At 50.6% G+C, this 1,132,969-nt stretch overlaps 16 protein-coding genes, 23 long non-coding RNA genes and 2 pseudogenes across 42 annotated transcripts; 20 read left to right on the top strand and 21 right to left on the bottom strand.

Moving 5' to 3' along the window:
• Window positions 1–144,548, top strand: part of LOC135292576 (zinc finger protein 850-like) — a 159,458-nt pseudogene extending 14,910 nt beyond the window's left edge.
• On the bottom strand, window positions 7,662–14,673 carry LOC135292487 (hydrocephalus-inducing protein-like). Its single transcript, XM_064406689.1, has 6 exons — window positions 14,417–14,673; window positions 12,421–12,488; window positions 10,043–10,275; window positions 9,145–9,245; window positions 7,764–7,899; window positions 7,662–7,667 (listed from the first exon to the last, which is right to left on the bottom strand). Exons 1-6 carry the CDS (start codon window positions 14,671–14,673, stop codon window positions 7,662–7,664), a joined length of 801 nt encoding a protein of 266 aa, XP_064262759.1.
• On the top strand, window positions 31,326–37,332 carry LOC135292598 (uncharacterized). Its single transcript, XR_010354827.1, has 3 exons — window positions 31,326–31,434; window positions 33,827–34,019; window positions 36,732–37,332. It is a non-coding gene; the product is annotated as an uncharacterized LOC135292598 (long non-coding RNA).
• LOC135292591 (uncharacterized) lies at window positions 37,707–38,710 on the bottom strand. Its single transcript, XR_010354815.1, has 3 exons — window positions 38,550–38,710; window positions 38,266–38,437; window positions 37,707–37,947 (listed from the first exon to the last, which is right to left on the bottom strand). It is a non-coding gene; the product is annotated as an uncharacterized LOC135292591 (long non-coding RNA).
• On the bottom strand, window positions 97,142–100,797 carry LOC135292587 (class I histocompatibility antigen, F10 alpha chain-like). Its single transcript, XM_064406755.1, has 3 exons — window positions 100,743–100,797; window positions 99,356–100,457; window positions 97,142–98,482 (listed from the first exon to the last, which is right to left on the bottom strand). The coding sequence occupies exons 1-2, from the start codon at window positions 100,795–100,797 to the stop codon at window positions 100,015–100,017; spliced, it is 498 nt and encodes a 165-aa protein (XP_064262825.1). The 3' UTR covers window positions 97,142–98,482; window positions 99,356–100,014.
• On the top strand, window positions 102,386–106,617 carry LOC135292607 (uncharacterized). Its single transcript, XR_010354837.1, has 4 exons — window positions 102,386–102,631; window positions 104,156–104,295; window positions 105,443–105,562; window positions 106,501–106,617. It is a non-coding gene; the product is annotated as an uncharacterized LOC135292607 (long non-coding RNA).
• On the top strand, window positions 116,945–139,917 carry LOC135292486 (hydrocephalus-inducing protein-like). Its single transcript, XM_064406688.1, has 9 exons — window positions 116,945–117,201; window positions 119,130–119,197; window positions 121,343–121,575; window positions 122,374–122,474; window positions 123,720–123,855; window positions 124,302–124,466; window positions 127,395–127,621; window positions 129,494–129,605; window positions 139,900–139,917. The coding sequence occupies exons 1-9, from the start codon at window positions 116,945–116,947 to the stop codon at window positions 139,915–139,917; spliced, it is 1,317 nt and encodes a 438-aa protein (XP_064262758.1).
• Window positions 144,549–160,682: 16,134 nt separating the features above from the next.
• On the top strand, window positions 160,683–164,205 carry LOC135292618 (uncharacterized). Its single transcript, XR_010354849.1, has 2 exons — window positions 160,683–161,106; window positions 163,022–164,205. It is a non-coding gene; the product is annotated as an uncharacterized LOC135292618 (long non-coding RNA).
• Window positions 164,206–165,695: 1,490 nt separating this feature from the next.
• On the top strand, window positions 165,696–166,717 carry LOC135292599 (uncharacterized). Its single transcript, XR_010354828.1, has 3 exons — window positions 165,696–165,869; window positions 165,982–166,159; window positions 166,477–166,717. It is a non-coding gene; the product is annotated as an uncharacterized LOC135292599 (long non-coding RNA).
• Window positions 166,718–175,511: 8,794 nt separating this feature from the next.
• Window positions 175,512–177,944, top strand: LOC135292614 (uncharacterized). Its single transcript, XR_010354845.1, has 3 exons — window positions 175,512–175,626; window positions 176,774–176,893; window positions 177,832–177,944. It is a non-coding gene; the product is annotated as an uncharacterized LOC135292614 (long non-coding RNA).
• A 469-nt stretch (window positions 177,945–178,413) lies between these two features.
• Window positions 178,414–202,988, top strand: LOC135292531 (hydrocephalus-inducing protein homolog). Its single transcript, XM_064406722.1, has 16 exons — window positions 178,414–178,563; window positions 179,975–180,174; window positions 181,627–181,751; window positions 183,060–183,264; window positions 184,439–184,628; window positions 185,733–185,832; window positions 187,042–187,160; window positions 188,284–188,507; window positions 190,435–190,502; window positions 192,632–192,864; window positions 193,662–193,762; window positions 195,009–195,144; window positions 195,592–195,756; window positions 198,688–198,914; window positions 200,787–200,898; window positions 202,944–202,988. Exons 1-16 carry the CDS (start codon window positions 178,414–178,416, stop codon window positions 202,986–202,988), a joined length of 2,400 nt encoding a protein of 799 aa, XP_064262792.1.
• A 17,378-nt stretch (window positions 202,989–220,366) lies between these two features.
• On the bottom strand, window positions 220,367–1,057,943 carry LOC135292575 (zinc finger protein 208-like; annotated as a pseudogene).
• LOC135292485 (hydrocephalus-inducing protein-like) lies at window positions 235,469–249,079 on the bottom strand. Its single transcript, XM_064406687.1, has 10 exons — window positions 248,823–249,079; window positions 246,828–246,895; window positions 244,447–244,679; window positions 243,550–243,650; window positions 242,168–242,303; window positions 241,558–241,722; window positions 240,590–240,681; window positions 239,920–240,076; window positions 238,399–238,625; window positions 235,469–236,527 (listed from the first exon to the last, which is right to left on the bottom strand). The coding sequence occupies exons 1-10, from the start codon at window positions 249,077–249,079 to the stop codon at window positions 235,621–235,623; spliced, it is 2,343 nt and encodes a 780-aa protein (XP_064262757.1). The 3' UTR covers window positions 235,469–235,620.
• Window positions 278,137–346,989, top strand: LOC135292606 (uncharacterized). The gene is made up of 3 exons (XR_010354836.1): window positions 278,137–278,203; window positions 346,238–346,280; window positions 346,873–346,989. It is a non-coding gene; the product is annotated as an uncharacterized LOC135292606 (long non-coding RNA).
• LOC135292585 (neurofilament heavy polypeptide-like) lies at window positions 302,722–305,748 on the bottom strand. Its single transcript, XM_064406751.1, has 2 exons — window positions 305,660–305,748; window positions 302,722–303,788 (listed from the first exon to the last, which is right to left on the bottom strand). The coding sequence occupies exon 2, from the start codon at window positions 303,548–303,550 to the stop codon at window positions 302,834–302,836; it is 717 nt and encodes a 238-aa protein (XP_064262821.1). The 5' UTR covers window positions 303,551–303,788; window positions 305,660–305,748; the 3' UTR covers window positions 302,722–302,833.
• LOC135292608 (uncharacterized) lies at window positions 305,758–308,933 on the bottom strand. Of its 2 annotated transcripts, XR_010354838.1 has the most exons (4): window positions 308,818–308,933; window positions 307,850–307,941; window positions 307,182–307,344; window positions 305,758–305,886 (listed from the first exon to the last, which is right to left on the bottom strand). It is a non-coding gene; the product is annotated as an uncharacterized LOC135292608 (long non-coding RNA). The 2 variants fall into 2 exon arrangements; XR_010354839.1 differs by lacking the exon at window positions 308,818–308,933 and having other exon boundaries at window positions 307,850–307,979.
• On the bottom strand, window positions 389,414–392,754 carry LOC135292484 (neurofilament heavy polypeptide-like). Its single transcript, XM_064406686.1, has 3 exons — window positions 392,737–392,754; window positions 392,391–392,617; window positions 389,414–390,518 (listed from the first exon to the last, which is right to left on the bottom strand). Exons 1-3 carry the CDS (start codon window positions 392,752–392,754, stop codon window positions 389,564–389,566), a joined length of 1,200 nt encoding a protein of 399 aa, XP_064262756.1. The 3' UTR covers window positions 389,414–389,563.
• Window positions 393,922–395,647, bottom strand: LOC135292617 (uncharacterized). The gene is made up of 3 exons (XR_010354848.1): window positions 395,539–395,647; window positions 394,571–394,662; window positions 393,922–394,074 (listed from the first exon to the last, which is right to left on the bottom strand). It is a non-coding gene; the product is annotated as an uncharacterized LOC135292617 (long non-coding RNA).
• On the bottom strand, window positions 396,037–401,962 carry LOC135292483 (hydrocephalus-inducing protein homolog). Its single transcript, XM_064406684.1, has 6 exons — window positions 401,916–401,962; window positions 400,803–400,870; window positions 398,430–398,662; window positions 397,532–397,632; window positions 396,150–396,285; window positions 396,037–396,045 (listed from the first exon to the last, which is right to left on the bottom strand). Exons 1-6 carry the CDS (start codon window positions 401,960–401,962, stop codon window positions 396,037–396,039), a joined length of 594 nt encoding a protein of 197 aa, XP_064262754.1.
• Window positions 415,645–418,133, bottom strand: LOC135292616 (uncharacterized). Its single transcript, XR_010354847.1, has 3 exons — window positions 417,941–418,133; window positions 416,697–416,816; window positions 415,645–415,758 (listed from the first exon to the last, which is right to left on the bottom strand). It is a non-coding gene; the product is annotated as an uncharacterized LOC135292616 (long non-coding RNA).
• On the top strand, window positions 420,211–428,992 carry LOC135292603 (uncharacterized). Of its 2 annotated transcripts, none has more exons than XR_010354833.1 (3): window positions 420,211–420,327; window positions 422,719–422,911; window positions 428,663–428,992. It is a non-coding gene; the product is annotated as an uncharacterized LOC135292603 (long non-coding RNA). The 2 variants fall into 2 exon arrangements; XR_010354832.1 differs by lacking the exon at window positions 428,663–428,992 and adding an exon at window positions 426,024–426,398.
• LOC135292590 (uncharacterized) lies at window positions 426,999–428,002 on the bottom strand. The gene is made up of 3 exons (XR_010354814.1): window positions 427,842–428,002; window positions 427,558–427,729; window positions 426,999–427,239 (listed from the first exon to the last, which is right to left on the bottom strand). It is a non-coding gene; the product is annotated as an uncharacterized LOC135292590 (long non-coding RNA).
• LOC135292482 (uncharacterized) lies at window positions 458,296–468,278 on the top strand. Its single transcript, XM_064406683.1, is given in 5 exon segments — window positions 458,296–458,680; window positions 465,197–465,655; window positions 465,658–467,061; window positions 467,530–467,573; window positions 468,159–468,278. Coding segments are annotated over 5 exon segments (2,412 nt in total).
• On the bottom strand, window positions 481,869–483,613 carry LOC135292611 (uncharacterized). Its single transcript, XR_010354841.1, has 3 exons — window positions 483,498–483,613; window positions 482,530–482,621; window positions 481,869–482,024 (listed from the first exon to the last, which is right to left on the bottom strand). It is a non-coding gene; the product is annotated as an uncharacterized LOC135292611 (long non-coding RNA).
• Window positions 578,116–581,161, top strand: LOC135292600 (uncharacterized). The gene is made up of 2 exons (XR_010354829.1): window positions 578,116–578,547; window positions 580,767–581,161. It is a non-coding gene; the product is annotated as an uncharacterized LOC135292600 (long non-coding RNA).
• On the bottom strand, window positions 591,186–622,447 carry LOC135292481 (hydrocephalus-inducing protein homolog). The gene is made up of 17 exons (XM_064406682.1): window positions 622,170–622,447; window positions 620,334–620,450; window positions 619,102–619,224; window positions 616,228–616,347; window positions 613,749–613,883; window positions 611,961–612,160; window positions 608,159–608,342; window positions 606,979–607,078; window positions 605,663–605,781; window positions 604,314–604,537; window positions 602,319–602,386; window positions 599,951–600,183; window positions 599,052–599,152; window positions 597,671–597,806; window positions 597,059–597,223; window positions 593,902–594,128; window positions 591,186–592,402 (listed from the first exon to the last, which is right to left on the bottom strand). Exons 2-17 carry the CDS (start codon window positions 620,403–620,405, stop codon window positions 591,376–591,378), a joined length of 3,234 nt encoding a protein of 1,077 aa, XP_064262752.1. The 5' UTR covers window positions 620,406–620,450; window positions 622,170–622,447; the 3' UTR covers window positions 591,186–591,375.
• LOC135292597 (uncharacterized) lies at window positions 622,626–625,272 on the top strand. Its single transcript, XR_010354826.1, has 2 exons — window positions 622,626–622,743; window positions 625,141–625,272. It is a non-coding gene; the product is annotated as an uncharacterized LOC135292597 (long non-coding RNA).
• Window positions 631,927–637,530, top strand: LOC135292601 (uncharacterized). The gene is made up of 2 exons (XR_010354830.1): window positions 631,927–632,334; window positions 635,723–637,530. It is a non-coding gene; the product is annotated as an uncharacterized LOC135292601 (long non-coding RNA).
• LOC135292595 (uncharacterized) lies at window positions 638,072–639,059 on the bottom strand. The gene is made up of 3 exons (XR_010354822.1): window positions 638,913–639,059; window positions 638,629–638,800; window positions 638,072–638,310 (listed from the first exon to the last, which is right to left on the bottom strand). It is a non-coding gene; the product is annotated as an uncharacterized LOC135292595 (long non-coding RNA).
• Window positions 639,163–640,951, top strand: LOC135292612 (uncharacterized). 2 transcript variants are annotated; one of them, XR_010354842.1, is made up of 2 exons: window positions 639,163–639,481; window positions 639,734–640,951. It is a non-coding gene; the product is annotated as an uncharacterized LOC135292612 (long non-coding RNA). The 2 variants fall into 2 exon arrangements; XR_010354843.1 differs by lacking the exon at window positions 639,163–639,481 and adding an exon at window positions 639,488–639,635.
• LOC135292604 (uncharacterized) lies at window positions 640,112–642,519 on the bottom strand. Its single transcript, XR_010354834.1, has 2 exons — window positions 642,180–642,519; window positions 640,112–641,293 (listed from the first exon to the last, which is right to left on the bottom strand). It is a non-coding gene; the product is annotated as an uncharacterized LOC135292604 (long non-coding RNA).
• Window positions 668,045–671,183, top strand: LOC135292609 (uncharacterized). The gene is made up of 3 exons (XR_010354840.1): window positions 668,045–668,178; window positions 668,828–668,893; window positions 670,846–671,183. It is a non-coding gene; the product is annotated as an uncharacterized LOC135292609 (long non-coding RNA).
• LOC135292480 (U1 small nuclear ribonucleoprotein A-like) lies at window positions 674,006–678,428 on the top strand. Its single transcript, XM_064406681.1, has 6 exons — window positions 674,006–674,092; window positions 674,980–675,128; window positions 675,288–675,303; window positions 676,435–676,576; window positions 677,728–677,815; window positions 678,272–678,428. Exons 1-6 carry the CDS (start codon window positions 674,006–674,008, stop codon window positions 678,426–678,428), a joined length of 639 nt encoding a protein of 212 aa, XP_064262751.1.
• On the bottom strand, window positions 763,636–766,572 carry LOC135292605 (uncharacterized). Its single transcript, XR_010354835.1, has 2 exons — window positions 766,444–766,572; window positions 763,636–766,024 (listed from the first exon to the last, which is right to left on the bottom strand). It is a non-coding gene; the product is annotated as an uncharacterized LOC135292605 (long non-coding RNA).
• Window positions 766,668–767,685, top strand: LOC135292592 (uncharacterized). Its single transcript, XR_010354816.1, has 3 exons — window positions 766,668–766,843; window positions 766,956–767,127; window positions 767,445–767,685. It is a non-coding gene; the product is annotated as an uncharacterized LOC135292592 (long non-coding RNA).
• LOC135292479 (hydrocephalus-inducing protein homolog) lies at window positions 789,306–804,098 on the top strand. The gene is made up of 9 exons (XM_064406680.1): window positions 789,306–789,562; window positions 791,491–791,558; window positions 793,704–793,936; window positions 794,735–794,835; window positions 796,082–796,217; window positions 796,664–796,828; window positions 799,749–799,975; window positions 801,849–801,960; window positions 804,054–804,098. Exons 1-9 carry the CDS (start codon window positions 789,306–789,308, stop codon window positions 804,096–804,098), a joined length of 1,344 nt encoding a protein of 447 aa, XP_064262750.1.
• On the top strand, window positions 868,448–892,404 carry LOC135292478 (hydrocephalus-inducing protein-like). The gene is made up of 14 exons (XM_064406679.1): window positions 868,448–868,516; window positions 868,987–869,121; window positions 870,535–870,734; window positions 872,193–872,317; window positions 873,625–873,829; window positions 875,004–875,193; window positions 878,869–879,092; window positions 881,021–881,088; window positions 883,243–883,475; window positions 884,274–884,374; window positions 885,620–885,755; window positions 886,202–886,366; window positions 889,290–889,516; window positions 891,393–892,404. Exons 1-14 carry the CDS (start codon window positions 868,448–868,450, stop codon window positions 892,252–892,254), a joined length of 2,940 nt encoding a protein of 979 aa, XP_064262749.1. The 3' UTR covers window positions 892,255–892,404.
• LOC135292477 (uncharacterized) lies at window positions 1,044,365–1,049,167 on the bottom strand. The gene is made up of 2 exons (XM_064406677.1): window positions 1,047,670–1,049,167; window positions 1,044,365–1,044,408 (listed from the first exon to the last, which is right to left on the bottom strand). Exons 1-2 carry the CDS (start codon window positions 1,049,165–1,049,167, stop codon window positions 1,044,365–1,044,367), a joined length of 1,542 nt encoding a protein of 513 aa, XP_064262747.1.
• A 14,286-nt stretch (window positions 1,057,944–1,072,229) lies between the features above and the next one.
• Window positions 1,072,230–1,075,426, bottom strand: LOC135292530 (neurofilament heavy polypeptide-like). The gene is made up of 3 exons (XM_064406721.1): window positions 1,075,409–1,075,426; window positions 1,075,063–1,075,289; window positions 1,072,230–1,073,190 (listed from the first exon to the last, which is right to left on the bottom strand). Exons 1-3 carry the CDS (start codon window positions 1,075,424–1,075,426, stop codon window positions 1,072,350–1,072,352), a joined length of 1,086 nt encoding a protein of 361 aa, XP_064262791.1. The 3' UTR covers window positions 1,072,230–1,072,349.
• Window positions 1,075,427–1,076,587: 1,161 nt separating this feature from the next.
• LOC135292615 (uncharacterized) lies at window positions 1,076,588–1,078,384 on the bottom strand. The gene is made up of 3 exons (XR_010354846.1): window positions 1,078,223–1,078,384; window positions 1,077,255–1,077,346; window positions 1,076,588–1,076,745 (listed from the first exon to the last, which is right to left on the bottom strand). It is a non-coding gene; the product is annotated as an uncharacterized LOC135292615 (long non-coding RNA).
• A 347-nt stretch (window positions 1,078,385–1,078,731) lies between these two features.
• LOC135292529 (hydrocephalus-inducing protein-like) lies at window positions 1,078,732–1,085,741 on the bottom strand. Its single transcript, XM_064406719.1, has 5 exons — window positions 1,085,485–1,085,741; window positions 1,083,490–1,083,557; window positions 1,081,114–1,081,346; window positions 1,080,215–1,080,315; window positions 1,078,732–1,078,969 (listed from the first exon to the last, which is right to left on the bottom strand). Exons 1-5 carry the CDS (start codon window positions 1,085,739–1,085,741, stop codon window positions 1,078,732–1,078,734), a joined length of 897 nt encoding a protein of 298 aa, XP_064262789.1.
• Between the last annotated feature and the right edge of the window lie 47,228 nt (window positions 1,085,742–1,132,969).

The raw sequence follows: 1,132,969 nt of genomic DNA, 5'->3' as shown, positions 1-1,132,969 counted from the left end.
TAACATTTTGAATCATGCAATATTTACATTAGAAACTTGGAAAAAAGGTCATCCCATCTAAATCCCAGTGGAGTGTCCCACAGGGAAGCCTAATTGATTCATTAACTTCAGGAGAAGAGATGCCTGTGTTTTATCACCAACAGCTCAAAGCAGTCACCTGTTCATTCCATCAGATACTGATCAGCTCTGAAGAAATGAGGCCCAGTGGAAAGAGAAATAACCTCATCCCCTTGCAGCCTTTGTGGCCAGAACAGGAACAGGAGTAGGACTGCCAAGACACAGCTGTGCCTAGAAACTGACAGAGGCAATTGGCCAACAAAAGCCTCATGGCATCATCATGGGACAGTGCTCCTCCCAACTTTCTTCAGTTCTTCCCTGTTCCAGCTGCAGAAGGACATTCAGTGATGTCCAAGATCAACATTTCCAGCTAATGGACCTTCTCCTACTTCTCAGCTAATTGGAAACAATGGTCATTTCTTTCCATTTCCCGAAGAGACATTGGACATTATTCTTTTGTTTGCTCATGCTGCAAAACCCTGTGTCAATGACTTGACAGAATTGGGTAAGTTTTGTTGATTGGAACTGGTCTTTTATGTATCTTATCCCACATCTAACAGATAACCAGTGATAACCTTCATGAGATCATACCCTCCCAAGAGTGAGCTGTTTCAACATCAGAACATAGGAGCCTTTTTTAAATGAACAAAAAGGGGGAGATGTCAGAGACAGGTAGAATAATGATAAAAGAAAGGCCTTATGAAACCAGGCCTTGTTCTGCTATATTAACAGCTGGCCTGTCATCTCTTCTAAGTGCAGCTAAGCAGTCACAAGTTCCCATGTGAAGTTCTTTTGAGAATGAGACTTGGTGAACAATCTGATCTGAGGGTGAAAAACAAATGCACCTGCAAGAACAAGGGATTTGTCCCATGAGAATCAGTGAAGAGAATAGGTAACAATACAAAGAATACAACAGAGAGATTTGATGCACAAGTAAAATATATTTTATTATCCAACAGAATAACTGGCATAACTAGTAATAAGAAATCGATTAACTACCTAAAGTTGCACATTAGTTTTGGCAAACTGTATAAAATAAGTTGTGTGAATAAAATAAAGAGTTCTTCTCCAGCTCAGCTGGGTTCTCTGGGATTTTGGTTCCTCCCTTCTTTCAGGCTTTGGCTTCCCCCTTCTTTGGGGCTTTGGGTTCCTTCTTTTTTGGTGCTTTGATTTCCTTCTCTGGGATTTTGATTTCCTTCCTCTCTGGGAATTTGGTTTCCTTCTTTTCTGGAGGTTTGCTTCTCTTCTCTGGAGATTTGGTTTCCTTCTTTAGAATTCTGATTTCCCTCTTTACTAGGGCTTTGCTTTCCTTTTTCTCTGGGCTTTTCATTTCCTTCTTCTCTGTGGCTTTGCTTTCCTTCTTTGGGCTTTTGATTTCCTTCGTCTCCGGGACTTTGGTTTCCTTCCTCTCTGGGAATTTGGTTTCCCTCTTTTCTGGAAGTTTGTATTTCTTTTCTGGGAGTTTGTTTTCCATCTTCTCTGGGGCTTTGTTTTCCTTCTTCTCTGGGAATTTGGTTTCCTTCCTCTCTAATGCTTTGGTGTCCTTCTTCACTGGGGCCTTGCTTTCCTTCCTCTCTGGGAATATGGTTTCCTTCTTTTCTGGAGGTTTGTATTTCTTTTCTGGGAGTTTGCTTTCCGTCCTCTCTGGGGCTTTGGTTTCCTTCTTCTCAGGGAATTTAGTTTCCTTCCTCTCTAATGCTTTTGTGTTCTTTTTCTCTGGGGCCTTGCTTTCCTTCTTCTCTGGGGCTTTGCTTTCCTTCCTCTCTGAGATTTTAGTTTCTTTCTTTTCTGGATGTTTGTTTTTCTTTTCTGGAAGTTTGTTTTCCATCTTCTCTGGTTCTTTGATTTCCTTCCTTGGTGGGATTTTGGTGTCCTTCTTCTCTGGGGCCTTGCTTTCCTTCTTCTCTGTGGGTTTGGTTTTCCCCTTCTCTGCTTTTGGAGGTTCCTTCCCCACAGAGACACCCTTCTTTTCTTTCTTCTGCTTCTCTTTCTCCTTCTGCCTCTCTTCCTCCTCCAAGGCTTTTGCCTCCTCCTCAAGCTTTGGAGACAGCCGCTTCAGCTCCCTTCTGCAGACAAAACAGAAAACATGGCTGAGAGTCACCACCAGAACCTTGGGCTGACTCGTCCTGGCTGGCCCTGCACTTCATTCCTTGACCCTGAGGCCAGGCAGCAGCGCCAGACCATTTCTGTGAATTCTCCTCAACCCACAGAGGTTGGGAACATCCCAAGGGAGGGCAGTGGTGGAAGGGCACCTCCAGGACCAGCCAAGCCTGAGCCTTGCCATCAGAAGGGCTTGACTGTGCAAGCTCCCTCTCCAGGCACAGCCAGACACCTCCAGCCCACTGCCAAAGGCTGATCCACCAGCTCTCTGCGCTGTGCCTGAAAACGCCCTTTGTCTCTTGACTTCCCAGTTTCAAGCAGAGCACAGAGTGCCAACGTCTGCTGATCTCTCCTGCAATTCTTACTCAGCTCATTCAGCTCCCTTCTCCCTGGGCACAGCTGAAGCAAGAATTTAAAGAGTTCAGATTTCAGCTGAGGCTTAGAAGCAATTCACATTGATCAGGATGTCAGTTAGACAGGTAGACCATAGGTTAATGATGATTAGATGCTTAAGCCAGAGCTGATTGTTATATTATTTACCATGATGAGCTTCTTGATAGAAGGAAGTGGAGTAAGTGAACTGTTAGAAGAACATACTGAAACCCGTAGAACAATGGTTAGCACCTGGGCTTTATGTCAATCAGTCACTAAGCAGGGGACCTTGGATGGTGCCAGAGGGTCACAGAGACCTGATGAAGACATTCCTGACTTCATCCCTTAAGACCACTGGCCCAATAGGAGACCACCAACCCAATTCCAGAGGAGAATTGCACAGGTGTGAAGGACTAATGACCTCATTTTAATACAGAGCAGGGAGGGGAAGTGCTGGGGTTGTGCACATATGTTGTATGTAAGATCCTGGGAAATAAAGAGAGGGCAAAGAACCTTGTACAGCACGGTCACGCCTTGTAGGGACGACTCTGGTGCCACCCACCGGGGTTAATAAACATACCACTTTCTAACTTTAATGAGTTAGAGAGTCTCTGTCCATGAGCCTCGGTATTAATGACTCATAGCCTGATCCTAAATGAGAATAATCCCATCAGTCAGAAAGCAAAGGCTGGAGGAACTGCTCTCCTGCAAGACAGGCTCTTGTCAGCCAGATTTCCTGCTGGAAGCCAGCTGTGACCAAGCCAGCTGGTGCTGTCTGCCATGGAAACCATCTGAAGCAGCCTCGTCCCTCTCCTCCCCATGAAACCAACTTCAGCCTGGCCTGAAGGAAGTCCTGATGCACAGGCTTGCTTTAAGCAGCCTCCACTCCCAGCTGCACACTTTGCCTGTGTGTCCTGAGCTGGGCTGCCTTGCTGGAGCAGAGCTTCTCCTGTGCTTGCTCACTGCTGCAGCTGAAGGGGAGCCTCAAGGACAGGAGCTTTTATGGCTGCTGTCCCACCATCAGGAGAACCCTGGCAGATCAGCACTGCAAGGACTTCATCTGTGGCAGCACCAGCACCCAAACCAAGGTTTGGTCTGTGCCCCACGCCTGCCCACACCGCAATCCCACTGTTTTGGTGAAGAAGGGAGATGATGAAGAAGATGTGACTCAACACCATGGAGCTAAAGACACCTCTAGAGGCAGTGCCAAGGCAGGGCCAGAGCCCAGCTCCCTGAAGGCGGCATCTGAGCCAGGAGGGCTCACCACTAAACTAGAGAAGAAGATGCTCTGTCCCAACAGAAGAAGGTGCTTCCTCTCTTGGGAGCCAGGGAGCTAAGAGTGGCCATCCCTGTGCTGCTTCTGGCCTTTGCTATGCAGCACCTCTGAGCTCAGAGTCCTTGGAGCAGGGAAGCCCTGCAGGGACAGTAACCCATGGAGAGCAGGAACCCATGGCAGGCTTACTCACCTCTCCCTGAGAGGTGCCCCAGAGCCACAGTTGATCTCCTGGGGGCTCGGGGAGCAGCTGACACGTGAGGCCTCCCCGGGCACCAGCACCTCGGAGCTGGGGCCTCCCTCCACGTGGCACAGCGCCGTGGCACTGGAGATGCTATTGAGGTGGCCAGAGAAGGGCAAGGAGACCTGCTGGCTCTCTCCTGGCTGTAGCACACCTGACACTGGCAGGATACTGGAAGCCTGCATGGAAGACAGGAGAGATGGAGCTGTTGAGCGTGAAAATGGATGCAGAAGAGCATCTTGGAGCAAAGTGCAGCTGCAGCCAGAGGGGCCTATTCCCCAAACACTGCCAGAATCACCCTGATCTCATCCTGCATCCATGCCACTGACCAGTGCAGGGACCATGGGGAAAATCTTCTCCCATCCTCACGGGTCAATGCATTCATGAGTACATGACATGAAAGTGAACTGGGATGTCTCCTGGCACTAGAAATTCTCTCTGATGCACAACTTGCCTTGAAAAAGTTTCAAAACTTACTGCTTTTAGAAAAGGAGGAGACTCAGAGTGAGAGCTCTTGGAGCTGAGCAAAGGACTCCCAGCCCAGCTCATCTGACTCCTGAGGCTCTTCCCCTCTCTCTCTGATTTAAATGCTGCTTCCTCAAGGTGCTACAGCAAAAGCTCCTGCAAAACCTTCCTCTGGACCACCTGAGGAGTTGCAGGGGGAGCAGTGCCCTCCATAGGTGCTGCACAGCGTCCTTGGGCAGCCCCACAACGTGTCCTGCACGGCCTCTCCAACACCCAGCTGCTCCAGCAGCACTTTGTGCTGGGCCTGCAGGGATGGGAGGCCCCTCTGTGGCCAATGCTCAGGGCCACCAGTGGCACTGGCAGCTCCAGCCCTGCTTGCCACACTGCCAGTGTGCAAGGGAGACAGATTCCCTCTTCCCTTCTCCGCTTCCAGGGCAGCGTGCGGTGCGCCCACGGAGCACCTGAATCCCTCCAGGCCTGCTGGGAGGTGAGGGTTTGCAGGAGCTTGTGGTGGCACCTGAAAAACAAGCCATTCCCTACGCCTGCAGGAAGAGACAGCCACTTTGCCAAGTCTCAGTTTGTAAGACAGCTTCAGGGCCAGCAGTGCAAGAGCAGCTCTCGGGTGACAGCAGAGACCTGCAAACAGGGAGTCTGGCTGGGCTGGGAAGAGGGCACATGGAGATCAGGACTCATCCCAGCTTGCTGTGGCAAGGAAGCTGCAGCTCTTCCCATCATGATGCAGATAAAAGCCTCATCTTGCATTGGGAAGGCAACAAGGCAAAAAATGCCACACTCAACACAGGCCTGTAGGATCTGAGTGAGCTTCTCCAAGGAAAACTCTCCTATTTCTCCCTGCCACTCCCCCCATGTCCAGCCACTGGCCCTGCTGCCCAGCCACTGTCAGGGCACAGGACAGCAGGGCAGCAAAAAGGGAGCTCAGCAGGAGCATGACTTGCTGGTGGCAGGCTAAGGAGGCAGCACAAGCAGTAGGTGTACAAGAAAATCTACCTCTACTCCTGAAGACTGGGTCAAATCCTGCTCTTCAGTCAGGGCTGTGGCTGCCTCCTCCTTTCCAGCCTTGAAGTGCCTCCATCGAGACGCTGGGCAATCCAAACATGTTCTCATCTCCTTTGGTGGTTGGGGATTGAATTTAGGTGGGTGAAGCTCATCTCTGGAAAAGAAGGTAACTGTGAAAAGAGACCTGCAGTGGGAGGGAGGGACACCTGCACCAGCAGCTCCTGGTCAGGATGCAGCCCCTGGCTGGCTGCTGGCACCTTGAACTGAGAAATGCTTTGATCCAGCCCTTCCCAATCCAGGCTGGAGCAGGTCTGCTCTAAAGGCAGCCCAGGAATGACCCTGAGCTGCTGCAGCAGCTGCAACTGCTTGCACTGAGGAACTGCAGAGGACAGGGATGAACACCTTGTGGGCATGCAAAAAGCACAGTGGGAGAGGAAAAGACAGAGAAGGCAAGCCAAAAGGGCAGATTTGAGACATCCAGGGGCAGACACAGCCAGCACAGCCAGCACAGCCCCCCCAGGGCCAAACGCCAGAAACTCTGCAGCTCCAGCAGGTATTTATCAGGAATGTTTCCCTGACACTGCTGGGGGCTTGGCTGACATTTTCCAACACTCCCAGGGGACTCAGGTGGCATTCCCCATGCATACAGACATACATACATCGGCTGTAGTGCTGGGGTCCTGCCAGACTCCATCAGCCTTGGGCTTGGGGAGGTTTCTGCCAGCCGTCCAGAGCTCCATAACTTTTTTCTCTGTCCCAGGAAGCAGGCAAGAAAGATTTTTAAAAAAACCCCAAACAAACCATAACAGGGAAAACTAAAAAACCTTAAACAGCTCATCCCTGCTCAAGGTATTTCTTTAGGGACAGCTACCACTCTCCAGCTGAAATGCTGGGCTTTTGGGAAAAAAGAAAAAGATAATTACATGTTCACCTCCAAATTTAAAAGGATCAAGGTAAGAGAACCTTTCAAACTACAAAGGATTGGCCCAAAGGTAAAAGCTTTGCAAGAAGTCTCTAGTTATGGCCAGGCTGACAGTTAAACAACTGGTTCCTCTGGTGGGGAGAAACCCTCCTCTTTAAGGTAAGCAGCCTCAGAGTTGAAAGAAACTGTTCTGTCAAACTTCAGGCTCCCTGGCACAGCCTGCATTGCCTGTCCTTCCTGTTCACTGATTTACATGCAGTGCCACAATGGCCCAGGTTCAGATGTTTGGTGCCATTCAGGGAATTTGCCATTGTCATTTCCTTATGTTTTAATCTAAGTTTCAATCCTTGCAACCACTCTTGAAATGCCAGCCTTCCTTTTTTTTACAGAAAGCTCAAGGTTCCCAGAAGTCTTCTGACATCCTCTTTTGTGCTCAGAGAGATGCCATTTTCAAACAGATGTTTCCAAAGTTAACAGCATTTTCAAGAGTAATGAACTAAAGTGACCCTGGATTCCAGCTCAGACCAACGACGTTCTGTGCCAGACACTGAGATTACCACCCGTGAGGCACGAGCTGTTTGTGCCACCCATCCCTCCTGGCCTTCTCCACAGCAGCCTGTGCCTGTTTTCCCCGGCAGAATCCCTGTGCCCTTTGCAGCCTGCCAGGAGCAGCTGCACAGAGGCACACATCTCCCCTGCACTCACCAGTGGGTTTCTCTCATCCCCGAACACGCCGATGAGAACATTGGTGCGATGCGTGCCCAGCGCCTGCACTTCCACCAGCACTGGGATCTCTGCAGTGCTGTGAGGCTGGACAATCCCACAGGGCCTGGGGCTGGAGTAGAGCACAGCAGAGTCCTCCTTGCGTTTCTGCAAGAGACACAATGAAATGCAGCTTCAGAGGCACCTCTGAAGAAACTTTACACTCCCTAACATCCACCGCAACAGCAACTGACACACGTGTTTAAAAATGCCCAGGACAAAGGTAAAAGGCACAAACAAGATGCAAGAATTGTAGGCTTAGCATTCCCAGGGGATCCTGCCAGGAGACTGCCAGCACAGGCACTGCTGTCTGTGGATGCAGCAGCTTTCACAGCCCTCTAAGATCTCCCACAAGAAAACACCCTGAAGACTAGAACATCAACTGTTCCCTCAGCAGGTTAAACTGCATCCTCAAGTTTACATTCGGGTAGGATCCTGTTCTCAGCAGATCTTTAAGACTGAATAGAAACCAACAAGGTCACGTCCAAACCCTTTTTCCCCCTAATAAGCTCCTCAATAATATTTGAGACGGGGAGGTGGATGGGATGCCAAACCTGTTCAATAAGCCCGTAGCAGCCAGGCAGGTGGCTGGGATTCCTAATGATGAACTTCTTCTCATAGGGCACCTTCAGGAGGCACTCATCATACTGCAGCACGTGGGGGGACACTTGCAGCTTAGGAACAAGACATCTGGACAAAGAGATGAGCCCAGGGGAATCAGAGATACTGAGAGAATGGAGAACATTTACCCCCAAAGATTGTAAAACAGAGCATAACACATTGGTCACTGTCAAATGGGCATTGAACAGCCCTGCAGTGATAATTGCCTTCTACGTCTTCCCACTCCAACAGGGCTTGTCAAGGAGGGGCAAACCCTGAGAGGCAGCAGCCAGAGGCTGCCAAGTGCCCCAGGCAGAGCACTTTGTCCCACAGCTGCCTCAGCCCCTCCTTTCCCCAGGAAGGCTTGCAAGGACTCCTGTAACACTCCCAGTGACCCATGAGCTCTGGGGGAGCCTTCCCAACAAGGATCAGAGCTCACTAATGCTCAAGGAACACACAACTCCAGTGTCCCAGGAAAAATGACTCCCTTCTCTGCCATGGTGCTGTTGCCCTGCCTGGGAACTCAGCTGCTTGCCCCAGCCTTGGAGGGCACGAGACACCAGCTGCCCTCCAGAGTGGCTGATCAGCCCCTCCCAGGCCCTACAGCTCCCTGGCTCCTTCCCTCCACAGCTCCAGGCACTGACTGTCCCCAGCCCACCTGCTTGACAAAATGCCAGCCCAGGCACTGCCTGGATGGCTCTGCATGGGAGAAGGAACAGCCCCAGGGAACTGCATCCCTCCTGGCATTCCCCTGACACCCGCTGCAGCACAGCAGGATGGAATTCTGCTGCAGCAACAACCACTTTTGCTCTCAACCCTGAGAACATTCAAGCTCAGAGTGGGAAGCAGAGGGAAGGAGAAAATCTAGAGCTGAGCTGCCACATCAAGGGCTGCTTTCCCCTCCTGAGACCTTGCCCTCAACACTCTTGCTGGCAGCCATTTCCCCCCTGCCACGTGCCCTCATGAACAGAACCAGAGCCTGGCTCTCAGCAGGCTGCTTGCTGTGTCCCAAACCAGTGCACGGTGCTCGCACCCAGCACAACTCCACCTCTTGCAGCAAGAAGGAGAGGAGGCCCTGGGGAAATTTGTTCCACCTCAAGCACCAAAAGCCAGGCCAAGAAATTATCTCATTCCTGGTGCCTTCAGAAAAGGGCCCAGGACCCTGCTGGGCTGGGAGCAGGGCTGCTTTTCACCACAGGCTGCTGTCCAAGCTCTGCTCTTCTCATGCCCAGCTGGCACAACATGAGCTCATGAACCAGCACTTCTCCTTGGCAGCTGCAGCCAGCAAAGCCTGGGCAAGGCAGGGGCTGGGGGAGGCCAGGCAAGGGCTGGTACCTGGCTGTGATGACCAATGATGCCACTCCCTTGCCAAAACCCTCCAGATCCACCAGCATTTTCCTGTAGAACTCCATCACCAAGTTGGAACACAGGGTCACCTGGTGGAAGAGAAGAACAGGAAATTCTTCCTTACAAAAGCTCATTATCCACGTGTGATATCCTCCAGCCCTTGAGGGAAGATTTTGTCTTAATTCTGCTGCTGCTCCATGTGTAGAGCACAGTCTCAAAGCAACAAAAGCCTTCTGGCAATAGCAGATGTCTTAAACACACCTTGCTATCAGGGCATAGCTCAGCTACATTAAAACATTAGACTAAAGCTCTATGAACCACTGTATTCAAATTAAGGCCCAATTTCTCATCTGACTACAATGACATAAAAGCAGAAGAAATCTGACTTGAACACAATGAGTTCAGCTTTACAGCAGGAAGCTGAGGGCAAAGTGTGGCCCAGCAGGTGCTGGGCAGTTCATGGCTGCAGAGTTTTTTGTCCCCACTGGAGATTCCTGCAGTGAACACAAATCCTTCTGCTCCCCAGGAGAGGGGAAATCAGACCAAGAAGGAAAGCTAACTGCTTTCTACAATGACATCTATCTAACAGCCACCTTTTGCCCTCATCTTTGCTCTGCCCACTTGCAATCAAATAAATGGCTCTCAAGAACCCAAGAGTGACTTCTGGCCTTGACCATATGGTATGTGACCTCAGCATATGATTTTGGAAAGAAAACAGTGCTCCTTGAGGAACATCCCGAGTAAGGCAGCTAGCAGAGGCCTCAGAGCAGTGCAGATCTCTCACTCACACCATGCTCAAAGCTGGCAGCAGAGCTAAAGCCCTCCCACGCTCCAGTGCAGCTGCAGCCCTGGTGCTGAAGCGTCTCTGGCTGCACTCTGCCCATACCTGGATGTCCTGGTGTCCCTGGGGCAGGATGGTCCCTTGGCTGGGAGTGATGGTAAACTCCCGGGGCTCCACATACAAGTGAACGCCCTTCCTCCAGGCTGGGTCACTGTGGCAGCGGATCTGATCCACGCTGTCCACAGCCGGCTGCGTGCCATCGAACGACATGCGGAGCTGGAACGTCACGGGCACCGGGGAGCTGTTAGTGAGCCGGCAGCACTGGGTGTAGGGAAAGCCTAGGAAAGGACACCAACATCCATTGAGGCTCCCATTGTGGCATGACTCCTGCTGGGAATGGCCTGGCACAATGAAAGTGGTACTGGAGTTTAGCTCTGGATTATCTGAACTACAGCTCACCCAGAAGCTGCATGAGGAATGAATCGTCACTCAGTTCCCTTTGACACAGATTGCAGACTGCAGCCTTGAAAATGCCCACTCCTGGCCCTGCTGAACACTGCAAGCTTCTCTCTTGGTGATGGGGAGGAGCTGCCTCACCTGCCCCAAACCAGCACCAGTGATCTCCCAGTGATGAGTGTGCACCCAGACCGAGCATTTCCTCTGAGAATTCAAGCTGTCAAATTCCCTGTTCAGCCTGCCAACACTCCCACCCTTTTCAAGATAGATAAACAGTGAGTCAGCATTGAGAAGAAGCTACAGCAAAAGAGATGATGGAATCAGGAACTAGAACGTGAGGCAAAGCACCCCAATGCAGCTTCTCTCTGCAGGATCCTAAAGGCATCTCTTGGTTTGGGCCAAACAGACTGAGCACGAGACAGCTCAGAGCCCACTCAACTGGGGGCACACCCAAGCCTTGCTTGGAGATTGGCAATGAGGAACCAGGTCCCACCTCACCCAACAAACGGGGACATCACACCCATGCTGCTCACTGGGATTGCTGTCTGCAAGGCTTTACCCCACTGGAGCTCTGGGATTTGCTTTCCATGCTGGAAAGCCAGAGATGTAGCTACTCATGGTGGGGATGTCCTGCAGAGCCTGGAGAGCAGCCACAAGCTGCTCTGCAGTGGACATCTGGCTGGGCTGGCCAGCTCTTTGGGGAGGAGACTTCTCCCTGGGCCTGCTCACCAAGAGGCACTGGAACACAGATGGGGAGAAAAAACAACTGCAGCTGCAACCCAGAGTTTCTCTGTGCCCATCCCAGTGAGCACTGCCAGCTCCAGCAGTGACTCCAGCAGGGAGGCAAGAGAGGCACAACAAGGACAAACACAGATGGCAAAACCTCCAATGAGACTGAGCTCACCGCATGCAGACAACAGTCAACAGTTCCAAAGAAGCAAAGATACAACAGCTGCCTTCAGCTGAAGAGACCTTAGGAATGAAAGCAGATCCAGCAGGATCGATCTCCTGGTTCAGAAGCATAGTTCCATCTCTTGCCTTTCTTGTTTCATTTCTTCAAAAAGGCAACTTGACAAGTGCCTCCATGGTGATGCAGGGTGGGACAGAAGCAGCTCAGGAAAGGCAAGTAGTTTCCTTAAAAAGTCCATGACCTTCCTTGTTCTGGGTTCAGGCTTGGTAGTGAATGCTCCCCTTGGTCTGGGAAGGGGGATAGGGGTTTTGGGGGTTTTGGCCCTGGGGGTGGGCTTTTCCCTTGGGGGTTTTTGGCAGCCGTGGCGTGATGCCGTGGGCGCTGTGCAGTGGGAGCTGAGGCTGGGCAGGGAGCGGAGCTTCCCTTCCTCCCGCTCGGGGATGGGAGCTCGGCCGCGTGCTGCTGCGGGAGGTTGTGTGCTTGGCCCCGGCACTGCCCTGGCTGCAGCTCAGCCTGGCACCCACCCTGCCTGCCTTCCCCGCTGCTGCCTGCTGCTCTGAGCCACTGCCCACATCCCCCTGCCCTCTGTCCCTCTGCAAAAGGAGCATTTCCCTCCTTCCCTCCTTCCCTGCCGCTGCCGGCTGGCAGGGGATCACTGCCCTGCCAGAGCCCACAGCTCCTCCTGCTGGGATCCTCACTGCACCAAAGGACAAAAACGGGACTTGGCAGCTGGCAAACGTCTGCTCTTGTTCTCTGGGCTCTCCTGATATAGTCTAGGAAAGAACTGTTATTCCTTTTCCCACAGTTTTGCCAGGGAGCCCTGTCATTTCAAAGGTATCATCATTTGGAGGGAGGGGCGCATCTTTCCATTCCAGGAAGATTCCCACCTTCCTTGGCAGACATCTGTCTTTTCAAGCAGGACAGAGACACCAGAAAATCCTGACTTTCTATGCCTTGCTTCTGTTTGATCTGACAATGGCCAAATGCTCCCTGCGGCACCAGCAGCCCTGCAGTTCCCAGCCTGAAGAGGCTGCTGGGGCAGAGCAGGAGGGAGGGATGCTTTTCTCTCGGAAGGCACAGATCCCTCCCGCTGTGTCCCAGCCCAGGCAGCACTCACCAAAGGAGATGTCCCCGAAGTCGAGCTCAGGGAGGTCGAAGTGCAAACTCGGTCCAGTGACGCTGCCCCTGCATGGCGAGGACAGAGCAGGAAATGCCTTGGTTCAAGGAATTGCAAAGCTCCGGCTGTCGTGGCTCAGGGGCACAAACCTGGTGTCAGGGCACCGTGCCTTTCAAACCAGCACACACCATGTGCTCAGCACAGTGCCCCTGGGCACAGGAGGCAGCTAAAGCCAAGTGGCCAGCAGCCAACAGCCACTGATGGGCTCTGGGCACAGGGCAGGCAGGAAAAGCCCCCGGGATGCTGCTGGTCCCATGAAGGACCCTGAACACACAGCCAGACATGGCTCCGGGCCTCACTTTCCCCATCTGCAATGGGATGGACATCAAGGTGTCCCCACAAACTTCTGTAACCAGCCCTGCCAGACACAGGTTCCCTGCTTTGCTACTTCTTAGCTGGAACTGCTGTTCCCACGGAGGAGCTTTCTCAGCAGAGTTTGACCCACACCATCATTACAGACACAGTTCTGACACATGAACCCAGGGCAGCCCCAAACATCCTCTGAAAAGAGCAGCAACACTTCTACACAGGGCACAGATGAATCCTAGAGGAAAGGACCAGCTTGTCAGCAGTGCACCAGCTGGCACAGCCAAGAGCAACAGCTTCAACAACCAAACAAGGGGGTCCTGAATCTAGCACAGCACCTCACCTGTCCTTGAACTCAGCAGACACACTGCAAAAGTCACCAACACCCACTGAAAGCAGCACTTGAAGCTGCACAACACTCCCCAGTTGATTTCATGGCTGATGCCAATCCATGCCCACTCTGCCTTGTGGTTAAAAATCAAGGCCTAGTGACCTGTGCCTTCTGTTGGATTCACAGCACTGCCCCTGGCTCTGCTCCACACATCTCAACAAGAGACACCTGCCCTTGCTCAAGGAGAAAGCTGCTGATGCACAAACATCCCATCACCAGTTTAGGGGAGGGACAGAGGAGAATCAATTATTGGATGGTGGAAGGTTCCCTCTTGATCTCCAAAATAAAAAAGCAGCACTTTTCCTCCAAAAACAAAGCCAGCATCATTCTTTCTCCACTGGGGGCAGACCTACTCACTACTTTGTTCTTGCGAAGTAATAACTTCCTTGTTCTTTTTCATCCATCTCCCTTATCTTACTGCTATAATCCAGTGCAGATTGCTTTCATTTCTTCACTGCCTTGCCCCAGTGCCTCCCAAGAGCAGCAGCCTAGTTCCAAAGCTGCAGAGCAGCCAGCATCAGCTCTCCTGCTCCCACTGCATTATCCTAGCAGCACAAGGCTCAGGCTGGCAGGGACAGGGCCTCGTGCTGCTGTGGTGCTGAGCACTGAGCTCTGCCTCCCCTATCATCACCCCTTGTCCCTTGTGCTGGGCCAGGATGATCTCTTGCCATGGCACCAGCCCAGGGGATGATGCCCAAGTCCTTGGCACAGTTCGTGCTGCACAGTTCCCTGACTCCCACATCAGCCCTTGCCTGGCTGTGCACAGGAGGCACCAGAGCACTCTGGGCACAGCAGCTGGGAGCACAGCTTGTGCCCCACAGCATGGCCATGAGAGGTGAGGTGAGGCTGCTGCTGCCCATCTGGCATGGATTGTTGACAGAAGTTTTTACAAGCACTGCTGCTGCTGCAGAATGCCCCAGGCTGACCCATCTCCAAAGCCCTGGGGGCCTTGCTGGCTGTTCAGCTGGGACATCCCAGAGCAGCTGCTGCCCAAAGCTGATCCATCCCACTGCCTGCCATGGCCCAGGGCAGAGGGAGATCCCTGCAGGGAGGAGTCATTCCAGCTCCAGGTACCACACAGGACAGGAGGCATCCTCCCACTAAAGCAATGCCAGCATCAGAGCAGAGATGAAGACCTCAGCAAACACCTTTTCTCTCTGCTCCACCGCAACAGGAGGCAGGTGGGGCATGTCCCAGAGACAGCTCCAGATGTGCCCACCAAGCTCCCAGGGTCCTTACTTGATGGTCAGGATGGCAGGCGTAGGAGATCCAGCCACACTGAACCGGAATTCTTCCTCAAACCTCCCCAACACGGTGGCACTGAAGGAGATCTGGAGAGTCTGGCTCCCACGTGCTGCAATGATGCCCTCCTGAGGTGCCAACTTGAAGCCCAAGCCCACCTTTGTGGCTGAAGGGATGCAGCTGAAGGGAGCATCAAGAGCTCCTTGGTTGATCAGGTTCACCTGCAGCAGCAAGAAAGCAAAGTGGAAATCCATGTGGAATCTTCCCTTCTTGGGAGCTATTGTCTAAGGATGCAATGAACAGCCAGGAAAGGCAGAAGATGCTTTGTGCTGCTGAATGGCAGAAGTCAAAAGATACAAGAGGACAAGTTCTGCCTTTGGGTTTTCATGCAAAGCAGTGGCAGCTGCACAGAACTGCAATCACCCTGGGGTTATCCCATGGACACAGAGCAGTGCACCTCTGGGCAGCATCACCCTGCTAATGGAGACCTGGCCCTGAGAGCAACGTGGGGTGATTGCAGCTGCCTAGTGAATCAGCACTGAGCTGCTGCTGCCCCAGCCTGCACAGCTCCAACAGCACCATCCACTCATTCACCTTTTCCCACACCATGAAAACAAGACATTGGTAATGAGGCATCAGCATCAAAATGTACAGACAGCACCATCTTTTGGTGAGAAAACTCAGGGTGTCTTTCTCTTCCCCAGCCAAGCTTTTGAAAGTGTCTGCCCTGATGTAGTGCCTCATTTTCTACCTCTTTTCAGTTGCTCTCTTGTGGTTTTTTTGCAAGCTTAGCATTATTGTGGGGGAAGCAAAGAGGAAGAAAAATCCTTTTCTTAATTCCCAGGACCACTTTTCTCTTTCCAGAGCCAGAGATGCACCAAGGCTGAAGTGTGGGACTGCCAGCAAGGGACAGAACTCCCAAGGCTTTCCTGGGACTTCCAGGAATGAGCAGGAGACCCTGACTGGAAGCTGTTGGCAGTGGACTGAAGCTCAAAGGCAGCCAGTTGGTTCCAGCTGCTTCTGCAGAGCCCAGTCCAAAGGTGCCTTGTGTCTGGCACTGCCACAAAAGCCTCTGGACATGCAGCTTTTGCACCCAGTGCTGGTTTCACCTGCCAAGGGCTTGTTTTGCAGGAAGCCTCCCAGCTGATCCCTAAGGAAGGCTGCCCAAAAGCAGGGGCTGGGCCTTCATGAACAACAGACACACCTTTCTGACCCCCCAGATTGGACCAGCACATCAAATATTCCCTGCTCACAACTGCCCAGCTTGGCAGGAATTCCACAGCTCCACCAGGCTTGCTGCTGCCTCAGGAGCCATCAGCATCCATCCCCAGCCCTGCTGCTCACCTCACAGACATGGGGGGTGTTGACAAAAATGTCCCCAAGCTCCAGAGTGTCACAGCTGAGTTCAACCAAGGGTCCTTGGCCTTCCCCTCTGAGCTGCAGGGGCAGCCTGCTCTCACGGCCTGGGGAGAGATGTCCATTTCAGTACAAGCATTCCCTCTGTCACACTGTCTTTTCCAGGCTGCCTCAGCGCTAGTCCCTGACTCTGAGCTGGATGCTACCAGCTCCTGATGCTGCAGGAGAAGATATGGACCCTTCTCTTCCCTCAGCAGATATCCCTTGGGGCTGACTTCTAATTCCTAACCCATTCCTCGGGCTGGTTTCCAATGGGAGCCACCTGTTTGCTGAGTTTCAAACATCTCTGGGGTCCTGGAGAGGCAGGCCAAGGAGTAATGGGTAGAAATTGAAAGAAAGGAAATTTAGATTAGATATTAGGGATGACATTTTTTCCTGTGAGGGTGGTGAGACACTGGAGCTGTTTCCACAGACGGAGAGCTGCAAGGTGACAGCTCCCACACAGGGAGAGAAGCAGCTGCTGGCCAAGGCTGCTCCTTCTACCAACAGCCTGGGCTCAGTGGGGCTCAGCCACCTCTGCTCTGGTGCTGTCTGGCCAGTGGGAGCTGATCCAGGCTCAGGGAGCACATTTCTAACCCAGCTCCTGCCACCTGATGATGGATCCATGTCCAATGGAGCCATCCTGGAGGCCAGGGGCCTGCAGGGGCTTAGTGCTTGTTCACTAAAGCTGCTCTGCTCTGCAGCTCTCTGGCCTTTGAGGAAATGCTGGCAAAGGCATGGCATCAAAACCTCTCCCTGCACTGTCAGGGCTGTGCTGGGTTCAGGAACCCAGACACAGCACTCTGAGCCCTGGCCTTGCACGGGACATTCCCTGGGAGCTGCAGGGCCACTGGGGATGTGCCAGCACTGCCCTGCTGGCCAGGGACTCTTCTCAGCACTGCCAGGGCAGCCCAGTGGGCTCAGGCTTGCACCATGGCTGCACTGAGGGGGAGAGAAGCAGGGCACAGGAGCTGCACCTGAGATGCTGCAGTAAGCCACACTTCCATACTCCAGAGCTGCCAGGGGTTTGAAGGTCACCTGGATTTCAGCCGAACAATTCGGCCCGATTTCTCCCTCCTGCAACACAAAGAGACAGCAAAACATTTCTCTTCCAACTTCACATTTCCTGTTTCCAACCACAGTCCTGTCAGCCTTTGTTTAGAGCATCAAATGGTGAACAACACAAGGAGCCCAAGGAAACCCTCCAAAGGCAGCTCAACACAGTGCTGGAAGCTCTCAATGCTCAGCTGATCAGCTCCCACTCTCCACAAGATTCCTACTGCTCTGACACAAGCTCTTGCTCACATCATGCTGCTGTCAGCTGCACTGGGATGCAACTGCCCCTGTGCACTGCTGCCTCTTGGCCTTAGATGGGCCATAGCAGTAACCAAGAAGAGAACATGAGCCCCTTCCTTGAAACACAAACATTAGTCAAGCTGTTTTGAAAGAAAGCAGAGGTTGGGATTATTCTGGGCTTTACTCCAAGGGGAGAAGGGATTTTGCATTGTGCAGACACCAGGCATTCATCATCTCTCACAATGCCAGTGCTCAGAATCAGGGCTCTGGCTGATGGCAGCACGTGGCAGTTGGCTTGCAGAAACAGAAAAGGAAAAGGTTTTCTGTCCCTGTGTGCAGGAGAACTCAAAAGGCCCAGTGAAACCTTCCAGCCTTGTGTCCAGGCTCACAGATGACACTGGAAGGCAGACTCAGAAATAGTGCAAGGCGTGGTTACAGGAGGCCATTGGCATTTCTGGGATTAACCTTGGGCTGAGTTTGGCCTCCTTTTCCCAGCCAACCATTGCCAGCTTCAGGTCAGTGTGTGAGCTGGCAGTGCTGCAACAGCCTCTGCTGAGCCCCACATGTGGGGGCAGCCCCTCCCTACAAGAACTGCTCCCTGTGACACTGCAAGGACACACACGGAGTGCCCTGAGCTCCAGCCCTGGCAGCAGAGCTGGGCTTTGTCAGGCTCCCAGCCCTGCCTTGACCCTCCAGGGCAGAAATGCTTTTAGCACTTCAGCGTTTTTAGGTGAGCTCTGCAGCTGCACCACAAACTCCATGTCCTCCCTCCCAGCATGTGGGGCCAGCTGAGGATCTGCCAAGTGACCACAGCCAGGGTTGGAGTGGGTGGGAGGAGAAAGAGGGAGAGGAGGAGGAGGAGGAGGAGGAAGAGGAGGAAAATGAGGTTCTCAGCTATCACTTACCATTGGCTCAATGAAAAAAAAGTCATCAGAGAACATGGGGTCTGGGTGCACCTTTGCCATCTCCCCTGGGGCTCTCAGGAGGGCAGCACGATCCTCACAAGAGCCCTTCTCCTTCCCTGTTTCTTTCTCCTCCATTAATTTTTCCTGCTGCAGCTCTCTCTGTGACTGCCGAATAAGACACTGCCTGCAGCCAGAGGAGAGACAAAGCCAGCAGCTCGTTTAATGAGCCACAGATTTGCAGAGAGAAGTGGGAGTGCAGGAGAGCAAAGCACCTGGGGAGGAGCAGCAGTGTGACAGATGAGCAATGCCACGACTGACTCTCACCATTAACAGACCAATACCATGTTTATAGGTTAAGGAAAGGTTTTTTACCCCCTGAGTTGTTATCAAGGGACAGCCGGGGTTGGGGTATTTGGGAGGGTCGGCTTGTCACCATGGTGGCATCTGACCTCCAATCAAGATTGGAGGAAGTAAACTCCACCACAGGACAGCGAAGAAGGGGTCGATGGTCAGAATTTTGGGAGAGGCTAAAGGGTTAAAAGGCAAAACCTCCATTGTGTGGGCGAGCACAGGGTGGGGCAAATCCTTTGCTCCCAGAGCTGTAACATCTTCTCTATCCAGTCTCCGGTTGTATTTTTGATAAGGTTTAATCAACCTTTCTAAACTTAGGAAAAGTGAGTGGCTGTTTGTCACAAGCAGCCGCTCCCCAGCAAGGGCTGACCCCAAGCCCTGGGGGTCCCAGAGGGATCACAGGATAACTTGCTGTTCACTGGCGCAGCAGGTAGTTTTACTCCACACCTGCAGGCTCAGGAGGGCTTTCCAAAGCCAGAATCCCTCAAGGGAACCTCCTGGCTCAAAGCCTCTGCCAAAACTGAGGGACAATCCACCAGCCTCTTCAAGTGGCTTTTCCTCCCACTGAGCTGCTGGGGGAGGCAGATAAAGATTATGGAGCAGGACTTCCCTGGGGAGGGGAGACAGAGCTGGGTTGCAGCTCCATGTTACCAGCACTGTGAAAAATGCCTATTATATTATTGGCTTTTTGCAAATATTAAACTGATTACTATATGTGTGATGTTGGAAAGTGATGTTGTATGAATCCTTTTTTACAGTGCTGTACTAATCTTTTTAAGTAGTGTGGTGCATATAGTTTTAGGCTACAGAAACTATGTGGTGTAAGATCCTTTTTCTAACTAGTTCAAGGAGAGATAAGAGCAACAAGACACCCAAAATCCCAAGAGAAGAATTATTGCCTCCTCACTGGGGAGAACCAGACATCAAGGCACCAAGATGACTGATGTACAAGATGAGGGAAGAAGTTGACAATAAACAGAAAACACCCTTTGTTTGAAAAGAATGTTTGCATCATGTATGAGATAGATGAATATGCAACAAGCTATTGCTTTTAAGGGTTAATCCTTTGTTAGCAAAACTTGTTCTGTGGCAGAGCAGAGCACCCAGATGTCTGTAATTCTTTGCTTTTTTATTGTCCCTTTATTGTCCTAACTCTGACTGTCCAAATTGTTACTACTCTAATTTTTATTACTATCTTTATAACTATTTCATTACTATTAAACATTTAAAAAAATTAAGACAAGTGATTGCTGTTTTTCACAAACATCACTTTGTTTCGTTCATTTTGGACCTGCCCTGTTCCCTCCTCTGTCTTTCACAAGAGCATCCCAGAGCACTTCCAAAGGAAATTGATGAATTCAGGCACCAAATCCCTTCAGTGACATTCAAGGTTCTATATGCATGAAAACAGAGGCTCTGAGAGGGGAAGGGACTTTGTTGTGGAGGAGGGAGACAGCAAACTCTTGGAGAGACCTTTTCATCATCCAGAGCTTTTTGGCTCCCATCCCAGTGCATGGTTCTAGAATGTCCTGAGAGGGAAAGGATCCTGCGCGATCTCCTCTCCTCAAAAAGTCCTCTCTGCTCTGAGACCTCAAAAGCTGCTCTGACAGCAGGACAGTGGCCTTGGAGCTACAACCATGCCTAAGACTGGAAGGAAGGAAGAGCAAAATGTCCTGGTGGCAGTCTAGGACACAAACTGGCACAAAACCAGATGCAATTACAAAAGAACCCCCCCCAAAACCAAAACCAGGTTGAAGTTTACTTTGGGGAAACCTAGCTGCTTCTCAGGGGAAAGTGGATCCCCTGGGGTCCAGGCTGAGGCAGGAAAGTGGGAAAAAATGGAAATAAACAGCCCAGGGAAGTAGCCAGAGAAGGTCCTGGCATTTCTTTTGAACACCCAGAGCTTGTATGGAAGTCAGACACTGAGCAAGGAGATCGAGAACAGTGGGAAACCAAGAAGACCAGGACACTAAAGGACCCTCTCACCAGCCATTCAGGTGGGCAAGGGTTGATCTCCTGGGCCTTTGCAGGCAATTTAAAATGGCTCTGGGGAGTGTAAGTGATCTGGCCCACAGCAAACAGAGGCTTGCCATGGCACTTTTGGCCCAGCACTTTTGGCACAGCATTTTTCAGTTTTTGCGAGGCACTTGGCACAAACAGGCTGAGCAGAAAGGGTGCAGCCACCCATCCTCCTTGTGTAGTGGGTTGGGTCTTTTTGCTGGTTGTGAGGTGCTTGCCTTTTTTTTTTCTTCTTTCTTTCTTCCTTCTGCTTTCCCCCCCACCTCCCCAGCTATGGTTTACAAATGATGAAAAGCCATTGCTGCTGCTGCTGCTGCCAGCAGGAGTGTAGGAACTCAAAGAGAACCCCCCAGGAAGGACGCAGCTGTCCAGGCCTCTGGCTGCAGGGAGGGTCTGAGCCTGGTGTTAATATCAGAGGACAGGGCAAAAGGAAGAAGTGGAAAGGCTGAGGAGCCTTAGGGAGAGTGAAACAGAAAGAAACTGTTGTGGAGTTACACCTGTCCAACCCTGAGAGAAGCTCAGCAGGAGTCACAGGAGCCCTGCCCTTCTTGGGATCAGGCAGAAGGAGGAGACCTAGGAGACACTGGGGAATGGAAGTGGGCCTCTACTGGGCAGGTAATAAATCCCATCCTGACCCCCATCACCTACCCAGGTGCCCTGACAGGACAGGTATGAGGCCCGGGCTCCAGAGGCTCAGGCAGATGACACTAAAGAAAAAAATTCAGTCTGGAGAGTCTCCCAGTTGCACTTGGTCTGTCAGACAGAGCACAGCCTCGAGTACTGAGAAGAAAAGAAGGGTAGTGGCAGTAGGTGACTCCCTTCTAAGGGGAGCTGAGGGCCCTGTCTATTGACTGGATCCATTCCACAGGGCAGTCTGCTGCCTCCCTGCCTCCAGGTACTGGATATCACCAGGAAATTCCCTAATGGCTAAATGAACTTCATCTGTTCACCTTCATCTCTCTGGGCTACAGTCACGGGGAAATAATAGAGGTCTCAATATTTGGTGAAACGAGGAGGGGCATCAACAAAACTTCCACTCTGGCCTTCTGGAGGGCAGATTCGGCCTGTTGAAGAGGCTGATTTGGAGAGTACCCTGGGAAACAGCCCTTAAAAACAAAGGGCTCCACGAAGGATGGACATGCTTCAAGAAAGAAGTCTGGAAGGCACAGGAACAGACTGCCCCTGTGTGCTGAAAGACAAGCTGACAGGGAAGACAACCAGCCTGGATGGGCAAGGAGCCTTTGAAGGAACTAAGGGAAAACAAGAGGGTGTATCACCTTTGGAAAGAGGGTGAACTGTTTAAGGATGTGGCCAGGTCATGAAGGAAGAAGATGAGAGAGGCAAAAGGCCAATCAGAACCTGAGGAAATCCAGTCATCACAATCAACCTTTCCTTCCCAAAATGCCATCCATGCTTGGAGTATAAATGGAACTGGAATGCTGAGTCCTGAGCTCCCAAAGCCCAGGGACACACACCCTGGTGCCAGGGATGGTTTACTTGGCCTAAACCATTCAAAAGCACCAATACCCCCCTGAGGCCACACGTTCCTTTCAGTCTTGGGCCATGTATCTCACTGAAATGCATCTTTCAAACCAACCTCCTCTTCTCTTCATCCTCTTCTTCCTCACTAGGAAAAGCCTTCCACTGGAAGTGGGCTGTGATGTTACTCCTGTTTTGGATGAACACAGTTCTGTGGCTTGACTTGGTGATCAAAGTCTTGTCCATCTCCACAGAACTTGTGCTCAACCCAACGTTGACATCCACAGCTTCTCCTTTGAGGTGTGTGTGGATTCTTTCTTCACCTGGAACAAAGCAAAGGGGAGTCTTTGCTCAGCTCACTGGCTGATGGAAGCACAAGGAACGCAGCAAACCACAGGTCACAGAGGAAAGTGTGCCAGTTTTTAGCTGAATGAGCAGTTCTGTGGATCAGTCCATGGATCACATCCTGACAGCTCTGGGTGTAGAGCGTGGGGATGTCCTGGGCAGCTCCTTCAACACCTTATTTCTGAGTGTGTTTGTAGAGCTGTGGCCCCAGGGTGACAGTGTGTACAGTGGGGTTGGTCCATGTGCTCTGGTGACCCACTCAGATCACTGGGATTTCTGCACCAAAGTCCTTCAGGTGACGCTGAGGAGCCCTGCTCAGTCCTGCCTTGCCCAGGGCCTCCCCGGGCATCCCACCAGACTTCTGTCTCTCCTGATCCCTTGCATCCCTTGCTGCTGACCAGCAAATATGCCTGGGGGCAGGTGGGCAGCAAAAGGAGGCCCAGAGGAACAAGTGAAGTGACAGCCCACAGCAGGAGGGGACATAGGCAAGGAAACACAACCAGCCTGGCTCTGCAATAGGACAAACCACTACAAAATGAACACCAGGAAAATCATCATCATCATCATCATCTCCCTGTCCAAACCCACAGCCACATCAGCCTTGAAATATTTTATATTGTTCTGATGTCAAAAACCAAGAGCAGCATTTCCAATTTAATAAAAAGGGAACAAAGGAAAGATTACTAAGTACAGATCTGTTTCTGCATTGAGACTGGATGGGTTCCTCAGCCTAGAAATCAAATGGGAGAGAGATGTGAGAGCTTTGCAACAGCATGAACAGCCTGGGAAATGGGGACAGGGAAAAATTTGTTTTGATTTGTCACAAAAAAGGAACTTGAGGCCTTGAAAATGTTGTTAAACAGTAACTACATTATATGTGTAAGGGCCACATAGAAAAGGGTCTGTGACAAGCCAGTGCAGAAGCAGCATATGGGACAGAGGTGTGCTAGAAATCCATTGCATTGCAGAGAATCTGATGGAGAGCTCACCTACAGCACTACCCAGGAATAAAAGAAACCTTCACCCAGGCACAGCCACATGGCAGTGGAGAATCAGGGATCCTCTTTCCTCCACTCAGCAACTCCCAGCAAAACAGGAGTCCAAAATCTTAGCCTGTTAGAGGGGATGCACTTTCTCAAGCCCCCAAACAGCAAGGAGTTCTCCGTTTGCTTTGGGGTGAAGCTGAGCAGGGGAGGCACCTCTGGAGGGAATGGAGGGGATGGGACAGCAGGGAGCCGTGGTGCAGAGCTGTCCTGTGGCCGGGCAGGCCCAGCACTCACCTGTGCTGCAGCACACTGCCAGGCACCCGCAATGGTCACCGGCCGTCAGCGCGTGGAATCCCACTGTCACCTGCACGGTGTCACCAGCGCCCAGAGCTCCTGCGGCCGGAGCCACGGAGAAAGGACTGCAACACAAAGAGAGCCATCAGGGCTGGCCACAGCTGGCCAGCAGATTCCTTCTGCACTGCAGCTCACTGCAGCTCCCCTGGGCAAGCAGGGAGCAAACCAAGCACAGCCAGCAGAAGACAGCCAGGACAGACTCATCCTCTTAGATCTGTGCTTTCCATTAATCACTACTGCACCCAACAGGCAGAAAAGTTAAAGCATGGAGAGGGTTTGAATAGGTTGTTTCCTTCTGCTTTTTAACTAGGTCCATTTGTATGATCTTTTGGCAAACATTTAACGCAAACCAAGACAAAAAACCAGCAGAAACACAGCAACTTCAGAGTATTCAAAAAGAAATCTCACTGAAAGGGGGTACAACCTTACTCGAGAGATTTAAATCATCTGGTATGAAATTTTAAACTGGCTTTCAAAGGGTCATCATGGAACACAAGAGGTGACTGATGCCCTCAGCTGACAAGGGAAAGCAGATCAGCTTCAGGAACAGGAGCTGCACGGGCTGCCTGCAGCACAGCTCATGTTGGGCATCTGATGCAGGGACCCCTGCAAAGCCACGTGCCTGTGGCCTCCCAGAGAATGGCTCTGTTTGGCTGACAGTGCTGAGAAAGCATTTCAGGAGCTGCTTGTGCTCAGCAGGGTGCAAGCCAGCTGCCAACATATTCCAGCAGCCTCCAGGAAAGCTGGGACAGAGAAAGCTCAAAGGCTGCATCCTGCTAAGAACACTGAAGGCAAGAGCAGCTGCCATCCATCCTGCTCCCTTCCAGCCAGGGCTGCAGGGCAGCAGCTCTGATGCTCTGCTTCCTTTTGCTGCCATTTCCCAACGCTGCTATCACCCAGAGGTGATATCCTTTGCACAAGAACAGATGGGCTGCCTCACCTCTGGGTGCTCAGCTGGAAACGAGCTTCCAGGTTCCCAGTGTTGCGGAGCAGCAGAGTCTTCTGGGTGCTGCTCTTGACTGGACACCTGGAGAAGTCCAGCTGCTCAGGGAAGTCCAGGACAGCTCGGGCAGCAATGGCCCGAATTGGCACCACGATCCTTTCACTGGTAGTCATGCAGATGAGCTGGTGGGAATAATCCTGCAGGAAAAGAAACTGCCTCAGCACAGGGCATTTAGTGCCATCCCCATGGCAGGAAAAAAAAATGGACTCCCTTCAAGGGCATCAATTTAGCTATTCCACCCCAAAATAAACACTAAGCTCTACTAATATGCCACATTTTAAAGGCACCAGGGCACTTTGCAAAACCTATCTCTGTGGCATTAAGATCTTGTGTCACTTGGGTCATACAAAGAACTGCCCTAGGCCACCATAAGTTTTACTCTACATTTTAATGATGTTAAAGAATTCCTACGTTCCTTCTAAGGAACATGGAGCTAGGGAACACAGGACATTCCTCTTTAGGTTTCTATATTCCCACTGTCTGAGAATAGGACAAAATGTTCAACTGACTGGAAGCAGCAAAAGGAAGATGAGAAAACAGCTGGACCCAAAGAGCTCCTGCACCTCTGGCCTGGTGCAGAAACATCAGCTGCCTCAGAACTCCCCTCCAACTTTGCCTCTCCAAGCAAGTCAGCAGAAGAACAGTGCTAAGAGGCAGCAGGATGCTGTTGGAAAGAGCCTCTCTTGGCTTCCCTGCAAGGCTTCCTCCCTTCCATGCCACAGCCTAAACCCTTCTGGATGAACAAGCCTGCAGATGCCAGCACTGAGATCAGACTTGCCAGGGCCTCAGCACTGCTGTTCAAACCTCCAGGCAAAAGCACCTTTGGCACGCAATGGGTGCCAGCTGACAGAGCAAGCACAGGCACAGGCATGAAGACAGAGGCACAGCAGTGTCACTGCCACGGGCTCTGGGCTCACAGCTCTGCCTGCAGCTTGCACCTGCCCTACACCAGCTCCTGCAGGCAGCTGTCCAAGTCCCTGCAGCTCAGCAACCTCCTGCTGGCCAAGGGCACCCAGAGCCCAGGGTGCCTGTGCCAGGCCGGGCTCATGGGTACAGCACATCCTCTGCCCTGGCCCTGCAGCTGCACCATGCCCACTTGTGCTCTGGCACAGCACAGCTGCAAGGCTGCAGAGCAGAGGCTGGGAAAAAGCACCGTCCTTGCTCCAGCCCAGGGGGAGGCAGGGAAGCTCTTGCCAGGCAGGAAGGAGGAAAGCTCTCAGACCTCTTTGTTCCTCTAGTGTTTTCCATCATCATGAAACCTTCCACTGTACCTAGAGATGGCCCAACATCTATCAACAGCCCTCTGTCATTTTCATCCTGTTCCCTGGGCATCTTCCCTTGGCAATGCTCAGGGATGTGCAGGGAGGGGAAGCAGAGCCTGTCAGGCCTGGCTGCAGTGCCTGGCAGCCCGTGCCAAGCTGGGACTGGCTGCAGGCTGCCTGCCCACGGCCTGGAGCCAAGCTCCCAGCATGGAATGGGCTGCACCCAGAGTGCAGGGAAAACAATGGCTTTGCAGAGAATTCTGTGCTTGGGCTCCTCCAGGCTCACCTTGTTCTCCTCGGGGCTGAAGCGGATGTGCACAGCGGCAGAGGCGCCTGCTGGCACCATGTGGTACACACCCCTGGGGCTCGCCAGCTGGAAATAAGGGCAGCTCTCCATGCACACCTTCACCAGCCGAGGAATCTGCAGCAAAGACATCAAATGATGATTTCGCCCCTTGTGCACACAGGACGACAGGAGACCTGTCCCTGCCCTGCTGACATCCCTCCTTGACCCCTTTTCCAAAGCATTTGCAGCTCTGCAGGTACAGGCACATCATTCACAAGGGTCAACTGGAATCCCTTCTCTCTGGCTCCAGCATTTTGGCCAGGGCCATTGGGGCAGTGCCTGGTGGCAAGGAAGGGCCAAGCAGGTCAGCACCAGCAGGATGGAGACAGAGCACCTGACCGACCACATCAAGTCATCTGCACCATCAGTGCGTGTCCAAAATCAGGGCACAATTCCCAGCACAGGAAGATTTCCACCATCTTGCAGAGCCAGCTGCTGAGACATTTTCTTCTGCATGTGTTGCAGCAGATAACTTGCTTTGCTGGACACTCGGGCAATGACAGCACTCTCCTCTTCCAGCACAGGGTTAAAGCTCCAGGTGCCAGCACTCACCTTGTCCTTATTCGTCACAGACAGCACCATTTCAGAGACCTCCCGAGCCATGAAGTTCTCAAACACCATCTCTGGTGGGGAAACCTGAAACAAGCTCTGTTTCGGGGCAGCTGACGGCAGCTGGAGAGGCTAGAGAGAGCAGGGACAGCTTCAGCTGCTGGGAGGAAGGTTCATGAAGGACAATCTTACACTGATCCCCAGTGAAGTGCAGACTCTGGGGGAGCACATCTGCCCAGGACACACTGGGCAAACAGTGGCTCACCCACCTGTGCTCTGAGCTGATCAAGAACTGCTTGATCAGCTTCCAGCAGGCTCAAGCCAAGCTGCTCTTTTGATTTCTCCACCTTTCTTTCTCCACAAGGCCCCTCTCCAGGGCAATCCTGAACCACTTTTTTCCATGTCCCTTGCTGCCAGTTTCCTGCTCAACAGCCCACCTGGCTCACCTGCCCCTTTGGACTGTGCTTTCTACTGAGCCAGTCCTGTCACAAAAGCAACTTGAAACACACCTCTAAGCAGGCACTGATCCACAGAAAGCACATCCATTCCCCTCTGCCCAGGGCCAGTCCCCTGCACATCTGGCAGCCTGCAAAATCTAACACCCCGTCAGGGTCCAACACATTGTTCCAACCCAAAGCAGGAATGCAATTGGTTTTGTTAAATCTGTAGGAATTCCTGCAGGTCCTCAGCCTTCCAAGGCCAACGCTGCCACTGTGGAGGGAATCCTGTGACCCCGAGCATTTGATGGTGACCACACCAAAGCAAGAGGTGGCTCCTTCAGCAGGGGAATGGCACATGGCAATGCTGTGCCTTTGTGTCCCCAGCCTTCCCCCATTGTTTTAGCAATGGCAACCACACTCCAGCACAGCCCAGCAGCTGCAGCAGAGGTTGTTTGTGTTGCCTCAGTGCACATCAGGACTCCCAGTCCACCACTGCCAGCAGCTTGCAATGACAACAGCACCTGGACACTGAGGTGTTTTGCTGGAGGCAAGCCTGTCACAAGCACACACCCTCTTCAAACTTGCCATCAAACAGAAAGGAAAAGAGCAGGAAAAGGCTACCTTTGGACCAGTCTTGCTCAGGTCTATCCATGGGCCAATTCTGGGCAGAATACTCCCCCCAGTGCTGGCCTCCTTCTGCGTGCTGACAAACTTCTCCTGCTGGAACTTAGAAGGAAGCAGCTGGAAGGCAAAACAAATCCAAAAAAAAAAAAAACCAAAAAAAAACATATCAGCAAGAAGCTCAGAGATGTGCTTGTTCAGAAAGGCACTTCTTGAGCAAGTGGCACTGGCAAATAATTTGTGATCACAGCCACTAGGATAGTTCTGGAAGCCCTGGAAGTTACTTGCTGAAATGCATAGCAAGAATAAATTAATAATACAGGGTGCAATACACATACTCCAACAACATGGCTGTGGCCCATTAGTCTCTGTGTGATCTGATCTGACATGTTTGTGGATTTCTGCTCTTTGGCCATTTCTTTCCTCTTATGTTTCATAGGATTGAGGCAGTGACCTTTACAGAGAGTGGGAAGGAGCTCTCAGAACTGCCCCAACTCCATCCCTGCACAACACTCAGAACTCACAGCCAGGAGACAGCACTGCTGGCTGAGTCCAAGAGAAGCAAGAAAGAAAAGCTGGACCAAGAGGGAGGTGCACAGGAATGTGTCCAAGTTTTAGCTCTCTCTGTTAATGAGCATTTGTTTTCTCTGTCTGGGCTGACAGAGCCCTCCAGAGAAGAAAACACAGGGATCTCCTTGGCAGAGCCTCAGCACTGGGGCATCTTCAGCCAAGTGAGCTCCAGACAGCAAGGCACCTTGGTGGCCCTGACTGCAGTGCTGCCTGCAGGGCTGGAGCTGTGCCCACCCAGGAGCTGAGAGAGAACTGCTGCTTTGGGAGCTCTTCTGGCTGGGACCAGCCGTGGCTCTCAAGGCTTTGGGCACAGTTTGAGCTCTCCCCCCACATGCCCAGGTGCCCAAGGGCAGGTTGGTCACAGCAGCACAGGGCAGTGCCCAGCCTGACAGAAGGAATTCCTGTGGCAAAGGGCAGGCACAGAAGCACATGCTGAGGGCTTCAGCTGCACATTGGTTTCACTTGGCTCCCGTGGCACAGCCAGGCAAGGCGCTGGGCTGTCCCTGAAACATCACACAGTGTTCCCTACTGCACCAGGACAGCCCCCACCAACAGCAGCACGGCACAAAGAGCTGGGCAGGGGCTCTGCAGCTTCCCAGCGCTGCTGGACAACAGGGGCAGGGACACCAGGGACACCAGGGCACTTGCCAGCCTGAGCACAGCCCCAGTGGCTACTCACAGTGTTAGGCTGCAGTCTTTCCCTCAGCAAAAGACGAGGTGTTGGTGTCTTTTTTGGGAATCCAGAAGCCATTCTGAAGGGAGGATGTCACAGAGGAACAACAAGGCCTCAGCAAAACTGGAAGGAGCAACAATGGAACTCTGAAAATCCAGAACCCAATTCATGGCAGACTCAAGGCATATATGCTGCTAAACATTTTATATCATTTGAAAGTAGCTAAGTGCTTGTTTGGCATAAGTAGCTAGTATTGTTAGGCCTCTAGCTGGACTTTATTTGGACTAGATGGCTCCCTTGTGCAATTCAAAAATGGATCTTGCTGAAACCTGGAGCTAAAAAGCTGAACATTAATAATGCTTAGAGCAGACAAAGCTGTAGCTTAAATATTACTTAAAATCAGCTTGAGTGGGCCTCCTCTTCTTTAGGCTAAACACCCCCTGCTCTCTCAGCTGCTCCTCACTGGACTTGGGAGAGACTGCAATGTTATGGTTCATGGCTTAAATATTGCTATAAAGGACGTTTTGCCCACTGTGACAAAACTCTATAAAGAAGCTGAGAGCACCCAAGCCCACCCTTCCCTGAAAATGCCTCCTGACTGGAACTTGGGACTGCGAGTTCAGCCCCACAAGGGAACTTGAGACAAGATAAAGGTGACACTATTGTCCCATTAGCTCAGGTCTCCAGAGAAGTGAACAAGGCCAAGGGAGAAAAATAGATCCACAACAAAGCCAAAGCCAGCAGCTGTCCTGAAAATCAGTTCTATCTGCCTTCAGGCTGGGCAAGTCATAGTCACAGACTCCTCTGCTGAGGCCAGGTTTGCACACAAACCTCCCATCAACAGAGGCTCAGGAGGGAATTTTGGGACTGTGGTGCAACCTCTGGTAAGGGCCAGTGGACACCCATCCTCCCTCACACAAACTGGCTCAGCTCTAAAACCCCCCACCCCCAGAAGGCCACATCCAGGGGACATTCCCATCACAGACGCTGCAGGGGGTGTCATAGTCCATCAAAGACCCCCAAAGTGCCCCCAGAGCCATTCCTGAGCCCTTGCACCAGATGATTTTGCAGGGCATGCAAAGTAACACAACAGATCTGAAAATCCACAACCCAATTCATGGCAGACTCAAAGGATATACTGGTGCTGAAGATTTTATATTACTTGAAAGTAGCAATAGACAGTCAAACTTGCCCCACCCCAGGGAGGTACCTGGGAGGTCCCACCTTGCCCAAATCTGCATTAATCCATTGGAATCTTACATTTTGCAATACCTCACCACAGAGAAGACCAGAAGAGGATTTTATGGTATGCCAATGGGATCCATGGAATGGTGATATTTTTTACTTCATCTGTCTCTGTCATTCTCTTTCTTCCCCCTCTTCCCAACCCCATCTCCACCCCCTTCACCCCACCCCCCGCCTTTTTCTATTCCCTTCTCTCTCTTCCTCACATTTACTGTTCCATAAAATCCAGACTACTGACTTTGGCAAATTGCCTCATTTGCACCTCAATTCAGAGGCCTCTCCCTAATAATTTTAATAACCAGATGATAACAACCCATGGAAACTTGAACAGAACTCATTCACCTTGAAGCAGTTTAAGCAATCACTATAGGGAAAAAAAAGTATAGATGAGTACATTTAGAAAATGTTGCATTTCTTCAGTGCAAAAAAAAAGCACAATCAGTAGACGAACTATTGTTCATCCACTCAGCTGTGCATGCCACTGAACTGCTGCACCAGAAGACTGGCATTATCCCATCCTGTATTTCCCTTTGGCCTTCTCTCTCAGAGTGCACATGAGACAAAACCAAACAGTTCAACTTTAGTCAATCTTTACCTTCAAAGGAAATTCACGATCTTTTCCAGAGGCCAATGCTCTGCACGTTGAGGAATCCTCTGCAGAGACCAATGCTCCGCGAACTGAGGACTCCTAGCAGAGGCCAATGCTCTGCACGTTCAGGATGTTGTTTGCAGAGGCCAATGCTCTGCACGTTTCGGAATTCTCAGCGGGGCACAATGCTCCGCAAATTCAAAGGACTCACTCGCAGAGACCAATGCTCCGTGAACAATTCACTCGGCGAATCGCCCAGTGTAGCTGCCTGTACGAGCCCAGGCTGCGCACACCCAGCCAGGGCCGCGTTCTCGGGCAACTGAGGCCGCGCCGCTGTCACAGACGCTGCCGCCTGCTCGGTTACCAGGCAACCGCGGCGCCCGAACGTCGGGGCCGGGCCGGGTTCCGGCGGGGCAGGGTCGGGCCGGGTTCAGGCGGGGCCGGGCCGGGTTCAGGCGGGGCCGGGCCGGGTTCAGGCCGGGGCTGGGCCGGGTTCCGGCCCGGGGCCGGGCCAGGGCAGGGCCGCAGTGATTTTCAAAGGAGATTCTCAATTGAACTACTGCCATAACTTTCTGAAGAGTCTTTCTGTAAGTATTCGCGAAAGCCTAAAATGTGGTGATAGAGGCACCTCTGTCAGGTCTGTCCCTTGCTCTCTGTGTAGCACTGGTGTTCTGTCCCGGCTGGAACAGCCGGAGGGGCTGAGCGAGCTGGGAAAGGGGCTCAGCCTGGAGAGGAGGAGGCTCGGGGGGACCTTGTGGCTCTGCACAGCTCCCTGGCAGGAGGGCGCTGCGGGTTCAGGAAGCGCCGGAGCGGCGTGGTTCCCTCTCTCCTCTCCCGCTCAACCTCTTCCTCCCTCCCTCCTCCTCCTCCCCCATTTCCGAAACCCTCGCAGCCCGCGGGAGGAGCGGAGATGGAGCCGGGACAGGGCGGAATGCAGAGAGGGGATGCCAGGAGTAGGAGTGACTGGTCTGTACTGGGACCATACTGGGATCATGCTGGGAGGGAGTAGGAGCAGCGCGATGGCTGCAGCCAGGCCATGCAGGGCCTACTGCCAAGGGGAATGATTTCAGACAAGTGCTGACTGCGTGGGAGAAGGTGTTTTGTGTTGGAGGGCTGAGTTATCACTGAAGTTTTTCACTTCTGATACTTGATAATATCAGTGTCATTTTGTCCATAAGGAGCACACTCAGTGCCTGAGACATCTCCATCTCCACCTGCTTCACAACTCCACTTGAAGGCAGATGAAAATTATTTCCTTGTAAATGAGCTGTTTTCACCAAATTCTGCAAACTCTTACTGAGGCTCTTTGCCATGAAGTTGATTTTCTATTTATTTTTTTCCTTTTTTTTTTTTTTTTTTTTTAATAAGAATTGCTTTCTCCTTGCAAATGTTAAGTAAATTTTTCCCTGCCTGGGATGTCAGGAGGTGCACATCCTGTACAGAAACACTCCCCAAGTGCATCAATAACCTTTTTGTACTGCTCAATGAGTCCTAGAAAACTGCAGAGTAGTTTTGTGTCTCTGCAGGTTACTTGGCAATCAATTCTCCATCTCTGATAAATCCTAATTTACAAGGAGAATGTGACGAACTCCCTCCTCTGCAATCAGGAGTTGGCAGTGCCCATTCTTCTGCAAATTTATGGGTTCAGCAGAATAATATCATAGGAACAGAGATGTTCTGCAGCATTGCTGCTTGGTTTGCTCCTCATTTTGTGGGGCAGACAGCAGCCTTCTACAGCCCTAAAAAGGACAGGGAATTTTCTGGACTGGAAAGAAAAGCATCCGTGAGAGAGGCAGAATGTGATGCTGTTACCCACGGCTGGTGTTGCCACCTCTGTTGTCAAATTTCCCTCCCTTGCTGCCTTGGGGCATCTGAGTAATGGGTGGTTTGTAGTGATGTTCTCCTTATTGAAATCAGTCAAGAGTTTGTGGACTTATTTCCAGCATGAAAACAAACCCTGTTTTGCTGGTTGTATGAGGGAAAAATTTATTTGAGGCAGAGAGAGGACAGAAAGAGGTGAGAGACCACTGAATTTTTTCCATGTGGCTGCAGGGAGGGAGAACAGTTGTGGTGTGGAGATGCGTTGTTAATGTAAAAGCAACAAAAAGCAACCCAAATAGTGAGTGAGCATCACTTGAGCTGCACCTCTGCCAGTTAGGGATGGATCCCTCCTGCTCCTTCCCCTGCCTGAGGCACCTGTGTGGGGCTGGTTATTCCTGTCATTTACCTTTCAATTACACAACAAACAACAAGTTTCTTGGAAAACAGTTGGCTTTTCAGACTCTCCCGGGCATTCAAGTGAGTCCAGGAGATGTGCTGATAAGTGGCTTTGGATGGTCTTGGCTGTTGGGTGTTGCTATGTTTCCTGATGCTCCAAAGCAATCCCTGGCACGCTGCTTTTGTGAAAGGCAGAACAGCTCAAGAGAAAAATGTGCTTGAAATTACCTGTTCTGGGGAAATGCAATCACTGCGAATTTTCTGCTAGGAACTGCTTGTGAACAAAGATGGAGCCTGAATGAGGGATCTGCCCTTGTGGGGGTGCCTTACACTGACACAAAGCTCTCTGTGCCTCTCCAGAGGGTTGTCACCCTACAGAAACTTGTCACTTGAGGAATCTCCTGGCAGGGCAGGGAGGGGGATTTGACATCACAGCTGCATGCCTGGGAAAAACAACGAGGCAAATTCTTCTTTTCTGGCCAGGAAAGCCAGGGTGTGTGCCTGCTGTGTTCCACGAGGAGGAAATCAATTGCTGAGGGATTTCTGCTGGGAGATTTGTGCTTTATGAAATTCATGCCAGGGCAGAGGACTGGGGAGCTGCCAACAATAGCACTGTCTTCCTCCCCTCTGCTGCTTTAATTGTTTGTAATGATTTAATAAATAGCGCTGTTCTTCCCTGCAGCAAACATAGGCATGTGGCATTTTATTATCTTTATTAGGGCTCCTGTTTGGAATTTCTTTGCTGTATTTCCTTCTTTGCAGAATTGGTCCAAAACTTGGAGGAGTTGGTGTGAGAACTGGACTTTGTGCTGTCAACATTCTGAGTGTGGAGCCAGTGCTAAATCCGTGCAACTATATGGGAATGGAATAAATGACACTATTTAAACAAGGAAATGCTCCTGGCTTAGGCATTTTATCTGCACAAATGCACACTAGGAGAGGAAGAGCAAATCAGGTACAAGCTCCCACTACTTACAGAAGAATGAATGGAAGTAACTTCCTGTTTAGGCTGGAAATTAGGAGAACATTTGTACCCATCAGAAGGGTGTTGAACTGGAGCAGCTGCCTAGTGACAACAGACAAGTGGAGAAGTGAAACCCCAAATTAAAGGCTTTTAGTGTGGAGTTTTTTGGATGTTGGGGTCTTCAGAAGTAGATCTTGAGTCCCACGGGCAATGCAGGCAGCTTCCCAGGGGAGCATCTCTGTCCCGTGCCAGGGCCCTGCTGCCCTGGTCCCACAGAGTGATTTGGGGGTACCTGATGGCCCAGCAGAGTTTCGGGAAATGCCTCAATGTTTGTTGGATTTGAATGGCATTTGGGTCAAAGTGAGTTTCTCCTCTGAGGGATGGAGTCTTGAGCTCTCACAGGTTTTGCTTGGACATGTCTTTCATCTGTCCCCCAGCCCAAAAACCCCCAGCAGATCCCTGCTCCTCCCTCTCTGTGTCTCCCACAGCTGTGATGCTCAGAGTTTTTCCCTTACACAAAAAAACCTGGAAATTGGCTGGTATTTGTTGCCTCTTGGCAACAAAATTGTCTCCTATTGTGCAGCTCAGGGGGAAAGGAACCTCTTCCTCCCTTCAGTTTGCTGCAACAAAGTGTTTTGTTCCTCTTTGTGAAGAACTAGGAAGAAACACTTCTTTGAAAGCTGAGGGAGCCCAATTCAATTCCCTTATCATTTTGAGCAAAATAACCAAGTTATTTATGTTGAAAGTCACTCCAAAATTTTGAAGAGACCTTTTTAGAAAATATTTCTCTTGGTGACTGATTACAAGTGGGTATGGAAAGAAACTCTTTGCCTTGAACCACTCAAAGCAGTAATTTCTTCCCAAAGAGTAGATGTAATTTCATTTTCTGGGTGAAAAAAATTAAGTAGAAGTGGACCAAAGGAGCTTCAAGCTGATCTCCATTTGCTGTCAATGACTGAATTAAATGCACAGGCTTCCTATCAGCTGTGCCCGACAAAACATTGCTTTTGGGTTATTGGAGGTTTTGTCAGAAATCTTTGTAGCATGACTAGTTCATGGACTTATCTCTGCTGGCTTCAGTCATTCCTGCTGTCCATCATATCTTCCTATTATGAGGAAGCTCTTTTCATTATGTTGCCTTTTAATTCAGATATCTGAGCCTTTTTCTACTTCTGGTCCCAATTTTCAGGAGGACAAACATTTTCTTATCTGTGAGTGTATTCAGTGGTGGCCACACAAGTGAAGGCAAGGAGCTGGCAGGTGATAATTTATGGAACTCTATAATGGGAAAACCTCAGCATTCAATTTCCATCTCCTTAGAAATCTTTATTCCTTTTCTTGTCTCTTGTGCTCTTTGTGGCTGGTCTGAGTTTAGTGCTTGGAAATACAATTCTATGGACCCAATTGCTTTGAAAAAGAATAACCTTGTACACAAAGATAAATAAATTTAACTTTTCAATATCAGAGCAGTTTGACATCCAGTCTTGGGGACCTGGCAGTGGTTAGTGCCTGACCAGCCTCAGAACACAGAGTTTGTCTGATTTAGGTGAAATTTCATTCATTGGAGACAAAGTAAAATTGCCTCTTATTTGCTCAGCACTAAAAATCCATCTGAAGCTGATTGCCAAGAATTGCTGCTGAGTGATGGGATTAACCCCTGCAATGGCACCATGAAACGAGAGACTGGGAGAGGAATATTAAACAATGGCATTTCCAGCCATGTGCAGGCCCTGGTGTTCTGCTCTTGGCTTCGTGCTGTCAAAGGGGCTGTTTTGATGGTTCTAGAGGCACTAACCTGGGCAGTGAAATGCACCTCAGGCACCAATTGCATCTCAGGTGTCTGCAAGTGCCTTTATCTCCCTTCATGCTCCTCAGAACCGAAATCCTGCAAGGACCAAGTGAATCTGAGACTTTGGGAAGGCCCAATAGTGACAGATTTTGGTGAGATTTGAGTCAGGAGATGGAAGCAGCAGCAGAAGGTGCTGTAATCTTCATCCCTGCACTCTCCTGCATGCTGATACAGTGTGAAGGAGGCAGGGATTCCATAAAGCACCTTCTGTAGCTCCTGAGGGAAAACAAGTGGCAAGTTCTTTAATTTCTTAGAGTTTCAGTTCAGATGGACAGTTCCCATCATCTATCCCTGCTCCTAAAGCTGCTTTGAATTATCTTGGGAATCTGAGTGTGAGGGAAACTGGCAGGACTTTAGTGAGAGGAAAAGTAAGGCACAGAGGCCAAAATGTAAATGCAGAGTCTGGCTTACCAGAGTCTGCAGAGTTGTGGGGATCTGGGCCCTGCAAACTCATGTTGTTCTCTATGAATGGCTGATTCCTTCTGTATCTCCTCCTGAAATTCTGAGCACCAGGGCTGGTGCTGGAACTGCAGCCACACAAACTCCCCACAGAGCTGTGTGGGACCCAGTGGGAATCATTGATTTGCTGCTTTTGATGAAAAGTAGTGACATGAACCTCAGTGTCAGGGAGGTGACACATTAATGCTGCTGTCAGACAGTGCCCACACACCGTGTCTGGAGGTAGCTCTGGAGAAGATGAAGAAAAACCAGGATTAAATCCCACGTGCTACTGAGCTCTATCAGAAACTGCTTGGACTGAAGTCTGTGAAGTGACTGGGGAGAGCTGGATGAAAGGGACAGCTCTGAGAAGTGTGTGGTACATCATTGATGTCCTAATACTGATCTTTGCACAGAGATGAAAACGTATCAGTTTGCATGGCCTGAATGTCTGGCTCTGGAAATTCTGCATTGCACAAGATGTGCTGAGCTCAACTGGCTCTGAAATATCATCTCTGCACCTTAGCCAGGAACAGCATCAGAGTTTTGAACAGATTCATCAAAATCAGTCATAAGTCAGAAGCAAACCTTGGCAATACACATCTGTGGCAGGTGAGGAGAGCAAAAGCTCCCATTCTTGTTCTTGGAGAATGAATTCAGCAATAAAAATTCCTCTCTCTTGGCATTAAAATACTTTAGTGTCAGCTCTGCCCCAGACTATCAGTGTCAAGTATTTCTCTGGGTGCTTGGGGGTAGGTTCTCCCCCTGTAGCTCTCTGCAGGTTGGTGCTAATTCAAGATGTTACCTCAGCTTCAGATGTTTTGCTGCCTGAGCAGAGTGTGCAGAACAGGGATTACAAGCACTGACATTTGCTGTGCTAGAAAGTGCAAGGGACACATTTGTGCCAATGAACGTCACACCTTTAACTAGGAGGATCAATTCTTGTGCTCAGCAGAGTCTGTGGACAGAGGGGGTTTTCCAAAGGAAATCTTGGTCCATGTAGGGCTGAGGCTCCCTCCAGGCTGGCTCCAGCCCCTCAGGGTGCCCAGGAGCAGGGCTTGCCCACAGCCCAGTGCACCCTCCTTAGCCCTGGGGCTGCCCAGGGAAGAGCCATGGCTGAGGCTCTGCAGGAGCACACAGGCTCAGCCCTGCTCCAACATGGGATCCATGGGCCAGGGCACGCTGGGCTTTGCCCCTACAGCTCCCAAGTGTGTCCAGAGCAACTGCAAGGAGAGGCTCACCTCTGTCAGTGGGACCCCTCTGTGCACAGGGACCCCCACTCCTGGCGTGGCTGTGCCAGGGACCTCCAGCCCTGGGAACCTGGAGCAAGTGGAAACCACAATTTTGCAAAATGCTGCCTGTGCCTGAAGCAAATGCAAGGAGAACTGGGGTGTGAAAAATAAAATTTGTTTATTACAGAAAAACAGCAGCAAAAATACAGAACACATTTACATTGTAAGAATATTTGCAACAACAACAATCAATAGAACATATATACATAAGAACCTATCTAACAAAAATAGATGAAACATATTTACAGAAGACAAAAAGCCCTAAAACCTATAAGACAACAACAACATGTAAAAGGTATGTACAAAAGGGTGGCATCTCTGTCCATGATGTCCATCGGTCCTGGAAGAAAAGCAAATGCCACGGTCACTCCAGTCAGGCACAGAGGGGCTCTTCCATGTGCCCCCAGGCTGGCACATGCTGGCCCAGCAGCAGGACTCTGCTACCAGAACTGAGCCTGGCTGGGTCTGGCATGGAGCTTGTGTGGAGCAAAGCAGGCACAGGACAGGCTGTGGATGGCCACCAGAATCCAGTGCCCTGGCTACAATGTCCCTGAGCAGGGAGCACCCAGCCCCGCCCCAGCCTGGCAGCAGGAGACCCACTCTGCCTGTCCTGCTGCTGGCATTGCTCTTCATGCCAAGATCATGGCCTCTTCCTCACCTTTTTAATCAATATCCATGTCCTCAATGGACTCTTCCACATCCACATCCATCTCTTCTTCCTCATCCACATCCATCTCTTCCTCTCCAGAGTCTTCTCCGTCTATTTCCATGTCCTCCTCCATATCAATCTTCGTATCTACCTCCATGTCCTCCTCTCTGTCTGGGACAGCCTGCAGAGGCAGCAAAACCTCAGAGTGGGCTCCCTGTCCCACTCCATGCCCACAGAGCTCCAGCCCACCCGGGCAGCTGGGGGGTGTCCACCTCCATGGAATGGCACCAGACCTTCCTCAGAACAAATGGGAGCATCCTGCAGGGCTGGATGATGAAATCCAGGCACTCAGGAGCTGTCAGGAATGATCGGGGTATCGGGGGGATAAGAAGAGTGAAAGGCGAGGGCAGGAGCAAGGTGCAGAGCGTGTCAGCACAGCGGCCAAGGGTTGTGTTGTGCCCTTTGCTGGGCGCTGGACGTTCCAGCTGGAGCGTGGGCTGTGACATCACAGTTCCCAGGCTCCATCTGAAGTGGACAGTGGAGACCATGGAATGATGGAGTCCCTGAACGGTTGGGCTTGCAAGGGAGCCTGAAGAACAACATCTTGTTCCCAGCTGAGCAGTCTTCCCCCAGAGCGTGCTGCTCAGAGCCCTGTTGCCAAGGATGGGGCATGCACAGCCTCTGTGCACAGCCTGGGCCAGTGCCCCACCACCCCCAGTGGAAAAGAGCAGCTTCCTTAGATGCAGCTTCAATCAACCTGCTGCAGTTGAAAGCCATCCCCCCTTGTCCTGTCAGCACAGGCCCTGCTGAACACTCTGTCCCCTTCTTTCCTGCGGGACCCTTCCAGTCCTGCAGAGCCACAGTGAGGCCTCCCAGTGTCTCCTCTCTCCAGGCTGAGCATCCCCTGCCCCACTTGCCCAATAGTCAGTCACATCAGGGCCAGTCAAGGCTGCAGGGTAGCAAATAGCATCAGGAACTGAGAGATGCAAGCTTTAGACCCCGGTTTGCCTCTAAATGTACAAAATTAATAACAGTGGATGGGAAGATGGTGGGACACTGGTTCTGTTCTAACTAGTGATTATTATTTTTCTTCTTTTCTGTCATGCTGACCCATGTTTTTCTGTTTGAAAGGAAGCTTGGCACAATGTCCATTGTCTTCTCCATTTGTGAAACACTAAGTGGAGTGTGGGCAGGCTGATACGCAGAGCAAAATCTGAAAATATACTAGTGATCCTGAGCCTGGGGAATGCAGCTAAACCCAGCCAAAAGGAATTTCTGGAAAGCTGATCCTGGTTTACATTGTCTTGAGTTTGGCTTTGCCAACTTCACCAGTCATTTATGAAAAAGCAAACAAAAAACTCAAACCAAATCAGACAAAAACCCAAACAAATAAAGAAACAAACAAACCCATGGGGCGGCAGGTTCCCCCTGGAGCTCCGTTGAATCCCACTTGTCAATTGTTTTGGTGCAATATAAAACACATGCAGCGCACACGGGTCCCAGGGAAACTTTATTTGATGGTAAACTTCCCCTTTTCCTCTCCTGGGACCCCGATCAAGGGGCAAACAAAGACTTAAATGTGGGGGGAGGTCAGGGGTAGGCACAACTTTCAACAAATCAGGAGAGTTGGGAGTAAAAATCCTAGGCAGGGATAACAGCAGTGAACCAATAACATTCCAAAGGAGGAAAAGCGGTTTCAATAAGCGGCTAAAATTTGGAGAAATAGAAACTGGAAACTAGTTGACGAAATAACTGGGAAAAGGCAGAGACAAAAGGAAAACAGCACCAAGGAAAACCACCAAATCACAAATCAAACCATAAACCTACTAATAAACCAAAAAGCACAATACAACATCTGCCCGTTCTTAAATACAAAAAGGGCATTAAAGTTTATCTAAAAGAACAAAAGGTATTAGTGTAATAAATCATAAAATTTTACAAACGTAAAATAAAATGAATTATAATTTAAAAATTTTTCAAAAACTCAAATAATTTTGGATATGTCTAATTTAGCTTGTACTTGTCTTGTTTTTCACTGATTATGTACTTTAACTATAATTTTATTCATTTCTTCAATTCACTGCAAAATAATATCTTAATTTTTGAATAATTAGCTGGTAAAAATTGGGCTCAAAAGGTAATTAAAAAATTGTTTTAAATTGTCAAACAAAAACTCAAAAGTGGCAAACTTAAAAAGAATTTAACATTTCATAGAAAGCTTACCATTTCATAAAAGGATGTTCCATAGAAAGATGTTTCATAGTTTCCAGGAGTTAAATGTGTAAAACAAACAAATTTATTTCATGTTAAATAAATATAAATTTTCTTTTCATTTTGACTCAAAACTTATGATTTAAAACTTGAAGGTATGGTATTAAATTGATTAAAAACCAATTGGCTCCTGGTTACTATTTTTTTAACAATTTAACATTTCTTTTATTAATACAACTACAGTTTATTTCATAATACAAAGCAAAGCAATGAGATGTTCTTCACAGAAATTTGGCTGATCTTCTGTTTCAAAACTTCAGTTATCTTGTTCTTCTGTTGGGAAACTCAAGTTTGAAGGTTTTCTCTCTTCAAGGAAATTCAGTTCAGAAAATGGTCATGATCAAATGTAGCATAGTAGACTTCGGTGTAGTTATAACATTCTTTTTTCTATAACATGCAACTGAACAACTGGGTTAGTTTTCCAAAATGATTTCAAATATGACAAACAACTCATTTTTTTAGAAACCATACAAAAACATATGTTCAAAATAAAACCATTTAATTCTTCAAAACTGAAAACCTGTATAGTATTTGAACTTTTATAAATTTAATCAAATGAATAATCTTTTACTTCTGTAAAAAAAAAACTGCTTAAAAACCTTTAAAAAGGTATTTTGCATTTTCAAATCACATTAATAACTTTTCAAATTAACAAACTAATTATTATTAAAACTCAATTGTTATAAAACCTCTAATTAATTTAAAGCAAAAACTTTAAGTTCACCCTTTAATATCATCACTGTGAGTATGGCCTTTGCAGGGCCCTTTGCAAAAAGGCAATACCCAGGGTTTAAAGGATAATTCTATAATTGAATTTTTAAACTTGTCAATTTTGTCAAAATATAAACTGAATTAAAATTTGTGCTTTTGCCAATTTATAGTAATATAAAATTAAAAGGAACATTGGGTAAGGTTTGACTAGGAAACTGGACAGGGAAACTTGAGCAGCACTTCTTAGAGTTAAAAATTAAAATACTTTAATTATTAAAAATATATAAAGTTGCATAAAAATAACAAAACCTTCTAAATTGTTCTTTTGGTTCTCTGCTTACTTATTGTTTCTTGCAATCACTAAAATTCACAAGTCTATAATTTGAAAATTTCTTACAAGGGTTTTTTAAAATCCTAAATTATTTAAAAGGTCTTTTATAAAAATTAAATGCTAATTCAATCTGAATTTCACAGAAGATGTTGTAAAACAATTGCTGGCTGCTCAAGTGATTAGGGTTATGTGAGGGGATGGATCCGGCCCGCTGCCCTGTGGGGGAAAGCAAGACTGCGATTACCAGATCGGGTTTCCAATTCTCCCTCTTCCCCGCAGGGCTCCCCTCCCGAGGGGAGGGGGCTCTCAAGGAGAGCGGTTTCTGGGGAGGGGCCGGGTTGGGGTCCTCGTCCCCAGAGGCGGAACTGGGAGAAGGAGTAGACATTGCTTCAGACCCACGCCTCCCCCTCAGCAGGAACGGGCTGACACCTTCCCCGTGGAATGTGGCCCCCTCAGGGGAGGATGGGCTGGCGGAGAGATTCAGGACCGGAAAAGAAGGCAGCGGGGAAAGCGTGTCTAAGGTGGAGTGGCCATCCTCCATCTCAGACAAAGAGCAGGGTGGGGGGCCTGACTCGCTGCAGTTCCCCAGTGAGGCCTGGACAGCGAGCGGCCGGGCGCTCGGAGCAGTGCGGCCAGCCAGCTCCCAGGGAGGTGGGGAGGGGAAGGGGTTTTTTTGGAAAGTCTGAGGGACAAGGGAACAGGGGAATTCCAGTGTGCTGCTGACCTGTGAAAATCTTCTTGCTCCTGTCCTTCTTAGAAGGACAAGAGGAGGACCTTCTGATGAGGTGGGAGAGGGAAACGTGCCAGAGATAAAGATCCTCACGGGCCTGGCCACGGGCCCTTGAAAAAATTCCACCCGCCAGGGATAGAAAAAAGAAAAAAGATAAAAACCCCCGCTGTGGCACAGCTCACCCACTGGCGCCGGGCCTCTGGCCGATTTTTCCTGGGAGACGAGATATCCGTCCAGCCAGCCCTCTTCTGACAGATGAGTGATGCTGGTTGACCACCACAGCAGTTCCACTTCTCATCAGGGTGCGCTGAAACTGATGTTCTGATCGCTGACAGACTGGGGACTTTCTCGGCTTGCTGCCTCCAGGGACTTGGGTGTTCCCGGTGCTCCAAAGCCTGTTCCCAAGACTGAGGGCGCGGCCACTGTGGGTCCCTGGTGTGCTTGTCCCAGTGCACACACCTTGCCTTGCTGCAGGAGCCCAGCAGCTTTTTCTCTGATGTCTGCGCTAAGCCCTGACTCAGTCAAGTCTTCCACAAGCTTTCTTTCTCTACTTCTGAGTGAGAAGGAAGGGCAGAGAAAGTCTATAGAACCATAAAATTCACCGATGGGCTCCTCTTAGAGTCATAAAAGGAGCTCGTAAATGATCTTATCTTGCCCCACATTGGAAGCACCAAAGTGCCGCTTCCCGGCTAGCTGATGACAAGAGAGGGGTGGCAGCAGGCTCCCCCTGGAGCTCTGTTGAATCCCAGTTGTCAATTGTTTCGGCGCAATATAAAACACAGGCAGCGCTCACGGGTCCCAGGGAAACTTTATTTGATGGTAAACTTCCCCTTTTCCTCTCCTGGGACCCCGATCAAGGGGCGAACAAAGACTTTTAAGTGTGGGCAGGTCTCAGGGGAAGGTGCAACTTTCAACAAATCAGGAGAGTTGGGAGTAAAAATGCTAGGCGGAGATAACAGCAGTGAACCAATAACATCCCAAAGGAGGAAAAGCGGTTTCAATAAGTGGCTAAAATTTGGAGAAATAGAAACTGGAAACTAGTTGACGAAATAACTGGGAAAAGGCAGAAACAAAAGGAAAACAGCACCAAAGAAAGCCACCAAATCACAAATCAAACCATAAATCTACTAATAAACAAAAAGCACAAAACAACATTCTGGGAACTCAGTGACTTCATTCTCTGATCAACCTCATTTCTTTCCTCTTGTCACCTATTTCTGCCCTCCTGCAGCCTATTAGTTCTCAGAATCAGAGAACTGTAGAATATGGCCAGTTGGAAGGGGCCCTTCAGGATCATCAGGATCATTGCACAGAGCAGCCCAATGCTAACTTTGTGTTTATCTGAGGACAGAACTTCCTGCAGGTGTCGGCAGCTGCAGGGAGAAGCCAGGCCCCCTTCCCCCAGCAAGGACAGGGAGCAGGCTCTGGCCAAGGCCTGTGCTGCTGCTGCTCCTTCTCCCCGTGCCCCAGGGTTTGCTCTCTCCTTCCCAGGAGCCGCTACGCCCAGGTGCGGAAGTGTGCGGCCCAACTCCTCCTGTCCCTGATGCAGAAAATGGGAGTCACGAAACTGGCAGGCACAGCCAGGGCTGAGAGGCTGGCACAGGTGGCAGGGACGCTTGCTCAGGACTGTCACCAGGACACAAGGTAATGATCTTCATTTCACTTCCTGAAACAGGAAAATCGTTTTGTGTTTGGCTTTAAAGGTAAAAGCAGAAAAGAGTGGAAACTCAAGGAAGTAATAAGTGACCTCACTGTGTGGATAAGGGTCATAGAATCACAGAATATGCCCAGATAGATGGGACCTATCAGAGTCATCCAGTCCAGCTCCTGGTCATGTGCAGGGCACCCCAAGAGTCACTCCATGTGCCTGAGAGCATTGTCCAAATGCTTCTCGAGTTCAGTCAGACTTGGTGCTGTGACCACTGCTCTGGAATGCCTGGGGAAATGACTGTACTGGGTAACCTGAGGCTGGCCAGCAAGAAGGAGCATTGCCAACTTCCTGTGACTTGAAGGATTCTTTACTGAGATCAAAAGCGCTCAAATTAGCCAGTCCAACAGTTCTGATTGGCCTTAGGTGCAAAACACAAAGCCGAAGTGTTGGCTAATATTCATCACTGAAGGATCCCAAACATCTGCTTCTCATTAACTTAAGACATTCCTAGAAATATTTCAGGGGTCTTTAGACAATGTATTCACTCTTTCTAAAATCCCTTCTGCAGATTTCTAGAATGCTGTTATCTGTGGCTCAATGACCTCCAAATTTCTTCTTGAAGAAAACTGTGGTTTCCTAGTGGCAAAATCAACCCAAACCACCAAAATCCCCTTACTTTGATGATGAAATTCCCATTAACAGCTTCCAAGAACACCAGAGAAACTAGCTACCCCTGTGCGTACATATAGTATAGAATAAGCAATAGGATGCAGGAGGTGTTTTGTCCTGGCTTCCCTGCCAGTTAAAGAAAGGCAAATTTTTGTGCAATAGCAGCAAGACACTGCTAATAGGCTCTGACAACACAGCAGATGTGTTTTGCTTATTCCCTGGGAACAGCCACAGTGTCAGAGTGAAATGGTATTTTTCTGTGGCCCCACATTCTCCTCTTGCCTCTTGTGTTCAGCTGACAGCACCGTGCAGTGTCCAGTGGAGGTAAATCTCCCTCTTTGCTGAGTAGGTAATGCCTTCTCATGCAGGGGTTGCACCTGATGAGTTTAAGGTGTCAGCCTCTTCTGTTAACACTCTTCCTTTCTTCACTTTTCTTTCCTTCCTGCCTGCCTTCCTTTCTGCCTCCCTCCCTCCCTTCCTGTCTTCCTTTCTCCTGCCCTTCCTTCTATCCTTCCTCAGGCATTATGGACAGGAGATGGTGAAGATGTTGCTGAGCCATCAAAAATTTAAAATGCTTCTGGAACAATCTCTTTCCACGCGTGACCTGGAAGATATTCTGACAAGAATTAAGAAGAAAGTAAGTGCTTGACACGAGAAATGTCTCCTTTGTGCAAGTATTGCCACTGCTTACATGAGATCAAGCATACCCAATGTGTCTTTATCTCATTCCTCTTCTGCTGAATCATTTTACTCCTGGGAATGAGCTGTTAATCCTCAGCGTGATCATCTGCAGGCCACAAAGGAACTGCTATTATTAGGGAAGAAGTGGGGTTTTGAATACTTTGAATATGGGTCACAAAGAGGAAAGGGAAAGAGGAGAAAATGGGTTTACATTTAAGATAAGCCCCCACCATGGTCTCCCTGCTCTACCCCCAGTAAAGCAATTAAGTGAGAATTGAACATAACAGAATCTGAAGATAACAGAGTTTTGCAAAAGACACGGAAGCAGTAGTACCAAGAAAACTTCCAAATATACAAAAGATGTCCAAGTCAATCCTAGTTACTACAATTACTGTCTGTCCTTTGGGAATACTGCCCTGCTGTCAAGCCCTGTGGAGCTGGAAGAAGCTTGGTGAATTCAGCAGCATCCAGTGAAAAATCCTTTGTTTGTTAGGAGGGGGATTTTATTTTTCTTATCAACATTATAGAAGGGAGTGGTCCTTTGTGCAGGCACAGGGAGAGTGAGTGTTGAACCAAATCAACTTCCAACACAATGGGCCAACCCCCAAAGAGCCCAACTTTTTCTGCTGCTTCCTTTAAGACCACTCATTGCCTACTAGTTTGCATTATTCCCATTTGTGCTCAAGACTAATGAATTTGGGATTTTAGACTGCTGCTCAGTGTGGTAGCACCCATAACCTGCGTTGGGCTATTGAAAACAAAGAGTTGGCATCACTGAATCTCTGGTCTGTTTATTTCTCTAAGTTAGGAAATGTTTCCCTAGGCCTTGGTCGCAGTGATTCTGGTTCTAACTTGTGTTTTATATCCTAAAGATTGATGGGATTTCTTTATGTCTCTCTAGGGGATGGAAAACCAGAAGGGTGAACGCCCATCTGTCAAGGAGCCGGTGGAGAAGAGGAACGATGGCGCCAAGAAGCCCCAGGCCACATTGCCTTCTAGCAAACGGTACTGAGCACTTTTGTCAGATGTGACAAAGCCCATGACAAGCTTCACATGCCTCCTCCTCAGGCAAATCTTTCTGGCAGAGATGACCAGTGCCAGAGATTGTTTCCTTTCCCTACAAATGCTCTAGGATAAAAAATGTCTACTTCTGCATTATGCTGAACACAACTTCTCTGGAGGGCTTTCCACAAAAAATGGAGAGACAAAAAGACATCCATTGGTTGCAGCTCAGATGATCCAGTGCAGTGGCAAGGGCAGGGTTGTGGAGGCTAGGAGAGGTCCACTTTTCTGCTGCCTGACTTGGGACAAGTAAATTGAACTAGAGTGGTTTTTTATTTAATCTGAGTGGAGTCTTTTTCAGATGGGTGTTTTGATGAGGAGTCCCAGACTAGAAGCAAGGTGCCATTCCTCAAAGATGCAGGTCTCATCCATGTGATTTGGCCTGGCTGAATGATGGCTTTCTTACCCTCAGACAGTACCAAGTTTGAGTAGGAAGTAGCAAGGCAATTCCTTTGCAGCTTTGGTCAACAGGTGTCTCAAGGTGGACTTTTTGTCTTGATATTCCTGTCCTTTATATATGTTACTCGATGGAAAGCGTGTTTGGTTTATTTCCCCCTGTGCTGCAATCAGCATTTAAGACAGGAATTTGGTCCTTGCTGTCTCTTCATGCCAGTGGCAGAGCTACCTATGCTCCTCTGATAACAGAGGGGATTTATTTAGCTCTGTCGTGCTCAGCAGTGGCAGGAACGTGACCACATGCCTCAGCAGCATGGCTCTAGCATCTTTCCATGCTTGTGGAAGAGACAGGTTGATCCAGGAGAATTGTTCCCTGTGGGGTTGTTGAGCTGTGCATCTAGTCTCTAGGGAAGCAAAATGTGAGCATAGTTCTGGGATGTCTGGCTTCTGGTTTTATCTCTGTTACTGATTTTCTGGATCCTTCAGATATGCCCCTGTTCATCTGTTCAGATGCATCTGAGCTGCTTTTGCAGATTGTCATGCCTGGTTGTAGAGACACTTCTCCAGAGTGATGAGTTTCCTTATAATAAGGCACACACGTCCCATATGAAGAGGCATTTAGACTTGGAAGTAGTGTCTCTCTTTCCCCACAAAGCAATCTAACCCGTGTGCCTTGGAAGCCATCTGAAGATAGATCAGATGCATCTCATCCTTGGTTTTCCTGAGTGAGCACTGGGAGAATGTTCCTTGCAGATTGTCTCCCATGATGATAGTCACAAGGTCCATGTTGTTCTTCCGAGCCTCATGATTTTCTAGCTTCAAATAACATCATTAGGAAAGCTCCTCAAGATGTTTTGCTCACAATTAACTGAAGGCATTGTCACCAACAGGTCCTAATTTGGATTTATTTTCCAGGGTGAAACCTACCTCTGATGGACGCCTCGCACACCGTGCCAAAGCCCAGGTCACGCTGCCTGCAGCTGTGGAAGAAATGGAGCCACTCCAGAAGCTTTACCATCTCCTGGAAGCCAAGGGGTTTCAGGAACGCATGGAAGGAGTGGCACTCCTCCTAGACCTGTGCAAAACCAGCCCCCAGCTCATCTCCACTAACATTGTCCAAGTATGTAGGGTGTCTTCATTGTCCCTTTCCATTAGCTCCTTTCCTAAGGCTGCAGATGTAAAGTTAATTCAGAGAGTCTTGGCACTCCATCCTGGCTGTTTGGGACAGGCTGGTCCCTCTTACCCAGACAGATTTATACCAGGTTCAGGCTTCAGGACACGTTTTTTCAGTCCAGCTGCATTTGTCTGGCAGGTGCCCATTGATGCTGTTCATCAGATGATGGCAGAATTTTCTGCTGCTGTAATTGCTGCTGTCTCCTACTGCTAGTTGGGTTAAGTGAAGGGAATCCAGCCACTGAAAGCGTGGCTGTTGTTCTCTAGAGAAATGATGGATTTGCACGGGGAAGAGAAGTATTAGGCTGGGTTGGTTTAAAGACAGTTTTTTTGAAAGAATTTTTCTGTAAACTCCATCTTGTCTTGCTCAGGCACAACTCTGGAACTCCTTTCCACTTGTCCCTATTCCTCTTGGTAAAGACAGTGCTCACCCTTCTTGGGGGCCCTTTTGTTCTCTTTGGAAAGGAAGAAAACAGCTAAGGACAGATCCATCCTTTCTCCTCCCAGTAGCTGCTCTTTCCCTTTGTCCACAATATGGTGCCTGATGCTGTGGCTGTCAAGGGACTGAACCTGCTCTAAGGAGAGCTGTACAGCACATTTCATTTCAGAAGTCTCCCTCTTAGTTAACTGAGAAATGGTCTGGATCCTGGAAGAGTTGATCAGAGCCCTGCCCTTCTCCAGACACAGGTTTTGAGACAGACAACATCCAACTTAGATCTTCTCCAGCCATAGTTTTGCCAAAATCATAGCTGCCCTCAGTACTTGAGGCAACTGTATAGAAAAATGGGCATTGTAAATATCTGCTTACATACTTGTAAAGCAAGGGTAGCCTTTTGCATTAACAAATGGAATTGATTTAATGATTTCTAGATGGAGAGAAATACAATAGGAACTACTCTGTCCCCAACCAAACTTCTTAAAAACAGAAGAAAATCTTTCAAGCAGCATGAGGTTGCGCTACCATTCCAGTGAGTGGCCCACAGGAAAAGAGTGAAATTGTGCAAGCAAGTGCTGACCTGAGAGAGAGGATCACTTTCATCTTTTACATTGCTGAGTGCTATATCCACTCTTCAAACAAAGACATTCTAATCCAGCTTTCATGTTGCTTCTTTCCTTCACAGATTTTTGATTATTTTGTCCTGAGAATATCTGACAGCCACAAGAAAGTGAAGCAGAAGGTGCTGGACGTGCTGGCTGAAATCATCGGTCTCCTGGAAGATGCCCTGAAGCCGGTGATGATCCCTTTGGTGCAGGGAATAACAAAGAACCTGAACTCAAAGGATCCCGGGGTTCATGCCGCAGCTGTGAGCGCACTGGAAGAATCCATTGCTCATCTGGGTAAGGCTGAGCCCTGGCATGGACTCTCCTCTCCTGTGCCTCTGTCTCTCCCACACAAGAGAACGCTGAGTGCCTTGGTAGCTGCTGTTGTCTGTGGAAGGCTCCAGCTGGCAGCCACCAGAAGCTGTGCAGGTGCAGTCTTTATGCACCAGTCCCCAGCAGGCTGGAATGTGCAGCAGCATTGCCCAACAGTCCCAGCAGCCCTTGGCTCTGTGCTGCAGGTCTGAAGAGCAAGTCCTGGACTACAACTTTGCTACAATTCAGAGGCAAAGGGGTTTTGCAGTTTTCTTGGTCCCCATTTGAATTCCCAAATGAACAGCTTTGCTGTTGGCATGCAGGGACACTGGCCCATCAGAGCTTCTGCAGAGCAGCCACCTGGCAGGCTCTACATTATAGGCATTAGCTGCCTATGTTCTACCTTTCTTCTTTCTCTTCTTTTTTCAAAGGGGAACTTATGATTCACCAAGTTAATTTCTTTGTAACAAGCAAGTCTAAATCCAGCTGCAACCATGCCTTGTTCTATGTGTTGTTTTGTGTGGGGCAAGATGGCAATAGCAAAGAACTACACGGGCAAGGGCTGCTCTAAATTCCTTTGCCACATAGACTTATGTCAGCTCTGAAAATGCCTGAAAAATGGAGTGTTGAGAAGGCAGATCTTCAAGGGCAGTTTCCACTTTCTCCACCTCAGCTGCTCTGTGAAGTCCCGAACTGCCTGACTCAGTGCCTTTCTGTGTGCCAAGGATGGGCTTCTTCCTTTTTGCTCTGGGATGCAAAACCTTTTCACTGCTTCTTACATGTGACTGAACTCCTCTTGAGGTCCTTGATGTGAAATGCTTTAACATTGCTCCTGGTACAGGAGATGAGTTTGGATTTGCAAATGTGAAAGGAGAGCTTTTCTTTTGGAATTTTAAACCTTGCCAAGTAGGCAGGAAGGAAAGTCAAAAACAATTCAGAAATCAGCAGAAATTTACTTTCTTTGATAAAATGGGGTTGCCCTGCCCTTTCCCTCCCCACTCTCCTTTCTCCTATGACCTCAGACAAGTGAGCAGAAACATGTGTTTCACTTGTAGATAAAGTATCACTGCTGAAAGAGTTCAGCCACCAATGGAGTCATCTGAGTGGCCAAGCTCTGCTGGATGTCACCGGGAGTATCGCAGGTATGGCCTCCCCTTCTAAGCCAAGAGGTCTCCGAGGGAGTATTTACAGGGAATGCCTGTGAGCAGACAGCAGAGTAGCTCCTCCACATCAGGAGGTGCTGAGCTTGTCCCTCCTGCCCAGCAGCCAAGGCAGGTGTATTTGGCAGGTTTCCCTGGCTGCTGCAGAGCTGTGCAGCACCTGAGATGGGGCAGAGCTCGGCCTCAGGGCTGAGCCCTCACTGGGGCATCTCAGAACCCACCTGCAGGAAAGGGAGGGGCTCAAATACCCCAGCTGGCTCCTCTCTTGGGAGCTCAGGGACATCTGTGATCCTTTAGGGAAAATGGTGGCAAACGCTGTTTCAGGGAAACAGTTTGTTTTGTTCTCACAGAATTCTTGTTTTTCTCTTGGGAAGTTTTGAGGCTGAACCGTGCAGAGCCTGGGGGTCCCAGCTTAGGTCAAAACTCAACACACGTCTTAGAGGCACTGACTTAGTGCAAGGCAGCCTTTGAGGGCACAGGGGCAGAAGCAGAGTGCTGGGCTCCCTGCCTGTGCTGAAATCCAAGTGGCATTGGAGTGAGCATTTCAGGGTGTGCAAACAGTGTCTGCCTGTCTCAGCACTGTCCCAAATGCTACAAATGCAGCTGTTAATGGATTCCTCAGAGGAGCTTGCTATGTCAGCAGTAGCCAAAGAATGGAAAAATTATAATCTCAATATATAGCAGAGAAGACAATTGTTAGCCTTGCTTTAGCTGGGGCTAAATCCACTGCTAATTATGCCAGCATCTTTAAATGCAAGGTGTAATAACTTTGTGTCTTCATTAGGAATCTCAAAAGGGCAGGTTCAGTGATTAGGAATGTCAAAGGCCCGTTATAGAGCATTTGAATAAAGTAGATCACCAGCAACAGGGAATTTAGTTTTGCAGTTCTTTTGAACTCTTTTTCAAATAAAGGAATTAAGCATAATTTAGGACTACTTTAGAAAGAGCAGATGTTCTCTCTGAGATTTAGTAGGAACAGACAGCTGTTTCTCACCTTCAATAGTCACCAATGTCTTTAATTACATTTAAACTCAAATGAACTCCCATTTAGAAAGGGAGTACCATAACCCTTTCCCTGCTTAGCAGAATTGGATGGAGGTCTTTCAGGAGCTGTTTCAATGTTGAATTGCTGCATTAAGGTGCTGGTGGATTAACAGCATAGAGAAAATGAAGTCTCTTCCACCACAGGATAGTAAATAGCTGCTACATAACATTTTGCCTGCTCAGAAAATAAGAATGGTCTCCAGAGCACTTCAGGTTTTGATCTCCCAGCCCAATCTGCCATGCAAGAAGCCTGTTGGTAGTAAATTTTTGTCTGTGTTTGATATAGTTCAGTTCAGAAAATGAGCAGAGTGCAAATTTCAGAGACAATATGAGAGAACGCTTGTGTTTTGGTTAAATTTCCATCCGCTGTGCAGCATTTTTCTCTCGCTATGCTCTTATTTCAGTGGACATTATAAGAAAAAATGCCATTAACACTGGGAGTGGAAATGCCATTGAAATGTGGAGATGTCCAAATGCCACAGCAATGGGGTCTGGGTAATTCTCTAAGATGCCCTGAGGTTTGAAACAGCATTTTGTTGGAAGCCTCAAAAGCATTCTGCCAAAGACAGCAGCTAGTCACTGGTGTTTCTCATCCAGCTGTCAGGCAGCACCCATCTCTGGTGGGCTGGAGTTTTGAAGTGGGTTCTAATGCTGCCCTTTGCTGTGCACCACTGAGCAAAGGGGAGAGCCAGGTTAGACTTCTGGCCCTTGACATCAAAGTTACAAAAATTGAATCATCCCTCTTATTAGAAATCTCTCAATTGCCTCTCTAGGGTGCATTTCCAAATCTTCAGTGTGAGTTTAGACAACTTCTTAATGGAAATAAAAAGCAATTTGACATTTCAGTCATTGTTCTTGCAGAAACAGATTGTGAAATGCTTTAGGAAAGGTACAAAGTCTGCCAAAGGGACAAGGCTCTGGTTGGAGAAATTAGTCCTGAGGGGTCGGTGGTTCTGTTTCAAGGATGATCAGCTGCATTGCCCGTTTCTGGGTCATGGGGCTCTGTGTGCTGTTTCACTGACCTCAGCCAGAGAGGCTCCCAAGAAGCACAAGCAGAGGCAGATCCCTGTTGGCATTGAGGCTGGTGGGTAAGGAGCTGTGTCTCTCTCCCGGCAGTGCTCGTGGAGTGGGTTCATGCCAGGAGCCCTGCAGTGGTCCAGTGCTGCGCCCTGCCCGTGCTCTGGTCCTGCCTGGAGAACAAGGCGCTGCCTGTGCCAAGCGCCAGCGTCCGCACTGTGCTCACCAAGCTGGCCTGTGCCCTCTGCGAGGTGATGGGCACCCAGCTGAGGAAGTGTGCTGCCAGCAAGCCTCCCCACGTGCGGGAAAACCTCAACAGCCTTTTGGGCTGGTGAAGCCATCATGTTCTCCAGAAAGCTGACCAAGAGCTGAGTTGGACACCTCCGGATGTGACTTCTTAGCTGTGCCAAAAATTACAAAAGACTAAGGAAGGGCGTGCATCTGCCCCTGCTCTCTCCATCTCCCTTCCTAGTCATGGCGTGTGGGGCCTGAAGCGACTCCAGACTGAGGACAAGGTTAAGGCCAAGCTTGGCTCAGGCTCACACAGAGGTGAGGGGGGAGCTGGGCCACTCTCTGCTGGGAGGAAGGGTCTTGTGGCAGCCCAGCCAGGCTGTGCACATTGCCAGGGAACAGCTGTGCCCTGCATGTGGCCCTGCAATGAGCTGTGCTGCTGCCAGTGCCCCATGCAGCTGGAGGGCTGCTCAGCTGTGGGGCAGGGAGAGGAGCAGGAGGGTGCATGTGCAGCTGAGCCATTGCTGGAGAGCACAGGGCTCTGGGCTCCCTGCTGTCCCAGGGCAGCCCAGAGGCCAGGCTCTTCCTGTGGCAGCTCTCTGGAAGTGGATCAACCTTTTGCCCCCTGGCCTGCCTCAAGTGTCTGCCCGTAGGACCATGTTTCCCTGGGCAGCTATTGGAAATAATGTCCCATAAAATATCTTGGAAGGAAATATGTCCCATGAAATATGGTGCTTTGGCTGTGTTAGGTTTGCACTGTGGCCTCTGTTGTACTTTGTGTCTCCACGTTGCACATCTGACTGCCTACACTCTTACCAACAGGTTTTCTGTGCTGACTTCCCATTATCTCTTACCCTCCCATCCAGAAGAGCTCTCTTTCCTCCAAGCTCAGGAAGAAGCTGCCACCTGCATGAAGAGTGTTTCAAGAATAGGATTTATGCATTAGTCTTCCTAGCTAGAGATGTACATATGTTCTGATCTTTAAATGTAGTTTTGAATAAATATGTTTTGATTGTATCTTGAAATTTTGATGACATATTTTTAATTGTGTATATTTTATTATGATGTTTTTGAAAAAGGTAAATAAATAAATAAATAAAAATTAAATAAACCAGGAGGAGAATGTGTGACCAGGACCTGCTAGCCTCGAGGTTATGGGAGTGCAGCTCACTCCATGTGCCAGTGTCTCACCACATGCTTTCCTCACTGGGCTGCTCCTCTTCCTCTTTTGCCGTGTTTTCTTTGTGTCATTTGTGCTACTCTTTTTAGATTGGCATTACAACGGGGCCACCTCTTCACATGTTTGGGGGACAATGGAACCAAAAGATCCTGTATGGTCAAAAGTTTTCTACCTGGATGTGTTCTGTGCTCAACCAAAACCTGAGCAAAGAAACCAAGAGAAGTGTGCCCAAATGCCAAAGCTTTGCTCCTTTGCAATCTCACACAGATCTGGCTCACAGGTGACTTCAGGCACAATTTCATAGGTAAGAGGAGGATGTGTATTTCACTGGGAAAAGATGCCCTGCTTTGGAAAAGTCATCTGTATGTAGATTTACCCAGGACAGCAGTCCAACTGTGTTTTTTGCAACTTGCTTGCCAAGGGATGAGTGGGCTGTGAGGCCAATAACAAGTGACAAGGGTTCCTCAAATCTATTTCCACTCCAGCCTGGGTGCCATTCAGCCCAGGGCTATGAGATCATTTGTTGCCATGGACTGGTGCTTGCCAGGGTAATGAATTCCTGCATAGCTGGAACAAGCAATTCTGGATTCCGCTCCAGCACTTGGTGGGCTGCATGATCATTGGCAATGCTGCCTTTCCAGAAATTATTCTACAGTTCCCTTTCATAGTCATTTGAAGATTTAAACTTCACATTTCAATTTGTTTTGCCTTAGGGAAAAATACTTCTGGGCCCAGTGCAAACTGTAACCTTTTGACAGCAAAGTCCTCATGGTTGACAGCTTCTGATGTTCTAGAAGAAACTGCATGTGAATGTGTTAATTGAGTTTTCTGAAGGAAAACTTTGTCTGACTCTGTGTCACGTGGCTGCATGTGTTGGCATAGCTATGGGTCTAGTCCTGGCCTAGTAAAGCCCAGGCAGGCTGGCATGTTGCAGGGAAAACAAGTCCACGAGCTTATGGGGTTGCCATCACCAGCAGAGCCGATGTGTCCTTTGGGGATTTCTCTGGAGACAAAATTAGGGACCTGCTCCATGCCATAGTATGGATCTCTTAGATCCTTAGATCTTTCTAAACTATCCTAAAAAAGGCAGTGAAACTTCACATCTCCTTGCACAGCCACTGTTTGAATAGGGGCATTTTTGTCCCTCCTCAAAGCCATTGCTCTTGCACACCAGCAACATGAACATCCACCAACAGGAATGATGCATGGTCCTCCTGCTGCTGCTTCAGAGCTCTGGGAAGTGCAGACCTGGGTATTACCAATGGGAACACTTAATTAGCATTTCATGCTCCTTCAAGATGTCCAGATCTCAGGGCTTTTAGTTTCAAAGCAGCCACTGTACTTGCTCTAGGGAAGAACAGTAAATGGGAAACAGGGATTGCCAGCCTTGCAGGGGTGTGGGGAAAACCTGGAGTGTCTGCGTCAAAAGATGAATGGGAAGAGTGCAACTGCCAAAGCCAAAGCTTCGTTAGGATAGCAGGGTCAGTTCTTTACTGCCTGCTTGCATGGAAATCATTTCAGAACCTCCTTTTTGTATCTCATGTAGAAAAGGAGATCTTAATAATACTATGCTACTTAAAAACACATTGTGATACAGATCCGTAGTGATTCCCAATGAAGCAGACTGCCTGCTTTGTCACTGCCAGCCCTGGTGACCCTGCAAGAGACCGTAGGGTATGCCGTGCCTGTTTTATATCCAAGCAAAGCTTGAGTTTGCTTATTAGTGTGGAATAAATACAAGGGTAATAAAATGGACAATTAAACTGGTCGCTTTGGAGGATATGCTCATGCTTTCACACGTCAGTCCTGTACCTCATGCTCCCAAGGCTTGTTACTCATCATTAAATATTTCAATAAAAAAACACAGCTCCTATGTTACATCTGAATAAAATTGCATCAGTTCATCAAGAATTCTGCTGGCAAGAACAAGACAAAAGCTGTCTGACACTCACTTGCAGCTGTCCTGGATTTCTGCAGCCCTTTGTGAAACGCTGCTGTGGGCAGAGTGTTTGGAGTTGGTTTGGGCCTTTATGAGAGATCTGTGTAACAGCATGCTGGGCTCTCCTGGCAGAAAACTGTCCAAGCCCAGGGACATGGTGCCGGCAGGAGTGGAGCAGCCCCGCTCCCAGCCCGAGAGCGTGAGCTGAGCCACGCGGGGGAGAAAAGACACCGAGGGGCTCCAGCCCAGCTGCTTCACCTGCCGTGACCGCTCCACAGAGCTCTGCCTCTGGGAGAAAGTCGACGCTGGACAAGCATGGAGCTTTCATCTGCTGCTGGAGCTGCTCCGTGACAGCTCCTGTTCTTCCTGAGGGAGAACCCAGCACCACCTTGTAACGCGTGTCCTGGGGGGATTTTCCTCCGGCATTCTGGGTCTTTGTCCCAGCAGGGGGACGGTGAGGTCTGGCAGTTTGATATCTAGAACTCACTGGCCTTTTTGCTTGCTTTTCAGCTATTCCGCTTCTTAATAAACTGTTGCAATTTTTTTCCACTTTCATCTATTAGTATTCATTTCCTGTTACTGGAAGGGAATTGTTGGAACATTTTAGAGGCGACGACTCATTGCAGAGTGTCCTGTATTAAGTTCTCCCAAACTGTGTGAGACACATGGCTTCACACAGGAGCAGCCCCAAGGCTGCTGAGGGGAAGGCACAGAGGAAGACCAACCCAGTATTTCTGAGGGAAATTCCTTGACACCAAACCAACCTGAGTCGTCCAACAGCTGACCTGACATTTTGAGACATGGGCCAAAGGGGAAACCTTGCAGTGTGTTTGGTCCAGGCCGGGTCATGCTCAAGGCAAAGGTGTGTCAGTGCACTTGGCTCCTTCTCTCCTCATTGTGTCCAGCACACACAGGAGCCCAGAGCTCCTGCAGAAACCATCACAGCACTCAGTGGGAGCAACTTGTGTCCAGTGCTCACATAGAGCTGCGTCCAACACTGCACCTCATTGGAATGAGGAACTGTTCCAGCTCTTTTAGGAGCTAAGGACGTTTGGCCTTCAGATCAGCTCCTTCCCAGCTCTTGATTTGCTGCCCTGGCTGAGCTGCTGCTTGTGGCAACACTTGTTGCACAGCTGACAGCCCTGTTCTGCTGGCCAGCAGCCACTGCAGGAGCTTGTGCTAGTGACATGGAACCTTTCAGATCTTCCTCAGGAAAGCTCAGGGCAGAAGTTGTCAAAAGAGCATTGCCTGGGTCATGCCTTTGACATTAAACCTCTCCTCTGTGCTTGGTGCCACACACAGTAAATATCTGAGGAAGCAAGTTTTCTGCTCCAGAAATTTCTTAAATCAATCAGTTAAACTGTAACAGAACACAATTTGGGATGTGTAATCTCACTTTAATTAATTTGCAGAAAGCTTCAGAGAGCTGTGTGTCCAACCTAAATGACCTTGCCACCAAGAACTCAGAAAAATGGGAGAGATGGAATCAGTAGCACAAGGATCTGCATTGTGATTCTCCCACAGGCCTGAGGACACGGCCCACTTCCACTGGGCCATGCCTTTTTACCCTACATCAAAACCTCGTGCTTCAGATTGTGGTGGCGAATGGCCCCGGCCTTGTCCGGCCACACGGTGACCTGAGAAATGCTTGTCAGGCCTGGGCCTTGCTGAACAGCCCCTGGGCCCAGCTCCTCTTGAGCTTCCCAGAGACACCGAGCGCTGCCAGGCACTTGTGCTGTCTGACGAGCTCCTGGGGTGTCCTGTGAACTGCCTTGGAAACCGCTTTTCCTGCCTCAATGGCATGACATCCTCCTTCTCCCACTCTCAGAGCCAGGCTGCTGACCCACGGGGCGGCCACGATGAAGCGTTGATGGCTGAGGCCCCTCGCCTGTGGCCCATGAACAGCGCTCCCAAAGGAGGCCCTTGGGGCTCTCCTGGAGCCCAGAGGTGCCAGCAGCAACCTCCCTCTGAGTGGGGCCTCGCAGAGCCAGCGCGCTCTCAAGCTTGCTGCACTGGCAGCATGACTGAGCAGCCATGGATCCTGGGCCAAGAGCCCCACTCCTGGAGGCTCCAGTTTAACCACTGCTCAGCTCCAGTGCTGTTAAGCTTTTAGGCCGCATTCCTTTGGATCCTTGTCCTATCTGTCCCTTTCTCAAATGCACCTAAACACAGACACAGACACACAGACACACAGACACACAGACACACACACACACACACACACACACACACACGTAATTCTCAGAATGTTTCTCATTTGATTGACTGAATTCTGTTTCTTGCTTTTTTTCCCCATGTTGTTCCTTAACCAAGTAGTAAGTAATAATGTGAATGTTGCCAATTAATTTTCTTGAGCTGCTGCTTAATATTCAATCTGGTTTTTGCTGAACCTTGCCTGGGAATTTTTAAGCAATCTCAGGCACTTGTTCATACCAAGCCTTGGGAGCATGAGGTGCAGGATTGACACTGGAAAGCAAGAGGGTCATTCAAGAGGGATGAGTTTAACTGTCCATTTTATTACGCTTCTATTTATTTCACTCTAATAAGCCAAGCCAAGCTTTTCTTGGAAGCAGAATGTGTGTGGGCGGCACTACATTATTATCTCATAGCTCTGGGCTGAATGGCACCCAGACTTGGGCTGCACAAGCTGGGGAAAAAATGTTCCTGCCCTTGAACTTCCTTCCACTCCTCTCAAGAACTGATAACAAAATTATAAATCAATAAACTATAATTACAATGAAATCAATTATAATAAAAATGAAATATTTTTTCTTATGATACTCCAATGATTCAAGCCAAAACAACAATAACTATTACTATAATATTACCAATAAATATAAACAAATTATAAACTAAGAAATACCTTCTGAAAATTTTAATGCAATAACTAATATACCTTAGATTAAAAATATCAAAAAAACCTAACATACAATCTAACACACCTTAGTAAAACAATTCATATTCCAAATATACTAAACACAAAACCAAGCACCACTAGAATTTCTCCTACATTTTAACCAAACAATTAAACTTTAATAACACCCTTAAGTACTCTCAAACAATTCAAATTATTTTTCAAAATTTAATTGTAGTTGAGTGGTTTTATTTGGATATTGGTTTTTGGATTGTTTGGGTTAGATGATTTGAAAAATGGGATTTTTATAGCAAATTAATCAGCTGAGAAGGCGGCACTCTGCAAACAGAACTGACTGAAAATGAATGGGACAGAAATCAGTAACTCTGAAAGTTTTATTTGCTCAAATAAATTTGTCAAATACATCCCACCCAGCCAGCCCCACACAATCCCCATCCCACCACTCCCAATTGGGATCCCACTGTTCCCAATCCCCTTCCAACCCCATCTCACCCTGCTGCCTGTGGAAGTGAGTGAGTTCGGCCCAGGACTGAGTTTTTTGAGGAGGGAACAAGCAATTTGAGGAGGGATTGAGCCTTTATGGGTTAAAATTCAGTTGTTTTCAGTGGGATGTGAGTGGTTTTGAGGTGACAGATCCATCCCTCATGCCTTCTGGAGGGCAAGGAGAGGAAGAACAGAAAAAAAAATTAAAGCCAAAGGAAGAAGGAGAATCAGGCAGGTGTGTTCCCATCATGGATCACAGGGAATGTGGGTCACCAGGGCTGTGCCCAGCGTGGCTCCTGCAGTGGGGGATGGAGCTGGAGCAGCGCACAAAGCTCTTCCCGCACTCGGGGCACTCGCAGGGCTTCCCTCACCGGTGCCTCCGTTGGTGTCGGGTCAATGTAGAGCTGCTGGAGAAGCTCTTCCCACACTGGGGACACTCGTAGGGCCTCTCCCCAGTGTGGATGCGCCGGTGGGTGACGAGGGTGGACTTATGCTTGAATCCCTTCCCGCAGTCGGGGCAGCGGAAGGGCCTCTCCTCTGTGTGCGTGCGCTGGTGCACGAGGAGATGGGAGCTGCCCTGAAACCTCTTCCTGCACTGATCACATTCATAGGGCCGTTCCCCAGTGTGGCTCCTCTGGTGCACAATCAGTTCAGAGTTCCACCTGAAGCTCTTCCCACACTCCAAGCACTTGTGGGCCTTCTCCCCATCAGGAACCTGCTCGTGGACCACCAGCTCCGAGCTCTGGCTCCATCTCCGGCCGCCTTCCCGGCCCAGGCTGGCTCTTTCCCCCTCAGATCCCCGCCATCTGCGTTTGCAGCCCCTCCTCGTGCGGCATCTCCGGGGCTTTTCCTCCCCGTTGGGTTCCTGCACCGTGGAGCCGCTCAAAACGGCCTCTGCCACGAGGTTCTGCTGTGCTGGGCTGGGAGATGGAGCAGGAGAGAGAGGCAAAGGGGCACTGACTTCCTCCTCACCTGACTCCATGTCCAGGGACATCTTCCTCTCCCTCACTGCCTCACAAGAAGTGAGAATGGGAAATCCTGGTTTGGGGAAAACAAGGGATGAGCATGTTGAGTTTGAAGGTCCTTCTTCCCAAGTCCATCTCTACAAGTCACCAGCAACCTAGGCTCCAGAAAAACCTCCCAAACACCAAGATTCAGTGCTGAAAAACCCTCCCCAGGAGTTCCCCACCCCTGCTCCCTCCCCTCTGCTCTTCGGGAGTTCCCCCTGTCCCAGCTGCTGGGGTCACGCTTGCATTGGGGGTCCCCCTTCTCCTCGGTGCCCGCCCTCCCCAGCCTGCTGGCAGTCCCAGCAATCCCAAAAGCTGCCCCCTCTTCGCTCCCCATTCAGGGCTGCCGGGGCTTTTTGGGCTCCCTTCTCCCCTCATGCTCTGCTCTGGGCTGCAGGGGCTCCAAGGAGTCCCCCCTGCCCCTCTCCAGCCTCTGCAGGCTCCCGCCAATGGCGGCGCTCCCCCCTCTCTGGGCTCCCCACTTTGGGCTCCTGGGGGACACAGGGCTCTGGTCCTCCAGGCTGCCTCTGCCGCCAGCCGCCACCGCCACCCCCCCGATGTCCCCCCGAGGGGCCTTTTCCGCTCAGCCTTGCACTTCTTCATTCTCCAAACATCCCCCCAAAAAAATCCCAGCCCAGGGACCCCCCGGGATATCTGGGCCGAGCTCCCCCTCCCCGCTCACCAGCGCCATGGGGGCGATGATCCCACAGGTGGGGGCTGCGAATGCAGGGAGGGCTCGACCGCGTGCTTCCTGCTGCTCAGCCTTGATCCGCCTCTGTCCCTCCGCTTCCTCTTCCTGCCCCTTCTCCTATTCCATCCCCCGCCTCCTCCTAATCCTTCTCCTCCCTAACCACACCTCCTTCTCCTTCTGTGGCTGCTCTCTCTCCGCCTTCCCCTTCCTCTTCCATCTCCCCTCCCACCCTCCTCCTCCTCCTTCATCCCTCCCCTTCCCTCCCTCCTCCTCCTCCCGCAGCAGCAGCGACCCCCTCGCTGCCCCGTTCCCGGAGCCCTCGCAGCCCGCGGCAGGAGCGGGGCTGGAGCCGGCACAGCTCGGCACGGGCAGCGCGGGGCTCTCGGCTGCTCCCGGCCGCTGCGGAGAAGGGGGGAAGCCGGCCCGGGCAAAAGGAGAGGCAAACTGCGACAACTGGGGGCCCCACATCCAAACTGGGCCCTGCTGGGGAGCCTGCCTGGGCACTGCCAGCCCTTGGGGCTCCTCTCGGCACAGCCGGGAGGGGGGAACGCACAGAGGGCTGCGGGATCCCAGCGCTGGCAGCACTGCCAGGGACTGGGCTCTGCTGGCATCATACTGGCAGTGACTGGGACTCTACTGGGTTTGTTCTGGGATCATACTGGAATCATACTCGGACTGTACTGGGTTTGTACTGATATCATTCTGGGATCATACTGGGAGTGAGCAGGAGCCCGCAGAGGCAATTGAGACCATGGTAGGGGCAAATGGGATCTACTGGGAGTGACTGGGATTATGCTGAGGGTGACTGGGAGCAGCTGGGATCATGACAGGAGCAACTGGGAGTGGCTGGCTGTGTGCTGGGAGGGATTGGAAACAACTGGGCTTCTACTGGGATCAACTGGGGTCACGCTGGAGGTGACTGGGATCATCCTGGCAGTGAGTGCCACTGCACTGAGGCTGACTGGGAGTGCTTGGCAGCAAATGGGATCATACTGGGGAATAATGGGAGGGACTGGGAACCTGCTGGAGGGACCTGGGATACACTGGGAGATACTGGGAGTGACTGGAACAAAAGGGAGGGTGAAAGAGAGCAACTGGAACCATGTGGAGCACAACTGGTTCATACTGGCAGGGACTGGGAGCACACTGGGCTCATCTTTGGATCATACTGGGAGGGACTGGACTAATACTGGGAGAATCTGAGAGCGACTGGGAACACACCCTGCACATCATCCCCCATACTGGGCCTGACGGGAGCAACTGGGATTATACTGGGACCACACTGGGAGGGCTGGCATGTGACTGGGATCCAACTGGAGCTTACTGGGATCATATTGGGGTTGAAAGGGAGTGACTGGGATCACACTTTGGCCTACTGGGAGCACCTGAGAGAAACTGGGATCATGCTGCAAGCAAACTGGAGGAACTGGGCAGGACTGGATGCATGCTGGAGGCAGCTGGGATATTCTGGGCATGACTGGGGGATCACACTGGGAGAACTGACACCTTCCTGGGGCCACTGGCAGTGCCTGGAAATGACTACAGACATGCTGGGACAAGGTGGGGGGTTTTGTGGATTTTGGGGGGGCTTTGGATTTTGGGGGTTTTATTGGTGCTTTTGGAGAGGTGTTTTTTTGAGGGGATTGGGGTTTTATTGAAAATTTTGGGGGTTTTTTTTGTATTTTGGAAGGTTTTACGGGTATTTTGTTGGCAGTTTTTGCGATTTTCATAAATTCTGGGGGTTTTATTGGGATTTTTAGGAGATTTTGAGGTGTTTATTGGAATTGTGGAGGCATTTAGTGGGATTTATTTGGGATTTGGGTTTTTTGGCAGTTTGGGGTTTTTTGGATGTTTTGGTGGGATTTAGGGGAGTTTTGTGAGGTTTTTTGGGTGTTGCTCTGATTTCTTTGGGTCTTTGGGGAGATTTTGCAAGATTTTTTAGGGGACATTTTTGGGGGGATTTGTGGGGTTTCATCAGGATTTTGGGGGTTCTTGGGATTTCAAAAGATTTTGTGGGCTTTTATTGGGATTCTAGGGTGTTCTAATGGGATTTTGTGAGATTTATTGCGGATTCCATGAATTTCATTGGGACTTTTGGAGCTTTAAAGGAGATTAAGGAGATTTTGATGCCTCTCAGCCCTTCTGCAAACCCTGGCACAACCCCAAAGACCCCAGACGCCTAAACGCCCCAGAAATTCCACTAAAAATCCCAAAATTTCCAAGAAATTACAACAGGATCCTCCAAAACCCCAGAGAATCCCACAAAATCCCAGTGAAACCCACCAAAACTCAAAAACCTCCCCAAAATTTCACTAAACCCCCTCAAAAATCAACCCCCCCAACCCCAATAAAATCCCCCAAAATCCAAAACTCCCCAAATCTACAAAACCCCCAAAATCCCATGACCCCCCCTGAAACACAATAATTCTCTCCAAAACCTCTATAATTCCCCCTGAACTTCCATCAAATACCCAATAAAGCCCTAAAAAGCCCCAAGATAATCCCCAAAACACTCCCAAAATTGCATTAAAATTACCCCAAAATGCCCCAAATCCCAAAATTCCCCCCAAAATGCCCCCGGAAGCCCCCAGACTCTCTGGGGCCGTCCTGGATCAGGGGCACCGGCCGGTGGAACAGGAGCCACCTCAGGGGCCCTCGGAGCTCTGTGGGGAGGGGGCACCATGGGAGACCCCCAGAAACGGGAGGGGGGGCCTGGGAACCCCCAGGATCCCCAAATCTCCTCCGGGAACCCCAAATCCCCCTGAAAAGCCCCCAAGGTTGGCCCAAGACCACCCTGGAACCCCAAAGTCCCCCCAGCACCCCCAGGACCCCCCTCGAGACCCCTCTCAGGACCCCTCCCCACTCCCAGATCCCCCCACAGTGCCCCAGGACCCCTCCCCAGACCCTCCCTGACACCTCACGATCCCCCAGCCAAGACCCCTCCCCAGACCCCGCCCCACACCCCGGAACCCTCCCCAAAGCCCCCGGACCCTCCCACGCCCCCCCGATCCCCTCTCAGCCCCTCCCGGCCCTGTCCCGGCCGCCTCAGCAGCTCCCGGAGCGCTCCGGCCGCTCCCAGCGCCGCCCCCGCTCTCTGCAGCGCCCGGCACCGCCACCGCCGCTGCGGCTCACCTCTGATTGGCTGCAGCGGCGCGGGGAGGCGGGCGCTGCTGAGGGGAGCCGCACCCTCATTGGTTGGTTCGGGGCGGGGCGCGCCGCTATTGGCTGGGGAGCCCGTGCACGCGGCGGAGGCGGGAGATTCAGAGGCGAGCGCGGCTGAGGAGGGCGCTGAGGGGAAACTGGGGGGGTTTGGGGCGGTCTGAGGAGAAATTGGGGATTTTGGGGAGATTGACGGGAAATAGGGGGGTGTGCGGTGGGTTTGGGGGGAGTGAGGGGGTCTGAGGGGGCTTTGGTGGGTCTGAGGGGGCTTTGGGGATCTTTGGGGGCAGCTTGAGAGGGTCTGGAGCGTTCTCAGGTGGGTTTAGGGGGATCTGAGGGGAATTGGGAGGGTCTGAGGGGATTCTGGGGGATTGTGGGAGGAGCTGGGGAGCTCTGGGGGGTTCTGAGGTGCATCTGGGGGGCTTTAGTGGAGTGTGAGGGGATTTCCCAGGGTTTGGGGGGGATTGAGGGGGATTTGGGGCAGTCTGATGGATTTGAGAGGGTCACAGGTGGGTCTGGGGTCAATTTTGTGGGGAACTGGGGGGTCTGAGGGTCCCGGGAAGGTTTTGGGGGTCCAGGGTGATCCAGGGCCAACCTTGGGGGGGTTTGGGGCTCCCCGAGGGGTCCCGGGGGAGATTTGGGGGTCCCGGGGGGTCCCAGGCCCCCCCTGAACCGGGGTCTGGGGGTTTCGGGGCGAGGGGGCACAACAGGGGTTCCACCCCCCCCTCCCGTTTCTGGGGGTCTCCCATGGTGCCCCCTCCCCACAGAGCTCCGAGGGCCCCTGAGGTGGCTCCTGTTCCACCGGCCGGTGCCCCTGATCCAGGACGGCCCCAGAGAGTCTGGGGGGTTCTGGGGGGCATTTTTGGGATTTTGGGGCAATTTTGATGAATTTTAGCAGGGCTTTGGGGGATTATCTTGGGGCTTTTTTAGGGCTTTACTGGGTATTTGATGGAAGGTCAGGGGGAATTATAGAGGTTTTGGAGAGAAACCAAACCAAAACCAAAACCTTGTGTTTTGGGGGGTTATGGGATTTTGGGGGTTTTGTGGATTTGGGGAGTTTTGGATGTTGGGGGATTTTATTGGGATTGGGGAGGTTGGTTTTTCAGGGGGTTTAGTAAAATTTTGGGGAGTTTTTTTTTAGTTTTGGTGGGTTTCACTGGGATTTTGTGGGATCCTCTGGGGTTTTGGAGGATCCTATTGTAATTTCTTGAGGAATTTGGGATGTTTAGCGGAATTTGTGGGGGATTTGGGAGTCTGGGGCCTTTGGGGTTGTGCCAGGGTTTGCAGAAGGGCTGAGAGGCATCAAAATCTCCTTAAAAGCCCCAAAGGTCCCAATAAAACTCATGAAATCTGAAATAAATCTCACAAAATCCCATTAGAACACCCTAGAATCCCAATAAAAGCCTACAAAGTCTTTTGAAATCCCAATAATGCCCAAAATCCTGATGAAACCCTGCTAATCCCCCAAAAAATGTCCCAAAAACCATAAAAATCCCACAAAATCTCACCTGAAGACCCAAAGAAATCATGACAACAACCAAAAAACCCCACAAAACCCCAAAAAGCCTACCAAAACTCTCAAAAAAACCTCAAATCCCCAATGAATCCCACGAAAAGCCCTCACAATTCCAGTGAAATGCCTCAAAATCTCCTAGAAATCCCAATAAAACCCCCAGAATTTATGAGAAGCCAAAAAAATCCCCAGCAAAATCTCAGTAAAACCTCCCAAATTACAAAAAAACTAAAAAAAATTCAATAAACACCCAAACATCCCCAGAACAACACCCCCCCCCAAAGCGCCAATAAAACCCCCAAAATCCAAAGCCCCCCCAAAATCCACAAAACCCCCCAACATTTCCCAGCATGTCTGCAGTCATTTCCAGGCGCTGCCAGTGGCCCCAGGAAGGTGTCAGTTCTCCCAGTGTGATTCCCCCAGTCATGCCCAGAATATCCCAGTTGCCTCCAGCATGCATCCAGTCCTGCCCAGTTCCTCCAGTTTGCTTGCAGCATGACCCCAGTTTCTCTCAGGTGCTCCCAGTAGCCCAAAGTGTGATCCCAGTCACTCCCTTTCAACCCCAATATGATCCCAGTAAGCTCCAGTTGGATCCCAGTCACATGCCAGCCCTCCCAGTGTGGTCCCAGTATAATCCCAGTTGCTCCCAGTCAGGCCCAGTATGGGGGATGATGTGCAGGGTGTGTTCCCAGTCGCTCTCAGATTCTCCCAGTATTAGTCCAGTCCCTCCCAGTATGATCCAGAGATGAGCCCAGTGTGCTCCCAGTCCCTGCCAGTATGAACCAGTTGTGCTCCACATGGTTCCAGTTGCTCTCTTTCACCCTCCCTTTTGTTCCAGTCACTCCCAGTATCTCCCAGTGTATCCCAGGTCCCTCCAGCAGGTTCCCAGTCCCTCCCATTATTCCCCAGTATGATCCCATTTGCTGCCAAGCACTCCCAGTCAGCCTCAGTGCAGTGGCACTCACTGCCAGGATGATCCCAGTCACCTCCAGCATGACCCCAGTTGATCTCAGTAGAAGCCCAGTTGTTTCCAATCCCTCCCAGCACACAGCCAGCCACTCCCAGTTGCTCCTGTCATGATCCCAGCTGCTCCCAGTTGCTCCCAGTCACCCCCAGCATAATGCCAGTCACTCCCAGTAGATCCCATTTGCCCCTAACATGGTCTCAATTGCCTCTGCAGGCTCCTGCTCACTCCCAGTATGATCCCAGAATGATCCCAGTACAAACCCAGTACAGTCCGAGTATGATTCCAGTATGATCCCAGAACAAACCCAGTAGAGTCCCAGTCACTGCCAGTATGATGCCAGCAGAGCCCAGTCCCTGGCAGTGCTGCCAGCGCTGGGATCCCGCAGCCCTCTGTGCGTTCCCCCCTCCCGGCTGTGCCGAGAGGAGCCCCAAGGGCTGGCAGTGCCCAGGCAGGCTCCCCAGCAGGGCCCAGTTTGGATGTGGGGCCCCCAGTTGTCGCAGTTTGCCTCTCCTTTTGCCCGGGCCGGCTTCCCCCCTTCTCCGCAGCGGCCGGGAGCAGCCGAGAGCCCCGCGCTGCCCGTGCCGAGCTGTGCCGGCTCCAGCCCCGCTCCTGCCGCGGGCTGCGAGGGCTCCGGGAACGGGGCAGCGAGGGGGTCGCTGCTGCTGCGGGAGGAGGAGGAGGGAGGGAAGGGGAGGGATGAAGGAGGAGGAGGGTGGGAGGGGAGATGGAAGAGGAAGGGGAAGGCGGAGAGAGAGCAGCCACAGAAGCAGAAGGAGGTGTGGTTAGGGAGGTGAAGGATTAGGAGGAGGCGGGGGATGGAATAGGAGAAGGGGCAGGAAGAGGAAGAGGAGGGACAGAGGCGGATCAAGGCTGAGCAGCAGGAAGCACGCGGTCGAGCCCTCCGTGCATTCGCAGCCCCCACCTGTGGGATCATCGCCCCCATGGCGCTGGTGAGCGGGGAGGGGGAGCTCGGCCCAGATATCCCGGGGGGTCCCTGGGCTGGGATTTTTTTGGGGGGATGTTTGGAGAATGAAGAAGTGCAAGGCTGAGCGGAAAAGGCCCCTCGGGGGGACATCGGGGTGGTGGCGGTGGCGGCTGGCGGCAGAGGCAGCCTGGAGGAGCAGAGCCCTGTGTCCCCCAGGAGCCCAAAGTGGGGAGCCCAGAGAGGGGGGAGCGCCGCCATTGGCGGGAGCCTGCAGAGGCTGGAGAGGGGCAGGGGGGACTCCTTGGAGCCCCTGCAGCCCAGAGCAGAGCATGAGGGGAGAAGGGAGCCCAAAAGGGAGCCCAAAAAGCCCCGGCAGCCCTGAATGGGGAGTGAAGAGGGGGCAGGTTTTGGGATTGCTGGGACTGCCAGCAGGCTGGGGAGGGCAGGCACCGAGGAGAAGGGGGACCCCCAATGCAAGCGTGACCCCAGCAGCTGGGACAGGGGGAACCCCGAACACCAGAGGGGAGGGAGCAGGGGTGGGGAACTCCTGGGGAGGGTTTTTCAGCACTGAATCTTGGTGTTTGTGAGGTTTTCTGCAGCCTAGGTCGCTGGTGACTTGTAGAGATGGACTTGGGCAGAAAGACCTTTAAACTGAAGGTGCTCATCCCTTGTTTTCCCCAAACCAGGATTTCCCATTCTCACTTCTTGTGAGGCAGTGAGAGAGAGGAAGATGTCCCTGGACATGGAGTCAGGTGAGGAGGAAGTCAGTGCCCCTTTGCCTCTCTCTCCTGCTGCATCTCCCAGCCCAGCACAGCAGAACCTCGTGGCAGAGGCCGTTTTGAGCGGCTCCAAGGCGCAGGAACCCAACGGGGAGGAAAAGCCCCGGAGATGCCGCACGAGGAGGGGCTGCAAACGCAGATGGCGGGGATCTGAGGGGGAAAGAGCCAGCCTGGGCCGGGAAGGCGGCCGGAGATGGAGCCAGAGGTCGGAGCTGGTGGTCCATGAGGAGGTTCCTGATGGGGAGAAGGCCCACAAGTGCTTGGAGTGTGGGAAGAGCTTCAGGTGGAACTCCGAACTGATTGTGCACCAGAGGACCCACACTGGGGAGCGGCCCTACGAGTGTGATCAGTGCAGGAAGAGGTTTCAGGGCAGCTCCCATCTCCTCGTGCACCAGCGCACGCACACAGAGGAGAGGCCCTTCCGCTGCCCCGACTGCGGGCAGGGCTTCAGGCGGAACTCCCATCTTGTCAGACACCGGCGCATCCACACTGGGGAGAGGCCCCACGAGTGTGAGGAATGTGGGAAGAGCTTCAGGCAGAGCTCCACCCTGGTCCAGCACCAGAGGACCCACACTGGGGAACGGCCCTACGAGTGTGGGGAGTGTGGAAAAAGCTTCAGCCGGCAATCCCACCTGATTGTCCACCAAAAGATCCACTCTGTGGAGAGGCCCTACGAGTGTTCCAAGTGTGGGAAGGGGTTTCGGACCCGCTCCCATCTCCTCCTGCACTATCAGAGTCACACAGAGGAGAGGCCCTTCTGCTGCCCCGACTGCGGGAAGGGATTCAAGCACAAGTCCACCCTCGTCACCCACCGGCGCATCCACACTGGGGAGAGGCCCTACGAGTGTCCCCAGTGTGGGAAGAGCTTCTCCAGCAGCTCTACATTGACCCGACACCAACGGAGGCACCGGTGAGGGAAGCCCTGCGAGTGCCCCGAGTGCGGGAAGAGCTTCGTGCGCTGCTCCAGCTCCATCCCCCACTGCAGGAGCCACGCTGGGCACAGCCCTGGTGACCCACATTCCCTGTGATCCATGATGGGAACACACCTCCCTGATTCTCCTTCTTCCTTTGGCTTTAATTTTTTTCTGTTCTTCCTCTCCTTGCCCTCCAGAAGGCATGAGGGATGGATCTGTCACCTCAAAACCACTCAAATCCCACTGAAAACAACTGAATTTTAACCCATAAAGGCTCAATCCCTCCTCAAATTGCTTGTTCCCTCCTCAAAAAACTCAGTCCTGGGCCGAACTCACTCACTTCCACAGGCAGCAGGGTGAGATGGGGTTGGAAGGGGATTGGGAACAGTGGGATCCCAATTGGGAGTGGTGGGATGGGGATTGTGTGGGGCTGGCTGGGTGGGATGTATTTGACAGCAAATAAAACTTTCAGAGTTACTGATTTCTGTCCCATTCATTTTCAGTCAGTTCTGTTTGCAGAGTGCCTCCTTCTCAGCTGATTAATTTGCTATAAAAATCCCATTTTTCAAATCATCTAACCCAAACAATCCAAAAACCAATATCCAAATAAAAGCACTGCAATTAAATTTTTAAAAATAATTTGAGAGTACTTAAGGGTGTTATTAAAGTTTAATTGTTTGGTTAAAATGTAGGAGAAATTCTAGTGGTGCTTGGTTTTGTATTTAGTATGTTTGTAATATGAATTGTTTTACTAAGGTGTGTTAGATTGTATGTTAGTTTTATCTAATTTATATTAGTTATTGAGTTAAAACTTTCAACAGGTATTTCCTGGTATACAATTTGTTTATTTTTATTTCTGGATAATGGTATACTAATAGTTGTTGTTTTAGGTTGACTCATTATTGGATTATTGTAAGTAGAAGTCAAAGTTATTATATTTCATTTTTATTGTAATTTATTTCATTTTAATGATATGTTGTTGATTTAGAATTTTAATGTAATTTATTGATAGGATTGGAAGGAAATTCAAGGACAGGAACAGTTTTTCTCAGCTGGGAATTGGAATTCCAGACCCTGGGATTGTGTGCAGGACCACACAGACTGCGATCAAACATGGACTGGGGCCATGTGGAATGGGACCATACAGATCAGGATGATACAGACTGGGATAAACTGGGTTGAGATTACATGGACTGGGGTTGCACAGGCTGGGGTTGCACAGACTGGGGCTGCACACGCTGGAGTTGCACACACCGGGGTTGCACAGGCTGGGGTTGCACACACCGGGGTTGCACACACTGGGGTTGCACACACCGGGGTTGCACAGACTGGGGTTGCACACACCGGGGTTGCACACACCGGGGTTGCACACACTGGGATCAGACGGGCTGGAAAAGCATTGGCTGCCTTTGGCTGCCTTTGGCTCCATCCACGTCTAAAGGCGGCCACATCAAGTTGGCTTCATCCTGTTTGGGGCTCCCATCCCCCTCTTTGCCCCGCTCTCCCGCCCCTTCCCCATCGTTCCCCCATCCCCAATCCCCTCCCCCGTGTTTGGGTTTGGGGGTTCCAGGCCCCTCCTGCTCCGTTTGGGGGTCCCGACCCCCCTCTGGTTTAATTTGGGGCCCCGTCCCCCTTCTCCCCGCGCCCCCCGCTCCCCCGCGGCCGGGGGCGCTGCCAGCACCACCAGTGCCACCAGTGCGGCCCCGGCTGCCCCCGCACGCCCCATCCCCATGCCCAGGGTCACCTCCCCCCTCCCCAAATTCCGCTGCCGGGGAGCGCTGGGCGCTGCGGCTCTGCCCGGCAACCGATGAGTCACAGCCGCGCCGGGCGCTGATTGGCTGCACATCGCCGGGCGGGGCCCAAGCGCCGAGCTCCCGCCCGGCAACTGGATCGGCACCAGCGCCGCGCGCTCTGATTGGCCAGCATCTCTTTTGGGCTGGGGGCGGCAGGAACTGGGCACCCCCAGGAGCCCCTCGGCTTTGGGGCTCTCGATCCCCCCTCGGCCCTCGGGCCGGCCCTGGGGCCACCCCAACACCCCCGCCATGGGGAGGGTCCCGCAGCCCTTCGGAACCGCCAGCAATGGGCTGCGAGCGGCAGCAGCCGCCCCGAAAAGGGATTGAAGGGGCCGGGCCGGCGATGGGGGAGGCTCTGGCCATGGCTCCGCTCCGGCCTGCGCCGGGCTGCCATTGAGGGAGGCTCCGTTCAGCGCCTGCCGAGGGGCTGGCACTGCGGCAGGGGCTGGCACTGCGGAGGGGCCGCGGTTGTGGCCATGGGGCCGGGCCGGGACTGCGGCGGGGTCTCTCCCTGACACTGGGCTCCGCGACTGCCTCAGGGTCTCTCCCCTTCCCGGTCCCGATCCCATTCCTGTTCCCCATCCCGATCCCGCCGCTGTTTCCAGGGAATGGCTCCGATCTCAACCCTGACCCCAACGCCGGGGATTCAAACATTGGGGTCAAACACCCCAAATCCTGGGGGTTCAAACACCCCCAAACCCAAACTCAGGGATCTCAACCTCCCCCCATGCCCGAACCCCAAATTTCAGGATCAAACCCCCAAATCCCAGATCCTGGGGTGTCAAACACTCCCCAGTTCCCAAAGGTTGGGGTTAAATCCCCCTGACCCCAAATCCTGGGGTTTGAAATATCCGGGGTGTCCAACTGCCCTGATCCCGAATTCTGGGGTCAGTCCCCCCAAATCCCAAACCCTGGAGTGTCAAACCGCCCCAAACTCCAAATTCTAGGGTCAAACCTCCCCCAATCCCCAACGTTTAGAGTTATGACCCCCCCAACTCCTACCTCCCCCACACCCACTCCAGTCCCGAGGCACAGTGGGGTTTGTTTGGGGTTATTTGGGGTTTATTTGGGGCAGCTCCAGATGCAATGTCTGCAGAGAGACCCTGGGTACAATGCTGGGAAGAAAAGGGGGACTGGGGTGGGAATTGGGGGATTCAGGATGGGGAAGGATTCTGGGTGGGAAAAGGGGATTTAGGTGGGCAGGGAAGCAGTTGGGGTGGTGGGACAGAGTGTAAATGTTGCAGAGCAGGAATCCATTTCGGTGCAGGGGCAGTGCACATCTCTGGGTGCAGGCTGCAGCCCGCACACACAGCTGTGTGCTCCGAGCGCCGCTCTCGCACCGAGCCTTTGCTCGGAGAAACTGCTGCAGCCAGGGACAGAGATACGGGGCTGAACTCTGCAACAGCGGAGAGGCTGCTGCGGGAAAACAGAGCAGAACAACCCGGGAACCCCTGCTAATAAAAAACACGAGCAGCAAACGTCAGGCGAAATCCGTAGAACGAATATGTACGAACCCGCGGTGCAATAGCACACGCGTGCATTTGAGAGGGAGACAGAAAGGGCTCTGGGGCTGCCGGAGGCACGCGTGTCACTCCCAGGGAGCGGCTCCCGGCGGCGCTGTCACAAACCCAGCGGCGGTGCAGCTTTCCCGAAGCGCGGAGTTTGTTCGTGCCGCGGATCCCCCGCGCTCCCCGCGCCGCCCGCGGGACCCGCCCGGCCCCGGCCCGGCCCCGGCCCGGAGGGGCTCGCTGCTCATTGGCTGCCGCGGCGCGGGGAGGCGGGCGGCGCTGAGGGGAGCCGCGCCCTCATTGGCTGGGGCGGGGCGGGGCGCGCCGCTATTGGCTGGGGGAGCCGGCGCGCGCGGCGGAGGCGGGAGATGGTGAGGGGAGGGCGGGGCAGGAGGGAGCTGAGGGGGGGCCGGGGGAAACCGGGGGGGTTTGGGGCGGGTCTGAGGCGGGCCTGGGGCGGCCTGAGGAGAAACGGGGGATTCTGGGGGGATGGACGGGAAATAGGGGGTGTGCGTGGGGTTTGGGGGGCGTGAGGGGCTCTGAGGGGGCTTTAGGGAGCTTTGGGGGAGCTTGAGAGGCTCTGGAGCGTTCTCAGGTGCGTTTAGGGGGAACTGAGGGGAATTGCAGGGGTCTGAGGGGATTGTGGGTGATTGTGAGAGGAACTGGGGGGTTCTGAGGGGATCTGGGGGGTTCTGAAGGGATCTGGAGAGAATTTGGGGGAGTCTGAGGGGATTTCACAGGGTCTGGGGGGGATTGAGGGGTCTGAGGGGGATTTGGGGCAGTCTGATGGGATTTGGGGGGGTTTCAGGTGGGTCTGGGGTCAATTTTGGGGGGAACTGGGGGGTCTGAGGGCAATTGGGGTTTAGGCGGGTCTGGGGTGATTTGGGGTCTGGGGGCACCTGAAGGAGGGTGCCAGGGGCTGAAGGGGTCGCAGCCCCCCCGGCGCCCCCTGAAGCCCCCCTGTCCCCACAGAGGGGTCCCGGCCATGGCGGGGCAGGACCCCCGGCCCGACCACAGCATCTGCACCAACAGCCTGAAGGAGAAGATCCAGAAGGACGCTGGGGGGGCTGAGAGTGTCCCTGGGTGTCCCCAGGGGCTCAGGCTGTGCCCTGTGTGTCCCCAGAGCTGCAGCGCTCTCTGTCCCCATTGTCACCTGTCCCTGTGCCAGCTGTCCCTGTGTCCCCAGAGCTGGAGCTGTTCCTGTTCCCGCTGGCACCTGTCCCTGTGTTCCCTGTCTCCCCAGAGCTGAGCAGTGTCTGTGTTGTCACCTGTCCCTGTGTCCCCAGAGCTGAGCAGTGTCTGTCCCCTCGCTCTGTCCCTGTGTCCCCAGAGCTGGAGCTGTCCCTGTGCCCGTTGTCACCTGTCCCCGTTGCTGCCAGAGCTGAAGCAGTTCCTGTCCCTGCTGTCCCTGTCGCTGTCCCCATTCTCACGGTGTCCCCAGAGCTGGAGCAGTCCCTCTGGGCCGTGTTCTCCCAGTCTGGGTGGAGTTTGGACATTTTGGCGTGGCTGTCCCCAGTGTCCCTGTGGTGTCCCGTGTCCCCAGTGTCACTGTGTTTCCTCTGTCCCCAGAGCTGGAGCAGTCCCTGGGCGCCATTTTCTGGCCCTTTGGGCAGATTTTGGACATTTTGGTGCGGCGCAGTCTCCGCCTGCGGGGCCAGGCCTTCGTCCCCTCCGAGGAGATGAGCAGCGGCACCAACGCCCCGCGCTCCCTGCAGGGCTTCCCCTTCCACGGCAACCCACGGGAGACAGAGACTGGGGCAGTTCTGGCATCTTGGGAAAGAACGGGAATTCTGGGGGGAATCCTGGAATTCTGGGGAAAAAACCAAAATCCTGAGGGGAAAAAAAACCAACCTAGAATTCCCCCAAAATCCCCTCAGGAATCCCTGAAATCTAGTTGGGAACACCCTGAAAATCCAGCCAGGAACCCCCCAAAGCTTCCCCTTTTATGAAAAGCCCCATATGAGACAGAAGTTCTGGGGCAAAAAACTGAAATTATGGGAAAAATCCCCAAATTTTCGGGGGGAAAAACTGAATTCCTGGGAAAAAAAAAAACCCTGCAAAATGCAGCTTCAAATGTCCCCATATCGAACCAGAAACCACCTGAATTCACCCCAAATCCACCAAAACTTCCCCTTCTACAACAAGCCCATAGTCAGACAGACCAAGAAGACGTCCTGAAATTCTGGGGGAAAAAATCCCTACAATCCTTGGAAAACACCCAAATCCAGCCAGGAACCCCCCAGAATTCACCCTGAATCTCCCAAACCTTCCCCTTCTACTCTACAGTGAGACCCAAACCCAGGGAAAAATCCACAGATTCTGGGGAAACATGAAATTTTGGGCAAAAGCCTGAAATCTGGGGAAGAAGTGGAAATTTCTTCCAGAAATCCACCCCCAATCCCCTGGGAATGACCCCAAATCCCTGTTGGAACCATCTAAGTTCCTCTGAATTCCCCCAAAATCCTTCTGAAATTCCTCAAATTCCTTCTAGGACTTGCCAAAATCCCTCCAAAACGTCCCTGATTGCTCTTGGGACTGCCTCAAATCCTGTCTGGAACCTCCCCAAATCCCTCAGAAAGCCCCAAATCCTGCCCAGATCCCCTCTGAATTCCCCCAAACCCCTCAGAAAGCCCCAAATCCCCTCTGGAACCTCTCCCAGATCCCCCCAAATCATGGGCAACACCCCCAAAACCCCCTGAACCATCCCCAAATCCCCTGGACCCACCCCCCAGTCCCCTGGAGCCTCCCCAGATCCCTCTGGAGCCTCCCCAGGTCCCCGGGCAGCCCCGCAGAGCCCTGGCAAAGCCCCAAATGCCTCTGGGCAGTGCCCGCAGTCCCTGCTGGAGATGCCCCAAGGGCCTGGCATGGCCCCGATGCCCCGGGCGGGAATGTGCCGTCCCAGCGGATCCAGCACGCCCGGCCGGGCTCGGCCAGCGCGGCCGAGGGGAAGGGAACGTTGGTGGAGCGGGAGCGGGAGCGGGACAAGCGCGGAGCCAAGGGGGGAGAGGCCCCGGCCCCAAAGAGAGCGGGGCCGGAGCGCAGGGGCAGCGCAGGGCAGGGAGGCTCTGCTGGGGCTGGGGCACTTTGAGGGGTCCCGGGGGGATTGCTGGGGGGGGCTGGGGGAGATTCTGTTGGGCTCTGCTGGGATTCTGAGGGAAGTTCCTGTGGGGATTTTTGGGTGGATTTCCTCAGACTTTTGGTGGGATTTGAAGGGATTTGGGGGCATTTTTGGGGGGATTTGAGAGGGGTTTGGTGGGATCTTGGTGTGGATTTCTTGAGTGGATTTGGGGAAATTTTGTGGGTTTGGGGAAATTTTGGTGGGATATTTTTGGTGATTATGAAGGATTTTTTGTGTGGATTTGGGGATTTTGGGGGGCATTTTTGTGCAGATTTTTAAGTGTGGATTCTGTGAGATTTCATGGGGATTTAGTGGGACTTTTTGAGGGATTTTTCTGTGGGATTTTGGGGTGATCATTTCAGGGTGATTTTTGTTGGGATTTTCAGGGATTTCTGTGGGATTTGGGGTGAATTTTGTGAAGATTTTTGCATGATTTTTTTGGGGTATTGGGAGGGATTTTTGGTGGGATTTTGAGGGATTTTTGTGGGGACTTTGGGATGGACTTTTTGGGTGAATTCTGTGGGATTTTGCAAGGATTCTACGATGGATTTTGGGACAATTTTTGTGGAATTTTTGTGGGGATTTAGCTGGGCTTTGGGATGGATTTTGTGGGCTTTTTAGGATTCTTTGTGGAATTTTTGTGGGGATTTGGGGGGAATTTGTGGAATTTTAGGGGGATTTTTTAAAGGAGATTGTTGTGGGATTTTGGGCAGATTTTGCACAGATTTTTCTGTTTTTTTTTTTTTTTTTTTTTGCATTTTGGTGGGATTTTTGTTGTTTTTCTCAGGATTTTGCTGGGATTTTGGGGCGAATTTTGTGATTTTTAGGATTTTGGTGAGATTTTTGTGGTGTTTTTTTTTTTTTTTTTTTTTTTTTTTTTTTTTTTTTTGTTTGTTTGTTTTTTGTTTTGTTTTCTTTTCTTTTCTTTTGGGGGTTTTTTTGGTGGGATTTTTTGTGGTTTTTCTCGGGATTTTGGGCAGAATTTTTGGTGTGTATCCAGAGTGACTTTCGGCAGATTTTGGGCCTGACTGGGGCAGGTTTGGGGCAGATTTGTTGCCGATTTTGGGGTTTTATCCCGGTTCCCCAGCTGTGGGAAAAGCCCCGAAGCACATCCTGTTCCTGCCCCAGCTCCCTGACGAGCCCAAGGAGCTGATGCTCTCCGTGCTCTGCACCCAGTGAGACCCGGGGCAATCCCGGCATCCCGGGGATTCCGGGGATCCCGGGTGGGCTCTGGGCGTTGGGGGATTTTGGGGCTTGGGGGGTGAGAGGGGTGAGGGGGGCTTGGGGTGGATTGTTTTGGGAAAGGATTGGGATTCTGGGGGGGAATGTCTGGGGTTTTGGGGGGAATTTCCGGGTTTTTGGGGTTGAATTTCTGGGGTTTTGGGGGAAAATAGCAGGATTTGGCAGGAGAAGGAAATTCTGGATTTTTTGGGGAACATTTCTCCATTTGGGGGGGAACACTCACGGATTTTTTGGGGATCATTCCCGGGTTTCTCAGGGAACATTCCCGGGTTTCTGGGGAACATTCCTGGGTTTCTCAGGAACATTCCCGGGTTTCTCAGGAACGTTCCCGGGTTTCTCAGGAACGTTCCCGGTGTCTGGGGCTCTCCTGGCCCCGTGCCCATCCCAGGTTCCCGGTTCCAGGAGCTGCGCTGGTGCCCGGGCGCCGCGACATCGCCTGGCTGCAGTTGGACACCGAGGTGCAGGCGGGCACCGCCCGCGAGGCCCTGCAGGGCTCCAGCATCACCCAGAGCAGCGCCAGGAAGATCTCCTGCGCCAAAAGGTGACCCACAGCACCCCAAACCCCACCTAAACACCCCCGGATCCCATTGAAACACCCAAAAATCCTATAGAAACCACCCCAAAACACCCTAAACGCTATAAAACTGCTCCCAAATGCCATAGAAATACCCCAAAATAAAACTGCCCCAAAAACGGTCCTGAGCTTCCCCAAACCCCCCACCCTGCTCCCCCAGGGAAGTCAGCTCACCCCAAATCCTCCTCTTTTATCCTTAATCCTCCTTCTTTTATCCCAAGTCATCCCTTTTTTGGCCCAAGTCTTCCTTTTTTTCAACCACAAAAGCTCTTTTCATCCCAAATCTCTTTTTTTGACCCCAAATCCTCTTTTTTCAACCTCAAATACTTTCTGTGTTCTCAAGTCCCTTTTCCAATCCCAAAATTTCCCTTTCCCACCACAGTTCCCCACCCCAAATCCCATTTTCCATTCCAAATCCTTCTTTGTTTGTCCCAAATTCTCTTTTTTCCATCCTAAATCCTCTTTCTTCACCACAATCCTACCCCAAATGTCCTTTTCCTCACCCAATTCAAACCCCAGGATCTGGGGTCAGGGGCATTTAACCCCAGCTTTTGGGAACTGGGCGGATTTACCCCATGATTATGGGGGATTTAACCCCAAAGTTGAATCAGGGATCAGGGGGATTTGACACTGCAGTGTTTGGGATCGGGGGGGCTTTGACCCCAAAGTTTGGGGATTGGTGGTTTTAACACCACACTTTGCGGGTTGGGGGTTTTTGACACACCTGGATCTGGGATTTGGGGAGTTTGATCCTAAAATTTGGGGTTCGGGCATGGGGGCAGGTTGAGATCCCTGAGTATGGGTTTGGGGGTTTTTGACCCCCCAGTGTTTGAACCCCCAGGATTTGGGATTGTGGGGAGTTGACCCCAGGATTTGGGGTGTTTGACCCCAATGTTTGAACCCCCGGCGTTGGGGTCGGGGTTGAGATCGGAGCCATTCCCTGGAAACAGCGGCGGGATCGGGATGGGGAACAGGAATGGGATCGGGACCGGGAAGGGGAGAGACCCTGAGGCAGTCCCGGAGCCCAGTGTCAGGGAGAGACCCCGCCGCAGTCCCGGCCCGGCCCCATGGCCACAACCGCGGCCCCTCCGCAGTGCCAGCCCCTGCCGCAGTGCCAGCCCCTCGGCAGGCGCTGAACGGAGCCTCCCTCAATGGCAGCCCGGCGCAGGCCGGAGCGGAGCCATGGCCAGAGCCTCCCCCATCGCCGGCCCGGCCCCTTCAATCCCTTTTCGGGGCGGCTGCTGCCGCTCGCAGCCCATTGCTGGCGGTTCCGAAGGGCTGCGGGACCCTCCCCATGGCGGGGGTGTTGGGGTGGCCCCAGGGCCGGCCCGAGGGCCGAGGGGGGATCGAGAGCCCCAAAGCCGAGGGGCTCCTGGGGGTGCCCAGCTCCTGCCGCCCCCAGCCCAAAAGAGATGCTGGCCAATCAGAGCGCGCGGCGCTGGTGCCGATCCAGTTGCCGGGCGGGAGCTCGGCGCTTGGGCCCCGCCCGGCGATGTGCAGCCAATCAGCGCCCGGCGCGGCTGTGACTCATCGGTTGCCGGGCAGAGCCGCAGCGCCCGGCGCTCCCCGGCAGCGGAATTTGGGGAGGGGGGAGGTGACCCTGGGCATGGGGATGGGGCGTGCGGGGGCAGCCGGGGCCGCACTGGTGGCACTGGTGGTGCTGGCAGCGCCCCCGGCCGCGGGGGGAGCGGGGGGCGCGGGGAGAAGGGGGACGGGGCCCCAAATTAAACCAGAGGGGGGTCGGGACCCCCAAACGGAGCAGGAGAGGCCTGGAACCCCCAAACCCAAACACGGGGGAGGGGATTGGGGATTGGGGGAACGATGGGGAAGGGGCGGGAGCGCGGGGGAAAGAGGGGGAGGGGAGTCCCAAACAGGATGAAGCCAACTTGGTGTGGCCGCCTTTAGACGTGGATGGAGCCAAAGGCAGCCAAAGGCAGCCAATGCTTTTCCAGCCCGTCTGATCCCAGTGTGTGCAACCCCGGTGTGTGCAACCCCAGTGTGTGCAACCACAGTGTGTGCAACCCCAGCCTGTGCAACCCCAGCCTGTGCAACCCCAGTCTGTGCAACCCCAGTGTGTGCAACCCCAGCGTGTGCAACCCCAGCCTGTGCAACCCCAGTCCATGTAATCTCAACCCAGTTTATCCCAGTCTGTATCATCCTGATCTGTATGGTCCCATTCCACATGGCCCCAGTCCATATTTGATCCCAGTCCATGTTTGATCGCAGTCTGTGTGGTCCTGCACACAATCCCAGGGTCTGGAATTCCAATTCCCAGCTGAGAAAAACTGTTCCTGTCCTTGAATTTCCTTCCTATCCTATCAATAAATTACATTAAAATTCTAAATCAACAACATATCATTAAAATGAAATAAATTATAATAAAAATGAAATATAATAACTTTGACTTCTACTTACAATAATCCAATAATGAGTCAATCTAAAACAACAACTATTAGTATACCATTATCCAGAAATAAAAATAAACAAATTGTATACCAGGAAATACCTGCTGAAAGTTTTAACTCAATAACTAATATAAATTAGATAAAACTAACATACAATCTAACACACCTTAGTAAAACAATTCATATTACAAATATACTAAATACAAAACCAAGCACCACTAGAATTTCTCCTACATTTTAACCAAACAATTAAACTTTAATAACACCCTTAAGTACTCTCAAATTATTTTTAAAAATTTAATTGTACTGCTTTTATTTGGATATTGGTTTTTGGATTGTTTGGGTTAGATGATTTGAAAAATGGGATTTTTATAGCAAATTAATCAGCTGAGAAGGAGGCACTCTGCAAACAGAACTGACTGAAAATGAATGGGACAGAAATCAGTAACTCTGAAAGTTTTATTTGCTGTCAAATACATCCCACCCAGCCAGCCCCACACAAACCCCATCCCACCACTCCCAATTGGGATCCCACTGTTCCCAATCCCCTTCCAACCCCATCTCACCCTGCTGCCTGTGGAAGTGAGTGAGTTCGGCCCAGGACTGAGTTTTTTGAGGAGGGAACAAGCAATTTGAGGAGGGATTGAGCCTTTATGGGTTAAAATTCAGTTGTTTTCAGTGGGATTTGAGTGGTTTTGAGGTGACAGATCCATCCCTCATGCCTTCTGGAGGGCAAAGAGAGGAAGAACAGAAAAAAATTAAAGCCAAAGGAAGAAGGAAAATCAGGGAGGTGTGTTCCCATCATGGATCACAGGGAATGTGGGTCACCAGGGCTGTGCCCAGCGTGGCTCCTGCAGTGGGGGATGGAGCTGGAGCAGCGCACGAAGCTCTTCCCGCACCCGGGGCACTCGCAGGGCTTCCCTCACCGGTGCCTCCGTTGGTGTTGGGTCAAGTTAGAGCTGCTGGAGAAGCTCTTCCCACACTGGGGACACTTGTAGGGCCTCTCCCCAGTGTGGATGCGCCGGTGGGTGATGAGGGTGGAGTTGTGCTTGAATCCCTTCCCGCAGTCGGGGCAGCAGAAGGGCCTCTCCTCTGTGTGACTCTGATAGTGCAGGAGGAGATGGGAGCGGGTCCGAAACCCCTTCCCACACTTGGAACACTCGTAGGGCCTCTCCCCAGAGTGGATCTTTTGATGGTAGATGAGGTTGGCGCGATGTGTGAAGCTCTTCCCACATTCCTCACACTCGTGGGGCCTCTCCCCAGTGTGGATGCGCCGGTGTCTGACAAGATGGGAGTTCCGCCTGAAGCCCTGCCCGCAGTCGGGGCAGCGGAAGGGCCTCTCCTCTGTGTGCGTGCGCTGGTGCTTGAGGAGATCAGAGCTGCTCGGAAACCTCTTCCTGCACTGATCACACTCGTAGGGCCTCTCCCCGGTGTGGGTCCTGTGGTGGATGATCAGTTCAGAGTTCCACCTGAAGCTCTTCCCACACTCCTCGCACTTGTGGGGCTTCTCCCCATCAGGAACCTGCTCATGGACCACCAGCTGCGAGCTCTGGCTCCATCTCCGGCCGCCTTCCCGGCCCAGGCTGGCTCTTTCCCCCTCAGATCCCCGCCATCTGCGTTTGCAGCCCCTCCTCGTGTGGCATCTCCAGGGCTTTTCCTCCCCGTTGGGTTCCTGCACCGTGGAGCCGCTCAAAACGGCCTCTGCCACGAGGTTCTGCTGTGCTGGGCTGGGAGATGGAGCAGGAGAGAGGGAGAAAGGGGCACTGACTTCCTCCTCACCTGACTCCATGTCCAGGGACATCTTCCTCTTCCTCACTACCTCACAAGAAGTGACAATGGGAAATCCTGGTTTGGGGAAAACAAGGGATGAGCATGTTGAATTTGAAGGTCTTTCTGCCCAAGTCCATCTCTACAAGTCACCAGCGACCTAGGCTCCAGAAAAACCTCCCAAACACCAAGATTCAGGGCTGAAAAACCCTCCCCAGGAGTTCCCCACCCCAGTCCCTCCCCTCTGCTCTTTGGGAGTTCCCCCTGTCCCAGCTGCTGGGGTCACGCTTGCATTGGGGGTCCCCCTTCTCCTCGGTGCCCGCCCTCCCCAGCCTGCTGGCAGTCCCAGCAATCCCAAAACCTGCCCCCTCTTCACTCTGCCCATTCAGGGATGTCGGGCCTTTTTGGGCTCCATTTTGGGCTCCCTTCTCCCCTCATGCTCTGCTCTGGGCTGCAGGGGCTCCAAGGAGTCCCCCCTGCCCCTCTCCAGCCTCTGCAGGCTCCCGCCAATGGCGGCGCTCCCCCCTCTCTGGGCTCCCCACTTTGGGCTCCTGGGGGACACAGGGCTCTGCTCCTCCAGGCTGCCTCTGCTGCCAGCCGCCACCGCCACCCCCCGATGTCCCCCCGAGGGGCCTTTTCCGCTCAGCCTTGCACTTCTTCATTCTCCAAACATCCCCCAAAAAAATCCCAGCCCAGAGATCCCCCGGGATATCTGGGCCGAGCTCCCCCTCCCCGCTCACCTGCGCCATGGGGGCGATGATCCCACAGGTGGGGGCTGCAAATGCACGGAGGGCTCGACCGCGTGCTTCCTGCTGCTCAGCCTTGATCCGCCTCTGTCCCTCCTCTTCCTCTTCCTGCCCCTTCTCCTATTCCATCCCCCGCCTCCTCCTAATCCTTCTCCTCCCTAACCACACCTCCTTCTGCTTCTGTGGCTGCTCTCTCTCCGCCTTCCCCCTCCTCTTCCATCTCCCCCCCCCACCCTCCTCCTCCTCCTTCATCCCTCCCCTTCCCTCCCTCCTCCTCCTCCCGCAGCAGCAGCGACCCCCTCGCTGCCCCGTTCCCGGAGCCCTCGCAGCCCGCGGCAGGAGCGGGGCTGGAGCCGGCACAGCTCGGCACGGGCAGCGCGGGGCTCTCGGCTGCTCCCGGCCGCTGCGGAGAAGGGGGGAAGCCGGCCCGGGCAAAAGGAGAGGCAAACTGCGACAACTGGGGGCCCCACATCCAAACTGGGCCCTGCTGGGGAGCCTGCCTGGGCACTGCCAGCCCTTGGGGCTCCTCTCGGCACAGCCGGGAGGGGGGAACGCACAGAGGGCTGCGGGATCCCAGCGCTGGCAGCACTGCCAGGGACTGGGCTCTGCTGGCATCATACTGGGATCATACTGGGATCATACTGGGAGTGAGCAGGAGCCTGCAGAGGCAATTGAGACCATGTTAGGGGCAAATGGGATATACTGGGAGTGGCTGGGATTATGCTGAGGGTGACTGGGAGCAGCTGGGAGCAACTGGGATCATGACAGGAGCAGCTGGGAGTGGCTGGCTGTGTGCTGGGAGGGATTGGAAACAACTGGGCTTCTACTGGGATCAACTGGGATCACGCTGGACGTGACTGGGATCATCCTGGCAGTGAGTGCCACTGCACTGAGGCTGACTGGGAGTGCTTGGCAGCAAATGGGATCATACTGGGGAATAATGGGAGGGACTGGCAACATGCTGGAGGGAACTGGGATACACTGGGAGATACTGGGAGTGACTGGAACAAAAGGGAGGGTGAAAGAGAGCAACTGGAACCAGGTGGAGCACAACTGGTTCATACTGGCAGGGACTGGGAGCACACTGGGCTCATCTTTGGACCATACTGGGAGGGCCTGGACTAATACTGGGAGTATTAGTGGGGGATTTGGGGGTCTGGGGCCTTTGGGTTGTCCCAGGATTTGCGGAAGGGCTGAGAGGCATCAAAATCTCCTTAAAAGTCCCAATAAAACTCATGAAATCCGAAATAAATATGACAAAATCCCATTAGAACACCCTAGAATCCCAATAAAAGCCCACAAAATCTTTTGAAATCTCAATAACCCCCAAAATCCCAATGAAACCCCGCAAATCCCCCCCAAAAATGTCCCAAAACCCATAAAAATCCCACAAAATTCCCCCCAAGACCCAAAGAAATCATGAGAACACCCAAAAAACCCCACAAAACCCCAAAAAGCCTACCAAAATTCTCAAAAATACCAAATCCCCATTCAATCCCACTAAAAGCCCCCACAATTCCAGTAAAATGCCTCAAAATCTCCTAGAAATCCCAATAAAACCCCCAGAATTTCTGAGAATCCCCAAAAAACCCCTAGAAAATCCCAGTAAAACCTTCCAAAATACAAAAAAAAAATAAAAAATTTCAATAAACCCCCAAACACCCCCAGAAAAACACCCCCCTAAAGCGCCAATAAAGCCCCAAAATCCAAACCCTCCCCAAAATCCACAAAAATCCCCCAACATTTCCCAACTTTTCCCAGCATGTTGTGAGTGTCTGTCCAAAACTTCCCTCATTTTTTGCCTCTCGATCGTCATGAAAGCCAAGACCACCGGGGAAAGGGAAGATCCTGTTCTGAAAATCCGGGTCTGTCTGGTCCACCAAGCCAGATTATTGCCTACGGGTGTGTTTGCTCAACTCATGGAACACTGCACCCAAGAAGGGGCAGTGTGCTCTCCTTCGCCTGCATCACATAGCAACGCTAGTGCTGGAATTTCTCCACCTTTCTGACTTGGCTGGACTTTCTCTCTGGAAGGACCTTCTCGGTGGTCACCACTAAAAGACCCTCCACTCACCGTACATCAACCACCGTGACAGATGGACTGAGATGGGAGAGGGCTCTCCCCTCAAGGACTGAAACATGCGACCCCTACATGGAAAAGCTCCCCTCTTCTTCCCAGAAGGACTGAGACTGAAATCCCCACCGTAGGGTGAAGGAAGGCGTGCGTGGGGACCAAAGCAAGTTTTGCAAGCGACCACTGGACCGAGAACACAATGGTTCCTGCCTACGACATCTGCTGCTGACGACACCTGCTCCTGATGGACTACTGATGGACTCCTTGTACCCTTTATCAATAGACTATTTTGAAATGTGTCCCCTTCCCCCATTTCAAAAGGACTATAAAAAGGGTTAGAGCTGACTGATACCTTGGAGATCTCCCCTGACGTGAAGACGACAGGCCTCTTCGTCGACCGGACTTCGAGGGACTTTGTCATCCGCACGTCTGGTAGCTATATACCTCCTTGCCCTCCCTCTCTTCTTTTTTCTTTTCCTTATTCTTTCCCCTTTCTTCATTCCCCTTCTCTCTAACGCATCTTTGCTATGGCTACACAATAAAAGTATCTCTGTTTTGATTTTACTACAAATCCCCTTGTCGTGTCAGTTTTTGCACCCTGAGATCAGTGAAAAAGAACCTTCACGAATCACGTCCTTAGGACGGATCGTGTTATCTCCCCAGGCCCTCAGCAAGTGAAATGCCCTTACGCATCAGAGTGGTTGAATATGGCTCCTTCACTTGTTCAGTCTCTGCAGCTTTCTCCCAGGAGTATTTCAGGACTACCTCCCCTGTGTTGTGCATTGTGAAACTGAAAAGCAAGTAGGAGGAATTAGAAAAAACAGAAAGCCCATTAAGTATAAAGCAAACAGTACAGTAATATTGTCTGATGGACTCCTGGTACCACTTTCTCCTGAGAAGCATCTTCTCCAGACAACCCTGCCATGCTCAGACTGCTGTCCTGAGTGGCCCAAGAAAGTATTTCAAAGTCTGGAAGTTTAGAGGAAAGGGCCAACATGGTGCTCAGCACATTGAAGCTAAGGGGCTTACTCTGGGCTTTAGGTCTCGGATTGACTGCAAACTTATTCTTGAGCAGAGGAGGACAGGTGATCTGCAGGGAAAGCAAAGCCATGGCCGTTCTCAGCAGAAACCTATGGCAGCATTGAGCCTCTCCTGACAACCATCTCCTGCTTGGCTTCGCATGCACGTAAAGGGGCCGGTGCTGGTTTTTGTGGGACTCCTTAAAATCAGAGGGTTTTGGGAAAGCTACAAAAGGCAAGCCTCAGAGACAGCAGAACCATGATTAGAGCTAAGCAGTAGCCATAAGATTTGTCAGCAGAAAAATGATGTAAGAAGTAGAAAGTAAGTAAAGACAAATAGAACAATGGTCTGTGTCTTAATGCTTGTCTAGAATAATTCCTTGAGCTGCGGAAAAGTATATCTAGCGAGTTATTGGAAGTTCTAAGCTTAATAATGGAGCTCTGTGCATTGTGTTTTAAGGCTTACAAGCAGGTATTGTGTAGTTATGATATTTTATGAAAAATCCTTTGCTAGGATTTTTCCCATCCTGAGGAGCTGAGAGCCTCAGGAAAGAAATGTAAACAATAACTATCTGCTGCTGTGGAATGCAACAGGTGCATCTTTTATTGGTCTATGTGGATTGTTTTCAATTGATGACCAATCACAGCCGTCTGTGTCAAGGCTGTGAGCAGTCACAGGATTTTTGTTATGTATTCTATTCTAGTCTTGCTCTTTGTAGCCTTCTGATTATTTTTTCTCTCTATTCTTTTAGCATAGTTTTAATGTAGTATTTTAATATAATCTATAACATAATAAATCAACCTTCTAAGAAAAATGGAGTCAAGCCTCATGTCCCCACACTTAAAACATTCACCACAATGTTTTGTATTGACAGTATTGTATTCAAAATAAGCAAGCATTGTTTTAACTGAAGGGTCTGTTTACATGTGCTTACAGCAGTTGGATGGAACTACTGTCAATATGCTTTTGCTTTGTGTGATTGGTCAAAAACCTTTTAAAGTAAGTTGTAACATTAAGTTCTTTATCTACTGCTGGGGATGGGAGTTGCTGGCATCTTCCCTTTGTCATAATCGTGTAATGAGGCTGATGCTGGAAAATAAAACGGCTAAAGACATATTCCCCAGCAGTCCCGTCCCTCCCTGATTTGTACATAGCCCCCGGCAGCCGATAGTTTTGGCTGGGGTGGAGTTCTGGGAAGCAGGCACTGCAGCAGCCCTGGGCAAAGGCAGCTCCTGCTCACAGGAGGAGCTGTGCCTGGCCTCCAGCACTCACGTGGCTGTCCTTGTCTCAAAGGGCAAGGTGTTGTTGAACTGAACCATGATCGTGTCCAGGTGGAACTGGGCGTAGGCAACAATGGCACTGAGGTACACCTCGACCTCCTGCCTGCTCTTCTCCACCACAGTGTGAGCTGGTTCTGGGGCTGTCTTGACCACCTGCAAACACAGGAGGGAGGAATCACTGAGCAGAGCCCAGAAAGTCAGGCTGAGAAGGGCAGTCTTCTGGCCTCCAAGATCAGCCTCATAGAGAGACTAGAAAGGACCATCCACTTTTACTTCCCTGGAAAGATGACAAAATTGGGACTGTTCTGCTGCAGTAGTTGTTTCTAGCCACTGATCCAAGCAGTCACTACCACAGCTGTTAATATCCCCATGGAGACTGTAGCTGCATTCCAGTCCCTTTACTTCAACCTTGCAGAGTGACTGGCTTTTTTTCTGGTCCCCTATAAATCCAGCAGGTCTCAAAATTAGGGCTCCCCTGCCAGAGCTCTGTGGATGGAGGACCCCAACACTGAAGAGTTCTAGAAAGCATCTTTTTGTTCTTGTCTTAGGAGCAAGTGCTCTCCAGATGTCATGTCTGGAGCAACAGCCACACTGCTGGGAGCTGGGGATGTGCATTTTGGAATGTGAAAGATTTCACTGGGAAAGTCTCCAGTTTCAGATGTTCTGATAGAAAAGAGGGTGCTTTAGAGGCCTAAAAACGGTCCAGAAACTGGGAAAGAACTTTCAACCAAGAGGAGTGTGTTTGGCAATAATGACAATTAAAGCAAGAGTCTCTGGAGATGATCCTTCTCTGCACTCCTCCATAGAGTCATACAGTGCCTGGGTTACTCCATGATGAGATATCCCACACAATACAAAGACCACAAGCAAATTCTCATGCAGACAAAACTTGGAGTTCACCAGCATATGCAGGAGAAGTGGATTTCTCTCCACTTCAAAAGAAGAGACAGAGTGCAGCAGACTTAATTAATTCCTTGTTGGTGAAAGGGTACCAAATCAGATGAAGATATTTCTAACAGCATAAAATGGGATAAAATCATAAAGCATTGCCTTCCATTCAATACGGGCTGCAACACTTGTGCTTGTGGTGCAGACTGATAGCTATGTGTGGCTAAAGGTCTCTTGTCAGAAGGCTTCCCCATCTTGTGTGAGTGTATCTGGTCACTGTGCTTCCACCTCTTTTCTGGAATGCACAGCTGGTGAACCTCACGGCTGTCCAATATCCAGAGGACGCAGGAGCTGCTCAGCCAGCAGTGATGGTGCTATGGTGGCTCTTTTTGTAAAAGCTGGGTTGGGGTTTTTTTGCTGTTTTGCTTCTTACCTTCTTTATTTTAGGCCACCTGGCTGCCGGGTCTTTCCTGGTGGTATTCTTCCACATGACAATGGTCATTTGGTCATCCCAGTCCTGAACCTTCTTTTTTGGCAGCTCAAAGTCGATCTTGGCCACCTTACATTTCACAAGGTGCCTCCTGAAGGTGACTGGGACATCTGACATCAAGGTCACTGTGATGTCCTTGGCACAGCCATAATGGAGGTGTCCCACCTAGGGAGAATCAGGGAGTCAAGACCAAACTGGAAGCACTGCCAAGGGCAGGACTGACAGCAAAAGGGACCGATGGGGTGAACACCTGTGCCAGGAATCTGCACCTCAGAGTGGATTTACATGAAGTTGGATAGACAAAAGTATGAACAGAAGGTGCCACCTCCCATGACATGAAGCCTTTTCTGCAAGGCTAGCAGCCTTGGCCCAGCCAAGCCAGGGACTGCATCTCCTATGTGGCACTGGAATGGGCTATCAGTGGCAGGTGAGGGCTCCGTGCCAGCTCCTGGGCACACCAGGGCAGGGCTTGAGAATGGGGAAAGGCAGAGGCAGTCCATGCTCACCTTGGGGGAGAACCGGAATGGGGCCTCTGCCTCCCACTCAAAGCGCATGACCATCTCGGCGTGGCTGGTGATGGTGAAGGTCCTGCAGTAGGGCTCCCAAACGTGACAGTCCCCAAACTGAATGTGATTCACTCTGACAGCTGTTAAGGAGGAGAGCAAGGGATCTCAGCATGCAGGGAGCTCCACCTGCCCTCGTCACGTGCACAGACACCTGCATGTTCAATGCTTCCTGGCTCCAAGCCTTTCCCCCTCTGCCAGGGAGTTCCCCAGGCAGCTCCACCACTTCCAGGGAAACACCCTGACACATCCCTAAGCCAGTGATGTGCAGCACAGCACACACTGCTCTGCATGCATGGCTGCCACCCCCAAAGGCCACCAAGTCCTGTGGGTGGCATCCAGGACTGGCTAGAGGGGAGACATATATGATCAGATATTTTCCTCTTCCTTGCTCCACCTTGGCACTCTCTCCTCTTACCATCAATGATGTTTTCCTTCAGGCTGCCATCAGCATTCCTCTCCTCAGTGCCTTCCTCTAATCCATCAAGGGTGAATTCGCCCCGTGGCCTTCACCCACCAGTTCAATTATGGTCTTGTTAGAGTAGGTGTCCCCCACTAACACACCAATCTGCCTTTCCACACGTTGAGCCAGGGTGGGTTTGAAAATGGCATCAAACTCTGCCGATTGCCCGCGATTCAGAAGGAAGAAAGGCTTTGTGGACTTGCTCTCTGCACAGCAATGGAAATCAGAGTTAAGTGCTGCAGCTGTACTGAGGAAATATTTCCATAGGATATATGAGGAATAAGAGGTTGAAACCAGCTGCCTTCTAAGCACTGGTTCTACCCCCAGTTGTTGCAGACCCTCTTCCTATGTTCACAAGCCTGCCACCCCCAGACACAGCACCACTTAAGCAGCTTAACCTCAGGCTGATGCCCAGCCCTCATTCCATCTGCTTCCCACCAGCTCCAGCCATATGGAAAGCTGAGCCAAAGAGTGCTTTCAGCTTCTGCTGGCTATCTGAGTGCTCAAGGGCTGTGTCTGCTCAGGCTGGTACCATGCCATGTGCAGCAAATACCTCAGAGGGTCCACTGAGGTAGTGACAGTCCCCCACAACTCAACCCACCATGTCTAGCAGAACAGAAGAACTTCCTGCAACTTCCTAGGAGGAAACCCTGCAAAAAGCCCCCAAGAAAAGTCTGGGAGACAGAGGGCCCAAGGGATAAAACTGTGCCTAACATGTGGCTGCTGCTCAGAGAAGCCAAGAGCAGGGCACACGTTTTCCCTCTGTGCATGATTGCACTTCATGGGTAATGAATTTACCGTTTCCAGCTGAATCCTCTTCCACATCTCCATTGTGGAACACCTTGACAGCAGTGGCCCTGCTTTTCAAGGAGAACATTCTGTGCTCATCCTCCAGGTGTAACATAAACTGAGAAAAGGGAACACAGAGCACAATGGTACTGGTGTGAGTACAGGATGGCATGAGGCCTGACACTGCAGTGCTGCTGGTCCCACATGGGAGCCCAGCACCTCTCCCACTAGAAACAGCACTTAGCCCAAAAGTTAAATCAAACCAGCCAGGAAAAAAAGGGTGTTCAGAGGCATCGGGATAGAACTGACACAGAACCAAATGGGACAAAACGTAATTGGCAGGACGTAATGCAACCACAATTAAGTTTACTTAAAATGTACTAAAGTGGGCTGAAATACAATCTAATGGAACTGGGAAATCACACATGTCCATGAGAACAAAAGGTGACCTGAGAGACAGGGGGGAAAATAATCCACCACCTTTCTGGTGTTCAACTTATAGAAGAAAGACGGGACAGAAAATTTCCAAGAACTCCTTTCTTACAGAACAGACATCAGTCACTGGTTTCAAAAGAATTTTTGATACCTCCTCACAGGTCTGCCAAGATTTTTGGGACCCTTCCCTTCTGCCACAAGCACTTGTTCCCAAACCAGACCATCCCTTGAGCAGGTCCTCCTCACCTTGACAGGTATGATGCCATCATTACGGATGACCAGGGGCAGCATCTCTGAATCCCCCAGCCGGAGCCTCTTGCAGCACAGCATGGCGTTTCCCCTCTTGCTGCGAGCGCTTGGGCACACGACTGTCACCCGTGGCTCATGCCCCTTCCCGCTGATGGTGAAGGTCAGGCTTTGGGGTTTAATTCCCACAGAGCTGCAGGAGAGGCACAGAAACAATTTCAGCTGGCACTAACCCATTTCTCAGTGGGCAAGCAAAGCTGCAAGGGCCACCCACAGTCTTTTCCCTGCCTGCTGTTCCTGTACCCCACAACAGAGCCCCCCACCGGCCTCTTCCCAATCCACTCAGGGCCATTCACAAGAGGAATCTGCTCCAAAGAGCCAAAGCCTTCCACAATAACAGTTACAAATAACTTCACTTAATTGAATCATGCAGTACAGCAGGGAAATAACAAGGCACCAGACGAGATATGGCAAATCCCCATGCTGCAGTGAGATGAGACTTATACAACAAGAAAAAGCACAGCATGAAATAGTCCAAAAGCAAGAAGGCAAAAAGAAATCATTGTTGTTCTCAAGAAAGATCTTTTCCAAGAACAGTAAAATTACAATCGTTTATTAGCAGTTAGTCTTCTCTTGGTTCAGCCACTAAAGGGTTGAGGAAGGGAAGCTCAAAGCCCCAGTCCACAGGTCCCAGGGCAGAGGAACTGGGCTCCTCTTTCATACCAGCTCCAATCACTCTCATGAAAGAGCTTAATGTATGCCAGGGAGTCACGTCACAGAGGATCACTTAATTTTACAGAAACAAATGAGGAAAATGTGACTGCTGACTGCTGGCACAGAAACTGCTTCATCTAAGCCTTTGCTGTTGGAAACCCCCAGCTCAGCTGAAGCACATCTCAGTAACTTACAGCTGGCTACCTAGTATTTCCCTCTCTTCACAGTTCCTCACACAGGCTAAACCATCAGCCTCATGCTTCTGCTCTAAGAGTTCTTAGAGCCTCCCAGATCATCTCATGCCAAGTACTCTGCCTAAGGCTACTGAAAGCATTAGAGCTAACAAGAGGTCTGTGCCTTCCCAGTGGAGAGGCAGCTACCAGAGAGTATTTCACAGGCTCACTTACCTTTTTGGGATGACAAGGGAAGCCTTGAAAGTGCAGTTGTAGTTCTCCTCTGGTGGGGTGAAGGTCACCGTAGCAATGGCACAGGATGAGCCAGGAACAGACATCTTGACTGGATGTAACTTGAAAATGTTGTTGATAGGGCTTTTTGCCTTGGGGGAACCCAGAGAGCAGTGTTAGGAGGAAACACCTTTCAACATGACGTGGTTTTATTCATAAATGCATTACTGAGAGCAGTCCCAGACAGTGTGTCTCCTTCCTGCTTCCCTGGGCAGGCTCCCTCCCTCCCGGGGAATGCTGACCTTGTGCTAAAGCAGTGTATGTTTTGAGGGCTGGCAGCTGCACCCCCCTATATGGGAGGTGGGCACTGCACAGAAAACCCTGCAAATAACCTAGAGCTGGCCTTCAAAGAGAAGGAAAAGCCATGGAGCCTAAGAAAATGCTCTGCTTTGAGCCCTAGCATGTCAGTTCATAACAGCCCCTCTCTGCGTGTGCTTCCAAGAGAGGTTCAGAAGGACTCACTTCTCCCATCAAAGACCCAGCGGTTTGAGCCAAAACCTTGCCCCAGACATGCAGAATTCAACACAACTGCTCCCTGGCTCTGCTGCTCTCCCCTGCAGTTTGACCTGCACTGAGCTAGCCTAGTCGGGGCCACAGGCAGCAATGCATCTGGAGAACAAAACAGGCTCTCACACGGCCCTTAGAGGGCAGCCACCACCTTGGCCTCCTGTTCTTACCTCTCCAGGCAGGGGTTCGATGGAGAGCACCACATCGCATGGCAGACAGCTTGCGTTGTAAATATTGAAATGAGCTTCAGCCTCTTGCCCAACCTGAGCCTTGCTGAAGATGAATCTGTTCTCATCTGTGACAAACAGGCTGGCGCATTCCACCGACTGCAGCTTGTGCTCGAGGTCGGTGCTGCTGCAGATCGGGTACTCCTCGAAGATTAATGTGACATCCTCGACGAGTGCTGTGGACACACCAGGGGGATGAGCAGAGAGCAGCCTCCCTGATGGATTTATCTGGACTCTGCTGGCCTCTCAGAAGGCTTGATAAGCCCTTTCTGCCCGGGTGACTGCTAAACCTAGTATTGGGTAGGGGAGCTGGCTGGGAGGATGGAGTTCAGTCAGCCTCAGTCTTAGAGAGCATTGCTTTCCTTTTATCCTTCCTTCCATGTTGGAACCCAGGACATCTCTCTGGATGCCCTGGATGTCTCACAGCCCTGGCAGGGGCTCGGACACCCTGGCAGGAAGCCAAAGACACCTGGAAATTCGATCTTAATTCATGGAGCAAATTGCCAACCTTATATGAAGAATTACAGGTCACAAAAGTTTAAGTAGCATAGTAGTAGCAATCACAAGAAGAAGGGAAATTTTTGGAGCACTGTACAGGGGGGTTTTGAACCTTGTACAGGGGGGTTTGGAATCCTGTACATGGGGGTCAGGAGTTCTAAGATGGAGGGATTTGGGCGTGCCCTGTCCTTCTTCTTTCTTCTCCTTGGCATCCATGTTCAGGATGACGTTGGCACGTGTGGATTGGTTCATGGTGAAGGTGCACTTGCTAACAAGGATGAAAAGTACTGGAAATAGAAGGTAAATATCTTCTACGTAGTTTTCACTATAAAAGAGACAACCGCCCCATGGGCGGGAGAGAGTGCCCTTGGCTGTCTTGCTGATCAGACCTCGGCTGGACAGACAGAAAAGCTTTGTAGATAAGAAACAATAAACACACCCGAAGACCGAAAAAGCAAGAGTCCAGACTCCTTTTTCAAAGTGCGGCCTGCCCAGAACCACCTTTTCCCGTGCTGGGGCACAGACAAGTAACGGCCGACCCCAACAGACCCTTATGGCCCCTCATGGCCCCTCACAGCCCCTCATGGCTCCCTCACAGTTCTCCATGGCCCCTCCTGGCCCTTCTTCGTCTCTCACAGCCCCTCACATTTCCCCATGACCCCTCACAGCTCTCACAGCCTCTCACAGCTCATGGCCCCTCATGGACCCTCAAAGTCCCTTATGGCCCCTCACAGCCCCTCATGGCCCTTCACGGCCCCTCACAGCCCTTCATGACCCCTCACAGCCCCTCACACCAACTCATGACCCCTCACAGCCCCTCAGAGAAGAGGAGCACGAGGCTGGTGAGGGGCTTGGAACACAAGCCATATGAGGAACGACTGAGGGAGCTGGGATTGTTTAGCCTGGAGAAAAGGAGACTCAGAGGTGACCTTATCACTCTCTTCAACTTCCTGAAGGGTGGCTGTGGTGAGCTGGGGGTCGGTCTCTTTCTCCGGGCAACAACAGATAGAACAAGAGGACACAGTCTCAAGCTGCACCAAGGGAGATACAGGCTAGACTTAAGGAGGAAGTTTTTCACAGAAAGAGTGGTCAAATACTGGAATCATCTGCCCAGGGAGGTGGTGGAGTCACCATCCCTGGATGTGTTTTAAAAAAGACTGGATGTGGCACTTGGTGCCATGATCTAGTTGAGGTGTTAGAACATGGGTTGGACTCGATGATCTTAAAGGTCTCTTCCAACCTAGAGATTCTGTGATTCTGTGATTCACAACCTCTCATGACCCCTCACAGTCCCTCACAGCCCTTCATGGCCCCTCATAACCCCTCACAGCCCCAGGCACGGGGGTGCCCCCAAAGGAGAAGGGGTCGCGTCCTGCTTGTCTTCTTTAATTTCAGTCCCTTCCCAGCGACCAGTAAAGAAAGGCTGAAATGGAGCCTTTCCCCAGCGTTTCCCTCAGGGCTTTTCCAGCTGATCCTGGAGTAGAGCAACCAGCACCCACACACAGCCCTGACTCCTCAGGGCCTGCCTGTGCTGCCCTGACCCAGCCCTCAGAGGAGGAAAAGATCGGGCTCCAGAGTTGTTTTCAGCACTGTTTTACTCACCCTGAGCTGACAGCAGGAGGCTGCTGCTGCTGCCTTTGCCTTGGGAATTGGAGATCATGGCTGCTCTTGACCCTCTTCTGTTTGCCACCTGAATTTTATCAGTACAACTGCACTTGCCTCTTTCAATCACTGCTACCAACTATGCTTTTGTGATGGTGAACCCTGTGTTTTTGTCACAGGCATCATGATTAGCAGAGATTGAAATGCTCACAAGTCTTTAAGCACTAAGTCGAGGGGAATTAAAGCCTCACCGAGTACTCAAACACAACCCTGTTGCTGGTGCTGTTGAAATAGAATCAACTTACAGAGACCATCACAGACATTGCCTCTGGAGTGGCAAATCGAATGAAAAAATCGACCAGGAGAAAGAAGAAACGGAACTTGACTGGCTTCCTTGGAGCAGCAGAAAATGGAGATGCCCAGAGGTATTTCCAGCTGCTGCTGATCCCAGTTGGAGGCCAGCCCTCTGCAGAGTCCCAGCAGGAACTGAGCCCAGCCCAGGGAGTTCCCAGAGTGTCCTGGAGATTCTTTCTCTGCATTCAGTCAGGCTTGCATTCCCCAGCAAGTCCCCAACAAAACCTCCTGTTTTCTTGGGTTAGAACAGGCACCATGAAAAACTCCCCAATGGCACAACTCCCCAGCCCACAAGGAAAAGAAAGGACAAGTTGTCAAGTAATCCAAACATTTCTCTTGCTTTGCTGCACTCACGGTATGGAAAGCCAAGAGAAGCTGCAGTTGGAGGCACATCTTGTGACAGAAGCTCAACCTTGTTTTCCAGGAAAGAAGGTTCTTGAAAAGAGCAGACAGGACTGTGGAGAAGATTCCTGGAAAAGTGAAACAGCTTTCCAGAAGTGAAATGAAAATGGAAAGGCACAATGTGAGATCTTTTCCTCTATTTATTTCTATGCTCCCCTTTTCTATGTTGGACTACTTCTCCATGCCATGAGTTCCAAATGCATCTCACCTCTCCGATCGATGGCTTAGCGAGTTTTAGACACTCTAAAATACCACAAGCTACACACAGTTTGCCTCGCCCTGGTTTTGCTGGAAAGCTATGCCAGAGCCATAAGTGCAGTGCTTGGGTCAGAAACAAATCCTGCAGGCAGGGAATGTGCCCTGCCAGTGTTGAGCCTCAGCAGGGACAATGCACAGCAGCAACCGAGGGTTTTCCCCGTGCCCCGTGCAGGAGTCAGGACTCTGGATCTGGGCTCAACACAGCGAAGTTCCCGTGTTTGGACAGATTCAGGGGCTGCCCCGGGGTGCGGGGCCAAGCGTGGAATGGACACACAGACAAATGGCCCCAGGTCTTGCAGCAGCGAGTCTACGGCCCTTGCCATGTCTCTCTTGTTCCTCCTCTCCCTCTGCCGGTGTCCCGCACTCTGTCTCGGTGCCCTGCAGCCACTCCCGGTGTGCCTGCCCCGGCCCGTCCCTCTCCCCGTGCCGGGCAGGGCCATGTCCCCAGCCCATCCCCGGCCCCAGGCATCCCGCCGCGGTCTTGCCTCTCGCCGGCTCTCGCCGTCCTGGCTGTGGTGCTGCTGGGCGGGCATCAGTGCCTGGGGCCGGGGCGGCATCGCCTCACTTTGGCTGCGCCTGACCCGAGCCCGGCCCTGGCCCCCATGTGGGCTCCAGGCCTGTTCCCGGCCCCAGCTCCTCCTGGGGCCCGCGGAGGACACATGCAGCGCGGCCGCTCCCGCCGCCTCTGCTGCGGCTTCCCCGGGCCGAGCTCCGCCGTTCGGCAGCGTGGCTACCGGGGCCTGGGGTGGGTGGGGACGGCCGGCCTGGGGTGGTCAGGGGCCGTTGCTGGCCCTGGGCCGAGTGCTGACAGCCGCATCCCGCCCGCAGGGAAGGCGCAGGAGGCACTGCAGGAGCAGTAATGGCTGGGTTTGCTGCTGGGACCCAGCGGCTTCGGCAGCGTCTGCTCGGGAACACGGGTCTTGGGCGGCGCCCCGGTGAGCGGAGGGGCTGGCAGCAGGCAGAGGAGGAGGAGGAGGAAAAGGCCGGGGTGCGGTGGGGCGGGCAGCGAGCTCAGCCTACTGCTGCCACTTGCTTGCAGGTGGCCATCAATGCATGCCGTGGGATGGCATCCGGCACTGGGGCGAGCTGGTGAGTGAGCAGGGCCAGCGGCAGAAGCCGGGCCGTGCCGGGCGGCGAGGAGCCGGGGCCCGGCACCATGGAGCTACTGGGAGCCCTGCAGGGAGAGCAGGCGTGGGCTGAGTGGGGCGTGCAGAGCATCCCGGGCTGGCTGAGGGGTCCCAGAGACCTGGCACGGCCTCAGCCCCACTGACGGCATCGCGCTCCTCCCGCAGCCCGACGGCACCAGCACGCCCCTGGAGATTGTGCTGCTGGCCAAGGTGTCCTGTGGCTGTACTGGTGTCATTCAGCTCCTGGAGTGGCTTGAGCTCCCCGACAGCTTCTTGCTGGTGCTGGAGCGTCCGGAGCGGTGCCAGGAGCTCTCGGATTTCCTGGCGGAGCGGAGGTTCCTGCCGGAGGAGGAGGCGCAGGGGCTGTTCCGCCAGGTGCTGGAGGCCGTGCGGCACTGCACCAGCTGCGGGGTCCTGCACAGGGACATCAAGCCTGAGAACATCCTGCTCAACCTGGCCAGCGGGCAGCTGAAACTGATTGACTTTGGCCGTGGCACCTTCCTCCAAGACACAGCCTACACCCAGTTTGCAGGTGAGCCCTGCCAGGGGATGGCCACAACTCCCTAAAAACACCTCCTGATGTGAAATATAAAGCTGTGTTTTGTGTCAGGTACATACAGGCAATGTGTATATCTGTGATTGTGATATGTGTGGAAACTGACCGTGGGACAGTTATGAAGACAATTCTAATAAATAACTGAGGAAGTAAAGCATGGAAGAAGGCCTTTGAACCTATCCTTTGTTTGCAATTGACCTTTATAAGTCTTAAGTTGATTTAGGAGCATTCGAATTAAAGCTTTAAGGATGTTGCTGTTTGACAGGAACTTTCTGCTTCCAGCTAAAAAGAGTTTGCAATAATAACCTTTTGAAGTATAATTTCAGAATAATGCTTGTAGTAAGGATCTTTGAAACTATAGCTTTAGAATATATCAAAAGGAAAGATGCTTATCTCGACACCTTAACAAAATATGCAAAACCAGCTTGAGAAAGGAAGAAGAACTCAAGGATTGATAGTTTTGACCAAGGGAAGCTGGAAATCACTGGTATGAGATTTATAGTCCTTGCAATTCAAAGATGAACCCGCATATGGACCCTGGACCTCACCAGCTGAGAGACTTCTTTCTTCCTTCAGAAGCTGGACCCCACCATCTGGGGATACTCCTTTCTGAGATACATCCTGAGAAAAACTAAATCACAATAGTGTATAGAATTGTGACGCAAACATTTGGAATAGAAACTGCTGAAAAAGCTTATGAAAACCCCTATAAATATCTGTAAGCCCCAACTATCGGTGTGCAGTTGGAGGGAAAATTCCCCCCACTGTACCCAGCGCTGTATTGCTCATACTTTACCATATTAATTAATAAATTGATTGCTGCTTGAGTATTGGCCTAGTCAAGCTTCTTATTCATATCACCAGGGACCCCCCGATGTCCCCCTGAGGGCCATCTGCGGCTCGGCTTTGGAGCTCTGCAAGCTCCAAACATCCCCCCAAAAAAATCCCAAACCCAGGGACCCCCGGGATACTTGGGGCGAGCTCCCCCTCCCGAGGCACCTGCGGGATGGGGGGCGATGGTCCCGAGCCGAAGCTGCTGCGAGTGCAGAGAGAGCTGAAAGCACGCAGTGCTTCCTCCAGCTGCTCCAGCTCCTCCTCTGCCTGCTCCGCCTCCTCTCTCCCTCTTTCTTCCTCCTCCTCTATCCCACTGTCTTCCTCCTCCTCCCTGGCCAACGGGAATGGGCTGGGTCACTCCCAAACCGATCTGGGGGAGTAGAGGTTTGGGGGCAACAATGGGAAAGGGGTGGGAGAGGGGGCACAGGGGGAGGTGAGACCCACTGAGGGTCCTCCAGGTTACCCCAGGACCCCTAAGCCCCATCCCAGCCCCCCCAGTTCCCTCCGCAGTCCCAAATGAGGGGGGGGCTCTGCCCAGGACCCGCCGTCCTTCAGGGCTCCTCTGAGGGCAGTAAACGGGAGAGTTCCCAACTCGGAGAGGCCCCAGCAGAGGAGGGGACCTTGTCCCTCCTTGAGACCCTTTAAGGCTCTTCAGACCCCTTTGAAGGGGACATTTTTAGGATTTTTCTGGGGGGATCTCAACACTACTAGGGTGTTTTTTCCACCCCATTTTAGGGTGCTTGAGAGGACGCAGCCCCACAAGCCCCTTTTAAGGGGGGGATCATGACAGCTTTAAGTGACATTTTTATGGGACCCCACCCCCCATTCCAAGCTCCAGTAGGGGACGTTTTGCCCCCCAGGGTGGATTTTTGGGGTTCTCTCTACCATCGCTGCTTTAAGGGCTCCTGCTATGGTCAGGTCCTACTATAAGTACCCTTAAATGGGCAACACCACTCCCGTTGATTCCGACAGCGGAGCCCAGGGAGGGGTTGGACATCCTGGGAAGGTTGGGGGTCCCAGGGGGGTTTGGGGGTCCCAGGAGGGTTTGGGGGTACCTGGGTGATGGTGATGGGGACTCTGTGCTGGGCATAAACTGTTGTGAGGGGTTCCCAGGGGGGTTTGTGTATACTGGGGGTTTTTGAGGTCATGGTGGAGTTTTGGGGGTTCCCAAAGGGAGTTTTCAGGGGTCCCAGAGGGGGGGATTAGGCGATCCCAAGGGGAACGCAAGGCTGTTTTGGGATACCTGCTGGCGACGGAGATGGGGATCCCATGCCATGTATGTACCTTCTCAAGGGGGTCTGGAGGGGTGTTGGGACGTCCTGTGGGAATTTTGATGTCCTGAGAAGGTTTGGGGGGGGTCTGTATGGGGTTTTGCAGTCTTGGGGAGCTTTTGGAGAGGCTAGGGATGATATTGGGGTCCCAGGGAAGCTGGGATGTTCCAGAGGGTTTGGGGTTCCCGGGAGGCTTTCTGGGTACCTGGGCGATGCCAGTGACACAGCTGAGGCCTCGTGCTGGGAATGAACCTTCTCACTGAGCATGGGCAGTGTCAGCGTGTTCAGGGAGATCCTGGGTGACCCGGGGGGGTGACCCCTAACCCCAGGGGACCCCAAATGCTAAGGGACTCCCCTCAGTGCTGGATCTGCTGCAGGCAGGGAGGCACCAGCACTTGGACCCCAGCCCCCACCATCACAGAGGGACTGTGGAAGAAATCAGGGGGGGCACAGACAGGTCGGGGGGGACTCCCAAAGTCCTGGGAATGGGGGAACACAGGGGAACTCACAGAAATCCCCACTGGGGACTTAGGGGTGACCCAAGGAGGAGTTTGGGGGGGCTGGATGGGTCATGGGGGGATCTCCAAGTGTCTGGGAAGGGGAGAAGAACAGGGTGACCCCCAGGTTGGGTTTAGGGAGAACCAGATTGGAGCTTCCAGACACCAAATCCAATGAGGATAACAATGCTGATGGCAGCACTGACAGACACAGCGACCACCAGGGTGAGATTCCTGCTGGATTCCAGCTCTGGGAAGCACGGCATGGTGAGGAGGGGAGGGGAACCCCCATCCCACTGCTCCACAGTCCCAAATTCCCAGTTCCCACATTCCATGTTCCCAGCCTCAGCCCAGGAGCAGATCCCAGGCTCTGGCATTCCGGGATGCTCCGCCCGGCGCAGGGGCTGCTCCTGCTCCTCCAGCAGCGCTTCGATCCTGCCCAGGTGTGGAACGATCCGGGATTTCATCCCCTTCATCCAGCTGGTCCCAATGGTGCTGGGGTAGAATCTGTATGCATGGCAGGACAGTGTCAGGATCCCGTGTTCCACTTTTCGGGACACACGGACATCAGGGGGCTCTGGGATGGGGTAACGGTGAGATGCATGCATGGAATTCCATGGCAGTGGGACAGGGCTGAGATCTCCCCATGGAATTCCATGGCAATGGCATGGCAGTGAGATCCATCTACAGAATTCCCATGGGAATGGGACAACAGTGGGATTCAACCATGGAAGTCCCATGGGAATGGGATGACAGATCTATCCATGGAATTCCCTTGGTAATTCCCATGTTGGCAGATTTTGTCCTCCCAAATCCCACATTCTCAATTCCCACATTCCCATGGGAACACTGCCCTCCCCACCTTTACACTGCAGCTCCTCCCGCCCATATCTGACATATTTCTGGAGCCACTCCATGCAGCTGTGCCCCGGGGAATTTGTTCATTCCTCGGGCTCCATCTCCCGGATCCCCATGGCAGTCCCACAGTTGCCATGGCAGCCCCAGAGATGCCCCAGGCGCGGCTGCCCCCACTCAGCCCCGCTCTGGCTGTGCCGCTCCCGCAGCACCTGCAGCTCCCTGGTGGCCCCGTGCCGGTGCTGCTCGTTGTGCATGCTCTGTCTGTGCTGAGATCCCGGCTCGGCTCCAGCTGCCACCCCCGGCGGCTATGGCAGTGCTGGAAGGGGATCCCATCCAGAGACCCCATGGACACCAACCGGGGGAACCCCGGGCCGGGCTCCAACAGTACCACGGGCAGGGAACACAGGGGCAGGAGAACTGGGGGGGGACAGGGGGCTCTCAGTGCCCGGCAAAGGGGTAAAAGGGTGTCTCGTTTCTCAGGAATAGGGGTGCAGGAGGGTGTCAGTGGGGTGACGGAAATGGGGGGAGGCAGGGACATGGAGAGGTAGAAGGGAATTCCAGGGGGTCCTTGAGCCCAGGAAAGGGGAGTCCAGGGTGGGGACACCTGGGATGTTGGGAAAGGGGGAGTTCAGGAGGTCTCTGGTTTTGCAGAAAGGAGGGGCTAGGGGCTGGGAAAGGCAGGAATGGGGTTCCAAGGTTTTCCAGGCCGTCAAACCCACGGCAAGTCTGCAGGCTGGGAGCCATGGATGTCCGGGAAAATGGGGAGCAGAGGGTCCTGATGTCTGGAAATGGGGGATTCAGGAGGGTCCCTGTGTAGGATAAAGAGAGCAAGGGGGTCCCGTGCCGGGGGTCCCACCCCCCCTCTCTCGCCAAGGAGTGCCCCCAGTCCCAGCGCTGCAGCCATCGTGCTGCTCCTACTCCCTCCCAGCATGATCCCAGTATGGTCCCAGTACAGCCCAGCCACTCCTACTCCTGGCATCCCCTCTCTGCATTCCGCCCTGTCCCGGCTCTATCTCCACTCCTCCCGAGGGCTACGAGGGCTTCGGAAACGGGGGAGGAGGAGGAGGGAGGGAGGAAGAGGTTGAGCGGGAGAGGAGAGAGGGAACCACGCCGCTCTGGCGCTTCCTGAACCCGCAGCGCCCTCCTGCCAGGGAGCTGTGCAGAGCCACAAGGTCCCCCCGAGCCTCCTCCTCTCCAGGCTGAGCCCCTTTCCCAGCTCGCTCAGCCCCTCCGGCTGTTCCAGCCGGGACAGAACACCAGTGCTACACAGAGAGCAAGGGACAGACCTGACAGAGGTACCTCTAGCACCACATTTTAGGCTTTCGCTAATACTTACAGAAAGACTCTTCAGAAAGTTACGGCAGTAGTTCAATTGAGAATCTCCTTTGAAAATCACTGCGGCCCGGCCCCGGCCCGAGCCCGCCGGAACCCGCCCGGCCCCGGCCCGAACCCGGCCCGGCCCCGCCTGAACCCGGCCCGGCCCCGGCCCGAACCCGCCCGGCCCCGCCCGAACCCGGCCCGGCCCCGCCGGAACCCGGCCCGGCCCCGACGTTCGGGCGCCGCGGTTGCCTGGTAACCGCGCGGGCGGCAGCGTCTGTGACAGCGGCGCGGCCTCAGTTGCCCGAGAACGCGGCCCTGGCTGGGTGTGCGCAGCCTGGGCTCGTACAGGCAGCTACACTGGGCGATTCGCCGAGTGAATTGTTCGCGGAGCATTGGTCTCTGCGAGCGAGTCCTTTGAATTCGCGGAGCATTGTGCCCCGCTGAGAATTCCGAAACGTGCAGAGCATTGGCCTCTGCTAGGAGTCCTCAGTTCACGGAGCATTGGTCTCTGCAGAGGATTCCTCAACGTGCAGAGCATTGGCCTCTGGAAAAGAGCGTGAATTTCCTTTGAAGGTAAAGATTGACTAAAGTTGAACTGTTTGGTTTTGTCTCATGTGCACTCTGAGAGAGAAGGCCAAAGGGAAATACAGGATGGGATAATGCCAGTCTTCTGGTGCAGCAGTTCAGTGGCATGCACAGCTGAGTGGATGAACAATAGTTCATCTACTGATTGTGCTTTTTTTTTGCACTGAAGAAATGCAACATTTTCTAAATGTACTCATCTATACTTTTTTTTCCCTATAGTGATTGCTTAAACTGCTTCAAGGTGAATGAGTTCTGTTCATGTTTCCGTGGATTGTTATTATCTGGTTATTAAAATTATTAGGGAGAGGCCTCTGAATTGAGGTGCAAACGAGGCAATTTGCCAAAGTCAGTAGTCTGGATTTTATGGAACAGTAAATGTGAGGAAGAGAGAGAAAGGAAAAGAAAAAGGGTGGGGGGGGGGGGGTGAAGGGGGTGGAGATGGGGTTGGGAAGAGGGGGAAGAAAGAGAATGACAGAGACAGATGAAGTAAAAAAATATCACCATTCCATGGATCCCATTGGCATACCATAAAATCCTCTTCTGGTCTTCTCTGTGGTGAAGTATTACAAAATGTAAGATTCCAATGGATTAATGCAGATTTGGGCAAGGTGGGACCTCCCAGGTACCTCCCTGGGGTGGGGCAAGTTTGACTGTCTATTGCTACTTTCAAGTAATATAAAATCTTCAGCACCAGTATATCCTTTGAGTCTGCCATGAATTGAGTTGTGGATTTTCAGATCTGTTGTGTTACTTTGCATGCCCTGCAATCATCTGGTGCAAGGCCTCAGGAATGGGTCTGGGGACACAGTGGAGGTCTTTGATGGGAGGTTTGTGTGCAAACCTGGCCTCAGCAGAGGAGTCTGTGGCTATGACTTGCCCAGCCTGAAGGCAGACAGAGCTGATTTTCAGGAGAGCTGCTGGCTTTGGCTTTGTTGTGGATCTATTTTTCTCCCTTGGCCTTGTTCACTTCTGCCCAGACCTGAGCTAATGGGACAATAGTGTCACCTTTATCTTGTCTCAAGTTCCCTTGTGGGGCTGAATTCCCAGTCCCAAGTTCCAGTCAGGAGGCATTTTCAGGGAAGGGTGGGCTTGGGTGCTCTCAGCATCTTTATAGAGTTTTGTCACAGTCGGCAAAATGTCCTTTGTAGCAATATTTAAGCCATGAACCATAACATTGCAGCCTCTCCCAAGTCCAGTGAGGAGCAGCTGAGAGAGCAGGGGGTGTTTAGCCTAAAGAAGAGGAGGTCCACGCAAGCTGTTTTTAAGTAATATTTAAGCTACAGCTTTGTCTGTTCTAAGCATTATTCATGCTCAGCTTTTTAGCTCCAGGTTTCAGTATGATCCATCTTTGAATTGCACAAGGTGGTCATCTATTTCAAATAAAGTCCAACTAGAGGCCTAACAATACTCACTACTTATGCCAAACAAGCACTTAGCTACTTTCAAATGATATAAAATGTTTAGCAGCATATATGTGTTGAGTCTGCCATGAATTGGGTTCTGGATTTTCAGAGTTCCATTGTTGCTCCTTCGAGTTTTGCTGAGGCCTTGTCGTTCCTCTGTGACATCCTCTCTTCAGAATGGCTTCTGGATTCCCAAAAAAGACACCAACACCTCGTCTTTTGCTGAGGGAAAGACTGCAGCCTAACACTGTGAGTAGCCACTGGGGCTGTGCTCAGGCTGGCAAGTGCCCTGGTGTCCCTGGTGTCCCTGCCCCTGTTGTCCAGCAGCGCTGGGAAGCTGCAGAGCCCCTGTCCAGCTCTTTGTGCCATGCTGCTGTTGGTGGGGGCTGTCCTGGTGCAGTAGGGAACACTGTGTGATGTTTCAGGGACAGCCCAGCGCCTTGCCTGGCTGTGCCACGGGAGCCAAGTGAAAGCAATGTGCAGCTGAAGCCCTCAGCATGTGCTTCTGTGCCTGCCCTTTGCCACAGGAATTCCTTCTGTCAGGCTGGGCATTGCTCTGTGCTGCTGTGACCAACCTGCCCTTGGGCACCTGGGCATGTGGGGGGGAGAGCTCAAACTGTGCCCAAAGCCTTGAGAGCCACGGCTGGTCCCAGCCAGAAGAGCTCCCAAAGCAGCAGTTCTCTCTGAGCTCCTGGGTGGGCACAGCTCCAGCCCTGCAGGCAGCACTGCAGTCAGGGCCACCAAGGTGCCTTGCTGTCTGGAGCTCACTTGGCTGAAGATGCCCCAGTGCTGAGGCTCTGCCAAGGAGATCCCTGTTTTTTCTTCTCTGGAGGGCTCTGTCAGCCCAGACAGACAAAACAAATGCTCATTAACAGAGAGAGCTAAAACTTGGACACATTCCTGTGCACCTCCCTCTTGGTACAGCTTTTCTTTCTTGCTTCTCTTGGACTCAGCCAGCAGTGCTGTCTCCTGCTGTGAGTTGTGAGTGTTGTGCAGGGATGGAGTTGGGGCAGTTCTGAGAGCTCCTTCCCACTCTCTGAAAAGGTCACTGACACTTACATTTTTCATTTCCAATGAAATGTAAGAGGAAACAAATGGCCAAAGAGCAGAAATCCCCAAACATGTCACATCAGATCACAGAGAGACTAATGGGCCACAGCCATGTGGTTGGAGTATGTGTATTGCACTCTGTATTGATTGATTGGTGCTAAGTATTTCAGCAAGTACCTTCCAGGGCTTCCAGAAGTGTCCTAGTGGCTGTGATCACAAATTATTCACCAGTGACACTTGATCAAGATAAACCCCTCTGAACAAGCACATCTCTGATCTTCCTGCTAATTTGTTTTTTTTTTAATTATTATAATTTTTCCTTTTTTTTTTCTTTTTTTCCTTTCAGTTGCCTCCGTCTAAGTTCCAGCAGGAGAAGTTTGTCAGCATGAAGAAGGAGGCCAGCACTGGGGGGAGGATTCTGCCCAGAATTGGCCCATGGATAGACCTGAGCAAGACTGGTCCAAAGGTAGCCTTTTCCTGCTCTTTTCCTTTCTGTTTGATGGCAAGTTTGAAGAGGGTGTGTGCTTGTGACAGGCTTGCCTCCAGCAAAACACCTCAGTGTCCAGGTGCTGTTGTCATTGCAAGCTGCTGGCAGTGGTGGACTGGGAGTCCTGATGTGCACTGAGGCAACACAAATAACCTCTGCTGCAGCTGCTGGGCTGTGCTGGAGTGTGGCTGCCATTGCTAAAACAATGGGGGAAGGCTGGGGACACAAAGGCACAGCATTGCCATGTGCCATTCCCCTGCTGAAGGAGCCACCTCTTGCTTTGGTGTGGTCACCATCAAATGCTCGGGGTCACAGGATTCCCTCCACAGTGGCAGCATTGGCCTTGGAAGGCCGAGCACCTGCAGGAATTCCTTCAGATTTAGCAAAACCAATTGCATTCCTGCTTTGGGTTGGAACAATGTGCTGGACCCTGACAGGGTGTTAGATTTTGCAGGCTGCCAGATGTGCAGGGGACTGGCCCTGGGCAGAGGGGAATGGATTTGCTTTCTGTGGATCAGTGCCTGCTTAGAGGTGTGTTTCAAGCTGCTTTTGTGACAGGACTGGCCCAGTAGAAAGCACAGTCCAAAGGGGCAGGTGAGCCAGGTGGGCTGTTGAGCAGGAAATTGGCCGCAAGAGACATGGAACAAAGTGGTTCAGGATTGCCCTGGAGAGGGGCCTTGTGGAGAAAGAAAGGTGGAGAAATCAAAAGAGCAGCTTGGCTTGAGCCTGCTGGAAGCTGATCAAGCAGTTCTTGATCAGCTCCGAGCAGAGGTGGGTGAGGCACTGTTTGCCCAGTGGGTCCTGGGCAGATGTGCTCCCCCAGAGTCTGCACTTCACTGGGGATCAGTGTAAGATTGTCCTTCATGAGCCTTCCTCCCAGCAGCTGAAGCTGTCCCTGCTCTCTCTCGCCTCTCCAGCTGCCGTCAGCTGCCCCGAAACAGAGCTTGTTTCAGGTTTCCCCACCAGAGATGGTGTTTGAGAACTTCGTGGCTCGGGAGGTCTCTGAAATGGTGCTGTCTGTGACAAATAAGGACAAGGTGAGTGCTGGCACCTGGAGCTTTAACCCTGTGCTGGAAGAGGAGAGTGCTGTCATTGCCCGAGTGTCCAGCAAAGCAAGTTATCTGCTGCAACACATGCAGAAGAAAATGTCTCAGCAGCTGGCTCTGCAAGATGGTGGAAATCTTCCTGTGCTGGGAATTGTGCCCTGATTTTGGACACGCACTGATGGTGCAGATGACTTGATGTGGTCGGTCAGGTGCTCTGTCTCCATCCTGCTGGTGCTGACCTGCTTGGCCCTTCCTTGCCACCAGGCACTGCCCCAATGGCCCTGACCAAAATGCTGGAGCCAGAGAGAAGGGATTCCAGTTGACCCTTGTGAATGATGTGCCTGTACCTGCAGAGCTGCAAATGCTTTGGAAAAGGGGTCAAGGAGGGATGTCAGCAGGGCAGGGACAGGTCTCCTGTCGTCCTGTGTGCACAAGGGGCGAAATCATCATTTGATGTCTTTGCTGCAGATTCCTCGGCTGGTGAAGGTGTGCATGGAGAGCTGCCCTTATTTCCAGCTGGCAAGCCCCAGGGGTGTGTACCACATGGTGCCAGCAGGTGCCTCTGCCTCTGTGCGCATCCGCTTCAGCCCCGAGGAGAACAAGGTGAGCCTGGAGGAGCCCAAGCACAGAATTCTCTGCAAAGCCATTGTTTTCCCTGCACTCTGGGTGCAGCCCATTCCATGCTGGGAGCTTGGCTCCAGGCCGTGGGCAGGCAGCCTGCAGCCAGTCCCAGCTTGGCACGGGCTGCCAGGCACTGCAGCCAGGCCTGACAGGCTCTGCTTCCCCTCCCTGCACATCCCTGAGCATTGCCAAGGGAAGATGCCCAGGGAACAGGATGAAAATGACAGAGGGCTGTTGATAGATGTTGGGCCATCTCTAGGTACAGTGGAAGGGGTTTCATGATGATGGCAAACACTAGAGGAACAAAGAGGTCTGAGAGCTTTCCTCCTTCCTGCCTGGCAAGAGCTTCCCTGCCTCCCCCTGGGCTGGAGCAAGGACGGTGCTTTTTCCCAGCCTCTGCTCTGCAGCCTTGCAGCTGTGCTGTGCCAGAGCACAAGTGGGCATGGTGCAGCTGCAGGGCCAGGGCAGAGGATGTGCTGTGCCAGTGAGCCCGGCCTGGCACAGGCACCCTGGGCTCTGGGTGCCCTTGGCCAGCAGGAGGTTGCTGAGCTGCAGGGACTTGGACAGCTGCCTGCAGGAGCTGGTGTAGGGCAGGTGCAAGCTGCAGGCAGAGCTGTGAGCCCAGAGCCCGTGGCAGTGACACTGCTGTGCCTCTGTCTTCATGCCTGTGCCTGTGCTTGCTCTGTCAGCTGGCACCCATTGCGTGCCAAAGGTGCTTTTGCCTGGAGGTTTGAACAGCAGTGCTGAGGCCCTGGCAAGTCTGATCTCCGTGCTGGGATCTGCAGGCTTGTTCATCCAGAAGGGTTTAGGCCGTGGCATGGAAGGGAGGAAGCCTTGCAGGGAAGCCAAGAGAGGCTCTTTCCAGCAGCATCCTGCTGCCTCTTAGCACTGTTCTTCTGCTGACTTGCTTGGAGAGGCAAAGTTGGAGGGGAGTTCTGAGGCAGCTGATGTTTCTGCACCAGGCCAGAGGTGCAGGAGCTCTTTGGGTCCAGCTGTTTTCTCATCTTCCTTTTGCTGCTTCCAGTCAGTTGAACATTTTGTCCTATTCTCAGACAGTGGGAATATAGAAACCTAAAGAGGAATGTCCTGTGTTCCCTAGCTCCATGTTCCTTAGAAGGAACGTAGGAATTCTTTAACATCATTAAAATGTAGAGTAAAACTTATGGTGGCCTAGGGCAGTTCTTTGTATGACCCAAGTGACACAAGATCTTAATGCCACAGAGATAGGTTTTGCAAAGTGCCCTGGTGCCTTTAAAATGTGGCATATTAGTAGAGCTTAGTGTTTATTTTGGGGTGGAATAGCTAAATTGATGCCCTTGAAGGGAGTCCATTTTTTTTCATCCTGCCGTGGGGATGGCACTAAATGCCCTGTGCTGAGGCAGTTTCTTTTCCTGCAGGATTATTCCCACCAGCTCATCTGCATGACTACCAGTGAAAGGATCGTGGTGCCAATTCGGGCCATTGCTGCCCGAGCTGTCCTGGACTTCCCTGAGCAGCTGGACTTCTCCAGGTGTCCAGTCAAGAGCAGCACCCAGAAGACTCTGCTGCTCCGCAACACTGGGAACCTGGAAGCTCGTTTCCAGCTGAGCACCCAGAGGTGAGGCAGCCCATCTGTTCTTGAGCAAAGGATATCACCTCTGGGTGATAGCAGCGTTGGGAAAGGGCAGCAAAAGGAAGCAGAGCATCAGAGCTGCTGCCCTGCAGCCCTGGCTGGAAGGGAGCAGGATGGATGGCAGCTGCTCTTGCCTTCAGTGTTCTTAGCAGGATGCAGCCTTTGAGCTTTCTCTGTCCCAGCTTTCCTGGAGGCTGCTGGAACATGTTGGCAGCTGGCTTGCACCCTGCTGAGCACAAGCAGCTCCTGAAATGCTTTCTCAGCACTGTCAGCCAAACAGAGCCATTCTCTGGGAGGCCACAGGCACGTGGCTTTGCAGGGTGCCCAACATGAGCTGTGCTGCAGGCAGCCAGTGCAGTTCCTGTTCCTGAAGCTGATCTGCTTTCCCTTGTCAGCTGAGGGCATCAGTCACCTCTTGTGTTCCATGATGAACCTTTGAAAGCCAGTTTAAAATTTCATACCAGATGATTTAAAACTCTTGAGTAAGGTTGTGCCCCCTTTCAGTGAGATTTCTTTTTGAATACTCTGAAGTTCCTGTGTTTCTGCTGCTTTTTTGTTTTGGTTTGTGTTAAATGTTTGCCAAAAGATCATACAAATGGACCTAGTTAAAAAGCAGAAGGAAACAAGCTATTCAAACCCTCTCCATACCTTATCTTTTCTGCCTGTCACGTGCAGTAGTGATTAATGGAAAGCACAGATCTAAGAGGATGAGAAGTGTCTTAAGGAACAGCTCACAATTGCCAGAGAAAAGGCCAAAATGTTGCCTGTCAGCCCCATCTCTTGGCAGTGGTTTTCATTTGGTTATTAGAGTGTCAGGGATGTCTCCTTCACAGCTCTTCTATCTTAGATCAGCTTTCATTGAAATGCTGATCAAATGTGCCCTTTCTAGGCTAAATCAGGATGTTTTCAAGGTAAAGTAAACCAAAGAATCACACTGCAAATTCAACAGTTACTATTCCTTGGTCTTCAGGGAAAAGTTCCTTCTCCCTGTGTGATTCCTAGGCTGTAATCTCCCAGGACAGGGAGTGCCCTAACATTTGCATCTCCTGAGATGAGGTTTATAGGCGGCAGGAAAAGAGAAATTCCTGAGGCAGTCAGTGTCCAGTTGTGCCTGCAGATAGCTCTGAAGCCTCTCTGTGCTCTTCAGAAAGCATTCTCTGATGGGATTGCTGGCAGTGGGAGCCCTGAGTGTCACTGCAGAGAGCTGGATGCAGAGTGTGGGGAGCTGAGGCCATTTTGCCCACAGGATGTTGTGAGGGCTGGATCTGCTCAGCAGTGGCTCCGTGGCTGTTTCTGATGCTGTCTGTCCTGGCTGTCTTCTGCTGGCTGTGCTTGGTTTGCTCCCTGCTTGCCCAAGGGAGCTGCAGTGAGCTGCAGTGCAGAAGGAATCTGCTGGCCAGCTGTGGCCAGCCCTGATGGCTCTCTTTGTGTTGCAGTCCTTTCTCCGTGGCTCCGGCCGCAGGAGCTCTGGGCGCTGGTGACACCGTGCAGGTGACAGTGGGATTCCACGCGCTGACGGCCGGTGACCATTGCGGGTGCCTGGCAGTGTGCTGCAGCACAGGTGAGTGCTGGGCCTGCCCGGCCACAGGACAGCTCTGCACCACGGCTCCCTGCTGTCCCATCCCCTCCATTCCCTCCAGAGGTGCCTCCCCTGCTCAGCTTCACCCCAAAGCAAACGGAGAACTCCTTGCTGTTTGGGGGCTTGAGAAAGTGCATCCCCTCTAACAGGCTAAGATTTTGGACTCCTGTTTTGCTGGGAGTTGCTGAGTGGAGGAAGGAGGATCCCTGATTCTCCACTGCCATGTGGCTGTGCCTGGGTGAAGGTTTCTTTTATTCCTGGGCAATGCTGTAGGTGAGCTCTCCATCAGATTCTCTGCAATGCAATGGATTTCTAGCAGACCTCTGTCCCATATGCTGCTTCTGCACTGGCTTGTCACAGACCCTTTTCCTATGTGGCCCTTACACATATATGTAGTTTCTGTCTAACAACATTTTCAAGCCCTCAAGTTCCTTTTTTGTGGCAAATCAAAACAAATTTTTCCCTGTCCCCATTTCCCAGGCTGTTCATGCTGTAGCAAACCTCTCACATCTATCTCCCATTTGATTTCTAGGCTGAGGAACCCCATCCAGTCTCAATGCAGAAACAGATCTGTACTTAGTAATCTTTCCTTTGTTCCCTTTTTTATTTAATTTGCAGTGCTCCAGCTTGGTTTTTGACATCAGAACAATATAAAATATTGCAAGGCTGATGTGGCTGTGGGTTTGGACAGGGAGATGATGATGATACTGATGCTGATTTTCCTGGTGTTCATTTTGTAGTGGTTTGTCCTATTGCAGAGCCAGGCTGGTTGTGTTTCCTCACCTGGGTCCCCTCCTGCTGTGGGCTGTCACTTCATTTGTTCCTCTGGGCCTCCTTTTGCTGCCCACCTGCCCCCAGGCATATTTGCTGCTCAGCAGCAAGGGCTGCAAGGGATCAGGAGAGACAGAAGTCTGGTGGGATGCCCGGGGAGGCCCTGGGCAAGGCAGGACTGAGCAGGGCTCCTCAGCGTCACCTGAAGGACTTTGGTGCAGAAATCCCAGTGATCTGAGTGGGTCACCAGAGCACATGGACCAACCCCACTGTACACACTGTCACCCTGGGGCCACAGCTCTACAAACATACTCAGAAATAAAGTGTTGAAGGAGCTGCCCAGGACATCCCCACGCTCTACACCCAGAGCTGTCAGGATGTGATCCATGGACTGATCCACAGAACTGCTCATTCAGCTAAAAACTGGGACACTTTCCTCTGTGACCTGTGGTTTGCTGCGTTCCTTGTGCTTCCATCAGCCAGTGAGCTGAGCAAAGACTCCCCTTTGCTTTGTTCCAGGTGAAGAGAGAATCCAAACACACCTCAAAGGAGAAGCTGTAGATGTCAACATTGGGTTGAGCACAAGTTCTGTGGAGATGGACAAGACTTTGATCACCAAGTCAAGCCACAGAACTGTGTTCATTGAAAACAGGAGTAACATCACAGCCCACTTCCAGTGGAAGGCTTTTCCTAGTGAGGAAGAAGAGGATGAAGAGAAGAGGAGGTTGGTTTGAAAGATGCATTTCAGTGAGATACATGGCCCAAGACTGAAAGGAATGTGTGGCCTCAGGGGGGTGTTGATGCTTTTGAATGGTTTAGGCCAAGTAAACCATCCCTGGCACCAGGGTGTGTGTCCCTGGGCTTTGGGAGCTCAGCAATCAGCATTCCAGTGCCATTTATACTCCAAGCATGGATGGCATTTTGGGAAGGAAAGGTTGATTGTGATGACTGGATTTCCTCAGGTTCTAATTGGGCTCTTGTCTCTCTCATCTTCTTCCCACGTGACCTGGCAACATCCCTAAACATTTAATGAGTTTCCAGCCCCTCTTTCCACCCTCTTTTTTCCCCTTAGTTCCTTGAAAAGCTCCTTGTCCATCCAGGCTGCTTGTCTCCCCTGTCCTGCTGTCAGAGCAGCTTTTGAGGTCTCAGAGCAGAGAGGACTTTTTGAGGAGAGGAGATCGTGCAGGATCCTTTCCCTGTCAGGACATTCTATCACCATGCAGTGGGATGGGAGCCAAAAAGCTCTGGATGATGAAAAGATCTCTCCAGGAGTTTGCTGTCTCCCTCCTGCACAACAAAGTCCCTTCCCCTCTCAGAGCCTCTGTTTTCATGCACATTGCATAGAAAACCTTGAATGTCACTGCAGGGATTTGGTGCCTGAATTCATCAATTTCCTTTCGAAGTGCTCTGGGATGCTCTTGTGAAAGGCAGAGTAGGGAACAGGGCAGGTCCAAAATGGAAGAAGCAAAGAGTGCTGCTGGTCCCACGTAGCTGCAAGCCAGCTTGGTCTCCCCTTGCCAGGGAAGCCCTGCAGTGGGTGCTCTGTGATCTTTATCTGCCTCCCCCGAGCAGCTCAGTGGGAGGAAAAGCCAGCTGAGGTGGCTGGTGGATTCTCCCTCAGCTGTGGCAGAGGCTTTGAGCCAGGAGGTTCTCTGGAGGGCTGCTGGCTTTGGAAAGCTCCCCTGAGCTTGCAAGTGTGGAGTAAAAGTCCCTGCAGTGCCAGTGAACAGCAAGTTATCCCTGATCCATGTGGGACCCTCGTGGCTTGGGGTCAGCCTTTGCTGGGGAGCTGCTGCTGCTCCCACCCAAGTGCTTTGCTCTCCTGCACTCCCACTTCTCTCTGCAAATCTGTGCCTTATGAAACCATCTGCTGGCCTTGTCTCTCCCTGGGGCTGCAGGCAGTGTTTGCTGCAGACACCCAAAGAGGTGTCAGAGGAAAATATCACAGAGGAGAAAAACACAGAGGAGGTGAAGGGCTTTGGTGGAGGTGACACTGCCCTCCTGAGCAGCATGGTCCAGGAGGAGATGGCAAAGGTGCCAGAAGAGCCCATGCTGTTCTCCAATGAGGTTTTTTTCATCGAGCCAATGGTAAGTGATAGCTGAGAACCTCATTTTCCTCCTCCTCCTCTTCCTCCTGCTCCTCCCAAGCACCCAACCCCAGCCCCCCTTGCCCCGGCTGCGGTCACTGGGCAGATCCTCAGCTGGCCCCGTGTGCTGGGAGGGAGGACATGGAGTTTCTGGAGTGGCTGCAGAGCTCCCTGCTGAAAGCATTTCTGCCCTGGAGGGTCAAGGCAGGGCTGGGAGCCTGACAAAGCCCAGCTCTGCTGCCAGGGCTGGAGCTCAGGGCACTCCGTGCGTGTCCTTGCAGTGTCACAGGGAGCAGTTCTTGTAGGGAGGGGCTGCCCCCACACGTGGGGCTCAGCAGAGGCTGTTGCAGCACTGCCAGCTCACACACTGACCTGAAGCTGGCAATGGTTGGCTGGGAAAAGGAGGCCAAACTCAGCCCAAGGTTAATCCCAGAAATGCCAATGGCCTCCTGTAACCACGCCTTGCACTATTTCTGAGTCTGCCTTCCAGTGTCATCTGTGAGCCTGGACACAAGGCTGGAAGGTTTCACTGGGCCTTTTGAGTTCTCCTGCACATAAGGACAGAAAACCTTTTCCTTTTCTGTTTCTGCAAGCAAACTGCCACGTGCTGCCATCAGCCAGAGCCCTGATTCTGAGCACTGGCATTGTGAGAGATGATGAATGCCTGGTGTGTGCACAGTGCAAAATCCCTTCTCCCCTTGGAGTAAAGCCCAGAATAATCCCAACCTCTGCCTTCTTTCAAAACAGATTAACTAGTGTTTGTATTTCAAGGAAGGGGCTCATGTTCTCTTCTTGGTTACTGCTATGGCCCATCTAAGGCCAAGAGGCAGCAGTGCACAGGGGCAGTTGCATCCCAGTGCAGCTGACAGCAGCATGCTGTGAGCAAGAGCTTGTGTCAGAGCAGTAGGAATCTTGTGGAGAGTGGGAGCTGATCAGCTGAGCATTGAGAGCTTCCAGCACTGTGTTGAGCTGCCTTTGGAGGGTTTCCTTGGGCTCCTTGTGTTGTTCACTATTTGATGCTCTAAACAAAGGCTGACAGGACTGTGGTTGAAAACAGGAAATGTGAAGTTAAAGAGAAATGTTTTGCTGTCTCTTTGTGTTGCAGGAGGGAGAAATCGGGCCGAATTGTTCGGCCGAAATCCAGGTGACCTTCAAACCCCTGGCAGCTCTGGAGTATGGAAGTGTGGCTTACTGCAGCATCTCAGGTACAGCTCCTGTGCCCTGCTTCTCTCCCCCTCAGTGCAGCCATGGTGCAAGCCTGAGCCCACTGGGCTGCCCTGGCAGTGCTGGGAAGAGTCCCTGGCCAGCAGGGCAGTGCTGGCACATCCCCAGTGGCCCTGCAGCTCCCAGGGAATGTCCCGTGCAAGGCCAGGGCTCAGAGTGCTGTGTCTGGGTTCCTGAACCCAGCACAGCCCTGACAGTGCAGGGAGAGGTTTTGATGCCATGCCTTTGCCAGCATTTCCTCAAAGGCCAGAGAGCTGCAGAGCAGAGCAGCTTTAGTGAACAAGCACTAAGCCCCTGCAGGCCCCTGGCCTCCAGGATGGCTCCATTGGACATGGATCCGTCATCAGGTGGCAGGAGCTGGGTTAGAAATGTGCTCCCTGAGCCTGGATCAGCTCCCACTGGCCAGACAGCACCAGAGCAGAGGTGGCTGAGCCCCACTGAGCCCAGGCTGTTGGTAGAAGGAACAGCCTTGGCCAGCAGCTGCTTCTCTCCCTGTGTGGGAGCTGTCACCTTGCAGCTCTCAGTCTGTGGAAACAGAGCCCAGTGCTGAGGGTCAGAAGGTGAGGACTTGGGCAACAAAGTCCTGTGCTGCTGGGCCAGGTAGTTTGGTAAATGCCAAACTCTGGATGAGCTTTGTGCCTTCACTGAATGGATTTCCAAGCTCCTCTAGGTGCATGGGAAGGAAAGCACAGAATCCTAGGATGTTAAGGATGGAGTGGACCTTAAAGATCATCTAGTGCCAAGTCCCCTGCCATGGGCAGGGACACCTCCCCCTAGAGCAGGTAGCTGCAAGCCCCATCCAGCCTGGCTTTGAACACTTGCAGGGCTGGAATCTGCACAACTTCCCTGGGGAACCTGCTCCAGTGTCTCACCACCCTCACAGGAAAAAATGTCATCCCTAATATCTAACCTAAATTTCCTTTCTTTCAATTTCTACCCATTACTGCTTGGTCTGCCACTCCAGGACCCCAGAGATATTTGAAACTCAGCAACTGGTGGCTCCAATTGGAAACCAGCCTGAGGAATGGGTTAGGAATTAGAAGTCATCCCCAAGGGATATCTGCTGAGGGAAGAAAAGGGTCCATATCTTCTCCTGCAGCATCAGGAGCTGGTAGCATCCAGCTCAGAGTCAGGGACTAGCGCTGAGGCAGCCTGGAAAAGACAGTGTGACAGAGGGAATGCTTGTACTGAAATGGACATCTCTCCCCAGGCCGTGAGAGCAGGCTGCCCCTGCAGCTCAGAGGGGAAGGCCAAGGACCCTTGGTTGAACTCAGCTGTGACACTCTGGAGCTTGGGGACATTTTTGTCAACACCCCCCATGTCTGTGAGGTGAGCAGCAGGGCTGGGGATGGATGCTGATGGCTCCTGAGGCAGCAGCAAGCCTGGTGGAGCTGTGGAATTCCTGCCAAGCTGGGCAGTTGTGAGCAGGGAATATTTGATGTGCTGGTCCAGTCTGGGGGGTCAGAAAGGTGTGTCTGTTGTTCATGAAGGCCCAGCCCCTGCTTTTGGGCAGCCTTCCTTAGGGATCAGCTGGGAGGCTTCCTGCAAAACAAGCCCTTGGCAGGTGAAACCAGCACTGGGTGCAAAAGCTGCATGTCCAGAGGCTTTTGTGGCAGTGCCAGACACAAGGCACCTTTGGACTGGGCTCTGCAGAAGCAGCTGGAACCAACTGGCTGCCTTTGAGCTTCAGTCCACTGCCAACAGCTTCCAGTCAAGGGTCTCCTGCTCATTCCTGGAAGTCCCAGGAAAGCCTTGGGAGTTCTGTCCCTTGCTGACAGTCACTCACTTCAGCCTTGGTGCATCTCTGGCTCTGGAAAGAGAAAAGTGGTCCTGGGAATAAAGCAAAGGATTTTTCTTCCTCTTTGCTTCCCCCACAATAATGCTAAGCTTGCAAAAAACACCACAAGAGAGCAACTGAAAAGAGGTAGAAAATGAGGCACTACATCAGGGCAGACACTTTCAAAAGGTTGGCTGGGGAAGAGAAAGACATCCTGAGTTTTCTCACCAAAAGATGGTGCTGTCTGTACATTTTGATGCTGATGCCTCATTACCAATGTCTTCTTTCCATGGTGTAGGAAAAGGTGAATGAGTGGATGGTGCTGTTGGAGCTGTGCTGGCTGGGGCAGCAGCAGCTCAGTGCTGATTCACTAGGCAGCTGCAATCACCCCACGTTGCTCTCAGGGCCAGGTCTCCATGAGCTGGGTGATGCTGCCCAGAGGTGCACTGCTCTGTGTCCATGGGATAAGCCCAGGGTGACTGCAGTTCTGTGCAGCTGCCACTGCTTTGCATGAAAACCCAAAGGCAGAACTTGTCCTCTTGTATCTTTTGACTTCTGCCATTCAGCAGCACAAAGCATCTTTGGCCTTTTCTGGCTGTTCATTGCATCCTTAGACAATAGCTCCCAAGAAGGGAAGATTCCACATGGATTTCCACTTTGCTTTCTTGCTGCTGCAGGTGAACCTGATCAACCAAGGAGCTCTTGATGCTCCCTTCAGCTGCATCCCTTCAGCCACAAAGGTGGGCTTGGGCTTCAAGTTGGCACCTCAGGAGGGCATCATTGCAGCAGGTGGGAGCCAGACTCTCCAGATCTCCTTCAGTGCCACCGTGTTGGGGAGGTTTGAGGAAGAATTCCGGTTCAGTGTGGCTGGATCTCCTACGCCTGCCATCCTGACCATCAAGTAAGGACCCTGGGAGCTTGGTGGGCACATCTGGAGCTGTCTCTGGGACATGCCCCAGCTGCCTCCTGTTGGGGTGGAGCAGAGAGAAAAGGTGTTTGCTGAGGTCTTCATCTCTGCTCTGATGCTGGCATTGCTTTAGTGGGAGGATGCCTCCTGCCCTGTGTGGTACCTGGAGCTGGAATGACTCCTCCCTGCAGGGATCTCCCTCTGCCCTGGGCCATGGCAGGCAGTGGGATGGATCAGCTTTGGGCAGCAGCTGCTCTGGGATGTCCCAGCTGAACAAGGTGCAGGGCCCCCAGGGCTTTGGAGATGGGCCAGCCTGGGGCATTCTGCAGCAGCAGCAGTGCTTTTAAAAACTTCTGTCAATAATCCATGCCAGATGGGCAGCAGCAGCCTCACCTCACCTCTCATGGCCATGCTGTGGGGCACAAGCCGTGCTCCCAGCTGCTGTGCCCAGAGTGCTCTGGTGCCTCCTGTGCACAGCCAGGCAAGGGCTGATGTGGGAGTCAGGGAACTGTGCAGCAGGAGCTGTGCCAAGGACTTGGGCATCATCCCCTGGGCTGGTGCCATGGCAAGAGATCATCCTGGCCCAGCACAAGGGACAAGGGGTGATGATAGGGGAGGCAGAGCTCAGTGCTCAGCACCACAGCAGCACGAGGCCTTGTCCCTGCCAGCCTGAGCCTTGTGCTGCTAGGATAATGCAGTGGGAGCAGGAGAGCTGAATGCTGGCTGCTCTGCAGCTTTGGAACTAGGCTGCTGCTCTTGGGAGGCACTGGGGCAAGGCAGTGAAGAAATGAAAGCAATCTGCACTGGATTATAGCAGTAAGATAAGGGAGATGGATGAAAAAGAACAAGGAAGTTATTACTTCACAAGAACAAAGTGGTGAGTAGGTCTGCCCCCAGTGGAGAAAGAATGATGATGGCTTTGTTTTTGGAGGAAAAGTGCTGCTTTTTTAGTTTGGAGATCAAGAGGGAACCTTCCACCATCCAATAATTGATTCTCCTCTGTCCCTCCCCTAAACTGGTGATGGGATGTTTGTGCATCAGCAGCTTTCTCCTTGAGCAAGGGCAGGTGTCTCTTGTTGAGATGTGTGGAGCAGAGCCAGGGGCAGTGCTGTGAATCCAACAGAAGGCACAGGTCACTGGGCCTGGATTTTTAACCACAAGGCAGAGTGGGCATGGATTGGCATCAGCCATGAAATCAACTGGGGAGTGTTGTGCAGCTTCAAGTGCTGCTTTCAGTGGGTGTTGGTGACTTTTGGAGTGTGTCTGCTGAGTTCAAGGACAGTTGAGGTGCTGTGCTAGATTCAGGACCCCCTTGTTTGGTTGTTGAAGCTGTTGCTCTTGGCTGTGCCAGCTGGTGCACTGCTGACAAGCTGGTCCTTTCCTCTAGGATTCATCTGTGCCCTGTGTAGAAGTGTTGCTGCTCTTTTCAGAGGATGTTTGGGGCTGCCCTGGGTTCATGGCTCAGAACTGTGTCTGTAATGATGGTGTGGGTCAAACTCTGCTGAGAAAGCTCCTCTGTGGGAACAGCAGTTCCAGCTAAGAAGTAGCAAAGCAGGAACCTGTGTCTGGCAGGGCTGGTTACAGAAGTTTGTGGGGACACCTTGATGCCCATCCCATTGCAGATGGGGAAAGTGAGGCCCGGAGCCATGTCTGGCTGTGTGTTCAGGGTCCTTCATGGGACCAGCAGCATCCCGGGGGCTTTTCCTGCCTGCCCTGTGCCCAGAGCCCATCAGTGGCTGCTGGCTGCTGGCCACTTGGCTTTAGCTGCCTCCTGTGCCCAGGGGCACTGTGCTGAGCACATGGTGTGTGCTGGTTTGAAAGGCACGGTGCCCTGACACCAGGTTGGTGCCCCCGAGCCACGCCAGCCGGAGCTTTGCAATTCCTTGAACCAAGGCATTTCCTGCTCTGTCCTCGCCATGCAGGGGCAGCGTCACTGGACCGAGTTTGCACTTCGACCTCCCTGAGCTCGACTTCGGGGACATCTCCTTTGGTGAGTGCTGCCTGGGCTGGGACACAGCGGGAGGGATCTGTGCCTTCCGAGAGAAAAGCATCCCTCCCTCCTGCTCTGCCCCAGCAGCCTCTTCAGGCTGGGAACTGCAGGGCTGCTGGTGCCGCAGGGAGCATTTGGCCATTGTCAGATCAAACAGAAGCAAGGCATAGAAAGTCAGGATTTTCTGGTGTCTCTGTCCTGCTTGAAAAGACAGATGTCTGCCAAGGAAGGTGGGAATCTTCCTGGAATGGAAAGATGAGCCCCTCCCTCCAAATGATGATACCTTTGAAATGACAGGGCTCCCGGGCAAAACTGTGGGAAAAGGAATAACAGTTCTTTCCTAGACTATATCAGGAGAGCCCAGAGAACAAGAGCAGACGTTTGCCAGCTGCCAAGTCCCGTTTTTGTCCTTTGGTGCGGTGAGGATCCCAGCAGGAGGAGCTGTGGGCTCTGGCAGGGCAGTGATCCCCTGCCAGCCGGCAGCGGCAGGGAAGGAGGGAAGGAGGGAAATGCTCCTTTTGCAAAGGGACAGAGGGCAGGGGGATGCGGGCAGTGCCTCAGAGCAGCAGGCAGCAGCAGGGAAGGCAGGCAGGGTGGGTGCCAGGCTGAGCTGCAGCCAGGGCAGTGCCGGGGCCAAGCACACAACCTCCCGCAGCAGCACGCGGCCGAGCTCCCATCCCCGAGCGGGAGGAAGGGAAGCTCCGCTCCCTGCCCAGCCTCAGCTCCCACTGCACAGCGCCCACGGCATCACGCCACAGCTGCCAAAAACCCCCAAGGGAAAAGCCCACCCCCAGGGCCAAAACCCCCAAAACCCCTATCCCCCTTCCCAGACCAAGGGGAGCATTCACTACCAAGCCAAAACCCAGAACAAGGAAGGTCATGGACTTTTTAAGGAAACTACTTGCCTTTCCTGAGCTGCTTCTGTCCCACCCTGCATCACCATCGAGGCACTTGTCAAGTTGCCTTTTTGAAGAAATGAAACAAGAAAGGCAAGAGATGGAACTATGGTTCTGAACCAGGAGATCGATCCTGCTGGATCTGCTTTCATTCCTAAGGTCTCTTCAGCTGAAGGCAGCTGTTGTATCTTTGCTTCTTTGGAACTGTTGACTGTTGTCTGCATGCGGTGAGCTCAGTCTCATTGGAGGTTTTGCCATCTGTGTTTGTCCTTGTTGTGCCTCTCTTGCCTCCCTGCTGGAGTCACTGCTGGAGCTGGCAGTGCTCACTGGGATGGGCACAGAGAAGCTCTGGGTTGCAGCTGCAGTTGTTTTTTCTCCCCATCTGTGTTCCAGTGCCTCTTGGTGAGCAGGCCCAGGGAGAAGTCTCCTCCCCAAAGAGCTGGCCAGCCCAGCCAGATGTCCACTGCAGAGCAGCTTGTGGCTGCTCTCCAGGCTCTGCAGGACATCCCCACCATGAGTGGCTACATCTCTGGCTTTCCAGCATGGAAAGCAAATCCCAGAGCTCCAGTGGGGTAAAGCCTTGCAGGCAGCAACCCCAGTGAGCAGCATGGGTGTGATGTCCCCGTTTGTTGGGTGAGGTGGGACCTGGTTCCTCATTGCCAATCTCCAAGCAAGGCTTGGGTGTGCCCCCAGTTGAGTGGGCTCTGAGCTGTCTCGTGCTCAGTCTGTTTGGCTCAAACCAAGAGATGCCTTTAGGATCCTGCAGAGAGAAGCTGCATTGGGGTGCTTTGCCTCACGTTCTAGTTCCTGATTCCATCCTCCCTTTTGCTGCAGCTTCTTCTCAATGCTGACTCACTGTTTATCTATCTTGAAAAGGGTGGGAGTGTTGGCAGGCTGAACAGGGAATTTGACAGCTTGAATTCTCAGAGGAAATGCTCGGTCTGGGTGCACACTCATCACTGGGAGATCACTGGTGCTGGTTTGGGGCAGGTGAGGCAGCTCCTCCCCATCGCCAAGAGAGAAGCTTGCAGTGTTCAGCAGGGCTAGGAGTGGGCATTTTCAAGGCTGCAGTCTGCAATCTGTGTCAAAGGGAACTGAGTGACGATTCATTCCTCATGCAGCTTCTGGGTGAGCTGTAGTTCAGATAATCCAGAGCTAAACTCCAGTGCCACTTTCATCGTGCCAGGCCATTCCCAGCAGGAGTCATGCCACAATGGGAGCCTCAATGGATGTTGGTGTCCTTTCCTAGGCTTTCCCTACACCCAGCGCTGCCGGCTCACTAACAGCTCCCCGGTGCCCGTGACGTTCCAGCTCCGCATGTCGTTTGATGGCACGCAGCCGGCTGTGGACAGCGTGGATCAGATCCGCTGCCACAGTGACCCAGCCTGGAGGAAGGGCGTTCACTTGTATGTGGAGCCCCGGGAGTTTACCATCACTCCCAGCCAAGGGACCATCCTGCCCCAGGGACACCAGGACATCCAGGTACGGGCAGAGTGCAGCCAGAGACGCTTCAGCACCAGGGCTGCAGCTGCACTGGAGCGTGGGAGGGCTTTAGCTCTGCTGCCAGCTTTGAGCATGGTGTGAGTGAGAGATCTGCACTGCTCTGAGGCCTCTGCTAGCTGCCTTACTCGGGGTGTTCCTCAAGGAGCACTGTTTTCTTTCCAAAATCATATGCTGAGGTCACATACCATATGGTCAAGGCCAGAAGTCACTCTTGGGTTCTTGAGAGCCATTTATTTGATTGCAAGTGGGCAGAGCAAGGATGAGGGCAGAAGGTGGCTGTTAGAGAGATGTCATTGTAGAAAGCAGTTAGCTTTTCTTCTTGGTCTCATTTCCCCTCTCCCGGGGAGCAGAAGGATTTGTGTTCACTGCAGGAATCTCCAGTGGGGACAAAATACTCTGCAGCCATGAACTGCCCAGCACCTGCTGGGCCACACTTTGCCCTCAGCTTCCTGCTGTAAAGCTGAACTCGTTGTGTTCAAGTCAGATTTCTTCTGCTTTTATGTCATTGTAGTCAGATGAGAAATTGGCCCCTTAATTTGAATACAGTGGTTCATAGAGCTTTAGTCTAATGTTTTAATGTAGCTGAGCTATGCCCTGATAGCAAGGTGTGTTTAACACATCTGCTATTGCCAGAAGGCTTTTGTTGCTTTGAGACTGTGCTCTACACATGGAGCAGCAGCAGAATTAAGACAAAATCTTCCCTCAAGGGCTGGAGGATATCACACGTGGATAATGAGCTTTTGTAAGGAAGAATTTCCTGTTCTTCTCTTCCACCAGGTGACCCTGTGTTCCAACTCGGTGATGGAGTTCTACAGGAAAATGCTGGTGGATCTGGAGGGTTTTGGCAAGGGAGTGGCATCATTGGTCATCACAGCCAGGTACCAGCCCTTGCCTGGCCTCCCCCAGCCCCTGCCTTGCCCAGGCTTTGCTGGCTGCAGCTGCCAAGGAGAAGTGCTGGTTCATGAGCTCATGTTGTGCCAGCTGGGCATGAGAAGAGCAGAGCTTGGACAGCAGCCTGTGGTGAAAAGCAGCCCTGCTCCCAGCCCAGCAGGGTCCTGGGCCCTTTTCTGAAGGCACCAGGAATGAGATCATTTCTTGGCCTGGCTTTTGGTGCTTGAGGTGGAACAAATTTCCCCAGGGCCTCCTCTCCTTCTTGCTGCAAGAGGTGGAGTTGTGCTGGGTGCGAGCACCGTGCATTGGTTTGGGACACAGCAAGCAGCCTGCTGAGAGCCAGGCTCTGGTTCTGTTCATGAGGGCACGTGGCAGGGGGGAAGTGGCTGCCAGCAAGAGTGCTGAGGGCAAGGTCTCAGGAGGGGAAAGCAGCCCTTGGTGTGGCAGCTCAGTTCTAGATTTTCTCCTTCCCTCTGCTTCCCAGTCTGAGCTTGAATGTTCTCAGGGTTGAGATCAAAAGTGGTTGTTGCTGCAGCAGAATTCCATCCTGCTGTGCTGCTGTGGGTGTCAGTGGAATGCCAGGAGGGATGCAGTTCCCTGGGGCTGTTCCCTCTCCCATGCAGAGCCATCCAGGCAGTGCCTGGGCTGGCATTTTGTCAAGCAGGTGGGCTGGGGACAGTCAGTGCCTGGAGCTGTGGAGGGAAGGAGCCAGGGAGCTGTAGGGCCTGGGAGGGGCTGATCAGCCACTCTGGAGGGCAGCTGGTGTCTCGTGCCCTCCAAGGCTGGGGCAAGCAGCTGAGTTCCCAGGCAGGGCAACAGCACCATGGCAGAGAAGGGAGTCATTTTTCCTGGGACACTGGAGTTGTGTGTTCCTTGAGCCTTAGTGAGTTCTGTTCCTTGTTGGGAAGGCTCCCCCAGAGCTCGTGGATCACTGGGAGTGTTACAGGAGTCCTTGCAAGCCTTCCTGGGGAAAGGAGGGGCTGAGGCAGCTGTGGGACAAAGTGCTCTGCCTGGGGCACTTGGCAGCCTCTGGCTGCTGCCTCTCAGGGTTTGCCCCTCCTTGACAAGACCTGTTGGAGTGGGAAGACGTAGAAGGCAATTATCACTGCAGGGCTGTTCAATGCCCATTTGACAGTGACCAATGTGTTATGCTCTGTTTTACAATCTTTGGGGGTAAATGTTCTCCATTCTCTCAGTATCTCTGATTCCCCTGGGCTCATCTCTTTGTCCAGATGTCTTGTTCCTAAGCTGCAAGTGTCCCCCCACGTGCTGCAGTATGATGAGTGCCTCCTGAAGGTGCCCTACGAGAAGAAGTTCATCATTAGGAATCCCAGCCACCTGCCTGGCTGCTACGGGCTTATTGAACAGGTTTGGCATCCCATCCACCTCCCCCTCTCAAATATTATTGAGGAGCTTATTAGGGGGAAAAAGGGTTTGGACGTGACCTTGCTGGTTTCTATTCAGTCTTAAAGATCTGCTGAGAACAGGATCCTACCCGAATGTAAACTTGAGGATGCAGTTTAACCTGCTGAGGGAACAGTTGATGTTCTAGTCTTCAGGGTGTTTTCTTGTGGGAGATCTTAGAGGGCTGTGAAAGCTGCTGCATCCACAGACAGCAGTGCCTGTGCTGGCAGTCTCCTGGCAGGATCCCCTGGGAATGCTAAGCCTACAATTCTTGCATCTTGTTTGTGCCTTTTACCTTTGTCCTGGGCATTTTTAAACACGTGTGTCAGTTGCTGTTGCGGTGGATGTTAGGGAGTGTAAAGTTTCTTCAGAGGTGCCTCTGAAGCTGCATTTCATTGTGTCTCTTGCAGAAACGCAAGGAGGACTCTGCTGTGCTCTACTCCAGCCCCAAGCCCTGTGGGATTGTCCAGCCTCACAGCACTGCAGAGATCCCAGTGCTGGTGGAAGTGCAGGCGCTGGGCACGCATCGCACCAATGTTCTCATCGGCGTGTTCGGGGATGAGAGAAACCCACTGGTGAGTGCAGGGGAGATGTGTGCCTCTGTGCAGCTGCTCCTGGCAGGCTGCAAAGGGCACAGGGATTCTGCCGGGGAAAACAGGCACAGGCTGCTGTGGAGAAGGCCAGGAGGGATGGGTGGCACAAACAGCTCGTGCCTCACGGGTGGTAATCTCAGTGTCTGGCACAGAACGTCGTTGGTCTGAGCTGGAATCCAGGGTCACTTTAGTGCATTACTCTTGAAAATGCTGTTAACTTTGGAAACATCTGTTTGAAAATGGCATCTCTCTGAGCGCAAAAGAGGATGTCAGAAGACTTCTGGGAACCTTGAGCTTTCTGTAAAAAAAAGGAAGGCTGGCATTTCAAGAGTGGTTGCAAGGATTGAAACTTAGATTAAAACATAAGGAAATGACAATGGCAAGTTGCCTGGATGGCACCAAACATCTGAACCTGGGCCATTGTGGCACTGCATGTAAATCAGTGAACAGGAAGGACAGGCAATGCAGGCTGTGCCAGGGAGCCTGAAGTTTGACAGAACAGTTTCTTTTAACTCTGAGGCTGCTTACCTTAAAGAGGAGGGTTTCTCCCCACCAGAGGAACCAGTTGTTTAACTGTCAGCCTGGCCATAACTAGAGATTTCTTGCAAAGCTTTTACCTTTGGGCCAATCCTTTGTAGTTTGAAAGGTTCTCTTACCTTGATCCTTTTAAATTTGAAGGTGAACATGTAATTATCTTTTTCTTTTTTCCCAAAAGCCCAGCATTTCAGCTGGAGAGTGGTAGCTGTCCCTAAAGAAATACCTTGAGCAGGGATGAGCTGTTTAAGGATTTTAGTTTTCCCTGTTGTGGTTTGTTTGGGTTTTTTTTTAAATCTTTCTTGCCTGCTTCCTGGGACAGAGAAAAAAGTTATGGAGCTCTGGACGGCTGGCAGAAACCTCCCCAAGCCCAAGGCTGATGGAGTCTGGCAGGATCCCAGCACTACAGCCGATGTATGTATGTCTGTATGCATGGGGAATGCCACCTGAGTCCCCTGGGAGTGTTGGAAAATGTCAGCCAAGCCCCCAGCAGTGTCAGGGAAACATTCCTGATAAATACCTCCTGGAGCTGCAGAGTTTCTGGCGTTGGGCCCTGGGGGGGCTGTGCTGGCTGTGTTGGCTGTCTCTGCCCCTGGATGTCTCAAATCTGCCCTTTTTGCTTGCCTTCTCTGTCTTTTGCTCTCCCACTGTGCTTTTTGCATGCCCACAAGGTGTTCATCCCTGTCCTCTGCAGTTCCTCAGTGCAAGCAGTTGCAGCTGCTGCAGCAGCTCAGGGTCATTCCTGGGCTGCCTTTAGAGCAGACCTGCTCCAGCCTGGATTGGGAAGGGCTGGATCAAAGCATTTCTCAGTTCAAGGTGCCAGCAGCCAGCCAGGGGCTGCATCCTGACCAGGAGCTGCTGGTGCAGGTGTCCCTCCCTCCCACTGCAGGTCTCTGTTCACAGTTATCTTCTTTTCCAGAGATGAGCTTCACCCACCTAAATTCAATCCCCAGCCACCAAAGGAGATGAGAACATGTTTGGATTGCCCAGCGTCTCGATGGAGGCACTTCAAGGCTGGAAAGGAGGAGGCAGCCACAGCCCTGACTGAAGAGCAGGATTTGACCCAGTCTTCAGGAGCAGAGGTAGATTTTCTTGTACACCTACTGCTTGTGCTGCCTCCTTAGCCTGCCACCAGCAAGTCATGCTCCTGCTGAGCTCCCTTTTTGCTGCCCTGCTGTCCTGTGCCCTGACAGTGGCTGGGCAGCAGGGCAAGTGGCTGGACATGGGGGGAGTGGCAGGGAGAAATAGGAGAGTTTTCCTTGGAGAAGCTCACTCAGATCCTACAGGCCTGTGTTGAGTGTGGCATTTTTTGCCTTGTTGCCTTCCCAATGCAAGATGAGGCTTTTATCTGCATCATGATGGGAAGAGCTGCAGCTTCTTTGCCACAGCAAGCTGGGATGAGTCCTGATCTCCATGTGCCCTCTTCCCAGCCCAGCCAGACTCCCTGTTTGCAGGTCTCTGCTGTCACCCGAGAGCTGCTCTTGCACTGCTGGCCCTGAAGCTGTCTTACAAACTGAGACTTGGCAAAGTGGCTGTCTCTTCCTGCAGGCGTAGGGAATGGCTTGTTTTTCAGGTGCCACCACAAGCTCCTGCAAACCCTCACCTCCCAGCAGGCCTGGAGGGATTCAGGTGCTCCGTGGGCGCACCGCACGCTGCCCTGGAAGCGGAGAAGGGAAGAGGGAATCTGTCTCCCTTGCACACTGGCAGTGTGGCAAGCAGGGCTGGAGCTGCCAGTGCCACTGGTGGCCCTGAGCATTGGCCACAGAGGGGCCTCCCATCCCTGCAGGCCCAGCACAAAGTGCTGCTGGAGCAGCTGGGTGTTGGAGAGGCCGTGCAGGACACGTTGTGGGGCTGCCCAAGGACGCTGTGCAGCACCTATGGAGGGCACTGCTCCCCCTGCAACTCCTCAGGTGGTCCAGAGGAAGGTTTTGCAGGAGCTTTTGCTGTAGCACCTTGAGGAAGCAGCATTTAAATCAGAGAGAGAGGGGAAGAGCCTCAGGAGTCAGATGAGCTGGGCTGGGAGTCCTTTGCTCAGCTCCAAGAGCTCTCACTCTGAGTCTCCTCCTTTTCTAAAAGCAGTAAGTTTTGAAACTTTTTCAAGGCAAGTTGTGCATCAGAGAGAATTTCTAGTGCCAGGAGACATCCCAGTTCACTTTCATGTCATGTACTCATGAATGCATTGACCCGTGAGGATGGGAGAAGATTTTCCCCATGGTCCCTGCACTGGTCAGTGGCATGGATGCAGGATGAGATCAGGGTGATTCTGGCAGTGTTTGGGGAATAGGCCCCTCTGGCTGCAGCTGCACTTTGCTCCAAGATGCTCTTCTGCATCCATTTCCATGCTCAACAGCTCCATCTCTCCTGTCTTCCATGCAGGCTTCCAGTATCCTGCCAGTGTCAGGTGTGCTGCAGCCAGGAGAGAGCCAGCAGGTCTCCTTGCCCTTCTCTGGCCACCTCAACAGCATCTCCAGTGCCACGGCGCTGTGCCACGTGGAGGGAGGCCCCAGCTCCGAGGTGCTGGTGCCTGGGGAGGCCTCACGTGTCAGCTGCTCCCCAAGCCCCCAGGAGATCAACTGTGGCTCTGGGGCACCTCTCAGGGAGAGGTGAGTAAGCCTGCCATGGGTTCCTGCTCTCCATGGGTTACTGTCCCTGCAGGGCTTCCCTGCTCCAAGGACTCTGAGCTCAGAGGTGCTGCATAGCAAAGGCCAGAAGCAGCACAGGGATGGCCACTCTTAGCTCCCTGGCTCCCAAGAGAGGAAGCACCTTCTTCTGTTGGGACAGAGCATCTTCTTCTCTAGTTTAGTGGTGAGCCCTCCTGGCTCAGATGCTGCCTGCAGGGAGCTGGGCTCTGGCCCTGCCTTGGCACTGCCTCTAGAGGTGTCTTTAGCTCCATGGTGTTGAGTCACATCTTCTTCATCATCTCCCTTCTTCACCAAAACAGTGGGATTGTGGTGTGGGCAGGCGTGGGGCACAGACCAAACCTTGGTTTGGGTGCTGGTGCTGCCACAGATGAAGTCCTTGCAGTGCTGATCTGCCAGGGTTCTCCTGATGGTGGGACAGCAGCCATAAAAGCTCCTGTCCTTGAGGCTCCCCTTCAGCTGCAGCAGTGGGCAAGCACAGGAGAAGCTCTGCTCCAGCAAGGCAGCCCAGCTCAGGACACACAGGCAAAGTGTGCAGCTGGGAGTGGGGGCTGCTTAAAGCAAGCCTGTGCATCAGGACTTCCTTCAGGCCAGGCTGAAGTTGGTTTCGTGGGGAGGAGAGGGACGAGGCTGCTTCAGATGGTTTCCATGGCAGACAGCACCAGCTGGCTTGGTCACAGCTGGCTTCCAGCAGGAAATCTGGCTGACAAGAGCCTGTCTTGCAGGAGAGCAGTTCCTCCAGCCTTTGCTTTCTGACTGATAGGACTATTCTCATTTAGGATCAGGCTATGAGTCATTAATACCGAGGCTCACGGACAGAGACTCTCTAACTCGTTAAAGTTAGAAAGTGGTATGTTTATTAACCCCGGTGGGCAGCACCAGAATCGTCCCTACAAGGCGTGACCGTGCTGTACAAGGTTCTTTGCCCTCTCTTTATTTCCCAGGATCTTACATACAACATATGTGCACAACCCCAGCACTTCCCCTCCCTGCTCTGTATTAAAATGAGGTCATTAGTCCTTCACACCTGTGCAATTCTTCTCTGGAATTGGGTCGGTGGTCTCCTATTGGGCCAGTGGTCTTAAGGGATGAAGTCAGGAATGTCTTCATCAGGTCTCTGTGACCCTCTGGCACCATCCAAGGTCCCCTGCTTAGTGACTGATTGACATAAAGCCCAGGTGCTAACCATTGTTCTACGGGTTTCAGTATGTTCTTCTAACAGTTCACTTACTCCACTTCCTTCTATCAAGAAGCTCATCATGGTAAACAATATAACAATCAGCTCTGGCTTAAGCATCTAATCATCATTAACCTATGGTCTACCTGTCTAACTGACATCCTGATCAATGTGAATTGCTTCTAAGCCTCAGGTGAAATCTGAACTCTTTAAATTCTTGCTTCAGCTGTGCCCAGGGAGAAGGGAGCTGAATGAGCTGAGTAAGAATTGCAGGAGAGATCAGCAGACGTTGGCACTCTGTGCTCTGCTTGAAACTGGGAAGTCAAGAGACAAAGGGCGTTTTCAGGCACAGCGCAGAGAGCTGGTGGATCAGCCTTTGGCAGTGGGCTGGAGGTGTCTGGCTGTGCCTGGAGAGGGAGCTTGCACAGTCAAGCCCTTCTGATGGCAAGGCTCAGGTTTGGCTGGTCCTGGAGGTGCCCTTCCACCACTGCCCTCCCTTGGGATGTTCCCAATCTCTGTCGGTTGAGGAGAATTCACGGAAATGGTCTGGCGCTGCTGCCTGGCCTCAGGGTCAAGGAATGAAGTGCAGGGCCAGCCAGGACGAGTGAGCCCAAGGTTCTGGTGGTGACTCTCAGCCATGTTTTCTGTTTTGTCTGCAGAAGGGAGCTGAAGCGGCTGTCTCCAAAGCTTGAGGAGGAGGCAAAAGCCTTGGAGGAGGAAGAGAGGCAGAAGGAGAAAGAGAAGCAGAAGAAAGAAAAGAAGGGTGTCTCTGTGGGGAAGGAACCTCCAAAAGCAGAGAAGGGGAAAACCAAACCCCCAGAGAAGAAGGAAAGCAAGGCCCCAGAGAAGAAGGACACCAAAATCCCACCAAGGAAGGAAATCAAAGAACCAGAGAAGATGGAAAACAAACTTCCAGAAAAGAAAAACAAACATCCAGAAAAGAAAGAAACCAAAATCTCAGAGAGGAAGGAAAGCAAAGCCCCAGAGAAGAAGGAAAGCAAGGCCCCAGAGAAAAAGAACACAAAAGCATTAGAGAGGAAGGAAACTAAATTCCCTGAGAAGAAGGAAACCAAAGCCCCAGAGAGGATGGAAAGCAAACTCCCAGAAAAGAAATACAAACCTCCAGAAAAGAAGGAAACCAAATTCCCAGAGAGGAAGGAAAGCAAGGCCCCAGTGAAGAAGGACACCAAAGCATTAGAGAGGAAGGAAACCAAATTCCCAGAGAAGAAGGAAAACAAAGCCCCAGAGAAGATGGAAAACAAACTCCCAGAAAAGAAATACAAACTTCCAGAAAAGAGGGAAACCAAATTCCCAGAGAGGAAGGAAACCAAAGTCCCGGAGACGAAGGAAATCAAAAGCCCAAAGAAGGAAAGCAAAGCCACAGAGAAGAAGGAAATGAAAAGCCCAGAGAAAAAGGAAAGCAAAGCCCTAGTAAAGAGGGAAATCAGAATTCTAAAGAAGGAAACCAAATCTCCAGAGAAGAGAAGCAAACCTCCAGAAAAGAAGGAAACCAAATTCCCAGAGAGGAAGGAAATCAAAATCCCAGAGAAGGAAATCAAAGCACCAAAAAAGAAGGAACCCAAAGCCCCAAAGAAGGGGGAAGCCAAAGCCTGAAAGAAGGGAGGAACCAAAATCCCAGAGAACCCAGCTGAGCTGGAGAAGAACTCTTTATTTTATTCACACAACTTATTTTATACAGTTTGCCAAACCTAATGTGCAACTTTAGGTAGTTAATCGATTTCTTATTACTAGTTATGCCAGTTATTCTGTTGGATAATAAAATATATTTTACTTGTGCATCAAATCTCTCTGTTGTATTCTTTGTATTGTTACCTATTCTCTTCACTGATTCTCATGGGACAAATCCCTTGTTCTTGCAGGTGCATTTGTTTTTCACCCTCAGATCAGATTGTTCACCAAGTCTCATTCTCAAAATAACTTCACATGGGAACTTGTGACTGCTTAGCTGCACTTAGAAGAGATGACAGGCCAGCTGTTAATATAGCAGAACAAGGCCTGGTTTCATAAGGCCTTTCTTTTATCATTATTCTACCTGTCTCTGACATCTCCCCCTTTTTGTTCATTTAAAAAAGGCTCCTATGTTCTGATGTTGAAACAGCTCACTCTTGGGAGGGTATGATCTCATGAAGGTTATCACTGGTTATCTGTTAGATGTGGGATAAGATACATAAAAGACCAATTCCAATCAACAAAACTTACCCAATTCTGTCAAGTCATTGACACAGGGTTTTGCAGCATGAGCAAACAAAAGAATAATGTCCAATGTCTCTTAGGGAAATGGAAAGAAATGACCATTGTTTCCAATTAGCTGAGAAGTAGGAGAAGGTCCATTAGCTGGAAATGTTGATCTTGGACATCACTGAATGTCCTCCTGGCAGCTGGAACAGGGAAGAACTGAAGAAGGTTGGGAGGAGCACTGTCCCATGATGATGCCATGAGGCTTTTGTTGGCCAATTGCCTCTGTCAGTTTCCAGGCACAGCTGTGTCTTGGCAGTCCTACTCCTGTTCCTGTTCTGGCCACAAAGGCTGCAAGGGGATGAGGTTATTTCTCTTTCCACTGGGCTTCATTTCTTCAGAGCTGATCAGTATCTGATGGAATGAACAGGTGACTGCTTTGAGCTGTTGGTGATAAAACACAGGCATCTCTTCTCCTGAAGTTAATGAATCAATTAGGCTTCCCTGTGGGACACTCCACTGGGATTTAGATGGGATGACCTTTTTTCCAAGTTTCTAATGTAAATATTGCATGATTCAAAATGATTAGTCATCCAAATTTCTCATGTACATATTGCATTATTTGAATGTTCTTAAGGCATTCATTCCTCTTTTTTTTTTTTTTTTTTTTTTTTTTTTTTTTTTTTTTTAAATAAGAATGAGATGCATGTCTTTTGTTATGAGTATGAAGAAACATTGTAGCGAAATAATACATGTAGTGGACAAGAAACTTAGAGCAATTAGGAATAATTTGGATACAACAATCAGGAATATTTCTAATAGCAGACAAAACTAACAACATAGGTGGAATGAAATAAATAGAAATCTCTGAAATAATGTACCATCATCCCAGAGTCTGCAAACAGCTGAAAAACCTCGATTCAGTGGGGACTTGAATAATTATTTCCAGATCATAATTCCCAAGCTCCCTTTAAAAATAGTTCTACTGTCATGTACAGACGGTGAAATTGCAAAGTCAAAGCAACTCCAATCTAGTTTTGATGCAGAAAACATCTGGGTCTGTTGGCAAATTCCTGTCCCGGTAGAGCTAAGGCCTGGCCACCACCCAAGCTCTAAGTGGGAGAGAATTCCCTAAATGTAATTTTAAACAAGGCTCCTAAGAATAGCACTTAGGAGTAAAGGTCTAGGGGTGAAAGACTGATGAACCATCCAATAGCTGTCTCCTCCAAAATTTCCTCAGCATGGAGATGCTTTAAACACAGCAAACTGTTGGACTGGTTCTGTAATAACAATTGGGACTGCATCTGATTGCTTAGAGTAGATGTCACAATACCATCAGTTTAGAGAAGACTTCTGACAAAGCTGAGATATCATTTCCTGGAACTCTGAAAAATACTTGAAAATCATGAGGCAGCACTGGGTCAAACCATGGAGCCCCAGTGCAGAGCCCAGTTAGAGGGGTAGTCTGGTCTAAGAGACACATGAGCAGCTAGAGAACAAAAGAAGGATCCTGAAATGACACGTGTCTTGTAGATAATTACACCAAAAGATGGTAAAACATATGAAAAGCTGGCTATAAAAACAGGAATAGAAACATGAATGTATTTATGACAGAAAAAATGCAACAAAGGAAACACTGAACAGCTCACTCATAAAATTTATGATATCTCAGATTAAATAACACCCAAACCTGATATAAATTCCTTTCGACATCAATAGAGCTTAACAAGATGAACTCAATAAAACCCAGTTCTAAAAGGATTTCAAATTAATAAACATAATTTCATTATCACCTTAGTAGAACAAAAAGCACACTCAAGAGAACTCAATGTTAATTACTATTAATACCGAACATAACTGGATCCATAAAAAGCTGGAATGGATCATTGCTGAAATGACGTAAAACTGAATCTTAACATTTATAAAATCTACCAAAATTTACTTAATAAAACTTAGCCTTATTCAAGAAGGTAACTGAGCGTTACAATATTTGGCCTTAATTTAACAGAATTCAAATGAACATTCTTAAAAGTTATAGATATGACATGATGTAACTCAGTCTAAGGTTATTAACACAAAAAGACAACTTAAAGGTGAACAAGCTGTAAGTGAAATAACAGCATGATGGTCTGCTGGAGGGATTAAAGTTGTAACAAGCATATTAGAATTAGAAGTAAATCAGTTATGAGTAAAACCCATGGTAACTGCAAATTCCATGGAAACAGAAATTCAGTAAGACTTTTCAAAGTGCAGGGTTACTGGGAAATAAATATAATAATGTGCAATTTAGCATATTGCTGAACAACTCAACAGCTTTTAGTGACAGTATCTGGCATCATTTTATATGGCAAATGTGTTAGCATTCTTGTTAAAGAGATCAGACCATGTTAAAATTTGATAGGTAATAAGGCACTGCATTTACCGCTTTTCAATCTCTCCAGTAACTGTAAAACTACATAAAACAATCAGAATTTAGTCAGAAACTAAAATAAACTTTTAAAAACCCTAGAGCACCACGTTTTCAAGGCACACAAACACAGCTCTGGGCCAGAGCGGGGCCTGTGCCGCCCACAGGGGAGAGGGAAGGCGCTGCCCAGAGGGAAACTATGGGGAGAACAGAGGCCATCTAAACTGCAATGACATAACTGTACACCAATAAAGCTTCTCTCAATATTCACACAGTATGCATCCCTTAATTGCCAGAGCCAATCATCTCATTTTCCATCTCTCAGCAGGGCCCTGCGGCCGTGAATCCAGCCCGCCGGGGCTGGCCCGGCTCGGCTGCCACAGCCCTCCCGGGGCTGCTGCACCTCTGCTCCCCAAACACTGCGGGGAAAAGAGCAGGGGAAAAGCAGCAACACACAACAAACCCTACAACCTGCACACAAAAGATAAACACAGAAGAGGCACAAGCTGCATTTTATTGCACATTCTGACAACAGTCACTGACTGAGAGTTGCATTTCCAAGGCCAAGATCTGTCTTTTGAGAAACCTCAAACTCAGAAATACCATTTTTACTAGATGTGTACAAGGCCAGGCCTCACTGGAGGCACAGCTTTTCTCGCAACTCTGCATCATCTTGAACTGAAAAAGAATTAAGCAGTGTGCTCATGAGTCTGGCATCTCAGCCAGAAAGGCCAGGTATTAGAGGGAAGAAGTCAGCCTACAAAATCTGATTATTTTTTCTCTTCCATTGGCCTGTCAATAATGATAATCAGAATATAATTCCACATGTTAACATGAAGGTGTTTGTATTTACAGAAGCAGGAACATATCTATGAAGGCTTTTGAATTCTCTTCAAGGACAAGGACATTTGAACCACTAACCCTTTCTTAATAGAGAGGCCCAGTTTAACTTTTCACTGAAGATGTTAAACCCAAGGGCAGTTCATGCAATACTGTCTTTACATGTCGCTGTAGAGACAGGCAAGCCACCTATTTCTTCATGCACAACAGCCCATCTTTATTCTTCACAGTTCATATTTCTATGGTTTTCTGAAGGCATTGTGTTTCATTTTAATTGCTTAGTAACTTAGTGCAACTCAGTTCATTGGTTAGTAGTTGCTCATGTAGGTGTCAGTCAAAACCTTTCCTCTCTCTAACGCGGTTTCCATTCTTGTCTCCTGCATAGAAGATGTGGGTAGAAGTCTTTCCTCTCACAGGTGCAAATTCCTTTCTCACAGGAACTTGTCAGGCTAGCTGTTAGCTGTACTTAGCCCAAGCAGCAGGCCTGAGCCATCATTTTACAAGGGTAACAAGGCTCTTCTTTTATAGGGTTTACCTATATGCAACATTGACATACGATTCTTTCAATCTTAAAGAATCATCTTTAATTTCTTTCACGTGAATTTTGACCTTTGTAATATTTGTATATGGTAGATTTGGAGTTCAAATCTGTTTTGAATCATGCCTTCATAGAATCCCAGACTCATGGAATCATTCAGGCTGGGAAAGCTGTGTGAGACCATGGAGTCCCAGCTGTGCCCGATGCCCACCTTGTCCCTGAGGCGACTCCGGCGTTTCGGGGTCTCCCTGGCCCTGGCTGCTGTGGGAGCCCAAGACAGAGAAGACCAATTCAGCACGACCTGTCCGGGCCCCTCAGGCAGGCCCCAGAGCTGCAGGCAGTCTTAGCAAGCTCAGCTCTTCAGTGATTCTCAGCTCATTTGTGATTTCAGCTCTTGGCTTGCTGAGTGCCTTTGGCAGATGCTGGCAGAGAGAGGAGAAGGCTGTGTGAGGTTCCACAGAGATGTCTTTATTGATGTCTTCTGAGAAGGTCTCAGGGACAGCTCTTCTGCAGAACAGGGCAGAAGTAGGGCTTTATATAGGGTACAGGAGTTTTAGAAACAATCCAATAGTGAGGGTCGAGGCGAAAGTGAGCTGTGGGCTTAGAGAGATAAGCAAGGGTCCGAGGGTGGAAGAGGGGCTTCTTAGGTCCAGTCATCATGACCAGGCATTTCCTGTCTTAGGCTGCTGAATGCCATGGAGGCATTGCAGGCCCTGGGCCTGCTACAACTCCACTTTCTGTATTTAGAAAAAAGGCCTATTTCTGTATTTAGAAATGGGGCACACTCTAGTTGAATGTCCAAAGCATTTACCTGTATTCCCATTTCTACTCGCTTCAGAGACCATTCTGGATTAACCAGCAGTCTCTGAGTTCTTGTTTTCTTCATAGCATACGGCCCAATTCTAGTAATCACAGGAACTATAGGCTGCACTTCTGCTTCTGGAATAATTGGCCTTTGGGTAGGAACAGCTTTCTTTTATGTTAGTGGGGTAGTTCTGATCTTGTTCTTCTGATATTCAGTGCACACTTGAGTGATGCTAAAGTCAAGATAATACTCTCTTATTGCACACCCTTCTATTTTTAGGGCACTTACTCAAACATTTGTCACAGCATTCAGAGCTAATCTGAATGAGTTTCATGGGTGGATGGTAAGCCTCATGCAACCCACCTTGCACAAATGCATAGCTACATCCCCAAACATTTCTCCCTTCCCACAAACTTGCATTTGTGACTTTCAGGATCTCATTTAGGGCCCTATGAGAGTGGGGATCACAGGCCCTCCCTTGGCACCGGTACATCCCAGTTACGTTGTACCTGCGCGGTATGGCACTGGCTCCTGTTACAACCATGGCAATGGCTATCATAGTTACCACCTTCTCCATCATGTCCATGATTTCTCTAAGTCCATATATTCACGGTTCCAGGTGAGCTTCAGCTTCAGTTCTTTGTCACCTGGCATCAGTTTCCAGACTTCCTCAGGGGCTTTCTTCACTCGGGAGTAATGGATCCAGGCCTGCTGTTCTTTGATCTTGAATGCAGTAAAGGTAGTGAGGAGCACCTGGAATGGTCCTTCCCACTGCAGTTCCAGGGTCTTTTCTGCCAAAGACTTAACATACCCATAATCCCCAGGTTGTACATCATGTACTGGTCCATCCAAATCTCTGTTTTGAGCTCCAGCCACATATTTTGCAGTTTCTCTCAGTTGTTTATTCAGGGCTATCATATACTCGGGTAGGGTTTCCTCCCCTATTTGTGTAGGTGTGGCTCCTTCTTCAACTGCATATGGTCTCCCATATAATATTTCAAAGGGGCTCAATTTTCCCTTGTCCTTGGTTTTGTCCAAATTGGCAATAATGCTAATGGAAGAGCCTGGGGCCAAGGTAGGTTTGCCTCTTGTCCCAATCTCACAATTTGTTGCTTAATCAAATGATTCATCTTTTCCACTTGGCCACTCGATTGAGGATGATATGGGGTATGCAGCTCACAGTCTATCCCCAGGTGGTGGCTAATTTCTTGCACAATTTTGGAAACAAAATGCGGCCCTCTGTCTGAGGATATGGTGGCTGGAACCCCAAACCTCGGGATTATTTCTTGCAACAGTGCTTTGCTTACCTCTCGTGCTTCAGCTGTCCTAGTAGGGAAAGCTTCTGGCCAACCTGAAAAGGTATCAGGCAATACCAAGAGGTAATGATATCCCCCCTTCCTGGGTAATTCTGTGAAATCAATTTGCCACTGTTGCCCAGGTCCGCAGCCTTTCCCAATTTGTCCAACTTTAGGCTTTGGGATGTTTTTAGGATTAGTTCAGAGGCAAAGACTACACTGACGAGTTACCTGTATTACTGTGCCCTGGAGTTTCCTGGCCATAATTTTTCCTTTCAAATGGTTGTACAGGGCATCTACTCCCCAGAGTGTTTTTTCATGTTCTTTTTGCACTGATGACCACAGCAAATAGGAAGGCGCTACAAGTTTCCCTTCCTCTGTTACAGCCTGTCCTTCTTGATTATAATTTGCTTTTTTTGCCTTAAAAAGTTTCTTATCCTTTTTATTGTACACTGGCTTACCTTCAATAGAAATGTTTCCATCTGGGATCAATGTTGCCTCCACTGTCTCCTCAAATACCTCACCTCTGGCTGCGTCTTTTGCCTCTCTGTCCACCAGCATGTTCCCTTCTTTCAATTCAGAGCTCACTTTTTGCTGTGCCTTAATGTGCATGATGGCTGCCTTCTCAGGTAGTTGTACTGCACCTAGTAGTCTCAGTATCTCTTGTGCATGTTTAATATTCTTCCCTTGTGAATTCAACAGTCCTCTCTCTCTCCAAATGGCTCCACGTGCATGAACCACCCCAAACGTGTACCTTGAGTCCGTGTAGATGTTAACCTCTTTTCCTTTTGCCAGCTCTAAGGCTCGAGTTAAGGTGATTATTTCAGCCTTCTGTGCAGAGGTGTTTGCTGGTGAAGGTCCAGACTCTATTACCTCTCTGCTTGTGGTAACCGCATATCCAGGGTGCCTTTTTCCACTGATGACATAGCTGCTTCCATCAGTGAACCAGGTCTCAGCATCTTCAAGTGGGGTGTCCTTCAGATCCGGGCAGCTGGAGAAAGTGGCTCCAGTGGTCTCCAGACAGTCATGGATCACTGCTTCTCCCATACTCCCACTGAGGAAGGAAGCTGAATTCACAATGTGAGTTACCACAATTTCAACACCATCTTGTTCTACTAGTATAGCCTGGTACTTCAGAAACCTCTGTGGGGAGAGCCAATGCCCCCTTTTGCCTCAAGGACTGCAGACACCGTGTGGGATACCAGCACAGTCATTTTCTGGCCCAGGGTGAATTTGTGTGCTTCCTGGATGTTCACTGCCACTGCTGCAACAGCTCTGAGACACCCTGGCCATCCTTTAGCTGCCGTGTCCAGCTGTTTGGAGAGATAGGCCACTGCTCTCTGGTACGGGCCTAAGTTCTCTGCTAATATTCCCAGGGCAATCCCTTGTTTTTCGTGGGAAAACAGGAAAAATGGTTCACTCACGTCTGGAAGTCCTAGAGCCGGAGCTGACATGAGGGCCTTCTTTAGTTGGTCAGAGGCTTGGGTTGCTTCTTTTGTCCACTGAAGATCTCTGCTCCCTTCCCTGATCAGGGCATATAGAGGTTTAACAAGTAACCCATAGTTAGAAATCCACAGGCTGCACCACCCTGTCATGCCTAAAAAGGTTCTCAGTTCCTTCAGTGTCTGAGGGCTCGGGGTCTGGCATATTGCTTCTTTGCCATCCTGCCCCAAGGTCCTTTGACCAGCACTCACCTCATAACCCAGGCAAATGACTGTTTGCCTCACCATCTGGGCTTTCTTCTGGGATATTCCATACCCGTGCAGGCCCAAACAGTTTAGGAGGCTTACCGTCCAGTGCACGCGTGTCTCCTGGGTCTGGGTGGCTGTTAGGAGGTCATCCACGTACTGCAGCAACTGCCCTTCTCCTGGTGGAGGTTTCCAAGACTCTAAATGCTTGGCAAGTTGCTCCCCAGATACAGTGGGAAGTTCTTGTACCCCTGTGGTAATACATACCATGTGAGCTGCTTCCTCCGTGCAGTTTTGGGGTTCTCCCATTTGAATGCAAAAATTTTCTGGCTGGCCTCGTAGAGAAGGAGGCAAAAGAAGGCATCCTTCAAATCTAAAATGGTAAACCAGGTTAGTTCAGGTGTTAAAGGAGTTAATAAAGTATAAGGGTTAGCAACTACTGGATACAAGTCTTCAGTTACTTTGAGAACAGCCCTTAGGTCTTGTACTAACCTGTATGACCCATCAGGCTTTCTTACTGGCAAAATGGGGGTATTGAAATCAGACTGACACTCTCTTAACAGTCCTATTAGCAAAAAGTTTTCTATGATTTTGCTAGTCCCTTCTCTGTCTTCCTTCTTTAGGAGGTATTTTTTAACCCTTACTTGTTGTTCCCCTTCCTTGAGCTTAATTTGTATGGGCAATGCATTCTTTGCTCTCCCTGGTATATTAGAAGCCCATACACCAGGGAATATTTGATCCATTATTTTCTTGAAGTTTTTCTCTTCTTCACTTACAATTTCAATTTCTTTGATTATTAACATTAGGCTTAACAGCTCCACATATTGTTGGTCCTTTACCTCCAAACTAATTTCTCCATTTTTCAATATTATTTTTGCATCCAGCTGTTCTAGCAGATCCCTGCCCAAAAGTGCAGATGGAGCATTAGGCATATATAAAAATGGATGAATCTCCCATTGCTTTCCCAATTTATACTTTAATGGTTTGCAAAAATATGCTCTTTCAGATTGACCAGTAGCCCCCTTTACCATAACATAATCATTTGTTAGAGGTACAGGACCTTATTCAACACTGACAATGTTGTCCCTGTGTCCACTACAAATTCCACTTCCTTTTCCTTGTTCCCCAGTTTAACTACAACTAGAGGGTCCCCTAGGGTAGGGCCCTCCTGTCCTCCTCAGTCCTCCTTCACATGAGCAACCAGCCTTTCCCCCGACCCCCGATCGCTTTTTCTCTGTTCATCACCCCTTCTTCATTCTGGGCACTGGTTTTTCCCATGGTGCCCCCTCCCCACAGAGCTCCGAGGGCCCCTGAGGTGGCTCCTGTTCCACCGGCCGGTGCCCCTGATCCAGGACGGCCCCAGAGAGTCTGGGGGGATTTTGGGGGGCATTTTTGGGATTTGGGGCATTTTGGGGCAATTTTGATGCAATTTTGGGAGGGTTTTTGGGGATTATGTTAGGGCTTTTTTAAGGCTTTATTGGGTATTTGATGGAAGTTGAGGGGAAATTATAGAGGTTTTGGAGAGAATTATTGGGTTTTGGGGGGGTTATGGGGGTTTTGTGGATTTAGGGAGTTTTGGATTTTGGGGGATTTTATTGGGGTTGGGGGGGTTGATTTTTGAGGAGGTTTAGTGAAATTTTTGGGAGTTTTTTTGAGTTTGGGTGGGTTTCACTTGGATTTGGTGGGATTCTCTGGGGTTTTGGAGGATCTTATTGTAATTTCTTGAGGAATTTGGGATTTTTAGCGGAATTTATGGGGGATTTGGGGGTCTGGGGCCTTTGGGGTTGTCCCAGGGTTTTCTGGAAGGGCTGAGAGGCATCAAAATCTCCTTAAAAGCCCCAAAAGTCCCAATAAAACTCATGAAATCCAAAATAAATCTCACAAAATCCCATTAGAACACCCTAGAATCCAAATAAAAGCCCACAAAATCTTTTGAAATCCCAATAACCCCCAAAATACCAATGAAACCCTGTAAATCCCCCCCAAAATGTCCCCTAAATAATAAAAATCCCATAAAATCCCCCCCCCAAGACCTAAAGAAATCATGGCAACACCCAAAAAAACCCACAAAACCCCAAAAATCCCATGAAAATTCTGAAACAAAACCAAATCCCCCAATGAATCCCACTAAATGCCGCGACAATTCCAGTAAAATGCCTCAAAATCTCCTAGAAATCCCAATAAAACTCCCAGAATTTATGAGAATCCCAAAAAAACCCAGGAAAATCCTAGCAAAACCTCCCAAAATACAAAAAAAAAAAAATCAATAAATCCCCAAACATCCCCAGAAGAACAAACCCCCCCCAAAGCGCCAATAAAACCCCCAAAATACAAACACCCCCAAAATCCACAAAACCCCCCAACATTTCCCAGCATGTCTGCAGTCATTTCCAGGCGCTGCCAGTGGCCCCAGGAAGGTGTCAGTTCTCCCAGTGTGATCCCCCAGTCATGCCCAGAATATCCCAGGTGCCTCCAGCATGCATCCAGTCCTGCCCAGTTCCTCCAGTTTGCTTGCAGCATGATCCCAGTTTCTCTCAGGTGCTCCCAGTAGGCCAAAGTGTGATCCCAGTCACTCCCTTTCAACCCCAATATGATCCCAGTAAGCTCCAGTTGGATCCCAGTCACATGCCAGCCCTCCCAGTGTGGTCCCAGTATAATCCCAGTTGCTCCCAGTCAGGCCCAGTATGGGGGATGATGTGCAGGGTGTGTTCCCAGTCACTCTCAGATATTCCCAGTATCAGTCCAGTCCCTCCCAGTATGATCCAAAGATGAGCCCAGTGTGCTCCCAGTCCCTGCCAGTATGAACCAGTTGTGCTCCACATGGTTCCAGTTGCTTTCATTTCACCCTCCCTTTGGTTCCAGTCACTCCCAGTATCTCCCAGTGTATCCCAGGTCCCTCCAGCAGGTTCCCAGTCCCTCCCATTATTCCCCAGTATGATCCCATTTGCTGCCAAGCACTCCCAGTCAGCCTCAGTGCAGTGGCACTCACTGCCAGGATGATCCCAGTCACCTCCAGCATGATCCCACTTGATCTCAGTAGAAGCCCAGTTGTTTCCAATCCCTCCCAGCACACAGCCAGCCACTCCCAGTTGCTCCTGTCATGATCCCAGTTGCTCCCAGCTGCTCCCAGTCACCCTCAGCATAATGCCAGTCACTCCCAGTAGATCCCATTTGCCCCTACCATGGTCTCAATTGCCTCTGCAGGCTCCTGCTCACTCCCAGTATGATCCCAGAATGATATCAGTACAGTCCCAGTATGATTCCAGTATGATCCCAGAACAAACCCAGTGCAGTCCCAGTCACTCCCAGTATGATGCCAGCAGAGCCCAGTCCCTGGCAGTGCTGCCAGCGCTGGGATCCCGCAGCCCTCTGTGCGTTCCCCCCTCCCGGCTGTGCCGAGAGGAGCCCCAAGGGCTGGCAGTGCCCAGGCAGGCTCCCCAGCAGGGCCCAGTTTGGATGTGGGGCCCCCAGTTGTCGCAGTTTGCCTCTCCTTTTGCCCGGGCCGGCTTCCCCCCTTCTCCGCAGCGGCCGGGAGCAGCCGAGAGCCCCGCGCTGCCCGTGCCGAGCTGTGCCGGCTCCAGCCCCGCTCCTGCCGCGGGCTGCGAGGGCTCCGGGAACGGGGCAGCGAGGGGGTCGCTGCTGCTGCGGGAGGAGGAGGAGGGAGGGAAGGGGAGGGATGAAGGAGGAGGAGGAGGGTGGGAGGGGAGATGGAAGAGGAGGGGAAAGGCGGAGAGAGAGCAGCCACAGAAGCAGAAGGAGGTGTGGTTAGGGAGGAGAAGGATTAGGAGGAGGCGGGGGATGGAATAGGAGAAGGGGCAGGAAGAGGAAGAGGAGGGACAGAGGCAGATCAAGGCTGAGCAGCAGGAAGCACGCGGTCGAGCCCTCCGTGCATTCGCAGCCCCCACCTGTGGGATCATCGCCCCCATGGCGCAGGTGAGCGGGGAGGGGGAGCTCGGCCCAGATATCCCGGGGGGTCCCTGGGCTGGGATTTTTTTGGGGGGATGTTTGGAGAATGAAGAAGTGCAAGGCTGAGCGGAAAAGGCCCCTTGGGGGGACATCGGGGGGTGGCGGTGGCGGCTGGCGGCAGAGGCAGCCTGGAGGAGCAGAGCCCTGTGTCCCCCAGGAGCCCAAAGTGGGGAGCCCAGAGAGGGGGGAGCGCCGCCATTGGCGGGAGCCTGCAGAGGCTGGAGAGGGGCAGGGGGGACTCCTTGGAGCCCCTGCAGCCCAGAGCAGAGCATGAGGGGAGAAGGGAGCCCAAAAGGGAGCCCAAAAAGCCCTGGCAGCCCTGAATGGGGAGCGAAGAGGGGGCAGCTTTTGGGATTGCTGGGACTGCCAGCAGGCTGGGGAGGGTGGGCACCGAGGAGAAGGGGGACCCCCAATGCAAGCGTGACCCCAGCAGCTGGGACAGAGGAAACTCCCAAAGAGCAGAGGGGAGGGAGCAGGGGTGGGGAACTCCTGGGGAGGGTTTTTCAGCACTGAATCTTGGTGTTTGGGAGGTTTTTCTGGAGCCTAGGTCGCTGGTGACTTGTAGAGATGGACTTGGGCAGAAAGACCTTCAAACTCAACGTGCTCATCCCTTGGTTTCCCCAAACCAGGATTTTCCGTTGTCACTTCTTGTGAGGCAGTGAGGAAGAGGAAGATGTCCCTGGACATGGAGTCAGGTGAGGAGGAAGTCAGTGCCCCTTTGCCTCTCTCTCCTGCTGCATCTCCCAGCCCAGCACAGCAGAACCTCGTGGCAGAGGCCGTTTTGAGCGGCTCCACGGCGCAGGAGCCCAACGGGGAGGAAAAGCCCCGGAGATGCCGCACGAGGAGGGGCTTCAAACGCAGATGGCGGGGATCTGAGGGGGAAAGAGCCAGCCTGGGCCGGGAAGGCGGCCGGAGATGGAGCCAGAGGTTGGAGCTGGTGGTCCACGAGGAGGTTCCTGATGGGGAGAAGCCCCTCACGTGCTTGGAGTGTGGGAAGAGCTTCACGTCAAACTCCAAACTGATCATCCACCACAGGACCCACACTGGGGAACGGCCCTATGAGTGTGATCAGTGCAGAAAGAGGTTTCCGAGCAGCTCAAATCTCCTCAAGCACCAGCGCACGCACACAGAGGAGAGGCCCTTCTGCTGCCCCGACTGCGGGCAGGGCTTCAGGCACAGCTCACATCTTGTTGTGCACCGGCGCATCCACACTGGGGAGAGGCCCCACGAGTGTGAGGAATGTGGGAAGAGCTTCAGGCAGAGCTCCCACCTGATCAGCCACCAGAAGACCCACACTGGGGAACGGCCCCACGAGTGTGGGGAATGTGGGAAGAGATTCGGACATCGCACCAGCCTGATTGTCCACCAAAAGATCCACTCTGGAGAGAGGCCCTATGAGTGTTCCGAGTGTGGGAAGGGGTTTCGGACCCTCTCCCATCTTTTCCAGCACTATCAGAGTCACACAGAGGAGAGGCCCTTCTGCTGCCCCGACTGCGGGAAGGGATTCAGGCACAACTCCACCCTCGTCACCCACCGGCGCATCCACACTGGGGAGAGACCCTACGAGTGTCCCCAGTGTGGGAAGAGCTTCTCCAGGAGCTCTCACTTGACCCAACACCAATGGAGGCACCGGTGAGGGAAGCCCTGCGAGTGCGCTGAGTGCGGGAAGAGCTTCGTGCGCTGCTCCAGCTCCATCCCCCACTGCAGGAGCCACGCTGGGCACAGCCCTGGTGACCCACATTCCCTGTGATCCATGATGGGAACACACCTGCCTGATTCTCCTTCTTCCTTTGGCTTTAATTTTTTTTCTGTTCTTCTTCTCTTTGCCCTCCAGAAGGCATGAGGGATGGATCTGTCACCTCAAAACCACTCAAATCCCACTGAAAACAACTGAATTTTAACCCATAAAGGCTCAATCCCTCCTCAAATTGCTTGTTCCCTCCTCAAAAAAACTCAGTCCTGGGCCAAACTCACTCAATTCCAAAGCCAGCAGGATGAGATGGGGTTGGAAGGGGATTGGGAGAAGTGGGATCCCAATTGGGAGTGGTGGGATGGGGTTTGTGTGGGGCTGGCTGGGTGGGATGTATTTGACAGCAAATAAAACTTTCAGAGTTACTGATTTCTGTCCCATTCATTTTCAGTCAGTTCTGTTTGCAGAGTGCCGCCTTCTCAGCTGATTAATTTGCTATGAAATCCCATTTTTAAAATCATCTAACCCAAACAATCCAAAAACCAATATCCAAATAAAACCACTCACCCACAATTAAATTTTGAAAAATAATTTGAATTGTTTTAAAATACTTAAGGGTGTTATTAAAGTTTAATTATTTGGTTAAAATGTATGAGAAATTCTAGTGGTGCTTGGTTTTGTGTTTAGTATGTTTCTAATATGAATTGTTTTACTAAGGTGTGTTAGACTGTATGACAGTTTTTTTAGATATTTTTAATCTAAGGTATATTAGTTATGGCATTAAAATTTTCAGGAGGTATTTCGTAGTATATAATTTGTTTATGTTTCTTGGTAATGTTATAGTAATAGTTATTGTTGTTTTGGCTGGAATCATTGGAGTATGGTAAGGAAAAATATTTCATTTTTATTATAATTGATTTCATTGTAATTATAGTTTATTGATTTATAATTTTGTTATCAGTTGTTGAGAGGATAGGAAGGAAGTTCAAGGGCAGGAACATTTTTTCCCCAGCTTGTGCAGCCCAAGTCTGGGTGCCATTCAGCCCAGAGCTATGGGATAATATTGTAGTGCCTCCCACACACATTCTGCCTCCAAGAAAAGTTTGGCTTGGCTTATTAGAGTGAAATAAATAGAAGCGTAATAAAAGGGACAGTTAAACTCATCCCTCTTGAATGACTCTCTTGCTTTCCAGTGTCAATCCTGCACATCATGCTCCCAAGGCTTGTTACGAACAAGTGTCTGAGATTGCTTAAAAATTCCCAGGCAAGGTTCAGTAAAAACCAGATTGAATATTAAGCAACAGCTCAAGAAAATTCATTGGCAACATTCACATTATTACTTACTGCTTGGTTAAGGAACAACATGGGGAAAAAAAGCAAGAAACAAAATTCAGTCAATCAAATGAGAAACATTCTGAGAATTATGTGTGTGTGTGTGTGTGTTTAGGTGCATTTGAGAAAGGGACAGATAGGACAAGGATCCAAAGGAATGCGGCCTAAAAGCTTAACAGCACTGGAGCTGAGCAGTGGTTAAACTGGAGCCTCCAGGAGTGGGGCTCTTGGCCCAGGATCCATGGCTGCTCAGTCATGCTGCCAGTGCAGCAAGCTTGAGAGCGCACTGGCTCTGCGAGGCCCCACTCAGAGGGAGGTTGCTGCTGGCACCTCTGGGCTCCAGGAGAGCCCCAGGGGCCTCCTTTGGGAGCGCTGTTCATGGGCCACAGGCGAGGGGCCTCAGCCATCAACGCTTCATCGTGGCCGCACCATGGGTCAGCAGCCTGGCTCTGAGAGTGGGAGAAGGAGGATGTCATGCCATTGAGGCAGGAAAAGCGGTTTCCAAGGCAGTTCACAGGACACCCCAGGAGCTCGTCAGACAGCACAAGTGCCTGGCAGCGCTCGGTGTCTCTGGGAAGCTCAAGAGGAGCTGGGCCCAGGGGCTGTTCAGCAAGGCCCAGGCCTGACAAGCGTTTCTCAGGTCACCGTGTGGCCGGACAAGGCCGGGGCCATTCGCCACCACAATCTGAAGCACAAGGTTTTGATGTAGGGTATAAAGCCATGGCCCAGTGGAAGTGGGCCGTGTCCTCAGGCCTGTGGGCGAATCACAATGCAGATCCTTGTGCTACTGATTCCATCTCCCCCACTTTTCTGAGTTCTTGGTGGCAAGGTCATTTAGGTTAGACACACAGCTCTCTGAAGCTTTCTGCACAATGAATTAAAGTGAGATTACACATCCCAAATTGTGTTCTGTTACAGTTTAACTGATTGATTTAAGAAATTTCTGAAGTTGAAAACGTGCTTCTTCAGATATTTACTGTGTGTGGCACCAAGCACAGAGGAGAGATTTAATGTGAAAGGCATGGCCCAGGCAATGCTCTTTTGACAAGTTCTGCCCTGAGCTGTCCTGAGGAAGATCTGAAAGGTTCGATGTCACTAGCACAATCTCCTGCAGTGGCTGCTGGCCAGCAGAACAGGGCTGTCAGCTGTGCAACAAGTGTTGCCACAAGCAGCAGCTCAGCCAGGGCAGCAAATCAAGAGCTGGGAAGGAGCTGATCTGAAGGCCAAACCTCCTTAGCTCCTAAAAGAGCTGGAACAGTTCCTCATTCCAATGAGGTGCAGTGTTGGACACAGCTCTGTGTGAGCACTGGACACAAGTTGCTCCCACTGAGTGCTGTGATGGTTTCTGCAGGAGCTCTGGGCTCCTGTGTGTGCTGGACACAATGAGGAGAGAAGGAGCCAAGTGCACTGACACACCTTTGCCTTGAGCATGACCCGGCCTGGACCAAACACACTGCAAGGTTTCCCCTTTGGCCCATGTCTCAAAATGTCAGGTCAGCTGTTGGACAACTCAGGTTGGTTTGGTGTCAAGGAATTTCCTCAGAAATACTGGGTTGGTCTTCCTCTGTGCCTTCCCCTCAGCAGCCTTGGGGCTGCTCCTGTGTGAAGCCATGTGTCTCACACAAGTTTGGGAGAACTTAATACAGGACACTCTGCAATGAGTCGTCTCCTCTAAAGTGTTCCAACAATCCCCTTCCAGTAACAGGAAATGAATACTAATAGATGAAAGTGGAAAAAAATTGCAACAGTTTATTAAGAAGCGGAATAGCTGAAAAGCAAGCAAAAAGGCCAGTGAGTTCTAGATATCAAACTGCCAGACCTCACCGTCCCCCTGCTGGGACAAAGACCCAGAATGCCGGAGGAAAATCCCCCCAGGACACGCGTTACAAGGTGGTGCTGGGTTCTCCCTCAGGAAGAACAAGAGCTGTCACGGAGCAGCTCCAGCAGCAGATGAAAGCTCCATGCTTGTCCAGCGTCGACTTTCTCCCAGAGGCAGAGCTCTGTGGAGCGGTCACGGCAGGTGAAGCAGCTGGGCTGGAGCCCCTCGGTGTCTTTTCCCCCCGGCGTGGCTGAGCTCACGCTCTCGGGCTGGGAGCGGGGCTGCTCCACTCCTGCCGGCACCATGTCCCTGGGCTTGGACAGTTTTCTGCCAGGAGAGCCCAGCATGCTGTTACACAGATCTTTCATAAAGGCCCAAACCAACTCCAAACACTCTGCCTACAGCAGCGTTTCACAAAGGGCTGCAGAAATCCAGGACAGCTGCAAGTGAGTGTCAGACGGCTTTTGTCTTGTTCTTGCCAGCAGAATTCTTGATGATCTTATGCAATTTTATTCAGATGTAACACAGAAGCTGTGGTTTTTTATTGAAATATTTCATGATGAGTAACAAGCCCTGGGAGCATAAGGTACAGGACTGATGTGTGAAAGTATGAGCATATCCTCCAAAGTGACCAGTTTAATTGTCCATTTTATTACCCTTGTATTTATTCCACACTAATAAGCAAACTCAAGCTTTGCTTGGATATAAAACAGGCACGGCATACCCTACGGTCTCTTGCAGGGTCACCAGGGCTGGCAGTGACAAAGCAGGCAGTCTGCTTCATTGGGAATCACTACAGATCTGCATCACAATGTGTTTTTAAGTAGCATGGTATTATTAAGATCTCCTTTTCTACATGAGATACAAAAAGGAGGTTCTGAAATGATTTCCATGCAAGCAGGCAGTAAAGAACTGACCCTGCTATCCTAATGAAGCTTTGGCTTTGGCAGTTGCACTCTTCCCATTCATCTTTTGACACAGACACTCCAGGTTTTCCCCACACCCCTGCAAGGCTGGCAATCGCTGTTTCCCATTTACTGTTCTTCCCTAGAGCAAGTACAGTGGCTGCTTTGAAACTAAAAGCCCTGAGATCTGGAATCTTGAAGGAGCATGAAATGCTAATTAAGTGTTCCCATTGGCAATACCCAGGTCTGCACTTCCCAGAGCTCTGAAGCAGCAGCAGGAGGGCCAGGCATCATTCCTGTTGGTGGATGTTCATGTTTCTGGTGTGCAAGAGCAATGGCTTTGAGGAGGGACAAAAATGCTCCTATTCAAACAGTGACTGTGCAAGGAGATGTGAAGTTTCACTGCCTTTTTTAGGATAGTTTAGAAAGATCTAAGAGAATACTGTGGCATGGAGCAGGTCCCTAATTTTTTCTCCAGAGAAATCCCCAAAGGACACATCGGCTCTGCTGGTGATGGCAACCCCATAAGCTCGTGGACTTGTTTTCCCTGCAACATGCCAGCCTGCCTGGGCTTTACTAGGCCAGGACTAGGCCCATAGCTATGCCAAGACATGCAGCCACGTGACAGAGTCAGACAAAGTTTTCCTTCAGAAAACTCAATTAACACATTCACATGCAGTTTCTTCTAGAACATCAGAAGCTGGCAACCATGAGGACTTTGCTGTCAAAAGGTTACAGTTTGCACTGGGCCCAGAAGTATTTTTCCCTAAGGCAAAACAAATTGAAATGTGAAGTTTAAATCTTCAAATGACTATGAAAGGAATCTGTAGAATAACTTCTGGAAAGGCAGCATTGTCAATGATCATGCAGCCCACCAAGTGCTGGAGCGGAATCCAGAATTGCTTGTTCCAGCTATGCAGGAATTCATTACCCTGGCAAGCACTGGTCCACGGCAACAAATGATCCCATAGCCCTGGGCTGAATGGCACCCAGGCTGGAGTGGAAATAGATTTGAGGAACCCTTGTCACTTGTTATTGGCCTCACAGCCCACTCATCCCTTGGCAAGCAAGTTGCAAAAAACACAGTTGGACTGCTGTCCTGGGTAAATCTACATACAGATGACTTTTCCAAAGCAGGGCATCTTTTCCCAGTGAAATACACATCCTCCTCTTACCTATGAAATTGTGCCTGAAGTCACCTGTGAGCCAGATCTGTGTGAGATTGCAAAGGAGCAAAGCTTTGGCATTTGAGCACACTTCTCTTGGTTTCTTTGCTCAGGTTTTGGTTGAGCACAGAACACATCCAGGTAGAAAACTTTTGACCATACAGGATCTTTTGGTTCCATTGTCCCCCAAACATGTGAAGAGGTGGCCCCATTGTAATGCCAATCTAAAAAGAGTAGCACAAATGACACAAAGAAAACACGGCAAAAGAGGAAGAGGAGCAGCCCAGTGAGGAAAGCATGTGGTGAGACACTGGCACATGGAGTGAGCTGCACTCCCATAACCTCGAGGCTAGCAGGTCCTGGTCACACATTCTCCTCCTGGTTTATTTAATTTTTATTTATTTATTTATTTACCTTTTTCAAAAACATCATAATAAAATATACACAATTAAAAATATGTCATCAAAATTTCAAGATACAATCAAAACATATTTATTCAAAACTACATTTAAAGATCAGAACATATGTACATCTCTAGCTAGGAAGACTAATGCATAAATCCTATTCTTGAAACACTCTTCATGCAGGTGGCAGCTTCTTCCTGAGCTTGGAGGAAAGAGAGCTCTTCTGGATGGGAGGGTAAGAGATAATGGGAAGTCAGAACAGAAAACCTGTTGGTAAGAGTGTAGGCAGTCAGATGTGCAACGTGGAGACACAAAGTACAACAGAGGCCACAGTGCAAACCTAACACAGCCAAAGCACCATATTTCATGGGACATATTCCCTTCCAAGATATTTTATGGGACATTATTTCCAATAGCTGCCCAGGGAAACATGGTCCTACGGGCAGACACTTGAGGCAGGCCAGGGGGCAAAATGTTGATCCACTTCCAGAGAGCTGCCACAGGAACAGCCTGGCCTCTGGGCTGCCCTGGGACAGCAGGGAGCCCAGAGCCCTGTGCTCTCCAGCAATGGCTCAGCTGCACATGCACCCTCCTGCTCCTCTCCCTGCCCCACAGCTGAGCAGCCCTCCAGCTGCACAGGGCACTGGCAGCAGCACAGCTCATTGCAGGGCCACATGCAGGGCACAGCTGTTCCCTGGCAATGTGCACAGCCTGGCTGGGCTGCCACAAGACCCTTCCTCCCAGCAGAGAGCGGCCCAGCTCCCCCCTCACCTCTGTGTGAGCCTGAGCCAAGCTTGGCCTTAACCTTGTCCTCAGTCTGGAGTCGCTTCAGGCCCCACACGCCATGACTAGGAAGGGAGATGGAGAGAGCAGGGGCAGATGCACGCCCTTCCTTAGTCTTTTGTCATTTTTGGCACAGCTAAGAAGTCACATCCGGAGGTGTCCAACTCAGCTCTTGGTCAGCTTTCTGGAGAACATGATGGCTTCACCAGCCCAAAAGGCTGTTGAGGTTTTCCCGCACGTGGGGAGGCTTGCTGGCAGCACACTTCCTCAGCTGGGTGCCCATCACCTCGCAGAGGGCACAGGCCAGCTTGGTGAGCACAGTGCGGACGCTGGCGCTTGGCACAGGCAGCGCCTTGTTCTCCAGGCAGGACCAGAGCACGGGCAGGGCGCAGCGCTGGACCACTGCAGGGCTCCTGGCATGAACCCACTCCACCAGCACTGCCGGGAGAGAGACACAGCTCCTCACCCAGCAGCCTCAATGCAAACAGGGATCTGCCTCTGCTTGTGCTTCTTGGGAGCCTCTCTGGCTGAGGTCAGTGAAACAGCACACAGAGCCCCATGACCCAGAAACGGGCAATGCAGCTGATCATCCTTGAAACAGAACCACCGACCCCTCAGGACTAATTTCTCCAACCAGAACCTTGTCCCTGTGGCAGACTTTGTACCTTTCCTAAAGCATTTCACAATCTGTTTCTGCAAGAACAATGACTGAAATGTCAAATTGCTTTTTATTTCCATTAAGAAGTTGTCTAAACTCACACTGAAGATTTGGAAATGCACCCTAGAGAGGCAATTGAGAGATTTCTAATAAGAGGGATGATTCAATGTTTGTAACTTTGATGTCAAGGGCCAGAAGTCTAACCTGGCTCTCCCCTTTGCTCAGCGGTGCACAGCAAAGGGCAGCATTAGAACCCACTTCAAAACTCCAGCCCACCAGAGATGGGTGCTGCCTGACAGCTGGATGAGAAACACCAGTGACTAGCTGCTGTCTTTGGCAGAATGCTTTTGAGGCTTCCAACAAAATGCTGTTTCAAACCTCAGGGCATCTTAGAGAATTACCCAGACCCCATTGCTGTGGCATTTGGACATCTCCACATTTCAATGGCATTTCCACTCCCAGTGTTAATGGCATTTTTTCTTATAATGTCCACTGAAATAAGAGCATAGCGAGAGAAAAATGCTGCACAGTGGATGGAAATTTAACCAAAACACAAGTGTTCTCTCACATTGTCTCTGAAATTTGCACTCTCCTCATTTTCTGAACTGAACTATATCAAACACAGACAAAAATTTACTACCAACAGGCTTCTTGCATGGCAGATTGGGCTGGGAGATCAAAACCTGAAGTGCTCTGGAGACCATTCTTATTTTCTGAGCAGGCAAAATGTTATGTAGCAGCTATTTACTATGCTGTGGTGGAAGAGACTTCATTTTCTCTATGCTGTTAATCCACCAGCACCTTAATGCAGCAATTCAACATTGAAACAGCTCCTGAAAGACCTCCATCCAATTCTGCTAAGCAGGGAAAGGGTTATGGTACTCCCTTTCTAAATGGGAGTTCATTTGAGTTTAAATGTAATTAAAGACATTGGTGACTATTGAAGGTGAGAAACAGCTGTCTGTTCCTACTAAATCTCAGAGAGAACATCTGCTCTTTCTAAAGTAGTCCTAAATTATGCTTAATTCCTTTATTTGAAAAAGAGTTCAAAAGAACTGCAAAACTAAATTCCCTGTTGCTGGAGATCTACTTTATTCAAATGCTCTATAACGGGCCTTTGACATTCTTAATCACTGAACATGCCCTTTTGAGATTCCTAATGAAGACACAAAGTTATTACACCTTGCATTTAAAGATGCTGGCATAATTAGCAGTGGATTTAGCCCCAGCTTAAGCAAGGCTAACAATTGTCTTCTCTGCTATATATTGAGATTGTAATTTTTCCATTCTTTGGCTACTGCTGACATAGCAAGCTCCTCTGAGGAATCCATTAACAGCTGCATTTGTAGCATTTGGGACAGTGCTGAGACAGGCAGACACTGTTTGCACACCCTGAAATGCTCACTCCAATGCCACTTGGATTTCAGCACAGGCAGGGAGCCCAGCACTCTGCTTCTGCCCCTGTGCCCCCAAAGGCTGCCTTGCACTAAATCCCTGCCTCTAAGACGTGTGTTGAGTTTTGACCTAAGCTGTGACCGCCAGGCTCTGCACGGTTCAGCCTCAAAACTTCCCAAGAGAAAAACAAGAATTCTGTGAGAACAAAACAAACTGATTCCCTGAAACAGCGTTTGCCACCATTTTCCCTAAAGGATCACAGATGTCCCTGAGCTCCCAAGAGAGGAGCCAGCTGGGGTATTTGAGCCCCTCCCTTTCCTGCAGGTGGGTTCTGAGATGCCCCAGTGAGGGCTCAGCCCTGAGGCCGAGCTCTGCCCCATCTCAGGTGCTGCACAGCTCTGCAGCAGCCAGGGAAACCTGCCAAATACACCTGCCTTGGCTGCTGGGCAGGAGGGACAAGCTCAGCACCTCCTGATGTGGAGGAGCTACTCTGCTGTCTGCTCACAGGCATTCCCTGTAAATACTCCCTCGGAGACCTCTTGGCTTAGAAGGGGAGGCCATACCTGCGATACTCCCCGTGACATCCAGCAGAGCTTGGCCACTCAGATGACTCCATTGGTGGCTGAACTCTTTCAGCAGTGATACTTTATCTACAAGTGAAACACATGTTTCTGCTCACTTGTCTGAGGTCATAGGAGAAAGGAGAGTGGGGAGGGAAAGGGCAGGGCAACCCCATTTTATCAAAGAAAGTAAATTTCTGCTGATTTCTGAATTGTTTTTGACTTTCCTTCCTGCCTACTTGGCAGGGTTTAAAATTCCAAAAGAAAAGCTCTCCTTTCACATTTGCAAATCCAAACTCATCTCCTGTACCAGGAGCTATGTTAAAGCATTTCACATCAGGGACCTCAAGAGGAGTTCAGTCACATGTAAGAAGCAGTGAAAAGGTTTTGCATCCCAGAGCAAAAAGGAAGAAGCCCATCCTTGGGACACAGAAAGGCACTGAGTCAGGCAGTTCATGACTTCACAGAGCAGCTGAGGTGGAGAAAGTGGAAACTGCCCTTGAAGATCTGCCTTCTCAACACTCCATTTTTCAGGCATTTTCAGAGCTGACATAAGTCTATGTGGCAAAGGAATTTAGAGCAGCCCTTGCCCGTGTAGTTCTTTGCTATTGCCATCTTGCCCCACACAAAACAACACATAGAACAAGGCATGGTTGCAGCTGGATTTAGACTTGCTTGTTACAAAGAAATTAACTTGGTGAATCATAAGTTCCCCTTTGAAAAAAGAAGAGAAAGAAGAAAGGTAGAACATAGGCAGCTAATGCCTATAATGTAGAGCCTGCCAGGTGGCTGCTCTGCAGAAGCTCTGATGGGCCAGTGTCCCTGCATGCCAACAGCAAAGCTGTTCATTTGGGAATTGAAATGGGGACCAAGAAAACTGCAAAACCCCTTTGCCTCTGAATTGCAGCACAGTTGTAGTCCAGGACTTGCTCTTCAGAGCTGCAGCACAGAGCCAAGGGCTGCTGGGACTGTTGGGCAATGCTGCTGCACATTCCAGCCTGCTGGGGACTGGTGCATAAAGACTGCACTTGCACAGCCTCTGGTGGCTGCCAGCTGGAGCCTTCCACAGACAACAGCAGCTACCAAGGCACTCAGCGTTCTCTTGTGTGGGAGAGACAGAGGCACAGGAGAGGAGAGTCCGTGCCCGGGCTCAGCCTTACCCAGATGAGCAATGGATTCTTCCAGTGCGCTCACAGCTGCGGCATGAACCCCGGGATCCTTTGAGTTCAGGTTCTTTGTTATTCCCTGCACCAAAGGGATCATCACCGGCTTCAGGGCATCTTCCAGGAGACCGATGATTTCAGCCAGCACGTCCAGCACCTTCTGCTTCACTTTCTTGTGGCTGTCAGATATTCTCAGGACAAAATAATCAAAAATCTGTGAAGAGAAGAAGCAACATGAAAGCTGGATTAGAATGTCTTTGTTTGAAGAGTGGATATAGCACTCAGCAATGTAGAAGATGAAAGTGATCCTCTCTCTCAGGTCAGCACTTGCTTGCACAATTTCACTCTTTTCCTGTGGGCCACTCACTGGAATGGTAGCGCAACCTCATGCTGCTTGAAAGATTTTCTTCTGTTTTTAAGAAGTTTGGTTGGGGACAGAGTAGTTCCTATTGTATTTCTCTCCATCTAGAAATCATTAAATCAATTCCATTTGTTAATGCAAAAGGCTACCCTTGCTTTACAAGTATGTAAGCAGATATTTACAATGCCCATTTTTCTATACTGTTGCCTCAAGTACTGAGGGCAGCTATGATTTTGGCAAAACTATGGCTGGAGAAGATCTAAGTTTGATGTAGTCTGTCTCAAAACCTGTGTCTGGAGAAGGGCAGGGCTCTGATCAACTCTTCCAGGATCCAGACCATTTCTCAGTTAACTAAGAGGGAGACTTCTGAAATGAAATGTGCTGTACAGCTCTCCTTAGAGCAGGTTCAGTCCCTTGACAGCCACAGCATCAGGCACCATATTGTGGACAAAGGGAAAGAGCAGCTACTGGGAGGAGAAAGGATGGATCTGTCCTTAGCTGTTTTCTTCCTTTCCAAAGAGAACAAAAGGGCCCCCAAGAAGGGTGAGCACTGTCTTTACCAAGAGGAATAGGGACAAGTGGAAATGAGTTCCAGAGTTGTGCCTGAGCAAGACAAGATGGAGTTTACAGAAAAATTCTTTCAAAAAAACTGGGTTTAAACCAACCCAGCCTAATACTTCTCTTCCCTGTGCAAATCCATCATTTCTCTAGAGAAAACAGCCACGCTTTCAGTGGCTGGATTCCCTTCACCTAACCCAACTAGCAGTAGGAGACAGCAGCAATTACAGCAGCAGAAAATTCTGCCATCATCTGATGAACAGCATCAATGGGCACCTGCCAGACAAATGCAGCTGGACTGAAAAAACGTGTCCTGAAGCCTGAACCTGGTATAAATCTGTCTGGGTAAGAGGGACCAGCCTGTCCCAAACAGCCAGGATGGAGTGCCAAGACTCTCTGAATTAACTTTACATCTGCAGCCTTAGGAAAGGAGCTAATGGAAAGGGACAATGAAGACACCCTACATACTTGGACAATGTTAGTGGAGATGAGCTGGGGGCTGGTTTTGCACAGGTCTAGGAGGAGTGCCACTCCTTCCATGCGTGCCTGAAACCCCTTGGCTTCCAGGAGATGGTAAAGCTTCTGGAGTGGCTCCGTTTCTTCCACAGCTGCAGGCAGCGTGACCTGGGCTTTGGCACGGTGTGCGAGGCGTCCATCAGAGGTAGGTTTCACCCTGGAAAATAAATCCAAATTAGGACCTGTTGGTGACAATGCCTTCAGTTAATTGTGAGCAAAACATCTTGAGGAGCTTTCCTAATGATGTTATTTGAAGCTAGAAAATCATGAGGCTCAGAAGAACAACATGGACCTTGTGACTATCATCATGGGAGACAATCTGCAAGGAACATTCTCCCAGTGCTCACTCAGGAAAACCAAGGATGAGATGCATCTGATCTATCTTCAGATGGCTTCCAACGCACATGAGTTACACTGCTTTGTGGGGAAAGAGAGACACTACTTCCAAGTCTAAATGCCTCTTCATATGGGACGTGTGTGCCTTATTATAAGGAAACTCATCACTCTGGAGAAGTGTCTCTACAACCAGGCATGACAATCTGCAAAAGCAGCTCAGATGCATCTGAACAGATGAACAGGGGCATATCTGAAGGATCCAGAAAATCAGTAACAGAGATAAAACCAGAAGCCAGACATCCCAGAACTATGCTCACATTTTGTTTGCTTCCCTAGAGACTAGATGCACAGCTCAACAACCCCACAGGGAACAATTCTCCTGGATCAACCTGTCTCTTCCATGAGCATGGAAAGATGCTAGAGCCATGCTGCTGAGGCATGTGGTCACGTTCCTGCCACTGCTGAGCACGACAGAGCTAAATAAATCCCCTCTGTTATCAGAGGAGCATAGGTAGCTCTGCCACTGGCATGAAGAGACAGCAAGGACCAAATTTCTGTCTTAAATGCTGATTGCAGCACAGGGGGAAATAAACCAAACACGCTTTCCATCAAGCAACATATATAAAGGACAGGAATATCAAGACAAAAAGTCCACCTTGAGACACCTGTTGACCAAAGCTGCAAAGGAATTGCCTTGCTACTTCCTACTCAAACTTGGTACTGTCTGAGGGTAAGAAAGCCATCATTCAGCCAGGCCAAATCACACAGATGAGACCTGCATCTTTGAGGAATGGCACCTTGCTTCTAGTCTGGGACTCCTCATCAAAACACCCATCTGAAAAAGACTCCACTCAGATTAAATAAAAAACCACTCTAGTTCAATTTACTTGTCCCAAGTCAGGCAGCAGAAAAGTGGACCTCTCCTAGCCTCCACAACCCTGCCCTTGCCACTGCACTGGATCATCTGAGCTGCAACCAATGGATGTCTTTTTGTCTCTCCATTTTTTGTGGAAAGCCCTCCAGAGAAGTTGTGTTCAGCATAATGCAGAAGTAGACATTTTTTATCCTAGAGCATTTGTAGGGAAAGGAAACAATCTCTGGCACTGGTCATCTCTGCCAGAAAGATTTGCCTGAGGAGGAGGCATGTGAAGCTTGTCATGGGCTTTGTCACATCTGACAAAAGTGCTCAGTACCGTTTGCTAGAAGGCAATGTGGCCTGGGGCTTCTTGGAGCCATCGTTCCTCTTCTCCACCGGCTCCTTGACAGATGGGCATTCACCCTTCTGGTTTTCCATCCCCTAGAGAGACATAAAGAAACCCCATCAATCTTTAGGATATAAAACACAAGTTAGAACCAGAATCACTGCGACCAAGGCCTAGGGAAACATTTCCTAACTTAGAGAAATAAACAGACCAGAGATTCAGTGATGCCAACTCTTTGTTTTCAATAGCCCAAGGCAGGTTATGGGTGCTACCACACTGAGCAGCAGTCTAAAATCCCAAATTCATTAGTCCTGAGCATAAATGGGAATAATGCAAACTGGTAGGCAATGAGTGGTCTTAAAGGAAGCAGCAGAAAAAGTTGGACTCTTTGGGGGTTGGCCCATTGTGTTGGAAGTTGATTTGGTTCAACACTCACTCTCCCTGTGCCTGCACAAAGGCACACTCCCTTCTATAATGTTGATAAGAAAAATAAAATCCCCCTCCTAACAAACAAAGGATTTTTCACTGGATGCTGCTGAATTCACCAAGCTTCTTCCAGCTCCACAGGGCTTGACAGCAGGGCAGTATTCCCAAAGGACAGACAGTAATTGTAGTAACTAGGATTGACTTGGACATCTTTTGTATATTTGGAAGTTTTCTTGGTTCTACTGCTTCCGTGTCTTTTGCAAAACTCTGTTATCTTCAGATTCTGTTATGTTCAATTCTCACTTAATTGCTTTACTGGGGGTAGAGCAGGGAGACCATGGTGGGGGCTTATCTTAAATGTAAACCCATTTTCTCCTCTTTCCCTTTCCTCTTTGTGACCCATATTCGAAGTATTCAAAACCCCACTTATTCCCTAATAATAGCAGTTCCTTTGTGGCCTGCAGATGATCACGCTGAGGATTAACAGCTCATTCCCAGGAGTAAAATGATTCAGCAGAAGAGGAATGAGATAAAGACACATTGGGTATGCTTGATCTCATGTAAGCAGTGGCAATACTTGCACAAAGGAGACATTTCTCCTGTCAAGCACTTACTTTCTTCTTAATTCTTGTCAGAATATCTTCCAGGTCACGCGTGGAAAGAGATTGTTCCAGAAGCATTTTAAATTTTTGATGGCTCAGCAACATCTTCACCATCTCCTGTCCATAATGCCTGAGGAAGGACAGAAGGAAGGGCAGGAGAAAGGAAGACAGGAAGGGAGGGAGGGAGGCAGAAAGGAAGGCAGGCAGGAAGGAAAGAAAAGTGAAGAAAGGAAGAGTGTTAACAGAAGAGGCTGACACCTTAAACTCATCAGGTGCAACCCCTGCATGAGAAGGCATTACCTACTCAGCAAAGAGGGAGATTTACCTCCACTGGACACTGCACAGTGCTGTCAGCTGAACACAAGAGGCAAGAGGAGAATGTGGGGCCACAGAAAAATACCATTTCACTCTGACACTGTGGCTGTTCCCAGGGAATAAGCAAAACACATCTGCTTTGTTGTCAGAGCCTATTAGCAGTGTCTTGCTGCCATTGCACAAAAATTTGCCTTTCTTTAACTGGCAGGGAAGCCAGGACAAAACACCTCCTGCATCCTATTGATTATTCTACACTATATGTATGCACAGGGGTAGCTAGTTTCTCTGGTGTTCTTGGCAGCTATTAATGGGAATTTCATCATCAAAGTAAGGGGATTTTGGTGGTTTGGGTTGATTTTGCCACTAGGAAACCACAGTTTTCTTCAAGAAGAAATTTGGAGGTCATTGAGCCACAGATAACAGCATTCTAGAAATCTGCAGAAGGGATTTTAGAAAGAGTGAATACATTGTCTAAAGACCCCTGAAATATTTCTAGGAATGTCTTAAGTTAATGAGAAGCAGGAAGTTGGCAATGCTCCTTCTTGCTGGCCAGCCTCAGGTTACCCAGTACAGTCATTTCCCCAGGCATTCCAGAGCAGTGGTCACAGCACCAAGTCTGACTGAACTCGAGAAGCATTTGGACAATGCTCTCAGGCACATGGAGTGACTCTTGGGGAGCCCTGCACATGGCTGGGAGCTGGACTGGATGACCCTGATAGGTCCCTTCTAACTGGGCATATTCTGTGATTCTATGACCTTTATCCACACAGTGAGGTCACTTATTATTTCCTTGAGTTTCCACTCTTTTCTGGTTTTACCTTTAAAGCCAAACACAAAACAGTTTTCCTGTTTGAGGAAGTGAAATGAAGATCATTACCTTGTGTCCTGGTGACAGTCCTGAGCAAGCGTCCCTGCCACCTGTGCCAGCCTCTCAGCCCTGGCTGTGCCTGCCAGCTTTGTGACTCCCATTTTCTGCATCAGGGACAGGAGGAGTTGGGCCGCACACTTCCGCACCTGGGCGTAGCGGCTCCTGGGAAGGAGAGAGCAAACCCTGGGGCACGGGGAGAAGGAGCAGCAGCAGCACAGGCCTTGGCCAGAGCCTGCTCCCTGTCCTTGCTGGGGGAAGGGGACCTGGCTTCTCCCTGCAGCTGCCGACACCTGCAGAAGGTTCTGTCCTCAGATAAAAACAAAGTTAGCATTGCGCTGCTCTGTGCAATGATCCTGATGATCCTGAAGGGCCCCTTCCAACTGGCCATATTCTATAGTTCTGTGATTCTGAGAACTAATAGGCTGCAGGAGGGCAGAAATAGGTGACCAGAGGAAAGAAATGATGTTGATCAGAGAATGAAGTCACTGAGTTCCCAGAATGTTGTATTGTGCTTTTTGTTTTATTAGTAGATTTATGGTTTGATTTGTGATTTGGTGGCTTTCTTTGGTGCTGTTTTCCTTTTGTCTCCGCCTTTTCCCAGTTATTTCATCAACTAGTTTCCAGTTTCTATTTCTCCAAATTTTAGCCATTTATTGAAACCGCTTTTCCTCCTTTGGGATGTTATTGGTTCACTGCTGTTATCTCCGCCTAGCATTTTTACTCCCAACTCTCCTGATTTGTTGAAAGTTGCACCTTCCCCTGAGACCTGCCCACACTTAAAAGTCTTTGTTCGCCCCTTGATCGGGGTCCCAGGAGAGGAAAAGGGGAAGTTTACCATCAAATAAAGTTTCCCTGGGACCCGTGAGCGCTGCCTGTGTTTTATATTGCGCCGAAACAATTGACAACTGGGATTCAACAGAGCTCCAGGGGGAGCCTGCCGCCACCCCTCTCTTGTCATCAGCCAGCCGGGAAGCGACACTTTGGTGCTTCCAACATGGGGCAAGATAAGATCATTTACGAGCTCCTTTTATGACTCTAAGAGGAGCCCATCGGTGAATTTTATGGTTCTATAGACTTTCTCTGCCCTTCCTTCTCACTCAGAAGTGGAGAAAGAAAGCTTGTGGAAGACTTGACTGAGTCAGGGCTTAGCGCAGACAGCAGAAAAAAAGCTGCTGGGCTCCTGCAGCAAGGCAAGGTGTGTGCACTGGGACAAGCACACCAGGGACCCACAGTGGCCGCGCCCTCAGTCTTGGGAACAGGCTTTGGAGCACCGGGAACACCCAAGTCCCTGGAGGCAGCAAGCCGAGAAAGAGAAAGTCCCCAGTCTGTCAGCGATCAGAACATCAGTTTCAGCGCACCCTGATGAGAAGTGGAACTGCTGTGGTGGTCAACCAGCATCACTCATCCGTCAGAAGAAGGCTGGCTGGACGGATATCTCGTCTCCCAGGAAAAATCGGCCAGAGGCCCGGCGCCAGTGGGTGAGCTGTGCCACAGCGGGGGTTTTTATCTTTTTTCTTTTTCCTATCCCTGGCGGGTGGAATTTTCTCAAGGGCCTGTGCCCAGGCCCGTGAGGATCTTCATCTCTGGCACGTTCCCTTTCCCACCTCATCAGAAGGTCCTCCTCTTGTCCTTCTAAGAAGGACAGGAGCAAGACAAAAGACTTTCACAGGTCAGCAGCACACTGGAATTCCCCTGTTCCCTTGTCCCTCAGACTTTCCAAAAAAACCCCTTCCCCGCCCCACCTCCCTGGGAGCTGGCTGGCCGCACTGCTCCGAGCGCCCGGCCGCTCGCTGTCCAGGCCTCACTGGGGAACTGCAGCGAGTCAGGCCCCCCACCCCGCTCTTTGTCTGAGATGGAGGATGGCCACTCCACCTTAGACACGCTTTCCCCCCTGCCTTCTTTTCCGCTCCTGAATCTCTCCGCCAGCCCATCCTCCCCTGAGGGGGCCACATTCCACGGGGAAGGTGTCAGCCCGTTCCTGCTGAGGGGGAGGCGTGGGTCTGAAGCAATGTCTACTCCTTCTCCCAGTTCCGCCTCTGGGGACGAGGACCCCAACCCGGCCCCTCCCCAGAAACCGCTCTCCTTGAGAGCCCCCCTCCCCTCGGGAGGGGAGCCCTGCGGGGAAGAGGGAGAATTGGAAACCCGATCTGGTAATCGCAGTCTTGCTTTCCCCCACAGGGCAGCGGGCCGGATCCATCCCCTCACATAACCCTAATCACTTGAGCAGCCAGCAATTGTTTTACAACATCTTCTGTGAAATTCAGATTGAATTAGCATTTAATTTTTATAAAAGACCTTTTAAATAATTTAGGATTTTAATAAACCCTTGTAAGAAATTTTCAAATTATAGACTTGTGAATTTTAGTGATTGCAAGAAACAATAAGTAAGCAGAGTGTGGAAGGGGCTAACAGCGGGCCTGTTAGCTAAAGGAGCAAGAAGAAGCTGAGAAGAAAGAAGCTGATAAGGAGCTCTCTCCAAGGCTGTAACCAAGGAGACCAAGAGAATTGAGGGACTGAAGAAAGATAAGAACTTCACAGCTGCATGAAGTATATTTAGAAAGTTAGTTAAGTCACTGTAACTTTTCACCAATGGTGTTATGTTGATTTATTGTATCCAATAGTTAGGGTAGAAGAAGCATAAACAATTAAAAAGTGTATAAAAGGTCAGCCATGTTCGATAATAAACTGTTGCCATCTGAGACTGCTTGAGGTCTCTGCTTTGTGTCGTGACCGCCTCGACAACGACAGCAGAGAACCAAAAGAACAATTTAGATGGTTTTATTATTTTTATGCAACTTTATATATTTTTAATAATTAAAGTATTTTAATTTTTAACTCTAAGAAGTGCTGCTCAAGTTTCCCTGTCCAGTTTCCTAGTCAAACCTTACCCAATGTTCCTTTTAATTTTATATTACTATAAATTGGCAAAAGCACAAATTTTAATTCAGTTTATATTTTTACAAAATTGACAAGTTTAAAAATTCAATTATGGAATTATCCTTTAAACCCTGGGTATTGCCTTTTTGCAAAGGGCCCTGCAAAGGCCATACTCACAGTGATGATATTAAAGGGTGAACTTAAAGTTTTTGCTTTAAATTAATTAGAGGTTTTATAACAATTGAGTTTTAATAATAATTAGTTTGTTAATTTGAAAAGTTATTAATGTGATTTGAAAATGCAAAATACCTTTTTAAAGATTTTTAAACAGTGCTTTTTACAGAAGTAAAAGATTATTCATTTGATTAAATTTATAAAAGTTCAAATACTATACAGGTTTTCAGTTTTGAAGAATTAAGTGGTTTTATTTTGAACATATGTTTTTGTATGGTTTTTAAAAAAATGAGTTGTTTGTCATATTTGAAATCATTTTGGAAAACTAACCCAGTTGTTCAGTTGCATGTTATAGAAAGAAGAATGTTATAACTACACCGAAGTCTACTATGCTACATTTGATCATGACCATTTTCTGAACTGAATTTCCTTGAAGAGAGAAAACCTTCAAACTTGAGTTTCCCAACAGAAGAACAAGATAACTGAAGTTTTGAAACAGACAAGATCAGCCAAATTGATGTGAAGAACATCTCATTGCTTTGCTTTGTGTTATGAAATAAATTGTAGTTGTATTAATAAAAGAAATGTTAAATTGTTAAAAAAATAGTAACCAGGAGCCAATTGGTTTTTAATCAATTTAATACCATACCTTCAAGTTTTAAATCATAAGTTTTGAGTCAAAATGAAAAGAAAATTTATATTTATTTAACATGAAATAAATTTGTTTGTTTTACACATTTAACTCCTGGAAACTATGAAACATCTTTCTATGGAACATCCTTTTATGAAATGGTAAGCTTTCTATGAAATGTTAAATTCTTTTTAAGTTTGCCACTTAAAAGAGTTTTTGTTTGACAATTTAAAACAATTTTTTAATTACCTTTTGAGCCCAATTTTTACCAGCTAATTATTCAAAAATTAAGATATTATTTCGCAGTGAATTGAAGAAATGAATAAAATTATAGTTAAAATGCATAATCAGTGAAAAACAAGACAAGTACAAGCTAAATTAGACATATCCAAAATTATTTGAGTTTTTGAAAAATTTTTAAATTATAATTTGTTTTATTTTACGTTTGTAAAATTTTATGATTTATTACACTAATACCTTTTGTTCTTTTAGATAAACTTTAATGCCCTTTTTGTATTTAAGAACGAGCAGATGTTGTATTGTGCTTTTTGGTTTATTAGTAGGTTTATGGTTTGATTTGTGATTTGGTGGTTTTCCTTGGTGCTGTTTTCCTTTTGTCTCTGCCTTTTCCCAGTTATTTCATCAACTAGTTTCCAGTTTCTATTTCTCCAAATTTTAGCTGCTTATTGAAACCGCTTTTCCTCCTTTGGAATGTTATTGGTTCACTGCTGTTATCCCTGCCTAGGATTTTTACTCCCAACTCTCCTGATTTGTTGAAAGTTGTGCCTACCCCTGACCTCCCCCCGCATAGAAGTCTTTGTTTGCCCCTTGATCGGGGTCCCAGGAGAGGAAAAGGGGAAGTTTACCATCAAATAAAGTTTCCCTGGGACCCGTGTGCGCTGCCTGTGTTTTATATTGCACCAAAACAATTGACAAGTGGGATTCAACGGAGCTCCAGGGGGAACCTGCAGCCCCCTCTCTTGTCATCAGCCAGCCGGGGAAGCGGCAGTCCTAGGCATGAAGATGCTCAGGATCTTCCACAGATGCCCAGCAGGCAGTAGGATTGTGGCTGGATGTCACTCTGCAAATGCCAGTGGCTCAGCTGAGAGCTCTGGCAGTGACTGACACTGCACTGAGAGGGGCCACAGTCCTGCAAGGGTCTTTCATCAGGAGCAAACAGCAGCCTGGAGGGTGGGCAATGCTGGATCTGTACACTGCGTGCTCATCCTTCACCTGAATGTGGAGATGCCCCCAAAGTTGCCATGCATCACTTTTTCTTTTTCTCCTGTTGGGTATATTTTGGAGCAGCTGTTCTATGTGGCTTTTGATGGTGATCCTGTGGGAAGCAGCCATTTGCCTGCTGTGCTATCCTCACAACTAATACAAACTCTTCATTTCCAGTGGTTTTATTTGGGGTTTTTTATCTATTTGTTGGATCAGTTTGCATGGGTTTGTTTGTTTCTTTATTTGTTTGGGTTTTTGTCTGATTTGGTTTGAGTTTTTTGTTTGCTTTTTCATAACTGACTGGTGAAGTTGGCAAAGCCAAACTCAAGACAATGTAAACCAGGATCAGCTTTCCAGAAATTCCTTTTGGCTGGGTTTAGCTGCATCCCCCAGGCTCAGGATCACTAGTATATTTTCAGGTTTTGCTCTGCATATCAGCCTACCCACACTCCACTTAGTGTTTCACAAATGGAGAAGACAATGGACATTGTGCCAAGCTTCCTTTCAAACAGAAAAACCTGGGTCAGCATGACAGAAAAGAAGGAAAAAAAAATCATCAGTTAGAACAGAACCAGTGTCCCACCATCTTCCCATCCACTGTTATTAATTTTGTACATTTAGAGGCAAACCGGGGTCTAAAGCTTGCATCTCTCAGTTCCTGATGCTATTTGCTACCCTGCAGCCTTGACTGGCCCTGATGTGACTGACTGCTGGGCAAGTGGGGTTGGGGATGCTCAGCCTGGAGAGAGGAGACACTGGGAGGCCTCACTGTGGCTCTGCAGGACTGGAAGGGTCCCGCAGGAAAGAAGGGGACAGAGTGTTCAGCAGGGCCTGTGGTGACAGGACAAGGGGGGATGGCTTTCAACTGCAGCAGGTTGATTGAAGCTGCATCTAAGGAAGCTGCTCTTTTCCACTGGGCGTGGTGGGGCACTGGCCCAGGCTGTGCACAGAGGCTGTGCATGCCCTATCCTTGGCAACAGGGCTCTGAGCAGCACACTCTGGGGGAAGACTGCTCAGCTGGGAACAAGATGTTGTTCTTCAGGCTCCCTTGCAAGCCCAACTGTTCAGGGACTCCATCATTCCATGGTCTCCACTGTCCACTTCAGATGGAGGCTGGGAACTGTGATGTCACAGCCCACGCTCCAGCTGGAACGTCCAGCGCCCAGCAAAGAGCACAACACAACCATTGGCGGTTGTGTTTGCACACTCTTCACCTTGCTCCTGCCCACTCTTCTTGTCACCTGCCCCCTGATAAGCCCAGCAGTCCTACAAGATCCTTATTGACTGGATTTTGTCATCCAGCCCTGCAGGATGCTCCCATTTGTTCTGAGGAAGGTCTGGTGCCATTCCATGGAGGTGGACACTCCCCACCTGCCCGGGTGGGCTGGAGCTCTGTGGGCATGGAGTGGGACAGGGAGCCCACTCTGAGGTTTTGTTACCTCTGCAGGCTGTCCCAGACAGGGAGGAGGAGATGGAGGTGGATATAGAGATTGATACAGAGGAGGACATGGAGACGGAGGGAGAAGACACTGGAGAGGAGGAGATGGAGGTGGATGTGGAGGTGGAAGAAGAGATGGACGTTGATATGGACGAGTCCATTGAGGACATGGACATTGATTAAAAAGGTGAGGAAGAGGCCATGATCTTGGCATGAAGAGCAATGCCAGCAGCAGGACAGGCAGAGTGGGTCTCCTGCTGCCAGGCTGGGGCTGGGCTGGGTGCTCCCTGCTCAGGGACATTGTACCCAGGGCACTGGATTCTGGTGGCCATCCACAGCCTGTCCTGTGCCTGCTTTGCTCCACACAGGCTCCATGCCAGACCCAGCCAGGCTCAGTTCTGGTAGCAGAGTCCTGCTGCTGGGCCAGCATGTGCCAGCCTGGGGGCACATGGAAGAGCCCTCTGTGCCTGACTGGAGTGACCGTGGCATTTGCTTTTCTTCCAGGACCGATGGACATCATGGACAGAGATGCCACCCTTTTGTACATACCTTTCACATGTTGTTGTTGTCTTATAGGTTTTAGGGCTTTTTGTCTTCTGTAAATATGTTTCATCTATTTTTGTTAGATAGGTTCTTATGTATATATGTTCTATTGATTGTTGTTGTTGCAAATATTCTTACAGCGTAAATGTGTTCTGTATTTTTGCTGCTGTTTTTCTGTAATAAACAAATTTTATTTTTCACACCCCAGTTCTCCTTGCATTTGCTTCAGGCACAGGCAGCATTTTGCAAAATTGTAGTTTCCACTTGCTCCAGGTTCCCAGGGCTGGAGGTCCCTGGCACAGCCACGCCAGGAGTGGGGTCCCTGTGCACAGAGGGATCCCACTGACAGAGGTGACCCTCTCCTTGCAGTTTCTCTGGACATACCTGGGACCTGTAGGGGCAAAGCCCAGCTTGCCCTGGCCCATGGACCCCATGTTGGAGCAGGGCTGAGCCTGTGTGCTCCTGCAGAGCCTCAGCCATGGCTCTTCCCTGGGCAGCCCCAGGGCTAAGGAGGGTGCACTGGGCTGTGGGCAAGCCCTGCTCCTGGGCACCCTGAGGGGCTGGAGCCAGCCTGGAGGGAGCCTCAGCCCTACATGGACCAAGATTTCCTTTGGAAAACCCCCTCTGTCCGCAGACTCTGGTGAGCACAACAAGAATTGATCCTCCTAGTTAAAGGTGTGACGTTCATTGGCACAAATGTGTCCCTTGCACTTTCTAGCACAGCAAATGTCAGTGCTTGTAATCCCTGTTCTGCACACTCTGCTCAGGCAGCAAAACATCTGAAGCTGAGGGAACATCTTGAATTAGCACCAACCTGCAGAGAGCTACAGGGGGAGAACCTACCCCCAAGCACCCAGAGAAATACTTGACACTGATAGTCTGGGGCAGAGCTGACACTAAAGTATTTTAATGCCAAGAGAGAGGAATTTTTATTGCTGAATTCATTCTCCAAGAACAAGAATGGGAGCTTTTGCTCTCCTCACCTGCCACAGATGTGTATTGCCGAGGTTTGCTTCTGACTTATGACTGATTTTGATGAATCTGTTCAGAACTCTGATGCTGTTCCTGGCTAAGGTGCAGAGATGATATTTCAGAGCCAGTTGAGCTCAGCACATCTTGTGCAATGCAGAATGTCCAGAGCCAGACATTCAGGCCATGCAAACTGATACGTTTTCATCTCTGTGCAAAGATCAGTATTAGGACATCAATGATGTACCACACACTTCTCAGCACTGTCCCTTTCATCCAGCTCTCCCCAGTCACTTCACAGACTTCACTCCAAGCAGTTTCTGATAGAGCTCAGTAGCACATGGGATTTAATCCTGGTTTTTCTTCATCTTCTCCAGAGCTGTCTCCAGACATGGTGTGTGGGCACTGTCTGACAGCAGCAATAATGTGTCACCTCCCTGACACTGAGGTTCATGTCACTACTTTTCATCAAAAGCAGCAAATCAATGATTCCCACTGGGTCCCACACAGCTCTGTGGGGAGTTTGTGTGGCTGCAGTTCCAGCACCAGCCCTGGTGCTCAGAATTTCAGGAGGAGATACAGAAGGAATCAGCCATTCATAGAGAACAACATGAGTTTGCAGGGCCCAGATCCCCACAACTCTGCAGACTCTGGTAAGCCAGACTCTGCATTTACATTTTGGCCTCTGTGCCTTACTTTTCCTCTCACTAAAGTCCTGCCAGTTTCCCTCACACTCAGATTCCCAAGATAATTCAAAGCAGCTTTAGGAGCAGGGATAGATGATGGGAACTGTCCCAAGGCTTGACAAAATTTCTCCTCTCAGGCCTGACAATTCCAGCCAAGGAGAGAGGAAAAGCCTGCATGAAAGAGGTGTGAAATCAAAGCAGTAATCAAATTGAGGTATAATGAGAGCAGCTGAAGAGGTTTTCAGTGTTCAGAACAAGATTAGCAGCTCCAGGCACAGGAGGGATGTGACATTTTCCCCACTGTAACAACTCTGTGATGCAAATTGCATCTCAAATCCTTCTCGCCAGCTCTGGGACCTGTTCAGCCACAAACGTGGTGCTGAAGTTTTAAAGCAAAGTGGAAGCTGGTCACAGAGCTGGTTTGCAAATAAAAATCACAGAGGGCAGTTTGGAAGCACCAGCTGGAGCACAGAGTGGCAGAGCCTGGCCCCGAGGTGCAGCACAGCCAAACATGCCTGAAACTCTAAGAAATTAAAGAACTTGCCACTTGTTTTCCCTCAGGAGCTACAGAAGGTGCTTTATGGAATCCCTGCCTCCTTCACACTGTATCAGCATGCAGGAGAGTGAAGGGATGAAGATTACAGCACCTTCTGCTGCTGCTTCCATCTCCTGACTAAAATCTCACCAAAATCTGTCACTATTGGGCCTTCCCAAAGTCTCAGATTCACTTGGTCCTTTCAGGATTTCGGTTCTGTGGAGCATGAAGGGAGATAAAGGCACTTGCAGACACCAGAGATGCAACTGGTGCCTGAGGTGCATTTCACTGCCCAGGTTAGTGCCTCTAGAACCATCAAAACAGCCCCTTTGACAGCACCAAGCCAAGAGCAGAACACCAGGGCCTGCACATGGCTGGAAATGCCATTGTTTAATATTCCTCTCCCAGTCTCTCGTTTCATGGTGCCATTGCAGGGGTTAATCCCATCACTCAGCAGCAATTCTTGGCAATCAGCTTCAGATGGATTTTTAGTGCTGAGCAAATAAGAGGCAATTTTACTTTGTCTCCAATGAATGAAATTTCACCTAAATCAGACAAACTCTGTGTTCTGAGGCTGGTCAGGCACTAACCACTGCCAGGTCCCCAAGACTGGATGTCAAACTGCTCTGATATTGAAAAGTTAAATTTATTTATCTTTGTGTACAAGGTTATTCTTTCTCAAAGCAATTGGGTCCATAGAATTGTATTTCCAAGCACTAAACTCAGACCAGCCACAAAGAGCACAAGAGACAAGAAAAGGAATAAAGATTTCTAAGGAGATGGAAATTGAATGCTGAGGTTTTCCCATTATAGAGTTCCATAAATTATCACCTGCCAGCTCCTTGCCTTCACTTGTGTGGCCACCACTGAATACACTCACAGATAAGAAAATGTTTGTCCTCCTGAAAACTGGGACCAGAAGTAGAAAAAGGCTCAGATATCTGAATTAAAAGGCAACATAATGAAAAGAGCTTCCTCATAATAGCAAGATATGATGGACAGCAGGAATGACTGAAGCCAGCAGAGATAAGTCCATGAACTAGTCATGCTACAAAGATTTCTGACAAAACCTCCAATAACCCAAAAGCAATGTTTTGTCGGGCACAGCTGATAGGAAGCCTGTGCATTTAATTCAGTCATTGACAGCAAATGGAGATCAGCTTGAAGCTCCTTTGGTCCACTTCTACTTAATTTTTTTCACCCAGAAAATGAAATTACATCTACTCTTTGGGAAGAAATTACTGCTTTGAGTGGTTCAAGGCAAAGAGTTTCTTTCCATACCCACTTGTAATCAGTCACCAAGAGAAATATTTTCTAAAAAGGTCTCTTCAAAATTTTGGAGTGACTTTCAACATAAATAACTTGGTTATTTTGCTCAAAATGATAAGGGAATTGAATTGGGCTCCCTCAGCTTTCAAAGAAGTGTTTCTTCCTAGTTCTTCACAAAGATGAACAAAACACTTTGTTGCAGCAAACTGAAGGGAGGAAGAGGTTCCTTTCCCCCTGAGCTGCACAATAGGAGACAATTTTGTTGCCAAGAGGCAACAAATACCAGCCAATTTCCAGGTTTTTTTGTGTAAGGGAAAAGCTCTGAGCATCACAGCTGTGGGAGACACAGAGAGGGAGGAGCAGGGATCTGCTGGGGGTTTTTGGGCTGGGGGACAGATGAAAGACATGTCCAAGCAAAACCTGTGAGAGCTCAAGACTCCATCCCTCAGAGGAGAAACTCACTTTGACCCAAATGCCATTCAAATCCAACAAACATTGAGGCATTTCCCGAAACTCTGCTGGGCCATCAGGTACCCCCAAATCACTCTGTGGGACCAGGGCAGCAGGGCCCTGGCACGGGACAGAGATGCTCCCCTGGGAAGCTGCCTGCATTGCCCGTGGGACTCAAGATCTACTTCTGAAGACCCCAACATCCAAAAAACTCCACACTAAAAGCCTTTAATTTGGGGTTTCACTTCTCCACTTGTCTATTGTCACTAGGCAGCTGCTCCAGTTCAACACCATTCTGATGGGTACAAATGTTCTCCTAATTTCCAGCCTAAACAGGAAGTTACTTCCATTCATTCTTCTGTAAGTACTGGGAGCTTGTACCTGATTTGCTCTTCCTCTCCTAGTGTGCATTTGTGCAGATAAAATGCCTAAGCCAGGAGCATTTCCTTGTTTAAATCATGTCATTTATTCCATTCCCATATAGTTGCACGGATTTAGCACTGGCTCCACACTCAGAATGTTGACAGCACAAAGTCCAGTTCTCACACCAACTCCTCCAAGTTTTGGACCAATTCTGCAAAGAAGGAAATACAGCAAAGAAATTCCAAACAGGAGCCCTAATAAAGATAATAAAATGCCACATGCCTATGTTTGCTGCAGGGAAGAACAGCGCTATTTATTAAATCATTACAAACAATTAAAGCAGCAGAGGGGAGGAAGACAGTGCTATTGTTGGCAGCTCCCCAGTCCTCTGCCCCCGGCATGAATTTCATAAAGCACAAATCTCCCAGCAGAAATCCCTCAGCAATTGATTTCCTCCTCGTGGAACACAGCAGGCACACACCTTGGCTTTCCTGGCCAGAAAAGAAGAATTTGCCTCGATGTTTTTCCCAGGCACGCAGCTGTGATGTCAAATCCCCCTCCCTGCCCTGCCAGGAGATTCCTCAAGTGACGAGTTTCTGTAGGGTGACAACCCTCTGGAGAGGCACAGAGAGCTTTGTGTCAGTGTAAGGCACCCCCACAAGGGCAGATCCCTCATTCAGGCTCCATCTTTGTTCACAAGCAGTTCCTAGCAGAAAATTCGCAGTGATTGCATTTCCCCAGAACAGGTAATTTCAAGCACATTTTTCTCTTGAGCTGTTCTGCCTTTCACAAAAGCAGCGTGCCAGGGATTGCTTTGGAGCATCAGGAAACACAGCAAGACCCAACAGCCAAGACCATCCAAAGCCACTTATCAGCTCATCCCTACATCTCCTGGACTCACTTGAATGCCCAGGAGAGTCTGAAAAGCCAACTGTTTTCCAATAAACTTGTTGTTTGATGTGTAATTGAAAGGTAAATGACAGGGACAACCAGCCCCACACAGGCGCCTCAGGCATGGGAAGGAGCAGGAGGGATCCATCCCTAACTGGCAGAGGTGCAGCTCAAGTGATGCTCACTCACTATTTGGGTTGCTTTTTGTTGCTTTTACATTAACAACGCATCTCCACACCACAACTGTTCTCCCTCCCTGCAGCCACATGGAAAAAATTCAGTGGTCTCTCACCTCTTTCTGTCCTCTCTCTGCCTCAAATAAGTTTTTCCCTGATACAACCAGCAAAACAGGGTTTGTTTTCATGCTGGAAATAAGTCCACAAACTCTTGACTGATTTCAATAAGGAGAACATCACTACAAACCACCCATTACTCAGATGCCCCAAGGCAGCAAGGGAGGGAAATTTGACAACAGAGGTGGCAACACCAGCCGTGGGTAACAGCATCACATTCTGCCTCTCTCACGGATGCTTTTCTTTCCAGTCCAGAAAATTCCCTGTCCTTTTTAGGGCTGTAGAAGGCTGCTGTCTGCCCCACAAAATGAGGAGCAAACCAAGCAGCAATGCTGCAGAACATCTCTGTTTCTATGATATTATTCTGCTGAACCCATAAATTTGCAGAAGAATGGGCACTGCCAACTCCTGATTGCAGAGGAGGGAGTTCGTCACATCCTCCTTGTAAATTAGGATTTATCAGAGATGGAGAATTGATTGCCAAGTAACCTGCAGACACAAAACTGCTCTGCAGTTTTCTAGGACTCATTGAGCAGTACAAAAAGGTTGTTGATGCAGTTGGGGAGTGTTTCTGTACAGGATGTGCACCTCCTGACATCCCAGGCAGGGAAAATTTTACTTAACATTTGCAAGGAGAAAGCAATTCTTCTTATTAAAAAAAAAAAAAAAAAGGAAAAAATAAATAGAAAATCAACTTCATGGCAAAGAGCCTCAGTAAGAGTTTGCAGAATTTGGTGAAAACAGGTCATTTACAAGGAAATAATTTTCATCTGCCTTCAAGTGGAGTTGTGAAGCAGGTGGAGATGGAGATGTCTCAGGCACTGAGTGTGCTCCTTACGGACAAAACGACACTGATATTACCAAGTATCAGAAGTGAAAAACTTCAGTGATAACTCAGCCCTCCAACACAAAACACCTTCTCCCACACAGTCAGCACTTGTCTGAAATCATTCCCCTTGGCAGGAGGCCCTGCATGGCCTGGCTGCAGCCATCGCGCTGCTCCTACTCCCTCCCAGCATGATCCCAGTATGGTCCCAGTACAGCCCAGTCACTCCTACTCCTGGCATCCCCTCTCTGCATTCTGCCCTGTCCCGGCTCCATCTCCGTTCCTCCCGCGGGCTGCGAGGGTTTCGGAAACGGGGGAGGAGGAGGAGGGAGGGAGGAAGAGGTTGAGCGGGAGAGGAGAGAGGGAACCACGCCGCTCCGGCGCTTCCTGAACCCGCAGCGCCCTCCTGCCAGGGAGCTGTGCAGAGCCACAAGGTCCCCCCGAGCCTCCTCCTCTCCAGGCTGAGCCCCTTTCCCAGCTCGCTCAGCCCCTCCGGCTGTTCCAGCCGGGACAGAACACCAGTGCTACACAGAGAGCAAGGGACAGACCTGACAGAGGTGCCTCTATCACCACATTTTAGGCTTTCGCTAATACTTACAGAAAGACTCTTCAGAAAGTTACGGCAGTAGTTCAAGTGACAATCTCCTTTGAAAATCACTGCGGCCCGGCCCCGGCCCGAGCCCGCCGGAACCCGCCCGGCCCCGCCCGAACCTGGCCCGGCCCCGCCCGAACCCGGCCCGGCCCCGCCGGAGCCCGGCCCGGCCCCGCCTGAACCCGGCCCGGCCCCGACGTTCGGGCGCCGCGGTTGCCTGGTAACCGCGCGGGCGGCAGCGTCTGTGACAGCGGCGCGGCCTCAGTTGCCCGAGAACGCGGCCCTGGCTGGGTGTGCGCAGCCTGGGCTCGTACAGGCAGCTACACTGGGCGATTCGCCGAGTGAATTGTTCGCGGAGCATTGGTCTGTGCGAGCGAATCCTTTGAATTCGCGGAGCACTGTGCCCCACTGAGAATTCCTGAACGTGCAGAGCATTGGCCTCTGCAAACAACATCCTGAACGTGCAGAGCATTGGCCTCTGCTAGGAGTCCTCAATTCGCGGAGCATTGGTCTCTGCAGAGGATTCCTCAACGTGCAGAGCATTGGCCTCTGGAAAAGATCGTGAATTTCCTTTGAAGGTAAAGATTGACTAAAGTTGAACTGTTTGGTTTTGTCTCATGTGCACTCTGAGAGAGAAGGCCAAAGGGAAATACAGGATGGGATAATGCCAGTCTTCTGGTGCAGCAGTTCAGTGGCATGCACAGCTGAGTGGATGAACAATAGTTCATCTACTGATGAGGTTTTTTTTTTGCACTGAAGAAATGCAACACTTTCTAAATGTACTCATCTATACTTTTTTTTCCCTATAGTGATTGCTTAAACTGCTTCAAAGTGAATGAGTTCTGTTCAAGTTTCCGTGGGTTGTTATCATCTGGTTATTAAAATTATTAGGGAGAGGCCTCTGAATTGAGGTACAAACGAGGCAATTTGCCAAAGTCAGTAGTCTGGATTTTATGGAACAGTAAATGTGAGGAAGAGAGAGAAAGGAATAGAAAAAGGGGGGGTGGGGTGAAGGGGGTGGAGATGGGGTTGGGAAGAGGGGGAAGAAAGAGAATGACAGAGACAGATTAAGTAAAAAAATATCACCATTCCATGGATCCCATTGGCATACCATAAAATCCTCTTCTGGTCTTCTCAGTGGTGAGGTATTGCAAAATGTAAGATTCCAATGGATTAATGCAGATTTGGGCAAGGTGGGACCTCCCAGGTACCTCCCTGGGGTGGGGCAAGTTTGACTGTCTACTGCTACTTTCAAGTAATATAAAATCTTCAGCACCAGTATATCCTTTGAGTCTGCCATGAATTGGGTTGTGGATTTTCAGATCTGTTGTGTTACTTTGTATGCCCTGCAATCATCTGGTGCAAGGCCTCAGGAATGGGTCTGGGGACACAGTGGAGGTCTTTGATGGGAGGTTTGTGTGCAAACCTGGCCTCAGCAGAGGAGTCTGTGGCTATGACTTGCCCAGCCTGAAGGCAGACAGAGCTGATTTTCAGGAGAGCTCCTGGCTTTGGCTTTGTTGTGGATCTATTTTTCTCCCTTGGCCTTGTTCACTTCTGCCCAGACCTGAGCTAATGGGACAATAGTGTCACCTTTATCTTGTCTCAAGTTCCCTTGTGGGGCTGAATTCTCAGTCCCAAGTTCCACTCAGGAGGCATTTTCAGGGAAGGGTGGGCTTGGGTGCTCTCAGCTTCTTTATAGAGTTTTGTCACAGTCGGCAAAATGTCCTTTATAGCAATATTTAAGCCATGAACCATAACATTGCAGTCTCTCCCAAGTCCAGTGAGGAGCAGCTGAGAGAGCAGGGGGTGTTTAGCCTAAAGAAGAGCAGGTCCACGCAAGCTGTTTTTAAGTAATATTTAAGCTACAGCTTTGTCTGTTCTAAGCATTATTCATGCTCAGCTTTTTAGCTCCAGGTTTCAGTATGATCCATCTTTGAATTGCACAAGGTGGTCATCTATTTCAAATAAAGTCCAACTAGAGGCCTAACAATACTAGCTACTTATGCCAAACAAGCACTTAGCTACTTTCAAATGATATAAAATGTTTAGCAGCATATATGCCTTGAGTCTGCCATGAATTGGGTTCTGGATTTTCAGAGTTCCATTGTTGCTCCTTCCAGTTTTGCTGAGGCCTTGTCGTTCCTCTGTGACATCCTCTCTTCAGAATGGCTTCTGGATTCCCAAAAAAGACACCAACACCTCGTCTTTTGCAGAGGGAAAGACTGCAGCCTAACACTGTGAGTAGCCACTGGGGCTGTGCTCAGGCTGGCAAGTGCCCTGGTGTCCCTGGTGTCCCTGCCCCTGTTGTCCAGCAGCGCTGGGAAGCTGCAGAGCCCCTGTCCAGCTCTTTGTGCCATGCTGCTGTTGGTGGGGGCTGTCCTGGTGCAGGAGGGAACACTGTGTGATGTTTCAGGGACAGCCCAGCGCCTTGCCTGGCTGTGCCACGGGAGCCAAGTGAAAGCAATGTGCAGCTGAAGCCCTCAACATGTGCTTCTGTGCCTGCCCTTTGCCGCAGGAATTCCTTCTGTCAGGCTGGGCACTGCCCTGTGCTGCTGTGACCAACCTGCCCTTGGGCACCTGGGCATGTGGGGGGGAGAGCTCAAACTGTGCCCAAAGCCTTGAGAGCCACGGCTGGTCCCAGCCAGAAGAGCTCCCAAAGCAGCTGTTCTCTCTCAGCTCCTGGGTGGGCACAGCTCCAGCCCTGCAGGCAGCACTGCAGTCAGGGCCACCAAGGTGCCTTGCTGTCTGGAGCTCACTTGGCTGAAGATGCCCCAGTGCTGAGGCTCTGGCAAGGAGATCCCTGTGTTTTCTTCTCTGGAGGACTCTGTCAGCCCAGACAGAGAAAACAAATGCTCATTAACAGAGAGAGCTAAAACTTGGACACATTCCTGTGCACCTCCCTCTTGGTACAGCTTTTCTTTCTTGCTTCTCTTGGACTCAGCCAGCAGTGCTGTCTCCTGCTGTGAGTTGTGAGTGTTGTGCAGGGATGGAGTTGGGGCAGTTCTGTGAGCTCCTTCCCACTCTCTGAAAAGGTCACTGACACTTACATTTTTCATTTCCAATGAAATGTAAGAGGAAACAAATGGCTAAAGAGCAGAAATCCCCAAACATGTCACATCAGATCACAGAGAGACTAATGGGCCACAGCCATGTGGTTGGAGTATGTGTATTGCACTCTGTATTGATTGATTGGTGCTAAGTATTTCAGCAAGTACCTTCCAGGGCTTCCAGAAGTGTCCTAGTGGCTGTGATCACAAATTATTCACCAGTGACACTTGATCAAGATAAACCCCTCTGAACAAGCACATCTCTGATCTTCTTGCTAATTTGGTTTTTTTTTTAATTATTATAATTTTTCCTTTTTTTTTCTTTTTTTCCTTTCAGTTGCCTCCGTCTAAGTTCCAGCAGGAGAAGTTTGTCAGCAGGAAGAAGGAGGCCAGCACTGGGGGGAGTATTCTGCCCAGAATTGGCCCATGGATAGACCTGGGCAAGACTAGTCCAAAGGTAGCCTTTTCCTGCTCTTTTCCTTTCTGTTTGATGGCAAGTTTGAAGAGGGTGTGTGCTTGTGACAGGCTTGCCCCCAGCAAAACACCTCAGTGTCCAGGTGCTGTTGTCATTGCAAGCTGCTGGCAGTGGTGGACTGGGAGTCCTGATGTGCACTGAGGCAACACAAATAACCTCTGCTGCAGCTGCTGGGCTGTGCTGGAGTGTGGCTGCCATTGCTAAAACAATGGGGGAAGGCTGGGGACACAAAGGCACAGCATTGCCATGTGCCATTCTCCTGCTGAAGGAGCCACCTCTTGCTTTGGTGTGGTCACCATCAAATGCTCGGGGTCACAGGATTCCCTCCACAGTGGCAGCATTGGCCTTGGAAGGCCGAGGACCTGCAGGAATTCCTTCAGATTTAGCAAAACCAATTGCATTCCTTCTTTGGGTTGGAACAATATGTTGGACCCTGACGGGGTGTTAGATTTTGCAGGCTGCCAGATGTGCAGGGGACTGGCCCTGGGCAGAGGGGTGTGGATGTGCTTTCTGTGGATCAGTGCCTACTTAGAGGTGTGTTTCAAGCTGCTTTTGTGGCAGGACTGGCTCAGTAGAAAGCACAGTCCAAAGGGGCAGGTGAGCCAGGTGGGCTGTTGAGCAGGAAACTGGCAGTAAGACACATGGAACAAAGTGGTTCAGGATTGCCCTGGAGAGGGGCCTTGTGGAGAAAGAAAGGTGGAGAAATCAAAAGAGCAGCTTGGCTTGAGCCTGCTGGAAGCTGATCAAGCAGTTCTTGATCAGCTCCGAGCAGAGGTGGGTGAGCCACTGTTTGCCCAGTGTGTCCTGGGCAGATGTGCTCCCCCAGAGTCTGCACTTCACTGGGGGTCAGTGTAAGATTGTCCTTCATGAGCCTTCCTCCCAGCAGCTGAAGCTGTCCCTGCTCTCTCTCGCCTCTCCAGCTGCCGTCAGCTGCCCCGAAACAGAGCTTGTTTCAGGTTTCCCCACCAGAGATGGTGTTTGAGAACTTCGTGGCTCGGGAGGTCTCTGAAATGGTGCTATCTGTGACGAATAAGGACAAGGTGAGTGCTGGCACCTGGAGCTTTAACCCTGTGCTGGAAGAGGAGAGTGCTGTCATGGCCCGAGTGTCCAGCAAAGCAAGTTATCTGCTGCAACACATGCAGAAGAAAATGTCTCAGCAGCTGGCTCTGCAAGATGGTAGAAATCTTCCTGTGCTGGGAATTGTGCCCTGATTTTGGACACGCACTGATGGTGCAGATGACTTGATGTGGTCGGTCAGGTGCTCTGTCTCCATCCTGCTGGTGCTGACCTGCTTGGCCCTTCCTTGCCACCAGGCACTGCCCCAATGGCCCTGACCAAAATGCTGGAGCCAGAGAGAAGGGATTCCAGTTGAGCCTTGTGAATGATGTGCCTGTACCTGCAGAGCTGCAAATGCTTTGGAAAAGGGGTCAAGGAGGGATGTCAGCAGGGCAGGGACAGGTCTCCTGTTGTCCTGTGTGCACAAGGGGCGAAATCATCATTTGATGTCTTTGCTGCAGATTCCTCGGCTGGTGAAGGTGTGCATGGAGACCTGCCCTTATTTCCAGCTGGCGAGCCCCAGGGGTGTGTACCACATGGTGCCAGCAGGTGCCTCTGCCGCTGTGCGCATCCGCTTCAGCCCCGAGGAGAACAAGGTGAGCCTGGAGGAGCCCAAGCACAGAATTCTCTGCAAAGCCATTGTTTTCCCTGCACTCTGGGTGCAGCCCATTCCATGCTGGGAGCTTGGCTCCAGGCTGTGGGCAGGCAGCCTGCAGCCAGTCCCAGCTTGGCACGGGCTGCCAGGCACTGCAGCCAGGCCTGACAGGCTCTGCTTCCCCTCCCTGCACATCCCTGAGCATTGCCAAGGGAAGATGCCCAGGGAACAGGATGAAAATGACAGAGGGCTGTTGATGGATGTTGGGCCATCTCTAGGTACAGTGGAAGGTTTCATGATGATGGAAAACACTAGAGGAACAAAGAGGTCTGAGAGCTTTCCTCCTTCCTGCCTGGCAAGAGCTTCCCTGCCTCCCCCTGGGCTGGAGCAAGGACGGTGCTTTTTCCCAGCCTCTGCTCTGCAGCCTTGCAGCTGTGCTGTGCCAGAGCACAAGTGAACATGGTGCAGCTGCAGGGCCAGGGCAGAGGATGTGCTGTGCCCGTGAGCCTGGCCTGGCACAGGCACCCTGGGCTCTGGGTGCCCTTGGCCAGCAGGAGGTTGCTGAGCTGCAGGGACTTGGACAGCTGCCTGCAGGAGCTGGTGTAGGGCAGGTGCAAGCTGCAGGCAGAGCTGTGAGCCCAGAGCCCGTGGCAGTGACACTGCTGTGCCTCTGTCTTCATGCCTGTGCCTGTGCTTGCTCTGTCAGCTGGCACCCATTGCGTGCCAAAGGTGCTTTTGCCTGGAGGTTTGAACAGCAGTGCTGAGGCCCTGGCAAGTCTGATCTCCGTGCTGGCATCTGCAGGCTTGTTCATCCAGAAGGGTTTAGGCCGTGGCATGGAAGGGAGGAAGCCTTGCAGGGAAGCCAAGAGAGGCTCTTTCCAGCAGCATCCTGCTGCCTCTTAGCACTGTTCTTCTGCTGACTTGCTTGGAGAGGCAAAGTTGGAGGGGAGTTCTGAGGCACCTGATGTTTCTGCACCAGGCCAGAGATGCAGGAGCTCTTTGGGTCCAGCTGTTTTCTCATCTTCCTTTTGCTGCTTCCAGTCAGTTGAACATTTTGTCCTATTCTCAGACAGTGGGAATATAGAAACCTAAAGAGGAATGTCCTGTGTTCCCTAGCTCCATGTTCCTTAGAAGGAACGTAGGAATTCTTTAACATCATTAAAATGTAGAGTAAAAATTATGGTGGCCTAGGGCAGTTCTTAGTATGACCCAAGTGACACAAGAGCTTAATGCCACAGAGATAGGTTTTGCAAAGTGCCCTGGTGCCTTTAAAATGTGGCATATTAGTAGAGCTTAGTGTTTATTTTGGGGTGGAATAGCTAAATTGATGCCCTTGAAGGGAGTCAATTTTTTTTTCCTGCCATGGGGATGGCACTAAATGCCCTGTGCTGAGGCAGTTTCTTTTCCTGCAGGATTATTCCCACCAGCTCATCTGCATGACTACCAGTGAAAGGATCGTGGTGCCAATTCGGGCCATTGCTGCCCGAGCTGTCCTGGACTTCCCTGAGCAGCTGGACTTCTCCAGGTGTCCAGTCAAGAGCAGCACCCAGAAGACTCTGCTGCTCCGCAACACTGGGAACCTGGAAGCTCGTTTCCAGCTGAGCACCCAGAGGTGAGGCAGCCCATCTGTTCTTGAGCAAAGGATATCACCTCTGGGTGATAGCAGCGTTGGGAAAGGGCAGCAAAAGGAAGCAGAGCATCAGAGCTGCTGCCCTGCAGCCCTGGCTGGAAGGGAGCAGGATGGATGGCAGCTGCTCTTGCCTTCAGTGTTCTTAGCAGGATGCAGCCTTTGAGCTTTCTCTGTCCCAGCTTTCCTGGAGGCTGCTGGAACATGTTGGCAGCTGGCTTGCACAAGCAGCTCCTGAAATGCTTTCTCAGCACTGTCAGCCAAACAGAGCCATTCTCTGGGAGGCCACAGGCACGTGGCTTTGCAGGGGTCCCTGCATCAGATGCCCAACATGAGCTGTGCTGCAGGCAGCCAGTGCAGCTCCTGTTCCTGAAGCTGATCTGCTTTCCCTGGTCAGCTGAGGGCATCAGTCACCTCTTGTGTTCCATGATGAACCTCTGAAAGCTAGTTTAAAATTTCGTAACAGATGATTTAAATCTCTGAATCAGATTATGCCCCCTTTCATTGAGATTTCTTTTTGAATACTCTGAAGTTGCTGTGTTTCTGCTGTTTTTTTGTTTTGGTTTGTGTTAAATGTTTGCCAAAAGATCATACAAATGGACCTAGTTAAAAAGCAGAAGAAAACAAGCTATTCAAACCCTCTCCATACCTTATCTTTTCTGCCTGTCACGTGCAGTAGTGATTAATGGAAAGGGCAGATCTGAGAGGATGAGAAGTGTCTTAAGGAACAGCTCACAATGGACAGAAAAAAGGCCAAAATGTAGCCTGTCAGCCCCATCTCTTGGCAGTGGTTTTCATTTGGTTATTAGAGTGTCAGGGATGTCTCCTTCACAGCTCTTCTATCTTAGAGCAGCTTTCATTGAAATGCTGATCAAATGTGCCCTTTCTAGGCTAAATCAGGATGTTTTCAAGGTAAAGTAAACCAAAGAACCACACTGCAAATTCAACAGTTACTATTCCTTGGTCTTCAGGGAAAAGTTCCTTCTCCCTGTGTGATTCCTAGGCTGTAATCTCCCAGGACAGGGAGTGCCCTAACATTTGCATCTCCTGAGATGAGGTTTATAGGCGGCAGGAAAAGAGAAATTCCTGAGGCAGTCAGTGTCCAGTTGTCCCTGCAGATAGCTCTGAAGCCTCTCTGTGCTCTTCAGAAAGCATTCTCTGATGGGATTGCTGGCAGTGGGAGCCCTGAGTGTCACTGCAGAGAGCTGGATGCAGAGTGTGGGGAGCTGAGGCCATTTTGCCCACAGGATGTTGTGAGGGCTGGATCTGCTCAGCAGTGGCTCCGTGGCTGTTTCTGATGCTGTCTGTCCTGGCTGTCTTCTGCTGGCTGTGCTTGGTTTGCTCCCTGCTTGCCCAAGGGAGCTGCAGTGAGCTGCAGTGCAGAAGGAATCTGCTGGCCAGCTGTGGCCAGCCCTGATGGCTCTCTTTGTGTTGCAGTCCTTTCTCCGTGGCTCCGGCCGCAGGAGCTCTGGGCGCTGGTGACACCGTGCAGGTGACAGTGGGATTCCACGCGCTGACGGCCGGTGACCATTGCGGGTGCCTGGCAGTGTGCTGCAGCACAGGTGAGTGCTGGGCCTGCCCGGCCACAGGACAGCTCTGCACCACGGCTCCCTGCTGTCCCATCCCCTCCATTCCCTCCAGAGGTGCCTCCCCTGCTCAGCTTCACCCCAAAGCAAACGGAGAACTCCTTGCTGTTTGGGGGCTTGAGAAAGTGCATCCCCTCTAACAGGCTAAGATTTTGGACTCCTGTTTTGCTGGGAGTTGCTGAGTGGAGGAAGGAGGATCCCTGATTCTCCACTGCCATGTGGCTGTGCCTGGGTGAAGGTTTCTTTTATTCCTGGGCAATGCTGTAGGTGAGCTCTCCATCAGATTCTCTGCAATGCAATGGATTTCTAGCACACCTCTGTCCCATATGCTGCTTCTGCACTGGCTTGTCACAGACCCTTTTCCTATGTGGCCCTTACACATATATGTAGTTTCTGTCTAACAACATTTTCAAGCCCTCAAGTTCCTTTTTTGTGGCAAATCAAAACAAATTTTTCCCTGTCCCCATTTCCCAGGCTGTTCATGCTGTAGCAAACCTCTCACATCTATCTCCCATTTGATTTCTAGGCTGAGGAACCCCATTGATTCTTAATGCAGAAATAGCTCTGTACTTAGTAATCTTTCCTTTGTTCCCTTTTTTATTTAATTTGCAGTGTTCCAGCTTGGTTTTTGACATCAGAAAAATATAAAATATTGCAAGGCTGATGTGGTTGTGGGTTTGGACAGGGAGATGATGATGATACTGATGCTGATTTTCCTGGTGTTCATTTTGTAGTGGTTTGTCCTATTGCAGAGCCAGGCTGGTTGTGTTTCCTCACCTGGGTCCCCTCCTGCTGTGGGCTGTCACTTCATTTGTTCCTCTGGGCCTCCTTTTGCTGCCCACCTGCCCCCAGGCATATTTGCTGGTCAGCAACAAGGGCTGCAAGGGATCAGGAGAGACAGGAGTCTGGTGGGATGCCCGGGGAGGCCCTGGGCAAGGCAGGACTGAGCAGGGCTCCTCAGCGTCACCTGAAGGACTTTGGTGCAGAAATCCCGGTGATCTGAGTGGGTCACCAGAGCACATGGACCAACCCCACTGTACACACTGTCACCCTGGGGCCACAGCTCTACAAACATACTCAGAAATAAAGTGTTGAAGGAGCTGCCCAGGACATCCCCACGCTCTACACCCAGAGCTGTCAGGATGTGATCAATGGACTGATCCACAGAACTGCTCATTCAGCTAAAAACTGGGACACTTTCCTCTGTGACCTGTGGTTTGCTGCGTTCCTTGTGCTTCCATCAGCCAGTGAGCTGAGCAAAGACTCCCCTTTGCTTTGTTCCAGGTGAAGAAAGAATCCACACACACCTCAAAGGAGAAGCTGTGGATGTCAACGTTGGGTTGAGCACAAGTTCTGTGGAGATGGACAAGACTTTGATCACCATGTCAAGCCACAGAACTGTGTTCATCCAAAACAGGAGTAACATCACAGCCCACTTCCAGTGGAAGGCTTTTCCTAGTGAGGAAGGAGAGGATGAAGAGAAGAGGAGGTTGGTTTGAAAGATGCATTTCAGTGAGATACATGGCCCAAGACTGAAAGGAATGTGTGGCCTCAGGGGGGTGTTGGTGCTTTTGAATGGTTTAGGCCAAGTAAACCATCCCTGGCACCAGGGTGTGTGTCCCTGGGCTTTGGGAGCTCAGGACTCAGCATTCCAGTTCCATTTATACTCCAAGCATGGATGGCATTTTGGGAAGGAAAGGTTGATTGTGATGACTGTATTTCCTCAGGTTCTAATTGGGCTCTTGTCTCTCTCATCTTCTTCCCACGTGACCTGGCAACATCCCTAAACATTTAATGATTTTCCAGCCCCTCTTTCCACCCTCTTTTTTCCCCTTAGTTCCTTGAAAAGCTCCTTGTCCATCCAGGCTGCTTGTCTCCCCTGTCCTGCTGTCAGAGCAGCTTTTGAGATCTCAGAGCAGAGAGGACTTTTTGAGGAGAGGAGATCGTGCAGGATCCTTTCCCTGTCAGGACATTCTAGAACCATGCAGTGGGATGGGAGCCAAAAAGCTCTGGATGATGAAAAGATCTCTCCAGGAGTTTGCTGTCTCCCTCCTGCACAACAAAGTCCCTTCCCCTCTCAGAGCCTCTGTTTTCATGCACATTGCATAGAAAACCTTGAATGTCACTGCAGGGATTTGGTGCCTGAATTCATCAATTTCCTTTGGAAGTGCTCTGGGATGCTCTTGTGAAAGGCAGAGTAGGGAACAGGGCAGGTCCAAAATGGAAGAAGCAAAGAGTGCTGCTGGTCCCACGTAGCTGCAAGCCAGCTTGGTCTCCCCTTGCCAGGGAAGCCCTGCAGTGGGTGCTCTGTGATCTTTATCTGCCTCCCCCGAGCAGCTCAGTGGGAGGAAAAGCCAGCTGAGGTGGCTGGTGGATTCTCCCTCAGCTGTGGCAGAGGCTTTGAGCCAGGAGGTTCTCTGGAGGGCTGCTGGCTTTGGAAAGCTCCCCTGAGCTTGCAAGTGTGGAGTAAAAGTCCCTGCAGTGCCAGTGAACAGCAAGTTATCCCTGATCCATGTGGGAGCCTCGTGGCTTGGGGTCAGCCTTTGCTGGGGAGCTGCTGCTGCTCCCACCCAAGTGCTTTGCTCTCCTGCACTCCCACTTCTCTCTGCAAATCTGTGCCTTATGAAACCATCTGCTGGCCTTGTCTCTCCCTGGGGCTGCAGGCAGTGTTTGCTGCAGACACCCAAAGAGGTGTCAGAGGAAAACATCACAGAGGAGAAAAGCACAGAGGAGGTGAAGGGCTTTGGTGGAGGTGACACTGCCCTCCTGAGCAGCATGGTCCAGGAGGAGATGGCAAAGGTGCCAGAAGAGCCCATGCTGTTCTCCAATGAGGTTTTTTTCATTGAGCCAATGGTAAGTGATAGCTGAGAACCTCATTTTCCTCCTCCTCCTCTTCCTCCTGCTCCTCCCAAGCACCCAACCCCAGTCCCCCTTGCCCCGGCTGCAGTCACTGGGCAGATCCTCAGCTGGCCCCATGTGCTGGGAGGGAGGACATGGAGTTTCTGGAGTGGCTGCAGAGCTCCCTGCTGAAAGCATTTCTGCCCTGGAGGGTCAAGGCAGGGCTGGGAGCCTGACAAAGCCGAGCTCTGCTGCCAGGGCTGGAGCTCAGGGCACTCCGTGCGTGTCCTTGCAGTGTCACAGGGAGCAGTTCTTGTAGGGAGGGGCTGCCCCCACACGTGGGGCTCAGCAGAGGCTGTTGCAGCACTGCCAGCTCACACACTGACCTGAAGCTGGCAATGGTTGGCTGGGAAAAGGAGGCCAAATTCAGCCCAAGGTTGATCCCAGAAATGCCAATGGCCTCCTGTACCACGCCTTGCACTATTTCTGAGTCTGCCTTCCAGTGTCATCTGTGAGCCTGGACACAAGGCTGGAAGGTTTCACTGGGCCTTTTGAGTTCTCCTGCACACAGGGACAGAAAACCTTTTCCTTTTCTGTTTCTGCAAGCAAACTACCACGTGCTGCCATCAGCCAGAGCCCTGATTCTGAGCACTGGCATTGTGAGAGATGATGAATGCCTGGTGTGTGCACACTGCAAAATCCCTTCTCCCCTTGGAGTAAAGCCCAGAATAATCCCAACCTCTGCCTTCTTTCAAAACAGCTTGACTAATGTTTGTGTTTCAAGGAAGGGGCTCATGTTCTCTTCTTGGTTACTGCTATGGCCCATCTAAGGCCAAGAGGCAGCAGTGCACAGGGGCAGTTGCATCCCAGTGCAGCTGACAGCAGCATGATGTGAGCAAGAGCTTGTGTCAGAGCAGTAGGAATCTTGTGGAGAGTGGGAGCTGATCAGCTGAGCATTGAGAGCTTCCAGCGCTGTGTTGAGCTGCCTTTGGAGGGTTTCCTTGGGCTCCTTGTGTTGTTCACTATTTGATGCTCTAAACAAAGGCTGACAGGACTGTGGTTGAAAACAGGAAATGTGAAGTTGGAAGAGAAATGTTTTGCTGTCTCTTTGTGTTGCAGGAGGGAGAAATCGGGCCAAATTGTTCGGCTGAAATCCAGGTGACCTTCAAACCCCTGGCAGCTCTGGAGTATGGAAGTGTGGCTTACTGCAGCATCTCAGGTGCAGCTCCTGTGCCCTGCTTCTCTCCCCCTCAGTGCAGCCATGGTGCAAGCCTGAGCCCACTGGGCTGCCCTGGCAGTGCTGAGAAGAGTCCCTGGCCAGCAGGGCAGTGCTGGCACATCCCCAGTGGCCCTGCAGCTCCCAGGGAATGTCCCGTGCAAGGCCAGGGCTCAGAGTGCTGTGTCTGGGTTCCTGAACCCAGCACAGCCCTGACAGTGCAGGGAGAGGTTTTGATGCCATGCCTTTGCCAGCATTTCCTCAAAGGCCAGAGAGCTGCAGAGCAGAGCAGCTTCAGTGAACAAGCACTAAGCCCCTGCAGGCCCCTGGCCTCCAGGATGGCTCCACTGGACATGGATCCATCATCAGGTGGCAGGAGCTGGGTTAGAAATGTGCTCCCTGAGCCTGGATCAGCTCCCACTGGCCAGACAGCACCAGAGCAGAGGTGGCTGAGCCCCACTGAGCCCAGGCTGTTGGTAGAAGGAGCAGCCTTGGCCAGCAGCTGCTTCTCTCCCTGTGTGGGAGCTGTCACCTTGCAGCTCTCAGTCTGTGGAAACAGAGCCCAGTGCTGAGGGTCAGAAGGTGAGGACTTGGGCAACAAAGTCCTGTGCTGCTGGGCCAGGTAGTTTGGTAATTGCCAAGCTCTGGATGAGCTTTGTGCCTTCACTGAATGGATTTCCGAGCTCCTCTAGGTGCATGGGAAGGAAAGCACAGAATCACAGTATGTTAAGGATGGAATGGACCTTAAAGGCCTCTGGGCAGGGACACCTCCCCCTAGAGCAGGTAGCTGCAAGCCCCATCCAGCCTGGCTTTGAACACTTGCAGGGCTGGAACCTGCAAAACTTCCCTGGGGAACCTGCTCCAGTGTCTCACCACCCTCACAGGAAAAAATGTCATCCCTAATATCTAACCTAAATTTCCGTTCTTTCAATTTCTACCCATTACTCCTTGGTCTGCCACTCCAGGACCCCAGAGATGTTTGAAACTCAGCAAACAGGTGGCTCCCATTGGAAACCAGCCCGAGGAATGGGTTAGGAATTAGAAGTCAGCCCCAAGGGATATCTGCTGAGGGAAGAGAAGGGTCCATATCTTCTCCTGCAGCATCAGGAGCTGGTAGCATCCAGCTCAGAGTCAGGGACGAGCACTGAGGCAGCCTGGAAAAGACAGTGTGACAGAGGGAATGCTTGTACTGAAATGGACATCTCTCCCCAGGCCGTGAGAGCAGACTGCCCCTGCAGCTCAGAGGGGAAGGCCAAGGACCCTTGGTTGAACTCAGCTGTGACACTCTGGAGCTTGGGGACATTTTTGTCAACACCCCCCATGTCTGTGAGGTGAGCAGCAGGGCTGGGGATGGATGCTGATGGCTCCTGAGGCAGCAGCAAGCCTGGTGGAGCTGTGGAATTCCTGCCGAGCTGGGCAGTTGTGAGCAGGGAATATTTGATGTGCTGGTCCAGTCTGGGGGGTCAGAAAGGTGTGTCTGTTGTTCATGAAGCCCCAGCCCTGCTTTTGGGCAGCCTTCCTTAGGGATCAGCTGGGAGGCTTCCTGCAAAACAAGCCCTTGGCAGGTGAAACCAGCACTGGGTGCAAAAGCTGCATGTTCAGGGGCTTTTGTGACAGTGCCAGACACAAGGCACCTTTGGACTGGGCTCTGCAGAAGCAGCTGGAACCAACTGGCTGCCTTTGAGCTTCAGTCCACTGCCAACAGCTTCCAGTCAGGGTCTCCTGCTCATTCCTGGAAGTCCCAGGAAAGCCTTGGGAATCCTGTCCCTTGCTGACCAGTCCCACACTTCAGCCTTGGTGCATCTCTGGCTCTGGAAAGAGAAAAGTGTTCCTGGGAATAAAGAAAAGGATTTTTCTTCCTCTTTGCTTTCCCCACAATAATGCTAAGCTTGCAAAAAAATCATGAGAGAGCAACTGAAAAGAGGTAGAAAATGAGGCACTACATCAGGGCAGACACTTTCAAAAGCTTGGCTGGGGAAGAGAAAGACACCCTGAGTTTTCTCACCAAAAGATGGTGCTGTCTTTACCTTTTGATGCTGATGCCTCATTACCAATGTCTTCTTTCCATGGTGTGGGAAAAGGTGAATGAGTGGATGGTGCTGTTGGAGCTGTGCAGGCTGGGGCAGCAGCAGCTCAGTGCTGATTCACTAGGCAGCTGCAATCACCCCACGTTGCTCTCAGGGCCAGGTCTCCATGAGCAGGGTGATGCTGCCCAGAGGTGCACTGCTCTGTGTCCATGGGATAAGCCCAGGGTGATTGCAGTTCTGTGCAGTTGCCACTGCTTTGCATGAAAACCCAAAGGCAGAACTTGTCCTCTTGTATCTTTTGACTTCTGCCATTCAGCAGCACAAAGCATCTCCTGCCTTTTCTGGCTGTTCATTGCATCCTTAGACAATAACTCCCAAAAAGGGAAGATTCCACATGGATTTCCACTTTGCTTTCTTGCTGCTGCAGGTGAACCTGATCAACCAAGGAGCTCTTGATGCTCCCTTCAGATACATCCCTTCAGCAACAAAGGTGGGCTTGGGCTTCAAGTTGGCACCCCAGGAGGGCATCATTGCAGCAGGTGGGAGCCAGACTCTCCAGATCTCCTTCAGTGCCACCGTGTTGGGGAGGTTTGAGGAAGAATTCCGGTTCAGTGTGGCTGGATCTCCTACGCCTGCCATCCTGACCATCAAGTAAGGACCCTGGGAGCTTGGTGGGCACATATGGAGCTGTCTCTGGGACATGCCCCAGCTGCCTCCTGTTGGGGTGGAGCAGAGAGAAAAGGTGTTTGCTGAGGTCTTCATCTCTGCTCTGATGCTGGCATTGCTTTAGTGGGAGGATGCCTCCTGCCCTGTGTGGTACCTGGAGCTGGAATGACTCCTCCCTGCAGGGATCTCCCTCTGCCCTGGGCCATGGCAGGCAGTGGGATGGATCAGCTTTGGGCAGCAGCTGCTCTGGGATGTCCCAGCTGAACAGCCAGCAAGGCCCCCAGGGCTTTGGAGATGGGCCAGCCTGGGGCATTCTGCAGCAGCAGCAGTGCTTTTAAAAACTTCTGTCAATAATCCATGCCAGATGGGCAGCAGCAGCCTCACCTCACCTCTCATGGCCATGCTGTGGGGCACAAGCCGTGCTCCCAGCTGCTGTGCCCAGAGTGCTCTGGTGCCTCCTGTGCACAGCCAGGCAAGGGCTGATGTGGGAGTCAGGGAACTGTGCAGCAGGAACTGTGCCAAGGACTTGGGCATCATCCCCTGGGCTGGTGCCATGGCAAGAGATCATCCTGGCCCAGCACAAGGGACAAGGGGTGATGATAGGGGAGGCAGAGCTCAGTGCTCAGCACCACAGCAGCACGAGGCCTTGTCCCTGCCAGCCTGAGCCTTGTGCTGCTAGGATAATGCAGTGGGAGCAGGAGAGCTGATGCTGGCTGCTCTGCAGCTTTGGAACTAGGTGCTGCTCTTGGGAGGCACTGGGGCAAGGCAGTGAAGAAATGAAAGCAATCTGCACTGGATTATAGCAGTAAGATAAGGGAGATGGATGAAAAAGAACAAGGAAGTTATTACTTTGCAAGAACAAAGTGGTGAGTAGGTCTGCCCCCAGTGGAGAAAGAATGATGCTGGCTTTGTTCTTGGAGGAAAAGTGCTGCTTTTTTATTTTGGAGATCAAGAGGGAACCTTCCACCATCCAATAATTGATTCTCCTCTGTCCCTCCCCTAAACTGGTGATGGGATGTTTGTGCATCAGCAGCTTTCTCCTTGAGCGAGGGCAGGTGTCTCTTGTTGAGATGTGTGGAGCAGAGCCAGGGGCAGTGCTGTGAATCCAACAGAAGGCACAGGTCACTGGGCCTGGATTTTTAACCACAAGGCAGAGTGGGCATGGATTGGCATCAGCCATGAAATCAACTGGGGAGTGTTGTGCAGCTTCAAGTGCTGCTTTCAGTGGGTGTTGGTGACATTTGCAGTGTGTCTGCTGAGTTCAAGGACAGTTGAGGTGCTGTGCTAGATTCAGGACCCCCTTGTTTGGTTGTTGAAGCTGTTGCTCTTGGCTGTGCCAGCTGGTGCACTGCTGACAAGCTGGTCCTTTCCTCTAGGATTCATCTGTGCCCTGTGTAGAAGTGTTGCTGCTCTTTTCAGAGGATGTTTGGGGCTGCCCTGGGTTCATGTGTCAGAACTGTGTCTGTAATGATGGTGTGGGTCAAACTCTGCTGAGAAAGCTCCTCCGTGGGAACAGCAGTTCCAGCTAAGAAGTAGCAAAGCAGGGAACCTGTGTCTGGCAGGGCTGGTTACAGAAGTTTGTGGGGACACCTTGATGCCCATCCCATTGCAGATGGGGAAAGTGAGGCCCGGAGCCATGTCTGGCTGTGTGTTCAGGGTCCTTCATGGGACCAGCAGCATCCCGGGGGCTTTTCCTGCCTGCCCTGTGCCCAGAGCCCATCAGTGGCTGTTGGCTGCTGGCCACTTGGCTTTAGCTGCCTCCTGTGCCCAGGGGCACTGTGCTGAGCACATGGTGTGTGCTGGTTTGAAAGGCACGGTGCCCTGACACCAGGTTTGTGCCCCCGAGCCACGACAGCTGGAGCTTTGCAATTCCTTGAACCAAGGCATTTCCTGCTCTGTCCTCGCCATGCAGGGGCAGCGTCACTGGACCGAGTTTGCACTTCGACCTCCCTGAGCTCGACTTCGGGGACATCTCCTTTGGTGAGTGCTGCCTGGGCTGGGACACAGCGGGAGGGATCTGTGCCTTCCGAGAGAAAAGCATCCCTCCCTCCTGCTCTGCCCCAGCAGCCTCTTCAGGCTGGGAACTGCAGGGCTGCTGGTGCCGCAGGGAGCATTTGGCCATTGTCAGATCAAACAGAAGCAAGGCATAGAAAGTCAGGATTTTCTGGTGTCTCTGTCCTGCTTGAAAAGACAGATGTCTGCCAAGGAATGGAAAGATGAGCCCCTCCCTCCAAATGATGATACCTTTGAAATGACAGGGCTCCCGGGCAAAACTGTGGGAAAAGGAATAACAGTTCTTTCCTAGACTATATCAGGAGAGCCCAGAGAACAAGAGCAGACGTTTGCCAGCTGCCAAGTCCCGTTTTTGTCCTTTGGTGCAGTGAGGATCCCAGCAGGAGGAGCTGTGGGCTCTGGCAGGGCAGTGATCCCCTGCCAGCCGGCAGCGGCAGGGAAGGAGGGAAGGAGGGAAATGCTCCTTTTGCAAAGGGACAGAGGGCAGGGGGATGTGGGCAGTGCCTCAGAGCAGCAGGCAGCAGCGGGGAAGGCAGGCAGGGTGGGTGCCAGGCTGAGCTGCAGCCAGGGCAGTGCCGGGGCCAAGCACACAACCTCCCGCAGCAGCACGCGGCCGAGCTCCATCCCCGAGCGGGAGGAAGGGAAGCTCCGCTCCCTGCCCAGCCTCAGCTCCCACTGCACAGCGCCCACGGCATCACGCCACAGCTGCCAAAAACCCCCAAGGGAAAAGCCCACCCCCAGGGCCAAAACCCCCAAAACCCCTATCCCCCTTCCCAGACCAAGGGGAGCATTCACTACCAAGCCAAAACCCAGAACAAGGAAGGTCATGGACTTTTTAAGGAAACTACTTGCCTTTCCTGAGCTGCTTCTGTCCCCCCCTGCATCACCATGGAGGCACTTGTCAAGTTGCCTTTTTGAAGAAATGAAACAAGTAAGGCAAGAGATGGAACTATGGTTCTGAACCAGGAGATAGATCCTGCTGGATCTGCTTTCATTCCTAAGGTCTCTTCAGCTGAAGGCAGCTGTTGTATCTTTGCTTCTTTGGAACTGTTGACTGTTGTCTGCATGCGGTGAGCTCAGTCTCATTGGAGGTTTTGCCATCTGTGTTTGTCCTTGTTGTGCCTCTCTTGCCTCCCTGCTGGAGTCACTGCTGGAGCTGGCAGTGCTCACTGGGATGGGCACAGAGAAGCTCTGGGTTGCAGCTGCAGTTGTTTTTTCTCCCCATCTGTGTTCCAGTGCCTCTTGGTGAGCAGGCCCAGGGAGAAGTCTCCTCCCCACAGAGCCGGCCAGCCCAGCCAGATGTCCACTGCAGAGCAGCTTGTGGCTGCTCTCCAGGCTCTGCAGGACATCCCCACCATGAGTGGCTGCATCTCTGGCTTTCCAGCATGGAAAGCAAATCCCAGAGCTCCAGTGGGGTAAAGCCTTGCAGGCTGCAACCCCAGTGAGCAGCATGGGTGTGATGTCCCCGTTTGTTGGGTGAGGTGGGACCTGGTTCCTCATTGCCAATCTCCAAGCAAGGCTTGGGTGTGCCCCCAGTTGAGTGGGCTCTGAGCTGTCTCGTGCTCAGTCTGTTTGGCTCAAACCAAGAGACGCCTTTAGGATCCTGCAGAGAGAAGCTGCATTGGGGTGCTTTGCCTCACGTTCTAGTTCCTGATTCCATCCTCACTTTCTTTTGCTGTAGCTTCTTCTCAATGCTGACTCACTGTTTATCTATCTTGAAAAGGGTGGGAGTGGTGGCAGGCTTAACAGGGAATTTGACAGCTTGAATTCTCAGAGGAAATGCTCGGTCTGGGTGCACACTCATCACTGGGAGATCACTGGTGCTGGTTTGGGGCAGGTGAGGCAGCTCCTCCCCATCGCCAAGAGAGAAGCTTGCAGTGTTCAGCAGGGCTAGGAGTGGGCAGTTTCAAGGCTGCAGTCTGCAATCTGTGTCAAAGGGAACTGAGTGACGATTCATTCCTCATGCAGCTTCTGGGTGAGCTGTAGTTCAGATAATCCAGAGCTAAACTCCAGTGCCACTTTCATTGTGCCAGGCCATTCCCAGCAGGAGTCAGGCCACAATGGGAGCCTCAATGGATGTTGGTGTCCTTTCCTAGGCTTTCCCTACACCCAGTGCTGCCGGCTCACTAACAGCTCCCCGGTGCCCGTGACGTTCCAGCTCCGCATGTCGTTCGATGGCACGCAGCCGGCTGTGGACAGCGTGGATCAGATCCGCTGCCACAGTGACCCAGCCTGGAGGAAGGGCGTTCACTTGTATGTGGAGCCCCGGGAGTTTACCATCACTCCCAGCCAAGGGACCATCCTGCCCCAGGGACACCAGGACATCCAGGTACGGGCAGAGTGCAGCCAGAGACGCTTCAGCACCAGGGCTGCAGCTGCACTGGAGCGTGGGAGGGCTTTAGCTCTGCTGCCAGCTTTGAGCATGGTGTGAGTGAGAGATCTGCACTGCTCTGAGGCCTCTGCTAGCTGCCTTACTCGGGATGTTCCTCAAGGAGCACTGTTTTCTTTCCAAAATCATTTGCTGAGGTCACATACCATATGGTCAAGGCCAGAAGTCACTCTTGGGTTCTTGAGAGCCATTTATTTGATTGCAAGTGGGCAGAGCAAAGATGAGGGCAAAAGGTGGCTGTTAGAGAGATGTCATTGTAGAAAGCAGTTAGCTTTCCTTCTTGGTCTGATTTCCCCTCTCCTGGGGAGCAGAAGGATTTGTGTTCACTGCAGGAATCTCCAGTGGGGACAAAATACTCTGCAGCCATGAACTGCCCAGCACCTGCTGGGCCACACTTTGCCCTCAGCTTCCTGCTGTAAAGCTGAACTCGTTGTGTTCAAGTCAGATTTCTTCTGCTTTTATGTCATTGTAGTCAGATGAGAAATTGGGCCTTAATTTGAATACAGTGGTTCATAGAGCTTTAGTCTAATGTTTTAATGTAGCTGAGCTATGCCCTGATAGCGAGGTGTGTTTAAGACATCTGCTATTGCCAGAAGGCTTTTGTTGCTTTGAGACTGTGCTCTACACATGGAGCAGCAGCAGAATTAAGACAAAATCTTCCCTCAAGGGCTAGAGGATATCACACGTGGATAATGAGCTTTTGTACGGAAGAATTTCCTGTTCTTCTCTTCCACCAGGTGACCCTGTGTTCCAACTCGGTGATGGAGTTCTACAGGAAAATGCTGGTGGATCTGGAGGGTTTTGGCAAGGGAGTGGCATCATTGGTCATCACAGCCAGGTACCAGCCCTTCCCTGGCCTCCCCCAGCCCCTGCCTTGCCCAGGCTTTGCTGGCTGCAGCTGCCAAGGAGAAGTGCTGGTTCATGAGCTCATGTTGTGCCAGCTGGGCATGAGAAGAGCAGAGCTTGGACAGCAGCCTGTGGTGAAAAGCAGCCCTGGTCCCAGCCCAGCAGGGTCCTGGGCCCTTTTCTGAAGGCACCAGGAATGAGATCATTTCTTGGCCTGGCTTTTGGTGCTTGAGGTGGAACAAATTTCCCCAGGGCCTCCTCTCCTTCTTGCTGCAAGAGGTGGAGTTGTGCTGGGTGCGAGCACTGTGCATTGGTTTGGGACACAGCAAGCAGCCTGCTGAGAGCCAGGCTCTGGTTCTGTTCATGAGGGCACGTGGCAGGGGGGAAGTGGCTGCCAGCAAGAGTGCTGAGGGCAAGGTCTCAGGAGGGGAAAGCAGCCCTTGATGTGGCAGCTCAGCTCTAGATTTTCTCCTTCCCTCTGCTTCCCACTCTGAGCTTGAATGTTCTCAGGGTTGAGAGCAAAAGTGGTTGTTGCTGCAGCAGAATTCCATCCTGCTGTGCTGCTGTGGGTGTCAGTGGAATGCCAGGAGGGATGCAGTTCCCTGGGGCTGTTCCCTCTCCCAGGCAGAGCCATCCAGGCAGTGCCTGGGCTGCCATTTTGTCAAGCAGGTGGGCTGGGGACAGTCAGTGCCTGGAGCTGTGGAGGGAAGGAGCCAGGGAGCTGTAGGGCCTGGGAGGGGCTGATCAGCCACTCTGGAGGGCAGCTGGTGTCTCGTGCCCTCCAAGGCTGGGGCAAGCAGCTGAGTTCCCAGGCAGGGCAACAGCACCATGGCAGAGAAGGGAGTCATTTTTCCTGGGACACTGGAGTTGTGTGTTCCTTGAGCATTAGTGAGCTCTGATCCTTGTTGGGAAGGCTCCCCCAGAGCTCATGGGTCACTGGGAGTGTTACAGGAGTCCTTGCAAGCCTTCCTGGGGAAAGGAGGGGCTGAGGCAGCTGTGGGACAAAGTGCTCTGCCTGGGGCACTTGGCAGCCTCTGGCTGCTGCCTCTCAGGGTTTGCCCCTCCTTGACAAGACCTGTTGGAGTGGGAAGACGTAGAAGGCAATTTATCACTGCAGGGCTGTTCAATGCCCATTTGACAGTGACCAATGTGTTATGCTCTGTTTTACAGTCTTTGGGGGTAAATGTTCTCCATTCTCTCAGTATCTCTGATTCCCCTGGGCTCATCTCTTTGTCCAGATGTCTTGTTCCTAAGCTGCAAGTGTCCCCCCACGTGCTGCAGTATGATGAGTGCCTCCTGAAGGTGCCCTACGAGAAGAAGTTCATCATTAGGAATCCCAGCCACCTGCCTGGCTGCTACGGGCTTATTGAACAGGTTTGGCATCCCATCCACCTCCCCCTCTCAAATATTATTGAGGAGCTTATTCGGGGGAAAAAGGGTTTGGACGTGACCTTGCTGGTTTCTATTCAGTCTTAAAGATCTGCTGAGAACAGGATCCTACCCGAATGTAAACTTGAGGATGCAGTTTAACCTGCTGAGGGAACAGTTGATGTTCTAGTCTTCAGGGTGTTTTCTTGTGGGAGATCTTGGAGGGCTGTGAAAGCTGCTGCATCCACAGACACCAGTGCCTGTGCTGGCAATCTCCTTGCAGGATATCCCTGGGAATGCTAAGCCTACAATTCTTGCATCTTGTTTGTGCCTTTTACCTTTGTCCTGGGCATTTTTAAACACGTGTGTCGGTTGCTGTTGCGGTGGATGTTAGGGAGTGTAAAGTTTCTTCAGAGGTGCCTCTGAAGCTGCATTTCATTGTGTCTCTTGCAGAAACGCAAGGAGGACTCTGCTGTGCTCTACTCCAGCCCCAAGCCCTGTGGGATTGTCCAGCCTCACAGCACTGCAGAGATCCCAGTGCTGGTGGAAGTGCAGGCGCTGGGCACGCATCGCACCAATGTTCTCATCGGCGTGTTCGGGGATGAGAGAAACCCACTGGTGAGTGCAGGGGAGATGTGTGCCTCTGTGCAGCTGCTCCTGGCAGGCTGCAAAGGGCACAGGGATTCTGCCGGGGAAAACAGGCACAGGCTGCTGTGGAGAAGGCCAGGAGGGATGGGTGGCACAAACAGCTCGTGCCTCACGGGTGGTAATCTCAGTGTCTGGCACAGAATGTCGTTGGTCTGAGCTGGAATCCAGGGTCACTTTAGTGCATTACTCTTGAAAATGCTGTTAACTTTGGAAACATCTGTTTGAAAATGGCATCTCTCTGAGCGCAAAAGAGGATGTCAGAAGACTTCTGGGAACCTTGAGCTTTCTGTAAAAAAAAGGAAGGCTGGCATTTCAAGAGTGGTTGCAAGGATTGAAACTTAGATTAAAACATAAGGAAATGACAATGGCAAATTCCCTGAATGGCACCAAACATCTGAACCTGGGCCATTGTGGCACTGCATGTAAATCAGTGAACAGGAAGGACAGGCAATGCAGGCTGTGCCAGGGAGCCTGAAGTTTGACAGAACAGTTTCTTTCAACTCTGAGGCTGCTTACCTTAAAGAGGAGGGTTTCTCCCCACCAGAGGAACCAGTTGTTTAACTGTCAGCCTGGCCATAACTAGAGATTTCTTGCAAAGCTTTTACCTTTGGGCCAATCCTTTGTAGTTTGAAAGGTTCTCTTACCTTGATCCTTTTAAGTTTGGAGGTGAACATGTAATTATCTTTTTCTTTTTTCCCAAAAGCCCAGCATTTCAGCTGGAGAGTGGTAGCTGTCCCTAAAGAAATACCTTGAGCAGGGATGAGCTGTTTAAGGTTTTTTAGTTTTCCCTGTTGTGGTTTGTTTGAGTTTTTTTTAAAAATCTTTCATGCCTGCTTCCTGGGACAGAGAAAAAAGTTATGGAGCTCTGGACGGCTGGCAGAAACCTCCCCAAGCCCAAGGCTGATGGAGTCTGGCAGGATCCCAGCACTACAGCCGATGTATGTATGTCTGTATGCATGGGGAATGCCACCTGAGTCCCCTGGGAGTGTTGGAAAATGTCAGCCAAGCCCCCAGCAGTGTCAGGGAAACATTCCTGATAAATACCTGGTGGAGCTGCAGAGTTTCTGGCGTTGGGCCCTGGGGGGGCTGTGCTGGCTGTGCTGGCTGTGTCTGCCCCTGGATGTCTCAAATCTGCCCTTTTGGCTTGCCTTCTCTGTCTTTTGCTCTCCCACTGTGCTTTTTGCATGCCCACAAGGTGTTCATCCCTGTCCTCTGCAGTTCCTCAGTGCAAGCAGTTGCAGCTGCTGCAGCAGCTCAGGGTCATTCCTGGGCTGCCTTTAGAGCAGACCTGCTCCAGCCTGGATTAGGAAGGGCTGGATCAAAGCATTTCTCAGTTCAAGGTGCCAGCAGCCAGCCAGGGGCTGCATCCTGACCAGGAGCTGCTGGTGCAGGTGTCCCTCCCTCCCACTGCAGGTCTCTGTTCACAGTTATCTTCTTTTCCAGAGATGAGCTTCACCCACCTAAATTCAATCCCCAACCACCAAAGGAGATGAGAACATGTTTGGATTGCCCAGCGTCTCGATGGAGGCACTTCAAGGCTGGAAAGCAGGAGGCAGCCACAGCCCTGACTGAAGAGCAGGATTTGACCCAGTCTTCAGGAGCAGAGGTAGATTTTCTTGTACACCTACTGCTTGTGCTGCCTCCTTAGCCTGCCACCAGCAAGTCATGCTCCTGCTGAGCTCCCTTTTTGCTGCCCTGCTGTCCTGTGCCCTGACAGTGGTTGGGCAGCAGGGCCAGTGGCTGGACATGGGGGGAGTGGCAGGGAGAAATAGGAGAGTTTTCCTTGGAGAAGCTCACTCAGATCCTACAGGCCTGTGTTGAGTGTGGCATTTTTTGCCTTGTTGCCTTCCCAATGCAAGATGAGGCTTTTATCTGCATCATGATGGGAAGAGCTGCAGCTTCCTTGCCCACAGCAAGCTGGGATGAGTCCTGATCTCCATGTGCCCTCTTCCCAGCCCAGCCAGACTCCCTGTTTGCAGGTCTCTGCTGTCACCCGAGAGCTGCTCTTGCACTGCTGGCCCTGAAGCTGTCTTACAAACTGAGACTTGGCAAAGTGGCTGTCTCTTCCTGCAGGCGTAGGGAATGGCTTGTTTTTCAGGTGCCACCACAAGCTCCTGCAAACCCTCACCTCCCAGCAGGCCTGGAGGGATTCAGGTGCTCCGTGGGCACACCGCACACTGCCCTGGAAGCGGAGAAGGGAAGAGGGAATCTGTCTCCCTTGCACACTGGCAGTGTGGCAAGCAGGGCTGGAGCTGCCAGTGCCACTGGTGGCCCTGAGCATTGGCCACAGAGGGGCCTCCCATCCCTGCTGGCCCAGCACAAAGTGCTGCTGGAGCAGCTGGGTGTTGGAGAGGCCGTGCAGGACACGTTGTGGGGCTGCCCAAGGACGCTGTGCAGCACCTATGGAGGGCACTGCTCCCCCTGCAACTCCTCAGGTGGTCCAGAGGAAATTTTTGCAGGAGCTTTTGCTGTAGCACCTTGAGGAAGCAGCATTTAAATCAGAGAGAGAGGGGAAGAGCCTCAGGAGTCAGATGAGCTGGGCTGGGAGTCCTTTGCTCAGCTCCAAGAGCTCTCACTCTGAGTCTCCTCCTTTTCTAAAAGCAGTAAGTTTTGAAACTTTTTCAAGGCAAGTTGTGCATCAGAGAGAATTTCTAGTGCCAGGAGACATCCCAGTTCACTTCCATGTAATGTACTAATGAATGCATTGACCCGTGAGGATGGGAGAAGATTTTCCCCATGGTCCCTGCACTGGTCAGTGGCATGGATGCAGGATGAGATCAGGGTGATTCTGGCAGTGTTTGGGGAATAGGCCCCTCTGGCTGCAGCTGCACTTTGCTCCAAGGTGCTCTTCTGCATCCATTTCCATGCTCAACAGCTCCATCTCTCCTGTCTTCCATGCAGGCTTCCAGTATCCTGCCAGTGTCAGGTGTGCTACAGCCAGGAGAGAGCCAGCAGGTCTCCTTGCCCTTCTCTGGCCACCTCAACAGCATCTCCAGTGCTACGGCGCTGTGCCACGTGGAGGGAGGCCCCAGCTCCGAGGTGCTGGTGCCCGGGGAGGCCTCACGTGTCAGCTGCTCCCCGAGCCCCCAGGAGATCAACTGTGGCTCTGGGGCACCTCTCAGGGAGAGGTGAGTAAGCCTTCCATGGGTTCCTGCTCTCCATGGGTTACTGTCCCTGCAGGGCTTCCCTGCTCCAAGGACTCTGAGCTCAGAGGTGCTGCATAGCAAAGGCCAGAAGCAGCACAGGGATGGCCACTCTTAGCTCCCTGGCTCCCAAGAGAGGAAGCACCTTCTTCTGTTGGGACAGAGCATCTTCTTCTCTAGTTTAGTGGTGAGCCCTCCTGGCTCAGATGCTGCCTTCAGGGAGCTGGGCTCTGGCCCTGCCTTGGCACTGCCTCTAGAGGTGTCTTTAGCTCCATGGTGTTGAGTCACATCTTCTTCATCATCTCCCTTCTTCACCAAAACAGTGGGATTGCGGTGTGGGCAGGCGTGGGGCACACACCAAACCTTGGTTTGGGTGCTGGTGCTGCCACAGATGAAGTCCTTGCAGTGCTGATCTGCCAGGGTTCTCCTGATGGTGGGACAGCAGCCATAAAAGCTCCTGTCCTTGAGGCTCCCCTTCAGCTGCAGCAGTGGGCAAGCACAGGAGAAGCTCTGCTCCAGCAAGGCAGCCCAGCTCAGGACACACAGGCAAAGTGTGCAGCTGGGAGTGGGGGCTGCTTAAAGCAAGCCTGTGCATCAGGACTTCCTTCAGGCCAGGCTGAAGTTGGTTTTGTGGGGAGGAGAGGGACGAGGCTGCTTCAGATGGTTTCCATGGCAGACAGCACCAGCTGGCTTGGTCACAGCTGGCTTCCAGCAGGAAATCTGGCTGACAAGAGCCTGTCTTGCAGGAGAGCAGTTCCTGCAGCTTTTGCTTTCTGACTGATGGGATTATTCTCATTTAGGATCAGGCTATGAGTCATTAATATCGAGGCTCACGGACAGAGACTCTCTAACTCATTAAAGTTAGAAAGTGGTATGTTTATTAACCCCGGTGGGCAGCACCAGAGTCGTCCCTACAAGGCGTGACCGTGCTGTACAAGGTTCTTTGCCCTCTCTTTATTTCCCAGGATCTTACATACAATACATGTGCACAACCCCAGCACCTCCCCTCCCTGCTCTGTATTAAAATGAGGTCATTAGTCCTTCACACCTGTGCAATTCTTCTCTGGAATTGGGTTGGTGGTCTCCAATTGGGTCAGTGGTCTTAAGGGATGAAGTCAGGAATGTCTTCATCAGGTCTCTGTGACCCTCTGGCACCATCCAAGGTCCCCTGCTTAGTGACTGATTGACATAAAGCCCAGGTGCTAACCATTGTTCTACGGGTTTCAGTATGTTCTTCTAACAGTTCACTTACTCCACTTCCTTCTATCAAGAAGCTCATCATGGTAAACAATATAACAATCAGCTCTGGCTTAAGCATCTAATCATCATTAACCTATGGTCTACCTGTCTAACTGACATCCTGATCAATGTGAATTGCTTCTAAGCCTCAGCTGAAATCTGAACTCTTTAAATTCTTGCTTCAGCTCTGCCCAGGGAGAAGGGAGCTGAATGAGCTGAGTAAGAATTGCAGGAGAGATCAGCAGACGTTGGCACTCTGTGCTCTGCTTGAAACTGGGAAGTCAAGAGACAAAGGGTGTTTTCAGGCACAGCGCAGAGAGCTGGTGGATCAGCCTTTGGCAGTGGGCTGGAGGTGTCTGGCTGTGCCTGGAGAGGGAGCTTGCACAGTCAAGCCCTTCTGATGGCAAGGCTCAGGTTTGGCTGGTCCTGGAGGTGTCCTTCCACCACTGCCCTCCCTTGGGATGTTCCCAACCTCTGTGGGTTGAGGAGAATTCACGGAAATGGTCTGGCGCTGCTGCCTGGCCTCAGGGTCAAGGAATGAAGTGCAGGGCCAGCCAGGACGAGTGAGCCCAAGGTTCTGGTGGTGACTCTCAGCCATGTTTTCTGTTTTGTCTGCAGAAGGGAGCTGAAGCGGCTGTCTCCAAAGCTTGAGGAGGAGGCAAAAGCCTTGGAGGAGGAAGAGAGGCAGAAGGAGAAAGAGAAGCAGAAGAAAGAAAAGAAGGGTGTCTCTGTGGGGAAGGAACCTCCAAAAGCAGAGAAGGGGAAAACCAAACCCCCAGAGAAGAAGGAAAGCAAGGCCCCAGAGAAGAAGGACACCAAAATCCCACCAAGGAAGGAAATCAAAGAACCAGAGAAGATGGAAAACAAACTTCCAGAAAAGAAAAACAAACATCCAGAAAAGAAAGAAACCAGATTCCCAGAGAGGAAGGAAAGCAAAGCCCCAGAGAAAAAGAACACGAAAGCATTAGAGACGAAGGAAACTAAATTCCCAGAGAAGAAGGAAACCAAAGCCCCAGAGAGGACGGAAAGCAAACTCCCAGAAAAGAAATACAAACCTCCAGAAAAGAAGGAAACCAAATTCCCAGAGAGGAAGGAAAGCAAGGCCCCAGTGAAGAAGAACACCAAAGCATTAGAGAGGAAGGAAACCAAATTCCCAGAGAAGAAGGAAAACAAACTCCCAGAAAAGAAATACAAACTTCCAGAAACGAGGGAAACCAAATTCCCAGAGAGGAAGGAAACCAAAGTCCCGGAGACGAAGGAAATCAAAAGCCCAAAGAAGGAAAGCAAAGCCACAGAGAAGAAGGAAATGAAAAGCCCAGAGAAAAAGGAAAGCAAAGCCCTAGTAAAGAGGGAAATCAGAATTCTAAAGAAGGAAACCAAATCTCCAGAGAAGAGAAGCAAACCTCCAGAAAAGAAGGAAACCAAATTCCCAGAGAGGAAGGAAATCAAAATCCCAGAGAAGGAAATCAAAGCACCAAAAAAGAAGGAACCCAAAGCCCCAAAGAAGGGGGAAGCCAAAGCCTGAAAGAAGGGAGGAACCAAAATCCCAGAGAACCCAGCTGAGCTGGAGAAGAACTCTTTATTTTATTCACACAACTTATTTTATACAGTTTGACGAACCTAATGTGCAACTTTAGGTAGTTAATCGATTTCTTATTACTAGTTATGCGAGTTATTCTGTTGGATAATAAAATATATTTTACTTGTGCATCAAATCTCTCTGTTGTATTCTTTGTATTGTTACCTATTCTCTTCACTGATTCTCATGGGACAAATCCCTTGTTCTTGCAGGTGCATTTGTTTTTCACCCTCAGATCAGATTGTTCACCAAGTCTCATTCTCAAAAGAACTTCACATGGGAACTTGTGACTGCTTAGCTGCACTTAGAAGAGATGACAGGCCAGCTGTTAATATAGCAGAACAAGGCCTGATTTCATAAGGCCTTTCTTTTATCATTATTCTACCTGTCTCTGATATCTCCCCCTTTTTGTTCATTTAAAAAAGGCTCCTATGTTCTGATGTTGAAACAGCTCACTCTTGGGAGGGTATGATCTCATGAAGGTTATCACTGGTTATCTGTTAGATGTGGGATAAGATACATAAAAGACCAGTTCCAATCAACAAAACTTACCCAATTCTGTCAAGTCATTGACACAGGGTTTTGCAGCATGAGCAAACAAAAGAATAATGTCCAATGTCTCTTAGGGAAATGGAAAGAAATGACCATTGTTTCCAATTAGCTGAGAAGTAGGAGAAGGTCCATTAGCTGGAAATGTTGATCTTGGACATCACTGAATGTCCTCCTGGCAGCTGGAACAGGGAAGAACTGAAGAAGGTTGGGAGGAGCACTGTCCCATGATGATGCCATGAGGCTTTTGTTGGCCAATTGCCTCTGTCAGTTTCCAGGCACAGCTGTGTCTTGGCAGTCCTACTCCTGTTCCTGTTCTGGCCACAAAGGCTGCAAGGGGATGAGGTTATTTCTCTTTCCACTGGGCCTCATTTCTTCAGAGCTGATCAGTATCTGATGGAATGAACGGGTGACTGCTTTGAGCTGTTGGTGATAAAACACAGGCATCTCTTCTCCTGAAGTTAATGAATCAATTAGGCTTCCCTGTGGGACACTCCACTGAGATTTAGATGGGATGACCTTTTTTCCAAGTTTCTAATGTAAATATTGCATGATTCAAAATGTTAGTCGTCCAAATTTCTCATGTACATATTGCATTATTTGAATGTTCTTAAGGCATTCATTCCACTTCTTTTTTGTTTTTTAAGAATGAGATGCATGTCTTTTGTTATGAGTATGAAGAAACAGCGTAGTAAAATAATACACGTAGTAGACAAGAAACTTAGAGCAATTAGGAATAATTTAGATGCAACGATCGGGAATATTTCAAATAGCAGACAAAACTAACAACATAGGTGGAATGAAATAAACAGAAATCTCTGAAATAATGTACCATCATCCCAGAGTCTGCAAACAGCTGACAAACCTCGATTCAGTGGGGACTTGGATAATTATTTCCAGATCATAATTCCCAAGCTCCCTTTAAAAATAGTTCAACTGTCATGTACAGACGGTGAAATTGCAAAGTCAAAGCAACTCCAATCTAGTTTTGATGCAGAAAACATCTGGGTCTGTTGGCAAATTCCTGTCCAGGTAGAGCTAAGGCCTGGCCACCACCCAAGCTCTAAGTGGGAGAGAATTCCCTAAATGTAATTTTAAACAAGGCTCCTAAGAATAGCACTTAGGAGTAAAGGTCTAGGGGTGAAAGACGGATGAACCATCCAATAGCCGTCTCCTCCAAAATCTCCTCAGCATGGAGATGCTTTAAACACAGCAAACTGTTGGAGTGGTTCTGTAATAACAATTGGGACTGCATCTGATTGCTTAGAGTAGATGTCACAATACCATCAGTTTAGAGAAGACTTCTGACAAAGCTGAGATATCATTTCCTGGAACTCTGAAAAATACTTGAAAATCATGAGGCAGCACTGGGTCAAACCATGGAGCCCCAGTTCAGAACCCAGCTAGACGGGTAGTCTGGTCTAAGAGATACATTAGCAGCTAGAGAACAAAAGAAGGATCCTGAAATGACACGTGTCTTGTAGATAATTACACCAAAAGATGGTAAAACATATGAAAAGCTGGCTATAAAAACAGGAATAGAAACATGAATGTATTTATGACAGAAAAAATGCAACAAAGGAAACACTGAACAGCTCACTCATAAAATTTATGATATCTCAGATTAAATAACACTCAAACCTGATATAAATTCCTTTCGACATCAATAGAGCTTAACAAGATGAACTCAATAAAACCCAGTCCTAAAAGGATTTCAAATTAATAAACATAATTTCATTATCACCTTAGTAGAACAAAAAGCACACTCAAGAGAACTCAATGTTAATTACTATTAATACCGAACATAACTGGATCCATAAAAAGCTGGAATAGATCATTGCTGAAATGACGTAAAACTGAATCTTAACATTTATAAAATCTACCAAAATTTACTTAATAAAACTTAGCCTTATTCAAGAAGGTAACTGAGCGTTACAATATTTGGCCTTAATTTAACAGAATTCAAACGAACATTCTTAAAAGCTATAGATATGACATGATGTAACTCAGTCTAAGGTTATTAACACAAAAAGACAACTTAAAGGTGAACAAGCTGTAAGTGAAATAACAGCATGATGGTCTGCTGGAGGGATTAAAGTTGTAACAAGCATATTAGAATTAGAAGTAAATCAGTTATGAGTAAAACCCATGGTAACTGCAAATTCCATGGAAACAGAAATTCAGTAAGACTTTTCAAAGTGCAGGGTTACTGGGAAATAAATATAATAATGTGCAATTTAGCATATTGCTGAACAACTCAAAAGCTTTTAGTGACAGTATCTGGCATCATTTTATATGGCAAATGTGTTAGCATTCTTGTTAAAGAGATCAGACCATGTTAAAATTTGATAGGTAATAAGGCACTGCATTTACCGCTTCTCAATCTCTCCAGTAACTGTAAAACTACATAAAACAATCAGAATTCAGTCAGAAACTAAAATAAACTTTTAAAAACCCTAGAGCACCACGTTTTCAAGGCACACAAACACAGCTCTGGGCCGGAGCGGGGCCTGTGCCGCCCACAGGGGAGAGGGAAGGCGCTGCCCACAGGGAAACTATGGGAGAACAGAGGCCATCTAAACTGCAATGACATAACTGTACACCAATAAAGCTTCTCTCAATATTCACACACTATTCATCCCTTAATTGCCAGAGCCAATCATCTCATTTTCCATCTCCCAGCAGGGCCCTGCGGCCGTGAATCCAGCCCGCCGGGGCTGGCCCGGCTCGGCTGCCACAGCCCTCCCGGGGCCGCTGCACCTCTGCTCCCCAAACACTGCGGGGAAAAGAGCAGGGGAAAAGCAGCAACACACAACAAACCCTACAACCTGCACACAAAAGATAAACACAGAAGAGGCACAAGCTGCATTTTATTGCACATTCTGACAACAGTCACTGACTGAGAGTTGCATTTCCAAGGCCAAGATCTGTCTTTTGAGAAACCTCAAACTCAGAAATACCATTTTTACTAGATGTGTACAAGGCCAGGCCTCACTGGAGGCACAGCTTTTCTCGCAACTCTGCATCATCTTGAACTGAAAAAGAATTAAGCAGTGTGCTCATGAGTCTGGCATCTCAGCCAGAAAGGCCAGGTATTAGAGGGAAGAAGTCAGCCTACAAAATCTGATTATTTTTTCTCTTCCATTGGCCTGTCAATAATGATAATCAGAATATAATTCCACATGTTAACATGAAGGTGTTTGTATTTACAGAAGCAGGAACATATCTATGAAGGCTTTTGAATTCTCTTCAAGGACAAGGACATTTGAACCAACAACCCTTTCTTAATAGAGAGGCCCAGTTTAGCTTTTCACTGAAGATGTTAAACCCAAGGGCAGTTCATGCAATGCTGTCTTTACATGTCGCTGTAGAGACAGGCAAGACACCTATTTCTTCATGCACAACAGCCCATCTTTATTCTTCACAGTTCATATTTCTATGGTTTTCTGAAGGCATTGTGTTTCATTTTAATTGCTTAGTAACTTAGTGCAACTCAGTTCATTGGTTAGTAGTTGCTCATGTAGGTGTCAGTCAAAACCTTTCCTCTCTCTAACGCGGTTTCCATTCTTGTCTCCTGCATAGAAGATGTGGGTAGAAGTCTTTCCTCTCACAGGTGCAAATTCCTTTCTCACAGGAACTTGTCAGGCTAGCTGTTAGCTGTACTTAGCCCATGCAGCAGACCTGAGCCATCATTTTACAAGGGTAACAAGGCTCTTCTTTTATAGGGTTTACCTATATGCAACATTGACATACGATTCTTTCAATCTTAAAGAATCATCTTTAATTTCTTTCACGTGAATTTTGACCTTTGTAATATTTGTATATGGTAGATTTGGAGTTCAAATCTGTTTTGAATCATGCCTTCATAGAATCCCAGACTCATGGAATCATTCAGGCTGGGAAAGCTGTGTGAGACCATGGAGTCCCAGCTGTGCCCGATGCCCACCTTGTCCCTGAGGCGACTCCGGCGTTTCGGGGTCTCCCCGGCCCCGGCTGCCGTGGGTGCCCAAGACAGAGAAGTCCAATTCAGCACGACCTGTCCGGGCCCCTCAGGCAGGCCCCAGAGCTGCAGGCAGTCTTAGCAAGCTCAGCTCTTCAGTGATTCTCAGCTCATTTGTGATTTCAGCTCTTGGCTTGCTGAGTGCCTTTGGCAGATGCTGGCAGAGAGAGGAGAAGGCTGTGTGAGGTTCCACAGAGATGTCTTTATTGATGTCTTCTGAGAAGGTCTCAGGGACAGCTCTTCTGCAGAACAGGGCAGAAGTAGGGCTTTATATAGGGTACAGGAGTTTTAGAAACAATCCAATAGTGAGGGTCGAGGAGAAAGTGAGCTGTGGGCTTACAGAGAGATAAGCAAGGGTCCGAGGGTGGAAGAGGGGATTCTTAGGTCCTGTCATCATGACCAGGCATTTCCTGTCTTAGGCTGCTGAATGCCATGGAGGCATTGCAGGCCCTGGGCCTGCTACAACTCCACTTTCTGTATTTAGAAAAAAGGCGTTCCCTATAGTTCTTTTAAACCAATGGAAAAGGCATGAGAACATAGCTAATACAATGACAATTACAAGGAAAATCCACAACATTCCCTTAACCAAAGATGCAACCCATCCTGTATATCCCCACTGACTGAAAAGGTCATTGACCCAGTCTGGGCTGTTTTCTACTTTTCAGTCCTTCACCAGTTCCTTCAGTTTCTGGATGTTTGCGTGGATGGATTCCTAGCATTAAGAGAGATTGAAGCAGCACATCCCTTCCAAGTCTTGACAGCTGTGTCCGTGGGCAAGCAGCAGGAAGTCAATTGCTGCTCGATTTTGGAGTGGTGCATGTCTAGTGGTTTCTTCTTCCTTTCAAAGATCGCCCAGGGCAGCCGATGTAGCGCTGGCTTGCTTACTGAGCCAGCACCCAGGGTGATTCATTTCACCAAGGGCTTTAGCTGCAGTTACCCATGGTAGGAATAGGGAGACAGAAATCCTTTTTGGTTTGTTCCAATCGTATAATTTGGGATTGCAATTTTCATCAAATTCTGTGTAGGATCTTTTGTGCCATTTTCATTCACTTTCTTTTTTTCAGTTATGTAACAAGGTTATATTTGATGTGAGGGTAGAAAGTTTTCCAAGGGTACAGGGACCTCCCTGTAGCCATGAGGGGATCCCAGCCATTCTCGGTCACCACAGATGAGAAACGTTCCCTTGGGTAGTACTTTGGGGTGAAGAGAGGCTACAGAGATCACACGAGCAGTGTAATTACACCAATCAGGAGGGTTATAGGCTTTGTTAATTGGTGGTGTGTCTTTCTGGTATCTGGTTTTGGTCTGATCAATTTCTGGCCAATTATTTTTTGGACACCTAAAGTAAAATTTGACACAGTATGTGGCCTTGGAGGATCCCAACAGGTCCAATTCTTGGGGTTCCTCGAGAGCATTGGGCAGCATTTTTGTCCACTGGTCCCAGGTGCCCACCAGGTTGGGTCTCTTACCTGTGGTGAGGAGGAGCTCTGAGTTATAGACGGGCCAGGCATCGGCTGCGAAGGGAATTCCTACCAGACATGTGGAAAGTGGGTTATCCATGCTTCCCATGGATAAGCACATGTTATCCTGTTTTAACGTCCTTGCTGAGGTTACCCAGACATTGTGGCCAGGCTGTGGGCTGATCCAACTGATGGCACATGGTACAGTGAAGAAATCCAAGCAGCAGTGAGGACAGCACCAACGGAGACATTTTTCATCTCTGGACAGGAATGGAGCTTCTGATAGGGAATATAAGCAAAATTTGTTATCTTGATGGTGGGAGGGGAGGGTTAGGGTTTTCTCCTTTGTTCCTTTCCTCTGTTCCTTCCCCTCCCCCTTTTTTTTTTATTTCTTTTCTTTTTTTAATTTATTTTCTTTTTTTTTTTCTTTCTTTTCTTTTTTTTTTTTTTTCTTTTTCCTTAAACTAAGGATGGGGGAGTGGGTATAAGGTTAGGGATTTTTGGTAAGAGTTGAGAAAGGGGAATAATAGGGCTTTTTAGGATCTAAATGGATAATAACATATAATTCAGAGAACAATTTTGTGTTCAGGCTGTGTCTGGCTTATGGCTTGATGCAGCAGAATGTTGTTCAGCTTTCTGTTTTGTCTGCTGTCCTGTGATGGGATGGTCTTTTCTTCTCTATGTGGACATTTGGCAACGTCTTCATCTCCAGGCAGAACTGGTCTGGTTTTGAGGAGGTCTTGTGTTTGACTCAGGGGAATTCTTGTCAGTGTTTGTGGGAGTGGCTTTTGCAGTGCCTAGGTATGGTTTTATGTTTTTTCCTGGGTACCATCCAGGAGCAGATGGGAGTAGAACACAGGCATCCCCTCTTCCCCAGGTAATTAATTGGAATGGCCCAGAAATTTGATGTGTTTTTGGGTCCTTCCCCAGTACAGGTGGTTTCTCAGTGAGCTTTGCTTGGGTGGTATTTGCAAAGTGGTGAAGTACTGGGGGGTCAGGCTCTGATGTTGTAGAGTTCAGGAAGTTGATGACATAGAGAGCCTTGCAAAGTCTTTCCACTGGAGATTTCATTTTTGTTTCTCTTTGCTGCTGACTGAGGACTCTTTTGAGGGTTTGATGTGTCCTTTTTACGATGGATTGTCCTGTGGGATTTGCAGGTATGCCTTTCTTGTGTTCTATTCCCCACTCACTGAAGAACTCTTTTAACTGACAAGAGGTATAGGGAGGTCCATTGCAGAGAGTATTAGCACAGAAAGTATTTCTACTGCCTGGCTAGTAAAGAGAGGGCACGGACTTTTACAAGGAGTGCATAACCCAGGCCTGAAGCCAACAGACAGTCCTAGAAATGTCCTTGGACCAGAGATGAGAGGAAGTTGGACAGTTACACAATGGCTGCAGACTAGGCTAGCTAGACACCAGGAGATACCAGCAAAACCGCAAGGCAGCAATTACACAAGATAGCAGCAGACCGCAGGACAGAAAGAGTGTAGAACCAAGAAAAGCATGAGCAGCTGGTTTACACCAATCACAGCATGAGTCAGGGCTCCTGGACAGTCCCTTGTAACCAATAATATGTACGCTTGAGCCGCATGGACAGATAACAATGCTATATAAGAGCCTATCAATTTCCAATAAATCGAACAAGATGCATACCTCGTGTCGAGTCGTGTCTTGATTCCAGACCCCTTATCTCTTCATATCATTACGGTGGGGCATGCTGTGCTGAGACAGATACAACCTTGTCCTATATATACAAGCAACATTGTCTGATTGCCTGAATGCGTTTCAAAGTGGCAAATCCTTTGGTCTGTGTCCAAACGTGTGTCTTGATCACTTTCTAATGTCCCCTCACATATGTACCCCAGTTGGTTCCTCATAGAACAGGGCTCTAGGTTGATGGTCTGCCACTCTCCTCTAATTTCTCGTGCCCATGTTCTATGTTCAGAAGGATACAACACAGTCCCTTCATGGTTTAGTCCCAGGGGAACTATTGGGTGACTTAAGCTCACTGATGCATTACGTATTGTTAAAACAAAGGCTGTTACTTTACTAGTCACAGGGTTATAAGTGAAGTTGGCCAAAGTCCACCAAGATCCCTTTCCATATCGGATGCACTATCCCAAACAATTTTGTGGAGTTCAGCAGAGAATATTCCTCTCTGCCCTCCCTGATGATGCAGCAGCCACTGACTGCATCCACAGTTGTGCTTCAGTACACCCAAGAGCTAGTGAGACGTTTTCACTGGCTCTGCCTAATGCATTAATTATTACCTCATCGTCCTGTTCTTCAGTGTTCTTCCTTTCTGGCAATACTTTGGAGAACTTCCAGTGGTTGTCACCTAGTGCTAGCAGGGAGGATTGTAAAGGTTGCTGTAATTTAACTAAGTCACTCCCCACTGTGGTTAATTTATTCATCAACACTTCTGAATCTATGGTGTTTAGCACTCCCAGTCCAGTCCCTAGCAGCCCAGTGAGATCTCTTTTACTCCTAAAGTTAGGGGGCATTCATTCTTGAAGCCAAGTGGTCCAGTCCATGAAAGGATTTCTGAGAAATGGGGCACACTCTAGTTGAATGTCCAAAGCATTTACCTGTATTCCCATTTCTACTCGCTTCAGAGACCATTCTGGATTAACCAGCAGTCTCTGAGTTCTTGTTTTCTTCATAGCATACGGCCCAATTCTAGTAATCACAGGAACTATAGGCTGCACTTCTGCTTCTGGAATAATTGGCCTTTGGGTAGGAACAGCTTTCTTTTGTGTTAGTGGGGTAGTTCTGATCTTGTTCTTCTGATATTCAGTGCACACTTGAGTGATGCTAAAGTCAAGATCATACTCTCTTATTGCACACCCTTCTATTTTTAGGGCACTTACTCAAACATTTGTCACAGCATTCAGAGCTAATCTGAATGAGTTTCATGGGTGGATGGTAAGCCTCATGCAACCCACCTTGCACAAATGCATAGCTACATCCCCAAACATTTCTCCCTTCCCACAAATGTGCATTTGTGACTTTCAGGATCTCATTTAGGGCCCTACGAGAGTGGGGATCACAGGCCCTCCCTTGGCACCGGTACATCCCAGTTACGTTGTACCTGCGCGGTATCGCACTGGCTCCTGTTACAACCATGGCAATGGCTATAATAGTTACCACCTTCTCCATCATGTCCATGATTTCTCTAAGTCCATATATTCACGGTTCCAGGTGAGCTTCAGCTTCAGTTCTTTGTCACCTGCCATCAGTTTCCAGACTTCCTCAGGGGCTTTCTTCACTCGGGAGTGATGGATCCAGGCCTGCTGTTCTTTGATCTTGATTGCAGTAAAGGTAGTGAGGAGCACCTGGAATGGTCCTTCCCACTGCAGTTCCAGGGTCTTTTCTGCCAAAGACTTAACATACACATAATCCCCAGGTTGTACATCATGTACTGGTCCATCCAAATCTCTGTTTTGAGCTCCAGCCACATATTTTGCAGTTTCTCTCAGTTGTTTATTCAGGGCTATCATATACTCGGGTAGGGTTTCCTCCCCTATTTGTGTAGGTGTGGCTCCTTCTTCAACTGCATATGGTCTCCCATATAATATTTCAAAGGGGCTCAATTTTCCCTTGTCCTTGGTTTTGTCCGAATTGGCAATAATGCTAATGGAAGAGCCTGGGGCCAAGGTAGGTTTGCCTCTTCTCCCAATCTCACAATTTGTTGCTTAATCAAATGATTCATCTTTTCCACTTGGCCACTCGATTGAGGATGATATGGGGTATGCAGCTCACAGTCTATCCCCAGCTGGTGGCTAATTTCTTGCACAATTTTGGAAACAAAATGCGGCCCTCTGTCTGAGGATATGGTGGCTGGAACCCCAAACCTCGGGATTATTTCTTGCAACAGTGCTTTGCTTACCTCTCGTGCTTCAGCTGTCCCAGTAGGGAAAGCTTCTGGCCAACCTGAAAAGGTATCAGGCAATACCAAGAGGTAATGATATCCCCCCTTCCTGGGTAATTCTGTGAAATCGATTTGCCACTGTTGCCCAGGTCCGCAGCCTTTCCCAATTTGTCCAACTTTAGGCTTTGGGATGTTTTTAGGATTAGTTCAGAGGCAAAGACTACACTGACGAGTTACCTGTATTACTGTGCCCTGGAGTTTCCTGGCCATAATTTTTCCTTTCAAATGGTTGTACAGGGCATCTACTCCCCAGAGTGTTTTTTCATGTTCTTTTTGCACTGATGACCACAGCAAATAGGAAGGCACTACAAGTTTCCCTTCCTCTGTTACAGCCTGTCCTTCTTGATTATAATTTGCTTTTTTTGCCTTAAAAAGTTTCTTATCCTTTTTATTGTACACTGGCTTACCTTCAATAGAAATGTTTCCATCTGGGATCAATGTTGCCTCCACTGTCTCCTCAAATACCTCACCTCTGGCTGCGTCTTTTGCCTCTCTGTCCACCAGCATGTTCCCTTCTTCCAATTCAGAGCTCACTTTTTGCTGTGCCTTAATGTGCATGATGGCTGCCTTCTCAGGTAGTTGTACTGCACTTAGTAGTCTCAGTATCTCTTGTGCATGTTTAATATTCTTCCCTTGTGAATTCAACAGTCCTCTCTCTCTCCAAATGGCTCCATGTGCATGAACCACCCCAAACGTGTACCTTGAGTCCGTGTAGATGTTAACCTCTTTTCCTTTTGCCAGCTCTAAGGCTCGAGTTAAGGTGATTATTTCAGCCTTCTGTGCAGAGGTGTTTGCTGGTGAAGACTCTATTACCTCTCTGCTTGTGGTAACCGCATATCCAGGGTGCCTTTTTCCACTGATGACATAGCTGCTTCCATCAGTGAACCAGGTCTCAGCATCTTCAAGTGGGGTGTCCTTCAGATCCGGGCAGCTGGAGAAAGTGGCTCCAGTGGTCTCCAGACAGTCATGGATCACTGCTTCTCCCATACTCCCACTGAGGAAGGAAGCTGAATTTACAATGTGAGTTACCACAATTTCAACACCATCTTGTTCTACTAGTATAGCTTGGTACTTCAGAAACCTCTGTGGGGAGAGCCAATGTCCCCCTTTTGCCTCAAGGACTGCAGACACCGTGTGGGATACCAGCACAGTCATTTTCTGGCCCAGGGTGAATTTGTGTGCTTCCTGGATGTTCACTGCCACTGCTGCAACAGCTCTGAGACACCCTGGCCATCCTTTAGCTGCCGTGTCCAGCTGTTTGGAGAGATAGGCCACTGCTCTCTGGTACGGGCCTAAGTTCTCTGCTAATATTCCCAGGGCAATCCCTTGTTTTTCGTGGGAAAACAGGAAAAATGGTTCACTCACGTCTGGAAGTCCTAGAGCCGGAGCTGACATGAGGGCCTTCTTTAGTTGGTCACAGGCTTGGGTTGCTTCTTTTGTCCACTGAAGATCTCTGCTCCCTTCCCTGATCAGGGCATATAGAGGTTTAACAAGTAACCCATAGTTAGAAATCCACAGGCTGCACCACCCTGTCATGCCTAAAAAGGTTCTCAGTTCCTTCAGTGTCTGAGGGCTCGGGGTCTGGCATATTGCTTCTTTGCCATCCTGCTCCAAGGTCCTTTGACCAGCACTCACCTCATAACCCAGGCAAATGACTGTTTGCCTCACCATCTGGGCTTTCTTCTGGGATACTCCATACCCGTGCAGGCCCAAACAGTTTAGGAGGCTTACCGTCCAGTGCACGCGTGTCTCCTGGGTCTGGGTGGCTGTTAGGAGGTCATCCACGTACTGCAGCAACTGCCCTTCTCCTGGTGGAGGTTTCCAAGACTCTAAATGCTTGGCAAGTTGCTCCCCAGATACAGTGGGAAGTTCTTGTACCCCTGTGGTAATACACACCATGTGAGCTGCTTCCTCCGTGCAGTTTTGGGGTTCTCCCATTTGAATGCAAAAATTTTCTGGCTGGCCTCGTAGAGAAGGAGGCAAAAGAAGGCATCCTTCAAATCTAAAATGGTAAACCAGGTTAGTTCAGGTGTTAAAGGAGTTAATAAAGTATAAGGGTTAGCAACTACTGGATACAAGTCTTCAGTTACTTTGAGAACAGCCCTTAGGTCTTGTACTAACCTGTATGACCCATCAGGCTTTCTTACTGGCAAAATGGGGGTATTGAAATCACACTGACACTCTCTTAACAGTCCTATTAGCAAAAGGTTTTCTATGATTTTGCTAGTCCCTTCTCTGTCTTCCTTCTTTAGGAGGTATTTTTTAACCCTTACTTGTTGTTCCCCTTCCTTGAGCTTAATTTGTATGGGCAATGCATTCTTTGCTCTCCCTGGTATATTAGAAGCCCATACACCAGGGAATATTTGATCCATTATTTTCTTGAAGTTTTTCTCTTCTTCACTTACAATTTCAATTTCTTTGATTATTAACATTAGGCTTAACAGCTCCACATATTGTTGGTCCTTTACCTCCAAACTAATTTCTCCATTTTTCAATATTATTTTTGCATCCAGCTGCTCTAGCAGATCCCTGCCCAAAAGTGCAGATGGAGCATTAGGCATATATAAAAATGGATGAATCTCCCATTGCTTTCCCAATTTATACTTTAATGGTTTGCAAAAATATGCTCTTTCAGATTGACCAGTAGCCCCCTTTACCATAACATAATCATTTGTTAGAGGTACAGGACCTTATTCAACACTGACAATGTTGTCCCTGTGTCCACTACAAATTCCACTTCCTTTTCCTTGTTCCCCAGTTTAACTACAACCAGAGGGTCCCCTAGGGTAGGGCCCTCCTGTCCTCCTCAGTCCTCCTTCACATGAGCAACCAGCCTCTCCCCCAACCCCCAATCGCTTTTTCTCTGTTCATCACCCCTTCTTCATTCTGGGCACTGGTTTTTCCAGTGTCCAAATTTCTTGCAAAATGCACATGGATCTTTTCCCACTCGGGGTGGTCCTTGTCTTGGCAGGTCTTGCTCACGTTTCTCCTTTTCTCCCGCCCTTACTACTGCTACTAATTTCTTCATCCCTGGTTTATATCCTCCCTCCCGATTACTAAACACTCTCCGTGCTTCATCCAATAGAGTCTCCAAGCCTCAGCTATTTGGGCCCCGGATCTTCTGAAGTTTCCACCTGATATCTCCTGTGGATTGTCCGAAAAATAAATTTATTAGTTGTTGTATTCCTTCATCCAATCCAGAGTCCAGGGTGGTATATCGCCGCATCGTGTCCCAGAGGTGATCCAAAAATTCAGAAGGTGTTTGAGTAGGACCTTGTTTAACAGCATATAAGGCTGACCAATTTATGGTTTTAGGAATTGCTCATTCTAGTCCTTTTACTACAAAGTCTTGGTATCTCTTAAGCTGTGCCCATTCATCGGGTTCATTGGGATCCCACATCGGATCCTGAAGGGGAAACACATCTTTGATATCCTCTTGTGCTGCTGCACAAGTGTCTTCAGCTAAATCCTTGGCTACCTTCAAAAGCAACTGCTTCTCTGTTTCTGTTAAGGCATCAAGCAGTAAGTGCATGTCTGCCCAATCAGGTAAATGCTGCTTAGCCATAAACTTTACCCTTTTAGCAACCCCTATTGGGTCATTCCCATAACCCTTAGCAGTCTTTTCCCAAGCCTCCAAATCCACTGAGAAAAAGGGGACCTTAATCATCCTTGGTTCTCCATTAGAGGTTATAGCCTGCCTTAAGGGTGCTTGTATGAGTCCTTTAGTTTGCTTTCTAGTTGTTTGTGGGGGTGGGTTCAGTCTGGATTGCCTTCTGGCCCTTGATGCTATCAGACCTTGCAGGGAAGGCTCAGGACTTGGTTCAGATTCATCCCATTCACTATCACTACTAGGCAACGGTGGGTAAAGCCTCCATGGTTCCCTTAATTCAGGAGTTGGTGGGGAAACCCCTCCCTCAATTACTGTTTTTCCCAGGGCAGATGAACCAGAAGACAAGTTAGGGGAGGCTAAAGTTGGTGAGGGTTCCAATTTTACTTGTTCCTCTACCCTGCCTCCTTCCTGCTTTCTAGGGGGTGCTAAAAGTGCCTCTACTGTCTCTTGTTCTAAGATCTCTGTTGCATGGAGCACGTGCTACAACCCTGTTTCAGCTTTTCCCTGTTAGCTTTATTATCCTTCTCAAGAGCCAATACCAGTGGATCAGATGGAGGCCTAATCCCACAATCCCTTTGCCACTCAGGGTGATTTCAAAGGCTGAAAAACATAGCAGCATAAGTCACCTCTTGCCACTTCTATTCCCACCTAAGGAAAAGCATGAACTGTAATAGAGTCTCATAGTCCAGTGTACCATTTGCTGGCCACTTCACTCCTCCATCAAGTCTATAGAGTGGCCACCACTACGTGGAAAGTTTGACAAGTTCCCTTTTAGTTTCACTGCCACCAGCTCTTTCCAGTGTGTTAAGATACACCCTAAAGGGCTTCCTCTGGGAATCTCTTTGCTTTCATTTGCCCCCATGTTTAGGATCCTCTTTTTCACAATGTCATTTGATCTTATCCCAGTTCTTAAATTTCACTTGGTATTCCCTTGGTACAAAAATATACTGGCAACACTCAACTCTAAGAATTTCCACTGCTTTCTTTAATGTTCCTGAAACCCCATTTTCCAACAACTCAAATATTTTACTGCTATCCCGTAACTCTTGACCAATTGCCAACAAAATTCATATAGTTATCTGGGCAGCCTTTTGTTCCTTTTTATAACAGAGAGACAAGTTCCAGTCTTAGGTATTAACCACCTGTACCCTTGCCAGACCCACGAGTCCTGACAGACTGCACACCGAAACACGATCCACAGATCACAGCAGCAATCTTTCCTTGGGCAGGGGAATACCCCTGAACCAGGTTCTCCATTCCTGTGCCTCCTGTTCCTGCTCATATAGTTGTGCTAGCAAACAAAAGGGATAAAACAGCTTGTTAATTAATTTTCTCCTTTTCTCTAAAAAAAGAAAGGGTTAGCAGGCCTTCAAAGGCAGGGTTCAGAGCAGCAGCTGTTAGGGAAAGAACTTGTAGTTCTACAAAAAAGGGGTGGGAAAACTCCTTTTGATTCAATCTAATGAAACCACACCATGTAGTTAGGTACTCCACCCAAGTTGCAGGTTACTAATAATTTATTAAATCAGGTCCTCTGTTAAGCTTTGCTCCAGGTGTATTCCTATTAAAATATGTTTAAAAATTGGAAGCAACTTTTCATACACTGTAGACAGTGTGCAGCTGAAAGCAAAGCGTATCTCTTGTCATGCTGTAACCAAAGGACAGATGGAAACCTTGCAAAGTATCAGTCAAGTTCTGGCAGAAATTTGACGATTCCACGCTGCACCAAGAGCTGTGTGAGTCACTACTGTAACCCATTCCGAAGCTTTCTGGACTGCTAACCAAATTTCTCTCACCCTTTGGTGGAAAATGTTACAGAACACAGAGTTCAGCTGCGTATCTGGGCACCAAAGAAGTCTCTCAGCTACCTCTGCCAGCACTACTTCTGGGCTCTCTGTTTTCTGCATACAACCAAAGCTGCTAAACTGAATTTCTCTTTTCTTGCTGACAACCTGACTCCTAACACTAATAGTTTAGGCTCACAAAAAAAGAAACAGACAGGGGTTTTTCACGACCCCAAACACAACAAAAGTTTTAACAAGGTCCTGCTGAAAATCACACAAACTTTGGCCAGGGCACAGCACAAATCCCTCCACAAGAATTGGGAGGGTGGAGGTAAACCATCAGCACTTTAAAATATTACCACACACTCTAGCAACTGCAAACCTCACATACCAATAAAATTATCAAAACACGCGCTCACCAAACTCTCGGGGTTTTACAGGGAGATAAAAAGAGGTATCCCAAGGCTACAAAGTCTGGACTCCCCTCTGGTTACCCAGGAAACAAATGACTGCCTGATCACCAGGACTGTGTCAGGAATAGTTGTGGGCTTTCCATTCACTCTTTTAACTACTAAGGAAACAAATTTAACTCACACAAAGCCTTTTTCACCTGACCATACATCAAATAAAAGTTTACATCCAAAAACACATGCTGTCCAAGCTCACACACAGCCTAATTCCCCTCTAACACAGTCTAAGCACAATACAAACACTTGAAATCAGTCCGCTCTCCCAAACAAAAGTGGCAGTGTCCCTCCACAATCAGGCAGGGATTTCAAAGACCTTTTACAACTTTAAGCTTACAAAACTCCCAAAAACACTTACAAAGGTTAATAACACATGCCAAATCACACAAATGATAATGCTTACAACACAAACTCTCACAAACCACAACAAATACAGTGCATCTACAACCTAAACACACAAAATCACAAAACCACCAAACAAACACAGATCCAATTACAATACACACACACACACACACACACACACACAGACACACACACACAACGCTGGGGGCACAACCAGGATTGTCTGCCACCCACAATGGGACCCTTCGCAGCCCAAAAATTCGGACTAACCACGCAAATGACGAGTCACTGAGGTGCACCTTTAAACTACAAATTGAAACCAGAGCCACCCCTGCTCCAATCCCAATTCACAACACCACAGCCATTGTCTCCACTACGAGACACGGACTACCAGAGCCCTGGTCCCCACTGCGGCACACGGGTTACCAGACCACTGAGGCGGGACGTCTCCCGCGTCCTATTAACTGCTGATATAATAAGGTACCTTTCCCTAAAGAGAAACATACCTTTTGTCCGTGGTTCCAGCAGGACCTGGTCTTTCCCCACGTAGGCAGCAGGATCACAGGATCCTCCTTCCCAGAAATTCCTGGGTGGGTGCCCAGAGGGGTCCCGGACCCCCACTGGCCCCATGGCCAGAGAGTGCAGGATGTCCTGCTGCAGTCACCAAAGTGATTTATTAAAAAAATATGGATATTGATCTAGCACCGACATCCAACTGTGACGGACAAAAACTCTCTAACAGTTTAAAGCTACAAGGTGTATGTTTATTGCGATGCCGGGTGGCGTGTGGGATAGCTCCCAAATGCACACTGCAATTTACAGGTGATTACAGAGTCCTGTCATCCATACAACTACTGAATACCCAAAATACAAATACATATTCATAATTTTGGTACATCCCATTCCCCGTTTCATAGGCTAATTAGTTCAAAATCTATTAGGCATACGTAGTTTGTTCTTTGAAATGGGTCGGGGTCCCTTTCATGGGAAGGGTCCTAAAATGAGGAAGTAAATGAAGTCTTCCTCATTCTGACCTTTCTACCTTTTCAATGCAAATATGACAAATGAACCCTTGGTAGAATTCCCATTCCCTGTCTTCAACTGGTTTCAGAACACAGGAGGCCCACAATTGTCTTATGTTCCTAAAAGCTATCTGTCAGTTTCTATAGTCTTCATTAGAAACCCAGCTAACCAAACATGGTGTTGACAAGCAATCCATTATTAGTTAATTACTAACTCTTACCTTCATCAAGGCCTACCTATTTATTTTAATTAATTACAATAAAGCTTATCTCTAACTAAAATCTTAGCTCCTCTAAAATGTCTAACTTCCTTAAAGTTTTTGTTTCAAATCCAGCCTCTTGCCATGGTGCTCTTGGGTCTTCCTCTTCAAGATGGGGGTCCCACAAGGTGTGGCCATCAGGGGGTGACTTACGGGATGCAGGTCGTGCTGTCCTGTCTTGGTTTGGAAAGCCAGGTGTCTGCTAAGGAAGGCAGGAACCTCCCTTGAAATGGAAAATGGAAACTCCTTCCCTCTGAATTGTTATAATTCTGAATTAAGGGGCTCTCAGGCAAAGCTATGGGAATAGGAATTCTTTTTTAGCAAAAATTAAAAATACAAAGGCAATAGCAAAAACCAAAAAAAAAAAACCAAAACCACTGACAGAGTCAGAATATAACCTGACACCCTGTGGGTCAGGGTGCTGGCAGCAGTCCCATTGAATGGTGGCTGCAGCCCTCCTTCAGTGACAGGTGTGGCTCTGTTGGAGCAGGGATCCTGGAAAAGGGTGGAGTTTTCCTCTGAAGGTCCAGTGGTGGTGTAGATGGGCCTGGTCTTCCTCTGGCAATCCAGTGGGAAAAGGTTGATCCTCTGGCAATCCAGTGGAAAAAGGCTGCTGCAATGTTCCAAACTCAGATTCTATCCAGGAAGAAATGCTTGGCTCCTCCCGCTGGGCAGAGCATCTCCCAGTGGCATGATGTTATTTTATCAGCCATGCAGTAGCACTCAATGGCCCATTAACAGAAGGTAATTAATAATTAATAATTATTGACAGAAGCTATCTCCTGGATGAAGGATTGGTTGTGGAAGAGATAAACTGCCCAATGAACAGAAGATAAGTGCCCCACCTCTGACAGATGGCAAACAGAACACACACTTAGCTTGCAATCCAGGACATGTTCTCACTGGCTGCCCCCATTCTCCAGAGTTCATGGTGACCAGGGAGGCTGCAGCTGCCGGTGCCGGGAACAAACGAGACGGGTCTTGGTTTCAGAAAGCTCCAGAATCCATTTCTTACCCCCAAAAGACAGGGCAAAGGCAGGTGCCCCCTCAAACACCTATGAAATGGTGAGACTTTAGAGATCGCTGATCAATGTCATTCATTTAACACAGTTTGGGCTGTTTTTAAGGGATAAAGATGAATCAGAAGAAAATCAAGGCCAAACCAAAAGTACAAGCAGCCAGGTGTGTTCCCAGCATGGATCACAGGGAATGTGGGTCACCAGGGCTGTGCCCAGCGTGGCTCCTGCAGTGGGGGATGGAGCTGGAGCAGCGCACAAAGCTCTTCCCGCACCCGGGGCACTCGCAGGGCTTCCCTCACCGGTGCCTCCGTTGGTGTTGGGTCAAGTTAGAGCTGCTGGAGAAGCTCTTCCCACACTGGGGACATTCGTAGGGCCTCTCCCCGCTGTGGATGCGCCGGTGCCTGACAAGGTGGCAGTTCTGCCTGAATCCCTTCCCGCAGTCGGGGCAGCAGAAGGGCCTCTCCTCTGTGTGACTCCAATAGTGCAGGAGGAGATGGGAGTGGGTCCGAAACCCCTTCCCACACTTGGAACACTCATAGGGCCTCTCCCCAGAGTGGGTCTTTTGGTGGACAATCAGGCTGGAATGCTGGCTGAAGCTTTTCCCACACTCCCCACACTTGTAGGGCCTCTCCCCGATGTGGATTCTCTGGTGGCAGATCAGACTGGAGCTCTGGCTGAATCTCTTCCCACACTCTCCACACTCGTAGGGCCGTTCCCCAGTGTGGGTCCTCTGGTGCTGGATCAGATTGGAGCTCTGCCTGAAGCTCTTCCCACATTCCTCACACTCGTGGGGCCTCTCCCCAGTGTGGATGAGCCGGTGCGTGACAAGATGGGAGTTCCGCCTGAAGCCCTGCCCGCAGTCGGGGCAGCGGAAGGGCCTCTCCTCTGTGTGCGTGCGCTGGTGCATGAGGAGATCAGAGCTGGTCTGAAACCTCTTCCTGCACTGATCACACTTGTAGGGCCACTCCCCAGTGTGGGTCCTCTGGTGCCTCATCAGGTTGGAGCTGTGCCTGAAGCTCTTCCCACACTCCTCGCACTTGTGGGGCTTCTCTCCATCAGGAACCTCCTCATGGACCACCAGCTCCGACCTCTGGCTCCAGCTCCGGCCACCTTCCCAGCCCAGGCTGGCTCTTTCCCCCTCAGATCCCCGCCATCTGCGTTTGCAGCCCCTCCTCGTGTGGCATCTCCGGGGCTTTTCCTCCCCGTTGGGTTCCTGCACCGTGGAGCCGCTCAAAACGGCCTCTGCCATGAGGTTCTGCTGTGCTGGGCTGGGAGATGCAGCAGGAGAGAGAGGCAAAGGGGCACTGACTTCCTCCTCACCTGACTCCATGTCCAGGGACATCTTCCTCTCTCTCAGTACCTCACAAGAAGTGACAATGGGAAATCCTGGTTTGGGGAAAACAAGGGATGAGCATGTTGAGTTTGAAGGTCTTTCTGCCCAAGTCAATCTCTACAAGTCACCAGCGACCTAGGCTCCAGAAAACCTCCCAAACACCAAGATTCAGTGCTGAAAAACCCTCCCCAGGAGTTCCCCACCCCTGCTCCCTCCCCTCTGCTCTTCGGGAGTTCCCCCTGTCCCAGCTGCTGGGGTCATGCTTGCATTGGGGGTCCCCCTTCTCCTCGGTGCCCGCCCTCCCCAGCCTGCTGGCAGTCCCAGCAATCCCAAAACCTGCCCCCTCTTCGCTCCCCATTCAGGGCTGCCGGGGCTTTTTGGGCTCCCTTCTCCCCTCATGCTCTGCTCCGGGCTGCAGGGGCTCCAAGGAGTCCCCCCTGCCCCTCTCCAGCCTCTGCAGGCTCCCGCCAATGGCGGCGCTCCCCCCTCTCTGGGCTCCCCACTTTGGGCTCCTGGGGGACACAGGGCTCTGCTCCTCCAGGCTGCCTCTGCCGCCAGCCGCCACCGCCACCCCCCGATGTCCCCCCAAGGGGCCTTTTCCGCTCAGCCTTGCACTTCTTCATTCTCCAAACATCCCCCCAAAAAAATCCCAGCCCAGGGACCCCCCGGGATATCTGGGCTGAGCTCCCCCTGCCCGCTCACCTGCGCCATGGGGGCGATGATCCCACAGGTGGGGGCTGCGAATGCACGGAGGGCTCGACCGCGTGCTTCCTGCTGCTCAGCCTTCATCCGCCTCTGTCCCTCCTCTTCCTCTTCCTGCCCCTTCTCCTATTCCATCCCCCGCCTCCTCCTAATCCTTCTCCTCCCTAAGCACACCTCCTTCTCCTTCTGTGGCTGCTCTCTCTCCGCCTTCCCCTTCCTCTTCCATCTCCCCTCCCACCCTCCCGCCTCCTCCTCCTTCATCCCTCCCCTTCCCTCCCTCCTCCTCCTCCCGCAGCAGCAGCGACCCCCTCGCTGCCCCGTTCCCGGAGCCCTCGCAGCCCGCGGCAGGAGCGGGGCTGGAGCCGGCACAGCTCGGCACGGGCAGCGCGGGGCTCTCGGCTGCTCCCGGCCGCTGCGGAGAAGGGGGAAACCGGCCCGGGCAAAAGGAGAGGCAAACTGCGACAACTGGGGGCCCCACATCCAAACTGGGCCCTGCTGGGGAGCCTGCCTGGGCACTGCCAGCCCTTGGGGCTCCTCTCGGCACAGCCGGGAGGGGGGAACGCACAGAGGGCTGCGGGACCCCAGCGCTGGCAGCACTGCCAGGGACTGGGCTCTGCTGGCATCATACTGGGATCATACTGGGATCATACTGGGAGTGAGCAGGAGCCTGCAGAGGCAATTGAGACCATGTTAGGGGCAAATGGGATATACTGGGAGTGGCTGGGATTATGCTGAGGGTGACTGGGAGCAACTGGGAGCAACTGGGATCATGACAGGAGCAACTGGGAGTGGCTGGCTGTGTGCTGGCAGGGATTGGAAACAACTGGGCTTCTACTGGGATCAACTGGGGTCATGCTGGAGGTGACTGGGATCATCCTGGCAGTGAGTGCCACTGCACTGACGCTGACTGGGAGTGCTTGGCAGCAAATGGGATCATACTGGGGAATAATGGGAGGGACTGGGAACCTGCTGGAGGGACCTGGCATACACTGGGAGATACTGGGAGTGACTGGAACAAAAGGGAGGATGAAAGAGAGCCACTGGAACCATGTGGAGCACAACTGGTTCATACTGCCAGGGACTGGGAGCACACTGGGCTCATCTCTGGATCATACTGGGAGGGACTGGACTAATACTGGGAGAATCTGAGAGCGACTGGGAACACACCCTGCACATCATCCCCCATACTGGGCCTGACTGGGAGCAACTGGGATTATACTGGGAGCACACTGGGAGGGCTGGCATGTGACTGGGATCCAGCTGGAGCTTACTGGGATCATATTGGGGTTGAAAGGGAGTGACTGGGATCACACTTTGGCCTACTGGGAGCACCTGAGAGAAACTGGGATCATGCTGCAAGCAAACTGGAGGAACTGGGCAGGACTGGATGCATGCTGGAGGCAGCTGGGATATTCTGGGCATGACTGGGGGATCACACTGGGAGAACTGACACCTTCCTGGGGCCACTGGCGGCGCCGGGAAAGGACTGCAGACATGCTGGGACAAGGTGGGAAATGTTGGGGGGTTTTCTGGATTTTGGGGGTTTGTATTTTGGGGGTTTTATTGGTGCTTTGCGGGGGGGAGGTTGTTCTGGAGGTGTTTATTGATTTTTTTTGGGTTTTGTATTTTGGAAGGTTTTACTGAGATTTTCCTGGGTTTTTTGGGATTCTCAGAAATTCTGGGAGTTTTATTGGGATTTCTAGGAGATTTTGAGGCATTTCACTGGAATTGTGGGGGCTTTTAGTGGGATCCATTGGGGATTTGGTTTTTTCAGAATTTTCGTGGGATTTTTGGGGTTTTATGGGGTTTTTTGGGTGTTGCCATGATTTCTTCGGGTGTTGGGGAGGGATATTATGGGATTTTTATTATTTAGGGGACATTTTTTGGGGGGATTTGCGAGGTTTCGTCTGGATTTTGGGGGTTCTTGAGATTTCAAAAGATTCTGTGGGGTTTTATTGGAAGGAGATTTTGATGCCTCTCAGCCCTTCCGGAAAACCCTGGGACAACCCCAAAGGTCCACTAAAAGGTCCAGACCCCAAACTCCACTAAAAATCCCAAATTCCTCAAGAAATTACAATAAGATCCTCCAAAACCCCAGAGAATCCCACAAAATCCCAGTCAAACCCACCAAAACTCAAAAAAACTCCCCAAAATTTCACTGAAGCCACTCAAAAATCAATCCCCCCAACCCCAATAGAATCCCCCAAAATCCAAAACTCCCCAAATCTGGGCCAGAAAATGACTGTGCTGGTATCCCACACGGTGTCTGCAGTCCTTGAGGCAAAAGGGGGACATTGGCTCTCCCCACAGAGGTTTCTGAAGTACCAAGCTATACTAGTGGAACAAGATGGTGTTGAAATTGTGGTAACTCACATTGTAAATTCAGCTTCCTTCCTCAGTGGGAGTATGGGAGAAGCAGTGATCCATGACTGTCTGGAGACCACTGGAGCCACTTTCTCCAGCTGCCCGGATCTGAAGGACACCCCACTTGAAGATGCTGAGACCTGGTTCACTGATGGAAGCAGCTATGTCATCAGTGGAAAAAGGCACCCTGGATATGCGGTTACCACAAGCAGAGAGGTAATAGAGTCTGGACCTTCACCAGCAAACACCTCTGCACAGAAGGCTGAAATAATCACCTTAACTCGAGCCTTAGAGCTGGCAAAAGGAAAAGAGGTTAACATCTACACGGACTCAAGGTACACGTTTGGGGTGGTTCATGCACGTGGAGCCATTTGGAGAGAGAGAGGACTGTTGAATTCACAAGGGAAGAATATTAAACATGCACAAGAGATACTGAGACTACTAGGTGCAGTACAACTTCCTGAGAAGGCAGCCATCATGCACATTAAGGCACAGCAAAAAGTGAGCTCTGAATTGGAAGAAGGGAACATGCTGGTGGACAGAGAGGCAAAAGACGCAGCCAGAGGTGAGGTATTTGAGGAGACAGTGGAGGCAACATTGATCCCAGATGGAAAAATTTCTATTGAAGGTAAGCCAGTGTACAATAAAAAGGATAAGAAACTTTTTAAGGCAAAAAAAGCAAATTATAATCAAGAAGGACAGGCTGTAACAGAGGAAGGGAAACTTGTAGCGCCTTCCTATTTGCTGTGGTCATCAGTGCAAAAAGAACATGAAAAAACACTCTGGGGAGTAGATGCCCTGTACAACCATTTGAAAGGAAAAATTATGGCCAGGAAACTCCAGGGCACAGTAATACAGGTAACTCGTCAGTGTAGTCTTTGCCTCTGAACTAATCCTAAAAACATCCCAAAGCCTAAAGTTGGACAAATTGGGAAAGGCTGCGGACCTGGGCAACAGTGGCAAATCGATTTCACAGAATTACCCAGGAAGGGGGGATATCATTACCTCTTGGTATTGCCTGATACCTTTTCAGGTTGGCCAGAAGCTTTCCCTACTAGGACAGCTGAAGCACGAGAGGTAAGCAAAGCACTGTTGCAAGAAATAATCCCGAGGTTTGGGGTTCCAGCCACCATATCCTCAGACAGAGGGCCGCATTTTGTTTCCAAAATTGTGCAAGAAATTAGCCACCACCTGGGGATAGACTGTGAGCTGCATACCCCATATCATCCTCAATCGAGTGGCCAAGTGGAAAAGATGAATCATTTGATTAAGCAACAAATTGTGAGATTGGGACAAGAGGCAAACCTACCTTGGCCCCAGGCTCTTCCATTAGCATTATTGCCAATTTGGACAAAACCAAGGACAAGGGAAAAATTGAGCCTCTTTGAAATATTATATGGGAGACCATATGCAGTTGAAGAAGGAGCCACACCTACACAAATAGGGGAGGAAACCCTACCCAAGTATATGATAGCCCTGAATAAACAACTGAGAGGAACTGCAAAATATGTGGCTGGAGCTCAAAACAGAGATTTGGATGGACCAGTACATGATGTACAACCTGGGGATTATGGGTATGTTAAGTCTTTGGCAGAAAAGACCCTGGAACTGCAGTGGGAAGGACCATTCCAGGTGCTCCTCACTACCTTTACTGCAATCAAGATCAAAGAACAGCAGGCCTGGATCCATCACTCCCGAGTGAAGAAAGCCCCTGAGGAAGTCTGGAAGCTGATGCCAGGTGACAAAGAACTGAAGCTGAAGCTCATCTGGAACCGTGAATATATGGACTTAGAGAAATCATGGACATGATGGAGAAGGTGGTAACTATGATAGCCATTGCCATGGTTGTAACAGGAGCCAGTGCCATACCGCGCAGGTACAACGTAACTGGGATGTACCGGTGCCAAGGGAGGGCCTGTGATCCCCACTCTCGTAGGGCCCTAAATGAGATCCTGAAAGTCACAAATGCACGTTTGTGGGAAGGGAGAAATGTTTGGGGATGTAGCTATGCATTTGTGCAAGGTGGGTTGCATGAGGCTTACCATCCACCCATGAAACTCATTCAGATTAGCTCTGAATGCTGTGACAAATGTTTGAGTAAGTGCCCTAAAAATAGAAGGGTGTGCAATAAGAGAGTATGATCTTGACTTTAGCATCACTCAAGTGTGCACTGAATATCAGAAGAACAAGATCAGAACTACCCCACTAACACAAAAGAAAGCTGTTCCTACCCAAAGGCCAATTATTCCAGAAGCAGAAGTGCAGCCTATAGTTCCTGTGATTACTAGAATTGGGCCGTATGCTATGAAGAAAACAAGAACTCAGAGACTGCTGGTTAATCCAGAATGGTCTCTGAAGCGAGTAGAAATGGGAATACAGGTAAATGCTTTGGACATTCAACTAGAGTATGCCCCATTTCTCAGAAATCCTTTCATGGACTGGACCACTTGGCTTCAAGAATGAATGCCCGCTAACTTCAGGAGTAAAAGAGATCTCACTGGGCTGCTAGGGACTGGACTGGGAGTGCTAAACACCATAGATTCAGAAGTGTTGATGCATAAATTAACCACAGTGGGGAGTGACTTAGTTAAATTACAGCAACCTTTACAATCCTCCCTGCTAGCACTAGGTGACAACCACTGGAAGTTCTCCAAAGTATTGCCAGAAAGGAAGAACACTGAAGAACAGGACGATGAGGTAATAATTAATGCATTAGGCAGAGCCAGTGAAAACATCTCACTAGCTCTTGGGTGTACTCAAGCACAACTGTGGATGCAGTCAGTGGCTGCTGCATCATCAGGGAGGGCAGAGAGGAATATTCTCTGCTGAACTCCACAAAATTGTTTGGGATAGTGCATCCGATATGGAAAGGGATCTTGGTGGACTTTGGCCAACTTCACTTATAACCCTGCGACTAGTAAAGTAACAGCCTTTGTTTTAACAATACGTAATGCATCAGTGAGCTTAAGTCACCCAATAGTTCCCCTGGGACTAAACCATGAAGGGACTGTGTTGTATCCTTCTGAACATAGAACATGGGCACGAGAAATTAGAGGAGAGTGGCAGACCATCAACCTAGAGCCCTGTTCTATGAGGAACCAACTGGGGTACATATGTGAGGGGACATTAGAAAGTGATCAAGACACACGTTTGGACACAGACCAAAGGATTTGCCACTTTGAAACGCATTCAGGCAATCAGACAATGTTGCTTGTATATATAGGACAAGGTTGTATCTGTCTCAGCACAGCATGCCCCACTGTAATGATATGAAGAGATAAGGGGTCTGGAATCAAGATACGACTCGACACGAGGTATGCATCTTGTTCGATTTATTGGAAATTGATAGGCTCTTATATAGCATTGTTACCTGTCCATGCGGCTCAAGCGTACATATTATTGGTTACAAGGGACTGTCCAGGAGCCCTGACTCATGCTGTGAGTGGTGTAAACCAGCTGCTCATGCTTTTCTTGGTTCTACACTCTTTCTGTCCTGCGGTCTGCTGCTATCTTGTGTAATTGCTGCCTTGCGGTTTTGCTGGTATCTCCTGGTGTCTAGCTAGCCTAGTCTGCAGCCATTGTGTAACTGTCCAACTTCCTCTCATCTCTGGTCCAAGGACATTTCTAGGACTGTCTGTTGGCTTCAGGCCTGGGTTATGCACTCCTTGTAAAAGTCCGTGCCCTCTCTTTACTAGCCAGGCAGTAGAAATACTTTCTGTACTAATACTCTCTGCAATGGACCTCCCTATACCTCTTGTCAGTTAAAAGAGTTCTTCAGTGAGTGGGGAATAGAACACAAGAAAGGCATACCTGCAAATCCCACAGGACAATCCATCGTAAAAAGGACACATCAAACCCTCAAAAGAGTCCTCAGTCAGCAGCAAAGAGAAACAAAAATGAAATCTCCAGTGGAAAGACTTTGCAAGGCTCTCTATGTCATCAACTTCCTGAACTCTACAACATCAGAGCCTGACCCCCCAGCACTTCGCCACTTTGCAAATACCACCCAAGCAAAGCTCACTGAGAAACCACCTGTACTGGGGAAGGACCCAAAAACACATCAAATTTCTGGGCCATTCCAATTGATTACCTGGGGAAGAGGGGATGCCTGTGTTCTACTCCCATCTGCTCCTGGATGGTACCCAGGAAAAAACATAAAACCATACCTAGGCACTGCAAAAGCCACTCCCACAAACACTGACAAGAATTCCCCTGAGTCAAACACAAGACCTCCTCAAAACAGACCAGTTCTGCCTGGAGACGAAGACGTTGCCAAATGTCCACATACAGAAAAAAAGCCCATCCCATCACAGGACAGCAGACAAAACAGAAAGCTGAACAACATTCTGCTGCATCAAGCCATAAGCCAGACACAGCCTGAACACAAAATTGTTCTCAGAATTATATGTTATTATCCCTTTAGATCCTAAAAAGCCCTATTATTCCCCTTTCTCAACTCTTACCAAAAACCCCTAACCTTATACCCACTCCCCCATCCTTAGTTTAAGGAAAAAGAAAAAAAAAAAAAGAAAAGAAAGAAAAAAAAAAAAAAGAAAATAAAGAAAAAAAAAAGGGGGGAGGGGAAGGAACAGAGGAAAGGAACAAAGGAGAAAACCCTAACCCTCCCCTCCCACCATCAAGATAACAAATTTTGCTTATATTCCCTATCAGAAGCTCCATTCCTGTCCAGAGATGAAAAATGTCTCCGTTGGTGCTGTCCTCACTGCTGCTTGGATTTCTTCACTGTACCATGTGCCATCAGTTGGATCAGCCCACAGCCTGGCCACAATGTCTGGGTAACCTCAGCAAGGACGTTAAAACAGGATAACATGTGCTTATCCATGGGAAGCATGGATAACCCACTTTCCACATGTCTGGTAGGAATTCCCTTCGCAGCCGATGCCTGGCCCGTCTAAAACTCAGAGCTCCTCCTCACCACAGGTAAGAGACCCAACCTGGTGGGCACCTGGGACCAGTGGACAAAAATGCTGCCCAGTGCTCTCGAGGAACCCCAAGAATTGAACCTGATGGGGTCCTCCAAGGCAACATACTGTGTCAAATTTTACTTTAGGTGTCCAAAAAATAATTGGCCAGAAATTGACCAGACCAAAACCAGATACCAGAAAGACACACCACCAATTAACAAAGCCTATAACCCTCCTGATTGGTGTAATTACACTGCTCGTGTGATCTCTGTAGCCTCTCTTCACCCCAAAGTACTACCCAAGGGAACGTTTCTCATCTGTGGTGACTGAGTATGGGCTGGGATCCCCTCATGGCTACAGGGAGGTCCCTGTACCCTTGGAAAACTTTCTACCCTCACATCAAATATAACCTTGTTACATAACTGAAAAAAAGAAAGTGAATGAAAATGGCACAAAAGATCCTACACAGAATTTGATGAAAATTGCAATCCCAAATTATACGATTGGAACAAACCAAAAAGGATTTCTGTCTCCCTATTCCTACCATGGGTAACTGCAGCTAAAGCCCTTGGTGAAATGAATCACCCTGGGTGCTGGCTCAGTAAGCAAGCCAGCGCTACATCGGCTGCCCTGAGCGATCTTTGAAAGGAAGAAGAGACCACAAGACATGCACCACTCCAAAATCAAGCAGCAATTGACTTCCTGCTGCTTGCCCACGGACACGGCTGCCAAGACTTGGAAGGGATGTGCTGCTTCAATCTCTCTTAATGCTAGGAATCCATCCACGCAAACATCCAGAAACTGAAGGAACTGGTGAAGGACTGAAAAGTAGAAAACAGCCCAGACTGGGTCAATGACCTTTTCAGTCAGTGGGGATATACAGGATGGGTTGCATCTTTGGTTAAGGGAATGTTGTGGATTTTCCTTGTAATTGTCATTGTATTAGCTATGTTCTCATGCCTTTTCCATTGGTTTAAAAGAACTATATGGAACGCCTTTTTTCTAAATACAGAAAGTGGAGTTGTAGCAGGCCCAGGGCCTGCAATGCCTCCATGGCATTCAGCAGCCTAAGACAGGAAATGCCTGGTCATGATGACTGGACCTAAGAATCCCCTCTTCCACCCTCGGACCCTTGCTTATCTCTCTGTAAGCCCACAGTTCACTTTCGCCTCGACCCTCACTAGTGGATTGTTTCTAAAACTCCTGTACCCTATATAAAGCCCTACTTCTGCCCTGTTCTGCAGAAGAGCTGTCCCTGAGACCTTCTCAGAAGACATCAATAAAGACATCTCTGTGGAACCTCACACAGCCTTCTCCTCTCTCTGCCAGCATCTGCCAAAGGCACTCAGCAAGCCAAGAGCTGAAATCACAAATGAGCTGAGAATCACTAAAGAGCTGATCTCACTAAAGAGCTGAGTTTGCTAAGATTGCCTGCAGCTCTGGGGCCTGCCTGAGGGGCCCGGACAGGTCGTGCTGAATTGGACTTCTCTGTCTTGGGCTCCCACGGCAGCCGGGGCCGGGGAGACCCCGAAACGCCGGAGTCGCCTCAGGGACAAGGTGGGCATCGGGCACAGCTGGGACTCCATGGTCTCACACAGCTTTCCCAGCCTGAATGATTCCATGAGTCTGGGATTCTATGAAGGCATGATTCAAAACAGATTTGAACTCCAAATCTACCATATACAAATATTACAAAGGTCAAAATTCACGTGAAAGAAATTAAAGATGATTCTTTAAGATTGAAAGAATCGTATGTCAATGTTGCATATAGGTAAACCCTATAAAAGAAGAGCCTTGTTACCCTTGTAAAATGATGGCTCAGGCCTGCTGCTTGGGCTAAGTACAGCTAACAGCTAGCCTGACAAGTTCCTGTGAGAAAGGAATTTGCACCTGTGAGAGGAAAGACTTCTACCCACATCTTCTATGCAGGAGACAAGAATGGAAACAGCGTTAGAGAGGAAAGGTTTTGACTGACACCTACATGAGCAACTACTAACCAATGAACTGAGTTGCACTAAGTTACTAAGCAATTAAAATGAAACACAATGCCTTCAGAAAACCATAGAAATATGAACTGTGAAGAATAAAGATGGGCTGTTGTGCATGAAGAAATAGGTGTCTTGCCTGTCTCTACAGCGACATGTAAAGACAGCATTGCATGAACTGCCCTTGGGTTTAACATCTTCAGTGAAAAGTTAAACTGGGCCTCTCTATTAAGAAAGGGTTGTTGGTTCAAATGTCCTTGTCCTTGAAGAGAATTCAAAAGCCTTCATAGATATGTTCCTGCTTCTGTAAATACAAACACCTTCTTGTTAACATGTGGAAATATATTCTGATTATCATTATTGACAGGCCAATGGAAGAGAAAAAATAATCAGATTTTGTAGGCTGACTTCTTCCCTCTAATACCTGGCCTTTCTGGCTGAGATGCCAGACTCATGAGCACACTGCTTAATTCTTTTTCAGTTCAAGATGATGCAGAGTTGCGAGAAAAGCTGTGCCTCCAGTGAGGCCTGGCCTTGTACACATCTAGTAAAAATGGTATTTCTGAGTTTGAGGTTTCTCAAAAGACAGATCTTGGCCTTGGAAATGCAACTCTCAGTCAGTGACTGTTGTCAGAATGTGCAATAAAATGCAGCTTGTGCCTCTTCTGTGTTTATCTTTTGTGTGCAGGTTGTAGGGTTTGTTGTGTGTTGCTGCTTTTCCCCTGCTCTTTTCCCCGCAGTGTTTTGGGGAGCAGAGGTGCAGCGGCCCCGGGAGGGCTGTGGCAGCCGAGCCGGGCCAGCCCCGGCGGGCTGGACTCACGGCCGCAGGGCCCTGCTGGGAGATGGAAAATGAGATGATTGGCTCTGGCAATTAAGGGATGAATACTGTGTGAATATTGAGAGAAGCTTTATTGGTGTACAATTATGTCATTGCAGTTTAGATGGCCTCTGTTCTCCCCATAGCTTCCCTGTGGGCAGCGCCTTCCCTCTCCCCTGTGGGCAGCACAGGCCCCGCTCCGGCCCAGAGCTGTGTTTGTGTGCCTTGAAAACGTGGTGCTCTAGGGTTTTTAAAAGTTTATTTTAGTTTCTGACTAAATTCTGATTGTTTTATGTAGTTTTATAGTTACTGGAGAGATTGAAAAGCGGTAAATGCAGCGCCTTATTACCTATCAAATTTTAACATGGTCTGATCTCTTTAACAAGAATGCTAACACATTTGCCATATAAAATGATGCCAGATACTGTCACTAAAAGCTGTTGGGTTGTTCAGCAATATGCTAAATTGCACATTATTTTATTTATTTCCCAGTAACCCTGCACTTTGAAAAGTCTTACTGAATTTCTGTTTCCATGGAATTTGCAGTTACCATGGGTTTTACTCATAACTGATTTACTTCTAAGTCTAATATGCTTGTTACAACTTTAATCCCTCCAGCAGACCATCATGCTGTTATTTCACTTACAGCTTGTTCACCTTTAAGTTGTCTTTTTGTGTTAATAACCTTAGACTGAGTTACATCATGTCATATCTATAACTTTTAAGAATGTTCATTTGAATTCTCTTAAATTAAGGCCAAATATTGTAACGCTCAGTTACCTTCTTGAATAAGGCTAAGTTTTATTAAGTAAATTTTGGTAGATTTTATAAATGTTAAGATTCAGTTTTACGTCATTTCAGCAATGATCTATTCCAGCTTTTTATGGATCCAGTTATGTTCGGTATTAATAGTAATTAACATTGAGTTCTCTTGAGTGTGCTTTTTGTTCTACTAAGGTGATAATGAAATTATGTTTATTAATTTGAAATCCTTTTAGGACTGGGTTTTATTGAGTTCATCTTGTTAAGCTCTATTGATGTCGAAAGGAATTTATATCAGGTTTGAGTGTTATTTAATCTGAGATATCATAAATTTTATGAGTGAGCTGTTCAGTGTTTCCTTTGTTGCATTTTTTCTGTCATAAATACATTCATGTTTCTATTCCTGTTTTTATAGCCAGCTTTTCATATGTTTTACCATCTTTTGGTGTAATTATCTACAAGACACGTGTCATTTCATGATCCTTCTTTTGTTCTCTAGCTACTCATGTATCTCTTAGACCAGACTACCCCTCTAGCTGGGCTCTGCACTGGGGCTCCATGGTTTGACCTAGTGCTGCCTCATGATTTTCAAGTATTTTTCAGAGTTCCAGGAAATGATATCTCAGCTTTGTCAGAAGTCTTCTCTAAACTGATGGTATTGTGACATCTACTCTAAGCAATCAGATGCAGTCCCAATTGTTATTACAGAACCACTCCAACAGTTTGCTGTGTTTAAAGCATCTCCATGCTGAGGAGATTTTGGAGGAGACGGCTATTGGATGATTCATCAGTCTTTCACCCCTAGACCTTTACTCCTAAGTGCTAGTCTTAGGAGCCTTGTTTAAAATTACATTTAGGGAATTCTCTCCCACTTAGAGCTTGGGTGGTGGCCAGGCCTTAGCTCTACCTGGACAGGACATTGCCAACAGACCCAGATGTTTTCTGCATCAAAACTAGATTGGAGTTGCTTTGACTTTGCAATTTCACCGTCTGTACATGACAGTTGAACTATTTTTAAAGGGAGCTTGGGAATTATGATCTGGAAATAATTATCCAAGTCCCCACTGAAGCGAGGTTTGTCAGCTGTTTGCAGACTCTGGGATGATGGTACATTATTTCAGAGATTTCTATTTATTTCATTCCACCTATGTTGTTAGTTTTGTCTGCTATTTGAAATATTCCTGATTGTTGTATCTAAATTATTCCTAATTGCTCTAAGTTTCTTGTCTACTATGTGTATTATTTTACTACGCTGTTTCTTCATACTCATAACAAAAGACATGCATCTCATTCTTAAAAAACAAAAAAGAAGAGGAATGAATGCCTTAAGAACATTCAAATAATGCAATATGTACATGAGAAATTTGGACGACTAACATTTTGAATCATGCAATATTTACATTAGAAACTTGGAAAAAAGGTCATCCCATCTAAATCCCAATCGAGTGTCCACAGGGAAGCCTAATTGATTCATTAACTTCAGGAGAAGAGATGCCTGTGTTTTATCACCAACAGCTCAAAGCAGTCACCTGTTCATTCCATCAGATACTGATCAGCTCTGAAGAAATGAAGGCCAGTGGAAAGAGAAATAACCTCATCCCCTTGCAGCCTTTGTGGCCAGAACAGGAACAGGAGTAGGACTGCCAAGACACAGCTGTGCCTGGAAACTGACAGAGGCAATTGGCCAACAAAAGCCTCATGGCATCATCATGGGACAGTGCTCCTCCAAACCTTCTTCAGTTCTTCCCTGTTCCTGCTCCCAGGAGGACATTCAGTGATGTCCAAGATCAACATTTCCAGCTAATGGACCTTCTCCTACTTCTCAGCTAATTGGAAACAATGGTCATTTCTTTCCATTTCCCTAAGAGACATTGGACATTATTCTTTTGTTTGCTCATGCTGCAAAACCCTGTGTCAATGACTTGACAGAATTGGATAAGTTTTGTTGATTGGAATTGGTCTTTTATGTATCTTATCCCACATCTAACAGATAACCAGTGATAACCTTCATGAGATCATACCCTCCCAAGAGCGAGCTGTTTCAACATCAGAACATAGGAGCCTTTTTAAAATGAACAAAAAGGGGGAGATGTCAGAGACAGGTAGAATAATGATAAAAGAAAGGCCTTATGAAATCAGGCCTTGTTCTGCTATATTAACAGCTGGCCTGTCATCTCTTCTAAGTGCAGCTAAGCAGTCACAAGTTCCCATGTGAAGTTATTTTGAGAATGAGACTTGGTGAACAATCTGATCTGAGGGTGAAAAACAAATGCACCTGCAAGAACAAGGGATTTGTCCCATGAGAATCAGTGAAGAGAATAGGTAACAATACAAAGAATACAACAGAGAGATTTGATGCACAAGTAAAATATATTTTATTATCCAACAGAATAACTGGCATAACTAGTAATAAGAAATCGATTAACTACCTAAAGTTGCACATTAGGTTTGGCAAACTGTATAAAATAAGTTGTGTGAATAAAATAAAGAGTTCTTCTCCAGCTCAGCTGGGTTCTCTGGGATTTTGGTTCCTCCCTTCTTTCAGGCTTTGGCTTCCCCCTTCTTTGGGGCTTTGGGTTCCTTCTTTTTTGGTGCTTTGATTTCCTTCTCTGGGATTTTGATTTCCTTCCTCTCTGGGAATTTGGTTTCCTTCTTTTCTGGAGGTTTGCTTCTCTTCTCTGGAGATTTGGTTTCCTTCTTTAGAATTCTGATTTCCCTCTTTACTAGGGCTTTGCTTTCCTTCTTCTCTGGGCTTTTCATTTCCTTCTTCTCTGTGGCTTTGCTTTCCTTCTTTGGGCTTTTGATTTCCTTCATCTCCGGGACTTTGGTTTCCTTCCTCTCTGGGAATTTGGTTTCCCTTGTTTCTGGAAGTTTGTATTTATTTTCTGGGAGTTTGTTTTCCTTCTTCTCTGGGAATTTGGTTTCCTTCCTCTCTAATGCTTTGGTGTCCTTCTTCACTGGGGCCTTGCTTTCCTTCCTCTCTGGGAATTTGGTTTCCTTCTTTTCTGGAGGTTTGTATTTCTTTTCTGGGAGTTTGCTTTCCGTCCTCTCTGGGGCTTTGGTTTCCTTCTTCTCAGGGAATTTAGTTTCCTTCCTCTCTAATGCTTTTGTGTTCTTTTTCTCTGGGGCCTTGCTTTCCTTCCTCTCTGGGAATCTGGTTTCTTTCTTTTCTGGATGTTTGTTTTTCTTTTCTGGAAGTTTGTTTTCCATCTTCTCTGGTTCTTTGATTTCCTCCCTTGGTGGGATTTTGGTGTCCTTGTTCTCTGGGGCCTTGCTTTCCTTCTTCTCTGGGGGTTTGGTTTTCCCCTTCTCTGCTTTTGGAGGTTCCTTCCCCACAGAGACACCCTTCTTTTCTTTCTTCTGCTTCTCTTTCTCTTTCTGCCTCTCTTCCTCCTCCAAGGCTTTTGCCTCCTCCTCAAGCTTTGGAGACAGCCGCTTCAGCTCCCTTCTGCAGACAAAACAGAAAACATGGCTGAGAGTCACCACCAGAACCTTGGGCTCACTCGTCCTGGCTGGCCCTGCACTTCATTCCTTGACCCTGAGGCCAGGCAGCAGCGCCAGACCATTTCCGTGAATTCTCCTCAACCCACAGAGGTTGGGAACATCCCAAGGGAGGGCAGTGGTGGAAGGGCACCTCCAGGACCAGCCAAACCTGAGCCTTGCCATCAGAAGGGCTTGACTGTGCAAGCTCCCTCTCCAGGCACAGCCAGACACCTCCAGCCCACTGCCAAAGGCTGATCCACCAGCTCTCTGCGCTGTGCCTGAAAACGCCCTTTGTCTCTTGACTTCCCAGTTTCAAGCAGAGCACAGAGTGCCAACGTCTGCTGATCTCTCCTGCAATTCTTACTCAGCTCATTCAGCTCCCTTCTCCCTGGGCAGAGCTGAAGCAAGAATTTAAAGAGTTCAGATTTCACCTGAGGCTTAGAAGCAATTCACATTGATCAGGATGTCAGTTAGACAGGTAGACCATAGGTTAATGATGATTAGATGCTTAAGCCAGAGCTGATTGTTATATTATTTACCATGATGAGCTTCTTGATAGAAGGAAGTGGAGTAAGTGAACTGTTAGAAGAACATACTGAAACCCGTAGAACAATGGTTAGCACCTGGGCTTTATGTCAATCAGTCACTAAGCAGGGGACCTTGGATGGTGCCAGAGGGTCACAGAGACCTGATGAAGACATTCCTGACTTCATCCCTTAAGACCACTGACCCAATTGGAGACCACCAACCCAATTCCAGAGAAGAATTGCACAGGTGTGAAGGACTAATGACCTCATTTTAATACAGAGCAGGGAGGGGAAGTGCTGGGGTTGTGCACATGTATTGTATGTAAGATCCTGGGAAATAAAGAGAGGGCAAAGAACCTTGTACAGCACGGTCACGCCTTGTAGGGACGACTCTGGTGCTGCCAACCGGGGTTAATAAACATACCACTTTCTAACTTTAATGAGTTAGAGAGTCTCTGTCCATGAGCCTCGGTATTAATGACTCATAGCCTGATCCTAAATGAGAATAGTCCTATCAGTCAGAAAGCAAAGGCTGGAGGAACTGCTCTCCTGCAAGACAGGCTCTTGTCAGCCAGATTTCCTGCTGGAAGCCAGCTGTGACCAAGCCAGCTGGTGCTGTCTGCCATGGAAACCATCTGAAGCAGCCTCGTCCCTCTCCTCCCCATGAAACCAACTTCAGCCTGGCCTGAAGGAAGTCCTGATGCACAGGCTTGCTTTAAGCAGCCCCCACTCCCAGCTCACACTTTGCCTGTGTGTCCTGAGCTGGGCTGCCTTGCTGGAGCAGAGCTTCTCCTGTGCTTGCCCACTGCTGCAGCTGAAGGGGAGCCCCAAGGACAGGAGCTTTTATGGCTGCTGTCCCACCATCAGGAGAACCCTGGAAGATCAGCACTGCAAGGACTTCATCTGTGGCAGCACCAGCACCCAAACCAAGGTTTGGTGTGTGCCCCATGCCTGCCCACACCACAATCCCACTGTTTTGGTGAAGAAGGGAGATGATGAAGAAGATGTGACTCAACACCATGGAGCTAAAGACACCTCTAGAGGCAGTGCCAAGGCAGGGCCAGAGCCCAGCTCCCTGAAGGCAGCATCTGAGCCAGGAGGGCTCACCACTAAACTAGAGAAGAAGATGCTCTGTCCCAACAGAAGAAGGTGCTTCCTCTCTTGGGAGCCAGGGAGCTAAGAGTGGCCATCCCTGTGCTGCTTCTGGCCTTTGCTATGCAGCACCTCTGAGCTCAGAGTCCTTGGAGCAGGGAAGCCCTGCAGGGACAGTAACCCATGGAGAGCAGGAACCCATGGCAGGCTTACTCACCTCTCCCTGAGAGGTGCCCCAGAGCCACAGTTGATCTCCTGGGGGCTCGGGGAGCAGCTGACACGTGAGGCCTCCCCGGGCACCAGCACCTCGGAGCTGGGGCCTCCCTCCACGTGGCACAGCGCCGTGGCACTGGAGATGCTGTTGAGGTGGCCAGAGAAGGGCAAGGAGACCTGCTGGCTCTCTCCTGGCTGCAGCACACCTGACACTGGCAGGATACTGGAAGCCTGCATGGAAGACAGGAGAGATGGAGCTGTTGAGCATGGAAATGGATGCAGAAGAGCACCTTGGAGCAAAGTGCAGCTGCAGCCAGAGGGGCCTATTCCCCAAACACTGCCAGAATCACCCTGATCTCATCCTGCATCCATGCCACTGACCAGTGCAGGGACCATGGGGAAAATCTTCTCCCATCCTCACGGGTCAATGCATTCATGAGTACATGACATGAAAGTGAACTGGGATGTCTCCTGGCACTAGAAATTCTCTCTGATGCACAACTTGCCTTGAAAAAGTTTCAAAACTTACTGCTTTTAGAAAAGGAGGAGACTCAGAGTGAGAGCTCTTGGAGCTGAGCAAAGGACTCCCAGCCCAGCTCATCTGACTCCTGAGGCTCTTCCCCTCTCTCTCTGATTTAAATGCTGCTTCCTCAAGGTGCTACAGCAAAAGCTCCTGCAAAACCTTCCTCTGGACCACCTGAGGAGTTGCAGGGGGAGCAGTGCCCTCCATAGGTGCTGCACAGCGTCCTTGGGCAGCCCCACAACGTGTCCTGCACGACCTCTCCAACAACCAGCTGCTCCAGCAGCACTTTGTGCTGGGCCTGCAGGGATGGGAGGCCCCTCTGTGGCCAATGCTCAGGGCCACCAGTGGCACTGGCAGCTCCAGCCCTGCTTGCCACACTGACAGTGTGCAAGGGAGACAGATTCCCTCTTCCCTTCTCCGCTTCCAGGGCAGTGTGCGGTGCGTCCACGCAGCACCTGAATCCCTCCAGGCCTGCTGGGAGGTGAGGGTTTGCAGGAGCTTGTGGTGGCACCTGAAAAACAAGCCATTCCCTACGCCTGCAGGAAGAGACAGCCACTTTGCCAAGTCTCAGTTTGTAAGACAGCTTCAGGGCCAGCAGTGCAAGAGCAGCTCTCGGGTGACAGCAGAGACCTGCAAACAGGGAGTCTGGCTGGGCTGGGAAGAGGGCACATGGAGATCAGGACTCATCCCAGCTTGCTGTGGCAAGGAAGCTGCAGCTCTTCCCATCATGATGCAGATAAAAGCCTCATCTTGCATTGGGAAGGCAACAAGGCAAAAAATGCCACACTCAACACAGGCCTGTAGGATCTGAGTGAGCTTCTCCAAGGAAAACTCTCCTATTTCTCCCTGCCACTCCCCCCATGTCCAGCCACTGGCCCTGCTGCCCAGCCACTGTCAGGGCACAGGACAGCAGGGCAGCAAAAAGGGAGCTCAGCAGGAGCATGACTTGCTGGTGGCAGGCTAAGGAGGCAGCACAAGCAGTAGGTGTACAAGAAAATCTACCTCTGCTCCTGAAGACTGGGTCAAATCCTGCTCTTCAGTCAGGGCTGTCTCCTGCTTTCCAGCCTTGAAGTGCCTCCATCGAGACGCTGGGCAATCCAAACATGTTCTCATCTCCTTTGGTGGCTGGGGATTGAATTTAGGTGGGTGAAGCTCATCTCTGGAAAAGAAGATAACTGTGAACAGAGACCTGCAGTGGGAGGGAGGGAGGGAGGGACACCTGCACCAGCAGCTCCTGGTCAGGATGCAGCCCCTGGCTGGCTGCTGGCACCTTGAACTGAGAAATGCTTTGATCCAGCCCTTCCTAATCCAGGCTGGAGCAGGTCTGCTCTAAAGGCAGCCCAGGAATGACACTGAGCTGCTGCAGCAGCTGCAACTGCTTGCACTGAGGAACTGCAGAGGACAGGGATGAACACCTTGTGGGCATGCAAAAAGCACAGTGGGAGAGCAAAAGACAGAGAAGGCAAGCAAAAAGGGCAGATTTGAGACATCCAGGGGCAGACACAGCCAGCACAGCCAGCACAGCCCCCCCAGGGCCCAACGCCAGAAACTCTGCAGCTCCAGCAGGTATTTATCAGGAATGTTTCCCTGACACTGCTGGGGGCTTGGCTGACATTTTCCAACACTCCCAGGGGACTCAGGTGGCATTCCCCATGCATACAGACATACATACATCGGCTGTAGTGCTGGGATCCTGCCAGACTCCATCAGCCTTGGGCTTGGGGAGGTTTCTGCCAGCCGTCCAGAGCTCCATAACTTTTTTCTCTGTCCCAGGAAGCAGGCAAGAAAGATTTTTAAAAAAAACCCAAACAAACCACAACAGGGAAAACTAAAAAACCTTAAACAGCTCATCCCTGCTCAAGGTATTTCTTTAGGGACAGCTACCACTCTCCAGCTGAAATGCTGGGCTTTTGGGAAAAAAGAAAAAGATAATTACATGTTCACCTCCAAATTTAAAAGGATCAAGGTAAGAGAACCTTTCAAACTACAAAGGATTGGCCCAAAGGTAAAAGCTTTGCAAGAAGTCTCTAGTTATGGCCAGGCTGACAGTTAAACAACTGGTTCCTCTGGTGGGGAGAAACCCTCCTCTTTAAGGTAAGCAGCCTCAGAGTTGAAAGAAACTGTTCTGTCAAACTTCAGGCTCCCTGGCACAGCCTGCATTGCCTGTCCTTCCTGTTCACTGATTTACATGCAGTGCCATAATGGCCCAGGTTCAGATGTTTGGTGCCATTCAGGGAATTTGCCATTGTCATTTCCTTATGTTTTAATCTAAGTTTCAATCCTTGCAACCACTCTTGAAATGCCAGCCTTCCTTTTTTTTACAGAAAGCTCAAGGTTCCCAGAAGTCTTCTGACATCCTCTTTTGTGCTCAGAGAGATGCCATTTTCAAACAGATGTTTCCAAAGTTAACAGCATTTTCAAGAGTAATGCACTAAAGTGACCCTGGATTCCAGCTCAGACCAACGACGTTCTGTGCCAGACACTGAGATTACCACCCGTGAGGCACGAGCTGTTTGTGCCACCCATCCCTCCTGGCCTTCTCCACAGCAGCCTGTGCCTGTTTTCCCCGGCAGAATCCCTGTGCCCTTTGCAGCCTGCCAGGAGCAGCTGCACAGAGGCACACACCTCCCCTGCACTCACCAGTGGGTTTCTCTCATCCCCGAACACGCCGATGAGAACATTGGTGCGATGCGCGCCCAGCGCCTGCACTTCCACCAGCACTGGGATCTCTGCAGTGCTGTGAGGCTGGACAATCCCACAGGGCTTGGGGCTGGAGTAGAGCACAGCAGAGTCCTCCTTGCATTTCTGCAAGAGACACAATGAAATGCAGCTTCAGAGGCACCTCTGAAGAAACTTTACACTCCCTAACATCCACCGCAACAGCAACTGACACACGTGTTTAAAAATGCCCAGGACAAAGGTAAAAGGCACAAACAAGATGCAAGAATTGTAGGCTTAGCATTCCCAGGGGATCCTGCCAGGAGACTGCCAGCACAGGCACTGCTGTCTGTGGATGCAGCAGCTTTCACAGCCCTCTAAGATCTCCCACAAGAAAACACCCTGAAGACTAGAACATCAACTGTTCCCTCAGCAGGTTAAACTGCATCCTCAAGTTTACATTCGGGTAGGATCCTGTTCTCAGCAGATCTTTAAGACTGAATAGAAACCAACAAGGTCACGTCCAAACCCTTTTTCCCCCAATAAGCTCCTCAATAATATTTGAGAGGGGGAGGTGGATGGGATGCCAAACCTGTTCAATAAGCCCGTAGCAGCCAGGCAGGTGGCTGGGATTCCTAATCAGGAACTTCTTCTCGTAGGGCACCTTCAGGAGGCACTCATCATACTGCAGCACGTGGGGGGACACTTGCAGCTTAGGAACAAGACATCTGGACAAAGAGATGAGCCCAGGGGAATCAGAGATACTGAGAGAATGGAGAACATTTACCCGCAAAGATTGTAAAACAGAGCATAACACATTGGTCACTGTCAAATGGGCATTGAACAGCCCTGCAGTGATAAATTGCCTTCTACGTCTTCCCACTCCAACAGGTCTTGTCAAGGAGGGGCAAACCCTGAGAGGCAGCAGCCAGAGGCTGCCAAGTGCCCCAGGCAGAGCACTTTGTCCCACAGCTGCCTCAGCCCCTCCTTTCCCCAGGAAGGCTTGCAAGGACTCCTGTAACACTCCCAGTGACCCATGAGCTCTGGGGGAGCCTTCCCAACAAGGATCAGAGCTCACTAATGCTCAAGGAACACACAACTCCAGTGTCCCAGGAAAAATGACTCCCTTCTCTGCCATGGTGCTGTTGCCCTGCCTGGGAACTCAGCTGCTTGCCCCAGCCTTGGAGGGCACGAGACACCAGCTGCCCTCCAGAGTGGCTGATCAGCCCCTCCCAGGCCCTACAGCTCCCTGGCTCCTTCCCTCCACAGCTCCAGGCACTGACTGTCCCCAGCCCACCTGCTTGACAAAATGGCAGCCCAGGCACTGCCTGGATGGCTCTGCCTGGGAGAGGGAACAGCCCCAGGGAACTGCATCCCTCCTGGCATTCCACTGACACCCACAGCAGCACAGCAGGATGGAATTCTGCTGCAGCAACAACCACTTTTGCTCTCAACGCTGAGAACATTCAAGCTCAGAGTGGGAAGCAGAGGGAAGGAGAAAATCTAGAGCTGAGCTGCCACACCAAGGGCTGCTTTCCCCTCCTGAGACCTTGCCCTCAGCACTCTTGCTGGCAGCCACTTCCCCCCTGCCACGTGCCCTCATGAACAGAACCAGAGCCTGGCTCTCAGCAGGCTGCTTGCTGTGTCCCAAACCAATGCACGGTGCTCGCACCCAGCACAACTCCACCTCTTGCAGCAAGAAGGAGAGGAGGCCCTGGGGAAATTTGTTCCACCTCAAGCACCAAAAGCCAGGCCAAGAAATGATCTCATTCCTGGTGCCTTCAGAAAAGGGCCCAGGACCCTGCTGGGCTGGGAGCAGGGCTGCTTTTCACCACAGGCTGCTGTCCAAGCTCTGCTCTTCTCATGCCCAGCTGGCACAACATGAGCTCATGAACCAGCACTTCTCCTTGGCAGCTGCAGCCAGCAAAGCCTGGGCAAGGCAGGGGCTGGGGGAGGCCAGGGAAGGGCTGGTACCTGGCTGTGATGACCAGTGATGCCACTCCCTTGCCAAAACCCTCCAGATCCACCAGCATTTTCCTGTAGAACTCCATCACCGAGTTGGAACACAGGGTCACCTGGTGGAAGAGAAGAACAGGAAATTCTTCCTTACAAAAGCTCATTATCCACGTGTGATATCCTCTAGCCCTTGAGGGAAGATTTTGTCTTAATTCTGCTGCTGCTCCATGTGTAGAGCACAGTCTCAAAGCAACAAAAGCCTTCTGGCAATAGCAGATGTCTTAAACACACCTTGCTATCAGGGCATAGCTCAGCTACATTAAAACATTAGACTAAAGCTCTATGAACCACTGTATTCAAATTAAGGCCCAATTTCTCATCTGACTACAATGACATAAAAGCAGAAGAAATCTGACTTGAACACAATGAGTTCAGCTTTACAGCAGGAAATGAGGGCAAAGTGTGGCCCAGCAGGTGCTGGGCAGTTCATGGCTGCAGAGATTTTTGTCCCCACTGGAGATTCCTGCAGTGAACACAAATCCTTCTGCTCCCCAGGAGAGGGGAAATCAGACCAAGAAGAAAAGCTAACTGCTTTCTACAATGACATCTCTCTAACAGCCACCTTTTGCCCTCATCCTTGCTCTGCCCACTTGCAATCAAATAAATGGCTCTCAAGAACCCAAGAGTGACTTCTGGCCTTGACCATATGGTATGTGACCTCAGCAAATGATTTTGGAAAGAAAACAGTGCTCCTTGAGGAACATCCCGAGTAAGGCAGCTAGCAGAGGCCTCAGAGCAGTGCAGATCTCTCACTCACACCATGCTCAAAGCTGGCAGCAGAGCTAAAGCCCTCCCACGCTCCAGTGCAGCTGCAGCCCTGGTGCTGAAGCGTCTCTGGCTGCACTCTGCCCGTACCTGGATGTCCTGGTGTCCCTGGGGCAGGATGGTCCCTTGGCTGGGAGTGATGGTAAACTCCCGGGGCTCCACATACAAGTGAACGCCCTTCCTCCAGGCTGGGTCACTGTGGCAGCGGATCTGATCCACGCTGTCCACAGCCGGCTGCGTGCCATCGAACGACATGCGGAGCTGGAACGTCACGGGCACCGGGGAGCTGTTAGTGAGCCGGCAGCGCTGGGTGTAGGGAAAGCCTAGGAAAGGACACCAACATCCATTGAGGCTCCCATTGTGGCCTGACTCCTGCTGGGAATGGCCTGGCACAATGAAAGTGGCACTGGAGTTTAGCTCTGGATTATCTGAACTACAGCTCACCCAGAAGCTGCATGAGGAATGAATCGTCACTCAGTTCCCTTTGACACAGATTGCAGACTGCAGCCTTGAAAATGCCCACTCCTAGCCCTGCTGAACACTGCAAGTTTCTCTCTTGGCGATGGGGAGGAGCTGCCTCACCTGCCCCAAACCAGCACCAGTGATCTCCCAGTGATGAGTGTGCACCCAGACCGAGCATTTCCTCTGAGAATTCAAGGTGTCAAATTCCCTGTTCAGCCTGCCAACACTCCCACCCTTTTCAAGATAGATAAACAGTGAGTCAGCATTGAGAAGAAGCTACAGCAAAAGAAAGTGAGGATGGAATCAGGAACTAGAACGTGAGGCAAAGCAGCCCAATGCAGCTTCTCTCTGCAGGATCCTAAAGGCATCTCTTGGTTTGGGCCAAACAGACTGAGCACGAGACAGCTCAGAGCCCACTCAACTGGGGGCACACCCAAGCCTTGCTTGGAGATTGGCAATGAGGAACCAGGTCCCACCTCACCCAACAAACGGGGACATCACACCCATGCTGCTCACTGGGATTGCTGTCTGCAAGGCTTTACCCCACTGGAGCTCTGGGATTTGCTTTCCATGCTGGAAAGCCAGAGATGTAGCTACTCATGGTGGGGATGTCCTGCAGAGCCTGGAGAGCAGCCACAAGCTGCTCTGCAGTGGACATCTGGCTGGGCTGGCCAGCTCTTTGGGGAGGAGACTTCTCCCTGGGCCTGCTCACCAAGAGGCACTGGAACACAGATGGGGAGAAAAAACAACTGCAGCTGCAACCCAGAGTTTCTCTGTGCCCATCCCAGTGAGCACTGCCAGCTCCAGCAGTGACTCCAGCAGGGGGGCAAGAGAGGCACAACAAGGACAAACACAGATGGCAAAACCTCCAATGAGACTGAGCTCACCGCATGCAGACAACAGTCAACAGTTCCAAAGAAGCAAAGATACAATAGCTGCCTTCAGCTGAAGAGACCTTAGGAATGAAAGCAGATCCAGCAGGATCAATCTCCTGGTTCAGAACCATAGTTCCATCTCTTGCCTTTCTTGTTTCATTTCTTCAAAAAGGCAACTTGACAAGTGCCTCCATGGTGATGCAGGGTGGGACAGAAGCAGCTCAGGAAAGGCAAGTAGTTTCCTTAAAAAGTCCATGACCTTCCTTGTTCTGGGTTTTGGCTTGGTAGTGAATGCTCCCCTTGGTCTGGGAAGGGGGATAGGGGTTTTGGGGGTTTTGGCCCTGGGGGTGGGCTTTTCCCTTGGGGGTTTTTGGCAGCTGTGGCGTGATGCCGTGGGCGCTGTGCAGTGGGAGCTGAGGCTGGGCAGGGAGCGGAGCTTCCCTTCCTCCCGCTCGGGGATGGGAGCTCGGCCGCGTGCTGCTGCGGGAGGTTGTGTGCTTGGCCCCGGCACTGCCCTGGCTGCAGCTCAGCCTGGCACCCACCCTGCCTGCCTTCCCCGCTGCTGCCTGCTGCTCTGAGGCACTGCCCACATCCCCCTGCCCTCTGTCCCTTTGCAAAAGGAGCATTTCCCTCCTTCCCTCCTTCCCTGCCGCTGCCGGATGGCAGGGGATCACTGCCCTGCCAGAGCCCACAGCTTCTCCTGCTGGGATCCTCACTGCACCAAAGGACAAAAACGGGACTTGGCAGCTGGCAAACGTCTGCTCTTGTTCTCTGGGCTCTCCTGATATAGTCTAGGAAAGAACTGTTATTCCTTTTCCCACAGTTTTGCCCGGGAGCCCTGTCATTTCAAAGTATCATCATTTGGAGGGAGGGGCTCATCTTTCCATTCCAGGAAGATCCCCGCCTTCCTTGGCAGACATCTGTCTTTTCAAGCAGGACAGAGACACCAGAAAATCCTGACTTTCTATGCCTTGCTTCTGTTTGATCTGACAATGGCCAAATGCTCCCTGCGGCACCAGCAGCCCTGCAGTTCCCACCCTGAAGAGGCTGCTGGGGCAGAGCAGGAGGGAGGGATGCTTTTCTCTCGGAAGGCACAGATCCCTCCCGCTGTGTCCCAGCCCAGGCAGCACTCACCAAAGGAGATGTCCCCGAAGTCGAGCTCAGGGAGGTCGAAGTGCAAACTCGGTCCAGTGACGCTGCCCCTGCATGGCGAGGACAGAGCAGGAAATGCCTTGGTTCAAGGAATTGCAAAGCTCCGGCTGGCGTGGCTCGGGGGCACCAACCTGGTGTCAGGGCACCGTGCCTTTCAAACCAGCACACACCATGTGCTCAGCACAGTGCCCCTGGGCACAGGAGGCAGCTAAAGCCAAGTGGCCAGCAGCCAACAGCCACTGATGGGCTCTGGGCACAGGGCAGGCAGGAAAAGCCCCCGGGATGCTGCTGGTCCCATGAAGGACCCTGAACACACAGCCAGACATGGCTCCGGGCCTCACTTTCCCCATCTGCAATGGGATGGACATCAAGGTGTCCCCACAAACTTCTGTAACCAGCCCTGCCAGCCACAGGTTCCTGCTTTGCTACTTCTTAGCTGGAACTGCTGTTCCCATGGAGGAGCTTTCTCAGCAGAGTTTGACCCACACCATCATTACAGACACAGTTCTGAGCCATGAACCCAGGGCAGCCCCAAACATCCTCTGAAAAGAGCAGCAACACTTCTACACAGGGCACAGATGAATCCTAGAGGAAAGGACCAGCTTGTCAGCAGTGCACCAGCTGGCACAGCCAAGAGCAACAGCTTCAACAACCAAACAAGGGGGTCCTGAATCTAGCACAGCACCTCACCTGTCCTTGAACTCAGCAGACACACTGCAAAAGTCACCAACACCCACTGAAAGCAGCACTTGAAGCTGCACAACACTCCCCAGTTGATTTCATGGCTGATGCCAATCCATGCCCACTCTGCCTTGTGGTTAAAAATCCAGGCCCAGTGACCTGTGCCTTCTGTTGGATTCACAGCACTGCCCCTGGCTCTGCTCCACACATCTCAACAAGAGACACCTGCCCTTGCTCAAGGAGAAAGCTGCTGATGCACAAACATCCCATCACCAGTTTAGGGGAGGGACAGAGGAGAATCAATTATTGGATGGTGGAAGGTTCCCTCTTGATCTCCAAAATAAAAAAGCAGCACTTTTCCTCCAAAAACAAAGCCATCATCATTCTTTCTCCACTGGGGGCAGACCTACTCACCACTTTGTTCTTGCAAAGTAATAACTTCCTTGTTCTTTTTCATCCATCTCCCTTATCTTACTGCTATAATCCAGTGCAGATTGCTTTCATTTCTTCACTGCCTTGCCCCAGTGCCTCCCAAGAGCAGCAGCCTAGTTCCAAAGCTGCAGAGCAGCCAGCATCAGCTCTCCTGCTCCCACTGCATTATCCTAGCAGCACAAGGCTCAGGCTGGCAGGGACAAGGCCTCGTGCTACTGTGGTGCTGAGCACTGAGCTCTGCCTCCCCTATCATCACCCCTTGTCCCTTGTGCTGGGCCAGGATGATCTCTTGCCATGGCACCAGCCTAGGGGATGATGCCCAAGTCCTTGGCACAGTTCCTGCTGCACAGTTCCCTGACTCCCACATCAGCCCTTGCCTGGCTGTGCACAGGAGGCACCAGAGCACTCTGGGCACAGCAGCTGGGAGCACGGCTTGTGCCCCACAGCATGGCCATGAGAGGTGAGGTGAGGCTGCTGCTGCCCATCTGGCATGGATTATTGACAGAAGTTTTTAAAAGCACTGCTGCTGCTGCAGAATGCCCCAGGCTGGCCCATCTCCAAAGCCCTGGGGGCCCTGCACCTTGTTCAGCTGGGACATCCCAGAGCAGCTGCTGCCCAAAGCTGATCCATCCCACTGCCTGCCATGGCCCAGGGCAGAGGGAGATCCCTGCAGGGAGGAGTCATTCCAGCTCCAGGTACCACACAGGGCAGGAGGCATCCTCCCACTAAAGCAATGCCAGCATCAGAGCAGAGATGAAGACCTCAGCAAACACCTTTTCTCTCTGCTCCACCCCAACAGGAGGCAGCTGGGGCATGTCCCAGAGACAGCTCCAGATGTGCCCACCAAGCTCCCAGGGTCCTTACTTGATGGTCAGGATGGCAGGCGTAGGAGATCCAGCCACACTGAACCGGAATTCTTCCTCAAACCTCCCCAACACGGTGGCACTGAAGGAGATCTGGAGAGTCTGGCTCCCACGTGCTGCAATGATGCCCTCCTGAGGTGCCAACTTGAAGCCCAAGCCCACCTTTGTGGCTGAAGGGATGCAGCTGAAGGGAGCATCAAGAGCTCCTTGGTTGATCAGGTTCACCTGCAGCAGCAAGAAAGCCAAGTGGAAATCCATGTGGAATCTTCCCTTCTTGGGAGCTATTGTCTAAGGATGCAATGAACAGCCAGGAAAGGCAGAAGATGCTTTGTGCTGCTGAAAGGCAGAAGTCAAAAGATACAAGAGGACAAGTTCTGCCTTTGGGTTTTCATGCAAAGCAGTGGCAGCTGCACAGACCTGCAGTCACCCTGGGCTTATCCCATGGACACAGAGCAGTGCACCTCTGGGCAGCATCACCCAGCTCATGGAGACCTGGCCCTGAGAGCAACGTGGGGTGATTGCAGCTGCCTAGTGAATCAGCACTGAGCTGCTGCTGCCCCAGCCAGCACAGCTCCAACAGCACCATCCACTCATTCACCTTTTCCTACACCGTGGAAAGAAGACATTGGTAATGAGGCATCAGCATCAAAATGTACAGACAGCACCATCTTTTGGTAGAGAAAACTCAAGGTGTCTTTCTCTTCCCCAGCCAAGCTTTTGAAAGTGTCTGCCCTGATGTAGTGCCTCATTTTCTACCTCTTTTCAGTTGCTCTCTTGTGGTTTTTTTGCAAGCTTAGCATTATTGTGGGGGAAGCAAAGAGGAAGAAAAATCCTTTTCTTTATTCCCAGGACCACTTTTCTCTTTCCAGAGCCAGAGATGCACCAAGGCTGAAGTGAGTGACTGCCAGCAAGGGACAGAACTCCCAAGGCTTTCCTGGGACTTCCAGGAATGAGCAGGAGACCCTTGACTGGAAGCTGTTGGCAGTGGACTGAAGCTCAAAGGCAGCCAGTTGGTTCCAGCTGCTTCTGCAGAGCCCAGTCCAAAGGTGCCTTGTGTCTGGCACTGCCACCTGCCAAGGGCTTGTTTTGCAGGAAGCCTCCCAGCTGATCCCTAAGGAAGGCTGCCCAAAAGCAGGGGCTGGGCCTTCATGAACAACAGACACACCTTTCTGACCCCCCAGACTGGACCAGCACATCAAATATTCCCTGCTCACAACTGCCCAGCTTGGCAGGAATTCCACAGCTCCACCAGGCTTGCTGCTGCCTCAGGAGCCATCAGCATCCATCCCCAGCCCTGCTGCTCACCTCACAGACATGGGGGGTGTTGACAAAAATGTCCCCAAGCTCCAGAGTGTCACAGCTGAGCTCAACCAAGGGTCCTTGGCCTTCCCCTCTGAGCTGCAGGGGCAGCCTGCTCTCACGGCCTGGGGAGAGATGTCCATTTCAGTACAAGCATTCCCTCTGTCACACTGTCTTTTCCAGGCTGCCTCAGCGCTAGTCCCTGACTCTGAGCTGGATGCTACCAGCTCCTGATGCTGCAGGAGAAGATATGGACCCTTCTCTTCCCTCAGCAGATATCCCTTGGGGCTGACTTCTAATTCCTAACCCATTCCTCGGGCTGGTTTCCAATGGGAGCCACCAGTTTGCTGAGTTTCAAACATCTCTGGGGTCCTGGAGTGGCAGGCCAAGGAGTCATGGGTAGAAATTGAAAGAAAGGAAATTTAGGTTAGATATTAGGGATGACATTTTTTCCTGTGAGGGTGGTGAGACACTGGAGCTGTTTCCACAGACTGAGAGCTGCAAGGTGACAGCTCCCACACAGGGAGAGAAGCAGCTGCTGGCCAAGGCTGCTCCTTCTACCAACAGCCTGGGCTCAGTGGGGCTCAGCCACCTCTGCTCTGGTGCTGTCTGGCCAGTGGGAGCTGATCCAGGCTCAGGGAGCACATTTCTAACCCAGCTCCTGCCACCTGATGATGGATCCATGTCCAGTGAAGCCATCCTGGAGGCCAGGGGCCTGCAGGGGCTTAGTGCTTGTTCACTGAAGCTGCTCTGCTCTGCAGCTCTCTGGCCTTTGAGGAAATGCTGGCAAAGGCATGGCATGAAAACCTCTCCCTGCACTGTCAGGGCTGTGCTGGGTTCAGGAACCCAGACACAGCACTCTGAGCCCTGGCCTTGCACGGGACATTCCCTGGGAGCTGCAGGGCCACTGGGGATGTGCCAGCACTGCCCTGCTGGCCAGGGACTCTTCCCAGCACTGCCAGGGCAGCCCAGTGGGCTCAGGCTTGCACCATGGCTGCACTGAGGGGGAGAGAAGCAGGGCACAGGAGCTGCACCTGAGATGCTGCAGTAAGCCACACTTCCATACTCCAGAGCTGCCAGGGGTTTGAAGGTCACCTGGATTTCAGCCGAACAATTCGGCCCAATTTCTCCCTCCTGCAACACAAAGAGACAGCAAAACATGTCTCTTTAACTTCACATTTCCTGTTTTCAACCACAGTCCTATGAGCCTTTGTTTAGAGCATCAATGATGAGTGAACAACACAAGGAGCCCAAGGAAACCCTCCAAAGGCAGCTCAACACAGTGCTGGAAGCCCTCAATGCTCAGCTGATCAGCTCCCACTCTCCACAAGATTCCTACTGCTCTGACACAAGCTCTTGCTCACATCATGCTGCTGTCAGCTGCACTGGGATGCAACTGCCCCTGTGCACTGCTGCCTCTTGGCCTTAGATGGGCCATAGCAGTAACCAAGAAGAGAACATGAGCCCCTTCCTTGAAATACAAACATTAGTCAAGCTGTTTTGAAAGAAAGCAGAGGTTGGGATTATTCTGGGCTTTACTCCAAGGGGAGAAGGGATTTTGCACTGTGCACACACCAGGCATTCATCATCTCTCACAATGCCAGTGCTCAGAATCAGGGCTCTGGCTGATGGCAGCACGTGGCAGTTTGCTTGCAGAAACAGAAAAGGAAAAGGTTTTCTGTCCCTGTGTGCAGGAGAACTCAAAAGGCCCAGTGAAACCTTCCAGCCTTGTGTCCAGGCTCACAGATGACACTGGAAGGCAGACTCAGAAATAGTGCAAGGCGTGGTTACAGGAGGCCATTGGCATTTCTGGGATTAACCTTGGGCTGAGTTTGGCCTCCTTTTCCCAGCCAACCATTGCCAGCTTCAGGTCAGTGTGTGAGCTGGCAGTGCTGCAACAGCCTCTGCTGAGCCCCACGTGTGGGGGCAGCCCCTCCCTACAAGAACTGCTCCCTGTGACACTGCAAGGACACGCACGGAGTGCCCTGAGCTCCAGCCCTGGCAGCAGAGCTGGGCTTTGTCAGGCTCCCAGCCCTGCCTTGACCCTCCAGGGCAGAAATGCTTTTAGCACTTCAGCGTTTTTAGGTGAGCTCTGCAGCTGCACCACAAACTCCATGTCCTCCCTCCCAGCATGTGGGGCCAGCTGAGGATCTGCCAAGTGACCACAGCCAGGGTTGGAGTGGGTGGGAGGAGAAAGAGGGAGAGGAGGAGGAGGAGGAGGAAGAGGAGGAAAATGAGGTTCTCAGCTATCACTTACCATTGGCTCAATGAAAAAAAAGTCATCAGAGAACATGGGGTCTGGGTGCACCTTTGCCATCTCCCCTGGGGCTCTCAGGAGGGCAGCACGATCCTCACAAGAGCCCTTCTCCTTCCCTGTTTCTTTCTCCTCCATTAATTTTTCCTGCTGCAGCTCTCTCTGTGACTGCCGAATAAGACACTGCCTGCAGCCAGAGGAGAGACAAAGCCAGCAGCTTGTTTAATGAGCCACAGATTTGCAGAGAGAAGTGGGAGTGCAGGAGAGCAAAGCACCTGGGGAGGAGCAGCAGTGTGACAGATGAGCAATGCCACGACTGACTCTCACCATTAACAGACCAATACCATGTTTATAGGTTAAGAAAAGGTTTTTTACCCCCTGAGTTGTTATCAAGGGACAGCCGGGGTTGGGGTATTTGGGAGGGTCGGCTTGTCACCATGGTGGCATCTGACCTCCAATCAAGATTGGAGGAAGTAAACTCCACCACAGGACAGCGAAGAAGGGGTCGATGGTCAGAATTTTGGGAGAGGCTAAAGGGTTAAAAGGCAAAACCTCCATTGTGTGGGCGAGCACAGGGTGGGGCAAATCCTTTGCTCCCAGAGCTGTAACATCTTCTCTATCCAGTCTCCGGTTGTATTTTTGATAAAGTTTAATCAACCTTTCTAAACTTAGGAAAAGTGAGTGGCTGTTTCTCACAAGCAGCCGCTCCCCAGCAAGGGCTGACCCCAAGCCCTGGGGGTCCCAGAGGGATCACAGGATAACTTGCTGTTCACTGGCGCAGCAGGTAGTTTTACTCCACACCTGCAGGCTCAGGAGGGCTTTCCAAAGCCAGAATCCCTCAAGGGAACCTCCTGGCTCAAAGCCTCTGCCAAAACTGAGGGACAATCCACCAGCCACTTCAAGTGGCTTTTCCTCCCACTGAGCTGCTGGGGGAGGCAGATAAAGATTATGGAGCAGGACTTCCCTGGGGAGGGGAGACAGAGCTGGGTTGCAGCTCCATGTTACCAGCACTGTGAAAAATGCCTATTATATTATTGGCTTTTTGCAAATATTAAACTGATTACTATATGTGTGATGTTGGAAAGTGATGTTGTATTAATCCTTTTTTACAGTGCTGTACTAATCGTTTTAAGTAGTGTGGTGCATATAGTTTTAGGCTACAGAAACTATGTGGTGTAAGATCCTTTTTCTAACTAGTTCAAGGAGAGATAAGAGCAACAAGACACCCAAAATCCCAAGAGAAGAATTATTGCCTCCTCACTGGGGAGAACCAGACATCAAGGGACCAAGATGACTGATGTACAAGATGAGGGAAGAAGTTGACAATAAACAGAAAACACCCTTTGTTTGAAAAGAATGTTTGCATCATGTATGAGATAGATGAATATGCAACAAGCTATTGCTTTTAAGGGTTAATCCTTTGTTAGCAAAACTTGTTCTGTGGCAGAGCAGAGCACCCAGATGTCTGTAATTCTTTGCTTTTTTATTGTCCCTTTATTGTCCTAACTCTGACTGTCCAAATTGTTACTACTCTAATTTTTATTACTATCTTTATAACTATTTCATTACTATTAAACATTTAAAAAAATTAAGACAAGTGATTGCTGTTTTTCACAAACATCACTTTGTTTCGTTCGTTTTGGACCTGCCCTGTTCCCTACTCTGTCTTTCACAAGAGCATCCCAGAGCACTTCCAAAGGAAATTGATGAATTCAGGCACCAAATCCCTTCAGTGGCATTCAAGGTTCTATATGCATGAAAACAGAGGCTCTGAGAGGGGAAGGGACTTTGTTGTGGAGGAGGGAGACAGCAAACTCTTGGAGAGACCTTTTCATCATCCAGAGCTTTTTGGCTCCCATCCCAGTGCATGGTTCTAGAATGTCCTGAGAGGGAAAGGATCCTGCACGATCTCCTCTCCTCAAAAAGTCCTCTCTGCTCTGAGACCTCAAAAGCTGCTCTGACAGCAGGACAGTGGCCTTGGAGCTACAACCATGCCTAAGACCGGAAGGAAGGAAGAGCAAAATGTCCTGGTGGCAGTCTAGGACACAAACTGGCACAAAACCAGATGCAATTACAAAAGAAACCCCCCCAAAACCAAAACCAGGTTGAAGTTTACTTTGGGGAAACCTAGCTGCTTCTCAGGGGAAAGTGGATCCCCTGGGGTCCAGGCTGAGGCAGGAAAGTGGGAAAAAATGGAAATAAACAGCCCAGGGAAGTAGCCAGAGAAGGTCCTGGGATTTCTTTTGAACACCCAGAGCTTGTATGGAAGTCAGACACTGAGCAAGGAGATCGAGAACAGTGCAAAACCAAGAAGACCAGGACACTAAAGGACCCTCTCACCAGCCATTCAGGTGGGCAAGGGTTGATCTCCTGGGCCTTTGCAGGCAATTTAAAATGGCTCTGGGGAGTGTAAGTGATCTGGCCCACAGCAAACAGAGGCTTGCCATGGCACTTTTGGCCCAGCACTTTTGGCACAGCATTTTTCAGTTTTTGCGAGGCACTTGGCACAAACAGGCTGAGCAGAAAGGGTGCAGCCACACATCCTCCTTGTGTAGTGGGTTGGGTCTTTTTGCTGGTTGTGAGGTGCTTGCCTTTTTTTTTTCTTCTTTCTTTCTTCCTTCTGCTTTCCCCCCACCTCCCCAGCTATGGTTTACAAATGATGAAAAGCCATTGCTGCTGCTGCTGCTGCCAGCAGGAGTGTAGGAACTCAAAGTGAACCCCCCAGGAAGGACGCAGCTGTCCAGGCCCCTGGCTGCAGGGAGGGTCTGAGCCTGGTGTTAATATCAGAGGACAGGGCAAAAGGAAGAAGTGGAAAGGCTGAGGAGCCTTAGGGAGAGTGAAACAGAAAGAAACTGTTGTGGAGTTACACCTGTCCAACCCTGAGAGAAGCTCAGCAGGAGTCACAGGAGCCCTGCCCTTCTTGGGATCAGGCAGAAGGAGGAGACCTAGGAGACACTGGGGAATGGAAGTGGGCCTCTACTGGGCAGGTAATAAATCCCATCCTGACCCCCATCACCTACCCAGGTGCCCTGACAGGACAGGTATGAGGCCCGGGCTCCAGAAGCTCAGGCAGATGACACTAAAGAAAAAAATTCAGTCTGGAGAGTCTCCCAGTTGCACTTGGTCTGTCAGACAGAGCACAGCCTCAAGTACTGAGAAGAAAAGAAGGGTAGTGGCAGTAGGTGACTCCCTTCTAAGGGGAGCTGAGGGCCCTGTCTATTGACTGGATCCATTCCACAGGGCAGTCTGCTGCCTCCCTGCCTCCAGGTACTGGATATCACCAGGAAATTCCCTAATGGCTAAATGAACTTCATCTGTTCACCTTCATCTCTCTGGGCTACAGTCACGGGGAAATAATAGAGGTCTCAATATTTGGTGAAACGAGGAGGGGCATCAACAAAACTTCCACTCTGGCCTTCTGGAGGGCAGATTCGGCCTGTTGAAGAGACTGATTTGGAGAGTACCCTGGGAAACAGCCCTTAAAAACAAAGGGCTCCACGAAGGATGGACATGCTTCAAGAAAGAAGTCTGGAAGGCACAGGAACAGACTGCCCCTGTGTGCTGAAAGACAAGCTGACAGGGAAGACAACCAGCCTGGATGGGCAAGGAGCCTTTGAAGGAACTAAGGGAAAAAAAGAGGGTGTATCACCTTTGGAAAGAGGGTGAACTGTTTAAGGATGTGGCCAGGTCATGTAGGAAGAAGATGAGAGAGGCAAAAGGCCAATCAGAACCTGAGGAAATCCAGTCATCACAATCAACCTTTCCTTCCCAAAATGCCATCCATGCTTGGAGTATAAATGGAACTGGAATGCTGAGTCCTGAGCTCCCGAAGCCCAGGGACACACACCCTGGTGCCAGGGATGGTTTACTTGGCCTAAACCATTCAAAAGCACCAACACCCCCCTGAGGCCACATGTTCCTTTCAGTCTTGGGCCATGTATCTCACTGAAATGCATCTTTCAAACCAACCTCCTCTTCTCTTCATCCTCTTCTTCCTCACTAGGAAAAGCCTTCCACTGGAAGTGGGCTGTGATGTTACTCCTGTTTTGGATGAACACAGTTCTGTGGCTTGACATGGTGATCAAAGTCTTGTCCATCTCCACAGAACTTGTGCTCAACCCAACGTTGACATCCACAGCTTCTCCTTTGAGGTGTGTGTGGATTCTTTCTTCACCTGGAACAAAGCAAAGGGGAGTCTTTGCTCAGCTCACTGGCTGATGGAAGCACAAGGAACGCAGCAAACCACAGGTCACAGAAGAAAGTGTCCCAGTTTTTAGCTGAATGAGCAGTTCTGTGGATCAGTCCATGGATCACATCCTGACAGCTCTGGGTGTAGAGCGTGGGGATGTCCTGGGCAGCTCCTTCAACACCTTATTTCTGAGTGTGTTTGTAGAGCTGTGGCCCCAGGGTGACAGTGTGTACAGTGGGGTTGGTCCATGTGCTCTGGTGACCCACTCAGATCACTGGGATTTCTGCACCAAAGTCCTTCAGGTGACGCTGAGGAGCCCTGCTCAGTCCTGCCTTGCCCAGGGCCTCCCCGGGCATCCCACCAGACTTCTGTCTCTCCTGATCCCTTGCAGCCCTTGCTGCTGACCAGCAAATATGCCTGGGGGCAGGTGGGCAGCAAAAGGAGGCCCAGAGGAACAAGTGAAGTGACAGCCCACAGCAGGAGGGGACCCAGGTGAGGAAACACAACCAGCCTGGCTCTGCAATAGGACAAACCACTACAAAATGAACACCAGGAAAATCATCATCATCATCATCTCCCTGTCCAAACCCACAGCCACATCAGCCTTGAAATATTTTATATTGTTCTGTCAAAAACCAAGAGCAGCATTTCCAATTTAATAAAAAGGGAACAAAGGAAAGATTACTAAGTACAGAGCAGTTTCTGCAGGAAGACTCAATGGGGTTCCTCAGCCTAGAAATCAAATGGGAGATAGATGTGAGAGCTTTGCAACAGCATGAACAGCCTGGGAAATGGGGACAGGAAAAATTTGTTTTGATTTGTCACAAAAAAGGAACTTGAGGGCTTGAAAATGTTGTTAGACAGAAACTACATATATGTGTAAGGGCCACATAGGAAAAGGGTCTGTGACAAGCCAGTGCAGAAGCAGCATATGGGACAGAGGTGTGCTAGAAATCCATTGCATTGCAGAGAATCTGATGGAGAGCTCACCTACAGCACTACCCAGGAATAAAAGAAACCTTCACCCAGGCACAGCCACATGGCAGTGGAGAATCAGGGATCCTCCTTCCTCCACTCAGCAACTCCCAGCAAAACAGGAGTCCAAAATCTTAGCCTGTTAGAGGGGATGCACTTTCTCAAGCCCTCAAACAGCAAGGAGTTCTCCGTTTGCTTTGGGGTGAAGCTGAGCAGGGGAGGCACCTCTGGAGGGAATGGAGGGGATGGGACAGCAGGGAGCCGTGGTGCAGAGCTGTCCTGTGGCCGGGCAGGCCCAGCACTCACCTGTGCTGCAGCACACTGCCAGGCACCCGCAATGGTCACCGGCCGTCAGCGCGTGGAATCCCACTGTCACCTGCACGGTGTCACCAGCGCCCAGAGCTCCTGCGGCCGGAGCCACGGAGAAAGGACTGCAACACAAAGAGAGCCATCAGGGCTGGCCACAGCTGGCCAGCAGATTCCTTCTGCACTGCAGCTCACTGCAGCTCCCTTGGGCAAGCAGGGAGCAAACCAAGCACAGCCAGCAGAAGACAGCCAGCACAGACAGCATCAGAAACAGCCACGGAGCCACTGCTGAGCAGATCCAGCCCTCACAACATCCTGTGGGCAAAATGGCCTCAGCTCCCCACACTCTGCATCCAGCTCTCTGCAGTGACACTCAGGGCTCCCACTGCCAGCAATCCCATCAGAGAATGCTTTCTGAAGAGCACAGAGAGGCTTCAGAGCTATCTGCAGGCACAACTGGACACTGACTGCCTCAGGAATTTCTCTTTTCCTGCCGCCTATAAACCTCATCTCAGGAGATGCAAATGTTAGGGCACTCCCTGTCCTGGGAGATTACAGCCTAGGAATCACACAGGGAGAAGGAACTTTCCCCTGAAGACCAAGCAATAGTTGAATTTGCAGTGTGGTTCTTTGGCTTACTTTACCTTGAAAACATCCTGATTTAGCCTAGAAAGGGCACATTTGATCAGCATTTCAATGAAAGCTGCTCTAAGATAGAAGAGCTGTGAAGGAGACATCCCTGACACTCTAATAACCAAGTGAAAACCACTGCCAAGAGATGGGGCTGACAGGCTACATTTTGGCCTTTTCTCTGTGAATTGTGAGCTGTTCCTTAAAACACTTCTCATCCTCTCAGATCTGTGCTTTCCATTAATCACTACTGCACCCAACAAGCAGAAAAGTTAAAGTATGGAGAGGGTTTGAATAGGTTGTTTCCTTCTGCTTTTTAACTAGGTCCATTTGTATGATCTTTTGGCAAACATTTAACGCAAACCAAGACAAAAAACCAGCAGAAACACAGGAACTTCAGAGTATTCAAAAAGAAATCTCACTGAAAGGGGGCACAACCTTACTCAAGAGATTTAAATCATCTGGTATGAAATTTTAAACTGGCTTTCAAAGGGTCATCATGGAACACAAGAGGTGACTGATGCCCTCAGCTGACAAGGGAAAGCAGATCAACTTTAGGAACAGGAACTGCACGGGCTGCCTGCAGCACAGCTCATGTTGGGCATCTGATGCAGGGACCCCTGCAAAGCCACGTGCCTGTGGCCTCCCAGAGAATGGCTCTGTTTGGCTGACAGTGCTGAGAAAGCATTTCAGGAGCTGCTTGTGCTCAGCAGGGTGCAAGCCAGCTGCCAACATGTTCCAGCAGCCTCCAGGAAAGCTGGGACAGAGAAAGCTCAAAGGCTGCATCCTGCTAAGAACACTGAAGGCAAGAGCAGCTGCCATCCATCCTGCTCCCTTCCAGCCAGGGCTGCAGGGCAGCAGCTCTGATGCTCTGCTTCCTTTTGCTGCCATTTCCCAACTCTGCTATCACCCAGAGGTGATATCCTTTGCACAAGAACAGATGGGCTGCCTCACCTCTGGGTGCTCAGCTGGAAACGAGCTTCCAGGTTCCCAGTGTTGCGGAGCAGCACAGTCTTCTGGGTGCTGCTCTTGACTGGACACCTGGAGAAGTCCAGCTGCTCAGGGAAATCCAGGACAGCTCGGGCAGCAATGGCCCGAATTGGCACCACGATCCTTTCACTGGTAGTCATGCAGATGAGCTGGTGGGAATAATCCTGCAGGCAAAGAAACTGCCTCAGCACAGGGCATTTAGTGCCATCCCCACGGCAGGATGAAAAAAAATGGACTCCCTTCAAGGGCATCAATTTAGCTATTCCACCCCAAAATAAACACTAAGCTCTACTAATATGCCACATTTTAAAGTCACCGGGGCACTTTGCAAAACCTATCTCTGTGGCATTAAGATCTTGTGTCACTTGGGTCATACAAAGAACTGCCCTAGGCCACCATATGTTTTACTCTACATTTTAATGATGTTAAAGAATTCCTACGTTCCTTCTAAGGAACATGGAGCTAGCGAACACAGGACATTCCTCTTTAGGTTTCTATATTCCCACTGTCTGAGAATAGGACAAAGTGTTCAACTGACTGGAAGCAGCAAAAGGAAGATGAGAAAACAGCTGGACCCAAAGAGCTCCTGCACCTCTGGCCTGGTGCAGAAACATCAGCTGCCTCAGAACTCCCCTCCAACTTTGCCTCTCCAAGCAAGTCAGCAGAAGAACAGTGCTAAGAGGCAGCAGGATGCTGTTGGAAAGAGCCTCTCTTGGCTTCCCTGCAAGGCTTCCTCCCTTCCATGCCACGGCCTAAACCCTTCTGGATGAACAAGCCTGCAGATCCCAGCACGGAGATCAGACTTGCCAGGGCCTCAGCACTGCTGTTCAAACCTCCAGGCAAAAGCACCTTTGGCACGCAATGGGTGCCAGCTGACAGAGCAAGCACAGGCACAGGCATGAAGACAGAGGCACAGCAGTGTCACTGCCACGGGCTCTGGGCTCACAGCTCTGCCTGCAGCTTGCACCTGCCCTACACCAGCTCCTGCAGGCAGCTGTCCAAGTCCCTGCAGCTCAGCAACCTCCTGCTGGCCAAGGGCACCCAGAGCCCAGGGTGCCTGTGCCAGGCCGGGCTCACGGGCACAGCACATCCTCTGCCCTGGCCCTGCAGCTGCACCATGCTCACTTGTGCTCTGGCACAGCACAGCTGCAAGGCTGCAGAACAGAGGCTGGGAAAAAGCACCGTCCTTGCTCCAGCCCAGGGGGAGGCAGGGAAGCTCTTGCCAGGCAGGAAGGAGGAAGCTCTCAGACCTCTTTGTTCCTCCAGTGTTTTCCATCATCATGAAACCTTCCACTGTACCTAGAGATGGCCCAACATCTATCAACAGCCCTCTGTCATTTTCATCCTGTTCCCTGGGCATCTTCCCTTGGCAATGCTCAGGGATGTGCAGGGAGGGGAAGCAGAGCCTGTCAGGCCTGGCTGCAGTGCCTGGCAGCCCGTGCCAAGCTGGGACTGGCTGCAGGCTGCCTGCCCACGGCCTGGAGCCAAGCTCCCAGCATGGAATGGGCTGCACCCAGAGTGCAGGGAAAACAATGGCTTTGCAGAGAATTCTGTGCTTGGGCTCCTCCAGGCTCACCTTGTTCTCCTCGGGGCTGAAGCGGATGCGCACAGGGGCAGAGGCGCCTGCTGGCACCATGTGGTACACACCCCTGGGGCTTGCCAGCTGGAAATAAGGGCAGCTCTCCATGCACACCTTCACCAGCCGAGGAATCTGCAGCAAAGACATCAAATGATGATTTCGCCCCTTGTGCACACAGGACGACAGGAGACCTGTCCCTGCCCTGCTGACATCCCTCCTTGACCCCTTTTCCAAAGCATTTGCAGCTCTGCAGGTACAGGCACATCATTCACAAGGGTCAACTTGAATCCCTTCTCTCTGGCTCCAGCATTTTGGTCAGGGCCAGTGGGGCAGGGCCTGGTGGCAAGGAAGGGCCAAGCAGGTCAGCACCAGCAGGATGGAGACAGAGCACCTGACCGACCACATCAAGTCATCTGCACCATCAGTGCGTGTCCAAAATCAGGGCACAATTCCCAGCACAGGAAGATTTCCACCATCTTGCAGAGCCAGGTGCTGAGACATTTTCTTCTGCATGTGTTGCAGCAGATAACTTGCTTTGCTGGACACTCGGGCAATGACAGCACTCTCCTCTTCCAGCACAGGCTTAAAGCTCCAGGTGCCAGCACTCACCTTGTCCTTATTCGTCACAGACAGCACCATTTCAGAGACCTCCCGAGCCACGAAGTTCTCAAACACCATCTCTGGTGGGGAAACCTGAAACAAGCTCTGTTTCGGGGCAGCTGACGGCAGCTGGAGAGGCGAGAGAGAGCAGGGACAGCTTCAGCTGCTGGGAGGAAGGCTCATGAAGGACAATCTTACACTGATCCCCAGTGAAGTGCAGACTCTGGGGGAGCACATCTGCCCAGGACACACTGGGCAAACAGTGGCTCACCCACCTCTGCTCGGAGCTGATCAAGAACTGCTTGATCAGCTTCCAGCAGACTCAAGCCAAGCTGCTCTTTTGATTTCTCCACCTTTCTTTCTCCACAAGGCCCCTCTCCAGGGCAATCCTGAACCACTTTGTTCCATGTCTCTTGCGGCCAATTTCCTGCTCAACAGCCCACCTGGCTCACCTGCCCCTTTGGACTGTGCTTTCTACTGAGCCAGTCCTGTCACAAAAGCAACTTGAAACACACCTCTAAGCAGGCACTGATCCACAGAAAGCAAATCCATTCCCCTCTGCCCAGGGCCAGTCCCCTGCACATCTGGCAGCCTGCAAAATCTAACACCCCGTCAGGGTCCAACATATTGTTCCAACCCAAAGCAGGAATGCAATTGGTTTTGTTAAATCTGTAGGAATTCCTGCAGGTCCTCAGCCTTCCAAGGCCAATGCTGCCACTGTGGAGGGAATCCTGTGACCCCGAGCATTTGATGGTGACCACACCAAAGCAAGAGGTGGCTCCTTCAGCAGGGGAATGGCACATGGCAATGCTGTGCCTTTGTGTCCCCAGCCTTCCCCCATTGTTTTAGCAATGGCAACCACACTCCAGCACAGCCCAGCAGCTGCAGCAGAGGTTATTTGTGTTGCCTCAGTGCACATCAGGACTCCCAGTCCACCACTGCCAGCAGCTTGCAATGACAACAGCACCTGGACACTGAGGTGTTTTGCTGGAGGCAAGTCTGTCACAAGCACACACCCTCTTCAAACTTGCCATCAAACAGAAAGGAAAAGAGCAGGAAAAGGCTACCTTTGGACTAGTCTTGCCCAGGTCTATCCATGGGCCAATTCTGGGCAGAATACTCCCCCCAGTGCTGGCCTCCTTCTGCGTGCTGACAAACTTCTCCTGCTGGAACTTAGATGGAAGCAGCTGGAAGGCAAAACAAATCCAAAAAAAAAACCAAAAAAAACATATCAGCAAGAAGCTCAGAGATGTGCTTGTTCAGAAAGGCATTTCTTGAGCAAGTGGCACTGGCAAATAATTTGTGATCACAGCCACTAGGATAGTTCTGGAAGCCCTGGAAGTTACTTGCTGAAATGCATAGCAAGAATAAATTAATAATACAGGGTGCAATACACATACTCCAACAACATGGCTGTGGCCCATTAGTCTCTCTGTGATCTGATGTGACATGTTTGGGGATTTCTGCTCTTTGGCCATTTGTTTCCTCTTATGTTTCATAGGATTGAGGCAGTGACCTTTACAGAGAGTGGGAAGGAGCTCTCAGAACTGCCCCAACTCCATCCCTGCACAACACTCACAACTCACAGCAGGAGACAGCACTGCTGGCTGAGTCCAAGAGAAGCAAGAAAGAAAAGCTGGACCAAGAGGGAGGTGCACAGGAATGTGTCCAAGTTTTAGCTCTCTCTGTTAATGAGCATTTGTTTTCTCTGTCTGGGCTGACAGAGCCCTCCAGAGAAGAAAACACAGGGATCTCCTTGGCAGAGCCTCAGCACTGGGGCATCTTCAGCCAAGTGAGCTCCAGACAGCAAGGGACCTTGGTGGCCCTGACTGCAGTGCTGCCTGCAGGGCTGGAGCTGTGCCCACCCAGGAGCTGAGAGAGAACAGCTGCTTTGGGAGCTCTTCTGGCTGGGACCAGCCGTGGCTCTCAAGGCTTTGGGCACAGTTTGAGCTCTCCCCCCCACATGCCCAGTTGCCCAAGGGCAGGTTGGTCACAGCAGCACAGGGCAGTGCCCAGCCTGACAGAAGGAATTCCTGTGGCAAAGGGCAGCACAGAAGCACATGCTGAGGGCTTCAGCTGCACATTGCTTTCACTTGGCTCCCGTGGCACAGCCAGGCAAGGCGCTGGGCTGTCCCTGAAACATCACACAGTGTTCCCTCCTGCACCAGGACAGCCCCCACCAACAGCAGCACAGCACAAAGAGCTGGGCAGGGGCTCTGCAGCTTCCCAGCGCTGCTGGACAACAGGGGCAGGGACACCAGGGACACCAGGGCACTTGCCAGCCTGAGCACAGCCCCAGTGGCTACTCACAGTGTTAGGCTGCAGTCTTTCCCTCTGCAAAAGACGAGGTGTTGGTGTCTTTTTTGGGAATCCAGAAGCCATTCTGAAGAGAGGATGTCACAGAGGAACGACAAGGCCTCAGCAAAACTGGAAGGAGCAACAATGGAACTCTGAAAACCCAGAACCCAATTCATGGCAGACTCAACCCATATACTGCTGCTAAACATTTTATATCATTTGAAAGTAGCTAAGTGCTTGTTTGGCATAAGTAGCTAGTATTGTTAGGCCTCTAGTTGGACTTTATTTGAAATAGATGACCACCTTGTGCAATTCAAAGATGGATCATACTGAAACCTGGAGCTAAAAAGCTGAGCATGAATAATGCTTAGAACAGACAAAGCTGTAGCTTAAATATTACTTAAAAACAGCTTGAGTGGGCCTCCTCTTCTTTAGGCTAAACACCCCCTGCTCTCTCAGCTGCTCCTCACTGGACTTGGGAGAGGCTGCAATGTTATGGTTCATGGCTTAAATATTGCTATAAAGGACATTTTGCCGACTGTGACAAAACTCTATAAAGAAGCTGAGAGCACCCAAGCCCACCCTTCCCTGAAAATGCCTCCTGACTGGAACTTGGGACTGGGAATTCAGCCCCACAAGGGAACTTGAGACAAGATAAAGGTGACACTATTGTCCCATTAGCTCAGGTCTGGGCAGAAGTGAACAAGGCCAAGGGAGAAAAATAGATCCACAACAAAGCCAAAGCCAGCAGCTCTCCTGAAAATCAGCTCTGTCTGCCTTCAGGCTGGGCAAGTCATAGCCACAGACTCCTCTGCTGAGGCCAGGTTTGCACACAAACCTCCCATCAAAGACCTCCACTGTGTCCCCAGACCCATTCCTGAGGCCTTGCACCAGATGATTGCAGGGCATGCAAAGTAACACAACAGATTTGAAAATCCACAACTCAAATCATGGCAGACTCAAACGATATACTGGTGCTAACGATTTTCTATTACTTGAAAACAGCAATAGACAGTCAAACTTGCCCCACCCCAGGGAGGTACCTGGGAGGTCCCACCTTGCCCAAATCTGCATTAATCCATTGGAATCTTACATTTTGCAATACCTCACCACAGAGAAGACCAGAAGAGGATTTTATGGTATGCCAATGGGATCCATGGAATGGTGATATTTTTTACTTAATCTGTCTCTGTCATTCTCTTTCTTCCCCCTCTTCCCAACCCCATCTCCACCCCCTTCACCCCACCCCCCCTTTTTCTATTCCTTTCTCTCTCTTCCTCACATTTACTGTTCCATAAAATCCAGACTACTGACTTTGGCAAATTGCCTCGTTTGCACCTCAATTCAGAGGCCTCTCCCTAATAATTTTAATAACCAGATGATAACAACCCACGGAAACTGGAACAGAACTCATTCACCTTGAAGCAGTTTAAGCAATCACTATAGGGAAAAAAAAGTATAGATGAGTACATTTAGAAAATGTTGCATTTCTTCAGTGCAAAAAAAAAAGCTCATCAGTAGATGAACTATTGTTCATCCACTCAGCTGTGCATGCCACTCAACTGCTGCACCAGAAGACTGGCATTATCCCATCCTGTATTTCCCTTTGGCCTTCTCTCTCAGAGTGCACATGAGACAAAACCAAACAGTTCAACTTTAGTCAATCTTTACCTTCAAAGGAAATTCACAATCTTTTCCAGAGGCCAATGCTCTGCACGTTGAGGAATCCTCTGCAGAGACCAATGCTCCGCGAACTGAGGACTCCTAGCAGAGGCCAATGCTCTGCACGTTCAGGATGTTGTTTGCAGAGGCCAATGCTCTGCACGTTCAGGAATTCTCAGCGGGGCACAATGCTCCGTGAATTCAAAGGACTCACTCGCAGAGACCAATGCTCCGCGAACAATTCACTCGGCGAATCGCCCAGTGTAGCTGCCTGTAGGAGCCCTGGCTGCGCACACCCAGCCAGGGCCGCGTTCTCGGGCAACTGAGGCCGCGCCGCTGTCACAGACGCTGCCGCCCGCGCGGTTACCAGGCAACCGCGGCGCCCGAACGTCGGGGTCGGGCCGGGTTCCGGCGGGGCTGGGCGGGGCTCCGGCGGGGCCGGGCCGGGTTCCGGCGGGGCCGGGCCGGGCTCTGGCGGGGCCGGGCCGGGTTCCGGCGGGCTCGGGCCGGGGCCGGGCCGCAGTGATTTTCAAAGGAGATTGTCACTTGAACTACTGCCGTAACTTTCTGAAGAGTCTTTCTGTAAGTATTAGCGAAAGCCTAAAATGTGGTGCTAGAGGCACCTCTGTCAGGTCTGTCCCTTGCTCTCTGTGTAGCACTGGTGTTCTGTCCCGGCTGGAACAGCCGGAGGGGCTGAGCGAGCTGGGAAAGGGGCTCAGCCTGGAGAGGAGGAGGCTCGGGGGGACCTTGTGGCTCTGCACAGCTCCCTGGCAGGAGGGCGCTGCGGGTTCAGGAAGCACCGGAGCGGCGTGGTTCCCTCTCTCCTCTCCCGCTCAACCTCTTCCTCCCTCCCTCCTCCTCCTCCCCCATTTCCGAAGCCCTCGCAGCCCGCGGCAGGAGTGGAGATAGAGCCGGGACAGGGCGGAATGCAGAGAGGGGATGCCAGGAGTAGGAGTGACTGGGCTGTACTGGGACCATACTGGGATCATGCTGGGAGGGAGTAGGAGCAGCACGATGGCTGCAGCGCTGGGACTGGGGGCACTCCTTGGCGAGAGTGGGGGGGTGGGACCCCCGGCACGGGACCCCCTTGCTCTCTTTATCCTGCACAGGGACCCTCCTGAATCCCCCATTTCCAGACATCAGGACCCTCTGCTCCCCATTTTCCCGGCCATCCATGGCTCCCAGCCTGCAGACTTGCCGTGGGCTTGACGGCCTGGAACACCTTGGAACCCCATTCCTGCCTTTCCCAGCCCCTAGCCCCTCCTTTCTGCAAAAGCAGAGACCTCCTGAACTCCCCCTTTCCCAACATCCCAGGTGTCCCCACCCTGGACTCCCCTTTCCTGGGCTCAAGGACCCCCTGGAATTCCCTTCTACCTCTCCATGTCCCTGCCTTCCCCCATTTCCGTCACCCCACTGACATCCTCCTGCACCCCTATTCCTGAGAAACGAGACACCCTTTTACCTCTTTGCCGGGCACTGAGAGCCCCCTGTCCCCCCCCAGTTCTCCTGCCCCTGTGTTCCCTGCCCGTGGTACTGTTGGAGCCCGGCCCAGGGTTCCCCCGGTTGGTGTCCATGGGGTCTCTGGATGGGATCCCCTTCCAGCACTGCCGCAGCCGCCGGGGGTGGCGGCTGGAGCCGAGCCGGGATCTCGGCACAGCCAGAGCCGGCACAATGAGCGGCACCGGCACGGGGCCACCGGGGAGCTGCAGGTGCTGCGGGAGCGGCACAGCCAGAGCGGGGCTGAGCGGGGGCAGCCGCGCCTGGGGCATCTCTGGGGCTGCCATGGCAACTGTGGGACTGCCATGGGGATCCGGGAGATGGAGCCCGAGGAATGAACAAATTCCCCAGGGCACAGCTGCGTGGAGTGGCTCCAGAAATATGTCAGATATGGGCGGGAGGAGCTGCAGTGTAAAGGTGGGAGGGCAGAGTTCCCATGGGAATGTGGGAATTGAGAATGTGGGATTTGGGAGGACAAAATCTGCCAACATGGGAATTACCAAGGGAATTCCATGGATAGATCTGTCATCCCATTCCCATGGGACTTCCATGGTTGAATCCCACTGTTGTCCCATTCCCATGGGAATTCTGTAGATGGATCTCACTGCCATGCCATTGCCATGGAATTCCATGGGGAGATCTCAGCCCTGTCCCACTGCCATGGAATTCCATGGATGCATCTCACCGTTACCCCATCCCAGAGCCCCCTGATGTCCGTGTGTCCCGAAAAGTGGAACACGGGATCCTGACACTGTCCTGCCACGCATACAGATTCTACCCCAGCACCATTGGGACCAGCTGGATGAAGGGGATGAAATCAGGGATCGTTCCACACCTGGGCAGGATCGAAGCGCTGCTGGAGGAGCAGGAGCAGCCCCTGCACCGGGCGGAGCATCCCGGAATGCCAGAGCCTGGGATCTGCTCCTGGGCTGAGGCTGGGAACATGGAATGTGGGAACTGGGAATTTGGGACTGTGGAGCAGTGGCATGGGGGTTCCCCTCCCCTCCTAACCATGCCATGCTTCCCAGAGCTGGAATCCAGCAGGAATCTCACCCTGGTGGTCGCTGTGTCTGTCAGTGCTGCCATCAGCATTGTTATCCTCATTGGATTTGGTGTCTGGAAGCTCCAATCTGGTTCTCCCCAAACCCAACCTGGGGGTCACCCTGTTCTTCTCCCCTTCCCAGACACTTGGAGATCCCCCCATGACCCATCCAGCCCCCCCAAACTCCTCCTTGGGTCACCCCTAAGTCCCCAGTGGGGATTTCTGTGAGTTCCCCTGTGTTCCCCCATTCCCAGGACTTTGGGGGTCCCCCCTGACCTGTCTGTGCCCCCCCTGATTTCTTCCACAGCCCCTCTGTGATGGTGGGGGCTGGGGTCCAAGTGCTGGTGCCTCCCTGCCTGCAGCAGATCCAGCACTGAGGGGAGTCCCTTAGCATTTGGGGTCCCCTGGGGTTAGGGGTCACCCCCCCGGGTCACCCAGGATCTCCCTGGACACGCTGACACTGCCCATGCTCAGTGAGAAGGTTCATTCCCAGCACGAGGCCTCAGCTGTGTCACTGGCATCGCCCAGGTACCCAGAAAGCCTCCCAGGAACCCCAAACCTCCTGGAACAACCCAGCTTCCCTGGGACCCCAATATCATCCCTAGCCTCTCCAAAAGCTCCCCAAGACTGCAAAACCCCATACAGACCCCCCCCCAAACCTTCTCAGGACATCAAAATTCCCACAGGACGTCCCAACACCCCTCCAGACCCCCTTGAGAAGGTTCATACCTGGCATGGGATCCCCATCTCCGTCGCCAGCAGGTATCCCAAAACAGCCTTGCGTTCCCCTTGGGATCGCCTAATCCCCCCCTCTGGGACCCCTGAAAACTCCCTTTGGGAACCCCCAAAACTCCACCATGACCTCAAAAACCCCCAGTATACACAAACCCCCCTGGGAACCCCTCACAACAGTTTATGCCCAGCACAGAGTCCCCATCACCATCACCCAGGTACCCCCCAACCCTCCTGGGACCCCCAAACCCCCCTGGGACCCCCAACCTTCCCAGGATGTCCAACCCCTCCCCGGGCTCCGCTGTCGGAATCAACGGGAGTGGTGTTGCCCTTTTAAGGGGACTTATAGTGGGACCTGACCATAGCAGGAGCCCTTAAAGCAGCGATGGTAGAGAGAACCCCAAAAATCCACCCTGGGGGGAAAAACGTCCCCTACTGGAGCTTGGAATGGGGGGTGGGGTCCCATAAAAATGTCACTTAAAGCTGTCATGATCCCCCCCTTAAAAGGGGCTTGTGGGGCTGCGTCCTCTCAAACACCCTAAAATGGGGTGGAAAAAACACCCTAGTAGTGTTGAGATCCCCCCAGAAAAATCCTAAAAATGTCCCCTTCAAAGGGGTCTGAAGAGCCTTAAAGGGTCTCAAGGAGGGACAAGGTCCCCTCCTCTGCTGGGGCCTCTCCGAGTTGGGAACTCTCCCGTTTACTGCCCTCGGAGGAGCCCTGAAGGACGGCGGGTCCTGGGCTGAGCCCCCCCCTCATTTGGGACTGCGGAGGGAACTGGGGGGGCTGGGATGGGGCTTAGGGGTCCTGGGGTAACCTGGAGGACCCTCAGTGGGTCTCACCTCCCCCTGTGCCCCCTCTCCCACCCCTTTCCCATTGTTGCCCCCAAACCTCTACTCCCCCAGATTGGTTTGGGAGTGACCCAGCCCATTCCCGTTGGCCAGGGAGGAGGAGGAAGACGGTGGGATAGAGGAGGAGGAAGATAGAGGGAGAGAGGAGGAGGAGGAGGCAGAGGAGGAGCTGGAGCCAGCTGGAGGAAGCACCACGTGCTTTCAGCTCTCTCTGCACTCGCAGCAGCTTCGGCTCGGGACCATCGCCCCCCATCCCGCAGGTGCCCGGGGAGGGGGAGCTCGCCCCAAGTATCCCGGGGGTCCCTGGGTTTGGGATTTTTTTGGGGGGATGTTTGGAGCTTGCAGAGCTCCAAAGCCGAGCCGCAGATGGCCCTCAGGGGGACATCAGGGGGTCCCTGGTGATATGAATAAGAAGCTTGACTAGGCCAATACTCAAGCAGCAATCAATTTATTAATTAATATGGTAAAGTATGAGCAATACAGCGCTGGGTACAGTGGGGGGAATTTTCCCTCCAACTGCACACCGATAGTTGGGGCTTACAGATATTTATAGGGGTTTTCATAAGCTTTTTCAGCAGTTTCTATTCCAAATGTTTGCATCACAATTCTATACACTATTGTGATTTAGTTTTTCTCAGGATGTATCTCAGAAAGGAGTATCCCCAGATGGTGGGGTTCAGCTTCTGAAGGAAGAAAGAAGTCTCTCAGCTGGTGAGGTCCAGGGTCCATATGCGGGTTCACCTTTGAATTGCAAGGACTATAAATCTCATACCAGTGATGTCCAGCTTCCCTTGGTCAAAACTATCAATCCTTGAGTTCTTCTTCCTTTCTCAAGCTGCTTTTGCATATTTTGTTAAGGTGTCGAGATAAGCATCTTTCCTTTTGATATATTCTAAAGCTATAGTTTCAAAGATCTTTACTACAAGCAATATTCTGAAATTATATTTCAAAAGGTTATTATTGCAAACTCTTTTTAGCTAGAAGCAGAAAGTTCCTGTCAAACAGCAACATCCTTAAAGCTTTAATTCGAATGCTCCTAAATCAACTTAAGACTTATAAAAGTTAATTGCAAACAAAGCATAGGTTCAAAGGCCTTCTTCCATGCTTTACTTCCTCAGTTATTTATTAAAATTGTCTTCATAACTGTCCCACGGTCAGTTTCCACACATATCACAATCACAGATATACACATTGCCTGTATGTACCTGACACAAAACACAGCTTTATATTTCACATCGGGAGGTGTTTTTAGGGAGTTGCGACCATCCCCTGGCAGGGCTCACCTGCAAACTGGGTGTAGGCTGTGTCTTGGAGGAAGGTGCCACGGCCAAAGTCAATCAGTTTCAGCTGCCCGCTGGCCAGGATGAGCAGGATGTTCTCGGGCTTGATGTCCCTGTGCAGGACCCCGCAGCTGGTGCAGTGCCGCACGGCCTCCAGCACCTGGCGGAACAGCCCCCGTGCCTCCTCCTCCGGCAGGAACCTCCGCTCCGCCAGGAAATCCGAGAGCTCCTGGCACCGCTCCGGACACTCCAGCACCAGCAAGAAGCTGTCGGGGAGCTCAAGTCACTCCAGGAGCTGAATGACACCAGCACACCCACAGGACACCTTGGCCAGCAGCACGATCTCCAGGGGCGTGCTGGTGCCGTCGGGCTGCGGGAGGAGCACGATGCCGTCAGTGGGGCCGAGGCCGTGCCAGGGCTCTGGGACCCCTCAGCCAGCCCGGGATGCTCTGCACGCCCCACTCAGCCCACGCCTGCTCTCCCTGCAGGGCTCCCGGTAGCTCCACGGTGCTGGGCCCCGGCTCCTCGCCGCCCGGCACGGCCCGGCTTGTGCCGCTGGCCCTGCTCACTCACCAGCTCGCCCCAGTGCCGGATGCCATCCCACGGCATGCATTGATGGCCACCTGCAAGCAAGGGGCAGCAGGAGGCTGAGCTCGCTGCCCGCCCCACCGCACCCCGGCCTTTTCCTCCTCCTCCTCCTCTGCCCACCGTCGGCCCCTCCGCTCACCGGGGCGCCGCCCAAGACCCGTGTTCCCGAGCAGACGCTGCCGAAGCCGCTGGGTCCCAGCAGCAAACCCAGCCATTACTGCTCCTGCAGGGCCTCCTGCGCCTTCCCTGCGGGCGGGATGCAGCTGTCAGCACTCGGCCCAGGGCCAGCAACGGCCCCTGACCACCCCAGGCCGGCCGTCCCCACCCACCCCGGGGCCCCCGTAGCCGCGCTGCCGAACGGCGGAGCTCGGCCCGGGGAAGCTGCAGCAGAGGCGGCGGGAGCGGCCGCGCCGCGTGTGTCCTCCGCGGGCCCCGGGAGGAGCTGGGGCCGGGAACAGGACTGGAGACCACATGGGGGCCAGCGCCGGGCTCGGGTCAGTCGCAGCCAAAGTGAGGCGATGCCGCCCCGGCCCCAGGCACTGATGCCCACCCAGCAGCACCACAGCCAGGACGGCGAGAGCCGGGGTGAGGCAAGACCGCGGCGGGATGCCTGGGGCCGGGGATGGGCTGGGGACATGGCCCTGCCTGGCACGGGGAGAGGGACGGGCCGGGGCAGGCACACTGGGAGTGGCTGCGGGGCACCGAGACAGAGTGCGGGACATTGGCAGAGGGAGAGGAGGAACAAGAGAGACATGGCAAGGGCCGTAGACTCGCTGCTGCAAGACCTGGGGCCATTTGTCCATGTGTCCATTCCACGCTTGGCCCCGCACCCCAGTGCAGCCCCTGAGTCTGTCCAAACACGGGAACTTTGCTGTGTTGAGCCCAGATCCAGAGTCCTGACTCCTGCACGGGGCACAGGAAAAACCCTCGGTTGCTGCTGTGCATTGTCCCTGCTGAGGCTCAACACTGGCAGGGCACATTCCCTGCCTGCAGGATTTGTTTCTGACCCAAGCACTGCACTTATGGCTCTGGCATAGCTTTCCAGCAAAACCAGGGCGAGGCAAACTGTGTGTAGCTTGTGGTATTTTAGAGTGTCTAAAACTCGCTAAGCCATCGATCGGAGAGGTGAGATGCATTTGGAATTCATGGCATGGAGAAGTAGTGCGACATAGAAAAGGGGAGCATAGAAATAAATAGAGGAAAAGATCTCACATTGTGCCTTTCCATTTTCATTTCACTTCCGGAAAGCCGTTTCACTTTTCCAGGAATCTTCTCCACAGTCCTGTCTGCTCTTTTCAAGAACCTTCTTTCCTGGAAAACAAGGTTGAGCTTCTGTCACAAGATGTGCCTCCAACTGCAGCTTCTCTTGGCTTTCCATACCGTGAGTGCAGCAAAGCAAGAGAAATGTTTGGATTACTTGACAACTCGTCCTTTCTTTTCCTTGTGGGCTGGGGAGTTGTGCCATTGGGGAGTTTTTCATGGTGCCTGTTCTAACCCAAGAAAACAGGAGGTTTTGTTGGGGACTTGCTGGGGAATGCAAGCCTGACTGAATGCAGAGAAAGAATCTCCAGGACACTCAGGGAATTCCCTGGGCTGGGCTCAGTTCCTGCTGGGACTCTGCAGAGGGCTGGCCTCCAACTGGGATCAGCAGCAGCTGGAAATACCTCTGGGCATCTCCATTTTCTGCTGCTCCAAGGAAGCAATGAAGCCAGTCAAGTTCTGTTTCTTCTTTCTCCTGGTCAATTTTTTCATTTGATTTGCCACTCCAGAGGCAATGTCTGTGATGGTCTCTGTAAGTTGATTCTATTTCAACAGCACCAGCAACAGGGCCGTGTTTGAGTGCTCGGTGAGGCTTTAATTCCCCTCGACTTAGTGCTTAAAGACTTGTGAGCATTTCAATCTCTGCTAATCATGATGCCTGTGACAAAACCATGGGGCTCACCATCACAAAAGCACAGTTGGTAGCAGTGATTGAAAGAGGCAAGTGCAGTTGTACTGATAAAATTCAGGTGGCAAACAGAAGAGGGTCAAGAGCAGCCATGATCTCCAATTCCCAGGGCAAAGGCAGCAGCAGCCTCCTGCTGTCAGCTCAGGGTGAGTAAAACAGTGCTGAAAACAGCTCTGGAACGTGATCTTTTCCTCCTCTGAGGGCTGGGTCAGGGCAGCACAGGCAGGCCCTGAGGAGTCAGGGCTGTGTGTGGGTGCTGGTTGCTCTACTCCAGGATTCAGCTGGAAAAGCCCTTGGGAGCCGAGGCAGGAGCAGGCGGGAAGGGGCCGGCGCTGCTGCTGCTCCTGCCCGGGAGCCCCGGCTGGGCCGGGCTGGCGCCCGCTGCGCTGCGGCTGCTGCTGCTGCCAGAGCCGGGCGGGACTCGGGGACAGCGACGGACACGGGGGGACAGCAAAGGCCTGGCGGCTGCAGGGATGTTGGTGCTGGGGCCAGCGCCAGCACACAGCTTCAGCCCACAATTAACCCTGAGGGAAACGCTGGGGAAAGGCTCCATTTCAGCCTTTCTTTACTGGTCGCTGGGAAGGGACTGAAATTAAAGAAGACAAGCAGGACGCGACCCCTTCTCCTTTGGGGGCACCCCCGTGCCTGGGGCTGTGAGGGGTTATGAGGGGCCATGAAGGGCTGTGAGGGACTGTGAGGGGTCCTGAGAGGTTGTGAATCACAGAATCACAGAATCTCTAGGTTGGAAGAGACCTTTAAGATCATCGAGTCCAACCCATGTTCTAACACCTCAACTAGATCATGGCACCAAGTGCCACATCCAGTCTTTTTTAAAACACATCCAGGGATGGTGACTCCACCACCTCCCTGGGCAGATGATTCCAGTATTTGACCACTCTTTCTGTGAAAAACTTCCTCCTTAAGTCTAGCCTGTATCTCCCTTGGTGCAGCTTGAGACTGTGTCCTCTTGTTCTATCTGTTGTTGCCCAGAGAAAGAGACCAACCCCCAGCTCACCACAGCCACCCTTCAGGAAGTTGAAGAGAGTGATAAGGTCACCTCTGAGTCTCCTTTTCTCCAGGCTAAACAATCCCAGCTCCCTCAGTCGTTCCTCATATGGCTTGTGTTCCAAGCCCCTCACCAGCCTCGTGCTCCTCTTCTCTGAGGGGTCATGAGTGGCTGTGAGGGGCTGTGAGGGGTCATGAAGGGCTGTGAGGGGCCATGAAGGGCCATGAGGGGCTGTGAGGGGCCATAAGGGACTTTGAGGGTCCATGAGGGGCCATGAGCTGTGAGAAGCTGTGAGGGCTGTGAGGGGTCATGGGGAACTGTGAGGGGCTGTGAGAGACGAAGAAGGGCCATGAGGGGCCATGGAGAACTGTGAGGGAGCCATGAGGGGCTGTGAGGGGCCATGAGGGTCCATAAGGGTCTGTTGGGGTCGGCCGTTACTTGTCTGTGCCCCAGCACGGGAAAAGGTGGTTCTGGGCAGGCCGCGCTTTGAAAAAGGAGGCTGGACTCTTGCTTTTTCGGTCTTCGGTTGTGTTTATTGTTTCTTATCTACAAAGTTTTTCTGTCTGTCCAGCCGAGGTCTGATCAGCAAGACAGCCAAGGGCACTCTCTCCCGCCCACGGGGCGGTTGTCTCTTTTATAGTGACAACTACGTAGAAGATATTTACCTTCTATTTCCAGTACTTTTCATCCTTGTTAGCAAGTACACCTTCACCATGAACCAATCCACATGTGCCAACGTCATCCTGAACATGGATGCCAAGGAGAAGAAAGAAGAAGGACAGGGCACGCCCAAATCCCTCCATCTTAGAACTCCTGACCCCCATGTACAGGATTCCAAACCCCCCTGTACAAGGTTCAAAACCCCCCTGTACAGTGCTCCAAAAATTTCCCTTCTTCTTGTGATTGCTACTACTATGCTACTTAAACTTTTGTGGCCTGTAATTCTTCATATAAGGTTGGCAATTTGCTCCATGAATTAAGATCGAATTTCCAGGTGTCTTTGGCTTCCTGCCAGGGTGTCCGAGCCCCTGCCAGGGCTGTGAGACATCCAGGGCATCCAGAGAGATGCCCTGGGTTCCGACATGGAAGGAAGGATAAAAGGAAAGCAATGCTCTCTAAGACTGAGGCTGACTGAGCTCCATCCTCCCAGCCAGCTCCCCTACCCAACACTGGATTTAGCAGTCACCTGGGCAGAAAGGGCTTATCAAGCCTTCTGAGAGGCCAGCAGAGTCCAGATAAATCCATCAGGGAGGCTTCTCCCTGCTCATCCCTCTAGTGTCCACAGCACTCGTCGAGGATGTCACATTAATCTTCGAGGAGTACCTGATCTGCAGCAGCACCGACCTCGAGCACAAGCTGCAGTCGGTGGAATGCGCCAGCCTGTTTGTCACAGATGAGAACAGATTCATCTTCAGCAAGGCTCAGGTTGGGCAAGAGGCTGAAGCTCATTTCAATATTTACAACGCAAGCTGTCTGCCATGCGATGTGGTGCTCTCCATCGAACCCCTGCCTGGAGAGGTAAGAACAGGAGGCCAAGGTGGTGGCTGCCCTCTAAGGGCCGTGTGAGAGCCTGTTTTGTTCTCCAGATGCATTGCTGCCTGTGGCCCAGATTAGGCTAGCTCAGTGCAGGTCAAACTGCAGGGGAGAGCAGCAGAGCCAGGGAGTAGACATGCATTCTGCATGTCTGGGGCAAGGTTTTGGCTCAAACCGCTGGGTCTTTGATGGGAGAAGTGAGTCCTTCTGAACCTCTCTTGGAAGCACACGCAGAGAGGGGCTGTTACGAACTGACATGACAGGGCTCAAAGCAGAGCATTTCCTCAGGCTCCCTGGCTTTTCCTTCTCTTTGAAGGCCAGCTCTAGGTTATTTGCAGGGTTGTCCGTGCAGTGCCCACCTCCCATATAGGTGGGTGCAGCTGCCAGCCCTCAAAGCATACACTGCTTTAGCACAAGGTCAGCATTCCCCGGGAGGGAGGGAGCCTGCCCAGGGAAGCAGGAAGGAGACACACTGTCTGGGACTGCTCTCAGTAATGCATTTATGAATAAAACCACGTCATCTTGAAAGGTGTTTCCTCCTAACACTGCTCTCTGGGTTCCCCCAAGGCAAAAAGCCCTATCAACAACATTTTCAAGTTACATCCAGTCAAGATGTCTGTTCCTGGCTCATCCTCTGCCATTGCTACGGTGACCTTCACCCCACCAGAGGAGCAGAACTACAACTGCACTTTCAAGGCTTCCCTTGTCATCTCAAAAGGTAAGTGAGCCTGTGAAATACTCTCTGGTAGCTGCCTCTCCACTGGGAAGGCAGAGACCTCTTGTTAGCTCTAATGCTTTCAGTAGCCTTAGGCAGAGTACTTGGCATGAGATGATCTGGGACGCTCTAAGAACTCTAAGAACCAAGAGAAGACTAACTGCTAATAAGCGATTGTAATTTTACTGTTCTTGGAAAAGATCTTTCTTGAGAAAAACAATGATTTCTTTTTGCCTTCTTGCTTTTGGACTATTTCATGCTGTGCTTTTTCTTGTTGTATAAGTCTCATCTCACTGCAGCATGGGGATTTGCCATATCTCGTCTGGTGCCGTGTTATTTCCCTGCTGTACTGCATGACTCAATTAAGTGAAGTTATTTGTAACTGTTATTGTGGAAGGCTTTGGCTCTTTGGAGCAGATTTGTCTTGTGAATGGCCCTGAGTGGATTGGGAAGAGGCTGGTGGGGGGCTGTGTTGTGGGGTACAGGAACAGCAGGCAGGGAAAAGACTGTGGGTGGCCCTTGCAGCTTTGCTTGCCCACTGAGAAATGGGTTAGTGCCAGCTGAAATTGTTTCCGTGCCTCTCCTGCAGCTCTGTGGGAATTAAACCCCAAAGCCTGACCTTCACCATCAGTGGGAAGGGGCATGAGCCACGGGTGACAGTCGTGTGCCCAAGCGCTCGCAGCAAGAGGGGAAACGCCGTGCTGTGCTGCAAGAGGCTCCGGCTGGGGGATTCAGAGATGCTGCCCCTGGTCATCCGTAACGATGGCGTCATACCTGTCAAGGTGAGGAGGACCTGCTCAAGGGATGGTCTGGTTTGGGAACAAGTGCTTCTGGCACAGGGGAAGGGTCCCAAAAAATTTGGCAGACCTGTGAGGAGGTATCAAAAATTCTTTTGAAACAAGTGACTGATGTCTGTTCTCTAAGAAGGGTGTTCTTGGAAATTTTCTGTCCCATCTTTCTTCTATAAGTTGAACACCAGAAAGGTGGTGGATTATTTTCCCCCCTGTCTCTCAGGTCACCTTTTGTTCTCATGGACATGTGTGATTTCCCAGTTCCATTCGATTGTATTTCAGCCCACTTTAGTACATTTTAAGTAAACTTAATTGTGGTTGCATTACGTCCTGCCAATTACGTTTTGTCCCATTTGGTTCTGTGTCAGTTCTATCCAGATGCCTCTGAACACCCTTTTTTCCCCACTGGTTTGACTTAACTTTTGGGCTAAGTGCTGTTTCTAGTGGGAGAGGTTCTGGGCTCCCATGCGGGACCAGCAGCACTGCAGTGTCAGGCCTCGTGCCATCCTGTACTCACACCAGTACCATTGTGCTCTGTGTTCCCTTTTCTCAGTTTATGTTACACCTGGAGGATGAGCACAGAATGTTCTCCTTGAAAGGCAGGGCCACTGCTGTCAAGGTGTTCCACAATGGAGATGTGGAAGAGGATTCAGCTGGAAACGGTAAATTCATTACCCATGAAGTGCAATCATGCACAGAGGGAAAACGTGTGCCCTGCTCTTGGCTTCTCTGAGCAGCAGCCACATGTTAGGCACAGTTTTGTCCCTTGGGCCCTCTGTCTCCCAGCCTTTTCTCGGGGGCTTTTTGCAGGGTTTCCTCCTAGGAAGTTGCAGGAAGTTCTTCTGTTCTGCTAGACGTGGTGGGTTGAGTTGTGGGGGACTGTCACTACCTCAGTGGACCCTCTGAGGTATTTGCTGCACATGGCATGGTACCAGCCTGAGCAGACACAGCCCTTGAGCACTCAGATAGCCAGCAGAAGCTGAAAGCACTCTTTGGCTCAGCTTTCCATATGGCTGGAGCTGGTGGGAAGCAGATGGAATGAGGGCTGGGCATCAGCCTGAGGTTAAGCTGCTTAAGTGGTGCTGTGTCTGGGGGTGGCAGGCTTGTGAACATAGGAAGAGGGTCTGCAGCCACTGGGGGTAGAACCAGTGCTTAGAAGGCAGCTGGTTTCAACCTCTTATTCCTCATATATCCTATGGAAATATTTCCTCAGTACAGCTGCACCACTTAACTCTGATTTCCATTGCTGTGCAGAGAGCAAGTCCACAAAGCCTTTCTTCCTTCTGAATCGCGGGCAATCGGCAGAGTTTGATGCCATTTTCAAACCCACCCTGGCTCAACGTGTGGAAAGGCAGATTGGTGTGTTAGTGGGGGACACCTACTCTAACAAGACCGTAATTGAACTGGTGGGTGAAGGCCACGAGGACAAATTCACCCTTGATGGATTAGAGGAAGGCACTGAGGAGAGGAATGCTGATGGCAGCCTGAAGGAAAACATCATTGATGGTAAGAGGAGAGAGTGCCAAGGTGGAGCAAGGAAGAGGAAAATATCTGATCATATATGTCTCCCCTCTAGCCAGTCCTGGATGCCACCCACAGGACTTGGTGGCCTTTGGGGGTGGCAGCCATGCATGCAGAGCAGTGTGTGCTGTGCTGCACATCACTGGCTTAGGGATGTGTCAGGGTGTTTGCCTGGAAGTGGTGGAACTGCCTGGGGAACTCCTTGGCAGAGGGGGAAAGGCTTGGAGCCAGGAAGCATTGAACATGCAGGTGTCTGTGCACGTGACGGGGGCAGGTGGAGCTCCCTGCATGCTGAGGTCCCTTGCTCTCCTCCTTAACAGCTGTCAGAGTGAATCACATTCAGTTTGGGGACTGTCGCGTTTGGGAGCCCTACTGCAGGACCTTCACCATCACCAGCCACGCCGAGATGGTCATGCGCTTTGAGTGGGAGGCAGAGGCCCCATTCCGGTTCTCCCCCAAGGTGAGCATGGACTGCCTCTGCCTTTCCCCATCACTCAAGCCCTGCCCTGGTGTGACCAGGAGCTGGCACGGAGCCCTCACATGCCACTGATAGCCCATTCCAGTGCCACGTAGGAGATGCAGTCCCTGGCTTGGCTGGGCCAAGGCTGCTAGCCTTGCAGAAAAGGCTTCATGTCATGGGAGGTGGCACCTTCTGTTCATACTTTTGTCTATCCAACTTCATGTAAATCCACTCCGAGGTGCAGATTCCTGGCACAGGTGTTCACCCCATCGGTCCCTTTTGCTGTCAGTCCTGCCCTTGGCAGTGCTTCCAGTTTGGTCTTGACTCCCTGATTCTCCCTAGGTGGGACACCTCCATCATGGCTGTGCCAAGGACATCACAGTGACCTTGATGTCAGATGTCCCAGTCACCTTCAGGAGGCACCTTGTGAAATGTAAGGTGACCAAGATCGACTTTGAGCTGCCAAAAAAGAAGGTTCAGGACTGGGATGACCAAATGACCATTGTCATGTGGAAGAATACCACCAGGAAAGACCCGGCAGCCAGGTGGCCTAAAATAAAGAAGGTAAGAAGCAAAACAGCAAAAAAACCCCAACCCAGCTTTTACAAAAAGAACCACCATAGCACCATCACTGCTGGCTGAGCAGCTCCTGCGTCCTCTGGACATTGGACAGACGTGAGGTTCACCAGCTGTGCATTCCAGAAAAGAGGTGGAAGCACAGTGACCAGATACACTCACACAAGATGGGGAAGCCTTCTGACAAGAGACCTTTAGCCACACACAACTATCAGTCTGCACCACAAGCACAAGTGTTGCAGCCCATATTGAATGGAAGGCAATGCTTTATGATTTTATCCCATTTTATGCTGTTAGAAATCTCTTCATCTGATTTGGTACCCTTTCACCAACAAGGAATTAAGTCTGCTGCACTCTCTGTCTCTTCTTTTGAAGTGGAGAGAAATCCACTTCTCCTGCATATGCTGGTGAACTCCAAGTTTTGTCTGCATGAGAATTTGGTTGTGGTCTCTGTATTGTGTGGGATATCTCATCATGGAGTAACCCAGGCACTGTATGACTCTATGGAGGAGTGAAGAGAAGGATCATCTCCAGAGACTCTTGCTTTTATTGTCATTATTGCCAAACACACTCCTCTTGGTTGAAAGTTCTTTCCCAGTTTTTATGCCTCTAAAGCATCCTCTTTTCTATCAGAACATCTGCAACTGGAGACTTTCCCAGTGAGATCTTTCACATTCCAAAATGCACATCCCCAGCTCCCAGCAGTGTGGCTGTTGCTCCAGACATGACGTCTGGAGAGTATTTGCTCCTAAGACAAGAACAAAAAGATGCTTTCTAGAACTCTTCAGTCTCGGGGTCCTCCATCCACAGAGCTCTGGCAGGGGAGCCCTAATTTTGAGACCTGCTGGATTTATAGGGGACCAGAAAAAAAGCCAGTCACTCTGCAAGGTTGAAGTCAAGGGACTGGAATGCAGCTACAGTCTCCATGGGGATATTAACAGCTGTGGTAGTGACTGCTTGGATCAGTGGCTAGAAACAACTACTGCAGCAGAACAGTCCCAATTTGGTCATCTTTCCAGGGAAGTAAAAGTGGATGGTCCTTTCTAGTCTCTCTATGAGGCTGATCTTGGAGGCCAGAAGACTGCCCTTCTCAGCCTGACTTTCTGGGCTCTGCTCAGTGATTCCTCCCTCCTGTGTTTGCAGGTGGTCAAGACAGCCCCAGAACCAGCTCACACTGTGGTGGAGAAGAGCAGGCAGGAGGTCGAGGTGTACCTCAGTGCCATTGTTGCCTACGCCCAGTTCCACCTGGACACGATCATGGTTCAGTTCAACAACACCTTGCCCTCCGAGACAAGGACAGCCACGTGAGTGCTGGAGGCCAGGCACAGCTCCTCCTGTGAGCAGGAGCTGCCTTTGCCCAGGGCTGCTGCAGTGCCTGCTTCCCAGAACTCCACCCCAGCCAAAACTATCAGCTGCCGGGGGCTATGTACAAATCAGGGAGGGACGGGACTGCTGGGGAATATGTCTTTAGCCATTTTATTTTCCAGCATCAGCCTCATTACACGGTTATGACAAAGGGAAGATGCCAGCAACTCCCATCCCCAGCAGTAGATAAAGAACTTAATGTTACAACTTACTTTAAAAGTTTTTTGACCAATCACACAAAGCAAAAGCATATTGACAGTAGTTCCATCCAACTGCTGTAAGCACATGTACCTTCAGTTAAAACAATGCTTGCTTATTTTGAATACAATACTGTCAATACAAAACATTGTGGTGAATGTTTTAAGTTTGGAGACACGAGGCTTGACTCCATTTTTCTTAGAAGGTTGATTTATTATGTTATAGATTATATTAAAATACTACATTAAAACTATGCTAAAAGAATAGAGAGAAAAAATAATCAGAAGGCTACAAAGAGCAACACTAGAATAGAATACATAACAAAAATCCTGTGACTGCTCACAGCCTTGACACAGACGGGTGTGATTGGTCATCAATTGAAAACAATCCACATAGACCAATAAAAGATGCACCTCTTGCATTCCACAGCAGCAGATAGTTATTGTTTACATTTCTTTCCTGAGGCTCTCAGCTCCTCAGGATGGGAAAAATCCTAGCAAAGGATTTTTCATAAAATATCATAACTACACGATACCTGCTTGTAAGCCTTAAAACACAATGCACAGAGCTCCATTATTAAGCTTAGAACTTCCAATAACTCGCTAGATATACTTTTCAGCAGCTTAGGGAGTTATTCTAGACAAGCATTAAGACACAGACCATTGTTCTATTTATCTTTACTTACTTTCTACTTCTTACATCATTTTTCTGCTGACAAATCTTATGGCTACTGCTTAGCTCTAATCATGGTTCTGCTGTCTCTGAGGCTTGCCTTTTGTAGCTTTCCCAAAACCCTCTGATTTTAAGGAGTCCCACAAAAACCAGCACCGGCCCCTTTACGTGCATGCGAAGCCAAGCAGGAGATGGTTGTCAGGAGAGGCTCAATGCTGCCATAGGTTTCTGCTGAGAACGGCCATGGCTTTGCTTTCCCTGCAGATCACCTGTCCTCCTCTGCTCAAGAATAAGTTTGCAGTCAAACCGAGACCTAAAGCCCAGAGTAAGCCCCTTAGCTTCAATGTGCTGAGCACCATGTTGGCCCTTTCCTCTAAACTTCCAGACTTTGAAATACTTTCTTGGGCCACCCAGGACAGCAGTCTGAGCATGGCAGGGTTGCCTGGAGAAGATGCTTCTCAGGAGAAAGTGGTACCAGGAGTCCATCAGACAATATTACTGTACTATTTGCTTTATACTTAATGGACTTTCTGTTTTTTCTAATTCCTCCTACTTGCTTTTCAGTTTCACGATGCACAACACAGGGGAGGTAGCCCTGAAATACTCCTGGGAGAAAGCTGCAGAGACTGAACCAGTGAAGGAGCCATATTCAACCACTCTGATGCGTAAGGGCATTTCACTTGCTGAGGGCCTGGGGAGATGACACGATCCGTCCTAAGGACGTGATTCGTGAAGGTTCTTTTTCACTGATCTCAGGGTGCAAAAACTGACACGACAAGGGGATTTGTAGTAAAATCAAAACAGAGATACTTTTATTGTGTAGCCATAGCAAAGATGCGTTAGAGAGAAGGGGAATGAAGAAAGGGGAAAGAATAAGGAAAAGAAAAAAGAAGAGAGGGAGGGCAAGGAGGTATATAGCTACCAGACGTGCGGATGACAAAGTCCCTCGAAGTCCGGTCGACGAAGAGGCCTGTCGTCTTCACGTCAGGGGAGATCTCCAGGGTATCAGTCAGCTCTAACCCTTTTTATAGTCCTTTTGAAATGGGGGAAGGGGACACATTTCAAAATAGTCTATTGATAAAGGGTACAAGGAGTCCATCAGTAGTCCATCAGGAGCAGGTGTCGTCAGCAGCAGATGTCGTAGGCAGGAACCATTGTGTTCTCGGTCCAGTGGTCACTTGCAAAACTTGCTTTGGTCCCCACGCACGCCTTCCTTCATCCTACGGTGGGGATTTCAGTCTCAGTCCTTTTGGGAAGAAGAGGGGAGCTTTTCCATGTAGGGGTCGCATGTTTCAGTCCTTGAGGGGAGAGCCCTCTCCCATCTCAGTCCATCTGTCACGGTGGTTGATGTATGGTGAATGGAGGGTCCTTTTGTCGTGACCTCCGGGAAGGAGAGAGAAAGTCCAGCCAAGTCAGAAGGGTGGAGAAATTCCAGCACTAGCGTTGCTATGTGATGCAGGCGAAGGAGAGCACACTGCCCCTTCTTGGGTGCAGTGTTCCATGAGGTGAGCAAACACACCCGTAGGCAATAATCTGGCTTGGTGGACCAGACAGACCTGGATTTTCAGAACAGGATCTTTCCCTTTCCCCGGTGGTCTTGGCTTTCATGACGATCGAGAGGCAAAAAATGAGGGAAATTTTGGACAGACACTCACAACATGCTGGGAAAAGTTGGGAAATTTTGGGGGATTTTTGTGGATTTTGGGGAGGGTTTGGATTTTGGGGCTTTATTGGCGCTTTAGGGGGGTGTTTTTCTGGGGGTGTTTGGGGGTTTATTGAAATTTTTTAGGTTTTTTTTGTATTTTGGAAGGTTTTACTGGGATTTTCTAGGGGTTTTTTGGGGGTTCTCAGAAATTCTGGGGGTTTTATTGGGATTTCTAGGAGATTTTGAGGCATTTTACTGGAATTGTGGGGGCTTTTAGTGGGATTGATTGGGGATTTGGTATTTTTGAGAATTTTGGTAGGCTTTTTGGGGTTTTGTGGGGTTTTTTGGGTGTTGTCATGATTTCTTTGGGTCTTGGGGGGAATTTTGTGGGATTTTTATGGGTTTTGGGACATTTTTGGGGGGGGATTTGCGGGGTTTCATTGGGATTTTGGGGGTTATTGAGATTTCAAAAGATTTTGTGGGCCTTTATTGGGATTCTAGGGTGTTCTAATGGGATTTTGTCATATTTATTTCGGATTTCATGAGTTTTATTGGGACTTTTAAGGAGATTTTGATGCCTCTCAGCCCTTCCGCAAATCCTGGGACAACCCAAAGGCCCCAGACCCCCAAATCCCCCACTAATACTCGCAGTATTAGTCCAGTCCCTCCCAGTATGATCCAAAGATGAGCCCAGTGTGCTCCCAGTCCCTGGCAGTATGAACCAGTTGTGCTCCACCTGGTTCCAGTTGCTCTCTTTCACCCTCCCTTTTGTTCCAGTCACTCCCAGTATCTCCCAGTGTATCCCAGTTCCCTCCAGCATGTTGCCAGTCCCTCCCATTATTCCCCAGTATGATCCCATTTGCTGCCAAGCACTCCCAGTCAGCCTCAGTGCAGTGGCACGCACTGCCAGGATGATCCCAGTCACCTCCAGCGTGATCCCAGTTGATCCCAGTAGAAGCCCAGTTGTTTCCAATCCCTCCCAGCACACAGCCAGCCACTCCCAGTTGCTCCTGGCATGATCCCAGTTGCTCCCAGCTGCTCCCAGTCACCCTCAGCATAATGCCAGTCACTCCCAGTAGATCCCATTTGCCCCTGCCATGGTCTCAATTGCCTCTGCAGGCTCCTGCTCACTCCCAGTATGATCCCAGTATGATCCCAGTATGATGCCAGCAGAGCCCAGTCCCTGGTAGTGCTGCCAGCGCTGGGATCCCGCAGCCCTCTGTGCGTTCCCCCCTCCCGGCTGTGCCGAGAGGAGCCCCAAGGGCTGGCAGTGCCCAGGCAGGCTCCCCAGCAGGGCCCAGTTTGGATGTGGGGCCCCCAGTTGTCGCAGTTTGCCTCTCCTTTTGCCCGGGCCGGCTTCCCCCCTTCTCCGCAGCGGCCGGGAGCAGCCGAGAGCCCCGCGCTGCCCGTGCCGAGCTGTGCCGGCTCCAGCCCCGCTCCTGCCGCGGGCTGCGAGGGCTCCGGGAACGGGGCAGCGAGGGGGTCGCTGCTGCTGCGGGAGGAGGAGGAGGGAGGGAAGGGGAGGGATGAAGGAGGAGGAGGAGGGTGGGAGGGGAGATGGAAGAGGAGGGGGAAGGCAGAGAGAGATCAGCCACAGAAGCAGAAGGAGGTGTGGTTAGGGAGGAGAAGGATTAGGAGGAGGCGGGGGATGGAATAGGAGAAGGGGCAGGAAGAGGAAGAGGAGGGACAGAGCCAGATCAAGGCTGAGCAGCAGGAAGCACGCGGTCGAGCCCTCCGTGCATTCGCAGCCCCCACCTGTGGGATCATCGCCCCCATGGCGCAGGTGAGCGGGGAGGGGGAGCTCGGCCCAGATATCCCGGGGGGTCCCTGGGCTGGGATTTTTTGGGGGGATGTTTGGAGAATGAAGAAGTGCAAGGCTGAGCGGAAAAGGCCCCTCGGGGGGACATCGGGGGGTGGCGGTGGCGGCTGGCGGCAGAGGCAGCCTGGAGGAGCAGAGCCCTGTGTCCCACAGGAGCCCAAAGTGAGGAGCCCAGAGAGGGGGGAGCGCCGCCATTGGCGGGAGCCTGCAGAGGCTGGAGAGGGGCAGGGGGGACTCCTTGGAGCCCCTGCAGCCCAGAGCAGAGCATGAGGGGAGAAGGGAGCCCAAAAAGGCCCGGCAGCCCTGAATGGGGAGCGAAGAGGGGGCAGGTTTTGGGATTGCTGGGACTGCCAGCAGGCTGGGGAGGGCGGGCACCGAGGAGAAGGGGGACCCCCAATGCAAGCGTGACCCCAGCAGCTGGGACAGGGGGAACTCCCAAAGAGCAGAGGGGAGGGAGCAGGGGTGGGGAACTCCTGGGGAGGGTTTTTCAGCACTGAATCTTGGTGTTTGGGAGGTTTTCTGGAGCCTAGGTCGCTGGTGACTTGTAGAGATTGACTTGGGCAGAAAGACCTTCAAACTCAACATGCTCATCCCTTGTTTTCCCCAAACCAGGATTTCCCATTGTCACTTCTTGTGAGGTAGTGAGGAAGAGGAAGATGTCCCTGGACATGGAGTCAGGTGAGGAGGAAGTCAGTGCCCCTTTGCCTCTCTCTCCTGCTGCATCTCCCAGCCCAGCACAGCAGAACCTCGTGGCAGAGGCCGTTTTGAGCGGCTCCACGGTGCAGGAACCCAACGGGGAGGAAAAGCCCCGGAGATGCCACACGAGGAGGGGCTGCAAACGCAGATGGCGGGGATCTGAGGGGGAAAGAGCCAGCCTGGGCCGGGAAGGCGGCCGGAGATGGAGCCAGAGCTCGGAGCTGGTGGTCCATGAGGAGGTTCCTGATGGAGAGAAGCCCCACAAGTGCAAGGAGTGTGGGAAGAGCTTCAGGCACAGCTCCAAACTGATCAGGCACCAGAGGACCCACACTGGGGAGTGGCCCTACGAGTGTGATCAGTGCAGGAAGAGGTTTCAGACCAGCTCTGATCTCCTCATGCACCAGCGCACGCACACAGAGGAGAGGCCCTTCCGCTGCCCCGACTGCGGGCAGGGCTTCAGGCGGAACTCCCATCTTGTCAGACACCAGCTCATCCACACTGGGGAGAGGCCCCACGAGTGTGAGGAATGTGGGAAGAGCTTCAGGCAGAGCTCCAATCTGATCCAGCACCAGAGGACCCACACTGGGGAGAGGCCCCACGAGTGTGGGGAGTGTGGGAAGAGATTCAGCCAGAGCTCCAGTCTGTTCTGTCACCAGAGAATCCACATCGGGGAGAGGCCCTACGAGTGTGGGGAGTGTGGGAAAAGCTTCAGGCAGCATTCCAGCCTGATTGTCCACCAAAAGATCCACTCTGGGGAGAGGCCCTACGAGTGTTCCAAGTGTGGGAAGGGGTTTCGGACCCACTCCCATCTCCTCCTGCACTATTGGAGTCACACAGAGGAGAGGCCCTTCTGCTGCCCCGACTGCGGGAAGGGATTCAGGCAGAACTGCCACCTTGTCAGGCACCGGCGCATCCACAGCGGAGAGAGGCCCTACGAATGTCCCCAGTGTGGGAAGAGCTTCTCCAGCAGCTCTAACTTGACCCAACACCAACGGAGGCACCGGTGAGGGAAGCCCTGCGAGTGCCCCGAGTGCGGGAAGAGCTTCGTGCGCTGCTCCAGCTCCATCCCCCACTGCAGGAGCCACGCTGGGCACAGCCCTGGTGACCCACATTCCCTGTGATCCATGCTGGGAACACACCTGGCTGCTTGTCCTTTTGGTTTGGCCTTGATTTTCTTCTGATTCATCTTTATCCCTTAAAAACAGCCCAAACTGTGTTAAATAAATGACATTGATCAGCGATCTCTAAAGTCTCACCATTTTATAGGTGTTTGAGGGGGCACCTGCCTTTGCCCTGTCTTTTGGGGGTAAGAAATGGATTCTGGAGCTTTCTGAAACCAAGACCCGTCTCGTTTGTTCCCGGCACCGGCAGCTGCAGCCTCCCTGGTCACCATGAACTCTGGAGAATGGGGGCAGCCAGTGAGAACATGTCCTGGATTGCAAGCTAAGTGTGTGTTCTGTTTGCCATCTGTCAGAGGTGGGGCACTTATCTTCTGTTCATTGGGCAGTTTATCTCTTCCACAACCAATCCTTCATCCAGGAGATAGCTTCTGTCAATAATTATTAATTATTAATTACCTTCTGTTAATGGGCCATTGAGTGCTACTGCATGGCTGATAAAATAACATCATGCCACTGGGAGATGCTCTGCCCAGCGGAAGGAGCCAAGCATTTCTTCCTGGATAGAATCTGAGTTTGGAACATTGCAGCAGCCTTTTCCCACTGGATTGCCAGAGGATCAACCTTTTCCCACTGGATTCCCAGAGGAAGATCAGGCCCATCTACACTACCACTGGACCTTCAGAGGAAAACTCCACCCTTCTCCAGGATCCCTGCTCCAACAGAGCCACACCTGTCACTGCAGGAGGGCTGCAGCCACCATTCAATGGGACTGCTGCCAGCACCCTGACCCACAGGGTGTCAGGTTGTATTCTGACTCTGTCAGTGGTTTTGGTTTTTTTTTTTGGTTTTTGCTATTGCTTTTGTATTTTTAATTTTTGCTAAAATAGAATTGCTATTCCCATAGCTTTGCCTGAGAGCCCCTTAATTCAGAATTATAACAATTCAGAGGGAAGGAGTTTCCATTTTCCATTTCAGGGGAGGTTCCTGCCTTCCTTAGCAGACACCTGGCTTTCCAAACCAAGACAGGACAGCACGACCTGCATCCCGTAAGTCACCCCCGATGGCCACACCTTGTGGGACCCCCATCTTGAAGAGGAAGACCTAAGAGCACCATGGCAAGAGGCTGGATTTGAAACATAAACTTTAAGGAAGTTAGACATTTTAGAGGAGCTAAGATTTTAGTTAGAGATAAGCTTTATTGTAATTAATTAAAATAAATAGGTAGGCCTTGATGAAGGTAAGAGTTAGTAATTAACTAATAATGGATTGCTTGTCAACACCATGTTTGGTTAGCTGGGTTTATAATGAAGACTATAGAAACTGACAGATAGCTTTTAGGAACATAAGACAATTGTGGGCCTCCTGTGTTCTGAAACCAGTTGAAGCCAGGGAATGGGAATTCTACCAAGGGTTCATTTGTCATATTTGCATTGAAAAGGTAGAAAGGTCAGAATGAGGAAGACTTCATTTACTTCCTCATTTTAGGACCCTTCCCATGAAAGGGACCCCGAGCCATTTCAAAGAACAAACTACGTATGCCTAATAGATTTTGAACTAATTAGCCTATGAAACGGGGAATGGGATGTACCAAAATTATGAATATGTATTTGTATTTTGGGTATTCAGTAGTTGTATGGATGACAGGACTCTGTAATCACCTGTAAATTGCAGTGTGCATTTGGGAGCTATCCCACACGCCACCCGGCATCGCAATAAACATACACTTTCTAGCTTTAAACTGTTAGAGAGTTTTTGTCCGTCACAGTTGGATATCGGTGCTAGATCAATATCCATATTTTTTTAATAAATCACTTTGGTGACTGCAGCAGGACATCCTGCACTCTCTGGCCGTGGGGCCAGTGGGGGTCCGGGACCCCTCTGGGCACCCACCCAGGAATTTCTGGGAAGGAGGATCCTGTGATCCTGCTGCCTACGTGGGGAAAGACCAGGTTCTGCTGGAACCACGGACAAAAGGTATGTTTCTCTTTAGGGAAAGGTACCTTATTATATCAGCAGTTAATAGGATGCGGGATTCGTCCCGCCTCAGTGGTCTGGTAACCCGTGTCCCGCAGTGGGGACCAGGGCTCTGGTAGTCCGTGTCTCGTAGTGGAGACAATGGCTGTGGTGTTGTGAATTGGGATTGGAGCAGGGGTGGCTCTGGTTTCAATTTGTAGTTTAAAGGTGCACCTCAGTGACTCGTCATTTGGGTGGTTAGTCCGAATTTTTGGGCTGCGAAGGGTCCCATTGTGGGTGGCAGACAATCCTGGTTGTGCCCCCAGCGTTGTGTGTGTGTGTCTGTGTGTGTGTGTATTGTAATTGGATCTGTGTTTGTTTGGTGGTTTTGTGATTTTGTGTGTTTAGGTTGTAGATGCACCATATTTGTTGTGGTTTGTGAGAGTTTGTGTTGTAAGCATTATCATTTGTGTGATTTGGCATGTGTTATTAACCTTTGTAAGTGTTTTTGGGAGTTTTGTAAGCTTAAAGTTGTAAAAGGTCTTTGAAATCCCTGCCTGATTGTGGAGGGACACTGACACTTTTGTTTGGGAGAGCGGACTGATTTCAAGTGTTTGTATTGTGCTTAGACTGTGTTAGGGGGGAATTAGGCTGTGTGTGAGCTTGGACAGCATGTGTTTTTGGATGTAAACTTTTATTTGATGTATGGTCAGGTGAAAAAGGCTTTGTGTGAGTTAAATTTGTTTCCTTAGTAGTTAAAAGAGTGAATGGAAAGCCCACAACTATTCCTGACACAGTCCTGGTGATCAGGCAGTCATTTGTTTCCTGGGTAACCAGAGGGGAGTCCAGACTTTGTAGCCTTGGGATACCTCTTTTTATCTCCCTGTAAAACGCCGAGAGTTTGGTGAGCGCGTGTTTTGATAATTTTATTGGTATGTGAGGTTTGCAGTTGCTAGAGTGTGTGGTAATATTTTAAAGTGCTGATGGTTTACCTCCACCCCCCCAATTCTTGTGGAGGGATTTGTGCTGTGCCCTGGCCAAAGTTTGTGTGATTTTCAGCAGGACCTTGTTAAAACTTTTGTTGTGTTTGGGGTCGTGAAAAACCCCTGTCTGTTTCTTTTTTGTGAGCCTAAACTATTAGTGTTAGGAGTCAGGTTGTCAGCAAGAAAAGGGAAATTCAGTTTAGCAGCTTTGGTTGTATGCAGAAAACAGAGAGCCCAGAAGTAGTGCTGGCAGAGGTAGCTGAGAGACTTCTTTGGTGCCCAGATACGCAGCTGAACTCCGTGTTCTGTAACATTTTCCACCAAAGGGTGAGAGAAATTTGGTTAGCAGTCCAAAAAGCTTCGGAATGGGTTACAGTAGTGACTCACACAGCTCTTGGTGCAGCGTGGAATCGTCAGATTTCTGCCAGAACTTGACTGATACTTTGCAAGGTTTCCATCTGTCCTTTGGTTACAGCATGACAAGAGATACGCTTTGCTTTCAGCTGCACACTGTCTACAGTGTATGAAAAGTTGCTTCCAATTTTTAAACATATTTTAATAGGAATACACCTGGAGCAAAGCTTAACAGAGGACCTGATTTAATAAATTATTAGTAACCTGCAACTTGGGTGGAGTACCTAACTACATGGTGTGGTTTCATTAGATTGAATCAAAAGGAGTTTTCCCACCCCTTTTTTGTAGAACTACAAGTTCTTTCCCTAACAGCTGCTGCTCTGAACCCTGCCTTTGAAGGCCTGCTAACCCTTTCTTTTTTTAGAGAAAAGGAGAAAATTAATTAACAAGCTGTTTTATCCCTTTTGTTTGCTAGCACAACTATATGAGCAGGAACAGGAGGCACAGGAATGGAGAACCTGGTTCAGGGGTATTCCCCTGCCCAAGGAAAGATTGCTGCTGTGATCTGTGGATCGTGTTTCGGTGTGCAGTCTGTCAGGACTCGTGGGTCTGGCAAGGGTACAGGTGGTTAATACCTAAGACTGGAACTTGTCTCTCTGTTATAAAAAGGAACAAAAGGCTGCCCAGATAACTATATGAATTTTGTTGGCAATTGGTCAAGAGTTACGGGATAGCAGTAAAATATTTGAGTTGTTGGAAAATGGGGTTTCAGGAACATTAAAGAAAGCAGTGGAAATTCTTAGAGTTGAGTGTTGCCAGTATATTTTTGTACCAAGGGAATACCAAGTGAAATTTAAGAACTGGGATAAGATCAAATGACATTGTGAAAAAGAGGATCCTAAACATGGGGGCAAATGAAAGCAAAGAGATTCCCAGAGGAAGCCCTTTAGGGTGTATGTTAACACACTGGAAAGAGCTGGTGGGCTATGGTGGCAGTGAAACTAAAAGGGAACTTGTCAAACTTTCCACGTAGTGGTGGCCACTCTATAGACTTGATGGAGGAGTGAAGTGGCCAGCAAATGGTACACTGGACTATGAGACTCTATTACAGTTCATGCTTTTCCTTAGGTGGGAATAGAAGTGGCAAGAGGTGACTTATGCTGCTATGTTTTTCTGCCTTTGAAATCACCCTGAGTGGCAAAGGGATTGTGGGATTAGGCCTCCATCTGATCCACTGGTATTGGCTCTTGAGAAGGATAATAAAGCTAACAGGGAAAAGCTGAAACGGTGTTGTAGCACGTGCTCCATGCAACAGAGATCTTAGAACAAGAGACAGTAGAGGCACTTTTACCACCCCCTAGAAAGCAGGAAGGAGGCAGGGTAGAGGAACAAGTAAAATTGGAACCCTCACCAACTTTAGCCTCCCCTAACTTGTCTTCTGGTTCATCTGCCCTGGGAAAAACAGTAATTGAGGGAGGGGTTTCCCCACCAACTCCTGAATTAAGGGAACCATGGAGGCTTTACCCACCGTTGCCTAGTAGTGATAGTGAATGGGATGAATCTGAACCAAGTCCTGAGCCTTCCCTGCAAGGTCTGATAGCATCAAGGGCCAGAAGGCAAACCAGACTGAACCCACCCCCACAAACAACTAGAAAGCAAACTAAAGGACTCATACAAGCACCCTTAAGGCAGGCTATAACCTCTAATGGAGAACCAAGGATGATTAAGGTCCCCTTTTTCTCAGTGGATTTGGAGGCTTGGGAAAAGACTGCTAAGGGTTATGGGAATGACCCAATAGGGGTTGCTAAAAGGGTAAAGTTTATGGCTAAGCAGCATTTACCTGATTGGGCAGACATGCAGTTACTGCTTGATGCCTTAACAGAAACAGAGAAGCAGTTGCTTTTGAAGGTAGCCAAGGATTTAGCTGAAGACACTTGTGCAGCAGCACAAGAGGATATCAAAGATGTGTTTCCCCTTCAGGATCCGATGTGGGATCCCAATGAACCCGATGAATGGGCACAGCTTAAGAGATACCAAGACTTTGTAGTAAAAGGACTAGAATGAGCAATTCCTAAAACCATAAATTGGTCAGCCTTATGTGCTGTTAAACAAGGTCCTACTCAAACACCTTCTGAATTTTTGGATCACCTCTGGGACACGATGCGGCGATATACCACCCTGGACTCTGGATTGGATGAAGGAATACAACAACTAATAAAGTTATTTTTCGGACAATCCACAGGAGATATCAGGTGGAAACTTCAGAAGATCCGGGGCCCAAATAGCTGAGGCTTGGAGACTCTATTGGATGAAGCATGGAGAGTGTTTAGTAATCGGGAGGGAGGATATAAACCAGGGATGAAGAAATTAGTAGCAGTAGTAAGGGCGGGAGAAAAGGAGAAACGTGAGCAAGACCTGCCAAGACAAGGACCACCCCGAGTGGGAAAAGATCCATGTGCATTTTGCAAGAAATTTGGACACTGGAAAAACCAGTGCCCAGAATGAAGAAGGGGTGATGAACAGAGAAGAAGCGATTGGGGGTTGGGGGAAAGGCTGGTTGCTCATGTGAAGGAGGACTGAGGAGGACAGGAGGGCCCTACCCTAGGGGACCCTCTGGTTGTAGTTAAACTGGGGAACAAGGAAAAGGAAGTGGAATTTGTAGTGGACACAGGGACAACACTGTCAGTGTTGAATAAGGTCCTGTACCTCTAACAAATGATTATGTTATGGTAAAGGGGGCTACTGGTCAATCTGAAAGAGCATATTTTTGCAAACCATTAAAGTATAAATTGGGAAAGCAATGGGAGATTCATCCATTTTTATATATGCCTAATGCTCCATCTGCACTTTTGGGCAGGGATCTGCTAGAGCAGCTGGATGCAAAAATAATATTGAAAAATGGAGAAATTAGTTTGGAGGTAAAGGACCAACAATATGTGGAGCTGTTAAGCCTAATGTTAATAATCAAAGAAATTGAAATTGTAAGTGAAGAAGAGAAAAACTTCAAGAAAATAATGGATCAAATATTCCCTGGTGTATGGGCTTCTAATATACCAGGGAGAGCAAAGAATGCATTGCCCATACAAATTAAGCTCAAGGAAGGGGAACAACAAGTAAGGGTTAAAAAATACCTCCTAAAGAAGGAAGACAGAGAAGGGACTAGCAAAATCATAGAAAACTTTTTGCTAATAGGACTGTTAAGAGAGTGTCAGTCTGATTTCAATACCCCCATTTTGCCAGTAAGAAAGCCTGATGGGTCATACAGGTTAGTACAAGACCTAAGGGCTGTTCTCAAAGTAACTGAAGACTTGTATCCAGTAGTTGCTAACCCTTATACTTTATTAACTCCTTTAACACCTGAACTAACCTGGTTTACCATTTTAGATTTGAAGGATGCCTTCTTTTGCCTCCTTCTCTACGAGGCCAGCCAGAAAATTTTTGCATTCAAATGGGAGAACCCCAAAACTGCACGGAGGAAGCAGCTCACATGGTGTGTATTACCACAGGGGTACAAGAACTTCCCACTGTATCTGGGGAGCAACTTGCCAAGCATTTAGAGTCTTGGAAACCTCCACCAGGAGAAGGGCAGTTGCTGCAGTACGTGGATGACCTCCTAACAGCCACCCAGACCCAGGAGACACGCGTGCACTGGACGGTAAGCCTCCTAAACTGTTTGGGCCTGCAGGGGTATGGAGTATCCCAGAAGAAAGGCCAGATGGTGAGGCAAACAGTCATTTGCCTGGGTTATGAGGTGAGTGCTGGTCAAAGGACCTTGGGGCAGGATGGCAAAGAAGCAATATGCCAGACCCCGAGCCCTCAGACACTGAAGGAACTGAGAACCTTTTTAGGCATGACAGGGTGGTGCAGCCTGTGGATTTCTAACTATGGGTTACTTGTTAAACCTCTATATGCCCTGATCAGGGAAGGGAGCAGAGATCTTCAGTGGACAAAAGAAGCAACCCAAGCCTGTGACCAACTAAAGAAGGCCCTCATGTCAGCTCCGGCTCTAGGACTTCCAGACGTGAGTGAACCATTTTTCCTGTTTTCCCACGAAAAACAAGGGATTGCCCTGGGAATATTAGCAGAGAACTTAGGCCCGTACCAGAGAGCAGTGGCCTATCTCTCCAAACAGCTGGACACGGCAGCTAAAGGATGGCCAGGGTGTCTCAGAGCTGTTGCAGCAGTGGCAGTGAACATCCAGGAAGCACACAAATTCACCCTGGGCCAGAAAATGACTGTGCTGGTATCCCACACGGTGTCTGCAGTCCTTGAGGCAAAAGGGGGACATTGGCTCTCCCCACAGAGGTTTCTGAAGTACCAAGCTATACTAGTGGAACAAGATGGTGTTGAAATTGTGGTAACTCACATTGTGAATCCAGCTTCCTTCCTCAGTGGGAGTATGGGAGAAGCAGTGATCCATGACTGTCTGGAGACCACTGGAGCCACTTTCTCCAGCTGCCCGGATCTGAAGGACACCCCACTTGAAGATGCTGAGACCTGGTTCACTGATGGAAGCAGCTATGTCATCAGTGGAAAAAGGCACCCTGGATATGCGGTTACCACAAGCAGAGAGGTAATAGAGTCTGGACCTTCACCAGCAAACACCTGTGCACAGAAGGCTGAAATAATCACCTTAACTCGAGCCTTAGAGCTGGCAAAAGGAAAAGAGGTTAACATCTACACGGACTCAAGGTACACGTTTGGGGTGGTTCATGCACATGGAGCCATTTGGAGAGAGAGAGGACTGTTGAATTCACAAGGGAAGAATATTAAACATGCACAAGAGATACTGAGACTACTAAGTGCAGTACAACTACCTGAGAAGGCAGCCATCATGCACATTAAGGCACAGCAAAAAGTGAGCTCTGAATTGGAAGAAGGGAACATGCTGGTGGACAGAGAGGCAAAAGACGCAGCCAGAGGTGAGGTATTTGAGGAGACAGTGGAGGCAACATTGATCCCAGATGGAAACATTTCTATTGAAGGTAAGCCAGTGTACAATAAAAAGGATAAGAAACTTTTTAAGGCAAAAAAAGCAAATTATAATCAAGAAGGACAGGCTGTAACAGAGGAAGGGAAACTTGTAGCGCCTTCCTATTTGCTGTGGTCATCAGTGCAAAAAGAACATGAAAAAACACTCTGGGGAGTAGATGCCCTGTACAACCATTTGAAAGGAAAAATTGTAGCCAGGAAACTCCAGGGCACAGTAATACAGGTAACTCGTCAGTGTAGTCTTTGCCTCTGAACTAATCCTAAAAACATCCCAAAGCCTAAAGTTGGACAAATTGGGAAAGGCTGCGGACCTGGGCAACAGTGGCAAATCGATTTCACAGAATTACCCAGGAAGGGGCGATATCATTACCTCTTGGTATTGCCTGATACCTTTTCAGGTTGGCCAGAAGCTTTCCCTACTGGGACAGCTGAAGCACGAGAGGTAAGCAAAGCACTGTTGCAAGAAATAATCCCGAGGTTTGGGGTTCCAGCCACCATATCCTCAGACAGAGGGCCGCATTTTGTTTCCAAAATTGTGCAAGAAATTAGCCACCACCTGGGGATAGACTGTGAGCTGCATACCCCATATCATCCTCAATCGAGTGGCCAAGTGGAAAAGATGAATCATTTGATTAAGCAACAAATTGTGAGATTGGGACAAGAGGCAAACCTACCTTGGCCCCAGGCTCTTCCATTAGCATTATTGCCAATTTGGACAAAACCAAGGACAAGGGAAAATTGAGCCCCTTTGAAATATTATATGGGAGACCATATGCAGTTCAAGAAGGAGCCACACCTACACAAATAGGGGAGGAAACCCTACCCGAGTATATGATAGCCCTGAATAAACAACTGAGAGGAACTGCAAAATATGTGGCTGGAGCTCAAAACAGAGATTTGGATGGACCAGTACATGATGTACAACCTGGGGATTATGTGTATGTTAAGTCTTTGGCAGAAAAGACCCTGGAACTGCAGTGGGAAGGACCATTCCAGGTGCTCCTCACTACCTTTACTGCATTCAAGATCAAAGAACAGCAGGCCTGGATCCATTACTCCCGAGTGAAGAAAGCCCCTGAGGAAGTCTGGAAACTGATGCCAGGTGACAAAGAACTGAAGCTGAAGCTCACCTGGAACCGTGAATATATGGACTTAGAGAAATCATGGACATGATGGAGAAGGTGGTAACTATTATAGCCATTGCCATGGTTGTAACAGGAGCCAGTGCGATACCGCGCAGGTACAACGTAACTGGGATGTACCGGTGCCAAGGGAGGGCCTGTGATCCCCACTCTCGTAGGGCCCTAAATGAGATCCTGAAAGTCACAAATGCACGTTTGTGGGAAGGGAGAAATGTTTGGGGATGTAGCTATGCATTTGTGCAAGGTGGGTTGCATGAGGCTTACCATCCACCCATGAAACTCATTCAGATTAGCTCTGAATGCTGTGACAAATGTTTGAGTAAGTGCCCTAAAAATAGAAGGGTGTGCAATAAGAGAGTATGATCTTGACTTTAGCATCACTCAAGTGTGCACTGAATATCAGAAGAACAAGATCAGAACTACCCCACTAACACAAAAGAAAGCTGTTCCTACCCAAAGGCCAATTATTCCAGAAGCAGAAGTGCAGCCTGTAGTTCCTGTGATTACTAGAATTGGGCCGTATGCTATGAAGAAAACAAGAACTCAGAGACTGCTGGTTAATCCAGAATGGTCTCTGAAGCGAGTAGAAATGGGAATACAGGTAAATGCTTTGGACATTCAACTAGAGTGTGCCCCATTTCTAAATACAGAAATATGCCTTTTTTCTAAATACAGAAAGTGGAGTTGTAGCAGGCCCAGGCCTGCAATGCCTCCATGGCATTCAGCAGCCTAAGACAGGAAATGCCTGGTCATGATGACTGGACCTAAGAAGCCCATCTTCCACCCTCGGACCCTTGCTTATCTCTCTAAGCCCACAGCTCACTTTCGCCTCGACCCTCACTATTGGATTGTTTCTAAAACTCCTGTACCCTATATAAAGCCCTACTTCTGCCCTGTTCTGCAGAAGAGCTGTCCCTGAGACCTTGTCAGAAGACATCAATAAAGACACCTCTGTGGAACCTCACACAGCCTTCTCCTCTCTCTGCCAGCATCTGCCAAAGGCACTCAGCAAGCCAAGAGCTGAAATCACAAATGAGCTGAGAATCACTGAAGAGCTGAGCTTGCTAAGACTGCCTGCAGCTCTGGGGCCTGCCTGAGGGGCCCGGACAGGTCGTGCTGAATTGGACTTCTCTGTCTTGGGCTCCCACGGCAGCCGGGGCCAGGGAGACCCCGAAACGCCGGAGTCGCCTCAGGGACAAGGTGGGCATCGGGCACAGCTGGGACTCCATGGTCTCACACAGCTTTCCCAGCCTGAATGATTCCATGAGTCTGGGATTCTATGAAGGCATGATTCAAAACAGATTTGAACTCCAAATCTACCATATACAAATATTACAAAGGTCAAAATTCACGTGAAAGAAATTAAAGATGATTCTTTAAGATTGAAAGAATCGTATGTCAATGTTGCATATAGGTAAACCCTATAAAAGAAGAGCCTTGTTACCCTTGTAAAATGATGGCTCAGGCCTGCTGCTTGGGCTAAGTACAGCTAACAGCTAGCCTGACAAGTTCCTGTGAGAAAGGAATTTGCACCTGTGAGAGGAAAGACTTCTACCCACATCTTCTATGCAGGAGACAAGAATGGAAACAGCGTTAGAGAGAGGAAAGGTTTTGACTGACACCTACATGAGCAACTACTAACCAATGAACTGAGTTGCACTAAGTTACTAAGCAATTAAAATGAAACACAATGCCTTCAGAAAACCATAGAAATATGAACTGTGAAGAATAAAGATGGGCTGTTGTGCATGAAGAAATAGGTGTCTTACCTGTCTCTACAGCGACATGTAAAGACAGCACTGCATGAACTGCCCTTGGGTTTAACATCTTCAGTGAAAAGTTAAACTGGGCCTCTCTATTAAGAAAGGGTTGTTGGTTCAAATGTCCTTGTCCTTGAAGAGAATTCAAAAGCCTTCATAGATATGTTCCTGCTTCTGTAAATACAAACACCTTCATGTTAACATGTGGAAATATATTCTGATTATCATTATTGACAGGCCAATGGAAGAGAAAAAATAATCAGATTTTGTAGGCTGACTTCTTCCCTCTAATACCTGGCCTTTCTGGCTGAGATGCCAGACTCATGAGCACACTGCTTAATTCTTTTTCAGTTCAAGATGATGCAGAGTTGCGAGAAAAGCTGTGCCTCCAGTGAGGCCTGGCCTTGTACACATCTAGTAAAAATGGTATTTCTGAGTTTGAGGTTTCTCAAAAGACAGATCTTGGCCTTGGAAATGCAACTCTCAGTCAGTGACTGTTGTCAGAATGTGCAATAAAATGCAGCTTGTGCCTCTTCTGTGTTTATCTTTTGTGTGCAGGTTGTAGGGTTTGTTGTGTGTTGCTGCTTTTCCCCTGCTCTTTTCCCCGCAGTGTTTTGGGGAGCAGAGGTGCAGCGGCCCCGGGAGGGCTGTGGCAGCCGAGCCGGGCCAGCCCCGGCGGGCTGGATTCACGGCCGCAGGGCCCTGCTGGGAGATGGAAAATGAGATGATTGGCTCTGGCAATTAAGGGATGAATACTGTGTGAATATTGAGAGAAGCTTTATTGGTGTACAGTTATGTCATTGCAGTTTAGATGGCCTCTGTTCTCCCCATAGTTTCCCTGTGGGCAGCGCCTTCCCTCTCCCCGGTGGGCGGCACAGGCCCCGCTCCGGCCCAGAGCTGTGTTTGTGTGCCTTGAAAACATGGTGCTCTAGGGTTTTTAAAAGTTTATTTAAGTTTCTGACTAAATTCTGATTGTTTTATGTAGTTTTACAGTTACTGGAGAGATTGAAAAGCGGTAAATGCAGCGCCTTATTACCTATCAAATTTTAACATGGTCTGATCTCTTTAACAAGAATGCTAACACATTTGCCATATAAAATGATGCCAGATACTGTCACTAAAAGCTGTTGAGTTGTTCAGCAATATGCTAAATTGCACATTATTATATTTATTTCCCAGTAACCCTGCACTTTGAAAAGTCTTACTGAATTTCTGTTTCCATGGAATTTGCAGTTACCATGGGTTTTACTCATAACTGATTTACTTCTAATTCTAATATGCTTGTTACAACTTTAATCCCTCCAGCAGACCATCATGCTGTTATTCCACTTACAGCTTGTTCACCTTTAAGTTGTCTTTTTGTGTTAATAACCTTAGACTGAGTTACATCATGTCATATCTATAACTTTTAAGAATGTTCGTTTGAATTCTGTTAAATTAAGGCCAAATATTGTAACGCTCAGTTACCTTCTTGAATAAGGCTAAGTTTTATTAAGTAAATTTTGGTAGATTTTATAAATGTTAAGATTCAGTTTTACGTCATTTCAGCAATGATCTATTCCAGCTTTTTATGGATCCAGTTATGTTCGGTATTAATAGTAATTAACATTGAGTTCTCTTGAGTGTGCTTTTTGTTCTACTAAGGTGATAATGAAATTATGTTTATTAATTTGAAATCCTTTTAGGACTGGGTTTTATTGAGTTCATCTTGTTAAGCTCTATTGATGTCGAAAGGAATTTATATCAGGTTTGAGTGTTATTTAATCTGAGATATCATAAATTTTATGAGTGAGCTGTTCAGTGTTTCCTTTGTTGCATTTTTTCTGTCATAAATACATTCATGTTTCTATTCCTGTTTTTATAGCCAGCTTTTCATATGTTTTACCATCTTTTGGTGTAATTATCTACAAGACACCTGTCATTTCAGGATCCTTCTTTTGTTCTCTAGCTACTCATGTATCTCTTAGACCAGACTACCCCTCTGGCTGGGCTCTGCACTGGGGCTCCATGGTTTGACCCAGTGCTGCCTCATGATTTTCAAGTATTTTTCAGAGTTCCAGGAAATGATATCTCAGCTTTGTCAGAAGTCTTCTCTAAACTGATGGTATTGTGACATCTACTCTAAGCAATCAGATGCAGTCCCAATTGTTATTACAGAACCACTCCAACAGTTTGCTGTGTTTAAAGCATCTCCATGCTGAGGAGATTTTGGAGGAGACGGCTATTGGATGGTTCATCAGTCTTTCACCCCTAGACCTTTACTCCTAAGTGCTAGTCTTAGGAGCCTTGTTTAAAATTACATTTAGGGAATTCTCTCCCACTTAGAGCTTGGGTGGTGGCCAGGCCTTAGCTCTACCTGGACAGGAATTTGCCAACAGACCCAGATGTTTTCTGCATCAAAACTAGATTGGAGTTGCTTTGACTTTGCAATTTCACCGTCTGTACATGACAGTTGAACTATTTTTAAAGGGAGCTTGGGAATTATGATCTGGAAATAATTATCCAAGTCCCCACTGAAGCGAGGTTTGTCAGCTGTTTGCAGACTCTGGGATGATGGTACATTATTTCAGAGATTTCTGTTTATTTCATTCCACCTATGTTGTTAGTTTTGTCTGCTATTTGAAATATTCCCGATCGTTGTATCTAAATTATTCCTAATTGCTCTAAGTTTCTTGTCTACTACGTGTATTATTTTACTACGCTGTTTCTTCATACTCATAACAAAAGACATGCATCTCATTCTTAAAAAAACAAAAAAGAAGAGGAATGAACGCCTTAAGAACATTCAAATAATGCAATATGTACATGAGAAATTTGGACGACTAACATTTTGAATCATGCAATATTTACATTAGAAACTTGGAAAAAAGGTCATCCCATCTAAATCCCAGTGGAGTGTCCCACAGGGAAGCCTAATTGATTCATTAACTTCAGGAGAAGAGATGCCTGTGTTTTATCACCAACAGCTCAAAGCAGTCACCTGTTCATTCCATCAGATACTGATCAGCTCTGAAGAAATGAGGCCCAGTGGAAAGAGAAATAACCTCATCCCCTTGCAGCCTTTGTGGCCAGAACAGGAACAGGAGTAGGACTGCCAAGACACAGCTGTGCCTGGAAACTGACAGAGGCAATTGGCCAACAAAAGCCTCATGGCATCATCATGGGACAGTGCTCCTCCCAACCTTCTTCAGTTCTTCCCTGTTCCTGCTCCCAGGAGGACATTCAGTGATGTCCAAGATCAACATTTCCAGCTAATGGACCTTCTCCTACTTCTCAGCTAATTGGAAACAATGGTCATTTCTTTCCATTTCCCTAAGAGACATTGGACATTATTCTTTTGTTTGCTCATGCTGCAAAACCCTGTGTCAATGACTTGACAGAATTGGGTACGTTTTGTTGATTGGAACTGGTCTTTTATGTATCTTATCCCACATCTAACAGATAACCAGTGATAACCTTCATGAGATCATACCCTCCCAAGAGCGAGCTGTTTCAACATCAGAACATAGGAGCCTTTTTTAAATGAACAAAAAGGGGGAGATGTCAGAGACAGGTAGAATAATGATAAAAGAAAGGCCTTATGAAATCAGGCCTTGTTCTGCTATATTAACAGCTGGCCTGTCATCTCTTCTAAGTGCAGCTAAGCAGTCACAAGTTCCCATGTGAAGTTATTTTGAGAATGAGACTTGGTGAACAATCTGATCTGAGGGTGAAAAACAAATGCACCTGCAAGAACAAGGGATTTGTCCCATGAGAATCAGTGAAGAGAATAGGTAACAATACAAAGAATACAACAGAGAGATTTGATGCACAAGTAAAATATATTTTATTATCCAACAGAATAACTGGCATAACTAGTAATAAGAAATCGATTAACTACCTAAAGTTGCACATTAGGTTTGTCAAACTGTATAAAATAAGTTGTGTGAATAAAATAAAGAGTTCTTCTCCAGCTCAGCTGGGTTCTCTGGGATTTTGGTTCCTCCCTTCTTTCAGGCTTTGGCTTCCCCCTTCTTTGGGGCTTTGGGTTCCTTCTTTTTTGGTGCTTTGATTTCCTTCTCTGGGATTTTGATTTCCTTCCTCTCTGGGAATTTGGTTTCCTTCTTTTCTGGAGGTTTGCTTCTCTTCTCTGGAGATTTGGTTTCCTTCTTTAGAATTCTGATTTCCCTCTTTACTAGGGCTTTGCTTTCCTTTTTCTCTGGGCTTTTCATTTCCTTCTTCTCTGTGGCTTTGCTTTCCTTCTTTGGGCTTTTGATTTCCTTCGTCTCCGGGACTTTGGTTTCCTTCCTCTCTGGGAATTTGGTTTCCCTCTTTTCTGGAAGTTTGTATTTCTTTTCTGGGAGTTTGTTTTCCATCTTCTCTGGGGCTTTGTTTTCCTTCTTCTCTGGGAATTTGGTTTCCTTCCTCTCTAATGCTTTGGTGTCCTTCTTCACTGGGGCCTTGCTTTCCTTCCTCTCTGGGAATTTGGTTTCCTTCTTTTCTGGAGGTTTGTATTTCTTTTCTGGGAGTTTGCTTTCCGTCCTCTCTGGGGCTTTGGTTTCCTTCTTCTCAGGGAATTTAGTTTCCTTCCTCTCTAATGCTTTTGTGTTCTTTTTCTCTGGGGCCTTGCTTTCCTTCTTCTCTGGGGCTTTGCTTTCCTTCCTCTCTGAGATTTTGGTTTCTTTCTTTTCTGGATGTTTGTTTTTCTTTTCTGGAAGTTTGTTTTCCATCTTCTCTGGTTCTTTGATTTCCTTCCTTGGTGGGATTTTGGTGTCCTTGTTCTCTGGGGCCTTGCTTTCCTTCTTCTCTGGGGGTTTGGTTTTCCCCTTCTCTGCTTTTGGAGGTTCCTTCCCCACAGAGACACCCTTCTTTTCTTTCTTCTGCTTCTCTTTCTCCTTCTGCCTCTCTTCCTCCTCCAAGGCTTTTGCCTCCTCCTCAAGCTTTGGAGACAGCCGCTTCAGCTCCCTTCTGCAGACAAAACAGAAAACATGGCTGAGAGTCACCACCAGAACCTTGGGCTCACTCGTCCTGGCTGGCCCTGCACTTCATTCCTTGACCCTGAGGCCAGGCAGCAGCGCCAGACCATTTCCGTGAATTCTCCTCAACCCACAGAGGTTGGGAACATCCCAAGGGAGGGCAGTGGTGGAAGGGCACCTCCAGGACCAGCCAAACCTGAGCCTTGCCATCAGAAGGGCTTGACTGTGCAAGCTCCCTCTCCAGGCACAGCCAGACACCTCCAGCCCACTGCCAAAGGCTGATCCACCAGCTCTCTGCGCTGTGCCTGAAAACGCCCTTTGTCTCTTGACTTCCCAGTTTCAAGCAGAGCACAGAGTGCCAACGTCTGCTGATCTCTCCTGCAATTCTCACTCAGCTCATTCAGCTCCCTTCTCCCTGGGCACAGCTGAAGCAAGAATTTAAAGAGTTCAGATTTCACCTGAGGCTTAGAAGCAATTCACATTGATCAGGATGTCAGTTAGACAGGTAGACCATAGGTTAATGATGATTAGATGCTTAAGCCAGAGCTGATTGTTATATTGTTTACCATGATGAGCTTCTTGATAGAAGGAAGTGGAGTAAGTGAACTGTTAGAAGAACATACTGAAACCCGTAGAACAATGGTTAGCACCTGGGCTTTATGTCAATCAGTCACTAAGCAGGGGACCTTGGATGGTGCCAGAGGGTCACAGAGACCTGATGAAGACATTCCTGACTTCATCCCTTAAGACCACTGGCCCAATAGGAGACCACCAACCCAATTCCAGAGAAGAATTGCACAGGTGTGAAGGACTAATGACCTCATTTTAATACAGAGCAGGGAGGGGAAGTGCTGGGGTTGTGCACATATGTTGTATGTAAGATCCTGGGAAATAAAGAGAGGGCAAAGAACCTTGTACAGCACGGTCACGCCTTGTAGGGACGACTCTGGTGCTGCCCACCGGGGTTAATAAACATACCACTTTCTAACTTTAACGAGTTAGAGAGTCTCTGTCTGTGAGCCTCGGTTTTAACAACTCATACCCTGATCCTAAATGAGAATAGCCTATCAGTCAGAAAGCAAAGGCTGGAGGAGCTGCTCTCCTGCAAGACAGGCTCTTGTCAGCCAGATTTCCTGCTGGAAGCCAGCTGTGACCAAGCCAGCTGGTGCTGTCTGCCATGGAAACCATCTGAAGCAGCCTCGTCCCTCTCCTCCCCATGAAACCAACTTCAGCCTGGCCTGAAGGAAGTCCTGATGCACAGGCTTGCTTTAAGCAGCCCCCACTCCCAGCTGCACACTTTGCCTGTGTGTCCTGAGCTGGGCTGCCTTGCTGGAGCAGAGCTTCTCCTGTGCTTGCCCACTGCTGCAGCTGAAGGGGAGCCTCAAGGACAGGAGCTTTTATGGCTGCTGTCCCACCATCAGGAGAACCCTGGCAGATCAGCACTGCAAGGACTTCATCTGTGGCAGCACCAGCACCCAAACCAAGGTTTGGTGTGTGCCCCACGCCTGCCCACACCGCAATCCCACTGTTTTGGTGAAGAAGGGAGATGATGAAGAAGATGTGACTCAACACCATGGAGCTAAAGACACCTCTAGAGGCAGTGCCAAGGCAGGGCCAGAGCCTAGCTCCCTGAAGGCAGCATCTGAGCCAGGAGGGCTCACCACTAAACTAGAGAAGAAGATGCTCTGTCCCAACAGAAGAAGGTGCTTCCTCTCTTGGGAGCCAGGGAGCTAAGAGTGGCCATCCCTGTGCTGCTTCTGGCCTTTGCTATGCAGCACCTCTGAGCTCAGAGTCCTTGGAGCAGGGAAGCCCTGCAGGGACAGTAACCCATGGAGAGCAGGAACCCATGGAAGGCTTACTCACCTCTCCCTGAGAGGTGCCCCAGAGCCACAGTTGATCTCCTGGGGGCTCGGGGAGCAGCTGACACGTGAGGCCTCCCCGGGCACCAGCACCTCGGAGCTGGGGTCTCCCTCCACGTGGCACAGCGCCGTGGCACTGGAGATGCTGTTGAGGTGGCCAGAGAAGGGCAAGGAGACCTGCTGGCTCTCTCCTGGCTGCAGCACACCTGACACTGGCAGGATACTGGAAGCCTGCATGGAAGACAGGAGAGATGGAGGTGTTGAGCGTGAAAATGGATGCAGAAGAGCATCTTGGAGCAAAGTGCAGCTGCAGCCAGAGGGGCCTATTCCCCAAACACTGCCAGAATCACCCTGATCTCATTCTGCATCCATGCCACTGACCAGTGCAGGGACCATGGGGAAAATCTTCTCCCATCCTCATGGGTCAATGCATTCATGAGTACATTACATGAAAGTGAACTGGGATGTCTCCTGGCACTAGAAATTCTCTCTGATGCACAACTTGCCTTGAAAAAGTTTCAAAACTTACTGCTTTTAGAAAAGGAGGAGACTCAGAGTGAGAGCTCTTGGAGCTGAGCAAAGGACTCCCAGCCCAGCTCATCTGACTCCTGAGGCTCTTCCCCTCTCTCTCTGATTTAAATGCTGCTTCCTCAAGGTGCTACAGCAAAAGCTCCTGCAAAAATTTCCTCTGGACCACCTGAGGAGTTGCAGGGGGAGCAGTGCCCTCCATAGGTGCTGCACAGCGTCCTTGGGCAGCCCCACAACGTGTCCTGCACGACCTCTCCAACACCCAGCTGCTCCAGCAGCACTTTGTGCTGGGCCTGCAGGGATGGGAGGCCCCTCTGTGGCCAATGCTCAGGGCCACCAGTGGCACTGGCAGCTCCAGCCCTGCTTGCCACACTGACAGTGTGCAAGGGAGACAGATTCCCTCTTCCCTTCTCCGCTTCCAGGGCAGCGTGCGGTGCGCCCACGCAGCACCTGAATCCCTCCAGGCCTGCTGGGAGGTGAGGGTTTGCAGGAGCTTGTGGTGGCACCTGAAAAACAAGCCATTCCCTACGCCTGCAGGAAGAGACAGCCACTTTGCCAAGTCTCAGTTTGTAAGACAGCTTCAGGGCCAGCAGTGCAAGAGCAGCTCTCGGGTTGCAGCAGAGAGCTGCAAACAGGGAGTCTGGCTGGGCTGGGAAGAGGGCACATGGAGATCAGGACTCATCCCAGCTTGCTGTGGGCAAGGAAGCTGCAGCTCTTCCCATCATGATGCAGATAAAAGCCTCATCTTGCATTGGGAAGGCAACAAGGCAAAAAATGCCACACTCAACACAGGCCTGTAGGATCTGAGTGAGCTTCTCCAAGGAAAACTCTCCTATTTCTCCCTGCCACTCCCCCCATGTCCAGCCACTGGCCCTGCTGCCCAGCCACTGTCAGGGCACAGGACAGCAGGGCAGCAAAAAGGGAGCTCAGCAGGAGCATGACTTGCTGGTGGCAGGCTGAGGAGGCAGCACAAGCAGTAGGTGTACAAGAAAATCCACCTCTACTCCTGAAGACTGGGTCAAATCCTGCTCTTCAGTCAGGGCTGTGGCTGCCTCCTCCTTTCCAGCCTTGAAGTGCCTCCATCGAGACGCTGGGCAATCCAAACATGTTCTCATCTCCTTTGGTGGTTGGGGATTGAATTTAGGTGGGTGAAGCTCATCTCTGGAAAAGAAGGTAACTGTGAACAGAGACCTGCAGTGGGAGGGAGGGACACCTGCACCAGCAGCTCCTGGTCAGGATGCAGCCCCTGGCTGGCTGCTGGCACCTTGAACTGAGAAATGCTTTGATCCAGCCCTTCCCAATCCAGGCTGGAGCAGGTCTGCTCTAAAGGCAGCCCAGGAATGACACTGAGCTGCTGCAGCAGCTGCAACTGCTTGCACTGAGGAACTGCAGAGGACAGGGATGAACACCTTGTGGGCATGCAAAAAGCACAGTGGGAGAGCAAAAGACAGAGAAGGCAAGCAAAAAGGGCAGATTTGAGACATCCAGGGGCAGAGACAGCCAACACAGCCAGCACAGCCCCCCCAGGGCCCAACGCCAGAAACTCTGCAGCTCCACCAGGTATTTATCAGGAATGTTTCCCTGACACTGCTGGGGGCTTGGCTGACATTTTCCAACACTCCCAGGGGACTCAGGTGGCATTCCCCATGCATACAGACATACATACATCGGCTGTAGTGCTGGGATCCTGCCAGACTCCATCAGCCTTGGGCTTGGGGAGGTTTCTGCCAGCCGTCCAGAGCTCCATAACTTTTTTCTCTGTCCCAGGAAGCAGGCAAGAAAGATTTTTAAAAAAAAAACCAAACAAACCATAACAGGGAAAACTAAAATCCTTAAACAGCTCATCCCTGCTCAAGGTATTTCTTTAGGGACAGCTACCACTCTCCAGCTGAAATGCTGGGCTTTTGGGAAAAAAGAAAAAGATAATTACATGTTCACCTCCAAATTTAAAAGGATCAAGGTAAGAGAACCTTTCAAACTACAAAGGATTGGCCCAAAGGTAAAAGCTTTGCAAGAAATCTCTAGTTATGGCCAGGCTGACAGTTAAACAACTGGTTCCTCTGGTGGGGAGAAACCCTCCTCTTTAAGGTAAGCAGCCTCAGAGTTGAAAGAAACTGTTCTGTCAAACTTCAGGCTCCCTGGCACAGCCTGCATTGCCTGTCCTTCCTGTTCACTGATTTACATGCAGTGCCACAATGGCGCAGGTTCAGATGTTTGGTGCCATTCAGGGAATTTGCCATTGTCATTTCCTTATGTTTTAATCTAAGTTTCAATCCTTGCAACCACTCTTGAAATGCCAGCCTTCCTTTTTTTTACAGAAAGCTCAAGGTTCCCAGAAGTCTTCTGACATCCTCTTTTGCGCTCAGAGAGATGCCATTTTCAAACAGATGTTTCCAAAGTTAACAGCATTTTCAAGAGTAATGCACTAAAGTGACCCTGGATTCCAGCTCAGACCAACGACGTTCTGTGCCAGACACTGAGATTACCACCCGTGAGGCACGAGCTGTTTGTGCCACCCATCCCTCCTGGCCTTCTCCACAGCAGCCTGTATCTGTTTTCCCCGGCAGAATCCCTGTGCCCTTTGCAGCCTGCCAGGAGCAGCTGCACAGAGGCACACATCTCCCCTGCACTCACCAGTGGGTTTCTCTCATCCCCGAACACGCCGATGAGAACATTGGTGCGATGCGTGCCCAGCGCCTGCACTTCCACCAGCACTGGGATCTCTGCAGTGCTGTGAGGCTGGACAATCCCACAGGGCCTGGGGCTGGAGTAGAGCACAGCAGAGTCCTCCTTGCGTTTCTGCAAGAGACACAATGAAATGCAGCTTCAGAGGCACCTCTGAAGAAACTTTACACTCCCTAACATCCACCGCAACAGCAACTGACACACGTGTTTAAAAATGCCCAGGACAAAGGTAAAAGGCACAAACAAGATGCAAGAATTGTAGGCTTAGCATTCCCAGGGATATCCTGCAAGGAGATTGCCAGCACAGGCACTGGTGTCTGTGGATGCAGCAGCTTTCACAGCCCTCCAAGATCTCCCACAAGAAAACACCCTGAAGACTAGAACATCAACTGTTCCCTCAGCAGGTTAAACTGCATCCTCAAGTTAACATTCGAGTAGGATCCTGTTCTCAGCAGATCTTTAAGACTGAATAGAAACCAACAAGGTCACGTCCAAACCCTTTTTCCCCCGAATAAGCTCCTCAATAATATTTGAGAGGGGGAGGTGGATGGGATGCCAAACCTGTTCAATAAGCCCGTAGCAGCCAGGCAGGTGGCTGGGATTCCTAATGATGAACTTCTTCTCGTAGGGCACCTTCAGGAGGCACTCATCATACTGCAGCACGTGGGGGGACACTTGCAGCTTAGGAACAAGACATCTGGACAAAGAGATGAGCCCAGGGGAATCAGAGATACTGGAGAACATTTACCCCCAAAGATTGTAAAACAGAGCATAACACATTGGTCACTGTCAAATGGGCATTGAACAGCCCTGCAGTGATAAATTGCCTTCTACATCTTCCCACTCCAACAGGTCTTGTCAAGGAGGGGCAAACCCTGAGAGGCAGCAGCCAGAGGCTGCCAAGTGCCCCAGGCAGAGCACTTTGTCCCACAGCTGCCTCAGCCCCTCCTTTCCCCAGGAAGGCTTGCAAGGACTCCTGTAACACTCCCAGTGATCCACGAGCTCTGGGGGAGCCTTCCCAACAAGGATCAGAGCTCACTAATGCTCAAGGAACACACAACTCCAGTGTCCCAGGAAAAATGACTCCCTTCTCTGCCATGGTGCTGTTGCCCTGCCTGGGAACTCAGCTGCTTGCCCCAGCCTTGGAGGGCACGAGACACCAGCTGCCCTCCAGAGTGGCTGATCAGCCCCTCCCAGGCCCTACAGCTCCCTGGCTCCTTCCCTCCACAGCTCCAGGCACTGACTGTCCCCAGCCCACCTGCTTGACAAAATGCCAGCCCAGGCACTGCCTGGATGGCTCTGCCTGAGAGAGGGAACAGCCCCAGGGAACTGCATCCCTCCTGGCATTCCACTGACACCCGCAGCAGCACAGCAGGATGGAATTCTGCTGCAGCAACAACCACTTTTGATCTCAACGCTGAGAACATTCAAGCTCAGAGTGGGAAGCAGAGGGAAGGAGAAAATCTAGAGCTGAGCTGCCACACCAAGTGCTGCTTTCCCCTCCTGAGACCTTGCCCTCAGCACTCTTGCTGGCAGCCACTTCCCCCCTGCCACGTGCCCTCATGAACAGAACCAGAGCCTGGCTCTCAGCAGGCTGCTTGCTGTGTCCCAAACCAATGCACGGTGCTCGCACCCAGCACAACTCCACCTCTTGCAGCAAGAAGGAGAGGAGGCCCTGGGGAAATTTGTTCCACCTCAAGCACCAAAAGCCAGGTCAAGAAATGATCTCATTCCTGGTGCCTTCAGAAAAGGGCCCAGGACCCTGCTGGGCTGGGAGCAGGGCTGCTTTTCACCACAGGCTGCTGTCCAAGCTCTGCTCTTCTCATGCCCAGCTGGCACAACATGAGCTCGTTAACCAGCACTTCTCCTTGGCAGCTGCAGCCAGCAAAGCCTGGGCAAGGCAGGGGCTGGGGGAGGCCAGGGAAGGGCTGGTACCTGGCTGTGATGACCAATGATGCCACTCCCTTGCCAAAACCCTCCAGATCCACCAGCATTTTCCTGTAGAACTCCATCACCGAGTTGGAACACAGGGTCACCTGGTGGAAGAGAAGAACAAGAAATTCTTCCGTACAAAAGCTCATTATCCACGTGTGATATCCTCCAGCCCTTGAGGGAAGATTTTGTCTTAATTCTGCTGCTGCTCCATGTGTAGAGCACAGTCTCAAAGCAACAAAAGCCTTCTGGCAATAGCAGATGTCTTAAACACACCTTGCTATCAGGGCATAGCTCAGCTACATTAAAACATTAGACTAAAGCTCTATGAACCACTGTATTCAAATTAAGGCCCAATTTCTCATCTGACTACAATGACATAAATGCAGAAGAAATCTGACTTGAACACAACGAGTTCAGCTTTACAACAGGAAGCTGAGGGCAAAGTGTGGCCCAGCAGGTGCTGGGCAGTTCATGGCTGCAGAGTTTTTTGTCCCCACTGGAGATTCCTGCAGTGAACACAAATCCTTCCCCAGGAGAGGGGAAATCAGACCAAGAAGGAAAGCTAACTGCTTTCTACAATGACATCTATCTAACAGCCACCTTTTGCCCTCATCTTTGCTCTGCCCACTTGCAATCAAATAAATGGCTCTCAAGAACCCAAGAGTGACTTCTGGCCTTGACCATATGGTATGTGACCTCAGCATATGATTTTGGAAAGAAAACAGTGCTCCTTGAGGAACATCCCGAGTAAGGCAGCTAGCAGAGGCCTCAGAGCAGAGCAGATCTCTCACTCACACCATGCTCAAAGCTGGCAGCAGAGCTAAAGCCCTCCCACGCTCCAGTGCAGCTGCAGCCCTGGTGCTGAAGCGTCTCTGGCTGCACTCTGCCCGTACCTGGATGTCCTGGTGTCCCTGGGGCAGGATGGTCCCTTGGCTGGGAGTGATGGTAAACTCCCGGGGCTCCACATACAAGTGAACGCCCTTCCTCCAGGCTGGGTCACTGTGGCAGCGGATCTGATCCACGCTGTCCACAGCCGGCTGCGTGCCATCGAACGACATGCGGAGCTGGAACGTCACGGGCACCGGGGAGCTGTTAGTGAGCCGGCAGCGCTGGGTGTAGGGAAAGCCTAGGAAAGGACACCAACATCCATTGAGGCTCCCATTGTGGCCTGACTCCTGCTGTGAATGGCCTGGCACGATGAAAGTGGCACTGGAGTTTAGCTCTGGATTATCTGAACTACAGCTCACCCAGAAGCTGCATGAGGAATGAATCGTCACTCAGTTCCCTTTGACACAGATTGCAGACTGCAGCCTTGAAAATGCCCACTCCTAGCCCTGCTGAACACTGCAAGCTTCTCTCTTGGCGATGGGGAGGAGCTGCCTCACCTGCCCCAAACCAGCACCAGTGATCTCCCAGTGATGAGTGTGCACCCAGACCGAGCATTTCCTCTGAGAATTCAAGCTGTCAAATTCCCTGTTAAGCCTGCCAACACTCCCACCCTTTTGAAGACAGATAAACAGTGAGTCAGCATTGAGAAGAAGCTGCAGCAAAAGAGAGGATGGAATCAGGAACTAGAACGTGAGGCAAAGCACCCCAATGCAGCTTCTCTCTGCAGGATCCTAAAGGCATCTCTTGGTTTGAGCCAAACAGACTGAGCACGAGACAGCTCAGAGCCCACTCAACTGGGGGCACACCCAAGCCTTGCTTGGAGATTGGCAATGAGGAACCAGGTCCCACCTCACCCAACAAATGGGGACATCACACCCATGCTGCTCACTGGGGTTGCAGCCTGCAAGGCTTTACCCCACTGGAGCTCTGGGATTTGCTTTCCATGCTGGAAAGCCAGAGATGTAGCCACTCATGGTGGGGATGTCCTGCAGAGCCTGGAGAGCAGCCACAAGCTGCTCTGCAGTGGACATCTGGCTGGGCTGGCCAGCTCTGTGGGAGGAAACTTCTCCCTGGGCCTGCTCACCAAGAGGCACTGGAACACAGATGGGGAGAAAAAACAACTGCAGCTGCAACCCAGAGTTTCTCTGTGCCCATCCCAGTGAGCACTGCCAGCTCCAGCAGTGACTCCAGCAGGGAGGCAAGAAAGGCACAACAAGGACAAACACAGATGGCAAAACCTCCAATGAGACTGAGCTCACCGCATGCAGACAACAGTCAACAGTTCCAAAGAAGCAAAGATACAACAGCTGCCTTCAGCTGAAGAGACCTTAGGAATGAAAGCAGATCCAGCAGGATCAATCTCCTGGTTCAGAACCATAGTTCCATCTCTTGCCTTTCTTGTTTCATTTCTTCAAAAAGGCAACTTGACAAGTGCCTCCATGGTGATGCAGGGGGGGACAGAAGCAGCTCAGGAAAGGCAAGTAGTTTCCTTAAAAAGTCCATGACCTTCCTTGTTCTGGGCTTAGGCTTGGTAGTGAATGCTCCCCTTGGTCTGGGAAGGGGGATAGGGGTTTTGGGGGTTTTGGCCCTGGGGGTGGGCTTTTCCCTTGGGGGTTTTTGGCAGCTGTGGCGTGATGCCGTGGGCGCTGTGCAGTGGGAGCTGAGGCTGGGCAGGGAGCGGAGCTTCCCTTCCTCCCGCTCGGGGATGGAGCTCGGCCGCGTGCTGCTGCGGGAGGTTGTGTGCTTGGCCCCGGCACTGCCCTGGCTGCAGCTCAGCCTGGCACCCACCCTGCCTGCCTTCCCCGCTGCTGCCTGCTGCTCTGAGCCACTGCCCACATCCCCCTGCCCTCTGTCCCTCTGCAAAAGGAGCATTTCCCTCCTTCCCTCCTTCCCTGCTGCTGCTGGCTGGCAGGGGATCACTGCCCTGCCAGAGCCCACAGCTCCTCCTGCTGGGATCCTCACTGCACCAAAGGACAAAAACAGGACTTGGCAGCTGGCAAACGTCTGCTCTTGTTCTCTGGGCTCTCCTGATATAGTCTAGGAAAGAACTGTTATTCCTTTTCCCACAGTTTTGCCAGGGAGCCCTGTCATTTGGAGGGAGGGGCTCATCTTTCCATTCCAGGAAGATTCCCACCTTCCTTGGCAGACATCTGTCTTTTCAAGCAGGACAGAGACACCAGAAAATCCTGACTTTCTATGCCTTGCTTCTGTTTGATCTGACAATGGCCAAATGCTCCCTGCGGCACCAGCAGCCCTGCAGTTCCCAGCCTGAAGAGGCTGCTGGGGCAGAGCAGGAGGGAGGGATGCTTTTCTCTCGGAAGGCACAGATCCCTCCCGCTGTGTCCCAGCCCAGGCAGCACTCACCAAAGGAGATGTCCCCGAAGTCGAGCTCAGGGAGGTCGAAGTGCAAACTCGGTCCAGTGACGCTGCCCCTGCATGGCGAGGACAGAGCAGGAAATGCCTTGGTTCAAGGAATTGCAAAGCTCCGGCTGTCGTGGCTCGGGGGCACCAACCTGGTGTCAGGGCACCGTGCCTTTCAAACCAGCACACACCATGTGCTCAGCACAGTGCCCCTGGGCACAGGAGGCAGCTAAAGCCAAGTGGCCAGCAGCCAACAGCCACTGATGGGCTCTGGGCACAGGGCAGGCAGGAAAAGCCCCCGGGATGCTGCTGGTCCCATGAAGGACCCTGAACACACAGCCAGACATGGCTCCGGGCCTCACTTTCCCCATCTGCAATGGGATGGACATCAAGGTGTCCCCACAAACTTCTGTAACCAGCCCTGCCAGCCACAGGTTCCCTGCTTTGCTACTTCTTAGCTGGAACTGCTGTTCCCATGGAGGAGCTTTCTCAGCAGAGTTTGACCCACACCATCATTACAGTTCTGAGCCATGAACCCAGGGCAGCCCCAAACATCCTCTGAAAAGAGCAGCAACACTTCTACACAGGGCACAGATGAATCCTAGAGGAAAGGACCAGCTTGTCAGCAGTGCACCAGCTGGCACAGCCAAGAGCAACAGCTTCAACAACCAAACAAGGGGGTCCTGAATCTAGCACAGCACCTCACCTGTCCTTGAACTCAGCAGACACACTGCAAAAGTCACCAACACCCACTGAAAGCAGCACTTGAAGCTGCACAACACTCCCCAGTTGATTTCATGGCTGATGCCAATCCATGCCCACTCTGCCTTGTGGTTAAAAATCCAGGCCCAGTGACCTGTGCCTTCTGTTGGATTCACAGCACTGCCCCTGGCTCTGCTCCACACATCTCAACAAGAGACACCTGCCCTTGCTCAAGGAGAAAGCTGCTGATGCACAAACATCCCATCACCAGTTTAGGGGAGGGACAGAGGAGAATCAATTATTGGATGGTGGAAGGTTCCCTCTTGATCTCCAAAATAAAAAAGCAGCACTTTTCCTCCAAAAACAAAGCCATCATCATTCTTTCTCCACTGGGGGCAGACCTACTCACCACTTTGTTCTTGCAAAGTAATAACTTCCTTGTTCTTTTTCATCCATCTCCCTTATCTTACTGCTATAATCCAGTGCAGATTGCTTTCATTTCTTCACTGCCTTGCCCCAGTGCCTCCCAAGAGCAGCAGCCTAGTTCCAAAGCTGCAGAGCAGCCAGCATCAGCTCTCCTGCTCCCACTGCATTATCCTAGCAGCACAAGGCTCAGGCTGGCAGGGACAAGGCCTCGTGCTACTGTGGTGCTGAGCACTGAGCTCTGCCTCCCCTATCATCACCCCTTGTCCCTTGTGCTGGGCCAGGATGATCTCTTGCCATGGCACCAGCCCAGGGGATGATGCCCAAGTCCTTGGCACAGTTCCTGCTGCACAGTTCCCTGACTCCCACATCAGCCCTTGCCTGGCTGTGCACAGGAGGCACCAGAGCACTCTGGGCACAGCAGCTGGGAGCACGGCTTGTCCCCACAGCATGGCCATGAGAGGTGAGGTGAGGCTGCTGCTGCCCATCTGGCATGGATTATTGACAGAAGTTTTTAAAAGCACTGCTGCTGCTGCAGAATGCCCCAGGCTGGCCCATCTACAAAGCCCTGGGGGCCCTGCACCTTGTTCAGCTGGGACATCCCAGAGCAGCTGCTGCCCAAAGCTGATCCATCCCACTGCCTGCCATGGCCCAGGGCAGAGGGAGATCCCTGCAGGGAGGAGTCATTCCAGCTCCAGGTACCACACAGGGCAGGAGGCATCCTCCCACTAAAGCAATGCCAGCATCAGAGCAGAGATGAAGACCTCAGCAAACACCTTTTCTCTCTGCTCCACCCCAACAGGAGGCAGCTGGGGCATGTCCCAGAGACAGCTCCAGATGTGCCCACCAAGCTCCCAGGGTCCTTACTTGATGGTCAGGATGGCAGGCGTAGGAGATCCAGCCACACTGAACCGGAATTCTTCCTCAAACCTCCCCAACACGGTGGCACTGAAGGAGATCTGGAGAGTCTGGCTCCCACCTGCTGCAATGATGCCCTCCTGAGGTGCCAACTTGAAGCCCAAGCCCACCTTTGTGGCTGAAGGGATGCAGCTGAAGGGAGCATCAAGAGCTCCTTGGTTGATCAGGTTCACCTGCAGCAGCAAGAAAGCAAAGTGGAAATCCATGTGGAATCTTCCCTTCTTGGGAGCTATTGTCTAAGGATGCAATGAACAGCCAGGAAAGGCAGAAGATGCTTTGTGCTGCTGAATGGCAGAAGTCAAAAGATACAAGAGGACAAGTTCTGCCTTTGGGTTTTCATGCAAAGCAGTGGCAGCTGCACAGAACTGCAGTCACCCTGGGCTTATCCCATGGACACAGAGCAGTGCACCTCTGGGCAGCATCACCCAGCTCATGGAGACCTGGCCCTGAGAGCAACGTGGGGTGATTGCAGCTGCCTAGTGAATCAGCACTGAGCTGCTGCTGCCCCAGCCTGCACAGCTCCAACAGCACCATCCACTCATTCACCTTTTCCTACACCATGGAAAGAAGACATTGGTAATGAGGCATCAGCATCAAAATGTACAGACAGCACCATCTTTTGGTAGAGAAAACTCAAGGCGTCTTTCTCTTCCCCAGCCAAGCTTTTGAAAGTGTCTGCCCTGATGTAGTGCCTCATTTTCTACCTCTTTTCAGTTGCTCTCTTGTGGTTTTTTTGCAAGCTTAGCATTATTGTGGGGGAAGCAAAGAGGAAGAAAAATCCTTTTCTTTATTCCCAGGAACACTTTTCTCTTTCCAGAGCCACAGATGCACCAAGGCTGAAGTGTGGGACTGGTCAGCAAGGGACAGAACTCCCAAGGCTTTCCTGGGACTTCCAGGAATGAGCAGGAGACCCTTGACTGGAAGCTGTTGGCAGTGGACTGAAGCTCAAAGGCAGCCAGTTGGTTCCAGCTGCTTCTGCAGAGCCCAGTCCAAAGGTGCCTTGTGTCTGGCACTGCCACAAAAGCCTCTGGACATGCAGCTTTTGCACCCAGTGCTGGTTTCACCTGCCAAGGGCTTGTTTTGCAGGAAGCCTCCCAGCTGATCCCTAAGGAAGGCTGCCCAAAAGCAGGGGCTGGGCCTTCATGAACAACAGGCACACCTTTCTGACCCCCCAGACTGGACCAGCACATCAAATATTCCCTGCTCACAACTGCCCAGCTTGGCAGGAATTCCACAGCTCCACCAGGCTTGCTGCTGCCTCAGGAGCCATCAGCATCCATCCCCAGCCCTGCTGCTCACCTCACAGACATGGGGGGTGTTGACAAAAATGTCCCCAAGCTCCAGAGTGTCACAGCTGAGTTCAACCAAGGGTCCTTGGCCTTCCCCTCTGAGCTGCAGGGGCAGCCTGCTCTCACGGCCTGGGGAGAGATGTCCATTTCAGTACAAGCATTCCCTCTGTCACACTGTCTTTTCCAGGCTGCCTCAGCGCTAGTCCCTGACTCTGAGCTGGATGCTACCAGCTCCTGATGCTGCAGGAGAAGATATGGACCCTTCTCTTCCCTCAGCAGATATCCCTTGGGGCTGACTTCTAATTCCTAACCCATTCCTCAGGCTGGTTTCCAATGGGAGCCACCAGTTTGCTGAGTTTCAAACATCTCTGGGGTCCTGGAGTGGCAGGCCAAGGAGTCATGGGTAGAAATTGAAAGAAAGGAAATTTAGGTTAGATATTAGGGATGACATTTTTTCCTGTGAGGGTGGTGAGACACTGGAGCTGTTTCCACAGACGGAGAGCTGCAAGGTGACAGCTCCCACACAGGGAGAGAAGCAGCTGCTGGCCAAGGCTGCTCCTTCTACCAACAGCCTGGGCTCAGTGGGGCTCAGCCACCTCTGCTCTGGTGCTGTCTGGCCAGTGGGAGCTGAGCCAGGCTCAGGGAGCACATTTCTAACCCAGCTCCTGCCACCTGATGATGGATCCATGTCCAATGGAGCCATCCTGGAGGCCAGGGGCCTGCAGGGGCTTAGTGCTTGTTCACTAAAGCTGCTCTGCTCTGCAGCTCTCTGGCCTTTGAGGAAATGCTGGCAAAGGCATGGCATGAAAACCTCTCCCTGCGCTGTCAGGGCTGTGCTGGGTTCAGGAACCCAGACACAGCACTCTGAGCCCTGGCCTTGCACGGGACATTCCCTGGGAGCTGCAGGGCCACTGGGGATGTGCCAGCACTGCCCTGCTGGCCAGGGACTCTTCCCAGCACTGCCAGGGCAGCCCAGTGGGCTCAGGCTTGCACCATGGCTGCACTGAGGGGGAGAGAAGCAGGGCAAAGGAGCTGCACCTGAGATGCTGCAGTAAGCCACACTTCCATACTCCAGAGCTGCCAGGGGTTTGAAGGTCACCTGGATTTCGGCCGAACAATTCGGCCCGATTTCTCCCTCCTGCAACACAAAGAGACAGCAAAACATTTCTCTTTAACTTCACATTTCCTGTTTTCAACCACAGTCCTATGAGCCTTTGTTTAGAGCATCAATGATGAGTGAACAACACAAGGAGCCCAAGGAAACCCTCCAAAGGCAGCTCAACACAGTGCTGGAAGCTCTCAATGCTCAGCTGATCAGCTCCCACTCTCCACAAGATTCCTACTGCTCTGACACAAGCTCTTGCTCACATCATGCTGCTGTCAGCTGCACTGGGATGCAACTGCCCCTGTGCACTGCTGCCTCTTGGCCTTAGATGGGCCATAGCAGTAACCAAGAAGAGAACATGAGCCCCTTCCTTGAAATACAAACATTAGTCAAGCTATTTTGAAAGAAAGCAGAGGTTGGGATTATTCTGGGCTTTACTCCAAGGTGAGAAGGGATTTTGCACTGTGCACACACCAGGCATTCATCATCTCTCACAATGCCAGTGCTCAGAATCAGGGCTCTGGCTGATGGCAGCACGTGGCAGTTTGCTTGCAGAAACAGAAAAGGAAAAGGTTTTCTGTCCCTGTGTGCAGGAGAACTCAAAAGGCCCAGTGAAACCTTCCAGCCTTGTGTCCAGGCTCACAGATGACACTGGAAGGCAGACTCAGAAATAGTGCAAGGCGTGGTTACAGGAGGCCATTGGCATTTCTGGGATTAACCTTGGGCTGAGTTTGGCCTCCTTTTCCCAGCCAACCATTGCCAGCTTCAGGTCAGTGTGTGAGCTGGCAGTGCTGCAACAGCCTCTGCTGAGCCCCACGTGTGGGGGCAGCCCCTCCCTACAAGAACTGCTCCCTGTGACACTGCAAGGACACGCACGGAGTGCCCTGAGCTCCAGCCCTGGCAGCAGAGCTGGGCTTTGTCAGGCTCCCAGCCCTGCCTTGACCCTCCAGGGCAGAAATGCTTTTAGCACTTCAGCGTTTTTAGGTGAGCTCTGCAGCTGCACCACAAACTCCATGTCCTCCCTCCCAGCATGTGGGGCCAGCTGAGGATCTGCCAAGTGACCACAGCCAGGGTTGGAGTGGGTGGGAGGAGAAAGAGGGAGAGGAGGAGGAGGAGGAAGAGGAGGAAAATGAGGTTCTCAGCTATCACTTACCATTGGCTCAATGAAAAAAAAGTCATCAGAGAACATGGGGTCTGGGTGCACCTTTGCCATCTCCCCTGGGGCTCTCAGGAGGGCAGCACGATCCTCACAAGAGCCCTTCTCCTTCCCTGTTTCTTTCTCCTCCATTAATTTTTCCTGCTGCAGCTCTCTCTGTGACTGCCGAATAAGACACTGCCTGCAGCCAGAGGAGAGACAAAGCCAGCAGCTCGTTTAATGAGCCACAGATTTGCAGAGAGAAGTGGGAGTGCAGGAGAGCAAAGCACCTGGGGAGGAGCAGCAGTGTGACAGATGAGCAATGCCACGACTGACTCTCACCATTAACAGACCAATACCATGTTTATAGGTTAAGAAAAGGTTTTTTACCCCCTGAGTTGTTATCAAGGGACAGCCGGGGTTGGGGTATTTGGGAGGGTCGGCTTGTCACCATGGTGGCATCTGACCTCCAATCAAGATTGGAGGAAGTAAACTCCACCACAGGACAGCGAAGAAGGGGTCGATGGTCAGAATTTTGGGAGAGGCTAAAGGGTTAAAAGGCAAAACCTCCATTGTGTGGGCGAGCACAGGGTGGGGCAAATCCTTTGCTCCCAGAGCTGTAACATCTTCTCTATCCAGTCTCCGGTTGTATTTTTGATAAGGTTTAATCAACCTTTCTAAACTTAGGAAAAGTGAGTGGCTGTTTCTCACAAGCAGCCGCTCCCCAGCAAGGGCTGACCCCAAGCCCTGGGGGTCCCAGAGGGATCACAGGATAACTTGCTGCTCACTGGCGCAGCAGGTAGTTTTACTCCACACCTGCAGGCTCAGGAGGGCTTTCCAAAGCCAGAATCCCTCAAGGGAACCTCCTGGCTCAAAGCCTCTGCCAAAACTGAGGGACAATCCACCAGCCACTTCAAGTGGCTTTTCCTCCCACTGAGCTGCTGGGGGAGGCAGATAAAGATTATGGAGCAGGAGTTCCCTGGGGAGGGGAGACAGAGCTGGGTTGCAGCTCCATGTTACCAGCACTGTGAAAAATGCCTATTATATTATTGGCTTTTTGCAAATATTAAACTGATTACTATATGTGTGATGTTGGAAAGTGATGTTGTATGAATCCTTTTTTACAGTGCTGTACTAATCGTTTTAAGTAGTGTGGTGCATATAGTTTTAGGCTACAGAAACTATGTGGTGTAAGATCCTTTTTCTAACTAGTTCAAGGAGAGATAAGAGCAACAAGACACCCAAAATCCCAAGAGAAGAATTATTGCCTCCTCACTGGGGAGAACCAGACATCAAGGGACCAAGATGACTGATGTACAAGATGAGGGAAGAAGTTGACAATAAACAGAAAACACCCTTTGTTTGAAAAGAATGTTTGCATCATGTATGAGATAGATGAATATGCAACAAGCTATTGCTTTTAAGGGTTAATCCTTTGTTAGCAAAACTTGTTCTGTGGCAGAGCAGAGCACCCAGATGTCTGTAATTCTTTGCTTTTTTATTGTCCCTTTATTGTCCTAACTCTGACTGTCCAAATTGTTACTACTCTAATTTTTATTACTATCTTTATAACTATTTCATTACTATTAAACATTTAAAAAAATTAAGACAAGTGATTGCTGTTTTTCACAAACATCACTTTGTTTCGTTCGTTTTGGACCTGCCCTGTTCCCTACTCTGTCTTTCACAAGAGCATCCCAGAGCACTTCCAAAGGAAATTGATGAATTCAGGCACCAAATCCCTTCAGTGGCATTCAAGGTTCTATATGCATGAAAACAGAGGCTCTGAGAGGGGAAGGGACTTTGTTGTGGAGGAGGGAGACAGCAAACTCTTGGAGAGACCTTTTCATCATCCAGAGCTTTTTGGCTCCCATCCCAGTGCATGGTTCTAGAATGTCCTGAGAGGGAAAGGATCCTGCACGATCTCCTCTCCTCAAAAAGTCCTCTCTGCTCTGAGACCTCAAAAGCTGCTCTGACAGCAGGACAGTGGCCTTGGAGCTACAACCATGCCTAAGACTGGAAGGAAGGAAGAGCAAAATGTCCTGGTGGCAGTCTAGGACACAAACTGGCACAAAACCAGATGCAATTACAAAAGAAACCCCCCCAAAACCAAAACCAGGTTGAAGTTTACTTTGGGGAAACCTAGCTGCTTCTCAGGGGAAAGTGGATCCCCTGGGGTCCAGGCTGAGGCAGGAAAGTGGGAAAAAATGGAAATAAACAGCCCAGGGAAGTAGCCAGAGAAGGTCCTGGCATTTCTTTTGAACACCCAGAGCTTGTATGGAAGTCAGACACTGAGCAAGGAGATCGAGAACAGTGCAAAACCAAGAAGACCAGGACACTAAAGGACCCTCTCACCAGCCATTCAGGTGGGCAAGGGTTGATCTCCTGGGCCTTTGCAGGCAATTTAAAATGGCTCTGGGGAGTGTAAGTGATCTGGCCCACAGCAAACAGAGGCTTGCCATGGCACTTTTGGCCCAGCACTTTTGGCACAGCATTTTTCAGTTTTTGCGAGGCACTTGGCACAAACAGGCTGAGCAGAAAGGGTGCAGCCACCCATCCTCCTTGTGTAGTGGGTTGGGTCTTTTTGCTGGTTGTGAGGTGCTTGCCTTTTTTTTTTCTTCTTTCTTTCTTCCTTCTGCTTTCCCCCCCACCTCCCCAGCTATGGTTTACAAATGATGAAAAGCCATTGCTGCTGCTGCTGCTGCCAGCAGGAGTGTAGGAACTCAAAGAGAACCCCCCAGGAAGGACGCAGCTGTCCAGGCCCCTGGCTGCAGGGAGGGTCTGAGCCTGGTGTTAATATCAGAGGACAGGGCAAAAGGAAGAAGTGGAAAGGCTGAGGAGCCTTAGGGAGAGTGAAACAGAAAGAAACTGTTGTGGAGTTACACCTGTCCAACCCTGAGAGAAGCTCAGCAGGAGTCACAGGAGCCCTGCCCTTCTTGGGATCAGGCAGAAGGAGGAGACCTAGGAGACACTGGGGAATGGAAGTGGGCCTCTACTGGGCAGGTAATAAATCCCATCCTGACCCCCATCACCTACCCAGGTGCCCTGACAGGACAGGTATGAGGCCCGGGCTCCAGACGCTCAGGCAGATGACACTAAAGAAAAAAATTCAGTCTGGAGAGTCTCCCAGTTGCACTTGGTCTGTCAGACAGAGCACAGCCTCAAGTACTGAGAAGAAAAGAAGGGTAGTGGCAGTAGGTGACTCCCTTCTAAGGGGAGCTGAGGGCCCTGTCTATTGACTGGAGCCATTCCACAGGGCAGTCTGCTGCCTCCCTGCCTCCAGGTACTGGATATCACCAGGAAATTCCCTAATGGCTAAATGAACTTCATCTGTTCACCTTCATCTCTCTGGGCTACAGTCACGGGGAAATAATAGAGGTCTCAATATTTGGTGAAACGAGGAGGGGCATCAACAAAACTTCCACTCTGGCCTTCTGGAGGGCAGATTCAGCCTGTTGAAGAGGCTGATTTGGAGAGTACCCTGGGAAACAGCCCTTAAAAACAAAGGGCTCCACGAAGGATGGACATGCTTCAAGAAAGAAGTCTGGAAGGCACAGGAACAGACTGCCCCTGTGTGCTGAAAGACAAGCTGACAGGGAAGACAACCAGCCTGGATGGGCAAGGAGCCTTTGAAGGAACTAAGGGAAAACAACAGGGTGTATCACCTTTGGAAAGAGGGTGAACTGTTTAAGGATGTGGCCAGGTCATGTAGGAAGAAGATGAGAGAGGCAAAAGGCCAATCAGAACCTGAGGAAATCCAGTCATCACAATCAACCTTTCCTTCCCAAAATGCCATCCATGCTTGGAGTATAAATGGAACTGGAATGCTGAGTCCTGAGCTCCCGAAGCCCAGGGACACACACCCTAGTGCCAGGGATGGTTTACTTGGCCTAAACCATTCAAAAGCACCAACACCCCCCTGAGGCCACATGTTCCTTTCAGTCTTGGGCCATGTATCTCACTGAAATGCATCTTTCAAACCAACCTCCTCTTCTCTTCATCCTCTTCTTCCTCACTAGGAAAAGCCTTCCACTGGAAGTGGGCTGTGATGTTACTCCTGTTTTGGATGAACACAGTTCTGTGGCTTGACATGGTGATCAAAGTCTTGTCCATCTCCACAGAACTTGTGCTCAACCCAACGTTGACATCCACAGCTTCTCCTTTGAGGTGTGTTTGGATTCTCTCTTCACCTGGAACAAAGCAAAGGGGAGTCTTTGTTCAGCTCACTGGCTGATGGAAGCACAAGGAACGCAGCAAACCACAGGTCACAGAAGAAAGTGTCCCAGTTTTTAGCTGAATGAGCAGTTCTGTGGATCAGTCCATGGATCACATCCTGACAGCTCTGGGTGTAGAGCGTGGGGATGTCCTGGGCAGCTCCTTCAACACCTTATTTCTGAGTGTGTTTGTAGAGCTGTGGCCCCAGGGTGACAGTGTGTACAGTGGGGTTGGTCCATGTGCTCTGGTGACCCACTCAGATCACTGGGATTTCTGCACCAAAGTCCTTCAGGTGACGCTGAGGAGCCCTGCTCAGTCCTGCCTTGCCCAGGGCCTCCCCGGGCATCCCACCAGACTTCTGTCTCTCCTGATCCCTTGCATCCCTTGCTGCTGACCAGCAAATATGCCTGGCGGCAGGTGGGCAGCAAAAGGAGGCCCAGAGGAACAAGTGAAGTGACAGCCCACAGCAGGAGGGGACATAGGCAAGGAAACACAACCAGCCTGGCTCTGCAATAGGACAAACCACTACAAAATGAACACCAGGAAAATCATCATCATCATCATCTCCCTGTCCAAACCCACAACCACATCAGCCTTGAAATATTTTATATTGTTCTGTCAAAAACCAAGAGCAGCATTTCCAATTTAATAAAAAGGGGACAAAGGAAAGATTACTAAGTACAGAGCAGTTTCTGCAGGAAGACTCAATGGGGTTCCTCAGCCTAGAAATCAAATGGGAGATAGATGTGAGAGCTTTGCAACAGCATGAACAGCCTGGGAAATGGGGACAGGAAAAATTTGTTTTGATTTGTCACAAAAAAGGAACTTGAGGCCTTGAAAATGTTGTTAAACAGTAACTACATATATGTGTAAGGGCCACATAGAAAAGGGTCTGTGACAAGCCAGTGCAGAAGCAGCATATGGGACAGAGGTGTGCTAGAAATCCATTGCATTGCAGAGAATCTGATGGAGAGCTCACCTACAGCACTACCCAGGAATAAAAGAAACCTTCACCCAGGCACAGCCACATGGCAGTGGAGAATCAGGGATCCTCCTTCCTCCACTCAGCAACTCCCAGCAAAACAGGAGTCCAAAATCTTAGCCTGTTAGAGGGGATGCACTTTCTCAAGCCCCCAAACAGCAAGGAGTTCTCCGTTTGCTTTGGGGTGAAGCTGAGCAGGGGAGGCACCTCTGGAGGGAATGGAGGGGATGGGACAGCAGGGAGCCGTGGTGCAGAGCTGTCCTGTGGCCGGGCAGGCCCAGCACTCACCTGTGCTGCAGCACACTGCCAGGCACCCGCAATGGTCACCGGCCGTCAGCGCGTGGAATCCCACTGTCACCTGCACGGTGTCACCAGCGCCCAGAGCTCCTGCGGCCGGAGCCACGGAGAAAGGACTGCAACACAAAGAGAGCCATCAGGGCTGGCCACAGCTGGCCAGCAGATTCCTTCTGCACTGCAGCTCACTGCAGCTCCCTTGGGCAAGCAGGGAGCAAACCAAGCACAGCCAGCAGAAGACAGCCAGGACAGACAGCATCAGAAACAGCCACGGAGCCACTGCTGAGCAGATCCAGCCCTCACAACATCCTGTGGGCAAAATGGCCTCAGCTCCCCCACACTCTGCATCCAGCTCTCTGCAGTGACACTCAAGGCTCCCACTGCCAGCAATCCCATCAGAGAATGCTTTCTGAAGAGCACAGAGAGGCTTCAGAGCTATCTGCAGGCACAACTGGACACTGACTGCCTCAGGAATTTCTCTTTTCCTGCCGCCTATAAACCTCATCTCAGGAGATGCAAATGTTAGGGCACTCCCTGTCCTGGGAGATTACAGCCTAGGAATCACACAGGGAGAAGGAACTTTCCCCTGAAGACCAAGGAATAGTAACTGTTGAATTTGCAGTGTGGTTCTTTGGCTTACTTTACCTTGAAAACATCCTGATTTAGCCTAGAAAGGGCACATTTGATCAGCATTTCAATGAAAGCTGCTCTAAGATAGAAGAGCTGTGAAGGAGACATCCCTGACACTCTAATAACCAAATGAAAACCACTGCCAAGAGATGGGGCTGGCAGGCTACATTTTGGCCTTTTCTCTGTGAATTGTGAGCTGTTCCTTAAAACACTTCTCATCCTCTTAGATCTGCGCTTTCCATTAATCACTACTGCACCCAACAGGCAGAAAAGTTAAAGTATGGAGAGGGTTTGAATAGGTTGTTTTCTTCTGCTTTTAAACTAGGTCCATTTGTATGATCTTTTGGCAAACATTTAACACAAACCAAAACAAAAAAACAGCAGAAACACAGCAACTTCAGAGTATTCAAAAAGAAATCTCACTGAAAGGGGGCACAACCTTACTCAAGAGATTTAAATCATCTGGTATGAAATTTTAAACTGGCTTTCAAAGGTTCATCATGGAACACAAGAGGTGACTGATGCCCTCAGCTGACAAGGGAAAGCAGATCAACTTCAGGAACAGGAACTGCACTGGCTGCCTGCAGCACAGCTCATGTTGGGCATCTGATGCAGGGACCCCTGCAAAGCCACGTGCCTGTGGCCTCCCAGAGAATGGCTCTGTTTGGCTGACAGTGCTGAGAAAGCATTTCAGGAGCTGCTTGTGCTCAGCAGGGTGCAAGCCAGCTGCCAACATGTTCCAGCAGCCTCCAGGAAAGCTGGGACAGAGAAAGCTCAAAGGCTGCATCCTGCTAAGAACACTGAAGGCAAGAGCAGCTGCCATCCATCCTGCTCCCTTCCAGCCAGGGCTGCAGGGCAGCAGCTCTGATGCTCTGCTTCCTTTTGCTGCCATTTCCCAAGTTTGCTATCACCCAGAGGTGATATCCTTTGCACAAGAACAGATGGGCTGCCTCACCTCTGGGTGCTCAGCTGGAAACGAGCTTCCAGGTTCCCAGTGTTGCGGAGCAGCACAGTCTTCTGGGTGCTGCTCTTGACTGGACACCTGGAGAAGTCCAGCTGCTCAGGGAAGTCCAGGACAGCTCGGGCAGCAATGGCCCGAATTGGCACCACGATCCTTTCACTGGTAGTCATGCAGATGAGCTGGTGGGAATAATCCTGCAGGAAAAGAAACTGCCTCAGCACAGGGCATTTAGTGCCATCCCCACGGCAGGATGAAAAAAAATGGACTCCCTTCAAGGGCATCAATTTAGCTATTCCACCCCAAAATAAACACTAAACTCTACTAATATGCCACATTTTAAAGGCACCAGGGCACTTTGCAAAACCGATCTCTGTGGCATTAAGATCTTGTGTCACTTGGGTCATACAAAGAACTGCCCTAGGCCACCATATGTTTTACTCTACATTTTAATGATGTTAAAGAATTCCTACGTTCCTTCTAAGGAACATGGAGCTAGGGAACACAGGACATTCCTCTTTAGGTTTCTATATTCCCACTGTCTGAGAATAGGACAAAGTGTTCAACTGACTGGAAGCAGCAAAAGGAAGATGAGAAAACAGCTGGACCCAAAGAGCTCCTGCACCTCTGGCCTGGTGCAGAAACATCAGCTGCCTCAGAACTCCCCTCCAACTTTGCCTCTCCAAGCAAGTCAGCAGAAGAACAGTGCTAAGAGGCAGCAGGATGCTGTTGGAAAGAGCCTCTCTTGGCTTCCCTGCAAGGCTTCCTCCCTTCCATGCCACGGCCTAAACCCTTCTGGATGAACAAGCCTGCAGATGCCAGCACTGAGATCAGACTTGCCAGGGCCTCAGCACTGCTGTTCAAACCTCCAGGCAAAAGCACCTTTGGCACGCAATGGGTGCCAGCTGACAGAGCAAGCACAGGCACAGGCATGAAGACAGAGGCACAGCAGTGTCACTGCCACGGGCTCTGGGCTCACAGCTCTGCCTGCAGCTTGCACCTGCCCTACACCAGCTCCTGCAGGCAGCTGTCCAAGTCCCTGCAGCTCAGCAACCTCCTGCTGGCCAAGGGCACCCAGAGCCCAGGGTGCCTGTGCCAGGCCGGGCTCATGGCTACAGCACATCCTCTGCCCTGACCCTGCAGCTGCACCATGCCCACTTGTGCTCTGGCACAGCACAGCTGCAAGGCTGCAGAGCAGAGGCTGGGAAAAAGCACCGTCCTTGCTCCAGCCCAGGGGGAGGCAGGGAAGCTCTTGCCAGGCAGGAAGGAGGAAGCTCTCAGACCTCTTTGTTCCTCCAGTGTTTTCCATCATCATGAAACCTTCCACTGTACCTAGAGATGGCCCAACATCTATCAACAGCCCTCTGTCATTTTCATCCTGTTCCCTGGGCATCTTCCCTTGGCAATGCTCAGGGATGTGCAGGGTGGGGAAGCAGAGCCTGTCAGGCCTGGCTGCAGTGCCTGGCAGCCCGTGCCAAGCTGGGACTGGCTGCAGGCTGCCTGCCCACGGCCTGGAGCCAAGCTCCCAGCATGGAATGGGCTGCACCCAGAGTGCAGGGAAAACAATGGCTTTGCAGAGAATTCTGTGCTTGGGCTCCTCCAGGCTCACCTTGTTCTCCTCGGGGCTGAAGCGGATGCGCACAGCGGCAGAGGCGCCTGCTGGCACCATGTGGTACACACCCCTGGGGCTTGCCAGCTGGAAATAAGGGCAGCTCTCCATGCACACCTTCACCAGCCGAGGAATCTGCAGCAAAGACATCAAATGATGATTTTGCCTCTTGTGCAAACAGGACGACAGGAGACCTGTCCCTGCCCTGCTGACATCCCTCCTTGACCCCTTTTCCAAAGCATTTGCAGCTCTGCAGGTACAGGCACATCATTCACAAGGGTCAACTTGAATCCCTTCTCTCTGGCTCCAGCATTCTGGCCAGGGCCAGTGGGGCTGGCCTGGTGGCAAGGAAGGGCCAAGCAGGTCAGCACCAGCAGGATGGAGACAGAGCACCTGACTGACCACATCAAGTCATCTGCACCATCAGTGCGTGTCCAAAATCAGGGCACAATTCCCAGCACAGGAAGATTTCCACCATCTTGCAGAGCCAGGTGCTGAGACATTTTCTTCTGCATGTGTTGCAGCAGATAACTTGCTTTGCTGGACACTCGGGCAATGACAGCACTCTCCTCTTCCAGCACAGGCTTAAAGCTCCAGGTGCCAGCACTCACCTTGTCCTTATTCGTCACAGACAGCACCATTTCAGAGACCTCCCGAGCCACGAAGTTCTCAAACACCATCTCTGGTGGGGAAACCTGAAACAAGCTCTGTTTCGGGGCAGCTGACGGCAGCTGGAGAGGCGAGAGAGAGCAGGGACAGCTTCAGCTGCTGGGAGGAAGGCTCATGAAGGACAATCTTACACTGATCCCCAGTGAAGTGCAGACTCTGGGGGAGCACATCTGCCCAGGACACACTGGGAAAACAGTGCCTCACCCACCTGTGCTCGGAGCTGATCAAGAACTGCTTGATCAGCTTCCAGCAGACTCAAGCCAAGCTGCTCTTTTGATTTCTCCACCTTTCCTTCTCCACAAGGCCCCTCTCCAGGGCAATCCTGAACCACTTTGTTCCATGTGTCTTACTGCCAGTTTCCTGCTCAACAGCCCACCTGGCTCACCTGCCCCTTTGGACTGTGCTTTCTACTGAGCCAGTCCTGTCACAAAAGCAACTTGAAACACACCTCTAAGCAGGCACTGATCCACAGAAAGCACATCTATTCCCCTCTGCCCAGGGCCAGTCCCCTGCACATCTGGCAGCCTGCAAAATCTAACACCCCGTCAGGGTCCAACATATTGTTCCAACCCAAAGCAGGAATGCAATTGGTTTTGCTAAATCTGAAGGAATTCCTGCAGGTCCTCGGCCTTCCAAGGCCAACGCTGCCACTGTGGAGGGAATCCTGTGACCCCGAGCATTTGATGGTGACCACACCAAAGCAAGAGGTGGCTCCTTCAGCAGGGGAATGGCACATGGCAATGCTGTGCCTTTGTGTCCCCAGCCTTCCCCCATTGTTTTAGCAATGGCAACCACACTCCAGCACAGCCCAGCAGCTGCAGCAGAGGTTATTTGTGTTGCCTCAGTGCACATCAGGACTCCCAGTCCACCACTGCCAGCAGCTTGCAATGACAACAGCACCTGGACACTGAGGTGTTTTGCTGGAGGCAAGCCTGTCACAAGCACACACCCTCTTCAAACTTGCCATCAAACAGAAAGGAAAAGAGCAGGAAAAGGCTACCTTTGGACCAGTCTTGCTCAGGTCTATCCATGGGCCAATTCTGGGCAGAATCCTCCCCCCAGTGCTGGCCTCCTTCTTCATGCTGACAAACTTCTCCTGCTGGAACTTAGAGGGAAGCAGCTGGAAGGCAAAACAAATCCAAAAAAACCCAAAAACATATCAGAAAGAAGCTCAGAGATGTGCTTGTTCAGAAAGGCATTTCTTGAGCAAGTGGCACTGGCAAATAATTTGTGATCACAGCCACTAGGATAGTTCTGGAAGCCCTGGAAGTTACTTGCTGAAATGCATAGCAAGAATAAATTAATAATACAGGGTGCAATACACATACTCCAACCACATGGCTGTGGCCCATTAGTCTCTCTGTGATCTGATGTGACATGTTTGGGGATTTCTGCTCTTTGGCCATTTGTTTCCTCTTATGTTTCATAGGATTGAGGCAGTGACCTTTACAGAGAGTGGGAAGGAGCTCTCAGAACTGCCCCAACTCCATCCCTGCACAACACTCACAACTCACAGCAGGAGACAGCACTGCTGGCTGAGTCCAAGAGAAGCAAGAAAGAAAAGCTGTACCAAGAGGGAGGTGCACAGGAATGTGTCCAAGTTTTAGCTCTCTCTGTTAATGAGCATTTGTTTTCTCTGTCTGGGCTGACAGAGCCCTCCAGAGAAGAAAACACAGGGATCTCCTTGGCAGAGCCTCAGCACTGGGGCATCTTCAGCCAAGTGAGCTCCAGACAGCAAGGCACCTTGGTGGCCCTGACTGCAGTGCTGCCTGCAGGGCTGGAGCTGTGCCCACCCAGGAGCTGAGAGAGAACTGCTGCTTTGGGAGCTCTTCTGGCTGGGACCAGCCGTGGCTCTCAAGGCTTTGGGCACAGTTTGAGCTCTCCCCCCCACATGCCCAGGTGCCCAAGGGCAGGTTGGTCACAGCAGCACAGGGCAGTGCCCAGCCTGACAGAAGGAATTCCTGTGGCAAAGGGCAGGCACAGAAGCACATGCTGAGGGCTTCAGCTGCACATTGCTTTCACTTGGCTCCCGTGGCACAGCCAGGCAAGGCGCTGGGCTGTCCCTGAAACATCACACAGTGTTCCCTCCTGCACCAGGACAGCCCCCACCAACAGCAGCACGGCACAAAGAGCTGGGCAGGGGCTCTGCAGCTTCCCAGCGCTGCGGGACAACAGGGGCAGGGACACCAGGGACACCAGGGCACTTGCCAGCCTGAGCACAGCCCCAGTGGCTACTCACAGTGTTAGGCTGCAGTCTTTCCCTCTGCAAAAGACGAGGTGTTGGTGTCTTTTTTGGGAATCCAGAAGCCATTCTGAAGAGAGGATGTCACAGAGGAACGACAAGGCCTCAGCAAAACTGGAAGGAGCAACAATAGAACTCTGAAAATCCAGAACCCAATTCATGGCAGACTCAAGGCATACACTGCTGCTAAACATTTTATATCATTTGAAAGTAGCTAAGTGCTTGTTTGGCATAAGTAGCTAGTATTGTTAGGCCTCTAGTTGGACTTTATTTGAAATAGATGACCACCTTGTGCAATTCAAAAATGGATCATACTGAAACCTGGAGCTAAAAAGCTGAGCATGAATAATGCTTAGAACAGACAAAGCTGTAGCTTAAATATTACTTAAAAACAGCTTGAGTGGGCCTCCTCTTCTTTAGGCTAAACACCCCCTGCTCTCTCAGCTGCTCCTCACTGGACTTGGGAGAGGCTGCAATGTTATGGCTCATGGCTTAAATATTGCTATAAAGGACGTTTTGCCGACTGTGACAAAACTCTATAAAGAAGCTGAGAGCACCCAAGCCCACCCTTCCCTGAAAATGCCTCCTGACTGGAACTTGGGACTGAGAATTCAGCCCCACAAGGGAACTTGAGACAAGATAAAGGTGACACTATTGTCCCATTAGCTCAGGTCTCCAGAGAAGTGAACAAGGCCAAGGGAGAAAAACAGATCCACAACAAAGGCAAAGCCAGCAGCTCTCCTGAAAATCAGCTCTGTCTGCCTTCAGGCTGGGCAAGTCATAGCCACAGACTCCTCTGCTGAGGCCAGGTTTGCACACAAACCTCCCATCAAAGACCTCCACTGTGTCCCCAGACCCATTCCTGAGGCCTTGCACCAGATGATTGCAGGGCATGCAAAGTAACACAACAGATCTGAAAATCCACAACTCAATTCATGGCAGACTCAAAGGATATACTGGTGCTGAAGATTTTATATTACTTGAAAGTAGCAATAGACAGTCAAACTTGCCCCACCCCAGGGAGGTACCTGGGAGGTCCCACCTTGCCCAAATCTGCATTAATCCATTGGAATCTTACATTTTGCAATACCTCACCACAGAGAAGACCAGAAGAGGATTTTATGGTATGCCAATGGGATCCATGGAATGGTGATATTTTTTTTACTTAATCTGTCTCTGTCATTCTCTTTCTTCCCCCTCTTCCCAACCCCATCTCCACCCTCTTCACCCCACCCCCCCCCCCCTTTTTCTATTCCTTTCTCTCTCTTCCTCACATTTACTGTTCCATAAAATCCAGACTACTGACTTTGGCAAATTGCCTCGTTTGTACCTCAATTCAGAGGCCTCTCCCTAATAATTTTAATAACCAGATGATAACAACCCACAGAAACTGGAACAGAACTCATTCACCTTGAAGCAGTTTAAGCAATCACTATAGGGAAAAAAAAGTATAGATGAGTACATTTAGAAAATGTTGCATTTCTTCAGTGCAAAAAAAAAGCACATCAGTAGATGAACTATTGTTCATCCACTCAGCTGTGCATGCCACTGAACTGCTGCACCAGAAGACTGGCATTATCCCATCCTGTATTTCCCTTTGGCCTTCTCTCTCAGAGTGCACATGAGACAAAACCAAACAGTTCAACTTTAGTCAATCTTTACCTTCAAAGGAAATTCACGCTCTTTTCCAGAGGCCAATGCTCTGCACGTTGAGGAATCCTCTGCAGAGACCAATGCTCCGCGAACTGAGGACTCCTAGCAGAGGCCAATGCTCTGCACGTTCAGGAATTCTCAGCGGGGCACAATGCTCCACGAATTCAAAGGACTCGCTCGCAGAGACCAATGCTCCGCGAACAATTCACTCGGCGAATCGCCCAGTGTAGCTGCCTGTACGAGCCCAGGCTGCGCACACCCAGCCAGGGCCGCGTTCTCGGGCAACTGAGGCCGTGCCGCTGTCACAGACGCTGCCGCCCGCGCGGTTACCAGGCAACCGCGGAGCGCCCGAACGTCGGGGCCGGGCCGGGTTCCGGCGGGGCCGGGCCGGGTTCAGGCGGGGCCGGGCCGGGCTCTGGCGGGGCTGGGCCGGGTTCGGGCCGGGGCCGGGCCGCAGTGATTTTCAAAGGAGATTGTCACTTGAACTACTGCCTTAACTTTGTGAAGTCTTTCTGTAAGTATTAGCGAAAGCCTAAAATGTGGTGCTAGAGGCACCTCTGTCAGGTCTGTCCCTTGCTCTCTGTGTAGCACTGGTGTTCTGTCCCGGCTGGAACAGCCGGAGGGGCTGAGCGAGCTGGGAAAGGGGCTCAGCCTGGAGAGGAGGAGGCTCGGGGGGACCTTGTGGCTCTGCACAGCTCCCTGGCAGGAGGGCGCTGCGGGTTCAGGAAGCACCGGAGCGGCGTGGTTCCCTCTCTCCTCTCCCGCTCAACCTCTTCCTCCCTCCCTCCTCCTCCCCCATTTTCGAAGCCCTCGCAGCCCTCGGGAGGAGTGGAGATAGAGCCGGGACAGGGCGGAATGCAGAGAGGGGATGCCAGGAGTAGGAGTGACTGGGCTGTACTGGGACCATACTGGGATCATGCTCAGAGGGAGTAGGAGCAGCACGATGGCTGCAGCGCTGGGACTGGGGGCACTCCTTGGCGAGAGTGGGGGGGTGGGACCCCCGGCACGGGACCCCCTTGCTCTCTTTATCCTGCACAGGGACCCTCCTGAATCCCCCATTTCCAGACATCAGGACCCTCTGCTCCCCATTTTCCCAGCCATCCATGGCTCCCAGCCTGCAGAAATGCCGTGGGCTTGATGGCCTGGAACACCTTGGAACCCCATTCCTGCCTTTCCCAGCCCCTAGCCCCTCCTTTCTGCAAAAGCAGAGACCTCCTGAACTCCCCCTTTCCCAACATCCCAGGTGTCCCCACCCTGGACTCCCCTTTCCTGGGCTCAAGGACCCCCTGGAATTCCCTTCTACCTCTCCATGTCCCTGCCTCCCCCCATTTCCGTCACCCCACTGACACCCTCCTGCACCCCTATTCCTGAGAAACGAGACACCCTTTTACCCATTTGCCGGGCACTGAGAGCCCCCTGTCCCCCCCCAGTTCTCCTGCCCCTGTGTTCCCTGCCCGTGGTACTGTTGGAGCCCGGCCCGGGGTTCCCCCGGTTGGTGTCCATGGGGTCTCTGGATGGGATCCCCTTCCAGCACTGCCGCAGCCGCCGGGGGTGGCAGCTGGAGCCGAGCCGGGATCTCAGCACAGCCAGAGCATGCACAATGAGCGGCACCGGCACGGGGCCACCGGGGAGCTGCAGGTGCTGCGGGAGCGGCACAGCCAGAGCGGGGCTGAGCGGGGGCAGCCGCGCCTGGGGCATCTCTGGGGCTGCCATGGCAACTGTGGGACTGCCATGGGGATCCGGGAGATGGAGCCCGAGGAATGAACAAATTCCCCAGGGCACAGCTGCGTGGAGTGGCTCCAGAAATATGTCAGATATGGGCGGGAGGAGCTGCAGTGTAAAGGTGGGGAGGGCAGAGTTCCCATGGGAATGTGGGAATTGAGAATGTGGGATTTGGGAGGACAAAATCTGCCAACATGGGAATTACCAAGGGAATTCCATGGATAGATCTGTCATCCCATTCCCATGGGACTTCCATGGTTGAATCCCACTGTTGTCCCATTCCCATGGGAATTCTGTAGATGGATCTCACTGCCATGCCATTGCCATGGAATTCCATGGGGAGATCTCAGCCCTGTCCCACTGCCATGGAATTCCATGCATGCATCTCACCGTTACCCCATCCCAGAGCCCCCTGATGTCCGTGTGTCCCGAAAAGTGGAACACGGGATCCTGACACTGTCCTGCCGCGCATACAGATTCTACCCCAGCACCATTGGGACCAGCTGGATGAAGGGGATGAAATCCCGGATCGTTCCACACCTGGGCAGGATCGAGGCGCTGCTGGAGGAGCAGGAGCAGCCCCTGCGCCGGGCGGAGCATCCCGGAATGCCAGAGCCTGGGATCTGCTCCTGGGCTGAGGCTGGGAACATGGAATGTGGGAACTGGGAATTTGGGACTGTGGAGCAGTGGGATGGGGGTTCCCCTCCCCTCCTAACCATGCCATGCTTCCCAGAGCTGGAATCCAGCAGGAATCTCACCCTGGTGGTCGCTGTGTCTGTCAGTGCTGCCATCAGCATTGTTATCCTCATTGGATTTGGTGTCTGGAAGCTCCAATCTGGTTCTCTCCAAACCCAACCTGGGGGTCACCCTGTTCTTCTCCCCTTCCCAGACACTTGGAGATCCCCCCATGACCCATCCAGCCCCCCCAAACTCCTCCTTGGGTCACCCCTAAGTACCCAGTGGGGATTTCTGTGAGTTCCCCTGTGTTCCCCCATTCCCAGGACTTTGGGGGTCCCCCCCGACCTGTCTGTGCCCCCCCTGATTTCTTCCACAGCCCCTCTGTGATGGTGGGCCTGGGGTCCAAGTGCTGGTGCCTCCCTGCCTGCAGCAGATCTAGCACTGAGGGGAGTCCCTTAGCATTTGGGGTTCCCTGGGGTTAGGGGTCACCCCCCCGGGTCACCCAGGATCTCCCTGAACACGCTGACACTGCCCATGCTCAGTGAGAAGGTTCATTCCCAGCACGAGGCCTCAGCTGTGTCACTGGCATCGCCCAGGTACCCAGAAAGCCTCCCGGGAACCCCAAACCTCCTGGAACAACCCAGCTTCCCTGGGACCCCAATATCATCCCTAGCCTCTCCAAAAGCTCCCCAAGACTGCAAAACCCCATACAGACCCCCCCAAACCTTCTCAGGACATCAAAATTCCCACAGGACGTCCCAACACCCCTCCAGACCCCCTTGAGAAGGTACATACCTGGCATGGGATCCCCATCTCCGTCGCCAGCAGGTATCCCAAAACAGCCTTGCGTTCCCCTTGGGATCGCCTTATCCCCCACTCTGGGACCCCTGAAAACTCCCTTTGGGAACCCCCAAAACTCCACCATGACCTCAAAAACCCCCAGTATACACAAACCCCCCTGGGAACCCCTCACAACAGTTTATGCCCAGCACAGAGTCCCCATCACCATCACCCAGGTACCCCCCAACCCTCCTGGGACCCCCAAACCCCCCTGGGACCCCCAACCTTCCCAGGATGTCCAACCCCTCCCCGGGCTCCGCTGTCGGAATCAACAGGAGTGGTGTTGCCCTTTTAAGGGGACTTATAGTAGGACCTGACCATAGCAGGAGCCCTTAAAGCAGCTATGGTAGAGAGAACCCCAAAAATCCACCCTGGGGGGCAAAACGTCCCCTACTGGAGCTTGGAATGGGGGATGGGGTCCCATAAAAATGTCACTTAAAGCTGTCATGATCCCCCCCTTAAAAGGGGCTTGTGGGGCTGCGTCCTCTCAAACACCCTAAAATGGAGTGGAAAAAACACCCTAGTAGTGTTGAGATCCCCCCAGAAAAATCCTAAAAATGTCCCCTTCAAAGGGGTCTGAAGAGCCTTAAAGGGTCTCAAGGAGGGACAAGGTCCCCTCCTCTGCTGGGGCCTCTCCGAGCTGGGAACTCTCCCGTTTACTGCCCTCGGAGGAGCCCTGAAGGACGGCGGGTCCTGGGCTGAGCCCCCCCTCATTTGGGACTGCGGAGGGAACTGGGGGGGCTGGGATGGGGCTTAGGGGTCCTGGGGTAACCTGGAGGACCCTCAGTGGGTCTCACCTCCCCCTGTGCCCCCTCTCCCACCCCTTTCCCATTGTTGCCCCCAAACCTCTACTCCCCCAGATCGGTTTGGGAGTGACCCAGCCCATTCCCGTCGTGGCCCACCCAGGGAGTAGGAAGAAGACGGTGGGATAGAGGAGGAGAAAGATAGAGGGAGAGAGGAGGAGGAGCAGGCAGAGGAGGAGCTGGAGCAGCTGGAGGAAGCACCGCGTGCTTTCAGCTCTCTCTGCACTCGCAGCAGCTTCGGCTCGGGACCATCGCCCCCCATCCCGCAGGTGCCTGGGGAGGGGGAGCTCGCCCCAAGTATCCCGGGGGTCCCTGGGTTTGGGATTTTTTTGGGGGGATGTTTGGAGCTTGCAGAGCTCCAAAGCTGAGCCGCAGATGGCCCTCAGGGGGACATCGGGGGGTCCCTGGTGATATGAATAAGAAGCTTGACTAGGCCAATACTCAAGCAGCAATCAATTTATTAATTAATATGGTAAAGTATGAGCAATACAGCGCTGGGTACAGTGGGGGGAATTTTCCCTCCAACTGCACACCGATAGTTGGGGCTTACAGATATTTATAGGGGTTTTCATAAGCTTTTTCAGCAGTTTCTATTCCAAATGTTTGCATCACAATTCTATACACTATTGTGATTTAGTTTTTCTCAGGATGTATCTCAGAAAGGAGTATCCCCAGATGGTGGGGTTCAGCTTCTGAAAGAAGAAAGAAGTCTCTCAGCTGGTGAGGTCCAGGGTCCATATGCGGGTTCACCTTTGAATTGCAAGGACTATAAATCTCATACCAGTGATGTCCAGCTTCCCTTGGTCAAAACTATCAATCCTTGAGTTCTTCTTCCTTTCTCAAGCTGCTTTTGCATATTTTGTTAAGGTGTCGAGATAAGCATCTTTCCTTTTGATATATTCTAAAGCTATAGTTTCAAAGATCCTTACTACAAGCAATATTCTGAAATTATATTTCAAAAGGTTATTATTGCAAACTCTTTTTAGCTAGAAGCAGAAAGTTCCTGTCAAACAGCAACATCCTTAAAGCTTTAATTCGAATGCTCCTAAATCAACTTAAGACTTATAAAAGTTAATTGCAAACAAAGGATAGGTTCAAAGGCCTTCTTCCATGCTTTACTTCCTCAGTTATTTATTAGAATTGTCTTCATAACTGTCCCACGGTCAGTTTCCACACATATCACAATCACAGATATACACATTGCCTGTATGTACCTGACACAAAACACAGCTTTATATTTCACATCGGGAGGTGTTTTTAGGGAGTTGTGGCCATCCCCTGGCAGGCCTCACCTGCAAACTGGGTGTAGGCTGTGTCTTGGAGGAAGGTGACACGGCCAAAGTCAATCAGTTTCAGCTGCCCGCTGGCCAGGTTGAGCAGGATGTTCTCAGGCTTGATGTCCCTGTGCAGGACCCCGCAGCTGGTGCAGTGCCGCACGGCCTCCAGCACCTGGTGGAACAGCCCCTGCGCCTCCTCCTCCGGGAGGAACCTCCGCTCCGCCAGGAAATCCGAGAGCTCCTGGCACCGCTCCGGACGCTCCAGCACCAGCAAGAAGCTGTCGGGGAGCTCAAGCCACTCCAGGAGCTGAATGACACCAGCACAGCCACAGGACACCTTGGCCAGCAGCACGATCTCCAGGGGCGTGCTGGTGCCGTCGGGCTGCGGGAGGAGCGCGATGCCGTCAGTGGGGCTGAGGCCGTGCCAGGGCTCTGGGACCCCTCAGCCAGCCCAGGATGCTCTGCACGCCCCACTCAGCCCACGCCTGCTCTCCCTCCAGGGCTCCTGGTAGCTCCACGGTGCTGGGCCCCGGCTCCTTGCCGCCCGGCACAGCCCGGCTTGTGCCGCTGGCCCTGCTAACTCACCAGCTTGCCCCAGTGCCAGATGCCATCCCACGGCATGCATTGATGGCCACCTGCAAGCAAGGGGCAGCAGTAGGCTGAGCTCGCTGCCCGCCCCACCGCACCCCGGCCTTTTCCTCCTCCTCCTCCTCTGCCCACCGTCGGCCCCTCTGCTCACCAGGGCGCCGCCCAAGACCCGTGTTCCCGAGCAGACGCTGCCGAAGCCGCTGGGTCCCAGCAGCAAACCCAGCCATTACTGCTCCTGCAGGGCCTCCTGCGCCTTCCCTGCGGGCGGGATGCGGCTGTCAGCACTCGGCCCAGGGCCAGCAACGGCCCCTGACCACCCCAGGCCGGCCGGCCCCACCCACCCCGGGGCCCCGGTAGCCACGCTGCCGAACGGCGGAGCTCGGCCCGGGGAAGCCGCAGCAGAGGCGGCGGGAGCGGCCGCGCCGCGTGTGTCCTCCGCGGGCCCCGGGAGGAGCTGGGGCCGGGAACAGGACTGGAGCCCACATGGGGGCCAGGGCCGGGCTCGGGCCAGGCGCAGCCAAAGTGAGGCGATGCCGCCCCGGCCCCAGGCACTGATGCCCGCCCAGCAGCGCCACAGCCAGGACGGCGAGAGCCGGGGGGAGGCAAGACCGCGGCGGGATGCCTGGGGCCGGGGATGGGCTGGGGACATGGCCCTGCCCGGCACGGGGAGAGGGACGGGCCGGGGCAGGCACACTGGGAGTGGCTGCGGGGCACCGAGACAGAGTGCGGGACACCGGCAGAGGGGGAGGAGGAACAAGAGAGACATGGCAAGGGCCGTAGACTCGCTGCTGCAAGACCTGGGGCCATTTGTCCGTGTGTCCATTCCACGCTTGGCCCCGCACCCCAGGGCAGCCCCTGAGTTTGTCCAAACACGGGAATTTCAGAACTCCAGAGTCCTGACTCCTGCACAGGGGCACGGGAAAAACCCTCGGTCACTGCTGTGCATTGTCCCTGCTGAGGCTCAACACTAGCAGGGCACATTCCCTGCCTGCAGGATTTGTTTCTGACCCAAGCACTGCACTTATGGCTCTGGCATAGCTTTCCAGCAAAACCAGCGCGAGGCAAACTGTGTGTAGCTTGTGGTATTTTAGAGTGTCTAAAACTCGCTAAGCCATCGATCGGAGAGGTGAGATGCATTTGGAATTCATGGCATGGAGAAGTAGTGCAACATAGAAAAGGGGAGCATAGAAATAAATAGAGGAAAAGATCTCACATTGTGCCTTTCCATTTTCATTTCACTTCCGGAAAGCTGTTTCACTTTTCCAGGAATCTTCTCCACAGTCCTGTCTGCTCTTTTCAAGAACCTTCTTTCCTGGAAAACAAGGTTGAGCTTCTGTCACAAGATGTGCCTCCAACTGCAGCTTCTCTTGGCTTTCCATACTGTGAGTGCAGCAAAGCAAGAGAAATGTTTGGATTACTTGACAACTTGTCCTTTCTTTTCCTTGTGGGTTGGGGAGTTGTGCCATTGGGGAGTTTTCCATGGTGCCTGTTCTAACCCAAGAAAACAGGAGGTTTTGTTGGGGACTTGCTGGGGAATGCAAGCCTGACTGAATGCAGAGAAAGAATCTCCAGGACACTCTGGGAACTCCCTGGGCTGGGCTCAGTTCCTGCTGGGACTCTGCAGAGGGCTGGCCTCCAACTGGGATCAGCAGCAGCTGGAAATACCTCTGGGCATCTCCATTTTCTGCTGCTCCAAGGAAGCAATGAAGCCAGTCAAGTTCTGTTTCTTCTTTCTCCTGGTCGATTTTTTCATTTGATTTGCCAGTCCAGAGACAATGTCTGTGATAGTCTCTGTAAGTTGATTCTATTTCAACAGCACCAGCAACAGGGCTGTGTTTGAGTGCTCGGTGAGGCTTTAATTCCCCTCGACTTAGTGCTTAAAGACTTGTGAGCATTTCAATCTCTGCTAATCATGATGCCTGTGACAAAAACACGGGGTTCACCATCACAAAAGCACAGTTGGTAGCAGTGATTGAAAGAGGCAAGTGCAGTTGTACTGATAAAATTCAGGTGGCAAACAGAAGAGGGTCAAGAGCAGCCATGATCTCCAATTCCCAAGGCAAAGGCAGCACCAGCCTCCTGCTGTCAGCTCAGGGTGAGTAAAACAGTGCTGAAAACAGCTCTGGAGCCCGATCTTTTCCTCCTCTGAGGGCTGGGTCAGGGCAGCACAGGCAGGCCCTGAGGAGTCAGGGCTGTGTGTGGGTGCTGGTTGCTCTACTCCAGGATTCAGCTGGAAAAGCCCTTGGGAGCCGAGGCAGGAGCAGGCGGGAAGGGGCCGGCGCTGCTGCTGCTCCTGCCCGGGAGCCCCGGCTGGGCCGGGCCGGCGCCCGCTGCGCTGCGGCTGCTGCTGCTGCCAGAGCCGGGCGGGACTCGGGGACAGCGACGGACACGGGGGGACAGCAAAGGCCTGGCGGCTGCAGGGATGTTGGTGCTCGGGCCAGCGCCAGCACACAGCTTCAGCCCACAATTAACCCTGAGGGAAACGCTGGGGAAAGGCTCCATTTCAGCCTTTCTTTACTGGTCGCTGGGAAGGGACTGAAATTAAAGAAGACAAGCAGGACGCGACCCCTTCTCCTTTGGGGGGACCCCCGTGCCTGGGGCTGTGAGGGGTTATGAGGGGCCATGAAGGGCTGTGAGGGACTGTGAGGGGTCATGAGAGGTTGTGAATCACAGAATCACAGAATCTCTAGGTTGGAAGAGACCTTTAAGATCATCGAGTCCAACCCATGTTCTAACACCTCAACTAGATCATGGCACCAAGTGCCACATCCAGTCTTTTTTAAAACACATCCAGGGATGGTGACTCCACCACCTCCCTGGGCAGATGATTCCAGTATTTGACCACTCTTTCTGTGAAAGACTTCCTCCTTAAGTCTAGCCTGTATCTCCCTTGGTGCAGCTTGAGACTGTGTCCTCTTGTTCTATCTGTTGTTGCCCGGAGAAAGAGACCGACCCCCAGCTCACCACAGCCACCCTTCAGGAAGTTGAAGAGAGTGATAAGGTCACCTCTGAGTCTCCTTTTCTCCAGGCTAAACAATCCCAGCTCCCTCAGTCGTTCCTCATATGGCTTGTGTTCCAAGCCCCTCACCAGCCTCGTGCTCCTCTTCTCTGAGGGGCTGTGAGGGGTCATGAGTGGCTGTGAGGGGCTGTGAGGGGTCATGAAGGGCTGTGAGGGGCCATGAGGGGCCATGAGGGGCTGTGAGGGGCCATAAGGGACTTTGAGGGTCCATGAGGGGCCATGAGCTGTGAGAAGCTGTGAGGGCTGTGAGGGGTCATGGGGAAATGTGAGGGGCTGTGAGAGACGAAGAAGGGCCATGAGGGGCCATGGAGAACTGTGAGGGAGCCATGAGGGGCTGTGAGGGGCCATGAGGGGCCATAAGGGGCTGTTGGGGTCGGCCGTTACTTGTCTGTGCCCCAGCACGGGAAAAGGTGGTTCTGGGCAGGCCGTGCTTTGAAGAAGGAGTCTGGACTCTTGCTTTTTCGGTCTTCGGTTGTGTTTATTGTTTCTTATCTACAAAGTTTTTCTGTCTGCTCAGCCAAGGTCTGATCAGCAAGACAGCCAAGGGCACTCTCTCCCGCCCACGGGGCGGTTGTCTCTTTTATAGTGACAACTACATAGAAGATATTTACCTTCTATTTCCAGTACTTGTCATCCTTGTTAGCAAGTGCACCTTCACCATGAACCAATCCACACATGCCAACATCATCCTGAACATGGATGCCAAGGAGAAGAAAGAAGAAGGACAGGGCACGCCCAAATCCCCCCATCTTAGAACCCCTGACCCCCATGTACAAGATTCAAAACCCCCCTGTACAGTGCTCTAAAATTTTTCCCTTCACCCTGTGATTGCTACTACTATGCTACTTAAACTTTTGTGCCTGTAATTCTTCATATAAGGTTGGCAATTTGCTCCATGAATTAAGATGGAATTTCCAGGTGTCTTTGGCTTCCTGCCAGGGTGTCCGAGCCCCTGCCAGGGCTGTGAGACATCCAGGGCATCCAGAGAGATGTCCTGGGTTCCAACATGGAAGGAAGGATAAAAGGAAAGCAATGCTCTCTAAGACTGAGGCTGACTGAGCTCCATCCTCCCAGCCAGCTCCCCTACCCAACACTGGGTTTAATAGTCACCCGGGCAGAAAGGGCTTATCAAGCCTTCTGAGAGGCCAGCAGAGTCCAGATAAATCCATCAGGGAGGCTTCTCCCTGCTCATCCCTCTGGTGTGTCCACAGCACTCGTCGAGGATGTCACATTAATCTTCGAGGAGTACCTGATCTGCAGCAGCACCGACCTCGAGCACAAGCTGCAGTCGGTGGAATGCGCCAGCCTGTTTGTCACAGATGAGAACAGATTCATCTTCAGCAAGGCTCAGGTTGGGCAAGAGGCTGAAGCTCATTTCAATATTTACAACGCAAGCTGTCTGCCATGCGATGTGGTGCTCTCCATCGAACCCTGTAGCAGGCACAAGGCCTGCAAGGCCCTGGAGATCAGAAGCCTGAGCTAGGAAATACCAAAGTCAGCATGACTAAGGTTTTAGAAGCCCCTCTCTTCCGCCTTTCGGACCCTGTTATCTCCCTGTATATCCATAGGTCACTTTTCCCCTGACCCTTACTATTGGACAGTTTTCAATACCCCTGTAAGGTATAAAAACCCCTAAACTCTGCCCAGTTCGGCAGAGGAGAGCTGTCACTGGACCCTTCGCGGAGACCCCAATAAAAGAACCCTGCGGAACCCACACAGCGCTCCTCTCTCTCTCTCTGCGTCTGCTGTGGCGATACCCAGGGTGACGGCCCCAGGCAAGCTGAAAGAGCTGAAATCACTAAAGAGCTGAGCTGCAAATCACTATAGCTTGCCTGGGTTGCCTGAGCCCCCCGCTGGGCGATCCTGGACCCCCGCTGAGCTATCCTGGCCGGCCGGCATTCCCCGCTGGGCCGCTGCCCCTCGGGGCCATAGAACCCCTGCCTGGAGAGGTAAGAACAGGAGGCCAAGGTGGTGGCTGCCCTCTAAGGGCCGTGTGAGAGCCTGTTTTGTTCTCCAGATGCATTGCTGCCTGTGGCCCAGATTAGGCTAGCTCAGTGCAGGTCAAACTGCAGGGGAGAGCAGCAGAGCCAGGGAGCAGTTGTGTTGAATTCTGCATGTCTGGGGCAAGGTTTTGGCTCAAACCGCTGGGTCTTTGATGGGAGAAGTGAGTCCTTCTGAACCTCTCTTGGAAGCACACGCAGAGAGGGGCTGTTATGAACTGACATGACAGGGCTCAAAGCAGAGCATTTCCTCAGGCTCCCTGGCTTTTCCTTCTCTTTGAAGGCCAGCTCTAGGTTATTTGCAGGGTTGTCCGTGCAGTGCCCACCTCCCATATAGGTGGGTGCATCTGCCAGCCCTCAAAACATACACTGCTTTAGCACAAGGTCACCATTCCCCGGGAGGGAGGGAGCCTGCCCAGGGAAGCAGGAAGGAGACACACTATCTGGGACTGCTCTCAGTAATGCATTTATGAATAAAACCATGTCATGTTGAAAGGTGTTTCCTCCTAACACTGCTCTCTGGGTTCCCCCAAGGCAAAAAGCCCTATCAACAACATTTTCAAGTTACATCCAGTCAAGATGTCTGTTCCCGGCTCATCCTGTGCCATTGCTACGGTGACCTTCACCCCACCAGAGGAGCAGAACTACAACTGCACTTTCAAGGCTTCCCTTGTCATCTCAAAAGGGTAAGTGAGCCTGTGAAATACTCTCTGGTAGCTGCCTCTCCACTGGGAAGGCACAGACCTCTTGTTAGCTCTAATGCTTTCAGTAGCCTTAGGCAGAGTACTTGGCATGAGATGATCTGGGAGGCTCTAAGAACTCTTAGAGCAGAAGCATGAGGCTGATGGTTTAGCCTGTGTGAGGAACTGTGAAGAGAGGGAAATACTAGGTAGCAAGCTGTAAGTTACTGAGATGTGCTTCAGCTGAGCTGGGGGTTTCCAACGGCAAGGGCTTAGATGAAGCAGTTTCTGTGCCAGCAGTCAGCAGTCACATTTTCCTCTTTTGTTTCTGTAAAATTAGGTGATCCTCTGTGATGTGACTCCCTGGCATACATTAAGCTCTTTTATGTGAGTGATTGGAGCTGGTATGAAAGAGGAGCCCAGTTCCTCTGCCCTGGGACCTGTGTACTGGGGCTTTGAGCTGCCCTTCCTCAACCCTTTAGTGGCTGAACCAAGAGAAGACTAACTGCTAATAAGCGATTGTAATTTTACTGTTCTTGGAAAAGATCTTTCTTGAGAACAACAATTTCTTTTTGCCTTCTTGCTTTTGGACTGATTTCATGCTGTGCATTTTCTTGTTGTATAAGTCTCATCTCACTGCAGCATAGGGATTTACCATATCTCGTCAGGTGCCTTGTTATTTCCCTGCTGTACTGCATGATTCAATTAAGTGAAGTTATTTGTAACTGTTATTGTGGAAGGCTTTGGCTCTTTGGAACAGATTCCTCTTGTGAATGGCCCTGAGTGGATTGGGAAGAGGCTGGTGGGGGGCTGTGTTGTGGGGTACAGGAACAGCAGGCAGGGAAAAGACAGTGGGTGGCCCTTGCAGCTTTGCTTGCCCACTGAGAAATGGGTTAGTGCCAGCTGAAATTGTTTCTGTGCCTCTCCTGCAGCTCTGTGGAAATTAAACCCCAAAGCCTGACCTTCACCATCAGTGGGAAGGGGCATGAGCCATGGGTGACAGTCGTGTGCCCAAGCGCTCGCAGCAAGAGGGGAAACGCCGTGCTGCACTTCAAGAGGCTCCGGCTGGGGGATTCAGAGATGCTGCCCCTGGTCATCCGTAATGATGGCATCATACCTGTCAAGGTGAGGAGGACCTGCTCAAGGGATGGTCTGGTTTGGGAGCAAGTGCTTGTGGCAGAAGGGAAGGGTCCCAAAAAACATGGCAAACCTGTGAGGAGGTGTCAGAAATTCTTTTGAAACAAGTGACTGATGTCTGTTCTGTAAGAAAGGAGTTCTTGGAAATTTTCTGTCCAGTCTTTCTTCTATAAGTTGAACACCAGAAAGGTGGTGGATTATTTTCCCTCCTGTCTCTCAGGTCACCTTTTGTTCTCATGGACATGTGTGATTTCCCAGTTCCATTCGATTGTATTTCAGCCCACTTTAGTACATTTTAAGTAAACTTAATTGTGGTTGCATTACGTCCTGCCAATTACGTTTTGTCCCATTTGGTTCTGTGTCAGTTCTATCCCGATGCCGCTGAACACCCTTTTTTCCCCGCTGGTTTGACTTAACTTTTGGGCTAAGTGCTGTTTCTAGTGGGAGAGGTGCTGGGCTCCCATGTGGGACCAGCAGCACTGCAGTGTCAGGCCTCGTGCCATCCTGTACTCACACCAGTACCATTGTGCTCTGTGTTCCCTTTTCTCAGTTTATGTTACACCTGGAGGATGAGCACAGAATATTTCCCCTTGAAAGGCAGGGCCTCTGCTGTCAAGGTGTTCCACACTGAAGATGTGGAAGAGGATTCAGCTGGAAATGGTAAATTCATTACCCATGAAGTGCAATCATGCACAGAGGGAAAACGTGTGCCCTGCTCTTGGCTTCTCTGAGCAGCAGCCACATGTTAGGCACAGTTTTGTCCCTTGGGCCCTCTGTCTCCCAGCCTTTTCTCGGGGGCTTTTTGCAGGGTTTCCTCCTAGGAAGTTGCAGGAAGTTCTTCTGTTCTGCTAGACATGGTGGGTTGAGTTGTGGGGGACTGTCACTACCTCAGTGGACCCTCTGAGGTATTTGCTGCACATGGCATGGTACCAGCCTGAGCAGACACAGCCCTTGAGCACTCAGATAGCCAGCAGAAGCTGAAAGCACTCTTTGGCTCAGCTTTCCATATGGCTGGAGCTGGTGGGAAGCAGATGGAATGAGGGCTGGGCATCAGCCTGAGGTTAAGCTGCTTAAGTGGTGCTGTGTCTGGGGGTGGCAGGCTTGTGAACATAGGAAGAGGGTCTGCAACAACTGGGGGTAGAACCAGTGCTTAGAAGGCAGCTGGTTTCAACCTCTTATTCCTCATATATCCTATGGAAATATTTCCTCAGTACAGCTGCAGCACTTAACTCTGATTTCCATTGCTGTGCAGAGAGCAAGTCCACAAAGCCTTTCTTCCTTCTGAATCGCGGGCAATCGGCAGAGTTTGATGCCATTTTCAAACCCACCCTGGCTCAACGTGTGGAAAGGCAGATTGGTGTGTTAGTGGGGGACACCTACTCTAACAAGACCGTAATTGAACTGGTGGGTGAAGGCCACGGGGCGAATTCACCCTTGATGCATTAGAGGAAGGCACTGAGGAGAGGAATGCTGATGGCAGCCTGAAGGACAACATCATTGATGGTAAGAGGAGAGACTGCCAAGGTGGAGCAAGGAAGAGGAAAATATCTGATCGTATATGTCGTCCCGCTAGCCAGGCCTGGGCTGTCACCCATGGGACTTGGTGGCCATTTGGGAGTAGCAGCCATGCATGCAGAGCAGTGTGTGCTGTGCTGCACATCACTGGCTTAGGGATGTGTCAGGGTGTTTCCCTGGAAGTGGTGGAACTGCCTGGGGAACTCTCTGGCAGAGGGGGAAAGGCTTGGAGCCAGGAAGCATTGAACATGCAGGTGTCTGTGCACGTGACGGGGGCAGGTGGAGCTCCCTGCATGCTGAGATCCCTTGCTCTCCTCCTTAACAGCTGTCAGAGTGAATCACATTCAGTTTGGGGACTGTCACGTTTGGGAGTCCTACTGCAGGACCTTCACCATCACCAGCCACGCCGAGATGGTCATGCGCTTTGAGTGGGAGGCAGAGGCCCCATTCTGGTTCTCCCCCAAGGTGAGCATGGACTGCCTCTGCCTTTCCCCATCACTCAAGCCCTGCCCTGGTGTGCCCAGGAGCTGGCACGGAGCCCTCACATGCCACTGATAGCCCATTCCAGTGCCACGTAGGAGATGCAGTCCCTGGCTTGGCTGGGCCAAGGCTGCTAGCCTTGCAGAAAAGGCTTCATGTCATGGGAGGTGGCACCTTCTGTTCATACTTTTGTCTATCCAACTTCATGTAAATCCACTCCGAGGTGCAGATTCCTGGCACAGGTGTTCACCCCATCGGTCCCTTTTGCTGTCAGTCCTGCCCTTGGCAGTGCTTCCAGTTTGGTCTTGACTCCCTGATTCTCCCTAGGTGGGACACCTCCATCATGGCTGTGCCAAGGACATCACAGTGACCTTGATGTCAGATGTCCCAGTCACCTTCAGGAGGCACCTTGTGAAATGTAAGGTGACCAAGATCGACTTTGAGCTGCCAAAAAAGAAGGTTCAGGACTGGGATGACCAAATGACCATTGTCATGTGGAAGAATACCACCAGGAAAGACCCGGCAGCCAGGTGGCCTAAAATAAAGAAGGTAAGAAGCAAAACAGAAAAAAAAACCCCAACCCAGCTTTTACAAAAAGAACCACCATAGCACCATCACTGCTGGCTGAGCAGCTCCTGCGTCCTCTGGACATTGGACAGACGTGAGGTTCACCAGCTGTGCATTCCAGAAAAGAGGTGGAAGCACAGTGACCAGATACACTCACACAAGATGGGGAAGCCTTCTGACAAGAGACCTTTAGCCACACATAGCTATCAGTCTGCACCACAAGCACAAGTGTTGCAGCCCGTATTGAATGGAAGGCAATGCTTTATGATTTTATCCCATTTTATGCTGTTAGAAATATCTTCATCTGATTTGGTACCCTTTCACCAACAAGGAATTAAGTCTGCTGCACTCTCTGTCTCTTCTTTTGAAGTGGAGAGAAATCCACTTCTCCTGCATATGCTGGTGAACTCCAAGTTTTGTCTGCATGGGAATTTGCTTGTGGTCTTTGTATTGTGTGGGATATCTCATCATGGAGTAACCCAGGCACTGTATGACTCTACGGAGGAGTCCAGAGAAGGATCATCTCCAGAGACTCTTGCTTTTATTGTCATTATTGCCAAACACACTCCTCTTGGTTGAAAGTTCTTTCCCAGTTTTTATGCCTCTAAAGCATCCTCTTTTCTATCAGAACATCTGCAACTGGAGACTTTCCCAGTGAGATCTTTCACATTCCAAAATGCACATCCCCAGCTCCCAGCAGTGTGGCTGTTGCTCCAGACATGACATCTGGAGAGCACTTGCTCCTAAGACAAGAACAAAAAGATGCTTTCTAGAACTCTTCAGTCTTGGGGTCCTCCATCCACAGAGCTCTGGCAGGGGAGCCCTAATTTTGAGACCTGCTGGATTTATAGGGGACCAGAAAAAAAGCCAGTCACTCTGCAAGGTTGAAGTAAAGGGACTGGAATGCAGCTATAGTCTCCATGGGGATATTAACAGCTGTGGTAGTGACTGCTTGGATCAGTGGCTAGAAACAACTACTGCAGCAGAACAGTCCCAATTTGGTCATCTTTCCAGGGAAGTAAAAGTGGATGGTCCTTTCTAGTCTCTCTATGAGGCTGATCTTGGAGGCCAGAAGACTGCCCTTCTCAGCCTGACTTTCTGGGCTCTGCTCAGTGATTCCTCCCTCCTGTGTTTGCAGGTGGTCAAGACAGCCCCAGAACCAGCTCACACTGTGGTGGAGAAGAGCAGGCAGGAGGTCGAGGTGTACCTCAGTGCCATTGTTGCCTACGCCCAGTTCCACCTGGACACGATCATGGTTCAGTTCAACAACACCTTGCCCTCCGAGACAAGGACAGCCACGTGAGTGCTGGAGGCCAGGCACAGCTCCTCCTGTGAGCAGGAGCTGCCTTTGCCCAGGGCTGGTGCAGTGCCTGCTTCCCAGAACTCCACCCCAGCCAAAACTATCAGCTGCCGGGGGCTATGTACAAATCAGGGAGGGACGGGACTGCTGGGGAATATGTCTTTAGCCGTTTTATTTTCCAGCATCAGCCTCATTACACGGTTATGACAAAAGGAAGATGCCAGCAACTCCCATCCCCAGCAGTAGATAAAGAACTTAATGTTACAACTTACTTTAAAAGTTTTTTGACCAATCACACAAAGCAAAAGCATATTGACAGTAGTTCCATCCAACTGCTGTAAGCACATGTACCTTCAGTTAAAACAATGTTTGCTTATTTTGAATACAATACTGTCAATACAAAACATTGTGGTGAATGTTTTAAGTGTGGGGACACGAGGCTTGACTCCATTTTTCTTAGAAGGTTGATTTATTATGTTATAGATTATATTAAAATACTACATTAAAACTATGCTAAAAGAATAGAGAGAAAAAATAATCAGAAGGCTACAAAGAGCAACACTAGAATAGAATACATAACAAAAATCCTGTGACTGCTCACAGCCTTGACACAGGCAGCTGTGATTGGTCATCAATTGAAAACAATCCACATAGACCAATAAAAGATGCACCTGTTGCATTCCACAGCAGCAGATAGTTATTGTTTACATTTCTTTCCTGAGGCTCTCAGCTCCTCAGGATGGGAAAAATCCTAGCAAAGGATTTTTCATAAAATATCATAACTACACAATACCTGCTTGTAAGCCTTAAAACACAATGCACAGAGCTCCATTATTAAGCTTAGAACTTCCTAATAACTCGCTAGATATACTTTTCAGCAGCTCAAGGAGTTATTCTAGACAAGCATTAAGACACAGACCATTGTTCTATTTGTCTTTACTTACTTTCTACTTCTTACATCATTTTTCTGCTGACAAATCTTACTGCTTAGCTCTAATCATGGTTCTGCTGTCTCTGAGGCTTGCCTTTTGTACCTTTCCCAAAGCCCTCTGATTTTAAGGAGTCCCACAAAAACCAGCACCGGCCCCTTTACGTGCATGCGAAGCCAAGCAGGAGATGGTTGTCAGGAGAGGCTCAATGCTGCCATAGGTTTCTGCTGAGAACAGCCATGGCTTTGCTTTCCCTGCAGATCACCTGTCCTCCTCTGCTCATGAATAAATTTGCAGTCAAACCGAGACCTAAAGCCCAGAGTAAGCCCCTTAGCTTCAATGTGCTGAACACCATGTTGGCCCTTTCCTCTAAACTTCCAGACTTTGAAATACTTTCTTGGGCCACCCAGGACAGCAGTCTGAGCATGGCAGGGTTGCCTGGGGAAGATGCTTCTCAGGAGAAAGTGGTACCAGGAGTCCATCAGACAATATTACTGTACTGTTTGCTTTATACTTAATGGGCTTTCTGTTTTTTCTAATTCCTCCTACTTGCTTTTCAGTTTCACGATGCACAACACAGGGGAGGTAGTCCTGAAATACTCCTGGGAGAAAGCTGCAGAGACTGAACCAGTGAAGGAGCCATATTCAACCACTCTGATGCGTAAGGGCATTTCACTTGCTGAGGGCCTGGGGAGAAGACCCTGCACTTCACTCCAAAACATTAATTGTTTTTTCATCCTTGTCCATCCATCCACTTTCATCAGCATCTTCCCAGCTGCAGCTGGAGAGTTTTCTCCTTGTCCCCCTCTGCCTTTCAGCCCCTTCTGTTCTTCTCTGCCACTCCTGCTCTGCAAAGGAGCTGAGCCAGGCTCTGGGGACAGCCACGTGCTGGGTCAGGACTGGGAAGGGGGATGTCAGGTCATCTCTTTGAGGAGTCTGAGACTGGGAAAAACGGTGGTGTAACGAGCGAGCTGCCCTGCAGCCACTGTCTGTGCGCAGTTCCCCACGGCAGGGCAAATGCAAAGTCACTGTCTAAAGCCAGCTCTCCTGCTTGGCACAGGAGTGTGTGCTGCAGGCAGAGACCCTGCTCCCAGAGGCTCTGTTTCCTGCCAGAAGAAAGTACTTAGCCAGAGATGCTCCAAGTGCATCCCAGCTCTCTTCCACCCACCTGCAGCAGGAGGCAGAGCTGCTGGGAAGACAGGATTTTGTCTTGGAAAGGTGTCCTCTTCCTCCCTGCAGGTCGGTTCCTCTCCTACGATACCATGAAGCATTGCAGAAAGCTGCTGAGTCTTTTCTGGTGGGAGCAGGACCATCCTCCTGAGACGCCTCCTAAAGTGCGGCGGCTGCGGCGGCCTGCCAAGCAGCAGCAGCAGGATTCCAAGCAGGAGCAGGATCCCGAGCACCAGGAGGAGCAGCCAGAGCAGCAGCAGCAGGAGCAGCACGAGCAGCAGGAGCACTCCAAGAAGCTGCGCCGCTCAAAAGAAAAGAACCTGTCTCCAAAGCGTGCCAGCTCCTCCCTGGATGTCTTCACCGATGCTAAGCATGACCTGTTCTCCATCAGCCCCTAAATGGCACCATCCCTCCTGGCCAGAAGCAGACCTTTCACCTGCAGTTCAAGCCAAAGTGCACCAGGAATTTTAAGACCACCCTGCTGTGCAGGTGGGAAACGTCTACACGCTTGCCAACTCATGCTACTGCAGGGTGTCACTGAATCACAGGGTGGGACAGGGTGGAAGGGACCACAGTAGGTCATCTGGTCCCACTTCCCTGCTCAAGTGGGGTCATCCCAGAGCACATGGCACAGGGCTGTGTCTGGAGGGCTCTGGAATAATTCCAGTGAAGGACACTCCACACCATCTCTGGGCAACTCGTTACCTGCACAGGAAAAAAGTTCTTCCTCAGGTTCAGGTGCAATTTCCAGTTCAGGTTCTGCCCATTGCCTCTGCTCCTAGTGCTGGGCATCACCAAGCACAGCCTGGTTCATCCCCTAACACCCTCCCTTCAGTCCCTCTGACTGGGATGGGGAGGTGGGAGACAGGCAGCCCCAGAGAGGCAGCAGAAGCACCCACACGAGCACAGAAAGATCATCATCTGGCCTTGGTAGGGAGGCACTGGGAAAATAGACACTGTATGAAACAGTAAGCTCCTGGAGGCTTGCAAATCTGGAACAAGAGATCCAGGGACCAGACAGTCCCAAGCTCTGCTTCCCTTTGGGACAAGCAAGGCCTGCTTCTCTACATGGGACCCTGTGTGCTGTAGTTGGTGCCCAGGCATTTAACTGGTCATGTTCCTGCCCTTGCAGCTCTGCAGCCTCCATGCAGCGAGTGCAGTTGTTTCATTTGCTGCTCGCTGCTTGCACAGAGAGAAGATGCAGCACTGTGTGCTCTGCAAGGCGACGGAAAAGCGGCTGGCTGGGAATGTTCATCTGGCTAATACCAGTCCCTTTCTTCCTAGGATTCCTAACCTGGAGCCAACTCACAAGATGGGGCAGGTGACTGTGAAAGGCAGAGTCCAGGAATGGAAGAATCTCGAGGAACCATTAGTGCAGATGGAGGAAGGCCAGGGACCCAAGGAGGAGGTGCTCTGGAGACCACCACCCGAGGGACAGCATTTGTGTGAGCTGGAGCATCCAGCAGGAGCCGGCGACATCGTGCCTTCTGAGGATGATGATGATCTCCCACTCTTCACCAGAGATGTCTGGAGCTGCCCTCCCAAGCTCCAAGAACATCTTTATCTTACCTTTTAGTTAGCTAAGTTACCTAACTAATTGTTTGTTAGATTGACAAGTAGTTGATAATTGTCAGTTCATTGTTAATAAACAATTGTTAATAAATTGTTAATTGTCATCTTGTCTTGGTTTTAAAGACAGGTGTCTGCGGGACCTCTCTGGAATGGAGAATGTGACCCCCTTCTCTCCATATTATTATAATTTTGAAATTAAGGGGCTTTCAGGAAGAGATATGGGAAAAGGAGTAACAGTTCTTTGCCAGTATGTACAACAAGGCAAACAAACAACAACACCAGCAGCAACAACAAACAGAACCAGGTGCCCAACCACAGCCTTCCCTTGGCTGTAGGCACTTTCCCTTTGGTGTAGTTCCTGTCACAGCCAGGCAGGGAAGGGAGGCAAATAATGAATAAAGCAATTGCTAGAGAAACTTTAATTATTATTGAGGGGCCCAGAAAGGGACCCAGCACCCGAGGTGTGGCCTCACCAGTGCCCAGCACAGCCGGACAATCACTGCCCTTGTTGGGAAGGGTGAAAGTTTGACAAGGATGTCTCACAGAAATGTATGCTTGGCAGAAAGATTTTTGAGTGTAGAATCTGAAGAAGGAATAGAAATGAAAGCAAGTTTTGATGTAGAAGAAAAGAATTGCTGAGCCAGTAGTACTGGATAGCTAAGAAGGTAAAGGATATGTTAGTTTGTTGTAGTGTGTTTTTATACTTTGTAATGGTTTTGGTTTTGTATCCCCTTATTTTTCCCAAATGGTTTCCTCCTGATCGTACCCCTTCCCTTTACCTGTGGAATCCCTCTCCTTTGTTGAGATTATCCCCAAATCCCCGTCAATCTGTCAATCAGGCTCTCTGTCAATCACTCTGTCAGCATCCCATCCTTCCTATCTAGAACTTTCAGTTCAGGTCATGGAGTGATTAGTCAGAGGCCAGGGGTCAGCCCCCCAAGTGCTACCCCTATACGCTATCCCAAATGTCCATTCCCCAAGTTTTCACCCCTGAAAGTTCTTTATTGGTCAGCAAACTTATCTATTTTTTGGTTCACACCTCCCTTTAAAATGTAATCTTGGCACCTCTCCCAGGTACTCTGGGCAGGGGCCCCCTGAGGTGGGGAGCTCCCAGGAGCTCCGAACAAAACCTTGGATTAACCCCTGCTAAGAGTCGGTCCTTTCATGCTCCACCCATGTCTCCAGCGTCTCTTCTGCTGCAAAGGTGACTAGCCTAGCTGCCCTCGGTACCCTCGGGGCACAGGAGAGTGTCCCCCTGCTGTCGGCCTTGTCGGGGCTGCCCGGCGCTGTCTGCCGACCCGGGGCTGGCCGGGGTTCCTGGGGGGCTCCCAGAGAGATGGAGACATTAGTTAGAGCGTGTTTTTATGGCTTAGAGCAAAGGATAAACCCACCTCAGACAAGAAGATGTTTTTACCAAGCAAAAAGATTCCACAGGCAAACACAACTGCTGATGTTGCAAGTAGAAAAAAGGTCTCAGAATTTTCTACTGCAAGGAAACTGAAAAACAATTTCGTGCTTCAATTGTAATGTACTAACTTTTAGTGATTGAAGTATTGTTACATGAATATGATAATTATAGTAGTTATGATAAGCTATAGGTAAAACTTAAGGTATAGATTGGTTCTTCTGTGTGAGGATACTCAGCAAAGAAAATTTTATTATGCATTGTAACCAAAATTCAAGGGACTCCAGGCTTGGAGCTGGAGCTGACAGCTGTAGGCGCAGGCTCTGTCACCCACAACCCTGGCCTGCTGAAACATCTTGGATACAATAAACTGCATTTTGAAGAGCCGCCTGGAGTCCCGCATCTCTCATTCAGGCTCTTGCTGCCCTGGTCCTCAGGGCTACACTATTGCTGATACAGGCCCGGAGCTATTGGCCTTCTTGCCCACCTGGGCACCCACCTGGGCACCCACCTGGGCTCAGGTTCTGTTGTCATTCAGCTTCCCAACCACTTTCCACAGCTGGGAGCTGCAGAGGGTTAGTGTGGCCAAAGTGTACGACCTGGCCCTTGGTCCTGTTTAACCTCATGCCAGTGGTCTCAGCCCATGGATCCAGCCTGTCCAGGACCCTCTGCAGCCTTCCTGTCCTCCAGCAGATCCGCTGAAAAATATTATTGTAAGCACTGATTGGCGAGGGGCAGCATGGCCATGGCCAGCAGTCCCAATGCCCAGGGGGTGGGGGGAGATGGGATCTTTGTTTTCCAGCCAGGCTCCCAGCCAAGAGCAGCCAAAGCCGAGGTAGAAGACAGATGTTGTGCGGCAGCCAGGAATTCAGGTCAAAGCTGCATTTTCTCCAGAAAAACAAAACAAAACAAAACAAAACAAAACAAAACAAAACAAAACAAAACAAAACAAAACAAAACAAAACCAAACCAAAAAAAAAAGCCTTTAAAGTGTAAGGGGAAATTCTTGTTCCAGCCCCATCCTTGGCCAGAGAATGTATGTGCAATATTGTCCAGGAATTGAATGTATTGAATGTAAGGAATCCAGATATGACATGCTATCCAAGAATCGCATGTAGTGACTTGTTATCTAGGAATCACATGCTGGGAAGCCAGACACAGCCTGTTAGACAGTGATTGTATGCAAGGAACCCAGATGTGGCACATCAGATGGGGTTGGATGCAAGGAATCCAGATGTGCTGCGTTATCCCAGAGCAGCAGGGGGGGTGAGAAACAGACAAACACACAGAGGCTGCACCTTCTTGGGGAGTGCTTGACCTCTGACCCAGCTTGGCATCATCCAAAGAAGGACACTGAGGTGCTGGAGCAAGTCCAGAGAAGAGAAAGCAAGTTGATTAAAGGTCTAGAGAATAAGTCTGATGAGAAATGGCTGAGAGAAGCAGGGCAGCTGGGGAGGGCTCAGTCTTGAGCAAAGGAGGCCCAGGGGGAACGTTGTCACCCTCTACACCACCCTGACAGGAGGCTGTAGTGAGATGGGGATTGGGCTCTCCGCACAGACAACCAGTGACAGGACAAGAGGACACAGGCTTAAGCTGCACCAGGGAGGTTAAGTTGGACATCAGGAGGAATTTCTTCACAGAAAGGATTCTTAAACATTGGAAGGCACTGCCCAGGGAGGTGGTGGAGCCACCATCTGGGATGGTGTTCAAGGACCAGCTGGACATGACACTTGGTGCTCTGCTCTGGTTGACAAGGTGGTGTTTGGGCCAAAGCTTGATGGAATGATCTCAGAGATCTCTTACAACCCAGTTGGTTCTGTGATTCTCTGACATTAACACCTGATAAAGACAGGGAATCCTTTCAAATTAAGTATGATAAACGATAACATTTTGTAAAAGGGTTTCACAGGAGCTCACGTATTGCCCTGATCAATCTACATGATAGACATAATTCCCTAGAATTGTTAACTGTTCTCTGGTCTTTTTATCCACAAAGCACACCGTATTCAAGAGTCTTAGAGCTCTAATGAATCTCTAAATCATATTGGGGGTGGAATCAAATAACAATTTAATTGCTAATAACAAGAATCCTGTTAAATTATTTGAGCAGGAAGAGCAACTCCACCTGCCTTTGAAAATTTGTAATAAAGTTAATGGTACAAATTCTTCAGCAGCAATTGTTTGGATCATCTCTGGATATAACATATAGGTGATTTCACCATGATTTTCTTGAATGGTTCCTAAATTGCACTGTGTTTTCTTAATCATTGTGCATGTTTTCCTTCATTTTCTAGCCTGTGTAAGCAAGGACAAAATACATAAGATACAAATTCATGAAGAAGTCTGGAGTTTCTGGATTGGTTCATGCATAATCTGTGACCAAAGCCTCATGTCAGTCATACAGTGCAGTGTCCAGCTCAGCAAAAAGATTTTCAGCTTAGAAAAGCACAGTTTTTTAAATCAAATATGTTACCTTTATGTATTTAGTGTCTATTTCTATGATGCCTGCCTTTGACTTGCTCTTGCATGGCTTACATGCAAGACACTCAAAAGACACTCCAGAAGAACTCGGTCAGCTGACTCCAGCCTGAAGCAGGTTCAAACCAGTGCTCTGGCCAGAATCTGCTTTTTGGTTTGGTTTGCATGGTGACATTCTGACATGTTAAAGTTGAAAGTGAAGTCTTGACTTGAATTAGTCTAATAAAACATTGTCTATCTGGAATAGAAAAGACCATAATGCCAATCTTTATCAAAGCCTTAGAAATTGACTTGGGAAGAAGAAATTAAAAATCCTTTTATGTATGTAATTGGAAGAGAATTTTGTGTTCTAGCAGCTTCTCATGATTGATCCTAATGGTGAAAAATTTATTGAGATGAGAAGAGAGGAGCAAGAAATGTGCCTGCCTGTATGTTTCCTCTTGCTGTCTAACAGAAGCTGCATCACTGGAAAATGTGATCTAATGAGAATGTTCATTTTTTCAAGAGGAGACTAAACTGCTTTATAGAGTTCTGGATTGAGACAAATGACTTTTAAAGCCCAGAAATTAAATTTTGAAATGTGTCAACTTAGATCCTAGCTTTGTTTTCAGCTGCTGCTGAAGCAGGTTTTCTCTTTTGGTGTCTAACTGACATACTGTATGAACACTTAATAAATAAGTTTTACATAAGATGGTGGAAAAAGATGATCTATTGCCACACTTTCTTTGCCTGCATCACAGCCTGTGTATTATTACCTCTAAGGATCTGTGGGGAATCAAGTTATCCTGATAGGTGTATTTTTACTAAGCTTTTACTCTAGAGAGTTGCCAGAATGTGGTTTGTATCTGTTATTGATTAACAGCTGAATTAGGAAGATGGAACTAAGCTGTTCTTGAGAATCAGCTCCTGGGATTCTATCAAGATGCTATGGAAGAATAGCATGTGAAGTAATATATTAGCAGCTTAGTATTTATAGAAAAATAAGAAGTGGTGAAAAAGAAAGCCAGTATCTGGCAATTGAAAGAATTCTTGAAGTGGCAGAATTGCTGCAGAAGATCTTTACTATTAGGATACACAAGACAGATGATGGACTTTGGCCCATTTTTAGCATAAGAGATTTGATAACAGAACACCTTGGCAAGAACAAACAGCTTTGAAGATTGCAAGAAGATTAAAACAGATGGGTGTCACAGACATATGTTCTGGAAAAATCCCTTTGCCCAGGATTCTTCTCCTGGGAAGCTGAGAAGCCTCAGAGGAAAACAGTATTATCTCATTTGCTTCTCCTCTGTTTTGCTGCTTTGGAATGTGGTTGGAGATTGTTTATCCAACAGGTGATTGTTTCATTGGTTTCATGTGAATGGTTTTGACTCAATAGCCAGTCAGGGTCAAGCTGTGACCAGGCTCTGGAGAGAGTAATGACTTTTCATTATTCTCTTTTAGCCTTCTGTCTGCATCCTTTCTGTATTCTTTGGTATAGTTTAGTATAGCATTCTTTAATATAATGCAGTATCATAAAATAATAAATTAGCCTTCTGAGTACATGGAGTCAGAATCATCATTCCTTTCTTTGTCTGAGAACCCTGCAAATACAACAGATGGGTTTACCAGAAAAGAGAAAATTGCATCAGACTCCTGCAAGCAAGAGATATTTAAAATATATAAATTTGTTTATGTGATGATTAGCCAAATCATTGCAGTAAAACATTACTAGTCTTCCTAGAATAAGCATATAAGTGTCCTAGGGTGATGTTATGATGCTTTTATCCCCAGTTGTGTGTTCTGTTGATGCTGGATATTATATTCTGTGCCTGCAAGCCTGACTCTGAGAGCAAAGGCAGGGAGAAGAAGCAGCATGGAGTTTGTTATCAGCCTGCTCTCACTCCTCCACTGTGGTGTCTGGGCACGGACGGGACAGAACACGGTGCTCTGTTGTTTTTTAGTTAGTTTTGCTAGCTGAGGCAGAGAAGTTTTCCCTGCACTGGTTTTCGTTCCCTTTTTTTGGAACTGTTCAAACCTGCTCCAGACTGGGACCCAGGGGAACAGCGAGAGCTCGCACTTTGTAGCCTGCCAGGGCCTACTCTGGGCAGCAGCCTTTCCCAGTGCCAGAGGGACTGATAACAGAGCGACCAGCCACCAGAGAGACTTTCTGAATTTGTCATCTCTTCAGAGCGACAAATGAGTTTTGTCCTGTGGTATTGTTCGTTTTTTGTGCTGGGGAGCCCTTTGCCTGTTAAATAAACAGGTTTTTCCACTTCTCTCTGAGGAAATTCTTCCCAAAAGAGTTGGGGAGAGAGGCCATGTGAGTTTGCTTTCTGGGGGGGCCCTTTTGGAGGATTTCTTCCAAATTTGCCCTAAACCAGGACAGAGTCTTACCAGTTCCTCATCCTTCAAAGGACACAAACCTGATGAGTTGTGGTTCCCACTCCAGTGGCTGCTCTTGGACCTCCCTCCATAGCCAGAGCACAGCTTCCTTTTCCCAGAAAGTCCCTGGCACTGGAGGGATGAAGGAAACAGGACAGGCTGCGGGGATCAGGGGCAGGGCAGAGCCAGGGAGAAGAATGACTTTTGCATTGGATGGAGCTGTGATTTCCCTTGGCTTTGTTGGCTGACAAGAAATGAACATCCCCCTGTGTCTCGGGCAGCTCCTTCTCCAAGGAAAGCAGGTGGGAGTTGGAGCCAAGGAGCTGAAACCTGCAGGTGCAGCCTGGGCTGGAGGGAGCTCAGATTTGCACGAGGCTGCTCTGAGTGCCAGGGCTTGGATGGGGGAAATGGTGGGGTGGGGGCAGGGACAGAGTCTGATTGATTGTCAGCCATGAAGGGTCTTGATTTTCAAATCTATTCAAACTGCATGAGGAGGTACTTGGATTCAGTGTCAATTGGAAATTGCACATATCCATGTGTTAACAGGAAGAAAAACCAATACAGGACCTAAAAATCTTTTCTCATGGTGTTTTTAAATATGATATATTCAGTTTGAATACACTTCAAGCCTCTGGAGCAGTAAAATTCAGCAGGAGCCTCTGCAAGTTGCTGAGGATGTCAGCAGCCCCCACTGAGGCCATCCCTGCCCAGAGAGCGTGGGGGAATGGGCAGACAAGGAGAGCGTCCCTGGGGCTGGGCCAGCAGAACTCAGAGGCACCAGCGGCTCCAGCTGGGAAATGGAGTGTGGAATGTGGCTGGGAAAGCCCTGCCTGGGCTGTGCCAAGCAGGACAGACAAGCCCAGACACTCATCCCTCCAAAAATTAATTAAATGTCTCAATAAGACATTAAAAAGTAATTAGAATTGTTTCTGTACTTTGAGTTGGATGCACTGGAGAAATACCAACAAGAGATATTCAATTCACAAAAAACACTTCTCAGTGCATTAACTTGGCCCATTGATTCCATGAGGCCCTACAGTGTCAGAATGGCCCCTTGGTCTCACAGGGCCCCACAGTGTCACCATGGTCCCTTGGTCTCACAGGACCCACAGTGTCACCATGGTCCCTTGGTCTCACAGGGCCCCACAGTGTCACCATGGTCCCTTGCTTCCATGGGCCCTGTGCTGCTGCATTCCCCCCTCCCCTTCTCAGGCTGCCCTGCCAGCTCAGAAATGCTCCTTGGGCCTCGGCCTTGGCCAACAGCCCCTGGGCTCAGCTCCTCTGCAGCTCAGCACAAACACTGTCTGCTCCAGGCACTGCTGTGCCCAACCAGCTCCTGGTTTCTGGAGGAGCAGCCCTGGCAACTGGTTTTGTTCCCTCAGTGGCACAACATCCCTGTTCTCACAGTGCCAAAGAAAGCTGTTGATGCCAAGTGTGGCCAGGAGGAACCATTGCTGTGACTGCAGCCCCTCTCTTGGGGCCCTACAAACAGCGCTGCAAAAGGAGCCCCTTGGAGCTCTCCTGGGCCAGCGACTCCCTCTGAGTGGGGCCTCTCCCAGCCGGGAACTCTCCCGTTTGCTACACTCGGGGATCCTGAACAGCGAGGGAGCCTGGGCCGATCCCCCCACTCCTCCAGGCTCAACCCTTCACCCACTGGGGAGATGCCAAAGCATCCACAGGGAGCATTTCCTGCCCTCAGGGGAATTTCTCACAGGTGCCTTGCACTGCCTCTTTGTGTCTGTGTGCACACAGGAGTGCCTGTGCTGGGGAGATGTGGCAGAAATGCTGCTCTCGGAGGGGTTGGAGTGCCTTGGATAGCTGAGTCAGTCAGGTCTGTAAGTGAGGTTAAGTCATGAGGAATAACCCAAGTTAAATGCTGCTAGGAGTTGTTCTTATGCTAAGTTCTTATGCTTAATATAAGTAATAAGCTGAGTTAAATACTGTTGAGTGTTATTCTTCTGTTAAATTGCTAAGTCAAGGGTTACAAGTTAGGTTAAATACTATTAAGCTCTGTTCTTTTCCTACATTGTAAAGTTGAAGGGATCAGTAGGTTAAGATATAAGTTAAGTCTTTTTAAGTTTGAGCTCTGTAAGCTTTTGGGTCGTATTCCTTTTATCCTTGCCCTCACAAGGCAAGGATATCCTTGTCCTTGTATCACATACAGGAACAGTTCTCAGTTCACTTCTGGTTTGATTGCCTGGATTTTGTTTGGTTTTTTAGTTGCTTTGTTTCCTTGTTGTGCCTGAAGTGTCCAGTCAGGAGCAGAGTGACTCTTGCCAAGGAACTTTGTGGTGATGTTGCTTAATATTAAATCTGGCTTTTGCTGATCCCTTGCTGGGGATTTTCTCAGCACTCTCGAGCCCTCATTCGTAACAGGGTGAAGGAGCCCTGGCCCAGGCTCTGGCCCTGGGGGACACAGGGACACTGTTGGGGGTCCCTATCCCCCTGTCCCACCCCCCAGAGCCCCGGCCCCCTGTCCCTGTGTCAGGCTCTGGGGTCGATCTCGTGGAACATCCTCTGGGGGAGGCTGCGGCGCTGGGGGCGGGGGGACCCGGGGGGACAGGGGACCCCACTGTGCACGAGCAGTGTTGGACTGCTCTGGGGGAACTGTGAGGGGGGGCTGGGGCAGAGTGACCTCCCCAGTGACCTCACACAGCCCCTGTGATGTCACACAGCCCATTTGTGATGTCCCAGCCCACATTATGATGTCACGTTTAATGTTATGATATTACACAACCTACCCTGGCATGTCACACAGCCATTCTGTGATGTCACATCCCGTCTGTGATGTCACACAGTTACCCTGTGATGGCCGATTCCATTTTATGATGTTCAGTCTATGATGTCACAGAGCCTACTCTATGATGTCACAGGCAACTCAGTGATGACACACACAACTGCTCTGTGATGTCACAAAGCCCTTTCATGATATCACAGGGCCAGTGCTGGGATATAAGTTTCTGATATCATAAAGCTGCTCTGTGATGTCACGGAAGATTTGGTGATGTCACAAAGTTACCATGTGATGTCACAGTCTGTTCTGTGATGTCACACCTGGCTCTATGATGTTGCGCCATCACCCGGTGCTGTCACAACCCACTCTCTGATGTCAGAGGGCCACCCTCCATGATGGCAGACTCTGCTCCATGGCCTCACATCCCACTCTGTGACATAACAGACAGTTCTGTGATGTCACAACACCGTCAGTGATGTCACAACACCCTCAGTGATGTCACAAAACCCTCTCTGTGATGTCATACTGCCACTCTGTAATGTCACAGCACATACTTTGACCTCACAATCTGCTCTATGATGTCATACTGCCATGCCATGATGTCACAGCCTGCTCTGTGATGTCACACAATCCCCTCTATGATGCTGGAGCTGCCCAGTGACCTCACACAACAAACTCTGTGATGTCATAGCCCAACCTGTGACCTCACACAGCCCACTCTGTGCTGTCACACAGCCCCTTGCTGACATCACAGCTGCTCTGTGCCTCTAGGACACAGCCACAGAGGTGCTGCTGTGACACAGCCCCCTCTGGGACATCCCCCAGCCCCTGCCAGTGCTGAGCCCCTGTCAGCTCTGGCTGTGCCCTGCTGGTGTCCCTGAGCTGCCCTGGCAGTGCCCCAGCCCTGCTGGGCTGTGCCCAGGAGCTGCTCCTGGCCAGAGCTGTCTCTCTGCAGCGCTGCCCTTGCCAGGAGCTGCCTCTGGGCCAGGAGCCCGGCCCAGCTCAGCAGCACAGACACAGCACCAGGACTTTAATCACCCTCTGGGGCTTTGGTACTCTTTGCATCAGACTCAGTGCCTCAGAATGTGCTCAAAAAACTTCTCAGAGACTCAAAAGGGAGTGAAACACTGAAGTTTCTCATACTTAAAATAAATCCTTTTGAGGAACAGGACCAAAAAAGTATCCCCATGTTCCAGGTAAAGCAGAACACTGGAGGCAGTGATGACAGCTGGGGACAAGCAAGGAAAAGGTGTTTCTGATGCTGAGAAAACCTGTGCCTCTGTCCCTGCAGGCTGTCGTCATCCCCCGGCTGCCCCACCTGGCTGGCCCCTTCCTTTGCTGACAGCTCTGCCTCCTGCCTGCCTCTGCCTGCCCACACAAAGCCTTGGGCTGCTCCAGGCTTCTTCTGGGGGATGTGTTGCACCACAGCCCTGCCCTGGCAGGGAAATTCCTTTCTCCTCATGTCCAGTCTGGGCCTCCCCAGCTGCCCCTGTGTTGTGTTCCACCACAGTGAGGGGCGCAACAATTCCCTCAGGGCCCAGAGTCTCAGACCTCAGGCAGGCACCGATGACCAACAGGGAAAGGAAGGCAACAGGATGGATCTTGTTTAGCAAAACCCAGGATCCTTTATTGTGCCAGGGAACCAAGAGAAGAAATGAAGGGGGTGGGGTCATGGGTTTAGAGGTGAAGTTTAGGGTCAGGGTCTAATAGCAGAAGGAGCAGGGGACTGGAAATGGGTGGATCAAGGAGGACAACCAAAAAAAAATCTAAGCTGGAGACATTGCAGTAGAATTTAAACCAATGAGGGTACAGAAAAGGAAGAACATTCTGGGGCCATTCCTTATTTGACCAGATGGGGTGGAGTGTCTTTTCCCGGGATTGCAGAGGCACACCCCACAGGGTGGAGGGGTGGAATCTGCTTTCAATTACACCCCTCGCCCAATGGTGTCTGTCTGGGTAGAATCCCTACCTCATGGGGCAGGGGCACTCCACACCCTTGGTGCCATTATTTCTTTCTCTAGCTGCTTTTTACAAGAAAAACTCCTCTCTGATACCATCCTTCACTCCCTCCCGGACTACTCCTGTTCTGTCCTCAGTCTCAACACCACTGAGCCCAGAGCCATCAGCCTCTCCCTGCTGGTTATGTGATGAGGCCTCCAAACCCCATCTTGGGAGATTTTTCAGTCTTCTCCAAGGTCTGTGAAAATGGAAAAATAGTGGTCAAAGTTATTTTCTCCCAAATCTTGCAGTGACAGGATGAGGGCCAACATCTTTCAACTGAATGAGGGTGGATTTACATTTGTTAAAAGGAGGAAATATTTTACAATGATGAGAGTGGCCCAAAACTGCAACTGTTTTTCCAGAGAATTGTCCAAGAGCAGGAGTTTTGTGCAGCCTGACATAGCGAAACCCTTTCCCCTCCCCAAGAACAGAATTCCTGTTGTGTGGGTTCTCTGATGTGCTGGGTGCCCTCACAACGCTTCTGGCCAGAATGTCTGCTGAGGGCAGCCAGGCTGCTGCAGGGCAGTGACCTCACAGCCATCACCATGGCAGCCCTGTCCCCTGGGCCTGGCTCTGCCCTTTCCTCTGCCCCTGCCTTGTCTCTGCTGGCATGAAGAGTTTTGTCATCAATATCTTGTCCCCAAGGTGCTGGGGCCAATGGCTTCCCAGGCAGGCTCCTGGAGCAGAAGTGGCTTTTCAGAGCCCAGGCAGAAATGAGCCCTGAGGCAGCAGCTCTGCAGTGCTGGCCACCAGGCCGGGCTGCCAAGGGAGGCTTCTGGCCATGCCCTGCAAGCAGCTGCTGCTGCCAAGGTGCCTTTGGTGCCTCAGGCTCTGCCTGGCACAGCTGCCAGCACGGCACTCTGCCCTTGTGCCCGAGCCCTTCCCTGTGCTGGGGCTGGCCTGGGGCTTTTCCTGCAGCGGGACCTGCCCTGCTCCTGGCACAGGAAAGGCAGTTCCTGCTGGAGCAGGAGGAACTGCCATGGGCTCCAACAACTCCAGCAAGACTCTGTTGACATCAAAATTGCTTCCTAGATCACTATATTCTAATAATTGTTATATCTCCTATACTGTGGAGTAAATAACTATCTTTTTTAAAATTTAATCTGTGGTGTAAACAAACCATTCTGTCAAATCATGATCAGAATCAATCAGAGCTGTATTTATATAAATTTATCTAGAATTCCATCGATAATCCTGTGGGACAAATTGCATTAAGGTTCAATTCTACCTGTCCAATCTTTTACACCTTTGACAAAGTCTGGGGCTGGGATTGGATCCAGCCACTCCCACTCTCCTGTACTAAAATAAATTTTGGAAGTCTAGGGGCCCTGCAGGGGTTTGAGGATCCATGGTGGCTGTTGGGTGTCATTTCTCCATCTCATGAATCTGCAGGAGTTTCTCCAATAAAGAAATAAAGCTTTTGCCTGAAGCTGCCACTGTGCCCATGACAGGAACCCCTGGGAGTGTCTGGGACATCCCGGCTCTTTGGCAGCCTGGGGACTCCTGGGATGTCACCGTGGAGCCCCCGTCAGTGCCTGTGACAGATCGGTGCCTTTGCAGCCCCAGGTGCCATGGGATGTCACCATGGAATGGCTGTGACTGGCTCTGATCACACGGCCCTTTACCATCCCCAGAAACCCCTGGGAGGTGTCCATGGAGCCCCTGTCTCTGCCTGTGACATTCCAGCTCTTGAACAGCCTGGAGACTCTTGGAAAGTCCCCATGGAATCCTTCTGAGTGCCTGTGACAAATGTGATCCTTGGCAGGCAACCATCCCCAGCCCCCTGCTGCTATGGTCAGTTTCCATGGCAACCATCCCCAGCCCCCTGTTGCTGTGCTCAGTTTCCATGGCAACCATCCCCAGCCCCCTGTTGCTATGGTCAGTTTCCATGGCAACCATCCCCAGCCCCCTGTTGCTATGGTCAGTTTCCATGGCAACCATCCCCAGCCCCCTGTTGCCATGCTCAGTCCCTCGGCAGCTCCATGCAGACCCCAGGCCAGGGGTGGGTGCCATGGACACCAGCTCAGGCCTGCAGCCAGAGCCCGTTGCCATGGCAACCATTGGCAGCACCATCCCCAGGGTCACGGGATCCCAGATCCACAGAACTGGCTGAGCTGGGAGGGACCCATCAGGATCCTGGAGTCCAACTGCTGGCCCTGCACGGGACACCCCAACAATGCCAGCCTGGGCCTGGCAGCGCTGTCCAAACGCTGCTGGAGCTCAGAGAGCCCTGGAGCTGGGAGCCTTCCCTGGGGAGCCTGGGTGTTCCGGGACTCCCCTGTCCCAGGTGCTGGGGTCACGCTTGCATTGGGGGTCCCCCTTCTCCTCGGTGCCCGCCCTCCCCAGCCTGCTGGCAGTCCCAGCAATCCTAAAACCTGCCCCCTCTTCACTCCCCATTCAGGGCTGCCGGGGCTTTTTGGGCTCCCTTCTCCCCTCATTCTCTGCTCTGGGCTGCAGGGGCTCCAAGGAGTCCCCCCTGCCCCTCTCCAGCCTCTGCAGGCTCCCGCCAATGGCGGCGCTCCCCCCTCTCTGGGCTCCCCACTTTGGGCTCCTGGGGGACACAGGGCTCTGCTCCTCCAGGCTGCCTCTGCCGCCAGCCGCCACCGCCACCCCCCCGATGTCCCCACAAGGGGCCTTTTCCGCTCAGCCTTGCACTTCTTCATTCTCCAAACATCCCCCCAAAAAACCCAACTGGGAGGAACTGGGAGTGACTGGGAACATGCTGGTGGTCACTGGAACAAACTGGGCTTATACTGGGATCAACTGGGATCATGCTGGAGGTGACTGGGATCATCCTGGCAGTGAGTGCCACTGCACTGAGGCTGACTGGGAGTGCTTGGCAGCAAATGGGATCATACTGGAAGAAACTGGGAGTGACTGGAACAAAAGGGAGGATGAAAGAGAGCCACTGGAACCATGTGGAGCACAACTGGTTCATACTGGCAGGGACTGGGAGCACACTGGGCTCATCTCTGGATCATACTGGGAGGGACTGGACTAATACTGGGAGAATCTGAGAGCGACTGGGAACACACCCTGCACATCATCCCCCATACTGGGCCTGACTGGGAGCAACTGGGATTATACTGGGACCACACTGGGAGGGCTGGCATGTGACTGGGATCCAACTGGAGCTTACTGGGATCATATTGGGGTTGAAAGGGAGTGACTGGGATCACACTTTGGCCTACTGGGAGCACCTGAGAGAAACTGGGATCATGCTGCAAGCAAACTGGAGGAACTGGGCAGGACTGGATGCATGCTGGAGGCAGCTGGGATATTCTGGGCATGACTGGGGGATCACACTGGGAGAACTGACACCTTCCTGGGGCCACTGGCGGCGCCTGGATATGACTGCAGACATGCTGGGACATACTGGGAAATGTTGGGGGGTTTTGTGGATTTTGGGGGTGTTTGGATTTTGGGGGTTTTATTGGTGCTTTTGTAGAGTTGTTTTTTTGAGGGGATTGGGGTTTTATTGAAAATTTTGGGGGTTTTTTTTTGTATTTTGGAAGGTTTTACTGGTATTTTGTTGGCAGTTTTTGCGATTTTCATAAATTCTGGGGGTTTTATTGGGATTTTTAGGAGATTTTGAGGTGTTTATTGGAATTGTGGAGGCATTTAGTGGGATTTATTTGGGATTTGGGTTTTTTGGCAGTTTGGGGTTTTTTGGATGTTTTGGTGGGATTTAGGGGAGTTTTGTGAGGTTTTTTGGGTGTTGCTCTGATTTCTTTGGGTCTTTGGGGAGATTTTGCAAGATTTTTTAGGGGATATTTTTGGGGGGATTTGTGGGGTTTCATCAGGATTTTGGGGGTTCTTGGGATTTCAAAAGATTTTGTGGGCTTTTATTGGGATTCTAGGGTGTTCTAATGGGATTTTGTGAGATTTATTTCGGATTCCATGAGTTTCATTGGGACTTTTGGAGCTTTAAAGGAGATTAAGGAGATTTTGATGCCTCTCAGCGCTTCCGCAAACCCTGGGACAACCCCAAAGGCCCCAGATGCCCAAATCCCCCACAAATTCCACTAAAAATCCCAAAATTTCCAAGAAATTACAACAGGATCCTCCAAAACCCCAGAGAATCCCACAAAATCCCAGTGAAACCCACCAAAACTCAAAAACCTCCCCAAAATTTCACTAAACCCCCTCAAAAATCAACCCCCCCAACCCCAATAAAATCCCTCAAAATCCAAAACTCCCCAAATCCACAAAACCCCCAAAATCCCATAACCCCCCCTGAAACACAATAATTCTCTCCAAAACCTCTATAATTCCCCCTGAACTTCCATCAAATACCCAATAAAGCCCTAGAGAAGCCCCAAGATAATCCCCAAAACCCTCCCAAAATTGCATTAAAATTGCCCCAAAATGCCCCAAATCCCAAAATTCCCCCCAAAATGCCCCCAGAACCCCCCAGACTCTCTGGGGCCGTCCTGGATCAGGGGCACCGGCCGGTGGAACAGGAGCCACCTCAGGGGCCCTCGGAGTTCTGTGGGGAGGGGGCACCATGGGAGACCCCCAGAAACGGGAGGGGGGGGCCTGGGAACCCCCAGGATCCCCAAATCTCCTCCGGGAACCCCAAATCCCCCTGAAAAGCCCCCAAGGTTGGCCCAGGACCACCCTGGAACCCCAAAGTCCCCCCAGCACCCCCAGGACCCCCCTCGAGACCCCTCTCAGGACCCCTCCCCACCCCCAGATCCCCCCACAGTGCCCCAGGACCCCTCCCCAGACCCTCCCTGACCCCTCACGATCCCCCAGCCAAGACCCCTCCCCAGACCCCGCCCCACACCCCCGGAACCCTCCCCAAATCCCCCGGACCCTCCCACGCCCCCCCGATCGCCTCTCAGCCGCTCCCGGCCCTGTCCCGGCCGCCTCAGCAGCTCCCGGAGCGCTCCGGCCGCTCCCAGCGCCGCCCCCGCTCTCTGCAGCGCCCGGCACCGCCACCGCCGCTGCGGCTCGCCTCTGATTGGCTGCAGCGGCGCGGGGAGGCGGGCGCTACTGAGGGGAGCCGCGCCCTCATTGGTTGGTTCGGGGCGGGGCGCGCCGCTATTGGCTGGGGAGCCCGTGCACGCGGCGGAGGCGGGAGATTCAGAGGCGCGCGCGGCTGAGGAGGGCGCTGAGGGGAAACTGGGGGGGTTTGGGGCGGTCTGAGGAGAAATTGGGGATTTTGGGGAGATCGACGGGAAATAGGGGGGTGTGCGGCGTGTTTGGGGATAATGAGGGGGTCTGAGGGGGCTTTGGTGGGTCTGAGGGGGCTTTAGGGATCTTTGGGGGCAGCTTGAGAGGGTCTGGAGCATTCTCAGGTGGGTTTAGGGGGATCTGAGGGGAATTGGGAGGGTCTGAGGGTGTTTTGGGGGATTGTGAGAGGAGCTGTGGAGCTCTGGGGGCTTCTGAGGTGCATCTGATGGGCTTTAGCGGAGTGTGAGGGGATTTCCCAGGGTTTGGGGGGGATTGAGGGGGATTTGGGGCAGTCTGATGGATTTGAGGGGGTCTCGGGTGGGTCTGGGGTCAATTTTGTGGGGAACTGGGGGGTCTGAGGGTCCCGGGAAGGTTTTGGGGGTCCAGGGTGATCCTGGGCCAACCTTGGGGGGGTTTGGGGCTCCCCGAGGGGTCCCGGGGGAGATTTGGGGGTCCCGGGGGGTCCCAGGCCCCCCTGAACCGGGGTCTGGGGGTTTTGGGGCGAGGGGGCACAACAGGGGTTCCACCCCCCCCCCTCCCGTTTCTGGGGGTCTCCCATGGTGCCCCCTCCCCACAGAGCTCCGAGGGCCCCTGAGGTGGCTCCTGTTCCACCGGCCGGTGCCCCTGATCCAGGACGGCCCCAGAGAGTCTGGGGGGTTCTGGGGGGCATTTTTGGGATTTTGGGGCAATTTTGATGAATTTTAGCAGGGCTTTGGGGGATTATCTTGGGGCTTCTCTAGGGCTTTATTGGGTATTTGATGGAAGTTCAGGGGGAATTATAGAGGTCTTGGAGAGAAACCAAAGCAAAACCAAAACCTTGTGTTTTGGGGGGTTATGGGATTTTGGGGGTTTTGTGGATTTGGGGAGTTTTGGATGTTGGGGGATTTTATTGGGCTTGGGGGGGTTGGTTTTTCAGGGGGTTTAGTGAAATTTTGGCGTTTTTTTTTTTAGTTTTGGTGGGTTTCACTGGGATTTTGTGGGATTCTCTGAGGTTTTGGAGGATCCTATTATAATTTCCTGAGGAATTTGGGATTTTTAGTGGAATTTGTGGGGGATTTGGGGGTCTGGGGCCTTTGGGGTTGTTCCAGGGTTTGCAGAAGGGCTGAGAGGCATAAAAATCTCCTTTAAAGCCCCAAAAGTCCCAATAAAACTCATGAAATCTGAAATAAATCTCACAAAATCCCATCAGAACACCCTAGAATCCCAATAAAAGCCCACAAAGTCTTTTGAAATCCCAATAACGCCCAAAATCCCAATGAAACCCTGCTAATCCCTCCAAAAATGTCTCAAAAACCATAAAATTCCCACAGAACCTCACCCGAAGACCCAAAGAAATCATGACAACACCCAAAAAACCCCACAAAACCCCAAAAAGCCTACCAAAACTCTCAAAAAAACCTCAAATCCCCAATGAATCCCACTAAAACCCCCACAATTCCAGTGAAATGCCTAAAAATCTAGAAATCCCAATAAAACTCCCAGAATTTATGAGAATCCCAAAAAACCCCCAACAAAACCCCAGTAAAACCTCCCAAATTACAAAAAAACTAAAAAAAAGATTCAATAAAACCCCAAACATCCCCAGAAAAACACCCCCCCCAAAGTGCCAATAAAACCCCCAAAATCCAAAGCCCCCCCAAAATCCACAAAACCCCCCAACATTTCCCAGCATGTCTGTAGTCATTTCCAGGCGCTGCCAGTGGCCCCAGGAAGGTGTCAGTTCTCCCAGTGTGATCCCCCAGTCATGCCCAGAATATCCCAGCTGCCTCCAGCATGCATCCAGTCCTGCCCAGTTCCTCCAGTTTGCTTGCAGCATGATCCCAGTTTCTCTCAGGTGCTCCCAGTAGGCCAAAGTGTGATCCCAGTCACTCCCTTTCAACCCCAATATGATCCCAGTAAGCTCCAGCTGGATCCCAGTCACATGCCAGCCCTCCCAGTGTGCTCCCAGTATAATCCCAGTTGCTCCCAGTCAGGCCCAGTATGGGGGATGATGTGCAGGGTGTGTTCCCAGTCGCTCTCAGATTCTCCCAGTATTAGTCCAGTCCCTCCCAGTGTGATCCAAAGATGAGCCCAGTGTGCTCCCAGTCCCTGCCAGTATGAACCAGTTGTGCTCCACCTGGTTCCAGTTGCTCTCTTTCACCCTCCCTTTTGTTCCAGTCACTCCCAGTATCTCCCAGTGTATCCCAGTTCCCTCCAGCAGGTTCCCAGTCCCTCCCATTATTCCCCAGTATGATCCCATTTGCTGCCAAGCACTCCCAGTCAGCCTCAGTGCAGTGGCACTCACTGCCAGGATGATCCCAGTCACCTCCAGCATGACCCCAGTTGATCTCAGTATAAGCCCAGTTGTTTCCAATCCCTCCCAGCACACAGCCAGCCACTCCCAGTTGCTCCTGTCATGATCCCAGTTGCTCCCAGTCACCCCCAGCATAATGCCAGTCACTCCCAGTAGATCCCATTTGCCCCTACCATGGTCTCAATTGCCTCTGCAGGCTCCTGCTCACTCCCAGTATGATCCCAGAATGGTATCAGTACAAAGCCAGTACAGTCCGAGTATGATTCCAGTATGATCCCAGAACAAACCCAGTAGAGTCCCAGTCACTCCCAGTATGATGCCAGCAGAGCCCAGTCCCTGGCAGTGCTGCCAGCGCTGGGATCCCGCAGCCCTCTGTGCGTTCCCCCCTCCCGGCTGTGCCGAGAGGAGCCCCAAGGGCTGGCAGTGCCCAGGCAGGCTCCCCAGCAGGGCCCAGTTTGGATGTGGGGCCCCCAGTTGTCGCAGTTTGCCTCTCCTTTTGCCCGGGCCGGCTTCCCCCCTTCTCCGCAGCGGCCGGGAGCAGCCGAGAGCCCCGCGCTGCCCGTGCCGAGCTGTGCCGGCTCCAGCCCCGCTCCTGCCGCGGGCTGCGAGGGCTCCGGGAACGGGGCAGCGAGGGGGTCGCTGCTGCTGCGGGAGGAGGAGGAGGGAGGGAAGGGGAGGGATGAAGGAGGAGGAGGCGGGAGGGTGGGGGGGGAGATGGAGGAGGAGGGGGAAGGCGGAGAGAGAGCAGCCACAGAAGGAGATGGAGGTGTGGTTAGGGAGGAGAAGGATTAGGAGGAGGCGGGGGGATGGAATAGGAGAAGGGGCAGGAAGAGGAAGAGGAGGGACAGAGGCGGATCAAGGCTGAGCAGCAGGAAGCACGCGGTCGAGCCCTCCGTGCATTCGCAGCCCCCACCTGTGGAATCATCGCCCCCATGGCGCTGGTGAGCGGGGAGGGGGAGCTCGGGCCAGATATCCCGGGGGGTCCCTGGGCTGGGATTTTGGGGGGATGTTTGGAGAATGAAGAAGTGCAAGGCTGAGCGGAAAAGGCCCCTTGGGGGGACATCGGGGGGTGGCGGTGGCGGCTGGCGGCAGAGGCAGCCTGGAGGAGCAGAGCCCTGTGTCCCCCAGGAGCCCAAAGTGGGGAGCCCAGAGAGGGGGGAGCGCCGCCATTGGCGGGAGCCTGCAGAGGCTGGAGAGGGGCAGGGGGGACTCCTTGGAGCCCCTGCAGCCCAGAGCAGAGCATGAGGGGAGAAGGGAGCCCAAAAAGCCCCGGCAGCCCTGAATGGGGAGCGAAGAGGGGGCAGCTTTTGGGATTGCTGGGACTGCCAGCAGGCTGGGGAGGGCGGGCACCGAGGAGAAGGGGGACCCCCAATGCAAGCATGACCCCAGTACCTGGGACAGTGGGAACTCCCAAAGAGCAGAGGGGAGGGAGCAGGGGTGGGGAACTCCTGGGGAGGGTTTTTCAGCACTGAATCTTGGTGTTTTGGAGGTTTTCTGCAGCCTAGGTCGCTGGTGACTTGTAGAGATTGACTTGGGCAGAAAGACCTTCAAACTCAACATGCTCATCCCTTGTTTTCCCCAAACCAGGATTTCCCATTGTCACTTCTTGTGAGGTAGTGAGGAAGAGGAAGATGTCCCTGGACATGGAGTCAGGTGAGGAGGAAGTCAGTGCCCCTTTGCCTCTCTCTCCTGCTGCATCTCCCAGCCCAGCACAGCAGAACCTCGTGGCAGAGGCCGTTTTGAGCGGCTCCACGGTGCAGGAACCCAACGGGGAGGAAAAGCCCCGGAGATGCCGCACGAGGAGGGGCTGCAAACGCAGATGGCGGGGATCTGAGAGGGAAAGAGCCAGCCTGGGCCGGGAAGGCGGCCGGAGATGGAGCCAGAGGTCGGAGCTGGTGGTCCATGAGGAGGTTCCTGATGGAGAGAAGTCCCACAAGTGCGAGGAGTGTGGGAAGAGCTTCAGGCACAGCTCCAACCTGATGAGGCACCACAGGACCCACACTGGGGAGTGGCCCTACGAGTGTGATCAGTGCAGGAAGAGGTTTCAGACCAGCTCTGATCTCCTCATGCACCAGCGCACGCACACAGAGGAGAGGCCCTTCCGCTGCCCCGACTGCGGGCAGGGCTTCAGGCGGAACTCCCATCTTGTCACGCACCGGCGCATCCACACTGGGGAGAGGCCCCACGAGTGTGAGGAATGTGGGAAGAGCTTCAGGCAGAGCTCCAATCTGATCCAGCACCAGAGGACCCACACTGGGGAATGGCCCTACGAGTGTGGGGAGTGTGGGAAGAGATTCAGCCAGAGCTCCAGTCTGTTCTGCCACCAGAGAATCCACATTGGGGAGAGGCCCTACGAGTGTGGGGAGTGTGGGAAAAGCTTCAGCCAGCATTCCAGCCTGATTGTCCACCAAAAGATCCACTCTGGGGAGAGGCCCTACGAGTGTTCCAAGTGTGGGAAGGGGTTTCGGACCCACTCCCATCTCCTCCTGCACTATTGGAGTCACACAGAGGAGAGGCCCTTCTGCTGCCCCGACTGCGGGAAGGGATTCAGGCAGAACTGCCACCTTGTCAGGCACCGGCGCATCCACAGCGGGGAGAGGCCCTACGAATTTCCCCAGTGTGGGAAGAGCTTCTCCTGCAGCTCTCACTTGACCCAACACCAACGGAGGCACCCGTGAGGGAAGCCCTGCGAGTGCCCCGAGTGCGGGAAGAGCTTCGTGCGCTGCTCCAGCTCCATCCCCCACTGCAGGAGCCACGCTGGGCACAGCCCTGGTGACCCACATTCCCTGTGATCCATGCTGGGAACACACCTGGCTGCTTGTACTTTTGGTTTGGCCTTGATTTTCTTCTGATTCATCTTTATCCCTTAAAAACAGCCCAAACTGTGTTAAATGAATGACATTGATCAGCGATCTCTAAAGTCTCACCATTTCATAGGTGTTTGAGGGGGCACCTGCCTTTGCCCTGTCTTTTGGGGGTAAGAAATGGATTCTGGAGCTTTCTGAAACCAAGACCCGTCTCGTTTGTTCCCGGCACCGGCAGCTGCAGCCTCCCTGGTCACCATGAACTCTGGAGAATGGGGGCAGCCAGTGAGAACATGTCCTGGATTGCAAGCTAAGTGTGTGTTCTGTTTGCCATCTGTCAGAGGTGGGGCACTTATCTTCTGTTCATTGGGCAGTTTATCTCTTCCACAACCAATCCTTCATCCAGGAGATAGCTTCTGTCAATAATTATTAATTACCTTCTGTTAATGGGCCATTGAGTGCTACTGCATGGCTGATAAAATAACATCATGCCACTGGGAGATGCTCTGCCCAGCGGGAGGAGCCAAGCATTTCTTCCTGGATAGAATCTGAGTTTGGAACATTGCAGCAGCCTTTTCCCACTGGATTGCCAGAGGATCAACCTTTTCCCACTGGATTGCCAGAGGAAGACCAGGCCCATCTACACCACCACTGGACCTTCAGAGGAAAACTCCACCCTTTTCCAGGATCCCTGCTCCAATAGAGCCACACCTGTCACTGCAGGAGGGCTGCAGCCACCATTCAATGGGACTGCTGCCAGCACCCTGACCCACAGGGTGTCAGGTTGTATTCTGACTCTGTCAGTGGTTTTGGTTTTTTTTTTTTGGTTTTTGCTATTGCCTTTGTATTTTTAATTTTTGCTAAAAAAGAATTCCAATGCCCATAGCTTTGCCTGAGAGCCCCTTAATTCAGAATTATAACAATTCAGAGGGAAGGAGTTTCCATTTTCCATTTCAGGGGAGGTTCCTGCCTTCCTTAGCAGACACCTGGCTTTCCAAACCAAGACAGGACAGCACGACCTGCACCCCGTAAGTCACCCCCTGATGGCCACACCTTGTGGGACCCCCATCTTGAAGAGGAAGACCCAAGAGCACCATGGCAAGAGGCTGGATTTGAAACAAAAACTTTAAGGAAGTTAGACATTTTGGAGGAGCTAAGATTTTAGTTAGAGATAAGCTTTATTGTAATTAATTAAAATAAATAGGTAGGCCTTGATGAAGGTAAGAGTTAGTAATTAACTAATAATGGATTGCTTGTCAACACAATGTTTGGTTAGCTGGGTTTATAATGAAGACTATAGAAACTGACAGATAGCTTTTAGGAACATAAGACAATTGTGGGCCTCCTGTGTTCTGAAACCAATTGAAGCCAGGGAATGGGAATTCTACCAAGGGTTCATTTGTCATATTTGCATTGAAAAGGTAGAAAGGTCAAAATGAGGAAGACTTCATTTACTTCCTCATTTTGGGACCCTTCCCATGAAAGGGGCCCCAACCCATTTCAAAGAAGAAACTACGTATGCCTAATAGATTTTGAACTAATTAGCCTATGAAACGGGGAATGGGATGTACCAAAATTATGAATATGTATTTGTATTTTGGGTATTCAGTAGTTGTATGGATGACAGGACTCTGTAATCACCTGTAAATTGCAGTGTGCATTTGGGAGCTATCCCACACGCCGCCCGGCATCGCAATAAACATACACCTTCTAGCTTTAAACTGTTAGAGAGTTTTTGTCCATCACAGTTGGATATCGGTGCTAGATCAATATCCATATTTTTTTAATAAATCACTTTGGTGACTGCAGCAGGACATCCTGCACTCTCTGGCCGTGGGGCCAGTGGGGGTCCGGGACCCCTCTGGGCACCCACCCAGGAATTTCTGGGAAGGAGGATCCTGTGATCCTGCTGCCTACGTGGGGAAAGACCAGGTCCTGCTGGAACCACGGACAAAAGGAATGTTTCTCTTTAGGGAAAGGTACCTCCCGCCTCAGTGGTCTGGTAACCCGTGTCCCGCAGTGGGGACCAGGGCTCTGGTAGTCCGTGTCTCGTAGTGGAGACAATGGCTGTGGTGTTGTGAATTGGGATTGGAGCAGGGGTGGCTCTGGTTTCAATTTGTAGTTTAAAGGTGCACCTCAGTGACTCGTCATTTGGGTGGTTAGTCCGAATTTTTGGGCTGTGAAGGGTCCCATTGTGGGTGGCAGACAATCCTGGTTGTGCCCCCAGCGTTGTGTGTGTGTGTGTGTGTGTGTGTGTCTGTGTGTGTGTGTGTGTGTATTGTAATTGGATCCGTGTTTGTTTGGTGGTTTTGTGATTTTGTGTGTTTAGGTTGTAGATGCACCGTATTTGTTGTGGTTTGTGAGAGTTTGTGTTGTAAGCATTATCATTTGTGTGATTTGGCATGTGTTATTAACCTTTGTAAGTGTTTTTGGGAGTTTTGTAAGCTTAAAGTTGTAAAAGGTCTTTGAAATCCCTGCCTGATTGTGGAGGGACACTGACACTTTTGTTTGGGAGAGCGGACTGATTTCAAGTGTTTCTATTGTGCTTAGACTGTGTTAGAGGGGAATTAGGCTGTGTGTGAGCTTGGACAGCATGTGTTTTTGGATGTAAACTTTTATTTGATGTATGGTCAGGTGAAAAAGGCTTTGTGTGAGTTAAATTTGTTTCCTTAGTAGTTAAAAGAGTGAATGGAAAGCCCACAACTATTCCTGACTCCTGATGCAGTCCTGGTGATCAGGCAGTCATTTGTTTCCTGGGTAACCAGAGGGGAGTCCAGACTTTGTAGCCTTGGGATACCTCTTTTTATCTCCCTGTAAAACCCCGAGAGTTTGGTGAGCGCGTGTTTTGATAATTTTATTGGTATGTGAGGTTTGCAGTTGCTAGAGTGTGTGGTAATATTTTAAAGTGCTGATGGTTTACCCCCACCCCCCCAATTCTTGTGGAGGGATTTGTGCTGTGCCCTGGCCAAAGTTTGTGTGATTTTCAGCAGGACCTTGTTAAAACTTTTGTTGTGTTTGGGGTCGTGAAAACCCCCTGTCTGTTTCTTTTTTGTGAGCCTAAACTATTAGTGTTAGGAGTCAGGTTGTCAGCAAGAAAAGGGAAATTCAGTTTAGCGGCTTTGGTTGTATGCAGAAAACAGAGAGCCCAGAAGTAGTGCTGGCAGAGGTAGCTGAGAGACTTCTTTGGTGCCCAGATACACAGCTGAACTCTGTGTTCTGTAACATTTTCCACCAAAGGGTGAGAGAAATTTGGTTAGCAGTCCAAAAAGCTTCGGAATGGGTTACAGTAGTGACTCACACAGCTCTTGGTGCAGCGTGGAATCGTCAAATTTCTGCCAGAACTTGACTGATACTTTGCAAGGTTTCCATCTGTCCTTTGGTTACAGCATGACAAGAGATACGCTTTGCTTTCAGCTGCACACTGTCTACAGTGTATGAAAAGTTGCTTCCAATTTTTAAACATATTTTAATAGGAATACACCTGGAGCAAAGCTTAACAGAGGACCTGATTTAATAAATTATTAGTAACCTGCAACTTGGGTGGAGTACCTAACTACATGGTGTGGTTTCATTAGATTGAATCAAAAGGAGTTTTCCCACCCCTTTTTTGTAGAACTACAAGTTCTTTCCCTAACAGCTGCTGCTCTGAACCCTGCCTTTGAAGGCCTGCTAACCCTTTTTTTTTTTAGAGAAAAGGAGAAAATTAATTAACAAGCTGTTTTATCCCTTTTGTTTGCTAGCACAACTATATGAGCAGGAACAGGAGGCACAGGAATGGAGAACCTGGTTCAGGGGTATTCCCCTGCCCAAGGAAAGATTGCTGCTGTGATCTGTGGATCGTGTTTCGGTGTGCAGTCTGTCAGGACTCGTGGGTCTGGCAAGGGTACAGGTGGTTAATACCTAAGACTGGAACTTGTCTCTCTGTTATAAAAAGGAACAAAAGGCTGCCCAGATAACTATATGAATTTTGTTGGCAATTGGTCAAGAGTTGCGGGATAGCAGTAAAATATTTGAGTTGTTGGAAAATGGGGTTTCAGGAACACTAAAGAAAGCAGTGGAAATTCTTAGAGTTGAGTGTTGCCAGTATATTTTTGTACCAAGGGAATACCAAGTGAAATTTAAGAACTGGGATAAGATCAAAAGACATTGTGAAAAAGAGGATCCTAAACATGGGGGCAAATGAAAGCAAAGAGATTCCCAGAGGAAGCCCTTTAGGGTGTATCTTAACACACTGGAAAGAGCTGGTGGGCTATGGTGGCAGTGAAACTAAAAGGGAACTTGTCAGACTTTCCACGTAGTGGTGGCCACTCTATAGACTTGATGGAGGAGTGAAGTGGCCAGCAAATGGTACACTGGACTATGAGACTCTATTACAGTTCATGCTTTTCCTTAGGTGGGAATAGAAGTGGCAAGAGGTGACTTATGCTGCTATGTTTTTCCGCCTTTGAAATCACCCTGAGTGGCAAAGGGATTGTGGGATTAGGCCTCCATCTGATCCACTGGTATTGGCTCTTGAGAAGGATAATAAAGCTAACAGGGAAAAGCTGAAACAGGGTTGTAGCACGTGCTCCATGCAACAGAGATCTTAGAACAAGAGACAGTAGAGGCACTTTTAGCACCCCCTAGAAAGCAGGAAGGTGGCAGGGTAGAGGAACGAGTAAAATTGGAACCCTCACCAACTTTAGCCTCCCCTAACTTGTCTTCTGGTTCATCTGCCCTGGGAAAAACAGTAATTGAGGGAGGGGTTTCCCCACCAACTCCTGAATTAAGGGAACCATGGAGGCTTTACCCACCGTTGCCTAGTAGTGATAGTGAATGGGATGAATCTGAACCAAGTCCTGAGCCTTCCCTGCAAGGTCTGATAGCATCAAGGGCCAGAAGGCAAACCAGACTGAACCCACCCCCACAAACAACTAGAAAGCAAACTAAAGGACTCATACAAGCACCCTTAAGGCAGGCTATAACCTCTAATGGAGAACCAAGGATGATTAAGGTCCCCTTTTTCTCAGTGGATTTGGAGGCTTGGGAAAAGACTGCTAAGGGTTATGGGAATGACCCAATAGGGGTTGCTAAAAGGGTGAAGTTTATGGCTAAGCAGCATTTACCTGATTGGGCAGACATGCAGTTACTGCTTGATGCCTTAACAGAAACAGAGAAGCAGTTGCTTTTGAAGGTAGCCAAGGATTTAGCTGAAGACACTTGTGCAGCAGCACAAGAGGATATCAAAGATGTGTTTCCCCTTCAGGATCCGATGTGGGATCCCAATGAACCCGATGAATGGGCACAGCTTAAGAGATACCAAGACTTTGTAGTAAAAGGACTAGAATGAGCAATTCCTAAAACCATAAATTGGTCAGCCTTATGTGCTGTTAAACAAGGTCCTACTCAAACACCTTCTGAATTTTTGGATCACCTCTGGGACACGATGCGGCGATATACCACCCTGGACTCTGGATTGGATGAAGGAATACAACAACTAATAAAGTTATTTTTCGGACAATCCACAGGAGATATCAGGTGGAAACTTCAGAAGATCCGGGGCCCAAATAGCTGAGGCTTGGAGACTCTATTGGATGAAGCATGGAGAGTGTTTAGTAATCGGGAGGGAGGATATAAACCAGGGATGAAGAAATTAGTAGCAGTAGTAAGGGCGGGAGAAAAGGAGAAACGTGAGCAAGACCTGCCAAGACAAGGACCACCCCGAGTGGGAAAAGATCCATGTGCATTTTGCAAGAAATTTGGACACTGGAAAAACCAGTGCCCAGAATGAAGAAGGGGTGATGAACAGAGAAGAAGCGATTGGGGGTTGGGGGAAAGGCTGGTTGCTCATGTGAAGGAGGACTGAGGAGGACAGGAGGGCCCTACCCTAGGGGACCCTCTGGTTGTAGTTAAACTGGGGAACAAGGAAAAGGAAGTGGAATTTGTAGTGGACACAGGGACAACATTGTCAGTGTTGAATAAGGTCCTGTACCTCTAACAAATGATTATGTTATGGTAAAGGGGGCTACTGGTCAATCTGAAAGAGCATATTTTTGCAAACCATTAAAGTATAAATTGGGAAAGCAATGGGAGATTCATCCATTTTTATATATGCCTAATGCTCCAGCTGCACTTTTGGGCAGGGATCTGCTAGAGCAGCTGGATGCAAAAATAATATTGAAAAATGGAGAAATTAGTTTGGAGGTAAAGGACCAACAATATGTGGAGCTGTTAAGCCTAATGTTAATAATCAAAGAAATTGAAATCGTAAGTGAAGAAGAGAAAAACTTCAAGAAAATAATGGATCAAATATTCCCTGGTGTATGGGCTTCTAATATACCAGGGAGAGCAAAGAATGCATTGCCCATACAAATTAAGCTCAAGGAAGGGGAACAACAAGTAAGGGTTAAAAAATACCTCCTAAAGAAGGAAGACAGAGAAGGGACTAGCAAAATCATAGAAAACTTTTTGCTAATAGGACTGTTAAGAGAGTGTCAGTCTGATTTCAATACCCCCATTTTGCCAGTAAGAAAGCCTGATGGGTCATACAGGTTAGTACAAGACCTAAGGGCTGTTCTCAAAGTAACTGAAGACTTGTATCCAGTAGTTGCTAACCCTTATACTTTATTAACTCCTTTAACACCTGAACTAACCTGGTTTACCATTTTAGATTTGAAGGATGCCTTCTTTTGCCTCCTTCTCTACGAGGCCAGCCAGAAAATTTTTGCATTCAAATGGGAGAACCCCAAAACTGCACGGAGGAAGCAGCTCACATGGTGTGTATTACCACAGGGGTACAAGAACTTCCCACTGTATCTGGGGAGCAACTTGCCAAGCATTTAGAGTCTTGGAAACCTCCACCAGGAGAAGGGCAGTTGCTGCAGTACGTGGATGACCTCCTAACAGCCACCCAGACCCAGGAGACACGCGTGCACTGGATGGTAAGCCTCCTAAACTGTTTGGGCCTGCAGGGGTATGGAATATCCCAGGAGAAAGCCCAGATTGTGAGGCAAACAGTCATTTGCCTGGGTTATGAGGTGAGTGCTGGTCAAAGGACCTTGGAGCAGGATGGCAAAGAAGCAATATGCCAGACCCCGAGCCCTCAGACACTGAAGGAACTGAGAACCTTTTTAGGCATGACAGGGTGGTGCAGCCTGTGGTTTTCTAACTATGGGTTACTTGTTAAACCTCTATATGCCCTGATCAGGGAAGGGAGCAGAGATCTTCAGTGGACAAAAGAAGCAACCCAAGCCTGTGACCAACTAAAGAAGGCCCTCATGTCAGCTCCGGCTCTAGGACTTCCAGACGTGAGTGAACCATTTTTCCTGTTTTCCCACGAAAAACAAGGGATTGCCCTGGGAATATTAGCAGAGAAGTTAGGCCCGTACCAGAGAGCAGTGGCCTATCTCTCCAAACAGCTGGACACGGCAGCTAAAGGATGGCCAGGGTGTCTCAGAGCTGTTGCAGCAGTGGCAGTGAACATCCAGGAAGCACACAAATTCACCCTGGGCCAGAAAATGACTGTGCTGGTATCCCACACGGTGTCTGCAGTCCTTGAGGCAAAAGGGGGACATTGGCTCTCCCCACATAGGTTTCTGAAGTACCAGGCTATACTAGTAGAGCAAGATGATGTTGAAATTGTGGTAACTCACATTGTGAATTCCGCTTCCTTCCTCAGTGGGAGTATGGGAGAAGCAGTGATCCATGACTGTCTGGAGACCACTGGAGCCACTTTCTCCAGCTGCCCGGATCTGAAGGACACCCCACTTGAAGATGCTGAGACCTGGTTCACTGATGGAAGCAGCTATGTCATCAGTGGAAAAAGGCACCCTGGATATGCGGTTACCACAAGCAGAGAGGTAATAGAGTCTGGACCTTCACCAGCAAACACCTCTGCACAGAAGGCTGAAATAATCACCTTAACTCGAGCCTTAGAGCTGGCAAAAGGAAAAGAGGTTAAAATCTACATGGACTCAAGGTACACGTTTGGGGTGGTTCATGCACGTGGAGCCATTTGGAGAGAGAGAGGACTGTTGAATTCACAAGGGAAGAATATTAAACATGCACAAGAGATACTGAGACTACTAGGTGCAGTACAACTACCTGAGAAGGCAGCCATCATGCACATTAAGGCACAGCAAAAAGTGAGCTCTGAATTGAAAGAAGGGAACATGCTGGTGGACAGAGAGGCAAAAGACGCAGCCAGAGGTGAGGTATTTGAGGAGACAGTGGAGGCAACATTGATCCCAGATGGAAAAATTTCTATTGAAGGTAAGCCAGTGTACAATAAAAAGGATAAGAAACTTTTTAAGGCAAAAAAAGCAAATTATAATCAAGAAGGACAGGCTGTAACAGAGGAAGGGAAACTTGTAGTGCCTTCCTATTTGCTGTGGTCATCAGTGCAAAAAGAACATGAAAAAACACTCTGGGGAGTAGATGCCCTGTACAACCATTTGAAAGGAAAAATTATGGCCAGGAAACTCCAGGGCACAGTAATACAGGTAACTCGTCAGTGTAGTCTTTGCCTCTGAACTAATCCTAAAAACATCCCAAAGCCTAAAGTTGGACAAATTGGGAAAGGCTGCGGACCTGGGCAACAGTGGCAAATCGATTTCACAGAATTACCCAGGAAGGGGGGATATCATTACCTCTTGGTATTGCCTGATACCTTTTCAGGTTGGCCAGAAGCTTTCCCTACTAGGACAGCTGAAGCACGAGAGGTAAGCAAAGCACTGTTGCAAGAAATAATCCCGAGGTTTGGGGTTCCAGCCACCATATCCTCAGACAGAGGGCCGCATTTTGTTTCCAAAATTGTGCAAGAAATTAGCCACCAGCTGGGGATAGACTGTGAGCTGCATACCCCATATCATCCTCAATCGAGTGGCCAAGTGGAAAAGATGAATCATTTGATTAAGCAACAAATTGTGAGATTGGGACAAGAGGCAAACCTACCTTGGCCCCAGGCTCTTCCATTAGCATTATTGCCAATTCGGACAAAACCAAGGACAAGGGAAAATTGAGCCCCTTTGAAATATTATATGGGAGACCATATGCAGTTCAAGAAGGAGCCACACCTACACAAATAGGGGAGGAAACCCTACCCGAGTATATGATAGCCCTGAATAAACAACTGAGAGGAACTGCAAAATATGTGGCTGGAGCTCAAAACAGAGATTTGGATGGACCAGTACATGATGTACAACCTGGGGATTATGGGTATGTTAAGTCTTTGGCAGAAAAGACCCTGGAACTGCAGTGGGAAGGACCATTCCAGGTGCTCCTCACTACCTTTACTGCATTCAAGATCAAAGAACAGCAGGCCTGGATCCATTACTCCCGAGTGAAGAAAGCCCCTGAGGAAGTCTGGAAACTGATGCCAGGTGACAAAGAACTGAAGCTGAAGCTCACCTGGAACCGTGAATATATGGACTTAGAGAAATCATGGACATGATGGAGAAGGTGGTAACTATGATAGCCATTGCCATGGTTGTAACAGGAGCCAGTGCGATACCGCGCAGGTACAACGTAACTGGGATGTACCGGTGCCAAGGGAGGGCCTGTGATCCCCACTCTCGTAGGGCCCTAAATGAGATCCTGAAGGTCACAAATGCACGTTTGTGGGAAGGGAGAAATGTTTGGGGATGTAGCTATGCATTTGTGCAAGGTGGGTTGCATGAGGCTTACCATCCACCCATGAAACTCATTCAGATTAGCTCTGAATGCTGTGACAAATGTTTGAGTAAGTGCCCTAAAAATAGAAGGGTGTGCAATAAGAGAGTATGATCTTGACTTTAGCATCACTCAAGTGTGCACTGAATATCAGAAGAACAAGATCAGAACTACCCCACTAACACAAAAGAAAGCTGTTCCTACCCAAAGGCCAATTATTCCAGAAGCAGAAGTGCAGCCTATAGTTCCTGTGATTACTAGAATTGGGCCGTATGCTATGAAGAAAACAAGAACTCAGAGACTGCTGGTTAATCCAGAATGGTCTCTGAAGCGAGTAGAAATGGGAATACAGGTAAATGCTTTGGACATTCAACTAGAGTGTGCCCCATTTCTAAATACAGAAATATGCCTTTTTTCTAAATACAGAAAGTGGAGTTGTAGCAGGCCCAGGGCCTGCAATGCCTCCATGGCATTCAGCAGCCTAAGACAGGAAATGCCTGGTCATGATGACTGGACCTAAGAAGCCCCTCTTCCACCCTCGGACCCTTGCTTATCTCTCTGTAAGCCCACAGCTCACTTTCGCCTTGACCCTCACTATTGGATTGTTTCTAAAACTCCTGTACCCTATATAAAGCCCTACTTCTGCCCTGTTCTGCAGAAGAGCTGTCCCTGAGACCTTGTCAGAAGACATCAATAAAGACATCTCTGTGGAACCTCACACAGCCTTCTCCTCTCTCTGCCAGCATCTGCCAAAGGCACTCAGCAAGCCAAGAGCTGAAATCACAAATGAGCTGAGAATCACTGAAGAGCTGAGCTTGCTAAGACTGCCTGCAGCTCTGGGGCCTGCCTGAGGGGCCCAGACAGGTCGTGCTGAATTGGACTTCTCTGTCTTGGGCACCCACGGCAGCCGGGGCCGGGGAGACCCCGAAACGCCGGAGTCGCCTCAGGGACAAGGTGGGCATCGGGCACAGCTGGGACTCCATGGTCTCACACAGCTTTCCCAGCCTGAATGATTCCATGAGTCTGGGATTCTATGAAGGCATGATTCAAAACAGATTTGAACTCCAAATCTACCATATACAAATATTACAAAGGTCAAAATTCACGTGAAAGAAATTAAAGATGATTCTTTAAGATTGAAAGAATCGTATGTCAATGTTGCATATAGGTAAACCCTATAAAAGAAGAGCCTTGTTACCCTTGTAAAATGATGGCTCAGGCCTGCTGCTTGGGCTAAGTACAGCTAACAGCTAGCCTGACAAGTTCCTGTGAGAAAGGAATTTGCACCTGTGAGAGGAAAGACTTCTACCCACATCTTCTATGCAGGAGACAAGAATGGAAACCGCGTTAGAGAGAGGAAAGGTTTTGACTGACACCTACATGAGCAACTACTAACCAATGAACTGAGTTGCACTAAGTTACTAAGCAATTAAAATGAAACACAATGCCTTCAGAAAACCATAGAAATATGAACTGTGAAGAATAAATATGGGCTGTTGTGCATGAAGAAATAGGTGTCTTGCCTGTCTCTACAGCGACATGTAAAGACAGCATTGCATGAACTGCCCTTGGGTTTAACATCTTCAGTGAAAAGTTAAACTGGGCCTCTCTATTAAGAAAGGGTTAGTGGTTCAAATGTCCTTGTCCTTGAAGAGAATTCAAAAGCCTTCATAGATATGTTCCTGCTTCTGTAAATACAAACACCTTCATGTTAACATGTGGAATTATATTCTGATTATCATTATTGACAGGCCAATGGAAGAGAAAAAATAATCAGATTTTGTAGGCTGACTTCTTCCCTCTAATACCTGGCCTTTCTGGCTGAGATGCCAGACTCATGAGCACACTGCTTAATTCTTTTTCAGTTCAAGATGATGCAGAGTTGCGAGAAAAGCTGTGCCTCCAGTGAGGCCTGGCCTTGTACACATCTAGTAAAAATGGTATTTCTGAGTTTGAGGTTTCTCAAAAGACAGATCTTGGCCTTGGAAATGCAACTCTCAGTCAGTGACTGTTGTCAGAATGTGCAATAAAATGCAGCTTGTGCCTCTTCTGTGTTTATCTTTTGTGTGCAGGTTGTAGGGTTTGTTGTGTGTTGCTGCTTTTCCCCTGCTCTTTTCCCCGCAGTGTTTGGGGAGCAGAGGTGCAGCGGCCCCGGGAGGGCTGTGGCAGCCGAGCCGGGCCAGCCCCAGCGGGCTGGACTCACGGCCGCAGGGCCCTGCTGGGAGATGGAAAATGAGATGATTGGCTCTGGCAATTAAGGGATGAATAGTGTGTGAATATTGAGAGAAGCTTTATTGGTGTACAGTTATGTCATTGCAGTTTAGATGGCCTCTGTTCTCCCCATAGTTTCCCTCTGGGCAGCGCCTTCCCTCTCCCCTGTGGGCGGCACAGGCCCCGCTCTGGCCCAGAGCTGTGTTTGTGTGCCTTGAAAACGTGGTGCTCTAGGGTTTTTAAAAGTTTATTTTAGTTTCTGACTAAATTCTGATTGTTTTATGTAGTTTTACAGTTACTGGAGAGATTGAAAAGCGGTAAATGCAGTGCCTTATTACCTATCAAATTTTAACATGGTCTGATCTCTTTAACAAGAATGCTAACACATTTGCCATATAAAATGATGCCAGATACTGTCACTAAAAGCTGTTGAGTTGTTCAGCAATATGCTAAATTGCACATTATTATATTTATTTCCCAGTAACCCTGCACTTTGAAAAGTCTTACTGAATTTCTGTTTCCATGGAATTTGCAGTTACCATGGGTTTTACTCATAACTGATTTACTTCTAATTCTAATATGCTTGTTACAACTTTAATCCCTCCAGCAGACCATCATGCTGTTATTTCACTTACAGCTTGTTCACCTTTAAGTTGTCTTTTTGTGTTAATAACCTTAGACTGAGTTACATCATGTCATATCTATAACTTTTAAGAATGTTCGTTTGAATTCTGTTAAATTAAGGCCAAATATTGTAACGCTCAGTTACCTTCTTGAATAAGGCTAAGTTTTATTAAGTAAATTTTGGTAGATTTTATAAATGTTAAGATTCAGTTTTACGTCATTTCAGCAATGATCTATTCCAGCTTTTTATGGATCCAGTTATGTTCGGTATTAATAGTAATTAACATTGAGTTCTCTTGAGTGTGCTTTTTGTTCTACTAAGGTGATAATGAAATTATGTTTATTAATTTGAAATCCTTTTAGGACTGGGTTTTATTGAGTTCATCTTGTTAAGCTCTATTGATGTCAAAAGGAATTTATATCAGGTTTGAGTGTTATTTAATCTGAGATATCATAAATTTTATGAGTGAGCTGTTCAGTGTTTCCTTTGTTGCATTTTTTCTGTCATAAATACATTCATGTTTCTATTCCTGTTTTTATAGCCAGCTTTTCATATGTTTTACCATCTTTTGGTGTAATTATCTACAAGACACGTGTCATTTCAGGATCCTTCTTTTGTTCTCTAGCTGCTCATGTATCTCTTAGACCAGACTACCCCTCTGGCTGGGCTCTGCACTGGGGCTCCATGGTTTGACCCAGTGCTGCCTCATGATTTTCAAGTATTTTTCAGAGTTCCAGGAAATGATATCTCAGCTTTGTCAGAAGTCTTCTCTAAACTGATGGTATTGTGACATCTACTCTAAGCAATCAGATGCAGTCCCAATTGTTATTACAGAACCACTCCAACAGTTTGCTGTGTTTAAAGCATCTCCATGCTGAGGAGATTCTGGAGGAGACAGCTATTGGATGGTTCATCAGTCTTTCACCCCTAGACCTTTACTCCTAAGTGCTATTCTTAGGAGCCTTGTTTAAAATTACATTTAGGGAATTCTCTCCCACTTAGAGTTTGGGTGGTGGCCAGGCCTTAGCTCTACCTGGACAGGAATTTGCCAACAGACCCAGATGTTTTCTGCATCAAAACTAGATTGGAGTTGCTTTGACTTTGCAATTTCACCGTCTGTACATGACAGTTGAACTATTTTTAAAGGGAGCTTGGGAATTATGATCTGGAAATAATTATCCAAGTCCCCACTGAATTTAGGTTTGTCAGCTGTTTGCAGACTCTGGGATGATGGTACATTATTTCAGTGATTTCTGTTTATTTCATTCCACCTATGTTGTTAGTTTTGTCCGCTATTTGAAATATTCCCGATCGTTGTATCTAAATTATTCCTAATTGCTCTAAGTTTCTTGTCTACTACGTGTATTATTTTACTACGCTGTTTCTTCATACTCATAACAAAAGACATGCATCTCATTCTTAAAAAAACAAAAAAGAAGAGGAATGAACGCCTTAAGAACATTCAAATAATGCAATATGTACATGAGAAATTTGGACGACTAACATTTTGAATCATGCAATATTTACATTAGAAACTTGGAAAAAAGGTCATCCCATCTAAATCCCAGTGGAGTGTCCCACAGGGAAGCCTAATTGATTCATTAACTTCAGGAGAAGAGATGCCTGTGTTTTATCACCAACAGCTCAAAGCAGTCACCTGTTCATTCCATCAGATACTGATCAGCTCTGAAGAAATGAGGCCCAGTGGAAAGAGAAATAACCTCATCCCCTTGCAGCCTTTGTGGCCAGAACAGGAACAGGAGTAGGACTGCCAAGACACAGCTGTGCCTAGAAACTGACAGAGGCAATTGGCCAACAAAAGCCTCATGGCATCATCATGGGACAGTGCTCCTCCCAACTTTCTTCAGTTCTTCCCTGTTCCAGCTGCCAGAAGGACATTCAGTGATGTCCAAGATCAACATTTCCAGCTAATGGACCTTCTCCTACTTCTCAGCTAATTGGAAACAATGGTCATTTCTTTCCATTTCCCTAAGAGACATTGGACATTATTCTTTTGTTTGCTCATGCTGCAAAACCCTGTGTCAATGACTTGACAGAATTGGGTAAGTTCTGTTGATTGGAACTGGTCTTTTATGTATCTTATCCCACATCTAACAGATAACCAGTGATAACCTTCATGAGATCATACCCTCCCAAGAGTGAGCTGTTTCAACATCAGAACATAGGAGCCTTTTTTAAATGAACAAAAAGGGGGAGATGTCAGAGACAGGTAGAATAATGATAAAAGAAAGGCCTTATGAAACCAGGCCTTGTTCTGCTATATTAACAGCTGGCCTGTCATCTCTTCTAAGTGCAGCTAAGCAGTCACAAGTTCCCATGTGAAGTTATTTTGAGAATGAGACTTGGTGAACAATCTGATCTGAGGGTGAAAAACAAATGCACCTGCAAGAACAAGGGATTTGTCCCATGAGAATCAGTGAAGAGAATAGGTAACAATACAAAGAATACAACAGAGAGATTTGATGCACAAGTAAAATATATTTTATTATCCAACAGAATAACTGGCATAACTAGTAATAAGAAATCGATTAACTACCTAAAGTTGCACATTAGGTTTGGCAAACTGTATAAAATAAGTTGTGTGAATAAAATAAAGAGTTCTTCTCCAGCTCAGCTGGGTTCTCTGGGATTTTGGTTCCTCCCTTCTTTCAGGCTTTGGCTTCCCCCTTCTTTGGGGCTTTGGGTTCCTTCTTTTTTGGTGCTTTGATTTCCTTCTCTGGGATTTTGATTTCCTTCCTCTCTGGGAATTTGGTTTCCTTCTTTTCTGGAGGTTTGCTTCTCTTCTCTGGAGATTTGGTTTCCTTCTTTAGAATTCTGATTTCCCTCTTTACTAGGGCTTTGCTTTCCTTTTTCTCTGGGCTTTTCATTTCCTTCTTCTCTGTGGCTTTGCTTTCCTTCTTTGGGCTTTTGATTTCCTTCGTCTCCGGGACTTTGGTTTCCTTCCTCTCTGGGAATTTGGTTTCCCTCTTTTCTGGAAGTTTGTATTTCTTTTCTGGGAGTTTGTTTTCCATCTTCTCTGGGGCTTTGTTTTCCTTCTTCTCTGGGAATTTGGTTTCCTTCCTCTCTAATGCTTTGGTGTCCTTCTTCACTGGGGCCTTGCTTTCCTTCCTCTCTGGGAATTTGGTTTCCTTCTTTTCTGGAGGTTTGTATTTCTTTTCTGGGAGTTTGCTTTCCGTCCTCTCTGGGGCTTTGGTTTCCTTCTTCTCAGGGAATTTAGTTTCCTTCCTCTCTAATGCTTTTGTGTTCTTTTTCTCTGGGGCCTTGCTTTCCTTCTTCTCTGGGGCTTTGCTTTCCTTCCTCTCTGAGATTTTGGTTTCTTTCTTTTCTGGATGTTTGTTTTTCTTTTCTGGAAGTTTGTTTTCCATCTTCTCTGGTTCTTTGATTTCCTTCCTTGGTGGGATTTTGGTGTCCTTGTTCTCTGGGGCCTTGCTTTCCTTCTTCTCTGTGGGTTTGGTTTTCCCCTTCTCTGCTTTTGGAGGTTCCTTCCCCACAGAGACACCCTTCTTTTCTTTCTTCTGCTTCTCTTTCTCCTTCTGCCTCTCTTCCTCCTCCAAGGCTTTTGCCTCCTCCTCAAGCTTTGGAGACAGCCGCTTCAGCTCCCTTCTGCAGACAAAACAGAAAACATGGCTGAGAGTCACCACCAGAACCTTGGGCTCACTCGTCCTGGCTGGCCCTGCACTTCGTTCCTTGACCCTGAGGCCAGGCAGCAGCGCCAGACCATTTCCGTGAATTCTCCTCAACCCACAGAGGTTGGGAACATCCCAAGGGAGGGCAGTGGTGGAAGGGCACCTCCAGGACCAGCCAAGCCTGAGCCTTGCCATCAGAAGGGCTTGACTGTGCAAGCTCCCTTTCCAGGCACAGCCAGACACCTCCAGCCCACTGCCAAAGGCTGATCCACCAGCTCTCTGCGCTGTGCCTGAAAACGCCCTTTGTCTCTTGACTTCCCAGTTTCAAGCAGAGCACAGAGTGCCAACGTCTGCTGATCTCTCCTGCAATTCTTACTCAGCTCATTCAGCTCCCTTCTCCCTGGGCAGAACTGAAGCAAGAATTTAAAGAGTTCAGATTTCACCTGAGGCTTAGAAGCAATTCACATTGATCAGGATGTCAGTTAGACAGGTAGACCATAGGTTAATGATGATTAGATGCTTAAGCCAGAGCTGATTGTTATATTATTTACCATGATGAGCTTCTTGATAGAAGGAAGTGGAGTAAGTGAACTGTTAGAAGAACATACTGAAACCAGTAGAACAATGGTTAGCACCTGGGCTTTATGTCAATCAGTCACTAAGCAGGGGACCTTGGATGGTGCCAGAGGGTCACAGAGACCTGATGAAGACATTCCTGACTTCATCCCTTAAGACCACTGGCCCAATAGGAGACCACCAACCCAATTCCAGAGAAGAATTGCACAGGTGTGAAGGACTAATGACCTCATTTTAATACAGAGCAGGGAGGGGAAGTGCTGGGGTTGTGCACATATGTTGTATGTAAGATCCTGGGAAATAAAGAGAGGGCAAAGAACCTTGTACAGCACGGTCACGCCTTGTAGGGACGACTCTGGTGCCACCCACCGGGGTTAATAAACATACCACTTTCTAACTTTAATGAGTTAGAGAGTCTCTGTCCATGAGCCTCGGTATTAATGACTCATAGCCTGATCCTAAATGAGAATAATCCCATCAGTCAGAAAGCAAAGGCTGCAGGAACTGCTCTCCTGCAAGACAGGCTCTTGTCAGCCAGATTTCCTGCTGGAAGCCAGCTGTGACCAAGCCAGCTGGTGCTGTCTGCCATGGAAACCATCTGAAGCAGCCTCGTCCCTCTCCTCCCCATGAAACCAACTTCAGCCTGGCCTGAAGGAAGTCCTGATGCACAGGCTTGCTTTAAGCAGCCCCCACTCCCAGCTGCACACTTTGCCTGTGTGTCCTGAGCTGGGCTGCCTTGCTGGAGCAGAGCTTCTCCTGTGCTTGCCCACTGCTGCAGCTGAAGGGGAGCCTCAAGGACAGGAGCTTTTATGGCTGCTGTCCCACCATCAGGAGAACCCTGGCAGATCAGCACTGCAAGGACTTCATCTGTGGCAGCACCAGCACCCAAACCAAGGTTTGGTCTGTGCCCCACGCCTGCCCACACCGCAATCCCACTGTTTTGGTGAAGAAGGGAGATGATGAAGAAGATGTGACTCAACACCATGGAGCTAAAGACACCTCTAGAGGCAGTGCCAAGGCAGGGCCAGAGCCCAGCTCCCTGAAGGCAGCATCTGAGCCAGGAGGGCTCACCACTAAACTAGAGAAGAAGATGCTCTGTCCCAACAGAAGAAGGTGCTTCCTCTCTTGGGAGCCAGGGAGCTAAGAGTGGCCATCCCTGTGCTGCTTCTGGCCTTTGCTATGCAGCACCTCTGAGCTCAGAGTCCTTGGAGCAGGGAAGCCCTGCAGGGACAGTAACCCATGGAGAGCAGGAACCCATGGCAGGCTTACTCACCTCTCCCTGAGAGGTGCCCCAGAGCCACAGTTGATCTCCTGGGGGCTCGGGGAGCAGCTGACACGTGAGGCCTCCCCGGGCACCAGCACCTCGGAGCTGGGGCCTCCCTCCATGTGGCACAGCGCCGTGGCACTGGAGATGCTGTTGAGGTGGCCAGAGAAGGGCAAGGAGACCTGCTGGCTCTCTCCTGGCTGTAGCACACCTGACACTGGCAGGATACTGGAAGCCTGCATGGAAGACAGGAGAGATGGAGCTGTTGAGCGTGAAAATGGATGCAGAAGAGCACCTTGGAGCAAAGTGCAGCTGCAGCCAGAGGGGCCTATTCCCCAAACACTGCCAGAATCACCCTGATCTCATCCTGCATCCATGCCACTGACCAGTGCAGGGACCATGGGGAAAATCTTCTCCCATCCTCACGGGTCAATGCATTCATTAGTACATGACATGAAAGTGAACTGGGATGTCTCCTGGCACTAGAAATTCTCTCTGATGCACAACTTGCCTTGAAAAAGTTTCAAAACTTACTGCTTTTAGAAAAGGAGGAGACTCAGAGTGAGAGCTCTTGGAGCTGAGCAAAGGACTCCCAGCCCAGCTCATCTGACTCCTGAGGCTCTTCCCCTCTCTCTCTGATTTAAATGCTGCTTCCTCAAGGTGCTACAGCAAAAGCTCCTGCAAAACCTTCCTCTGGACCACCTGAGGAGTTGCAGGGGGAGCAGTGCCCTCCATAGGTGCTGCACAGTGTCCTTGGGCAGCCCCACAACGTGTCCTGCACGACCTCTCCAACACCCAGCTGCTCCAGCAGCACTTTGTGCTGGGCCTGCAGGGATGGGAGGCCCCTCTGTGGCCAATGCTCAGGGCCACCAGTGGCACTGGCAGCTCCAGCCCTGCTTGCCACACTGACAGTGTGCAAGGGAGACAGATTCCCTCTTCCCTTCTCCGCTTCCAGGGCAGCGTGCGGTGCGCCCACGGAGCACCTGAATCCCACCAGGCCTGCTGGGAGGTGAGGGTTTGCAGGAGCTTGTGGTGGCACCTGAAAAACAAGCCATTCCCTACGCCTGCAGGAAGAGACAGCCACTTTGCCAAGTCTCAGTTTGTAAGACAGCTTCAGGGCCAGCAGTGCAAGAGCAGCTCTCGGGTGACAGCAGAGAGCTGCAAACAGGGAGTCTGGCTGGGCTGGGAAGAGGGCACATGGAGATCAGGACTCATCCCAGCTTGCTGTGGCAAGGAAGCTGCAGCTCTTCCCATCATGATGCAGATAAAAGCCTCATCTTGCATTGGGAAGGCAACAAGGCAAAAAATGCCACACTCAACACAGGCCTGTAGGATCTCAGTGAGCTTCTCCAAGGAAAACTCTCCTATTTCTCCCTGCCACTCCCCCCATGTCCAGCCACTGGCCCTGCTGCCCAGCCACTGTCAGGGCACAGGACAGCAGGGCAGCAAAAAGGGAGCTCAGCAGGAGCATGACTTGCTGGTGGCAGTCTGAGGAGGCAGCACAAGCAGTAGGTGTACAAGAAAATCTACCTCTGCTCCTGAAGACTGGGTCAAATCCTGCTCTTCAGTCAGGGCTGTGGCTGCCTCCTGCTTTCCAGCCTTGAAGTGCCTCCATCGAGACGCTGGGCAATCCAAACATGTTCTCATCTCCTTTGGTGGTTGGGGATTGAATTTAGGTGGATGAAGCTCATCTCTGGGAAAGAAGATAACTGTGAACAGAGACCTGCAGTGGGAGGGAGGGACACCTGCACCAGCAGCTCCTGGTCAGGATGCAGCCCCTGGCTGGCTGCTGGCACCTTGAACTGAGAAATGCTTTGATCCAGCCCTTCCCAATCCAGGCTGGAGCAGGTCTGCTCTAAAGGCAGCCCAGGAATGACACTGAGCTGCTGCAGCAGCTGCAACTGCTTGCACTGAGGAACTGCAGAGGACAGGGATGAACACCTTGTGGGCATGCAAAAAGCACAGTGGGAGAGGAAAAGACAGAGAAGGCAAGCCAAAAGGGCAGATTTGAGACATCCAGGGGCAGACACAGCCAGCACAGCCCCCCCAGGGCCCAACGCCAGAAACTCTGCAGCTCCAGCAGGTATTTATCAGGAATGTTTCCCTGACACTGCTGGGGGCTTGGCTGACATTTTCCAACACTCCCAGGGGACTCAGGTGGCATTCCCCATGCATACAGATATACATACATCAGCTGTAGTGCTGGGGTCCTGCCAGACTCCATCAGCCTTGGGCTTGGGGAGGTTTCTGCCAGCCGTCCAGAGCTCCATAACATTTTTCTCTGTCCCAGGAAGCAGGCAAGAAAGATTTTTAAAAAAACCCCAAACAAACCATAACAGGGAAAACTAAAAAACCTTAAAGAGCTCATCCCTGCTCAAGGTATTTCTTTAGGGACAGCTACCACTCTCCAGCTGAAATGCTGGGCTTTTGGGAAAAAAGAAAAAGATAATTACATGTTCACCTCCAAATTTAAAAGGATCAAGGTAAGAGAACCTTTCAAACTACAAAGGATTGGCCCAAAGGTAAAAGCTTTGCAAGAAGTCTCTAGTTATGGCCAGGCTGACAGTTAAACAACTGGTTCCTCTGGTGGGGAGAAACCCTCCTCTTTAAGGTAAGCAGCCTCAGAGTTGAAAGAAACTGTTCTGTCAAACTTCAGGCTCCCTGGCACAGCCTGCATTGCCTGTCCTTCCTGTTCACTGATTTACATGCAGTGCCACAATGGCGCAGGTTCAGATGTTTGGTGCCATTCAGGGAATTTGCCATTGTCATTTCCTTATGTTTTAATCTAAGTTTCAATCCTTGCAACCACTCTTGAAATGCCAGCCTTCCTTTTTTTTACAGAAAGCTCAAGGTTCCCAGAAGTCTTCTGACATCCTCTTTTGTGCTCAGAGAGATGCCATTTTCAAACAGATGTTTCCAAAGTTAACAGCATTTTCAAGAGTAATGCACTAAAGTGACCCTGGATTCCAGCTCAGACCAACGACGTTCTGTGCCAGACACTGAGATTACCACCCGTGAGGCACGAGCTGTTTGTGCCACCCATCCCTCCTGGCCTTCTCCACAGCAGCCTGTGCCTGTTTTCCCCGGAAGAATCCCTGTGCCCTTTGCAGCCTGCCAGGAGCAGCTGCACAGAGGCACACATCTCCCCTGCACTCACCAGGGGGTTTCTCTCATCCCCGAACACGCCGATGAGAACATTGGTGCGATGCGCGCCCAGCGCCTGCACTTCCACCAGCACTGGGATCTCTGCAGTGCTGTGAGGCTGGACAATCCCACAGGGCCTGGGGCTGGAGTAGAGCACAGCAGAGTCCTCCTTGCGTTTCTGCAAGAGACACAATGAAATGCAGCTTCAGAGGCACCTCTGAAGAAACTTTACACTCCCTAACATCCACCGCAACAGCAACTGACACACGTGTTTAAAAATGCCCAGGACAAAGGTAAAAGGCACAAACAAGATGCAAGAATTGTAGGCTTAGCATTCCCAGGGGATCCTGCCAGGAGACTGCCAGCACAGGCACTGCTGTCTGTGGATGCAGCAGCTTTCACAGCCCTCTAAGATCTCCCACAAGAAAACACCCTGAAGACTAGAACATCAACTGTTCCCTCAGCAGGTTAAACTGCATCCTCAAGTTTACATTCGGGTAGGATCCTGTTCTCAGCAGATCTTTAAGAATGAATAGAAACCAACAAGGTCACGTCCAAACCCTTTTTCCCCCGAATAAGCTCCTCAATAATATTTGAGAGGGGGAGGTGGATGGGATGCCAAACCTGTTCAATAAGCCCGTAGCAGCCAGGCAGGTGGCTGGGATTCCTAATGATGAACTTCTTCTCGTAGGGCACCTTCAGGAGGCACTCATCATACTGCAGCACGTGGGGGGACACTTGCAGCTTAGGAACAAGACATCTGGACAAAGAGATGAGCCCAGGGGAATCAGAGATACTGAGAGAATGGAGAACATTTACCCGCAAAGATTGTAAAACAGAGCATAACACATTGGTCACTGTCAAATGGGCATTGAACAGCCCTGCAGTGATAAATTGCCTTCTACGTCTTCCCACTCCAACAGGGCTTGTCAAGGAGGGGCAAACCCTGAGAGGCAGCAGCCAGAGGCTGCCAAGTGCCCCAGGCAGAGCACTTTGTCCCACAGCTGCCTCAGCCCCTCCTTTCCCCAGGAAGGCTTGCAAGGACTCCTGTAACACTCCCAGTGACCCATGAGCTCTGGGGGAGCCTTCCCAACAAGGATCAGAGCTCACTAATGCTCAAGGAACACACAACTCCAGTGTCCCAGGAAAAATGACTCCCTTCTCTGCCATGGTGCTGTTGCCCTGCCTGGGAACTCAGCTGCTTGCCCCAGCCTTGGAGGGCACGAGACACCAGCTGCCCTCCAGAGTGGCTGATCAGCCCCTCCCAGGCCCTACAGCTCCCTGGCTCCTTCCCTCCACAGCTCCAGGCACTGACTGTCCCCAGCCCACCTGCTTGACAAAATGCCAGCCCAGGCACTGCCTGGATGGCTCTGCCTGAGAGAGGGAACAGCCCCAGGGAACTGCATCCCTCCTGGCATTCCACTGACACCCGCAGCAGCACAGCAGGATGGAATTCTGCTGCAGCAACAACCACTTTTGCTCTCAACCCTGAGAACATTCAAGCTCAGAGTGGGAAGCAGAGGGAAGGAGAAAATCTAGAGCTGAGCTGCCACATCAAGGGCTGCTTTCCCCTCCTGAGACCTTGCCCTCAGCACTCTTGCTGGCAGCCATTTCCCCCCTGCCACGTGCCCTCATGAACAGAACCAGAGCCTGGCTCTCAGCAGGCTGCTTGCTGTGTCCCAAACCAATGCACGGTGCTCGCACCCAGCACAACTCCACCTCTTGCAGCAAGAAGGAGAGGAGGCCCTGGGGAAATTTGTTCCACCTCAAGCACCAAAAGCCAGACCAAGAAATGATCTCATTCCTGGTGCCTTCAGAAAAGGGCCCAGGACCCTGCTGGGCTGGGAGCAGGGCTGCTTTTCACCACAGGCTGCTGTCCAAGCTCTGCTCTTCTCAAGCCCAGCTGGCACAACATGAGCTCATGAACCAGCACTTCTCCTTGGCAGCTGCAGCCAGCAAAGCCTGGGCAAGGCAGGGGCTGGGGGAGGCCAGGGAAGGGCTGGTACCTGGCTGTGATGACCAATGATGCCACTCCCTTGCCAAAACCCTCCAGATCCACCAGCATTTTCCTGTAGAACTCCATCACCGAGTTGGAACACAGGGTCACCTGGTGGAAGAGAAGAACAGGAAATTCTTCCTTACAAAAGCTCATTATCCACGTGTGATATCCTCCAGCCCTTGAGGGAAGATTTTGTCTTAATTCTGCTGCTGCTCCATGTGTAGAGCACAGTCTCAAAGCAACAAAAGCCTTCTGGCAATAGCAGATGTCTTAAACACACCTTGCTATCAGGGCATAGCTCAGCTACATTAAAACATTAGACTAAAGCTCTATGAACCACTGTATTCAAATTAAGGCCCAATTTCTCATCTGACTACAATGACATAAAAGCAGAACAAATCCGACTTGAACACAATGAGTTCAGCTTTACAGCAGGAAGCTGAGGGCAAAGTGTGGCCCAGCAGGTGCTGGGCAGTTCATGGCTGCAGAGTTTTTTGTCCCCACTGGAGATTCCTGCAGTGAACACAAATCCTTCTGCTCCCCAGGAGAGGGGAAATCAGACCAAGAAGAAAAGCTAACTGCTTTCTACAATGACATCTATCTAACAGCCACCTTTTGCCCTCATCTTTGCTCTGCCCACTTGCAATCAAATAAATGGCTCTCAAGAACCCAAGAGAGACTTCTGGCCTTGACCATATGGTATGTGACCTCAGCATATGATTTTGGAAAGAAAACAGTGCTCCTTGAGGAACATCCCGAGTAAGGCAGCTAGCAGAGGCCTCAGAGCAGTGCAGATCTCTCACTCACACCATGCTCAAAGCTGGCAGCAGAGCTAAAGCCCTCCCACGCTCCAGTGCAGCTGCAGCCCTGGTGCTGAAGCGTCTCTGGCTGCACTCTGCCCGTACCTGGATGTCCTGGTGTCCCTGGGGCAGGATGGTCCCTTGGCTGGGAGTGATGGTAAACTCCCGGGGCTCCACATACAAGTGAACGCCCTTCCTCCAGGCTGGGTCACTGTGGCAGCGGATCTGATCCACGCTGTCCACAGCCGGCTGCGTGCCATCGAACGACATGCGGAGCTGGAACGTCACGGGCACCGGGGAGCTGTTAGTGAGCCGGCAGCGCTGGGTGTAGGGAAAGCCTAGGAAAGGACACCAACATCCATTGAGGCTCCCATTGTGGCCTGACTCCTGCTGGGAATGGCCTGGCACAATGAAAGTGGCACTGGAGTTTAGCTCTGGATTATCTGAACTACAGCTCACCCAGAAGCTGCATGAGGAATGAATCGTCACTCAGTTCCCTTTGACACAGATTGCAGGCTGCAGCCTTGAAAATGCCCACTCCTAGCCCTGCTGAACACTGCAAGCTTCTCTCTTGGCGATGGGGAGGAGCTGCCTCACCTGCCCCAAACCAGCACCAGTGATCTCCCAGTGATGAGTGTGCACCCAGACCGAGCATTTCCTCTGAGAATTCAAGCTGTCAAATTCCCTGTTCAGCCTGCCAACACTCCCACCCTTTTCAAGATAGATAAACAGTGAGTCAGCATTGAGAAGAAGCTACAGCAAAAGAAAGTGAGGATGGAATCAGGAACTAGAACGTGAGGCAAAGCACCCCAATGCAGCTTCTCTCTGCAGGATCCTAAAGGCGTCTCTTGGTTTGAGCCAAACAGACTGAGCACAAGACAGCTCAGAGCCCACTCAACTGGGGGCACACCCAAGCCTTGCTTGGAGATTGGCAATGAGGAACCAGCTCCCACCTCACCCAACAAACGGGGACATCACACCCATGCTGCTCACTGGGATTGCTGTCTGCAAGGCTTTACCCCACTGGAGCTCTGGGATTTGCTTTCCATGCTGGAAAGCCAGAGATGTAGCTACTCATGGTGGGGATGTCCTGCAGAGCCTGGAGAGCAGGCACAAGCTGCTCTGCAGTGGACATCTGGCTGGGCTGGCCAGCTCTTTGGGGAGGAGACTTCTCCCTGGGCCTGCTCACCAAGAGGCACTGGAACACAGATGGGGAGAAAAAACAACTGCAGCTGCAACCCAGAGTTTCTCTGTGCCCATCCCAGTGAGCACTGCCAGCTCCAGCAGTGACTCCAGCAGGGAGGCAAGAGAGGCACAACAAGGACAAACACAGATGGCAAAACCTCCAATGAGACTGAGCTCACCGCATGCAGACAACAGTCAACAGTTCCAAAGAAGCAAAGATACAACAGCTGCCTTCAGCTGAAGAGACCTTAGGAATGAAAGCAGATCCAGCAGGATCAATCTCCTGGTTCAGAACCATAGTTCCATTGGTTGCCTTTCTTGTTTCATTTCTTCAAAAAGGCAACTTGACAAGTGCCTCCATGGTGATGCAGGGTGGGACAGAAGCAGCTCAGGAAAGGCAAGTAGTTTCCTTAAAAAGTCCATGACCTTCCTTGTTCTGGGCTTAGGCTTGGTAGTGAATGCTCCCCTTGGTCTGGGAAGGGGGATAGGGGTTTTGGGGGTTTTGGCCCTGGGGGTGGGCTTTTCCCTTGGGGGTTTTTGGCAGCTGTGGCGTGATGCCGTGGGCGCTGTGCAGTGGGAGCTGAGGCTGGGCAGGGAGCGGAGCTTCCCTTCCTCCCGCTCGGGGATGGGAGCTCGGCCGCGTGCTGCTGCGGGAGGTTGTGTGCTTGGCCCCGGCACTGCCCTGGCTGCAGCTCAGCCTGGCACCCACCCTGCCTGCCTTCCCCGCTGCTGCCTGCTGCTCTGAGGCACTGCCCACATCCCCCTGCCCTCTGTCCCTTTGCAAAAGGAGCATTTCCCTCCTTCCCTGCCGCTGCCGGCTGGCAGGGGATCACTGCCCTGCCAGAGCCCATAGCTCCTCCTGCTGGGATCCTCACTGCACCAAAGGACAAAAACGGGACTTGGCAGCTGGCAAACGTCTGCTCTTGTTCTCTGGGCTCTCCTGATATAGTCTAGGAAAGAACTGTTATTCCTTTTCCCACAGTTTTGCCCGGGAGCCCTGTCATTTCAAAGTATCATCATTTGGAGGGAGGGGCTCATCTTTCCATTCCAGGAAGATTCCCACCTTCCTTGGCAGACATCTGTCTTTTCAAGCAGGACAGAGACACCAGAAAATCCTGACTTTCTATGCCTTGCTTCTGTTTGATCTGACAATGGCCAAATGCTCCCTGCAGCACCAGCAGCCCTGCAGTTCCCAGCCTGAAGAGGCTGCTGGCGCAGAGCAGGAGGGAGGGATGCTTTTCTCTCGGAAGGCACAGATCCCTCCCGCTGTGTCCCAGCCCAGGCAGCACTCACCAAAGGAGATGTCCCCGAAGTCGAGCTCAGGGAGGTCGAAGTGCAAACTCGGTCCAGTGACGCTGCCCCTGCATGGCGAGGACAGAGCAGGAAATGCCTTGGTTCAAGGAATTGCAAAGCTCCGGCTGTCGTGGCTCGGGGGCACCAACCTGGTGTCAGGGCACCGTGCCTTTCAAACCAGCACACACCATGTGCTCAGCACAGTGCCCCTGGGCACAGGAGGCAGCTAAAGCCAAGTGGCCAGCAGCCAACAGCCACTGATGGGCTCTGGGCACAGGGCAGGCAGGAAAAGCCCCCGGGATGCTGCTGGTCCCATGAAGGACCCTGAACACACAGCCAGACATGGCTCCGGGCCTCACTTTCCCCATCTGCAATGGGATGGACATCAAGGTGTCCCCACAAACTTCTGTAACCAGCCCTGCCAGACACAGGTTCCTGCTTTGCTACTTCTTAGCTGGAACTGCTGTTCCCATGGAGGAGCTTTCTCAGCAGAGTTTGACCCACACCATCATTACAGACACAGTTCTGACACATGAACCCAGGGCAGCCCCAAACATCCTCTGAAAAGAGCAGCAACACTTCTACACAGGGCACAGATGAATCCTAGAGGAAAGGACCAGCTTGTCAGCAGTGCACCAGCTGGCACAGCCAAGAGCAACAGCTTCAACAACCAAACAAGGGGGTCCTGAATCTAGCACAGCACCTCACCTGTCCTTGAACTCAGCAGACACACTGCAAAAGTCACCAACACCCACTGAAAGCAGCACTTGAAGCTGCACAACACTCCCCAGTTGATTTCATGGCTGATGCCAATCCATGCCCACTCTGCCTTGTGGTTAAAAATCCAGGCCCAGTGACCTGTGCCTTCTGTTGGATTCACAGCACTGCCCCTGGCTCTGCTCCACACATCTCAACAAGAGACACCTGCCCTCGCTCAAGGAGAAAGCTGCTGATGCACAAACATCCCATGACCAGTTTAGGGGAGGGACAGAGGAGAATCAATTATTGGATGGTGGAAGGTTCCCTCTTGATCTCCAAAATAAAAAAGCAGCACTTTTCCTCCAAAAACAAAGCCATCATCATTCTTTCTCCACTGGGGGCAGACCTACTCACCACTTTGTTCTTGCAAAGTAATAACTTCCTTGTTCTTTTTCATCCATCTCCCTTATCTCACTGCTATAATCCAGTGCAGATTGCTTTCATTTCTTCACTGCCTTGCCCCAGTGCCTCCCAAGAGCAGCAGCCTAGTTCCAAAGCTGCAGAGCAGCCAGCATCAGCTCTCCTGCTCCCACTGCATTATCCTAGCAGCACAAGGCTCAGGCTGGCAGGGACAAGGCCTCGTGCTGCTGTGGTGCTGAGCACTGAGCTCTGCCTCCCCTTGTCCCTTGTGCTGGGCCAGGATGATCTCTTGCCATGGCACCAGCCCAGGGGATGATGCCCAAGTCCTTGGCACAGTTCCTGCTGCACAGTTCCCTGACTCCCACATCAGCCCTTGCCTGGCTGTGCACAGGAGGCACCAGAGCACTCTGGGCACAGCAGCTGGGAGCACGGCTTGTGCCCCACAGCATGGCCATGAGAGGTGAGGTGAGGCTGCTGCTGCCCATCTGGCATGGATTATTGACAGAAGTTTTTAAAAGCACTGCTGCTGCTGCAGAATGCCCCAGGCTGGCCCATCTCCAAAGCCCTGGGGACCCTGCACCTTGTTCAGCTGGGACATCCCAGAGCAGCTGCTGCCCAAAGCTGATCCATCCCACTGCCTGCCATGGCCCAGGGCAGAGGGAGATCCCTGCAGGGAGGAGTCATTCCAGCTCCAGGTACCACACAGGGCAGGAGGCATCCTCCCACTAAAGCAATGCCAGCATCAGAGCAGAGATGAAGACCTCAGCAAACACCTTTTCTCTCTGCTCCATCCCAACAGGAGGCAGCTGGGGCATGTCCCAGAGACAGCTGCAGATGTGCCCACCAAGCTCCCAGGGTCCTTACTTGATGGTCAGGATGGCAGGCGTAGGAGATCCAGCCACACTGAACCGGAATTCTTCCTCAAACCTCCCCAACACGGTGGCACTGAAGGAGATCTGGAGAGTCTGGCTCCCACGTGCTGCAATGATGCCCTCCTGAGGTGCCAACTTGAAGCCCAAGCCCACCTTTGTGGCTGAAGGGATGCAGCTGAAGGGAGCATCAAGAGCTCCTTGGTTGATCAGGTTCACCTGCAGCAGCAAGAAAGCCAAGTGGAAATCCATGTGGAATCTTCCCTTCTTGGGAGCTATTGTCTAAGGATGCAATGAACAGCCAGAAAAGGCCAAAGATGCTTTGTGCTGCTGAATGGCAGAAGTCAAAAGATACTAGAGGACAAGTTCTGCCTTTGGGTTTTCATGCAAAGCAGTGGCAACTGCACAGACCTGCAGTCACCCTGGGCTTATCCCATGGACACAGAGCAGTGCACCTCTGGGCAGCATCACCCTGCTCATGGAGACCTGGCCCTGAGAGCAACGTGGGGTGATTGCAGCTGCCTAGTGAATCAGCACAGAGCTGCTGCTGCCCCAGCCAGCACAGCTCCAACAGCACCATCCACTCATTCACCTTTTCCCACACCATGGAAAGAAGACATTGGTAATGAGGCATCAGCATCAAAATGTACAGACAGCACCATCTTTTGGTAGAGAAAACTCAAGGTGTCTTTCTCTTCCCCAGCCAAGCTTTTGAAAGTGTCTGCCCTGATGTAGTGCCTCATTTTCTACCTCTTTTCAGTTGCTCTCTTGTGGTTTTTTTGCAAGCTTAGCATTATTGTGGGGGAAGCAAAGAGGAAGAAAAATCCTTTTCTTTATTCCCAGGACCACTTTTCTCTTTCCAGAGCCAGAGATGCACCAAGGCTGAAGTGAGTGACTGCCAGCAAGGGACAGAACTCCCAAGGCTTTCCTGGGACTTCCAGGAATGAGCAGGAGACCCTTGACTGGAAGCTGTTGGCAGTGGACTGAAGCTCAAAGGCAGCCAGTTGGTTCCAGCTGCTTCTGCAGAGCCCAGTCCAAAGGTGCCTTGTGTCTGGCACTGCCACAAAAGCCTCTGGACATGCAGCTTTTGCACCCAGTGCTGGTTTCACCTGCCAAGGGCTTGTTTTGCAGGAAGCCTCCCAGCTGATCCCTAAGGAAGGCTGCCCAAAAGCAGGGGCTGGGCCTTCATGAACAACAGACACACCTTTCTGACCCCCCAGACTGGACCAGCACATCAAATATTCCCTGCTCACAACTGCCCAGCTTGGCAGGAATTCCACAGCTCCACCAGGCTTGCTGCTGCCTCAGGAGCCATCAGCATCCATCCCCAGCCCTGCTGCTCACCTCACAGACATGGGGGGTGTTGACAAAAATGTCCCCAAGCTCCAGAGTGTCACAGCTGAGTTCAACCAAGGGTCCTTGGCCTTCCCCTCTGAGTTGCAGGGGCAGCCTGCTCTCACGGCCTGGGGAGAGATGTCCATTTCAGTACAAGCATTCCCTCCGTCACACTGTCTTTTCCAGGCTGCCTCAGCGCTAGTCCCTGACTCTGAGCTGGATGCTACCAGCTCCTGATGCTGCAGGAGAAGATATGGACCCTTCTCTTCCCTCAGCAGATATCCCTTGGGGCTGACTTCTAATTCCTAACCCATTCCTCAGGCTGGTTTCCAATGGGAGCCACCAGTTTGCTGAGTTTCAAACATCTCTGGGGTCCTGGAGTGGCAGGCCAAGGAGTCATGGGTAGAAATTGAAAGAAAGGAAATTTAGGTTAGATATTAGGGATGACATTTTTTCCTGTGAGGGTGGTGAGACACTGGAGCTGTTTCCACAGACGGAGAGCTGCAAGGTGACAGCTCCCACACAGGGAGAGAAGCAGCTGCTGGCCAAGGCTGCTCCTTCTACCAACAGCCTGTGCTCAGTGGGGCTCAGCCACCTCTGCTCTGGTGCTGTCTGGCCAGTGGGAGCTGAGCCAGGCTCAGGGAGCACATTTCTAACCCAGCTCCTGCCACCTGATGATGGATCCATGTCCAATGGAGCCATCCTGGAGGCCAGGGGCCTGCAGGGGCTTAGTGCTTGTTCACTAAAGCTGCTCTGCTCTGCAGCTCTCTGGCCTTTGAGGAAATGCTGGCAAAGGCATGGCATGAAAACCTCTCCCTGCTCTGTCAGGGCTGTGCTGGGTTCAGGAACCCAGACACAGCACTCTGAGCCCTGGCCTTGCACGGGACATTCCCTGGGAGCTGCAGGGCCACTGGGGATGTGCCAGCACTGCCCTGCTGGCCAGGGACTCTTCCCAGCACTGCCAGGGCAGCCCAGTGGGCTCAGGCTTGCACCATGGCTGCACTGAGGGGGAGAGAAGCAGGGCACAGGAGCTGCACCTGAGATGCTGCAGTAAGCCACACTTCCATACTCCAGAGCTGCCAGGGGTTTGAAGGTCACCTGGATTTCGGCCGAACAATTCGGCCCGATTTCTCCCTCCTGCAACACAAAGAGACAGCAAAACATTTCTCTTTAACTTCACATTTCCTGTTTTCAACCACAGTCCTATGAGCCTTTGTTTAGAGCATCAATGATGAGTGAACAACACAAGGAGCCCAAGGAAACCCTCCAAAGGCAGCTCAACACAGTGCTGGAAGCTCTCAATGCTCAGCTGATCAGCTCCCACTCTCCACAAGATTCCTACTGCTCTGACACAAGCTCTTGCTCACATCATGCTGCTGTCAGCTGCACTGGGATGCAACTGCCCCTGTGCACTGCTGCCTCTTGGCCTTAGATGGGCCATAGCAGTAACCAAGAAGAGAACATGAGCCCCTTCCTTGAAATACAAACATTAGTCAAGCTGTTTTGAAAGAAAGCAGAGGTTGGGATTATTCTGGGCTTTACTCCAAGGGGAGAAGGGATTTTGCATTGTGCAGACACCAGGCATTCATCATCTCTCACAATGCCAGTGCTCAGAATCAGGGCTCTGGCTGATGGCAGCACGTGGCAGTTTGCTTGCAGAAACAGAAAAGGAAAAGGTTTTCTGTCCCTGTGTGCAGGAGAACTCAAAAGGCCCAGTGAAACCTTCCAGCCTTGTGTCCAGGCTCACAGATGACACTGGAAGGCAGACTCAGAAATAGTGCAAGGCGTGGTTACAGGAGGCCATTGGCATTTCTGGGATTAACCTTGGGCTGAGTTTGGCCTCCTTTTCCCAGCCAACCATTGCCAGCTTCAGGTCAGTGTGTGAGCTGGCAGTGCTGCAACAGCCTCTGCTGAGCCCCACGTGTGGGGGCAGCCCCTCCCTACAAGAACTGCTCCCTGTGACACTGCAAGGACAAGCACGGAGTGCCCTGAGCTCCAGCCCTGGCAGCAGAGCTGGGCTTTGTCAGGCTCCCAGCCCTGCCTTGACCCTCCAGGGCAGAAATGCTTTTAGCACTTCAGCGTTTTTAGGTGAGCTCTGCAGCTGCACCACAAACTCCATGTCCTCCCTCCCAGCATGTGGGGCCAGCTGAGGATCTGCCAAGTGACCACAGCCAGGGTTGGAGTGGGTGGGAGGAGAAAGAGGGAGAGGAGGAGGAGGAGGAAGAGGAGGAAAATGAGGTTCTCAGCTATCACTTACCATTGGCTCAATGAAAAAAAAGTCATCAGAGAACATGGGGTCTGGGTGCACCTTTGCCATCTCCCCTGGGGCTCTCAGGAGGGCAGCACGATCCTCACAAGAGCCCTTCTCCTTCCCTGTTTCTTTCTCCTCCATTAATTTTTCCTGCTGCAGCTCTCTCTGTGACTGCCGAATAAGACACTGCCTGCAGCCAGAGGAGAGACAAAGCCAGCAGCTCGTTTAATGAGCCACAGATTTGCAGAGAGAAGTGGGAGTGCAGGAGAGCAAAGCACCTGGGGAGGAGCAGCAGTGTGACAGATGAGCAATGCCACGACTGACTCTCACCATTAACAGACCAATACCATGTTTATAGGTTAAGAAAAGGTTTTTTACCCCCTGAGTTGTTATCAAGGGACAGCCGGGGTTGGGGTATTTGGGAGGGTCGGCTTGTCACCATGGTGGCATCTGACCTCCAATCAAGATTGGAGGAAGTAAACTCCACCACAGGACAGCGAAGAAGGGGTCGATGGTCAGAATTTTGGGAGAGGCTAAAGGGTTAAAAGGCAAAACCTCCATTGTGTGGGCGAGCACAGGGTGGGGCAAATCCTTTGCTCCCAGAGCTGTAACATCTTCTCTATCCAGTCTCCGGTTGTATTTTTGATAAGGTTTAATCAACCTTTCTAAACTTAGGAAAAGTGAGTGGCTGTTTCTCACAAGCAGCCGCTCCCCAGCAAGGGCTGACCCCAAGCCCTGGGGGTCCCAGAGGGATCACAGGATAACTTGCTGTTCACTGGCGCAGCAGGTAGTTTTACTCCACACCTGCAGGCTCAGGAGGGCTTTCCAAAGCCAGAATCCCTCAAGGGAACCTCCTGGCTCAAAGCCTCTGCCAAAACTGAGGGACAATCCACCAGCCACTTCAAGTGGCTTTTCCTCCCACTGAGCTGCTGGGGGAGGCAGATAAAGATTATGGAGCAGGAGTTCCCTGGGGAGGGGAGACAGAGCTGGGTTGCAGCTCCATGTTACCAGCACTGTGAAAAATGCCTATTATATTATTGGCTTTTTGCAAATATTAAACTGATTACTATATGTGTGATGTTGGAAAGTGATGTTGTATGAATCCTTTTTTACAGTGCTGTACTAATCGTTTTAAGTAGTGTGGTGCATATAGTTTTAGGCTACAGAAACTATGTGGTGTAAGATCCTTTTTCTAACTAGTTCAAGGAGAGATAAGAGCAACAAGACACCCAAAATCCCAAGAGAAGAATTATTGCCTCCTCACTGGGGAGAACCAGACATCAAGGGACCAAGATGACTGATGTACAAGATGAGGGAAGAAGTTGACAATAAACAGAAAACACCCTTTGTTTGAAAAGAATGTTTGCATCATGTATGAGATAGATGAATATGCAACAAGCTATTGCTTTTAAGGGTTAATCCTTTGTTAGCAAAACTTGTTCTGTGGCAGAGCAGAGCACCCAGATGTCTGTAATTCTTTGCTTTTTTATTGTCCCTTTATTGCCTAACTCTGACTGTCCAAATTGTTACTACTCTAATTTTTATTACTATCTTTATAACTATTTCATTACTATTAAACATTTAAAAAAATTAAGACAAGTGATTGCTGTTTTTCACAAACATCACTTTGTTTTGTTCGTTTTGGACCTGCCCTGTTCCCTACTCTGTCTTTCACAAGAGCATCCCAGAGCACTTCCAAAGGAAATTGATGAATTCAGGCACCAAATCCCTTCAGTGGCATTCAAGGTTCTATATGCATGAAAACAGAGGCTCTGAGAGGGGAAGGGACTTTGTTGTGGAGGAGAGAGACAGCAAACTCTTGGAGAGACCTTTTCATCATCCAGAGCTTTTTGGCTCCCATCCCAGTGCATGGTTCTAGAATGTCCTGAGAGGGAAAGGATCCTGCACGATCTCCTCTCCTCAAAAAGTCCTCTCTGCTCTGAGACCTCAAAAGCTGCTCTGACAGCAGGACAGTGGCCTTGGAGCTACAACCATGCCTAAGACCGGAAGGAAGGAAGTGCAAAATGTCCTGGTGGCAGTCTAGGACACAAACTGGCACAAAACCAGATGCAATTACAAAAGAAACCCCCCCAAAACCAAAACCAGGTTGAAGTTTATTTTGGGGAAACCTAGCTGCTTCTCAGGGGAAAGTGGATCCCCTGGGGTCCAGGCTGAGGCAGGAAAGTGGGAAAAAATGGAAATAAACAGCCCAGGGAAGTAGCCAGAGAAGGTCCTGGGATTTCTTTTGAACACCCAGAGCTTGTATGGAAGTCAGACACTGAGCAAGGAGATCGAGAACAGTGCAAAACCAAGAAGACCAGGACACTAAAGGACCCTCTCACCAGCCATTCAGGTGGGCAAGGGTTGATCTCCTGGGCCTTTGCAGGCAATTTAAAATGGCTCTGGGGAGTGTAAGTGATCTGGCCCACAGCAAACAGAGGCTTGCCATGGCACTTTTGGCCCAGCACTTTTGGCACAGCATTTTTCAGTTTTTGCGAGGCACTTGGCACAAACAGGCTGAGCAGAAAGGGTGCAGCCACCCATCCTCCTTGTGTAGTGGGTTGGGTCTTTTTGCTGGTTGTGAGGTGCTTGCCTTTTTTTTTTTCTTCTTTCTTTCTTCCTTCTGCTTTCCCCCCACCTCCCCAGCTATGGTTTACAAATGATGAAAAGCCATTGCTGCTGCTGCCAGCAGGAGTGTAGGAACTCAAAGAGAACCCCCCAGGAAGGACGCAGCTGTCCAGGCCTCTGGCTGCAGGGAGGGTCTGAGCCTGGTGTTAATATCAGAGGACAGGGCAAAAGGAAGAAGTGGAAAGGCTGAGGAGCCTTAGGGAGAGTGAAACAGAAAGAAACTGTTGTGGAGTTACACCTGTCCAACCCTGAGAGAAGCTCAGCAGGAGTCACAGGAGCCCTGCCCTTCTTGGGATCAGGCAGAAGGAGGAGACCTAGGAGACACTGGGGAATGGAAGTGGGCCTCTACTGGGCAGGTAATAAATCCCATCCTGACCCCCATCACCTACCCAGGTGCCCTGACAGGACAGGTATGAGGCCCGGGCTCCAGAGGCTCAGGCAGATGACACTAAAGAAAAAAATTCAGTCTGGAGAGTCTCCCAGTTGCACTTGGTCTGTCAGACAGAGCACAGCCTCAAGTACTGAGAAGAAAAGAAGGGTAGTGGCAGTAGGTGACTCCCTTCTAAGGGGAGCTGAGGGCCCTGTCTATTGACTGGATCCATTCCACAGGGCAGTCTGCTGCCTCCCTGCCTCCAGGTACTGGATATCACCAGGAAATTCCCTAATGGCTAAATGAACTTCATCTGTTCACCTTCATCTCTCTGGGCTACAGTCACGGGGAAATAATAGAGGTCTCAATATTTGGTGAAACGAGGAGGGGCATCAACAAAACTTCCACTCTGGCCTTCTGGAGGGCAGATTCAGCCTGTTGAAGAGGCTGATTTGGAGAGTACCCTGGGAAACAGCCCTTAAAAACAAAGGGCTCCACGAAGGATGGACATGCTTCAAGAAAGAAGTCTGGAAGGCACAGGAACAGACTGCCCCTGTGTGCTGAAAGACAAGCTGACAGGGAAGACAACCAGCCTGGATGGGCAAGGAGCCTTTGAAGGAACTAAGGGAAAAAAAGAGGGTGTATCACCTTTGGAAAGAGGGTGAACTGTTTAAGGATGTGGCCAGGTCATGTAGGAAGAAGATGAGAGAGGCAAAAGGCCAATCAGAACCTGAGGAAATCCAGTCATCACAATCAACCTTTCCTTCCCAAAATGCCATCCATGCTTGGAGTATAAATGGAACTGGAATGCTGAGTCCTGAGCTCCCGAAGCCCAGGGACACACACCCTGGTGCCAGGGATGGTTTACTTGGCCTAAACCATTCAAAAGCACCAACACCCCCCTGAGGCCACATGTTCCTTTCAGTCTTGGGCCATGTATCTCACTGAAATGCATCTTTCAAACCAACCTCCTCTTCTCTTCATCCTCTTCTTCCTCACTAGGAAAAGCCTTCCACTGGAAGTGGGCTGTGATGTTACTCCTGTTTTGGATGAACACAGTTCTGTGGCTTGACATGGTGATCAAAGTCTTGTCCATCTCCACAGAACTTGTGCTCAACCCAACGTTGACATCCACAGCTTCTCCTTTGAGGTGTGTGTGGATTCTTTCTTCACCTGGAACAAAGCAAAGGGGAGTCTTTGCTCAGCTCACTGGCTGATGGAAGCACAAGGAACGCAGCAAACCACAGGTCACAGAGGAAAGTGTCCCAGTTTTTAGCTGAATGAGCAGTTCTGTGGATCAGTCCATGGATCACATCCTGACAGCTCTGGGTGTAGAGCGTGGGGATGTCCTGGGCAGCTCCTTCAACACCTTATTTCTGAGTGTGTTTGTAGAGCTGTGGCCCCAGGGTGACAGTGTGTACAGTGGGGTTGGTCCATGTGCTCTGGTGACCCACTCAGATCACTGGGATTTCTGCACCAAAGTCCTTCAGGTGACGCTGAGGAGCCCTGCTCAGTCCTGCCTCGCCCAGGGCCTCCCCGGGCATCCCACCAGACTTCTGTCTCTCCTGATCCCTTGCAGCCCTTGCTGCTGAGCAGCAAATATGCCTGGGGGCAGGTGGGCAGCAAAAGGAGGCCCAGAGGAACAAGTGAAGTGACAGCCCACAGCAGGAGGGGACCCAGGTGAGGAAACACAACCAGCCTGGCTCTGCAATAGGACAAACCACTACAAAATGAACACCAGGAAAATCATCATCATCATCATCTCCCTGTCCAAACCCACAGCCACATCAGCCTTGAAATATTTTATATTGTTCTGTCAAAAACCAAGAGCAGCATTTCCAATTTAATAAAAAGGGAACAAAGGAAAGATTACTAAGTACAGAGCAGTTTCTGCAGGAAGACTCAATGGGGTTCCTCAGCCTAGAAATCAAATGGGAGATAGATGTGAGAGCTTTGCAACAGCATGAACAGCCTGGGAAATGGGGACAGGAAAAATTTGTTTTGATTTGTCACAAAAAAGGAACTTGAGGCCTTGAAAATGTTGTTAAACAGAAACTACATATATGTGTAAGGGCCACATAGAAAAGGGTCTGTGACAAGCCAGTGCAGAAGCAGCATATGGGACAGAGGTGTGCTAGAAATCCATTGCATTGCAGAGAATCTGATGGAGAGCTCACCTACAGCACTACCCAGGAATAAAAGAAACCTTCACCCAGGCACAGCCACATGGCAGTGGAGAATCAGGGATCCTCCTTCCTCCACTCAGCAACTCCCAGCAAAACAGGAGTCCAAAATCTTAGCCTGTTAGAGGGGATGCACTTTCTCAAGCCCCCAAACAGCAAGGAGTTCTCCGTTTGCTTTGGGGTGAAGCTGAGCAGGGGAGGCACCTCTGGAGGGAATGGAGGGGATGGGACAGCAGGGAGCCGTGGTGCAGAGCTGTCCTGTGGCCGGACAGGCCCAGCACTCACCTGTGCTGCAGCACACTGCCAGGCACCCACAATGGTCACCGGCCGTCAGCGCGTGGAATCCCACTGTCACCTGCACGGTGTCACCAGCGCCCAGAGCTCCTGCGGCCGGAGCCACGGAGAAAGGACTGCAACACAAAGAGAGCCATCAGGGCTGGCCACAGCTGGCCAGCAGATTCCTTCTGCACTGCAGCTCACTGCAGCTCCCTTGGGCAAGCAGGGAGCAAACCAAGCACAGCCAGCAGAAGACAGCCAGGACAGACAGCATCAGAAACAGCCACGGAGCCACTGCTGAGCAGATCCAGCCCTCACAACATCCTGTGGGCAAAATGGCCTCAGCTCCCCACACTCTGCATCCAGCTCTCTGCAGTGACACTCAGGGCTCCCACTGCCAGCAATCCCATCAGAGAATGCTTTCTGAAGAGCACAGAGAGGCTTCAGAGCTATCTGCAGGCACAACTGGACACTGACTGCCTCAGGAATTTCTCTTTTCCTGCTGCCTATAAACCTCATCTCAGGAGATGCAAATGTTAGGGCACTCCCTGTCCTGGGAGATTACAGCCTAGGAATCACACAGGGAGAAGGAACTTTCCCCTGAAGACCAAGCAATAGTTGAATTTGCAGTGTGGTTCTTTGGTTTACTTTACCTTGAAAACATCCTGATTTAGCCTAGAAAGGGCACATTTGATCAGCATTTCAATGAAAGCTGATCTAAGATAGAAGAGCTGTGAAGGAGACATCCCTGACACTCTAATAACCAAGTGAAAACCACTGCCAAGAGATGGGGCTGGCAGGCTACATTTTGGCCTTTTCTCTGTGAATTGTGAGCTGTTCCTTAAAACACTTCTCATCCTCTCAGATCTGTGCTTTCCATTAATCACTACTGCACCCAACAAGCAGAAAAGTTAAAGTATGGAGAGGGTTTGAATAGGTTGTTTCCTTCTGCTTTTTAACTAGGTCCATTTGTATGATCTTTTGGCAAACATTTAACGCAAACCAAGACAAAAAACCAGCAGAAACACAGGAACTTCAGAGTATTCAAAAAGAAATCTCACTGAAAGGGGGCACAACCTTACTCAAGAGATTTAAATCATCTGGTATGAAATTTTAAACTGGCTTTCAAAGGTTCATCATGGAACACAAGAGGTGACTTATGCCCTCAGCTGACAAGGGAAAGCAGATCAGCTTCAGGAACAGGAACTGCACTGGCTGCCTGCAGCACAGCTCATGTTGGGCATCTGATGCAGGGACCCCTGCAAAGCCACGTGCCTGTGGCCTCCCAGAGAATGGCTCTGTTTGGCTGACAGTGCTGAGAAAGCATTTCAGGAGCTGCTTGTGCAAGCCAGCTGCCAACATGTTCCAGCAGCCTCCAGGAAAGCTGGGACAGAGAAAGCTCAAAGGCTGCATCCTGCTAAGAACACTGAAGGCAAGAGCAGCTGCCATCCATCCTGCTCCCTTCCAGCCAGGGCTGCAGGGCAGCAGCTCTGATGCTCTGCTTCCTTTTGCTGCCATTTCCCAACTCTGCTATCACCCAGAGGTGATATCCTTTGCACAAGAACAGATGGGCTGCCTCACCTCTGGGTGCTCAGCTGGAAACGAGCTTCCAGGTTCCCAGTGTTGCGGAGCAGCAGAGTCTTCTGGGTGCTGCTCTTGACTGGACACCTGGAGAAGTCCAGCTGCTCAGGGAAATCCAGGACAGCTCGGGCAGCAATGGCCCGAATTGGCACCACGATCCTTTCACTGGTAGTCATGCAGATGAGCTGGTGGGAATAATCCTGCAGGCAAAGAAACTGCCTCAGCACAGGGCATTTAGTGCCATCCCCACGGCAGGATGAAAAAAAATGGACTCCCTTCAAGGGCATCAATTTAGCTATTCCACCCCAAAATAAACACTAAGCTCTACTAATATGCCACATTTTAAAGTCACCGGGGCACTTTGCAAAACCTATCTCTGTGGCATTAAGATCTTGTGTCACTTGGGTCATACAAAGAACTGCCCTAGGCCACCATAAGTTTTACTCTACATTTTAATGATGTTAAAGAATTCCTACGTTCCTTCTAAGGAACATGGAGCTAGGGAACACAGGACATTCCTCTTTAGGTTTCTATATTCCCACTGTCTGAGAATAGGACAAAGTGTTCAACTGACTCGAAGCAGCAAAAGGAAGATGAGAAAACAGCTGGACCCAAAGAGCTCCTGTACCTCTGGCCTGGTGCAGAAACATCAGGTGCCTCAGAACTCCCCTCCAACTTTGCCTCTCCAAGCAAGTCAGCAGAAGAACAGTGCTAAGAGGCAGCAGGATGCTGTTGGAAAGAGCCTCTCTTGGCTTCCCTGCAAGGCTTCCTCCCTTCCATGCCACGGCCTAAACCCTTCTGGATGAACAAGCCTGCAGATGCCAGCACGGAGATCAGACTTGCCAGGGCCTCAGCACTGCTGTTCAAACCTCCAGGCAAAAGCACCTTTGGCACGCAATGGGTGCCAGCTGACAGAGCAAGCACAGGCACAGGCATGAAGACAGAGGCACAGCAGTGTCACTGCCACGGGCTCTGGGCTCACAGCTCTGCCTGCAGCTTGCACCTGCCCTACACCAGCTCCTGCAGGCAGCTGTCCAAGTCCCTGCAGCTCAGCAACCTCCTGCTGGCCAAGGGCACCCAGAGCCCAGGGTGCCTGTGCCAGGCCGGGCTCACGGGCACAGCACATCCTCTGCCCTGGCCCTGCAGCTGCACCATGCTCACTTGTGCTCTGGCACAGCACAGCTGCAAGGCTGCAGAACAGAGGCTGGGAAAAAGCACCGTCCTTGCTCCAGCCCAGGGGGAGGCAGGGAAGCTCTTGCCAGGCAGGAAGGAGGAAGCTCTCAGACCTCTTTGTTCCTCCAGTGTTTTCCATCATCATGAAACCTTCCACTGTACCTAGAGATGGCCCAACATCTATCAACAGCCCTCTGTCATTTTCATCCTGTTCCCTGGGCATCTTCCCTTGGCAATGCTCAGGGATGTGCAGGGAGGGGAAGCAGAGCCTGTCAGGCCTGGCTGCAGTGCCTGGCAGCCCGTGCCAAGCTGGGACTGGCTGCAGGCTGCCTGCCCACGGCCTGGAGCCAAGCTCCCAGCATGGAATGGGCTGCACCCAGAGTGCAGGGAAAACAATGGCTTTGCAGAGAATTCTGTGCTTGGGCTCCTCCAGGCTCACCTTGTTCTCCTCGGGGCTGAAGCGGATGCGCACAGCGGCAGAGGCGCCTGCTGGCACCATGTGGTACACACCCCTGGGGCTTGCCAGCTGGAAATAAGGGCAGCTCTCCATGCACACCTTCACCAGCCGAGGAATCTGCAGCAAAGACATCAAATGATGATTTTGCCTCTTGTGCAAACAGGACGACAGGAGACCTGTCCCTGCCCTGCTGACATCCCTCCTTGACCCCTTTTCCAAAGCCCTTTCAGCTGTGCAGGTACAGGCACATCATTCTCAAGGCTCAACTGGAATCCCTTCTCTCTGGCTCCAGCATTTTGGCCAGGGCCATTGGGGCTGGGCCTGGTGGCAAGGAAGGGCCAAGCAGGTCAGCACCAGCAGGATGGAGACAGAGCACCTGACCGACCACATCAAGTCATCTGCACCATCAGTGCGTGTCCAAAATCAGGGCACAATTCCCAGCACAGGAAGATTTCCACCATCTTGCAGAGCCAGCTGCTGAGACATTTTCTTCTGCATGTGTTGCAGCAGATAACTTGCGTTGCTGGACACTTGGGCAATGACAGCACTCTCCTCTTCCAGCACAGGGTTAAAGCTCCAGGTGCCAGCACTCACCTTGTCCTTATTTGTCACAGACAGCACCATTTCAGAGACCTCCCGAGCCACGAAGTTCTCAAACACCATCTCTGGTGGGGAAACCTGAAACAAGCTCTGTTTCGGGGCAGCTGACGGCAGCTGGAGAGGCGAGAGAGAGCAGGGACAGCTTCAGCTGCTGGGAGGAAGGCTCATGAAGGACAATCTTACACTGATCCCCAGTGAAGTGCAGACTCTGGGGGAGCACATCTGCCCAGGACACACTGAGCAAACAGTGCCTCACCCACCTGTGCTCGGAGCTGATCAAGAACTGCTTGATCAGCTTCCAGCAGACTCAAGCCAAGCTGCTCTTTTGATTTCTCCACCTTTCTTTCTCCACAAGGCCCCTCTCCAGGGCAATCCTGAACCACTTTGTTCCATGTCTCTTGCGGCCAATTTCCTGCTCAACAGCCCACCTGGCTCACCTGCCCCTTTGGACTGTGCTTTCTACTGAGCCAGTCCTGTCACAAAAGCAACTTGAAACACACCTCTAAGCAGGCACTGATCCACAGAAAGCACATCCATTCCCCTCTGCCCAGGGCCAGTCCCCTGCACATCTGGCAGCCTGCAAAATCTAACACCCCGTCAGGGTCAAACATATTGTTCCAACCCAAAGCAGGAATGCAATTGGTTTTGCTAAATCTGAAGGAATTCCTGCAGGTCCTCAGCCTTCCAAGGCCAACGCTGCCACTGTGGAGGGAATCCTGTGACCCCGAGCATTTGATGGTGACCACACCAAAGCAAGAGGTGGCTCCTTCAGCAGGGGAATGGCACATGGCAATGCTGTGCCTTTGTGTCCCCAGCCTTCCCCCATTGTTTTAGCAATGGCAACCACACTCCAGCACAGCCCAGCAGCTGCAGCAGAGGTTATTTGTGTTGCCTCAGTGCACATCAGGACTCCCAGTCCACCACTGCCAGCAGCTTGCAATGACAACAGCACCTGGACACTGAGGTGTTTTGCTGGAGGCAAGTCTGTCACAAGCACATACCCTCTTCAAACTTGCCATCAAACAGAAAGGAAAAGAGCAGGAAAAGGCTACCTTTGGACTAGTCTTGCCCAGGTCTATCCATGGGCCAATTCTGGGCAGAATACTCCCCCCAGTGCTGGCCTCCTTCTGCGTGCTGACAAACTTCTCCTGCTGGAACTTAGAGGGAAGCAGCTGGAAGGCAAAACAAATCCAAAAAAAAAACCAAAAAAAACATATCAGCAAGAAGCTCAGAGATGTGCTTGTTCAGAAAGGCATTTCTTGAGCAAGTGGCACTGGCAAATAATTTGTGATCACAGCCACTAGGATAGTTCTGGAAGCCCTGGAAGTTACTTGCTGAAATGCATAGCAAGAATAAATTAATAATACAGGGTGCAATACACATACTCCAACCACATGGCTGTGGCCCATTAGTCTCTCTGTGATCTGATGTGACATGTTTGGGGATTTCTGCTCTTTGGCCATTTGTTTCCTCTTATGTTTCATAGGATTGAGGCAGTGACCTTTACAGAGAGTGGGAAGGAGCTCTCAGAACTGCCCCAACTCCATCCCTGCACAACACTCACAACTCACAGCAGGAGACAGCACTGCTGGCTGAGTCCAAGAGAAGCAAGAAAGAAAAGCTGTACCAAGAGGGAGGTGCACAGGAATGTGTCCAAGTTTTAGCTCTCTCTGTTAATGAGCATTTGTTTTCTCTGTCTGGGCTGACAGAGCCCTCCAGAGAAGAAAACACAGGGATCTCCTTGGCAGAGCCTCAGCACTGGGGCATCTTCAGCCAAGTGAGCTCCAGACAGCAAGGGACCTTGGTGGCCCTGACTGCAGTGCTGCCTGCAGGGCTGGAGCTGTGCCCACCCAGGAGCTCAGAGAGAACAGCTGCTTTGGGAGCTCTTCTGGCTGGGACCAGCCGTGGCTCTCAAGGCTTTGGGCACAGTTTGAGCTCTCCCCCCCACATGCCCAGGTGCCCAAGGGCAGGTTGGTCACAGCAGCACAGGGCAGTGCCCAGCCTGACAGAAGGAATTCCTGTGGCAAAGGGCAGGCACAGAAGCACATGCTGAGGGCTTCAGCTGCACATTGCTTTCACTTGGCTCCCGTGGCACAGCCAGGCAAGGCGCTGGGCTGTCCCTGAAACATCACACAGTGTTCCCTCCTGCACCAGGACAGCCCCCACCAACAGCAGCACGGCACAAAGAGCTGGGCAGGGGCTCTGCAGCTTCCCAGCGCTGCTGGACAACAGGGGCAGGGACACCAGGGACACCAGGGCACTTGCCAGCCTGAGCACAGCCCCAGTGGCTACTCACAGTGTTAGGCTGCAGTCTTTCCCTCAGCAAAAGACGAGGTGTTGGTGTCTTTTTTGGGAATCCAGAAGCCATTCTGAAGGGAGGATGTCACAGAGGAACGACAAGGCCTCAGCAAAACTGGAAGGAGCAACAATGGAACTCTGAAAATCCAGAACCCAATTCATGGCAGACTCAAGGCATATATGCTGCTAAACATTTTATATCATTTGAAAGTAGCTAAGTGCTTGTTTGGCATAAGTAGCTAGTATTGTTAGGCCTCTAGCTGGACTTTATTTGGACTAGATGGCTCCCTTGTGCAATTCAAAAATGGATCTTGCTGAAACCTGGAGCTAAAAAGCTGAACATTAATAATGCTTAGAGCAGACAAAGCTGTAGCTTAAATATTACTTAAAATCAGCTTGAGTGGGCCTCCTCTTCTTTAGGCTAAACACCCCCTGCTCTCTCAGCTGCTCCTCACTGGACTTGGGAGAGACTGCAATGTTATGGCTCATGGCTTAAATATTGCTATAAAGGACGTTTTGCCCACTGTGACAAAACTCTATAAAGAAGCTGAGAGCACCCAAGCCCACCCTTCCCTGAAAATGCCTCCTGACTGGAACTTGGGACTGCGAGTTCAGCCCCACAAGGGAACTTGAGACAAGATAAAGGTGACACTATTGTCCCATTAGCTCAGGTCTGGGCAGAAGTGAACAAGGCCAAGGGAGAAAAATAGATCCACAACAAAGCCAAAGCCAGCAGCTGTCCTGAAAATCAGTTCTATCTGCCTTCAGGCTGGGCAAGTCATAGTCACAGACTCCTCTGCTGAGGCCAGGTTTGCACACAAACCTCCCATCAACAGAGGCTCAGGAGGGAATTTTGGGACTGTGGTGCAACCTCTGGTAAGGGCCAGTGGACACCCATCCTCCCTCACACAAACTGGCTCAACTCTAAAACCCCCCACCCCCAGAAGGCCACATCCAGGGGACATTCCCATCACAGACGCTGCAGGGGGTGTCATAGTCCATCAAAGACCCCCAAAGTGCCCCCAGAGCCATTCCTGAGCCCTTGCACCAGATGATTTTGCAGGGCATGCAAAGTAACACAACAGATCTGAAAATCCACAACCCAATTCATGGCAGACTCAAAGGATATACTGGTGCTGAAGATTTTATATTACTTGAAAGTAGCAATAGACAGTCAAACTTGCCCCACCCCAGGGAGGTACCTGGGAGGTCCCACCTTGCCCAAATCTGCATTAATCCATTGGAATCTTACATTTTGCAATACCTCACCACAGAGAAGACCAGAAGAGGATTTTATGGTATGCCAATGGGATCCATGGAATGGTGATATTTTTTACTTCATCTGTCTCTGTCATTCTCTTTCTTCCCCCTCTTCCCAACCCCATCTCCACCCCCTTCACCCCACCCCCCGCCTTTTTCTATTCCCTTCTCTCCCTTCCTCACATTTACTGTTCCATAAAATCCAGACTACTGACTTTGGCAAATTGCCTCATTTGCACCTCAATTCAGAGGCCTCTCCCTAATAATTTTAATAACCAGATGATAACAACCCACGGAAACTTGAACAGAACTCATTCACCTTGAAGCAGTTTAAGCAATCACTATAGGGAAAAAAAAGTATAGATGAGTACATTTAGAAAATGTTGCATTTCTTCAGTGCAAAAAAAAAGCACAATCAGTAGACGAACTATTGTTCATCCACTCAGCTGTGCATGCCACTGAACTGCTGCACCAGAAGACTGGCATTATCCCATCCTGTATTTCCCTTTGGCCTTCTCTCTCAGAGTGCACATGAGACAAAACCAAACAGTTCAACTTTAGTCAATCTTTACCTTCAAAGGAAATTCACGATCTTTTCCAGAGGCCAATGCTCTGCACGTTGAGGAATCCTCTGCAGAGACCAATGCTCCGCGAACTGAGGACTCCTAGCAGAGGCCAATGCTCTGCACGTTCAGGATGTTGTTTGCAGAGGCCAATGCTCTGCACGTTCAGGAATTCTCAGCGGGGCACAATGCTCCGCAAATTCAAAGGACTCACTCGCAGAGACCAATGCTCCGCGAACAATTCACTCGGCGAATCGCCCAGTGTAGCTGCCTGTACGAGCCCAGGCTGCGCACACCCAGCCAGGGCCGTGTTCTCGGGCAACTGAGGCCGCGCCGCTGTCACAGACGCTGCCGCCCGCGCGGTTACCAGGCAACCGCGGCGCCCGAACGTCGGGGCCGGGCCGGGTTCCGGCGGGGCCGGGCGGGTTTGGGCGGGGCCGGGCGGGTTCGGGCCGGGGCTGGGCCGGGTTCCGGCCCGGGGCCGGGCCAGGGCAGGGCCGCAGTGATTTTCAAAGGAGATTCTCAATTGAACTACTGCCATAACTTTCTGAAGAGTCTTTCTGTAAGTATTAGCGAAAGCCTAAAATGTGGTGCTAGAGGCACCTCTGTCAGGTCTGTCCCTTGCTCTCTGTGTAGCACTGGTGTTCTGTCCCGGCTGGAACAGCCGGAGGGGCTGAGCGAGCTGGGAAAGGGGCTCAGCCTGGAGAGGAGGAGGCTCGGGGGGACCTTGTGGCTCTGCACAGCTCCCTGGCAGGAGGGCGCTGCGGGTTCAGGAAGCACCGGAGCGGCGTGGTTCCCTCTCTCCTCTCCCGCTCAACCTCTTCCTCCCTCCCTCCTCCTCCTCCCCCATTTCCGAAGCCCTCACAGCCCGCGGGAGGAGCGGAGATGGAGCCGGGACAGGGCGGAATGCAGAGAGGGGATGCCAGGAGTAGGAGTGACTGGGCTGTACTGGGACCATACTGGGATCATGCTGGGAGGGAGTAGGAGCAGCGCGATGGCTGCAGCCAGGCCATGCAGGGCCTCCTGCCAAGGGGAATGATTTCAGACAAGTGCTGACTGCGTGGGAGAAGGTGTTTTGTGTTGGAGGGCTGAGTTATCACTGAAGTTTTTCACTTCTGATACTTGATAATATCAGTGTCATTTTGTCCATAAGGAGCACACTCAGTGCCTGAGACATCTCCATCTCCACCTGCTTCACAACTCCATTTGAAGGCAGATGAAAATTATTTCCTTGTAAATGACCTGTTTTCACCACATTCTGCAAACTCTTACTGAGGCTCTTTGCCATGAAGTTGATTTTCTATTTATTTTTTTCCTTTTTTTTTTTTTTTTTTTAATAAGAATTGCTTTCTCCTTGCAAATGTTAAGTAAATTTTTCCCTGCCTGGGATGTCAGGAGGTGCACATCCTGTACAGAAACACTCCCCAAGTGCATCAATAACCTTTTTGTACTGCTCAATGAGTCCTAGAAAACTGCAGAGTAGTTTTGTGTCTCTGCAGGTTACTTGGCAATCAATTCTCCATCTCTGATAAATCCTAATTTACAAGGAGAATGTGACGAACTCCCTCCTCTGCAATCAGGAGTTGGCAGTGCCCATTCTTCTGCAAATTTATGGGTTCAGCAGAATAATATCATAGGAACAGAGATGTTCTGCAGCATTGCTGCTTGGTTTGCTCCTCATTTTGTGGGGCAGACAGCAGCCTTCTACAGCCCTAAAAAGGACAGGGAATTTTCTGGACTGGAAAGAAAAGCATCCGTGAGAGAGGCAGAATGTGATGCTGTTACCCACGGCTGGTGTTGCCACCTCTGTTGTCAAATTTCCCTCCCTTGCTGCCTTGGGGCATCTGAGTAATGGGTGGTTTGTAGTGATGTTCTCCTTATTGAAATCAGTCAAGAGTTTGTGGACTTATTTCCAGCATGAAAACAAACCCTGTTTTGCTGGTTGTATGAGGGAAAAATTTATTTGAGGCAGAGAGAGGACAGAAAGAGGTGAGAGACCACTGAATTTTTTCCATGTGGCTGCAGGGAGGGAGAACAGTTGTGGTGTGGAGATGCGTTGTTAATGTAAAAGCAACAAAAAGCAACCCAAATAGTGAGTGAGCATCACTTGAGCTGCACCTCTGCCAGTTAGGGATGGATCCCTCCTGCTCCTTCCCCTGCCTGAGGCACCTGTGTGGGGCTGGTTATTCCTGTCATTTACCTTTCAATTACACAACAAACAACAAGTTTCTTGGAAAACAGTTGGCTTTTCAGACTCTCCCGGGCATTCAAGTGAGTCCAGGAGATGTGCTGATAAGTGGCTTTGGATGGTCTTGGCTGTTGGGTGTTGCTGTGTTTCCTGATGCTCCAAAGCAATCCCTGGCACGCTGCTTTTGTGAAAGGCAGAACAGCTCAAGAGAAAAATGTGCTTGAAATTACCTGTTCTGGGGAAATGCAATCACTGCGAATTTTCTGCTGGGAACTGCTTGTGAACAAAGATGGAGCCTGAATGAGGGATCTGCCCTTGTGGGGGTGCCTTACACTGACACAAAGCTCTCTGTGCCTCTCCAGAGGGTTGTCACCCTACAGAAACTTGTCACTTGAGGAATCTCCTGGCAGGGCAGGGAGGGGGATTTGACATCACAGCTGCATGCCTGGGAAAAACAACGAGGCAAATTCTCCTTTTCTGGCCAGGAAAGCCAGGGTGTGTGCCTGCTGTGTTCCACGAGGAGGAAATCAATTGCTGAGGGATTTCTGCTGGGAGATTTGTGCTTTATGAAATTCATGGCAGGGGCAGAGGACTGGGGAGCTGCCAACAATAGCACTGTCTTCCTCCCCTCTGCTGCTTTAATTGTTTGTAATGATTTAATAAATAGCGCTGTTCTTCCCTGCAGCAAACATAGGCATGTGGCATTTTATTATCTTTATTAGGGCTCCTGTTTGGAATTTCTTTGCTGTATTTCCTTCTTTGCAGAATTGGTCCAAAACTTGGAGGAGTTGGTGTGAGAACTGGACTTTGTGCTGTCAACATTCTGAGTGTGGAGCCAGTGCTAAATCCATGCAACTATATGGGAATGGAATAAATGACACTATTTAAACAAGGAAATGCTCCTGGCTTAGGCATTTTATCTGCACAAATGCACACTAGGAGAGGAAGAGCAAATCAGGTACAAGCTCCCAGTACTTACAGAAGAATGAATGGAAGTAACTTCCTGTTTAGGCTGGAAATTAGGAGAACATTTGTACCCATCAGAAGGGTGTTGAACTGGAGCAGCTGCCTAGTGACAACAGACAAGTGGAGAAGTGAAACCCCAAATTAAAGGCTTTTAGTGTGGAGTTTTTTGGATGTTGGGGTCTTCAGAAGTAGATCTTGAGTCCCACGGGCAATGCAGGCAGCTTCCCAGGGGAGCATCTCTGTCCCATGCCAGGGACCTGCTGCCCTGGTCCCACAGAGTGATTTGGGGGGTACCTGATGGCCCAGCAGAGTTTCGGGAAATGCCTCAATGTTTGTTGGATTTGAATGGCATTAGGGTCAAAGTGAGTTTCTCCTCTGAGGGATGGAGTCTTGAGCTCTCACAGGTTTTGCTTGGACATGTCTTTCATCTGTCCCCCAGCCCAAAAACCCCCAGCAGATCCCTGCTCCTCCCTCTCTGTGTCTCCCACAGCTGTGATGCTCAGAGCTTTTCCCTTACACAAAAAAACCTGGAAATTGGCTGGTATTTGTTGCCTCTTGGCAACAAAATTGTCTCCTATTGTGCAGCTCAGGGGGAAAGGAACCTCTTCCTCCCTTCAGTTTGCTGCAACAAAGTGTTTTGTTCCTCTTTGTGAAGAACTAGGAAGAAACACTTCTTTGAAAGCTGAGGGAGCCCAATTCAATTCCCTTATCATTTTGAGCAAAATAACCAAGTTATTTATGTTGAAAGTCACTCCAAAATTTTGAAGAGACCTTTTTAGAAAATATTTCTCTTGGTGACTGATTACAAGTGGGTATGGAAAGAAACTCTTTGCCTTGAACCACTCAAAGCAGTAATTTCTTCCCAAAGAGTAGATGTAATTTCATTTTCTGGGTGAAAAAAATTAAGTAGAAGTGGACCAAAGGAGCTTCAAGCTGATCTCCATTTGCTGTCAATGACTGAATTAAATGCACAGGCTTCCTATCAGCTGTGCCCGACAAAACATTGCTTTTGGGTTATTGGAGGTTTTGTCAGAAATCTTTGTAGCATGACTAGTTCATGGACTTATCTCTGCTGGCTTCAGTCATTCCTGCTGTCCATCATATCTTCCTATTATGAGGAAGCTCTTTTCATTATGTTGCCTTTTAATTCAGATATCTGAGCCTTTTTCTACTTCTGGTCCCAGTTTTCAGGAGGACAAACATTTTCTTATCTGTGAGTGTATTCAGTGGTGGCCACACAAGTGAAGGCAAGGAGTTGGCAGGTGATAATGTATGGAACTCTATATTGGGAAAACCTCAGCATTCAATTTCCATCTCCTTAGAAATCTTTATTCCTTTTCTTGTCTCTTGTGCTCTTTGTGGCTGGTCTGAGTTTAGTGCTTGGAAATACAATTCTATGGACCCAATTGCTTTGAAAAAGAATAACCTTGTACACAAAGATAAATAAATTTAACTTTTCAATATCAGAGCAGTTTGACATCCAGTCTTGGGGACCTGGCAGTGGTTAGTGCCTGACCAGCCTCAGAACACAGAGTTTGTCTGATTTAGGTGAAATTTCATTCATTGGAGACAAAGTAAAATTGCCTCTTATTTGCTCAGCACTAAAAATCCATCTGAAGCTGATTGCCAAGAATTGCTGCTGAGTGATGGGATTAACCCCTGCAATGGCACCATGAAACAAGAGACTGGGAGAGGAATATTAAACAATGGCATTTCCAGCCATGTGCAGGCCCTGGTGTTCTGCTCTTGGCTTCGTGCTGTCAAAGGGGCTGTTTTGATGGTTCTAGAGGCACTAACCTGGGCAGTGAAATGCACCTCAGGCACCAATTGCATCTCTGGTGTCTGCAAGTGCCTTTATCTCCCTTCATGCTCCTCAGAACCGAAATCCTGCAAGGACCAAGTGAATCTGAGACTTTGGGAAGGCCCAATAGTGACAGATTTTGGTGAGATTTGAGTCAGGAGATGGAAGCAGCAGCAGAAGGTGCTGTAATCTTCATCCCTGCACTCTCCTGCATGCTGATACAGTGTGAAGGAGGCAGGGATTCCATAAAGCACCTTCTGTAGCTCCTGAGGGAAAACAAGTGGCAAGTTCTTTAATTTCTTAGAGTTTCAGGCATGTTTGGCTGTGCTGCACCTCGGGGCCAGGCTCTGCCACTCTGTGCTCCAGCTGGTGCTTCCAAACTGCCCTCTGTGATTTTTATTTGCAAACCAGCTCTCTGACCAGCTTCCACTTTGCTTTAAAACTTCAGCACCACGTTTGTGGCTGAACAGGTCCCAGAGCTGGGGAGGAGGATTTGAGATGCAATTTGCATCACAGAGTTGTTACAGTGGGGAAAATGTCACATCCCTCCTGTGCCTGGAGCTGCTAATCTTGTTCTGAACATTGAAAACCTCTTCAGCTGCTCTCATTATACCTCAATTTGATTACTGCTTTGATTTCACACCTCTTTCATGCAGGCTTTTCCTCTCTCCTTGGCTGGAATTGTCAGGCCTGAGAGGAGAAATTTTGTCAAGCCTTGGGACAGTTCCCATCATCTATCCCTGCTCCTAAAGCTGCTTTGAATTATCTTGGGAATCTGAGTGTGAGGGAAACTGGCAGGACTTTAGTGAGAGGAAAAGTAAGGCACAGAGGCCAAAATGTAAATGCAGAGTCTGGCTTACCAGAGTCTGCAGAGTTGTGGGGATCTGGGCCCTGCAAACTCATGTTGTTCTCTATGAATGGCTGATTCCTTCTGTATCTCCTCCTGAAATTCTGAGCACCAGGGCTGGTGCTGGAACTGCAGCCACACAAACTCCCCACAGAGCTGTGTGGGACCCAGTGGGAATCATTGATTTGCTGCTTTTGATGAAAAGTAGTGACATGAACCTCAGTGTCAGGGAGGTGACACATTAATGCTGCTGTCAGACAGTGCCCACACACCGTGTCTGGAGGTAGCTCTGGAGAAGATGAAGAAAAACCAGGATTAAATCCCACGTGCTACTGAGCTCTATCAGAAACTGCTTGGACTGAAGTCTGTGAAGTGACTGGGGAGAGCTGGATGAAAGGGACAGCTCTGAGAAGTGTGTGGTACATCATTGATGTCCTAATACTGATCTTTGCACAGAGATGAAAACGTATCAGTTTGCATGGCCTGAATGTCTGGCTCTGGAAATTCTGCATTGCACAAGATGTGCTGAGCTCAACTGGCTCTGAAATATCATCTCTGCACCTTAGCCAGGAACAGCATCAGAGTTTTGAACAGATTCATCAAAATCAGTCATAAGCCAGAAGCAAACCTCGGCAATACACATCTGTGGCAGGTGAGGAGAGCAAAAGCTCCCATTCTTGTTCTTGGAGAATGAATTCAGCAATAAAAATTCCTCTCTCTTGGCATTAAAATACTTTAGTGTCAGCTCTGCCCCAGACTATCAGTGTCAAGTATTTCTCTGGGTGCTTGGGGGTAGGTTCTCCCCCTGTAGCTCTCTGCAGGTTGGTGCTAATTCAAGATGTTACCTCAGCTTCAGATGTTTTGCTGCCTGAGCAGAGTGTGCAGAACAGGGATTACAAGCACTGACATTTGCTGTGCTAGAAAGTGCAAGGGACACATTTGTGCCAATGAACGTCACACCTTTAACTAGGAGGATCAATTCTTGTGCTCAGCAGAGTCTGTGGACAGAGGGGGTTTTCCAAAGGAAATCTTGGTCCATGTAGGGCTGAGGCTCCCTCCAGGCTGGCTCCAGCCCCTCAGGGTGCCCAGGAGCAGGGCTTGCCCACAGCCCAGTGCACCCTCCTTAGCCCTGGGGCTGCCCAGGGAAGAGCCATGGCTGAGGCTCTGCAGGAGCACACAGGCTCAGCCCTGCTCCAACATGGGATCCATGGGCCAGGGCACGCTGGGCTTTGCCCCTACAGCTCCCAAGTGTGTCCAGAGCAACTGCAAGGAGAGGCTCACCTCTGTCAGTGGGACCCCTCTGTGCACAGGGACCCCCACTCCTGGCGTGGCTGTGCCAGGGACCTCCAGCCCTGGGAACCTGGAGCAAGTGGAAACTACAATTTTGCAAAATGCTGCCTGTGCCTGAAGCAAATGCAAGGAGAACTGGGGTGTGAAAAATAAAATTTGTTTATTACAGAAAAACAGCAGCAAAAATACAGAACACATTTACATTGTAAGAATATTTGCAACAACAACAATCAATAGAACATATATACATAAGAACCTATCTAACAAAAATAGATGAAACATATTTACAGAAGACAAAAAGCCCTAAAACCTATAAGACAACAACAACATGTAAAAGGTATGTACAAAAGGGTGGCATCTCTGTCCATGATGTCCATCGGTCCTGGAAGAAAAGCAAATGCCACGGTCACTCCAGTCAGGCACAGAGGGGCTCTTCCATGTGCCCCCAGGCTGGCACATGCTGGCCCAGCAGCAGGACTCTGCTACCAGAACTGAGCCTGGCTGGGTCTGGCATGGAGCTTGTGTGGAGCAAAGCAGGCACAGGACAGGCTGTGGATGGCCACCAGAATCCAGTGCCCTGGCTACAATGTCCCTGAGCAGGGAGCACCCAGCCCCGCCCCAGCCTGGCAGCAGGAGACCCACTCTGCCTGTCCTGCTGCTGGCATTGCTCTTCATGCCAAGATCATGGCCTCTTCCTCACCTTTTTAATCAATATCCATGTCCTCAATGGACTCTTCCACATCCACATCCATCTCTTCTTCCTCATCCACATCCATCTCTTCCTCTCCAGAGTCTTCTCCGTCTATTTCCATGTCCTCCTCCATATCAATCTTCGTATCTACCTCCATGTCCTCCTCTCTGTCTGGGACAGCCTGCAGAGGCAGCAAAACCTCAGAGTGGGCTCCCTGTCCCACTCCATGCCCACAGAGCTCCAGCCCACCCGGGCAGCTGGGGGGTGTCCACCTCCATGGAATGGCACCAGACCTTCCTCAGAACAAATGGGAGCATCCTGCAGGGCTGGATGATGAAATCCAGGCACTCAGGAGCTGTCAGGAATGATCGGGGTATCGGGGGGATAAGAAGAGTGAAAGGCGAGGGCAGGAGCAAGGTGCAGAGCGTGTCAGCACAGCGGCCAAGGGTTGTGTTGTGCCCTTTGCTGGGCGCTGGACGTTCCAGCTGGAGCGTGGGCTGTGACATCACAGTTCCCAGGCTCCATCTGAAGTGGACAGTGGAGACCATGGAATGATGGAGTCCCTGAACGGTTGGGCTTGCAAGGGAGCCTGAAGAACAACATCTTGTTCCCAGCTGAGCAGTCTTCCCCCAGAGCGTGCTGCTCAGAGCCCTGTTGCCAAGGATGGGGCATGCACAGCCTCTGTGCACAGCCTGGGCCAGTGCCCCACCACCCCCAGTGGAAAAGAGCAGCTTCCTTAGATGCAGCTTCAATCAACCTGCTGCAGTTGAAAGCCATCCCCCCTTGTCCTGTCAGCACAGGCCCTGCTGAACACTCTGTCCCCTTCTTTCCTGCGGGACCCTTCCAGTCCTGCAGAGCCACAGTGAGGCCTCCCAGTGTCTCCTCTCTCCAGGCTGAGCATCCCCTGCCCCACTTGCCCAATAGTCAGTCACATCAGGGCCAGTCAAGGCTGCAGGGTAGCAAATAGCATCAGGAACTGAGAGATGCAAGCTTTAGACCCCGGTTTGCCTCTAAATGTACAAAATTAATAACAGTGGATGGGAAGATGGTGGGACACTGGTTCTGTTCTAACTAGTGATTATTATTTTTCTTCTTTTCTGTCATGCTGACCCAGGTTTTTCTGTTTGAAAGGAAGCTTGGCACAATGTCCATTGTCTTCTCCATTTGTGAAACACTAAGTGGAGTGTGGGCAGGCTGATACGCAGAGCAAAATCTGAAAATATACTAGTGATCCTGAGCCTGGGGGATGCAGCTAAACCCAGCCAAAAGGAATTTCTGGAAAGCTGATCCTGGTTTACATTGTCTTGAGTTTGGCTTTGCCAACTTCACCAGTCATTTATGAAAAAGCAAACAAAAAACTCAAACCAAATCAGACAAAAACCCAAACAAATAAAGAAACAAACAAACCCATGGGGCGGCAGGTTCCCCCTGGAGCTCCGTTGAATCCCACTTGTCAATTGTTTTGGTGCAATATAAAACACATGCAGCGCACACGGGTCCCAGGGAAACTTTATTTGATGGTAAACTTCCCCTTTTCCTCTCCTGGGACCCCGATCAAGGGGCAAACAAAGACTTAAATGTGGGGGGAGGTCAGGGGTAGGCACAACTTTCAACAAATCAGGAGAGTTGGGAGTAAAAATCCTAGGCAGGGATAACAGCAGTGAACCAATAACATTCCAAAGGAGGAAAAGCGGTTTCAATAAGCGGCTAAAATTTGGAGAAATAGAAACTGGAAACTAGTTGACGAAATAACTGGGAAAAGGCAGAGACAAAAGGAAAACAGCACCAAGGAAAACCACCAAATCACAAATCAAACCATAAACCTACTAATAAACCAAAAAGCACAATACAACATCTGCCCGTTCTTAAATACAAAAAGGGCATTAAAGTTTATCTAAAAGAACAAAAGGTATTAGTGTAATAAATCATAAAATTTTACAAACGTAAAATAAAATGAATTATAATTTAAAAATTTTTCAAAAACTCAAATAATTTTGGATATGTCTAATTTAGCTTGTACTTGTCTTGTTTTTCACTGATTATGTACTTTAACTATAATTTTATTCATTTCTTCAATTCACTGCAAAATAATATCTTAATTTTTGAATAATTAGCTGGTAAAAATTGGGCTCAAAAGGTAATTAAAAAATTGTTTTAAATTGTCAAACAAAAACTCAAAAGTGGCAAACTTAAAAAGAATTTAACATTTCATAGAAAGCTTACCATTTCATAAAAGGATGTTCCATAGAAAGATGTTTCATAGTTTCCAGGAGTTAAATGTGTAAAACAAACAAATTTATTTCATGTTAAATAAATATAAATTTTCTTTTCATTTTGACTCAAAACTTATGATTTAAAACTTGAAGGTATGGTATTAAATTGATTAAAAACCAATTGGCTCCTGGTTACTATTTTTTTAACAATTTAACATTTCTTTTATTAATACAACTACAGTTTATTTCATAATACAAAGCAAAGCAATGAGATGTTCTTCACAGAAATTTGGCTGATCTTCTGTTTCAAAACTTCAGTTATCTTGTTCTTCTGTTGGGAAACTCAAGTTTGAAGGTTTTCTCTCTTCAAGGAAATTCAGTTCAGAAAATGGTCATGATCAAATGTAGCATAGTAGACTTCGGTGTAGTTATAACATTCTTTTTTCTATAACATGCAACTGAACAACTGGGTTAGTTTTCCAAAATGATTTCAAATATGACAAACAACTCATTTTTTTAGAAACCATACAAAAACATATGTTCAAAATAAAACCATTTAATTCTTCAAAACTGAAAACCTGTATAGTATTTGAACTTTTATAAATTTAATCAAATGAATAATCTTTTACTTCTGTAAAAAAAAAACTGCTTAAAAACCTTTAAAAAGGTATTTTGCATTTTCAAATCACATTAATAACTTTTCAAATTAACAAACTAATTATTATTAAAACTCAATTGTTATAAAACCTCTAATTAATTTAAAGCAAAAACTTTAAGTTCACCCTTTAATATCATCACTGTGAGTATGGCCTTTGCAGGGCCCTTTGCAAAAAGGCAATACCCAGGGTTTAAAGGATAATTCTATAATTGAATTTTTAAACTTGTCAATTTTGTCAAAATATAAACTGAATTAAAATTTGTGCTTTTGCCAATTTATAGTAATATAAAATTAAAAGGAACATTGGGTAAGGTTTGACTAGGAAACTGGACAGGGAAACTTGAGCAGCACTTCTTAGAGTTAAAAATTAAAATACTTTAATTATTAAAAATATATAAAGTTGCATAAAAATAACAAAACCTTCTAAATTGTTCTTTTGGTTCTCTGCTTACTTATTGTTTCTTGCAATCACTAAAATTCACAAGTCTATAATTTGAAAATTTCTTACAAGGGTTTTTTAAAATCCTAAATTATTTAAAAGGTCTTTTATAAAAATTAAATGCTAATTCAATCTGAATTTCACAGAAGATGTTGTAAAACAATTGCTGGCTGCTCAAGTGATTAGGGTTATGTGAGGGGATGGATCCGGCCCGCTGCCCTGTGGGGGAAAGCAAGACTGCGATTACCAGATCGGGTTTCCAATTCTCCCTCTTCCCCGCAGGGCTCCCCTCCCGAGGGGAGGGGGGCTCTCAAGGAGAGCGGTTTCTGGGGAGGGGCCGGGTTGGGGTCCTCGTCCCCAGAGGCGGAACTGGGAGAAGGAGTAGACATTGCTTCAGACCCACGCCTCCCCCTCAGCAGGAACGGGCTGACACCTTCCCCGTGGAATGTGGCCCCCTCAGGGGAGGATGGGCTGGCGGAGAGATTCAGGACCGGAAAAGAAGGCAGCGGGGAAAGCATGTCTAAGGTGGAATGGCCATCCTCCATCTCAGACAAAGAGCGGGGTGGGGGGCCTGACTCGCTGCAGTTCCCCAGTGAGGCCTGGACAGCGAGCGGCCGGGCGCTCGGAGCAGTGCGGCCAGCCAGCTCCCAGGGAGGTGGGGAGGGGAAGGGGTTTTTTTGGAAAGTCTGAGGGACAAGGGAACAGGGGAATTCCAGTGTGCTGCTGACCTGTGAAAATCTTCTTGCTCCTGTCCTTCTTAGAAGGACAAGAGGAGGACCTTCTGATGAGGTGGGAGAGGGAAACGTGCCAGAGATAAAGATCCTCACGGGCCTGGCCACGGGCCCTTGAAAAAATTCCACCCGCCAGGGATAGAAAAAAGAAAAAAGATAAAAACCCCCGCTGTGGCACAGCTCACCCACTGGCGCCGGGCCTCTGGCCGATTTTTCCTGGGAGACGAGATATCCGTCCAGCCAGCCCTCTTCTGACAGATGAGTGATGCTGGTTGACCACCACAGCAGTTCCACTTCTCATCAGGGTGTGCTGAAACTGATGTTCTGATCGCTGACAGACTGGGGACTTTCTCGGCTTGCTGCCTCCAGGGACTTGGGTGTTCCCGGTGCTCCAAAGCCTGTTCCCAAGACTGAGGGCGCGGCCACTGTGGGTCCCTGGTGTGCTTGTCCCAGTGCACACACCTTGCCTTGCTGCAGGAGCCCAGCAGCTTTTTCTCTGATGTCTGCGCTAAGCCCTGACTCAGTCAAGTCTTCCACAAGCTTTCTTTCTCCACTTCTGAGTGAGAAGGAAGGGCAGAGAAAGTCTATAGAACCATAAAATTCACCGATGGGCTCCTCTTAGAGTCATAAAAGGAGCTCGTAAATGATCTTATCTTGCCCCACATTGGAAGCACCAAAGTGCCGCTTCCCGGCTAGCTGATGACAAGAGAGGGGTGGCAGCAGGCTCCCCCTGGAGCTCTGTTGAATCCCAGTTGTCAATTGTTTCGGCGCGATATAAAACACAGGCAGCGCACACGGGTCCCAGGGAAACTTTATTTGATGGTAAACTTCCCCTTTTCCTCTCCTGGGACCCCGATCAAGGGGCGAACAAAGACTTTTAAGTGTGGGCAGGTCTCAGGGGAAGGTGCAACTTTCAACAAATCAGGAGAGTTGGGAGTAAAAATGCTAGGCGGAGATAACAGCAGTGAACCAATAACATCCCAAAGGAGGAAAAGCGGTTTCAATAAGTGGCTAAAATTTGGAGAAATAGAAACTGGAAACTAGTTGACGAAATAACTGGGAAAAGGCAGAAACAAAAGGAAAACAGCACCAAAGAAAGCCACCAAATCACAAATCAAACCATAAATCTACTAATAAACAAAAAGCACAAAACAACATTCTGGGAACTCAGTGACTTCATTCTCTGATCAACCTCATTTCTTTCCTCTTGTCACCTATTTCTGCCCTCCTGCAGCCTATTAGTTCTCAGAATCAGAGAACTGTAGAATATGGCCAGTTGGAAGGGGCCCTTCAGGATCATCAGGATCATTGCACAGAGCAGCCCAATGCTAACGTTGTGTTTATCTGAGGACAGAACTTCCTGCAGGTGTCGGCAGCTGCAGGGAGAAGCCAGGCCCCCTTCCCCCAGCAAGGACAGGGAGCAGGCTCTGGCCAAGGCCTGTGCTGCTGCTGCTCCTTCTCCCCGTGCCCCAGGGTTTGCTCTCTCCTTCCCAGGAGCCGCTACGCCCAGGTGCGGAAGTGTGCGGCCCAACTCCTCCTGTCCCTGATGCAGAAAATGGGAGTCACGAAACTGGCAGGCACAGCCAGGGCTGAGAGGCTGGCACAGGTGGCAGGGACGCTTGCTCAGGACTGTCACCAGGACACAAGGTAATGATCTTCATTTCACTTCCTGAAACAGGAAAATCGTTTTGTGTTTGGCTTTAAAGGTAAAAGCAGAAAAGAGTGGAAACTCAAGGAAGTAATAAGTGACCTCACTGTGTGGATAAGGGTCATAGAATCACAGAATATGCCCAGATAGATGGGACCTATCAGAGTCATCCAGTCCAGCTCCTGGTCATGTGCAGGGCACCCCAAGAGTCACTCCATGTGCCTGAGAGCATTGTCCAAATGCTTCTCGAGTTCAGTCAGACTTGGTGCTGTGACCACTGCTCTGGAATGCCTGGGGAAATGACTGTACTGGGTAACCTGAGGCTGGCCAGCAAGAAGGAGCATTGCCAACTTCCTGTGACTTGAAGGATTCTTTACTGAGATCAAAAGCGCTCAAATTAGCCAGTCCAACAGTTCTGATTGGCCTTAGGTGCAAAACACAAAGCCGAAGTGTTGGCTAATATTCATCACTGAAGGATCCCAAACATCTGCTTCTCATTAACTTAAGACATTCCTAGAAATATTTCAGGGGTCTTTAGACAATGTATTCACTCTTTCTAAAATCCCTTCTGCAGATTTCTAGAATGCTGTTATCTGTGGCTCAATGACCTCCAAATTTCTTCTTGAAGAAAACTGTGGTTTCCTAGTGGCAAAATCAACCCAAACCACCAAAATCCCCTTACTTTGATGATGAAATTCCCATTAACAGCTGCCAAGAACACCAGAGAAACTAGCTACCCCTGTGCATACATATAGTGTAGAATAATCAATAGGATGCAGGAGGTGTTTTGTCCTGGCTTCCCTGCCAGTTAAAGAAAGGCAAATTTTTGTGCAATAGCAGCAAGACACTGCTAATAGGCTCTGACAACACAGCAGATGTGTTTTGCTTATTCCCTGGGAACAGCCACAGTGTCAGAGTGAAATGGTATTTTTCTGTGGCCCCACATTCTCCTCTTGCCTCTTGTGTTCAGCTGACAGCACCGTGCAGTGTCCAGTGGAGGTAAATCTCCCTCTTTGCTGAGTAGGTAATGCCTTCTCATGCAGGGGTTGCACCTGATGAGTTTAAGGTGTCAGCCTCTTCTGTTAACACTCTTCCTTTCTTCACTTTTCTTTCCTTCCTGCCTGCCTTCCTTTCTGCCTCCCTCCCTCCCTTCCTGTCTTCCTTTCTCCTGCCCTTCCTTCTATCCTTCCTCAGGCATTATGGACAGGAGATGGTGAAGATGTTGCTGAGCCATCAAAAATTTAAAATGCTTCTGGAACAATCTCTTTCCACGCGTGACCTGGAAGATATTCTGACAAGAATTAAGAAGAAAGTAAGTGCTTGACACGAGAAATGTCTCCTTTGTGCAAGTATTGCCACTGCTTACATGAGATCAAGCATACCCAATGTGTCTTTATCTCATTCCTCTTCTGCTGAATCATTTTACTCCTGGGAATGAGCTGTTAATCCTCAGCGTGATCATCTGCAGGCCACAAAGGAACTGCTATTATTAGGGAAGAAGTGGGGTTTTGAATACTTTGAATATGGGTCACAAAGAGGAAAGGGAAAGAGGAGAAAATGGGTTTACATTTAAGATAAGCCCCCACCATGGTCTCCCTGCTCTACCCCCAGTAAAGCAATTAAGTGAGAATTGAACATAACAGAATCTGAAGATAACAGAGTTTTGCAAAAGACACGGAAGCAGTAGTACCAAGAAAACTTCCAAATATACAAAAGATGTCCAAGTCAATCCTAGTTACTACAATTACTGTCTGTCCTTTGGGAATACTGCCCTGCTGTCAAGCCCTGTGGAGCTGGAAGAAGCTTGGTGAATTCAGCAGCATCCAGTGAAAAATCCTTTGTTTGTTAGGAGGGGGATTTTATTTTTCTTATCAACATTATAGAAGGGAGTGGTCCTTTGTGCAGGCACAGGGAGAGTGAGTGTTGAACCAAATCAACTTCCAACACAATGGGCCAACCCCCAAAGAGCCCAACTTTTTCTGCTGCTTCCTTTAAGACCACTCATTGCCTACTAGTTTGCATTATTCCCATTTGTGCTCAAGACTAATGAATTTGGGATTTTAGACTGCTGCTCAGTGTGGTAGCACCCATAACCTGCGTTGGGCTATTGAAAACAAAGAGTTGGCATCACTGAATCTCTGGTCTGTTTATTTCTCTAAGTTAGGAAATGTTTCCCTAGGCCTTGGTCGCAGTGATTCTGGTTCTAACTTGTGTTTTATATCCTAAAGATTGATGGGGTTTCTTTATGTCTCTCTAGGGGACGGAAAACCAGAAGGGTGAACGCCCATCTGTCAAGGAGCCGGTGGAGAAGAGGAACGATGGCGCCAAGAAGCCCCAGGCCACATTGCCTTCTAGCAAACGGTACTGAGCACTTTTGTCAGATGTGACAAAGCCCATGACAAGCTTCACATGCCTCCTCCTCAGGCAAATCTTTCTGGCAGAGATGACCAGTGCCAGAGATTGTTTCCTTTCCCTACAAATGCTCTAGGATAAAAAATGTCTACTTCTGCATTATGCTGAACACAACTTCTCTGGAGGGCTTTCCACAAAAAATGGAGAGACAAAAAGACATCCATTGGTTGCAGCTCAGATGATCCAGTGCAGTGGCAAGGGCAGGGTTGTGGAGGCTAGGAGAGGTCCACTTTTCTGCTGCCTGACTTGGGACAAGTAAATTGAACTAGAGTGGTTTTTTATTTAATCTGAGTGGAGTCTTTTTCAGATGGGTGTTTTGATGAGGAGTCCCAGACTAGAAGCAAGGTGCCATTCCTCAAAGATGCAGGTCTCATCCATGTGATTTGGCCTGGCTGAATGATGGCTTTCTTACCCTCAGACAGTACCAAGTTTGAGTAGGAAGTAGCAAGGCAATTCCTTTGCAGCTTTGGTCAACAGGTGTCTCAAGGTGGACTTTTTGTCTTGATATTCCTGTCCTTTATATATGTTACTCGATGGAAAGCGTGTTTGGTTTATTTCCCCCTGTGCTGCAATCAGCATTTAAGACAGGAATTTGGTCCTTGCTGTCTCTTCATGCCAGTGGCAGAGCTACCTATGCTCCTCTGATAACAGAGGGGATTTATTTAGCTCTGTCGTGCTCAGCAGTGGCAGGAACGTGACCACATGCCTCAGCAGCATGGCTCTAGCATCTTTCCATGCTTGTGGAAGAGACAGGTTGATCCAGGAGAATTGTTCCCTGTGGGGTTGTTGAGCTGTGCATCTAGTCTCTAGGGAAGCAAAATGTGAGCATAGTTCTGGGATGTCTGGCTTCTGGTTTTATCTCTGTTACTGATTTTCTGGATCCTTCAGATATGCCCCTGTTCATCTGTTCAGATGCATCTGAGCTGCTTTTGCAGATTGTCATGCCTGGTTGTAGAGACACTTCTCCAGAGTGATGAGTTTCCTTATAATAAGGCACACACGTCCCATATGAAGAGGCATTTAGACTTGGAAGTAGTGTCTCTCTTTCCCCACAAAGCAATCTAACCCGTGTGCCTTGGAAGCCATCTGAAGATAGATCAGATGCATCTCATCCTTGGTTTTCCTGAGTGAGCACTGGGAGAATGTTCCTTGCAGATTGTCTCCCATGATGATAGTCACAAGGTCCATGTTGTTCTTCCGAGCCTCATGATTTTCTAGCTTCAAATAACATCATTAGGAAAGCTCCTCAAGATGTTTTGCTCACAATTAACTGAAGGCATTGTCACCAACAGGTCCTAATTTGGATTTATTTTCCAGGGTGAAACCTACCTCTGATGGACGCCTCGCACACCGTGCCAAAGCCCAGGTCACGCTGCCTGCAGCTGTGGAAGAAATGGAGCCACTCCAGAAGCTTTACCATCTCCTGGAAGCCAAGGGGTTTCAGGAACGCATGGAAGGAGTGGCACTCCTCCTAGACCTGTGCAAAACCAGCCCCCAGCTCATCTCCACTAACATTGTCCAAGTATGTAGGGTGTCTTCATTGTCCCTTTCCATTAGCTCCTTTCCTAAGGCTGCAGATGTAAAGTTAATTCAGAGAGTCTTGGCACTCCATCCTGGCTGTTTGGGACAGGCTGGTCCCTCTTACCCAGACAGATTTATACCAGGTTCAGGCTTCAGGACACGTTTTTTCAGTCCAGCTGCATTTGTCTGGCAGGTGCCCATTGATGCTGTTCATCAGATGATGGCAGAATTTTCTGCTGCTGTAATTGCTGCTGTCTCCTACTGCTAGTTGGGTTAAGTGAAGGGAATCCAGCCACTGAAAGCGTGGCTGTTGTTCTCTAGAGAAATGATGGATTTGCACGGGGAAGAGAAGTATTAGGCTGGGTTGGTTTAAAGACAGTTTTTTTGAAAGAATTTTTCTGTAAACTCCATCTTGTCTTGCTCAGGCACAACTCTGGAACTCCTTTCCACTTGTCCCTATTCCTCTTGGTAAAGACAGTGCTCACCCTTCTTGGGGGCCCTTTTGTTCTCTTTGGAAAGGAAGAAAACAGCTAAGGACAGATCCATCCTTTCTCCTCCCAGTAGCTGCTCTTTCCCTTTGTCCACAATATGGTGCCTGATGCTGTGGCTGTCAAGGGACTGAACCTGCTCTAAGGAGAGCTGTACAGCACATTTCATTTCAGAAGTCTCCCTCTTAGTTAACTGAGAAATGGTCTGGATCCTGGAAGAGTTGATCAGAGCCCTGCCCTTCTCCAGACACAGGTTTTGAGACAGACAACATCCAACTTAGATCTTCTCCAGCCATAGTTTTGCCAAAATCATAGCTGCCCTCAGTACTTGAGGCAACAGTATAGAAAAATGGGCATTGTAAATATCTGCTTACATACTTGTAAAGCAAGGGTAGCCTTTTGCATTAACAAATGGAATTGATTTAATGATTTCTAGATGGAGAGAAATACAATAGGAACTACTCTGTCCCCAACCAAACTTCTTAAAAACAGAAGAAAATCTTTCAAGCAGCATGAGGTTGCGCTACCATTCCAGTGAGTGGCCCACAGGAAAAGAGTGAAATTGTGCAAGCAAGTGCTGACCTGAGAGAGAGGATCACTTTCATCTTTTACATTGCTGAGTGCTATATCCACTCTTCAAACAAAGACATTCTAATCCAGCTTTCATGTTGCTTCTTTCCTTCACAGATTTTTGATTATTTTGTCCTGAGAATATCTGACAGCCACAAGAAAGTGAAGCAGAAGGTGCTGGACGTGCTGGCTGAAATCATCGGTCTCCTGGAAGATGCCCTGAAGCCGGTGATGATCCCTTTGGTGCAGGGAATAACAAAGAACCTGAACTCAAAGGATCCCGGGGTTCATGCCGCAGCTGTGAGCGCACTGGAAGAATCCATTGCTCATCTGGGTAAGGCTGAGCCCTGGCATGGACTCTCCTCTCCTGTGCCTCTGTCTCTCCCACACAAGAGAACGCTGAGTGCCTTGGTAGCTGCTGTTGTCTGTGGAAGGCTCCAGCTGGCAGCCACCAGAGGCTGTGCAAGTGCAGTCTTTATGCACCAGTCCCCAGCAGGCTGGAATGTGCAGCAGCATTGCCCAACAGTCCCAGCAGCCCTTGGCTCTGTGCTGCAGGTCTGAAGAGCAAGTCCTGGACTACAACTTTGCTACAATTCAGAGGCAAAGGGGTTTTGCAGTTTTCTTGGTCCCCATTTGAATTCCCAAATGAACAGCTTTGCTGTTGGCATGCAGGGACACTGGCCCATCAGAGCTTCTGCAGAGCAGCCACCTGGCAGGCTCTACATTATAGGCATTAGCTGCCTATGTTCTACCTTTCTTCTTTCTCTTCTTTTTTCAAAGGGGAACTTATGATTCACCAAGTTAATTTCTTTGTAACAAGCAAGTCTAAATCCAGCTGCAACCATGCCTTGTTCTATGTGTTGTTTTGTGTGGGGCAAGATGGCAATAGCAAAGAACTACACGGGCAAGGGCTGCTCTAAATTCCTTTGCCACATAGACTTATGTCAGCTCTGAAAATGCCTGAAAAATGGAGTGTTGAGAAGGCAGATCTTCAAGGGCAGTTTCCACTTTCTCCACCTCAGCTGCTCTGTGAAGTCCCGAACTGCCTGACTCAGTGCCTTTCTGTGTCCCAAGGATGGGCTTCTTCCTTTTTGCTCTGGGATGCAAAACCTTTTCACTGCTTCTTACATGTGACTGAACTCCTCTTGAGGTCCCTGATGTGAAATGCTTTAACATAGCTCCTGGTACAGGAGATGAGTTTGGATTTGCAAATGTGAAAGGAGAGCTTTTCTTTTGGAATTTTAAACCTTGCCAAGTAGGCAGGAAGGAAAGTCAAAAACAATTCAGAAATCAGCAGAAATTTACTTTCTTTGATAAAATGGGGTTGCCCTGCCCTTTCCCTCCCCACTCTCCTTTCTCCTATGACCTCAGACAAGTGAGCAGAAACATGTGTTTCACTTGTAGATAAAGTATCACTGCTGAAAGAGTTCAGCCACCAATGGAGTCATCTGAGTGGCCAAGCTCTGCTGGATGTCACCGGGAGTATCGCAGGTATGGCCTCCCCTTCTAAGCCAAGAGGTCTCCGAGGGAGTATTTACAGGGAATGCCTGTGAGCAGACAGCAGAGTAGCTCCTCCACATCAGGAGGTGCTGAGCTTGTCCCTCCTGCCCAGCAGCCAAGGCAGGTGTATTTGGCAGGTTTCCCTGGCTGCTGCAGAGCTGTGCAGCACCTGAGATGGGGCAGCGCTCGCCCTCAGGGCTGAGCCCTCACTGGGGCATCTCAGAACCCACCTGCAGGAAAGGGAGGGGCTCAAATACCCCAGCTGGCTCCTCTCTTGGGAGCTCAGGGACATCTGTGATCCTTTAGGGAAAATGGTGGCAAACGCTGTTTCAGGGAAACAGTTTGTTTTGTTCTCACAGAATTCTTGTTTTTCTCTTGGGAAGTTTTGAGGCTGAACCGTGCAGAGCCTGGGGGTCCCAGCTTAGGTCAAAACTCAACACACGTCTTAGAGGCACTGACTTAGTGCAAGGCAGCCTTTGAGGGCACAGGGGCAGAAGCAGAGTGCTGGGCTCCCTGCCTGTGCTGAAATCCAAGTGGCATTGGAGTGAGCATTTCAGGGTGTGCAAACAGTGTCTGCCTGTGTCAGCACTGTCCCAAATGCTACAAATGCAGCTGTTAATGGATTCCTCAGAGGAGCTTGCTATGTCAGCAGTAGCCAAAGAATGGAAAAATTATAATCTCAATATATAGCAGAGAAGACAATTGTTAGCCTTGCTTTAGCTGGGGCTAAATCCACTGCTAATTATGCCAGCATCTTTAAATGCAAGGTGTAATAACTTTGTGTCTTCATTAGGAATCTCAAAAGGGCAGGTTCAGTGATTAGGAATGTCAAAGGCCCGTTATAGAGCATTTGAATAAAGTAGATCACCAGCAACAGGGAATTTAGTTTTGCAGTTCTTTTGAACTCTTTTTCAAATAAAGGAATTAAGCATAATTTAGGACTACTTTAGAAAGAGCAGATGTTCTCTCTGAGATTTAGTAGGAACAGACAGCTGTTTCTCACCTTCAATAGTCACCAATGTCTTTAATTACATTTAAACTCAAATGAACTCCCATTTAGAAAGGGAGTACCATAACCCTTTCCCTGCTTAGCAGAATTGGATGGAGGTCTTTCAGGAGCTGTTTCAATGTTGAATTGCTGCATTAAGGTGCTGGTGGATTAACAGCATAGAGAAAATGAAGTCTCTTCCACCACAGGATAGTAAATAGCTGCTACATAACATTTTGCCTGCTCAGAAAATAAGAATGGTCTCCAGAGCACTTCAGGTTTTGATCTCCCAGCCCAATCTGCCATGCAAGAAGCCTGTTGGTAGTAAATTTTTGTCTGTGTTTGATATAGTTCAGTTCAGAAAATGAGCAGAGTGCAAATTTCAGAGACAATATGAGAGAACGCTTGTGTTTTGGTTAAATTTCCATCCGCTGTGCAGCATTTTTCTCTCGCTATGCTCTTATTTCAGTGGACATTATAAGAAAAAATGCCATTAACACTGGGAGTGGAAATGCCATTGAAATGTGGAGATGTCCAAATGCCACAGCAATGGGGTCTGGGTAATTCTCTAAGATGCCCTGAGGTTTGAAACAGCATTTTGTTGGAAGCCTCAAAAGCATTCTGCCAAAGACAGCAGCTAGTCACTGGTGTTTCTCATCCAGCTGTCAGGCAGCACCCATCTCTGGTGGGCTGGAGTTTTGAAGTGGGTTCTAATGCTGCCCTTTGCTGTGCACCACTGAGCAAAGGGGAGAGCCAGGTTAGACTTCTGGCCCTTGACATCAAAGTTACAAAAATTGAATCATCCCTCTTATTAGAAATCTCTCAATTGCCTCTCTAGGGTGCATTTCCAAATCTTCAGTGTGAGTTTAGACAACTTCTTAATGGAAATAAAAAGCAATTTGACATTTCAGTCATTGTTCTTGCAGAAACAGATTGTGAAATGCTTTAGGAAAGGTACAAAGTCTGCCAAAGGGACAAGGCTCTGGTTGGAGAAATTAGTCCTGAGGGGTCGGTGGTTCTGTTTCAAGGATGATCAGCTGCATTGCCCGTTTCTGGGTCATGGGGCTCTGTGTGCTGTTTCACTGACCTCAGCCAGAGAGGCTCCCAAGAAGCACAAGCAGAGGCAGATCCCTGTTGGCATTGAGGCTGGTGGGTAAGGAGCTGTGTCTCTCTCCCGGCAGTGCTGGTGGAGTGGGTTCATGCCAGGAGCCCTGCAGTGGTCCAGTGCTGCGCCCTGCCCGTGCTCTGGTCCTGCCTGGAGAACAAGGCGCTGCCTGTGCCAAGCGCCAGCGTCCGCACTGTGCTCACCAAGCTGGCCTGTGCCCTCTGCCAGGTGATGGGCACCCAGCTGAGGAAGTGTGCTGCCAGCAAGCCTCCCCACGTGCGGGAAAACCTCAACAGCCTTTTGGGCTGGTGAAGCCATCATGTTCTCCAGAAAGCTGACCAAGAGCTGAGTTGGACACCTCCGGATGTGACTTCTTAGCTGTGCCAAAAATTACAAAAGACTAAGGAAGGGCGTGCATCTGCCCCTGCTCTCTCCATCTCCCTTCCTAGTCATGGCGTGTGGGGCCTGAAGCGACTCCAGACTGAGGACAAGGTTAAGGCCAAGCTTGGCTCAGGCTCACACAGAGGTGAGGGGGGAGCTGGGCCACTCTCTGCTGGGAGGAAGGGTCTTGTGGCAGCCCAGCCAGGCTGTGCACATTGCCAGGGAACAGCTGTGCCCTGCATGTGGCCCTGCAATGAGCTGTGCTGCTGCCAGTGCCCCATGCAGCTGGAGGGCTGCTCAGCTGTGGGGCAGGGAGAGGAGCAGGAGGGTGCATGTGCAGCTGAGCCATTGCTGGAGAGCACAGGGCTCTGGGCTCCCTGCTGTCCCAGGGCAGCCCAGAGGCCAGGCTCTTCCTGTGGCAGCTCTCTGGAAGTGGATCAACCTTTTGCCCCCTGGCCTGCCTCAAGTGTCTGCCCGTAGGACCATGTTTCCCTGGGCAGCTATTGGAAATAATGTCCCATAAAATATCTTGGAAGGAAATATGTCCCATGAAATATGGTGCTTTGGCTGTGTTAGGTTTGCACTGTGGCCTCTGTTGTACTTTGTGTCTCCACGTTGCACATCTGACTGCCTACACTCTTACCAACAGGTTTTTTGTGCTGACTTCCCATTATCTCTTACCCTCCCATCCAGAAGAGCTCTCTTTCCTCCAAGCTCAGGAAGAAGCTGCCACCTGCATGAAGAGTGTTTCAAGAATAGGATTTATGCATTAGTCTTCCTAGCTAGAGATGTACATATGTTCTGATCTTTAAATGTAGTTTTGAATAAATATGTTTTGATTGTATCTTGAAATTTTGATGACATATTTTTAATTGTGTATATTTTATTATGATGTTTTTGAAAAAGGTAAATAAATAAATAAATAAAAATTAAATAAACCAGGAGGAGAATGTGTGACCAGGACCTGCTAGCCTCGAGGTTATGGGAGTGCAGCTCACTCCATGTGCCAGTGTCTCACCACATGCTTTCCTCACTGGGCTGCTCCTCTTCCTCTTTTGCCGTGTTTTCTTTGTGTCATTTGTGCTACTCTTTTTAGATTGGCATTACAACGGGGCCACCTCTTCACATGTTTGGGGGACAATGGAACCAAAAGATCCTGTATGGTCAAAAGTTTTCTACCTGGATGTGTTCTGTGCTCAACCAAAACCTGAGCAAAGAAACCAAGAGAAGTGTGCCCAAATGCCAAAGCTTTGCTCCTTTGCAATCTCACACAGATCTGGCTCACAGGTGACTTCAGGCACAATTTCATAGGTAAGAGGAGGATGTGTATTTCACTGGGAAAAGATGCCCTGCTTTGGAAAAGTCATCTGTATGTAGATTTACCCAGGACAGCAGTCCAACTGTGTTTTTTGCAACTTGCTTGCCAAGGGATGAGTGGGCTGTGAGGCCAATAACAAGTGACAAGGGTTCCTCAAATCTATTTCCACTCCAGCCTGGGTGCCATTCAGCCCAGGGCTATGAGATCATTTGTTGCCATGGACTGGTGCTTGCCAGGGTAATGAATTCCTGCATAGCTGGAACAAGCAATTCTGGATTCCGCTCCAGCACTTGGTGGGCTGCATGATCATTGGCAATGCTGCCTTTCCAGAAATTATTCTACAGTTCCCTTTCATAGTCATTTGAAGATTTAAACTTCACATTTCAATTTGTTTTGCCTTAGGGAAAAATACTTCTGGGCCCAGTGCAAACTGTAACCTTTTGACAGCAAAGTCCTCATGGTTGACAGCTTCTGATGTTCTAGAAGAAACTGCATGTGAATGTGTTAATTGAGTTTTCTGAAGGAAAACTTTGTCTGACTCTGTGTCACGTGGCTGCATGTGTTGGCATAGCTATGGGTCTAGTCCTGGCCTAGTAAAGCCCAGGCAGGCTGGCATGTTGCAGGGAAAACAAGTCCACGAGCTTATGGGGTTGCCATCACCAGCAGAGCCGATGTGTCCTTTGGGGATTTCTCTGGAGACAAAATTAGGGACCTGCTCCATGCCATAGTATGGATCTCTTAGATCCTTAGATCTTTCTAAACTATCCTAAAAAAGGCAGTGAAACTTCACATCTCCTTGCACAGCCACTGTTTGAATAGGGGCATTTTTGTCCCTCCTCAAAGCCATTGCTCTTGCACACCAGCAACATGAACATCCACCAACAGGAATGATGCATGGTCCTCCTGCTGCTGCTTCAGAGCTCTGGGAAGTGCAGACCTGGGTATTACCAATGGGAACACTTAATTAGCATTTCATGCTCCTTCAAGATGTCCAGATCTCAGGGCTTTTAGTTTCAAAGCAGCCACTGTACTTGCTCTAGGGAAGAACAGTAAATGGGAAACAGGGATTGCCAGCCTTGCAGGGGTGTGGGGAAAACCTGGAGTGTCTGCGTCAAAAGATGAATGGGAAGAGTGCAACTGCCAAAGCCAAAGCTTCGTTAGGATAGCAGGGTCAGTTCTTTACTGCCTGCTTGCATGGAAATCATTTCAGAACCTCCTTTTTGTATCTCATGTAGAAAAGGAGATCTTAATAATACTATGCTACTTAAAAACACATTGTGATACAGATCCGTAGTGATTCCCAATGAAGCAGACTGCCTGCTTTGTCACTGCCAGCCCTGGTGACCCTGCAAGAGACCGTAGGGTATGCCGTGCCTGTTTTATATCCAAGCAAAGCTTGAGTTTGCTTATTAGTGTGGAATAAATACAAGGGTAATAAAATGGACAATTAAACTGGTCGCTTTGGAGGATATGCTCATGCTTTCACACGTCAGTCCTGTACCTCATGCTCCCAAGGCTTGTTACTCATCATTAAATATTTCAATAAAAAAACACAGCTCCTATGTTACATCTGAATAAAATTGCATCAGTTCATCAAGAATTCTGCTGGCAAGAACAAGACAAAAGCTGTCTGACACTCACTTGCAGCTGTCCTGGATTTCTGCAGCCCTTTGTGAAACGCTGCTGTGGGCAGAGTGTTTGGAGTTGGTTTGGGCCTTTATGAGAGATCTGTGTAACAGCATGCTGGGCTCTCCTGGCAGAAAACTGTCCAAGCCCAGGGACATGGTGCCGGCAGGAGTGGAGCAGCCCCGCTCCCAGCCCGAGAGCGTGAGCTGAGCCACGCGGGGGAGAAAAGACACCGAGGGGCTCCAGCCCAGCTGCTTCACCTGCCGTGACCGCTCCACAGAGCTCTGCCTCTGGGAGAAAGTCGACGCTGGACAAGCATGGAGCTTTCATCTGCTGCTGGAGCTGCTCCGTGACAGCTCCTGTTCTTCCTGAGGGAGAACCCAGCACCACCTTGTAACACGTGTCCTGGGGGGATTTTCCTCCGGCATTCTGGGTCTTTGTCCCAGCAGGGGGACGGTGAGGTCTGGCAGTTTGATATCTAGAACTCACTGGCCTTTTTGCTTGCTTTTCAGCTATTCCGCTTCTTAATAAACTGTTGCAATTTTTTTCCACTTTCATCTATTAGTATTCATTTCCTGTTACTGGAAGGGAATTGTTGGAACATTTTAGAGGCGACGACTCATTGCAGAGTGTCCTGTATTAAGTTCTCCCAAACTGTGTGAGACACATGGCTTCACACAGGAGCAGCCCCAAGGCTGCTGAGGGGAAGGCACAGAGGAAGACCAACCCAGTATTTCTGAGGGAAATTCCTTGACACCAAACCAACCTGAGTCGTCCAACAGCTGACCTGACATTTTGAGACATGGGCCAAAGGGGAAACCTTGCAGTGTGTTTGGTCCAGGCCGGGTCATGCTCAAGGCAAAGGTGTGTCAGTGCACTTGGCTCCTTCTCTCCTCATTGTGTCCAGCACACACAGGAGCCCAGAGCTCCTGCAGAAACCATCACAGCACTCAGTGGGAGCAACTTGTGTCCAGTGCTCACATAGAGCTGCGTCCAACACTGCACCTCATTGGAATGAGGAACTGTCCCAGCTCTTTTAGGAGCTAAGGACGTTTGGCCTTCAGATCAGCTCCTTCCCAGCTCTTGATTTGCTGCCCTGGCTGAGCTGCTGCTTGTGGCAACACTTGTTGCACAGCTGACAGCCCTGTTCTGCTGGCCAGCAGCCACTGCAGGAGCTTGTGCTAGTGACATGGAACCTTTCAGATCTTCCTCAGGAAAGCTCAGGGCAGAAGTTGTCAAAAGAGCATTGCCTGGGTCATGCCTTTGACATTAAACCTCTCCTCTGTGCTTGGTGCCACACACAGTAAATATCTGAGGAAGCAAGTTTTCTGCTCCAGAAATTTCTTAAATCAATCAGTTAAACTGTAACAGAACACAATTTGGGATGTGTAATCTCACTTTAATTAATTTGCAGAAAGCTTCAGAGAGCTGTGTGTCCAACCTAAATGACCTTGCCACCAAGAACTCAGAAAAATGGGAGAGATGGAATCAGTAGCACAAGGATCTGCATTGTGATTCTCCCACAGGCCTGAGGACACGGCCCACTTCCACTGGGCCATGGCTTTTTACCCTACATCAAAACCTCGTGCTTCAGATTGTGGTGGCGAATGGCCCCGGCCTTGTCCGGCCACACGGTGACCTGAGAAATGCTTGTCAGGCCTGGGCCTTGCTGAACAGCCCCTGGGCCCAGCTCCTCTTGAGCTTCCCAGAGACACCGAGCGCTGCCAGGCACTTGTGCTGTCTGACGAGCTCCTGGGGTGTCCTGTGAACTGCCTTGGAAACCGCTTTTCCTGCCTCAATGGCATGACATCCTCCTTCTCCCACTCTCAGAGCCAGGCTGCTGACCCACGGGGCGGCCACGATGAAGCGTTGATGGCTGAGGCCCCTCGCCTGTGGCCCATGAACAGCGCTCCCAAAGGAGGCCCCTGGGGCTCTCCTGGAGCCCAGAGGTGCCAGCAGCAACCTCCCTCTGAGTGGGGCCTCGCAGAGCCAGCGCGCTCTCAAGCTTGCTGCACTGGCAGCATGACTGAGCAGCCATGGATCCTGGGCCAAGAGCCCCACTCCTGGAGGCTCCAGTTTAACCACTGCTCAGCTCCAGTGCTGTTAAGCTTTTAGGCCGCATTCCTTTGGATCCTTGTCCTATCTGTCCCTTTCTCAAATGCACCTAAACACAGACACAGACACACACACAGACACACAGACACACACACACACACACACACACACACACACACACACGTAATTCTCAGAATGTTTCTCATTTGATTGACTGAATTCTGTTTCTTGCTTTTTTTCCCCATGTTGTTCCTTAACCAAGTAGTAAGTAATAATGTGAATGTTGCCAATTAATTTTCTTGAGCTGCTGCTTAATATTCAATCTGGTTTTTGCTGAACCTTGCCTGGGAATTTTTAAGCAATCTCAGGCACTTGTTCATACCAAGCCTTGGGAGCATGAGGTGCAGGATTGACACTGGAAAGCAAGAGGGTCATTCAAGAGGGATGAGTTTAACTGTCCATTTTATTACGCTTCTATTTATTTCACTCTAATAAGCCAAGCCAAGCTTTTCTTGGAAGCAGAATGTGTGTGGGCGGCACTACATTATTATCTCATAGCTCTGGGCTGAATGGCACCCAGACTTGGGCTGCACAAGCTGGGGAAAAAATGTTCCTGCCCTTGAACTTCCTTCCACTCCTCTCAAGAACTGATAACAAAATTATAAATCAATAAACTATAATTACAATGAAATCAATTATAATAAAAATGAAATATTTTTTCTTATGATACTCCAATGATTCAAGCCAAAACAACAATAACTATTACTATAATATTACCAATAAATATAAACAAATTATAAACTAAGAAATACCTTCTGAAAATTTTAATGCAATAACTAATATACCTTAGATTAAAAATATCAAAAAAACCTAACATACAATCTAACACACCTTAGTAAAACAATTCATATTCCAAATATACTAAACACAAAACCAAGCACCACTAGAATTTCTCCTACATTTTAACCAAACAATTAAACTTTAATAACACCCTTAAGTACTCTCAAACAATTCAAATTATTTTTCAAAATTTAATTGTAGTTGAGTGGTTTTATTTGGATATTGGTTTTTGGATTGTTTGGGTTAGATGATTTGAAAAATGGGATTTTTATAGCAAATTAATCAGCTGAGAAGGCGGCACTCTGCAAACAGAACTGACTGAAAATGAATGGGACAGAAATCAGTAACTCTGAAAGTTTTATTTGCTCAAATAAATTTGTCAAATACATCCCACCCAGCCAGCCCCACACAATCCCCATCCCACCACTCCCAATTGGGATCCCACTGTTCCCAATCCCCTTCCAACCCCATCTCACCCTGCTGCCTGTGGAAGTGAGTGAGTTCGGCCCAGGACTGAGTTTTTTGAGGAGGGAACAAGCAATTTGAGGAGGGATTGAGCCTTTATGGGTTAAAATTCAGTTGTTTTCAGTGGGATGTGAGTGGTTTTGAGGTGACAGATCCATCCCTCATGCCTTCTGGAGGGCAAGGAGAGGAAGAACAGAAAAAAAAATTAAAGCCAAAGGAAGAAGGAGAATCAGGCAGGTGCGTTCCCATCATGGATCACAGGGAATGTGGGTCACCAGGGCTGTGCCCAGCGTGGCTCCTGCAGTGGGGGATGGAGCTGGAGCAGCGCACAAAGCTCTTCCCGCACTCGGGGCACTCGCAGGGCTTCCCTCACCGGTGCCTCCGTTGGTGTCGGGTCAATGTAGAGCTGCTGGAGAAGCTCTTCCCACACTGGGGACATTCGTAGGGCCTCTCCCCAGTGTGGATGCGCCGGTGGGTGACGAGGGTGGACTTATGCTTGAATCCCTTCCCGCAGTCGGGGCAGCAGAAGGGCCTCTCCTCTGTGTGACTCTGATAGTGCAGGAGGAGATGGGAGCGGGTCCGAAACCCCTTCCCACACTTGGAACACTCGTAGGGCCTCTCCACAGAGTGGATCTTTTGGTGGACAATCAGGTGGGATTGCCGGCTGAAGCTTTTTCCACACTCCCCACACTCATAGGGCCGTTCCCCAGTGTGGGTCCTCTGGTGCTGGATCAGGGTGGAGCTCTGCCTGAAGCTCTTCCCACATTCCTCACACTCGTGGGGCCTCTCCCCAGTGTGGATGCGCCGGTGTCTGACAAGATGGGAGTTCCGCCTGAAGCCCTGCCCGCAGTCGGGGCAGCGGAAGGGCCTCTCCTCTGTGTGCGTGCGCTGGTGCACGAGGAGATGGGAGCTGCCCTGAAACCTCTTCCTGCACTGATCACATTCATAGGGCCGTTCCCCAGTGTGGCTCCTCTGGTGCACAATCAGTTCAGAGTTCCACCTGAAGCTCTTCCCACACTCCAAGCACTTGTGGGCCTTCTCCCCATCAGGAACCTGCTCGTGGACCACCAGCTCCGAGCTCTGGCTCCATCTCCGGCCGCCTTCCCGGCCCAGGCTGGCTCTTTCCCCCTCAGATCCCCGCCATCTGCGTTTGCAGCCCCTCCTCGTGCGGCATCTCCGGGGCTTTTCCTCCCCGTTGGGTTCCTGCACCGTGGAGCCGCTCAAAACGGCCTCTGCCACGAGGTTCTGCTGTGCTGGGCTGGGAGATGGAGCAGGAGAGAGAGGCAAAGGGGCACTGACTTCCTCCTCACCTGACTCCATGTCCAGGGACATCTTCCTCTCCCTCACTGCCTCACAAGAAGTGAGAATGGGAAATCCTGGTTTGGGGAAAACAAGGGATGAGCATGTTGAGTTTGAAGGTCCTTCTTCCCAAGTCCATCTCTACAAGTCACCAGCAACCTAGGCTCCAGAAAAACCTCCCAAACACCAAGATTCAGTGCTGAAAAACCCTCCCCAGGAGTTCCCCACCCCTGCTCCCTCCCCTCTGCTCTTCGGGAGTTCCCCCTGTCCCAGCTGCTGGGGTCACGCTTGCATTGGGGGTCCCCCTTCTCCTCGGTGCCCGCCCTCCCCAGCCTGCTGGCAGTCCCAGCAATCCCAAAAGCTGCCCCCTCTTCGCTCCCCATTCAGGGCTGCCGGGGCTTTTTGGGCTCCCTTCTCCCCTCATGCTCTGCTCTGGGCTGCAGGGGCTCCAAGGAGTCCCCCCTGCCCCTCTCCAGCCTCTGCAGGCTCCCGCCAATGGCGGCGCTCCCCCCTCTCTGGGCTCCCCACTTTGGGCTCCTGGGGGACACAGGGCTCTGCTCCTCCAGGCTGCCTCTGCCGCCAGCCGCCACCGCCACCCCCCGATGTCCCCCCGAGGGGCCTTTTCCGCTCAGCCTTGCACTTCTTCATTCTCCAAACATCCCCCCAAAAAAATCCCAGCCCAGGGACCCCCCGGGATATCTGGGCCGAGCTCCCCCTCCCCGCTCACCAGCGCCATGGGGGCGATGATCCCACAGGTGGGGGCTGCGAATGCAGGGAGGGCTCGACCGCGTGCTTCCTGCTGCTCAGCCTTGATCCGCCTCTGTCCCTCCGCTTCCTCTTCCTGCCCCTTCTCCTATTCCATCCCCCGCCTCCTCCTAATCCTTCACCTCCCTAACCACACCTCCTTCTCCTTCTGTGGCTGCTCTCTCTCCGCCTTCCCCTTCCTCTTCCATCTCCCCTCCCACCCTCCTCCTCCTCCTTCATCCCTCCCCTTCCCTCCCTCCTCCTCCTCCCGCAGCAGCAGCGACCCCCTCGCTGCCCCGTTCCCGGAGCCCTCGCAGCCCGCGGCAGGAGGGGGGCTGGAGCCGGCACAGCTCGGCACGGGCAGCGCGGGGCTCTCGGCTGCTCCCGGCCGCTGCGGAGAAGGGGGGAAGCCGGCCCGGGCAAAAGGAGAGGCAAACTGCGACAACTGGGGGCCCCACATCCAAACTGGGCCCTGCTGGGGAGCCTGCCTGGGCACTGCCAGCCCTTGGGGCTCCTCTCGGCACAGCCGGGAGGGGGGAACGCACAGAGGGCTGCGGGATCCCAGCGCTGGCAGCACTGCCAGGGACTGGGCTCTGCTGGCATCATACTGGCAGTGACTGGGACTCTACTGGGTTTGTTCTGGGATCATACTGGAATCATACTCGGACTGTACTGGGTTTGTACTGATATCATTCTGGGATCATACTGGGAGTGAGCAGGAGCCCGCAGAGGCAATTGAGACCATGGTAGGGGCAAATGGGATCTACTGGGAGTGACTGGGATTATGCTGAGGGTGACTGGGAGCAGCTGGGATCATGACAGGAGCAACTGGGAGTGGCTGGCTGTGTGCTGGGAGGGATTGGAAACAACTGGGCTTCTACTGGGATCAACTGGGGTCACGCTGGAGGTGACTGGGATCATCCTGGCAGTGAGTGCCACTGCACTGAGGCTGACTGGGAGTGCTTGGCAGCAAATGGGATCATACTGGGGAATAATGGGAGGGACTGGGAACCTGCTGGAGGGACCTGGGATACACTGGGAGATACTGGGAGTGACTGGAACAAAAGGGAGGGTGAAAGAGAGCAACTGGAACCATGTGGAGCACAACTGGTTCATACTGGCAGGGACTGGGAGCACACTGGGCTCATCTTTGGATCATACTGGGAGGGACTGGACTAATACTGGGAGAATCTGAGAGCGACTGGGAACACACCCTGCACATCATCCCCCATACTGGGCCTGACGGGAGCAACTGGGATTATACTGGGACCACACTGGGAGGGCTGGCATGTGACTGGGATCCAACTGGAGCTTACTGGGATCATATTGGGGTTGAAAGGGAGTGACTGGGATCACACTTTGGGCTACTGGGAGCACCTGAGAGAAACTGGGATCATGCTGCAAGCAAACTGGAGGAACTGGGCAGGACTGGATGCATGCTGGAGGCACCTGGGATATTCTGGGCATGACTGGGGGATCACACTGGGAGAACTGACACCTTCCTGGGGCCACTGGCAGCGCTGGGAAATGACTGCAGACATGCTGGGACAAGTTTGGAAACGTTGGGGTGTTTTGTGGATTTTGGGGGTGTTTGGATTTTGGGGGTTTTATTGGTGCTTTTGGAGAGGTGTTTTTTTGAGGGGATTGGGGTTTTATTGAAAATTTTGGGGGTTTTTTTTGTATTTTGGAAGGTTTTACTGGTATTTTGTTGGCAGTTTTTGCGATTTTCATAAATTCTGGGGGTTTTATTGGGATTTTTAGGAGATTTTGAGGTGTTTATTGGAATTGTGGAGGCATTTAGTGGGATTTATTTGGGATTTGGGTTTTTTGGCAGTTTGGGGTTTTTTGGATGTTTTGGTGGGATTTAGGGGAGTTTTGTGAGGTTTTTTGGGTGTTGCTCTGATTTCTTTGGGTCTTTGGGGAGATTTTGCAAGATTTTTTAGGGGACATTTTTGGGGGGATTTGTGGGGTTTCATCAGGATTTTGGGGGTTCTTGGGATTTCAAAAGACTTTGTGGGCTTTTATGGGATTCTAGGGTGTTCTAATGGGATTTTGTGAGATTTATTTCGGATTTCATGAGTTTCATTGGGACTTTTGGAGCTTTAAAGGAGATTAAGGAGATTTTGATGCCTCTCAGCCCTTCCGCAAACCCTGGGACAACCCCAAAGACCCCAGATGCCCAAATGCCCCAGAAATTCCACTAAAAATCCCAAAATTTCCAAGAAATTACAACAGGATCCTCCAAAACCCCAGAGAATCCCAAAAAATCCCCGTGAAACCCACCAAAACTCAAAAACCTCCCCAAAATTTCACTAAACCCCCTCAAAAATCAACCCCCCCAACCCCAATAAAATCACCCAAAATCCAAAACTCCCCAAATCTACAAAACCCCCAAAATCCCATAACCCCCCCTGAAACACAATAATTCTCTCCAAAACCTCTATAATTCCCCCTGAACTTCCATCAAATACCCAATAAAGCCCTAAAAAGCCCCAAGATAATCCCCAAAACCCTCCCAAAATTGCATTAAAATTGCCCCAAAATGCCCCAAATCCCAAAATTCTCCCCAAAATGCCCCCAGAACCCCCCAGACTCTCTGGGGCCGTCCTGGATCAGGGGCACCGGCCGGTGGAACAGGAGCCACCTCAGGGGCCCTCGGAGCTCTGTGGGGAGGGGGCACCATGGGAGACCCCCAGAAACGGGAGGGGGGGGCCTGGGAACCCCCAGGATCCCCAAATCTCCTCCGGGAACCCCAAATCCTCCTGAAAAGCCCCCAAAGTTGGCCCAGGACCACCCTGGAACCCCAAAGTCCCCCCAGCACCCCCAGGACCCCCCTCGAGTCCCCTCTCAGGACCCCTCCCCACCCCCAGATCCCCCCACAGTGCCCCAGGACCCCTCCCCAGACCCTCCCTGACCCCTCACGATCCCCCAGCCAAGACCCCTCCCCAGACCCCGCCCCACATCCCCGGAACCCTCCCCAGGCCCCCCCAAATCCCCCGGACCTTCCCACGCCCCCCCGATCCCCTCTCAGCCGCTCCCGGCCCTGTCCCGGCCGCCTCAGCAGCTCCCGGAGCGCTCCGGCCGCTCCCAGCGCCGCCCCCGCTCTCTGCAGCGCCCGGCACCGCCACCGCCGCTGCGGCTCGCCTCTGATTGGCTGCAGCGCCGCGGGGAGGCGGGCGCTGCTGAGGGGAGCCGCGCCCTCATTGGCTGGTTCGGGGCGGGGCGCGCCGCTATTGGCTGGGGAGCCCGTGCAGGCGGCGGAGGCGGGAGATTCAGAGGCGAGCGCGGCTGAGGAGGGCGCTGAGGGGAAACTGGGGGGGTTTGGGGCGGTCTGAGGAGAAATTGGGGATTTTGGGGAGATTGACGGGAAATAGGGGGGTGTGCGGTGGGTTTGGGGATAATGAGGGGGTCTGAGGGGGCTTTGGTGGGTCTGAGGGGGCTTTGGGGATCTTTGGGGGCAGCTTGAGAGGGTCTGGAGCGTTCTCAGGTGGGTTTAGGGGGATCTGAGGGGAATTGGGAGGGTCTGAGGGGATTTTGGGGGATTTTGGGAGGAGCTGGGGGGATCTGGGGGCTTCTGAGGTGCATCTGGGGGGCTTTAGCGGAGTGTGAGGGGATTTCCCAGGGTTTGGGGGGGATTGAGGGGGATTTGGGGCAGTCTGATGGATTTGAGGGGGCCTCAGGTGGGTCTGGGGTCAATTTTGTGGGGAACTGGGGGGTCTGAGGGTCCCGGGAAGGTTTTGGGCGTCCAGGGTGATCCAGGGCCAACCTTGGGGGGGTTTGGGGCTCCCCGAGGGGTCCCGGGGGAGATTTGGGGGTCCCGGGGGGTCCCAGGCCCCCCCTGAACCGGGGTCTGGGGGTTTCGGGGCGAGGGGGCACAACAGGGGTTCCACCCCCCCCCCCCCCCTCCCGTTTCTGGGGGTCTCCCATGGTGCCCCCTCCCCACAGAGCTCCGAGGTCCCCTGAGGTGGCTCCTGTTCCACCGGCCGGTGCCCCTGATCCAGGACGGCCCCAGAGAGTCTGGGGGGTTCTGGGGGGCATTTTTGGGATTTTGGGGCAATTTTGATGCAATTTTAGCAGGGTTTTGGGGGATTATCTTGGGGCTTTTTTAGGGCTTTATTGGGTATTTGATGGAAGTTCAGGGGGAATTATAGAGGTTTTGGAGAGAAACCAAACCAAAACCAAAACCTTGTGTTTTGGGGGGTTATGGGATTTGGGGGATTTTGTGGATTTGGGGAGTTTTGGATGTTGGGGGATTTTATTGGGATTGGGGAGGTTGGTTTTTCAGGGGGTTTAGTGAAATTTTGGGGAGTTTTTTTTTAGTTTTGGTGGGTTTCACTGGGATTTTGTGGGATTCTCTGGGGTTTTGGAGGATCCTATTGTAATTTCTTGAGGAATTTGGGATGTTTAGCGGAATTTGTGGGGGATTTGGGGGTCTGGGGCCTTTGGGGTTGTGCCAGGGTTTGCAGAAGGGCTGAGAGGCATCAAAATCTCCTTAAAAGTCCCAATAAAACTCATGATATCTGAAATAAATCTCACAAAATCCCATTAGAACACCCTAGAATCCCAATAAAAGCCTACAAAGTCTTTTGAAATCCCAATAACGCCCAAAATTCCGATGAAACCCTGCTAATCCCCCAAAAAATGTCCCAAAAACCATAAAAATCCCACAAAATCTCACCTGAAGACCCAAAGAAATCATGACAACAACCAAAAAACCCCACAAAACCCCAAAAAGCCTACCAAAACTCTCAAAAAAACCTCAAATCCCCAATGAATCCCACGAAAAGCCCTCACAATTCCAGTGAAATGCCTCAAAATCTCCTAGAAATCCCAATAAAACCCCCAGAATTTATGAGAAGCCAAAAAAATCCCAACAAAATCTCAGTAAAACCTCCCAAATTACAAAAAAACTAAAAAAAAATTTCAATAAGCCCCCAAACACCCCCAGAACAACACCCCCCCCCAAAGTGCCAATAAAACCCCCAAAATCCAAAGCCCCCCCAAAATCCACAAAACCCCCCAACATTTCCCAGCATGTCTGTAGTCATTTCCAGGCGCTGCCAGTGGCCCCAGGAAGGTGTCAGTTCTCCCAGTGTGATCCCCCAGTCATGCCCAGAATATCCCAGGTGCCTCCAGCATGCATCCAGTCCTGCCCAGTTCCTCCAGTTTGCTTGCAGCATGCTCCCAGTTTCTCTCAGGTGCTCCCAGTAGCCCAAAGTGTGATCCCAGTCACTCCCTTTCAACACCAATATGATCCCAGTAAGCTCCAGTTGGATCCCAGTCACATGCCAGCCCTCCCAGTGTGGTCCCAGTATAATCCCAGTTGCTCCCAGTCAGGCCCAGTATGGGGGATGATGTGCAGGGTGTGTTCCCAGTCGCTCTCAGATTCTCCCAGTATTAGTCCAGTCCCTCCCAGTATGATCCAGAGATGAGCCCAGTGTGCTCCCAGTCCCTGCCAGTATGAACCAGTTGTGCTCCACATGGTTCCAGTGGCTCTCTTTCATCCTCCCCTTTGTTCCAGTCACTCCCAGTATCTCCCAGTGTATCCCAGGTCCCTCCAGCATGTTGCCAGTCCCTCCCATTATTCCCCAGTATGATCCCATTTGCTGCCAAGCACTCCCAGTCAGCCTGAGTGCAGTGGCACTCACTGCCAGGATGATCCCAGTCACCTCCAGCATGACCCCAGTTGATCCCAGTAGAAGCCCAGTTGTTTCCAATCCCTCCCAGCACACAGCCAGCCACTCCCAGTTGCTCCTGTCATGATCCCAGTTGCTCCCAGCTGCTCCCAGTCACCCCCAGCATAATGCCAGTCACTCCCAGTAGATCCCATTTGCCCCTACCATGGTCTCACTTGCCTCTGCAGGCTCCTGCTCACTCCCAGTATGATCCCAGAATGATATCAGTACAAACCCAGTACGGTCCGAGTGTGATTCCAGTATGATCCCAGAACAAACCCAGTAGAGTCCCAGTCACTCCCAGTATGATGCCAGCAGAGCCCAGTCCCTGGCAGTGCTGCCAGCGCTGGGATCCCGCAGCCCTCTGTGCGTTCCCCCCTCCCGGATGTGCCGAGAGGAGCCCCAGGGGCTGGCAGTGCCCAGGCAGGCTCCCCAGCAGGGCCCAGTTTGGATGTGGGGCCCCCAGTTGTCGCAGTTTGCCTCTCCTTTTGCCCGGGCCGGCTTCCCCCCTTCTCCGCAGCGGCCGGGAGCAGCCGAGAGCCCCGCGCTGCCCGTGCCGAGCTGTGCCGGCTCCAGCCCCCCTCCTGCCGCGGGCTGCGAGGGCTCCGGGAACGGGGCAGCGAGGGTGTCGCTGCTGCTGCGGGAGGAGGAGGAGGGAGGGAAGGGGAGGGATGAAGGAGGAGGAGGCGGGTGGGAGGGGAGATGGAAGAGGAAGGGGAAGGCGGAGAGAGAGCAGCCACAGAAGGAGAAGGAGGTGTGGTTAGGGAGGTGAAGGATTAGGAGGAGGCGGGGGATGGAATAGGAGAAGGGGCAGGAAGAGGAAGAGGAGGGACAGAGGCGGATTAAGGCTGAGCAGCAGGAAGCACGCGGTCGAGCCCTCGGTGCATTCGCAGCCCCCACCTGTGGGATCATCGCCCCCATGGCGCTGGTGAGCGGGGAGGGGGAGCTCGGCCCAGATATCCCGGGGGGTCCCTGGGCTGGGATTTTTTTGGGGGGATGTTTGGAGAATGAAGAAGTGCAAGGCTGAGCGGAAAAGGCCCCTCGTGGGGACATCGGGGGGGTGGCGGTGGCGGCTGGCGGCAGAGGCAGCCTGGAGGAGCAGAGCCCTGTGTCCCCCAGGAGCCCAAAGTGGGGAGCCCAGAGAGGGGGGAGCGCCGCCATTGGCGGGAGCCTGCAGAGGCTGGAGAGGGGCAGGGGGGACTCCTTGGAGCCCCTGCAGCCCAGAGCAGAGCATGAGGGGAGAAGGGAGCCCAAAAGGGAGCCCAAAAAGGCCCGCCATCCCTGAATGGGCAGAGCGAAGAGGGGGCAGGTTTTGGGATTGCTGGGACTGCCAGCAGGCTGGGGAGGGCGGGCACCGAGGAGAAGGGGGACCCCCAATGCAAGCATGACCCCAGCAGCTGGGACAGGGGGAACTCCCGAAGAGCAGAGGGGAGGGAGCAGGGGTGGGGAACTCCTGGGGAGGGTTTTTCAGCACTGAATCTTGGTGTTTGTGAGGTTTTCTGGAGCCTAGGTCGCTGGTGACTTGTAGAGATGGACTTGGGAAGAAGGACCTTCAAACTCAACATGCTCATCCCTTGTTTTCCCCAAACCAGGATTTCCCATTCTCACTTCTTGTGAGGCAGTGAGGGAGAGGAAGATGTCCCTGGACATGGAGTCAGGTGAGGAGGAAGTCAGTGCCCCTTTGCCTCTCTCTCCTGCTGCATCTCCCAGCCCAGCACAGCAGAACCTCGTGGCAGAGGCCGTTTTGAGCGGCTCCACGGTGCAGGAACCCAACGGGGAGGAAAAGCCCCGGAGATGCCGCACGAGGAGGGGCTGCAAACGCAGATGGCGGGGATCTGAGGGGGAAAGAGCCAGCCTGGGCTGGGAAGGCGGCCGGAGATGGAGCCAGAGGTCGGAGCTGGTGGTCCATGAGCAGGTTCCTGATGGAGAGAAGCCCCACAAGTGCGAGGAGTGTGGGAAGAGCTTCAGGCACAGCTCCAACCTGATCAGGCACCAGAGGAGCCACACTGGGGAGTGGCCCTACGAGTGTGATCAGTGCAGGAAGAGGTTTCAGACCAGCTCTGATCTCCTCATGCACCAGCGCACGCACACAGAGGAGAGGCCCTTCCGCTGCCCCGACTGCGGGCAGGGCTTCAGGCGGAACTCCCATCTTGTCAGACACCAGCTCATCCACACTGGGGAGAGGCCCCACGAGTGTGAGGAATGTGGGAAGAGCTTCACACATCGCGCCAACCTCATCTACCATCAAAAGATCCACTCTGGGGAGAGGCCCTACGAGTGTTCCAGGTGTGGGAAGGGGTTTCGGACCCACTCCCATCTCCTCCTGCACTATTGGAGTCACACAGAGGAGAGGCCCTTCTGCTGCCCCGACTGCGGGAAGGGATTCAGGCAGAACTGCCACCTTGTCAGGCACCGGCGCATCCACAGCGGGGAGAGGCCCTACGAATGTCCCCAGTGTGGGAAGAGCTTCTCCAGCAGCTCTAACTTGACCCAACACCAATGGAGGCACCGGTGAGGGAAGCCCTGCGAGTGCCCCGAGTGCGGGAAGAGCTTTGTGCGGTGCTCCAGCTCCATCCCCCACTGCAGGAGCCACGCTGGGCACAGCCCTGGTGACCCACATTCCCTGTGATCCATGCTGGGAACACACCTGGCTGCTTGTCCTTTTGGTTTGGCCTTGATTTTCTTCTGATTCATCTTTATCCCTTAAAAACAGCCCAAACTGTGTTAAATGAATGACATTGATCAGCGATCTCTAAAGTCTCACCATTTCATAGGTGTTTGAGGGGGCACCTGCCTTTGCCCTGTCTTTTGGGGGTAAGAAATGGATTCTGGAGCTTTCTGAAACCAAGACCCGTCTCGTTTGTTCCCGGCACCGGCAGCTGCAGCCTCCCTGGTCACCATGAACTCTGGAGAATGGGGGCAGCCAGTGAGAACATGTCCTGGATTGCAAGCTAAGTGTGTGTTCTGTTTGCCATCTGTCAGAGGTGGAGCACTTATCTTCTGTTCATTGGGCAGTTTATCTCTTCCACAACCAATCCTTCATCCAGGAGATAGCTTCTGTCAATAATTATTAATTACCTTCTGTTAATGGGCCATTGAGTGCTACTGCATGGCTGATAAAATGACATCATGCCACTGGGAGATGCTCTGCCCAGCGGGAGGAGCCAAGCATTTCTTCCTGGATAGAATCTGAGTTTGGAACATTGCAGCAGCCTTTTCCCACTGGATTGCCAGAGGATCAACCTTTTCCCACTGGATTGCCAGAGGAAGACCAGGCCCATCTACACCACCACTGGACCTTCAGAGGAAAACTCCACCCTTCTCCAGGATCCCTGCTCCAACAGAGCCACACCTGTCACTGCAGGAGGGCTGCAGCCACCATTCAATGGGACTGCTGCCAGCACCCTGACCCACAGGGTGTCAGGTTGTATTCTGACTCTGTCAGTGGTTTTGGTTTTTTTTTTTTTGGTTTTTGCTATTGCCTTTGTATTTTTAATTTTTGCTAAAAAAGAATTCCAATTCCCATAGCTTTGCCTGAGAGCCCCTTAATTCAGAATTATAACAATTCAGAGGGAAGGAGTTTCCATTTTCCATTTCAGGGGAGGTTCCTGCCTTCCTTAGCAGACACCTGGCTTTCCAAACCAAGACAGGACAGCACGACCTGCACCCCGTAAGTCACCCCCTGATGGCCACACCTTGTGGGACCCCCATCTTGAAGAGGAAGACCCAAGAGCACCATGGCAAGAGGCTGGATTTGAAACATAAACTTTAAGGAAGTTAGACATTTTAGAGGAGCTAAGATTTTAGTTAGAGATAAGCTTTATTGTAATTAATTAAAATAAATAGGTAGGCCTTGATGAAGGTAAGAGTTAGTAATTAACTAATAATGGATTGCTTGTCAACACCATGTTTGGTTAGCTGGGTTTATAATGAAGACTATAGAAACTGACAGATAGCTTTTAGGAACATAAGACAATTGTGGGCCTCCTGTGTTCTGAAACCAGTTGAAGCCAGGGAATGGGAATTCTACCAAGGGTTCATTTGTCATATTTACATTGAAAAGGTAGAAAGGTCAGAATGAGGAAGACTTCATTTACTTCCTCATTTTAGGACCCTTCCCATGAAAGGGACCCCGACCCATTTCAAAGAACAAACTACGTATGCCTAATAGATTTTGAACTAATTAGCCTATGAAACGGGGAATGGGATGTACCAAAATTATGAATATGTATTTGTATTTTGGGTATTCAGTAGTTGTATGGATGACAGGACTCTGTAATCACCTGTAAATTGCAGTGTGTATTTGGGAGCTATCCCACACGCCACCCGGCATCGCAATAAACATACACCTTCTAGCTTTAAACTGTTAGAGAGTTTTTGTCCGTCACAGTTGGATATCGGTGCTAGATCAATATCCATATTTTTTTAATAAATCACTTTGGTGACTGCAGCAGGACATCCTGCACTCTCTGGCCGTGGGGCCAGTGGGGGTCCGGGACCCCTCTGGGCACCCACCCAGGAATTTCTGGGAAGGAGGATCCTGTGATCCTGCTGCCTACGTGGGGAAAGAACAGGTCCTGCTGGAACCACGGACAAAAGGGATGTTTCTCTTTAGGGAAAGGTACCTTATTATATCAGCAGTTAATAGGACGCGGGAGACGTCCCGCCTCAGTGGTCTGGTAACCCGTGTCCCGCAGTGGGGACCAGGGCTCTGGTAGTCCGTGTCTCGTAGTGGAGACAATGGCTGTGGTGTTGTGAATTGGGATTGGAGCAGGGGTGGCTCTGGTTTCAATTTGTAGTTTAAAGGTGCACCTCAGTGACTCGTCATTTGGGTGGTTAGTCCGAATTTTTGGGCTGCGAAGGGTCCCATTGTGGGTGGCAGACAATCCTGGTTGTGCCCCCAGCGTTGTGTGTGTGTGTGTGTGTGTGTGTGTATTGTAATTGGATCTGTGTTTGTTTGGTGGTTTTGTGATTTTGTGTGTTTAGGTTGTAGATGCACCGTATTTGTTGTGGTTTGTGAGAGTTTGTGTTGTAAGCATTATCATTTGTGTGATTTGGCATGTGTTATTAACGTTTGTAAGTGTTTTTGGGAGTTTTGTAAGCTTAAAGTTGTAAAAGGTCTTTGAAATCCCTGCCTGATTGTGGAGGAACACTGACACTTTTGTTTGGGAGAGCGGACTGATTTCAAGTGTTTGTATTGTGCTTAGACTGTGTTAGAGGGGAATTAGGCTGTGTGTGAGCTTGGACAGCATGTGTTTTTGGATGTAAACTTTTATTTGATGTATGGTCAGGTGAAAAAGGCTTTGTGTGAGTTAAATTTGTTTCCTTAGTAGTTAAAAGAGTGAATGGAAAGCCCACAACTATTCCTGACACAGTCCTGGTGATCAGGCAGTCATTTGTTTCCTGGGTAACCAGAGGGGAGTCCAGACTTTGTAGCCTTGGGAAACCTCTTTTTATCTCCCTGTAAAACGCCGAGAGTTTGGTGAGCGCGTGTTTTGATAATTTTATTGGTATGTGAGGTTTGCAGTTGCTAGAGTGTGTGGTAATATTTTAAAGTGCTGATGGTTTACCTCCACCCCCCCAATTCTTGTGGAGGGATTTGTGCTGTGCCCTGGCCAAAGTTTGTGTGATTTTCAGCAGGACCTTGTTAAAACTTTTGTTGTGTTTGGGGTCGTGAAAAACCCCTGTCTGTTTCTTTTTTGTGAGCCTAAACTATTAGTGTTAGGAGTCAGGTTGTCAGCAAGAAAAGGGAAATTCAGTTTAGCGGCTTTGGTTGTATGCAGAAAACAGAGAGCCCAGAAGTAGTGCTGGCAGAGGTAGCTGAGAGACTTCTTTGGTGCCCAGATACGCAGCTGAACTCTTTGTTCTGTAACATTTTCCACCAAAGTGTGAGAGAAATTTGGTTAGCAGTCCAAAAAGCTTCGGAATGGGTTACAGTAGTGCCTCACACAGCTCTTGGTGCAGCGTGGAATCGTCAAATTTCTGCCAGAACTTGACTGATACTTTGCAAGGTTTCCATCTGTCCTTTGGTTACAGCATGACAAGAGATACGCTTTGCTTTCAGCTGCACACTGTCTATAGTGTATGAAAAGTTGCTTCCAATTTTTAAACATATTTTAATAGGAATACACCTGGAGCAACGCTTAACAGAGGACCTGATTTAATGAATTATTAGTAACCTGCAACTTGGGTGGAGTACCTAACTACATGGTGTAGTTTCATTAGATTGAATCAAAAGGAGTTTTCCCACCCCTTTTTTGTAGAACTACAAGTTCTTTCCCTAACAGCTGCTGCTCTGAACCCTGCCTTTGAAGGCCTGCTAACCCTTTCTTTTTTTAGAGAAAAGGAGAAAATTAATTAACAAGCTGTTTTATCCCTTTTGTTTGCTAGCACAACTGTATGAGCAGGAACAGGAGGCACAGGAATCGAGAACCTGGTTCAGGGGTATTCCCCTGCCCAAGGAAAGATTGCTGCTGTGATCTGTGGATCGTGTTTCGGTGTGCAGTCTGTCAGGACTCGTGGGTCTGGCAAGGGTACAGGTGGTTAATACGTAAGACTGGAACTTGTCTCTCTGTTATAAAAAGGAACAAAAGGCTGCCCAGATAACTATATGAATTTTGTTGGCAATTGGTCAAGAGTTACGTGATAGCAGTAAAATATTTGAGTTGTTGGAAAATGGGGTTTCAGGAACATTAAAGAAAGCAGTGGAAATTCTTAGAGTTGAGTGTTGCCAGTATATTTTTGTACCAAGGGAATACCAAGTGAAATTTAAGAACTGGGATAAGATCAAAAGACATTTTGGAAAAGAGGGTCCGAAACATGGGGGCAAATGAAAGCAAAGAGATTCCCAGAGGAAGCCCTTTAGGGTGTATGTTAACACACTGGAAAGAGCTGGTGGGCTATGGTGGCAGTGAAACTAAAAGGGAACTTGTCAAACTTTCCACGTAGTGGTGGCCACTCTATAGACTTGATGGAGGAGTGAAGTGGCCAGCAAATGGTACACTGGACTATGAGACTCTATTACAGTTCATGCTTTTCCTTAGGTGGGAATAGAAGTGGCAAGAGGTGACTTATGCTGCTATGTTTTTCAGCCTTTGAAATCACCCTGAGTGGCAAAGGGATTGTGGAATTAGGCCTCCATCTGATCCACTGGTATTGGCTCTTGAGAAGGATAATAAAGCTAACAGGGAAAAGCTGAAACAGGGTTGTAGCACGTGCTCCATGCAACAGAGATCTTAGAACAAGAGACAGTAGAGGCACTTTTACCACCCCCTAGAAAGCAGGAAGGAGGCAGGGTAGAGGAACAAGTAAAATTGGAACCCTCACCAACTTTAGCCTCCCCTAACTTGTCTTCTGGTTCATCTGCCCTGGGAAAAACAGTAATTGAGGGAGGGGTTTCCCCACCAACTCCTGAATTAAGGGAACCATGGAGGCTTTACCCACCGTTGCCTAGTAGTGATAGTGAATGGGATGAATCTGAACCAAGTCCTGAGCCTTCCCTGCAAGGTCTGATAGCATCAAGGGCCAGAAGGCAAACCAGACTGAACCCACCCCCACAAACAACTAGAAAGCAAACTAAAGGAGTCATACAAGCACCCTTAAGGCAGGCTATAACCTCTAATGGGGAACCAAGGATGATTAAGGTCCCCTTTTTCTCAGTGGATTTGGAGGCTTGGGAAAAGACTGCTAAGGGTTATGGGAATGACCCAATAGGGGTTGCTAAAAGGGTGAAGTTTATGGCTAAGCAGCATTTACCTGATTGGGCAGACATGCAGTTACTGCTTGATGCCTTAACAGAAACAGAGAAGCAGTTGCTTTTGAAGGTAGCCAAGGATTTAGCTGAAGACACTTGTGCAGCAGCACAAGAGGATATCAAAGATGTGTTTCCCCTTCAGGATCTGATGTGGGATCCCAATGAACCCGATGAATGGGCACAGCTTAAGAGATACCAAGACTTTGTAGTAAAAGGACTAGAATGAGCAATTCCTAAAACCATAAATTGGTCAGCCTTATATGCTGTTAAACAAGGTCCTACTCAAACACCTTCTGAATTTTTGGATCACCTCTGGGACACGATGCGGCGATATACCACCCTGGACTCTGGATTGGATGAAGGAATACAGCAACTAATAAATTTATTTTTCGGACAATCCACAGGAGATATCAGGTGGAAACTTCAGAAGATCCGGGGCCCAAATAGCTGAGGCTTGGAGACTCTATTGGATGAAGCATGGAGAGTGTTTAGTAATCGGGAGGGAGGATATAAACCAGGGATGAAGAAATTAGTAGCAGTAGTAAGGGCGGGAGAAAAGGAGAAACGTGAGCAAGACCTGCCAAGACAAGGACCACCCCGAGTGGGAAAAGATCCATGTGCATTTTGCAAGAAATTTGGACACTGGAAAAACCAGTGCCCAGAATGAAGAAGGGGTGATGAACAGAGAAGAAGCGATTGGGGGTTGGGGGAAAGGCTGGTTGCTCATGTGAAGGAGGACTGAGGAGGACAGGAGGGCCCTACCCTAGGGGACCCTCTGGTTGTAGTTAAACTGGGGAACAAGGAAAAGGAAGTGGAATTTGTAGTGGACACAGGGACAACATTGTCAGTGTTGAATAAGGTCCTGTACCTCTAACAAATGATTATGTTATGGTAAAGGGGGCTACTGGTCAATCTGAAAGAGCATATTTTTGCAAACCATTAAAGTATAAATTGGGAAAGCAATGGGAGATTCATCCATTTTTATATATGCCTAATGCTCCAGCTGCACTTTTGGGCAGGGATCTGCTAGAGCAGCTGGATGCAAAAATAATATTGAAAAATGGAGAAATTAGTTTGGAGGTAAAGGACCAACAATATGTGGAGCTGTTAAGCCTAATGTTAATAATCAAAGAAATTGAAATTGTAAGTGAAGAAGAGAAAAACTTCAAGAAAATAATGGATCAAATATTCCCTGGTGTATGGGCTTCTAATATACCAGGGAGAGCAAAGCATGCATTGCCCATACAAATTAAGCTCAAGGAAGGGGAACAACAAGTAAGGGTTAAAAAATACCTCCTAAAGAAGGAAGACAGAGAAGGGACTAGCAAAATCATAGAAAACTTTTTGCTAATAGGACTGTTAAGAGAGTGTCAGTCTGATTTCAATACCCCCATTTTGCCAGTAAGAAAGCCTGATGGGTCATACAGGTTAGTACAAGACCTAAGGGCTGTTCTCAAAGTAACTGAAGACTTGTATCCAGTAGTTGCTAACCCTTATACTTTATTAACTCCTTTAACACCTGAACTAACCTGGTTTACCATTTTAGATTTGAAGGATGCCTTCTTTTGCCTCCTTCTCTACGAGGCCAGCCAGAAAATTTTTGCATTCAAATGGGAGAACCCCAAAACTGCACGGAGGAAGCAGCTCACATGGTGTGTATTACCACAGGGGTACAAGAACTTCCCACTGTATCTGGGGAGCAACTTGCCAAGCATTTAGAGTCTTGGAAACCTCCACCAGGAGAAGGGCAGTTGCTGCAGTACGTGGATGACCTCCTAACAGCCACCCAGACCCAGGAGACACGCGTGCACTGGACGGTAAGCCTCCTAAACTGTTTGGGCCTGCAGGGGTATGGAATATCCCAGGAGAAAGCCCAGATGGTGAGGCAAACAGTCATTTGCCTGGGTTATGAGGTGAGTGCAGGTCAAAGGACCTTGGGGCAGGATGGCAAAGAAGCAATATGCCAGACCCCGAGCCCTCAGACACTGAAGGAACTGAGAACCTTTTTAGGCATGACAGGGTGGTGCAGCCTGTGGATTTCTAACTATGGGTTACTTGTTAAACCTCTATATGCCCTGATCAGGGAAGGGAGCAGAGATCTTCAGTGGACAAAAGAAGCAACCCAAGCCTGTGACCAACTAAAGAAGGCCCTCATGTCAGCTCCGGCTCTAGGACTTCCAGACGTGAGTGAACCATTTTTCCTGTTTTCCCATGAAAAACAAGGGATTACCCTGGGAATATTAGCAGAGAAGTTAGGCCCGTACCAGAGAGCAGTGGCCTATCTCTCCAAACAGCTGGACACGGCAGCTAAAGGATGGCCAGGGTGTCTCAGAGCTGTTGCAGCAGTGGCAGTGAACATCCAGGAAGCACACAAATTCACCCTGGGCCAGAAAATGACTGTGCTGGTATCCCACACGGTGTCTGCAGTCCTTGAGGCAAAAGGGGGACATTGGCTCTCCCCACAGAGGTTTCTGAAGTACCAAGCTATACTAGTGGAACAAGATGGTGTTGAAATTGTGGTAACTCACATTGTGAATTCAGCTTCCTTCCTCAGTGGGAGTATGGGAGAAGCAGTGATCCATGACTGTCTGGAGACCACTGGAGCCACTTTCTCCAGCTGCCCGGATCTGAAGGACACCCCACTTGAAGATGCTGAGACCTGGTTCACTGATGGAAGCAGCTATGTCATCAGTGGAAAAAGGCACCCTGGGTATGCGGTTACCACAAGCAGAGAGGTAATAGAGTCTGGACCTTCACCAGCAAACACCTCTGCACAGAAGGCTGAAATAATCACCTTAACTCGAGCCTTAGAGCTGGCAAAAGGAAAAGAGGTTAACATCTACATGGACTCAAGGTACACGTTTGGGGTGGTTCATGCACGTGGAGCCATTTGGAGAGAGAGAGGACTGTTGAATTCACAAGGGAAGAATATTAAACATGCACAAGAGATACTGAGACTACTAGGTGCAGTACAACTACCTGAGAAGGCAGCCATCATGCACATTAAGGCACAGCAAAAAGTGAGCTCTGAATTGGAAGAAGGGAACATGCTGGTGGACAGAGAGGCAAAAGACGCAGCCAGAGGTGAGGTATTTGAGGAGACAGTGGAGGCAACATTGATCCCAGATGGAAACATTTCTATTGAAGGTAAGCCAGTGTACAATAAAAAGGATAAGAAACTTTTTAAGGCAAAAAAAGCAAATTATAATCAAGAAGGACAGGCTGTAACAGAGGAAGGGAAACTTGTAGCGCCTTCCTATTTGCTGTGGTCATCAGTGCAAAAAGAACATGAAAAAACACTCTGGGGAGTAGATGCCCTGTACAACCATTTGAAAGGAAAAATTATGGCCAGGAAACTCCAGGGCACAGTAATACAGGTAACTCGTCAGTGTAGTCTTTGCCTCTGAACTAATCCTAAAAACATCCCAAAGCCTAAAGTTGGACAAATTGGGAAAGGCTGCGGACCTGGGCAACAGTGGCAAATCGATTTCACAGAATTACCCAGGAAGGGGGGATATCATTACCTCTTGGTATTGCCTGATACCTTTTCAGGTTGGCCAGAAGCTTTCCCTACTAGGACAGCTGAAGCACGAGAGGTAAGCAAAGCACTGTTGCAAGAAATAATCCCGAGGTTTGGGGTTCCAGCCACCATATCCTCAGACAGAGGGCCGCATTTTGCATTGAAAATTGTGCAACAAATTAGCCACCAGCTGGGGATAGACTGGGAGCTGCATACCCCATATCATCCTCAATCGAGTGGCCAAGTGGAAAAGATGAATCATTTGATTAAGCAACAAATTGTGAGATTGGGACAAGAGGCAAACCTACCTTGGCCCCAGGCTCTTCCATTAGCATTATTGCCAATTTGGACAAAACCAAGGACAAGGGAAAAATTGAGCCCCTTTGAAATATTATATGGGAGACCATATGCAATTCAAGAAGGAGCCACACCTACACAAATAGGGGAGGAAACCCTACCCGAGTATATGATAGCCCTGAATAAACAGCTGAGAGGAACTGCAAAATATGTGGCTGGAGCTCAAAACAGAGATTTGGATGGACCAGTACATGATGTACAACCTGGGGATTATGGGTATGTTAAGTCTTTGGCAGAAAAGACCCTGGAACTGCAGTGGGAAGGACCATTCCAGGTGCTCCTCACTATCTTTACTGCATTCAAGATCAAAGAACAGCAGGCCTGGATCCATCACTCCCGAGTGAAGAAAGCCCCTGAGGAAGTCTGGAAACTGATGCCAGGTGACAAAGAACTGAAGCTGAAGCTCACCCGGAACCGTGAATAAATGGACTTAGAGAAATCATGGACATGATGGAGAAGGTGGTAACTATTATAGCCATTGCCATGGTTGTAACAGGAGCCAGTGCCATACCGCGCAGGTACAACGTAACTGGGATGTACCGGTGCCAAGGGAGGGCCTGTGATCCCCACTCTCATAGGGCCCTAAATGAGATCCTGAAGGTCACAAATGCACGTTTGTGGGAAGGGAGAAATGTTTGGGGATGTAGCTATGCATTTGTGCAAGGTGGGTTGCATGAGGCTTACCATCCACCCATGAAACTCATTCAGATTAGCTCTGAATGCTGTGACAAATGTTTGAGTAAGTGCCCTAAAAATAGAAGGGTGTGCAATAAGAGAGTATGATCTTGACTTTAGCATCACTCAAGTGTGCACTGAATATCAGAAGAACAAGATCAGAACTACCCCACTAACACAAAAGAAAGCTGTTCCTACCCAAAGGCCAATTATTCCAGAAGCAGAAGTGCAGCCTATAGTTCCTGTGATTACTAGAATTGGGCCGTATGCTATGAAGAAAACAAGAACTCAGAGACTGCTGGTTAATCCAGAATGGTCTCTGAAGCGAGTAGAAATGGGAATACAGGTAAATGCTTTGGACATTCAACTAGAGTATGCCCCATTTCTCAGAAATCCTTTCATGGACTGGACCACTTGGCTTCAAGAATGAATGCCCGCTAACTTCAGGAGTAAAAGAGATCTCACTGGGCTGCTAGGGACTGGACTGGGAGTGCTAAACACCATAGATTCAGAAGTGTTGATGCATAAATTAACCACAGTGGGGAGTGACTTAGTTAAATTACAGCAACCTTTACAATCCTCCCTGCTAGCACTAGGTGACAACCACTGGAAGTTCTCCAAAGTATTGCCAGAAAGGAAGAACACTGAAGAACAGGACGATGAGGTAATAATTAATGCATTAGGCAGAGCCAGTGAAAACATCTCACTAGCTCTTGGGTGTACTGAAGCACAACTGTGGATGCAGTCAGTGGCTGCTGCATCATCAGGGAGGGCAGAGAGGAATATTCTCTGCTGAACTCCACAAAATTGTTTGGGATAGTGCATCCGATATGGAAAGGGATCTTGGTGGACTTTGGCCAACTTCACTTATAACCCTGCGACTAGTAAAGTAACAGCCTTTGTTTTAACAATACGTAATGCATCAGTGAGCTTAAGTCACCCAATAGTTCCCCTGGGACTAAACCATGAAGGGACTGTGTTGTATCCTTCTGAACATAGAACATGGGCACGAGAAATTAGAGGAGAGTGGCAGACCATCAACCTAGAGCCCTGTTCTATGAGGAACCAACTGGGGTACATATGTGAGGGGACATTAGAAAGTGATCAAGACACACGTTTGGACACAGACCAAAGCATTTGCCACTTTGAAACGCATTCAGGCAATCAGACAATGTTGCTTGTATATATAGGACAAGGTTGTATCTGTCTCAGCACAGCATGCCCCACTGTAATGATATGAAGAGATAAGGGGTCTGGAATCAAGATACGACTCGACACGAGGTATGCATCTTGTTCGATTTATTGGAAATTGATAGGCTCTTATATAGCATTGTTATCTGTCCATGCGGCTCAAGCGTACATATTATTGGTTACAAGGGACTGTCCAGGAGCCCTGACTCATGCTGTGATTGGTGTAAACCAGCTGCTCATGCTTTTCTTGGTTCTACACTCTTTCTGTCCTGCGGTCTGCTGCTATCTTGTGTAATTGCTGCCTTGCGGTTTTGCTGGTATCTCCTGGTGTCTAGCTAGCCTAGTCTGCAGCCATTGTGTAACTGTCCAACTTCCTCTCATCTCTGGTCCAAGGACATTTCTAGGACTGTCTGTTGGCTTCAGGCCTGGGTTATGCACTCCTTGTAAAAGTCCGTGCCCTCTCTTTACTAGCCAGGCAGTAGAAATACTTTCTGTACTAATACTCTCTGCAATGGACCTCCCTATACCTCTTGTCAGTTAAAAGAGTTCTTCAGTGAGTGGGGAATAGAACACAAGAAAGGCATACCTGCAAATCCCACAGGACAATCCATCGTAAAAAGGACACATCAAACCCTCAAAAGAGTCCTCAGTCAGCAGCAAAGAGAAACAAAAATGAAATCTCCAGTGGAAAGACTTTGCAAGGCTCTCTATGTCATCAACTTCCTGAACTCTACAACATCAGAGCCTGACCCCCCAGCACTTCGCCACTTTGCAAATACCACCCAAGCAAAGCTCACTGAGAAACCACCTGTACTGGTGAAGGACCCAAAAACACATCAAATTTCTGGGCCATTCCAATTGATTACCTGGGGAAGAGGGGATGCCTGTGTTCTACTCCCATCTGCTCCTGGATGGTACCCAGGAAAAAACATAAAACCATACCTAGGCACTGCAAAAGCCACTCCCACAAACACTGACAAGAATTCCCCTGAGTCAAACACAAGACCTCCTCAAAACCAGACCAGTTCTTCCTGGAGACGAAGATGTCCCTGAATGTCCACATACAGAAGAAAAGCCCATCCCATCACGGGACAGCAGACAAAACAGAAAGCTGAACAACATTCTGCTGCATCAAGCCATAAGCCAGACACAGCCTGAACACAAAATTGTTCTCTGAATTATATGTTATTATCCCTTTATATCCTAAAAAGCCCTATTATTCCCCTTTCTCAACTCTTACCAAAAACCCCTAACCTTATACCCACTCCCCCATCCTTAGTTTAAGGAAAAAGAAAAAAAAAATAAAATAAAAGAAAGAAAAAAAAAAAGAAAATAAAGAAAAAAAAAAAAAGGGGGGAGGGGAAGGAACAGAGGAAAGGAACAAAGGAGAAAACCCTAACCCTCCCCTCCCACCATCAAGATAACAAATTTTGCTTATATTCCCTATCAGAAGCTCCATTCCTGTCCAGAGATGAAAAATGTCTCCGTTGGTGCTGTCCTCACTGCTGCTTGGATTTCTTCACTGTACCATGTGCCATCAGTTGGATCAGCCCACAGCCTGGCCACAATGTCTGGGTAACCTCAGCAAGGACGTTAAAACAGGATAACATGTGCTTATCCATGGGAAGCATGGATAACCCACTTTCCACATGTCTGGTAGGAATTCCCTTCGCAGCCGATGCCTGGCCCGTCTAAAACTCAGAGCTCCTCCTCACCACAGGTAAGAGACCCAACCTGGTGGGCACCTGGGACCAGTGGACAAAAATGCTGCCCAGTGCTCTCGAGGAACCCCAAGAATTGGACCTGTTGGGATCCTCCAAGGCCACATACTGTGTCAAATTTTACTTTAGGTGTCCAAAAAATAATTGGCCAGAAATTGACCAGACCAAAACCAGATACCAGAAAGACACACCACCAATTAACAAAGCCTATAACCCTCCTGATTGGTGTAATTACACTGCTCGTGTGATCTCTGTATCCTCTCTTCACCCCAAAGTACTACCCAAGGGAACGTTTCTCATCTCTGGTGACTGAGTATGGGCTGGGATCCCCTCATAGCTACAGGGAGGTCCCTGTACCCTTGGAAAACTTTCTACCCTCACATCAAATATAACCTTGTTACATAACTGAAAAAAAGAAAGTGAATGAAAATGGCACAAAAGATCCTACACAGAATTTGATGAAAATTGCAATCCCAAATTATACGATTGGAACAAACCAAAAAGGATTTCTGTCTCCCTATTCCTACCATGGGTAACTGCAGCTAAAGCCCTTGGTGAAATGAATCACCCTGGGTGCTGGCTCAGTAAGCAAGCCAGCGCTACATCGGCTGCCCTGAGCGATCTTTGAAAGGAAGAAGAAACCACAAGACATGCACCACTCCAAAATCGAGCAGCAATTGACTTCCTGCTGCTTGCCCACGGACACGGCTGCCAAGACTTGGAAGGGATGTGCTGCTTCAATCTCTCTTAATGCTAGGAATCCATCCACGCAAACATCCAGAAACTGAAGGAACTGGTGAAGGACTGAAAAGTAGAAAACAGCCCAGACTGGGTCAATGACCTTTTCAGTCAGTGGGGATATACAGGATGGGTTGCATCTTTGGTTAAGGGAATGTTGTGGATTTTCCTTGTAATTGTCATTGTATTAGCTATGTTCTCATGCCTTTTCCATTGGTTTAAAAGAACTATAAGGAACGCCTTTTTTCTAAATACAGAAAGTGGAGTTGTAGCAGGCCCAGGGCCTGCAATGCCTCCATGGCATTCAGCAGCCTAAGACAGGAAATGCCTGGTCATGATGACAGGACCTAAGAATCCCCTCTTCCACCCTCGGACCCTTGCTTATCTCTCTGTAAGCCCACAGTTCACTTTCGCCTCGACCCTCACTATTGGATTGTTTCTAAAACTCCTGTACCCTATATAAAGCCCTACTTCTGCCCTGTTCTGCAGAAGAGCTGTCCCTGAGACCTTCTCAGAAGACATCAATAAAGACATCTCTGTGGAACCTCACACAGCCTTCTCCTCTCTCTGCCAGCATCTGCCAAAGGCACTCAGCAAGCCAAGAGCTGAAATCACAAATGAGCTGAGAATCACTGAAGAGCTGAGCTTGCTAAGACTGCCTGCAGCTCTGGGGCCTGCCTGAGGGGCCCGGACAGGTCGTGCTGAATTGGACTTCTCTGTCTTGGGCTGCCACAGCAGCCGGGGCTGGGGAGACCCCGAAACGCCGGAGTCGCCTCAGGGACAAGGTGGGCATCGGGCACAGCTGGGACTCCATGGTCTCACACAGCTTTCCCAGCCTGAATGATTCCATGAGTCTGGGATTCTATGAAGGCATGATTCAAAACAGATTTGAACTCCAAATCTACCATATACAAATATTACAAAGGTCAAAATTCACGTGAAAGAAATTAAAGATGATTCTTTAAGATTGAAAGAATCGTATGTCAATGTTGCATATAGGTAAACCCTATAAAAGAAGAGCCTTGTTACCCTTGTAAAATGATGGCTCAGGCCTGCTGCTTGGGCTAAGTACAGCTAACAGCTAGCCTGACAAGTTCCTGTGAGAAAGGAATTTGCACCTGTGAGAGGAAAGACTTCTACCCACATCTTCTATGCAGGAGACAAGAATGGAAACCGCGTTAGAGAGAGGAAAGGTTTTGACTGACACCTACATGAGCAACTACTAACCAATGAACTGAGTTGCACTAAGTTACTAAGCAATTAAAATGAAACACAATGCCTTCAGAAAACCATAGAAATATGAACTGTGAAGAATAAAGATGGGCTGTTGTGCATGAAGAAATAGGTGTCTTGCCTGTCTCTACAGCGACATGTAAAGACAGCACTGCATGAACTGCCCTTGGGTTTAACATCTTCAGTGAAAAGTTAAACTGGGCCTCTCTATTAAGAAAGGGTTGTTGGTTCAAATGTCCTTGTCCTTGAAGAGAATTCAAAAGCCTTCATAGATATGTTCCTGCTTCTGTAAATACAAACACCTTCATGTTAACATGTGGAAATATATTCTGATTATCATTATTGACAGGACAATGGAAGAGAAAAAATAATCAGATTTTGTAGGCTGACTTCTTCGCTCTAATACCTGGCCTTTCTGGCTGAGATGCCAGACTCATGAGCACACTGCTTAATTCTTTTTCAGTTCAAGATGATGCAGAGTTGCGAGAAAAGCTGTGCCTCCAGTGAGGCCTGGCCTTGTACACATCTAGTAAAAATGGTATTTCTGAGTTTGAGGTTTCTCAAAAGACAGATCTTGGCCTTGGAAATGCAACTCTCAGTCAGTGACTGTTGTCAGAATGTGCAATAAAATGCAGCTTGTGCCTCTTCTGTGTTTATCTTTTGTGTGCAGGTTGTAGAGTTTGTTGTGTGTTGCTGCTTTTCCCCTGCTCTTTTCCCGCAGTGTTTGGGGAGCAGAGGTGCAGCGGCCCCGGGAGGGCTGTGGCAGCCGAGCCGGGCCAGCCCCAGCGGGCTGGACTCACGGCCGCAGGGCCCTGCTGGGAGATGGAAAATGAGATGATTGGCTCTGGCAATTAAGGGATGAATAGTGTGTGAATATTGAGAGAAGCTTTATTGGTGTACAGTTATGTCATTGCAGTTTAGATGGCCTCTGTTCTCCCCATAGTTTCCCTCTGGGCAGCGCCTTCCCTCTCCCCTGTGGGCGGCACAGGCCCCGCTCTGGCCCAGAGCTGTGTTTGTGTGCCTTGAAAACGTGGTGCTCTAGGGTTTTTAAAAGTTTATTTTAGTTTCTGACTAAATTCTGATTGTTTTATGTAGTTTTACAGTTACTGGAGAGATTGAAAAGCGGTAAATGCAGTGCCTTATTACCTATCAAATTTTAACATGGTCTGATCTCTTTAACAAGAATGCTAACACATTTGCCATATAAAATGATGCCAGATACTGTCACTAAAAGCTGTTGAGTTGTTCAGCAATATGCTAAATTGCACATTATTATATTTATTTCCCAGTAACCCTGCACTTTGAAAAGTCTTACTGAATTTCTGTTTCCATGGAATTTGCAGTTACCATGGGTTTTACTCATAACTGATTTACTTCTAATTCTAATATGCTTGTTACAACTTTAATCCCTCCAGCAGACCATCATGCTGTTATTTCACTTACAGCTTGTTCACCTTTAAGTTGTCTTTTTGTGTTAATAACCTTAGACTGAGTTACATCATGTCATATCTATAACTTTTAAGAATGTTCGTTTGAATTCTGTTAAATTAAGGCCAAATATTGTAACGCTCAGTTACCTTCTTGAATAAGGCTAAGTTTTATTAAGTAAATTTTGGTAGATTTTATAAATGTTAAGATTCAGTTTTACGTCATTTCAGCAATGATCTATTCCAGCTTTTTATGGATCCAGTTATGTTCGGTATTAATAGTAATTAACATTGAGTTCTCTTGAGTGTGCTTTTTGTTCTACTAAGGTGATAATGAAATTATGTTTATTAATTTGAAATCCTTTTAGGACTGGGTTTTATTGAGTTCATCTTGTTAAGCTCTATTGATGTCAAAAGGAATTTATATCAGGTTTGAGTGTTATTTAATCTGAGATATCATAAATTTTATGAGTGAGCTGTTCAGTGTTTCCTTTGTTGCATTTTTTCTGTCATAAATACATTCATGTTTCTATTCCTGTTTTTATAGCCAGCTTTTCATATGTTTTACCATCTTTTGGTGTAATTATCTACAAGACACGTGTCATTTCAGGATCCTTCTTTTGTTCTCTAGCTACTCATGTATCTCTTAGACCAGACTACCCCTCTGGCTGGGCTCTGCACTGGGGCTCCATGGTTTGACCCAGTGCTGCCTCATGATTTTCAAGTATTTTTCAGAGTTCCAGGAAATGATATCTCAGCTTTGTCAGAAGTCTTCTCTAAACTGATGGTATTGTGACATCTACTCTAAGCAATCAGATGCAGTCCCAATTGTTATTACAGAACCACTCCAACAGTTTGCTGTGTTTAAAGCATCTCCATGCTGAGGAGATTTTGGAGGAGACGGCTATTGGATGATTCATCAGTCTTTCACCCCTAGACCTTTACTCCTAAGTGCTATTCTTAGGAGCCTTGTTTAAAATTACATTTAGGGAATTCTCTCCCACTTAGAGCTTGGGTGGTGGCCAGGCCTTAGCTCTACCTGGACAGGAATTTGCCAACAGACCCAGATGTTTTCTGCATCAAAACTAGATTGGAGTTGCTTTGACTTTGCAATTTCACCGTCTGTACATGACAGTTGAACTATTTTTAAAGGGAGCTTGGGAATTATGATCTGGAAATAATTATCCAAGTCCCCACTGAATCGAGGTTTGTCAGCTGTTTGCAGACTCTGGGATGATGGTACATTATTTCAGAGATTTCTGTTTATTTCATTCCACCTATGTTGTTAGTTTTGTCTGCTATTTGAAATATTCCCGATCGTTGTATCCAAATTATTCCTAATTGCTCTAAGTTTCTTGTCTACTACGTGTATTATTTTACTACGCTGTTTCTTCATACTCATAACAAAAGACATGCATCTCATTCTTAAAAAAACAAAAAAGAAGAGGAATGAACGCCTTAAGAACATTCAAATAATGCAATATGTACATGAGAAATTTGGACGACTAACATTTTGAATCATGCAATATTTACATTAGAAACTTGGAAAAAAGGTCATCCCATCTAAATCCCAGTGGAGTGTCCCACAGGGAAGCCTAATTGATTCATTAACTTCAGGAGAAGAGATGCCTGTGTTTTATCACCAACAGCTCAAAGCAGTCACCTGTTCATTCCATCAGATACTGATCAGCTCTGAAGAAATGAGGCCCAGTGGAAAGAGAAATAACCTCATCCCCTTGCAGCCTTTGTGGCCAGAACAGGAACAGGAGTAGGACTGCCAAGACACAGCTGTGCCTGGAAACTGACAGAGGCAATTGGCCAACAAAAGCCTCATGGCATCATCATGGGACAGTGCTCCTCCCAACCTTCTTCAGTTCTTCCCTGTTCCAGCTGCCAGAAGGACATTCAGTGATGTCCAAGATCAACATTTCCAGCTAATGGACCTTCTCCTACTTCTCAGCTAATTGGAAACAATGGTCATTTCTTTCCATTTCCCTAAGAGACATTGGACATTATTCTTTTGTTTGCTCATGCTGCAAAACCCTGTGTCAATGACTTGACAGAATTGGGTAAGTTTTGTTGATTGGAACTGGTCTTTTATGTATCTTATCCCACATCTAACAGATAACCAGTGATAACCTTCATGAGATCATACCCTCCCAAGAGCGAGCTGTTTCAACATCAGAACATAGGAGCCTTTTTAAAATGAACAAAAAGGGGGAGATGTCAGAGACAGGTAGAATAATGATAAAAGAAAGGCCTTATGAAATCAGGCCTTGTTCTGCTATATTAAAAGCTGGCCTGTCATCTCTTCTAAGTGCAGCTAAGCAGTCACAAGTTCCCATGTGAAGTTATTTTGAGAATGAGACTTGGTGAACAATCTGATCTGAGGGTGAAAAACAAATGCACCTGCAAGAACAAGGGATTTGTCCCATGAGAATCAGTGAAGAGAATAGGTAACAATACAAAGAATACAACAGAGAGATTTGATGCACAAGTAAAATATATTTTATTATCCAACAGAATAACTGGCATAACTAGTAATAAGAAATCGATTAACTACCTAAAGTTGCACATTAGGTTTGGCAAACTGTATAAAATAAGTTGTGTGAATAAAATAAAGAGTTCTTCTCCAGCTCAGCTGGGTTCTCTGGGATTTTGGTTCCTCCCTTCTTTCAGGCTTTGGCTTCCCCCTTCTTTGGGGCTTTGGGTTCCTTCTTTTTTGGTGCTTTGATTTCCTTCTCTGGGATTTTGATTTCCTTCCTCTCTGGGAATTTGGTTTCCTTCTTTTCTGGAGGTTTGCTTCTCTTCTCTGGAGATTTGGTTTCCTTCTTTAGAATTCTGATTTCCCTCTTTACTAGGGCTTTGCTTTCCTTTTTCTCTGGGCTTTTCATTTCCTTCTTCTCTGTGGCTTTGCTTTCCTTCTTTGGGCTTTTGATTTCCTTCGTCTCCGGGACTTTGGTTTCCTTCCTCTCTGGGAATTTGGTTTCCCTCTTTTCTGGAAGTTTGTATTTCTTTTCTGGGAGTTTGTTTTCCATCTTCTCTGGGGCTTTGTTTTCCTTCTTCTCTGGGAATTTGGTTTCCTTCCTCTCTAATGCTTTGGTGTCCTTCTTCACTGGGGCCTTGCTTTCCTTCCTCTCTGGGAATTTGGTTTCCTTCTTTTCTGGAGGTTTGTATTTCTTTTCTGGGAGTTTGCTTTCCGTCCTCTCTGGGGCTTTGGTTTCCTTCTTCTCAGGGAATTTAGTTTCCTTCCTCTCTAATGCTTTTGTGTTCTTTTTCTCTGGGGCCTTGCTTTCCTTCTTCTCTGGGGCTTTGCTTTCCTTCCTCTCTGAGATTTTGGTTTCTTTCTTTTCTGGATGTTTGTTTTTCTTTTCTGGAAGTTTGTTTTCCATCTTCTCTGGTTCTTTGATTTCCTTCCTTGGTGGGATTTTGGTGTCCTTGTTCTCTGGGGCCTTGCTTTCCTTCTTCTCTGGGGGTTTGGTTTTCCCCTTCTCTGCTTTTGGAGGTTCCTTCCCCACAGAGACACCCTTCTTTTCTTTCTTCTGCTTCTCTTTCTCCTTCTGCCTCTCTTCCTCCTCCAAGGCTTTTGCCTCCTCCTCAAGCTTTGGAGCCGGCCGCTTCAGCTCCCTTCTGCAGACAAAACAGAAAACATGGCTGAGAGTCACCACCAGAACCTTGGGCTCACTCGTCCTGGCTGGCCCTGCACTTCATTCCTTGACCCTGAGGCCAGGCAGCAGCGCCAGACCATTTCCGTGAATTCTCCTCAACCCACAGAGGTTGGGAACATCCCAAGGGAGGGCAGTGGTGGAAGGGCACCTCCAGGACCAGCCAAACCTGAGCCTTGCCATCAGAAGGGCTTGACTGTGCAAGCTCCCTCTCCAGGCACAGCCAGACACCTCCAGCCCACTGCCAAAGGCTGATCCACCAGCTCTCTGCGCTGTGCCTGAAAACGCCCTTTGTCTCTTGACTTCCCAGTTTCAAGCAGAGCACAGAGTGCCAACGTCTGCTGATCTCTCCTGCAATTCTTACTCAGCTCATTCAGCTCCCTTCTCCCTGGGCACAGCTGAAGCAAGAATTTAAAGAGTTCAGATTTCACCTGAGGCTTAGAAGCAATTCACATTGATCAGGATGTCAGTTAGACAGGTAGACCATAGGTTAATGATGATTAGATGCTTAAGCCAGAGCTGATTGTTATATTATTTACCATGATGAGCTTCTTGATAGAAGGAAGTGGAGTAAGTGAACTGTTAGAAGAACATACTGAAACCCGTAGAACAATGGTTAGCACCTGGGCTTTATGTCAATCAGTCACTAAGCAGGGGACCTTGGATGGTGCCAGAGGGTCACAGAGACCTGATGAAGACATTCCTGACTTCATCCCTTAAGACCACTGGCCCAATAGGAGACCACCAACCCAATTCCAGAGAAGAATTGCACAGGTGTGAAGGACTAATGACCTCATTTTAATACAGAGCAGGGAGGGAAAGTGCTGGGGTTGTGCACATATGTTGTATGTAAGATCCTGGGAAATAAAGAGAGGGCAAAGAACCTCGTACAGCATGGTCACGCCTTGTAGGGACGACTCTGGTGCCGCCCACCGGGGTTAATAAACATACCACTTTCTAACTTTAACGAGTTAGAGAGTCTCTGTCCGAGAGCCTCGGTATTAATGACTCATAGCCTGATCCTAAATGAGAATAGTCCTATCAGTCAGAAAGCAAAGGCTGGAGGAACTGCTCTCCTGCAAGACAGGCTCTTGTCAGCCAGATTTCCTGCTGGAAGCCAGCTGTGACCAAGCCAGCTGGTGCTGTCTGCCATGGAAACCATCTGAAGCAGCCTCGTCCCTCTCCTCCCCACGAAACCAACTTCAGCCTGGCCTGAAGGAAGTCCTGATGCACAGGCTTGCTTTAAGCAGCCTCCACTCCCAGCTCCACACTTTGCCTGTGTGTCCTGAGCTGGGCTGCCTTGCTGGAGCAGAGCTTCTCCTGTGCTTGCTCACTGCTGCAGCTGAAGGGGAGCCTCAAGGACAGGAGCTTTTATGGCTGCTGTCCCACCATCAGGAGAACCCTGGCAGATCAGCACTGCAAGGACTTCATCTGTGGCAGCACCAGCACCCAAACCAAGGTTTGGTCTGTGCCCCACGCCTGCCCACACCACAATCCCACTGTTTTGGTGAAGAAGGGAGATGATGAAGAAGATGTGACTCAACACCATGGAGCTAAAGACACCTCTAGAGGCAGTGCCAAGGCAGGGCCAGAGCCCAGCTCCCTGCAGGCAGCATCTGAGCCAGGAGGGCTCACCACTAAACTAGAGAAGAAGATGCTCTGTCCCAACAGAAGAAGGTGCTTCCTCTCTTGGGAGCCAGGGAGCTAAGAGTGGCCATCCCTGTGCTGCTTCTGGCCTTTGCTATGCAGCACCTCTGAGCTCAGAGTCCTTGGAGCAGGGAAGCCCTGCAGGGACAGTAACCCATGGAGAGCAGGAACCCATGGCAGGCTTACTCACCTCTCCCTGAGAGGTGCCCCAGAGCCACAGTTGATCTCCTGGGGGCTCGGGGAGCAGCTGACACGTGAGGCCTCCCCGGGCACCAGCACCTCGGAGCTGGGGCCTCCCTCCACGTGGCACAGCGCCGTGGCACTGGAGATGCTGTTGAGGTGGCCAGAGAAGGGCAAGGAGACCTGCTGGCTCTCTCCTGGCTGCAGCACACCTGACACTGGCAGGATACTGGAAGCCTGCATGGAAGACAGGAGAGATGGAGCTGTTGAGCATGGAAATGGATGCAGAAGAGCACCTTGGAGCAAAGTGCAGCTGCAGCCAGAGGGGCCTATTCCCCAAACACTGACAGAATCACCCTGATCTCATCCTGCATCCATGCCACTGACCAGTGCAGGGACCATGGGGAAAATCTTCTCCCATCCTCACGGGTCAATGCATTCATGAGTACATGACATGAAAGTGAACTGGGATGTCTCCTGGCACTAGAAATTCTCTCTGATGCACAACTTGCCTTGAAAAAGTTTCAAAACTTACTGCTTTTAGAAAAGGAGGAGACTCAGAGTGAGAGCTCTTGGAGCTGAGCAAAGGACTCCCAGCCCAGCTCATCTGACTCCTGAGGCTCTTCCCCTCTCTCTCTGATTTAAATGCTGCTTCCTCAAGGTGCTACAGCAAAAGCTCCTGCAAAAATTTCCTCTGGACCACCTGAGGAGTTGCAGGGGGAGCAGTGCCCTCCATAGGTGCTGCACAGCGTCCTTGGGCAGCCCCACAACGTGTCCTGCACGGCCTCTCCAACACCCAGCTGCTCCAGCAGCACTTTGTGCTGGGCCTGCAGGGATGGGAGGCCCCTCTGTGGCCAATGCTCAGGGCCACCAGTGGCACTGGCAGCTCCAGCCCTGCTTGCCACACTGACAGTGTGCAAGGGAGACAGATTCCCTCTTCCCTTCTCCGCTTCCAGGGCAGTGTGCGGTGCGTCCACGCAGCACCTGAATCCCTCCAGGCCTGCTGGGAGGTGAGGGTTTGCAGGAGCTTGTGGTGGCACCTGAAAAACAAGCCATTCCCTACGCCTGCAGGAAGAAACAGCCACTTTGCCAAGTCTCAGTTTGTAAGACAGCTTCAGGGCCAGCAGTGCAAGAGCAGCTCTCGGGTGACAGCAGAGACCTGCAAACAGGGAGTCTGGCTGGGCTGGGAAGAGGGCACATGGAGATCAGGACTCATCCCAGCTTGCTGTGGCAAGGAAGCTGCAGCTCTTCCCATCATGATGCAGATAAAAGCCTCATCTTGCATTGGGAAGGCAACAAGGCAAAAAATGCCACACTCAACACAGGCCTGTAGGATCTGAGTGAGCTTCTCCAAGGAAAACTCTCCTATTTCTCCCTGCCACTCCCCCATGTCCAGCCACTGGCCCTGCTGCCCAGCCACTGTCAGGGCACAGGACAGCAGGGCAGCAAAAAGGGAGCTCAGCAGGAGCATGACTTGCTGGTGGCAGGCTAAGGAGGCAGCACAAGCAGTAGGTGTACAAGAAAATCTACCTCTACTCCTGAAGACTGGGTCAAATCCTGCTCTTCAGTCAGGGCTGTGGCTGCCTCCTGCTTTCCAGCCTTGAAGTGCCTCCATCGAGACGCTGGGCAATCCAAACATGTTCTCATCTCCTTTGGTGGTTGGGGATTGAATTTAGGTGGATGAAGCTCATCTCTGGAAAAGAAGATAACTGTGAACAGAGACCTGCAGTGGGAGGGAGGGACACCTGCACCAGCAGCTCCTGGTCAGGATGCAGCCCCTGGCTGGCTGCTGGCACCTTGAACTGAGAAATGCTTTGATCCAGCCCTTCCCAATCCAGGCTGGAGCAGGTCTGCTCTAAAGGCAGCCCAGGAATGACACTGAGCTGCTGCAGCAGCTGCAACTGCTTGCACTGAGGAACTGCAGAGGACAGGGATGAACACCTTGTGGGCATGCAAAAAGCACAGTGGGAGAGGAAAAGACAGAGAAGGCAAGCAAAAAGGGCAGATTTGAGACATCCAGGGGCAGACACAGCCAGCACAGCCAGCACAGCCCCCCCAGGGCCCAACGCCAGAAACTCTGCAGCTCCACCAGGTATTTATCAGGAATGTTTCCCTGACACTGCTGGGGGCTTGGCTGACATTTTCCAACACTCCCAGGGGACTCAGGTGGCATTCCCCATGCATACAGACATACATACATCGGCTGTAGTGCTGGGATCCTGCCAGACTCCATCAGCCTTGGGCTTGGGGAGGTTTCTGCCAGCCGTCCAGAGCTCCATAACTTTTTTCTCTGTCCCAGGAAGCAGGCAAGAAAGAGTTAAAAAAAAACCCCAAACAAACCACAACAGGGAAAACTAAAAAACCTTAAACAGCTCATCCCTGCTCAAGGTATTTCTTTAGGGACAGCTACCACTCTCCAGCTGAAATGCTGGGCTTTTGGGAAAAAAGAAAAAGATAATTACATGTTCACCTCCAAACTTAAAAGGATCAAGGTAAGAGAACCTTTCAAACTACAAAGGATTGGCCCAAAGGTAAAAGCTTTGCAAGAAGTCTCTAGTTATGGCCAGGCTGACAGTTAAACAACTGGTTCCTCTGGTGGGGAGAAACCCTCCTCTTTAAGGTAAGCAGCCTCAGAGTTGAAAGAAACTGTTCTGTCAAACTTCAGGCTCCCTGGCACAGCCAGCATTGCCTGTCCTTCCTGTTCACTGATTTACATGCAGTGCCACAATGGCCCAGGTTCAGATGTTTGGTGCCATCCAGGCAACTTGCCATTGTCATTTCCTTATGTTTTAATCTAAGTTTCAATCCTTGCAACCACTCTTGAAATGCCAGCCTTCCTTTTTTTTACAGAAAGCTCAAGGTTCCCAGAAGTCTTCTGACATCCTCTTTTGCGCTCAGAGAGATGCCATTTTCAAACAGATGTTTCCAAAGTTAACAGCATTTTCAAGAGTAATGCACTAAAGTGACCCTGGATTCCAGCTCAGACCAACGACGTTCTGTGCCAGACACTGAGATTACCACCCGTGAGGCACGAGCTGTTTGTGCCACCCATCCCTCCTGGCCTTCTCCACAGCAGCCTGTGCCTGTTTTCCCCGGAAGAATCCCTGTGCCCTTTGCAGCCTGCCAGGAGCAGCTGGACAGAGGCACACATCTCCCCTGCACTCACCAGTGGGTTTCTCTCATCCCCGAACACGCCGATGAGAACATTGGTGCGATGCGTGCCCAGCGCCTGCACTTCCACCAGCACTGGGATCTCTGCAGTGCTGTGAGGCTGGACAATCCCACAGGGCCTGGGGCTGGAGTAGAGCACAGCAGAGTCCTCCTTGCGTTTCTGCAAGAGACACAATGAAATGCAGCTTCAGAGGCACCTCTGAAGAAACTTTACACTCCCTAACATCCACCGCAACAGCAACTGACACACGTGTTTAAAAATGCCCAGGACAAAGGTAAAAGGCACAAACAAGATGCAAGAATTGTAGGCTTAGCATTCCCAGGGGATCCTGCCAGGAGACTGCCAGCACAGGCACTGCTGTCTGTGGATGCAGCAGCTTTCACAGCCCTCTAAGATCTCCCACAAGAAAACACCCTGAAGACTAGAACATCAACTGTTCCCTCAGCAGGTTAAACTGCATCCTCAAGTTTACATTCGGGTAGGATCCTGTTCTCAGCAGATCTTTAAGACTGAATAGAAACCAGCAAGGTCACGTCCAAACCCTTTTCCCCCCTAATAAGCTCCTCAATAATATTTGAGAGGGGGAGGTGGATGGGATGCCAAACCTGTTCAATAAGCCCGTAGCAGCCAGGCAGGTGGCTGGGATTCCTAATCAGGAACTTCTTCTCGTAGGGCACCTTCAGGAGGCACTCATCATACTGCAGCACGTGGGGGGACACTTGCAGCTTAGGAACAAGACATCTGGACAAAGAGATGAGCCCAGGGGAATCAGAGATACTGGAGAACATTTACCCGCAAAGATTGTAAAACAGAGCATAACACACTGGTCACTGTCAAATGGGCATTGAACAGCCCTGCAGTGATAATTGCCTTCTACGTCTTCCCACTCCAACAGGTCTTGTCAAGGAGGGGCAAACCCTGAGAGGCAGCAGCCAGAGGCTGCCAAGTGCCCCAGGCAGAGCACTTTGTCCCACAGCTGCCTCAGCCCCTCCTTTCCCCAGGAAGGCTTGCAAGGACTCCTGTAACACTCCCAGTTACCCATGAGCTCTGGGGGAGCCTTCCCAACAAGGATCAGAGCTCACTAATGCTCAAGGAACACACAACTCCAGTGTCCCAGGAAAAATGACTCCCTTCTCTGCCATGGTGCTGTTGCCCTGCCTGGGAACTCAGCTGCTTGCCCCAGCCTTGGAGGGCACGAGACACCAGCTGCCCTCCAGAGTGGCTGATCAGCCCCTCCCAGGCCCTACAGCTCCCTGGCTCCTTCCCTCCACAGCTCCAGGCACTGACTGTCCCCAGCCCACCTGCTTGACAAAATGCCAGCCCAGGCACTGCCTGGATGGCTCTGCCTGGGAGAGGGAACAGCACCAGGGAACTGCATCCCTCCTGGCATTCCACTGACACCCACAGCAGCACAGCAGGATGGAATTCTGCTGCAGCAACAACCACTTTTGCTCTCAACCCTGAGAACATTCAAGCTCAGACTGGGAAGCAGAGGGAAGGAGAAAATCTAGAGCTGAGCTGCCACATCAAGGGCTGCTTTCCCCTCCTGAGACCTTGCCCTCAGCACTCTTGCTGGCAGCCATTTCCCCCCTGCCACGTGCCCTCATGAACAGAACCAGAGCCTGGCTCTCAGCAGGCTGCTTGCTGTGTCCCAAACCAATGCACGGTGCTCGCACCCAGCACAACTCCACCTCTTGCAGCAAGAAGGAGAGGAGGCCCTGGGGAAATTTGTTCCACCTCAAGCACCAAAAGCCAGGTCAAGAAATGATCTCATTCCTGGTGCCTTCAGAAAAGGGCCCAGGACCCTGCTGGGCTGGGAGCAGGGCTGCTTTTCACCACAGGCTGCTGTCCAAGCTCTGCTCTTCTCATGCCCAGCTGGCACAACATGAGCTCATGAACCAGCACTTCTCCTCGGCAGCTGCAGCCAGCAAAGCCTGGGCAAGGCAGGGGCTGGGGGAGGCCAGGGAAGGGCTGGTACCTGGCTGTGATGACCAATGATGCCACTCCCTTGCCAAAACCCTCCAGATCCACCAGCATTTTCCTGTAGAACTCCATCACTGAGTTGGAACACAGGGTCACCTGGTGGAAGAGAAGAACAGGAAATTCTTCCTTACAAAAGCTCATTATCCACGTGTGATATCCTCCAGCCCTTGAGGGAAGATTTTGTCTTAATTCTGCTGCTGCTCCATGTGTAGAGCACAGTCTCAAAGCAACAAAAGCCTTCTGGCAATAGCAGATGTCTTAAACACACCTTGCTATCAGGGCATAGCTCAGCTACATTAAAACATTAGACTAAAGCTCTATGAACCACTGTATTCAAATTAAGGCCCAATTTCTCATCTGACTACAATGACATAAAAGCAGAACAAATCCGACTTGAACACAATGAGTTCAGCTTTACAGCAGGAAGCTGAGGGCAAAGTGTGGCCCAGCAGGTGCTGGGCAGTTCATGGCTGCAGAGTTTTTTGTCCCCACTGGAGATTCCTGCAGTGAACACAAATCCTTCTGCTCCCCAGGAGAGGGGAAATCAGACCAAGAAGGAAAGCTAACTGCTTTCTACAATGACATCTCTCTAACAGCCACCTTTTGCCCTCATCTTTGCTCTGCCCACTTGCAATCAAATAAATGGCTCTCAAGAACCCAAGAGTGACTTCTGGCCTTGACCATATGGTATGTGACCTCAGCATATGATTTTGGAAAGAAAACAGTGCTCCTTGAGGAACATCCCGAGTAAGGCAGCTAGCAGAGGCCTCAGAGCAGTGCAGATCTCTCACTCACACCATGCTCAAAGCTGGCAGCAGAGCTAAAGCCCTCCCACGCTCCAGTGCAGCTGCAGCCCTGGTGCTGAAGCGTCTCTGGCTGCACTCTGCCCGTACCTGGATGTCCTGGTGTCCCTGGGGCAGGATGGTCCCTTGGCTGGGAGTGATGGTAAACTCCCGGGGCTCCACATACAAGTGAACGCCCTTCCTCCAGGCTGGGTCACTGTGGCAGCGGATCTGATCCACGCTGTCCACAGCCGGCTGCGTGCCATCGAACGACATGCGGAGCTGGAACGTCACGGGCACCGGGGAGCTGTTAGTGAGCCGGCAGCGCTGGGTGTAGGGAAAGCCTAGGAAAGGACACCAACATCCATTGAGGCTCCCATTGTGGCCTGACTCCTGCTGGGAATGGCCTGGCACAATGAAAGTGGCACTGGAGTTTAGCTCTGGATTATCTGAACTACAGCTCACCCAGAAGCTGCATGAGGAATGAATCGTCACTCAGTTCCCTTTGACACAGATTGCAGACTGCAGCCTTGAAAATGCCCACTCCTAGCCCTGCTGAACACTGCAAGTTTCTCTCTTGGCGATGGGGAGGAGCTGCCTCACCTGCCCCAAACCAGCACCAGTGATCTCCCAGTGATGAGTGTGCACCCAGACTGAGCATTTCCTCTGAGAATTCAAGCTGTCAAATTCCCTGTTAAGCCTGCCAACACTCCCACCCTTTTCAAGATAGATAAACAGTGAGTCAGCATTGAGAAGAAGCTGCAGCAAAAGAGAGGATGGAATCAGGAACTAGAACGTGAGGCAAAGCAGCCCAATGCAGCTTCTCTCTGCAGGATCCTAAAGGCATCTCTTGGTTTGAGCCAAACAGACTGAGCATGAGACAGCTCAGAGCCCACTCAACTGGGGGCACACCCAAGCCTTGCTTGGAGATTGGCAATGAGGAACCAGGTCCCACCTCACCCAACAAATGGGGACATCACACCCATGCTGCTCACTGGGGTTGCAGCCTGCAAGGCTTTACCCCACTGGAGCTCTGGGATTTGCTTTCCATGCTGGAAAGCCAGAGATGTAGCCACTCATGGTGGGGATGTCCTGCAGATCCTGGAGAGCAGCCACAAGCTGCTCTGCAGTGGACATCTGGCTGGGCTGGCCAGCTCTGTGGGGAGGAGACTTCTCCCTGGGCCTGCTCACCAAGAGGCACTGGAACACAGATGGGGAGAAAAAACAACTGCAGCTGCAACCCAGAGTTTCTCTGTGCCCATCCCAGTGAGCACTGCCAGCTCCAGCAGTGACTCCAGCAGGGAGGCAAGAGAGGCACAACAAGGACAAACACAGATGGCAAAACCTCCAATGAGACTGAGCTCACTGCATGCAGACAACAGTCAACAGTTCCAAAGAAGCAAAGATACAACAGCTGCCTTCAGCTGAAGAGACCTTAGGAATGAAAGCAGATCCAGCAGGATCGATCTCCTGGTTCAGAACCATAGTTCCATCTCTTGCCTTTCTTGTTTCATTTCTTCAAAAAGGCAACTTGACAAGTGCCTCCATGGTGATGCAGGGGTGGACAGAAGCAGCTCAGGAAAGGCAAGTAGTTTCCTTAAAAAGTCCATGACCTTCCTTGTTCTGGGCTTAGGCTTGGTAGTGAATGCTCCCCTTGGTCTGGGAAGGGGGATAGGGGTTTTGGGGGTTTTGGCCCTGGGGGTGGGCTTTTCCCTTGGGGGTTTTTGGCAGCTGTGGCGTGATGCCGTGGGCGCTGTGCAGTGGGAGCTGAGGCTGGGCAGGGAGCGGAGCTTCCCTTCCTCCCGCTCGGGGATGGGAGCTCGGCCGCGTGCTGCTGCGGGAGGTTGTGTGCTTGGCCCCGGCACTGCCCTGGCTGCAGCTCAGCCTGGCACCCACCCTGCCTGCCTTCCCCGCTGCTGCCTGCTGCTCTGAGGCACTGCCCACATCCCCCTGCCCTCTGTCCCTTTGCAAAAGGAGCATTTCCCTCCTTCCCTCCTTCCCTGCCGCTGCCGGCTGGCAGGGGATCACTGCCCTGCCAGAGCCCACAGCTTCTCCTGCTGGGATCCTCACTGCACCAAAGGACAAAAACGGGACTTGGCAGCTGGCAAACGTCTGCTCTTGTTCTCTGGGCTCTCCTGATATGGTCTAGGAAAGAACTGTTATTCCTTTTCCCACAGTTTTGCCAGGGAGCCCTGTCATTTGGAGGGAGGGGCTCATCTTTCCATTCCAGGAAGATTCCCACCTTCCTTGGCAGACATCTGTCTTTTCAAGCAGGACAGAGACACCAGAAAATCCTGACTTTCTATGCCTTGCTTCTGTTTGATCTGACAATGGCCAAATGCTCCCTGCGGCACCAGCAGCCCTGCAGTTCCCACCCTGAAGAGGCTGCTGGGGCAGAGCAGGAGGGAGGGATGCTTTTCTCTCGGAAGGCACAGATCCCTCCCGCTGTGTCCCAGCCCAGGCAGCACTCACCAAAGGAGATGTCCCCGAAGTCGAGCTCAGGGAGGTCGAAGTGCAAACTCGGTCCAGTGACGCTGCCCCTGCATGGCGAGGACAGAGCAGGAAATGCCTTGGTTCAAGGAATTGCAAAGCTCCGGCTGTCGTGGCTCGGGGGCACCAACCTGGTGTCAGGGCACCCTGCCTTTCAAACCAGCACACACCATGTGCTCAGCACAGTGCCCCTGGGCACAGGAGGCAGCTAAAGCCAAGTGGCCAGCAGCCAACAGCCACTGATGGGCTCTGGGCACAGGGCAGGCAGGAAAAGCCCCCAGGATGCTGCTGGTCCCATGAAGGACCCTGAACACACAGCCAGACATGGCTCCGGGCCTCACTTTCCCCATCTGCAATGGGATGGACATCAAGGTGTCCCCACAAACTTCTGTAACCAGCCCTGCCAGACACAGGTTCCTGCTTTGCTACTTCTTAGCTGGAGCTGCTGTTCCCACGGAGGAGCTTTCTCAGCAGAGTTTGACCCACACCATCATTACAGACACAGTTCTGACACATGAACCCAGGGCAGCCCCAAACATCCTCTGAAAAGAGCAGCAACACTTCTACACAGGGCACAGATGAATCCTAGAGGAAAGGACCAGCTTGTCATCAGTGCACCAGCTGGCACAGCCAAGAGCAACAGCTTCAACAACCAAACAAGGGGGTCCTGAATCTAGCACAGCACCTCACCTGTCCTTGAACTCAGCAGACACACTGCAAAAGCCACCAACACCCACTGAAAGCAGCACTTGAAGCTGCACAACACTCCCCAGCTGATTTCATGGCTGATGCCAATCCATGCCCACTCTGCCTTGTGGTTAAAAATCCAGGCCCAGTGACCTGTGCCTTCTCTTGGATTCACAGCACTGCCCCTGGCTCTGCTCCACACATCTCAACAAGAGACACCTGCCCTCGCTCAAGGAGAAAGCTGCTGATGCACAATCACCCCATCACCAGTTTAGGGGAGGGACAGAGGAGAATCAATTATTGGATGGTGGAAGGTTCCCTCTTGATCTCCAAAATAAAAAAGCAGCACTTTTCCTCCAAAAACAAAGCCATCATCATTCTTTCTCCACTGGGGGCAGACCTACTCACCACTTTGTTCTTGCGAAGTAATAACTTCCTTGTTCTTTTTCATCCATCTCCCTTATCTTACTGCTATAATCCAGTGCAGATTGCTTTCATTTCTTCACTGCCTTGCCCCAGTGCCTCCCCAGAGCAGCAGCCTAGTTCCAAAGCTGCAGAGCAGCCAGCATCAGCTCTCCTGCTCCCACTGCATTATCCTAGCAGCACAAGGCTCAGGCTGGCAGGGACAAGGCCTCGTGCTGCTGTGGTGCTGAGCACTGAGCTCTGCCTCCCCTGTGATCACCCCTTGTCCCTTGTGCTGGGCCAGGATGATCTCTTGCCATGGCACCAGCCCAGGGGATGATGCCCAAGTCCTTGGCACAGTTCCTGCTGCACAGTTCCCTGACTCCCACATCAGCCCTTGCCTGGCTGTGCACAGGAGGCACCAGAGCACTCTGGGCACAGCAGCTGGGAGCACGGCTTGTGCCCCACAGCATGGCCATGAGAGGTGAGGTGAGGCTGCTGCTGCCCATCTGGCATGGATTATTGACAGAAGTTTTTAAAAGCACTGCTGCTGCTGCAGAATGCCCCAGGCTGGCCCATCTCCAAAGCCCTGGGGGCCTTGCTGGCTGTTCAGCTGGGACATCCCAGAGCAGCTGCTGCCCAAAGCTGATCCATCCCACTGCCTGCCATGGCCCAGGGCAGAGGGAGATCCCTGCAGAGAGGAGTCATTCCAGCTCCAGGTACCACACAGGGCAGGAGGCATCCTCCCACTAAGGCAATGCCAGCATCAGAGCAGAGATGAAGACCTCAGCAAACACCTTTTCTCTCTGCTCCACCCCAACAGGAGGCAGCTGGGGCATGTCCCAGAGACAGCTCCAGATGTGCCCACCAAGCTCCCAGGGTCCTTACTTGATGGTCAGGATGGCAGGCGTAGGAGATCCAGCCACACTGAACCGGAATTCTTCCTCAAACCTCCCCAACACGGTGGCACTGAAGGAGATCTGGAGAGTCTGGCTCCCACGTGCTGCAATGATGCCCTCCTGGGGTGCCAACTTGAAGCCCAAGGCCACCTTTGTGGCTGAAGGGATGCAGCTGAAGGGAGCATCAAGAGCTCCTTGGTTGATCAGGTTCACCTGCAGCAGCAAGAAAGCCAAGTGGAAATCCATGTGGAATCTTCCCTTCTTGGGAGCTATTGTCTAAGGATGCAATGAACAGCCAGAAAAGGCAGAAGATGCTTTGTGCTGCTGAATGGCAGAAGTCAAAAGATACAAGAGGACAAGTTCTGCCTTTGGGTTTTCATGCAAAGCAGTGGCAGCTGCACAGACCTGCGGTCACCCTGGGCTTATCCCATGGACACAGAGCAGTGCACCTCTGGGCAGCATCACCCTGCTCATGGAGACCTGGCCCTGAGAGCAACGTGGGGTGATTGCAGCTGCCTAGTGAATCAGCACTGAGCTGCTGCTGCCCCAGCCAGCACAGCTCCAACAGCACCATCCACTCATTCACCTTTTCCCACACCATGAAAACAAGACATTGGTAATGAGGCATCAGCATCAAAATGTACAGACAGCACCATCTTTTGGTAGAGAAAACTCAAGGTGTCTTTCTCTTCCCCAGCCAAGCTTTTGAAAGTGTCTGCCCTGATGTAGTGCCTCATTTTCTACCTCTTTTCAGTTGCTCTCTCATGATTTTTTTGCAAGATAAGCACTATTGTGGGGGAGGCAAAGAGGAAGAAAAATCCTTTGCTTTATTCCCAGGAACACTTTTCTCTTTCCAGAGCCAGAGATGCACCAAGGCTGAAGTGAGTGACTGTCAGCAAGGGACAGAACTCCCAAGGCTTTCCTGGGACTTCCAGGAAAGAGCAGGAGACCCTGACTGGAAGCTGTTGGCAGTGGACTGAAGCTCAAAGGCAGCCAGTTGGTTCCAGCTGCTTCTGCAGAGCCCAGTCCAAAGGTGCCTTGTGTCTGGCACCGCCACAAAAGCCCCTGAACATGCAGCTTTTGCACCCAGTGCTGGTTTCACCTGCCAAGGGCTTGTTTTGCAGGAAGCCTCCCAGCTGATCCCTAAGGAAGGCTGCCCAAAAGCAGGGGCTGGGCCTTCATGAACAACAGACACACCTTTCTGACCCCCCAGACTGGACCAGCACATCAAATATTCCCTGCTCACAACTGCCCAGCTTGGCAGGAATTCCACAGCTCCACCAGGCTTGCTGCTGCCTCAGGAGCCATCAGCATCCATCCCCAGCCCTGCTGCTCACCTCACAGACATGGGGGGTGTTGACAAAAATGTCCCCAAGGTCCAGAGTGTCACAGCTGAGTTCAACCAAGGGTCCTTGGCCTTCCCCTCTGAGCTGCAGGGGCAGCCTGCTCTCACGGCCTGGGGAGAGATGTCCATTTCAGTACAAGCATTCCCTCTGTCACACTGTCTTTTCCAGGCTGCCTCAGCGCTAGTCCCTGACTCTGAGCTGGATGCACCCAGCTCCTGATGCTGCAGGAGAAGATATGGACCCTTCTCTTCCCTCAGCAGATATCCCTTGGGGCTGACTTCTAATTCCTAACCCATTCCTCAGGCTGGTTTCCAATGGGAGCCACCTGTTTGCTGAGTTTCAAACATCTCTGGGGTCCTGGAGTGGCAGGCCAAGGAGTAATGGGTAGAAATTGAAAGAAAGGAAATTTAGGTTAGATATTTGGGATGACATTTTTTCCTGTGAGGGTGGTGAGACACTGGAGCAGGTTCCCCAGGGAAGTTTTGCAGGTTCCAGCCCTGCAAGTGTTCAAAGCCAGGCTGGATGGGGCTTGCAGCTACCTGCTCTAGGGGGAGGTGTCCCTGCCCATGGCAGGGGACTTGGCACTAGATGATCTTTAAGGTCCACTCCATCCTTAACATCCTAGGATTCTGTGCTTTCCTTCCCATGCACCTAGAGGAGCTTGGAAATCCATTCAGTGAAGGCACAAAGCTCATCCAGAGCTTGGCAATTACCAAACTACCTGGCCCAGCAGCACAGGACTTTGTTGCCCAAGTCCTCACCTTCTGACCCTCAGCACTGGGCTCTGTTTCCACAGACGGAGAGCTGCAAGGTGACAGCTCCCACACAGGGAGAGAAGCAGCTGCTGGCCAAGGCTGCTCCTTCTACCAACAGCCTGGGCTCAGTGGGGCTCAGCCACCTCTGCTCTGGTGCTGTCTGGCCAGTGGGAGCTGAGCCAGGCTCAGGGAGCACATTTCTAACCCAGCTCCTGCCACCTGATGATGGATCCATGTCCAGTGGAGCCATCCTGGAGGCCAGGGGCCTGCAGGGGCTTAGTGCTTGTTCACTAAAGCTGCTCTGCTCTGCAGCTCTCTGGCCTTTGAGGAAATGCTGGCAAAGGCATGGCATCAAAACCTCTCCCTGCACTGCCTGGGCTGTGCTGGGTTCAGGAACCCAGACACAGCACTCTGAGCCCTGGCCTTGCACGGGACATTCCCTGGGAGCTGCAGGGCCACTGGGGATGTGCCAGCACTGCCCTGCTGGCCAGGGACTCTTCTCAGCACTGCCAGGACAGCCCAGTGGGCTCAGGCTTGCACCATGGCTGCACTGAGGGGGAGAGAAGCAGGGCACAGGAGCTGCACCTGAGATGCTGCAGTAAGCCACACTTCCATACTCCAGAGCTGCCAGGGGTTTGAAGGTCACCTGGATTTCGGCTGAACAATTCGGCCCGATTTCTCCCTCCTGCAACACAAAGAGACAGAAAAACATGTCTCTTTAACTTCACATTTCCTGTTTTCAACCACAGTCCTGTCAGCCTTTGTTTAGAGCATCAATGATGAGTGAACAACACAAGGAGCCCAAGGAAACCCTCCAAAGGCAGCTCAACACAGTGCTGGAAGCTCTCAATGCTCAGCTGATCAGCTCCCACTCTCCAGAAGATTCCTACTGCTCTGACACAAGCTCTTGCTCACATCATGCTGCTGTCAGCTGCACTGGGATGCAACTGCCCCTGTGCACTGCTGCCTCTTGGCCTTAGATGGGCCATAGCAGTAACCAAGAAGAGAACATGAGCCCCTTCCTTGAAATACAAACACTAGTTAATCTGTTTTGAAAGAAAGCAGAGGTTGGGATTATTCTGGGCTTTTCTCCAAGGGGAGAAGGGATTTTGCAGTGTGCAGACACCAGGCATTCATCATCTCTCATAATGCCAGTGCTCAGAATCAGGGCTCTGGCTGATGGCAGCACGTGGCAGTTTGCTTGCAGAAACAGAAAAGGAAAAGGTTTTCTGTCCCTGTGTGCAGGAGAACTCAAAAGGCCCAGTGAAACCTTCCAGCCTTGTGTCCAGGCTCACAGATGACACTGGAAGGCAGACTCAGAAATAGTGCAAGGCGTGGTTACAGGAGGCCATTGGCATTTCTGGGATTAACCTTGGGCTGAGTTTGGCCTCCTTTTCCCAGCCAACCATTGCCAGCTTCAGGTCAGTGTGTGAGCTGGCAGTGCTGCAACAGCCTCTGCTGAGCCCCACGTGTGGGGGCAGCCCCTCCCTACAAGAACTGCTCCCTGTGACACTGCAGGGACACGCACGGAGTGCCCTGAGCTCCAGCCCTGGCAGCAGAGCTCGGCTTTGTCAGGCTCCCAGCCCTGCCTTGACCCTCCAGGGCAGAAATGCTTTCAGCAGGGAGCTCTGCAGCCACTCCAGAAACTCCATGTCCTCCCTCCCAGCACATGGGGCCAGCTGAGGATCTGCCCAGTGACCGCAGCCGGGGCAAGGGGGGGCTGGGGTTGGGTGCTTGGGAGGAGCAGGAGGAAGAGGAGGAGGAGGAAAATGAGGTTCTCAGCTATCACTTACCATTGGCTCGATGAAAAAAACGTCATTGGAGAACAGCATGGGCTCTTCTGGCACCTTTGCCATCTCCTCCTGGACCATGCTGCTCAGGAGGGCAGTGTCACCTCCACCAAAGCCCTTCACCTCCTCTGTGCTTTTCTCCTCTGTGATGTTTTCCTCTGACACCTCTTTGGGTGTCCGCAGCAAACACTGCCTGCAGCCCCAGGGAGAGACAAGGCCAGCAGATGGTTTCATAAGGCACAGATTTGCAGAGAGAAGTGGGAGTGCAGGAGAGCAAAGCACTTGGGTGGGAGCAGCAGCAGCTCCCCAGCAAAGGCTGACCCCAAGCCACGAGGGTCCCACATGGATCAGGGATAACTTGCTGTTCACTGGCACTGCAGGGACTTTTACTCCACACTTGCAAGCTCAGGGGAGCTTTCCAAAGCCAGCAGCCCTCCAGAGAACCTCCTGGCTCAAAGCCTCTGCCACAGCTGAGGGAGAATCCACCAGCCACCTCAGCTGGCTTTTCCTCCCACTGAGCTGCTCGGGGGAGGCAGATAAAGATCACAGAGCACCCACTGCAGGGCTTCCCTGGCAAGGGGAGACCAAGCTGCCTTGCAGCTACGTGGGACCAGCAGCACTCTTTGCTTCTTCCATTTTGGACCTGCCCTGTTCCCTACTCTGCCTTTCACAAGAGCATCCCAGAGCACTTCCAAAGGAAATTGATGAATTCAGGCACCAAATCCCTGCAGTGACATTCAAGGTTTTCTATGCAATGTGCATGAAAACAGAGGCTCTGAGAGGGGAAGGGACTTTGTTGTGCAGGAGGGAGACAGCAAACTCCTGGAGAGATCTTTTCATCATCCAGAGCTTTTCGGCTCCCATCCCACTGCATGGTGATAGAATGTCCTGACAGGGAAAGGATCCTGCACGATCTCCTCTCCTCAAAAAGTCCTCTCTGCTCTGAGATCTCAAAAGCTGCTCTGACAGCAGGACAGGGGAGATAAGCAGCCTGGATGGACAAGGAGCTTTTCAAGGAACTAAGGGAAAAAAAGAGGGTGGAAAGAGGGGCTGGAAACTCATTAAATGTTTAGGGATGTTGCCAGGTCACGTGGGAAGAAGATGAGAGAGACAAGAGCCCAATTAGAACCTGAGGAAATCCAGTCATCACAATCAACCTTTCCTTCCCAAAATGCCATCCATGCTTGGAGTATAAATGGAACTGGAATGCTGAGTGCTGAGCTCCCGAAGCCCAGGGACACACACCCTGGTGCCAGGGATGGTTTACTTGGCTTAACCATTCAAAAGCACCAACACCCCCCTGAGGCCACACGTTCCTTTCAGTCTTGGGCCATGTATCTCACTGAAATGCATCTTTCAAACCAACCTCCTCTTCTCTTCATCCTCTTCTTCCTCACTAGGAAAAGCCTTCCACTGGAAGTGGGCTGTGATGTTACTCCTGTTTTCAATGAACACAGTTCTGTGGCTTGACTTGGTGATCAAAGTCTTGTCCATCTCCACAGAACTTGTGCTCAACCCAATGTTGACATCTACAGCTTCTCCTTTGAGGTGTGTGTGGATTCTTTCTTCACCTGGAACAAAGCAAAGGGGAGTCTTTGCTCAGCTCACTGGCTGATGGAAGCACAAGGAACGCAGCAAACCACAGGTCACAGAGGAAAGTGTCCCAGTTTTTAGCTGAATGAGCAGTTCTGTGGATCAGTCCATGGATCACATCCTGACAGGTCTGGGTGCAGAGCGTGGGGATGTCCTGGGCAGCTCCTTCAACACCTTATTTCTGAGTGTGTTTGTAGAGCTGTGGCCCCAGGGTGACAGTGTGTACAGTGGGGTTGGTCCATGTGCTCTGGTGACCCACTCAGATCACTGGGATTTCTGCACCAAAGTCCTTCAGGTGACGCTGAGGAGCCCTGCTCAGTCCTGCCTTGCCCAGGGCCTCCCCGGGCATCCCACCAGACTCCTGTCTCTCCTGATCCCTTGCAGCCCTTGCTGCTGACCAGCAAATATGCCTGGGGGCAGGTGGGCAGCAAAAGGAGGCCCAGAGGAACAAGTGAAGTGACAGCCCACAGCAGGAGGGGACCCAGGTGAGTAAACACAACCAGCCTGGCTCTGCAATAGGACAAACCACTACAAAATGAACACCAGGAAAATCAGCATCAGTATCATCATCATCTCCCTGTCCAAACCCACAGCCACACCAGCCTTGCAATATTTTATATTGTTCTGATGTCAAAAACCAAGCTGGAGCACTGCAAATTAAATAAAAAAGGGAACAAAGGAAAGATTACTAAGTACAGAGCTATTTCTGCATTGAGACTGGATGGGGTTCCTCAGCCTAGAAATCAAATGGGAGATAGATGTGAGAGGTTTGCTACAGCATGAACAGCCTGGGAAATGGGGACAGGGAAAAATTTGTTTTGATTTGCCACAAAAAAGGAACTTGAGGGCTTGAAAATGTTGTTAGACAGAAACTACATATATGTGTAAGGGCCACATAGGAAAAGGGTCTGTGACAAGCCAGTGCAGAAGCAGCATATGGGACAGAGGTGTGCTAGAAATCCATTGCATTGCAGAGAATCTGATGGAGAGCTCACCTACAGCATTGCCCAGGAATAAAAGAAACCTTCACCCAGGCACAGCCACATGGCAGTGGAGAATCAGGGATCCTCCTTCCTCCACTCAGCAACTCCCAGCAAAACAGGAGTCCAAAATCTTAGCCTGTTAGAGGGGATGCACTTTCTCAAGCCCCCAAACAGCAAGGAGTTCTCCGTTTGCTTTGGGGTGAAGCTGAGCAGGGGAGGCACCTCTGGAGGGAATGGAGGGGATGGGACAGCAGGGAGCCGTGGTGCAGAGCTGTCCTGTGGCCGGGCAGGCCCAGCACTCACCTGTGCTGCAGCACACTGCCAGGCACCCGCAATGGTCACCGGCCGTCAGCGCGTGGAATCCCACTGTCACCTGCACGGTGTCACCAGCGCCCAGAGCTCCTGCGGCCGGAGCCACGGAGAAAGGACTGCAACACAAAGAGAGCCATCAGGGCTGGCCACAGCTGGCCAGCAGATTCCTTCTGCACTGCAGCTCACTGCAGCTCCCTTGGGCAAGCAGGGAGCAAACCAAGCACAGCCAGCAGAAGACAGCCAGGACAGACAGCATCAGAAACAGCCACGGAGCCACTGCTGAGCAGATCCAGCCCTCACAACATCCTGTGGGCAAAATGGCCTCAGCTCCCCACACTCTGCATCCAGCTCTCTGCAGTGACACTCAAGGCTCCCACTGCCAGCAATCCCATCAGAGAATGCTTTCTGAAGAGCACAGAGAGGCTTCAGAGCTATCTGCAGGCACAACTGGACACTGACTGCCTCAGGAATTTCTCTTTTCCTGCCGCCTATAAACCTCATCTCAGGAGATGCAAATGTTAGGGCACTCCCTGTCCTGGGAGATTACAGCCTAGGAATCACACAGGGAGAAGGAACTTTTCCCTGAAGACCAAGGAATAGTAACTGTTGAATTTGCAGTGTGGTTCTTTGGTTTACTTTACCTTGAAAACATCCTGATTTAGCCTAGAAAGGGCACATTTGATCAGCATTTCAATGAAAGCTGATCTAAGATAGAAGAGCTGTGAAGGAGACATCCCTGACACTCTAATAACCAAATGAAAACCACTGCCAAGAGATGGGGCTGACAGGCTACATTTTGGCCTTTTCTCTGGCAATTGTGAGCTGTTCCTTAAGACACTTCTCATCCTCTCAGATCTGCCCTTTCCATTAATCACTACTGCACGTGACAGGCAGAAAAGATAAGGTATGGAGAGGGTTTGAATAGGTTGTTTTCTTCTGCTTTTTAACTAGGTCCATTTGTATGATCTTTTGGCAAACATTTAACACAAACCAAAACAAAAAAAAGCAGAAACACAGGAACTTCAGAGTATTCAAAAAGAAATCTCAATGAAAGGGGGCATAATCTGATTCAGAGATTTAAATCATCTGTTACGAAATTTTAAACTAGCTTTCAGAGGTTCATCATGGAACACAAGAGGTGACTGATGCCCTCAGCTGACAAGGGAAAGCAGATCAGCTGCAGGAACAGGAGCTGCACTGGCTGCCTGCAGCACAGCTCATGTTGGGCATCTGATGCAGGGACCCCTGCAAAGCCACGTGCCTGTGGCCTCCCAGAGAATGGCTCTGTTTGGCTGACAGTGCTGAGAAAGCATTTCAGGAGCTGCTTGTGCTCAGCAGGGTGCAAGCCAGCTGCCAACATGTTCCAGCAGCCTCCAGGAAAGCTGGGACAGAGAAAGCTCAAAGGCTGCATCCTGCTAAGAACACTGAAGGCAAGAGCAGCTGCCATCCATCCTGCTCCCTTCCAGCCAGGGCTGCAGGGCAGCAGCTCTGATGCTCTGCTTCCTTTTGCTGCCCTTTCCCAACTCTGCTATCACCCAGAGGTGATATCCTTTGCACAAGAACAGATGGGCTGCCTCACCTCTGGGTGCTCAGCTGGAAACGAGCTTCCAGGTTCCCAGTGTTGCGGAGCAGCAGAGTCTTCTGGGTGCTGCTCTTGACTGGACACCTGGAGAAGTCCAGCTGCTCAGGGAAGTCCAGGACAGCTCGGGCAGCAATGGCCCGAATTGGCACCACGATCCTTTCACTGGTAGTCATGCAGATGAGCTGGTGGGAATAATCCTGCAGGCAAAGAAACTGCCTCAGCACAGGGCATTTAGTGCCATCCCCACGGCAGGATGAAAAAAAATGGACTCCCTTCAAGGGCATCAATTTAGCTATTCCACCCCAAAATAAACACTAAGCTCTACTAATATGCCACATTTTAAAGGCACCAGGGCACTTTGCAAAACCTATCTCTGTGGCATTAAGATCTTGTGTCACTTGGGTCATACAAAGAACTGCCCTAGGCCACCATAAGTTTTACTCTACATTTTAATGATGTTAAAGAATTCCTACGTTCCTTCTAAGGAACATGGAGCTAGGGAACACAGGACATTCCTCTTTAGGTTTCTATATTCCCACTGTCTGAGAATAGGACAAAATGTTCAACTGACTGGAAGCAGCAAAAGGAAGATGAGAAAACAGCTGGACCCAAAGAGCTCCCGCACCTCTGGCCTGGTGCAGAAACATCAGCTGCCTCAGAACTCCCCTCCAACTTTGCCTCTCCAAGCAAGTCAGCAGAAGAACAGTGCTAAGAGGCAGCAGGATGCTGTTGGAAAGAGCCTCTCTTGGCTTCCCTGCAAGGCTTCCTCCCTTCCATGCCACGGCCTAAACCCTTCTGGATGAACAAGCCTGCAGATGCCAGCACGGAGATCAGACTTGCCAGGGCCTCAGCACTGCTGTTCAAACCTCCAGGCAAAAGCACCTTTGGCACGCAATGGGTGCCAGCTGACAGAGCAAGCACAGGCACAGGCATGGAGACAGAGGCACAGCAGTGTCACTGCCACGGGCTCTGGGCTCACAGCTCTGCCTGCAGCTTGCACCTGCCCTACACCAGCTCCTGCAGGCAGCTGTCCAAGTCCCTGCAGCTCAGCAACCTCCTGCTGGCCAAGGGCACCCAGAGCCCAGGGTGCCTGTGCCAGGCCGGGCTCACGGGCACAGCACATCCTCTGCCCTGGCCCTGCAGCTGCACCATGCCCACTTGTGCTCTGGCACAGCACAGCTGCAAGGCTGCAGAGCAGAGGCTGGGAAAAAGCACCGTCCTTGCTCCAGCCCAGGGGGAGGCAGAGAAGCTCTTGCCAGGCAGGAAGGAGGAAAGCTCTCAGACCTCTTTGTTCCTCTAGTGTTTGCCATCATCATGAAACCCCTTCCACTGTATCTAGAGATGGCCCAACATCTATCAACAGCCCTCTGTCATTTTCATCCTGTTCCCTGGGCATCTTCCCTTGGCAATGCTCAGGGATGTGCAGGGAGGGGAAGCAGAGCCTGTCAGGCCTGGCTGCAGTGCCTGGCAGCCCGTGCCAAGCTGGGACTGGCTGCAGGCTGCCTGCCCACGGCCTGGAGCCAAGCTCCCAGCATGGAATGGGCTGCACCCAGAGTGCAGGGAAAACAATGGCTTTGCAGAGAATTCTGTGCTTGGGCTCCTCCAGGCTCACCTTGTTCTCCTCGGGGCTGAAGCGGATGCGCACAGCGGCAGAGGCGCCTGCTGGCACCATGTGGTACACACCCCTGGGGCTTGCCAGCTGGAAATAAGGGCAGCTCTCCATGCACACCTTCACCAGCCGAGGAATCTGCAGCAAAGACATCAAATGATGATTTCGCCCCTTGTGCACACAGGACGACAGGAGACCTGTCCCTGCCCTGCTGACATCCCTCCTTGACCCCTTTTCCAAAGCATTTGCAGCTCTGCAGGTACAGGCACATCATTCACAAGGGTCAACTGGAATCCCTTCTCTCTGGCTCCAGCATTTTGGTCAGGGCCATTGGGGCAGTGCCTGGTGGCAAGGAAGGGCCAAGCAGGTCAGCACCAGCAGGATGGAGACAGAGCACCTGACCGACCACATCAAGTCATCTGCACCATCAGTGCGTGTCCAAAATCAGGGCACAATTCCCAGCACAGGAAGATTTCCACCATCTTGCAGAGCCAGCTGCTGAGACATTTTCTTCTGCATGTGTTGCAGCAGATAACTTGCTTTGCTGGACACTCGGGCAATGACAGCACTCTCCTCTTCCAGCATAGGGTTAAAGCTCCAGGTGCCAGCACTCACCTTGTCCTTATTCGTCACAGACAGCACCATTTCAGAGACCTCCCGAGCCACGAAGTTCTCAAACACCATCTCTGGTGGGGAAACCTGAAACAAGCTCTGTTTCGGGGCAGCTGACGGCAGCTGGAGAGGCGAGAGAGAGCAGGGACAGCTTCAGCTGCTGGGAGGAAGGCTCATGAAGGACAATCTTACACTGATCCCCAGTGAAGTGCAGACTCTGGGGGAGCACATCTGCCCAGGACACACTGGGCAAACAGTGGCTCACCCACCTCTGCTCGGAGCTGATCAAGAACTGCTTGATCAGCTTCCAGCAGGCTCAAGCCAAGCTGCTCTTTTGATTTCTCCACCTTTCTTTCTCCACAAGGCCCCTCTCCAGGGCAATCCTGAACCACTTTGTTCCATGTCCCTTGCTGCCAGTTTCCTGCTCAACAGCCCACCTGGCTCACCTGCCCCTTTGGACTGTGCTTTCTACTGAGCCAGTCCTGTCACAAAAGCAGCTTGAAACACACCTCTAAGCAGGCACTGATCCACAGAAAGCACATCCATTCCCCTCTGCCCAGGGCCAGTCCCCTGCACATCTGGCAGCCTGCAAAATCTAACACCCCGTCAGGGTCCAACACATTGTTCCAACCCAAAGCAGGAATGCAAGTGGTTTTGCTAAATCTGAAGGAATTCCTGCAGGTCCTCAGCCTTCCAAGGCCAACGCTGCCACTGTGGAGGGAATCCTGTGACCCCGAGCATTTGATGGTGACCACACCAAAGCAAGAGGTGGCTCCTTCAGCAGGGGAATGGCACATGGCAATGCTGTGCCTTTGTTTCCCCAGCCTTCCCCCATTGTTTTAGCAATGGCAACCACACTCCAGCACAGCCCAGCAGCTGCAGCAGAGGTTATTTGTGTTGCCTCAGTGCACATCAGGACTCCCAGTCCACCACTGCCAGCAGCTTGCAATGACAACAGCACCTGGACACTGAGGTGTTTTGCTGGAGGCAAGCCTGTCACAAGCACACACCCTCTTCAAACTTGCCATCAAACAGAAAGGAAAAGAGCAGGAAAAGGCTACCTTTGGACCAGTCTTGCCCAGGTCTATCCATGGGCCAATTCTGGGCAGAATCCTCCCCCCAGTGCTGGCCTCCTTCTGCGTGCTGGCAACCTTCTCCTGCTGGAACTTAGAAGGAAGCAGCTGGAAGGCAAAACAAATCCAAAAAAAAACCAAAAAAAAACATATCAGCAAGAAGCTCAGAGATGTGCTTGTTCAGAAAGGCATTTCTTGAGCAAGTGGCACTGGCAAATAATTTGTGATCACAGCCACTAGGATAGTTCTGGAAGCCCTGGAAGTTACTTGCTGAAATGCATAGCAAGAATAAATTAATAATACAGGGTGCAATACACATACTCCAACAACATGGCTGTGGCCCATTAGTCTCTGTGTGATCTGATCTGACATGTTTGGGGATTTCTGCTCTTTGGCCATTTGTTTCCTCTTATGTTTCATAGGATTGAGGCAGTGACCTTTACAGAGAGTGGGAAGGAGCTCTCAGAACTGCCCCAACTCTATCCCTGCACAACACTCAGAACTCACAGCCAGGAGACAGCACTGCTGGCTGAGTCCAAGAGAAGCAAGAAAGAAAAGCTGTACCAAGAGGGAGGTGCACAGGAATGTGTCCAAGTTTTAGCTCTCTCTGTTAATGAGCATTTGTTTTCTCTGTCTGGGCTGACAGAGCCCTCCAGAGAAGAAAACACAGGGATCTCCTTGCCAGAGCCTCAGCACTGGGGCATCTTCAGCCAAGTGAGCTCCAGACAGCAAGGCACCTTGGTGGCCCTGACTGCAGTGCTGCCTGCAGGGCTGGAGCTGTGCCCACCCAGGAGCTGAGAGAGAACTGCTGCTTTGGGAGCTCTTCTGGCTGGGACCAGCCGTGGCTCTCAAGGCTTTGGGCAGAGTTTGAGCTCTCCCCCCACATGCCCAGGTGCCCAAGGGCAGGTTGGTCACAGCAGCACAGGGCAGTGCCCAGCCTGACAGAAGGAATGCCTGTGGCAAAGGGCAGGCACAGAAGCACATGCTGAGGGCTTCAGCTGCACATTGCTTTCACTTGGCTCCTGTGGCACAGCCAGGCAAGGCGCTGGGCTGTCCCTGAAACATCACACAGTGTTCCCTCCTGCACCAGGACAGCCCCCACCAACAGCAGCACGGCACAAAGAGCTGGGCAGGGGCTCTGCAGCTTCCCAGCGCTGCTGGACAACAGGGGCAGGGACACCAGGGACACCAGGGCACTTGCCAGCCTGAGCACAGCCCCAGTGGCTACTCACAGTGTTAGGCTGCAGTCTTTCCCTCTGCAAAAGACGAGGTGTTGGTGTCTTTTTTGGGAATCCAGAAGCCATTCTGAAGGGAGGATGTCACAGAGGAACGACAAGGCCTCAGCAAAACTGGAAGGAGCAACAATGGAACTCTGAAAATCCAGAACCCAATTCATGGCAGACTCAAGGCATATATGCTGCTAAACATTTTATATCATTTGAAAGTAGCTAAGTGCTTGTTTGGCATAAGTAGCTAGTATTGTTAGGCCTCTAGTTGGACTTTATTTGGACTAGATGGCTCCCTTGTGCAATTCAAAAATGGATCTTGCTGAAACCTGGAGCTAAAAAGCTGAACATTAATAATGCTTAGAGCAGACAAAGCTGTAGCTTAAATATTACTTAAAATCAGCTTGAGTGGGCCTCCTCTTCTTTAGGCTAAACACCCCCTGCTCTCTCAGCTGCTTCTCACTGGACTTGGGAGAGACTGCAATGTTATGGCTCATGGCTTAAATATTGCTATAAAGGACGTTTTGCCCACTGTGACAAAACTCTATAAAGAAGCTGAGAGCACCCAAGCCCACCCTTCCCTGAAAATGCCTCCTGACTGGAACTTGGGACTGCGAGTTCAGCCCCACAAGGGAACTTGAGACAAGATAAAGGTGACACTATTGTCCCATTAGCTCAGGTCTCCAGAGAAGTGAACAAGGCCAAGGGAGAAAAATAGATCCACAACAAAGCCAAAGCCAGCAGCTGTCCTGAAAATCAGTTCTATCTGCCTTCAGGCTGGGCAAGTCATAGTCACAGACTCCTCTGCTGAGGCCAGGTTTGCACACAAACCTCCCATCAAAGACCTCCACTGTGTCCCGAGACCCATTCCTGAGGCCTTGCACCAGATGATTGCAGGGCATGCAAAGTAACACAACAGATCTGAAAATCCACAACTCAATTCATGGCAGACTCAAACGATATACTGGTGCTGAAGATTTTCTATTACTTGAAAATAGCAATAGACAGTCAAACTTGCCCCACCCCAGGGAGGTACCTGGGAGGTCCCACCTTGCCCAAATCTGCATTAATCCATTGGAATCTTACATTTTGCAATACCTCACCACAGAGAAGACCAGAAGAGGATTTTATGGTATGCCAATGGGATCCATGGAATGGTGATATTTTTTTTACTTAATCTGTCTCTGTCATTCTCTTTCTTCCCCCTCTTCCCAACCCCATCTCCACCCCCTTCACCCCACCCCCCCTTTTTCTATTCCCTTCTCTCTCTTCCTCACATTTACTGTTCCATAAAATCCAGACTACTGACTTTGGCAAATTGCCTCGTTTGCACCTCAATTCAGAGGCCTCTCCCTAATAATTTTAATAACCAGATGATAACAACCCACGGAAACTGGAACAGAACTCATTCACCTTGAAGCAGTTTAAGCAATCACTATAGGGAAAAAAAAGTATAGATGAGTACATTTAGAAAATGTTGCATTTCTTCAGTGCAAAAAAAAAGCTCATCAGTAGATGAACTATTGTTCATCCACTCAGCTGTGCATGCCACTGAACTGCTGCACCAGAAGACTGGCATTATCCCATCCTGTATTTCCCTTTGGCCTTCTCTCTCAGAGTGCACATGAGACAAAACCAAACAGTTCAACTTTAGTCAATCTTTACCTTCAAAGGAAATTCACAATCTTTTCCAGAGGCCAATGCTCTGCACGTTGAGGAATCCTCTGCAGAGACCAATGCTCCGCGAACTGAGGACTCCTAGCAGAGGCCAATGCTCTGCACGTTCAGGATGTTGTTTGCAGAGGCCAATGCTCTGCACGTTCAGGAATTCTCAGTGGGGCACAATGCTCCGCGAATTCAAAGGACTCGCTCGCAGAGACCAATGCTCCGCGAACAATTCACTCGGCGAATCGCCCAGTGTAGCTGCCTGTACGAGCCCAGGCTGCGCACACCCAGCCAGGGCCGCGTTCTCGGGCAACTGAGGCCGCGCCGCTGTCACAGACGCTGCCGCCCGCGCGGTTACCAGGCAACCGCGGCGCCCGAACGTCGGGGCCGGGCCGGGTTCCGGCGGGGCCGGGCCGGGTTCCGGCGGGCTCGGGCAGGGGCCAGGTTCAGGCGGGGCCGGGCCGGGTTCCGGCGGGGCCGGGCCGGGTTCCGGCGGGCTCGGGCCGGGGCCAGGCCGCAGTGATTTTCAAAGGAGATTGTCACTTGAACTACTGCCGTAACTTTCTGAAGAGTCTTTCTGTAAGTATTAGCGAAAGCCTAAAATGTGGTGATAGAGGCACCTCTGTCAGGTCTGTCCCTTGCTCTCTGTGTAGCACTGGTGTTCTGTCCCGGCTGGAACAGCCGGAGGGGCTGAGCAAGCTGGGAAAGGGGCTCAGCCTGGAGAGGAGAAGGCTCGGGGGGACCTTGTGGCTCTGCACAGCTCCCTGGCAGGAGGGCGCTGCGGGTTCAGGAAGCACCGGAGCAGCGTGGTTCCCTCTCTCCCGCTCAACCTCTTCCTCCCTCCCTCCTCCTCCCCCGTTTCCGAAGCCCTCGTAGCCCTCGGGAGGAGCGGAGATGGAGCCGGGACAGGGCGGAATGCAGAGAGGGGATGCCAGGAGTAGGAGTGGCTGGGCTGTACTGGGACCATACTGGGATCATGCTGAGAGGGAGTAGGAGCAGCACGATGGCTGCAGCGCTGGGACTGGGGGCACTCCTTGGCGAGAGTGGGGGGGTGGGACCCCCGGCACGGGACCCCCTTGCTCTCTTTATCCTGCACAGGGACCCTCCTGAATCCCCCATTTCCAGACATCAGGACCTTCTGCTCCCCATTTTCCCGGCCATCCATGGCTCCCAGCCTGCAGACTTGCCGTGGGCTTGACGGCCTGGAACACCTTGGAACCCCATTCCTGCCTTTCCCAGCCCCTAGCCCCTCCTTTCTGCAAAACCAGAGACCTCCTGAACTCCCCCTTTCCCAACATCCCAGGTGTCCCCACACTGGACTCCCCTTTCCTGGGCTCAAGGACCCCCTGGAATTCCCTTCTACCTCTCCATGTCCCTGCCTCCCCCCATTTCCGTCACCCCACTGACACCCTCCTGCACCCCTATTCCTGAGAAACGAGACACCCTTTTACCCCTTTGCCGGGCACTGAGAGCCCCCTGTCCCCCCCCAGTTCTCCTGCCCCTGTGTTCCCTGCCCGTGGTACTGTTGGAGCCCGGCCCGGGGTTCCCCCGGTTGGTGTCCATGGGGTCTCTGGATGGGATCCCCTTCCAGCACTGCCGCAGCCGCCGGGGGTGGCGGCTGGAGCCGAGCCGGGATCTCAGCACAGCCAGAGCATGCACAACGAGCAGCACCAGCACGGGGCCACCGGGGAGCTGCAGGTGCTGCGGGAGCGGCACAGCCAGAGCGGGGCTGAGCGGGGGCAGCCGCGCCTGGGGCATCTCTGGGGCTGCCATGGCAACTGTGGGACTGCCATGGGGATCCGGGAGATGGAGCCCGAGGAATGAACAAATTCCCCAGAGCACAGCTGCGTGGAGTGGCTCCAGAAATATGTCAGATATGGGCGGGAGGAGCTGCAGTGTAAAGGTGGGGAGGGCAGAGTTCCCATGGGAATGTGGGAATTGAGAATGCGGGATTTGGGAGGACAAAATCTGCCAACATGGGAATTACCAAGGGAATTCCATGGATAGATCTGTCATCCCATTCCCATGGGACTTCCATGGTTGAATCCCATTGTTGTCCCGTTCCCATGGGAATTCTGTAGATGGATCTCACTGCCATGCCATTGCCATGGAATTCCATGGGGAGATCCCTGTCCCACTGCCATGGAATTCCATGGATGCATCTCACCGTTACCCCATCCCAGAGCCCCCTGATGTCCGTGTGTCCCGAAAAGTGGAACATGGGATCCTGACACTGTCCTGCCGCGCATACAGATTCTACCCCAGCACCATTGGGACCAGCTGGATGAAGGGGATGAAATCCCGGATCGTTCCACACCTGGGCAGGATTGAGGCGCTGCTGGAGGAGCAGGAGCAGCCCCTGCGCCGGGCGGAGAATCCCGGAATGCCAGAGCCTGGGATCTGCTCCTGGGCTGAGGCTGGGAACATGGAATGTGGGAACTGGGAATTTGGGACTGTGGAGCAGTGGGATGGGGGTTCCCCTCCCCTCCTAACCATGCCATGCTTCCCAGAGCTGGAATCCAGCAGGAATCTCACCCTGGTGGTCGCTGTGTCTGTCAGTGCTGCCATCAGCATTGTTATCCTCATTGGATTTGGTGTCTGGAAGCTCCAATCTGGTTCTCTCCAAACCCAACCTGGGGGTCACCCTGTTCTTCTCCCCTTCCCAGACACTTGGAGATCCCCCCATGACCCATCCAGCCCCCCCAAACTCCTCCTTGGGTCACCCCTAAGTCCCCAGTGGGGATTTCTGTGAGTTCCCCTGTGTTCCCCCATTCCCAGGACTTTGGGGGTCCCCCCCGACCTGTCTGTGCCCCCCCTGATTTCTTCCACAGCCCCTCTGTGATGGTGAGGGCTGGGGTCCAAGTGCTGGTACCTCCCTGCCTGCAGCAGATCCAGCACTGAGGGGAGTCCCTTAGCATTTGGGGTCCCCTGGGGTTAGGGGTCACCCAGGATCTCCCTGAACACGCTGGCACTGCCCATGCTCAGTGAGAAGGTTCATTCCCAGCACGAGGCCTCAGCTGTGTCACTGGCATCGCCCAAGTACCCAGAAAGCCTCCCGGGAACCCCAAACCCCCTGGAACAACGCAGCTTCCCTGGGACCCCAATATCATCCCTAGCCTCTCCAAAAGCTCCCCAAGACTGCAAAACCCCATACAGACCCCCCCAAACCTTCTCAGGACATCAAAATTCCCACAGGACGTCCCAACACCCCTCCAGACCCCCTTGAGAAGGTTCATACCTGGCATGGGATCCCCATCTCCGTCGCCAGCAGGTATCCCAAAACAGCCTTGCGTTCCCCTTGGGATCGCCTAATCCCCCCCTCTGGGACCCCTGAAAACTCCCTTTGGGATCCCCCAAAACTCCACCATGACCTCAAAAACCCCCAGTATACACAAACCCCCCTGGGAACCCCTCACAACAGTTTATGCCCAGCACAGAGTCCCCATCACCATCACCCAGGTACCCCCCAAACCCTCCTGGGACCCCCAAACCCCCCTGGGACCCCCAACCTTCCCAGGATGTCCAACCCCTCCCCGGGCTCCGCTGTCGGAATCAACGGGAGTGGTGTTGCCCTTTTAAGGGGACTTATAGTAGGACCTGACCATAGCAGGAGCCCTTAAAGCAGCGATGGTAGAGAGAACCCCAAAAATCCACCCTGGGGGGCAAAACGTCCCCTACAGGAGCTTGGAATGGGGGGTGGGGTCCCATAAAAATGTCACTTAAAGCTGTCATGATCCCCCCCTTAAAAGGGGCTTGTGGGGCTGCGTCCCCTCAAACACCCTAAAATGGGGTGGAAAAAACACCCTAGTAGTGTTGAGATCCCCCCAGAAAAATCCTAAAAATGTCCCCTTCAAAGGGGTCTGAAGAGCCTTAAAGGGTCTCAAGGAGGGACAAGGTCCCCTCCTCTGGTGGGGCCTCTCCGAGCTGGGAACTCTCCCGTTTACTGCCCTCGGAGGAGCCCTGAAGGACGGCGGGTCCTGGGCTGAGCCCCCCCCTCATTTGGGACTGCGGAGGGAACTGGGGGGGCTGGGATGGGGCTTAGGGGTCCTGGGGTAACCTGGAGGACCCTCAGTGGGTCTCACCTCCCCCTGTGCCCCCTCTCCCACCCCTTTCCCATTGTTGCCCCCAAACCTCTACTCCCCCAGATTGGTTTGGGAGTGACCCAGCCCATTCCCGTTGTGTCCCGGCCAGGGAGGAGGAGGAAGACGGTGGGATAGAGGAGGAGAAAGATAGAGGGAGAGAGGAGGAGGAGCAGGCAGAGGAGGAGCTGGAGCAGCTGGAGGAAGCACCGCGTGCTTTCAGCTCTCTCTGCACTCGCAGCAGCTTCGGCTCGGGACCATCGCCCCCCATCCCGCAGGTGCCCGGGGAGGGGGAGCTCGCCCCAAGTATCCCGGGGGTCCCTGGGTTTGGGATTTTTTTGGGGGGATGTTTGGAGCTTGCAGAGCTCCAAAGCCGAGCTGCAGATGGCCCTCAGGGGGACATCGGGGGGTCCCTGGTGATATGAATAAGAAGCTTGACTAGGCCAATACTCAAGCAGCAATCAATTTATTAATGAATATGGTAAAGTATGAGCAATACAGCGCTGGGTACAGTGGGGGGAATTTTCCCTCCAACTGCACACCGATAGTTGGGGCTTACAGATATTTATAGGGGTTTTCATAAGCTTTTTCAGCAGTTTCTATTCCAAATGTTTGCATCACAATTCTATACACTATTGTGATTTAGTTTTTCTCAGGATGTATCTCAGAAAGGAGTATCCCCAGATGGTGGGGTCCAGCTTCTGAAGGAAGAAAGAAGTCTCTCAGCTGGTGAGGTCCAGGGTCCATATGCGGGTTCACCTTTGAATTGCAAGGACTATAAATCTCATACCAGTGATGTCCAGCTTCCCTTGGTCAAAACTATCAATCCTTGAGTGGATGTTCATCTTCCTTTCTCAAGCTGCTTTTGCATATTTTGTTAAGGTGTCGAGATAAGCATCTTTCCTTTTGATATATTCTAAAGCTATCGTTTCAAAGATCCTTACTACAAGCATTATTCTGAAATTATACTTCAAAAGGTTGTTATTGCAAACTCTTTTTAGCTAGAAGCAGAACGTTCCTGTCAAGCAGCAACATCCTTAAAGCTTTAATTCGAATGCTCCTAAATCAACTTAAGACTTATAAAGGTTAATTGCAAACAAAGGATAGGTTCAAAGGCCTTCTTCCATGCTTTACTTCCTCAGTTATTTATTAGAATTGTCTTCATAACTGTCCCACGGTCAGTTTCCACACATATCACAATCACAGATATACACATTGCCTGTATGTACCTGACACAAAACACAGCTTTATATTTCACATCGGGAGGTGTTTTTAGGGAGTTGTGGCCATCCCCTGGCAGGGCTCACCTGCAAACTGGGTGTAGGCTGTGTCTTGGAGGAAGGTGCCACGGCCAAAGTCAGTCAGTTTCAGCTGCCCGCTGGCCAGGTTGAGCAGGATGTTCTCAGGCTTGATGTCCCTGTGCAGGACCCCGCAGCTGGTGCAGTGCCGCACGGCCTCCAGCACCTGGTGGAACAGCCCCCGCGCCTCCTCCTCCGGCAGGAACCTCCGCTCCGCCAGGAAATCCGAGAGCTCCTGGCACCGCTCCGGACACTCCAGCACCAGCAAGAAGCTGTCGGGGAGCTCAAGCCACTCCACGAGCTGAATGACACCAGCACAGCCACAGGACACCTTGGCCAGCAGCACGATCTCCAGGGGCGTGCTGGTGCCGTCGGGCTGCGGGAGGAGCGCGATGCCGTCAGTGGGGCTGAGGCCGTGCCAGGGCTCTGGGACCCCTCAGCCAGCCCGGGATGCTGGGCACGCCCCACTCAGCCCACGCCTGCTCTCCCTGCAGGGCTCCCGGTAGCTCCACGGTGCCGGGCCCCGGCTCCTCGCCGCCCGGCACGGCCCGGCTTGTGCCGCTGACCCCGCTCACTCACCAGCTCGCCCCAGTGCCGGATGCCATCCCACAGCATGCATTGATGGCCACCTGCAAGCAAGGGGCAGCAGTAGGCTGAGCTCGCTGCCCGCCCCACCGCACCCCGGCCTTTTCCTCCTCCTCCTCCTCTGCCCGCCGCCGGCCCCTCCGCTCACCAGGGCGCCGCCCAAGAACCGTGTTCCCGAGCAGACGCTGCCGAAGCCGCTGGGTCCCAGCAGCAAACCCAGCCATTACTGCTCCTGCAGGGCCTCCTGTGCCTTCCCTGCGGGCGGGATGCGGCTGTCAGCATTCGGCCCAGGGCCAGCAACGGCCCCTGACCACCCCAGGCTGGCCGTCCCCACCCACCCTGGGCCCCGGTAGCCACGCTGCCGAACGGCGGAGCTCGGCCCGGGGAAGCCGCAGCAGAGGCGGCGGGAGCGGCCACGCCACGTGTGTCCTCCGCGGGCCCCAGGAGGAGCTGGGGCCGGGAACAGGACTGGAGCCCACATGGGGGCCAGGGCCGGGCTCGGGTCAGGCGCAGCCAAAGTGAGGCGATGCCGCCCCGGCCCCAGGCACTGATGCCCGCCCAGCAGCACCACAGCCAGGACGGCGAGAGCCGGGGGGAGGCAAGACCGCGGCGGGATGCCTGGGGCCGGGGATGGGCTGGGGACATGGCCCTGCCCGGCACGGGGAGAGGGACGGGCCGGGGCAGGCACACCGGGAATGGCTGCGGGGCACCGAGACAGAGTGCGGGACATTGGCAGAGGGAGAGGAGGAACAAGAGAGACATGGCAAGGGCCGTAGACTCGCTGCTGCAAGACCTGGGGCCATTTGTCCGTGTGTCCATTCCACGCTTGGCCCCGCACCCCGGGGCAGCCCCTGAGTCTGTCCAAACACGGGAACTTCGCTGTGTTGAGCCCAGATCCAGAGTCCTGACTCCTGCACAGGGGCACGGGAAAAACCCTCGGTCACTGCTGTGCATTGTCCCTCCTGAGGCTCAACACTGGCAGGGCACATTCCCTGCCTGCAGGATTTGTTTCTGACCCAAGCACTGCACTTATGGCTCTGGCATAGCTTTCCAGCAAAACCAGGGCGAGGCAAACTGTGTGTAGCTTGTGGTATTTTAGAGTGTCTAAAACTCGCTAAGCCATCGATCGGAGAGGTGAGATGCATTTGGAATTCATGGCATGGAGAAGTAGTCCAACATAGAAAAGGGGAGCATAGAAATAAATAGAGGAAAAGATCTCACATTGTGCCTTTCCATTTTCATTTCACTTCCGGAAAGCCGTTTCACTTTTCCAGGAATCTTCTCCACAGTCCTGTCTGCTCTTTTCAAGAACCTTCTTTCCTGGAGAACAAGGTTGAGCTTCTGTCACAAGGTGTGCCTCCAACTGCAGCTTCTCTTGGCTTTCCATACCGTGAGTGCAGCAAAGCAAGAGAAATGTTTGGATTACTTGACAACTCGTCCTTTCTTTTCCTTGTGGGCTGGGGAGTTGTGCCATTGGGGAGTTTTCCATGGTGCCTGTTCTAACCCAAGAAAACAGGAGGTTTTGTTGGGGACTTGCTGGGGAATGCAAGCCTGACTGAATGCAGAGAAAGAATCTCCAGGACACTCAGGGAACTCCCTGGGCTGGGCTCAGTTCCTGCTGGGACTCTGCAGAGGGCTGGCCTCCAACTGGGATCAGCAGCAGCTGGAAATACCTCTGGGCATCTCCATTTTCTGCTGCTCCAAGGAAGCAATGAAGCCAGTCAAGTTCTGTTTCTTCTTTCTCCTGGTCGATTTTTTCATTTGATTTGCCACTCCAGAGGCAATGTCTGTGATGGTCTCTGTAAGCTGATTCTATTTCAACAGCACCAGCAACAGGGCTGTGTTTGAGTGCTCGGTGAGGCTTTAATTCCCCTCGACTTAGTGCTTAAAGACTTGTGAGCATTTCAATCTCTGCTAATCATGATGCCTGTGACAAAAACACGGGGTTCACCATCACAAAAGCACAGTTGGTAGCAGTGATTGAAAGAGGCAAGTGCAGTTGTACTGATAAAATTCAGGTGGCAAACAGAAGAGGGTCAAGAGCAGCCATGATCTCCAATTCCCAAGGCAAAGGCAGCAGCAGCAGCCTCCTGCTGTCAGCTCAGGTTGAGTAAAACAGTGCTGAAAACAGCTCTGGAGCCCGATCTTTTCCTCCTCTGAGGGCTGGGTCAGGGCAGCACAGGCAGGCCCTGAGGAGTCAGGGCTGTGTGTGGGTGCTGGTTGCTCTACTCCAGGATCAGCTGGAAAAGCCCTTGGGAGCCGAGGCAGGAGCAGGCGGGAAGGGGCCGGCGCTGCTGCTGCTCCTGCCCGGGAGCCCCGGCTGGGCCGGGCCGGCGCCCGCTGCGCTGCGGCTGCTGCTGCTGCCAGAGCCGGGCGGGACTCGGGGACAGCGACGGACACGGGGGGACAGCAAAGGCCTGGCGGCTGCAGGGATGTTGGTGCTGGGGCCAGTGCCAGCACACAGCTTCAGCCCACAATTAACCCTGAGGGAAACGCTGGGGAAAGGCTCCATTTCAGCCTTTCTTTACTGGTCGCTGGGAAGGGACTGAAATTAAAGAAGACAAGCAGGACGCGACCCCTTCTCCTTTGGGGGCACCCCCGTGCCTGGAGTTGTGAGGGGTTATGAGGGGCCATGAAGGGCTGTGAGGGACTGTGAGGGGTCATGAGAGGTTGTGAATCACAGAATCACAGAATCTCTAGGTTGGAAGAGACCTTTAAGATCATCGAGTCCAACCCATGTTCTAACACCTCAACTAGATCATGGCACCAAGTGCCACATCCAGTCTTTTTTAAAACACATCCAGGGATGGTGACTCCACCACCTCCCTGGGCAGATGATTCCAGTATTTGACCACTCTTTCTGTGAAAGACTTCCTCCTTAAGTCTAGCCTGTATCTCCCTTGGTGCAGCTTGAGACTGTGTCCTCTTGTTCTATCTGTTGTTGCCCGGAGAAAGAGACCGACCCCCAGCTCACCACAGCCACCCTTCAGGAAGTTGAAGAGAGTGATAAGGTCACCTCTGAGTCTCCTTTTCTCCAGGCTAAACAATCCCAGCTCCCTCAGTCGTTCCTCATATGGCTTGTGTTCCAAGCCCCTCACCAGCCTCGTGCTCCTCTTCTCTGAGGGGTTGTGAGGGGTCATGAGTGGCTGTGAGGGGCTGTGAGGGGTCATGAAGGGCTGTGAGGGGCCGTGAAGGGCCATGAGGGGCTGTGAGGGGCCATAAGGGACTTTGAGGGTCCATGAGGAGCCATGAGCTGTGAGAGGCTGTGAGGGTTGTGAGGGGTCATGGGGAACTGTGAGGGGCTGTGAGAGACAAAGAAGGGCCATGAGGGGCCATGGAGAACTGTGAGGGAGCCATGAGGGGCTGTGAGGGGCCATGAGGGGCCATAAGGGTCTGTTGGCATCGGCCATTACTTTTCTCTGCCCCAGCACGGGAAAAGGTGGTTCTGGGCAGGCCGCGCTTTGAAGAAGGAGTCTGGACTCTTGCTTTTTCGGTCTTCGGTTGTGTTTATTGTTTCTTATCTACAAAGTTTTTCTGTCTGTCCAGCCGAGGTCTGATCAGCAAGACAGCCAAGGGCACTCTCTCCCGCCCACGGGGCGGTTGTCTCTTTTATAGTGACAACTACGTAGAAGATATTTACCTTCTAATTCCAGTACTTGTGTTCCTTGTTAGCAAGTGCACCTTCACCATGAACCAATCCACACATGCCAACATCATCCTGAACATGGATGCCAAGGAGAAGAAAGAAGAAGGACAGGGCACGCCCAAATCCCTCCATCTTAGAACCCCTGACCCCCATGTACAAGATTCAAAACCCCCCTGTACAGTGCTCTAAAATTTTTCCCTTCACCCTGTGATTGCTACTACTATGCTACTTAAACTTTTGTGCCTGTAATTCTTCATATAAGGTTGGCAATTTGCTCCATGAATTAAGATCGAATTTACAGGTGTCTTTGGCTTCCTGCCAGGGTGTCCGAGCCCCTGCCAGGGCTGTGAGACATCCAGGGCATCCAGAGAGATGTCCTGGGTTCCGACATGGAAGGAAGGATAAAAGGAAAGCAATGCTCTCTAAGACTGAGGCTGACTGAGCTCCATCCTCCCAGCCAGCTCCCCTACCCAACACTGGGTTTAGCAGTCACCCGGGCAGAAAGGGCTTATCAAGCCTTCTGAGAGGCCAGCAGAGTCCAGATAAATCCATCAGGGAGGCTTCTCCCTGCTCATCCCTCTGGTGTTTCCACAGCACTCGTTGAGGATGTCACATTAATCTTCGAGGAGTACCTGATCTGCAGCAGCACCGACCTCGAGCACAAGCTGCAGTCGGTGGAATGCGCCAGCCTGTTTGTCACAGATGAGAACAGATTCATCTTCAGCAAGGCTCAGGTTGGGCAAGAGGCTGAAGCTCATTTCAATATTTACAACGCAAGCTGTCTGCCATGCGATGTGGTGCTCTCCATCGAACCCCTGCCTGGAGAGGTAAGAACAGGAGGCCAAGGTGGTGGCTGCCCTCTAAGGGCTGTGTGAGAGCCTGTTTTGTTCTCCAGATGCATTGCTGCCTGTGGCCCAGATTAGGCTAGCTCAGTGCAGGTCAAACTGCAGGGGAGAGTAGCAGAGCCAGGGAGCAGACATGCATTCTGCATGTCTGGGGCAAGGTTTTGGCTCAAACCGCTGGGTCTTTGATGGGAGAAGTGAGTCCTTCTGAACCTCTCTTGGAAGCACACGCAGAGAGGGGCTGTTATGAACTGACATGACAGGGCTCAAAGCAGAGCATTTCCTCAGGCTCCCTGGCTTTTCCTTCTCTTTGAAGGCCAGCTCGAGGTTATTTGCAGGGTTTTCTGTGCAGTGCCCACCTCCCATATAGGTGGGTGCAGCTGCTAGCCCTCAAAACATACACTGCTTTAGCACAAGGTCAGCATTCCCCGGGAGGGAGCCTGCCCAGGGAAGCAGGAAGGAGACACACTGTCTGGGACTGCTCTCAGTAATGCATTTATGAATAAAACCACGTCATGTTGAAAGGTGTTTCCTCCTAACACTGCTCTCTGGGTTCCCCCAAGGCAAAAAGCCCTATCAACAACATTTTCAAGTTACATCCAGTCAAGATGTCTGTTCCCAGCTCATCCTGTGCCATTGCTATGGTGACCTTCACCCCACCAGAGGAGCAGAACTACAACTGCACTTTCAAGGCTTCCCTTGTCATCTCAAAAGGGTAAGTGAGCCTGTGAAATACTCTCTGGTAGCTGCCTCTCCACTGGGAAGGCACAGACCTCTTGTTAGCTCTAATGCTTTCAGTAGCCTTAGGCAGAGTACTTGGCATGAGATGATCTGGGAGGCTCTAAGAACTCTTAGAGCAGAAGCATGAGGCTGATGGTTTAGCCTGTGTGAGGAACTGTGAAGAGAGGGAAATACTAGGTAGCCAGATGTAAGTTACTGAGATGTGCTTCAGCTGAGCTGGGGGTTTCCAACGGCAAAGGCTTAGATGAAGCAGTTTCTGTGCCAGCAGTCAGCAGTCACATTTTCCTCTTTTGTTTCTGTAAAATTAGGTGATCCTCTGTGACGTGACTCCCTGGCATACATTAAGCTCTTTTATGTGAGTGATTGGAGCTGGTATGAAAGAGGAGCCCAGTTCCTCTGCCCTGGGACCTGTGGACTGGGGCTTTGAGCTTCCCTTCCTCAACCCTTTAGTGGCTGAACCAAGAGAAGACTAACTGCTAATAAGCGATTGTAATTTTACTGTTCTTGGAAAAGATCTTTCTTGAGAACAACAATGATTTCTTTTTGTCTTCTTGCTTTTGGACTGATTTCATGCTGTGCTTTTTCTTGTTGTATAAGTCTCATCTCACTGCAGCATGGGGATTTGCCATATCTCGTCTGGTGCCGTGTTATTTCCCTGCTGTACTGCATGATTCAATTAAGTAAAGTTATTTGTAACTGTTATTGTGGAAGGCTTTGGCTCTTTGGAGCAGATTTGTCTTGTGAATGGCCCTGAGTGGATTGGGAAGAGGCTGGTGGGGGGCTCTGTTGTGGGGTACAGGAACAGCAGGCAGGGAAAAGACTGTGGGTGGCCCTTGCAGCTTTGCTTGCCCACTGAGAAATGGGTTAGTGCCAGCTGAAATTGTTTCCGTGCCTCTCCTGCAGCTCTGTGGAAATTAAACCCCAAAGCCTGACCTTCACCATCAGTGGGAAGGGGCATGAGCCACGGGTGACAGTCGTGTGCCCAAGCGCTTGCAGCAAGATGGGAAATGCCGTGCTGTGCTGCAAGAGGCTCCAGCTGGGGGATTCAGAGATGCTGCCCCTGGTCATCCGTAATGATGGCATCATACCTGTCAAGGTGAGGAGGACCTGCTCAAGGGATGGTCTGGTTTGGGAGCAAGTGCTTGTGGCAGAAGGGAAGGGTCCCAAAAAACATGGCAAACCTGTGAGGAGGTGTCAGAAATTCTTTTGAAACAAGTGACTGATATCTGTTCTGTAAGAAAGGAGTTCTTGGAAATTTTCTGTCCAGTCTTTCTTCTTTAAGTTGAACACCAGAAAGGTGGTGGATTATTTTCCCCCCTGTCTCTTGGGTCACCTTTTGTTCTCATGGACATGTGTGATTTCCCAGTTCCATTCGATTGTATTTCAGCCCACTTTAGTACATTTTAAGTAAACTTAATTGTGGTTGCATTACGTCCTGCCAATTACGTTTTGTCCCATTTGGTTCTGTGTCAGTTCTATCCCGATGCCTCTGAACACCCTTTTTTTCCCGCTGGTTTGACTTAACTTTTGGGCTAAGTGCTGTTTCTAGTGGGAGAGGTGCTGGGCTCCCATGTGGGACCAGCAGCACTGCAGTGTCAGGCCTCGTGCCATCCTGTACTCACACCAGTACCATTGTGCTCTGTGTTCCCTTTTCTCAGTTTATGTTACACCTGGAGGATGAGCACAGAATGTTCTCCTTGAAAGGCAGGGCCTCTGCTGTCAAGGTGTTCCACAATGGAGATGTGGAAGAGGATTCAGCTGGAAACGATAAATTCATTACCCATGAAGTGCAATCATGCACAGAGGGAAAACGTGTGCCCTGCTCTTGGCTTCTCTGAGCAGCAGCCACATGTTAGGCACAGTTTTGTCCCATGGGCCCTCTGTCTCCCAGACTTTTCTTGAGAGCTTTTTGCAGGGTTTCCTCCTAGGAAGTTGCAGGAAGTTCTTCTGTTCTGCTAGACATGGTGGGTTGAGTTGTGGGGGACTGTCACTACCTCAGTGGACCCTCTGAGGTATTTGCTGCACATGGCATGGTACCAGCCTGAGCAGACACAGCCCTTGAGCACTCAGATAGCCAGCAGAAGCTGAAAGCACTCTTTGGCTCAGCTTTCCATATGGCTGGAGCTGGTGGGAAGCAGATGGAATGAGGGCTGGGCATCAGCCTGAGGTTAAGCTGCTTAAGAGGTGCTGTGTCTGGGAGTGGCAGGCTTGTGAACATAGGAAGAGGGTCTGCAACAACTGGGGGTAGAACCACTGCTTAGAAGGCAGCTGGTTTCAACCTCTTATTCCTCATATATCCTATGGAAATATTTCCTCAGTACAGCTGCAGCACTTAACTCTGATTTCCATTGCTGTGCAGAGAGCAAGTCCACAAAGCCTTTCTTCCTTCTGAATCGCGGGCAATCAGCAGAGTTTGATGCCATTTTCAAACCCACCCTGGCTCAATGTGTGGAAAGGCAGATTGGTGTGTTAGTGGGGGACACCTATTCTAACAAGACCATAATTGAACTGGTGGGTGAAGGCCACGGGGCAAATTCACCCTTGATGGATTAGAGGAAGGCACTGAGGAGAGGAATGCTGATGGCAGCCTGAAGGACAACATCATTGATGGTAAGAGGAGAGAGTGCCAAGGTGGAGCAAGGAAGAGGAAAATATCTGATCATATATGTCTTCCCTCTAGCCAGGCCTGGGCTGTCACCCATGGGACTTGGTGGCCATTTGGGAGTAGCAGCCATGCATGCAGAGCAGTGTGTGCTGTGCTGCACATCACTGGCTTAGGGATGTGTCAGGGTGTTTCCCTGGAAGTGGTGGAACTGCCTGGGGAACTCCCTGGCAGAGGGGGAAAGGCTTGGAGCCAGGAAGCATTGAACATGCAGGTGTCTGTGCACGTGACGGGGGCAGGTGGAGCTCCCTGCATGCTGAGGTCCCTTGCTCTCCTCCTTAACAGCTGTCAGAGTGAATCACATTCAGTTTGGGGACTGTCACATTTGGGAGCCCTACTGCAGGACCTTCACCATCACCAGCCACGCCGAGATGGTCATGCGCTTTGAGTGGGAGGCAGAGGCCCCATTCCGGTTCTCCCCCAAGGTGAGCATGGACTGCCTCTGCCTTTCCCCATCACTCAAGCCCTACCCTGGTGTGCCCAGGAGCTGGCACGGAGCCCTCACATGCCACTGATAGCCCATTCCAGTGCCACGTAGGAGATGCAGTCCCTGGCTTGGCTGGGCCAAGGCTGCTAGCCTTGCAGAAAAGGCTTCATGTCATGGGAGGTGGCACCTTCTGTTCATACTTTTGTCTATCCAACTTCATGTAAATCCACTCTGAGGTGCAGATTCCTGGCACAGGTGTTCACCCCATCGGTCCCTTTTGCTGTCAGTCCTGCCCTTGGCAGTGCTTCCAGTTTGGTCTTGACTCCCTGATTCTCCCTAGGTGGGACACCTCCATCATGGCTGTGCCAAGGACATCACAGTGACCTTGATGTCAGATGTCCCAGTCACCTTCAGGAGGCACCTTGTGAAATGTAAGGTGACCAAGATCGACTTTGAGCTGCCAAAAAAGAAGGTTCAGGACTGGGATGACCAAATGACCATTGTCATGTGGAAGAATACCACCAGGAAAGACCCAGCAGCCAGGTGGCCTAAAATAGAGAAGGTAAGAAGCAAAACAGCAAAAAAACTCCAACCCAGCTTTTACAAAAAGAACCACCATAGCACCATCACTGCTGGCTGAGCACCTCCTGCATCCTCTGGACATTGGACAGCCATGAGGTTCACCAGCTGTGCATTCCAGAAAAGAGGTGGAAGCACAGTGACCAGATACACTCACACAAGATGGGGAAGCCTTCTGACAAGAGACCTTTAGCCACACACAATTATCAGTCTGCACCACAAGCACAAGTGTTGCAGCCCATATTGAATGGAAGGCAATGCTTTATGATTTTATCCCATTTTATGCTGTTAGAAATATCTTCATCTGATTTGGTACCCTTTCACCAACAAGGAATTAAGTCTGCTGCACTCTCTGTCTCTTCTTTTGAAGTGGAGAGAAATCCACTTCTCCTGCATATGCTGGTGAACTCCAAGTTTTGTCTGCATGAGAATTTGGTTGTGGTCTCTGTATTGTGTGGGATATCTCATCATGGAGTAACCCAGGCACTGTATGACTCTACGGAGGAGTCCAGAGAAGGATCATCTCCAGAGACTCTTGCTTTTATTGTCATTATTGCCAAACACACTCCTCTTGGTTGAAAGTTCTTTCCCAGTTTCTGGACCGTTTTTATGCCTCTAAAGCATCCTCTTTTCTATCAGAACATCTGCAACTGGAGACTTTCCCAGTGAGATCTTTCACATTCCAAAATGCACATCCCCAGCTCCCAGCAGTGTGGCTGTTGCTCCAGACATGACATCTGGAGAGCACTTGCTCCTAAGACAAGAACAAAAAGATGCTTTCTAGAACTCTTCAGTCTTGGGGTCCTCCATCCACAGAGCTCTGGCAGGGAAGCCCTAATTTTGAGACTTGCTGGATTTATAGGGGACCAGAAAAAAAGCCAGTCACTCTGCAAGGTTGAAGTAAAGGGACTGGAATGCAGCTACAGTCTCCATGGGGATATTAACAGCTGTGGTAGTGACTGCTTGGATCAGTGGCTAGAAACAACTACTGCAGCAGAACAGTCCCAATTTTGTCATCTTTCCAGGGAAGTAAAAGTGAATGGTCCTTTCTAGTCTCTCTGTGAGGCTGATCTTGGAGGCCAGAAGACTGCCCTTCTCAGCCTGACTTTCTGGGCTCTGCTCAGTGATTCCTCCCTCCTGTGTTTGCAGGTGGTCAAGACAGCCCCAGAACCAGCTCACACTGTGGTGGAGAAGAGCAGGCAGGAGGTCGAGGTGTACCTCAGTGCCATTGTTGCCTACGCCCAGTTCCACCTGGACACGATCATGGTTCAGTTCAACAACACCTTGCCCTTTGAGACAAGGACAGCCACGTGAGTGCTGGAGGCCAGGCACAGCTCCTCCTGTGAGCAGGAGCTGCCTTTGCCCAGGGCTGCTGCAGTGCCTGCTTCCCAGAACTCCACCCCAGCCAAAACTATCGGCTGCTGGGGGCTATGTACAAATCAGGGAGGGACGGGACTGCTGGGGAATATGTCTTTAGCCGTTTTATTTTCCAGCATCAGCCTCATTACACGGTTATGACAAAGGGAAGATGCCAGCAACTCCCATCCCCAGCAGTAGATAAAGAACTTAATGTTACAACTTACTTTAAAAGGTTTTTCACCAATCACACAAAGCAAAAGCATATTGACAGTAGCTCCATCCAACTGCTGTAAGCACATGTACCTTCAGTTAAAACAATGCTTGCTTATTTTGAATACAATACTGTCAATACAAAACATTGTGGTGAATGTTTTAAGTGTGGGGACACGAGGCTTGACTCCATTTTTCTTAGAAGGTTGATTTATTATGTTATAGATTATATTAAAATACTACATTAAAACTATGCTAAAAGAATAGAGAGAAAAAATAATCAGAAGGCTACAAAGAGCAAGACTAGAATAGAATACATAACAAAAATCCTGTGACTGCTCACAGCCTTGACACAGGCGGCTGTGATTGGTCATCAATTGAAAACAATCCACATAGACCAATAAAAGATGCACCTGTTGCATTCCACAGCAGCAGATAGTTATTGTTTACATTTCTTTCCTGAGGCTCTCAGCTCCTCAGGATGGGAAAAATCCTAGCAAAGGATTTTTCATAAAATATCATAACTACACGATACCTGCTTGTAAGCCTTAAAACACAATGCACAGAGCTCCACTATTAAGCTTAGAACTTCCAATAACTCGCTAGATATACTTTTCAGCAGCTTAGGGAGTTATTCTAGACAAGCATTAAGACACAGACCATTGTTCTATTTATCTTTACTTTCTACTTCTTACATCATTTTTCTGCTGACAAATCTTATGGCTACTGCTTAGCTCTAATCATGGTTCTGCTGTCTCTGAGGCTTGCCTTTTGTAGCTTTCCCAAAACCCTCTGATTTTAAGGAGTCCCACAAAAACCAGCACCGGCCCCTTTACGTGTATGCGAAGCCAAGCAGGAGATGGTTGTCAGGAGAGGCTCAATGCTGCCATAGGTTTCTGCTGAGAACGGCCATGGCTTTGCTTTCCCTGCAGATCACCTGTCCTCCTCTGCTCAAGAATAAGTTTGCAGTCAATCCGAGACCTAAAGCCCAGAGTAAGCCCCTTAGCTTCAATGTGCTGAGCACCATGTTGGCCCTTTCCTCTAAACTTCCAGACTTTGAAATACTTTCTTGGGCCACCCAGGACAGCAGTCTGAGCATGGCAGGGTTGCCTGGAGAAGATGCTTCTCAGGAGAAAGTGGTACCAGGAGTCCATCAGACAATATTACTGTACTATTTGCTTTATACTTAATGGGCTTTCTGTTTTTTCTAATTCCTCCTACTTGCTTTTCAGTTTCACGATGCACAACACAGGGGAGGTAGCCCTGAAATACTCCTGGGAGAAAGCTGCAGAGACTGAACCAGTGAAGGAGCCATATTCAACCACTCTGATGCGTAAGGGCATTTCACTTGCTGAGGGCCTGGGGAGATGACACGATCCGTCCTAAGGACGTGATTCGTGAAGGTTCTTTTTCACTGATCTCAGGGTGCAAAAACTGACACGACAAGGGGATTTGTAGTAAAATCAAAACAGAGATACTTTTATTGTGTAGCCATAGCAAAGATGCGTTAGAGAGAAGGGGAATGAAGAAAGGGGAAAGAATAAGGAAAGGAAAAAAGAAGAGAGGGAGGGCAAGGAGGTATATAGCTACCAGACGTGCGGATGACAAAGTCCCTCGAAGTCCGGTCGACGAAGAGGCCTGTCGTCTTCACGTCAGGGGAGATCTCCAAGGTATCAGTCAGCTCTAACCCTTTTTATAGTCCTTTTGAAATGGGGGAAGGGGACACATTTCAAAATAGTCTATTGATAAAGGGTACAAGGAGTCCATCAGTAGTCCATCAGGAGCAGGTGTCGTCAGCAGCAGATGTCGTAGGCAGGAACCATTGTGTTCTCGGTCCAGTGGTCACTTGCAAAACTTGCTTTGGTCCCCACGCACGCCTTCCTTCACCCTACGGTAGGGATTTCAGTCTCAGTCCTTTTGGGAAGAAGAGGGGAGCTCTTCCATGTAGGGGTCACATGTCTCAGTCCTTGAGGGAGAACCCTCTCCCATCTCAGTCCATCTGTCACAGTGGTTGATGTACGGTGAGTGGAGGGTCTTTTAGTGGTGACCACCGAGAAGGTCCTTCCAGAGAGAAAGTCCAGCCAAGTCAGAAAGGTGGAGAAATTCCAACACTAGCATTGCTAGGTGATGCAGGGGAAGGAGAGCACACTGCCCCTTCTCAGGTGCAGTGTTCCATGAGTTGAGCAAACACACCCGTAGGCAATAATCTGGCTTGGTGGACCAGACAGACCCGGATTTTCAGAACAGGATCTTTTCCTTTCCCCGGTGGTCTTGGCTTTCATGATGATTGAGAGGCAAAAAATGAGGGAAGTTTCAGACAGACACTCACAGGAGAAGACCCTGCCACTTCACTCCAAAACATGAATTGCTTTTTCATCCTTGTCCATCCATCCACTTTCATCAGCATCTTCCCAGCTGCAGCTGGAGAGTTTTCTCCTTGTCCCCCTCTGCCTTTCAGCCCCTTCTGTTCTTCTCTGCCACTCCTGCTCTGCAAAGGAGCTGAGCCAGGCTCTGGGGACGGCCACGTGCTGGGTCAGGACTGGGAAGGGGGATGTCAGGTCATCTCTTTGAGGAGTCTGAGACTGGGAAAAACGGTGGTGTAACGAGCGAGCTGCCCTGCAGCCACTGTCTGTGTGCAGTTCCCCACTGCAGGGCAAATGCAAAGTCACTGTCTAAAGCCAGCTCTCCTGCTTGGCACAGGAGTGTGTGCTGCAGGCAGAGACCCTGCTCCCAGAGGCTCTGTTTCCTGCCAGAAGAAAGTACTTAGCCAGAGATGCTCCAAGTGCATCCCAGCTCTCTTCCACCCACCTGCAGCAGGAGGCAGAGCTGCTGGGAAGACAGGATTTTGTCTTGGAAAGGTGTCCTCTTCCTCCCTGCAGGTCGGTTCCTCTCCTACGATACCATGAAGCATCGCAGAAAGCTGCTGAGTCTTTTCTGGTGGGAGCAGGACCATCCTCCTGAGACGCCTCCTAAAGTGCGGCGGCTGCGGCGGCCTGCCAAGCAGCAGCAGCAGGATTCCAAGCAGGAGCAGGATCCCGAGCACCAGGAGGAGCAGCCAGAGCAGCAGCAGCAGGAGCAGCACGAGCAGCAGGAGCACTCCAAGAAGCTGCGCCACTCAAAAGAAAAGAACCTGTCTCCAAAGCGTGCCAGCTCCTCCCTGGATGTCTTCACCGATGCTAAGCATGACCTGTTCTCCATCAGCCCCTACAATGGCACCATCCCTCCTGGCCAGAAGCAGACCTTTCACCTGCAGTTCAAGCCAAAGTGCACCAGGAATTTTAAGACCACCCTGCTGTGCAGGTGGGAAACGTCTACACGCTTGCCAACTCATGCTACTGCTGGGTGTCACTGAATCACAGAGTGGGACAGGGTGGAAGGGACCACAGTAGGTCATCTGGTCCCACTTCCCTGCTCAAGTGGGGTCATCCCAGAGCACATGGCACAGGGCTGTGTCTGGAGGGCTCTGGAATAATTCCAGTGAAGGACACTCCACACCATCTCTGGGCAACTCGTTACCTGCACAGGAAAAAAGTTCTTCCTCAGGTTCAGGTGCAATTTCCAGTTCAGGTTCTGCCCATTGCCTCTGCTCCTAGTGCTGGGCATCACCAAGCACAGCCTGGTTCATCCCCTAACACCCTCCTTTCAGTCCCTCTGACTGGGATGGGGAGGTGGGAGACAGGCAGCCCCAGAGAGGCGGCAGAAGCACCCACACGAGCACAGAAAGATCATCATCTGGCCTTGGTAGGGAGGCACTGGGAAAATAGACACTGTATGAAACAGTAAGCTCCTGGAGGCTTGCAAATCTGGAACAAGAGATCCAGGGACCAGACAGTCCCAAGCTCTGCTTCCTTTTGGGACAAGCAAGGCCTGCTTCTCTACATGGGACCCTGTGTGCTGTAGTTGGTGCCCAGGCATTTAACTGGTCATGTTCCTGCCCTTGCAGCTCTGCAGCCTCCATGCAGCGAGTGCAGTTGTTTCATTTGCTGCTCGCTGCTTGCACAGAGAGAAGATGCAGCACTGTGTGCTCTGCAAGGCAACGGAAAAGCGGCTGGCTGGGAATGTTCATCTGGCTAATACCAGTCCCTTTCTTCCTAGGATTCCTAACCTGGAGCCGACTCACAAGATGGGGCAGGTGATTGTGAAAGGCAGAGTCTAGGAATGGAAGAATCTCGAGGAACCATTAGTGCAGATGGAGGAAGGCCAGGGACCCAAGGAGAAGGTGCTCTGGAGACCACCACCCCAGGGACAGCATTTGTGTGAGCTGGAGCATCCAGCAGGAGCCGGCGACATCGTGCCTTCTGAGGATGATGATGATCTCCCACTCTTCACCAGAGATGTCTGGAGCTGCCCTCCCAAGCTCCAAGAACATCTTTATCTTACCTTTTAGTTAGCTAAGTTACCTAACTAATTGTTTGTTAGATTGACAAGTAGTTGATAATTGTCAGTTCATTGTTAATAAACAATTGTTAATAAATTGTTAATTGTCATCTTGTCTTGGTTTTAAAGACAGGTGTCTGCGGGACCTCTCTGGAATGGAGAATGTGACCCCCTTCTCTCCATATTATTATAATTTTGAAATTAAGGGGCTTTCAGGAAGAGATATGGGAAAAGGAGTAACAGTTCTTTGCCAGTATGTACAACAAGGCAAACAAACAACAACACCAGCAGCAACAACAAACAGAACCAGGTGCCCAACCACAGCCTTCCCTTGGCTGTAGGCACTTTCCCTTTGGTGTAGTTCCTGTCACAGCCAGGCAGGGAAGGGAGGCAAATAATGAATAAAGCAATTGCTAGAGAAACTTTAATTATTATTGAGGGGCCCAGAAAGGGACCCAGCACCCGAGGTGTGGCCTCACCAGTGCCCAGCACAGCCGGACAATCACTGCCCTTGTTGGGAAGGGTGAAAGTTTGACAAGGATGTCTCACAGAAATGTATGCTTGGCAGAAAGATTTTTGAGTGTAGAATCTGAAGAAGGAATAGAAATGAAAGCAAGTTTTGATGTAGAAGAAAAGAATTGCTGAGCCAGTCTTACTGGATAGCTAAGAAGGTAAAGGATATGTTAGTTTGTTGTAGTGTGTTTTTATACTTTGTAATGGTTTTGGTTTTGTATCCCCTTATTTTTCCCAAATGGTTTCCTCCTGATCGTACCCCTTCCCTTTACCTGTGGAATCCCTCTCCTTTGTTGAGATTATCCCCAAATCCCCGTCAATCTGCCAATCAGGCTCTCTGTCAATCACTCTGTCAGCATCCCATCCTTTCTATCTAGAACTTTCAGTTCAGGTCATCGAGTGATTAGTCAGAGGCCAGGGGTCAGCCGCCCAAGTGCTACCCCCATACGCTATCCCAAATGTCCATTCCCTAAGTTTTCACCCCTGAAAGTTCTTTATTGGTCAGCAAACTTACCTATTTTTTGGTTCACACCTCCCTTTAAAATGTAATCTTGGCACCTCTCCCAGGTACTCTGGGCAGGGGCCCCCTGAGGTGGGGAGCTCCCAGGAGCTCCGAACAAAACCTTGGATTAACCCCTGCTAAGAGTCGGCCCTTTCATGCTCCACCGATGTCTCCAGCGTCTCTTCTGCTGCAAAGGTGACTAGCCTAGCTGCCCTCGGTACCCTGGGGCACAGGAGAGTGTCCCCCTGCTGTCGGCCTTGTCGGGGCTGCCCGGCGCTGTCTGCCGACCCGGGGCTGGCCGGGGTTCCTGGGGGGCTCCCAGAGAGATGGAGACATTAGTTAGAGCGGGTTTTTATGGCTTAGAGCAAAGGATAAACCCACCTCAGACAAGAAGATGTTTTTACCAAGCAAAAAAATTCCACAGGCAAACACAACTGCTGATGTTGCAAGTAGAAAAAAGGTCTCAGAATTTTCTACTGCAAGGAAACTGAAAAACAATTTCATGCTTCAACTGTAATGTACTAACTTTTAGTGACTGAAGTATTGTTACATGAATATGGTAATTATAGTAGTTATGATAAGCTATAGGTAAAAATTAAGGTATAGATTGGTTCTTCTGTATGAGGATACTCAGCAAAGAAAATTTTATTATGCATTGTAACCAAAATTCAAGGGACTCCAGGCTTGGAGCTGGAGCTGACAGCTGTAGGCGCAGGCTCTGTCACCCACAAACCTGGACTGCTGAAACATCTTGGATACAATAAACTGCATTTTGAAGAGCCGCCTGGAGTCCCGCATCTCTCATTCAGGCTCTTGCTGCCCTGGTCCTCAGGGCTACACTATTGCTGATACAGGCCCAAAGCTATTGGCCTTCTTGCCCACCTGGGCACCCACCTGGGCACCCACCTGGGCACCCACCTGGGCTCAGATTCTGTTGTCATTCAGCTTCCCAACCACTTTCCACAGCTGGGAGCTGCAGAGGGTTAGTGTGGCCAAAGTGTACGACCTGGCCCTTGGTCCTGTTTAACCTCATGCCAGTGGTCTCAGCCCATGGATCCAGCCTGTCCAGGACCCTCTGCAGCCTTCCTGTCCTCCAGCAGATCCGCTGAAAAATATTATTGTAAGCACTGATTGGCGAGGGGCAGCATGGCCATGGCCAGCAGTCCCAATGCCCAGGGGGTGGGGGGAGATGGGATCTTTGTTTTCCAGCCAGGCTCCCAGCCAAGAGCAGCCAAAGCCGAGGTAGAAGACAGATGTTGTGCGGCAGCCAGGAATTCAGGTCAAAGCTTCATTTTCTCCAGAAAAATAAAACAAAACAAAACAAAACAAAACAAAACAAAACAAAACAAAACCCAAAAAAACCAACAACAACCAAAAAAAAAAAAAAAAGAAAAAAAACAACAAACACAAATGCCTTTAAAGTGTAAGGGGAAATTCTTGTTCCAGCCCCATCCTTGGCCAGAGAATGTATGTGCAATATTGTCCTGGAATTGAATGTATTGAATGTAAGGAATCCAGATATGACATGTTATCCAAGAATCGCATGTAGTGACTTGTTATCTAGGAATTGTTATGAATAGAAAGTTGTATTTTTTTTAAGTTTCAGAGTTAAAAAAACCAAGCCAGACCGAGTCAGACTCCTTTAGTTTCGCTGCAGAAGAAAAGCCCTTAATCACCAGTGAATGGCGGGTGATTAACTGATTGTTTCCCTGATGCTAGCTGTATGCCAAGGAGATACCAAGGGAAACCCTCCAGGGTAAAGAGATGGGCAGTGACACCAGAGACAACATGCAAATGAGAAATGCAGTGCAACCTGGGTTTTTACAGTTTTACAGTTTTTATAAGAAAAACCCCTAAAATCACGAGCCAACAAGTGACTTAAAGTGACGTCTAAGGATGGGAGCATTGTCCCGTACCTGCTTGTATCTTTTTATTTCTCACCCTAACCTGAAAAGAAACTGATTAAAGAGACCCCCCGGGTTTCTAAACCAACAAACCAAGGACTCAACGACTCTCCCGTGAGGACAGAGTCCCCAGTTCTGTCTGCAGACCAGCGGACAAAACTGCATCATCCTCCTGCTTCGTGCCACGCCTGGGAGCAGCGGCGGCGAGGGCGCAACCCGTCGATTTCTCCCCACCTGAGCTGATTCTTCTTAATAAAGGCATTAAAAAGGAGAAAGATCTCCTGCCTATTTATTTCAGCTTGGGGGACTCGTCTGGGATAGCCACGCCTGAAGAGGACACCAGGACTGGGACGGCCGCCCACCCTGGACCTGCAGGACAGCTGGCTATCAGGACCAGAGAAGATCGGCTTGGGACAGTGACACGGAGCAGCGCCGAATAGGTGAGAATATCCGGCGGCGGGAGAGGGAGGCGAGCGAGTGTGTGTGAGTGAGACGAGGGCCAGCAGCTCGGCCCCTCGAAGCGAGTGAGGACCCCTCAGTACCGCGGTTCCGCACCCCCGCGAGGGGGCCGGCCGGGAACAGGGGGAAGCAAGTGGAACTGGTGATTGAGGCGCCTCCAAAGGGGTAAAGAGGACCCCCCTCCGGGCGTGCGGAGGAAATAGCTGTGTGAGTGGCACGCACCCCACAGGACCCCCCTCCGGGCGTGCGGAGGAAATAGCTGTGTGAGTGGCACGCACCCCAAAGGCCCTGATACAGGTCCTAACGAAAGAAGTTAGGGTATCAGGCAGTTTGGCCCAGACAAAGGAGGTCGGGCGCCTCAGAAGCCAGGGTTTCGAGGTTTGACTGTTTGAGCCTTGGCAAGGGAAGGCCAAGGTCTCTCTAAGTCCTGACAAAGGAGGTCAGGCGAACCTCAGAGGTCAAGACCTCGAGGATGTTTTTTTGTATTTTGGTTGTTTGTTGAGTCTTGGCAAGAAAGCCAAGGTCTTAACAAAGTCCTGTCGAAAAGGGTCAGTGAAATTGGAGTTTTGGCAGGAGGTCGAGACTTCTTAAATAAGATATATTTCCTTTAGAGAAAAAGACATCTTGTGATTTGGCAGAAAATAATGGGAGGGTGCGGTAGTAAGAAAAGTGGCCAAAGATTGAAGAATATACCTCCCCACAGTCCCCTAGGTGAACTATTAGAGAAATGGGACTTTATAGAAGGCACAGAAGGATTAGATAAAGTTAAGATGATTCATTACTGTTCAGAAGTGTGGCCAGAATTAGAAGTGCAAGGAGGATGGCCATGGTGTGGGACGAAAGACAAGTGGATGTGTATACGGAGAAAACTGGAAAAGATAGAGGATTGGCAAGGAAAAGATATTAATGAGTTATTGAGGGAAGCATTGAAAGTGTATTTAAGGAGGGAAGAAGAAAAAGCAATAGCCAAAGCCAAGATCATGCTTGCTATAGCCAGAGAAGGTGTGGGAGTAAACAACCCTTTCCTACAGTACAAAGCCACAAAGGAGTGGGGGAGTACACCACCAGGAGCAGGCAAGGATACACCAGTACTGTCAGGGACAGGAGGCATGGAGAGGCCTCGAGTCCCTTTGAGTGAAAGCTGCTGCTATTACTGTGGAGCAACTGGACCCCCCCCCCCCAAGACTGTTTAGCCTAAAGTGTGAAACCTTTGCTAGCTTATCAAGATAGCAAAGGAAGCAGCTTTAAGACCAGAAGATCTGGTAAAAGTGGTTTTTTTTAAGCAGAAACCACACCCGAGTAGGGAAAAAGAAAAAAAGAACTCATATTTTGTGAAATTTAAAGTTACATCAAGGGATATGGGGGAGTGGTTAATATCTGACGGACGGGTGTTGCTAAACAAAGCACTTGCTGGGATAGTGCTAACAGAACTACAGAAACTAACCCACTGGGGAGTCCAAGGACTATGTGATTATTTCCTAAGAAATAACCTGTGCATAAGCAGATATGACCTAGCAGAAACAATTATAAAAGAGTGTTTAACTTGCCAAAAAGGTGAACCAGAATGAAATAGTGAATACCTTAGACTCAGACTGAAGTCCAAATTTGTAGCCCAAACATTGCAAATTATAATTGAAGCTTCAGGAATAAAATGGAGATTGCATACTCCGTGGCACCCCCAGAGTTCTGGGAGGGTGGAGCAAATGAACAAAATTCTCAAAAATGAATTGGCTAAAGTGTTTACCCCTAGCGCTCTTGCGCATCAAAACAAGACCCCGGTCTGATATAAGGATTTCACCTTATAAAATGATGTTCGGATTGCCATTCTTGTTAACACCCTATAGCACAGGAGACTACCTGGAAGAAGAAGCTACAAGGAAATATTTAGAAGTCATTGGAGGAACCCTAGAAGGACTTAGAAAAAGAGGATACCTCCCCCAAACCTCCCCTCTTGATACAAAAGCACACGACATCAACCCAGGAGATTGGATTTTAATAAAATCCTGGAATTATAGACCATTAATGCCTAAATTTGAAGGCCCCTTTCAGGTACTCCTCATCGCTAATTCGGCTGTGCGAACCAGAGAAAAAGGTTGGACTCACATTACGAGAATTAAAGGACCAGTCCCACCCCCGGGCATTGGACAAGATTCTTCAGTGTCTGGTATTGGACCAGATTCCACACCACTCTCACCCCCGGGTATTGGACAAGATTCTTCAGTGTCTCCCTCTGGTATTGGACCAGATTCTACATCACCCTCACACTCTAACTCAGGACAAGATTCAACTGCATCAGGAGTTAATTCAGCTGAGTATACTATTATAAAAGGACCAAATGACTTAAAATTGACATTCAAAAAGACTGATAAACTGCGTAAGAAAAAAGTTTAGAATCATAACATGTCTTGAAGTGTTTTAAGAAATTTGTAAAAGTTAAAAATTGTTAATAAGTAATTCTGGTTAAGTCGGCCCAACTTGGTACCAAAGACCCCAGGTTAATCTTCTCCAGAGTGCTCCCCTAGGGGGGGACCAAATTAGCAAGGACAGATCAAGAGAGGTTTAACCAGAGGAACAAGAGACTCTAAAGAACTTGGAGACTTCTTCTCAGTAAAATCCTCAAGAGGCAAGGCCGGGTGGGCAGGCTGTGCAGGATGACCCATACCGGACTCTTGGGAAGGGTAGTAGTGCTGGCTCTGATTGCTGGTAGTGCTCTGGAGAGCCCAGGAGAGCTGTGCAATGAGTACTACCAACCTTTCTATGAGAAAGAAGTAAGCTCCTTGCTGAGAGTCCACAACAATTGTGTTAACCTCTCCCAATTGATCTTTTATCAAGAGAATAAGAAAATATATTGGATAAGCCGGAACACCACCACCTTTAGGCAGCCACTCCTGGGAGAGCACCCTGTAGGAGAAACCTGGTGGTGCTTTGAACGTGATGCTACTGAAGCAAACCTGGTGAACTGGTTTAGGACAAATTAGGGGAAAATATCTCCAAAGGAGCCCCTTATAGGAAACAAAACCCTCCGCACCTTCCCCCCTCCCCACCACTGGGTTCGGGAAGAATTTCTTCAGAGGGGAAGTGGAAAAAGCTTGTTTATTAAAGAACAACAAAAAAACACTCCCAGCACAAGAGAAATAGCCCGAGATGGCAACAGATGTTTCACCAGTCCAAGGGGTCGAGCCGTTTCTCTCTTCGCTGCGGAGGGTACGAAGCTTCTCTTGCAGACCCCGGACAGAGCCCCTTGCCCGGCGCCGGTCCGATATCTTCGGGGGGGGAAAGGGGCGGGGGGGGGGGGGGGAAGGGAAGAAAGGGAACAACAGAAACCGGGGAAAGGAAAAAAAATGGCGAAAAAGCAAGCGAGCTAAAAAAAGGCAAGAAAAAAAGAAAGAGAAGCAAAGCTAGAAGAGCAAGCAAGCAGCCAGCCGGCCAAGCAGCATGCAAAAGCCGAGCCCCAAGGCAGGGGCGGGGGGGGGGGGAAGGACAAAACGATAGACACAACAAACGGAGCAGGGAACAGAAACCACGATTTGGGATAATAAGCATGAAAATGTCCTGTCCCCACGACATTCCACCCCTTATCCCATATCGTGAACATGTTATTGAACAACGTAAACTTTCTTCTCACTTGCTCCAACCTTCCACACTTACACGTTTTCTTTCATTCTTACTTGCTCAGACCTTCGACACTTTCATATTTCCTTCTGTTTCATGTCTGTATGATCTAATGTACAGACAATGGTGGTCACGCTTAACAAACAATGATATCATCCCACAATCAGATCTCCCTGAGGTACGCAACGGGTTGTCCCATCTTTCTGCATTATCCACCAGGTATAACCTGGTCCTTGAGCAAAGACAACCCCACAAATGGGTTTGCCTGTACTCGAGGCAGGATTAATCCATACTGTCTTCCCCAACAAACCTCTGACATGGGCCACTGGGACTTTATCTCCATCTACTATATTGAGGGACTCAGACTGGGCAGGACCTGCTCGGTTGGTGGAACCTCGAGTGTTAACTAACCAGGTGGCCCTGGCTAAATGCTGCTCCCAGTTCTTGAGAGACCCCCCACCCAATGCCTTCAAGGTGGTCTTTAACAATCCATTGCATCTCTCCACTTTACCTGCAGCTGGTGCATGGTAGGGGATGTGGTATACCCACTCAATGCCATGTTCCCTAGCCCAGGTGTTAATAAGATTATTTTTAAAATGAGTCCCATTGTCTGACTCAATCCTCTCAGGGGTACCATGCCTCCAAAAGACCTGCTTTTCAAGGCCCAGGATGGTGTTACGGGCGGTAGCATGAGACACAGGGTAGGTTTCCAACCATCCTGTGGTGGCTTCTACCATTGTGAGCACGTAGCGCTTGCCTTGGCGGGTTTGAGGCAGTGTGATGTAATCAATCTGCCAGGCCTCCCCATACTTGTATTTGGACCACCGCCCACCATACCATAGGGGCTTCACTCGCTTGGCCTGTTTGATGGCAGCACACGTCTCACAGTCATGGATAACCTGAGAAACACTGTCCATGGTTAAATCCACCCCTCGGTCTCGTGCCCACTTGTAGGTGGCATCTCTACCCTGATGGCCTGAGGCATCATGGGCCCATCGAGCTAGGAATAACTCTCCCTTGTGTTCCCAATCTAGGTCTATCTTTGACACCCCTATCCTTGCAGCCTGATCTACCTGATGATTGTTTTGCTGCTCTTCATTAGCTCTGCTTCTGGGGACATGGGCATCTACGTGGCGAACCTTCACAGGTAGTTTCTCTAACCTGGTGGCAATATCTTTCCATTCTTCAGCAGCCCAAATTGGCTTTCCTCTACGCTGCCAGTTAGCCCCTTTCCATCTCTCCAGCCAGCCCCACAGCGCATTGGCTACCATCCACGAATCAGTGTAGAGGTAGAGCTTTGGCCACTTCTCTCTTTCAGCAATGTCCAGAGCCAGCTGAACGGCCTTAAGTTCAGCGAGTTGGCTTGATCCACCCTCTCCTTCAGTGGCTTCTGCGACCTGTCGTGTGGGGCTCCATACAGCTGCTTTCCACTTCCGTTTCATTCCCACAATGCGGCAAGAACCATCAGTAAAAAGAGCATACCGTGTTTCTTCTGCCAGCAGTTGGTTGTATGGTGGTGCTTCTTCCGCTCGTGTCACTTCTTGTTCTTCTTCATCAGCGAGACCAAAATTCTCACCTTCAGGCCAGTTTGTAATTACTTCCAGAATCCCAGGTCGATTCAGGTTTCCAATACGGGCGCGCTGTGTGATGAGAGCAATCCACTTGCTCCATGTTGCACTGGTGGCATGGTGGGTAGAGGGAGTCTTTCCTCTGAACATCCACCCCAGCACTGGTAGTCGGGGTGCCAGGAGGAGTTGTGCCTCCGTGCCAATCACCTCCGAGGCGGCTTGGACTCCTTCATAGGCTGCCAAAATTTCCTTCTCTGTAGGAGTGTAGCTGGCTTCAGACCCTCTATAGCTTCGACTCCAGAATCCTAATGGTCGGCCTCGAGTCTCCCCAGGCACCTTCTGCCAAAGGCTCCAGGACAGGCCATGGTTCCCGGCTGCAGAGTAGAGCACGTTCTTCACATCTGGTCCTGTCCTGACTGGGCCAAGGGCTACAGCATGAGCAATCTCCTGCTTGATCTGGGCAAAGGCTTGCTGCTGTTCAGGGCCCCAGTGGAAATCGTTCTTCTTGCGGGTGACCAGGTAGAGAGGGCTCACAATCTGGCTATACTCCGGAATGTGCATTCTCCAAAACCCTATGGCGCCTAGGAAAGCTTGTGTTTCCTTTTTGCTGGTTGGTGGGGACATAGCTGTGATCTTATTGATGACATTGGTGGGAATCTGACGCCGTCCATCTTGCCACTTCACTCCAAGGAACTGGATCTCTCGAGCAGGTCCCTTGACTTTGCTCTTCTTGATGGCAAAGCCGGCTTTCAGGAGAATCTGGATTATTTTCTCTCCTTTCTCAAACACTTCTGTTGCCGTTTTCCCCCACACAATGATATCATCGATGTATTGCAGATGTTCTGGAGCCTCACCCTCCTCTAATGCAGTTTGGATCAGTCCATGGCAGATAGTGGGACTGTGTTTCCACCCCTGGGGCAGTCGGTTCCAGGTGTACTGCACGCCCCTCCAGGTGAAAGCAAACTGAGGCCTGCATTCTGCTGCCAGAGGAATGGAGAAAAATGCATTAGCAATATCAATAGTGGCAAACCACTTCGCTGCCTTGGACTCCAGCTCGTACTGGAGTTCCAGCATGTCCGGCACAGCAGCGCTCAGTGGTGGTGTCACTTCATTCAAGGCACGATAGTCCACCGTCAATCTCCATTCCCCTTCAGATTTACGCACAGGCCAGATGGGGCTGTTGAAGGGTGAGTGGGTTTTGCTAACCACCCCTTGGCTCTTCAGCTCACGAATCATTTTGTGGATGGGGATCACGGCATCTCGATTCGTTCTATACTGCCGGCGATGCACTGTCGAGGTCGCAATTGGCACGAGCTGCTCTTCTACCCTCAGGAGTCCTACTGCAGATGGGTTTTCTGTCAGTCCAGGCAAGGTGTTCAATTGCTTAACATTCTCTGCCTCTACAGCAGCTATGCCAAAAGCCCATCTGAGTCCCTTTGGGTCTTTGTAATAACCGTTCCGGAGGAAGTCTATGCCCAGAATACACGGAGCCCCTGGGCCAGTCACAATGGGATGTTTCTTCCACTCCTTCCCAGTCAGGCTCACCTCAGCTTCCACCAGGGTCAGTTGTTGTGATCCCCCTGTCACACCAGCAATGGAAACAGGTTCGGCCCCCACATGTCCCGATGGTATTAGAGTACACTGTGCACCAGTATCCACTAAAGCGTCATATTTTTGTGGTTCTGATGTGCCAGGCCATCGGATCCACACCGTCCAAAAGATACGGTTTTCCCATGCCTCTACCTGGCTAGAGGCAGGGCCCCTCTACGCCTGTTTATCCTTCTTTCCTGGGGCATATGTCTTGGAGGTTCCCTCAAGGGGATCAGACATGTCATCATCATCATCATACCTGGCTGTTCGGCTACGGGCAACTGGGGCTGCTTTCCTTTTCTTACCTTCCTTCAATTCACGCACTCGTTGTGCCAGAGCAGCAGTAGGCTTCCCATCCCATTTCCTCATGTTTTCTCCAGACTCACGTAAGAAGAACCACAACTCAGCTCGTGGGGTGTACCTTCTCTCCCCAACAAGGGAACGTCTGCGTTGGGTACCAGGGCCTCTAATTTGTACAGCTGAAATTTGGAGGAGGTCTTCCTTAATCTCTTCCCTGAGTTTCTTGCTGCTTTTCTCTATTTTGTCTTCTAGTTCCTGCAGTCGTGTTTCCACAGCTGCAATTCTGGCATGAGTCGGGCCATGTACAGCATCGGCATATGCCCGAAGTTTCTTCGCCATATCGAGTACAGTCTCATATACCTCCTCCCGCTTCATTATTGCTAGCGCAGAAGCATATTCAGGTGGCCCAAGTCGCACCAGTTTCCTCCACATTACAGGTGTGCATGGTACAAAGTCTGGATTCCTAGTTGTTACATCGTCTGAAAAAATGATCTCCACCACTGCCATCTCCCTCAGGCGTTGGATCCCCTGTTCTATGGTCTTCCATCGTGTCTGCTGAACATAGAGGTCATCGGCACACAGATATCTCTGTGCCACGCTGTCCAGGACCCGTTCCCAGAGGCTGTGAGGGCTAGCCCCCCTCATCATGCCTTGGTCGATGACGGGATCATGTGACAGGGATCCCAAATGCCTTGCTTCAGTGCCATCCAGAATGGTAGCCTCCCCTGCCGCATCCCAAAGGCGGACCAGCCAACTAATTATAGATTCGTCGGGCTGTCGCCGATAATCCTTCCTTAGGCCTCGAAGGTCCTTCAGGGAGAAGGAATCAATAGTGGCCTCTGATCTTGTGCCAGTTGCTCTGACTCCTGATTTTATGTCAGGAGGTGTTGAGGGTCCTTCTCCTGCATCGTAATCATCATCATCCTCCACTGGTCGGTCAGTCTTATCTGTACACTTTCCACTTCTTGTACTAGTAGCAACAGCCCTTGGTTGAGGCTCACTGTCTGATTTAACTGCTGGCTTCGAGCCTGGGGTGTTAGCTGCAGCCTGAGTAACTGGGATAGCTGCTGATTTATCTCCCTGCCCCCCTGCCTCTGTCTGCTGCCCTACAGTATCTAGCAGGGTACGATAAGCATATGCCAGGGCCCAGCTCACTGCAAGGATCCTTTTCTCCTTAGGGTTATCCTGGCATTTCCCTTTCAGGTACTTCGCCACCTCAGCCGGGTTCTGAATTTGTTCAGATGGAAAGTCCCAGTCTACCGGATCAGAAAACTCCTTTAAAATTTGGCCCATATCCTCCCATTTCCCACACCACTCAGGACTTTTTACCCTTGGTTGTACCCCTAAATCAGGGGTCTCACCAGCCCCTCTAGAAATTTCAGCCTTCATCTTATATAAACTGTAGACAGTATAGAGCAAGGTTGTTAAATTAAATAACAGAAAGATGGTGTCCTTGGCAGTCAGGGAGAAGTGATCATTTTCTAATAGAAATGTAAACAATTCGGAGGAGGAAAAGGAAAACAAAGGCTGAATAACCTCCTCCCCCATAACAAATTTAACACACAGCCGCAACCACGAATTATACATTCCTGGAACCGATAACAACATTTTTATAAGCCCCTTGCAAAATATCACACCCAAGCCCAGCCCGATGAATATTCTGGTTAGTGCCCCTCTGCTACAAAAGCTACGTATTAGGGACAATACCGGAGCTATTTCTGGATAAGAAAATAACCCCAGTGACCATAAAGCTATGAAAACTTCAAAGAACCCTAATGACCAGAGATAGAGGCAGGCTTTCACTCCAAATGACATTACAACTTTAAAAGGAGACATACCAATATTCCCACAAACAGTTAAAGCCAAAAAAATATTATTAGAGTAAAGCTTTTTCCACTTTGTCCTCTCCCCGTACGGGCCACCAAATTATTTGAACTGGTTTAGGACAAATTAGGGAAAATATCTCCAAAGGAGCCCCTTATAGGAAACAAAACCCTCCGCACCTTCCCCCCTCCCCACCACTGGGTTCGGGAAGAATTTCTTCAGAGGGGAAGTGGAAAAAGCTTGTTTATTAAAGAACAACAAAAAAACACTCCCAGCACAAGAGAAATAGCCCGAGATGGCAACAGATGTTTCACCAGTCCAAGGGGTTGAGCCGTTTCTCTCTTCGCTGCGGAGGGTACGAAGCTTCTCTTGCAGACCCCGGACAGAGCCCCTTGCCCGGTGCCGGTCCGATATCTTCGGGGGGGGAAAAGGGGGGGGGGGGGAAGGGGAAGGAAGGGAACAACAGAAACCGGGGAAAGGAGGGGAAAAAAAAAAATGGCGAAAAAAACAAGCGAGCTAAAAAAGCAAGAAAAAAAAGAAAGAGAAGCAAAGCTAGAAGAGCAAGCAAGCAGCCAGCCGGCCAAGCAAGCATGCAAAAAGCCCAGCCCCAAGGCAGGGGGAGGGGGGAAGGACAAAAACGATAGACACAACAAACGGAGCAGGGGACAGAAACCACGATTTGGGATAATAAGCATGAAAATGTCCTGTCCCCACGACACCCTGGCAGCTCTGGAGTATGGAAGTGTGGCTTACTGCAGCATCTCAGGTGCAGCTCCTTTGCCCTGCTTCTCTCCCCCTCAGTGCAGCCATGGTGCAAGCCTGAGCCCACTGGGCTGCCCTGGCAGTGCTGGGAAGAGTCCCTGGCCAGCAGGGCAGTGCTGGCACATCCCCAGTGGCCCTGCAGCTCCCAGGGAATGTCCCGTGCAAGGCCAGGGCTCAGAGTGCTGTGTCTGGGTTACTGATCCCAGCACAGCCCAGGCAGTGCAGGGAGAGGTTTTCATGCCATGCCTTTGCCAGCATTTCCTCAAAGGCCAGAGAGCTGCAGAGCAGAGCAGCTTTAGTGAACAAGCACTAAGCCCCTGCAGGCCCCTGGCCTCCAGGATGGCTCCACTGGACATGGATCCATCATCAGGTGGCAGGAGCTGGGTTAGAAATGTGCTCCCTGAGCCTGGATCAGCTCCCACTGGCCAGACAGCACCAGAGCAGAGGTGGCTGAGCCCCACTGAGCCCAGGCTGTTGGTAGAAGGAGCAGCCTTGGCCAGCAGCTGCTTCTCTCCCTGTGTGGGAGCTGTCACCTTGCAGCTCTCAGTCTGTGGAAACAGAGCCCAGTGCTGAGGGTCAGAAGGTGAGGACTTGGGCAACAAAGTCCTGTGCTGCTGGGCCAGGTAGTTTGGTAAATGCCAAACTCTGGATGAGCTTTGTGCCTTCACTGAATGGATTTCCAAGCTCCTCTAGGTGCATGGGAAGGAAAGCACAGAATCCTAGGATGTTAAGGATGGAGTGGACCTTAAAGATCATCTAGTGTCAAGTCCCCTGCCATGGGCAGGGACACCTCCCCCTAGAGCAGGTAGCTGCAAGCCCCATCCAGCCTGGCTTTGAACACTTGCAGGGCTGGAACCTGCAAAACTTCCCTGGGGAACCTGCTCCAGTGTCTCACCACCCTCACAGGAAAAAATGTCATCCCAAATATCTAACCTAAATTTCCTTTCTTTCAATTTCTACCCATTACTGCTTGGTCTGCCACTCCAGGACCCCAGAGATGTTTGAAACTCAGCAAACTGGTGGCTCCATTGGAAACCAGCCCGAGGAATGGGTTAGGAATTAGAAGTCAGCCCCAAGGGATATCTGCTGAGGGAAGAGAAGGGTCCATATCTTCTCCTGCAGCATCAGGAGCTGGTAGCATCCAGCTCAGAGTCAGGGACTAGCGCTGAGGCAGCCTGGAAAAGACAGTGTGACGGAGGGAATGCTTGTACTGAAATGGACATCTCTCCCCAGGCCGTGAGAGCAGACTGCCCCTGCAGCTCAGAGGGGAAGGCCAAGGACCCTTGGTTGAACTCAGCTGTGACACTCTGGAGCTTGGGGACATTTTTGTCAACACCCCCCATGTCTGTGAGCTGAGCAGCAGGGCTGGGGATGGATGCTGATGGCTCCTGAGGCAGCAGCAAGCCTGGTGGAGCTGTGGAATTCCTGCCAAGGTGGGCAGTTGTGAGCAGGGAATATTTGATGTGCTGGTCCAGTCTGGGGGGTCAGAAAGGTGTGTCTGTTGTTCATGAAGCCCCAGCCCCTGCTTTTGGGCAGCCTTCCTTAGGGATCAGCTGGGAGGCTTCCTGCAAAACAAGGCCTTGGCAGGTGAAACCAGCACTGGGTGCAAAAGCTGCATGTCCAGGGGCTTTTGTGGCAGTGCCAGACACAAGGCACCTTTGGACTGGGCTCTGCAGAAGCAGCTGGAACCAACTGGCTGCCTTTGAGCTTCAGTCCACTGCCAATAGCTTCCAGTCAAGGGTCTCCTGCTCATTCCTGGAAGTCCCAGGAAAGCCTTGGGAATCCTGTCCCTTGCTGACAGTCACTCACTTCAGCCTTGGTGCATCTCTGGCTCTGGAAAGAGAAAAGTGTTCCTGGGAATTAAGAAAAGGATTTTTCTTCCTCTTTGCCTCCCCCACAATAGTGCTAAGCTTGCAAAAAACACCACAAGAGAGCAACTGAAAAGAGGTAGAAAATGAGGCACTATATCAGGGCAGACACTTTCAAAAGCTTGGCTGGGGAAGAGAAAGACACCCTGAGTTTTCTCTACCAAAAGATGGTGCTGTCTGTACATTTTGATGCTGATGCCTCATTACCAATGTCTTCTTTCCATGGTGTGGGAAAAGGTGAATGAGTGGATGGTGCTGTTGGAGCTGTGCTGGCTGGGGCAGCAGCAGCTCAGTGCTGATTCACTAGGCAGCTGCAATCACCCCACGTTGCTCTCAGGGCCAGGTCTCCATGAGCTGGGTGATGCTGCCCAGAGGTGCACTGCTCTGTGTCCATGGGATAAGCCCAGGGTGACTGCAGTTCTGTGCAGTTGCCACTGCTTTGCATGAAAACCCAAAGGCAGAACTTGTCCTCTTGTATCTTTTGACTTCTGCCATTCAGCAGCACAAAGCATCTTCTGCCTTTCCTGGCTGTTCATTGCATCCTTAGACAATAGCTCCCAAGAAGGGAAGATTCCACATGGATTTCCACTTTGCTTTCTTGCTGCTGCAGGTGAACCTGATCAACCAAGGAGCTCTTGATGCTCCCTTCAGCTGCATCCCTTCAGCCACAAAGGTGGGCTTGGGCTTCAAGTTGGCACCCCAGGAGGGCATCATTGCAGCAGGTGGGAGCCAGACTCTCCAGATCTCCTTCAGTGCCACCGTGTTGGGGAGGTTTGAGGAAGAATTCCGGTTCAGTGTGGCTGGATCTCCTACGCCTGCCATCCTGACCATCAAGTAAGGACCCTGGGAGCTTGGTGGGCACATCTGGAGCTGTCTCTGGGACATGCCCCAGCTGCCTCCTGTTGGGGTGGAGCAGAGAGAAAAGGTGTTTGCTGAGGTCTTCATCTCTGCTCTGATGCTGGCATTGCTTTAGTGGGAGGATGCCTCCTGCCCTGTGTGGTACCTGGAGCTGGAATGACTCCTCCCTGCAGGGATCTCCCTCTGCCCTGGGCCATGGCAGGCAGTGGGATGGATCAGCTTTGGGCAGCAGCTGCTCTGGGATGTCCCAGCTGAACAGCCAGCAAGGCCCCCAGGGCTTTGGAGATGGGCCAGCCTGGGGCATTCTGCAGCAGCAGCAGTGCTTTTAAAAACTTCTGTCAATAATCCATGCCAGATGGGCAGCAGCAGCCTCACCTCACCTCTCATGGTCATGCTGTGGGGCACAAGCCGTGCTCCCAGCTGCTGTGCCCAGAGTGCTCTGGTGCCTTCTGTGCACAGCCAGGCAAGGGCTGATGTGGGAGTCAGGGAACTGTGCAGCAGGAACTGTGCCAAGGACTTGGGCACCATCCCCTGGGCTGGTGCCATGGCAAGAGATCATCCTGGCCCAGCACAAGGGACAAGGGGTGATGATAGGGGAGGCAGAGCTCAGTGCTCAGCACCACAGCAGCACGAGGCCTTGTCCCTGCCAGCCTGAGCCTTGTGCTGCTAGGATAATGCAGTGGGAGCAGGAGAGGTGATGCTGGCTGCTCTGCAGCTTTGGAACTAGGCTGCTGCTCTTGGGAGGCACTGGGGCAAGGCAGTGAAGAAATGAAAGCAATCTGCACTGGATTATAGCAGTAAGATAAGGGAGATGGATGAAAAAGAACAAGAAAGTTATTACTTCACAAGAACAAAGTGGTGAGTAGGTCTGCCCCCAGTGCAGAAAGAATGATGATGGCTTTTTTTTTTTTTTTGAGGAAAAGTGCTGCTTTTTTATTTTGGAGATCAAGAGGGAACCTTCCACCATCCAATAATTGATTCTCCTCTGTCCCTCCCCTAAACTGGTGATGGGGTGTTTGTGCATCAGCAGCTTTCTCCTTGAGCAAGGGCAGGTGTCTCTTGTTGAGATGTGTGGAGCAGAGCCAGGGGCAGTGCTGTTAATCCAACAGAAGGCACAGGTCACTGGGCCTTGATTTTTAACCACAAGGCAGAGTGGGCATGGATTGGCATCAGCCATGAAATCAGCTGGGGAGTGTTGTGCAGCTCCAAGTGCTGCTTTCAGTGGGTGTTGGTGACTTTTGGAGTGTGTCTGCTGAGTTCAAGGACAGGTGAGGTGCTGTGCTAGATTCAGGACCCCCTTGTTTGGTTGTTGAAGCTGTTGCTCTTGGCTGTGCCAGCTGGTGCACTGCTGACAAGCTGCTCCTTTCCTCTAGGATTCATCTGTGCCCTGTGTAGAAGTGTTGCTGCTCTTTTCAGAGGATGTTTGGGGCTGCCCTGGGTTCATGTGTCAGAACTGTGTCTGTAATGATGGTGTGGGTCAAACTCTGCTGAGAAAGCTCCTCCGTGGGAACAGCAGTTCCAGCTAAGAAGTAGCAAAGCAGGAACCTGTGTCTGGCAGGGCTGGTTACAGAAGTTTGTGGGGACACCTTGATGTCCATCCCATTGCAGATGGGGAAAGTGAGGCCCGGAGCCATGTCTGGCTGTGTGTTCAGGGTCCTTCATGGGACCAGCAGCATCCCGGGGGCTTTTCCTGCCTGCCCTGTGCCCAGAGCCCATCAGTGGCTGTTGGCTGCTGGCCACTTGGCTTTAGCTGCCTCCTGTGCCCAGGGGCACTGTGCTGAGCACATGGTGTGTGCTGGTTTGAAAGGCACGGTGCCCTGACCCCAGGTAGGTGCTCCCGAGCCACGACAGCCGGAGCTTTGCAACTCCTTGAACCAAGGCATTTCCTGCTCTGTCCTCGCCATGCAGGGGCAGCGTCACTGGACCGAGTTTGCACTTCGACCTCCCTGAGCTCGACTTCGGGGACATCTCCTTTGGTGAGTGCTGCCTGGGCTGGGACACAGCGGGAGGGATCTGTGCCTTCCGAGAGAAAAGCATCCCTCCCTCCTGCTCTGCCCCAGCAGCCTCTTCAGGGTGGGAACTGCAGGGCTGCTGGTGCCGCAGGGAGCATTTGGCCATTGTCAGATCAAACAGAAGCAAGGCATAGAAAGTCAGGATTTTCTGGTGTCTCTGTCCTGCTTGAAAAGACAGATGTCTGCCAAGGAATGGAAAGATGAGCCCCTCCCTCCAAATGATGATACCTTTGAAATGACAGGGCTCCCGGGCAAAACTGTGGGAAAAGGAATAACAGTTCTTTCCTAGACTATATCAGGAGAGCCCAGAGAACAAGAGCAGACGTTTGCCAGCTGCCAAGTCCCGTTTTTGTCCTTTGGTGCAGTGAGGATCCCAGCAGGAGGAGCTGTGGGCTCTGGCAGGGCAGTGATCCCCTGCCAGCCGGCAGCGGCAGGGAAGGAGGGAAGGAGGGAAATGCTCCTTTTGCAAAGGGACAGAGGGCAGGGGGATGTGGGCAGTGCCTCAGAGCAGCAGGCAGCAGCGGGGAAGGCAGGCAGGGTGGGTGCCAGGCTGAGCTGCAGCCAGGGCAGTGCCGGGGCCAAGCACACAACCTCCCGCAGCAGCACGCGGCCGAGCTCCCATCCCCGAGCGGGAGGAAGGGAAGCTCCGCTCCCTGCCCAGCCTCAGCTCCCACTGCACAGCGCCCACGGCATCACGCCACGGCTGCCAAAAACCCCCAAGGGAAAAGCCCACCCCCAGGGCCAAAACCCCCAAAACCCCTATCCCCCTTCCCAGACCAAGGGGAGCATTCACTACCAAGCCAAAACCCAGAACAAGGAACTTTTTAAGGAAACTACTTGCCTTTCCTGAGCTGCTTCTGTCCCCCCCTGCATCACCATGGAGGCACTTGTCAAGTTGCCTTTTTGAAGAAGTGAAACAAGAAAGGCAAGAGATGGAACTATGGTTCTGAACCAGGAGATCGATCCTGCTGGATCTGCTTTCATTCCTAAGGTCTCTTCAGCTGAAGGCAGCTGTTGTATCTTTGCTTCTTTGGAACTGTTGACTGTTGTCTGCATGTGGTGAGCTCAGTCTCATTGGAGGTTTTGCCATCTGTGTTTGTCCTTGTTGTGCCTCTCTTGCCTCCCTGCTGGAGTCACTGCTGGAGCTGGCAGTGCTCACTGGGATGGGCACAGAGAAGCTCTGGGTTGCAGCTGCAGTTGTTTTTTCTCCCCATCTGTGTTCCAGTGCCTCTTGGTGAGCAGGCCCAGGGAGAAGTCTCCTCCCCACAGAGCTGGCCAGCCCAGCCAGATGTCCACTGCAGAGCAGCTTGTGGCTGCTCTCCGGGCTCTGCAGGACATCCCCACCATGAGTGGCTGCATCTCTGGCTTTCCAGCATGGAAAGCAAATCCCAGAGCTCCAGTGGGGTAAAGCCTTGCAGGCTGCAACCCCAGTGAGCAGCATGGGTGTGATGTCCCCGTTTGTTGGGTGAGGTGGGACCTGGTTCCTCATTGCCAATCTCCAAGCAAGGCTTGGGTGTGCCCCCAGTTGAGTGGGCTCTGAGCTGTCTCGTGCTCAGTCTGTTTGGCTCAAACCAAGAGACGCCTTTAGGATCCTGCAGAGAGAAGCTGCATTGGGGTGCTTTGCCTCACGTTCTAGTTCCTGATTCCATCCTCACTTTCTTTTGCTGTAGCTTCTTCTCAATGCTGACTCACTGTTTACCTATCTTGAAAAGGGTGGGAGTGGTGGCAGGCTTAACAGGGAATTTGACAGCTTGAATTCTCAGAGGAAATGCTCGGTCTGGGTGCACACTCATCACTGGGAGATCACTGGTGCTGGTTTGGGGCAGGTGAGGCAGCTCCTCCCCATCGCCAAGAGAGAAGCTTGCAGTGTTCAGCAGGGCCAGGAGTGGGCATTTTCAAGGCTGCAGCCTGCAATCTGTGTCAAAGGGAACTGAGTGACGATTCATTCCTCATGCAGCTTCTGGGTGAGCTGTAGTTCAGATAATCCAGAGCTAAACTCCAGTGCCACTTTCATCGTGCCAGGCCATTCCCAGCAGGAGTCAGGCCACAATGGGAGCCTCAATGGATGTTGGTGTCCTTTCCTAGGCTTTCCCTACACCCAGCGCTGCCGGCTCACTAACAGCTCCCCGGTGCCCGTGACGTTCCAGCTCCGCATGTCGTTCGATGGCACGCAGCCGGCTGTGGACAGCGTGGATCAGATCCGCTGCCACAGTGACCCAGCCTGGAGGAAGGGCGTTCACTTGTATGTGGAGCCCCGGGAGTTTACCATCACTCCCAGCCAAGGGACCATCCTGCCCCAGGGACACCAGGACATCCAGGTACGGGCAGAGTGCAGCCAGAGACGCTTCAGCACCAGGGCTGCAGCTGCACTGGAGCGTGGGAGGGCTTTAGCTCTGCTGCCAGCTTTGAGCATGGTGTGAGTGAGAGATCTGCACTGCTCTGAGGCCTCTGCTAGCTGCCTTACTCGGGATGTTCCTCAAGGAGCACTGTTTTCTTTCCAAAATCATATGCTGAGGTCACATACCATATGGTCAAGGCCAGAAGTCACTCTTGGGTTCTTGAGAGCCATTTATTTGATTGCAAGTGGGCAGAGCAAGGATGAGGGCAAAAGGTGGCTGTTAGAGAGATGTCATTGTAGAAAGCAGTTAGCTTTCCTTCTTGGTCTGATTTCCCCTCTCCTGGGGAGCAGAAGGATTTGTGTTCACGGCAGGAATCTCCAGTGGGGACAAAAAACTCTGCAGCCATGAACTGCCCAGCACCTGCTGGGCCACACTTTGCCCTCAGCTTCCTGCTGTAAAGCTGAACTCGTTGTGTTCAAGTCAGATTTCTTCTGCTTTTATGTCATTGTAGTCAGATGAGAAATTGGCCCCTTAATTTGAATACAGTGGTTCATAGAGCTTTAGTCTAATGTTTTAATGTAGCTGAGCTATGCCCTGATAGCGAGGTGTGTTTAAGACATCTGCTATTGCCAGAAGGCTTTTGTTGCTTTGAGACTGTGCTCTACACATGGAGCAGCAGCAGAATTAAGACAAAATCTTCCCTCAAGGGCTGGAGGATATCACACGTGGATAATGAGCTTTTGTAAGGAAGAATTTCCTGTTCTTCTCTTCCACCAGGTGACCCTGTGTTCCAACTCGGTGATGGAGTTCTACAGGAAAATGCTGGTGGATCTGGAGGGTTTTGGCAAGGGAGTGGCATCATTGGTCATCACAGCCAGGTACCAGCCCTTCCCTGGCCTCCCCCAGCCCCTGCCTTGCCCAGGCTTTGCTGGCTGCAGCTGCCAAGGAGAAGTGCTGGTTCATGAGCTCATGTTGTGCCAGCTGGGCATGAGAAGAGCAGAGCTTGGACAGCAGCCTGTGGTGAAAAGCAGCCCTGCTCCCAGCCCAGCAGGATCCTGGGCCCTTTTCTGAAGGCACCAGGAATGAGATCATTTCTTGGCCTGGCTTTTGGTGCTTGAGGTGGAACAAATTTCCCCAGGGCCTCCTCTCCTTCTTGCTGCAAGAGGTGGAGTTGTGCTGGGTGCGAGCACCGTGCATTGGTTTGGGACACAGCAAGCAGCCTGCTGAGAGCCAGGCTCTGGTTCTGTTCATGAGGGCACGTGGCAGGGGGGAAGTGGCTGCCAGCAAGAGTGCTGAGGGCAAGGTCTCAGGAGGGGAAAGCAGCCCTTGGTGTGGCAGCTCAGTTCTAGACTTTCTCCTTCCCTCTGCTTCCCAGTCTGAGCTTGAATGTTCTCAGGGTTGAGATCAAAAGTGGTTGTTGCTGCAGCAGAATTCCATCCTGCTGTGCTGCTGTGGGTGTCAGTGGAATGCCAGGAGGGATGCAGTTCCCTGGGGCTGTTTCCTCTCCCAGGCAGAGCCATCCAGGCAGTGCCTGGGCTGGCATTTTGTCAAGCAGGTGGGCTGGGGACAGTCAGTGCCTGGAGCTGTGGAGGGAAGGAGCCAGGGAGCTGTAGGACCTGGGAGGGGCTGATCAGCCACTCTGGAGGGCAGCTGGTGTCTCGTGCCCTCCAAGGCTGGGGCAAGCAGCTGAGTTCCCAGGCAGGGCAACAGCACCATGGCAGAGAAGGGAGTCATTTTTCCTGGGACACTGGAGTTGTGTGTTCCTTGAGCCTTAGTGAGTTCTGTTCCTTGTTGGGAAGGCTCCCCCAGAGCTCGTGGATCACTGGGAGTGTTACAGGAGTCCTTGCAAGCCTTCCTGGGGAAAGGAGGGGCTGAGGCAGCTGTGGGACAAAGTGCTCTGCCTGGGGCACTTGGCAGCCTCTGGCTGCTGCCTCTCAGGGTTTGCCCCTCCTTGACAAGACCTGTTGGAGTGGGAAGACGTAGAAGGCAATTATCACTGCAGGGCTGTTCAATGCCCATTTGACAGTGACCAGTGTGTTATGCTCTGTTTTACAATCTTTGGGGGTAAATGTTCTCCATTCTCTCAGTATCTCTGATTCCCCTGGGCTCATCTCTTTGTCCAGATGTCTTGTTCCTAAGCTGCAAGTGTCCCCCCATGTGCTGCAGTATGATGAGTGCCTCCTGAAGGTGCCCTACGAGAAGAAGTTCATCATTAGGAATCCCAGCCACCTGCCTGGCTGCTACGGGCTTATTGAACAGGTTTGGCATCCCATCCACCTCCCCCTCTCAAATATTATTGAGGAGCTTATTAGGGGGAAAAAGGGTTTGGACGTGACCTTGCTGGTTTCTATTCAGTCTTAAAGATCTGCTGAGAACAGGATCCTACCCGAATGTAAACTTGAGGATGCAGTTTAACCTGCTGAGGGAACAGTTGATGTTCTAGTCTTCAGGGTGTTTTCTTGTGGGAGATCTTAGAGGGCTGTGAAAGCTGCTGCATCCACAGACAGCAGTGCCTGTGCTGGCAGTCTCCTTGCAGGATCCCCTGGGAATGCTAAGCCTACAATTCTTGCATCTTGTTTGTGCCTTTTACCTTTGTCCTGGGCATTTTTAAACACGTGTGTCAGTTGCTGTTGCGGTGGATGTTAGGGAGTGTAAAGTTTCTTCAGAGGTGCCTCTGAAGCTGCATTTCATTGTGTCTCTTGCAGAAACGCAAGGAGGACTCTGCTGTGCTCTACTCCAGCCCCAGGCCCTGTGGGATTGTCCAGCCTCACAGCACTGCAGAGATCCCAGTGCTGGTGGAAGTGCAGGCGCTGGGCACGCATCGCACCAATGTTCTCATCGGCGTGTTCGGGGATGAGAGAAACCCACTGGTGAGTGCAGGGGAGATGTGTGCCTCTGTGCAGCTGCTCCTGGCAGGCTGCAAAGGGCACAGGGATTCTGCCGGGGAAAACAGGCACAGGCTGCTGTGGAGAAGGCCAGGAGGGATGGGTGGCACAAACAGCTCGTGCCTCACGGGTGGTAATCTCAGTGTCTGGCACAGAACGTCGTTGGTCTGAGCTGGAATCCAGGGTCACTTTAGTGCATTACTCTTGAAAATGCTGTTAACTTTGGAAACATCTGTTTGAAAATGGCATCTCTCTGAGCACAAAGAGGATGTCAGAAGACTTCTGGGAACCTTGAGCTTTCTGTAAAAAAAAGGAAGGCTGGCATTTCAAGAGTGGTTGCAAGGATTGAAACTTAGATTAAAACATAAGGAAATGACAATGGCAAATTCCCTGAATGGCACCAAACATCTGAACCTGCGCCATTGTGGCACTGCATGTAAATCAGTGAACAGGAAGGACAGGCAATGCAGGCTGTGCCAGGGAGCATGAAGTTTGACAGAACAGTTTCTTTCAACTCTGAGGCTGCTTACCTTAAAGAGGAGGGTTTCTCCCCACCAGAGGAACCAGTTGTTTAACTGTCAGCCTGGCCATAACTAGAGATTTCTTGCAAAGCTTTTACCTTTGGGCCAATCCTTTGTAGTTTGAAAGGTTCTCTTACCTTGATCCTTTTAAATTTGAAGGTGAACATGTAATTATCTTTTTCTTTTTTCCCAAAAGCCCAGCATTTCAGCTGGAGAGTGGTAGCTGTCCCTAAAGAAATACCTTGAGCAGGGATGAGCTGTTTAAGGTTTTTTAGTTTTCCATGTTCTGGTTTGTTTGAGTTTTTTTTTTTAATCTTTCTTGCCTGCTTCCTGGGACAGAGAAAAAAGTTATGGAGCTCTGGACAGCTGGCAGAAACCTCCCCAAGCCCAAGGCTGATGGAGTCTGGCAGGATCCCAGCACTACAGCCGATGTATGTATGTCTGTATGCATGGGGAATGCCACCTGAGTCCCCTGGGAGTGTTGGAAAATGTCAGCCAAGCCCCCAGCAGTGTCAGGGAAACATTCCTGATAAATACCTGCTGGAGCTGCAGAGTTTCTGGCGTTGGGCCCTGGGGGGGCTGTGCTGGCTGTGCTGGCTGTCTCTGCCCCTGGATGTCTCAAATCTGCCCTTTTTGCTTGCCTTCTCTGTCTTTTCCTCTCCCACTGTGCTTTTTGCATGCCCACAAGGTGTTCATCCCTGTCCTCTGCAGTTCCTCAGTGCAAGCAGTTGCAGCTGCTGCAGCAGCTCAGTGTCATTCCTGGGCTGCCTTTAGAGCAGACCTGCTCCAGCCTGGATTGGGAAGGGCTGGATCAAAGCATTTCTCAGTTCAAGGTGCCAGCAGCCAGCCAGGGGCTGCATCCTGACCAGGAGCTGCTGGTTCAGGTGTCCCTCCCTCCCTCCCACTGCAGGTCTCTGTTCACAGTTATCTTCTTTTCCAGAGATGAGCTTCATCCACCTAAATTTAATCCCCAACCACCAAAGGAGATGAGAACATGTTTGGATTGCCCAGCGTCTCGATGGAGGCACTTCAAGGCTGGAAAGCAGGAGGCAGCCACAGCCCTGACTGAAGAGCAGGATTTGACCCAGTCTTCAGGAGCAGAGGTAGATTTTCTTGTACACCTACTGCTTGTGCTGCCTCCTCAGCCTGCCACCAGCAAGTCATGCTCCTGCTGAGCTCCCTTTTTGCTGCCCTGCTGTCCTGTGCCCTGACAGTGGCTGGGCAGCAGGGCCAGTGGCTGGACATGGGGGAGTGGCAGGGAGAAATAGGAGAGTTTTCCTTGGAGAAGCTCACTCAGATCCTACAGGCCTGTGTTGAGTGTGGCATTTTTTGCCTTGTTGCCTTCCCAATGCAAGATGAGGCTTTTATCTGCATCATGATGGGAAGAGCTGCAGCTTCCTTGCCCACAGCAAGCTGGGATGAGTCCTGATCTCCATGTGCCCTCTTCCCAGCCCAGCCAGACTCCCTGTTTGCAGGTCTCTGCTGTCACCCGAGAGCTGCTCTTGCACTGCTGGCCCTGAAGCTGTCTTACAAACTGAGACTTGGCAAAGTGGCTGTCTCTTCCTGCAGGCGTAGGGAATGGCTTGTTTTTCAGGTGCCACCACAAGCTCCTGCAAACCCTCACCTCCCAGCAGGCCTGGAGGGATTCAGGTGCTCCGTGGGCACACCGCACACTGCCCTGGAAGCGGAGAAGGGAAGAGGGAATCTGTCTCCCTTGCACACTGGCAGTGTGGCAAGCAGGGCTGGAGCTGCCAGTGCCACTGGTGGCCCTGAGCATTGGCCACAGAGGGGCCTCCCATCCCTGCAGGCCCAGCACAAAGTGCTGCTGGAGCAGCTGGGTGTTGGAGAGGCCGTGCAGGACACGTTGTGGGGCTGCCCAAGGACGCTGTGCAGCACCTATGGAGGGCACTGCTCCCCCTGCAACTCCTCAGGTGGTCCAGAGGAAGGTTTTGCAGGAGCTTTTGCTGTAGCACCTTGAGGAAGCAGCATTTAAATCAGAGAGAGAGGGGAAGAGCCTCAGGAGTCAGATGAGCTGGGCTGGGAGTCCTTTGCTCAGCTCCAAGAGCTCTCACTCTGAGTCTCCTCCTTTTCTAAAAGCAGTAAGTTTTGAAAGTTTTTCAAGGCAAGTTGTGCATCAGAGAGAATTTCTAGTGCCAGGAGACATCCCAGTTCACTTTCATGTCATGTACTAATGAATGCATTGACCCGTGAGGATGGGAGAAGATTTTCCCCATGGTCCCTGCACTGGTCAGTGGCATGGATGCAGGATGAGATCAGGGTGATTCTGGCAGTGTTTGGGGAATAGGCCCCTCTGGCTGCAGCTGCACTTTGCTCCAAGGTGCTCTTCTGCATCCATTTCCATGCTCAACAGCTCCATCTCTCCTGTCTTCCATGCAGGCTTCCAGTATCCTGCCAGTGTCAGGTGTGCTGCAGCCAGGAGAGAGCCAGCAGGTCTCCTTGCCCTTCTCTGGCCACCTCAACAGCATCTCCAGTGCCACGGCGCTGTGCCACGTGGAGGGAGGCCCCAGCTCCGAGGTGCTGGTGCCCGGGGAGGCCTCACGTGTCAGCTGCTCCCCGAGCCCCCAGGAGATCAACTGTGGCTCTGGGGCACCTCTCAGGGAGAGGTGAGTAAGCCTGCCATGGGTTCCTGCTCTCCATGGGTTACTGTCCCTGCAGGGCTTCCCTGCTCCAAGGACTCTGAGCTCAGAGGTGCTGCATAGCAAAGGCCAGAAGCAGCACAGGGATGGCCACTCTTAGCTCCCTGGCTCCCAAGAGAGGAAGCACCTTCTTCTGTTGGGACAGAGCATCTTCTTCTCTAGTTTAGTGGTGAGCCCTCCTGGCTCAGATGCTGCCTGCAGGGAGCTGGGCTCTGGCCCTGCCTTGGCACTGCCTCTAGAGGTGTCTTTAGCTCCATGGTGTTGAGTCACATCTTCTTCATCATCTCCCTTCTTCACCAAAACAGTGGGATTGTGGTGTGGGCAGGCGTGGGGCACACACCAAACCTTGGTTTGGGTGCTGGTGCTGCCACAGATGAAGTCCTTGCAGTGCTGATCTGCCAGGGTTCTCCTAATGGTGGGACAGCAGCCATAAAAGCTCCTGTCCTTGAGGCTCCCCTTCAGCTGCAGCAGTGGGCAAGCACAGGAGAAGCTCTGCTCCAGCAAGGCAGCCCAGCTCAGGACACACAGGCAAAGTGTGCAGCTGGGAGTGGAGGCTGCTTAAAGCAAGCCTGTGCATCAGGACTTCCTTCAGGCCAGGCTGAAGTTGGTTTCATGGGGAGGAGAGGGACGAGGCTGCTTCAGATGGTTTCCATGGCAGACAGCACCAGCTGGCTTGGTCACAGCTGGCTTCCAGCAGGAAATCTGGCTGACAAGAGCCTGTCTTGCAGGAGAGCAGTTCCTCCAGCCTTTGCTTTCTGACTGATAGGACTATTCTCATTTAGGATCAGGCTATGAGTCATTAATACCGAGGCTCATGGACAGAGACTCTCTAACTCATTAAAGTTAGAAAGTGGTATGTTTATTAACCCCGGTGGGCGGCACCAGAGTCGTCCCTACAAGGCGTGACCGTGCTGTACAAGGTTCTTTGCCCTCTCTTTATTTCCCAGGATCTTACATACAACATATGTGCACAACCCCAGCACTTCCCCTCCCTGCTCTGTATTAAAATGAGGTCATTAGTCCTTCACACCTGTGCAATTCTTCTCTGGAATTGGGTTGGTGGTCTCCTATTGGGCCAGTGGTCTTAAGGGATGAAGTCAGGAATGTCTTCATCAGGTCTCTGTGACCCTCTGGCACCATCCAAGGTCCCCTGCTTAGTGACTGATTGACATAAAGCCCAGGTGCTAACCATTGTTCTACGGGTTTCAGTATGTTCTTCTAACAGTTCACTTACTCCACTTCCTTCTATCAAGAAGCTCATCATGGTAAATAATATAACAATCAGCTCTGGCTTAAGCATCTAATCATCATTAACCTATGGTCTACCTGTCTAACTGACATCCTGATCAATGTGAATTGCTTCTAAGCCTCAGGTGAAATCTGAACTCTTTAAATTCTTGCTTCAGCTGTGCCCAGGGAGAAGGGAGCTGAATGAGCTGAGTAAGAATTGCAGGAGAGATCAGCAGACGTTGGCACTCTGTGCTCTGCTTGAAACTGGGAAGTCAAGAGACAAAGGGCGTTTTCAGGCACAGCGCAGAGAGCTGGTGGATCAGCCTTTGGCAGTGGGCTGGAGGTGTCTGGCTGTGCCTGGAGAGGGAGCTTGCACAGTCAAGCCCTTCTGATGGCAAGGCTCAGGTTTGGCTGGTCCTGGAGGTGCCCTTCCACCACTGCCCTCCCTTGGGATGTTCCCAACCTCTGTGGGTTGAGGAGAATTCACGGAAATGGTCTGGCGCTGCTGCCTGGCCTCAGGGTCAAGGAATGAAGTGCAGGGCCAGCCAGGACGAGTGAGCCCAAGGTTCTGGTGGTGACTCTCAGCCATGTTTTCTGTTTTGTCTGCAGAAGGGAGCTGAAGCGGCTGTCTCCAAAGCTTGAGGAGGAGGCAAAAGCCTTGGAGGAGGAAGAGAGGCAGAAGGAGAAAGAGAAGCAGAAGAAAGAAAAGAAGGGTGTCTCTGTGGGGAAGGAACCTCCAAAAGCAGAGAAGGGGAAAACCAAACCCCCAGAGAAGAAGGAAAGCAAGGCCCCAGAGAACAAGGACACCAAAATCCCACCAAGGAAGGAAATCAAAGAACCAGAGAAGATGGAAAACAAACTTCCAGAAAAGAAAAACAAACATCCAGAAAAGAAAGAAACCAAAATCTCAGAGAGGAAGGAAAGCAAAGCCCCAGAGAAGAAGGAAAGCAAGGCCCCAGAGAAAAAGAACACAAAAGCATTAGAGAGGAAGGAAACTAAATTCCCTGAGAAGAAGGAAACCAAAGCCCCAGAGAGGACGGAAAGCAAACTCCCAGAAAAGAAATACAAACCTCCAGAAAAGAAGGAAACCAAATTCCCAGAGAGGAAGGAAAGCAAGGCCCCAGTGAAGAAGGACACCAAAGCATTAGAGAGGAAGGAAACCAAATTCCCAGAGAAGAAGGAAAACAAAGCCCCAGAGAAGATGGAAAACAAACTCCCAGAAAAGAAATACAAACTTCCAGAAAAGAGGGAAACCAAATTCCCAGAGAGGAAGGAAACCAAAGTCCCGGAGACGAAGGAAATCAAAAGCCCAAAGAAGGAAAGCAAAGCCACAGAGAAGAAGGAAATGAAAAGCCCAGAGAAAAAGGAAAGCAAAGCCCTAGTAAAGAGGGAAATCAGAATTCTAAAGAAGGAAACCAAATCTCCAGAGAAGAGAAGCAAACCTCCAGAAAAGAAGGAAACCAAATTCCCAGAGAGGAAGGAAATCAAAATCCCAGAGAAGGAAATCAAAGCACCAAAAAAGAAGGAACCCAAAGCCCCAAAGAAGGGGGAAGCCAAAGCCTGAAAGAAGGGAGGAACCAAAATCCCAGAGAACCCAGCTGAGCTGGAGAAGAACTCTTTATTTTATTCACACAACTTATTTTATACAGTTTGCCAAACCTAATGTGCAACTTTAGGTAGTTAATCGATTTCTTATTACTAGTTATGCCAGTTATTCTGTTGGATAATAAAATATATTTTACTTGTGCATCAAATCTCTCTGTTGTATTCTTTGTATTGTTACCTATTCTCTTCACTGATTCTCATGGGACAAATCCCTTGTTCTTGCAGGTGCATTTGTTTTTCACCCTCAGATCAGATTGTTCACCAAGTCTCATTCTCAAAATAACTTCACGTGGGAACTTGTGACTGCTTAGCTGCACTTAGAAGAGATGACAGGCCAGCTGTTAATATAGCAGAACAAGGCCTGGTTTCATAAGGCCTTTCTTTTATCATTATTCTACCTGTCTCTGACATCTCCCCCTTTTTGTTCATTTAAAAAAGGCTCCTATGTTCTGATGTTGAAACAGCTCGCTCTTGGGAGGGTATGATCTCATGAAGGTTATCACTGGTTATCTGTTAGATGTGGGATAAGATACATAAAAGACCAGTTCCAATCAACAAAACTTACCCAATTCTGTCAAGTCATTGACACAGGGTTTTGCAGCATGAGCAAACAAAAGAATAATGTCCAATGTCTCTTAGGGAAATGGAAAGAAATGACCATTGTTTCCAATTAGCTGAGAAGTAGGAGAAGGTCCATTAGCTGGAAATGTTGATCTTGGACATCACTGAATGTCCTTCTGGCAGCTGGAACAGGGAAGAACTGAAGAAGGTTGGGAGGAGCACTGTCCCATGATGATGCCATGAGGCTTTTGTTGGCCAATTGCCTCTGTCAGTTTCCAGGCACAGCTGTGTCTTGGCAGTCCTACTCCTGTTCCTGTTCTGGCCACAAAGGCTGCAAGGGGATGAGGTTATTTCTCTTTCCACTGGGCCTCATTTCTTCAGAGCTGATCAGTATCTGATGGAATGAACAGGTGACTGCTTTGAGCTGTTGGTGACAAAACACAGGCATCTCTTCTCCTGAAGTTAATGAATCAATTAGGCTTCCCTGTGGGACACTCCACTGGGATTTAGATGGGATGACCTTTTTTCCAAGTTTCTAATGTAAATATTGCATGATTCAAAATGTTAGTCGTCCAAATTTCTCATGTACATATTGCATTATTTGAATGTTCTTAAGGTGTTCATTCCTCTTATTTTTTGTTTTTTTAAGAATGAGATGCATGTCTTTTGTTATGAGTATGAAGAAACAGCGTAGTAAAATAATACACGTAGTAGACAAGAAACTTAGAGCAATTAGGAATAATTTAGATACAACGATCGGGAATATTTCAAATAGCAGACAAAACTAACAACATAGGTGGAATGAAATAAACAGAAATCTCTGAAATAATGTACCATCATCCCAGAGTCTGCAAACAGCTGACAAACCTCGATTCAGTGGGGACTTGGATAATTATTTCCAGATCATAATTCCCAAGCTCCCTTTAAAAATAGTTCAACTGTCATGTACAGACGGTGAAATTGCAAAGTCAAAGCAACTCCAATCTAGTTTTGATGCAGAAAACATCTGGGTCTGTTGGCAAATTCCTGTCCAGGTAGAGCTAAGGCCTGGCCACCACCCAAGCTCTAAGTGGGAGAGAATTCCCTAAATGTAATTTTAAACAAGGCTCCTAAGAATAGCACTTAGGAGTAAAGGTCTAGGGGTGAAAGACTGATGAATCATCCAATAGCCGTCTCCTCCAAAATCTCCTCAGCATGGAGATGCTTTAAACACAGCAAACTGTTGGAGTGGTTCTGTAATAACAATTGGGACTGCATCTGATTGCTTAGAGTAGATGTCACAATACCATCAGTTTAGAGAAGACTTCTGACAAAGCTGAGATATCATTTCCTGGAACTCTGAAAAATACTTGAAAATCATGAGGCAGCACTGGGTCAAACCATGGAGCCCCAGTGCAGAGCCCAGCCAGAGGGGTAGTCTGGTCTAAGAGATACATGAGTAGCTAGAGAACAAAAGAAGGATCCTGAAATGACACGTGTCTTGTAGATAATTACACCAAAAGATGGTAAAACATATGAAAAGCTGGCTATAAAAACAGGAATAGAAACATGAATGTATTTATGACAGAAAAAATGCAACAAAGGAAACACTGAACAGCTCACTCATAAAATTTATGATATCTCAGATTAAATAACACTCAAACCTGATATAAATTCCTTTTGACATCAATAGAGCTTAACAAGATGAACTCAATAAAACCCAGTCCTAAAAGGATTTCAAATTAATAAACATAATTTCATTATCACCTTAGTAGAACAAAAAGCACACTCAAGAGAACTCAATGTTAATTACTATTAATACCGAACATAACTGGATCCATAAAAAGCTGGAATAGATCATTGCTGAAATGACGTAAAACTGAATCTTAACATTTATAAAATCTACCAAAATTTACTTAATAAAACTTAGCCTTATTCAAGAAGGTAACTGAGCGTTACAATATTTGGCCTTAATTTAACAGAATTCAAACGAACATTCTTAAAAGTTATAGATATGACATGATGTAACTCAGTCTAAGGTTATTAACACAAAAAGACAACTTAAAGGTGAACAAGCTGTAAGTGAAATAACAGCATGATGGTCTGCTGGAGGGATTAAAGTTGTAACAAGCATATTAGAATTAGAAGTAAATCAGTTATGAGTAAAACCCATGGTAACTGCAAATTCCATGGAAACAGAAATTCAGTAAGACTTTTCAAAGTGCAGGGTTACTGGGAAATAAATATAATAATGTGCAATTTAGCATATTGCTGAACAACTCAACAGCTTTTAGTGACAGTATCTGGCATCATTTTATATGGCAAATGTGTTAGCATTCTTGTTAAAGAGATCAGACCATGTTAAAATTTGATAGGTAATAAGGCACTGCATTTACCGCTTTTCAATCTCTCCAGTAACTGTAAAACTACATAAAACAATCAGAATTTAGTCAGAAACTAAAATAAACTTTTAAAAACCCTAGAGCACCACGTTTTCAAGGCACACAAACACAGCTCTGGGCCGGAGCGGGGCCTATGCCGACCACGGGGGAGAGGGAAGGCGCTGCCCAGAGGGAAACTATGGGGAGAACAGAGGCCATCTAAACTGCAATGACATAACTGTACACCAATAAAGCTTCTCTCAATATTCACACAATACTCATCCCTTAATTGCCAGAGCCAATCATCTCATTTTCCATCTCTCAGCAGGGCCCTGCGGCCGTGAGTCCAGCCCGCCGGGGCTGGCCCGGCTCGGCTGCCACAGCCCTCCCGGGGCCGCTGCACCTCTGCTCCCCAAACACTGCGGGAAAAGAGCAGGGGAAAAGCAGCAACACACAACAAACTCTACAACCTGCACACAAAAGATAAACACAGAAGAGGCACAAGCTGCATTTTATTGCACATTCTGACAACAGTCACTGACTGAGAGTTGCATTTCCAAGGCCAAGATCTGTCTTTTGAGAAACCTCAAACTCAGAAATACCATTTTTACTAGATGTGTACAAGGCCAGGCCTCACTGGACGCACAGATTTTCTCGCAACTCTGCATCATCTTGAACTGAAAAAGAATTAAGCAGTGTGCTCATGAGTCTGGCATCTCAGCCAGAAAGGCCAGGTATTAGAGCGAAGAAGTCAGCCTACAAAATCTGATTATTTTTTCTCTTCCATTGGCCTGTCAATAATGATAATCAGAATATATTTCCACATGTTAACATGAAGGTGTTTGTATTTACAGAAGCAGGAACATATCTATGAAGGCTTTTGAATTCTCTTCAAGGACAAGGACATTTGAACCAACAACCCTTTCTTAATAGAGAGGCCCAGTTTAACTTTTCACTGAAGATGTTAAACCCAAGGGCAGTTCATGCAGTGCTGTCTTTACATGTCGCTGTAGAGACAGGCAAGACACCTATTTCTTCATGCACAACAGCCCATCTTTATTCTTCACAGTTCATATTTCTATGGTTTTCTGAAGGCATTGTGTTTCATTTTAATTGCTTAGTAACTTAGTGCAACTCAGTTCATTGGTTAGTAGTTGCTCATGTAGGTGTCAGTCAAAACCTTTCCTCTCTCTAACGCGGTTTCCATTCTTGTCTCCTGCATAGAAGATGTGGGTAGAAGTCTTTCCTCTCACAGGTGCAAATTCCTTTCTCACAGGAACTTGTCAGGCTAGCTGTTAGCTGTACTTAGCCCAAGCAGCAGGCCTGAGCCATCATTTTACAAGGGTAACAAGGCTCTTCTTTTATAGGGTTTACCTATATGCAACATTGACATATGATTCTTTCAATCTTAAAGAATCATCTTTAATTTCTTTCACGTGAATTTTGACCTTTGTAATATTTGTATATGGTAGATTTGGAGTTCAAATCTGTTTTGAATCATGCCTTCATAGAATCCCAGACTCATGGAATCATTCAGGCTGGGAAAGCTGTGTGAGACCATGGAGTCCCAGCTGTGCCCGATGCCCACCTTGTCCCTGAGGCGACTCCGGCGTTTCGGGGTTTCCCCGGCCCCGGCTGCTGTGGCAGCCCAAGACAGAGAAGTCCAATTCAGCACGACCTGTCCGGGCCCCTCAGGCAGGCCCCAGAGCTGCAGGCAGTCTTAGCAAGCTCAGCTCTTCAGTGATTCTCAGCTCATTTGTGATTTCAGCTCTTGGCTTGCTGAGTGCCTTTGGCAGATGCTGGCAGAGAGAGGAGAAGGCTGTGTGAGGTTCCACAGAGATGTCTTTATTGATGTCTTCTGAGAAGGTCTCAGGGACAGCTCTTCTGCAGAACAGGGCAGAAGTAGGGCTTTATATAGGGTACAGGAGTTTTAGAAACAATCCAATAGTGAGGGTCGAGGCGAAAGTGAGCTGTGGGCTTAGAGAGATAAGCAAGGGTCCGAGGGTGGAAGAGGGGCTTCTTAGGTCCAGTCATCATGACCAGGCATTTCCTGTCTTAGGCTGCTGAATGCCATGGAGGCATTGCAGGCCCTGGGCCTGCTACAACTCCACTTTCTGTATTTAGAAAAAAGGCATATTTCTGTATTTAGAAATGGGGCACACTCTAGTTGAATGTCCAAAGCATTTACCTGTATTCCCATTTCTACTCGCTTCAGAGACCATTCTGGATTAACCAGCAGTCTCTGAGTTCTTGTTTTCTTCATAGCATACGGCCCAATTCTAGTAATCACAGGAACTATAGGCTGCACTTCTGCTTCTGGAATAATTGGCCTTTGGGTAGGAACAGCTTTCTTTTGTGTTAGTGGGGTAGTTCTGATCTTGTTCTTCTGATATTCAGTGCACACTTGAGTGATGCTAAAGTCAAGATCATACTCTCTTATTGCACACCCTTCTATTTTTAGGGCACTTACTCAAACATTTGTCACAGCATTCAGAGCTAATCTGAATGAGTTTCATGGGTGGATGGTAAGCCTCATGCAACCCACCTTGCACAAATGCATAGCTACATCCCCAAACATTTCTCCCTTCCCACAAACGTGCATTTGTGACTTTCAGGATCTCATTTAGGGCCCTACGAGAGTGGGGATCACAGGCCCTCTCTTGGCACCGGTACATCCCAGTTACGTTGTACCTGCACGGTATGGCACTGGCTCCTGTTACAACCATGGCAATGGCTATCATAGTTACCACCTTCTCCATCATGTCCATGATTTCTCTAAGTCCATATATTCACGGTTCCAGGTGAGCTTCAGCTTCAGTTCTTTGTCACCTGGCATCAGTTTCCAGACTTCCTCAGGGGCTTTCTTCACTCGGGAGTAATGGATCCAGGCCTGCTGTTCTTTGATCTTGAATGCAGTAAAGGTAGTGAGGAGCACCTGGAATGGTCCTTCCCACTGCAGTTCCAGGGTCTTTTCTGCCAAAGACTTAACATACCCATAATCCCCAGGTTGTACATCATATACTGGTCCATCCAAATCTCTGTTTTGAGCTCCAGCCACATATTTTGCAGTTCCTCTCAGCTGTTTATTCAGGGCTATCATATACTCGGGTAGGGTTTCCTCCCCTATTTGTGTAGGTGTGGCTCCTTCTTGAATTGCATATGGTCTCCCATATAATATTTCAAAGGGGCTCAATTTTTCCCTTGTCCTTGGTTTTGTCCAAATTGGCAATAATGCTAATGGAAGAGCCTGGGGCCAAGGTAGGTTTGCCTCTTGTCCCAATCTCACAATTTGTTGCTTAATCAAATGATTCATCTTTTCCACTTGGCCACTCGATTGAGGATGATATGGGGTATGCAGCTCACAGTCTATCCCCAGCTGGTGGCTAATTTCTTGCACAATTTTGGAAACAAAATGCGGCCCTCTGTCTGAGGATATGGTGGCTGGAACCCCAAACCTCGGGATTATTTCTTGCAACAGTGCTTTGCTTACCTCTCGTGCTTTAGCTGTCCTAGTAGGGAAAGCTTCTGGCCAACCTGAAAAGGTATCAGGCAATACCAAGAGGTAATGATATCCCCCCTTCCTGGGTAATTCTGTGAAATCGATTTGCCACTGTTGCCCAGGTCCGCAGCCTTTCCCAATTTGTCCAACTTTAGGCTTTGGGATGTTTTTAGTTAGTTCAGAGGCAAAGACTACACTGACGAGTTACCTGTATTACTGTGCCCTGGAGTTTCCTGGCCATAATTTTTCCTTTCAAATGGTTGTACAGGGCATCTACTCCCCAGAGTGTTTTTTCATGTTCTTTTTGCACTGATGACCACAGCAAATAGGAAGGCGCTACAAGTTTCCCTTCCTCTGTTACAGCCTGTCCTTCTTGATTATAATTTGCTTTTTTGGCCTTAAAAAGTTTCTTATCCTTTTTATTGTACACTGGCTTACCTTCAATAGAAATGTTTCCATCTGGGATCAATGTTGCCTCCACTGTCTCCTCAAATACCTCACCTCTGGCTGCGTCTTTTGCCTCTCTGTCCACCAGCATGTTCCCTTCTTCCAATTCAGAGCTCACTTTTTGCTGTGCCTTAATGTGCATGATGGCTGCCTTCTCAGGTAGTTGTACTGCACCTAGTAGTCTCAGTATCTCTTGTGCATGTTTAATATTCTTCCCTTGTGAATTCAACAGTCCTCTCTCTCTCCAAATGGCTCCACGTGCATGAACCACCCCAAACGTGTATCTTGAGTCCGTGTAGATGTTAACCTCTTTTCCTTTTGCCAGCTCTAAGGCTCGAGTTAAGGTGATTATTTCAGCCTTCTGTGCACAGGTGTTTGCTGGTGAAGGTCCAGACTCTATTACCTCTCTGCTTGTGGTAACCGCATATCCAGGGTGCCTTTTTCCACTGATGACATAGCTGCTTCCATCAGTGAACCAGGTCTCAGCATCTTCAAGTGGGGTGTCCTTCAGATCCGGGCAGCTGGAGAAAGTGGCTCCAGTGGTCTCCAGACAGTCATGGATCACTGCTTCTCCCATACTCCCACTGAGGAAGGAAGCTGAATTTACAATGTGAGTTACCACAATTTCAACATCATCTTGTTCTACTAGTATAGCTTGGTACTTCAGAAACCTCTGTGGGGAGAGCCAATGTCCCCCTTTTGCCTCAAGGACTGCAGACACCGTGTGGGATACCAGCACAGTCATTTTCTGGCCCAGGGTGAATTTGTGTGCTTCCTGGATGTTCACTGCCACTGCTGCAACAGCTCTGAGACACCCTGGCCATCCTTTAGCTGCCGTGTCCAGCTGTTTGGAGAGATAGGCCACTGCTCTCTGGTACGGGCCTAAGTTCTCTGCTAATATTCCCAGGGCAATCCCTTGTTTTTCGTGGGAAAACAGGAAAAATGGTTCACTCACGTCTGGAAGTCCTAGAGCCGGAGCTGACATGAGGGCCTTCTTTAGTTGGTCGGAGGCTTGGGTTGCTTCTTTTGTCCACTGAAGATCTCTGCTCCCTTCCCTGATCAGGGCATATAGAGGTTTAACAAGTAACCCACAGTTAGAAATCCACAGGCTGCACCACCCTGTCATGCCTAAAAAGGTTCTCAGTTCCTTCAGTGTCTGAGGGCTCGGGGTCTGGCGTATTGCTTCTTTGTCATCCTGCCCCAAGGTCCTTTGACCTGCACTCACCTCATAACCCAGGCAAATGACTGTTTGCCTCACCATCTGGGCTTTCTTCTGGGATACTCCATACCCGTGCAGGCCCAAACAGTTTAGGAGGCTTACCGTCCAGTGCACGCGTGTCTCCTGGGTCTGGGTGGCTGTTAGGAGGTCATCCACGTACTGCAGCAACTGCCCTTCTCCTGGTGGAGGTTTCCAAGACTCTAAATGCTTGGCAAGTTGCTCCCCAGATACAGTGGGAAGTTCTTGTACCCCTGTGGTAATACACACCATGTGAGCTGCTTCCTCCGTGCAGTTTTGGGGTTCTCCCATTTGAATGCAAAAATTTTCTGGCTGGCCTCGGAGAGAAGGAGGCAAAAGAAGGCATCCTTCAAATCTAAAATGGTAAACCAGGTTAGTTCAGGTGTTAAAGGAGTTAATAAAGTATAAGGGTTAGCAACTACTGGATACAAGTCTTCAGTTACTTTGAGAACAGCCCTTAGGTCTTGTACTAACCTGTATGACCCATCAGGCTTTCTTACTGGCAAAATGGGGGTATTGAAATCAGACTGACACTCTCTTAACAGTCCTATTAGCAAAAGGTTTTCTATGATTTTGCTAGTCCCTTCTCTGTCTTCCTTCTTTAGGAGGTATTTTTTAACACTTACTTGTTGTTCCCCTTCCTTGAGCTTAATTTGTATGGGCAATGCATTCTTTGCTCTCCCTGGTATATTAGAAGCCCATACACCAGGGAATATTTGATCCATTATTTTCTTGAAGTTTTTCTCTTCTTCACTTACGATTTCAATTTGTTTGATTATTAACATTAGGCTTAACAGCTCCACATATTGTTGGTCCTTTACCTCCAAACTAATTTCTCCATTTTTCAATATTATTTTTGCATCCAGCTGCTCTAGCAGATCCCTGCCCAAAAGTGCAGCTGGAGCATTAGGCATATATAAAAATGGATGAATCTCCCATTGCTTTCCCAATTTATACTTTAATGGTTTGCAAAAATATGCTCTTTCAGATTGACCAGTAGCCCCCTTTACCATAACATAATCATTTGTTAGAGGTACAGGACCTTATTCAACACTGACAATGTTGTCCCTGTGTCCACTACAAATTCCACTTCCTTTTCCTTGTTCCCCAGTTTAACTACAACCAGAGGGTCCCCTAGGGTAGGGCCCTCCTGTCCTCCTCAGTCCTCCTTCACATGAGCAACCAGCCTTTCCCCCAACCCCCAATCGCTTCTTCTCTGTTCATCACCCCTTCTTCATTCTGGGCACTGGTTTTTCCAGTGTCCAAATTTCTTGCAAAATGCACATGGATCTTTTCCCACTCGGGGTGGTCCTTGTCTTGGCAGGTCTTGCTCACGTTTCTCCTTTTCTCCCGCCCTTACTACTGCTACTAATTTCTTCATCCCTGGTTTATATCCTCCCTCCCGATTACTAAACACTCTCCGTGCTTCATCCAATAGAGTCTCCAAGCCTCAGCTATTTGGGCCCCGGATCTTCTGAAGTTTCCACCTGATATCTCCTGTGGATTGTCCGAAAAATAACTTTATTAGTTGCTGTATTCCTTCATCCAATCCAGAGTCCAGGGTGGTATATCGCCGCATCGTGTCCCAGAGGTGATCCAAAAATTCAGAAGGTGTTTGAGTAGGACCTTGTTTAACAGCACATAAGGCTGACCAATTTATGGTTTTAGGAATTGCTCATTCTAGTCCTTTTACTACAAAGTCTTGGTATCTCTTAAGCTGTGCCCATTCATCGGGTTCATTGGGATCCCACATTGGATCCTGAAGGGGAAACACATCTTTGATATCCTCTTGTGCTGGTGCACAAGTGTCTTCAGCTAAATCCTTGGCTACCTTCAAAAGCAACTGCTTCTCTGTTTCTGTTAAGGCATCAAGCAGTAACTGCATGTCTGCCCAATCAGGTAAATGCTGCTTAGCCATAAACTTTACCCTTTTAGCAACCCCTATTGGGTCATTCCCTTAACCCTTAGCAGTCTTTTCCCAAGCCTCCAAATCCACTGAGAAAAAGGGGACCTTAATCATCCTTGGTTCCCCATTAGAGGTTATAGCCTGCCTTAAGGGTGCTTGTATGAGTCCTTTAGTTTGCTTTCTAGTTGTTTGTGGGGGTGGGTTCAGTCTGGTTTGCCTTCTGGCCCTTGATGCTATCAGACCTTGCAGGGAAGGCTCAGGACTTGGTTCAGATTCATCCCATTCACTATCACTACTAGGCAACGGTGGGTAAAGCCTCCATGGTTCCCTTAATTCAGGAGTTGGTGGGGAAACCCCTCCCTCAATTACTGTTTTTCCCAGGGCAGATGAACCAGAAGACAAGTTAGGGGAGGCTAAAGTTGGTGAGGGTTCCAATTTTACTTGTTCCTCTACCCTGCCTCCTTCCTGCTTTCTAGGGGGTGCTAAAAGTGCCTCTACTGTCTCTTGTTCTAAGATCTCTGTTGCATGGAGCACATGCTACAACCCTGTTTCAGCTTTTCCCTGTTAGCTTTATTATCCTTCTCAAGAGCCAATACCAGTGGATCAGATGGAGGCCTAATCCCACAATCCCTTTGCCACTCAGGGTGATTTCAAAGGCGGAAAAACATAGCAGCATAAGTCACCTCTTGCCACTTCTATTCCCACCTAAGGAAAAGCATGAACTGTAATAGAGTCTCATAGTCCAGTGTACCATTTGCTGGCCACTTCACTCCTCTATCAAGTCTATAGAGTGGCCACCACTACGTGGAAAGTTTGACAAGTTCCCTTTTAGTTTCACTGCCACCATAGCCCACCAGCTCTTTCCAGTGTGTTAAGATACACCCTAAAGGGCTTCCTCTGGGAATCTCTTTGCTTTCATGTGCCCCCATGTTTAGGACCCTCTTTTCCAAAATGTCTTTTGATCTTATCCCAGTTCTTAAATTTCACTTGGTATTCCCTTGGTACAAAAATATACTGGCAACACTCAACTCTAAGAATTTCCACTGCTTTCTTTAATGTTCCTGAAACCCCATTTCCCAACAACTCAAATATTTTACTGCTATCCCGTAACTCTTGACCAATTGCCAACAAAATTCATATAGTTATCTGGGCAGCCTTTTGTTCCTTTTTATAACAGAGAGACAAGTTCCAGTCTTAGGTATTAACCACCTGTACCCTTGCCAGACCCACGAGTCCTGACAGACTGCACACCGAAACACGATCCACAGATCACAGCAGCAATCTTTCCTTGGGCAGGGGAATACCCCTGAACCAGGTTCTCGATTCCTGTGCCTCCTGTTCCTGCTCATATAGTTGTGCTAGCAAACAAAAGGGATAAAACAGCTTGTTAATTAATTTTCTCCTTTTCTCTAAAAAAAGAAAGGGTTAGCAGGCCTTCAAAGGCAGGGTTCAGAGCAGCAGCTGTTAGGGAAAGAACTTGTAGTTCTACAAAAAAGGGGTGGGAAAACTCCTTTTGATTCAATCTAATGAAACCACACCATGTAGTTAGGTACTCCACCCAAGTTGCAGGTTACTAATAATTTATTAAATCAGGTCCTCTGTTAAGCTTTGCTCCAGGTGTATTCCTATTAAAATATGTTTAAAAATTGGAAGCAACTTTTCATACACTGTAGACAGTGTGCAGCTGAAAGCAAAGCGTATCTCTTGTCATGCTGTAACCAAAGGACAGATGGAAACCTTGCAAAGTATCAGTCAAGTTCTGGCAGAAATTTGACGATTCCATGCTGCACCAAGAGCTGTGTGAGTCACTACTGTAACCCATTCCGAAGCTTTTTGGACTGCTAAGCAAATTTCTCTCACCCTTTGGTGGAAAATGTTACAGAACACAGAGTTCAGCTGCGTATCTGGGCACCAAAGAAGTCTCTCAGCTACCTCTGCCAGCACTACTTCTGGGCTCTCTGTTTTCTGCATACAACCAAAGCCGCTAAACTGAATTTCCTTTTTCTTGCTGACAACCTGACTCCTAACACTAATAGTTTAGGCTCACAAAAAAGAAACAGACAGGGGTTTTCACAACCCCAAACACAACAAAAGTTTTAACAAGGTCCTGCTGAAAATCACACAAACTTTGGCCAGGGCACAGCACAAATCCCTCCACAAGAATTGGGGGGGTGGGGGTAAACCATCAGCACTTTAAAATATTACCACACACTCTAGCAACTGCAAACCTCACATACCAATAAAATTATCAAAACACGCACTCACCAAACTCTCGGGGTTTTACAGGGAGATAAAAAGACGTATCCCAAGGCTACAAAGTCTGGACTCCCCTCTGGTTACCCAGGAAACAAATGACTGCCTGATCACCAGGACTGTGTCAGGAATAGTTGTGGGCTTTCCATTCACTCTTTTAACTACTAAGGAAACAAATTTAACTCACACAAAGCCTTTTTCACCTGACCATACATCAAATAAAAGTTTACATCCAAAAACACATGCTGTCCAAGCTCACACACAGCCTAATTCCCCTCTAACACAGTCTAAGCACAATACAAACACTTGAAATCAGTCCGCTCTCCCAAACAAAAGTGGCAGTGTCCCTCCACAATCAGGCAGGGATTTCAAAGACCTTTTACAACTTTAAGCTTACAAAACTCCCAAAAACACTTACAAAGGTTAATAACACATGCCAAATCACACAAATGATAATGCTTACAACACAAACTCTCACAAACCACAACAAATACGGTGCATCTACAACCTAAACACACAAAATCACAAAGCCACCAAACAAACACAGATCCAATTACAATACACACACACACACACACACACACACACACACACACACACAGACACACACACACAACGCTGGGGGCACAACCAGGATTGTCTGCCACCCACAATGGGACCCTTCGCAGTCCAAAAATTCGGACTAACCACCCAAATGACGAGTCACTGAGGTGCACCTTTAAACTACAAATTGAAACCAGAGCCACCCCTGCTCCAATCCCAATTCACAACACCACAGCCATTGTCTCCACTACGAGACACGGACTACCAGAGCCCTGGTCCCCACTGCGGCACACGGGTTACCAGACCACTGAGGCGGGACGTCTCCCGCGTCCTATTAACTGCTGATATAATAAGGTACCTTTTCCTAAAGAGAAACATACCTTTTGTCCGTGGTTCCAGCAGGACCTGGTCTTTCCCCACGTAGGCAGCAGGATCACAAGATCCTCCTTCCCAGAAATTCCTGGGTGGGTGCCCAGAGGGGTCCCAGACCCCCACTGGCCCCACGGCCAGAGAGTGCAGGATGTCCTGCTGCAGTCACCAAAGTGATTTATTAAAAAAATATGGATATTGATCTAGCACCGATATCCAACTGTGACGGACAAAAACTCTCTAACAGTTTAAAGCTAGAAAGTGTATGTTTATTGCGATGCCGGGTGGCGTGTGGGATAGCTCCCAAATGCACACTGCAATTTACAGGTGATTACAGAGTCCTGTCATCCATACAACTACTGAATACCCAAAATACAAATACATATTCATAATTTTGGTACATCCCATTCCCCGTTTCATAGGCTAATTAGTTCAAAATCTATTAGGCATACGTAGTTTGTTCTTTGAAATGGGTCGGGGTCCCTTTCATGGGAAGGGTCCCAAAATGAGGAAGTAAATGAAGTCTTCCTCATTCTGACCTTACTACCTTTTCAATGCAAATATGACAAATGAACCCTTGGCAGAATTCCCATTCCCTGGCTTCAACTGGTTTCAGAACACAGGAGGCCCACAATTGTCTTATGTTCCTAAAAGCTATCTGTCAGTTTCTATAGTCTTCATTATAAACCCAGCTAACCAAACATTGTGTTTGATTAGCTGGGTTTATAATGAAGACTATAGAATGATTGACAAGCAATCCATTATTAGTTAATTACTAACTCTTACCTTCATCAAGGCCTACCTGTTTATTTTAATTAATTACAATAAAGCTTATCTCTAACTAAAATCTTAGCTCCTCTAAAATGTCTAACTTCCTTAAAGTTTATGTTTCAAATCCAGCCTCTTGCCATGGTGCTCTTGGGTCTTCCTCTTCAAGATGGGGGTCCCACAAGGTGTGGCCATCAGGGGGTGACCTCCGGGGTGCAGGTCGTGCTGTCCTGTCTTGGTTTGGAAAGCCAGGTGTCTGCTAAGGAAGGCAGGAACCTCCCCTGAAATGGAAAATGGAAACTCCTTCCCTCTGAATTGTTATAATTCTGAATTAAGGGGCTCTCAGGCAAAGCTATGGGAATTGGAATTCTTTTTTAGCAAAAATTAAAAATACAAAGGCAATAGCAAAAACCAAAAAAAAAAAACCAAAACCACTGACAGAGTCAGAATACAACCTGACACCCTGTGGGTCAGGGTGCTGGCAGCAGTCCCATTGAATGGTGGCTGCAGCCCTCCTGCAGTGACAGGTGTGGCTCTGTTGGAGCAGGGATCCTGGAGAAGGGTGGAGTTTTCCTCTGAAGGTCCAGTGGTGGTGTAGATGGGCCTGGTCTTCCTCTGGGAATCCAGTAGGAAAAGGTTGATCCTCTGGCAATCCAGTGGGAAAAGGCTGCTGCAATGTTCCAAACTCAGATTCTATCCAGGAAGAAATGCTTGGCTCCTCCCGCTGGGCAGAGCATCTCCCAGTGGCATGATGTTATTTTATCAGCCATGCAGTAGCACTCAATGGCCCATTAACAGAAGGTAATTAATAATTAATAATTATTGACAGAAGCTATCTCCTGGATGAAGGATTGGTTGTGGAAGAGATAAACTGCCCAATGAACAGAAGATAAGTGCTCCACCTCTGACAGATGGCAAACAGAACACACACTTAGCTTGCAATCCAGGACATGTTCTCACTGGCTGCCCCCATTCTCCAGAGTTCATGGTGACCAGGGAGGCTGCAGCTGCCGGTGCCGGGAACAAACGAGACGGGTCTTGGTTTCAGAAGGCTCCAGAATCCATTTCTTACCCCCAAAAGACAGGGCAAAGGCAGGTGCCCCCTCAAACACCTATGAAATGGTGAGACTTTAGAGATCGCTGATCAATGTCATTCATTTAACACAGTTTGGGCTGTTTTTAAGGGATAAAGATGAATCAGAAGAAAATCAAGGCCAAACCAAAAGGACAAGCAGCCAGGTGTGTTCCCAGCATGGATCAAAGGGAATGTGGGTCACCAGGGCTGTGCCCAGTGTGGGTCCTGCAGTGGGGGATGGAGCTGAAGCAGCGCACGAAGCTCTTCCCGCACCCGGGGCACTCGCAGGGCTTCCCTCACCGGTGCCTCCGTTGGTGTTGGGTCAAGTTAGAGCTGCTGGAGAAGCTCTTCCCACACTGGGGACATTCGTAGGGCCTCTCCCCGCTGTGGATGCGCCGGTGCCTGACAAGGTGGCAGTTCTGCCTGAATCCCTTCCCGCAGTCGGGGCAGCAGAAGGGCCTCTCCTCTGTGTGACTCCAATAGTGCAGGAGGAGATGGGAGTGGGTCCGAAACCCCTTCCCACACTTGGAACACTCGTAGGGCCTCTACCCAGAGTGGATCTTTTGGTGGACAATCAGGCTGGAATGCTGCCTGAAGCTTTTCCCACACTCCCCACACTCGTAGGGCCTCTCCCCAATGTGGATTCTCTGGTGGCAGAACAGACTGGAGCTCTGGCTGAATCTCTTCCCACACTCCCCACACTCGTAGGGCCGTTCCCCAGTGTGGGTCCTCTGGTGCTGGATCAGATTGATGCTCTGCCTGAAGCTCTTCCCACATTCCTCACACTTGTGGGGCCTCTCCCCAGTGTGGATGCGCCGGTGCGTGACAAGATGGGAGTTCCGCCTGAAGCCCTGCCCGCAGTCGGGGCAGCGGAAGGGCCTCTCCTCTGTGTGCGTGCGCCGGTGCATGAGGAGATCAGAGCTGGTCTGAAACCTCTTCCTGCACTGATCACACTCATAGGGCCACTCCCCAGTGTGGGTCCTCTGGTGCCTGATCAGGTTGGAGCTGTGCCTGAAGCTCTTCCCACACTCCTTGCACTTGTGGGGCTTCTCTCCATCAGGAACCTCCTCATGGACCACCAGCTCCAACCTCTGGCTCCATCTCCGGCCGCCTTCCCGGCCCAGGCTGGCTCTTTCCCCCTCAGATCCCCGCCATCTGCGTTTGGAGCCCCTCCTCGTGTGGCATCTCCGGGGCTTTTCCTCCCCGTTGGGTTCCTGCACCGTGGAGCCGCTCAAAACGGCCTCTGCCACGAGGTTCTGCTGTGCTGGGCTGGGAGATGCAGCAGGAGAGAGAGGCAAAGGGGCACTGACTTCCTCCTCACCTGACTCCATGTCCAGGGACATCTTCCTCTTCCTCACTACCTCACAAGAAGTGACAATGGGAAATCCTGGTTTGGGGAAAACAAGGGATGAGCATGTTGAGTTTGAAGGTCTTTCGGCCCAAGTCCATCTCTACAAGTCACCAGCGACCTAGGCTGCAGAAAACCTCCCAAACACCAAGATTCAGTGCTGAAAAACCCTCCCCAGGAGTTCCCCACCCCTGCTCCCTCCCCTCTGCTCTTTGGGAGTTCCCCCTGTCCCAGGTGCTGGGGTCATGCTTGCATTGGGGGTCCCCCTTCTCCTCGGTGCCCGCCCTCCCCAGCCTGCTGGCAGTCCCAGCAATCCCAAAAGCTGCCCCCTCTTCGCTCCCCATTCAGGGATGCCGGGGCTTTTTGGGCTCCCTTCTCCCCTCATGCTCTGCTCTGGGCTGCAGGGGCTCCAAGGAGTCCCCCCTGCCCCTCTCCAGCCTCTGCAGGCTCCCGCCAATGGCGGCGCTCCCCCCTCTCTGGGCTCCCCACTTTGGGCTCCTGGGGGACACAGGGCTCTGCTCCTCCAGGCTGCCTCTGCCGCCAGCCGCCACCGCCACCCCCCGATGTCCCCACAAGGGGCCTTTTCCGCTCAGCCTTGCACTTCTTCATTCTCCAAACATCCCCCCAAAAAAATCCCAGCCCAGGCACCCCCCGGGATATCTGGCCCGAGCTCCCCCTCCCCGCTCACCTGCGCCATGGGGGCGATGATCCCACAGGTGGGGGCTGCGAATGCACGGAGGGCTCGACCGCGTGCTTCCTGCTGCTCAGCCTTGATCTGCCTCTGTCCCTCCTCTTCCTCTTCCTGCCCCTTCTCCTATTCCATCCCCCGCCTCCTCCTAATCCTTCACCTCCCTAACCACACTTCCTTCTCCTTCTGTGGCTGCTCTCTCTCCGCCTTCCCCCTCCTCTTCCATCTCCCCTCCCACCCTCTTCCTCCCTAATCCCGCCTCCTCCTCCTTCATCCCTCCCCTTCCCTCCCTCCTCCTCCTCCCCCAGCAGCAGCGACCCCCTCGCTGCCCCGTTCCCGGAGCCCTCGCAGCCCGCGGCAGGAGCGGGGCTGGAGCCGGCACAGCTCGGCACGGGCAGCGCGGGGCTCTCGGCTGCTCCCGGCCGCTGCGGAGAAGGGGGGAAGCCGGCCCGGGCAAAAGGAGAGGCAAACTGCGACAACTGGGGGCCCCACATCCAAACTGGGCCCTGCTGGGGAGCCTGCCTGGGCACTGCCAGCCCTTGGGGCTCCTCTCGGCACAGCCGGGAGGGGGGAACGCACAGAGGGCTGCGGGATCCCAGCGCTGGCAGCACTGCCAGGGACTGGGCTCTGCTGGCATCATACTGGGAGTGACTGGGACTCTACTGGGTTTGTTCTGGGATCATACTGGAATCACACTCGGACTATACTGGGTTTGTACTGATATCATTCTGGGATCATACTGGGAGTGAGCAGGAGCCTGCAGAGGCAATTGAGACCATGTTAGGGGCAAATGGGATCTACTGGGAGTGACTGGCTTTATGCTGAGGGTGACTGGGAGCAACTGGGAGCAACTGGGATCATGACAGGAGCAACTGGGAGTGGCTGGCTGTGTGCTGGGAGTGATTGGAAACAACTGGGCTTCTACTGGGATCAACTGGGGTCACGCTGGAGGTGACTGGGATCATCCTGGCAGTGAGTGCCACTGCACTGAGGCTGACTGGGAGTGCTTGGCAGCAAATGGGATCATACTGGGGAATAATGGGAGGGACTGGGAACCTGCTGGAGGGACCTGGCATACACTGGGAGATACTGGGAGTGACTGGAACAAAAGGGAGGATGAAAGAGAGCCACTGGAACCATGTGGAGCACAACTGGTTCATACTGGCAGGGACTGGGAGCACACTGGGCTCATCTCTGGATCATACTGGGAGGGACTGGACTAATACTGGGAGAATCTGAGAGCGACTGGGAACACACCCTGCACATCATCCCCCATACTGGGCCTGACTGGGAGCAACTGGGATTATACTGGGACCACACTGGGAGGGCTGGCATGTGACTGGGATCCAGCTGGAGCTTACTGGGATCATATTGGGGTTGAAAGGGAGTGACTGGGATCACACTTTGGCCTACTGGGAGCACCTGAGAGAAACTGGGATCATGCTGCAAGCAAACTGGAGGAACTGGGCAGGACTGGATGCATGCTGGAGGCAGCTGGGATATTCTGGGCATGACTGGGGGATCACACTGGGAGAACTGACACCTTCCTGGGGCCACTGGCAGCGCCTGGAAATGACTGCAGACATGCTGGGACATACTGGGAAATGTTGGGGTGTTTTGTGGATTTTGGGGGTTTTATTGGTGCTTTGGGGGGGGGGTTGTTCTGGGGATGTTTGGGGGTTTATTGAAAATTTTGGGGTTTTTTTTTGTATTTTGGGAGGTTTTACTGGGATTTTGTTGGGGGTTTTTTGGGATTCTCAGAAATTCTGGGAGTTTTATTGGGATTTTTAGGAGATTTTCAGGCATTTATTGGAATTGTGGGGCCATTTAGTGGGATTAGTTGGGGATTTGGGTTTTTTGGCAATTTGTGTTTTTGGGGAATTTTCGTGGGATTTGTGGGGTTTTTTGGGTTTTTTTGGGTGTTGTCATGATTTCTTTGGCTGTTGGGGGGAGATTTTATGGGATTTTTATTATTTAGGGGACATTTTTGGGGGATTTGCGGGGTTTCATCGGGATTTTGGGGGTTCATGAGATTTCAAAAGATTTTGTGGGGTTTTATTGGGATTCTAGGGTGTTCTGATGGGATTTTGTGAGATTTATTTCAGATTTCATGAGTTTTATTGGGACTTTTGGGGCTTTTAAGGAGATTTTGATGCCTCCCAGCCCTTCCGCAAACCCTGGGACAACCCCAAAGACCCCAGACCCCCAAATCCCCCACAAATTCCACTAAAAATCCCAAATTCCTCAAGAAATTAAAATAAGATCCTCCAAAACCCCAGAGAATCCCACCAAATCCAAGTGAAACCCACCCAAACTCAAAAAAACTCCCCAAAATTTCACTAAACCCCCTCAAAAATCAACCCCCAACCCCAATAAAATCCCCAAAATCCAAAACTCCCCAAATCCACAAAACCCCCAAAATCCCATAACCCCCCAAAACCCAATAATTCTCTCCAAAACCTCTTTAATTCCTCCTGAACTTCCATCAAGTACTCAATAAAGCCCTAAAGAAGCCCCAAGATAATCCCCCAAAACCCTCCTAAAATTCATCAAAATTCCCCAAAATCCCAAAATTGCCCCCCAAAATCCCCCCAGAGTCTCTGGGGCCGTCCTGGGTCAGGGGCACCGGCCGGTGGAACAGGAGCCACCTCAGGGGCCCTCGGAGCTCTGTGGGGAGGGGGCACCATGGCAGACCCCCAGAAACGGGAGGGGGGGGTGGAACCCCTGTTGTGCCCCCTCGCCCCGAAACCCCCAGACCCCGGTTCAGGGGGGGCCTGGGACCCCCCGGGACCCCCAAATCTCCCCCGGGACCCCTCCGGGAGCCCCAAACCCCCCCCAAGGTTGGCCCAGGATCACCCTGGACCCCCAAAACCTTCCCGGGACCCTCAGACCCCCCAGTTCCCCACAAAATTGACCCCAGACCCACCTGAGACCCCCCTCAAATCCATCAGACTGCCCCAAATCCCCCTCAGACCCCTCAATCCCCCCCAAACCCTGGGAAATCCCCTCACACTCCGCTAAATCCCCCCAGATGCACCTCAGAACCCCCCAGAGCCCCCCAGCTCCTCTCACAATCCCCCAAAATCCCCTCAGACCCTCCCAATTCCCCTCAGATCCCCCTAAACCCACCTGAGAACACTCCAGACCCTCTCAAGCTGCCCCCAAAGATCCCCAAAGCCCCCTCAGACCCCCTCACTCACCCCCAAACCCACCGCACACCCCCTATTTCCCGTCAATCTCCCCAAAGTCCCCAATTTCTCCTCAGACCGCCCCAAACCCCCCCAGTTTCCCCTCAGCGCCCTCCTCAGCCGCGCGCGCCTCTGAATCTCCCGCCTCCGCCGCCTGCACGGGCTCCCCAGCCAATAGCGGCGCGCCCCGCCCCGAACCAACCAATGAGGGCGCGGCTCCCCTCAGCAGCGCCCGCCTCCCCGCGGCGCTGCAGCCAATCAGAGGCGAGGCGCAGCGGCGGTGGCGGTGCCGGGCGCTGCAGAGAGCGGGGGGCGGCGCTGGGAGCGGCCGGAGCGCTCCGGGAGCTGCTGAGGCGGCCGGGACAGGGCCGGGAGCGGCTGAGAGGGGATCGGGGGGGCGTGGGAGGGTCCGGGGGGCTGGGGGGGGCTTTGGGGAGGGTTCCGGGGTGTGGGGCGGGGTCTGGGGAGGGGTCTTGGCTGGGGGATCGTGAGGTGTCAGGGAGGGTCTGGGGAGGGGTCCTGGGGCACTGTGGGGGGATCTGGGGGTGGGGAGGGGTCCTGAGAGGGGTCTCGAGGGGGGTCCTGGGGGTGCTGGTGGGACTTTGGGGTTCCAGGGTGGTCCTGGGCCAACCTTGGGGGCTTTTCAGGGGGATTTGGGGTTCCCGGGGGAGATTTGGGGATCCTGGGGGTTCCCAGGCTCCCCCCCGTCCCGTTTTTGGGGGTCTCCCATGGTGCCCCCTCCCCACAGAGCTCCGAGGGCCCCTGAGGTGGCTCCTGTTCCACCGGCCGGTGCCCCTGACCCAGCACGGCCCCAGAGAGTCTGGGGGGTTCTGAGGGGCAATTTTGGGGGGCATTTTTGGCATTTGGGGGCAATTTTGGGAGGGTTTTTGGGGATTTTGGGAGGGCGTTTTTAGAGCTTTGGAGGGTTTTGATGGAAGTTGAGGGGGTATTATTGGGGATTCAGAGAGAATTATTGTGTTTCGGGGTTTATGGGATTTTGGGAGTTTTGTGGCTTTGGGGAGTTTTGGATTTTGGGGATTTTATTGGGGTTGGGGGTTGATTTTTGAGGGGGTTTAGTGAAATTTTGGGGAGTTTTTTTGAGTTTGGGTGGGTTTCACTTGGATTTGGTGGGATTCTCTGGGGTTTTGGAGGATCTTATTTTAATTTCTTGAGGAATTTGGGATTTTTAGTGGAATTTGTGGGGCATTTGGGGGTCTGGGGCCTTTGGGTTGTCCCAGGGTTTGCGTAATGGCTGGGAGGCATTAAAATCTCCTTAATCTCCTTAAAATCCCCAAAAGTCCCAATAAAACTAATGAAATCCGAAATAAATCTCACAAAATCCCATTAGAACACCCTAGAATCCCAATAAAAGCCCACAAAATCTTTTGAAATCCCAATAACACCCAAAATCCTAATGAAACCCCACAAATCCGCCCCAAAAAATGTCCCCTAAAAAATCTTGCAAAATCTCCCCCAAGACCCAAAGAAAGCAGAGCAACACCCAAAAATCCCAACAAAACTTCTCTAAATCCCACCAAAACTCCCAAAAAACCCCAAATTGCCAAAAAACCCAAATCCCAAATACATCCCACTAAATGCCTCCAAAATTCCAATAAATACCTCAAAATCTCCTAAAAATCCCAATAAAACCCCCAGAATTTATGAGAATTGCAAAAACCCCCAACAAAATCCCAGTAAAACCTCCCAAAATACAAAAAAAAAACCAACCAAAATTTTCAATAAACCCCCAAACACCCCCAGAACAACACCCCCCAAAGCGCCAATAAAACCCCCAAAATCCAAACCCCCCAAAATCCAGAAAAGCCCCCAACATTTCCCACCTTGTCCCAGCATGTCTGCAGTAATTTCCAGGCGCTTCCAAGGCCCCAGGAAGGTGTCAGTTCTCCCAGTGTGATCCCCCAGTCATGCCCAGAATATCCCAGCTGCCTCCAGCATGCATCCAGTCCTGCCCAGTTCCTCCAGTTTGCTTGCAGCATGATCCCAGTTTCTCTCAGGTGCTCCCAGTAGCCCAAAGTGTGATCCCAGCCACTCCCTTTCAATCCCAACATGATCCCAGTAGGCTCCAGTTGGATCCCAGTCACATGCCAGCCCTCCCAGTGTGCTCCCAGTACAATCCCAGTTGCTCCCAGTCAGGCCCAGTATGGGGGATGATGTGCAGGGTGTGTTCCCAGTCACTCTCAGATTCTCCCAGTATCAGTCCAGTCCCTCCCAGTATGATCCAGAGATGAGCCCAGTGTGCTCCCAGTCCCTGCCAGTATGAACCAGTTGTGCTCCACATGGTTCCAGTGGCTCTCTTCCACCCTCCCTTTGGTTCCAGTCACTCCCAGTTCCTTCCAGTATGATCCCATTTGCTGCCAAGCACTCCCAGTCAGCCTCAGTGCAGTGGCACTCACTGCCAGGATGATCCCAGTCACCTCCAGTGTGATCCCAGTTGATCCCAGTAGAAGCCCAGTTTTTTCCAGTGACCACCAGCATGTTCCCAGTCACTCCCAGTTCCTCCCAGTTGGGTTTTTTGGGGGATGTTTGGAGAATGAAGAAGTGCAAGGCTGAGCGGAAAAGGCCCCTCGGGGGGACATCGGGGGGTGGCGGTGGCGGCTGGCGGCAGAGGCAGCCTGGAGGAGCAGAGCCCTGTGTCCCCCAGGAGCCCAAAGTGGGGAGCCCCGAGAGGGGGGAGCGCCGCCATTGGCGGGAGCCTGCAGAGGCTGGAGAGGGGCAGGGGGGACTCCTTGGAGCCCCTGCAGCCCAGAGCAGAGCATGAGGGGAGAAGGGAGCCCAAAAGGGAGCCCAAAAAGGCCCGGCATCCCTGAATGGGGAGCGAAGAGGGGGCAGCTTTTGGGATTGCTGGGACTGCCAGCAGGCTGGGGAGGGCGGGCACCGAGGAGAAGGGGGACCCCCAATGCAAGCGTGACCCCAGCAGCTGGGACAGGGGGAACCCCGAACAGCAGAGGGGAGGGAGCAGGGACGGGGAATTCCTGGGCAGGGTTTTCCAGTGCTGAATCTTGGTGTTTGGGAGGTTTTTCTGGAGGTCAGATGGCCGGTGAATTGTAGAGATGGACGTGGGCTGAGGGACCTTCAAACTCAACATGCTCGTCCCTTGTTTTCCCCAAACCAGGATTTCCCATTGTCACTTCTTGTGAGGTAGTGAGGAAGAGGAAGATGCCCTGGGACACAGAGTGAGGTGAGGAGGAAGTCAGTGCCCCTTTCCCCCTCTTTCCTGCTCCATCTCCCAGCTCAGCAGAGCAGAACCTTGTGGCAGAGGCCGTTTTGAGCGGCTCCACGGTGCAGGAACCCAACGGGGAGGAAAAGCCCCGGAGATGCCGCACGAGGAGGGGCTGCAAACGCAGATGGCGGGGATCTGAGGGGGAAAGAGCCAGCCTGGGCCGGGAAGGCGGCCGGAGATGGAGCCAGAGGTTGGAGCTGGTGGTCCATGATGAGGTTCCTGATGGGGAGAAGCCCCACAAGTGCTTGGAGTGTGGGAAGAGCTTTAGGTGGAACTGCCAACTGATCAGGCACCAGAGAACCCACACTGGGGAACGGCCCTACGAGTGTGATCAGTGCAGGAAGAGGTTTCAGAGCAGCTCTGATCTCCTCGTGCACCAGCGCACGCACACAGAGGAGAGGCCCTTCCGCTGCCCCCACTGCGGGCAGGGCTTCAGGCGGAACTCCCATCTTGTCAGACACTGGCACATCCACACTGGGGAGAGGCCCCACGAGTGTGAGGAATGTGGGAAGAGCTTCAGGCACAGCTCCACCCTGATCCGGCACCAGAGGACCCACACTGGGGAACGGCCCCACGAGTGTGGGGAATGTGAGAAGAGCTTCAGCCGGCGTTCCAGCCTGATTGTCCACCAAAAGATCCACACTGGGGAGAGGCCCTACGAATGTTCCAAGTGTGGGAAGGGGTTCCAGATCCGATCCCATCTCTTCCAGCACTATCAGAGTCACACAGAGGAGAGGCCCTTCTGCTGCCCCGACTGCGGGAAGGGATTCAGGCACAACTCCACCCTCGTCACCCACCGGCGCATCCACACTGGGGAGAGGCCCTACGAATGTCCCCATTGTGGGAAGAGCTTCTCCAGCAGCTCTCACTTGACCCGACACCAACGGAGGCACCGGTGAGGGAAGCCCTGCGAGTGCCCCGAGTGCGGGAAGAGCTTCGTGCGCTGCTTCAGCTCCATCCCCCACTGCAGGAGCCACGCTGGGCACAGCCCTGGTGACCCACATTCCCTGTGATCCATGCTGGGAACACACCTGCCTGCTTCTCCTTTTGGTTTGGCCTTAATTTTCCTCTGATTCATCTTGAAAAATGCCAATCGCTTGTTCTAAAATTTTGAAATTTTAATAATAATAAAATAGTTATGAAAATAGTAATAATAATTAGAGCTATAAGAACTTGGACAATTAGAGTTAGGATAATAAAGGACCATAAAAAGCGTGGAATTACAGACGTCTTGGTGTGTTTTGCACTCTGCCACACAAAAGCATGCCTCGCAAACAAGGGATTAACCCTTGAAAGCAATAGCCTGTTGCACATTCATATATCTCATGATCACATGATTCAAAAATTCTTTTTAAACAAAGGGTGTTTTCTGGTTATTGTCAACTTCACCCCTCATTTTGTCCATCAATATTTTGGCTCCTCAAAGTCTGTTTTTTTCCAATAGGGAGGCAATAATTATTCTCTTGGGATTTTGGTGTCTTGTTGCTGTTATTTCAGTGCAAAGAATTTCTAGATTATCTTATCCATTCCTTGATCTAGTTAGAAAACGTATCTTACATTGCAGTTTCTATTTTAATATTGTGTTATAGCCTAAAACTATATTTACCACACTACGTAAAAAGGATTAATACAGTACTACAAATTAATACAACATAACTTTCCAAGACAACACATACAGTATACCTTTTAATATTTGCAAGGAGTCCGTCATATAATATGCATTTTTCACAATCCTCCCTCTTTCTTTTTCTAAATCATTTGGCTTGAGCAATATTCCTTGTTTTCTAGCCTTCATTATTCGCTCATTTTTTTCACAAATCAATCTCGCTTCTTTGAAGGGGTCTTCTGAATTTCTTTGTTTCTTTAACACCATAATCCTTTGCGCTGTTTTAGATGTAGTCATCTTTTGGTCCATGGGCATGGTCACTACTTGCAGGCCTTGAACTGCACTGGTGATGAGCCAAATGAAACAGCATCAAGCAAGGAAGAAATATTAGAGCAGCTATAGCTCATAAAAGGAAGAAGCCTAACTTCTTCTGAATCATGATTTTAAAGGGTCAAGATTTTAGTTGAGTGTTTGAACCAGTTCATAATGAAGTTAGATACACCAACACTAGGTTAATGATTATTAGATGCTTAACCTAAAGCTAATTGTTATACTATGAGCTCATTTGTAGAAGGAAGTGGAGCAAGTGAACCATTAGAGGAACATACTGAAACCAGTAGAACAATGCCCGTCACCTGGACTCTGTAGCAATCCATCATGAAGCAGGGAGCCTTGGATGGTGCCAGAGGGTCACAGAGAGCTGATGAAGACATTCCTGACTTCAGCCCTTAAGACCACTGACCCAGTTGGAGACCACCGACCCAATTCCAGAGAAGAATTGCGCAGGCGTGAAGGACTAATGACCTCATTTTAATACAGAGCAGGGAGGGGAGGTGCTGGGTTTTGCATATGTATTATTTTGGGAAATAGAAGGCAAAAATCCTTGTACAACACTGTCACACATTTCGGGAACAACTGCCCCATGCTGCCTGCCAGCGTAATAAACACACCACTTTCTAACTTGGACTAGTTAGAGTCTTTGTGCATGATTTTCAGTTTTAATGATTCACCATGATGCCCCAGAGTGTCACAATGTTATCCTTGGTTTCATTGGACCCTTCATCCCATGGAGATCCACAGTGTTCACTGTAGCCCCCTTGATTCCATGAGGCCCTGCCATGCCATAATGGCCCCTTGGTTCCTGTGGGTCCTAAAGTGTCAGAGGAGTCTCCATTGTTCCATGAGCCCCCCCAAAATCACTGTGGTCCCCTTGGGTCCACAGGGCCCCACAGTGTAACAATGGACTCTTGGTTCTATGAGGTTCCTCAGTCACAATGGTCTCCTTGGATCCACAGTGTCACAACGGGCCATTGGTTCAATGTGGCCCCAGTGTGCCAAAATGGATTTTGGTTCCATGAGGTTCTGCTGTGTCACAATGGACCCTGTGTTCCATGAGTGTGCACAGTGTTGCAGCTGACTCTTTGGTTCCATGAGGCCCTGCCGTCACCAAACCTCCAAAATATCAGAATAAGGCTCCTTAATATAATTTGCTCTTTAAGAGGGGATCATTTATTCAGGCCTGAGGTTTAGTGAGGGATAACTCCTAACCTTATGTGGACATGTAATTCTACCAGTGTGTGCTTATATAGAGTTGCTAAATGTGTATTACAATTTACCCATGTCCATAAAACCCACCCCAAGTTCCCAGTTTCAGTCCTTCTTTTTTCTCTGCATTCTTTGGCCAGATGTCCTCTTCTCTTCCAACCATCCTTGCTGGGAAAGCAGCCCCTGCATGCCTTGTTCCTGTGCTAAAAGTTCACAGGCATGGTAAAAATTGAATTAGCCCTTTTGGTATCAGGGCCAAGGTTTTGTGTGGCAGGCAGAGGCAGGCAGGAGGCAGAGCTGTCAGCAAAGGAAGGGGCCAGCCAGGTGGGGCAGCGGGGGATGAGGACAGCCTGCAGGGACAGAGGCCAGGGCAGGGACACCGTAGGACAGCCTGGGCTGCACAGGGCACAGGGATGGGAAGCAGCTGCCAGGCCCTGACAGAGCCACCTTGGGCAGCACTTTGGCCATGGCTGCTGGCCCTGGGCCTGAGCCAGGAGGGGACAAGTGACCCTGGCAGCCCTGGGGCCTCATGGCCTCCTTGTCCCTGCCCAGCAGCCTGGCAGGGGCCACCCCATGGTGCTGCCCTTGGCATTGCACATCCCCACATGCCAGTGCCCATCCCGGGAAGAGCCCTGAGCAAGGAGGGAGGGACAGGATCTGCCTGGCCAGGGGCTGGGGCTGAGGCCTTGGCCCTTTGCATTCCTGAAACACATCCAGGTTTGCTCAGCACCAGAGACTGAGCTTGCCTTGCTTGTCTGAAGCTGTCATCACTGCCTCCAGTGTTCTGCTCTATCTGGAACCTGGGGACACTCTCTCAGTCCTGTCCCTCACAGGATCTATTTAAAGTACAAGAACCTTCAGTATTTCAATGTCACTTTGAGCTCTTGAGAAGTTCTTTGAGCACACTCTGAGGGACTGAGTCTGATGCAAAGAGCACCAAAGCCCCAGAGGGTGATTAAAGTCCTGGTGCTGTGTCTGTGCTGCTGAGCTGGGCCGAGCTCCTGGCCCAGAGGCAGCTCCTGGCAAGGGCAGCGCTGCAGAGAGACAGCTCTGGCCAGGAGCAGCTCCTGGGCACAGCCCAGCAGGGCTGGGGCACTGCCAGGGCAGCTCAGGGACACAAGCAGGGCACAGACAGAGCTGACAGGGCTCAGCACTGGCAGGGGCTGGGGGATGTCCCAGAGGGGGCTGTGTCACAGCGGCACCTCTGTGGCTGTGTCCTTGAGGCACAGAGCAGCTGTGATGTCAGCAAGGGGCTGTGTGACAGCACAGAGTGGGCTGTGTGACATCAGTGAGGGGGTTGAGACATCACAGAGCTAGCTGTGACATCATAGAAGGTGGTTGTGTGACATCAGAATGAGGGTTGTGACATAGAGTGTGACATCACAGATCAGCTATGTGATGTCACAGATCAGCTGTGTGATGTCACAGAGAATGCTGTGACATCACAGGGTTACTGTGACATCACAAAGCTGCTCTGTGACATCACATAGCAGGCTGTGTGACATCACAGGTGGCTGTATGAAATCACAGGTAGCCTGTGACATCACTGGTGGATGTGTGACATCACAGTGTCTGTGTGACATCACAGTGCCTGTGTGAGGTCACTGGGGAGGTCACTCTGCCCCAGCCCCCCCTCACAGTTCCCCCAGAGCAGTCCAACGCTGCTCGTGCACAGTGGGGTCCCCTGTCCCCCCGGGTCCCCCCGCCCCCGGCGCCGCAGCCTCCCCCAGAGGATGTTCCACGAGATCGACCCCAGAGCCTGACACGGGGATGGGGGGCTGGGGCTGTGGGGGTGGGACAGGGGCACAGGGACCCCCCAGCAGTGTCTGTGTGTCCCCCAGGGCCAGGGCCTGGGCCAGGGCTCCTTCACCCTGTTATAGATACGTATTAGAATATTGGCTTTTCTCAAATATTAAAATGGATTTTATATGTGTGGTGCTAAAGTAACTTTGTTCTAAAGACATAGTTTATATTTCTGTTGTTCATTAAGCTTAGTGAAATGGCTGGTTGTGTTAAAATGCCTGCTTGGATGGGATAACATCCAATGAACACAGGATGAGGACACCTGTACAGATCTGCCAACTGTCAGCACTCAGCGTCTGAAGGCAGAGTGGAGCAAGGCCCAAAAACTGGAGGTGATAAGAATGGACTGAAACCACAGCCAAGGAATCTGCATGCTCTAAAAAAGCAGATGCAAGGAGGAGCCATGCCAAACAGTTCTTGGAACATGTAAACTAGTTTGGGGGAAAGTTTGCTGTGCATGAGGGTGTATGAATATGCAACAGGCTGATGTAAGGGAAAAGGTATTTAAGGGGTGTCCCCAAAGGTAACAGGGTGCTCTTGGCTGAGTGGTGTAGGTATGAGAGCAGAACATGCTCTTCTCAAAGAGGTTTCCAATCCAAAGTTACACCAACTGATTTGTCCATTAACATGCTTAATCTCCCACAGAAAGCAACCTTACCATATCATGCACGTGAGGTCACACACCGACCTCCCAGGTATCATCACAGGAGGGAACAGGGAATTACATGCATTGGCCGTGGCAATAGAGACTGCTAATGTCCCTGAGATCGTTGCCCAGGCTTGCCAGCACATTCATCAAAATGTGCCTGCCCTTATCAGAATGTTCAAGCTCTCAAAAGATCAAGCAAAAGCTCTTGTTGCCACATGTCTGAACTGCCAAAACTACCAGATACCATCTATGGGGACAGGAGTCAATCCCTGAGGCCTGAAGAGCTGCCAGCTGTGCCAGACAGATGTGACCCACTTCCCACTTTTTCGGAGATCAAAATATGTGCACGTATCAGTTGATACGTTTTCAGGAGCAGTATTTGCACCAGCTCATCCAGGAGAGACCACACAGCACACCCTTAAACATTTCCTCCTTGCCTTCCCTACCCTGGGAGCACCAAAGGAGATCAAGGCTGATAATGGACCTGCCTATACCTCTTGTAAGTTAGAGTTCTTCAGTGAGTGGGGAATAGAACACAAGAAAGGCATACCTGCAAATCCCACAGGACAATCCATCGTAGAAAGGACACATCAAACCCTCAAAAGAGTCCTCAATCAGCAACAAAGAGAAACAAAAATCAAATCTCCAGTGGAAAGACTTTGCAAGGCTCTCTACATCATCAGCTTCCTAAATTGTACAACAGAGCCTGACCCCCCAATACTTCACCACTTTGCAAATACCACCCAAGCAAAGTTCACTGAGAAACCACCTGTGCTGGGGAAGGACCCAGAAACACATAAAATTTCTGGGCCTTTCCAATTGATTACCTGGGGAAGAGGGGATGCCTGTGTTCTACTACCATCTGCTCCTGGATGGTACTCAGGAAAAAACATAAAACCATACCTAGGCACTGCAAACACCACTCCCACAAACACTGACAAGAATTCCCCTGAGTCAAACACAAGACCTCCTCTAAACCAGACCAGTTCTGCCTGGAGACGAAGACGTTGCCAAATGTCCACATACAGAAGAAAAGACCATCCCATCACAGGACAACAGACAAAACAGAAAGCTGAACAACATCCTGCTGCATCAAGCCATAAGCCAGACACAGCCTGAACACAAAATTGTTCTCTGAATTATATGTTATTATCACTTTATATGCTAAAAAGCCCTATTATTCCCCTTTCTCAACTCTTACCAAAAACTCCTAACTTTATACCCACTCCCCCATCCTTAGTTTAAGGAAAAATTAAAAAAAAAATAAAAGAAAGAAAAAAAAAAGGGGGGAGGGGAAGGAACCGAGGAAAGGAACAAAGGAGAAAACCCTAACCCTCCCCTCCCACCATCAAGATAACAAATTTTGCTTATATTCCCTATCAGAAGCCCCATTCCTGTCCAGAGATGAAAAATGTCTCCGTTGGTGCTGTCCTCACTGCTGCCTGGATGTTCCTCACGTACCGTGTGCCATCACCTGGATTAGCCCACAGCCTGGCCACAATGTCTGGGTAACCTCAGCAAGGACATTCAAACAGGATAACATGTGCTTATCCATGGGAAGCATGGATAACCCACTTCCCACATGTCTGGTAGGAATTCCCTTCGCAGCCGATGCCTGGCCCATCTATAACTCAGAGCTCCTCCTCACCACAGGTAAGAGACCCAACCTGGTGGGCACCTGGGACCAGTGGACAAAAATGCTGCCCAATGCTCTCGAGGAACCCCAAGAATTGGACCTGATGGGGTCCTCCAAGGCAACATACTGTGTCAAATTTACTTTAGACATCAAAAAAATAATTGGCCAGAAACTGACCAGACCAAAATCAGATACGGGAAAGACACATCACCAATTAACAAAGCTTATAACCCTCCTGATTGGTGTAATTACACTGCTCGTGTGATCTCTGTATCCTCTCTTCACCTCAAAATACTACCCAAGGGAACATTTCTCATCTGTGGTGACTGAGTATGGGCTGGGATCCCCTCATGGCTACAGGGAGGTCCCTGTACCCTTGGAAAACTTTCTACCCTCACATCAAATATAACCTTGCTACATAACTGAAAAAAAGAAAGTGAATGAAAATGGCACAAAAGATCCTACACAGGATTTGATGAAAATTGCAATTCCAAATCATACGATTGGAACAAACCAAAAAGGATTGCTGTCTCCCTATTCTGACCATGGGTAGCTGCAGCTAAAGCCCTTGGCAAAGTGAATCACCATGGGTGCTGGCTCAGTAAGCAAGCCAGCCCTACATCGGCTGCCCTGAGCGATCTTTGAAAGGAAGAAGAGACCACAAGACATGCACCACTCCAAAATCAAGCAGCAATTGACTTCCTGCTGCTTGCCCATGGACACGGCTGCCCAGACTTCTCCTCTCTCTCCCTGCATCTGCCAAAGGCACTCGGCAAGCCAAGAGCTGAAATCACAAATGAGCTGAGAATCACTAAAGAGCTGATCTCACTAAAGAGCTGAGCTTGCTAAGACTGCCTGCAGCTCTGGGGCCTGCCTGAGGGGCCCGGACAGGTCGTGCTGAATTGGACTTCTCTGTCTTGGGCACCCACGGCAGCCGGGGCCAGGGAGACCCCGAAACGCCGGAGTCGCCTCAGGGACAAGGTGGGCATCGGGCACAGCTGGGACTCCATGGTCTCACACAGCTTTCCCAGCCTGAATGATTCCATGAGTCTGGGATTCTATGAAGGCATGAGTCAAAACAGATTTGAACTCCAAATCTACCATATACACAGATATTACACAGGTCAAAATTTACGTGAAAGAAATTAAAGATGATTCTTTAAGATTGAAAGAATCGTCTGTCAATGTTGCATACAGGTAAAGCCCTATAAGAGAAGAGCCTTGTTACCCTTGTAAAATGATGGCTCAGGCCTGCTGCTTGGGCTAAGTACAGCTAACAGCTAGCCTGACAAGTTCCTGTGAGAAAGGAATTTGCACCTGTGAGAGGAAAGACTTCTACCCACATCTTCTATGCAGGAGACAAGAATGGAAACAGCGTTAGAGAGGAAAGGTTTTGACTGACACCTAGATGAGCAACTACTAACCAATGAACTGAGTTGCAGTAAGTTAGTAAGCAATTAAAATGAAACACAATGCCTTCAGAAAACCATAGAAATATGAGCTGTGAAGAATAAAGATGGGCTCTTGTGCATGAAGAAATAGGTGTCTTGTCTGTCTCTACAGCGACATGTGAAGATAGCATTGCATGAACTGCCCTTGGGTTTAACATCTTCAGTGAAAAGTTAAACTGGGCCTCTCTATTAAGAAAGGGTTATTGGTTCAAATGTCCTTGTCCTTGAAGAAAATTCAAAAGCCTTTACAGATTGATTATTGCTTATGTAAATACAAACACCTTCATGTAAACATGTGGAAATATATTCTGATTGAATATATTCAATTATCGTTATTGACAGACCAATGGAAGAGAAAAAATAATCAGATTTTGTAGGCTGACGTCTTCCCTCTAATACCTGGCCTTTCTGGCTGAGATGCCAAACTCATGACCACACTGCTTAATTCTTTTTCAGTTCAAGATGATGCAGAGTTGTGAGAAAAGCTGTGCCTCCAATGAGGCCTGGCCTTGTACACATCTAATAAAAATAATATTTCTGAGTTTGAAGTTTCTCAAAAGACAGATCTTGGCCTTGGAAATGCAACTCTCAGTCAGTGACTGTTGTCAGAATGTGCAATAAAATGCAGCTTGTGCCTCTTCTGTGTTTATCTTTTGTGTGCAGGTTGTAGGGTTTGTTGTGTGTTGCTGCTTTTCCCCTGCTCTTTTCCCCGCAGTGTTTGGGGAGCAGAGGTGCAGCGGCCCCGGGAGGGCTGTGGCAGCCGAGCCGGGCCAGCCCCGGCGGGCTGGATTCACGGCCGCAGGGCCCTGCTGGGAGATGGAAAATGGGATGATTGGCTCTGGCAATTAAGGGATGAGTATTGTGTGAATATTGAGAGAAGCTTTATTGGTGTACAGTTATGTTATTGCAGTTTAGATGGCCTCTGTTCTCCCCATAGTTTTCCTGTGGGCAGCGCCTTCCCTCTCCCCTGTGGGCGGCACAGGCCCCGCTCCGGCCCAGAGCTGTGTTTGTGTGCCTTGAAAACGTGGTGCTCTAGGGTTTTTAAAAGTTTATTTTAGTTTCTGACTAAATTCTGATTGTTTTATGTAGTTTTACAGTTACTGGAGAGATTGAAAAGCGGTAAATGCAGCGCCTTATTACCTATCAAATTTTAACATGGTCTGATCTCTTTAAGAAGAATGCTAACACATTTGCCATATAAAATGATGCCAGATACTGTCACTAAAAGCTGTTGGGTTGTTCAGCAATATGCTAAATTGCACATTATTATATTTATTTCCCAGTAACCCTGCACTTTGAAAAGTCTTACTGAATTTCTGTTTCCATGGAATTTGCAGTTACCATGGGTTTTACTCATAACTGATTTACTTCTAATTCTAATATGCTTGTTACAACTTTAATGCCTCCAGTACACCATCATGCTGTTATTTCACTTACAGCTTGTTCACCTTTAAGTTGTCTTTTTGTGTTAATAACCTTAGACTGAGGTACATCATGTCATATCTATAACTTTTAAGAATGTTCATTTGAATTCTGTTAAATTAAGGCCAAATATTGTAACGCTCAGTTACCTTCTTGAATAAGGTTAAGTTTTATTAAGTAAATTTTGGTAGATTTTATTTCTGTTAAGTTTCAGTTTTACTTAGTTTGAACAATGATCTATTCCAGCTTTTTATGGATCCAGTTATGTTCGGTATTAATAGTGATTAACTTTGAGTTCTCTTGAGAGTGCTTTTTGTTCTACTAAGGTGATAATGAAATTATGTTTATTAATTTGAAATCCTTTTAGGGCTGGGTTTTATTGAGTTCATCTTGTTAAGCTCTATTGATGTCGAAAGGAATTTATATCAGGTTTGAGTGTTATTTAATCTGAGATATCATAAATTTTATGAGTGAGCTGTTCAGTGTTTCCTTTGTTGCATTTTTTGTGTCATAAATACATTCATGTTTGTATTCCTGTTTTTATAGCCAGCTTTTCATATGTTTTACCATCTTTTGGTGTAACTATCTACAAGACAGGTGTCATTTCAGGATCCTTCTTTTGTTCTCTAGCTGCTCATGTATCTCTTAGACCAGACTACCCCTCTAGCTGGGCTCTGCACTGGGGCTCCATGGTTTGACCTAGTGCTGCCTCATGATTTTCAAGTATTTTTCAGAGTTCCAGGAAATGATATCTCAGCTTTGTCAGAAGTCTTCTCTAAACTGATGGTATTGTGACATCTACTCTAAGCAATCAGATGCAGTCCCAATTGTTATTACAGAACCACTCCAACAGTTTGCTGTGTTTAAAGCATCTCCATGCTAAAGAAATTTTGGAGGAGACGGCTATTGGATGGTTCATCAGTCTTTCACCCCTAGACCTTTACTCCTAAGTGCTATTCTTAGGAGCCTTGTTTAAAATTACATTTATGGAATTCTCTCCCACTTAGAACTTGGGTGGTGGCCAGGCCTTACCTCTGCCTGGACAGGAAATTGCCAACAGACCCAGATGTTTTCTGCATCAAAACTAGATTTGAGTTGCTTTGACTTTGCAATTTGACCCTCCATACATGACAGTTGAACTATTTTTAAAGGGAGCTTGGGAATTATGATCTGGAAATAATTATCCAAGTCCCCACTGAATCGAGGTTTGTCAGCTGTTTGCAGACTCTGGGATGATGGTACATTATTTCAGAGATTTCTATTTATTTCATTCCACCTATGTTGTTAGTTTTGTCTGCTATTAGAAATATTCCTGAGCGTTGTATCCAAATTATTCCTAATTGCTGTAAGTTTCTTGTCCACTACATGTATTATTTTGCTACGATGTTTCTTCATACTCATAACAAAAGACATGCATCTCATTCTTATTTAAAAAAAAAAAAAAGAGGAATGAATGCCTTAAGAACATTCAAGTAATGCAATATGTACATGAGAAATTTGGACGACTAATCATTTTGAATCATGCAATATTTACATTAGAAACTTGGAAAAAGATCATCTCATCTAAATCCCAGTGGAGTGTCCCACAGGGAAGCCTAATTGATTCATTAACTTCAGGAGAAGAGATGCCTGTGTTTTATCACCAACAGCTCAAAGCAGTCACCTGTTCATTCCATCAGATACTGATCAGCTCTGAAGAAATGAGGCCCAGTGGAAAGAGAAATAACCTCATCCCCTTGCAGCCTTTGTGGCCAGAACAGGAAGAGGAGTAGGACTGCCAAGACACAGCTGTGCCTGGAAACTGACAGAGGCAATTGGCCAACAAAAGCCTCATGGCATCATCATGGGACAGTGCTCCTCCCAACCTTCTTCAGTCCTTCCCTGTTCCAGCTCCAGGAGGACATTCAGTGATGTCCAAGATCAACATTTCCAGCTAATGGACCTTCTCCTACTTCTCAGCTAATTGGAAACAATGGCCATTTCTTTCCATTTCCCTAAGAGACATTGGACATTATTCTTTTGTTTGCTCATGCTGCAAAACCCTGTGTCAATGACTTGACAGAATTGGGTAAGTTTTGTTGATTGGAACTGGTCTTTTATGTATCTTACCCCACATCTAACAGATAACCAGTGATAACCTTCATGAGATCATACCCTCCCAAGAGTGAGCTGTTTCAACATCAGAACATAGGAGCCTTTTTTAAATGAACAAAAAGGGGGAGATGTCAGAGACAGGTAGAATAATGATAAAAGAAAGGCCTTATGAAACCAGGCCTTGTTCTGCTATATTAACAGCTGGCCCGTCATCTCTTCTAAGTGCAGCTAAGCAGTCACAAGTTCCCATGTGAAGTTATTTTGAGAATGAGACTTGGTGGCCAATCTGATCTGAGGGTGAAAAACAAATGCACCTGCAAGAACAAGGGATTTGTCCCATGAGAATCAGTGAAGAGAATAGGTAACAATACAAAGAATACAACAGAGAGATTTGATGCACAAGTAAAATATATTTTATTATCCAACAGAATAACTGGCATAACTAATAATAAGAAATCTATTAACTAACTAAAGTGGCACATTAGGTTTGTCAAACTGTATAAAATAAGTTGTGTGAATAAAATAAAGAGTTCTTCTCCAGCTCAGCTGGGTTCTCTGGGATTTTGGTTCCTCCCTTCTTTCAGGCTTTGGCTTCCCCCTTCTTTGGGGCTTTGGGTTCCTTCTTCTTTGGGGTTTTGGTCTCTCTCTTCTCTGGCACTTTGGCTTCCCCCTTCTTTGGGGCTTTGGGTTCCTTCTTTTTTGGTGCCTTGCTTTCCTTCTCTGGGATTTTGATTTCCTTCCTCTCTGGGCATTTGGTTTCCTTCTTTTCTGGAGCTTTGCTTCTCTTCTCTGGAGATTTGGTTTCCTTCTTTAGGATTTTCAATTCCTTCCTCTCTGGTGCTTTGCTTTCCTTCCTCTCTGGGATTTTGATTTCCCTCTTTTCTGGAGGTTTGTATTTCTTTTCTGGGAGTTTGTTTTCAATCTTCTCTGGAGCTTTGGTTTCCTTGTTCTCTGGGAATTTGGATTCCCTCTTATCTGGATGTTTGTTTTTCTTTTCTGGGAGTTTGTTTTCAATCTTCTCTGGAGCTTTGGTTTCCTTCTCCTTCGGGAATTTGGATTCCCTCTTCTCTGGAGGCTTGTATTTCTTTTCTGGGAGTTTGTTTTCAATTTTCTCTGGAGCTTTGGTTTCCTTCTTTGCTGGGAATTTGGATTCCCTCTTTTCTGGAGGTTTGTATTTCTTTTCTGGGAGTTTGTTTTCAATCTTCTCTGGAGCTTTGGTTTCCTTCTTCTCTGGGAATTTAGTTTCCTTCTTCTCTAATAATGCTTTGGTGTCCTTCTTCTCTGGGGCCTTGCTTTCCTTCCTCTCTGGGAATTTGGTTTCCTTCTTTTCTGGAGGTTTGCTTTTCTTTTCTGGGAGTTTGGTTTCTATCTTGTCTGGGGCTTTGGTTTCCATCCGCTCTGGGATTTTGGTATCCTTCTTCTCTGGGGCCTTGCTTTCCTTCTTCTCTGGGGGTTTGGTTTTCCCCTTCTCTGCTTTTGGAGGTTCCTTCCCCACAGAGACACCCTTCTTTGCTTTCTTCTGCTTCTCTTTCTCCTTCTGCCTCTCTTCCTCCGCCAAGGCTTTTGTCTCCTCCTCAAGCTTTGGAGCCGGCCGCTTCAGCTCCCTTCTGCAGACAAAACAGAAAACATGGCTGAGAGTCAGCACCAGAACCTTGGGCTCACTCGTCCTGGCTGGCCCTGCACTTCATTCCTTGACCCTGAGGCCAGGCAGCAGCGCCAGACCATTTCCGTGAATTCTCCTCAACCCACAGAGGTTGGGAACATCCCAAGGGAGGGCAGTGGTGGAAGGGCACCTCCAGGACCAGCCAAGCCTGAGCCTTGCCATCAGAAGGGCTTGACTGTGCAAGCTCCCTCTCCAGGCACAGCCAGACACCTCCAGCCCACTGCCAAAGGCTGATCCACCAGCTCTCTGCGCTGTGCCTGAAAATGCCCTTTGTCTCTTGACTTCCCAGTTTCAAGCAGAGCACAGAGTGCCAACGCCTGCTGATCTCTCCTGCAATTCTTACTCAGCTCATTCAGCTCCCTTCTCCCTGGGCACAGCTGAAGCAGGATTTCAATGAGTTCGGATTTCAGCTGAGGCTTAGAAGCAATTCACATTGATCAGGATGTCAGTTAGACAGGCAGACCATAGGTTAATGATGATTAGATGCTTCAGCCAGAGCTGATTGTTGTATTGTTTACCATTATGAGCTGGTGCCGCCCGCCGGGGTTAATAAACATACCACTTTCTAACTTTAATGAGTTAGACAGTCTCTGTCCGTGAGCCTCGGTTTAACAACTCATAGCCTGATCCTAAATGAGAATAATCCCATCAGTCAGAAAGCAAAGGCTGCAGGAACTGCTCTCCTGCAAGACAGGCTCTTGTCAGCCAGATTTCCTGCTGGAAGCCAGCTGTGACCAAGCCAGCTGGTGCTGTCTGCCATGGAAACCATCTGAAGCAGCCTCGTCCCTCTCCTCCCCATGAAACCAACTTCAGCCTGGCCTGAAGGAAGTCCTGATGCACAGGCTTGCTTTAAGCAGCCTCCACTCCCAGCTCACACTTGGCCTGTGTGTCCTGAGCTGGGCTGCCCTGCTGGAGCAGAGCTTCTCCTGTGCTTGCCCACTGCTGCAGCTGAAGGGGATCCCCAAGGACAGGAGCTTTTATGGCTGCTGCCCCACCATCAGGAGAACCCTGGCAGATCAGCACTGCAAGGACTTCATCTGTGGCAGCACCAGCACCCAAACCAAGGTTTGGTCTGTGCCCCACGCCTGCCCACACCACAATCCCACTGTTTTGGTGAAGAAGGGAGATGATGAAGAAGATGTGACTCAACACCATGGAGCTAAAGACACCTCTAGAGGCAGTGCCAAGGCAGGGCCAGAGCCCAGCTCCCTGCAGGCAGCATCTGAGCCAGGAGGGCTCACCACTAAACTAGAGAAGAAGATGCTCTGTCCCAACAGAAGAAGGTGCTTCCTCTCTTGGGAGCCAGGGAGCTAAGAGTGGCCATCCCTGTGCTGCTTCTGGCCTTTGCTATGCAGCACCTCTGAGCTCAGAGTCCTTGGAGCAGGGAAGCCCTGCAGGGACAGTAACCCATGGAGAGCAGGAACCCATGGCAGGCTTACTCACCTCTCCCTGAGAGGTGCCCCAGAGCCACAGTTGATCTCCTGGGGGCTCGGGGAGCAGCTGACACGTGAGGCCTCCCCGGGCACCAGCACCTCGGAGCTGGGGCCTCCCTCCACGTGGCACAGCGCCGTGGCACTGGAGATGCTGTTGAGGTGGCCAGAGAAGGGCAAGGAGACCTGCTGGCTCTCTCCTGGCTGCAACACACCTGACACTGGCAGGATACTGGAAGCCTGCATGGAAGACAGGAGAGATGGAGGTGTTGAGCATGGAAATGGATGCAGAAGAGCATCTTGGAGCAAAGTGCAGCTGCAGCCAGAGGGGCCTATTCCCCAAACACTGCCAGAATCACCCTGATCTCATCCTGCATCCATGCCACTGACCAGTGCAGGGACCATGGGGAAAATCTCCTCCCATCCTCACGGGTCAATGCATTCATTAGTACATTACATGAAAGTGAACTGGGATGTCTCCTGGCACTAGAAATTCTCTCTGATGCACAACTTACCTTGAAAAAGTTTCAAAACTTACTGCTTTTAGAAAAGGAGGAGACTCAGAGTGAGAGCTCTTGGAGCTGAGCAAAGGACTCCAGCCCAGCTCATCTGACTCCTGAGGCTCTTCCCCTCTCTCTCTGATTTAAATGCTGCTCCCTCAAGGTGCTACAGCAAAAGCTCCTGCAAAACCTTCCTCTGGACAACTTGAGGAGTTGCAGGGGGAGCAGTGCCCTCCATAGGGGCTGCACAGCATCCTTGGGCAGCCCAACAACGTGTCCTGCACGGCCTCTCCAACACCCAGCTGCTCCAGCAGCACTTTGTGCTGGGCCTGCAGGGATGGGAGGCCCCTCTGTGGCCAATGCTCAGGGCCACCAGTGGCACTGGCAGCTCCAGCCCTGCTTGCCACACTGACAGTGTGCAAGGGAGACAGATTCCCTCTTCCCTTCTCCGCTTCCAGGGCAGTGTGTGGTGCGCCCACGGAGCACCTGAATCCCTCCAGGCCTGCTGGGAGGTGAGGGTTTGCAGGAGCTTGTGGTGGCACCTGAAAAACAAGCCATTCCCTACGCCTGCAGGAAGAAACAGCCACTTTGCCAAGTCCCAGTTTGTAAGACAGCTTCAGGGCCAGCAGTGCAAGAGCAGCTCTCGGGTGACAGCAGAGACCTGCAAACAGGGAGTCTGGCTGGGCTGGGAAGAGGGCACATGGAGATCAGGACTCATCCCAGCTTGCTCTGCCAAGGAAGCTGCAGCTCTTCCCATCATGATGCAGATGAAAGCCTCATCTTGCATTGGGAAGGCAACAAGGCAAAAAATCCCACACTCAACACAGGCCTGTAGGATCTGAGTGAGCTTCTCCAAGGAAAACTCTCCTATTTCTCCCTCCCACTCCCCCATGTCCAGCCACTGGCCCTGCTGCCCAGCCACTGTCAGGGCACAGGACAGCAGGGCAGCAAAAAGGGAGCTCAGCAGGAGCATGACTTGCTGGTGGCAGGCTGGGGAGGCAGCACAAGCAGTAGGTGTACAAGAAAATCTACCTCTGCTCCTGAAGACTGGGTCAAATCCTGCTCTTCAGTCAGGGCTGTGGCTGCCTCCTGCTTTCCAGCCTTGAAGTGCCTCCATCGAGACGCTGGGCAATGCAAACATGTTCTCATCTCCTTTGGTGGTTGGGGAGTGAATTGAGGTGGGTGAAGCTCATCTCTGGAAAAGAAGATAACTGTGAACAGGGACCTGCAGTGGGAGGGAGGGACACCTGCACCAGCAGCTCCTGGTCAGGATGCAGCCCCTGGCTGGCTGCTGGCACCTTGAACTGAGAAATGCTTTGATCCAGCCCTTCCCAATCCAGGCTGGAGCAGGTCTGCTCTAAAGGCAGCCCAGGAATGACCCTGAGCTGCTGCAGCAGCTGCAACTGCTTGCACTGAGGAACTGCAGAGGACAGGGATGAACACCCTGTGGGCATGCAAAAAGCACAGTGGGAGAGGAAAAGACAGAGAAGGCAAGCAAAAAGGGCAGATTTGAGACATCCAGGGGCAGACCCAGGCAGTGACAGCCAGCACAGCCCCCCCAGGGCCCAACAGCAGAAACTCTGCAGCTCCACCAGGTATTTATCAGGAATGTTTCCCTGACACTGCTGGGGGCTTGGCTGACATTTTCCAACACTCCCAGGGGACTCAGGTGGCATTCCCCATGCATACAGACATACATACATAGGCTGTAGTGCTGGGATCCTGCCAGACTCCGCCAGCCTTGGGCTTGGAGAGGATTCTGCCCGCCGTCCAGAGCTCCATAACTGTTTTCTCTGTCCCAGGAAGCAGGCAAGAAACATTTTTAAAAAAACCCAAAGCAAACCACAACAGGGAAACCTAAAAATCCTTAAACAGCTCAACCCTGCTCTAGTTATTTCTTTAGGGACAGCTACCACTCTCCAGCTGAAATGCTGGGCTTTTGGAGAAAAAAGAAAAAGCAAATTACATGTTCACCTCCAAATTTAAAAGGATCAAGGTAAGAGAACCTTTCAAACTACAAATTATTGGCCCAAAGGTAAAAGCTTTGCAAGAAATCTCTAGTTCAGATCAGGCTGACAGTTAAACAACTGGTTCCTCTCGTGGGGAGAAACCCTCCTCTTTAAGGTAAGCAGTCTGAGAGTTGAAAGCAACTGTTCTGTCAAACCTCAGGCTCCCTGGCACAGCCTGCCTTGCCTGTCCTTCCTCTTCACTGATTTACATGCAGTGCCACAATGGCCCAGGTTCAGATGTTTGGTGCCATTCAGGGAATTTGGCATTGTCATTTCCTTATGTTTTAATCTAAGTTTCAATCCTTGCAACCACTCTTGAAATGCCAGCCTTCCTTTTTTTTACAGAAAGCTCAAGGTTCCCAGAAGTCTTCTGACATCCCCTTTTGTGCTCAGAGAGATACCATTTCCAAACAGATGTTTCCAAAGTTAACAGCATTTTCAAGAGTAATGCACTAAAGTGACCCTGGATTCCAGCTCAGACCAACGACGTTCTGTGCCAGACACTGAGATTACCACCCGTGAGGCACGAGCTGTTTGTGCCACCCATCCCTCCTGGCCTTCTCCACAGCAGCCTGTGCCTGTTTTCCCCAGCAGAATCCCTGTGCCCTTTGCAGCCTGCCAGGAGCAGCTGCACAGAGGCACACATCTCCCCTGCACTCACCAGTGGGTTTCTCTCATCCCCGAACACGCCGATGAGAACATTGGTGCGATGCGCGCCCAGCGCCTGCACTTCCACCAGCACTGGGATCTCTGCAGTGCTGTGAGGCTGGACAATCCCACAGGGCTTGGGGCTGGAGTAGAGCACAGCAGAGTCCTCCTTGCGTTTCTGCAAGAGACACAATGAAATGCAGCTTCAGAGGCACCTCTGAAGAAACTTTACACTCCCTAACATCCACCGCAACAGCAACTGACACACGTCTTTAAAAATGCCCAGGACAAAGGTAAAAGGCACAAACAAGATGCAAGAATTGTAGGCTTAGCATTCCCAGGGCATCCTGCAAGGAGACTGCTAGCACAGGCACTGGTGTCTGTGGATGCAGCAGCTTTCACAACCCTCTAAGATCTCCCACAAGAAAACACCCTGAAGACTAGAACATCAACTGTTCCCTCAGCAGGTTAAACTGCATCCTCAAGTTTACATTCGGGTAGGATCCTGTTCTCAGCAGATCTTTAAGACTGAATAGAAACCAGCAAGGTCATGTCCAAATCCTTTTTTTCCCCTAATCAGCTGCTCAATAATATTTGAGAGGGGGAGGTGGATGGGATGCCAAACCTGTTCAATGAGCCCGTAGCAGCCAGGCAGGTGGCTGGGATTCCTAATCAGGAACTTCTTCTCATATGGCACCTTCAGGAGGCACTCATCATATTGCAGCACGTGGGGGGACACTTGCAGCTTTGGAACGAGACATCTGGACAAAGAGATGAGCCCAGGGGAATCAGAGATACTGAGAGAATGGAGAACATTTACCCGCAAAGATTGTAAAACAGAGCATAACACATTGGTCACTGTCAAATGGGCATTGAACAGCCCTGCAGTGATAAATTGCCTTCTACGTCTTCCCACTCCAACAGGTCTTGTCAAGGAGGGGCAAACCCTGAGAGGCAGCAGCCAGAGGCTGCCAAGTGCCCCAGGCAGAGCACTTTGTCCCACAGCTGCCTCAGCCCCTCCTTTCCCCAGGAAGGCTTGCAAGGACTCCTGTAACACTCCCAGTGATCCATGAGCTCTAGGGGAGCCTTCCCAACAAGGAACAGAGCTCACTAAGGCTCAAGGAACACATAACTCCAGTGCCCAGGAAAAATGACTCCCTTCTCTGCCATGGTGCTGTTGCCCTGCCTGGGAACTCAGCTGCTTGCCCCAGCCTTGGAGGGCACGGGACACCAGCTGCCCTCCAGAGTGGCTGATCAGCCCCTCCCAGGCCCTACAGCTCCCTGGCTCCTTCCCTCCACAGCTCCAGGCACTGACTGTCCCCAGCCCACCTGCTTGACAAAATGCCAGCCCAGGCACTGCCTAGATGGCTCTGCCTGGGAGAGGGAACAGCCCCAGGGAACTGCATCCCTCCTGGCATTCCACTGACACCCACAGCAGCACAGCAGGATGGAATTCTGCTGCAGCAACAACCACTTTTGATCTCAGCTCTGAGAACATTCAAGCTCAGAATGGGAAGCAGAGGGAAGGAGAAAATCTAGAGCTGAGCTGCCACATCAAGGGCTGCTTTCCCCTCCTGAGACCTTGCCCTCAGCACTCTTGCTGGCAGCCACTTCCCCCCTGCCACGTGCCCTCATGAACAGAACCAGAGCCTGGCTCTCAGCAGGCTGCTTGCTGTGTCCCAAACCAGTGCACGGTGCTCGCACCCAGCACAACTCCACCTCTTGCAGCAAGAAGGAGAGGAGGCCCTGGGGAAATTTGTTCCACCTCAAGCACCAAAAGCCAGGCCAAGAAATGATCTCATTCCTGGTGCCTTCAGAAAAGGGCCCAGGACCCTGCTGGGCTGGGACCAGGGCTGCTTTTCACCACAGGCTGCTGTCCAAGCTCTGCTCTTCTCATGCCCAGCTGGCACAACATGAGCTCATGAACCAGCACTTCTCCTTGGCAGCTGCAGCCAGCAAAGCCTGGGCAAGGCAGGGGCTGGGGGAGGCCAGGGAAGGGCTGGTACCTGGCTGTGATGACCAGTGATGCCACTCCCTTGCCAAAACCCTCCAGATCCACCAGCATTTTCCTGTAGAACTCCATCACCGAGTTGGAACACAGGGTCACCTGGTGGAAGAGAAGAACAGGAAATTCTTCCTTACAAAAGCTCATTATCCACGTGTGATATCCTCCAGTCCTTGAGGGAAGATTTTGTCTTAATTCTGCTGCTGCTCCATGTGTAGAGCACAGTCTCAAAGCAACAAAAGCCTTCTGGCAATAGCAGATGTGTTAAACACACCTTGCTATCAGGGCATAGCTCAGCTACATTAAAACATTAGACTAAAGCTCTATGAACCACTGTATTCAAATTAAGGCCCCAATTTCTCATCTGACTACAATGACATAAATGCAGAAGAAATCTGACTTGAACACAACGAGTTCAGCTTTACAGCAGGAAGCTGAGGGCAAAGTGTGGCCCAGCAGGTGCTGGGCAGTTCATGACTGCAGAGTTTTTTGTCCCCACTGGAGATTCCTGCAGTGAACACAAATCCTTCTGCTCCCCAGGAGAGGGGAAATGAGACCAAGAAGAAAAGCTAACTGCTTTCTACAATGACATCTCTCTAACAGCCACCTTTTGCCCTCATCTTTGCTCTGCCCACTTGCAATCAAATAAATGGCTCTCAAGAACACAAGAGTGACTTCTGGCCTTGACCATATGGTATGTGACCTCAGCATATGATTTTGGAAAGAAAATAGTGCTCCTTGAGGAATACCCCGAGTAAGGCAGCTAGCAGAGGTCTCAGAGCAGTGCAGATCTCTCACTCACACCATGCTCAAAGCTGGCAGCAGAGCTAAAGCCCTCCCACGCTCCAGTGCAGCTGCAGCCCTGGTGCTGAAGCGTCTCTGGCTGCACTCTGCCCGTACCTGGATGTCCTGGTGTCCCTGGGGCAGGATGGTCCCTCGGCTGGGAGTGATTGTAAACTCCCGGGGCTCCACATACAAGTGAACGCCCTTCCTCCAGGCTGGGTCACTGTGGCAGCGGATCTGATCCACGCTGTCCACAGCCGGCTGCGTGCCATCGAACGACATGCGGAGCTGGAACGTCACGGGCACCGGGGAGCTGTTAGTGAGCCGGCAGCACTGGGTGTAGGGAAAGCCTAGGAAAGGACACCAACATCCATTGAGGCTCCCATTGTGGCCTGACTCCTGCTGGGAATGGCCTGGCACAATGAAAGTGGCACTGGAGTTTAGCTCTGGATTATCTGAACTACAGCACACCCAGAAGCTGCATGAGGAATGAATCGTCACTCAGTTCCCTTTGACACAGATTGCAGACTGCAGCCTTGAAAATGCCCACTCCTAGCCCTGCTGAACACTGCAAGCTTCTCTCTTGGCGATGGGGAGGAGCTGCCTCACCTGCCCCAAACCAGCACCAGTGATCTCCCAGTGATGAGTGTGCACCCAGACCGAGCATTTCCTCTGAGAATTCAAGCTGTCAAATTCCCTGTTCAGCCTGCCAACACTCCCACCCTTTTCAAGACAGATAAACAGTGAGTCAGCATTGAGAAGAAGCTACAGCAAAAGAGATGATGGAATCAGGAACTAGAACGTGAGGCAAAGCACCCCAATGCAGCTTCTCTCTGCAGGATCCTAAAGGCGTCTCTTGGTTTGGGCCAAACAGACTGAGCACGAGACAGCTCAGAGCCCACTCAACTGGGGGCACACCCAAGCCTTGCTTGGAGATTGGCAATGAGGAACCAGGTCCCACCTCACCCAACAAATGGGGACAGCACACCCATGCTGCTCACTGGGGTTGCTGCCTGCAAGGCTTTACCCCACTGGAGCTCTGGGATTTGCTTTCCATGCTGGAAAGCCAGAGATGCAGCCACTCATGGTGGGGATGTCCTGCAGAGCCTGGAGAGCAGCCACAAGCTGCTCTGCAGTGGACATCTGGCTGGGCTGGCAGCTCTGTGGGGAGGAGACTTCTCCCCAGGCCTGCTCACCAAGAGGCACTGGAACACAGATGGGGAGAAAAAACAACTGCAGCTGCAGCCCAGAGCTTCTCTGTGCCCATCCCAGTGAGCACTGCCAGCTCCAGCAGTGACTCCAGCAGGGAGGCAAGAGAGGCACAACAAGGACAAACACAGATGGCAAAACCTCCAATGAGACTGAGCTCACCGCATGCAGACAACAGTCAACAGTTCCAAAGAAGCAAAGATACAACAGCTGCCTTCAGCTGAAGAGACCTTAGGAATGAAAGCAGATCCAGCAGGATCAGTCTCCTGGTTCAGAACCATAGTTCCATTGGTTGCCTTTCTTGTTTCATTTCTTCAAAAAGGCAACTTGACAAGTGCCTCCATGGTGATGCAGGGGGGGACAGAAGCAGCTCAGGAAAGGCAAGTAGTTTCCTTAAAAAGTCCATGACCTTCCTTGTTCTGGGTTCAGGCTTGGTAGTGAATGCTCCCCTTGGTCTGGGAAGGGGGATAGGGGTTTGGGGGTTTTGGCCCTGGGAGTGGGCTTTTCCCTTGGGGGTTTTTGGCAGCTGTGGCGTGATGCCGTGGGCGCTGTGCAGTGGGAGCTGAGGCTGGGCAGGGAGCGGAGCTTCCCTTCCTCCCGCTTGGGGATGGGAGCTCGGCCGCGTGCTGCTGCGGGAGGTTGTGTGCTTGGCCCCGGCACTGCCCTGGCTGCAGCTCAGCCTGGCACCCACCCTGCCTGCCTTCCCCGCTGCTGCCTGCTGCTCTGAGCCACTGCCCACATCCCCCTGCCCTCTGTCCCTCTGCAAAAGGAGCATTTCCCTCCTTCCCTCCTTCCCTGCCGCTGCCGGCTGGCAGGGGATCACTGCCCTGCCAGAGCCCACAGCTCCTCCTGCTGGGATCCTCACTGCACCAAAGGACAAAAATGGCACTTGGTGGCTGGCAAACGTCTGCTCTTGTTCTCTGGGCTCTCCTGATATAGTCTAGGAAAGAACTGTTATTCCTTTCCCCATCGTTTGAGCCCTGTAATTTCAAAGGTATCATCATTTGGAGGCAGGGGCTCATCTTTCCATTCCAGGAAGATCCCCGCCTTCCTTGGCAGACATCTGTCTTTTCAAGCAGGACAGAGACACCAGAAAATCCTGACTTTCTCTGCCTTGCTTCTGTTTGATCTGACAATGGCCAAATGCTCCCTGCGGCACCAGCAGCCTGCAGTTCCCACCCTGAAGAGGCTGCTGGGGCAGAGCAGGAGGGAGGGATGCTTTTCCCTTGGAAGGCACAGATCCCTCCCGCTGTGTCCCAGCCCAGGCAGCACTCACCAAAGGAGATGTCCCCGAAGTCGAGCTCAGGGAGGTCGAAGTGCAAACTCGGTCCAGTGACGCTGCCCCTGCATGGCGAGGACAGAGCAGGAAATGCCTTGGTTCAAGGAATTGCAAAGCTCCGGCTGGCGTGGCTCGGGGGCACCAACCTGGGGTCAGGGCACCGTGCCTTTCAAACCAGCACACACCATGTGCTCAGCACAGTGCCCCGGGGCACAGGAGGCAGCTAAAGCCAAGTGGCCAGCAGCCAGCAGCCACTGATGGGCTCTGGGCACAGGGCAGGCAGGAAAAGCCCCTGGGATGCTGCTGGTCCCATGAAGGACCCTGAACACACAGCCAGACATGGCTCTGGGCCTCAGTTTCCCCATCTGCAATGGGATGGGCATCAAGGTGTCCCCACAAACTTCTGTGACCAGCCCTTCCAGCCACAGGTTCCTGCTTTGCTACTTCTTAGCTGGAACTGCTGCTCCCACGGAGGAGCTTTCTCAGCAGAGTTTGACCCACACCATCATTACAGACACAGTTCTGAGCCATGAACCCAGGGCAGCCCCAAACATCCTCTGAAAAGAGCAGCAACACTTCTACACAGGGCACAGATGAATCCCAGAGGAAAGGAGCAGCTTGTCAGCAGTGCAGCAGCTGGCACAGCCAAGAGCAACAGCTTCAACAACCAAACAAGGGGGTCCTGAATCTAGCACAGCACCTCACCTGTCCTTGAACTCAGCAGACACACTCCAAAAGTCACCAACACCCACTGAAAGCAGCACTTGAAGCTGCACAACACTCCCCAGTTGATTTCATGGCTGATGCCAATCCATGCCCACTCTGCCTTGTGGTTAAAAATCAAGGCCCAGTGACCTGCGCCTTCTGTTGGATTCACAGGACTGCCCCTGGCTCTGCTCCACACATCTCAACAAGAGACACCTGCCCTTGCTCAAGGAGAAAGCTGCTGATGCACAAACATCCCATCACCAGTTTGGGGGAGGGACAGAGGAGAATCATTTATTGGATGGTGGAAGGTTCCCTCTTGATCTCCAAAATAAAAAAGCAACACTTTTCCTCCAAGAACAAAGCCAGCATCATTCTTTCTCCACTGGGGGCAGACCTACTCACCACTTTGCTCTTGCTAAGTAATAACTTCCTTGTTCTTTTTCATCCATCTCCCTCATCTTACTGCTATAATCCAGTGCAGATTGCTTTCATTTCTTCACTGCCTTGCCCCAGTGCCTCCCAAGAGCAGCAGCCTAGTTCCAAAGCTGCAGAGCAGCCAGCATCAGCTCTCCTGCTCCCACTGCATTATCCTAGCAGCACAAGGCTCAGGCTGGCAGGGACAAGGCCTCGTGCTGCTGTGGTGCTGAGCACTGAGCTCTGCCTCCCCTATCATCACCCCTTGTCCCTTGTGCTGGGCCAGGATGATCTCTTGCCATGGCACCAGCCCAGGGGATGATGCCCAAGTCCTTGGCACAGTTCCTGCTGCACAGTTCCCTGACTCCCACATCAGCCCTTGCCTGGCTGTGCACAGGAGGCACCAGAGCACTCTGGGCACAGCAGCTGGGAGCACGGCTTGTGCCCCACAGCATGGCCATGAGAGGTGAGGTGAGGCTGCTGCTGCCCATCTGGCATGGATTATTGACAGAAGTTTTTAAAAGCACTGCTGCTGCTGCAGAATGCCCCAGGCTGGCCCATCTCCAAAGCCCTGGGGGCCTTGCTGGCTGTTCAGCTGGGACATCCCAGAGCAGCTGCTGCCCAAAGCTGATCCATCCCACTGCCTGCCATGGCCCAGGGCAGAGGGAGATCCCTGCAGGGAGGAGTCATTCCAGCTCCAGGTACCACACAGGGCAGGAGGCATCCTCCCACTAAAGCAATGCCAGCATCAGAGCAGAGATGAAGACCTCAGCAAACACCTTTTCTCTCTGCTCCACCCCAACAGGAGGCAGCTGGGGCATGTCCCAGAGACAGCTGAAGATGTGCCCACCAAGCTCCCAGGGTCCTTACTTGATGGTCAGGATGGCAGGCGTAGGAGATCCAGCCACACTGAACCGCAATTCTTCCTCAAACCTCCCCAACACGGTGGCACTGAAGGAGATCTGGAGAGTCTGGCTCCCACCTGCTGCAATGATGCCCTCCTGGGGTGCCAACTTGAATCCCAAGCCCACCTTTGTGGCTGCAGGGATGTATCTGAAGGGAGCATCAAGAGCTCCTTGGTTGATCAGGTTCACCTGCAGCAGCAAGAAAGCCAAGTGGAAATCCATGTGGAATCTTCCCTTCTTGGGAGCTATTGTCTAAGGATGCAATGAACAGCCAGGAAAGGCAGAAGATGCTTTGTGCTGCTGAATGACACAAGTCAAAAGATACAAGAGGACAAGTTCTGCCTTTGGGTTTTCATGCAAAGCAGTGGCAGCTGCACAGACCTGAAGTCACCCTGGGGTTATCCCATGGACACAGAGCAGTGCACCTCTGGGCAGCATCACCCAGCTCATGGAGACCTGGCCCTGAGAGCAACGTGGGGTGATTGCAGCTGCCTGGTGAATCAGCACTGAGCTGCTGCTGCCCCAGCCAGCACAGCTCCAACAGCACCATCCACTCATTCACCTTTTCCCACACCATGAAAACAAGACATTGATAATGAGGCATCAGCATCAAAATGTACAGACAGCACCATCTTTTGGTGAGAAAACTCAGGGTGTCTTTCTCTTCTACAGTCAAGCTTTTGAAAGTGTCTGCCCTGATGCAGTGCCTCATTTTCTACCTCTTTTCAGTTGCTCTCTTGTGGTTTTTTTTGCAAGTTAGCTCTATTGTGAGGGAGTCAAATAGGAAGAAAAATCCTTTACTTTATTCCCAGGAACACTTTTCTCTTTCCAGAGCCAGAGATGCACCAAGGCTGAAGTGTGGGACTGGTCAACAAGGGACAGAACTCCCAAGGCTTTCCTGGGACTTCCAGGAATGAGCAGGAGAGCCTTGACTGGAAGCTGTTGGCAGTGGACTGAAGCTCAAAGGCAGCCAGTTGGTTCCAGCTGCTTCTGCAGAGCCCAGTCCAAAGGTGCCTTGTGTCTGGCACTGCCACAAAAGCCTCTGGACATGCAGCTTTTGCACCCAGTGCTGGTTTCACCTGCCAAGGGCTTGTTTTGCAGGAAGCCTCCCAGCTGATCCCTAAGGAAGGTTGCCCAAAAGCAGGGGCTGGGGCTTCATGAACAACAGACACACCTTTCTGACCCCCCAGATTGGACCAGCACATCAAATATTCCCTGCTCACAACTGCCCAGCTTGGCAGGAATTCCACAGCTCCACCAGGCTTGCTGCTGCCTCAGGAGCCATCAGCATCCATCCCCAGCCCTGCTGCTCACCTCACAGACATGGGGGGTGTTGACAAAAATGTCCCCAAGCTCCAGAGTGTCACAGCTGAGCTCAACCAAGGGTCCTTGGCCTTCCCCTCTGAGCTGCAGGGGCAGCCTGCTCTCACGGCCTGGGGAGAGATGTCCATTTCAGTACAAGCATTCCCTCTGTCACACAGCCTTTTCCAGGCTGCCTCAGTGCTAGTCCCTGACTCTGAGCTGGATGCCACCAGCTCCTGATGCTGCAGGACAAGATATGGACCCTTCTCTTCCCTCAGCCTTGCGGCTGATTTCTAATTTCTAACCCATTTCTCGGGCTGGTTTCCAATTTCAGCCACCAGTCTGCTGAGTTTAAAACACCTCTGCTGTCCTGTAGTGACAGGCCAAAGACTAACAGGTATAAATTGAAAAGAAATTTAGGTTAGATATTAGGAAGACATTTTTTCCTGTGAGGGTGGTGAGACACTGGAGCAGGTTCCCCAGGGGCATTGTGGAGGTTCTAGTCCTGAAAGAGTTCAAAGCCAGGCTGGATGGGGCTTGCAGCTACCTGTTCTAGGGGGAGGTGTCCCTGCCCAGAGACCTTTAAGGTCCATTCCATCCTTAACATACTGTGATTCTGTGCTTTCCTTCCCATGCACCTAGAGGAGCTTGGAAATCCATTCAGTGAAGGCACAAAGCTCATCCAGAGCTTGGCAATTACCAAACTACCTGGCCCAGCAGCACAGGACTTTGTTGCCCAAGTCCTCACCTTCTGACCCTCAGCACTGGGCTGTTTCCACAGACTGAGAGCTGCAAGGTGACAGCTCCCACACAGGGAGAGAAGCAGCTGCTGGCCAAGGCTGCTCCTTCTACCAACAGCCTGGGCTCAGTGGGGCTCAGCCCCCTCTGCTCTGGTGCTGTCTGGCCAGTGGAGCTGATCCAGGCTCAGGGAGCACATTTCTAACCCAGCTCCTGCCACCTGATGATGGATCCATGTCCAGTGGAGCCATCCTGGAGGCCAGGGGCCTGCAGGGGCTTAGTGCTTGTTCACTAAAGCTGCTCTGCTCTGCAGCTCTCTGGCCTCTGAGGAAATGCCAGCAAAGGCATGGCATGAAAACCTCTCCCTGCACTGCCTGGGTGGGCTGTGCTGGGATCAGGAACCCAGACACAGCACTCTGAGCCCTGGCCTTGCACGGGACACTCCCTGGGAGCTGCAGGGCCACTGGGGATGTGCCAGCACTGCCCTGCTGGCCAGGGACTCTTCCCAGCACTGCCAGGGCAGCCCAGTGGGCTCAGGCTTGCACCATGGCTGCACTGAGGGGGAGAGAAGCAGGGCAAAGGAGCTGCACCTGAGATGCTGCAATAAGCCACACTTTGATACTCCACTGCTTCCAGGGGTTTGAAAGTCATCTTGATTTTGGCCAAACCATCCGGCTCGATTTCTCCCTCCTAAAACAGAAACAGCAAAACATTTCTCTTCAAACTTCACATTTCTTGTTTTCAACCATAGTCCTGTCAGCCTTTGTTTAGAGCATCAGTGATGAGTGAACAACACAAGGAGCCCAAGGAAACCCTGCAAAGGCAGCTCAACACAGTGCTGGAAGCTCTCAATGCTGGTCAGCTGCCACTCTCCACAATTTCCTACTGCTCTGACACAAGCTCTTGCTCACATCATGCTGCTGTCAGCTGCAGTGGGATGTAACTGCCAATGTGCACTGGTGGCTCTTCACAAGGAGAGATCATGATCCCCTCCCCCAGAAATAAAAATATTAGTTTAACCTGTTTTGAAAGAAAGCAGAGGTTGGGATTATTCTGGGCTTTACTCCAAGGGGAGAAGGGATTTTGCACTGTGCACACACCAGGCATTCATCATCTCTCACAATGCCAGTGCTCAGAATCAAGGCTCTGGCTGATGGCAGCACGTGGCAGTTTGCTTGCACAAACAGAAAAGGAAAAGGTTTTCTGTCCCTGTGTGCAGGAGAACTCAAAAGGCCCAGTGAAACCTTCCAGCCTTGTGTCCAGGCTCTCAGATGACACTGGAAGGCAGACTCAGAAATAGTGCAAGGCGTGGTTACAGGAGGCCATTGGCATTTCTGGGATCAACCTTGGGCTGAGTTTGGCCTCCTTTTCCCAGCCAGCCATTGCCAGCTTCAGGTCAGTGTGTGAGCTGGCAGTGCTGCAACAGCCTCTGCTGAGCCCCACGTGTGGGGGCAGCCCCTCCCTACAAGAACTGCTCCCTGTGACACTGCAGGGACACGCATGGAGTGCCCTGAGCTCCAGCCCTGGCAGCAGAGCTCGGCTTTGTCAGGCTCCCAGCCCTGCCTTGACCCTCCAGGCCAGAAATGCTTTGAGCACTTCAGCATTTTTAGGTGAGCTCTGCAGCTGCACCAGAAACTCAATTCCCTCCCTCCCAGCATGTGGGACCAGCTGAGGATCTGCCCAGTGACCTCAGCCAGGGTTGCAGTGGGTGGGAGGAGAAAGAAGGAGAGGAGGAAGAGGAGGAAAATGAGGTTCTCAGCTATCACTTACCATTGGCTCAATGAAAAAAAAGTCATCAGAGAACATGGGGTCTTGGTGCACCTTTGCCATCTCCCCCGAGGCTCTCAGGCTGGCAGCACGATCTTCACAAGAGCCCTTCTCCTTCCCTGTTTCTTTCTCCTCCATTAATTTTTCTTGCTGCAGCTCTCTCTGTGACTGCCCAAAAAGACTCTGCCTGCAGCCAGAGGAGAGACAAAGCCAGCAGGTCGTTTAATAAGCCACAGATTTGCAGAGAGAAGTGTGAGTGCAGGAGAGCAAAGCACCTGGGGAGGAGCAGCAGTGTGACAGATGAGCAATGCCACGACTGACTGTCACCATTAACAGACAAATACCCTGTCTATAGGTTAAGAAAAGGTTTTTTACCCCCTGAGTTGTTATCAAGGGACAGCCGGGGTTGGGGTATTTGGGAGGGTCGGCTTGTCACCATGGTGGCATCTGACCTCCAATCAAGATTGGAGGAAGTGAACTCCACCACAGGACAGTGAAGAAGGGGTCAATGGTCAGAATTTTGGGAGAGGCTAAAGGGTTAAAAGGCAAAACCTCCATTGTGTGGGTGAGCACACCTGGGGAAAATCCTTCCGTAACATCTTCTCTATCCAGTCTTCTGTTGTATTTTTGATAAGGTTTAATCAACCTTTCTAAACTTAGGAAAAGTGAGTGGCTATTTCTCACAAGCAGCCGCTCCCCAGCAAGGGCTGACCCCAAGCTCTTGGGGTCTCAGAGGGATCACAGGATAACTTGCTGTTCACTGGCACAGCAGGTAGTTTTACTCCACACCTGCAGGCTCAGGAGAGCTTTCCAAAGCCAGAATCCCTCAAGGGAACCTCCTGGCTCAAAGCCTCTGCCAACACTGAGGGAGAATCCACCAGCCACTTCAAGTGGCTTTTCCTCCCACTGAGCTGCTGGGGGAGGCAGATAAAGATTATGGAGCAGGACTTCCCTGGGAAGGGGAGACAGAGCTGGGTTGCAGCTCCATGTTACCAGCACTGTGAAAAATGCCGATTATATTATTGGCTTTTTGCAAATAGTAAAATGAATACTATATGTGTGATGTTGGAAAGTGATGTTGTATTAATCCTTTTTTACAGACCAAGGAATAATAACTGTTGAATTTGCAGTGTGGTTCTTTGGTGTGTTTTACCTTGAAAACATCCTGATTGAGCCTAAAAAGGGCACATTTTAGCAGTACTTCAATGAAAGCTACGCTAAGAAAGGGAGCAGTCAAAACTCTGAAAGAGTGCAAATGCACATTAGAGCAATACAGTGACATGGAAACCCAAAAGGAGGATGCCATTTCCAGTCTGAAGGATCCAATCCCAGCTCAATGAAGCACCATGAACAGGAGCACATCAAGGAAGCAGAACAGGAGGTTTCTCTGTATTTACCAGCAATGCAGTCTGGGACTGTGGGTTGTCACCCACGCTGGTAACTGTTTACTTGGCCCAGCAGAGAAACTCTGTGCAATGTGTTGGAAATAATTATGCAGATGTGTTGGTGCACTTTGGATTTAACAGCAGCAATCAGGATTGGTCACCAGGTGAACAGCTCTTGCCTGACAAACACAAGACTCTCTGCTTTGATGCTCAGGGAGAGCTCAGGGGAAATGTGCTTCTGCCCAGCAGCTGCTGGCCTTTGTGCTTTTGTACAGCCCCACTGAGGAAACAAAAGTTCCTGGCCTTGGTGCTTTGCTGCTGCTCAATCTGTCACTTCCAAGTGTCTTCTGGGGACTTTGGTGATGAATGCATCACACACAAAAATAAAGAGAACATCTGCCAAGCTGAACTTTGTTCATGTCAGCAGTGATGAACTTGCTTCAGGTTCAGCTCATGAAGGACCTATTGCTGCAATGATGGGCCTGACCAGTTCCCATTACCCCTGGTGAGAACATCCCTGCTGGCTGAGGGAGAAGCCTTAGGACAGCAGTGCTTATGTGCTGGATGTGAGGCTTTGGAGAGAGGGGTGGAAAGACAGGCCCCAGCAGCCCCAGAGCTCCTGCATGTGCTCCAGGGCTGATGCCAGGGCTGCTGCAGCTCTCTGCTGGGGCTCGGGGGGATCAGTGTCTGCTCTGGGCAAGGCACAGCATTTTGTTCTTATTCTTCTGCCAAAAATTTCACTGGAACAGAGAAGCTGCCAGTTAAGGGAATCCCTGGCCACACTTCAGCACTACATTCCATTCCATTCCATTCCATTCCATTCCATTCCATTCCATTCCATTCCATTCCATTCCATCCCATTCCATCCCATTCCATCCCATTCCATTCCATTCCATTCCATTCCCACTGCTGCCCCATGTTACATGCTCCTGCCCTCAGATGGCAGGATGGCAATAACACTCCTGGGGGAGACTTCAGGGCTTGCCTGAGAAAGAAGGGATCTTCTTCTTTTCAAATTATCAGGAGAAGAGGATCCAGCCAAGTTCAGCACTCAGTTTTCAGGACTGAAAAACCAAGTGCAAATCAGCCCCTGCATCTCCTACATCCCACCCTGGGCTGTACCCACCAGACTCCTCTGTTCCTGCTGTAGCAGTCATCTCTCACACAGACCTGGCTCCCCAAGACCCAAGGACACAAGCTCTACAGCTGAACTTAACTCCTCTGAATTTCAGCCAACATCACTAAGCTGTTCCCTGAGCCCACAGATAGAAGAGCTGTGAAGGAGACATCCCTGACATTGGAATAACCAAATGAAAATACCAGTGCCAATAGATGGGGCTGGCAGCTAAATTTTTGGCCTTTCATCTGTGAATTGTGAGCTGTTCCTTAAGATAGTTCTCATCCTGTTAGATCTACCCTTTCAATGAATCACTACTGCACCCTGACAGGCACTACCGCACTACTGACAGGCAGAAAAGATAAGGTATGGAGAGGGTTTCAATAGGTTATTTTCTTCTGCTTTTTAACTAGGGCCCTTTGGATGTTTGTTTCCTTGCATGGCATCTAAAGGCAGGTCCAGATCTCCCAATGACACCTGGCAATCCCCAGACACTGCTCTTGCTTTGAGCAGTGTGTCTGCTCAGATGATTGCCAGAGCTCCCCTCCAAAAGTTATTCTATACTTTTCTAAATCAGCCCAATTGATTTTCAAATATTCACTAAATGTCTCATATTTCCTACACACCTCTGCAAGTACCCATGGGCATGTGGTATATTGATAGGCATTAGAGGAGCTCGACCTTCATGAAAGTTCCCAAGGAAGAATTCATGATCTTTTGGCAAACACTTAAACCAAAATGAAAAAAACCAGCAGAAACACAGGAACTTCAGAGTATTCAAAAAGAAATCTCAATGAAAAGGGGGCACAACCTTATTCAGAGATTTAAATCATCTGTTTGAAATTTTAAACTGGCTTTCAAAGGTTCATCATGGAACACAAGAGGTGACTGATGCCCTCAGCTGACAAGGGAAATCAGATCAGCTTCAGGAACAGGAGCTGCACTGGCTGCCTGCAGCACAGCTCATGTTGGGCATCTGATGCAGGGACCCCTGCAAAGCCACGTGCCTGTGGCCTCCCAGAGAATGGCTCTGTTTGGCTGACAGTGCTGAGAAAGCATTTCAGGAGCTGCTTGTGCTCAGCAGGGTGCAAGCCAGCTGCCAACATGTTCCAGCAGCCTCCAGGAAAGCTGGGACAGAGAAAGCTCAAAGGCTGCATCCTGCTAAGAACACTGAAGGCAAGAGCAGCTGCCATCCATCCTGCTCCCTTCCAGCCAGGGCTGCAGGGATGCTCAGGCTCCTTTTGTTGCTCTTTCCCAGCCCTGTTATCACCCAAAGGTGTTTTGCACAAGGACAGATCCTCACCTCTGGGTGCTCAGCTGGAAACAAGCTTCCAGGTTCCCGGTGTTGCGGAGCAGCAGAGTCTTCTGCGTGCTGCACTTCACTGGACATGTGGAGAAGTCCAGCTGGTCAGGGAAGTCCAGGATAGCTCGGGCAGCAATGGCCCGAATTGGCACCACTATCCTTTCCCTTTCAGTGACACAGACCAGCTTGTGGGAATAATCCTGCAGGAAAAGAAACTGCCTCAGCACAGGGCATTTAGTGCCGTTCCCATGGCAGAAGAAAAACCATTTCCTATAACCCTTCAAGGGCATCAATTTACCTATCCCACCCTAAATGAACACTAAGCTCTACTGATATGTCACATTTTAGAGGCACTAGCGCACTTTGCAAAACCTGTCTCAGTGGCATTAAGCTCTCGTGTCACTTGGTCATCCAGAGAACTGCCCTAGGCCACCATCATTTTTACTCTACATTTTAATGATGTTAAAGAATTCCTAAGTCCCTTCTAAGGAACATGGAGCTAGGGAACACAGGACATTCCTTTTTAGCTTTCTATATTCCCACTGTTTGAGAATAGGACAAAGTGTTCAACTGACTCGAAGCAGCAAAAAAAAGATGAGAAAACAGCTGCACCCAAAGAGCTCCTGCACCTCTGGCCTGGTGTAGAAACATCAGCTGCCTCAGAACTCCCCTCCAACTTTGCCTCTCCAACCAAGTCAGGAGGAGAACAGTGCTAAGAGGCAGCAGGATGCTGCTGGAAAGAGCCTCTCTTTGTTTCCCTGCAAGGCTTCCTCCCTTCCATGCCATGTCCTCAACCCTTCTGGGTGAACAAGCCCCCAGATCACAACACTGACCCCCCAGATCCCAGCACTGAGATCAGACCTGCCAGGGTCTCAGCACTGCTGTTCAAACCTCCAGGCAAAAGCACCTTTGGCACGCAATGGGTGCCAGCTGACAGAGCAAGCACAGGCACAGGCATGAAGACAGAGGCACAGCAGTGTCACTGCCACGGGCTCTGGGCTCACAGCTCTGCCTGCAGCTTGCACCTGCCCTACACCAGCTCCTGCAGGCAGCTGTCCAAGTCCCTGCAGCTCAGCAACCTCCTGCTGACCAAGGGCACCCAGCAAAAAAAAAAACCCGGGAAAATATTCAAAGAACCTGGCAAAAACCTTCTAAAAACTTGGCAAAATATTCAGAAAACCCGCCAAAAACCTTCTAAAAACCCACCAAAAACCTTCTACAAACCCACCAAAACCTTCTAAAAACCTGGCAACAGTGTGCCTGTGCCTGTGCCAGGCCGGGCTCACGGGCACAGCACATCCTCTGCCCTGGCCCTGCAGCTGCACCATGCCCACTTGTGCTCTGGCACAGCACGGCTGCAAGGCTGCAGAACAGGGGCTGGGAAAAAGCACCGTCCTTGCTCCAACCCAGGGAGAGGCAGGGAAGCTCTTGCCAGGCAGGAAGGAGGAAAGTTCTCTGACCTCTTTGTTCCTCCAGTGTTTTCCATCATCATGAAACCCCTTCCACTGTACCTAGAGATGGCCCAACATCTATCAACAGCCCTCTGTCATTTTCATCCTGTTCCCTGGGCATCTTCCCTTGGCAATGCTCAGGGATGTGCAGGGAGGGGAAGCAGAGCCTGTCAGGCCTGGCTGCAGTGCCTGGCAGCCCGTGCCAAGCTGGGACTGGCTGCAGGCTGCCTGCCCACGGCCTGGAGCCAAGCTCCCAGCATGGAATGGGCTGCACCCAGAGTGCAGGGAAAACAGTGGCTTTGGAGAGCATTCTGTGTTTTGGCTCCTCCAGGCTCACCTTGTTCTCGCCGGGGCTGAAGCGGATGCGCACAGGGACAGACACGGCCGGCACCAGGAGACGGTAGGCATCGTTGGAGCCCATGACCTGGAAGTAAGGTGATCTCTCCATGGAGACCTTCACCACATGAGGAAACTGCAGCAAAGACATGAAACAATGATTTTGTCACTTGTGGAAACAGGATGAGAGGAGACCTGTCCATGCCCTGGTGTCATCCCTCCTTGACCCCTTTTCCAAAGCACTTTCAGCTGTGCATGTACAGGCACACAATTCATGAGGGTGAACTCAAATTCCTTCTGTCTGGCTCCAGCATTCTGACCAGGCCCAGTAGGGCGGTGCCTGGTGGGAAGGAAGGGCCAAGCAGGTCAGCAGCAGCAGGATGGAGACAGAGCACCTGAACCAAGTCATCTGCACATTCAACAAGGCCAAAAAACCTGCTGGCTCCTGCCAGCACACAGCCATGCAGTCGTGTTCCAGAGGGGGAATGTGCTCCCTGAAAGCAAACCAGCACATTGTCCTTGGGGAAGGAAGAAATTCCCTTCTAGTACATCAGGTTTGGGTAGGGATGTTCTGGGGATAGAGTCATGCAGGCAGACCAGCAAGAAAGGAGTCCAAACACTGTGGCCTTACTGGGAATAAAAGCAAACCTGAAAAGCCAAAGAAGGAACACAGCAGGACAACCCCTAAAACAAGGAGATGGCAAAGAGAATTTAAATGGGCAGTAAAGCAGCAAGGAAGAGTCATAAAACCATGAGAGCAAGCAGCTTGTCAAAAGTGACAGAAACACAGACAGGCTGTGCCTATCACTATGGGCTTCAAAGGCATTTTCTGCCTGGAGAAACAGGACCAGCAGTGTGGTTCCAATACTGAAAGGCAATTTTGGCTCTCCAGGGATTCTTGCTGCCTGTGCAGGCAAGCTGGGCTGCTGGGCATTCCTGCCTGCAGCCATCATGCCAGGTTCTGCCCTCTGGGATACACAGACACAGCAAACAAGCATTTTCTAGCACACAGATATCACCAACCAATGAGCACCAAAATGCTCTCAACAAGTCTAAACCAGATGACTTTGACTCCCTCCTGTCTCTTCTCACCAGCCCACTCTTGGCACAAGCCTCTTTTTAGAAAATGTTTTCCCTGACTGAAATTCCAATGGTCTCCGTTTTCCTCTTTACAGCGGAACACAACTGCTGACATTTTTCAACTTTTCCCCTCAAAGCTCTCTTGGCAAACTGCAAAACAACCACAATTTCTACAAGTGAAGGTGAAAACCTCCAGGAGCACATGGCTTTGGATGTGCTGTGGTTCTCCAAAGGGAAAGCAGAGCACAGTGTTGCTTTTGGAAAAGCTGAGCAGAGCTGGATGAAGCTTAGCAGGAGCCTCAAGTGGCACCTAAAGGGCTCCCTCTGCTTCTGCTACGTCACTCTGATTCCAGGGCTGCTTCAGAACACACCTCCTGCAGTGCCAATGCCATTAATGAAAAGTTATTCCAGCATAAAGTGCAGAAGACTCAGCCCCTGAGCTTTGACTGTGAGCTGCACAAAGGGAGCCCAACAGGCTGAGAGAGGCAGAGGAGCCAAGATTAACCAAGGAGACACAGGATGTGGTAAACACTCAAGGCAAAGCACGAGAGCAGATAAGAACTGTACAGGCCTCAACACTCCTACCAATCCAGAGCTTTCAAGAGAAGGCACCTCCTTTGGGACAGATACCGTCAACACATGGCCAAAGTCAGGGGAGAATTCCCAGCACAGGAAGCTTTCCACCATCTTGCAGAACAAAGGTGCTGAGACATTTTCTTCTGGACGTGCTGCAGCAGATACCCTGCTTTGCTGTACACTTCGGGAATTACAGCTCTCTCCTCTTCCAGCACAGTGTTAAAGCTCTGTAGAAACCTAGGCCAGGGCACTGGGAATATTTCTCTGTCTGCTCTGGGCTGTCCTGACCCCCAGGGGAGCACTGACTTTGACCCTCATTTATGGAGAAACTTTCCTAGACATCAATATAGGCTAGAATCCACAAAAGCGTGAAATAGATTAGAGAGAGTAGTGTAGGTGTATCACTTGCTGAGAAATTTAGGTTTTGGGATTTCTGTGGATAGAAGCAAGATGGAGGGCACAGAGTGTCATCCTGAATTTCTTCTTCATGCATCTTCTTCCTTCTTCTTCATGGGTTTGGGTGGCATTGTGTAATTGGGCAGAAAAGTCCGCATTGCATGCTTCCAGGGATCAGTTATTGGCTTAAAAGGGAAAATAATCCAGGTGTCCTTTCTGAATTGGATAGCTTAGTCTTAAAAGACTTTGTAACAAGAGATTGTTAGCCATTTTGTGCCTTGCTAATGACAAGCTGCCGAACTCATGGTTGTGAGACTGTTTTACTGATAAGAAATAATAAACACCTGAGTCTGAACGTGAACTACCATCTCGAGTGCCTTCAATCCCAACCCAGAGAAACTGATAAAGCTCCATATCCCAGCACTTACCTTGTCCACATTCATGAGAGACACTGTCATTTCAGAGACATCATGAGTGTTGAAGTTCTGAAATATCACCTCTGGTGGGGAAATCTGCACCAAGTTCTGCTTTGGGGGAGCTGACGGCAGCTGGAGAGGCGAGAGAGAGCAGGGACAGCTTCAGCTGCTGGGAGGAAGGCTCATGAAGGACAATCTTACACTGACCCCAGTGAAGTGCAGACTCTGGGGGGAGCACATCTGCCCAGCCCACACTGGGCAAAGAGTGGCTCACCCACCTCTGCTCGGAGCTGATGGAGAGCTGCTGGCCACACAGAGCAGGCTTGAGCCAAGCTGCTCTTTTGACATGTATTTCTCCAGCTTTCATTCTCCACAATGCCAGGCAGCACTTACCTTAAGCACAGCCCTGTGCCCATGCGGTCACAGAGCTCTGGGGCACTGCCTGAGCACTCATGGAGTAAGTAAAACCCATACATTTACATCAGACTCCATGGGAAACGATTTTGCGATGTCCTTCACTCTGACACAGGGAAACCAAGGCCCACACAACTGCAAATACCTTTTTTGATCTAGAACTTAGGCACCAGTAGCAGAGGAGGTGTGAGAGATGAGGTGATATTTGGCTGAAGCCAAAAGGTTATCAAGTTAAAGAATGAAAGTTGTTGATTCTCTGTGTTGTTTGGGGTTTGGATTTGTTCAGGTTGGTTTCTTGGGTGTTGCTGTGAGAGGAACAGGGTTGAAGACCTGACCAAAAGGAAGCAGGGTGAGAGGGGAGGGGACAGAAAAACTGGCGTTTGGAGGGAATGGAAGTTCCCAAGTACCCATCCAAAGGGAAAGGGGACAGAACAGCCCTCACCAGGTATAAAGGGGATAGAAAGACTGCCATTTTCTCAGAGGGTGTGTTTGTTCATCTCCAGGGGGAGGGAGACACGCCCAGCTCAGCTGAGTCCTTACTAGTAAACAGTTTCCTTTTGCTTCAATGATTTTGTCCCCTTTCATTGTATTTAAAAGTGAGTGCATTTCTAACAGAGGTAAAGGCAAAAATAAAGTAACACAGAAGTTAGGAAAAAGACAAATGAAGTGAATGCTGAATGAGGATAAGGTTCAGTTATTTTCTCAGCAACTTGGGTAAAAGTAGAGTTGGTATCTCCTTTTTCCATGAGCTTTAAATAGGTGCTTTCTTGTCATTATTGCTACCTTACTTGATACCATTGTAGAGGCATGTCTGGAATGACACAACAGCAGCAAATGCTTCTGGAGCAGAGACATTACTTGGAGAAAATTCTCCCCTTCTGCAGCCACACTGCTGTCACTGCAGAGACACCAGCAGCTCTCCTGTGTGACTCCAGGGCAGACACAGCCTGCTGAAGGAAGTGCCTGCAGCACACTGTCCCCCACTTGTGCCCTTCCCTGAGGTGTTCCCAACGCCCCTCTCCAAGGCAATCCTTAACCAGTGTGTTCAATGTCTCTTGCTGCCAATTCACTGCTCAACAGTGTGATAAATGAATGGGATTCGTGCTAACAATTGGAACTATATCGATATTTTAGAAAATATATGTTAAAAAGTCCTAGAGGAAAAGGATATGTAATTAGTGTCACAAAACAGATGTTTTCAGATGTTCATGAGAAAATAGGAGACAGGATGTAGTGTGAGATAAGTAAAATCCCAAAACGGAATAGGCCTTGGGATAATTAAAGAATTGGCCTTGAAATGGACAAAATTAGGATGATTCTAGGTGTTTATGAAATAATATAGCTTATTTTTGGAATATAATGCTGGCTTCTATAACACAAGACCTGGGACGCATGTGCAGCCTGTGGGGTTGTTCAAAGGACAGTGACGATGAGGAGAAGCCTTCGTCGGAAGCAACCAGTGAAAAGCCAAAAGACCCCTTGGAAACAAGCTGAGCATGCACTGTGCAGTACAATGATATAGATTTCAAGAATTGAAAATAGGAGGAGATTTACATAAAATTGTTGATGAACATGTATTAGCATACAGTATATAAGTTGTGTTTGGGTTCTTTTCTCTTTTGTACGGGAGGCAGGGTGAGAAACCCCCCCATACCCTGATTGTACCCCAATCAGTTTTGCTTGTGCTTTATCCTAACCACTGCCAAATTATTTTGTATCTATTTGATTACATTTGATTACATAATTTTATATAAAATTGCTGCTCAATTAAAATTGCTGCTAAATTCTAATTTTGTGGTTTATTAAATTAGACATATAGGACCTCATTCATAACAACAGCCCACCTTGGTCACCTACCCTTTTGGACTGTGCTTTCTACTGAGCCAGTCCTGCCATAAAAGCAGCTTGAAACACACCTCTAAGTAGGCACTGATCCACAGAAAGCACATCCATCCACACCCCTCTGCCCAGGCCGAGTCCCCTGCACATCTGGCAGCCTGCAAAATCTAACACCCCACCAGGGTCCAACACATTGTTCCAACCCAAAGCAGGAATGCAGTTGGTTTTGTTAAATCTGAAGGAATTCCTGCAGGTCCTCGGCCTTCCAAGGCCAACGCTGCCACTGTGGAGGGAATCCTGTGACCCCGAGCGTTTGATGGTGACCACACCAAAGCAAGAGGTGGCTCCTTCAGCAGGAGAATGGCACATGGCAATGCTGTGCCTTTGTGTCCCCAGCCTTCCCCCATTGTTTTAGCAATGGCAGCCACACTCCAGCACAGCCCAGCAGCTGCAGCAGAGGTTATTTGTGTTGCCTCAGTGCACATCAGGACTCCCAATCCACCACTGCCAGCAGCTTGCAATGACAACAGCACCTGGACACGGAGGTGTTTTGCTGGAGGCAAGCCTGTCACGAGCACACACCCTCTTCAAACTTGCCATCAAGCAGAAAGGAAAAGAGCAGGAAAAGGCTACCTTTGGACCAGTCTTGCTCAGGTCTATCCATGGGCCAATTCTGGGCAGAATACTCCCCCCAGTGCTGGCCTCCTTCTTCTTCATCTTGGCAAACTTCTCCTGCTGGAACTTAGAGGGAAGCAGCTGAAAGGCAAAACAAATAAAAAAAAAACAATATCAGCAAGAAGCTCAGAGATGTGCTTGTTCAGAAAGGCATTTCTTGAGCAAGTGGCACTGGCAAATAATTTGTGATCACAGCCACTAGGATAGTTCTGGAAGCCCTGGAAGTTACTTGCTGAAATGCAATAGCTAGAATAAATAATACAGGGTGCAATACACATACTCCAACCACATGGCTGTGGCCCATTAGTCTCTCTGTGATCTGATGTGACATGTTTGGGGATTTCTGCTCTTTGGCCATTTGTTTCCTCTTACATTTCATTGGATTGGAACAGTGACCTTTTCAGAGAGTGGGGAGGAGCTCTCAGAACTGCCCCAACTCCATCCCTGCACAACACTCACAACTCACAGCAGGAGACAGCACTGCTGGCTGAGTCCAAGAGAAGAAAGAAAGAAAAGATGTACCAAGAGGGAGGTGCACAGGAATGTGTCCAAGTTTTAGCTCTCTCTGTTAATGAGCATTTGTTTCCTCTGTCTGGGCTGACAGAGCCCTCCAGAGAAGAAAACAGAGGCATCTCCTTGGCAGAGCCTCAGCACTGGGGCACCTTCAGCCAAGTGAGCTCCAGACAGCAAGGCACCTTGGTGGCCCTGACTGCAGTGCTGCCTGCAGGGCTGGAGCTGTGCCCACCCAGGAGCTGAGAGAGAACAGCTGCTTTGGGAGCTCTTCTGGCTGGGACCAGCCGTGGCTCTCAAGGCTTTGGGCACAGTTTGAGCTCTCCCCCCACATGCCCAGGTGCCCAAGGGCAGGTTGGTCACAGCAGCACAGGGCAGTGCCCAGCCTGACAGAAGGAATTCCTGTGGCAAAGGGCAGGCACAGAAGCACATGCTGAGGGCTTCAGCTGCACATTGCTTTCACTTGGCTCCCGTGGCACAGCCAGGCAAGGCGCTGGGCTGTCCCTGAAACATCACACAGTGTTCCCTCCTGCACCAGGACAGCCCCCACCAACAGCAGCACGGCACAAAGAGCTGGGCAGGGGCTCTGCAGCTTCCCAGCGCTGCTGGACAACAGGGGCAGGGACACCAGGGACACCAGGGCACTTGCCAGCCTGAGCACAGCCCCAGTGGCTACTCACAGTGTTAGGCTGCAGTCTTTCCCTCAGCAAAAGACGAGGTGTTGGTGTCTTTTTTGGGAATCCAGAAGCCATTCTGAAGGGAGGATGTCACAGAGGAACGACAAGGCCTCAGCAAAACTGGAAGGAGCAACAATGGAACTCTGAAAATCCAGAACCCAATTCATGGCAGACTCAACGCATATATGCTGCTAAACATTTTATATCATTTGAAAGTAGCTAAGTGCTTGTTTGGCATAAGTAGCTAGTATTGTTAGGCCTCTAGCTGGACTTTATTTGGACTAGATGGCTCCCTTGTGCAATTCAAAAATGGATCTTGCTGAAACCTGGAGCTAAAAAGCTGAACATTAATAATGCTTAGAGCAGACAAAGCTGTAGCTTAAATATTACTTAAAATCAGCTTGAGTGGGCCTCCTCTTCTTTAGGCTAAACACCCCCTGCTCTCTCAGCTGCTCCTCACTGGACTTGGGAGAGACTGCAATGTTATGGCTCATGGCTTAAATATTGCTATAAAGGACGTTTTGCCCACTGTGACAAAACTCTATAAAGAAGCTGAGAGCACCCAAGCCCACCCTTCCCTGAAAATGCCTCCTGACTGGAACTTGGGACTGCGAGTTCAGCCCCACAAGGGAACTTGAGACAAGATAAAGGTGACACTATTGTCCCATTAGCTCAGGTCTCCAGAGAAGTGAACAAGGCCAAGGGAGAAAAATAGATCCACAACAAAGCCAAAGCCAGCAGCTGTCCTGAAAATCAGTTCTATCTGCCTTCAGGCTGGGCAAGTCATAGTCACAGACTCCTCTGCTGAGGCCAGGTTTGCACACAAACCTCCCATCAACAGAGGCTCAGGAGGGAATTTTGGGACTGTGGTGCAACCTCTGGTAAGGGCCAGTGGACACCCATCCTCCCTCACACAAACTGGCTCAGCTCTAAAACCCCCCACCCCCAGAAGGCCACATCCAGGGGACATTCCCATCACAGACGCTGCAGGGGGTGTCATAGTCCATCAAAGACCCCCAAAGTGCCCCCAGAGCCATTCCTGAGCCCTTGCACCAGATGATTTTGCAGGGCATGCAAAGTAACACAACAGATCTGAAAATCCACAACCCAATTCATGGCAGACTCAAAGGATATACTGGTGCTGAAGATTTTATATTACTTGAAAGTAGCAATAGACAGTCAAACTTGCCCCACCCCAGGGAGGTACCTGGGAGGTCCCACCTTGCCCAAATCTGCATTAATCCATTGGAATCTTACATTTTGCAATACCTCACCACAGAGAAGACCAGAAGAGGATTTTATGGTATGCCAATGGGATCCATGGAATGGTGATATTTTTTACTTCATCTGTCTCTGTCATTCTCTTTCTTCCCCCTCTTCCCAACCCCATCTCCACCCCCTTCACCCCCCCCCCCCCGCCTTTTTCTATTCCCTTCTCTCTCTTCCTCACATTTACTGTTCCATAAAATCCAGACTACTGACTTTGGCAAATTGCCTCATTTGCACCTCAATTCAGAGGCCTCTCCCTAATAATTTTAATAACCAGATGATAACAACCCACGGAAACTTGAACAGAACTCATTCACCTTGAAGCAGTTTAAGCAATCACTATAGGGAAAAAAAAGTATAGATGAGTACATTTAGAAAATGTTGCATTTCTTCAGTGCAAAAAAAAAGCACAATCAGTAGACGAACTATTGTTCATCCACTCAGCTGTGCATGCCACTGAACTGCTGCACCAGAAGACTGGCATTATCCCATCCTGTATTTCCCTTTGGCCTTCTCTCTCAGAGTGCACATGAGACAAAACCAAACAGTTCAACTTTAGTCAATCTTTACCTTCAAAGGAAATTCACAATCTTTTCCAGAGGCCAATGCTCTGCACGTTGAGGAATCCTCTGCAGAGACCAATGCTCCGCGAACTGAGGACTCCTAGCAGAGGCCAATGCTCTGCACGTGCAGGATGTTGTTTGCAGAGGCCAATGCTCTGCACGTTTCGGAATTCTCAACGGGGCACAATGCTCCGCAAATTCAAAGGACTCACTCGCAGAGACCAATGCTCCGTGAACAATTCACTCGGCGAATCGCCCAGTGTAGCTGCCTGTACGAGCCCAGGCTGCGCACACCCAGCCAGGGCCGCGTTCTCGGGCAACTGAGGCCGCGCCGCTGTCACAGACGCTGCCGCCCCCGCGGTTACCAGGCAACCGCGGCGCCCGAACGTCGGGGCCGGGCCGGGTTCCGGCGGGGCCGGGCGGGTTTGGGCGGGGCCGGGCCGGGCTCGGGCAGGGCCGGGCGGGTTCGGGCCGGGGCTGGGCCGGGTTCCGGCCCGGGGCCGGGCCAGGGCAGGGCCGCAGTGATTTTCAAAGGAGATTCTCAATTGAACTACTGCCATAACTTTCTGAAGAGTCTTTCTGTAAGTATTAGCGAAAGCCTAAAATGTGGTGCTAGAGGCACCTCTGTCAGGTCTGTCCCTTGCTCTCTGTGTAGCACTGGTGTTCTGTCCCGGCTGGAACAGCCGGAGGGGCTGAGCGAGCTGGGAAAGGGGCTCAGCCTGGAGAGGAGGAGGCTCGGGGGGACCTTGTGGCTCTGCACAGCTCCCTGGCAGGAGGGCGCTGCGGGTTCAGGAGGCGCCGGAGCGGCGTGGTTCCCTCTCTCCTCTCCCGCTCAACCTCTTCCTCCCTCCCTCCTCCTCCTCCCCCATTTCCGAAGCCCTCGCAGCCCGCGGGAGGAGCGGAGATGGAGCCGGGACAGGGCAGAATGCAGAGAGGGGATGCCAGGAGTAGGAGTGACTGGTCTGTACTGGGACCATACTGGGATCATGCTGGGAGGGAGTAGGAGCAGCGCGATGGCTGCAGCCAGGCCATGCAGGGCCTCCTGCCAAGCGGAATGATTTCAGACAAGTGCTGACTGCGTGGGAGAAGGTGTTTTGTGTTGGAGGGCTGAGTTATCACTGAAGTTTTTCACTTCTGATACTTGATAATATCAGTGTCATTTTGTCCATAAGGAGCACACTCAGTGCCTGAGACATCTCCATCTCCACCTGCTTCACAACTCCACTTGAAGGCAGATGAAAATTATTTCCTTGTAAATGACCTGTTTTCACCAAATTCTGCAAACTCTTACTGAGGCTCTTTGCCATGAAGTTGATTTTCTATTTATTTTTTTCCTTTTTTTTTTTTTTTTTAATAAGAATTGCTTTCTCCTTGCAAATGTTAAGTAAATTTTTCCCTGCCTGGGATGTCAGGAGGTGCACATCCTGTACAGAAACACTCCCCAAGTGCATCAATAACCTTTTTGTACTGCTCAATGAGTCCTAGAAAACTGCAGAGTAGTTTTGTGTCTCTGCAGGTTACTTGGCAATCAATTCTCCATCTCTGATAAATCCTAATTTACAAGGAGAATGTGACGAACTCCCTCCTCTGCAATCAGGAGTTGGCAGTGCCCATTCTTCTGCAAATTTATGGGTTCAGCAGAATAATATCATAGGAACAGAGATGTTCTGCAGCATTGCTGCTTGGTTTGCTCCTCATTTTGTGGGGCAGACAGCAGCCTTCTACAGCCCTAAAAAGGACAGGGAATTTTCTGGACTGGAAAGAAAAGCATCCGTGAGAGAGGCAGAATGTGATGCTGTTACCCACGGCTGGTGTTGCCACCTCTGTTGTCAAATTTCCCTCCCTTGCTGCCTTGGGGCATCTGAGTAATGGGTGGTTTGTAGTGATGTTCTCCTTATTGAAATCAGTCAAGAGTTTGTGGACTTATTTCCAGCATGAAAACAAACCCTGTTTTGCTGGTTGTATGAGGGAAAAATTTATTTGAGGCAGAGAGAGGACAGAAAGAGGTGAGAGACCACTGAATTTTTTCCATGTGGCTGCAGGGAGGGAGAACAGTTGTGGTGTGGAGATGCGTTGTTAATGTAAAAGCAACAAAAAGCAACCCAAATAGTGAGTGAGCATCACTTGAGCTGCACCTCTGCCAGTTAGGGATGGATCCCTCCTGCTCCTTCCCCTGCCTGAGGCACCTGTGTGGGGCTGGTTATTCCTGTCATTTACCTTTCAATTACACAACAAACAACAAGTTTCTTGGAAAACAGTTGGCTTTTCAGACTCTCCTGGGCATTCAAGTGAGTCCAGGAGATGTAGGGATGAGCTGATAAGTGGCTTTGGATGGTCTTGGCTGTTGGGTGTTGCTATGTTTCCTGATGCTCCAAAGCAATCCCTGGCACGCTGCTTTTGTGAAAGGCAGAACAGCTCAAGAGAAAAATGTGCTCGAAATTACCTGTTCTGGGGAAATGCAATCACTGCGAATTTTCTGCTGGGAACTGCTTGTGAACAAAGATGGAGCCTGAATGAGGGATCTGCCCTTGTGGGGGTGCCTTACACTGACACAAAGCTCTCTGTGCCTCTCCAGAGGGTTGTCACCCTACAGAAACTTGTCACTTGAGGAATCTCCTGGCAGGGCAGGGAGGGGGATTTGACATCACAGCTGCATGCCTGGGAAAAACAACGAGGCAAATTCTCCTTTTCTGGCCAGGAAAGCCAGGGTGTGTGCCTGCTGTGTTCCACGAGGAGGAAATCAATTGCTGAGGGATTTCTGCTGGGAGATTTGTGCTTTATGAAATTCATGGCAGGGGCAGAGGACTGGGGAGCTGCCAACAATAGCACTGTCTTCCTCCCCTCTGCTGCTTTAATTGTTTGTAATGATTTAATAAATAGCGCTGTTCTTCCCTGCAGCAAACATAGGCATGTGGCATTTTATTATCTTTATTAGGGCTCCTGTTTGGAATTTCTTTGCTGTATTTCTTTCTTTGCAGAATTGGTCCAAAACTTGGAGGAGTTGGTGTGAGAACTGGACTTTGTGCTGTCAACATTCTGAGTGTGGAGCCAGTGCTAAATCCGTGCAACTATATGGGAATGGAATAAATGACACTATTTAAACAAGGAAATGCTCCTGGCTTAGGCATTTTATCTGCACAAATGCACACTAGGACAGGAAGAGCAAATCAGGTACAAGCTCCCACTACTTACAGAAGAATGAATGGAAGTAACTTCCTGTTTAGGCTGGAAATTAGGAGAACATTTGTACCCATCAGAAGGGTGTTGAACTGGAGCAGCTGCCTAGTGACAACAGACAAGTGGAGAAGTGAAACCCCAAATTAAAGGCTTTTAGTGTGGAGTTTTTTGGATGTTGGGGTCTTCAGAAGTAGATCTTGAGTCCCACGGGCAATGCAGGCAGCTTCCCAGGGGAGCATCTCTGTCCCGTGCCAGGGCCCTGCTGCCCTGGTCCCACAGAGTGATTTGGGGGTACCTGATGGCCCAGCAGAGTTTCGGGAAATGCCTCAATGTTTGTTGGATTTGAATGGCATTTGGGTCAAAGTGAGTTTCTCCTCTGAGGGATGGAGTCTTGAGCTCTCACAGGTTTTGCTTGAACATGTCTTTCATCTGTCCCCCAGCCCAAAAACCCCCAGCAGATCCCTGCTCCTCCCTCTCTGTGTCTCCCACAGCTGTGATCCTCAGAGCTTTTCCCTTACACAAAAAAACCTGGAAATTGGCTGGTATTTGTTGCCTCTTGGCAACAAAATTGTCTCCTATTGTGCAGCTCAGGGGGAAAGGAACCTCTTCCTCCCTTCAGTTTGCTGCAACAAAGTGTTTTGTTCGTCTTTGTGAAGAACTAGGAAGAAACACTTCTTTGAAAGCTGAGGGAGCCCAATTCAATTCCCTTATCATTTTGAGCAAAATAACCAAGTTATTTATGTTGAAAGTCACTCCAAAATTTTGAAGAGACCTTTTTAGAAAATATTTCTCTTGGTGACTGATTACAAGTGGATATGGAAAGAAACTCTTTGCCTTGAACCACTCAAAGCAGTAATTTCTTCCCAAAGAGTAGATGTAATTTCATTTTCTGGGTGAAAAAAATTAAGTAGAAGTGGACCAAAGGAGCTTCAAGCTGATCTCCATTTGCTGTCAATGACTGAATTAAATGCACAGGCTTCCTATCAGCTGTGCCCGACAAAACATTGCTTTTGGGTTATTGGAGGTTTTGTCAGAAATCTTTGTAGCATGACTAGTTCATGGACTTATCTCTGCTGGCTTCAGTCATTCCTGCTGTCCATCATATCTTCCTATTATGAGGAAGCTCTTTTCATTATGTTGCCTTTTAATTCAGATATCTGAGCCTTTTTCTACTTCTGGTCCCAGTTTTCAGGAGGACAAACATTTTCTTATCTGTGAGTGTATTCAGTGGTGGCCACACAAGTGAAGGCAAGGAGCTGGCAGGTGATAATTTATGGAACTCTATAATGGGAAAACCTCAGCATTCAATTTCCATCTCCTTAGAAATCTTTATTCCTTTTCTTGTCTCTTGTGCTCTTTGTGGCTGGTCTGAGTTTAGTGCTTGGAAATACAATTCTATGGACCCAATTGCTTTGAAAAAGAATAACCTTGTACACAAAGATAAATAAATTTAACTTTTCAATATCAGAGCAGTTTGACATCCAGTCTTGGGGACCTGGCAGTGGTTAGTGCCTGACCAGCCTCAGAACACAGAGTTTGTCTGATTTAGGTGAAATTTCATTCATTGGAGACAAAGTAAAATTGCCTCTTATTTGCTCAGCACTAAAAATCCATCTGAAGCTGATTGCCAAGAATTGCTGCTGAGTGATGGGATTAACCCCTGTAATGGCACCATGAAACGAGAGACTGGGAGAGGAATATTAAACAATGGCATTTCCAGCCATGTGCAGGCCCTGGTGTTCTGCTCTTGGCTTGGTGCTGTCAAAGGGGCTGTTTTGATGGTTCTAGAGGCACTAACCTGGGCAGTGAAATGCACCTCAGGCACCAATTGCATCTCTGGTGTCTGCAAGTGCCTTTATCTCCCTTCATGCTCCTCAGAACCGAAATCCTGCAAGGACCAAGTGAATCTGAGACTTTGGGAAGGCCCAATAGTGACAGATTTTGGTGAGATTTGAGTCAGGAGATGGAAGCAGCAGCAGAAGGTGCTGTAATCTTCATCCCTGCACTCTCCTGCATGCTGATACAGTGTGAAGGAGGCAGGGATTCCATAAAGCACCTTCTGTAGCTCCTGAGGGAAAACAAGTGGCAAGTTCTTTAATTTCTTAGAGTTTCAGGCATGTTTGGCTGTGCTGCACCTCGGGGCCAGGCTCTGCCACTCTCTGCTCCAGCTGGTGCTTCCAAACTGCCCTCTGTGATTTTTATTTGCAAACCAGCTCTCTGACCAGCTTCCACTTTGCTTTAAAACTTCAGCACCACGTTTGTGGCTGAACAGGTCCCAGAGCTGGGGAGGAGGATTTGAGATGCAATTTGCATCACAGAGTTGTTACAGTGGGGAAAATGTCACATCCCTCCTGTGCCTGGAGCTGCTAATCTTGTTCTGAACATTGAAAACCTCTTCAGCTGCTCTCATTATACCTCAATTTGATTACTGCTTTGATTTCACACCTCTTTCATGCAGGCTTTTCCTCTCTCCTTGGCTGGAATTGTCAGGCCTGAGAGGAGAAATTTTGTCAAGCCTTGGGACAGTTCCCATCATCTATCCCTGCTCCTAAAGCTGCTTTGAATTATCTTGGGAATCTGAGTGTGAGGGAAACTGGCAGGACTTTAGTGAGAGGAAAAGTAAGGCACAGAGGCCAAAATGTAAATGCAGAGTCTGGCTTACCAGAGTCTGCAGAGTTGTGGGGATCTGGGCCCTGCAAACTCATGTTGTTCTCTATGAATGGCTGATTCCTTCTGTATCTTCTCCTGAAATTCTGAGCACCAGGGCTGGTGCTGGAACTGCAGCCACACAAACTCCCCACAGAGCTGTGTGGGACCCAGTGGGAATCATTGATTTGCTGCTTTTGATGAAAAGTAGTGACATGAACCTCAGTGTCAGGGAGGTGACACATTAATGCTGCTGTCAGACAGTGCCCACACACCGTGTCTGGAGGTAGCTCTGGAGAAGATGAAGAAAAACCAGGATTAAATCCCACGTGCTACTGAGCTCTATCAGAAACTGCTTGGACTGAAGTCTGTGAAGTGACTGGGGAGAGCTGGATGAAAGGGACAGCTCTGAGAAGTGTGTGGTACATCATTGATGTCCTAATACTGATCTTTGCACAGAGATGAAAACGTATCAGTTTGCATGGCCTGAATGTCTGGCTCTGGAAATTCTGCATTGCACAAGATGTGCTGAGCTCAACTGGCTCTGAAATATCATCTCTGCACCTTAGCCAGGAACAGCATCAGAGTTTTGAACAGATTCATCAAAATCAGTCATAAGTCAGAAGCAAACCTCGGCAATACACATCTGTGGCAGGTGAGGAGAGCAAAAGCTCCCATTCTTGTTCTTGGAGAATGAATTCAGCAATAAAAATTCCTCTCTCTTGGCATTAAAATACTTTAGTGTCAGCTCTGCCCCAGACTATCAGTGTCAAGTATTTCTCTGGGTGCTTGGGGGTAGGTTCTCCCCCTGTAGCTCTCTGCAGGTTGGTGCTAATTCAAGATGTTCCCTCAGCTTCAGATGTTTTGCTGCCTGAGCAGAGTGTGCAGAACAGGGATTACAAGCACTGACATTTGCTGTGCTAGAAAGTGCAAGGGACACATTTGTGCCAATGAACGTCACACCTTTAACTAGGAGGATCAATTCTTGTGCTCAGCAGAGTCTGTGGACAGAGGGGGTTTTCCAAAGGAAATCTTGGTCCATGTAGGGCTGAGGCTCCCTCCAGGCTGGCTCCAGCCCCTCAGGGTGCCCAGGAGCAGGGCTTGCCTGTAGGGGTGCATTAGTTTTAAGTTGGTTTATTCCTGTACCCCCCATTCTGTTTATGGTTCTGCCCGGGCTTTCTCTCTCTCCCTCTTCTGAATTGTCCCGTCAGCTACACTTTATCTTTCCTAAATTCCTCCCTAACTGCCTGTCTGTTATTCAGGGTCCTTGCCCACTCATCCAGAACATTCTGGCCTGGACATTGAATGATTGGTTTAGAGGTCAGGATTCAACCCCTAATTTATTTACACTGGACATCTGAGCTGTTTGTTATGCGTTATTCCCTCCTCTCAAAATTTTAGATTGGTCGCTGTGTTCTAGTTATAAGACCTTGCCGAGCAAGCTTTTTTGTCCGCGCCCGACGCTTCTTCAATAAACATCTCCCTTTTCCCTGTCCGCGCGGTCCTGTCTTTCTCCTGCGAGACGCAGACTGACTACGCTGCAGACAGCTCCGGGAATTCTCGCTCTCCTAAAGGCTTTTCGCCTTAAGCCCTCTCCCCAGGAAATCTTTCCGCGGGAGAGTGCCCTTCCCGCTTCGGTACTGCCGGCGGCACTGCCCGCAGCAGCCGGGGACCCAGAGGCCAGTCGTAGCCGCTGCAGGTTGGCGCTCAAACGTGGGGCTATCCGACACCACCGCGGACCCTACGACAGAGAAATCCCGGAGCCAGCGGGCTCGGCTCGTTGAAACACCAGAAAGTTTCTCATGAGATGTTAACCTACCCCGTGGGATAGCGGACCCATTTTCATGGGTATCGCTCCACCGGGGACTGGGTCGGTAGCTCCGTGCACTCCGGAGTCGATCCATTCGCAGGAGCCGCCTTACCTAGAACGTGAGTTTTCTCTTCCTTTCTTTCTCCCCCCCCCCACTTTCTTAACTTACGCCGTTTTCGTACGGCTTTTTCGTAACTCACGCCGTTTTCGTACGGCTTTTTCGTAACTCACGCCGTTTTCGTACGGCTTTCTCGTAACTTTTGCCGGCACTGCCCGGCGGTGGGGGGTTACTCTAAAGGTCCTTTCTCTCACGTTTTTCCAGGGTTGGTGGTTTGAGCTTTTTACCATCTCATTATGGGTGCTCGTTTTACCAAAGCTCAAAAAAGACACTTTAACTTTGTTTCTGCTATCCTTTCTCAGGGGGGTTTTGAAAAATTCGAAAAAAGGGAAATTAAACAACTAATCATTTGGCTGTCTGCTCAGTTCCCAGAAGTTTCCCCTGAACAAATTCACGATTGGCGTTTTTGGGGACAAGTTTGCACTAAATTAGGAGAATTGGCTAAATCGGGGAGCTCTTCGCTTTCGCGGACTGCTTTCTGGGCTTCCCAAATTAGGAAAGTTCTGAAGTCCCAGAGGAAACTGAGCAGAAAGCCGTCTGACGTGCGTTTTGTTCCCAGCTCACCTTGTTCCCTCTGTTCTGTTCCTTCCCCCGCTGCCCCCGAGCGCGGAAACCTGAAAGCGGCAGCCTACGATGGCACCGCACAGAAACGAAGTCACTGCTCCGACCTCTTTCGGAATTATCCCCGTCCTCATTCTGTCTCGGTTAAGAACACTCGCAGCTGCGAAAGTCCAGTTCGTTTTAATATTCCCCCCCCCTCTCCTCCTCCTTCCCCGCCATCTGCCCCACTTTTACAGGATAGCTCACAGGGAGCCCGAAATGGCGGACACCGCGTGGCGCCTCCCTCCGGCATTCCTTCTTCCCAAAAAACACTTCTTTCTCGTTACGACTCTTTCCCTTCTCCGGTTTCCCCTCCCGCTCCACCTCCCTCCGCCCCTCCCCTCCCTCCTCCCGATTCCACGCCCCGCGGCACTTCCACTCCGGCGTCGGCTCCTCCCCCATACCACGTCTCCCAGGCGGGGACAAAGTCGTCAGCCGTCTCCGCCCCCATTCTTATCTCTCCCCCTCCTTCTTCCCCTCTCAGCTCCGGTTCCCACGCTCCGTCCGGAGCCGCGGCGGGGGGGGCTGAAGGCCATATTCCAGAGCCGCCAGTCCTCTCGGCGGCACCGGTCACTTACCAGCCCGGGATGGGGGGGGGGGAACCAGCCCCAGTGGAGCCCGTTCCCACATCACTCGATAAAGGAGCTGTGCAAAGCCCAAAAAGACTTCTCCCGGGAGAGTGAATACTTCCAGGGAATTCTGAGAGCCACACTCTCTGACACCGTGGTCACCCCTGCAGATTTAAGGCGGCTGTTCTCCTGTCTTTTGAACCCCACAGAATTCCTGGTTTGGGAAAAACATTGGCAGAGAGAAATTGGTAAAATCTTGCCCTCGCTGCGGGAGAACCAAGTGACAGCCACAGATCTGCAGGGGGGTGTGTTAACAACCGACCACTTGTGTGGGACAGGGGCATGGCAGGATGGGCAGGCTCAAGCGTGGTATGTTCCAGTGGAGGCTTTAAAAGAGGGAGCCAAAGCAGCCGAGCGGGCTTTCTTCACCTTACGATCTCTTGTTGCCCCCTTAACATCATATATGAAAATCATTCAAGAATCTAACGAGCCCTTTTTAAGCTTTGTTGAGCGCCTCCGCAGGGCGATCGAGACGCAGGTCCATGATGAGTCGATTAAGAGGGGAATCCTCACTGAGGTGGCAGCGACGAATGCAAATCCAGCTTGCAAGGCCGCTATCCTCAGCTTGCCGCTAGATCCTCCCCCCACGCTGGATCAGATGCTAGACGTCTGTGACCGCAAACTCGCTATCATCGCGGGGGAACCCGACCAGCAACCCAGGGCTCCAGCTCGAAGGGTAGCTGCCACCGACCTGGAGGAAGTCACCACAGCTGCTGCTGCTGCCCCGTCCAGACAGCCCAACACACCAAAGCTGCAACCCCGGACGGATGCACCGTGTCACCTGTGCAACCAATCCGGGCATTGGATGCCAGACTGTCCCCTGAGGCGGGAGTTTTACGAATTTAAAAAGAAACATCGGCCTCAGGGGACCCCACAACGCCAACCAAAAAACTAAATTGCAAGCGCGCCTCCTCCCCGCGCCACGATAAAAATAGGGCAGGTGTCACCATTCCACCACGCGGGGAAAAGGGAAGGGAGGGGGACCTCCAGCAGGACCTGCCGGTTGCCACAGACTCTAAAACTTTACCAGACTTAACTTCTCACGAACCTATTTCTGATCTTTTTCAGGCGGTACCTCGGCCAGTCCTAACAACCACCTCCAGGACGACCCCCTTTCGGTTGCAGTTGACGGAGCCGCTCCATCTTATTGACTCAAATATCCAACTCGTCTCCGTCAGTCCGGAGTGCCCAGGTACCTGGCATCGGACCAAGGGTGGGTTCGTCACGGTTGGAGATTCTAAATCTACACCACAAGACATTCACATCATCCCGGGTCTCATATCATCAGACCCAAAGAGATTCGAAATAGCCATGTATTGTGCCAGCCCTCCCACCTTTCTGCCTCGGGGTCAAATTGTGGCGCAAGCCATTCCTATCCCTGAGGAGCTCTGGGACTCCAAGCCACCCAAAACATCCACATCCTCACACCTCCCATCGGTGGCTTGGGCTCAGACCCTAGGCAAAGAAAAACCAAGAATCACCTGCAGCCTACAGAAAGGTGGGGACCAGAAGTTCGTTCACGGGCTTCTGGACACTGGAGCAGATGTCACGGTCATTCCCTCACGGGATTGGCCGTCGCATTGGGAGTTGCATGACGCAGCAGAGCGGATCCGAGGTGTAGGAGGGATCCAATTGGCGAAACAATCTAAGAGCATTGTGCAAATTATGGGGCCGGATGGACAATTAGCATCTGTACGTCCATTTGTTTTAGATTACACGGAGCCCCTGTGGGGGAGGGACCTGCTCGCCCAGTGGGGAGCCCGTATTGACTTACCAGCGGCTCCCCAGGTTTTTGGGGCAGCGGTCACTGAGGAGCGCCCTACCCAGAAACTGAATTGGCTGACTGACACACCTGTCTGGGTAGAACAGTGGCCGCTTTCTAAACAGAAATTAAAGGCGCTCGAGGAGCTCGTGGAGGAACAGCTGCAGCGAGGTCACCTGGTGGAGACCACGTCTCCGTGGAACTCCCCAGTGTTTGTCATAAAGAAACCTAATAAAGAGAAGTGGCGGCTCCTTCACGACCTTAGACAAATTAACAACGTCATTGAAGACATGGGTCCCCTCCAACCAGGGATGCCCTCCCCAACAATGCTCCCCCAAAATTGGAATTTAGCCGTAATTGACATCAAAGACTGCTTTTTCCAAATTCCCCTGCACCCGGACGATGCGCCGCGTTTTGCTTTCTCGGTTCCTACCATTAACCGAGAGGCCCCTAGGAGGCGCTACCACTGGACAGTTTTGCCCCAAGGCCTGAAAAACAGTCCAGTAATTTGCCAGTGGTATGTCTCTTCCTTGCTCTCATCAGTCAGGGCAAAGGCAACCAACGCTACAATTTTCCATTACATGGATGACATTCTCGTATGTGCTCCAACTGATGACGAACTTGCTCACAGTCTTGACCTAACAATCAATGCATTGGTTGCTGCAGGGTTCGAGTTGCAGCAGGACAAAATTCAAAGAATGCCGCCCTGGAAATATTTAGGTCTTACAATTAGCAAAACAACTATCACACCACAAAAAATTACAATTCGAAATTCCATTCGAACGCTTGCTGATGCCCAGCAGCTGTGTGGGTCTCTGAATTGGGTAAGGCCTTGGCTAGGCATTCCCACCGAAGACCTGGCCCCCCTTTTCAATTTATTGAAAGGGGGAGAGGAGCTTAGTTCTCCCAGGTCGCTCACCCAAGAGGCGCGAGCTGCGTTGGAAAAGATCCAAAAGTCCATCTCGGAGAGGCAAGCCCATCGTTACCAGCCGGGTCTGCCCTTCAAATTCATTATTCTTGGGAAATTGCCACACCTCCATGGAATGATCTTCCAGTGGGAGGACATCAAGAACACCAAAAAAGACCAAGGGGCTAGGGACCCTCTCTTGATTATAGAGTGGGTGTTCCTTAGTCACCAAAGGTCCAAAAGAATGACGAAGCCACAGGAGCTGGTGGCGGAACTGATCCGTAAGGCTCGCCTTCGGATCAGGGAGTTGGCAGGTGTGGATTTCACATGTATTCACATACCACTCAAATTAGATTCGGCCCACTTTACAAGAGCTATGTTGGAACACCTTCTCCAAGAGAATGAGGCCCTGCAGTTCGCTTTGGACAGCTACACTGGTCAGATTTCTATTCATCGGCCGGCTCACAAAATTTTTAATTCGGAAGTCCAGTTTAAATTATCTCTTCAGCAGGTTCAGAGTAGGACTCCTTTGAAGGCTCTGACTGTTTTCACTGATGCATCCGGCGCATCCCACAAGTCAGTCTTGACTTGGAGGGATCCGCAGACTCAGCAGTGGGAAGCTGACATCAAAGAGGTGGAAGGATCACCTCAAGTAGCTGAGTTAGATGCTGTTGTCAGAGCTTTCGAGAAGTTCCCTGGACCATTCAATCTAGTCACTGATTCCGCTTATGTAGCAGGAGTAGTTGCCCGTTCAGAACAAGCGATTCTGCAGGAGGTGTCCAACATAGCCCTCTATCAGTTGCTCACCAAATTAGTAAGATTAGTTTCTCACCGAGAACATCCGTTTTATGTGATGCATGTGCGGTCCCACACTAACCTGCCAGGGTTCGTTGCCGAGGGGAACAGGAGGACGGACGCCCTCGCTGCCCCTGTGCAGGTGGCCCCGCTCCCAGACGTGTTCCGCCAGGCTAAGATCAGCCACCAGCTCTACCATCAGAATGCGCCGGGTCTGGTCAGGCAGTTCCAACTTAGCCGTGACCAGGCCAAGGCCATTGTGGCCACATGCCCCCACTGTCAGTCCTTCCAGCTTCCAACTGTTAACACGGGGGCTAACCCTCGAGGATTGGCGAGTTGCGAGGTGTGGCAGTCCGATGTTACACACGTCTCTGAGTTTGGAAAACTGAAGTTCGTTCACGTGTCAGTAGATACCTTTTCCGGCGCGGTTTTTGCCTCCGCCCACACAGGGGAGAAGGCAAATGACACCAAGAAACACCTACTTCTAGCCTTCTCCACGCTGGGCGTTCCAAAAGTATTAAAAACTGACAACGGCCCAGCATACAAATCCAGGGAACTGCGCAACTTCCTGCAACAATGGGGAATAGAACATAAGACCGGCATCCCCTATTCCCCAACAGGTCAAGCTGTAGTGGAGCGGACCCATCAGAGCCTCAAAAGGGTCCTCCAACAACAACGTGAGGCAATGAAGATGGAGTCCCCCCAGGTCCGCCTTGCCAGGGCCCTTTTTACAATCAATTTTTTAAACTGCTCTTTCGAAAATCTAAATCCACCCATTATTCGGCACTTTAGGCAACACCAACAACTGCAGCCGAAAGAGAAGCCTCCAGTTCTCGTAAAGGACCCCGAGACCTGGAGGACGGAGGGACCTTTTGACCTTGTCACCTGGGGGAGGGGATACGCCTGCGTTTCCACTCCCTCGGGTCCAAAATGGGTCCCTTCAAAATGGGTCAAGCCATACACCGCCTCCAGTAAAGTTCCAACTAAGAAAGTGGCACAGGTCGAAGAGGCCTGCTGGAGGAGAAAAAAGAGGCCTTCTGAAGGAGGTTTAGACCTCCCGGAGCAGAACCATTCCTAATGTTTTACCTGTATGACTTTTTGTCTTGTTCTTTTCAGAAAGCCCGAGAATGTCCATCCCCATAACCCACATCGAGCTGATCATTTTCTGGAACTTTTTTGCCATCGCGAACTCATGGATTGTCCCTCAACCCAAGCAAAACATTTGGAAGATGCTCGCTGGCGCCCTCGGCAGAGATCATTTGTGTCTCTCCGCCACCTCGGCAGCAGACCCCTTGTCGACCTGCCTTGTGGGGATCCCGCTTCCTCCAAAAGAGTTTCCCGAGCCCCTTTACTCCTTCCTTGAACCCCTTTCCCAAAATAAAGTTTTCAGTCCCTCTAGTCCCAATCCCAATCCAATCTGGAGGAGGCTAATGTCCAAATTGAATATATCTAAATCTGACCCCACCGAATTTAAATTGCTCGGCTCCGCGTCAGCAAATTTGTGTGTTCAATTTTTCCCTTCCCGCGACCGCTACGAAAAATCTTTTACACCAATTATAGAACAGAATCAAAACTACGCGGCAGGGAATTGGTGTTCTGTCACCTCTCATATTACCACCCCCATCTCATTTGACGATAAACCCAGATCCCTCCCCAACGGCGTATTTTTCATTTGCGGAAACCGAGCATGGGCAGGCATCCCCCCTCGCCTTCTAGGAGGCCCGTGTACATTTGGACGGCTGACGCTGTTTGCTCCCAACAATTCCCAAATTAAAGATTGGAAGGAGAAAATTGTCGCACACAATTCGGTCCGCGTAGCAAGAGACCTTAAAGATTTAGATGAACAGTGCGACTCCAAAATTGTTCATTGGTCAAAGCCAGAAGGTGTCGCATGGACAGTGTTTCTCCCATGGGTGTCTATTGCAAAGTCTCTAGGTGAATTAGCTCACCTGGAGTGTTGGGTAGCCAGACAGGCCAATTTTACCTCAGCCGCTCTAAGCAACCTCCTAGCAGACGAGGAAATAACAAGGCAGGCGACTCTCCAAAACCGGGCAGCAATAGACTTCCTATTGCTGCTTCAGGATCACCGGTGTGAGGAGTTCGAAGGGCTCTGCTGCCTCAATTTATCATCCAAAGCCGGGGACGCCAGAAGATCTATTGACCAAATGAAGGGAATGGTCAGCGACATTAAGGAGAAAACATCAGACTGGTTGGGAGACATCTTTACGGGATGGGGTCTCTCGGGCTGGGTAGTCTCTATTTTGAAAACTGTTGTTTTAGTCCTTTTCATTTTACTAGTCATTTCAATTGCAATTTCTGTCGTTTGGAGAATTCTTAGAAGGCTTATAGTTAAATCGATGTCTGCTTTAGAAGTGAATCGGGTGGTAGTCGAAGAACAGATTATGGACGAAAGTCAAGAAGAAGGTGCCGAAGAAGACGAGCAGTTAAAAGACCACCCTGGGTCAGATGAGTCCTCAGAAGATGGTGTTTAAGTTACCCCACTCCTCCTTTTTCTTTTTAAACAAAGAAGGGGGAAATGTAGGGGTGCATTAGTTTTAAGTTGGTTTATTCCTGTACCCCCCATTCTGTTTATGGTTCTGCCCGGGCTTTCTCTCTCTCCCTCTTCTGAATTGTCCCGTCAGCTACACTTTATCTTTCCTAAATTCCTCCCTAACTGCCTGTCTGTTATTCAGGGTCCTTGCCCACTCATCCAGAACATTCTGGCCTGGACATTGAATGATTGGTTTAGAGGTCAGGATTCAACCCCTAATTTATTTACACTGGACATCTGAGCTGTTTGTTATGCGTTATTCCCTCCTCTCAAAATTTTAGATTGGTCGCTGTGTTCTAGTTATAAGACCTTGCCGAGCAAGCTTTTTTGTCCGCGCCCGACGCTTCTTCAATAAACATCTCCCTTTTCCCTGTCCGCGCGGTCCTGTCTTTCTCCTGCGAGACGCAGACTGACTACGCTGCAGACAGCTCCGGGAATTCTCGCTCTCCTAAAGGCTTTTCGCCTTAAGCCCTCTCCCCAGGAAATCTTTCCGCGGGAGAGTGCCCTTCCCGCTTCGGTACTGCCGGCGGCACTGCCCGCAGCAGCCGGGGACCCAGAGGCCAGTCGTAGCCGCTGCACTTGCCCACAGCCCAGTGCACCCTCCTTAGCCCTGGGGCTGCCCAGGGAAGAGCCATGGCTGAGGCTCTGCAGGAGCACACAGGCTCAGCCCTGCTCCAACATGGGATCCATGGGCCAGGGCACGCTGGGCTTTGCCCCTACAGCTCCCAAGTGTGTCCAGAGCAACTGCAAGGAGAGGCTCACCTCTGTCAGTGGGACCCCTCTGTGCACAGGGACCCCCACTCCTGGCGTGGCTGTGCCAGGGACCTCCAGCCCTGGGAACCTGGAGCAAGTGGAAACTACAATTTTGCAAAATGCTGCCTGTGCCTGAAGCAAATGCAAGGAGAACTGGGGTGTGAAAAATAAAATTTGTTTATTACAGAAAAACAGCAGCAAAAATACAGAACACATTTACATTGTAAGAATATTTGCAACAACAACAATCAATAGAACATATATACATAAGAACCTATCTAACAAAAATAGATGAAACATATTTACAGAAGACAAAAAGCCCTAAAACCTATAAGACAACAACAACATGTAAAAGGTATGTACAAAAGGGTGGCATCTCTGTCCATGATGTCCATCGGTCCTGGAAGAAAAGCAAATGCCACGGTCACTCCAGTCAGGCACAGAGGGGCTCTTCCATGTGCCCCCAGGCTGGCACATGCTGGCCCAGCAGCAGGACTCTGCTACCAGAACTGAGCCTGGCTGGGTCTGGCATGGAGCTTGTGTGGAGCAAAGCAGGCACAGGACAGGCTGTGGATGGCCACCAGAATCCAGTGCCCTGGCTACAATGTCCCTGAGCAGGGAGCACCCAGCCCAGCCCCAGCCTGGCAACAGGAGACCCACTCTGCCTGTCCTGCTGCTGGCATTGCTCTTCATGCCAAGATCATGGCCTCTTCCTCACCTTTTTAATCAATATCCATGTCCTCAATGGACTCTTCCACATCCACATCCATCTCTTCTTCCTCATCCACATCCATCTCTTCCTCTCCAGAGTCTTCTCCGTCTATTTCCATGTCCTCCTCCATATCAATCTTCGTATCTACCTCCATGTCCTCCTCTCTGTCTGGGACAGCCTGCAGAGGCAGCAAAACCTCAGAGTGGGGTCCCTGTCCCACTGCATGCCCACAGAGCTCCAGCCCACCCGGGCAGCTGGGGGGTGTCCACCTCCATGGAATGGCACCAGACCTTCCTCAGAACAAAGGGGAGCATCCTGCAGGGCTGGATGATGAAATCCAGGCACTCAGGAGCTGTCAGGAATGATCGGGGTATCGGGGGGATAAGAAGAGTGAAAGGCGAGGGCAGGAGCAATGTGCAGAGCGTGTCAGCACAGCGGCCAAGGGTTGTGTTGTGCCCTTTGCTGGGCGCTGGACGTTCCAGCTGGAGTGTGGGCTGTGACATCACAGTTCCCAGGCTCCATCTGAAGTGGACAGTGGAGACCATGGAATGATGGAGTCCCTGAACGGTTGGGCTTGCAAGGGAGCCTGAAGAACAACATCTTGTTCCCAGCTGAGCAGTCTTCCCCCAGAGCGTGCTGCTCAGAGCCCTGTTGCCAAGGATGGGGCATGCACAGCCTCTGTGCACAGCCTGGGCCAGTGCCCCACCACCCCCAGTGGAAAAGAGCAGCTTCCTTAGATGCAGCTTCAATCAACCTGCTGCACTTGAAAGCCATCCCCCCTTGTCCTGTCAGCACAGGCCCTGCTGAACACTCTGTCCCCTTCTTTCCTGCGGGACCCTTCCAGTCCTGCAGAGCCACAGTGAGGCCTCCCAGTGTCTCCTCTCTCCAGGCTGAGCATCCCCTGCCCCACTTGCCCAATAGTCAGTCACATCAGGGCCAGTCAAGGCTGCAGGGTAGCAAATAGCATCAGGAACTGAGAGATGCAAGCTTTAGACCCCGGTTTGCCTCTAAATGTACAAAATTAATAACAGTGGATGGGAAGATGGTGGGACACTGGTTCTGTTCTAACTAGTGATTATTATTTTTCTTCTTTTCTGTCATGCTGACCCAGGTTTTTCTGTTTGAAAGGAAGCTTGGCACAATGTCCATTGTCTTCTCCATTTGTGAAACACTAAGTGGAGTGTGGGCAGGCTGATACGCAGAGCAAAATCTGAAAATATAGTAGTGATCCTGAGCCTGGGGGATGCAGCTAAACCCAGCCAAAAGGAATTTCTGGAAAGCTGATCCTGGTTTACATTGTCTTGAGTTTGGCTTTGCCAACTTCACCAGTCATTTATGAAAAAGCAAACAAAAAACTCAAACCAAATCAGACAAAAACCCAAACAAATAAAGAAACAAACAAACCCATGGGGCGGCAGGTTCCCCCTGGAGCTCCGTTGAATCCCACTTGTCAATTGTTTTGGTGCAATATAAAACACATGCAGCGCACACGGGTCCCAGGGAAACTTTATTTGATGGTAAACTTCCCCTTTTCCTCTCCTGGGACCCCGATCAAGGGGCAAACAAAGACTTAAATGTGGGGGGAGGTCAGGGGTAGGCACAACTTTCAACAAATCAGGAGAGTTGGGAGTAAAAATCCTAGGCAGGGATAACAGCAGTGAACCAATAACATTCCAAAGGAGGAAAAGCGGTTTCAATAAGCGGCTAAAATTTGGAGAAATAGAAACTGGAAACTAGTTGACGAAATAACTGGGAAAAGGCGGAGACAAAAGGAAAACAGCACCAAGGAAAACCACCAAATCACAAATCAAACCATAAACCTACTAATAAACCAAAAAGCACAATACAACATCTGCCCGTTCTTAAATACAAAAAGGGCATTAAAGTTTATCTAAAAGAACAAAAGGTATTAGTGTAATAAATCATAAAATTTTACAAACGTAAAATAAAACTAATTATAATTTAAAAATTTTTCAAAAACTCAAATAATTTTGGATATGTCTAATTTAGCTTGTACTTGTCTTGTTTTTCACTGATTATGCACTTTAACTATAATTTTATTCATTTCTTCAATTCACTGCGAAATAATATCTTAATTTTTGAATAATTAGCTGGTAAAAATTGGGCTCAAAAGGTAATTAAAAAATTGTTTTAAATTGTCAAACAAAAACTCAAAAGTGGCAAACTTAAAAAGAATTTAACATTTCATAGAAAGCTTACCATTTCATAAAAGGATGTTCCATAGAAAGATGTTTCATAGTTTCCAGGAGTTAAATGTGTAAAACAAACAAATTTATTTCATGTTAAATAAATATAAATTTTCTTTTCATTTTGACTCAAAACTTATGATTTAAAACTTGAAGGTATGGTATTAAATTGATTAAAAACCAATTGGCTCCTGGTTACTATTTTTTTAACAATTTAACATTTCTTTTATTAATACAACTACAGTTTATTTCATAATACAAAGCAAAGCAATGAGATGTTCTTCACAGAAATTTGGCTGATCTTCTTCTGTTTCAAAACTTCAGTTATCTTGTTCTTCTGTTGGGAAACTCAAGTTTGAAGGTTTTCTCTCTTCAAGGAAATTCAGTTCAGAAAATGGTCATGATCAAATGTAGCATAGTAGACTTCGGTGTAGTTATAACATTCTTTTTTCTATAACATGCAACTGAACAACTGGGTTAGTTTTCCAAAATGATTTCAAATATGACAAACAACTCATTTTTTTAGAAACCATACAAAAACATATGTTCAAAATAAAACCACTTAATTCTTCAAAACTGAAAACCTGTATAGTATTTGAACTTTTATAAATTTAATCAAATGAATAATCTTTTACTTCTGTAAAAAAAAAACTGCTTAAAAACCTTTAAAAAGGTATTTTGCATTTTCAAATCACATTAATAACTTTTCAAATTAACAAACTAATTATTATTAAAACTCAATTGTTATAAAACCTCTAATTAATTTAAAGCAAAAACTTTAAGTTCACCCTTTAATATCATCACTGTGAGTATGGCCTTTGCAGGGCCCTTTGCAAAAAGGCAATACCCAGGGTTTAAAGGATAATTCTATAATTGAATTTTTAAACTTGTCAATTTTGTCAAAATATAAACTGAATTAAAATTTGTGCTTTTGCCAATTTATAGTAATATAAAATTAAAAGGAACATTGGGTAAGGTTTGACTCGGAAACTGGACAGGGAAACTTGAGCAGCACTTCTTAGAGTTAAAAATTAAAATACTTTAATTATTAAAAATATATAAAGTTGCATAAAAATAACAAAACCTTCTAAATTGTTCTTTTGGTTCTCTGCTTACTTATTGTTTCTTGCAATCACTAAAATTCACAAGTCTATAATTTGAAAATTTCTTACAAGGGTTTTTTAAAATCCTAAATTATTTAAAAGGTCTTTTATAAAAATTAAATGCTAATTCAATCTGAATTTCACAGAAGATGTTGTAAAACAATTGCTGGCTGCTCAAGTGATTAGGGTTATGTGAGGGGATGGATCCGGCCCGCTGCCCTGTGGGGGAAAGCAAGACTGCGATTACCAGATCGGGTTTCCAATTCTCCCTCTTCCCCGCAGGGCTCCCCTCCCGAGGGGAGGGGGCTCTCAAGGAGAGCGGTTTCTGGGGAGGGGCCGGGTTGGGGTCCTCGTCCCCAGAGGCGGAACTGGGAGAAGGAGTAGACATTGCTTCAGACCCACGCCTCCCCCTCAGCAGGAACGGGCTGACACCTTCCCCGTGGAATGTGGCCCCCTCAGGGGAGGATGGGCTGGCGGAGAGATTCAGGACCGGAAAAGAAGGCAGCGGGGAAAGCGTGTCTAAGGTGGAGTGGCCATCCTCCATCTCAGACAAAGAGCAGGGTGGGGGGCCTGACTCGCTGCAGTTCCCCACTGAGGCCTGGACAGCGAGCGGCCGGGCGCTCGGAGCAGTGCGGCCAGCCAGCTCCCAGGGAGGTGGAGAGGGGAAGGGGTTTTTTTGGAAAGTCTGAGGGACAAGGGAACAGGGGAATTCCAGTGTGCTGCTGACCTGTGAAAATCTTCTTGCTCCTGTCCTTCTTAGAAGGACAAGAGGAGGACCTTCTGATGAGGTGGGAGAGGGAAACGTGCCAGAGATAAAGATCCTCACGGGCCTGGCCACGGGCCCTTGAAAAAATTCCACCCGCCAGGGATAGAAAAAAGAAAAAAGATAAAAACCCCCGCTGTGGCACAGCTCACCCACTGGCGCCGGGCCTCTGGCCGATTTTTCCTGGGAGACGAGATATCCGTCCAGCCAGCCCTCTTCTGACAGATGAGTGATGCTGGTTGACCACCACGGCAGTTCCACTTCTCATCAGGGTGCGCTGAAACTGATGTTCTGATCGCTGACAGACTGGGGACTTTCTCGGCTTGCTGCCTCCAGGGACTTGGGTGTTCCCGGTGCTCCAAAGCCTGTTCCCAAGACTGAGGGCGCGGCCACTGTGGGTCCCTGGTGTGCTTGTCCCAGTGCACACACCTTGCCTTGCTGCAGGAGCCCAGCAGCTTTTTCTCTGATGTCTGCGCTAAGCCCTGACTCAGTCAAGTCTTCCACAAGCTTTCTTTCTCCACTTCTGAGTGAGAAGGAAGGGCAGAGAAAGTCTATAGAACCATAAAATTCACCGATGGGCTCCTCTTAGAGTCATAAAAGGAGCTCGTAAATGATCTTATCTTGCCCCACATTGGAAGCACCAAAGTGCCGCTTCCCGGCTGGCTGATGACAAGAGAGGGGTGGCGGCAGGCTCCCCCTGGAGCTCTGTTGAATCCCAGTTGTCAATTGTTTCGGCGCAATATAAAACACAGGCGGCGCACACGGGTCCCAGGGAAACTTTATTTGATGGTAAACTTCCCCTTTTCCTCTCCTGGGACCCCGATCAAGGGGCGAACAAAGACTTTTAAGTGTGGGCAGGTCTCAGGGGAAGGTGCAACTTTCAACAAATCAGGAGAGTTGGGAGTAAAAATGCTAGGTGGAGATAACAGCAGTGAACCAATAACATCCCAAAGGAGGAAAAGCGGTTTCAATAAGTGGCTAAAATTTGGAGAAATAGAAACTGGAAACTAGTTGACGAAATAACTGGGAAAAGGCAGAAACAAAAGGAAAACAGCACCAAAGAAAGCCACCAAATCACAAATCAAACCATAAATCTACTAATAAACAAAAAGCACAAAACAACATTCTGGGAACTCAGTGACTTCATTCTCTGATCAACCTCATTTCTTTCCTCTTGTCACCTATTTCTGCCCTCCTGCAGCCTATTAGTTCTCAGAATCACAGAACTATAGAATATGGCCAGTTGGAAGGGGCCCTTCAGGATCATCAGGATCATTGCACAGAGCAGCCCAATGCTAACGTTGTGTTTATCTGAGGACAGAACTTCCTGCAGGTGTCGGCAGCTGCAGGGAGAAGCCAGGTCCCCTTCCCCCAGCAAGGACAGGGAGCAGGCTCTGGCCAAGGCCTGTGCTGCTGCTGCTCCTTCTCCCCGTGCCCCAGGGTTTGCTCTCTCCTTCCCAGGAGCCGCTACGCCCAGGTGCGGAAGTGTGCGGCCCAACTCCTCCTGTCCCTGATGCAGAAAATGGGAGTCACAAAGCTGGCAGGCACAGCCAGGGCTGAGAGGCTGGCACAGGTGGCAGGGATGCTTGCTCAGGACTGTCACCAGGACACAAGGTAATGATCTTCATTTCACTTCCTGAAACAGGAAAATCGTTTTGTGTTTGGCTTTAAAGGTAAAAGCAGAAAAGAGTGGAAACTCAAGGAAGTAATAAGTGACCTCACTGTGTGGATAAGGGTCATAGAATCACAGAATATGCCCAGATAGATGGGACCTATCAGAGTCATCCAGTCCAGCTCCTGGTCATGTGCAGGGCACCCCAAGAGTCCCTCCATGTGCCTGAGAGCATTGTCCAAATGCTTCTCGAGTTCAGTCAGACTTGGTGCTGTGACCACTGCTCTGGAATGCCTGGGGAAATGACTGTACTGGGTAACCTGAGGCTGGCCAGCAAGAAGGAGCATTGCCAACTTCCTGTGACTTGAAGGATTCTTTACTGAGATCAAAAGCGCTCAAATTAGCCAGTCCAACAGTTCTGATTGGCCTTAGGTGCAAAACACAAAGCCAAAGTGTTGGCTAATATTCATCACTGAAGGATCCCAAACATCTGCTTCTCATTAACTTAAGACATTCCTAGAAATATTTCAGGGGTCTTTAGACAATGTATTCACTCTTTCTAAAATCCCTTCTGCAGATTTCTAGAATGCTGTTATCTGTGGCTCAATGACCTCCAAATTTTTTCTTGAAGAAAACTGTGGTTTCCTAGTGGCAAAATCAACCCAAACCACCAAAATCCCCTTACTTTGATGATGAAATTCCCATTAACAGCTTCCAAGAACACCAGAGAAACTAGCTACCCCTGTGCATACATATAGTGTAGAATAATCAATAGGATGCAGGAGGTGTTTTGTCCTGTCTTCCCTGCCAGTTAAAGAAAGGCAAATTTTTGTGCAATAGCAGCAAGACACTGCTAATAGGCTCTGACAACACAGCAGATGTGTTTTGCTTATTCCCTGGGAACAGCCACAGTGTCAGAGTGAAATGGTATTTTTCTGTGGCCCCACATTCTCCTCTTGCCTCTTGTGTTCAGCTGACAGCACCGTGCAGTGTCCAGTGGAGGTAAATCTCCCTCTTTGCTGAGTAGGTAATGCCTTCTCATGCAGGGGTTGCACCTGATGAGTTTAAGGTGTCAGCCTCTTCTGTTAACACTCTTCCTTTCTTCACTTTTCTTTCCTTCCTGCCTGCCTTCCTTTCTGCCTCCCTCCCTCCCTTCCTGTCTTCCTTTCTCCTGCCCTTCCTTCTATCCTTCCTCAGGCATTATGGACAGGAGATGGTGAAGATGTTGCTGAGCCATCAAAAATTTAAAATGCTTCTGGAACAATCTCTTTCCACGCGTGACCTGGAAGATATTCTGACAAGAATTAAGAAGAAAGTAAGTGCTTGACAGGAGAAATGTCTCCTTTGTGCAAGTATTGCCACTGCTTACATGAGATCAAGCATACCCAATGTGTCTTTATCTCATTCCTCTTCTGCTGAATCATTTTACTCCTGGGAATGAGCTGTTAATCCTCAGCGTGATCATCTGCAGGCCACAAAGGAACTGCTATTATTAGGGAATAAGTGGGGTTTTGAATACTTTGAATATGGGTCACAAAGAGGAAAGGGAAAGAGGAGAAAATGGGTTTACATTTAAGATAAGCCCCCACCATGGTCTCCCTGCTCTACCCCCAGTAAAGCAATTAAGTGAGAATTGAACATAACAGAATCTGAAGATAACAGAGTTTTGCAAAAGACACGGAAGCAGTAGTACCAAGAAAACTTCCAAATATACAAAAGATGTCCAAGTCAATCCTAGTTACTACAATTACTGTCTGTCCTTTGGGAATACTGCCCTGCTGTCAAGCCCTGTGGAGCTGGAAGAAGCTTGGTGAATTCAGCAGCATCCAGTGAAAAATCCTTTGTTTGTTAGGAGGGGGATTTTATTTTTCTTATCAACATTATAGAAGGGAGTGGTCCTTTGTGCAGGCACAGGGAGAGTGAGTGTTGAACCAAATCAACTTCCAACACAATGGGCCAACCCCCCAAAGAGCCCAACTTTTTCTGCTGCTTCCTTTAAGACCACTCATTGCCTACTAGTTTGCATTATTCCCATTTGTGCTCAAGACTAATGAATTTGGGATTTTAGACTGCTGCTCAGTGTGGTAGCACCCATAACCTGCGTTGGGCTATTGAAAACAAAGAGTTGGCATCACTGAATCTCTGGTCTGTTTATTTCTCTAAGTTAGGAAATGTTTCCCTAGGCCTTGGTCGCAGTGATTCTGGTTCTAACTTGTGTTTTATATCCTAAAGATTGATGGGGTTTCTTTATGTCTCTCTAGGGGACGGAAAACCAGAAGGGTGAACGCCCATCTGTCAAGGAGCCAGTGGAGAAGAGGAACGATGGCGCCAAGAAGCCCCAGGCCACATTGCCTTCTAGCAAACGGTACTGAGCACTTTTGTCAGATGTGACAAAGCCCATGACAAGCTTCACATGCCTCCTCCTCAGGCAAATCTTTCTGGCAGAGATGACCAGTGCCAGAGATTGTTTCCTTTCCCTACAAATGCTCTAGGATAAAAAATGTCTACTTCTGCATTATGCTGAACACAACTTCTCTGGAGGGCTTTCCACAAAAAATGGAGAGACAAAAAGACATCCATTGGTTGCAGCTCAGATGATCCAGTGCAGTGGCAAGGGCAGGGTTGTGGAGGCTAGGAGAGGTCCACTTTTCTGCTGCCTGACTTGGGACAAGTAAATTGAACTAGAGTGGTTTTTTATTTAATCTGAGTGGAGTCTTTTTCAGATGGGTGTTTTGATGAGGAGTCCCAGACTAGAAGCAAGGTGCCATTCCTCAAAGATGCAGGTCTCATCCATGTGATTTGGCCTGGCTGAATGATGGCTTTCTTACCCTCAGACAGTACCAAGTTTGAGTAGGAAGTAGCAAGGCAATTCCTTTGCAGCTTTGGTCAACAGGTGTCTCAAGGTGGACTTTTTGTCTTGATATTCCTGTCCTTTATATATGTTACTCGATGGAAAGCGTGTTTGGTTTATTTCCCCCTGTGCTGCAATCAGCATTTAAGACAGGAATTTGGTCCTTGCTGTCTCTTCATGCCTGTGGCAGAGCTACCTATGCTCCTCTGATAACAGAGGGGATTTATTTAGCTCTGTCGTGCTCAGCAGTGGCAGGAACGTGACCACATGCCTCAGCAGCATGGCTCTAGCATCTTTCCATGCTTGTGGAAGAGACAGGTTGATCCAGGAGAATTGTTCCCTGTGGGGTTGTTGAGCTGTGCATCTAGTCTCTAGGGAAGCAAACAAAATGTGAGCATAGTTCTGGGATGTCTGGCTTCTGGTTTTATCTCTGTTACTGATTTTCTGGATCCTTCAGATATGCCCCTGTTCATCTGTTCAGATGCATCTGAGCTGCTTTTGCAGATTGTCATGCCTGGTTGTAGAGACACTTCTCCAGAGTGATGAGTTTCCTTATAATAAGGCACACACGTCCCATATGAAGAGGCATTTAGACTTGGAAGTAGTGTCTCTCTTTCCCCACAAAGTAATCTAACCCGTGTGCCTTGGAAGCCATCTGAAGATAGATCAGATGCATCTCATCCTTGGTTTTCCTGAGTGAGCACTGGGAGAATGTTCCTTGCAGATTGTCTCCCATGATGATAGTCACAAGGTCCATGTTGTTCTTCCGAGCCTCATGATTTTCTAGCTTCAAATAACATCATTAGGAAAGCTCCTCAAGATGTTTTGCTCAGAATTAACTGAAGGCATTGTCACCAACAGGTCCTAATTTGGATTTATTTTCCAGGGTGAAACCTACCTCTGATGGACGCCTCGCACACCGTGCCAAAGCCCAGGTCACGCTGCCTGCAGCTGTGGAAGAAATGGAGCCACTCCAGAAGCTTTACCATCTCCTGGAAGCCAAGGGGTTTCAGGCACGCATGGAAGGAGTGGCACTCCTCCTAGACCTGTGCAAAACCAGCCCCCAGCTCATCTCCACTAACATTGTCCAAGTATGTAGGGTGTCTTCATTGTCCCTTTCCATTAGCTCCTTTCCTAAGGCTGCAGATGTAAAGTTAATTCAGAGAGTCTTGGCACTCCATCCTGGCTGTTTGGGACAGGCTGGTCCCTCTTACCCAGACAGATTTATACCAGGTTCAGGCTTCAGGACACGTTTTTTCAGTCCAGCTGCATTTGTCTGGCAGGTGCCCATTGATGCTGTTCATCAGATGATGGCAGAATTTTCTGCTGCTGTAATTGCTGCTGTCTCCCACTGCTAGTTGGGTTAAGTGAAGGGAATCCAGCCACTGAAAGCGTGGCTGTTTTCTCTAGAGAAATGATGGATTTGCACGGGGAAGAGAAGTATTAGGCTGGGTTGGTTTAAAGCCAGTTTTTTTGAAAGAATTTTTCTGTAAACTCCATCTTGTCTTGCTCAGGCACAACTCTGGAACTCCTTTCCACTTGTCCCTATTCCTCTTGGTAAAGACAGTGCTCACCCTTCTTGGGGGCCCTTTTGTTCTCTTTGGAAAGGAAGAAAACAGCTAAGGACAGATCCATCCTTTCTCCTCCCAGTAGCTGCTCTTTCCCTTTGTCCAGAATATGGTGCCTGATGCTGTGGCTGTCAAGGGACTGAACCTGCTCTAAGGAGAGCTGTACAGCACATTTCATTTCAGAAGTCTCCCTCTTAGTTAACTGAGAAATGGTCTGGATCCTGGAAGAGTTGATCAGAGCCCTGCCCTTCTCCAGACACAGGTTTTGAGACAGACAACATCCAACTTAGATCTTCTCCAGCCATAGTTTTGCCAAAATCATAGCTGCCCTCAGTACTTGAGGCAACAGTATAGAAAAATGGGCATTGTAAATATCTGCTTACATACTTGTAAAGCAAGGGTAGCCTTTTGCATTAACAAATGGAATTGATTTAATGATTTCTAGATGGAGAGAAATACAATAGGAACTACTCTGTCCCCAACCAAACTTCTTAAAAACAGAAGAAAATCTTTCAAGCAGCATGAGGTTGCGCTACCATTCCAGTGAGTGGCCCACAGGAAAAGAGTGAAATTGTGCAAGCAAGTGCTGACCTGAGAGAGAGGATCACTTTCATCTTTTACATTGCTGAGTGCTATATCCACTCTTCAAACAAAGACATTCTAATCCAGCTTTCATGTTGCTTCTTTCCTTCACAGATTTTTGATTATTTTGTCCTGAGAATATCTGACAGCCACAAGAAAGTGAAGCAGAAGGTGCTGGACGTGCTGGCTGAAATCATCGGTCTCCTGGAAGATGCCCTGAAGCCGGTGATGATCCCTTTGGTGCAGGGAATAACAAAGAACCTGAACTCAAAGGATCCCGGGGTTCATGCCGCAGCTGTGAGCGCACTGGAAGAATCCATTGCTCATCTGGGTAAGGCTGAGCCCTGGCATGGACTCTCCTCTCCTGTGTCTCTGTCTCTCCCACACAAGAGAACGCTGAGTGCCTTGGTAGCTGCTGTTGTCTGTGGAAGGCTCCAGCTGGCAGCCACCAGAAGCTGTGCAGGTGCAGTCCTTATGCACCAGTCCCCAGCAGGCTGGAATGTGCAGCAGCATTGCCCAACAGTCCCAGCAGCCCTTGGCTCTGTGCTGCAGGTCTGAAGAGCAAGTCCTGGACTACAACTTTGCTACAATTCAGAGGCAAAGGGGTTTTGCAGTTTTCTTGGTCCCCATTTGAATTCCCAAATGAACAGCTTTGCTGTTGGCATGCAGGGACACTGGCCCATCAGAGCTTCTGCAGAGCAGCCACCTGGCAGGCTCTACATTATAGGCATTAGCTGCCTATGTTCTACCTTTCTTCTTTCTCTTCTTTTTTCAAAGGGGAACTTATGATTCACCAAGTTAATTTCTTTGTAACAAGCAAGTCTAAATCCAGCTGCAACCATGCCTTGTTCTATGTGTTGTTTTGTGTGGGGCAAGATGGCAATAGCAAAGAACTACACGGGCAAGGGCTGCTCTAAATTCCTTTGCCACATAGACTTATGTCAGCTCTGAAAATGCCTGAAAAATGGAGTGTTGAGAAGGCAGATCTTCAAGGGCAGTTTCCACTTTCTCCACCTCAGCTGCTCTGTGAAGTCCCGAACTGCCTGACTCAGTGCCTTTCTGTGTGCCAAGGATGGGCTTCTTCCTTTTTGTTCTGGGATGCAAAACCTTTTCACTGCTTCTTACATGTGACTGAACTCTTCTTGAGGTCCCTGATGTGAAATGCTTTAACATAGCTCCTGGTACAGGAGATGAGTTTGGATTTGCAAATGTGAAAGGAGAGCTTTTCTTTTGGAATTTTAAACCTTGCCAAGTAGGCAGGAAGGAAAGTCAAAAACAATTCAGAAATCAGCAGAAATTTACTTTCTTTGATAAAATGGGGTTGCCCTGCCCTTTCCCTCCCCACTCTCCTTTCTCCTATGACCTCAGACAAGTGAGCAGAAACATGTGTTTCACTTGTAGATAAAGTATCACTGCTGAAAGAGTTCAGCCACCAATGGAGTCATCTGAGTGGCCAAGCTCTGCTGGATGTCACCGGGAGTATCGCAGGTATGGCCTCCCCTTCTAAGCCAAGAGGTCTCCGAGGGAGTATTTACAGGGAATGCCTGTGAGCAGACAGCAGAGTAGCTCCTCCACATCAGGAGGTGCTGAGCTTGTCCCTCCTGCCCAGCAGCCAAGGCAGGTGTATTTGGCAGGTTTCCCTGGCTGCTGCAGAGCTGTGCAGCACCTGAGATGGGGCAGCGCTCGCCCTCAGGGCTGAGCCCTCACTGGGGCATCTCAGAACCCACCTGCAGGAAAGGGAGGGGCTCAAATACCCCAGCTGGCTCCTCTCTTGGGAGCTCAGGGACATCTGTGATCCTTTAGGGAAAATGGTGGCAAACGCTGTTTCAGGGAAACAGTTTGTTTTGTTCTCACAGAATTCTTGTTTTTCTCTTGGGAAGTTTTGAGGCTGAACCGTGCAGAGCCTGGGGGTCACAGCTTAGATCAAACCTCAACACACGTCTTAGAGGCACTGACTTAGTGCAAGGCAGCCTTTGAGGGCACAGGGGCAGAAGCAGAGTGCTGGGCTCCCTGCCTGTGCTGAAATCCAAGTGGCATTGGAGTGAGCATTTCAGGGTGTGCAAACAGTGTCTGCCTGTGTCAGCACTGTCCCAAATGCTACAAATGCAGCTGTTAATGGATTCCTCAGAGGAGCTTGCTATGTCAGCAGTAGCCAAAGAATGGAAAAATTATAATATCAATATATAGCAGAGAAGACAATTGTTAGCCTTGCTTTAGCTGGGGCTAAATCCACTGCTAATTATGCCAGCATCTTTAAATGCAAGGTGTAATAACTTTGTGTCTTCATTAGGAATCTCAAAAGGGCATGTTCAGTGATTAGGAATGTCAAAGGCCCGTTATAGAGCATTTGAATAAAGTAGATCACCAGCAACAGGGAATTTAGTTTTGCAGTTCTTTTGAACTCTTTTTCAAATAAAGGAATTAAGCATAAATTAGGACTACTTTAGAAAGAGCAGATGTTCTCTCTGAGATTTAGTAGGAACAGACAGCTGTTTCTCACCTTCAATAGTCACCAATGTCTTTAATTACATTTAAACTCAAATGAACTCCCATTTAGAAAGGGAGTACCATAACCCTTTCCCTGCTTAGCAGAATTGGATGGAGGTCTTTCAGGAGCTGTTTCAATGTTGAATTGCTGCATTAAGGTGCTGGTGGATTAACAGCATAGAGAAAATGAAGTCTCTTCCACCACAGGATAGTAAATAGCTGCTACATAACATTTTGCCTGCTCAGAAAATAAGAATGGTCTCCAGAGCACTTCAGGTTTTGATCTCCCAGCCCAATCTGCCATGCAAGAAGCCTGTTGGTAGTAAATTTTTGTCTGTGTTTGATATAGTTCAGTTCAGAAAATGAGCAGAGTGCAAATTTCAGAGACAATGTGAGAGAACACTTGTGTTTTGGTTAAATTTCCATCCGCTGTGCAGCATTTTTCTCTCGCTATGCTCTTATTTCAGTGGACATTATAAGAAAAAATGCCATTAACACTGGGAGTGGAAATGCCATTGAAATGTGGAGATGTCCAAATGCCACAGCAATGGGGTCTGGGTAATTCTCTAAGATGCCATGAGGTTTGAAACAGCATTTTGTTGGAAGCCTCAAAAGCATTCTGCCAAAGACAGCAGCTAGTCACTGGTGTTTCTCATCCAGCTGTCAGGCAGCACCCATCTCTGGTGGGCTGGAGTTTTGAAGTGGGTTCTAATGCTGCCCTTTGCTGTGCACCACTGAGCAAAGGGGAGAGCCAGGTTAGACTTCTGGCCCTTGACATCAAAGTTACAAAAATTGAATCATCCCTCTTATTAGAAATCTCTCAATTGCCTCTCTAGGGTGCATTTCCAAATCTTCAGTGTGAGTTTAGACAACTTCTTAATGGAAATAAAAAGCAATTTGACATTTCAGTCATTGTTCTTGCAGAAACAGATTGTGAAATGCTTTAGGAAAGGTACAAAGTCTGCCACAGGGACAAGGCTCTGGTTGGAGAAATTAGTCCTGAGGGGTCGGTGGTTCTGTTTCAAGGATGATCAGCTGCATTGCCCGTTTCTGGGTCATGGGGCTCTGTGTGCTGTTTCACTGACCTCAGCCAGAGAGGCTCCCAAGAAGCACAAGCAGAGGCAGATCCCTGTTGGCATTGAGGCTGGTGGGTAAGGAGCTGTGTCTCTCTCCCGGCAGTGCTGGTGGAGTGGGTTCATGCCAGGAGCCCTGCAGTGGTCCAGCGCTGCGCCCTGCCCGTGCTCTGGTCCTGCCTGGAGAACAAGGCGCTGCCTGTGCCAAACGCCAGCGTCCGCACTGTGCTCACCAAGCTGGCCTGTGCCCTCTGCGAGGTGATGGGCACCCAGCTGAGGAAGTGTGCTGCCAGCAAGCCTCCCCACGTGCGGGAAAACCTCAACAGCCTTTTGGGCTGGTGAAGCCATCATGTTCTCCAGAAAGCTGACCAAGAGCTGAGTTGGACACCTCCGGATGTGACTTCTTAGCTGTGCCAAAAATGACAAAAGACTAAGGAAGGGCGTGCATCTGCCCCTGCTCTCTCCATCTCCCTTCCTAGTCATGGCGTGTGGGGCCTGAAGCGACTCCAGACTGAGGACAAGGTTAAGGCCAAGCTTGGCTCAGGCTCACACAGAGGTGAGGGGGGAGCTGGGCCACTCTCTGCTGGGAGGAAGGGTCTTGTGGCAGCCCAGCCAGGCTGTGCACATTGCCAGGGAACAGCTGTGCCCTGCATGTGGCCCTGCAATGAGCTGTGCTGCTGCCAGTGCCCCATGCAGCTGGAGGGCTGCTCAGCTGTGGGGCAGGGAGAGGAGCAGGAGGGTGCATGTGCAGCTGAGCCATTGCTGGAGAGCACAGGGCTCTGGGCTCCCTGCTGTCCCAGGGCAGCCCAGAGGCCAGGCTCTTCCTGTGGCAGCTCTCTGGAAGTGGATCAACCTTTTGCCCCCTGGCCTGCCTCAAGTGTCTGCCCGTAGGACCATGTTTCCCTGGGCAGCTATTGGAAATAATGTCCCATAAAATATCTTGGAAGGAAATATGTCCCATGAAATATGGTGCTTTGGCTGTGTTAGGTTTGCACTGTGGCCTCTGTTGTACTTTGTGTCTCCACGTTGCACATCTGACTGCCTACACTCTTACCAACAGGTTTTCTGTGCTGACTTCCCATTATCTCTTACCCTCCCATCCAGAAGAGCTCTCTTTCCTCCAAGCTCAGGAAGAAGCTGCCACCTGCATGAAGAGTGTTTCAAGAATAGGATTTATGCATTAGTCTTCCTAGCTAGAGATGTACATATGTTCTGATCTTTAAATGTAGTTTTGAATAAATATGTTTTGATTGTATCTTGAAATTTTGATGACATATTTTTAATTGTGTATATTTTATTATGATGTTTTTGAAAAAGGTAAATAAATAAATAAATAAAAATTAAATAAACCAGGAGGAGAATGTGTGACCAGGACCTGCTAGCCTCGAGGTTATGGGAGTGCAGCTCACTCCATGTGCCAGTGTCTCACCACATCCTTTCCTCACTGGGCTGCTCCTCTTCCTCTTTTGCCATGTTTTCTTTGTGTCATTTGTGCTACTCTTTTTAGATTGGCATTACAACGGGGCCACCTCTTCACATGTTTGGGGGACAATGGAACCAAAAGATCCTGTATGGTCAAAAGTTTTCTACCTGGATGTGTTCTGTGCTCAACCAAAACCTGAGCAAAGAAACCAAGAGAAGTGTGCCCAAATGCCAAAGCTTTGCTCCTTTGCAATCTCACACAGATCTGGCTCACAGGTGACTTCAGGCACAATTTCATAGGTAAGAGGAGGATGTGTATTTCACTGGGAAAAGATGCCCTGCTTTGGAAAAGTCATCTGTATGTAGATTTACCCAGGACAGCAGTCCAACTGTGTTTTTTGCAACTTGCTTGCCAAGGGATGAGTGGGCTGTGAGGCCAATAACAAGTGACAAGGGTTCCTCAAATCTATTTCCACTCCAGCCTGGGTGCCATTCAGCCCAGGGTTATGGGATCATTTGTTGCCATGGACTGGTGCTTGCCAGGGTAATGAATTCCTGCATAGCTGGAACAAGCAATTCTGGATTCCGCTCCAGCTCTTGGTGGGCTGCATGATCATTGGCAATGCTGCCTTTCCAGAAATTATTCTACAGTTCCCTTTCATAGTCATTTGAAGATTTAAACTTCACATTTCAATTTGTTTTGCCTTAGGGAAAAATACTTCTGGGCCCAGTGCAAACTGTAACCTTTTGACAGCAAAGTCCTCATGGTTGACAGCTTCTGATGTTCTAGAAGAAACTGCATGTGAATGTGTTAATTGAGTTTTCTGAAGGAAAACTTTGTCTGACTCTGTGTCACGTGGCTGCATGTGTTGGCATAGCTATGGGTCTAGTCCTGGCCTAGTAAAGCCCAGGCAGGCTGGCATGTTGCAGGGAAAACAAGTCCACGAGCTTATGGGGTTGCCATCACCAGCAGAGCCGATGTGTCCTTTGGGGATTTCTCTGGAGACAAAATTAGGGACCTGCTCCATGCCACAGTATGGATCTCTTAGATCCTTAGATCTTTCTAAACTATCCTAAAAAAGGCAGTGAAACTTCACATCTCCTTGCACAGCCACTGTTTGAATAGGGGCATTTTTGTCCCTCCTCAAAGTCATTGCTCTTGCACACCAGCAACATGAACATCCACCAACAGGAATGATGCATGGTCCTCCTGCTGCTGCTTCAGAGCTCTGGGAAGTGCAGACCTGGGTATTACCAATGGGAACACTTAATTAGCATTTCATGCTCCTTCAAGATGTCCAGATCTCAGGGCTTTTAGTTTCAAAGCAGCCACTGTACTTGCTCTAGGGAAGAACAGTAAATGGGAAACAGGGATTGCCAGCCTTGCAGGGGTGTGGGGAAAACCTGGAGTGTCTGCGTCAAAAGATGAATGGGAAGAGTGCAACTGCCAAAGCCAAAGCTTCGTTAGGATAGCAGGGTCAGTTCTTTACTGCCTGCTTGCATGGAAATCATTTCAGAACCTCCTTTTTGTATCTCATGTAGAAAAGGAGATCTTAATAATACCATGCTACTTAAAAACACATTGTGATACAGATCCGTAGTGATTCCCAATGAAGCAGACTGCCTGCTTTGTCACTGCCAGCCCTGGTGACCCTGCAAGAGACCGTAGGGTATGCCGTGCCTGTTTTATATCCAAGCAAAGCTTGAGTTTGCTTATTAGTGTGGAATAAATACAAGGGTAATAAAATGGACAATTAAACTGGTCGCTTTGGAGGATATGCTCATGCTTTCACACGTCAGTCCTGTACCTCATGCTCCCAAGGCTTGTTACTCATCATTAAATATTTCAATAAAAAAACACAGCTCCTATGTTACATCTGAATAAAATTGCATCAGTTCATCAAGAATTCTGCTGGCAAGAACAAGACAAAAGCTGTCTGACACTCACTTGCAGCTGTCCTGGATTTCTGCAGCCCTTTGTGAAACGCTGCTGTGGGCAGAGTGTTTGGAGTTGGTTTGGGCCTTTATGAGAGATCTGTGTAACAGCATGCTGGGCTCTCCTGGCAGAAAACTGTCCAAGCCCAGGGACATGGTGCCGGCAGGAGTGGAGCAGCCCCGCTCCCAGCCCGAGAGCGTGAGCTGAGCCACACGGGGGAGAAAAGACACCGAGGGGCTCCAGCCCAGCTGCTTCACCTGCCGTGACCGCTCCACAGAGCTCTGCCTCTGGGAGAAAGTCGACGCTGGACAAGCATGGAGCTTTCATCTGCTGCTGGAGCTGCTCCATGACAGCTCCTGCTCTTCCTGAGGGAGAACCCAGCACCACCTTGTAACGCGTGTCCTGGGGGGATTTTCCTCCGGCATTCTGGGTCTTTGTCCCAGCAGGGGGACGGTGAGGTCTGGCAGTTTGATATCTAGAACTCACTGGCCTTTTTGCTTGCTTTTCAGCTATTCCGCTTCTTAATAAACTGTTGCAATTTTTTTCCACTTTCATCTATTAGTATTCATTTCCTGTTACTGGAAGGGAATTGTTGGAACATTTTAGAGGCGACGACTCATTGCAGAGTGTCCTGTATTAAGTTCTCCCAAACTGTGTGAGACACATGGCTTCACACAGGAGCAGCCCCAAGGCTGCTGAGGGGAAGGCACAGAGGAAGACCAACCCAGTATTTCTGAGGAAATTCCTTGACACCAAACCAACCTGAGTCGTCCAACAGCTGACCTGACATTTTGAGACATGGACCAAAGGGGAAACCTTGCAGTGTGTTTGGTCCAGGCCGGGTCATGCTCAAGGCAAAGGTGTGTCAGTGCACTTGGCTCCTTCTCTCCTCGTTGTGTCCAGCACACACAGGAGCCCAGAGCTCCTGCAGAAACCATCACAGCACTCAGTGGGAGCAACTTGTGTCCAGTGCTCACATAGAGCTGCGTCCAACACTGCACCTCATTGGAATGAGGAACTGTTCCAGCTCTTTTAGGAGCTAAGGAGGTTTGGCCTTCAGATCAGCTCCTTCCCAGCTCTTGATTTGCTGCTCTGGCTGAGCTGCTGCTTGTGGCAACACTTGTTGCACAGCTGACAGCCCTGTTCTGCTGGCCAGCAGCCACTGCAGGAGCTTGTGATAGTGACATCGAACCTTTCAGATCTTCCTCAGGACAGCTCAGGGCAGAACTTGTCAAAAGAGCATTGCCTGGGTCATGCCTTTGACATTAAACCTCTCCTCTGTGCTTGGTGCCATACACAGTAAATATCTGAGGAAGCAAGTTTTCTGCTCCAGAAATTTCTTAAATCAATCAGTTAAACTGTAACAGAACACAATTTGGGATGTGTAATCTCACTTTAATTAATTTGCAGAAAGCTTCAGAGAGCTGTGTGTCCAACCTAAATGACCTTGCCACCAAGAACTCAGAAAAATGGGAGAGATGGAATCAGTAGCACAAGGATCTGCATTGTGATTCTCCCACAGGCCTGAGGACACGGCCCACTTCCACTGGGCCATGGCTTTTTACCCTACATCAAAACCTCGTGCTTCAGATTGTGGTGGCGAATGCCCCTGGCCTTGTCCGGCCACACGGTGACCTGAGAAACGCTTGTCAGGCCTGGGCCTTGCTGAGCAGCCCCTGGGCCCAGCTCCTCTTGAGCTTCCCAGAGACACCGAGCGCTGCCAGGCACTTGTGCTGTCTGACGAGCTCCTGGGGTGTCCTGTGAACTGCCTTGGAAACCGCTTTTCCTGCCTCAATGGCATGACATCCTCCTTCTCCCACTCTCAGAGCCAGGCTGCTGACCCACGCTGCGGCCACGATGAAGCGTTGATGGCTGAGGCCCCTCGCCTGTGGCCCATGAACAGCGCTCCCAAAGGAGGCCCTTGGGGCTCTCCTGGAGCCCAGAGGTGCCAGCAGCAACCTCCCTCTGAGTGGGGCCTCGCAGAGCCAGCGCGCTCTCAAGCTTGCTGCACTGGCAGCATGACTGAGCAGCCATGGATCCTGGGCCAAGAGCCCCACTCCTGGAGGCTCCAGTTTAACCACTGCTCAGCTCCAGTGCTGTTAAGCTTTTAGGCCGCATTCCTTTGGATCCTTGTCCTATCTGTCCCTTTCTCAAATGCACCTAAACACAGACACAGACACACACACAGACACACACACACACACGTAATTCTCAGAATGTTTCTCATTTGATTGACTGAATTCTGTTTCTTGCTTTTTTTCCCCATGTTGTTCCTTAACCAAGTAGTAAGTAATAATGTGAATGTTGCCAATTAATTTTCTTGAGCTGCTGCTTAATATTCAATCTGGTTTTTGCTGAACCTTGCCTGGGAATTTTTAAGCAATCTCAGGCACATGTTCATACCAAGCCTTGGGAGCATGAGGTGCAGGATTGACACTGGAAAGCAAGAGGGTCATTCAAGAGGGATGAGTTTAACTGTCCATTTTATTACGCTTCTATTTATTTCACTCTAATAAGCCAAGCCAAGCTTTTCTTGGAAGCAGAATGTGTGTGGGCGGCACTACAATATTATCTCATAGCTCTGGGCTGAATGGCACCCAGACTTGGGCTGCACAAGCTGGGGAAAAAATGTTCCTGCCCTTGAACTTCCTTCCACTCCTCTCAAGAACTGATAACAAAATTATAAATCAATAAACTATAATTACAATGAAATCAATTATAATAAAAATGAAATATTTTTTCTTATGATACTCCAATGATTCAAGCCAAAACAACAATAACTATTACTATAATATTACCAATAAATATAAACAAATTATAAACTAAGAAATACCTTCTGAAAATTTTAATGCAATAACCAATATACCTTAGATTAAAAATATCAAAAAAACCTAACATACAATCTAACACACCTTAGTAAAACAATTCATATTACAAATATACTAAACACAAAACCAAGCACCACTAGAATTTCTCCTACATTTTAACCAAACAATTAAACTTTAATAACACCCTTAAGTACTCTCAAACAATTCAAATTATTTTTCAAAATTTAATTGTGGGTGAGTGCTTTTATTTGGATATTGGTTTTTGGATTGTTTGGGTTAGATTATTTTAAAAATGGGATTTTTATAGCAAATTAATCAGCTGAGAAGGCGGCGCTCTGCAAACAGAACTGACTGAAAATGAATGGGACCGAAATCAGTAACTCTGAAAGTTTTATTTGCTGTCAAATACATCCCACCCAGCCAGCCCCACACAATCCCCATCCCACCACTCCCAATTGGGATCCCACTGCTCCCAATTCCCTTCCAACCCCATCTCACCCTGCTGCCTGTGGAAGTGAGTGAGTTCGGCCCAGGACTGAGTTTTTTGAGGAGGGAACAAGCAATTTGAGGAGGGATTGAGCCTTTATGGGTTAAAATTCAGTTGTTTTCAGTGGGATGTGAGTGGTTTTGAGGTGACAGATCCATCCCTCATGCCTTCTGGAGGGCAAGGAGAGGAAGAACAGAAAAAAAAATTAAAGCCAAAGGAAGAAGGAGAATCAGGCAGGTGCGTTCCCATCATGGATCACAGGAAATGTGGGTCACCAGAGCTGTGCCCAGCGTGGCTCCTGCAGTGGGGGATGGAGCTGGAGCAGCGCACGAAGCTCTTCCCGCACTCGGGGCACTCGCAGGGCTTCCCTCACCGGTGCCTCCGTTGGTGTCGGGTCAATGTAGAGCTGCTGGAGAAGCTCTTCCCACACTGGGGACACTCGTAGGGCCTCTCCCCAGTGTGGATGCGCCGGTGGGTGACGAGGGTGGACTTATGCTTGAATCCCTTCCCGCAGTCGGGGCAGCAGAAGGGCCTCTCCTCTGTGTGACTCTGATAGTGCAGGAGGAGATGGGAGCGGGTCCGAAACCCCTTCTCACACTTGGAACACTCGTAGGGCCTCTCCACAGAGTGGATCTTTTGGTGGACAATCAGGTGGGATTGCCGGCTGAAGCTTTTTCCACACTCCCCACACTCGTAGAGCCGTTCCCCAGTGTGGGTCCTCTGGTGCTGGATCAGGGTGGAGCTCTGCCTGAAGCTCTTCCCACATTCCTCACACTCGTGGGGCCTCTCCCCAGTGTGGATGCGCCGGTGTCTGACAAGATGGGAGTTCCGCCTGAAGCCCTGCCCGCAGTCGGAGCAGCGGAAGGGCCTCTCCTCTGTGTGCGTGCGCTGGTGCACGAGGAGATGGGAGCTGCCCTGAAACCTCTTCCTGCACTGATCACATTCATAGGGCCGTTCCCCAGTGTGGCTCCTCTGGTGCACAATCAGTTCAGAGTTCCACCTGAAGCTCTTCCCACACTCCAAGCACTTGTGGGCCTTCTCCCCATCAGGAACCTGCTCGTGGACCACCAGCTCCAACCTCTGGCTCCATCTCCGGCCGCCTTCCCGGCCCAGGCTGGCTCTTTCCCTCTCAGATCCCCGCCATCTGCGTTTGCAGCCCCTCCTCGTGCGGCATCTCCGGGGCTTTTCCTCCCCCTTGGGTTCCTGCGCCGTGGAGCCGCTCAAAATGGCCTCTGCCACAAGGTTCTGCTGTGCTGGGCTGGGAGATGGAGCAGGAGAGAGAGGCAAAGGGGCACTGACTTCCTCCTCACCTGACTCCATGTCCAGGGACATCTTCCTCTCCCTCACTGCCTCACAAGAAGTGAGAATGGGAAATCCTGGTTTGGGGAAAACAAGGGATGAGCATGTTGAGTTTGAAGGTCCTTCTTCCCAAGTCCATCTCTACAAGTCACCAGCAACCTAGGCTCCAGAAAAACCTCCCAAACACCAAGATTCAGTGCTGAAAAACCCTCCCCAGGAGTTCCCCACCCCTGCTCCCTCCCCTCTGCTCTTTGGGAGTTCCCCCTGTCCCAGCTGCTGGGGTCACGCTTGCATTGGGGGTCCCCCTTCTCCTCGGTGCCCGCCCTCCCCAGCCTGCTGGCAGTCCCAGCAATCCCAAAACCTGCCCCCTCTTCGCTCCCCATTCAGGGCTGCCGGGGCTTTTTGGGCTCCCTTCTCCCCTCATTCTCTGCTCTGGGCTGCAGGGGCTCCAAGGAGTCCCCCCTGCCCCTCTCCAGCCTCTGCAGGCTCCCGCCAATGGTGGCGCTCCCCCCTCTCTGGGCTCCCCACTTTGGGCTCCTGGGGGACACAGGGCTCTGCTCCTCCAGGCTGCCTCTGCCGCCAGCCGCCACCGCCACCCCCCGATGTCCCCCCGAGGGGCCTTTTCCGCTCAGCCTTGCACTTCTTCATTCTCCAAACATCCCCCCAAAACATCCCAGCCCAGGGACCCCCGGGATATCTGGGCCGAGCTCCCCCTGCCCGCTCACCTGCGCGATGGGGGCGATGATCCCACAGGTGGGGGCTGCGAATGCACGGAGGGCTCGACCGCGTGCTTCCTGCTGCTCAGCCTTGATCTGCCTCTGTCCCTCCTCTTCCTCTTCCTGCCCCTTCTCCTATTCCATCCCCCCGCCTCCTCCTAATCCTTCTCCTCCCTAACCACACCTCCTTCTCCTTCTGTGGCTGCTCTCTCTCCGCCTTCCCCTTCCTCTTCCATCTCCCCTCCCACCCTCTTCCTCCCACCCTCCCGCCTCCTTCTCCTTCCTCCCTCCCCTACGTCCCTCCTCCTCCTCCCGCAGCAGCAGCGACCCCCTCGCTGCCCCGTTCCCGGAGCCCTCGCAGCCCGCGGCAGGAGCGGGGCTGGAGCCGGCACAGCTCGGCACGGGCAGCGCGGGGCTCTCGGCTGCTCCCGGCCGCTGCGGAGAAGGGGGGAAGCCGGCCCGGGCAAAAGGAGAGGCAAACTGCGACAACTGGGGGCCCCACATCCAAACTGGGCCCTGCTGGGGAGCCTGCCTGGGCACTGCCAGCCCTTGGGGCTCCTCTCGGCACAGCCGGGAGGGGGGAACGCACAGAGGGCTGCGGGATCCCAGCGCTGGCAGCACTGCCAGGGACTGGGCTCTGCTGGCATCATACTGGGAGTGACTGGGACTCTACTGGGTTTGTTCTGGGATCATACTGGAATCATACTCGGACTGTACTGGGTTTGTACTGATATCATTCTGGGATCATACTGGGAGTGAGCAGGAGCCTGCAGAGGCAATTGAGACCATGGTAGGGGCAAATGGGATCTACTGGGAGTGACTGGCATTATGCTGGGGGTGACTGGGAGCAACTGGGATCATGACAGGAGCAACTGGGAGTGGCTGGCTGCATGCTGGGAGGGATTGGAAACAACTGGGCTTATACTGGGATCAACTGGGGTCACGCTGGAGGTGACTGGGATCATCCTGGCAGTGAGTGCCACTGCACTGAGGCTGACTGGGAGTGCTTGGCAGCAAATGGGATCATACTGGGGAATAATGGGAGGGACTGGGAACCTGCTGGAGGGACCTGGGATACACTGGGAGATACTGGGAGTGACTGGAACAAAACGGAGGGTGAAAGAGAGCAACTGGAACCATGTGGAGCACAACTGGTTCATACTGGCAGGGACTGGGAGCACACTGGGCTCATCTTTGGATCATACTGGGAGGGACTGGACTAATACTGGGAGAATCTAAGAGCGACTGGGAACACACCCTGCACATCATCCCCCATAATGGCCTGACTGGGAGCAACTGGGATTATACTGGGAGCACACTGGGAGGGCTGGCATGTGACTGGGATCCAACTGGAGCTTCCTGGGATCATATGGGGGTTGAAAGGGAGTGACTGGGATCACACTTTGGCCTACTGGGAGCACCTGAGAGAAACTGGGATCATGCTGCAAGCAAACTGGAGGAACTGGGCAGGACTGGATGCATGCTGGAGGCAGCTGGGATATTCTGGGCATGACTGGGGGATCACACTGGGAGAACTGACACCTTCCTGGGGCCATTGGCAGAGCCTGGAAATGACTGCAGACATGCTGGGACAAGTTTGGAAACCTTGGGGTGTTTTGTGGATTTTGGGGGTGTTTGGATTTTGGGGGTTTTATTGGTGCTTTTGGAGAGGTGTTTTTTTGAGGGGATTGGGGTTTTATTGAAAATTTTGGGGTTTTTTTTGTATTTTGGAAGGTTTTACGGGTATTTTGTTGGCAGTTTTTGCGATTTTCATAAATTCTGGGGGTTTTATTGGGATTTTTAGGAGATTTTGAGGTGTTTATTGGAATTGTGGAGGCATTTAGTGGGATTTATTTGGGATTTGGGTTTTTTGGCAGTTTGGGGTTTTTTGGATGTTTTGGTGGGATTTAGGGGAGTTTTGTGAGGTTTTTTGGGTGTTGCTCTGATTTCTTTGGGTCTTTGGGGAGATTTTGCAAAATTTTTTAGGGGACATTTTTGGGGGGATTTGTGGGGTTTCATCAGGATTTTGGGGGTTCTTGGGATTTCAAAAGACTTTGTGGGCTTTTATTGGGATTCTAGGGTGTTCTAATGGGATTTTGTGAGATTTATTTCGGATTTCATGAGTTTCATTGGGACTTTTGGAGCTTTAAAGGAGATTAAGGAGATTTTGATGCCTCTCAGCCCTTCCGCAAACCCTGGGACAACCCCAAAGACCCCAGACGCCCAAATGCCCCAGAAATTCCACTACAAATCCCAAAATTTCCAAGAAATTACAACAGGATCCTCCAAAACCCCAGAGAATCCCACAAAATCCCCGTGAAACCCACCAAAACTCAAAAACCTCCCCAAAATTTCACTAAACCCCCTCAAAAATCAACCCCCCCAACCCCAATAAAATCACCCAAAATCCAAAACTCCCCAAATCTACAAAACCCCCAAAATCCCATAACCCCCCCTGAAACACAATAATTCTCTCCAAAACCTCTATAATTCCCCCTGAACTTCCATCAAATACCCAATAAAGCCCTAAAAAGCCCCAAGATAATCCCCAAAACACTCCCAAAATTGCATTAAAATTGCCCCAAAATGCCCCAAATCCCAAAATTCCCCCCAAAATGCCCCCAGAACCCCCCAGACTCTCTGGGGCCGTCCTGGATCAGGGGCACCGGCCGGTGGAACAGGAGCCACCTCAGGGGCCCTCGGAGCTCTGTGGGGAGGGGGCACCATGGGAGACCCCCAGAAACGGGAGGGGGGGGGTGGAACCCCCAGGATCCCCAAATCTCCTCCGGGAACCCCAAATCCCCCTGAAAAGCCCCCAAGGTTGGCCCAGGACCACCCTGGAACCCCAAAGTCCCCCCAGCACCCCCAGGACCCCCCTCGAGACCCCTCTCAGGACCCCTCCCCACCCCCAGATCCCCCCACAGTGCCCCAGGACCCCTCCCCAGACCCTCCCTGACCCCTCACGATCCCCCAGCCAAGACCCCTCCCCAGACCCCGCCCCACATCACCGGAACCCTCCCCAGGCCCCCCCAAATCCCCCGGACCCTCCCACGCCCCCCCGATCCCCTCTCAGCCGCTCCCGGCCCTGTCCCGGCCGCCTCAGCAGCTCCCGGAGCGCTCCGGCCGCTCCCAGCGCCGCCCCCGCTCTCTGCAGCGCCCGGCACCGCCACCGCCGCTGCGGCTCGCCTCTGATTGGCTGCAGCGCCGCGGGGAGGCGGGCGCTGCTGAGGGGAGCCGCGCCCTCATTGGCTGGTTCGGGGCGGGGCGCGCCGCTATTGGCTGGGGAGCCCGTGCACGCGGCGGAGGCGGGAGATTCAGAGGCGAGCGCGGCTGAGGAGGGCGCTGAGGGGAAACTGGGGGGGTTTGGGGCGGTCTGAGGAGAAATTGGGGATTTTGGGGAGATTGACGGGAAATAGGGGGGTGTGCGGTGGGTTTGGGGATAATGAGGGGGTCTGAGGGGGCTTTGGTGGGTCTGAGGGGGCTTTGGGGATCTTTGGGGGCAGCTTGAGAGGGTCTGGAGCGTTCTCAGGTGGGTTTAGGGGGATCTGAGGGGAATTGGGAGGGTCTGAGGGGATTTTGGGGGATTGTGGGAGGAGCTGGGGGGATCTGGGGGCTTCTGAGGTGCATCTGGGGGGCTTTAGCGGAGTGTGAGGGGATTTCCCAGGGTTTGGGGGGGATTTGGGGCAGTCTGATGGATTTGAGGGGGCCTCAGGTGGGTCTGGGGTCAATTTTGTGGGGAACTGGGGGGTCTGAGGGTCCCGGGAAGGTTTTGGGGGTCCAGGGTGATCCTGGGCCAACCTTGGGGGGGTTTGGGGCTCCCAGAGGGGTCCCGGGGGAGATTTGGGGGTCCCGGGGGGTCCCAGGCCCCCCCTGAACCGGGGTCTGGGGGTTTCGGGGCGAGGGGGCACAACAGGGGTTCCACCCCCCCCTCCCGTTTCTGGGGGTCTCCCATGGTGCCCCCTCCCCACAGAGCTCCGAGGGCCCCTGAGGTGGCTCCTGTTCCACCGGCCGGTGCCCCTGATCCAGGACGGCCCCAGAGAGTCTGGGGGTTCTGGGGGGCATTTTTGGGATTTTGGGGCAATTTTGATGCAATTTTAGCAGGGTTTTGGGGGATTATCTTGGGGCTTCTTTAGGGCTTTACTGGGTATTTGATGGAAGTTCAGGGGGAATTATAGAGGTTTTGGAGAGAAACCAAACCAAAACCAAAACCTTGTGTTTTGGGGGGTTATGGGATTTGGGGGATTTTGTGGATTTGGGGAGTTTTGGATGTTGGGTGATTTTATTGGGATTGGGGAGGTTGGTTTTTCAGGGGGTTTAGTGAAATTTTGGGGAGTTTTTTTTTAGTTTTGGTGGGTTTCACTGGGATTTTGTGGGATTCTCTGGGGTTTTGGAGGATCCTATTGTAATTTCTTGAGGAATTTGGGATGTTTAGCGGAATTTGTGGGGGATTTGGGGGTCTGGGGCCTTTGGGGTTGTGCCAGGGTTTGCAGAAGGGCTGAGAGGCATCAAAATCTCCTTAAAAGTCCCAATAAAACTCATGATATCTGAAATAAATCTCACAAAATCCCATTAGAACACCCTAGAATCCCAATAAAAGCCTACAAAGTCTTTTGAAATCCCAATAACGCCCAAAATCCTGATGAAACCCTGCTAATCCCCCAAAAAGTGTCCCAAAACCCATAAAAATCCCACAAAATCTCACCTGAAGACCCAAAGAAATCATGACAACAACCAAAAAACCCCACAAAACCCCAAAAAGCCTACCAAAACTCTCAAAAAAACCTCAAATCCCCAATGAATCCCACGAAAAGCCCTCACAATTCCAGTGAAATGCCTCAAAATCTCCTAGAAATCCCAATAAAACCCCCAGAATTTATGAGAAGCCAAAAAAATCCCAACAAAATCTCAGTAAAACCTCCCAAATTACAAAAAAACTAAAAAAAATTTCAATTAGCCCCCAAACACCCCCAGAAGAACACCCCCCACCAAAGTGCCAATAAAACCCCCAAAATCCAAAGCCCCCCCAAAATCCACAAAACCCCCCAACATTTCCCAGCATGTCTGCAGTCATTTCCAGGCGCTGCCAGTGGCCCCAGGAAGGTGTCAGTTCTCCCAGTGTGATCCCCCAGTCATGCCCAGAATATCCCAGGTGCCTCCAGCATGCATCCAGTCCTGCCCAGTTCCTCCATTCCTGCAGCATGATCCCAGTTTCTCTCAGGTGCTCCCAGTAGGCCAAAGTGTGATCCCAGTCACTCCCTTTCAACCCCAATATGATCCCAGTAAGCTCCAGTTGGATCCCAGTCACATGCCAGCCCTCCCAGTGTGGTCCCAGTATAATCCCAGTTGCTCCCAGTCAGGCCCAGTATGGGGGATGATGTGCAGGGTGTGTTCCCAGTCGCTCTCAGATTCTCCCAGTATTAGTCCAGTCCCTCCCAGTATGATCCAGAGATGAGCCCAGTGTGCTCCCAGTCCCTGCCAGTATGAACCAGTTGTGCTCCACATGGTTCCATTGGCTCTCCTTCACCCTCCGTTTTGTTCCAGTCACTCCCAGTATCTCCCAGTGTATCCCAGGTCCCTCCAGCATGTTGCCAGTCCCTCCCATTATTCCCCAGTATGATCCCATTTGCTGCCAAGCACTCCCAGTCAGCCTGAGTGCAGTGGCACTCACTGCCAGGATGATCCCAGTCACCTCCAGCATGACCCCAGTTGATCCCAGTATAAGCCCAGTTGTTTCCAATCCCTCCCAGCATGCAGCCAGCCACTCCCAGTTGCTCCTGTCATGATCCCAGTTGCTCCCAGCTGCTCCCAGTCACCCCCAGCATAATGCCAGTCACTCCCAGTAGATCCCATTTGCCCCTACCATGGTCTCAATTGCCTCTGCAGGCTCCTGCTCACTCCCAGTATGATCCCAGAATGATATCAGTACAAAGCCAGTACAGTCCGAGTGTGATTCCAGTATGATCCCAGAACAAACCCAGTAGAGTCCCAGTCACTCCCAGTATGATGCCAGCAGAGCCCAGTCCCTGGCAGTGCTGCCAGCGCTGGGATCCCGCAGCCCTCTGTGCGTTCCCCCCTCCCGGCTGTGCCGAGAGCAGCCCCAAGGGCTGGCAGTGCCCAGGCAGGCTCCCCAGCAGGGCCCAGTTTGGATGTGGGGCCCCCAGTTGTCGCAGTTTGCCTCTCCTTTTGCCCGGGCCGGCTTCCCCCCTTCTCCGCAGCGGCCGGGAGCAGCCGAGAGCCCCGCGCTGCCCGTGCCGAGCTGTGCCGGCTCCAGCCCCGCTCCTGCCGCGGCTGCGAGGGCTCCGGGAACGGGGCAGCGAGGGGGTCGCTGCTGCTGCGGGAGGAGGAGGAGGGAGGGAAGGGGAGGGATGAAGGAGGAGGAGGAGGGTGGGAGGGGAGATGGAAGAGGAGGGGGAAGGCGGAGAGAGAGCAGCCACAGAAGGAGAAGGAGGTGTGGTTAGGGAGGCGAAGGATTAGGAGGAGGCGGGGGATGGAATAGGAGAAGGGGCAGGAAGAGGAAGAGGAGGGACAGAGGCAGATCAAGGCTGAGCAGCAGGAAGCACGCGGTCGAGCCCTCCGTGCATTCGCAGCCCCCACCTGTGGGATCATCGCCCCCATGGCGCAGGTGAGCGGGGAGGGGGAGCTCGGGCCAGATATCCCGGGGGGTCCCTGGGCTGGGATTTTTTGGGGGGATGTTTGGAGAATGAAGAAGTGCAAGGCTGAGCGGAAAAGGCCCCTCGGGGGGACATCGGGGGGTGGCGGTGGCGGCTGGCGGCAGAGGCAGCCTGGAGGAGCAGAGCCCTGTGTCCCCCAGGAGCCCAAAGTGGGGAGCCCAGAGAGGGGGGAGCGCCGCCATGGGCGGGAGCCTGCAGAGGCTGGAGAGGGGCAGGGGGAACTCCTTGGAGCCCCTGCAGCCGAGAGCAGAGCATGAGGGGAGAAGGGAGCCCAAAAAGCCCCGGCAGCCCTGAATGGGGAGTGAAGAGGGGGCAGGTTTTGGGATTGCTGGGACTGCCAGCAGGCTGGGGAGGGCGGGCACCGAGGAGAAGGGGGACCCCCAATGCAACCATGACCCCAGCAGCTAGGACAGGGGGAACTCCCGAAGAGCAGAGGGGAGGGAGCAGGGGTGGGGAACTCCTGGGGAGGGTTTTTCAGCACTGAATCTTGGTGTTTGGGAGGTGTTTCTGGAGCCTAGGTTGCTGGTGACTTGTAGAGATTGACTTGGGCAGAAAGACCTTCAAACTCAACATGCTCATCCCTTGTTTTCCCCAAACCAGGATTTCCCATTGTCACTTCTTGTGAGGTAGTGAGGAAGAGGAAGATGTCCCTGGACATGGAGTCAGGTGAGGAGGAAGTCAGTGCCCCTTTGCCTCTCTCTCCTGCTGCATCTCCCAGCCCAGCACAGCAGAACCTCGTGGCAGAGGCCGTTTTGAGCGGCTCCACGGTGCAGGAGCCCAACGGGGAGGACAAGTCCCGGAGATGCCGCACGAGGAGGGGCTGCAAACGCAGATGGCGGGGATCTGAGGGGGAAAGAGCCAGCCTGGGCCGGGAAGGCGGCCGGAGATGGAGCCAGAGGTTGGAGCTGGTGGTCCATGAGGAGGTTCCTGATGGAGAGAAGCCCCACAAGTGCGAGGAGTGTGGGAAGAGCTTCAGGCACAGCTCCAACCTGATCAGGCACCAGAGGACCCACACTGGGGAGTGGCCCTACGAGTGTGATCAGTGCAGGAAGAGGTTTCAGACCAGCTCTGATCTCCTCGTGCACCAGCGCACGCACACAGAGGAGAGGCCCTTCCGCTGCCCCGACTGCGGGCAGGGCTTCAGGCGGAACTCCCATCTTGTCACGCACCGGCGCATCCACACTGGGGAGAGGCCCCACGAGTGTGAGGAATGTGGGAAGAGCTTCAGGCAGAGCTCCAATCTGATCCAGCACCAGAGGACCCACACTGGGGAACGGCCCTACGAGTGTGGGGAGTGTGGAAAAAGCTTCAGCCGGCAATCCCACCTGATTGTCCACCAAAAGATCCACTCTGTGGAGAGGCCCTACAAGTGTTCCAAGTGTGGGAAGGGGTTTCGGACCCGCTCCCATCTCCTCCAGCACTATCGGATTCACAGAGAGGAGAGGCCCTTCTGCTGCCCCGACTGCGGGAAGGGATTCAAGCACAAGTCCACCCTCGTCACCCACCGGCGCATCCACACTGGGGAGAGGCCCTACGAGTGTCCCCAGTGTGGGAAGAGCTTCTCCAGCAGCTCTACATTGACCCGACACCAACGGAGGCACCGGTGAGGGAAGCCCTGCGAGTGCCCCGAGTGCGGGAAGAGCTTCGTGCGCTGCTCCAGCTCCATCCCCCACTGCAGGAGCCACGCTGGGCACAGCCCTGGTGACCCACATTCCCTGTGATCCATGATGGGAACGCACCTGCCTGATTCTCCTCCTTCCTTTGGCTTTAATTTTTTTCTGTTCTTCCTCTCCTTGCCCTCCAGAAGGCATGAGGGATGGATCTGTCACCTCAAAACCACTCAAATCCCACTGAAAACAACTGAATTTTAACCCATAAAGGCTCAATCCCTCCTCAAATTGCTTGTTCCCTCCTCAAAAAACTCAGTCCTGGGCCGAACTCACTCACTTCCACAGGCAGCAGGGTGAGATGGGGTTGGAAGGGAATTGGGAGCAGTGGGATCCCAATTGGGAGTGGTGGGATGGGGATTGTGTGGGGCTGGCTGGGTGGGATGTATTTGACAGCAAATAAAACTTTCAGAGTTACTGATTTCTGTCCCATTCATTTTCAGTCAGTTCTGTTTGCAGAGTGCCGCCTTCTCAGCTGATTAATTTGCTATGAAATCCCATTTTTAAAATAATCTAACCCAAACAATCCAAAAACCAATATCCAAATAAAAGCACTACAATTAAATTTTTAAAAATATTTTGAGAGTACTTAAGGGTGTTATTAAAGTTTAATTGTTTGGTTAAAATGTAGGAGAAATTCTAGTGGTGCTTGGTTTTGTATTTAGTATGTTTGTAATATGAATTGTTTTACTAAGGTGTGTTAGATTGTATGTTAGTTTTATCTAATTTATATTAGTTATTGAGTTAAAACTTTCAACAGGTATTTCCTGGTATACAATTTGTTTATTTTTATTTCTGGATAATGGTATACTAATAGTTGTTGTTTTAGGTTGACTCATTATTGGATTATTGTAAGTAGAAGTCAAAGTTATTATATTTCATTTTTATTATAATTAATTTCATTTTAATGATATGTTGTTGATTTAAAATTTTAATGTAATTTATTGATAGGATTGGAAGGAAATTCAAGGACAGGAACAGTTTTTCTCAGCTGGGAATTGGAATTCCAGACCCTGGGATTGTGTGCAGGACCACACAGACTGCGATCAAACATGGACTGGGGCCATGTGGAATGGGACCATACAGATCAGGATGATACAGACTGGGATAAACTGGGTTGAAATTACACGGACTGGGGTGGCACAGACTGGGATGGCACAGACTGGGGTTGCACAGGCTGGGGTTGCACAGACTGGGGTTGCACACACCGGGATTGCACACACTGGGATCAGACGGGCTGGAAAAGCATTGGCTGCCTTTGGCTCCATCCACGTCTAAAGGCGGCCACATCAAGTTGGCTTCATCCTTCTTGGGGCTCCCCTCCCCCTCTTTCCCCCGCGCTCCCGCCCCTTCCCCATCGTTCCCCCAATCCCCAATCCCCTCCCCCGTGTTTGGGTTTGGGGGTTCCAGCCCCTCCTGCTCCGTTTGGGGGTCCCGACCCCCCTTTGGTTTAATTTGGGGCCCCGTCCCCCTTCTCCCCGCGCCCCCCGCTCCCCCCGCGGCCGGGGGCGCTGCCAGCACCACCAGTGCCACCAGTGCGGCCCCGGCTGCCCCCGCACGCCCCATCCCCATGCCCAGGGTCACCTCCCCCCTCCCCAAATTCCGCTGCCGGGGAGCGCTGGGCGCTGCGGCTCTGCCCGGCAACCGATGAGTCACAGCCGCGCCGGGCGCTGATTGGCTGCACATCGCCGGGCGGGGCCCAAGCGCCGAGCTCCCGCCCGGCAACTGGATCGGCACCAGCGCCGCGCGCTCTGATTGGCCAGCATCTCTTTTGGGCTGGGGGCGGCAGGAGCTGGGCACCCCCAGGAGCCCCTCGGCTTTGGGGCTCTCGATCCCCGCTCGGCCCTCGGGCCGGCCCTGGGGCCACCCCAACACCCCCGCCATGGGCAGGGTCCCGCAGCCCTTCGGAACCGCCAGCAATGGGCTGCGAGCGGCAGCAGCCGCCCCGAAAAGGGATTGAAGGGGCCGGGCCGGCAATGGGGGAGGCTCTGGCCATGGCTCCGCTCCGGCCTGCGCCGGGCTGCCATTGAGGGAGGCTCCGTTCAGCGCCTGCCGAGGGGCTGGCACTGCGGCAGGGGCTGGCACTGCGGAGGGGCCGCGGTTGTGGCCATGGGGCCGGGCCGGGACTGCGGCGGGGTCTCTCCCTGACACTGGGCTCCGCCACTGGCTCAGGGTCTCTCCCCTTCCCGGTCCCGATCCCATTCCTGTTCCCCATCCCGATCCCGCCGCTGTTTCCAGGGAATGGCTCCGATCTCAACCCTGACCCCAACGCCGGGGATTCAAACATTGGGGTCAAACACCCCAAATCCTGGGAGTTCAAACACCCCCAAACCCAAACTCAGGGATCTCAACCTCCCCCCATGCCCGAACCCCAAATTTCAGGATCAAACCCCAAATCCCAGATCCTGGGGTGTCAAACACTCCCCAGTTCCCAAAGGTTGGGGTTAAATCCCCCTGACCCCAAATCCTGGGGTTTGAAATATCCGGGGTGTCCAACTGCCCTGATCCCGAATTCTGGGGTCAGTCCCCACAAATCCCAAACCCTGGAGTGTCAAACCGCCCCAAACTCCAAATTCTAGGGTCAAACCTCTCCCAATCCCCAACGTTTGGAGTTATGACCCCCCCAACTCCTACCTCCCCCAAACCCACTCCAGTCCCGAGGCACAGTGGGGTTTGTTTGGGGTATTTGGGGCAGGTCCAGATGCAATGTCTGCAGAGAGACCCTGGGTACAATGCTGGGAAGAAAAGGGGGACTGGGGTGGGAATTGGGGGATTCAGGATGGGGAAGGATTCTGGGTGGGAAAAGGGGATTTAGGTGGGCAGGGAAGGAGTTGGGGCGGTGGGACAGAGTGTAGATGTTGCAGAGCAGGAATCCATCTCGGTGCAGGGGCAATGCACATCTCGGGGTGCAGGCTGCAGCCCGCACACACAGCTGTGTGCTCCGAGCGCCGCTCTCGCACCGAGCCTTTGCTCGGAGAAACTGCTGCACCCAGGGACAGAGATACGGGGCTGAACTCTGCAGCAGCGGAGAGGCTGCTGCGGGAAAACAGAGCAGAACAACCCGGGAACCCCTGCTAATAAAAAACACGAGCAGCAAACGTCAGGCGAAATCCGTGGAATTAATATGTACGAACCCGCGGTGCAATAGCACACGCGTGCATTCGAGAGGGAGACAGAAAGGGCTCTGGGGTTGCCGGAGGCACGCGTGTCACTCCCAGGGAGCGGCTCCCGGCGGCGCTGTCACAAACCCAGCGGCGGTGCAGCTTTCCCGAAGCGCGGAGTTTGTTCGCGCCGCGGATCCCCCGCGCTCCCCGCGCCGCCCGCGGGACCCGCCCGGCCCCGGCCCGGCCCCGGCCCGGAGGGGCTCGCTGCTCATTGGCTGCCGCGGCGCGGGGAGGCGGGCGGCGCTGAGGGGAGCCGCGCCCTCATTGGCTGGGGCGGGGCGGGGCGCGCCGCTATTGGCTGGGGGAGCCGGCGCGCGCGGCGGAGGCGGGAGATGGTGAGGGGAGGGCGGGGCAGGAGGGAGCTGAGGGGGGGCCGGGGGAAACCGGGGGGGTTTGGGGCGGGTCTGAGGCGGGCCTGGGGCGGCCTGAGGAGAAACGGGGGATTTGGGGGGATGGACGGGAAACAGGGGCTGTGCGGGGGGTTTGGGGGGCGTGAGGGGCTCTGAGGGGGCTTTAGGGAGCTTTGGGGGAGCTTGAGAGGCTCTGGAGCGTTTTCAGGTGCGTTTAGGGGCAACTGAGGGGAATTGCAGGGGTCTGAGGGGATTGTGGGTGGTTGTGAGAGGAACTGGAGGGTTCTGAGGGGATCTGGGGGGTTCTGAGGGGATCTGGAGAGAATTTGGGGGAGTCTGAGGGGATTTCCCAGGGTCTGGGGGGGTTGAGGGGTCTGAGGGGGATTTGGGGCAGTCTGATGGGATTTGGGGGGGTTTCAGGTGGGTCTGGGGTCAATTTTGGGGGGAACTGGGGGGTCTGAGGGCAATTGGGGTTTAGGCGGGTCTGGGGTGATTTGGGGTCTGGGGGCACCTGAAGGGGGGTGCCAGGGGGTGAAGGGGCCGCAGCCCCCCCGGCGCCCCCTGAAGCCCCCCTGTCCCCACAGAGGGGTCCCGGCCATGGCGGGGCAGGACCCCCGGCCCGACCACAGCATCTGCACCAACAGCCTGAAGGAGAAGATCCAGAAGGACGCTGGGGGGCTGAGAGTGTCCCTGGGTGTCCCCAGGGGCTCAGGCTGTGCCCTGTGTGTCCCCAGAGCTGCAGCGCTCTCTGTCCCCATTGTCACCTGTCCCTGTGCCAGCTGTCCCTGTGTCCCCAGAGCTGGAGAGCAGTGTCTGTCTGTGTTGTCCCCTGTCCTTGTCCCCAGAGCTGGAGCAGTGTCTGTCTGTGTTGTCACCTGTCCCTGTGTCCCCAGAGCTGAGCAGTGTCTGTCTGTGTTGTCCCCTGTCCTTGTCCCCAGAGCTGAGCAGTGTCTGTCTGTGTTGTCACCTGTCCTTGTCCCCAGAGCTGGAGCAGTGTCTGTCTGTGTTGTCACCTGTCCTTGTCCCCAGAGCTGAGCAGTGTCTGTCTGTGTTGTCACCTGTCCTTGTCCCCAGAGCTGGAGCAGTGTCTGTCTGTGTTGTCCCCTGTCCTTGTCCCCAGAGCTGAGCAGTGTCTGTCTGTGTTGTCACCTGTCCTTGTCCCCAGAGCTGGAGCAGTGTCTGTCTGTGTTGTCACCTGTCCCTGTCCCCAGAGCTGGAGCAGTGTCTGTCTGTGTTGTCACCTGTCCCTGTCCCCAGAGCTGAGCAGTGTCTGTCTGTGTTGTCACCTGTCCCTGTGTCCCCAGAGCTGGAGCAGTGTCTGTCCCCTCGCTCTGTCCCTGTGTGTCCCCAGAGCTGGAGCTGTCCCTGTGCCTGTTGTCACCTGTCCCCGTTGCTGCCAGAGCTGAAGCAGTTCCTGTCCCTGCTGTCCCTGTCGCTGTCCCCATTCTCACGGTGTCCCCAGAGCTGGAGCAGTCCCTCTGGGCCGTGTTCTCCCAGTCTGGGTGGAGTTTGGACATTTTGGTGTGGCTGTCCGCAGTGTCACTGTGTTTCCTCTGTCCCCAGAGCTGGAGCAGTCCCTGGGCGCCATTTTCTGGCCCTTTGGGCAGATTTTGGACATTTTGGTGCGGCGCAGTCTCCGCCTGCGGGGCCAGGCCTTCGTCCCCTCCGAGGAGATGAGCAGCGGCACCAACGCCCCGCGCTCCCTGCAGGGCTTCCCCTTCCACAGCAACCCACGGGAGACAGAGACTGGGGCAGTTCTGGCATCTTGGGAAAGAACGGGAATTCTGGGCGAAAACCGCCCAAATCTGCCCTCAGATATCCCCAAAACCCAACCTGAAATCCCTCCAAACTCACCCTGAACACCCCAAAGCTTCCCCTGCTACGACAAGCCCATGGTAAGACAGAAATTCAGAGGGGAATCCTGGAATTCTGGGGAAAAAACCAAATCCTGGAATTCTGGGGAAAAAAAACCAACCTAGAATTCCCCCAAAATCCCCTCAGGAATCCCTGAAATCTAGTTGGGAACACCCTGAAAATCCAGCCAGGAACCCCCCAAAGCTTCCCCTTTTATGAAAAGCCCCATATGAGACAGAAGTTCTGGGGCAAAAAACTGAAATTATGGGAAAAATCCCCAAATTTTCGGGGGGAAAAACTGAATTCCTGGGAAAAAAAAAACCCTGCAAAATGCAGCTTCAAATGTCCCCATATCGAACCAGAAACCACCTGAATTCACCCCAAATCCACCAAAACTTCCCCTTCTACAACAAGTTCATAGTCAGACAGACCAAGAAGACGTCCTGAAATTCTGGGGGAAAAAATCCCTACAATCCTTGGAAAACACCCAAATCCAGCCAGGAACCCCCCAGAATTCACCCTGAATTTCCCAAACCTTCCCCTTCTACTCTACAGTGAGACCCAAACCCAGGGAAAAATCCACAGATTCTGGGGAAACATGAAATTTTGGGCAAAAGCCTGAAATCTGGGGAAGAAATGGAAATTTCTTCCAGAAATCCACCCCCAATCCCCTGGGAATGACCCCAAATCCCTGTTGGAACCATCTAAGTTCCTCTGAATTCCCCCAAAATCCTTCTGAAATTCCCCAAATTCCTTCTAGGACTTGCCAAAATCCCTCCAAAACGTCCCTAATTGCTCTTGGGACTGCCCCAAATCCTGTCTGGAACCTCCCCAAATCCCTCAGAAAGCCCCAAATCCTGCCCAGATCCCCTCTGAATTCCCCCAAACCCCTCAGAAAGCCCCAAATCCCCTCTGGAACCTCTCCCAGATCCCCCCAAATCATGGGGAACACCCCCAAAACCCCCTGAACCATCCCCAAATCCCCTGGACCCACCCCCCAGTCCCCTGGAGCCTCCCCAGATCCCCTCTGGAGCCTCCCCAGATCCCCGGGCAGCCCCGCAGAGCCCTGGCAAAGCCCCAAATGCCTCTGGGCAGTGCCCGCAGTCCCTGCTGGAGATGCCCCAAGGGCCCGGCATGGCCCCGATGCCCCGGGCGGGAATGTGCCGTCCCAGCGGATCCAGCACGCCCGGCCGGGCTCGGCCAGCGCGGCCGAGGGGAAGGGAACGTTGGTGGAGCGGGAGCGGGAGCGGGACAAGCGCGGAGCCAAGGGGGGAGAGGCCCCGGCCCCAAAGGGAGCGGGGCCGGAGCGCAGGGGCAGCGCAGGGGAGGGAGGCTCTGCTGGGGCTGGGGCACTTTGAGGGGTCCGGGGGGATTGCTGGGGGGGCTGGGGGAGATTCTGTTGGGCTCTGCGGGGATTCTGAGGGAAGTTCCTGTGGGGATTTTTGGGTGGATTTCCTCAGACTTTTGGTGGGATTTGAAGGGATTTGGGGGCATTTTTGGGGGGATTTGAGAGGGGTTTGGTGGGATCTTGGTGTGGATTTCTTGAGTGGATTTGGGGAAATTTTGTGGGTTTGGGGAAATTTTGGTGGGATATTTTTGGTGATTATGAAGGATTTTTTGTGTGGATTTGGGGATTTTGGGGGGCATTTTTGTGCAGATTTTTAAGTGTGGATTCTGTGAGATTTCATGGGGATTTAGTGGGACTTTTTGAGGGATTTTTCTGTGGGATTTTGGGGTGATCATTTCAGGGTGATTTTTGTTGGGATTTTCAGGGATTTCTGTGGGATTTGGGGTGAATTTTGTGAAGATTTTTCCATGATTTTTTTGGGGTATTGGGAGGGATTTTTGGTGGGATTTTGAGGGATTTTTGTGGGGACTTTGGGATGGATTTTTTGGGTGAATTCTGAGGGATTTTGCAAGGATTCTACGATGGATTTTGGGACAATTTTTGTGGAATTTTTGTGGGGATTTAGCTGGGCTTTGGGATGGATTTTGTGGGCTTTTTAGGATTCTTTGTGGAATTTTTGTGGGGATTTGGGGGGAATTTGTGGAATTTTAGGGGGATTTTTTAAAGGAGATTGTTGTGGGATTTTGGGCAGATTTTGCACAGATTTTTCTGGGTTTTTTTTTTTTTTTTGCATTTTGGTGGGATTTTTGTTGTTTTTCTCAGGATTTTGCTGGGATTTTGGGGGGAATTTTGTGATTTTTAGGATTTTGGTGAGATTTTTGTGGGTTTTTTGTTTGTTTTTTTTTTTTTGTTTGTTTGTTTGTTTTTTGTTTTGTTTTGTTTTATTTTCTTTTCTTTTGGGGTTTTTTTTTGGTGGGATTTTTTGTGGTTTTTCTCGGGATTTTGGGCAGAATTTTTGGTGTGTATCCAGAGTGACTTTCGGCAGATTTTGGGCCTGACTGGGGCAGGTTTGGGGCAGATTTGTTGCCGATTTTGGGGTTTTATCCCGTTTCCCCAGCTGTGGGAAAAGCCCCGAAGCACATCCTGTTCCTGCCCCAGCTCCCTGACGAGCCCAAGGAGCTGATGCTCTCCGTGCTCTGCACCCAGTGAGACCCGGGGCAATCCCGGCATCCCGGGGATTCCGGGGATCCCGGGTGGGCTCTGGGCGTTGGGGGATTTTGGGGCTTGGGGGGTGAGAGGGGTGAGGGGGGCTTGGGGCTGGATTGTTTTGGGAAAGGATCGGGATTCTGGGGGGGAATGTCTGGGGTTTTGGGGGGAATTTCCGGGTTTTTGGGGTTGAATTTCTGGGGTTTTGGGGGAAAATAGCAGGATTTGGCAGGAGAAGGAAATTCTGGATTTTTTGGGGAACATTTCTCCATTTGGGGGGGAACACTCACGGATTTTTTGGGGATCATTCCCGGGTTTCTCAGGGAACATTCCCGGGTTTCTGGGGAACATTCCTGGGTTTCTCAGGAACATTCCCGGGTTTCTCAGGAACGTTCCCGGGTTTCTCAGGAACGTTCCCGGTGTCTGGGGCTCTCCTGGCCCCGTGCCCATCCCAGGTTCCCGGTTCCAGGAGCTGCGCTGGTGCCCGGGCGCCGCGACATCGCCTGGCTGCAGTTGGACACCGAGGTGCAGGCGGGCACCGCCCGCGAGGCCCTGCAGGGCTCCAGCATCACCCAGAGCAGCGCCAGGAAGATCTCCTGCGCCAAAAGGTGACCCACAGCACCCCAAACCCCACCTAAACACCCCCGGATCCCATTGAAACACCCAAAAATCCTATAGAAACCACCCCAAAACACCCTAAACGCTATAAAACTGCTCCCAAATGCCATAGAAATACCCCAAAATAAAACTGCCCCAAAAACGGTCCTGAGCTTCCCCAAACCCCCCACCCTGCTCCCCCAGGGAAGTCAGCTCACCCCAAATCCTCCTCTTTTATCCTTAATCCTCCTTCTTTTATCCCAAGTCATCCCTTTTTTGGCCCAAGTCTTCCTTTTTTTCAACCACAAAAGCTCTTTTCATCCCAAATCTCTTTTTTTGACCCCAAATCCTCTTTTTTCAACCTCAAATACTTTCTGTGTTCTCAAGTCCCTTTTCCAATCCCAAAATTTCCCTTTCCCACCACAGTTCCCCACCCCAAATCCCATTTTCCATTCCAAATCCTTCTTTGTTTGTCCCAAATTCTCTTTTTTCCATCCTAAATCCTCTTTCTTCACCACAATCCTACCCCAAATGTCCTTTTCCTCACCCAATTCAAACCCCAGGATCTGGGGTCAGGGGCATTTAACCCCAGCTTTTGGGAACTGGGCGGATTTACCCCATGATTATGGGGGATTTAACCCCAAAGTTGAATCAGGGATCAGGGGGATTTGACACTGCAGTGTTTGGGATCGGGGGGGCTTTGACCCCAAAGTTTGGGGATTGGTGGTTTTAACACCACACTTTGCGGGTTGGGGGTTTTTGACACACCTGGATCTGGGATTTGGGGAGTTTGATCCTAAAATTTGGGGTTCGGGCATGGGGGCAGGTTGAGATCCCTGAGTATGGGTTTGGGGGTTTTTGACCCCCCAGTGTTTGAACCCCCAGGATTTGGGATTGTGGGGAGTTGACCCCAGGATTTGGGGTGTTTGACCCCAATGTTTGAACCCCCGGCGTTGGGGTCGGGGTTGAGATCGGAGCCATTCCCTGGAAACAGCGGCGGGATCGGGATGGGGAACAGGAATGGGATCGGGACCGGGAAGGGGAGAGACCCTGAGGCAGTCCCGGAGCCCAGTGTCAGGGAGAGACCCCGCCGCAGTCCCGGCCCGGCCCCATGGCCACAACCGCGGCCCCTCCGCAGTGCCAGCCCCTGCCGCAGTGCCAGCCCCTCGGCAGGCGCTGAACGGAGCCTCCCTCAATGGCAGCCCGGCGCAGGCCGGAGCGGAGCCATGGCCAGAGCCTCCCCCATCGCCGGCCCGGCCCCTTCAATCCCTTTTCGGGGCGGCTGCTGCCGCTCGCAGCCCATTGCTGGCGGTTCCGAAGGGCTGCGGGACCCTCCCCATGGCGGGGGTGTTGGGGTGGCCCCAGGGCCGGCCCGAGGGCCGAGGGGGGATCGAGAGCCCCAAAGCCGAGGGGCTCCTGGGGGTGCCCAGCTCCTGCCGCCCCCAGCCCAAAAGAGATGCTGGCCAATCAGAGCGCGCGGCGCTGGTGCCGATCCAGTTGCCGGGCGGGAGCTCGGCGCTTGGGCCCCGCCCGGCGATGTGCAGCCAATCAGCGCCCGGCGCGGCTGTGACTCATCGGTTGCCGGGCAGAGCCGCAGCGCCCGGCGCTCCCCGGCAGCGGAATTTGGGGAGGGGGGAGGTGACCCTGGGCATGGGGATGGGGCGTGCGGGGGCAGCCGGGGCCGCACTGGTGGCACTGGTGGTGCTGGCAGCGCCCCCGGCCGCGGGGGGAGCGGGGGGCGCGGGGAGAAGGGGGACGGGGCCCCAAATTAAACCAGAGGGGGGTCGGGACCCCCAAACGGAGCAGGAGAGGCCTGGAACCCCCAAACCCAAACACGGGGGAGGGGATTGGGGATTGGGGGAACGATGGGGAAGGGGCGGGAGCGCGGGGGAAAGAGGGGGAGGGGAGTCCCAAACAGGATGAAGCCAACTTGGTGTGGCCGCCTTTAGACGTGGATGGAGCCAAAGGCAGCCAAAGGCAGCCAATGCTTTTCCAGCCCGTCTGATCCCAGTGTGTGCAACCCCGGTGTGTGCAACCCCAGTGTGTGCAACCACAGTGTGTGCAACCCCAGCCTGTGCAACCCCAGCCTGTGCAACCCCAGCGTGTGCAACCCCAGCCTGTGCAACCCCAGTCCATGTAATCTCAACCCAGTTTATCCCAGTCTGTATCATCCTGATCTGTATGGTCCCATTCCACATGGCCCCAGTCCATATTTGATCCCAGTCCATGTTTGATCGCAGTCTGTGTGGTCCTGCACACAATCCCAGGGTCTGGAATTCCAATTCCCAGCTGAGAAAAACTGTTCCTGTCCTTGAATTTCCTTCCTATCCTATCAATAAATTACATTAAAATTCTAAATCAACAACATATCATTAAAATGAAATAAATTATAATAAAAATGAAATATAATAACTTTGACTTCTACTTACAATAATCCAATAATGAGTCAATCTAAAACAACAACTATTAGTATACCATTATCCAGAAATAAAAATAAACAAATTGTATACCAGGAAATACCTGTTGAAAGTTTTAACTCAATAACTAATATAAATTAGATAAAACTAACATACAATCTAACACACCTTAGTAAAACAATTCATATTACAAATATACTAAATACAAAACCAAGCACCACTAGAATTTCTCCTACATTTTAACCAAACAATTAAACTTTAATAACACCCTTAAGTACTCTCAAATTATTTTTAAAAATTTAATTGTACTGCTTTTATTTGGATATTGGTTTTTGGATTGTTTGGGTTAGATGATTTGAAAAATGGGATTTTTATAGCAAATTAATCAGCTGAGAAGGCAGCACTCTGCAAACAGAACTGACTGAAAATGAATGGGACAGAAATCAGTAACTCTGAAAGTTTTATTTGCTGTCAAATACATCCCACCCAGCCAGCCCCACACAAACCCCATCCCACCACTCCCAATTGGGATCCCACTGTTCCCAATCCCCTTCCAACCCCATCTCACCCTGCTGCCTGTGGAAGTGAGTGAGTTCGGCCCAGGACTGAGTTTTTTGAGGAGGGAACAAGCAATTTGAGGAGGGATTGAGCCTTTATGGGTTAAAATTCAGTTGTTTTCAGTGGGATTTGAGTGGTTTTGAGGTGACAGATCCATCCCTCATGCCTTCTGGAGGGCAAAGAGAGGAAGAACAGAAAAAAATTAAAGCCAAAGGAAGAAGGAAAATCAGGGAGGTGTGTTCCCATCATGGATCACAGGGAATGTGGGTCACCAGGGCTGTGCCCAGCGTGGCTCCTGCAGTGGGGGATGGAGCTGGAGCAGCGCACGAAGCTCTTCCCGCACCCGGGGCACTCGCAGGGCTTCCCTCACCGGTGCCTCCGTTGGTGTTGGGTCAAGTTAGAGCTGCTGGAGAAGCTCTTCCCACACTGGGGACACTTGTAGGGCCTCTCCCCAGTGTGGATGCGCCGGTGGGTGATGAGGGTGGAGTTGTGCTTGAATCCCTTCCCGCAGTCGGGGCAGCAGAAGGGCCTCTCCTCTGTGTGACTCTGATAGTGCAGGAGGAGATGGGAGCGGGTCCGAAACCCCTTCCCACACTTGGAACACTCGTAGGGCCTCTCCCCAGAGTGGATCTTTTGATGGTAGATGAGGTTGGCGCGATGTGTGAAGCTCTTCCCACATTCCTCACACTCGTGGGGCCTCTCCCCAGTGTGGATGCGCCGGTGTCTGACAAGATGGGAGTTCCGCCTGAAGCCCTGCCCGCAGTCGGGGCAGCGGAAGGGCCTCTCCTCTGTGTGCGTGCGCTGGTGCTTGAGGAGATCAGAGCTGCTCGGAAACCTCTTCCTGCACTGATCACACTCGTAGGGCCTCTCCCCGGTGTGGGTCCTGTGGTGGATGATCAGTTCAGAGTTCCACCTGAAGCTCTTCCCACACTCCTCGCACTTGTGGGGCTTCTCCCCATCAGGAACCTGCTCATGGACCACCAGCTGCGAGCTCTGGCTCCATCTCCGGCCGCCTTCCCGGCCCAGGCTGGCTCTTTCCCCCTCAGATCCCCGCCATCTGCGTTTGCAGCCCCTCCTCGTGTGGCATCTCCAGGGCTTTTCCTCCCCGTTGGGTTCCTGCACCGTGGAGCCGCTCAAAACGGCCTCTGCCACGAGGTTCTGCTGTGCTGGGCTGGGAGATGGAGCAGGAGAGAGGGAGAAAGGGGCACTGACTTCCTCCTCACCTGACTCCATGTCCAGGGACATCTTCCTCTTCCTCACTACCTCACAAGAAGTGACAATGGGAAATCCTGGTTTGGGGAAAACAAGGGATGAGCATGTTGAATTTGAAGGTCTTTCTGCCCAAGTCCATCTCTACAAGTCACCAGCGACCTAGGCTCCAGAAAAACCTCCCAAACACCAAGATTCAGGGCTGAAAAACCCTCCCCAGGAGTTCCCCACCCCAGTCCCTCCCCTCTGCTCTTTGGGAGTTCCCCCTGTCCCAGCTGCTGGGGTCACGCTTGCATTGGGGGTCCCCCTTCTCCTCGGTGCCCGCCCTCCCCAGCCTGCTGGCAGTCCCAGCAATCCCAAAACCTGCCCCCTCTTCACTCTGCCCATTCAGGGATGTCGGGCCTTTTTGGGCTCCATTTTGGGCTCCCTTCTCCCCTCATGCTCTGCTCTGGGCTGCAGGGGCTCCAAGGAGTCCCCCCTGCCCCTCTCCAGCCTCTGCAGGCTCCCGCCAATGGCGGCGCTCCCCCCTCTCTGGGCTCCCCACTTTGGGCTCCTGGGGGACACAGGGCTCTGCTCCTCCAGGCTGCCTCTGCTGCCAGCCGCCACCGCCACCCCCCGATGTCCCCCCGAGGGGCCTTTTCCGCTCAGCCTTGCACTTCTTCATTCTCCAAACATCCCCCAAAAAAATCCCAGCCCAGAGATCCCCCGGGATATCTGGGCCGAGCTCCCCCTCCCCGCTCACCTGCGCCATGGGGGCGATGATCCCACAGGTGGGGGCTGCAAATGCACGGAGGGCTCGACCGCGTGCTTCCTGCTGCTCAGCCTTGATCCGCCTCTGTCCCTCCTCTTCCTCTTCCTGCCCCTTCTCCTATTCCATCCCCCGCCTCCTCCTAATCCTTCTCCTCCCTAACCACACCTCCTTCTGCTTCTGTGGCTGCTCTCTCTCCGCCTTCCCCCTCCTCTTCCATCTCCCCCCCCACCCTCCTCCTCCTCCTTCATCCCTCCCCTTCCCTCCCTCCTCCTCCTCCCGCAGCAGCAGCGACCCCCTCGCTGCCCCGTTCCCGGAGCCCTCGCAGCCCGCGGCAGGAGGGGGGCTGGAGCCGGCACAGCTCGGCACGGGCAGCGCGGGGCTCTCGGCTGCTCCCGGCCGCTGCGGAGAAGGGGGGAAGCCGGCCCGGGCAAAAGGAGAGGCAAACTGCGACAACTGGGGGCCCCACATCCAAACTGGGCCCTGCTGGGGAGCCTGCCTGGGCACTGCCAGCCCTTGGGGCTCCTCTCGGCACAGCCGGGAGGGGGGAACGCACAGAGGGCTGCGGGATCCCAGCGCTGGCAGCACTGCCAGGGACTGGGCTCTGCTGGCATCATACTGGGATCATACTGGGATCATACTGGGAGTGAGCAGGAGCCTGCAGAGGCAATTGAGACCATGTTAGGGGCAAATGGGATATACTGGGAGTGGCTGGGATTATGCTGAGGGTGACTGGGAGCAGCTGGGAGCAACTGGGATCATGACAGGAGCAGCTGGGAGTGGCTGGCTGTGTGCTGGGAGGGATTGGAAACAACTGGGCTTCTACTGGGATCAACTGGGATCACGCTGGACGTGACTGGGATCATCCTGGCAGTGAGTGCCACTGCACTGAGGCTGACTGGGAGTGCTTGGCAGCAAATGGGATCATACTGGGGAATAATGGGAGGGACTGGCAACATGCTGGAGGGAACTGGGATACACTGGGAGATACTGGGAGTGACTGGAACAAAAGGGAGGGTGAAAGAGAGCAACTGGAACCAGGTGGAGCACAACTGGTTCATACTGGCAGGGACTGGGAGCACACTGGGCTCATCTTTGGACCATACTGGGAGGGCCTGGACTAATACTGGGAGTATTAGTGGGGGATTTGGGGGTCTGGGGCCTTTGGGTTGTCCCAGGATTTGCGGAAGGGCTGAGAGGCATCAAAATCTCCTTAAAAGTCCCAATAAAACTCATGAAATCCGAAATAAATATGACAAAATCCCATTAGAACACCCTAGAATCCCAATAAAAGCCCACAAAATCTTTTGAAATCTCAATAACCCCCAAAATCCCAATGAAACCCCGCAAATCCCCCCCAAAAATGTCCCAAAACCCATAAAAATCCCACAAAATTCCCCCCAAGACCCAAAGAAATCATGAGAACACCCAAAAAACCCCACAAAACCCCAAAAAGCCTACCAAAATTCTCAAAAATACCAAATCCCCATTCAATCCCACTAAAAGCCCCCACAATTCCAGTAAAATGCCTCAAAATCTCCTAGAAATCCCAATAAAACCCCCAGAATTTCTGAGAATCCCCAAAAAACCCCTAGAAAATCCCAGTAAAACCTTCCAAAATACAAAAAAAAAATAAAAAATTTCAATAAACCCCCAAACACCCCCAGAAAAACACCCCCCTAAAGCGCCAATAAAGCCCCAAAATCCAAACCCTCCCCAAAATCCACAAAAATCCCCCAACATTTCCCAACTTTTCCCAGCATGTTGTGAGTGTCTGTCCAAAACTTCCCTCATTTTTTGCCTCTCGATCGTCATGAAAGCCAAGACCACCGGGGAAAGGGAAAGATCCTGTTCTGAAAATCCGGGTCTGTCTGGTCCACCAAGCCAGATTATTGCCTACGGGTGTGTTTGCTCAACTCATGGAACACTGCACCCAAGAAGGGGCAGTGTGCTCTCCTTCGCCTGCATCACATAGCAACGCTAGTGCTGGAATTTCTCCACCTTTCTGACTTGGCTGGACTTTCTCTCTGGAAGGACCTTCTCGGTGGTCACCACTAAAAGACCCTCCACTCACCGTACATCAACCACCGTGACAGATGGACTGAGATGGGAGAGGGCTCTCCCCTCAAGGACTGAAACATGCGACCCCTACATGGAAAAGCTCCCCTCTTCTTCCCAGAAGGACTGAGACTGAAATCCCCACCGTAGGGTGAAGGAAGGCGTGCGTGGGGACCAAAGCAAGTTTTGCAAGCGACCACTGGACCGAGAACACAATGGTTCCTGCCTACGACATCTGCTGCTGACGACACCTGCTCCTGATGGACTACTGATGGACTCCTTGTACCCTTTATCAATAGACTATTTTGAAATGTGTCCCCTTCCCCCATTTCAAAAGGACTATAAAAAGGGTTAGAGCTGACTGATACCTTGGAGATCTCCCCTGACGTGAAGACGACAGGCCTCTTCGTCGACCGGACTTCGAGGGACTTTGTCATCCGCACGTCTGGTAGCTATATACCTCCTTGCCCTCCCTCTCTTCTTTTTTCTTTTCCTTATTCTTTCCCCTTTCTTCATTCCCCTTCTCTCTAACGCATCTTTGCTATGGCTACACAATAAAAGTATCTCTGTTTTGATTTTACTACAAATCCCCTTGTCGTGTCAGTTTTTGCACCCTGAGATCAGTGAAAAAGAACCTTCACGAATCACGTCCTTAGGACGGATCGTGTTATCTCCCCAGGCCCTCAGCAAGTGAAATGCCCTTACGCATCAGAGTGGTTGAATATGGCTCCTTCACTTGTTCAGTCTCTGCAGCTTTCTCCCAGGAGTATTTCAGGACTACCTCCCCTGTGTTGTGCATTGTGAAACTGAAAAGCAAGTAGGAGGAATTAGAAAAAACAGAAAGCCCATTAAGTATAAAGCAAACAGTACAGTAATATTGTCTGATGGACTCCTGGTACCACTTTCTCCTGAGAAGCATCTTCTCCAGACAACCCTGCCATGCTCAGACTGCTGTCCTGAGTGGCCCAAGAAAGTATTTCAAAGTCTGGAAGTTTAGAGGAAAGGGCCAACATGGTGCTCAGCACATTGAAGCTAAGGGGCTTACTCTGGGCTTTAGGTCTCGGATTGACTGCAAACTTATTCTTGAGCAGAGGAGGACAGGTGATCTGCAGGGAAAGCAAAGCCATGGCCGTTCTCAGCAGAAACCTATGGCAGCATTGAGCCTCTCCTGACCACCATCTCCTGCTTGGCTTCGCATGCACGTAAAGGGGCCGGTGCTGGTTTTTGTGGGAATCCTTAAAATCAGAGGGTTTTGGGAAAGCTACAAAAGGCAAGCCTCAGAGACAGCAGAACCATGATTAGAGCTAAGCAGTAGCCATAAGATTTGTCAGCAGAAAAATGATGTAAGAAGTAGAAAGTAAGTAAAGACAAATAGAACAATGGTCTGTGTCTTAATGCTTGTCTAGAATAATTCCTTGAGCTGCGGAAAAGTATATCTAGCGAGTTATTGGAAGTTCTAAGCTTAATAATGGAGCTCTGTGCATTGTGTTTTAAGGCTTACAAGCAGGTATTGTGTAGTTATGATATTTTATGAAAAATCCTTTGCTAGGATTTTTCCCATCCTGAGGAGCTGAGAGCCTCAGGAAAGAAATGTAAACAATAACTATCTGCTGCTGTGGAATGCAACAGGTGCATCTTTTATTGGTCTATGTGGATTGTTTTCAATTGATGACCAATCACAGCCGTCTGTGTCAAGGCTGTGAGCAGTCACAGGATTTTTGTTATGTATTCTATTCTAGTCTTGCTCTTTGTAGCCTTCTGATTATTTTTTCTCTCTATTCTTTTAGCATAGTTTTAATGTAGTATTTTAATATAATCTATAACATAATAAATCAACCTTCTAAGAAAAATGGAGTCAAGCCTCATGTCCCCACACTTAAAACATTCACCACAATGTTTTGTATTGACAGTATTGTATTCAAAATAAGCAAGCATTGTTTTAACTGAAGGGTCTGTTTACATGTGCTTACAGCAGTTGGATGGAACTACTGTCAATATGCTTTTGCTTTGTGTGATTGGTCAAAAACCTTTTAAAGTAAGTTGTAACATTAAGTTCTTTATCTACTGCTGGGGATGGGAGTTGCTGGCATCTTCCCTTTGTCATAATCGTGTAATGAGGCTGATGCTGGAAAATAAAACGGCTAAAGACATATTCCCCAGCAGTCCCGTCCCTCCCTGATTTGTACACAGCCCCCGGCAGCTGATAGTTTTGGCTGGGGTGGAGTTCTGGGAAGCAGGCACTGCAGCAGCCCTGGGCAAAGGCAGCTCCTGCTCACAGGAGGAGCTGTGCCTGGCCTCCAGCACTCACGTGGCTGTCCTTGTCTCAAAGGGCAAGGTGTTGTTGAACTGAACCATGATCGTGTCCAGGTGGAACTGGGCGTAGGCAACAATGGCACTGAGGTACACCTCGACCTCCTGCCTGCTCTTCTCCACCACAGTGTGAGCTGGTTCTGGGGCTGTCTTGACCACCTGCAAACACAGGAGGGAGGAATCACTGAGCAGAGCCCAGAAAGTCAGGCTGAGAAGGGCAGTCTTCTGGCCTCCAAGATCAGCCTCATAGAGAGACTAGAAAGGACCATCCACTTTTACTTCCCTGGAAAGATGACAAAATTGGGACTGTTCTGCTGCAGTAGTTGTTTCTAGCCACTGATCCAAGCAGTCACTACCACAGCTGTTAATATCCCCATGGAGACTGTAGCTGCATTCCAGTCCCTTTACTTCAACCTTGCAGAGTGACTGGCTTTTTTTCTGGTCCCCTATAAATCCAGCAGGTCTCAAAATTAGGGCTCCCCTGCCAGAGCTCTGTGGATGGAGGACCCCAACACTGAAGAGTTCTAGAAAGCATCTTTTTGTTCTTGTCTTAGGAGCAAGTGCTCTCCAGATGTCATGTCTGGAGCAACAGCCACACTGCTGGGAGCTGGGGATGTGCATTTTGGAATGTGAAAGATTTCACTGGGAAAGTCTCCAGTTTCAGATGTTCTGATAGAAAAGAGGGTGCTTTAGAGGCCTAAAAACGGTCCAGAAACTGGGAAAGAACTTTCAACCAAGAGGAGTGTGTTTGGCAATAATGACAATTAAAGCAAGAGTCTCTGGAGATGATCCTTCTCTGCACTCCTCCATAGAGTCATACAGTGCCTGGGTTACTCCATGATGAGATATCCCACACAATACAAAGACCACAAGCAAATTCTCATGCAGACAAAACTTGGAGTTCACCAGCATATGCAGGAGAAGTGGATTTCTCTCCACTTCAAAAGAAGAGACAGAGTGCAGCAGACTTAATTAATTCCTTGTTGGTGAAAGGGTACCAAATCAGATGAAGATATTTCTAACAGCATAAAATGGGATAAAATCATAAAGCATTGCCTTCCATTCAATACGGGCTGCAACACTTGTGCTTGTGGTGCAGACTGATAGCTATGTGTGGCTAAAGGTCTCTTGTCAGAAGGCTTCCCCATCTTGTGTGAGTGTATCTGGTCACTGTGCTTCCACCTCTTTTCTGGAATGCACAGCTGGTGAACCTCACGGCTGTCCAATATCCAGAGGACGCAGGAGCTGCTCAGCCAGCAGTGATGGTGCTATGGTGGCTCTTTTTGTAAAAGCTGGGTTGGGGTTTTTTTGCTGTTTTGCTTCTTACCTTCTTTATTTTAGGCCACCTGGCTGCCGGGTCTTTCCTGGTGGTATTCTTCCACATGACAATGGTCATTTGGTCATCCCAGTCCTGAACCTTCTTTTTTGGCAGCTCAAAGTCGATCTTGGCCACCTTACATTTCACAAGGTGCCTCCTGAAGGTGACTGGGACATCTGACATCAAGGTCACTGTGATGTCCTTGGCACAGCCATAATGGAGGTGTCCCACCTAGGGAGAATCAGGGAGTCAAGACCAAACTGGAAGCACTGCCAAGGGCAGGACTGACAGCAAAAGGGACCGATGGGGTGAACACCTGTGCCAGGAATCTGCACCTCAGAGTGGATTTACATGAAGTTGGATAGACAAAAGTATGAACAGAAGGTGCCACCTCCCATGACATGAAGCCTTTTCTGCAAGGCTAGCAGCCTTGGCCCAGCCAAGCCAGGGACTGCATCTCCTATGTGGCACTGGAATGGGCTATCAGTGGCAGGTGAGGGCTCCGTGCCAGCTCCTGGGCACACCAGGGCAGGGCTTGAGTGATGGGGAAAGGCAGAGGCAGTCCATGCTCACCTTGGGGGAGAACCGGAATGGGGCCTCTGCCTCCCACTCAAAGCGCATGACCATCTCGGCGTGGCTGGTGATGGTGAAGGTCCTGCAGTAGGGCTCCCAAACGTGACAGTCCCCAAACTGAATGTGATTCACTCTGACAGCTGTTAAGGAGGAGAGCAAGGGATCTCAGCATGCAGGGAGCTCCACCTGCCCTCGTCACGTGCACAGACACCTGCATGTTCAATGCTTCCTGGCTCCAAGCCTTTCCCCCTCTGCCAGGGAGTTCCCCAGGCAGCTCCACCACTTCCAGGGAAACACCCTGACACATCCCTAAGCCAGTGATGTGCAGCACAGCACACACTGCTCTGCATGCATGGCTGCCACCCCCAAAGGCCACCAAGTCCTGTGGGTGGCATCCAGGACTGGCTAGAGGGGAGACATATATGATCAGATATTTTCCTCTTCCTTGCTCCACCTTGGCACTCTCTCCTCTTACCATCAATGATGTTTTCCTTCAGGCTGCCATCAGCATTCCTCTCCTCAGTGCCTTCCTCTAATCCATCAAGGGTGAATTCGCCCCGTGGCCTTCACCCACCAGTTCAATTATGGTCTTGTTAGAGTAGGTGTCCCCCACTAACACACCAATCTGCCTTTCCACACGTTGAGCCAGGGTGGGTTTGAAAATGGCATCAAACTCTGCCGATTGCCCGCGATTCAGAAGGAAGAAAGGCTTTGTGGACTTGCTCTCTGCACAGCAATGGAAATCAGAGTTAAGTGCTGCAGCTGTACTGAGGAAATATTTCCATAGGATATATGAGGAATAAGAGGTTGAAACCAGCTGCCTTCTAAGCACTGGTTCTACCCCCAGTTGTTGCAGACCCTCTTCCTATGTTCACAAGCCTGCCACCCCCAGACACAGCACCACTTAAGCAGCTTAACCTCAGGCTGATGCCCAGCCCTCATTCCATCTGCTTCCCACCAGCTCCAGCCATATGGAAAGCTGAGCCAAAGAGTGCTTTCAGCTTCTGCTGGCTATCTGAGTGCTCAAGGGCTGTGTCTGCTCAGGCTGGTACCATGCCATGTGCAGCAAATACCTCAGAGGGTCCACTGAGGTAGTGACAGTCCCCCACAACTCAACCCACCATGTCTAGCAGAACAGAAGAACTTCCTGCAACTTCCTAGGAGGAAACCCTGCAAAAAGCCCCCAAGAAAAGTCTGGGAGACAGAGGGCCCAAGGGATAAAACTGTGCCTAACATGTGGCTGCTGCTCAGAGAAGCCAAGAGCAGGGCACACGTTTTCCCTCTGTGCATGATTGCACTTCATGGGTAATGAATTTACCGTTTCCAGCTGAATCCTCTTCCACATCTCCATTGTGGAACACCTTGACAGCAGTGGCCCTGCTTTTCAAGGAGAACATTCTGTGCTCATCCTCCAGGTGTAACATAAACTGAGAAAAGGGAACACAGAGCACAATGGTACTGGTGTGAGTACAGGATGGCACGAGGCCTGACACTGCAGTGCTGCTGGTCCCACATGGGAGCCCAGCACCTCTCCCACTAGAAACAGCACTTAGCCCAAAAGTTAAATCAAACCAGCCAGGAAAAAAAGGGTGTTCAGAGGCATCGGGATAGAACTGACACAGAACCAAATGGGACAAAACGTAATTGGCAGGACGTAATGCAACCACAATTAAGTTTACTTAAAATGTACTAAAGTGGGCTGAAATACAATCTAATGGAACTGGGAAATCACACATGTCCATGAGAACAAAAGGTGACCTGAGAGACAGGGGGGAAAATAATCCACCACCTTTCTGGTGTTCAACTTATAGAAGAAAGACGGGACAGAAAATTTCCAAGAACTCCTTTCTTACAGAACAGACATCAGTCACTGGTTTCAAAAGAATTTTTGATACCTCCTCACAGGTCTGCCAAGATTTTTGGGACCCTTCCCTTCTGCCACAAGCACTTGTTCCCAAACCAGACCATCCCTTGAGCAGGTCCTCCTCACCTTGACAGGTATGATGCCATCATTACGGATGACCAGGGGCAGCATCTCTGAATCCCCCAGCTGGAGCCTCTTGCAGCACAGCACAGTGTTTCCCCTCTTGCTGCGAGCGCTTGGGCACACGACTGTCACCCGTGGCTCATGCCCCTTCCCGCTGATGGTGAAGGTCAGGCTTTGGGGTTTAATTCCCACAGAGCTGCAGGAGAGGCACAGAAACAATTTCAGCTGGCACTAACCCATTTCTCAGTGGGCAAGCAAAGCTGCAAGGGCCACCCACAGTCTTTTCCCTGCCTGCTGTTCCTGTACCCCACAACAGAGCCCCCCACCGGCCTCTTCCCAATCCACTCAGGGCCATTCACAAGAGGAATCTGCTCCAAAGAGCCAAAGCCTTCCACAATAACAGTTACAAATAACTTCACTTAATTGAATCATGCAGTACAGCAGGGAAATAACAAGGCACCAGACGAGATATGGCAAATCCCCATGCTGCAGTGAGATGAGACTTATACAACAAGAAAAAGCACAGCATGAAATAGTCCAAAAGCAAGAAGGCAAAAAGAAATCATTGTTGTTCTCAAGAAAGATCTTTTCCAAGAACAGTAAAATTACAATCGTTTATTAGCAGTTAGTCTTCTCTTGGTTCAGCCACTAAAGGGTTGAGGAAGGGAAGCTCAAAGCCCCAGTCCACAGGTCCCAGGGCAGAGGAACTGGGCTCCTCTTTCATACCAGCTCCAATCACTCTCATGAAAGAGCTTAATGTATGCCAGGGAGTCACGTCACAGAGGATCACTTAATTTTACAGAAACAAATGAGGAAAATGTGACTGCTGACTGCTGGCACAGAAACTGCTTCATCTAAGCCTTTGCTGTTGGAAACCCCCAGCTCAGCTGAAGCACATCTCAGTAACTTACAGCTGGCTACCTAGTATTTCCCTCTCTTCACAGTTCCTCACACAGGCTAAACCATCAGCCTCATGCTTCTGCTCTAAGAGTTCTTAGAGCCTCCCAGATCATCTCATGCCAAGTACTCTGCCTAAGGCTACTGAAAGCATTAGAGCTAACAAGAGGTCTGTGCCTTCCCAGTGGAGAGGCAGCTACCAGAGAGTATTTCACAGGCTCACTTACCTTTTTGGGATGACAAGGGAAGCCTTGAAAGTGCAGTTGTAGTTCTCCTCTGGTGGGGTGAAGGTCACCGTAGCAATGGCACAGGATGAGCCAGGAACAGACATCTTGACTGGATGTAACTTGAAAATGTTGTTGATAGGGCTTTTTGCCTTGGGGGAACCCAGAGAGCAGTGTTAGGAGGAAACACCTTTCAACATGACGTGGTTTTATTCATAAATGCATTACTGAGAGCAGTCCCAGACAGTGTGTCTCCTTCCTGCTTCCCTGGGCAGGCTCCCTCCCTCCCGGGGAATGCTGACCTTGTGCTAAAGCAGTGTATGTTTTGAGGGCTGGCAGCTGCACCCCCCTATATGGGAGGTGGGCACTGCACAGAAAACCCTGCAAATAACCTAGAGCTGGCCTTCAAAGAGAAGGAAAAGCCATGGAGCCTAAGAAAATGCTCTGCTTTGAGCCCTAGCATGTCAGTTCATAACAGCCCCTCTCTGCGTGTGCTTCCAAGAGAGGTTCAGAAGGACTCACTTCTCCCATCAAAGACCCAGCGGTTTGAGCCAAAACCTTGCCCCAGACATGCAGAATTCAACACAACTGCTCCCTGGCTCTGCTGCTCTCCCCTGCAGTTTGACCTGCACTGAGCTAGCCTAGTCGGGGCCACAGGCAGCAATGCATCTGGAGAACAAAACAGGCTCTCACACGGCCCTTAGAGGGCAGCCACCACCTTGGCCTCCTGTTCTTACCTCTCCAGGCAGGGGTTCGATGGAGAGCACCACATCGCATGGCAGACAGCTTGCGTTGTAAATATTGAAATGAGCTTCAGCCTCTTGCCCAACCTGAGCCTTGCTGAAGATGAATCTGTTCTCATCTGTGACAAACAGGCTGGCGCATTCCACCGACTGCAGCTTGTGCTCGAGGTCGGTGCTGCTGCAGATCGGGTACTCCTCGAAGATTAATGTGACATCCTCGACGAGTGCTGTGGACACACCAGGGGGATGAGCAGAGAGCAGCCTCCCTGATGGATTTATCTGGACTCTGCTGGCCTCTCAGAAGGCTTGATAAGCCCTTTCTGCCCGGGTGACTGCTAAACCTAGTATTGGGTAGGGGAGCTGGCTGGGAGGATGGAGTTCAGTCAGCCTCAGTCTTAGAGAGCATTGCTTTCCTTTTATCCTTCCTTCCATGTTGGAACCCAGGACATCTCTCTGGATGCCCTGGATGTCTCACAGCCCTGGCAGGGGCTCGGACACCCTGGCAGGAAGCCAAAGACACCTGGAAATTCGATCTTAATTCATGGAGCAAATTGCCAACCTTATATGAAGAATTACAGGTCACAAAAGTTTAAGTAGCATAGTAGTAGCAATCACAAGAAGAAGGGAAATTTTTGGAGCACTGTACAGGGGGGTTTTGAACCTTGTACAGGGGGGTTTGGAATCCTGTACATGGGGGTCAGGAGTTCTAAGATGGAGGGATTTGGGCGTGCCCTGTCCTTCTTCTTTCTTCTCCTTGGCATCCATGTTCAGGATGACGTTGGCACGTGTGGATTGGTTCATGGTGAAGGTGCACTTGCTAACAAGGATGAAAAGTACTGGAAATAGAAGGTAAATATCTTCTACGTAGTTGTCACTATAAAAGAGACAACCGCCCCATGGGCGGGAGAGAGTGCCCTTGGCTGTCTTGCTGATCAGACCTCGGCTGGACAGACAGAAAAGCTTTGTAGATAAGAAACAATAAACACACCCGAAGACCGAAAAAGCAAGAGTCCAGACTCCTTTTTCAAAGTGCGGCCTGCCCAGAACCACCTTTTCCCGTGCTGGGGCACAGACAAGTAACGGCCGACCCCAACAGACCCTTATGGCCCCTCATGGCCCCTCACAGCCCCTCATGGCTCCCTCACAGTTCTCCATGGCCCCTCCTAGCCCTTCTTCGTCTCTCACAGCCCCTCACATTTCCCCATGACCCCTCACAGCTCTCACAGCCTCTCACAGCTCATGGCCCCTCATGGACCCTCAAAGTCCCTTATGGCCCCTCACAGCCCCTCATGGCCCTTCACGGCCCCTCACAGCCCTTCATGACCCCTCACAGCCCCTCACACCAACTCATGACCCCTCACAGCCCCTCAGAGAAGAGGAGCACGAGGCTGGTGAGGGGCTTGGAACACAAGCCATATGAGGAACGACTGAGGGAGCTGGGATTGTTTAGCCTGGAGAAAAGGAGACTCAGAGGTGACCTTATCACTCTCTTCAACTTCCTGAAGGGTGGCTGTGGTGAGCTGGGGGTCGGTCTCTTTCTCCGGGCAACAACAGATAGAACAAGAGGACACAGTCTCAAGCTGCACCAAGGGAGATACAGGCTAGACTTAAGGAGGAAGTTTTTCACAGAAAGAGTGGTCAAATACTGGAATCATCTGCCCAGGGAGGTGGTGGAGTCACCATCCCTGGATGTGTTTTAAAAAAGACTGGATGTGGCACTTGGTGCCATGATCTAGTTGAGGTGTTAGAACATGGGTTGGACTCGATGATCTTAAAGGTCTCTTCCAACCTAGAGATTCTGTGATTCTGTGATTCACAACCTCTCATGACCCCTCACAGTCCCTCACAGCCCTTCATGGCCCCTCATAACCCCTCACAGCCCCAGGCACGGGGGTGCCCCCAAAGGAGAAGGGGTCGCGTCCTGCTTGTCTTCTTTAATTTCAGTCCCTTCCCAGCGACCAGTAAAGAAAGGCTGAAATGGAGCCTTTCCCCAGCGTTTCCCTCAGGGCTTTTCCAGCTGATCCTGGAGTAGAGCAACCAGCACCCACACACAGCCCTGACTCCTCAGGGCCTGCCTGTGCTGCCCTGACCCAGCCCTCAGAGGAGGAAAAGATCGGGCTCCAGAGTTGTTTTCAGCACTGTTTTACTCACCCTGAGCTGACAGCAGGAGGCTGCTGCTGCTGCCTTTGCCTTGGGAATTGGAGATCATGGCTGCTCTTGACCCTCTTCTGTTTGCCACCTGAATTTTATCAGTACAACTGCACTTGCCTCTTTCAATCACTGCTACCAACTATGCTTTTGTGATGGTGAACCCTGTGTTTTTGTCACAGGCATCATGATTAGCAGAGATTGAAATGCTCACAAGTCTTTAAGCACTAAGTCGAGGGGAATTAAAGCCTCACCGAGTACTCAAACACAACCCTGTTGCTGGTGCTGTTGAAATAGAATCAACTTACAGAGACCATCACAGACATTGCCTCTGGAGTGGCAAATCGAATGAAAAAATCGACCAGGAGAAAGAAGAAACGGAACTTGACTGGCTTCCTTGGAGCAGCAGAAAATGGAGATGCCCAGAGGTATTTCCAGCTGCTGCTGATCCCAGTTGGAGGCCAGCCCTCTGCAGAGTCCCAGCAGGAACTGAGCCCAGCCCAGGGAGTTCCCAGAGTGTCCTGGAGATTCTTTCTCTGCATTCAGTCAGGCTTGCATTCCCCAGCAAGTCCCCAACAAAACCTCCTGTTTTCTTGGGTTAGAACAGGCACCATGAAAAACTCCCCAATGGCACAACTCCCCAGCCCACAAGGAAAAGAAAGGACAAGTTGTCAAGTAATCCAAACATTTCTCTTGCTTTGCTGCACTCACGGTATGGAAAGCCAAGAGAAGCTGCAGTTGGAGGCACATCTTGTGACAGAAGCTCAACCTTGTTTTCCAGGAAAGAAGGTTCTTGAAAAGAGCAGACAGGACTGTGGAGAAGATTCCTGGAAAAGTGAAACAGCTTTCCAGAAGTGAAATGAAAATGGAAAGGCACAATGTGAGATCTTTTCCTCTATTTATTTCTATGCTCCCCTTTTCTATGTTGCACTAGTTCTCCATGCCATGAATTCCAAATGCATCTCACCTCTCCGATGGATGGCTTAGCGAGTTTTAGACACTCTAAAATACCACAAGCTACACACAGTTTGCCTCGCCCTGGTTTTGCTGGAAAGCTATGCCAGAGCCATAAGTGCAGTGCTTGGGTCAGAAACAAATCCTGCAGGCAGGGAATGTGCCCTGCCAGTGTTGAGCCTCAGCAGGGACAATGCACAGCAGCAACCGAGGGTTTTTCCCGTGCCCCGTGCAGGAGTCAGGACTCTGGATCTGCGCTCAACACAGCGAAGTTCCCGTGTTTGGACAGACTCAGGGGCTGCCCCGGGGTGCAGGGCCAAGCGTGGAATGGACACACGGACAAATGGCCCCAGGTCTTGCAGCAGCGAGTCTACGGCCCTTGCCATGTCTCTCTTGTTCCTCCTCTCCCTCTGCCGGTGTCCCGCACTCTGTCTCGGTGCCCCGCAGCCACTCCCGGTGTGCCTGCCCCGGCCCGTCCCTCTCCCCGTGCCGGGCAGGGCCATGTCCCCAGCCCATCCCCGGCCCCAGGCATCCCGCCGCGGTCTTGCCTCACCCCGGCTCTCGCCGTCCTGGCTGTGGTGCTGCTGGGCGGGCATCAGTGCCTGGGGCCGGGGCGGCATCGCCTCACTTTGGCTGCGCCTGGCCCGAGCCCGGCCCCGGCCCCCATGTGGGCTCCAGTCCTGTTCCCGGCCCCAGCTCCTCCTGGGGCCTGCGGAGGACACACGCGGCGCGGCCGCTCCCGCCGCCTCTGCTGCGGCTTCCCCGGGCCGAGCTCCGCCGTTCGGCAGCGTGGCTACCGGGGCCCGGGGTGGGTGGGGACGGCCGGCCCGGGGTGGTCAGGGGCCGTTGCTGGCCCTGGGCCGAGTGCTGACAGCCGCATCCCGCCTGCAGGGAAGGCGCAGGAGGCCCTGCAGGAGCAGTAATGGCTGGGTTTGCTGCTGGGACCCAGCGGCTTCGGCAGCGTCTGCTCGGGAATGCGGCTCTTGGGCGGCGCCCCGGTGAGCGGAGGGGCCGGCGGCGGGCAGAGGAGGAGGAGGAGGAAAAGGCCGGGGTGCGGTGGGGCGGGCAGCGAGCTCAGCCTGCTGCTGCCCCTTGCTTGCAGGTGGCCATCAATGCATGCCGTGGGATGGCATCCGGCACTGGGGCGAGCTGGTGAGTGAGCAGGGCCAGCGGCAGAAGCCGGGCCGTGCCGGGCGGCGAGGAGCCGGGGCCCGGCACCATGGAGCTACTGGGAGCCCTGCAGGGAGAGCAGGCGTGGGCTGAGTGGGGCGTGCAGAACATCCCGGGCTGGCTGAGGGGTCCCAGAGCCCTGGCACGGCCTCAGCCCCACTGACGGCATCGCGCTCCTCCCGCAGCCCGACGGCACCAGCACGCCCCTGGAGATCGTGCTGCTGGCCAAGGTGTCCTGTGGGTGTGCTGGTGTCATTCAGCTCCTGGAGTGGCTTGAGCTCCCCGACAGCTTCTTGCTGGTGCTGGAGTGTCCGGAGCGGTGCCAGGAGCTCTCGGATTTCCTGGCGGAGCGGAGGTTCCTGCCGGAGGAGGAGGCGCGGGGGCTGTTCCGCCAGGTGCTGGAGGCCGTGGTGCACTGCACCAGCTGCGGGGTCCTGCACAGGGACATCAAGCCCGAGAACATCCTGCTCAACCTGGCCAGCAGGCAGCTGAAACTGATTGACTTTGGCCGTGGCACCTTCCTCCAAGACACAGCCTACACCCAATTTGCAGGTGAGCCCTGCCAGGGGATGGCCGCAACTCCCTAAAAACACCTCCCGATGTGAAATATAAAGCTGTGTTTTGTGTCAGGTACATACAGGCAATGTGTATATCTGTGATTGTGATATGTGTGGAAACTGACCATGGGACAGTTATGAAGACAATTCTAATAAATAACTGAGGAAGTAAAGCATGGAAGAAGGCCTTTGAACCTATCCTTTGTTTGCAATTAACCTTTATAAGTCTTAAGTTGATTTAGGAGCATTCGAATTAAAGCTTTAAGGATGTTGCTGTTTGACAGGAACTTTCCGCTTCTAGCTAAAAAGAGTTTGCAATAATAACCTTTTGAAATATAATTTCAGAATATTGCGTGTAGTAAGGATCTTTGAAACTATAGGTTTAGAATATATCAAAAGGAAAGTTGCTTCTCTCGACACCTTAACAAAATATGCAAAAGCAGCTTGAGAAAGGAAGAAGAACTCAAGGATTGATAGTTTTGACCAAGGGAAGCTGGACATCACTGGTATGAGATTTATAGTCCTTGCAATTCAAAGGTGAACCCGCATATGGACCCTGGACCTCACCAGCTGAGAGACTTCTTTCTTCTTTCAGAAGCTGGACCCCACCATCTGGGGATACTCCTTTCTGAGATACATCCTGAGAAAAACTAAATCACAATAGTGTATAGAATTGTGATGCAAACATTTGGAATAGAAACTGCTGAAAAAGCTTATGAAAACCCCTATAAATATCTGTAAGCCCCAGCTATCGGTGTGCAGTTGGAGGGAAAATTCCCCCCACTGTACCCAGCGCTGTATTGCTCATACTTTACCATATTCATTAATAAATTGATTGCTGCTTGAGTATTGGCCTAGTCAAGCTTCTTATTCATATCACCAGGGACCCCCCGATGTCCCCCTGAGGGCCATCTGCGGCTCGGCTTTGGAGCTCTGCAAGCTCCAAACATCCCCCCAAAAAAATCCCAAACCCAGGGACCCCCGGGATACTTGGGGCGAGCTCCCCCTCCCCAGGCACCTGCGGGATGGGGGCCGATGGTCCCGAGCCGAAGCTGCTGCGAGTGCAGAGAGAGCTGAAAGCACGCGGTGCTTCCTCCAGCTGCTCCAGCTCCTCCTCTGCCTGCTCCTCCTCCTCTCTCCCTCTATCTTCCTCCTCCTCTATCCCACCGTCTTTTTCCTCCTCCCTGGCCAACGGGAATGGGCTGGGTCACTCCCAAACCAATCTGGGGGAGTAGAGGTTTGGGGGCAACAATGGGAAAGGGGTGGGAGAGGGGGCACAGGGGGAGGTGAGACCCACTGAGGGTCCTCCAGGTTACCCCAGGACCCCTAAGCCCCATCCCAGCCCCCCCAGTTCCCTCCGCAGTCCCAAATGAGGGGGGGGCTCAGCCCAGGACTCGCCGTCCTTCAGGGCTCCTCCGAGGGCAGTAAACGGGAGAGTTCCCAACTCGGAGAGGCCCCAGCAGAGGAGGGGACCTTGTCCCTCCTTGAGACCCTTTAAGGCTCTTCAGACCCCTTTGAAGGGGACATTTTTAGGATTTTTCTGGGGGGATCTCAACACTACTAGGGTGTTTTTTCCACCCCATTTTAGGGTGTTTGAGAGGACGCAGCCCCACAAGCCCCTTTTAAGGGGGGAATCATGACAGCTTTAAGTGACATTTTTATGGGACCCCACCCTCCATTCCAAGCTCCAGTAGGGGACGTTTTGCCCCCCAGGGTGGATTTTTGGGGTTCTCTCTACCATCGCTGCTTTAAGGGCTCCTGCTATGGTCAGGTCCTACTATAAGTCCCCTTAAAAGGGCAACACCACTCCCGTTGATTCCGACAGCGGAGCCCGGGGAGGGGTTGGACATCCTGGGAAGGTTGGGGGTCCCAGGGGGGTTTGGGGGTCCCAGGAGGGTTTGGGGGTACCTGGGTGATGGTGATGGGGACTCTGTGCTGGGCATAAACTGTTGTGAGGGGTTCCCAGGGGGGTTTGTGTATACTGGGGGTTTTTGAGGTCATGGTGGAGTTTTGGGGGTTCCCAAAGGGAGTTTTCAGGGGTCCCAGAGGGGGGGATAAGGCGATCCCAAGGGGAACGCAAGGCTGTTTTGGGATACCTGCTGGCGACGGAGATGGGGATCCCATGCCAGGTATGTACCTTCTCAAGGGGGTCTGGAGGGGTGTTGGGACGTCCTGTGGGAATTTTGATGTCCTGAGAAGGTTTGGGGGGGTCTGTATGGGGTTTTGCAGTCTTGGGGAGCTTTTGGAGAGGCTAGGGATGATATTGGGGTCCCAGGGAAGCTGGGTTGTTCCAGGAGGTTTGGGGTTCCTGGGAGGCTTTGTGGGTACCTGGGCGATGCCAGTGACACAGCTGAGGCCTCGTGCTGGGAATGAACCTTCTCACTGAGCATGGGCAGTGTCAGCGTGTTCAGGGAGATCCTGGGTGACCCGGGGGGGTGACCCCTAACCCCAGGGGACCCCAAATGCTAAGGGACTCCCCTCAGTGCTGGATCTGCTGCAGGCAGGGAGGCACCAGCACTTGGACCCCAGCCCCCACCATCACAGAGGGGCTGTGGAAGAAATCAGGGGGGGCACAGACAGGTCGGGGGGGACCCCCAAAGTCCTGGGAATGGGGGAACACAGGGGAACTCACAGAAATCCCCACTGGGGACTTAGGGGTGACCCAAGGAGGAGTTTGGGGGGGCTGGATGGGTCATAGGGGGATCTCCAAGCGTCTGGGAAGGGGAGAAGAACAGGGTGACCCCCAGGTTGGGTATGGGGAGAACCAGATTGGAGCTTCCAGACACCAAATCCAATGAGGATAACAATGCTGATGGCAGCACTGACAGACACAGCGACCACCAGGGTGAGATTCCTGCTGGATTCCAGCTCTGGGAAGCATGGCATGGTTAGGAGGGGAGGGGAACCCCCATCCCACTGCTCCACAGTCCCAAATTCCCAGTTCCCACATTCCATGTTCCCAGCCTCAGCCCAGGAGCAGATCCCAGGCTCTGGCATTCCGGGATGCTCCGCCCGGCGCAGGGGCTGCTCCTGCTCCTCCAGCAGCGCTTCGATCCTGCCCAGGTGTGGAACGATCCCTGATTTCATCCCCTTCATCCAGCTGGTCCCAATGGTGCTGGGGTAGAATCTGTATGTGCGGCAGGACAGTGTCAGGATCCCGTGTTCCACTTTTCGGGACACACGGACATCAGGGGGCTCTGGGATGGGGTAACGGTGAGATGCATGCATGGAATTCCATGGCAGTGGGACAGGGCTGAGATCTCCCCATGGAATTCCATGGCAATGGCATGGCAGTGAGATCCATCTACAGAATTCCCATGGGAATGGGACAACAGTGGGATTCAACCATGGAAGTCCCATGGGAATGGGATGACAGATCTATCCATGGAATTCCCTTGGTAATTCCCATGTTGGCAGATTTTGTCCTCTCAAATCCCGCATTCTCAATTCCCACATTCCCATGGGAACTCTGCCCTCCCACCTTTACACTGCAGCTCCTCCCGCCCATATCTGACATATTTCTGGAGCCACTCCACACAGCTGTGCCCTGGGGAATTTGTTCATTCCTCGGGCTCCATCTCCCGGATCCCCATGGCAGTCCCACAGTTGCCATGGCAGCCCCAGAGATGCCCCAGGCGCGGCTGCCCCCGCTCAGCCCCGCTCTGGCTGTGCCGCTCCCGCAGCACCTGCAGCTCCCCGGTGGCCCCGTGCTGGTGCCGCTCATTGTGCCGGCTCTGTCTGTGCCGAGATCCCGGCTCGGCTCCAGCCACCACCCCCGGCGGCTGCGGCAGTGCTGGAAGGGGATCCCATCCAGGGACCCCATGGACACCAACCGGGGGAACCCTGGGCCGGGCTCCAACAGTACCACGGGCAGGGAACACAGGGGCAGGAGATCTGGGGGGGGACAGGGGGCTCTCAGTGCCCGGCAAAGGGGTAAAAGGGTGTCTCGTTTCTCAGGAATAGGGGTGCAGGAGGGTGTCAGTGGGGTGAGGGAAATGGGGGAAGGCAGGGACATGGAGAGGTAGAAGGGAATTCCAGGGGGTCCTTGAGCTCAGGAAAGGGGAATCCAGGGTGGGGACACCTGGGATGTTGGGAAAGGGGGGTTCAGGAGGTCTCTGGTTTTGCAGAAAGGAGGGGCTAGGGGCTGGGAAAGGCAGGAATGGGGTTCCAAGGTGTTCCAGGCCGTCAAGCCCACGGCAAGTCTGCAGGCTGGGAGCCATGGATGGCCGGGAAAATGGGGAGCAGAGGGTCCTGATGTCTGGAAATGGGGGATTCAGGAGGGTCCCTGTGCAGGATAAAGAGAGCAAGGGGGTCCCGTGCCAGGGGTCCCACCCCCCTCTCTCGCCAAGGAGTGCCCCCAGTCCCAGCGCTGCAGCCATCGTGCTGCTCCTACTCCCTCCCAGCATGATCCCAGTATGGTCCCAGTACAGCCCAGTCACTCCTACTCCTGGCATCCCCTCTCTGCATTCCGCCCTGTCCCGGCTCTATCTCCACTCCTCCCGTGGGCTGCGAGGGCGTCGGAAACGGGGGAGGAGGAGGAGGGAGGGAGGAAGAGGTTGAGCGGGAGAGGAGAGAGGGAACCACGCCGCTCCAGCGCTTCCTGAACCCGCAGCACCCTCCTGCCAGGGAGCTGTGCAGAGCCACAAGGTCCCCCTGAGCCTCCTCCTCTCCAGGCTGAGCCCCTTTCCCAGGTCGCTCAGCCCCTCCGGCTGTTCCAGCCGGGACAGAACACCAGTGCTACACAGAGAGCAAGGGACAGACCTGACAGAGGTGCCTCTAGCACCACATTTTAGGCTTTCGCTAATACTTACAGAAAGACTCTTCACAAAGTTAAGGCAGTAGTTCAAGTGACAATCTCCTTTGAAAATCACTGCGGCCCGGCCCCGGCCCGAGCCCGCCGGATCCCGGCCCGGCCCCGCCCGAACCCGGCCCGGCCCCGCCCGAACCCGCCCGGCCCCGCCGGAACCCGCCCGGCCCCGCCTGAACCCGCCCGGCCCCGCCGGAACCCGGCCCGTCCCCGACGTTCGGGCGCCGCGGTTGCCTGGTAACCGCGCGGGCGGCAGCGTCTGTGACAGCGGCGCGGCCTCAGTTGCCTGAGAACGCGGCCCTGGCTGGGTGTGCGCAGCCTGGGCTCGTACAGGCAGCTACACTGGGCGATTCGCCAAGTGAATTGTTCGCGGAGCATTGGTCTCTGCGAGCGAGTCCTTTGAATTCGCGGAGCATTTTGCCCCGCTGAGAATTCCTGAACGTGCAGAGCATTGGCCTCTGCTAGGAGTCCTCAGCTCACGGAGCATTGGTCTCTGCAGAGGATTCCTCAACGTGCAGAGCATTGGCCTCTGGAAAAGAGCGTGAATTTCCTTTGAAGGTAAAGATTGACTAAAGTTGAACTGTTTGGTTTTGTCTCATGTGCGCTCTGAGAGAGAAGGCCAAAGGGAAATACAGGATGGGATAATGCCAGTCTTCTGGTGCAGCAGTTCAGTGGCATGCACAGCTGAGTGGATGAACAATAGTTCGTCTACTGATTGTGCTTTTTTTTTGCACTGAAGAAATGCAACATTTTCTAAATGTACTCATCTATACTTTTTTTTCCCTATAGTGATTGCTTAAACTGCTTCAAGGTGAATGAGTTCTGTTCCAGTTTCCGTGGGTTGTTATTATCTGGTTATTAAAATTATTAGGGAGAGGCCTCTGAATTGAGGTGCAAATGAAGCAATTTGCCAAAGTCAGTAGTCTGGATTTTATGGAACAGTAAATGTGAGGAAGAGAGAGAAAGGAATAGAAAAAGGGGGGGTGGGGTGAAGGGGGTGGAGATGGGGTTGGGAAGAGGGGGAAGAAAGAGAATGACAGAGACAGATGAAGTAAAAAAATATCACCATTCCATGGATCCCATTGGCATACCATAAAATCCTCTTCTGGTCTTCTCTGTGGTGAGGTATTGCAAAATGTAAGATTCCAATGGATTAATGCAGATTTGGGCAAGGTGGGACCTCCCAGGTACCTCCCTGGGGTGGGGCAAGTTTGACTGTCTATTGCTATTTTCAAGTAATAGAAAATCTTCAGCACCAGTATATCCTTTGAGTCTGCCGTGAATTGGGTTGTGGATTTTCAGATCTGTTGTGTTACTTTGCATGCCCTGCAATCATCTGGTGCAAGGCCTCAGGAATGGGTCTGGGGACACAGTGGAGGTCTTTGATGGGAGGTTTGTGTGCAAACCTGGCCTCAGCAGAGGAGTCTGTGGCTATGACTTGCCCAGCCTGAAGGTAGACAGAGCTGATTTTCAGGGGAGCTGCTGGCTTTGGCTTTGTTGTGGATCTATTTTTCTCCCTTGGCCTTGTTCACTTCTCTGGAGACCTGAGCTAATGGGACAAAAGTGTCACCTTTATCTTGTCTCAAGTTCCCTTGTGGGGCTGAATTCCCAGTCCCAAGTTCCTGTCAGGAGGCATTTTCAGGGAAGGGTGGGCTTGGGTGCTCTCAGCTTCTTTATAGAGTTTTGTCACAGTCGGCAAAATGTCCTTTGTAGCAATATTTAAGCCATGAACCATAACATTGCAGCCTCTCCCAAGTCCAGTGAGGAGCAGCTGAGAGAGCAGGGGGTGTTTAGCCTAAAGAAGAGCAGGTCCACGCAAGCTGTTTTTAAGTAATATTTAAGCTACAGCTTTGTCTGTTCTAAGCATTATTCATGCTCAGCTTTTTAGCTCCAGGTTTCAGTATGATCCATCTTTGAATTGCATAAGGTGGTCATCTATTTCAAATAAAGTCCAACTAGAGGCCTAACAATACTATCTACTTATGACAAACAAGCACTTAGCTACTTTCAAATGATATAAAATGTTTAGCAGCAGTGTATGCCTTGAGTCTGCCATGAATTGGGTTCTGGGTTTTCAGAGTTCCATTGTTGCTCCTTCCAGTTTTGCTGAGGCCTTGTCGTTCCTCTGTGACATCCTCTCTTCAGAATGGCTTCTGGATTCCCAAAAAAGACACCAACACCTCGTCTTTTGCTGAGGGAAAGACTGCAGCCTAACACTGTGAGTAGCCACTGGGGCTGTGCTCAGGCTGGCAAGTGCCCTGGTGTGCCTGGTGTCCCTGCCCCTGTTGTCCAGCAGCGCTGGGAAGCTGCAGAGCCCCTGCCCAGCTCTTTGTGCCGTGCTGCTGTTGGTGGGGGCTGTCCTGGTGCAGTAGGGAACACTGTGTGATGTTTCAGGGACAGCCCAGCGCCTTGCCTGGCTGTGCCACGGGAGCCAAGTGAAAGCAATGTGCAGCTGAAGCCCTCAGCATGTGCTTCTGTGCTGCCCTTTGCCACAGGAATTCCTTCTGTCAGGCTGGGCACTGCCCTGTGCTGCTGTGACCAACCTGCCCTTGGGCACCTGGGCATGTGGGGGGGAGAGCTCAAACTCTGCCCAAAGCCTTGAGAGCCACGGCTGGTCCCAGCCAGAAGAGCTCCCAAAGCAGCAGTTCTCTCTGAGCTCCTGGGTGGGCACAGCTCCAGCCCTGCAGGCAGCACTGCAGTCAGGGCCACCAAGGTGCCTTGCTGTCTGGAGCTCACTTGGCTGAAGATGCCCCAGTGCTGAGGCTCTGCCAAGGAGATCCCTGTGTTTTCTTCTCTGGAGGACTCTGTCAGCCCAGACAGAGAAAACAAATGCTCATTAACAGAGAGAGCTAAAACTTGGACACATTCCTGTGCACCTCCCTGCTGGTCCAGCTTTTCTTTCTTGCTTCTCTTGGACTCAGCCAGCAGTGCTGTCTCCTGCTGTGAGTTGTGAGTGTTGTGCAGGGATGGAGTTGGGGCAGTTCTGAGAGCTCCTTCCCACTCTCTGAAAAGGTCACTGACACTTACATTTTTCATTTCCAATGAAATGTAAGAGGAAACAAATGGCCAAAGAGCAGAAATCCCCAAACATGTCACATCAGATCACAGAGAGACTAATGGGCCACAGCCATGTGGTTGGAGTATGTGTATTGCACTCTGTATTGATTGATTGGTGCTAAGTATTTCAGCAAGTACCTTCCAGGGCTTCCAGAAGTGTCCTAGTGGCTGTGATCACAAATTATTCACCAGTGACACTTGATCAAGATAAACCCCTCTGAACAAGCACATCTCTGATCATCTTCGTAATTTGGTTTTTTTAAATTATTATAATTTTTCCTTTTTTTTTCTTTTTTTCCTTTCAGTTGCCTCCATCTAAGTTCCAGCAGGAGAAGTTTGTCAGCATGAAGAAGGAGGCCAGCACTGGGGGGAGGATTCTGCCCAGAATTGGCCCATGGATAGACCTGAGCAAGACTGGTCCAAAGGTAGCCTTTTCCTGCTCTTTTCCTTTCTGTTTGATGGCAAGTTTGAAGAGGGTGTGTGCTTGTGACAGGCTTGCCTCCAGCAAAACACCTCAGTGTCCAGGTGCTGTTGTCATTGCAAGCTGCTGGCAGTGGTGGACTGGGAGTCCTGATGTGCACTGAGGCAACACAAATAACCTCTGCTGCAGCTGCTGGGCTGTGCTGGAGTGTGGTTGCCATTGCTAAAACAATGGGGGAAGGCTGGGGACACAAAGGCACAACATTGCCATGTGCCATTCCCCCGCTGAAGGAGCCACCTCTTGCTTTGGTGTGGTCACCATCAAATGCTCGGGGTCACAGGATTCCCTCCACAGTGGCAGCGTTGGCCTTGGAAGGCCGAGCACCTGCAGGAATTCCTTCAGATTTAGCAAAACCAATTGCATTCCTGCTTTGGGTTGGAACAATATGTTGGACCCTGACGGGGTGTTAGATTTTGCAGGCTGCCAGATGTGCAGGGGACTGGCCCTGGGCAGAGGGGAATGGATTTGCTTTCTGTGGATCAGTGCCTGCTTAGAGGTGTGTTTCAAGTTGCTTTTGTGACAGGACTGGCACAGTAGAAAGCACAGTCCAAAGGGGCAGGTGAGCCAGGTGGGCTGTTGAGCAGGAAATTGGCAGCAAGAGACATGGAACAAAGTGGTTCAGGATTGCCCTGGAGAGGGGCCTTGTGGAGAAAGAAAGGTGGAGAAATCAAAAGAGCAGCTTGGCTTGAGCCTGCTGGAAGCTGATCAAGCAGTTCTTGATCAGCTCCGAGCAGAGGTGGGTGAGCCACTGTTTGCCCAGTGTGTCCTGGGCAGATGTGCTCCCCCAGAGTCTGCACTTCACTGGGGGTCAGTGTAAGATTGTCCTTCATGAGCCTTCCTCCCAGCAGCTGAAGCTGTCCCTGCTCTCTCTCGCCTCTCCAGCTGCCGTCAGCTGCCCCGAAACAGAGCTTGTTTCAGGTTTCCCCACCAGAGATGGTGTTTGAGAACTTCGTGGCTCGGGAGGTCTCTGAAATGGTGCTGTCTGTGACGAATAAGGACAAGGTGAGTGCTGGCACCTGGAGCTTTAACCCTGTGCTGGAAGAGGAGAGTGCTGTCATTGCCCGAGTGTCCAGCAAAGCAAGTTATCTGCTGCAACACATGCAGAAGAAAATGTCTCAGCAGCTGGCTCTGCAAGATGGTGGAAATCTTCCTGTTCTGGGAATTGTGCCCTGATTTTGGACACACACTGATGGTGCAGATGACTTGATGTGGTCGGTCAGGTGCTCTGTCTCCATCCTGCTGGTGCTGACCTGCTTGGCCCTTCCTTACCACCAGGCACTGCCCCAATGGCCCTGACCAAAATGCTGGAGCCAGAGAGAAGGGATTCCAGTTGAGCCTTGTGAATGATGTGCCTGTACCTGCAGAGCTGCAAATGCTTTGGAAAAGGGGTCAAGGAGGGATGTCAGCAGGGCAGGGACAGGTCTCCTGTCGTACTGTGTGCACAAGGGGCGAAATCATCATTTGATGTCTTTGCTGCAGATTCCTCGGCTGGTGAAGGTGTGCATGGAGAGCTGCCCTTATTTCCAGCTGGCAAGCCCCAGAGGTGTGTACCACATGGTGCCAGCAGGCGCCTCTGCCGCTGTGCGCATCCGCTTCAGCCCCGAGGAGAACAAGGTGAGCCTGGAGGAGCCCAAGCACAGAATTCTCTGCAAAGCCATTGTTTTCCCTGCACTCTGGGTGCAGCCCATTCCATGCTGGGAGCTTGGCTCCAGGCCGTGGGCAGGCAGCCTGCAGCCAGTCCCAGCTTGGCACGGGCTGCCAGGCACTGCAGCCAGGCCTGACAGGCTCTGCTTCCCCTCCCTGCACATCCCTGAGCATTGCCAAGGGAAGATGCCCAGGGAACAGGATGAAAATGACAGAGGGCTGTTGATAGATGTTGGGCCATCTCTAGGTACAGTGGAAGGGGTTTCATGATGATGGCAAACACTAGAGGAACAAAGAGGTCTGAGAGCTTTCCTCCTTCCTGCCTGGCAAGAGCTTCCCTGCCTCCCCCTGGGCTGGAGCAAGGACGGTGCTTTTTCCCAGCCTCTGCTCTGCAGCCTTGCAGCTGTGCTGTGCCAGAGCACAAGTGAGCATGGTGCAGCTGCAGGGCCAGGGCAGAGGATGTGCTGTGCCCGTGAGCCCGGCCTGGCACAGGCACCCTGGGCTCTGGGTGCCCTTGGCCAGCAGGAGGTTGCTGAGCTGCAGGGACTTGGACAGCTGCCTGCAGGAGCTGGTGTAGGGCAGGTGCAAGCTGCAGGCAGAGCTGTGAGCCCAGAGCCCGTGGCAGTGACACTGCTGTGCCTCTGTCTTCATGCCTGTGCCTGTGCTTGCTCTGTCAGCTGGCACCCATTCCGTGCCAAAGGTGCTTTTGCCTGGAGGTTTGAACAGCAGTGCTGAGGCCCTGGCAAGTCTGATCTCCGTGCTGGCATCTGCAGGCTTGTTCATCCAGAAGGGTTTAGGCCGTGGCATGGAAGGGAGGAAGCCTTGCAGGGAAGCCAAGAGAGGCTCTTTCCAACAGCATCCTGCTGCCTCTTAGCACTGTTCTTCTGCTGACTTGCTTGGAGAGGCAAAGTTGGAGGGGAGTTCTGAGGCAGCTGATGTTTCTGCACCAGGCCAGAGGTGCAGGAGCTCTTTGGGTCCAGCTGTTTTCTCATCTTCCTTTGCTGCTTCCAGTCAGTTGAACATTTTGTCCTATTCTCAGACAGTGGGAATATAGAAACCTAAAGAGGAATGTCCTGTGTTCCCTAGCTCCATGTTCCTTAGAAGGAACGTAGGAATTCTTTAACATCATTAAAATGTAGAGTAAAAATTATGGTGGTCTAGGGCAGTTCTTTGTATGACCCAAGTGACACAAGATCTTAATGCCACAGAGATAGGTTTTGCAAAGTGCCCTGGTGCCTTTAAAATGTGGCATATTAGTAGAGCTTAGTGTTTATTTTGGGGTGGAATAGCTAAATTGATGCCCTTGAAGGGAGTCCATTTTTTTTTCCTGCCGTGGGGATGGCACTAAATGCCCTGTGCTGAGGCAGTTTCTTTGCCTGCAGGATTATTCCCACCAGCTCATCTGCATGACTACCAGTGAAAGGATCGTGGTGCCAATTCGGGCCATTGCTGCCCCAGCTGTCCTGGACTTCCCTGAGCAGCTGGACTTCTCCAGGTGTCCAGTCAAGAGCAGCACCCAGAAGACTCTGCTGCTCCGCAACACTGGGAACCTGGAAGCTCGTTTCCAGCTGAGCACCCAGAGGTGAGGCAGCCCATCTGTTCTTGAGCAAAGGATATCACCTCTGGGTGATAGCAGCGTTGGGAAATGGCAGCAAAAGGAAGCAGAGCATCAGAGCTGCTGCCCTGCAGGCCTGGCTGGAAGGGAGCAGGATGGATGGCAGCTGCTCTTGCCTTCAGTGTTCTTAGCAGGATGCAGCCTTTGAGCTTTCTCTGTCCCAGCTTTCCTGGAGGCTGCTGGAACATGTTGGCAGCTGGCTTGCACCCTGCTGAGCACAAGCAGCTCCTGAAATGCTTTCTCAGCACTGTCAGCCAAACAGAGCCATTCTCTGGGAGGCCACAGGCACGTACGTGGCTTTGCAGGGGTCCCTGCATCAGATGCCCAACATGAGCTGTGCTGCAGGCAGCCAGTGCAGTCCTGTTCCTGAAGCTGATCTGATTTCCCTTGTCAGCTGATGGCATCAGTCACCTCTTGTGTTCCATGATGAACCTCTGAAAGCTAGTTTAAAATTTCGTAACAGATGATTTAAATCTCTGAATCAGATTGTGCCCCCTTTCATTGAGATTTCTTTTTGAATACTCTGAAGTTGCTGTGTTTCTGCTGTTTTTTTGTTTTGATTTGTGTTAAATGTTTGCCAAAAGATCATACAAATGGACCTAATTAAAAAGCAGAAGAAAACAACCTATTCAAACCCTCTCCATACCTTATCTTTTCTGCCTGTTGGGTGCAGTAGTGATTAATGGAAAGGGCAGATCTGAGAGGATGAGAAGTGTCTTAAGGAACAGCTCACAATTGCCAGAGAAAAGGCCAAAATGTAGCCTGTCAGCCCCATCTCTTGGCAGTGGTTTTCATTTGGTTATTAGAGTGTCAGGGATGTCTCCTTCACAGCTCTTCTATCTTAGAGCAGCTTTCATTGAAATGCTGATCAAATGTGCCCTTTCTAGGCTAAATCAGGATGTTTTCAAGGTAAAGTAAACCAAAGAACCACACTGCAAATTCAACAGTTACTATTCCTTGGTCTTCAGGGAAAAGTTCCTTCTCTCTGTGTGATTCCTAGGCTGTAATCTCCCAGGACAGGGAGTGCCCTAACATTTGCATCTCCTGAGATGAGGTTTATAGGCGGCAGGAAAAGAGAAATTCCTGAGGCAGTCAGTGTCCAGTTGTGCCTGCAGATAGCTCTGAAGCCTCTCTGTGCTCTTCAGAAAGCATTCTCTGATGGGATTGCTGGCAGTGGGAGCCCTGAGTGTCACTGCAGAGAGCTGGATGCAGAGTGTGGGGAGCTGAGGCCATTTTGCCCACAGGATGTTGTGAGGGCTGGATCTGCTCAGCAGTGGCTCCGTGGCTGTTTCTGATGCTGTCTGTCCTGGCTGTCTTCTGCTGGCTGTGCTTGGTTTGCTCCCTGCTTGCCCAGGGGAGCTGCAGTGAGCTGCAGTGCAGAAGGAATCTGCTGGCCAGCTGTGGCCAGCCCTGATGGCTCTCTTTGTGTTGCAGTCCTTTCTCCGTGGCTCCGGCCGCAGGAGCTCTGGGCGCTGGTGACACCGTGCAGGTGACAGTGGGATTCCACGCGCTGACGGCCGGTGACCATTGCGGGTGCCTGGCAGTGTGCTGCAGCACAGGTGAGTGCTGGGCCTGCCCGGCCACAGGACAGCTCTGCACCACGGCTCCCTGCTGTCCCATCCCCTCCATTCCCTCCAGAGGTGCCTCCCCTGCTCAGCTTCACCCCAAAGCAAACGGAGAACTCCTTGCTGTTTGGGGGCTTGAGAAAGTGCATCCCCTCTAACAGGCTAAGATTTTGGACTCTTGTTTTGCTGGGAGTTGCTGAGTGGAGGAAGGAGGATCCCTGATTCTCCACTGCCATGTGGCTGTGCCTGGGTGAAGGTTTCTTTTATTCCTGGGCAATGCTGTAGGTGAGCTCTCCATCAGATTCTCTGCAATGCAATGGATTTCTAGCAGACCTCTGTCCCATATGCTGCTTCTGCACTGGCTTGTCACAGACCCTTTTCCTATGTGGCCCTTACACATATATGTAGTTTCTGTCTAACAACATTTTCAAGCCCTCAAGTTCCTTTTTTGTGGCAAATCAAAACAAATTTTTCCCTGTCCCCATTTCCCAGGCTGTTCATGCTGTAGCAAACCTCTCACATCTATCTCCCATTTGATTTCTAGGCTGAGGAACCCCATTGAGTCTTCCTGCAGAAACGGCTCTGTACTTAGTAATCTTTCCTTTGTTCCCTTTTTTATTTAATTTGCAGTGCTCCAGCTTGGTTTTTGACATCAGAACAATATAAAATATTGCAAGGCTGATGTGGTTGTGGGTTTGGACAGGGAGATGATGATGATACTGATGCTGATTTTCCTGGTGTTCATTTTGTAGTGGTTTGTCCTATTGCAGAGCCAGGCTGGTTGTGTTTCCTCACCTGGGTCCCCTCCTGCTGTGGGCTGTCACTTCATTTGTTCCTCTGGGCCTCCTTTTGCTGCCCACCTGCCCCCAGGCATATTTGCTGGTCAGCAGCAAGGGCTGCAAGGGATCAGGAGAGACAGGAGTCTGGTGGGATGCCCGGGGAGGCCCTGGGCAAGGCAGGACTGAGCAGGGCTCCTCAGCGTCACCTGAAGGACTTTGGTGCAGAAATCCCAGTGATCTGAGTGGGTCACCAGAGCACGTGGACCAACCCCACTGTACACACTGTCACCCTGGGGCCACAGCTCTACAAACACACTCAGAAATAAGGTGTTGAAGGAGCTGCCCAGGACATCCCCACGCTCTACACCCAGAGCTGTCAGGATGTGATCCATGGACTGATCCACAGAACTGCTCATTCAGCTAAAAACTGGGACACTTTCCTCTGTGACCTGTGGTTTGCTGTGTTCCTTGTGCTTCCATCAGCCAGTGAGCTGAGCAAAGACTCCCCTTTGCTTTGTTCCAGGTGAAGAAAGAATCCACACACACCTCAAAGGAGAAGCTGTGGATGTCAACATTGGGTTGAGCACAAGTTCTGTGGAGATGGACAAGACTTTGATCACCATGTCAAGCCACAGAACTGTGTTCATCCAAAACAGGAGTAACATCACAGCCCACTTCCAGTGGAAGGCTTTTCCTAGTGAGGAAGAAGAGGATGAAGAGAAGAGGAGGTTGGTTTGAAAGATGCATTTCAGTGAGATACATGGCCCAAGACTGAAAGGAACGTGTGGCCTCAGGGGGGTGTTGGTGCTTTTGAATGGTTTAGGCCAAGTAAACCATCCCTGGCACCAGGGTGTGTGTCCCTGGGCTTTGGGAGCTCAGCAATCAGCATTCCAGTGCCATTTATACTCCAACCAAAGATGGCATTTTGGGAAGGAAAGGTTGATTGTGATGACTGGATTTCCTCAGGTTCTAATTGGGTTCTTGTCTCTCTAATCTTCTTCCTACATGACCTGACAACATGCCTAAACTTTTCCTGAGTTGCCAGCCCCTCTTTCCAAAGGTGATACACCCTCTTTTTTTCCCCTTAGTTCCTTCAAAAGCTTCTTGCCCATCTGGGCTGGTTGTCTCCCCTTGTCCTGCTGTCAGAGAAGCTTTTGAGATCTCCGAGCAGAGAGGACATTTTTCTGAGAGAAGATAGTGCAGGATCCTTTCTCTGTCAGGACATTCTACTACCATGCAGTGGGATGGGAGCCAAAAAGCTCTGGATGATGAAAAGGTCTCTCCAGGAGTTTGCTGTCTCCCTCCTGCACAACAAAGTCCCTTCCCCTCTCAGAGCCTCTGTTTTCATGCACATTGCATAGAAAACCTTGAATGTCACTGAAGGGATTTGGTGCCTGAATTCATCAATTTCCTTTGGAAGTGCTCTGGGATGCTCTTGTGAAAGGCAGAGTAGGGAACAGGGCAGGCCCAAAATGGAAGAAGCAAAGAGTGCTGCTGGTCACACGTAGCTGCAAGCCAGCTTGGTCTCCCCTTGCCAGGGAAGCCCTGCAGTGGGTGCTCTGTGATCTTTATCTGCCTCCCCCGAGCAGCTCAGTGGGAGGAAAAGCCAGCTGAGGTGGCTGGTGGATTCTCCCTCAGCTGTGGCAGAGGCTTTGAGCCAGGAGGTTCTCTGGAGGGCTGCTGGCTTTGGAAAGCTCCCCTGAGCTTGCAAGTGTGGAGTAAAAGTCCCTGCAGTGCCAGTGAACAGCAAGTTATCCCTGATCCATCTGGGACCCTCGTGGCTTGGGGTCAGCCTTTGCTGGGGAGCTGCTGCTGCTCCCACCCAAGTGCTTTGCTCTCCTGCACTCCCACTTCTCTCTGCAAATCTGTGCCTTATGAAACCATCTGCTGGCCTTGTCTCTCCCTGGGGCTGCAGGCAGTGTTTGCTGCAGACACCCAAAGAGGTGTCAGAGGAAAATATCACAGAGGAGAAAAGCACAGAGGAGGTGAAGGGCTTTGGTGGAGGTGACACTGCCCTCCTGAGCAGCATGGTCCAGGAGGAGATGGCAAAGGTGCCAGAAGAGCCCATGCTGTTCTCCAATGAGGTTTTTTTCATCGAGCCAATGGTAAGTGATAGCTGAGAACCTCATTTTCCTCCTCCTCCTCTTCCTCCTGCTCCTCCCAAGCACCCAACCCCAGCCCCCCTTGCCCCGGCTGCGGTCACTGGGCAGATCCTCAGCTGGCCCCGTGTGCTGGGAGGGAGGACATGGAGTTTCTGGAGTGGCTGCAGAGCTCCCTGCTGAAAGCATTTCTGCCCTGGAGGGTCAAGGCAGGGCTGGGAGCCTGACAAAGCCCAGCTCTGCTGCCAGGGCTGGAGCTCAGGGCACTCCGTGCGTGTCCTTGCAGTGTCACAGGGAGCAGTTCTTGTAGGGAGGGGCTGCCCCCACACGTGGGGCTCAGCAGAGGCTGTTGCAGCACTGCCAGCTCACACACTGACCTGAAGCTGGCAATGGTTGGCTGGGAAAAGGAGGCCAAACTCAGCCCAAGGTTAATCCCAGAAATGCCAATGGCCTCCTGTAACCACGCCTTGCACTATTTCTGAGTCTGCCTTCCAGTGTCATCTGTGAGCCTGGACACAAGGCTGGAAGGTTTCACTGGGCCTTTTGAGTTCTCCTGCACACAGGGACAGAAAACCTTTTCCTTTTCTGTTTCTGCAAGCAAACTGCCACGTGCTGCCATCAGCCAGAGCCCTGATTCTGAGCACTGGCATTGTGAGAGATGATGAACGCCTGGTGTCTGCACAGTGCAAAATCCCTTCTCCCCTTGGAGTAAAGCCCAGAATAATCCCAACCTCTGCTTTCTTTCAAAACAGCTTGACTAATGTTTGTATTTCAAGGAAGGGGCTCATGTTCTCTTCTTGGTTACTGCTATGGCCCATCTAAGGCCAAGAGGCAGCAGTGCACAGGGGCAGTTGCATCCCAGTGCAGCTGACAGCAGCATGATGTGAGCAAGAGCTTGTGTCAGAGCAGTAGGAATCTTGTGGAGAGTGGGAGCTGATCAGCTGAGCATTGAGAGCTTCCAGCACTGTGTTGAGCTGCCTTTGAAGGGTTTCCTTGGGCTCCTTGTGTTGTTCACTCATCATTGATGCTCTAAACAAAGGCTGACAGGACTGTGGTTGAAAACAGGAAATGTGAAGTTAAAGAGAAATGTTTTGCTGTCTCTTTGTGTTGCAGGAGGGAGAAATCGGGCCGAATTGTTCGGCCGAAATCCAGGTGACCTTCAAACCCCTGGCAGCTCTGGAGTATGGAAGTGTGGCTTACTGCAGCATCTCAGGTGCAGCTCCTGTGCCCTGCTTCTCTCCCCCTCAGTGCAGCCATGGTGCAAGCCTGAGCCCACTGGGCTGGCCTGGCAGTGCTGGGAAGAGTCCCTGGCCAGCAGGGCAGTGCTGGCACATCCCCAGTGGCCCTGCAGCTCCCAGGGAATGTCCCGTGCAAGGCCAGGGCTCAGAGTGCTGTGTCTGGGTTCCTGATCCCAGCACAGCCCAGGCAGTGCAGGGAGAGGTTTTGATGCCATGCCTTTGCCAGCATTTCCTCAAAGGCCAGAGAGCTGCAGAGCAGAGCAGCTTTAGTGAACAAGCACTAAGCCCCTGCAGGCCCCTGGCCTCCAGGATGGCTCCATTGGACATGGATCCATCATCAGGTGGCAGGAGCTGGGTTAGAAATGTGCTCCCTGAGCCTGGATCAGCTCCCACTGGCCAGACAGCACCAGAGCAGAGGTGGCTGAGCCCCACTGAGCCCAGGCTGTTGGTAGAAGGAGCAGCCTTGGCCAGCAGCTGCTTCTCTCCCTGTGTGGGAGCTGTCACCTTGCAGCTCTCAGTCTGTGGAAACAGAGCCCAGTGCTGAGGGTCAGAAGGTGAGGACTTGGGCAACAAAGTCCTGTGCTGCTGGGCCAGGTAGTTTGGTAATTGCCAAGCTCTGGATGAGCTTTGTGCCTTCACTGAATGGATTTCCAAGCTCCTCTAGGTGCATGGGAAGGAAAGCACAGAATCCTAGGATGTTAAGGATGGAGTGGACCTTAAAGATCATCTAGTGCCAAGTCCCCTGCCATGGGCAGGGACACCTCCCCCTAGAGCAGGTAGCTGCAAGCCCCATCCAGCCTGGCTTTGAACACTTGCAGTGCTGGAACCTGCAAAACTTCCCTGGGGAACCTGCTCCAGTGTCTCACCACCCTCACAGGAAAAAATGTCATCCCAAATATCTAACCTAAATTTCCTTTCTTTCAATTTCTACCCATGACTCCTTGGCCTGCCACTCCAGGACCCCAGAGATGTTTGAAACTCAGCAAACTGGTGGCTCCCATTGGAAACCAGCCCGAGGAATGGGTTAGGAATTAGAAGTCAGCCCCAAGGGATATCTGCTGAGGGAAGAGAAGGGTCCATATCTTCTCCTGCAGCATCAGGAGCTGGTAGCATCCAGCTCAGAGTCAGGGACTAGCGCTGAGGCAGCCTGGAAAAGACAGTGTGACAGAGGGAATGCTTGTACTGAAATGGACATCTCTCCCCAGGCCGTGAGAGCAGGCTGCCCCTGCAGCTCAGAGGGGAAGGCCAAGGACCCTTGGTTGAACTCAGCTATGACACTCTGGACCTTGGGGACATTTTTGTCAACACCCACCATGTCTGTGAGGTGAGCAGCAGGGCTGGGGATGGATGCTGATGGCTCCTGAGGCAGCAGCAAGCCTGGTGGAGCTGTGGAATTCCTGCCAAGCTGGGCAGTTGTGAGCAGGGAATATTTGATGTGCTGGTCCAGTCTGGGGGGTCAGAAAGGTGTGCCTGTTGTTCATGAAGGCCCAGCCCCTGCTTTTGGGCAGCCTTCCTTAGGGATCAGCTGGGAGGCTTCCTGCAAAACAAGCCCTTGGCAGGTGAAACCAGCACTGGGTGCAAAAGCTGCATGTCCAGAGGCTTTTGTGGCAGTGCCAGACACAAGGCACCTTTGGACTGGGCTCTGCAGAAGCAGCTGGAACCAACTGGCTGCCTTTGAGCTTCAGTCCACTGCCAACAGCTTCCAGTCAGGGTCTCCTGCTCATTCCTGGAAGTCCCAGGAAAGCCTTGGGAGTTCTGTCCCTTGCTGACAGTCACTCACTTCAGCCTTGGTGCATCTCTGGCTCTGGAAAGAGAAAAGTGTTCCTGGGAATTAAGAAAAGGATTTTTCTTCCTCTTTGCTTTCCCCACAATAATGCTAAGCTTGCAAAAAAAACCACAAGAGAGCAACTGAAAAGAGGTAGAAAATGAGGCACTACATCAGGGCAGACACTTTCAAAAGCTTGGCTGGGGAAGAGAAAGACACCCTGAGTTTTCTCACCAAAAGATGGTGCTGTCTGTACATTTTGATGCTGATGCCTCATTACCAATGTCTTCTTTCCATGGTGTAGGAAAAGGTGAATGAGTGGATGGTGCTGTTGGAGCTGTGCTGGCTGGGGCAGCAGCAGCTCAGTGCTGATTCACTAGGCAGCTGCAATCACCCCACGTTGCTCTCAGGGCCAGGTCTCCATGAGCAGGGTGATGCTGCCCAGAGGTGCACTGCTCTGTGTCCATGGGATAAGCCCAGGGTGATTGCAGTTCTGTGCAGTTGCCACTGCTTTGCATGAAAACCCAAAGGCAGAACTTGTCCTCTTGTATCTTTTGACTTCTGCCATTCAGCAGCACAAAGCATCTTCGGCCTTTTCTGGCTGTTCATTGCATCCTTAGACAATAGCTCCCAAGAAGGGAAGATTCCACATGGATTTCCACTTTGCTTTCTTGCTGCTGCAGGTGAACCTGATCAACCAAGGAGCTCTTGATGCTCCCTTCAGCTGCATCCCTTCAGCCACAAAGGTGGGCTTGGGCTTCAAGTTGGCACCTCAGGAGGGCATCATTGCAGCACGTGGGAGCCAGACTCTCCAGATCTCCTTCAGTGCCACCGTGTTGGGGAGGTTTGAGGAAGAATTCCGGTTCAGTGTGGCTGGATCTCCTACGCCTGCCATCCTGACCATCAAGTAAGGACCCTGGGAGCTTGGTGGGCACATCTGGAGCTGTCTCTGGGACATGCCCCAGCTGCCTCCTGTTGGGGTGGAGCAGAGAGAAAAGGTGTTTGCTGAGGTCTTCATCTCTGCTCTGATGCGGGCATTGCTTTAGTGGGAGGATGCCTCCTGCCCTGTGTGGTACCTGGAGCTGGAATGACTCCTCCCTGCAGGGATCTCCCTCTGCCCTGGGCCATGGCAGGCAGTGGGATGGATCAGCTTTGGGCAGCAGCTGCTCTGGGATGTCCCAGCTGAACAGCCAGCAAGGCCCCCAGGGCTTTGGAGATGGGCCAGCCTGGGGCATTCTGCAGCAGCAGCAGTGCTTTTAAAAACTTCTGTCAATAATCCATGCCAGATGGGCAGCAGCAGCCTCACCTCACCTCTCATGGCCATGCTGTGGGGCACAAGCCGTGCTCCCAGCTGCTGTGCCCAGAGTGCTCTGGTGCCTCCTGTGCACAGCCAGGCAAGGGCTGATGTGGGAGTCAGGGAACTGTGCAGCAGGAACTGTGCCAAGGACTTGGGCATCATCCCCTGGGCTGGTGCCATGGCAAGAGATCATCCTGGCCCAGCACAAGGGACAAGGGGTGATGATAGGGGAGGCAGAGCTCAGTGCTCAGCACCACAGCAGCACGAGGCCTTGTCCCTGCCAGCCTGAGCCTTGTGCTGCTAGGATAATGCAGTGGGAGCAGGAGAGCTGATGCTGGCTGCTCTGCAGCTTTGGAACTAGGCTGCTGCTCTTGGGAGGCACTGGGGCAAGGCAGTGAAGAAATGAAAGCAATCTGCACTGGATTATAGCAGTAAGATAAGGGAGATGGATGAAAAAGAACAAGAAAGTTATTACTTCGCAAGAACAAAGTGGTGAGTAGGTCTGCCCCCAGTGGAGAAAGAATGATGCTGGCTTTGTTTTTGGAGGAAAAGTGCTGCTTTTTTATTTTGGAGATCAAGAGGGAACCTTCCACCATCCAATAATTGATTCTCCTCTGTCCCTCCCCTAAACTGGTGATGGGATGTTTGTGCATCAGCAGCTTTCTCCTTGAGCAAGGGCAGGTGTCTCTTGTTGAGATGTGTGGAGCAGAGCCAGGGGCAGTGCTGTGAATCCAACAGAAGGCACAGGTCACTGGGCCTGGATTTTTAACCACAAGGCAGAGTGGGCATGGATTGGCATCAGCCATGAAATCAACTGGGGAGTGTTGTGCAGCTTCAAGTGCTGCTTTCAGTGGGTGTTGGTGACTTTTGCAGTGTGTCTGCTGAGTTCAAGGACAGGTGAGGTGCTGTGCTAGATTCAGGACCCCCTTGTTTGGTTGTTGAAGCTGTTGCTCTTGGCTGTGCCAGCTGGTGCACTGCTGACAAGCTGGTCCTTTCCTCTAGGATTCATCTGTGCCCTGTGTAGAAGTGTTGCTGCTCTTTTCAGAGGATGTTTGGGCTGCCCTGGGTTCATGTGTCAGAACTGTGTCTGTAATGATGGTGTGGGTCAAACTCTGCTGAGAAAGCTCCTCCATGGGAACAGCAGTTCCAGCTAAGAAGTAGCAAAGCAGGAACCTGTGTCTGGCAGGGCTGGTTACAGAAGTTTGTGGGGACACCTTGATGTCCATCCCATTGCAGATGGGGAAAGTGAGGCCCAGAGCCACGTCTGGCTGTGTGTTCAGGGTCCTTCATGGGACCAGCAGCATCCCGGGGGCTTTTCCTGCCTGCCCTGTGCCCAGAGCCCATCAGTGGCTGTTGGCTGCTGGCCACTTGGCTTTAGCTGCCTCCTGTGCCCAGGGGCACTGTGCTGAGCACATGGTGTGTGCTGGTTTGAAAGGCACGGTGCCCTGACCCCAGGTTGGTGCCCCCGAGCCACGCCAGCCGGAGCTTTGCAATTCCTTGAACCAAGGCATTTCCTGCTCTGTCCTCGCCATGCAGGGGCAGCGTCACTGGACCGAGTTTGCACTTCGACCTCCCTGAGCTCGACTTCGGGGACATCTCCTTTGGTGAGTGCTGCCTGGGCTGGGACACAGCGGGAGGGATCTGTGCCTTCCGAGAGAAAAGCATCCCTCCCTCCTGCTCTGCCCCAGCAGCCTCTTCAGGGTGGGAACTGCAGGGCTGCTGGTGCCGCAGGGAGCATTTGGCCATTGTCAGATCAAACAGAAGCAAGGCATAGAAAGTCAGGATTTTCTGGTGTCTCTGTCGTGCTTGAAAAGACAGATGTCTGCCAAGGAAGGTGGGAATCTTCCTGGAATGGAAAGATGAGCCCCTCCCTCCAAATGATGATACTTTGAAATGACAGGGCTCCCGGGCAAAACTGTGGGAAAAGGAATAACAGTTCTTTCCTAGACTATATCAGGAGAGCCCAGAGAACAAGAGCAGACGTTTGCCAGCTGCCAAGTCCCGTTTTTGTCCTTTGGTGCAGTGAGGATCCCAGCAGGAGGAGCTGTGGGCTCTGGCAGGGCAGTGATCCCCTGCCAGCCGGCAGCGGCAGGGAAGGAGGGAAGGAGGGAAATGCTCCTTTTGCAAAGGGACAGAGGGCAGGGGGATGTGGGCAGTGCCTCAGAGCAGCAGGCAGCAGCGGGGAAGGCAGGCAGGGTGGGTGCCAGGCTGAGCTGCAGCCAGGGCAGTGCCGGGGCCAAGCACAGAACCTCCCGCAGCAGCACGCGGCCGAGCTCCATCCCCGAGCGGGAGGAAGGGAAGCTCCGCTCCCTGCCCAGCCTCAGCTCCCACTGCACAGCGCCCACGGCATCACGCCACGGCTGCCAAAAACCCCCAAGGGAAAAGCCCACCCCCAGGGCCAAAACCCCCAAAACCCCTATCCCCCTTCCCAGACCAAGGGGAGCATTCACTACCAAGCCAAAACCCAGAACAAGGAAGGTCATGGACTTTTTAAGGAAACTACTTGCCTTTCCTGAGCTGCTTCTGTCCCCCCCTGCATCACCATGGAGGCACTTGTCAAGTTGCCTTTTTGAAGAAATGAAACAAGAAAGGCAAGAGATGGAACTATGGTTCTGAACCAGGAGATCGATCCTGCTGGATCTGCTTTCATTCCTAAGGTCTCTTCAGCTGAAGGCAGCTGTTGTATCTTTGCTTCTTTGGAACTGTTGACTGTTGTCTGCATGCGGTGAGCTCAGTCTCATTGGAGGTTTTGCCATCTGTGTTTGTCCTTGTTGTGCCTCTCTTGCCTCCCTGCTGGAGTCACTGCTGGAGCTGGCAGTGCTCACTGGGATGGGCACAGAGAAGCTCTGGGTTGCAGCTGCAGTTGTTTTTTCTCCCCATCTGTGTTCCAGTGCCTCTTGGTGAGCAGGCCCAGGGAGAAGTCTCCTCCCCACAGAGCTGGCCAGCCCAGCCAGATGTCCACTGCAGAGCAGCTTGTGGCTGCTCTCCGGGCTCTGCAGGACATCCCCACCATGAGTGGCTGCATCTCTGGCTTTCCAGCATGGAAAGCAAATCCCAGAGCTCCAGTGGGGTAAAAGCCTTGCAGGCAGCAATCCCAGTGAGCAGCATGGGTGTGATGTCGCCGTTTGTTGGGTGAGGTGGGACCTGGTTCCTCATTGCCAATCTCCAAGCAAGGCTTGGGTGTGCCCCCAGTTGAGTGGGCTCTGAGCTGTCTCGTGCTCAGTGTGTTTGGCTCAAACCAAGAGACGCCTTTAGGATCCTGCAGAGAGAAGCTGCATTGGGGTGCTTTGCCTCACGTTCTAGTTCCTGATTCTATCCTCACTTTCTTTTGCTGTAGCTTCTTCTCAATGCTGACTCACTGTTTATCTATCTTGAAAAGGGTGGGAGTGGTGGCAGGCTTAACAGGGAATTTGACAGCTTGAATTCTCAGAGGAAATGCTCGGTCTGGGTGCACACTCATCACTGGGAGATCACTGGTGCTGGTTTGGGGCAGGTGAGGCAGCTCCTCCCCATCGCCAAGTTAGAAGCTTGCAGTGTTCAGCAGGGCTAGGAGTGGGCATTTTCAAGGCTGCAGCCTGCAATCTGTGTCAAAGGGAACTGAGTGACGATTCATTCCTCATGCAGCTTCTGGGTGAGCTGTAGTTCAGATAATCCAGAGCTAAACTCCAGTGCCACTTTCATTGTGCCAGGCCATTCCCAGCAGGAGTCAGGCCACAATGGGAGCCTCAATGGATGTTGGTGTCCTTTCCTAGGCTTTCCCTACACCCAGCGCTGCCGGCTCACTAACAGCTCCCCGGTGCCCGTGACGTTCCAGCTCCGCATGTCGTTTGATGGCACGCAGCCGGCTGTGGACAGCGTGGATCAGATCCGCTGCCACAGTGACCCAGCCTGGAGGAAGGGCGTTCACTTGTATGTGGAGCCCCGGGAGTTTACCATCACTCCCAGCCAAGGGACCATCCTGCCCCAGGGACACCAGGACATCCAGGTACGGGCAGAGTGCAGCCAGAGACGCTTCAGCACCAGGGCTGCAGCTGCACTGGAGCGTGGGAGGGCTTTAGCTCTGCTGCCAGCTTTGAGCATGGTGTGAGTGAGAGATCTGCACTGCTCTGAGGCCTCTGCTAGCTGCCTTACTCGGGATGTTCCTCAAGGAGCACTGTTTTCTTTCCAAAATCATATGCTGAGGTCACATACCATATGGTCAAGGCCAGAAGTCACTCTTGGGTTCTTGAGAGCCATTTATTTGATTGCAAGTGGGCAGAGCAAAGATGAGGGCAGAAGGTGGCTGTTAGAGAGATGTCATTGTAGAAAGCAGTTAGCTTTTCTTCTTGGTCTGATTTCCAATCTCCCGGGGAGCAGAAGGATTTGTGTTCACTGCAGGAATCTCCAGTGGGGACAAAATACTCTGCAGCCATGAACTGCCCAGCACCTGCTGGGCCACACTTTGCCCTCAGCTTCCTGCTGTAAAGCTGAACTCATTGTGTTCAAGTCAGATTTCTTCTGCATTTATGTCATTGTAGTCAGATGAGAAATTGGCCCCTTAATTTGAATACAGTGGTTCATAGAGCTTTAGTCTAATGTTTTAATGTAGCTGAGCTATGCCCTGATAGCAAGGTGTGTTTAACACATCTGCTATTGCCAGAAGGCTTTTGTTGCTTTGAGACTGTGCTCTACACATGGAGCAGCAGCAGAATTAAGACAAAATCTTCCCTCAAGGGCTAGAGGATATCACACGTGGATAATGAGCTTTTGTAAGGAAGAATTTCCTGTTCTTCTCTTCCACCAGGTGACCCTGTGTTCCAACTCGGTGATGGAGTTCTACAGGAAAATGCTGGTGGATCTGGAGGGTTTTGGCAAGGGAGTGGCATCATTGGTCATCACAGCCAGGTACCAGCCCTTCCCTGGCCTCCCCCAGCCCCTGCCTTGCCCAGGCTTTGCTGGCTGCAGCTGCCAAGGAGAAGTGCTGGTTCATGAGCTCATGTTGTGCCAGCTGGGCATGAGAAGAGCAGAGCTTGGACAGCAGCCTGTGGTGAAAAGCAGCCCTGCTCCCAGCCCAGCAGGGTCCTGGGCCCTTTTCTGAAGGCACCAGGAATGAGATCATTTCTTGGCCTGGCTTTTGGTGCTTGAGGTGGAACAAATTTCCCCAGGGCCTCCTCTCCTTCTTGCTGCAAGAGGTGGAGTTGTGCTGGGTGCGAGCACCGTGCATTGGTTTGGGACACAGCAAGCAGCCTGCTGAGAGCCAGGCTCTGGTTCTGTTCATGAGGGCACGTGGCAGGGGGGAAGTGGCTGCCAGCAAGAGTGCTGAGGGCAAGGTCTCAGGAGGGGAAAGCAGCCCTTGGTGTGGCAGCTCAGCTCTAGATTTTCTCCTTCCCTCTGCTTCCCACTCTGAGCTTGAATGTTCTCAGCGTTGAGAGCAAAAGTGGTTGTTGCTGCAGCAGAATTCCATCCTGCTGTGCTGCTGTGGGTGTCAGTGGAATGCCAGGAGGGATGCAGTTCCCTGGGGCTGTTCCTTCTCCCATGCAGAGCCATCCAGACAGTGCCTGGGCTGGCATTTTGTCAAGCAGGTGGGGCTGGGGACAGTCAGTGCCTGGAGCTGTGGAGGGAAGGAGCCAGGGAGCTGTAGGGCCTGGGAGGGGCTGATCAGCCACTCTGGAGGGCAGCTGGTGTCTCGTGCCCTCCAAGGCTGGGGCAAGCAGCTGAGTTCCCAGGCAGGGCAACAGCACCATGGCAGAGAAGGGAGTCATTTTTCCTGGGACACTGGAGTTGTGTGTTCCTTGAGCATTAGTGAGCTCTGATCCTTGTTGGGAAGGCTCCCCCAGAGCTCATGGGTCACTGGGAGTGTTACAGGAGCTCTTGCAAGCCTTCCTGGGGAAAGGAGGGGCTGAGGCAGCTGTGGGACAAAGTGCTCTGCCTGGGGCACTTGGCAGCCTCTGGCTGCTGCCTCTCAGGGTTTGCCCCTCCTTGACAAGCCCTGTTGGAGTGGGAAGACGTAGAAGGCAATTTATCACTGCAGGGCTGTTCAATGCCCATTTGACAGTGACCAATGTGTTATGCTCTGTTTTACAATCTTTGCGGGTAAATGTTCTCCATTCTCTCAGTATCTCTGATTCCCCTGGGCTCATCTCTTTGTCCAGATGTCTTGTTCCTAAGCTGCAAGTGTCCCCCCACGTGCTGCAGTATGATGAGTGCCTCCTGAAGGTGCCCTACGAGAAGAAGTTCATCATTAGGAATCCCAGCCACCTGCCTGGCTGCTACGGGCTTATTGAACAGGTTTGGCATCCCATCCACCTCCCCCTCTCAAATATTATTGAGGAGCTTATTAGGGGGAAAAAGGGTTTGGACGTGACCTTGCTGGTTTCTATTCAGTCTTAAAGATCTGCTGAGAACAGGATCCTACCCGAATGTAAACTTGAGGATGCAGTTTAACCTGCTGAGGGAACAGTTGATGTTCTAGTCTTCAGGGTGTTTTCTTGTGGGAGATCTTAGAGGGCTGTGAAAGCTGCTGCATCCACAGACAGCAGTGCCTGTGCTGGCAGTCTCCTGGCAGGATCCCCTGGGAATGCTAAGCCTACAATTCTTGCATCTTGTTTGTGCCTTTTACCTTTGTCCTGGGCATTTTTAAAGACGTGTGTCAGTTGCTGTTGCGGTGGATGTTAGGGAGTGTAAAGTTTCTTCAGAGGTGCCTCTGAAGCTGCATTTCATTGTGTCTCTTGCAGAAACGCAAGGAGGACTCTGCTGTGCTCTACTCCAGCCCCAGGCCCTGTGGGATTGTCCAGCCTCACAGCACTGCAGAGATCCCAGTGCTGGTGGAAGTGCAGGCGCTGGGCACGCATCGCACCAATGTTCTCATCGGCGTGTTCGGGGATGAGAGAAACCCACTAGTGAGTGCAAGGGAGATGTGTGCCTCTGTGCAGCTGCTCCTGGCAGGCTGCAAAGGGCACAGGGATTCTGCCGGGGAAAACAGGCACAGGCTGCTGTGGAGAAGGCCAGGAGGGATGGGTGGCACAAACAGCTCGTGCCTCACGGGTGGTAATCTCAGTGTCTGGCACAGAACGTCGTTGGTCTGAGCTGGAATCCAGGGTCACTTTAGTGCATTACTCTTGAAAATGCTGTTAACTTTGGAAACATCTGTTTGAAAATGGCATCTCTCTGAGCACAAAGAGGATGTCAGAAGACTTCTGGGAACCTTGAGCTTTCTGTAAAAAAAAGGAAGGCTGGCATTTCAAGAGTGGTTGCAAGGATTGAAACTTAGATTAAAACATAAGGAAATGACAATGCCAAATTCCCTGAATGGCACCAAACATCTGAACCTGGGCCATTCTGGCACTGCATGTAAATCAGTGAACAGGAAGGACAGGCAATGCAGGCTGTGCCAGGGAGCATGAAGTTTGACAGAACAGTTTCTTTCAACTCTGAGGCTGCTTACCTTAAAGAGGAGGGTTTCTCCCCACCAGAGGAACCAGTTGCTTAACTGTCAGCCTGGCCATAACTAGAGACTTCTTGCAAAGCTTTTACCTTTGGGCCAATCCTTTGTAGTTTGAAAGGTTCTCTTACCTTGATCCTTTTAAATTTGAAGGTGAACATGTAATTATCTTTTTCTTTTTTCCCAAAAGCCCAGCATTTCAGCTGGAGAGTGGTAGCTGTCCCTAAAGAAATACCTTGAGCAGGGATGAGCTGTTTAAGGTTTTTTAGTTTTCCATGTTCTGGTTTGTTTGAGTTTTTTTTTTAATCTTTCTTGCCTGCTTCCTGGGACAGAGAAAAAAGTTATGGAGCTCTGGACGGCTGGCAGAAACCTCCCCAAGCCCAAGGCTGATGGAGTCTGGCAGGATCCCAGCACTACAGCCGATGTATGTATGTCTGTATGCATGGGGAATGCCACCTGAGTCCCCTGGGAGTGTTGGAAAATGTCAGCCAAGCCCCCAGCAGTGTCAGGGAAACATTCCTGATAAATACCTGCTGGAGCTGCAGAGTTTCTGGCGTTGGGCCCTGGGGGGGCTGTGCTGGCTGTGCTGGCTGTCTCTGCCCCTGGATGTCTCAAATCTGCCCTTTTTGCTTGCCTTCTCTGTCTTTTCCTCTCCCACTGTGCTTTTTGCATGCCCACAAGGTGTTCATCCCTGTCCTCTGCAGTTCCTCAGTGCAAGCAGTTGCAGCTGCTGCAGCAGCTCAGTGTCATTCCTGGGCTGCCTTTAGAGCAGACCTGCTCCAGCCTGGATTGGGAAGGGCTGGATCAAAGCATTTCTCAGTTCAAGGTGCCAGCAGCCAGCCAGGGGCTGCATCCTGACCAGGAGCTGCTGGTGCAGGTGTCCCTCCCTCCCTCCCACTGCAGGTCTCTGTTCACAGTTATCTTCTTTTCCAGAGATGAGCTTCATCCACCTAAATTTAATCCCCAACCACCAAAGGAGATGAGAACATGTTTGGATTGCCCAGCGTCTCGATGGAGGCACTTCAAGGCTGGAAAGCAGGAGGCAGCCACAGCCCTGACTGAAGAGCAGGATTTGACCCAGTCTTCAGGAGCAGAGGTAGATTTTCTTGTACACCTACTGCTTGTGCTGCCTCCTCAGCCTGCCACCAGCAAGTCATGCTCCTGCTGAGCTCCCTTTTTGCTGCCCTGCTGTCCTGTGCCCTGACAGTGGCTGGGCAGCAGGGCCAGTGGCTGGACATGGGGGAGTGGCAGGGAGAAATAGGAGAGTTTTCCTTGGAGAAGCTCACTCAGATCCTACAGGCCTGTGTTGAGTGTGGCATTTTTTGCCTTGTTGCCTTCCCAATGCAAGATGAGGCTTTTATCTGCATCATGATGGGAAGAGCTGCAGCTTCCTTGCCCACAGCAAGCTGGGATGAGTCCTGATCTCCATGTGCCCTCTTCCCAGCCCAGCCAGACTCCCTGTTTGCAGGTCTCTGCTGTCACCCGAGAGCTGCTCTTGCACTGCTGGCCCTGAAGCTGTCTTACAAACTGAGACTTGGCAAAGTGGCTGTCTCTTCCTGCAGGCGTAGGGAATGGCTTGTTTTTCAGGTGCCACCACAAGCTCCTGCAAACCCTCACCTCCCAGCAGGCCTGGAGGGATTCAGGTGCTCCGTGGGCGCACCGCACACTGCCCTGGAAGCGGAGAAGGGAAGAGGGAATCTGTCTCCCTTGCACACTGTCAGTGTGGCAAGCAGGGCTGGAGCTGCCAGTGCCACTGGTGGCCCTGAGCATTGGCCACAGAGGGGCCTCCCATCCCTGCAGGCCCAGCACAAAGTGCTGCTGGAGCAGCTGGGTGTTGGAGAGGCCGTGCAGGACACGTTGTGGGGCTGCCCAAGGACGCTGTGCAGCACCTATGGAGGGCACTGCTCCCCCTGCAACTCCTCAGGTGGTCCAGAGGAAGGTTTTGCAGGAGCTTTTGCTGTAGCACCTTGAGGAAGCAGCATTTAAATCAGAGAGAGAGGGGAAGAGCCTCAGGAGTCAGATGAGCTGGGCTGGGAGTCCTTTGCTCAGCTCCAAGAGCTCTCACTCTGAGTCTCCTCCTTTTCTAAAAGCAGTAAGTTTTGAAACTTTTTCAAGGCAAGTTGTGCATCAGAGAGAATTTCTAGTGCCAGGAGACATCCCAGTTCACTTTCATGTAATGTACTAATGAATGCATTGACCCGTGAGGATGGGAGGAGATTTTCCCCATGGTCCCTGCACTGGTCAGTGGCATGGATGCAGGATGAGATCAGGGTGATTCTGGCAGTGTTTGGGGAATAGGCCCCTCTGGCTGCAGCTGCACTTTGCTCCAAGGTGCTCTTCTGCATCCATTTCCATGCTCAACAGCTCCATCTCTCCTGTCTTCCATGCAGGCTTCCAGTATCCTGCCAGTGTCAGGTGTGCTGCAGCCAGGAGAGAGCCAGCAGGTCTCCTTGCCCTTCTCTGGCCACCTCAACAGCATCTCCAGTGCCACGGCGCTGTGCCACGTGGAGGGAGGCCCCAGCTCCGAGGTGCTGGTGCCCGGGGAGGCCTCACGTGTCAGCTGCTCCCCGAGCCCCCAGGAGATCAACTGTGGCTCTGGGGCACCTCTCAGGGAGAGGTGAGTAAGCCTGCCATGGGTTCCTGCTCTCCATGGGTTACTGTCCCTGCAGGGCTTCCCTGCTCCAAGGACTCTGAGCTCAGAGGTGCTGCATAGCAAAGGCCAGAAGCAGCACAGGGATGGCCACTCTTAGCTCCCTGGCTCCCAAGAGAGGAAGCACCTTCTTCTGTTGGGACAGAGCATCTTCTTCTCTAGTTTAGTGGTGAGCCCTCCTGGCTCAGATGCTGCCTTCAGGGAGCTGGGCTCTGGCCCTGCCTTGGCACTGCCTCTAGAGGTGTCTTTAGCTCCATGGTGTTGAGTCACATCTTCTTCATCATCTCCCTTCTTCACCAAAACAGTGGGATTGTGGTGTGGGCAGGCGTGGGGCACAGACCAAACCTTGGTTTGGGTGCTCGTGCTGCTGCAGATGAAGTCCTTGCAGTGCTGATCTGCCAGGGTTCTCCTGATGGTGGGACAGCAGCCATAAAAGCTCCTGTCCTTGAGGCTCCCCTTCAGCTGCAGCAGTGAGCAAGCACAGGAGAAGCTCTGCTCCAGCAAGGCAGCCGAGCTCAGGACACACAGGCAAAGTGTGCAGCTGGGAGTGGGGGCTGCTTAAAGCAAGCCTGTGCATCAGGACTTCCTTCAGGCCAGGCTGAAGTTGGTTTCGTGGGTTGGAGAAGGACGAGGCTGCTTCAGATGGTTTCCATGGCAAACAGCACCAGCTGGCTTGGTCACAGCTGGCTTCCAGCAGGAAATCTGGCTGACAAGAGCCTGTCTTGCTGGAGAGAAGTTCCTCCAGCCTTTGCTTTCTGACTGATAGGACTATTCTCATTTAGGATCAGGCTATGAGTCATTAATACCGAGGCTCACGGACAGAGACTCTCTAACTCGTTAAAGTTAGAAAGTGGTATGTTTATTAACCCCGGCGGGCAGCACCAGAGTCGTCCCTACAAGGCGTGACAGTGCTGTACAAGGTTCTTTGCCCTCTCTTTATTTCCCAGGATCTTACATACAATACATGTGCACAACCCCAGCACCTCCCCTCCCCGCTCTGTATTAAAATGAGGTCATTAGTCCTTCACACCTGTGCAATTCTTCTCTGGAATTGGGTTGGTGGTCTCCTATTGGGCCAGTGGTCTTAAGGGATGAAGTCAGGAATGTCTTCATCAGGTCTCTGTGACCCTCTGGCACCATCCAAGGTCCCCTGCTTAGTGACTGATTGACATAAAGCCCAGGTGCTAACCATTGTTCTGCTGGTTTCAAGATGTTCTTCTAACAGTTCACTTACTCCACTTCCTTCTATCAAGAAGCTCATCATGGTAAACAATATAACAATCAGCTCTGGCTTAAGCATCTAATCATCATTAACCTATGGTCTACCTGTCTAACTGACATCCTGATCAATGTGAATTGCTTCTAAGCCTCAGCTGAAATCTGAACTCTTTAAATTCTTGCTTCAGCTGTGCCCAGGGAGAAGGGAGCTGAATGAGCTGAGTAAGAATTGCAGGAGAGATCAGCAGACGTTGGCACTCTGTGCTCTGCTTGAAACTGGGAAGTCAAGAGACAAAGGGCGTTTTCAGGCACAGCGCAGAGAGCTGGTGGATCAGCCTTTGGCAGTGGGCTGGAGGTGTCTGGCTATGCCTGGAGAGGGAGCTTGCACAGTCAAGCCCTTCTGATGGCAAGGCTCAGGTTTGGCTGGTCCTGGAGGTGCCCTTCCACCACTGCCCTCTCTTGGGATGTTCCCAACCTCTGTGGGTTGAGGAGAATTCACGGAAATGGTCTGGCGCTGCTGCCTGGCCTCAGGGTCAAGGAATGAAGTGCAGGGCCAGCCAGGACGAGTGAGCCCAAGGTTCTGGTGGTGACTCTCAGCCATGTTTTCTGTTTTGTCTGCAGAAGGGAGCTGAAGCGGCTGTCTCCAAAGCTTGAGGAGGAGGCAAAAGCCTTGGCGGAGGAAGTGAGGCAGAAGGAGAAAGAGAAGCAGAAGAAAGAAAAGAAGGGTGTCTCTGTGGGGAAGGAACCTCCAAAAGCAGAGAAGGGGAAAACCAAACCCCCAGAGAAGAAGGAAAGCAAGGCCCCAGAGAACAAGGACACCAAAATCCCACCAAGGAAGGAAATCAAAGAACCAGAGAAGATGGAAAACAAACTTCCAGAAAAGAAAAACAAACATCCAGAAAAGAAAGAAACCAGATTCCCAGAGAGGAAGGAAAGAAAGGCCCCAGAGAAAAAGAACACGAAAGCATTAGAGAGGAAGGAAACTAAATTCCCTGAGAAGAAGGAAAACAAAGCCCCAGAGAGGATGGAAAGCAAACTCCCAGAAAAGAAATACAAACCTCCAGAAAAGAAGGAAACCAAATTCCCAGAGAGGAAGGAAAGCAAGGCCCCAGTGAAGAAGGACACCAAAGCATTAGAGAGGAAGGAAACCAAATTCCCAGAGAAGAAGGAAAACAAACTCCCAGAAAAGAAATACAAACTTCCAGAAAAGAGGGAAACCAAATTCCCAGAGAGGAAGGAAACCAAAGTCCCGGAGACGAAGGAAATCAAAAGCCCAAAGAAGGAAAGCAAAGCCACAGAGAAGAAGGAAATGAAAAGCCCAGAGAAGAAGGAAAGCAAAGCCCTAGTAAAGAGGGAAATCAGAATTCTAAAGAAGGAAACCAAATCTCCAGAGAAGAGAAGCAAACCTCCAGAAAAGAAGGAAACCAAATTCCCAGAGAGGAAGGAAATCAAAATCCCAGAGAAGGAAATCAAAGCACCAAAAAAGAAGGAACCCAAAGCCCCAAAGAAGGGGGAAGCCAAAGCCTGAAAGAAGGGAGGAACCAAAATCCCAGAGAACCCAGCTGAGCTGGAGAAGAACTCTTTATTTTATTCACACAACTTATTTTATACAGTTTGCCAAACCTAATGTGCAACTTTAGGTAGTTCATCGATTTCTTATTACTAGTTATGCCAGTTATTCTGTTGGATAATAAAATATATTTTACTTGTGCATCAAATCTCTCTGTTGTATTCTTTGTATTGTTACCTATTCACTGATTCTCATGGGACAAATCCCTTGTTCTTGCAGGTGCATTTGTTTTTCACCCTCAGATCAGATTGTTCACCAAGTCTCATTCTCAAAATAACTTCACATGGGAACTTGTGACTGCTTAGCTGCACTTAGAAGAGATGACAGGCCAGCTGTTAATATAGCAGAACAAGGCCTGATTTCATAAGGCCTTTCTTTTATCATTATTCTACCTGTCTCTGACATCTCCCCCTTTTTGTTCATTTAAAAAAGGCTCCTATGTTCTAATGTTGAAACAGCTCGCTCTTGGGAGGGTATGATCTCATGAAGGTTATCACTGGTTATCTGTTAGATGTGGGATAAGATACATAAAAGACCAGTTCCAATCAACAAAACTTACCCAATTCTGTCAAGTCATTGACACAGGGTTTTGCAGCATGAGCAAACAAAAGAATAATGTCCAATGTCTCTTAGGGAAATGGAAAGAAATGACCATTGTTTCCAATTAGCTGAGAAGTAGGAGAAGGTCCATTAGCTGGAAATGTTGATCTTGGACATCACTGAATGTCCTTCTGGCAGCTGGAACAGGGAAGAACTGAAGAAGGTTGGGAGGAGCACTGTCCCATGATGATGCCATGAGGCTTTTGTTGGCCAATTGCCTCTGTCAGTTTCCAGGCACAGCTGTGTCTTGGCAGTCCTACTCCTGTTCCTGTTCTGGCCACAAAGGCTGCAAGGGGATGAGGTTATTTCTCTTTCCACTGGGCCTCATTTCTTCAGAGCTGATCAGTATCTGATGGAATGAACAGGTAACTGCTTTGAGCTGTTGGTGATAAAACACAGGCATCTCTTCTCCTGAAGTTAATGAATCAATTAGGCTTCCCTGTGGGACACTCCACTGGGATTTAGATGGGATGACCTTTTTTCCAAGTTTCTAATGTAAATATTGCATGATTCAAAATGATTAGTCGTCCAAATTTCTCATGTACATATTGCATTATTTGAATGTTCTTAAGGAATTCATTCCTCTTTTTTTTGTTTTTTTTTTTTTTTTTTTTAATAAGAATGAGATGCATGTCTTTTGTTATGAGTATGAAGAAACATCGTAGCGAAATAATACATGTAGTGGACAAGAAACTTAGAGCAATTAGGAATAATTTAGATACAACGATCGGGAATATTTCTAATAGCAGACAAAACTAACAACATAGGTGGAATGAAATAAACAAAAATCTCTGAAATAATGTGCCATCATCCCAGAGTCTGCAAACAGCTGACAAACCTCGATTCAGTGGGGACTTGGATAATTATTTCCAGATCATAATTCCCAAGCTCCCTTTAAAAATAGTTCAACTGTCATGTACAGACGGTGAAATTGCAAAGTCAAAGCAACTCCAATCTAGTTTTGATGCAGAAAACATCTGGGTCTGTTGGCAAATTCCTGTCCAGGTAGAGCTAAGGCCTGGCCACCACCCAAGCTCTAAGTGGGAGAGAATTCCCTAAATGTAATTTTAAACAAGGCTCCTAAGAATAGCACTTAGGAGTAAAGGTCTAGGGGTGAAAGACTGATGAACCATCCAATAGCTGTCTCCTCCAGAATCTCCTCAGCATGGAGGTGCTTTAAACACAGCAAACTGTTGGAGTGGTTCTGTAATAACAATTGGGACTGCATCTGATTGCTTAGAGTAGATGTCACAATACCATCAGTTTAGAGAAGACTTCTGACAAAGCTGAGATATCATTTCCTGGAACTCTGAAAAATACTTGAAAATCATGAGGCAGCACTAGGTCAAACCATGGAGCCCCAGTGCAGAGCCCAGCTAGAGGGGTAGTCTGGTCTAAGAGATACATGAGCAGCTGGAGAACAAAGGAGGGATTCTGAAACGACATGTGTCTTGTAGATAATTACACCAAAAGATGGTAAAGCATATGAAAAGCTGGCTATAAAAACAGGAATACAAACATTTATTTATTTATGACAGAAAAAATGCAACAAAGGAAACACTGAACAGCTCACTCATAAAATTTATGATACATCTGATTAAATAACACTCAAACCTGATATAAATTAATTTGGACAGCCATAGAGCTTAACAAGATGGACTTGATAAAACTCAGCCCTAAAAGGATTTCTGTCGCCAGCCGGGGACTGTGTAGAAATCCTGAACGGGACGGGACTGCTGAGGAACGTGCCTTGAGCTGTTTTATTTTCCAGCATCAGTCTCGTTACATGGTTATGACAATGGGAAGATGCCAGCAGCTCACATCCCAGGCAGCAGACTAAGAACTTAATATTACAACTTACTTTGTAAATTTTTTGACCAATCACACAAAACAAAAGCATATTGACAGTAGTTCCATCCAATCACTATAAGCACACATACCTTTGGTTAAAACAATGCTTGCTTATTTCAAATACAATACCTGCATCTAAGTATTAAACACAATGCACACAGCTCCATTATTAAGCTTAGAATTTGCTAATATCTTGCTAGATATACTTTTCTGTAGCTAAGGGAGCTCTTCTAGCCAAGCATTAATAGACAATCCATTTTTTTTTTGTCCTTACTTTTCTACTTCTTACATAATTTCTCTGATGATCAATCTTATGGCTACTGTATAATCACAGTTCTGCTGTCTCTGAGGCCTGCCTTTTGCAGCTTTCCCAAAACCCTCTGATTTCAAGGATTCCCACATTCCCCCCTCTCAGTTCACCTTAAAAGAAACCTTCATAACCATGTCATTTATTAACTACTTTGTGTTTTGTAGTTGTACTATAATATATCTGCTTATTACTAGCTTAAAGCATCTTTTTGCTTGCACCAAGCATTGCTATATTACAACACAGCAATTTTAATGCTGTGAAAGTCCAGTCAGTTCAAAGGGCATAAGTCATGTCTGATAACAATTACAAGACATTGTTCAAAAAAGTCTCGTCAGTTCCAAGGTCTTAATTCAAAACCTTCCTCCATGTCTACACCTTCATCCATCATCTCTGTGAGATTTCGAGAACTCTCTGTGAATCCATTTCCTACCTCTCTCTCCTGTATGATAGAAACTTTTTTGATCATTTTGTGCATCATTTGTCGCACACACCAAAGTATGCAAGGTATTACTACTAGTATCACCACCAAAACACCCAACACATATAAACCTATTTTACAAAGTTCCCTTAGCTAGGCTGCAAAGCTCCATTCTTGGAACAAATCACCTAACCAGGACCCACCATCTTCTTTAGTTTCAGCTGCCAAATCTTTCAGCTTTTGTATGCTTTTGTGGATGGATTCAGAATGATCACACAGGTTCATACAACACAATCCTTCAAATTCCTCACAACCGTGTCCGTGTGCCAGTAAAGAAAATCCATTGCTGCTCTGCTTTGAAGGGTAGCATGTCGAACACTGTTAACATCTGTCAGCATATCACTGATTGCAGTGGATGTGGCATTAGTTTGATTACTCAGCCAACATCCAACCCCATCGAATTGTTTCAATGCCATTGCTGAAGCCAGCTGGGGTAAAAACAAACCTGCTGAAACCCTTTTGGCAGCATTCCAAGGCATGAAATCACTCTTACAATTCTCATCATAATGATGAGCAGATCTTGTTCCCCTATGTTTCTTCTTAATGACTGCTTTAGCAGTAGGGGCTATCCCAGTGAGCATTCCAGTCCTACATGGGCCACCTTCAAGGCGTGATGGAATGCCCTGCCCAGCCCTATCTCCACCAATGAACCAACATCCTTTTGGCAATTGTCGTGGATATTGGTCAGCCTCGGAAAGCACATCCCAACTGTCTGAATAATTACACCAACAACTTGAATTTCTGTATGCAAAACAATGGGGAGTAACTTTGTACTTTGGAGGATGACCTTCTTGCCAATCATTAGCTGTAAACGTAAGGCAGAAATCCATTGTTAAAGGACCAAGGATTTGTAATTCTTGGGCTTCAGACAATGCTTTGGGAAGTTCTTTGGCCCAAATGTTCCAATTCAATACAGGACTGCTCCCATTGTCAATTTCACCAGGCATCCTACTGAATTGCTTTTTGATCACAGGCAAATCCTTTACTGGCACCGACTAGACAGGTTGAGAAAGGCTTTTCTGGTTAGGCAAACATATGGTGTCCGAGCCTCCTTCCCTGGCTAAGATCACCCAAACATTTGATTTTGGTTGTTCCACAGGAAAATCTGTGCTACAAGAAGCAATTAAAACCAACCAACACCGGTGTAACATTCGATTTTGCTCCATCCTTTTCATGAGCTAATTTTTGGCAAAAAATCCTCCCATATATATCAATTTAAAAACTTTGCTTTTGACCTTAAAATAACATTTCACCTTTGGAAGTCTAATAGAGGGGATAAAACAAAAACCACACTTTTGCCAAAAATCAGCTCTATGAAACCAGCAATTGACACATCTATAAATACATGAAATCAGAGTTTGCAGTCTCACATTGGTTGCCAAAATCTGTCTTGGTTTGCTGTCACTATAGGACATGAAACCACAGGACGTGGACACGCTGCTCTACCAAGGCAAGAAAAGGCCTTTTTTATTTCTGACTCCAACATTTATAGATTTCCAAAAGTGACAGTGGATTGGAGACTGAAAGTGCCACCCCTCCAATGACACTGGACAAACCAACAGTCCATCAAATTTCTCCTCCTCCATAAACAAATGAAAAACAATAAGTTATTTACATAAAGTGTTGAGAAAGTTTGTTAGAAGAATGCAAACATCAGAAGGCTTAGAAAATCTTAAAAAATCAGGGCAACAGTTTGGAAAGCCAGGTGTCTGCTAAGGAAGGCAGGAGCCTCCCCTGAAATGAAAAATGTAAAGCCCCTCCCTCCAAATTATTATAATTTTGAAATTAAAAGGCTCTCAGGCAAAGATATGGGAATAGGAATAACAGTTCTTTACTAGGAAAACTAAATCTACAAATGCAGTAGTACAGACAAAAAAACCACTGGCAGGGTGAGAACAGGACCTGACACCCTGAGGGTCAGGGTGCTGGCAGCAGTCCCACTGAACGGTGGCTGCAGCCTTCTGCAGTGCCAGGTTGGCTCTGCTGGAGCAGGGATCCTGTGGAAGGGTGGAATTTTCCTCTGGAGCTCCAGGGGTGCTGTAGCTGCCGTCCGGGGGCAGCTCCGGGGGCGGGAGGGGCAGGATCCGGGAAACGGCGGCTGGGAAAGGACCGGCACGGACTGGGACAGGCTGGGATGGACTGGGACAGGCTGGGATGGACTGGGACAGGCACGGACTGGGACAGGCATGGACTGGGACAGGCTGGGATGGACTGGGACAGGCTGGGATGGACTGGGACAGGCATGGACTGGGACAGGCTGGGATGGACTGGGACAGGCTGGGATGGACTGGGACACTGGGACACACCACACCCAGGACTGGGACCCACTGGGAGCAGGATCAGAGCACACTGGGACCCAGCAGGACCAGAACTGGGGCAACAGTGATTGTAGTGGCGGCAACTGGGATATACTGGGAGTGACTGGTAGAAAGTGGAACCGTATTGGGTTAGCTGGGTGTGACTGGGAAGGACCATGAGTATGCTGAGGGCAACTGGGATATACTGGGAGTGTCTGTAACCATACTGGGGGAGACTGGTGTGACAGGGACCATGCTGGGGGAGACTGGGATCACACTTGGAATGACTGGGCCAGTGCTAGGGGCAACTGGGAGCAACTGGGATCGTACTGGAGCAACTGGGACTACAGTGAGGGTGACTGGGGTCATACTGGGATGATATTGGAAGTCACTAGGAGCAAGCTGAGAAGAGCTGGGACTATGTTGGGGCAACTGGGATAAACAGGGAGTAACTGGAATCATGCTGGAGGTGATTGGGAGTCGCTATGAGCAACTGGAATCATGGTGGAAGCTACTGGGAGCAACTGGGAGTGCGTGGAAGCACACTGCGGGCAACTGGGATATACTGGGAGAGGCCAGGAGTGACTGGAATCACTGAGCAACCATAAAGGAAGCTACTGGATTAATATACTGGGACTATCTGGGAGTGACTGGGATGGTACTGGGAGTAACTGGAACCCTACTGGGTGACTATACTATACTGGGACGATAGTGGGGGCAAATGGCATTGTACTGAGAGTACTGGGAGTGACTGAGATGATAGAGGGGTGACTGGAACCATACTGAGAGAGGCTGGAACCATCCTAGGGGTAAATGGTAACACCTGGGACCATGCTGGGATCATAGTGGGATCATACTGGGAGTGACTGGAATCGTACTGGGATTGTACTGAATGCAACTGAAAGTGACTGGGATCATACTGGGTGTGACTGGGAGCTACAGGGCCCATGCTGGGAGTGACCTGGGCACCCCTGGGGGAACTGGGACAACTGGCCCAGCTGGGGCTCAGGGTTATTCTCCCCCAGGGCTGCCCCAGGTCCTGCTGCCATCTCGGACCCCACAGAGCCAAGGGACAGGGGACAGGGACAGGGGAGAGATGAGGGACAGGGGACAAGACAGGGGAGAGCTGAGGGACAAGGACAGGGACAGGGGACAGGTGAGGGACGAGGGACAGGGGACAGGGCAGAGCCAGGGAACACGGCCTGGCCGAGGGACACTGAGCTCCAGCCCTTGGGGCTGTTGCCCTTGGGCTCCCAGCACAGCCCAGGGGCAGAATCCCCTCCAGAAACTGTTGTTTGCTTTCAGCTTTGCTCTGGAACATTCCCCAGGAGCCCCTGCAGCGGCTGCAGCCCGGCCGGGTGCCCAGGGCCACTAAAGCTGCTCTGGCAGTGCCCTCCTGCCCCAGGCAGGGCACACAGCAGCCAAGGAAAGGCTCCTGCTGGGCTCAGGGCAGGCACAGGGCACTCCCCTGGCGCTGCCACAGGCACAGCAGAGCTGGCCTGGGCACAGCATTGGCACCCATGTCCCATGCAATCCCAGCAGGGATTACGGGTCATTGTGTTACAAATGAGAAGCCTGACTAGGCCAATATTCAAGCAGCAATCAATTTATTAATTAATATGGTAAAGTATGAGCAATACAGGCTGGGTATAGTGGGGGAAGCTTTCCCTCCAACTGCACACCGATAGTTGAGGCTTACAGGCATTGATAGGGGTACTCATAAGCTTTCTCAGCAGTTTCCATTCCCAATTTTTACATCACAATTCTATACACTATTATGATTTAGTTTTTTTCAGGATGTATCCCAGAAAGGAGTATCCCCAGATGGTGGGGTCCGGCTTCCAAAAGAAGAAAGAAGTCTCCCAGCTGGTGAGGTCCCGATTCCAGATGTGGGTCCACCTTTTAATTGCAAATCTCATAACAGTGATGTCCACCTTCCCTTGGTCGACACTATCAATCCTTGAGTAGATGTTCATCTTCCTTTCTTAACCTGCTTTTCACTGTTTTTTTAATGTATCAAGATAAGCATGTTTCCTTTTTACATATTCTAAACCTATCGTTTCAAAGATCCTTACTACAAGCAATATTCTAAAATTATACTTCAAGAGGTTATTACTGCAAAACTCTTTAAGGCTTAGCTAAAGCAGAAAGTTCCTGTCAAACAGCAACATCCTTAAAGCTTTAATTCAAATGATCCTAAATCAACTCAGGACTTACAAAGGGTAATTGTGAACAAAGGATAGGTTCAAAGGCCTTCTTCCATGCTTTACCTCCTCAGTTATTTATTAGAATTCATCTTTATAACTGTCCCATGGTCAGTTTCCACATATATCACAATCACAAATATACACGTTGCCTGTATGAACCTGACACGGAACACAGCTTTGTATTTCACAATTACACTGCTGGCATGGCATTGGTCATCAATTCAAATCATTTCCCCATGGAAATCCCATGGCAATGGGTTAGGGTGAGATCCATCCATGGAATTCTCACCTGGCTGGGATGAGAGTGAGATCAGGCCATGGAAATCGCATGGCAATTTCTGCATTCCCAAGGCCCCCATTCCTCAATCCCACACTCCCACAGGAACTCCCCTCCTCCTCCCACACCCACCTTTGTGCTCCAGAGCCTCCCAACCATGTCTGATGGATTTTGGGAGCTCTTCCACACAGCTGTGTCCTAGGGAATGCTTCATCTGCTCCACCATGATCCCTTTGCATTCCCAGCACCTCTGGCTGATCCAGGTGGCACCGTCGGACACTGCAAAGCTCCCGGAGCCCAGCTGGAAGGAGATGAAATCCCACCCCTCGTAGCCGTAGAGATCCCATCCCAGCCCCTCAGAGTCCTCCATTCCCACAGATCCCAGCCCCCGGCTCCCCCCAGTCCCCCCACTCTGGTTGTACCTGCCCCGTCTCCAGGGCACTGTCAGCCACGGGCCCGTTCCTGTCCTTGATCCGGGGCTGGCTATCCCAATATTCCAGTCCTGGCCATCCCAACATCCCAGGTGTGGCTATCCCAATATCCCAGCTTTGGCTATCCCAGTATCCCAGCCCTGGCTATCCTAATATCCCAGCTGTGGCTATCCCAATGTCTCAGCCCTGGCTATCCCAATATCCCAGCTCAGCTCCCCCCACCATCCCCGCTCTCTGCGGCTCCATCCGGCCCCGCTCGCTGCCCCAGCGCTCGCAGGGGTCCCGTCCACGTCCCCCACAATCAAGGACTGGGGGACCCCAGGCCGTGTTCTATTGTGGTTTATTCTCCTTGTTCTCAGTTTGCAATGGTTTCCCTGATGTAGCCCCGCTTCTTTCCTGAAAATGCTTTGCCCCAAGTGCCTTCCCTCCTCCCCCATGTCAATCCTCCCTGTGGCTGCAGAGCCATTCCCCAGTCTCCTCCCTGGGCCCCTGTCAATCCCTCGGCCTCCCTTCCCCTCTTTCCAGAATCTTCCCACAGGGGCGTGGAGTGATTGGGCAGAGGTCAGGGCCCTCCCTTAAGGTGCTTCCTCATTTGTGCTCCTTCATGTCCATCTGCCCGGTTTGCACAACCCCGTTTCCCCCATTGGTTGTTGGATGTATCTTTGCCTTGTTTGCGCCCCCCTTTCCAAGCTGGTGCAGGGGCTGAGTGTGTGCTGTGTGCAGCAGGTTGCCCTGAGGGTCAGAGCTGCCCTGAAATAAACCTTGGCTTTCCCCTGACCAGAGTGGGCCCTTTCTTCCTGCAGCAGCGTCTGCCAGCTGCTCCTGTGGTTTAGGGCTGGCAGCCCCGGCCGCTCTCCTGTAGCCCGGGCACAGGGGAGTGTCCCCCGCAGTCGAGCGTGTCGGGCTGGGCGGGCAGGGCCCGAACGGGCACTGAGAGGACGCGGCGACAGGGCCGGGCTGCGACAGCGCCGCTGCCAGGTACTGCAGGGAGTGCAGAACTGGGGGGACAGCGAGATCGGGGAGCTGGGGGGCTGAACGTGAGAGACTGGGGATCCAGGGGGGTCAAGAGGCCAAGGAAAGGGGGACTTGAAGGGCTGGCCGAGCTGGGAAGGAGGTTAAGGGGCTCAGAGTCAAGGAAAGGGGGTGCAGGGACTGGGAGAGCTGGGATGGGGTGTGCAGGGAATCCTGTGCCCAGGAAAGGGGGTGCCAGGATGTCCTGGGAGTGAAAAAAGGAGGGTCTGGGAGCTGGGAAATGCAGGAATGGGGGCCCAGGGATCCCAGGCCAGGGAAAAGTGTGTGGGGCTGGGTGCTGGGAGAAGCGGGGGCCGGGGAAAGGTTGAGTTGGTGCTGGATAAGGGGGTGCAGGGGGGTCTCAGTGCTGGGCAAAGGGGTAAAAGGGGGTCTCGGGTCTCAGGAATGGGGGTGCAGGGGGGGATCAGGGTCACGGAAATGGTGGGGCAGGGATGGGGAGAGATAGAACGGAGTTCCAGGGGGCCTGGAGCCCAGGAAAGGGGGGTCCAGGGTTTCCCAAAAAAGGTGGGACATGACATAGGGACACCCTGGATATTCCAGAAGGGGGAGTTCAGGGCATCTCTGGTTTTTGCAGAAGGATGGGGCTGGGGGCATGGAAAGGCTGGAATGGGGGTCCAAGGTGTTCCAGGTCGTCCCAGGGTCAGGCACACGGGAAGTCTGGAGGTGCCCAGGGAGGTGGAGGTCAGCCCAAATATTCTGGGGGAATGCCTGGGTTGGGATTTTTTTGGGGGATGTTTGGAGAATGAAGAAGTGCAAGGCTGAGCGGAAAAGGCCCCTTGTGGGGACATCGGGGGGTGGCGGTGGCGGCTGGCGGCAGAGGCAGCCTGGAGGAGCAGAGCCCTGTGTCCCCCAGGAGCCCAAAGTGGGGAGCCCAGAGAGGGGGGAGCGCCGCCATTGGCGGGAGCCTGCAGAGGCTGGAGAGGGGCAGGGGGGACTCCTTGGAGCCCCTGCAGCCCAGAGCAGAGAATGAGGGGAGAAGGGAGCCCAAAAGGCAGCCCGAGAAGCCCCGGCATCCTGAATGGGCAGAGTGAAGAGGGGGCAGCTTTTGGGATTGCTGGGACTGCCAGCAGGCTGGGGAGGGCGGGCACTGAGGACAAGGGGGACCCCCAATGCAAGCGTGACCCCAGCAGCTGGGACAGGGGGAACCCTTAACAGCAGAGGGTAGGGTCCAGGTATGGGGAATTCCTGGGAGGCTTTTTCAAGGCTGAATCTTGGTGTTTGGGAGGTATTTCTGGAGCCCAGATGGCCGGTGACTTGTAGAGATGGACTTGGGCAGAAAGACCTTCAAACTCATCATCCTCATCCCTTGTTTTTCCCAAACCAGGATTTCCCATTCTTGTGAGGCTGTGAGGAAGAGGAAAATGCCCCTGAACACTGAGGCAGGTGAGGAGGAAGTCAGTGCCCCTTTCCCCCTCTCTCCTGCTGCATCTCCCAGCCCAGCACGGCCCCGGCTGCAGGACAGCCTGGGGGCATCTCCTTGCCCTTGCCTGTGGCCCAGAGGCAAATGCCATCCTGTCCTTGTCCTTCCTCCCCCAGAGCAGGAGCTGAGCATGGAGATCAGGGAGGACAAATTCCCGCGGCAGAACCTCGTGGCAGAGGCCGTTTTGAGCAGCTCCACGGCGCAGGAACCCAACGGGGAGGAAAAGCCCCGGAGATGCCGCACGAGGAGGGGCTGCAAACGCAGATGGCAGGGATCTGAGCGTGAAAGAGCCAGCCTGGGCCAGGAAGGCGGCCGGAGATGGAGCCAGAGGTCGGAGCTGGTGGTCCACGAAGAGGTTCCTGATGGAGAGAAGCCCCACAAGTGCGAGGAGTGTGGGAAGAGCTTCATCAGGAGCTCCCAACTGATCATCCACCAGAGGAGCCACACTGGGGAATGGCCCTACGAGTGCGATCAGTGCAGGAAGAGGTTTCAGAGCAGCTCCCATCTCCTCGTGCACCAGCGCACGCACACAGAGGAGAGGCCCTTCCGCTGCCCTGACTGCGGGCAGGGCTTCAGGCACAACTCCCATCTTGTCACGCACCGGCTCATCCACACTGGGGAGAGGCCCCATGAGTGTGAGGAATGTGGGAAGAGCTTCAGGCACAGCTCCACCCTGATCCAGCACCAAAAGATCCACTCTGGGGAGAGGCCCCACAAGTGTGAGGAATGTGGGAAGAGCTTCAGGCGGAGCTCCACCCTGATCCAGCACAAGAGAACCCACACTGGGGAATGGCCCTACGAGTGTGGGGAGTGTGGGAAGAGCTTCAGGCAGCGTCCCCACCTGATTGTCCACCAAAAGATCCACACTAGGGAGAGGCCCTACGAATGTTCCAAGTGTGGGAAGGGGTTTCAGACCCGCTCCCATCTCCTCCTGCACTATCAGAGTCACACAGAGGAGAGGCCCTTCTGCTGCCCCGACTGCGGGAAGGGATTCAAGCACAACTCCCACCTCGTCAGGCACCAGCGCATCCACACTGGGGAGAGGCCCTACGAGTGTCCCCAGTGTGGGAAGAGCTTCTCCAGCAGCTCTAACTTGACCCGACACCAACGGAGGCACCGGTGAGGGAAGCCCTGCGAGTGCCCCGAGTGCGGGAAGAGCTTCGTGCGCTGCTCCAGATCCATCCCCCACTGCAGGACCCATGCTGGGCACAGCCCTGGTGACCCACATTCCCTGTGATCCATGCTGGGAACACACCTGGCTGCTTCTCCTTTTGGTTTGGCTTTAATTTTTTTCTGTTCTTCCTCTCTTTGTACTCCAAAAGCTACGAGGGATGGATCTGTCACCTCAAAACCACTCAAATCCCACTGAAAACAACTGAATTTTGAGGCTCAATCCCTCCTCAAATTGCTTGTTCCCTCCTCAGAAAAACTCAATCCCAGGCCAAACTCACTCCATTCCACAGGTCCCAGATGGGGTTGCGAGGGGATTGGGAGCACTGGGATCCCAGTTGGGAGTGGTGGGATGTGGATTGTGTGGGGCTGGCTGGGTGGGATGTATTTGACAGCAAATAAAACTTTCAGAGTTACTGATTTCGGTCCCATTCATTTTCAGTCAGTTCTGTTTGCAGAGTGCCGCCTTCTCAGCTGATTAATTTGCTATAAAAATCCCATTTTTTAAATCATCTAACCCAAACAATCCAAAAACCAATATCCAAATAAAAGCACTCACCCAAAATTAAATTTTGAAAAATAATTTGAATTGTTTTAGAGTACTTTAGGGTGTTATTAAAGTTTAATTGTTTGGTTAAAATGTATGAGAAATTATAGTGGTGCTTGGTTTTGTGTTTAGTATATTTGGAATATGAATTGTTTTACTAAGGCATGTTAGATTGTATGATAGTTTTTTTAGATATTTTTAATCTAAAGTATATTAGTTACTGCATTAAAACTTTCAGAAGGTATTTCTTAGTATATAATTTGTTTATTGGTAATAATTGTTATTGTTGTTTTGGCTTAAATCATTGGAGTATCGTAAGGAAAAAAATTTCATTTTTATTATAATTGATTCATTGTAATTATAGTTTATTGATTTATAATTTTGTTTTCAGTTGTTGAGAGGAGAGGAAGGAAGTTCAAGGGCAGGAACATTTTTTTTCTCCAGCTTGTGCAGCCCAAGTCTGGGTGCTATTCAGCCCAGAGCTATGGGATAATATTGTAGTGCCTCCCACACACATTCTGCCTCCAAGAAAAGCTTGGCTTGGCTTATTAGAGTGAAATAAATAGAAGAGTAATAAAATGGACAGTTAAACTCATCCCTCTTGAACGACTCTCTTGCTTTCCAGTGTCAATCCTGCACATCATGCTCCCAAGGCTTGTTACGAACAAGTGTCTGAGATTGCTTAAAAATTCCCAGGCAAGGTTCAGTAAAAACCAGATTGAATATTAAGCAACAGCTCAAGAAAATTCATTGGCAACATTCACATTATTACTTACTGCTTGGTTAAGGAACAACATAGGGAAAAAAAAGCAAGAAACAAAATTCAGTCAATGGAATGAGAAACATTCTGAGAATTATGTGTGTGTGTGTGTGTGTGTGTGTGTGTGTGTGTGTGTATGTGTGTTTAGGTGCATTTGAGAAAGGGACAGAAAGGACAAGGATCAAAAGGAATGCAGCCTAAAAGCTTAACAGCACTGGAGCTGAGCAGTGGTTAAACTGGAGCCTCCAGGAGTGGGCTCTTGGCCCAGGATCCATGGCTGCTCAGTCATGCTGCCAGTGCAGCAAGCTGGAGAGCGCGCTGGCTCTGCGAGGCCCCACTCAGAGGGAGGTTGCTGCTGGCACCTCTGGGCTCCAGGAGAGCCCCAAGGGCCTCCTTTGGGAGCGCTGTTCATGGGCCACAGGCGAGGGGCCTCAGCCATCAAGGCTTCATCGTGGCCGCACCGTGGGTCAGCAGCCTGGCTCTGAGAGTGGGAGAAGGAGGATGTCATGCCATTGAGGCAGGAAAAGCGGTTTCCAAGGCAGTTCACAGGACACCCCAGGAGCTCGTCAGACAGCACAAGTGCCTGGCAGCGCTCGGTGTCTCTGGGAAGCTCAAGAGGAGCTGGGCCCAGGGGCTGTTCAGCAAGGCCCAGGCCTGACAAGCGTTTCTCAGGTCACTGTGTGGCTGGCCATTCACCACCACAATCTGAAGCACGAGGTTTTGATGTAGGGTAAAAAGGCATGGCCCAGTGGAAGTGGGCCGTGTCCTCAGGCCTGTGGGAGAATCACAATGCAGATCCTTGTGCTACTGATTCCATCTCCCCCACTTTTCTGAGTTCTTGGTGGCAAGGTCATTTAGGTTAGACACACAGCTCTCTGAAGCTTTCTGCAAATGAATTAAAGTGAGATTGCACATCCCAAATCGTGTTCTGTTACAGTTTAACTGATTGATTTAAGAAATTTCTGGAGCAGAAAACTTGCTTCCTCAGATATTTACTGTGTGTTGCACCAAGCACAGAGGAGAGATTTAATGTCAAAGGCATGGCCCAGGCAATGCTCTTTTGACAAGTTCTGCCCTGAGCTGTCCTGAGGAAGATCTGAACAGTTCGATGTCACTAGCACAATCTCCTGCAGTGGCTGCTGGCCAGCAGAACAGGGCTGTCAGCTGTGCAACAAGTGTTGCCACAAGCAGCAGCTCAGCCAGGGCAGCAAATCAAGAGCTGGGAAGGAGCTGATCTGAAGGCCAAACCTCCTTAGCTCCTAAAAGAGCTGGAACAGTTCCTCATTCCAATGAGGTGCAGTGTTGGACACAGCTCTGTGTGAGCACTGGACACAAGTTGCTCCCACTGAGTGCTGTGATGGTTTCTGCAGGAGCTCTGGGCTCCTGTGTGTGCTGGACACAATGAGGAGAGAAGGAGCCAAGTGCACTGACACACCTTTGCCTTGAGCATGACCCGGCCTGGACCAAACACACTGCAAGGTTTCCCCTTTGGCCCATGTCTCAAAATGTCAGGTCAGCTGTTGGACGACTCAGGTTGGTTTGGTGTCAAGGAATTTCCTCAGAAATACTGGGTTGGTCTTACTCTGTGCCTTCCCCTCAGCAGCCTTGGGGCTGCTCCTGTGTGAAGCCATGTGTCTCACACAGTTTGGGAGAACTTAATACAGGACACTCTGCAATGAGTCATCTCCTCTAAAGTGTTCCAACAATCCCCTTCCAGTAACAGGAAATTAATACCAATAGATGAAAGCGGAAAAAAATTGCAACAGTTTATTAAGAAGCGGAATAGCTGAAAAGCAAGCAAAAAGGCCAGTGAGTTCTAGATATCAAACTGCCAGACCTCACCGTCCCCCTGCTGGGACAAAGACCCAGAATGCCGGAGGAAAATCCCCCCAGGACACGTGTTACAAGGTGGTGCTGGGTTCTCCCTCAGGAAGAACAGGAGCTGTCACGGAGCAGCTCCAGCAGCAGATGAAAGCTCCATGCTTGTCCAGCGTCGACTTTCTCCCAGAGGCAGAGCTCTGTGGAGCGGTCACGGCAGGTGAAGCAGCTGGGCTGGAGCCCCTCGGTGTCTTTTCTCCCCCGCGTGGCTCAGCTCACGCTCTTGGGCTGGGAGCGGGGCTGCTCCACTCCTGCCGGCACCATGTCCCTGGGCTTGGACAGTTTTCTGCCAGGAGAGCCCAGCATGCTGTTACACAGATCTCTCATAAAGGCCCAAACCAACTCCAAACACTCTGCCTACAGCAGCATTTCACAAAGGGCTGCAGAAATCCAGGACAGCTGCAAGTGAGTGTCAGACGGCTTTTGTCTTGTTCTTGCCAGCAGAATTCTTGATGAACTGATGCAATTTTATTCAGATGTAACATAGGAGCTGTGATTTTTTATTGAAATATTTAATGATGAGTAACAAGCCTTGGGAGCATGAGGTACAGGACTGATGTGTGAAAGCATGAGCATATCCTCCAAAGCGACCAGTTTAATTGTCCATTTTATTACCCTTGTATTTATTCCACACTAATAAGCAAACTCAAGCTTTGCTTGGATATAAAACAGGCACGGCATACCCTACGGTCTCTTGCAGGGTCACCAGGGCTGGCAGTGACAAAGCAGGCAGTCTGCTTCATTGTGAATCACTACAGATCTGCATCATAATGTGTTTTTAAGTAGCATGGTATTATTAAGATCTCCTTTTCTACATGAGATACAAAAAGGAGGTTTGTCGTGGTTTGGCCGGAAATGTGTTTCTAGAAAAGTCTAAGTCCGGCCAATCAGTGGCCAAATTCAAAATTGGCATTTGATGTGGCCACTAAGGGTCTGGATACGCCTCTGAGAACACACGGGGGTTAAAAGCAGGAGATTCCCAGAGAACTTTCTCTTTGGGAATCCGGCGTTGGTGAGTAGAGTCTGGCCTCTCCCCTGCCCAGCTGCGTCTGGGTGGGGGAGGGGGAGGCCATGACAGGGAGGAGGCCGGGAGCCCCAAAAGGTGCAGAGGTGGAGGAGAACATGCAGGGGTTGATGAGATTTGAGATGTCTGGGCAGCCCCCCTGGAGAGAGGGACAGAGATTGTGCTGGCGGCTCAGCCAGCCAGAAGCGGGGGAGGTGGCGAGAGAAGGTGCCCGGCAGCTGTGGGAGTCCTGGACAGGCAGAGGCGAAGTTTTTAACCCCTTGGTAGAGTAATAGAAACCTTGCAAATACTGCTCCTCCTGAATCAGAATGAGGAGAGAGAGATGATGGACTGCGTGTGAGGAAAACTGGAAGAGATGAGAAGAATCCTAGGTGGGAAGAGATGATGGAGTGGCCTTGAGCGGGACTCTTTCTTGTATGGCCATGGACAGACCCATACCTGGAGACTGTATTTAGGGGGAGACAATGCTTTGGAGCCAAGAGTGAAGCAGTGGAGTGAACAGAGACGGCTGAGGAGGGTGTGGGATGCCCTCTGTCTCCGTGGAGGGGAAGATCTCTGCTCACGAGCCCCTCGGCCCCAGGGGGTAAATTTGGGGGGGACTGGTGTCCCAAAGTTGAGAGACTGCTGCTTTTGGAACTGGGTAGAGCATCCTTAAACAAGATACCCTAAAAGCAGTCCTGGCCTGTGTCCAGTGGTGAGAGCACTGGACATGGGGGGGAAGCCTGTGGTGCAAGGGAGGACTTCTCTCTCCCCGATGGATTTGAGGGTGGATTAGTTGAAAAGATGATGATGGACTGAAAGCTGATTACCTGAAAGGTGGGAATCTATGGTGTTATCTCATTCTGTGGAGAAAAGGGAGGGGGGAGGAGGAATGTATTTGGAAAGTTTTTATTCTTAGCTCTGTGTGTGTGTGTTCCTTTATGGATATTGTTATTAATAAAATGTTGTGTTTTTCCCTCCATCCCCGAATGGGAGCCTGCTTTGTTCTGTTCCCGGGTAACATCTCACAGCAACCCTTTTAGAAATATACTCTTCATGGAGGCCCTGGCATTGTGCTAGGGTCAAACCATGACAAGGTTCTGAAATGATTTCCATGCAAGCAGGCAGTAAAGAACTGGCTCTGCTATCCTAACGAAGCTTTGGCTTTGGCAATTGCACTCTTCCCATTCATCTTTTGACACAGACACTCCAGGTTTTCCCCACACCCCTGCAAGGCTGGCAATCCCTGTTTCCCATTTACTGTTCTTCCCTAGAGCAAGTACAGTGGCTGCTTTGAAACTAAAAGCCCTGAGATCTGGACATCTTGAAGGAGCATGAAATGCTAATTAAGTGTTCCCATTGGTAATACCCAGGTCTGCACTTCCCAGAGCTCTGAAGCAGCAGCAGGAGGACCATGCATCATTCCTGTTGGTGGATGCTCATGTTGCTGGTGTGCAAGAGCAATGGCTTTGAGGAGGGACAAAAATGCCCCTATTCAAACAGTGGCTGTGCAAGGAGATGTGAAGTTTCACTGCCTTTTTTAGGATAGTTTAGAAAGATCTAAGGATCTAAGAGATCCATACTGTGGCATGGAGCAGGTCCCTAATTTTGTCTCCAGAGAAATCCCCAAAGGACACATCGGCTCTGCTGGTGATGGCAACCTCATAAGCTCGTGGACTTGTTTTCCCTGCAACATGCCAGCCTGCCTGGGCTTTACTAGGCCAGGACTAGACCCATAGCTATGCCAACACATGCAGCCACGTGACACAGAGTCAGACAAAGTTTTCCTTCAGGAAACTCAATTAACACATTCACATGCAGTTTCTTCTAGAACATCAGAAGCTGTCAACCATGAGGACTTTGCTGTCAAAAGGTTACAGTTTGCACTGGGCCCAGAAGTATTTTTCCCTAAGGCAAAACAAATTGAAATGTGAAGTTTAAATCTTCAAATGACTATGAAAGGAAACTGTAGACTAATTTCTGGAAAGGCAGCATTGTCAATGATCATGCAGCCCACCAAGAGCTGGAGCAGAATCCAGAATTGCTTATTCCAGCTATGCAGGAATTCATTACCCTGGCAAGCACCAGTCCACGGCAACAAATGATCCAATAGCCCTGGGCAGAATGGCACCCAGGCTGGAGTGGAAATAGATTTGAGGAACCCTTGTCACTTGTTATTGGCCTCACAGCCCACTCATCCCTTGGCAAGCAAGTTGCAAAAAACACAGTTGGACTGCTGTCCTGGGTAAATCTACATACAGATGACTTTTCCAAAGCAGGGCATCTTTTCCCAGTGAAATACACATCCTCTTCTTACCTATGAAATTGTGCCTGAAGTCACCTGTGAGCCAGATCTGTGTGAGATTGCAAAGGAGCAAAGCTTTGGCATTTGGGCACCTTCTCTTGGTTTCTTTGCTCAGGCCATCTGAGAGCACAGAATACATCTAGGTAGAAAACTTTTGACTCTACAGGATCTTTTGTTTCCATTGTCCCCAAACATGTCAATGTGTGGCCCAGTTGTAATGCCAAGTAACAAAGAGGAGCACAAATGACACAAAGAAAACGTGGCAAAAGAGGAAGGGGAGATGCGCAGTGAGGAAAGGATGTGGTGAGACACTGGCACATCAAGCAAGCTGCACTCCCATAATCTCTAGGCTAGCAGGTTCTGGTCTCACATTCTCCTTTTGGCTTATTTAAATTATTATTTTTTTCTAATCATCAAAATAAAATATATACAATTATAAAGATGTCATCAATATTGAAAGATACAATCAAAACCTTTATTCAAAACGACATCTAAATATCAGAATATAAATCCATCTCTAACTATGAAGCCTAACACATAAATCCTATTCTTGTGACACTCTTCAGACAGGCAGCAGCTTCTTCCTGAGCTTGGAGGAATTAGAGCTCTTCTGGATGGGAGACAAGGACTTTGTGGGTAAGAGAAAATTGGAAGTGTCCAGAGAAAACTGCTTGGTAAGGCTGTAGGCAGTCAGATCTGCAAAGGGGGACACAAAGTGTAACAGAGACAGCAATACAAACCTAAAGCACATGAAGCTCCATATTTCCTGGGACACATTTTATGGAAACTTCTAAACAGCTGCACAGAGAAACATGCTTCTGCTGGCAGACACTTGAGGCAGGCTGGGGGCAAAGCCTGCCCCACATCCACAGAGGCACCCCAGGAAGAGCCTGGCCTCTGGGCTGCCCTGGGACAGCAGGGAGCCCAGAGCCCTGTGCTCTCCAGCAATGGCTCAGCTGCACATGCACCCTCCTGCTCCTCTCCCTGCCCCACAGCTGAGCAGCCCTCCAGCTGCACGGGGCACTGGCAGCAGCACAGCTCATTGCAGGGCCACATGCAGGGCACAGCTGTTCCCTGGCAATGTGCACAGCCTGGCTGGGCTGCCACAAGACCCTTCCTCCCAGCAGAGAGCGGCCCAGCTCCCCCCTCACCTCTGTGTGAGCCTGAGCCAAGCTTGGCCTTAACCTTGTCCTCAGTCTGGAGTTGCTTCAGGCCCCACACGCCATGACTAGGAAGGGAGATGGAGAGAGCAGGGGCAGATGCACGCCCTTCCTTAGTCTTTTGTCATTTTTGGCACAGCTAAGAAGTCACATCCGGAGGTGTCCAACTCAGCTCTTGGTCAGCTTTCTGGAGAACATGATGGCTTCACCAGCCCAAAAGGCTGTTGAGGTTTTCCCGCACGTGGGGAGGCTTGCTGGCAGCACACTTCCTCAGCTGGGTGCCCATCACCTGGCAGAGGGCACAGGCCAGCTTGGTGAGCACAGTGCGGACGCTGGCGCTTGGCACAGGCAGCGCCTTGTTCTCCAGGCAGGACCAGAGCACGGGCAGGGCGCAGCGCTGGACCACTGCAGGGCTCCTGGCATGAACCCACTCCACCAGCACTGCCGGGAGAGAGACACAGCTCCTTACCCACCAGCCTCAATGCCAACAGGGATCTGCCTCTGCTTGTGCTTCTTGGGAGCCTCTCTGGCTGAGGTCAGTGAAACAGCACACAGAGCCCCATGACCCAGAAACGGGCAATGCAGCTGATCATCCTTGAAACAGAACCACCAACCCCTCAGGACTAATTTCTCCAACCAGAGCCTTGTCCCTGTGGCAGACTTTGTACCTTTCCTAAAGCATTTCACAATCTGTTTCTGCAAGAACAATGACTGAAATGTCAAATTGCTTTTTATTTCCATTAAGAAGTTGTCTAAACCCACACTGAAGATTTGGAAATGCACCCTAGAGAGGCAATTGAGAGATTTCTAAGAAGAGGGATGATTCAATTTTTGTAACTTTGATGTCAAGGGCCACAGGTCTAACCTGGCTCTCCCCTTGGCTCAGTGGTGCACAGCAAAGGGCAGCATTAGAACCCACTTCAAAACTCCAGCCCACCAGAGATGGGTGCTGCCTGACAGCTGGATGAGAAACACCAGTGACTAGCTGCTGTCTTTGGCAGAATGCTGCCAGGGTCGGCTGTTACTTGTCTCTGCCCAGCACGGGAAAAAGTGGTTCTGGGTAGGCCGCGCTCTCGAAGAAGGAGTCTGGACTCTTGCTTTTAGGTCTTCAGTCGAGTTTATTATTTCTTATCTACAAAGATTTTCTGTCTGTCCAGCCGAGGTCTGATCAGCAAGACAGCCAAAGGCACTCTCCCCCGCCCACGGGGCGGTTGTCTCTTTTATAATGAAAACTACGTATTCGATATTTACCTTTAATTCCCAATATTTTCTGCCCTTGTTGGCAAGTGTACTCTTTCTATGAACCAATCCACACATGCCAACATCATCCTGAACATGGATGCCAAGGAGAAGAAAGAAGAAGGACAGGGCACGCCCAAATTCCTCCATCTTGGGACTCCAGATCCATGCACAGAATTCTAGACCCCCCTGTACAACACATAAAACCCCCCTGTACAGTGCATTCTAACTTAAGTTCTAACAAGTGAATAACATCCCCTCACCATTCAGGCCTGAAATTCTCTCATCTCCTCACCTTCAGGTGTCATTTCTTTAAAAGGATCAAAGTCAAGCCACCAGGTACTTTTGGCAACATTCCAGGGCCTCCGAGCCCCCCAAGGGTTGTCTCGGTAGCTCTGGACATCCGGAGTGATGTACTGAGTTCCCACAGAATGCTTTTGAGGATTCCAACAAAATGCTGTTTCAAACTTCAGGGTGTCTTAGAGAATTACCCAGACCCATTGCTGTGGCATTTGGACATCTCCACATTTTAATAGCATTTCCAGTCCCAATGTTAATGGCATTTTTTCTTATAATGTCCACTGAAATAAGAGCATAGCGAGAGAAAAATGCTGCACAGCGGATGGAAATTTAACCAAAACACAAGCGTTCTCTCATATTGTCTCTGAAATTTGCACTCTGCTCATTTTCTGAACTGAACTATATCAAACACAGACAAAAATTCACTACCAACAGGCTTCTTGCATGGCAGATTGGGCTGGGAGATCAAAACCTGAAGTGGTCTGGAGACCATTCTTATTTTCTGAGCAGGCAAAATGTTATGTAGTAGCCATTTATTATCCTGTGGTGGAAGAGATTTCATTTTCTCTATGCTGTTAATCTACCAGCACCTTAATGCAACAATTCAACATTGAAACAGCTCCTGAAAGACCCCCAACCAATTCTGCTAAGCAGGGAAAGGGTTATGGTACTCCCTTTCTAAATGGGAGTTCATTTGAGTTTAAATGTAATTAAAGACATTGGTGACTATTGAAGGTGAGAAACAGCTGTCTGTTCCTACTAAATCTCAGAGAGAACATCTGCTCTTTCTAAAGTAGTCCTAAATTATGCTTAATTCCTTTATTTGAAAAAGAGATCAAAAGAACTGCAAAACTAAATTCCCTGTTGCTGGTGATCTACTTTATTCAAATGCTCTATAACGGGCCTTTGACATTCCTAATCACTGAACATGCCCTTTTGAGATTCCTAATGAAGACACAAAGTTATTACACCTTGCATTTAAAGATGCTGGCATAATTAGCAGTGGATTTAGCCCCAGCTTAAGCAAGGCTAACAAGTGTCTTCTCTGCTATATATTGAGATTGTAATTTTTCCATTCTTTGGCTACTGCTGACATAGCAAGCTCCTCTGAGGAATCCATTAACAGCTGCATTTGTAGCATTTGGGACAGTGCTGACACAGGCAGACACTGTTTGCACACCCTGAAATGCTCACTCCAATGCCACTTGGATTTCAGAACAGACAGGGAGCCCAGCACTCTGCTTCTGCCCCTGTGCCCCCAAAAGCTCGATTGCACTAAATCCGTCCCTCTAAGACGTGTGTTGAGTTTTGACCTAAGCTGTGACCCCCAGGCTCTGCACGGTTCAGCCTCAAAACTTCCCAAGAGAAAAACAAGAATTCTGTGAGAACAAAACAAACTGATTCCCTGAAACAGCGTTTGCCACCATTTTCCCTAAAGGATCACAGATGTCCCTGAGCTCCCAAGAGAGGAGCCAGCTGGGGTATTTGAGCCCCTCCCTTTCCTGCAGGTGGGTTCTGAGATGCCCCAGTGAGGGCTCAGCCCTGAGGCCGAGCTCTGCCCCATCTCAGGTGCTGCACAGCTCTGCAGCAGCCAGGGAAACCTGCCAAATACACCTGCCTTGGCTGCTGGGCAGGAGGGACAAGCTCAGCACCTCCTGATGTGGAGGAGCTACTCTGCTGTCTGCTCACAGGCATTCCCTGTAAATACTCCCTCGGAGACCTCTTGGCTTAGAAGGGGAGGCCATACCTGCGATACTCCCGGTGACATCCAGCAGAGCTTGGCCACTCAGATGACTCCATTGGTGGCTGAACTCTTTCAGCAGTGATACTTTATCTACAAGTGAAACACATGTTTCTGCTCACTTGTCTGAGGTCATAGGAGAAAGGAGAGTGGGGGAGGGAAAGGGCAGGGGCAACCCCATTTTATCAAAGAAAGTAAATTTCTGCTGATTTCTGAATCATTTTTGACTTTCCTTCCTGCCTACTTGGCAGGGTTTAAAATTCCAAAAGAAAAGCTCTCCTTTCACATTTGCAAATCCAAACTCATCTCCTGTACCAGGAGCTATGTTAAAGCATTTCACATCAGGGACCTCAAGAGGAGTTCAGTCACATGTAAGAAGCAGTGAAAAGGTTTTGCATCCCAGAGCAAAAAGGAAGAAGCCCATCCTTGGGACACAGAAAGGCACTGAGTCAGGCAGTTCAGGACTTCACAGAGCAGCTGAGGTGGAGAAAGTGGAAACTCCCCTTGAAGATCTGCCTCCTCAACACTCCATTTTTCAGGCATTTTCAGAGCTGACATAAGTCTATGTGGCAAAGGAATTTAAAGCAGCCCTTGCCTATGTAGTTCTTTGCTATTGCCACCTTGCCCCACACAAAACAACATGTAGAACAAGGCATGGTTGCAGCTGGATTTAGACTTGCTTGTTACAAAGAAATTAACTTGGTGAATCATAAGTTCCCCTTTGAAAAAAGAAGAGAAAGAAGAAAGGTAGAACATAGGCAGCTAATGCCTGTAATGTAGAGCCTGCCAGGTGGCTGCTCTGCAGAAGCTCTGATGGGCCAGTATCCCTTCATGCCAACAGCAAAGCTCTTCATTTGGGAATTCAAATGGGGACCAAGAAAACTTCAAAACCCCTTTCCCTCTGAATTGCAGCACAGTTGTAGTCCAGCACTTGCTCTTCAGAGCTGCAGCACAGAGCCAAGGGCTGCTGGGACTGTTGGGCAATGCTGCTGCACATTCCAGCCTGCTGGGGACTGGTGCATAAAGACTGCACTTGCACAGCCTCTGGTGGCTGCCAGCTGGAGCCTTCCACAGACAACAGCAGCTACCAAGGCACTCAGCGTTCTCTTGTGTGGCAGAGACAGAGGCACAGGTGAGGAGAGTCCGTGCCAGGGCTCAGCCTTACCCAGATGAGCAATGGATTCTTCCAGTGCGCTCACAGCTGCGGCATGAACCCCGGGATCCTTTGAGTTCAGGTTCTTTGTTATTCCCTGCACCAAAGGGATCATCACCGGCTTCAGGGCATCTTCCAGGAGGCTGATGATTTCAGCCAGCACGTCCAGCGCCTTCTGTCTCACTTTCTTGTGGCTGTCAGATATTCTCAGGACAAAATAATCAAAAATCTGTGAAGAGAAGAAGCAACATGAAAGCTGGATTAGAATGTCTTTGTTTGAAGAGTGGATATAGCACTCAGCAATGTAAAAGATGAAAGTGATCCTCTCTCTCAGGTCAGCACTTGCTTGCACAATTTCACTCTTTTCCTGTGGGCCACTCACTGGAATGGTAGCGCAACCTCATGCTGCTTGAAAGATTTTCTTCTGTTTTTAAGAAGTTTGGTTGGGGAAAGAGTAGTTCCTATTGTATTTCTCTCCATCTAGAAATCATTAAATCAATTCCATTTGTTAATGCAAAAGGCTACCCTTGCTTTACAAGTATGTAAGCAGATATTTACAATGCCCATTTTTCTATACAGTTGCCTAAAGTACTGAGGACAGCTATGATTTTGGCAAAACTAAGGCTGGAGAAGATCTAAGTTGGATGTAGTCTGTCTCAAAACCTGTGTCTGGAGAAGGGCAGGGCTCTGATCAACTCTTCCAGGATCCAGACCATTTCTCAGTTAACTAAGAGGGAGACTTCTGAAATGAAATGTGTTGTACAGCTCTCCTTAGAGCAGGTTCAGTCCCTTGACAGCCACAGCATCAGGCACCATATTCTGGACAAAGGGAAAGAGCAGCTACTGGGAGGAGAAAGGATGGATCTGTCCTTAGCTGTTTTCTTCCTTTCCAAAGAGAACAAAAGGCCCCCCAAGAAGGGTGAGCACTGTCTTTACCAAGAGGAATAGGGACAAGTGGAAAGGAGTTCCAGAGTTGTGCCTGAGCAAGACAAGATGGAGTTTACAGAAAAATTCTTTCAAAAAAACTGGGTTTAAACCAACCCAGCCTAATACTTCTCTTCCCCATGCAAATCCATCATTTCTCTAGAGAACAACAGCCACGCTTTCAGTGGCTGGATTCCCTTCACTTAACCCAACTAGCAGTAGGAGACAGCAGCAATTACAGCAGCAGAAAATTCTGCCATCGTCTAATGAACAGCATCAATAGGCACCTGCCAGACAAATGCAGCTGGACTGAAAAAACGTGTCCTGAAGCCTGAACCTGGTATAAATCTGTCTGGGTAAGAGGGACCAGCCTGTCCCAAACAGCCAGGATGGAGTGCCAAGACTCTCTGAATTAACTTTACTTCTGCAGCCTTAGGAAAGGAGCTAAAGAAAAGGGACAATGAAGACACCCTACATACTTGGACAATGTTAGTGGAGATGAGCTGGGGGCTGGTTTTGCACAGGTCTAGGAGGAGTGCCACTCCTTCCATGCGTGCCTGAAACCCTTGGCTTCCAGGAGATGGTAAAGCTTCTGGAGCGGCTCCGTTTCTTCCACAGCTGCAGGCAGCGTGACCTGGGCTTTGGCACGGTGTACGAGGCGTCCATCAGAGGTAGGTTTCACCCTGGAAAATAAATCCAAATTAGGACCTGTTGGTGACAATGCCTTCAGTTAATTCTGAGCAAAACATCTTGAGGAGCTTTCCTAATGATGTTATTTGAAGCTAGAAAATCATGAGGCTCGGAAGAACAACATGGACCTTGTGACTATCATCATGGGAGACAATCTGCAAGGAACATTCTCCCAGTGCTCACTCAGGAAAACCAAGGATGAGATGCATCTGATCTATCTTCAGATGGCTTCCAATGCACATGAGTTACACTGCTTTGTGGGGAAAGAGAGACACTACTTCCAAGTCTAAATGCCTCTTCATATGGGATGTGTGTGCCTTATTATAAGGAAACTCATCACTCTGGAGAAGTGTCTCTACAACCAGGCATGACAATCTGCAAAAGCAGCTCAGATGCATCTGAACAGATGAACAGGGGCATATCTGAAGGATCCAGAAAATCAGTAACAGAGATAAAACCAGAAGCCAGACATCCCAGAACTATGCTCACATTTTGTTTGCTTCCCTAGAGACTAGATGCACAGCTCAACAACCCCACAGGGAACAATTCTCCTGGATCAACCTGTCTCTTCCACAAGCATGGAAAGATGCTAGAGCCATGCTGCTGAGGCATGTGGTCATGTTCCTGCCACTGCTGAGCATGACAGAGCTAAATAAATCCCCTCTGTTATCAGAGGAGCATAGGTAGCTCTGCCACTAGCATGAAGAGACAGCAAGGACCAAATTCCTGTCTTAAATGCTGATTGCAGCACAGGGGGAAATAAACCAAACACGCTTTCCATCGAGTAACATATACGAAAGACAGGAATATCAAGATAAAAAGTCCACCTTGAGACACCTGTTGACCAAAGCTGCAAAGGAATTGCCTTGCTACTTCCTACTCAAACTTGGTACAGTCTGAAGGTAAGAAAGCCATCATTCACATGGATGAGACCTGCATCTTTGAGGAATGGCACCTTGCTTCTAGTCTGGGACTCCTCATCAAAACACCCATCTGAAAAAGACTCCACTCAGATTAAATAAAAAACCACTCTAGTTCAATTTACTTGTCCCAAGTCAGGCAGCAGAAAAGTGGACCTCTCCTAGCCTCCACAACCCTGCCCTTGCCACTGCACTGGATCATCTGAGCTGCAACCAATGGATGTCTTTTTGTCTCTCCATTTTTTGTGGAAAGCCCTCCAGAGAAGTTGTGTTCAGCATAATGCAGAAGTAGACATTTTTTATCCTAGAGCATTTGTAGGGAAAGGAAACAATCTCTGGCACTGGTCATCTCTGCCAGAAAGATTTGCCTGAGGAGGAGGCATGTGAAGCTTGTCATGGGCTTTGTCACATCTGACAAAAGTGCTCAGTACCGTTTGCTAGAAGGCAATGTGGCCTGGGGCTTCTTGGCGCCATCGTTCCTCTTCTCCACCGGCTCCTTGACAGATGGGCGTTCACCCTTCTGGTTTTCCATCCCCTAGAGAGACATAAAGAAACCCCATCAATCTTTAGGATATAAAACACAAGTTAGAACCAGAATCACTGCGACCAAGGCCTAGGGAAACATTTCCTAACTTAGAGAAATAAACAGACCAGAGATTCAGTGATGCCAACTCTTTGTTTTCAATAGCCCAAGGCAGGTTATGGGTGCTACCACACTGAGCAGCAGTCTAAAATCCCAAATTCATTAGTCTTGAGCACAAATGGGAATAATGCAAACTGGTAGGCAATGAGTGGTCTTAAAGGAAGCAGCAGAAAAAGTTGGGCTCTTTGGGGGTTGGCCCATTGTGTTGGAAGTTGATTTGGTTCAACACTCACTCTCCCTGTGCCTGCACAAAGGACCACTCCCTTCTATAATGTTGATAAGAAAAATAAAATCCCCCTCCTAACAAACAAAGGATTTTTCACTGGATGCTGCTGAATTCACCAAGCTTCTTCCAGCTCCACAGGGCTTGACAGCAGGGCAGTATTCCCAAAGGACAGACAGTAATTGTAGTAACTAGGATTGACTTGGACATCTTTTGTATATTTGGAAGTTTTCTTGTACTACTGCTTCCGTGTCTTTTGCAAAACTCTGTTATCTTCAGACTCTGTTATGTTCAATTCTCACTTAATTGCTTTACTGGGGGTAGAGCAGGGAGAACATGGTGGGGGCTTATCTTAAATGTAAACCCATTTTCTCCTCTTTCCCTTTCCTCTTTGTGACCCATATTCAAAGTATTCAAAACCCCACTTCTTCCCTAATAATAGCAGTTCCTTTGTGGCCTGCAGATGATCACGCTGAGGATTAACAGCTCATTCCCGGGAGTAAAATGATTCAGCAGAAGAGGAATGAGATAAAGACACATTGGGTATGCTTGATCTCATGTAAGCAGTGGCAATACTTGCACAAAGGAGACATTTCTCCTGTCAAGCACTTACTTTCTTCTTAATTCTTGTCAGAATATCTTCCAGGTCACGCGTGGAAAGAGATTGTTCCAGAAGCATTTTAAATTTTTGATGGCTCAGCAACATCTTCACCATCTCCTGTCCATAATGCCTAAGGAAGGACAGAAGGAAGGGCAGGAGAAAGGAAGACAGGGAGGGAGGGAGGGAGGCAGAAAGGAAGGCAGGCAGGAAGGAAAGAAAAGTGAAGAAAGGAAGAGTGTTAACAGAAGAGGCTGACACCTTAAACTCATCAGGTGCAACCCTTGCATGAGAAGGCATTACCTACTCAGCAAAGAGGGAGATTTACCTCCACTGGACACTGCACGGTGCTGTCAGCTGAACACAAGAGGCAAGAGGAGAATGTGGGGCCACAGAAAAATACCATTTCACTCTGACACTGTGGCTGTTCCCAGGGAATAAGCAAAACACATCTGCTGTGTTGTCAGAGCCTATTAGCAGTGTCTTGCTGCCATTGCACAAAAATTTGCCTTTCTTTAACTGGCAGGGAAGACGGGACAAAACACCTCCTGCATCCTATTGATTATTCTATACTATATGTATGCACAGGGGTAGCTAGTTTCTCTGGTGTTCTTGACAGCTATTAATGGGAATTTCATCATCAAAGTAAGGGGATTTTGGTGGTTTGGGTTGATTTTGCCACTAGGAAACCACAGTTTTCTTCAAGAAGAAATTTGGAGGTCATTGAGCCACAGATAACAGCATTCTAGAAATCTGCAGAAGGGATTTTAGAAAGAGTGAATACATTGTCTAAAGACCCCTGAAATATTTCTAGGAATGTCTTAAGTTAATGAGAAGCAGATGTTTGGGATCCTTCAGTGATGAATATTAGCCAACACTTTGGCTTTGTGTTTTGCACCTAAGGCCAATCAGAACTGTTGGACTGGCTAATTTGAGCGCTTTTGATCTCAGTAAAGAATCCTTCAAGTCACAGGAAGTTGGCAATGCTCCTTCTTGCTGGCCAGCCTCAGGTTACCCAGTACAGTCATTTCCCCAGGCATTCCAGAGCAGTGGTCACAGCACCAAGTCTGACTGAACTCGAGAAGCATTTGGACAATGCTCTCAGGCACATGGAGTGACTCTTGGGGTGCCCTGCACATGGCTGGGAGCTGGACTGGATGACCCTGATAGGTCCCTTCTAACTGGGCATATTCTGTGATTCTATGACCCTTATCCACACAGTGAGGTCACTTATTATTTCCTTGAGTTTCCACTCTTTTCTGCTTTTACCTTTAAAGCCAAACACAAAACGGTTTTCCTGTTTGAGGAAGTGAAATGAAGATCATTACCTTGTGTCCTGGTGACAGTCCTGAGCAAGCATCCCTGCCACCTGTGCCAGCCTCTCAGCCCTGGCTGTACCTGCCAGCTTTGTGACTCCCATTTTCTGCATCAGGGACAGGAGGAGTTGGGCCGCACACTTCCGCACCTGGGCGTAGCGGCTCCTGGGAAGGAGAGAGCAAACCCTGGGGCACGGGGAGAAGGAGCAGCAGCAGCAAAGGCCTTGGCCAGAGCCTGCTCCCTGTCCTTGCTGGGGGAAGGGGGCCTGGCTTCTCCCTGCAGCTGCCGACACCTGCAGGAAGTTCTGTCCTCAGATAAACACAAAGTTAGCATTGGGCTGCTCTGTGCAATGATCCTGATGATCCTGAAGTACCCCTTCCAACTGGCCATATTCTATAGTTCTGTGATTCTGAGAACTAATAGGCTGCAGGAGGGCAGAAATAGGTGACCAGAGGAAAGAAATGATGTTGATCAGAGAATGAAGTCACTGAGTTCCCAGAATGTTGTATTGTGCTTTTTGTTTTATTAGTAGATTTATGGTTTGATTTGTGATTTGGTGGCTTTCCTTGGTGCTGTTTTCCTTTTGTCTCCGCCTTTTCCCAGTTATTTCGTCAACTAGTTTCCAGTTTCTATTTCTCCAAATTTTAGCCATTTATTGAAACCGCTTTTCCTCCTTTGGGATGTTATTGGTTCACTGCTGTTATCTCCACCTAGCATTTTTACTCCCAACTCTCCTGATTTGTTGAAAGTTGCACCTTCCCCTGAGACCTGCCCACACTTAAAAGTCTTTGTTCGCCCCTTGATCGGGGTCCCAGGAGAGGAAAAGGGGAAGTTTACCATCAAATAAAGTTTCCCTGGGACCCGTGTGCGCTGCCTGTGTTTTATATTGCGCCGAAACAATTGACAACTGGGATTCAACGGAGCTCCAGGGGGAACCTGCCGCCCCCCCTCTCTTGTCATCAGCTAGCCGGGAAGCGGCACTTTGGTGCTTCCAACATGGGGCAAGATAAGATCATTTACGAGCTCCTTTTATGACTCTAAGAAGAGCCCATCGGTGAATTTTATGGTTCCTTGACCTTCTCCGCCCTTCCTTCTCACTCAGAAGTGGAGAAAGAAAGCTTGTGGAAGACTTGACTGAGTCAGGACTTTGCGCAGACAGCAGAGAAAAAGCTGCTGGGCTCCTGCAGCAAGGCAAGGTGTGTGCACTGGGACAAGCACACCAGGGACCCACAGTGGCCGCGCCCTCAGTCTTGGGAACAGGCTTTGGAGCACCGGGAACACCCAAGTCCCTGGAGGCAGCAAGCCGAGAAAGTCCCCAGTCTGTCAGCGATCAGAACATCAGTTTCAGCGCACCCTGATGAGAAGTGGAACTGCCGTGGTGGTCAACCAGCATCACTCATCTGTCAGAAGAGGGCTGGCTGGACGGATATCTCGTCTCCCAGGAAAAATCAGCCAGAGGCCCGGCGCCAGTGGGTGAGCTGTGCCACAGCGGGGGTTTTTATCTTTTTTCTTTTTCCTATCCTGGCGGGTGGAATTTTCTCAAGGGCCTGTGCCCAGGCCCGTGAGGATCTTCATCTCTGGCACGTTTCCCTCTCCCACCTCATCAGAAGGTCCTCCTCTTGTCCTTCTAAGAAGGACAGGAGCAAGACAAAAGACTTTCACAGGTCAGCAGCACACTGGAATTCCCCTGTTCCCTTGTCCCTCAGACTTTCCAAAAAAACCCTTCCCCTCCCCACCTCCCTCGGAGCTGGCTGGCCGCACTGCTCCGAGCACCCGGCCGCTCGCTGTCCAGGCCTCAGTGGGGAACTGCAGCGAGTCAGGCCCCCCACCCTGCTCTTTGTCTGAGATGGAGGATGGCCATTCCACCTTAGACACGCTTTCCCCGCTGCCTTCTTTTCCGCTCCTGAATCTCTCCGGCAGCCCATCCTCCCCTGAGGGGGCCACATTCCACGGGGAAGGTGTCAGCCGGTTCCTGCTGAGGGGGAGGCGTGGGTCTGAAGCAATGTCTGCTCCTTCTCCCAGTTCCGCCTCTGGGGACGAGGACCCCAACCCGGCCCCTCCCCAGAAACCGCTCTCCTTGAGAGCCCCCTCCCCTCGGGAGGGGAGCCCTGCGGGGAAGAGGGAGAATTGGAAACCCGATCTGGTAATCGCAGTCTTGCTTTCCCCCACAGGGCAGCGGGCCCGGATCCATCCCCTCACATAACCCTAATCACTTGAGCAGCCAGCAATTGTTTTACAACATCTTCTGTGAAATTCAGATTGAATTAGCATTTAATTTTTATAAAAGACCTTTTAAATAATTTAGGATTTTAAAAAACCCTTGTAAGAAATTTTCAAATTATAGACTTGTGAATTTTAGTGATTGCAAGAAACAATAAGTAAGCAGAGAACCAAAAGAACAATTTAGAAGGTTTTGTTATTTTTTATGCAATTTTATATATTTTTAATAATTAAAGTATTTTAATTTTTAACTCTAAGAAGTGCTGCTCAAGTTTCCCTGTCCAGTTTCCTAGTCAAACCTTACCCAATGTTCCTTTTAATTTTATATTACTATAAATTGGCAAAAGCACAAATTTTAATTCAGTTTATATTTTGACAAAATTGACAAGTTTAAAAATTCAATTATAGAATTATCCTTTAAACCCTGGGTATTGCCTTTTTGCAAAGGGCCCTGCAAAGGCTATACTCACAGTGATGATATTAAAGGGTGAACTTAAAGTTTTTGCTTTAAATTAATTAGAGGTTTTATAACAATTGAGTTTTAATAATAATTAGTTTGTTAATTTGAAAAGTTATTAATGTGATTTGAAAATGCAAAATACCTTTTTAAAGATTTTTAAACAGTGCTTTTTACAGAAGTAAAAGATTATTCATTTGATTAAATTTATAAAAGTTCAAATACTATACAGGTTTTCAGTTTTGAAGAATTAAGTGGTTTTATTTTGAACATATGTTTTTGTATGGTTTTTAAAAAAATGAGTTGTTTGTCATATTTGAAATCATTTTGGAAAACTAACCCAGTTGTTCAGTTGCATGTTATAGAAAAAAGAATGTTATAACTACACCGAAGTCTACTATGCTACATTTGATCATGACCATTTTCTGAACTGAATTTCCTTGAAGAGAGAAAACCTTCAAACTTGAGTTTCCCAACAGAAGAACAAGATAACTGAAGTTTTGAAACAGACAAGATCAGCCAAATTTCTGTGAAGAACATCTCATTGCTTTGCTTTGTGTTATGAAATAAATTGTAGTTGTATTAATAAAAGAAATGTTAAATTGTTAAAAAAATAGTAACCAGGAGCCAATTGGTTTTTAATCAATTTAATACCATACCTTCAAGTTTTAAATCATAAGTTTTGAGTCAAAATGAAAAGAAAATTTATATTTATTTAACATGAAATAAATTTGTTTGTTTTACACATTTAACTCCTGGAAACTATGAAACATCTTTCTATGGAACATCCTTTTATGAAATGGTAAGCTTTCTATGAAATGTTAAATTCTTTTTAAGTTTGCCACTTAAAAGAGTTTTTGTTTGACAATTTAAAACAATTTTTTAATTACCTTTTGAGCCCAATTTTTACCAGCTAATTATTCAAAAATTAAGATATTATTTCGCAGTGAATTGAAGAAATGAATAAAATTATAGTTAAAATGCATAATCAGTGAAAAACAAGACAAGTATAAGCTAAATTAGACATATCCAAAATTATTTGAGTTTTTGAAAAATTTTTAAATTATAATTTGTTTTATTTTACGTTTGTAAAATTTTATGATTTATTACACTAATAACTTTTGTTCTTTTAGATAAACTTTAATGTCCTTTTTGTATTTAAGAACGAGCAGATGTTGTATTGTGCTTTTTGGTTTATTAGTAGGTTTATGGTTTGATTTGTGATTTGGTGGTTTTCCTTGGTGCTGTTTTCCTTTTGTCTCCGCCTTTTCCCAGTTATTTCATCAACTAGTTTCCAGTTTCTATTTCTCCAAATTTTAGCTGCTTATTGAAACCGCTTTTCCTCCTTTGGAATGTTATTGGTTCACTGCTGTTATCCCTGCCTAGGATTTTTACTCCCAACTCTCCTGATTTGTTGAAAGTTGTGCCTACCCCTGACCTCCCCCTGCACAGAAGTCTTTGTTTGCCCCTTGATCGGGGTCCCAGGAGAGGAAAAGGGGAAGTTTACCATCAAATAAAGTTTCCCTGGGACCCGTGTGCGCTGCCTGTGTTTTATATTGCACCAAAACAATTGACAAGTGGGATTCAACGGAGCTCCAGGGGGAACCTGCAGCCCCCTCTCTTGTCATCAGCCAGCCGGAGAAGCGGCAGTCCTAGGCATGAAGATGCGCAGGATCTTCCACAGATGCCCAGCAGGCAGTAGGATTGCAGCTGGATGTCACTCTGGAAATGCCAGTGGCTCAGCTGAGAGCTCTGGCAGTGACTGACACTGCACTGAGAGGAGCCACAGTCCTGCAAGGGTCTTTCATCAGGAGCAAAGAGTAGCCTGGAGGGTGGGCAATGCTGGATCTGTACCACTGCGTGCTCATCCTTCACCTGAATGTGGAGATGCCCCCAAAGTTGCCATGCATCACTTTTTCTTTTTCTCCTGTTGGGTATATTTTGGAGCAGCTGTTCTATGTGGCTTTTGATGGTGATCCTGTGGGAAGCAGCCATTTGCCTGCTGTGCTATCCTCACAACTAATACAAACTCTTCATTTCCAGTGGTTTTATTTGGGGTTTTTTATCTATTTGTTGGATCAGTTTGCATGGGTTTGTTTGTTTCTTTATTTGTTTGGGTTTTTGTCTGATTTGGTTTGAGTTTTTTGTTTGCTTTTTCATAACTGACTGGTGAAGTTGGCAAAGCCAAACTCAAGACAATGTAAACCACGATCAGCTTTCCAGAAATTCCTTTTGGCTGGGTTTAGCTGCATCCCCCAGGCTCAGGATCACTAGTATATTTTCAGGTTTTGCTCTGCATATCAGCCTACCCACACTCCACTTAGTGTTTCACAAATGGAGAAGACAATGGACATTGTGCCAAGCTTCCTTTCAAACAGAAAAACCTGGGTCAGCATGACAGAAAAGAAGGAAAAAAAAAAATCATCAGTTAGAACAGAACCAGTGTCCCGCCATCTTCCCATCCACTGTTATTAATTTTGTACGTTTAGAGGCAAACCGGGGTCTAAAGCTTGCATCTCTCAGTTCCTGATGCTATTTGCTACCCTGCAGCCTTGACTGGCCCTGATGTGACTGACTGCTGGGCAAGTGGGGTTGGGGATGCTCAGCCTGGAGAGAGGAGACACTGGGAGGCCTCACTGTGGCTCTGCAGGACTGGAAGGCTCCCACAGGAAAGAAGGGGACAGAGTGTTCAGCAGGGCCTGTGGTGACAGGACAAGGGGGGATGGCTTTCCACTGCAGCAGGTTGATTGAAGCTGCATCTAGGGAAGCTGCTCTTTTCCACTGGGCGTGGTGGGGCACTGACCCAGGCTGTGCACAGAGGCTGTGCATGCCCCATCCTTGGCAACAGGGCTCTGAGCAGCACGCTCTGGGGGAAGACTGCTCAGCTGGGAACAAGATGTTGTTCTTCAGGCTCCCTTCCAAGCCCAACTGTTCAGGGACTCCATCATTCCATGGTCTCCACTGTCCACTTCAGATGGAGCCTGGGAACTGTGATGTCACAGCCCACGCTCCAGCTGGAACGTCCAGCGCCCAGCAAAGAGCACAACACAACCATTGGCGGTTGTGTTTGCACACTCTTCACCTTGCTCCTGCCCACTCTTCTTGTCACCTGCCCCCTGATAAGCCCAGCAGTCCTACAAGATCCTTATTGCCTGGATTTTGTCATCCAGCCCTGCAGGATGCTCCCATTTGTTCTGAGGAAGGTCTGGTGCCATTCCATGGAGGTGGACACTCCCCACCTGCCCGGGTGGGCTGGAGCTCTGTGGGCATGGAGTGGGACAGGGAGCCCACTCTGAGGTTTTGTTACCTCTGCAGGCTGTCCCAGACAGGGAGGAGGAGATGGAGGTGGATATAGAGATTGATACAGAGGAGGACATGGAGACGGAGGGAGAAGACACTGGAGAGGAGGAGATGGATGTGGAGGTGGAAGAAGAGATGGACGTTGATATGGACGAGTCCATTGAGGACATGGACATTGATTAAAAAGGTGAGGAAGAGGCCATGATCTTGGCATGAAGAGCAATGCCAGCAGCAGGACAGGCAGAGTGGGTCTCCTGTTGCCAGGCTGGGGCGGGGCTGGGTGCTCCCTGCTCAGGGACATTGTACCCAGGGCACTGGATTCTGGTGGCCATCCACAGCCTGTCCTGTGCCTGCTTTGCTCCACACAAGCTCCATGCCAGACCCAGCCAGGCTCAGTTCTGGTAGCAGAGTCCTGCTGCTGGGCCAGCATGTGCCAGCCTGGGGGCACATGGAAGAGCCCTCTGTGCCTGACTGGAGTGACCGTGGCATTTGCTTTTCTTCCAGGACCGATGGACATCATGGACAGAGATGCCACCCTTTTGTACATACCTTTCACATGTTGTTGTTGTCTTATAGGTTTTAGGGCTTTTTGTCTTCTGTAAATATGTTTCATCTATTTTTGTTAGATAGGTTCTTATGTATATATGTTCTATTGATTGTTGTTGTTGCAAATATTCTTACAGTGTAAATGTGTTCTGTATTTTTGCTGCTGTTTTTCTGTAATAAACAAATATCACTTGTCACACCCCAGTTCTCCTTGCATTTGCTTCAGGCACAGGCAGCATTTTGCAAAATTGTAGTTTCCACTTGCTCCAGGTTCCCAGGGCTGGAGGTCCCTGGCACAGCCACGCCAGGAGTGGGGTCCCTGTGCACAGAGGGGTCCCACTGACAGAGGTGACCCTCTCCTTGCAGTTTCTCTGGACACACTTGGGAGCTGTAGGGGCAAAGACCAGCGTGCCCTGGCCCATGGACCCCATGTTGGAGCAGGGCTGAGCCTGTGTGCTCCTGCAGAGCCTCAGCCATGGCTCTTCCCTGGGCAGCCCCAGGGCTAAGGAGGGTGCACTGGGCTGTGGGCAAGCCCTGCTCCTGGGCACCCTGAGGGGCTGGAGCCAGCCTGGAGGGAGCCTCAGCCCTACATGGACCAAGATTTCCTTTGGAAAACCCCCTCTGTCCACAGACTCTGCTGAGCACAAGAATTGATCCTCCTAGTTAAAGGTGTGACGTTCATTGGCACAAATGTGTCCCTTGCACTTTCTAGCACAGCAAATGTCAGTGCTTGTAATCCCTGTTCTGCACACTCTGCTCAGGCAGCAAAACATCTGAAGCTGAGGGAACATCTTGAATTAGCACCAACCTGCAGAGAGCTACAGGGGGAGAACCTACCCCCAAGCACCCAGAGAAATACTTGACACTGATAGTCTGGGGCAGAGCTGACACTAAAGTATTTTAATGCCAAGAGAGAGGAATTTTTATTGCTGAATTCATTCTCCAAGAACAAGAATGGGAGCTTTTGCTCTCCTCACCTGCCACAGATGTGTATTGCCGAGGTTTGCTTCTGACTTATGACTGATTTTGATGAATCTGTTCAGAACTCTGATGCTGTTCCTGGCTAAGGTGCAGAGATGATATTTCAGAGCCAGTTGAGCTCAGCACATCTTGTGCAATGCAGAATGTCCAGAGCCAGACATTCAGGCCATGCAAACTGATACGTTTTCATCTCTGTGCAAAGATCAGTATTAGGACATCAATGATGTACCACACACTTCTCAGCACTGTCCCTTTCATCCAGCTCTCCCCAGTCACTTCACAGACTTCACTCCAAGCAGTTTCTGATAGAGCTCAGTAGCACATGGGATTTAATCCTGGTTTTTCTTCATCTTCTCCAGAGCTACCTCCAGACATGGTGTGTGGGCACTGTCTGACAGCAGCATTAATGTGTCACCTCCCTGACACTGAGGTTCATGTCACTACTTTTCATCAAAAGCAGCAAATCAATGATTCCCACTGGGTCCCACACAGCTCTGTGGGGAGTTTGTGTGGCTGCAGTTCCAGCACCAGCCCTGGTGCTCAGAATTTCAGGAGGAGATACAGAAGGAATCAGCCATTCATAGAGAACAACATGAGTTTGCAGGGCCCAGATCCCCACAACTCTGCAGACTCTGGTAAGCCAGACTCTGCATTTACATTTTGGCCTCTGTGCCTTACTTTTCCTCTCACTAAAGTCCTGCCAGTTTCCCTCACACTCAGATTCCCAAGATAATTCAAAGCAGCTTTAGGAGCAGGAATAGATGATGGGAACTGTCCCAAGGCTTGACAAAATTTCTCCTCTCAGGCCTGACAATTCCAGCCAAGGAGAGAGGAAAAGCCGGCATGAAAGAGGTGTGAAATCAAAGCAGTAATCAAATTGAGGTATAATGAGAGCAGCTGAAGAGGTTTTCAATGTTCAGAACAAGATTAGCAGCTCCAGGCACAGGAGGGATGTGACATTTTCCCCACTGTAACAACTCTGTTATTTGCAAATTGCATCTCAAATCCTCCTCCCCAGCTCTGGGACCTGTTCAGCCACAAACGTGGTGCTGAAGTTTTAAAGCAAAGTGGAAGCTGGTCAGAGAGCTGGTTTGCAAATAAAAATCACAGAGGGCAGTTTGGAAGCACCAGCTGGAGCAGAGAGTGGCAGAGCCTGGCCCCGAGGTGCAGCACAGCCAAACATGCCTGAAACTCTAAGAAATTAAAGAACTTGCCACTTGTTTTCCCTCAGGAGCTACAGAAGGTGCTTTATGGAATCCCTGCCTCCTTCACACTGTATCAGCATGCAGGAGAGTGCAGGGATGAAGATTACAGCACCTTCTGCTGCTGCTTCCATCTCCTGACTCAAATCTCACCAAAATCTGTCACTATTGGGCCTTCCCAAAGTCTCAGATTCACTTGGTCCTTTCAGGATTTCGGTTCTGTGGAGCATGAAGGGAGATAAAGGCACTTGCAGACACCAGAGATGCAATTGGTGCCTGAGGTGCATTTCACTGCCCAGGTTAGTGCCTCTAGAACCATCAAAACAGCCCCTTTGACAGCACCAAGCCAAGAGCAGAACACCAGGGCCTGCACATGGCTGGAAATGCCATTGTTTAATATTCCTCTCCCAGTCTCTCGTTTCATGGTGCCATTGCAGGGGTTAATCCCATCACTCAGCAGCAATTCTTGGCAATCAGCTTCAGATGGATTTTTAGTGCTGAGCAAATAAGAGGCAATTTTACTTTGTCTCCAATGAATGAAATTTCACCTAAATCAGACAAACTCTGTGTTCTGAGGCTGGTCAGGCACTAACCACTGCCAGGTCCCCAAGACTGGATGTCAAACTGCTCTGATATTGAAAAGTTAAATTTATTTATCTTTGTGTACAAGGTTATTCTTTCTCAAAGCAATTGGGTCCATAGAATTGTATTTCCAAGCACTAAACTCAGACCAGCCACAAAGAGCACAAGAGACAAGAAAAGAAATAAAGATTTCTAAGGAGATGGAAATTGAATGCTGAGGTTTTCCCATTATAGAGTTCCATAAATTATCACCTGCCAGCTCCTTGCCTTCACTTGTGTGGCCACCACTGAATACACTCACAGATAAGAAAATGTTTGTCCTCCTGAAAACTGGGACCAGAAGTAGAAAAAGGCTCAGATATCTGAATTAAAAGGCAACATAATGAAAAGAGCTTCCTCATAATAGGAAGATATGATGGACAGCAGGAATGACTGAAGCCAGCAGAGATAAGTCCATGAACTATTCATGCTACAAAGACTTCTGACAAAACCTCCAATAACCCAAAAGCAATGTTTTGTCGGGCACAGCTGATAGGAAGCCTGTGCATTTAATTCAGTCATTGACAGCAAATGGAGATCAGCTTGAAGCTCCTTTGGTCCACTTCTACTTATTTTTTTTCACCCAGAAAATGAAATTACATCTACTCTTTGGGAAGAAATTACTGCTTTGAGTGGTTCAAGGCAAAGAGTTTCTTTCCATACCCACTTGTAATCAGTCACCAAGAGAAATATTTTCTAAAAAGGTCTCTTCAAAATTTTGGAGTGACTTTCAACATAAATAACTTGGTTATTTTGCTCAAAATGATAAGGGAATTGAATTGGGCTCCCTCAGCTTTCAAAGAAGTGTTTCTTCCTAGTTCTTCACAAAGAGGAACAAAACACTTTGTTGCAGCAAACTGAAGGGAGGAAGAGGTTCCTTTCCCCCTGAGCTGCACAATAGGAGACAATTTTGTTGCCAAGAGGCAACAAATACCAGCCAATTTCCAGTTTTTTTTGTGTAGGGGAAAAGCTCTGAGGATCACAGCTGTGGGAGACACAGAGAGGGAGGAGCAGGGATCTGCTGGGGGTTTTTGGGCTGGGGGACAGATGAAAGACATGTTCAAGCAAAACCTGTGAGAGCTCAAGACTCCATCCCTCAGAGGAGAAACTCACTTTGACCCAAATGCCATTCAAATCCAACAAACATTGAGGCATTTCCCGAAACTCTGCTGGGCCATCAGGTACCCCCAAATCACTCTGTGGGACCAGGGCAGCAGGGCCCTGGCACGGGACAGAGATGCTCCCCTGGGAAGCTGCCTGCATTGCCCGTGGGACTCAAGATCTACTTCTGAAGACCCCAACATCCAAAAAACTCCACACTAAAAGCCTTTAATTTGGGGTTTCACTTCTCCACTTGTCTGTTGTCACTAGGCAGCTGCTCCAGTTCAACACCATTCTGATGGGTACAAATGTTCTCCTAATTTCCAGCCTAAACAGGAAGTTACTTCCATTCATTCTTCTGTAAGTACTGGGAGCTTGTACCTGATTTGCTCTTCCTCTCCTAGTGTGCATTTGTGCAGATAAAATGCCTAAGCCAGGAGCATTTCCTTGTTTAAATCATGTCATTTATTCCATTCCCATATAGTTGCACGGATTTAGCACTGGCTCCACACTCAGAATGTTGACAGCACAAAGTCCAGTTCTCACACCAACTCCTCCAAGTTTTGGACCAATTCTGCAAAGAAGGAAATACAGCAAAGAAATTCCAAACAGGAGCCCTAATAAAGATAATAAAATGCCACATGCCTATGTTTGCTGCAGGGAAGAACAGCGCTATTTATTAAATCATTACAAACAATTAAAGCAGCAGAGGGGAGGAAGACAGTGCTATTGTTGGCAGCTCCCCAGTCCTCTGCCCCTGGCATGAATTTCATAAAGCACAAATCTCCCAGCAGAAATCCCTCAGCAATTGATTTCCTCCTCGTGGAACACAGCAGGCACACACCCTGGCTTTCCTGGCCAGAAAAGGAGAATTTGCCTCGATGTTTTTCCCAGGCACGCAGCTGTAATGTCAAATCCCCCTCCCTGCCCTGCCAGGAGATTCCTCAAGTGACAAGTTTCTGTAGGGTGACAACCCTCTGGAGAGGCACAGAGAGCTTTGTGTCAGTGTAAGGCACCCCCACAAGGGCAGATCCCTCATTCAGGCTCCATCTTTGTTCACAAGCAGTTCCCAGCAGAAAATTCGCAGTGATTGCATTTCCCCAGAACAGGTAATTTCAAGCACATTTTTCTCTTGAGCTGTTCTGCCTTCCACAAAAGCAGCGTGCCAGGGATTGCTTTGGAGCATCAGGAAACACAGCAACACCCAACAGCCAAGACCATCCAAAGCCACTTATCAGCTCATCCCTACATCTCCTGGACTCACTTGAATGCCCAGGAGAGTCTGAAAAGCCAACTGTTTTCCAATAAACTTGTTGTTTGATGTGTAATTGAAAGGTAAATGACAGGGACAACCAGCCCCACACAGGCGCCTCAGGCATGGGAAGGAGCAGGAGGGATCCATCCCTAACTGGCAGAGGTGCAGCTCAAGTGATGCTCACTCACTATTTGGGTTGCTTTTTGTTGCTTTTACATTAACAATGCATCTCCACACCACAATTGTTCTCCCTCCCTGCAGCCACATGGAAAAAATTCAGTGGTCTCTCACCTCTTTCTGTCCTCTCTCTGCCTCAAATAAGTTTTTCCCTGATACAACCAGCAAAACAGGGTTTGTTTTCATGCTGGAAATAAGTCCACAAACTCTTGACTGATTTTAATAAGGAGAACATCACTACAAACCACCCATTACTCAGATGCCCCAAGGCAGCAAGGGAGGGAAATTTGACAACAGAGGTGGCAACACCAGCCGTGGGTAACAGCATCACATTCTGCCTCTCTCACGGATGCTTTTCTTTCCTGTCCAGAAAATTCCCTGTCCTTTTTAGGGCTGTAGAAGGCTGCTGTCTGCCCCACAAAATGAGGAGCAAACCAAGCAGCAATGCTGCAGAACATCTCTGTTTCTATGATATTATTCTGCTGAACCCATAAATTTGCAGAAGAATGGACACTGCCAACTCCTGATTGCAGAGGAGGGAGTTCGTCACATTCTCCTTGTAAATTAGGATTTATCAGAGATGGAGAATTGATTGCCAAGTAACCTGCAGACACAAAACTGCTCTGCAGTTTTCTAGGACTCATTGAGCAGTACAAAAAGGTTGTTGATGCAGTTGGGGAGTGTTTCTGTACAGGATGTGCACCTCCTGACATCCCAGGCAGGGAAAATTTTACTTAACATTTGCAAGGAGAAAGCAATTCTTCTTACTAAAAAAAAAAAAAAAGGAAAAAAATAAATAGAAAATCAACTTCATGGCAAGGAGCCTCAGTAAGAGTTTGCAGAATTTGGTGAAAACAGGTCATTTACAAGGAAATAATTTTCATCTGCCTTCAAGTGGAGTTGTGAAGCAGGTGGAGATGGAGATGTCTCAGGCACTGAGTGTGCTCCTTACGGACAAAACGACACTGATATTACCAAGTATCAGAAGTGAAAAACTTCAGTGATAACTCAGCCCTCCAACACAAAACACCTTCTCCCACACAGTCAGCACTTGTCTGAAATCATTCCCCTTGGCAGGAGGCCCTGCATGGCCTGGCTGCAGCCATCGCGCTGCTCCTACTCCCTCCCAGCATGATCCCAGTACAGCCCAGTCACTCCTACTCCTGGCATCCCCTCTCTGCATTCCGCCCTGTCCCGGCTCCATCTCCGTTCCTCCCGCGGGCTGCGAGGGCTTCGGAAACGGGGGAGGAGGAGGAGGAGGGAGGGAGGAAGAGGTTGAGCGGGAGAGGAGAGAGGGAACCACGCCGCTCCGGCGCTTCCTGAACCCGCAGCGCCCTCCTGCCAGGGAGCTGTGCAGAGCCACAAGGTCCCCCCGAGCCTCCTCCTCTCCAGGCTGAGCCCCTTTCCCAGCTCGCTCAGCCCCTCCGGCTGTTCCAGCCGGGACAGAACACCAGTGCTACAGAGAGAGCAAGGGACAGACCTGACAGAGGTGCCTCTAGCACCACATTTTAGGCTTTCGCTAATACTTACAGAAAGACTCTTCACAAAGTTACGGCAGTAGTTCAATTGACAATCTCCTTTGAAAATCACTGCGGCCTGGCCCGAGCCCGAGCCCGCCCGGCCCCGGCCCGAACCCGCCCGGCCCCGGCCCGAACCCGCCCGGCCCCGCCTGAACCCGGCCCGGCCCCGCCGGAACCCGCCCCGACCCCGCCCGAACCCGGCCCGGCCCCGCCGGAGCCCGGCCCGGCCCCGCCTGAACCCGGCCCGGCCCCGCCGGAACCCGGCCCGGCCCCGCCCGAACCCGGCCCGGCCCCGACGTTCGGGCGCCGCGGTTGCCTGGTAACCGCGCGGGCGGCAGCGTCTGTGACAGCGGCGCGGCCTCAGTTGCCCGAGAACGCGGCCCTGGCTGGGTGTGCGCAGCCTGGGCTCGTACAGGCAGCTACACTGGGCGATTCGCCAAGTGAATTGTTCGCGGAGCATTGGTCTCTGCGAGTGAGTCCTTTGAATTTGCGGAGCATTGTGCCCCGCTGAGAATTCCGAAACGTGCAGAGCATTGGCCTCTGCAAACAACATCCTGAACGTGCAGAGCATTGGCCTCTGCTAGGAGTCCTCAATTCGCAGAGCATTGGTCTCTGCAGAGGATTCCTCAACGTGCAGAGCATTGGCCTCTGGAAAAGATCGTGAATTTCCTTTGAAGGTAAAGATTGACTAAAGTTGAACTGTTTGGTTTTGTCTCATGTGCACTCTGAGAGAGAAGGCCAAAGGGAAATACAGGATGGGATAATGCCAGTCTTCTGGTGCAGCAGTTCAGTGGCATGCACAGCTGAGTGGATGAACAATAGTTCGTCTACTGATTGTGCTTTTTTTTGCACTGAAGAAATGCAACATTTTCTAAATGTACTCATCTATACTTTTTTTTCCCTATAGTGATTGCTTAAACTGCTTCAAGGTGAATGAGTTCTGTTCAAGTTTCCGTGGGTTGTTATCATCTGGTTATTAAAATTATTAGGGAGAGGCCTCTGAATTGAGGTACAAACGAGGCAATTTGCCAAAGTCAGTAGTCTGGATTTTATGGAACAGTAAATGTGAGGAAGAGAGAGAAAGGAATAGAAAAAGGGGGGGTGGGGTGAAGGGGGTGGAGATGGGGTTGGGAAGAGGGGGAAGAAAGAGAATGACAGAGACAGATTAAGTAAAAAAATATCACCATTCCATGGATCCCATTGGCATACCATAAAATCCTCTTCTGGTCTTCTCTGTGGTGAGGTATTGCAAAATGTAAGATTCCAATGGATTAATGCAGATTTGGGCAAGGTGGGACCTCCCAGGTACCTCCCTGGGGTGGGGCAAGTTTGACTGTCTGTTGCTATTTTCAAGTAATATAAAATCTTCAGCACCAGTATATCCTTTGAGTCTGCCATGAATTGGGTTGTGGATTTTCAGATCTGTTGTGTTACTTTGCATGCCCTGCAATCATCTGGTGCAAGGCCTCAGGAATGGGTCTGGGGACACAGTGGAGGTCTTTGATGGGAGGTTTGTGTGCAAACCTGGCCTCAGCAGAGGAGTCTGTGGCTATGACTTGCCCAGCCTGAAGGCAGACAGAGCTGATTTTCAGGACAGCTGCTGGCTTTGGCTTTGTTGTGGATCTATTTTTCTCCCTTGGCCTTGTTCACTTCTGCCCAGACCTGAGCTAATGGGACAATAGTGTCACCTTTATCTTGTCTCAAGTTCCCTTGTGGGGCTGAATTCTCAGTCCCAAGTTCCAGTCAGGAGGCATTTTCAGGGAAGGGTGGGCTTGGGTGCTCTCAGCTTCTTTATAGAGTTTTGTCACAGTCGGCAAAATGTTCTTTATAGCAATATTTAAGCCATGAACCATAACATTGCAGCCTCTGCCAAGTCCAGTGAGGAGCAGCTGAGAGAGCAGGGAGTGTTTAGCCTAAAGAAGAGCAGGTCCACGCAAGCTGTTTTTAAGTAATATTTAAGCTACAGCTTTGTCTGTTCTAAGCATTATTCATGCTCAGCTTTTTAGCTCCAGGTTTCAGTATGATCCATCTTTGAATTGCACAAGGTGGTCATCTATTTCAAATAAAGTCCAACTAGAGGCCTAACAATACTCACTACTTATGACAAACAAGCACTTAGCTACTTTCAAATGATATAAAATGTTTAGCAGCAGTATATGGGTTGAGTCTGCCATGAATTGGGTTCTGGGTTTTCAGAGTTCCATTGTTGCTCCTTCCAGTTTTGCTGAGGCCTTGTCGTTCCTCTGTGACATCCTCTCTTCAGAATGGCTTCTGGATTCCCAAAAAAGACACCAACACCTCGTCTTTTGCAGAGGGAAAGACTGCAGCCTAATACTGTGAGTAGCCACTGGGGCTGTGCTCAGGCTGGCAAGTGCCCTGGTGTCCCTGGTGTCCCTGCCCCTGTTGTCCAGCAGCGCTGGGAAGCTGCAGAGCCCCTGCCCAGCTCTTTGTGCTGTGCTGCTGTTGGTGGGGGCTGTCCTGGTGCAGTAGGGAACACTGTGTGATGTTTCAGGGACAGCCCAGCGCCTTGCCTGGCTGTGCCACGGGAGCCAAGTGAAAGCAATGTGCAGCTGAAGCCCTCAGCATGTGCTTCTGTGCTGCCCTTTGCCACAGGAATTCCTTCTGTCAGGCTGGGCACTGCCCTGTGCTGCTGTGACCAACCTGCCCTTGGGCACCTGGGCATGTGGGGGGGAGAGCTCAAACTGTGCCCAAAGCCTTGAGAGCCACGGCTGGTCCCAGCCAGAAGAGCTCCCAAAGCAGCAATTCTCTCTCAGCTCCTGGGTGGGCACAGCTCCAGCCCTGCAGGCAGCACTGCAGTCAGGGCCACCAAGGTGCCTTGCTGTCTGGAGCTCACTTGGCTGAAGATGCCCCAGTGCTGAGGCTCTGGCAAGGAGATCCCTGTGTTTTCTTCTCTGGAGGGCTCTGTCAGCCCAGACAGAGAAAACAAATGCTCATTAACAGAGAGAGCTAAAACTTGGACACATTCCTGTGCACCTCCCTCTTGGTACAGCTTTTCTTTCTTGCTTCTCTTAGACTCAGCCAGCAGTGCTGTCTCCTGCTGTGAGTTGTGAGTGTTGTGCAGGGATGGAGTTGGGGCAGTTCTGAGAGCTCCTTCCCACTCTCTGAAAAGGTCACTGACACTTACATTTTTCATTTCCAATGAAATGTAAGAGGAAACAAATGGCCAAAGAGCAGAAATCCCCAAACATGTCACATCAGATCACAGAGAGACTAATGGGCCACAGCCATGTGGTTGGAGTATGTGTATTGCACTCTGTATTGATTGATTGGTGCTAAGTTTTTCAGCAAGTACCTTCCAGGGCTTCCAGAAGTGTCCTAGTGGCTGTGATCACAAATTATTCACCAGTGACACTTGATCAAGATAAACCCCTCTGAACAAGCACATCTTGCTAATTTGTTTTTTTTTAATTATTATAATTTTTCCTTTTTTTCCTTTTTTTCCTTTCAGTTGCCTCTGTCTAAGTTCCAGCAGGAGAAGTTTCTCAGCATGAAGAAGGAGGCCAGCACTGGGGGGAGTATTCTGCCCAGAACTGGCCCATGGATAGACCTGAGCAAGACTGGTCCAAAGGTAGCCTTTTCCTGCTCTTTTCCTTTCTGTTTGATGGCAAGTTTGAAGAGGGTGTGTGCTTGTGACAGGCTTGCCTCCAGCAAAACACCTCAGTGTCCAGGTGCTGTTGTCATTGCAAGCTGCTGGCAGTGGTGGACTGGGAGTCCTGATGTGCACTGAGGCAACACAAATAACCTCTGCTGCAGCTGCTGGGCTGTGCTGGAGTGTGGCTGCCATTGCTAAAACAATGGGGGAAGGCTGGGGACACAAAGGCACAACATTGCCATGTGCCATTCCCCTGCTGAAGGAGCCACCTCTTGCTTTGGTGTGGTCACCATCAAATGCTCGGGGTCACAGGATTCCCTCCACAGTGGCAGTGTTGGCCTTGGAAGGCCGAGGACCTGCAGGAATTCCTTCAGATTTAGCAAAACCAATTGCATTCCTGCTTTGGGTTGGAACAATGTGTTGGACCCTGACGGGGTGTTAGATTTTGCAGGCTGCCAGATGTGCAGGGGACTGGCCCTGGGCAGAGGGGTGTGGATGTGCTTTCTGTGGATCAGTGCCTACTTAGAGGTGTGTTTCAAGCTGCTTTTGTGGCAGGACTGGCTCAGTAGAAAGCACAGTCCAAAGGGGCAGGTGAGCCAGGTGGGCTGTTGAGCAGGAAACTGGCAGTAAGACACATGGAACAAAGTGGTTCAGGATTGCCCTGGAGAGGGGCCTTGTGGAGAAAGAAAGGTGGAGAAATCAAAAGAGCAGCTTGGCTTGAGCCTGCTGGAAGCTGATCAAGCAGTTCTTGATCAGCTCCGAGCAGAGGTGGGTGAGCCACTGTTTGCCCAGTGTGTCCTGGGCAGATGTGCTCCCCCAGAGTCTGCACTTCACTGGGGGTCAGTGTAAGATTGTCCTTCATGAGCCTTCCTCCCAGCAGCTGAAGCTGTCCCTGCTCTCTCTCGCCTCTCCAGCTGCCGTCAGCTGCCCCGAAACAGAGCTTGTTTCAGGTTTCCCCACCAGAGATGGTGTTTGAGAACTTCGTGGCTCGGGAGGTCTCTGAAATGGTGCTGTCTGTGACGAATAAGGACAAGGTGAGTGCTGGCACCTGGAGCTTTAACCCTGTGCTGGAAGAGGAGAGTGCTGTCATTGCCCGAGTGTCCAGCAAAGCAAGTTATCTGCTGCAACACATGCTGAAGAAAATGTCTCAGCAGCTGGCTCTGCAAAATGGTGGAAATCTGCAAAATGTGCTGGGAATTGTGCCCTGATTTTGGACACGCACTGATGGTGCAGATGACTTGATGTGGTCGGTCAGGTGCTCTGTCTCCATCCTGCTGGTGCTGACCTGCTTGGCCCTTCCTTGCCACCAGGCACTGCCCCAATGGCCCTGACCAAAATGCTGGAGCCAGAGAGAAGGGATTCCAGTTGACCCTTGTGAATGATGTGCCTGTACCTGCAGAGCTGCAAATGCTTTGGAAAAGGGGTCAAGGAGGGATGTCAGCAGGGCAGGGACAAGTCTCCTGTCGTCCTGTGTGCACAAGAGGCAAAATCATCATTTGATGTCTTTGCTGCAGATTCCTCGGCTGGTGAAGGTGTGCATGGAGAGCTGCCCTTATTTCCAGCTGGCAAGCCCCAGGGGTGTGTACCACATGGTGCCAGCAGGCGCCTCTGCCGCTGTGCGCATCCGCTTCAGCCCCGAGGAGAACAAGGTGAGCCTGGAGGAGCCCAAGCACAGAATTCTCTGCAAAGCCATTGTTTTCCCTGCACTCTGGGTGCAGCCCATTCCATGCTGGGAGCTTGGCTCCAGGCCGTGGGCAGGCAGCCTGCAGCCAGTCCCAGCTTGGCACGGGCTGCCAGGCACTGCAGCCAGGCCTGACAGGCTCTGCTTCCCCTCCCTGCACATCCCTGAGCATTGCCAAGGGAAGATGCCCAGGGAACAGGATGAAAATGACAGAGGGCTGTTGATAGATGTTGGGCCATCTCTAGGTACAGTGGAAGGTTTCATGATGATGGCAAACACTAGAGGAACAAAGAGGTCTGAGAGCTTTCCTCCTTCCTGCCTGGCAAGAGCTTCCCTGCCTCCCCCTGGGCTGGAGCAAGGACGGTGCTTTTTCCCAGCCTCTGCTCTGCAGCCTTGCAGCTGTGCTGTGCCAGAGCACAAGTGAGCATGGTGCAGCTGCAGGGCCAGGGCAGAGGATGTGCTGTGCCCGTGAGCCCGGCCTGGCACAGGCACCCTGGGCTCTGGGTGCCCTTGGCCAGCAGGAGGTTGCTGAGCTGCAGGGACTTGGACAGCTGCCTGCAGGAGCTGGTGTAGGGCAGGTGCAAGCTGCAGGCAGAGCTGTGAGCCCAGAGCCCGTGGCAGTGACACTGCTGTGCCTCTGTCTTCATGCCTGTGCCTGTGCTTGCTCTGTCAGCTGGCACCCATTGCGTGCCAAAGGTGCTTTTGCCTGGAGGTTTGAACAGCAGTGCTGAGGCCCTGGCAAGTCTGATCTCAGTGCTGGCATCTGCAGGCTTGTTCATCCAGAAGGGTTTAGGCTGTGGCATGGAAGGGAGGAAGCCTTGCAGGGAAGCCAAGAGAGGCTCTTTCCAACAGCATCCTGCTGCCTCTTAGCACTGTTCTTCTGCTGACTTGCTTGGAGAGGCAAAGTTGGAGGGGAGTTCTGAGGCAGCTGATGTTTCTGCACCAGGCCAGAGGTGCAGGAGCTCTTTGGGTCCAGCTGTTTTCTCATCTTCCTTTTGCTGCTTCCAGTCAGTTGAACATTTTGTCCTATTCTCAGACAGTGGGAATATAGAAACCTAAAGAGGAATGTCCTGTGTTCCCTAGCTCCATGTTCCTTAGAAGGAACGTAGGAATTCTTTAACATCATTAAAATGTAGAGTAAAACTTATGGTGGCCTAGGGCAGTTCTTTGTATGACCCAAGTGACACAAGATCTTAATGCCACAGAGATAGGTTTTGCAAAGTGCCCTGGTGCCTTTAAAATGTGGCATATTAGTAGAGCTTAGTGTTTATTTTGGGGTGGAATAGCTAAATTGATGCCCTTGAAGGGAGTCCATTTTTTTTCATCCTGCCGTGGGGATGGCACTAAATGCCCTGTGCTGAGGCAGTTTCTTTTCCTGCAGGATTATTCCCACCAGCTCATCTGCATGACTACCAGTGAAAGGATCGTGGTGCCAATTCGGGCCATTGCTGCCCGAGCTGTCCTGGACTTCCCTGAGCAGCTGGACTTCTCCAGGTGTCCAGTCAAGAGCAGCACCCAGAAGACTGTGCTGCTCCGCAACACTGGGAACCTGGAAGCTCGTTTCCAGCTGAGCACCCAGAGGTGAGGCAGCCCATCTGTTCTTGAGCAAAGGATATCACCTCTGGGTGATAGCAGCGTTGGGAAAGGGCAGCAAAAGGAAGCAGAGCATCAGAGCTGCTGCCCTGCAGGCCTGGCTGGAAGGGAGCAGGATGGATGGCAGCTGCTCTTGCCTTCAGTGTTCTTAGCAGGATGCAGCCTTTGAGCTTTCTCTGTCCCAGCTTTCCTGGAGGCTGCTGGAACATGTTGGCAGCTGGCTTGCACCCTGCTGAGCACAAGCAGCTCCTGAAATGCTTTCTCAGCACTGTCAGCCAAACAGAGCCATTCTCTGGGAGGCCACAGGCACGTGGCTTTGCAGGGGTCCCTGCATCAGATGCCCAACATGAGCTGTGCTGCAGGCAGCCAGTGCAGCTCCTGTTCCTGAAGCTGATCTGCTTTCCCTTGTCAGCTGAGGGCATCAGTCACCTCTTGTGTTCCATGATGAACCTCTGAAAGCTAGTTTAAAATTTCGTAACAGATGATTTAAATCTCTGAATCAGATTGTGCCCCCTTTCATTGAGATTTCTTTTTGAATACTCTGAAGTTGCTGTGTTTCTGCTGTTTTTTTGTTTTGGTTTGTGTTAAATGTTTGCCAAAAGATCATACAAATGGACCTAGTTAAAAAGCAGAAGAAAACAACCTATTCAAACCCTCTCCATACTTTATCTTTTCTGCCTGTCACGTGCAGTAGTGATTAATGGAAAGGGCAGATCTGAGAGGATGAGAAGTGTCTTAAGGAACAGCTCACAATGGACAGAAAAAAGGCCAAAATGTAGCCTGTCAGCCCCATCTCTTGGCAGTGGTTTTCATTTGGTTATTAGAGTGTCAGGGATGTCTCCTTCACAGCTCTTCTATCTTAGAGCAGCTTTCATTGAAATGCTGATCAAATGTGCCCTTTCTAGGCTAAATCAGGATGTTTTCAAGGTAAAGTAAACCAAAGAACCACACTGCAAATTCAACAGTTACTATTTCTTGGTCTTCAGGGGAAAGTTCCTTCTCCCTGTGTGATTCCTAGGCTGTAATCTCCCAGGACAGGGAGTGCCCTAACATTTGCATCTCCTGAGATGAGGTTTATAGGCGGCAGGAAAAGAGAAATTCCTGAGGCAGTCAGTGTCCAGTTGTGCCTGCAGATAGCTCTGAAGCCTCTCTGTGCTCTTCAGAAAGCATTCTCTGATGGGATTGCTGGCAGTGGGAGCCCTGAGTGTCACTGCAGAGAGCTGGATGCAGAGTGTGGGGAGCTGAGGCCATTTTGCCCACAGGATGTTGTGAGGGCTGGATCTGCTCAGCAGTGGCTCCGTGGCTGTTTCTGATGCTGTCTGTCCTGGCTGTCTTCTGCTGGCTGTGCTTGGTTTGCTCCCTGCTTGCCCAAGGGAGCTGCAGTGAGCTGCAGTGCAGAAGGAATCTGCTGGCCAGCTGTGGCCAGCCCTGATGGCTCTCTTTGTGTTGCAGTCCTTTCTCCGTGGCTCCGGCCGCAGGAGCTCTGGGCGCTGGTGACACCGTGCAGGTGACAGTGGGATTCCACGCGCTGACGGCCGGTGACCATTGCGGGTGCCTGGCAGTGTGCTGCAGCACAGGTGAGTGCTGGGCCTGCCCGGCCACAGGACAGCTCTGCACCACGGCTCCCTGCTGTCCCATCCCCTCCATTCCCTCCAGAGGTGCCTCCCCTGCTCAGCTTCACCCCAAAGCAAACGGAGAACTCCTTGCTGTTTGGGGGCTTGAGAAAGTGCATCCCCTCTAACAGGCTAAGATTTTGGACTCCTGTTTTGCTGGGAGTTGCTGAGTGGAGGAAGGAGGATCCCTGATTCTCCACTGCCATGTGGCTGTGCCTGGGTGAAGGTTTCTTTTATTCCTAGGCAATGCTGTAGGTGAGCTCTCCATCAGATTCTCTGCAATGCAATGGATTTCTAGCACACCTCTGTCCCATATGCTGCTTCTGCACTGGCTTGTCACAGACCCTTTTCCTATGTGGCCCTTACCCATATATGTAGTTTCTGTCTAACAACATTTTCAAGGCCTCAAGTTCCTTTTTTGTGGCAAATCAAAACAAATTTTTCCCTGTCCCCATTTCCCAGGCTGTTCATGCTGTAGCAAACCTCTCACATCTATCTCCCATTTGATTTCTAGGCTGAGGAACCCCATCCAGTCTCAATGCAGAAATAGCTCTGTACTTAGTAATCTTTCCTTTGTTCCCTTTTTTATTTAATTTGCAGTGCTCCAGCTTGGTTTTTGACATCAGAACAATATAAAATATTGCAAGGCTGGTGTGGCTGTGGGTTTGGACAGGGAGATGATGATGATACTGATGCTGATTTTCCTGGTGTTCATTTTGTAGTGGTTTGTCCTATTGCAGAGCCAGGCTGGTTGTGTTTCCTCACCTGGGTCCCCTCCTCCTGTGGGCTGCCACTTCATTTGTTCCTCTGGGCCTCCTTTTGCTGCCCACCTGCCGCCAGGCATATTTGCTGGTCAGCAGCAAGGGCTGCAAGGGATCAGGAGAGACAGAAGTCTGGTGGGATGCCCGGGGAGAGCCTGGGCAAGGCAGGACTGAGCAGGGCTCCTCAGCGTCACCTGAAGGACTTTGGTGCAGAAATCCCGGTGATCTGAGTGGGTCACCAGAGCACATGGACCAACCCCACTGTACACACTGTCACCCTGGGGCCACAGCTCTACAAACACACTCAGAAATAAGGTGTTGAAGGAGCTGCCCAGGACATCCCCACGCTCTACACCCAGAGCTGTCAGGATGTGATCCATGGACTGATCCACAGAACTGCTCATTCAACTAAAAACTGGGACACTTTCCTCTGTGACCTGTGGTTTGCTGTGTTCCTTGTGCTTCCATCAGCCAGTGAGCTGAGCAAAGACTCCCCTTTGCTTTGTTCCAGGTGAAGAAAGAATCCACACACACCTCAAAGGAGAAGCTGTAGATGTCAACATTGGGTTGAGCACAAGTTCTGTGGAGATGGACAAGACTTTGATCACCAAGTCAAGCCACAGAACTGTGTTCATTGAAAACAGGAGTAACATCACAGCCCACTTCCAGTGGAAGGCTTTTCCTAGTGAGGAAGAAGAGGATGAAGAGAAGAGGAGGTTGGTTTGAAAGATGCATTTCAGTGAGATACATGGCCCAAGACTGAAAGGAACATGTGGCCTCAGGGGGGTCTTGGTGCTTTTGAATGGTTAAGCCAAGTAAACCATCCCTGGCACCAGGGTGTGTGTCTCTGGGCTTTGGGAGCTCAGCACTCAGCATTCCAGTTCCATTCATACTCCAAGCATGGATGGCATTTTGGGAAGGAAAGGTTGATTGTGATGACTGGATTTCCTCAGGTTCTAATTGGGCTCTTGTCTCTCTCATCTTCTTCCCACCTGACCTGGCAACATCCCTAAACATTTAATGAGTTTCCAGCCCCTCTTTCCACCCTCTTTTTTCCCCTTAGTTCCTTGAAAAGCTCCTTGTCCATCCAGGCTGCTTATCTCCCCTGTCCTGCTGTCAGAGCAGCTTTTGAGGTCTCAGAGCAGAGAGGACTTTTTGAGGAGAGGAGACCGTGCAGATCCTTTCCCTGTCAGGACATTCTATCACCATGCACTGGGATGGGAGCCAAAAAGCTCTGGATGATGAAAAGGTCTCTCCAGGAGTTTGCTGTCTCCCTCCTGCACAACAAAGTCCCTTCCCCTCTCAGAGCCTCTGTTTTCATGCACATTGCATAGAAAACCTTGAATGTCACTGCAGGGATTTGGTGCCTGAATTCATCAATTTCCTTTGGAAGTGCTCTGGGATGCTCTTGTGAAAGGCAGAGTAGGGAACAGGGCAGGTCCAAAATGGAAGAAGCAAAGAGTGCTGCTGGTCACACGTAGCTGCAAGGCAGCTTGGTCTCCCCTTGCCAGGGAAGCCCTGCAGTGGGTGCTCTGTGATCTTTATCTGCCTCCCCCGAGCAGCTCAGTGGGAGGAAAAGCCAGCTGAGGTGGCTGGTGGATTCTCCCTCAGCTGTGGCAGAGGCTTTGAGCCAGGAGGTTCTCTGGAGGGCTGCTGGCTTTGGAAAGCTCCCCTGAGCTTGCAAGTGTGGAGTAAAAGTCCCTGCAGTGCCAGTGAACAGCAAGTTATCCCTGATCCATCTGGAACCCTCGTGGCTTGGGGTCAGCCTTTGCTGGGGAGCTGCTGCTGCTCCCACCCAAGTGGTTTGCTCTCTTGCACTCCCACTTCTCTCTGCAAATCTGTGCCTTATGAAACCATCTGCTGGCCTTGTCTCTCCCTGGGGCTGCAGGCAGTGTTTGCTGCAGACACCCAAAGAGGTGTCAGAGGAAAATATCACAGAGAAGAAAAGCACAGAGGAGGTGAAGGGCTTTGGTGGAGGTGACACTGCCCTCCTGAGCAGCATGGTCCAGGAGGAGATGGCAAAGGTGCCAGAAGAGCCCATGCTGTTCTCCAGTGATGTTTTTTTCATCGAGCCAATGGTAAGTGATAGCTGAGAACCTCATTTTCCTCCTCCTCCTCTTCCTCCTGCTCCTCCCAAGCACCCAACCCCAGCCCCCCTTGCCCCGGCTGCGGTCACTGGGCAGATCCTCAGCTGGCCCCATGTGCTGGGAGGGAGGACATGGAGTTTCTGGAGTGGCTGCAGAGCTCCCTGCTGAAAGCATTTCTGCCCTGGAGGGTCAAGGCAGGGCTGGGAGCCTGACAAAGCCGAGCTCTGCTGCCAGGGCTGGAGCTCAGGGCACTCCGTGCGTGTCCTTGCAGTGTCACAGGGAGCAGTTCTTGTAGGGAGGGGCTGCCCCCACACGTGGGGCTCAGCAGAGGCTGTTGCAGCACTGCCAGCTCACACACTGACCTGAAGCTGGCAATGGTTGGCTGGGAAAAGGAGGCCAAACTCAGCCCAAGGTTGATCCCAGAAATGCCAATGGCCTCCTGTAACCACGCCTTGCACTATTTCTGAGTCTGCCTTCCAGTGTCATCTGTGAGCCTGGACACAAGGCTGGAAGGTTTCACTGGGCCTTTTGAGTTCTCCTGCACACAGGGACAGAAAACCTTTTCCTTTTCTGTTTCTGCAAGCAAACTGCCACGTGCTGCCATCAGCCAGAGCCCTGATTCTGAGCACTGGCATTGTGAGAGATGATGAATGCCTGGTGTGTGTAGAGTGCAAAATCCCTTCTCCCCTTGGAGTAAAGCCCAGAATAATCCCAACCTCTGCTTTCTTTCAAAACAGCTTGACTAATGTTTGTATTTCAAGGAAGGGGCTCATGTTCTCTTCTTGGTTACTGCTATGGCCCATCTAAGGCCAAGAGGCAGCAGTGCACAGGGGCAGTTGCATCCCAGTGCAGCTGACAGCAGCATGATGTGAGCAAGAGCTTGTGTCAGAGCAGTAGGAATCTTGTGGAGAGTGGGAGCTGATCAGCTGAGCATTGAGAGCTTCCAGCGCTGTGTTGAGCTGCCTTTGGAGGGTTTCCTTGGGCTCCTTGTGTTGTTCACCATTTGATGCTCTAAACAAAGGCTGACAGGACTGTGGTTGAAAACAGGAAATGTGAAGTTGGAAGAGAAATGTTTTGCTGTCTCTTTGTGTTGCAGGAGGGAGAAATCGGGCCGAATTGTTCGGCCGAAATCCAGGTGACCTTCAAACCCCTGGCAGCTCTGGAGTATGGAAGTGTGGCTTACTGCAGCATCTCAGGTGCAGCTCCTTTGCCCTGCTTCTCTCCCCCTCAGTGCAGCCATGGTGCAAGCCTGAGCCCACTGGGCTGCCCTGGCAGTGCTGAGAAGAGTCTCTGGCCAGCAGGGCAGTGCTGGCACATCCCCAGTGGCCCTGCAGCTCCCAGGGAATGTCCCGTGCAAGGCCAGGGCTCAGAATGCTGTGTCTGGGTTCCTGAACCCAGCACAGCCCTGACAGTGCAGGGAGAGGTTTTGATGCCATGCCTTTGCCAGCATTTCCTCAAAGGCCAGAGAGCTGCAGAGCAGAGCAGCTTTAGTGAACAAGCACTAAGCCCCTGCAGGCCCCTGGCCTCCAGGATGGCTCCACTGGACATGGATCCATCATCAGGTGGCAGGAGCTGGGTTAGAAATGTGCTCCCTGAGCCTGGATCAGCTCCCACTGGCCAGACAGCACCAGAGCAGAGGTGGCTGAGCCCCACTGAGCCCAGGCTGTTGGTAGAAGGAGCAGCCTTGGCCAGCAGCTGCTTCTCTCCCTGTGTGGGAGCTGTCACCTTGCAGCTCTCAGTCTGTGGAAACAGAGCCCAGTGCTGAGGGTCAGAAGGTGAGGACTTGGGCAACAAAGTCCTGTGCTGCTGGGCCAGGTAGTTTGGTAATTGCCAAGCTCTGGATGAGCTTTGTGCCTTCACTGAATGGATTTCCGAGCTCCTCTAGGTGCATGGGAAGGAAAGCACAGAATCCTAGGATGTTAAGGATGGAATGGACCTTAAAGGCCTCTGGGCAGGGACACCTCCCCCTAGAGCAGGTAGCTGCAAGCCCCATCCAGCCTGGCTTTGAACACTTGCAGTGCTGGAACCTGCAAAACTTCCCTGGGGAACCTGCTCCAGTGTCTCACCACCCTCACAGGAAAAAATGTCATCCCAAATATCTAACCTAAATTTCCTTTCTTTCAATTTCTACCCATTACTCCTTGGCCTGCCACTCCAGGACCCCAGAGATGTTTGAAACTCAGCAAACTGGTGGCTCCCATTGGAAACCAGCCCGAGGAATGGGTTAGGAATTAGAAGTCAGCCCCAAGGGATATCTGCTGAGGGAAGAGAAGGGTCCATATCTTCTCCTGCAGCATCAGGAGCTGGTAGCATCCAGCTCAGAGTCAGGGACTAGCACTGAGGCAGCCTGGAAAAGACAGTGTGACAGAGGGAATGCTTGTACTGAAATGGACATCTCTCCCCAGGCCGTGAGAGCAGGCTGCCCCTGCAGCTCAGAGGGGAAGGCCAAGGACCCTTGGTTGAACTCAGCTGTGACACTCTGGAGCTTGGGGACATTTTTGTCAACACCCCCCATGTCTGTGAGGTGAGCAGCAGGGCTGGGGATGGATGCTGATGGCTCCTGAGGCAGCAGCAAGCCTGGTGGAGCTGTGGAATTCCTGCCAAGCTGGGCAGTTGTGAGCAGGGAATATTTGATGTGGTGGTCCAGTCTGGGGGGTCAGAAAGGTGTGTCTGTTGTTCATGAAGGCCCAGCCCCTGCTTTTGGGCAGCCTTCCTTAGGGATCAGCTGGGAGGCTTCCTGCAAAACAAGCCCTTGGCAGGTGAAACCAGCACTGGGTGCAAAAGCTGCATGTCCAGAGGCTTTTGTGACAGTGCCAGACACAAGGCACCTTTGGACTGGGCTCTGCAGAAGCAGCTGGAACCAACTGGCTGCCTTTGAGCTTCAGTCCACTGCCAACAGCTTCCAGTCAGGGTCTCCTGCTCATTCCTGGAAGTCCCAGGAAAGCCTTGGGAATCCTGTCCCTTGCTGACAGTCACTCACTTCAGCCTTGGTGCATCTCTGGCTCTGGAAAGAGAAAAGTGTTCTTGGGAATAAAGAAAAGGATTTTTCTTCCTCTTTGCTTCCCCCACAATAATGCTAAGCTTGCAAAAAAACCACAAGAGAGCAACTGAAAAGAGGTAGAAAATGAGGCACTACATCAGGGCAGACACTTTCAAAAGCTTGGCTGGGGAAGAGAAAGACACCCTGAGTTTTCTCACCAAAAGATGGTGCTGTCTGTACATTTTGATGCTGATGCCTCATTACCAATGTCTTCTTTCCATGGTGTAGGAAAAGGTGAATGAGTGGATGGTGCTGTTGGAGCTGTGCAGGCTGGGGCAGCAGCAGCTCAGTGCTGATTCACTAGGCAGCTGCAATCACCCCACGTTGCTCTCAGGGCCAGGTCTCCATGAGCTGGGTGATGCTGCCCAGAGGTGCACTGCTCTGTGTCCATGGGATAAGCCCAGGGTGACTGCAGTTCTGTGCAGCTGCCACTGCTTTGCATGAAAACCCAAAGGCAGAACTTGTCCTCTTGTATCTTTTGACTTCTGCCATTCAGCAGCACAAAGCATCTTCTGCCTTTCCTGGCTGTTCATTGCATCCTTAGACAATAACTCCCAAGAAGGGAAGATTCCACATGGATTTCCACTTTGCTTTCTTGCTGCTGCAGGTGAACCTGATCAACCAAGGAGCTCTTGATGCTCCCTTCAGCTGCATCCCTTCAGCCACAAAGGTGGGCTTGGGCTTCAAGTTGGCACCTCAGGAGGGCATCATTGCAGCAGGTGGGAGCCAGACTCTCCAGATCTCCTTCAGTGCCACCGTGTTGGGGAGGTTTGAGGAAGAATTCCGGTTCAGTGTGGCTGGATCTCCTACGCCTGCCATCCTGACCATCAAGTAAGGACCCTGGGAGCTTGGTGGGCACATCTGGAGCTGTCTCTGGGACATGCCCCAGCTGCCTCCTGTTGGGGTGGAGCAGAGAGAAAAGGTGTTTGCTGAGGTCTTCATCTCTGCTCTGATGCGGGCATTGCTTTAGTGGGAGGATGCCTCCTGCCCTGTGTGGTACCTGGAGCTGGAATGACTCCTCCCTGCAGGGATCTCCCTCTGCCCTGGGCCATGGCAGGCAGTGGGATGGATCGGCTTTGGGCAGCAGCTGCTCTGGGATGTCCCAGCTGAACAGCCAGCAAGGCCCCCAGGGCTTTGGAGATGGGCCAGCCTGGGGCATTCTGCAGCAGCAGCAGTGCTTTTAAAAACTTCTGTCAATAATCCATGCCAGATGGGCAGCAGCAGCCTCACCTCACCTCTCATGGCCATGCTGTGGGGCACAAGCCGTGCTCCCAGCTGCTGTGCCCAGAGTGCTCTGGTGCCTCCTGTGCACAGCCAGGCAAGGGCTGATGTGGGAGTCAGGGAACTGTGCAGCAGGAACTGTGCCAAGGACTTGGGCATCATCCCCTGGGCTGGTGCCATGGCAAGAGATCATCCTGGCCCAGCACAAGGGACAAGGGGTGATGATAGGGGAGGCAGAGCTCAGTGCTCAGCACCACAGCAGCACGAGGCCTTGTCCCTGCCAGCCTGAGCCTTGTGCTGCTAGGATAATGCAGTGGGAGCAGGAGAGCTGATGCTGGCTGCTCTGCAGCTTTGGAACTAGGCTGCTGCTCTTGGGAGGCACTGGGGCAAGGCAGTGAAGAAATGAAAGCAATCTGCACTGGATTATAGCAGTAAGATAAGGGAGATGGATGAAAAAGAACAAGGAAGTTATTACTTTGCAAGAACAAAGTGGTGAGTAGGTCTGCCCCCAGTGGAGAAAGAATGATGATGGCTTTGTTCTTGGAGGAAAAGTGCTGCTTTTTTATTTTGGAGATCAAGAGGGAACCTTCCACCATCCAATAATTGATTCTCCTCTGTCCCTCCCCTAAACTGGTGATGGGATGTTTGTGCATCAGCAGCTTTCTCCTTGAGCAAGGGCAGGTGTCTCTTGTTGAGATGTGTGGAGCAGAGCCAGGGGCAGTCCTGTGAATCCAACAGAAGGCACAGGTCACTGGGCCTGGATTTTTAACCACAAGGCAGAGTGGGCATGGATTGGCATCAGCCATGAAATCAACTGGGGAGTGTTGTGCAGCTTCAAGTGCTGCTTTCAGTGGGTGTTGGTGACTTTTGGAGTGTGTCTGCTGAGTTCAAGGACAGGTGAGGTGCTGTGCTAGATTCAGGACCCCCTTGTTTGGTTGTTGAAGCTGTTGCTCTTGGCTGTGCCAGCTGCTGCACTGCTGACAAGCTGGTCCTTTCCTCTAGGATTCATCTGTGCCCTGTGTAGAAGTGTTGCTGCTCTTTTCAGAGGATGTTTGGGGCTGCCCTGGGTTCATGGCTCAGAACTGTGTCTGTAATGATGGTGTGGGTCAAACTCTGCTGAGAAAGCTCCTCCATGGGAACAGCAGTTCCAGCTAAGAAGTAGCAAAGCAGGGAAACTGTGGCTGGCAGGGCTGGTTACAGAAGTTTGTGGGGACACCTTGATGTCCATCCCATTGCAGATGGGGAAAGTGAGGCCCGGAGCCATGTCTGGCTGTGTGTTCAGGGTCCTTCATGGGACCAGCAGCATCCCGGGGGCTTTTCCTGCCTGCCCTGTGCCCAGAGCCCATCAGTTGCTGTTGGCTGCTGGCCACTTGGCTTTAGCTGCCTCCTGTGCCCAGGGGCACTGTGCTGAGCACATGGTGTGTGCTGGTTTGAAAGGCACGGTGCCCTGACCCCAGGTTGGTGCCCCCGAGCCACGCCAGCCGGAGCTTTGCAATTCCTTGAACCAAGGCATTTCCTGCTCTGTCCTCGCCATGCAGGGGCAGCGTCACTGGACCGAGTTTGCACTTCGACCTCCCTGAGCTCGACTTCGGGGACATCTCCTTTGGTGAGTGCTGCCTGGGCTGGGACACAGCGGGAGGGATCTGTGCCTTCCGAGAGAAAAGCATCCCTCCCTCCTGCTCTGCCCCAGCAGCCTCTTCAGGCTGGGAACTGCAGGGCTGCTGGTGCCGCAGGGAGCATTTGGCCATTGTCAGATCAAACAGAAGCAAGGCATAGAAAGTCAGGATTTTCTGGTGTCTCTGTCGTGCTTGAAAAGACAGATGTCTGCCAAGGAAGGTGGGAATCTTCCTGGAATGGAAAGATGAGCCCCTCCCTCCAAATGATGATACCTTTGAAATGACAGGGCTCCCGGGCAAAACTGTGGGAAAAGGAATAACAGTTCTTTCCTAGACTATATCAGGAGAGCCCAGAGAACAAGAGCAGACGTTTGCCAGCTGCCAAGTCCCGTTTTTGTCCTTTGGTGCGGTGAGGATCCCAGCAGGAGGATCTGTGGGCTCTGGCAGGGCAGTGATCCCCTGCCAGCCGGCAGCGGCAGGGAAGGAGGGAAGGAGGGAAATGCTCCTTTTGCAGAGGGACAGAGGGCAGGGGGATGTGGGCAGTGCCTCAGAGCAGCAGGCAGCAGCGGGGAAGGCAGGCAGGGTGGGTGCCAGGCTGAGCTGCAGCCAGGGCAGTGCCGGGGCCAAGCACACAACCTCCCGCAGCAGCACGCGGCCGAGCTCCCATCCCCGAGCGGGAGGAAGGGAAGCTCCGCTCCCTGCCCAGCCTCAGCTCCCACTGCACAGCGCCCACGGCATCACGCCACAGCTGCCAAAAACCCCCAAGGGAAAAGCCCACCCCCAGGGCCAAAACCCCCAAAACCCCTATCCCCCTTCCCAGACCAAGGGGAGCATTCACTACCAAGCCAAAACCCAGAACAAGGAAGGTCATGGACTTTTTAAGGAAACTACTTGCCTTTCCTGAGCTGCTTCTGTCCCCCCCTGCATCACCATGGAGGCACTTGTCAAGTTGCCTTTTTGAAGAAATGAAACAAGAAAGGCAAGAGATGCAACTATGGTTCTGAACCAGGAGATCGATCCTGCTGGATCTGCTTTCATTCCTAAGGTCTCTTCAGCTGAAGGCAGCTGTTGTATCTTTGCTTCTTTGGAACTGTTGACTGTTGTCTGCATGCGGTGAGCTCAGTCTCATTGGAGGTTTTGCCATCTGTGTTTGTCCTTGTTGTGCCTCTCTTGCCTCCCTGCTGGAGTCACTGCTGGAGCTGGCAGTGCTCACTGGGATGGGCACAGAGAAACTCTGGGTTGCAGCTGCAGTTGTTTTTTCTCCCCATCTGTGTTCCAGTGCCTCTTGGTGAGCAGGCCCAGGGAGAAGTCTCCTCCCCAAAGAGCTGGCCAGCCCAGCCAGATGTCCACTGCAGAGCAGCTTGTGGCTGCTCTCCAGGCTCTGCAGGACATCCCCACCATGAGTAGCTACATCTCTGGCTTTCCAGCATGGAAAGCAAATCCCAGAGCTCCAGTGGGGTAAAGCCTTGCAGGCAGCAATCCCAGTGAGCAGCATGGGTGTGATGTCCCCGTTTGTTGGGTGAGGTGGGACCTGGTTCCTCATTGCCAATCTCCTAGCAAGGCTTGGGTGTGCCCCCAGTTGAGTGGGCTCTGAGCTGTCTCGTGCTCAGTCTGTTTGGCCCAAACCAAGAGATGCCTTTAGGATCCTGCAGAGAGAAGCTGCATTGGGGTGCTTTGCCTCACGTTCTAGTTCCTGATTCCATCATCTCTTTTGCTGTAGCTTCTTCTCAATGCTGACTCACTGTTTATCTATCTTGAAAAGGGTGGGAGTGTCGGCAGGCTGAACAGGGAATTTGACAGCTTGAATTCTCAGAGGAAATGCTCGGTCTGGGTGCACACTCATCACTGGGAGATCACTGGTGCTGGTTTGGGGCAGGTGAGGCAGCTCCTCCCCATCGCCAAGAGAGAAACTTGCAGTGTTCAGCAGGGCTAGGAGTGGGCATTTTCAAGGCTGCAGTCTGCAATCTGTGTCAAAGGGAACTGAGTGACGATTCATTCCTCATGCAGCTTCTGGGTGAGCTGTAGTTCAGATAATCCAGAGCTAAACTCCAGTGCCACTTTCATTGTGCCAGGCCATTCCCAGCAGGAGTCAGGCCACAATGGGAGCCTCAATGGATGTTGGTGTCCTTTCCTAGGCTTTCCCTACACCCAGTGCTGCCGGCTCACTAACAGCTCCCCGGTGCCCGTGACGTTCCAGCTCCGCATGTCGTTCGATGGCACGCAGCCGGCTGTGGACAGCGTGGATCAGATCCGCTGCCACAGTGACCCAGCCTGGAGGAAGGGCGTTCACTTGTATGTGGAGCCCCGGGAGTTTACCATCACTCCCAGCCAAGGGACCATCCTGCCCCAGGGACACCAGGACATCCAGGTACGGGCAGAGTGCAGCCAGAGACGCTTCAGCACCAGGGCTGCAGCTGCACTGGAGCGTGGGAGGGCTTTAGCTCTGCTGCCAGCTTTGAGCATGGTGTGAGTGAGAGATCTGCACTGCTCTGAGGCCTCTGCTAGCTGCCTTACTCGGGGTGTTCCTCAAGGAGCACTGTTTTCTTTCCAAAATCATATGCTGAGGTCACATACCATATGGTCAAGGCCAGAAGTCACTCTTGGGTTCTTGAGAGCCATTTATTTGATTGCAAGTGGGCAGAGCAAAGATGAGGGCAGAAGGTGGCTGTTAGAGAGATGTCATTGTAGAAAGCAGTTAGCTTTCCTTCTTGGTCTGATTTCCCCTCTCCTGGGGAGCAGAAGGATTTGTGTTCACGGCAGGAATCTCCAGTGGGGACAAAAAACTCTGCAGCCATGAACTGCCCAGCACCTGCTGGGCCACACTTTGCCCTCAGCTTCCTGCTGTAAAGCTGAACTCGTTGTGTTCAAGTCAGATTTCTTCTGCTTTTATGTCATTGTAGTCAGATGAGAAATTGGCCCCTTAATTTGAATACAGTGGTTCATAGAGCTTTAGTCTAATGTTTTAATGTAGCTGAGCTATGCCCTGATAGCAAGGTGTGTTTAAGACATCTGCTATTGCCAGAAGGCTTTTGTTGCTTTGAGACTGTGCTCTACACATGGAGCAGCAGCAGAATTAAGACAAAATCTTCCCTCAAGGGCTGGAGGATATCACACGTGGATAATGAGCTTTTGTAAGGAAGAATTTCCTGTTCTTCTCTTCCACCAGGTGACCCTGTGTTCCAACTCGGTGATGGAGTTCTACAGGAAAATGCTGGTGGATCTGGAGGGTTTTGGCAAGGGAGTGGCATCATTGGTCATCACAGCCAGGTACCAGCCCTTCCCTGGCCTCCCCCAGCCCCTGCCTTGCCCAGGCTTTGCTGGCTGCAGCTGCCAAGGAGAAGTGCTGGTTCATGAGCTCATGTTGTGCCAGCTGGGCATGAGAAGAGCAGAGCTTGGACAGCAGCCTGTGGTGAAAAGCAGCCCTGCTCCCAGCCCAGCAGGGTCCTGGGCCCTTTTCTGAAGGCACCAGGAATGAGATCATTTCTTGGCCTGGCTTTTGGTGCTTGAGGTGGAACAAATTTCCCCAGGGCCTCCTCTCCTTCTTGCTGCAAGAGGTGGAGTTGTGCTGGGTGCGAGCACCGTGCACTGGTTTGGGACACAGCAAGCAGCCTGCTGAGAGCCAGGCTCTGGTTCTGTTCATGAGGGCACGTGGCAGGGGGGAAGTGGCTGCCAGCAAGAGTGCTGAGGGCAAGGTCTCAGGAGGGGAAAGCAGCCCTTGGTGTGGCAGCTCAGCTCTAGATTTTCTCCTTCCCTCTGCTTCCCAGTCTGAGCTTGAATGTTCTCAGGGTTGAGAGCAAAAGTGGTTGTTGCTGCAGCAGAATTCCATCCTGCTGTGCTGCTGTGGGTGTCAGTGGAATGCCAGGAGGGATGCAGTTCCCTCGTGCTGTTCCTTCTCCCAGGCAGAGCCATCCAGGCAGTGCCTGGGCTGGCATTTTGTCAAGCAGGTGGGCTTGGGACAGTCAGTGCCTGGAGCTGTGGAGGGAAGGAGCCAGGGAGCTGTAGGGCCTGGGAGGGGCTGATCAGCCACTCTGGAGGGCAGCTGGTGTCTCGTGCCCTCCAAGGCTGGGGCAAGCAGCTGAGTTCTCAGGCAGGGCAACAGCACCATGGCAGAGAAGGGAGTCATTTTTCCTGGGACACTGGAGTTGTGTGTTCCTTGAGCATTAGTGAGCTCTGATCCTTGTTAGGAAGGCTCCCCCAGAGCTCGTGAATCACTGGGAGTGTTACAGGAGTCCTTGCAAGCCTTCCTGGGGAAAGGAGGGGCTGAGGCAGCTGTGGGACAAAGTGCTCTGCCTGGGGCACTTGGCAGCCTCTGCGTGCTGCCTCTCAGGGTTTGCCCCTCCTTGACAAGACCTGTTGGAGTGGGAAGACGTAGAAGGCAATTTATCACTGCAGGGCTGTTCAATGCCCATTTGACAGTGACCAATGTGTTATGCTCTGTTTTACAATCTTTGGGGGTAAATGTTCTCCATTCTCTCAGTATCTCTGATTCCCCTGGGCTCATCTCTTTGTCCAGATGTCTTGTTCCTAAGCTGCAAGTGTCCCCCCACGTGCTGCAGTATGATGAGTGCCTCCTGAAGGTGCCCTACGAGAAGAAGTTCATCATTAGGAATCCCAGCCACCTGCCTGGCTGCTACGGGCTTATTGAACAGGTTTGGCATCCCATCCACCTCCCCGTCTCAAATATTATTGAGGAGCTTAATAGGGGGAAAAAGGGTTTGGACGTGACCTTGCTGGTTTCTATTCAGTCTTAAAGATCTGCTGAGAACAGGATCCTACCCGAATGTAAACTTGAGGATGCAGTTTAACCTGCTGAGGGAACAGTTGATGTTCTAGTCTTCAGGGTGTTTTCTTGTGGGAGATCTTAGAGGGCTGTGAAAGCTGCTGCATCCACAGACACCAGTGCCTGTGCTGGCAGTCTCCTGGCAGGATCCCCTGGGAATGCTAAGCCTACAATTCTTGCATCTTGTTTGTGCCTTTTACCTTTGTCCTGGGCATTTTTAAACACGTGTGTCAGTTGCTGTTGCGGTGGATGTTAGGGAGTGTAAAGTTTCTTCAGAGGTGCCTCTGAAGCTGCATTTCATTGTGTCTCTTGCAGAAACGCAAGGAGGACTCTGCTGTGCTCTACTCCAGCCCCAAGCCCTGTGGGATTGTCCAGCCTCACAGCACTGCAGAGATCCCAGTGCTGGTGGAAGTGCAGGCGCTGGGCACGCATCGCACCAATGTTCTCATCGGCGTGTTCGGGGATGAGAGAAACCCACTGGTGAGTGCAGGGGAGATGTGTGCCTCTGTGCAGCTGCTCCTGGCAGGCTGCAAAGGGCACAGGGATTCTGCCGGGGAAAACAGGCACAGGCTGCTGTGGAGAAGGCCAGGAGGGATGGGTGGCACAAACAGCTCGTGCCTCACGGGTGGTAATCTCAGTGTCTGGCACAGAATGTCGTTGGTCTGAGCTGGAATCCAGGGTCACTTTAGTGCATTACTCTTGAAAATGCTGTTAACTTTGGAAACATCTGTTTGAAAATGGCATCTCTCTGAGCACAAAAGAGGATGTCAGAAGACTTCTGGGAACCTTGAGCTTTCTGTAAAAAAAAGGAAGGCTGGCATTTCAAGAGTGGTTGCAAGGATTGAAACTTAGATTAAAACATAAGGAAATGACAATGGCAAATTCCCTGAATGGCACCAAACATCTGAACCTGGGCCATTATGGCACTGCATGTAAATCAGTGAACAGGAAGGACAGGCAATGCAGGCTGTGCCAGGGAGCATGAAGTTTGACAGAACAGTTTCTTTCAACTCTGAGGCTGCTTACCTTAAAGAGGAGGGTTTCTCCCCACCAGAGGAACCAGTTGTTTAACTGTCAGCCTGGCCATAACTAGAGATTTCTTGCAAAGCTTTTACCTTTGGGCCAATCCTTTGTAGTTTGAAAGGTTCTCTTACCTTGATCCTTTTAAATTTGAAGGTGAACATGTAATTATCTTTTTCTTTTTTCCCAAAAGCCCAGCATTTCAGCTGGAGAGTGGTAGCTGTCCCTAAAGAAATACCTTGAGCAGGGATGAGCTGTTTAAGGATTTTAGTTTTCCCTGTTGTGGTTTGTTTGGGTTTTTTTTTTAAATCTTTCTTGCCTGCTTCCTGGGACAGAGAAAAAAGTTATGGAGCTCTGGACGGCTGGCAGAAACCTCCCCAAGCCCAAGGCTGATGGAGTCTGGCAGGACCCCAGCACTACAGCCGATGTATGTATGTCTGTATGCATGGGGAATGCCACCTGAGTCCCCTGGGAGTGTTGGAAAATGTCAGCCAAGCCCCCAGCAGTGTCAGGGAAACATTCCTGATAAATACCTGGTGGAGCTGCAGAGTTTCTGGCGTTGGGCCCTGGGGGGGCTGTGCTGGCTGTGCTGGCTGTGTCTGCCCCTGGATGTCTCAAATCTGCCCTTTTTGCTTGCCTTCTCTGTCTTTTGCTCTCCCACTGTGCTTTTTGCATGCCCACAAGGTGTTCATCCCTGTCCTCTGCAGTTCGTCAGTGCAAGCAGTTGCAGCTGCTGCAGCAGCTCAGGGTCATTCCTGGGCTGCCTTTAGAGCAGACCTGCTCCAGCCTGGATTGGGAAGGGCTGGATCAAAGCATTTCTCAGTTCAAGGTGCCAGCAGCCAGCCAGGGGCTGCATCCTGAGCAGGAGCTGCTGGTGCAGGTGTCCCTCCCTCCCACTGCAGGTCTCTGTTCACAGTTATCTTCTTTTCCAGAGATGAGCTTCACCCACCTAAATTCAATCCCCAACCACCAAAGGAGATGAGAACATGTTTGGATTGCCCAGCGTCTCGATGGAGGCACTTCAAGGCTGGAAATCAGGAGGCAGCCACAGCCCTGACTGAAGAGCAGGATTTGACCCAGTCTTCAGGAGCAGAGGTAGATTTTCTTGTACACCTACTGCTTGTGCTGCCTCCTTAGCCTGCCACCAGCAAGTCATGCTCCTGCTGAGCTCCCTTTTTGCTGCCCTGCTGTCCTGTGCCCTGACAGTGGCTGGGCAGCAGGGCCAGTGGCTGGACATGGGGGAGTGGCAGGGAGAAATAGGAGAGTTTTCCTTGGAGAAGCTCACTCAGATCCTATAGGCCTGTGTTGCGTGTGGGATTGTTTGCCTTGTTGCCTTCCCAATGCAAGATGAGGCTTTTATCTGCATCAAGAGCTGCAGCTTCCTTGCCACAGCAAGCTGGGATGAGTCCTGATCTCCATGTGCCCTCTTCCCAGCCCAGCCAGACTCCCTGTTTGCAGGTCTCTGCTGTCACCCGAGAGCTGCTCTTGCACTGCTGGCCCTGAAGCTGTCTTGCAAACTGAGACTTGGCAAAGTGGCTGTCTCTTCCTGCAGGCGTAGGGAATGGCTTGTTTTTCAGGTGCCACCACAAGCTCCTGCAAACCCTCACCTCCCAGCAGGCCTGGAGGGATTCAGGTGCTCCGTGGGCGCACCGCACGCTACCCTGGAAGCAGAGAAGGGAAGAGGGAATCTGTCTGCCTTGCACACTGGCAGTGTGGCAAGCAGGGCTGGAGCTGCCAGTGCCACTGGTGGCCCTGAGCATTGGCCACAGAGGGGCCTCCCATCCCTGCAGGCCCAGCACAAAGTGCTGCTGGAGCAGCTGGGTGTTGGAGAGGCCGTGCAGGACACGTTGTGGGGCTGCCCAAGGATGCTGTGCAGCCCCTATGGAGGGCACTGCTCCCCCTGCAACTCCTCAGGTTGTCCAGAGGAAGGTTTTGCAGGAGCTTTTGCTGTAGCACCTTGAAGAAGCAGCATTTAAATCAGAGAGAGAGGGGAAGAGCCTCAGGAGTCAGATGAGCTGGGCTGGGAGTCCTTTGCTCAGCTCCAAGAGCTCTCACTCTGAGTCGCCTCCTTTTCTAAAAGCAGTAAGTTTTGAAACTTTTTCAAGGCAAGTTGTGCATCAGAGAGAATTTCTAGTGCCAGGAGACATCCCAGTTCACTTTCATGTCATGTACTCATGAATGCATTGACCCGTGAGGATGGGAGAAGATTTTCCCCATGGTCCCTGCACTGGTCAGTGGCAGGGATGCAGGATGAGATCAGGGTGATTCTGGCAGTGTTTGGGGAATAGGCCCCTCTGGCTGCAGCTGCACTTTGCTCCAAGGTGCTCTTCTGCATCCATTTCCATGCTCAACAGCTCCATCTCTCCTGTCTTCCATGCAGGCTTCCAGTATCCTGCCAGTGTCAGGTGTGCTGCAGCCAGGAGAGAGCCAGCAGGTCTCCTTGCCCTTCTCTGGCCACCTCAATAGCATCTCCAGTGCCACAGCGCTGCGCCATGTGGAGGGAGGCCCCAGCTCCGAGGTGCTGGTGCCCGGGGAGGCCTCACGTGTCAGCTGCTCCCCGAGCCCCCAGGAGATCAACTGTGGCTCTGGGGCACCTCTCAGGGAGAGGTGAGTAAGCCTGCCATGGGTTCCTGCTCTCCATGGGTTACTGTCCCTGCAGGGCTTCCCTGCTCCAAGGACTCTGAGCTCAGAGGTGCTGCATAGCAAAGGCCAGAAGCAGCACAGGGATGGCCACTCTTAGCTCCCTGGCTCCCAAGAGAGGAAGCACCTTCTTCTGTTGGGACAGAGCATCTTCTTCTCTAGTTTAGTGGTGAGCCCTCCTGGCTCAGATGCTGCCTTCAGGGAGCTGGGCTCTGGCCCTGCCTTGGCACTGCCTCTAGAGGTGTCTTTAGCTCCATGGTGTTGAGTCACATCTTCTTCATCATCTCCCTTCTTCACCAAAACAGTGGGATTGCGGTGTGGGCAGGCGTGGGGCACAGACCAAACCTTGGTTTGGGTGCTGGTGCTGCCACAGATGAAGTCCTTGCAGTGCTGATCTGCCAGGGTTCTCCTGATGGTGGGACAGCAGCCATAAAAGCTCCTGTCCTTGAGGCTCCCCTTCAGCTGCAGCAGTGGGCAAGCACAGGAGAAGCTCTGCTCCAGCAAGGCAGCCCAGCTCAGGACACACAGGCAAAGTGTGCAGCTGGGAGTGGGGGCTGCTTAAAGCAAGCCTGTGCATCAGGACTTCCTTCAGGCCAGGCTGAAGTTGGTTTCCATGGGGAGGAGAGGGACGAGGCTGCTTCAGATGGTTTCCATGGCAGTCAGCACCAGCTGGCTTGGTCACAGCTGGCTTCCAGCAGGAAATCTGGCTGACAAGAGCCTGTCTTGCAGGAGAGCAGTTCCTCCAGCCTTTGCTTTCTGACTGATGGGATTATTCTCATTTAGGATCAGGCTATGAGTCATTAATACCGAGGCTCATGGACAGAGACTCTCTAACTCATTAAAGTTAGAAAGTGGTATGTTTATTAACCCCGGTGGGTGGCACCAGAGTCGTCCCTACAAGGCGTGACCGTGCTGTACAAGGTTCTTTGCCCTCTCTTTATTTCCCAGGATCTTACATACAACATATGTGCACAACCCCAGCACTTCCCCTCCCTGCTCTGTATTAAAATGAGGTCATTAGTCCTTCACACCGGTGCAATTCTTCTCTGGAATTGGGTTGGTGGTCTCCAATTGGGTCAGTGGTCTTAAGGGATGAAGTCAGGAATGTCTTCATCAGGTCTCTGTGACCCTCTGGCACCATCCAAGGTCCCCTGCTTAGTGACTGATTGACATAAAGCCCAGGTGCTAACCATTGTTCTACGGGTTTCAGTATGTTCTTCTAACAGTTCACTTACTCCACTTCCTTCTATCAAGAAGCTCATCATGGTAAACAATATAACAATCAGCTCTGGCTTAAGCATCTAATCATCATTAACCTATGGTCTACCTGTCTAACTGACATCCTGACCAATGTGAATTGCTTCTAAGCCTCAGCTGAAATCTGAACTCTTTAAATTCTTGCTTCAGCTCTGCCCAGGGAGAAGGGAGCTGAATGAGCTGAGTAAGAATTGCAGGAGAGATCAGCAGACGTTGGCACTCTGTGCTCTGCTTGAAACTGGGAAGTCAAGAGACAAAGGGCGTTTTCAGGCACAGCGCAGAGAGCTGGTGGATCAGCCTTTGGCAGTGGGCTGGAGGTGTCTGGCTATGCCTGGAGAGGGAGCTTGCACAGTCAAGCCCTTCTGATGGCAAGGCTCAGGTTTGGCTGGTCCTGGAGGTGCCCTTCCACCACTGCCCTCCCTTGGGATGTTCCCAACCTCTGTGGGTTGAGGAGAATTCACGGAAATGGTCTGGCACTGCTGCCTGGCCTCAGGGTCAAGGAATGAAGTGCAGGGCCAGCCAGGACGAGTGAGCCCAAGGTTCTGGTGGTGACTCTCAGCCATGTTTTCTGTTTTGTCTGCAGAAGGGAGCTGAAGCGGCTGTCTCCAAAGCTTGAGGAGGAGGCAAAAGCCTTGGCGGAGGAAGAGAGGCAGAAGGAGAAAGAGAAGCAGAAGAAAGAAAAGAAGGGTGTCTCTGTGGGGAAGGAACCTCCAAAAGCAGAGAAGGGGAAAACCAAACCCACAGAGAAGAAGGAAAGCAAGGCCCCAGAGAAGAAGGACACCAAAATCCCACCAAGGAAGGAAATCAAAGAACCAGAGAAGATGGAAAACAAACTTCCAGAAAAGAAAAACAAACATCCAGAAAAGAAAGAAACCAAAATCTCAGAGAGGAAGGAAAGCAAAGCCCCAGAGAAGAAGGAAAGCAAGGCCCCAGAGAAAAAGAACACAAAAGCATTAGAGAGGAAGGAAACTAAATTCCCTGAGAAGAAGGAAACCAAAGCCCCAGAGAGGACGGAAAGCAAACTCCCAGAAAAGAAATACAAACCTCCAGAAAAGAAGGAAACCAAATTCCCAGAGAGGAAGGAAAGCAAGGCCCCAGTGAAGAAGGACACCAAAGCATTAGAGAGGAAGGAAACCAAATTCCCAGAGAAGAAGGAAAACAAAGCCCCGGAGAAGATGGAAAACAAACTCCCAGAAAAGAAATACAAACTTCCAGAAAAGAGGGAAACCAAATTCCCAGAGAGGAAGGAAACCAAAGTCCCGGAGACGAAGGAAATCAAAAGCCCAAAGAAGGAAAGCAAAGCCACAGAGAAGAAGGAAATGAAAAGCCCAGAGAAGAAGGAAAGCAAAGCCCTAGTAAAGAGGGAAATCAGAATTCTAAAGAAGGAAACCAAATCTCCAGAGAAGAGAAGCAAACCTCCAGAAAAGAAGGAAACCAAATTCCCAGAGAGGAAGGAAATCAAAATCCCAGAGAAGGAAATCAAAGCACCAAAAAAGAAGGAACCCAAAGCCCCAAAGAAGGGGGAAGCCAAAGCCTGAAAGAAGGGAGGAACCAAAATCCCAGAGAACCCAGCTGAGCTGGAGAAGAACTCTTTATTTTATTCACACAACTTATTTTATACAGTTTGCCAAACCTAATGTGCAACTTTAGGTAGTTAATCGATTTCTTATTACTAGTTATGCCAGTTATTCTGTTGGATAATAAAATATATTTTACTTGTGCATCAAATCTCTCTGTTGTATTCTTTGTATTGTTACCTATTCTCTTCACTGATTCTCATGGGACAAATCCCTTGTTCTTGCAGGTGCATTTGTTTTTCACCCTCAGATCAGATTGTTCACCAAGTCTCATTCTCAAAATAACTTCACATGGGAACTTGTGACTGCTTAGCTGCCCTTAGAAGAGATGACAGGCCAGTTGTTAATATAGCAGAACAAGGCCTGATTTCATAAGGCCTTTCTTTTATCATTATTCTACCTGTCTCTGACATCTCCCCCTTTTTGTTCATTTAAAAAAGGCTCCTATGTTCTGATGTTGAAACAGCTCGCTCTTGGGAGGGTATGATCTCATGAAGGTTATCACTGGTTATCTGTTAGATGTGGGATAAGATACATAAAAGACCAGTTCCAATCAACAAAACTTACCCAATTCTGTCAAGTCAGTGACACAGGGTTTTGCAGCATGAGCAAACAAAAGAATAATGTCCAATGTCTCTTCGGGAAATGGAAAGAAATGACCATTGTTTCCAATTAGCTGAGAAGTAGGAGAAGGTCCATTAGCTGGAAATGTTGATCTTGGACATCACTGAATGTCCTCCTGGCAGCTGGAACAGGGAAGAACTGAAGAAGGTTGGGAGGAGCACTGTCCCATGATGATGCCATGAGGCTTTTGTTGGCCAATTGCCTCTGTCAGTTTCCAGGCACAGCTGTGTCTTGGCAGTCCTACTCCTGTTCCTGTTCTGGCCACAAAGGCTGCAAGGGGATGAGGTTATTTCTCTTTCCACTGGGCCTCATTTCTTCAGAGCTGATCAGTATCTGATGGAATGAACAGGTGACTGCTTTGAGCTGTTGGTGATAAAACACAGGCATCTCTTCTCCTGAAGTTAATGAATCAATTAGGCTTCCCTGTGGGACACTCCATTGGGATTTAGATGGGATGACCTTTTTTCCAAGTTTCTAATGTAAATATTGCATGATTCAAAATGTTAGTCGTCCAAATTTCTCATGTACATATTGCATTATTTGAATGTTCTTAAGGCATTCATTCCTCTTCTTTTTTGTTTTTTAAGAATGAGATGCATGTCTTTTGTTATGAGTATGAAGAAACAGCGTAGTAAAATAATACACGTAGTAGACAAGAAACTTAGAGCAATTAGGAATAATTTAGATACAACGATCGGGAATATTTCAAATAGCAGACAAAACTAACAACATAGGTGGAATGAAATAAATAGAAATCTCTGAAATAATGTACCATCATCCCAGAGTCTGCAAACAGCTGACAAACCTCGATTCAGTGGGGACTTGGATAATTATTTCCAGATCATAATTCCCAAGCTCCCTTTAAAAATAGTTCAACTGTCATGTACAGACGGTGAAATTGCAAAGTCAAAGCAACTCCAATCTAGTTCTGATGCAGAAAACATCTGGGTCTGTTGGCAAATTCCTGTCCAGGTAGAGCTAAGGCCTGGCCACCACCCAAGCTCTAAGTGGGAGAGAATTCCCTAAATGTAATTTTAAACAAGGCTCCTAAGAATAGCACTTAGGAGTAAAGGTCTAGGGGTGAAAGACTGATGAACCATCCAATAGCCGTCTCCTCCAAAATCTCCTCAGCATGGAGATGCTTTAAACACAGCAAACTGTTGGAGTGGTTCTGTAATAACAATTGGGACTGCATCTGATTGCTTAGAGTAGATGTCACAATACCATCAGTTTAGAGAAGACTTCTGACAAAGCTGAGATATCATTTCCTGGAACTCTGAAAAATACTTGAAAATCATGAGGCAGCACTAGGTCAAACCATGGAGCCCCAGTGCAGAGCCCAGCCAGAGGGGTATTCTGGTCTAAGAGATACATGAGTAGCTAGAGAACAAAAGAAGGATCCTGAAATGACACGTGTCTTGTAGATAATTACACCAAAAGATGGTAAAACATATGAAAAGCTGGCTATAAAAACAGGAATAGAAACATGAATGTATTTATGACAGAAAAAATGCAACAAAGGAAACACTGAACAGCTCACTCATAAAATTTATGATATCTCAGATTAAATAACACTCAAACCTGATATAAATTCCTTTCGACATCAATAGAGCTTAACAAGATGAACTCAATAAAACCCAGTCCTAAAAGGATTTCAAATTAATAAACATAATTTCATTATCACCTTAGTGGAACAAAAAGCACACTCAAGAGAACTCAATGTTAATTACTATTAATACCGAACATAACTGGATCCATAAAAAGCTGGAATAGATCATTGCTGAAATGACGTAAAACTGAATCTTAACATTTATAAAATCTACCAAAATTTACTTAATAAAACTTAGCCTTATTCAAGAAGGTAACTGAGCGTTACAATATTTGGCCTTAATTTAACAGAATTCAAACGAACATTCTTAAAAGTTATAGATATGACATGATGTAACTCAGTCTAAAGTTATTAACACAAAAAGACAACTTAAAGGTGAACAAGCTGTAAGTGAAATAACAGCATGATGGTCTGCTGGAGGGATTAAAGTTGTAACAAGCATATTAGAATTAGAAGTAAATCAGTTATGAGTAAAACCCATGGTAACTGCAAATTCCATGGAAACAGAAATTCAGTAAGACTTTTCAAAGTGCAGGGTTACTGGGAAATAAATATAATAATGTGCAATTTAGCATATTGCTGAACAACTCAACAGCTTTTAGTGACAGTATCTGGCATCATTTTATATGGCAAATGTGTTAGCATTCTTGTTAAAGAGATCAGACCATGTTAAAATTTGATAGGTAATAAGGCACTGCATTTACCGCTTTTCAATCTCTCCAGTAACTGTAAAACTACATAAAACAATCAGAATTTAGTCAGAAACTAAAATAAACTTTTAAAAACCCTAGAGCACCACGTTTTCAAGGCACACAAACACAGCTCTGGGCCAGAGCGGGGCCTGTGCCGCCCACAGGGGAGAGGGAAGGCGCTGCCCAGAGGGAAACTATGGGGAGAACAGAGGCCATCTAAACTGCAATGACATAACTGTACACCAATAAAGCTTCTCTCAATATTCACACAGTATGCATCCCTTAATTGCCAGAGCCAATCATCTCATTTTCCATCTCCCAGCAGGGCCCTGCGGCCGTGAATCCAGCCCGCCGGGGCTGGCCCGGCTCGGCTGCCACAGCCCTCCCGGGGCCGCTGCACCTCTGCTCCCCAAAACACTGCGGGGAAAAGAGCAGGGGAAAAGCAGCAACACACAACAAACCCTACAACCCGCACACAAAAGATAAACACAGAAGAGGCACAAGCTGCATTTTATTGCACATTCTGACAACAGTCACTGACTGAGAGTTGCATTTCCAAGGCCAAGATCTGTCTTTTGAGAAACCTCAAACTCAGAAATACCATTTTTACTAGATGTGTACAAGGCCAGGCCTCACTGAAGGCACAGCTTTTCTCGCAACTCTGCATCATCTTGAACTGAAAAAGAATTAAGCAGTGTGCTCATGAGTCTGGCATCTCAGCCAGAAAGGCCAGGTATTAGAGGGAAGAAGTCAGCCTACAAAATCTGATTATTTTTTCTCTTCCATTGGCCTGTCAATAATGATAATCAGAATATATTTCCACATGTTAACATGAAGGTGTTTGTATTTACAGAAGCAGGAACATATCTATGAAGGCTTTTGAATTCTCTTCAAGGACAAGGACATTTGAACCACTAACCCTTTCTTAATAGAGAGGCCCAGTTTAACTTTTCACTGAAGATGTTAAACCCAAGGGCAGTTCATGCAATGCTGTCTTTACATGTCGCTGTAGAGACAGGCAAGACACCTATTTCTTCATGCACAACAGCCCATCTTTATTCTTCACAGCTCATATTTCTATGGTTTTCTGAAGGCATTGTGTTTCATTTTAATTGCTTAGTAACTTAGTGCAACTCAGTTCATTGGTTAGTAGTTGCTCATGTAGGTGTCAGTCAAAACCTTTCCTCTCTCTAACGCGGTTTCCATTCTTGTCTCCTGCATAGAAGATGTGGCTAGAAGTCTTTCCTCTCACAGGTGCAAATTCCTTTCTCACAGGAACTTGTCAGGCTAGCTGTTAGCTGTACTTAGCCCAAGCAGCAGGCCAGAGCCATCATTTTACAAGGGTAACAAGGCTCTTCTTTTATAGGGTTTACCTATATGCAACATTGACATACGATTCTTTCAATCTTAAAGAATCATCTTTAATTTCTTTCACATGAATTTTGACCTTTGTAATATTTGTATATGGTAGATTTGGAGTTCAAATCTGTTTTGAATCATGCCTTCATAGAATCCCAGACTCATGGAATCATTCAGGCTGGGAAAGCTGTGTGAGACCATGGAGTCCCAGCTGTGCCCGATGCCCACCTTGTCCCTGAGGCGACTCCGGCGTTTCGGGGTCTCCCCGGCCCCGGCTGCCGTGGGAGCCCAAGACAGAGAAGTCCAATTCAGCACGACCTGTCCGGGCCCCTCAGGCAGGCCCCAGAGCTGCAGGCAGTCTCACCAAGCTCAGCTCTTTAGTGAGATCAGCTCTTTAGTGATTCTCAGCTCATTTGTGATTTCAGCTCTTGGCTTGCTGAGTGCCTTTGGCAGATGCTGGCAGAGAGAGGAGAAGGCTGTGTGAGGTTCCACAGAGATGTCTTTATTGATGTCTTCTGACAAGGTCTCAGGGACAGCTCTTCTGCAGAACAGGGCAGAAGTAGGGCTTTATATAGGGTACAGGAGTTTTAGAAACAATCCAATAGTGAGGGTCAAGGCGAAAGTGAGCTGTGGGCTTAGAGAGATAAGCAAGGGTCTGAGGGTGGAAGAGGGGATTCTTAGGTCCAGTCATCATGACCAGGCATTTCCTGTCTTAGGCTGCTGAATGCCATGGAGGCATTGCAGGCCCTGGGCCTGCTACAACTCCACTTTCTGTATTTAGAAAAAAGCCGTTCCCTATAGTTCTTTTAAACCAATGGAAAAGGCATGAGAACATAGCTAATACAATGACAATTACAAGGAAAATCCACAACATTCCCTTAACCAAAGATGCAACCCATCCTGCATATCCCCACTGACTGAAAAGGTCATTGACCCAGTCTGGGCTGTTTTCTACTTTTCAGTCCTTCACCAGTTCCTTCAGTGTCTGGATGTTTGCATGGATGGATTCCTAGCATTAAGAGAGATTGAAGCAGCACATCCCTTCCAAGTCTTGGCAGCCGTGTCCGTGGGCAAGCAGCAGGAAGTCAATTGCTGCTCGATTTTGGAGTGGTGCATGTCTTGTGGCTTCTTCTTCCTTTCAAAGATCGCTCAGGGCAGCCGATATAGCGCTGGCTTGCTTACTGAGCCAGCACCCACAGTGATTCATTTCACCAAGGGCTTTAGCTGCAGTTACCCATGGTAGGAATAGGGAGACAGCAATCCTTTTTGGTTTGTTCCAATCGTATAATTTGGGATTGCAATTTTCTTCAAATTCTGTGTAGGATCTTTTGTGCCATTTTCATTCACTTTCTTTTTTTCAGTTATGTAGCAAGGTTATATTTGATGTGAGGGTAGAAAGTTTTCCAAGGATACAGGGACCTCCCTGTAGCCATGAGGGGATCCCAGCCCATACTCAGTCACCACAGATGAGAAACGTTCCCTTGGGTAGTACTTTGGGGTGAAGAGAGGATACAGATATCACACGAGCAGTGTAATTACACCAATCAGGAGGGTTATAGGCTTTGTTAATTGGTGGTGTGTCTTTCAGGTATCTGGTTTTGGTCTGGTCAATTTCTGGCCAATTATTTTTTGGACACCTAAAGTAAAATTTGACACAGTATGTTGCCTTGGAGGACCCCATCAGGTCCAATTCTTGGGGTTCCTCGAGAGCATTGGGCAGCATTTTTGTCCACTGGTCCCAGGTGCCCACCAGGTTGGGTCTCTTACCTGTGGTGAGGAGGAGCTCTGAGTTATAGACGGGCCAGGCATTGGCTGCGAAGGGAATTCCTACCAGACATGTGGAAAGTGGGTTATCCATGCTTCCCATGGATAAGCACATGTTATCCTGTTTTAACGTCCTTGCTGAGGTTACCCAGACATTGTGGCCAGGCTGTGGGCTGATCCAACTGATGGCACACGGTACAGTGAAGAAATCCAAGCAGCACTGAGGACAGCACCAACGGAGACATTTTTCATCTCTGGACAGGAATGGAGCTTCTGATAGGGAATATAACAAAATTTGTTATCTTGATGGTGGGAGGGGAGGGTTAGGGTTTTCTCCTTTGTTCCTTTCCTCTGTTCCTTCCCCTCCCCCCCTTTTTTTTTCTTTCTTTTTTTTTTTTCTTTCTTTTCTTTTTTTTTTTTTTTCTTTTTCCTTAAACTAAGGATGGGGGAGTGGGTATAAGGTTAGGGATTTTTGGTAAGAGTTGAGAAAGGGGAATAATAGGGCTTTTTAGGATATAAAGGGATAATAACATATAATTCTGAGAACAATTTTGTGTTCAGGCTGTGTCTGGCTTATGGCTTGATGCAGCAGAATGTTGTTCAGGTTTCTGTTTTGTCTGTTGTCCTGTGATGGGATGGTCTTTTCTTCTGTATGTGGACATTTGGCAACGTCTTCGTCTCCAGGCAGAACTGGTCTGGTTTTGAGGAGGTCTTGTGTTTGACTCAGGGGAATTCTTGTCAGTGTTTGTGGGAGTGGCTTTTGCAGTGCCTAGGTATGGTTTTATGTTTTTTCCTGGGTACCATCCAGGAGCAGATGGGAGTAGAACACAAGCATCCCCTCTTCCCCAGGTAATCAATTGGAATGGCCCAGAAATTTGATGTGTTTCTGGGTCCTTCCCCAGTACAGGTGGTTTCTCAGTGAGCTTTGCTTGGGTGGTATTTGCAAAGTGGTGAAGTACTGGGGGGTCAGGCTCTGATGTTGTAGAGTTCAGGAAGTTGATGACATAGAGAGCCTTGCAAAGTCTTTCCACTGGAGATTTCATTTTTGTTTCTCTTTGCTGCTGACTGAGGACTCTTTTGAGGGTTTGATGTGTCCTTTTTACGATGGATTGTCCTGTGGGATTTGCAGGTATGCCTTTCTTGTGTTCTATTCCCCACTCACTGAAGAACTCTTTTAACTGACAAGAGGTATAGGGAGGTCCATTGCAGAGAGTATTAGTACAGAAAGTATTTCTACTGCCTGGCTAGTAAAGAGAGGGCACGGACTTTTACAAGGAGTGCATAACCCAGGCCTGAAGCCAACAGACAGTCCTAGAAATGTCCTTGGACCAGAGATGAGAGGAAGTTGGACAGTTACACAATGGCTGCAGACTAGGCTAGCTAGACACCAGGAGATACCAGCAAAACCGCAAGGCAGCAATTACACAAGATAGCAGCAGACCGCAGGACAGAAAGAGTGTAGAACCAAGAAAAGCATGAGCAGCTGGTTTACACCAATCACAGCATGAGTCAGGGCTCCTGGACAGTCCCTTGTAACCAATAATATGTACGTTTGAGCTGCATGGACAGATAACAATGCTATATAAGAGCCTATCAATTTCCAATAAATCGAACAAGATGCATACCTCGTGTCGAGTCGTGTCTTGATTCCAGACCCCTTATCTCTTCATATCATTACGGTGGGGCATGCTGTGCTGAGACAGATACAACCTTGTCCTATATATACAAGCAACATTGTCTGATTGCCTGAATGTGTTTCAAAGTGGCAAATCCTTTGGTCTGTGTCCAAACGTGTGTCTTGATCACTTTCTAATGTCCCCTCACATATGTACCCCAGTTGGTTCCTCATAGAACAGGGCTCTAGGTTGATGGTCTGCCACTCTCCTCTAATTTCTCGTGCCCATGTTCTATGTTCAGAAGGATACAACACAGTCCCTTCATGGTTTAGTCCCAGGGGAACTATTGGGTGACTTAAGCTCACTGATGCATTACGTATTGTTAAAACAAAGGCTGTTACTTTACTAGTCACAGGGTTATAAGTGAAGTTGGCCAAAGTCCACCAAGATCCCTTTCCATATCGGATGCACTATCCCAAACAATTTTGCAGAGTTCAGCAGAGAATATTCCTCTCTGCCCTCCCTGATGATGCAGCAGCCACTGACTGCATCCACAGTTGTGCTTGAGTACACCCAAGAGCTAGTGAGACGTTTTCACTGGCTGTGCCTAATGCATTAATTATTACCTCATCGTCCTGTTCTTCAGTGTTCTTCCTTTCTGGCAATACTTTGGAGAACTTCCAGTGGTTGTCACCTAGTGCTAGCAGGGAGGATTGTAAAGGTTGCTGTAATTTAACTAAGTCACTCCCCACTGTGGTTAATGTATTTATCAACACTTCTGAATCTATGGTGTTTAGCACTCCCAGTCCAGTCCCTAGCAGCCCAGTGAGATCTCTTTTACTCCTAAAGTTAGGGGGCATTCATTCTTGAAGCCAAGTGGTCCAGTCCATGAAAGGATTTCAAAGAAATGGGGCACACTCTAGTTGAATGTCCAAAGCATTTACCTGTATTCCCATTTCTACTCGCTTCAGAGACCATTCTGGATTAACCAGCAGTCTCTGAGTTCTTGTTTTCTTCATAGCATACGGCCCAATTCTAGTAATCACAGGAACTATAGGCTGCACTTCTGCTTCTGGAATAATTGGCCTTTGGGTAGGAACAGCTTTCTTTTGTGTTAGTGGGGTAGTTCTGATCTTGTTCTTCTGATATTCAGTGCACACTTGAGTGATGCTAAAGTCAAGATCATACTCTCTTATTGCACACCCTTCTATTTTTAGGGCACTTACTCAAACATTTGTCACAGCATTCAGAGCTAATCTGAATGAGTTTCATGGGTGGATGGTAAGCCTCATGCAACCCACCTTGCACAAATGCATAGCTACATCCCCAAACATTTCTCCCTTCCCACAAACGTGCATTTGTGACTTTCAGGATCTCATTTAGGGCCCTACGAGAGTGGGGATCACAGGCCCTCCCTTGGCACCGGTACATCCCAGTTACGTTGTACCTGCGCGGTATGGCACTGGCTCCTGTTACAACCATGGCAATGGCTATAATAGTTACCACCTTCTCCATCATGTCCATGATTTCTCTAAGTCCATATATTCACGGTTCCAGGTGAGCTTCAGCTTCAGTTCTTTGTCACCTGGCATCAGTTTCCAGACTTCCTCAGGGGCTTTCTTCACTCGGGAGTGATGGATCCAGGCCTGCTGTTCTTTGATCTTGATTGCAGTAAAGGTAGTGAGGAGCACCTGGAATGGTCCTTCCCACTGCAGTTCCAGGGTCTTTTCTGCCAAAGACTTAACATGCACATAATCCCCAGGTTGTACATCATGTACTGGTCCATCCAAATCTCTGTTTTGAGCTCCAGCCACATATTTTGCAGTTTCTCTCAGTTGTTTATTCAGGGCTATCATATACTTGGGTAGGGTTTCCTCCCCTATTTGTGTAGGTGTGGCTCCTTCTTGAACTGCATATGGTCTCCCATATAATATTTCAAAGGGGCTCAATTTTTCCCTTGTCCTTGGTTTTGTCCAAATTGGCAATAATGCTAATGGAAGAGCCTGGGGCCAAGGTAGGTTTGCCTCTTCTCCCAATCTCACAATTTGTTGCTTAATCAAATGATTCATCTTTTCCACTTGGCCACTCGATTGAGGATGATATGGGGTATGCAGCTCACAGTCTATCGCCAGGTGGTGGCTAATTTCTTGCACAATTTTGGAAACAAAATGCGGCCCTCTGTCTGAGGATATGGTGGCTGGAACCCCAAACCTCGGGATTATTTCTTGCAACAGTGCTTTGCTTACCTCTCGTGCTTCAGCTGTCCTAGTAGGGAAAGCTTCTGGCCAACCTGAAAAGGTATCAGGCAATACCAAGAGGTAATGATATCCCCCCTTCCTGGGTAATTCTGTGAAATCGATTTGCCACTGTTGCCCAGGTCCGCAGCCTTTCCCAATTTGTCCAACTTTAGGCTTTGGGATGTTTTTAGGATTAGTTCAGAGGCAAAGACTACACTGACGAGTTACCTGTATTACTGTGCCCTGGAGTTTCCTGGCCATAATTTTTCCTTTCAAATTGTTGTACAGGGCATCTACTCCCCAGAGTGTTTTTTCATGTTCTTTTTGCACTGATGACCACAGCAAATAGGAAGGCGCTACAAGTTTCCCTTCCTCTGTTACAGCCTGTCCTTCTTGATTATAATTTGCTTTTTTTGCCTTAAAAAGTTTCTTATCCTTTTTATTGTACACTGGCTTACCATCAATAGAAATGTTTTCATCTGGGATCAATGTTGCCTCCACTGTCTCCTCAAATACCTCACCTCTGGCTGCGTCTTTTCCCTCTCTGTCCACCAGCATGTTCCCTTCTTCCAATTCAGAGCTCACTTTTTGCTGTGCCTTAATGTGCATGATGGCTGCCTTCTCAGGTAGTTGTACTGCACCTAGTAGTCTCAGTATCTCTTGTACATGTTTAATATTCTTCCCTTGTGAATTCAACAGTCCTCTCTCTCTCCAAATGGCTCCACGTGCATGAACCACCCCAAACGTGTACCTTGAGTCCGTGTAGATGTTAACCTCTTTTCCTTTTGCCAGCTCTAAGGCTCGAGTTAAGGTGATTATTTCAGCCTTCTGTGCAGAGATGTTTGCTGGTGAAGACTCTATTACCTCTCTGCTTGTGGTAACCGCATATCCAGGGTGCCTTTTTCCACTGATGACATAGCTGCTTCCATCAGTGAACCAGGTCTCAGCATCTTCAAGTGGGGTGTCCTTCAGATCCGGGCAGCTGGAGAAAGTGGCTCCAGTGGTCTCCAGACAGTCATGGATCACTGCTTCTCCCATACTCCCACTGAGGAAGGAAGCTGAATTTACAATGTGAGTTACCACAATTTCAACACCATCTTGTTCCACTAGTATAGCTTGGTACTTCAGAAACCTCTGTGGGGAGAGCCAATGTCCCCCTTTTGCCTCAAGGACTGCAGACACCGTGTGGGATACCAGCACAGTCATTTTCTGGCCCAGGGTGAATTTGTGTGCTTCCTGGATGTTCACTGCCACTGCTGCAACAGCTCTGAGACACCCTGGCCATCCTTTAGCTGCCGTGTCCAGCTGTTTGGAGAGATAGGCCACTGCTCTCTGGTACGGGCCTAAGTTCTCTGCTAATATTCCCAGGGCAATCCCTTGTTTTTCATGGGAAAACAGGAAAAATGGTTCACTCACGTCTGGAAGTCCTAGAGCTAGAGATGACATGAGGGCCTTCTTTAGTTGGTCGGAGGCTTGGGTTGCTTCTTTTGTCCACTGAAGATCTCTGCTCCCTTCCCTGATCAGGGCATATAGAGGTTTAACAAGTAACCCATAGTTAGAAATCCACAGGCTGCACCACCCTGTCATGCCTAAAAAGGTTCTCAGTTCCTTCAGTGTCTGAGATCTCGGGGTCTGGCATATTGCTTCTTTGCCATCCTGCCCCAAGGTCCTTTGACCTGCACTCACCTCATAACCCAGGCAAATGACTGTTTGCCTCACCATCTGGGCTTTCTTCTGGGATACTCCATACCCCTGCAGGCCCAAACAGTTTAGGAGGCTTACCGTCCAGTGCACGCGTGTCTCCTGGGTCTGGGTGGCTGTTAGGAGGTCATCCACGTACTGCAGCAACTGCCCTTCTCCTGGTAGAGGTTTCCAAGACTCTAAATGCTTGGCAAGTTTCTCCCCAGATACAGTGGGAAGTTCTTGTACCCCTGTGGTAATACACACCATGTGAGCTGCTTCCTCCGTGCAGTTTTGGGGTTCTCCCATTTGAATGCAAAAATTTTCTGGCTGGCCTTGTGGAGAAGGAGGCAAAAGAAGGCATCCTTCAAATCTAAAATGGTAAACCAGGTTAGTTCAGGTGTTAAAGGAGTTAATAAAGTATAAGGGTTAGCAACTACTGGATACAAGTCTTCAGTTACTTTGAGAACAGCCCTTAGGTCTTGTACTAACCTGTATGACCCATCAGGCTTTCTTACTGGCAAAATGGGGGTATTGAAATCAGACTGACACTCTCTTAACAGTCCTATTAGCAAAACGTTTTCTATGATTTTGCTAGTCCCTTCTCTGTCTTCCTTCTTTAGGAGGTATTTTTTAACCCTTACTTGTTGTTCCCCTTCCTTGAGCTTAATTTGTATGGGCAATGCATTCTTTGCTCTCCCTGGTATATTAGAAGCCCATACACCAGGGAATAATTGATCCATTATTTTCTTGAAGTTTCTCTCTTCTTCACTCACAATTTCAATTTCTTTGATTATTAACATTGGGCTTAACAGCTCCACATATTGTTGGTCCTTTACCTCCAAACTAATTTCTCCATTTTTCAATATTATTTTTGCATCCAGCTGCTCTAGCAGATCCCTGCCCAAAAGTGCAGATGGAGCATTAGGCATATATAAAAATGGATGAATCTCCCATTGCTTTCCCAATTTATACTTTAATGGTTTGCAAAAATATGCTCTTTCAGATTGACCAGTAGCCCCCTTTACCATAACATAATCATTTGTTAGAGGTACAGGACCTTATTCAACACTGACAATGTTGTCCCTGTGTCCACTACAAATTCCACTTCCTTTTCCTTGTTCCCCAGTTTAACTACAACCAGAGGGTCCCCTAGGGTAGGGCCCTCCTGTCCTCCTCAGTCCTCCTTCACATGAGCAACCAGCCTTTCCCCCAACCCCCAATCGCTTTTTCTCTGTTCATCACCCCTTCTTCATTCTGGGCACTGGTTTTTCCAGTGTCCAAATTTCTTGCAAAATGCACATGGATCTTTTCCCACTCGGGGTGGTCCTTGTCTTGGCAGGTCTTGCTCACGTTTCTCCTTTTCTCCCGCCCTTACTACTGCTACTAATTTCTTCATCCCTGGTTTATATCCTCCCTCCCGATTACTAAACACTCTCCATGCTTCATCCAATAGAGTCTCCAAGCCTCAGCTATTTGGGCCCCGGATCTTCTGAAGTTTCCACCTGATATCTCCTGTGGATTGTCCGAAAAATAAATTTATTAGTTGTTGTATTCCTTCATCCAATCCAGAGTCCAGGGTGGTATATCGCCGCATCGTGTCCCAGAGGTGATCCAAAAATTCAGAAGGTGTTTGAGTAGGACCTTGTTTAACAGCATATAAGGCTGACCAATTTATGGTTTTAGGAATTGCTCATTCTAGTCCTTTTACTACAAAGTCTTGGTATCTCTTAAGCTGTGCCCATTCATCGGGTTCATTGGGATCCCACATCGGATCCTGAAGGGGAAACACATCTTTGATATCCTCTTGTGCTGCTGTACAAGTGTCTTCAGCTAAATCCTTGGCTACCTTCAAACCCAACTGCTTCTCTGTTTCTGTTAAGGCATCAAGCAGTAACTGCATGTCTGCCCAATCAGGTAAATGCTGCTTAGCCATAAACTTTACCCTTTTAGCAACCCCTATTGGGTCATTCCCATAACCCTTAGCAGTCTTTTCCCAAGCCTCCAAATCCACTGAGAAAAAGGGGACCTTAATCATCCTTGGTTCCCCATTAGAGGTTATAGCCTGCCTTAAGGGTGCTTGTATGAGTCCTTTAGTTTGCTTTCTAGTTGTTTGTGGGGGTGGGTTCAGTCTGGTTTGCCTTCTGGCCCTTGATGCTATCAGACCTTGCAGGGAAGGCTCCGGACTTGGTTCAGATTCATCCCATTCACTATCACTACTAGGCAACGGTGGGTAAAGCCTCCATGGTTCCCTTAATTCAGGAGTTGGTGGGGAAACCCCTCCCTCAATTACTGTTTTTCCCAGGGCAGATGAACCAGAAGACAAGTTAGGGGAGGCTAAAGTTGGTGAGGGTTCCAATTTTACTCGTTCCTCTACCCTGCCTCCTTCCTGCTTTCTAGAGGGTGGTAAAAGTGCCTCTACTGTCTCTTGTTCCAGATCTCTGTTGCATGGAGCACGTGCTACAACACTGTTTCAGCTTTTCCCTGTTAGCTTTATTATCCTTCTCAAGAGCCAATACCAGTGGATCAGATGGAGGCCTAATCCCACAATCCCTTTGCCACTCAGGGTGATTTCAAAGGCGGAAAAACATAGCAGCATAAGTCACCTCTTGCCACTTCTATTCCCACCTAAGGAAAAGCATGAACTGTAATAGAGTCTCATAGTCCAGTGTACCATTTGCTGGCCACTTCACTCCATCAAGTCTATAGAGTGGCCACCACTACGTGGAAAGTTTGACAAGTTCCCTTTTAGTTTCACTGCCACCATAGCCCACCAGCTCTTTCCAGTGTGTTAACATACACCCTAAAGGGCTTCCTCTGGGAATCTCTTTGCTTTCATTTGCCCCCATGTTTAGGATCCTCTTTTTCACAATGTCTTTTGATCTTATCCCAGTTCTTAAATTTCACTTGGTATTCCCTTGGTACAAAAATATACTGGCAACACTCAACTCTAAGAATTTCCACTGCTTTCTTTAATGTTCCTGAAACCCCATTTTCCAACAACTCAAATATTTTACTGCTATCCCGCAACTCTTGACCAATTGCCAACAAAATTCATATAGTTATCTGGGCAGCCCTTTGTTCTTTTTTATAACAGAGAGACAAGTTCCAGTCTTAGGTATTAACCACCTGTACCCTTGCCAGACCCACAAGTCCTGACAGACTGCACACCGAAACACGATCCACAGATCACAGCAGCAATCTTTCCTTGGGCAGGGGAATACCCCTGAACCAGGTTCTCGATTCCTGTGCCTCCTGTTCCTGCTCATATAGTTGTGCTAGCAAACAAAAGGGATAAAACAGCTTGTTAATTAATTTTCTCCTTTTCTCTAAAAAAAGAAAGGGTTAGCAGGCCTTCAAAGGCAGGGTTCAGAGCAGCAGCTGTTAGGGAAAGAACTTGTAGTTCTACAAAAAAGGGGTGGGAAAACTCCTTTTGATTCAATCTAATGAAACCACACCATGTAGTTAGGTACTCCACCCAAGTTGCAGGTTACTAATAATTTATTAAATCAGGTCCTCTGTTAAGCTTTGCTCCAGGTGTATTCCTATTAAAATATGTTTAAAAATTGGAAGCAACTTTTCACACACTGTAGACAGTGTGCAGCTGAAAGCAAAGCGTATCTCTTGTCATGCTGTAACCAAAGGACAGATGGAAACCTTGCAAAGTATCAGTCAAGTTCTGGCAGAAATTTGACGATTCCACGCTGCACCAAGAGCTGTGTGAGTCACTACTGTAACCCATTCCGAAGCTTTTTGGACTGCTAACCAAATTTCTCTCACCCTTTGGTGGAAAATGTTACAGAACACAGAGTTCAGCTGCGTATCTGGGCACCAAAGAAGTCTCTCAGCTACCTCTGCCAGCACTACTTCTGGGCTCTCTGTTTTCTGCATACAACCAAAGCCGCTAAACTGAATTTCCCTTTTCTTGCTGACAACCTGACTCCTAACACTAATAGTTTAGGCTCACAAAAAAGAAACAGACAGGGGTTTTTCACGACCCCAAACACAACAAAAGTTTTAACAAGGTCCTGCTGAAAATCACACAAACTTTGGCCAGGGCACAGCACAAATCCCTCCACAAGAATTGGGGGGGTGGAGGTAAACCATCAGCACTTTAAAATATTACCACACACTCTAGCAACTGCAAACCTCACATACCAATAAAATTATCAAAACACGCGCTCACCAAACTCTCGGCGTTTTACAGGGAGATAAAAAGAGGTATCCCAAGGCTACAAAGTCTGGACTCCCCTCTGGTTACCCAGGAAACAAATGACTGCCTGATCACCAGGACTGTGTCAGGAATAGTTGTGGGCTTTCCATTCACTCTTTTAACTACTAAGGAAACAAATTTAACTCACACAAAGCCTTTTTCACCTGACCATACATCAAATAAAAGTTTACATCCAAAAACACATGCTGTCCAAGCTCACACACAGCCTAATTCCCCTCTAACACAGTCTAAGCACAATACAAACACTTGAAATCAGTCCGCTCTCCCAAACAAAAGTGGCAGTGTCCCTCCACAATCAGGCAGGGATTTCAAAGACCTTTTACAAATTTAAGCTTACAAAACTCCCAAAAACACTTACAAAGGTTAATAACACATGCCAAATCACACAAATGATAATGCTTACAACACAAACTCTCACAAACCACAACAAATACAGTGCATCTACAACCTAAACACACAAAATCACAAAACCACCAAACAAACACGGATCCAATTACAATACACACACACACACACAGACACACACACACAACGCTGGGGGCACAACCAGGATTGTCTGCCACCCACAATGGGACCCTTCGCAGCCCAAAAATTCGGACTAACCACCCAAATGACGAGTCACTGAGGTGCACCTTTAAACTACAAATTGAAACCAGAGCCACCCCTGCTCCAATCCCAATTCACAACACCACAGCCATTGTCTCCACTACGAGACATGGACTACCAGAGCCCTGGTCCCCACTGCGGGACACGGGTTACCAGACCACTGAGGCGGGACGAATCCCGCGTCCTATTAACTGCTGATATAATAAGGTACCTTTCCCTAAAGAGAAACATTCCTTTTGTCCGTGGTTCCAGCAGGACCTGGTCTTTCCCCACGTAGGCAGCAGGATCACAGGATCCTCCTTCCCAGAAATTCCTGGGTGGGTGCCCAGAGGGGTCCCGGACCCCCACTGGCCCCACGGCCAGAGAGTGCAGGATGTCCTGCTGCAGTCACCAAAGTGATTTATTAAAAAAATATGGATATTGATCTAGCACCGATATCCAACTGTGACGGACAAAAACTCTCTAACAGTTTAAAGCTACAAGGTGTATGTTTATTGCGATGCCGGGCGGCGTGTGGGATAGCTCCCAAATGCACACTGCAATTTACAGGTGATTACAGAGTCCTGTCATCCATACAACTACTGAATACCCAAAATACAAATACATATTCATAATTTTGGTACATCCCATTCCCCGTTTCATAGGCTAATTATTTCAAAATCTATTAGGCATACGTAGTTTGTTCTTTGAAATGGGTCGGGGTCCCTTTCATGGGAAGGGTCCCAAAATGAGGAAGTAAATGAAGTCTTCCTCATTCTGACCTTTCTACCTTTTCAATGCAAATATGACAAATGAACCCTTGGTAGAATTCCCATTCCCTGGCTTCAACTGGTTTCAGAACACAGGAGGCCCACAATTGTCTTATGTTCCTAAAAGCTATCTGTCAGTTTCTATAGTCTTCATTAGAAACCCAGCTAACCAAACATTGTGTTGACAAGCAATCCATTATTAGTTAATTACTAACTCTTACCTTCATCAAGGCCTACCTATTTATTTTAATTAATTACAATAAAGTTTATCTCTAACTAAAATCTTAGCTCCTCCAAAATGTCTAACTTCCTTAAAGTTTATGTTTCAAATCCAGCCTCTTGCCATGGTGCCCTTGGGTCTTCCTCTTCAAGATGGGGGTCCCACAAGGTGTGGCCATCAGGGGGTGACTTACGGGGTGCAGGTCGTGCTGTCCTGTCTTGGTTTGGAAAGCCAGGTGTCTGCTAAGGAAGGCAGGAACCTCCCCTGAAATGGAAAATGGAAACTCCTTCCCTCTGAATTGTTATAATTCTGAATTAAGGGGCTCTCAGGCAAAGCTATGGGAATAGGAATTCTTTTTTAGCAAAAATTAAAAATACAAAGGCAATAGCAAAAACCAAAAAAAAAACCCAAAACCACTGACAGAGTCAGAATACAACCTGACACCCTGTGGGTCAGGGTGCTGGCAGCAGTCCCATTGAATGGTGGCTGCAGCCCTCCTGCAGTGACAGGTGTGGCTCTGTTGGAGCAGGGATCCTGGAGAAGGGTGGAGTTTTCCTCTGAAGGTCCAGTGGTGGTGTAGATGGGCCTGGTCTTCCTCTGGCAATCCAGTGGGAAAAGGTTGATCCTCTGGCAATCCAGTGGGAAAAGGCTGCTGCAATGTTCCAAACTCAGATTCTATCCAGGAAGAAATGCTTGGCTCCTCCCGCTGGGCAGAGCATCTCCCAGTGGCATGATGTTATTTTATCAGCCATGCAGTAGCACTCAATGGCCCATTAACAGAAGGTAATTAATAATTATTGACAGAAGCTATCTCCTGGATGAAGGATTGGTTGTGGAAGAGATAAACTGCCCAATGAACAGAAGATAAGTGCTCCACCTCTGACAGATGGCAAACAGAACACACACTTAGCTTGCAATCCAGGACATGTTCTCACTGGCTGCCCCCATTCTCCAGAGTTCATGGTGACCAGGGAGGCTGCAGCTGCCGGTGCCGGGAACAAACGAGACGGGTCTTGGTTTCAGAAAGCTCCAGAATCCATTTCTTACCCCCAAAAGACAGGGCAAAGGCAGGTGCTCCCTCAAACACCTATGAAATGGTGAGACTTTAGAGATCGTTGATCAATGTCATTCATTTAACACAGTTTGGGCTGTTTTTATGGGATAAAGATGAATCAGAAGAAAATCAAGGCCAAACCAAAAGGACAAGCAGCCAGGTGTGTTCCCAGCATGGATCACAGGGAATGTGGGTCACCAGGGCTGCGCCCAGCGTGGCTCCTGCAGTGGGGGATGGAGCTGGAGCAGCGCACGAAGCTCTTCCCGCACTCGGGGCACTCGCAGGGCTTCCCTCACCGGTGCCTCCGTTGGTGTTGGGTCAAGTTAGAGCTGCTGGAGAAGCTCTTCCCACACTGGGGACATTCGTAGGGCCTCTCCCCGCTGTGGATGCGCCGGTGCCTGACAAGGTGGCAGTTCTGCCTGAATCCCTCCCCGCAGTCGGGGCAGCAGAAGGGCCTCTCCTCTGTGTGACTCCAATAGTGCAGGAGGAGATGGGAGTGGGTCCGAAACCCCTTCCCACACTTGGAACACTCGTAGGGCCTCTCCCCAGAGTGGATCTTTTGGTGGACAATCAGGCTGGAATGCTGCCTGAAGCTTTTCCCACACTCCCCACACTCGAAGGGCCTCTCCCCGATGTGGATTCTCTGGTGGCAGAACAGACTGGAGCTCTGGCTGAATCTCTTCCCACACTCCCCACACTCGTAGGGCCGTTCCCCAGTGTGGGTCCTCTGGTGCTGGATCAGATTGGAGCTCTGCCTGAAGCTCTTCCCACATTCCTCACACTCGTGGGGCCTCTCCCCAGTGTGGATGCGCCGGTGCGTGACAAGATGGGAGTTCCGCCTGAAGCCCTGCCCGCAGTCGGGGCAGCGGAAGGGCCTCTCCTCTGTGTGCGTGCGCTGGTGCTTGAGGAGATGGGAGCTGCCCTGAAACCTCTTCCTGCACTGATCACACTCGTAGGGCCACTCCCCAGTGTGGGTCCTCTGGTGCCTCATCAGGTTGGAGCTGTGCCTGAAGCTCTTCCCACACTCCTTGCACTTGTGGGGCTTCTCTCCATCAGGAACCTCCTCATGGACCACCAGCTCCAACCTCTGGCTCCATCTCCGGCCGCCTTCCCGGCCCAGGCTGGCTCTTTCCCCCTCAGATCCCCGCCATCTGCGTTTGCAGCCCCTCCTCGTGTGGCATCTCCGGGGCTTTTCCTCCCCGTTGGGTTCCTGCACCGTGGAGCCGCTCAAAACGGCCTCTGCCACGAGGTTCTGCTGTGCTGGGCTGGGAGATGCAGCAGGAGAGAGAGGCAAAGGGGCACTGACTTCCTCCTCACCTGACTCCATGTCCAGGGACATCTTCCTCTTCCTCACTACCTCACAAGAAGTGACAATGGGAAATCCTGGTTTGGGGAAAACAAGGGATGAGCATGTTGAGTTTGAAGGTCTTTCTGCCCAAGTCAATCTCTACAAGTCACCAGCGACCTAGGCTGCAGAAAACCTCCCAAACACCAAGATTCAGTGCTGAAAAACCCTCCCCAGGAGTTCCCCACCCCTGCTCCCTCCCCTCTGCTCTTTGGGAGTTCCCCCTGTCCCAGCTGCTGGGGTCATGGTTGCATTGGGGGTCCCCCTTCTCCTCGGTGCCCGCCCTCCCCAGCCTGCTGGCAGTCCCAGCAATCCCAAAACCTGCCCCCTCTTCGCTCCCGATTCAGGGCTGCCAGGGCTTTTTGGGCTCCCTTCTCCCCTCATTCTCTGCTCTGGGCTGCAGGGGCTCCAAGGAGTCCCCCCTGCCCCTCTCCAGCCTCTGCAGGCTCCCGCCCATGGCGGCGCTCCCCCCTCTCTGGGCTCCCCACTTTGGGCTCCTGGGGGACACAGGGCTCTGCTCCTCCAGGCTGCCTCTGCCGCCAGCCGCCACCGTCACCCCCCGATGTCCCCCCGAGGGGCCTTTTCCGCTCAGCCTTGCACTTCTTTATTCTCCAAACATCCCCCCAAAAAATTTCAGCCCAGAGATCCCCCGGGATATCTGGCCTGAGCTCCCCCTCCCCGCTCACCAGCGCCATGGGGGCGATGATCCCACAGGTGGGGGCTGCGAATGCACGGAGGGCTCGACCGCGTGCTTCCTGCTGCTCAGCCTTGATCCGCCTCTGTCCCTCCTCTTCCTCTTCCTGCCCCTTCTCCTATTCCATCCCCCGCCTCCTCCTAATCCTTCTCCTCCCTAACCACACCTCCTTCTCCTTCTGTGGCTGCTCTCTCTCCGCCTTCCCCCTCCTCCTCCATCTCCCCCCCCACCCTCCCGCCTCCTCCTCCTTCATCCCTCCCCTTCCCTCCCTCCTCCTCCTCCCGCAGCAGCAGCGACCCCCTCGCTGCCCCGTTCCCGGAGCCCTCGCAGCCCGCGGCAGGAGCGGGGCTGGAGCCGGCACAGCTCGGCACGGGCAGCGCGGGGCTCTCGGCTGCTCCCGGCCGCTGCGGAGAAGGGGGGAAGCCGGCCCGGGCAAAAGGAGAGGCAAACTGCGACAACTGGGGGCCCCACATCCAAACTGGGCCCTGCTGGGGAGCCTGCCTGGGCACTGCCAGCCCTTGGGGCTCCTCTCGGCACAGCCGGGAGGGGGGAACGCACAGAGGGCTGCGGGATCCCAGCGCTGGCAGCACTGCCAGGGACTGGGCTCTGCTGGCATCATACTGGGAGTGACTGGGACTCTACTGGGTTTGTTCTGGGATCATACTGGAATCATACTTGGACTGTACTGGCTTTGTACTGATATCATTCTGGGATCATACTGGGAGTGAGCAGGAGCCTGCAGAGGCAATTGAGACCATGGTAGGGGCAAATGGGATCTACTGGGAGTGACTGGCATTATGCTGAGGGTGACTGGGAGCAACTGGGATCATGACAGGAGCAACTGGGAGTGGCTGGCTGTGTTCTGGGAGGGATTGGAAACAACTGGGCTTCTACTGGGATCAACTGGGATCATGCTGGAGGTGACTGGGATCATCCTGGCAGTGAGTGCCACTGCACTGAGGCTGACTGGGAGTGCTTGGCAGCAAATGGGATCATACTGGGGAATAATGGGAGGGACTGGGAACCTGCTGGAGGGACCTGGGATACACTGGGAGATACTGGGAGTGACTGGAACAAAAGGGAGGATGAAAGAGAGCAAGTGGAACCATGTGGAGCACAACTGGTTCATACTGGCAGGGACTGGGAGCACACTGGGCTCATCTCTGGATCATACTGGGAGGGACTGGACTAATACTGGGAGAATCTGAGAGTGACTGGGAACACACCCTGCACATCATCCCCCATAATGGCCTGACTGGGAGCAACTGGGTTTATACTGGGAGCACACTGGGAGTGCTGGCATGTGACTGGGATCCAACTGGAGCTTACTGGGATCATATTGGGGTTGAAAGGGAGTGACTGGGATCACACTTTGGGCTACTGGGAGCACCTGAGAGAAACTGGGAGCATGCTGCAAGCAAACTGGAGGAACTGGGCAGGACTGGATGCGTGCTGGAGGCAGCTGGGATATTCTGGGCATGACTGGGGGATCACACTGGGAGAACTGACACCTTCCTGGGGCCACTGGCGGCGCATGGAAATGACTGCAGACATGCTGGGACAAGGTGGGAAATGTTGGGGGGTTTTGTGGATTTTGGGGGTTTGTATTTTGGGGGTTTTATTGGCACTTTGGGGGGGGGGTTCTTCTTCTGGGGATGTTTGGGGATTTATTGATTTTTTTTTTTTGGTATTTTGGGAGGTTTTGCTAGGATTTTCCTGGGCTTTTTGGGGATTCCCAGAAATTCTGGGAGTTTCATTGGGATTTCTAGGAGATTTTGAGGCATTTCACTGGAATTGTGGGGATTTTAGTGGGATTCATTGGGGATTTGAGGTTTTTTTGAGAGTTTTGGTAGGCTTTTTGGGGTTTTGTGGGTTTTTTTTGGTTGTTGTCATGATTTCTTTGGGTCTTCGGGTGAGGTTCTGTGGGATTTTTATGGTTTTGGGACATTTTTGGGGAGGTTAGCAGGGTTTCATCGGGATTTTGAGCGTTATTGGGATTTCAAAAGACCTTGTGGGCTTTTATTCTGATTCTAGGGTGTTCTAATGGGATTTTGTGAGATTTATTTCAGATTTCATGAGTTTTATTGGGACTTTTGGGGCTTTTAAGGAGATTTTGATGCCTCTCAGCCCTTCTGCAAACCCTTGGACAACCCCAAAGGCCCCAGACCCCCAAATCCCCCACAAATTCCACTAAAAATCCTAAATTCCTCAAGAAATTACAATAGGATCCTCCAAAACCCCAGAGAATCCCACAAAATCCCAGTCAAACTCACCAAAACTAAAAAAAAAACTCCCCAAAATTTCACTAAACCCCCTGAAAAACCAACCCCCTCAAGCCCAATAAAATCCCCCAACATCCAAAACTCCCCAAATCCACAAAACCCCCAAAATCCCATAACCCCCCCTGAAACACAAGGTTTTGGCTTTGGTTTGGTTTCTCTCCAAGACCTCTATAATTCCCCCTGAACTTCCATCAAATACCCAATAAAGCCCTAAAAAAGCCCCAAGATAATCCCCAAAACCCTCCCAAAATTGCATTAAAATGCCCCAAATCCCAAAATTCCCCCGAAAAATGCCCCCCAGAACCCCCCAGACTCTCTGGGGCCGTCCTGGATCAGGGGCACCGGCCGGTGGAACAGGAGCCACCTCAGGGGCCCTCGGAGCTCTGTGGGGAGGGGGCACCATGGGAGACCCCCAGAAACAGGAGGGGGGGGTGGAACCCCTGTTGTGCCCCCTCGCCCCGAAACCCCCAGACCCCGGTTCAGGGGGGGCCTGGGACCCCCCGGGACCCCCAAATCTCCCCCGGGACCCCTCTGGGAGCCCCAAACCCCCCCAAGGTTGGCCCAGGATCACCCTGGACCCCCAAAACCTTCACGGGACCCTCAGACCCCCCAGTTCCCCACAAAACTGATCCCAGATCCACCTGAGACCCCCTCAAATCCATCAGACTGCCCCAAATCCCCCTCAATCCCCCCCAAACCCTGGGAAATCCCCTCACACTCCGCTAAAGCCCCCCAGATGCACCTCAGAAGCCCCCAGAGCTCCACAGCTCCTCTCACAATCCCCCAAAACACCCTCAGACCCTCCCAATTCCCCTCAGATCCCCCTAAACCCACCTGAGAACACTCCAGACCCTCTCAAGCTGCCCCCAAAGATCCCTAAAGCCCCCTCAGACCCACCAAAGCCCCCTCAGACCCCCTCATTATCCCCAAACACGCCGCACACCCCCCTATTTCCCGTCAATCTCCCCAAAATCCCCGATTTCTCCTCAGACCGCCCCAAACCCCCCCAGTTTCCCCTCAGCGCCTTCCTCAGCCGCGCGCGCCTCTGAATCTCCCGCCTCCGCCGCGTGCACGGGCTCCCCAGCCAATAGCGGCGCGCCCCGCCCCGAACCGGCCAATGAGGGCGCGGCTCCCTTCAGCAGCGCCCGCCTCCCCGCGGCGCTGCAGCCAATCAGAGGCGAGCCGCAGCGGCGGTGCCGTGCCGGGCGCTGCAGAGAGCGGGGGCGGCGCTGGGAGCGGCCGGAGCGCTCCGGGAGCTGCTGAGGCGGCCGGGACAGGGCCGGGAGCGGCTGAGAGGGGATCGGGGGGGCGTGGGAGGGTCCGGGGGGCTGGGGGGGCTTTGGGGGAGGGTTCCGGGGGTGTGGGGCGGGGTCTGGGTAGGGGTCTTGGCTGGGGGATCGTGAGGTGTCAGGGAGGGTCTGGGGAGGGGTCCTGGGGCACTGTGGGGGGATCTGGGGGTGGGGAGGGGTCCTGAGAGGGGTCTCGAGGGGGGTCCTGGGGGTGCTGGGGGGACTTTGGGGTTCCAGGGTGGTCCTGGGCCAACCTTGGGGGCTTTTCAGGGGGATTTGGGGTTCCCGGAGGAGATTTGGGGATCCTGGGGGTTCCCAGCCCCCCCCTCCCGTTTTTGGGGGTCTCCCATGGTGCCCCCTCCCCACAGAGCTCCGAGGGCCCCTGAGGTGGCTCCTGTTCCACCGGCCGGTGCCCCTGATCCAGGACGGCCCCAGAGAGTCTGGGGGGTTCTGGGGGCATTTTGGGGGGAATTTTGGGATTTGGGGCATTTTGGGGCAATTTTAATGCAATTTTGGGAGGGTTTTGGGGATTATCTTGGGGCTTTTTAGGGCTTTATTGGGTATTTGATGGAAGTTCAGGGGGAATTATAGAGGTTTTGGAGAGAATTATTGTGTTTCAGGGGGGGTCATGGGATTTTGGGGGTTTTGTAGATTTGGGGAGTTTTGGATTTTATTGGGGATTGGGGGGTTGATTTTTGAGGGGGTTTAGTGAAATTTTGGGGAGGTTTTTGAGTTTTGGTGGGTTTCACTGGGATTTTGTGGGATTCTCTGGGGTTTTGGAGGATCCTGCTGTAATTTCTTGGAAATTTTGGGATTTTTAGTGGAATTTGTGGGGGATTTGGGCGTCTGGGGCCTTTGGGGTTGTCCCAGGGTTTGCGGAAGGGCTGAGAGGCATCAAAATAAAACCCCCAGAATTTATGAAAATCGCAGAAACTGCCAACAAAATACCAGTAAAACCTTCCAAAATACAAAAAAAACCCCCAAAATTTTCAATAAAACCCCAATCCTCTCAAAAAAACACCTCTCCAAAAGCGCCAATAAAACCCCCAAAATCCAAACACCCCCAAAATCCACAAAATCCCCCAACATTTCCCACCTTGTCCCAGCATGTCTGTAGTCATTTCCAGGCGCTGCCAGTGGCCCCAGGAAGGTGTCAGTTCTCCCAGTGTGATCCCCCAGTCATGCCCAGAATGTCCCAGGTGCCTCCAGCATGCATCCAGTCCTGCCCAGTTCCTCCAGTTTGCTTGCAGCATGATCCCAGTTTCTCTCAGGTGCTCCCAGTAGGCCAAAGTGTGATCCCAGTCACTCCCTTTCAACCCCAATATGATCCCAGTAAGCTCCAGCTGGATCCCAGTCACATGCCAGCCCTCCCAGTGTGGTCCCAGTATAATCCCAGTTGCTCCCAGTCAGGCCCAGTATGGGGGATGATGTGCAGGGTGTGTTCCCAGTCGCTCTCAGATTCTCCCAGTATTAGTCCAGTCCCTCCCAGTATGATCCAAAGATGAGCCCAGTGTGCTCCCAGTCCCTGCCAGTATGAACCAGTTGTGCTCCACATGGTTCCAGTGGCTCTCTTTCATCCTCCCTTTTGTTCCAGTCACTCCCAGTTCCTTCCAGTATGATCCCATTTGCTGCCAAGCACTGCCAGTCAGCCTCAGTGCAGTGGCACTCACTGCCAGGATGATCCCAGTCACCTCCAGCGTGATCCCAGTTGATCCCAGTATAGGCCCAATTTGTTCCAGTGACCACCAGCATGTTCCCAGTCACTCCCAGTTCCTCCCAGTTGGGTTTTTTGGGGGGATGTTTGGAGAATGAAGAAGTGCAAGGCTGAGCGGAAAAGGCCCCTCGTGGGGACATCGGGGGGTGGCGGTGGCGGCTGGCGGCAGAGGCAGCCTGGAGGAGCAGAGCCCTGTGTCCCCCAGGAGCCCAAAGTGGGGAGCCCAGAGAGGGGGGAGCGCCGCCATTGGCGGGAGCCTGCAGAGGCTGGAGAGGGGCAGGGGGGACTCCTTGGAGCCCCTGCAGCCCAGAGCAGAGCATGAGGGGAGAAGGGAGCCCAAAAAGCCCCGGCAGCCCTGAATGGGGAGTGAAGAGGGGGCAGCTTTTGGGATTGCTGGGACTGCCAGCAGGCTGGGGAGGGCGGGCACCGAGGAGAAGGGGGACCCCCAATGCAAGCGTGACCCCAGCACCTGGGACAGGGGAGTCTCGGAACACCAGAGGGGAGGGAGCAGGGACAGGGAAGTCCTGGGGAGGGTTTTTCCGGGCTGACTCGTGGTGTTTGGGAGGTTTTTCTGGAGCATAGGTCGCTGGTGACTTGTAGAGATTGACTTGGGCAGAGGGACCTTCAAACTCAATGTGCTCATCCTTTGTTTTCCTCAAACCAGGATTTCCATTGCCAACCCCCATTGAGGCTGTGAGGAAAATGCCCCAGAACATGCAAGCAGGTGAGGAGGAAGTCAGTGCCCCTTTCTCCCTCTCTCCTGCTCCATCTCCCAGCCCAGCACAGCCCGGGCTGCAGGACAGCCTGGGGGCATCTCCTTGCCCTTGCCTGTGGCCCGGAGGCAAATGCCATCCTCTCCTTGTCCTTCCTCCCCCAGAGCAGGAGCTGAGGATGGAGAGCAGGGAGGACAAATCCCCGCGGCAGAACCTCGTGGCAGAGGCCGTTTTGAACGGCTCCACGGCGCAGGAACCCAACGGGGAGGAAAAGCCCCGGAGATGCCGCACGAGGAGGGGCTGCAAACGCAGCCCAGGTTGCTCTGAGGAGTAAAGATCCACCCTGTGCCAGGAAGGTGGACAGAGCTTCAGCCAGAGCTTGGAGCTGGTGGTCCATGAGGAGGTTCCTGATGGGGAGAAGCCTCACAGGTGCTTGGAGTGTGGGAAGAGCTTCTGGTGGATCACCAGCCTGATCGTGCACCAGAGGAGCCACACTGGGGAACGGCCCTACGAGTGTGGGGAGTGTGGGAAAGGCTTCAGGTGCAGCTCTGAGCTCATCACTCACTAACACATCCATACCGGGGAGAGGCCCTATGACTGTCCCGAGTGTCAGAAGAGGTTTCAGACCAGCTCCAGTCTCCTCCAGCATCAATGGATTCACACAGAGGAGAGGCCCTTCCGCTGCCCGGACTGCAGAAAGGGCTTCAACTGCAACTCAAACTTCGCCAGGCACCGGTGCATCCACAGTGGGGAGAGGCCCTACGAGTGTCCCCAGTGTGGGAAGAGCTTTACCCACAGCTCTAACTTGACCAAACACCAACAGAGTCACCAGTAAGGGAAGTCCTGCAAGTGCCCTGAGTGTGGGAAGAGCCTCGTGTGCTGCTCCAGCTTCATCCCCCATTGGAGAACCCGCATTGGGAAGAGACTTGCTGATCCATGTTCCCTGTGATCCATGGTGGGAAGACACTTGTCACTTTTCCTGCCCCTGCTAGTGACCTGATGTGGGATTGAAGAACAAGAGGGTCTGGCTAGAGCCGTGTCATTACACTCACTCCCACCTCAGGTCATTGCCAGGGGGAGGAAAGGGACTCTCTCTCTCTCCCTGAGGAGAAAGGTGTCCTTTTTCCAGGCAGGAGGAAATACGTGGCCAGGAAGAGCCACTCAGTGGTGATGTTGTAGTTTTCCCTGTAAATAGTTTTTCTTATCCCTTCTGTTATCAATATTGCTTTTTTTCCTGTTTGTTCCTTATCTCATTGCTGTTCCCAGTAAATTGTTCTTATCCCAGCCTGGGATCTTTGCCTTTTTTTCTTTCCATGGGAGGCGGGAGGGCAGCGAGCAGCAGCACGGTTTTAGCGGGAGCAGGAAATTGGGGAATCCCATTCCTGAACCCTGGCCCATGGAAACCGAGCATCCCAGCTGGTCCCAGCCCTGGTGGCCATGGCAACAGCCTTGGGAGCGGGTCCCTGGCTGGGGCTGTGGGAACCTCTTCCCTCTGGTGCCCAGGGACAGGACTGGAGGGAACGGCTGCAGCTGAGTCGGGGCAGACTCAGGTTGGATCTCAGGAAAAGGTTTTTCCCCAGAGGCTGCTGGGGCAGTGCCCAGGCTCCCCAGGGAAGGCTCCCAGCTCCAGGGCTCTCTGAGCTCCAGCAGCGTTTGGCCAGCGCTGCCAGGCCCAGGCTGGCATTGTTGGGGTGTCCTGTGCAGGGCCAGCAGTTGGACTCCAGGATCCTGATGGGTCCCTCCCAGCTCAGCCAGTTCTGTGGATCTGGGATCCCGTGACCCTGGGGATGGGGCTGCCAATGGTTGCCATGGCAACGGGCTCTGGCTGCAGGCCTGAGCTGGTGTCCATGGCACCCACCCCTGGCCTGGGGTCTGCATGGAGCTGCCGAGGGACTGAGCATGGCAACAGGGGGCTGGGGATGGTTGCCATGGAAACTGACCATAGCAGCAGGGGGCTGGGGATGGTTGCTATGGAAACTGAGCACAGCAACAGGGGGCTGGGGATGGTTGCCATGGAAACTGAGCACAGCAACAGGGGGCTGGTGATGGTTGCCTGCCAAGGATCACATTTGTCACAGGCACTCAGAAGGATTCCATGGGGACTTTCCAAGAGTCTCCAGGCTGTTCAAGAGCTGGAATATCACAGGCAGAGACAGGGGCTCCATGGACACCTCCCAGGGGTTTCTGGGGATGGTAAAGGGCCGTGTGATCAGAGCCAGTCACAGCCATTCCATGGTGACATCCCATGGCACCTGGGGCTGCAAAGGCACCGATCTGTCACAGGCACTCACGGGGGCTCCACGGTGACATCCCAGGAGTCCCCAGGCTGCCAAAGAGCCGGGATGTCCCAGACACTCCCAGGGGTTCCTGTCATGGGCACAGTGGGAGCCTCAGGCAAAAGCTTTATTTCTTTATTGGAGAAACTCCTGCTGAGTCATGAGATGGAGAAATGACACCCAACAGCCACCATGGATCCTCAAACCCCTGCAGGGCCCCTAGACTTCCAAAATTTATTTTAGTACAGGAGAGTGGGAGTGGCTGGATCCAACCCAGCCCCAGACTTTGTCAAAGGTGTAAAAGATTGGACAGGTAGAATTGAACCTTAATGAAATTTGTCCCACAGGATTATCGATGGAATTCTAGATAAATTTATATAAATACAGCTCTGATTGATTCTGATCATGATTTGACAGAATGGTTTGTTTACACCACAGATTAAATTTTAAAAAAGATAGTTATTTACTCCACAGTACAGGAGATATAACAATTATTAGAATATAGTGATCTAGGAAGCAATTTTGATGTCAACAGAGTCTTGCTGGAGTTGTTGGAGCCCCTGGCAGTTCCTCCTGCTCCAGCAGGAACTGCCTTTCCTGTGCCAGGAGCAGGGCAGGTCCCGCTGCAGGAAAAGCCCCAGGCCAGCCCCAGCACAGGGAAGGGCTCGGGCACAAGGGCAGAGTGCCGTGCTGGCAGCTGTGCCAGGCAGAGCCTGAGGCACCAAAGGCACCTTGGCAGCAGCAGCTGCTTGCAGGGCATGGCCAGAAGCCTCCCTTGGCAGCCCGGCCTGGTGGCCAGCACTGCAGAGCTGCTGCCTCAGGGCTCATTTCTGCCTGGGCTCTGAAAAGCCACTTCTGCTCCAGGAGCCTGCCTGGGAAGCCATTGGCCCCAGCACCTTGGGGACAAGATATTTATGACAAAACTCTTCATGCCAGCAGAGACAAGGCAGGGGCAGAGGAAAGGGCAGAGCCAGGCCCAGGGGACAGGGCTGCCATGGTGATGGCTGTGAGGTCACTGCCCTGCAGCAGCCTGGCTGCCCTCAGCAGACATTCTGGCCAGAAGCGTTGTGAGGGCACCCAGCACATCAGAGAACCCACACAACAGGAATTCTGTTCTTGGGGAGGGGAAAGGGTTTCTCTGTGTCAGGCTGCACAAAACTCCTGCTCTTGGACAATTCTCTGGAAAAACAGTTGCAGTTTTGGGCCACTCTCATCATTGTAAAATATTTCCTCCTTTTAACAAATGTAAATCCACCCTCATTCAGTTGAAAGATGTTGGCCCTCATCCTGTCACTGCAAGATTTGGGAGAAAATAACTTTGACCACTATTTTTCCATTTTCACAGACCTTGGAGAAGACTGAAAAATCTCCCAAGATGGGGTTTGGAGGCCTCATCACATAACCAGCAGGGAGAGGCTGATGGCTCTGGGCTCAGTGGTGTTGAGACTGAGGACAGAACAGGAGTAGTCCGGGAGGGAGTGAAGGATGCTATCAGAGAGGAGTTTTTCTTGTAAAAAGCAGCTAGAGAAAGAAATAATGGCACCAAGGGTGTGGAGTGCCCCTGCCCCATGAGGTAGGGATTCTACCCAGACAGACACCATTGGGCGAGGGGTGTAATTGAAAGCAGATTCCACCCCTCCACCCTGTGGGGTGTGCCTCTGCAATCCCGGGAAAAGACACTCCACCCCATCTGGTCAGATAAGGAATGGCCCCAGAATGTTCTTCCTTTTCTGTACCCTCATTGGTTTAAATTCTGCTGCAATGTCTCCAGCTTAGATTTTTTTTTTGGTTGTCCTCCTTGATCCACCCATTTCCAGTCCCCTGCTCCTTCTGCTATTAGACCCTGACCCTAAACTTCACCTCTAAACCCATGACCCCACCCCCTTCATTTCTTCTCTTGGTTCCCTGGCACAATAAAGGATCCTGGGTTTTGCTAAACAAGATCCATCCTGTTGCCTTCCTTTCCCTGTTGGTCATCGGTGCCTGCCTGAGGTCTGAGACTCTGGGCCCTGAGGGAATTGTTGCGCCCCTCACTGTGGTGGAACACAACACAGGGGCAGCTGCGGGGGCCCAGACTGGACATGAGGAGAAAGGAATTTCCCTGCCAGGGCAGGGCTGTGATGCAACACATCCCCCAGAAGAAGCCTGGAACAGCCCAAGGCTTTGTGTGGGCAGGCAGAGGCAGGCAGGAGGCAGAGCTGTCAGCAAAGGAAGGGGCCAGCCAGGTGGGGCAGCCGGGGGATGACGACAGCCTGCAGGGACAGAGGCACAGGTTTTCTCAGCATCAGAAACACCTTTTCCTTGCTTGTCCCCAGCTGTCATCACTGCCTCCAGTGTTCTGCTTTACCTGGAACATGGGGATACTTTTTTGGTCCTGTTCCTCAAAAGGATTTATTTTAAGTATGAGAAACTTCAGTGTTTCACTCCCTTTTGAGTCTCTGAGAAGTTTTTTGAGCACATTCTGAGGCACTGAGTCTGATGCAAAGAGCAGCAAAGCCCCAGAGGGTGATTAAAGTCCTGGTGCTGTGTCTGTGCTGCTGAGCTGTGCCGGGCTCCTGGCCCAGAGGCAGCTCCTGGCAAGGGCAGCGCTGCAGAGAGACAGCTCTGGCCAGGAGCAGCTCCTGGGCACAGCCCAGCAGGGCTGGGGCACTGCCAGGGCAGCTCAGGGACATGAGCAGGGCACAGACAGAGCTGACAGGGGCTCAGCACTGGCAGGGGCTGGGGGATGTCCCAGAGGGGGCTGTGTCACAGCGGCACCTCTGTGGCTGTGTCCTAGAGGCACAGAGCAGCTGTGATGTCAGCAAGGGGCTGTGTGACAGCACAGAGTGGGCTGTGTGAGGTCACAGGTTGGGCTATGACATCACAGAGTTTGTTGTGTGAGGTCACTGGGCAGCTCCAGCATCATAGAGGGGATTGTGTGACATCACAGAGCAGGCTGTGACATCATGGCATGGCAGTATGACATCATAGAGCAGATTGTGAGGTCAAAGTATGTGCTGTGACATTACAGAGTGGCAGTATGACATCACAGAGAGGGTTTTGTGACATCACTGAGGGTGTTGTGACATCACTGACGGTGTTGTGACATCACAGAACTGTCTGTTATGTCACAGAGTGGGATGTGAGGCCATGGAGCAGAGTCTGCCATCATGGAGGGTGGCCCTCTGACATCAGAGAGTGGGTTGTGACAGCACCGGGTGATGGCGCAACATCATAGAGCCAGGTGTGACATCACAGAACAGACTGTGACATCACATGGTAACTTTGTGACATCACCAAATCTTCCGTGACATCACAGAGCAGCTTTATGATATCAGAAACTTATATCCCAGCACTGGCCCTGTGATATCGTGAAAGGGCTTTGTGACATCACAGAGCAGTTGTGTGTGTCATCACTGAGTTGCCTGTGACATCATAGAGTAGTCTCTGTGACATCATAGACTGAACATCATAAAATGGAATCGGCCATCACAGGGTAACTGTGTGACATCACAGACGGGATGTGACATCACAGAATGGCTGTGTGACATGCCAGGGTAGGTTGTGTAATATCATAACATTAAACATGACATCATAATGTGGGCTGGGACATCACAAATGGGCTGTGTGACATCACAGGGGCTGTGTGAGGTCACTGGGGAGGTCACTCTGCCCCGGCCCCCCTCACAGTTCCCCCAGAGCAGTCCAACACTGCTCGTGCACAGTGGGGTCCCCTGTCCCCCCGGGTCCCCCCGCTCCCGGCGCCGCAGCCTCCCCCAGAGGATGTTCCACGAGATCGACCCCAGAGCCTGACACGGGGACAGGGGGCTGGGGCTGTGGGGGTGGGACAGGGGGACAGGGACCCCCAACAGTATCCCTGTGTCCCCCAGGGCCAGAGCCTGGGCCAGGGCTCCTTCACCCTGTTACGAATGAGGGCTTGAGAGTGCTGAGAAAATCCCCAGCAAGGGATCAGCAAAAGCCAGATTTAATATTAAGCAACATCACCACAAAGTTCCTTGGCAAGAGTCACTCTGCTCCTGACTGGACACTTCAGGCACAACAAGGAAACAAAGCAACTAAAAAACCAAACAAAATCCAGGCAATCAAACCAGAAGTGAACTGAGAACTGTTCCTGTATGTGATACAAGGACAAGGATATCCTTGCCTTGTGAGGGCAAGGATAAAAGGAATACGACCCAAAAGCTTACAGAGCTCAAACTTAAAAAGACTTAACTTATATCTTAACCTACTGATCCCTTCAACTTTACAATATAGGAAAAGAACAGAGCTTAATAGTATTTAACCTAACTTGTAACCCTTGACTTAGCAATTTAACAGAAGAATAACACTCAACAGTATTTAACTCAGCTTATTACTTATATTAAGCATAAGAACTTAGCATAAGAACAACTCCTAGCAGCATTTAACTTGGGTTATTCCTCATGACTTAACCTCACTTACAGACCTGACTGACTCAGCTATCCAAGGCACTCCAACCCCTCCGAGAGCAGCATTTCTGTCACATCTCCCCAGCACAGGCACTCCTGTGTGCACACAGACACAAAGAGGCACTGCAAGGCACCTGTGAGAAATTCCCCTGAGGGCAGGAAATGCTCCCTGTGGATGCTTTGGCATCTCCCCAGTGGGTGAAGGGTTGAGCCTGGAGGAGTGGGGGGATCGGCCCAGGCTCCCTCGTTGTTCAGGATCCCCGAGTGCAGCAAACGGGAGAGTTCCCGGCTGGGAGAGGCCCCACTCAGAGGGAGTCGCTGGCCCAGGAGAGCTCCAAGGGCTCCTTTTGCAGCGCTGTTTGTAGGGCCCCAAGAGAGGGGCTGCAGTCACAGCAATGGTTCATCCTGGTCGCACTTGGCATCAACAGCTTTCTTTGGCACTGTGAGAACAGGGATGTTGTGCCACTGAGGGAACAAAACCAGTTCCCAGGGCTGCTCCTGATGAAACCAGGAGCTGGTTGGGCACAGCAGTGCCTGGGGCAGAGAGTGTTTGTGCTGAGCTGCAGAGGAGCTGAGCCCAGGGGCTGTTGGCCAAGGCCGAGGCCCAAGGAGCATTTCTGAGCTGGCAGGGCGGCCTGAGAAGGGGAGGGGGGAATGCAGCAGCACAGGGCCCATGGAACCAAGGGACCATGGTGACACTGTGGGGCCCTGTGAGACCAAGGGGCCATGGTGACACTGTGGGGCCCTGTGAGACCAAGGGGCCATTCTGACACTGTGGGGCCTCATGGAATCAATGGGCCAAGTTAATGCACTGAGAAGTGTTTTTTGTGAATTGAATATCTCTTGGTATTTCTCCAGTGCATCCAACTCAAAGTACAGAAACAATTCTAATTACTTTTTAATGTCTTATTGAGACATTTGATTAATTTTTGTAGGGATGAGTGTCTGGGCTTGTCTGTCCTGCTTGGCACAGCCCAGGCAGGGCTTTCCCAGCCACATTCCACACTCCATTTCCCAGCTGGAGCCGCTGGTGCCTCTGAGTTCTGCTGGCCCAGCCCCAGGGACGCTCTCCTTGTCTGCCCATTCCCCAACGGTCTCTGGGCAGGGATGGCCTCAGTGGGGGCTGCTGACATCCTCAGCAACTTGCAGAGGCTCCTGCTGAATTTTACTGCTCCAGAGGCTGGAAGGGTATTCAAACTGAAGGTATCATATTTAAAAATACCATGAGAAAAGATTTTTAGGTCCTGTTTTGGTTTTTCTTCCTGTTAATACATGGATATGTGCAATTTCCAATTGACACTGAATCCAAGTACCTCCTCATGCAGTTTGAATAGATTTGAAAATCAAGACCCTTCATGGCTGACAATCAATCAGACTCTGTCCCTGCCCCCACCCCACCATTTCCCCCATCCAAGCCCTGGCACTCAGAGCAGCCTCGTGCAAATCTGAGCTCCCTCCAGCCCAGGCTGCACCTGCAGCTTTCAGCTCCTTGGCTCCAACTCCCACCTGCTTTCCTTGGAGAAGGAGCTGCCCGAGACACAGAAGGATGTTCATTTCTTGTCAGCCAACAAAGCCAAGGGAAATCACAGCTCCATCCAATGCAAAAGTCATTCTTCTCCCTGGCTCTGCCCTGCCCCTGATCCCCGCAGCCTGTCCTGTTTCCTTCATCCCTCCAGTGCCAGGGACTTTCTGGGAAAAGGAAGCTGTGCTCTGGCTATGGAGGGAGGTCCAAGAGCAGCCACTGGAGTGGGAACCACAACTCATCAGGTTTGTGTCCTTTGAAGGATGAGGAACTGGTAAGACTCTGTCCTGGTTTAGGGCAAATTTGGAAGAAATCCTCCAAAAGGGCCCCCCCAGAAAGAAAACTCACATGGCCCCTCTCCCCAACTCTTTTGGGAAGAATTTCCTCGGAGAGAAGTGGAAAAACCTGTTTATTTAACAGGCAAAGGGCTCCCCAGCACAAAAAACGAACAATACCACAGGACAAAACTCATTTGTCGCTCTGAAGAGATGACAAATTCAGAAAGTCTCTCTGGTGGCTGGTCGCTCTGTTATCAGTCCCTCTGGCACTGGGAAAGGCTGCTGCCCAGAGTAGGCCCTGGCAGGCTACAAAGTGCGAGCTCTCGCTGTTCCCCCGGGTCCCAGTCTGGAGCAGGTTTGAACAGTTCCAAAAAAAGGGAACGAAAACCAGTGCAGGGAAAACTTCTCTGCCTCAGCTAGCAAAACTAACTAAAAAACAACAACAGAGCACCGTGTTCTGTCCCGTCCGTGCCCAGACACCACAGTGGAGGAGTGAGAGCAGGCTGATAACAAACTCCATGCTGCTTCTTCTCCCTGCCTTTGCTCTCAGAGTCAGGCTTGCAGGCACAGAATATAATATCCAGCATCAACAGAACACACAACTGGGGATAAAAGCATCATAACATCACCCTAGGACACTTATATGCTTATTCTAGGAAGACTAGTAATGTTTTACTGCAATGATTTGGCTAATCATCACATAAACAAATTTATATATTTTAAATATCTCTTGCTTGCAGGAGTCTGATGCAATTTTCTCTTTTCTGGTAAACCCATCTGTTGTATTTGCAGGGTTCTCAGACAAAGAAAGGAATGATGATTCTGACTCCATGTACTCAGAAGGCTAATTTATTATTTTATGATACTGCATTATATTAAAGAATGCTATACTAAACTATACCAAAGAATACAGAAAGGATGCAGACAAAAGGCTAAAAGAGAATAATGAAAAGTCATTACTCTCTCCAGAGCCTGGACACAGCTTGACCCTGACTGGCTATTGAGTCAAAACAATTCACATGAAACCAATGAAACAATCACCTGTTGGATAAACAATCTCCAACCACATTCCAAAGCAGCAAAACGGAGGAGAAGCAAATGAGATAATACTGTTTTCCTCTGAGGCTTCTCAGCTTCCCAGGAGAAGAATCCTGGGCAAAGGGATTTTTCCAGAACATATGTCTGTGACACCCATCTATTTTAATCTTCTTGCAATCTTCAAAGCTGTTTGTTCTTGCCAAGATGTCCTGTTATCAAATCTCTTATGCTAAAAATGGGCCAAAGTCCATCATCTGTCTTGTGTATCCTAATAGTAAAGATCTTCTGCAGCAATTCTGCCACTTCAAGAATTCTTTCAATTGCCAGATACTGGCTTTCTTTTTCACCACTTCTTATTTTTCTATAAATACTAAGCTGCTAATATATTACTTCACATGCTATTTTTCCATAGCAGCTTGATAGAATCCCAGGAGCTGATTCTCAAGAACAGCTTAGTTCCATCTTCCTAATTCAGCTGTTAATCAATAACAGATACAAACCACATTCTGGCAACTCTCTAGAGTAAAAGCTTATTAAAAATACACCTATCAGGATAACTTGATTCCCCACAGATCCTTAGAGGTAATAATACACAGGCTGTGATGCAGGCAAAGAAAGTGTGGCAATAGATCATCTTTTTCCACCATCTTATGTAAAACTTATTTATTAAGTGTTCATACAGTATGTCAGTTAGACACCAAAAGAGAAAACCTGCTTCAGCAGCAGCTGAAAACAAAGCTAGGATCTAAGTTGACACATTTCAAAATTTAATTTCTGGGCTTTAAAAGTCATTTGTCTCAATCCAGAACTCTATAAAGCAGTTTAGTCTCCTCTTGAAAAAATGAACATTCTCATTAGATCACATTTTCCAGTGATGCAGCTTCTGTTAGACAGCAAGAGGAAACATATAGGCAGGCACATTCCTTGCTCCTCTCTTCTCATCTCAATAAATTTGTCACCATTAGGATCAATCATGAGAAGCTGCTAGAACACAAAATTCTCTTCAAATTACATACATAAAAGGATTTTTAATTTCTTCTTCCCAAGTCAGTTTCTAAGGCTTTGATAAAGATTGGCATTATGGTCTTTTCTATTCCAGATAGACAATGTTTTATTAGACTAATTCAAGTCAAGACTTCACTTTCAACTTTAACATGTCAGAATGTCACCATGCAAACCAAACCAAAAAGCAGATTCTGGCCAGAGCACTGGTTTGAACCTGCTTCAGGCTGGAGTCAGCTGACCGAGTTCTTCTGGAGTGTCTTTTGAGTGTCTTGCATGTAAGCCATGCAAGAGCAAGTCAAAGGCAGGCATCATAGAAATAGACACTAAATACATAAAGGTAACATATTTGATTTAAAAAACTGTGCTTTTCTAAGCTGAAAATCTTTTTGCTGAGCTGGACACTGCACTGTATGACTGACATGAGGCTTTGGTCACAGATTATGCATGAACCAATCCAGAAACTCCAGACTTCTTCATGAATTTGTATCTTATGTATTTTGTCCTTGCTTACACAGGCTAGAAAATGAAAGAAAACATGCACGATGATTAAGAAAACACAGTGCAATTTAGGAACCATTCAAGAAAATCATGGTGAAATCACCTATATGTTATATCCAGAGATGATCCAAACAATTGCTGCTGAAGAATTTGTACCATTAACTTTATTACAAATTTTCAAAGGCAGGTGGAGTTGCTCTTCCTGCTCAAATAATTTAACAGGATTCTTGTTATTAGCAATTAAATTGTTATTTGATTCCACCCCCAATATGATTTAGAGATTCATTAGAGCTCTAAGACTCTTGAATACGGTGTGCTTTGTGGATAAAAAGACCAGAGAACAGTTAACAATTCTAGGGAATTATGTCTATCATGTAGATTGGACAGGGCAATACGTGAGCTCCTGTGAAACCCTTTTACAAAATGTTATCGTTTATCATACTTAATTTGAAAGGATTCCCTGTCTTTATCAGGTGTTAATGTCAGAGAATCACAGAACCAACTGGGTTGTAAGAGATCTCTGAGATCATTCCATCAAGCTTTGGCCCAAACACCACCTTGTCAACCAGAGCAGAGCACCAAGTGTCATGTCCAGCTGGTCCTTGAACACCATCCCAGATGGTGGCTCCACCACCTCCCTGGGCAGTGCCTTCCAATGTTTAAGAATCCTTTCTGTGAAGAAATTCCTCCTGATGTCCAACTTAACCTCCCTGGTGCAGCTTAAGCCTGTGTCCTCTTGTCCTGTCACTGGTTGTCTGTGCGGAGAGCCCAATCCCCATCTCACTACAGCCTCCTGTCAGGGTGGTGCAGAGAGTGACAACGTTCCCCCTGGGCCTCCTTTGCTCAAGACTGAGCCCTCTCCAGCTGCCCTGCTTCTCTCAGCCATTTCTCATCAGACTTATTCTCTAGACCTTTAATCAACTTGCTTTCTCTTCTCTGGACTTGCTCCAGCACCTCAGTGTCCTTCTTTGGATGATGCCAAGCTGGGTCAGAGGTCAAGCACTCCCCAAGAAGGTGCAGCCTCTGTGTGTTTGTCTGTTTCTCACCCCCCCTGCTGCTCTGGGATAACGCAGCACATCTGGATTCCTTGCATCCAACCCCATCTGATGTGCCACATCTGGGTTCCTTGCATACAATCACTGTCTAACAGGCTGTGTCTGGCTTCCCAGCATGTGATTCCTAGATAACAAGTCACTACATGCGATTCTTGGATAACATGTCATATCTGGATTCCTTACTTTCAATACATTCAATTCCTGGACAATATTGCACATATGTTCTCTGGCCAAGGATGGGGCTGGAACAAGAATTTCCCCTTACACTTTAAAGGCATTTGTGGTTTTTTTTTTTTGTTTTGTTTTGTTTTGTTTTTGTTTTTGTTTTGTTTTGTTTTGTTTTGTTTTGTTTTGTTTTGTTTTGTTTTGTTTTCTGGAGAAAATGAAGCTTTGACCTGAATTCCTGGCTGCCGCACAACATCTGTCTTCTACCTCGGCTTTGGCTGCTCTTGGCTGGGAGCCTGGCTGGAAAACAAAGATCCCATCTCCCCCCACCCCCTGGGCATTGGGACTGCTGGCCATGGCCATGCTGCCCCTCGCCAATCAGTGCTTACAATAATATTTTTCAGCGGATCTGCTGGAGGACAGGAAGGCTGCAGAGGGTCCTGGACAGGCTGGATCCATGGGCTGAGACCACTGGCATGAGGTTAAACAGGACCAAGGGCCAGGTCGTACACTTTGGCCACACTAACCCTCTGCAGCTCCCAGCTGTGGAAAGTGGTTGGGAAGCTGAATGACAACAGAACCTGAGCCCAGGTGGGTGCCCAGGTGGGTGCCCAGGTGGGTGCCCAGGTGGGCAAGAAGGCCAATAGCTTTGGGCCTGTATCAGCAATAGTGTAGCCCTGAGGACCAGGGCAGCAAGAGCCTGAATGAGAGATGCAGGACTCCAGGCGGCTCTTCAAAATGCAGTTTATTGTATCCAAGATGTTTCAGCAGTCCAGGGTTGTGGGTGACAGAGCCTGCGCCTACAGCTGTCAGCTCCAGCTCCAAGCCTGGAGTCCCTTGAATTTTGGTTACAATGCATAATAAAATTTTCTTTGCTGAGTATCCTCACACAGAAGAACCAATCTATACCTTAATTTTTACCTATAGCCTATCATAACTACTATAATTACCATATTCATGTAACAATACTTCAATCACTAAAAGTTAGTACATTACAATTGAAGCACGAAATTGTTTTTCAGTTTCCTTGCAGTAGAAAATTCTGAGACCTTTTTTCTACTTGCAACATCAGCAGTTGTGTTTGCCTGTGGAATCTTTTTGCTTGGTAAAAACATCTTCTTGTCTGAGGTGGGTTTATCCTTTGCTCTAAGCCATAAAAACACGCTCTAACTAATGTCTCCATCTCTCTGGGAGCCCCCCAGGAACCCCGGCCAGCCCCGGGTCGGCAGACAGCGCCGGGCAGCCCCGACAAGGCTGAGAGCAGGGGGACACTCTCCTGTGCCCCGAGGGTGCCGAGGGCAGCTAGGCTAGTCACCTTTGCAGCAGAAGAGACGCTGGAGACATGGGTGGAGCATGAAAGGACCGACTCTTAGCAGGGGTTAATCCAAGGTTTTGTTCGGAGCTCCTGGGAGCTCCCCACCTCAGGGGGCCCCTGCCCAGAGTACCTGGGAGAGGTGCCAAGATTACATTTTAAAGGGAGGTGTGAACCAAAAAATAGATAAGTTTGCTGATCAATAAAGAACTTTCAGGGGTGAAAACTTAGGGAATGGACATTTGGGATAGTGTATGGGGGTAGCACTTGGGGGGCTGACCCCTGGCCTCTGACTAATCACTCGATGACCTGAACTGAAAGTTCTAGATAGAAAGGATGGGATGCTGACAGAGTGATTGACAGAGAGCCTGATTGACAGATTGACGGGGATTTGGGGATAATCTCAACAAAGGAGAGGGATTCCACAGGTAAAGGGAAGGGGTACGATCAGGAGGAAACCATTTGGGAAAAATAAGGGGATACAAAACCAAAACCATTACAAAGTATAAAAACACACTACAACAAACTAACATATCCTTTACCTTCTTAGCTATCCAGTAAGACTGGCTCAGCAATTCTTTTCTTCTACATCAAAACTTGCTTTCATTTCTATTCCTTCTTCAGATTCTACACTCAAAAATCTTTCTGCCAAGCATACATTTCTGTGAGACATCCTTGTCAAACTTTCACCCTTCCCAACAAGGGCAGTGATTGTCCGGCTGTGCTGGGCACTGGTGAGGCCACACCTCGGGTGCTGGGTCCCTTTCTGGGCCCCTCAATAATAATTAAAGTTTCTCTAGCAATTGCTTTATTCATTATTTGCCTCCCTTCCCTGCCTGGTTGTGACAGGAACTACACCAAAGGGAAAGTGCCTACAGCCAAGGGAAGGCTGTGGTTGGCCACCTGGTTCTGTTTGTTGTTGCTGCTGGTGTTGTTGTTTGTTTGCCTTGTTGTACATATTGGCAAAGAACTGTTACTCCTTTTCCCATATCTCTTCCTGAAAGCCCCTTAATTTCAAAATTATAATAATATGGAGAGAAGGGGGTCACATTCTCCATTCCAGAGAGGTCCCGCAGACACCTGTCTTTAAAACCAAGACAAGATGACAATTAACAATTTATTAACAATTGTTTATTAACAATGAACTGACAATTATCAACTACTTGTCAATCTAACAAACAATTAGTTAGGTAACTTAGCTAACTAAAAGGTAAGATAAAGATGTTCTTGGAGCTTGGGAGGGCAGCTACAGACATCTCTGGTGAAGAGTGGGAGATCATCATCATCCTCAGAAGGCACGATGTCGCCGGCTCCTGCTGGATGCTCCAGCTCACACAAATGCTGTCCCTCGGGTGGTGGTCTCCAGAGCACCTCCTCCTTGGGTCCCTGGCCTTCCTCCATCTGCACTAATGGTTCCTCGAGATTCTTCCATTCCTGGACTCTGCCTTTCACAATCACCTGCCCCATCTTGTGAGTCGGCTCCAGGTTAGGAATCCTAGGAAGAAAGGGACTGGTATTGGCCAGATGAACATTCCCAGCCAGCCGCTTTTCTGTCTCCTTGCAGAGTACACAGTGTTGCATCTTCTCTCTGTGCAAGCAGCAAGCAGCAAATGAAACAACTGCACTCGCTGCATGGAGGCTGCAGAGCTGCAAGGGCAGGAACATGACCAGTTAAATGCCTGGGCACCAACTACAGCACACAGGGTCCCATGTAGAGAAGCAGGCCTTGCTTGTCCCAAAAGGAAGCAGAGCTTGGGACTGTCTGGTCCCTGGATCTCTTGTTCCAGATTTGCAAGCTTCCAGGAGCTTACTGTTTCATACAGTGTCTATTTTCCCAGTGCCTCCCTACCAAGGCCAGATGATGATCTTTCTGTGCTCGTGTGGGTGCTTCTGCCGCCTCTCTGGGGCTGCCTGTCTCCCACCTCCCCATCCCAGTCAGAGGGACTGAAGGGAGGGTGTTAGGGGATGAACCAGGCTGTGCTTGGTGATGCCCAGCAGTAGGACCAGAGGCAATGGGCAGAACCTGAACTGGAAATTGCACCTGAACCTGAGGAAGAACTTTTTTCCTGTGCAGGTAACGAGTTGCCCAGAGATGGTGTGGAGTGTCCCTCACTGGAATTATTCCAGAGCCCTCCAGACACAGCCCTGTGCCATGTGCTCTGGGATGACCCCACTTGAGCAGGGAAGTGGGACCAGATGACCTACTGTGGTCCCTTCCACCCTGTCCCACCCTGTGATTCAGTGACACCCAGCAGTAGCATGAGTTGGCAAGCGTGTAGACGTTTCCCCCCTGCACAGCAGGGTGGTCTTAAAATTCCCAGTACACTTTGGCTTGAACTGCAGGTGAAAGGTCTGCTTCTGGCCAGGAGGGATGGTGCCATTGTAGGGGCTGATGGAGAACAGGTCATGCTTAGCATCGGTGAAGATATCCAGGGAGGAGCTGGCACGCTTTGGAGACAGGTTCTTTTCTTTTGAGTGGCGCAGCTTCTTGGAGTGCTCCTGCTGCTCGTGCTGCTCCTGCTGCTGCTGCTCTGGCAGCTCCTCCTGGTGCTCGGGATCCTGCTGCTGCTTGGAATCCTGCTGCTGCTGCTTGGCAGGCCGCCGCAGCCGCCGCACTTTAGGAGGCGTCTCAGGAGGATGGTCCTGCTCCCACCAGAAAAGACTCAGCAGCTTTCTGCGATGCTTCATGGTATCGTAGGAAAGGAACCGACCTGCAGGGAGGAAGAGGACACCTTTCCAAGACAAAATCCTGTCTTCCCAGCAGCTCTGCCTCCTGCTGCAGGTGGGTGGAAGAGAGCTGGGATGCACTTGGAGCATCTCTGGCTAAGTACTTTCTTCTGGCAGGAAACAGAGCCTCTGGGAGCAGGGTCTCTGCCTGCAGCACACACTCCTGTGCCAAGCAGGAGAGCTGGCTTTAGACAGTGACTTTGCATTTGCCCTGCAGTGGGGAACTGCGCACAGACAGTGGCTGCAGGGCAGCTCACTCGTTACACCACCGTTTTTCCCAGTCTCAGACTCCTCAAAGAGATGACCTGACATCCCCCTTCCCAGTCCTGACCCAGCACGTGGCTGTCCCCAGAGCCTGGCTCAGCTCCTTTGCAGAGCAGGAGTGGCAGAGAAGAACAGAAGGGGCTGAAAGGCAGAGGGGGACAAGGAGAAAACTCTCCAGCTGCAGCTGGGAAGATGCTGATGAAAGTGGATGGATGGACAAGGATGAAAAAGCAATTCATGTTTTGGAGTGAAGTGGCAGGGTCTTCTCCTGTGAGTGTCTGTCTGAAACTTCCCTAATTTTTTGCCTCTCGATCGTCATGAAAGCCAAGACCACTGGGGAAAGGAAAAGATCCTGTTCTGAAAATCCAGGTCTGTCTGGTCCACCAAGCCAGATTATTGCCTACGGGTGTGTTTGCTCAACTCATGGAACACTGCACCTGAGAAGGGGCAGTGTGCTCTCCTTCCCCTGCATCACCTAGCAATGCTAGTGCTGGAATTTCTCCACCTTTCTGACTTGGCTGGACTTTCTCTCTGGAAGGACCTTCTCGGTGGTCACCACTAAAAGACCCTCCACTCACCGTACATCAACCACTGTGACAGATGGACTGAGATGGGAAAGGGTTCTCCCTCAAGGACTGAGACATGTGACCCCTACATGGAAGAGCTCCCCTCTTCTTCCCAAAAGGACTGAGACTGAAATCCCTACCGTAGGATGAAGGAAGGCGTGTGTGGGGACCAAAGCAAGTTTTGCAAGTGACCACTGGACCGAGAACACAATGGTTCCTGCCTACGACATCTGCTGCTGACGACACCTGCTCCTGATGGACTACTGATGGACTCCTTGTACCCTTTATCAATAGACTATTTTGAAATGTGTCCCCTTCCCCCATTTCAAAAGGACTATAAAAAGGGTTAGAGCTGACTGATAACCTGGAGATCTCCCCTGACGTGAAGACGACAGGCCTCTTCGTCGACCGGACTTCGAGGGACTTTGTCATCCGCACGTCTGGTAGCTATATACCTCCTTGCCCTCCCTCTCTTCTTTTTTCTTTTCCTTATTCTTTCCCCTTTCTTCATTCCCCTTCTCTCTAACGCATCTTTGCTATGGCTACACAATAAAAGTATCTCTGTTTTGATTTTACTACAAATCCCCTTGTCGTGTCAGTTTTTGCACCCTGAGATCAGTGAAAAAGAACCTTCACGAATCACGTCCTTAGGACGGATCGTGTCATCTCCCCAGGCCCTCAGCAAGTGAAATGCCCTTACGCATCAGAGTGGTTGAATATGGCTCCTTCACTGGTTCAGTCTCTGCAGCTTTCTCCCAGGAGTATTTCAGGGCTACCTCCCCTGTGTTGTGCATCGTGAAACTGAAAAGCAAGTAGGAGGAATTAGAAAAAACAGAAAGCCCATTAAGTATAAAGCAAATAGTACAGTAATATTGTCTGATGGACTCCTGGTACCACTTTCTCCTGAGAAGCATCTTCTCCAGGCAACCCTGCCATGCTCAGACTGCTGTCCTGGGTGGCCCAAGAAAGTATTTCAAAGTCTGAAAGTTTAGAGGAAAGGGCCAACATGGTGCTCAGCACATTGAAGCTAAGGGGCTTACTCTGGGCTTTAGGTCTCGGTTTGACTGCAAACTTATTCTTGAGCAGAGGAGGACAGGTGATCTGCAGGGAAAGCAAAGCCATGGCCGTTCTCAGCAGAAACCTATGGCAGCATTGAGCCTCTCCTGACCACCATCTCCTGCTTGGCTTCGCATGCACGTAAAGGGGCCGGTGCTGGTTTTTGTGGGACTCCTTAAAATCAGAGGGTTTTGGGAAAGCTACAAAAGGCAAGCCTCAGAGACAGCAGAACCATGATTAGAGCTAAGCAGTAGCCATAAGATTTGTCAGCAGAAAAATGATGTAAGAAGTAGAAAGTAAGTAAAGATAAATAGAACAATGGTCTGTGTCTTAATGCTTGTCTAGAATAACTCCCTAAGCTGCTGAAAAGTATATCTAGCGAGTTATTGGAAGTTCTAAGCTTAATAATGGAGCTCTGTGCATTGTGTTTTAAGGCTTACAAGCAGGTATTGTGTAGTTATGATATTTTATGAAAAATCCTTTGCTAGGATTTTTCCCATCCTGAGGAGCTGAGAGCCTCAGGAAAGAAATGTAAACAATAACTATCTGCTGCTGTGGAATGCAAGAGGTGCATCTTTTATTGGTCTATGTGGATTGTTTTCAATTGATGACCAATCACAGCTGCCTGTGTCAAGGCTGTGAGCAGTCACAGGATTTTTGTTATGTATTCTATTCTAGTCTTGCTCTTTGTAGCCTTCTGATTATTTTTTCTCTCTATTCTTTTAGCATAGTTTTAATGTAGTATTTTAATATAATCTATAACATAATAAATCAACCTTCTAAGAAAAATGGAGTCAAGCCTCGTGTCTCCAAACTTAAAACATTCACCACAATGTTTTGTATTGACAGTATTGTATTCAAAATAAGCAAGCATTGTTTTAACTGAAGGTACATGTGCTTACAGCAGTTGGATGGAACTACTGTCAATATGCTTTTGCTTTGTGTGATTGGTCAAAAAACTTTTAAAGTAAGTTGTAACATTAAGTTCTTTATCTACTGCTGGGGATGGGAGTTGCTGGCATCTTCCCTTTGTCATAACCGTGTAATGAGGCTGATGCTGGAAAATAAAACGGCTAAAGACATATTCCCCAGCAGTCCCGTCCCTCCCTGATTTGTACATAGCCCCCGGCAGCCGATAGTTTTGGCTGGGGTGGAGTTCTGGGAAGCAGGCACTGCACCAGCCCTGGGCAAAGGCAGCTCCTGCTCACAGGAGGAGCTGTGCCTGGCCTCCAGCACTCACGTGGCTGTCCTTGTCTCAAAGGGCAAGGTGTTGTTGAACTGAACCATGATCGTGTCCAGGTGGAACTGGGCGTAGGCAACAATGGCACTGAGGTACACCTCGACCTCCTGCCTGCTCTTCTCCACCACAGTGTGAGCTGGTTCTGGGGCTGTCTTGACCACCTGCAAACACAGGAGGGAGGAATCACTGAGCAGAGCCCAGAAAGTCAGGCTGAGAAGGGCAGTCTTCTGGCCTCCAAGATCAGCCTCATACAGAGACTAGAAAGGACCATCCACTTTTACTTCCCTGGAAAGATGACCAAATTGGGACTGTTCTGCTGCAGTAGTTGTTTCTAGCCACTGATCCAAGCAGTCACTACCACAGCTGTTAATATCCCCATGGAGACTGTAGCTGCATTCCAGTCCCTTTACTTCAACCTTGCAGAGTGACTGGCTTTTTTTCTGGTCCCCTATAAATCCAGCAGGTCTCAAAATTAGGGCTCCCCTGCCAGAGCTCTGTGGATGGAGGACCCCGAGACTGAAGAGTTCTAGAAAGCATCTTTTTGTTCTTGTCTTAGGAGCAAATACTCTCCAGACGTCATGTCTGGAGCAACAGCCACACTGCTGGGAGCTGGGGATGTGCATTTTGGAATGTGAAAGATCTCACTGGGAAAGTCTCCAGTTGCAGATGTTCTGATAGAAAAGAGGATGCTTTAGAGGCATAAAAACTGGGAAAGAACTTTCAACCAAGAGGAGTGTGTTTGGCAATAATGACAATAAAAGCAAGAGTCTCTGGAGATGATCCTTCTCTTCACTCCTCCATAGAGTCATACAGTGCCTGGGTTACTCCATGATGAGATATCCCACACAATACAAAGACCACAACCAAATTCTCATGCAGACAAAACTTGGAGTTCACCAGCATATGCAGGAGAAGTGGATTTCTCTCCACTTCAAAAGAAGAGACAGAGAGTGCAGCAGACTTAATTCCTTGTTGGTGAAAGGGTACCAAATCAGATGAAGAGATTTCTAACAGCATAAAATGGGATAAAATCATAAAGCATTGCCTTCCATTCAATACGGGCTGCAACACTTGTGCTTGTGGTGCAGACTGATAGTTGTGTGTGGCTAAAGGTCTCTTGTCAGAAGGCTTCCCCATCTTGTTTGAGTGTATCTGGTCACTGTGCTTCCACCTCTTTTCTGGAATGCACAGCTGGTGAACCTCATGGCTGTCCAATGTCCAGAGGACGCAGGAGCTGCTCAGCCAGCAGTGATGGTGCTATGGTGGTTCTTTTTGTAAAAGCTGGGTTGGGGTTTTTTTGCTGTTTTGCTTCTTACCTTCTTTATTTTAGGCCACCTGGCTGCCGGGTCTTTCCTGGTGGTATTCTTCCACATGACAATGGTCATTTGGTCATCCCAGTCCTGAACCTTCTTTTTTGGCAGCTCAAAGTCGATCTTGGTCACCTTACATTTCACAAGGTGCCTCCTGAAGGTGACTGGGACATCTGACATCAAGGTCACTGTGATGTCCTTGGCACAGCCATGATGGAGGTGTCCCACCTAGGGAGAATCAGGGAGTCAAGACCAAACTGGAAGCACTGCCAAGGGCAGGACTGACAGCAAAAGGGACCGATGGGGTGAACACCTGTGCCAGGAATCTGCACCTCGGAGTGGATTTACATGAAGTTTGATAGACAAAAGTATGAACAGAAGGTGCCACCTCCCATGACATGAAGCCTTTTCTGCAAGGCTAGCAGCCTTGGCCCAGCCAAGCCAGGGACTGCATCTCCTATGTGGCACTGGAATGGGCTATCAGTGGCATGTGAGGGCTCCGTGCCAGCTCCTGGGCACACCAGGGCAGGGCTTGAGTGATGGGGAAAGGCAGAGGCAGTCCATGCTCACCTTGGGGGAGAACCGGAATGGGGCCTCTGCCTCCCACTCAAAGCGCATGACCATCTCGGCGTGGCTGGTGATGGTGAAGGTCCTGCAGTAGGGCTCCCAAACGTGACAGTCCCCAAACTGAATGTGATTCACTCTGACAGCTGTTAAGGAGGAGAGCAAGGGATCTCAGCATGCAGGGAGCTCCACCTGCCCCCGTCACGTGCACAGACACCTGCATGTTCAATGCTTCCTGGCTCCAAGCCTTTCCCCCTCTGCCAGGGAGTTCCCCAGGCAGTTCCACCACTTCCAGGCAAACACCCTGACACATCCCTAAGCCAGTGATGTGCAGCACAGCACACACTGCTCTGCATGCATGGCTGCCACCCCCAAAGGCCACCAAGTCCTGTGGGTGGCATCCAGGACTGGCTAGAGGGGAGACATATATGATCAGATATTTTCCTCTTCCTTGCTCCACCTTGGCACTCTCTCCTCTTACCATCAATGATGTTTTCCTTCAGGCTGCCATCAGCATTCCTCTCCTCAGTGCCTTCCTCTAATCCATCACGGGTGAATTTGTCCTCGTGGCCTTCACCCACCAGTTCAATTACGGTCTTGTTAGAGTAGGTGTCCCCCACTAACACACCAATCTGCCTTTCCACACGTTGAGCCAGGGTGGGTTTGAAAATGGCATCAAACTCTGCCGATTGCCCGTGATTCAGAAGGAAGAAAGGCTTTGTGGACTTGCTCTCTGCACAGCAATGGAAATCAGAGTTAAGTGGTGCAGCTGTACTGAGGAAATATTTCCATAGGATATATGAGGAATAAGAGGTTGAAACCAGCTGCCTTCTAAGCACTGGCTCTACCCCCAGTGGCTGCAGACCCTCTTCCTATGTTCACAAGCCTGCCACTCCCAGACACAGCACCACTTAAGCAGCTTAACCTCAGGCTGATGCCCAGCCCTCATTCCATCTGCTTCCCACCAGCTCCAGCCATATGGAAAGCTGAGCCAAAGAGTGCTTTCAGCTTCTGCTGGATATCTGAGTGCTCAAGGGCTGTGTCTGCTCAGGTTGGTACCATGCCATGTGCAGCAAATACCTCAGAGGGTCCACTGAGGTAGTGACAGTCCCCCACAACTCAACCCACCACGTCTAGCAGAACAGAAGAACTTCCTGCAACTTCCTAGGAGGAAACCCTGCAAAAAGCCCCCGAGAAAAGGCTGGGAGACAGAGGGCCCAAGGGACAAAACTGTGCCTAACATGTGGCTGCTGCTCAGAGAAGCCAAGAGCAGGGCACACGTTTTCCCTCTGTGCATGATTGCACTTCATGGGTAATGAATTTACCGTTTCCAGCTGAATCCTCTTCCACATCTCCATTGTGGAACACCTTGACAGCAGAGGCCCTGCCTTTCAAGGAGAACATTCTGTGCTCATCCTCCAGGTGTAACATAAACTGAGAAAAGGGAACACAGAGCACAATGGTACTGGTGTGAATACAGGATGGCACGAGGCCTGACACTGCAGTGCTGCTGGTCCCGCATGGGAGCCCAGAACCTCTCCCACTAGAAACAGCACTTAGCCCAAAAGTTAAGTCAAACCAGTGGGGAAAAAAGGGTGTTCAGAGGCATCTGGATAGAACTGACACAGAACCAAATGGGACAAAATGTAATTGGCAGGACGTAATGCAACCACAATTAAGTTTACTTAAAATGTACTAAAGTGGGCTGAAATACAATCTAATGGAACTGGGAAATCACACATGTCCATGAGAACAAAAGGTGACCTGAGAGACAGGGGGGAAAATAATCCACCACCTTTCTGGTGTTCAACTTATAGAAGAAAGATGGGACAGAAAATTTCCAAGAACTCCTTTCTTACAGAACAGACATCAGTCACTTGTTTCAAAAGAATTTTTGATACCTCCTCACAGGTCTGCCAAGTTTTTTGGGACCCTTCCCCTGTGCCAGAAGCACTTGTTCCCAAACCAGACCATCCCTTGAGCAGGTCCTCCTCACCTTGACAGGTATGACGCCATCGTTACGGATGACCAGGGGCAGCATCTCTGAATCCCCAGCCGGAGCCTCTTGCAGCACAGCACAGTGTTTCCCCTCTTGCTGCGAGCGCTTGGGCACACGACTGTCACCCGTGGCTCATGCCCCTTCCCGCTGATGGTGAAGGTCAAGCTTTGGGGTTTAATTCCCACAGAGCTGCAGGAGAGGCACGGAAACAATTTCAGCTGGCACTAACCCATTTCTCAGTGGGCAAGCAAAGCTGCAAGGGCCACCCACAGTCTTTTCCCTGCCTGCTGTTCCTGTACCCCACAACACAGCCCCCCACCAGCCTCTTCCCAATCCACTCAGGGCCATTCACAAGACAAATCTGCTCCAAAGAGCCAAAGCCTTCCACAATAACAGTTACAAATAACTTCACTTAATTGAGTCATGCAGTACAGCAGGGAAATAACACGGCACCAGACGAGATATGCAAATCCCCATGCTGCAGTGAGATGAGACTTATACAACAAGAAAAAGCACAGCATGAAATAGTCCAAAAGAAAGAAGGCAAAAAGAAATCATTGTTGTTCTCAAGAAAGATCTTTTCCAAGAACAGTAAAATTACAATCGCTTATTAGCAGTTAGTCTTCTCTTGGTTCTTAGAGTTCTTAGAGCCTCCCAGATCATCTCATGCCAAGTACTCTGCCTAAGGCTACTGAAAGCATTAGAGCTAACAAGAGGTCTCTGCCTTCCCAGTGGAGAGGCAGCTACCAGAGAGTATTTCACAGGCTCACTTACCTTTTGAGATGACAAGGGAAGCCTTGAAAGTGCAGTTGTAGTTCTGCTCCTCTGGTGGGGTGAAGGTCACCGTAGCAATGGCAGAGGATGAGCCAGGAACAGACATCTTGACTGGATGTAACTTGAAAATGTTGTTGATAGGGCTTTTTGCCTTGGGGGAACCCAGAGAGCAGTGTTAGGAGGAAACACCTTTCAACATGACGTGGTTTTATCCATAAATGCATTACTGAGAGCAGTCCCAGACAGTGTGTCTCCTTCCTGCTTCCCTGGGCAGGCTCCCTCCCGGGGAATGCTGACCTTGTGCTAAAGCAGTGTATGCTTTGAGGGCTGGCAGCTGCACCCACCTATATGGGAGGTGGGCACTGCACAGAAAACCCTGCAAATAACCTAGAGCTGGCCTTCAAAGAGAAGGAAAAGCCAGGGAGCCTGAGGAAATGCTCTGCTTTGAGCCCTGGCATGTCAGTTCATAACAGCCCCTCTCTGCGTGTGCTTCCAAGAGAGGTTCAGAAGGATTCACTTCTCCCATCAAAGACCCAGAGGTTTGAGCCAAAACCTTGCCCCAGACATGCAGAATGCATGTCTGCTCCCTGGCTCTGCTGCTCTCCCCTGCAGTTTGACCTGCACTGAGCTAGCCTAATCTGGGCCACAGGCAGCAATGCATCTGGAGAACAAAACAGGCTCTCACACGGCCCTTAGAGGGCAGCCACCACCTTGGCCTCCTGTTCTTACCTCTCCAGGCAGGGGTTCGATGGAGAGCACCACATCGCATGGCAGACAGCTTGCGTTGTAAATATTGAAATGAGCTTCAGCCTCTTGCCCAACCTGAGCCTTGCTGAAGATGAATCTGTTCTCATCAGTGACAAACAGGCTGGCGCATTCCACCGACTGCAGCTTGTGCTCGAGGTCGGTGCTGCTGCAGATCAGGTACTCCTCGAAGATTAATGTGACATCCTCGACGAGTGCTGTGGACACACCAGAGGGATGAGCAGAGAGCAGCCTCCCTGATGGATTTATATGGACTTTGCTGGCCTCTCAGAAGGCTTGATAAGCCCTTTTTGCCCGGGTGACTGCTAAACCCAGTGTTGGGTAGGGGAGCTGGCTGGGAGGATGGAGCTCAGTCAGCCTCAGTCTTAGAGAGCATTGCTTTCCTTTTATCCTTCCTTCCTTGTTGGAACCCAGGACATCTCTCTGGATGCCCTGGATGTCTCACAGCCCTGGCAGGGGCTCGGACACCCTGGCAGGAAGCCAAAGACACCTGGAAATTCGATCTTAATTCATGGAGCAAATTGCCAACCTTATATGAAGAATTACAGGCCACAAAAGTTTAAGTAGCATAGTAGTAGCAATCACAAGAAGAAGGGAAATTTTTGGAGCACTGTACAGGGGGCTTTTGAACCTTGTACAGGGGGGTTTGGAATCCTGTACATGGGGGTCAGGAGTTCTAAGATGGAGGGATTTGGGCGTGCCCTGTCCTTCTTCTTTCTTCTCCTCGGCATCCATGTTCAGGATGACGTTGGCATGTGTGGATTGGTTCATGGTGAAGGTGCACTTGCTAACAAGGATGACAAGTACTGGAAATAGAAGGTAAATATCTTCTACGTAGTTTTCACTATAAAAGAGACAACCGCCCCGTGGGCGGGAGAGAGTGCCCTTGGCTGTCTTGCTGATCAGACCTCGGCTGGACAGACAGAAAAACTTTGTAGATAAGAAACAATAAACACAACCGAAGACCGAAAAAGCAAGAGTCCAGACTCCTTTTTCAAAGCGCGGCCTGCCCAGAACCACCTTTTCCCGTGCTGGGGCACAGACAAGTAACGGCCGACCCCAACAGACCCTTATGGCCCCTCATGGCCCCTCACAGCCCCTCATGGCTCCCTCACAGTTCTCCATGGCCCCTCATGGCCCTTCTTCGTCTCTCACAGCCCCTCACATTTCCCCATGACCCCTCACAGCCCTCACAGCTTCTCACAGCTCATGGCCCCTCATGGACCCTCAAAGTCCCTTATGGCCCCTCACAGCCCCTCATGGCCCTTCACGGCCCCTCACAGCCCTTCATGACCCCTCACAGCCCCTCACAGCCCTTCATGACCCCTCACAGCCCCTCAGAGAAGAGGAGCACGAGGCTGGTGCGGGGCTTGGAACACAAGCCATATGAGGAACGACTGAGGGAGCTGGGATTGTTTAGCCTGGAGAAAAGGAGACTCAGAGGTGACCTTATCACTCTCTTCAACTTCCTGAAGGGTGGCTGTGGTGAGCTGGGGGTCGGTCTCTTTCTCCGGGCAACAACAGATAGAACAAGAGGACACAGTCTCAAGCTGCACCAAGGGAGATACAGGCTAGACTTAAGGAGGAAGTTTTTCACAGAAAGAGTGGTCAAATACTGGAATCATCTGCCCAGGGAGGTGGTGGAGTCACCATCCCTGGATGTGTTTTAAAAAAGACTGGATGTGGCACTTGGTGCCATGATCTAGTTGAGGTGTTAGAACATGGGTTGGACTCTATGATCTTAAAGGTCTCTTCCAACCTAGAGATTCTGTGATTCTGTGATTCACAACCTCTCATGACCCCTCACAGTCCCTCACAGCCCTTCATGGCCCCTCATAACCCCTCACAGCCCCAGGCACGGGGGTGCCCGCAAAGGAGAAGGGGTCGCGTCCTGCTTGTCTTCTTTAATTTCAGTCCCTTCCCAGCGACCAGTAAAGAAAGGCTGAAATGGAGCCTTTCCCCAGCGTTTCCCTCAGGGTTAATTGCGGGCTGAAGCTCTGTGCTGGCGCTGGCCCGAGCACCAACATCCCTGCAGCCGCCAGGCCTTTGCTGTCCCCCCGTGTCCGTCGCTGTCCCCGAGTCCCGCCCGGCTCTGGCAGCAGCAGCAGCCGCAGCGCAGCGGGCGCCGGCCCGGCCCAGCCGGGGCTCCCGGGCAGGAGCAGCAGCAGCGCCGGCCCCTTCCCGCCTGCTCCTGCCTCGGCTCCCAAGGGCTTTTCCAGCTGAATCCTGGAGTAGAGCAACCAGCACCCACACACAGCCCTGACTCCTCAGGGCCTGCCTGTGCTGCCCTGACCCAGCCCTCAGAGGAGGAAAAGATCGCGTTCCAGAGCTGTTTTCAGCACTGTTTTACTCACCCTGAGCTGACAGCAGGAGGCTGCTGGTGCCTTTGCCCTGGGAATTGGAGATCATGGCTTCTCTTGACCCTCTTCTGTTTGCCACCTGAATTTTATCAGTACAACTGCACTTGCCTCTTTCAATCACTGCTACCAACTGTGCTTTTGTGATGGTGAGCCCCATGGTTTTGTCACAGGCATCATGATTAGCAGAGATTGAAATGCTCACAAGTCTTTAAGCACTAAATCGAGGGGAATTAAAGCCTCACCGAGCACTCAAACACAGCCCTGTTGCTGGTGCTGTTGAAATAGAATCAACTTACAGAGACCATCACAGACATTGCCTCTGGAGTGGCAAATCAAATGAAAAAATCGACCAGGAGAAAGAAGAAACAGAACTTGACTGGCTTCATTGCTTCCTTGGAGCAGCAGAAAATGGAGATGCCCAGAGGTATTTCCAGCTGCTGCTGATCCCAGTTGGAGGCCAGCCCTCTGCAGAGTCCCAGCAGGAACTGAGCCCAGCCCAGGGAGTTCCCAGAGTGTCCTGGAGATTCTTTCTCTGCATTCAGTCAGGCTTGCATTCCCCAGCAAGTCCCCAACAAAACCTCCTGTTTTCTTGGGTTAGAACAGGCACCATGAAAAACTCCCCAATGGCACAACTCCCCAGCCCACAAGGAAAGGAAAGGACAAGTTGTCAAGTAATCCAAACATTTCTCTTGCTTTGCTGCACTCACGGTATGGAAAGCCAAGAGAAGCTGCAGTTGGAGGCACATCTTGTGACAGAAGCTCAACCTTGTTCTCCAGGAAAGAAGGTTCTTGAAAAGAGCAGACAGGACTGTGGAGAAGATTCCTGGAAAAGTGAAACAGCTTTCCAGAAGTGAAATGAAAATGGAAAGGCACAATGTGAGATCTTTTCCTCTATTTATTTCTATGCTCCCTTTTTCTATGTTGCACTACTTCTCCATGCCATGAGTTCCAAATGCATCTCACCTCTCCGATCGATGGCTTAGCGAGTTTTAGACACTCTAAAATACCACAAGCTACACACAGTTTGCCTCGCGCTGGTTTTGCTGGAAAGCTATGCCAGAGCCATAAGTGAAGTGCTTGGGTCAGAAACAAATCCTGCAGGCAGGGAATGTGCCCTGCCAGTGTTGAGCCTCAGCAGGGACAATGCACAGCAGCAACCGAGGGTTTTCCCCGTGCCCCGTGCAGGAGTCAGGACTCTGGATCTGGGCTCAACACAGCGAAGTTCCCGTGTTTGGACAGACTCAGGGGCTGCCCCGGGGTGCGGGGCCAAGCGTGGAATGGACACACAGACAAATGGCCCCAGGTCTTGCAGCAGCGAGTCTACGGCCCTTGCCATGTCTCTCTTGTTCCTCCTCTCCCTCTGCCGGTGTCCCGCACTCTGTCTCGGTGCCCCGCAGCCACTCCCGGTGTGCCTGCCCCGGCCCGTCCCTCTCCCCGTGCCGGGCAGGGCCATGTCCCCAGCCCATCCCCGGCCCCAGGCATCCCGCCGCGGTCTCGCCTCACCCCGGCTCTCGCCGTCCTGGCTGTGGTGCTGCTGGGCGGGCATCAGTGCCTGGGGCCGGGGCGGCATCGCCTCACTTTGGCTGCGCCTGACCTGAGCCCGGCCCCGGCCCCCATGTGGGCTCCAGTCCTGTTCCCGGCCCCAGCTCCTCCTGGGGCCCGCGGAGGACACACGCGGCGCAGCCGCTCCCGCCGCCTCTGCTGCGGCTTCCCCGGGCCGAGCTCCGCCGTTCGGCAGCGTGGCTACCGGGGCCCGGGGTGGGTGGGGACGGCCGGCCTGGGGTGGTCAGGGGCCGTTGCTGGCCCTGGGCCGAGTGCTGACAGCCGCATCCCGCCCGCAGGGAAGGCGCAGGAGGCCCTGCAGGAGCAGTAATGGCTGGGTTTGCTGCTGGGACCCAGCGGCTTCGGCAGCGTCTGCTCGGGAACACAGGTCTTGGGCGGCACCCCGGTGAGCGGAGGGGCTGGCAGCAGGCAGAGGAGGAGGAGGAGGAAAAGGCCGGGGTGCGGTGGGGCGGGCAGCGAGCTCAGCCTACTGCTGCCCCTTGCTTGCAGGTGGCCATCAATGCATGTCGTGGGATGGCATCCGGCACTGGGGCGAGCTGGTGAGTGAGCGGGGCCAGCGGCACAAGCCGGGCCGTGCCGGGCGGGGAGGAGCCGGGGCCCGGCACCGTGGAGCTACCGGGAGCCCTGCAGGGAGAGCAGGCGTGGGCTGAGTGGGGCGTGCAGAGCATCCCGGGCTGGCTGAGGGGTCCCAGAGCCCTGGCACGGCCTCAGCCCCACTGACGGCATCGCGCTCCTCCCGCAGCCCGACGGCACCAGCACGCCCCTGGAGATCGTGCTGCTGGCCAAGGTGTCCTGTGGCTGTGCTGGTGTCATTCAGCTCCTGGAGTGGCTTGAGCTCCCCGACAGCTTCTTGCTGGTGCTGGAGCGTCCGGAGCGGTGCCAGGAGCTCTCGGATTTCCTGGCGGAGCGGAGGTTCCTGCCGGAGGAGGAGGCGCAGGGGCTGTTCCACCAGGTGCTGGAGGCCGTGCAGCACTGCAACAGCTGCAGGGTCCTGCACAGGGACATCAAGCCTGAGAACATCCTGCTCAACCTGGCCAGCGGGCAGCTGAAACTGATTGACTTTGGCCGTGGCACCTTCCTCCAAGACACAGCCTACACCCAGTTTGCAGGTGAGGCCTGCCAGGGGATGGCCACAACTCCCTAAAAACACCTCCCGATGTGAAATATAAAGCTGTGTTTTGTGTCAGGTACATACAGGCAATGTGTATATCTGTGATTGTGATATGTGTGGAAACTGACCGTGGGACAGTTATGAAGACAATCCTAATAAATAACTGAGGAAGTAAAGCATGGAAGAAGGCCTTTGAACCTATCCTTTGTTTGCAATTAACCTTTATAAGTCTTAAGTTGATTTAGGAGCATTCGAATTAAAGCTTTAAGGATGTTGCTGTTTGACAGGAACTTTCTGCTTCTAGCTAAAAAGAGTTTGCAATAATAACCTTTTGAAGTATAATTTCAGAATAATGCTTGTAGTAAGGATCTTTGAAACTATAGCTTTAGAATATATCAAAAGGAAAGATGCTTATCTCGACACCTTAACAAAATATGCAAAAGCAGCTTGAGAACGGAAGATGAACATCCACTCAAGGATTGATAGTTTTGACCAAGGGAAGCTGGACATCACTGGTATGAGATTTATAGTCCTTGCAATTCAAAGATGAACCCGCATATGGACCCTGGACCTCACCAGCTGAGAGACTTCTTTCTTCTTTCAGAAGCTGGACCCCACCATCTGGGGATACTCCTTTCTGAGATACATCCTGAGAAAAACTAAATCACAATAGTGTATAGAATTGTGACGCAAACATTTGGAATAGAAACTGCTGAAAAAGCTTATGAAAACCCCTATAAATATCTGTAAGCCCCAACTATCGGTGTGCAGTTGGAGGGAAAATTCCCCCCACTGTACCCAGCGCTGTATTGCTCATACTTTACCATATTAATTAATAAATTGATTGCTGCTTGAGTATTGGCCTAGTCAAGCTTCTTATTCATATCACCAGGGACCCCCCGATGTCCCCCTGAGGGCCATCTGCGGCTCGGCTTTGGAGCTCTGCAAGCTCCAAACATCCCCCCAAAAAAATCCCAAACCCAGGGACCCCCGGGATACTTGGGGCGAGCTCCCCCTCCCCGGGCACCTGCGGGATGGGGGGCGATGGTCCCGAGCCGAAGCTGCTGCGAGTGCAGAGAGAGCTGAAAGCACGCGGTGCTTCCTCCAGCTGCTCCAGCTCCTCCTCTGCCTGCTCCTCCTCCTCTCTCCCTCTATCTTCCTCCTCCTCTATCCCACCGTCTTTTTCCTCCTCCCTGGCCAACGGGAATGGGCTGGGTCACTCCCAAACCAATCTGGGGGAGTAGAGGTTTGGGGGCAACAATGGGAAAGGGGTGGGAGAGGGGGCACAGGGGGAGGTGAGACCCACTGAGGGTCCTCCAGGTTACCCCAGGACCCCTAAGCCCCATCCCAGCCCCCCCAGTTCCCTCCGCAGTCCCAAATGAGGGGGGGCTCAGCCCAGGACCCGCCGTCCTTCAGGGCTCCTCCGAGGGCAGTAAACGGGAGAGTTCCCAGCTCGGAGAGGCCCCAGCAGAGGAGGGGACCTTGTCCCTCCTTGAGACCCTTTAAGGCTCTTCAGACCCCTTTGAAGGGGACATTTTTAGGATTTTTCTGGGGGGATCTCAACACTACTAGGGTGTTTTTTCCACCCCATTTTAGGGTGTTTGAGAGGACGCAGCCCCACAAGCCCCTTTTAAGGGGGGAATAATGACAGCTTTAAGTGACATTTTTATGGGACCCCACCCTCCATTCCAAGCTCCAGTAGGGGACGTTTTGCCCCCCAGGGTGGATTTTTGGGGTTCTCTCTACCATCGCTGCTTTAAGGGCTCCTGCTATGGTCAGGTCCTACTATAAGTCCCCTTAAAAGGGCAACACCACTCCCGTTGATTCTGACAGCGGAGCCCAGGGAGGGGTTGGACATCCTGGGAAGGTTGGGGGTCCCAGGGGGGTTTGGGGGTCCCAGGAGGGTTTGGGGGTACCTGGGTGATGGTGATGGGGACTCTGTGCTGGGCATAAACTGTTGTGAGGGGTTCCCAGGGGGGTTTGTGTATACTGGGGGTTTTTGAGGTCATGGTGGAGTTTTGGGGGTTCCCAAAGGGAGTTTTCAGGGGTCCCAGAGGGGGGGATAAGGCGATCCCAAGGGGAATGCAGGGCTGTTTTGGGATACCTGCTGGCGACGGAGATGGGGATCCCATGCCAAGTATGTACCTTCTCAAGGGGGTCTGGAGGGGTGTTGGGACGTCCTGTGGGAATTTTGATGTCCTGAGAAGGTTTGGGGGGGTCTGTATGGGGTTTTGCAGTCTTGGGGAGCTTTTGGAGAGGCTAGGGATGATATTGGGGTCCCAGGGAAGCTGGGTTGTTCCAGGAGGTTTGGGGTTCCTGGGAGGCTTTGTGGGTACCTGGGCGATGCCAGTGACACAGCTGAGGCCTCGTGCTGGGAATGAACCTTCTCACTGAGCATGGGCAGTGTCAGCGTGTTCAGGGAGATCCTGGGTGACCCGGGGGGGTGACCCCTAACCCCAGGGGACCCCAAATGCTAAGGGACTCCCCTCAGTGCTAGACCTGCTGCAGGCAGGGAGGCACCAGCACTTGGACCCCAGCCCCCACCATCACAGAGGGGCTGTGGAAGAAATCAGGGGGGGCACAGACAGGTCGGGGGGGACCCCCAAAGTCCTGGGAATGGGGGAACACAGGGGAACTCACAGAAATCCCCACTGGGGACTTAGGGGTGACCCAAGGAGGAGTTTGGGGGGGCTGGATGGGTCATAGGGGGATCTCCAAGCGTCTGGGAAGGGGAGAAGAACAGGGTGACCCCCAGGTTGGGTTTGGGGAGAACCAGATTGGAGCTTCCAGACACCAAATCCAATGAGGATAACAATGCTGATGGCAGCACTGACAGACACAGCGACCACCAGGGTGAGATTCCTGCTGGATTCCAGCTCTGGGAAGCATGGCATGGTTAGGAGGGGAGGGGAACCCCCATCCCACTGCTCCACAGTCCCAAATTCCCAGTTCCCACATTCCATGTTCCCAGCCTCAGCCCAGGAGCAGATCCCAGGCTCTGGCATTCCGGGATGCTCCGCCCGGCGCAGGGGCTGCTCCTGCTCCTCCAGCAGCGCTTCGATCCTGCCCAGGTGTGGAACGATCCCTGATTTCATCCCCTTCATCCAGCTGGTCCCAATGGTGCTGGGGTAGAATCTGTATGCGCGGCAGGACAGTGTCAGGATCCCGTGTTCCACTTTTCGGGACACACGGACATCAGGGGGCTCTGGGATGGGGTAACGGTGAGATGCATGCATGGAATTCCATGGCAGTGGGACAGGGCTGAGATCTCCCCATGGAATTCCATGGCAATGGCATGGCAGTGAGATCCATCTACAGAATTCCCATGGGAACGGGACAACAGTGGGATTCAACCATGGAAGTCCCATGGGAATGGGATGACAGATCTATCCATGGAATTCCCTTGGTAATTCCCATGTTGGCAGATTTTGTCCTCTCAAATCCCGCATTCTCAATTCCCACATTCCCATGGGAACTCTGCCCTCCCCACCTTTACACTGCAGCTCCTCCCGCCCATATCTGACATATTTCTGGAGCCACTCCACGCAGCTGTGCCCTGGGGAATTTGTTCATTCCTCGGGCTCCATCTCCCGGATCCCCATGGCAGTCCCACAGTTGCCATGGCAGCCCCAGAGATGCCCCAGGCGCGGCTGCCCCCGCTCAGCCCCGCTCTGGCTGTGCCGCTCCCGCAGCACCTGCAGCTCCCCGGTGGCCCCGTGCCGGTGCCGCTCATTGTGCCGGCTCTGTCTGTGCTGAGATCCCGGCTCGGCTCCAGCTGCCACCCCCGGCGGCTGCGGCAGTGCTGGAAGGGGATCCCATCCAGAGACCCCATGGACACCAACCGGGGGAACCCCGGGCCGGGCTCCAACAGTACCACGGGCAGGGAACACAGGGACAGGAGAACTGGGGGGGGACAGGAGGCTCTCAGTGCCCGGCAAAGAGGTAAAAGGGTGTCTCGTTTCTCAGGAATAGGGGTGCAGGAGGGTGTCAGTGGGGTGAGGGAAATGGGGGAAGGCAGGGACATGGAGAGGTAGAAGGGAATTCCAGGGGGTCCTTGAGCTCAGGAAAGGGGAATCCAGGGTGGGGACACCTGGGATGTTGGGAAAGGGGGGTTCAGGAGGTCTCTGGTTTTGCAGAAAGGAGGGGCTAGGGGCTGGGAAAGGCAGGAATGGGGTTCCAAGGTGTTCCAGGCCGTCAAACCCACGGCAAGTCTGCAGGCTGGGAGCCATGGATGGCCGGGAAAATGGGGAGCAGAGGGTCCTGATGTCTGGAAATGGGGGATTCAGGAGGGTCCCTGTGCAGGATAAAGAGAGCAAGGGGGTCCCGTGCCAGGGGTCCCACCCCCCTCTCTCGCCAAGGAGTGCCCCCAGTCCCAGCGCTGCAGCCATCGTGCTGCTCCTACTCCCTCCCAGCATGATCCCAGTATGGTCCCAGTACAGCCCAGTCACTCCTACTCCTGGCATCCCCTCTCTGCATTCCGCCCTGTCCCGGCTCTATCTCCACTCCTCCCGTGGGCTGCGAGGGCTTTGGAAACGGGGGAGGAGGAGGAGGGAGGGAGGAAGAGGTTGAGCGGGAGAGGAGAGAGGGAACCACGCCGCTCCGGCGCTTCCTGAACCCGCAGCGCCCTCCTGCCAGGGAGCTGTGCAGAGCCACAAGGTCCCCCCGAGCCTCCTCCTCTCCAGGCTGAGCCCCTTTCCCAGCTCGCTCAGCCCCTCCGGCTGTTCCAGCCGGGACAGAACACCAGTGCTACACAGAGAGCAAGGGACAGACCTGACAGAGGTGCCTCTAGCACCACATTTTAGGCTTTCGCTAATACTTACAGAAAGACTCTTCACAAAGTTAAGGCAGTAGTTCAAGTGACAATCTCCTTTGAAAATCACTGCGGCCCGGCCCCGGCCCGAGCCCGCCGGAACCCGCCCGGCCCCGCCCGAACCCGGCCCGGCCCCGCCCGAACCCGGCCCGGCCCCGCCGGAACCCGGCCCGGCCCCGCCGGAACCCGGCCCGGCCCCGACGTTCGGGCGCCGCGGTTGCCTGGTAACCGCGGGGGCGGCAGCGTCTGTGACAGCGGCACGGCCTCAGTTGCCTGAGAACGCGGCCCTGGCTGGGTGTGCGCAGCCTGGGCTCGTACAGGCAGCTACACTGGGCGATTCGCCGAGTGAATTGTTCGCGGAGCATTGGTCTCTGCGAGTGAGTCCTTTGAATTCGCGGAGCATTGTGCCCCGCTGAGAATTCCTGAACGTGCAGAGCATTGGCCTCTGCTAGGAGTCCTCAGTTCGCGGAGCATTGGTCTCTGCAGAGGATTCCTCAACGTGCAGAGCATTGGCCTCTGGAAAAGATCGTGAATTTCCTTTGAAGGTAAAGATTGACTAAAGTTGAACTGTTTGGTTTTGTCTCATGTGCGCTCTGAGAGAGAAGGCCAAAGGGAAATACAGGATGGGATAATGCCAGTCTTCTGGTGCAGCAGTTCAGTGGCATGCACAGCTGAGTGGATGAACAATAGTTCATCTACTGATGAGGTTTTTTTTTGCACTGAAGAAATGCAACATTTTCTAAATGTACTCATCTATACTTTTTTTCCCCTATAGTGATTGCTTAAACTGCTTCAAGGTGAATGAGTTCTGTTCCAGTTTCCGTGGGTTGTTATCATCTGGTTATTAAAATTATTAGGGAGAGGCCTCTGAATTGAGGTACAAACGAGGCAATTTGCCAAAGTCAGTAGTCTGGATTTTATGGAACAGTAAATGTGAGGAAGAGAGAGAAAGGAATAGAAAAAGGGGGGGTGGGGTGAAGGGGGTGGAGATGGGGTTGGGAAGAGGGGGAAGAAAGAGAATGACAGAGACAGATTAAGTAAAAAAATATCACCATTCCATGGATCCCATTGGCATACCATAAAATCCTCTTCTGGTCTTCTCTGTGGTGAGGTATTGCAAAATGTAAGATTCCAATGGATTAATGCAGATTTGGGCAAGGTGGGACCTCCCAGGTACCTCCCTGGGGTGGGGCAAGTTTGACTGTCTATTGCTACTTTAAAGTAATATAAAATCTTCAGCACCAGTATATCCTTTGAGTCTGCCATGAATTGGGTTGTGGATTTTCAGATCTGTTGTGTTACTTTGCATGCCCTGCAATCATCTGGTGCAAGGCCTCAGGAATGGGTCTGGGGACACAGTGGAGGTCTTTGATGGGAGGTTTGTGTGCAAACCTGGCCTCAGCAGAGGAGTCTGTGGCTATGACTTGCCCAGCCTGAAGGCAGACAGAGCTGATTTTCAGGAGAGCTGCTGGCTTTGGCTTTGTTGTGGATCTATTTTTCTCCCTTGGCCTTGTTCACTTCTGCCCAGACCTGAGCTAATGGGACAATAGTGTCACCTTTATCTTGTCTCAAGTTCCCTTGTGGGGCTGAACTCCCTGTCCCATGTTCCAGTCAGGAGGCATTTTCAGGGAAGGGTGGGTTTGGGTGCTCTCAGCTTCTTTATAGAGTTTTGTCACAGTGGGCAAAACGTCCTTTATAGCAATATTTAAGCCATGAGCCATAACATTGCAGTCTCTCCCAAGTCCAGTGAGAAGCAGCTGAGAGAGCAGGGGGTGTTTAGCCTAAAGAAGAGGAGGCCCACTCAAGCTGATTTTAAGTAATATTTAAGCTACAGCTTTGTCTGCTCTAAGCATTATTAATGTTCAGCTTTTTAGCTCCAGGTTTCAGCAAGATCCATTTTTGAATTGCACAAGGTGGTCATCTATTTCAAATAAAGTCCAACTAGAGGCCTAACAATACTAGCTACTTATGCCAAACAAGCACTTAGCTACTTTCAAATGATATAAAATCTTTAGCAGCAGTATATGGGTTGAGTCTGCCATGAATTGGGTTCTGGATTTTCAGAGTTCCATTGTTGCTCCTTCCAGTTTTGCTGAGGCCTTGTCATTCCTCTGTGACATCCTCCCTTCAGAATGGCTTCTGGATTCCCAAAAAAGACACCAACACCTCGTCTTTTGCTGAGGGAAAGACTGCAGCCTAACACTGTGAGTAGCCACTGGGGCTGTGCTCAGGCTGGCAAGTGCCCTGGTGTCCCTGGTGTCCCTGCCCCTGTTGTCCAGCAGCGCTGGGAAGCTGCAGAGCCCCTGCCCAGCTCTTTGTGCTGTGCTGCTGTTGGTGGGGGCTGTCCTGGTGCAGGAGGGAACACTGTGTGATGTTTCAGGGACAGCCCAGCGCCTTGCCTGGCTGTGCCACGGGAGCCAAGTGAAAGCAATGTGCAGCTGAAGCCCTCAGCATGTGCTTCTGTGCCTGCCCTTTGCCACAGGAATTCCTTCTGTCAGGCTGGGCACTGCCCTGTGCTGCTGTGACCAACCTGCCCTTGGGCACCTGGGCATGTGGGGGGAGAGCTCAAACTGTGCCCAAAGCCTTGAGAGCCACGGCTGGTCCCAGCCAGAAGAGCTCCCAAAGCAGCAGTTCTCTCTGAGCTCCTGGGTGGGCACAGCTCCAGCCCTGCAGGCAGCACTGCAGTCAGGGCCACCAAGGTCCCTTGCTGTCTGGAGCTCACTTGGCTGAAGATGCCCCAGTGCTGAGGCTCTGGCAAGGAGATCCCTGTGTTTTCTTCTCTGGAGGGCTCTGTCAGCCCAGACAGAGAAAACAAATGCTCATTAACAGAGAGAGCTAAAACTTGGACACATTCCTGTGCACCTCCCTCTTGGTACAGCTTTTCTTTCTTGCTTCTCTTGGACTCAGCCAGCAGTGCTGTCTCCTGCAGTGAGTTGTGAGTGTTGTGCAGGGATGGATTTGGGGCAGTTCTGGGAGCTCCTTCCCACTCTCTGTAAAGGTCACTGCCTCAATCCTATGAAACATAAGAGGAAAACAAATGGCCAAAGAGCAGAAATCCCCAAACATGTCACATCAGATCACAGAGAGACTAATGGGCCACAGCCATGTGGTTGGAGTATGTGTATTGCACCCTGTATTATTAATTTATTCTTGCTATGCATTTCAGCAAGTAACTTCCAGGGCTTCCAGAACTATCCTAGTGGCTGTGATCACAAATTATTTGCCAGTGCCACTTGCTCAAGAAGTGCCTTTCTGAACAAGCACATCTCTGAGCTGCTTGCTGATATGTTTTTGGTTGTTTTTTTTTTTTTTATTTGTTTTGCCTTCCAGCTGCTTCCCTCTAAGTTCCAGCAGGAGAAGTTTGTCAGCACGCAGAAGGAGGCCAGCACTGGGGGGAGTATTCTGCCCAGAATTGGCCCATGGATAGACCTGAGCAAGACTGGTCCAAAGGTAGCCTTTTCCTGCTCTTTTCCTTTCTGTTTGATGGCAAGTTTGAAGAGGGTGTGTGCTTGTGACAGGCTTGCCTCCAGCAAAACACCTCAGTGTCCAGGTGCTGTTGTCATTGCAAGCTGCTGGCAGTGGTGGACTGGGAGTCCTGATGTGCACTGAGGCAACACAAATAACCTCTGCTGCAGCTGCTGGGCTGTGCTGGAGTGTGGCTGCCATTGCTAAAACAATGGGGGAAGGCTGGGGACACAAAGGCACAACATTGCCATGTGCCATTCCCCTGCTGAAGGAGCCACCTCTTGCTTTGGTGTGGTCACCATCAAATGCTCGGGGTCACAGGATTCCCTCCACAGTGGCAGCGTTGGCCTTGGAAGGCTGAGGACCTGCAGGAATTCCTACAGATTTAACAAAACCAATTGCATTCCTGCTTTGGGTTGGAACAATATGTTGGACCCTGACGGGGTGTTAGATTTTGCAGGCTGCCAGATGTGCAGGGGACTGGCCCTGGGCAGAGGGGAATGGATGTGCTTTCTGTGGATCAGTGCCTGCTTAGAGGTGTGTTTCAAGTTGCTTTTGTGACAGGACTGGCTCAGTAGAAAGCACAGTCCAAAGGAGCAGGTGATCCAGGTGGGCTGTTGAGCAGGAAACTGGCAGTAAGACACATGGAACAAAGTGGTTCAGGATTGCCCTGGAGAGGGGCCTTGTGGAGAAAGAAAGGTGGAGAAATCAAAAGAGCAGCTTGGCTTGAGCCTGCTGGAAGCTGATCAAGCAGTTCTTGATCAGCTCCGAGCACAGGTGGGTGAGGCACTGTTTGCCCAGTGTGTCCTGGGCAGATGTGCTCCCCCAGAGTCTGCACTTCACTGGGGATCAGTGTAAGATTGTCCTTCATGAGCCTTCCTCCCAGCAGCTGAAGCTGTCCCTGCTCTCTCTCGCCTCTCCAGCTGCCGTCAGCTGCCCCGAAACAGAGCTTGTTTCAGGTTTCCCCACCAGAGATGGTGTTTGAGAACTTCGTGGCTCGGGAGGTCTCTGAAATGGTGCTGTCTGTGACGAATAAGGACAAGGTGAGTGCTGGAGCTTTAAACCTGTGCTGGAAGAGGAGAGTGCTGTCATTGCCCGAGTGTCCAGCAAAGCAAGTTATCTGCTGCAACACATGCAGAAGAAAATGTCTCAGCAGCTGGCTCTGCAAGATGGTGGAAATCTTCCTGTGCTGGGAATTGTGCCCTGATTTTGGACACGCACTGATGGTGCAGATGACTTGATGTGGTCGGTCAGGTGCTCTGTCTCCATCCTGCTGGTGCTGACCTGCTTGGCCCTTCCTTGCCACCAGGCCCTGCCCCACTGGCCCTGACCAAAATGCTGGAGCCAGAGAGAAGGGATTCAAGTTGACCCTTGTGAATGATGTGCCTGTACCTGCAGAGCTGCAAATGCTTTGGAAAAGGGGTCAAGGAGGGATGTCAGCAGGGCAGGGACAGGTCTCCTGTCATCCTGTTTGCACAAGAGGCAAAATCATCATTTGATGTCTTTGCTGCAGATTCCTCGGCTGGTGAAGGTGTGCATGGAGAGCTGCCCTCATTTCCAGCTGGCAAGCCCCAGGGGTGTGTACCACATGGTGCCAGCAGGCGCCTCTGCCACTGTGCGCATCCGCTTCAGCCCCAAGGAGAACAAGGTGAGCCTGGAGGAGCCCAAGCACAGAATTCTCTGCAAAGCCATTGTTTTCCCTGCACTCTGGGTGCAGCCCATTCCATGCTGGGAGCTTGGCTCCAGGCCGTGGGCAGGCAGCCTGCAGCCAGTCCCAGCTTGGCACGGGCTGCCAGGCACTGCAGCCAGGCCTGACAGGCTCTGCTTCCCCTCCCTGCACATCCCTGAGCATTGCCAAGGGAAGATGCCCAGGGAACAGGATGAAAATGACAGAGGGCTGTTGATAGATGTTGGGCCATCTCTAGGTACAGTGGAAGGGGTTTCATGATGATGGCAAACACTAGAGGAACAAAGAGGTCTGAGAGCTTTCCTCCTTCCTGCCTGGCAAGAGCTTCCCTGCCTCTCCCTGGGCTGGAGCAAGGACGGTGCTTTTTCCCAGCCTCTGCTCTGCAGCCTTGCAGCTGTGCTGTGCCAGAGCACAAGTGAGCATGGTGCAGCTGCAGGGCCAGGGCAGAGGATGTGCTGTACCCATGAGCCCGGCCTGGCACAGGCACCCTGGGCTCTGGGTGCCCTTGGCCAGCAGGAGGTTGCTGAGCTGCAGGGACTTGGACAGCTGCCTGCAGGAGCTGGTGTAGGGCAGGTGCAAGCTGCAGGCAGAGCTGTGAGCCCAGAGCCCGTGGCAGTGACACTGCTGTGCCTCTGTCTTCATGCCTGTGCCTGTGCTTGCTCTGTCAGCTGGCACCCATTGCGTGCCAAAGGTGCTTTTGCCTGGAGGTTTGAACAGCAGTGCTGAGGCCCCGGCAAGTCTGATCTCCGTGCTGGCATCTGCAGGCTTGTTCATCCAGAAGGGTTTAGGCCGTGGCATGGAAGGGAGGAAGCCTTGCAGGGAAGCCAAGAGAGGCTCTTTCCAACAGCATCCTGCTGCCTCTTAGCACTGTTCTTCTGCTGACTTGCTTGGAGAGGCAAAGTTGGAGGGGAGTTCTGAGGCACCTGATGTTTCTGCACCAGGCCAGAGATGCAGGAGCTCTTTGGGTCCAGCTGTTTTCTCATCTTCCTTTTGCTGCTTCCAGTCAGTTGAACATTTTGTCCTATTCTCAGACAGTGGGAATATAGAAACCTAAAGAGGAATGTCCTGTGTTCCCTAGCTCCATGTTCCTTAGAAGAAACGTAGGAATTCTTTAACATCATTAAAATGTAGAGTAAAACTTATGGTGGCCTAGGGCAGTTCTTTGTATGACCCAAGTGACACAAGAGCTTAATGCCACAGAGATAGGTTTTGCAAAGTGCCCTGGTGCCTTTAAAATGTGGCATATTAGTCGAGCTTAGTGTTTATTTTGGGGTGGAATAGCTAAATTGATGCCCTTGAAGGGAGTCCATTTTTTTTTCCTGCCATGGGGATGGCACTAAATGCCCTGTGCTGAGGCAGTTTCTTTGCCTGCAGGATTATTCCCACCAGCTCATCTGCATGACTACCAGTGAAAGGATCGTGGTGCCAATTCGGGCCATTGCTGCCCGAGCTGTCCTGGACTTCCCTGAGCAGCTGGACTTCTCCAGGTGTCCAGTCAAGAGCAGCACCCAGAAGACTGTGCTGCTCCACAACACTGGGAACCTGGAAGCTCGTTTCCAGCTGAGCACCCAGAGGTGAGGCAGCCCATCTGTTCTTGTGCAAAGGTTATCACCTCTGGGTGATAGCAGAGTTGGGAAATGGCAGCAAAAGGAAGCAGAGCATCAGAGCTGCTGCCCTGCAGCCCTGGCTGGAAGGGAGCAGGATGGATGGCAGCTGCTCTTGCCTTCAGTGTTCTTAGCAGGATGCAGCCTTTGAGCTTTCTCTGTCCCAGCTTTCCTGGAGGCTGCTGGAACATGTTGGCAGCTGGCTTGCACCCTGCTGAGCACAAGCAGCTCCTGAAATGCTTTCTCAGCACTGTCAGCCAAACAGAGCCATTCTCTGGGAGGCCACAGGCACGTGGCTTTGCAGGGGTCCCTGCATCAGATGCCCAACATGAGCTGTGCTGCAGGCAGCCAGTGCAGCTCCTGATCCTGAAGCTGATCTGATTTCCCTTGTCAGCTGAGGGCATCAGTCACCTCTTGTGTTCCATGATGAACCTCTGAAAGCTAGTTTAAAATTTCGTAACAGATGATTTAAATCTCTGAATCAGATTATGCCCCCTTTCATTGAGATTTCTTTTTGAATACTCTGAAGTTGCTGTGTTTCTGCTGTTTTTTTGTTTTGGTTTGTGTTAAATGTTTGCCAAAAGATCATACAAATGGACCTAGTTAAAAAGCAGAAGAAAACAAGCTATTCAAACCCTCTCCATACCTTATCTTTTCTGCCTGTCACGTGCAGTAGTGATTAATGGAAAGGGCAGATCTGAGAGGATGAGAAGTGTCTTAAGGAACAGCTCACAATGGACAGAAAAAAGGCCAAAATGTAGCCTGTCAGCCCCATCTCTTGGCAGTGGTTTTCATTTGGTTATGAGAGTGTCAGGGATGTCTCCTTCACAGCTCTTCTATCTTAGATCAGCTTTCATTGAAATGCTGATCAAATGTGCCCTTTCTAGGCTAAATCAGGATGTTTTCAAGGTATAGTAAACCAAAGAACCACACTGCAAATTCAACTATTGCTTGGTCTTCAGGGGAAAGTTCCTTCTCCCTGTGTGATTCCTAGGCTGTAATCTCCCAGGACAGGGAGTGCCCTAACATTTGCATCTCCTGAGATGAGGTTTATAGGCAGCAGGAAAAGAGAAATTCCTGAGGCAGACAGTGTCCAGTTGTGCCTGCAGATAGCTCTGAAGCCTCTCTGTGCTCTTCAGAAAGCATTCTCTGATGGGATTGCTGGCAGTGGGAGCCCTGAGTGTCACTGCAGAGAGCTGGATGCAGAGTGTGGGGAGCTGAGGCCATTTTGCCCACAGGATGTTGTGAGGGCTGGATCTGCTCAGCAGTGGCTCCGTGGCTGTTTCTGATGCTGTCTGTCCTGGCTGTCTTCTGCTGGCTGTGCTTGGTTTGCTCCCTGCTTGCCCAAGGGAGCTGCAGTGAGCTGCAGTGCAGAAGGAATCTGCTGGCCAGCTGTGGCCAGCCCTGATGGCTCTCTTTGTGTTGCAGTCCTTTCTCCGTGGCTCCGGCCGCAGGAGCTCTGGGCGCTGGTGACACCGTGCAGGTGACAGTGGGATTCCACGCGCTGACGGCCGGTGACCATTGCGGGTGCCTGGCAGTGTGCTGCAGCACAGGTGAGTGCTGGGCCTGCCCGGCCACAGGACAGCTCTGCACCACGGCTCCCTGCTGTCCCATCCCCTCCATTCCCTCCAGAGGTGCCTCCCCTGCTCAGCTTCACCCCAAAGCAAACGGAGAACTCCTTGCTGTTTGGGGGCTTGAGAAAGTGCATCCCCTCTAACAGGCTAAGATTTTGGACTCCTGTTTTGCTGGGAGTTGCTGAGTGGAGGAAGGAGGATCCCTGATTCTCCACTGCCATGTGGCTGTGCCTGGGTGAAGGTTTCTTTTATTCCTGGGCAATGCTGTAGGTGAGCTCTCCATCAGATTCTCTGCAATGCAATGGATTTCTAGCAGACCTCTGTCCCATATGCTGCTTCTGCACTGGCTTGTCACAGACCCTTTTCCTATGTGGCCCTTACACATATATGTAGTTTCTGTCTAACAACATTTTCAAGCCCTCAAGTTCCTTTTTTGTGGCAAATCAAAACAAATTTTTCCTGTCCCCATTTCCCAGGCTGTTCATGCTGTAGCAAACCTCTCACATCTATCTCCCATTTGATTTCTAGGCTGAGGAACCCCATTGAGTCTTCCTGCAGAAACTGCTCTGTACTTAGTAATCTTTCCTTTGTTCCCTTTTTTATTTAATTTGCAGTGCTCCAGCTTGGTTTTTGACATCAGAACAATATAAAATATTGCAAGGCTGATGTGGTTGTGGGTTTGGACAGGGAGATGATGATGATACTGATGCTGATTTTCCTGGTGTTCATTTTGTAGTGGTTTGTCCTATTGCAGAGCCAGGCTGGTTGTGTTTCCTCACCTGGGTCCCCTCCTGCTGTGGGCTGTCACTTCACTTGTTCCTCTGGGCCTCCTTTTGTTGCCCACCTGCCGCCAGGCATATTTGCTGGTCAGCAGCAAGGGATGCAAGGGATCAGGAGAGACAGAAGTCTGGTGGGATGCCCGGGGAGGCCCTGGGCAAGGCAGGACTGAGCAGGGCTCCTCAGCGTCACCTGAAGGACTTTGGTGCAGAAATCCCAGTGATCTGAGTGGGTCACCAGAGCACATGGACCAACCCCACTGTACACACTGTCACCCTGGGGCCACAGCTCTACAAACACACTCAGAAATAAGGTGTTGAAGGAGCTGCCCAGGACATCCCCACGCTCTACACCCAGAGCTGTCAGGATGTGATCCATGGACTGATCCACAGAACTGCTCATTCAGCTAAAAACTGGGACACTTTCTTCTGTGACCTGTGGTTTGCTGCGTTCCTTGTGCTTCCATCAACCAGTGAGCTGAGCAAAGACTCCCCTTTGCTTTGTTCCAGGTGAAGAAAGAATCCACACACACCTCAAAGGAGAAGCTTTGGATGTCAACATTGGGTTGAGCACAAGTTCTGTGGAGATGGACAAGACTTTGATCACCATGTCAAGCCACAGAACTGTGTTCATTGAAAACAGGAGTAACATCACAGCCCACTTCCAGTGGAAGGCTTTTCCTAGTGAGGAAGAAGAGGATGAAGAGAAGAGGAGGTTGGTTTGAAAGATGCATTTCAGTGAGATACATGGCCCAAGACTGAAAGGAACGTGTGGCCTCAGGGGGGTGTTGGTGCTTTTGAATGGTTTAGGCCAAGTAAACCATCCCTGGCACCAGGGTGTGTGTCTCTGGGCTTTGGGAGCTCAGCACTCAGCATTCCAGTTCCATTTATACTCCAAGCATGGATGGCATTTTGGGAAGGAAAGGTTGATTGTGATGACTGGATTTCCTCAGGTTCTAATTGGGCTCTTGTCTCTCTCATCTTCTTCCCACGTGACCTGGCAACATCCCTAAACATTTAATGAGTTTCCAGCCCCTCTTTCCACCCTCTTTTTTCCCCTTAGTTCCTTGAAAAGCTCCTTGTCCATCCAGGCTGCTTGTCTCCCCTGTCCTGCTGTCAGAGCAGCTTTTGAGATCTCCGAGCAGAGAGGACTTTTTGAGGAGAGGAGATCGTGCAGGATCCTTTCCCTGTCAGGACATTCTATCACCATGCAGTGGGATGGGAGCCAAAAAGCTCTGGATGATGAAAAGGTCTCTCCAGGAGTTTGCTGTCTCCCTCCTGCACAACAAAGTCCCTTCCCCTCTCAGAGCCTCTGTTTTCATGCACATTGCATAGAAAACCTTGAATGTCACTGCAGGGATTTGGTGCCTGAATTCATCAATTTCCTTTGGAAGTGCTCTGGGATGCTCTTGTGAAAGGCAGAGTAGGGAACAGGGCAGGTCCAAAATGGAAGAAGCAAAGAGTGCTGCTGGTCCCACGTAGCTGCAAGGCAGCTTGGTCTCCCCTTGCCAGGGAAGCCCTGCAGTGGGTGCTCTGTGATCTTTATCTGCCTCCCCCGAGCAGCTCAGTGGGAGGAAAAGCCAGCTGAGGTGGCTGGTGGATTCTCCCTCAGCTGTGGCAGAGGCTTTGAGCCAGGAGGTTCTCTGGAGGGCTGCTGGCTTTGGAAAGCTCCCCTGAGCTTGCAAGTGTGGAGTAAAAGTCCCTGCAGTGCCAGTGAACAGCAAGTTATCCCTGATCCATCTGGGACCCTCGTGGCTTGGGGTCAGCCTTTGCTGGGGAGCTGCTGCTGCTCCCACCCAAGTGCTTTGCTCTCCTGCACTCCCACTTCTCTCTGCAAATCTGTGCCTTATGAAACCATCTGCTGGCCTTGTCTCTCCCTGGGGCTGCAGGCAGTGTTTGCTGCGGACACCCAAAGAGGTGTCAGAGGAAAATATCACAGAGGAGAAAAGCACAGAGGAGGTGAAGGGCTTTGGTGGAGGTGACACTGCCCTCCTGAGCAGCATGGTCCAGGAGGAGATGGCAAAGGTGCCAGAAGAGCCCATGCTGTTCTCCAATGAGGTTTTTTTCATCAAGCCAATGGTAAGTGATAGCTGAGAACCTCATTTTCCTCCTCCTCCTCTTCCTCCTGCTCCTCCCAAGCACCCAACCCCAGCCCCCCTTGCCCCGGCTGCGGTCACTGGGCAGATCCTCAGCTGGCCCATGTGCTGGGAGGGAGGACATGGAGTTTCTGGAGCGGCTGCAGAGCTCCCTGCTGAAAGCATTTCTGCCCTGGAGGGTCAAGGCAGGGCTGGGAGCCTGACAAAGCCCAGCTCTGCTGCCAGGGCTGGAGCTCAGGGCACTCCATGCGTGTCCTTGCAGTGTCACAGGGAGCAGTTCTTGTAGGGAGGGGCTGCCCCCACACGTGGGGCTCAGCAGAGGCTGTTGCAGCACTGCCAGCTCACACACTGACCTGAAGCTGGCAATGGTTGGCTGGGAAAAGGAGGCCAAACTCAGCCCAAGGTTAATCCCAGAAATGCCAATGGCCTCCTGTAACCACGCCTTGCACTATTTCTGAGTCTGCCTTCCAGTGTCATCTGTGAGCCTGGACACAAGGCTGGAAGGTTTCACTGGGCCTTTTGAGTTCTCCTGCACACAGGGACAGAAAACCTTTTCCTTTTCTGTTTCTGCAAGCAAACTGCCACGTGCTGCCATCAGCCAGAGCCCTGATTCTGAGCACTGGCATTGTGAGAGATGATGAATGCCTGGTGTGTGCACAGTGCAAAATCCCTTCTCCCCTTGGAGTAAAGCCCAGAATAATCCCAACCTCTGCCTTCTTTCAAAACAGCTTGACTAATGTTTCTATTTCAAGGAAGGGGCTCATGTTCTCTTCTTGGTTACTGCTATGGCCCATCTAAGGCCAAGAGGCAGCAGTGCACAGGGGCAGTTGCATCCCAGTGCAGCTGACAGCAGCATGATGTGAGCAAGAGCTTGTGTCAGAGCAGTAGGAATCTTGTGGAGAGTGGGAGCTGATCAGCTGAGCATTGAGAGCTTCCAGCGCTGTGTTGAGCTGCCTTTGGAGGGTTTCCTTGGGCTCCTTGTGTTGTTCACTATTTGATGCTCTAAACAAAGGCTGACAGGACTGTGGTTGAAAACAGGAAATGTGAAGTTGGAAGAGAAATGTTTTGCTGTCTCCTTGTGTTGCAGGAGGGAGAAATCGGGCCGAATTGTTCGGCTGAAATCCAGGTGACCTTCAAACCCCTGGCAGCTCTGGAGTATGGAAGTGTGGCTTACTGCAGCATCTCAGGTGCAGCTCCTTTGCCCTGCTTCTCTCCCCCTCAGTGCAGCCATGGTGCAAGCCTGAGCCCACTGGGCTGGCCTGGCAGTGCTGGGAAGAGTCCCTGGCCAGCAGGGCAGTGCTGGCACATCCCCAGTGGCCCTGCAGCTCCCAGGGAATGTCCCGTGCAAGGCCAGGGCTCAGAGTGCTGTGTCTGGGTTCCTGAACCCAGCACAGCCCTGACAGTGCAGGGAGAGGTTTTGATGCCATGCCTTTGCCAGCATTTCCTCAAAGGCCAGAGAGCTGCAGAGCAGAGCAGCTTTAGTGAACAAGCACTAAGCCCCTGCAGGCCCCTGGCCTCCAGGATGGCTCCACTGGACATGGATCCATCATCAGGTGGCAGGAGCTGGGTTAGAAATGTGCTCCCTGAGCCTGGCTCAGCTCCCACTGGCCAGACAGCACCAGAGCAGAGGTGGCTGAGCCCCACTGAGCCCAGGCTGTTGGTAGAAGGAGCAGCCTTGGCCAGCAGCTGCTTCTCTCCCTGTGTGGGAGCTGTCACCTTGCAGCTCTCCGTCTGTGGAAACAGCCCAGTGCTGAGGGTCAGAAGGTGAGGACTTGGGCAACAAAGTCCTGTGCTGCTGGGCCAGGTAGTTTGGTAATTGCCAAGCTCTGGATGAGCTTTGTGCCTTCACTGAATGGATTTCCAAGCTCCTCTAGGTGCATGGGAAGGAAAGCACAGAATCCTAGGATGTTAAGGATGGAGTGGACCTTAAAGATCATCTAGTGCCAAGTCCCCTGCCATGGGCAGGGACACCTCCCCCTAGAGCAGGTAGCTGCAAGCCCCATCCAGCCTGTCTTTGAACACTTGCAGGGCTGGAACCTGCACAACTTCCCTGGGGAACCTGCTCCAGTGTCTCACCACCCTCACAGGAAAAAATGTCATCCCAAATATCTAACCTAAATTTCCTTTCTTTCAATTTCTACCCATTACTCCTTGGCATGCCACTCCAGGACCCCAGAGATGTTTGAAACTCAGCAAACTGGTGGCTCCCATTGGAAACCAGCCCGAAGAATGGGTTAGGAATTAGAAGTCAGCCCCAAGGGATATCTGCTGAGGGAAGAGAAGGGTCCATATCTTCTCCTGCAGCATCAGGAGCTGGTAGCATCCAGCTCAGAGTCAGGGACTAGCGCTGAGGCAGCCTGGAAAAGACAGTGTGACAGAGGGAATGCTTGTACTGAAATGGACATCTCTCCCCAGGCCGTGAGAGCAGGCTGCCCCTGCAGCTCAGAGGGGAAGGCCAAGGACCCTTGGTTGAGCTCAGCTGTGACACTCTGGAGCTTGGGGACATTTTTGTCAACACCCCCCATGTCTGTGAGGTGAGCAGCAGGGCTGGGGATGGATGCTGATGGCTCCTGAGGCAGCAGCAAGCCTGGTGGAGCTGTGGAATTCCTGCCAAGCTGGGCAGTTGTGAGCAGGGAATATTTGATGTGCTGGTCCAGTCTGGGGGGTCAGAAAGGTGTGTCTGTTGTTCATGAAGGCCCAGCCCCTGCTTTTGGGCAGCCTTCCTTAGGGATCAGCTGGGAGGCTTCCTGCAAAACAAGCCCTTGGCAGGTGAAACCAGCACTGGGTGCAAAAGCTGCATGTCCAGAGGCTTTTGTGGCAGTGCCAGACACAAGGCACCTTTGGACTGGGCTCTGCAGAAGCAGCTGGAACCAACTGGCTGCCTTTGAGCTTCAGTCCACTGCCAACAGCTTCCAGTCAGGGTCTCCTGCTCATTCCTGGAAGTCCCAGGAAAGCCTTGGGAGTTCTGTCCCTTGCTGACAGTCACTCACTTCAGCCTTGGTGCATCTCTGGCTCTGGAAAGAGAAAAGTGGTCCTGGGAATAAAGCAAAGGATTTTTCTTCCTCTTTGCTTCCCCCACAATAATGCTAAGCTTGCAAAAAACACCACAAGAGAGCAACTGAAAAGAGGTAGAAAATGAGGCACTACATCAGGGCAGACACTTTCAAAAGGTTGTCTGGGGAAGAGAAAGACATCCTGAGTTTTCTCACCAAAAGATGGTGCTGTCTGTACATTTTGATGCTGATGCCTCATTACCAATGTCTTCTTTTCATGGTGTGGGAAAAGGTGAATGAATGGATGGTGCTGTTGGAGCTGTGCAGGCTGGGGCAGCAGCAGCTCAGTGCTGATTCACCAGGCAGCTGCAATCACCCCACGTTGCTCTCAGGGCCAGGTCTCCATGAGCAGGGTGATGCTGCCCAGAGGTGCACTGCTCTGTGTCCATGGGATAAGCCCAGGGTGATTGCAGTTCTGTGCAGCTGCCACTGCTTTGCATGAAAACCCAAAGGCAGAACTTGTCCTCTTGTATCTTTTGACTTCTGCCATTCAGCAGCACAAAGCATCTTCTGCCTTTCCTGGCTGTTCATTGCATCCTTAGACAATAGCTCCCAAGAAGGGAAGATTCCACATGGATTTCCACTTTGCTTTCTTGCTGCTGCAGGTGAACCTGATCAACCAAGGAGCTCTTGATGCTCCCTTCAGCTGCATCCCTTCAGCCACAAAGGTGGGCTTGGGCTTCAAGTTGGCACCTCAGGAGGGCATCATTGCAGCACGTGGGAGCCAGACTCTCCAGATCTCCTTCAGTGCCACCGTGTTGGGGAGGTTTGAGGAAGAATTCCGGTTCAGTGTGGCTGGATCTCCTACGCCTGCTATCCTGACCATCAAGTAAGGACCCTGGGAGCTTGGTGGGCACATCTGGAGCTGTCTCTGGGACATGCCCCAGCTGCCTCCTGTTGGGGTGGAGCAGAGAGAAAAGGTGTTTGCTGAGGTCTTCATCTCTGCTCTGATGCTGGCATTGCTTTAGTGGGAGGATGCCTCCTGCCCTGTGTGGTACCTGGAGCTGGAATGACTCCTCCCTGCAGGGATCTCCCTCTGCCCTGGGCCATGGCAGGCAGTGGGATGGATCAGCTTTGGGCAGCAGCTGCTCTGGGATGTCCCAGCTGAACAAGGTGCAGGGCCCCCAGGGCTTTGGAGATGGGCCAGCCTGGGGCATTCTGCAGCAGCAGCAGTGCTTTTAAAAACTTCTGTCAATAATCCATGCCAGATGGGCAGCAGCAGCCTCACCTCACCTCTCATGGCCATGCTGTGGGGCACAAGCTGTGCTCCCAGCTGCTGTGCCCAGAGTGCTCTGGTGCCTCCTGTGCACAGCCAGGCAAGGGCTGATGTGGGAGTCAGGGAACTGTGCAGCAGGAACTGTGCCAAGGACTTGGGCATCATCCCCTGGGCTGGTGCCATGGCAAGAGATCATCCTGGCCCAGCACAAGGGACAAGGGGTGATGATAGGGGAGGCAGAGCTCAGTGCTCAGCACCACAGCAGCACGAGGCCCTGTCCCTGCCAGCCTGAGCCATGTGCTGCTAGGATAATGCAGTGGGAGCAGGAGAGCTGAATGCTGGCTGCTCTGCAGCTTTGGAACTAGGCTGCTGCTCTTGGGAGGCACTGGGGCAAGGCAGTGAAGAAATGAAAGCAATCTGCACTGGATTATAGCAGTAAGATAAGGGAGATGGATGAAAAAGAACAAGGAAGTTATTACTTCACAAGAACAAAGTGGTGAGTAGGTCTGCCCCCAGTGGAGAAAGAATGATGCTGGCTTTGTTCTTGGAGGAAAAGTGCTGCTTTTTTATTTTGGAGATCAAGAGGGAACCTTCCACCATCCAATAATTGATTCTCCTCTGTCCCTCCCCTAAACTGGTGATGGGATGTTTGTGCATCAGCAGCTTTCTCCTTGAGCAAGGGCAGGTGTCTCTTGTTGAGATGTGTGGAGCAGAGCCAGGGGCAGTCCTGTGAATCCAACAGAAGGCACAGGTCACTGGGCCTTGATTTTTAACCACAAGGCAGAGTGGGCATGGATTGGCATCAGCCATGAAATCAACTGGGGAGTGTTGTGCAGCTTCAAGTGCTGCTTTCAGTGGGTGTTGGTGACTTTTGCAGTGTGTCTGCTGAGTTCAAGGACAGGTGAGGTGCTGTGCTAGATTCAGGACCCCCTTGTTTGGTTGTTGAAGCTGTTGCTCTTGGCTGTGCCAGCTGGTGCACTGCTGACAAGCTGGTCCTTTCCTCTAGGATTCATCTGTGCCCTGTGTAGAAGTGTTGCTGCTCTTTTCAGAGGATGTTTGGGGCTGCCCTGGGTTCATGTGTCAGAACTGTGTCTGTAATGATGGTGTAGGTCAAACTCTGCTGAGAAAGCTCCTCCATGGGAACAGCAGTTCCAGCTAAGAAGTAGCAAAGCAGGAACCTGTGTCTGGCAGGGCTGGTTACAGAAGTTTGTGGGGACACCTTGATGTCCATCCCATTGCAGATGGGGAAAGTGAGGCCCGGAGCCATGTCTGGCTGTGTGTTCAGGGTCCTTCATGGGACCAGCAGCATCCCGGGGGCTTTTCCTGCCTGCCCTGTGCCCAGAGCCCATCAGTGGCTGTTGGCTGCTGGCCACTTGGCTTTAGCTGCCTCCTGTGCCCAGGGGCACTGTGCTGAGCACATGGTGTGTGCTGGTTTGAAAGGCACGGTGCCCTGACCCCAGGTTGGTGCCCCCGAGCCACGCCAGCCGGAGCTTTGCAATCCCTTGAACCAAGGCATTTCCTGCTCTGTCCTCGCCATGCAGGGGCAGCGTCACTGGACCGAGTTTGCACTTCGACCTCCCTGAGCTCGACTTCGGGGACATCTCCTTTGGTGAGTGCTGCCTGGGCTGGGACACAGCGGGAGGGATCTGTGCCTTCCGAGAGAAAAGCATCCCTCCCTCCTGCTCTGCCCCAGCAGCCTCTTCAGGGTGGGAACTGCAGGGCTGCTGGTGCCGCAGGGAGCATTTGGCCATTGTCAGATCAAACAGAAGCAAGGCATAGAAAGTCAGGATTTTCTGGTGTCTCTGTCCTGCTTGAAAAGACAGATGTCTGCCAAGGAAGGTGGGAATCTTCCTGGAATGGAAAGATGAGCCCCTCCCTCCAAATGATGATACCTTTGAAATGACAGGGCTCCCGGGCAAAACTGTGGGAAAAGGAATAACAGTTCTTTCCTAGACTATATCAGGAGAGCCCAGAGAACAAGAGCAGACGTTTGCCAGCTGCCAAGTCCCGTTTTTGTCCTTTGGTGCGGTGAGGATCCCAGCAGGAGGAGCTGTGGGCTCTGGCAGGGCAGTGATCCCCCGCCAGCCGGCAGCGGCAGGGAAGGAGGGAAGGAGGGAAATGCTACTTTTGCAAAGGGACAGAGGGCAGGGGGATGTGGGCAGTGGCTCAGAGCAGCAGGCAGCAGCGGGGAAGGCAGGCAGGGTGGGTGCCAGGCTGAGCTGCAGCCAGGGCAGTGCCGGGGCCAAGCACACAACCTCCCGCAGCAGCACGCGGCCGAGCTCCCATCCCCGAGCGGGAGGAAGGGAAGCTCCGCTCCCTGCCCAGCCTCAGCTCCCACTGCACAGCGCCCACGGCATCACGCCACGGCTGCCAAAAACCCCCAAGGGAAAAGCCCACCCCCAGGGCCAAAACCCCCAAAACCCCTATCCCCCTTCCCAGACCAAGGGGAGCATTCACTACCAAGCCAAAACCCAGAACAAGGAAGGTCATGGACTTTTTAAGGAAACTACTTGCCTTTCCTGAGCTGCTTCTGTCCCCCCCTGCATCACCATGGAGGCACTTGTCAAGTTGCCTTTTTGAAGAAATGAAACAAGTAAGGCAAGAGATGGAACTATGGTTCTGAACCAGGAGATCGATCCTGCTGGATCTGCTTTCATTCCTAAGGTCTCTTCAGCTGAAGGCAGCTGTTGTATCTTTGCTTCTTTGGAACTGTTGACTGTTGTCTGCATGCGGTGAACTCAGTCTCATTGGAGGTTTTGCCATCTGTGTTTGTCCTTGTTGTGCCTCTCTTGCCTCCCTGCTGGAGTCACTGCTGGAGCTGGCAGTGCTCACTGGGATGGGCACAGAGAAGCTCTGGTTTGCACCTGCAGTTGTTTTTTCTCCCCATCTGTGTTCCAGTGCCTCTTGGTGAGCAGGCCCAGGGAGAAGTCTCCTCCCCACAGAGCTGGCCTGGCCAGCCCAGCCAGATGTCCACTGCAGAGCAGCTTGTGGCTGCTCTCCAGGCTCTGCAGGACATCCCCACCATGAGTGGCTACATCTCTGGCTTTCCAGCATGGAAAGCAAATCCCAGAGCTCCAGTGGGGTAAAGCCTTGCAGGCAGCAATCCCAGTGAGCAGCATGGGTGTGATGTCCCCGTTTGTTGGGTGAGGTGGGACCTGGTTCCTCATTGCCAATCTCCAAGCAAGGCTTGGGTGTGCCCCCAGTTGAGTGGGCTCTGAGCTGTCTCGTGCTCAGTCTGTTTGGCCCAAACCAAGAGATGCCTTTAGGATCCTGCGGAGAGAAGCTGCATTGGGGTGCTTTGCCTCACGTTCTAGTTCCTGATTCCATCCTCACTTTCTTTTGCTGTAGCTTCTTCTCAATGCTGACTCACTGTTTATCTATCTTGAAAAGGGTGGGAGTGGTGGCAGGCTTAACAGGGAATTTGACAGCTTGAATTCTCAGAGGAAATGCTCGGTCTGGGTGCACACTCATCACTGGGAGATCACTGGTGCTGGTTTGGGGCAGGTGAGGCAGCTCCTCCCCATCGCCAAGAGAGAAACTTGCAGTGTTCAGCAGGGCTAGGAGTGGGCATTTTCAAGGCTGCAGTCTGCAATCTGTGTCAAAGGGAACTGAGTGACGATTCATTCCTCATGCAGCTTCTGGGTGAGCTGTAGTTCAGATAATCCAGAGCTAAACTCCAGTGCCACTTTCATCGTGCCAGGCCATTCCCAGCAGGATTCAGGCCACAATGGGAGCCTCAATGGATGTTGGTGTCCTTTCCTAGGCTTTCCCTACACCCAGCGCTGCCGGCTCACTAACAGCTCCCCGGTGCCCGTGACGTTCCAGCTCCGCATGTCGTTCGATGGCACGCAGCCGGCTGTGGACAGCGTGGATCAGATCCGCTGCCACAGTGACCCAGCCTGGAGGAAGGGCGTTCACTTGTATGTGGAGCCCCGGGAGTTTACCATCACTCCCAGCCAAGGGACCATCCTGCCCCAGGGACACCAGGACATCCAGGTACGGGCAGAGTGCAGCCAGAGACGCTTCAGCACCAGGGCTGCAGCTGCACTGGAGCGTGGGAGGGCTTTAGCTCTGCTGCCAGCTTTGAGCATGGTGTGAGTGAGAGATCTGCACTGCTCTGAGGCCTCTGCTAGCTGCCTTACTCGGGGTGTTCCTCAAGGAGCACTGTTTTCTTTCCAAAATCATATGCTGAGGTCACATACCATATGGTCAAGGCCAGAAGTCACTCTTGGGTTCTTGAGAGCCATTTATTTGATTGCAAGTGGGCAGAGCAAAGATGAGGGCAAAAGGTGGCTGTTAGAGAGATGTCATTGTAGAAAGCAGTTAGCTTTCCTTCTTGGTCTGATTTCCCCTCTCCCGGGGAGCAGAAGGATTTGTGTTCACTGCAGGAATCTCCAGTGGGGACAAAAAACTCTGCAGCCATGAACTGCCCAGCACCTGCTGGGCCACACTTTGCCCTCAGCTTCCTGCTGTAAAGCTGAACTCGTTGTGTTCAAGTCAGATTTCTTCTGCATTTATGTCATTGTAGTCAGATGAGAAATTGGCCCCTTAATTTGAATACAGTGGTTCATAGAGCTTTAGTCTAATGTTTTAATGTAGCTGAGCTATGCCCTGATAGCGAGGTGTGTTTAACACATCTGCTATTGCCAGAAGGCTTTTGTTGCTTTGAGACTGTGCTCTACACATGGAGCAGCAGCAGAATTAAGACAAAATCTTCCCTCAAGGGCTGGAGGATATCACACGTGGATAATGAGCTTTTGTAAGGAAGAATTTCCTGTTCTTCTCTTCCACCAGGTGACCCTGTGTTCCAACTCGGTGATGGAGTTCTACAGGAAAATGCTGGTGGATCTGGAGGGTTTTGGCAAGGGAGTGGCATCATTGGTCATCACAGCCAGGTACCAGCCCTTGCCTGGCCTCCCCCAGCCCCTGCCTTGCCCAGGCTTTGCTGGCTGCAGCTGCCAAGGAGAAGTGCTGGTTCATGAGCTCATGTTGTGCCAGCTGGGCATGAGAAGAGCAGAGCTTGGACAGCAGCCTGTGGTGAAAAGCAGCCCTGCTCCCAGCCCAGCAGGGTCCTGGGCCCTTTTCTGAAGGCACCAGGAATGAGATCATATCTTGGCCTGGCTTTTGGTGCTTGAGGTGGAACAAATTTCCCCAGGGCCTCCTCTCTTTCTTGCTGCAAGAGGTGGAGTTGTGCTGGGTGCGAGCACTGTGCATTGGTTTGGGACACAGCAAGCAGCCTGCTGAGAGCCAGGCTCTGGTTCTGTTCATGAGGGCACGTGGCAGGGGGGAAGTGGCTGCCAGCAAGAGTGCTGAGGGCAAGGTCTCAGGAGGGGAAAGCAGCCCTTGGTGTGGCAGCTCAGCTCTAGATTTTCTCCTTCCCTCTGCTTCCCACTCTGAGCTTGAATGTTCTCAGGGTTGAGATCAAAAGTGGTTGTTGCTGCAGCAGAATTCCATCCTGCTGTGCTGCTGTGGGTGTCAGTGGAATGCCAGGAGGGATGCAGTTCCCTGGGGCTGTTCCTTCTCCCATGCAGAGCCATCCAGGCAGTGCCTGGGCTGGCATTTTGTCAAGCAGGTGGGCTGGGGACAGTCAGTGCCTGGAGCTGTGGAGGGAAGGAGCCAGGGAGCTGTAGGGCCTGGGAGGGGCTGATCAGCCACTCTGGAGGGCAGCTGGTGTCTCGTGCCCTCCAAGGCTGGGGCAAGCAGCTGAGTTCCCAGGCAGGGCAACAGCACCATGGCAGAGAAGGGAGTCATTTTTCCTGGGACACTGGAGTTGTGTGTTCCTTGAGCATTAGTGAGCTCTGATCCTTGTTGGGAAGGCTCCCCCAGAGCTCATGGGTCACTGGGAGTGTTACAGGAGTCCTTGCAAGCCTTCCTGGGGAAAGGAGGGGCTGAGGCAGCTGTGGGACAAAGTGCTCTGCCTGGGGCACTTGGCAGCCTCTGGCTGCTGCCTCTCAGGGTTTGCCCCTCCTTGACAAGACCTGTTGGAGTGGGAAGACGTAGAAGGCAATTATCACTGCAGGGCTGTTCAATGCCCATTTGACAGTGACCAGTGTGTTATGCTCTGTTTTACAATCTTTGGGGGTAAATGTTCTCCATTCTCTCAGTATCTCTGATTCCCCTGGGCTCATCTCTTTGTCCAGATGTCTTGTTCCTAAGCTGCAAGTGTCCCCCCACGTGCTGCAGTATGATGAGTGCCTCCTGAAGGTGCCCTACGAGAAGAAGTTCATCATTAGGAATCCCAGCCACCTGCCTGGCTGCTACGGGCTTATTGAACAGGTTTGGCATCCCATCCACCTCCCCCTCTCAAATATTATTGAGGAGCTTATTAGGGGGAAAAAGGGTTTGGACGTGACCTTGCTGGTTTCTATTCAGTCTTAAAGATCTGCTGAGAACAGGATCCTACCCGAATGTAAACTTGAGGATGCAGTTTAACCTGCTGAGGGAACAGTTGATGTTCTAGTCTTCAGGGTGTTTTCTTGTGGGAGATCTTAGAGGGCTGTGAAAGCTGCTGCATCCACAGCCAGCAGTGCCTGTGCTGGCAGTCTCCTGGCAGGATCCCCTGGGAATGCTAAGCCTACAATTCTTGCATCTTGTTTGTGCCTTTTACCTTTGTCCTGGGCATTTTTAAACACGTGTGTCAGTTGCTGTTGCGGTGGATATTAGGGAGTGTAAAGTTTCTTCAGAGGTGCCTCTGAAGCTGCATTTCATTGTGTCTCTTGCAGAAACGCAAGGAGGACTCTGCTGTGCTCTACTCCAGCCCCAGGCCCTGTGGGATTGTCCAGCCTCACAGCACTGCAGAGATCCCAGTGCTGGTGGAAGTGCAGGCGCTGGGCACGCATCGCACCAATGTTCTCATCGGTGTGTTCGGGGATGAGAGAAACCCACTGGTGAGTGCAGGGGAGATGTGTGCCTCTGTGCAGCTGCTCCTGGCAGGCTGCAAAGGGCACAGGGATTCTGCTGGGGAAAACAGGCACAGGCTGCTGTGGAGAAGGCCAGGAGGGATGGGTGGCACAAACAGCTCGTGCCTCACGGGTGGTAATCTCAGTGTCTGGCACAGAATGTCGTTGGTCTGAGCTGGAATCCAGGGTCACTTTAGTGCATTACTCTTGAAAATGCTGTTAACTTTGGAAACATCTGTTTGAAAATGGCATCTCTCTGAGCGCAAAAGAGGATGTCAGAAGACTTCTGGGAACCTTGAGCTTTCTGTAAAAAAAAGGAAGGCTGGCATTTCAAGAGTGGTTGCAAGGATTGAAACTTATATTAAAACATAAGGAAATGACAATGGCAAATTCCCTGAATGGCACCAAACATCTGAACCTGGGCCATTGTGGCACTGCATGTAAATCAGTGAACAGGAAGGACAGGCAATGCAGGCTGTGCCAGGGAGCATGAAGTTTGACAGAACAGTTTCTTTCAACTCTGAGGCTGCTTACCTTAAAGAGGAGGGTTTCTCCCCACCAGAGGAACCAGTTGTTTAACTGTCAGCCTGGCCATAACTAGAGATTTCTTGCAAAGCTTTTACCTTTGGGCCAATCCTTTGTAGTTGGAAAGGTTCTCTTACCTTGATCCTTTTAAATTTGAAGGTGAACATGTAATTATCTTTTTCTTTTTTCCCAAAAGCCCAGCATTTCAGCTGGAGAGTGGTAGCTGTCCCTAAAGAAATACCTTGAGCAGGGATGAGCTGTTTAAGGATTTTAGTTTTCCCTGTTGTGGTTTGTTTGGGTTTTTTTTTTAAATCTTTCTTGCCTGCTTCCTGGGACAGAGAAAAAAGTTATGGAGCTCTGGACGGCTGGCAGAAACCTCCCCAAGCCCAAGGCTGATGGAGTCTGGCAGGATCCCAGCACTACAGCCGATGTATGTATGTCTGTATGCATGGGGAATGCCACCTGAGTCCCCTGGGAGTGTTGGAAAATGTCAGCCAAGCCCCCAGCAGTGTCAGGGAAACATTCCTGATAAATACCTGCTGGAGCTGCAGAGTTTCTGGCGTTGGGTCCTGGGGGGGCTGTGCTGGCTGTGCTGGCTGTGTCTGCCCCTGGATGTCTCAAATCTGCCCTTTTTGCTTGCCTTCTCTGTCTTTTCCTCTCCCACTGTGCTTTTTGCATGCCCACAAGGTGTTCATCCCTGTCCTCTGCAGTTCCTCAGTGCAAGCAGTTGCAGCTGCTGCAGCAGCTCAGTGTCATTCCTGGGCTGCCTTTAGAGCAGACCTGCTCCAGCCTGGATTGGGAAGGGCTGGATCAAAGCATTTCTCAGTTCAAGGTGCCAGCAGCCAGCCAGGGGCTGCATCCTGACCAGGAGCTGCTGGTGCAGGTGTCCCTCCCTCCCTCCCACTGCAGGTCTCTGTTCACAGTTACCTTCTTTTCCAGAGATGAGCTTCACCCACCTAAATTCAATCCCCAACCACCAAAGGAGATGAGAACATGTTTGGATTGCCCAGCGTCTCGATGGAGGCACTTCAAGGCTGGAAAGCAGGAGGCAGCCACAGCCCTGACTGAAGAGCAGGATTTGACCCAGTCTTCAGGAGTAGAGGTGGATTTTCTTGTACACCTACTGCTTGTGCTGCCTCCTTAGCCTGCCACCAGCAAGTCATGCTCCTGCTGAGCTCCCTTTTTGCTGCCCTGCTGTCCTGTGCCCTGACAGTGGCAGACAGTGGCTGGACATGGGGGGAGTGGGAGGGAGAAATAGGAGAGTTTTCCTTGGAGAAGCTCACTCAGATTCTCCAGGCCTGTGTTGAGTGTGGCATTTTTTGCCTTGTTGCCTTCCCAATGCAAGATGAGGCTTTTATCTGCATCATGATGGGAAGAGCTGCAGCTTCCTTGCCACAGCAAGCTGGGATGAGTCCTGATCTCCATGTGCCCTCTTCCCAGCCCAGCCAGACTCCCTGTTTGCAGGTCTCTGCTGTCACCCGAGAGCTGCTCTTGCACTGCTGGCCCTGAAGCTGTCTTACAAACTGAGACTTGGCAAAGTGGCTGTCTCTTCCTGCAGGCGTAGGGAATGGCTTGTTTTTCAGGTGCCACCACAAGCTCCTGCAAACCCTCACCTCCCAGCAGGCCTGGAGGGATTCAGGTGCTCCGTGGGCGCACCTCACACTGCCCTGGAAGCGGAGAAGGGAAGAGGGAATCTGTCTCCCTTGCACACTGTCAGTGTGGCAAGCAGGGCTGGAGCTGCCAGTGCCACTGGTGGCCCTGAGCATTGGCCACAGAGGGGCCTCCCATCCCTGCAGGCCCAGCACAAAGTGCTGCTGGAGCAGCTGGGTGTTGGAGAGGCCGTGCAGGACACGTTGTGGGGCTGCCCAAGGACGCTGTGCAGCACCTATGGAGGGCACTGCTCCCCCTGCAACTCCTCAGGTGGTGCATAGGAAATTTTTGCAGGAGCTTTTGCTGTAGCACCTTGAGGAAGCAGCATTTAAATCAGAGAGAGAGGGGAAGAGCCTCAGGAGTCAGATGAGCTGGGCTGGGAGTCCTTTGCTCAGCTCCAAGAGCTCTCACTCTGAGTCTCCTCCTTTTCTAAAAGCAGTAAGTTTTGAAACTTTTTCAAGGCAAGTTGTGCATCAGAGAGAATTTCTAGTGCCAGGAGACATCCCAGTTCACTTTCATGTAATGTACTAATGAATGCATTGACCCGTGAGGATGGGAGGAGATTTTCCCCATGGTCCCTGCACTGGTCAGTGGCATGGATGCAGGATGAGATCAGGGTGATTCTGGCAATGTTTGGAGAATAGGCCCCTCTGGCTGCAGCTGCACTTTGCTCCAAGATGCTCTTCTGCATCCATTTTCACGCTCAACAGCTCCATCTCTCCTGTCTTCCATGCAGGCTTCCAGTATCCTGCCAGTGTCAGGTGTGCTGCAGCCAGGAGAGAGCCAGCAGGTCTCCTTGCCCTTCTCTGGCCACCTCAACAGCATCTCCAGTGCCACGGCGCTGTGCCACGTGGAGGGAGGCCCCAGCTCCGAGGTGCTGGTGCCCGGGGAGGCCTCACGTGTCAGCTGCTCCCCGAGCCCCCAGGAGATCAACTGTGGCTCTGGGGCACCTCTCAGGGAGAGGTGAGTAAGCCTTCCATGGGTTCCTGCTCTCTCTCCATGGGTTACTGTCCCTGCAGGGCTTCCCTGCTCCAAGGACTCTGAGCTCAGAGGTGCTGCATAGCAAAGGCCAGAAGCAGCACAGGGATGGCCACTCTTAGCTCCCTGCCTCCCAAGAGAGGAAGCACCTTCTTCTGTTGGGACAGAGCATCTTCTTCTCTAGTTTAGTGGTGAGCCCTCCTGGCTCAGATGCTGCCTTCAGGGAGCTGGGCTCTGGCCCTGCCTTGGCACTGCCTCTAGAGGTGTCTTTAGCTCCATGGTGTTGAGTCACATCTTCTTCATCATCTCCCTTCTTCACCAAAACAGTGGGATTGTGGTGTGGGCAGGCGTGGGGCACAGACCAAACCTTGGTTTGGGTGCTGGTGCTGCTGCAGATGAAGTCCTTGCAGTGCTGATCTGCCAGGGTTCTCCTGATGGTGGGACAGCAGCCATAAAAGCTCCTGTCCTTGGGGCTCCCCTTCAGCTGCAGCAGTGGGCAAGCACAGGAGAAGCTCTGCTCCAGCAAGGCAGCCCAGCTCAGGACACAGAGGCAAAGTGTGCAGCTGGGAGTGGGGGCTGCTTAAAGCAAGCCTGTGCATCAGGACTTCCTTCAGGCCAGGCTGAAGTTGGTTTCGTGGGGAGGAGAAGGATGAGGCTGCTTCAGATGGTTTCCATAGCAGACAGCACCAGCTGGCTTGGTCACAGCTGGCTTCCAGCAGGAAATCTGGCTGACAAGAGCCTGTCTTGCAGGAGAGCAGTTCCTCCAGCCTTTGCTTTCTGACTGATAGGACTATTCTCATTTAAGATCAGGCTATGAGTTGTTAAAACCGAGGCTCATGGACAGAGACTCTCTAACTCGTTAAAGTTAGAAAGTGGTATGTTTATTAACCCCGGTGGGTGGCACCAGAGTCGTCCCTACAAGGCGTGACCGTGCTGTACAAGGTTCTTTGCCCTCTCTTTATTTCCCAGGATCTTACATACAATACATGTGCACAACCCCAGCACTTCCCCTCCCTGCTCTGTATTAAAATGAGGTCATTAGTCCTTCACACCTGTGCAATTCTTCTCTGGAATTGGGTTGGTGGTCTCCAATTGGGTCAGTGGTCTTAAGGGATGAAGTCAGGAATGTCTTCATCAGGTCTCTGTGACCCTCTGGCACCATCCAAGGTCCCCTGCTTAGTGACTGATTGACATAAAGCCCAGGTGCTAACCATTGTTCTACGGGTTTCAGTATGTTCTTCGAACAGTTCACTTACTCCACTTCCTTCTATCAAGAAGCTCATCATGGTAAACAATATAACAATCAGCTCTGGCTTAAGCATCTAATCATCATTAACCTATGATCTACCTGTCTAACTGACATCCTGATCAATGTGAATTGCTTCTAAGCCTCAGCTGAAATCTGAACTCTTTAAATTCTTGCTTCAGCTGTGCCCAGGGAGAAGGGAGCTGAATGAGCTGAGTAAGAATTGCAGGAGAGATCAGCAGACATTGGCACTCTGTGCTCTGCTTGAAACTGGGAAGTCAAGAGACAAAGGGCGTTTTCAGGCACAGCGCAGAGAGCTGGTGGATCAGCCTTTGGCAGTGGGCTGGAGGTGTCTGGCTGTGCCTGGAGAGGGAGCTTGCACAGTCAAGCCCTTCTGATGGCAAGGCTCAGGCTTGGCTGGTCCTGGAGGTGCCCTTCCACCACTGCCCTCCCTTGGGATGTTCCCAACCTCTGTGGGTTGAGGAGAATTCACGGAAATGGTCTGGCGCTGCTGCCTGGCCTCAGGGTCAAGGAATGAAGTGCAGGGCCAGCCAGGACGAGTGAGCCCAAGGTTCTGGTGGTGACTCTCAGCCATGTTTTCTGTTTTGTCTGCAGAAGGGAGCTGAAGCAGCCACCTCAAAAGCTTGAGGAGGAGGCAAAAGCCTTGGCGGAGGAAGTGAGGCAGAAGGAGAAAGAGAAGCAGAAGAAAGAAAAGAAGGGTGTCTCTGTGGGGAAGGAACCTCCAAAAGCAGAGAAGGGGAAAACCAAACCCCCAGAGAAGAAGGAAAGCAAGGCCCCAGAGAACAAGGACACCAAAATCCCACCAAGGAAGGAAATCAAAGAACCAGAGAAGATGGAAAACAAACTTCCAGAAAAGAAAAACAAACATCCAGAAAAGAAAGAAACCAAAATCTCAGAGAGGAAAGAAAGCAAAGCCCCAGAGAAGAAGGAAAGCAAGGCCCCAGAGAAAAAGAACACAAAAGCATTAGAGAGGAAGGAAACTAAATTCCCTGAGAAGAAGGAAACCAAAGCCCCAGAGAGGACGGAAAGCAAACTCCCAGAAAAGAAATACAAACCTCCAGAAAAGAAGGAAACCAAATTCCCAGAGAGGAAGGAAAGCAAGGCCCCAGTGAAGAAGGACACCAAAGCATTAGAGAGGAAGGAAACCAAATTCCCAGAGAAGAAGGAAAACAAAGTCCCGGAGACGAAGGAAATCAAAAGCCCAAAGAAGGAAAGCAAAGCCACAGAGAAGAAGGAAATGAAAAGCCCAGAGAAGAAGGAAAGCAAAGCCCTAGTAAAAAGGGAAATCAGAATTCTAAAGAAGGAAACCAAATCTCCAGAGAAGAGAAGCAAACCTCCAGAAAAGAAGGAAACCAAATTTCCAGAGAGGAAGGAAATCAAAATCCCAGAGAAGGAAATCAAAGCACCAAAAAAGAAGGAACCCAAAGCCCTAAAGAAGGGGGAAGCCAAAGCCTGAAAGAAGGGAGGAACCAAAATCCCAGAGAACCCAGCTGAGCTGGAGAAGAACTCTTTATTTTATTCACACAACTTATTTTATACAGTTTGCCAAACCTAATGTGCAACTTTAGGTAGTTCATCGATTTCTTATTACTAGTTATGCCAGTTATTCTGTTGGATAATAAAATATATTTTACTTGTGCATCAAATCTCTCTGTTGTATTCTTTGTATTGTTACCTATTCTCTTCACTGATTCTCATGGGACAAATCCCTTGTTCTTGCAGGTGCATTTGTTTTTCACCCTCAGATCAGATTGTTCACCAAGTCTCATTCTCAAAATAACTTCACATGGGAACTTGTGACTGCTTAGCTGCACTTAGAAGAGATGACAGGCCAGCTGTTAATATAGCAGAAGAAGGCCTGGTTTCATAAGGCCTTTCTTTTATCATTATTCTACCTGTCTCTGACATCTCCCCCTTTTTGTTCATTTGAAAAAGGCTCGTATGTTCTGATGTTGAAACAGCTCACTCTTGGGAGGGTATGATCTCATGAAGGTTATCACTCGTTATCTGTTAGATATGGGATAAGATACATAAAAGACCAATTCCAATCAACAAAACTTACCCAATTCTGTCAAGTCATTGACACAGGGTTTTGCAGCATGAGCAAACAAAAGAATAATGTCCAATGTCTCTTAGGGAAATGGAAAGAAATGACCATTGTTTCCAATTAGCTGAGAAGTAGGAGAAGGTCCATTAGCTGGAAATGTTGATCTTGGACATCACTGAATGTCCTCCTGGCAGCTGGAACAGGGAAGAACTGAAGAAGGTTGGGAGGAGCACTGTCCCATGATGATGCCATGAGGCTTTTGTTGGCCAATTGCCTCTGTCAGTTTCCAGGCACAGCTGTGTCTTGGCAGTCCTACTCCTGTTCCTGTTCTGGCCACAAAGGCTGCAAGGGGATGAGGTTATTTCTCTTTCCACTGGGCCTCATTTCTTCAGAGCTGATCAGTATCTGATGGAATGAACAGGTGACTGCTTTGAGCTGTTGGTGATAAAACACAGGCATCTCTTCTCCTGAAGTTAATGAATCAATTAGGCTTCCCTGTGGACACTCCATTGGGATTTAGATGGGATGACCTTTTTTCCAAGTTTCTAATGTAAATATTGCATGATTCAAAATGTTAGTCATCCAAATTTCTCATGTACATATTGCATTATTTGAATGTTCTTAAGGCGTTCATTCCTCTTCTTTTTTGTTTTTTAAGAATGAGATGCATGTCTTTTGTTATGAGTATGAAGAAACAGCGTAGTAAAATAATACACGTAGTAGACAAGAAACTTAGAGCAATTAGGAATAATTTAGATACAACGATCGGGAATATTTCAAATAGCGGACAAAACTAACAACATAGGTGGAATGAAATAAACAGAAATCTCTGAAATAATGTACCATCATCCCAGAGTCTGCAAACAGCTGACAAACCTCGATTCAGTGGGGACTTGGATAATTATTTCCAGATCATAATTCCCAAGGTCCCTTTAAAAATAGTTCAACTGTCATGTACAGATGGTGAAATTGCAAAGTCAAAGCAACTCCAATCTAGTTTTGATGCAGAAAACATCTGGGTCTGTTGGCAAATTCCTGTCCAGGTAGAGCTAAGGCCTGGCCACCACCCAAGCTCTAAGTGGGAGAGAATTCCCTAAATGTAATTTTAAACAAGGCTCCTAAGAATAGCACTTAGGAGTAAAGGTCTAGGGGTGAAAGAGGGATGAACCATCCAATAGCCGTCTCCTCCAAAATCTCCTCAGCATGGAGATGCTTTAAACACAGCAAACTGTTGGAGTGGTTCTGTAATAACAATTGGGACTGCATCTGATTGCTTAGAGTAGATGTCACAATACCATCAGTTTAGAGAAGACTTCTGACAAAGCTGAGATATCATTTCCTGGAACTCTGAAAAATACTTGAAAATCATGAGGCAGCACTAGGTCAAACCATGGAGCCCCAGTGCAGAGCCCAGCTAGAGGGGTAGTCTGGTCTAAGAGATACATGAGCAGCTAGAGAACAAAAGAAGGATCCTGAAATGACACGTGTCTTGTAGATAATTACACCAAAAGATGGTAAAACATATGAAAAGCTGGCTATAAAAACAGGAATAGAAACATGAATGTATTTATGACACAAAAAATGCAACAAAGGAAACACTGAACAGCTCACTCATAAAATTTATGATATCTCAGATTAAATAACACTCAAACCTGATATAAATTCCTTTCGACATCAATAGAGCTTAACAAGATGAACTCAATAAAACCCAGTCCTAAAAGGATTTCAAATTAATAAACATAATTTCATTATCACCTTAGTAGAACAAATAGCACACTCAAGAGAACTCAATGTTAATTACTATTAATACCGAACATAACTGGATCCATAAAAAGCTGGAATAGATCATTGCTGAAATGACGTAAAACTGAATCTTAACATTTATAAAATCTACCAAAATTTACTTAATAAAACTTAACCTTATTCAAGAAGGTAACTGAGCGTTACAATATTTGGCCTTAATTTAACAGAATTCAAATGAACATTCTTAAAAGTTATAGATATGACATGATGTAACTCAGTCTAAGGTTATTAACACAAAAAGACAACTTAAAGGTGAACAAGCTGTAAGTGAAATAACAGCATGATGGTCTGCTGGAGGGATTAAAGTTGTAACAAGCATATTAGAATTAGAAGTAAATCAGTTATGAGTAAAACCCATGGTAACTGCAAATTCCATGGAAACAGAAATTCAGTAACACTTTTCAAAGTGCAGGGTTACTGGGAAATAAATATAATAATGTGCAATTTAGCATATTGCTGAACAACTCAACAGCTTTTAGTGACAGTATCTGGCATCATTTTATATGGCAAATGTGTTAGCATTCTTGTTAAAGAGATCAGACCATGTTAAAATTTGATAGGTAATAAGGCGCTGCATTTACCGCTTTTCAATCTCTCCAGTAACTGTAAAACTACATAAAACAATCAGAATTTAGTCAGAAACTAAAATAAACTTTTAAAAACCCTAGAGCACCACGTTTTCAAGGCACACAAACACAGCTCTGGGCCAGAGCAGGGCCTGTGCCGCCCACAGGGGAGAGGGAAGGCGCTGCCCAGAGGAAAACTATGGGGAGAACAGAGGCCATCTAAACTGCAATGACATAACTGTACACCTGTAAAGCTTCTCTCAATATTCACACAGTATGCATCCCTTAATTGCCAGAGCCAATCATCTCATTTTCCATCTCTCAGCAGGGCCCTGCGGCCGTGAATCCAGCCCGCCGGGGCTGGCCCGGCTCGGCTGCCACAGCCCTCCCGGGGCCGCTGCACCTCTGCTCCCCAAAACACTGCGGGGAAAAGAGCAGGGGAAAAGCAGCAACACACAACAAACCCTACAACCTGCACACAAAAGATAAACACAGAAGAGGCACAAGCTGCATTTTATTGCACATTCTGACAACAGTCACTGACTGAGAGTTGCATTTCCAAGGCCAAGATCTGTCTTTTGAGGTACCTCAAACTCAGAAATACCATTTTTACTAGATGTGTACAAGGCCAGGCCTCACTGGAGGCACAGCTTTTCTCGCAACTCTGCATCATCTTGAACTGAAAAAGAATTAAGCAGTGTGCTCATGAGTCTGGCATCTCAGCCAGAAAGGCCAGGTATTAGAGGGAAGAAGTCAGCCTACAAAATCTGATTATTTTTTCTCTTCCATTGGCCTGTCAATAATGATAATCAGAATATAATTCCACATGTTAACATGAAGGTGTTTGTATTTTCAGAAGCAGGAACATATCTATGAAGGCTTTTGAATTCTCTTCAAGGAGAAGGACATTTGAACCACTAACCCTTTCTTAATAGAGAGGCCCAGTTTAGCTTTTCACTGAAGATGTTAAACCCAAGGGCAGTTCATGCAATGCTGTCTTTACATGTCGCTGTAGAGACAGGCAAGCCACCTATTTCTTCATGCACAACAGCCCATCTTTATTCTTCACAGTTCATATTTCTATGGTTTTCTGAAGGCATTGTGTTTCATTTTAATTGCTTAGTAACTTAGTGCAACTCAGTTCATTGGTTAGTAGTTGCTCATGTAGGTGTCAGTCAAAACCTTTCCTCTCTAACGCCGTTTCCATTCTTGTCTCCTGCATAGAAGATGTGGGTAGAAGTCTTTCCTCTCACAGGTGCAAATTCCTTTCTCACAGGAACTTGTCAGGCTAGCTGTTAGCTGTACTTAGCCCAAGCAGCAGGCCTGAGCCATCATTTTACAAGGGTAACAAGGCTCTTCTTTTATAGGGTTTACCTATATGCAACATTGACATACGATTCTTTCAATCTTAAAGAATCATCTTTAATTTCTTTCACGTGAATTTTGACCTTTGTAATATTTGTATATGGTAGATTTGGAGTTCAAATCTGTTTTGAATCATGCCTTCATAGAATCCCAGACTCATGGAATCATTCAGGCTGGGAAAGCTGTGTGAGACCATGGAGTCCCAGCTGTGCCCGATGCCCACCTTGTCCCTGAGGCGACTCCGGCGTTTCGGGGTCTCCCCGGCCCCGGCTGCTGTGGGAGCCCAAGACAGAGAAGTCCAATTCAGCACGACCTGTCCGGGCCCCTCAGGCAGGCCCCGGAGCTGCAGGCAGTCTTAGCAAGCTCAGCTCTTCAGTGATTCTCAGCTCATTTGTGATTTCAGCTCTTGGCTTGCTGAGTGCCTTTGGCAGATGCTGGCAGAGAGAGGAGAAGGCTGTGTGAGGTTCCACAGAGATGTCTTTATTGATGTCTTCTGACAAGGTCTCAGGGACAGCTCTTCTGCAGAACAGGGCAGAAGTAGGGCTTTATATAGGGTACAGGAGTTTTAGAAACAATCCAATAGTGAGGGTCGAGGCGAAAGTGAGCTGTGGGCTTAGAGAGATAAGCAAGGGTCTGAGGGTGGAAGAGGGGATTCTTAGGTCCAGTCATCATGACCAGGCATTTCCTGTCTTAGGCTGCTGAATGCCATGGAGGCATTGCAGGCCCTGGGCCTGCTACAACTCCACTTTCTGTATTTAGAAAAAAGGCCTATTTCTGTATTTAGAAATGGGGCACACTCTAGTTGAATGTCCAAAGCATTTACCTGTATTCCCATTTCTACTCGCTTCAGAGACCATTCTGGATTAACCAGCAGTCTCTGAGTTCTTGTTTTCTTCATAGCATACAGCCCAATTCTAGTAATCACAGGAACTATAGGCTGCACTTCTGCTTCTGGAATAATTGGCCTTTGGGTAGGAACAGCTTTCTTTTGTGTTAGTGGGGTAGTTCTGATCTTGTTCTTCTGATATTCAGTGCACACTTGAGTGATGCTAAAGTCAAGATCATACTCTCTTATTGCACACCCTTCTATTTTTAGGGCACTTACTCAAACATTTGTCACAGCATTCAGAGCTAATCTGAATGAGTTTCATGGGTGGATGGTAAGCCTCATGCAACCCACCTTGCACAAATGCATAGCTACATCCCCAAACATTTCTCCCTTCCCACAAACGTGCATTTGTGACTTTCAGGATCTCATTTAGGGCCCTACGAGAGTGGGGATCACAGGCCCTCCCTTGGCACCGGTACATCCCAGTTACGTTGTACCTGCGCGGTATCGCACTGGCTCCTGTTACAACCATGGCAATGGCTATAATAGTTACCACCTTCTCCATCATGTCCATGGTTTCTCTAAGTCCATATATTCACGGTTCCAGGTGAGCTTCAGCTTCAGTTCTTTGTCACCTGGCATCAGTTTCCAGAATTCCTCAGGGGCTTTCTTCACTTGGGAGTGATGGATCCAGGCCTGCTGTTCTTTGATCTTGATTGCAGTAAAGGTAGTGAGGAGCACCTGGAATGGTCCTTCCCACTGCAGTTCCAGGGTCTTTTCTGCCAAAGACTTAACATACCCATAATCCCCAGGTTGTACATCATGTACTGGTCCATCCAAATCTCTGTTTTGAGCTCCAGCCACATATTTTGCAGTTCCTCTCACTTGTTTATTCAGGGCTATCATATACTTGGGTAGGGTTTCCTCCCCTATTTGTGTAGGTGTGGCTCCTTCTTGAACTGCATATGGTCTCCCATATAATATTTCAAAGGGGCTCAATTTTTCCCTTGTCCTTGGTTTTGTCCAAATTGGCAATAATGCTAATGGAAGAGCCTGGGGCCAAGATAGGTTTGCCTCTTGTCCCAATCTCACAATTTGTTGCTTAATCAAATGATTCATCTTTTCCACTTGGCCACTCGATTGAGGATGATATGGGGTATGCAGCTCCCAGTCTATCCCCAGGTGGTGGCTAATTTCTTGCACAATTTTGGAAACAAAATGCGGCTCTCTGTCTGAGGATATGGTGGCTGGAACCCCAAACCTCGGGATTATTTCTTGCAACAGTGCTTTGCTTACCTCTCGTGCTTTAGCTGTCCTAGTAGGGAAAGCTTCTGGCCAACCTGAAAAGGTATCAGGCAATACCAAGAGGTAATGATATCCACCCTTCCTGGATAATTCTGTGAAATCGATTTGCCACTGTTGCCCAGGTCCGCAGCCTTTCCCAATTTGTCCAACTTTAGGCTTTGGGATGTTTTTAGGATTAGTTCAGAGGCAAAGACTACACTGACGAGTTACCTGTATTACTGTGCCCTGGAGTTTCCTGGCCATAATTTTTCCTTTCAAATTGTTGTACAGGGCATCTACTCCCCAGAGTGTTTTTTCATGTTCTTTTTGCACTGATGACCACAGCAAATAGGAAGGCGGTACAAGTTTCCCTTCCTCTGTTACAGCCTGTCCTTCTTGATTATAATTTGCTTTTTTTGCCTTAAAAAGTTTCTTATCCTTTTTATTGTACACTGGCTTACCTTCAATAGAAATGTTTCCATCTGGGATCAATGTTGCCTCCACTGTCTCCTCAAATACCTCACCTCTGGCTGCGTCTTTTGCCTCTCTGTCCACCAGCATGTTCCCTTCTTCCAATTCAGAGCTCACTTTTTGCTGTGCCTTAATGTGCATGATGGCTGCCTTCTCAGGTAGTTGTACTGCACCTAGTAGTCTCAGTATCTCTTGTACATGTTTAATATTCTTCCCTTGTGAATTCAACAGTCCTCTCTCTCTCCAAATGGCTCCACGTGCATGAACCACCCCAAACGTGTACCTTGAGTCCGTGTAGATGTTAACCTCTTTTCCTTTTGCCAGCTCTAAGGCTCGAGTTAAGGTGATTATTTCAGCCTTCTGTGCAGAGGTGTTTGCTGGTGAAGACTCTATTACCTCTCTGCTTGTGGTAACCGCATATCCAGGGTGCCTTTTTCCACTGATGACATAGCTGCTTCCATCAGTGAACCAGGTCTCAGCATCTTCAAGTGGGGTGTCCTTCAGATCCGGGCAGCTGGAGAAAGTGGCTCCAGTGGTCTCCAGACAGTCATGGATCACTGCTTCTCCCATACTCCCACTGAGGAAGGAAGCTAAATTCACAATGTGAGTTACCACAATTTCAACACCATCTTGTTCTACTAGTATAGCTTGGTACTTCAGAAACCTCTGTGGGGAGAGCCAATGCCCCCCTTTTGCCTCAAGGACTGCAGACACCGTGTGGGATACCAGCACAGTAATTTTCTGGCCCAGGGTGAATTTGTGTGCTTCCTGGATGTTCACTGCCACTGCTGCAACAGCTCTGAGACACCCTGGCCATCCTTTAGCTGCCGTGTCCAGCTGTTTGGAGAGATAGGCCACTGCTCTCTGGTACGGGCCTAAGTTCTCTGCTAATATTCCCAGGGCAATCCCTTGTTTTTCGTGGGAAAACAGGAAAAATGGTTCACTCACGTCTGGAAGTCCTAGAGCCGGAGCTGACATGAGGGCCTTCTTTAGTTGGTCGGAGGCTTGGGTTGCTTCTTTTGTCCACTGAAGATCTCTGCTCCCTTCCCTGATCAGGGCATATAGAGGTTTAACAAGTAACCCATAGTTAGAAATCCACAGGCTGCACCACCCTGTCATGCCTAAAAAGGTTCTCAGTTCCTTCAGTGTCTGAGGGCTCGGGGTCTGGCATATTGCTTCTTTGCCATCCTGCCCCAAGGTCCTTTGACCAGCACTCACCTCATAACCCAGGCAAATGACTGTTTGCCTCACCATCTGGGCTTTCTTCTGGGATATTCCATACCCGTGCAGGCCCAAACAGTTTAGGAGGCTTACCGTCCAGTGCACGCGTGTCTCCTGGGTCTGGGTGGCTGCTAGGAGGTCATCCACGTACTGCAGCAACTGCCCTTCTCCTGGTGGAGGTTTCCAAGACTCTAAATGCTTGGCAAGTTGCTCCCCAGATACAGTGGGAAGTTCTTGTACCCCTGTGGTAATACACACCATGTGAGCTGCTTCCTCCGTGCAGTTTTGGGGTTCTCCCATTTGAATGCAAAAATTTTCTGGCTGGCCTCGTAGAGAAGGAGGCAAAAGAAGGCATCCTTCAAATCTAAAATGGTAAACCAGGTTAGTTCAGGTGTTAAAGGAGTTAATAAAGTATAAGGGTTAGCAACTACTGGATACAAGTCTTCAGTTACTTTGTGAACAGCCCTTAGGTCTTGTACTAACCTGTATGACCCATCAGGCTTTCTTACTGGCAAAATGGGGGTATTGAAATCAGACTGACACTCTCTTAACAGTCCTATTAGCAAAAAGTTTTCTATGATTTTGCTAGTCCCTTCTCTGTCTTCCTTCTTTAGGAGGTATTTTTTAACCCTTACTTGTTGTTCCCCTTCCTTGAGCTTAATTTGTATGGGCAATGCATTCTTTGCTCTCCCTGGTATATTAGAAGCCCATACACCAGGGAATATTTGATCCATTATTTTCTTGAAGTTTTTCTCTTCTTCACTTACAATTTCAATTTGTTTGATTATTAACATTAGGCTTAACAGCTCCACATATTGTTGGTCCTTTACCTCCAAACTAATTTCTCCATTTTTCAATATTATTTTTGCATCCAGCTGCTCTAGCAGATCCCTGCCCAAAAGTGCAGCTGGAGCATTAGGCATATATAAAAATGGATGAATCTCCCATTGCTTTCCCAATTTATACTTTAATGGTTTGCAAAAATATGCTCTTTCAGATTGACCAGTAGCCCCCTTTACCATAACATAATCATTTGTTAGAGGTACAGGACCTTATTCAACACTGACAATGTTGTCCCTGTGTCCACTACAAATTCCACTTCCTTTTCCTTGTTCCCCAGTTTAACTACAACCAGAGGGTCCCCTAGGGTAGGGCCCTCCTGTCCTCCTCAGTCCTCCTTCACATGAGCAACCAGCCTTTCCCCCAACCCCCAATCGCTTTTTCTCTGTTCATCACCCCTTCTTCATTCTGGGCACTGGTTTTTCCAGTGTCCAAATTTCTTGCAAAATGCACATGGATCTTTTCCCACTCGGGGTGGTCCTTGTCTTGGCAGGTCTTGCTCACGTTTCTCCTTTTCTCCCGCCCTTACTACTGCTACTAATTTCTTCATCCCTGGTTTATATCCTCCCTCCCGATTACTAAACACTCTCCATGCTTCATCCAATAGAGTCTCCAAGCCTCAGCTATTTGGGCCCCGGATCTTCTGAAGTTTCCACCTGATATCTCCTGTAGATTGTCCGAAAAATAACTTTATTAGTTGTTGTATTCCTTCATCCAATCCAGAGTCCAGGGTGGTATATCGCCGCATCGTGTCCCAGAGGTGATCCAAAAATTCAGAAGGTGTTTGAGTAGGACCTTGTTTAACAGCATATAAGGCTGACTAATTTATGGTTTTAGGAATTGCTCATTCTAGTCCTTTTACTACAAAGTCTTGGTATCTCTTAAGCTGTGCCCATTCATCGGGTTCATTGGGATCCCACATCGGATCCTGAAGGGGAAACACATCTTTGATATCCTCTTGTGCTGCTGCACAAGTGTCTTCAGCTAAATCCTTGGCTACCTTCAAAAGCAACTGCTTCTCTGTTTCTGTTAAGGCATCAAGCAGTAACTGCATGTCTGCCCAATCAGGTAAATGCTGCTTAGCCATAAACTTCACCCTTTTAGCAACCCCTATTGGGTCATTCCCATAACCCTTAGCAGTCTTTTCCCAAGCCTCCACATCCACTGAGAAAAAGGGGACCTTAATCATCCTTGGTTCCCCATTAGAGGTTATAGCCTGCCTTAAGAGTGCTTGTATGACTCCTTTAGTTTGCTTTCTAGTTGTTTGTGGGGGTGGGTTCAGTCTGGTTTGCCTTCTGGCCCTTGATGCTATCAGACCTTGCAGGGAAGGCTCAGGACTTGGTTCAGATTCATCCCATTCACATCACTACTAGGCAACGGTGGGTAAAGCCTCCATGGTTCCCTTAATTCAGGAGTTGGTGGGGAAACCCCTCCCTCAATTACTGTTTTTCCCAGGGCAGATGAACCAGAAGACAAGTTAGGGGAGGCTAAAGTTGGTGAGGATTCCAATTTTACTCGTTCCTCTACCCTGCCTCCTTCCTGCTTTCTAGGGGGTGGTAAAAGTGCCTCTACTGTCTCTTGTTCTAAGATCTCTGTTGCATGGAGCACGTTCTACAACACTGTTTCAGCTTTTCCCTGTTAGCTTTATTATCCTTCTCAAGAGCCAATACCAGTGGATCAGATGGAGGCCTAATCCCACAATCCCTTTGCCACTCAGGGGGATTTCAAAGGCTGAAAAACATAGCAGCATAAGTCACCTCTTGCCACTTCTATTCCCACCTAAGGAAAAGCATGAACTGTAATAGAGTCTCATAGTCCAGTGTACCATTTGCTGGCCACTTCACTCCTCCATCAAGTCTATAGAGTGGCCACCACTACGTGGAAAGTTTGACAAGTTCCCTTTTAGTTTCACTGCCACCATAGCCCACCAGCTCTTTCCAGTGTGTTAAGATACACCCTAAAGGGCTTCCTCTGGGAATCTCTTTGCTTTCATTTGCCCCCATGTTTAGGACCCTCTTTTCCACAATGTCTTTTGATCTTATCCCAGTTCTTAAATTTCACTTGGTATTCCCTTGGTACAAAAATATACTGGCAACACTCAACTCTAAGAATTTCCACTGCTTTCTTTAATGTTCCTGAAACCCCATTTTCCAACAACTCAAATATTTTACTGCTATCCCGTAACTCTTGACCAATTGCCAACAAAATTCATATAGTTATCTGGGCAGCCTTTTGTTCCTTTTTATAACAGAGAGACAAGTTCCAGTCTTAGGTATTAACCACCTGTACCCTTGCCAGACCCACGAGTCCTGACAGACAGCACACCGAAACACGATCCACAGATCACAGCAGCAATCTTTCCTTGGGCAGGGGAATACCCCTGAACCAGGTTCTCCATTCCTGTGCCTCCTGTTCCTGCTCATATAGTTGTGCTAGCAAACAAAAGGGATAAAACAGCTTGTTAATTAATTTTCTCCTTTTCTCTAAAAAAAGAAAGGGTTAGCAGGCCTTCAAAGGCAGGGTTCAGAGCAGCAGCTGTTAGGGAAAGAACTTGTAGTTCTACAAAAAAGGGGTGGGAAAACTCCTTTTGATTCAATCTAATGAAACCACACCATGTAGTTAGGTACTCCACCCAAGTTGCAGGTTACTAATAATTTATTAAATCAGGTCCTCTGTTAAGCTTTGCTCCAGGTGTATTCCTATTAAAATAAGTTTAAAAATTGGAAGCAACTTTTCATACACTGTAGACAGTGTGCAGCTGAAAGCAAAGCGTATCTCTTGTCATGCTGTAACCAAAGGACAGATGGAAACCTTGCAAAGTATCAGTCAAGTTCTGGCAGAAATTTGACGATTCCACGCTGCACCAAGAGCTGTGTGAGTCACTACTATAACCCATTCCGAAGCTTTTTGGACTGCTAACCAAATTTCTCTCACCCTTTGGTGGAAAATGTTACAGAACACAGAGTTCAGCTGCGTATCTGGGCACCAAAGAAGTCTCTCAGCTACCTCTGCCAGCACTACTTCTGGGCTCTCTGTTTTCTGCATACAACCAAAGCCGCTAAACCGAATTTCCCCTTTCTTGCTGACAACCTGACTCCTAACACTAATAGTTTAGGCTCACAAAAAAGAAACAGACAGGGGTTTTTCACGACCCCAAACACAACAAAAGTTTTAACAAGGTCCTGCTGAAAATCACACAAACTTTGGCCAGGGCACAGCACAAATCCCTCCACAAGAATTGGGGGGGTGGGGGTAAACCATCAGCACTTTAAAATATTACCACACACTCTAGCAACTGCAAACCTCACATACCAATAAAATTATCAAAACACGCGCTCACCAAACTCTCGGGGTTTTACAGGGAGATAAAAAGAGGTATCCCAAGGCTACAAAGTCTGGACTCCCCTCTGGTTACCCAGGAAACAAATGACTGCCTGATCACCAGGACTGTGTCAGGAATAGTTGTGGGCTTTCCATTCACTCTTTTAACTACTAAGGAAACAAATTTAACTCACACAAAGCCTTTTTCACCTGACCATACATCAAATAAAAGTTTACATCCAAAAACACATGCTGTCCAAGCTCACACACAGCCTAATTCCCCTCTAACACAGTCTAAGCACAATACAAACACTTGAAATCAGTCCGCTCTCCCAAACAAAAGTGTCAGTGTTCCTCCACAATCAGGCAGGGATTTCAAAGACCTTTTACAAATTTAAGCTTACAAAACTCCCAAAAACACTTACAAAGGTTAATAACACATGCCAAATCACACAAATGATAATGCTTACAACACAAACTCTCACAAACCACAACAAATACGGTGCATCTACAACCTAAACACACAAAATCACAAAACCACCAAACAAACACAGATCCAATTACAATACACACACACACACACACACACACACACACACAACGCTGGGGGCACAACCAGGATTGTCTGCCACCCACAATGGGACCCTTCGCAGTCCAAAAATTCGGACTAACCACCCAAATGACGAGTCACTGAGGTGCACCTTTAAACTACAAATTGAAACCAGAGCCACCCCTGCTCCAATCCCAATTCACAACACCATAGCCATTGTCTCCACTACGAGACACGGACTACCAGAGCCCTGGTCCCCACTGCGGCACACGGGTTACCAGACCACTGAGGCGGGACGTCTCCCGCGTCCTATTAACTGCTGATATAATAAGGTACCTTTCCCTAAAGAGAAACATACCTTTTGTCCGTGGTTCCAGCAGGACCTGGTCTTTCCCCACGTAGGCAGCAGGATCACAAGATCCTCCTTCCCAGAAATTCCTGGGTGGGTGCCCAGAGGGGTCCCGGACCCCCACTGGCCCCACGGCCAGAGAGTGCAGGATGTCCTGCTGCAGTCACCAAAGTGATTTATTAAAAAAATATGGATATTGATCTAGCACCGATATCCAACTGTGACGGACAAAAACTCTCTAACAGTTTAAAGCTAGAAAGTGTATGTTTATTGCGATGCCGGGTGGCGTGTGGGATAGCTCCCAAATGCACACTGCAATTTACAGGTGATTACAGAGTCCTGTCATCCATACAACTACTGAATACCCAAAATACAAATACATATTCATAATTTTGGTACATCCCATTCCCCGTTTCATAGGCTAATTAGTTCAAAATCTATTAGGCATACGTAGTTTGTTCTTTGAAATGGGTCGGGGTCCCTTTCATGGGAAGGGTCCCAAAATGAGGAAGTAAATGAAGTCTTCCTCATTCTGACCTTACTACCTTTTCAATGCAAATATGACAAATGAACCCTTGGCAGAATTCCCATTCCCTGGCTTCAACTGGTTTCAGAACACAGGAGGCCCACAATTGTCTTATGTTCCTAAAAGCTATCTGTCAGTTTCTATAGTCTTCATTATAAACCCAGCTAACCAAACATTGTGTTTGATTAGCTGGGTTTATAATGAAGACTATAGAATGATTGACAAGCAATCCATTATTAGTTAATTACTAACTCTTACCTTCATCAAGGCCTACCTGTTTATTTTAATTAATTACAATAAAGCTTATCTCTAACTAAAATCTTAGCTCCTCTAAAATGTCTAACTTCCTTAAAGTTTATGTTTCAAATCCAGCCTCTTGCCATGGTGCTCTTGGGTCTTCCTCTTCAAGATGGGGGTCCCACAAGGTGTGGCCATCAGGGGGTGACTTACGGGGTGCAGGTCGTGCTGTCCTGTCTTGGTTTGGAAAGCCAGGTGTCTGCTAAGGAAGGCAGGAACCTCCCCTGAAATGGAAAATGGAAACTCCTTCCCTCTGAATTGTTATAATTCTGAATTAAGGGGCTCTCAGGCAAAGCTATGGGAATTGGAATTCTTTTTTAGCAAAAATTAAAAATACAAAGGCAATAGCAAAAACCAAAAAAAAAAAACCAAAACCACTGACAGAGTCAGAATACAACCTGACACCCTGTGGGTCAGGGTGCTGGCAGCAGTCCCATTGAATGGTGGCTGCAGCCCTCCTGCAGTGACAGGTGTGGCTCTGTTGGAGCAGGGATCCTGGAGAAGGGTGGAGTTTTCCTCTGAAGGTCCAGTGGTGGTGTAGATGGGCCTGGTCTTCCTCTGGGAATCCAGTGGGAAAAGGTTGATCCTCTGGCAATCCAGTGGGAAAAGGCTGCTGCAATGTTCCAAACTCAGATTCTATCCAGGAAGAAATGCTTGGCTCCTCCCGCTGGGCAGAGCATCTCCCAGTGGCATGATGTTATTTTATCAGCCATGCAGTAGCACTCAATGGCCCATTAACAGAAGGTAATTAATAATTAATAATTATTGACAGAAGCTATCTCCTGGATGAAGGATTGGTTGTGGAAGAGATAAACTGCCCAATGAACAGAAGATAAGTGCCCCACCTCTGACAGATGGCAAACAGAACACACACTTAGCTTGCAATCCAGGGCATGTTCTCACTGGCTGCCCCCATTCTCCAGAGTTCATGGTGACCAGGGAGGCTGCAGCTGCCGGTGCCGGGAACAAACGAGACGGGTCTTGGTTTCAGAAGGCTCCAGAATCCATTTCTTACCCCCAAAAGACAGGGCAAAGGCAGGTGCCCCCTCAAACACCTATGAAATGGTGAGACTTTAGAGATCGCTGATCAATGTCATTCATTTAACACAGTTTGGGCTGTTTTTAAGGGATAAAGATGAATCAGAAGAAAATCAAGGCCAAACCAAAAGGACAAGCAGCCAGGTGTGTTCCCAGCATGGATCACAGGGAATGTGGGTCACCAGGGCTGTGCCCAGCGTGGCTCCTGCAGTGGGGGATGGAGCTGGAGCAGCGCACAAAGCTCTTCCCGCACTCGGGGCACTCGCAGGGCTTCCCTCACCGGTGCCTCCGTTGGTGTTGGGTCAAGTTAGAGCTGCTGGAGAAGCTCTTCCCACACTGGGGACATTCGTAGGGCCTCTCCCCGCTGTGGATGCGCCGGTGCCTGACAAGGTGGCAGTTCTGCCTGAATCCCTTCCCGCAGTCGGGACAGCAGAAGGGCCTCTCCTCTGTGTGACTCCAATAGTGCAGGAGGAGATGGGAGTGGGTCCGAAACCCCTTCCCACACTTGGAACACTCGTAGGGCCTCTCCCCAGAGTGGATCTTTTGGTGGACAATCAGGCTGGAATGCTGGCTGAAGCTTTTCCCACACTCCCCACACTTGTAGGGCCTCTCCCCGATGTGGATTCTCTGGTGGCAGATCAGACTGGAGCTCTGGCTGAATCTCTTCCCACACTCTCCACACTCGTAGGGCCGTTCCCCAGTGTGGGTCCTCTGGTGCTGGATCAGATTGGAGCTCTGCCTGAAGCTCTTCCCACATTCCTCACACTCGTGGGGCCTCTCCCCAGTGTGGATGCGCCGGTGCGTGACAAGATGGGAGTTCCGCCTGAAGCCCTGCCCGCAGTCGGGGCAGCGGAAGGGCCTCTCCTCTGTGTGCGTGCGCTGGTGCATGAGGAGATCAGAGCTGGTCTGAAACCTCTTCCTGCACTGATCACACTCGTAGGGCCACTCCCCAGTGTGGGTCCTCTGGTGCCTCATCAGGTTGGAGCTGTGCCTGAAGCTCTTCCCACACTCCTCGCACTTGTGGGGCTTCTCTCCATCAGGAACCTCCTCATGGACCACCAGCTCCGACCTCTGGCTCCAGCTCCGGCCGCCTTCCCGGCCCAGGCTGGCTCTTTCCCCCTCAGATCCCCGCCATCTGCGTTTGCAGCCCCTCCTCGTGTGGCATCTCCGGGGCTTTTCCTCCCCGTTGGGTTCCTGCACCGTGGAGCCGCTCAAAACGGCCTCTGCCACGAGGTTCTGCTGTGCTGGGCTGGGAGATGCAGCAGGAGAGAGAGGCAAAGGGGCACTGACTTCCTCCTCACCTGACTCCATGTCCAGGGACATCTTCCTCTTCCTCACTACCTCACAAGAAGTGACAATGGGAAATCCTGGTTTGGGGAAAACAAGGGATGAGCATGTTGAGTTTGAAGGTCTTTCTGCCCAAGTCAATCTCTACAAGTCACCAGCGACCTAGGCTGCAGAAAACCTCCCAAACACCAAGATTCAGTGCTGAAAAACCCTCCCCAGGAGTTCCCCACCCCTGCTCCCTCCCCTCTGCTCTTTGGGAGTTCCCCCTGTCCCAGCTGCTGGGGTCATGCTTGCATTGGGGGTCCCCCTTCTCCTCGGTGCCCGCCCTCCCCAGCCTGCTGGCAGTCCCAGCAATCCCAAAACCTGCCCCCTCTTCGCTCTGCCCATTCAGGGATGCCGGGCCTTTTTGGGCTCCCTTTTGGGCTCCCTTCTCCCCTCATTCTCTGCTCTGGGCTGCAGGGGCTCCAAGGAGTCCCCCCTGCCCCTCTCCAGCCTCTGCAGGCTCCCGCCAATGGCGGCGCTCCCCCCTCTCTGGGCTCCCCACTTTGGGCTCCTGGGGGACACAGGGCTCTGCTCCTCCAGGCTGCCTCTGCCGCCAGCCGCCACCGCCACCCCCCGATGTCCCCACGAGGGGCCTTTTCCGCTCAGCCTTGCACTTCTTCATTCTCCAAACATCCCCCCAAAAAAATCCCAGCCCAGGGACCCCCCGGGATATCTGGGCCGAGCTCCCCCTCCCCGCTCACCTGCGCCATGGGGGCGATGATCCCACAGGTGGGGGCTGCGAATGCACGGAGGGCTCGACCGCGTGCTTCCTGCTGCTCAGCCTCGATCCGCCTCTGTCCCTCCTCTTCCTCTTCCTGCCCCTTCTCCTATTCCATCCCCCGCTTCCTCCTAATCCTTCGCCTCCCTAACCACACCTCCTTCTCCTTCTGTGGCTGCTCTCTCTCCGCCTTCCCCCTCCTCTTCCATCTCCCCCCCCACCCTCTCGCCTCCTCCTCCTTCATCCCTCCCCTTCCCTCCCTCCTCCTCCTCCCGCAGCAGCAGCGACACCCTCGCTGCCCCGTTCCCGGAGCCCTCGCAGCCCGCGGCAGGAGCGGGGCTGGAGCCGGCACAGCTCGGCACGGGCAGCGCGGGGCTCTCGGCTGCTCCCGGCCGCTGCGGAGAAGGGGGGAAGCCGGCCCGGGCAAAAGGAGAGGCAAACTGCGACAACTGGGGGCCCCACATCCAAACTGGGCCCTGCTGGGGAGCCTGCCTGGGCACTGCCAGCCCTTGGGGCTCCTCTCGGCACAGCCGGGAGGGGGGAACGCACAGAGGGCTGCGGGATCCCAGCGCTGGCAGCACTGCCAGGGACTGGGCTCTGCTGGCATCATACTGGGAGTGACTGGGACTCTACTGGGTTTGTTCTGGGATCATACTGGAATCATACTCGGACTGTACTGGGTTTGCACTGATATCATTCTGGGATCATACTGGGAGTGAGCAGGAGCCTGCAGAGGCAATTGAGACCATGGTAGGGGCAAATGAGATCTACTGGGAGTGACTGGCATTATGCTGAGGGTGACTGGGAGCAGCTGGGAGCAACTGGGATCATGCCAGGAGCAACTGGGAGTGGCTGGCTGTGTGCTGGGAGGGATTGGAAACAACTGGGCTTCTACTGGGATCAACTGGGGTCATGCTGGAGGTGACTGGGATCATCCTGGCAGTGAGTGCCACTGCACTGAGGCTGACTGGGAGTGCTTGGCAGCAAATGGGATCATACTGGGGAATAATGGGAGGGACTGGCAACATGCTGGAGGGACCTGACATACACTGGGAGATACTGGGAGTGACTGGAACAAAAGGGAGGGTGAAAGAGAGCCACTGGAACCATGTGGAGCACAACTGGTTCATACTGGCAGGGACTGGGAGCACACTGGGCTCATCTCTGGATCATACTGGGAGGGACTGGACTAATACTGGGAGAATCTGAGAGTGACTGGGAACACACCCTGCACATCATCCCCCATAATGGCCTGACTGGGAGCAACTGGGATTATACTGGGACCACACTGGGAGTGCTGGCATGTGACTAGGATCCAACTGGAGCTTCCTGGGATCATATTGGGGTTGAAAGGGAGTGACTGGGATCACACTTTGGGCTACTGGGAGCACCTGAGAGAAACTGGGATCATGCTGCAAGCAAACTGGAGGAACTGGGCAGGACTGGATGCATGCTGGAGGCAGCTGGGATATTCTGGGCATGACTGGGGGATCACACTGGGAGAACTGACACCTTCCTGGGGCCACTGGCAGCGCCGGGAAATGACTACAGACATGCTGGGAAATGTTGGGGGGTTTTGTGGATTTTGGGGGGGCTTTGGATTTTGGGGGTTTTATTGGCACTTTGGGGGGGTGTTTTTCTGGGGATGTTTGGGGGTTTATTGAATTTTTTTTTTAGTTTTTTTTTAATTTGGGAGATTTTACTGAGATTTTGTTGGGGTCTTTTTGGGATTCTCATAAATTCTGGGAGTTTTATTGGGATTTCTAGGAGATTTTGAGGCATTTCACTGGAATTGTGGGGATTTTAGTGGGATTCATTGGGGATTTGAGGTTTTTTTGAGAGTTTTGGTAGGCTTTTTGGGGTTTTGTGGGGTTTTTTCGTTGTTGTCATGATTTCTTTGGGTCTTCGGGTGAGGTTCTGTGGGATTTTTATGGTTTTTGGGACATTTTTGGGGAGGTTAGCAGGGTTTCATCGGGATTTTGGGCGTTAATGGGATTTCAAAAGACTTTGTAGGCTTTTATTGGGATTCTAGGGTGTTCTAATGGGATTTTGTGAGATTTATTTCAGATTTCATGAGTTTTATTGGGACTTTTGGGGCTTTTAAGGAGATTTTGATGCCTCTCAGCCCTTCTGCAAACCCTGGGAAAACACCAAAGGCCCCAGACTCCCAAATCCCCCACAAATTCCACTAAAAATCCTAAATTCCTCAAGAAATTACAATAGGATCCTCCAAAACCCCAGAGAATCCCACAAAATCCCAGTGAAACTCACCAAAACTAAAAAAAAACTCCCCAAAATTTCACTAAACCCCCTGAAAAACCAACCCCCTCAAGCCCAATAAAATCCCCCAACATCCAAAACTCCCCAAATCCACAAAACCCCCAAAATCCCATAACCCCCCAAAACACAAGGTTTTGGCTTTGGTTTGGTTTCTCTCCAAGACCTCTATAATTCCCCCTGAACTTCCATCAAATACCCAATAAAGCCCTAAAAAAGCCCCAAGATAATCCCCAAAACACTCCCAAAATTGCATTAAAATTGCCCCAAATCCCAAAATTCCCCCCAAAAATGCCCCCCAGAACCCCCCAGACTCTCTGGGGCCGTCCTGGATCAGGGGCACCGGCCGGTGGAACAGGAGCCACCTCAGGGGCCCTCGGAGCTCTGTGGGGAGGGGGCACCATGGGAGACCCCCAGAAACGGGAGGGGGGGGTGGAACCCCTGTTGTGCCCCCTCGCCCCGAAACCCCCAGACCCCGGTTCAGGGGGGGCCTGGGACCCCCCGGGACCCCCAAATCTCCCCCGGGACCCCTCTGGGAGCCCCAAACCCCCCCAAGGTTGGCCCAGGATCACCCTGGACCCCCAAAACCTTCCCGGGACCCTCAGACCCCCCAGTTCCCCACAAAATTGACCCCAGACCCACCTGAGACCCCCTCAAATCCATCAGACTGCCCCAAATCCCCCCCAAACCCTGGGAAATCCCCTCACACTCCGCTAAAGCCCCCCAGATGCACCTCAGAAGCCCCCAGAGCTCCACAGCTCCTCTCACAATCCCCCAAAATCCCCTCAGACCCTCCCAATTCCCCTCAGATCCCCCTAAACCCACCTGAGAACGCTCCAGACCCTCTCAAGCTGCCCCCAAAGATCCCCAAAGCCCCTCAGACCCACCAAAGCCCCCTCAGACCCCCTCACTCCCCCCAAACCCACCGCACACCCCCCTATTTCCCGTCAATCTCCCCAAAATCCCCAATTTCTCCTCAGACCGCCCCAAACCCCCCCAGTTTCCCCTCAGCGCCTTCCTCAGCCGCGCTCGCCTCTGAATCTCCCGCCTCCGCCGCGTGCACGGGCTCCCCAGCCAATAGCGGCGCGCCCCGCCCCGAACCAGCCAATGAGGGCGCGGCTCCCCTCAGCAGCGCCCGCCTCCCCGCGCCGCTGCAGCCAATCAGAGGCGAGCCGCAGCGGCGGTGGCGGTGCCGGGCGCTGCAGAGAGCGGGGGCGGCGCTGGGAGCGGCCGGAGCGCTCCGGGAGCTGCTGAGGCGGCCGGGACAGGGCCGGGAGCGGCTGAGAGGGGATCGGGGGGGCGTGGGAGGGTCCGGGGGGGCTTTGGGGAGGGTTCCGGGGTGTGGGGCGGGGTCTGGGGAGGGGTCTTGGCTGGGGGATCGTGAGGTGTCAGGGAGGGTCTGGGGAGGGGTCCTGGGGCACTGTGGGGGGATCTGGGGGTGGGGAGGGGTTCTGAGAGGGGTCTCGAGGGGGGTCCTGGGGGTGCTGGGGGGACTTTGGGGTTCCAGGGTGGTCCTGGGCCAACCTTGGGGGCTTTTCAGGAGGATTTGGGGTTCCCGGAGGAGATTTGGGGATCCTGGGGGTTCCCAGCCCCCCTCCCGTTTCTGGGGGTCTCCCATGGTGCCCCCTCCCCACAGAGCTCCGAGGGCCCCTGAGGTGGCTCCTGTTCCACCGGCCGGTGCCCCTGATCCAGGACGGCCCCAGAGAGTCTGGGGGGATCTGGGGGCATTTTGGGGGGAATTTTGGGGTTTGGGGCATTTGGGGGCAATTTTAATGCAATTTTGGGAGTGTTTTGGGGATTATCTTGGGGCTTTTTAGGGCTTTATTGGGTATTTGATGGAAGTTCAGGGGGAATTATAGAGGTTTTGGAGAGAATTATTGTGTTTCGGGGGGGTTATGGGATTTTGGGGGTTTTGTAGATTTGGGGAGTTTTGGATTTTGGGTGATTTTATTGGGGTTGAGGGGGTTGATTTTTGAGGGGGTTTAGTGAAATTTTGGGGAGGTTTTTGAGTTTTGGTGTGTTTCACGGGGATTTTGTGGGATTCTCTGGGGTTTTGGAGGATCCTGTTGTAATTTCTTGGAAATTTTGGGATTTTTAGTGGAATTTCTGGGGCATTTGGGCGTCTGGGGTCTTTGGGGTTGTCCCAGGGTTTGCGGAAGGGCTGAGAGGCATCAAAATCTCCTTAATCTCCTTTAAAGCTCCAAAAGTCCCAATAAAACTCATGGAATCCGAAATAAATCTCACAAAATCCCATTAGAACACCCTAGAATCCCAATAAAAGCCCACAAAGTCTTTTGAAATCCCAAGAACCCCCAAAATCCTGATGAAACCCCACAAATCCCCCCAAAAATGTCCCCTAAAAAATCTTGCAAAATCTCCCCAAAGACCCAAAGAAATCAGAGCAACACCCAAAAAACCTCACAAAACTCCCCTAAATCCCACCAAAACATCCAAAAAACCCCAAACTGCCAAAAAACCCAAATCCCAAATAAATCCCACTAAATGCCTCCACAATTCCAATAAACACCTCAAAATCTCCTAAAAATCCCAATAAAACCCCCAGAATTTATGAAAATCGCAAAAACTGCAAACAAAATACCAGTAAAACCTTCCAAAATACAAAAAAACCCCCAAAATTTTCAATAAATCCCCAATCCCCTCAAAAAAACACCTCTCCAAAAGCACCAATAAAACCCCCAAAATCCAAACACCCCCAAAATCCACAAAACCCCCCAACATTTCCCAGCATGTCTGCAGTCATTTCCAGGCGCCGCCAGTGGCCCCAGGAAGGTGTCAGTTCTCCCAGTGTGATCCCCCAGTCATGCCCAGAATATCCCAGCTGCCTCCAGCATGCATCCAGTCCTGCCCAGTTCCTCCAGTTTGCTTGCAGCATGATCCCAGTTTCTCTCAGGTGCTCCCAGTAGGCCAAAGTGTGATCCCAGTCACTCCCTTTCAACCCCAATATGATCCCAGCAAGCTCCAGCTGGATCCCAGTCACATGCCAGCCCTCCCAGTGTGCTCCCAGTATAATCCCAGTTGCTCCCAGTCAGGCCCAGTATGGGGGATGATGTGCAGGGTGTGTTCCCAGTCGCTCTCAGATTCTCCCAGTATCAGTCCAGTCCCTCCCAGTATGATCCAGAGATGAGCCCAGTGTGCTCCCAGTCCCTGCCAGTATGAACCAGTTGTGCTCCACATGGTTCCAGTTGCTCTCTTTCATCCTCCCTTTTGTTCCAGTCACTCCCAGTTCCTTCCAGTATGATCCCATTTGCTGCCAAGCACTCCCAGTCAGCCTCAGTGCAGTGGCACTCACTGCCAGGATGATCCCAGTCACCTCCAGCGTGATCCCAGTTGATCCCAGTATAAGCCCAGTTTGTTCCAGTGACCACCAGCATGTTCCCAGTCACTCCCAGTTCCTCCCAGTTGGGTTTTTTGGGGGGATGTTTGGAGAATGAAGAAGTGCAAGGCTGAGCGGAAAAGGCCCCTCGGGGGGACATCGGGGGGTGGCGGTGGCGGCTGGCGGCAGAGGCAGCCTGGAGGAGCAGAGCCCTGTGTCCCCCAGGAGCCCAAAGTGGGGAGCCCAGAGAGGGGGGAGCGCCGCCATGGGCGGGAGCCTGCAGAGGCTGGAGAGGGGCAGGGGGGACTCCTTGGAGCCCCTGCAGCCCAGAGCAGAGAATGAGGGGAGAAGGGAGCCCAAAAAGCCCCGGCAGCCCTGAATGGGGAGCGAAGAGGGGGCAGCTTTTGGGATTGCTGGGACTGCCAGCAGGCTGGGGAGGGCGGGCACCGAGGAGAAGGGGGACCCCCAATGCAAGCGTGACCCCAGCAGCTGGGACAGGGGAGTCCCGGAACACCAGAGGGGAGGGAGCAGGGACAGGGAACTCCTGGGGAGGGTTTTTCCGGGCTGACTCGTGGTGTTTGGGAGGTTTTTCTGGAGCCTAGGTCGCTGGTGACTTGTTGAGAGTGACTTGGGCAGAGGGACCTTCAAACTCAATGTGCTCATCCTTTGTTTTCCTCAAACCAGGATTTCCATTGCCAACCCCCATTGAGGCTGTGAGGAAAATGCCCCAGAACATGCAAGCAGGTGAGGAGGAAGTCAGTGCCCCTTTCCCCTCTCTCCTGCTCCATCTCCCAGCCCAGCAGGGCCCCGGCTGCAGGACAGCCTGGGGGCATCTCCTTGCCCTTGCCTGTGGCCCGGAGGCAAATGCCATCCTGTCCTTGTCCTTCCTCCCCCAGAGCAGGAGCTGAGGATGGAGAGCAGGGAGGACAAATCCCCGCGGCAGAACCTCGTGGCAGAGGCCGTTTTGAACGGCTCCACGGCGCAGGAACCCAACGGGGAGGAAAAGCCCCGGAGATGCCGCACGAGGAGGGGCTGCAAACGCAGCCCAGGTTGCTCTGAGGAGTAAAGATCCACCCTGTGCTAGGAAGGTGGACAGAGCTTCAGCCAGAGCTTGGAGCTGGTGGTCCATGAGGAGGTTCCTGATGGGGAGAAGCCTCACAGGTGCTTGGAGTGTGGGAAGAGCTTCTGGTGGATCACCAGCCTGATCGTGCACCAGAGGAGCCACACTGGGGAACGGCCCTACGAGTGTGGGGAGTGTGGGAAAGGCTTCAGGTGCAGCTCTGAGCTCATCACTCACTAACACATCCATACCGGGGAGAGGCCCTATGACTGTCCCGAGTGTCAGAAGAGGTTTCAGACCAGCTCCAGTCTCCTCCAGCATCAATGGATTCACACAGAGGAGTGGCCCTTCCGCTGCCCGGACTGCAGGAAGGGCTTCAACTGCAACTCAAACTTCGCCAGGCACCGGTGCATCCACAGCGGGGAGAGGCCCTACGAGTGTCCCCAGTGTGGGAAGAGCTTTACCCACAGCTCTAACTTGACCAAACACCAACAGAGTCACCAGTAAGGGAAGTCCTGCAAGTGCCCTGAGTGTGGGAAGAGCCTCGTGTGCTGCTCCAGCTTCATCCCCCATTGGAGAACCCGCATTGGGAAGAGACTTGCTGATCCATGTTCCCTGTGATCCATGGTGGGAAGACACTTGTCACTTTTCCTGCCCCTGCTAATGACCTGATGTGGGATTGAAGAACAAGAGGGTCTGGCCAGAGCCGTGTCATTACACTCACTCCCACCTCAGGTCATTGCCAGGGGCAGGAAAGGGACTCTCTCTCTCTCCCTGAGGAGAAAGGTGTCCTTTTTCCAGGCAGGAGGAAATACGTGGCCAGGAAGAGCCACTCAGTGGTGATGTTGTAGTTTTCCCTGTAAATAGTTTTTCTTATCCCTTCTGTTATCAATATTGCTTTTTTTCCTGTTTGTTCCTTATCTCATTGCTGTTCCCAGTAAATTGTTCTTATCCCAGCCTGGGATCTTTGCCTTTTTTTCTTTCCATGGGAGGCGGGAGGGCAGCGAGCAGCAGCACGGTTTTAGAGGGAGCAGGAAATTGGGGAATCCCATTCCTGAACCCTGGCCCATGGAAACCGAGCATCCCAGCTGGTCCCAGCCCTGCTGGCCATGGCAACAGCCTTGGGAGCGGGTCCCTGGCTGGGGCTGTGGGAACCTCTTCCCTCTGGTGCCCAGGGACAGGACTGGAGGGAACGGCTGCAGCTGAGTCGGGGCAGGCTCAGGCTGGATCTCAGGAAAAGGTTTTTCCCCAGAGGCTGCTGGGGCAGTGCCCAGGCTCCCCAGGGAAGGCTCCCAGCTCCAGGGCTCTCTGAGCTCCTGCAGCGTTTGGACAGCGCTGCCAGGCCCAGGCTGGCATTGTTGGGGTGTCCTGTGCAGGGCCAGCAGTTGGACTCCAGGATCCTGATGGGTCCCTCCCAGCTCAGCCAGTTCTGTGGATCTGGGATCCCGTGACCCTGGGGATGGGGCTGCCAATGGTTGCCATGGCAACGGGCTCTGGCTGCAGGCCTGAGCTGGTGTCCATGGCACCCACCCCTGGCATGGGGTCTGCATGGAGCTGCCGAGGGACTGAGCATGGCAACAGGGGGCTGGGGATGGTTGCCATGGAAACTGACCATAGCAGCAGGGGGCTGGGGATGGTTGCCATGGAAACTGACCATAGCAACAGGGGGCTGGGGATGGTTGCTATGGAAACTGAGCACAGCAACAGGGGGCTGAGGATGGTTGCCTGCCAAGGATCACATTTGTCACAGGCACTCAGAAGGATTCCATGGGGACTTTCCAAGAGTCTCCAGGCTGTTCAAGAGCTGGAATGTCACAGGCAGAGACAGGGGCTCCATGGACACCTCCCAGGGGTTTCTGGGGATGGTAAAGGGCCGTGTGCTCAGAGGCAGTCACAGCCATTCCATGGTGACATCCCATGGCACCTGGGGCTGCAAAGGCACCGATCTGTCACAGGCACTGACGGGGGCTCCACGGTGACATCCCAGGAGTCCCCAGGCTGCCAAAGAGCCGGGATGTCCCAGACACTCCCAGGGGTTCCTGTCATGGGCACAGTGGCAGCTTCAGGCAAAAGCTTTATTTCTTTATTGGAGAAACTCCTGCAGATTCATGAGATGGAGAAATGACACCCAACAGCCACCATGGATCCTCAAACCCCTGCAGGGCCCCTAGACTTCCAAAATTTATTTTAGTACAGGAGAGTGGGAGTGGCTGGATCCAATCCCAGCCCCAGACTTTGTCAAAGGTGTAAAAGATTGGACAGGTAGAATTGAACCTTAATGCAATTTGTCCCACAGGATTATCGATGGAATTCTAGATAAATTTATATAAATACAGCTCTGATTGATTCTGATCATGATTTGACAGAATGGTTTGTTTACACCACAGATTAAATTTTTAAAAAGATAGTTATTTACTCCACAGTACAGGAGATATAACAATTATTAGAATATAGTGATCTAGGAAGCAATTTTGATGTCAACAGAGTCTTGCTGGAGTTGTTGGAGCCCCTGGCAGTTCCTCCTGCTCCAGCAGGAACTGCCTTTCCTGTGCCAGGAGCAGGGCAGGTACCACTGCAGGAAAAGCCCCAGGCCAGCCCCAGCACAGGGAAGGGCTCGGGCACAAGGGCAGAGTGCCGTGCTGGCAGCTGTGCCAGGCAGAGCCTGAGGCACCAAAGGCACCTTGGCAGCAGCAGCTGCTTGCAGGGCATGGCCAGAAGCCTCCCTTGGCAGCCCGGCCTGGTGGCCAGCACTGCAGAGCTGCTGCCTCAGGGCTCATTTCTGCCTGGGCTCTGAAAAGCCACTTCTGCTCCAGGAGCCTGCCTGGGAAGCCATTGGCCCCAGCACCTTGGGGACAAGATATTTATGACAAAACTCTTCATGCCAGCAGAGACAAGGCAGGGGCAGAGGAAAGGGCAGAGCCAGGCCCAGGGGACAGGGCTGCCATGGTGATGGCTGTGAGGTCACTGCCCTGCAGCAGCCTGGCTGCCCTCAGCAGACATTCTGGCCAGAAGCGTTGTGAGGGCACCCAGCACATCAGAGAACCCACACAACAGGAATTCTGTTCTTGGGGAGGGGAAAGGGTTTCTCTGTGTCAGGCTGCACAAAACTCCTGCTCTTGGACAATTCTCTGGAAAAACAGTTGCAGTTTTGGGCCACTCTCATCATTGTAAAATATTTCCTCCTTTTAACAAATGTAAATCCACCCTCATTCAGTTGAAAGATGTTGGCCCTCATCCTGTCACTGCAAGATTTGGGAGAAAATAACTTTGACCACTATTTTTCCATTTTCACAGACCTTGGAGAAGACTGAAAAATCTCCCAAGATGGGGTTTGGAGGCCTCATCACATAACCAGCAGGGAGAGGCTGATGGCTCTGGGCTCAGTGGTGTTGAGACTGAGGACAGAACAGGAGTAGTCCGGGAGGGAGTGAAGGATGGTATCAGAGAGGAGTTTTTCTTGTAAAAAGCAGCTAGAGAAAGAAATAATGGCACCAAGGGTGTGGAGTGCCCCTGCCCCATGAGGTAGGGATTCTACCCAGACAGACACCATTGGGCGAGGGGTGTAATTGAAAGCAGATTCCACCCCTCCACCCTGTGGGGTGTGCCTCTGCAATCCCGGGAAAAGACACTCCACCCCATCTGGTCAAATAAGGAATGGCCCCAGAATGTTCTTCCTTTTCTGTACCCTCATTGGTTTAAATTCTACTGCAATGTCTCCAGCTTAGATTTTTTTTTTGGTTGTCCTCCTTGATCCACCCATTTCCAGTCCCCTGCTCCTTCTGCTATTAGACCCTGACCCTAAACTTCACCTCTAAACCCATGACCCCATCCCCTTCATTTCTTCTCTTGGTTCCCTGGCACAATAAAGGATCCTGGGTTTTGCTAAACAAGATCCATCCTGTTGCCTTCCTTTCCCTGTTGGTCATCGGTGCCTGCCTGAGGTCTGAGACTCTGGGCCCGGAGGGAATTGTTGCGCCCCTCACTGTGGTGGAACACAACACAGGGGCAGCTGGGGAGGCCCAGACTGGACATGAGGAGAAAGGAATTTCCCTGCCAGGGCAGGGCTGTGATGCAACACATCCCCCAGAAGAAGCCTGGAGCAGCCCAAGGCTTTGTGTGGGCAGGCAGAGGCAGGCAGGAGGCAGAGCTGTCAGCAAAGGAAGGGGCCAGCCAGGTGGGGCAGCCGGGGGATGACGACAGCCTGCAGGGACAGAGGCACAGGTTTGCTCAGCATCAGAAACACCTTTTCCTTGCTTGTCCCCAGCTGTCATCACTGCCTCCAGTGTTCTGCTGTACCTGGAACATGGGGATACTTTTTTGGTCCTGTTCCTCAAAAGGATTTATTTTAAGTATGAGAAACTTCAGTGTTTCACTCCCTTTTGAGTCTCTGAGAAGTTTTTTGAGCACACTCCGAGGGACTGAGTCTGATACAAAGAGCAGCAAAGCCCCAGAGGGTGATTAAAGTCCTGGTGCTGTGTCTGTGCTGCTGAGCTGTGCCGGGCTCCTGGCCCAGAGGCAGCTCCTGGCAAGGGCAGCGCTGCAGAGAGACAGCTCTGGCCAGGAGCAGCTCCTGGGCACAGCCCAGCAGGGCTGGGGCACTGCCAGGGCAGCTCAGGGACACCAGCAGGGCACAGACAGAGCTGACAGGGGCTCAGCACTGGCAGGGGCTGGGGGATGTCCCAGAGGGGGCTGTGTCACAGCGGCACCTCTGTGGCTGTGTCCTAGAGGCACAGAGCAGCTGTGATGTCAGCAAGGGGCTGTGTGACAGCACAGAGTGGGCTGTGTGAGGTCACAGGTTGGGCTATGACATCACAGTTTGTTGTGTGAGGTCACTGGGCAGCTCCAGCATCATAGAGGGGATTGTGTGACATCACAGAGCAGGCTGTGACATCATGGCATGGCAGTATGACATCATAGAGCAGATTGTGAGGTCAAAGTATGTGCTGTGACATTACAGAGTGGCAGCATGACATCACAGAGAGGGTTTTGTGACATCACTGAGGGTGTTGTGACATCACTGACGGTGTTGTGACATCACAGAACTGTCTGTTATGTCACAGAGTGGGATATGAGGCCATGGAGCAGAGTCTGCCATCATGGAGGGTGGCCCTCTGACATCAGAGAGTGGGTTGTGACAGCACCGGGTGATGGTGCAACATCATAGAGCCAGGTGTGACATCACAGAACAGACTGTGACATCACATGGTAACTTTGTGACATCACCAAATCTTCCGTGACATCACAGAGCAGCTTTATGATATCAGAAACTTATATCCCAGCACTGGCCCTGTGATATCGTGAAAGGGCTTTGTGACATCACAGAGCAGTTGTGTGTGTCATCACTGAGTTGCCTGTGACATCATAGAGTAGGCTCTGTGACATCATAGACTGAACATCATAAAATGGAATCGGCCATCACAGGGTAACTGTGTGACATCACAGACGGGATGTGACATCACAGAATGGCTGTGTGACATGCCAGGGTAGGTTGTGTAATATCATAACATTAAACATGACATCATAATGTGGGCTGGGACATCACAAATGGGCTGTGTGACATCACAGGGGCTGTGTGAGGTCACTGGGGAGGTCACTCTGCCCCGGCCCCCCCTCACAGTTCCCCCAGAGCAGTCCAACCCTGCTCGTGCACAGTGGGGTCCCCTGTCCCCCCGGGTTCCCCCGCCCCCGGCGCCGCAGCCTCCCCCAGAGGATGTTCCACGAGATCGACCCCAGAGCCTGACACGAGGACGGGGGCTGGGGCTGTGGGGGTGGGACAGGGGGACAGGGACCCCCAACAGTATCCCTGTGTCCCCCAGGGCCAGAGCCTGGGCCAGGGGTCCTTCACCCTGTTACGAATGAGGGCTTGAGAGTGCTGAGAAAATCCCCAGCAAGGGATCAGCAAAAACCAGATTTAATATTAAGCAACATCACCACAAAGTTCCTTGGCAAGAGTCACTCTGCTCCTGACTGGACACTTCAGGCACAACAAGGAAACAAAGCAACTAAAAAACCAAACAAAATCCAGGCAATCAAACCAGAAGTGAACTGAGAACTGTTCCTGTATGTGATACAAGGACAAGGATATCCTTGCCTTGTGAGGGCAAGGATAAAAGGAATACGACCCAAAAGCTTACAGAGCTCAAACTTAAAAAGACTTAACTTATATCTTAACCTACTGATCCCTTCAACTTTACAATATAGGAAAAGAACAGAGCTTAATAGTATTTAACCTAACTTGTAACCCTTGACTTAGCAATTTAACAGAAGAATAACACTCAACAGTATTTAACTCAGCTTATTACTTATATTAAGCATAAGAACTTAGCATAAGAACAACTCCTAGCAGCATTTAACTTGGGTTATTCCTCATGACTTAACCTCACTTACAGGCCTGACTGACTCAGCTATCCATGGCACTCCAACCCCTCCGAGAGCAGCATTTCTGCCACATCTCCCCAGCACAGGCACTCCTGTGTGCACACAGACACAAAGAGGCAGTGCAAGGCACCTGTGAGAAATTCCCCTGAGGGCAGGAAATGCTCCCTGTGGATGCTTTGGCATCTCCCCAGCGGGTGAAGGGTTGAGCCTGGAGGAGTTGGGGGGATTGGCCCAGGCTCCCTCGTTGTTCAGGATCCCCGAGTGCAGCAAACGGGAGAGTTCCCGGCTGGGAGAGGCCCCACTCAGAGGGAGTCGCTGGCCCAGGAGAGCTCCAAGGGGCTCCTTTTGCAGCGCTGTTTGTAGGGCCCCAAGAGAGGGGCTGCAGTCACAGCAATGGTTCATCCTGGCCACACTTGGCATCAACAGCTTTCTTTGGCACTGTGAGAACAGGGATGTTGTGCCACTGAGGGAACAAAACCAGTTCCCAGGGCTGCTCCTGATGAAACCAGGATCTGGTTGGGCACAGCAGTGCCTGGGGCAGACAGTGTTTGTGCTGAGCTGCAGAGGAGCTGAGCCCAGGGGCTGTTGGCCAAGGCCGAGGCCCAAGGAGCATTTGTGAGCTGGCAGGGCAGCCTGAGAAGGGGAGGGGGGAATGCAGCAGCACAGGGCCCATGGAAGCAAGGGACCATGGTGACACTGTGGGGCCCTGTGAGACCAAGGGGCCATTCTGACACTGTGGGGCCCTGTGAGACCAAGGGACCATGGTGACACTGTGGGGCCCTGTGAGACCAAGGGACCATTCTGACACTGTGGGGCCCTGTGAGACCAAGGGGCCATTCTGACACTGTGGGGCCTCATGGAATCAATGGGCCAAGTTAATGCACTGAGAAGTGTTTTTTGTGAATTGAATATCTCTTGTTGGTATTTCTCCAGTGCATCCAACTCAAAGTACAGAAACAATTCTAATTACTTTTTAATGTCTTATTGAGACATTTGATTAATTTTTGTAGGGATGAGTGTCTGGGCTTGTCTGTCCTGCTTGGCATAGCCCAGGCAGGGCTTTCCCAGCCACATTCCACACTCCATTTCCCAGCTGGAGCCACTGGTGCCTCTGAGTTCTGCTGGCCCAGCCCCAGGGATGCTCTCCTTGTCTGCCCATTCCCCCATGGTCCATAGGCAGGGATGGCCTCAGTGGGGGCTTCTGACATCCTCAGAAACTTGCAGAGGCTCCTGCTGAATTTTACTGCTCCAGAGGCTGGAAGGCTATTCTAACTGAAGGTATCATATTTAAAAATACCATGAGAAAAGATTTTTAGGTCCTGTTTTGGTTTTTCTTCCTGTTAACACATGGATATGTGCAATTTCCAATTGACACTGAATCCGAGTACCTCCTCATGCAGTTTGAATAGATTTGAAAATCAAGACCCTTCATGGCTGACAATCAATCAGACTCTGTCCTTACCCCCACGCCACCATTTCCCCCATCCAAGCCCTGGCACTCAGAGCAGCCTCGTGCAAATCTGAGCTCTCTCCAGCCCAGACTGCACCTGTAGGTTTCAGCTCCTTGGCTCCAACTCCCACCTGCTTTCCTTGGAGAAGGAGCTGCCCGAGACACAGAGGGATGTTCATTTATTGTCAGCCAACAAAGCCAAGGGAAATCACAGCTCCATCCAATGCAAAAGTCATTCTTCTCCCTGGCTCTGCCCTGCCCCTGATCCCCGCAGCCTGTCCTGTTTCCTTCATCCCTCCAGTGCCAGGGACTTTCTGGGAAAAGGAAGCTGTGCTCTGGCTATGGAGGGAGGTCCAAGAGCAGCCACTGGAGTGGGAACCACAACTCATCAGGTTTTTGAAGGATGAGGAACTGGTAAGACTCTGTCCTGGTTTAGGGCAAATTTGGAAGAAATCCTCCAAAAGGGCCCCCCCAGAAAGCAAACTCACATGGCCCCTCTCCCCAACTCTTTTGGGAAGAATTTCCTCAGAGAGAAGTGGAAAAACCTGTTTATTTAACAGGCAAAGGGCTCCCCAGCACAAAAAACGAACAATACCACAGGACAAAACTCATTTGTCGCTCTGAAGAGATGACAAATTCAGAAAGTCTCTCAGGTGGCTGGTCGCTCTGTTATCAGTCCCTCTGGCACTGGGAAAGGCTGCTGCCCAGAGTAGGCCCTGGCAGGCTACAAAGTGCGAGCTCTCGCTGTTCCCCCGGGTCCCAGTCTGGAGCAGGTTTGAACAGTTCCAAAAAAAGGGAATGAAAACCAGTGCAGGGAAAACTTCTCTGCCTCAGCTAGCAAAACTAACTAAAAAACAACAGAGCACCATGTTCTGTCCCGTCCGTGCCCAGACACCACAGTGCAGGAGTGACAGCAGGCTGATAACAAACTCCATGCTGCTTCTTCTCCCTGCCTTTGCTCTCAGAGTCAGGCTTGCAGGCACAGAATATAATATCCAGCATCAACAGAACACACAACTGGGGATAAAAGCATCATAACATCACCCTAGGACACTTATATGCTTATTCTAGGAAGACTAGTAATGTTTTACTGCAATGATTTGGCTAATCATCACATAAACAAATTTATATATTTTAAATATCTCTTGCTTGCAGGAGTCTGATGCAATTTTCTCTTTTCTGGTAAACCCATCTGTTGTATTTGCAGGGTTCTCAGACAAAGAAAGGAATGATGATTCTGACTCCATGTACTCAGAAGGCTAATTTATTATTTTATGATACTGCATTATATTAAAGAATGCTATACTAAACTATACCAAAGAATACAGAAAGGATGCAGACAAAAGGCTAAAAGAGAATAATGAAAAGTCATTACTCTCTCCAGAGCCTGGACACAGCTTGACCCTGATTGGCTATTGAGTCAAAACAATTCGCATGAAACCAATGAAACAATCATCTGTTGGATAAACAATCTCCAACCACATTCCAAAGCAGCAAAACGGAGGAGAAGCAAATGAGATAATACTGTTTTCCTCTGAGGCTTCTCAGCTTCCCAGGAGAAGAATCCTGGGCAAAGGGATTTTTCCAGAACATATGTCTGTGACACCCATCTATTTTAATCTTCTTGCAATCTTCAAAGCTGTTTGTTCTTGCCAAGGTGTCCTGTTATCAAATCTCTTATGCTAAAAATGGGCCAAAGTCCATCATCTGTCTTGTGTATCCTAATAGTAAAGATCTTCTGCAGCAATTCTGCCACTTCAAGAATTCTTTCAATTGCCAGATACTGGCTTTCTTTTTCACCACTTCTTATTTTTCTATAAATACTAAGCTGCTAATATATAACTTCACATGCTATTTTTCCATAGCAGCTTGATAGAATCCCAGGAGCTGATTCTCAAGAACAGCTTAGTTCCATCTTCCTAATTCAGCTGTTAATCAATAACAGATACAAACCACATTCTGGCAACTCTCTAGAGTACAAGCTTATTAAAAATACACCTATCAGGATAACTTGATTCCCCCCAGATCCTTAGAGGTAATAATACACAGGCTGTGATGCAGGCAAAGAAAGTGTGGCAATAGATCATCTTTTTCCACCATCTTATGTAAAACTTATTTATTAAGTGTTCATACAGTATGTCAGTTAGACACCAAAAGAGAAAACCTGCATCAGCAGCAGCTGAAAACAAAGCTAGGATCTAAGTTGACACATTTCAAAATTTAATTTCTGGGCTTTAAAAGTCATTTGTCTCAATCCAGAACTCTATAAAGCAGTTTAGTCTCCTCTTGAAAAAATGAACATTCTCATTAGATCACATTTTCCAGTGATGCAGCTTCTGTTAGACAGCAAGAGGAAACATATAGGCAGGCACATTCCTTGCTCCTCTCTTCTCATCTCAATAAATTTGTCACCATTAGGATCAATCATGAGAAGCTGCTAGAACACAAAATTCTCTTCCAATTACATACATAAAAGGATTTTTAATTTCTTCTTCCCAAGTCAGTTTCTAAGGCTTTGATAAAGATTGGCATTATGGTCTTTTCTATTCCAGATAGACAATGTTTTATTAGACTAATTCAAGTCAAGACTTCACTTTCAACTTTAACATGTCAGAATGTCACCATGCAAACCAAACCAAAAAGCAGATTCTGGCCAGAGCACTGGTTTGAACCTGCTTCAGGCTGGAGTCAGCTGACCGAGTTCTTCTGGAGTGTCTTTTGAGTGTCTTGCATGTAAGCCATGCAAGAGCAAGTCAAAGGCAGGCATCATAGAAATAGACACTAAATACATAAGGGTAACATATTTGATTTAAAAAACTGTGCTTTTCTAAGCTGAAAATCTTTTTGCTGAGCTGGACACTGCACTGTATGACTGACATGAGGCTTTGGTCACAGATTATGCATGAACCAATCCAGAAACTCCAGACTTCTTCATGAATTTGTATCTTATGTATTTTGTCCTTGCTTACACAGGCTAGAAAATGAAAGAAAACATGCATGATGATTAAGAAAACACAGTGCAATTTAGGAACCATTCAAGAAAATCATGGTGAAATCACCTGTATGTTATATCCAGAGATGATCCAAACAATTGCTGCTGAAGAATTTGTACCATTAACTTTATTACAAATTTTCAAAGGCAGGTGGAGTTGCTCTTCCTGCTCAAATAATTTAACAGGATTCTTGTTATTAGCAATTAAATTGTTATTTGATTCCACCCCCAATATGATTTAGAGATTCATTAGAGCTCTAAGACTCTTGAATACGGTGTGCTTTGTGGATAAAAAGACCAGAGAACAGTTAACAATTCTAGGGAATTATGTCTATCATGTAGATTGGTCAGGGCAATATGTGAGCTCCTGTGAAACCCTTTTACAAAATGTTATCGTTTATCATACTTAATTTGAAAGGATTCCCTGTCTTTATCAGGTGTTAATGTCAGAGAATCACAGAACCAACTGGGTTGTAAGAGATCTCTGAGATCATTCCATCAAGCTTTGGCCCAAACACCACCTTGCCAACCAGAGCAGAGCACCAAGTGTCATGTCCACCTGGTCCTTGAACACCATCCCAGATGGTGGCTCCACCACCTCCCTGGGCAGTGCCTTCCAATGTTTAAGAATCCTTTCTGTGAAGAAATTCCTCCTGATGTCCAACTTAACCTCCCTGGTGCAGCTTAAGCCTGTGTCCTCTTGTCCTGTCACTGGTTGTCTGTGCGGAGAGCCCAATCCCCATCTCACTCCAGCCTCCTGTCAGGGTGGTGCAGAGAGTGACAACGTTCCCCCTGGGCCTCCTTTGCTCAAGACTGAGCCCTCCCCAGCTGCCCTGCTTCTCTGAGCCATTTCTCATCAGACTTATTCTCTAGACCTTTAATCAACTTGCTTTCTCTTCTCTGGACTTGCTCCAGCACCTCAGTGTCCTTCTTTGGATGATGCCAAGCTGGGTCAGAGGTCAAGCACTCCCCAAGAAGGTGCAGCCTCTGTGTGTTTGTCTGTTTCTCACCCCCCCTGCTGCTCTGGGATAACGCAGCACATCTGGATTCCTTGCATCCAACCCCATCTGATGTGCCACATCTAGGTTCCTTGCATACAATCACTGTCTAACAGGCTGTGTCTGGCTTCCCAGCATGTGATTCCTAGATAACAAGTCACTACATGCGATTCTTGGATAACATGTCATATCTGGATTCCTTACATTCAATACATTCAATTCCTGGACAATATTGCACATACGTTCTCTGGCCAAGGATGGGGCTGGAACAAGAATTTCCCCTTACACTTTAAAGGCATTTGTGGTTTTTTTTTTTTTTTGTTTTTGTTTTGTTTTGTTTTTGTTTTTGTTTTGTTTTGTTTTGTTTTGTTTTGTTTTCTGGAGAAAATGAAGCTTTGACCTGAATTCCTGGCTGCCGCACAACATCTGTCTTCTACCTCGGCTTTGGCTGCTCTTGGCTGGGAGCCTGGCTGGAAAACAAAGATCCCATCTCCCCCCACCCCCTGGGCATTGGGACTGCTGGCCATGGCCATGCTGCCCCTCGCCAATCAGTGCTTACAATAATATTTTTCAGCGGATCTGCTGGAGGACAGGAAGGCTGCAGAGGGTCCTGGACAGGCTGGATCCATGGGCTGAGACCACTGGCATGAGGTTAAACAGGACCAAGGGCCAGGTCGTACACTTTGGCCACACTAACCCTCTGCAGCTCCCAGCTGTGGAAGGTGGTTGGGAAGCTGAATGACAACAGAATCTGAGCCCAGGTGGGTGCCCAGGTGGGTGCCCAGGTGGGCAAGAAGGCCAATAGCTCCGGGCCTGTATCAGCAATAGTGTAGCCCTGAGGACCAGGGCAGCAAGAGCCTGAATGAGAGATGCAGGACTCCAGGCGGCTCTTCAAAATGCAGTTTATTGTATCCAAGATGTTTCAGCAGGCCAGGTTTGTGGGTGACAGAGCCTGCGCCTACAGCTGTCAGCTCCAGCTCCAAGCCTGGAGTCCCTTGAATTTTGGTTACAATGCATAATAAAATTTTCTTTGCTGAGTATCCTCACACAGAAGAACCAATCTATACCTTAATTTTTACCTATAGCCTATCATAACTACTATAATTATCATATTCATGTAACAATACTTCAATCACTAAAAGTTAGTACATTACAATTGAAGCACGAAATTGTTTTTCAGTTTCCTTGCAGTAGAAAATTCTGAGACCTTTTTTCTACTTGCAACATCAGCAGTTGTGTTTGCCTGTGGAATCTTTTTGCTTGGTAAAAACATCTTCTTGTCTGAGGTGGGTTTATCCTTTGCTCTAAGCCATAAAAACCCACTCTAACTAATGTCTCCATCTCTCTGGGAGCCCCCCAGGAACCCCGGCCAGCCCCGGGTCGGCAGACAGCGCCGGGCAGCCCCGACAAGGCTGAGAGCAGGGGGACACTCTCCTGTGCCCCGAGGGTACCGAGGGCAGCTAGGCTAGTCACCTTTGCAGCAGAAGAGACGCTGGAGACATGGGTGGAGCATGAAAGGACCGACTCTTAGCAAGGGTTAATCCAAGGTTTTGTTCGGAGCTCCTGGGAGCTCCCCACCTCAGGGGGCCCCTGCCCAGAGTACCTGGGAGAGGTGCCAAGATTACATTTTAAAGGGAGGTGTGAACCAAAAAATAGGTAAGTTTGCTGACCAATAAAGAACTTTCAGGGGTGAAAACTTGGGGAATGGACATTTGGGATAGCGTATGGGGGTAGCATTTGGGGGGCTGACCCCTGGCCTCTGACTAATCACTCCATGACCTGAACTGAAAGTTCTAGATAGAAAGGATGGGATGCTGACAGAGTGATTGACAGAGAGTCTGATTGACAGATTGACAGGGATTTGGGGATAATCTCAACAAAGGAGAGGGATTCCACAGGTAAAGGGAAGGGGTACGATCAGGAGGAAACCATTTGGGAAAAATAAGGGGATACAAAACCAAAACCATTACAAGGTATAAAAACACACTACAACAAACTAACATATCCTTTACCTTCTTAGCTATCCAGTAAGATTGGCTCAGCAATTCTTTTCTTCTACATCAAAACTTGCTTTCATTTCTATTCCTTCTTCAGATTCTACACTCAAAAATCTTTCTGCCAAGCATACATGTCTATGAGACATCCTTGTCAAACTTTCACCCTTCCCAACAAGGGCAGTGATTGTCCGGCTCTGCTGGGCACTGGTGAGGCCACACCTCGGGTGCTGGGTCCCTTTCTGGGCCCCTTAATAATAATTAAAGTTTCTCTAGCAATTGCTTTATTCATTATTTGCCTCCCTTCCCTGCCTGGCTGTGACAGGAACTACACCAAAGGGAAAGTGCCTACAGCCAAGGGAAGGCTGTGGTTGGGCACCTGGTTCTGTTTGTTGTTGCTGCTGGTGTTGTTGTTTGTTTGCCTTGTTGTACATACTGGCAAAGAACTGTTACTCCTGTTCCCACATCTCTTCCTGAAAGCCCCTTAATTTCAAAATTATAATAATATGGAGAGAAGGGGGTCACATTCTCCATTCCAGAGAGGTCCCGCAGACAACTGTTTTTAAAACCAAGACAAGATGACAATTAACAATTTATTAACAATTGTTTATTAACAATGAACTGACAATTATCAACTACTTGTCAATCTAACAAACAATTAGTTAGGTAACTTAGCTAACTAAAAGGTAAGATAAAGATGTTCTTGGAGCTTGGGAGGGCAGCTCCAGACATCTCTGGTGAAGAGTGGGAGATCATCATCATCCTCAGAAGGCACGATGTCGCCGGCTCCTGCTGGATGCTCCAGCTCACACAAATGCTGTCCCTCGGGTGGTGGTCTCCAGAGCACCTCCTCCTTGGGTCCCTGGCCTTCCTCCATCTGCACTAATGGTTCCTCGAGATTCTTCCATTCCTGGACTCTGCCTTTCACAATCACCTGCCCCATCTTGTGAGTCGGCTCCAGGCTAGGAATCCTAGGAAGAAAGGGACTGGTATTAGCCAGATGAACATTCCCAGCCAGCTGCTTTTCTGTCTCCTTGCAGAGCACACAGTGCTGCATCTTCTCTCTGTGCAAGCAGCGAGCAGCAAATGAAACAACTGCACTCGCTGCATGGAGGCTGCAGAGCTGCAAGGGCAGGAACATAACCAGTTAAATGCCTGGGCACCAACTACAGCACACAGGGTCCCATGTAGAGAAGCAGGCCTTGCTTGTCCCAAAAGGAAGCAGAGCTAGGGACTGTCTGGTCCCTGGATCTCTTGTTCCAGATTTGCAAGCCTCCAGGAGCTTACTGTTTCCTACAGTGTCTATTTTCCCAGTGCCTCCCTACCAAGGCCAGATGATGATCTTTCTGTGCTCGTGTGGGTGCTTCTGCCGCCTCTCTGGGGCTGCCTGTCTCCCACCTCCCCATCCCAGTCAGAGGGACTGAAGGGAGGGTGTTAGGGGATGAACCAGGCTGTGCTTGGTGATGCCCAGCACTAGGAGCAGAGGCAATGGGCAGAACCTGAACTGGAAATTGCACCTGAACCTGAGGAAGAACTTTTTTCCTGTGCAGGTAGCGAGTTGCCCAGAGATGGTGTGGAGTGTCCCTCACTGGAATTATTCCAGAGCCCTCCAGACACAGCCCTGTGCCATGTGCTCTGGGATGACCCCACTTGAGCAGGGAAGTGGGACCAGATGACCTACTGTGGTCCCTTCCACCCTGTCCCACCCTGTGATTCAGTGACACCCAGCAGTAGCATGAGTTGGCAAGTGTGTAGACGTTTCCCCCCTGCACAGCAGGGTGGTCTTAAAATTCCCAGTGCACTTTGGCTTGAACTGCAGGTGAAAGGTCTGCTTCTGGCCAGGAGGGATGGTGCCATTTAGGGGCTGATGGAGAACAGGTCATGCTTAGCATCGGTGAAGACATCCAGGGAGGAGCTGGCACGCTTTGGAGACAGGTTCTTTTCTTTTGAGTGGCACAGCTTCTTGGAGTGCTCCTGCTGCTCGTGTTGCTCCTGCTGCTGCTGCTCTGGCTGCTCCTCCTGGTGCTCGGGATCCTGCTCCTGCTTGGAATCCTGCTGCTGCTGCTTGGCAGGCCGCCGCAGCCGCCGCACTTTAGGAGGCGTCTCAGGAGGATGGTCCTGCTCCCACCAGAAAAGACTCAGCAGCTTTCTGCGATGCTTCATGGTATCGTAGGAGAGGAACCGACCTGCAGGGAGGAAGAGGACACCTTTCCAAGACAAAATCCTGTCTTCCCAGCAGCTCTGCCTCCTGCTGCAGGTGGGTGGAAGAGAGCTGGGATGCACTTGGAGCATCTCTGGCTAAGTACTTTCTTCTAGCAGGAAACAGAGCCTCTGGGAGCAGGGTCTCTGCCTGCAGCACACACTCCTGTGCCAAGCAGGAGAGCTGGCTTTAGACAGTTTGCATTTGCCCTGCAGTGGGGAACTGCACACAGACAGTGGCTGCAGTGCAGCTCACTCGTTACACCACCGTTTTTCCCAGTCTCAGACTCCTCAAAGAGATGACCTGACATCCCCCTTCCCAGTCCTGACCCAGCACGTGGCTGTCCCCAGAGCCTGGCTCAGCTCCTTTGCAGAGCAGGAGTGGCAGAGAAGAACAGAAGGGGCTGAAAGGCAGAGGGGGACAAGGAGAAAACTCTCCAGCTGCAGCTGGGAAGATGCTGATGAAAGTGGATGGGTGGACAAGGATGAAAAAGCAATTCATGTTTTGGAGTGAAGTGCAGGGTCTTCTCCCCAGGCCCTCAGCAAGTGAAATGCCCTTATGCATCAGAGTGGTTGAATATGGCTCCTTCACTTGTTCACTCTCTGCAGCTTTCTCCCAGGAGTATTTCAGGACTACCTCCCCTGTGTTGTGCATTGTGAAACTGAAAAGCAAGTAGGAGGAATTAGAAAAAACAGGAAGCCCATTAAGTATAAAGCAAACAGTACAGTAATATTGTCTGATGGACTCCTGGTACCACTTTCTCCTGAGAAGCATCTTCTCCAGGCAACCCTGCCATGCTCAGACTGCTGTCCTGGGTGGCCCAAGAAAGTATTTCAAAGTCTGAAAGTTTAGAGGAAATGGCCAACATGGTGCTCAGCACATTGAAGCTAAGGGGCTTACTCTGGGCTTTAGGTCTTGGTTTGACTGCAAACTTATTCTTGAGCAGAGGAGGACAGGTGATCTGCAGGGAAAGCAAAGCCATGGCCGTTCTCAGCAGAAACCTATGGCAGCATTGAGCCTCTCCTGACAACCATCTCCTGCTTGGCTTCACATGCACGTAAAGGGGCCGGTGCTGGTTTTTGTGGGACTCCTTAAAATCAGAGGGTTTTGGGAAAGCTACAAAAGGCAAGCCTCAGAGACAGCAGAACCATGATTAGAGCTAAGCAGTAGCCATAAGATTTGTCAGCAGAAAAATGATGTAAGAAGTAGAAAGTAAGTAAAGACAAATAGAACAATGGTCTGTGTCTTAATGCTTCTCTAGAATAACTCCCTAAGCTGCTGAAAAGTATATCTAGCGAGTTATTGGAAGTTCTAAGCTTAATAATGGAGCTCTGTGCATTGTGTTTTAAGGCTTACAAGCAGGTATTGTGTAGTTATGATATTTTATGAAAAATCCTTTGCTAGGATTTTTCCCATCCTGAGGAGCTGAGAGCCTCAGGAAAGAAATGTAAACAATAACTATCTGCTGCTGTGGAATGCAACAGGTGCATCTTTTATTGGTCTATGTAGATTGTTTTCAATTGATGACCAATCACAGCCGTCTGTGTCAAGGCTGTGAGCAGTCACAGGATTTTTGTTATGTATTCTATTCTAGTCTTGCTCTTTGTAGCCTTCTGATTATTTTTCTCTCTATTCTTTTAGCATAGTTTTAATGTAGTATTTTAATATAACCTATAACATAATAAATCAACCTTCTAAGAAAAATGGAGTCAAGCCTCGTGTCCCCACACTTAAAACATTCACCACAATGTTTTGTATTGACAGTATTGTATTCAAAATAAGCAAGCATTGTTTTAACTGAAGGTACATGTGCTTATAGCAGTTGGATGGAACTACTGTCAATATGCTTTTGCTTTGTGTGATTGGTCAAAAAACTTTTAAAGTAAGTTGTAACATTAAGTTCTTTATCTACTGCTGGAGATGGGAGTTGCTGGCATCTTCCCTTTGTCATAACCGTGTAATGAGGCTGATGCTGGAAAATAAAACGGCTAAAGACATATTCCCCAGCAGTCCCGTCCCTCCCTGATTTGTACATAGCCCCCGGCAGCTGATAGTTTTGGCTGGGGTGGAGTTCTGGGAAGCAGGCACTGCACCAGCCCTGGGCAAAGGCAGCTCCTGCTCACAGGAGGAGCTGTGCCTGGCCTCCAGCACTCACGTGGCTGTCCTTGTCTCAAAGGGCAAGGTGTTGTTGAACTGAACCATGATCGTGTCCAGGTGGAACTGGGCGTAGGCAACAATGGCACTGAGGTACACCTCGACCTCCTGCCTGCTCTTCTCCACCACAGTGTGAGCTGGTTCTGGGGCTGTCTTGACCACCTGCAAACACAGGAGGGAGGAATCACTGAGCAGAGCCCAGAAAGTCAGGCTGAGAAGGGCAGTCTTCTGGCCTCCAAGATCAGCCTCATAGAGAGACTAGAAAGGACCATCCACTTTTACTTCCCTGGAAAGATGACCAAATTGGGACTGTTCTGCTGCAGTAGTTGTTTCTAGCCACTGATCCAAGCAGTCACTACCACAGCTGTTAATATCCCCATGGAGACTGTAGCTGCATTCCAGTCCCTTTACTTCAACCTTGCAGAGTGACTGGCTTTTTTTCTGGTCCCCTATAAATCCAGCAGGTCTCAAAATTAGGGCTCCCCTGCCAGAGCTCTGTGGATGGAGGACCCCAAGACTGAAGAGTTCTAGAAAGCATCTTTTTGTTCTTGTCTTAGGAGCAAGTGCTCTCCAGATGTCATGTCTGGAGCAACAGCCACACTGCTGGGAGCTGGGGATGTGCATTTTGGAATGTGAAAGATCTCACTGGGAAAGTCTCCAGTTGCAGATGTTCTGATAGAAAAGAGGATGCTTTAGAGGCCTAAAAATGGCCCAGAAACTGGGAAAGAACTTTCAACCAAGAGGAGTGTGTTTGGCAATAATGACAATAAAAGCAAGAGTCTCTGGAGATGATCCTTCTCTGCACTCCTCCATAGAGTCATACAGTGCCTGGGTTACTCCATGATGAGATATCCCACACAATACAAAGACCACAAGCAAATTCTCATGCAGACAAAACTTGGAGTTCACCAGCATATGCAGGAGAAGTGGATTTCTCTCCACTTCAAAAGAAGAGACAGAGTGCGGCAGACTTAATTCCTTGTTGGTGAAAGGGTACCAAATCAGATGAAGAGATTTCTAACAGCATAAAATGGGATAAAATCATAAAGCATTGCCTTCCATTCAATACGGGCTGCAACACTTGTGCTTGTGGTGCAGGCTGATAGCTATGTGTGGCTAAAGGTCTCTTGTCAGAAGGCCTCCCCATCTTGTGTGAGTGTATCTGGTCACTGTGCTTCCACCTCTTTTCTGGAACGCACAGCTGGTGAACCTCACGGGTGTCCAATGTCCAGAGGACGCAGGAGCTGCTCAGCCAGCAGTGATGGTGCTATGGTGGTTCTTTTTGTAAAAGCTGGGTTGGGGTTTTTTTGCTGTTTTGCTTCTTACCTTCTTTATTTTAGGCCACCTGGCTGCTGGGTCTTTCCTGGTGGTATTCTTCCACATGACAATGGTCATTTGGTCATCCCAGTCCTGAACCTTCTTTTTTGGCAGCTCAAAGTCGATCTTGGTCACCTTACATTTCACAAGGTGCCTCCTGAAGGTGACTGGGACATCTGACATCAAGGTCACTGTGATGTCCTTGGCACAGCCATGATGGAGGTGTCCCACCTAGGGAGAATCAGGGAGTCAAGACCAAACTGAAAGCACTGCCAAGGGCAGGACTGACAGCAAAAGGGACCGATGGGGTGAACACCTGTGCCAGGAATCTGCACCTCGGAGTGGATTTACATGAAGTTGGATAGACAAAAGTATGAACAGAAGGTGCCACCTCCCATGACATGAAGCCTTTTCTGCAAGGCTAGCAGCCTTGGCCCAGCCAAGCCAGGGACTGCATCTCCTACGTGGCACTGGAATGGGCTATCAGTGGCATGTGAGGGCTCCGTGCCAGCTCCTGGGCACACCAGGGCAGGGCTTGAGTGATGGGGAAAGGCAGAGGCAGTCCATGCTCACCTTGGGGGAGAACCGGAATGGGGCCTCTGCCTCCCACTCAAAGCGCATGACCATCTCGGCGTGGCTGGTGATGGTGAAGGTCCTGCAGTAGGGCTCCCAAACGTGACAGTCCCCAAACTGAATGTGATTCACTCTGACAGCTGTTAAGGAGGAGAGCAAGGGATCTCAGCATGCAGGGAGCTCCACCTGCCCCCGTCACGTGCACAGACACCTGCATGTTCAATGCTTCCTGGCTCCAAGCCTTTCCCCCTCTGCCAGGGAGTTCCCCAGGCAGCTCCACCACTTCCAGGGAAACACCCTGACACATCCCTAAGCCAGTGATGTGCAGCACAGCACACACTGCTCTGCATGCATGGCTGCTACCCCCAAATGGCCACCAAGTCCCATGGGTGACAGCCCAGGCCTGGCTAGAGGGAAGACATATATGATCAGATATTTTCCTCTTCCTTGCTCCACCTTGGCACTCTCTCCTCTTACCATCAATGATGTTGTCCTTCAGGCTGCCATCAGCATTCCTCTCCTCAGTGCCTTCCTCTAATCCATCAAGGGTGAATTCGCCCCATGGCCTTCACCCACCAGTTCAATTATGGTCTTGTTAGAGTAGGTGTCCCCCACTAACACACCAATCTGCCTTTCCACACGTTGAGCCAGGGTGGGTTTGAAAATGGCATCAAACTCTGCCGATTGCCCGTGATTCAGAAGGAAGAAAGGCTTTGTGGACTTGCTCTCTGCACAGCAATGGAAATCAGAGTTAAGTGCTGCAGCTGTACTGAGGAAATATTTCCATAGGATATATGAAGAATAAGAGGTTGAAACCAGCTGCCTTCTAAGCACTGGTTCTACCCCCAGTTGTTGCAGACCCTCTTCCTATGTTCACAAGCCTGCCACTCCCAGACACAGCACCACTTAAGCAGCTTAACCTCAGGCTGATGCCCAGCCCTCATTCCATCTGCTTTCCACCAGCTCCAGCCATATGGAAAGCTGAGCCAAAGAGTGCTTTCAGCTTCTGCTGGCTATCTGAGTGCTCAAGGGCTGTGTCTGCTCAGGCTGGTACCATGCCATGTGCAGCAAATACCTCAGAGGGTCCACTGAGGTAGTGACAGTCCCCCACAACTCAACCCACCACGTCTAGCAGAACAGAAGAACTTCCTGCAACTTCCTAGGAGGAAACCCTGCAAAAAGCCCCCAAGAAAAGTCTGGGAGACAGAGGGCCCAAGGGATAAAACTGTGCCTAACATGTGGCTGCTGCTCAGAGAAGCCAAGAGCAGGGCACACGTTTTCCCTCTGTGCATGATTGCACTTCATGGGTAATGAATTTACCGTTTCCAGCTGAATCCTCTTCCACATCTCCATTGTGGAACACCTTGACAGCAGAGGCCCTGCCTTTCAAGGAGAACATTCTGTGCTCATCCTCCAGGTGTAACATAAACTGAGAGAAGGGAACACAGAGCACAATGGTACTGGTGTGAGTACAGGATGGCACGAGGCCTGACACTGCAGTGCTGCTGGTCCCACATGGGAGCCCAGCACCTCTCCCACTAGAAACAGCACTTAGCCCAAAAGTTAAGTCAAACCAGTGGGAAAAAAAGGGTGTTCAGAGGCATCTGGATAGAACTGACACAGAACCAAATGGGACAAAATGTAATTGGCAGGACGTAATGCAACCACAATTAAGTTTACTTAAAATGTACTAAAGTGGGCTGAAATACAATCTAATGGAACTGGGAAATCACACATGTCCATGAGAACAAAAGGTGACCTGAGAGACAGGGGGGAAAATAATCCACCACCTTTCTGGTGTTCAACTTATAGAAGAAAGACGGGACAGAAAATTTCCAAGAACTCCTTTCTTACAGAACAGACATCAGTCACTTGTTTCAAAAGAATTTCTGACACCTCCTCACAGGTTTGCCATGTTTTTTGGGACCCTTCCCTTCTGCCACAAGCACTTGTTCCCAAACCAGACCATCCCTTGAACAGGTCCTCCTCACCTTGATAGGTATGATGCCATCATTACGGATGACCAGGGGCAGCATCTCTGAATCCCCCAGCTGGAGCCTCTTGCAGCACAGCACAGTGTTTCCCCTCTTGCTGCGAGCGCTTGGGCACACGACTGTCACCCGTGGCTCATGCCCCTTCCCGCTGATGGTGAAGGTCAGGCTTTGGGGTTTAATTCCCACAGAGCTGCAGGAGAGGCACGGAAACAATTTCAGCTGGCACTAACCCATTTCTCAGTGGGCAAGCAAAGCTGCAAGGGCCACCCACAGTCTTTTCCCTGCCTGCTGTTCCTGTACCCCACAACACAGCCCCCCACCAGCCTCTTCCCAATCCACTCATGGCCATTCACAAGAGGAATCTGTTCCAAAGAGCCGAAGCCTTCCACAATAACAGTTACAAATAACTTCACTTAATTGAATCATGCAGTACAGCAGGGAAATAACACGGCACCAGACGAGATATGGCAAATCCCCATGCTGCAGTGAGATGAGACTTATACAACAAGAAAAAGCACAGCATGAAATCAGTCCAAAAGCAAGAAGGCAAAAAGGAAGCATTGTCGTTCTCAAGAAAGATCTTTTCCAAGAACAGTAAAAAATACAATCGTTTATTAACAGTTAGTCTTCTCTTGGTTCAGCCACTAAAGGGTTGAGGAAGGGCAGCTCAAAGCCCCAGTCCACAGGTCCCAGGGCAGAGGAACTGGGCTCCTCTTTCATACCAGCTCCAATCACTCACATAAAAGAGCTTAATGTATGCCAGGGAGTTATGTCACAGAGGATCACCTAATTTTACAGAAACAAAAGAGGAAAATGTGACTGCTGACTGCTGGCACAGAAACTGCTTCATCTAAGCCTTTGCCGTTGGAAACCCCCAGCTCAGCTGAAGCACATCTCAGTAACTTACAGCTGGCTACCTAGTATTTCCCTCTCTTCACAGTTCCTCACACAGGCTAAACCATCAGCCTCATGCTTCTGCTCTAAGAGTTCTTAGAACCTCCCAGATCATCTCATGCCAAGTACTCTGCCTAAGGCTACTGAAAGCATTAGAGCTAACAAGAGGTCTGTGCCTTCCCAGTGGAGAGGCAGCTACCAGAGAGTATTTCACAGGCTCACTTACCTTTTGGGATGACAAGGGAAGCCTTGAAAGTGCAGTTGTAGTTCTGCTCCTCTGGTGGGGTGAAGGTCACCGTAGCAATGGCACAGGATGAGCCGGGAACAGACATCTTGACTGGATGTAACTTGAAAATGTTGTTGATAGGGCTTTTTGCCTTGGGGGAACCCAGAGAGCAGTGTTAGGAGGAAACACCTTTCAACATGACGTGGTTTTATTCATAAATGCATTACTGAGAGCAGTCCCAGACAGTGTGTCTCCTTCCTGCTTCCCTGGGCAGGCTCCCTCCCTCCCGGGGAATGCTGACCTTGTGCTAAAGCAGTGTATGTTTTGAGGGCTGGCAGCTGCACCCCCCTATATGGGAGGTGGGCACTGCACGGACAACCCTGCAAATAACCTAGAGCTGGCCTTCAAAGAGAAGGAAAAGCCAGGGAGCCTGAGGAAATGCTCTGCTTTGAGCCCTGGCATGTCAGTTCATAACAGCCCCTCTCTGCGTGTGCTTCCAAGAGAGGTTCAGAAGGATTCACTTCTCCCATCAAAGACCCAGCGGTTTGAGCCAAAACCTTGCCCCAGACATGCAGAATTCAACACAACTGCTCCCTGGCTCTGCTGCTCTCCCCTGCAGTTTGACCTGCACTAAGCTAGCCTAATCTGGGCCACAGGCAGCAATGCATCTGGAGAACAAAACAGGCTCTCACACGGCCCTTAGAGGGCAGCCACCACCTTGGCCTCCTGTTCTTACCTCTCCAGGCAGGGGTTCGATGGAGAGCACCACATCGCATGGCAGACAGCTTGCGTTGTAAATATTGAAATGAGCTTCAGCCTCTTGCCCAACCTGAGCCTTGCTGAAGATGAATCTGTTCTCATCTGTGACAAACAGGCTGGCGCATTCCACCGACTGCAGCTTGTGCTCGAGGTCGGTGCTGCTGCAGATCGGGTACTCCTCGAAGATTAATGTGACATCCTCGACAAGTGCTGTGGACACACCAGAGGGATGAGCAGGGAGAAGCCTCCCTGATGGATTTATCTGGACTTTGCTGGCCTCTCAGAAGGCTTGATAAGCCCTTTCTGCCCGGGTGACTGCTAAACCCAGTGTTGGGTAGGGGAGCTGGCTGGGAGGATGGAGCTCAGTCAGCCTCAGTCTTAGAGAGCATTGCTTTCCTTTTATCCTTCCTTCCATGTCGGAACCCAGGACATCTCTCTGGATGCCCTGGATGTCTCACAGCCCTGGCAGGGGCTCGGACACCCTGGCAGGAAGCCAAAGACACCTGGAAATTCCATCTTAATTCATGGAGCAAATTGCCAACCTTATATGAAGAATTACAGGTCACAAAAGTTTAAGTAGCATAGTAGTAGCAATCACAAGAAGAAGGGAAATTTTTGGAGCACTGTACAGGGGGGTTTTGAACCTTGTGCAGGGGGGTTTGGAATCCTGTACATGGGGGTCAGGAGTTCTAAGATGGAGGGATTTGGGCGTGCCCTGTCCTTCTTCTTTCTTCTCCTTGGCATCCATGTTCAGGATGACGTTGGCACGTGTGGATTGGTTCATGGTGAAGGTGCACTTGCTAACAAGGATGAAAAGTACTGGAAATAGAAGGTAAATATCTTCTATGTAGTTTTCACTATAAAAGAGACAACCGCCCCGTGGGCGGGAGAGAGTGCCCTTGGCTGTCTTGCTGATCAGACCTCGGCTGGACAGACAGAAAAACTTTGTAGATAAGAAACAATAAACACAACCGAAGACTGAAAAAGCAAGAGTCCAGACTCCTTTTTCAAAGCGCGGCCTGCCCAGAACCACCTTTTCCCGTGCTGGGGCACAGACAAGTAACGGCCGACCCCAACAGACCCTTATGGCCCCTCATGGCCCCTCACAGCCCCTCATGGCTCCCTCACAGTTCTCCATGGCCCCTCATGGCCCTTCTTCGTCTCTCACAGCCCCTCACATTTCCCCATGACCCCTCACAGCCCTCACAGCTTCTCACAGCTCATGGCCCCTCATGGACCCTCAAAGTCCCTTATGGCCCCTCACGGCCCCTCATGGACCCTCAAAGTCCCTTATGGCCCCTCACAGCCCCTCATGGCCCTTCATGGCCCCTCAGAGAAGAGGAGCACGAGGCTGGTGAGGGGCTTGGAACACAAGCCATATGAGGAACGACTGAGGGAGCTGGGATTGTTTAGCCTGGAGAAAAGGAGACTCAGAGGTGACCTTATCACTCTCTTCAACTTCCTGAAGGGTGGCTGTGGTGAGCTGGGGGTCGGTCTCTTTCTCCGGGCAACAACAGATAGAACAAGAGGACACAGTCTCAAGCTGCACCAAGGGAGATACAGGCTAGACTTAAGGAGGAAGTTTTTCACAGAAAGAGTGGTCAAATACTGGAATCATCTGCCCAGGGAGGTGGTGGAGTCACCATCCCTGGATGTGTTTTAAAAAAGACTGGATGTGGCACTTGGTGCCATGATCTAGTTGAGGTGTTAGAACATGGGTTGGACTCGATGATCTTAAAGGTCTCTTCCAACCTAGAGATTCTGTGATTCTGTGATTCACAACCTCTCAGGACCCCTCACAGTCCCTCACAGCCCTTCATGGCCCCTCATAACCCCTCACAGCCCCAGGCACGGGGTTCCCCCCAAAGGAGAAGGGGTCGCGTCCTGCTTGTCTTCTTTAATTTCAGTCCCTTCCCAGCGACCAGTAAAGAAAGGCTGAAATGGAGCCTTTCCCCAGCGTTTCCCTCAGGGTTAATTGTGGGCTGAAGCTCTGTGCTGGCGCTGGCCCCAGCACCAACATCCCTGCAGCCGCCAGGCCTTTGCTGTCCCCCCGTGTCCGTCGCTGTCCCCGAGTCCCGCCCGGCTCTGGCAGCAGCAGCAGCCGCAGCGCAGCGGGCGCCGGCCCGGCCCAGCCGGGGCTCCCGGGCAGGAGCAGCAGCAGCGCCGGCCCCTTCCCACCTGCTCCTGCCTCGGCTCCCAAGGGCTTTTCCAGCTGAATCCTGGAGTAGAGCAACCAGCACCCACACACAGCCCTGACTCCTCAGGGCCTGCCTGTGCTGCCCTGAGCCAACCCTCAGAGGAGGAAAAGATCGGGCTCCAGAGCTGTTTTCAGCACTGTTTTACTCACCCTGAGCTGACAGCAGGAGGCTGCTGCTGCCTTTGCCCTGGGAATTGGAGATCATGGCTGCTCTTGACCCTCTTCTGTTTGCCACCTGAATTTTATCAGTACAACTGCACTTGCCTCTTTCAATCACTGCTACCAACTGTGCTTTTGTGATGGTGAACCCCGTGTTTTTGTCACAGGCATCATGATTAGCAGAGATTGAAATGCTCACAAGTCTTTAAGCACTAAGTCAAGGGGAATTAAAGCCTCACCGAGCACTCAAACACAGCCCTGTTGCTGGTGCTGTTGAAATAGAATCAACTTACAGAGACCATCACAGACATTGCCTCTGGAGTGGCAAATCAAATGAAAAAATCGACCAGGAGAAAGAAGAAACAGAACTTGACTGGCTTCCTTGGAGCAGCAGAAAATGGAGATGCCCAGAGGTATTTCCAGCTGCTGCTGATCTCAGTTGGAGGCCAGCCCTCTGCAGAGTCCCAGCAGGAACTGAGCCCAGCCCAGGGAGTTCCCAGAGTGTCCTGGAGATTCTTTCTCTGCATTCAGTCAGGCTTGCATTCCCCAGCAAGTCCCCAACAAAACCTCCTGTTTTCTTGGGTTAGAACAGGCACCATGGAAAACTCCCCAATGGCACAACTCCCCAGCCCACAAAGAAAAGAAAGGACAAGTTGTCAAGTAATCCAAACATTTCTCTTGCTTTGCTGCACTCATGGTATGGAAAGCCAAGAGAAGCTGCAGTTGGAGGCACATCCTGTGACAGAAGCTCAACCTTGTTCTCCAGGAAAGAAGGTTCTTGAAAAGAGCAGACAGGACTGTGGAGAAGATTCCTGGAAAAGTGAAACAGCTTTCCGGAAGTGAAATGAAAATGGAAAGGCACAATGTGAGATCTTTTCCTCTATTTATTTCTATGCTCCTTTTTTCTATGTTGCACTACTTCTCCATGCCATGAGTTCCAAATGCATCTCACCTCTCCGATCGATGGCTTAGCGAGTTTTAGACACTCTAAAAAACCACAAGCTACACACAGTTTGCCTCGCCCTGGTTTTGCTGGAAAGCTATGCCAGAGCCATAAGTGCAGTGCTTGGGTCAGAAACAAATCCTGCAGGCAGGGAATGTGCCCTGCCAGTGTTGAGCCTCAGCAGGGACAATGCACAGCAGTGACCGAGGGTTTTTCCTGTGCCCCTGTACAGGAGTCAGGACTCTGGATCTGGGCTCAACACAGCGAAGTTCCCGTGTTTGGACAGATTCAGGGGCTGCCCCGGGGTGCGGGGCCAAGTGTGGAATGGACACACAGACAAATGGCCCCAGGTCTTGCAGCAGCGAGTCTACGGCCCTTGCCATGTCTCTCTTGTTCCTCCTCTCCCTCTGCCGGTGTCCCGCACTCTGTCTCGGTGCCCCACAGCCATTCCCGGTGTGCCTGCCCCGGCCCGTCCCTCTCCCCGTGCCGGGCAGGGCCATGTCCCCAGCCCATCCCCAGCCCCAGGCATCCCGCCCCGGTCTCGCCTCCCCCCGGCTCTCGCCGTCCTGGCTGTGGTGCTGCTGGGCCGGCATCAGTGCCTGGGGCGGGGGCGGCATCGCCTCATTTTGGCTGCGCCTGACCTGAGCCCGGCCCTGGCCCCCATGTGGGCTCCAGTCCTGTTCCCGGCCCCAGTTCCTCCTGGGGCCCGCGGAGGACACACGCAGCGCGGCCGCTCCCGCCGCCTCCGCTGCGGCTTCCCCGGGCCGAGCTCCGCCGTTTGGCAGCGTGGCTACCGGGGCCCGGGGTGGGTGGGGACGGCCGGCCTGGGGTGGTCAGGGGCCGTTGCTGGCCCTGGGCCGAGTGCTGACAGCCGCATCCCGCCCACAGGGAAGGCGCAGGAGGCCTTGCAGGAGCAGTAATGGCTGGGTTTGCTGCTGGGACCCAGCGGCTTCGGCAGCGTCTGCTCGGGAACACGGTTCTTGGGCGGCGCCCCGGTGAGCGGAGGGGCTGGCAGCGGGCAGAGGAGGAGGAGGAGGAAAAGGCCGGGGTGCGGTGGGGCGGGCAGCGAGCTCAGCCTACTGCTGCCACTTGCTTGCAGGTGGCCATCAATGCATGCTGTGGGATGGCATCCGGCACTGGGGCGAGCTGGTGAGTGAGCGGGGCCAGCGGCAGAAGCCGGGCCGTGCCGGGCGGGGAGGAGCCGGGGCCCGGCACCGTGGAGCTACCGGGAGCCCTGCAGGGAGAGCAGGCGTGGGCTGAGTGGGGCGTGCCCAGCATCCCGGGCTGGCTGAGGGGTCCCAGAGCCCTGGCACGGCCTCAGCCCCACTGACGGCATCGCGCTCCTCCCGCAGCCCGACGGCACCAGCACGCCCCTGGAGATCGTGCTGCTGGCCAAGGTGTCCTGTGGCTGTGCTGGTGTCATTCAGCTCGTGGAGTGGCTTGAGCTCCCCGACAGCTTCTTGCTGGTGCTGGAGTGTCCGGAGCGGTGCCAGGAGCTCTCGGATTTCCTGGCGGAGCGGAGGTTCCTGCCGGAGGAGGAGGCGCAGGGGCTGTTCCACCAGGTGCTGGAGGCCGTGCGGCACTGCACCAGCTGCGGGGTCCTGCACAGGGACATCAAGCCTGAGAACATCCTGCTCAACCTGGCCAGCGGGCAGCTGAAACTGATTGACTTTGGCCGTGGCACCTTCCTCCAAGACACAGCCTACACCCATTTTGCAGGTGAGGCCTGCCAGGGGATGGCCACAACTCCCTAAAAACACCTCCCGATGTGAAATATAAAGCTGTGTTTTGTGTCAGGTACATACAGGCAATGTGTATATCTGTGATTGTGATATGTGTGGAAACTGACCGTGGGACAGTTATGAAGACAATTCTAATAAATAACTGAGGAAGTAAAGCATGGAAGAAGGCCTTTGAACCTATCCTTTGTTTGCAATTAACCTTTATAAGTCTTAAGTTGATTTAGGAGCATTCGAATTAAAGCTTTAAGGATGTTGCTGCTTGACAGGAACGTTCTGCTTCTAGCTAAAAAGAGTTTGCAATAACAACCTTTTGAAGTATAATTTCAGAATAATGCTTGTAGTAAGGATCTTTGAAACGATAGCTTTAGAATATATCAAAAGGAAAGATGCTTATCTCGACACCTTAACAAAATATGCAAAAGCAGCTTGAGAAAGGAAGATGAACATCCACTCAAGGATTGATAGTTTTGACCAAGGGAAGCTGGACATCACTGGTATGAGATTTATAGTCCTTGCAATTCAAAGGTGAACCCGCATATGGACCCTGGACCTCACCAGCTGAGAGACTTCTTTCTTCCTTCAGAAGCTGGACCCCACCATCTGGGGATACTCCTTTCTGAGATACATCCTGAGAAAAACTAAATCACAATAGTGTATAGAATTGTGACGCAAACATTTGGAATAGAAACTGCTGAAAAAGCTTATGAAAACCCCTATAAATATCTGTAAGCCCCAACTATCGGTGTGCAGTTGGAGGGAAAATTCCCCCCACTGTACCCAGCGCTGTATTGCTCATACTTTACCATATTCATTAATAAATTGATTGCTGCTTGAGTATTGGCCTAGTCAAGCTTCTTATTCATAACATCAGGGACCCCCCGATGTCCCCCTGAGGGCCATCTGCAGCTCGGCTTTGGAGCTCTGCAAGCTCCAAACATCCCCCCAAAAAAATCCCAAACCCAGGGACCCCCGGGATACTTGGGGCGAGCTCCCCCTCCCCAGGCACCTGCGGGATGGGGGGCGATGGTCCCGAGCCGAAGCTGCTGCGAGTGCAGAGAGAGCTGAAAGCACGCGGTGCTTCCTCCAGCTGTTCCAGCTCCTCCTCTGCCTGCTCCTCCTCCTCTCTCCCTCTATCTTTCTCCTCCTCTATCCCACCGTCTTCCTCCTCCTCCCTGGCCGGGACACAACGGGAATGGGCTGGGTCACTCCCAAACCAATCTGGGGGAGTAGAGGTTTGGGGGCAACAATGGGAAAGGGGTGGGAGAGGGGGCACAGGGGGAGGTGAGACCCACTGAGGGTCCTCCAGGTTACCCCAGGACCCCTAAGCCCCATCCCAGCCCCCCCAGTTCCCTCCGCAGTCCCAAATGAGGGGGGGGCTCAGCCCAGGACCCGCCGTCCTTCAGGGCTCCTCCGAGGGCAGTAAACGGGAGAGTTCCCAGCTCGGAGAGGCCCCACCAGAGGAGGGGACCTTGTCCCTCCTTGAGACCCTTTAAGGCTCTTCAGACCCCTTTGAAGGGGACATTTTTAGGATTTTTCTGGGGGGATCTCAACACTACTAGGGTGTTTTTTCCACCCCATTTTAGGGTGTTTGAGGGGACGCAGCCCCACAAGCCCCTTTTAAGGGGGGGATCATGACAGCTTTAAGTGACATTTTTATGGGACCCCATCCCCCATTCCAAGCTCCAGCAGGGGACGTTTTTCCCCCCAGGGTGGATTTTTGGGGTTCTCTCTACCATCGCTGCTTTAAGGGCTCCTGCTATGGTCAGGTCCTACTATAAGTCCCCTTAAAAGGGCAACACCACTCCCGTTGATTCCGACAGCGGAGCCCGGGGAGGGGTTGGACATCCTGGGAAGGTTGGGGGTCCCAGGGGGGTTTGGGGGTCCCAGGAGGGTTTGGGGGGTACCTGGGTGATGGTGATGGGGACTCTGTGCTGGGCATAAACTGTTGTGAGGGGTTCCCAGGGGGGTTTGTGTATACTGGGGGTTTTTGAGGTCATGGTGGAGTTTTGGGGGTTCCCAAAGGGAGTTTTCAGGGGTCCCAGAGGGGGGGATTAGGCGATCCCAAGGGGAACGCAAGGCTGTTTTGGGATACCTGCTGGCGACGGAGATGGGGATCCCATGCCAGGTATGAACCTTCTCAAGGGGGTCTGGAGGGGTGTTGGGACGTCCTGTGGGAATTTTGATGTCCTGAGAAGGTTTGGGGGGGTCTGTATGGGGTTTTGCAGTCTTGGGGAGCTTTTGGAGAGGCTAGGGATGATATTGGGGTCCCAGGGAAGCTGCGTTGTTCCAGGGGGTTTGGGGTTCCCGGGAGGCTTTCTGGGTACTTGGGCGATGCCAGTGACACAGCTGAGGCCTCGTGCTGGGAATGAACCTTCTCACTGAGCATGGGCAGTGCCAGCGTGTTCAGGGAGATCCTGGGTGACCCCTAACCCCAGGGGACCCCAAATGCTAAGGGACTCCCCTCAGTGCTGGATCTGCTGCAGGCAGGGAGGCACCAGCACTTGGACCCCAGCCCCCACCATCACAGAGGGGCTGTGGAAGAAATCAGGGGGGGCACAGACAGGTCGGGGGGGACCCCCAAAGTCCTGGGAATGGGGGAACACAGGGGAACTCACAGAAATCCCCCCTGGGGACTTAGGGGTGACCCAAGGAGGAGTTTGGGGGGGCTGGATGGGTCATGGGGGGATCTCCAAGTGTCTGGGAAGGGGAGAAGAACAGGGTGACCCCCAGGTTGGGTTTGGGGAGAACCAGATTGGAGCTTCCAGACACCAAATCCAATGAGGATAACAATGCTGATGGCAGCACTGACAGACACAGCGACCACCAGGGTGAGATTCCTGCTGGATTCCAGCTCTGGGAAGCATGGCATGGTTAGGAGGGGAGGGGAACCCCCATCCCACTGCTCCACAGTCCCAAATTCCCAGTTCCCACATTCCATGTTCCCAGCCTCAGCCCAGGAGCAGATCCCAGGCTCTGGCATTCCGGGATGCTCCGCCCGGCGCAGGGGCTGCTCCTGCTCCTCCAGCAGCACCTCGATCCTGCCCAGGTGTGGAACGATCCCTGATTTCATCCCCTTCATCCAGCTGGTCCCAATGGTGCTGGGGTAGAATCTGTATGCGCGGCAGGACAGTGTCAGGATCCCATGTTCCACTTTTCGGGACACACGGACATCAGGGGGCTCTGGGATGGGGTAACGGTGAGATGCATCCATGGAATTCCATGGCAGTGGGACAGGGATCTCCCCATGGAATTCCATGGCAATGGCATGGCAGTGAGATCCATCTACAGAATTCCCATGGGAACGGGACAACAATGGGATTCAACCATGGAAGTCCCATGGGAATGGGATGACAGATCTATCCATGGAATTCCCTTGGTAATTCCCATGTTGGCAGATTTTGTCCTCCCAAATCCCGCATTCTCAATTCCCACATTCCCATGGGAACTCTGCCCTCCCCACCTTTACACTGCAGCTCCTCCCGCCCATATCTGACATATTTCTGGAGCCACTCCACGCAGCTGTGCTCTGGGGAATTTGTTCATTCCTCGGGCTCCATCTCCCGGATCCCCATGGCAGTCCCACAGTTGCCATGGCAGCCCCAGAGATGCCCCAGGCGCGGCTGCCCCCACTCAGCCCCGCTCTGGCTGTGCTGCTCCCGCAGCACCTGCAGCTCCCCGGTGGCCCCGTGCTGGTGCTGCTCGTTGTGCATGCTCTGGCTGTGCCAAGATCCCGGCTCGGCTCCAGCTGCCACCCCCGGCGGCTATGGCAGTGCTGGAAGGGGATCCCATCCAGAGACCCCATGGACACCAACCGGGGGAACCCCGGGCCGGGCTCCAACAGTACCACAGGCAGGGAACACAGGGGCAGGAGAACTGGGGGGGGACAGGGGGCTCTCAGTGCCCGGCAAAGGGGTAAAAGGGTGTCTCGTTTCTCAGGAATAGGGGTGCAGGAGGGTGTCAGTGGGGTGACGGAAATGGGGGGAGGCAGGGACATGGAGAGGAAGAAGGGAATTCCAGGGGGTCCTTGAGCCCAGGAAAGGGGAGTCCAGGGTGGGGACACCTGGGATGTTGGGAAAGGGGGAGTTCAGGAGGTCTCTGGTTTTGCAGAAAGGAGGGGCTAGGGGCTGGGAAAGGCAGGAATGGGGTTCCAAGGTGTTCCAGGCCGTCAAGCCCACGGCAAGTCTGCAGGCTGGGAGCCATGGATGGCCGGGAAAATGGGGAGCAGAAGGTCCTGATGTCTGGAAATGGGGGATTCAGGAGGGTCCCTGTGCAGGATAAAGAGAGCAAGGGGGTCCCGTGCCGGGGGTCCCACCCCCCCACTCTCGCCAAGGAGTGCCCCCAGTCCCAGCGCTGCAGCCATCGTGCTGCTCCTACTCCCTCTCAGCATGATCCCAGTATGGTCCCAGTACAGCCCAGCCACTCCTACTCCTGGCATCCCCTCTCTGCATTCCGCCCTGTCCCGGCTCCATCTCCGCTCCTCCCGAGGGCTACGAGGGCTTCGGAAACGGGGGAGGAGGAGGGAGGGAGGAAGAGGTTGAGCGGGAGAGAGGGAACCACGCTGCTCCGGTGCTTCCTGAACCCGCAGCGCCCTCCTGCCAGGGAGCTGTGCAGAGCCACAAGGTCCCCCCGAGCCTCCTCCTCTCCAGGCTGAGCCCCTTTCCCAGCTCGCTCAGCCCCTCCGGCTGTTCCAGCCGGGACAGAACACCAGTGCTACACAGAGAGCAAGGGACAGACCTGACAGAGGTGCCTCTATCACCACATTTTAGGCTTTCGCTAATACTTACAGAAAGACTTCACAAAGTTAAGGCAGTAGTTCAAGTGACAATCTCCTTTGAAAATCACTGCGGCCTGGCCCCTGCCCGAGCCCGCCGGAACCCGGCCCGGCCCCGCCGGAACCCGGCCCGGCCCCGACGTTCGGGCGCCGCGGTTGCCTGGTAACCGAGCAGGCGGCAGTGTCTGTGACAGCGGCGCGGCCTCAGTTGCCCGAGAACGCGGCCCTGGCTGGGTGTGCGCAGCCTGGGCTCGTACAGGCAGCTACACTGGGCGATTCGCCGAGTGAATTGTTCGCGGAGCATTGGTCTCTGCGAGCGAGTCCTTTGAATTCGCGGAGCATTGTGTCCCACTGAGAATTCCTGAACGTGCAGAGCATTGGCCTCTGCAAACAACATCCTGAACGTGCAGAGCATTGGCCTCTGCTAGGAGTCCTCAGTTCGCGGAGCATTGGTCTCTGCAGAGGATTCCTCAACGTGCAGAGCATTGGCCTCTGGAAAAGATTGTGAATTTCCTTTGAAGGTAAAGATTGACTAAAGTTGAACTGTTTGGTTTTGTCTCATGTGCACTCTGAGAGAGAAGGCCAAAGGGAAATACAGGATGGGATAATGCCAGTCTTCTGGTGCAGCAGTTCAGTGGCATGCACAGCTGAGTGGATGAACAATAGTTCATCTACTGATGAGCTTTTTTTTTGCACTGAAGAAATGCAACATTTTCTAAATGTACTCATCTATACTTTTTTTTCCCTATAGTGATTGCTTAAACTGCTTCAAGGTGAATGAGTTCTGTTCCAGTTTCCGTGGGTTGTTATCATCTGGTTATTAAAATTATTAGGGAGAGGCCTCTGAATTGAGGTGCAAACGAGGCAATTTGCCAAAGTCATTAGTCTGGATTTTATGGAACAGTAAATGTGAGGAAGAGAGAGAAAGGAATAGAAAAAGGGGGGGGTGGGGTGAAGGGGGTGGAGATGGGGTTGGGAAGAGGGGGAAGAAAGAGAATGACAGAGACAGATTAAGTAAAAAAAATATCACCATTCCATGGATCCCATTGGCATACCATAAAATCCTCTTCTGGTCTTCTCTGTGGTGAGGTATTGCAAAATGTAAGATTCCAATGGATTAATGCAGATTTGGGCAAGGTGGGACCTCCCAGGTACCTCCCTGGGGTGGGGCAAGTTTGACTCTCTATTGCTATTTTCAAGTAATAGAAAATCGTTAGCACCAGTATATCCTTTGAGTCTGCCATGAATTGAGTTCTGGATTTTCAGATCTGTTGTGTTACTTTGCATGCCCTGCAATCATCTGGTGCAAGGCCTCAGGAATGGGTCTCGGGACACAGTGGAGGTCTTTGATGGGAGGTTTGTGTGCAAACCTGGCCTCAGCAGAGGAGTCTGTGACTATGACTTGCCCAGCCTGAAGGCAGATAGAACTGATTTTCAGGACAGCTGCTGGCTTTGGCTTTGTTGTGGATCTATTTTTCTCCCTTGGCCTTGTTCACTTCTCTGGAGACCTGAGCTAATGGGACAATAGTGTCACCTTTATCTTGTCTCAAGTTCCCTTGTGGGGCTGAACTCGCAGTCCCAAGTTCCAGTCAGGAGGCATTTTCAGGGAAGGGTGGGCTTGGGTGCTCTCAGCTTCTTTATAGAGTTTTGTCACAGTGGGCAAAACGTCCTTTATAGCAATATTTAAGCCATGAGCCATAACATTGCAGTCTCTCCCAAGTCCAGTGAGAAGCAGCTGAGAGAGCAGGGGGTGTTTAGCCTAAAGAAGAGGAGGCCCACTCAAGCTGATTTTAAGTAATATTTAAGCTACAGCTTTGTCTGCTCTAAGCATTATTAATGTTCAGCTTTTTAGCTCCAGGTTTCAGCAAGATCCATTTTTGAATTGCACAAGGGAGCCATCTAGTCCAAATAAAGTCCAACTAGAGGCCTAACAATACTAGCTACTTATGCCAAACAAGCACTTAGCTACTTTCAAATGATATAAAATGTTTAGCAGCATATATGCCTTGAGTCTGCCATGAATTGGGTTCTGGATTTTCAGAGTTCCATTGTTGCTCCTTCCAGTTTTGCTGAGGCCTTGTCATTCCTCTGTGACATCCTCCCTTCAGAATGGCTTCTGGATTCCCAAAAAAGACACCAACACCTCGTCTTTTGCAGAGGGAAAGACTGCAGCCTAACACTGTGAGTAGCCACTGGGGCTGTGCTCAGGCTGGCAAGTGCCCTGGTGTCCCTGGTGTCCCTGCCCCTGTTGTCCAGCAGCGCTGGGAAGCTGCAGAGCCCCTGCCCAGCTCTTTGTGCCGTGCTGCTGTTGGTGGGGGCTGTCCTGGTGCAGTAGGGAACACTGTGTGATGTTTCAGGGACAGCCCAGTGCCTTGCCTGGCTGTGCCACGGGAGCCAAGTGAAAGCAATGTGCAGCTGAAGCCCTCAGCATGTGCTTCTGTGCCTGCCCTTTGCCACAGGAATTCCTTCTGTCAGGCTGGGCACTGCCCTGTGCTGCTGTCACCAACCTGCCCTTGGGCACCTGGGCATGTGGGGGGGAGAGCTCAAACTGTGCCCAAAGCCTTGAGAGCCACGGCTGGTCCCAGCCAGAAGAGCTCCCAAAGCAGCTGTTCTCTCTCAGCTCCTGGGTGGGCACAGCTCCAGCCCTGCAGGCAGCACTGCAGTCAGGGCCACCAAGGTGCCTTGCTGTCTGGAGCTCACTTGGCTGAAGATGCCCCAGTGCTGAGGCTCTGCCAAGGAGATCCCTGTGTTTTCTTCTCTGGAGGACTCTGTCAGCCCAGACAGAGAAAACAAATGCTCATTAACAGAGAGAGCTAAAACTTGGACACATTCCTGTGCACCTCCCTCTTGGTACAGCTTTTCTTTCTTGCTTCTTTTGGACTCAGCCAGCAGTGCTGTCTCCTGCTGTGAGTTGTGAGTGTTGTGCAGGGATGGAGTTGGGGCAGTTCTGAGAGCTCCTTCCCACTCTCTGAAAAGGTCACTGACACTTACATTTTTCATTTCCAATGAAATGTAAGAGGAAACAAATGGCCAAAGAGCAGAAATCCCCAAACATGTCACATCAGATCACAGAGAGACTAATGGGCCACAGCCATGTGGTTGGAGTATGTGTATTGCACTCTGTATTGATTGATTGGTGCTAAGTATTTCAGCAAGTACCTTCCAGGGCTTCCAGAAGTGTCCTAGTGGCTGTGATCACAAATTATTCACCAGTGACACTTGATCAAGATAAACCCCTCTGAACAAGCACATCTTGCTAATTTGGTTTTTTTTTTTAATTATTATAATTTTTCCTTTTTTTCCTTTTTTTCCTTTCAGTTGCCTCTGTCTAAGTTCCAGCAGGAGAAGTTTCTCAGCATGAAGAAGGAGGCCAGCACTGGGGGGAGGATTCTGCCCAGAATTGGCCCATGGATAGACCTGGGCAAGACTGGTCCAAAGGTAGCCTTTTCCTGCTCTTTTCCTTTCTGTTTGATGGCAAGTTTGAAGAGGGTGTGTGCTTGTGACAGGCTTGCCTGCAGCAAAACACCTCAGTGTCCAGGTGCTGTTGTCATTGCAAGCTGCTGGCAGTGGTGGACTGGGAGTCCTGATGTGCACTGAGGCAACACAAATAACCTCTGCTGCAGCTGCTGGGCTGTGCTGGAGTGTGGTTGCCATTGCTAAAACAATGGGGGAAGGCTGGGGACACAAAGGCACAGCATTGCCATGTGCCATTCCCCTGCTGAAGGAGCCACCTCTTGCTTTGGTGTGGTCACCATCAAATGCTCGGGGTCACAGGATTCCCTCCACAGTGGCAGCGTTGGCCTTGGAAGGCTGAGGACCTGCAGGAATTCCTTCAGATTTAGCAAAACCACTTGCATTCCTGCTTTGGGTTGGAACAATGTGTTGGACCCTGACGGGGTGTTAGATTTTGCAGGCTGCCAGATGTGCAGGGGACTGGCCCTGGGCAGAGGGGAATGGATTTGCTTTCTGTGGATCAGTGCCTGCTTAGAGGTGTGTTTCAAGCTGCTTTTGTGACAGGACTGGCTCAGTAGAAAGCACAGTCCAAAGGGGCAGGTGAGCCAGGTGGGCTGTTGAGCAGGAAACTGGCAGCAAGGGACATGGAACAAAGTGGTTCAGGATTGCCCTGGAGAGGGGCCTTGTGGAGAAAGAAAGGTGGAGAAATCAAAAGAGCAGCTTGGCTTGAGCCTGCTGGAAGCTGATCAAGCAGTTCTTGATCAGCTCCGAGCAGAGGTGGGTGAGGCACTGTTTGCCCAGTGTGTCCTGGGCAGATGTGCTCCCCCAGAGTCTGCACTTCACTGGGGGTCAGTGTAAGATTGTCCTTCATGAGCCTTCCTCCCAGCAGCTGAAGCTGTCCCTGCTCTCTCTCGCCTCTCCAGCTGCCGTCAGCTGCCCCGAAACAGAGCTTGTTTCAGGTTTCCCCACCAGAGATGGTGTTTGAGAACTTCGTGGCTCGGGAGGTCTCTGAAATGGTGCTGTCTGTGACGAATAAGGACAAGGTGAGTGCTGGCACCTGGAGCTTTAACCCTATGCTGGAAGAGGAGAGTGCTGTCATTGCCCGAGTGTCCAGCAAAGCAAGTTATCTGCTGCAACACATGCAGAAGAAAATGTCTCAGCAGCTGGCTCTGCAAGATGGTGGAAATCTTCCTGTGCTGGGAATTGTGCCCTGATTTTGGACACGCACTGATGGTGCAGATGACTTGATGTGGTCGGTCAGGTGCTCTGTCTCCATCCTGCTGGTGCTGACCTGCTTGGCCCTTCCTTGCCACCAGGCACTGCCCCAATGGCCCTGACCAAAATGCTGGAGCCAGAGAGAAGGGATTCCAGTTGACCCTTGTGAATGATGTGCCTGTACCTGCAGAGCTGCAAATGCTTTGGAAAAGGGGTCAAGGAGGGATGTCAGCAGGGCAGGGACAGGTCTCCTGTCGTCCTGTGTGCACAAGGGGCGAAATCATCATTTGATGTCTTTGCTGCAGATTCCTCGGCTGGTGAAGGTGTGCATGGAGAGCTGCCCTTATTTCCAGCTGGCAAGCCCCAGAGGTGTGTACCACATGGTGCCAGCAGGCGCCTCTGCCGCTGTGCGCATCCGCTTCAGCCCCGAGGAGAACAAGGTGAGCCTGGAGGAGCCCAAGCACAGAATTCTCTGCAAAGCCATTGTTTTCCCTGCACTCTGGGTGCAGCCCATTCCATGCTGGGAGCTTGGCTCCAGGCCGTGGGCAGGCAGCCTGCAGCCAGTCCCAGCTTGGCACGGGCTGCCAGGCACTGCAGCCAGGCCTGAGAGGCTCTGCTTCCCCTCCCTGCACATCCCTGAGCATTGCCAAGGGAAGATGCCCAGGGAACAGGATGAAAATGACAGAGGGCTGTTGATAGATGTTGGGCCATCTCTAGATACAGTGGAAGGGGTTTCATGATGATGGCAAACACTAGAGGAACAAAGAGGTCTGAGAGCTTTCCTCCTTCCTGCATGGCAAGAGCTTCCCTGCCTCCCCCTGGGCTGGAGCAAGGACGGTGCTTTTTCCCAGCCTCTGCTCTGCAGCCTTGCAGCTGTGCTGTGCCAGAGCACAAGTGGGCATGGTGCAGCTGCAGGGCCAGGGCAGAGGATGTGCTGTGCCCGTGAGCCCGGCCTGGCACAGGCACCCTGGGCTCTGGGTGCCCTTGGCCAGCAGGAGGTTGCTGAGCTGCAGGGACTTGGACAGCTGCCTGCAGGAGCTGGTGTAGGGCAGGTGCAAGCTGCAGGCAGAGCTGTGAGCCCAGAGCCCGTGGCAGTGACACTGCTGTGCCTCTGTCTTCATGCCTGTGCCTGTGCTTGCTCTGTCAGCTGGCACCCATTGCGTGCCAAAGGTGCTTTTGCCTGGAGGTTTGAACAGCAGTGCTGAGGCCCTGGCAAGTCTGATCTCCGTGCTGGCATCTGCAGGCTTGTTCATCCAGAAGGGTTTAGGCCGTGGCATGGAAGGGAGGAAGCCTTGCAGGGAAGCCAAGAGAGGCTCTTTCCAGCAGCATCCTGCTGCCTCTTAGCACTGTTCTTCTGCTGACTTGCTTGGAGAGGCAAAGTTGGAGGGGAGTTCTGAGGCAGCTGATGTTTCTGCACCAGGCCAGAGGTGCGGGAGCTCTTTGGGTCCAGCTGTTTTCTCATCTTCCTTTTGCTGCTTCCAGTCAGTTGAACATTTTGTCCTATTCTCAGACAGTGGGAATATAGAAACCTAAAGAGGAATGTCCTGTGTTCCCTAGCTCCATGTTCCTTAGAAGGAACGTAGGAATTCTTTAACATCATTAAAATGTAGAGTAAAACTTATGGTGGCCTAGGGCAGTTCTTTGTATGACCCAAGTGACACAAGATCTTAATGCCACAGAGATAGGTTTTGCAAAGTGCCCTGGTGCCTTTAAAATGTGGCATATTAGTAGAGCTTAGTGTTTATTTTGGGGTGGAATAGCTAAATTGATGCCCTTGAAGGGAGTCCATTTTTTTTCATCCTGCCGTGGGGATGGCACTAAATGCCCTGTGCTGAGGCAGTTTCTTTTCCTGCAGGATTATTCCCACCAGCTCATCTGCATGACTACCAGTGAAAGGATCGTGGTGCCAATTCGGGCCATTGCTGCCCGAGCTGTCCTGGACTTCCCTGAGCAGCTGGACTTCTCCAGGTGTCCAGTCAAGAGCAGCACCCAGAAGACTCTGCTGCTCCGCAACACTGGGAACCTGGAAGCTCGTTTCCAGCTGAGCACCCAGAGGTGAGGCAGCCCATCTGTTCTTGTGCAAAGGATATCACCTCTGGGTGATAGCAGACTTGGGAAAGGGCAGCAAAAGGAAGCAGAGCATCAGAGCTGCTGCCCTGCAGCCCTGGCTGGAAGGGAGCAGGATGGATGGCAGCTGCTCTTGCCTTCAGTGTTCTTAGCAGGATGCAGCCTTTGAGCTTTCTCTGTCCCAGCTTTCCTGGAGGCTGCTGGAACATGTTGGCAGCTGGCTTGCACCCTGCTGAGCACAAGCAGTTCCTGAAATGCTTTCTCAGCACTGTCAGCCAAACAGAGCCATTCTCTGGGAGGCCACAGGCACGTGGCTTTGCAGGGGTCCCTGCATCAGATGCCCAACATGAGCTGTGCTGCAGGCAGCCAGTGCAGCTCCTGTTCCTGCAGCTGATCTGCTTTCCCTTGTCAGCTGAGGGCATCAGTCACCTCTTGTGTTCCATGATGAACCTCTGAAAGCTAGTTTAAAATTTCGTAACAGATGATTTAAATCTCTGAATCAGATTGTGCCCCCTTTCATTGAGATTTCTTTTTGAATACTCTGAAGTTCCTGTGTTTCTGCTTTTTTTTGTTTTGGTTTGTGTTAAATGTTTGCCAAAAGATCATACAAATGGACCTAGTTAAAAAGCAGAAGAAAACAACCTATTCAAACCCTCTCCATACCTTATCTTTTCTGCCTGTCACGTGCAGTAGTGATTAATGGAAAGCACAGATCTGAGAGGATGAGAAGTGTCTTAAGGAACAGCTCACAATTGCCAGAGAAAAGGCCAAAATGTAGCCTGTCAGCCCCATCTCTTGGCAGTGGTTTTCATTTGGTTATTAGAGTGTCAGGGATGTCTCCTTCACAGCTCTTCTATCTTAGATCAGCTTTCATTGAAATGCTGATCAAATGTGCCCTTTCTAGGCTAAATCAGGATGTTTTCAAGGTAAAGTAAACCAAAGAACCACACTGCAAATTCAACAGTTACTATTCCTTGGTCTTCAGGGAAAAGTTCCTTCTCCCTGTGTGATTCCTAGGCTGTAATCTCCCAGGACAGGGAGTGCCCTAACATTTGCATCTCCTGAGATGAGGTTTATAGGCGGCAGGAAAAGAGAAATTCCTGAGGCAGTCAGTGTCCAGTTGTGCCTGCAGATAGCTCTGAAGCCTCTCTGTGCTCTTCAGAAAGCATTCTCTGATGGGATTGCTGGCAGTGGGAGCCCTGAGTGTCACTGCAGAGAGCTGGATGCAGAGTGTGGGGAGCTGAGGCCATTTTGCCCACAGGATGTTGTGAGGGCTGGATCTGCTCAGCAGTGGCTCCATGGCTGTTTCTGATGCTGTCTGTCCTGGCTGTCTTCTGCTGGCTGTGCTTGGTTTGCTCCCTGCTTGCCCAAGGGAGCTGCAGTGAGCTGCAGTGCAGAAGGAATCTGCTGGCCAGCTGTGGCCAGCCCTGATGGCTCTCTTTGTGTTGCAGTCCTTTCTCCGTGGCTCCGGCCGCAGGAGCTCTGGGCGCTGGTGACACCGTGCAGGTGACAGTGGGATTCCACGCGCTGACGGCCGGTGACCATTGCGGGTGCCTGGCAGTGTGCTGCAGCACAGGTGAGTGCTGGGCCTGCCCAGCCACAGGACAGCTCTGCACCACGGCTCCCTGCTGTCCCATCCCCTCCATTCCCTCCAGAGGTGCCTCCCCTGCTCAGCTTCACCCCAAAGCAAACGGAGAACTCCTTGCTGTTTGGGGGCTTGAGAAAGTGCATCCCCTCTAACAGGCTAAGATTTTGGACTCCTGTTTTGCTGGGAGTTGCTGAGTGGAGGAAGGAGGATCCCTGATTCTCCACTGCCATGTGGCTGTGCCTGGGTGAAGGTTTCTTTTATTCCTGGGCAATGCTGTAGGTGAGCTCTCCATCAGATTCTCTGCAATGCAATGGATTTCTAGCACACCTCTGTCCCATATGCTGCTTCTGCACTGGCTTGTCACAGACCCTTTTCCTATGTGGCCCTTACACATATATGTAGTTTCTGTCTAACAACATTTTCAAGCCCTCAAGTTCCTTTTTTGTGGCAAATCAAAACAAATTTTTCCCTGTCCCCATTTCCCAGGCTGTTCATGCTGTAGCAAACCTCTCACATCTATCTCCCATTTGATTTCTAGGCTGAGGAACCCCATCCAGTCTCAATGCAGAAATAGCTCTGTACTTAGTAATCTTTCCTTTGTTCCCTTTTTTATTTAATTTGCAGTGCTCCAGCTTGGTTTTTGACATCAGAACAATATAAAATATTGCAAGGCTGGTGTGGCTGTGGGTTTGGACAGGGAGATGATGATGATACTGATGCTGATTTTCCTGGTGTTCATTTTGTAGTGGTTTGTCCTATTGCAGAGCCAGGCTGGTTGTGTTTACTCACCTGGGTCCCCTCCTGCTGTGGGCTGTCACTTCACTTGTTCCTCTGGGCCTCCTTTTGCTGCCCACCTGCCCCCAGGCATATTTGCTGGTCAGCAGCAAGGGCTGCAAGGGATCAGGAGAGACAGGAGTCTGGTGGGATGCCCGGGGAGGCCCTGGGCAAGGCAGGACTGAGCAGGGCTCCTCAGCATCACCTGAAGGACTTTGGTGCAGAAATCCCAGTGATCTGAGTGGGTCACCAGAGCACATGGACCAACCCCACTGTACACACTGTCACCCTGGGGCCACAGCTCTACAAACACACTCAGAAATAAGGTGTTGAAGGAGCTGCCCAGGACATCCCCACGCTCTGCACCCAGACCTGTCAGGATGTGATCCATGGACTGATCCACAGAACTGCTCATTCAGCTAAAAACTGGGACACTTTCCTCTGTGACCTGTGGTTTGCTGTGTTCCTTGTGCTTCCATCAGCCAGTGAGCTGAGCAAAGACTCCCCTTTGCTTTGTTCCAGGTGAAGAAAGAATCCACATACACCTCAAAGGAGAAGCTGTAGATGTCAACATTGGGTTGAGCACAAGTTCTGTGGAGATGGACAAGACTTTGATCACCAAGTCAAGCCACAGAACTGTGTTCATTGAAAACAGGAGTAACATCACAGCCCACTTCCAGTGGAAGGCTTTTCCTAGTGAGGAAGAAGAGGATGAAGAGAAGAGGAGGTTGGTTTGAAAGATGCATTTCAGTGAGATACATGGCCCAAGACTGAAAGGAACGTGTGGCCTCAGGGGGGTGTTGGTGCTTTTGAATGGTTTAGGCCAAGTAGACCATCCCTGGCACCAGGGTGTGTGTCCCTGGGCTTCGGGAGCTCAGGACTCAGCATTCCAGTTCCATTTATACTCCAAGCATGGATGGCATTTTGGGAAGGAAAGGTTGATTGTGATGACTGGATTTCCTCAGGTTCTGATTGGCCTTTTGCCTCTCTCATCTTCTTCCTACATGACCTGGCCACATCCTTAAACATTTAATGAGTTTCCAGCCCCTCTTTCCACCCTCTTTTTTTCCCCTTAGTTCCTTGAAAAGCTCCTTGTCCATCCAGGCTGCTTATCTCCCCTGTCCTGCTGTCAGAGCAGCTTTTGAGATCTCAGAGCAGAGAGGACTTTTTGAGGAGAGGAGATCGTGCAGGATCCTTTCCCTGTCAGGACATTCTATCACCATGCAGTGGGATGGGAGCCGAAAAGCTCTGGATGATGAAAAGATCTCTCCAGGAGTTTGCTGTCTCCCTCCTGCACAACAAAGTCCCTTCCCCTCTCAGAGCCTCTGTTTTCATGCACATTGCATAGAAAACCTTGAATGTCACTGCAGGGATTTGGTGCCTGAATTCATCAATTTCCTTTGGAAGTGCTCTGGGATGCTCTTGTGAAAGGCAGAGTAGGGAACAGGGCAGGTCCAAAATGGAAGAAGCAAAGAGTGCTGCTGGTCACACGTAGCTGCAAGGCAGCTTGGTCTCCCCTTGCCAGGGAAGCCCTGCAGTGGGTGCTCTGTGATCTTTATCTGCCTCCCCCGAGCAGCTCAGTGGGAGGAAAAGCCAGCTGAGGTGGCTGGTGGATTCTCCCTCAGCTGTGGCAGAGGCTTTGAGCCAGGAGGTTCTCTGGAGGGCTGCTGGCTTTGGAAAGCTCCCCTGAGCTTGCAAGTGTGGAGTAGAAGTCCCTGCAGTGCCAGTGAACAGCAAGTTATCCCTGATCCATCTGGGACCCTCGTGGCTTGGGGTCAGCCTTTGCTGGGGAGCTGCTGCTGCTCCCACCCAAGTGCTTTGCTCTCCTGCACTCCCACTTCTCTCTGCAAATCTGTGCCTTATGAAACCATCTGCTGGCCTTGTCTCTCCCTGGGGCTGCAGGCAGTGTTTGCTGCGGACACCCAAAGAGGTGTCAGAGGAAAACATCACAGAGGAGAAAAGCACAGAGGAGGTGAAGGGCTTTGGTGGAGGTGACACTGCCCTCCTGAGCAGCATGGTCCAGGAGGAGATGGCAAAGGTGCCAGAAGAGCCCATGCTGTTCTCCAATGAGGTTTTTTTCATCGAGCCAATGGTAAGTGATAGCTGAGAACCTCATTTTCCTCCTCCTCCTCTTCCTCCTGCTCCTCCCAAGCACCCAACCCCAGCCCCCCTTGCCCCGGCTGCGGTCACTGGGCAGATCCTCAGCTGGCCCCATGTGCTGGGAGGGAGGACATGGAGTTTCTGGAGTGGCTGCAGAGCTCCCTGCTGAAAGCATTTCTGCCCTGGAGGGTCAAGGCAGGGCTGGGAGCCTGACAAAGCCCAGCTCTGCTGCCAGGGCTGGAGCTCAGGGCACTCCGTGCGTGTCCCTGCAGTGTCACAGGGAGCAGTTCTTGTAGGGAGGGGCTGCCCCCACACGTGGGGCTCAGCAGAGGCTGTTGCAGCACTGCCAGCTCACACACTGACCTGAAGCTGGCAATGGTTGGCTGGGAAAAGGAGGCCAAACTCAGCCCAAGGTTAATCCCAGAAATGCCAATGGCCTCCTGTAACCACGCCTTGCACTATTTCTGAGTCTGCCTTCCAGTGTCATCTGTGAGCCTGGACACAAGGCTGGAAGGTTTCACTGGGCCTTTTGAGTTCTCCTGCACACAGGGACAGAAAACCTTTTCCTTTTCTGTTTCTGCAAGCAAACTGCCACGTGCTGCCATCAGCCAGAGCCCTGATTCTGAGCACTGGCATTGTGAGAGATGATGAATGCCTGGTGTGTGCACAGTGCAAAATCCCTTCTCCCCTTGGAGTAAAGCCCAGAATAATCCCAACCTCTGCTTTCTTTCAAAACAGCTTGACTAATGTTTGTATTTCAAGGAAGGGGCTCATGTTCTCTTCTTGGTTACTGCTATGGCCCATCTAAGGCCAAGAGGCAGCAGTGCACAGGGGCAGTTGCATCCCAGTGCAGCTGACAGCAGCATGATGTGAGCAAGAGCTTGTGTCAGAGCAGCAGGAATCTTGTGGAGAGTGGGAGCTGATCAGCTGAGCATTGAGAGCTTCCAGCACTGTGTTGAGCTGCCTTTGGAGGGTTTCCTTGGGCTCCTTGTGTTGTTCACTCATCATTGATGCTCTAAACAAAGGCTGACAGGACTGTGGTTGAAAACAGGAAATGTGAAGTTAAAGAGACATGTTTTTCTGTCTCTTTGTGTTGCAGGAGGGAGAAATCGGGCCGAATTGTTCGGCCAAAATCCAGGTGACCTTCAAACCCCTGGCAGCTCTGGAGTATGGAAGTGTGGCTTACTGCAGCATCTCAGGTGCAGCTCCTTTGCCCTGCTTCTCTCCCCCTCAGTGCAGCCATGGTGCAAGCCTGAGCCCACTGGGCTGCCCTGGCAGTGCTGGGAAGAGTCCCTGGCCAGCAGGGCAGTGCTGGCACATCCCCAGTGGCCCTGCAGCTCCCAGGGAATGTCCCGTGCAAGGCCAGGGCTCAGAGTGCTGTGTCTGGGTTCCTGAACCCAGCACAGCCCAGGCAGTGCAGGGAGAGGTTTTGATGCCATGCCTTTGCCAGCATTTCCTCAAAGGCCAGAGAGCTGCAGAGCAGAGCAACTTTAGTGAACAAGCACTAAGCCCCTGCAGGCCCCTGGCCTCCAGGATGGCTCCACTGGACATGGATCCATCATCAGGTGGCAGGAGCTGGGTTAGAAATGTGCTCCCTGAGCCTGGATCAGCTCCCACTGGCCAGACAGCACCAGAGCAGAGGTGGCTGAGCCCCACTGAGCCCAGGCTGTTGGTAGAAGGAGCAGCCTTGGCCAGCAGCTGCTTCTCTCCCTGTGTGGGAGCTGTCACCTTGCAGCTCTCAGTCTGTGGAAACAGAGCCCAGTGCTGAGGGTCAGAAGGTGAGGACTTGGGCAACAAAGTCCTGTGCTGCTGGGCCAGGTAGTTTGGTAAATGCCAAACTCTGGATGAGCTTTGTGCCTTCACTGAATGGATTTCCAAGCTCCTCTAGGTGCATGGGAAGGAAAGCACAGAATCCTAGGATGTTAAGGATGGAGTGGACCTTAAAGATCATCTAGTGCCAAGTCCCCTGCCATGGGCAGGGACACCTCCCCCTAGAGCAGGTAGCTGCAAGCCCCATCCAGCCTGGCTTTGAACACTTGCAGGGCTGGAACCTGCAAAACTTCCCTGGGGAACCTGCTCCAGTGTCTCACCACCCTCACAGGAAAAAATGTCATCCCAAATATCTAACCTAAATTTCCTTTCTTTCAATTTCTACCCATTACTCCTTGGCCTGCCACTCCAGGACCCCAGAGATGTTTGAAACTCAGCAAACAGGTGGCTCCCATTGGAAACCAGCCTGAGGAATGGGTTAGGAATTAGAAGTCAGCCCCAAGGGATATCTGCTGAGGGAAGAGAAGGGTCCATATCTTCTCCTGCAGCATCAGGAGCTGGTAGCATCCAGCTCAGAGTCAGGGACTAGCGCTGAGGCAGCCTGGAAAAGACAGTGTGACAGAGGGAATGCTTGTACTGAAATGGACATCTCTCCCCAGGCCGTGAGAGCAGGCTGCCCCTGCAGCTCAGAGGGGAAGGCCAAGGACCCTTGGTTGAACTCAGCTGTGACACTCTGGACCTTGGGGACATTTTTGTCAACACCCCCCATGTCTGTGAGGTGAGCAGCAGGGCTGGGGATGGATGCTGATGGCTCCTGAGGCAGCAGCAAGCCTGGTGGAGCTGTGGAATTCCTGCCAAGCTGGGCAGTTGTGAGCAGGGAATATTTGATGTGCTGGTCCAGTCTGGGGGGTCAGAAAGGTGTGTCTGTTGTTCATGAAGGCCCAGCCCCTGCTTTTGGGCAGCCTTCCTTAGGGATCAGCTGGGAGGCTTCCTGCAAAACAAGCCCTTGGCAGGTGAAACCAGCACTGGGTGCAAAAGCTGCATGTCCAGAGGCTTTTGTGACAGTGCCAGACACAAGGCACCTTTGGACTGGGCTCTGCAGAAGCAGCTGGAACCAACTGGCTGCCTTTGAGCTTCAGTCCACTGCCAACAGCTTCCAGTCAGGGTCTCCTGCTCTTTCCTGGAAGTCCCAGGAAAGCCTTGGGAGTTCTGTCCCTTGCTGACAGTCACTCACTTCAGCCTTGGTGCATCTCTGGCTCTGGAAAGAGAAAAGTGTTCCTGGGAATAAAGCAAAGGATTTTTCTTCCTCTTTGCCTCCCCCACAATAGTGCTTATCTTGCAAAAAAATCATGAGAGAGCAACTGAAAAGAGGTAGAAAATGAGGCACTACATCAGGGCAGACACTTTAAAAAGCTTGGCTGGGGAAGAGAAAGACACCTTGAGTTTTCTCTACCAAAAGATGGTGCTGTCTGTACATTTTGATGCTGATGCCTCATTACCAATGTCTTGTTTTCGTGGTGTGGGAAAAGGTGAATGAGTGGATGGTGCTGTTGGAGCTGTGCTGGCTGGGGCAGCAGCAGCTCAGTGCTGATTCACTAGGCAGCTGCAATCACCCCACGTTGCTCTCAGGGCCAGGTCTCCATGAGCAGGGTGATGCTGCCCAGAGGTGCACTGCTCTGTGTCCATGGGATAAGCCCAGGGTGACTGCAGGTCTGTGCAGCTGCCACTGCTTTGCATGAAAACCCAAAGGCAGAACTTGTCCTCTTGTATCTTTTGACTTCTGCCATTCAGCAGCACAAAGCATCTTCTGCCTTTCCTGGCTGTTCATTGCATCCTTAGACAATAGCTCCCAAGAAGGGAAGATTCCACATGGATTTCCACTTTGCTTTCTTGCTGCTGCAGGTGAACCTGATCAACCAAGGAGCTCTTGATGCTCCCTTCAGCTGCATCCCTTCAGCCACAAAGGTGGGCTTGGGCTTCAAGTTGGCACCCCAGGAGGGCATCATTGCAGCACGTGGGAGCCAGACTCTCCAGATCTCCTTCAGTGCCACCGTGTTGGGGAGGTTTGAGGAAGAATTCCGGTTCAGTGTGGCTGGATCTCCTACGCCTGCCATCCTGACCATCAAGTAAGGACCCTGGGAGCTTGGTGGGCACATCTGGAGCTGTCTCTGGGACATGCCCCAGCTGCCTCCTGTTGGGGTGGAGCAGAGAGAAAAGGTGTTTGCTGAGGTCTTCATCTCTGCTCTGATGCTGGCATTGCTTTAGTGGGAGGATGCCTCCTGCCCTGTGTGGTACCTGGAGCTGGAATGACTCCTCCCTGCAGGGATCTCCCTCTGCCCTGGGCCATGGCAGGCAGTGGGATGGATCAGCTTTGGGCAGCAGCTGCTCTGGGATGTCCCAGCTGAACAGCCAGCAAGGCCCCCAGGGCTTTGGAGATGGGCCAGCCTGGGGCATTCTGCAGCAGCAGCAGTGCTTTTAAAAACTTCTGTCAATAATCCATGCCAGATGGGCAGCAGCAGCCTCACCTCACCTCTCCTGGCCATGCTGTGGGGGACAAGCTGTGCTCCCAGCTGCTGTGCCCAGAGTGCTCTGGTGCCTCCTGTGCACAGCCAGGCAAGGGCTGATGTGGGAGTCAGGGAACTGTGCAGCAGGAACTGTGCCAAGGACTTGGGCATCATCCCCTGGGCTGGTGCCATGGCAAGAGATCATCCTGGCCCAGCACAAGGGACAAGGGGTGATGATAGGGGAGGCAGAGCTCAGTGCTCAGCACCACAGCAGCACGAGGCCTTGTCCCTGCCAGCCTGAGCCTTGTGCTGCTAGGATAATGCAGTGGGAGCAGGAGAGCTGATGCTGGCTGCTCTGCAGCTTTGGAACTAGGCTGCTGCTCTGGGGAGGCACTGGGGCAAGGCAGTGAAGAAATGAAAGCAATCTGCACTGGATTATAGCAGTAAGATAAGGGAGATGGATGAAAAAGAACAAGGAAGTTATTACTTTGCAAGAACAAAGTGGTGAGTAGGTCTGCCCCCAGTGGAGAAAGAATGATGATGGCTTTGTTTTTGGAGGAAAAGTGCTGCTTTTTTATTTTGGAGATCAAGAGGGAACCTTCCACCATCCAATAATTGATTCTCCTCTGTCCCTCCCCTAAACTGGTGATGGGGTGTTTGTGCATCAGCAGCTTTCTCCTTGAGCGAGGGCAGGTGTCTCTTGTTGAGATGTGTGGAGCAGAGCCAGGGGCAGTGCTGTGAATCCAAGAGAAGGCACAGGTCACTGGGCCTGGATTTTTAACCACAAGGCAGAGTGGGCATGGATTGGCATCAGCCATGAAATCAGCTGGGGAGTGTTGTGCAGATTCAAGTGCTGCTTTCAGTGGGTGTTGGTGGCTTTTGCAGTGTGTCTGCTGAGTTCAAGGACAGGTGAGGTGCTGTGCTAGATTCAGGACCCCCTTGTTTGGTTGTTGAAGCTGTTGCTCTTGGCTGTGCCAGCTGGTGCACTGCTGACAAGCTGGTCCTTTCCTCTAGGATTCATCTGTGCCCTGTGTAGAAGTGTTGCTGCTCTTTTCAGAGGATGTTTGGGGCTGCCCTGGGTTCATGGCTCAGAACTGTGTCTGTAATGATGGTGTGGGTCAAACTCTGCTGAGAAAGCTCCTCCGTGGGAACAGCAGTTCCAGCTAAGAAGTAGCAAAGCAGGAACCTGTGTCTGGCAGGGCTGGTTACAGAAGTTTGTGGGGACACCTTGATGTCCATCCCATTGCAGATGGGGAAAGTGAGGCCCGGAGCCATGTCTGGCTGTGTGTTCAGGGTCCTTCATGGGACCAGCAGCATCCCGGGGGCTTTTCCTGCCTGCCCTGTGCCCAGAGCCCATCAGTGGCTGTTGGCTGCTGGCCACTTGGCTTTAGCTGCCTCCTGTGCCCAGGGGCACTGTGCTGAGCACATGGTGTGTGCTGGTTTGAAAGGCACGGTGCCCTGACACCAGGTTGGTGCCCCCGAGCCACGACAGCCGGAGCTTTGCAATTCCTTGAACCAAGGCATTTCCTGCTCTGTCCTCGCCATGCAGGGGCAGCGTCACTGGACCGAGTTTGCACTTCGACCTCCCTGAGCTCGACTTCGGGGACATCTCCTTTGGTGAGTGCTGCCTGGGCTGGGACACAGCGGGAGGGATCTGTGCCTTCCGAGAGAAAAGCATCCCTCCCTCCTGCTCTGCCCCAGCAGCCTCTTCAGGCTGGGAACTGCAGGGCTGCTGGTGCCGCAGGGAGCATTTGGCCATTGTCAGATCAAACAGAAGCAAGGCATAGAAAGTCAGGATTTTCTGGTGTCTCTGTCCTGCTTGAAAAGACAGATGTCTGCCAAGGAAGGTGGGAATCTTCCTGGAATGGAAAGATGAGCCCCTCCCTCCAAATGACAGGGCTCCCTGGCAAAACTGTGGGAAAAGGAATAACAGTTCTTTCCTAGACCATATCAGGAGAGCCCAGAGAACAAGAGCAGACGTTTGCCAGCTGCCAAGTCCCGTTTTTGTCCTTTGGTGCGGTGAGGATCCCAGCAGGAGGATCTGTGGGCTCTGGCAGGGCAGTGATCCCCTGCCAGCCGGCAGCGGCAGGGAAGGAGGGAAGGAGGGAAATGCTCCTTTTGCAAAGGGACAGAGGGCAGGGGGATGTGGGCAGTGCCTCAGAGCAGCAGGCAGCAGCGGGGAAGGCAGGCAGGGTGGGTGCCAGGCTGAGCTGCAGCCAGGGCAGTGCCGGGGCCAAGCACACAACCTCCCGCAGCAGCACGCGGCCGAGCTCCCATCCCCGAGCGGGAGGAAGGGAAGCTCCGCTCCCTGCCCAGCCTCAGCTCCCACTGCACAGCGCCCACGGCATCACGCCACAGCGGCCAAAAACCCCCAAGGGAAAAGCCCACCCCCAGGGCCAAAACCCCCAAAACCCCTAACCCCCTTCCCAGACCAAGGGGAGCATTCACTACCAAGCCTAAGCCCAGAACAAGGAAGGTCATGGACTTTTTAAGGAAACTACTTGCCTTTCCTGAGCTGCTTCTGTCCCCCCCTGCATCACCATGGAGGCACTTGTCAAGTTGCCTTTTTGAAGAAATGAAACAAGAAAGGCAAGAGATGGAACTATGGTTCTGAACCAGGAGATCGATCCTGCTGGATCTGCTTTCATTCCTAAGGTCTCTTCAGCTGAAGGCAGCTGTTGTATCTTTGCTTCTTTGAAACTGTTGACTGTTGTCTGCATGTGGTGAGCTCAGTCTCATTGGAGGTTTTGCCATCTGTGTTTGTCCTTGTTGTGCCTCTCTTGCCTCCCTGCTGGAGTCACTGCTGGAGCTGGCAGTGCTCACTGGGATGGGCACAGAGAAACTCTGGGTTGCAGCTGCAGTTGTTTTTTCTCCCCATCTGTGTTCCAGTGCCTCTTGGTGAGCAGGCCCAGGGAGAAGTTTCCTCCCACAGAGCTGGCCAGCCCAGCCAGATGTCCACTGCAGAGCAGCTTGTGGCTGCTCTCCAGGATCTGCAGGACATCCCCACCATGAGTGGCTACATCTCTGGCTTTCCAGCATGGAAAGCAAATCCCAGAGCTCCAGTGGGGTAAAGCCTTGCAGGCTGCAACCCCAGTGAGCAGCATGGGTGTGATGTCCCCATTTGTTGGGTGAGGTGGGACCTGGTTCCTCATTGCCAATCTCCAAGCAAGGCTTGGGTGTGCCCCCAGTTGAGTGGGCTCTGAGCTGTCTCGTGCTCAGTCTGTTTGGCTCAAACCAAGAGATGCCTTTAGGATCCTGCAGAGAGAAGCTGCATTGGGGTGCTTTGCCTCACGTTCTAGTTCCTGATTCCTTCCTCTCTTTTGCTGCAGCTTCTTCTCAATGCTGACTCACTGTTTATCTATCTTGAAAAGGGTGGGAGTGTTGGCAGGCTTAACAGGGAATTTGACAGCTTGAATTCTCAGAGGAAATGCTCAGTCTGGGTGCACACTCATCACTGGGAGATCACTGGTGCTGGTTTGGGGCAGGTGAGGCAGCTCCTCCCCATCGCCAAGAGAGAAACTTGCAGTGTTCAGCAGGGCTAGGAGTGGGCATTTTCAAGGCTGCAGTCTGCAATCTGTGTCAAAGGGAACTGAGTGACGATTCATTCCTCATGCAGCTTCTGGGTGAGCTGTAGTTCAGATAATCCAGAGCTAAACTCCAGTGCCACTTTCATTGTGCCAGGCCATTCCCAGCAGGAGTCAGGCCACAATGGGAGCCTCAATGGATGTTGGTGTCCTTTCCTAGGCTTTCCCTACACCCAGCGCTGCCGGCTCACTAACAGCTCCCCGGTGCCCGTGACGTTCCAGCTCCGCATGTCGTTCGATGGCACGCAGCCGGCTGTGGACAGCGTGGATCAGATCCGCTGCCACAGTGACCCAGCCTGGAGGAAGGGCGTTCACTTGTATGTGGAGCCCCGGGAGTTTACCATCACTCCCAGCCAAGGGACCATCCTGCCCCAGGGACACCAGGACATCCAGGTACGGGCAGAGTGCAGCCAGAGACGCTTCAGCACCAGGGCTGCAGCTGCACTGGAGCGTGGGAGGGCTTTAGCTCTGCTGCCAGCTTTGAGCATGGTGTGAGTGAGAGATCTGCACTGCTCTGAGGCCTCTGCTAGCTGCCTTACTCGGGGTGTTCCTCAAGGAGCACTGTTTTCTTTCCAAAATCATATGCTGAGGTCACATACCATATGGTCAAGGCCAGAAGTCACTCTTGGGTTCTTGAGAGCCATTTATTTGATTGCAAGTGGGCAGAGCAAAGATGAGGGCAAAAGGTGGCTGTTAGAGAGATGTCATTGTAGAAAGCAGTTAGCTTTCCTTCTTGGTCTGATTTCCCCTCTCCTGGGGAGCAGAAGGATTTGTGTTCACTGCAGGAATCTCCAGTGGGGACAAAAAACTCTGCAGCCATGAACTGCCCAGCACCTGCTGAGCCACACTTTGCCCTCAGCTTCCTGCTGTAAAGCTGAACTCGTTGTGTTCAAGTCGGATTTGTTCTGCTTTTATGTCATTGTAGTCAGATGAGAAATTGGGCCTTAATTTGAATACAGTGGTTCATAGAGCTTTAGTCTAATGTTTTAATGTAGCTGAGCTATGCCCTGATAGCAAGGTGTGTTTAACACATCTGCTATTGCCAGAAGGCTTTTGTTGCTTTGAGACTGTGCTCTACACATGGAGCAGCAGCAGAATTAAGACAAAATCTTCCCTCAAGGGCTGGAGGATATCACACGTGGATAATGAGCTTTTGTAAGGAAGAATTTCCTGTTCTTCTCTTCCACCAGGTGACCCTGTGTTCCAACTCAGTGATGGAGTTCTACAGGAAAATGCTGGTGGATCTGGAGGGTTTTGGCAAGGGAGTGGCATCATTGGTCATCACAGCCAGGTACCAGCCCTTGCCTGGCCTCCCCCAGCCCCTGCCTTGCCCAGGCTTTGCTGGCTGCAGCTGCCAAGGAGAAGTGCTGGTTCATGAGCTCATGTTGTGCCAGCTGGGCATGAGAAGAGCAGAGCTTGGACAGCAGCCTGTGGTGAAAAGCAGCCCTGCTCCCAGCCCAGCAGGGTCCTGGGCCCTTTTCTGAAGGCACCAGGAATGAGATCATTTCTTGGCCTGGCTTTTGGTGCTTGAGGTGGAACAAATTTCCCCAGGGCCTCCTCTCCTTCTTGCTGCAAGAGGTGGAGTTGTGCTGGGTGCGAGCACCGTGCATTGGTTTGGGACACAGCAAGCAGCCTGCTGAGAGCCAGGCTCTGGTTCTGTTCATGAGGGCACGTGGCAGGGGGGAAGTGGCTGCCAGCAAGAGTGCTGAGGGCAAGGTCTCAGGAGGGGAAAGCAGCCCTTGATGTGGCAGCTCAGCTCTAGATTTTCTCCTTCCCTCTGCTTCCCACTCTGAGCTTGAATGTTCTCAGGGTTGAGATCAAAAGTGGTTGTTGCTGCAGCAGAATTCCATCCTGCTGTGCTGCTGTGGGTGTCAGTGGAATGCCAGGAGGGATGCAGTTCCCTGGGGCTGTTCCTTCTCCCATGCAGAGCCATCCAGGCAGTGCCTGGGCTGGCATTTTGTCAAGCAGGTGGGGCTGGGGACAGTCAGTGCCTGGAGCTGTGGAGGGAAGGAGCCAGGGAGCTGTAGGGCCTGGGAGGGGCTGATCAGCCACTCTGGAGGGCAGCTGGTGTCTCGTGCCCTCCAAGGCTGGGGCAAGCAGCTGAGTTCCCAGGCAGGGCAACAGCACCATGGCAGAGAAGGGAGTCATTTTTCCTGGGACACTGGAGTTGTGTGTTCCTTGAGCATTAGTGAGCTCTGATCCTTGTTGGGAAGGCTCCCCCAGAGCTCATGGGTAACTGGGAGTGTTACAGGAGTCCTTGCAAGCCTTCCTGGGGAAAGGAGGGGCTGAGGCAGCTGTGGGACAAAGTGCTCTGCCTGGGGCACTTGGCAGCCTCTGGGTGCTGCCTCTCAGGGTTTGTCCCTCCTTGACAAGCCCTGTTGGAGTGGGAAGACGTAGAAGGCAATTTATCACTGCAGGGCTGTTCAATGCCCATTTGACAGTGACCAATGTGTTGTGCTGTGTTTTACAATCTTTGGGGGTAAATGTTCTCCATTCTCTCAGTATCTCTGATTCCCCTGGGCTCATCTCTTTGTCCAGATGTCTTGTTCCTAAGCTGCAAGTGTCCCCCCACGTGCTGCAGTATGATGAGTGCCTCCTGAAGGTGCCCTACGAGAAGAAGTTCCTGATTAGGAATCCCAGCCACCTGCCTGGCTGCTACGGGCTTATTGAACAGGTTTGGCATCCCATCCACCTCCCCCTCTCAAATATTATTGAGGAGCTTATTAGGGGGAAAAAGGGTTTGGACGTGACCTTGCTGGTTTCTATTCAGTCTTAAAGATCTGCTGAGAACAGGATCCTACCCGAATGTAAACTTGAGGATGCAGTTTAACCTGCTGAGGGAACAGTTGATGTTCTAGTCTTCAGGGTGTTTTCTTGTGGGAGATCTTAGAGGGCTGTGAAAGCTGCTGCATCCACAGACAGCAGTGCCTGTGCTGGCAGTCTCCTTGCAGGATCCCCTGGGAATGCTAAGCCTACAATTCTTGCATCTTGTTTGTGCCTTTTACCTTTGTCCTGGGCATTTTTAAACACGTGTGTCAGTTGCTGTTGCGGTGGATATTAGGGAGTGTAAAGTTTCTTCAGAGGTGCCTCTGAAGCTGCATTTCATTGTGTCTCTTGCAGAAACGCAAGGAGGACTCTGCTGTGTTCTACTCCAGCCCCAAGCCCTGTGGGATTGTCCAGCCTCACAGCACTGCAGAGATCCCAGTGCTGGTGGAAGTGCAGGCGCTGGGCACGCATCGCACCAATGTTCTCATCGGCGTGTTCGGGGATGAGAGAAACCCACTGGTGAGTGCAGGGGAGATGTGTGCCTCTGTGCAGCTGCTCCTGGCAGGCTGCAAAGGGCACAGGGATTCTGCCGGGGAAAACAGGCACAGGCTGCTGTGGAGAAGGCCAGGAGGGATGGGTGGCACAAACAGCTCGTGCCTCACGGGTGGTAATCTCAGTGTCTGGCACAGAACGTCGTTGGTCTGAGCTGGAATCCAGGGTCACTTTAGTGCATTACTCTTGAAAATGCTGTTAACTTTGGAAACATCTGTTTGAAAATGGCATCTCTCTGAGCGCAAAAGAGGATGTCAGAAGACTTCTGGGAACCTTGAGCTTTCTGTAAAAAAAAGGAAGGCTGGCATTTCAAGAGTGGTTGCAAGGATTGAAACTTAGATTAAAACATAAGGAAATGACAATGGCAAGTTGCCTGGATGGCACCAAACATCTGAACCTGGGCCATTGTGGCACTGCATGTAAATCAGTGAACAGGAAGGACAGGCAATGCAGGCTGTGCCAGGGAGCATGAAGTTTGACAGAACAGTTTCTTTCAACTCTGAGGCTGCTTACCTTAAAGAGGAGGGTTTCTCCCCACCAGAGGAACCAGTTGTTTAACTGTCAGCCTGGCCATAACTAGAGACTTCTTGCAAAGCTTTTACCTTTGGGCCAATCCTTTGTAGTTTGAAAGGTTCTCTTACCTTGATCCTTTTAAGTTTGGAGGTGAACATGTAATTATCTTTTTCTTTTTTCCCAAAAGCCCAGCATTTCAGCTGGAGAGTGGTAGCTGTCCCTAAAGAAATACCTTGAGCAGGGATGAGCTGTTTAAGGTTTTTTAGTTTTCCCTGTTGTGGTTTGTTTGGGGTTTTTTTTTAACTCTTTCTTGCCTGCTTCCTGGGACAGAGAAAAAAGTTATGGAGCTCTGGACGGCTGGCAGAAACCTCCCCAAGCCCAAGGCTGATGGAGTCTGGCAGGATCCCAGCACTACAGCCGATGTATGTATGTCTGTATGCATGGGGAATGCCACCTGAGTCCCCTGGGAGTGTTGGAAAATGTCAGCCAAGCCCCCAGCAGTGTCAGGGAAACATTCCTGATAAATACCTGCTGGAGCTGCAGAGTTTCTGGCGTTGGGCCCTGGGGGGGCTGTGCTGGCTGTGCTGGCTGTGTCTGCCCCTGGATGTCTCAAATCTGCCCTTTTTGCTTGCCTTCTCTGTCTTTTCCTCTCCCACTGTGCTTTTTGCATGCCCACAAGGTGTTCATCCCTGTCCTCTGCAGTTCCTCAGTGCAAGCAGTTGCAGCTGCTGCAGCAGCTCAGTGTCATTCCTGGGCTGCCTTTAGAGCAGACCTGCTCCAGCCTGGATTGGGAAGGGCTGGATCAAAGCATTTCTCAGTTCAAGGTGCCAGCAGCCAGCCAGGGGCTGCATCCTGACCAGGAGCTGCTGGTGCAGGTGTCCCTCCCTCCCACTGCAGGTCTCTGTTCACAGTTATCTTCTTTTCCAGAGATGAGCTTCATCCACCTAAATTCAATCCCCAACCACCAAAGGAGATGAGAACATGTTTGGATTGCCCAGCGTCTCAATGGAGGCACTTCAAGGCTGGAAAGCAGGAGGCAGCCACAGCCCTGACTGAAGAGCAGGATTTGTCCCAGTCTTCAGGAGTAGAGGTGGATTTTCTTGTACACCTACTGCTTGTGCTGCCTCCTTAGCCTGCCACCAGCAAGTCATGCTCCTGCTGAGCTCCCTTTTTGCTGCCCTGCTGTCCTGTGCCCTGACAGTGGCTGGGCAGCAGGGCCAGTGGCTGGACATGGGGGAGTGGCAGGGAGAAATAGGAGAGTTTTCCTTGGAGAAGCTCACTCAGATCCTACAGGCCTGTGTTGAGTGTGGCATTTTTTGCCTTGTTGCCTTCCCAATGCAAGATGAGGCTTTTATCTGCATCATGATGGGAAGAGCTGCAGCTTCCTTGCCACAGCAAGCTGGGATGAGTCCTGATCTCCATGTGCCCTCTTCCCAGCCCAGCCAGACTCCCTGTTTGCAGGTCTCTGCTGTCACCCGAGAGCTGCTCTTGCACTGCTGGCCCTGAAGCTGTCTTACAAACTGAGACTTGGCAAAGTGGCTGTCTCTTCCTGCAGGCGTAGGGAATGGCTTGTTTTTCAGGTGCCACCACAAGCTCCTGCAAACCCTCACCTCCCAGCAGGCCTGGAGGGATTCAGGTGCTCCGTGGGCGCACCGCACACTGCCCTGGAAACGGAGAAGGGAAGAGGGAATCTGTCTCCCTTGCACACTGGCAGTGTGGCAAGCAGGGCTGGAGCTGCCAGTGCCACTGGTGGCCCTGAGCATTGGCCACAGAGGGGCCTCCCATCCCTGCAGGCCCAGCACAAAGTGCTGCTGGAGCAGCTGGGTGTTGGAGAGGCCGTGCAGGACACGTTGTGGGGCTGCCCAAGGACGCTGTGCAGCACCTATGGAGGGCACTGCTCCCCCTGCAACTCCTCAGGTGGTCCAGAGGAAATTTTTGCAGGAGCTTTTGCTGTAGCACCTTGAGGAAGCAGCATTTAAATCAGAGAGAGAGGGGAAGAGCCTCAGGAGTCAGATGAGCTGGGCTGGGAGTCCTTTGCTCAGCTCCAAGAGCTCTCACTCTGAGTCTCCTCCTTTTCTAAAAGCAGTAAGTTTTGAAACTTTTTCAAGGCAAGTTGTGCATCAGAGAGAATTTCTAGTGCCAGGAGACATCCCAGTTCACTTTCATGTCATGTACTCATGAATGCATTGACCCGTGAGGATGGGAGAAGATTTTCCCCATGGTCCCTGCACTGGTCAGTGGCATGGATGCAGGATGAGATCAGGGTGATTCTGGCAGTGTTTGGGGAATAGGCCCCTCTGGCTGCAGCTGCACTTTGCTCCAAGATGCTCTTCTGCATCCATTTCCATGCTCAACAGCTCCATCTCTCCTGTCTTCCATACAGGCTTCCAGTATCCTGCCAGTGTCAGGTGTGCTACAGCCAGGAGAGAGCCAGCAGGTCTCCTTGCCCTTCTCTGGCCACCTCAACAGCATCTCCAGTGCCACGGCGCTGTGCCACGTGGAGGGAGGCCCCAGCTCCGAGGTGCTGGTGCCCGGGGAGGCCTCACATGTCAGCTGCTCCCCGAGCCCCCAGGAGATCAACTGTGGCTCTGGGGCACCTCTCAGGGAGAGGTGAGTAAGCCTTCCATGGGTTCCTGCTCTCCATGGGTTACTGTCCCTGCAGGGCTTCCCTGCTCCAAGGACTCTGAGCTCAGAGGTGCTGCATAGCAAAGGCCAGAAGCAGCACAGGGATGGCCACTCTTAGCTCCCTGGCTCCCAAGAGAGGAAGCACCTTCTTCTGTTGGGACAGAGCATCTTCTTCTCTAGTTTAGTGGTGAGCCTTCCTGGCTCAGATGCTGCCTTCAGGGAGCTGGGCTCTGGCCCTGCCTTGGCACTGCCTCTAGAGGTGTCTTTAGCTCCATGGTGTTGAGTCGCATCTTCTTCATCATCTCCCTTCTTCACCAAAACAGTGGGATTGTGGTGTGGGCAGGTGTGGGGCACAGACCAAACCTTGGTTTGGGTGCTGGTGCTGCTGCAGATGAAGTCCTTGCAGTGCTGATCTGCCAGGGTTCTCCTGATGGTGGGACAGCAGCCATAAAAGCTCCTGTCCTTGAGGCTCCCCTTCAGCTGCCGCAGTGGGCAAGCACAGGAGAAGCTCTGCTCCAGCAAGGCAGCCCAGCTCAGGACACACAGGCAAAGTGTGCAGCTGGGAGTGGAGGCTGCTTAAAGCAAGCCTGTGCATCAGGACTTCCTTCAGGCCAGGCTGAAGTTGGTTTCGTGGGGAGGAGAGGGACGAGGCTGCTTCAGATGGTTTCCATGGCAGACAGCACCAGCTGGCTTGGTCACAGCTGGCTTCCAGCAGGAAATCTGGCTGACAAGAGCCTGTCTTGCAGGAGAGCAGTTCCTCCAGCCTTTGCTTTCTGACTGATAGGCTATTCTCATTTAGGATCAGGCTATGAGTTGTTAAAACCGAGGCTCACGGACAGAGACTCTCTAACTCATTAAAGTTAGAAAGTGGTATGTTTATTAACCCCGGTGGGTGGCACCAGAGTCGTCCCTACAAGGCGTGACCGTGCTGTACAAGGTTCTTTGCCCTCTCTTTATTTCCCAGGATCTTACATACAACATATGTGCACAACCCCAGCACTTCCCCTCCCTGCTCTGTATTAAAATGAGGTCATTAGTCCTTCACACCTGTGCAATTATTCTCTGGAATTGGGTTGGTGGTCTCCTATTGGGCCAGTGGTCTTAAGGGATGAAGTCAGGAATGTCTTCATCAGGTCTCTGTGACCCTCTGGCACCATCCAAGGTCCCCTGCTTAGTGACTGATTGACATAAAGCCCAGGTGCTAACCATTGTTCTACGGGTTTCAGTATGTTCTTCTAACAGTTCACTTACTCCACTTCCTTCTATCAAGAAGCTCATCATGGTAAACAATATAACAATCAGCCCTGGCTTAAGCATCTAATAATCATTAACCTATGGTCTACCTGTCTAACTGACATCCTGATCAATGTGAATTGCTTCTAAGCCTCAGGTGAAATCTGAACTCTTTAAATTCTTGCTTCAGCTGTGCCCAGGGAGAAGGGAGCTGAATGAGCTGAGTGAGAATTGCAGGAGAGATCAGCAGACGTTGGCACTCTGTGCTCTGCTTGAAACTGGGAAGTCAAGAGACAAAGGGCGTTTTCAGGCACAGCGCAGAGAGCTGGTGGATCAGCCTTTGGCAGTGGGCTGGAGGTGTCTGGCTGTGCCTGGAGAGGGAGCTTGCACAGTCAAGCCCTTCTGATGGCAAGGCTCAGGCTTGGCCGGTCCTGGAGGTGCCCTTCCACCACTGCCCTCCCTTGGGATGTTCCCAACCTCTGTGGGTTGAGGAGAATTCACGGAAATGGTCTGGCGCTGCTGCCTGGCCTCAGGGTCAAGGAATGAAGTGCAGGGCCAGCCAGGACGAGTGAGCCCAAGGTTCTGGTGGTGACTCTCAGCCATGTTTTCTGTTTTGTCTGCAGAAGGGAGCTGAAGCGGCCGTCTCCAAAGCTTGAGGAGGAGGCAAAAGCCTTGGCGGAGGAAGTGAGGCAGAAGGAGAAAGAGAAGCAGAAGAAAGAAAAGAAGGGTGTCTCTGTGGGGAAGGAACCTCCAAAAGCAGAGAAGGGGAAAACCAAACCCCCAGAGAAGAAGGAAAGCAAGGCCCCAGAGAACAAGGACACCAAAATCCCACCAAGGAAGGAAATCAAAGAACCAGAGAAGATGGAAAACAAACTTCCAGAAAAGAAAAACAAACATCCAGAAAAGAAAGAAACCAAAATCTCAGAGAGGAAAGAAAGCAAAGCCCCGGAGAAGAAGGAAAGCAAGGCCCCAGAGAAAAAGAACACAAAAGCATTAGAGAGGAAGGAAACTAAATTCCCTGAGAAGAAGGAAACCAAAGCCCCAGAGAGGACGGAAAGCAAACTCCCAGAAAAGAAATACAAACCTCCAGAAAAGAAGGAAACCAAATTCCCAGAGAGGAAGGAAAGCAAGGCCCCAGTGAAGAAGGACACCAAAGCATTAGAGAGGAAGGAAACCAAATTCCCAGAGAAGAAGGAAAACAAAGTCCCGGAGACGAAGGAAATCAAAAGCCCAAAGAAGGAAAGCAAAGCCACAGAGAAGAAGGAAATGAAAAGCCCAGAGAAGAAGGAAAGCAAAGCCCTAGTAAAAAGGGAAATCAGAATTCTAAAGAAGGAAACCAAATCTCCAGAGAAGAGAAGCAAACCTCCAGAAAAGAAGGAAACCAAATTCCCAGAGAGGAAGGAAATCAAAATCCCAGAGAAGGAAATCAAAGCACCAAAAAAGAAGGAACCCAAAGCCCCAAAGAAGGGGGAAGCCAAAGCCTGAAAGAAGGGAGGAACCAAAATCCCAGAGAACCCAGCTGAGCTGGAGAAGAACTCTTTATTTTATTCACACAACTTATTTTATACAGTTTGACAAACCTAATGTGCAACTTTAGGTAGTTAATCGATTTCTTATTACTAGTTATGCCAGTTATTCTGTTGGATAATAAAATATATTTTACTTGTGCATCAAATCTCTCTGTTGTATTCTTTGTATTGTTACCTATTCTCTTCACTGATTCTCATGGGACAAATCCCTTGTTCTTGCAGGTGCATTTGTTTTTCACCCTCAGATCAGATTGTTCACCAAGTCTCATTCTCAAAATAACTTCACGTGGGAACTTGTGACTGCTTAGCTGCACTTAGAAGAGATGACAGGCCAGCTGTTAATATAGCAGAACAAGGCCTGATTTCATAAGGCCTTTCTTTTATCATTATTCTACCTGTCTCTGACATCTCCCCCTTTTTGTTCATTTAAAAAAGGCTCCTATGTTCTGATGTTGAAACAGCTCACTCTTGGGAGGGTATGATCTCATGAAGGTTATCACTGGTTATCTGTTAGATGTGGGATAAGATACATAAAAGACCAATTCCAATCAACAAAACTTACCCAATTCTGTCAAGTCATTGACACAGGGTTTTGCAGCATGAGCAAACAAAAGAATAATGTCCAATGTCTCTTAGGGAAATGGAAAGAAATGACCATTGTTTCCAATTAGCTGAGAAGTAGGAGAAGGTCCATTAGCTGGAAATGTTGATCTTGGACATCACTGAATGTCCTTCTGGCAGCTGGAACAGGGAAGAACTGAAGAAGGTTGGGAAGAGCACTGTCCCATGATGATGCCATGAGGCTTTTGTTGGCCAATTGCCTCTGTCAGTTTCCAGGCACAGCTGTGTCTTGGCAGTCCTACTCCTGTTCCTGTTCTGGCCACAAAGGCTGCAAGGGGATGAGGTTATTTCTCTTTCCACTGGGCCTCATTTCTTCAGAGCTGATCAGTATCTGATGGAATGAACAGGTGACTGCTTTGAGCTGTTGGTGATAAAACACAGGCATCTCTTCTCCTGAAGTTAATGAATCAATTAGGCTTCCCTGTGGACACTCCATTGGGATTTAGATGGGATGACCTTTTTTCCAAGTTTCTAATGTAAATATTGCATGATTCAAAATGTTAGTCATCCAAATTTCTCATGTACATATTGCATTATTTGAATGTTCTTAAGGCGTTCATTCCTCTTCTTTTTTGTTTTTTAAGAATGAGATGCATGTCTTTTGTTATGAGTATGAAGAAACAGCGTAGTAAAATAATACACGTAGTAGACAAGAAACTTAGAGCAATTAGGAATAATTTAGATACAACGATCGGGAATATTTCAAATAGCAGACAAAACTAACAACGTAGGTGGAATGAAATAAACAGAAATCTCTGAAATAATGTACCATCATCCCAGAGTCTGCAAAGAGCTGACAAACCTCGATTCAGTGGGGACTTGGATAATTATTTCCAGATCATAATTCCCAAGCTCCCTTTAAAAATAGTTCAACTGTCATGTACAGACGGTGAAATTGCAAAGTCAAAGCAACTCCAATCTAGTTTTGATGCAGAAAACATCTGGGTCTGTTGGCAAATTCCTGTCCAGGTAGAGCTAAGGCCTGGCCACCACCCAAGCTCTAAGTGGGAGAGAATTCCCTAAATGTAATTTTAAACAAGGCTCCTAAGAATAGCACTTAGGAGTAAAGGTCTAGGGGTGAAAGACTGATGAACCATCCAATAGCCGCCTCCTCCAAAATCTCCTCAGCATGGAGATGCTTTAAACACAGCAAACTGTTGGAGTGGTTCTGTAATAACAATTGGGACTGCATCTGATTGCTTAGAGTAGATGTCACAATACCATCAGTTTAGAGAAGACTTCTGACAAAGCTGAGATATCATTTCCTGGAACTCTGAAAAATACTTGAAAATCATGAGGCAGCACTGGGTCAAACCATGGAGCCCCAGTGCAGAGCCCAGCCAGAGGGGTAGTCTGGTCTAAGAGATACATGAGTAGCTAGAGAACAAAAGAAGGATCCTGAAATGACACGTGTCTTGTAGATAATTACACCAAAAGATGGTAAAACATATGAAAAGCTGGCTATAAAAACAGGAATACAAACATGAATGTATTTATGACAGAAAAAATGCAACAAAGGAAACACTGAACAGCTCACTCATAAAATTTATGATATCTCAGATTAAATAACACTCAAACCTGATATAAATTCCTTTCGACATCAATAGAGCTTAACAAGATGAACTCAATAAAACCCAGTCCTAAAAGGATTTCAAATTAATAAACATAATTTCATTATCACCTTAGTGGAACAAAAAGCACACTCAAGAGAACTCAATGTTAATTACTATTAATACCGAACATAACTGGATCCATAAAAAGCTGGAATAGATCATTGCTGAAATGACGTAAAACTGAATCTTAACATTTATAAAATCTACCAAAATTTACTTAATAAAACTTAGCCTTATTCAAGAAGGTAACTGAGCGTTACAATATTTGGCCTTAATTTAACAGAATTCAAATGAACATTCTTAAAAGTTATAGATATGACATGATGTAACTCAGTCTAAGGTTATTAACACAAAAAGACAACTTAAAGGTGAACAAGCTGTAAGTGAAATAACAGCATGATGGTCTGCTGGAGGGATTAAAGTTGTAACAAGCATATTAGAATTAGAAGTAAATCAGTTATGAGTAAAACCCATGGTAACTGCAAATTCCATGGAAACAGAAATTCAGTAAGACTTTTCAAAGTGCAGGGTTACTGGGAAATAAATATAATAATGTGCAATTTAGCATATTGCTGAACAACTCAACAGCTTTTAGTGACAGTATCTGGCATCATTTTATATGGCAAATGTGTTAGCATTCTTGTTAAAGAGATCAGACCATGTTAAAATTTGATAGGTAATAAGGCGCTGCATTTACCGCTTCTCAATCTCTCCAGTAACTGTAAAACTACATAAAACAATCAGAATTTAGTCAGAAACTAAAATAAACTTTTAAAAACCCTAGAGCACCACGTTTTCAAGGCACACAAACACAGCTCTGGGCCGGAGCGGGGCCTGTGCCGCCCACAGGGGAGAGGGAAGGCGCTGCCCAGAGGGAAACTATGGAGAGAACAGAGGCCATCTAAACTGCAATGACATAACTGTACACCTGTAAAGCTTCTCTCAATATTCACACAGTATGCATCCCTTAATTGCCAGAGCCAATCATCTCATTTTCCATCTCCCAGCAGGGCCCTGCGGCCGTGAATCCAGCCCGCCGGGGCTGGCCCGGCTCGGCTGCCACAGCCCTCCCGGGGCCACTGCACCTCTGCTCCCCAAAACACTGCGGGGAAAAGAGCAGGGGAAAAGCAGCAACACACAACAAACTCTACAACCTGCACACAAAAGATAAACACAGAAGAGGCACAAGCTGCATTTTATTGCACCTTCTGACAACAGTCACTGACTGAGAGTTGCATTTCCAAGGCCAAGATCTGTCTTTTGAGAAACCTCAAACTCAGAAATACCATTTTTACTAGATGTGTATAAGGCCAGGCCTCACTGGAGGCACAGCTTTTCTCGCAACTCTGCATCATCTTGAACTGAAAAAGAATTAAGCAGTGTGCTCATGAGTCTGGCATCTCAGCCAGAAAGGCCAGGTATTAGAGGGAAGAAGTCAGCCTACAAAATCTGATTATTTTTTCTCTTCCATTGGCCTGTCAATAATGATAATCAGAATATAATTCCACATGTTAACATGAAGGTGTTTGTATTTTCAGAAGCAGGAACATATCTATGAAGGCTTTTGAATTCTCTTCAAGGACAAGGACATTTGAACCACTAACCCTTTCTTAATAGAGAGGCCCAGTTTAGCTTTTCACTGAAGATGTTAAACCCAAGGGCAGTTCATGCAATGCTGTCTTTACATGTCGCTGTAGAGACAGGCAAGACACCTATTTCTTCATGCACAACAGCCCATCTTTATTCTTCACAGTTCATATTTCTATGGTTTTCTGAAGGCATTGTGTTTCATTTTAATTGCTTAGTAACTTAGTGCAACTCAGTTCATTGGTTAGTAGTTGCTCATGTAGGTGTCAGTCAAAACCTTTCCTCTCTCTAACGCGGTTCCCATTCTTGTCTCCTGCATAGAAGATGTGGGTAGAAGTCTTTCCTCTCACAGGTGCAAATTCCTTTCTCACAGGAACTTGTCAGGATAGCTGTTAGCTGTACTTAGCCCAAGCAGCAGGCCTGAGCCATCATTTTACAAGGGTAACAAGGCTCTTCTTTTATAGGGTTTACCTATATGCAACATTGACATACGATTCTTTCAATCTTAAAGAATCATCTTTAATTTCTTTCACGTGAATTTTGACCTTTGTAATATTTGTATATGGTAGATTTGGAGTTCAAATCTGTTTTGAATCATGCCTTCATAGAATCCCAGACTCATGGAATCATTCAGGCTGGGAAAGCTGTGTGAGACCATGGAGTCCCAGCTGTGCCCGATGCCCACCTTGTCCCTGAGGCGACTCTGGCGTTTCGGGGTCTCCCCGGCCCCGGCTGCCGTGGGAGCCCAAGACAGAGAAGTCCAATTCAGCACAACCTGTCCGGGCCCCTCAGGCAGGCCCTAGAGCTGCAGGCAGTCTTAGCAAGCTCAGCTCTTCAGTGATTCTCAGCTCATTTGTGATTTCAGCTCTTGGCTTGCTGAGTGCCTTTGGCAGATGCTGGCAGAGAGAGGAGAAGGCTGTGTGAGGTTCCACAGAGATGTCTTTATTGATGTCTTCTGACAAGGTCTCAGGGACAGCTCTTCTGCAGAACAGGGCAGAAGTAGGGCTTTATATAGGGTACAGGAGTTTTAGAAACAATCCAATAGTGAGGGTCGAGGCGAAAGTGAGCTGTGGGCTTACAGAGATAAGCAAGGGTCCGAGGGTGGAAGAGGGGATTCTTAGGTCCAGTCATCATGACCAGGCATTTCCTGTCTTAGGCTGCTGAATGCCATGGAGGCATTGCAGGCCCTGGGCCTGCTACAACTCCACTTTCTGTATTTAGAAAAAAGGCGTGTTTCTGTATTTAGAAATGGGGCACACTCTAGTTGAATGTCCAAAGCATTTACCTGTATTCCCATTTCTACTCGCTTCAGAGACCATTCTGGATTAACCAGCAGTCTCTGAGTTCTTGTTTTCTTCATAGCATACGGCCCAATTCTAGTAATCACAGGAACTATAGGCTGCACTTCTGCTTCTGGAATAATTGGCCTTTGGGTAGGAACAGCTTTCTTTTGTATTAGTGGGGTAGTTCTGATCTTGTTCTTCTGATATTCAATGCACACTTGAGTGATGCTAAAGTCAAGATCATACTCTCTTATTGCACACCCTTCTATTTTTAGGGCACTTACTCAAACATTTGTCACAGCATTCAGAGCTAATCTGAATGAGTTTCATGGGTGGATGGTAAGCCTCATGCAACCCACCTTGCACAAATGCATAGCTACATCCCCAAACATTTCTCCCTTCCCACAAACGTGCATTTGTGACTTTCAGGATCTCATTTAGGGCCCTATGAGAGTGGGGATCACAGGCCCTCCCTTGGCACCGGTACATCCCAGTTACGTTGTACCTGCGCGGTATCGCACTGGCTCCTGTTACAACCATGGCAATGGCTATAATAGTTACCACCTTCTCCATCATGTCCATGGTTTCTCTAAGTCCATATATTCACGGTTCCAGGTGAGCTTCAGCTTCAGTTCTTTGTCACCTGGCATCAGTTTCCAGACTTCCTCAGGGGCTTTCTTCACTCGGGAGTGATGGATCCAGGCCTGCTGTTCTTTGATCTTGATTGCAGTAAAGGTAGTGAGGAGCACCTGGAATGGTCCTTCCCACTGCAGTTCCAGGGTCTTTTCAGCCAAAGACTTAACATACCCATAATCCCCAGGTTGTACATCATGTACTGGTCCATCCAAATCTCTGTTTTGAGCTCCAGCCACATATTTTGCAGTTCCTCTCAGTTGTTTATTCAGGGCTATCATATACTCGGGTAGGGTTTCCTCCCCTATTTGTGTAGGTGTGGCTCCTTCTTGAACTGCATATGGTCTCCCATATAATATTTCAAAGGGGCTCAATTTTTCCCTTGTCCTTGGTTTTGTCCAAATTGGCAATAATGCTAATGGAAGAGCCTGGGGCCAAGGTAGGTTTGCCTCTTGTCCCAATCTCACAATTTGTTGCTTAATCAAATGATTCATCTTTTCCACTTGGCCACTCGATTGAGGATGATATGGGGTATGCAGCTCCCAGTCTATCCCCAGGTGGTGGCTAATTTCTTGCACAATTTTGGAAACAAAATGCGGCTCTCTGTCTGAGGATATGGTGGCTGGAACCCCAAACCTCGGGATTATTTCTTGCAACAGTGCTTTGCTTACCTCTCGTGCTTTAGCTGTCCTAGTAGGGAAAGCTTCTGGCCAACCTGAAAAGGTATCAGGCAATACCAAGAGGTAATGATATCCACCCTTCCTGGATAATTCTGTGAAATCGATTTGCCACTGTTGCCCAGGTCCGCAGCCTTTCCCAATTTGTCCAACTTTAGGCTTTGGGATGTTTTTAGGATTAGTTCAGAGGCAAAGACTACACTGACGAGTTACCTGTATTACTGTGCCCTGGAGTTTCCTGGCCATAATTTTTCCTTTCAAATGGTTGTACAGGGCATCTACTCCCCAGAGTGTTTTTTCATGTTCTTTTTGCACTGATGACCACAGCAAATAGGAAGGCGCTACAAGTTTCCCTTCCTCTGTTACAGCCTGTCCTTCTTGATTATAATTTGCTTTTTTTGCCTTAAAAAGTTTCTTATCCTTTTTATTGTACACTGGCTTACCATCAATAGAAATTTTTCCATCTGGGATCAATGTTGCCTCCACTGTCTCCTCAAATACCTCACCTCTGGCTGCATCTTTTGCCTCTCTGTCCACCAGCATGTTCCCTTCTTCCAATTCAGAGCTCACTTTTTGCTGTGCCTTAATGTGCATGATGGCTGCCTTCTCAGGTAGTTGTACTGCACCTAGTAGTCTCAGTATCTCTTGTGCATGTTTAATATTCTTCCCTTGTGAATTCAACAGTCCTCTCTCTCTCCAAATGGCTCCACGTGCATGAACCACCCCAAACGTGTACCTTGAGTCCGTGTAGATGTTAACCTCTTTTCCTTTTGCCAGCTCTAAGGCTCAAGTTAAGGTGATTATTTCAGCCTTCTGTGCACAGGTGTTTGCTGGTGAAGACTCTATTACCTCTCTGCTTGTGGTAACCGCATATCCAGGGTGCCTTTTTCCACTGATGACATAGCTGCTTCCATCAGTGAACCAGGTCTCAGCATCTTCAAGTGGGGTGTCCTTCAGATCCGGGCAGCTGGAGAAAGTGGCTCCAGTGGTCTCCAGACAGTCATGGATCACTGCTTCTCCCATACTCCCACTGAGGAAGGAAGCTGAATTTACAATGTGAGTTACCACAATTTCAACACCATCTTGTTCTACTAGTATAGCTTGGTACTTCAGAAACCTCTGTGGGGAGAGCCAATGTCCCCCTTTTGCCTCAAGGACTGCAGACACCGTGTGGGATACCAGCACAGTCATTTTCTGGCCCAGGGTGAATTTGTGTGCTTCCTGGATGTTCACTGCCACTGCTGCAACAGCTCTGAGACACCCTGGCCATCCTTTAGCTGCCGTGTCCAGCTGTTTGGAGAGATAGGCCACTGCTCTCTGGTACGGGCCTAAGTTCTCTGCTAATATTCCCAGGGCAATCCCTTGTTTTTCATGGGAAAACAGGAAAAATGGTTCACTCACGTCTGGAAGTCCTAGAGCCGGAGCTGACATGAGGGCCTTCTTTAGTTGGTCAGAGGCTTGGGTTGCTTCTTTTGTCCACTGAAGATCTCTGCTCCCTTCCCTGATCAGGGCATATAGAGGTTTAACAAGTAACCCATAGTTAGAAATCCACAGGCTGCACCACCCTGTCATGCCTAAAAAGGTTCTCAGTTCCTTCAGTGTCTGAGATCTCGGGGTCTGGCATATTGCTTCTTTGCCATCCTGCCCCAAGGTCCTTTGACCTGCACTCACCTCATAACCCAGGCAAATGACTGTTTGCCTCACCATCTGGGCTTTCTCCTGGGATATTCCATACCCCTGCAGGCCCAAACAGTTTAGGAGGCTTACCGTCCAGTGCACGCGTGTCTCCTGGGTCTGGGTGGCTGTTAGGAGGTCATCCACGTACTGCAGCAACTGCCCTTCTCCTGGTAGAGGTTTCCAAGACTCTAAATGCTTGGCAAGTTTCTCCCCAGATACAGTGGGAAGTTCTTGTACCCCTGTGGTAATACACACCATGTGAGCTGCTTCCTCCATGCAGTTTTGGGGTTCTCCCATTTGAATGCAAAAATTTTCTGGCTGGCCTCGTAGAGAAGGAGGCAAAAGAAGGCATCCTTCAAATCTAAAATGGTAAACCAGGTTAGTTCAGGTGTTAAAGGAGTTAATAAAGTATAAGGGTTAGCAACTACTGGATACAAGTCTTCAGTTACTTTGAGAACAGCCCTTAGGTCTTGTACTAACCTGTATGACCCATCAGGCTTTCTTACTGGCAAAATGGGGGTATTGAAATCAGACTGACACTCTCTTAACAGTCCTATTAGCAAAAAGTTTTCTATGATTTTGCTAGTCCCTTCTCTGTCTTCCTTCTTTAGGAGGTATTTTTTAACCCTTACTTGTTATTCCCCTTCCTTGAGCTTAATTTGTATGGGCAATGCATTCTTTGCTCTCCCTGGTATATTAGAAGCCCATACACCAGGGAATATTTGATCCATTATTTTCTTGAAGTTTTTCTCTTCTTCACTTACAATTTCAATTTCTTTGATTATTAACATTAGGCTTAACAGCTCCACATATTGTTGGTCCTTTACCTCCAAACTAATTTCTCCATTTTTCAATATTATTTTTGCATCCAGCTGCTCTAGCAGATCCCTGCCCAAAAGTGCAGCTGGAGCATTAGGCATATATAAAAATGGATGAATCTCCCATTGCTTTCCCAATTTATACTTTAATGGTTTGCAAAAATATGCTCTTTCAGATTGACCAGTAGCCCCCTTTACCATAACATAATCATTTGTTAGAGGTACAGGACCTTATTCAACACTGACAATGTTGTCCCTGTGTCCACTACAAATTCCACTTCCTTTTCCTTGTTCCCCAGTTTAACTACAACCAGAGGGTCCCCTAGGGTAGGGCCCTCCTGTCCTCCTCAGTCCTCCTTCACATGAGCAACCAGCCTTTCCCCCAACCCCCAATCGCTTTTTCTCTGTTCATCACCCCTTCTTCATTCTGGGCACTGGTTTTTCCAGTGTCCAAATTTCTTGCAAAATGCACATGGATCTTTTCCCACTCGGGGTGGTCCTTGTCTTGGCAGGTCTTGCTCACGTTTCTCCTTTTCTCCCGCCCTTACTACTGCTACTAATTTCTTCATCCCTGGTTTATATCCTCCCTCCCGATTACTAAACACTCTCCATGCTTCATCCAATAGAGTCTCCAAGCCTCAGCTATTTGGGCCCCGGATCTTCTGAAGTTTCCACCTGATATCTCCTGTGGATTGTCCGAAAAATAAATTTATTAGTTGTTGTATTCCTTCATCCAATCCAGAGTCCAGGGTGGTATATCGCCGCATCATGTCCCAGAGGTGATCCAAAAATTCAGAAGGTGTTTGAGTAGGACCTTGTTTAACAGCATGTAAGGCTGACCAATTTATGGTTTTAGGAATTGCTCATTCTAGTCCTTTTACTACAAAGTCTTGGTATCTCTTAAGCTGTGCCCATTCATCGGGTTCATTGGGATCCCACATCGGTTCCTGAAGGGGAAACACATCTTTGATATCCTCTTGTGCTGGTGCACAAGTGTCTTCAGCTAAATCCTTGGCTACCTTCAAAAGCAACTGCTTCTCTGTTTCTGTTAAGGCATCAAGCAGTAAGTGCATGTCTGCCCAATCAGGTAAATGCTGCTTAGCCATAAACTTCACCCTTTTAGCAACCCCTATTGGGTCATTCCCATAACCCTTAGCAGTCTTTTCCCAAGCCTCCAAATCCACTGAGAAAAAGGGGACCTTAATCATCCTTGGTTCTCCATTAGAGGTTATAGCCTGCCTTAAGGGTGTTTGTATGAGTCCTTTAGTTTGCTTTCTAGTTGTTTGTGGGGGTGGGTTCAGTCTGGTTTGCCTTCTGGCCCTTGATGCTATCAGACCTTGCAGGGAAGGCTCAGGACTTGGTTCAGATTCATCCCATTCACTATCACTACTAGGCAACGGTGGGTAAAGCCTCCATGGTTCCCTTAATTCAGGAGTTGGTGGGGAAACCCCTTCCTCAATTACTGTTTTTCCCAGGGCAGATGAACCAGAAGACAAGTTAGGGGAGGCTAAAGTTGGTGAGGGTTCCAATTTTACTCGTTCCTCTACCCTGCCTCCTTCCTGCTTTCTAGGGGGTGCTAAAAGTGCCTCTACTGTCTCTTGTTCTAAGATCTCTGTTGCATGGAGCACGTGCTACAACACTGTTTCAGCTTTTCCCTGTTAGCTTTATTATCCTTCTCAAGAGCCAATACCAGTGGATCAGATGGAGGCCTAATCCCACAATCCCTTTGCCACTCAGGGGGATTTCAAAGGCTGAAAAACATAGCAGCATAAGTCACCTCTTGCCACTTCTATTCCCACCTAAGGAAAAGCATGAACTGTAATAGAGTCTCATAGTCCAGTGTACCATTTGCTGGCCACTTCACTCCTCCATCAAGTCTATAGAGTGGCCACCACTACGTGGAAAGTTTGACAAGTTCCCTTTTAGTTTCACTGCCACCATAGCCCACCAGCTCTTTCCAGTGTGTTAAGATACACCCTAAAGGGCTTCCTCTGGGAATCTCTTTGCTTTCATTTGCCCCCATGTTTAGGATCCTCTTTTTCACAATGTCTTTTGATCTTATCCCAGTTCTTAAATTTCACTTGGTATTCCCTTGGTACAAAAATATACTGGCAACACTCAACTCTAAGAATTTCCACTGCTTTCTTTAATGTTCCTGAAACCCCATTTTCCAACAACTCAAATATTTTACTGCTATCCCGTAACTCTTGACCAATTGCCAACAAAATTCATATAGTTATCTGGGCAGCCTTTTGTTCCTTTTTATAACAGAGAGACAAGTTCCAGTCTTAGGTATTAACCACCTGTACCCTTGCCAGACCCACGAGTCCTGACAGACTGCACACCGAAACACGATCCACAGATCACAGCAGCAATCTTTCCTTGGGCAGGGGAATAGCCCTGAACCAGGTTCTCGATTCCTGTGCCTCCTGTTCCTGCTCATATAGTTGTGCTAGCAAACAAAAGGGATAAAACAGCTTGTTAATTAATTTTCTCCTTTTCTCTAAAGAAAGAAAGGGTTAGCAGGCCTTCAAAGGCAGGGTTCAGAGCAGCAGCTGTTAGGGAAAGAACTTGTAGTTCTACAAAAAAGGGGTGGGAAAACTCCTTTTGATTCAATCTAATGAAACCACACCATGTAGTTAGGTACTCCACCCAAGTTGCAGGTTACTAATAATTTATTAAATCAGGTCCTCTGTTAAGCTTTGCTCCAGGTGTATTCCTATTAAAATATGTTTAAAAATTGGAAGCAACTTTTCATACACTGTAGACAGTGTGCAGCTGAAAGCAAAGCGTATCTCTTGTCATGCTGTAACCAAAGGACAGATGGAAACCTTGCAAAGTATCGGTCAAGTTCTGGCAGAAATCTGACGATTCCACGCTGCACCAAGAGCTGTGTGAGTCACTACTGTAACCCATTCCGAAGCTTTTTGGACTGCTAACCAAATTTCTCTCACCCTTTGGTGGAAAATGTTACAGAACACGGAGTTCAGCTGCGTATCTGGGCACCAAAGAAGTCTCTCAGCTACCTCTGCCAGCACTACTTCTGGGCTCTCTGTTTTCTGCATACAACCAAAGCCGCTAAACCGAATTTCCCTTTTCTTGCTGACAACCTGACTCCTAACACTAATAGTTTAGGCTCACAAAAAAGAAACAGACAGGGGTTTTTCACGACCCCAAACACAACAAAAGTTTTAACAAGGTCCTGCTGAAAATCACACAAACTTTGGCCAGGGCACAGCACAAATCCCTCCACAAGAATTGGGGGGGTGGAGGTAAACCATCAGCACTTTAAAATATTACCACACACTCTAGCAACTGCAAACCTCACATACCAATAAAATTATCAAAACACGTGCTCACCAAACTCTCGGGGTTTTACAGGGAGATAAAAAGAGGTATCCCAAGGCTACAAAGTCTGGACTCCCCTCTGGTTACCCAGGAAACAAATGACTGCCTGATCACCAGGACTGTGTCAGGAATAGTTGTGGGCTTTCCATTCACTCTTTTAACTACTAAGGAAACAAATTTAACTCACACAAAGCCTTTTTCACCTGACCATACATCAAATAAAAGTTTACATCCAAAAACACATGCTGTCCAAGCTCACACACAGCCTAATTCCCCTCTAACACAGTCTAAGCACAATACAAACACTTGAAATCAGTCCGCTCTCCCAAACAAAAGTGGCAGTGTCCCTCCACAATCAGGCAGGGATTTCAAAGACCTTTTACAACTTTAAGCTTACAAAACTCCCAAAAACACTTACAAAGGTTAATAACACATGCCAAATCACACAAATGATAATGCTTACAACACAAACTCTCACAAACCACAACAAATACAGTGCATCTACAACCTAAACACACAAAATCACAAAACCACCAAACAAACACGGATCCAATTACAATACACACACACACACACAGACACACACACACAACGCTGGGGGCACAACCAGGATTGTCTGCCACCCACAATGGGACCCTTCGCAGCCCAAAAATTCGGACTAACCACCCAAATGACAAGTCACTGAGGTGCACCTTTAAACTACAAATTGAAACCAGAGCCACCCCTGCTCCAATCCCAATTCACAACACCACAGCCATTGTCTCCACTACGAGACACGGACTACCAGAGCCCTGGTCCCCACTGCGGGACACGGGTTACCAGACCACTGAGGCGGGACGAATCCCGCATCCTATTAACTGCTGATATAATAAGGTACCTTTCCCTAAAGAGAAACATACCTTTTGTCCATGGTTCCAGCAGAACCTGGTCTTTCCCCACGTAGGCAGCAGGATCACAGGATCCTCCTTCCCAGAAATTCCTGGGTGGGTGCCCAGAGGGATCCCGGACCCCCACTGGCCCCACGGCCAGAGAGTGCAGAATGTCCTGCTGCAGTCACCAAAGTGATTTATTAAAAAAATATGGATATTGATCTAGCACCGATATCCAACTGTGACGGACAAAAACTCTCTAACAGTTTTAAGCTAGAAAGTGTATGTTTATTGCGATGCCGGGTGGCGTGTGGGATAGCTCCCAAATGCACACTGCAATTTACAGGTGATTACAGAGTCCTGTCATCCATACAACTACTGAATACCCAAAATACAAATACATATTCATAATTTTGGTACATCCCATTCCCCGTTTCATAGGCTAATTAGTTCAAAATCTATTAGGCATACGTATTTTGTTCTTTGAAATGGGTTGGGGTCCCTTTCATGGGAAGGGTCCTAAAATGAGGAAGTAAATGAAGTCTTCCTCATTCTGACCTTTCTACCTTTTCAATGCAAATATGACAAATGAACCCTTGGTAGAATTCCCATTCCCTGGCTTCAACTGGTTTCAGAACACAGGAGGCCCACAATTGTCTTATGTTCCTAAAAGCTATCTGTCAGTTTCTATAGTCTTCATTAGAAACCCAGCTAACCAAACATGGTGTTGACAAGCAATCCATTATTAGTTAATTACTAACTCTTACCTTCATCAAGGCCTACCTATTTATTTTAATTAATTACAATAAAGCTTATCTCTAACTAAAATCTTAGCTCCTCTAAAATGTCTAACTTCCTTAAAGTTTATGTTTCAAATCCAGCCTCTTGCCATGGTGCTCTTAGGTCTTCCTCTTCAAGATGGGGGTCCCACAAGGTGTGGCCATCAGGGGGTGACTTACGGGATGCAGGTCGTGCTGTCCTGTCTTGGTTTGGAAAGCCAGGTGTCTGCTAAGGAAGGCAGGAACCTCCCCTGAAATGGAAAATGGAAACTCCTTCCCTCTGAATTGTTATAATTCTGAATTAAGGGGCTCTCAGGCAAAGCTATGGGAATAGCAATTCTATTTTAGCAAAAATTAAAAATACAAAAGCAATAGCAAAAACCAAAAAAAAAAACCAAAACCACTGACAGAGTCAGAATACAACCTGACACCCTGTGGGTCAGGGTGCTGGCAGCAGTCCCATTGAATGGTGGCTGCAGCCCTCCTGCAGTGACAGGTGTGGCTCTGTTGGAGCAGGGATCCTGGAGAAGGGTGGAGTTTTCCTCTGAAGGTCCAGTGGTGGTGTAGATGGGCCTGGTCTTCCTCTGGGAATCCAGTGGGAAAAGGTTGATCCTCTGGCAATCCAGTGGGAAAAGGCTGCTGCAATGTTCCAAACTCAGATTCTATCCAGGAAGAAATGCTTGGCTCCTCCCGCTGGGCAGAGCATCTCCCAGTGGCATGATGTTATTTTATCAGCCATGCAGTAGCACTCAATGGCCCATTAACAGAAGGTAATTAATAATTAATAATTATTGACAGAAGCTATCTCCTGGATGAAGGATTGGTTGTGGAAGAGATAAACTGCCCAATGAACAGAAGATAAGTGCCCCACCTCTGACAGATGGCAAACAGAACACACACTTAGCTTGCAATCCAGGACATGTTCTCACTGGCTGCCCCCATTCTCCAGAGTTCATGGTGACCAGGGAGGTTGCAGCTGCCGGTGCCGGGAACAAACGAGACGGGTCTTGGTTTCAGAAAGCTCCAGAATCCATTTCTTACCCCCAAAAGACAGGGCAAAGGCAGGTGCCCCCTCAAACACCTATGAAATGGTGAGACTTTAGAGATCGTTGATCAATGTCATTTATTTAACACAGTTTGGGCTGTTTTTAAGGGATAAAGATGAATCAGAAGAAAATCAAGGCCAAACCAAAAGGACAAGCAGCCAGGTGTGTTCCCAGCATGGATCACAGGGAATGTGGGTCACCAGGGCTGTGCCCAGCGTGGCTCCTGCAGTGGGGGATGGAGCTGGAGCAGCGCACAAAGCTCTTCCCGCACTCGGGGCACTCGCAGGGCTTCCCTCACCGGTGCCTCCGTTGGTGTTGGGTCAAGTTAGAGCTGCTGGAGAAGCTCTTCCCACACTGGGGACATTCGTAGGGCCTCTCTCCGCTGTGGATGCGCCGGTGCCTGACAAGGTGGCAGTTCTGCCTGAATCCCTTCCCGCAGTCGGGGCAGCAGAAGGGCCTCTCCTCTGTGTGACTCCAATAGTGCAGGAGGAGATGGGAGTGGGTCCGAAACCCCTTCCCACACTTGGAACACTCGTAGGGCCTCTCCCCAGAGTGGATCTTTTGGTGGACAATCAGGCTGGAATGCTGCCTGAAGCTTTTCCCACACTCCCCACACTCGTAGGGCCTCTCCCCGATGTGGATTCTCTGGTGACAGAACAGACTGGAGCTCTGGCTGAATCTCTTCCCACACTCCCCACACTCGTGGGGCCTCTCCCCAGTGTGGGTCCTCTGGTGCTGGATCAGATTGGAGCTCTGCCTGAAGCTCTTCCCACATTCCTCACACTCGTGGGGCCTCTCCCCAGTGTGGATGCGCCGGTGCGTGACAAGATGGGAGTTCCGCCTGAAGCCCTGCCCGCAGTCGGGGCAGCGGAAGGGCCTCTCCTCTGTGTGCGTGCGCTGGTGCATGAGGAGATCAGAGCTGGTCTGAAACCTCTTCCTGCACTGATCACACTCGTAGGGCCACTCCCCAGTGTGGGTCCTCTGGTGCCTGATCAGGTTGGAGCTGAGCCTGAAGCTCTTCCCACACTCCTCGCACTTGTGGGGCTTCTCTCCATCAGGAACCTCCTCATGGACCACCAGCTCCGAGCTCTGGCTCCATCTCCGGCCGCCTTCCCGGCCCAGGCTGGCTCTTTCCCCCTCAGATCCCCGCCATCTGCGTTTGCAGCCCCTCCTCGTGTGGCATCTCCGGGGCTTTTCCTCCCCGTTGGGTTCCTGCACCGTGGAGCCGCTCAAAACGGCCTCTGCCACGAGGTTCTGCTGTGCTGGGCTGGGAGATGCAGCAGGAGAGAGAGGCAAAGGGGCACTGACTTCCTCCTCACCTGACTCCATGTCCAGGGACATCTTCCTCTTCCTCACTACCTCACAAGAAGTGACAATGGGAAATCCTGGTTTGGGGAAAACAAGGGATGAGCATGTTGAGTTTGAAGGTCTTTCTGCCCAAGTCAATCTCTACAAGTCACCAGCGACCTAGGCTCCAGAAAACCTCCCAAACACCAAGATTCAGTGCTGAAAAACCCTCCCCAGGAGTTCCCCACCCCTGCTCCCTCCCCTCTGCTCTTTGGGAGTTCCCCCTGTCCCAGCTGCTGGGGTCATGCTTGCATTGGGGGTCCCCCTTCTCCTCGGTGCTCGCCCTCCCCAGCCTGCTGGCAGTCCCAGCAATCCTAAAAGCTGCCCCCTCTTCGCTCCCCATTCAGGGCTGCCGGGCCTTTTTGGGCTCCCTTCTCCCCTCATTCTCTGCTCTGGGCTGCAGGGGCTCCAAGGAGTCCCCCCTGCCCCTCTCCAGCCTCTGCAGGCTCCCGCCAATGGCGGCGCTCCCCCCTCTCTGGGCTCCCCACTTTGGGCTCCTGGGGGACACAGGGCTCTGCTCCTCCAGGCTGCCTCTGCCGCCAGCCGCCACCGCCACCCCCCAATGTCCCCACAAGGGGCCTTTTCCGCTCAGCCTTGCACTTCTTCATTCTCCAAACATCCCCCCAAAAAATCCCAGCCCAGGGACCCCCCGGGATATCTGGCCCGAGCTCCCCCTCCCCGCTCACCTGCGCCATGGGGGCGATGATCCCACAGGTGGGGGCTGCAAATGCACGGAGGGCTCGACCGCGTGCTTCCTGCTGCTCAGCCTTGATCTGCCTCTGTCCCTCCTCTTCCTCTTCCTGCCCCTTCTCCTATTCCATCCCCCGCCTCCTCCTAATCCTTCTCCTCCCTAACCACACCTCCTTCTGCTTCTGTGGCTGATCTCTCTCTGCCTTCCCCCTCCTCTTCCATCTCCCCTCCCACCCTCCTCCTCCTCCTTCATCCCTCCCCTTCCCTCCCTCCTCCTCCTCCCGCAGCAGCAGCGACACCCTCGCTGCCCCGTTCCCGGAGCCCTCGCAGCCCGCGGCAGGAGCGGGGCTGGAGCCGGCACAGCTCGGCACGGGCAGCGCGGGGCTCTCGGCTGCTCCCGGCCGCTGCGGAGAAGGGGGGAAGCCGGCCCGGGCAAAAGGAGAGGCAAACTGCGACAACTGGGGGCCCCACATCCAAACTGGGCCCTGCTGGGGAGCCTGCCTGGGCACTGCCAGCCCTTGGGGCTCCTCTCGGCACAGCCGGGAGGGGGGAACGCACAGAGGGCTGCGGGATCCCAGCGCTGGCAGCACTGCCAGGGACTGGGCTCTGCTGGCATCATACTGGGATCATACTGGGATCATACTGGGAGTGAGCAGGAGCCTGCAGAGGCAATTGAGACCATGGTAGGGGCAAATGGGATCTACTGGGAGTGACTGGCATTATGCTGAGGGTGACTGGGAGCAGCTGGGAGCAACTGGGATCATGCCAGGAGCAACTGGGAGTGGCTGGCTGTGTGCTGGGAGGGATTGGAAACAACTGGGCTTCTACTGGGATCAACTGGGGTCATGCTGGAGGTGACTGGGATCATCCTGGCAGTGCGTGCCACTGCACTGAGGCTGACTGGGAGTGCTTGGCAGCAAATGGGATCATACTGGGGAATAATGGGAGGGACTGGCAACATGCTGGAGGGAACTGGGATACACTGGGAGATACTGGGAGTGACTGGAACAAAAGGGAGGGTGAAAGAGAGCAACTGGAACCAGGTGGAGCACAACTGGTTCATACTGGCAGGGACTGGGAGCACACTGGGCTCATCTCTGGATCATACTGGGAGGGACTGGACTAATACTGGGAGTATTAGTGGGGGATTTGGGGGTCTGGGGCCTTTGGGTTGTCCCAGGATTTGCGGAAGGGCTGAGAGGCATCAAAATCACCTTAAAAGTCCCAATAAAACTCATGAAATCCGAAATAAATATGACAAAATCCCATTAGAACACCCTAGAATCCCAATAAAAGCCCACAAAATCTTTTGAAATCTCAATAACCCCCAAAATCCCAATGAAACCCCGCAAATCCCCCCCCAAAAATGTCCCAAAACCCATAAAAATCCCACAAAATTCCCCCCAAGACCCAAAGAAATCATGACAACACCCAAAAAACCCCACAAAACCCCAAAAAGCCTACCAAAATTCTCAAAAATACCAAATCCCCAATCAATCCCACTAAAAGCCCCCACAATTCCAGTAAAATGCCTCAAAATCTCCTAGAAATCCCAATAAAACCCCCAGAATTTCTGAGAACCCCCAAAAAACCCCTAGAAAATCCCAGTAAAACCTTCCAAAATACAAAAAAAACCTAAAAAATTTCAATAAACCCCCAAACACCCCCAGAAAAACACCCCCCTAAAGCGCCAATAAAGCCCCAAAATCCAAACCCTCCCCAAAATCCACAAAAATCCCCCAAAATTTCCCAACTTTTCCCAGCATGTTGTGAGTGTCTGTCCAAAACTTCCCTCATTTTTTGCCTCTCGATCGTCATGAAAGCCAAGACCACCGGGGAAAGGGAAAGATCCTGTTCTGAAAATCCAGGTCTGTCTGGTCCACCAAGCCAGATTATTGCCTACGGGTGTGTTTGCTCAACTCATGGAACACTGCACCCAAGAAGGGGCAGTGTGCTCTCCTTCCCCTGCATCACCTAGCAACGCTAGTGCTGGAATTTCTCCACCCTTCTGACTTGGCTGGACTTTCTCTCTCCTTCCCGGAGGTCACCACAAAAGGACCCTCCATTCACCATACATCAACCACCGTGACAGATGGACTGAGATGGGAGAGGGCTCTCCCCTCAAGGACTGAAACATGCGACCCCTACATGGAAAAGCTCCCCTCTTCTTCCCAAAAGGACTGAGACTGAAATCCCCACCGTAGGGTGAAGGAAGGCGTGCGTGGGGACCAAAGCAAGTTTTGCAAGTGACCACTGGACCGAGAACACAATGGTTCCTGCCTACGACATCTGCTGCTGACGACACCTGCTCCTGATGGACTACTGATGGACTCCTTGTACCCTTTATCAATAGACTATTTTGAAATGTGTCCCCTTCCCCCATTTCAAAAGGACTATAAAAAGGGTTAGAGCTGACTGATACCTTGGAAATCTCCCCTGACGTGAAGACGACAGGCCTCTTCGTCGACCGGACTTCGAGGGACTTTGTCATCCGCACGTCTGGTAGCTATACACCTCCTTGCCCTTCCTCTCTTCTTTTTTCTTTTCCTTATTCTTTCCCCTTCTTTCATTCCCCTTCTCTCTAACGCATCTTTGCTATGGCTACACAATAAAAGTATCTCTGTTTTGATTTTACTACAAATCCCCTTGTCGTGTCAGTTTTTGCACCCTGAGATCAGTGAAAAAGAACCTTCACGAATCACGTCCTTAGGACGGATCGTGTCATCTCCCCAGGCCCTCAGCAAGTGAAATGCCCTTACGCATCAGAGTGGTTGAATATGGCTCCTTCACTGGTTCAGTCTCTGCAGCTTTCTCCCAGGAGTATTTCAGGGCTACCTCCCCTGTGTTGTGCATCGTGAAACTGAAAAGCAAGTAGGAGGAATTAGAAAAAACAGAAAGACCATTAAGTATAAAGCAAACAGTACAGTAATATTGTCTGATGGACTCCTGGTACCACTTTCTCCTGAGAAGCATCTTCTCCAGGCAACCCTGCCATGCTCAGACTGCTGTCCTGGGTGACCCAAGAAAGTATTTCAAAGTCTGGAAGTTTAGAGGAAAGGGCCAACATGGTGCTCAGCACATTGAAGCTAAGGGGCTTACTCTGGGCTTTAGGTCTCGGTTTGACTGCAAACTTATTCTTGAGCAGAGGAGGACAGGTGATCTGCAGGGAAAGCAAAGCCATGGCCGTTCTCAGCAGAAACCTATGGCAGCATTGAGCCTCTCCTGACAACCATCTCCTGCTTGGCTTCGCATACACGTAAAGGGGCCGGTGCTGGTTTTTGTGGGACTCCTTAAAATCAGAGGGTTTTGGGAAAGCTACAAAAGGCAAGCCTCAGAGACAGCAGAACCATGATTAGAGCTAAGCAGTAGCCATAAGATTTGTCAGCAGAAAAATGATGTAAGAAGTAGAAAGTAAGTAAAGATAAATAGAACAATGGTCTGTGTCTTAATGCTTGTCTAGAATAGCTCCCTAAGCTGCTGAAAAGTATATCTAGCGAGTTATTGGAAGTTCTAAGCTTAATAATGGAGCTCTGTGCATTGTGTTTTAAGGCTTACAAGCAGGTATTGTGTAGTTATGATATTTTATGAAAAATCCTTTACTAGGATTTTTCCCATCCTGAGGAGCTGAGAGCCTCAGGAAAGAAATGTAAACAATAACTATCTGCTGCTGTGGAATGCAAGAGGTGCATCTTTTATTGGTCTATGTGGATTGTTTTCAATTGATGACCAATCACACCCGTCTGTGTCAAGGCTGTGAGCAGTCACAGGATTTTTGTTATGTATTCTATTCTAGTCTTGCTCTTTGTAGCCTTCTGATTATTTTTTCTCTCTATTCTTTTAGCATAGTTTTAATGTAGTATTTTAGTATAATCTATAACATAATAAATCAACCTTCTAAGAAAAATGGAGTCAAGCCTCCTGTCCCCACACTTAAAACATTCACCACAATGTTTTGTATTGACAGTATTGTATTCAAAATAAGCAAGCATTGTTTTAACTGAAGGTACATGTGCTTATAGCAGTTGGATGGAACTACTGTCAATATGCTTTTGCTTTGTGTGATTGGTCAAAAAACTTTTAAAGTAAGTTGTAACATTAAGTTCTTTATCTACTGCTGGGGATGGGAGTTGCTGGCATCTTCCCTTTGTCATAACCGTGTAATGAGGCTGATGCTGGAAAATAAAACGGCTAAAGACATATTCCCCAGCAGTCCCGTCCCTCCCTGATTTGTACATAGCCCCCGGCAGCCGATAGTTTTGGCTGGGGTGGAGTTCTGGGAAGCAGGCACTGCACCAGCCCTGGGCAAAGGCAGCTCCTGCTCACAGGAGGAGCTGTGCCTGGCCTCCAGCACTCACGTGGCTGTCCTTGTCTCAAAGGGCAAGGTGTTGTTGAACTGAACCATGATCGTGTCCAGGTGGAACTGGGCGTAGGCAACAATGGCACTGAGGTACACCTCGACCTCCTGCCTGCTCTTCTCCACCACAGTGTGAGCTGGTTCTGGGGCTGTCTTGACCACCTGCAAACACAGGAGGGAGGAATCACTGAGCAGAGCCCAGAAAGTCAGGCTGAGAAGGGCAGTCTTCTGGCCTCCAAGATCAGCCTCATAGAGAGACTAGAAAGGACCATTCATTTTTACTTCCCTGGAAAGATGACAAAATTGGGACTGTTCTGCTGCAGTAGTTGTTTCTAGCCACTGATCCAAGCAGTCACTACCACAGCTGTTAATATCCCCATGGAGACTGTAGCTGCATTCCAGTCCCTTTACTTCAACCTTGCAGAGTGACTGGCTTTTTTTCTGGTCCCCTATAAATCCAGCAGGTCTCAAAATTAGGGCTCCCCTGCCAGAGCTCTGTGGATGGAGGACCCCAAGACTGAAGAGTTCTAGAAAGCATCTTTTTGTTCTTGTCTTAGGAGCAAGTGCTCTCCAGATGTCATGTCTGGAGCAACAGCCACACTGCTGGGAGCTGGGGATGTGCATTTTGGAATGTGAAAGATCTCACTGGGAAAGTCTCCAGTTGCAGATGTTCTGATAGAAAAGAGGATGCTTTAGAGGCCTAAAAATGGCCCAGAAACTGGGAAAGAACTTTCAACCAAGAGGAGTGTGTTTGGCAATAATGACAATAAAAGCAAGAGTCTCTGGAGATGATCCTTCTCTGCACTCCTCCATAGAGTCATACAGTGCCTGGGTTACTCCATGATGAGATATCCCACACAATACAGAGACCACAACCAAATTCTCATGCAGACAAAACTTGGAGTTCACCAGCATATGCAGGAGAAGTGGATTTCTCTCCACTTCAAAAGAAGAGACAGAAAGTGCAGCAGACTTAATTCCTTGTTGGTGAAAGGGTACCAAATCAGATGAAGAGATTTCTAACAGCATAAAATGGGATAAAATCATAAAGCATTGCCTTCCATTCAATACGGGCTGCAACACTTGTGCTTGTGGTGCAGACTGATAGTTGTGTGTGGCTAAAGGTCTCTTGTCAGAAGGCTTCCCCATCTTGTGTGAGTGTATCTGGTCACTGTGCTTCCACCTCTTTTCTGGAATGCACAGCTGGTGAACCTCACGGGTGTCCAATGTCCAGAGGATGCAGGAGGTGCTCAGCCAGCAGTGATGGTGCTATGGTGGTTCTTTTTGTAAAGGCTGGGTTGGGGTTTTTTTGCTGTTTTGCTTCTTACCTTCTCTATTTTAGGCCACCTGGCTGCTGGGTCTTTCCTGGTGGTATTCTTCCACATGACAATGGTCATTTGGTCATCCCAGTCCTGAACCTTCTTTTTTGGCAGCTCAAAGTCGATCTTGGTCACCTTACATTTCACAAGGTGCCTCCTGAAGGTGACTGGGACATCTGACATCAAGGTCACTGTGATGTCCTTGGCACAGCCATGATGGAGGTGTCCCACCTAGGGAGAATCAGGGAGTCAAGACCAAACTGGAAGCACTGCCAAGGGCAGGACTGACAGCAAAAGGGACCGATGGGGTGAACACCTGTGCCAGGAATCTGCACCTCAGAGTGGATTTACATGAAGTTGGATAGACAAAAGTATGAACAGAAGGTGCCACCTCCCATGACATGAAGCCTTTTCTGCAAGGCTAGCAGCCTTGGCCCAGCCAAGCCAGGGACTGCATCTCCTACGTGGCACTGGAATGGGCTATCAGTGGCATGTGAGGGCTCCGTGCCAGCTCCTGGGCACACCAGGGCAGGGCTTGAGTGATGGGGAAAGGCAGAGGCAGTCCATGCTCACCTTGGGGGAGAACCGGAATGGGGCCTCTGCCTCCCACTCAAAGCGCATGACCATCTCGGCGTGGCTGGTGATGGTGAAGGTCCTGCAGTAGGGCTCCCAAACGTGACAGTCCCCAAACTGAATGTGATTCACTCTGACAGCTGTTAAGGAGGAGAGCAAGGGATCTCAGCATGCAGGGAGCTCCACCTGCCCCCGTCACGTGCACAGACACCTGCATGTTCAATGCTTCCTGGCTCCAAGCCTTTCCCCCTCTGCCAGGGAGTTCCCCAGGCAGTTCCACCACTTCCAGGGAAACACCCTGACACATCCCTAAGCCAGTGATGTGCAGCACAGCACACACTGCTCTGCATGCATGGCTGCCACCCCCAAAGGCCACCAAGTCCTGTGGGTGGCATCCAGGACTGGCTAGAGGGGAGACATATATGATCAGATATTTTTCTCTTCCTTGCTCCACCTTGGCACTCTCTCCTCTTACCATCAATGATGTTGTCCTTCAGGCTGCCATCAGCATTCCTTTCCTCAGTGCCTTCCTCTAATCCATCAAGGGTGAATTTGTCCTCGTGGCCTTCACCCACCAGTTCAATTACGGTCTTGTTAGAGTAGGTGTCCCCCACTAACACACCAATCTGCCTTTCCACACGTTGAGCCAGGGTGGGTTTGAAAATGGCATCAAACTCTGCCGATTGCCCACGATTCAGAAGGAAGAAAGGCTTTGTGGACTTGCTCTCTGCACAGCAATGGAAATCAGAGTTAAGTGGTGCAGCTGTACTGAGGAAATATTTCCATAGGATATATGAGGAATAAGAGGTTGAAACCAGCTGCCTTCTAAGCACTGGTTCTACCCCCAGTTGTTGCAGACCCTCTTCCTATGTTCACAAGCCTGCCACTCCCAGACACAGCACCACTTAAGCAGCTTAACCTCAGGCTGATGCCCAGCCCTCATTCCATCTGCTTCCCACCAGCTCCAGCCAAATGGAAAGCTGAGCCAAAGAGTGCTTTCAGCTTCTGCTGGCTATCTGAGTGCTCAAGGGCTGTGTCTGCTCAGGCTGGTACCATGCCATGTGCAGCAAATACCTCAGAGGGTCCACTGAGGTAGTGACAGTCCCCCACAACTCAACCCACCACGTCTAGCAGAACAGAAGAACTTCCTGCAACTTCCTAGGAGGAAACCCTGCAAAAAGACCCCAAGAAAAGGCTGGGAGACAGAGGGCCCAAGGGATAAAACTGTGCCTAACATGTGGCTGCTGCTCAGAGAAGCCAAGAGCAGGGCACACGTTTTCCCTCTGTGCATGATTGCACTTCATGGGTAATGAATTTACCATTTCCAGCTGAAACCTCTTCCACATCTCCATTGTGGAACACCTTGACAGCAGAGGCCCTGCCTTTCAAGGAGAACATTCTGTGCTCATCCTCCAGGTGTAACATAAACTGAGAAAAGGGAACACAGAGCACAATGGTACTGGTGTGAGTACAGGATGGCACGAGGCCTGACACTGCAGTGCTGCTGGTCCCGCATGGGAGCCCAGAACCTCTCCCACTAGAAACAGCACTTAGCCCAAAAGTTAAGTCAAACCAGCGGGAAAAAAAGGGTGTTCAGAGGCATCCGGATAGAACTGACACAGAACCAAATGGGACAAAACGTAATTGGCAGGACGTAATGCAACCACAATTAAGTTTACTTAAAATGTACTAAAGTGGGCTGAAATACAATCTAATGGAACTGGGAAATCATACATGTCCATGAGAACAAAAGGTGACCCAAGAGACAGGGGGGAAAATAATCCACCACCTTTCTGGTGTTCAACTTAAAGAAGAAAGACTGGACAGAAAATTTCCAAGAACTCCTTTCTTACAGAACAGACATCAGTCACTTGTTTCAAAAGAATTTCTGACACCTCCTCACAGGTTTGCCATGTTTTTTGGGACCCTTCCCTTCTGCCACAAGCACTTGTTCCCAAACCAGACCATCCCTTGAGCAGGTCCTCCTCACCTTGACAGGTATGATGCCATCATTACGGATGACCAGGGGCAGCATCTCTGAATCCCCCAGCTGGAGCCTCTTGCAGCACAGCACGGTGTTTCCCCTCTTGCTGCGAGCGCTTGGGCACACGACTGTCACCCGTGGCTCATGCCCCTTCCCACTGATGGTGAAGGTCAGGCTTTGGGGTTTAATTCCCACAGAGCTGCAGGAGAGGCACGGAAACAATTTCAGCTGGCACTAACCCATTTCTCAGTGGGCAAGCAAAGCTGCAAGGGCCACCCACAGTCTTTTCCCTGCCTGCTGTTCCTGTACCCCACAACAGAGCCCCCCACCAGCCTCTTCCCAATCCACTCAGGGCCATTCACAAGACAAATCTGCTCCAAAGAGCCAAAGCCTTCCACAATAACAGTTACAAATAACAGCCCCTCACAGTTCCCCATGACCCCTCACAGCCCTCACAGCTTCTCACAGCTCATGGCCCCTCATGGACCCTCAAAGTCCCTTATGGCCCCTCACAGCCCCTCATGGCCCTTCACGGCCCCTCACAGCCCTTCATGACCCCTCACAGCCCCTCACAGCCACTCATGACCCCTCAGAGAAGAGGAGCACGAGGCTGGTGAGGGGCTTGGAACACAAGCCATATGAGGAACGACTGAGGGAGCTGGGATTGTTTAGCCTGGAGAAAAGGAGACTCAGAGGTGACCTTATCACTCTCTTCAACTTCCTGAAGGGTGGCTGTGGTGAGCTGGGGGTCGGTCTCTTTCTCCGGGCAACAACAGATAGAACAAGAGGACACAGTCTCAAGCTGCACCAAGGGAGATACAGGCTAGACTTAAGGAGGAAGTTTTTCACAGAAAGAGTGGTCAAATACTGGAATCATCTGCCCAGGGAGGTGGTGGAGTCACCATCCCTGGATGTGTTTTAAAAAAGACTGGATGTGGCACTTGGTGCCATGATCTAGTTGAGGTGTTAGAACATGGGTTGGACTCGATGATCTTAAAGGTCTCTTCCAACCTAGAGATTCTGTGATTCTGTGATTCACAACCTCTCATGACCCCTCACAGTCCCTCACAGCCTTTCATGGCCCCTCATAACCCCTCACAGCCCCAGGCACGGGGGTGCCCCCAAAGGAGAAGGGGTCGCGTCCTGCTTGTCTTCTTTAATTTCAGTCCCTTCCCAGCGACCAGTAAAGAAAGGCTGAAATGGAGCCTTTCCCCAGCGTTTCCCTCAGGGTTAATTGCGGGCTGAAGCTGTGTGCTGGCGCTGGCCCGAGCACCAACATCCCTGCAGCCGCCAGGCCTTTGCTGTCCCCCCGTGTCCGTCGCTGTCCCCGAGTCCCGCCCGGCTCTGGCAGCAGCAGCAGCCGCAGCGCAGCGGGCGCCGGCCCGGCCCAGCCGGGGCTCCCGGGCAGGAGCAGCAGCAGCGCCGGCCCCTTCCCGCCTGCTCCTGCCTCGGCTCCCAAGGGCTTTTCCAGCTGAATCCTGGAGTAGAGCAACCAGCACCCACACACAGCCCTGACTCCTCAGGGCCTGCCTGTGCTGCCCTGAGCTAACCCTCAGAGGAGGAAAAGATCGGGCTCCAGAGCTGTTTTCAGCACTGTTTTACTCAACCTGAGCTGACAGCAGGAGGCTGCTGGTGCCTTTGCCCTGGGAATTGGAGATCATGGCTGCTCTTGACCCTCTTCTGTTTGCCACCTGAATTTTATCAGTACAACTGCACTTGCCTCTTTCAATCACTGCTACCAACTGTGCTTTTGTGATGGTGAACCCCGTGTTTTTGTCACAGGCATCATGATTAGCAGAGATTGAAATGCTCACAAGTCTTTAAGCACTAAGTCGAGGGGAATTAAAGCCTCACCGAGCACTCAAACACGGCCCTGTTGCTGGTGCTGTTGAAATAGAATCATCTTACAGAGACCATCACAGACATTGCCTCTGGAGTGGCAAATCAAATGAAAAAATCGACCAGGAGAAAGAAGAAACAGAACTTGACTGGCTTCATTGCTTCCTTGGAGCAGCAGAAAATGGAGATGCCCAGAGGTATTTCCAGCTGCTGCTGATCCCAGTTGGAGGCCAGCCCTCTGCAGAGTCCCAGCAGGAACTGAGCCCAGCCCAGGGAGTTCCCAGAGTGTCCTGGAGATTCTTTCTCTGCATTCAGTCAGGCTTGCATTCCCCAGCAAGTCCCCAACAAAACCTCCTGTTTTCTTGGGTTAGAACAGGCACCATGAAAAACTCCCCAATGGCACAACTCCCCAGCCCACAAGGAAAAGAAAGGACGAGTTGTCAAGTAATCCAAACATTTCTCTTGCTTTGCTGCACTCACGGTACGGAAAGCCAAGAGAAGCTGCAGTTGGAGGCACATCTTGTGACAGAAGCTCAACCTTGTTCTCCAGGAAAGAAGGTTCTTGAAAAGAGCAGACAGGACTGTGGAGAAGATTCCTGGAAAAGTGAAACGGCTTTCTGGAAGTGAAATGAAAATGGAAAGGCACAATGTGAGATCTTTTCCTCTATTTATTTCTATGCTCCCCTTTTCTATGTTGCACTACTTCTCCATGCCATGAGTTCCAAATGCATCTCACCTCTCCGATCGATGGCTTAGCGAGTTTTAGACACTCTAAAATACCACAAGCTACACACAGTTTGCCTCGCGCTGGTTTTGCTGGAAAGCTATGCCAGAGCCATAAGTGCAGTGCTTGGGTCAGAAACAAATCCTGCAGGCAGGGAATGTGCCCTGCCAGTGTTGAGCCTCAGCAGGGACAATGCACAGCAGCGACCGAGGGTTTTTCCCGTGCCCCGTGCAGGAGTCAGGACTCTGGATCTGGGCTCAACACAGCGAAGTTCCCGTGTTTGGACAGACTCAGGGGCTGCCCCGGGGTGCGGGGCCAAGCGTGGAATGGACACACGGACAAATGGCCCCAGGTCTTGCAGCAGCGAGTCTACGGCCCTTGCCATGTCTCTCTTGTTCCTCCTCTCCCTCTGCCAATGTCCCGCACTCTGTCTCGGTGCCCCGCAGCCACTCCCGGTGTGCCTGCCCCGGCCCGTCCCTCTCCCCGTGCCGGGCAGGGCCATGTCCCCAGCCCATCCCCAGCCCCAGGCATCCCGCCGCGGTCTTGCCTCCCCCCGGCTCTCGCCGTCCTGGCTGTGGTGCTGCTGGGTGGGCATCAGTGCCTGGGGCCGGGGCGGCATCGCCTCACTTTGGCTGCGCCTGGCCCGAGCCTGGCCCCGGCCCCCATGTGGGCTCCAGTCCTGTTCCCGGCCCCAGCTCCTCCCGGGGCCCGCGGAGGACACACGCGGCGCGGCCGCTCCCGCTGCCTCCGCTGCGGCTTCCCCGGGCCGAGCTCCGCCGTTCGGCAGCGTGGCTACCGGGGCCTGGGGTGGGTGGGGACGGCCGGCCTGGGGTGGTCAGGGGCCGTTGCTGGCCCTGGGCCGAGTGCTGACAGCTGCATCCCGCCCGCAGGGAAGGCGCAGGAGGCACTGCAGGAGCAGTAATGGCTGGGTTTGCTGCTGGGACCCAGCGGCTTCGGCAGCGTCTGCTCGGGAATGCGGCTCTTGGGCGGCGCCCCGGTGAGCGGAGGGGCCGGCGGCGGGCAGAGGAGGAGGAGGAGGAAAAGGCCGGGGTGCCGTGGGGCAGGCAGCGAGCTCAGCCTACTGCTGCCACTTGCTTGCAGGTGGCCATCAATGCATGCTGTGGGATGGCATCCGGCACTGGGGCGAGCTGGTGAGTGAGCGGGGTCAGCGGCACAAGCCGGGCCGTGCCGGGCGGCGAGGAGCCGGGGCCCAGCACCGTGGAGCTACCGGGACCCCTGCAGGGAGAGCAGGCGTGGGCTGAGTGGGGCGTGCAGAGCATCCCGGGCTGGCTGAGGGGTCCCAGAGCCCTGGCACGGCCTCAGCTCCACTGACGGCATCGCGCTCCTCCCGCAGCCCGACGGCACCAGCACGCCCCTGGAGATCGTGCTGCTGGCCAAGGTGTCCTGTGGGTGTGCTGGTGTCATTCAGCTCCTGGAGTGGCTTGAGCTCCCCGACAGCTTCTTGCTGGTGCTGGAGCGTCCGGAGCGGTGCCAGGAGCTCTCGGATTTCCTGGCGGAGCGGAGGTTCCTGCCGGAGGAGGAGGCGCGGGGCTGTTCCGCCAGGTGCTGGAGGCCGTGCGGCACTGCACCAGCTGCGGGGTCCTGCACAGGGACATCAAGCCTGAGAACATCCTGCTCAACCTGGCCAGCGGGCAGCTGAAACTGATTGACTTTGGCCGTGGCACCTTCCTCCAAGACACAGCCTACACCCAGTTTGCAGGTGAGCCCTGCCAGGGGATGGCCGCAACTCCCTAAAAACACCTCCCGATGTGAAATATAAAGCTGTGTTTTGTGTCAGGTACATACAGGCAATGTGTATATCTGTGATTGTGATATGTGTGGAAACTGACCGTGGGACAGTTATGAAGACAATTCTAATAAATAACTGAGGAAGTAAAGCATGAAAGAAGGCCTTTGAACCTATCCTTTGTTTGCAATTAACCTTTATAAGTCTTAAGTTGATTTAGGAGCATTCGAATTAAAGCTTTAAGGATGTTGCTGTTTGACAGGAACTTTCCGCTTCTAGCTAAAAAGAGTTTGCAATAATAACCTTTTGAAATATAATTTCAGAATATTGCTTGTAGTAAGGATCTTTGAAACTATAGCTTTAGAATATATCAAAAGGAAAGATGCTTATCTCGACACCTTAACAAAATATGCAAAAGCAGCTTGAGAAAGGAAGAAGAACTCAAGGATTGATAGTTTTGACCAAGGGAAGCTGGACATCACTGGTATGAGATTTATAGTCCTTGCAATTCAAAGGTGAACCCGCATATGGACCCTGGACCTCACCAGCTGAGAGACTTCTTTCTTCCTTCAGAAGCTGGACCCCACCATCTGGGGATACTCCTTTCTGAGATACATCCTGAGAAAAACTAAATCACAATAGTGTATAGAATTGTGATGCAAACATTTTGAATAGAAACTGCTGAAAAAGCTTATGAAAACCCCTATAAATATCTGTAAGCCCCAACTATCGGTGTGCAGTTGGAGGGAAAATTCCCCCCACTGTACCCAGCCCTGTATTGCTCATACTTTACCATATTCATTAATAAATTGATTGCTGCTTGAGTATTGGCCTAGTCAAGCTTCTTATTCATAACACCAGGGACCCCCCGATGTCCCCCTGAGGGCCATCTGCGGCTCGGCTTTGGAGCTCTGCAAGCTCCAAACATCCCCCCAAAAAAATCCCAAACCCAGGGACCCCCGGGATACTTGGGGCGAGCTCCCCCTCCCCGGGCACCTGCGGGATGGGGGGCGATGGTCCCGAGCCGAAGCTGCTGCGAGTGCAGAGAGAGCTGAAAGCACGCGGTGCTTCCTCCAGCTGCTCCAGCTCCTCCTCTGCCTGCTCCTCCTCCTCTCTCCCTCTATCTTCCTCCTCCTCTATCCCACCGTCTTCCTCCTCCTCCCTGGGTGGGCCACGACGGGAATGGGCTGGGTCACTCCCAAACCGATCTGGGGGAGTAGAGGTTTGGGGGCAACAATGGGAAAGGGGTGGGAGAGGGGGCACAGGGGGAGGTGAGACCCACTGAGGGTCCTCCAGGTTACCCCAGGACCCCTAAGCCCCATCCCAGCACCCCCGGTTCCCTCCACAGTCCCAAATGAGGGGGGGGCTCTGCCCAGGACCCGCCGTCCTTCAGGGCTCCTCCGAGGGCAGTAAACGGGAGAGTTCCCAACTCGGAGAGGCCCCAGCAGAGGAGGGGACCTTGTCCCTCCTTGAGACCCTTTAAGGCTCTTCAGACCCCTTTGAAGGGGACATTTTTAGGATTTTTCTGGGGGGATCTCAACACTACTAGGGTGTTTTTTCCACCCCATTTTAGGGTGTTTGAGAGGACGCAGCCCCACAAGCCCCTTTTAAGGGGGGAATCATGACAGCTTTAAGTGACATTTTTATGGGACCCCACCCCCCATTCCAAGCTCCAGTAGGGGACGTTTTGCCCCCCAGGGTGGATTTTTGGGGTTCTCTCTACCATCGCTGCTTTAAGGGCTCCTGCTATGGTCAGGTCCTACTATAAGTCCCCTTAAAAGGGCAACACCACTCCCGTTGATTCCGACAGCGGAGCCCAGGGAGGGGTTGGACATCCTGGGAAGGTTGGGGGTCCCAGGGGGGTTTGGGGGTCCCAGGAGGGTTTGGGGGTACCTGGGTGATGGTGATGGGGACTCTGTGCTGGGCATAAACTGTTGTGAGGGGTTCCCAGGGGGGGTTGTGTATACTGGGGGTTTTTGAGGTCATGGTGGAGTTTTGGGGGATCCCAAAGGGAGTTTTCAGGGGTCCCAGAGGGGGGGATTAGGCGATCCCAAGGGGAACGCAAGGCTGTTTTGGGATACCTGCTGGCGACGGAGATGGGGATCCCATGCCAGGTATGAACCTTCTCAAGGGGGTCTGGAGGGGTGTTGGGACGTCCTGTGGGAATTTTGATGTCCTGAGAAGGTTTGGGGGGGTCTGTATGGGGTTTTGCAGTCTTGGGGAGCTTTTGGAGAGGCTAGGGATGATATTGGGGTCCCAGGGAAGCTGGGTTGTTCCAGGAGGTTTGGGGTTCCTGGGAGGCTTTGTGGGTACCTGGGCGATGCCAGTGACACAGCTGAGGCCTCGTGCTGGGAATGAACCTTCTCACTGAGCATGGGCAGTGTCAGCGTGTTCAGGGAGATCCTGGGTGACCCGGGGGGGTGACCCCTAACCCCAGGGGACCCCAAATGCTAAGGGACTCCCCTCAGTGCTGGATCTGCTGCAGGCAGGGAGGTACCAGCACTTGGACCCCAGCCCCCACCATCACAGAGGGGCTGTGGAAGAAATCAGGGGGGGCACAGACAGGTCGGGGGGGACCCCCAAAGTCCTGGGAATGGGGGAACACAGGGGAACTCACAGAAATCCCCACTGGGGACTTAGGGGTGACCCAAGGAGGAGTTTGGGGGGGCTGGATGGGTCATAGGGGGATCTCCAAGCGTCTGGGAAGGGGAGAAGAACAGGGTGACCCCCAGGTTGGGTTTGGGGAGAACCAGATTGGAGCTTCCAGACACCAAATCCAATGAGGATAACAATGCTGATGGCAGCACTGACAGACACAGCGACCACCAGGGTGAGATTCCTGCTGGATTCCAGCTCTGGGAAGCACGGCATGGTTAGGAGGGAAGGGGAACCCCCATCCCACTGCTCCACAGTCCCAAATTCCCAGTTCCCACATTCCATGTTCCCAGCCTCAGCCCAGGAGCAGATCCCAGGCTCTGGCATTCCGGGATGCTCCGCCCGGCACAGGGGCTGCTCCTGCTCCTCCAGCAGCGCCTCGATCCTGCCCAGGTGTGGAACGATCCCTGATTTCATCCCCTTCATCCAGCTGGTCCCAATGGTGCTGGGGTAGAATCTGTATGCGTGGCAGGACAGTGTCAGGATCCCGTGTTCCACTTTTCGGGACACACGGACATCAGGGGGCTCTGGGATGGGGTAACGGTGAGATGCATGCATGGAATTCCATGGCAGTGGGACAGGGATCTCCCCATGGAATTCCATGGCAATGGCATGGCAGTGAGATCCATCTACAGAATTCCCATGGGAATGGGACAACAGTGGGATTCAACCATGGAAGTCCCATGGGAATGGGATGACAGATCTATCCATGGAATTCCCTTGGTAATTCCCATGTTGGCAGATTTTGTCCTCCCAAATCCTGCATTCTCAATTCCCACATTCCCATGGGAACTCTGCCCTCCCCACCTTTACACTGCAGCTCCTCCCGCCCATATCTGACATATTTCTGGAGCCACTCCACGCAGCTGTGCCCTGGGGAATTTGTTCATTCCTCGGGCTCCATCTCCCGGATCCCCATGGCAGTCCCACAGTTGCCATGGCAGCCCCAGAGATGCCCCAGGCATGGCTGCCCCCGCTCAGCCCCGCTCTGGCTGTGCCGCTCCCGCGGCACCTGCAGCTCCCCGGTGGCCCCGTGCCGGTGCCGCTCGTTGTGCATGCTCTGTCTGTGCTGAGATCCCGGCTCGGCTCCAGCTGCCACCCCCGGCGGCTGCGACAGTGCTGGAAGGGGATCCCATCCAGAGACCCCATGGACACCAACCGGGGGAACCCCGGGCCGGGCTCCAACAGTACCACGGGCAGGGAACACAGGGGCAGGAGAACTGGGGGGGGACAGGGGGCTCTCAGTGCCCGGCAAAGGGGTAAAAGGGTGTCTCGTTTCTCAGGAATAGGGGTGCAGGAGGGTGTCAGTGGGGTGACGGAAATGGGGGAAGGCAGGGACATGGAGAGGTAGAAGGGAATTCCAGGGGGTCCTTGAGCCCAGGAAAGGGGAGTCCAGGGTGGGGACACCTGGGATGTTGGGAAAGGGGGAGTTCAGGAGGTCTCTGGTTTTGCAGAAAGGAGGGTCTAGGGGCTGGGAAAGGCAGGAATGGGGTTCCAAGGTGTTCCAGGCCGTCAAGCCCACAGCAAGTCTGCAGGCTGGGAGCCATGGATGGCCGGGAAAATGGGGAGCAGAAGGTCCTGATGTCTGGAAATGGGGGATTCAGGAGGGTCCCTGTGCAGGATAAAGAGAGCAAGGGGGTCCCGTGCCGGGGGTCCCACCCCCCCTCTCTCGCCAAGGAGTGCCCCCAGTCCCAGCGCTGCAGCCATCGTGCTACTCCTACTCCCTCCCAGCATGATCCCAGTATGGTCCCAGTACAGCCCAGTCACTCCTACTCCTGGCATCCCCTCTCTGCATTCCGCCCTGTCCCGGCTCTATCTCCACTCCTCCCGAGGGCTACGAGGGCTTCGGAAATGGGGGAGGAGGAGGAGGAGGGAGGGAGGAAGAGGTTGAGCGGGAGAGGAGAGAGGGAACCACGCCGCTCCGGCGCTTCCTGAACCCGCAGCGCCCTCCTGCCAGGGAGCTGTGCAGAGCCACAAGGTCCCCCCGAGCCTCCTCCTCTCCAGGCTGAGCCCCTTTCCCAGCTCGCTCAGCCCCTCCGGCTGTTCCAGCCGGGACAGAACACCAGTGCTACACAGAGAGCAAGGGACAGACCTGACAGAGGTGCCTCTATCACCACATTTTAGGCTTTCGCTAATACTTACAGAAAGACTCTTCAGAAAGTTACGGCAGTAGTTCAAGTGACAATCTCCTTTGAAAATCACTGCGGCCTGGCCCCGGCCCGAGCCCGCCGGAACCCGCCCGGCCCCGCCCGAACCCGGCCCGGCCCCGGCCCCGCCGGATCCCGCCCGGCCCCGCCGGAACCCGCCCGGCCCCGCCCGAACCCGGCCCGGCCCCGACGTTCGGGCGCCGCGGTTGCCTGGTAACTGAGCAGGCGGCAGCGTCTGTGACAGCGGCGCGGCCTCAGTTGCCCGAGAACGCGGCCCTGGCTGGGTGTGCGCAGCCTGGGCTCGTACAGGCAGCTACACTGGGCGATTTGCCGAGTGAATTGTTCGCGGAGCATTGGTCTCTGCGAGCGAGTCCTTTGAATTCGCGGAGCACTGTGCCCCGCTGAGAATTCCTGAACGTGCAGAGCATTGGCCTCTGCAAACAACATCCTGAACGTGCAGAGCATTGGCCTCTGCTAGGAGTCCTCAATTCGCGGAGCATTGGTCTCTGCAGAGGATTCCTCAACGTGCAGAGCATTGGCCTCTGGAAAAGATCGTGAATTTCCTTTGAAGGTAAAGATTGACTAAAGTTGAACTGTTTGGTTTTGTCTCATGTGCACTCTGAGAGAGAAGGCCAAAGGGAAATACAGGATGGGATAATGCCAGTCTTCTGGTGCAGCAGTTCAGTGGCATGCACAGCTGAGTGGATGAACAATAGTTCATCTACTGATGAGCTTTTTTTTTGCACTGAAGAAATGCAACATTTTCTAAATGTACTCATCTATACTTTTTTTTCCCTATAGTGATTGCTTAAACTGCTTCAAGGTGAATGAGTTCTGTTCCAGTTTCCGTGGGTTGTTATTATCTGGTTATTAAAATTATTAGGGAGAGGCCTCTGAATTGAGGTGCAAACGAGGCAATTTGCCAAAGTCAGTAGTCTGGATTTTATGGAACAGTAAATGTGAGGAAGAGAGAGAGAAAGGAATAGAAAAAGGGGGGGGTGGGGTGAAGGGGGTGGAGATGGGGTTGGGAAGAGGGGGAAGAAAGAGAATGACAGAGACAGATGAAGTAAAAAATATCACCATTCCATGGATCCCATTGGCATACCATAAAATCCTCTTCTGGTCTTCTCTGTGGTGAGGTATTGCAAAATGTAAGATTCCAATGGATTAATGCAGATTTGGGCAAGGTGGGACCTCCCAGGTACCTCCCTGGGGTGGGGCAAGTTTGACTGTCTGTTGCTATTTTCAAGTAATATAAAATCTTCAGCACCAGTATATCCTTTGAGTCTGCCATGATTTGAGTTGTGGATTTTCAGATCTGTTGTGTTACTTTGCATGCCCTGCAATCATCTGGTGCAAGGCCTCAGGAATGGGTCTGGGGACACAGTGGAGGTCTTTGATGGGAAGTTTGTGTGCAAACCTGGCCTCAGCAGAGGAGTCTGTGGCTATGACTTGCCCAGCCTGAAGGCAGACAGAGCTGATTTTCAGGACAGCTGCTGGCTTTGGCTTTGTTGTGGATCTATTTTTCTCCCTTGGCCTTGTTCCCTTCTGCCCAGACCTGAGCTAATGGGACAATAGTGTCACCTTTATCTTGTCTCAAGTTCCCTTGTGGGGCTGAATTCCCAGTCCCAAGTTCCAGTCAGGAGGCATTTTCAGGGAAGGGTGGGCTTGGGTGCTCTCAGCATCTTTATAGAGTTTTGTCACAGTCGGCAAAATGTCCTTTATAGCAATATTTAAGCCATGAACCATAACATTGCAGTCTCTCCCAAGTCCAGTGAGGAGCAGCTGAGAGAGCAGGGAGTGTTTAGCCTAAAGAAGAGCAGGTCCACGCAAGCTGTTTTTAAGTAATATTTAAGCTACAGCTTTGTCTGTTCTAAGCATTATTCATGCTCAGCTTTTTAGCTCCAGGTTTCAGTATGATCCATCTTTGAATTGCACAAGGTGGTCATCTATTTCAAATAAAGTCCAACTAGAGGCCTAACAATACTAGCTACTTATGCCAAACAAGCACTTAGCTACTTTCAAATGATATAAAATGTTTAGCAGCAGTGTATGCCTTGAGTCTGCCATGAATTGGGTTCTGGGTTTTCAGAGTTCCAGTTTTGCTCCTTCCAGTTTTGCTGAGGCCTTGTCGTTCCTCTGTGACATCCTCTCTTCAGAATGGCTTCTGGATTCCCAAAAAAGACACCAACACCTCGTCTTTTGTGGAGGGAAAGACTGCAGCCTAACACTGTGAGTAGCCACTGGGGCTGTGCTCAGGCTGGCAAGTGCCCTGGTGTCCCTGGTGTCCCTGCCCCTGTTGTCCAGCAGCGCTGGGAAGCTGCAGAGCCCCTGCCCAGCTCTTTGTGCTGTGCTGCTGTTGGTGGGGGCTGTCCTGGTGCAGTAGGGAACACTGTGTGATGTTTCAGGGACAGCCCAGCGCCTTGCCTGGCTGTGCCACGGGAGCCAAGTGAAACCAATGTGCAGCTGAAGCCCTCAACATGTGCTTCTGTGCCTGCCCTTTGCCACAGGAATTCCTTCTGTCAGGCTGGGCACTGCCCTGTGCTGCTGTCACCAACCTGCCCTTGGGCACCTGGGCATGTGGGGGGAGAGCTCAAACTGTGCCCAAAGCCTTGAGAGCCACGGCTGGTCCCAGCCAGAAGAGCTCCCAAAGCAGCTGTTCTCTCTCAGCTCCTGGGTGGGCACAGCTCCAGCCCTGCAGGCAGCACTGCAGTCAGGGCCACCAAGGTGCCTTGCTGTCTGGAGCTCACTTGGCTGAAGATGCCCCAGTGCTGAGGCTCTGCCAAGGAGATCCCTGTGTTTTCTTCTCTGGAGGGCTCTGTCAGCCCAGACAGAGAAAACAAATGCTCATTAACAGAGAGAGCTAAAACTTGGACACATTCCTGTGCACCTCCCTGCTGGTCCAGCTTTTCTTTCTTGCTTCTCTTGGACTCAGCCAGCAGTGCTGTCTCCTGCTGTGAGTTGTGAGTGTTGTGCAGGGATGGAGTTGGGGCAGTTCTGGGAGCTCCTTCCCACTCTCTGAAAAGGTCACTGACACTTACATTTTTCATTTCCAATGAAATGTAAGAGGAGACAAATGGCCAAAGAGCAGAAATCCCCAAACATGTCAGATCAGATCACAGAGAGACTAATGGGCCACAGCCATGTGGTTGGAGTATGTGTATTGCACTCTGTATTGATTGATTGGTGCTAAGTATTTCAGCAAGTACCTTCCAGGGCTTCCAGAAGTGTCCTAGTGGCTGTGATCACAAATTATTCACCAGTGACACTTGATCAAGATAAACCCCTCTGAACAAGCACATCTCTGATCTTCTTGCTAATTTGGTTTTTTTTTAATTATTATAATTTTTCCTTTTTTTTCTTTTTTTCCTTTCAGTTGCCTCCGTCTAAGTTCCAGCAGGAGAAGTTTGTCAGCATGAAGAAGGAGGCCAGCACTGGGGGGAGGATTCTGCCCAGAATTGGCCCATGGATAGACCTGAGCAAGACTGGTCCAAAGGTAGCCTTTTCCTGCTCTTTTCCTTTCTGTTTGATGGCAAGTTTGAAGAGGGTGTGTGCTTGTGACAGGCTTGCCTCCAGCAAAACACCTCAGTGTCCAGGTGCTGTTGTCATTGCAAGCTGCTGGCAGTGGTGGACTGGGAGTCCTGATGTGCACTGAGGCAACACAAATAACCTCTGCTGCAGCTGCTGGGCTGTGCTGGAGTGTGGCTGCCATTGCTAAAACAATGGGGGAAGGCTGGGGACACAAAGGCACAACATTGCCATGTGCCATTCCCCTGCTGAAGGAGCCACCTCTTGCTTTGGTGTGGTCACCATCAAATGCTCGGGGTCACAGGATTCCCTCCACAGTGGCAGCGTTGGCCTTGGAAGGCCGAGGACCTGCAGGAATTCCTTCAGATTTAGCAAAACCAATTGCATTCCTGCTTTGGGTTGGAACAATACGTTGGACCCTGACGGGGTGTTAGATTTTGCAGGCTGCCAGATGTGCAGGGGACTGGCCTTGGGCAGAGGGGAATGGATTTGCTTTCTGTGGATCAGTGCCTGCTTAGAGGTGTGTTTCAAGTTGCTTTTGTGATAGGACTGGCAGAGTAGAAAGCACAGTCCAAAGGGGCAGGTGAGCCAGGTGGGCTGTTGAGCAGGAAATTGGCAGCAAGAGACATGGAACAAAGTGGTTCAGGATTGCCCTTGAGAGGGGCCTTGTGGAGAAAGAAAGGTGGAGAAATCAAAAGAGCAGCTTGGCTTGAGCCTGCTGGAAGCTGATCAAGCAGTTCTTGATCAGCTCCGAGCAGAGGTGGGTGAGGCACTGTTTGCCCAGTGTGTCCTGGGCAGATGTGCTCCCCCAGAGTCTGCACTTCACTGGGGATCAGTGTAAGATTGTCCTTCATGAGCCTTCTTCCCAGCAGCTGAAGCTGTCCCTGCTCTCTCTCGTCTCTCCAGCTGCCGTCAGCTGCCCCGAAACAGAGCTTGTTTCAGGTTTCCCCACCAGAGATGGTGTTTGAGAACTTCGTGGCTCGGGAGGTCTCTGAAATGGTGCTGTCTGTGACGAATAAGGACAAGGTGAGTGCTGGCACCTGGAGCTTTAACCCTGTGCTGGAAGGGGAGAGTGCTGTCATTGCCCGAGTGTCCAGCAAAGCAAGTTATCTGCTGCAACACATGCAGAAGAAAATGTCTCAGCAGCTGGCTCTGCAAGATGGTGGAAATCTTCCTGTGCTGGGAATTGTGCCCTGATTTTGGACACACACTGATGGTGTAGATGACTTGATGTGGTCGGTCAGGTGCTCTGTCTCCATCCTGCTGGTGCTGACCTGCTTGGCCCTTCCTTGCCACCAGGCACTGCCCCAATGGCCCTGACCAAAATGCTGGAGCCAGAGAGAAGGGATTCCAGTTGAGCCTTGTGAATGATGTGCCTGTACCTGCAGAGCTGCAAATGCTTTGGAAAAGGGGTCAAGGAGGCATGTCAGCAGGGCAGGGACAGGTCTCCTGTCGTCCTGTGTGCACAAGAGGCAAAATCATCATTTGATGTCTTTGCTGCAGATTCCTCGGCTGGTGAAGGTGTGCATGGAGAGCTGCCCTTATTTCCAGCTGGCGAGCCCCAGGGGTGTGTACCACATGGTGCCAGCAGGCGCCTCTGCCGCTGTGTGCATCCGCTTCAGCCCCGAGGAGAACAAGGTGAGCCTGGAGGAGCCCAAGCACAGAATTCTCTGCAAAGCCATTGTTTTCCCTGCACTCTGGGTGCAGCCCATTCCATGCTGGGAGCTTGGCTCCAGGCCGTGGGCAGGCAGCCTGCAGCCAGTCCCAGCTTGGCACGGGCTGCCAGGCACTGCAGCCAGGCCTGAGAGGCTCTGCTTCCCCTCCCTGCACATCCCTGAGCATTGACAAGGGAAGATGCCCAAGGAACAGGATGAAAATGACAGATGGCTGTTGATAGATGTTGGGCCATCTCTAGGTACAGTGGAAGGGGTTTCATGATGATGGCAAACACTAGAGGAAAAAGAGGTCTGAGAGCTTTCCTCCTTCCTGCCTGGCAAGAGCTTCCCTGCCTCCCCCTGGGCTGGAGCAAGGACGGTGCTTTTTCCCAGCCTCTGCTCTGCAGCCTTGCAGCTGTGCTGTGCCAGAGCACAAGTGGGCATGGTGCAGCTGCAGGGCCAGGGCAGAGGATGTGCTGTACCCATGAGCCCGGCCTGGCACAGGCACCCTGGGCTCTGGGTGCCCTTGGCCAGCAGGAGGTTGCTGAGCTGCAGGGACTTGGACAGCTGCCTGCAGGAGCTGGTGTAGGGCAGGTGCAAGCTGCAGGCAGAGCTGTGAGCCCAGAGCCCGTGGCAGTGACACTGCTGTGCCTCTGTCTTCATGCCTGTGCCTGTGCTTGCTCTGTCAGCTGGCACCCATTGCGTGCCAAAGGTGCTTTTGCCTGGCGGTTTGAACAGCAGTGCTGAGGCCCTGGCAAGTCTGATCTCAGTGCTGGCATCTGCAGGCTTGTTCATCCAGAAGGGTTTAGGCCGTGGCATGGAAGGGAGGAAGCCTTGCAGGGAAGCCAAGAGAGGCTCTTTCCAACAGCATCCTGCTGCCTCTTAGCACTGTTCTTCTGCTGACTTGCTTGGAGAGGCAAAGTTGGAGGGGAGTTCTGAGGCAGCTGATGTTTCTGCACCAGGCCAGAGGTGCGGGAGCTCTTTGGGTCCAGCTGTTTTCTCATCTTCCTTTTGCTGCTTCCAGTCAGTTGAACATTTTGTCCTATTCTCAGACAGTGGGAATATAGAAACCTAAAGAGGAATGTCCTGTGTTCCCTAGCTCCATGTTCCTTAGAAGGAACGTAGGAATTCTTTAACATCATTAAAATGTAGAGTAAAACTTATGGTGGCCTAGGGCAGTTCTTTGTATGACCCAAGTGACACAAGATCTTAATGCCACAGAGATAGGTTTTGCAAAGTGCCCTGGTGCCTTTAAAATGTGGCATATTAGTAGAGCTTAGTGTTTATTTTGGGGTGGAATAGCTAAATTGATGCCCTTGAAGGGAGTCCATTTTTTTTTCCTGCCATGGGGATGGCACTAAATGCCCTGTGCTGAGGCAGTTTCTTTTCCTGCAGGATTATTCCCACCAGCTCATCTGCATGACTACCAGTGAAAGGATCGTGGTGCCAATTCGGGCCATTGCTGCCCGAGCTGTCCTGGACTTCCCTGAGCAGCTGGACTTCTCCAGGTGTCCAGTCAAGAGCAGCACCCAGAAGACTCTGCTGCTCCGCAACACTGGGAACCTGGAAGCTCGTTTCCAGCTGAGCACCCAGAGGTGAGGCAGCCCATCTGTTCTTGTGCAAAGGATATCACCTCTGGGTGATAGCAGACTTGGGAAAGGGCAGCAAAAGGAAGCAGAGCATCAGAGCTGCTGCCCTGCAGCCCTGGCTGGAAGGGAGCAGGATGGATGGCAGCTGCTCTTGCCTTCAGTGTTCTTAGCAGGATGCAGCCTTTGAGCTTTCTCTGTCCCAGCTTTCCTGGAGGCTGCTGGAACATGTTGGCAGCTGGCTTGCACCCTGCTGAGCACAAGCAGCTCCTGAAATGCTTTCTCAGCACTGTCAGCCAAACAGAGCCATTCTCTGGGAGGCCACAGGCACGTGGCTTTGCAGGGGTCCCTGCATCAGATGCCCAACATGAGCTGTGCTGCAGGCAGCCAGTGCAGTTCCTGTTCCTGAAGCTGATCTGCTTTCCCTTGTCAGCTGAGGGCATCAGTCACCTCTTGTGTTCCATGATGACCCTTTGAAAGCCAGTTTAAAATTTCATACCAGATGATTTAAAACTCTTGATTAAGGTTGTGCCCCCTTTCAGTGAGATTTCTTTTTGAATACTCTGAAGTTCCTGTGTTTCTGCTGCTTTTTGTTTTGGTTTGCGTTAAATGTTTGCCAAAAGATCATACAAATGGACCTAGTTAAAAAGCAGAAGGAAACAACCTATTCAAACCCTCTCCATACTTTATCTTTTCTGCCTGTTGGGTGCAGTAGTGATTAATGGAAAGCACAGATCTGAGAGGATGAGAAGTGTCTTAAGGAACAGCTCACAATTGCCAGAGAAAAGGCCAAAATGTAGCCTGTCAGCCCCATCTCTTGGCAGTGGTTTTCATTTGGTTATTAGAGTGTCAGGGATGTCTCCTTCACAGCTCTTCTATCTTAGATCAGCTTTCATTGAAATGCTGATCAAATGTGCCCTTTCTAGGCTAAATCAGGATGTTTTCAAGGTAAAGTAAACCAAAGAACCACACTGCAAATTCAACAGTTACTATTCCTTGGTCTTCAGGGGAAAGTTCCTTCTCCCTGTGTGATTCCTAGGCTGTAATCTCCCAGGACAGGGAGTGCCCTAACATTTGCATCTCCTGAGATGAGGTTTATAGGCAGCAGGAAAAGAGAAATTCCTGAGGCAGTCAGTGTCCAGTTGTGCCTGCAGATAGCTCTGAAGCCTCTCTGTGCTCTTCAGAAAGCATTCTCTGATGGGATTGCTGGCAGTGGGAGCCCTGAGTGTCACTGCAGAGAGCTGGATGCAGAGTGTGGGGAGCTGAGGCCATTTTGCCCACAGGATGTTGTGAGGGCTGGATCTGCTCAGCAGTGGCTCCGTGGCTGTTTCTGATGCTGTCTGTCCTGGCTGTCTTCTGCTGGCTGTGCTTGGTTTGCTCCCTGCTTGCCCAAGGGAGCTGCAGTGAGCTGCAGTGCAGAAGGAATCTGATGGCCAGCTGTGGCCAGCCCTGATGGCTCTCTTTGTGTTGCAGTCCTTTCTCCGTGGCTCCGGCCGCAGGAGCTCTGGGCGCTGGTGACACCGTGCAGGTGACAGTGGGATTCCACGCGCTGACGGCCGGTGACCATTGCGGGTGCCTGGCAGTGTGCTGCAGCACAGGTGAGTGCTGGGCCTGCCCGGCCACAGGACAGCTCTGCACCACGGCTCCCTGCTGTCCCATCCCCTCCATTCCCTCCAGAGGTGCCTCCCCTGCTCAGCTTCACCCCAAAGCAAACGGAGAACTCCTTGCTGTTTGGGGGCTTGAGAAAGTGCATCCCCTCTAACAGGCTAAGATTTTGGACTCCTGTTTTGCTGGGAGTTGCTGAGTGGAGGAAGGAGGATCCCTGATTCTCCACTGCCATGTGGCTGTGCCTGGGTGAAGGTTTCTTTTATTCCTGGGCAATGCTGTAGGTGAGCTCTCCATCAGATTCTCTGCAATGCAATGGATTTCTAGCACACCTCTGTCCCATATGCTGCTTCTGCACTGGCTTGTCACAGACCCTTTTCCTATGTGCCCCTTACACATATATGTAGTTTCTGTCTAACAACATTTTCAAGCCCTCAAGTTCCTTTTTTGTGGCAAATCAAAACAAATTTTTTCCTGTCCCCATTTCCCAGGCTGTTCATGCTGTAGCAAACCTCTCACATCTATCTCCCATTTGATTTCTAGGCTGAGGAACCCCATCCAGTCTCAATGCAGAAACTGCTCTGTACTTAGTAATCTTTCCTTTGTTCCCTTTTTTATTTAATTTGCAGTGCTCCAGCTTGGTTTTTGACATCAGAACAATATAAAATATTGCAAGGCTGGTGTGGCTGTGGGTTTGGACAGGGAGATGATGATGATACTGATGCTGATTTTCCTGGTGTTCATTTTGTAGTGGTTTGTCCTATTGCAGAGCCAGGCAGGTTGTGTTTCCTTGCCTATGTCCCCTCCTGCTGTGGGCTGTCACTTCACTTGTTCCTCTGGGCCTCCTTTTGCTGCCCACCTGCCGCCAGGCATATTTGCTGGTCAGCAGCAAGGGCTGCAAGGGATCAGGAGAGACAGGAGTCTGGTGGGATGCCCGGGGAGGCCCTGGGCAAGGCAGGACTGAGCAGGGCTCCTCAGTGTCACCTGAAGGACTTTGGTGCAGAAATCCCAGTGATCTGAGTGGGTCACCAGAGCACATGGACCAACCCCACTGTACACACTGTCACCCTGGGGCCACAGCTCTACAAACACACTCAGAAATAAGGTGTTGAAGGAGCTGCCCAGGACATCCCCACGCTCTACACCCAGAGCTGTCAGGATGTGATCCATGGACTGATCCACAGAACTGCTCATTCAGCTAAAAACTGGGACACTTTCCTCTGTGACCTGTGGTTTGCTGTGTTCCTTGTGCTTCCATCAGCCAGTGAGCTGAGCAAAGACTCCCCTTTGCTTTGTTCCAGGTGAAGAAAGAATCCACACACACCTCAAAGGAGAAGCTGTAGATGTCAACATTGGGTTGAGCACAAGTTCTGCGGAGATGGACAAGACTTTGATCACCAAGTCAAGCCACAGAACTGTGTTCATCCAAAACAGGAGTAACATCACAGCCCACTTCCAGTGGAAGGCTTTTCCTAGTGAGGAAGGAGAGGATGAAGAGAAGAGGAGGTTGGTTTGAAAGATGCATTTCAGTGAGATACATGGCCCAAGACTGAAAGGAACATGTGGCCTCAGGGGGGTGCTGGTGCTTTTGAATGGTTTAGGCCAAGTAAACCATCCCTGGCACCAGGGTGTGTGTCCCTGGGCTTTGGGAGCTCAGCAATCAGCATTCCAGTTCCATTTATACTCCAAGCATGGATGGCATTTTGGGAAGGAAAGGTTGATTGTGATGACTGGATTTCCTCAGGTTCTAATTGGGTTCTTGTCTCTCTAATCTTCTTCCTACATGACCTGACAACATGCCTAAACTTTTCCTGAGTTGCCAGCCCCTCTTTCCAAAGGTGATACACCCTCTTTTTTTCCCCTTAGTTCCTTCAAAAGCTTCTTGCCCATCTGGGCTGGTTGTCTCCCCTTGTCCTGCTGTCAGAGCAGCTTTTGAGATCTCCGAGCAGAGAGGACATTTTTCTGAGAGAAGATAGTGCAGGATCCTTTCTCTGTCAGGACATTCTACTGCCATGCAGTGGGATGGGAGCCAAAAAGCTCTGGATGATGAAAAGGTCTCTCCAGGAGTTTGCTGTCTCCCTCCTGCACAACAAAGTCCCTTCCCCTCTCAGAGCCTCTGTTTTCATGCATATTGCATAGAAAACCTTGAATGTCACTGAAGGGATTTGGTGCCTGAATTCATCAATTTCCTTTGGAAGTGCTCTGGGATGCTCTTGTGAAAGGCAGAGTAGGGAACAGGGCAGGCCCAAAATGGAAGAAGCAAAGAGTGCTGCTGGTCCCACGTAGCTGCAAGCCAGCTTGGTCTCCCCTTGCCAGGGAAGCCCTGCAGTGGGTGCTCTGTGATCTTTATCTGCCTCCCCCGAGCAGCTCAGTGGGAGGAAAAGCCAGCTGAGGTGGCTGGTGGATTCTCCCTCAGCTGTGGCAGAGGCTTTGAGCCAGGAGGTTCTCTGGAGGGCTGCTGGCTTTGGAAAGCTCCCCTGAGCTTGCAAGTGTGGAGTAAAAGTCCCTGCAGTGCCAGTGAACAGCAAGTTATCCCTGATCCATCTGGAACCCTCGTGGCTTGGGGTCAGCCTTTGCTGGGGAGCTGCTGCTGCTCCCACCCAAGTGCTTTGCTCTCCTGCACTCCCACTTCTCTCTGCAAATCTGTGCCTTATGAAACCATCTGCTGGCCTTGTCTCTCCCTGGGGCTGCAGGCAGTGTTTGCTGCAGACACCCAAAGAGGTGTCAGAGGAAAATATCACAGAGGAGAAAAGCACAGAGGAGGTGAAGGGCTTTGGTGGAGGTGACACTGCCCTCCTGAGCAGCATGGTCCAGGAGGAGATGGCAAAGGTGCCAGAAGAGCCCATGCTGTTCTCCAATGAGGTTTTTTTCATCGAGCCAATGGTAAGTGATAGCTGAGAACCTCATTTTCCTCCTCCTCCTCTTCCTCCTGCTCCTCCCAAGCACCCAACCCCAGCCCCCCTTGCCCCGGCTGCGGTCACTGGGCAGATCCTCAGCTGGCCCCATGTGCTGGGAGGGAGGACATGGAGTTTCTGGAGTGGCTGCAGAGCTCCCTGCTGAAAGCATTTCTGCCCTGGAGGGTCAAGGCAGGGCTGGGAGCCTGACAAAGCCCAGCTCTGCTGCCAGGGCTGGAGCTCAGGGCACTCCGTGCGTGTCCTTGCAGTGTCACAGGGAGCAGTTCTTGTAGGGAGGGGCTGCCCCCACACGTGGGGCTCAGCAGAGGCTGTTGCAGCACTGCCAGCTCACACACTGACCTGAAGCTGGCAATGGTTGGCTGGGAAAAGGAGGCCAAACTCAGCCCAAGGTTGATCCCAGAAATGCCAATGGCCTCCTGTAACCACGCCTTGCACTATTTCTAAGTCTGCCTTCCAGTGTCATCTGTGAGCCTGGACACAAGGCTGGAAGGTTTCACTGGGCCTTTTGAGTTCTCCTGCACACAGGGACAGAAAACCTTTTCCTTTTCTGTTTGTGCAAGCCAACTGCCACGTGCTGCCATCAGCCAGAGCCCTGATTCTGAGCACTGGCATTGTGAGAGATGATGAACGCCTGGTGTGTGCACACTGCAAAATCCCTTGTCCCCTTGGAGTAAAGCCCAGAATAATCCCAACCTCTGCTTTCTTTCAAAACAGATTAACTAGTGTTTGTATTTCAAGGAAGGGGCTCATGTTCTCTTCTTGGTTACTGCTATGGCCCATCTAAGGCCAAGAGGCAGCAGTGCACAGGGGCAGTTGCATCCCAGTGCAGCTGACAGCAGCATGATGTGAGCAAGAGCTTGTGTCAGAGCAGTAGGAATCTTGTGGAGAGTGGGAGCTGATCAGCTGAGCATTGAGAGCTTCCAGCACTGTGTTGAGCTGCCTTTGGAGGGTTTCCTTGGGCTCCTTGTGTTGTTCACCATTTGATGCTCTAAACAAAGGCTGACAGGACTGTGGTTGAAAACAGGAAATGTGAAGTTGGAAGAGAAATGTTTTGCTGTCTCTTTGTGTTGCAGGAGGGAGAAATCGGGCCGAATTGTTCGGCCAAAATCCAGGTGACCTTCAAACCCCTGGCAGCTCTGGAGTATGGAAGTGTGGCTTACTGCAGCATCTCAGGTGCAGCTCCTTTGCCCTGCTTCTCTCCCCCTCAGTGCAGCCATGGTGCAAGCCTGAGCCCACTGGGCTGCCCTGGCAGTGCTGGGAAGAGTCCCTGGCCAGCAGGGCAGTGCTGGCACATCCCCAGTGGCCCTGCAGCTCTCAGGGAATGTCCTGTGCAAGGCCAGGGCTCAGAATGCTGTGTCTGGGTTCCTGATCCCAGCACAGCCCTGACAGTGCAGGGAGAGGTTTTGATGCCATGCCTTTGCCAGCATTTCCTCAAAGGCCAGAGAGCTGCAGAGCAGAGCAGCTTTAGTGAACAAGCACTAAGCCCCTGCAGGCCCCTGGCCTCCAGGATGGCTCCACTGGACATGGATCCATCATCAGGTGGCAGGAGCTGGGTTAGAAATGTGCTCCCTGAGCCTGGCTCAGCTCCCACTGGCCAGACAGCACCAGAGCAGAGGTGGCTGAGCCCCACTGAGCCCAGGCTGTTGGTAGAAGGAGCAGCCTTGGCCAGCAGCTGCTTCTCTCCCTGTGTGGGAGCTGTCACCTTGCAGCTCTCAGTCTGTGGAAACAGCCCAGTGCTGAGGGTCAGAAGGTGAGGACTTGGGCAACAAAGTCCTGTGCTGCTGGGCCAGGTAGTTTGGTAATTGCCAAGCTCTGGATGAGCTTTGTGCCTTCACTGAATGGATTTCCGAGCTCCTCTAGGTGCATGGGAAGGAAAGCACAGAATCCTAGGATGTTAAGGATGGAGTGGACCTTAAAGATCATCTAGTGCCAAGTCCCCTGCCATGGGCAGGGACACCTCCCCCTAGAGCAGGTAGCTGCAAGCCCCATCCAGCCTGGCTTTGAACACTTGCAGGGCTGGAACCTGCAAAACTTCCCTGGGGAACCTGCTCCAGTGTCTCACCACCCTCACAGGAAAAAATGTCATCCCTAATATCTAACCTAAATTTCCTTTCTTTCAATTTCTATCCATTACTCCTTGGCCTGCCACTCCAGGACCCCAGAGATGTTTGAAACTCAGCAAACTGGTGGCTCCCATTGGAAACCAGCCCGAGGAATGGGTTAGGAATTAGAAGTCAGCCCCAAGGGATATCTGCTGAGGGAAGAGAAGGGTCTATATCTTCTCCTGCAGCATCAGGAGCTGGTAGCATCCAGCTCAGAGTCAGGGACTAGCACTGAGGCAGCCTGGAAAAGACAGTGTGACAGAGGGAATGCTTGTACTGAAATGGACATCTCTCCCCAGGCCGTGAGAGCAGGCTGCCCCTGCAGCTCAGAGGGGAAGGCCAAGGACCCTTGGTTGAACTCAGCTATGACACTCTGGACCTTGGGGACATTTTTGTCAACACCCCCCATGTCTGTGAGGTGAGCAGCAGGGCTGGGGATGGATGCTGATGGCTCCTGAGGCAGCAGCAAGCCTGGTGGAGCTGTGGAATTCCTGCCAAGCTGGGCAGTTGTGAGCAGGGAATATTTGATGTGCTGGTCCAGTCTGGGGGGTCAGAAAGGTGTGTCTGTTGTTCATGAAGCCCCAGCCCCTGCTTTTGGGCAGCCTTCCTTAGGGATCAGCTGGGAGGCTTCCTGCAAAACAAGCCCTTGGCAGGTGAAACCAGCACTGGGTGCAAAAGCTGCATGTCCAGAGGCTTTTGTGACAGTGCCAGACACAAGGCACCTTTGGACTGGGCTCTGCAGAAGCAGCTGGAACCAACTGGCTGCCTTTGAGCTTCAGTCCACTGCCAACAGCTTCCAGTCAGGGTCTCCTGCTCATTCCTGGAAGTCCCAGGAAAGCTTTGGGAGTTCTGTCCCTTGCTGACAGTCACTCACTTCAGCCTTGGTGCATCTCTGGCTCTGGAAAGAGAAAAGTGGTCCTGGGAATAAAGCAAAGGATTTTTCTTCCTCTTTGCTTCCCCCACAATAATGCTAAGCTTGCAAAAAAAACCACAAGAGAGCAACTGAAAAGAGGTAGAAAATGAGGCACTACATCAGGGCAGACACTTTCAAAAGCTTGGCTGGGGAAGAGAAAGACACCCTGAGTTTTCTCACCAAAAGATGGTGCTTTCTGTACATTTTGATGCTGATGCCTCATTACCAATGTCTTCTTTCCATGGTGTGGGAAAAGGTGAATGAGTGGATGGTGCTGTTGGAGCTGTGCTGGCTGGGGCAGCAGCAGCTCAGTGCTGATTCACTAGGCAGCTGCAATCACCCCACGTTGCTCTCAGGGCCAGGTCTCCATGAGCGGGGTGATGCTGCCCAGAGGTGCACTGCTCTGTGTCCATGGGATAAGCCCAGGGTGACTGCAGTTCTGTGCAGTTGCCACTGCTTTGCATGAAAACCCAAAGGCAGAACTTGTCCTCTTGTATCTTTTGACTTCTGCCATTCAGCAGCACAAAGCATCTTCTGCCTTTTCTGACTGTTCATTGCATCCTTAGACAATAACTCCCAAGAAGGGAAGATTCCACATGGATTTCCACTTTGCTTTCTTGCTGCTGCAGGTGAACCTGATCAACCAAGGAGCTCTTGATGCTCCCTTCAGCTGCATCCCTTCAGCCACAAAGGTGGGCTTGGGCTTCAAGTTGGCACCTCAGGAGGGCATCATTGCAGCAGGTGGGAGCCAGACTCTCCAGATCTCCTTCAGTGCCACCGTGTTGGGGAGGTTTGAGGAAGAATTCCGGTTCAGTGTGGCTGGATCTCCTACGCCTGCCATCCTGACCATCAAGTAAGGACCCTGGGAGCTTGGTGGGCACATCTGGAGCTGTCTCTGGGACATGCCCCAGCTGCCTCCTGTTGGGGTGGAGCAGAGAGAAAAGGTGTTTGCTGAGGTCTTCATCTCTGCTCTGATGCTGGCATTGCTTTAGTGGGAGGATGCCTCCTGCCCTGTGTGGTACCTGGAGCTGGAATGACTCCTCCCTGCAGGGATCTCCCTCTGCCCTGGGCCATGGCAGGCAGTGGGATGGATCAGCTTTGGGCAGCAGCTGCTCTGGGATGTCCCAGCTGAACAGCCAGCAAGGCCCCCAGGGCTTTGGAGATGGGCCAGCCTGGGGCATTCTGCAGCAGCAGCAGTGCTTGTAAAAACTTCTGTCAATAATCCATGCCAGATGGGCAGCAGCAGCCTCACCTCACCTCTCATGGCCATGCTGTGGGGCACAAGCCGTGCTCCCAGCTGCTGTGCCCAGAGTGCTCTGGTGCCTCCTGTGCACAGCCAGGCAAGGGCTGATGTGGGAGTCAGGGAACTGTGCAGCAGGAACTGTGCCAAGGACTTGGGCATCATCCCCTGGGCTGGTGCCATGGCAAGAGATCATCCTGGCCCAGCACAAGGGACAAGGGGTGATCACAGGGGAGGCAGAGCTCAGTGCTCAGCACCACAGCAGCACGAGGCCTTGTCCCTGCCAGCCTGAGCCTTGTGCTGCTAGGATAATGCAGTGGGAGCAGGAGAGCTGATGCTGGCTGCTCTGCAGCTTTGGAACTAGGCTGCTGCTCTTGGGAGGCACTGGGGCAAGGCAGTGAAGAAATGAAAGCAATCTGCACTGGATTATAGCAGTAAGATAAGGGAGATGGATGAAAAAGAACAAGGAAGTTATTACTTCACAAGAACAAAGTGGTGAGTAGGTCTGCCCCCAGTGGAGAAAGAATGATGCTGGCTTTGTTCTTGGAGGAAAAGTGCTGCTTTTTTATTTTGGAGATCAAGAGGGAACCTTCCACCATCCAATAATTGATTCTCCTCTGTCCCTCCCCTAAACTGGTGATGGGATGTTTGTGCATCAGCAGCTTTCTCCTTGAGCGAGGGCAGGTGTCTCTTGTTGAGATGTGTGGAGCAGAGCCAGGGGCAGTCCTGTGAATCCAACAGAAGGCACAGGTCACTGGGCCTGGATTTTTAACCACAAGGCAGAGTGGGCATGGATTGGCATCAGCCATGAAATCAACTGGGGAGTGTTGTGCAGCTTCAAGTGCTGCTTTCAGTGGGTGTTGGTGACTTTTGCAGTGTGTCTGCTGAGTTCAAGGACAGGTGAGGTGCTGTGCTAGATTCAGGACCCCCTTGTTTGGTTGTTGAAGCTGTTGCTCTTGGCTGTGCCAGCTGGTGCACTGCTGACAAGCTGGTCCTTTCCTCTAGGATTCATCTGTGCCCTGTGTAGAAGTGTTGCTGCTCTTTTCAGAGGATGTTTGGGGCTGCCCTGGGTTCATGTGTCAGAACTGTGTCTGTAATGATGGTGTGGGTCAAACTCTGCTGAGAAAGCTCCTCCGTGGGAACAGCAGTTCCAGCTAAGAAGTAGCAAAGCAGGAACCTGTGTCTGGCAGGGCTGGTTACAGAAGTTTGTGGGGACACCTTGATGTCCATCCCATTGCAGATGGGGAAAGTGAGGCCCGGAGCCATGTCTGGCTGTGTGTTCAGGGTCCTTCATGGGACCAGCAGCATCCCGGGGGCTTTTCCTGCCTGCCCTGTGCCCAGAGCCCATCAGTGGCTGCTGGCTGCTGGCCACTTGGCTTTAGCTGCCTCCTGTGCCCAGGGGCACTGTGCTGAGCACATGGTGTGTGCTGGTTTGAAAGGCACGGTGCCCTGACCCCAGGTTGGTGCCCCCGAGCCACGCCAGCCGGAGCTTTGCAATTCCTTGAACCAAGGCATTTCCTGCTCTGTCCTCGCCATGCAGGGGCAGCGTCACTGGACCGAGTTTGCACTTCGACCTCCCTGAGCTCGACTTCGGGGACATCTCCTTTGGTGAGTGCTGCCTGGGCTGGGACACAGCGGGAGGGATCTGTGCCTTCCGAGAGAAAAGCATCCCTCCCTCCTGCTCTGCCCCAGCAGCCTCTTCAGGCTGGGAACTGCAGGGCTGCTGGTGCCGCAGGGAGCATTTGGCCATTGTCAGATCAAACAGAAGCAAGGCATAGAAAGTCAGGATTTTCTGGTGTCTCTGTCCTGCTTGAAAAGACAGATGTCTGCCAAGGAAGGTGGGAATCTTCCTGGAATGGAAAGATGAGCCCCTCCCTCCAAATGATGATACCTTTGAAATGACAGGGCTCCCGGGCAAAACTGTGGGAAAAGGAATAACAGTTCTTTCCTAGACTATATCAGGAGAGCCCAGAGAACAAGAGCAGACGTTTGCCAGCTGCCAAGTCCCGTTTTTGTCCTTTGGTGCGGTGAGGATCCCAGCAGGAGGAGCTGTGGGCTCTGGCAGGGCAGTGATCCCCTGCCAGCCGGCAGCAGCAGGGAAGGAGGGAAGGAGGGAAATGCTCCTTTTGCAGAGGGACAGAGGGCAGGGGGATGTGGGCAGTGGCTCAGAGCAGCAGGCAGCAGCGGGGAAGGCAGGCAGGGTGGGTGCCAGGCTGAGCTGCAGCCAGGGCAGTGCCGGGGCCAAGCACACAACCTCCCGCAGCAGCACGCGGCCGAGCTCCCATCCCCGAGCGGGAGGAAGGGAAGCTCCGCTCCCTGCCCAGCCTCAGCTCCCACTGCACAGCGCCCACGGCATCACGCCACAGCTGCCAAAAACCCCCAAGGGAAAAGCCCACCCCCAGGGCCAAAACCCCCAAAACCCCTATCCCCCTTCCCAGACCAAGGGGAGCATTCACTACCAAGCCTAAGCCCAGAACAAGGAACTTTTTAAGGAAACAACTTGCCTTTCCTGAGCTGCTTCTGTCCCACCCTGCATCACCACGGAGGCACTTGTCAAGTTGCCTTTTTGAAGAAATGAAACAAGAAAGGCAAGAGATGGAACTATGGTTCTGAACCAGGAGATCGATCCTGCTGGATCTGCTTTCATTCCTAAGGTCTCTTCAGCTGAAGGCAGCTGTTGTATCTTTGCTTCTTTGGAACTGTTGACTGTTGTCTGCATGCGGTGAGCTCAGTCTCATTGGAGGTTTTGCCATCTGTGTTTGTCCTTGTTGTGCCTCTCTTGCCTCCCTGCTGGAGTCACTGCTGGAGCTGGCAGTGCTCACTGGGATGGGCACAGAGAAACTCTGGGCTGCAGCTGCAGTTGTTTTTTCTCCCCATCTGTGTTCCAGTGCCTCTTGGTGAGCAGGCCCAGGGAGAAGTCTCCTCCCCAAAGAGCTGGCCAGCCCAGCCAGATGTCCACTGCAGAGCAGCTTGTGGCTGCTCTCCAGGCTCTGCAGGACATCCCCACCATGAGTAGCTACATCTCTGGCTTTCCAGCATGGAAAGCAAATCCCAGAGCTCCAGTGGGGTAAAGCCTTGCAGGCTGCAATCCCAGTGAGCAGCATGGGTGTGATGTCCCCATTTGTTGGGTGAGGTGGGACCTGGTTCCTCATTGCCAATCTCCAAGCAAGGCTTGGGTGTGCCCCCAATTGAGTGGGCTCTGAGCTGTCTCGTGCTCAGTCTGTTTGGCTCAAACCAAGAGATGCCTTTAGGATCCTGCAGAGAGAAGCTGCATTGGGGTGCTTTGCCTCACGTTCTAGTTTCTGATTCCATCCTCACTTTCTTTTGCTGTAGCTTCTTCTCAATGCTGACTCACTGTTTATCTATCTTGAAAAGGGTGGGAGTGTTGGCAGGCTGAACAGGGAATTTGACAGCTTGAATTCTCAGAGGAAATGCTCGGTCTGGGTGCACACTCATCACTGGGAGATCACTGGTGCTGGTTTGGGGCAGGTGAGGCAGCTCCTCCCCATCGCCAAGAGAGAAGCTTGCAGTGTTCAGCAGGGCTAGGAGTGGGCATTTTCAAGGCTGCAGTCTGCAATCTGTGTCAAAGGGAACTGAGTGACGATTCATTCCTCATGCAGCTTCTGGGTGAGCTGTAGTTCAGATAATCCAGAGCTAAACTCCAGTGCCACTTTCATTGTGCCAGGCCATTCCCAGCAGGAGTCAGGCCACAATGGGAGCCTCAATGGATGTTGGTGTCCTTTCCTAGGCTTTCCCTACACCCAGCGCTGCCGGCTCACTAACAGCTCCCCGGTGCCCGTGACGTTCCAGCTCCGCATGTCGTTCGATGGCACGCAGCCGGCTGTGGACAGCGTGGATCAGATCCGCTGCCACAGTGACCCAGCCTGGAGGAAGGGCGTTCACTTGTATGTGGAGCCCCGGGAGTTTACCATCACTCCCAGCCAAGGGACCATCCTGCCCCAGGGACACCAGGACATCCAGGTACGGGCAGAGTGCAGCCACAGACGCTTCAGCACCAGGGCTGCAGCTGCACTGGAGCGTGGGAGGGCTTTAGCTCTGCTGCCAGCTTTGAGCATGGTGTGAGTGAGAGATCTGCACTGCTCTGAGGCCTCTGCTAGCTGCCTTACTCGGGATGTTCCTCAAGGAGCACTGTTTTCTTTCCAAAATCATATGCTGAGGTCACATACCATATGGTCAAGGCCAGAAGTCACTCTTGGGTTCTTGAGAGCCATTTATTTGATTGCAAGTGGGCAGAGCAAAGATGAGGGCAAAAGGTGGCTGTTAGAGAGATGTCATTGTAGAAAGCAGTTAGCTTTCCTTCTTGGTCTGATTTCCCCTCTCCTGGGGAGCAGAAGGATTTGTGTTCACTGCAGGAATCTCCAGTGGGGACAAAATACTCTGCAGCCATGAACTGCCCAGCACCTGCTGGGCCACACTTTGCCCTCAGCTTCCTGCTGTAAAGCTGAACTCGTTGTGTTCAAGTCAGATTTCTTCTGCATTTATGTCATTGTAGTCAGATGAGAAATTGGCCCCTTAATTTGAATACAGTGGTTCATAGAGCTTTAGTCTAATGTTTTAATGTAGCTGAGCTATGCCCTGATAGCGAGGTGTGTTTAACACATCTGCTATTGCCAGAAGGCTTTTGTTGCTTTGAGACTGTGCTCTACACATGGAGCAGCAGCAGAATTAAGACAAAATCTTCCCTCAAGGGCTAGAGGATATCACACGTGGATAATGAGCTTTTGTAAGGAAGAATTTCCTGTTCTTCTCTTCCACCAGGTGACCCTGTGTTCCAACTCGGTGATGGAGTTCTACAGGAAAATGCTGGTTGATCTGGAGGGTTTTGGCAAGGGAGTGGCATCATTGGTCATCACAGCCAGGTACCAGCCCTTCCCTGGCCTCCCCCAGCCCCTGCCTTGCCCAGGCTTTGCTGGCTGCAGCTGCCAAGGAGAAGTGCTGGTTCATGAGCTCATGTTGTGCCAGCTGGGCTTGAGAAGAGCAGAGCTTGGACAGCAGCCTGTGGTGAAAAGCAGCCCTGCTCCCAGCCCAGCAGGGTCCTGGGCCCTTTTCTGAAGGCACCAGGAATGAGATCATTTCTTGGCCTGGCTTTTGGTGCTTGAGGTGGAACAAATTTCCCCAGGGCCTCCTCTCCTTCTTGCTGCAAGAGGTGGAGTTGTGCTGGGTGCGAGCACCGTGCATTGGTTTGGGACACAGCAAGCAGCCTGCTGAGAGCCAGGCTCTGGTTCTGTCCATGAGGGCACGTGGCAGGGGGGAAGTGGCTGCCAGCAAGAGTGCTGAGGGCAAGGTCTCAGGAGGGGAAAGCAGCCCTTGGTGTGGCAGCTCAGCTCTAGATTTTCTCCTTCCCTCTGCTTCCCACTCTGAGCTTGAATGTTCTCAGCGTTGAGAGCAAAAGTGGTTGTTGCTGCAGCAGAATTCCATCCTGCTGTGCTGCAGTGGGTGTCAGTGGAATGCCAGGAGGGATGCAGTTCCCTGGGGCTGTTCCTTCTCCCATGCAGAGCCATCCAGGCAGTGCCTGGGCTGGCATTTTGTCAAGCAGGTGGGCTGGGGACAGTCAGTGCCTGGAGCTGTGGAGGGAAGGAGCCAGGGAGCTGTAGGGCCTGGGAGGGGCTGATCAGCCACTCTGGAGGGCAGCTGGTGTCTCATGCCCTCCAAGGCTGGGGCAAGCAGCTGAGTTCCCAGGCAGGGCAACAGCACCATGGCAGAGAAGGGAGTCATTTTTCCTGGGACACTGGAGTTGTGTGTTCCTTGAGCATTAGTGAGCTCTGATCCTTGTTAGGAAGGCTCCCCCAGAGCTCATGGGTCACTGGGAGTGTTACAGGAGTCCTTGCAAGCCTTCCTGGGGAAAGGAGGGGCTGAGGCAGCTGTGGGACAAAGTGCTCTGCCTGGGGCACTTGGCAGCCTCTGGCTGCTGCCTCTCAGGGTTTGCCCCTCCTTGACAAGACCTGTTGGAGTGGGAAGACGTAGAAGGCAATTTATCACTGCAGGGCTGTTCAATGCCCATTTGACAGTGACCAGTGTGTTATGCTCTGTTTTACAATCTTTGCGGGTAAATGTTCTCCATTCTCTCAGTATCTCTGATTCCCCTGGGCTCATCTCTTTGTCCAGATGTCTTGTTCCTAAGCTGCAAGTGTCCCCCCACGTGCTGCAGTATGATGAGTGCCTCCTGAAGGTGCCCTACGAGAAGAAGTTCATCATTAGTAATCCCAGCCACCTGCCTGGCTGCTACGGGCTTATTGAACAGGTTTGGCATCCCATCCACCTCCCCCTCTCAAATATTATTGAGGAGCTTATTCGGGGGAAAAAGGGTTTGGACGTGACCTTGCTGGTTTCTATTCAGTCTTAAAGATCTGCTGAGAACAGGATCCTACCCGAATGTAAACTTGAGGATGCAGTTTAACCTGCTGAGGGAACAGTTGATGTTCTAGTCTTCAGGGTGTTTTCTTGTGGGAGATCTTAGAGGGCTGTGAAAGCTGCTGCATCCACAGACAGCAGTGCCTGTGCTGGCAGTCTCCTGGCAGGATCCCCTGGGAATGCTAAGCCTACAATTCTTGCATCTTGTTTGTGCCTTTTACCTTTGTCCTGGGCATTTTTAAACACGTGTGTCAGTTGCTGTTGCGGTGGATGTTAGGGAGTGTAAAGTTTCTTCAGAGGTGCCTCTGAAGCTGCATTTCATTGTCTCTCTTGCAGAAACGCAAGGAGGACTCTGCTGTGCTCTACTCCAGCCCCAGGCCCTGTGGGATTGTCCAGCCTCACAGCACTGCAGAGATCCCAGTGCTGGTGGAAGTGCAGGCGCTGGGCACGCATCGCACCAATGTTCTCATCGGCGTGTTCGGGGATGAGAGAAACCCACTGGTGAGTGCAGGGGAGATGTGTGCCTCTGTGCAGCTGCTCCTGGCAGGCTGCAAAGGGCACAGGGATTCTGCCGGGGAAAACAGGCACAGGCTGCTGTGGAGAAGGCCAGGAGGGATGGGTGGCACAAACAGCTCGTGCCTCACGGGTGGTAATCTCAGTGTCTGGCACAGAACGTCGTTGGTCTGAGCTGGAATCCAGGGTCACTTTAGTGCATTACTCTTGAAAATGCTGTTAACTTTGGAAACATCTGTTTGAAAATGGCATCTCTCTGAGCGCAAAAGAGGATGTCAGAAGACTTCTGGGAACCTTGAGCTTTCTGTAAAAAAAAGGAAGGCTGGCATTTCAAGAGTGGTTGCAAGGATTGAAACTTAGATTAAAACATAAGGAAATGACAATGGCAAATTCCCTGAATGGCACCAAACATCTGAACCTGGGCCATTGTGGCACTGCATGTAAATCAGTGAACAGGAAGGACAGGCAATGCAGGCTGTGCCAGGGAGGCTGAAGTTTGACAGAACAGTTTCTTTCAACTCTGAGGCTGCTTACCTTAAAGAGGAGGGTTTCTCCCCACCAGAGGAACCAGTTGTTTAACTGTCAGCCTGGCCATAACTAGAGATTTCTTGCAAAGCTTTTACCTTTGGGCCAATCCTTTGTAGTTGGAAAGGTTCTCTTACCTTGATCCTTTTAAATTTGGAGGTGAACATGTAATTATCTTTTTCTTTTTTCCCAAAAGCCCAGCATTTCAGCTGGAGAGTGGTAGCTGTCCCTAAAGAAATACCTTGAGCAGGGATGAGCTGTTTAAGGTTTTTTAGTTTTCCCTGTTATGGTTTGTTTGGGGTTTTTTTAAAAATCTTTCTTGCCTGCTTCCTGGGACAGAGAAAAAAGTTATGGAGCTCTGGACGGCTGGCAGAAACCTCCCCAAGCCCAAGGCTGATGGAGTCTGGCAGGATCCCAGCACTACAGCCGATGTATGTATGTCTGTATGCATGGGGAATGCCACCTGAGTCCCCTGGGAGTGTTGGAAAATGTCAGCCAAGCCCCCAGCAGTGTCAGGGAAACATTCCTGATAAATACCTGCTGGAGCTGCAGAGTTTCTGGCGTTGGGCCCTGGGGGGGCTGTGCTGGCTGTGCTGGCTGTGTCTGCCCCTGGATGTCTCAAATCTGCCCTTTTTGCTTGCCTTCTCTGTCTTTTCCTCTCCCACTGTGCTTTTTGCATGCCCACAAGGTGTTCATCCCTGTCCTCTGCAGTTCCTCAGTGCAAGCAGTTGCAGCTGCTGCAGCAGCTCAGTGTCATTCCTGGGCTGCCTTTAGAGCAGACCTGCTCCAGCCTGGATTGGGAAGGGCTGGATCAAAGCATTTCTCAGTTCAAGGTGCCAGCAGCCAGCCAGGGGCTGCATCCTGAGCAGGAGCTGCTGGTGCAGGTGTCCCTCCCTCCCTCCCACTGCAGGTCTCTGTTCACAGTTATCTTCTTTTCCAGAGATGAGCTTCACCCACCTAAATTCAATCCCCAACCACCAAAGGAGATGAGAACATGTTTGGATTGCCCAGCGTCTCGATGGAGGCACTTCAAGGCTGGAAAGCAGGAGGCAGCCACAGCCCTGACTGAAGAGCAGGATTTGTCCCAGTCTTCAGGAGCAGAGGTAGATTTTCTTGTACACCTACTGCTTGTGCTGCCTCCTCAGCCTGCCACCAGCAAGTCATGCTCCTGCTGAGCTCCCTTTTTGCTGCCCTGCTGTCCTGTGCCCTGACAGTGGCTGGGCAGCAGGGCCAGTGGCTGGACATGGGGGAGTGGCAGGGAGAAATAGGAGAGTTTTCCTTGGAGAAGCTCACTCAGATCCTACAGGCCTGTGTTGAGTGTGGCATTTTTTGCCTTGTTGCCTTCCCAATGCAAGATGAGGCTTTTATCTGCATCATGATGGGAAGAGCTGCAGCTTCCTTGCCACAGCAAGCTGGGATGAGTCCTGATCTCCATGTGCCCTCTTCCCAGCCCAGCCAGACTCCCTGTTTGCAGGTCTCTGCTGTCACCCGAGAGCTGCTCTTGCACTGCTGGCCCTGAAGCTGTCTTACAAACTGAGACTTGGCAAAGTGGCTGTCTCTTCCTGCAGGCGTAGGGAATGGCTTGTTTTTCAGGTGCCACCACAAGCTCCTGCAAACCCTCACCTCCCAGCAGGCCTGGAGGGATTCAGGTGCTCCGTGGGCGCACCGCACACTGCCCTGGAAGCGGAGAAGGGAAGAGGGAATCTGTCTCCCTTGCACACTGTCAGTGTGGCAAGCAGGGCTGGAGCTGCCAGTGCCACTGGTGGCCCTGAGCATTGGCCACAGAGGGGCCTCCCATCCCTGCAGGCCCAGCACAAAGTGCTGCTGGAGCAGCTGGGTGTTGGAGAGGCCGTGCAGGACACGTTGTGGGGCTGCCCAAGGACGCTGTGCAGCACCTATGGAGGGCACTGCTCCCCCTGCAACTCCTCAGGTGGTCCAGAGGAAGGTTTTGCAGGAGCTTTTGCTGTAGCACCTTGAGGAAGCAGCATTTAAATCAGAGAGAGAGGGGAAGAGCCTCAGGAGTCAGATGAGCTGGGCTGGGAGTCCTTTGCTCAGCTCCAAGAGCTCTCACTCTGAGTCTCCTCCTTTTCTAAAAGCAGTAAGTTTTGAAACTTTTTCAAGGCAAGTTGTGCATCAGAGAGAATTTCTAGTGCCAGGAGACATCCCAGTTCACTTTCATGTCATGTACTCATGAATGCATTGACCCGTGAGGATGGGAGAAGATTTTCCCCATGGTCCCTGCACTGGTCAGTGGCATGGATGCAGGATGAGATCAGGGTGATTCTGGCAGTGTTTGGGGAATAGGCCCCTCTGGCTGCAGCTGCACTTTGCTCCAAGATGCTCTTCTGCATCCATTTTCACGCTCAACAGCTCCATCTCTCCTGTCTTCCATGCAGGCTTCCAGTATCCTGCCAGTGTCAGGTGTGCTGCAGCCAGGAGAGAGCCAGCAGGTCTCCTTGCCCTTCTCTGGCCACCTCAACAGCATCTCCAGTGCCACGGCGCTGTGCCACGTGGAGGGAGACCCCAGCTCCGAGGTGCTGGTGCCCGGGGAGGCCTCACGTGTCAGCTGCTCCCCGAGCCCCCAGGAGATCAACTGTGGCTCTGGGGCACCTCTCAGGGAGAGGTGAGTAAGCCTGCCATGGGTTCCTGCTCTCCATGGGTTACTGTCCCTGCAGGGCTTCCCTGCTCCAAGGACTCTGAGCTCAGAGGTGCTGCATAGCAAAGGCCAGAAGCAGCACAGGGATGGCCACTCTTAGCTCCCTGGCTCCCAAGAGAGGAAGCACCTTCTTCTGTTGGGACAGAGCATCTTCTTCTCTAGTTTAGTGGTGAGCCCTCCTGGCTCAGATGCTGCCTTCAGGGAGCTAGGCTCTGGCCCTGCCTTGGCACTGCCTCTAGAGGTGTCTTTAGCTCCATGGTGTTGAGTCACATCTTCTTCATCATCTCCCTTCTTCACCAAAACAGTGGGATTGCGGTGTGGGCAGGCGTGGGGCACAGACCAAACCTTGGTTTGGGTGCTGGTGCTGCCACAGATGAAGTCCTTGCAGTGCTGATCTGCCAGGGTTCTCCTGATGGTGGGACAGCAGCCATAAAAGCTCCTGTCCTTGAGGCTCCCCTTCAGCTGCAGCAGTGGGCAAGCACAGGAGAAGCTCTGCTCCAGCAAAGCAGCCCAGCTCAGGACACACAGGCAAAGTGTGCAGCTGGGAGTGGGGGCTGCTTAAAGCAAGCCTGTGCATCAGGACTTCCTTCAGGCCAGGCTGAAGTTGGTTTCATGGGGAGGAGAGGGACGAGGCTGCTTCAGATGGTTTCCATGGCAGACAGCACCAGCTGGCTTGGTCACAGCTGGCTTCCAGCAGGAAATCTGGCTGACAAGAGCCTGTCTTGCAGGAGAGCAGTTCCTCCAGCCTTTGCTTTCTGACTGATAGGACTATTCTCATTTAGGATCAGGCTATGAGTCATTAATACCGAGGCTCACGGACAGAGACTCTCTAACTCGTTAAAGTTAGAAAGTGGTATGTTTATTAACCCCGGCGGGCAGCACCAGAGTCGTCCCTACAAGGCGTGACCGTGCTGTACAAGGTTCTTTGCCCTCTCTTTATTTCCCAGGATCTTACATACAACATATGTGCACAACCCCAGCACTTCCCCTCCCTGCTCTGTATTAAAATGAGGTCATTAGTCCTTCACACCTGTGCAATTCTTCTCTGGAATTGGGTTGGTGGTCTCCTATTGGGCCAGTGGTCTTAAGGGATGAAGTCAGGAATGTCTTCATCAGGTCTCTGTGACCCTCTGGCACCATCCAAGGTCCCCTGCTTAGTGACTGATTGACATAAAGCCCAGGTGCTAACCATTGTTCTACGGGTTTCAGTATGTTCTTCTAACAGTTCACTTACTCCACTTCCTTCTATCAAGAAGCTCATCATGGTAAATAATATAACAATCAGCTCTGGCTTAAGCATCTAATCATCATTAACCTATGGTCTACCTGTCTAACTGACATCCTGATCAATGTGAATTGCTTCTAAGCCTCAGGTGAAATCTGAACTCTTCAAATTCTTGCTTCAGCTGTGCCCAGGGAGAAGGGAGCTGAATGAGCTGAGTAAGAATTGCAGGAGAGATCAGCAGACGTTGGCACTCTGTGCTCTGCTTGAAACTGGGAAGTCAAGAGACAAAGGGCGTTTTCAGGCACAGGGCAGAGAGCTGGTGGATCAGCCTTTGGCAGTGGGCTGGAGGTGTCTGGCTGTGCCTGGAGAGGGAGCTTGCACAGTCAAGCCCTTCTGATGGCAAGGCTCAGGTTTGGCTGGTCCTGGAGGTGCCCTTCCACCACTGCCCTCCCTTGGGATGTTCCCAACCTCTGTGGGTTGAGGAGAATTCACGGAAATGGTCTGGCGCTGCTGCCTGGCCTCAGGGTCAAGGAATGAAGTGCAGGGCCAGCCAGGACGAGTGAGCCCAAGGTTCTGGTGGTGACTCTCAGCCATGTTTTCTGTTTTGTCTGCAGAAGGGAGCTGAAGCAGCCGTCTCCAAAGCTTGAGGAGGAGGCAAAAGCCTTGGCGGAGGAAGAGAGGCAGAAGGAGAAAGAGAAGCAGAAGAAAGAAAAGAAGGGTGTCTCTGTGGGGAAGGAACCTCCAAAAGCAGAGAAGGGGAAAACCAAACCCACAGAGAAGAAGGAAAGCAAGGCCCCAGAGAAGAAGGACACCAAAATCCCACCAAGGAAGGAAATCAAAGAACCAGAGAAGATGGAAAACAAACTTCCAGCAAAGAAAAATAAATATCCAGAAAAGAAAGAAACCAAAATCTCAGAGAGGAAGGAAAGCAAAGCCCCAGAGAAGAAGGAAAGCAAGGGCCCAGAGAAAAAGAACACAAAAGCATTAGAGAGGAAGGAAACTAAATTCCCTGAGAAGAAGGAAACCAAAGCCCCAGAGAGGACGGAACGCAAACTCCCAGAAAAGAAATACAAACATCCAGAAAAGAAAGAAACCAGATTCCCAGAGAGGAAGGAAAGCAAGGCCCCAGAGAAAAAGAACACGAAAGCATTAGAGAGGAAGGAAACTAAATTCCCAGAGAAGAAGGAAACCAAAGCCCCAGAGAGGACGGAAAGCAAACTCCCAGAAAAGAAATACAAACCTCCAGAAAAGAAGGAAACCAAATTCCCAGAGAGGAAGGAAACCAAAGTCCCGGAGACGAAGGAAATCAAAAGCCCAAAGAAGGAAAGCAAAGCCACAGAGAAGAAGGAAATGAAAAGCCCAGAGAAAAAGGAAAGCAAAGCCCTAGTAAAGAGGGAAATCAGAATTCTAAAGAAGGAAACCAAATCTCCAGAGAAGAGAAGCAAACCTCCAGAAAAGAAGGAAACCAAATTCCCAGAGAGGAAGGAAATCAAAATCCCAGAGAAGGAAATCAAAGCACCAAAAAAGAAGGAACCCAAAGCCACAAAGAAGGGGGAAGCCAAAGCCTGAAAGAAGGGAGGAACCAAAATCCCAGAGAACCCAGCTGAGCTGGAGAAGAACTCTTTATTTTATTCACACAACTTATTTTATACAGTTTGAAAAACCTAATGTGCAACTTTAGGTAGTTCATCGATTTCTTATTACTAGTTATGCCAGTTATTCTGTTGGATAATAAAATATATTTTACTTGTGCATCAAATCTCTCTGTTGTATTCTTTGTATTGTTACCTATTCTCTTCACTGATTCTCATGGGACAAATCCCTTGTTCTTGCAGGTGCATTTGTTTTTCACCCTCAGATCAGATTGTTCACCAAGTCTCATTCTCAAAATAACTTCACATGGGAACTTGTGACTGCTTAGCTGCACTTAGAAGAGATGACAGGCCAGCTGTTAATATAGCAGAACAAGGCCTGGTTTCATAAGGCCTTTCTTTTATCATTATTCTACCTGTCTCTGACATCTCCCCCTTTTTGTTCATTTAAAAAAGACTCCTATGTTCTGATGTTGAAACAGCTCACTCTTGGGAGGGTATGATCTCATGAAGGTTATCACTGGTTATCTGTTAGATGTGGGATAAGATACATAAAAGACCAGTTCCAATCAACAAAACTTACCCAATTCTGTCAAGTCATTGACACAGGGTTTTGCAGCATGAGCAAACAAAAGAATAATGTCCAATGTCTCTTCGGGAAATGGAAAGAAATGACCATTGTTTCCAATTAGCTGAGAAGTAGGAGAAGGTCCATTAGCTGGAAATGTTGATCTTGGACATCACTGAATGTCCTTCTGGCAGCTGGAACAGGGAAGAACTGAAGAAAGTTGGGAGGAGCACTGTCCCATGATGATGCCATGAGGCTTTTGTTGGCCAATTGCCTCTGTCAGTTTCCAGGCACAGCTGTGTCTTGGCAGTCCTACTCCTCTTCCTGTTCTGGCCACAAAGGCTGCAAGGGGATGAGGTTATTTCTCTTTCCACTGGGCCTCATTTCTTCAGAGCTGATCAGTATCTGATGGAATGAACAGGTGACTGCTTTGAGCTGTTGGTGATAAAACACAGGCATCTCTTCTTCTGAAGTTAATGAATCAATTAGGCTTCCCTGTGGGACACTCCACTGGGATTTAGATGGGATGACCTTTTTTCCAAGTTTCTAATGTAAATATTGCATGATTCAAAATGTTAGTCGTCCAAATTTCTCATGTACATATTGCATTATTTGAATGTTCTTAAGGCGTTCATTCCTCTTCTTTTTTGTTTTTTAAGAATGAGATGCATGTCTTTTGTTATGAGTATGAAGAAACAGCGTAGTAAAATAATACACGTAGTAGACAAGAAACTTAGAGCAATTAGGAATAATTTAGATACAACGATCGGGAATATTTCAAATAGCGGACAAAACTAACAACATAGGTGGAATGAAATAAACAGAAATCTCTGAAATAATGTACCATCATCCCAGAGTCTGCAAACAACTGACAAACCTCGATTCAGTGGGGAATTGGATAATTATTTCCAGATCATAATTCCCAAGCTCCCTTTAAAAATAGTTCTACTGTCATGTACAGACGGTGAAATTGCAAAGTCAAAGCAACTCCAATCTAGTTTTGATGCAGAAAACATCTGGGTCTGTTGGCAAATTCCTGTCCAGGTAGAGCTAAGGCCTGGCCACCACCCAAGCTCTAAGTGGGAGAGAATTCCCTAAATGTAATTTTAAACAAGGCTCCTAAGAATAGCACTTAGGAGTAAAGGTCTAGGGGTGAAAGACTGATGAACCATCCAATAGCCGTCTCCTCCAAAATCTCCTCAGCATGGAGATGCTTTAAACACAGCAAACTGTTGGAGTGGTTCTATAATAACAATTGGGACTGCATCTGATTGCTTAGAGTAGATGTCACAATACCATCAGTTTAGAGAAGACTTCTGACAAAGCTGAGATATCATTTCCTGGAACTCTGAAAAATACTTGAAAATCATGAGGCAGCACTGGGTCAAACCATGGAGCCCCAGTGCAGAGCCCAGCTAGAGGGGTAGTCTGGTCTAAGAGATACATGAGCAGCTAGAGAACAAAAGAAGGATCCTGAAATGACACGTGTCTTGTAGATAATTACACCAAAAGATGGTAAAACATATGAAAAGCTGGCTATAAAAACAGGAATACAAACATGAATGTATTTATGACAGAAAAAATGCAACAAAGGAAACACTGAACAGCTCACTCATAAAATTTATGATATCTCAGATTAAATAACACTCAAACCTGATATAAATTGCTTTCGACATCAATAGAGCTTAACAAGATGAACTCAATAAAACCCAGTCCTAAAAGGATTTCAAATTAATAAACATAATTTCATTATCACCTTAGTAGAACAAAAAGCACACAAGAGAACTCAATGTTAATTACTACTAATACCGAACATAACTGGATCCATAAAAAGCTGGAATAGATCATTGCTGAAATGACGTAAAACTGAATCTTAACATTTATAAAATCTACCAAAATTTACTTAATAAAACTTAGCCTTATTCAAGAAGGTAACTGAGCGTTACAATATTTGGCCTTAATTTAACAGAATTCAAACGAACATTCTTAAAAGTTATAGATATGACATGATGTAACTCAGTCTAAGGTTATTAACACAAAAAGACAACTTAAAGGTGAACAAGCTGTAAGTGAAATAACAGCATGATGGTCTGCTGGAGGGATTAAAGTTGTAACAAGCATATTAGAATTAGAAGTAAATCAGTTATGAGTAAAACCCATGGTAACTGCAAATTCCATGGAAACAGAAATTCAGTAAGACTTTTCAAAGTGCAGGGTTACTGGGAAATAAATATAATAATGTGCAATTTAGCATATTGCTGAACAACTCAACAGCTTTTAGTGACAGTATCTGGCATCATTTTATATGGCAAATGTGTTAGCATTCTTGTTAAAGAGATCAGACCATGTTAAAATTTGATAGGTAATAAGGCGCTGCATTTACCGCTTTTCAATCTCTCCAGTAACTGTAAAACTACATAAAACAATCAGAATTTAGTCAGAAACTAAAATAAACTTTTAAAAACCCTAGAGCACCACGTTTTCAAGACACACAAACACAGCTCTGGGCCAGAGCGGGGCCTGTGCCGCCCACAGGGGAGAGGGAAGGCGCTGCCCAAGGGAAACTATGGGGAGAACAGAGGCCATCTAAACTGCAATGACATAACTGTACACCTATAAAGCTTCTCTCAATATTCACACAGTATTCATCCCTTAATTGCCAGAGCCAATCATCTCATTTTCTATCTCCCAGCAGGGCCCTGCGGCCGTGAATCCAGCCCGCCGGGGCTGGCCCGGCTCGGCTGCCACAGCCCTCCCGGGGCCGCTGCACCTCTGCTCCCCAAAACACTGCGGGGAAAAGAGCAGGGGAAAAGCAGCAACACACAACAAACTCTACAACCTGCACACAAAAGATAAACACAGAAGAGGCACAAGCTGCATTTTATTGCACATTCTGACAACAGTCACTGACTGAGAGTTGCATTTCCAAGGCCAAGATCTGTCTTTTGAGATACCTCAAACTCAGAAATACCATTTTTACTAGATGTGTACAAGGCCAGGCCTCACTGGAGGCACAGCTTTTCTCGCAACTCTGCATCATCTTGAACTGAAAAAGAATTAAGCAGTGTGCTCATGAGTCTGGCATCTCAGCCAGAAAGGCCAGATATTAGAGGGAAGAAGTCAGCCTACAAAATCTGATTATTTTTTCTCTTCCATTGGCCTGTCAATAATGATAATCAGAATATATTTCCACATGTTAACATGAAGGTGTTTGTATTTACAGAAGCAGGAACATATCTATGAAGGCTTTTGAATTCTCTTCAAGGACAAGGACATTTGAACCACTAACCCTTTCTTAATAGAGAGGCCCAGTTTAACTTTTCACTGAAGATGTTAAACCCAAGGGCAGTTCATGCAATGCTGTCTTTACATGTCGCTGTAGAGACAGGCAAGACACCTATTTCTTAATGCACAACAGCCCATCTTTATTCTTCACAGTTCATATTTCTATGGTTTTCTGAAGGCATTGTGTTTCATTTTAATTGCTTAGTAACTTAGTGCAACTCAGTTCATTGGTTAGTAGTTGCTCATGTAGGTGTCAGTCAAAACCTTTCCTCTCTCTAACGCGGTTTCCATTCTTGTCTCCTGCATAGAAGATGTGGGTAGAAGTCTTTCCTCTCACAGGTGCAAATTCCTTTCTCACAGGAACTTGTCAGGCTAGCTGTTAGCTGTACTTAGCCCAAGCAGCAGGCCTGAGCCATCATTTTACAAGGGTAACAAGGCTCTTCTTTTATAGGGTTTACCTATATGCAACATTGACATACGATTCTTTCAATCTTAAAGAATCATCTTTAATTTCTTTCACGTGAATTTTGACCTTTGTAATATTTGTATATGGTAGATTTGGAGTTCAAATCTGTTTTGAATCATGCCTTCATAGAATCCCAGACTCATGGAATCATTCAGGCTGGGAAAGCTGTGTGAGACCATGGAGTCCCAGCTGTGCCCGATGCCCACCTTGTCCCTGAGGCGACTCCGGCGTTTCGGGGTCTCCCCGGCCCCGGCTGCTGTGGGAGCCCAAGACAGAGAAGTCCAATTCAGCACGACCTGTCTGGGCCCCTCAGGCAGGCCCCAGAGCTGCAGGCAGTCTTAGCAAGCTCAGCTCTTCAGTGATTCTCAGCTCATTTGTGATTTCAGCTCTTGGCTTGCTGAGTGCCTTTGGCAGATGCTGGCAGAGAGAGGAGAAGGCTGTGTGAGGTTCCACAGAGATGTCTTTATTGATGTCTTCTGACAAGGTCTCAGGGACAGCTCTTCTGCAGAACAGGGCAGAAGTAGGGCTTTATATAGGGTACAGGAGTTTTAGAAACAATCCAATAGTGAGGGTCGAGGCGAAAGTGAGCTGTGGGCTTAGAGAGATAAGCAAGGGTCCGAGGGTGGAAGAGGGGATTTTTAGGTCCAGTCATCATGACCAGGCATTTCCTGTCTTAGGCTGCTGAATGCCATGGAGGCATTGCAGGCCCTGGGCCTGCTACAACTCCACTTTCTGTATTTAGAAAAAAGGCCTATTTCTGTATTTAGAAATGGGGCACACTCTAGTTGAATGTCCAAAGCATTTACCTGTATTCCCATTTCTACTTGCTTCAGAGACCATTCTGGATTAACCAGCAGTCTCTGAGTTCTTGTTTTCTTCATAGCATACGGCCCAATTCTAGTAATCACAGGAACTATAGGCTGCACTTCTGCTTCTGGAATAATTGGCCTTTGGGTAGGAACAGCTTTCTTTTGTATTAGTGGGGTAGTTCTGATCTTGTTCTTCTGATATTCAGTGCACACTTGAGTGATGCTAAAGTCAAGATCATACTCTCTTATTGCACACCCTTCTATTTTTAGGGCACTTACTCAAACATTTGTCACAGCATTCAGAGCTAATCTGAATGAGTTTCATGGGTGGATGGTAAGCCTCATGCATCCCACCTTGCACAAATGCATAGCTACATCCCCAAACATTTCTCCCTTCCCACAAACGTGCATTTGTGACTTTCAGGATCTCATTTAGGGCCCTACGAGAGTGGGGATCACAGGCCCTCTCTTGGCACCGGTACATCCCAGTTACGTTGTACCTGCGCGGTATGGCACTGGCTCCTGTTACAACCATGGCAATGGCTATAATAGTTACCACCTTCTCCATCATGTCCATGATTTCTCTAAGTCCATATATTCACGGTTCCAGGTGAGCTTCAGCTTCAGTTCTTTGTCACCTGGCATCAGTTTCCAGACTTCCTCAGGGGCTTTCTTCACTCGGGAGTGATGGATCCAGGCCTGCTGTTCTTTGATCTTGAATGCAGTAAAGGTAGTGAGGAGCACCTGGAATGGTCCTTCCCACTGCAGTTCCAGGGTCTTTTCTGCCAAAGACTTAACATACCCATAATCCCCAGGTTGTACATCATGTACTGGTCCATCCAAATCTCTGTTTTGAGCTCCAGCCACATATTTTGCAGTTCCTCTCAGTTGTTTATTCAGGGCTATCATATACTCGGGTAGGGTTTCCTCCCCTATTTGTGTAGGTGTGGCTCCTTCTTGAACTGCATATGGTCTCCCATATAATATTTCAAAGGGGCTCAATTTTCCCTTGTCCTTGGTTTTGTCCAAATTGGCAATAATGCTAATGGAAGAGCCTGGGGCCAAGGTAGGTTTGCCTCTTGTCCCAATCTCACAATTTGTTGCTTAATCAAATGATTCATCTTTTCCACTTGGCCACTCGATTGAGGATGATATGGGGTATGCAGCTCACAGTCTATCCCCAGGTGGTGGCTAATTTCTTGCACAATTTTGAATGCAAAATGCGGCCCTCTGTCTGAGGATATGGTGGCTGGAACCCCAAACCTCGGGATTATTTCTTGCAACACTGCTTTGCTTACCACTCGTGCTTTAGCTGTCCTAGTAGGGAAAGCTTCTGGCCAACCTGAAAAGGTATCAGGCAATACCAAGAGGTAATGATATCCCCCCTTCCTGGGTAATTCTGTGAAATCGATTTGCCACTGTTGCCCAGGTCCGCAGCCTTTCCCAATTTGTCCAACTTTAGGCTTTGGGATGTTTTTAGGATTAGTTCAGAGGCAAAGACTACACTGACGAGTTACCTGTATTACTGTGCCCTGGAGTTTCCTGGCCATAATTTTTCCTTTCAAATGGTTGTACAGGGCATCTACTCCCCAGAGTGTTTTTTCATGTTCTTTTTGCACTGATGACCAGAGCAAATAGGAAGGCACTACAAGTTTCCCTTCCTCTGTTACAGCCTGTCCTTCTTGATTATAATTTGCTTTTTTTGCCTTAAAAAGTTTCTTATCCTTTTTATTGTACACTGGCTTACCTTCAATAGAAATGTTTCCATCTGGGATCAATGTTGCCTCCACTGTCTCCTCAAATACCTCACCTCTGGCTGCGTCTTTTGCCTCTCTGTCCACCAGCATGTTCCCTTCTTTCAATTCAGAGCTCACTTTTTGCTGTGCCTTAATGTGCATGATGGCTGCCTTCTCAGGAAGTTGTACTGCACCTAGTAGTCTCAGTATCTCTTGTGCATGTTTAATATTCTTCCCTTGTGAATTCAACAGTCCTCTCTCTCTCCAAATGGCTCCATGTGCATGAACCACCCCAAACGTGTACCTTGAGTCCGTGTAGATGTTAACCTCTTTTCCTTTTGCCAGCTCTAAGGCTCGAGTTAAGGTGATTATTTCAGCCTTCTGTGCAGAGGTGTTTGCTGGTGAAGGTCCAGACTCTATTACCTCTCTGCTTGTGGTAACCGCATATCCAGCGTGCCTTTTTCCACTGATGACATAGCTGCTTCCAGCAGTGAACCAGGTCTCAGCATCTTCAAGTGGGGTGTCCTTCAGATCCGGGCAGCTGGAGAAAGTGGCTCCAGTGGTCTCCAGACACTCATGGATCACTGCTTCTCCCATACTCCCACTGAGGAAGGAAGCTGGATTCACAATGTGAGTTACCACAATTTCAACATCATCTTGTTCTACTAGTATAGCTTGGTACTTCAGAAACCTCTGTGGGGAGAGCCAATGTCCCCCTTTTGCCTCAAGGACTGCAGACACCGTGTGGGATACCAGCACAGTCATTTTCTGGCCCAGGGTGAATTTGTGTGCTTCCTGGATGTTCACTGCCACTGCTGCAACAGCTCTGAGACACCCTGGCCATCCTTTAGCTGCCGTGTCCAGCTGTTTGGAGAGATAGGCCACTGCTCTCTGGTACGGGCCTAAGTTCTCTGCTAATATTCCCAGGGCAATCCCTTGTTTTTCGTGGGAAAACAGGAAAAATGGTTCACTCACGTCTGGAAGTCCTAGAGCCGGAGCTGACATGAGGGCCTTCTTTAGTTGGTCACAGGCTTGGGTTGCTTCTTTTGTCCACTGAAGATCTCTGCTCCCTTCCCTGATCAGGGCATATAGAGGTTTAACAAGTAACCCATAGTTAGAAATCCACAGGCTGCACCACCCTGTCATGCCTAAAAAGGTTCTCAGTTCCTTCAGTGTCTGAGGGCTTGGGGTCTGGCATATTGCTTCTTTGCCATCCTGCCCCAAGGTCCTTTGACCAGCACTCACCTCATAACCCAGGCAAATGACTGTTTGCCTCACCATCTGGGCTTTCTTCTGGGATATTCCATACCCGTGCAGGCCCAAACAGTTTAGGAGGCTTACCGTCCAGTGCACGCGTGTCTCCTGGGTCTGGGTGGCTGTTAGGAGGTCATCCACGTACTGCAGCAACTGCCCTTCTCCTGGTAGAGGTTTCCAAGACTCTAAATGCTTGGCAAGTTGCTCCCCAGATACAGTGGGAAGTTCTTGTACCCCTGTGGTAATACACACCATGTGAGCTGCTTCCTCCGTGCAGTTTTGGGGTTCTCCCATTTGAATGCAAAAATTTTCTGGCTGGCCTCGTAGAGAAGGAGGCAAAAGAAGGCATCCTTCAAATCTAAAATGGTAAACCAGGTTAGTTCAGGTGTTAAAGGAGTTAATAAAGTATAAGGGTTAGCAACTACTGGATACAAGTCTTCAGTTACTTTGAGAACAGCCCTTAGGTCTTGTACTAACCTCTATGACCCATCAGGCTTTCTTACTGGCAAAATGGGGGTATTGAAATCAGACTGACACTCTCCTAACAGTCCTATTAGCAAAAAGTTTTCTATGATTTTGCTAGTCCCTTCTCTGTCTTCCTTCTTTAGGAGGTATTTTTTAACCCTTACTTGTTGTTCCCCTTCCTTGAGCTTAATTTGTATGGGCAATGCATTCTTTGCTCTCCCTGGTATATTAGAAGCCCATACACCAGGGAATATCTGATCCATTATTTTCTTGAAGTTTTTCTCTTCACTTACAATTTCAATTTCTTTGATTATTAACATTAGGCTTAACAGCTCCACATATTGTTGGTCCTTTACCTCCAAACTAATTTCTCCATTTTTCAATATTATTTTTGCATCCAGCTGCTCTAGCAGATCCCTGCCCAAAAGTGCAGCTGGAGCATTAGGCATATATAAAAATGGATGAATCTCCCATTGCTTTCCCAATTTATACTTTAATGGTTTGCAAAAATATGCTCTTTCAGATTGACCAGTAGCCCCCTTTACCATAACATAATCATTTGTTAGAGGTACAGGACCTTATTCAACACTGACAATGTTGTCCCTGTGTCCACTACAAATTCCACTTCCTTTTCCTTGTTCCCCAGTTTAACTACAACCAGAGGATCCCCTAGGGTAGGGCCCTCCTGTCCTCCTCAGTTTTCCTTCACATGAGCAACCACCCTTTCCTCCCAGCCCTGATCGCTTTTTCTCTGTTCATCACCCCTTCTTCATTCTGGGCACTGGTTTTTCCAGTGTCCAAATTTCTTGCAAAATGCACATGGATCTTTTCCCACTCGGGGTGGTCCTTGTCTTGGCAGGTCTTGCTCACGTTTCTCCTTTTCTCCCGCCCTTACTACTGCTACTAATTTCTTCATCCCTGGTTTATATCCTCCCTCCCGATTACTAAACACTCTCCATGCTTCATCCAATAGAGTCTCCAAGCCTCAGCTATTTGGGCCCCGGATCTTCTGAAGTTTCCACCTGATATCTCCTGTGGATTGTCCGAAAAATAAATTTATTAGTTGTTGTATTCCTTCATCCAGTCCAGAGTCCAGGGTGGTATATCGCCGCATCGTGTCCCAGAGGTGATCCAAAAATTCAGAAGGTGTTTGAGTAGGACCTTGTTTAACAGCATATAAGGCTGACCAATTTATGGTTTTAGGAATTGCTCATTCTAGTCCTTTTACTACAAGGTCTTGGTATCTCTTAAGCTGTGCCCATTCATCGGGTTCATTGGGATCCCACATCGGATCCTGAAGGGGAAACACATCTTTGATATCCTCTTGTGCTGCTGCACAAGCGTCTTCAGCTAAATCCTTGGCTACCTTCAAAACCAACTGCTTCTCTGTTTCTGTTAAGGCATCAAGCAGTAACTGCATGTCTGCCCAATCAGGTAAATGCTGCTTAGCCATAAACTTTACCCTTTTAGCAACCCCTATTGGGTCATTCCCATAACCCTTAGCAGTCTTTTCCCAAGCCTCCAAATCCACTGAGAAAAAGGGGACCTTAATCATCCTTGGTTCCCCATTAGAGGTTATAGCCTGCCTTAAGGGTGCTTGTATGAGTCCTTTAGTTTGCTTTCTAGTTGTTTGTGGGGGTGGGTTCAGTCTGGTTTGCCTTCTGGCCCTTGATGCTATCAGACCTTGCAGGGAAGGCTCAGGACTTGGTTCAGATTCATCCCATTCACTATCACTACTAGGCAATGGTGGGTAAAGCCTCCATGGTTCCCTTAATTCAGGAGTTGGTGGGGAAACCCCTCCCTCAATTACTGTTTTTCCCAGGGCAGATGAACCAGAAGACAAGTTAGGGGAGGCTAAAGTTGGTGAGGGTTCCAATTTTACTCGTTCCTCTACCCTGCCTCCTTCCTGCTTTCTAGGGGGTGCTAAAAGTGCCTCTACTGTCTCTTGTTCCACATCTCTGTTGCATGGAGCACGTGCTACAACCCTGTTTCAGCTTTTCCCTGTTAGCTTTATTATCCTTCTCAAGAGCCAATACCAGTGGATCAGATGGAGGCCTAATCCCACAATCCCTTTGCCACTCAGGGTGATTTCAAAGGCTGAAAAACATAGCAGCATAAGTCACCTCTTGCCACTTCTATTCCCACCTAAGGAAAAGCATGAACTGTAATAGAGTCTCATAGTCCAGTGTACCATTTGCTGGCCACTTCACTCCTCCATCAAGTCTATAGAGTGGCCACCACTACGTGGAAAGTTTGACAAGTTCCCTTTTAGTTTCACTGCCACCATAGCCCACCAGCTCTTTCCAGTGTGTTAACATACACCCTAAAGGGCTTCCTCTGGGAATCTCTTTGCTTTCATTTGCCCCCATGTTTAGGATCCTCTTTTTCACAATGTCTTTTGATCTTATCCCAGTTCTTAAATTTCACTTGGTATTCCCTTGGTACAAAAATATACTGGCAACACTCAACTCTAAGAATTTCCACTGCTTTCTTTAATGTTCCTGAAACCCCATTTTCCAACAACTCAAATATTTTACTGCTATCCCGTAACTCTTGACCAATTGCCAACAAAATTCATATAGTTATCTGGGCAGCCTTTTGTTCCTTTTTATAACAGAGAGACAAGTTCCAGTCTTAGGTATTAACCACCTGTACCCTTGCCAGACCCACGAGTCCTGACAGACTGCACACCGAAACACGATCCACAGATCACAGCAGCAATCTTTCCTTGGGCAGGGGAATAGCCCTGAACCAGGTTCTCGATTCCTGTGCCTCCTGTTCCTGCTCATATAGTTGTGCTAGCAAACAAAAGGGATAAAACAGCTTGTTAATTAATTTTCTCCTTTCCTCTAAAAAAAGAAAGGGTTAGCAGGCCTTCAAAGGCAGGGTTCAGAGCAGCAGCCGTTAGGGAAAGAACTTGTAGTTCTACAAAAAAGGGGTGGGAAAACTCCTTTTGATTCAATCTAATGAAACCACACCATGTAGTTAGGTACTCCACCCAAGTTGCAGGTTACTAATAATTTATTAAATCAGGTCCTCTGTTAAGCTTTGCTCCAGGTGTATTCCTATTAAAATATGTTTAAAAATTGGAAGCAACTTTTCATACACTGTAGACAGTGTGCAGCTGAAAGCAAAGCGTATCTCATGTCATGCTGTAACCAAAGGACAGATGGAAACCTTGCAAAGTATCAGTCAAGTTCTGGCAGAAATTTGACGATTCCAGGCTGCACCAAGAGCTGTGTGAGTCACTACTGTAACCCATTCCGAAGCTTTTTGGACTGCTGTCATGGTTTGACCTTAGCACAATGCCAGGGCCTCCATGAAGAGTATATTTCTAAAAGGGTTGCTGTGAGATGTTACCCGGGAACAGAACAAAGCAGGCTCCCATTCGGGGATGGAGGGAAAAACACAACATTTTATTAATAACAATATCCATAAAGGAACACACACACACAGAGCTAAGAATAAAAACTTTCCAAATACATTCCTCCTCCCCCCTCCCTTTTCTACACCGAATGAGATAACACCATAGATTCCCACTTTTCAGGTAATCAGCTTTCAGTCCATCATCATCCTTTCAAATAATCCACTCTCAAATCCATCGGGGAGAGAGAAGTCCTCCCTTGCACCATAGGCTTCCCCCCCATGTCCAGTGCTCTCACCACTGGACACAGGCCAGGACTGCTTTTAGGGTATCTTGTTTAAGGATGTTCTACCCAGTTCCAAAAGCAGCAGTCTCTCAACTTTGGGACACCAGTCCCCCCCAAATTTACCCCCTGGGGCCGAGGGGCTCGTGAGCAGAGATCTTCCCCTCCACGGAGACAGAGGGCATCCCACACCCTCCTCAGCCGTCTCTGTTCACTCTACTGCTTCACTCTTGGCTCCAAAGCATTGTCTCCCCCTAAATACAGTCTCCAGGTATGGGTCTGTCCATGGCCATACAAGAAAGAGTCCCGCTCAAGGCCACTCCATCATCTCTTCCCACCTAGGATTCTTCTCATCTCTTCCAGCTTTCCTCACACGCAGTCCATCATCTCTCTCTCCTCATTCTGATTCAGGAGGAGCAGTATTTGCAAGGTTTCTATTACTCTACCAAGGGGTTAAAATCCTCGCCTCTACGTGTCCAGGACTCCCACAGCTGCCGGGCACCTTCTCTCGCCACCTCCCCCGCTTCTGGCCGGCTGAGCCACCAGCACAATCTCTGTCCCTCTCTCCGGGGGGGGGCTGCCCAGACATCTCAAATCTCATCAACCCCTGCATGTTCTCCTCCACCTGTGCAGCTTTTGGGGCTCCCGGCCTCCTCCCTGTCATGGCCTCCCCCTCCCACACCCAGACGCATCTGGGCAGGGGAGATGCTAGACCTACTCACCAACGCCGGATTCCCAAAGAGGAAGTTCTCTGGGAATCTCCTGCTTTTAACCCCCGTGTGTTCTCAGAGGCGTATCCAGACCCTTAGTGGCCACATCAAATGCCAATTTTGAATTTGGCCACTGATTGGCCGGACTTAGACTTTTCTAGAAACACATTTCCGGCCAAACCACGACAACTGCTAACCAAATTTCTCTCACCCTTTGGTGGAAAATGTTACAGAACACAGAGTTCAGCTGCGTATCTGGGCACCAAAGAAGTCTCTCAGCTACCTCTGCCAGCACTACTTCTGGGCTCTCTGTTTTCTGCATACAACCAAAGCTGCTAAACTGAATTTCCCTTTTCTTGCTGACAACCTGACTCCTAACACTAATAGTTTAGGCTCACAAAAAAGAAACAGACAGGGGTTTTTCACGACCCCAAACACAACAAAAGTTTTAACGAGGTCCTGCTGAAAATCACACAAACTTTGGCCAGGGCACAGCACAAATCCCTCCACAAGAATTGGGGGGGTGGGGGTAAACCATCAGCACTTTAAAATATTACCACACACTCTAGCAACTGCAAACCTCACATACCAATAAAATTATCAAAACACGGGCTCACCAAACTCTCGGGGTTTTACAGGGAGATAAAAAGAGGTATCCCAAGGCTACAAAGTCTGGACTCCCCTCTGGTTACCCAGGAAACAAATGACTGCCTGATCACCAGGACTGTGTCAGGAATAGTTGTGGGCTTTCCATTCACTCTTTTAACTACTAAGGAAACAAATTTAACTCACACAAAGCCTTTTTCACCTGACCATACATCAAATAAAAGTTTACATCCAAAAACACATGCTGTCCAAGCTCACACACAGCCTAATTCCCCTCTAACACAGTCTAAGCACAATACAAACACTTGAAATCAGTCCGCTCTCCCAAACAAAAGTGTCAGTGTTCCTCCACAATCAGGCAGGGATTTCAAAGACCTTTTACAACTTTAAGCTTACAAAACTCCCAAAAACACTTACAAAGGTTAATAACACATGCCAAATCACACAAATGATAATGCTTACAACACAAACTCTCACAAACCACAACAAATACAGTGCATCTACAACCTAAACACACAAAATCACAAAACCACCAAACAAACACAGATCCAATTACAATACACACACACACACACACACACACACACACACACAACGCTGGGGGCACAACCAGGATTGTCTGCCACCCACAATGGGACCCTTCGCAGCCCAAAAATTCGGACTAACCACCCAAATGACGAGTCACTGAGGTGCACCTTTAAACTACAAATTGAAACCAGAGCCACCCCTGCTCCAATCCCAATTCACAACACCACAGCCATTGTCTCCACTACGAGACATGGACTACCAGAGCCCTGGTCCCCACTGTGGCACACGGGTTACCAGACCACTGAGGCGGGACGAATCCCGCGTCCTATTAACTGCTGATATAATAAGGTACCTTTCCCTAAAGAGAAACATTCCTTTTGTCCGTGGTTCCAGCAGGACCTGGTCTTTCCCCACGTAGGCAGCAGGATCACAGGATCCTCCTTCCCAGAAATTCCTGGGTGGGTGCCCAGAGGGGTCCCGGACCCCCACTGGCCCCACAGCCAGAGAGTGCAGGATGTCCTGCTGCAGTCACCAAAGTGATTTATTAAAAAAATATGGATATTGATCTAGCACCGATATCCAACTGTGACGGACAAAAACTCTCTAACAGTTTAAAGCTAGAAAGTGTATGTTTATTGCGATGCCGGGCGGCGTGTGGGATAGCTCCCAAATACACACTGCAATTTACAGGTGATTACAGAGTCCTGTCATCCATACAACTACTGAATACCCAAAATACAAATACATATTCATAATTTTGGTACATCCCATTCCCCGTTTCATAGGCTAATTAGTTCAAAATCTATTAGGCATACGTAGTTTGTTCTTTGAAATGGGTTGGGGTCCCTTTCATGGGAAGGGTCCCAAAATGAGGAAGTAAATGAAGTCTTCCTCATTCTGACCTTTCTACCTTTTCAATGCAAATATGACAAATGAACCCTTGGTAGAATTCCCATTCCCTGGCTTCAATTGGTTTCAGAACACAGGAGGCCCACAATTGTCTTATGTTCCTAAAAGCTATCTGTCAGTTTCTATAGTCTTCATTATAAACCCAGCTAACCAAACATTGTGTTGACAAGCAATCCATTATTAGTTAATTACTAACTCTTACCTTCATCAAGGCCTACCTATTTATTTTAATTAATTACAATAAAGCTTATCTCTAACTAAAATCTTAGCTCCTCTAAAATGTCTAACTTCCTTAAAGTTTTTGTTTCAAATCCAGCCTCTTGCCATGGTGCTCTTGGGTCTTCCTCTTCAAGATGGGGGTCCCACAAGGTGTGGCCATCAGGGGGTGACTTACGGGGTGCAGGTCGTGCTGTCCTGTCTTGGTTTGGAAAGCCAGGTGTCTGCTAAGGAAGGCAGGAACCTCCCCTGAAATGGAAAATGGAAACTCCTTCCCTCTGAATTGTTATAATTCTGAATTAAGGGGCTCTCAGGCAAAGCTATGGGAATAGGAATTCTTTTTTAGCAAAAATTAAAAATACAAAGGCAATAGCAAAAACCAAAAAAAAAAACCAAAACCACTGACAGAGTCAGAATATAACCTGACACCCTGTGGGTCAGGGTGCTGGCAGCAGTCCCATTGAATGGTGGCTGCAGCTCTCCTGCATTGACAGGTGTGGCTCTGTTGGAGCAGGGATCCTGGAGAAGGGTGGAGTTTTCCTCTGAAGGTCCAGTGGTGGTGTAGATGGGCCTGGTCTTCCTCTGGCAATCCAGTGGGAAAAGGCTGCTGCAATGTTCCAAACTCAGATTCTATCCAGGAAGAAATGCTTGGCTCCTCCCGCTGGGCAGAGCATCTCCCAGTGGCATGATGTTATTTTATCAGCCATGCAGTAGCACTCAATGGCCCATTAACAGAAGGTAATTAATAATTAATAATTATTGACAGAAGCTATCTCCTGGATGAAGGATTGGTTGTGGAAGAGATAAACTGCCCAATGAACAGAAGATAAGTGCCCCACCTCTGACAGATGGCAAACAGAACACACACTTAGCTTGCAATCCAGGACATGTTCTCACTGGCTGCCCCCATTCTCCAGAGTCCATGGTGTCCAGGGAGGCTGCAGCTGCCAGTGCCGGGAACAAACGAGACGGGTCTTGGTTTCAGAAAGCTCCAGAATCCATTTCTTACCCCCAAAAGACAGGGCAAAGGCAGGTGCCCCCTCAAACACCTATAAAATGGTGAGACTTTAGAGATCGTTGATCAATGTCATTCATTTAACACAGTTTGGGCTGTTTTTAAGGGATAAAGATGAATCAGAAGAAAATCAAGGCCAAACCAAAAGGACAAGCAGCCAGGTGTGTTCCCAGCATGGATCACAGGGAATGTGGGTCACCAGGGCTGTGCCCAGCGTGGCTCCTGCAGTGGGGGATGGAGCAGGAGCAGCGCACAAAGCTCTTCCCGCACCCGGGGCACTCGCAGGGCTTCCCTCACCGGTGCCTCCGTTGGTGTTGGGTCAAGTTAGAGCTGCTGGAGAAGCTCTTCCCACACTGGGGACATTCGTAGGGCCTCTCCCCGCTGTGGATGCGCCGGTGCCTGACAAGGTGGCAGTTCTGCCTGAATCCCTCCCCGCAGTCAGGACAGCAGAAGGGCCTCTCCTCTGTGTGACTCCAATAGTGCAGGAGGAGATGGGAGTGGGTCCGAAACCCCTTCCCACACTTGGAACACTCGTAGGGCCTCTCCCCAGAGTGGATCTTTTGATGGTAGATGAGGTTGGCGCGATGTGTGAAGCTCTTCCCACATTCCTCACACTCGTGGGGCCTCTCCCCAGTGTGGATGCGCCGGTGCGTGACAAGATGGGAGTTCTGCCTGAAGCCCTGCCCGCAGTCGGGGCAGCGGAAGGGCCTCTCCTCTGTGTGCGTGCGCTGGTGCATGAGGAGATCAGAGCTGGTCTGAAACCTCTTCCTGCACTGATCACACTCGTAGGGCCACTCCCCAGTGTGGGTCCTCTGGTGCCTGATCAGGTTGGAGCTGTGCCTGAAGCTCTTCCCACACTCCTCGCACTTGTGGGGCTTCTCTCCATCAGGAACCTCCTCATGGACCACCAGCTCCGAGCTCTGGCTCCATCTCCGGCCGCCTTCCCGGCCCAGGCTGGCTCTTTCCCCCTCAGATCCCCGCCATCTGCGTTTGCAGCCCCTCCTCGTGTGGCATCTCCGGGGCTTTTCCTCCCCGTTGGGTTCCTGCACCGTGGAGCCGCTCAAAACGGCCTCTGCCACGAGGTTCTGCTGTGCTGGGCTGGGAGGTGGAGCAGGAGAGAGAGGCAAAGGGGCACTGACTTCCTCCTCACCTGACTCCATGTCCAGGGACATCTTCCTCTTCCTCACTACCTCACAAGAAGTGACAATGGGAAATCCTGGTTTGGGGAAAACAAGGGATGAGCATGTTGAGTTTGAAGGTCTTTCTGCCCAAGTCAATCTCTACAAGTCACCAGCGACCTAGGCTGCAGAAACACCTCCCAAACACCAAGATTCAGGGCTGAAAAACCCTCCCCAGGAGTTCCCCACCCCTGCTCCCTCCCCTCTGCTCTTTGGGAGTTCCCCCTGTCCCAGGTGCTGGGGTCACGCTTGCATTGGGGGTCCCCCTTCTCCTCGGTGCCCGCCCTCCCCAGCCTGCTGGCAGTCCCAGCAATCCCAAAACCTGCCCCCTCTTCGCTCCCCATTCAGGGCTGCCGGGGCTTTTTGGGCTCCATTTTGGGCTCCCTTCTCCCCTCATTCTCTGCTCTGGGCTGCAGGGGCTCCAAGGAGTCCCCCCTGCTCCTCTCCAGCCTCTGCAGGCTCCCGCCAATGGCGGCGCTCCCCCCTCTCTGGGCTCCCCACTTTGGGCTCCTGGGGGACACAGGGCTCTGCTCCTCCAGGCTGCCTCTGCCGCCAGCCGCCACCGCCACCCCCCGATGTCCCCACAAGGGGCCTTTTCCGCTCAGCCTTGCACTTCTTCATTCTCCAAACATCCCCCCAAAAAAATCCCAGCCCAGGGACCCCCCGGGATATCTGGGCCGAGCTCCCCCTCCCCGCTCACCAGCGCGATGGGGGCGATGATCCCACAGGTGGGGGCTGCGAATGCACGGAGGGCTCGACCGCGTGCTTCCTGCTGCTCAGCCTTGATCTGCCTCTGTCCCTCCTCTTCCTCTTCCTGCCCCTTCTCCTATTCCATCCCCCGCCTCCTCCTAATCCTTCTCCTCCCTAACCACACCTCCTTCTCCTTCTGTGGCTGCTCTCTCTCCGCCTTCCCCCTCCTCTTCCATCTCCCCTCCCACCCTCCTCCTCCTCCTTCATCCCTCCCCTTCCCTCCCTCCTCCTCCTCCCGCAGCAGCAGCGACCCCCTCGCTGCCCCGTTCCCGGAGCCCTCGCAGCCCGCGGCAGGAGCGGGGCTGGAGCCGGCACAGCTCGGCACGGGCAGCGCGGGGCTCTCGGCTGCTCCCGGCCGCTGCGGAGAAGGGGGGAAGCCGGCCCGGGCAAAAGGAGAGGCAAACTGCGACAACTGGGGGCCCCACATCCAAACTGGGCCCTGCTGGGGAGCCTGCCTGGGCACTGCCAGCCCTTGGGGCTCCTCTCGGCACAGCCGGGAGGGGGGAACGCACAGAGGGCTGCGGGATCCCAGCGCTGGCAGCACTGCCAGGGACTGGGCTCTGCTGGCATCATACTGGGAGTGACTGGGACTCTACTGGGTTTGTTCTGGGATCATACTGGAATCACACTCGGACTGTACTGGCTTTGTACTGATATCATTCTGGGATCATACTGGGAGTGAGCAGGAGCCTGCAGAGGCAATTGAGACCATGTTAGGGGCAAATGGGATCTACTGGGAGTGACTGGCATTATGCTGAGGGTGACTGGGAGCAGCTGGGAGCAACTGGGATCATGCCAGCAGCAACTGGGAGTGGCTGGCTGTGTGCTGGGAAGGATTGGAAACAACTGGGCTTATACTGGGATCAACTGGGATCATGCTGGGGGTGACTGGGATCATCCTGGCAGTGAGTGCCACTGCACTGAGGCTGACTGGGAGTGCTTGGCAGCAAATGGGATCATACTGGGGAATAATGGGAGGGACTGGGAACCTGCTGGAGGGACCTGGGATACACTGGGAGATACTGGGAGTGACTGGAACCAAAGGGAGGGTGAAAGAGAGCCACTGGAACCATGTGGAGCACAACTGGTTCATACTGGCAGGGACTGGGAGCACACTGGGCTCATCTCTGGATCATACTGGGAGAATCTGAGAGCGACTGGGAACACACCCTGCACATCATCCCCCATACTGGGCCTGACTGGGAGCAACTGGGATTATACTGGGAGCACACTGGGAGGGCTGGCATGTGACTGGGATCCAGCTGGAGCTTACTGGGATCATATTGGGGTTCAAAGGGTGCGACTGGGATCACACTTTGGCCTACTGGGAGCACCTGAGAGAAACTGGGATCATGCTGCAAGCAAACTGGAGGAACTGGGCAGGACTGGATGCATGCTGGAGGCAGCTGGGATATTCTGGGCATGACTGGGGAATCACACTGGGAGAACTGACACCTTCCTGGGACCACTGGCGGCGCCTGGAAATGACTACAGACATGCTGGGACAAGGTGGGAAATGTTGGGGGGTTTTCTGGATTTTGGGGGTTTGTATTTTGGGGGTTTTATTGGTGCTTTGCGGGGGGAGGGGTTGTTCTGGAGGTGTTTATTGAATTTTTTTGGGTTTTGTATTTTGGAAGGTTTTACTGAGATTTTCCTGGGTTTTTTGGGATTCTCAGAAATTCTGGGAGTTTTATTGGGATTTCTAGGAGATTTTGAGGCATTTCACTGGAATTGTGGGGGCTTTTAGTGGGATCCATTGGGGATTTGGTTTTTTCAGAATTTTCGTGGGATTTTTGGGGTTTTATGGGGTTTTTTGGGTGTTGCCATGATTTCTTCGGGTGTTGGGGAGGGATATTATGGGATTTTTATTATTTAGGGGACATTTTTTGGGGGGATTTGCGAGGTTTCATCTGGATTTTGGGGGTTCTTGAGATTTCAAAAGATTCTGTGGGGTTTTATTGGAAGGAGATTTTGATGCCTCTCAGCCCTTCCGGAAAGCCCTGGGACAACCCCAAAGGTCCACTAAAAGGTCCAGACCCCCAAACTCCACTAAAAATCCCAAATTCCTCAAGAAATTACAATAAGATCCTCCAAAACCCCAGAGAATCCCACAAAATCCCAGTCAAACCCACCAAAACTCAAAAAAACTCCCCAAAATTTCACTGAAGCCACTCAAAAATCAATCCCCCCAACCCCAATAGAATCCCCCAAAATCCAAAACTCCCCAAATCTGGGCCAGAAAATGACTGTGCTGGTATCCCACACGGTGTCTGCAGTCCTTGAGGCAAAAGGGGGACATTGGCTCTCCCCACAGAGGTTTCTGAAGTACCAAGCCATACTAGTGGAACAAGATGGTGTTGAAATTGTGGTAACTCACATTGTAAATTCAGCTTCCTTCCTCAGTGGGAGTATGGGAGAAGCAGTGATCCATGACTGTCTGGAGACCACTGGAGCCACTTTCTCCAGCTGCCCGGATCTGAAGGACACCCCACTTGAAGATGCTGAGACCTGGTTCACTGATGGAAGCAGCTATGTCATCAGTGGAAAAAGGCACCCTGGATATGCGGTTACCACAAGCAGAGAGGTAATAGAGTCTGGACCTTCACCAGCAAACACCTCTGCACAGAAGGCTGAAATAATCACCTTAACTCGAGCCTTAGAGCTGGCAAAAGGAAAAGAGGTTAACATCTACACGGACTCAAGGTACACGTTTGGGGTGGTTCATGCACGTGGAGCCATTTGGAGAGAGAGAGGACTGTTGAATTCACAAGGGAAGAATATTAAACATGCACAAGAGATACTGAGACTACTAGGTGCAGTACAACTTCCTGAGAAGGCAGCCATCATGCACATTAAGGCACAGCAAAAAGTGAGCTCTGAATTGAAAGAAGGGAACATGCTGGTGGACAGAGAGGCAAAAGACGCAGCCAGAGGTGAGGTATTTGAGGAGACAGTGGAGGCAACATTGATCCCAGATGGAAACATTTCTATTGAAGGTAAGCCAGTGTACAATAAAAAGGATAAGAAACTTTTTAAGGCAAAAAAAGCAAATTATAATCAAGAAGGACAGGCTGTAACAGAGGAAGGGAAACTTGTAGCGCCTTCCTATTTGCTGTGGTCATCAGTGCAAAAAGAACATGAAAAAACACTCTGGGGAGTAGATGCCCTGTACAACCATTTGAAAGGAAAAATTATGGCCAGGAAACTCCACGGCACAGTAATACAGGTAACTCGTCAGTGTAGTCTTTGCCTCTGAACTAATCCTAAAAACATCCCAAAGCCTAAAGTTGGACAAATTGGGAAAGGCTGCGGACCTGGGCAACAGTGGCAAATCGATTTCACAGAATTACCCAGGAAGGGGGGATATCATTACCTCTTGGTATTGCCTGATACCTTTTCAGGTTGGCCAGAAGCTTTCCCTACTAGGACAGCTGAAGCACGAGAGGTAAGCAAAGCACTGTTGCAAGAAATAATCCCGAGGTTTGGGGTTCCAGCCACCATATCCTCAGACAGAGAGCCGCATTTTGTTTCCAAAATTGTGCAAGAAATTAGCCACCACCTGGGGATAGACTGTGAGCTGCATACCCCATATCATCCTCAATCGAGTGGCCAAGTGGAAAAGATGAATCATTTGATTAAGCAACAAATTGTGAGATTGGGACAAGAGGCAAACCTACCTTGGCCCCAGGCTCTTCCATTAGCATTATTGCCAATTTGGACAAAACCAAGGACAAGGGAAAAATTGAGCCTCTTTGAAATATTATATGGGAGACCATATGCAGTTCAAGAAGGAGCCACACCTACACAAATAGGGGAGGAAACCCTACCCAAGTATATGATAGCCCTGAATAAACAACTGAGAGGAACTGCAAAATATGTGGCTGGAGCTCAAAACAGAGATTTGGATGGACCAGTACATGATGTACAACCTGGGGATTATGGGTATGTTAAGTCTTTGGCAGAAAAGACCCTGGAACTGCAGTGGGAAGGACCATTCCAGGTGCTCCTCACTACCTTTACTGCAATCAAGATCAAAGAACAGCAGGCCTGGATCCATCACTCCCGAGTGAAGAAAGCCCCTGAGGAAGTCTGGAAACTGATGCCAGGTGACAAAGAACTGAAGCTGAAGCTCACCTGGAACCGTGAATATATGGACTTAGAGAAATCATGGACATGATGGAGAAGGTGGTAACTATTATAGCCATTGCCATGGTTGTAACAGGAGCCAGTGCCATACCGCGCAGGTACAACGTAACTGGGATGTACCGGTGCCAAGAGAGGGCCTGTGATCCCCACTCTCATAGGGCCCTAAGTGAGATCCTGAAAGTCACAAATGCACGTTTGTGGGAAGGGAGAAATGTTTGGGGATGTAGCTATGCATTTGTGCAAGGTGGGTTGCATGAGGCTTACCATCCACCCATGAAACTCATTCAGATTAGCTCTGAATGCTGTGACAAATGTTTGAGTAAGTGCCCTAAAAATAGAAGGGTGTGCAATAAGAGAGTATGATCTTGACTTTAGCATCATTCAAGTGTGCACTGAATATCAGAAGAACAAGATCAGAACTACCCTACTAACACAAAAGAAAGCTGTTCCTACCCAAAGGCCAATTATTCCAGAAGCAGAAGTGCAGCCTATAGTTCCTGTGATTACTAGAATTGGGCCGTATGCTATGAAGAAAACAAGAACTCAGAGACTGCTGGTTAATCCAGAATGGTCTCTGAAGCGAGTAGAAATGGGAATACAGGTAAATGCTTTGGACATTCAACTAGAGTGTGCCCCATTTCTCAGAAATCCTTTCATGGACTGGACCACTTGGCTTCAAGAATGAATGCCCCCTAACTTTAGGAGTGAAAGAGATCTCACTGGGCTGCTAGGGACTGGACTGGGAGTGCTAAACACCATAGATTCAGAAGTGTTGATGAATAAAGTAACCACAGTGGGGAGTGACTTAGTTAAATTACAGCAACCTTTACAATCCTCCCTGCTAGCACTAGGTGACAACCACTGGAAGTTCTCCATAGTATTGCCAGAAAGGAAGAACACTGAAGAACAGTACGATGAGGTCATAATTAATGCATTAGGCACAGCCAGTGAAAACGTCTCACTAGCTCTTGGGTGTACTCAAGCACAACTGTGGATGCAGTCAGTGGCTGCTGCATCATCAGGGAGGGCAGAGGGGAATATTCTCTGCTGAACTCTGCAAAATTGTTTGGGATAGTGCATCCGATATGGAAAGGATCTTGGTGGACTTTGGCCAACTTCACTTATAACCCTGTGACTAGTAAAGTAACAGCCTTTGTTTTAACAATACGTAATGCATCAGTGAGCTTAAGTCACCCAATAGTTCCCCTGGGACTAAACCATGAAGGGACTGTGTTGTATCCTTCTGAACATAGAACATGGGCACGAGAAATTAGAGGAGAGTGGCAGACCATCAACCTAGAGCCCTGTTTTATGAGGAACCAACTGGGGTACATATGTGAGGGGACATTAGAAAGTGATCAAGACACACGTTTGGACACAGACCAAAGGATTTGCCACTTTGAAACGCATTCAGGCAATCAGACAATGTTGCTTGTATATATAGGACAAGGTTGTATCTGTCTCAGCACAGCATGCCCCACTGTAATGATATGAAGAGATAAGGGGTCTGGAATCAAGACACGACTCGACACGAGGTATGCATCTTGTTCGATTTATTGGAAATTGATAGGCTCTTATATAGCATTGTTATCTGTCCATGCGGCTCAAGCGTACATATTATTGGTTACAAGGGACTGTCCAGGAGCCCTGACTCATGCTGTGATTGGTGTAAACAGCTGCTCATGCTTTTCTTGGTTCTACACTCTTTCTGTCCTGCGGTCTGCTGCTATCTTGTGTAATTGCTGCCTTGCGGTTTTGCTGGTATCTCCTGGTGTCTAGCTAGCCTAGTCTGCAGCCATTGTGTAACTGTCCAACTTCCTCTCATCTCTGGTCCAAGGACATTTCAAGGACTGTCTGTTGGCTTCAGGCCTGGGTTATGCACTCCTTGTAAAAGTCCGTGCCCTCTCTTTACTAGCCAGGCAGTAGAAATACTTTCTGTACTAATACTCTCTGCAATGGACCTCCCTATACCTCTTGTCAGTTAAAAGAGTTCTTCAGTGAGTGGGGAATAGAACACAAGAAAGGCATACCTGCAAACCCCACAGGACAATCCATCGTAAAAAGGACACATCAAACCCTCAAAAGAGTCCTCAGTCAGCAGCAAAGAGAAAAAAAATGAAATCTCCAGTGGAAAGACTTTGCAAGGCTCTCTATGTCATCAACTTCCTGAACTCTACAACATCAGAGCCTGACCCCCCAGTACTTCACCACTTTGCAAATACCACCCAAGCAAAGCTCACTGAGAAACCACCTGTACTGGGGAAGGACCCAAAAACACATCAAATTTCTGGGCTATTCCAACTGATTACCTGGGGAAGAGGGGATGCCTGTGTTCTACTCCCATCTGCTCCTGGATGGTACCCAGGAAAAAACATAAAACCATACCTAGGCACTGCAAAAGCCACTCCCACAAACACTGACAAGAATTCCCCTGAGTCAAACACAAGACCTCCTCAAAACCAGACCAGTTCTGCCTGGAGACGAAGATGTTGCCAAATGTCCACATACAGAAGAAAAGCCCATCCCATCACAGGACAGCAGACAAAACAGAAAGCTGAACAACATTCTGCTGCATCAAGCCATAAGCCAGACACAGCCTGAACACAAAATTGTTCTCAGAATTATATGTTATTATCCCTTTAGGTCCTAAAAAGCCCTATTATTCCCCTTTCTCAACTCTTACCAAAAACCCCTAACCTTATACCCACTCCCCCATCCTTAGTTTAAGGAAAAAGAAAAAAAAAAAAAAAGAAAAGAAAGAAAAAAAAAAAAGAAAAGAAAGAAAAAAAAAAGGGGGGAGGGGAAGGAACAGAGGAAAGGAACAAAGGAGAAAACCCTAACCCTCCCCTCCCACCATCAAGATAACAAATTTTGCTTATATTCCCTATCAGAAGCTCCATTCCTGTCCAGAGATGAAAAATGTCTCCGTTGGTGCTGTCCTCACTGCTGCTTGGATTTCTTCACTGTACCATGTGCCATCAGTTGTATCAGCCCACAGCCTGTCCACAATGTCTGGGTAACCTCAGCAAGGACATTCAAACAGGATAACATGTGCTTATCCATGGGAAGCATGGATAACCCACTTTCCACATGTCTGGTAGGAATTCCCTTCGCAGCCGATGCCTGGCCCATCTATAACTCAGAGCTCCTCCTCACCACAGGTAAGAGACCCAACCTGGTGGGCACCTGGGACCAGTGGACAAAAATGCTGCCCAATGCTCTCGAGGAACCCCAAGAATTGGACCTGATGGGATCCTCCAAGGCAACATACTGTGTCAAATTTTACTTTAGGTGTCCAAATAATAATTGGCCAGAAATTGACCAGACCAAAACCAGATACCAGAAAGACACACCACCAATTAACAAAGCCTATAACCCTCCTGATTGGTGTAATTACACTGCTCGTGTGATCTCTGTATCCTCTCTCCACCCCAAAGTACTACCCAAGGGAACATTTCTCATCTGTGGTGACTGAGTATGGGCTGGGATCCCCTCATGGCTACAGGGAGGTCCCTGTACCCTTGGAAAACTTTCTACCCTCACATCAAATATAACCTTGCTACATAACTGAAAAAAAGAAAGTGAATGAAAATGGCACAAAAGATCCTACACAGAATTTGATGAAAATTGCAATCCCAAATTATACGATTGGAACAAACCAAAAAGGATTTCTGTCTCCCTATTCCTACCATGGGTAACTGCAGCTAAAGCCCTTGGTGAAATGAATCACCCTGGGTGCTGGCTCAGTAAGCAAGCCAGCGCTACATCGGCTGCCCTGAGCAATCTTTGAAAGGAAGAAGAGACCACAAGACATGCACCACTCCAAAATCGAGCAGCAATTGACTTCCTGCTGCTTGCCCACGGACACGGCTGCCAAGACTTGGAAGGGATGTGCTGCTTCAATCTCTCTTAATGCTAGGAATCCATCCATGCAAACATCCAGAAACTGAAGGAACTGGTGAAGGACTAAAAAGTAGAAGACAGCCCAGACTGGGTCAATGACCTTTTCAGTCAGTGGGGATATACAGGATGGGTTGCATCTTTGGTTAAGGGAATGTTGTGGATTTTCCTTGTAATTGTCATTGTATTAGCTATGTTCTCATGCCTTTTCCATTGGTTTAAAAGAACTATAGGGAACGCCTTTTTTCTAAATACAGAAAGTGGAGTTGTAGCAGGCCCAGGGCCTGCAATGCCTCCATGGCGTTCAGCAGCCTAAGACAGGAAATGCCTGGTCATGATGACTGGACCTAAGAAGCCCCTCTTCCACCCTCAGACCCTTGCTTATCTCTCTAAGCCCACAGGTCACTTTCGCCTCGACCCTCACTATTGGATTGTTTCTAAAACTCCTGTACCCTATATAAAGCCCTACTTCTGCCCTGTTCTGCTGAAGAGCTGTCCCTGAGACCTTGTCAGAAGACATCAATAAAGACATCTCTGTGGAACCTCACACAGCCTTCTCCTCTCTCTGCCAGCATCTGCCAAAGGCACTCAGCAAGCCAAGAGCTGAAATCACAAATGAGCTGAGAATCACTAAAGAGCTGATCTCACTAAAGAGCTGAGCTTGGTGAGACTGCCTGCAGCTCTGGGGCCTGCCTGAGGGGCCCGGACAGGTCGTGCTGAATTGGACTTCTCTGTCTTGGGCACCCACGGCAGCCGGGGCCGGGGAGACCCCGAAACGCCGGAGTCGCCTCAGGGACAAGGTGGGCATCGGGCACAGCTGGGACTCCATGGTCTCACACAGCTTTCCCAGCCTGAATGATTCCATGAGTCTGGGATTCTATGAAGGCATGATTCAAAACAGATTTGAACTCCAAATCTACCATATACAAATATTACAAAGGTCAAAATTCACGAGAAAGAAATTAAAGATGATTCTTTAAGATTGAAAGAATCGTATGTCAATGTTGCATATAGGTAAACCCTATAAAAGAAGAGCCTTGTTACCCTTGTAAAATGATGGCTCAGGCCTGCTGCTTGGGCTAAGTACAGCTAACAGCTAGCCTGACAAGTTCCTGTGAGAAAGGAATTTGCACCTGTGAGAGGAAAGACTTCTACCCACATCTTCTATGCAGGAGACAAGAATGGAAACCGCGTTAGAGAGAGGAAAGGTTTTGACTGACACCTACATGAGCAACTACTAACCAATGAACTGAGTTGCACTAAGTTACTAAGCAATTAAAATGAAACACAATACCTTCAGAAAACCATAGAAATATGAGCTGTGAAGAATAAAGATGGGCTGTTGTGCATGAAGAAATAGGTGTCTTGCCTGTCTCTACAGCGACATGTAAAGACAGCATTGCATGAACTGCCCTTGGGTTTAACATCTTCAGTGAAAAGTTAAACTAGGCCTCTCTATTAAGAAAGGGTTGTTGGTTCAAATGTCCTTGTCCTTGAAGAGAATTCAAAAGCCTTCATAGATATGTTCCTGCTTCTGTAAATACAAACACCTTCATGTTAACATGTGGAAATATATTCTGATTATCATTATTGACAGGCCAATGGAAGAGAAAAAATAATCAGATTTTGTAGGCTGACTTCTTCCCTCTAATACCTGGCCTTTCTGGCTGAGATGCCAGACTCATGAGCACACTGCTTAATTCTTTTTCAGTTCAAGATGATGCAGAGTTGCGAGAAAAGCTGTGCCTCCCATGAGGCCTGGCCTCGTATACATCTAGTAAAAACGGTATTTCTGAGTTTGAAGTTTCTCAAAAGACAGATCTTGACCTTGGAAATGCAACTCTCAGTCAGTGACTGTTGTCAGAATGTGCAATAAAATGCAGCTTGTGCCTCTTCTGTGTTTATCTTTTGTGTGCAGGTTGTAGAGTTTGTTGTGTGTTGCTGCTTTTCCCCTGCTCTTTTCCCTGCAGTGTTTTGGGGAGCAGAGGTGCAGCGGCCCCGGGAGGGCTGTGGCAGCCGAGCCGGGCCAGCCCCGGCGGGCTGGATTCACGGCCGCAGGGCCCTGCTGGGAGATGGAAAATGAGATGATTGGCTCTGGCAATTAAGGGATGAATACTGTGTGAATATTGAGAGAAGCTTTATTGGTGTACAGTTATGTTATTGCAGTTTAGATGGTCTCTGTTCTCCCCATAGTTTCCCTCTGGGCAGCGCCTTCCCTCTCCCCTGTGGGCGGCACAGGCCCCGCTCCGGCCCAGAGCTGTGTTTGTGTGCCTTGAAAACGTGGTGCTCTAGGGTTTTTAAAAGTTTATTTTAGTTTCTGACTAAATTCTGATTGTTTTATGTAGTTTTACAGTTACTGGAGAGATTGAAAAGCGGTAAATGCAGCCCCTTATTACCTATCAAATTTTAACATGGTCTGATCTCTTTAACAAGAATGCTAACACATTTGCCATATAAAATGATGCCAGATACTGTCACTAAAAGCTGTTGAGTTGTTCAGCAATATGCTAAATTGCACATTATTATATTTATTTCCCAGTAACCCTGCACTTTGAAAAGTCTTACTGAATTTCTGTTTCCATGGAATTTGCAGTTACCATGGGTTTTACTCATAACTGATTTACTTCTAATTCTAATATGCTTGTTACAACTTTAATCCCTCCAGCAGACCATCATGCTGTTATTTCACTTACAGCTTGTTCACCTTTAAGTTGTCTTTTTGTGTTAATAACCTTAGACTGAGTTACATCATGTCATATCTATAACTTTTAAGAATGTTCGTTTGAATTCTGTTAAATTAAGGCCAAATATTGTAACGCTCAGTTACCTTCTTGAATAAGGCTAAGTTTTATTAAGTAAATTTTGGTAGATTTTATAAATGTTAAGATTCAGTTTTACGTCATTTCAGCAATGATCTATTCCAGCTTTTTATGGATCCAGTTATGTTCGGTATTAATAGTAATTAACATTGAGTTCTCTTGAGTGTGCTTTTTGTTCCACTAAGGTGATAATGAAATTATGTTTATTAATTTGAAATCCTTTTAGGACTGGGTTTTATTGAGTTCATCTTGTTAAGCTCTATTGATGTCGAAAGGAATTTATATCAGGTTTGAGTGTGATTTAATCTGAGATATCATAAATTTTATGAGTGAGCTGTTCAGTGTTTCCTTTGTTGCATTTTTTCTGTCATAAATACATTCATGTTTGTATTCCTGTTTTTATAGCCAGCTTTTCATATGTTTTACCATCTTTTGGTGTAATTATCTACAAGACACGTGTCATTTCAGGATCCTTCTTTTGTTCTCTAGCTGCTCATGTATCTCTTAGACCAGACTACCCCTCTGGCTGGGCTCTGCACTGGGGCTCCATGGTTTGACCCAGTGCTGCCTCATGATTTTCAGAGTTCCAGGAGTTCCTCATATTTTTCAGAGTTCCAGGAAATGATATCTCAGCTTTGTCAGAAGTCTTCTCTAAACTGATGGTATTGTGACATCTACTCTAAGCAATCAGATGCAGTCCCAATTGTTATTACAGAACCACTCCAACAGTTTGCTGTGTTTAAAGCATCTCCATGCTGAGGAGATTTTGGAGGAGGCGGCTATTGGATGGTTCATCAGTCTTTCACCCCTAGACCTTTACTCCTAAGTGCTATTCTTAGGAGCCTTGTTTAAAATTACATTTAGGGAATTCTCTCCCACTTAGAGCTTGGGTGGTGGCCAGGCCTTAGCTCCACCTGGACAGGAATTTGCCAACAGACCCAGATGTTTTCTGCATCAAAACTAGATTGGAGTTGCTTTGACTTTGCAATTTCACCGTCTGTACATGACAGTTGAACTATTTTTAAAGGGAGCTTGGGAATTATGATCTGGAAATAATTATCCAAGTCCCCACTGAATCGAGGTTTGTCAGCTGTTTGCAGACTCTGGGATGATGGTACATTATTTCAGAGATTTCTGTTTATTTCATTCCACCTATGTTGTTAGTTTTGTCCGCTATTTGAAATATTCCCGATCATTGTATCTAAATTATTCCTAATTGCTCTAAGTTTCTTGTCTACTACGTGTATTATTTTACTACGCTGTTTCTTCATACTCATAACAAAAGACATGCATCTCATTCTTAAAAAACAAAAAAGAAGAGGAATGAACGCCTTAAGAACATTCAAATAATGCAATATGTACATGAGAAATTTGGACGACTAACATTTTGAATCATGCAATATTTACATTAGAAACTTGGAAAAAAGGTCATCCCATCTAAATCCCAATGGAGTGTCCACAGGGAAGCCTAATTGATTCATTAACTTCAGGAGAAGAGATGCCTGTGTTTTATCACCAACAGCTCAAAGCAGTCACCTGTTCATTCCATCAGATACTGATCAGCTCTGAAGAAATGAGGCCCAGTGGAAAGAGAAATAACCGCATCCCCTTGCAGCCTTTGTGGCCAGAACAGGAACAGGAGTAGGACTGCCAAGACACAGCTGTGCCTGGAAACTGACAGAGGCAATTGGCCAACAAAAGCCTCATGGCATCATCATGGGACAGTGCTCCTCCCAACCTTCTTCAGTTCTTCCCTGTTCCAGCTGCCAGAAGGACATTCAGTGATGTCCAAGATCAACATTTCCAGCTAATGGACCTTCTCCTACTTCTCAGCTAATTGGAAACAATGGTCATTTCTTTCCATTTCCCTAAGAGACATTGGACATTATTCTTTTGTTTGCTCATGCTGCAAAACCCTGTGTCAATGACTTGACAGAATTGGGTAAGTTTTGTTGATTGGAACTGGTCTTTTATGTATCTTATCCCACATCTAACAGATAACCAGTGATAACCTTCAGGAGATCATACCCTCCTAAGAGTGAGCTGTTTCAACATCAGAACATAGGAGCCTTTTTTAAATGAACAAAAAGGGGGAGATGTCAGAGACAGGTAGAATAATGATAAAAGAAAGGCCTTATGAAACCAGGCCTTGTTCTGCTATATTAACAGCTGGCCTGTCATCTCTTCTAAGTGCAGCTAAGCAGTCACAAGTTCCCACGTGAAGTTATTTTGAGAATGAGACTTGGTGAACAATCTGATCTGAGGGTGAAAAACAAATGCACCTGCAAGAACAAGGGATTTGTCCCATGAGAATCAGTGAAGAGAATAGGTAACAATACAAAGAATACAACAGAGAGATTTGATGCACAAGTAAAATATATTTTATTATCCAACAGAATAACTGGCATAACTAGTAATAAGAAATCGATGAACTACCTAAAGTTGCACATTAGGTTTTTCAAACTGTATAAAATAAGTTGTGTGAATAAAATAAAGAGTTCTTCTCCAGCTCAGCTGGGTTCTCTGGGATTTTGGTTCCTCCCTTCTTTCAGGCTTTGGCTTCCCCCTTCCTTGGGGCTTTGGGTTCCTTCTTCTTTGGGGCTTTGGTCTCTCTCTTCTCTGGCACTTTGGCTTCCCCCTTCTTTGGGGCTTTGGGTTCCTTCTTTTTTGGTGTCTTGGTTTCCTTCTCTGGGATTTTGATTTCCATTCTCTCTGGGCATTTGGTTTCCTTCTTTTCTGGAGGTCTGCTTCTCTTCTCTGGAGATTTGGTTTCCTTCTTTAGGATTTTCAATTCCTTCCTCTCTGGTGCTTTGCTTTCCTTCCTCTCTGGGATTTTGATTTCCTTCTTTTCTGGAGGTTTGTGTTTCTTTTCTGGGAGTTTGTTTTCAATCTTCTCTGGAGCTTTGGTTTCCTTCTTCTCTGGGAATTTGGATTCCCTCTTTTCTGGAGGTTTGTATTTCTTTTCTGGGAGTTTGTTTTCAATCTTCTCTGGACCTTTGGTTTCCTTCTTCTCTGGGAATTTAGTTTCCTTCTTCTCTAATAATGCTTTGGTGTCCTTCTTCTCTGGGGCTTTGCTTTCCTTCCTCTCTGGGAATTTGGTTTCCTTCTTTTCTGGATGTTTGTTTTTCTTTTCTGGGAGTTTGGTTTCTATCTTGTCTGGGGCTTTGGTTTCCATCCGCTCTGAGATTTTGGTGTCCTTCTGCTCTGGGGCCTTGCTTTCCTTCTTCTCTGTGGGTTTGGTTTTCCCCTTCTCTGCTTTTGGAGGTTCCTTCCCCACAGAGACACCCTTCTTTTCTTTCTTCTGCTTCTCTTTCTCCTTCTGCCTCTCTTCCTCCTCCAAGGCTTTTGCCTCCTCCTCAAGCTTTGGAGACAGCCGCTTCAGCTCCCTTCTGCAGACAAAACAGAAAACATGGCTGAGAGTCACCACCAGAACCTTGGGCTCACTCGTCCTGGCTGGCCCTGCACTTCATTCCTTGACCCTGAGGCCAGGCAGCAGCGCCAGACCATTTCCGTGAATTCTCCTCAACCCACAGAGGTTGGGAACATCCCAAGAGAGGGCAGTGGTGGAAGGGCACCTCCAGGACCAGCCAAGCCTGAGCCTTGCCATCAGAAGGGCTTGACTGTGCAAGCTCCCTCTCCAGGCACAGCCAGACACCTCCAGCCCACTGCCAAAGGCTGATCCACCAGCTCTCTGCGCTGTGCCTGAAAACGCCCTTTGTCTCTTGACTTCCCAGTTTCAAGCAGAGCACAGAGTGCCAACGTCTGCTGATCTCTCCTGCAATTCTTACTCAGCTCATTCAGCTCCCTTCTCCCTGGGCAGAGCTGAAGCAAGAATTTAAAGAGTTCAGATTTCACCTGAGGCTTAGAAGCAATTCACATTGATCAGGATGTCAGTTAGACAGGTAGACCATAGGTTAATGATGATTAGATGCTTAAGCCAGAGCTGATTGTTATATTGTTTACCATGATGAGCTTCTTGATAGAAGGAAGTGGAGTAAGTGAACTGTTAGAAGAACATACTGAAACCCGTAGAACAATGGTTAGCACCTGGGCTTTATGTCAATCAGTCACTAAGCAGGGGACCTTGGATGGTGCCAGAGGGTCACAGAGACCTGATGAAGACATTCCTGACTTCATCCCTTAAGACCACTGGCCCAATAGGAGACCACCAACCCAATTCCAGAGAAGAATTGCACCGGTGTGAAGGACTAATGACCTCAATTTAATACAGAGCAGGGAGGGGAGGTGCTGGGGTTCTGCACATGTATTGTGTGTAAGATCCTGGGAAATAAAGAGAGGGCAAAGAACCTTGTACAGCACGGTCACGCCTTGTAGGGACGACTCTGGTGCTGCCCACCGGGGTTAATAAACATACCACTTTCTAACTTTAATGAGTTAGAGAGTCTCTGTCCGTGAGCCTCGGTTTTAACAACTCATAGCCTGATCCTAAATGAGAATAATCCCATCAGTCAGAAAGCAAAGGCTGCAGGAACTGCTCTCCTGCAAGACAGGCTCTTGTCAGCCAGATTTCCTGCTGGAAGCCAGCTGTGACCAAGCCAGCTGGTGCTGTCTGCCATGGAAACCATCTGAAGCAGCCTCGTCCCTCTCCTCCCCATGAAACCAACTTCAGCCTGGCCTGAAGGAAGTCCTGATGCACAGGCTTGCTTTAAGCAGCCCCCACTCCCAGCTGCACACTTTGCCTGTGTGTCCTGAGCTGGGCTGCCTTGCTGGAGCAGAGCTTCTCCTGTGCTTCCCCACTGCTGCAGCTGAAGGGGAGCCTCAAGGACAGGAGCTTTTATGGCTGCTGTCCCACCATCAGGAGAACCCTGGCAGATCAGCACTGCAAGGACTTCATCTGTGGCAGCACCAGCACCCAAACCAAGGTTTGGTCTGTGCCCCACGCCTGCCCACACCGCAATCCCACTGTTTTGGTGAAGAAGGGAGATGATGAAGAAGATGTGACTCAACACCATGGAGCTAAAGACACCTCTAGAGGCAGTGCCAAGGCAGGGCCAGAGCCCAGCTCCCTGAAGGCGGCATCTGAGCCAGGAGGGCTCACCACTAAACTAGAGAAGAAGATGCTCTGTCCCAACAGAAGAAGGTGCTTCCTCTCTTGGGAGCCAGGGAGCTAAGAGTGGCCATCCCTGTGCTGCTTCTGGCCTTTGCTATGCAGCACCTCTGAGCTCAGAGTCCTTGGAGCAGGGAAGCCCTGCAGGGACAGTAACCCATGGAGAGCAGGAACCCATGGCAGGCTTACTCACCTCTCCCTGAGAGGTGCCCCAGAGCCACAGTTGATCTCCTGGGGGCTCGGGGAGCAGCTGACACGTGAGGCCTCCCCGGGCACCAGCACCTCGGAGCTGGGGCCTCCCTCCACGTGGCACAGCGCCGTGGCACTGGAGATGCTGTTGAGGTGGCCAGAGAAGGGCAAGGAGACCTGCTGGCTCTCTCCTGGCTGCAGCACACCTGACACTGGCAGGATACTGGAAGCCTGCATGGAAGACAGGAGAGATGGAGCTGTTGAGCGTGAAAATGGATGCAGAAGAGCATCTTGGAGCAAAGTGCAGCTGCAGCCAGAGGGGCCTATTCCCCAAACACTGCCAGAATCACCCTGATCTCATCCTGCATCCATGCCACTGACCAGTGCAGGGACCATGGGGAAAATCTTCTCCCATCCTCACGGGTCAATGCATTCATGAGTACATGACATGAAAGTGAACTGGGATGTCTCCTGGCACTAGAAATTCTCTCTGATGCACAACTTGCCTTGAAAAAGTTTCAAAACTTACTGCTTTTAGAAAAGGAGGAGACTCAGAGTGAGAGCTCTTGGAGCTGAGCAAAGGACTCCCAGCCCAGCTCATCTGACTCCTGAGGCTCTTCCCCTCTCTCTCTGATTTAAATGCTGCTTCCTCAAGGTGCTACAGCAAAAGCTCCTGCAAAACCTTCCTCTGGACCACCTGAGGAGTTGCAGGGGGAGCAGTGCCCTCCATAGGTGCTGCACAGCGTCCTTGGGCAGCCCCACAACGTGTCCTGCACGGCCTCTCCAACACCCAGCTGCTCCAGCAGCACTTTGTGCTGGGCCTGCAGGGATGGGAGGCCCCTCTGTGGCCAATGCTCAGGGCCACCAGTGGCACTGGCAGCTCCAGCCCTGCTTGCCACACTGACAGTGTGCAAGGGAGACAGATTCCCTCTTCCCTTCTCCGCTTCCAGGGCAGCGTGCGGTGCGCCCACGGAGCACCTGAATCCCTCCAGGCCTGCTGGGAGGTGAGGGTTTGCAGGAGCTTGTGGTGGCACCTGAAAAACAAGCCATTCCCTACGCCTGCAGGAAGAGACAGCCACTTTGCCAAGTCTCAGTTTGTAAGACAGCTTCAGGGCCAGCAGTGCAAGAGCAGCTCTCAGGTGACAGCAGAGACCTGCAAACAGGGAGTCTGGCTGGGCTGGGAAGAGGGCACATGGAGATCAGGACTCATCCCAGCTTGCTGTGGCAAGGAAGCTGCAGCTCTTCCCATCATGATGCAGATAAAAGCCTCATCTTGCATTGGGAAGGCAACAAGGCAAAAAATGCCACACTCAACACAGGCCTGTAGGATCTGAGTGAGCTTCTCCAAGGAAAACTCTCCTATTTCTCCCTGCCACTCCCCCATGTCCAGCCACTGGCCCTGCTGCCCAGCCACTGTCAGGGCACAGGACAGCAGGGCAGCAAAAAGGGAGCTCAGCAGGAGCATGACTTGCTGGTGGCAGGCTGAGGAGGCAGCACAAGCAGTAGGTGTACAAGAAAATCCACCTCTACTCCTGAAGACTGGGTCAAATCCTGCTCTTCAGTCAGGGCTGTGGCTGCCTCCTGCTTTCCAGCCTTGAAGTGCCTCCATCGAGACGCTGGGCAATCCAAACATGTTCTCATCTCCTTTGGTGGTTGGGGATTGAATTTAGGTGGATGAAGCTCATCTCTGGAAAAGAAGGTAACTGTGAACAGAGACCTGCAGTGGGAGGGAGGGAGGGACACCTGCACCAGCAGCTCCTGCTCAGGATGCAGCCCCTGGCTGGCTGCTGGCACCTTGAACTGAGAAATGCTTTGATCCAGCCCTTCCCAATCCAGGCTGGAGCAGGTCTGCTCTAAAGGCAGCCCAGGAATGACACTGAGCTGCTGCAGCAGCTGCAACTGCTTGCACTGAGGAACTGCAGAGGACAGGGATGAACACCTTGTGGGCATGCAAAAAGCACAGTGGGAGAGGAAAAGACAGAGAAGGCAAGCCAAAAGGGAAGATTTGAGACATCCAGGGGCAGACACAGCCAGCACAGCCAGCACAGCCCCCCCAGGGCCCAACGCCAGAAACTCTGCAGCTCCAGCAGGTATTTATCAGGAATGTTTCCCTGACACTGCTGGGGGCTTGGCTGACATTTTCCAACACTCCCAGGGGACTCAGGTGGCATTCCCCATGCATACAGACATACATACATCGGCTGTAGTGCTGGGATCCTGCCAGACTCCATCAGCCTTGGGCTTGGGGAGGTTTCTGCCAGCCGTCCAGAGCTCCATAACTTTTTTCTCTGTCCCAGGAAGCAGGCAAGAAAGAGTTAAAAAAAAACCCCAAACAAACCACAACAGGGAAAACTAAAAAACCTTAAACAGCTCATCCCTGCTCAAGGTATTTCTTTAGGGACAGCTACCACTCTCCAGCTGAAATGCTGGGCTTTTGGGAAAAAAGAAAAAGATAATTACATGTTCACCTCCAAACTTAAAAGGATCAAGGTAAGAGAACCTTTCAAACTACAAAGGATTGGCCCAAAGGTAAAAGCTTTGCAAGAAATCTCTAGTTATGGCCAGGCTGACAGTTAAACAACTGGTTCCTCTGGTGAGGAGAAACCCTCCTCTTTAAGGTAAGCAGCCTCAGAGTTGAAAGAAACTGTTCTGTCAAACTTCAGGCTCCCTGGCACAGCCTGCATTGCCTGTCCTTCCTGTTCACTGATTTACATGCAGTGCCACAATGGCCCAGGTTCAGATGTTTGGTGCCATTCAGGGAATTTGCCATTGTCATTTCCTTATGTTTTAATCTAAGTTTCAATCCTTGCAACCACTCTTGAAATGCCAGCCTTCCTTTTTTTTACAGAAAGCTCAAGGTTCCCAGAAGTCTTCTGACATCCTCTTTTGCGCTCAGAGAGATGCCATTTTCAAACAGATGTTTCCAAAGTTAACAGCATTTTCAAGAGTAATGCACTAAAGTGACCCTGGATTCCAGCTCAGACCAACGACGTTCTGTGCCAGACACTGAGATTACCACCCGTGAGGCACGAGCTGTTTGTGCCACCCATCCCTCCTGGCCTTCTCCACAGCAGCCTGTGCCTGTTTTTCCCGGCAGAATCCCTGTGCCCTTTGCAGCCTGCCAGGAGCAGCTGCACAGAGGCACACATCTCCCCTGCACTCACCAGTGGGTTTCTCTCATCCCCGAACACGCCGATGAGAACATTGGTGCGATGCGTGCCCAGCGCCTGCACTTCCACCAGCACTGGGATCTCTGCAGTGCTGTGAGGCTGGACAATCCCACAGGGCTTGGGGCTGGAGTAGAGCACAGCAGAGTCCTCCTTGCGTTTCTGCAAGAGACACAATGAAATGCAGCTTCAGAGGCACCTCTGAAGAAACTTTACACTCCCTAACATCCACCGCAACAGCAACTGACACACGTGTTTAAAAATGCCCAGGACAAAGGTAAAAGGCACAAACAAGATGCAAGAATTGTAGGCTTAGCATTCCCAGGGGATCCTGCCAGGAGACTGCCAGCACAGGCACTGCTGTCTGTGGATGCAGCAGCTTTCACAGCCCTCTAAGATCTCCCACAAGAAAACACCCTGAAGACTAGAACATCAACTGTTCCCTCAGCAGGTTAAACTGCATCCTCAAGTTTACATTCGGGTAGGATCCTGTTCTCAGCAGATCTTTAAGACTGAATAGAAACCAGCAAGGTCACGTCCAAACCCTTTTTCCCCCGAATAAGCTCCTCAATAATATTTGAGAGGGGGAGGTGGATGGGATGCCAAACCTGTTCAATAAGCCCGTAGCAGCCAGGCAGGTGGCTGGGATTCCTAATGATGAACTTCTTCTCGTAGGGCACCTTCAGGAGGCACTCATCATACTGCAGCACGTGGGGGGACACTTGCAGCTTAGGAACAAGACATCTGGACAAAGAGATGAGCCCAGGGGAATCAGAGATACTGAGAGAATGGAGAACATTTACCCCCAAAGATTGTAAAACAGAGCATAACACATTGGTCACTGTCAAATGGGCATTGAACAGCCCTGCAGTGATAAATTGCCTTCTACGTCTTCCCACTCCAACAGGGCTTGTCAAGGAGGGGCAAACCCTGAGAGGCAGCAGCCAGAGGCTGCCAAGTGCCCCAGGCAGAGCACTTTGTCCCACAGCTGCCTCAGCCCCTCCTTTCCCCAGGAAGGCTTGCAAGAGCTCCTGTAACACTCCCAGTGATCCACGAGCTCTGGGGGAGCCTTCCTAACAAGGATCAGAGCTCACTAATGCTCAAGGAACACACAACTCCAGTGTCCCAGGAAAAATGACTCCCTTCTCTGCCATGGTGCTGTTGCCCTGCCTGGGAACTCAGCTGCTTGCCCCAGCCTTGGAGGGCACGAGACACCAGCTGCCCTCCAGAGGGCTGATCAGCCCCTCCCAGGCCCTACAGCTCCCTGGCTCCTTCCCTCCACAGCTCCAGGCACTGACTGTCCCCAGCCCACCTGCTTGACAAAATGCCAGCCCAGGCACTGCCTGGATGGCTCTGCCTGGGAGAAGGAACAGCACCAGGGAACTGCATCCCTCCTGGCATTCCACTGACACCCACAGCAGCACAGCAGGATGGAATTCTGCTGCAGCAACAACCACTTTTGCTCTCAACCCTGAGAACATTCAAGCTCAGAGTGGGAAGCAGAGGGAAGTAGAAAATCTAGAGCTGAGCTGCCACACCAAGGGCTGCTTTCCCCTCCTGAGACCTTGCCCTCAGCACTCTTGCTGGCAGCCACTTCCCCCCTGCCACGTGCCCTCATGAACAGAACCAGAGCCTGGCTCTCAGCAGGCTGCTTGCTGTGTCCCAAACCAATGCACGGTGCTCGCACCCAGCACAACTCCACCTCTTGCAGCAAGAAGGAGAGGAGGCCCTGGGGAAATTTGTTCCACCTCAAGCACCAAAAGCCAGGCCAAGAAATGATCTCATTCCTGGTGCCTTCAGAAAAGGGCCCAGGACCCTGCTGGGCTGGGAGCAGGGCTGCTTTTCACCACAGGCTGCTGTCCAAGCTCTGCTCTTCTCATGCCCAGCTGGCACAACATGAGCTCATGAACCAGCACTTCTCCTTGGCAGCTGCAGCCAGCAAAGCCTGGGCAAGGCAGGGGCTGGGGGAGGCCAGGGAAGGGCTGGTACCTGGCTGTGATGACCAATGATGCCACTCCCTTGCCAAAACCCTCCAGATCAACCAGCATTTTCCTGTAGAACTCCATCACCGAGTTGGAACACAGGGTCACCTGGTGGAAGAGAAGAACAGGAAATTCTTCCTTACAAAAGCTCATTATCCACGTGTGATATCCTCCAGCCCTTGAGGGAAGATTTTGTCTTAATTCTGCTGCTGCTCCATGTGTAGAGCACAGTCTCAAAGCAACAAAAGCCTTCTGGCAATAGCAGATGTGTTAAACACACCTTGCTATCAGGGCATAGCTCAGCTACATTAAAATATTAGACTAAAGCTCTATGAACCACTGTATTCAAATTAAGGGGCCAATTTCTCATCTGACTACAATGACATAAATGCAGAAGAAATCTGACTTGAACACAACGAGTTCAGCTTTACAACAGGAAGCTGAGGGCAAAGTGTGGCCCAGCAGGTGCTGGGCAGTTCATGGCTGCAGAGCATTTTGTCCCCACTGGAGATTCCTGCAGTGAACACAAATCCTTCTGCTCCCCGGGAGAGGGGAAATCAGACCAAGAAGGAAAGCTAACTGCTTTCTACAATGACATCTCTCTAACAGCCACCTTTTGCCCTCATCCTTGCTCTGCCCACTTGCAATCAAATAAATGGCTCTCAAGAACCCAAGAGTGACTTCTGGCCTTGACCATATGGTATGTGACCTCAGCATATGATTTTGGAAAGAAAACAGTGCTCCTTGAGGAACATCCCGAGTAAGGCAGCTAGCAGAGGCCTCAGAGCAGTGCAGATCTCTCACTCACACCATGCTCAAAGCTGGCAGCAGAGCTAAAGCCCTCCCACACTCCAGTGCAGCTGCAGCCCTGGTGCTGAAGCGTCTCTGGCTGCACTCTGCCCGTACCTGGATGTCCTGGTGTCCCTGGGGCAGGATGGTCCCTTGGCTGGGAGTGATGGTAAACTCCCGGGGCTCCACATACAAGTGAACGCCCTTCCTCCAGGCTGGGTCACTGTGGCAGCGGATCTGATCCACGCTGTCCACAGCCGGCTGCGTGCCATCGAACGATATGCGGAGCTGGAACGTCACGGGCACCGGGGAGCTGTTAGTGAGCCGGCAGCGCTGGGTGTAGGGAAAGCCTAGGAAAGGACACCAACATCCATTGAGGCTCCCATTGTGGCCTGACTCCTGCTGGGAATGGCCTGGCACAATGAAAGTGGCACTGGAGTTGAGCTCTGGATTATCTGAACTACAGCTCACCCAGAAGCTGCATGAGGAATGAATCGTCACTCAGTTCCCTTTGACACAGATTGCAGGCTGCAGCCTTGAAAATGCCCACTCCTAGCCCTGCTGAACACTGCAAGCTTCTCTCTTGGCGGTGGGGAGGAGCTGCCTCACCTGCCCCAAACCAGCACCAGTGATCTCCCAGTGATGAGTGTGCACCCAGACCGAGCATTTCCTCTGAGAATTCAAGCTGTCAAATTCCCTGTTCAGCCTGCCAACACTCCCACCCTTTTCAAGATAGATAAACAGTGAGTCAGCATTGAGAAGAAGCCACAGCAAAAGAGAGGGTGGAATCAGGAACTAGAACGTGAGGCAAAGCACCCCAATGCAGCTTCTCTCTGCAGGATCCTAAAGGCGTCTCTTGGTTTGAGCCAAACAGACTGAGCACGAGACAGCTCAGAGCCCACTCAACTGGGGGCACACCCAAGCCTTGCTTGGAGATTGGCAATGAGGAACCAGGTCCCACCTCACCCAACAAACGGGGACATCACACCCATGCTGCTCACTGGGGTTGCAGCCTGCAAGGCTTTACCCCACTGGAGCTCTGGGATTTGCTTTCCATGCTGGAAAGCCAGAGATGTAGCTACTCATGGTGGGGATGTCCTGCAGAGCCCGGAGAGCAGCCACAAGCTGCTCTGCAGTGGACATCTGGCTGGGCTGGCCAGCTCTGTGGGGAGGAGACTTCTCCCCGGGCCTGCTCACCAAGAGGCACTGGAACACAGATGGGGAGAAAAAACAACTGCAGCTGCAACCCAGAGTTTCTCTGTGCCCATCCCAGTGAGCACTGCCAGCTCCAGCAGTGACTCCAGCAGGGAGGCAAGAGAGGCACAACAAGGACAAACACAGATGGCAAAACCGCCAATGAGACTGAGCTCACCGCATGCAGACAACAGTCAACAGTTCCAAAGAAGCAAAGATACAACAGCTGCCTTCAGCTGAAGAGACCTTAGGAATGAAAGCAGATCCAGCAGGATCGATCTCCTGGTTCAGAACCATAGTTCCATCTCTTGCCTTTCTTGTTTCATTTCTTCAAAAAGGCAACTTGACAAGTGCCTCCATGGTGATGCAGGGGGGGACAGAAGCAGCTCAGGAAAGGCAAGTAGTTTCCTTAAAAAGTCCATGACCTTCCTTGTTCTGGGCTTAGGCTTGGTAGTGAATGCTCCCCTTGGTCTGGGAAGGGGGTTAGGGGTTTTGGGGGTTTTGGCCCTGGGGGTGGGCTTTTCCCTTGGGGGTTTTTGGCAGCCGTGGCGTGATGCCGTGGGCGCTGTGCAGTGGGAGCTGAGGCTGGGCAGGGAGCGGAGCTTCCCTTCCTCCCGCTCGGGGATGGAGCTCGGCCGCGTGCTGCTGCGGGAGGTTGTGTGCTTGGCCCCGGCACTGCCCTGGCTGCAGCTCAGCCTGGCACCCACCCTGCCTGCCTTCCCCGCTGCTGCCTGCTGCTCTGAGGCACTGCCCACATCCCCCTGCCCTCTGTCCCTTTGCAAAAGGAGCATTTCCCTCCTTCCCTCCTTCCCTGCCGCTGCCGGCTGGCAGGGGATCACTGCCCTGCCAGAGCCCACAGATCCTCCTGCTGGGATCCTCACTGCACCAAAGGACAAAAACGGGACTTGGCAGCTGGCAAACGTCTGCTCTTGTTCTCTGGGCTCTCCTGATATAGTCTAGGAAAGAACTGTTATTCCTTTTCCCACAGTTTTGCCAGGGAGCCCTGTCATTTCAAAGGTATCATCATTTGGAGGGAGGGGCTCATCTTTCCATTCCAGGAAGATTCCCACCTTCCTTGGCAGACATCTGTCTTTTCAAGCAGGACAGAGACACCAGAAAATCCTGACTTTCTATGCCTTGCTTCTGTTTGATCTGACAATGGCCAAATGCTCCCTGCGGCACCAGCAGCCTGCAGTTCCCAGCCTGAAGAGGCTGCTGGGGCAGAGCAGGAGGGAGGGATGCTTTTCTCTCGGAAGGCACAGATCCCTCCCGCTGTGTCCCAGCCCAGGCAGCACTCACCAAAGGAGATGTCCCCGAAGTCGAGCTCAGGGAGGTCGAAGTGCAAACTCGGTCCAGTGACGCTGCCCCTGCATGGCGAGGACAGAGCAGGAAATGCCTTGGTTCAAGGAATTGCAAAGCTCCGGCTGGCGTGGCTCAGGGGCTCAAACCTCGTGTCAGGGCACCGTGCCTTTCAAACCAGCACACACCATGTGCTCAGCACAGTGCCCCTGGGCACAGGAGGCAGCTAAAGCCAAGTGGCCAGCAGCCAACAGCCACTGATGGGCTCTGGGCACAGGGCAGGCAGGAAAAGCCCCCGGGATGCTGCTGGTCCCATGAAGGACCCTGAACACACAGCCAGACATGGCTCCGGGCCTCACTTTCCCCATCTGCAATGGGATGGACATCAAGGTGTCCCCACAAACTTCTGTAACCAGCCCTGCCAGCCACAGGTTCCTGCTTTGCTACTTCTTAGCTGGAACTGCTGTTCCCATGGAGGAGCTTTCTCAGCAGAGTTTGACCCACACCATCATTACAGACACAGTTCTGACACATGAACCCAGGGCAGCCCCAAACATCCTCTGAAAAGAGCAGCAACACTTCTACACAGGGCACAGATGAATCCTAGAGGAAAGGACCAGCTTGTCAGCAGTGCAGCAGCTGGCACAGCCAAGAGCAACAGCTTCAACAACCAAACAAGGGGGTCCTGAATCTAGCACAGCACCTCACCTGTCCTTGAACTCAGCAGACACACTGCAAAAGTCACCAACACCCACTGAAAGCAGCACTTGAAGCTGCACAACACTCCCCAGTTGATTTCATGGCTGATGCCAATCCATGCCCACTCTGCCTTGTGGTTAAAAATCCAGGCCCAGTGACCTGTGCCTTCTGTTGGATTCACAGCACTGCCCCTGGCTCTGCTCCACACATCTCAACAAGAGACACCTGCCCTCGCTCAAGGAGAAAGCTGCTGATGCACAAACATCCCATCACCAGTTTGGGGGAGGGACAGAGGAGAATCAATTATTGGATGGAGGAAGGTTCCCTCTTGATCTCCAAAATAAAAAAGCAGCACTTTTCCTCCAAAAACAAAGCCAGCATCATTCTTTCTCCACTGGGGGCAGACCTACTCACCACTTTGTTCTTGTGAAGTAATAACTTCCTTGTTCTTTTTCATCCATCTCCCTTATCTTACTGCTATAATCCAGTGCAGATTGCTTTCATTTCTTCACTGCCTTGCCCCAGTGCCTCCCAAGAGCAGCAGCCTAGTTCCAAAGCTGCAGAGCAGCCAGCATCAGCTCTCCTGCTCCCACTGCATTATCCTAGCAGCACAAGGCTCAGGCTGGCAGGGACAGGGCCTCGTGCTGCTGTGGTGCTGAGCACTGAGCTCTGCCTCCCCTATCATCACCCCTTGTCCCTTGTGCTGGGCCAGGATGATCTCTTGCCATGGCACCAGCCCAGGGGATGATGCCCAAGTCCTTGGCACAGTTCCTGCTGCACAGTTCCCTGACTCCCACATCAGCCCTTGCCTGGCTGTGCACAGGAGGCACCAGAGCCCTCTGGGCACAGCAGCTGGGAGCAAGGCTTGTGCCCCACAGCATGGCCATGAGAGGTGAGGTGAGGCTGCTGCTGCCCATCTGGCATGGATTATTGACAGAAGTTTTTAAAAGCACTGCTGCTGCTGCAGAATGCCCCAGGCTGGCCCATCTCCAAAGCCCTGGGGGCCTTGCTGGCTGTTCAGCTGGGACATCCCAGAGCAGCTGCTGCCCAAAGCCGATCCATCCCACTGCCTGCCATGGCCCAGGGCAGAGGGAGATCCCTGCAGGGAGGAGTCATTCCAGCTCCAGGTACCACACAGGGCAGGAGGCATCCTCCCACTAAAGCAATGCCAGCCTCAGAGCAGAGATGAAGACCTCAGCAAACACCTTTTCTCTCTGCTCCACCCCAACAGGAGGCAGCTGGGGCATGTCCCAGAGACAGCTGCAGATGTGCCCACCAAGCTCCCAGGGTCCTTACCTGATGGTCAGGATGGCAGGCGTAGGAGATCCAGCCACACTGAACCGGAATTCTTCCTCAAACCTCCCCAACATGGTGGCACTGAAGGAGATCTGGAGAGTCTGGCTCCCACGTGCTGCAATGATGCCCTCCTGGGGTGCCAACTTGAAGCCCAAGCCCACCTTTGTGGCTGAAGGGATGCAGCTGAAGGGAGCATCAAGAGCTCCTTGGTTGATCAGGTTCACCTGCAGCAGCAAGAAAGCAAAGTGGAAATCCATGTGGAATCTTCCCTTCTTGGGAGTTATTGTCTAAGGATGCAATGAACAGTCAGAAAAGGCAGAAGATGCTTTGTGCTGCTGAATGGCAGAAGTCAAAAGATACAAGAGGACAAGTTCTGCCTTTGGGTTTTCATGCAAAGCAGTGGCAGCTGCACAGAACTGCAGTCACCCTGGGGTTATCCCATGGACACAGAGCAGTGCACCTCTGGGCAGCATCACCCTGCTCATGGAGACCTGGCCCTGAGAGCAACGTGGGGTGATTGCAGCTGCCTAGTGAATCAGCACTGAGCTGCTGCTGCCCCAGCCAGCACAGCTCCAACAGCACCATCCACTCATTCACCTTTTCCCACACCTTGGAAAGAAGACATTGGTAATGAGGCATCAGCATCAAAATGTACAGAAAGCACCATCTTTTGGTGAGAAAACTCAGGGTGTCTTTCTATTCCCCAGCCAAGCTTTTGAAAGTGTCTGCCCTGATGTAGTGCCTCATTTTCTACCTCTTTTCAGTTGCTCTCTTGTGGTTTTTTTTGCAAGCTTAGCACTATTGTGGGGGAGGCAAAGAGGAAGAAAAATCCTTTTCTTTATTCCCAGGAACACTTTTCTCTTTCCAGAGCCAGAGATGCACCAAGGCTGAAGTGAGTGACTGTCAGCAAGGGACAGGATTCCCAAGGCTTTCCTGGGACTTCCAGGAATGAGCAGGAGACCCTGACTGGAAGCTGTTGGCAGTGGACTGAAGCTCAAAGGCAGCCAGTTGGTTCCAGCTACTTCTGCAGAGCCCAGTCCAAAGGTGCCTTGTGTCTGGCACTGTCACAAAAGCCTCTGGACATGCAGCTTTTGCACCCAGTGCTGGTTTCACCTGCCAAGGGCTTGTTTTGCAGGAAGCCTCCCAGCTGATCCCTAAGGAAGGCTGCCCAAAAGCAGGGGCTGGGCCTTCATGAACAACAGACACACCTTTCTGACCCCCCAGACTGGACCAGCACATCAAATATTCCCTGCTCACAACTGCCCAGCTTGGCAGGAATTCCACAGCTCCACCAGGCTTGCTGCTGCCTCAGGAGCCATCAGCATCCATCCCCAGCCCTGCTGCTCACCTCACAGACATGGGGGGTGTTGACAAAAATGTCCCCAAGCTCCAGAGTGTCATAGCTGAGCTCAACCAAGGGTCCTTGGCCTTCCCCTCTGAGCTGCAGGGGCAGCCTGCTCTCACGGCCTGGGGAGAGATGTCCATTTCAGTACAAGCATTCCCTCTGTCACACTGTCTTTTCCAGGCTGCCTCAGCGCTAGTCCCTGACTCTGAGCTGGATGCTACCAGCTCCTGATGCTGCAGGAGAAAATATGGACCCTTCTCTTCCCTCAGCAGATATCCCTTGGGGCTGACTTCTAATTCCTAACCCATTCCTCGGGCTGGTTTCCAATGGGAGCCACCAGTTTGCTGAGTTTCAAACATCTCTGGGGTCCTGGAGTGGCAGGCCAAGGAGTAATGGGTAGAAATTGAAAGAAAGGAAATTTAGGTTAGATATTAGGGATGACATTTTTTCCTGTGAGGGTGGTGAGACACTGGAGCTGTTTCCACAGACTGAGAGCTGCAAGGTGACAGCTCCCACACAGGGAGAGAAGCAGCTGCTGGCCAAGGCTGCTCCTTCTACCAACAGCCTGGGCTCAGTGGGGCTCAGCCACCTCTGCTCTGGTGCTGTCTGGCCAGTGGGAGCTGATCCAGGCTCAGGGAGCACATTTCTAACCCAGCTCCTGCCACCTGATGATGGATCCATGTCCAATGGAGCCATCCTGGAGGCCAGGGGCCTGCAGGGGCTTAGTGCTTGTTCACTAAAGCTGCTCTGCTCTGCAGCTCTCTGGCCTTTGAGGAAATGCTGGCAAAGGCATGGCATCAAAACCTCTCCCTGCACTGTCAGGGCTGTGCTGGGTTCAGGAACCCAGACACAGCATTCTGAGCCCTGGCCTTGCACGGGACATTCCCTGGGAGCTGCAGGGCCACTGGGGATGTGCCAGCACTGCCCTGCTGGCCAGGGACTCTTCCCAGCACTGCCAGGCCAGCCCAGTGGGCTCAGGCTTGCACCATGGCTGCACTGAGGGGGAGAGAAGCAGGGCACAGGAGCTGCACCTGAGATGCTGCAGTAAGCCACACTTCCATACTCCAGAGCTGCCAGGGGTTTGAAGGTCACCTGGATTTCGGCCGAACAATTCGGCCCGATTTCTCCCTCCTGCAACACAAAGAGACAGCAAAACATTTCTCTTTAACTTCACATTTCCTGTTTTCAACCACAGTCCTGTCAGCCTTTGTTTAGAGCATCAAATAGTGAACAACACAAGGAGCCCAAGGAAACCCTCCAAAGGCAGCTCAACACAGTGCTGGAAGCTCTCAATGCTCAGCTGATCAGCTCCCACTCTCCACAAGATTCCTACTGCTCTGACACAAGCTCTTGCTCACATCATGCTGCTGTCAGCTGCACTGGGATGCAACTGCCCCTGTGCACTGCTGCCTCTTGGCCTTAGATGGGCCATAGCAGTAACCAAGAAGAGAACATGAGCCCCTTCCTTGAAATACAAACACTAGTTAATCTGTTTTGAAAGAAAGCAGAGGTTGGGATTATTCTGGGCTTTACTCCAAGGGGAGAAGGGATTTTGCACTGTGCACACACCAGGCATTCATCATCTCTCACAATGCCAGTGCTCAGAATCAGGGCTCTGGCTGATGGCAGCACGTGGCAGTTTGCTTGCAGAAACAGAAAAGGAAAAGGTTTTCTGTCCCTGTGTGCAGGAGAACTCAAAAGGCCCAGTGAAACCTTCCAGCCTTGTGTCCAGGCTCACAGATGACACTGGAAGGCAGACTCAGAAATAGTACAAGGCGTGGTTACAGGAGGCCATTGGCATTTCTGGGATTAACCTTGGGCTGAGTTTGGCCTCCTTTTCCCAGCCAACCATTGCCAGCTTCAGGTCAGTGTGTGAGCTGGCAGTGCTGCAACAGCCTCTGCTGAGCCCCACGTGTGGGGGCAGCCCCTCCCTACAAGAACTGCTCCCTGTGACACTGCAAGGACACGCACGGAGTGCCCTGAGCTCCAGCCCTGGCAGCAGAGCTGGGCTTTGTCAGGCTCCCAGCCCTGCCTTGACCCTCCAGGGCAGAAATGCTTTTAGCACTTCAGCGTTTTTAGGTGAGCTCTGCAGCTGCACCACAAACTCCATGTCCTCCCTCCCAGCATGTGGGGCCAGCTGAGGATCTGCCAAGTGACCACAGCCAGGGTTGGAGTGAGTGGGAGGAGAAAGAGGGAGAGGAGGAGGAGGAGGAAGAGGGGGAAAATGAGGTTCTCAGCTATCACTTACCATTGGCTCAATGAAAAAAAAGTCATCAGAGAACATGGGGTCTGGGTGCACCTTTGCCATCTCCCCTGGGGCTCTCAGGAGGGCAGCACGATCCTCACAAGAGCCCTTCTCCTTCCCTGTTTCTTTCTCCTCCATTAATTTTTCCTGCTGCAGCTCTCTCTGTGACTGCCAAATAAGACACTGCCTGCAGCCAGAGGAGAGACAAAGCCAGCAGCTCGTTTAATGAGCCACAGATTTGCAGAGAGAAGTGGGAGTGCAGGAGAGCAAAGCACCTGGGGAGGAGCAGCAGTGTGACAGATGAGCAATGCCACGACTGACTCTCACCATTAACAGACCAATACCATGTTTATAGGTTAAGAAAAGGTTTTTTACCCCCTGAGTTGTTATCAAGGGACAGCCGGGGTTGGGGTATTTGGGAGGGTCGGCTTGTCACCATGGTGGCATCTGACCTCCAATCAAGATTGGAGGAAGTAAACTCCACCACAGGACAGCGAAGAAGGGGTCGATGGTCAGAATTTTGGGAGAGGCTAAAGGGTTAAAAGGCAAAACCTCCATTGTGTGGGCGAGCACAGGGTGGGGCAAATCCTTTGCTCCCAGAGCTGTAACATCTTCTCTATCCAGTCTCCGGTTGTATTTTTGATAAGGTTTAATCAACCTTTCTAAACTTAGGAAAAGTGAGTGGCTGTTTCTCACAAGCAGCCGCTCCCCAGCAAGGGCTGACCCCAAGCCCTGGGGGTCCCAGAGGGATCACAGGATAACTTGCTGCTCACTGGCGCAGCAGGTAGTTTTACTCCACACCTGCAGGCTCAGGAGGGCTTTCCAAAGCCAGAATCCCTCAAGGGAACCTCCTGGCTCAAAGCCTCTGCCAAAACTGAGGGACAATCCACCAGCCACTTCAAGTGGCTTTTCCTCCCACTGAGCTGCTGGGGGAGGCAGATAAAGATTATGGAGCAGGACTTCCCTGGGGAGGGGAGACAGAGCTGGGTTGCAGCTCCATGTTACCAGCACTGTGAAAAATGCCTATTATATTATTGGCTTTTTGCAAATATTAAACTGATTACTATATGTGTGATGTTGGAAAGTGATGTTGTATGAATCCTTTTTTACAGTGCTGTACTAATCGTTTTAAGTAGTGTGGTGCATATAGTTTTAGGCTACAGAAACTATGTGGTGTAAGATCCTTTTTCTAACTAGTTCAAGGAGAGATAAGAGCAACAAGACACCCAAAATCCCAAGAGAAGAATTATTGCCTCCTCACTGGGGAGAACCAGACATCAAGGGACCAAGATGACTGATGTACAAGACGAGGGAAGAAGTTGACAATAAACAGAAAACACCCTTTGTTTGAAAAGAATGTTTGCATCATGTATGAGATAGATGAATATGCAACAAGCTATTGCTTTTAAGGGTTAATCCTTTGTTAGCAAAACTTGTTCTGTGGCAGAGCAGAGCACCCAGATGTCTGTAATTCTTTGCTTTTTTATTGTCCCTTTATTGTCCTAACTCTGACTGTCCAAATTGTTACTACTCTAATTTTTATTACTATCTTTATAACTATTTTATTACTATTAAACATTTAAAAAAATTAAGACAAGTGATTGCTGTTTTTCACAAACATCACTTTGTTTCGTTCGTTTTGGACCTGCCCTGTTCCCTACTCTGTCTTTCACAAGAGCATCCCAGAGCACTTCCAAAGGAAATTGATGAATTCAGGCACCAAATCCCTTCAGTGGCATTCAAGGTTCTATATGCATGAAAACAGAGGCTCTGAGAGGGGAAGGGACTTTGTTGTGGAGGAGGGAGACAGCAAACTCTTGGAGAGACCTTTTCATCATCCAGAGCTTTTTGGCTCCCATCCCAGTGCATGGTTCTAGAATGTCCTGAGAGGGAAAGGATCCTGCGCGATCTCCTCTCCTCAAAAAGTCCTCTCTGCTCTGAGACCTCAAAAGCTGCTCGACAGCAGGACAGTGGCCTTGGAGCTACAACCATGCCTAAGACCGGAAGGAAGGAAGAGCAAAATGTCCTGGTGGCAGTCTAGGACACAAACTGGCACAAAACCAGATGCAATTACAAAAGAAACCCCCCCAAAACCAAAACCAGGTTGAAGTTTACTTTGGGGAAACCTAGCTGCTTCTCAGGGGAAAGTGGATCCCCTGGGGTCCAGGCTGAGGCAGGAAAGTGGGAAAAAATGGAAATAAACAGCCCAGGGAAGTAGCCAGAGAAGGTCCTGGCATTTCTTTTGAACACCCAGAGCTTGTATGGAAGTCAGACACTGAGCAAGGAGATCGAGAACAGTGCAAAACCAAGAAGACCAGGACACTAAAGGACCCTCTCACCAGCCATTCAGGTGGGCAAGGGTTGATCTCCTGGGCCTTTGCAGGCAATTTAAAATGGCTCTGGGGAGTGTAAGTGATCTGGCCCACAGCAAACAGAGGCTTGCCATGGCACTTTTGGCCCAGCACTTTTGGCACAGCATTTTTCAGTTTTTGCGAGGCACTTGGCACAAACAGGCTGAGCAGAAAGGGTGCAGCCACCCATCCTCCTTGTGTAGTGGGTTGGGTCTTTTTGCTGGTTGTGAGGTGCTTGCCTTTTTTTTTTCTTCTTTCTTTCTTCCTTCTGCTTTCCCCCCACCTCCCCAGCTATGGTTTACAAATGATGAAAAGCCATTGCTGCTGCTGCTGCTGCCAGCAGGAGTGTAGGAACTCAAAGAGAACCCCCCAGGAAGGACGCAGCTGTCCAGGCCCCTGGCTGCAGGGAGGGTCTGAGCCTGGTGTTACTATCAGAGGACAGGGCAAAAGGAAGAAGTGGAAAGGCTGAGGAGCCTTAGGGAGAGTGAAACAGAAAGAAACTGTTGTGGAGTTACACCTGTCCAACCCTGAGAGAAGCTCAGCAGGAGTCACAGGAGCCCTGCCCTTCTTGGGATCAGGCAGAAGGAGGAGACCTAGGAGACACTGGGGAATGGAAGTGGGCCTCTACTGGGCAGGTAATAAATCCCATCCTGACCCCCATCACCTACCCAGGTGCCCTGACAGGACAGGTATGAGGCCCGGGCTCCAGAGGCTCAGGCAGATGACACTAAAGAAAAAAATTCAGTCTGGAGAGTCTCCCAGTTGCACTTGGTCTGTCAGACAGAGCACAGCCTCGAGTACTGAGAAGAAAAGAAGGGTAGTGGCAGTAGGTGACTCCCTTCTAAGGGGAGCTGAGGGCCCTGTCTATTGACTGGATCCATTCCACAGGGCAGTCTGCTGCCTCCCTGCCTCCAGGTACTGGATATCACCAGGAAATTCCCTAATGGCTAAATGAACTTCATCTGTTCACCTTCATCTCTCTGGGCTACAGTCACGGGGAAATAATAGAGGTCTCAATATTTGGTGAAACGAGGAGGGGCATCAACAAAACTTCCACTCTGGCCTTCTGGAGGGCAGATTCGGCCTGTTGAAGAGGCTGATTTGGAGAGTACCCTGGGAAACAGCACTTAAAAACAAAGGGCTCCACGAAGGATGGACATGCTTCAAGAAAGAAGTCTGGAAGGCACAGGAACAGACTGCCCCTGTGTGCTGAAAGACAAGCTGACAGGGAAGACAACCAGCCTGGATGGGCAAGGAGCCTTTGAAGGAACTAAGGGAAAACAAGAGGGTGTATCACCTTTGGAAAGAGGGTGAACTGTTTAAGGAAGTGGCCAGGTCATGAAGGAAGAAGATGAGAGAGGCAAAAGGCCAATCAGAACCTGAGGAAATCCAGTCATCACAATCAACCTTTCCTTCCCAAAATGCCATCCATGCTTGGAGTATAAATGGAACTGGAATGCTGAGTCCTGAGCTCCCGAAGCCCAGGGACACACACCCTGGTGCCAGGGATGGTTTACTTGGCCTAAACCATTCAAAAGCACCAACACCCCCCTGAGGCCACACGTTCCTTTCAGTCTTGGGCCATGTATCTCACTGAAATGCATCTTTCAAACCAACCTCCTCTTCTCTTCATCCTCTTCTTCCTCACTAGGAAAAGCCTTCCACTGGAAGTGGGCTGTGATGTTACTCCTGTTTTCAATGAACACAGTTCTGTGGCTTGACTTGGTGATCAAAGTCTTGTCCATCTCCACAGAACTTGTGCTCAACCCAATGTTGACATCTACAGCTTCTCCTTTGAGGTGTGTTTGGATTCTCTCTTCACCTGGAACAAAGCAAAGGGGAGTCTTTGCTCAGCTCACTGGCTGATGGAAGCACAAGGAACGCAGCAAACCACAGGTCACAGAAGAAAGTGGCCCAGTTTTTAGCTGAATGAGCAGTTCTGTGGATCAGTCCATGGATCACATCCTGACAGGTCTGGGTGTAGAGCGTGGGGATGTCCTGGGCAGCTCCTTCAACACCTTATTTCTGAGTGTGTTTGTAGAGCTGTGGCCCCAGGGTGACAGTGTGTACAGTGGGGTTGGTCCATGTGCTCTGGTGACCCACTCAGATCACTGGGATTTCTGCACCAAAGTCCTTCAGGTGACACTGAGGAGCCCTGCTCACTCCTGCCTTGCCCAGGCTCTCCCCGGGCATCCCACCAGACTCCTGTCTCTCCTGATCCCTTGCATCCCTTGCTGCTGACCAGCAAATATGCCTGGGGGCAGGTGGGCAGCAAAAGGAGGCCCAGAGGAACAAGTGAAGTGACAGCCCACAGCAGGAGGGGACATAGGCAAGGAAACACAACCAGCCTGGCTCTGCAATAGGACAAACCACTACAAAATGAACACCAGGAAAATCATCATCATCATCATCTCCCTGTCCAAACCCACAGCCACATCAGCCTTGAAATATTTTATATTGTTCTGATGTCAAAAACCAAGAGCAGCATTTCCAATTTAATAAAAAGGGGACAAAGGAAAGATTACTAAGTACAGAGCAGTTTCTGCAGAAAGACTCAATGGGGTTCCTCAGCCTAGAAATCAAATGGGAGAGAGATGTGAGAGCTTTGCAACAGCATGAACAGCCTGGGAAATGGGGACAGGAAAAATTTGTTTTGATTTGTCACAAAAAAGGAACTTGAGGCCTTGAAAATGTTGTTAAGCAGTAACTACATTATATGTGTAAGGGCCACATAGAAAAGGGTCTGTGACAAGCCAGTGCAGAAGCAGCATATGGGACAGAGGTGTGCTAGAAATCCATTGCATTGCAGAGAATCTGATGGAGAGCTCACCTACAGCACTACCCAGGAATAAAAGAAACCTTCACCCAGGCACAGCCACATGGCAGTGGAGAATCAGGGATCCTCCTTCCTCCACTCAGCAACTCCCAGCAAAACAGGATTCCAAAATCTTAGCCTGTTAGAGGGGATGCACTTTCTCAAGCCCCCAAACAGCAAGGAGTTCTCCGTTTGCTTTGGGGTGAAGCTGAGCAGGGGAGGCACCTCTGGAGGGAATGGAGGGGATGGGACAGCAGGGAGCCGTGGTGCAGAGCTGTCCTGTGGCCGGGCAGGCCCAGCACTCACCTGTGCTGCAGCACACTGCCAGGCACCCGCAATGGTCACCGGCCGTCAGCGCGTGGAATCCCACTGTCACCTGCACGGTGTCACCAGCGCCCAGAGCTCCTGCGGCCGGAGCCACGGAGAAAGGACTGCAACACAAAGAGAGCCATCAGGGCTGGCCACAGCTGGCCAGCAGATTCCTTCTGCACTGCAGCTCACTGCAGCTCCCCTGGGCAAGCAGGGAGCAAACCAAGCACAGCCAGCAGAAGACAGCCAGGACAGACAGCATCAGAAACAGCCACGGAGCCACTGCTGAGCAGATCCAGCCCTCACAACATCCTGTGGGCAAAATGGCCTCAGCTCCCCACACTCTGCATCCAGCTCTCTGCAGTGACACTCAGGGCTCCCACTGCCAGCAATCCCATCAGAGAATGCTTTCTGAAGAGCACAGAGAGGCTTCCGAGCTATCTGCAGGCACAACTGGACACTGACTGCCTCAGGAATTTCTCTTTTCCTGCTGCCTATAAACCTCATCTCAGGAGATGCAAATGTTAGGGCACTCCCTGTCCTGGGAGATTACAGCCTAGGAATCACACAGGGAGAAGGAACTTTCCCCTGAAGACCAAGCAATAGTTGAATTTGCAGTGTGGTTCTTTGGCTTACTTTACCTTGAAAACATCCTGATTTAGCCTAGAAAGGGCACATTTGATCAGCATTTCAATGAAAGCTGCTCTAAGATAGAAGAGCTGTGAAGGAGACATCCCTGACACTCTAATAACCAAATGAAAACCACTGCCAAGAGATGGGGCTGGCAGGCTACATTTTGGCCTTTTCTCTGTGAATTGTGAGCTGTTCCTTAAAACACTTCTCATCCTCTTAGATCTGTGCTTTCCATTAATCACTACTGCACCCAACAGGCAGAAAAGTTAAAGCATGGAGAGGGTTTGAATAGGTTGTTTCCTTCTGCTTTTTAACTAGGTCCATTTGTATGATCTTTTGGCAAACATTTAACGCAAACCAAGACAAAAAACCAGCAGAAACACAGGAACTTCAGAGTATTCAAAAAGAAATCTCACTGAAAGGGGGCACAACCTTACTCAAGAGTTTTAAATCATCTGGTATGAAATTTTAAACTGGCTTTCAAAGGGTCATCATGGAACACAAGAGGTGACTGATGCCCTCAGCTGACAAGGGAAAGCAGATCAGCTTCAGGAACAGGAACTGCACTGGCTGCCTGCAGCACAGCTCATGTTGGGCATCTGATGCAGGGACCCCTGCAAAGCCACGTGCCTGTGGCCTCCCAGAGAATGGCTCTGTTTGGCTGACAGTGCTGAGAAAGCATTTCAGGAGCTGCTTGTGCAAGCCAGCTGCCAACATGTTCCAGCAGCCTCCAGGAAAGCTGGGACAGAGAAAGCTCAAAGGCTGCATCCTGCTAAGAACACTGAAGGCAAGAGCAGCTGCCATCCATCCTGCTCCCTTCCAGCCAGGGCTGCAGGGCAGCAGCTCTGATGCTCTGCTTCCTTTTGCTGCCCTTTCCCAACGCTGCTATCACCCAGAGGTGATATCCTTTGCTCAAGAACAGATGGGCTGCCTCACCTCTGGGTGCTCAGCTGGAAACGAGCTTCCAGGTTCCCAGTGTTGCGGAGCAGCACAGTCTTCTGGGTGCTGCTCTTGACTGGACACCTGGAGAAGTCCAGCTGCTCAGGGAAGTCCAGGACAGCTCGGGCAGCAATGGCCCGAATTGGCACCACGATCCTTTCACTGGTAGTCATGCAGATGAGCTGGTGGGAATAATCCTGCAGGAAAAGAAACTGCCTCAGCACAGGGCATTTAGTGCCATCCCCACGGCAGGATGAAAAAAAATGGACTCCCTTCAAGGGCATCAATTTAGCTATTCCACCCCAAAATAAACACTAAGCTCTACTAATATGCCACATTTTAAAGGCACCAGGGCACTTTGCAAAACCGATCTCTGCGGCATTAAGATCTTGTGTCACTTGGGTCATACAAAGAACTGCCCTAGGCCACCATATGTTTTACTCTACATTTTAATGATGTTAAAGAATTCCTACGTTCCTTCTAAGGAACATGGAGCTAGGGAACACAGGACATTCCTCTTTAGGTTTCTATATTCCCACTGTCTGAGAATAGGACAAAGTGTTCAACTGACTGGAAGCAGCAAAAGGAAGATGAGAAAACAGCTGGACCCAAAGAGCTCCTGCACCTCTGGCCTGGTGCAGAAACATCAGCTGCCTCAGAACTCCCCTCCAACTTTGCCTCTCCAAGCAAGTCAGCAGAAGAACAGTGCTAAGAGGCAGCAGGATGCTGTTGGAAAGAGCCTCTCTTGGCTTCCCTGCAAGGCTTCCTCCCTTCCATGCCACGGCCTAAACCCTTCTGGATGAACAAGCCTGCAGATCCCAGCACTGAGATCAGACTTGCCAGGGCCTCAGCACTGCTGTTCAAACCTCCAGGCAAAAGCACCTTTGGCATGCAATGGGTGCCAGCTGACAGAGCAAGCACAGGCACAGGCATGAAGACAGAGGCACAGCAGTGTCACTGCCACGGGCTCTGGGCTCACAGCTCTGCCTGCAGCTTGCACCTGCCCTACACCAGCTCCTGCAGGCAGCTGTCCAAGTCCCTGCAGCTCAGCAACCTCCTGCTGGCCAAGGGCACCCAGAGCCCAGGGTGCCTGTGCCAGGCCGGGCTCATGGGCACAGCACATCCTCTGCCCTGGCCCTGCAGCTGCACCATGCTCACTTGTGCTCTGGCACAGCACAGCTGCAAGGCTGCAGAGCAGAGGCTGGGAAAAAGCACCGTCCTTGCTCCAGCCCAGGGGGAGGCAGGGAAGCTCTTGCCAGGCAGGAAGGAGGAAAGCTCTCAGACCTCTTTGTTCCTCTAGTGTTTTCCATCATCATGAAACCTTCCACTGTACCTAGAGATGGCCCAACATCTATCAACAGCCCTCTGTCATTTTCATCCTGTTCCCTGGGCATCTTCCCTTGGCAATGCTCAGGGATGTGCAGGGAGGGGAAGCAGAGCCTGTCAGGCCTGGCTGCAGTGCCTGGCAGCCCGTGCCAAGCTGGGACTGGCTGCAGGCTGCCTGCCCACGGCCTGGAGCCAAGCTCCCAGCATGGAATGGGCTGCACCCAGAGTGCAGGGAAAACAATGGCTTTGCAGAGAATTCTGTGCTTGGGCTCCTCCAGGCTCACCTTGTTCTCCTCGGGGCTGAAGCGCATGCGCACAGCGGCAGAGGCGCCTGCTGGCACCATGTGGTACACACCCCTGGGGCTTGCCAGCTGGAAATAAGGGCAGCTCTCCATGCACACCTTCACCAGCCGAGGAATCTGCAGCAAAGACATCAAATGATGATTTTGCCTCTTGTGCAAACAGGACGACAGGAGACCTGTCCCTGCCCTGCTGACATCCCTCCTTGACCCCTTTTCCAAAGCATTTGCAGCTCTGCAGGTACAGGCACATCATTCACAAGGGTCAACTGGAATCCCTTCTCTCTGGCTCCAGCATTTTGGCCAGGGCCAGTGGGGCTGGCCTGGTGGCAAGGAAGGGCCAAGCAGGTCAGCACCAGCAGGATGGAGACAGAGCACCTGACCGACCACATCAAGTCATCTGCACCATCAGTGCGTGTCCAAAATCAGGGCACAATTCCCAGCACAGGAAGATTTCCACCATCTTGCAGAGCCAGCTGCTGAGACATTTTCTTCTGCATGTGTTGCAGCAGATAACTTGCTTTGCTGGACACTCGGGCAATGACAGCACTCTCCTCTTCCAGCACAGGGTTAAAGCTCCAGGTGCCAGCACTCACCTTGTCCTTATTCGTCACAGACAGCACCATTTCAGAGACCTCCCGGGCCACGAAGTTCTCAAACACCATCTCTGGTGGGGAAACCTGAAACAAGCTCTGTTTCGGGGCAGCTGACGGCAGCTGGAGAGGCGAGAGAGAGCAGGGACAGCTTCAGCTGCTGGGAGGAAGGCTCATGAAGGACAATCTTACACTGATCCCCAGTGAAGTGCAGACTCTGGGGGAGCACATCTGCCCAGGACACACTGGGCAAACAGTGCCTCACCCACCTGTGCTCGGAGCTGATCAAGAACTGCTTGATCAGCTTCCAGCAGACTCAAGCCAAGCTGCTCTTTTGATTTCTCCACCTTTCTTTCTCCACAAGGCCCCTCTCCAGGGCAATCCTGAACCACTTTGTTCCATGTGTCTTACTGCCAGTTTCCTGCTCAACAGCCCACCTGGCTCACCTGCCCCTTTGGACTGTGCTTTCTACTGAGCCAGTCCTGTCACAAAAGCAACTTGAAACACACCTCTAAGCAGGCACTGATCCACAGAAAGCACATCTATTCCCCTCTGCCCAGGGCCAGTCCCCTGCACATCTGGCAGCCTGCAAAATCTAACACCCCGTCAGGGTCCAACATATTGTTCCAACCCAAAGCAGGAATGCAATTGGTTTTGCTAAATCTGAAGGAATTCCTGCAGGTCCTCGGCCTTCCAAGGCCAACGCTGCCACTGTGGAGGGAATCCTGTGACCCCGAGCATTTGATGGTGACCACACCAAAGCAAGAGGTGGCTCCTTCAGCAGGGGAATGGCACATGGCAATGCTGTGCCTTTGTGTCCCCAGCCTTCCCCCATTGTTTTAGCAATGGCAACCACACTCCAGCACAGCCCAGCAGCTGCAGCAGAGGTTATTTGTGTTGCCTCAGTGCACATCAGGACTCCCAGTCCACCACTGCCAGCTGCTTGCAATGACAACAGCACCTGGACACTGAGGTGTTTTGCTGGAGGCAAGCCTGTCACAAGCACACACCCTCTTCAAACTTGCCATCAAACAGAAAGGAAAAGAGCAGGAAAAGGCTACCTTTGGACCAGTCTTGCTCAGGTCTATCCATGGGCCAATTCTGGGCAGAATCCTCCGCCCAGTGCTGGCCTCCTTCTTCATGCTGACAAACTTCTCCTGCTGGAACTTAGAGGGAAGCAGCTGGAAGGCAAAACAAATCCAAAAAAACCCAAAAACATATCAGCAAGAAGCTCAGAGATATGCTTGTTCAGAAAGGCACTTCTTGAGCAAGTGGCACTGGCAAATAATTTGTGATCACAGCCACTAGGATAGTTCTGGAAGCCCTGGAAGTTACTTGCTGAAATGCATAGCAAGAATAAATTAATAATACAGAGTGCAATACACATACTCCAACCACATGGCTGTGGCCCATTAGTCTCTCTGTGATCTGATGTGACATGTTTGTGGATTTCTGCTCTTTGGCCATTTGTTTCCTCTTATGTTTCATAGGATTGAGGCAGTGACCTTTACAGAGAGTGGGAAGGAGCTCCCAGAACTGCCCCAACTCCATCCCTGCACAACACTCACAACTCACAGCAGGAGACAGCACTGCTGGCTGAGTCCAAGAGAAGCAAGAAAGAAAAGCTGTACCAAGAGGGAGGTGCACAGGAATGTGTCCAAGTTTTTCCTCTCTCTGTTAATGAGCATTTGTTTTCTCTGTCTGGGCTGACAGAGCCCTCCAGAGAAGAAAACACAGGGATCTCCTTGGCAGAGCCTCAGCACTGGGGCATCTTCAGCCAAGTGAGCTCCAGACAGCAAGGCACCTTGGTGGCCCTGACTGCAGTGCTGCCTGCAGGGCTGGAGCTGTGCCCACCCAGGAGCTCAGAGAGAACTGCTGCTTTGGGAGCTCTTCTGGCTGGGACCAGCCGTGGCTCTCAAGGCTTTGGGCACAGTTTGAGCTCTCCCCCCACATGCCCAGGTGCCCAAGGGCAGGTTGGTCACAGCAGCACAGGGCAGTGCCCAGCCTGACAGAAGGAATTCCTGTGGCAAAGGGCAGGCACAGAAGCACATGCTGAGGGCTTCAGCTGCACATTGCTTTCACTTGGCTCCCGTGGCACAGCCAGGCAAGGCGCTGGGCTGTCCCTGAAACATCACACAGTGTTCCCTACTGCACCAGGACAGCCCCCACCAACAGCAGCACGGCACAAAGAGCTGGGCAGGGGCTCTGCAGCTTCCCAGCGCTGCTGGACAACAGGGGCAGGGACACCAGGGACACCAGGGCACTTGCCAGCCTGAGCACAGCCCCAGTGGCTACTCACAGTGTTAGGCTGCAGTCTTTCCCTCTGCAAAAGACGAGGTGTTGGTGTCTTTTTTGGGAATCCAGAAGCCATTCTGAAGAGAGGATGTCACAGAGGAACGACAAGGCCTCAGCAAAACTGGAAGGAGCAACAGTAGAACTCTGAAAATCCAGAACCCAATTCATGGCAGACTCAAGGCATACACTGCTGCTAAACATTTTATATCATTTGAAAGTAGCTAAGTGCTTGTTTGGCATAAGTAGCTAGTATTGTTAGGCCTCTAGTTGGACTTTATTTGAAATAGATGACCACCTTGTGCAATTCAAAAATGGATCATACTGAAACCTGGAGCTAAAAAGCTGAGCATGAATAATGCTTAGAACAGACAAAGCTGTAGCTTAAATATTACTTAAAAACAGCTTGAGTGGGCCTCCTCTTCTTTAGGCTAAACACCCCCTGCTCTCTCAGCTGCTCCTCACTGGACTTGGGAGAGGCTGCAATGTTATGGTTCATGGCTTAAATATTGCTATAAAGGACGTTTTGCCGACTGTGACAAAACTCTATAAAGAAGCTGAGAGCACCCAAGCCCACCCTTCCCTGAAAATGCCTCCTGACTGGAACTTGGGACTGAGAATTCAGCCCCACAAGGGAACTTGAGACAAGATAAAGGTGACACTATTGTCCCATTAGCTCAGGTCTCCAGAGAAGTGAACAAGGCCAAGGGAGAAAAACAGATCCACAACAAAGCCAAAGCCAGCAGCTCTCCTGAAAATCAGCTCTGTCTGCCTTCAGGCTGGGCAAGTCATAGCCACAGACTCCTCTGCTGAGGCCAGGTTTGCACACAAACCTCCCATCAAAGACCTCCACTGTGTCCCCAGACCCATTCCTGAGGCCTTGCACCAGATGATTGCAGGACATGCAAAGTAACACAACAGATCTGAAAATCCAGAACTCAATTCATGGCAGACTCAAAGGATATACTGGTGCTGAAGATTTGCTATTACTTGAAAATAGCAATAGACAGTCAAACTTGCCCCACCCCAGGGAGGTACCTGGGAGGTCCCACCTTGCCCAAATCTGCATTAATCCATTGGAATCTTACATTTTGCAATACCTCACCACAGAGAAGACCAGAAGAGGATTTTATGGTATGCCAATGGGATCCATGGAATGGTGATATTTTTTTTCCTTCATCTGTCTCTGTCATTCTCTTTCTTCCCCCTCTTCCCAACCCCATCTCCACCCTCTTCACCCCACCCCCCCCCCCCCCTTTTTCTATTCCTTTCTCTCTCTTCCTCACATTTACTGTTCCATAAAATCCAGACTACTGACTTTGGCAAATTGCCTCATTTGCACCTCAATTCAGAGGCCTCTCCCTAATAATTTAATAACCAGATGATAACAACCCACGGAAACTGGAACAGAACTCATTCACCTTGAAGCAGTTTAAGCAATCACTATAGGGAAAAAAAAGTATAGATGAGTACATTTAGAAAATGTTGCATTTCTTCAGTGCAAAAAAAAAGCTCATCAGTAGATGAACTATTGTTCATCCACTCAGCTGTGCATGCCACTGAACTGCTGCACCAGAAGACTGGCATTATCCCATCCTGTATTTCCCTTTGGCCTTCTCTCTCAGAGTGCACATGAGACAAAACCAAACAGTTCAACTTTAGTCAATCTTTACCTTCAAAGGAAATTCACGCTCTTTTCCAGAGGCCAATGCTCTGCACGTTGAGGAATCCTCTGCAGAGACCAATGCTCCGCGAACTGAGGACTCCTAGCAGAGGCCAATGCTCTGCACGTTCAGGATGTTGTTTGCAGAGGCCAATGCTCTGCACGTTCAGGAATTCTCAGCGGGGCACAATGCTCCACGAATTCAAAGGACTCGCTCGCAGAGACCAATGCTCCGCGAACAATTCACTCGGCGAATCGCCCAGTGTAGCTGCCTGTACGAGCCCAGGCTGCGCACACCCAGCCAGGGCCGCGTTCTCGGGCAACTGAGGCCGCGCCGCTGTCACAGACGCTGCCGCCCGCGCGGTTACCAGGCAACCGCGGCGCCCGAACGTCGGGGCCAGGCCGGGTTCCGGCGGGGCCGGGCGGGTTCGGGCGGGGCCGGGCCGGGCTCCGGCGGGGCCGGGCGGGTTCCGGCGGGGCCGGGCCGGGTTCAGGCGGGGCCGGGCCGGGCTCTGGCGGGGCTGGGCCGGGTTCGGGCGGGGCCGGGCGGGTTCCGGCGGGCTCGGGCCGGGGCCGGGCCGCAGTGATTTTCAAAGGAGATTGTCACTTGAACTACTGCCTTAACTTTGTGAAGTCTTTCTGTAAGTATTAGCGAAAGCCTAAAATGTGGTGCTAGAGGCACCTCTGTCAGGTCTGTCCCTTGCTCTCTGTGTAGCACTGGTGTTCTGTCCCGGCTGGAACAGCCGGAGGGGCTGAGCGAGCTGGGAAAGGGGCTCAGCCTGGAGAGGAGGAGGCTCGGGGGGACCTTGTGGCTCTGCACAGCTCCCTGGCAGGAGGGCGCTGTGGGTTCAGGAAGCGCCGGAGCGGCGTGGTTCCCTCTCTCCTCTCCCGCTCAACCTCTTCCTCCCTCCCTCCTCCTCCTCCCCCATTTTCGAAGCCCTCGCAGCCCTCGGGAGGAGTGGAGATAGAGCCGGGACAGGGCAGAATGCAGAGAGGGGATGCCAGGAGTAGGAGTGACTGGGCTGTACTGGGACCATACTGGGATCATGCTCAGAGGGAGTAGGAGCAGCACGATGGCTGCAGCGCTGGGACTGGGGGCACTCCTTGGCGAGAGTGGGGGGGTGGGACCCCCGGCACGGGACCCCCTTGCTCTCTTTATCCTGCACAGGCACCCTCCTGAATCCCCCATTTCCAGACATCAGGACCCTCTGCTCCCCATTTTCCCAGCCATCCATGGCTCCCAGCCTGCAGAAATGCCGTGGGCTTGACGGCCTGGAACACCTTGGAACCCCATTCCTGCCTTTCCCAGCCCCTAGCCCCTCCTTTCTGCAAAACCAGAGACCTCCTGAACTCCCCCTTTCCCAACATCCCAGGTGTCCCCACCCTGGACTCCCCTTTCCTGGGCTCAAGGACCCCCTGGAATTCCCTTCTACCTCTCCATGTCCCTGCCTCCCCCCATTTCCGTCACCCCACTGACACCCTCCTGCACCCCTATTCCTGAGAAACGAGACACCCTTTTACCCCTTTGCCGGGCACTGAGAGCCCCCTGTCCCCCCCCAGTTCTCCTGCCCCGGTGTTCCCTGCCCGTGGTACTGTTGGAGCCCGGCCCAGGGTTCCCCCGGTTGGTGTCCATGGGGTCTCTGGATGGGATCCCCTTCCAGCACTGCCGCAGCCGCCGGGGGTGGCAGCTGGAGCCGAGCCGGGATCTTGGCACAGCCAGAGCATGCACAACGAGCGGCACCGGCACGGGGCCACCGGGGAGCTGCAGGTGCTGCGGGAGCGGCACAGCCAGAGCGGGGCTGAGCGGGGGCAGCCGCGCCTGGGGCATCTCTGGGGCTGCCATGGCAACTGTGGGACTGCCATGGGGATCCGGGAGATGGAGCCCGAGGAATGAACAAATTCCCCAGGGCACAGCTGCGTGGAGTGGCTCCAGAAATATGTCAGATATGGGCGGGAGGAGCTGCAGTGTAAAGGTGGGGAGGGCAGAGTTCCCATGGGAATGTGGGAATTGAGAATGCGGGATTTGGGAGGACAAAATCTGCCAACATGGGAATTACCAAGGGAATTCCATGGATAGATCTGTCATCCCATTCCCATGGGACTTCCATGGTTGAATCCCACTGTTGTCCCATTCCCATGGGAATTCTGTAGATGGATCTCACTGCCATGCCATTGCCATGGAATTCCATGGGGAGATCTCAGCCCTGTCCCACTGCCATGGAATTCCATGGATGCATCTCACCGTTACCCCATCCCAGAGCCCCCTGATGTCCGTGTGTCCCGAAAAGTGGAACACGGGATCCTGACACTGTCCTGCCACGCATACAGATTCTACCCCAGCACCATTGGGACCAGCTGGATGAAGGGGATGAAATCCCGGATCGTTCCACACCTGGGCAGGATCGAGGCGCTGCTGGAGGAGCAGGAGCAGCCCCTGCGCCGGGCGGAGAATCCCGGAATGCCAGAGCCTGGGATCTGCTCCTGGGCTGAGGCTGGGAACATGGAATGTGGGAACTGGGAATTTGGGACTGTGGAGCAGTGGGATGGGGGTTCCCCTCCCCTCCTCACCATGCCATGCTTCCCAGAGCTGGAATCCAGCAGGAATCTCACCCTGGTGGTCGCTGTGTCTGTCAGTGCTGCCATCAGCATTGTTATCCTCATTGGATTTGGTGTCTGGAAGCTCCAATCTGGCTCTCTCCAAACCCAACCTGGGGGTCACCCTGTTCTTCTCCCCTTCCCAGACACTTGGAGATCCCCCCATGACCCATCCAGCCCCCCCAAACTCCTCCTTGGGTCACCCCTAAGTCCCCAGTGGGGATTTCTGTGAGTTCCCCTGTGTTCCCCCATTCCCAGGACTTTGGGGGTCCCCCCCGACCTGTCTGTGCCCCCCCTGATTTCTTCCACAGCCCCTCTGTGATGGTGGGCCTGGGGTCCAAGTGCTGGTGCCTCCCTGCCTGCAGCAGATCTAGCACTGAGGGGAGTCCCTTAGCATTTGGGGTTCCCTGGGGTTAGGGGTCACCCCCCCGGGTCACCCAGGATCTCCCTGAACACGCTGACACTGCCCATGCTCAGTGAGAAGGTTCATTCCCAGCACGAGGCCTCAGCTGTGTCACTGGCATCGCCCAGGTACCCAGAAAGCCTCCCGGGAACCCCAAACCTCCTGAAACAACCCAGCTTCCCTGGGACCCCAATATCATCCCTAGCCTCTCCAAAAGCTCCCCAAGACTGCAAAACCCCATACAGACCCCCCCAAACCTTCTCAGGACATCAAAATTCCCACAGGACGTCCCAACACCCCTCCAGACCCCCTTGAGAAGGTACATACCTGGCATGGGATCCCCATCTCCGTCGCCAGCAGGTATCCCAAAACAGCCTTGCGTTCCCCTTGGGATCGCCTTATCCCCCCCTCTGGGACCCCTGAAAACTCCCTTTGGGAACCCCCAAAACTCCACCATGACCTCAAAAACCCCCAGTATACACAAACCCCCCTGGGAACCCCTCACAACAGTTTATGCCCAGCACAGAGTCCCCATCACCATCACCCAGGTACCCCCAAACCCTCCTGGGACCCCCAAACCCCCCTGGGACCCCCAACCTTCCCAGGATGTCCAACCCCTCCCCGGGCTCCGCTGTCGGAATCAACAGGAGTGGTGTTGCCCTTTTAAGGGGACTTATAGTAGGACCTGACCATAGCAGGAGCCCTTAAAGCAGCGATGGTAGAGAGAACCCCAAAAATCCACCCTGGGGGGCAAAACGTCCCCTACTGGAGCTTGGAATGGGGGATGGGGTCCCATAAAAATGTCACTTAAAGCTGTCATGATCCCCCCCTTAAAAGGGGCTTGTGGGGCTGCGTCCTCTCAAACACCCTAAAATGGAGTGGAAAAAACACCCTAGTAGTGTTGAGATCCCCCCAGAAAAATCCTAAAAATGTCCCCTTCAAAGGGGTCTGAAGAGCCTTAAAGGGTCTCAAGGAGGGACAAGGTCCCCTCCTCTGCTGGGGCCTCTCCGAGTTGGGAACTCTCCCGTTTACTGCCCTCGGAGGAGCCCTGAAGGACGGCGGGTCCTGGGCTGAGCCCCCCCCTCATTTGGGACTGCGGAGGGAACTGGGGGGGCTGGGATGGGGCTTAGGGGTCCTGGGGTAACCTGGAGGACCCTCAGTGGGTCTCACCTCCCCCTGTGCCCCCTCTCCCACCCCTTTCCCATTGTTGCCCCCAAACCTCTACTCCCCCAGATTGGTTTGGGAGTGACCCAGCCCATTCCCGTCGTGGCCCACCCAGGGAGGAGGAGGAAGACGGTGGGATAGAGGAGGAGAAAGATAGAGGGAGAGAGGAGGAGGAGCAGGCAGAGGAGGAGCTGGAGCAGCTGGAGGAAGCACCGCGTGCTTTCAGCTCTCTCTGCACTCGCAGCAGCTTCGGCTCGGGACCATCGCCCCCCATCCCGCAGGTGCCTGGGGAGGGGGAGCTCGCCCCAAGTATCCCGGGGGTCCCTGGGTTTGGGATTTTTTTGGGGGGATGTTTGGAGCTTGCAGAGCTCCAAAGCTGAGCCGCAGATGGCCCTCAGGGGGACATCGGGGGGTCCCTGGTGATATGAATAAGAAGCTTGACTAGGCCAATACTCAAGCAGCAATCAATTTATTAATTAATATGGTAAAGTATGAGCAATACAGGGCTGGGTACAGTGGGGGGAATTTTCCCTCCAACTGCACACCGATAGTTGGGGCTTACAGATATTTATAGGGGTTTTCATAAGCTTTTTCAGCAGTTTCTATTCCAAATGTTTGCATCACAATTCTATACACTATTGTGATTTAGTTTTTCTCAGGATGTATCTCAGAAAGGAGTATCCCCAGATGGTGGGGTTCAGCTTCTGAAAGAAGAAAGAAGTCTCTCAGCTGGTGAGGTCCAGGGTCCATATGCGGGTTCACCTTTGAATTGCAAGGACTATAAATCTCATACCAGTGATGTCCAGCTTCCCTTGGTCAAAACTATCAATCCTTGAGTTCTTCTTCCTTTCTCAAGCTGGTTTTGCATATTTTGTTAAGGTGTCGAGATAAGCATCTTTCCTTTTGATATATTCTAAAGCTATAGTTTCAAAGATCCTTACTACAAGCAATATTCTGAAATTATATTTCAAAAGGTTATTATTGCAAACTCTTTTTAGCTAGAAGCAGAAAGTTCCTGTCAAACAGCAACATCCTTAAAGCTTTAATTCGAATGCTCCTAAATCAACTTAAGACTTATAAAAGTTAATTGCAAACAAAGGATAGGTTCAAAGGCCTTCTTCCATGCTTTACTTCCTCAGTCATTTATTAGAATTGTCTTCATAACTGTCCCACGGTCAGTTTCCACACATATCACAATCACAGATATACACATTGCCTGTATGTACCTGACACAAAACACAGCTTTATATTTCACATCGGGAGGTGTTTTTAGGGAGTTGCGGCCATCCCCTGGCAGGGCTCACCTGCAAACTGGGTGTAGGCTGTGTCTTGGAGGAAGGTGCCACGGCCAAAGTCAATCAGTTTCAGCTGCCCGCTGGCCAGGATGAGCAGGATGTTCTCAGGCTTGATGTCCCTGTGCAGGACCCCGCAGCTGGTGCAGTGCCGCACGGCCTCCAGCACCTGGCGGAACAGCCCCCGCGCCTCCTCCTCCAGCAGGAACCTCCGCTCCGCCAGGAAATCCGAGAGCTCCTGGCACCGCTCCGGACGCTCCAGCACCAGCAAGAAGCTGTCGGGGAGCTCAAGCCACTCCAGGAGCTGAATGACACCAGCACAGCCACAGGACACCTTGGCCAGCAGCACGATCTCCAGGGGCGTGCTGGTGCCGTCGGGCTGCGGGAGGAGCGCGATGCCGTCAGTGGGGCCGAGGCCGTGCCAGGGCTCTGGGACCCCTCAGCCAGCCCGGGATGCTCTGCACGCCCCACTCAGCCCATGCCTGCTCTCCCTGCAGGGCTCCTGGTAGCTCCACGGTGCTGGGCCCCGGCTCCTTGCCGCCCGGCACAGCCCGGCTTCTGCCGCTGGCCCTGCTCACTCACCAGCTCGCCCCAGTGCCGGATGCCATCCCACGGCATGCATTGATGGCCACCTGCAAGCAAGGGGCAGCAGTAGGCTGAGCTCGCTGCCCGCCCCACCGCACCCCGGCCTTTTCCTCCTCCTCCTCCTCTGCCTGCTGCCAGCCCCTCCGCTCACCGGGGCGCCGCCCAAGACCCGTGTTCCCGAGCAGACGCTGCCGAAGCCGCTGGGTCCCAGCAGCAAACCCAGCCATTACTGCTCCTGCAGGGCCTCCTGCGCCTTCCCTGCGGGCGGGATGCGGCTGTCAGCACTCGGCCCAGGGCCAGCAACGGCCCCTGACCACCCCAGGCCGGCCGTCCCCACCCACCCCGGGGCCCCGGTAGCCACGCTGCCGAACGGCGGAGCTCGGCCCGGGGAAGCCGCAGCAGAGGCGGCGGGAGCGGCCGCGCCGCGTGTGTCCTCCGCGGGCCCCGGGAGGAGCTGGGGCCGGGAACAGGACTGGAGCCCACATGGGGGCCAGGGCCGGGCTCGGGCCAGGCGCAGCCAAAATGAGGCGATGCCGCCCCGGCCCCAGGCACTGATGCCCGCCCAGCAGCGCCACAGCCAGGACGGCGAGAGCCGGGGGGAGGCAAGACCGCGGCGGGATGCCTGGGGCCGGGGATGGGCTGGGGACATGGCCCTGCCCGGCACGGGGAGAGGGACGGGCCGGGGCAGGCACACCGGGAGTGGCTGCGGGGCACCGAGACAGAGTGCGGGACACCGGCAGAGGGAGAGGAGGAACAAGAGAGACATGGCAAGGGCCGTAGACTCGCTGCTGCAAGACCTGGGGCCATTTGTCCGTGTGTCCATTCCACGCTTGGCCCCGCACCCCAGGGCAGCCCCTGAGTCTGTCCAAACACGGGAACTTCAGAACTCCAGAGTCCTGACTCCTGCACAGGGGCACGGGAAAAACCCTCGGTCACTGCTGTGCATTGTCCCTGCTGAGGCTCAGCACTGGCAGGGCACATTCCCTGCCTGCAGGATTTGTTTCTGACCCAAGCACTGCACTTATGGCTCTGGCATAGCTTTCCAGCAAAACCAGGGCGAGGCAAACTGTGTGTAGCTTGTGGTATTTTAGAGTGTCTAAAACTCGCTAAGCCATCGATCGGAGAGGTGAGATGCATTTGGAATTCATGGCATGGAGAAGTAGTCCAACATAGAAAAGGGGAGCATAGAAATAAATAGAGGAAAAGATCTCACATTGTGCCTTTCCATTTTCATTTCACTTCCGGAAAGCCGTTTCACTTTTCCAGGAATCTTCTCCACAGTCCTGTCTGCTCTTTTCAAGAACCTTCTTTCCTGGAGAACAAGGTTGAGCTTCTGTCACAAGGTGTGCCTCCAACTGCAGCTTCTCTTGGCTTTCCATACCGTGAGTGCAGCAAAGCAAGAGAAATGTTTGGATTACTTGACAACTTGTCCTTTCTTTTCCTTGTGGGCTGGGGAGTTGTGCCATTGGGGAGTTTTTCATGGTGCCTGTTCTAACCCAAGAAAACAGGAGGTTTTGTTGGGGACTTGCTGGGGAATGCAAGCCTGACTGAATGCAGAGAAAGAATCTCCAGGACACTCTGGGAACTCCCTGGGCTGGGCTCAGTTCCTGCTGGGACTCTGCAGAGGGCTGGCCTCCAACTGGGATCAGCAGCAGCTGGAAATACCTCTGGGCATCTCCATTTTCTGCTGCTCCAAGGAAGCAATGAAGCCAGTCAAGTTCTGTTTCTTCTTTCTCCTGGTCAATTTTTTCATTTGATTTGCCACTCCAGAGGCAATGTCTGTGATGGTCTCTGTAAGTTGATTCTATTTCAACAGCACCAGCAACAGGGCCGTGTTTGAGTGCTCGGTGAGGCTTTAATTCCCCTCGACTTAGTGCTTAAAGACTTGTGAGCATTTCAATCTCTGCTAATCATGATGCCTGTGACAAAACCATGGGGCTCACCATCACAAAAGCACAGTTGGTAGCAGTGATTGAAAGAGGCAAGTGCAGTTGTACTGATAAAATTCAGGTGGCAAACAGAAGAGGGTCAAGAGCAGCCATGATCTCCAATTCCCAAGGCAAAGGCAGCAGCAGCAGCCTCCTGCTGTCAGCTCAGGTTGAGTAAAACAGTGCTGAAAACAGCTCTGGAACCCGATCTTTTCCTCCTCTGAGGGCTGGGTCAGGGCAGCACAGGCAGGCCCTGAGGAGTCAGGGCTGTGTGTGGGTGCTGGTTGCTCTACTCCAGGATCAGCTGGAAAAAGCCCTTGGGAGCCGAGGCAGGAGCAGGCGGGAAGGGGCCGGCGCTGCTGCTGCTCCTGCCCGGGAGCCCCGGCTGGGCCGGGCCGGCGCCCGCTGCGCTGCGGCTGCTGCTGCTGCCAGAGCCGGGCGGGACTCGGGGACAGCGACGGACACGGGGGGACAGCAAAGGCCTGGCGGCTGCAGGGATGTTGGTGCTCGGGCCAGCGCCAGCACACAGCTTCAGCCCGCAATTAACCCTGAGGGAAACGCTGGGGAAAGGCTCCATTTCAGCCTTTCTTTACTGGTCGCTGGGAAGGGACTGAAATTAAAGAAGACAAGCAGGACACGACCCCTTCTCCTTTGGGGGGACCCCCGTGCCTGGGGCTGTGAGGGGTTATGAGGGGCCATGAAGGGCTGTGAGGGACTGTGAGGGGTCATGAGAGGTTGTGAATCACAGAATCACAGAATCTCTAGGTTGGAAGAGACCTTTAAGATCATCGAGTCCAACCCATGTTCTAACACCTCAACTAGATCATGGCACCAAGTGCCACATCCAGTCTTTTTTAAAACACATCCAGGGATGGTGACTCCACCACCTCCCTGGGCAGATGATTCCAGTATTTGACCACTCTTTCTGTGAAAAACTTCCTCCTTAAGTCTAGCCTGTATCTCCCTTGGTGCAGCTTGAGACTGTGTCCTCTTGTTCTATCTGTTGTTGCCCGGAGAAAGAGACCGACCCCCAGCTCACCACAGCCACCCTTCAGGAAGTTGAAGAGAGTGATAAGGTCACCTCTGAGTCTCCTTTTCTCCAGGCTAAACAATCCCAGCTCCCTCAGTCGTTCCTCATATGGCTTGTGTTCCAAGCCCCGCACCAGCCTCGTGCTCCTCTTCTCTGAGGGGCTGTGAGGGGTCATGAGTGGCTGTGAGGGGTCATGAGTGGCTGTGAGGGGCTGTGAGGGGTCATGAAGGGCTGTGAGGGGCCGTGAAGGGCCATGAGGGGCTGTGAGGGGCCATAAGGGACTTTGAGGGTCCATGAGGGGTCATGAGCTGTGAGAGGCTGTGAGGGCTGTGAGGGGTCATGGGGAACTGTGAGGGGCTGTGAGAGACGAAGAAGGGCCAGGAGGGGCCATGGAGAACTGTGAGGGAGCCATGAGGGGCTGTGAGGGGCCATGAGGGGCCATAAGGGTCTGTTGGGGTCGGCCGTTACTTGTCTGTGCCCCAGCACGGGAAAAGGTGGTTCTGGGCAGGCCGCGCTTTGAAGAAGGAGTCTGGACTCTTGCTTTTTTCGGTCTTCGGTTGTGTTTATTGTTTCTTATCTACAAAGTTTTTCTGTCTGCTCAGCCGAGGTCTGATCAGCAAGACAGCCAAGGGCACTCTCTCCCGCCCACGGGGCGGTTGTCTCTTTTATAGTGAAAACTACATAGAAGATATTTACCTTCTATTTCCAGTACTTGTCATCCTTGTTAGCAAGTGCACCTTCACCATGAACCAATCCACACATGCCAACATCATCCTGAACATGGATGCCAAGGAGAAGAAAGAAGAAGGACAGGGCATGCCCAAATCCCTCCATCTTAGAACCCCTGACCCCCATGTACAAGATTCAAAACCCCCCTGTACAGTGCTCTAAAATTTTTCCCTTCACCCTGTGATTGCTACTACTGTGCTACTTAAACTTTTGTGCCTGTAATTCTTCATATAAGGTTGGCAATTTGCTCCATGAATTAAGATCGAATTTCCAGGTGTCTTTGGCTTCCTGCCAGGGTGTCCGAGCCCCTGCCAGGGCTGTGAGACATCCAGGGCATCCAGAGAGATGTCCTGGGTTCCAACAAGGAAGGAAGGATAAAAGGAAAGCAATGCTCTCTAAGACTGAGGCTGACTGAGCTCCATCCTCCCAGCCAGCTCCCCTACCCAACACTGGGTTTAGCAGTCACCCGGGCAGAAAGGGCTTATCAAGCCTTCTGAGAGGCCAGCAGAGTCCAGATAAATCCATCAGGGAGGCTTCTCCCTGCTCATCCCTCTGGTGTGTCCACAGCACTCGTCGAGGATGTCACATTAATCTTCGAGGAGTACCTGATCTGCAGCAGCACCGACCTCGAGCACAAGCTGCAGTCGGTGGAATGCGCCAGCCTGTTTGTCACAGATGAGAACAGATTCATCTTCAGCAAGGCTCAGGTTGGGCAAGAGGCTGAAGCTCATTTCAATATTTACAACGCAAGCTGTCTGCCATGCGATGTGGTGCTCTCCATCGAACCCCTGCCTGGAGAGGTAAGAACAGGAGGCCAAGGTGGTGGCTGCCCTCTAAGGGCCGTGTGAGAGCCTGTTCTGTTCTCCAGATGCATTGCTGCCTGTGGCCCAGATTAGGCTAGCTCAGTGCAGGTCAAACTGCAGGGGAGAGCAGCAGAGCCAGGGAGCAGACATGCATTCTGCATGTCTGGGGCAAGGTTTTGGCTCAAACCGCTGGGTCTTTGATGGGAGAAGTGAGTCCTTCTGAACCTCTCTTGGAAGCACACGCAGAGAGGGGCTGTTATGAACTGACATGCCAGGGCTCAAAGCAGAGCATTTCCTCAGGCTCCATGGCTTTTCCTTCTCTTTGAAGGCCAGCTCTAGGTTATTTGCAGGGTTTTCTGTGCAGTGCCCACCTCCCATATAGGTGGGTGCAGCTGCCAGCCCTCAAAACATACACTGCTTTAGCACAAGGTCAGCATTCCCCGGGAGGGAGCCTGCCCAGGGAAGCAGGAAGGAGACACACTGTCTGGGACTGCTCACAGTAATGCATTTATGAATAAAACCACGTCATGTTGAAAGGTGTTTCCTCCTAACACTGCTCTCTGGGTTCCCCCAAGGCAAAAAGCCCTATCAACAACATTTTCAAGTTACATCCAGTCAAGATGTCTGTTCCCAGCTCATCCTGTGCCATTGCTACGGTGACCTTCACCCCACCAGAGGAGCAGAACTACAACTGCACTTTCAAGGCTTCCCTTGTCATCCCAAAAGGGTAAGTGAGCCTGTGAAATACTCTCTGGTAGCTGCCTCTCCACTGGGAAGGCACAGACCTCTTGTTAGCTCTAATGCTTTCAGTAGACTTAGGCAGAGTACTTGGCATGAGATGATCTGGGAGGCTCTAAGAACTCTTAGAGCAGAAGCATGAGGCTGATGGTTTAGCCTGTGTGAGGAACTGTGAAGAGAGGGAAATACTAGGTAGCCAGCTGTAAGTTACTGAGATGTGCTTCAGCTGAGCTGGGGGTTTCCAACGGCAAAGGCTTAGATGAAGCAGTTTCTGTGCCAGCAGTCAGCAGTCACATTTTCCTCTTTTGTTTCTGTAAAATTAAGTGATCCTCTGTGACGTGACTCCCTGGCATACATTAAGCTCTTTTATGGGAGTGATTGGAGCTGGTATGAAAGAGGAGCCCAGTTCCTCTGCCCTGGGACCTGTGGACTGGGGCTTTGAGCTTCCCTTCCTCAACCATTTAGTGGCTGAACCAAGAGAAGACTAACTGCTAATAAGCGATTGTAATTTTACTGTTCTTGGAAAAGATCTTTCTTGAGAACAACAATTTCTTTTTGCCTTCTTGCTTTTGGACTGATTTCATGCTGTGCTTTTTCTTGTTGTATAAGTCTCATCTCACTGCAGCATGGGGATTTGCCATATCTCATCAGGTGCCTTGTTATTTCCCTGCTGTACTGCATGATTCAATTAAGTGAAGTTATTTGTAACTGTTATTGTGGAAGGCTTTGGCTCTTTGGAGCAGATTTGTCTTGTGAATGGCCCTGAGTGGATTGGGAAGAGGCTGGTGGGGGGCTGTGTTGTGGGGTACAGGAACAGCAGGCAGGGAAAAGACTGTGGGTGGCCCTTGCAGCTTTGCTTGCCCACTGAGAAATGGGTTAGTGCCAGCTGAAATTGTTTCCGTGCCTCTCCTGCAGCTCTGTGGGAATTAAACCCCAAAGCCTGACCTTCACCATCAGTGGGAAGGGGCATGAGCCACGGGTGACAGTCGTGTGCCCAAGCGCTCGCAGCAAGAGGGGAAATGCCGTGCTGTGCTGCAAGAGGCTCCGGCTGGGGGATTCAGAGATGCTGCCCCTGGTCATCCGTAATGATGGCATCATACCTGTCAAGGTGAGGAGGACCTGCTCAAGGGATGGTCTGGTTTGGGAGCAAGTGCTTGTGGCAGAAGGGAAGGGTCCCAAAAAACATGGCAAACCTGTGAGGAGGTGTCAGAAATTCTTTTGAAACAAGTGACTGATGTCTGTTCTGTAAGAAAGGAGTTCTTGGAAATTTTCTGTCCAGTCTTTCTTCTTTAAGTTGAACACCAGAAAGGTGGTGGATTATTTTCCCCCCTGTCTCTTGGGTCACCTTTTGTTCTCATGGACATGTATGATTTCCCAGTTCCATTAGATTGTATCTCAGCCCACTTTAGTACATTTTAAGTAAACTTAATTGTGGTTGCATTACGTCCTGCCAATTACGTTTTGTCCCATTTGGTTCTGTGTCAGTTCTATCCAGATGCCTCTGAACACCCTTTTTTTTCCCGCTGGTTTGACTTAACTTTTGGGCTAAGTGCTGTTTCTATTGGGAGAGGTGCTGGGCTCCCATGTGGGACCAGCAGCACTGCAGTGTCAGGCCTCGTGCCATCCTGTATTCACATCAGTACCATTGTGCTCTGTGTTCCCTTTTCTCAGTTTATGTTACACCTGGAGGATGAGCACAGAATGTTCTCCTTGAAAGGCAGGGCCTCTGCTGTCAAGGTGTTCCACAATGGAGATGTGGAAGAGGATTCAGCTGGAAACGGTAAATTCATTACCCATGAAGTGCAATCATGCACAGAGGGAAAACGTGTGCCCTGCTCTTGGCTTCTCTGAGCAGCAGCCACATGTTAGGCACAGTTTTATCCCTTGGGCCCTCTGTCTCCCAGCCTTTTCTTGGGGGCTTTTTGCAGGGTTTCCTCCTAGGAAGTTGCAGGAAGTTCTTCTGTTCTGCTAGACGTGGTGGGTTGAGTTGTGGGGGACTGTCACTACCTCAGTGGACCCTCTGAGGTATTTGCTGCACATGGCATGGTACCAGCCTGAGCAGACACAGCCCTTGAGCACTCAGATAGCCAGCAGAAGCTGAAAGCACTCTTTGGCTCAGCTTTCCATATGGCTGGAGCTGGTGGGAAGCAGATGGAATGAGGGCTGGGCATCAGCCTGAGGTTAAGCTGCTTAAGTGGTGCTGTGTCTGGGAGTGGCAGGCTTGTGAACATAGGAAGAGGGTCTGCAACAACTGGGGGTAGAACCACTGCTTAGAAGGCAGCTGGTTTCAACCTCTTATTCCTCATATATCCTATGGAAATATTTCCTCAGTACAGCTGCAGCACTTAACTCTGATTTCCATTGCTGTGCAGAGAGCAAGTCCACAAAGCCTTTCTTCCTTCTGAATCGCGGGCAATCGGCAGAGTTTGATGCCATTTTCAAACCCACCCTGGCTCAACGTGTGGAAAGGCAGATTGGTGTGTTAGTGGGGGACACCTACTCTAACAAGACCATAATTGAACTGGTGGGTGAAGGCCACGGGGCGAATTCACCCTTGATGGATTAGAGGAAGGCACTGAGGAGAGGAATGCTGATGGCAGCCTGAAGGACAACATCATTGATGGTAAGAGGAGAGAGTGCCAAGGTGGAGCAAGGAAGAGGAAAATATCTGATCATATATGTCTTCCCTCTAACCAGGCCTGGGCTGTCACCCATGGGACTTGGTGGCCATTTGGGGGTAGCAGCCATGCATGCAGAGCAGTGTGTGCTGTGCTGCACATCACTGGCTTAGGGATGTGTCAGGGTCTTTCCCTGGAAGTGGTGGAACTGCCTGGGGAACTCCCTGGCAGAGGGGGAAAGGCTTGGAGCCAGGAAGCATTGAACATGCAGGTGTCTGTGCACGTGACGGGGGCAGGTGGAGCTCCCTGCATGCTGAGATCCCTTGCTCTCCTCCTTAACAGCTGTCAGAGTGAATCACATTCAGTTTGGGGACTGTCACGTTTGGGAGCCCTACTGCAGGACCTTCACCATCACCAGCCACGCCGAGATGGTCATGCGCTTTGAGTGGGAGGCAGAGGCCCCATTCCGGTTCTCCCCCAAGGTGAGCATGGACTGCCTCTGCCTTTCCCCATCACTCAAGCCCTGCCCTGGTGTGCCCAGGAGCTGGCACGGAGCCCTCACATGCCACTGATAGCCCATTCCAGTGCCACGTAGGAGATGCAGTCCCTGGCTTGGCTGGGCCAAGGCTGCTAGCCTTGCAGAAAAGGCTTCATGTCATGGGAGGTGGCACCTTCTGTTCATACTTTTGTCTATCCAACTTCATGTAAATCCACTCCGAGGTGCAGATTCCTGGCACAGGTGTTCACCCCATCGGTCCCTTTTGCTGTCAGTCCTGCCCTTGGCAGTGCTTCCAGTTTGGTCTTGACTCCCTGATTCTCCCTAGGTGGGACACCTCCATCATGGCTGTGCCAAGGACATCACAGTGACCTTGATGTCAGATGTCCCAGTCACCTTCAGGAGGCACCTTGTGAAAATGTAAGGTGGCCAAGATCGACTTTGAGCTGCCAAAAAAGAAGGTTCAGGACTGGGATGACCAAATGACCATTGTCATGTGGAAGAATACCACCAGAAAAGACCCGGCAGCCAGGTGGCCTAAAATAAAGAAGGTAAGAAGCAAAACAGCAAAAAAACCCCAACCCAGCTTTTACAAAAAGAACCACCATAGCACCATCACTGCTGGCTGAGCAGCTCCTGCGTCCTCTGGACATTGGACACCCGTGAGGTTCACCAGCTGTGCATTCCAGAAAAGAGGTGGAAGCACAGTGACCAGATACACTCACACAAGATGGGGAAGCCTTCTGACAAGAGACCTTTAGCCACACATAGCTATCAGTCTGCACCACAAGCACAAGTGTTGCAGCCCGTATTGAATGGAAGGCAATGCTTTATGATTTTATCCCATTTTATGCTGTTAGAAATATCTTCATCTGATTTGGTACCCTTTCACCAACAAGGAATTAAGTCTGCTGCACTCTCTGTCTCTTCTTTTGAAGTGGAGAGAAATCCACTTCTCCTGCATATGCTGGTGAACTCCAAGTTTTGTCTGCATGGGAATTTGCTTGTGGTCTTTGTATTGTGTGGGATATCTCATCATGGAGTAACCCAGGCACTGTATGACTCTATGGAGGAGTGCAGAGAAGGATCATCTCCAGAGACTCTTGCTTTTATTGTCATTATTGCCAAACACACTCCTCTTGGTTGAAAGTTCTTTCCCAGTTTTTATGCCTCTAAAGCATCCTCTTTTCTATCAGAACATCTGCAACTGGAGACTTTCCCAGTGAAATCTTTCACATTCCAAAATGCACATCCCCAGCTCCCAGCAGTGTGGCTGTTGCTCCAGACATGACATCTGGAGAGCACTTGCTCCTAAGACAAGAACAAAAAGATGCTTTCTAGAACTCTTCAGTCTTGGGGTCCTCCATCCACAGAGCTCTGGCAGGGGAGCCCTAATTTTGAGACCTGCTGGATTTATAGGGGACCAGAAAAAAAGCCAGTCACTCTGCAAGGTTGAAGTAAAGGGACTGGAATGCAGCTACAGTCTCCATGGGGATATTAACAGCTGTGGTAGTGACTGCTTGGATCAGTGGCTAGAAACAACTACTGCAGCAGAACAGTCCCAATTTGGTCATCTTTCCAGGGAAGTAAAAATGAATGGTCCTTTCTAGTCTCTCTATGAGGCTGATCGTGGAGGCCAGAAGACTGCCCTTCTCAGCCTGACTTTCTGGGCTCTGCTCAGTGATTCCTCCCTCCTGTGTTTGCAGGTGGTCAAGACAGCCCCAGAGCCAGCTCACACTGTGGTGGAGAAGAGCAGGCAGGAGGTCGAGGTGTACCTCAGTGCCATTGTTGCCTACGCCCAGTTCCACCTGGACACGATCATGGTTCAGTTCAACAACACCTTGCCCTTTGAGACAAGGACAGCCACGTGAGTGCTGGAGGCCAGGCACAGCTCCTCCTGTGAGCAGGAGCTGCCTTTGCCCAGGGCTGGTGCAGTGCCTGCTTCCCAGAACTCCACCCCAGCCAAAACTATCAGCTGCCGGGGGCTGTGTACAAATCAGGGAGGGACGGGACTGCTGGGGAATATGTCTTTAGCCGTTTTATTTTCCAGCATCAGCCTCATTACACGGTTATGACAAAGGGAAGATGCCAGCAACTCCCATCCCCAGCAGTAGATAAAGAACTTAATGTTACAACTTACTTTAAAAGGTTTTTGACCAATCACACAAAGCAAAAGCATATTGACAGTAGTTCCATCCAACTGCTGTAAGCACATGTACCTTCAGTTAAAACAATCCTTGCTTATTTTGAATACAATACTGTCAATACAAAACATTGTGGTGAATGTTTTAAGTGTGGGGACACGAGGCTTGACTCCATTTTTCTTAGAAGGTTGATTTATTATGTTATAGATTATATTAAAATACTACATTAAAACTATGCTAAAAGAATAGAGAGAAAAAATAATCAGAAGGCTACAAAGAGCAAGACTAGAATTGAATACATAACAAAAATCCTGTGACTGCTCACAGCCTTGACACAGGCAGCTGTGATTGGTCATGAATTGAAAACAATCCACATAGACCAATAAAAGATGCACCTGTTGCATTCCACAGCAGCAGATAGTTATTGTTTGCATTTCTTTCCTGAGGCCCTCAGCTCCTCAGGAGGGGAAAAATCCTAGGAAAGGATTTTTAATAAAATATCATAACTACACGATACCTGCTTGTAAGCCTTAAAACACAATGCACAGAGCTCCATTATTAAGCTTAGAACTTCCAATAACTCGCTAGATATACTTTTCAGCAGCTTAGGGAGTTATTCTAGACAAGCATTAAGACACAGACCATTGTTCTATTTGTCTTTACTTACTTTCTACTTCTTACATCATTTTTCTGCTGACAAATCTTACTGCTTAGCTCTAATCATGGTTCTGCTGTCTCTGAGGCTTGCCTTTTGTAGCTTTCCCAAAGCCCTCTGATTTTAAGGAGTCCCACAAAAACCAGCACCGGCCCCTTTACGTGCATGCGAAGCCAAGCAGGAGATGGTGGTCAGGAGAGGCTCAATGCTGCCATAGGTTTCTGCTGAGAACAGCCATGGCTTTGCTTTCCCTGCAGATCACCTGTCCTCCTCTGCTCAAGAATAAGTTTGCAGTCAAACCAAGACCTAAAGCCCAGAGTAAGCCCTTTAGCTTCAATGTGCTGAGCACCATGTTGGCCCTTTCCTCTAAACTTCCAGACTTTGAAATACTTTCTTGGGCCACCCAGGACAGCAGTCTGAGCATGGCAGGGTTGCCTGGGGAAGATGCTTCTCAGGAGAAAGTGGTACCAGGAGTCCATCAGACAATATTACTGTACTATTTGCTTTATACTTAATGGGCTTTCTGTTTTTTCTAATTCCTCCTACTTGCTTTTCAGTTTCACGATGCACAACACAGGGGAGGTAGCCCTGAAATACTCCTGGGAGAAAGCTGCAGAGACTGAACCAGTGAAGGAGCCATATTCAACCACTCTGATGCGTAAGGGCATTTCACTTGCTGAGGGCCTGGGGAGAAGACCCTGCACTTCACTCCAAAACATGAATTGCTTTTTCATCCTTGTCCATCCATCCACTTTCATCAGCATCTTCCCAGCTGCAGCTGGAGAGTTTTCTCCTTGTCCCCCTCTGCCTTTCAGCCCCTTCTGTTCTTCTCTGCCACTCCTGCTCTGCAAAGGAGCTGAGCCAGGCTCTGGGGACAGCCACGTGCTGGGTCAGGACTGGGAAGGGGGATGTCAGGTCATCTCTTTGAGGAGTCTGAGACTGGGAAAAACGGTGGTGTAACAAGTGAGCTGCCCTGCAGCCACTGTCTGTGTGCAGTTCCCCACTGCAGGGCAAATGCAAAGTCACTGTCTAAAGCCAGCTCTCCTGCTTGGCACAGGAGTGTGTGCTGCAGGCAGAGACCCTGCTCCCAGAGGCTCTGTTTCCAGCTAGAAGAAAGTACTTAGCCAGAGATGCTCCAAGTGCATCCCAGCTCTCTTCCACCCACCTGCAGCAGGAGGCAGAGCTGCTGGGAAGACAGGATTTTGTCTTGGAAAGGTGTCCTCTTCCTCCCTGCAGGTCGGTTCCTCTCCTACGATACCGTGAAGCATCGCAGAAAGCTGCTGAGTCTTTTCTGGTGGGAGCAGGACCATCCTCCTGAGACGCCTCCTAAAGTGCGGCAGCTGCGGCGGCCTGCCAAGCAGCAGCAGCAGGATTCCAAGCAGGAGCAGGATCCCGAGCACCAGGAGGAGCAGCCAGAGCAGTAGCAGCAGGAGCAGCACGAGCAGCAGGAGCACTCCAAGAAGCTGCGCCACTCAAAAGAAAAGAACCAGCTCCTCCCTGGATGTCTTCACCGATGCTAAGCATGACCTGTTCTCCATCAGCCCCTAAATGGCACCATCCCTCCTGGCCAGAAGCAGACCTTTCACCTGCAGTTCAAGCCAAAGTGCACCAGGAATTTTAAGACCACCCTGCTGTGCAGGTGGGAAACGTCTACACGCTTGCCAACTCATGCTACTGCTGGGTGTCACTGAATCACAGGGTGGGACAGGGTGGAAGGGACCACAGTAGGTCATCTGGTCCCACTTCCCTGCTCAGGTGGGGTCATCCCAGAGCACATGGCACAGGGCTGTGTCTGGAGGGCTCTGGAATAATTCCAGTGAGGGACACTCCACACCATCTCTGGGCAACTCGTTACCTGCACAGGAAAAAAGTTCTTCCTCAGGTTCAGGTGCAATTTCCAGTTCAGGTTCTGCCCATTGCCTCTGCTCCTAGTGCTGGGCATCACCAAGCACAGCCTGGTTCATCCCCTAACACCCTCCCTTCAGTCCCTCTGACTGGGATGGGGAGGTGGGAGACAGGCAGCCCCAGAGAGGCGGCAGAAGCACCCACACGAGCACAGAAAGATCATCATCTGGCCTTGGTAGGGAGGCACTGGGAAAATAGACACTGTATGAAACAGTAAGCTCCTGGAGGCTTGCAAATCTGGAACAAGAGATCCAGGGACCAGACAGTCCCAAGCTCTGCTTCCTTTTGGGACAAGCAAGGCCTGCTTCTCTACATGGGACCCTGTGTGCTGTAGTTGGTGCCCAGGCATTTAACTGGTCATGTTCCTGCCCTTGCAGCTCTGCAGCCTCCATGCAGCGAGTGCAGTTGTTTCATTTGCTGCTTGCTGCTTGCGCAGAGAGAAGATGCAACACTGTGTACTCTGCAAGGAGACAGAAAAGCGGCTGGCTGGGAATGTTCATCTGGCTAATACCAGTCCCTTTCTTCCTAGGATTCCTAGCCTGGAGCCAACTCACAAGATGGGGCAGGTGACTGTGAAAGGCAGAGTCCAGGAATGGAAGAATCTCGAGGAACCATTAGTGCAGATGGAGGAAGGCCAGGGACCCAAGGAGGAGGTGCTCTGGAGACCACCACCCGAGGGACAGCATTTGTGTGAGCTGGAGCATCCAGCAGGAGCCGGCAACATCGTGCCTTCTGAGGATGATGATGATCTCCCACTCTTCACCAGAGATGTCTGGAGCTGCCCTCCCAAGCTCCAAGAACATCTTTATCTTACCTTTTAGTTAGCTAAGTTACCTAACTAATTGTTTGTTAGATTGACAAGTAGTTGATAATTGTCAGTTCATTGTTAATAAACAATTGTTAATAAATTGTTAATTGTCATCTTGTCTTGGTTTTAAAGACAGGTGTCTGCGGGACCTCTCTGGAATGGAGAATGTGACCCCCTTCTCTCCATATTATTATAATTTTGAAATTAAGGGGCTTTCAGGAAGAGATATGGGAAAAGGAGTAACAGTTCTTTGCCAGTACGTACAACAAGGCAAACAAACAACAACACCAGCAGCAACAACAAACAGAACCAGGTGCCCAACCACAGCCTTCCCTTGGCTGTAGGCACTTTCCCTTTGGTGTAGTTCCTGTCACAGCCAGGCAGGGAAGGGAGGCAAATAATGAATAAAGCAATTGCTAGAGAAACTTTAATTATTATTGAGGGGCCCAGAAAGGGACCCAGCACCCGAGGTGTGGCCTCACCAGTGCCCAGCAGAGCCGGACAATCACTGCCCTTGTTGGGAAGGGTGAAAGTTTGACAAGGATGTCTCACAGAAATGTATGCTTGGCAGAAAGATTTTTGAGTGTAGAATCTGAAGAAGGAATAGAAATGAAAGCAAGTTTTGATGTAGAAGAAAAGAATTGCTGAGCCAGTCTTACTGGATAGCTAAGAAGGTAAAGGATATGTTAGTTTGTTGTAGTGTGTTTTTATACTTTGTAATGGTTTTGGTTTTGTATCCCCTTATTTTTCCCAAATGGTTTCCTCCTGATCGTACCCCTTCCCTTTACCTGTGGAATCCCTCTCCTTTGTTGAGATTATCCCCAAATCCCCGTCAATCTGTCAATCAGGCTCTCTGTCAATCACTCTGTCAGCATCCCATCCTTTCTATCTAGAACTTTCAGTTCAGGTCATGGAGTGATTAGTCAGAGGCCAGGGGTCAGCCCCCCAAGTGCTACCCCCATGCTATCCCAAATGTCCATTCCCCAAGTTTTCACCCCTGAAAGTTCTTTATTGGTCAGCAAACTTATCTATTTTTTGGTTCACACCTCCCTTTAAAATGTAATCTTGGCACCTCTCCCAGGTACTCTGGGCAGGGGCCCCCTGAGGTGGGGAGCTCCCAGGAGCTCCGAACAAAACCTTGGATTAACCCCTGCTAAGAGTCGGTCCTTTCATGCTCCACCCATGTCTCCAGCGTCTCTTCTGCTGCAAAGGTGACTAGCCTAGCTGCCCTCGGTACCCTCGGGGCACAGGAGAGTGTCCCCCTGCTGTCGGCCTTGTCGGGGCTGCCCGGCGCTGTCTGCCGACCCGGGGCTGGCCGGGGTTCCTGGGGGGCTCCCAGAGAGATGGAGACATTAGTTAGAGTGGGTTTTTATGGCTTAGAGCAAAGGATAAACCCACCTCAGACAAGAAGATGTTTTTACCAAGCAGAAAGATTCCACAGGCAAACACAACTGCTGATGTTGCAAGTAGAAAAAAGGTCTCAGAATTTTCTACTGCAAGGAAACTGAAAAACAATTTCGTGCTTCAATTGTAATGTACTAACTTTTAGTGATTGAAGTATTGTTACATGAATATGATAATTATAGTAGTTATGATAAGCTATAGGTAAAAATTAAGGTATAGATTGGTTCTTCTGTGTGAGGATACTCAGCAAAGAAAATTTTATTATGCATTGTAACCAAAATTCAAGGGACTCCAGGCTTGGAGCTGGAGCTGACAGCTGTAGGCGCAGGCTCTGTCACCCACAACCCTGGCCTGCTGAAACATCTTGGATACAATAAACTGCATTTTGAAGAGCCGCCTGGAGTCCCGCATCGCTCATTCAGGCTCTTGCTGCCCTGGTCCTCAGGGCTACACTATTGCTGATACAGGCCCAAAGCTATTGGCCTTCTTGCCCACCTGGGCACCCACCTGGGCACCCACCTGGGCTCAGGTTCTGTTGTCATTCAGCTTCCCAACCACTTTCCACAGCTGGGAGCTGCAGAGGGTTAGTGTGGCCAAAGTGTACGACCTGGCCCTTGGTCCTGTTTAACCTCATGCCAGTGGTCTCAGCCCATGGATCCAGCCTGTCCAGGACCCTCTGCAGCCTTCCTGTCCTCCAGCAGATCCGCTGAAAAATATTATTGTAAGCACTGATTGGTGAGGGGCAGCATGGCCATGGCCAGCAGTCCCAATGCCCAGGGGGTGGGGGGAGATGGGATCTTTGTTTTCCAGCCAGGCTCCCAGCCAAGAGCAGCCAAAGCCGAGGTAGAAGACAGATGTTGTGTGGCAGCCAGGAATTCAGGTCAAAGCTTCATTTTCTCCAGAAAAAACAAAACAAAACAAAACAAAACAAAACAAAAAGCCTTTAAAGTGTAAGGGGAAATTCTTGTTCCAGCCCCATCCTTGGCCAGAGAATGTATGTGCAATATTGTCCAGGAATTGAATGTATTGAAAGTAAGGAATCCAGATATGACATGTTATCCAAGAATCGCATGTAGTGACTTGTTATCTAGGAATCACATGCTGGGAAGCCAGACACAGCCTGTTAGACAGTGATTGTATGCAAGGAACCCAGATGTGGCACATCAGATGGGGTTGGATGCAAAGAATCCAGATGTGCTGCGTTATCCCAGAGCAGCAGGGGGGGTGAGAAACAGACAAACACACAGAGGCTGCACCTTCTTGGGGAGTGCTTGACCTCTGACCCAGCTTGGCATCATCCAAAGAAGGACACTGAGGTGCTGGAGCAAGTCCAGAGAAGAGAAAGCAAGTTGATTAAAGGTCTAGAGAATAAGTCTGATGAGAAATGGCTGAGAGAAGCAGGGCAGCTGGGGAGGGCTCAGTCTTGAGCAAAGGAGGCCCAGGGGGAACGTTGTCACTCTCTGCACCACCCTGACAGGAGGCTGTAGTGAGATGGGGATTGGGCTCTCCGCACAGACAACCAGTGACAGGACAAGAGGACACAGGCTTAAGCTGCACCAGGGAGGTTAAGTTGGACATCAGGAGGAATTTCTTCACAGAAAGGATTCTTAAACATTGGAAGGCACTGCCCAGGGAGGTGGTGGAGCCACCATCTGGGATGGTGGTCAAGGACCAGCTGGACATGACACTTGGTGCTCTGCTCTGGTTGACAAGGTGGTGTTTGGGCCAAAGCTTGATGGAATGATCTCAGAGATCTCTTACAACCCAGTTGGTTCTGTGATTCTCTGACATTAACACCTGATAAAGACAGGGAATCCTTTCAAATTAAGTATGATAAACGATAACATTTTGTAAAAGGGTTTCACAGGAGCTCACATATTGCCCTGACCAATCTACATGATAGACATAATTCCCTAGAATTGTTAACTGTTCTCTGGTCTTTTTATCCACATAGCACACCGTATTCAAGAGTCTTAGAGCTCTAATGAATCTCTAAATCATATTGGGGGTGGAATCAAATAACAATTTAATTGCTAATAACAAGAATCCTGTTAAATTATTTGAGCAGGAAGAGCAACTCCACCTGCCTTTGAAAATTTGTAATAAAGTTAATGGTACAAATTCTTCAGCAGCAATTGTTTGGATCATCTCTGGATATAACATATAGGTGATTTCACCATGATTTTCTTGAATGGTTCCTAAATTGCACTGTGTTTTCTTAATCATCGTGCGTGTTTTCCTTCATTTTCTAGCCTGTGTAAGCAAGGACAAAATACATAAGATACAAATTCATGAAGAAGTCAGGAGTTTCTGGATTGTTCATGCATAATCTGAGACCAAAGCCTCATGTCAGTCATACAGTGCAGTGTCCAGCTCAGCAAAAAGATTTTCAGCTTAGAAAAGCACAGTTTTTTAAATCAAATATGCTACCCTTATGTATTTAGTGTCTATTTCTATGATGCCTGCCTTTGACTTGCTCTTGCATGGCTTACATGCAAGACACTCAAAAGACACTCCAGAAGAACTCGGTCAGCTGACTCCAGCCTGAAGCAGGTTCAAACCAGTGCTCTGGCCAGAATCTGCTTTTTGGTTTGGTTTGCATGGTGACATTCTGACATGTTAAAGTTGAAAGTGAAGTCTTGACTTGAATTAGTCTAATAAAACATTGTCTATCTGGAATAGAAAAGACCATAATGCCAATCTTTATCAAAGCCTTAGAAATTGACTTGGGAAGAAGAAATTAAAAATCCTTTTATGTATGTAATTGGAAGAGAATTTTGTGTTCTAGCAGCTTCTCATGATTGATCCTAATGGTGAAAAATTTATTGAGATGAGAAGAGAGGAGCAAGAAATGTGCCTGCCTGTATGTTTCCTCTTGCTGTCTAACAGAAGCTGCATCACTGGAAAATGTGATCTAATGAGAATGTTCATTTTTTCAAGAGGAGACTAAACTGCTTTATAGAGTTCTGGATTGAGACAAATGACTTTTAAAGCCCAGAAATTAAATTTTGAAATGTGTCAACTTAGATCCTAGCTTTGTTTTCAGCTGCTGCTGAAGCAGGTTTTCTCTTTTGGTGTCTAACTGACATACTGTATGAACACTTAATAAATAAGTTTTACATAAGATGGTGGAAAAAGATGATCTATTGCCACACTTTCTTTACCTGCATCACAGCCTGTGTATTATTACCTCTAAGGATCTGGGGGGAATCAAGTTATCCTGATAGGTGTATTTTTAATAAGCTTTTACTCTAGAGAGTTGCCAGAATGTGGTTTGTATCTGATATTGATGAATAGCTGAATTAGGAAGATGGAACTAAGCTGTTCTTGAGAATCAGCTCCTGGGATTCTATCAAGATGCTATGGAAGAATAGCATGTGAAGTAATATATTAGCAGCTTAGTATTTATAGAAAAATAAGAAGTGGTGAAAAAGAAAGCCAGTATCTGGCAATTGAAAGAATTCTTGAAGTGGCAGAATTGCTGCAGAAGATCTTTACTATTAGGATACACAAGACAGATGATGGACTTTGGCCCATTTTTAGCATAAGAGATTTGATAACAGGACACCTTGGCAAGAACAAACAGCTTTGAAGATTGCAAGAAGATTAAAACAGATGGGTGTCACAGACATATGTTCTGGAAAAATCCCTTTGCCCAGGATTCTTCTCCTGGGAAGCTGAGAAGCCTCAGAGGAAAACAGTATTATCTCATTTGCTTCTCCTCTGTTTTGCTGCTTTGGAATGTGGTTGGAGATTGTTTATCCAACAGGTGATTGTTTCATTGGTTTCATGTGAATTGTTTTGACTCAATAGCCAATCAGGGTCAAGCTGTGTCCAGGCTCTGGAGAGAGTAATGACTTTTCATTATTCTCTTTTAGCCTTTTGTCTGCATCCTTTCTGTATTCTTTGGTATAGTTCAGTATAGCATTCTTTAATATAATGCAGTATCATAAAATAATAAATTAGCCTTCTGAGTACATGGAGTCAGAATCATCATTCCTTTCTTTGTCTGAGAACCCTGCAAATACAACAGATGGGTTTACCAGAAAAGAGAAAATTGCATCAGACTCCTGCAAGCAAGAGATATTTAAAATATATAAATTTGTTTATGTGATGATTAGCCAAATCATTGCAGTAAAACATTACTAGTCTTCCTAGAATAAGCATATAAGTGTCCTAGGGTGATGTTATGATGCTTTTATCCCCAGTTGTGTGTTCTGTTGATGCTGGATATTATATTCTGTGCCTGCAAGCCTGACTCTGAGAGCAAAGGCAGGGAGAAGAAGCAGCATGGAGTTTGTTATCAGCCTGCTCTCACTCCTGCACTGTGGTGTCTGGGCACGGACGGGACAGAACACGGTGCTCTGTTGTTGTTTTTTAGTTAGTTTTGCTAGCTGAGGCAGAGAAGTTTTCCCTGCACTGGTTTTCGTTCCCTTTTTTTGGAACTGTTCAAACCTGCTCCAGACTGGGACCCGGGGGAACAGCGAGAGCTCGCACTTTGTAGCCTGCCAGGGCCTACTCTGGGCAGCAGCCTTTCCCAGTGCCAGAGGGACTGATAACAGAGCGACCAGCCACCAGAGAGACTTTCTGAATTTGTCATCTCTTCAGAGCGACAAATGAGTTTTGTCCTGTGGTATTGTTCGTTTTTTGTGCTGGGGAGCCCTTTGCCTGTTAAATAAACAGGTTTTTCCACTTCTCTCTGAGGAAATTCTTCCCAAAAGAGTTGGGGAGAGGGGCCATGTGAGTTTGCTTTCTGGGGGGGCCCTTTTGGAGGATTTCTTCCAAATTTGCCCTAAACCAGGACAGAGTCTTACCAGTTCCTCATCCACCAAAGGACACAAACATGATGAGTTGTGGTTCCCACTCCAGTGGCTGCTCTTGGACCTCCTTCCATAGCCAGAGTACAGCTTCCTTTTCCCAGAACGTCCCTGGCACTGGAGGGATGAAGGAAACAGGACAGGCTGCGGGGATCAGGGGCAGGGCAGAGCCAGGGAGAAGAATGACTTTTGCATTGGATGGAGCTGTGATTTCCCTTGGCTTTGTTGGCTGACAAGAAATGAACATCCCCCTGTGTCTCGGGCAGCTCCTTCTCCAAGGAAAGCAGGTGGGAGTTGGAGCCAAAGAGCTGAAACCTACAGGTGCAGCCTGGGCTGGAGGGAGCTCAGATTTGCACGAGGCTGCTCTGAGTGCCAGGGCTTGCATGGGGGAAATGGTGGGGTGGGGGTAGGGACAGAGTCTGATTGATTGTCAGCCATGAAGGGTCTTGATTTTCAAATCTATTCAAACTGCATGAGGAGGTACTTGGATTCAGTGTCAATTGGAAATTGCACATATCCATGTGTTAACAGGAAGAAAAACCAATACAGGACCTAAAAATCTTTTCTCATGGTGTTTTTAAATATGATATATTCAGTTTGAATACACTTCAAGCCTCTGGAGCAGTAAAATTCAGCAGGAGCCTCTGCAAGTTGCTGAGAATGTCAGCAGCCCCCACTGAGGCCATCCCTGCCCAGAGAGCGTGGGGGAATGGGCAGACAAGGAGAGCGTCCCTGGGGCTGGGCCAGCAGAACTCAGAGGCACCAGCGGCTCCAGCTGGGAAATGGAGTGTGGAATGTGGCTGGGAAAGCCCTGCCTGGGCTGTGCCAAGCAGGACAGACAAGCCCAGACACTCATCCCTCCAAAAATTAATTAAATGTCTCAATAAGACATTAAAAAGTAATTAGAATTGTTTCTGTACTTTGAGTTGGATGCACTGGAGAAATACCAACAAAAGATATTCAATTCACAAAAAACACTTCTCAGTGCATTAACTTGGCCCATTGATTCCATGAGGCCCTACAGTGTCAGAATGGCCCCTTGGTCTCACAGGGCCCCACAGTGTCACCATGGTCCCTTGGTCTCACAGGGCCCCACAGTGTCACCATGGTCCCTTGGTCTCACAGGGCCACTCAGTGTCACCATGGTCCCTTGCTTCCATGGGCCCTGTGCTGCTGCATTCCCCCCTCCCCTTCTCAGGCCGCCCTGCCAGCTCAGAAATGCTCCTTGGGCCTCGGCCTTGGCCAACAGCCCCTGGGCTCAGCTCCTCTGCAGCTCAGCACAAACACTCTCTGCCCCAGGCACTGCTGTGCCCAACCAGATCCTGGTTTCATCAGGAGCAGCCCTGGGAACTGGTTTTGTTCCCTCAGTGGCACAACATCCCTGTTCTCACAGTGCCAAAGAAAGCTGTTGATGCCAAGTGTGGCCAGGATGAACCATTGCTGTGACTGCAGCCCCTCTCTTGGGGCCCTACAAACAGCGCTGCAAAAGGAGCCCCTTGGAGCTCTCCTGGGCCAGCGACTCCCTCTGAGTGGGGCCTCTCCCAGCCGGGAACTCTCCCGTTTGCTGCACTCGGGGATCCTGAACAACGAGGGAGCCTGGGCCGATCCCCCCACTCCTCCAGGCTCAACCCTTCACCCGCTGGGGAGATGCCAAAGCATCCACAGGGAGCATTTCCTGCCCTCAGGGGAATTTCTCACAGGTGCCTTGCACTGACTCTTTGTGTCTGTGTGCACACAGGAGTGCCTGTGCTGGGGAGATGTGGCAGAAATGCTGCTCTCTGAGGGGTTGGAGTGCCTTGGATAGCTGAGTCAGTCAGACCTGTAAGTGAGGTTAAGTCATGAGGAATAACCCAAGTTAAATGCTGCTAGGAGTTGTTCTTATGCTAAGTTCTTATGCTTAATATAAGTAATAAGCTGAGTTAAATACTGTTGAGTGTTATTCTTCTGTTAAATTGCTAAGTCAAGGGTTACAAGTTAGGTTAAATACTATTAAGCTCTGTTCTTTTCCTATATTGTAAAGTTGAAGGGATCAGTAGGTTAAGATATAAGTTAAGTCTTTTTAAGTTTGAGCTCTGTAAGCTTTTGGGTCGTATTCCTTTTATCCTTGCCCTCACAAGGCAAGGATATCCTTGTCCTTGTATCACATACAGGAACAGTTCTCAGTTCACTTCTGGTTTGATTGCCTGGATTTTGTTTGGTTTTTTAGTTGCTTTGTTTCCTTGTTGTGCCTGAAGTGTCCAGTCAGGAGCAGAGTGACTCTTGCCAAGGAACTTTGTGGTGATGTTGCTTAATATTAAATCTGGCTTTTGCTGATCCCTTGCTGGGGATTTTCTCAGCACTCTCAAGCCCTCATTCGTAACAGGGTGAAGGAGCCCTGGCCCAGGCTCTGGCCCTGGGGGACACAGGGACACTGTTGGGGGTCCCTGTCCCCCTGTCCCACCCCCACAGCCCCAGCCTCCCGTCCCTGTGTCAGGCTCTGGGGTCGATCTCGTGGAACATCCTCTGGGGGAGGCTGCGGCGCTGGGGGCGGGGGGACCCGGGGGGACAGGGGACCCCTCTGTGCACGAGCAGTGTTGGACTGCTCTGGGGGAACTGTGAGGGGGGGCTGGGGCAGAGTGACCTCCCCAGTGACCTCACACAGCCCCTGTGATGTCACACAGCCCATTTGTGATGTCCCAGCCCACATTATGATGTCATGTTTAATGTTATGATATTACACAACCTACCCTGGCATGTCACACAGCCATTCTGTGATGTCACATCCCGTCTGTGATGTCACACAGTTACCCTGTGATGGCCGATTCCATTTTATGATGTTCAGTCTATGATGTCACAGAGCCTACTCTATGATGTCACAGGCAACTCAGTGATGACACACACAACTGCTCTGTGATGTCACAAAGCCCTTTCATGATATCACAGGGCCAGTGCTGGGATATAAGTTTCTGATATCATAAAGCTGCTCTGTGATGTCACGGAAGATTTGGTGATGTCACAAAGTTACCATGTGATGTCACAGTCTGTTCTGTGATGTCACACCTGGCTCTATGATGTTGCGCCATCACCCGGTGCTGTCACAACCCACTCTCTGATGTCAGAGAGCCACCCTCCATGATGGCCGACTCTGCTCCATGGCCTCACATCCCACTCTGTGACATAACAGACAGTTCTGTGATGTCACAACACCGTCAGTGATGTCACAACACCCTCAGTGATGTCACAAAACCCTCTCTGTGATGTCATACTGCCATTCTGTAATGTCACAGCACATACTTTGACCTCACAATCTGCTCTATGATGTCATACTGCCATGCCATGATGTCACAGCCTGCTCTGTGATGTCACACAATCCCCTCTATGATGCTGGAGCTGCCCAGTGACCTCACACAACAAACTCTGTGATGTCATAGCCCAACCTGTGACCTCACACAGCCCACTCTGTGCTGTCACACAGCCCCTTGCTGACATCACAGCTGCTCTGTGCCTCTAGGACACAGTCACAGAGGTGCCGCTGTGACACAGCCCCCTCTGGGACATCCCCCAGCCCCTGCCAGTGCTGAGCCCTGTCAGCTCTGTCTGTGCCCTGCTGGTGTCCCTGAGCTGCCCTGGCAGTGCCCCAGCCCTGCTGGGCTGTGCCCAGGAGCTGCTCCTGGCCAGAGCTGTCTCTCTGCAGCGCTGCCCTTGCCAGGAGCTGCCTCTGGGCCAGGAGCCCGGCCCAGCTCAGCAGCACAGACACAGCACCAGGACTTTAATGACCCTCTGGGGCTTTGGTACTCTTTGCATCAGACTCAGTGCCTCAGAATGTGCTCAAAAAACTTCTCAGAGACTCAAAAGGGAGTGAAACACTGAAGTTTCTCATACTTAAAATAAATCCTTTTGAGGAACAGGACCAAAAAAGTATCCCCATGTTCCAGGTAAAGCAGAACACTGGAGGCAGTGATGACAGCTGGGGACAAGCAAGGAAAAGGTGTTTCTGATGCTGAGAAAACCTGTGCCTCTGTCCCTGCAGGCTGTCGTCATCCCCCGGCTGCCCCACCTGGCTGGCCCCTTCCTTTGCTGACAGCTCTGCCTCCTGCCTGCCTCTGCCGGCCACACAAAGCCTTGGGCTGCTCCAGGCTTCTTCTGGGGGATGTGTTGCATCACAGCCCTGCCCTGGGAGGGAAATTCCTTTCTCCTCATGTCCAGTCTGGGCCTCCCCAGCTGCCCCTGTGTTGTGTTCCACCACAGTGAGGGGCGCAACAATTCCCTCAGGGCCCAGAGTCTCAGACCTCAGGCAGGCACCGATGACCAACAGGGAAAGGAAGGCAACAGGATGGATCTTGTTTAGCAAAACCCAGGATCCTTTATTGTGCCAGGGAACCAAGAGAAGAAATGAAGGGGGTGGGGTCATGGGTTTAGAGGTGAAGTTTAGGGTCAGGGTCTAATAGCAGAAGGAGCAGGGGACTGGAAATGGGTGAATCAAGGAGGACAACCAAAAAAAAATCTAAGCTGGAGACATTGCAGTAGAATTTAAACCAATGAGGGTACAGAAAAGGAAGAACATTCTGGGGCCATTCCTTAT

Source organism: Passer domesticus, unplaced genomic scaffold (assembly GCF_036417665.1).
Source record: "Passer domesticus isolate bPasDom1 unplaced genomic scaffold, bPasDom1.hap1 HAP1_SCAFFOLD_37, whole genome shotgun sequence".
Lineage (NCBI taxonomy): Eukaryota > Metazoa > Chordata > Aves > Passeriformes > Passeridae > Passer > Passer domesticus.
This window is presented reverse-complemented; position numbering and strand designations above follow the sequence as displayed.

Coding starts and splice junctions, on each gene's coding strand:
- LOC135292484 (XM_064406686.1), bottom strand. Junction 390,519..392,390: donor GGGGCACCTCTCAGGGAGAG/GTGAGTAAGCCT, acceptor TTTTGTCTGCAG/AAGGGAGCTGAAGCGGCTGT.
- LOC135292530 (XM_064406721.1), bottom strand. Junction 1,073,191..1,075,062: donor GGGGCACCTCTCAGGGAGAG/GTGAGTAAGCCT, acceptor TTTTGTCTGCAG/AAGGGAGCTGAAGCGGCTGT.
- LOC135292529 (XM_064406719.1), bottom strand. CDS start 1,085,741: ATGGATTTCCACTTTGCTTTCTTGCTGCTGCAGGTGAACCTGATCAAC. Junction 1,080,316..1,081,113: donor AGGGACACCAGGACATCCAG/GTACGGGCAGAG, acceptor CTCTTCCACCAG/GTGACCCTGTGTTCCAACTC. Junction 1,078,970..1,080,214: donor TCATTGGTCATCACAGCCAG/GTACCAGCCCTT, acceptor CTCTTTGTCCAG/ATGTCTTGTTCCTAAGCTGC.
- LOC135292483 (XM_064406684.1), bottom strand. CDS start 401,962: ATGGATGAAAAAGAACAAGGAAGTTATTACTTTGCAAGAACAAAGTG. Junction 397,633..398,429: donor AGGGACACCAGGACATCCAG/GTACGGGCAGAG, acceptor CTCTTCCACCAG/GTGACCCTGTGTTCCAACTC. Junction 396,286..397,531: donor TCATTGGTCATCACAGCCAG/GTACCAGCCCTT, acceptor CTCTTTGTCCAG/ATGTCTTGTTCCTAAGCTGC.
- LOC135292531 (XM_064406722.1), top strand. CDS start 178,414: ATGTCTTTGCTGCAGATTCCTCGGCTGGTGAAGGTGTGCATGGAGACC. Junction 181,752..183,059: donor GGCAGTGTGCTGCAGCACAG/GTGAGTGCTGGG, acceptor GCTTTGTTCCAG/GTGAAGAAAGAATCCACACA. Junction 183,265..184,438: donor GAGGATGAAGAGAAGAGGAG/GTTGGTTTGAAA, acceptor CTGGGGCTGCAG/GCAGTGTTTGCTGCAGACAC.
- LOC135292486 (XM_064406688.1), top strand. CDS start 116,945: ATGGATTTCCACTTTGCTTTCTTGCTGCTGCAGGTGAACCTGATCAAC. Junction 117,202..119,129: donor CCTGCCATCCTGACCATCAA/GTAAGGACCCTG, acceptor CTCGCCATGCAG/GGGCAGCGTCACTGGACCGA. Junction 123,856..124,301: donor GCTACGGGCTTATTGAACAG/GTTTGGCATCCC, acceptor TGTCTCTTGCAG/AAACGCAAGGAGGACTCTGC.
- LOC135292585 (XM_064406751.1), bottom strand. CDS start 303,550: ATGGAAAACAAACTTCCAGAAAAGAAAAACAAACATCCAGAAAAGAAA.
- LOC135292477 (XM_064406677.1), bottom strand. CDS start 1,049,167: ATGGTGTGTATTACCACAGGGGTACAAGAACTTCCCACTGTATCTGGG. Junction 1,044,409..1,047,669: donor TGGAAACATTTCTATTGAAG/GTAAGCCAGTGT, acceptor ATTCTTTTTCAG/TTCAAGATGATGCAGAGTTG.
- LOC135292478 (XM_064406679.1), top strand. CDS start 868,448: ATGGTGTTTGAGAACTTCGTGGCTCGGGAGGTCTCTGAAATGGTGCTG. Junction 886,367..889,289: donor GGGATGAGAGAAACCCACTG/GTGAGTGCAGGG, acceptor TCTTCCATGCAG/GCTTCCAGTATCCTGCCAGT. Junction 889,517..891,392: donor GGGGCACCTCTCAGGGAGAG/GTGAGTAAGCCT, acceptor TTTTGTCTGCAG/AAGGGAGCTGAAGCAGCCAC.
- LOC135292479 (XM_064406680.1), top strand. CDS start 789,306: ATGGATTTCCACTTTGCTTTCTTGCTGCTGCAGGTGAACCTGATCAAC. Junction 793,937..794,734: donor AGGGACACCAGGACATCCAG/GTACGGGCAGAG, acceptor CTCTTCCACCAG/GTGACCCTGTGTTCCAACTC. Junction 796,218..796,663: donor GCTACGGGCTTATTGAACAG/GTTTGGCATCCC, acceptor TGTCTCTTGCAG/AAACGCAAGGAGGACTCTGC.
- LOC135292481 (XM_064406682.1), bottom strand. CDS start 620,405: ATGGCTTCTGGATTCCCAAAAAAGACACCAACACCTCGTCTTTTGCTG. Junction 608,343..611,960: donor TTCCAGCTGAGCACCCAGAG/GTGAGGATCTGT, acceptor CTCTGGCTGCAG/GCAGAGTCTTTTTGGGCAGT. Junction 597,807..599,051: donor TCACTGGTCATCACAGCCAG/GTACCAGCCCTT, acceptor CTCTTTGTCCAG/ATGTCTCGTTCCAAAGCTGC.
- LOC135292487 (XM_064406689.1), bottom strand. CDS start 14,673: ATGGATTTCCACTTTGCTTTCTTGCTGCTGCAGGTGAACCTGATCAAC. Junction 10,276..12,420: donor CTTCGGGGACATCTCCTTTG/GTGAGTGCTGCC, acceptor GTCCTTTCCTAG/GCTTTCCCTACACCCAGTGC. Junction 7,900..9,144: donor TCATTGGTCATCACAGCCAG/GTACCAGCCCTT, acceptor CTCTTTGTCCAG/ATGTCTTGTTCCTAAGCTGC.
- LOC135292485 (XM_064406687.1), bottom strand. CDS start 249,079: ATGGATTTCCACTTGGCTTTCTTGCTGCTGCAGGTGAACCTGATCAAC. Junction 242,304..243,549: donor TCACTGGTCATCACAGCCAG/GTACCAGCCCTT, acceptor CTCTTTGTCCAG/ATGTCTTGTTCCTAAGCTGC. Junction 238,626..239,919: donor CCCAGTCTTCAGGAGCAGAG/GTAGATTTTCTT, acceptor TCTTCCATGCAG/GCTTCCAGTATCCTGCCAGT.
- LOC135292480 (XM_064406681.1), top strand. CDS start 674,006: ATGGCGGGGCAGGACCCCCGGCCCGACCACAGCATCTGCACCAACAGC. Junction 676,577..677,727: donor AGCGGGGCCGGAGCGCAGGG/GCAGCGCAGGGG, acceptor CCGTTTCCCCAG/CTGTGGGAAAAGCCCCGAAG. Junction 677,816..678,271: donor CTCTCCGTGCTCTGCACCCA/GTGAGACCCGGG, acceptor TGCCCATCCCAG/GTTCCCGGTTCCAGGAGCTG.
- LOC135292587 (XM_064406755.1), bottom strand. CDS start 100,797: ATGGAGTGGCTCCAGAAATATGTCAGATATGGGCGGGAGGAGCTGCAG. Junction 100,458..100,742: donor GGAGGAGCTGCAGTGTAAAG/GTGGGGAGGGCA, acceptor ACCCCATCCCAG/AGCCCCCTGATGTCCGTGTG.